At 45.4% G+C, this 1,145,395-nt stretch overlaps 7 protein-coding genes, 1 non-coding gene and 1 pseudogene across 15 annotated transcripts; 5 read left to right on the plus strand and 4 right to left on the minus strand.

The window, feature by feature from the left end:
• Positions 1-288: 288 nt before the first annotated feature.
• On the plus strand, positions 289-58,117 carry CLGN (calmegin). Its single transcript, XM_062199582.1, has 15 exons — positions 289-385; positions 12,628-12,780; positions 15,699-15,772; positions 16,426-16,484; positions 21,055-21,196; positions 38,138-38,219; positions 39,738-39,930; positions 43,786-43,975; positions 47,388-47,501; positions 47,616-47,766; positions 49,278-49,493; positions 50,814-50,939; positions 51,152-51,326; positions 54,179-54,279; positions 56,062-58,117. Exons 2-15 carry the CDS (start codon positions 12,637-12,639, stop codon positions 56,140-56,142), a joined length of 1,848 nt encoding a protein of 615 aa, XP_062055566.1. The 5' UTR covers positions 289-385; positions 12,628-12,636; the 3' UTR covers positions 56,143-58,117.
• A 6,262-nt stretch (positions 58,118-64,379) lies between these two features.
• Positions 64,380-72,904, minus strand: SCOC (short coiled-coil protein). 7 transcript variants are annotated; one of them, XM_062199583.1, is made up of 5 exons: positions 72,822-72,882; positions 69,426-69,509; positions 67,767-67,838; positions 67,316-67,399; positions 64,380-65,958 (listed from the first exon to the last, which is right to left on the minus strand). In XM_062199583.1, the coding sequence occupies exons 2-5, from the start codon at positions 69,469-69,471 to the stop codon at positions 65,816-65,818; spliced, it is 345 nt and encodes a 114-aa protein (XP_062055567.1). In that variant the 5' UTR covers positions 69,472-69,509; positions 72,822-72,882; the 3' UTR covers positions 64,380-65,815. The 7 variants fall into 7 exon arrangements, with proteins under 7 accessions (XP_062055567.1, XP_062055569.1, XP_062055573.1 ...); XM_062199585.1 differs by lacking the exon at positions 69,426-69,509 and having other exon boundaries at positions 72,822-72,904; XM_062199589.1 differs by lacking the exon at positions 69,426-69,509 and having other exon boundaries at positions 72,780-72,888.
• Positions 72,905-266,909: 194,005 nt separating this feature from the next.
• LOC133766104 (U6 spliceosomal RNA) lies at positions 266,910-267,021 on the plus strand. The gene has a single exon (XR_009866659.1). It is a non-coding gene; the product is annotated as a U6 spliceosomal RNA (small nuclear RNA).
• Positions 267,022-294,212: 27,191 nt separating this feature from the next.
• MAML3 (mastermind like transcriptional coactivator 3) lies at positions 294,213-760,938 on the plus strand. Its single transcript, XM_062199590.1, has 5 exons — positions 294,213-294,802; positions 577,531-579,084; positions 747,652-747,918; positions 752,517-752,601; positions 757,784-760,938. Exons 1-5 carry the CDS (start codon positions 294,356-294,358, stop codon positions 758,782-758,784), a joined length of 3,354 nt encoding a protein of 1,117 aa, XP_062055574.1. The 5' UTR covers positions 294,213-294,355; the 3' UTR covers positions 758,785-760,938.
• Positions 760,939-767,592: 6,654 nt separating this feature from the next.
• MGST2 (microsomal glutathione S-transferase 2) lies at positions 767,593-789,121 on the minus strand. The gene is made up of 5 exons (XM_062199076.1): positions 788,827-789,121; positions 785,600-785,699; positions 773,419-773,489; positions 768,314-768,395; positions 767,593-767,830 (listed from the first exon to the last, which is right to left on the minus strand). The coding sequence occupies exons 1-5, from the start codon at positions 788,882-788,884 to the stop codon at positions 767,698-767,700; spliced, it is 444 nt and encodes a 147-aa protein (XP_062055060.1). The 5' UTR covers positions 788,885-789,121; the 3' UTR covers positions 767,593-767,697.
• Positions 789,122-884,382: 95,261 nt separating this feature from the next.
• On the plus strand, positions 884,383-933,984 carry SETD7 (SET domain containing 7, histone lysine methyltransferase). The gene is made up of 8 exons (XM_062199591.1): positions 884,383-884,583; positions 894,090-894,219; positions 906,752-906,953; positions 911,148-911,337; positions 916,177-916,258; positions 919,454-919,571; positions 923,498-923,655; positions 928,275-933,984. Exons 1-8 carry the CDS (start codon positions 884,544-884,546, stop codon positions 928,453-928,455), a joined length of 1,101 nt encoding a protein of 366 aa, XP_062055575.1. The 5' UTR covers positions 884,383-884,543; the 3' UTR covers positions 928,456-933,984.
• A 21,321-nt stretch (positions 933,985-955,305) lies between these two features.
• On the plus strand, positions 955,306-955,642 carry LOC133765251 (U6 snRNA-associated Sm-like protein LSm3; annotated as a pseudogene).
• A 9,030-nt stretch (positions 955,643-964,672) lies between these two features.
• Positions 964,673-984,854, minus strand: RAB33B (RAB33B, member RAS oncogene family). The gene is made up of 2 exons (XM_062199592.1): positions 984,490-984,854; positions 964,673-967,433 (listed from the first exon to the last, which is right to left on the minus strand). Exons 1-2 carry the CDS (start codon positions 984,736-984,738, stop codon positions 966,993-966,995), a joined length of 690 nt encoding a protein of 229 aa, XP_062055576.1. The 5' UTR covers positions 984,739-984,854; the 3' UTR covers positions 964,673-966,992.
• A 45,399-nt stretch (positions 984,855-1,030,253) lies between these two features.
• On the minus strand, positions 1,030,254-1,141,979 carry NAA15 (N-alpha-acetyltransferase 15, NatA auxiliary subunit). 2 transcript variants are annotated; one of them, XM_062199594.1, is made up of 20 exons: positions 1,141,611-1,141,979; positions 1,106,274-1,106,358; positions 1,100,250-1,100,354; positions 1,095,979-1,096,136; positions 1,093,909-1,094,043; positions 1,091,959-1,092,112; positions 1,075,789-1,075,908; positions 1,074,379-1,074,474; positions 1,074,118-1,074,224; positions 1,068,490-1,068,562; positions 1,065,727-1,065,896; positions 1,064,433-1,064,585; positions 1,062,582-1,062,710; positions 1,061,368-1,061,581; positions 1,050,624-1,050,817; positions 1,045,353-1,045,461; positions 1,043,289-1,043,387; positions 1,038,389-1,038,532; positions 1,036,153-1,036,250; positions 1,030,254-1,034,446 (listed from the first exon to the last, which is right to left on the minus strand). In XM_062199594.1, the coding sequence occupies exons 1-20, from the start codon at positions 1,141,662-1,141,664 to the stop codon at positions 1,034,246-1,034,248; spliced, it is 2,598 nt and encodes an 865-aa protein (XP_062055578.1). In that variant the 5' UTR covers positions 1,141,665-1,141,979; the 3' UTR covers positions 1,030,254-1,034,245. The 2 variants fall into 2 exon arrangements, with proteins under 2 accessions (XP_062055578.1, XP_062055577.1); XM_062199593.1 differs by having other exon boundaries at positions 1,030,256-1,034,446; positions 1,038,389-1,038,535; positions 1,141,611-1,141,978.
• Between the last annotated feature and the right edge of the window lie 3,416 nt (positions 1,141,980-1,145,395).

Raw genomic sequence — 1,145,395 nt, forward strand, 5'->3', positions numbered from 1 at the left:
CTTGGCGCGCCCGTGAACGGGACGCCGCTGTGCAAACACGTGACTGAGGTAACTTTCAGCGTGCAACGACAGGTAGACTCGCCAGGAGAACCTCGGGGTGAGGAAGAGAAATTTCTTCTGGGTTACCCCGGGAGGGGAGGCCCACGCTGCCACGGCCAGGCCCCGGGGGTGCGCTCGGGCGCGGGGCCCCCGCGGCCGTTGAGCTCCGCGCCGCCGGCGCGCGCCACAGGCGCCTCCCGCGCCAGCCGGCCGCCGCACGCGCACGCGCAGTTAGCAGTCGCTGCTGGGCGGCCGCAGGCCGGATCGGTGTAGGGAGACGGCGGGACGCAGTGGCAGCGACTCGGACATCTGAGCTGCCACTACCGGGAACAAACCCGCAAGACAGGTGTGTGAGCGGCAGCCCCCTGCTCCGGGGCCGGGTGAGGAGCTGGAGTCGTGGCTGGTTCCCCCAGGGCCGGGTGCGGTGGTGGGGGTGTCTCCGGGCCGCGCCCATTTCTCCTGCGGCTCCGAAGGTTGACCAGGTTGGAGCCTGGTGAGAGCGGGGGATGTTGAGCTCGGGGGTGGGGATGCAGGGAGGGGGCTCTGTGGCTCGCTTTGCTGGCGTCCTGGGACACCGGCCAGCCTTGGGCGGACGGAGGTCCTCGGGTCCTAAGGGCCCTCGGGGACTGCTGCGTGCGCCGGGGCTGGGGCCGGCTCAGGGAGGGCCAGGCACCTGCCTAGCGCGGCCTCCCGCCGCGGGCTTGCGGGGCCGCGGGGCGCAGAGTCCGTTACTCCAGCGGTTGCCGTCTCAGCCCCGTTCCAAGCTCGAGCCCCGGGGCGGACTCCCGAGGGGGTGTGCAGGGACCCGGGGCGGTCCGGCCGCTGGTCGCTCTCCCGGCTGCGCCACGCAAAAACACAAACACAAACCGGGCTCTGTTTGTGCAGATCCCCACCTCTGTACAGACGAAGGCACCCACCCTACAGCGGGCGGTTGCCGGCGCGCCCCGGCCACTTCCCAGGAAGGCTGCTGTGGGACCGTTGTGCGCCCCTGGGGAGCGAGCTAAGGGATTGGGTTGCGTGCAGTAGAAGCCCTAATTACCCGAGCGAGACTCATTATCTCCCGAAGCCTGTTTACTATCAATCAGACACTTTAGCCGAATTTATTTATAGCATCTGCCCAAGTAACCAGGAGGAGGCACTTGCTTGGGTTTTAAAAGCAAATAGCAACGAGGCTCTGGAGAGAAAGAGACAAAGTAAATACCGTAGCCTTGGGAAAAAGTCTTCACTTAGAAAGTTAATTTTTAGGGAAACCTTGATGCCTAAAAACCAGCAAAAATGTTTGCATCCCTTTAAGTTTGGCCCCTTTTCAGTTTGCAGCTTTACCTTCACGTCTAATCGATTGGATCTTCCAATCACATTTAAACTTTGTCATCTGTTAATAAGCTTCATGCGTGTAGACGATGTGTGTTGATTGTGCTCTAGGGGTTGGACTCTGCTGTAAGTTATGTCTACTGCTTGATGTCAGTCCCTAATAAATGTTAGTGTTCTTAATGAGAAAACTGGAATTGTCATCCTCAACGCCTTGTGATAGTCTGGTTCAACCCTTCCAATCCACACATGAGAAAACAGGACCAGAGCATTTTTAACAATAGACCTAGCTGCCATGCTCACTGTACTTTCCAATACACCATTCTGTACTTGAGTTCCTGGAAACACATGACAACTACATCTCTCAATAATAAGCTGATTATTATTTAAACACCCCTGAAGCATACCAGCATTGGCTGAGTCCTCAGTCAGCCATTAGAACTGGGTAACAGCACGAAGGGATCAAGAAATAGTATATACAGAAGCCTGAGTTTGTAAGCAGGGGAGTGTTAAGAGTGAAGGACATGAATCTTAGAAAGGGCAGAGTTTATGCTGAGAACTACAGAGAGTAATTGAACTTTTATATAAACAGCCAATTAAGTATGTATTTATTTTTAAAGATTTCTTTACTCGAAAGTCAGAGTTACACAGAGAGAGAGGAGAAGGAGCGGTGCAGAGATAGAGAGAGAGAGAGAGAGAGGTCCTCCATCCGCCAGTTCACCCCCCAATTGGCCGCAACTGCCAGAGCTGCGCGGATCCAAAGCCAGGAGCCTCCTCCGGGTCTCCCACGTGGGTGCAGGGGCCCAAGGGCTTGGGCCATCTTCTACTGCTTTCCTAGGCCATAGCAGAGAACTGAATAGGAAGTGGAGTAGCCAGGACCTGAACCGGTGCCCACATGGGATGCCGGCACTGCAGGCAGTGGCTTTACCTGCTATGCCACAGTGCCGGACTGCCCCCCCCCCTTTTTTTTTTTTGAGAAAAGAATATGCCAGCGAGAAGACAGAGGATGGATTTGGAGATTAGGAAGAAGGGAAACGAAGAAGCAAAAATGACAATTTCTTAATCATTTTCAGAAAGAATGGGTTCCTAAACTAAGTTTATGGCAGGAACACAGAAACATTCCAGGTATACGCAAATGGACTTAGTTACCAGGGACATAGGAGATCAGTGAGGTATGATCTTCAGGTCATGGTAAGGTGACTAACTGATTTGGTTGACTTGAGGTGCAGTTAATGGGAAAAGGGAATTAGAAGGCAGATTTTAGAGGAAAGAACATGTTCAAATTAATGCAAGCTTTGGCATATCCGAGTAGATAATTTGCAACTAGAAAGTGGCCTCTGAGCTATGAATAAGTTTTGGGAATTGGCTAGCTTTTCTAGATAGAAGGCAAGAGTACTTGTAGGAAAAGAGCCTGGGACTAGACTCCTAAGTAGCTCCTCCAACATTTTCAGAAGATTCGAGAAGGTACCCATGAAGGAGACAGAGAAAAGGAAGAGGACCAGAAATGGTTCCGTGGAAACCCAGAGAGGAGAGGGCGCCAAGGAGCCGGTGGGCCGCAAGGTCAGAGGGGCAACAGGCAGTAGAAGAAATGAAAAAGTGCTGTCATCCTTATTGTTAAGGCTTAAGACTTGGGTGGCCGGAACATTTCTACGTTAATTTTCAAAGGAACCAGAACTTAGGAATACAGGACGAATGCCATAATAAGTTCCATGAAGTTAGCGTCTAACAGCTACACAAGTGCATTTTCTCACAATTCTGTAAGTCAGAAGTCTGACACAGGTTCCACTGGGCTGAAAATCAAGATGTGAGCAGGGCAGTCTATGGGAAGCTCTGGGGGAGATCTGAGTGCGTGGCTGTTCAGCGCCGTGACAGAATTCAGTTCCTTGTGATTGTAGGACTGAGGTCCCTGCCTCCTTGCTGATGGCCGGTAAGGGTTATTTCCAGCTTCTTGAGGTTGCTCACACTCCTTGGCTCCCAGCCTCTTTCCTCCATCCTCGAGGGCCTCTGTATGCCCAGGGTCTTAGGGCCCAGGACAAGCAGATCCAGGTTCCAATGGGTCCGAGAACAAATGACTGAGGATTTACATCTCCCTTACTCACAGTGGTGGTGAAAAATGCACCAGGAACAACCACTTGCCCACCTCAAGGCAGTGGGGCCACAGGAGATACCTGTGTGTGTGTGGAGGCAGTCAGACACTCACAGATAGCATCTCACAGCCACACATAGCTGCATACACCAATAGCCACATTCACTCATAACCACACGCATCCACACACCCACGGCCATCCCCAGGCAGCTGTGCCTACCCATGCCCCCAGCCACCTATGTGACTTTACAGACACAAGTGGCCCAGGGCCAAACCACTACATTATAGGCTTGTGGGCAGCTAGCCAGGCAGGTGGGCCTGTCAGTTACCATGACTGGTTACCATAGAGGCCCAGGGAAAGGGGAAGAAGGGGAACTTGATAACTTCACTTTCCCAAGTTCATTCAGCAGCCCCGGTGGTGGTTGGAGTCCCCCTTACTCTTGAGCGCTCATTTGCCTGGCTCTCTCTTCCTTTTCCACTTTAAGTACCCTTGGCATTACATTGGGCTCACCTGGATAATCCACGCTCTTCTGCCTATTTTGAGGTCACTAACTGGCAACCTGAAGTCCATCTTCAAAGCCCCTTTAGCAATGAGAGTTAACATGCACAGCATCCGAGTGTGGACATCTTTGCAGAATAATATTTTGCCTTTCAAAGGAAGTTTTTCACATTAGCAGTTAATAGAGACGGTCTTCCTAGAAACTTTGTTGTTAAGAAAAGGAAACAGCTAGAAGCACTTACAGTATATGGCATGCTGTATGTAGTTCCAGTAGTAAAACTGACTACTTATCCTTGAGCCTTTTAACTAGAAATACAAGTATCCTCTTAAATACCCAGAAATTGGCATGAGCAGTCTCTGGCAAATTTTAGGGTATCATAAAATATAAGATATATTTGTTATTTTTTATATTTCTTGTGCCCTTGAAGCTGCTTCAAAATTTTTTCTGAAAAAAAGGCTATTTGACCAACCAACTAAACATACTTGTATCACATTGGATACACAACAAAATAAAGCTTTTTAAATATAAAAGCCACACAAATTAGAACTTAGGTCTAAAAGATGGAACATAATAGAAAATATTCAGCCTTGTACTGTATTTAATTGGCCTAGGACCTTACTGTCATTTAGTAGAGACTAAACAACTTAACCACCAACAGTAGAGCCTTGATGAACAAAATGCAGAGCTTGAAGCTAGACCTGACTTTGGGTCTTGTCTGTTTTCTTTAGTAGCCCTGGCTAAATGATTACTTGCCTTCCTGCCCCTCACTTTCCTCCTACGTAACATGGGATACTAATGCCTTCACCTCACATGATAGGCTGGAATGAGCGGGGTTGAAACCCAGGAAGTACTCAGCAGTAGCTCTTACTCCTTTTGCTCTGCCCTTCCCTTTTCAGTGTTTTGTCACCTGCCTTCCTTTGTACATGGCCTGAGGAAACCAATCTTTCTGTCTTGCATCTCATTTTGAATAGTACTTCCTTAGAGAGGCTTCCCCTGGCCCCTTTGATGGCACAGAAATTCAGTTCCCAAATTACTGTCAAAACTTTTTTTAAAAAAGATTTGTCTATGTATGTATTTGAAAGGTAGAGCAACAGAGAGAGGGAAAGACAGAGAGAGAGAGATTTTTCCATCTGATGATTTGCTTCCCAAATAGCCACAACAGCCAGGTCTGCGCCAGACCAAAGCCAAGAGCCGGGGAATCCAGCATGATCTCCTTCCTAGATGGTGGGGCCCAAGTACTTGGGCCATCTTCTGCTTCCTTTCCAGGCACGTTAGCAGGAAGCTGGCTCAGAAGCAGAATAAGGGTGATTCAAACTGATGCTCTCATACGGGTTGCTGGTGCCAAAAGCAGCTTGCTCTGCTGTACCACATATTACTGGCCTTGTCACAACTTGTTTAATTTTGTCACTTACTGTAGTTTACATATCATACCTAGGTTATTTGTTTACTGTCTACTTTCCATCCTGACTGTAACTCTTCCAGATAAATGACTGCACATTTGCTAATTACTGTGAATAGTTTCTAATGTTTTTAGTGTAATGCCTGGTGGATAACTGACAGTCATAAATATTTCTTGAATGAATTAGTGAGTGCTGAGTTTTATTATCTGCTGGCTGGCCTCGCCTGAATTTATTGGGTGAGCTATTAGCTATCAAGAAATTAACAATTCTCTGATACAACTTTCTCTGAAGCATGCTTGTTGCTTCCATGAAAGCAGTTCCATTTCAGGTCTAGTTTTGCAGCTTCTTTAGAAGAAGGCCGCCTCTATAAGGTGCCACCATTACCCACTCCCATCTCATCTGAGGTCTTTCAAAGGTGAATTTTCTGTATGCCACATAGCCAGGTAATTTCAAGAATTCCCTCTAATTTCAGTGAAATATTTTCCAGTGTTCTTTCTAGTATAACAAATATTTTAATCTAATTTTTGTTTACTGTCTTTTCTATTAAGTAAATTATGATTTGAGCTGTAAAAATGCTACATGTCTGTGGCAAGACTCTAAAAAATGCACATTAAAATCTTTCTTCATAGAAGTAGAGCCCAACTTAAAATATGATTAACTCACTTATTAAATTAGATCATAAACCTGAAAGCTTTCTGAACCATTAACACTTTTCTCTACAAAAAGGCTTTCATTATGTTAAGTTTTAATAATTTACCCTAAATGTTAGAGGACCAATATTAGAAGCATCGACATAACTATTTCTCCCTCATAAAAGTGTAAAGACATCTATAAGGATTCATTCCATAGAGTTTTCTTGGAGTTAAGTTCTGGAAAAGAATTCTCCATTCCTCTAGAGATCTTGGAAACTTTTATATAGAGTAGGTTCTTTTTTTGCCCTATTTGCCTGGAAACCTCCTGTGAAATTGCTACCATCACAACAAACTCATCCTAAATTGTTGCTTGGTAACATTTCTCTCTCTCTCTCTCTCTCTTTTTTTTTTTTTTTTTTTTTTTTGACAGGCAGAGTTAGAGAGAGAGAGAGACAGAGAGAAAGGTCTTCCTTTTCTGTTGGTGCACCTCCCAGTGGCTGCTGTGGCTGGCGTGCTGCGCCAATCTGAAGCCAGGAGCCAGGTTCTTCCTCCTGGTCTCCCATGTGGGCACAGGACCCAAGCACTTGGGCCATCCTCCACTGCACTCCCAGGCCACAGCAGAGAACTGGGCTGGAAGAGGAACAACCGGGACAGAATCCGGCGCCCTGACCGGGACTAGAGCCTGGGACGCTGGCGCCACAGGCAGAGGATTAGCCAAGTGAGCCACGGCGCCAGCCTCTCTTCTTTTTAACCTTTTCTGCTGTCATTCACTCTTTGAACATGTATCTGCTCCTAATTGCCGAGTACTAAATGCTTTGAAGCACCGTGAATACAGAAATTAGAGTCCCAATTCTATTGAGCTTAGATTTTTGCCTGTTTTGTGTTTTCCAATTTGTCTCATGCTATTTTTTCCAGTTACATGCAGGTAGTATATATAAATCCTGAATAAATAAGTATATCATTCTAATTTATATAAACTCAATTTTTGGAAAATAGTGTTACTTAGTAATTTAACTGTAGTATGTAGCTATGATTTTAAAAATCAATGTACAGAGATATTTTGTTCTTGTAATTAGTACAACTAAATAATATTCCCATATCCAGGCTTTCAGCTCTGAGTATTTCACTAATGTCAGGTGGTCAGTGGGAGAAGGAGAGGGAGAGGGAGAAGTTTCTCTCTTTAGTGATGTCAGCTGCAGATTCCTTTGAGTGCTTTGTAGTTCTTTGTTATGGAAAACTCAACAAAGTTGTATTTTCAACTATTATTTCCACTGTTATGGTTCTTTCTGTATTTTCTATTATATCTTGTGATGTATTTCCATCGCTTCTGTGTCTTTCTAATTAGGAAAAAGAAACACTAAGTCTTAGTAAACAGTATATATTAGTGAAGGTAATGCTAAACAGAAAATAAAACAATCCCAGAGACTTATAAGTCCTGGCTTTTGGTTACTGAAGAGTAGATGGCTGTGATGGTTACTCATATGTATCAACTTGACTGGGCCATGAGATGCCCAGATATTTGGTCAAACATTATGTTGGGTGTATCTTGTGAGGGTGTTTCTGGAGATTAGCACTAGAATTAGTAGAGTGAATAAAGCATATTGCCCTTTTTTTTTTTTTTTTAAAAAAAAAGACTTACTTATTTACTCAAAAGGCAGAGTTAGAGACAGTGGGAGAGATCTTCATCTGCTAGTTCACTCCCCAAATGGCTACAAAGCTAGAGCAAGGCCTGTCCAAAGCCAGGCGCCTGGAACTTCTTTGGGGTCTCCCACATGGGTGCAAGGGCCCAAGCACTTAGGCCGTTGGCAGGGAGCTGGCTCAGAAGTAGAGCAGCTGGGAATCCAACCAGTGCCCATATGGCAGCTTTACTCACTACATCACAGTGCCAGCCCCAGACTGCCCTTCTTGAAACAGTTGAGGGTGTGAACAAAAGGTCTGATCCTCCCAGAAGAAAGAGAATATTTCCTGTTTGATTGCTTGAACAGATATCAGTATTTCCTACCTTTGAATTTAAACTGAAAGATTGACTCTTCTTGGTCTGGAATGGGCTGGCTTTCAGACTGTACCTCCGGACTTCAGACATGAGCTGGGAACACACCAGCTCTTCTGGGTCTCCAGTTTGCTGACTTCAGATCCTGGGACTTCTCAGCCTCCATAATCATAAGAACCAGTTCCTTCTCATGAGTAAATAAGTACACATACATGCACACACACATACACACACATACACATACACACATACACATACACATACACACACATACACAATGCATACACATACACAATACACATACATACACAATACACACATACATACACACATACACACTGCACATACACAATACACACATGCACACACACGTACACATATACATACACACATGCATACACATACATACACATACACATACACACAAATACATACACACACATACACATACACACACATACGGGGTGGGGGGTGGGCAGGGAGTGGTTCTGTTTCTCTGGAGAATGCTGACTGAGTACCAAATTAATAGAATGTAGGGAAGGGGAACACTTGATCATCTCTGTTGATACAGAAAAAAGCATTTGACGTGATTGAATACTGTTTCATGATTAAAAGCTCTCATCAGGTCAGGCATAGAGGGAAGGTACCTCAGCCTAATACAGACTACATGTGACGGGCCAGTAACTAACATTAGATTCAATGAAGAAAGACTGAAAACTTTCCTCTAAGATCTGGAGCAAGAGAAGGATGCCTTCTTCTGTCATAGTGATTCAACCTAGTGCTAGAAGTCGTGCACAGAGAAATTAGGCAAGACAAAGAAATAAAAAGCATCCAGATTGAAAAGGATGAAGTGAAATTATCTCTAGAGATGAAATGATCTTATATGTAGAAAACCCTAACGATTCCACAAACAACAAAAATCTGTTAGAACTAATAAATTTGTTAAAGTTGCAGGGGACAAAGTCAATGTAAAAAATCAGTTCCATTTCTATATACTACAACAGAAAATTAAAAAGATTTCATTTACAGTAGCATCAAAAAATAAAATACTTAGGAATAAACTTAGCCAAGGAAGAGAAATCCTTGTACAATGAAAACCAACAAATACTGCAGAAAGAAATTAAAGAAGATGTAAATAAATGGAAAACATCCTGTGTCATAGATTGGAAGAAGTAATATTGCCAAGATGTCAGTACTACCCGAGGTAACCTACAGATTCAGTGCAATCCCTGTCATAATCTCAGTGAAATTTTTTTGCGGAAGTAGAAAAATCTATCCTTAATTTTATTGTCTCAAGTCAATCTTCAGAAAGAAGAATAAAGCCTGAGGTGTCATACTCCCTGAATTTAAACTTATTACGAAGCAACAGTACTCAAATTAGTGTAGGGCTGGAATAAAGATAAACACATGCCCCTAAAGAATAGAATAGAGAGCCTAGAAATAAACTCTCATGGATTTATTCAAATGGTTTTCAACAAAGGTACCAAGACCATTCAGTGTGAAAAGGATAAGTCTTCTCACCAAGTACCAATAGGGAAACTGGCCATCCACACACTAAAGAATGGAGTTGGCCTTGTACCTTAGTTCATACACATAAATCAATTCAAAATGAATTGAAGATCTAGTCATAAGAACGGAAACTATAAAACTCCTAGAAGAAACCAGGGAAAAACTTCATGGTGTTGGATTGACAATGATTTTTTTTTATATGACACAGGAAATACACAACTAAAAAATAAATTGTTTCATTTCAACATTTAAAACTTCTGTTCATCAAATCACACAATAGAATGAAAAAAAATGCAGGGAATGGGAGAAGACATTTGCAAATCATATGAAAGTAGTTCAGAAAGCTCATGTAAAGTGAAATTAAAAGATACATTTATTTTGGTCCAAAAACTTTGAAATGCATACATATGAGAAGTCTTCAAAATTTTCATAGAAAATGTGTTATGAAAAAAAATTGCACCTAGATTTCAAATATTTTACACCAAAACAAACTCATTGTAATTCAGTTTCTCCACAAACTTTTTGAAGTACTAATTTATCTAATGTTTCAGTATTCAGAATCTGTAAAGAACTCTTAAAATTTAACAACAAAACAACCTGATGTTTAACTGGACAATGAAGACAAATAAAAATATAAAAATGGGCAAAGGACTTGAATAGACATGTTTCCAGAAAAGATATGCAAATAGTTAACAAACACATGAAAAGATGCTCAGTGTCACTGATCATTAGTGAAATCCAAATCAATCAAAACCACAATATGATACCTCCTCACACCTCCCGAGATAGCTACTGTAAACAGAACAAAACAAAACAAGGCTTTTTGCAACAAAATAAATTTATTTTTAATTCTACTTTTGCAGGACCCTTGTATTGCTAACAGAAAGTTAGGAAGAACCATAATATAGAAAATAGGATTGGATGAATTTAGAACGCTCTAGAGCAACCACTGCCTGCCTGCCTTCCCCTGCACTCTCCTGGCAGCCCCAGACTCCAGATGTTTTTGATGTTCATCTGTTCTGTAGCATGTAGCAGTACTCCATTCCTTTTCATTGCTGAATGATGGAATAGAATAGACTATGTTGTATTTTGTTTGTCCATCCATCAGTTGATGAACATTTGGATTGCTTCCACTTTTTGACTACTATGAAAAATGTTTCAGCAGTTATATATAAGATTTATTGTGGACATCTGTCTTAATTTCTTCGGACAGATATCTAGGAGTAGAATTGCTGGGATATATATTAATATAATAATATATACTATATACATACAAAAATTCTATTTTTAACACTTTGAAAATCTGCCACACAGTTTTCTCTAAAGGTATTAGCATCATTTTATAGTCACACACTCCAGCAATGTATGAAGGTTCCAATTTCTCCATTTACTCCCAATATGTATTATTGTTTTGAGGGTAGCCATTCTGGTAGATGTCGGATGCTATCTCATTGTGAATCTGTGTTTCTTAAACCCACATAAGCCTATAAGCATATTTTGAAGGGTCTAAGAATTCACTCTAGGCATCTACTTTTTTAAAAAAGTTTTCATGCTGATGATAATTTGGGGGGATTTCTGATCACCTTGCAACCAAAGACTGGCTGCCACATGTGGTCCATGTCCAGATTTACTTGGAATTTAAAAGTCCATTGGCATCAAGGACTAAAGCTTGAATTTATTATATTTGTTATTGGGAGTAGAGGAGGACATGATTATATAAACCATGTTCCTCTGCTAAGAGACAGCCAAATTTTATTTCACTTCCACTCATTTCAGTTAACACTAGAAAGAACAGAAATTTTGCAGGGTTTGAGTAGAGATATGATTAGATAATTATGTAGTCACAAAATTATAAGAAAGGTAAATGCAGAAGCACTTTCTTTATAGCAGTCAACATGATTGCAGTAAGTCCCATATTTGATCTTTAAGTGGTGACTTAAGTAAAACATTATCACATTAAATTTGCAAAAAATACTTTTAGTATTTTAGTGTTTAAATATAAATATACAATAGCTTTGCATTTGTAGTTATTTAATTTTACTTAAATTATAAAAATTTCCAATTGTACCTACACATTAAGGAACATTGTAAGTATAAATATTTAGAATTTTGATACTTTCTACTTTTAATGGAGTCCATGTATTAGGTTTGATTATCACTGTTGTCTGTGTCTTTAAATTTTGTGACATTGCCTGTTTGTTTTTTGGAAGAAGGCCTGTACCTGTAGAATCTGTTTCTTCAGAGATTTGAAGTTTGTATTTTTACTTGCTCAAGGTCTAATTTAAATAATTTTGTTATCTGATTCTGTTAATTAAATAATTTTGTTAATTTCATTTTCAAAACCAACCTAGAGAGGCTGGCTTTAGTGGTGCAGTGGGCTAAGTCACTGCTTGTGACACTGGCTTCCCATACCTGAGTGCTGGTTGGAGTCACAGCTGTTTGCTTCCATGGGAGACCAGGATGGAGATGGAGTTCCCTGCTCCTGGCTGAGACCTAGATGTGACCATCTGGGGAGTGAACCAGTGGATGGGAGATTGATTTTCTCTCTCTCTCATGCTCTGCCTTTCACATATATAAATAAGGCTTCAGGCTGGCGCCGTGACTCAACAGGCTAATCCTCTGCTTTGTGGCGCCGGCACACCGGGTTCTAGTCCCGGTCGGGGCGCTGGATTCTATCCCGGTTGCCCCCCTTCCAGGCCAGCTCTCTGCTGTGGCCCGGGAGTGCAGTGGAGGATGGCGCAAGTGCTTGGGCCCTGCACCCACATGGGAGACCAGGATAAACTCCTGGCTCCTGCCTTCGGATCAGCACGGTGCGCCGGCCGCAGCGCGCCGGCCGCGGCGGCCATTGGAGGGTGAACCAACGGCAAAGGAAGACCTTTCTCTCTGTCTCTCTCTCTCTCACTGTCCACTCTGCCTGTCAAAAAAAAATAATAATAATAAGGCTTCAAAACATGCCAGTAACATTATAAGTATATAAAATGAAAAGCCAACCTAGAATAAAGGAGGAGTTAAAGAGAAATGCTTTCTTTTTAAAATAATTTTTATTTATATAAGCTGAACAAATCTCACATATTCCATATATACAGATTTAGGAGCATAGCAATACTTCATACTTAACACATATCTGTCACAACTTTTTCTCCCTGTTTACTTAATTCCACAGATAATCAATATGAATTTCCAAGACTTTTGGCTAGGTTTGGGTCTTCTATTCATCTCAATTAATGCAGAATTCCTGGATGATGGTGTTGAGATGGAAGACTTTGAGGAAAATTCAGAAGAGACTGATGTTAATACAGGTGAACTTTCCTCAGAGGTAAGGTTACCAGGAAATGAGTTACAAATTAGTCCTTTATGTAGGAGTAGCTCATCTCTTCAAATTCATTTTGGGTCTAAAACTCTTCATTCTCTACACAAATTTTTAAAAATTGCTTTTTTTCCAATCTTGCTGTAGTTTCTAGAGTACTCACACACAATAGAAACTTTTGTATGCCACTGCTATAGTTTTGTTAGCAAATTAATACAGGTAAGGTATTTACTATCGAAATCAAATTTTGTCACTATTTAGAAAGGATCAAGATTTTTAGTTCAGAATGAGGTGTTTGGTTTTATTTCTGATAATGTCAGACTTTTTCAGATGACATAAAAAGTAGCATAATTTTCAGTCCTTCTAAGAAGCAAAGTAAGTGGCTTTTCTTTATTTCTGTGAGTAAAGAAAATGTGCACATGAAGTATGAATTAGAAGTGGAAGCGATGATGAGGCTGGCTTTTGGGGCAAGGCTGCCCCGAGTTTCTGGGATGGCCTTGTTGACATTGACACTGTTTGTAGGAAACTTGACAGTGATGTTTGTACATAAGAGCTTTCACACTGAGGAAGGTTCTTATCCAGCAGTGTGATCATCAGAAATGTTTTTGATGGTGAGGAAGTGGTCATTGTCTTGTGCCAGGCACTGTTTAAACAGCCAACAGGAATAATTTATAGTTGTTATGGACTTTTTTACTCCATTTCCTTTGATTAATGGGTTTCTTTTTTTAATTTTGTAAATGTAAATGCTGTTTAGCTGTTTAAAGTGAATGCTCTGTTTCCCTTGTTAAATTTTAAATTCTACAAGGAAAGCCTAGTTGTATGATCTACAAAATAAGTAGTTGAAGTGCTAATGACTGACTTAGGTACATCTGATTCAAGGGTCTTTCTGAGTTTAATGCATCAAAGAAATGAACAAGGAGGGACCACTCTTGACTATGTTTGGTGATAATTTGAGAAGATGACGAGAATTGGGAAAGAACAATTTTTGATACTCCTAATGTTATCACTTGCATAATTCAGACATGGTGAAGTAACAATTAAGGAAAAAATTAAACACTGATGATTGTAAGAGTGGTCTAGGGCTGGCGCCCCGGCTCACTAGGCTAATCCTCCGCCTTGCGGCGCCGGCACACCAGGTTCTAGTCCCGGTCGGGGCACCAGATTCTGTCCCGGTTGCCCCTCTTCCAGGCCAGCTCTCTGCTATGGCCCGGGAGTGCAGTGGAGGATGGCCCAAGTGCTTGGGCCCTGCACCCACATGGGAGACCAGGAGAAGCACCTGGCTCCTGCCATCAGATCAGCGCGGTGTGCCGGCAGCGGTGACCGTGGTGGCCATTGGAGGGTGAACCAACGGCAAAGGAAGACCTTTCTCTCTGTCTCTCTCTCTCTCACTGTCCACTCTGCCTGTCAAAAAAGAAAAAAAAAAAAAAAGAGTGGTCTAAAGGGAGGGAAGCATCCTATGAAATCACCATTTTACCAGCTACAAAAGTACAGGGAATGCTGAAGTTGTCACTGAGTAAACTTCATAGAAGATTGGCACTTTTGGTAATCAAATCTTGACCCTGCAAGTAATTATGTGGAATTTTGTTTAATTACTGATATTCTTAAAAAGATAGGAAACACTGGACTAGGAGGACAAGGGTAGTGGCAGTGAAAATAGAAAAAATACTTTTGTGTCCTTTTCCCTAAAAGCTCAGGGGAAGAATCCCTTAAATGATCATACAGATAAAATTACAAAAGGAAGGACCCAGATTGATCTATTTCCATGCTCAAAACTATCTTCATTCATCGTCAATTCAAGTTATCGGTTGATTTGCTAATACATTGTCTTTCATCTCTTAAAATATTTTGTTGGTAAGTGCTGAATAGTGAAGTAGTGCAGAGCAAGGCTGGGCTCATACACTATTAGGTCCCGCAGGATCTGTGTGACAGTAGGTGTTACTTTGTCTCTCCGTTTCATAGCGTGTCAAATGGGCATCATAAGAGCACTTCCCTCACAGATGTGTTTTAGGAGTAAATAGCCTCCACATTGCCATCAGCACCACCACCACCCCCATCATGGCAGCCAACACTTACATGCCACTTGAAACCACATCGTACCAAGAACTGGTTTTTTTTACCCAGTGCTCTTTCCATTGAATTTTTTTCTTTTGTACATTAATAATCTCTGAAAATGATATCATCATCTTTTAGTCACCTACCAATGAAATTTAAGAGTTGATTTCACAGTAGCCCATGTGTTTATTAAGTTTTTCATCTAATATGCTTTTTTTTTTTTTTGATTATTTTTGACAGGCAGAGTGGACAGTGAGAGAGAGAGAGACAGAGAGAAAGGTCTTCCTTTTCTGTTGGTGCACCCCCCAATGCCCGCTGCGGCCGGCGCACCATGCTGATCTGAAGGCAGGAGCCAGGTGCTGCTCCTGGTCTCCCATGGGGTGCAGGGCCCAAGCACTTGGGCCATCCTCCACTGCACTCCCAGGCCATAGCAGAGAGCTGGCCTGGAAGAGGGGCAGCCGGGACAGAATCCGGCGCCCTGACCGGGACTAGAACCTGGTGTGCCAGCGCCGCAAGGCAGAGGATTAGCCTGCTGAGCCAAGGCGCCGGCCCTAATATGCTTTTTATTGCGGTATTTCCTTTACCTCTATGATTTTTGTCCCCAAATATTGCCATCTACCAAAACCCTAAGGTCTTGGCCTCCTCAAAATACTTCCTCCCATCCCTCCTGTGTTAGGAAATGTCAGAGAATCTTCTGTTTCCATACACAGAGTATTTGTCTTCACAGTGTTTCTAATGTCTTGAGGGCAGAGGCCAGGCCATCCCATATCTGTATCCCCTAGATAGCCATTGCATGCAATATTCTTAACTTACAAGATCATTTAATGAAAGTGTTTGTGAATATGACTAACAGATTTTTAAAACCTATTTTCTAGATTAAATATAAGACACCTCAACCCATAGGCGAAGTATATTTTGCAGAAACCTTTGATAGTGGAAAATTGGCTGGGTAAGTAAAAAGTCGAAGAGAGTGTTTTTCTCGATTTGAGTAGCTTTGTTAAATAATTGGTCATCGATCTATGAGAATTAGCTGTACTACAGATCTATAAGAATTTTTAAATTACTTTATTTGGCAGTGTGAAAATGGTCTTTAACACATTTTTTTTGTCATTGATAGACATGTTTAATTTGAGTATTCATTTAAATAGAGAAATATACATCTTGAATATGAGGAGTAATATTTGTTCATTCTCTAGGACAGATACTAACAATCTAAGTTCAGATGACCAGTCTGAGTTACTGTTCCATCTTAAATATGGGTGAAACAATAGAAATGAATGTTTGTTGATTATTGTGTGTTGGACACCACCCTAAGCAGGTGGATAGGTGCTGTATTTATCACGGTGGTACCGGTGAAGACACCGGGCCTTAGTGTGTATTGTCTGTGGGCATGCAGCTGATGAATTGCAGACTTGAAATGTGACGTAACTCCAGCCTTACAGGGTTATTTACAGGCAGCCTTATTTAACCTCTATATGTTGATTTATTTTTGAGTGGACAGTGACTGTGCTGGGTAATCTTTTGCTGTGTTCCTAATGTGTGTATGTATAAATTGTTATTCTATTTTTAATGACATATGTGTGTTTTCAATTTTATTTGTAGGTGGGTCTTATCAAAAGCAAAGAAAGATGATTCCGATGCAGAGATTTCTATATATGATGGTAAAATATTTATTTAAATATTAAATATAACCAATGCAACCCAGAGTTCCCTAGCTTTTGTGATTGTATTTCCATTAAATTATGTTGGCCCAAAACCTTACCCTGTCTCACAAGAAAATGTTCAGTCTTTTATCTAGTCCTTCTTCAGTATTTCTGGAAATCCCATTCTTGAGTCACCATCCAGTTTTCTAACTCGGAACAGTTGAATTTTCACTCCATTGTAGTTATTTTTTTTAATTTCCTGAGCACTGTTTCTGGCTACTGTCATTCCAGCTCAAGCATGGGCACAGCAAGATCAGATTATGATTTATGGCAAGATTCTCCTAACAAGTACAAAACAAAGGCTGATTAATGAGAGCTGCAAAGCATGTGGCTCCTTCTGAAGCCCACACATCTGTTTTCACAGACTCTAATAGGATCATCTTCAGGCTTTGAGAAGGAAGTGCATTACGAGGTGACAAGGGTCATCTTTGTTCTAACAGGACTACAGGATAATTTCTTCCTTCTGGTCTTAAACCAGCTTCCTCCATTAGTGTATCCTAGAGCAAGATGAGCCTCTTGTCAAGGTGACGGATGGCGGGATTTCCTCTAGCATGTAACCTCACACTCAGACCCCAACAGACCATTGCATCAGAACAACAAAGCAGTAATGGCCTGTGTGGGATGTCAGCCATCTATTTCCTTTCCATAGTGTCAGTTTTGTTATAAGATAAAGATCACACTCATATGTTTTCCTCTGCAAAAAGTGTCCTCCATCCCAGCAGATCCCTTGTGCTTCTCTGCTCCATCAAGAACACCACTATTTGTAAAGAACAAGTAACACTACCGTAGTCTCCATTTATAGAAGAGAACAGTTTGCCCCGAAAACGGAGTAAATCTGCCAAGTCATGCCATGCTGGGTACAATAGATCCGCACAGATACAGCATGTGTTATCAGACAGAATGCTTGGCTTCAAACATGGACATTCAGTACTTCACAGTTTTCCCAAGAGCGTTAGGTGGATACTTATTTTAATTTTGTGTTTTTTAAGAATCCACTGACAGAGCTTCCCTGAAATTAAGATGTGGTCTATCAGCCGGTGCCGTGGCTCAATAGGCTAATCTTCCGCCTAGCGGCGCCGGCACACCAGGTTCTAGTCCCGGTCGGGGCGCCGGATTCTGTCCTGGTTGCTCCTCTTCCAGGCCAGCTCTCTGCTGTGGCCCGAGAGTGCAGTGGAGGATGGCCCAAGTGCTTGGGCCCTGCACCCCATGGGAGACCAGGAGAAGCACCTGGCTCCTGCCTTCGGATCAGTGCGGTGCGCCAGCCGCAGCGGCCATTGGAGGGTGAACCAACGGCAAAGGAGGACTTTTATCTCTGTCTCTCTCTCTCTCTCACTGTCCACTCTGCCTGTCAAAAATTAAAAAAAAAAACAAAAAGAAGTATAGATGTATTATAAAAACAAATTCTTTTTTTTTATAAAAAGGGTTTATTTATTTATTTGAAAGGCAGAGTTACAGAGAGAGAGGGAGAAATAGAGATCTTCCATTGGCTGGTTCACCCTCCAAATGGCTACAACTGCCAGTGCTGAGCGAGGCAAAAGCTAGGAGCCTGAAACTCCATCTGGGTCTCCCTTGGTGGGTAGCAGGAGCCCAAGAACTTGGGTCATCATCTGCTGATTTCCCAGGTGCATTACCAGGGAGCTGGATCAGAAGTACAGCAGCTAGGACATGAAACAATGCCCATATGGGATACCAGCTTGCAGGAAACGGCTTAACCCTCTACGCCACAATGAATGAAAAGTCCTTGTGAAATTTTGTTTATAACGGAATTTGTATTTTCCACTACTGTCCATAATTTGGGCAAATGATTCAGTTAAGAGGAAGTTACTGTTTAATTTTGAGTGAGGAAAACACTCGTTTTTTCTAAAATTAAAGTGTCAGGTGCTACCTTTTTCTTTGATGATAAATCTAAGTACATAATTGGAAGAAAAGCAATTTTGTTTTTAAAATCCTTTAGTATCAATATCTTTAAAAATCAAAAGATAAAATTTATGCTTCTTGAAATCAAACCATGTTGAGCATTGGGTCGAACCTCAGGTTGATAATTATTATCCATACAAAAGAAGTGTCTGCAAATAATTGATAGAATTAAAAAGGAGAGAATGATCCTACATGGGAAGCAGGACACACAGCAGACTCATAGAATCACAAATGCCCTAAACAGCGCTCTGGCCTCAGAATCAGCCCTTAAGGCATTTGGATCTGGCTAAAAAATCCCATGAGAGTTTTGCAGGCATGGAAAGCCAAGACATTGTGGCAAAAAAGAAAAAGAAAATGACTTAAATGAAAGATCTCTGTAAGGGAGATCCCGATGGAAAGAATGGGCCATCAAAGAAGGAGGTACCTTTCTGTGAAGGGAAGAGAGAACTTCTGCTTGAATATGGCCTTGTCTAAATAAGATCAAAATTGGTGAACTCAAGAGGCTTCCATAGCCTTGGCAGCTCATGACAAGAGCCTCGGGTGATTACTAACACCATAATAGTCACTGTGCACCTGCTCCCAAAGTAGACCCTCTGCCCTCAATATGTTGTACTATGAAAATTAATGGTAAAACTACTACTCAAACAGTACTCTGTACTTTGTGTGTCTTTGTGGGTGCAGTCTGTTGAAATCTTTACTTCGTATATACTAAATTGATCTTCTGTATATAAAGATAATTGAAAATGAATCATGATGAAGAAGAGGATGGGAGAGGGAGTGGAAGATGAGATGGTTGCAGGAGGTAGATATGGGGGGAAAAGCTGCTATAATTCAAAAGTTGTACTTTGGAAATTTATATTTATTAAATAAAAGTTGAAAAGAAAAAAAAACAGCATCTGGCACAAAGTCAGTACTCAAAAAAGTTTTATGATTATTTTAAAAAACACTATAAAACAACCAAAATTAGGAGGTGGGTAGAAACTTAGAAACTTAAAAAAAAATTTAATGTGCTATAAAGTATACACAGTGATAGACCAAAAATTATTCTTTTTTGATTCATAGACATTGCTAATCCAACATCATTCTTTTAAGAAGAAAAAAAGTAATACAAGGGCATCTGTGATTCAGAAGTGTTCATTAGTCAATATTTGGTGTTGACATAGCATTAGGAAATAGCAGGTTTTACTGAATTTAGTTCTGGAAAAGACAATATCTGTAATTTTCAAAATTAGAAGTTTCCACACATTAAATTCATGTTCCTAAAAAAAAGAAGAGGAAGTAGACTCCAGTATAACTTTTGAGCTACAAGGAGCCCAACAAGATGTGCATAGATGCAGCCATGAGTTCTGAGAGCTAATTGCATTAACCTGGGAAGGGTTTGTGTGAATTGTTTAGTTTTTCAAAGTAAAATTTAAATCCCTACAATAACTAACATAAGAAAAGTGGCTGATGAACACTAAGCATTTCAAAGTACAATAAATAGAGCGAGTTTACACATTTTGAGTTAAGAATGCAATTTGTCTCATGTTGTTTTAAAACCTCATTTTAAAAATACAGTGTAGGCCGGCCCTGTGGCTCAACAGGCTAATCCTCTGCCTAGCAGCGCCAGCACACCAGGTTCTAGTCCCGGTCGGGGCACCGGATTCTATCCCGGTTGCCCCTCTTCCAGGCCAGCTCTCTGCTATGGCCTTGGAGTGCAGTAGAGGATGGCCCAAGTGCTTGGGCCCTGCACCCGCATGGGAGACCAGGAGAAGCACCTGTCTCCTGCCTTCGGATTAGCGCGGTGCGCCAGCCGCAGCGCACCAGCCGTGGCGGCCATTGGAGGGTGAACCAACAGCAAAGGAAGACCTTTCTCTCTGTCTCTCTCTCTCTCTCACTGTCCACTCTGCCTATATATATATAAAAAAAAATACAGTGTAAGGGATAGGCATTTGGCCTAGCAGTTGAGACACTAAGATAACTGTGTCCCACATCAGAGTACCTGGGTTCAATACCTGGCTCTACTTTTGACTCCAGCTTCCTGCTGATGCAGACCCTGAGAGACAGTGATGGCTCAAGTAGTTGGCTTCCTGCCACCCATGTGGGAGACCTGCCATGGGTTCCTGGCTTCTTTCTCCTGACTCCCAGGCTGTGTCCTTGTAGGCACATGGGAAGTGAATCAGCATATGGGCAAATATTCGCAATCTCTTTCTCTCCCTCTTTTTCTGTCTGTCTGTCTGCCTCATAAGTCATTCAACTAATTAAAAGTACAGTATTGATAGACCCTAGGAGACAAACCACATTTTATAATTCACTACATTAAAGAGTCACTCAGAGAAAACCAAACTAACCCAGTTTAAAAGTGTCTCAATCAGATACTATAGCATTTGCTGTTCATTAGTTTTCACAAACTAGAACTTTATTAAGAAAATGTAACCTTCTTGTGATAGGAAAATGAAACAGAGCAGGCATACATAGGGTTACAGAGATATATACCAGTACATGATTTATAATTTGGTTTCATTTTGCCCAAATGTACCTTCATGGAAAAAAAAAAAAACTACAACTACTGACAAATAATTTAAGTTAGTGTTTTCTTCTTTAGTTTAATTCCCTTTGCTTTATTTTTTAGGAAGATGGGAAATAGAAGAGTTGAAAGAAAACCGGGTACCTGGTGACAGAGGATTAGTATTGAAATCTAGAGCAAAACACCATGCAATATCTGCTATACTGGCCAAACCCTTCATTTTTGCTGACAAACCTTTGATAGTTCAGTAAGTCTTGTTATGTTATTGAGTATTTTCTCTGAATTTTTATGTTTAGTGTAATCTGTCTTCTGAAAATAGCGTATGTTTTGATAATAGGTTTAAAAATCCAAGTGTTCCTTTTCAGTTTCAATTAAACAAACAAATGCACATACATATATAAAAGCACTCTGAGAATTTCAATGAAAAGCAGATTAATGATAAAATCATATAATATATGCTCTAATAATTTGTAGAATTCTGCCACCATCAACATAATACATGATAAAATCACTATTTTTATTTGAACTCTTCTTAAAATGACTTGCAATTAAATATAAAGGACCTTCAGAAAGTTCATGAAAAAAATGTATTATGAAAAAACTGCATAGATTTCAAAAATTTTTTGGATCCAATAAGCTTATCTTTTTTTTTAGTACCGTCATATTAGCTTCAGTATTTTCAGAATGGACTCATGAATATCGCTGTTACAGAAAGGGAATACAGATGCAGAGTAGCGTCTTTCAGGGCTGGACCCTTTTTAATGGTCACACACTCCCACAGACAGTCCCCTCTACCCCTAGTGCTGATATAAACCAGTGATGTTGCTTGCATGTACAGTGTCATAAAATCAGGGACATAAATTTCTCTAGTTCATCTCACTACACTGCTATGAAACAAAAATGAATTGTGCAAACAAAATGATAAAACTGATAAAATTCAAATTACAAACCAAAAGAAAATGTGTAAATGTTATTTCCTGTCTTATATCAAAAAAGTAGGTATGCAAAGTGAAATAAATGAAAATATCATGAGTGGTAAATTATATCCCTCTAGAACATCTCTTCAGTTCTCTATTAACATGTTAAATATGTTTCTATATGATATAACTAAAATACTCTGTGTATTTTAGAGATTTTTGAAAATACAGCAAAAATTTTGTGTCATTAGCTTAATATTTCAGGTGTGATACTTTGGTTTAATCTACATTAAGTCATTTGAATGAACTAAAATATTAAGTAATATCAAAATGTATGTGACAATTATTTAAGCAAACTAGAAATTTTATTTGGGTACTTATTGGGACTAACATTTGAACTCGGTATTATTTTGTCATTGTTCGGGACCTGGTTCTTTTTCCTTGAGAGTTCGAGATAATTCTACTCTTCTCTTGAAACTTATGTGAATATATCACTTTCTGTTTGACCCTTTGTGGCTTAAATGAAAGGGCAAGGGAAAATAAATTCTAACTCCTCCATAATGAAATGGATCATCTAATATTTTCAGTACAAGTCACCATTAGGCAAGTAAACAAAAAATGGCTTGCAAGATTGGTAGCAAATATTTGAAAATAACTCAAGGAACTATGAAATAATGATCCTGACGAAAGATAAGGAGGATCAAGAATTACCCTGCATTCTTTCATGTGCTTAAAAACAATGTAAAGAGGCCGGCACTGTGACTCACTTGGCTAATCCTCTGTCTGCAGCGCCGGCACCCCGGGTTCTAGTCCCGGTCGGGGCGGCAGGTACTAGTCCTGGTTACTCCTCTTCCAGTCCAGCTCTCTGCTGTGGCCCAGGAGGGCTGTGGAGGACGGCCCAAGTGTTTGGGTCCCTGCACTCGCATGGGAGACCGGGAGGAAGCACCTGGCTCCTGGCTTCAGATCAGTGCAGTGCCAGCCGTAGGGGCCATTAGGGGAGTGAACCAATGGAAGAAAGACCTTTCTCTCTGTCTCTCATTTTCTATAACTCTCTCTCTTTCTCTCTCTCTCTCACTGTCTAACTCTGCCTGGCAAAAAATAGAAAAAAAATGTAAAGAATGAGAGGGATGTATGTCTTTTCATAGTATTGATAAAGAGAATTGGGCTAAATAATATGATGAGTTTTTATTAAATACTATAAATACCATGGACATTTATGATATAACCGTTGGTATTTTGATGGGAATTGGGTTGAATCTGTAGGTCACTTTGGATTATATGGACATTTTAACAATTATTCCAATCCATGAATATAGATGTCTTTCATTTTTTGTCATGTTCAATATATTTCATCAGTGATTTTGTGATTATTATTATAGAGATAATTTGCTTCCTTGGTTAAATTAAATAAAAAGGAGATTCAAAATGTTTATAGAAAATGCACATTACATTTTAATTATACTTTCCTAAAAACTTTTAGATGTAATCCCATTTGTCAATTTTAGATTTGATTGCCTGTGCCTCTGGGGTCTTTTCCAAGAACCTTTTGCCTATGCCAATGTCTTGCAGGGTTTCCCCAATGTTCTCTAATAATTTGATGGTATTGGGTCATAGATGTAGGTATTTTATCCGTTTTGAGTGGATATTTATATAAGGTGTAAAGTAGGTATCTTGCTTCATACTTCCGCATGCAGAGATCCAGTTTCCCAACACTGTTTATTGAAGACACTGTCCTTGCACCAGGGTTGATTTTTAGTTCATTGTCAAATATAAGTTGGTTGTAGATGCATGGGTTGATTTCTGGTGTTTCTATTCTGTTCCATTGGTCTACCCATCTGTTTTGGTACCAGCACCAGGCTGTTTTGATAGTAACTGACCTATAGTATGTCTTGAAATCTGGTATTGCGATGCCTCCAGCTTTGTTTTTGTTGTATAAGATTGCTTAGCTATTCAGGGTCTCCTGTGTTTCCATATGAATTTTAGCATCATTGTTTCTGTATCTGGGAAGAATGTCCTTGGTGTTTTGATTGGTATCACATTGAATCTGTAAATTTCTTTTGGTAGTATGGACCTTTTGATGATTCTTCCAATCCATAACATGGAAGAATTTTCCATTTTTTTGTATCTTCTTCTATTTCTTTATTTAATGTTTTGTAATTCTCATCATAGAAATCTTCGACATACTTGGTCAAATTTATTCTAACATACTGACTTTTTTGTAGCTATCGTGCATGGAATTTATCTTAGAAGTTCTTTCTCAGTCATGGTATTGTCTGTAAATACAAAGGCTACTTATTTTCTGTGTGTTGATTTTATATTCTGCCACTTTAGCAAACATTTCTATGAATTCCAATTGTCTCTTGGTACATACTTTTGGATCCCCTGTATATAGAATCATGTCATCTGCAAATAGGGATAGTTTGACTTCCTCCTTGCCAATTTTTATCCCTTTTATTTCTTTTTCTTGCCTAATGGCTCTGGCTAAAACTTCCAGGACAACGTTTAATAGCAGTGGTTAGAGTGGGCATCTTTGTCTAGTTCCAGTTCTCAGTGGAAATGGTTCCAGCTTTTCCCCCATTAAATAGGATGCTGGCCATTGGTGTGTCATAAATTGCCTTGATTGTGTTGAAGAATGTTCCTTCTATACACATTGCTTAAAGTTTTCATCATGAAAGGGTATTATATTTTATCAGATGCTTTCTCAGCATCTATTGAGATAATCATATGGCTTTTGTTCTCCAGTTTGTTAATGCAGTGTATAACATTGATTGATTTGTGAATGTTGAACCATCCCTGTATACCAGGATAAATCCCATTTGGTCCAGGTGAATGATCTTTCTGATGTGTTATTAGTTTGATTAGCTAGTATTTTGTTGAGGATTTTTGTATCTATATTCATCAAGGAAATTTCTCTGTTGTATCTTTTTCAGGTTTAGGAATTAAGGCGAGGCTGACTTCATAGAAGGAGTTTGGAAGGATTCTCTCCCTTTCAATTGTTTTAAATAACTTGAGAAGAATTGGAGTTAATTCTTCTTTGAATGTCTGGTAGAATTCAACAGTAAAGCCGTCCAGTCATGGGCTTTTCTTTGCTGGGAGGGTCTTTATTACTGATTCAATTTCTATCTTGGTTATGGGTCTGTTTAGGTTTTCTATGTCTTCATGGCTCAATCCAAGCCAGGAGCTTCTTCCAGGTCTCCCACACAGGTGCAGGGGCCCAAGGAATTGGGCCATCTTCTACTTCTTTCTCAGCCCATAGTGGAGAGCTGGATTGGAAGGAGAGCAGCTGGGACTCAAACAGGTGCCCATATGGGATGCCAGCACTGCAGGCAGTGGCTTTACCCACTACGCCACAGCACCAGCTCTGGGTTTTATTTTTTAATCTATTCAGCCAGTCTGTATCTTTTTACTGGAGAATTTAGGCCATTTACATTCAAGGTGACTATTGATAAATAACAACTTGGCCCTATCGTTTTGCATAAATATTTCTATTGTTTACTTTGGATTCCCTTTCTACTTTTACTGGGCGTTTTTCTGCCTTCACTTTATTTTATAGTGATGACCATGTTTCTGTGTTTCTGTGTGTAGAACATCATTAAGCATCTTTTGTAGGGCTGAATGCTTACCTTCATTCACAGATTAGAGTTTTACAGAGTATAATATTCTGCTTTGCCAGTTTTTTCTCTTAAGACTTGGACTATATCTCACCATTCTCTCCTAGCCTGTAAGGTTTCTGATGAGAAGTCAGTTGTGAGTCTAATTGGAAATATTCTAAAAGTAATCTGACATTTCTCATGTGCATCTTAAAATCTTTTCTTATGTTTTACTGTGGAGAGTTTGACTACAATGTGTCATGGTTAAGACTTTTCTGGTCATGTCTATTAGGAGTTCTGTGTGCTTCCTATACTTGGACATTCCTTTCTTTTTCCAAATTAGGGCAGTTTTCCTTTCTTTGATTATTTCACTAAAAATGCTTTCTAACCCATTGTCTCTTTCTATACCTTCAGGAACTCCTAAGACCCATATGTTGAGTCATTTGATGGTATCCCATAAATTTCCAACACTATCTTTAAGTTTTCTGATTTCTTCCTTTTTTTTTTTATTTTTATTTTTTGGTCTGACTGAAATTTCGAGAGATTTGTCTTCTAATGTGGATATTCTTTCTTTTCCTCACTGAGTCTGTTTTTAATACTTTCAACCACATTTTTTCATTATTTCTACTGGTTTCTTCATTTCCAATATTTTGTTTTGATTTCTCTCTAAAATCTCAGTTTCAATGGAAAAGTTTTCATTCATGTCATTACAGATTTCTTTAGTTCATGGATTTACTTCTGATTATCTGAGTAATCAAAAGATCAAGTTTTTGAATTCCATTTCTGGCATTTCTTCAGTCTCTTCATCTTAACATTCTAATATTGAAGTGTTGTGTTCTTTTAAGAGCATCATGTGTTTTCCTTCCTATTCTTTTTTCTTGAATTTCTGTGTGTATTTTTAGGCATTTATGGAGATACTTGTTGGTTGTTTTTACCCTATGATGGCTTTTATCTTTGTACTATGCCTCTGTGGCTTAGTGGAGTGTTGGCTCTTTCAGTGAACACCCAGAGGCCTGTGCCAGGTGTGGTCAGGGAGCTCTGCTCAGTGTTGCAGGGTAAAGGGAGTGTCCAACGATACACCCAAGTTGGGTATGGTAAATCTCCTTTTTCTTTTTTTAATCTTATGCTTATCTCCTCTCCTTGGAGGATAACAATGCCTGGGTGCTATCCCCAGGGGGTATACTATTCATCCACGCTACTACAAGATCGATGCAAAGGATCTGTGCAGTCCTCAGTGTGAGCACTGATCTCGCAGCAGTGACCCTCACCATGGAATCAGGGAGCCCCAAGTGTGTGGAGTCTCCCACAGTGACTATCCAAAGTCCCAACCACACCCTGCCCCATCCCACACAGCCATAGTGTTTTTACAGTCCCAGCACATGAGGCTCCCATAGTCACAAGCACCCAGCCAGACTCAGGTGTCGCCTCTTGGTTGCTGGGCATGCAGACATGAGCTGGTGCAGTTGTTATGTATGTTCAAAATGATGCCTGCCCTCTCTTGGCTAATTACCATATGCTGGTGCTGGTGATCTGGGAGAGAAAAATGTGTCCCCTTTTTTTCTCCTCTAGGTTGGCAGGTACACTGTCCCCCACAATGCTCCAAGCTGGACTCCCACCAGGCTCTTCCTGCTGTGTTATCTTCAGTGGCTTGGGCTGCCCTCACAGTCTGGCCTCACCTCACTCTCCAAAGCTGGTGCTGAGGCTCCCGGCTGCTAAGGTCCTGAGTTGTGCACATCCACACTCTCCATATAGGTCCACAGTGTCTCTAATTTGCATGGAGGTTCCTCTGGAGTTTTCTTCCTAACTCCTCCCTGAGATTGCACTCTTTCCACTTTTTTTATAACTGTCTTCTCTTGGACTAGTAAGCCCCCCTCCCTGTTCCACCTTGGAACTCTTCCCCTTTAGGTTTTCTGCATGAAAATATGTCATGACAGAATGGGAAAAATATATGCAAACTATGCTACAGATAAAGGATTAATAACCAGAATCTTCAAAGAGATCAAGAAACTCCACAACAACAATACAAACAACCCACTTAAGAGATGGGTGAAGGACCTCAACAGACATTTTTCAAAAGAGGAAATCCAAATGGCCAACAGGCACATGAAAAAATGTTCAAGATCACTAGCAATCAGGGAAATGCAAATCAAAACTACAATGAGGATTCACCTCACTCCGGTGAGAATGGCTCACATTCAGAAATCTACGAACAACAGATGCTGGCGAGGATGTGGGGAAAAAGGGACACTAACCCACTGTTGGTGGGAATGCGAACTGGTAAAGCCACTATGGAAGTCAGTCTGGAGATTCCTCAGAATCCTGAATATAACCCTACCATTCAACCCAGCCATCCCACTCCTTGGAATTTACCCAAAGGAAATTAAATTGGCAAACAAAAAAGTGGTCTGCACCTTAATGTTTATTGCAGCTCAATTCACAATAGCTAAGACCTGGAATCAACCTAAATGCCCATCAACAGTAGGCTGGATAAAGAAATTATGGGCTATGTACTCAACTACTATACAGCAGTCAAAAACAATGAAATCTGGTCATTTGCAACAAAATGGAGGAACCTGGAAAACATTATGCTGAGTGAAATAAGCCAGTCCCAAAGGGACAAATATCACATGTTCTCCCTGATCGGTGACAACTAGCTGAGCACCAAAAAGGAAACCTGTTAAAGTGAAATGGACACTATGAGAAACGGTGACTTGATCAGCCCTTGCCCTGACAGTTGATGAGCAACTTAATACTTTATCCCTCCTAGTATTTTTTTTGTTTGTTCTACTTAATACTATTGGTTGGATTCTGTAATTAATACACAGTTATTCTTAAGTGTTGAAACTTAACTCAAAAGTGATCCCTGTTAAATATAAGAGTGGGAATAAGAGAGGGAAGGGATGTACAATTTGGGACATGCGCAAGCTGACTTGCCCCAAATGGCAGAGTTAGAAACATACCAGGGGATTCCAATTCAATCCCATCAAGGAGGCATGTACCAATGCCATCTCACTAGTCCAAGTGATCAATTTCTGTTCACAATTGATCATAATGATAGGACTAAGAATTAAAGGGATCACATAAACAAGACTAGTATCTGAAAATACTAACCAATAGAACAAAAAAGGGAGAGAACGATCCAACATGGGAAGCGGGATGCACAGCAGACTCATAGAATGGTGGGTGTCCTAAACAGCACTGTGGCCTCAGAATCAGCCCTTAGGGCATTCGGATCCGGCTGAAAAGCCCATGAGAGTATTGCAGGCATGGAAAGCCAAGACACTCTGAAAAAAAAAATGACCTAAATGAAAGATCTCCACAAGTGAGATCCCAGTGGAAAGAACGGGTCATCAAAGAAGGAGGTACCTTTCTCTGAAGGGAGGAGAGGACTTCCACTTTGACTATGACCTTGTCTAAATATGATAAGAGTCGGTGAACTCAGAAGGCTTCCATAGCCTTGGCAACTCATGACTGGAGCCAGAGGAGATTACTGAGGCCATAAACAAGAGTGTCAAATTGTTAAGTCAACAACAGGAGTCACTGTGCACTTACTCCTCATGTAGGATCTCTGTCCTTAATGTGCTATACATTGTGATTTAATGCTATAACTAGTACCCAAACAGTATTTTTCACTCTGTGTTTCTATGTGGGTGCAAACTGTTGAAATCTTTACTTAATATATACTAAACTGATCTTCTGTATATAAGAGAAATGAAAATGAACCTCGATGTGAATGGAAGGGGAGAAGGAACGAGAAAGGGGAGGGTTGCGGGTGAGAGGAAAGTTATTGGGGGGGGAAGCCATTGTAATCCATAAGCTGTACTTTGGAAATTTATATTCATTAAATAAAAGTTTAAAAAAAAGAAAGAAAATATGTCATGAGCAAAATGGGATAATTTAGCTTTTTTCTTCCCTATTTAGATGCTCTTTATTTCTTTCTATTGCCCAATTTCTCTAAGAGTTCTTGTAATGAGTAGCAAAAGTAGACATCCTTGTATATTTTGATATCTTTTCACTTTTCCCCCATTCAGTATGATGTTGGCTATGGGTTTGTCCTCATAGCCTTTATTGTGTTGAGGTTTATTTCTTCTTTACCAAAATTTTAAGCTTCTTTTTATCAAGGATGGATATTGAGTTTTGTCAAATGCCTTTTCTGTATCTGTTGAGATGATCAAATGGATTTTGTCCTTCATTTTGTTGATGGAATTGCTTTATATCAGTTTGCATATAGTGAACCATTCTTGCATTCCTGGGATAAATGCCACCTGATCACAGTGTATGATGTTTTTGATATGCTTGTTTGATTGAGTTTGCTAGTATTTTGTCGAGAATTGCAGCATCCAAGTTCTTTGGAGATACCGATCTATAGTTTTCTTTTTTCTGTTGTGTCTTTGGTTTTGTTATCAGAGTAATGCTGGCCTTTTTTGAAAGAGGTCTCTCTCTTTCAATATTTCTTTTGGAATAGTTTGAAAATAAATGGTGTTAGTTCTTCAAAAGTTTGGTAAAATTCAGTAGTGATACCATCAAGTCCTGGGTCTTTCTTTATTGGGAGATGTTTAATTACTAACTCAGTCTTGTTACTCATTTATTGGTCTGTTCAGGTTTTCTGTGCCCTCCTGGTTGAGTTTCGGTGGGCTATCTGAGTCTAGATATTTATCTATTTCTTTTCCAAGTGTTGATATTTGGTTGTATGTTACAGTTCATAATGAGTCTTCATATTTCTGTGGTGTCAGGGTTTTTTTTGTTTGTTTTTAGAGCTTTATTTGAGAGGCAGAATTCAGAGAGAGAGAAAAAGATAGAAAGGTCTTCCATCTGCTGGTTCAGTTTCCAAGCACTTGGACCATCTTCCACTGCCTTTACAGGCCATTAGCAGTGAGATGGATTGGAAATGGAGCATCTGAGACTCAAGCTGGTGCCCATATGGGATGCCAGCACTGCAGGCAGAGGTTTAACCTACTCACCATAGTGCCAGCCCCTGTGGTGTCAGTTATAATGTCTTGTTCTCCTCTCTGCTTTTATTTATTTGAGTTTTCCCTTTTTCAGTAGTCTAGCTATAGTTTGTCAATTTTGTCTTTTTGAAAAACTACTTTATTTCATTGATCTTTTTGCATTGTTTTTCTATTTTATGCATTCTTCTTTGATCTTTGCTATTTCTTTCCTTCAGCTAATTTTGAGCTCAATTTTTGGTCTTTCTAGTTCCTTGAGTTGCATTGTAAGGTTGTTTATTTGAGATCTTCTTTCTATAAATTTCCTTCTTAGCACCAATTTTGCTTTATCACATAGGTTTTGGTATGTTGTATTTTCATTTTTGTTTGCTTCCAGAAACTTTAAAACGTCCCTTTGCACTTCTTCATTGATTCATGGGTCATTCAAAATCATGACATTAAGTACCCATGTATTTTGTACAATTTCTAAAGGTCTCCTTGTTGTGTTTTCTATTTCCAGTTTCATTCCATGTAGTCAGAGAAGATACATGATACAATTTCTTCAAAATTCCTACAGACTTGTTTTATGCCCTAACATGTGCTTATCTTGAATGATGTTCCATGTGCTGATGGAAGAATATGTATTCTGCAGCTATTGGATGAAATGTTCTGTAAACATCTGTTAGTCCATTTAGTCTGCAGTATAGTTTAAAATTTCTTTGGATGGTCTGAGGTGTTGAAGTCCCCAATTATTATTGTGTTAACCTCTATCTCTTCCTTTAAGTAAAATGTTTTCTATATATAGTCGAGTACTCTAAAACCTGGTGTCTATACATTTATAATTGATATTTTCTCTTATTGAATGGATTTCTTCATTACACAGTGACCTTCCTTGTCCTTTTTTATAGTTTTTTACTTAAAATATGTTTCATCTGATATAACTACCTCTGCTTACGTTGAGTTTACATTATCTTTTCCTATCCCTTCACTTTGTCTATGAGTATCTTTACCGGAGAAGTAAGTTTTTGGTAATTAGCATATCAGTGGTGTTTTTTAAAACCCATTTGGCTGGTCTATATCTTTTTGTAAGGGGTTTAATCCAATTATATTCAGCGTTACTGTTGATAGGCATGGATTTACTCCTATGATTTTGTTAAATTTTTTTGGTTGTTTTGTATATCCTTTGTTCCTTTCTTTTGTTGTTAATCCTTATGATTTGGGGTTTCTGTATTAGGAAGCTTTGATTCCTTTTTCTTACTCCTTTGTGTATCTACTATACAAGTCAATTTTATTCTTGCACTTCTTTTCATGATCAAAGTTATCATTCATCTGCTTCTAGATCTAGGACTCCCTTAATTTCTTGTAAAGCTGGTCTGGTAGTGAGAAATTCCCTCAGTTTCTGCTTGTCTTGGAAAGTATTTTTCCTTTATTTCTGAAGAATGGCTTTGCTGGGTATAGTATTCTTGGTTGGCATTTTTTTTTTCATTTCAGGATTTTGAATATATCGTCTAATTCTCTCCTGACCTGTAAGGTTTCTGTTGAGAAATCTGATATGAGTTTCATAAGTTAATTTCCTTTGTGGGGGTGGCAGGAGTCTGTTGCTGAAGTTACTTTGTTTTTTGGCAGTGACAGTTACTTTGACTTTTGTTTCCCTGTGCTGCTTTTTGTGCATCTGACTGATAAATTTCCTGTACCAGTTTTATAGGGCAGCTTTCATCACTGAAGATTTTCTGGTAAAGGACTAGGGTGTCAGCTGAATAGGCTGTTTTATCACTGGCTTCATGTGGGTGCATTAATACAAGCACTATTTAGCTTCTAAAATCATAATCAGTGTTGGTTTTTTTCCTGTGTGTCCCATTAGCCAAGGCTTCTGGGGGTTATGAGATTTTTCTGGTAGCTGTGTACAACTCTCTTAGGTGGATTTGCCAGCAGTTCTGAGTATGGTGCTTGTGGCCATAGACATAATGAATATGTCAATTTTCATGAATTTCATGGGGACAATGCTATTCTGGTGGGCTCAAGTACATGAGGTACCACTGGCTCACTTGTGAAGATGATGGGCCTGTCAGTTTCATAAGACCACTCTGACTGGCCAGCGCCTCGGCTCACTAGGCTAATCCTCTGCCTTGCAGTGCCGGCACACCGGGTTCTAGTCCCGGTCGGGGCACCAATCCTGTCCCGGTTGCCCCTCTTCCAGGCCAGCTCTCTGCTGTGGCCCAGGAGTGCAGTGGAGGATGTCCCAAGTGCTTGGGTCCTGCACCCCATGGGAGACCAGGATAAGTACCTGGCTCCTGCCATTGGATCAGCGCGGTGCGCCGGCCGCAGCGCGCCTACCGCGGCGGCCATTGGAGGGTGAACCAACGGCAAAAGGAAAACCTTTCTCTCTGTTTCTCTCTCACTGTCCACTCTGCCTGTTTAAAAAAAAAAAAAAAAGACCACTCTGACAAGTATAGGTCAGCATGGCATGGTTTGTCCTACATTGAGGGTAGAGTGCCTATCAATTTCTAAGAGCTGTGCAGAGAACAATTTTGCCTTAGTTGGCCTGAATGGACACAGTGCAGCACTCTTAGAAATAAGGGCAAGGCACTGTCAGTGTCTGTGGACTGTGTGGGTGACTTTGCACAGCCTTCTCAGGGGGAGCTGCTTAGGGCAACTGCCCAGCTACCTCCTGGAGCTGTGGAGAGGTGGGCCCCAACTGCTTCTCAGGCTCAGAGGGGTGGGTAGGGTTGCCTGGACGCTTGTTGGAACCACATATTGGTAGGACCTTAGGATGGGGCTGGGAAGTAGGAGCCTGGATGAGAGAGGATACAAAATGGGCTAGGCATAAATTCCCCAGCAAATCCCAAAACTAGACTCAGGATTGGACAGTGCTATTGGCTTCTGCAGAGGAAATACTGTGGCAATAGTAAGGACTACTCAGAGCCTCCTGTTACCAATTTCTCCACCATGTAAGTCCTTCTGGGTTCAAGGTTAATCCCATCTGAGGAAATGGGGTGGTCAGTGCAGTTTCCTTTATTCCCTTCCCTATAAGGCTATCCTGAGTCTCTGTGCTCCCTGGCATCTCTACCACATGCCTTACTATACCCCAGAATTCTCCCTGAAATGCTGGATCCAATGAGATAGCAGTGAAATTTTCTTTTCTCATGCTCTTTTTGAAGGGTAGCATACCAGCAGGCATTGTGCTCTGAAATCCAAAGAGTTTTGAATGCCAACATGATACTCCTAGTCTTGGACTTTGGAGCATTTTGGATTTTGGATTTTCAGATTAGGGCTGCTCAACAGGTAAAGTCTATGTAAATATTCCAAAAGCAAAAGCCTCCAAAATATGAAATGCCTCTGGTCCCAAGCATTTCAGGTAAGAGTTGTTCAACCTGTGTGTATTATGTGGCCATACAAATTTTATAACCTAAGAAAATCATAATTTAAAACTCAGGAAGCATATTAACACATTAAAGATTTTGAGAAGTTTTTTTTAAGATTTACTATATTTATTTGAAAGAGTTACAGGGTAGGTGGGGACATCATAGAGAGATCATCCATCCTCTGGTTCACTCCCCAAATGGCCAAAGCAGCCAGGGCTGGGCCGAGCTGAAGCCGGGAGCTGGAAACTGTATTCAGGTCTCCCACATGGGTGGCATGGGCCCAAGCTCTTGGGCCTTGTTTCACTGCCTTCTATGCACATTAAAAATAAGCTGAAAATCCACTCAAAATGGATCAGATACCTAAATCTATGACCTGATACTATCAAATTACTGGAGAACATTGGGGAAACTCTTCAAAACATTGGCATAGGGAAAGATTTCTTGGAAAAGACCCCAGAAGCACAGGCAACAAAGCCAAAATTAACAAATGGTATTACATCAAACGGAGAAGCCTCTGCACTGTAAAAGAAACACTCATCAGAGTGAAGAAGCAACCAACAGAATGGGAGAAAATATTTGCCAACTATGCAACTGATAAAAGATTAATTTCTGGAATCTATAAAGAGCTCAACAAAATCAACAAGTACAAAACAAACTTAGTTAAGAAATAGGAAAAAGATTTGAACAGACATTTTTCAAGAGAGGAAATTCAAATGGCCAACAGACACATGAAAAAATGCTCAGTATCACTAGCTATCAGGGACATGCAAATCAAAACCACAATGAGGTTTCACCTCACTCCTGTTAGAATGGCTCTCATACAGAAATCAACAAACAACAAATGCTGGCAAGGATGTTAGGGGAAGGGTACCCTAATCCATTGTTATTGGGAATGTAAACTGGTGCAGCCATTATGAAAGTCAATATGGAGGTAACTTAGAAATCTGAATATAGACCTACCATATGACCCAGCCATCCCACTCCTGGGAATTTATCCAAAGGAATTGAAATCAGCATATGAAAGAGTGATCTGTACCCCCATGTTCATTTCAGCTCAATTTGCAATAGCCAAGATATAGAATCAACCCAGATGTCCATCAACTGAATAGGGGATAAAGAAATTATAATATATATACAGTATGGAATACTACACAGCAGTTAAAAATGAAGTCCTGGGGCCAGCGCCGTGGCTCACTTAGTTAATCCTCCGCCTGCAGTGCCAGCATCCCATGTAGGAGCCAGGTTCTAGTCCCAGTTGCTCCTCTTCCAGTCCAGCTCTCTGCTGTGGCCTGGGAAGGCAGTGGAGGATGGCCAAGTGCTTGGACATCTGCACCCCTGTGGGAGACCAGGAAGAAGCACCTGGCTCCTGGCTTCGGTTCGGAGCAGTGCGCTGGTCATAGCAGCCGTTTGGGGGTGAACCAACAGAAGGAAGACCTTTCTCTCTGTCTCTCTCTCTCACTGTCTAACTCTGTCAAAAAAAAATGAAGTCCTGTTGTTTGCAACAAAATGGATGCAACTGAAAACCATTGTACTTAGTGAAATAATCCAGTCACAAAAAGACAAATATCATATGATCTTGCTGATCTGTGGCAATTAATAGAGTAACTAAAATGTAATATATAAGAGTGAAACTGATACCTTGAGATGTGATGATTTTGAACAACTCTTAACTTGACAGTTGAGGAACAATGCTTTTCTTGTTTGTTTCGGTTCTGTTTTTTTTTTTTTTCATACTATTCTGTGAACTCTTTACTTAGTGTAGGATTAATCTTATGAGTACAAAATTAACTGAAAACTGAGCTTTGTATAAAATAAGAATGGGAAAGGGAGAGGGAAGAGGAAAAAGGGTGAGTATATGGGTGGGAAGGAGGTGGGAGGGAAGAATCATCATGTTCCCAGATTTGTGTAAATGTATGAAGTCTGTCTTCCTTAAATAAAAATTAAAGGATAAAATAAAGGGAAAAAAATAAAGATCTGAACAGGAAGCAGAGCAGTCAGGACTTGAATTGGCACTGTGATATGGGATGTTGCTGGTGGCTTAACCCACTACTGGACCTGAGCAATTAATTCTACACATCAAAACATGCTTTTAGTTCTAAAACTGTGCCACACAGGTTCAACTACATAAGTTTATCTCCCCCTCTAACTTGAGCATTTCATGGAAGACTTTGGGAAATGATGCTCAAAACCACTTAGGATTAATAAATGCTTCCAGTTTCCTATAACTTGAGGTTTAGCAGCTGTCAAACTGTATGATGTACATTTTGCTGACTCTCTATGGAGGATTATTTATGCTAAATACAAGTTATTTGGAAATTATTTAAGTTTGTAGTGTAGAAAAAGGACAGAGTGATTGAATCTAGGCATAAAAGAACAACAAAGCAATGTTTTCAATGAAAGAGCCAGTTTACAAATTTGTTCTTTCTGATTTTTGCTTTTTCGCAGAATACTGTATCCTAAGAGCACTTATGATAAAGCAATAAATTTTTATTTTATTTTCCTAAATAATAACCTTTAAGTCACATGATGCACCAGTGTCATGAAAAAACAATTGTCAGCCGTTCCTTAAAATAAAAGTAAGTCATTGAGGAAAACAAAGAGTCCTTTATTTAAAGAAAATGAAAAGAACAGAACAAACCTTTATTCTGATGATAACAGAAGCTCATGTTTTTGAGCTTTTCTTAGCCCATCCTTCAGTCCACCACAACCATCCTTTGAAGAACAGAAATGGGCCATCTCCCCATGGTGCAGACAAGGAAATAGATAGGTAGGACTTAAACAATTTGTTCCTAACCAAGGTGTCTCCAGAGTAAGTGGCAGAATCAGGAGTGACTCTCAGATCTTTCTGACTGCACAAGATAGCCTTGTAATCACTGTCATAAAAAGCTTGATAAATTCAGCACTGTAGATAGTAGGCAGGGAATCACTCATGGTCTAACAAGTCAGAGACAGTCATTAAAAATGGTACTGTTTCCTATGTTCATTTTGATATAAAGTGTATGTGTGTGTGTGTATGTAAGTATGTATATATGTGTATATGTATGTACATATTATATACACACACTAATTGAGTTCAAACTATTAAAACTTTATATGTTATCATTTTAATGTCCTTGTCACCACAATTTCCTCAGAAACATTTAAAAATACAGTCCTTTATTCAAATTAACACTATTTTCTGTTGCTTCTCAAGTTTCAATCTCTTTGAGTTCACTTAACAAAATTGTAACTTTTTGGTTTTTACTGATTTCTACTTTGACAGCCATTTCCTCATTGATTTTTTTTTTGACAGGCAGAATTAGACAGTGAGAGAGACAGAGAGAAAGGTCTTCCTTCCGTTGGTTCACCCCACAAATGGCTGGCGCACTGCGCTGATCCGAAGCCGGGAACCAGGTGCTTCCTCCTGGTCTCCCATGCGGGTGCAGGGCCCAAGCACTTGGCCATCCTCCACTGCCTTCGCGGGCCACAGCAGAGAGCTGGACTGGAAGAAGAGCAACTGGGACAGAACCTGCACCCCAACTGGGACTAGAACCCAGAGTGCTGGTGCTGCAGATGGAGGATTAGCCTAGTGAGCCGTGGCGCCGGCCTCCTCATTGATTTTTGTCACATGTAATTCATCGATTTACCAGAAATGTCTTCTAACTTCGCCTCATTGTCTTAGCAACACTATTTGCTTAAAGAAAAAAGCCTTTGCTGAGAGTTCCACTGTCTTGTAAATCTACAAAAGCATTCTGATACTAGTCCACCAGTTTTGAGGTCTCTATTAGACAGTTAAAATTTCCCTTAGCTTGTGGCTATTTTACTGAAGTACTCCAAGTTATCAATTGAAATTATGAAATCCATGTGCCAGAGCTATTTAATTAAATTTATTTAATAAAATTATTTAATAAAAATTTTAAAAATTAATTAAATTCCTTATGTACATGGTTTAGGTATAGTTGAACTAAAAGGTTCCTGGTGAACTTCTGAAATCATTAACAATTTCTTAGAAATCTTTTTGTTGTTGTGCTCCTTGTGGCTTTAGAAACATTTTTTTTTAGTTTATAAGGAATATGTGTAGTGTCTGCCTTTTCAATTTGGAGTTTCCTGTTATAGTTTTAGTCAGTCTTATTCTTCATTTAACAGTTTTTTTGAAAAAAATATTTAAAAATTAGTTGGTTTTCTATTTTTGATTATAATCATTCTATTTTGAATATTTTCATCATGTGCCTGTACTGTATTGTAGTAATAGAAAAGCATTTCTGCTCACATCCTCCTGGCTGTGGATACACTTCAGATAAGCTTTCTGGTAATGTGAAACATTTCTGTTTAAATGAATTGAGAGGAATACATTAGATTTTGAAGAGCAATTAGTAATCTTTATCAGCAGTGTGGTTCTTTTTCCCTTCATTTAGATATGAAGTAAATTTTCAAGATGGTATTGATTGTGGAGGTGCATACATTAAACTCCTAGCAGACACTGGGGATTTGGCTCTGGTATGGTATTTTATTATTTAAGAAAATCTTATTAAAGTTAATAAGTATCTTTAAGGAGTAATGGATAAAGCTGTTTTCAAGTGAAATAAAAAGGAGCTTTAAACATCATTTTTCAGCATAAGTTTTTGTAGCTTTAACAATTTGCTGTAAGTTTTCATAGAAAGTACTTCAAGTCATCAGTTTTTTAACCTTTAGCAACACACAACTTTGTCACATCTATAAGTCAACAATGACATGATGCTTACAAATGTTGTTAAATATCAAGTTGGAGTTATTTTCCTTTCAAAATAACAAGTGTAGTTTTATTGGAGAAGTAGGTTAATAGAGCAGAGCAATGAAACATATTGGCCAATAAATAAATAAATAAATAGATAAATAAAAAGGTGGGCCAGTTCAGACAGAAAATAACTTATTTTAAGATTTTTCATGATGAAGTGGCTACATAATTCTAAGAGACTGTAGGAGCACCATTTAGAGGCTAGGAACATTTCTTATGCAGTCTCCTGTAGGAGGCTGTGTCACAGTTTCTGCATGTAACTGAAATAAGATAAGTGAGACCTTACTGAGATACTTGTAAGCATGACATGCCACCATGCACAGGCTATGGAATGTGACTTGAAGGCTTCTTTGTGCACTACCTCTTACAAGACAGGGAAAAGAGAGCCTCATGTTGTACACATTGATGCCCTGTTTTAAGTGTTGTAAGGTCATCACCTGAAGGTAGGATGCAAAAAGTTTCTAATGCCAAGTATTTCTGTAAGCACTTTATCTGATTGACTCACTTAACCCCCAGAGAAACCTCAAAAGGTAGGTGGTATAATCTACATGCTTCTGAAGTTATTGAATGGACTTACAGAAAGGTTAAAAAAATTTACTCAGGGCCACATACAACTAGTTTAGGTGGCAGTGGTTGATTTGAACCCCAATATCTGACCCCAGATCCCTTAATACTTTTAACCACTATGCCAAGCCAGAAAAGGAGACGTGACTTAGTAGTGAAATAGGGAGCATGTCTCTGTCTGTCTTGTGTCCACATCCCTCTTCATTTTATGTTAAGGATCATTTTCTGGTCTCTTCCTGAATAATAGTAACAAATAGTTATCCAAAGGTCTTAAAGGTGAGGGGACTTCAAAAAATTCATGGAAATAGAATTAAAAGAGCATGTACATTTTTTTCATGAACTCTTTGAAGAACCCTTGATCACTTTCCTTTAATAATTTGTTCAATGAAATATTAATATGGATTTATACAAAGTTAAAACTTTGTATGATATTGCTGTGGTAGTTTAAATTTCTCTCATATGTATTCAGGATGAATATAATATCTGTGTGTGTTTAAATTTATTTTTAAGTAAAATCTGTCATTTCCCCACATCTTTTATTGTCACTCGTGTTAAATAGTCCTTTGGTAAGTTAGCGTTTGTTACATTTTTGTAACTCTACCCATTGGATAGAATAGAGAAATTCACTAACTACTCTGTAATTCTCAACTAATCCCAACACTCATCTCTCTTTGAAGGAAAACTTTTATGATAAAACATCTTATACCATTATGTTTGGACCAGATAAATGTGGAGAAGATTATAAACTTCATTTTATCTTCAGACATAAACATCCAAAAACTGGAGTTTTTGAAGAGAAACATGCCAAACCTCCAGATGTAGACCTTAAAAAGTTCTTTACAGACAGGAAGACTCATCTTTATACCCTTGGTATATCCTTTTACTTTATTCATTAATTCAAAAATATTTGCATATTAGATATATTATTCATGGAAAGTGCTTTGGGAGAAAATAAATATGCATCCTACCTTCAAAGGGCTTCTCTTTTGGGGAAAAGAAGATGTTCATAATTATATTCTTGAAGCAGAAAATACAGTGTCATGCGAGAGATTCAGATGAACCACAGTTAAGAGTTGAAAGACATTCTTACTTCCACCTTGGAAACCTGGAGCAAACATAGTGAAGATTATACAGGAATTGGCCTTCTGAGGTATAGATGGGATGTGGAAGGATGGGTGGGAGAAAAGTATTTGAGACATGGTTGGCAGTGGTGCTATATGAACAGCAAACTGGGAAATAAAGAGGAAGAGGTCCCCCATGCCAGGCTCAGATGCTGAGACCTTGTTCTGCAGGCAGTGAGGTTACTCCTGATGGCTGTGGCATAGACCTTACTTTGAAAGGAAGAACATTTAGCTACCGCATGTGAACATTCTTAGCTTTACTTCAGTCAATAGGAATTTGCATGGGGTTTTGGGGGAGAGGGACATTTTAAGAGATGATTTATTTGGTTCCCACATACATACCGTTCTCGTAGCGTTTCCAAACCCAGTAGGAGTTTTTGTTTGTTTGTTTTGTTTTGTTTTGTTTTTAAGTAAATTGCATTAATTAAAATTGAGAGGCAGACAGATAGAAACGGAACCATATAAACAGAGAAAGCTCCAATCTACTGGTTCATTTTCCCAAATGCCTGCAATGGCTGGGACAGAACTGGGCTGCAGGCAAGCCAGGAGTTCCATCCGGGTTTCCCCTTTGGGTGGCAAGAACACAACTACTTGAGCCATCACTGCTGGTTCCCTGGTTCCCTGAGTCTGCGCTAGCAGGGAGCTGGAGTCAGGCGCTGGAGCCCTGGTGTCAAACCCAGGGACTCCAGTGTGGGACATGAACGCCTTAACCAATGTCTACTTCCAGGTTAAATGCCCACCCTCAGGAGAACACTGCTTCCTTTCTCAGTTCTCATCTCCATCCAAGACTAAGGTGTTGCAGTTTTCTTTCCAAAGGCTATAGTTGTGGACACATTTGTTTCATGCTAAAGCAATTCTCTATTGTATCTTTCATATCAGATATCCACACTGGACACGTCCAGAAATACAGTGTACACTGTGGAAATAATGAGAGATTATAGCCAGAACAGAACACATGAATTTAATTCAATTTGACTTTTTACAAACCGTCAAAAGCAAATTGGTAGTGTTTATCAAGGGCCATAAGAGGTTCACATCCTTTGGAACCACCGTTCTACTCTCAGAATTTATCCAAGAAAATAATTCAGAAGAAAACGAATGACCTAAGTGTGTGAAGATATGTTGAAAATATGAAGCAACCTAAATGCTGTAATAGGGGCAGTTCTGAGTACAATACAAAGATGTTAGCAATGAAAATGTTCGGCAATAGTCAGAGTGCCTATATAGGTTAACTATCCTTAATTTGGAAATCTGAAACCCAAAACTCTTCCCAAGTCTCTCACTTTTTGAGTGTCCACATGTTCAAAATATTGTGGATTTCAGAGAATTTCAGATTTCCAGATTAGGAATGCTCAACTGGAAAAGGCAATGCAAAATATTCCTAAATGCAAAAGTGTCTGAAGCCTGAAATACTTTTGATCTGAAGCATTTGAGGTAAGAGATACTTAGCCTGCGCTATTCAAATGGAGAGAGTGAGATGCAAATTAGAGGCACATCATGATGGCCACAAGGTAAATTACATGAGCAAATAGGAAAAGATTAGAAAAAAAGAAACTAATGACATGAATCACTTGAAACATACCACACTGTGCTAGGCTTTCTACTTGTAACGGTTATGTGAGGTGAGCAGTGGTCTTTCTGTTTTGTGCTAACTTAGCTGTTACATAACCTAGGAGACAAGAATGACTCGTAGGGCTTGAATTGAAATTCAAGTCTTGATTCTTAAACACTTGCTTTTTTTATGACTATGCATAAAACTTTGACCCTTGAGTGAGGATTATTGGATTATTTTTCTTTAAAACTTTTTTCTGGCCAGCACCGTGGCTCAATAGGCTAATCCTCCGCCTAGCGGAGCCAGGTGCTTCTCCTGGTCTCCCATGGGGTGCAGGGCCCAAGCACTTGGGCCATCCTCCACTGCACTCCCGGGCCACAGCAGAGAGCTGGCCTGGAAGAGGGGCAACCGGGACAGAATCCGGTGCCCCGACCAGGACTAGCACCTGGCTCCTGCCTTCAGATCAGCGCGGTGTGCTGGCCACAGTGCGCCAGCCGCGGTTGTCATTGGAGGGTGAACCAACGGCAAAAGGAAAACCTTTCTCTCTGTCTCTCTCTCTCTCTCACTGTCCACTCTGCCTGTCAAAAAAATAAATAAAAATAAACAATTTTTAAAAAACCCTTTTTTCTTTTTATATTATTCTGTAGCTGAAGAGTACATCTACAAACTTGTATATTGCACTGCTTTTATCATAGAGTCATTTAAAATATTTAATGCAGTTTTCTAAACAGAAATATTTTTGGCCAAAGATTTTGAACAGAGATTTTTGTTTTCACATATGCCTGTTAGTCATATACTTTTTCATTTTAACTGTACTTTTAAAAAATCAATTTCAGTTACAAAATTTAATCAGAAAGCTATCTGAATTTTCAAGAATTTTCTTAAGAAATGCCTTTTACTGAATTCAGAAGGACCTGGCACTTTTTTGGTGTAAAGATCCTACACCCACTCTGTTTTAATCTTGACTTTCTTCCCTTCCTTTTAGTAATGTCGTTGTATAATCTCGGCTGTATTAGAAGAGTAAATAGAGGAGAAAAAAAAAGAAACTACTGAGTGTGGGCTTGCTGTATTGAGTTTGTATGCAAACTGAACTGGTTGGTTTTGATAGGAATGATTTGGTGCTGCTGTGACTGAACACGGAGGTGGTCACTCCTTCAGAGCGGTTGCTTCGGCAGGTGGTGGGCACTTAGCTCATGAAGTCTGGAGGAGCTTCTGTGGCTTACTGGAAGCTATGCTGGGCAGCTTTTTCGTCCGTCCTTTTTTCCAGATATCTCACTTTTACCTGCTGACCTCCAAATTCACAGAAGAATAAGAGATCTCTCATTTTGTTGGTAGAAAGGTTAAGGAAATCTTTTATGACAGTTGCGGCTTAGGGACTTTTATAGGGCTAGAATATACCTTGAAACAAATGTGCTGGTAAGTGTAAGCTTGAATATTTTAGGTCACCTGTAAGATACTTTACACTACAGTATATGGGTCACTGAATTTGAAATTATGGCAATATATCAGTTAATTTTTTGATGTTGGCTGGATTGGGGCTTTGTGGGATGGTGTCCTTATTTGCAGAAAATAGCCACCAAAACAGGTGACATCACTTTCAGGTGAGTCAGGAAAAACTTACATTCTTTATAGTGTATTTACAACTTTTTAAGTTTGCGATGACTTCAAAAAGTTTTACATTGCTGAAGAATATTGAATTGTGTTCCATAACTATGAAAGTGAAATTGGTCATGAGTCCTAAACACAGCTAGATTTCAGGGTTTTCTTCTCCCTTCCTTTCCTCCCTCCCTTTCTCTTTCTCTCTCTCTCTCTCTCTCTCTCTCTTTCTTTCTTTCTCTCTCTCTCTCAGTAATGGAACACTAAACTTAAAAATGTTTTAAAATTTTTGCCTTTATTTTAAGAAGTATTATATTGAGTGATCTTGGTATATTTTGATTTAATACATTGGTTATTCTCTGGGAGAAAACTTTACCCATGAAGTTTAGAGTCACTTTATTATTTAGAAGATTATTTTTAAATACATGATTGTAATATATTCAATTTGGTCTTTAGTGATGAATCCAGATGACACATTTGAAGTATTAATCGACCAAATACTTGTAAACAAAGGAAGCCTGCTGGAGGATGTGGTTCCTCCAATTAACCCCCCCAAAGAAATTGATGACCCCAGTGACAAAAAACCTGATGAGTGGGATGAAAGAGCAAAAATACCGGATCCTTCTGTTGTCAAACCAGAAGACTGGTAAGCAGAGAATTCAGTAAGAAGGTTTTAATTGGCATAATTAAGTAATCAGACATAAAATAACTGAAATTCACAACCAGTGAAACTTATTATTTTAACAGTGAACTACTTATTTTGACTATTTTGTATGAAATGCTTTTCTAAACTGGATTTTGAACCTCCTTGTATCTTAATTTTTAAATTTCACTTTAATAGATTTCATTACATTTTTGAAATTTGTGTATATATTTTTTTAAGATTTATTTATTTATTTGAAAGGCAGTTACAAAGAGGCAGAGAGAGAGAGGTCTTCCATCCATGGTTCACTCCCCAGATGGCCACAACACACAGAGCTGAGCCAATGTGGAGCCAGGAGCAGGAGCTTTTTCCAGGTCTCCCACGTGGATGTAGGGGCCCAAGGACTTGGGCCATCCTCTACTGCTTTCCTAGGCCATAGCGGGAAGGTGGCTTTATCTGCTATGCCACAGCGCCGCCCATGTGTAATTGTTTTAATGCTTTCAGTGCTGTGGGGAAAAATTCATGAATCTCAAGCACCACTTTTTCATCCATGATTCCTAGAAAAGTAAGACTGTGAACTAACTCTTATAGTTCACAAGAAAGAGTGATTAGTAACGAAAACATGTTTGTCTTCAGACAGTGTCCTGGGAAGCTATGCAAGCTAGGAAGAACAGTGTGTTTGTAAAAAACAAAGAAGGAAAAGTCATCCTTGGTGCATCACTTCCTTGTCTCCATCCTATCAGGAAAGAGTAGCTGCATTCCTCCAAGTGGGCTCTCTAGCACCACTTAATATTTGTTTACCCATAAAGAGAGCATTTGCCCCTAAGTAAAAGAAACTACCTATAACAACCTCATTCTGACTGGTGAAAAGTGTTAGAATCTGTTTTATAAAGCACTAACAGAGATGCTCCTTGGGACCTGCATTGTAGTGCAGTGTGTTGAGCTGCCGCCTTCTGTGCCAGCAGACGGCTCCGCTTCCAGTCCAGCTCGCCTGCTGGAGTGCCTGGGCAAGAAGCAGAAGGTGGCCTAGGTACTTGAATCCCCGTCAGCAACACGGGAGACCCAGATGGAGTTCCAGGCTCCTGGCTTCAGCCTGGCCCAGCCACAGCCATTTGGAAAGTGAACCAACAGGTGGAAGATCTCTGTCTATGATTGTCCCTCCCTCTCTATGTCACTCTGCCTTTCATATAAATAAATAAGTAAATAGTAAATAGAAGAAAAGCCAGGCAGACAGGCAGGCTCCCTTAAATTTTGACTTCTGGCTACTCTAATCACTCAAAAGAGTGATGATAACATTAATTTATCAGGCAAGGACAAGTCTGTAAATCCATAGAGTTGATTATCTTAGTTAATTTTACAACTCAAGCTTTGTCATAAAGTAGTGTCTCTTGTTTAAAATGTCTACTTTTCAGTAAAGATGAAAATTAGTAGTTCTGTTGAGTACGTATGGTAATTATGTTTGTCATTCTTTAAGATTTACTTTATAGGTTAGTATTTTTTTTTAAATAAAAACACTATATAAAGGGATCACATAAATAGGACCAAGTTTCTACTAATAATAATTGATAGAATTAAAAGGAGAGAATGATCCAACATGGGAAGCAGGACACACAGCAGACTCATAGAATCACAAATGCCCTAAACACACTCTAGCCTCAGAATCAGCCTTTAAGGCATTCGGTCTGGCTAAAAAGCCCATGAGAGCATTTAAGGCATGGAAAGCCAAGACATTGTGAAAAAAAAAATGACCTACATGAAAGATCTCTGTGAGGGAGATCCCAGTGGAAAGAACTTCCACTTTGATTGTAGCCTTGTCTAAGTAATATCGAAGTTTGTGGACTCAAGAGGCTTCCATAGCCTTGGCAGCTCGGTGTGATCACTGACATCATAAATAAGAGTGTCAGTTGTTAAATCACAGGAGTCACTGTGCACTTGCTCCCCATTAGGATCTCTGTCCTTACTGTGTTGTACAATGTGAATTACTGGTATAACTAGTACTCAAACAGTACTTTATACTTTGTGTTTCTGTGTGGGTGCAAACTGTTGAAATCTTTACTTAGTATAGGTTGACCTTCTGTATATAAAGATAATTAAAAATGAATCTTAATGAAGAATGGGATGGGAGAGAGGGTAGGAGGTGGGATGATTTGGGCGTGGGAGGGCGGGTATGGGAGGAAGAACCGCTATAATCCAAAAGTTGTACTTATGAAAGTTATATTTAAAAGTTTTCTATAAAAATAAATACATAAAAACACTACAATTAAATGTGAACACCTTTTTAAAAAATGATATTGGAGTAGAGCAGATATTTCTGAATATGACAAAACGCAAGAGTCACAAAAGGGTGGCTTCTTGGCCTTTTGCTAAGATCAAGTGTAGAGTCATAAAAGGAAATATTAATAAATTCAACTCTGTAAAAACTAAGTAAAATATATGGCAAAAACATTCCACAAACAATATCAAAAACATTTTCAATTTATGCAGCTAACAGAAGGCTAATTTCTTAATATAAAGATAATGCATTTAAAAATGCAAAATTTTTATATATTACTTAATGTTAAATGCACAAACTACAGTAAGATATCATTTTTCCCTTATCATGTGGGCAAAACTTAAGTTTGGTAACACTGTTGGCAAGGATAAGAGAAAGATTCTGCTGCACACAGCTATTGGGGACTAGAAATGGAGTACAGCCTTAATACAGAGTGATTTGGAAGACACTATCAGCATTTAAAATACACATTCTCTTATATCTCCATGGGTGAGAAATAGCACATATCATAGAATAGTCATTTTAGTGTTGTTTGTAATAGTAAAATTTTGGGAATACTAAATGTCCCTTGAGGAGATAGACTAAATATTGTATATCCTCAAACTAAAAAACTAGACAGCTGTCAAAAATGAAGCAGGTATGTGTGCATGCATGAGTGTATTTAAATATATATGTATGTATGTGTGTATGTGTGTAACAGAGCTCTTAGAGCAGTCATTTGATACATAGTATAATATAACCAAATATAACCCAAAACATGAAGGCGTATGGAGATATCCTAGTGATCACAGATCCTAACCACCAGGTGGTGTCTATTTATTCCAATTCTTAGTAAAGTTAAAAATGGTGGGATATTTGCTGAGGAGTAACTTAAGTTTTTAAGTGACTAATGCAAGCTGTAATGTACTACATGTAGAATACCATCATTTGTTTGAAAAACAATACATGCATGTATGCCTAGAGAACAAAAGGGAATATAACACAAAATGGCGTGTTAGCAGAGAGTTGGATGGAAGAGTTGGAATGAGGTAGTAGGCACAGACAGGTGAATAGGAAATGTTCTTATGATACTTTCTGAATTTTGAAACTTATGCATCTTAAACTTTTGAATAATTAGTAACATAAAATATTGTATTTTTACAGGGATGAAAGTGAACCTGCCCAGATAGAAGATTCAAATGTTTCTAAACCTGATGGCTGGCTTGATGATGAGCCAAAATTTATCCCAGATCCTAATGCTGAAAAGCCAGATGACTGGTAAGCACTCTTCACCTTCAGATACCAACTTCTTATCTGTTTTTTGTTACCAGCTTATCTAGCTGACAGGAGAGACTGGAAGTTACTGTGTTTGCTTTGTTCTAATATTCTAAGGAATGAAGACATGGATGGAGAATGGGAAGCACCTCACATTCCTAACCCAGCATGTCGGATTGGGTGTGGCGAGTGGAAGCCTCCCATGATAGATAACCCGAAATACAAAGGCATATGGAGACCTCCATTGATTGATAATCCTAACTACCAGGTAATAGCCACTTGTTCCAATTCCTTAGTAAAGTTAAAAATGGTGAGATACTTTCTTTTATGTGCAATTATGTATAACATTATGCTAACCTGTAAAAGTTTGATTTGTAATCTTAAGACCCCAATTAATTTATATTTGAAAAGTAAAGGGAGCAGTCATTTTGGTGAAGTAGCTACATTGCTGCTTGGTGTACCTGCATCCCATTTTCAAATACCTGGTTCAAGTCCTAGCTACTCCCAATCCAACCTCCTGTTAGTGCACGCTATGGGAGGTAGCAGTAATGGCTCAAGTGGTTGGACCCCTAGTACCCATGGGGGAGACCTGGATGGAGTTCCTGGCTCCTGGCTTCAGTCTGGCCCAGTCCTGGTTGTTGCAGACATTTGGAAGTGAACACAGTGGGTAGATCGATCTCTCTTTCTCTCTCTGCCTTTCAAAGAAAATGAAAATAAATAAAAATATTTTTAATTCAAAAAATAAAAATAAAACATTATTTACTTTTCAGAAGAACAAAATTAAGAACTGAATATAATTTCTAATTATCAATTGATATTCACTTTCAAGTAAAGTTCTATTATAGAAATAAATATAAAAAATGAATTCAGATCAAGAAGACTCCCATTGTATATTTTAGTAATTAATGCTTGTGGTTAATTTGCTCTTTATTTTTTAGTAGTATTAAAATTGGGAATTTTTTCTAATATCATACATACTTTGAGTATTTCCTGTATTACTCATATAACCCCTTTATTTTATCTTTGTAATTATTTATACTATTTTCTAACATTATATATATGTAGTTACATATTCTAAGCACTGTAGTTTCTTCATAGCATTTATCACAGGATGTTTATTTTGGTAACTGTTTAATGTCTGTCTTTATTGTTAGACTTTAAGTTCCATAATACAGGAGCTGTGTCTGTCTTGGTCATTGCTATATTCCTAGCACGGGGCATAATGTCTGGCACAGAATAAATATACTAGGGCAGAGTGATTCCCTGAGTGATCATGTTGCTGAATCTATTTGACTTGATTAATAGTTTAATCACTTAAGAGCTAGTGGAAATTTTATGTTGAATAATTGTTCTGAGGTTCAGTCATGATTGATTAATGATGGCTGTCATGGATATATGCTAAAAGGAGTCACTCCATTTTTGCTGTACAGTCATCTATCTGATTTTGGGCACCTTGCCTTGAATAACTACTAAATTTAAGAAATTTGCCTAAAATCGTATCACCTATGAAATTTAAGGACTCAAGCTTCTGTGTGGGTTGGATTTCCATTTTGCTTTTTTTTTTTTTTTGCAGAATTTAAAGTCAGTATCACTCATCGAGAGCACCATGTACAAAAGAAGACGATTCTATGTCTAGTGAATTACTAATTAATTAGTTATCAGTTGAACTTTTCATTTCTTCCAGTTAATATTGCTAATTTCATTTTAACAGCGACTACTAATTGTGCAGCATTTGTAATGAAACTATTTGACAATACCTTTATTTGTTTTTCCTCCTAGGGAATCTGGAGTCCTCGAAAAATTCCTAATCCGGATTACTTTGAAGACAATCATCCATTTCTTCTAACTTCTTTCCGTGCCCTTGGTTTAGAGCTTTGGTCTATGACCTCTGATATCTACTTTGACAATTTTATTATCTGTTCAGAAAAAGAAATAGCAGATCGCTGGGCTGCAGATGGTTGGGGATTGAAAATAATGATAGCAAATGCTAATGAGGTATGGCATTATACACAGAGGGGTGTTGGAACTATATTTAGAAATAAAGGGGATTCAATCCTGGGTATGGTTTATATAAATGGCCCTTTTAAAGGTAAACAAATGTGTAATAATTATCAAACACCAAGGAAATGTACTTAAGTTTATATAGACAAAATATTTAGCTTTACTGTGTTATAACTCCATTATAAACTATGCAATGAACTATATATGCATATTTAAGTACACATTTTCTTCATTAAATTATATCTTTAAAGGAATGTAATGCCTCTTTGCTACTTATAGAAAAGGGTCTACCTAGTATATTTGTCACCTTGCCATTTCAAGACTCAAGTGGTAATAGTAATCAAAATATTTTTTGTTCACTTTAACAAATTTTCACTTAGAGGAATGCACAGGATCTCAGAACTTAACAGTATTAATTTTGTTCCAGTTCCTCCCCTGCCAGCACCATCCCCACCAAATCTTAAAAGACTGGTTAGTAATGGTTTGGCCGGCGCCGTGGCTTAACAGGCTAAGCTTCCGCCTTGCAGCGCCGGCACACTGGGTTCTAGTCCCGGTTGGGGCGCCAGATTCTATCCCGGTTGCCTCTCTTCCAGGCCAGCTCTCTGCTATGGCCCAGGAAGGCAGTGGAGGATGGCCCAAGTGCTTGGGCCCTGCACCCGCATGGGAGACCAGGAGAAGCACCTGGCTCCTGGCTTCGGATCAGCGAGATGCGCCGGCCGCAGCGGCCATTGGAGGGTGAACCAACAGCAAAAAGGAAGACCTTCCTCTCTCTCTCTCTCTCTCACTATCCACTCTGCCTGTCCAAAAAAAAAAAAAAAAAAAGGACTGGTTAGTAATGGTTAAAGCTAAATATTTCAACAGAGTACACCTTGGCAAATGTGTCCTTAAAGTCAGTTACTATGGTTTCTTTGGACACTAGCAAAATCCTCCAAGAGAGTAAGGAGAGAGGGATTCTCATCAGGAAGCTCTTTTAACTAAACCATCAATGGTCTCAGATTTTACATAAAAGAAAAATTTTCCTTACTGAAGGTTGTGTGTGAAATTTCTTTATATATAAGAGAAAAACACAAATCATTTGAAAGTACAGAATAGATTATTAGAGACTTCCACAAAGTCTCACTAAGTTATGCTCAGGAGGTAATTAGAATTTACAAAATACAAAATAGGAAAATGAACTTTTTGTTTGTGCTTATAAGTGCATCACCCCTTAATATAAAACATCTCTGTACAGTAAGTTTTTTATTTTTTATTGTTGTATTTCCCATGAAGGCCTGTAAAATCTGAATTGCATTTGTGTGTTTAATTCTTTTGTAGCCTGGTGTATTTAAACAGTTAATGGCAGCTGCACAAGAGCGCCCATGGCTTTGGATCATTTATTTTGTGACAGCAGGGCTGCCCATAGCATTAGTTACCTCATTTTGCTGGCCAAAGAAAGTTAAGGTAAGGAAAGTGAATTTCCTTCAACTTTTTTTTCAAGTTTCTTAGTGTTTAGGAGCTCTGTGACTCAAGCAATTGATTCTGAAAACTAATAAATTACATTTCCTGTAAGTTTTTACCAGTAGTTCACTGTGTACATAATCAGTTATTACAAAAAGGCTTTTTTAAGATAGTGCTTTTCTGATAGTAAAAATGTCCTATTTAAACCACCACAGAAGAAATACGAAGATGCAGACTATAAAAAGACTGACATATGTAAACCACAAACAAAGGGGGCACTGGAACAAGATGTGAAGGAGCCAGAAGTGCCAGAAGAGAAAGCGGCCCTGGAGAAACCAGAAGACGCGGAAGAGGAAAAAAAACCAAGTGACGGTGAAGTTCTCGAAAAAGGTGAGCAGGCCATGGTGATTTCCAACAGCGAGCCTGGGCAAAGCTTATAAAAACAGCGAATTCCTGCATCTGAGTCCCCAGGAGTCCCTGACTGGCCAGGAGGACAGGCAGTCCTGCGAGCAGCCACCTGGTTTGTGGTGTCTGTCTGCTAGGAAGAAAGATTTAGAGGGTGCAGTAGCTTCAGCTCGGCAGTGGTGAGTCCTGTGAGCCGTAAGGTTTTTGCAAGGACTTGTCTTGCCTCTGGGAATGTAGAGGTGGGAGGGGTATACCATGGCCTGTGGGGAGGAGGAATAGGTACAAGCAGGTAAGTGCCAAATGAAGTCAACACAGTCTTCCGGTGGACGTTATTTATCCGTTATTTAAGTTTCATGAATTTCCTGAAGGTTTTGCTGAATCATATGCCCCCTTCTCACTCTGTACCAAACATTGGAAGGTGTTAGAACTGAAGAACCCAGGCCTTTTGGTGGCTGTCAGTTGAGATGTCCTTAGGCATGGCTAGGTAGACTTAAAACTATTGATTTCTCATCTTTTCCAATCCAAATTCCAAACCGAGCCATTAAAAAACATCTTAATTATGTCTTGGAGCACATTTTTACTTGGTAGTGGATGAAATTTTTTACTTGACAGCAAGAATTCTCTCCAGAAATGTATGACATACAGTTTTTTCATAATACACATTTTCCTTGAATTTATACATGAATTTCAATTTTTGGCACTGAAGTAAACTCATCTTTTAATTCCATTTTCCAGTACCCCAATATATATACATGTACACCTACATATGTATTCATACACATATACATATAAACATGTGTGCATGTATGTGTGTATCAAAGTATCTTAAAAGACAAATCTTTAAGTTGAAACTTTTGAAATGTATTTATTAAAAGGAATAAATTTCATGTGATTCATATTTACAGATTTAAGAGCATAATGATACTTTCCACCTTACCTTCCCTCACTCTCCCTTTCCTTTTCTTATTTTTCTTCTAACTTTTACAATGACATATTTTCAGTTTTCTTTATAATCACAAGCTGAACCCTCCACTAAATAAAGAATTGAACAGGTAGTAAGCAGAAAAACCACTGTTCTTAAGAGTATAGACAAGGGCTATAAACAGTAATCAAATCTCAAGAGCCTTATCTTTTTAAAAAATATTTATTTATTTGAAAGTCAGAGTTACACAGAGAGAGAAGGAGAGAAAGAGAGAAAGAGAGAGAGAGGTCTTCTACCCACTGGTTCACTCCCCAATTGGCTGCAACGGCTGGAACTGTGCCGATCTGAAGCCAGGAACCAGGAGCTGCCTCTGGGTCTCCCATGTGGATGCCGGGGCACAAGGACTTGGGCCATCTTCTACTGCTTTCCCAGGCCATAGCAGAGAGCTGGATCAGAAGTGGAGCAGCTGGGACTCGAACCGACGCCCATATGGGATGCCAGCACTGCAGGCAGTGGTTTTACCCACTATACCACAGCACTGACCGCAGGCCTTAACTTTTTAACTGTTTAGGGCTTAGCCTGCTGATGTCTCAATCTTATTTAGAGGGCACTATATATAGCTACGTGGAATAAGTATCAAAGTGGCCTTCTTAATTACAGGAAGTACTTCCTCATATTCATGTAGTCCCACATTATGAATTTAGAAATACATTGTAGAGGTAAAGTTGGTGGGCTCAAACTTTTTATTTATTGATTGATTTTTTAAAATTAGCTACAACTTTTTGGGGGCCTTACTATGGGCCAGATCATGGTCAGGGTTACCTAGGTTTAATCTTTTTTTTTTTTTTTTTTTTAAGATTTATTTATTTGAAAGAGTTACAGAGAGAAAAGAAACAGCGAGATCTTCACCTGCTGTTTTACCTCACAAATGGCAACAATGGCCGGGGCTGGGCCAGGCTGAAACCAGAATTTTCTTGTGGGTCTTCCACATGGGTGGCAGGGGCCAGTGTACTTGGCCCACCTGCTGCTGCTTTTTGCAGGGAGCTGGATGGGAAGTGGAGCAGCCAGGACATAAACCAGTGCCCATATGGATGCCAGTATCACGGGCAGTTGCTTTACCCACCATGAAATAGCACTGGCCGCAGAACTTTTTACTTTATATGAGGAACTCCCAAGGATTGCCCAATATTTTGGTGGTGATGGTGACAGAGCTGGAGTTTTAGCTAAATGGATCCAAACAGAAAACTGCATGCCAGTGTCCACAAAGAACAAGCGTAAATAAGTAGCATATTGAAGAATAAAAGATCATTGAAAATGAAGGCAAGAATTTCTAAGACATAAACACAGGAAAAATGATAATTCTTTGGTTTTATATCACATACAGACCAAATACGAAAAGTTTTTAACATGTGATTGAATTAGAAAATGTAACAAATTAAAGAGTATTTATAATTAACTTTCAAAGTTTTTGAATAAAAGAAAATGCTTTTATTGTTGAAATTTAAATAAATTCCCTTTGAGTGGGCCTTTAGCCTGGTGGTTAAGACACTGGCTAGGATGCTCAGGTCCTGAATCAGAGAACCTGAGTCTGATTCCCAGCGCCTGGTTCCTGATTTCTGCCAACATGGACCCTGGGAAGTGGCAGTGATAACTGGATTCCTGTCACCCACATGGGAGACCTAGTTTGAGTTTCCAGCTATCAGCATCAGCCCTAGCCCAGCCCCAGCCCAGCCCCTGCTGTTTGTGACATTTGGGGAGTGAACCAGCCGTTGGGAGAGCTCTCTATCTTATCTGTCTCTCTATGTGTCTTTCAAGTAATATTTTATCTTAAAAAAATCTTCCTTAGCACATTTAATGCTTTTCAGTAGAATCCTAACACAACAAATCTTTGCCTTTAATCAAATCTGTATTCTAGAAGAGGAAGGTGAACCTGAGGAGAAGAGTGAAGAAGAAGTGGAAACCGTGGAAGGGCAAGAAGAAGGTAACAAGTCACACAAGTCCGGCTCCGAGGACGAGGTAAGCAGCTCTTCGGCAGGACATAGACGAGACTACATACGTGTGCTGTCCATAAACAATACTGCAATGAGAGTAGCAGTCTGGTTTGTGGAGAGAGTTTTGCCTTACTTCTCCCAGCTTTCATAAGAACCTATTTATTGATTTAAAAATGTATCTATAAAGAAGGCAAGAAAATAGTAGACATTATCTTATTACCAAATAAACATGGACATGCCTGACGAAAGAACTTCTGTACAAAAAAAAAAAAAAAAAGCTTGACTTTATCATTAAAATATTCTATTGAAAAGTGTAAACAAATAATTTGGATATTTAAAAGAGAATCCTCATTATCACAAAGCAGTTTATGGCTATTGTAAAAAGATCCTTATTGTCTCAATAAGAATGTCACATTTTGAAATATTTTACTCATGGGCTAGTTGAGTACCATCTGCTATAATTATATAGGATATTTTTCTCAAATATTTAATGAACTAGGGTTTTTCCCCCCTATTAACTTGATATATCCCTTCCCCCCATTTTTTGTATCTTAATATAAGATGGAACTTAATGCCATCTTTTTTTAAATCAGCTATTATGGACCCAGAAATCATCCAAGATGGGGCAGGCATTGTGGCACAGCAGGTTAAGTCACCACCACTTGGGACCCCAGCATTCCATATGGGAAAGGCTGGGATCAAGTCCTGCCTCCACTTCCGATCCAGCTTCCTGCCAAAGTGCCTGGAAGGCGGCAGATGATGACTGCAGTACTGGGTCCCTGCCACCCATCTAGGAAACCCAGATGGAGTTCCTGGCTCTTGACTTAGGTCTGGCTCAGCCCTGACTGTTGTTGGTGTCTGAGAAGTAAACCAGTAGATGGACAATAGCCCTGTCTTTCTGTGTCTCTTCCCCACCCTCCTAACCCTGTGTGTGTATGTGTGTGTGTGGGTGTGGGTGAGTGAATGATTCTGCCTTTCAAATAAATAAAAATGAGTAAATAAGCACTTAAAGAAAAAGAAAGAAATCATCAGGGAATAAGTGGGAATACGGAGGCAGAAGCCTGGCCTATTGCACGTGATGAAATAGTTTCTATTGTGTCTGAAGCCATCGCCCTAATACATTAAACGTTCTTGTGATTTTAAGTGTTGTCTAAAACTTACTTGATATACACAGCTGGTTGCTGGTCTTAACTGCCTTGTGCATCTTTTAAGGGGCGTGTGGGATCATGATCCAGCATGAAGATCCATATTTCTGGGAAGCCAGTGGGGAGCCTTGCTCCCAGGGCAGTGTTTTAAATGGTCTTTGTTTCTAGAGTTTCATTTGTATATAAACATTTATTCCAGAAGGATAATAATTAAAGGAAAGAAAAACTCAAACCATCAGTCAGCTCCTTCTTTTCCTTTCTTCTCTCCCCGTGTCTGCAAGAGGCACTGGACGCCAGAGGTTCTGAAAGTGTCTCTTTAAAACCAGCTCGGCGACTCTGTGCTCGTAGTGAAGAGTTAGTGCTTATTTGCCCACAGTGAGAATATGGAACCATTCGTTGTGGCATTGAGATGGAGTCCTAGGTCATAAAACAACATTGTGAATGGCGCTGTTAGTATTGTCAGAACCTGATTTGATAAGCACACTCTATAAATATTAAAAGGGCACAAATGGAAGTTGTGTGTATTTTTGGTAAGCTGCCTGAAGTGAAAGAACATAGATAACATTTGATTACTCAAGTATGCATTTCAGTCTAAGGACTATTTTGCTTACCAGCTTCTAGTGACACAGTCAGACTAAAATGCTCACAATCCCGTTTTCTAGATGAAAGAAGCAGATGAGAGCACAGGATCTGGAGATGGGCCAGTGAAGTCAGTCCGCAAAAGAAGAGTACGAAAGGACTAGCACTGGCCGGCGTCCTTCACTCCCAAGAGAGAGTGGGCCTTCGGCAATCAGTGTGCCACGATGGACTCGCACTAATGTGTGCACCCTCTTCTAATATCCAGCAATGTTATTCTTTGAGATATTTATTTTAATCTTTCTTTTCAGGGGGAAAAAACATGACAGTAGTAACTTTTAAGTTACCTGGTCTTTGAATTTAGAATAAAAGCAGCATGTTACATTCCAGAGAGTAAAAGTCATTAGTAGTTAATAGTTTTAGTAGTTTGGAGATAGTTTTAGTTTTTACACAGCAAAATAATATGCAGCAGTTTTACTGCTATTGAAAACATCAGCTATTAGAATTTCCACTGAAATGGTTATAGCACAATACAACTGGTCATTCTATAATTATTTTTAAAAACAGCATATTCTGTTGTACAGAGCTAAATGCAATAAACTTTTTTGTATGGTTGTGTGATTCCGTCAACAATTGGAGTTGATGTAAGTGACCACATTTCCTTAGTTTGTGTCAAATTATAGTTATGATCAGTTCACTTGAATTATAGATAGCTTTGAAGAAGGGCTTTGTTGACAGGTGAACCAAACAGACCGTTAAGTGTCATTCATTAAATCACTGGAGAATATTGCAGCAAATCTGACATTTGAATACAGAAACAATAGATTTTTCAAAACAAAATAGTGTACAGGTTTTCTTCCTGAAGCTTTTATAGAGTGTTTTACCTGAGTCACAAAATTGCTTATGAGGACATTTCTCTTGAAAAGTACAATTTCAAATATTTTCTTCTTTCAATTATACCTTCTTTAAAACAAAGATTGTTATTGAAGAGCCTTGAAGTTCTTTATTCTTAAGAGAGTCTCATGGCTGATGCCAGTTCCTCATGCTTTGTATTTTCATCCTGCTTTTTCCCTGACAAATTCACATATATTTTCAGTCTGCTACCCGGCTTCAGAGCACCCTCTGGGGGGGATAGGATCAACCCTGTCTATTGCCTCTTTTGAAAGCAGTTACCAAAAGCCATTGAACTACATTATCATGATGCTGTGTTACTCCATTTAAAATACTTAGGGATTTTTGTGCCTGAGAAACAGGCATAGACCCTTTGGAAGAGATCTGCAATCTTTGAAAGGACAGAACTACTTCACTACTAAGTACCTAGAGAACATTATAGTGGTTCAGTCAGAGTTGAGATTTCTTCATGAACATACATACTTCATGCTTGGGCAAGCCCTATTCAAGTTCCAGACAACCTCCAGTATATACATTTAGAATTCACATATAAGGAAAATCTGCTTTTACTAAAGAAAGCCAGGCATAGCCAATGATATTATTTGCTTCTTATCTCAGAGAGTAGAACTGAAAATATAAGTGCTTTACTCCACTGCTGTGTTCTGTACTTCAATAAATTGGTGGTGGATAATCTTAATACATAATTAACCATCCTTTGTATTTTCTTAAATATTAACTGAACACGTCTTGCAAGGACTCCCTTTCTTGCTTTGCATTTGGAAGTCCAAAGAAACTGGACATTGAATTATAGTAGATAAGATAGTTATGAAAGTAAAGTGCTACTTCAGGAGATAGATCTCTTCTTGATTTTGTGCAAACTATCTTGCCAGCTGTCTGTATGTGAACCTCTTTCCTAAACATTAATTAAAGCTACTTTTACTTTCTTGGTTGTAGATTAATTTTAAAATTTGATTAAACTCCATGAGCTTGCAGTGATATAATTTGAGCAACCAAAATATTTGCAAAAACCCTCAATGTTGCCAAGTTGCTGCTGACTCCTGCACATGTACCTTGTGGATGGACCACAGCTAATCAGCTGAACCAAAAGTTAAATTCTCACAAATAACATATATTAGATGTGTGCAGTAGATAGAACAGTCTCTTCGTCACCAGGTGGCTTTTTACTTTTACTACGTTAGTCTGACTTTATTGTTTAAAATGACTTAAATTGTATTGTTTTCTCAAATAAAGGAGAAAAGTAAGTGTATTTTGCTTTTCTTTATTTCAGTTTGCCTCTGTAGAGATTTTCTTGACTAGACTAGAAGTCACTTCCCTTTTCTTCAATATGTATTTTCTTTTTAGATTGTCTTTCACTCCTCCAGGAATACAACATGTGAGTAGAATTAGTGGTCTGCTTGCAGTCAGTCCACGCCTGGAAGACACAGGATGGAACTGCTAACATGTTAAAATGAACCATTAGCAACACATGTAATATACCATAAAAATTAGAATTCTAGTCCCAAAGAGGTTTGGTATCCAGTGAAAACTATCCAGAAGAGTTAAAGCATGAATATATTACACTGTAGGCATCTATGAATAGTATTTTGGTTCTCTTTCCAACTTGGCTGGATGTTTTAACTTCGGCAGGATTTAAAACAGACAGCTAAAATATCTACTTAAACACAAATGGATGAGTTATTAAGACATGATGGTATGCTATGTAAGTGTCAGTAATTTCTTCCCAGAGTATAGAGTCCCCATGCATTTCCACAGTGTGACAGCTGTGAGGAGCTTATTAAAATCAACTCTGATCGGGGCCTGGCACTGTGGTGTAGTGGGTAAAGCCACCACCTGCAGTGCCAGCATCCCATATAGGCACCGGTTTGAGTCCTGGCTGCTCCACTTCCATTCCAGCTCTCTGCTATGACCTGGGAAGGCAGCAGAAGATGGCCCAAGTGCTTGAGCCCCTGCACCTACATCGGAAACCTGGAGGAAGCTCCTGGCTTCAGATCGGCGCAGCTCCAGCCATAGTGGCCATCTAGAGAGTGAACCAGCATATGGAAGACCTCTCTCTCTCTCTGCCTCTGCCTCTCTGTAACTCTGCCTTTCAAATAAATAAATCTTTTTTAAAAAATCAACTCTGACCTGAAAGTTCAGATGGCAGCCATTGATAGGAGACCGCGCATTTGGGGTTTGCCTCTAGAGAACCTTGCATGGGATAGTGAGGGTGGATGTAGAGGAGTCGAGCAATGGGATAGCTGTCAAATGATGTTTTCACACCTAACACGATGTCCTTTTAGTGTTTATTAAATGAATACAGTACACATATTTTTGTACAACTTGGTATTTTCAAGTTTTAGTAGCAAACACATGACAAGCAACTTTAAATGATTTAAAACAAGACAAATACATTATACAACTGACTACAATGTATTATTATAGTTTGTCATCACTCTTCAACATTCCTCTCTCTTACATTGCTTACAGATGAACCTAAAGTCTTTGTTTTAGTAAATTTCTCTTGTAAATGTCATTGAGGCAAGTCTGGCACAGTGGTTAGTTAAGATGCCACTTCGGATGCCTGCATCCCATATCAGAGTGCCTGGTTTTGAGTCCCAACTCCACTTCCAATTCCAGCTTCCTGCTAATGGCATCCAAGAGACAGAGGTGATGGCTCAAGTACTTTGGTTCTTGACACCAATGTGGAGACCCAGACTGACTTCTGAGCTCTTGGCTTCATCCTGGCCCAGCCCTGGCTGGTGCTGGCATTTGAGGAATAAACCAGCAGATGGAAGACTTCTCGCTCTCATTCTTTCTCTCCCTCCCTTTCCCACTCCACTTCCATCTATCTCCACTCCCCTCCTCACACCTGCCTTTCAAACAAAATGAAAATTAAAAATAAATACCATTAATCTCTAAGTGAAATAAACCATAGTTGGAGTCCCAAGTTGAGTAGCTAAAAAGCAGTTAGATCATTGTCTTCTGAAATGATTGACAGATGGTCTTTAAAAAAAAGATTATTTGAAATGCAGAGCTACAGAGAGGCAGAGGGAGAGATCTTCCATCTGCTGGTTTACTCCCCAATTGGCCGCCATAGCCAGAGCTGTGCTGATCAGCAGCCAGGAGCCAGGAGCTTCTTCCAGGTCTCCCATGCGGGTGCAGGGACCCAAGGAATTGGGCCATCTTCTGCTTTCCCAGGCCATAGCAGAGAGCTGGATTGGAAGTGGAGCAGCTGGGACTCGAGCAGGTGCCCATATGGGATGCTGCACTGCAGGCAGTGGCTTTACCCGCTACGCCACAGCACTGGCCCCAACAGATGGTCTTTAAAGTGATCCATGGTATGTGTTGGTACTGTCAGTTATGTCCGCATTGAAGAAGTATCTGATGATAACCAGCACAGGGTGTTTACTGAAAATAGGGGGGAAAATCATTCAGCAAAGTACAGAAAGGCTTTACATTCTACAGCTGAGATCAGTTTTGCAGGTGCAAACAGAGCCAGCACCCCATGTGAGCATCAGTTCCAAGTCCCAACTGCTCCACTTCTAAATCATTTCCCTGCTAGTGCACCTGGGAAGCAGAGGAAGATGCATGTGCTTGGGCCCCTGCCACACACATGGCAGATTGTGATGGCTCCTGGCTTCTGCTTAGCCCAATCCCCAGCAGTTGCAGCTGTTTGGGGAGTGAACCCACAGATGGAAGATTCATTCTCATTCTCTCTCTCTCTCTCTCTCTCTCTCTCTCTCTCAACTCTGCCCTTCAAGTAATCTCTTTGTTAAACAATTCAATTGCTTTGAATCCTAAGTCTCTCTTTTAGAAAAGGGACAAGATCGGGGAAGAATAATGGATAGGCATAGAGGAGGGTCTTAAGAAAGTTCATGGAAAGTGTATTGTTAAAAATACGTATTTCAAATTTTTGCATCAAAATATTTTTTCAAGATTTATTTATTCAAAATGCAGTTATGGGGGTGGGAAGAGAGAAAGAGAATCTTCCATCTGCTTGTTCACTCCCCAAATGGCTGCAACAGCTAGGGCTGGACTAGGCCAAAGCCAGGAACCAGGAGCTTCTTCCAGGTCTCCCACGTGGTTGCAGGGATCCAAGGCCTTAGGCCATTTTCCCCTGCCTTCCCAGGCACATTAGCAGGGATCTGGATCAGAAGTGGAGCAGCCAGGACTCGAACTGGAGTCCATGGGATGCTGGCATCACAGGCAGCATTACCTGCTATGTCCCATCTTTTAATTCCATTGTTCAGGAACTTTTTGAAGTCTTTTCATAGAGACACGACATTATTAACTGGTTAGAACTAAATGCTTACATGTTTTTGGTTACTTTTCTATAAAAGCTTGTTGCTCTAAGTACAACTCCAAAATCCAAGAGTCTCTGCGAAGTGAAGGTTTTTTTCATCATTTCGGCACCAAACCTCATTTGGTAGCCAGACCTGACCTTGACAGGCCTTTATGTACACAGTGTTTTTCTTTCTCCTAGTAAGTAGTAATATTCATGTATTCTGCTGCAGAAATGTTAATGTATATGATTACAGGTCCTGCCCCAAACTATATTAGTATTTAAGTCATAATACTTGCTGAAATCGGAAAAACTCTAAATTCTGAAACATCTGGCTCGACAATCTGGTGACCGTGAGCTGTGGTATCCTGCTGTAAGTAATGTCCACAGGGAACAGAGACACGCTTGGGTGGGACAGCAGTGTCAGTTACTGGGGGAAGTGCTGCTAGGAAAAGGAGCTCTTGTAATCTCCTTAGGCTGCTCTAAGAAATTGCCAGAGACTGAGACTTACAACCAACAGGCATTCATTTCTCACCATTCTGGAGGCTGGAAGTCTGAGACCAGGGTGCCACCAGCAGAGTCAGGTTCTGGACACAACTGCTGACTTGTTTTCTTCATGTGTTAGATGGGGAAGCCAGGGAGCTCTCTGGGGTCCCTCTCAAAAGGAAACTCATCCCATTCATAAAGGCTTTGCCCACATGTCTTAATGATCTCCCCAAGGCCCCACCTCCTGAGGCCATCACATTGAGGGTGAGGATTCCAACATATGAATTTTGAGAGGATGTAAAACATCCAGCCCACAAGGAATATGCTGGTTTTCCCTGCCAATCATCATCCCACCAGCAGGTAGAACTAGGAAACATTGGAGAATACAGTTATTTTGATACTTGCCAAAATAGTAAAGACGACTTCATTCAGGACAGTTTTGTGAGAGATGTCAAGCTATTGCAGTACAGGGAAAGAAATGGCTCAGCTCCAAATACAGCAAAAACACCCAGGGACTTACAGCCAATAAGCAAAGTGAGTGGCTCAGCGGGTGAAAAATTACCACGGGTAGGCAACAAATTTAGGAGGATTAGCGTTAAAGAGTCTTGCTGGAGGCGGACCAGGCTGATCATGTAAGGAGAGTGGGAGAGTCTCTAAAATGGTTTAGCAGCATTCCTGGTAAAATTGGAGTAGGCAGACTGAACACAGGGCCCAATAACGAGGCACCTTGTGGAACAGGGCTCAGAGGAGCCTGTCTAAAATACTTTGTCAGAAACTACACAAGTCCTTGTGCACAGTGTACCACCTACATTATAATATAGAACTTGGCATCCTTGAGTGAGACAATGCCACAGCAAAAATAAACTGAGGCAGTGGCTAACCACTGAAATGACAAGCAGGGGGAACACACATTTCAGACATTTTGTCCCCTACTAAGCTGATAGTCCTAGTTGGAAAAAGAATGTTAAGACTGACTGTTGCTTGGTATTTTTAGTAAAGCACTACAGAAAGAACTTGCAGTTCCCAAACAGAGAAAGGAAGAGGAAAACGTTCAGATATTAAGAACTTTACAGGATTAGAAGCTGCTTCTAAACCCTGAATGGCAAAAGGGACTCAAAAGTCTTTTTAAGGTGAGGGGAAGCCCATTAGACTTCTCTGGCGATTGTTGGGCAAAGGGATGGATCCCTGTAACAAGCTAGTTACGCATTCCCAGGGCAGTCTTATTTTCAATCATCTGAGGATGCTCTCCGTTAAAGGGAGGCTGGTTCCTGTGAAGAAAGAAATGCAGCAAACTTTAAGAATTCGGTCTAGAAAGGAGCTAGGTAGCAGTTGCTGGCATATGAAGCCAGCTTATAAATAGCTTGAGATTTCGAGGAATTGTACTGCCAAAGAAACATGAACTTGTTGTGAAAATGACAGGCACCAGTTACTTTTCAGAGAAAAAACCAGGAGAGAACAAGGGGGACCCCCATCAGAGGTCAGAGCAGGGGCTTATCAAGGAGCTTCACTCTTAGGGATGCAATCTTCACAGTCACCCAGTTTTCCAGAATTGCTCTGAATTCGAGTGTTTCCCTTTATTCCTTTGTATCTGATTATCCTGCTCCCATCACGTTGGTCAAGGGCAAGGGTGAGAGCAAATGACTTGCCTATCAGTTTAGAGGTGGTCAGGTTATTAGATGCCACATCTAAACCTCAATGGACCTTACAAAAACCAGATTTTGCACAGAGTCAGTAATGTATGAGTGTTGAGTATTTTCTATGTGAGGGAAGGTTGTGCACGGATATTTAGCAAAAAGAAGAAGGCTGTAACTAAGGCTGCTGTCACCAAAATCCTTTCTCTTATTCCATAGTAACATTGTAGCTGGAATTTGTAGCTTGGCAGTCAGGGCACTTCTCAACAGCTCATGTCTGGACTTAACCAAGTCTCCACACCACTGGAATGGCAGGAGTCCTAGGGGCCATTTCCAAGTCCAACCCATAAAACCTTACATGTGTACACTCACATGTTCTTTCTCTGCAAATTAGAACTGTAATAACTAGGGGCCAGTATTATGACATAGCAGGTAAAGCTACCACCTGAGATACCAGTATCCCACATGGGCGCCAGTTCATGTCCTGGCTGCTCCACTTCTGATCCAGCTCCCTGCTAATGGCCCAAGTGTTTGGGTTGCTGCTACTTCTCATGGGAGACCTGGAAGAAGCTTCTGGCTCCTAGCTACAGCCTGGCCCGTTGTGGCCATCTGGGGAGTGAACCAGCAGATGCCAGATCTCTCTCTGTAACTCTTTCAAATAAATAAATAACCCTTTAAAAAATTTTTGTGATAACTAGAGTGACTTTGAAGCCACGGTTGCAATGGCAGAGCATCCTCAATAACTAAATAATCACATGCAACAACGCCTGCTGGCCTGGAATGCTCACCTCAGAAACCAGCAGCTGTGACACAAACTGCTGTTATTCACTTAATTTTTTTATCACTGGGTCTCTTGTTACAGCAACTGAACCTAAAAAATATAACCTTTTTCCTTGGAGATCTTGGATCTTTTTGAGTGATTTTTCATGTATTATTCATCAATGTATAATAACTAATAATATTTATATTAATAAAAAGAATGTTCCTCTAGATACTCAGTAACTGACTACCTTAAATAAGATATGCTATTTACCCTGAGGCACTGAACACCCTGGATTCCCCCACTCTCCCTATGTACCCCACTTCACTTAAAACAACTGTATCAAAACACACATAATCTCTGAAACAGCTTTTTATTAAACAGCAAAGCAGAATTGCAACACAATTTAAATATCTGTCAATCAGGTCACAAAAGGGATGCAAAATGTTTGTAGTGTAACTACTATATATTCATACATCAAATCTTACACTTCTACAATAAGATTATTCCATGATTAAAAGTAGTCAAATCTAGTAATCATAAACTATATTATTTGATCTCTTTTCCTAGAACATTTTAATAATACTTCTGACATTGATTATTCCCTTACCAAACAGTCTACAAACTAAGTTTTTAAAAATTGTTAAAAGATAATGAAAACTCTGCAAACCAAGTTGACTTTACAGAAAATTCTGGGAGAACAAGTAAGATAAAATACTGAGCAAAGTTATCAATTAGTGCACCCATGAAATTCTCCCAATTCTGATACTAATATACTCAAGGAGTTTTGCAGTTGATCTGCTGGGTTCTACAAATAAACCTTGAGACCAAATTCTTTGTACTGTTCTCTTCCAGTGGTGGCTTATGTAAGGTTAAACAATCCATTTTCAAATACATTCCCCAAAATATGTACTCTGCACTAGAGATCACACAACTCAGACAACTCTCGAGTGAGAACATCTGCAGTTGTTTCCCTACTGTTTTACAAAGTACTTTTACACCCTATTTAACTTTCCCTCAAGATTTTCTATTTTTAAGCACACACCTGACTAGAACGCCTATCTTTACAGATACCAAGTAGATTATCTTGTAAAAAAGGAAGCTTTTAAAAATCATGACAATTTACTTTCAAGGAAAAATCATTTTTTTTAGCCTCCATCTGTTTCAATTGATTAAAGAGAAACCAGCAATCCTATCTTATTACTAAATATCACAAATGACAAGCCCTAGCTGAGAAAGTATCTTATTTTGGTGAAGTTTCAACAATTAGGGTTCAGATTACATCATAGATGATTAACTATTAAAATTACTTTTACAAATGTCAAACTGTTTTCCTTGGGGAAGGGAGTGGGAAGGAAGAGGCAAATGGAGCAGAGGCACAACATGGTGGACAGGTACATAAAGCTGTGCATTCAGGACATGATTTTGGTCACTTTTTCACAACATGGTGGGTTTTTCTTGTGTATCTTACTAAGCCTATAATAAAAGACAGTGCTAAGCCTATAAATCAAAGTAAACTTGATAAAACATTCATCTTCAAGTGTCATAAATATATGCGATTCTAATTATAAAGTCTCTACAATACATTTGCACATTTTCATAGACTAACATAATACACAAACTTGTGGAAATCTCCAGTTAAGTAGTTAATTTTGCCTACATCTGACATTATCTTCAGAAATATTCAGTGAAGCCACAAATAAAAGTACTGTAACTTTTGGAATCTATCGAAGTTTTAAAGGAAAAAAAGGTCAGCAGCAACTCCATGAAAGAGAAGGGACATCGGTCCCCTACTTCCTTTTGCTTTTCGTGTCAGTTGTTTGAAAAACACTGGAAGCTGACATGAGGTTTTCTATATACTGTCCAAGAACTTGGTTTTCTGATTTAAGCTTCAGATTTTCTTCCTTAACTGCATCTACTCTTGCAGAGAGATCTATGTGAAAAAATAAAAATTCCATTATCAATAATTTGATGGTGATGACTGTATACCACAAAATGCTTAAGATTATTCAATGCTTAAATTTTCTGTGTTTTCAGATTATTTTAGAGAAGTTAAAGTAAAAAGCAAACTGTGAATCAGCTGACAACAATTTTTAGAGATTCTACATTAGACCAAATGTTTTTAAACAGCAGTTGTGTTAAGCACTTAATTTTTATAATGATTATTTTTTAAAAGACTGTTTTGAAAACATAAATTCTGGTTCATGTCACATACAACCATAACGTCTTTGCCAGCAATGTTTAAAATATGTATTGGGTTAACCCAGCTGCATTCATAGTTATAGGCAGTCAGTTTCCAAGCAACTGATCATTTTGTATTTGTACGTTATCAAGAAATTAAAAAGCAGCAGTTACTGATGATCAAGTAAAATTTTCATTGATTCATTTAACAAATATATGTATTGGGTGTGCCCTAAGAACTGGGCATTGTTCTCAAGGCAACAGTAAACAAACAAAAAAAAAAGTACTTATGGGAACATGTGCATTAGGGGATACAAGCATTAAATAAGCAAATACAGTGTCACACAGTGATGAGTTGGGCTGGAGAAAAGGCAACGTTAAGGGTTACTAGAGACCTAAAAGAAGCGACAGAATGAGCCAGATAGATATGCAACTACGGGAGGAAGATCAAAGCAGAGGCCAAAAGCAACTGCTACAGCCCTGAGTGGAAGCATGCTTGACAGGCCAAAAGAACAACAGGGAAGTGAGACAGGCTGAGGCTCAATGTATGAGGCAGAAGTGACCTGAGTCTGAAAGCACCCTTGGAAATCATAGATGTTGGCTTTTAACAACTCTATAAAAGCCCCTGGAGGCTTCTGTGGGACATGATATTTTCTATGGTGCCAAAAAACACAAAAATACAACTTCATAATTAGCCAAAAGATACGTGAGGGGTAGTATTAATTTTACCAAGACATTCAGAAAAATGGAAAAAATTCAGATGAACCCTCTTTTAATCTCTAAGCCTGTTGTATTGTTTTTTCTTTACTATAAGCTTTATTAGAGTATAGGTAGTAACACTGCAGGACTTACAAGGGGCTCTTGTACCAAAAAGCATTATATTAACCCTTAAAGGGGGAAGCCTGGGATCATCATTTGACTTCCTTTTTGAAGCATAGTATTTGTTCTTTAAACCACCATCCAAAGCTCCAGGCCGGAAGAGGTAGGAGAATAAGACCTTTAAAAGTACCCTTTAAAAATTATACACACTAACAAAATTTAGCAACATAAATGCTTTAAATTCCAATTAACTGGATGCCATTCAAGAAAACTACGAAATGTAAGCTCACCTTCAAGTGTGTGTTGGAGTTCCAACACTTGATTAATAAGTCGTGTTTTTTCCTCCAGTTCCACCTGATTTTCGGCATCAACTGCTGTAATAAAAAGGTTCAAAATGTACTGTTAATTAACAGTAAGTATCATTTGCCTTGAGTAGTACTTAAAACTGCAAATGCTTCATCTGTATTATCTTACTTGACTTGTACAAAGCCCTGGCAATGAAAAGGTTACATTCCCACAATGCAGATGAGGACATGAAGGTGAAGATAAACATGACCTGTCAACATCACCAGTTAAGGAATGGAAGCTGCCTTAGAGCCTTTCTAAAATTAGATGAGATATAAATAAGTAAATGAGCCACAATCCAGGTCTTCTAGATACTACTCCTCTGCTTTATATTGCTTAATAAGCAAAAAGTCCATAAAACCAGTAACATTACAAAAAGGAAAATGAAGATCATACCATCCATGTCAGCATTCATCATCTTGGATAACAAACTTTTGGGCCGTGGATGCCAAATCCTTGATGAATGTTCTACAATAAGGTAAAGTTAGAAACAGAGACACACAGAGGAATAAAATGTTATATTGTTTTTCAAAAATGATTATGTAGTCACATTACCCAACCCAGCAGGACCCTTTCCACACGCCTTACGGTTTCTAAGAATAAGGTAAATAACTTTGGATAAATAATGAACAAAGGGTACAAACAGATTACAAGGATTAAATTAACAATAGAAAATGTTGAGCTTCTTAAGAAATACATAAAATTAAATCCCATTGTACATTTATTAAATTTTTTTAAAGGTAAGATAATGATCGATGCTAGCAAAGAAGCATGGGAAAACACATAAATACTGGACACAAACTTTACCTATTCTTTTTTGGAAAGCAGTATAATAAAGATTCATAAAAACTTTTACTGAGCATTTTATTACTCCTAGGAATTTAGCCTAGGGACAATTACAATTACAATTAGAAACAACAAAACTATCCACTCCGAGTCTGGTAAATTACAGTTGTAATTTTTAGTGTCATGGCTACTAAAAAGAATCATGACAACTAAAACAACATGGAAAAATTTTTTATAAAATTATATATTTACTGACATAAATTATGTAAAGTATATAAATATGGCTAAAAAGAACATAGGAAAATAAAATAGCTCATATAAAGGATGATGGTAGAGATGAAAACAAATGTTTTCAAAACATTCATTATTAGGGCCACAGCTGTGGTGCAGCAGGTTAAAGCCCCAGCTTGCAGCACCAGCATCCCATACGGGTGCCAGTTGAAGTCCCGGCTGCTCTACTTCCCATCCAGCTCCATGCTAATGTGCCTGGAAAACAGCAGAGGATAACCCCTGCACCCATGTGGAGGCCCAGAAGAAACTCCTGGCTCCTGGCTCCACTCGTCGTGGCCATTTGGGGAGTGAGCCAACAGATAGAAGACCTCTAATTAAATAAAGTTTAAAAGAAAATTTAGATATCTGAAACATGCATATGGAATAAATGAAAAAATTCCACTTGTCACCTCCTGATTATAGTTAAAACAGACTAATCAGGATATAGATAAGAAAATAAATATTAACATTTTATTAGAGTAAAAGATGCCTATGAAACAAGTTCTGTTATATTGCTAACATTTCATATTCAATTAAATAATGCTAGTAGACTATTACTAAAAACAGATGTGTTAGCCAAACACAATCTATTATACTGAAGCAGCCTTAGACCTGGCTTGTCGATGTTGTTACTCTTTCAAACGAGAACTAACTGAACATCTACTACACCCAAGGCATGAGTATTACATCTCCATATGCTAAACAGTGGAACTCATACCTATTAAAGAAGCTTACCTACTCCTAGAACTGACATCACAATGAAAAGATGAGTACACTATACAGACCCTCACAGCTTCAATTAATTTATGTTACATTTCAGGTAGTAGCATACAAATGGAAATACAATGTCCAGTTTACATATGTATAAACTTCTTCTCAAGTAAGAATCATTCAACCTAAAAAACAAAGACACCAAACAGCCCTTATACATAGCATTATTTAAAAAGACACTAACTACAAATGGTGTATGATCAATTTTAAAATGCTTAATAAACCTACTTCCAAGTCTTCTAGCATCTTCCCACTTACAGCTGTTCTCCCCCATCTCTCTTTCACATGGTTTTAATTCTCAGGTTCTCTACACTTCAGAGAAAGTATATATTAGTAGGTCTACATAAATCTAAATAAATTGATTATTAAGGGTTTTTTTTTTTTTCAAAATTTCTTTTATACAGTTATTTAACCTATTACAGTGTTTGGAGACCACACTTCAAAAAGTATTCCTCTCCATTCAATTACCATATCTGGAATTGAAAAAGAAGAGTGTTAGCACTGAAAAACTGATGTGCCACTTCCCTGAGAAAACAAAACATTTTTAAGCAGGTGTCAGTCCAACCACTGATCTAGCTAAGCAGGTCTGAGAAATGGCAAAGGCCACAGCCAAACACAAAAGTAAGCAACACTGGGACTACACAGCCAGCAGCAGTACACTGCGATTTGGTATTGTCCTTGCTAAATTATTTTGAAGTACTTCAAGTGTCTAATATTCAGTTTTTTAAAATACAGCTAAAACAATTTTAAGACAGCTAAGAAGAATTACATAACATAAGAGCCAAAGCAACAAATAACCATCTATCCAACAATCTGATTTTGAAATCAAAGATAGTACAGGAATGGGCTATTCTTTTGCTTATGTTTAGTCAAATATTGAACCAAAAAGTCTTCCACCAAAAGCACAAGTGCTCCAAGCTGACCAATGCAGCAGGTACGGAAAAAGAAGGCAGTTTCTGGAATTTTGGCCACATGTAATCCAGACAATAGAATCTTTATGCATAACTTCATGGTTTGACTTCATCTAAAAAGTGAAAGCTGGGGCGGGGGGAGGAAGCAGTAAAGCAAGGTGGAAAGGGATTATTGAAGCAAAAATTACTTTAAAAGTACATTCCAGATTGAGGTGGGGGCAACAGTACAAAAGCAGGGCCACAAGGACAGCGCTACAGCAAAACCACACAACCTGAGAGAACACGTGAGACTGCACCCCTGGGCCGTCTAATGCAAAACGTGTGCATCATCTAAATCTCCTGATTTATTTATGTGTGGAACAAAAGTTTTCTTTAGTTCTTTAAAGTGTTTTAGCCATGGATTTTCTTTCAACATAAGATCAGACCTCAAACTGCTCATCTGCATTAGCACATTTAGCTCAGTATTACATCATAATAGGTACTTAACACAAGATTTTCAGGTTTATGATCTTTTTATCTGTAGTTGCCATCACATCAATCCAATTCCATGTCAAATATGCTCTTAAAAGTTGTTTCAACTCCTCTTGCTTCAACACACAATTCTGACATGAAGGCAGGGGATAGCATCCCAAGTGTGGGAACACAGAAATGAATCCGAGCTGCCAAGGCTGCTCCGCCTAACCTAACCCTGCCTTAGCTCCATTAGCTCTGAGGTTCCTTGGGTCAGACCTTTCAAAACATTTTGCAAACATCACAATGAAGTTTGATAGCTATCCACACCTAGTCTTTGTTAATGGAACAAACCTTGACTTTTTCTTGGTCATTTAATTACAGAAAGTAGAAGGTATGGAGAGAATAAACATCTAGGAACTAAGGCATGAGGAACATAACTAAGGCATAAGGAACAAGAGCCATTTAAATAAGTAAATTATCTTTTCCATGGTCACCCACCTGAGCGTAGCCAAAGACTACCGTCTTAACAAATACAATGCTACCTCTAATCCTGCACAACACCTCTCTTCTCAAAAGGCAGTCTGACACAGCGATTAACAACTCAGATTACAGGGATCCAAATCCTAGCTAGCTCTACTGTGAGCTCAAGAACCTTGGCAAGGTTGACACCTCAGTCTCTGTTTCCTCCTCTGTAATATGAGGATAGTAATAGTATGTGCACCTCATGGGTTTGTTGTGATCATCTAAAAAGCTTGTAACAGCACTTTGTACATAGTAGGTATCAACAAATGTTAGCTATTTATTTTCTGCCTTTTAGCTCTCATTTGGGCCACAAAAAGAATTTCAGAAAACCATCTGGTCCAGCTGTCTCATTTTACAAATAAAGAGCCCAAAGTCGAAGATCACGGAGGTAAGTTACCCACAGCACCATGACAACATACAGCCAGCGGCCCACTCTGGACCATTCCAAAACAGCTGGGCTAACATCTGGGACCTAAAATTTTGACTTTTCCCTAAAACGCATCCAACCTCAACCACCCAGCGTTTCTCCACCTAAAATTGATGCTCTTCATCTGTCACCCACTTACTGCTAGTGCACCTGTAAAGCGCTTTGCTACACTTGGCCTGATGACACTTCGACTGCTCAAACAACGTCTCTGAGCATTCACTTGCTGAGCACTTTACATATGTTGTTTCATCAAACTAACATTTGGAAACTGCACCTTGCAGATGGCGACACCGCGCCTCAGGTTTCACAGGCAACGTCTGTCTCAAGAAGTTGAATCCGGATTTAATGTCACTGTTCCTACTTTTCTGCAATGGAAGCAGCTTTCCTGTGGCCCTCATCAAAAGTTGCCATACACTTTGCAGCCCCTGATACCAAACTCCTTTGGTTTTTCTAACTAAACTGAGATGAATCCCATTCCCTTCTAACTGTGCCAACTGCACGATGACTACCAGTTCATTTCACAGAGATCCAACTGCTGCTTTGACTTGCTCTGATGAAATAAATCCGGTTTCAACTTCCAGTGATCAAGGAACCGCTGGGCCAAATGAGGACTTAAACGGGTGTGGACGCCCAGAGAGTGGCTACCCACATTTTTAATCAGTGAGTACAGGCACCAGGATACCTAGGTTTAGCTTTGGGACCTCAGGTGCGGGGGACACCTGGATTGCCTCTGTCCTTAATACTGTTCCATCACAGTCTGAAATCCACACACTGCCTAACACAAGTCTTGCCTTTCAGGAATGTAACCCCTTTCTCCTTTCCAAAGCCTCACTCCCCAATACCTGTTCAGTGGGTTCTCTTGAGAGAACCGATGAGGAAACACAGCCAGGCGCAGCCTTCTGCCCCTGGAAGGATGGCCCAGCCCCGACTGCACCGCTCTCTGGCCTCCCTCGCCACCTCGGCGTCCTCGCCCGGCATCCGGGCTCCTGCAAGTCCCAGCCCACCCGAATGTCCCATCCCGCAGTCCCATTCCAGAGCCGGGGGCGCTCAACCGGCGGCCCCGACCCCGGAGCAAGGGCTCTGTGACGGGGCTCGCAGGCCGCCAAAAGGAACCGAGGGGCCCCGTCCTGAGAGGACGAGAAAACCAGGTTGCGCAGGGGCTCTGCGGGCAGCCAGGCCTCAGCCGCCCGCCAAATGCCCAGGCCCGAGGCCGCTCTTCCCGGCCAGCCCGCCCCGCCCGCCAGGCCCTCGGCCGTCCCGAGGCCGCACCTCCAGTCGCCAGGGGCCTCCGCGGCCCAGGCCGGCCCTCACCTTCCGTTGGAGGCGCCGGGTAAGGGGAGGGATCGGGAGGACGCCTCAGGCCAGGAGACCTGGACCAACTGACACCGGCAGCTCCGCCCTCCCCGCCCACAGAGCGTGCGCCCAGAGAGGAGTCCCGCCCAGTCCCGCCCCGCCGCCCGCCAATCCCCACTCAGGAATGTAAGCCTGCGCGTTAGCTGCCCGGCGCCCCAGCGTCCGCCAGTGCCGTAACAGAAAGACATTGACGTCCAATCAGAGCTCAGGGCTCTGTGGGCGGGTCCGAGGCAACAGCCAATGACAGTACAGCAGCGAAGCTGAGCGCGTAAAGGCGGCCCTAGCGAAACAGCTTTGCGGTCTCCACAGGAGTCCGAAGACTGGCGTCCGGAATCCGGACGGGAAACCCCGGCTACGGTCGGCAGTAGGGACAAGATGAATGATGAAAACGCCGGGCGAGAGGGAAGTTCACATTCAAGAAAAGGGCACTTGCGTGTAGAACAAAGGCATTACGCAGTTGCTCACTTTTAAAAGCAGACTTTTCCATATATTTTTATTTCCAAATTCTGAAAGCTCCAGAGTGCACCGGTCCGTATTCCCTTCCCCTGTCATGAAATCCACAGTACACCTGTCCATTTAATGCTGTTCTAGAAGTAATAGTACTCCAGTCCTGCTGTCACCTGCTCCCATTGGGTCCTCACAGCGCCCGAAGGAACTGGAGCCCAGAGCGCACACAATCCGTGTTCAAGGTCACACGTGCTGTGTGCCCGGCTTGGAGGTGGACTGTGACCCGCAGGATGCTGTTCGTAAATACCCTAGCACTGGACACAGAAGCAGCCTCCTCCTGGTTTCCCGAAGCGGTCAGGAGCGGTCAGCAGCAACGCATTACTGTTCTGGCTTTGAAGTTCCCTAGCTGTAGGAGGGAGCGCTGTGCCTACCAGTTTTTTGACGTTTTGCTACTGCATAGCCTCGCTCCGTTAAAGGATTATGGAAAACATCTAGGACTTGCTGCTTGAGAACCATACATTTGCCTGGGACTACAAAACTCAATTTGAGGCAATGTATTACAGTGCAATGCAGAAACTAAATAAATGGCCGAGGTTGGGGGTGGGGGATTAGACAGATCTAATAGTAGGGGCAAGCATCAGCTGCAGCAGGTAAGATGCTGGCATACCAATCCTGCGTGTCTGGGCTTGATCACGTTTGCTGCTCAGGAGGCAGCGGGTGATGGCTCAGCACTTGGTTCCCTGCACCTGTGTGGGAGTTCTAGGCTCCTGGCTTTGGCTTAGTCAAGTCCCAGCTGTTGTGGGCTTTGGGGGAGTGAACCAGTGAATGGCAGGTCTGTCTGTCTCTCTGTCTTTGAAATGAATGGGGGAAAAAAATCTAATAGGAATATCAAAAAGAGAATAGCAAGAATGGATGTGGGTAGTAATAACTAAGAAATTTCTAAGACTAATAACTAAGAACTAACTAAGAATAATAACGAAGAAATGTCCTAGATCGAAGTATTTGAATCTCCACACTCAAAGAAATTTTATTCTTGAGCAGGACTGATGTAAAGAATTCCATGCAGTGGGGAAACTGCAGAACACCAAAGATCAAGAGAGACTATTACAAGTATTTTGTTTTGCTAGAACATTGGAGAAATACACAACATGAAGTTATGTCTTAACCATTCTTAAGTTCAATAGCCTTAAGTCCATTCACAAGATTATGCAACTGATCCCCCAGAATTCTTCATCTTCCTACAGTGAAACTCTGTACCCATCAAACAACTCATTTTTACTACCCTCCACCCCTGGCAACCTCCACTCCACTTTCGGCCTCTGTGAGCTTGACTGCACTAGGTCCACAGTATATGTGGAGTCACACAGAATTTGTCCTTTTGTAACTGGCTTATTTCACTTGCTATTGTGTCCTCAATACTCATCCATGTTGTAGCATATGGTAGAATTTCCTGAATAGTACTCCATGTGTGGATATACCAAACTTTGTTTATCCATTCATCTGTCGATGGATGCTTATGCTGTTTCCACTTTGTGGCCATCATGACTAATGCTGCTCTGAACAAGTGTATGCAAATACATCTTTGAGACCATGTTTTTAGTTTTTCTCAAAATGGAATTGTTGGATCATGTGGCAATTCCATTTTGTCTTTTTTGAAGATTTGACTTTATTTATTTGAAAGGCAGAGTAAGAGAGATCCTCCATCTGCTGATTCATTCATTTCCATATGGCCACAACACCAGGGACCAGGTCAGACCAAAGCCAGAAGCCAGGAACACCATCTGGGCCTCCCACATGTGTGGCTAGGGCCAAATATTTAAGCCATCATTGGCTGCCTTCCCAGGCACATTAGCAAGGAGCTAGATCAGAAGTGGGGCAGCCAGGACACAAACTGGCATTCCTAATATGGGATGCTAGTGTGTCAGGTGGTGACTTAATATGTTGGGTCAACACCACTCTTGCTCCTGGCAATTCTATTTTAAAGCAGTTTTTGAAACTGTGGTATTGGGGCTGGCACTATGGTGCAGTGGGTTAAAGCCCCAGCCTGCAGCACCAGCATCCCATGTGGGCACCAGCTGCTTCTCTTCTGATCCAGCTCTCTGCTATGGCCTGGGAAAGCAGTAGAAGATGGAGACCCGGAAGAAGCACCTGGCTCCTGGCTTCGGTTCAGCGCAGCTCCAGCCCTTTCGGCCAATTGGGAAGGGAACCAGTGGATGGAAGACCTCTCTTAGGGCTGGCGCTGTGGCACAGCGGGTTAAAGCCCTGGCTTGAAGCACTGGCATTCCATATGGGCACCAGTTCTAGTCCTGGCTGCTCTTTTTATGATCCAGCTCTCTGCCATGGCCTGGGAAAGCAGTAGAGGATGGGAAAGCAGTTGAAGTCCTTGGGCCCCTGGACCCACGTGGGAGACCTGGAAGAAGCTTCTGGCTCCTGGCTTTGGATTGGTGCAGCTCCGGCCATTGCCCCCATCCGTTGGAGTAAACCAACAAATTAAGACCTTTCTTTCTGTCTCTCCCTCTCACTGTCTGTAACTCTACCTCTCAAATAAATAAGTAAAATCTTAAAAAAAAAAAAAAAAAGAAATTATCCAATCTAAACAATAGATAGAAAAATGGGGGGAGATATGAACAAAACATCAGAAACCTGTGGAATGAGAAAGATGGAACACCAGTGTCGTCAGAGTTTCAGAAAGAAAAGGAAAATTGTACAGCACTGAAAAGTATTTGAGGCAATAATGGGTTCCGAGTTTGGCAAAAGACAATTAAATGGGGAAATAATGTGATTAAAATGGCATCTAAAAAGGCCCCTGAGTGGAGGGAAATAATGAAAAGACACCCGGGAAACAATGATCTAGACACTGAGTATCAACATCATTAAACATCACAAAGAGACGAAGTCAGATGTCATTTACTTTCCTACCTATGAAGTCAGTAAACATGGAAAGAAAGAAAATTGCACCCTGTTTGATCAAGTCCATAAACTAGCAATTTAACAGCAAATGCAGAGGACAAATACATCTAATCTACCCCCAGGATAAAATTAGTAAACCAGCCATGGAAAACACTACAGAACAAAAAAACAAAACACAAAGCCTTTTTTCAAACAAATAAATTGCTCTGAGGGGGAAAGAAAGTCAAAAGAAAACCTGAAGCTTGCATGTTTATAAATACACATTTTAGAAAACAGAAAAACAGCTTTACTTTAGATGATAAAGCTATTTTTTAAATGCCAAGAAAATTTTGAGATTAAATATGGTTGAGAGTGTTTACCTCTTCAAAATTCCAGAACCAAACGTGTGTTTGCTAGAGAACTTAAAATTTAAAAGACATTTCTAGATAGGCTGGCAGGGAAGCACAGCTGTTTAACCAACCTCTTAGGCTACCTGCATCCCATAGCAGAGTACCTTGTTCAAGTCCTGCCTCTGCTTCTATCCAGCTTCCTGCCAATGCACACTTTGGGGGGCAGTGGGTAATAGTCCAACTACTTGGGATCCTGCCACTCATGTGGGAGGCTTGTATGGAGTTCTGGGCTCCTGGCTTCAGCCTGCCCCAGCCCTGGCTGTTGCAGGCATTTGAGGAATGAACCAATAGATGGAAGCTCGCTTGCTCTCTCTCTCTCTCTCTCTTTCTCTCTCCAACAAACATATATAAGTATGTTAGAAAACTATCTTAAAAGGGTAGAATAAAAAGGTTAAATTTAGGTTAGAGAGAAATATATTCACAAAATGTCACAACTTTGATAAGAGTGTAACTGTTAAGATCTGCCCTTAAGTGAATAGAAAAACAATAACAACCTTGAAACAAAAAAAGGTGGCAAAAAAGTGTGGTAACCTAAATGGACATAAAAAGGGAATTGAAACTTTTGCAAATTGTTCATGTAGTGACCATACCCTAAACTATATATTTATCTTATACAAAATTTCAGTAAAATAACTTAAAACTTAGTCGCAAAAAATTCCCTTCCTCTGAATAAGGAAAAGATACAAGTACAAATAAGAATCATGGACACTGCATAGAAACGCTTGATTATAAGGTAATCATTCATGTGATCTGGAATGTATGAATACTGATATCATAGTTCATCCAAATAAAAGCACAAAATTAAAATTTTCTAAATAAAAAGAGGAATGCTAAATTGAATTTGTGATAAGGCAATGAGTTAAAGGAAAGAAATGATAAATAATAAAATGGAGAACTTTAAAAATCATTTTGATGTTCTGTTCTGACACACCCCATCATGCACATAGAAAACTTCTGTCTTAAGTAATTAGAGGATTCTAAACATACTGTGGATATTTTAAGGTGAAATATGCTAAATGGAGGCATTTTGATAACTTTCAAGTGTAACCAGGTGTGTTCCCTGATACTTAAGCTCATTAATCTGCAAAACATTTCATTTCATTCCTAAATAAGAACTCAACATTTTCCTTTTTACTTATTTTTTTTCTTTTGAAAGGTTATTGAATTCATTGGAGAATGAATGCTATCTTGAATGTTGTGATTAAAGAATGCATCCTATTTGTTGAAACAATTTCAAAAGCAGGCTTAATAGTATACTACAGTACAGTATACTATACTAAGCAGTATACCATACTGCTATTTGGCAAATTAAATCCATCTATACTTTTCTCAAAATTATAATTTCCTGATAAGAACCAAAAGCTGGCTAATTTAATCAAATTAGCTTCACTCATTTGTTCAACAGATGGAGGAAATGTAAGAAATTACCAGTATATTTTTAGAGAGCTTCTCAACTGAGGATTCAGATCTTTAAGGCCTCCATGAAATCAAGCTTTAAACTTTATGACAAAAATATAAACAACCAGGAATGAGTCTGTGTGGTCTTGGTGCTTAGTTTTTTCTAGACAAAGCATTTTCCAATCAGTGTTTCTCAAAGATTGATGAACCTCTAGATGTACAAGATGAGCTTGTAAAATTAAATAGTTACTTTATTATAGTAGAATAATATTAATTAGGCCATTAACCCTCAATTGCAGATACTATCACTTAGAACAAAGCTAATTTAAAAATAATTTTAATTATACCATTAAATTAATGTGGCCAAAAATATGATGCTGGTAATGACAGTGACTGATCCGGAGAACCCTGACCTTTCAACAAGCAAGCAGCAAGCATTGGTTACCAGAAGAATCCTGGGCTCTGGTTCTGGTTCTGGTTCAGCCTAGAGTTGTTCATTCAATTCTCGTTCATTCATTGACACGGAGGTTTAGTTTGGTCTCCATTACAGACTAAAGAGCATCCAAATATTTGAAATGAGTAACAAGAGAGTGGGAGATGAGTCTATTACTATAGTCTCCTCTTCCTCAAATGAGGACTTGGAATGAAGTTAATTTAGGTCTTGTAACCTGATATAAAATAGCATTGAAACTTTACCAAGTAATACTACCAGTGAGTTATGTTGGGTGCTTCCCCTTTGATGTCTGATTTTGTCTGATGGCTAGCACCCTGCTTGCCATGCCACGGATTCTCAAAGCATATTTTCTCAGGGAGTTATTTGTGCCTCCTTGTTCCAGCTTTTTAGGATTTTGTGATTCTCTGATTTTCTATGCACAAGTCAACACTTTCAGCCATTTCAGTTGGGTGTGCGTTACACTAAATTTTTATTAAAATAACCTGGTTTTGAATCAACACTAATCATTCGGATCTGGGAGCATTAAAGGACTTCTGGTTTTTGGGTTTGTTTTTGTTGTTTTTGTTTTTCAATTAAAAACCGTGTTTGAAAGAGAGAGACAGACAGGAATCTCCATCTGCTGGTTCTCTCACCAAATGCCTGCAACAGCTGGGGCTGTGCCAGACCAAAGGCAGGAGCCAGGAACTCAGTCCAGATCTCCCACATGCATGTCAGAGTCCCACCTGCTGCCTCTCAAGGTGCCCATTAGCAGGAAGCTGAAATCAGGAGTGGAACCAGAACTAAACAAACCAGGCACCTAGTATGGGCTGTGGTTGTCCTAAGCAGTGTCTTAACCACTGAGGGTTCTACTTTTAGTAAGTATGAAGGGATTCTTTGAAAGGCATCCTCATAGAAGTGAGGGTTACGATGATAACTAATATTTTATAAAAGTTGATAGCAAGGCTCTAAAATGTGAAGTTGTTAATGGGATTGTCTTAATTTCAATACATAAACATAACTCTTATAGTTATCTGGTAACCATTTATGACAAAAATAATCAATTTGAAAAGAGTTCTTTGGTCAGCTTCTGTCAGGATCTGAGATTTTACACAACTTGGAAACTAAAAGTTGCCTGTCTCATGAATGCTGGCAGGAATACAGGATGCTTGGATCAGAGAGGAATGGATTCTATTACTCACAGCTCACCAGGGGCAGGAACTTCAAGCTGATCTGCTTCTGTCCGCCTTGTCTTCCAGACCCCATCACGGTGAGGCAGAGGCCCCAGTAAACGCCTACACAGGTGGTGGGCTGTGCTCCAGGGGAGGGATGCTTAGTTTAGGGAATCTATGGCCTTTACAGCAAGTGGAAGCCAGGATTTTTTCGTTTTGTTTTGTTTTTTAGGATTTATTCACTCATTTCAAAGAGTCAGAGAGAGAGATGAGATCTTCCATTTGTTGGTTCATTCACCAAATGGCTGCAACAGCCAGCTGAAGCCAGGAGCCAGGAGCTTCCTCTAGGTCTCCCATGTGAATGCAGGGGCCCAAGGACTTAGGCCATCTTCTACTGCTTTCCCAGGTGCATTAGCAGGGAACTGGGTTGCAAGTGAAGCACCTGAGACCCGAACCAGAGACCATAGGAGAAGTCGGCATCACAGGTGACAGCTTTACCCACAATGTCACAGCGCCGTCCCTGCAAATTTGCTTTTTAACCAGGGAGACTCACTACCTCATCCCTTTAAGTTGCTCTCCACTAACACAGCAGCTAGGTCAGGGCCTGTACTGCCTCTGGCATATGAGCAAGAACATGCAGGGATACTCAAGGCCCATGGCAGATCACCTAAAACTTCCATCATCTTTAATTATGTTATAGGTTCCCATTTTTCTTCCTCCTTTTCTATTCAATATCTTAGGGGAAATACAACAAAAATTTCTCATAATGTGTTGATGAGATGTCTAAAAATCAAATAGGAAGAGAATTGCACTAACTGGAGATTGAAGAAGCCTTGGTAGAGGCCAAGGGTACATGCCTAGGAGAGGAATCAAGAAGACCATGGAGATGCGTATTATGGAAAAGCTATATACATGGATTTCAAAATTGCACCAAAATAAACTTATTTTTAAACTCTATTTCCCACAAGTTCTTTTCTAAGTACCTTCATCATAATGTTTTTCAGTAACTAAAGTGCTATTTTGTAGCTCTCCCCCAACTTTTTGTTTTCACTATTTGACCAAACTCTGCAACAATCAGAGGTCAGAACAATCCTGACTGTAGCTTGTTTTCAATTAATTCAATTTAGTAATTGCCAGGCCAGCTGGTGACACTCACATTCAGAACAGCAAAGCAGATGGGGGCTGCACCAGTGTGAAGCTGAGTTCCAGCCAGGCTGCCCTCCTCCTCCTCTACTGAAGACAGAAAACTGGAGAAAACCCTGCTGCTGGGATTGAGAGGCTTTGCCTGCATCCTACCCAGCATTGACTTCAGGGTCTGGCCCAAAGGCTGACACCAACAAGTTAAACCCGGAGAAGACATAGTTCCTCAAGCTATGACGAGAGCCTCGCTCGCCTTCCAACTCATCTTTGATGGTGGAATCCTGAGCTCTGGAGATGGAAGGTTTTCTTTATGCACTACAACATGACACAGATGAGAAGAAATATCCTGCAGCTTTATGTAAAAGGCCTAGAGAATATGCTTAGCATCACCTTAGGAAAAAAAATGATGAACTTTAAGTAGCCATCAGCTGTGCTGCAAGTGAACATCGACAGAAATGGGAATGTGGCATCTGCCCTGTGGGTCTGCTAGGAAGGTGAGGAGAGAAAATCCAAGGGGAGGTGGCCTGGCATGGCGTATTCAGGATCTGAATACAAGCCTCCATGCCTGATTTCTTAAACTCCTAGCAGGCAGCCACCAAGTCTTCTCCCTGAATGCAGCCCTGGTGCCAACCCCAGTGCCAGGATGTCCAGGAATATTGGCTGAATGACTGACACTTCTGCTCCAGGTCCTTATGTTTTCCCTGCCACTCCAGGCAGATACGTCTGTCCTGCATCAAATGGACCCTGGATTTCTGCAGTGCTTTTGCACCCTTGAGCTGTCACACTGCCCGTTGTTGCAGTCCAGTGAGAAGGCAAAAAAGCCAAAGAAGTCATTTTCCTTATTGTTCCGGTGGTGTTTCTTTCCCCCTTCCAGAACATCAGGCATGTATGGGACACGACCTCGAGTGACATCGGCTACCACCTCATCATAACACTGCCAGGAGATATTCGTGTGAAACTGAAACGCCCCGCAAGCCAAGTAGGGTCCATGGAGGACCCGCTGTTGGAGATGCAAGCATATTTATTCTCTTTGAAGTGGTGAGCTAGTGACCTCTAGTGGCAATATTGATTCAAAATCAAACTTCTATTTCCCAAAGTTTACTTTTTTATTCAAAATTTATCCTTCATTTAGTGACATTTTCTACTTATAGAATGAACATATTTATGCAGAGAGATTTGTGTACATTGATGGCTTTGCAGAGAATCCACTTTTGAGTTGAATAATCTCTCAGAGGGTTTGTCAGTCTTCATCATAGGTGGAAAGTGAGCATCCGAGGAGTGAAGGGACTCAAATGCTGGAAGCCTCACCACAGGAACAGAATTGAGACTAGTGCTGCCTGCACTCCAGCGCTCCCCTGCCTGCTGGTGTGGACCCAGGTAGCTGCTGTGGCTTAGAGTTCTGTGCTGAAAATACTCCTGTACTGACATTCTCCCATCCCTGTACCACTCTGGGATCTCGAGTGTGTGTGCAACAGAGAATCTGCCTCTCTGTGAGAGGGGCCAGAGAACCTAAAGTGCCGGCCCCAGGAGTTTTGTCTTGTCGACACCTCCATGAGTGTGAAGTCCTATTAGGAGAGGTTTTCCTAGGAGGGCTGAGGCGGGGTGGACATATGGAGCGTGCAGGAAGATGACAGCTTGGAAGGATGTAAATCATCATTCGAGTGTGCCTGGAAGACTGATTTTTCAAGTGGTCACAAATTCTTTGCCGTCCTCTCCCATGTTTCCTCACCTTGAACCTGAGCAAGTGTGGGACTGCATCAACTCAGAGTGTGTGATGGAAGTGACAACAAGCGACTTCTAAGAATTCTCATAAAAGGCCACACAACCTCACCTGATGGTCTTAGAACTCTTGCTCCGGAGGAGAAACAGACACCAAGAAGAGACACAGCTCCCCTGAGACCACTATCCTGAAGGTGCTCTATTGCACAGCGCCAGGTGGGTTCCCAGCCAACAGCCAGCATCCACTCTGCCAGGTGACTGAGCCGTCTGGACATCCAGCCCATTAAACTTGAGATGACTGCGGCCCTGGCTGACATCTGACCTTTGTGGTAGAGACCCTTAAGGGAGAACTGCCCAGCTCAGCTCTTCCTGGACTGCTCAGCCACACAGCTGCAAATAACATACAATGGCTGTTGTGTTACAGTGCTAAGTTTTGGGCAAGCTGTTATACAGCAAAAATCAGAACAAAGACATTGCTCTCATTTGTAACCAAAAAAATACTGAATGGAAAATATAAACTAATGTACATGTCTCAAATACTAGTGGAGTCTCACTTCATCTCCACACAGGCAATCTTAACAGCTATAATAATTTGAAGATCTGTTGGTCCAAATGAATATTTTAAATGATAGGAATACAGATTATTCTTCCTTTTTCTTAAAATTTAAAGTCCAAGTAAATTTTGTCCAGTTTTCCAGAGGGAATTTTCTCCCTAACAATTGTATCCTTTCTCAACCAGATTTCCTCAAGTGAACACAGACAATGATTTGTGTGAGCACTTTTTCAGTTCTCCAAGGCTGGCATATAGCTAATTTCTTTCAAGAGATGAAAAATCTCTCTCTTTTTCTATAACTCTGCCTTTCAAATAAATATTTAAATAAATGATTCAATCTAGATTAGTGAGGTGTTACTTCATCAATACAATAGTGAAGGCAGTCAGTGGTGGGGCTATTGGGGCAAAGTGTGCAAAGGTCAGGCTGTGAGATCAGGGGTGATAGGGGAGGACCCAAGAACACCTGGATCCAGGGAGAAGGCAGAAGAGTGGGAGGGTAGAACACAGTCACTCAGACAGGTGTTTGGCCCAGCTGTTTGATGCTCTTTGAGATGGTTGCATTTCATGCTGGAGTGCCTGCATTTGAGTTCCATGTCCAGTTCCAGCTTCCTGTTAATGCATCCTCTGAAAGGCAGCAAATGATGGCTCAAATGCTTAGATCTCTGCCACCGTGTGGGAAACCTGGATGGAGTCCCTGGCTCCTGGCTTCAGCCTGGCCCAGCCCTGACTGCTGTGAGCATTTGGGGACTGAACCAGAAAAATGGAAGATCTCCCTCTCTCTCTCATTCTCCCTTTCTCTCTTCCTCTTCATCTCCATCTCTCAAGTAAATAAACAGGGGCCAGAGTTGTGGCTTAACAGGTTAAGCTGTTAGGTCACTGGCATCCCACATGGGCACCAGAGCCCTGGCTGCTCCACTTCTGATCCATCTAGCTACTAATGCTCCTAGGAAAGCAATAGAAGATGGCCCAAGTGCTTGGGCCCCTGCCACCCATGTGGGAAACCTGGTTGGATTTCCAGGCTCCTGACTTTGGCCTGACCCGACCCCAGCTGCTGTGGCCATATGATTAAAACAGCAGATGGAAGATCTCTTTGTCTCTCCCTCTCTATAGCTCTGCCTTTCAAATAAGTAATAGATCTTAAATAAATAAGTTAATAAATACTTTTTTAATTTTTAATTTTTTAAAGATTCATTTTATTTATTTAAAAGACAGAGTTATGGAAAGAGGTGGAGAGATACAGAGAGAGAGATCTTCCATCAGCTGGTTCACACCCCAAATGGCCATAGTGGCCGGAGCTTAGCCAATCTGAAGCCAGGAGCCAGCAGTTTCTTGCAGGTTTCCCACGTGGGTACAGGGGCCCAGTGATTTGGGCCATCTTCTACTGCTTTCCCAGGCGCATTAGTAGGGAGCTGGATTGGAAGTGGAGCAGCCAGAACTCAAACTGGGGCCCATCTGGGATGAATGATCTGCAGGCTAGGGCTTTAACCTACTGTGCCACAGCACTGGCCCCATATAAATGTTTTTAAAAGAATAAAAAGAGAGGCTAGGCAAAGGCAAAGGACAGGCAGATAAAACATTTTGCAAAGAGAAGGAAGACAAAGTAAGAGAGGAGGCAAGAGGCAGAACATGTTAAAGACACTGACACTCATCAGCTTCTACTGGAATGATGGAGACCAAGTGTGATGAGGTGTGTTTCTTAAAGCAAATGCAGGAGGAAAGGCTAAGAGAAGCAGTGTAGTGACACAACAGACAGCGCTGTTCTTTGTCACCATCTTGTCAAACTGCTACCTGATATGGAGACATTTATGTCACAGTCCCAATGTGAGTTGTGGATTGCAAATCCGTGTGAAAGTGCCCATGCTTTGTTTATAAACAGCCTATCTCCTGAGAGCAATTAAGGTTGATTCTGGGGAGATCAGCCTTGCATCCAACGGCCATTCACTGCAGGGGGAGCCAGCCAGAGACCCTAACCACACACTGAATGTAGAGCCTGCACCAAGTGCCTTCTACGGCTCAGCTGCTCATCAAATATTTGTTAACCGGATGCATGAATAACAGAATAGTCTGTGTTCCTTTGCTGTCATGCTGCCCTATCTCTACTGGAGATAAATTTGGAGTCAGGAGAAGAAGAAACGGAGTGAATATTCCCGATCATGTGAATAATTCAAGGCAGTGGGAATAGATTCTATGTATTTGTTTGAAATACTATTTTTACATGATAAAATTATAGAATAGCTATTTTAGAAGTCAATACGGTACAGAAACTATTTTAAGATACTATGCAGCTCTTCCTCCTCACCTTCTCTAAGGATAAACCAAGGCTTATAACCCACCCAATAAATTAGAAAAACTAAGAGTTTATTCTGATGTAAACAAATAGTTTGGTGCGAGGGACCGGCACCGTGGCTTACTTGGTTAATCCTCTGCCTGCGACACCGGCATCCCATATGGGTGCTGGTTCTAGTCCCGGCTGCTCCACTTCCAGTCCAGCTGTCTTCTGTGGCCTGGGATAGCAGTGGAAGATGGCCCAAGTGCTTGGGCCCCTGCACCTTCATGGGAGACCAGGAAGAAGCACCTGGCTCCTGGCTTCGGATTGGCCCAGTTCTGGCCATAGCAGCCATTTGGTGGGGGGGGGGGGGTGTGAACCAACGGAAGGAAGGCCTTTCTCTCTGTCTCTCTCGCTGTCTATAACTCTACTTGTCCAATAAAAAAAAAAAAAAACAAATAGGTTGGTGCGAAAAGGAATATTTATATATCACCCCTGAAAATGCTTCCTAATTGCTAAGGGATCAAAGGTCACCTCACTGGTAACTCGCGAGAACAAGCTGGTAGGATGTAAAGAGAACACAGGGTCACTGCTGCAGCACTCTGGCCTAACTTATTGCTCATGAGGAAATATTAGACAAACACAAAATTGAGGAACATTTTATGAAATAGCTGCCATGTAATCTTTACAATTACCAAGGTTATGAAAGTCAATTATGGACTGAGAAATTGTTCTTGATTGATGGAGACTCAAGGGGCAATGAAAGGTATGATTCTGAACTGGACACGTTTGCTGTACAAGGTATCATCCAGACAGCTGGTGAAACTTAGGTGGGCTTGACAGATCAGGTGAGAGAGTAATGTGTGAATGTGATTTTCCTGGTGCTGTTGGTTAGATCGTGATCATGAAAGAGACAGTCCCTGCTGGTAGGAAACACACACTAGAGTAGGGATGATGGACTCTTAGGCTAGCAAGTTACTCTCAAATAATTCAGGAAAAAAAGAATCCATTTTAGGGAACTTGCAAATTTTCTGTAGTTGGAGGTCATTTCAAACTAGAAAGATAAAATTAAATAAAATTTGGTTGTGTTGAATGATGGCATTCACAGTTTATATCTTGTCTCCCTTGTTCCCTGCCATTCCCTGTGAATCCTACAGATAAACTTGCCACTTTCTACATTGTATTTTTCTAAGATAACTTCTCACACACATCACAAAAAATGCAAAAGGCAGTGGAGGTATTTGTATAGATGTACATAATCCAACCACTGGTATTTTCACATGCATCTAGAGATTGGCACCCAGGTAAGGATCGATGCTTACTTGTGTGTATTAGGAAAAACTAGTGTTAATCTAATTTTTAAGAAAAGATTGCATAAACATAACATGAAAACCCAACAACATATAATCCCTTCACACCAATAAATTCAGTTCCCCATGTTCTCTTCCTTTGCTCGTCCATATACATAAATTACTCTTACATGGCCGCAATCACACACATATGCAATATTATATTCTACCTTTCTTGTTTGAGCATATACCAATACTTCTGGAAAGCCTCTAGGGCTCTTCTTGCCCTGTGATTCTATGATTACATTTTTGAAACACTGACCTCATAACATAACTACAGGACCATATTTCATTATTCAATACCTGCAGTGCAGGCGCCTTATGCTTCTGCCTAGTCAGTTATGCTATCTATCTAGTAATTTCTATTCCGAGACGCTGTCATTTGACAAAGGCTTGGGAGTCACTCAGACCTACTTTGTATACAAGTTGCTAAATCTTTCTGAACCCCAGTGTTCAATCTGAAAAACAGGGATAATAATCCCTACCCCGTGATGTTTCTGAGGAGTAAATGAGATAATTAATGTGAAATTCTTAGCACCGTGAGAGGCACATACTAGGTTCTTAGTAAATGTTTCTTATTATCATTATTCATCTAAGAGATATGTGACAAGTTATTAAAATATGGGCTTATTCCAAACATTTATTTTTGTTACTCTCCTAGTTTCATTTGTGATGAGTGATGGGTTATTTTAAAGATAATATTGTGTCAAGAAAAATTAACTGAGGTTTCCCCCCAAAAAAATGATTTTCCAATTTCATCAGAACTTAGAATCTACAGAAAACTAGAATGACATCTGATTAGTCATCTTTCTCCAACATCTCTGCCTCCTTCAAAAAAGGTTTAACAACAAAACCCTTAAACTCGTAATCACTGGAACTTGGCAAAAACAAACACCCAGTTTGCCTTTTAAAAAAAATGCTCCATTGGCTAGGAATTCGCCTAATTCCTTTCATAGTAAGAAGTAAAAAAGATAATGTCCCGACCGGTGCTGCGGCTCACTAGGCTAATCGTCCGCCTGCAGCGCTGGTACCCCGGGTTCTAGTCCCGGTTGCTCCTCTTCCAGTCCAGCTCTCTGCTGTGGCCCAGGAAGGCAGTGGAGGATGGCCAAGTGCTTGGGCCCTGCACCCGCATGGGAGACCAGGAGAAGCACCTGGCTCCTGGTTTCAGATCGGCGCAGCTCCGGCCGCGGCGGCCATTTTGGGGGGTGAACCAATGGAAGGAAGACCTTTCTCTCTCTCTCTCTCTTTCTCTCACTGTCTAACTCTGCCTGTCAAAAAAAAAAAGAAATAATGTCCCAACTTACAATAAAGTAGTGTGTGTGTGTATATATATATATCTATATATATATATATAAAACATTCTGCAAAAAAAGTGTTCTTTGACATACAGGTTGTCCCTGAACAAATGTGTGCTGGATGGTCAGAGTCGTGGAGGAGGTCTGAATGAGAAGTTTAGGGGTGAACAGGCACTGCAAACTCAAGAGTTTCTCAAAGTATGCAGCAACTGGGGCTGGCGCTATGTCATCCCATATGGTTGCAGGTTTGAGTCCCATTCCAGCTCCCTGCTAATAGCCTGGGAAAGCAATGGAAGATAGCCCAAGGGCTTGGGCCCCTGCACCTACATGGGAAACCCAGATGAAACTCCTGGATCCTGGCTTCAGACTAGCACAGCCCTGGCTGTTGTAGCCCTTTGAGGAGTGAACCAGCAGATGGAAGACTTCTCTCTCTCTCTGCCTCTGCCTCTGCCTCTCCTTCTCCCTCCTTGTAACTCTGACCTTCAAATAAGGAAATAAATATTCTTTAAAAATTATACACCAGTAGCATTGTATTTACAGAAATTCCATTTTTACACTGTGTACAAAAAGGACCCAAAGCAAAAGGCACAAGAACTCACTGTGTAAGTTACCAAACATTGTAACAGCACAAAGCTCCAAGTCATTCAAATTTGCAAATTTTTTTAAAAAGATGATAAAGAAACATCTTTGGAAAAAACCTTCTAAACATTTTTGTAAATGCAGCTTTCTACATAGCTTTCAGGAACTTAGAAAACCCCACTAACCTTGCAACCAAAGATGAAAATGAAACTAAATATCCGTATGGATGAACTCATCCTAGCAGAGCCTTTTGTCTGCTAGGGAAAGGTGGTGCAATGAAGATTTACAGGAGAGATAAGAAAAGATGAATACATTTTCAAATACAAGCTTCTGCAAACCAGTTTTGCTAACATCAAGCTACCAGCAATGAGAACCACGCATGCGTATGGCTGAGTACCGAGAGCCAAAGTCATTCAGCTGATACTGAAACATCCAAGTGTGGAGGAACAAGGGAACAATGATTGAATAAGGAAGTAAATGGGAAGGGGCTGAAAGAGCCAACAGGTGATTGCATGTATCCCAGGAAGGCCCAGGTCACTGTAAGAGGCAGGTGGAGAGGGATCACAGCGTGCTCCCTATGGACACTACTCACAGTGGCTTTCCCTGAGTCCTTTATGTTTGCTGTGTTGAGAATTGAAAATGAATATTGAAGTCTATCTAGGCAAGCACAGCATGTTTTTCTGAAACAGCTTTTGTAGTAACTCTAGTTCTGTGACTGACATACATATTTCCAGTAGGGTCAACTCAAAACTTTTGGGTCATTGAGACTTGGTATTTCCAGGGTCAGGAAGCCCTATGAGAGTAATCTAATGCATCTAGTTTGTCCTGTGCTTTTGAGGCTGATGTCCTCCTGCTTGCTGTACTCCAGACTACCTGTGAAAGCAAAGAGAACCATGGGGTCTCCAGGGAAACCAGTCTGTGCCCTCCAAATTCTGCACAAGTCAGGCAGAATGGAGCCTGTGAGGAGAAGCGTGATCAAAGCCAAGCCAATCCAACGGGAGCCTTTGTTAGGCAGTCCTCACCTTGCCCCCATCCACGGGAGGTCGCCCTGCAAAAGGTCAGCATCTCATTACTCACAAACTCAGGTACATCAAACTCACCCCTGAGTCTGGGGCTCTCCTCTGGAAAAAGAAAGCAGCACAACCATGGATTCCACATCAATCCAACATGCAAACAATTTTAACTCCTGCCTTTGTTTCGTGTTAATCCAATGAAGAAGAAAAACCACTTTGCTGATACAATGCAACTGATGGATGGCTTTGTCTTTTTAAAGAAGAGTCAAAACATGAATACTTATCCTTTGATGAGAAAATTAGAACACTCTAGATTACTGAAAACATTTAGCTAGTGCCCTGCCACTCCGTTTGTTGGGCTTGTTTATTAAAACTTGCTTTTGCATTGGGCTAGATGATTTATTTCAGTGACGTGGGTTTCTTCTGATTGGAGAGGTTGTCACAGGAAGTGCACTTAGCATGGCTAGCGATACATTAGTGACCTCAGAGCCACAGCACTCTCAGAGCTGTTGAGAAGGGGGGTTAATCTCCTTTTTCTTATTGACTCTCTTAGCTAAGTCTCAAAGGCATTTTCCTGGGCCAGGGAAGACCTTCCTAATGCCACTGTCCACACTGTCATCAGCTCACAGCAACAGACGTTCCACCTTGCCAATGTCATTATCCATTCTGAGAGGGATCCAAAGGCCAATTAAGATTTGATGAAACTTCCTGTCATTGCTGGCAGAGCCAGAATGCTTGTTTGACTCCAACACAAAAACCTTTTCCACACTGCTAGAGACAATCTGTTCTGACACCTTTAAGGATGCCTGATAGGTTTATTTATTAAAAATTTTATTTAAGGGCTGGCACTGTGGTGTAGCAGGTAAAGCCACTGCCTGCAGTGCCGGCATCCCATATGGGTGCCAGTTCAAGTCCCAGCTGCTCCATTTCCGATCCAGCTCTCTGCTATGGCCTGGGAAAGCAGTAGACGATGGCCCAAGTCCTTGGGCCCCTGAATCCATGTGAGAGACCCAGAAAAGCTCCAGGTTCCTGGCTTCAAATTGGCTCAGCTCCAGCCATTGCAGCCATTTGGGGAGTGAACCAGCAGATAGAACACCTCTTTCTCTGCCTCTCTGTAACTCTGCCTTTCAAATAAATAAATACATGTTTAAAAATTTATTTACTATTTTAATAAGATTTTTAAAAAATTATTTATTTATTTGAAGGCAGAGTGACAGAGAAAGAGATTGAGAGACAGAAAAAGAGAGATCCTACCTCCCTTGGCTCATTCCCCAAATGACCGCAACAGTCAGGTCTTGTCCAGATTGAAGCCAAGAGTCAGGAACTCCATCCAGGTCTTCTACATGGTTGGCAAGGTCCCAAGTACTTACGCCATCTTCTGCTGCCTTCTCAGGCATTTTAGCAGGGAGCTATATTAAAAACAGAAGTAGGGCAGCTGGGAACTGGAGCTGGTACTTCAATATGGGATGCCAGCATCAACAGTGGCAGCCGAATTGCTATGCCACAACGTCAGCCCTCAAGAACCTTGTACGTGACTATTCATGGCCCAATTCATTGGAGGTTATAAATAAAGATGACAGAGAGGAGCTTCGCTGGCCTCCTGCACAGCCCACGCCGGGCCAGCACTTGGTGCAGCCTCGCGAGCTTGTTTCAAGAAGCCCCAACTCTGGGACTGTCACGTGCAGTGTCACCCAGCTAAGCTATTGACAGCCGAGCAGCAGACACTTGGGCATGTGATGCTGGCTGCAACTCCAGGCTCCAAACCCCAGCTCCCTGCGGCGTCAGCGCTCCCTTCAGAGCAGATCCCCGCCATGCCCAGTGTTCTCTGAGCTGGGTGGCCGCAAGCCTGTTTCCCTCTCCAGCCTGTATTATAATGGAGGAAGAGAGGAAACACCAGGCCCTGGCTCTCTTTTCTTTGGAGTGCTGATGGAGGGGGTGGCAGATGGCCTCCGGAAAGCTCTTCCAGCCCAGGCTACTATCAGCTGGCCTGAAGGGCTATTGTTACATTTTCCACGCGGTGGGAGGAGGCAGCACCGAATGAGCTCATGCGACAGTCCGCTGCCACTTCTCCGGGAAGCATATTACGACCTTACAATGGGGGCTAATTGGCTGATGCCAAAAGCAGATGCAGTCACAGCTTTGAATATGTTTCAGGAGAGGTTTTAGAGCCCGCGGTCAGGAAGGAGGCAGAGGCATAAAAGTGGGGAGCAGCCGGAAGGCCGGCGGCAGGGAGGCGGGAGGCCTGGGAGGAAGAGGAAAGGCTTTATCATCCCGATCAGAAATGAGCGTGCTCTCCTGTGAAGGGCTTGCTGACGTCTCCCTTTCCTGGGCGTCCTGGCCGACAGCGCCATGGCTACAGGACACTGCGGTTGCCATGAAAACTAATGTGGACAAATCCGGGAGTCTTAAAAACTTGTGTGAGCTCCTTGAAGTGGCGGAAGAGCAACACTGAGGGCTCACGATGCACCAGGCGAGCTCAAGGAGCTTCCTCATCAGTTCAGTCTTCAAAAACATTTGGGAGACGCATCCCGGTGATCATTTTGCTAGGGGAGGAACAGAGGCTCGGCGTTGTTACATAACTTGCTCAAAGTCGCACAGATTCAAATCCAGGCGTGTCTGACTCCGAAATTCAAGCCCTCCTGCCACACTACCCTGGGCCAACTGTCCAGGTACCTAGGTCCCACCCAAGACTGAGCATGGGATAGTAGGTGCTCAATAAATGTTTTCTGAAAACAGAACTAAAATGACCCAGAAGTGGAAGGAGAAGAGAAGCTCTAAAACCTAGAAACCATTTAGGAAATCTGTCCCTCAGAGTAGATTCTCAGCGAGGGGCCTGGCCTGCCTAATTGGCCCTCCCCCAATTCATGCACAAATTCTGTCCAAATTCTTTGGTGAAAATGCATTCACTATCTGTTATGTGCCAGACACTGTGCTAGATGCCAAGAGTACAGACATTTTAAAATCAAGGCTCTGTCTTCTAGCAGCTTGTAGTGTGTTACGGAGGAGACACACACACACATATGTCTAAGCGGGTAGAATATAGAGTAGAATGTGCTTGGACAAAATCCTGATAAAGGCAAACTCTGGGTTCTCGGGAAAGAGAAAGGAGACCTAACACAGCGTGGAAAAATCAAGAAGGCTCCTGATGGAGCTGATGCCTGAGCGGGGCTCTTAACAGGTAGATAGGAGTTGGCCAGGCAAGAACAAAGATGTTGTTCCTGGTAAAGGGAAGAGCAGCACCACACCCAGAGTCATGAAATAGGCAGTGTGTGCCTGAAACTGCCAGTGTCTCCTACAGGAAATGACACCAAGAGACAGGTGGAGCCAGGGCCAGGGAGACCTTAAATACCGTGCTAAGTGACTTGGACTTCATTTGTCAGGGGACATGAGGCACGGGTTGTTCTTTGCAATAGAAGAAACGATATGGCCCATGTGGAAGATAAAAAATAGGAAGATCAGCTAGAGGGCTGGTGCTGTGGTTTATGTGAATGAGGGCCTGCCCAGGGACATGGTAGTAGGGATGCACAGGGCCAGATTTCTTTGAGAGACAGGTTCAAGGTCAAGTAAGCAAGAATCAGTAATTGGCTGAGAGAAGGAATAACGTGGATTTCTGGCTTAGGTAACTGGGGCCAAATTATGACTACAGAAGTGAGAATAAATTTGGGAGTGATAAATTTATCAGGCACCTCAACGGTATCTAGGGGTCCACCAAACAATTGGCTCATGAGTCAGAAACTCAGAAGAGATAAAGACAAGCAATAAAGACTTGAGAGCAGAAGCCTAAAAACAGTTTCGTCTGTATTACCCCTGTCCTGCAGATGTGCTTTGTTTGGCCTTCTGTGTTGTTGTTTACAAAATTAGGACAGGTGGAAAACATGGGAGAATGAGGCAATTGAACAAATATTCAAAATATCTGGTGTCTGTTGAAAATTCCTCTTATTTGCATTTCTGTCTCTCCATGGCAATCGTCAGCTAGAAGCTGAAAATAGTTCTGCCCTTTGAGCGGGCTCACGTTCTCAGAGCAACCGCAGCACACACCCCTCCTGACTAGACCTCTGGCCTCAGGACTCAACGTTTATCACCATTTCATCTCCACAATCGCTCGGCTGTTTTCTTACAGTAGAGTTTTAAGAGGAACGAAAGCGATTCCTTGTTCCCTTGCTTCCATCAAATGTAGAAAATGCAAGAAACAACTCAGTCTTGAAATGGGAAAAAGATAGACATTTTGCAACAGAAACCATACACATGACCAACAGGCACATGAAAAACTGCTCAACGTCACTGATTATCAACAAAATCAAATTGTCACAGTGACAGAGCACCGAACACCTGTTAGAATGGCTGTTCTCAAGAAGATGAGGGAAAACAAGTGTTGGTGGGTACATTAATTGTTTTCCTATTGCTCTAAAAAAATACTCAAAGCTGGCTAATATACAAGGGCGCTTTAAAATGTTCATGAAAAATGGAATTAAAAGATTAAAAATATATAAACTTTATTTCTCAATATAAGCTCCACCAAGCTCAAAGTATTTTGTAAGCAACGATACCAGCTGTTTAATCCACCCCTAAACAATTGAGGATCCTGGCTGTTCAACCACATCAATGCAGTCTTTTTTATGTGATTGGGTGAAGAAAAATGGATGCCTTTAAAGATTGCTTTTTAAGGTTAGGAGACAAAAAGAAGTCCGAAGCAGACAAATGGGGACTGTGAGGTATCTATGTCTATGATTTCCCATGGAAGTGCTCATAAAATTGACCCTGTTTGATGAGAGGGATGAGAGGAGTACTGTTGCGGTAGAGGAGGACTCGCTGGTGAAGCTTTCCCAGGTGTTTTTCTTCTTCTTCTTCTTCTTCTTCTTTTTTTTTTATTTATTTGACAGAGTTAGACAGTGAGAGAGAGAGACAAAGACCTTCCTTCCATTGGTTCACCCCCCAAATGGCCAGCATGGCTGGAACTACGCCGATCCAAAGCCAGGAGCTTCCTCCTGGTCTCCCATGCGGGTGCAGGGGACAAGCACTTGGGCCATTCTCTACTGCCCTCCCGGGCCATAGCAGAGAGCTGGAGTGGAAGAGGAGCAACCAGGACTAGAACCCGGCGCCCATACAGGACGCCGGCACCACAGGTGGAGGATCAACCAAGTGAGCCACGGCGCCAGCCCTCCCAGGTGTTTTTCTGCTAAAGTCTTGGTTAACTCTCTCAAACCACTCTGCTAATAAGCAGATGGTTCCAATCTGTTGCCCCCTAGAAGGTCAACAAGTAAAATGCCTTGAGCATCCCAAATAAACTCTTACCATCACCTTTGCTCATGAATAGTCTACCTAGGCTTTGACTGGACCGCTTCCACCTCTTGGTAGCCACTGATTTGGATCATACTGGTAAAGCCACATTCTACCTCCTGTTAGAATTTTTGGAAGAAATACCTCATGAACTTGATTCTGCTTATTTGACATTTCCACTGAAAGCTTTGCTCTTGTCTGCAGCTGATCTGGGCACAAGAGTTTTGGCACCCGTTAAGCAGACATTTGCTCTGCTTTAATTTTTCAGCCTGAAGAACCATGGAAGCTGAACCAATTGAGATGTCTATGAAGTTGTTGTTTCTGCTTTGTCAGTCCTCTTCAATTAGGGCACAAACAAAATTAATTTTTTTCTCACAAGTTGATGGTGGATGATCTGTCACTGCTGGCTCCAGCTTCAACATCTTCATGTCCCTTCCTAAAAGTGAGTTAACCCTTTGTAAACTGCTGATTTCCTTAAGGCATCATCATCCTAAACTTTTCACAAAACATCAGTGGCTTCATCATTCTTCCTCCCTCGCCTCACCACCAATCTGATGCTTGTTCTTCCTTCCATTTTAGCAGAATTCATGCTGCTCTGATAAGAGCTCTTTTCAAACTATTGTTTTTATCTCCATCTTAGGTCCTCAAACTAGATTCTGGTCAGGCATGTTATAGTCAGTTAGTACAAGTTATTCTGGTCATAATATGCATTTTCCATGAACCTTTTAAAGCTCTCTCAAGTATCCAGAAGAAATGAAACCAGTGTATCAAAGAGATATCAGCAACCACATCCACAACAACCTAGGTTGGAAACAACTTAAATGCCTTTTGAGAGGTGAATAGATAAAGGAAATATGTATGTTTATGTACAGTGGAGTACTATTCAGCTTTTTTTTCATTTTTTTTGACAGGCAGAGTTAGACAGTGAAAGAGAGAGAGAGACAGAGACAGAGAGAAAGGTCTTCCTTTTTCCATTGGTTCACCCCCCAAGTGGCTACTATGGCCAATGTGTTGCAGCCGGCACACTGCGCCGATCCAAAGCCAGGAGCCAGGTGCTTCTCCTGGTCTCCCATGCAGGTGCAGGGCCCAAGGACCTGGGCCATCCTCCACTGCCCTCCCAGGCCACAACAGAGAGCTGGACTGAAAGAGGAGCAACCAGGACTAGAATCTGGCACCCCAACTGGTACTAGAATCCGGGGTGCTGGCCAACTATTCAGCTTTAAAAGGAGGAAATCCTATCATTTGCAACAGCATAGATGAACCTGGAGAATAGTATGCTAACTGAAATAAGCCAGAAACAGGAAGACTACTAATACATCATCTCAATTATCTAAAAACTTGAACTTGAAAGCATCAGAGAGTAGGAAGGGGATTATCAGAAGCTGGGGAATGGTGGAGACTGGGGAGACATTGATCAAAGTATTTAAAATTTCAGTTAAGAGGAATAAGTTCAACAAAGCTATTGTATAGCATGGGTGATTATTATTAACAGTACATCGTATACCTAAAAATTGCTGGAGAAGAGTAAATTTTTAAGTGTTCTCAACATGAAGAAGAAATGAGGTTATATATGTATGCATAAATTTCAAAATTATTTTGCTCAAAAATGAAATTACCTTTTTTCTTTAATTTTTATTTGTGCATTTTTATTTGATTTGAAAGGCAGGGAGACACAGAGAGACCTTCCGTCTGCTGATTCACTCTCCAAATGTCCACAATAGCCAGGTTAGACCAGGCCAACCAAAGCCAGGAGCCCAGAGCCCAATCTGGGTCTCCTAGGTGGGTAGCAGGACCCACGTGCTCAAGTGGACGATTAGCAGAAACCTGGAATCTGAACATCGGAGCAGGGGCTCGAGCTCAGGGGCTTCAGTACAGGCTGCAGGCACCTCAAGCAGGGACTTAACTGCTGCACCAAGCACCTGCTGCTGAATTTATCTTTTAATTCCATTTTCCATGACCTTTGTGAAGTACCCTTATATATGTTAATTCGCTTGATTAAGCCATTTCACAATGTATGCACATATCCAAACATTATGTTATGCACTGTGAACATACAGAATTTTTAGTTGTGGATAAGTTGCTAAATAAGAAATAGGACATTAAATCTGCTCAGAGAAGACAGTGTGTTTCAAGAAAAATGGTGGTGAGAAATGCAGAATGCTCCCATATGTTTCATATGCACACAAGTTCCCATTAGTCATATGTACAAAGCATGTCCTTAAAGAATTTAAACTTGAGATGTCATTGTGAAATAAACGATAGCAGGAACAGTGTCTGGTGTAGTTAACAACATCATGATGAACTACCTAATAAACTGAAAACAGAATTGAAATTTTAATAGTTGTTTTGGAAATTGAGTTAAGTAGTTGATGGAGCATTGCCTCTTGCCCACATGGATGTTATCTGGCCCTGACTGTGTTTGCATTTGCAACCTCCACGTTAGAGTCACTGGTAAATAGCATGGGGAGAGCAAGAGTGGAACTAGTAGCTAAGGTCATCCAGAGAGTGCGTCTGAAGGGAGAAGAAAAGTAGCTAAGGAGAGAATGCTGGGGAAACTGTAGGAAACAGCTTCCCCACGGAGGCTGAGAAAGAAGAGAAAGCTTAGGGAAGAGCCTGTGATGGGTGGTGGCGTCAGAGCCCGTGGAGGAAAGAGAGATTGACACAACCAGACACCTTCCACCCTGCATCACATGGGCCCCAGCGCCAAAGTCCCAGAACTGAGCCAGTGAAGCGTTAGTATCGGGAGACCAGATTTTCCCAAACTCTTGGTTTATGGTGCCCTGAGTGTCCCAGTAATGTTTCCACAGTGCTCCAAGTCCAAGAGGTAAACCCCGAAGTTCCATATATTAAGTATTTAGGTGGAAACATCTTTGTGTCCTAAATACTGAGCAGTCACTGAAGAAAATACTGCACTTTGTTGAAAGAAAATATTTAAGCTTCCTTCTTTTTTTTTTTTAAGGTTTATTTATTTTATTTGAAAGTTGGAGTTACAAAGAGAGAGAAGGAGAGGTAAAGGCAGAGAGAGAGAGAGAGAGGTCTTCTATCCGCTGGTTCATTTCCCAAATGGCCGCAACGGCCAGGGCTGTGCCAATCCAAAGCCAGGAACCAGGAGCTTCTTCTGAGTCTTCCATGTGGATGCAGGGGCCCAAGGGCTTGGGCCATCTTCTACTGCTTTCCCAGGTCATAACGAAGAGCTGGATTGGAAGTGGGACTCGAACTGGCGCCCATATGGGATGCAGGCACTGCAGGCGGCGACTTTACCCACTACGCCACAGCGCCAGCCCCTAAACTTCATTCTTAAACGTAATGACTTACTTCGGGGTTGTGCACACCTGTTCAGTACTACATAACTTCTCCAACTTTGCTAAACTGCCACCATCATCCCTTGTTCTCTATTGAGAATTTGCTTTGGTCACAGCAACCGCAGAAAACCCAGCGTTGCAAAAGATGATGCCATTAAAGAAACACAGCTCAATCCAATACGAAGCGGTGACAGTCCATGGTCAGCAGTTGTCACAGCCTCTGACAGAGGTTGAAACTTCCTTCCCCTACCCCAACCTCCAGGAGCTCCTATGGTTTTTGCTGCAATGCTCTGGGGCACTTTGTCACACAGTTGGGGAACTCTGGGGTTAGTGTAGGCAGGGTTGGAATCCTATCACTTAAAACCTTGTTTCTGTGGGGTCGTTTGTTCTGAAATCCACACAACCATCCTACACATGGATTTAGGGAGCAGGAGTGATTTGGGATTTCAGTGACTGCCGGTACTGCCCGTTCTCATGGCTCCACGGTAACAGGAAGTGGGTTACTTAAGTAATGAAAACCAAAGATAAACCAAAGTGTAATGCCCTCAAGTTTCTCCCCTAGAATTTATAAAAACTTCCTTCTCTTTGCTCTTGCCAACCTCTGATTATGGAAAGCAGCAGTGTCATGGGAATGGGAGCCAAGGAGGGTCACACTGGGTGTGAAGTGGCCACACTGGGAGTTGGTACCACAGTTCCTGAGGCCTGATTACACAAGGGGCTTCAGAAACTTTTAAGACCATGTACAAACTTCAAACTTTTTTATACAAATAAACTTATCAGGGCTGGCGCTGTGGCATGGTGGGGCTAAGCCTCCACCTGCAGCATCCTATTTGAGTGCTGGTTCATGTCCCGGCTGCTCCTCTTCTGATCCAGCTCTCTACTAACAGCCTGGGAAATCAGCAGAAGATGGCCCAATGAGGGAGATCCGGAAGAAGTTTTTAGCTCCTGGCTTCGGATCAGTTGCGGCCGTTTGGAGAGTGAACCAGCAGATGGAAGACCTTTCTCTCTGTCTCTCCCTTCCTCTGTCTATATCTCTACTTCTCAAATAAATAAATAATCTTAAAAAAAAAAAAAAAGACTTATAGGGGCCAGCACTCTGGTGCAGCAGGTTAAAGCCATGGCCTGAAGCAACGGCATCCCATATGTGTGCCGATTCTAGTCCCAGCTGCTCCTCTTCCGATCCAGCACGCTGCTATGGCCTGAGATAACAGTAGAAGATGGCCCAAATCCTTGGGCCATTACACCCATATGGGAGATCCAGAAGAAGCTCCAGGCTCCTGGCTTCGGATCAGCACAGCTCCGGCCGTTGGGGCCACCTTGGGGGTGAACCAACGCATGGAAGACCTCTCTCTCTCTGTCTCTACCTCTCTCTGTAACTCTGTCTTTCAAATAAGTAAACTAAATCTTTTTAAAAAATAAACTTATCTTTTAATTCCATTTTCCATGAAGTTTTTGAAGTTCTCATGTGTGTATGCTGTGTGTGCAGTACAAAAGGAGAAGAAACTGGAGTAAATTTTCCTATAATGTAAGCTGTATCTTTTCAATGTTCTAGTCTTACAGGGACTACACAGTTTGAATGAATGATGTCTGTCAAGCAAGCTCCATTCATTTCATAATAACTTACTTTCCTGTTTTTTATTTGTCAAAGCCCAAACACCTCTCCCTAATAAGAGCTAGCACATCGAATAGATAAAAATTTCCAAAAGCCAATGGCTTTTTAGTTAACTGCTGCATTTTTGCGACACAGATGTGAACAATTGCCATGGGTCACTTTGAAATACTGAAAACAGCACAGACTAGTATGGTTTTTTGAGCCCATCACTGGTTACCTGGCTGGACCATCTGCTAAGTAAGACCCTTTGCTCACTCAGATTCTGGGACCAGGGAGGAGCAGGTTGTGATGGGGAGCAAGAAGACATCTCAGGGCTCCCTTGGCCGCCATCACGCTCACCAGCACCGGAGCGTATTCCTTCCCCTTTCCGGTTTATTCAGCATTCATGCAGAATTGTTGCCCCAGCGGCACTGGACACCTGCGTTTTGCTTCCTTGTCCTGTTGCCTTCTTCTGCATTGGAAGTGTCAAGGTGACAGAAAATGAGGTGTGGAGGGTAGTGTCGAGGGGCTGGGTGGAGCAGACCGCTTTCTGAAAGGCCCGGTTCTGCCTTCAGGCTCAGCCCGGGGTACATGGCAGAAAGAAAACTGAGCCGAGCCGCATTCCAAGCAGGCGGGAGTAGGACCGGCCCCGCCTTGCACTTGCTCAGGGCTCGCCCTGCTTTACAGAAGCTCTGAAACTTCGGTTTCCCTTTGTCTTTGTTTCCTTCAGAGCCTCTGCGGTTCTGTCATTTTCTCGAACAGCTTGGTGGGAGCGCGTCCAGGACAGGGGCATCCCATTTCTTCAACAGCCCCAGGACCCTGTCCCCTTCGGCCCCCTATAAAGACTGAAAAATACCCCTCTTTGATTTCCAAAGACCCCCGCGTGTTTCTGTCGCGCCGGGAGGGAAGCTGAGCCCTGGCTGGCGGTTTGTGTTAATTGTCTGGCTGCACTTTAGAAAGACGCTTTTTGAATCTGAGCATTTAGGGAGAGCGTGGAGAAGCGTGGCTGCATGAAAGAGCAGTGGATGTTAAATATTCATGCGCTGCTCTCTGTTAATCAAAATCCGTAACCCCCATTGCTTAGCGGCAGTCTTGCTGGCTTCTTACCGTGAGTGTGCGGAAAGGGCTTGGATGGAAAACAAAAACAGCCAAACAACCACACACGCACACCCCAAGTCTTGGGTGCTTGTGTTTCCACTTAACATCGTGCAAGTCAGCACTGTCTGTTTTCTCGGAGACGTTGAATGAGCCACAGTTATACCTTCCCTCAGCATTTTAAAAACACTTCTCGTTTTTCCCTTCTCCCACGTTGAATACAGTCAACTTTGCCCTTGCTTTAAATCCACGTTTGGAGCCTAGCAGTTACAATGCCCAAGTCCCACGTGGAGTGCCTGGGTTTGATTCCTGGCTCCGGCTCCTGATTCCAGCTTTTCGCCAATGCAGACCCTGAGAGGCAGGGGTGATGGTGCAAGTATGGCTTTCCAGCCACCAAGGTGGGATATGTAGATTACATTCTCAGTTCCCAGCTCCCAGCTTCAGCCCCAACCCAGTGCCAAACAGTGCAGACATTTGGAGAGTGAACCAATGGTTGGGACTGTGTGTGTGTATGTGTGTGTGTCTGTCTCTCAAAACTAATTTGGAAAAGAAAAAACTACATATTTTCTGAAATAATCCTTAAATCTAAATGTTTTATATACTGTTTTTCAGAAAAGATAAAATTATTTTACAACACAGTTGAATAAAACTATGGTAATAATTTCATAGACAGCTTAGTAACAACTTTACAATCGTGTTTCCTGAACTGTTAGGAAACAACATTAACCAATAAATGGGTTAATTCATTTTCAAAAGCACATGCAACTTAACCACAAGAACTTTTAAAATTGTCACTCTACAATTGTCACTTAATTTAAAACTATCTTTGTAGCTACACTTTTTGAAGATTTCTTAAAGGAATATGTTTTATCATTAAAATAATAAACATGATAGTTTTACAAGGCTTCTGAGCAGCTACTGCATTGTATGTTTTAGAATTCATCCATTTCTTTCTTACCGATGTCATCTGCCAGCGAGATGTTGGTGAATGTGCTGTCCTCCTCCTCTTGGCTCGAACCATCCATCTCGTTCAATTCTCAGACCTGTTAATGAGAAAACGAGGGCAGACAGGAGCAGGAGCGGCTGTTGTCCCATACGATCGCGCTTGTTCAATCATTAATAAGCGTGCAGCCAAGCAGGTGCTATCTGATCCTTGCACTAACTGTCTCCTTACCTGAGTGCTTCATTCGAGCCGGATATAGTTCCTGACCAAGTTAAACAGTTACAGCCTCTTCCTGGGTAGTTGAGCTGGCACAGCTGCTGTACCCTGGCTAGACACTGAACCTTGCCTTCAATCCATGACAGTCTCCTTGAGCTGAACTGCCCAAAGAAAATGCCCAGAAACCATTAGGATGAGGCTGGAGTTAATTTTATATATCATCTTTTGGATACCTATGATAAACTTTTCAAGAACTTGATCAATGACCTAGCGTGACCTGGAGGCAACGTACCTAGGCTTTCAGAACCTCGATTTCCTATTTGTAATATGAGACTAAGTCTTTTGTAAGGCTGAAAGGTGACACAAAGGTGAATTTTTTAAGTGTCAGCTGCTGTAACAGAGACAATCAGACAGATGTGAAAAAACGACTCTCTACATTGAGCCCAGAGTGCTTTTTCACGTTACTGTAGCTTTTTCAAGTTGCTGTACCTGACCCTATAAACGTTTATTCAAATGGCAGGATGCCCCTCTTCTGTTTCTGAAGTTGACCCCTCAGGAGGTCCTTAGTCAGGGGCCCATTGTTTGAGGAGGAAGCATTCTTTCACAACTACTTCTCCTGGTCTACCCACTAGTTCAGATTCATATACACAGACAGACATAAGACTATGCTAGAATTTCAAATCATCTTTCCTTTCGGGGGAAAAAAATGACCAAATTTGATGAAATATTTTAAGCAGATCTTAAAAATTGAGTCATTACATTCTGTCTTTGGCACTAAGGGCTTTAATACATAGAATTTTTCAATTCACCCAAGTTCATAGAAATGAATGTCAAAAGTTAAACTCACTAGAATAAAATTTCTCAATTATATTCTACAAATACTGAGTGCCTATGTTATACAAACTGGGCATTTTGGGGTGCAAAGTAAGACATTTATCTATTGTTTTTAACCAACTTATAAAGGGGTTCAAAAACAAGAGTCCTGGAGGTTTAAAGAAGGAAGAGAGTATATGTGGCTGACATGATGTAGAAAGGTTCAGAGAAGGTGATATGTGAGAAGCATGATCAATGACAAATGGGACCAACAGGCAAAAATGTCCAGGCTGCCAGTGAGTGCTTCTCGGTGAAGGGGCTGGGCAAAAGCTCAGCAACAGGAGGCATTGGGCACTCGGTTCCCAGGAGAGGACGATGCGTGGAAGGAGAAGGTGGGAGAAAAGGTGGAAGATAATATACAGTCATGTGTAAGAGAGCTTTGAATGCTAGACTGTATTAGTTCAAGTCTTCTACTACACCAAGAAAGATTTTAAAAGGGTAGGAGAAAAAAGGGAGCGAGGAAGGCAAAGCTGGCCTGGTATTAAAACAAAGCGGATGGCCGGCGCCGCGGCTCACTAGGCTAATCTTCTGCCTGCAGCGCCAGCACCCCGGGTTCTAGTCCCGGTTGGGGCGCCGAATTCTGTCCCGGTTGCTCCTCTTCCAGTCCAGCTCTCTGCTATGGCCCAGGAGTGCAGTGGAGGATGGCCCAAGTGCTTGGGCCCTGCACCTGCATGGGAGGCCAGGAGGAAGCACCTGGCTCCTGGCTTTGGATTGGCGCAGCACGCCAGCCGTAGCGGCCATTTAGGGGGTGAACCAATGGAAAGGAAGATCTTTCTCTCTGTCTCTCTCTCTTTCACTGTCTAACTCTGTCTGTCAAAAAAAAAAAAAAAAAAAAAAAAGTGGAATGGAAGGTCTAGCTTGACCTTTAGAATCGGGAAGCTTTGACAAGGGTGTCGAAGGGTACTTGAGCCAAAGCTGACCATGAGTTCCACGTATCCCAGGAATGCTGCGCTTGGCCCCTGGCTGGGAGCAGCTGGTGGGAAGTGAGGCCTCTATGCAGATATAGTAAGGGATTTCCAGGTACAGCATCTGGGACCCTTGGTCAATATACTTCCTGTATTTAGTCGTCTGTTAAGATACAAGTTCATGACCATTACCACATGAGCTGCTTTTTCTAACAATTTGACATATAATCATGGATATTTCTTAGGAAATATCCTGACAGGGAAATGAAAATATTTTAAAAATCAAGTCAATTAGCTTTGTTGCCAGCTCTTATATATAGGCCATTGATCCATATTTTTAATTAATTTTTGTATATGAATGAGAGGTGTGGGCAGGGCAGGGTGGGTGAAGGGGTGGAATAGATTCAGCTTATTCTTTTACATTTGGGTTTCTAATTGTCCCCAGACCATTTGAGGAAGGAAGTATTGTCTTCCCATTGAATGGTGTTGGCATCCTTGTTACAAAACAATTAACCATAGGTATTTGGGCTAATTTTTAAATCTCAATGCTACTCTGTTGGTCTGTGTGTCTGCCCTTGTTGCAATGCCGTCCTGTTTGATACCAAAGCCTTATGGTAACATTTCAATTACAGAAAGTATGAATACTCCAACATCATTTTTCTTTTTCAACATTTGCCTTGTGTATTTATAGTCCGTTACATTTCCTTATGAACTTGAGGGCTCACCTGAATTTGGTAATGAGATCGTCTTAAACTGACACCAAGAGCACAAGCAACAGCAACAACAAAACACATATATTGCCCTTCATAAAAAAAAATCATGCAGGAAAATGAATGTTGATGAAGATATGGAGGAATAAGAACTTTTTTACATTGCTAGTGGGAATGTAAAATGAGACAGACAGTGGAGAACAGTTAGGCCATTCCTCAAAAAGTTAACCATAGAGTTACCATATGACCCAGCAATTCCACTCACAGGTTTCTAGCAAAAAGAAATAAAAATGTAGGTCCACAAAGAAATCTTTATGGAGGTGTTTATAGTTATGAATATAACTATTCATAATAGTCAAAAGTTAGAAACAACCAAATGTTCATCAGTGGATAAAGATATAGAAGTATACATCCAATGGAATATGATTCAGCAAAAAACAAGAACAAAGCACTGACACATGCTATAACTTACACACACCTAAAAAACATTATACTAAAAAAACGAGCCAGACATTTTGTGCGATCCCTTTTACATGATCAATTAGGAATAGGCAGGTCCGTATCACCAGGGCATGGGGAAGGGGAGAACAGGAATGATGACTTCTAGGGTGATGGAAAAGAAAAGAAACTAGAGACAGGTGGTGCTTTCACAACCCTAGGAATACACTAAACACCACTGAATTGTCTCTGTCATGGTTAAGCTTATCTTATATGAAGTTCATGACAGTTTTTTGAAGTATTAGGAAATTCAGTCATAAAAATAATTACCCATGCATGCTGTGCCTGTCTCTCCATAATATGACTGGATCATAAGTTTCTCAATGATAGTATATGCTATAATTTCAAATTCACCATAAGATGTATTGTGGAATGAATAGGGGTAGAATACACCTGCATCAAAGGAGGTTAAGTTAAGAATACAAATCTTTGTTGTAATATAATCTTCCCTAAACCAGAAGCCAAACGCATAAGCACTAAGGTAATATGGTTATGTAATAAATCACTTTCTCTCATTTTTAAGTGGGGGGTATGAGATATAAGTGTGTTTATGTGTGCATGCCCATGGATGTTGGGGATCACATACCTGAATAAAGCATAAAATAAGGAGAATTCATGAATTAATTAGCATTCTCACACTCCCTTTTTCATGGTAGCAACGTATCAGTATCAATAATGAAGTTGAAGTGTTTGCTATGTGCTTTCTCAAAGCGTTTTCTGAACAATAGCTCAGGAAATTTCTCTAAGAGCTCTGAGTACCAATTATGACATGTGAAGTATATGCAATCAGCAGATTCCTGGAGAGCTACTGGCATCTCAAAGAAAGGTGTTAAGCATTCCTCTTTGTAGTAAGAGGTTCTCCTTCTTTGGGAATAATTTCACGTGACAGTATTTGAATATTTTTGACAAAATAGTGCAAATCGGATTAATTCAACTCATTAACTACAAAGGGAGAATGAATGGTGAAGCTTTATTTTCGTTATGTCTAGCTATTAACAATAGCTAGTATTTACTGAATGATTACTGTTTGCTCAGCACCATTCTCTGAGTTTTTCTTGTACCATGTCTTTATTCCTACACTTGATCTTAGCCAAGAAGCGATCCCATCTCATTATTTCTTAAGACAATCTTGTAAGGAAACAAAACCAATGGTTTTTGCTCAAGACCCGCAGCCAGGAACTGTGAGAGCCAAGATTCTCACCCAAGCAGTCCTGGTCCAAACTCTACACTGACTGCCATGGTGCATGGCCTTTATAATACATAGGCATGGAAATAGACATTCTAATGAGAATCCCAATTGCATTTTACCTCTACATGTTCATTTTAAAGATGGTGATCCCACATTAAAGTATGTGAGAAAAGAAATATTGGGAAATTTTAGACTTGCATTCTTCTTTAGGCTACCATAAACCAGTCATTTCACTCAAGGTTCACCCATGCTATCTGTCACATATTTGATTTCCCTCTTTTGAAAGACCGAATAACATCCCACTGCATCTATATATCAAATACCATATGGCTCCACTTGTATGTGACATCCCAGGTTCAAACCTACAGAATCAGGGGGCAGAATGAGGCTGGGACTGAGGGGTGAACAGGAAACTGAGGAGCTGGTACTCAAAGAGTATATAGTTTTGGTTATGAAATATGAATGAATTCTAAATATCTGCTGTATGATACACTTAAAAGTTTGTTAAGAGGAAAATTTCATGTTATCAAAATAAAACAGGGGCCAGTGCTGTGGCTTAGTAAGTAAAGCCACCGCCTGCAGTGCTGGCATCTCATATGGGTGCTGGTTCAAGTCTCGACTGCTCCACTTCCAATCCAGCTCTGTGCTGTGGCCTGGGAAAGCAGTACAAGATGGCCTAAGTCCTTATGTCCCTGCACCCACATGGGAGATCCAGAGAAGCTCCTGGGTCTTGGCTTTGGATCAGCACAGCTCTGGCCATTGTGGCCAACTGGGGAGTGAACCAATGAATGGAAGACCGATCTCTCTCTCTCTCTCTCTCTCTCTGCCTCTCCTTCTCTCTGTGTGTTATTATGACTTTCAAATCAATAAATTAATAAATAAACCTTAAAAATAAAAATGAAATAAAACAGGGAAGAACTTCGGCTATTAACGTGTTTTCTTAAGATAAAACTTTTCCTTAATTGTATCCTGTTTTAAATTAATTTATCTTTCGGTCTCAAAAGTGTATCTAAATCATATGTCATTTCAATAATGGACTGAATTTCAGTAATTATATTCAGGTGCTTCAAAAAGTTCATGGAAATGCAGCTTATAAAAATACCACATATGAATTTCAAATTTTTTGCAGCAAAATAAACGTTTAATTTTACTTTCTATGAGCTTTTCAAAGAATGCTAATACTTTAATATCCTAACCGCATACATGAAGACAGGAATTTTTATATAAACAACTATCTTTGGCAGAAGATAAATAGAAACACAACTCATGACTTCAATGATGGCTACTCCCTGATAACACATGGGTGGGGTGGGGGCAGGGGCATTTGACACAGAGGTTAAGATGCCATTTGAGATGCCTGTATCCCAAATAGATTTGAGTCCTGGCTCCTCTGCCAACTCCAGCTTCCTGCTAGTGCGTACCCTAGATGCCAATGGTGATGACACTCAAGTAGCTGAGTCCCTGCCACTCACCTGAGAGACCTAGAATTGAGTTCCCTGGCCTCAGCTTGGCTCAGCCATGGTTGTCGCAGGCATTAGGAGTAAACCAGCAGATGGAAGATATCTCATTTACTCTCTCCTTCTCTCATTGTCTTCCTCTCTTCTTCTCTCTCACTGTGTGTGTCTTCTTTTCAAATAAACAAATGAAAAATTTTAAATAGCAACCCTGAGACATTCTTATTTTTTTAAAAAAGGCATCAGACTAAATTCTTCAGCATCAGCAATAATGAACCATGACATTCATAATATGTTCACTTTAATGGGAATATAACTTGCATAAAAATCTTTTATAATAACAGAATTTAGTAGCCATGGGTAAAAATGAAATGCAATAACTACAGTGTTGTGTGTCAACACAACTTTAAGGGGTTAAATGCTGTTATTCGTAGCTTCCTTTTTTGCCCAATTACCTTTAGGCAATCTACTCAAGCACAAAGATGGCAGATTCCAGTCTGCCATTCATCAAATATTCATGTGGCATCCACTGTGCTTCCAGGGTAAACACTGTGTTTCTTTAAATGCTTTCCAAGATGCCCAATTCTGCTTGGGCAACACAGGAAAATCTTCAGCAAATTTTTACACATTTTCTTTTGCATATTGCATGTAACTTCTAGTCAGTATCTAAACTGCCAATATTCATTCAACATTCACTCAACAAATCTTGATTGGGCACATGCTGTGTGCCAGACGTTGTTCTAGGCGCTGGGTATATAACATGAAGGCAACAAGATCCTTTGTATACATACACGAGATATTTACAGTATGTCTATACATAGAGAAATCCTATGAGGAAAACTAATGTGAGCCAAGGCATACAGAGAATGATAGGCATGTGGTGCTGCTTAATATACGGACCCAGGAAAGGGCTGCCTGATGGACGACATTGGAGTAGAGATGGAGAAGGACATCATTATGAGGAGCAGTGGCAGAAGGACCAGTAAGCACAAAGACCCCATGGTGCCATCTAGAGAAGGTTCCCACAAGGAGACCAGAACAGCATCCAGAAACATGGCAGAGGACTGACCATGTGGAATCTCCAGCACCTTGTTGTGTCCTTGGGTTTTTCTCTGTGAGATGGGACTTGTTATGCAGAGGGGAGACTTGTTGTAACAGGATGGTTCTGACTATAGTGATGAGAATCAGCTGAGGTCGTGGGGTAGGAATGGAAGAAGGCAGAACCAGGGAAGTCCATTAGAATACTGTGACCATAATCCAGGGAAAGGGTCAGTGCTGTGAGTCAGGCCCGAGTGATAGCTGTGGGGGTGGCAAGAAGCAGTCAAAGTCTGCACACAGGGGAGTGTTTGGTCTGCATCCCTTATCAGAGTCTCTGCACTCAGGTCCTCGCTCTAGCTCCTCATTCCAGCTTCCTGCTGATATAGACCCTGAGAAGCAACAGGTGATGGCCCAAGTAGTTGAGTCCCTGCCACCTACATGGATTATCTGGATTAAAGTCTAAGGCCCTGACTTTGGCTGGCCCAGCCCCAGAATTTAGCATATGAAATTCTCTCTCTCTCTCTCTCTCTCTCTCTCTCTCTCTCTCTCTCTTCTCTCTCTAAGTCTTCCTGCCTCTCAAAAACAAAAACAAAAAATCTGGACATATTTCAAATGGGGAAACAACAGCATCTGCTAATATAGAAACAGAAAAGTCAAGATGACTCCAGGATATTTTATATAAGCAATCAAAAAAGGAAGTATCATTGGCTCATGTGAAAATGACTATGGGAGGAATGCACTTGGGGGAGAAAATTAAGAGTTCTATTTGTGGCATGTCAAGATTGCGATGCCTTGGAACACCCAAAGGGAGACGTGAAGTAGGCATCTACAAGGCATGTTATGAGTCTAGAGTTCAGGGCACTGGAGCAATAAACTTGAGCGTTGTCTGTGACCAGTGCTTTCTTTCTTTTTTTTTTTTTTTTTTTTTGACAGGCAGAGAGGATAGTGAGAGAGAGAGACAGAGAGAAAGGTCTTCTTCCTTTTTGCCATTGGTTCACCCTCCAATGGCCGCTGCAGCCGGTGCATCTCGCTGATCCGAAGCCAGGAGCCAGGTGCTTCTCCTGGTCTCCCATGCGGGTGCAGGGCCCAAGGACTTGGGCCATCCTCCACTGCCTTCCCGGGCCATAGCAGAGAGCTGGCCTGGAAGGGGGGCAACTGGGATAGAATCCGGCGCCCCAACCGGGACTAGAACCCGGTGTGCCGGCGCCGCAAGGTGGAGGATTAGCCTGTTAAGCCACGGCGCCAGCCGACCAGTGCTTTCTAAAGCCATGGACGAGATGAGGTTGCCTATGCCACGGCACAGCAGAGGAGAGGAGAGGATGGACTGTGACTGTCCAAACTTAGAGTCAGGAAGACCAGGAGGAATCAGGGCAGCCAACATGGATGGAGGAGAGGCGTGGGAGCTGCTTTCTGGAAGCTAAATGGTGAACTGTTTGCCAAGGACAGAGTTGTCAACAGTGTTAAGTGCTGCTGTCAGATCAAATAAGGTACAGACTGTGAAGCGATCCCACCCGAGTACAAGATGTTTCAATGAATGTCTGGTTTCAGTTTCCTCGCACGAAAATGTTTAACCAGTGAGAAAATCTGATGGAGAGAGTGGTTACAATCATAAGGAGTGATCCATAAATGAAAAATTTAAATTAAAGGGCACCTTGGGACTTATGAGCAACACCCTTCCAGCAGGATAGATCAGAGGCAAAAGAGAACAGACTAGAAAATGATCATTTCCAGAGCTGAGTGGTGGATTGGAATCTCTTATAGGAAGAACTTAAGATCAGCATTGTGACTAGAAGAAAGCAGGTGGGCAACTGGTCTTGGAGCTGCATTGAGACTAGGAAAATACATCATCCTTATCAAGAAATTGGAGAGAGGAAGAATTAAAAGCTTTCCAAAGCATCCCTTGGAGCCACCACTGCCCAGACTCCGGGGTTGCCTCCTATGGATATTATGCTTGCACAGAGCTGCCTGGGAAGGCAAAGTGGTGTCCGAAATCCAGCCCATGACGGCCCACGAAGCTACACCCCAGACCTCACAGGATGCCTTTTTCTAATTTGCATATATACTCTAATGTCCTGCTTCCATGCAACAAAAAGTAACTTTTAATTCCTACAGGTGTAGACTGTATTTATAAATTAAATTCTTATATTCAGCAGAAAAACCGACAACACTCACCTCTCCAACTGACTAATCCTAATTAATAAAGTGTTCCCAAAAGGTGAGCTATCCTTATTGTCACAGTCATAGTTGTCCTAGGCAAGTTTTCTCTTTGCACCTTCAAAGTGTGTTGCCTCTTGGAAATTCTGATTGAAGGCTTGCTAAGGTCAGTAGGTTCCTAGTATTCTGGCTTTATGGGCTCCCTCTGGTGGATGGATTATGTGAACATTAATTTTGGGTGCTATTTAACAAAAAGCTTCAGTGGTTTGAAGTCTTAAGGGCTTTGCCTACTCAAAGTGCGTATTAGATTTCTTGTGATTATGTACTGAGGAGGTACAGGATGTCTTTGAAAGCAGAAAGTTGAGAGGTACTTAAGAAGGGACTGTCAGGGGAGTGGTGATGGTGCTGCAAACATTTGTCAGTTGCCACCAGTACTGATGGGCAAAGGTCTTTTTAAAACGTTGTGTTGAGGTGTAACCTACACAAGGTGTGCAGATTGGAAGATGACAGATACATGCTATCTATCCAACACTTGGGTCAAAAACATTCCCAGCACTTTAGGGTAAGGCTTCTTAAAAGTTGGCTTGCTGGGCCGGCACCGTGGCTTAACAGGCTAATTCTCCACCTTGCGGCACCGGCACACCGGGTTCTAGTCCTGATTGGGGCACCGGATTCTATCCCGGTTGCCCCCCTTCCAGGCCAGCTCTCTGCTACGGTCCGGGAAGGCAGTGGAGGATGGCCCAAGTCCTTGGGCCCTGCACCCGCATGGGAAACCAGGAGAAGCACCTGGCTCCTGGCTTCGGATCAGCATGATGCGCCGGCTGCAGCAGCCATTGGAGGGTGAACCAACGGCAAAGGAAGACCTTTCTCTCTGTCTCTCTCTCTCACTATCCACTCTGCCTGTCAAAAAAAAAAAAAAAAAAAAAAAAAAAAAAAAAAAAAAAGTTGGCTTGCTTATTAGCACTAAAGTCTCTTCTACAGCAAAGAAAACAACTTGTAGTTACAAAATTGCTGCCAGCCATCTACCCAAAAGAACTGTGAAGAAAATTTGTTAAATGCCTTGAGATGAAAAAAGTTTGTTATAGAGGATGACCCTAAGGTGGCCACTGATATTACAACCCTCCAAGGTGAGGATTATTCATATTTGTTCTTTTGCTTGATTGTGTTCATTTCTTTGCTTCCTCTTGGACAGATTTCCAGTTCTGTCCCCTCTCTTTAGTTCAAAACACATCTGTTGAGTGTTGTGTGCTCAGGACTATAGATAGAGGAAAATAAATTATTGTCTTGCCCTCCAAGATTTCGTAGACCAGTTGAGTTTAAATAAAAAACGAGGAATGAATGCCTGTAACCCAGTGTGTTATGAGTGATGATAACAAGAGTCCACCCTACATGCCAAGCTTTTCTCTTGGTGTATTATCTGTTTCTGTGCCAGGAAGCAAAAAAAAAAAAAAGCTTACCTCCACCCTTCTAGGTTCTTCTGCAGGGTTACAAATGAAATTGGCATAAGACAGATTTATAGGAGGGAAAAACATACTTAATGAAGTACAAATGTACAAAAGTCTCACAAAATGTGAAACTGAAAAAAGAACCAGGGGATTGGATCTTGCAGAGTGCCCTGAGCTACAGAAAACAATAGAGACTGGGGCCTCAGGGCAGTAGTGGCTGCAGGAGTCATCCTCAGAGGGGGAGGGGAGAGGTCTGTGGTGAGGAAAGCTTGTCTTGTCATGCAGATAAAGGGTCTCCCAGGGAAGGAAAGTTGTCTGGAGCAGCCCTGGAGAGAACAGCGTCATTCCCCGGTCTCCTGGTATCATTCCCCAGTCTCCCTCCAGTGATCTAAGCCAATCTTCCCCCAGCTGAGGAGCCACATCCAGGGAGGGAATTCCTGACATTTGAGATCCTTTTGGAGCATGCCTATTTAGGCAGAAGAGGCGAGCTCAGAGAAAGTGCCTGTGGCCACTCTTCCCCAGGTGCCCTCAGCTCAAAGGAACCCACACATAGAAGCATCAGATTTGGGGAGGGATAAAGCCTGGACTCCTTCACCTGCCATCTCTTCATTTGAAACTCATCACTATTAGCTTTATTTATTTATTTTCTTTATTGAGAGGCAGAGAGACAGACATAGATCTCCTCTCTACCCACAGGTTCACCCCCCAAACGCCCACAACAATCAAGACAGGGCCAGGCTGAAGCCAGGAGGCAGAAACTCAATCCGAGTCTCTGAAATGTGAGACCGAGACCAACACTGCTGCCCCTCAGCATGGAATGGAATAGGGAACAGCGCCAGGACTCAGGCAGTGCCCTGTAGGATGCAAGCATCCCGAACAGCGTCTTAGCCACTGTGCCAAATGCCTGCCTCGTCACTGCTGCTGTCAGAGCGCTGATGAGGAAGTGAAATCACAGGGAGGCTGGCGCTGTGCACAAGGACTATTGATAGAGCCAGCAAGCATGGCTGCCAGGATTTGGCTCATGGGTATCAGGTTCTCAAGCGCGGTATTGAGACCCTTGAGCTGTTCTGGGGTGTGGAGCTCCAGACATCTGCAGGGCACCAAGGCAGAAGGGAGATGGTTAAATAGATTGTCTGTTGAGTTGTGTAACTGGCAGCGATACTCAGCATTCCAGAAAAAAGAAGCCAGTCAGCGCCTTTCTCTGACATAGCCCTGGCCCAGTCCCTGACTTGCAATCTTGCACACTCAAACGAAGCTGACTACACTGTTGTGAACATTCAAAAGCATGTTCTATTTTTCGTGTGAAATAAAGCAAAGTGCTGGATTACTCCAGAAGGAACCCGTGACTATTCCTTGTTATGGTGTGGATGTCTCTGAATCACAGGTCATCAACAGAATTAGGTCAAGCACGTTTTGAAAAATAACTTCTGTTTAAATCGCTGGTTGAACTGCCCACTAATAAGTGATTTTTTTTTTTTCAGTCTAGAAAATATTACTCCAACCTTAGGCAGTTCCAAATAGTTCAAAACAGATCAGTGTAGTGGCGCAAGATTTTGAAATCCCACCTGAGGGTGATGTTTTCGTCTTCCTTCCATCAGAATTCTCTACAGCCAGCAAAGATTCGGGACAAAGACGACAGGGCCTTCTTTATAATCATTGCAGTGTCCAGCTGTGTCATGACAACCTCACAGTTGGGCTCCTTTGAGCTTGAGGACCAAACCTGATCTACATTGAATTGTGTTTATCATCGGTTAGGTGAAGATGAGAATAGAAAACACTACAACAGGCTCTATAAGGAGTTGTGATGGTGTCAGTGTGGGATGTGATTCCCAGCATCTTCAAGTCACCCCAAATGATGTCAGATTCATGTAGTCATTAGAAGAGAGAATAACGGCAGGAACATTGGGCCACTAGTAACCAAGCCTGCCCACCCCCCCCAAAGACCACAGACATCAGGAGCAGTCACACTATAAGGAGTGACTGATTTTCACCAATTTAATGTTACTCAACTGAACTTTGGTGGAATTGTAGTTTTCCGTGTCTAATTTATAATTTTGTTATAAATGGTTTTGTAGCTATATGCGAATTGCAAGCATAATTCATGTATTCATTTAAACATTTCCTATAAGCAAGAGTATAAATGATAGTAACATTGGACGTTTAAGACAAGCTTTTCTTCTCAAAAGGGAGGTGGCCTGCATCACTCAAGGTTGAGAAACCCTGTGCTGTAACTTGTGGGCCTACAGAGGGAGACAAACACAGGCCTTGCTTTTCAGGAGCTACGTTAGCACAGGATTCACTGCAGTGGACAAAGGGAAGAAATTATGCGCGAACTTTTTTGAAGTCGTGACTTTACATTTATTGCTGTTTGTTTTCTCTACTCTTTGACATGAAAAAAAAGGTTCTGCTCAGCAAATCATTTTTCTGTGCACCCCCTGTGGGGATGCCCACTGACATCCTGGCTGACTTTTTTTTTTCACTGTGCACGCAGTGAATTTCTTTGAGGTTTACAGTTCTCAATAGTTGGACAAATGCACAGAGCCATGAATCCCCCACCCCAGTACCATTTGGATAGTTCTATCCTAAAAAGTACACCATCCAGCCTCTTCCTGGAGAACTTCTCCTTTTTCCCTGGCAACCACTAACCTGTTTTCTGTTCCTATGGATGTGCCTTTTACATATGTCATAAAGATGTAAGCTTACAATATGGTTTCTTTGACCTCCATAATGCATTGAAGATCCATCCATGGTGTTGTGTGAATCTATAGTGTATACAGGTAATAAGTGAAATAAATTTTAATCACATTATTTTGGTTTTTTTTCAATAGTGTATTAAATATTTTGGCTAAATAATAGTCCATGGTATGATATATCACAGGTCAATTATCCATTACCCCCTTAAATGACATCAACCTAGGATGACAATGATTCTCTCAATATCTCCCACTCTCTGTGTGGGCGATCCGGAAGGAGCTCCTGACTCCTGGCTTCATATCGGCCCAACTCTGGCTGTTTTGGCCACTTGGGGAGTGAAACAGCACATGGAAGATCTCTCTTCCTCGGCCTCTCTGTAACTCGAACTTTCAAATAAATAAATAAATCTTTAAAAAAATGTATGACATAAGTTGTAGGCTTCTCATAACTTTCCTAGGTAAAGTTAACAATGTTCCTTTCTGTTTCTAGTTTTATCATGCACAGATATTGAATTTAATATTTTTTGCTCCTACTGCAATGAATTCATATAAAATGATGAATTACATAGACTTATCTTGTAATTTGAACCACTTTTCATTCTTGGGATTGGGGATGAACCCCAATTGACCGTGTCTTATCCTTTTTGATATTATTAGATTGAAAATGTTTATTTTTTTGAGAACTTTTGCTTTCATATTCATAGGTATCTTGGTCTGTAGTTTTATTTCCTTGCAATGTAAAATCTTGCTTGGGTTTTAGAGTAGTGCCTACCCCATAAATTGAGTTGGGAAATATTCCCTCTTCTGTTGCATTACTGAAAATCTTGTAATTATATAATGCAGAACTGGCATTATTTCCTGCTTAGATGTTTCATGGAATTTACCAGTGAAACCATTTGGCTAAGAGTTTTTAGAAGTTTTAAAACTACAAATTCAATTTTTACATTTTTTTTTAAAGATTATTTATTTATTTGAAAGTCAGAGTTACACAGACAGAACGAGAGGCAGAGAGAGAGAGAGAGATCTTCCATCTGGTGGTTCACTCCCCAGATGGCCGAAACGGCTGGAACTGTGCTGATCCAAAGCCAGAAGCTAGGGCTTCCTCTGGGTCTCCCATGCAGGTGCAGGGGCCCAAGGACTTTGGTCATCTTCTACTGCTTTCCCAGGCCATAGCAGAGAACGGGATCAGAAGTGGAGGAACTGGTGCTCATATGGGATGCCAGCACTGCACGCAGTGGTCTTGCCTGCTACGCCACAGTGCCGGCCCCTACAAATTCAATTTTTAAAATAGATACTACAGAGTTCCAGGTAGGTATTTCTCCTTGAGCAGCTTGTGGTAGTTTGGCCATTCAAGGAGTTTGTTCATCTTACCTAAATGGTTGGATTTACCTGGGGTGTTCTCTTACCATTCTTCCAATGTCTGTGAGGTCAGTGGTGGCAAGTCTTCTTTCACTCCCAGTGCTGGTAACTTCTGTCTTCACTCCCTCTTCCTCGATCAGCCTAACCAAAATCTCACCAACTTTATGACTTTATTAAAGAGTTATCTTTCTATCTCCTTGATTTTGGTATTGTTCTTTTTCCTCACAGTTTCATTGATTCCTGTTCTCTTTTATTTCCTTTCAACTGCTTGCTCCAATGATATTTCTAGGCCACTCTCTCGTCATCCTATAAAGCGCACCTAGCTTCCTTTTAACCATGAGAATTTCCTTATCAAACAGCCACGCGGTTACATCTTTGGCTTTCTCTCCTAAACATGCTTTTTTTATTCTTTACATGCCCAGGTTGAGAACTTGGCAAATCTTTACATTTTCCTTTTAATTATAAATCCTGTCTTTGAATCATTTCTCTCCTCTCCCAGTTTACCATAAACAATTAAGATAATCTGTGCGGCACCCCGAACACTGGCCTGCTTACAGATTTACTCTGCTGAAGGTCCTAGTTCACCATCCTTAGGTCCTATCTTCCATAAAATTCTGGAACACAGGTGAAAATTAGCCAAGGTCTTGGCCATTTTGTGATAAGAATGGCCTTTCCTCTCGTTTCTGATACCGTCTTCCTCATTCCCATCTAAGACTCCACCGTAGTCACCTGCCCTGTCCCCATTTCTAATAGCACTCTGTTCACAACACATCTCTCTGAAGACCGAGGCTCTCTCTAAACCGCTGCTCTTCTTCTGAGCCCTCACCAGACTTGCCCTAAATTCTAGTTCACAGCAACACAGAGGTTTTCCAATATTCATTTAAAAATGGATCTGTGGGGCAGGTGTTGCAGTGGGCAGAGCTGCCCCTTGGGACATCCACATCCCACATCTGAGTGCCAGGCATTGAGTCCTGCCTCCATTCCACTTCCGATCCAGTTACCTGATGATGTGCACCCTGGCAAGTAGCAGTGATGGCTCAAGCACCTGAGTTCCAGCCAATGGAGTTCCTGGCTTTGTGCAGATCCAGCCCCAGCTGTTGTAGGCATTTAGGGAATAAGCCGGTAGATGGAAAATCTCGTTCTCTCCCCCGGTATCCCTCCCCCCACCCTATCGAGGTGGTCCAGTGGGGCTGGGGGTCTGTGGGCTCCTCAGACATGGGTAGAATGTCCTTCATAAGCAGGCTGCCAGCTGTGTCTGGAAAGCTTGTCTCCAGATTAATTGGCATCACCCTCCCCCCCAATAGCTTCTTGTGCTGCATGTGTGACCTTGCAGCTTTAAATCACACCTTCAGGGTGGGTGCAATCTTTCACCTAGAGTTGGCAGAGGAGGGAGAGTCGGGCCATTTCCGGGAGACCCTCACTATCTCCATGAGCTCCAAGACAATCAACATACATATATGAAACCTCCATCCAATAGGCACCCCAAATAGGATGACCCAATGAACAGACAGTAGTGCCTTAAAAATGTAGGACACTTCCTCAAAGCCAGTGTCCGGCTCCTTCTGGTCTCCCCTCAAATCAGATACTTTTTCTGACGCTTGCCAATCAAATAAAAGTTTCTGCCTCTTTGCAAATTGTTTCCTGGCTTTTTATTTCTATTCTAAGCTGAGGAAAAGAACCCACGAAACTCACTCCTGCAACCACCCTCCCCTCCACGACCAGTACCACCTATCTTGCTCTTACTTTTGCTCTGCCTTTAATAAACAAACCATTTTTTAAAATTGCCCCAGTATCTACCCATTACCCAGTTCCAAAGCCACTTCCATATTTTCAGGTATTTATGATAGCAACACCCAATTCTTTCCGATATCAGTTTCTGTCATAGGCTGTTTTGTGCTGCAAAACTTCAAACCACCACAGACTGGGTAATTGATAAAGCACAGACCTTTGTCTTTTCATGGTTCTGGAGGCTGGGGAGTCCAAGGCCAAGTTCTGGCATCTGGTGACAAGCTTCCTGCTGGCTAATTGCAAGGTGGAAGGCAGAAGGGGAACAACCCAGGCTCTGACGGCCTTTCTGAGGTGGCGTTAATCCTTCCAAGATGGGGCAGGCGCTGTGGCGCAGCTGGTTAAAGCCCTGGCCCTAAGCGCGGGCATTCCAAATGGGTGCCAGTTCGAGTCCTGGCTGCTCCTCTTCCAATCCAGCTCTCTGCTATGGCCTGGGATAATGGTAGAAGATGGCCAAGGTGCTTGGGCCCCTGCACCTGCATGGGAGACCAGGAAGAAGCACCTGGCTCCTGGCTTCGGATCAGTGCATTGCTGCCATCTGGGGATTGAACCAGCAGGTGGAAGACATCTATCTCTGCCTCTACCTTTCTCTGTAACTCTTTCTTTCCAATAAATCAAATAAATCTTTAAAAAAAAATCCTTCCATGAAGGTGGAACCCTCATAGCCCCAACACCTCCCACTGAACCCCTTCTCCTAAAACTGCTGCCTTAGAGATTAGGTTCTCATACATGACTTTGGGGGGACACATTCAGCCCACGGTAGAGTCTGTCACTCATTAGGAGATGTCTCAGCAATTATTTCTCAACTACTTCTCTTTTCCCTTCTCTTTCTACTTTTTCTGGGATCTCAAATTATGCACGTTTTAGACTGTCTGATACCGTTCCATACCTATTGCCACTTTGTTCTATTTTGTTTCTACCATTTTCTCCTTTATTTCAGTTTGTAAACTTTCTTGGCCTCTATTCAACGTCGTTATTTCTTTCCTTGACTGTGGCCTGCTGCGGAGCTTGTCCAATACAGTCTTCGGAACCGTAACTGTGGTTCTGATTCCCAACATTTTCACTTGAGTCCTTCTTCCTGTTTCTACCGCTCTGCTGAAATTACCCCTCTGATGTTTCACATCATCCACCTTTCCCATTAATCTTTAATGCATGAATCACAGTATTTTAAATGTCCTATCTGACACACCCAATGTGAGTCTGAGACTAGTTCTGATGACTGCACGCTCTCTCGAGACTGTGTTTTCCTTGCCTTGTGGTATGCCTTGTAATTCTTTGTTGAAAGGTAAACATGTTACAGGACAATAAATGTTTACTAAGTAAATGTTTTTTGGTGCTTAGAGATAAGCATGCCTTTCCTTCTGCTTGGCTTTTAATGTGGAAGTTTGTCTTAATCGGGTCAAGTTGGCCTGGGAGTTTAGTGTTGCTAGGGTGGCCCTCTGTGCTCCAGCTGCTTCAGCCTCCTTCAGTGATAACTGTGTTTTTGTCTCACCTCTTGGATCTGAGCCTCTCTGCTGGGTGCATCCCTGGAGATAGTCTTTATCTTGTAGCCCTCCAAACTGTCTTCCCCTGGAACCCTTCCTAGCTCCGCGGGGAAAGGAGAGCCTGCTGACCTCTTATGTTGCCTTGAAGCCACAATCTTAGGCAGAAACGCTGGAAACTCAGGTCCCAAGTGCCCCTGCCTCTTCTGCTGCGGTAGTGCTGGGCCTGGCAAGCACACCTGCTCTTCTCCCAGCCAGTGGTGGGGCTTCTTTCTCTCCCCTGTTCTCCACCAGGGCCTGCAGGGAAGGGTTCTGAGCCTCTTCCCTCTGCCAATGACAGCTTTGTTGAATAAGGGAGATAAAGGAGATGGTCAGGGTGGTTGGTCTCCAGGCAGCAGCTGCTGACCCCTTTCTCCAGCCAGTACCTTGGAGGACATCGCCTTGGGGCTCTCAGGGAAGCTCTCTGCCAGCACCTGGTGTTCCTGGAAGAAAAATTCTAAGAGGATGTGAACCCTCCAGCGTCCGCAGCCCCTGAGGCCTCACACTCCCATGCTGGCCCACACTTGGCCTTTAGCAACTCTTTAAACATTCCTAGCTTAATCTTCTTACCAGCTTTGAGGGCTTTGGGCAGCATCTGTCCTGGGAAAGCCAAAGCTTGAATCCTGTTTCTCCCTGCAGGCCTGTGTCCTTCTCCTGGTTTTAAGTTAGTTGTTTGCCTATATTATCAGTTCTCTGATAAGGTCAAGAGAAGTTGTGAGTTTTGTAGTTTATCTAGGGTTTTTCTTATTGTATGGGTGGAGACCTGCATTTTCCAGCTCTTAAATCTCCAAACATTAACTGGAACCATTAGTATGTATTAAATTGATTTTGAACATTTAGGAGGATTCTTGGAACAGCCCCCAAAACATCTTTCTAAATATATTTGGGAACTAGAATTACAACTTATTAATGAAAAGAGTATAAAAATATGAAATGATAATGTTTGGTTGCTGATTTATATGTTTCTTCTTTTCTGTATATTTGTCTTACTCAAACCTGGAGCTGATTCCATATTTCATTGCCTTAAGGGAAGTAGGTGGTAGGACAGGATGTGGAAATAACAAGAATTTCTGGATTTATTTGCAGAAGGCTGAGCCCACAGGACAACCTGGAGGGTTTGCTAAGGATTGAGAAGAGCCACAGGCAACATCTTAGGACTGGCAGTACCCCTAAAGCACCTGACTAAAGGGTCCAGTCTTAGCCGTGGCTCGGAACCATCAAAATGCTGACAGTCCTTAGGACCAAGGACGATGGAGGCTTAGTGGAAAACTGGGGGATGGTTGAGCAACACTGAGCCATCTACCTCCACAGACACCTTCACAGCACAGAGCTATGACACAGGTGTGACCCTGAGGAGGGAGGGACCCCATCAGTGTTCGAGGTCTTGTTTTCTCTCAAGACGGGAGAGACCAGGGCTCTGGGTTAAACTGGCTGGTTTCTAAAAAATAGAGATTAATGTTTCTTACGCATTTGTGGACCAAAAATCCTATCAGCTACAGAAGCAATCCATTCCCAGGGATCTCATTATCATAGTTCCAGGGAAATGTTTTAGGTTATAGAGACTCAAGGTGCTCCGCCCCACATTCCCCCCCACCTCCTGCCTCAGGGACTCAATGTACCCTCAAGCATAAGGGTTCTTCCTGGGGTGAAGTGGGGTGGAAGAGGCAGCAAGGGAAAGGCACTTGGAATAAAGCCCCCAAGGGATTCTGAACCCATCCCTCCCATCCCCACCTCTTCCTGAGTACCTGGGTTGTCTCTCCTGATCCACGTGCACACTCTCCAATCAGGACCCCAAGATGAAGCTGGACTCTGGTAAGCAGGAGGCGCGCTTAACAAAGGGGCACACACAGCAAACATGTCCACATGAAAACAGATAGTGCCACGTAGTGGGGTGAACTAATTACCATCGGTGGTATTTCAGACAAAGAAGGAATAGGTACGTGGTGGGGCAGAGGGGGAGATCCTAGGATTTCCTTCCTGTGAAGTGCTTGTTGACTTGGGAAACTGTCCTCTTTCTGACCCGATCTCCCTCTGAGGTTGCAGCAAGGATCCAGCGGGAACACACATAAGCATCTGAATGAACTTGTCCCCAAAGGAAACAATTGGGAGAATTATGCCTTTCTCTCATTCAGCTCAGTTGACTGCCTCCCCTCACTCACCCCCAGCTCCCAGGGGCTGGACATTGAGGACGGGCCCTTGACCTTAGCAAAGATGGATGCGTTTTTTGTTAGCATTTCTGCCTGTGATTCCTCACCTGGCTGGGGACTAAGCATTGGGAGTGACACATTTTCCAGGGTTTCTGCCTGATGTCTTTGTAGAGAAACACAGAGACCGTGTCTCTGGGGTTTGTTTTCTTATTTTTGGAAATACTTCCCAACCACAGGAGACTCTAGCATTCGGAATCTTAACAGCCACTGCATATACTGTGCCTATTTCTCTTATCTAACAAATCCTATTGTAGAACTAGAAGACAAAAGTCAGGGATCTCTTGGAAATTGAAGTAGAAAGCAGAGACTTGTGGAAATCTGAGTGGAAGTGTTCAGAGATCAGCCCTCCTGCTTCTCAATGGAACGCGGCACACACCAGGGTGTGGGGGTCCCTGCAGGCACACTGCAGAAGCACCAGGAGCTGCCCACAGGGGTGGGATGCCGGCCACTGCCCAGACTCACTAACAGACGATGTTACTGGAAACAGAAAATATCTGTCAAAAAAAAAAAAAAAAAAAAAAAACAGATGAAATGTGGTTTTCAGCATTTGCTCCTCTTAGAAAGCACGCTGGTTAGAAGCTCGCGATCTGGAATTAACACCGAATTACAAACCCAACTCTACCACTTCTTAGTGCATACCGAGCTCAAAGGGCTGTTGTGAGAACTGATCATGTTATATACATGCAATGCAGGCCCTATGGGACAACGTGATGTGAAATGTTAGCCATGCTCTTCCCTTTCAAAATACCCAGTCTACAGAGGCATGTGGTTAGCCTGGCAGTTAAGCAGCCTGCGGCCCACATGAGAATGCCTCGGTTCAACACCGGCACCAGCTCCTGACTCCAGCTTTCCGCCCATGCAGACCTTGAGAGGCAGTGGTGGTGGCTCAGGTAGTTGGGTCCCTGATACCCATGTGGGAGACCTGGATTGAGTTCTAGGTTCCCCCATTCAGAGCACCTGGGAAATGAGCCAGTGGATAAGATCTTTCTGTCTCTTTCTTTTTCTCTCTCTCTCTCTCTCACTTTCTTTCTGCCTCTCAAATAAATATATAAATTAAATTTTTAAAATATATTGAGGGGCTGGCACTATGGCGTAGCAGGTAAAGCCTCCACCTGCAATGCCAGCATCCCATATGGGCACTGGTTCAAGTCCCGGCTGCTCCACTTCTGATCCAGCTCTCTGTTATGGCCTGGGAAAGCAGTAGAGGATGGCCCAAGTCCTAGGGCCCCTGCATTCACGTGGGAGACCCAAAAGAAGCTCCTGGCTCCTGGTATTGGATCCACACAGCTCCAGCTGTTATGGCCAACTGGGGGTGAACCAGCGGATGGATGACCTCTCTCTCTCTCTCTACCTCTCTGTGTAACTCTGACTTACAAATAAATAAATAAATCTTTAAAAATATATATATATATATTGAGGGGCCAGTGCTGTGGTGTAGTGGGTAAAGCCGCTGCCTGCAGTGCCGGCATCCCATATGGGCACCAGTTTGAGTCCTTGCTGCTCCACTTCCCATCCAGCTCTCTACCATGGCCTGGGAAAGCAGCAGAAGATGGCCCAAGTCCTTAGGCCCTGTACCCACGCAGCAGACCCAGAAGAAGCTTGTGGCTCCTGGCTTTGGATCAGCTTCGCTCTGGTCATTGCAGCCATTTGGGGAGTGAAACTAGCAGATGGAAGACCTCTCTCTCTCTCTCTCTGTCTCTGGTTCTACACTCTCTCTGTAACTCTGTCCTTCAAATAAATAAAATAAATTTTTAAAAAAGACATTAAAAATAAATAAATACATTGAAGCTATTGTCCAATGCTTTGTACTGTAACTCAGAGGTCACCTCCCAGAATGCACCCCTTGAGGAGCATCTGCTGACACACAGAGGAAGAGTTCAGGTTTACGTATTTTATTATTTCACTCACTGTGAGGAAAGATCATATAACATTCTTTTCAGGGGACGTGCAGGGGTCCAAGAACCAGGTACTTTATGTGAGAGCCCTAATGTGTTATGGCGACGCTGAACTGCCACCCAGCCCTCAGATCCTTGATAGAAAGTATGATTAGTGTAAGGTTCTTTTGAACTCACAGGGCTTAGATGCCTTGGTAGAAGGGAGCCATGATAAAAATGAAAAGGAAGCTGAGAAGACGGACGAGAACCACCCCAGCAGCAACGTAGCCACACTCCATGGGGACCTGGCAGGACATTCACTGCTGTCCAGGCTGTCAGGTCCCAGGGTCCCTCTGGCCCTGGACATGTAATTGCCTTCAAGGTCAACTTCTCATTGCCCCCCACTAAATGCCCAGCCAACGTCAATGCCAACTCCTACACCTGCTGCTCTTGATGCCTCACCCCATCTCCTTGAGACTCATGCACAAGACAGAGAATCTGCCTGGGCTAATTTGTCATCTTTTGACATAGAGGATCCCAGTTTCAGAATGAGTTGTCACTCCTTGTAAGCACCTGATCTTTTCATGAAGTTACGGCTTTACTGCCTTTACTTTAGCTCTTGCTTTATTCTTTTTTTTTTTAAGATTGATTTATTTATTCATTTGAAAGTCATAGTTACACAGAGATAGAAGGAGAGGCAGAGAGAGAGAAAGAGAGAGAGAGAGAGAGAGAGACATCTCATCTCTCACTCCCCAAATGGCCGCAACGGAGCTTCTTCTGGGTCTCCCACATGGGTGCAGGGACCCAAGCACTTGGGCCATATTCTACTGCTTTCCCAGGCCAAAGCAGAGAGCTGGATCAGAAGTGGAGCAGCCAGGACTCGAACCGGTGTCCATATGGGATGCCAATGCTGCAGCCTGGGACTTTAACCCGCTGCACCACAGTACCGGCCCCATAGGTCTTGCTTTGTAAATTAACAAGAAGACCTTCAATGTATAGGCTGCCTTGCCTAGGATACTAGCTTAGCCTTGTGGATCTGAGATGCCTAACTCTTAGGTACAGATGGAATATTTGCAAAAACAACAAATGAATTTTCTGCTTTTATTACTCTCCACATTAGGTCAGATGCTCAATTTAAAATCTATCTTTCCAATCTGGTGACATTTTCTTGGCAGTATAAACCTCAGATTAATGAATTAGTTTATTTGTTAAATGGAAATGCAATGATGAACACATTGAAGGATACGAGGATTCCTTGACATGAATACGTGGAGAAGAGACTCAGTGAGAGTTCTCTGAAGAGCCACTCATCCAGGTTTTCCAGGTGGAGGACAGAAACAAAACCTAAAAGGCACCATTTATTATGTCTCACCTTTACTTCATTAGCATGCAAGAGATCATCGCAGTTTTATAGAAAATTCATGCGAAATCAAAGGTGACCTTCAGAAGGTCACATCAAATGAGTTTCTTCCTTGGTGGTTCTATAGCTCATAAAATTCCTAGATGGTACAATGACCAATAACTTGAATCTTAAAAAAAAAAAAAAGTGAGTGAAGAGGCATTCTATTCTGTTGCAGTTATAAGCACAGGTTTATGAGAGCAGACAACAAACACGGTTTCATTTCAGGATAACTTACTCCAACCTGCTGATTAAACGCACAATGACATAATCGCATATGTAGAGCTCCGTCTCCTTTAACCTTCAGTGCCCCTTGCTCAAACACAAAAGATATTTTTAGTTCTTGTTTTTCCATTTTACCAAGCTTGATCAGTGAACGAGAAAGTCTTATCAATCATCGACTTGTTGGAAAGCACGGAGCTTTTGAACCACATAGCTCATTTCAAAATTAGAAATGCCCCCACTTAGGGGCCCGTGGCGAGACTTTCAGGAGGCAGTTGTCACTCCATCTGGGTCTGACATGTGTCTTTGGGTAAAAGCAGCTAGGAAATGATCCTTGAGCTAGCATGGGTGGGGAAAGCAATAGAAGCCGTATTTCTAATTTTTTAAACAAATACATCTTAGTTCAGATTTGCTAGAAAGCTATGTAGTTGTTTCTCAGTTCCATAAAGTAGTCCCCATAATGGGGCTGTTGTTTGGCACAACTGTTAGGTCACCATTTAGGATGCCTGCACATCATATTGGAGTGCTACTGCCCTTCTAATCCAGCTTCCTGCTAATACATACCTTGGAAGGAAGCAGGTGATGGCTCAAATTCTTAGGTTTTTGTCATCCATGTGGGCGACCTGGATTGAGTTCCAGGATCCTAGCTTCAGCCTGGCCCAACCCTGACTGTTGTGGGTATTTGGAAAGTGAACCAGCAGTTGGCAGATCTTTCCCCATCTGCTTCTATGTCTTTCTTTGTTTCAAATAAAAATAAATAAATAAAAATTAAAAAATAAAGTGTTCCTCCTGAAATTTTGCAAAACAAGATGATTTTAAATAGTAAAGACATTTTCCCATTGGCACATGCATCCTCAAGGCACAATTTTTCTTGGCAGAAAAATTTTTTCTTACTACACTGCTCAGCACTAACATTTATTGGGGGCTTCCCACCTGCCAGGCATTGCTTGAAGATCTTCACACAATTCTCTCATCTTGCTCTCCACGATCATCCTAAGAGGTATTGTCCCAATTTACCAGGTGATACATTGGAGAAAAAAAAGTTAAGTCACCAGCCCAAAGTCTTATGGTTGGATAGAGAAAGCTGGAACTCAAACAAAGTGACCCTAAACCACCCTTCCCCCTCCAACCACACCGCTGTGCTGTCCACCCACCCACATCCAGAGTCACTGGGAAGGAGGTCAGTTTCTTAGAGATTTGGAGAAAAATCCTCTGTATGTTGCATCACTGAACTTGGAGTCTCCATCTTCACCATTGAACGCATCCTAAGGACTTACCTAGGATGACCCTAGGATTTTCCTTGACTTTAGACTCACTTGTGGTGGGTGATGGGGACTGTTAATTGCATGACATAGATTCGTTCACAATAAGGGCTTATGAGTTAATGTGCTCCCTCCCTAGGGGTATTTACAGGATTAGTAGTTGAATATTAATTTACATGAATTGAATGTTAATATTATGGCTTCACAAGTGCTAATGAGAAACAGTTGGAGGAACCAGACAAATGAAGGTAAAAAAAAAAAAAATCCATTTTATTAAGGATAAAGCTGGAATGAAGAGTAAGGCTTAATTGTGGCCACAGACTCCCTAGTGCCTTTCTCGGAGTCTAAAACTTGGTACATTTCACCCAGGAGAGGGCTGGCCCTGTGGAACACACACAATTAGCAAAACACATGTGTCGTCTTGACCTACTGTGTCTCTACACTGCAACAGAGGGAGAACTGGGTCTTTAGCCCTGGTGCTGGAAGCAGGTGCGGGCTCTGACCCCCTCGTGATTGCTACCCACATGGCGGGCAGTGAGGGAAACACACCCATCCTCGGACCGGGGTGGGGGGTGGGGCGGCACAGAAACCCGGCAAGGAAGGCTTTAGTTTCTCATGCTCAGTCTTTGCAATTTCACCACACAGGATGGTCATGACTCGTCCCCCGAGGAAGGGCAAAAGGCCTCCAAAGAGGGACTGAAGTTATTTCCCCAATGCTTTCCAAGGGTGAAGATAGATTCAAAGGCCAGAAATTGTATCAAATGCTCTGCTTATGCTGGCTGCTGCTTTGGCTCTTATCGGTGGGAAATTAGGATACACACGCACTGGGCGTGGAATGATGGCTCTGAAGGGTTTAGTGCTCCTCGGGTTGTGCTTAAGACTTAACTAGGGGCCGGCGCCGTGGCTTAACAGGCTAATCCTCCGCCTTGCGACGCCGGCACACCGGATTCTAGTCCCGGTCAGGGTGCCGGATTCTATCCCGGTTGGCCCTCTTCCAGGCCAGCTCTCTGCTGTGGCCTGGGAAGGCAGTGGAGGATGGCCCAAGTCCTTGGGCCCTGCACCCACATGGGAGACCAGGAGAAGCACCTGGCTCCTAGCTTCGGATCAGCGCGATGCGCCAACCGCAGCGGCCATTGGAGGGTGAACCAACGGCAAAAAGGAAGAAGACCTTTCTCTGTCTCTCTCTCACTATCCACTCTGCCTGTCAAAAAAAAAAAAAAAAAAAAAAAAAGACTTAACTAGGGGTTGGCGCTGTGGCATAGCGAGTTAAGCTGTCATCTGCAGTGCCAGCATACCAATGGGTACCCGTTCAAGTCCCAGCAGCTCCAGTTCCAATCCTGCTCCCTACTAATGCACCTGGGAAAATCAGTGGAAGGCGGCCTAAGTGTTTGGGCCCCTGCACCCATGCAGGAGACACAGATGAAGCTCCTGGCTGCTGGCTTCAGTCTGGTCTAGCCTTGGCCATTGCGGCCATTTGGGACTTAACCAGTGGATGGAAGACCTCTCTCTCTCTCTCTCTCTCTCTCTCTCTCTTTCTCAATCTGCCTCTGCCTTTTTCTCTCTGTAACTCTTTCTTCCTTTCTTCCTTCCTTCTTTTCTTTCTTTCTTTCTTTCTTTCTTTCTTTCTTTCTTTCTTTCTTTCTTTCTTTCTTTCTTTTTGACAGGCAGAGTTAGACAATGAGAGAGAGAGACAGAGAGAAAGATCTTTCTTCCATTGGTTCACTCCCGAAATGGCTGCTACGGCCAGTGCTGCACTGATCCGAAGCCAGGAGCCAGGTGCTTCCTCCTGGTCTCCCATGAGGGTGCAGGGCCCAAGCACTTGAGCCATCCTCCACTGCACTCCCGGGCCACAGCAGAGAGCTGGACCAGAAGAGGAGCAACCGGGACAGAATCCAGTGCCCCAACCAGGACTAGAACCCAGGGTACCAGTGCCACAGGTGGAGGATTAGCCTAGTGAGCCGCTGCACCAGCCTGTAACTCTTTCAAATAAATAAATAAATAAATCTTTAAAAATAAGACTTACCCAAAACTTGGTAAAATGAAGGAGCTGTGTATCCAGCTGGCAACTGTTACATCTCTGGGAATGCACGCACCATGGCAACTTAGGAGCACTGCTATCCAGGGCAGACCCTGGCTATTTCCCATGTCTGAGGGGCAACAGCAGATGGAAGCAGGCTATAAGTAACGCTGTATGACTTCTAGCACTTTAGAAATTCAATAATGCGGGCCGGCGCCGTGGCTGAACAGGCTAATCCTCCACCTTGCAGTGCTGGCACACCGGGTTCTAATCCCGGTCGGGGCACCGGATTCTGTCCCGGTTGCCCCTCTTCCAGGCCAGCTCTCTGCTGTGGCCAGGGAGTGCAGTGGAGGATGGCCCAAGTGCTTGGGCCCTGTACCCCATGGGAGACCAGGAGAAGCACCTGGCTCCTGCCTTTGGATAGGTGACGTGCGCCGGCCGCAGCGCGCCGGCCGCGGCGGCCATTGGAGGGTGAACCAACGGCAAAAGGAAGACCTTTCTCTCTGTCTCTCTCTCTCTCTCTCTGTCCACTCTGCCTGTCAAAAAAAAAAAAAAAAATTCAATAATGGAGCAACCCTATCCAGTTCAACTAGTTGAAGACAAATCATGTGAGTTTTTATATGATTCAGATGAAAAAAATAATGTGTAAGGATGTATAACCATTCTCTACCCCACATTCTAAGGAAGATCATTGCCTTAGCTTCTTAGTTCCTGTTCCTTTATATGCTGGTCAGAGAAATGGGTAGAAAGGAGAACTGGGAGAAAGTGAAAAGAGATAACGTGGTCATAAAGTGGCCTGAAGAAGCAAGGAAAACACAGCACTCCAGAAGGGGAGCAGGAGAAGGAAGGAGAATGTGGCAAACAAGGCAGCCTGGACTGGAAATTTAGGAAGAGAGGAGAGGAATCGGAGTAATGGGCATGCGTCGTGGAATTTGGGGTAGAGAACAACAGAGATTTGCAGTAGGTACTTCTGAGTAACTCTCTTTTATCCATACTCAAAGGATGCTTTAATAGGGATTTTATCACTCTTCAAGATTTTGGATAGTATTAATTTTTGTCTTGGATACATCAAGGTATCCAAGGTGACAGAAGTAAAGGAATGGGTAAAGATTACTAAGTCCATCTGGATATTTGCAGTGAGTCTTTCTGGAGTAAGTAATCCTGTGGGTACTGTGCTTGCCCACAGAGAATTAGGAAATGATCATAAAAGATGGCCCAAGAAGTGGCTGGAGTGCACAGTCGAATAGGACGACGGCTCAAGGACAGAGAGGACAAAGACCTGTTTAGGTGATGGCCCTAGGCAGAAGCCGGAGACCTGAGGTGCACTCCATTCTAGTCATTCCCCACCAACACACCCTGTTACCTGTTGGTGGACTTCTCTGGCCGACACCTGTGTGTGGTCTTCAGCACAGCGTCTGGGTCCCCCATTCTGAAGGGTGCTTGCTGGAGAATGGCCCACTGGTAACGAGACGCTCCAGCGGCTGGGTGTAGGATCACGACCGTCAGTGTGCTGGGCTTCAGAAGTGCAGGGTTCAGGGTCAGCACCGGGGCCAGATTACTCTTCACTGCCTTGGTCTCCATTCCCTCATCTCTAAGACAGCAAACTGGGGAAGACGACATCAATGATCCCTGACTCTTCACACAACAATCCTTTCCACGTGCATCTTCCTTATTGCTGCTACTGCTCACACTTGGTCCCACCCCAGGAGCCTGGTTCCCTGTTCACTCCACTCACATCGCCTGCATCCCAATCAGACCCACCTGGGAGCGAACAAGGACAGCAGAGCCATGATTACTGCTCCAGAGCTGTCTGCTTGTGACTTGTAAGCTACAGGCTGGCTGGGGAGGGAGAGGGTGTCTAACAGGTGACCCACACTGTGGACCGCGCTCTGCCCCCCTAAAACACACACACACACACATGCACACAGAAGAGACACAGAGCTCGTCCCTGGAGTTCAGACAGCTTGCCTAGCAGGAGGAGGCAGCTTTGTTTTTCTCCAGACACTTCTAAGAGCCACTGAAACAGCAACTGGGTAAATATAGGAGGCTGACGCAGCCGCTGTGAGTGGATGTGCACGCGTGAGGACGCGTGCGCAAACAAGCCTGCAAGCTGCAGTCTGCCGCGTGGCTCACAACCTCCAGGAACGGACAGGCTCTCGGAGCCAGAAATCCGAATGGAGTGAGGCGTCATCAAAGAAGCCAGGCAGGAGGGTGAGCTGAGGCCACGAGCGCAGTCCTGGCTTTAGCTCCTTGGCGCATTCTTGGAGGTCATCCTCTGCTTGGCCTTGGCTATATATATAGCCATTTTTCTTTGCTGCACATGCAGTCTTTCTGAATGGAATACCAGAAACCATCTCAGGCTCTGTGAAAGCAGCAGCTCAGTGGCACTGGAAGGTCCTAGAAAATGAGATGGGGAAACAGCAGGTGCTTTCTTCATTGTGAAAGGCAAATGCTGATTTGGAAGGTTCTGAGGTAGGGAACGTGGGCCAAACTCAGCACTGCCAATTTTTAATTACCAGCACAATTAGCAGCAGCCTGGCTTAACAACAAGACTATTCTGTCAAGCTCTGTTTAAGAACTAGTGAATTGCAGCGACAGCACCAAGCAGATGAGCAGGGCAATCATCACATCCCATTCGCAGAAAGCAATGCTCTGCCTGTGTCACGCTGGATGACAGCAGTCCCTGCCACCAGCAAATCCCTCACATCCTCCTTCTGCCCCTAACTGAACTGGTATAAGGGTAGGACCATGTCTCTGCATGGCCATCTGCCCTGTGAATGACCAATCCACATCCAGTGAATTATATTAAATCAATGTGATAGAAATCAACACTAACTTCTTGGGATAAAACAAAACAGAAACTCTCTGTCCTCATATTATCATCCCTCATCATGACCATCTTTGGAATAATTTCAGGCAATTTGATGTAAAGGCATGCAGCCCTTTATGGTTACTATGAAGCATCACTTTGGGGGCAGGGGCAGGCTTTCTGTGGGAGACCCATTGTCCAGGAGTGTCCATAAGGCCTTGGAAGGTTCAGGTGAATTCCCCTTAATATAACGCGTGTGTGTGTCTGTGTGTGTGTGTGTGTGGTTGGTTGTGTTACTCAAATCAGTCTACAAAGGACTAGAGTTGTGGTGCAGCAGGTAAAGCCACCACCTGTGACATTGGCATCTCAGAGTGTTGGTTTAAGCCCCAGCTGTTCCCCTTCCAATCCAACCTCCTAACAATGTTCATGGGAAGACAGAGGATGACAGCCCAAAGTACTTGGGCCCATGTGGGAGACGTGGATGGAGTTCCTGGCTCCTGGTTTTAGCCTGGCCCAGCCCTGGTTGTAGCTATTCGGGTAGTGAACCAGCAGAGAGAGCATATCTCCCTGTCTCTCTCCCCCTCTCTGTTGCCCTGTCTTTTAAGTTAAAGGAATAGATAGAAAAACCTTTTTTAAAAAATCAACCAGCAAGACTGCGATCCAGGTCAAGGATGTTCCTCAGGGGTGTGTGAGATCGCTGAGGGGAAAGAAGGGACTGGAAGCAGCTGTAGGGGACCCGGCAACAAAGGGAGACTGTGGGCAGAGCACTGAGAAAGCAGCACTGGCTAGGACTGAGTCCAAGAAGTGATTCTGTTCTCTTTTTTTAAAGATTTATTCATTTATTTGAAATGCAGAGTTACAGAGAGGCAGAGGCAGAGAGAGAGAGAGAGAGAGAAATCTTCCATCTGTTGGTTCACTCCCTAAATGGCCGCAACAGCCAGAGCTGGGCTAATCCGAAGCCAGGAGTCAGGAGCTTCTTCCCAGTCTCCCACGCAGGTACAGGGGCCCAAGGACTTGGGCCACCTTCTACTGCTTTCCCAGGCCATAGCAGAGAGCTGGATCAGAAGTAGAGCAGCCAGGTCTCGAACCAGTGCCCATATGGGATGCCGGCACTGAAGTTGATGGCTTTACCTGCTACGTCACAGCACTGGCCCTGAGAAGGGATTTCAGGGGAGTAAACTCTGCCCTAGAATTTGCAGTGGACTGAGTAGTATTGACTATGAAGTCACCGCTTTGGTCTCTTCAGACTGCCATAATATAGTACCTTAGAGTGGGTCATTGACAAGCAGAAGCGATGTGTTGCTCGTAGGTCTGGAGGCTGGGAAGGCAAAGCTCAAGGCCCCTGCGGGCCCATTGTCTGGCGAAGTCTCTCTCTCTCTGCTTCATAGATGCCCCCTGCTTGCTGCATCCTCCCAGGGCAGGAGGAATGGACAAGCACCTCTTGGCCTTCTTGAATGAGGGACTGATCCCATTCATGAGGATGGAGCCCCCATGACCTAATCACTCTCAAGGCCCTCTGTCCCTCTCTCTTGCTTTAATATTCATTTTATTATTGATTTTTATTTATTTTAAACACAGAGGTGCAAAGGCACATGAGAGAGAGAGAGGGAGAGAGAGATCTTTTATCTGCTGGTTCACCCCCTAAATGCCCACGATAATCAGGGCTGATGCCAGGAGCCCAGAACTCAACCTGGATCTCCCATGTGGGTGGCAAGATGGCCAAGTACCTGGGCTATTGCCTGCTTCCTCCCAGGGTGCACAGTAGCAGGAAGCTGCAGTGAAAGCAGAGTCAGAGCTCAAACCCAGGCACTCTGCTACAGGATCAAGTGGTCCCAAGTGGCCTGTTGACTGGTGCTGCAAACTCTGCCACCCTCCAATCCCTTAATACCTCTATACTGGGCCTTGGGTTTCAACATGTGAACTGGGGGTGGGGGAGACAAAACACTCAGACCAGTGCAGTCACAAGTATTGCCACAAATTTTGCCTCACTTGATGCCCAATTCCACGACTAGAAATTGATTTTCCACAGGCAATCATTGCTTTTTGGCGGGGAGGTATCCACAGATATGCGTAAGGAGAAGTCAACCATTCCCCGACTCTTCCTCTGCTCATACCACCAACTGTTTCCTAGCTGACATCCAGCTAGGCTAGGCCAAAGGGCCAGGGGAGAGACGAAGTTGGAGTATTCCCACTGCTGTCTCTGGCTCTCTGCTTTGGGTGATGTCTCTGGCAGCATCCATGTCTCCTCTGTGGTCACACCATGGTTCCAGTATCCCTGGGAGGCCTGGGCGCATCTCCTGGATGCCTCCGGCGCTGGCTGTTGCTGATATCTGCCCCAGCATCTCCTGTCGGCTCTTCAGCTCTCACAGCCTGTCTGTAGCAGGCGGCCTGTTCATTCCCTTGGTTGAGCTCTCTGACGTGGGCTCTGTCCAGATCCTCACTTACTCCCAGGGTTAACATGTAGAACTGTTTTAAATGAGCTTAATGATTAGTTTTTTGTTTTTTTTTTTTTTTTCTCTGCCAGACTGAAAGTGGCAGAGAAGTTCCGGGAAGCTCAAGAACAAAGGACTCAAGGGAGACAAAAGGGGCAGACGTTTCGCCCAGCACTGAGCTGCCACTTGGGATGCCCACATCCCAGATCAGAAAGCCTGGGTTTGAGTCACAGCTCTGTTCTAGATTCTAACCTTTCTTCTAACGTGTACCCTGGGAAGTAGCAGGCTATGATTTTTTTTTTTTTTTTTTTTTGACAGGCAGAGTGGACAGTGAGAGAGAGATAGAGAGAAAGGTCTTCCTTTTTGCCACTGGTTCACCCTCCAATGGCCGCTGCGGTAGGTGCGCTGCTGCCGGCACACTGCGCTGATCCGATGGCAGGAGCCAGGTGCTTCCTCCTGGTCTCCCATGGGGTGCAGGGCCCAAGCACTTGGGCCATCCTCCACTGCACTCCCTGGCCACAGCAGAGAGCTGGCCTGGAAGAGGGGCAACCGGGACAGGATCGGTGCCCCGACCAGGACTAGAACCCGGTGTGCCAGCACTGCAAGGCGGAGGATTAGCCTGTTGAGCCACGGCACCGGCCTAGGCTATGATTTGAGTAGCTGGGTTCCTGCCACTCACATGGGAGACCCAGATTAGGTTTCTATTTCAGCTCTAGCCATTACAGGTGTTGGGAGAGTGAACCGTGGATGAGAGCAGCCTCTCTCTCTGTCTCTCTGTCTCTGTCTCTGTCTCTGTCTCTCTCTCTCTCTACTTCTACCTCTCAAAATGTAAGAAGTTGCTTTAATGGGAGAAAAGGTGGATTTCTTTCAAGTCTTCAGTACCATATCAAAGGCAACTCTGACTCCAGTGAGCTGTGGGAAAGTTATAAGCAGGCAGCCCTTGTCCACTGCCCTGGCTTGGAACTCTAGTTCTATACCATCCAATCTCTGCCCCATTTCCTGGCGCCTATGATTTGTGTGCTCACAATTGCAGACTTTTGCACACCCACCCCCCTCATCTCAGTAGCATTTCCCCCATTCCCTTGTCTGTCAGGATGGCTCCTCCTTTGCAAAGCTGCTTTAAGCCTGAAATCTGAGCACTGGGATTGTCACATGGCCTCTCAGCAAGTTATAGGCGCAATCTAAGCTCTAATGGTCTTTGTTTGTTTACCAGAGAGCTTGTAATTTTAATTACCTTCCCATTTGGCCACTGGAAGTTTAAGATCCATACAAATGCAAGGGACCTTGAGAAAGCTCATGGAAATGCATGTTATGAAAAATTAGGCATGGACTTCAAAAAATATTTGAAAGGCAGAGATGGGGAGAAGGGGAGAGAGAGGAGAGAGAGAGAGAGAGAGATCTTCCACCCACTGGTTTATTCCCCAAATGCTGGGGCAGGTCAAAGCCCAGAGCCTGGAACTCAATTTGAGTCTCCCACGTGGGTGGCAGGGGCCCAAATACTTGAGCCATCATCCATTGCCTTTCCAGGTGCCGATAGCACGAACCTGGATCAGAAACAGGAGAGCCAGGATGGCAATCAGCACTCCGATAAGGAATGTGAGAGGCCTAACCCACCACGCCACAATGCCTGCCCCTGAACTTGTCTTTTAGTTCCCCTTTCCTGCAAACTTAGAAATTCCCTTCTATGAGATCGCATTTACTTTCTTCCGTGCCTGTTCCTGCCCACTCCTCAGTCCTCCTACCCTCCCCGCTTCCCGGCAATGACAACATCTAGAACTGCTCCAATACGTTCAACAAACCCCCTCAGCTAGGAAGCCCGTCGCTGGTCTGCAAACCCGCAGCCACATCCTCTCCTCAGCACAGCATCCCCGGCAGAACGAGATCCCCAGACGCGGCGTTTGCTCAGTCATTATTTTCATTCCTCCATGGACCTTGTGTGTTTAATCTACGTCTGCAATGCAGTTGTTTTTCCTCCAGCACAAACCTCCTGAAGGGGATTCTTGCTGATGGCATCTGTGTCAGAGACTAGCTCATGCCTGAAGAGATAAATTATTTATGGTGACTGGCGCCCTAATGGATTGTGAGATCAATAATGCTTATAATAGCACAGCAGTGGACTAATCACAGAATGGCCGGAACATGTGTCTACATCATTCTGAGAAGCTGGGGTCCACACGGGAGAGCAGGAGCAATCAAGGGGGACTCACGATGTCAGTCTCCAAACAGTCAGGGGTGAGGAAGAAAGGGCAGCCTACTGCCTCCTCCTCTTTTTTTTTTCCGTAACGTAACGTAACGTAACGTAACGAGATAAATCAGTTTTTGGTTATGGGGAGCCCCGCACCAACAAGCCCTCAGCTCTGGCCTACTGCAGAGTCTCCCCATGACTCTGTGTCGTCCCAGGGCTTCTGCAGAGGCAGAGCTGTGAGTTGGTGTACGGCCTGCCTGTGAGTATGAAGACGTTGGTGGTGTCGGCTGTGTAGAGTGTTAATTGCGCCACTGTAGCACTTAGCTCCGGTTCCTAGGCAACAGCCAATATCTCCGAAGGCCGCTTTGTGCGGATGTGTGATCTCCAGTCCAAGCTTTCTCAAGACTTTGTTCTTGCCTGCTGGAAAGTTCCACCAGGATGGCCAACAGGAATTTCACACTCAATGTGTCCGGCACCAGTGGCAGTATCACCACAGTTCTCCCCGACCCCCCAACTGTACTTACCCTCACTTCCCCCTTGGAGGGGAAATCTCACCCTTCCTCTCAGTCTCCTGCCATCCGGTCACCAACACCTTGTGGGTACCCACACCCTAATGCCACAGTCTTCCCTGCCAAGGCCCAGCTGCACCGTCACTGCCTCCCTGAAGCCTTCTCTTCTAACAGGAACCCGTGGTCCTCCAGTGTCTCACACAGTGCTCTGCACACGCAAGCTGGTGTCAGGGCAATCTGGATGGGTTATCATGTCCCAAACGACACCATGAATCCTTTAGGGTGTGGGCCAGGTCTGAATCACCTAGGGATGTCCCAAAGAGGCTAGCAGCAGACTTTCAGTTGGAATTTGTGGAATTAATGATTGAATGGACAGATCTGTGTGCAGATATTGGAGGTGGAACAGGCAATGGCGATTTTCTTCGGCACCTCTACCCCCAAATTATGCAATAGAGCAGAGTGGGATGGGTCTAAGCCACATCAGAAGAATTCTAGTGAACAGTTCCCAAGTTGTCTCGCGAGACTTAACCCCATTTTCCTCTTCTTGGACTCTAGTATTTTTTTTTTTTTTTGACAGGCAGAGTTAGACAGTGAGAGAGACAGAGAGAAAGGTCTTCCTTTTTCCGTTGGTTCACCCCCCAAGTGGCCGCCACCACGGCCAGCGCATAGCGGCCGGCACACTGCGCCAATCTGAAGCCAGGAGCCAGGTGCTTCCTCCTGGTCTCTCATGCGGGTGCAGGGCCCAAGGACCTGAGCCATCCTCCACTGCACTCCCAGGCCACAGCAGAGAGCTGGACTGGAAGAAGAGCAACCGCGACAGAATCTGGCGCCCCAACCGGGACTAGATCCCAGGGTACCGGTGTCGCAGGCGGAGGATTAGCCTAGTGAGCGGCAGCGCCGACCACTCTAGTATGTATTTTACAAGGACAGCTAAGACTTCCTGGTCCCTACTGTAATGTGAGTTTGAAGTATGTTATCTCAAAACCTAAAAAAGGGACAGAAAGAGGGAGAGAGGGAAGGAGAGTGGGAGAGACAGAGGGGGAAGGGAGGAAGGGAATATCATTGAGTTCTTAGAATTGTATCTACTAATCACATTGATGCCATTAAAAGCTAATTAAAAATTAAAATAAAAAGTTTAAAGAAAAGAAGAGTTCCTGGCCTTATCCTCACAGCTCGAGCTGAGCTCAGGAGATGCTCCTGCAGAAAAGAGAGGAGCCTGGGATCCTTAGGTCTGATTTGTGCATGGAGAAGCAATGCTGTGCATAGCCCAGGCTCCAGACGCTGCGAAGGACAGGAAACAGGGCAGGATCCACATTTCAGGCAGTCAGGAATTTCTCTCGCCATTCGTGGGCATGGGGAACCAAGCAAGGTTGGGGGCAGCTCCACAGGGTCTAAGCCGCCACTTCTACACACTCTGGCTGAACTGATGGGTGCACCATGGCAGGAGACAAAGATAAAATTATTTTAGATACTATATATACGCCTGCCTACCAGTAAAAGGACACAGAGCAAATAGTTACTTCCGCCAACCCTCCAGTTGGTGCCATGCAAGATACACACCTGCGTAACTCTCAAGATAAAGACTGCTTTCTAAAGCAAGTTGTTCTTCAAGCAAGGGCGGAGAAGCGCAATAGAGCTGCAGGCAGTTTCCCCGGCGAGGTTTCAGCGCTCACGTTACAGCTAGTCCCAACACTGATGGCAAACTCTCTCCTTGTTCCTGGGCTCAAGTATTGTTGCAGTGAGAACCTTAATTTTGTATTTTCTCACTTGGGTGCAGTGAAGTTTTCAAACATAAAATCGAGCTAATGCCATCACTGAGTGCTTCATTGACTTTTTTTCTTTTATATAAAGGAATCCACCCTTGAATATATTTGGCTGTGTGATTGCACAGTCAAATAAGGACACATTTAAATATTCGACTGGGTAACTATGTCTACAATCTACTCTCATTACTAGTTTCCAACACGATGCATGGAGAAAATCACCTCCTTTGGCAATGTTCTTGTTACTCACTCGGGTCTCTTGGGAATGACATACACAGTACGTGGCTAATTTATCTCTCTGCTAGTCTTAATACCTCACCTGATCATCACTGAGGACGGTATCCATCCTGGAGGTATCGTTCAGGATGACTCAGACCAGAAACAGTATTGGCTTATATTTGGTACATTTTACCTAATCATTTTACCTATGACTGGGGATAGGAACGTCTCAGATAGTCAACTAACTAACTACACAACCCTACATGGCCTCCATGCTCGTGTGAAAAATTAAGATCATAATTCCTGATTGTTCCTTCAATCCCTCCAATTCCTTGAAGGCAAGAAACTCAAATCCTTGTCTCCTCGATATTTTTTGGTAGTAGGGTTCTGCTTTTCTCTAGAACTCACCCCTTGGCCCACGACAGGTCTTCTACAGTGAGTCATTGCTGAGAGCATGGAGGAACGGAGGGGAAAATGAAATGGCACAGATTCCCTTGACCTTCGTGGTCAGGAGGTGCCACGACTTTTCTCAGTTTTTTAATCTGAACAAAACTTTGATCCAAGTCAGTAATTATGAAAGCATAGCATAGTCCATAGCTTTTGGCAATTAAGCTTTTACAGATTTGTTTATTTTTCTCTACTTGAGAGACAGAGACAGGGAGTACTCCCATCCACTGGTTTACTTCCAAAACACTCTCAACTGGGTCAGCCAAAAACTAGGGCCAAGTACCCAATCGAGCTCTCCTCTCTAGGTTACCATGGGAGCACAGGTACTTGAGCCATCACTATGCTTCCTCTGGTCTACTTTGCCAAGAAGCTGGAGTCAGGAGCCAGAGCCAGGTACTAAACTCAGGTGTTCCCACATGGGACACAGACATCTTAACCACAAGGCTGAAGGCCCACTCCCTGGCCTATTTTTAGAAATATAAATTCTCAGCCGGTGCTGTGGCTCACTTGGCTAATCCTCCACCTGCGGCGCCAACACCCTGGGTTCTAGTCCCTGTTGGGGCACTGGGTACTAGTCCCAGTTGCTCTTCTTTCAGTCTAGCTCTCTGCTGTGGCCCGGAAAGGCAGTGGAGGATGGCCCAAGTGCTTGGGTCCCTGCACCCACATGGGAGATCAGGAGGAAGCACCCAGCTCCTGGCTTCGGATCAGCACAGCGCCAGCCATAGTGGCCATTAGGGGAGTGAACCAATGGAAGGAAGACCTTTCTCTCTGTCTCTCTCTCTCACTGTCTATAACTCTCTCTCTCTGACCTTCTCTCTCACTGTCTAGCTCTGCCTGGCAAAAAATAAAAATATATATATATATAAATTCTCAGAAAAAAGTGCTTACATAATTCCATGGCAGGGAGACAATGAGTTGGAAAACATGTACTTTGAGTGTGCAATGGTTTGTGTGTACCACTGACACCTGACTCACTTGATTTGATAAGGATCCTGCCAGAAGAAAAGTGTTTAGGACCTGGGTCTCACTCACTCCAGCAAAAGTGGTGTTGGTGCTAGCGCTCTGCATGACACCTTAGCATGGGTCTGTCTGGAGCCAGCACCCAGAACAATTGTCATCCCCGAAGGGAAAGGGACAGTAGAGAGCTTGGCCCTTTGAGTGAGGAAAGGGGATGTGAGGCCATCAGGAGCGGAGTGGTGGGTGTAGCACTGGTGAAGTTTGGAGTAGAGAGCGGCAGGGGGAAGAGCTGTCACGTTTCCTACCCTCTTTTCCCCTGACTCCACAGAGATGAGCTGAAGATAAGTTACTTCCTAGCTGAAGGGCCCTAGGAAGGAACACCCAATGCCTTCAAGAAGCAGAACTGAAAGAACAGCAGTGTTCCTCCTCCCGTCTGGTGCATCCACCCTGCTCTGCGTGGGCTTCACCTCTGCCCTCACCTGCTCCCCCCACTCCCCCTGCAGCTGCAATTGTGGATGACCACTGCTCTTCTTTCTGGACCTGGACCTAAACACCATTGCCACCGCTCTGTAAGCTCGACTCACAGTGGCCAACGTCCATCCCTCAGGCCCCAGCTGTCTTTTATTTATTTATTTTTAAAGATTTTATTTATTTATTTGAGAAGTAGAGTTACAGACAGTGAGAGAAAGAGAGACAGAAAGAGAGGTCTTCCTTCCGTTGGTTCACTCTCCAAATGGGTACCACGGCCGGAGGTGCGCCAATCCGAAGCCAGGAGCCAGGAGCCTCTTCCTGGTCTCCCATGCAGGTGCAGGGGCCCAAGGACTTGGGCCATCCTCCACTGCCTGCCCAGGCCACAGCAGAGCTGGATTAGAAGAGGTACAGCCGGGACTAGAACCAGCGCCCATATGGGATGCTGGCGCCACAGGCAGAGGATTAACCTACTGCACCAAGGCATCGGCCCCATGTCTTTTATTTTTTAAACAGATAGGTAGTGGTTTCTCATTATTTTCTTTCTTTTTTTCAAAGATGTGTTTATTTGAAAGAATTACAGATAGAGGGAGACACAGACACACAGAGAGTGAGAGAGAGAGATCTTCCATCCACTGGTTCTCTCTCCAAGTGGCTCCTTTGGTAGAAGGCAGGAGCCAGGAACTCCATCCAGGTCTCCCATGTGGGTGACCCGGACCCAAGCACCGTTTATTTTCTGCTGTCTTGCCAGATGCATTAATAGACTTGAATCAGAAGTGGAGCAGCCAGGACTTACACTGGCACTCTATGGGATGCTGGCAACACAGGGGGCTTAACTCTGAGTCTCAGTGCCCCAGGCCCCAGTTTTCTGTGGCATATATAGTGTCAGAGATAGCTGCCTAACCTTGCCTAACCTTGAACTTGACCCACTGATAGAAGTGTCACCTTCATTAAGGAAGGAGCTACCAGCCCTCCGTCCCGACATGGTGGCTCATCACAGGTGAGAGCTTGTGTATACATGTGATGACCAAAAGACAGGAAGTAGAGACAATCTCATTTGAGACCACCAGGTTCATCTATTTCCTTAAAACCACTTAAGCATTAAAGAAAACAAGCAGAATTCTTACCAGCGCTGTTGACATTTTCTGGCTCTGAATGGGTCCCTTTCCATCAACTAAGAGAGTGTTTTCCAGGGCTTGGCTTGAACAATACAAGAGAGACCAAAGCACCTTCCATCAGAGCCCTCATCCGCAGGGCTGAGCTCTTTCCTCACGCCGCATGGCCACGTAGCCACGCGATTTCTCTCCAGGGTTGGTCTGAGCATCTGCCAACACACAGCGCAGAGGCCGACGGTCATTCGTGCTGGTTATTCCTGCACTGTGCCTTCCACTCTCCGCCAGCGCCGGGGAGCACCTGCAGGAGAGGCCGTGTTCTGCCTTCAGGCTGCCTCAGCCCGCGAGGCTGCCGGTGAGTGTGCTCATGCTGGCCCTGGCCGCGCTCCTCCGCTCTCCCGAGGAGCGCAGACTGAGTCGACGAAGTGAGGAAGGCCGGAGGGAACTGCCCCAGCCCGCTGACGCCCCGGCTGATCTCTTTGTGAGATGATGCAATCGTGGCGCTTTGCTAACAGAGCTTTAGCTTCTGTGTGCCTTGTGCAGTTACAGACACAGCAGAGGTGCTACCTTGTGCTCACAGCCCTGCTGCCACTGTTTCCTGGATTCCAGCTGGTGACTTTTCCCAGCCCCTTTCAATTAGATGGCCCAAGCGGCTGCGTCCTGTCACTGACATACCAGAATTATCTAATGTATGATGCATTATCTTTTACCATGCCTTATTTATTTATTTTCACTTTATTTGAGAGGCAAAGACACACGCACCACACACGCAGAGGGAGAGGGAGAGGGAGGGGTGGGGGAAAGGGGAGGCAGAGGAGGAGAGGGAGATCTTCACTCCCAAATACCTGCAACCGCCGAGGCTGGGCCGGGATGAAGCCAGGAGTCCAGAATTCCACACTGGTCTCCCATGTGGGTGGCAGGGACCCAGTACTTGAGCCATCCCTGGTGCCTCCCAGGGTGCCCATTAGCCGGCAGCTGGGTTGGAAGTGGAGTGGTGGAGGCTCAAAGCAGGCACTCTGGTGTGGGATGCAAGCATCCCACACAGCCTCTTAAGCAGTTATGCCAAACACATACTCCATATGTGTTATCTTTAGGTCAGGCCCACAAGATCTGCCTGATGGTGCTTGCTCTGTGTTTCCGAGAGTGGGATCGAGGTCCACAGTGAGGGTGAAGCTGGGAGCTATGCATTGAAGGCAATGGCTTGGTCCCCAGATGACTGTGACGTGCATGAAAAACGACCATTGCTGGGGCCGGCGCCATGGCTCACTTGGTTAATCTTCCGCCTGCGGCGCCGGCATCCCTTATGGGCACCAGATTCTAGTCCCGGTTGCTGCTCTTCCAGTCCAGCTCTCTGCTGTAGCTCGGGAGGGCAGCGGAGGATGGCCCAAGTGCTTGGGTATCTGCACCTTCGTGGGAGACCAGGAAGAAGCACCTGGCTCCTGGCTTTGGATCAATGCAGCGCCTGCCGTAGCGGCCATCTGGGGAGTGAACCAACTGAAGGAAGACCTTTCTCTCTGTCTCTCCCTTTCACTGTCTGTAACTCTACCTCTCAAATAAATAAATAAAATCTTTTTTTAAAAAACAAGAAAGGAAGAAAGGTTTGTGGCCAGCATTGTGGTGCAGGATAGGCTGCCACCTGCAACCATGGCAACTGGTGTCAGAGTGCCAGTTCAAATCCCAGCTGCTCTGCTTCCGATCCAGCTCCCTGCCAATGCACCAGGGAAGGCGGCAGAAAATGCCCAAATGTTTGCCACCTTCGTGGGAGACCAGGATGGAGTTCGTGGCTCCTGGCTTTAGCCTGGTCCAGCCCAGGTTGTTGTGGCCATTTGGGGAATGAACTAACAAATGCAATCTCTCTCTCTCTCTCTCTCTCTCTCTCTCTCTCTCTCTCTCCCTTTCACTTACATAAACCAAAAGAAATAAAAACTTGTAGAGGATCAAAAAGCAAGTGGCATTACAATTGTAAGGGAGATGAACAAATCTTTTGTTCTCTTTGAATTCATTTATATCCAATGCTGCTCAAATTCCGCAAATTCCATGGTAAACGTTGGATGATTTCTGGCTCAATCACAGACCTGATAGTAATGTTTGTTGCCATAGATTCTGACCAGTATTCTGTTTAGCTTCTAACTTTAGGAAATTCCCACCAGCAGCTGAAGAATCCTGATTTCTTGAAAGGACAAAGAGGAAAAAAGGGAAAAGTGTCAGGATACTTCTGACCTGACTTCATTTGTTTGTTTGTTTTCATTTTATTTGAAAGGCACAGAGACAGGGAGAAAGAGACAGACAGAGAGAGTTCTTCCACTCCCATTTGGTACAGTTCCCCAAATGCCTGCAACAGCCAGGGCTGGACAAGGTCAAAACCAGGAGCCCAGAACTCCATCCAGATCTCCCACATGACTGGCAGGGAGCCAAGCCCTTGAGCCATCACCTGCCGCCGCCTTGCAGGTGCATCAGCAGAAAGCTGGATCAGAAGTGGAGTTGGGACTTGAACCCAGGTACTCTGATATGGGATGCGGGTGTTCCACATGGTGTCTTAACTGCTGTGCCAAGTGCCTGCCCCTGAACTGGTGTCCTTTTCCCTCATGAATGCATCCGCCCTCTGAGCTAGTATTTAGCCTAATATGTATGCCTAAGAGTTTCTTGCAGGCATAGCCTGTGCTTTACCATACTTTACACCCCTCACAAAGCCTAACACAGCATTCTACAGTTTGTTGGATACTTTAAAGTAAAATCTGGGGGCCAGTGCCATGGCACACTAGGTTAATCCTCCGCCTGAGGCTCTGGCATCCCCTATGGGCGCCGGTTCTAGTCCCAGTTGCTCCTCTTCCAGTCCAGCTCTCTGCTATGGCCTGAGAGAGCAGTAGAAGATGGCCCATGTTCTTGGGCCCTGTACCCTGCATGGGAGACCAGGAAGAAGCACCTGGCTCCTGGTTTTGGATCGGTGTAGCTCCGGCTGTAGTGGCCATTTGGGGACTGAACCAACGGAAGGAAGACCTTTCTCTGTCTCTCTCTCTCTCTCACTGTCTGTAACTCTGTCAAATAAATAAATAAAATCCATAAAAATAAAATATGTCCACTTCTTTTTTAAGATTTATTTATTTAGGGGGCGGCGATGTGACACCGACGGTAGCAGGTAAAAGCTACCGCCTGCAGTGCCAGCATCCCATTTGGCAACGGTTCTAGTCCCGCTCCTCCTCTTCGGATCCAGCTCTCTGCTATGGTCTGGAAAAGCAGTAGAAGATGGCCCAAGTGCTTGGGCCCCTGAACCTGTGTGGGAGACATAGAAGAAGCTCCTGGCTCCTGGATTGGTGCAGCTCCGGCTGTTGCAACTATCTGGGAAGTGAACCAGCAGATCTTAGACCTCTCTCTCTCTCTATCTCTCTCCCTCTCTGCCTCTCTGTAGCTCTGCATCTCAAATAAATAAATAAATAAACAAATCTTAAAAAGAAATGTAACAGGGCCAGTGCCGTGGCTCACTTTGTTAATCCTCTGCCTGCAGTGCCGGCATCCAATATGAGCGCCAGGTTCTAGTCCTGGTTGCTCCTCTTCCAGTACAGCTCTCTGCTGTGGCCCAGGAAGGCAGTGGAGGATGGCCCAGGTGCTTGGGCCCCTGCACCTGAGTGGGAGACCAGGAGGAAGCACCTGGCTCCTGGCTTCGGATCGGTGCTGCGCCGGCTGTAGCGGCCATTTGGGGGGTGAACCAATGTCTCTCTCTCTCTCACTGTCTGTAACTCTACTTGTCAAATAAATAAATAAAATCTTAAAAAATAAAAAGAAAAGTAACAAGCCATTGCATCACTAGGTCTAAGCACGAAGCTGTGGCGTTCTCAGACCCTGAGCTTGTAGGATTCATGCGCGTGTCAAAGAGAGGCAGAAGGCCTTCAGTCTCTTGGAGACTCCGAGGCCCACAAGGAGTGTGGCAGAAGCAGGTGAGGCTCTGTGTGCACGGGGATCCTGGAAGTGGCCGAGAGAGAAAGCTGGTGATGAGCAGCCGTGGTCAGAGGCACAGGGTGACTCGGTGGGCGCCTGGGGAACCAATAGCTGATGGCTAGATGGCAAGGCCTGTGGGGAGGGCCTGTGATCCTGAGGACCAGAGCTCCCTCCCAGTCGCTGCCCCTTCCCCAGTCTCCAAACTGTAGCTGCTTTCCCTGGGCAAGCGGCAGACAGGAGAGAAGCCATGTGCACCCGAGTGAAAAGTGTGCAGCTCCAAGTGCAAGGAGGCTTTATAAGAAAAACGAAGCACTTTATTCCGGGCACACTTAATATGAGGAATGGAACAGACACCTGTGACATATGATCCGAAAAACCGTGGTTTCTATTAACCTTAAAAAAAAAAGGCAAGAGGCAGCATTGTGATTTTGGGAGCAGCGAAGGCCTCCCCCCCCCCCACTCTTCCTCACCCCTGGGCTACTGTTTACGGTTCCATCATCATGCTGCGTGGGTTTCTTTCTTTGATTTATGATTTTTCCCCTTGTTACATGGATGCTTTATTGAAGGATGCTAGCCTTATTAGTCACTAATTCCCGGATGTGAAGCGGTTTGTCCTGCTTCTCAGACAGTAGGTACAGGCCAGGAATGTCTCCTCCACAAGAGAAGGGGGGAGATGGAAGATGATGAGTGGAGAGGAAAGAGGGTGGGTGGGTATGGGAGGGCAGGAGAGGCTGCAGGAATGAAAGGACAAAGTCGTGTGCACACAGGGCCAGGCAGTTGGTGCAGGGGTTAAGACACCGCATTCCGTGTCTGAGTGCCTGGTTTGATTCCTGGTTCGGTTCCCAGTTCTAGCCTCCTGTCAATGCACACCCTGGGAAGGCTGTAGAAGATGGCTCAAGAGCCTGGGTCCCTGCCACCTATGTGGGAGACATAGATTGCGTTTCAGGCTGCTGGCTTCCACTTGGCCCAGTCTCAGCTGTGGCTAGCCCGGCAGATGGAAGATCTCTCTCCATCTCTCTGCCCATGAAACAGGAGAGTGGTACTTCTGAGTACCAACTTGGCCCGCCTTCTGGTTGTGAGTGGGAGGAGCTGTCAGGAGTGTGGTAGCTCGGCTTTACTCAACGCGGCCTTGCCCTTCCCCGGGCGATGTAGCACATGTTGTACGTGCTGTGTGGGCTCCTGCAGCAGGCACCAACCTCAGCGACCACGTACAACCACAGGGCTCTCCCCTCCGCAGAGCACTCCCTCTGCGCACCACAAAGCATCCCCCGAGCAGTGAGGGAGTCATCAGAACCCAGCGGCACACCTGTGAGGCAGGTGCCTATTAAATCAATTAAGCCCTGATCAGCACGACTTCAGTAGCGAGCTGGTGCTCCTCGCAGGCAGGAAACATGATTGCAGGAAGTCCCAGGGCTTGGGGAATAACGGCTTTCTCCGGAGGAGTGAAATCAGCCTTTTGTGCAAGGAGGCTGCTGGCAGGGCCAGAGCATACAAAGCAGGTGTTCCTGTGACATGAATCTGAAAAGTTAAGCCAGGGGAGAAACAGGTAAATAAAAGCGAATGTAAGACCTAAATCCCACAGCCAGAGAGTCACTCGGCAGCCCTGGAAAGATGCTATTAAGACAGAAGAAAAGACTGCCCAGTCCTTTGTGGACACGGAGAGTGAATTATTAGTTGTGTTTTTGCTCTCGTCGTGACCTTGCGATATTGAGTAGCCTCCCTCCAGACAGCCGTGTTGACATCAGCTCCACGCTCAGATCAATAGAGCCTAGGATGAGGAGAAACTGTGTTCTCCGAGGCAAAGCGACAAGCTTGTGTGCCTTGTCTTCCTGCCATGTCACCTGCCTCCACAGGAGATCAGGGAGTGGAAATGGGTCAGCGTCCGGGGCATCGGCGAGAGAGGCTTTTCCACCGCGCTTCAGGGATGAGTCAGTCCGCGGGTTCTTTTCCACTCACTCAGGCACGTGGCCATTCATTAAATCTGGAAATAAATCATGCGCAGGGCCCCCGGGGAAATGTATTTGTTTTGCATGGTTCTAATTCAGCACATCCAGCTAGAAAAGACAGCCGCTCCACCCTCACACGTTCGGAGAAAAGAAATCGTTGCTTATTTTCATCCTTTCTGCCTTAAGAGCTTGCCCGTTGCTGGTCTGGGATTTCTGAAGAGCGTTGCTCAGAGAGAACACGCTCATTAAATCCATTCTGGACTTGATCCTTGTGAATATTGATGCCGGGGGGGGGGTGGGAGGAGGTTGTGGAGACCACTCCCCAACTGGTGCACCTGCCACAACAGATACTAATTCACACTGCAGCATGTACAGACCCTACAACAACATGTCCAGTGAGCCTGAGTTTTTCATTTACATGAGCATTACCAGAGAACTTACTGAAATACATAATTCTGAGGCCTCCCCTCCCAAAGACTCTGGTGAAATAGGTCCATGGGGACACTCCCAGGAATCTGCAAGTTTACAAGCTTCTGTGTTGTTTTTTGTGCAAGTGCTTGGTGACCACACTTTGAGAAACTGTGTGCCCGAGCCCAGCCCAGCCAGCAGCAGGGCTGTACGTGGCCGGGGAGAGCTATGTCTCTTATCTCTGTGCTCACCTACCCTGGAGCCTTCCCACCTGGTTTTACTCTGTGTCTTCATGGCATCACCCCATTTTTCCAGCCCAGCCCTGTCCATCAACTCCTGTGCAGCTTCCACCCCAGCCTGTCCATGGGTGGCACACAAAGTGTTCACTTGGGTGCAGGTGCTCGGTCACAGGGCATACATGTCTGTGTTTTTGTTCATGATCCTGGCAAGCACAGTTACTTTTTGCCAGCACTTTACTCTTTACCTACGCACTAAACCTATCAGACATAATCTGATACGCCCCCACCCTGAAGGGGAGGGATTCCCGTCATTGCGTTATAAGCATTTTCTTTGAAAAGGAAGGAAATTTACTACGAAAACCTCCCAATTATCTGCACTTAATGAAGAAAGCCATGGCACAGATAATCCAATTATTTTTTACTTTGGAATTAATTGCATGGTTTCTTGACGAGAGATGGGCTTCCTCACTGTGCCTCGTTTTCCCTGGTGTGTGGCTCAATTTCCTGAGCTGTATATGAGCTGCCTGCATGATGAGGTACAGGTGCGTGGGACAGCTCAGGCAGTCAGGGTCGAATCTGACTTCCAGTTTATTATGATAACTATACTTATGCACAGAGTTTAAGCCTCCAGGTCACAGGGCCCAGACATCTGGGCATAGAAGACCTTGGACAACAAATAGCTGTAAGAGCTGGAGCGTGGATCAGTAGCCACTTCTAACTGTGCCCAGATCCAGCAGAGGAGGAAGCAAGCGTGATGCCAGAGTTGAAGGGGTGGTGCCTTCTTCCAGTCTGCACACCCACATGCACCCAGCAGTGTGATCCGCAGTTCAGGCATGGGCAGCTGAGTGCCGTTGCTTGAGTGATCTTTTCTAACTGAAACTCCATCAACCCGGAATGCGACACCTGGCGATCCGATGTGGGCCTAGAGGTAAGGTCATTCTTAGTGGTGTCCAACAGCTCGAGAAATGGATCATAGGCCCTGAAAATGCCTTGGTGTTGGTATGTGGACTCTTTTCCTCCAAGTCTCTGAACAGCAGAATCCAGTCCACCAGTCAATTAACACATGCCTATACATACTCCAGCCCAAGTCGCTTCCTGCCAATGAGTTGGATAGTTAGCTGGGGAATTACATTTGCACATGCAGGAAACTTGATGCTTAGGTCCATGCTGAGGCTATAATGCAAATCAGAAATCACTTAGTTTTCACGTTGGCCTCGTAGACTTGAATGCAAAGAAAACTGAAAATCACCGTGCAGGTGCCTGCCCGCTCCTCGATACCTTTCATTCATCCTAACACGGCCACAGTCTCCTTCCTCACATCCCTTACCTATGGTTGGGGAGGATCCCTCAGAAGGTAGAGGGCAATGCACATTCCAGGTGGGGTGACCTGAACCGACAAGTCGGGAATCCCTGCTCAAAGCTGGAGTTTTCAGCCTCGCCACACCTGCCAGGGCAGGTGTTGGACCCTGCACACAGGTGCCTTTTTTTGTTAAGTGCTTTGTTAACTTCTTAACACAGAGGTAAGAGGTTAGAAGTCGGCTGCTGGGGCTATCTGCTGCCTGGATAACTTCCTCTCTGAAGCGCTCCCAGCCACTGGCTCTGCTGTCCTCTTGGTGGCCGTCTCCAGTGAGACAAAGAGGACCTGTCCTGAGTGGGACAGGATATTCCCCGCCACAAGGTGGCAGCCCAATTGTTGATTTCCTTCTTGGTACCTTGGGGAGAATCCCTAGCCTGTGTAATGATTCACACGTTTGAGAGATACAAGGGGGATATGCCTACAAGAACAGTGGTTGCCACTGGGTTGTACAGGCATCTGGGGGAGTAATGAGAACCCAAGAGCAGGTAACATACAGGTAAGAGCTCATGGGGCCGGTGCTTGGCGTAGCAATAAAGCCGCCGCCTGCAGTGCCGGCATCCTATATGCATGCCAGTCGGAGTCTCGGCTGCTCCACTTCTGATCTAGCTCTCTGCTAATGTGCCTGGGAAAGCAGTAGAAGATGGCCCAAGTGCTTGGGCCCCTGCAACCATGTTGGGGACCCAGAAGAAGCTCCTGGCTCCTGGCTTCAGATCATTTGGGAAGTGAACCAGCAGAGGGAAGACCTCTCTTTCTCCTTTTTTTTTTTTTTTTTTTTTTTTTTTTGATAGGCAGAGTTAGACAATGAGAGAGAGAGAGAGAGAGAAAGGTCTTCCTTCCATTGATTCGCTCCCCTAATGGCCGATATGGCCGGTGCACTGCGCCGATCCGAAGCCAGGAGCCAGGTGCTTCCTCCTGGTCTCCCATGCGGGTGCAGGGCCCAAGCACCTGGGCCATCCCCCACTGCACTCCCGGGCCACAGCAGAGAGCTGGACTGGAAGAGGAGCAACCGGGACAGAATTCGGCGCCCCAACCGGGGCTAGAATCTGGGGTGCCAGTGCCACAGGCGGAGGATTAACCTAGTGAGCCACGGCACTGGCCATCCTCTCTTTCTCTTTCTCTCTGTCTCTACCTCTCTGTAATTCTGCCTTTCAAATAAATAAATAAGTCTTTTTTTTTTTTTTTTTTTTAGCAATAAAGAACTCATGTGGGGGCCAGAGGCCCTTGCTGGTAGTTTCTAGTGTGGCAATGTCCTGATTTCCTGCTATGGAAGAGCAGATAAGATGAGGAGCCAACTCAGCATCTGACAGTTAGGCTTGCAAAGCCCCAGTGGTGTTTAAGTGCTCAGCCAAGTCTGATCTTTCATGGGGCCAGTGATTCAATCGGGGAAACATGGGGTTTATAACAAGGACGGGGACACCTGGGCAGAGGTTCCCAAGGATTTAGATTCTTCAGGCACCCTTGAAGGCTCAGAGCTCTCAGAGGTGGCCTCCCAGAAGAACAGCTAGCATTTTTCCAGCTTGGAAAGATACTTCAGTGTCCTCTCCCCTGCGAGGTACCAGGTGCCGCCCTCAGGAGCTGCTCCATCTCTTACTCTGGCTGCCAGCCCAACAACTCTGTTCACATTTCACATAGACTCCACTCAGGGTCACGTTGGGTTTAACAAGGAAAGACAGATTAGATCCTGAAGGAGCTGTGAGGATGAGCTAGCATTAACCAGCAAGAGCAAGGAGAGTACCCCCTGGAATTTGATTTGGAGTCTACCTGATCAAGATGACTGAACGTTAGACTCGGGGCAAAATAGATGGTGAGCCAGTGAGGGTGCTACTTAATACCCAAGTTCAGGGGAAGGCAAGAAGGGAGGAGCACGAGGCAGAGGGCGGTCACTCCTGCAAACAGTCATCATCATGTATGTATTTCCCAGGCCTGGAAAGGTATTCACATCTGGGTTCCACTACACCTGAGTGCCTGGGTAGAAAGACACTGTAACACCATGACAACTATTTATCAATCATCTCCCAAAGAGACTGGGTACACCAGGGAAATGAAACTATCCACATATTTTAAGGGCTATCAGACACAAGGTCTGAGTTGACATTGACACCTGGATATCTGAAGTGTTCTCAAAGCCCCTTGTTAGAGTCTGGGCTCACCAGGAAACTGAGTCCTGGCTGATGCCTGGGTTACAGTGCATCCTCTGGGTGCTCTGTGGATCCACCCAGGAGCCGTGTCTTCAGCCAGCAAGTGCATCATTGGAGCACATGGCAGCTGGGTGATCCTCTCATTGGATCCTTGGGCTGATGGTTGTAAGTTGTCACAGTGGGGAGTCAAATGAAAAACTCGGAAATTGCTCCCTTCCCTTCTCACTCCCGGTTTAGATAGTAAATCAAAACCAGTATTATATTTCAAGGGTGGAGATCTGTGCCCATGAAAAAGCTAATAGGTCCAGGGTTGGTGATTCTCCCATTTAGCTCACTTTCCTTTGCCAGCTTTACCCTTGCAGCAAGCATCTGGGTCCCAAAGAATGACTATTGTCTACAGAGACTCATTCAAATTGTAACTCTGCTCCAAGCTGCTGTGTCTGGTGCAATTTCATTGCCAGAACAAACCAGTAAGCTTTGGCAACGTGGTACCCAGCCATTGGCACATGACAAAAAAAAAAAAAAAAAAAAAAAAAAAAAAAAAAAAAAAGCAGTATTAATAATGATTTAGTTTTCTTCTAGGACTTTTTTTTTTGTTTATTTGTTTTTGTTGTTGTTGTTGTTGTTGTTCTAGGACTTTTTAAAAGATTTATTTATTTATTTGAATGTCAGAGTTACAGAGATAGAGAGAGATCTTCCATCCACTGATTCACTCCCCAAATCATCACAACAGCAAGGGTAGAACCAGGCCTAAGCCAGGAGCCAGGAGCTCCTACTGGGTCTCCCATGTGGTTACAGGGACCCAAGCACTTAGGCCATCTTCTGCTGCTTTCCCAGGCGCATTAGTAGGGAGCCAGATCAGAAGTGGAGCAACTGGGACACAAACTGGTGCTAATATGGTATGCTGGTATAGTAGGCAGTGGTATAACCCATTGTGCCACAACACTGGCCTCTCTAGGACTTCTTTTTTTTAAAAAAAGATTTATTTATTTTACTTGAAAGTTAGAGTTACACTGAGAGAGAAGCAGAGGCAGAGAGAGAGAAAGAGGTCTTCATCTACTGGTTCACTCCCTAGTTGACAGCAACGGCCGGAGCTGTGCTGATCCAAAGCCAAGAGCCAGGAGCTTCCTCTTGGTCTCCCACATGGGTGCAGGGGCTCAAGGACTTGGGCCATCTTCTACTGCTTTCCCAGGTCATAGCAGAGAACTGGATCAGAAGAGGAGCAGCCTGGACTCGAACCAGCGCCCACATGGGATGCCGGCACTACAGGCAGCAGCTTTACCTGCTATGCCTCAGTGCCACCCTCTCTATGATCTCTTTAACTCCTTCACCCTCTGCCATGCAACAGTCCCAGGAGATCTGTAGGGCAGCCTCTGGACGTTCTGCAGAGAGTCACATGAGCCTTACAATGGTGACATGGTGCTGACTGGGCAACATAGGCAGACGTTGCTGCTCATGAAGACCTTGGGAAGACACCTGGGCTCCCGAGGGGAGTTTATGAAGAACCAAGGAGCTACCACTGTGGTGAAGTCTTTGGAGGTCTGCGATAGCCCCTCTGAAGTGAGAGGCAAATGATGAATGTCTTTCATCTCCCATCACCAAAGCATCCTTGCCTGTTCTGCAGAGAGCATGTTCCACTCCCCAAATACTGACTGCTCCAGCCCACCTACTGGGCGCCATGGAAGACTGCCAGCTTTCAGTGGGGCCTGGAATAGGGGTGGGCTCTGTAGCAGATCCAGGCTGTGGGATAAGGCACCCTACCACTTGGAACATGGAATCTAGCAGGCCCACGTATTGAATGTGTCCATAATAAGAAAAGATACAGTGTGCAGTGTATAGCAAGTCTCAGTGAAAAAACAACAATGCAGAACAAAGCTGCACCTCCTACAACAAAATCATTTGCCTTTCGAGAAGGCCCCTTTGTGATTCTGGGTATACTTCTGATGGAATGCTGGACCACAGGGCATCGAGAGATCATGCATCCAGAATCTCCGTGGTGATCTGTGTTCTGTTGGAACTGCCTGGCCATGGAGTCAGTAGTCAGTAGTTTACTGTAAGATGGAAATGAGTAGAGCCAGAGGCATTAAGATGTGGCCTGAGAGGCCAGCGCTGTGGCTCACTTGGTTAATCCTCTGCTTGTGGCACTGGCATCCCATAATGGCGCCAGGTTCTAGTCTCAGTTGCTCCTCCTCTAGTCCAGCTCTCTTCTGTGGCCTGGGAAGGCAGTGGAGGATGGCCCAAGTGCTTGCGCCCTGCACCCGCATGGGAGACCAGGAGGAAGCATCTGGCTCCTGGCTTCGGATTGGTGCAGCACCAGCCGTGGCGGCCATTTGGGGGGTGAACCAACGGAAGGAAGACCTTTCTCTCTGTCTCTCTCTCTCACTGTTTGTAACTCTACCTGTCAAATAATAAAAAAAAGTGGCCTGAACAGGGAGTCCAGATCACATTGTCACCTGCCATGGTGGCACCACTGCCAATCCCCAGCTCTCACCTCTTGCCAAAGGAGAGTCCAATATGAGCAGCTGAAGAAGAGAGCAGAAAGTCCAACACTGGCTTATGCACTTGGAAGAGTCTGCGATTTTGCCTTGCTGAATGCTAACAGTTTACCCTGCTGTGGTTGCACAGGTGCAGGCAGAAGAAGGGTCAGTGACAAAGAACTCTTAGCGCAGTAGCAGCAACCAGAGTCTCGGCATTTTCCTGTACCAGGTCTCTGAGCTCCAGTTCCTACGAAACAATGCCAAGAATGCTAGGGGAGCCCTGCACATGTAGTGGGATGTATCACGTCTTCTTCTTCTTCTTCTTTTTTTTTTTTTTTTTTTTTTGACAGGCAGAGTGGACAGTGAGAGAGAGAGACAGAGAGAAAGGTCTTCCTTTTCCGTTGGTTCACCCCCCCACCCCCGCCAATGGCCGCTGTGGTGGCGCGCTCCAGCTGGTGCACCATGCTGATCCGAAGCCAGGAGCCAGGTACTTCTCCTGGTCTCCCATGTGGGTGCAGGGCCCAAGGACTTGGGCCATCCTCCACTGCACTCCTGGGCCACAGCAGAGAGCTGGACTGGAATTGGGGCAACCGGGACAGAATCCGGCGCCCCAACCAGGACTAGAACCCGGTGTGCCGGCGCCACAGGCGGAAGATTAGCCAAGTGAGCTGCTGCGGCACCGGCCAACATCACGTCTTCCACAACAAGCAGGAAGTGTGCCTGCTGTTCACTCTGGAGGCACACACTGTCTTTGTCTTCTAAGGCCATTGACCACACAAAGTTCCTGGAGAAGACAGACTGCAGCAAAGGCAGCCAGTTCCATTGGTTGCAAATACACAGGAATAATAGAGACGTGCAGCTTGCTATGGGGTGTGAACCAAAAATGAATGGCAGCCATTTTATAGCCCCATTCAGGGGGCGAATTGATAGATGGCAGAGAAGAAAAAAAAATGTTCCCAATGGGTAGAGCAGTGGGACATGCACTAGGTCATTCATGCTGTGACCCGAGGTGAGACTATACAGAGATTCCCTGGCCGTCTGGAAGCCTGGGAGTAAAAAACTGGGATATTGGAGAGGGGTCCTGGGTAGAGGCTTGTAGTTGGACATTCAGGATTAGGATTAAGGGTCAAGATTACTGTATCACACAACACCCATTAGAAAGCATATTCATGGTAGAGGAACTGAACAGCCAAGCATGTCAGTGAATTACCCAGCTGCTGCTAGTCTTTGCTGTCAGCTGTCTCGGAGCCGGCCCAATGTGTCCACGAGTGGAATGGCTACAGGGACGGGTGTGGAGGAAACGCACGAGACCAGTCGTGTTGGTTTCCACTTCACAAGGCTGGTCTAGATCCTTTGAGTGTCCAACCTGTAGGTAACAACTGATAAATAGGGAACCCCTGATCTGGCACCGTCCCTCAATGAGACTAATGGGCCATTTGGTGGCCGAGGACCTACATTAGCCCCCTCCTGTCCTGGAATGGCCAGCCGCTCATCTCTGTAAGACTACATCCCGATCTCTAAGTAAATTTGCCTTTCCTGTCCACAGAGCCTCAGCCAGCCCCACTCTCCAGGGGCTTACAGCATCCCTGATCATCCACAGTCTCAGAATCCCAAGCAACAGCATCTACAGGGGACCCACTTCACAGTGGAGGAAAGAAGGGAGTGGACCCACGGGATGCACTCGTATCGCATTCTGCACCATCTAAAAAGAGCAAGCCTCCAAGCTCTGGAGCCCCGTTCTAAGTGTGTGGCTGATGTACCAGCCCAGAAGCCAGACTCTGCAAGGAGGCAGGCCATTCTTTAGGATGCCGTCTGCATTGTAAGTTAGAGGCCCTGTAAGGTGCTGTGTCCCCAACAGGAACCAGACAAGGCCTGGAAATCAATGGATGGAAGCATGAGTGACCCTCCTTAATATCACCCCCGCTTGGGGCCAGCGCCGTGGCTCACTTGGTTAATCCTCCGCCTGCGGCACTGGCATTCCATATGGGTGCCGGGTTCTAGTCCTGGTTGCTCCTCTTCCAGTCCAGCTCTCTGCTGTGGCCCAGGAGGGCAGTGGAGGATGGCCCAAGAGCTTGGACCCTGCACCCGCATGGGAGACCAGGAGAAACACCTGGCTCCTGGCTTCTGATGGGTGCAGCGCCAGCTGTAGTGGCCATTTGGGGAGTGAACCAATGGAAGGAAGACCTTTCTCTCTGTCTCTCTGTCTCTCTGTCTCTCACTGTCTAACTCTGTCAAATAAATTTAAAAAATCCAAATATCACCCCTGCTGTCTTACTGGTTCAGTTTGGATTTTCTGTCCTCACAACTCCAGGCTCTGCAGGGTTAGAGTCCTGGTCCTCACAGGAGCTCACTCTTGCAAAGGAACACAGCAAAGCATGTTCTCTGTGTGCTTATGTATGAATGTGAAGTTAAACACGTGTGTAGTCAGTATGTGTTCTGTGTGTTGATATGAAGATATTTCTGCACATTTATGGGCCATATGTTTTGTATGTGAGTAGATTTTGTACAAGGCATGTATATGTATATATGGCAGGGCTGTGTAAGCCTGGGGTGTGGAGAGTGTTTTCATGTACATGTATATGTATGTGTTGTGTATATATATATATATGCATGTGTATTCTCTGTAGGGCGTATTGCATTAGGGTGTTATATACAGTATGCACACATGTATATAATATGTGTGGGGTTTGTACACATGTTGTATATATGTGGCACATGTATATGTCCATATGTGATGGCATTTTTTGTATATTTTGTAGTGCACATGTGCTAAGTGGGTTCCTCTGTACACATGTGACATGCATGCCATATGTGTACCTATATGTGGAGGAGGTGTGGTATGGATTGGATGTGTGCATGTATTTGTGTTATATGTTTGTGGGTACTGGGGAAAAGATTTGAGTCCATGTGTGGTGCATGCATGTGTAGGGTGGTATAAAGATAGTTCTCAACTTAGGAATGGGTTACATCCCAATAAGTAAGATGAAAGTATCATGGTGAAAATACATCTAATCACCCAATCCTCCAAATAGCATAGCTTAACCTCACCTTTCTTAAACACACTCAGAACACTTATAGTAGCCTACAGCTGGACACAATTATCTAACACAAAGGCTATTTTATTATAAAATATTGAAATCACATGTAATGTATTGAATACTGTACTCAAAGTTAAAAATATAATGGTCACCTAAGTATGTTCTCAAACCCTCATAAAGTTGAAAAATTATCCGTCAAGAACCCTCTGCTCAGTGTGTGTTTATGTGGGTAGCATGTGGGAGTGTGTTTTCATGTTTTTGGCATGTTATGTGTGTGTTGTATGAGTTGCTTCTGTGGATCTGTCTGTGCACACAAGTGTGTACTATGAGTGTGATGTGTATATTTGTGTGGCAAGTGTTATAGGTGTATGTGTAGATGTGCGACCTGTGTGTGGTATATTTAAGTGATGTGTATGTCTGCATGTATATAACATTACAGAGTTGTCAATGTGGCACAAGTATGTACATGTGATATGCATGTATGTTGTGGGGGGTGTATTTGAATACAAATGTGGTATCTGTATATATGCAATGTATATACGAATATGTGCTATATGTGCATGACTATGGATGGGGTTGTGTATCAATGTGTGTCATATACATGGAGGCAAGTTTGTGCTCTGTGCGTGTAGAACTGAGATATGTACACATTTGAGTGGTGTATGTTTGTATGGTTTATGAGTGGTGTTGCATATGAGGGTACTTCCAAAGATTCATGAAAAATGCACGATATATTTCCATTCCATTTTTCCACAAACTTTTTGAAGTCCATATATGTTTGATGCACATGCAATGTGTACATGCATTTCATGTGTAGTGTATGTGGTATTAGTGTATATGTGCGGTACATGAGGCATACATGCCTATAGTTGGTGTGGTATGTCTCTATGTGCAGTATATGTAGAATGTGTGGATATGTTTACATGTATGCTATACATAGTACATGGACATATTGTGTGGCCTTGTGTGATAGGTATGTGTGTTGCTGTGTTTGGTGTGTGTGTGTGTGTGTGTGCAAATGAGTGATCCATGGCATATGAGTATGTGTGTGCATGGTCTGTGTGTGGTGTGCATACACATGGAGCATGTGTGGGGTATGTGTGTGGTCTTCCAGCTGAGCACTAAGTCAGCCTGCTAGGGGAGCAGCTAATGTCTCTTCTTTCTCTCACTTCCTCCCCAGAGCAGCTCTTCACTCAGCAAGATCTCAAGCGTATGCTTGGCTGACAAGAGTCCATTTCCCAAGCAGCTTGAAGGCTGTGTGACTCCCACAGTCGTCCTTGGCAGCCGGCTCCAGCGTCCCACGCCCCGCATGCATCTCGCACCCAGTGCGGTTGGGAGCTAACCAACCGTGATAGTGGCAGTCATGACCACGTGCTTGCGCCACCCCTGTGCCTGTGAGCAGCCGTGGGGGCTCAGGGCTGCACACACCATCCGGTCTGGGCTCCCAACAGGTCTGCATTCTGCAGAGCAGGCTGGCTCATGAGAGGAAATGCAGTCTCTAATTCCATGTTACATTGCCTTTTGGCTCTATTTGGGCTTTGCGGACACCAGATCTCAGCTGTTGGAAGCTGCGTGTGGCTCATTAAGAAGACAGAGTTATGGAGGGGCTGCAGCCGTGCTCACAGGCCAGATGTCACTGCTCCTTCCCTCCTCACTCTGTTTTGGTTTTCTTTTCTCCTTCGGATTTCAAATGTTCCCTTTCTTGGTTTAGCATTCTTTTACTCACCCAGTGCAAACAGTGGGCCTGAATAACCACCCTTGTTCAGGTATCGACTCTGTATGATGGCAGTGATATCTGATCCCCACAGCAACACAGCAAAGTTAACGTGCTAGGCCGGCGCCGTGGCTTAACAGGCTAATCCTCCGCCTTGCGGCGCCGGCACACCGGGTTCTAGTCCCGGTTGGGGCGCCGGATTCTATCCCGGTTGCCCCTCTTCCAGGCCAGCTCTCTGCTATGGCCCGGGAAGGCAGTGGAGGATGGCCCAAGTGCTTGAGCCCTGCACCCCATGGGAGACCAGAAGAAGCACCTGGCTCCTGGCTTCGGATCAGCGAGATGCACCGGCCGTAGTGACCATTGGAGGGTGAACCAACGGCAAAAAGGAAGACCTTTCTCTCTGTCTCTCTCTCTCACTATCCACTCTGCCTGTCCAAAAAAAAATCTTTAAAAAAAAAAAAAAATACAAAGTTAACGTGCTGATCCCATGGTATAGAAGGAAAACTGAGTCCCAGAGGTTAAAGGACCTGCAGCGTGGGGGAGCGTGGTTGAGTACCCAGTCTTTCTGACGCTTCCTTCCATTTTATGTAAACATGGGATGTGGAAACTGGGCTTATTGCTTAGTATCATCTTGGTTCATTGAAAAGGGAGGGGCCGGCCCTATGACTCTGCGGTTAAAGACCCTGCCTGCAGCGTGCCAGCATCCCATTTGGCTGTTCAACTTCTGATCTAGCGTCTCTGCTGATGCACCTGGGGAAGCAGCAGAAGATGGCCCATGCCCTTGGGCCCTGCACCCGCTTGGGAGACCAGGAAGAAGCTCCTGGCTGCTGGCTTCGGATCGGCATAGCTCCAGCCATTGTGGCCATTTTGGGGGTGAACCATTAGGGAGTGAACCAGTGGATGGAAGATTCTCTCCTCTCCCTCTCTCTGTCTTTCAAATAAATAGAATAAATCTTTTTTAAAAAAAGGGAAAGAGGTTCCTTCTTTACTTAGCCTTTATGAAAAATGAAATTCTGAATTCTTACTGAAATATCTCCTGAAGGGTTGGGCATTTGGCACAGTGGTCAAGATGCTATACACCAACCCCCCTTCCCATCTTGGAGTGCCTGGGTTCAAGTACTGGCTGTGCTTTTGATCCCAGCTTCCTGCTAATGCTCACCCTGGGAGGCAGCAGCAATGGCTCAGGTTCTTAGATTCCTGCCACCCATGTGGGACAGACCCAGATGGAGTTCTGGTTACCTCCTGGTCGGGCCTCAGCTGTTGCAAGCATTGGGAAAGTAAACCAATGGGTGGAAAATCTCTGTCTCTCTTTGTCTCTCTGACTTTCAAATATAAAATAAGTGAATAATCTCCTAAAATTTAGAAAAAGCCCTATTTCTTTATTTTTTTCCTTTTTTTATTTAGTAAATATAAATTTCCAAAGTACAGTTTATGGATTACAATGGCTTCCCCCCCCATAATTTCCCTCCCACTCGCACCCCTCCCATCTCCCGCTCCCTCTCCATTCCATTCACATCAAGATTCATTTTCAATTATCTTTATACACAGAAGATCGATTTAGTATATATTAAGTAAAGATTTCATCAGTTTGCACCCACACAGATACACAAAGTGTAAAATACTGTTCCAGTACTAGTTATGGCATTACTTCACATTGGACAACACATTAATTTTAAAAACATTTATTTATTTATTTATTTGAAAGAGTTACACAGAAAGAGAAAGAGAGGCTGGTTCACTCTCCAATTGGCTGCAATGGCCAGAGCTGTGCCGATCTGAAGCCAGGAGGCAGGAGCTTCTCCTAGGTCTCCCATGTGGGTTCAGGGGCCCAAGCACTAGGGCCATCTTTTACTGTTTTCCCAGGCCATAGGAGAAAGCTGGATCGGAAGTGGAGCAGCCGGGACATGAACCGGTGCCCAAATGGGATGCCAATACTGCAGGTGGCGGCTTTACCCAATACACCACAGCGCCGGCCCCAAAATTTGGTTTCAATTACAAGGATGTGTCTTGTAGGGAAGTAGAAGAAGAAATAGGACTATGAATGCAAGATTGGAGTAAGACCTACTGGACTCAAAGCTTGCACCATAAATGCCCTAGAGATGTAGGCAACTCACTGTGATTCTGCAAGCCTCAGTTTCCTAGTCTGCTGTGAAGAAAATACTTCCTGCAAGCTCTCTGCACCAACGTCTGGCACACAGTGAGCGCTCACACTCTTGACCGTCACCGTTAGAGTTTTAATAGGCGCAAACGGGAGACTGCTACATTTGCATGATTGTACCTTTACAGTAGGTATTAATGATGCATTCATTTAGTTTTCTGCTCTGAAAGAACATAGATTTGATTAATTATAACAAGAATGCTAAATATTTCCATTATTCATAAATAACCTACAGAGAGTATAAGCCTGTCCCTTCCTTTCCTCCTTCTCCAGTAGTCTTTATTTATTTATTTTTTAAGAGAGAAACAGCAATTATGTAGTCAGATTCGCTGGGTCTTCCCTCCCTGGTAACAGGCCAAGGCTTACCCCTGATTAGACAGCATCACATGTGAGCTAAGTTCTCTCTGCCTTTCCACCGAGCCCCTGCTACTCCAGCTTGCGAGCTCAACCCTGCAGGAACACCTCTGCATCTCCTTCGCATCAGAACACTGCCAAAGCTAAGCATCTATAGCATTTTTCTTTCAAGCAGTTTCTACTTATTTGGAGATTTTCCCCCCTTCTCTCTAAGGCAACATTGGGCCATTTTATCTCTGCTGCAGGACCGTCCTGCCTCTCAGAAGGTGCTTGAGCATATTCAGTGGTTTGGAAATGCCCTGGAGAAGCAGTGTTCTGAACCCAGACCATGGCCGTGAATTCCCCAGCCTCATCACACTGGAGTTCATGTGTGGCCCCGATACACTTCCCCTTGCCCTTCCTGCGAACGCAGGTAAAGCAGGATCTCTCAACAAAGCGAGTGAGGAGTAATAGATGTTATTCGGCACATCCTGTGACTCAAATCAAACCTATTTCTAGACTGTGAAGTATGGAAGGAGAGATCAAGTGGACATGGAGGAAAACGGAGCATTGACAAATGAATTGCTTCCACTCAGCCTCTCCCATACACACCTGCGTATGTGCACATGCAGAGGGTAAGGGTATCATAAAGGGGTGACTGGTTCCTACAGATCATACTTACAATAATCTCAGCTTACACACAGGAGCACTGAGACCATAGAGGGTCCTTCTCAGTCACAAAGCTTTAGATTCCCATAAGTTAATTAAACTGGACAGTGGACTTCCCAATTGTGTGCTCAGAGCTACTCACGGATAAAGCGACCTCCTTGCAATGGGTGAGGATATATTTGATGCTGTACCTGCAACAAATTTTAACAGCATTCAATCTTGAGACTGTGAGCTACTGCATCCTACTCGTGTTGGTACCTTATTTTGATTTAAAAAAAAAAATGGGATAAATCAATAAGAAAGTCCTTTTACCCAAGACCATCTTCCTTTCACATGAAGGTCATATTTGTGCTAATTGGACTAAATAGCACTCATATATCTTTGCACATTCTGTTTTAGGTACTGACCAGATTTGTGTCAAGAAATCGAAGGGAGGGGCTGGCGTTGTGGTGCAACATGGTAAGCTGTCACCTTTGATGCCAGCATCTCTAATGAGCACCAGTTCAAGTCCTGGCTGCTCCATTTCCAATCCAGCTCCCTGCTAATGCACCTAGGAAAGCAGCAGAAGATGGTCCATGTCCTTGGGCCCCTATACCCATGTGAGAGACCTGCAGAAGCTCCTGGCTCCTGGCTTCAGCCTGGCCCAGCTCCAGCCACTGCAGCCAATTGGGAGTGGACAAGCCGATCGATCTTTCTCTCTCTCTCTCCTTCTCTCTCTGTGTAAAAAATAAAAAATAAATCTAAAAAAGAATACCATTCCCATGAGCTTTTTTTCCCCCAAAGAAACCTTTTATTTAAGGAATACAAACTTTATGCATTTCATAAGTACAACTTTAGGAATATAGTGATTCTTCCCACCATATCTGCTCTCCTATCCACTCTCCCACCCCTCCCCATGAACTTTTTAAAGTAGCCTCATACAAATCTGTTTCCTGAACACTGGATCCAATCTAGAAAGGAATGAAAATCCAAGTTCCTCTACCCTCAGCCTCTCTTCTCCCAAAATGCAAGTGACACCCAGATATGGCTGCCAGGTAAAATATAGGGTGTCCTGATAAATGTGAATTCCATAGCAAATAATTCTAACTTTTAAATTTATTTATTTATTTATTTGAAAGGCAAAGGGAGAGGGAGAGAGAGAGAGAGAGAGAGAGACGGAGACAGAGAATATCTTCCATCCACTGGTTCACACACCAAGTGCCAGCAATGCAGCAATGGCCGGGGCAGGGCCAGGCTGAAGCCAGGAGCCAGGAACTCCATCCAGATCTCTCACATGGGTGTCAAGGACCAAAGTATTTGAGCCATTACCTGTTGCCTTAGATGGTGTTTTTTAAGGAGAAGGCTGGATTCAGAAGCAGAACCAGGATTCAAGTCCAGACACTCTGATTCAGGACACAGGGGTCTTAAGTGGTATACCAAATGCCCATCTGTGTGTCGCACACATGGCACACAGTTTTTCTTTGGCTAAAGTTGGCCACCTGATCCCCTAAGCCTTTAAGCATATGCTCAACAGCTGTGCAGGGGAGTCAGCATTTAAGAGACTGATAATCCCACAGATCCAAGAGCAGGGAGGTACCTAAACATCCTTAAATCATTCTTTCATTTTACAGCTGATCAAACAGAGATCAAAAAGAGAAAAATTAAAAAAAAAGAATAAATACTAACTGATGAACAGCCAGGACTCAACCTCTCCCCTGTCTCTCAGAGCCAGGTTTGGAGCATCACCTCCTTACACTGTCACTTGAGATTTTGATTTTAGAGTTAGTGCGTGGCAGGTGTACCCCATTTCTCTGTTTCCCATAAAGCAATAGAAATATACACACATAAATTCTATCACCTCCTTGAGCAGGGAAACACAACTGGCTAGAGGAAGGGGGAGGGCATGGAAGGCAAATGACAGAGAACAAAGCATAGATTAGTATCTCAATAAATTATCCTGCCATGCAGGCATTCACACGGCAGGCTGCCTTAAAGTGGGGCACACTCACGTTAGCAACTCTTGATTACTGTGGTTGGTTACCGAATCTTCCCCCAGAGACCTTTCAGAATCAGAGAGAAAACGATTTGTCTTTGTTAGCCAAGTTGCAGCCCTACCAAAAGACCTTTGAGAGGATGAATTTAAATGACTTCCCCAGAACACTCCTGGACCTTGGGCTCTATGAAAATTTAAACAACTAATATGATCATGTTCAAACCTAAGATGAGAATAAATGCAAAAGTACCACAGTGTTATTACAGAGCTTTAATATTACTCAAGGATTTACAGAATCAAGGAAAATCCCCCTAAGGCCAGGGGAACGCCCTGGTAGCTTTTCTGAAACATCCAAAGGAGGAAGAGGCATATTTGGTCAACGATGATTTAGGATGCCATTTATATGCATAGTGGATACCCAATTTCCTTGCCATTTGCAAGGGACACACTCTAGAGAGTCCTCAAGACAGAGAAATGCATTGATCAGCAACAAACAGGGAGAACCGAGGTCAGGGACTGAGGTTCAACCAGGCCCCCTGGTTGCCCCAAGACCCCATTTGCTCAAGAGGTTACCTTTCCCACTCTCCCAATTTTCATTTCTCCTGCTTTCCCTAAGCCACCCGATTAGACTAGACAGGTAAAATGTTCAGGTGAACCTGCCTACATCTGCCCCTCAACCATTCCCCAGATGCTCTTGTGCTGGAGCTGTGGGGGAGGAACCTGCTCCCCGGTGCCAGCAAGGGGCTGAGTAATAGGCAAGGTAGGGGCAGCTTCTTTAGGACCCAGACTGATGAAGACTGGGGCTATAAAGCAGGAAGTTCAGCTCTGTCTAAGAATGTTTCCTACATAATCTGGTTGCCAGAACTTTAAGCTATGAATATTGTAATTGGGAGTGTTTATATAAACATTCACAAAGACCCTGCTTTCATATGGCCCTTGTAGTTAGTGCAGAGGTTACTTAATCAAAAATGGTTATACTTTTATGTATCCATGTGAGTTTTCTCCCTGTTAAAATGTTTTACTTATTTGAGAAAGAGATAGGCATAGATTGCTCTCATCTACTTGAGATGCCTAAATGCCTGCAATGGCCGGGGCTGGGCTGGGGCCAGAACCAGCAGCTGGGAACTCAATCCAGGACTCCCACTTGAGTGACAAGAACCCAACTACTTGAACTATCACTACTTCCCTCAAGGGTGTGTATTAGGAGGAAGCCAGTCAGGAGCTAGAGCCAGGTGTTGAACTCTGATGTGAGACACAGGAGCCTTAACTGGCATTTTAACTACTAGGCCAAATGTCTGCTCCAACTCCTGAGTTTTCTTAATCCAAGTAGCATAGACCTAAGGGAACATATCACAAGGCAATGTGACCCGCATTGGTCCCTTGGAAAACTCTCCTGAGGACATATGCTTGAGCTCTACCCTGGAGAAATAAAAGGACTTAATCAAGTGAAGAACAAGAAAGAGCATTCTCTAGGTGAATGAAACAGCATTTGCAAAGACCCTGTGGTGAGAGGAATCTTGGCATGTGTGAGGGACTGAAAGAGGCCTGGCTGCTGTGCAGAGAGACAGGGAGAAAATGGTACATGATGGAGTGGAAAAGTAGATGGGGCCAAACTACCCAGGGTCTTGAGGACCATGTTAAGTATCTTGGCCTTTTGTTTCCATATATTTCATTCCCAGGAAGGGATGTAAGCAGAGAAGGAGGGGAGAAGGGAGGGAGACACGATTACACATGGAAACTGAATAATGGCTCTATTGTGAAGAACATTTGGGAGTGGGGTACAGGATAAAGGCAAGGAAATCATCACAGAGGCCTCGGCATGAAAATCTGGTGGAACCAATGTTACATCAGTGAGTAGAGGCAATTGTTACTCGGAGGTCAGTTAGCATAAAAGGGAATTGTACCTGCTATGGTTTGAACAGATGTGTCCCTCCAGAATTCACATCATCACCATTCACCAATGGTATTACAAGAAAGTAGGGCCCTGGGAGATGACTAGGTCATGAGGGTTCCACTGTCCTGAATGGAATTAAGGCCCTTATAGAATAAGCTTGGGAGGGCTGCAGCCCACTTCCACTATTGTGCCAGGTGGGGACACAGCAAGAAGGCGCCATCTTGGAAGCAGAGAGCAAATCATACTAAACATCAGATCTGCTGGTGCTTTAGCTTAGACTTCTCAGCTCAGAACTGTGAGAAATCAAGTTCTCTCATTTGGAGATTACCCAGTCTGTGGCTTTTTGTATAGCAGCAGAAATAGAGTAGACAACACCTCCAGTCAACAAGACTCAGCTCATCTACATAGTCCAAAAGAAGCAAACATGGAACCACAGAATTTCGTAACCTGTCAGAGTTCCAAGCATGTCAAAGTTCCAGAACCCACTATGGCAAAGATTTGCTTTTACTAGAAATTTTGTCCTTTTTTTTATTTCCTGCATTTATTTTACTTTTTCTTTCTCATTGGTAGTGATAGAGCCAACACGTCTCAGTCGTATCTGTTACATGCAGGATCATTCCCATTTGGGCCTTTCCCCAGAAACAACACAACTCTCTGTGGGCAACACTTGTTAAGTGACTCCCACAGAAATCAATGGCCATCATATTTGCTGAATATGCCTCTACTGCTTTGTTTCGTTTCAGGCATTGTTTGTTTTTAGGCTGCTTTTCCACAAAAAGTGGGAAAATAATAATCTCTTGATCTATCTAAAAATATCTCTGTAAATATTCTTCATAAGCTCCTAAGCTACCCGAGTGAAGCCATCTCCCTCCCCTTTCCACTAAAAGCACCAAGATAAGTTATTCCTTGATGAAATTATTGACCATCCATTCCCCCATGGCTTCCTCCAATAGCAAGTAAATATTCCCTCAATAACAATGGATATGGGATGGAATAAAAATGGAACAGTGTGGAGAATATGAAAATTCTCTGAGATTTAGTAACAGGTTCCCGAGAGGAGCCAAGGAGGCTGTACTTACACAAAAGAGACCTGGAGATTTACAGCAGCTTGGCCACGCCCCAGCTCACACAGTGGGAGGGGTCTGCAGCCTGGCCCCGTGTGTGTGTGTGTGTGTGTGTGTAGGTGTGACTCGCCCCGTCCCTGCTGGCCTGCAAAGTCTCAGCGTGTGTTGGGTGCAGTCTCTTTAAGCTCCCTCCCCTCCAAAAGAAACCCCCATTCTCAGAAATGAAATCTCCTCATTGCACTTTAAGAGCTAACTTTCCCTGAGGGGGAATAACAATATAATTGTTCAAACTTAATTCTGAAGAGTGCAAATGTTATACTCTTTAAGAAGCTCTTTTTAGACACACCTTAATATACACAAACTGTTGTATGGGCAAAAGTGGTCCTTATAAGACATGAATCAGGGAGAGGGTGTTGGATGCTGCCATTAAGACCTGGCTTGGGAGCCCTCATGCCATGGTGCAGTACTCGGTGGATTCCCTGCTACTCTGCTTCCGATGCAGCTTCCTGCTGATGCACACCCTGGGGGCAGCAGGAGATGGACTCAAGTGCTTGGGTCCCTGCCATCCATACCCACACTGGCCTTGGCCTGGTCCAGCCCAGGCTGTTGTAGGCATTTAGGGGAAGGAACCAGTAGATGGAAGATCTCTGTGTTGTCTCTGTCTCCTCCATCCCCCTGCCATTCAAATAACATGAGAAAAAGCAAATGAAAAAACTTCAAAAAAGCTTAATGAAAGGAAAGAATATTATTAACATCTATGTTGGCCGGCGCCGTGGCTTAACAGGCTAATCCTCCGCCTTGTGGCACCAGCACCCCGGGTTCTAGTCCTGGTGGGGGCGCCGGATTCTATCCCGGTTGCCCCTCTTCCAGGCCAGCTCTCTGCTGTGGCATGGGAAGGCAGTGGAGGATGGCCCAAGTCCTTGGGCCCTGCACCCACATGGGAGACCAGGAAGAGGCTCCTGGCTCCTGGCTTCGGATCAGCGCGATGCGCCGGCCGCAGTGGCCATTGGAGGGTGAACCAACGGCAAAAAGGAAGACCTTTCTCTCTGTCTCTCTCTCACTATCCACTCTGCCTGTCAAAAAAAAAAAACAAAACAAAACTATGTTGTTGGTTTGTGTGGGAGACTTCTCCATAGGCTGAGAATTGCTGGCCATGGAACATTCTGCTTTCTGAAGCAGATCTTGGGGCATTGGGAAAAGATGGTCACTCTCCCTAATATATGTGAGTATAGTCCATTAATTCTCTGAGAGATTTTAAAAGCATCAGTTGGTCAGTAAATATTAGTTACTGGTATCTTCTCAGTACTCTGTGAGGCACTGCAAGAGATCCAAAAGGAACACAAGACATGAAGTCCATCCCTTGTCAGGAATTCCGTGGCTCCCTCATTGCCTCCCAGGAGTTTATGATCCAATGTGCCAAACCACGCAATGACCACTTACTACGCACTATTGTTAAGCACCATGGTTGGCACTTGGGAAGCAAAGTCATCATGGTTGGCTCTTGGGATGAGAGGCAGAGTCTGGCCTCAGGAACTTATTGACTTTGGAGAAGACATTTACAGGTCAAATACAGTACAGCTTGTTAACGGATCATATAGAGCAGTGACACAACGCCAGGCAGTCCCAACGTAGCAGCACAGTTAACCAGATACAATAATGGTACCAGGCTGCACGTGCTGTGTTTCATTACGTGGTGGTCTAGATCTTAGGTGATAAATAGTATAACAGTTCAAGGACAGAAATAGTCCTCTGAGGGGCTTAGAGGCTAAGATGCCCACGAACCTCATCAGGGTACTGGGGTTCAGTTCCAGCTCTGGCTCCTGACTGCGCCTTTCTGCTAATGCAGATCCTGGGATGACTCAAGTAACTGGCTTGCTGTCACCCACGTGGGAGACCCGGTTTGAGTTCCTGGATCCTGGCTTTACCCTGGCCAAACCTTGGCCATTGCAGGCATTGGGGAGTGAAACAGCAGGTGGGAGCTCTTTCTCCATATCTCTCTCCTCTCTCTCTCTCTGTCTTCCTTTCCCTCTCTCTCCCTGTCAAATCAATAAAATAAAAGTTCTTTTAGCAGGAGCATCATTCCTGTGTATATAGGGAAAGATCTTATTGAGATGATAGGATTCAAGAAAGACAGGTAAAATTTTAATAAGAATTAATAATTATAAAAGAATTTCTTGCATGGGCCAATTATCCTAGTATGTTTTGGACAGAAGATTACATTTTATTCAGTTCTGCACACCTAAATTACAAAAACTAACCAACCAACAACAAAAGATTAATACACAGAGCTGGTAAAGAGAAAATTCTAGTTAAGCGTAGTGGAATCACCAAAGATCTGGTATAGAGGCAAGAAAGATGAGTACCTTTTGGCATAGATGGATTTAGCATTTTATATAGAAGAATGAGAGAAATAAGTTAAAGTTGGGGCCGGCACCATGGCTCACTTGGTTAATCCTCCGCCTGCGGCACTGGCATCCCATATAGGCGCCAGGTTCTAGTCCCGGTTGCCCCTCTTCCAGTCCAGCTCTCTGCTGTGGCCCAGGAGTGCAGTGGAGGATGGCCCAAGTGCTTGAGTCCTGCACCCACATGGGAGACCAGGAGGAAGCACCTGGCTCCTGGCTTCGGATCAGCGTAGCTCCAGCTGTAGTGGCCATTTGGGGAGTGAACCAATGGAAGGAAGGCCTTTCTCTCTGTCTCTCTCTCGCTGTCTAACTCAATCTGTCAAATAAAAAAAAAAGAAAGAAAGAAGTTAAAGTCAGATTATGAAGGTTCATGAATCGCTGAGAAGTTCCTTCTTTAGACATTGAGGAGCCCCTGAACGCTGTTGAGAAGGGGAGCACTATTGTGGAAGTTATATTGTAGAAAGCTTCATCTAGCAAAAGCAATAACCCAGGTATTACATGAATTACAGAAGATTCAGAGTTAATGAATCAAAACCAGGCTATTTTACCACGTGTGGAAGGGAACATTCAAGACCGTTCTCCCCCTGTGCTGCAGAATGCAGCTGCTGGCTGCGGGGAGGGAGACGCTCTTGGCATCTCCCTTTGAGGGCTGGGAAGCCGATGCACCTGCAGAGAAAGAAATTGGCATCTCTTCTGCAGAGGGAATCATGGCAGCCATGAATGAACATTTTGCTTCCAGAATGAGCCATCTTGTAATTGGACAAGGTCACCTACAAGGAGAAATCCAGGAGACAAGATCTCCCCGCTACAATTTCAAAATAAAAAACAACAGGAAACCGGCTGCACCTATGTGTGTCTAGACTGAATTAAAACAAATAAGCATAAAGCAAACGGCCTCAGTATCATTCCATATCATAGAGTCTTTCTAATTCTACCTGTACAAAAATATAATCATGCCTGCTTGTAATTACTTATGCATACATGAATACTAGTAAGTTAAACTTGCTCATCTATCTGCAAAGACAGTGTGATACATAGTAGCTTAGGAGTTGCTTCTTTTCTCTGTGATTTTAAATGTGCAATGAGTTTCTTTCTAAAACACATATTTGCAGATGTCACTTTAAACACTATTTTCTGAGATTATATTTTTCATAGAAAACAGATGTCTGCAATTATCCCTTTTTTGACCTCTGAGACTTATCAAAGTCAAATAGGTAATCATCCAATCAGACGGGCTATCATTATCAGAAGAAAAGTAATTATAATCTGAATATGTTTGAACATGATTATTATAAGCTTTAAACTGTTACACTTTTGATTGGGGCAGAATTGGAAGACATTATCACTTCATAATTCAAATGATGTAACTTCACTTGTTTTTGTCATTTAGAATCTGGAGAGCTAAATTTATTTAACAATATAATTCTTTAAACATGAACAAATTATGCAATAATCTCTTTAAAACCATGAGAATGCTTCTCAAAATCTTGACAGTGAAATTAGGGGAGCTTTTTTTTTAAACTGGAGCAAATCCGAGCTCGGCGCTGAGCCCCACCAGAGCGGGAAGCTGTGGGCAGACATGTTCATTTGACAGACATTTTGTGATCTGCTTTGAAGAGACCGGCTACCTTCCTGCCTACCTGTTGAGACCTGCACATTGCTGACCCAAAGCCAAAGAACTAGGCCAACTACAGAAATGATGAGAAAGGAAAAGAAAAGAAAATGCGTATAAAAAAAATGCATCTTTCCAAAGATGCGTAAACAGAGAAGTGAAGTCAGCTGAAAACCAGAACAAAGGGGCGGGTGTTTGGCCCACCGGGGAAGACAGTGGCCGAGACGCCTGCTCCTCACATCTGAGGGCCTGGGTCCTGTGCCCGACTCCAGCTCCTGTCTCTAGATTCCTTCCAATACACACCCGCGGAGGCAGTGGTGATGGCTCAAGTAACTGGGCTCCTGCCACTCACCTGGGAGACCTGGATTGAGCTCCCAGCTCCTGGCTTCAACTCCAGCCAGCAGCTCTTGAGGGCCTTTGTGGAGTGAACCAGTGGAGGGGAGCTGTGTGTGTGTGTGTGTTCCTGTGTTTCTCTGCCTCTCAAATAAGTACATTTTCTCAACAATTTTGCAGAAACTAGAACTGGGAACTTAAATTCCCAGGGTAGGGGTGGGAGTGGGGGTTGGGGCTGGGAGCGTTGAAAGGCAAATTCCCACTAGATATTGAGTAAAAACATCATTTCCTTCTGAAAATCTTTTTATAAAAAATCTGATTACACAAGCCCTCCATCCAGATGTCTGATTAGGGGTCTGCTTAACTGGGCAAGGTGTCCTATTTTTCTCCATTTTTTTCCAAGGCCGGTTTCTCCCTGCACGAGCAAGCTAGCGTTCCCTCTGCAGGGGAAGGCAGTCAGGAGAGAGCAGGCGCTCCCGGGCTGTTGCTGGGCCTGAGTCCCCACCGAACCAGCAAGCGCACATCCAGGAGAGCCAACAGCTCTGAAGCGTGGGGTGTTTGTGCTCCGGGAACATGGCACGGGCTGATGGTTAGAAATAGCAAGAGAAAGGAGTCTTCATGGAATTTGAAGCGCAGTGGATGGCTATTTTTCTTGTAGGCACAGCATTTCTTAGAACAATAGTTTAAGAGGTGCCAGTCAATTTATTATTCTAGATCAGCAAAACGAAGATCCAAAGCCTCTCTCTCTCCCCAGCCCCAGATAGAGCAGATCTTTGGTAAAAGCTAAGTTTGCACTTAACACCACTTCCCTTATTAAAAAACACAACCTTTCCTCTTGGTTCAGCTTCCTGACTTGATTTCTTTCTCTCCCCTGCTTGCTCTGAGTCTGTATCCCAATGCCTCCACTCAGCAGGGATCTATTAAGTGCCTCCCAGGGACAAGCATTTGCAGGTACAGCACTGAGCAACACAGACAAATAACTCTGCCCGCCTAGGGCTTGCATTCTAGCTAAACTCTTGCCAAGCCTGGATGTTTAAATGCTCACTGATGGAGATATTGAGGAGTTACAGTGTGCCCCTTTATCACCGAGGCAACCAGCATGTCTGGGGGTTTAGGGCCAGTTAAACTCTCTGGAGATGCGGACTCCCCCAAGGGGTGCAAACAGTGATGTCAGATGTGACTCCCCCCAGAGAAGTCAGAAACTTGCAGGCAAAGCCATAGGAGGGTTGACTGGGTGCTGTCTCCCGGGATTTCACCACATAGGTAGGTGCCCATTCATCCCACCCTCCCACAGCTGGGCTGCACAGAAACCTCCACTTTGCAGAGACCATGGGCTCACCACTGTCTTAGCCCCTCCCTGGCAAAGATCCCGTTTCATCAACGTGACTCACAGTTTATGACCCCCGATCACTTAGCACAGAGCTTGGCACAGCGTGAACCCTCAGAAACAGTTAAACAAATGGATGGCAGTCAACTTCACTTGCTTAAACCTTGGATGTTCTGTTCAGTCCAGGTGGAAAGCCCCTTCTTGGTATGCAGCCTGCTGGTCACAGATTCTCAGCCTAATTCATCTCACACAATGTCAAATTTCCAACTTGATTCTGACTCTAAATTCCATCTAGCCCAGGCATTTAGATTATGGCTCTTCTTTCCAATGGAGGTGTTTTGTTTTGTTTTGTTTTGGGCTTTTTAGCTATTCAGTCCATTGTACCACCAGATGGTGCATCTGTGTGCTGGTTCTGGTAGATCTAGCATAACAGAGTTGGTGGCATCCAGCTGCCTCTTCCTTGTCTTCTCTCCCTCAAATCTACTTTTTTTTTTTGATAGGCAGAGTTAGTGAGTGAGAGAGAGAGACAGAGAGAGACAGAGAGAAAGGTCTTCCTTCCGTTGGTTCACCCCACAAATGGCCGCTGCAACCAGAGCTACGCTGATCTGAAGCCAGGAGCCAGGTACTTCTTCCTGGTCTCCCATGTGGGTGCAGGGCCCAACCACTTGGGCCATCCTCCACTGCCCTCCCAGGCCACAGCAGAGAGCTGGCCTGGAAGAGGAGCAACCAGGACAGAATCCGGCGCCCCAACCAGGACTAGAACCCGGGGTACCGGCACCACAGGCAGAGGATTAGTCTAGTGAGCCGCGGTGCCGGCCAGGCCAAGGTTTAATCCTGGGTCTTCCCCTTGGTGAGAATATGGTTTGTGGCAGGTTACTCTTTGAATTTCAGCCTTGCTATCTGATAAACAAGGAAATTATATCTATCTATACAAAGAAACCTCAAAACGTTCATAGAAAATGGAACTAAAAGATGATTATTTTCATGCAAAAAAATTGTTTAAATCATATATACCCAGGGTCTTCAAAAAGTTAATGGAAATTGCATACTATGAAAAAACTGTTCATGGATTTCAAAATTTTTTGCATCAAAATAAACATATCTCCTTTTAATTTTTTTCTTTATTTGAGAGAAAGAAAATAAGAGAAAAGAAAAGAAAAGAAAAGAAAAGAAAGAAGGAAGGGAGGGAGGGAGGGAGGGAAGGAGGAAGGAAGGAAGGGAAGGAGGAAGGGAGGAAAGAAGGAGAGAAGAAAAGGAGCTCCCCAAATGTCCACAGTGGCTGCGTCTGGACCAGACTGAAGCAGGAATTGAGAACTAAAGCAGGTCTCCCATCTGGGTGCTAGGAACCCCATCACTTGAGCCCTCACTGCTGCCTTCCCAGGGTCTGTATCAATAGGAAGCTGGAGTCAGGAGCTGGAGCCAGGAAGCGTTCTCAACCGAGGATAATTTTAGACCCTCCGGAGACACTTGACAACGACTGGTGATATTTTCGGTTGTAGCAACTGGGGAAGCAGGTGCTGCTGGCACCTAGTGGGTAGAAGCCAGGGATGCTGCTAAACACCCCATGACGTGTAGGGCAGGTGCCCTGCAACAAAGAATGACCTGGCTCCAAACGTCAAGACTGGGAACCCTGGGTTACAGTGAGGATTCCGAGGTTAGGTGAGGTGAAGTGTTACTAGAACGAGTGGTTCTTGGAGCACGCTGAGCCTCAGGATCTCCTGGAGGGCTTGTTCACATACACACAGCTGGGGCCTCTTCGCAGAGCTTCTACTTCAGTAGCTCTGGGATAGGGCCCAGGGATTTGCATTTCTAACAATTTCCAAGGTGAGGCTGATGCTATTGCATCCGTGACTTTGAGACTCCTTGGCCTAATTCATCACCATCATTCAATGCGTAATATCCCATAATTATCATTTTATCAGATCTTTTAGGTCAGAGACAGGACGTTACACCTCATATCCCCTGCATCACTGCAATAGGCACTCAATAAAAGATGCGGATGGCTGATGGACATGGAAGCATCACTGAGGGGTGAGCATCACTCATTAAGGCACCTATGTGACCAGACGAGGAACTGGCCTAGTTAGGAATACGTTCTCATCAGTCATTGCTGCATAACACATCACCCCACACACAAGCTTAGTGGCTCATGAAACAACCACCTTACTAAATACGTTTCGTGACTTTACGGGTCTTGGATTCGGGCGGGGCTCGGCTTGCTGATCTGTTCCCCAGGACGTGGATGGAAGCCACCGCAGATGCTCAGGTGGCGGAAGGGCTGATCCCTTCCCGTCACCAGTACCTTGCAGGCTGCTGGGACTGCCCACTGAGGCTCCTGCATGTGGCCTCTCCAGGACAGTGGCTTCAAGGGACTCAGCGCCTGGAATGGTAGCCTGGGCTCTGTGAAAGAATGTTCTCGTTAGCAACGGGAAGGCCACGTGGCTGTGATGCAGCCGCAGCAGTCTGTTTTGCTACTTCTGCCTCCACTGTGTCAGTTGAAGCAATCACAAGTTTCTCCCACCCGATCCCCAGACTCATGGCTGGGAGATTGGGATCCCCCATTTTAATGAGAGGAGGATCAAAGAATTTGTTAGCCCGTTTCTAAACTACCGCACCATGTTTGGTTGCAGCCCTGTTTCTAGCGAAGGGAGTAGACACAGGGAGCAAACGACCCTGGGACTTTATCATCTCACTCTGTTATTCTGTTCTGAACTTCAGATGTTGAATCCTTTTCCCCAATATATCATTGCCAGCCAGGCAGCTCCTCCACCGATGTCTTCATCTCGTGGCTGTGAGTTGGAATAAGTGTCCATATACCTGCCACAATTGCCTTGTGCAGTGAAACCACAATGAAATGCCCTTCCACACTGCAGGTTCATTACACGGCATGAAAAATCACATCCCCCAAGGACACAGCCCAGATGGATTTCTCTCTCCCTTTGCAATCTGCAGTGTGTGTGATACAGGTGTGCTTCCTGCCCTACCTACAGCACGGCAATAGGGGCCTGCACAGCCAGCTTCCAATAGGGTGCCCTGCCGCCTCCGAGGGAAGGCCCGGCCCTCAGACAGGTGCCTTCCCTCCTGTCTCCAGGGCTGTGCTTCCTCTCGATTCTGTGCTCTGACTGACTCCACAACGTCAGCAGGGGCTAAGTGATGACCTCAGCACAGCAGCCGCGGATTACTGTGGGCTCTGACTGTGAGTGAGTCTCCAAAAGGGAAAGTGAAGTCACGCATCCCACGTTCTTCCAGGAGAACCAAGAAGCTCTCGGAAAGCTTTCATTTTTTAAAAAATGTCATTATAATGTTAAAGCTTTGTTTCCATCACTTTTATCATCATTTCTTTTTAAAGATTTATTTAGTTATTTGATAGGCAGAGTTACAGAGAGGCAGAGGCAGAGAGAGACAAAGAGATGTCTTCTATCTGCTGGTTCACTCCCCAGATGGTCACAATGACCAGAGCTGTGCCAATCCAAAGCCAAGAGCCAGGAGCTTCTTCCCAGACTCCCACACGGGATCTGGGGCCCAAGGACTTGGGCCATCTTCTACTGCTTTCCCAGGCCATAGCAGAGAGCTGGAGTGGAAATGGAACAGCCTGGACTTGAACTGGCACCCATATGGGATGCCGGTTTTACCTGCTACACCTCAGCACCGGCTCCTATCATCATTTCTTAGCAGAGGTCCTAGTGGCTTGGTTGGGGTAAGAGGGTTTTGAAAAAGATCATAATGATTCATGTGCCCTAGTGGGAATTTGATGTGGTGGAAATATTAAAGGAATATTAAACTGTGTTAATATTAATATTAACTGTGTTAATATTAATCTGTGTTCTATTTGAAGGCAGACACAGGTACAGAGAGTAAATTGGCAGTAGGAATGCCATCGTCATTCAGGGACTCACGGGCCTCCACCAGAGCCCCTTGGTCACTGCTAACATTAGGTGACAGAAGCGTTCTCCTCTCCCTGGTGTCCTTGGGGCCTCTATTTTAGGGAATCCTTTACCTTGCCCCTCCCGCAGTCAGTTCTGCCCTGAGAGTCTCTCCCTTCAGGCTACAGCCCAAACAAACCACACACTCAGCTGCGCCGAGGCCTCTTGCTTCCAACAAGCCTTACCTATAGCCTCTCCCAGGGCCAACTTAGCAGCTCTCTCCGCCCCAGCCCCAGAGCTGAGCAGCTCCGGAGGCCAGTGTGTCAGTCAGGAAACAGAAACCAGAGAAGCTGACACACAAGGACTTTGAATGGGGGACAGATGACACCAGGGCTGGAGGAGCTGGGGGCAGTGAGGGATACAGACACTGAAACGGCAGGAAGCTGGCACTTGGGCAGGCCAGGGCAAAGAGAGGAAGGGCTTTGCAGAGCTCAGGGACAAGGCACAGCGCCATCAGGGGGAGGCTAGAGCCACACTGGACCTGCCTGCCAACCAAGAGGGCAGGAGATGTGACACAGCTGGGGCGGGAGGGGAAGCCGTGACTGTTTCTTCCTCCCTAACCCATCACCCCAGCCTTTCGTCAGTGTCTCCCATGATGCTTTTCTGGTCTTGGCAAATCAATGCACAGGTCAGACCCCTTTGATTCAGAACAGGGCAGAGAGGAGACAAGGAACAGATTTGGGGGGTTGGTGTCGTGGGGTAATGGATTAAGCCTCTGCCTGCAACATTGGCATCTTTTTAGGATGCCGGTTCAAGTCCCAGCTGCTCCACTTCCAGTCCATCTCCTTGCTAATGTGTCTGAGAAAGCACCTGAGGATGGCTCTTATTGCATGGGCCCCTGCATCCACACAGGAGACCTGGAAGAAGTCCCTGGCTCCTGGCTTTGGCCCAGCCCTGGCTATTGCAGTTATTTGAGGATTGAATCAACAGATGGATGAACTTGGTCTCTCTCTCCCTCTCTTTCTCTCTCTCTCTCTCTCTCTCCCCTTCTGTCTGTAACTCTCCCTTTCAAAGAAGTTACTAAATCTTAAAAAAAAAAAAAAAGATTTGAAGAAAACAGAGGTGGGGTGTGCACAGCCAGGGACCCCATGAAGCTGTTGTCACTCTGATCTCTGTGGCCTCTCCAGGATCCTATGCACAGAGATCCTGCAGCCCAAGGTCATTGTCAGCTGCACAAAGGCCTTGGCCACTGGTGACCATTCTGACAACAGCAATGCAAACTTGTTCAGTGAGAGCCTTTGTCACTAGCACCGTGCCCTGGCCAAATCTCCAGCTGCCCGCCAGGGATTTCTCTCCCTCCTTACTTATATTCTGCCACCTTCCAGCTCACTGGGCCACCCACTGCCTCTCCCGAGTCTTTTCCAGTTTCACTTGGTCACAGAGCCATTTTTGTAAGCTGACCTGAAGCTCCAGTGGGTATGGCCTATATTTAGAATCAAAGAATCTTGTTTGCCACCATAGAGACATGCTCGCCTTCTCTCTCCTCCAGAAGAAGGTATTATTTTGTTCTCATGTAGGGCTCCATTCAATGGGGGAAGGCAGTTTAGACGTCATCTCTTTGCATGAGAGTAGAAATGAAAGGTACTGTTAGGGCCAGCTTTGAAAATACAAGTAGGGCACGAATTTAGCCTAGCAGTTAAGATACCCACATCCTACATTGGAGTGTCTGGATTCAGTTCCTAGCCTTGATGCCCGACTCCTGCTCTCTGTTAATGCAGACCTTGGGAGGCAGCAGGTTACAGCTCCAGTAGCTGGCTCCCTGCCACCAATTTGGGAGACCTGGACTGAGGTTCTGACTTGCAGCAGAGGGTCATCGCAAGCATTTGGGGAGTGAACCAGCATATGGAGTGTTAGCACTCTCTCTCTCTCATAAACAAGAAAGAGAGAGAGAGAGAGAGAGAGGGAGGGAGGGAGGGAGGGAGGAAGGAAGGAAGGAAATACAACCAGCCCCAGACAGACAGAGACTTTTGCAACCTCTTCAGTCCTAATTAATAGTTTTTCTCCAAGATTTCTTCTCTTTTCTCTCTCTCTACCTCACTCCTTACCTTCCTGTTTTTGCTTTCCTGGACACAGAAAAACTTGGGGCAGCAATACATTTCTTCATAGAACTTAATCACAAATGAAACCTAGAAAGATTCAGCTACCTACTTAACCAAATAAGGATTTCAGCAAAATAAAGGTGTGGCTCTATTTTGTCTAGATTTTTGCCAAAGTCTAGCGCCCTCACCATAATCATATTCTAATACATCAGTGGAACAAAACTGAACTCAGGATCCACCCCTGTGTTAGGGCCACATGCTTATTCCTCCTTACCACTCCCCAAATCACATTTTAAAATTCTAAGGCCTCCTATGAGGAGCTAGGGTCTTTGGTGGGTAGCGGGCTATGAGGGTACAGCCCTCATAAATGGGACCCGTGTCCTTGTGAAAAGAGACCCCATAGAGCTCTCTTGCTTTCTCTGCATAACAAAGAGGCAGCATCTGCTCACACACCAGAAGGGGACCTCAGCAGAACCCCATGCCTTGTACATCGAGCCTCTAGAACCGCGAGGAATCAATCGTGGTTTATGAGCCATTGAATCTCGGGCATTTTTCAAATTTATTCATTTATTCATATTTACTAGAAAGAGTGAAAGAGAGAGGCAGCTCCACCTGGGTCTCCCACGTTGGTGGCAGGGACCTAAGCAGCTGAGACATCATCTGCTGCCTTCCAGAGTGAGCCTCAGCAGGAAGCCGGGTGAGAAGCAAAGGTGGGACTCGATCCCGGGCACTCAGTGCACCAGAACCCGTCCCCCATCTATGGCACCTCCCTTATAGCAGCAGGAGCTGAGGGACTCGCTCCACTTGCTGTCTTCTCCCTGACAACACCATCATGCTCTCACATGTTCCCAACTACATGGATTTTCTCCACCTGCTCTTTCTCTCTTTGCCCAAAAGGACCTGCAATCGACTCAGAGACAGAACTTCAGAGGTAAGTGTTCTAGGTCTACCTGGCAGGGAGTGGGTGCCTTGAGACCAGGTGGGCTGGGGAGATGGCCTTGGACAAAGCAGGGACGCCACAGCCACAGGAAGCAGAGGGGTAGGGGGAGAGCTCTGGTCGTTCCTGCCTGGTTGACTCAATTTTTACAAAAAGCCTTGAAAAAGGCTTTTCTAGAGTGATCGAGACCTTGGGGAAGAGAGAGAAGAGTTCACATGCATATAAGAATCTTTCCTCTTGAAGCTTTCTACTTGACCAATGGCTGCATCTTCATTATACACTGGACTTCACAACCCTGGGGGGCAGGTGCAGGCCACAAACCATGGTGCTCTGACAAATAAGCATTTACACTCCTAGCTACAAGACAACAAATGCAGATATATTTTTCTTAAAGATTTATGTATTGAGGTCAGTGATGTGGTGTAGCAGGTAAAGTTGCCATCTGCTGTGCTGGCATCCCTTATGGGCACTGGTTCAAGTCCCAGCTGCCCCACTTCCGGTCCAGCTCTCTGCTATTGCCTGGGAAAGCACTAGAAGATGGCCCAAGTCCTTGGGCCCCTGCACCTGTGTGGGAGACCTGGAAGAAGCTCCTGGCTCCTGGCTTCGGATTGGCTAAGCTCTGGACATTGCAGCCATCTGGGGAGTGAACAAGTGAATGGAAGATCTCTCTCTCTCTCTCTCTCTCTCTCTGGCTCTCTCTCTCTCTCTTCCTCTCTGTAACTCTGCTTTTCAAATAAAACAAAGAGATTTATTTATTTATTTGAAAGTCAGAGTTACAGAGAGAGAGAGGGAAACAGAAATCTTCCACCTGATGGTTCATTCCCTAGATGGCCGCAATGGCCAGCGCAAGGGCCAAGCTGAAGCCAGGAGCTGGGAGCTTCATCCAGTCTCCCATGTGGGTAGCAGGGTCCAAACACTTGGACCACCTTCCACTGCTGTTCTCAGGCCATTAGCAGGGAGCTGGAAAGGAAGTGGAGCAGCCAGAACATGAACTGGCACTGATATGGGATGTCAGTGGCACAAGTGGCGACTTTACCCACTACACCACAACGCCAACCCCCAGAGGCAGATTTATACCAAGTGAAATACCCTCTCTTGGGGTTTCAGTTTCCTTGACTCGGGGACCTATTTCTGGGAACTACAGCTGTTATGATCACAACGAAGAAAACGAAAACATGATTTTTAAGCCTATCAGAGTTAACACCTCCTTTTTATACCAAGTGTTTTATAATGTCCTTTAATATCCTAAAACTAATAAGCATAGCTTATCCTTGTATTTCAAGAAAGAAATCAAGGGCATGCTCGAACAGATAGAAGAGAGACACAATACTGTTTATAATAAAATAATGTCATTTCAATATGTAAATGTCCAGGCAAGGCTACAATTAAAGTCAGCATCAAACTGAGAGGCTTTGCACACGGCGAAGGGCCCTGCAAACGCCAGAGTATTTGCACTCTGCAGCCCACACAGGCGATTCTTTTGCCACTGGGGAGGTGATTTTCCCAAATGATGAACAGTTCCTGACAACACTTTGAATGAAATAGAGTATAATCTCCTTGGTTTACGTGGGCCTACAAAATTCAGTGTATATTAAAACAATGCACAAAGACCTCATGGAAACTTCAGAAACTGGAGGTGGGTGTTTGCCCTACTGGTTAAGACACCGGCCCCCCTCCCCGCCCAGAGTGCCTGGGTTCCATCTATGGCTCCGGCTCCTGATTCCGTTTCCTGCTAATGCTCACCTTGTGAAGCAGTAGTGATAGCTCAAGTACTTAGGTTCCCGCCACCCACATGGGAGACCAGGCTGTTTCCTGTTCCCGGCTTTACTCTAGCCCAGCCCTGGCTGTTATAGGCAGTTGAATATATCAGTGGATGAGAGCATGCTCTCTCTTTCTCATTCTCTACTATCTCCAAAACAAATGCATAAATAAAATGTTTATAAGAAACTGAGTTACACTCAGTTCCAATGACACTAGTCAGGTCTTCTGCCTTAAGAAATGTCCAGAAGAGCACCAAAAATTCACGTGGCTCACAGCATAAAGCTTTTGCTGTTTTTGTCCTCCAACCCCTAAATGGCAATAGCACCCCCTTATCCTTGTAACACCCACCCCCTCCAAAAAGGAAGTCCATCCAAGTTCCCAAAATTCCCTCAAGGTCCTTGATAACCAAGCTCTAAATTTTTGATCGGCTAGCCTTTTCTTTTCCTAAGTGCTAGGAACCATTCCATGAGCTTTATAGGCATGAAGGTACAAGTACAATAATTGTTTGCTTATCACACACGAGGAAACTGCTGTACCAACAGCTTGGGTAAGGTTAAAGAAAAAGGTCCTGGGCAGGGGGGCAGGGCAAGTAGTCCTGGACGCACTCTAACCATGACCTGGCCATTCCTTTGCCTGCTTCTTCATTTGTGAGGCTTTATACGTATTTCCTACTGGCAGCTCGGAGCCCTGACAACATGAAAAAGACCTCCAGAAAATCAGAGAGAAGTCTGTTTACTTATTCCGCTCTGTTTCTCTTCTTAAGCATGGGGCCAGTGGCCCACACCGCAGGCCCCCAACGTGGCCTCAGAGCTCAGCTGTCTGCTCACCTGTTTGACCCCATCTCAGCTTGCTTTTCACCCAGGGGTTGCCGACCCCTTTCACCCACTCTTGCGATATGATAACTAAGCCGCGGGGAAAGAGGCATAATTTACTGCCTGCCCCCTGCTTTTCCAATTATCCCATTTGAGCCTCTCTAATCTTCTCCTCCCCTCTCCTCACCTCTCGGAGCGCTTCTGTTTGCTCTGTCAGACCACTGGGTTGGGCGATCATAACCTGCTTTTAGTCCCCGTGTCATCGCAAACAAAGGCCAGCCCGCCAAACGGGGGTCACAGAAGCCATCCGCCCACCTCTCCCCGAGGGCCCCTCGGTGTAGGGCTCAGAGCGGGTTTCTGAGAGCGGATCTGGAATGCAGAGTCCCTTCCTCCTTCCCTGGCTTTAGCTCAGCATCAGCAAATTCTGGTTGGGCTCCTGTGCAAGTTGGTCATGGGCTCTGTCACACTGATGCCCTGAATGAAGTTATGGAAGGCAAGGTCTCGTTTTCCTTGGTCGGGGGAAAATCATCACCAAGGAAATCAACCCAAGACACACAGCCTTTGAAAATCTGCTGCTCTGGACCTCTGCCACGGAGGACAGCCAGCTGTATGCGACATTCTAAAGAAACACTAATGTATCCCAACAGGATCATGCGCATGCACGTGACTGCAACTGGCATGCGCCTGAACAGTCACTCGGAGAGGATTTTCCAGTCAACACGTGGGTGCCGTTCTCTCAAGGCTCTCCGTCCCCAGTTTCCTCTGCTCCTATCCAAGTAGCCACTAGTTCAACACTCAGCCTCCGAAGCAAGGAGAGAAGAAGCCTCTGGAGCACGAGAAAAGAGAGAAAGCACAGCACAGAAGAACTGTGGGGCAGATTCTTGGAGCTTACAGTTTTAATCCAACAAGCCAAAGAAGGAGAGTCTTCAATATCTGATTTCCTGAAACCCTGAGGGTAAATCTGGCCTCCCAATGAATATATTTGATTTCAAGCAAGTCACAGTCAGAATCCATGATGTCTTCTTGGGTCTACAACAGACACTGGTGCCCACTAAATGTACTCTGGGGGCCAGTGCAGTGGCACAGCAGATAAAGCCACTTCCTGCAGTGCCAGTATCCCATATGGGAGCCAGTTCGAGTCCTGGCTGCTCCTCTTCCAAACTAGCACTCTGCTATGGCCTGGGAAAGCAGTAAAAGATGGCCCAAGTCCTTGGGCCCCTGCACCTGCATGGGAGACCTGGAAGAAACTCCTGGCTCCTGGCTTTGGATCTGACCAGCTTTGGCCATTGTGGCCATTTGGGGGAGTGAACCAGTGAATGGAAGACCTCTCTCTTTCTCTGCCTCTGCCTCTCTGTAACTCTGCCTTTCAAATAAGTAAATAATTTTTTTTTTTTTAAAAAAAAGGTACTCTGGCATTAGGCTGCCATGAAGTCTAGAAGAGATGCTGGTAAAGCTACAAAACTATTTTTATGCAAAGGAAAACAATAGATTTTATTAATTAAATCAGGAAATAAAATATTTACAAGCTCAACCTCTCAGTGATTAAATTACTATCTAATAAGAAAATCTGGTATTTCTGGGTCACCTCTTATGTTTGGATGCCTTTCTTTTTCTGCCTGATAGACTCTTGACAATAGCACCCAGCCATGTGATTTCACATGTCACCAAGCCTCTTGCCTTTCCAAGCACTGGTTACACATTTTCTCTTTTATTGAAAAGAAAAGTATTGATTTTTATTTGAAATGCAGACACAGAAAGGCAAACAGAGATTTTCCATCTACTAGCCTACTCCTAAAATGCCTGTAACAGCCAGTTTGGGTGAGGCCGAAGACAAGAGATTGGATCTCCCACACGGGTGGCAGGGACCACGACTACTTGAGTTGTCACCTACTGCTTGAGCTTCCCACAGTGTTCAGTAGCCAGAGGCTAAAACCAGAAGTGGAGCTGAACTCAAATCTGGCACTCTGAGATGGAACGTGGGTGTCCCACATGGCGTCATGGTGTCTTAACTGCTGTGCCAAACGCTCTCTTCATGACTACACATTTTCTAACTACTCATGGGCCAGCATCACCAGGGCGTCCCTCAACATGTCCAAGTGACATATCCAAACCTGAACTCATCTCCCCTTGGCACAATCCACCTCACCCTCCATTCCTCCCACTGCCCTAGTCCCTTCAGCCCAATCCTGGATGGAGAGGACTCTGTAGTCTACTTTATGTACTATTTAAGTACATGATGTATTTATGTACTATTTAAGTACATGATGTATCAACAGCAGACTCTAATTTCTTAAGATTAGGTCCTGTGTTTGATTCATTTTCATATCCATCACATCATTTGGCCTGTGTACATGGAGTACTTACCAAGTAGTATTTCATGAATGTAGAGGACACCCTGGCAGGGACATCAGGGGGGGACCCAGAGACTGGGGAAGAACTGTAGCATTATTATGGCAAAGACCAAGGCATGGGGAAATGATCGCTGTCCTCGCCAAACGCCTTACAGAGCGCTAGTCATCCCTCGTGTTAATAACACCCAGCTGACTGACTAATGCGCTTGGCTTTTGGAAGCTTGGCTTTTGGAAGGAGTGGGGGTGATGGCATTTTATTTACACTAGCATCATATTCCCAAAGGTAGGAGCCAGAGCAAAGGGACATGTTAACTATACCTCCTGCTTCAAGTCATTTGCAACAGATTCCAAGGGTCTGCTCTGGCTGAGCTGCCACAGGCATACATAAATTCATAAAGTCTACAAACTTTCGATGACACTGGAGAGGTTATCACCCTGTTAACACAGCTTTGTACTTTCCTTCTATTCAAAGAGACTTTAAAAAGTTTGTGGAACCGAATTAAAAGATAAGCTTATTTTAAGACAAATTTTGAAATCTATGTATTTGAGGGGGTCTTCAAAAGTTCATAAAAATATGTATTATAAAAAAACACATGGATTTCAGAAGTTTTTGCATCAGTATAAAATTATCTTTTAATTCCATTTTCCATGAATTTTTGAAGTACCCTCTACTAGCATTATGATCTTCCTAAGAATAGAGATCTATCTACCTTATTATTTAACTCATTCATCTTTATAACAAGGATGCCTCACACATTGGTGTCCAAAAAATATGTGTTAAACGTCAAGTTCAGCTGAATTTAGAGCTTAATGTAAATGAGGTTGAAAAAATACTCATGAAAGGATATACACTTATAAGAAAAAACATTAATCAGCTGTTCTTTAATTTTGCGGAAAATGGACCTAGAATTAATAATCTTTTTTAGGGGCTGGTGCTATGGTGTAGCATGTTAAGTTGCTGCCTACAGTGCTACATCCCATATGGGTGCTGGTTCGAGTCCCAGTTGTCCCACTTCCTATCCAGCTCCCTGCTAATGTGCCAGGGAAAGCAGTGGAAGATGGCCCTGCATCCACAGGGGAGACCCAGAGGAAGCGCCTGGTTCCTGGCTTCAGATTGGCTCAGCCCAGCCACCATTGTGGCCATTGGGGAGTGAACCAGCAGATGGAGGACATCTCTCTCTCTCTCCCGCCCCATAACTCTGTTTTCCAAATAAATATTTAAAAATATATTCTTTATTATTATTTAGTTGAGAGGTAGAATCACACTGAGGGAGAGACAAAGGTCTGGCAAAAACCATTGTAGTTAATCATAATGTGGCACATTTGCCCTCAACTGAAAGTGTTCCTTGTCAGATGCAAATGTATAAGCAACCTATGGATGATGGTGGCGATAGATAAACAGGTCGGTAAATAATAGACAGATATGATAGATGATAGGCAAACAGATAATAAATGATAGACCTAAGAGAGGAAAATGCAAGCTCTTCTTGGAGCTGATTCAAAGAGAAAAGAGAAGGGAAAGCAGACCTGGAAGCGCTAGGGAGCGCTGTGCTCCAACTCAGACACCCTCTAAAGAGGCTCTGCTTGTACAGTGAATGAATATCTGATAAAGTTTGGAAATAAGGAACTTGGAATAATGAGGTCAAATGAGAGGTCGGCATGGAACTGACCTTCCAATCCAGAGAGAAGAGAAATGCCTGGGCTAAGGGTCGCCTGGTTATATGGATTGTGTCTTACCCAGAGTGAGCAGGCAGTATGTATCTTAACATAATCCTCAACTTCAGCTATGGCATCTGATGGGGATAGGGATCCCTCCTAGACAGTGGGAACAGAAGCTGGCCTCAAAGAGAACCAAGCAGAGTTGATGAGGATGGACTTCTGGAAAACAGAGTCAAGATGAAGCCTTAGTTAAGAGCAAAAGCTGGGGGAAAGCAACTTATCAGTAAATGCCTCAGGGCAGCTCAAACATACGGATCAATTTCCTCCACTGCACCTGGGCTTTCAGGAGCTGTGTGGGCACAGGGGAGGACCCGTGGAGCTCAGGGCTGGGCAGAGGGTAGAGAACAGACCCCCAACAGACAGCACGGGCAGCAGACCCGTCTGTGGGGTGGGCGAGGCAGGGTGAGTATCAGGGCAGTGAGTGAGAGGCCCCCCATCTCCACCTGGAGTTTCTGCAAGCTCATCACCAGTTATGCCAGGACCTTGACCTTGCCCGGGGGGCAGAGGCTGATATGAGGAGTCAGGTCCCAGTGGCCAGAGGTGTGGAAACAGCAGTGCACATGGATTCCTCAGGCAGCTGGCGGGTCTGTGGGAACAGAAACCTGCCACGTGGAAGGAGGGAGACAGAAACACCAGTGACAGTGATGCCCGCTGGTACTTACTAGTCCTAGGCACGTGCCGGGCTCCTGGCTGTTTGATGCTCTCTGCACATCCTATCGCTTTCAATCCCCACGACGGACTTCAGAAGGTCTACAATCCCCTAAAGAGGAGACCGAGACAGGGAGGTTCAATAACTAACCCACCTGTATTGACACAGCCTGGACTGCACAGCGCTGCCAGGCACCTGAGACGACTCTCCCCCATCTTGGAGTCTCAGAAAGAATTTCGGAGGAGGAACAAAGACTTAGGGCTCTCCTCAGAGCCAAGCGCCTCTGCTGTAAACCTACACGCTCACAATCCGACGTCTAGAACAAAGCCTAAGCACAGCTCAGGGAACAGCCTTTCCCTCACCTTCCAGCAGACACACACTGATGCAGCACAGGCGAAAAAAATTAATTTGCTAAGCTCCAGAGGTAGCCATTGTCCCCATCACAGGCAACAGCAGCTCCGTAATGATGAAAAGCACTATAATTTTAGCCTTGTTATTGGACTAAGCACAATTTACACTCCCGATGAAAAAAAAGGAAGAGATTTATGAGATGGAAGATGGAAAGATAAACTCTTGTCCCTTAGTGGCTATTAGAAACATTGCCAAAATACCATAAATGTGTGAGAGATGACATGATTATTTTGCATTTCCACTGGGCATTTCCTGCAGTGCAAGAATTTATAGGGGCAGAGTGCACAGGGAAGATGGTAGTGCTTGAGGGTGGGGGAGGGGGAGCAAGCAGCCACGTGTCCAATCCTCCTCTGAGGAGAGTCCCCACCCAAGCCACTGACTGAGGGCAGGTGGCTTTAGGCAAAGAGAACACACCCAGTGGCCTAGTGAGCAATGCTATGTCCTGTCTCCCCGCACCTGCTCAGACAGTAGGTTCCACGTTGCATCAGGGTTTGGTGTCAGATTCTGGATCTGAGTCTTCCGGTTCAGCACAAAACCTGGAACATGAAAGAGCATCTAGGACAGTTTAGGAGGGCCCAGGAGGCGAAGCCAGAGGTCCTTCACCAACCACCACAAAGCCCCATAAATGCAAGCTTCCAGGCCAGGCCGGCATTGTGGCCCAGCAGGTTAAGCCACCACCTGGGATGCTGGCATCCCTATGAGTTCCAGCTGGAGTCCCAGCTGCTCCACTTCTGATCCAGCTCCCTGCTAATATGCCTGGGAAGTGCATGGGCCCTACCACTCATGTGGGAGACCCAGATGGAGTTTCAGGCTCCTGACTTCAGGAAGACCCAGCCCCAGCCATTGCAGCCAACTGGGGAGTAATCAGTAGATGGAAGATCGATCTCTCTCTCTTTCTTTCTCTCTCTCTGTTTCTCCCTCTAACTCAGCCTTTCAAATAAATAAATAAAATCTTCTTAAAAAATGAAAAAATTTTTTGGAATAACCACCAATTTCCAGTAAGTAAGTGACATCTAGCCCCAAAGAGCCACAGGAGGTTTTACCACAGAGTGAGGGAACAGAGACCAGACCGTGACATTAACTGAAACCAACTGGATCATTCCTGTAGCTGGCCAGACGACACTGGTTATCCTGGAAGGGTCATCATCGACACTGGCATTTGAAAGGTCTGCTCACAGGAAGTCAGGCCCAGCTCAGGGAAGCAGGTCTGGGCTGCAGGCCATGTAAATTCCCAGGGTTAAGTCAGGGATGGGTCCGAAGCTCCCCTCCGCCAGCAGCCAGAGCGGAAGCAGGAGGTACACTCGGGTCCTGACCACTGTAGAAGCTTGATGGCAGGCTTGGTTTGGGGAGGACACAGGCGCTGGTGGCATCTGCACCATCACACTTGGTGACATTATTGTGTCTTCTTATGGAGCCAAGGACAGGGTGACGCACATTCCACAGGCCTGTAGCATGGAAACCAGTAGACCAGGTTAGGTTTCAGTTTCTTGTGAGTGGAGTATCATCTCAATGGACACATCATTCTCTATTACAAAGACTAATAGAGGCCGGCGCCGTGGCTCAACAGGCTAATCCTCCACCTTGCGGCGCCGGCACACCGGGTTCTAGTCCCAGTTGGGGTGCCGGATTCTGTCCCGATTGCCCCTCTTCCAGGCCAGCTCTCTGCTATGGCCTGGGAGTGCAGTGGAGGATGGCCCAAGTCCTTGGGCCCTGCACCCCATGGGAGACCAGGATAAGCACCTGGCTCCTGGCTTTGGATCAGCGAGATGCGCCGGCTGCAGCGGCCATTGGAGGGTGAACCAACGGCAAAGGAAGACCTTTCTCTCTGTCTCTCTCTCTCTCACTGTCCACTCTGCCTGTCAAAAATAAATAAATAAAATAAATAAATAAAAATAAAAAATACAAAGACTGATAGAATTAGTTACAGAATACCTTCAGATCACTTGGCATGTCCTTAAAGGGAGACGCTGTGCACACAGGCACTGGGAAAAGTCTCGGGAAGTACTTGAGGTTGAGTGTTAGCAAAGGAAGTGCTGGCTTTAAGTATCGTGACTCCTGGATCTCACCAAGAGAGCGCTTTGGTTGCTGTATTCCATATTTAAATGTAGGCTGCAAACCGAGACACAGTTTTTACAACTCTAAATACACTTTCTACTACAGAGAATGGTGACTGAAGCAAAAGTAAAAATAGCTACTTGCATCACGGTTTGAGAAAATCTAAATCTGAAAATGATCATTTTTAGTTGCACACTACCAAATAAGGACATTGGGGAGGCCATGAGTTACCAGAATCCTAGCTTTTGCCAGATTCTTATAGGATGTGAGGGCATCCTTGGAGATGAGACTCAGATAGTCTCAAATTCACAGTCAGCGTTCCCCTGGCTGGGCAGCTTTAAGCTCCTACCTGAAAAATGGGCCGAATCACAACATCACAGAAATGTTACAGCACTGGCCCCACTTCATGCCTCCACTACTTTCATACTTTCAGATTCATGGACATAATTCCTCACCTCTGAGCAGTAGCCTAGGTTTTCCAAAGCCTCTCACATACATTGTTTCCTTTGATCTCACAGAATCCTCCAGGGAAGGCGTTTGTGTGTGCCTGTCACCTTAGAGTGCCATTGAACTGTGGGTCTTCTCGCAGACAGGATGAATCAGAGCCTGGGAGGGGAAGAAAGGACCAAACAAAGGAAAACTGCAAGATTTTGAGATCTAAGCTCCCTGGGAACACTTTGCATGGCCCCCTTCATAACTGCTCTTAAAGTGTCAAAACCCAACAGACAGGTTTTACGCCGGCTCACAATCCAAGTGTGTTTTCTTCTCCTCTTTGCTTTGAGGAGCCAGTTTAAAGGGAGTTAGGGAATGTTCTGGCCTTTAGTTTTGAAATCTCCTCTGCTTGTTGTCTGGTTGTCTGCAGACTGGGAGATTGGTCTATTTGCTTTCAACAGACCGAACAACTTTTAAAACAAGCAGGCTGCTATGACAGGTTGACTTCTTTGGGTTGTGCAAAGATATTTACTGAGCTTCTCATTTAAGACTCAAAAATTCTGTCTCCATGTGACACAGGGAGAGTGTAGCGTGCAGTGCCGTCTCTGGTAGCATGCTTTGGAAGGTGGCGTGAGAAAACCGTTTCTGTTCTACCACACAATCAGCTATCTGCCTCTCCTCCAAGGATTTCTCGGGAGCCTTAGAAGGAACTCTGTATCATTCAGTTCCCAAGGGCAAACCACCTTTGCCAAGAGACCACTGGGCACGGCTTCCAAAGATGGAAGACACTCACTCCTTTTGCCTCCAGTGGCCAGGTTAACTGGGGTCAGAAGGGAGCACATGCCCTCCATCCCGGGAAGAACGTTTTTTGGTACAGTTGTGGATCATTGCAATAGTTTTCACAGACGAACTCATCCTAGCAAAATAATGAGACAAATGAGTGAGGAGGACATCGACGTGGCTGTGTCCTTGGCTGCAGAGTTGAGATGGGGTGGGAAGTGGAGTGACCCCCATTCCCAGCCAGCCAGGAAGCTCCTGCCTCCGTCTCCTGTCCATCTTCACACAAGGCAACCCTCCCGTGTGGAGCTATTCCCTGCCAGGAAAGGCCATGGCCGTGAGCTAGCCAGAGAGTGCTGGGTGTCAGGACATCCACAGCAGGGTCTAAGGCCCAGGGATTAGGAAACAAGAGTTCCGGCTGTGTCTCCATCCCTACTTCGGAGTAGGTGTCCTACCTCTTCCATCTGTGAAACACTGTGGGCTTGGAGTTAGCGTCCTCCAAGGTCCCTAACAGCTTCTCAAAATTAGGATCCTTTTAATGCAGAACGTGTAGGGAGGTAGGGAAGCAAAATGCGATTATCCCCCGGTTAGCTGTGGATGGCTAACCTTCGGGATGGCGCGGAAAATAATCCGCCAGGAACGCTGGCTTTCGGCGCGCTGGGGAAGCCGGCAGAGAGGCAGACGTGTGCACAACGTCCGTGCAGACGGACGAGGCGGTGTAAAATGGGGCACACACAAGACAGCTCGCAGGCTGCCAAAGCAGCGCCGTGCCCTCTTCCGCGCCACCATCTCTCCCTGTGATAACGCAGCACCTCGTGCGCACAATTAAATGTCAGCCGCAGAAAACATTTCCTTTGGCTTTGTTGTTCCAGAACGGGATTCTTTTGTCCTCAATATAATGGATATGCAGAAACAATGATAGAACAGGGATTTTTTTTTTTTTTCTAAAGCGATGACAAACACACTGCTGCTTCCTCCCTTCCTCTCTCCCTCCTCCTTATCCCCACCCCCTAAAATAAATCATTGTTCAAAAAAAAAAAAAAAAATCAACCATTGTCTATTGTCCGCGGAGACAGGCTCTGCCCGGGAACAGCTCCGGGGGCGCCGCAGCGGCCGCCCGCAGCCGGTAGGTGGCGCACGAAGGCAGCTCAGGCGGGAGCGCAGGCCGCCCCCGCACCGCCTCCCGCCGCCTCCGTGCGCGCTAATTGCTGGGTGCTCCGCGGGGACTTCGGGCACCGGGGGAGAAAGCAGGCGAGGGCGGTGAGGGAGCTAAGTCCCACCACACAAAGCCAGCGCCGCGTTCCCGCCCCGCTTCTCCCTTCTCGGCCCCGGCGCCCCGGGCTGCCCCTCACGGACTCCAGGCATTGGAGAGCCCAGGCCCGCGCCACATTCGTGTCTTGCCCACAGGCCAGCTCCCGAGTGGGCCAGGCTCCGGACCCCGAGGCTGCCCGAGCCCCACTCTGGGAAGGAGGCTGCGCCGTCGTCCATGCGGGCCTGAGCGGGCCTCGGGCTCCTGCCACCCCCAGCACTGCCTGTTAGGAGGCAGGTGGCCCTCACGTCAGAGGCCCAGGTTGGCGGCCTGAGGCTTGGTGACCTTGAGGGTGTTTCTAAACCCCTCCAGCTCGCGGCTGGCCAAGGCGGGCAGTAGTGCTTACCTGCCCAGAAGGCTGTGAGGATTTTTCCAAAGTGGTGCTTAACTTAGCAGGAGACCCCGCGTAGAGTAACTATTATTAACGACCCAGCTCTCCTTGGAGGAGGAGAGGGGTGGCGATTTGCAGCCCTGGCGACAATTCTGGCATCCTTGTGGCCTAGAGCAGGAAGGAAGGGCCTGGGGACGGTCGCCAGAACGGTGGCTCCGAACTGGAGACCCCAGCTGTCCCCCTGCGACCCCTGTCCTTTCCCCTGCCGCCTGCCAGGGGCCGCGTGAGGCGCTCCTCCTCCCCTCTGCACACACCGTCCGGAGGTTGTTGATTCTCTGCCCGAGAACCCTGAGAGAGCACCCAGCGGGTCCCCCTGCCCCCGGCTCCCACATTCGCTCCGTAGGAAGTGGGTGAGCCCCCAGCCTCCCTAGCCATCAATCAGTTCACTCTGTAGAGCGGGGCGGGGGCGCGTGAGACTTTTGGGAGAGACTTTTGGAGGGGTCGGGTATAAACTGCTTGGCAGAGACTTACTCTTTCAGTAAATGTATACATTTAAATTATACAGGTGAAATGAGGTTATCTCCCGGAACTTATTGGACGTTCCCTAGAATTTCCGCTGACACCTCGCAAAGGTGAACCCAGCGACTGCTGACAGTTAGCCTCTCTACTCTCATCTGAGTCAGCCCGGCTCTTTCCCCTCCAGGAAAGGCACAGGAGTCCAGCGAGGCCACCTGCTCCCAGGAGCCTCCCAGGTGTAGCTCAGACACAGGCATAGGTTGGCTAACTCTCTTGCCCCAGCCGATGCCCCTTTTAGAGCAATCTTCCACCTGGAAGGTTCTCTCAGGGTAGACCTGGCTTTAAAGTTGCAGTGGAAGTAATGATGTGGTAATGACCAGTGGTTCCTAAGCGCTCCCCACATCTACACTGCTATCCTCCTGGGCAGAGTGTGGCCCCTGGGCATAGCACTGAGACAGGTAGGGGGTCAGGAACCGCCCACCATTCACTAGAAGGGCTCTCAGTCATTTCCACAAGCTCAGATCTGTACAGCTCCTGGGCCACAGCAGGGCCAGCAGGCAGCTGTAGTTAGCCAGCCTCCAAGATGCTCCCTGAGTCCCTTGGCTCCTGGGTACCACATCATGAGAACCCTCAAGCAGCTCTGGGGAGAGTTCCATGAACACAGAACCTAGCCTTCCTGCCTTCATTGGGCCATCCGGCAAGCAGACCCTGCAATGCCAATCCAGCCATCAGCTGCTGGCAGCCCTGGATAAGATCTCAGACTCCAGAGAAACTCCAGGTCAAAATCGTGCAGCGAAGCCGTCTCTCGATTCTTGACCCCCAGAAAACCCATGTGACATTCAAAGCATGCAAACCATTTCGGCCTCTTTGAGCTATAGATGGTGTGCAGATGGCTGATACTGAAACACTCAGAGGAGCCGCGAAGCTTCCATCAACCACAGTGTGGCTGACAGCATCCTGCCCCCTCACCTGGTCAGCTCTGTTGCTTCCACACATGTCCAGGATCTTGCACCTCACCTGAAGACCCCACCTGCAACAGATCTAGGGGGAAACCTCCAGCCAGCATCGCCCAGCAGCACTGACTTAATAAAAACCCTAACCTTTGTTTTCAAAAAGGGCTGAGGGAGCAGGTGTTCTGCCTAGAAGTTGAGACACCTGCCTTTGGAGAGTGAACTGGTGCCTTGGAGTGCTCACTCTGCCTCTTGCTCTCACTCTCAAATCATTTTTTTTTAAATTAAAGGAGGTTCATTGTAGGGCCCTGCCTCTCTCCCCACACCTCCTCCAGAGACTGCTGGCACTTGGCCCAGGTGTAAAATGGACAGTGCATTTTGATGACTGTGTCTGCTGTGACGGGCTGGTTTCAGCTGTCATGGCAGCTGTGTCAGATCTCTTAGTCTTGAGGTTAGAAGCCTGTTGCTGAAAACGCCAGTAGATAGGTTGGTGGAAACAGGTTATGGTGACCTGAAGGGACAGAGCCAGGTGGGTTGGTGGAAGTGGATTTGGTGGCCAAAAGGGACAGAGTCAGGCTAGCCATGGATCAGGTATGAATGACAAATTGGTCAGGTCCCTTTGCTTCTTCCTGAAGCTTCTTTCCCTGGTCAGTTCCGGGACAGCTTACCTGTGGGCAGAAGTGTGTGGCTGAGTCCATGGCCCTAGAAGTGACTAACTCATCTGCACCAACTCTCTTCCTTGGAGGACTCACAAGTTTTCACTGCTGGGCGCACTTAAGATCATGTGTTTAATCCAAATACAGTGACTCAAAATGAATTAGTATTTAGCAGTATTGGAATTTTGTGTTTTCATAGAATAGCTGCCAATGAGTGTAGTCAACTCATTTCTGTAAGTGTAAACAAATCTACAGTAACTGAATGAGTGTTTATAGCATTGAGCTAGAGGTCCGGGGCTTGCTGCTTACTGTAGACCCTAGGATATAACCCACCAGGTTATAATGGAGTTGGCTTAGCAGGCAATCTCAACCCCTTGAAAAGCATCCCGATCCTCTGAAATCCATTTCTTATTTTTGATGTGATACTAAGTTTCAGCTTTTTATTTTTTTCAGAAAGTTTTATTTCTGCTGTATTTTTAGACTCAAAAGTATTTATTTAAGGTGAACAAATGATACAGCATACACAACTGCTAGGACTGCTTTTTAATTGAGAACAAAAAGGAAATACCTAGGACAAGAATATGCAATTACCACATTTATTGTTTTCCGCGCAGTTTTGTCAAGTTTGTTTATCTTATTGTTAATGTGATGATACAGCAATCCTTGGGAAAGAATAACACTGTGTTAAAGAACAAATCTAGATAAAAATGGAAAACGGTGCTAGCCACAACCCACAAGGCCTTCAGTGGGACGAATTCTTGAGGAAAAACCGACTCACACACACTTCACGAGAGAATAAGGCACTGTCATTTTCCCTTTATAAAGTGCCAGAGTGTTCCTGAACAAAGGCCTCAAGGCATTATCAGCTCGTCATCTGTTTTTTGATGTGATTTCTATTTTCAGGATCCTGCTATCCTCCCGTATTGTCTCTGATGCATCTGGTCCATGTGTGCCTTCTACTTTGGTCTATCATGTTCATTGTTGCCAGACCCTACCTGGAGAGATCCCCATGCTGACCACTGCTCAGACCGGCAGGGACATTGTCCACCCACAGGGCCAGCAGAAATTCTCAAGGATCTGCACACTCTAGATAGATAAGCTAAAGGTGTATGGAATCTGCAGAGTGATAAGACCATCCCAGGTGATCCAGAAAGGAATGGCTAGGCAGGATATGTCCAAGTATTGGGTATTGTTTAAAGAGCAAACAAAACAAAAAACAACTTTGGCTGAGATTTCTGATGGCACAGTACACATGTCCTAATGTGACCTAATCAAAAAATAGCTATACAGTGCTTACAAATTTGTATAGCTCAATCAGCAACCTTACAAAGTAGAGAAAAGGAGAAACTGAGGGTATGTATTCTTTACTGACAAAGAAGGAGTAGGTTGTCTCTAAACATTCCACACAACCATCAAATCCTGAAGCTTTGGATGCTATATATGAATTACTCTAATTTTAATATTCATTCATTCAGCTAGACATTAAACAATTATTTAAGTACCAATTATGCACTAAGCACAAATTCACACTAATGACAAAAACAGACATGGATTACATTTTATGGTATATAGACCATCATCCCACAAACACGTGTGCATTCTTACAAACTGCACACGTTTGGGGAGAAAAGCAAACAGATTCAGAGACAGAGAATATCATAGTGCTATTCTATAATGGAGGGGTTACAAATGGTGTCTCTGAGCAGAAAACATTTAAATCCATATCTGAACTATTTTTTAAAAAATCTAGGCAATATGTATGAGGGTGGGGCATAGATGGCATAGGCTAAGGCCCTGTGCAGGGAAAAGTGTGCTTTGTTTCAAGGGTAGAACACTAAACATTCCGTATTCTGCAGACTAGAGAACATGCTAGAATGGAAGCCAATCAGGGGTAATTTAGTCTGGCCACCCAACCAGTTTTTAAATCCCTTTCATATTACTCTCTCTGAGTAGCCAACCAGCTTGAGGCTGGGTCTCTCCACAGGGAGGAACGCACCACCTCTTGAAGCACCCATGGAAACACGGTCTCAACATATGAATTTGCTCCAACTGAAGAAACTGGAGCCAGATCATGACTTACAGTCACAGCCCTGCACCTGAGGAAATTTCCAGGTTGAAACAGAAGAAGCAATTTGGTTCACTGTGTTTATCATTCCTTACTCCATGAGGTGTCAAGGACAGACAGCAAGATATCAGGGTTGTCATTCTTTTTGAAAGACAAACAATAGGAATAAGGTAGCTCTCAAAACCTTCCCCACTTTATTTATTTATTTATTTATTTTTGACAGGCAGAGTTAGACAGTGAGAGAGAGAGACAGAAAGAGAAAGGTCTTCCTTTTCCGTTGGTTCACTCCCACAGTGGCCGCTACGGCTGGCGTGTTGCGGCCGGCATGCTGCGCCGATCCGAAGCCAGGAGCCAGGTGCTTCCTCCTGGTCTCCCATGTGGGTACAGGGCCCAAGGACCTGGGCCATCCTCCACTGCCCTCCCGGGCCACAGCAGAGAGCTGGCCTGGAAGAGGGGCAACCGGGACAGAATCCGGTGCCCCAACCGGGATTAGAACTCGGGGTGCTGGTGCCACAGGCGGAGGATTAGCCTAGTGAGCCGCAGTGCTGGCCCCCCACTTTCCTATGTAGCAAAATACAGGTCTGCACCCTGGCAGACCAATGATTGCACAATACAGTCAGTTGTATACTTGCGAGACAGCTGTGTGTTCGGGCTGCTGTGGTGAGGTGGGAGTGACTTCCCTGTGGTACTTGTGGTTCCTGTACAGAGGAAGTGTGCTGTATCTGCCAGTTTTACAAAAGGCTTTGATAACGTGAGTTGGCTCACACATGGCCGGTTGTTAATCCCACTGAAGAAGCTCAATGAGATCCCAAGAAGATTCTGCCAATTTTTTGCTGGTATTCCTCACACCCAGTGCACACCACTGACAGTTTAGGGCTAGCGTGAGTACTTATCTGTTCTGGGGTACACAAAGAAACCTAAGTGTTCAGGTCTTAGGGAGGTACTTTCAACTTCAAAACCCATAGATCATGCTCTCTTAAAGCCATTTATGAATCTTCATAGTGATTGCTGATGCACTGTTCTTGAATCAACTTCCAAAGGATATTGACTCATCTTTAAGATTTCTAATATTGTAAAGGGTGTGAAAAGTCAAAAAGTTGACCAAGATTAAATGCTAACCCGCACGATGAAAATTCTATTGGAAGCCCACAAATTTCACCACCACTGAAAAACAAGGAAAAAAAAAAACTTTCATTGAATTTCACTTCTCAGTGGCCATGCTCTAAAAATATCAAAGCATTGGAAAAATAAAACAACAACAAAAAAAGTATCTGGGGCTGGCCAATGGCACGTGTGCCTATATGGCACCTGCTTCTAGAGCAAACTAAATAAAAATCTACAGAGCAGTGTCACAAACACAGCCAACTTCCTGAGCCAGTCCATGAGGATCACCTATTAGACCTGCTTCACGGTCAAGGCTGAGATAGACTCACCAACTTGCCCTGGAACAGAAGCAGCCCACAAAGGCTGAAGGGAGGTCCTCTGGACTGGCCAAACATCAACAGGATGGTTTTGGGTGGTTCTGCTTCCAGAAGTTGGCCACAGGACCCTTCTCAAGACTTACTCAAGCACTGCTTATGACAACACCGGGCTCTCAGTCTGGCAGACAGGGCAACGGACAGTGCTGTCTAGCAGCAAAGAAGTGGAGCTGATCCTTCTGCTCAGATGTATTCTAACTACATCTTTCTATGCACATATCATCTTCGTCTCATTGTCATTCGTACCTACCTGGGGTTGGACAGGAGCCAAGAGAGGATGTAAACCAAGATTTTGGCAAGATGGTGTGTGACAAAATAGAGGGAACACCAGTGAGTCTAGGAGAGCCATTCCATTCCCTTCTCTGCCCACTACTCTCGGGCAAGTCATTTAGCCTTGTCATCAAAAGGGAGATTTGATATCCGACATGATTTCAAAGGCCCCTCCCACCATGAGGTCACTCGGAGGGGAGGACAGGAATGCTACACAAACTCAGGTGATTTTTCAGGTACTACGGGTTGATTTAGCTATGCTTAGTGTCTCCTAAATTTAAAGGTGACTTATGTAAGTGATGGTTTACAAACTAAGGTAAGTGAATAGGCTCAGAGAAAAAAGAAATTGAGGCCAAAGAGAAATTAACCTCAGGACAAAGAAAAAGAGCTCTGATGAAAAAGAACACATGTGCTCTGGGAACAGAGTGCTCCTGTCGAATTCCTCTGCTTAGGACCCTGCAAGAGTGGGGTGCGAGTGGAGAGCACTTGGTTCAGCTGCTGAAGACTCGATACCTAAACCTGTAATGTCATTTATTGTCTCCAGCTGAGTACAAAGCCCAAAGGAAATTCTACAAAACAGGTCTTCTAGAATCTACCCTGAGTGGGAAGAACATAGGACCAGGAGTCAAGAGACCCGAATTCCATGCCCGGATCTCTGACTAACCAACAGGGTGACCCACACCTAATCTCCCTACCTTCTCTGGGCCGCAGCTTAATCGTCTGTGCCATGAATGGGTAGGGCCACAGTTCTGCCAAGTTGGAAAATCCGTGATTATGCTTAGAGCCCTGGCATTTTAAGGATGCATTTGCCAGAAGTCTGAAGTGTGAACAATCACAGCGACTGAACCAGGTAACAATTCCCATGCACAACACACCTGAACACACATTTTCTGTTAATCCTGCTGAGGAGGGAGGCCACATCTCTTGTATGATGCGACCCCACAGCTCCCATCTGATGTCCCATATGGATCCCACTGGGTTATAAGCATAATTTCAGTGGATTATCCTCGACGTACCTATAGAATTTTCTAGATTTTTTCAAGAACAAAGCAATTCTTCAACTTCTCAGGTGGGTAGGTGGTAATAGTGGTGGAGTTGGGGTGTGTGTGTGTTAAGGCACACTTCACCTCTGCTTCTATAAAGGATGAAGTATAATACACTTTGTTGTCATTTGGGACAAGCTAGGTCATAGCAGGGAAAAACAACAATGACTTTCACAATCAGAAAACAAATCAGTGGCTAAAAACCTTTTTTTTTAATTTAAAAAACCCATCTGGGTTAATTGAGTTTATTGATCTATTTGACTTTTTTTTTTTTTTTTTTTTTGACAGGCAGAGTGGACAGTGAGAGAGAGAGACAGAGAGAAAGGTCTTCCTCTGCCGTTGGTTCACCCTCCAATGGCCGCCGCGGCTGGCGCGCTGCGGCCAGCGCACCGCGCTGATCCGATGGCAGGAGCCAGGTGCTTCTCCTGGTCTCCCATGGGGTGCAGGGCCCAAGCACTTGAGCCATCCTCCACTGCACTCCCTGGCCACAGCAGAGAGCTGGCCTGGAAGAGGGGCAACCGGGACAGAATCCGGTGCCCAGACAGGGACTAGAACCCGGTGTGCCGGCGCCGCAAGGCGGAGGATTAGCCTTGTGAGCCGCGGCGCCAGCCAATCTATTTGACTTTAAGTCATCTTTCTCCACTTTTGCGTTTCTAGGTCCATGAATTTTATTTATTTATTTATTTATTTATTTGAAAGGTAGAGTTACAGGGAGAGGAGGAGCGAGAGAAAGAAAGAAAGAGACAGAACTTCCATCCACTGGCTCACTCCTCAAATGGCTACAATGGCTGGAGCTGGGCCAGGCAGAAGCCAGGAGCCTAGAACTCCATCTAGGTCTCACACATGGGTGGCTAGGGCCCGAGCACTTGGACTGTCTTCTGCTGCCTTCCCAGGCGTATTAACAGGGAGCTGGATCAGAAGTGGAGCAGCTGGGACTTGAAGAGGGATGCTGGTGTCACAGTTGGCTTTAACCTGCTGTACCCATGACACTGGCAACCACAGACTGTTTTGAAACTCATCTCCCTCCTCTGATTCCCGGAGGCTGCTCTGTGATAAATTGCTCCCCGTATCTTTCCTGCTTTCTCCCCAATTCTTTTTTCTTTATTGTTAAATTTTTTTTATTTGACATTAGAGTTACAGACAGTGAGAGAGAGAGAGACAGAGAGAAAGGTCTTCCTTCTGTTGGTTCACTCCCCAAATGGCTGCCACGGCTGGCGTTGCACCAATCCAAAGCCAGGAGCCAGGTGCTTCTCCCGGTCTCCCATGGGGTGCAGGGCCCAAGCACTTGGGCCATCCTCCACTGCACTCCCAGGCCACAGCAGAGAGCTGGCCTGGAAGAGGAGCAACTGGGACTAGAACCTGGCACCCATATGGGATGCCAGCGCCGCAGGTGGAAGATTAACCAAGTGAGCCACTGCGCCAGCCCCTTTCCCCCATTTCTTTTCACATTCCTCTCCATCAGCTAAGTTCTTTTCTAGAACTGGGGTCTGAACCCACTCAACAGCCTATTTGTGGGGCCCAGTGTCTATCAACAGAGAGTACTAGCTGAGTGTGCCCCAGACAGACCCATCCCTTTCTCAGACTGGCAGGGCCCTGAAGCTGTACTAGCTGCACCTCGAGTCCCACTGATGTCCAGATGAAAGTTAAGAGGCTGCAAAGTTTGCTCGGTCCACCCTCCACACCATGGCTGTCCTGTCTTGACCAGCACCCCAGCTATGATCCTGCACAAGAACATGGTCTTCCCTGCACTCAGCTTCCTGGTGACAGCCTGTCCCATTCCACTGACAGGGCAGGTGTTTGCTCTGTCATGGGGGCTTTTATGGCTAAATTCATGGCTCATTGATTCAGTTGGCAGGTGCTTTGCGAGAGGAAAGAAGTGACATGGCTTGCAGTATAGTTTCCATTTGAAAAATAAGGAAGTGGAAGGCTTTATCCACAGTCATTTTCCACTAAAGGGAAATGCCCCAATGCTGCTTGCCTCAAGTCTAGCCTTCTGAAATACCGAGGCTGGGGAGGGTGTCTAAGATCACGAAAACTGCCAGTGGTAAGGAAAGAAGCCCAGAGAGAGAAGTTTAATAGCATGGTCAAGGTCACACATGGTGCAGCTAGAGCTCTAAGACTAAAGCCTGGAGAGATCCATTTCCCACAGTCTCACCCACAGTACCCCGCCCCTTACTTGCTCTCTCTTCCTCCCCTTGATCATCTCCAAAAGGAGGTGGACCTAGGAAATAAGAGTAAACCTCTGGAAGAGACAAAGAATTGTAACAGCTTCCCCAGCCTCCCTCCCTCCCTTTCTCCCTTCCTCCCTCCCTCCGTCCCTCCCTTCTTTCAAGATCTTCAGTATTTGGGGTTTGCTCAGGAAATAAAGAAAAAGAATAGAGAAGTAAAGATCTTTTTTAAAAGATTTATTTATTTATTCAAAAGTCAGAGTTACAGGGAGACAGAGAAAGATCTTCCATCCACTGGTTCACTCCCCAAATGACCACAATGGCCTGGGGCTGGGCCAGGCTGAAGCCAGGAACCAGGAGCTTCCTCTGGGTCTGCCACATGGGTGCAGAGCCCCAAGCACTTGGGCTATCCTCCACTGCTTTCCCAGGCACATTAGCAGGGAGCTGGATCAGAAGTGGAACAGCCAGGACTCAAGCTGGCACCCATGTGGGATGGCTGGCTATGCAGAGGCTTTACCAGCTATACCACAAAGCCAGTCCCCAAGAATAAATATCTTTTAAAAACAAAACAGAACTACTTTTTAGAGAGAAAGTGTATGTGAGCAAAGTAAGCATGTACATGGCCTTCCCATACAGTGGGACATAATAGAATGATGGTTTTCCTGATCTATTCCTTAGGAATCATTGTGGGACAAAGGCTTCACTCCTCCGCAGACACTGGGTCTTCTCTTCCCATTTCCTTTGGGCTTCTCCCGGCTCTCCCCACTCCACCCCTTTCCTCCCCTCCCCTTATTGCCTCTTCCATTATTAGTCATTCTAATAAACATTCCTAATAAACACAAAATCTATAAACCAATCCAAGATGCCGCTTTTGGCTTCTGTACTGCCTTTAGGAAAGACTGATACCTACATTAACTTTCTCATCTGTCCTGGAGAACCCCAGAACATATTCTGCTGCAAGCTGCAATATAATGGACATATTTAGTGTACATTCTGTTGTTAAATGGAATCTGCATTCCTAAGTGAACTCAAAATTGCTTAATTATTAATAAGTCCCCCAGGGACTGGTGACATTTGGGATGATTTTATCACACTGCAGCTATTTAGCAACATGAATGGTGGAATCTAACTCAACCTCTTTCTTTTAAAATAAAATTCTCCCGATTTCATATGCTACATAGACTAGACTCCGAACACGCAGAGCGGAAGGGATGAAGAAGGCAGTCACTGAAGGATGGGAAGGGACTGATGCTGGGGTTGCAGCACAGGGAGGGCTGGGAAGAGGCACCAAAGAGCTGCCTCCTGGGAGCTGGAATTGGTGTGTGCTGGGCTCCAAACCAGGTGCTTTCTTGAGGTGGAGACAAGGATAACCAGAGAGGGAAGTAAATGGAAAGATCCCAGGATGGGGAGACTGGGTCCAGGCTGCCAGTTCTGTACCAATTTTTCTGTGTGACTCTGAGCAAGTTACTGAAACTCTCAGAGAAAGAATTTTCTCATACATGTATAGATGGAAGGCATAATTACACCTTCCTTAGCTGCCTTATAGAATCACGTGCCAAGTGTATGAAAGTACTTCCAACAATTAAAGTGCTATATAAAGAACATATTCTGGAGCTGGTGCTGTGTTGTAGTGGGCTAAGCCTCTGCCTGTGGTGCTGGCATCCCAAATGGGTGTCACTTTGAGTCCTGGATGCTCCTTTTCCAATCCAGCTCTCTGCTGTGGCCTGGGACAACTGTAGAAGGTGGCCCAAGTCCTTGGGCCCCTGTACCTGTATGGGAGACCCAGAAGAAGCTCCTGGCTCTTGGCTTAGGATCGGCCCAGCTCCAGCCATTTGGGGAGTGAATTGGTGGATGGAAGACCTTTCTCTCTGTCTCTCCTTCTCTCTGTCTGTAACTCTCTCTCTCTCTCTCTCAAATAAATAAATAAAATCTTTTTAAAAATATTTTCAAGGTGATGAAGAAGGAAATCCTATGCACTCGGTGCCAGGGTTGTTTTCAATACTTTTACAAACATGAAGACAACTAGTCCTTGTGGAAACCCTGAGATAGGCCCTTGGCTCCCATTTCTGAGGAGGAGGAGGAGACCAAAGCTCAGAGCCCGTGGCTGCAGCACTGCTGCAGAACCAGGCTATGGGGACACAGACAAGGTGCGAAAGGAAATGGGTCACAACCTTAAGTTTTAAACAGAAATGTTCCATCAACCCAGGTATCTGTTGACTTGCACATGATGATATGCATTATCACAACATGTGAACACCAACATGAAATTTTAATTATTTTATCATCAGTCTATTTCTCTGCATGAGGAAAGAAAAATCTCTTCATGTTAAAAATAGATTTTTCGATACAGTAGATGTTTGGGAGGTTCTGTCATAAGGTTGAAGTGATCTTGACCTGTTAGTAGTAAATTGACCCGTGATAGTGAATTTGCCACTCATTGCTTACTTTTCCTGGAATTTCACTGTGAGAATGGCCTTGGATGGAGTGTACAACTCCAGTGGTGGCAGTTTTTGCTTTCTCCTCTATTCCTGTTCAGTACCCTGTGTCCCCCCAAGGGACGTCTCATTTGCACACAGATGCTTTGCACACTCTGGGTCCTGGTTGACAGCATGCGGCCTGGACATGAAGTTATTGATGGCTGTTTATAAGACAGACAAATTGAAGCAGGGTTTGGAGGCAGGGACCAGAAGCCAACCCATCACCTGCTGCCCTGGTGACCTCCCCTCACCTCTTCTGGCTTCAGTTTCTCCATGTGTTGGTGGGAGGAGTGACACATGATACCTTGCTCTCTAGTGTGGTGGACATCTTTGTAAAGCACTCACAGGTGCCAGAAGGACCTGAAAGCCTCCACGCTTCCTTTATGGGGTAAAATAAAACCTCATCGAATAGCTTAAAAATTACAGAACAGATGATTTTTAAAACTAAAAGATGGGGCTGGGTGCTGTGGTGCAGTGGGTTGAGCTCTGCTTGCGATGTTGGTATCCCATATCAGAGTACTGGCTCAAGTCCTGGCTACTCCGTTTCCAATCTAGCTCCCTGCTAATGCACCTGGAAAAGCAGCAAAAGATGGCCCAAGTACTTGGGCCCCTGCCAGCCATGTGGGAGACCCAGATGGAATTCCAGGCTCCTGGCTTCAGCCTGGTCTAGCTCTGGCTGTTACTACCACTTGGAGAGTGAACCAGTGCATGAAAGATCTCTCTTCTTCCTCTCTCTGTTGGCCTTTCAAATGTATACATTTTAAAAAATAGTGTCACAGCCTATTAAAATAAGTTAATAAATAAATTTTAAAAGATGATCTTATACCTGAAAAAGGAATGACATTTCTTTTCCGTCAAAAACCCATTCCAATTTTATGAACGTAATGAGTCATTTATATATAAGAAAATACACATGTTAGAAGGTGCACAGGTGGATGCTATTATTACAAATAGTTTACCTTTCTTCTATAAAATACGTTTCTAACATGTCTAACATTTTCCCCCCTTGCCCCACCAAACACACACAGTCACACACACACACACACTCTCTCGCACTCATGGCAGAACGCAAAACAGTTGCCGTCTTCACCCTATTTCACAGATGAGAAAACCTAAGTCAGGAGACGTCGGTGAATTGCCAGCGCCATGCTGATAATTAGGGAGAGAGCCCGGAAAACCATCTAAACCTAAACCTCCTCTCTCAAAATCCAGAGCGTACCCTTTTCAACTTCATTTGTTATAAAGCTGAACACTTTTTATCACCCCCCAAACCCCATCCTGGTGTATCTCTTTTTCCCCGATTGGCTGAGCCAACTCAACCATGTGCACCTTCCCAGGGTCCTGCTTCAGAGAACAGTGTCTCGGCCCTGGTGGTCTCAGGTGAGACCTCCACGGAGAGTTCAGTTCAGTTTGTACCTCATCGCAGGCTCGCAGACAAACCTGCCAAACACCACATTACGGAGTCCCTGGGCCCTGCAGGCTGCTGAGTGCAGGAGCTGGTTGTGCGGTTCGCAGAAGCACAGGCTGACGTAGCTGCCTCGTGCTGCCATTCCGTGCTGCGATGGTTCCCTCTGTGCTTAAGCGGCAGAAGGCAGGCCATGGATCCAACACCAAAAAAAACTCTCCAGACGGGTGTTTGTTCCTGGAGGGAGTTAAGCTGCAGAGATGTTTGGTGGCTGATGGAGAATATATTCCACGGTTCCCAAGCACTCAGTGACAACTCGCATTCTGGGCCCGACCTTGGCTCACCCCGGTCACTCTTACCATTCCTTCCCAGCCCGTGCCCTCTGCCCAGGACCATGCAGGAGGCACAATTTTACTGAGATGTGAAACAAAGAAGGCTGTGAAGGGAACACAAGTCAACAAACAGCTGGTGGCAGCTGCAGGCCGCGGAGTGACTGCTGAAGCCCAGACAGAAAGAATGCGCCCCCTGGAAGATGCTCCTGTCTGGCCCGCAGGAGCCTCTCATGCCAGGGCCTGCATGCTTGGGAAACAGCCCTGTAAAACGAGCAGCTTGGGGGTGGGTGTTGTGGGCAAGCGGTTAAGTTGTCCCTTGGGACTCCTGCATCCATCCGTTCCATCTCTGCTTCCGATCCAGCTCCCTGCTAAAACACCTGGGGCTTCGAGCCAGCAGATGATGGCTCAAGTCCTGGGGTCCCTGCCACCCACGTGGCCGACCCTGTTGGAGCTCCTGGTTCCTGGCTTCAGCCTGGCCCTGCCCCCTGGCAGTTGCAGGCGTTTGGAGAGTGAACCAGCTCTCCGGCTGCTGAACGGCCATGAGCCCTAGGCTGGAAGGCACAGGCGGGCAGCAGCCATGCGGTCAGCCCCAGGTGCCCTGGATCTTGCAATGGTCCTCGCCAGCTGTGGACTGCTGGGGTGGATGCTCGGAGGGCGCTGTGTCATTCTCAAGCATGTCCGTCTCCCCTGTGCCTCCTGTATTGCGCCACACGCCCTCACCCACGCTAGAACCCCGCCTGCAACCAGCCACTCCCTCGGAAGCCAGAAGGGCCAGATCTGGCCCGGGGCCAGGTTCTGAAGCCGCAGCACGGGGCAGAGAGAGGCGGTGGTGGGTGTGGCCGGGAGCCTTGTGTTACACATTCAAAGCCTAATTTTGGATCCCAGTCATCTTTGTAGCCAAGCCTGAAAGATCACCGCTGGTGCAAAATGAACTCAGAGCGCTGAAGAGCCACCCGGGCCAGTCCTCAGCGCTCTTGCCCAGCGCTCCTGTCTCCAGAGGAGGTCAAGCTGGGCTTGTGGGGGTCTTCCCCCGGCGCGTGCTTAGCTCTTAGGCAACACTGATCGTCTTGTCTTTCAGCCCCTCGCTGGCTGAGCGCTGTGTACAGCTCCCGAAGTGCCTCAGCTCACCAGAAGCCGCTCCGGCCTGCCAGACATCAGTCCTTTGCGGTGGCACAGCGCAGACAACAGGCCCCACCAGGGGAGAGGCTGCAGGTGCGGGCAGGCGGCTTCCCCTGTAACAATGGAAACAACTCGGACATGGCCCCCGGGAGCCACACCAGCCAGCCAGCCGGACAGGAGGGCCGCTCCCTCCTCTGACAGGGAGGTGGGCACGTCCTGGGCACAGGGGCGGCCGCCACGCGCAGGCCGCAGCCTCCCCGGCAGGCGGGGGCGCGGGCTGCCTGCTCGCTCGCTCGCTCGCTCTGCAGCCGGCAGCCCAGCAGCTGCTTGTCATTAGGCGCCGCCGCTTCAGAGGAAGCTGCTGGCTGCGGAGCGCGTGCCCGGCCTGGCCGCCGCGCCGAGGGGAACAATGGAGACAGAAAGTAGTGGCAGCCCGGGAAGGGGCGGAGCGGGCCGGGCCGGGGGTGAGGACGCGCGGCGGCGCTCCCGGGCTCCCCGGCCCCGTTCCTCGCCCGAGAACCCGGTCTGGGCGCCGCCGCCGCCTGAGCTCTGGGGCGACCCGGTACCTGCGGGACACTGGGTTTCCAGAAGTGCGGCTGGCTGACATCTTGAACGGCGCGCTGCGGCCTCGTTGTATCTCACTGGACCGTCTCTGTGGGGCCGTAGGGGAAAACAAAAGACTTCAGGATGCAAAAGGCACCAGCTCTTGGCGCCACACTCTTCAGTACCTTGCTAAGAAATGCGCCCCGGCTGCCTAGATCTGGAGGCAAAGAAAAAAAAAGCAACAGAGAGAAAGAGAGAGAGAGAGAGAACTTTGCAGAAGTGAAATGTGGGTTAATTAACAAACTTCCCCCCACCCCCTGCATGGAGAAAGACTTACTAATGTCTGGTTCCTTAGACTGTCCAAGATTTCTTCTTCCGGGCTTCCTTATTAGAACCTAACAGGAAAATGAAAACAGAGGAAGGGGCTGGGTGACTGGGACTTGGGGGCCTCTGTCCCAGGAGGCCGTCCACGGCAACCCGAGTTTGGAGTCCCCACAGTATCCCGGGTTTTGGCCAGCTCAGGAAACATTTTTGAAGGCCTCCCGTCAGACAAGTGATGAGGGCTCTGTGACCTCAGCGTGAGCCTGCTCCACTTGCACAACTGCTGATTTCTGCTGCTTTAGAAGGGCAGGTGTCTTACCTGTTACTGGGCACCCTGGATGTGTACAAGTGACAGCCCCACACAATGACACATTATTGGCTTGGGCTGCTAAGTGAGGAGGCAATTTCATTACCTCTCCCCCTCGTCGTTGCCTGGCTCGAGATGACTTGAAATGCTATCAATCAGTAGGCACGAATGCAGGAGAGTGCCCGGCGTGGACGTGGGCATGGCAGTTTTGCTCCCTAATGATTAATGAAAATAAATGATGAGGTCTTCTCCCCAGGACTGACTGCGGGCCTGCCACAGAGGCTGCGGTGACAGCTCAGAAGGATTCTTCCAGAAAGGTTCAAACAGGTACGAATTTTTCTTCCTTTCCCTCCTCTTCCCTCCAACCTAGGTCTTAGATTTTTCTAAACACACCACCGACCCTTCCCCCACCCTCGCCCCCCACACAGTTAATTTCTAGAGCTATGGGACTCAATACAGTTGCCACTAGCCACAATGACAATTTAAGTAAACAAAAATCAAATGAAAATTTTAGCTCAGTTCTTCGTTCATACTAACCATATTTCTTTTTTTTTAAATTTTTATCGATTTGTTTATTTTCATTTGAAAGGCAGACGGGTAGTGGCAGAATACAGAGAGAGACCTGCCCTCCAATGGTTCACTTCCCAAACATCCTATAACAGCCAGGACTGGGCCAGGAGCCCAGAACTCACTCCGGGTCTCCCACATGGATGGCAGAGAACCAGTTACTTGAACCATCGTCTACTCCTCCCAGGGTGTGAATCCTCAGGCTGCTGAAATCAGAAGCAGAACCAGCACCTGAACCCGGGCACTCTTATATGGAATGTGGGAGTCCCACCAAGTGCCTTAACCGCTGCACCAAGTGCTCACCACAAGCCATATTTCAGTTGCTCAGTAGCCACCATATTAGACAACATAGAATTACAGAACATTTCCATCATTGCAGAAAATTCTATTAGATAGGGCCAGCTCCATGGCTCACTTGGTTAATCCTCCACCTGCGGCGCCAGCATCCCATATGGGCGCCAGTTCTAGTCCCAGTTGCTCTTCTTCCAGTCCAGCTCTCTGCTGTGGCCTGGGAGGGCATCGAGGATGGCCCAAGTGCTTGGGCCCTGCACCCACATGGGAGACCAAGGAAGAAGCACCTGGCTCCTGGCTTCAGATCGGCCCAGCACTGGCCGTGGCAGCCATTTGGGGAGTGAACCAATGGAAGGAAGACCTTTCTCTCTCTCTATAACTCTACCTGTCAAATTAAAAAAAAATTCTATTAGACAGTCCAACCCAATGTACCTATTAGCTCTTATATCTCAGATCTATTCCTTTCAGAATCTTCTGCCTATAATTTTATAAAGGTGAAACTTTTTTCTTTAATTGCAACTTAAAACTAATTAGCTTCTTCCCAGCTCCTAAGAGAAAGGTTTTCCAGCTGCTTTGCTGGTAGAACCTAGCAAAACAGGGGATAGCATCGGAGACACTGGAAGGGTAAAAAAGTCAGCAGGACTAGTTTCAGGCTCTCTGATGATTTTCCTAGACAGTTCTGAATAATAGCTAGAAGAAAGTACTGTGAAGTCAAGTGGTATGGCCAGTAAGATACCAGGGCATCTCCATAAAAATTTGCACAATAAATAGAGAGTAATAGCTCTTTTAGAATTACATGGTATACTGCACTACACGTTCCTGGAGGGAGGCTTTGATGTTAGAGGGAGAGGCACAGAGCAGTGAAGCACTTTGATGCATCTGGAAGCACCTTCAAAGCTTCGGGGGGAGCGAGAACAGCTACTACCTCTACCCAATTGTCCAGGTCCTTTGTGTGTGTGCTGGTGGGGGCGGGGCGGGGCCACACAGAAATCAAACAAACAAAAAACCCAAAAATTGCCCTGGAAACGCTGCACCCAAAGTGGCTCCAACAAAATTAAACAAAGTGTAGGATACTGAATGTAAGGCTTTGGCTAGGGAAAAAAAAGTCTCAAAACTTCAATTTCATTTTGTTTATTTTCTAGCTTAAAATAGAAGCTTGTTGGCTCATGGTATACACAGTGAAAATTTAAAATCTGTTATTTCGAATTTCTTTTGCAAATCTCCCAATTCTGCTTTGTGCTTCTTTTTGGTAGGAGTAAGATCCACTATAAATCTTATGAACGAGTTGGACGGCAAGCATACAGTCCCCTCCTGAGCCTCCCACAGTTTAATCTGAGATGGAAGTATTCAAAGTGCAGGCCCTATGACCGCGTTGCTATTCACAAATTCTGAGGGACTTTTCTTCTGCTCCGTTGTATTGGGGGAGGGGGAGAGGAAGGGCTATCAGTGGGTAACAGAACATTCCTGGGAGCAGATAAACAGGATATTGCCAAAGTTGCTTTCTTGGTCACAGCTACTTTGTCACAAAGCAGTCATTATGTGTCACAGGCACAAATCGGAGCTAGCTATCCACTGGGATGACTTTCCCATTTTTCAAGCAATAAATGTGGCCCTTGGCCTTGCTGGACCATGCTGCTGGGGGGGGGGGGGGGGGGAGGAAAAGACAGGTGGAGTCCAGGCCAGCTGGAGAAGTTTCACAGGGAGGTGTTAAAGCTTTTAGAGTTGGAGAGCTGAGCCCCTTCCTTCTGACACCTTCTGGGGAGTGGGAGGTGGAGAGGAAGGGAAGGAGGGTCGTTGTTGAGTGTGCCCTGTGCATGTTCCAGAAGCATCGCCGAGGATGCTCTCTTAATCAGTGAGGCAGGGAGACAATCCCACAGAATCCTCTAGCCTGGACCCAGCAAAACTTGGTCCCGTTTCACCCTTCATCCACACCTTGGGCTCCATGCCCCAGTGGCGTTTTTGCCAGGGTGGTTGGCAGGGTTGAGAGTCAGTACACCTCCTGTGGCTGTGGCTGTCTGTTCTCTTCTCAAACTGGAGGCGCCCTCATCTGAGCCGGGAGTCGTGCAAACAGGGAAGGGAGGTGGGGAGCAGGGGAGTCGCTGGCAGAGGCGGGCTCAGAACAAGCAAGCAAGGACCAAATGATACCACGATCCTTGATGAGCCAATCCTCTAAAAACAAAGCGGCTTCATCACGAAGCGGGCTGTTTTCTGCTTTGCGTCTTCATAAATCACATGCAGCAGTGTTCGCGTGAGTCACATGGCTCATCGGCAAGGCTCCTGCTAAGCCGCACAGCTGCACGGGACAAAAATACCTCGGTGAATAGAAGCATGTTTGTCCTGCAGGGTTTATGGCAGAAAGAGGAAATCAGCCAAAGTCAGGGGTTCCCCAGCCTCTCATTTCTGAGTCGCACAATCCTTGGCTGCCTCCTCTGTCTCATTAGCTGGCCAGTCCCTTAACCTGCCTCCCAGCCTCCTTGCCTTCATCAGGAAAAAGAGGAGCCATCCCCTCAGGGTCATGTTCCTATCCTGATTGTCTGGTGCATTGACAAGTGAGTTTTAGTCAAGGTGGAGCTGCAATCAGGTAACCTTACATGGTCGTTTACTTCCAATGGAATCATGCAAGACACCCCCTCTTACTCAGGGGTTTGCAAATGAATGGGGTGATAGGGAACTCAGTGCAATCCCCTGTGTGTCTCCCTGACCTTGATCTTGTCCCTGTTGCCTTTAGGTGCCTCTTGGGAGGAGGTCACAGGTGTCCTGTCTCTTCTCTAGCGTGTGTTCTTTCTCAGATGGGTCTGAGCCAGCTCCCTGCTTGAAGCCTGGGACTGCTGGGGTGATTGACTCGGGCTGAGTCCATCCGCTGTGGTCTAGGCTACCCCAGAGGCTCCCTCTTCAAAGCTCTTCCCCACTTCCGTGGAGGATCCCAAGTTAGCCCTGTGATTCTTCTTTGTCCCTCCCCCAACCATCTCCCTCAGAACTTCCAGATACTTATACTCTAGCAGCCTACTTGATGTTGCTTTGGTTAATATTTAATACTTTCACTCTGTACCACTTCTTCTCTGTCCTCCTCGGATAGGTCCTTATGACTTCCGTGTTATTGCCTCAGCGAGTGATGAAGTTTCTGACACTAACATCTGCCATTAGAATGCATTTGCCTCATTAATGGAGGTATTACTGTCTATGTGGGTCACTTAATATCTGGAAGGTGGCATATCTCATTTACCTTCAGATTAGGCTATCGTTTAATATGTATTTAGGGCTTTGCTTTTAAGAGATGTATTTCTTTAATTAAATACATATTTTGAGTCCTGACATCTGACATGTTTTGCTTATATATATAAAGTGTTTATATAATTTGCCTATCTAAATTCAGTGAAGTATAAAATATGCTAATGGGTGGCAGTAAATCACTCTACCAATATAAACTTCAATTTTTTTGTGGCTGGACAAGAAACTACTCAAGACTTCTCCAACTTTCCAAGCACTATGGCTTTGGGATTTGTTTCCCTGAATTCACAGGATCGGATTGTGGCCTACAAAGATGCTTCAGAACAGTTTTCCAGCCGTATTTCTGCCTCGGGGCTTGAGGTGTGAAAAACAAGGAGACAGGTAGGACACAGCTGTTTTCAGTGATGGTCGTTTCTCTTTGAACTATCCTGCTGTCTTCCCTGATCCTTCCTGATGTGGAGAAAGGGAGTGAGCTTAATTGCAGAGGGAACTGGATTTGAACCTATTAGCTTCTAACCTTGAACAGTTGAGTAACCTTTCTAAGCCTCACCTCCATCATCTTTCAAAAGTGGATGGTGAGACAGATTTCCTATGTTGGTTGTGAAACAAAGGTGCTTAGTCCAATTTCTGTCTATAATGCTATTCAATAAATGTCAACCCTCTTCCTATTCCTATCTTCACTTAGCTCTCAGTCGCAGATAACCACATTTGGAAGGTAATATGAGGAAGTATTTCAGTTCTGGCCCCATCACCATGTAAGGTAATTAAGCTAAATGTCAATTAGAATGGGCATCTGGAAAGTGACATTGGTCTCACACATTCTGGATGGCAAAGCACCAAGCCACTGCCCAAGGTTCTTCTGCCTTTTCATCAGCCAGTGGCCATGTGGAGTCGGTCCTGTGGGGAAGTGGACAGTAAGAATCCAGCCAGGCTGGAGGCTGGAGGAAGACCACATGCGACACACATCTACCTGCCACTGCCAACTCCACTGTAGGTATGGTTTGAAGGCCACAGAGAATTGTCGCTGCCCACACAAACGTCCATTGCATGTCTGCTGAAAGACCACTGTTGGAGGTTTATTCCTCTGTTTCAGAGTTATCACAGACAAGCACACAACTCAACCTAGCTTTTGTAAATTACCTGGGGATTCATTTGCCCAGGCACTTGGGGAACTTAGGAAGATGACACTGATTTCAGGTGCATCTGGGGCACATGTCCACCCACTCAGGCCGGGACAGACAGTAGTTGCCTATGATCCTGAGCCTACTCCTGCAGTAAAGAACAGAGTCAGTCCTGCCTGTATTCCATGCACAGAGAGTAGGGGTGGGGAAATTTGCCAAAATAAAGATTAGTTTCTGGTAGGACAAGTGCAATGGATGTGCACTATAAGCTTACTTATAGGAAAGACAATAGTGTGGGTGTGTTAACACGTAAATCCATATTTTCAGCTGGTATATCAGTCAGAGTCTAGTTAGGAGGCAGAAGCCATCCAGGTCAGTCATAACTGGGTGCAAAATTGTTAACTGGATCATTGTGGTATTTGACTTAACGTGTAGACTTGAAGGGGCTGAGAGATGCTCAGATCACTGGAGAACATTTTTCTGGGTACGTCTGTGAAGATGATTCCAGAAGAGATTTGGAACGAGTAGACTGGGTACAGAATGTGGCCCTCACAGTGTGCATAGACATCCTGTACTCCACCAAGGGCCAGAATAGAACAAAAACATTCACCTTTCTCGCTGGAGCTGACTCCTGCCTTCTCCTGCCCTGGGGCACCAGCGCTCCTGAGTCTTGGACCTGCTGACAACCACTGGCTTTTCTAGGCCTCCAGCTTTCAGTGGGCAGATCATGAGAGACTCCTCAGCCTGCAAAATTGCAATGACCCAATCCCCCATAATAAACCTCTTTCCATACATTTTCCTATGAGTCTATCCTATTGGCTCTGTCTCTCTGGAGAGCCCTGACTAATACAGTAACTTATAGTGTAAAAAGAGGATATTAAGATGCCAAAGAGACCACAGCTGCAGGAAGCAGCTCTCTAACTCTTAGAGCTGGAGAAGAAGGAAAGCAAATGGAACTGTTAACATCTAGAAGCTTAGGGGAGATGCCCCACGGAACTAAAACTCGGGCTTCCAGGCAAGGGCACTGCTCTCCGAGGGAGCCTGCAACTCAAGGGGCATAGAAGGCTGCTGCTGCAGGGCTTGGATAAGCGAGACACTGGCTCCATTCCCTGCTGTGGAAAGAACTGCTGCTTCTCAGCCAAGAAGTGTGGCTGGGGGCTCTCACAGCAGGGGTGGCAGGGAGCAAATGGCAAGGACTTAGTCCCTTCTCCTCCTCCTGCCTTGCAGACTCCCGGTGTTTTCAGAGCCTCTCTGGGGAGCTGCTGGCAAAGGGGAAAGGAGGCTTGCAGAGTGCCAGGTCCCGCATCCTAAGCTGAGCGTACTGGAGTGGGGCTAGACTGAGACGTGATAACTCTGTAACTGGCAGGTAACGCAGTTCACCTGCGTTGGTTGCTTCTCTAAAGACTAGAAGATAATAAATGTGCTGAAGAAATGGAAGTTTGCATGGCACTGAATAACATGTGACTATCTGGATGCTTCTCTCCTGTCATCAAAGTTCCCTGTGCTTTGGGCAGATCCGACTTGAGATCAGGGGAGCTGTTCTAGGGGCGACCTGAAATAAACAGATGGCATCCCAAGGAAAGTGTTTCATTAACGTGGATGATCCTTTCAGGCATCCGTGCTACCCGGAGGCCAAGCTGTGCCATTTCTATCGAGGCTGTAGGTAGTCAGTGTCTTGCTCACGACTGGACCACAGTGGCCAAAGTTCAGTTGAATTTTCTGATGGCTAAACATAAAGAACCTTGCTGGGGGAAAGAAACGATATGTTTATTTATTTGAGGGTTTTTTTTCGTTCTTTTCCTAAGGTAAAGTTCTTCACTTGGTCAAATTTCTCAATAACTATCCCTTGAGATCAGCTCATGAAGAACTGAAGTTTCAGATAAATTTCATTTCTGTCGTGATTCTAACTATACTAGTATGATCATTTTGACATCAAAGCAAGGTTTGTATGTGTGTGTGTGTGTGTGTGCCATAAATCCAAGTGGAAAGCATATATTCTATAAGAAATACATGTGAGAACATCAAGGACAAGTTGTTGAACTCAGCAGAACAGTGATTAAGTAATACCATCCTCTTTGTTTCAACAAATTGTGAGGGATCAACTTTTCAAAAAAAAGAGAAAAGCGGAAGTATTAAAGTCCTATTAAGCCACAAATCCATTTTGGTTTATTGTTAGCAAAAGGCTGTCAGCAAAACTAATTCTCTGTCTATTCATAAATGACTAATAAATAACAATTGTTCCAAATAAGAATACACTCTGTAGGGAAAATATGGATATAGAAATTAGTCATCATAAATGGCTTTAAGCATGGTAAAAATTATAAGAATACTCCAATTTATTTAAACGAAGTGCTTTATAGTTTTCAAGACATGCTCACATCTATCATCCCATTCAATTGTCACAGAAATGTTAGGAGGCAGGTGAGATTTATCACCCAACTTTTCATACACGTGCACACACACATGCACACACACACACCTCTCAGGCTGAGAGACCCATGTTGTTTGTTTACGTTGTAAATGGTGGAGCTGGAGTCAGGAACCAGGCTTTCTAAATCCATGTCAACCTCTATCCATTCACTGCTGCTTCTGTAACTTCATGGTCAGCTTTCATAAAATGTAAAAGACTGTAGCCTGCTCTGTCCTACATATATAAAGTAGTAAGACCTATCCTTTCAGTCAGTCCACTTGAAATGTAACTTACAAATAATTGAGAGGCAAGACTGGGGTCATCACCGTCGTCATCATCATCGTCATCATCATCACTATCATCGTAACGATGAGGCAGACCTTGTGGCACAGCAGACTAAGCCTGTGCTGTGACACCAGCATCCCACATCAGAGTTCTGGTTCAAGTTCTGCATACTCTGTCTCCTAGCCAGCTTTCTGCTAATGCATCCTCAGAGACAGCAGGTGATGGTCCAAGTACTTGGGCCTCTGCAACTCATGTGGGAGATCCAGATGGAGTTCCAGGCTCCTGGGTTTGGCCTGGCTCAGCCCTAGCTGTTGTGAGCATTTTAGGAGTGAACCAGCAAAAGGATGATATTTCTCTCCTCCTTTTCTCCCTCTCTCTCTCTCTCTCTTTTGCTCTCTCTCCTTCCCTCCCTCCCTCTTTTGCTCTGCCTTTTAAGTAGATGAAAATAAATATTTTAAATAAATAACAGCTAGCATTTAATGGTTGCTACTACTTGCCAAACTCTCTTCCTTATGCAATACCTGTAATTTATTTTAGCTCCATTTTAGAGATGAGCCAATAGAGGTTCATATAAGCTTCCAAGGTCACGTAGCCAATAAGTTGCTGAGCAAGGATGCAATGGAGGTTAGCCTCATCTTGAACCTATCCTCACCCTGCTCATCATGAAAGTCCAGGCACTACTACCATTGAACCAGTTACAAGTGCTGACCCATCCCAGTCTCCCAGGCCTGCCTGAACACAGAGCATTTGAATAAACACAAGGCTTCAGCCCAACACTCTGCACATACATCGTCACCTGGGAAAGACGTCACTTTAGCTTCACTTTGCTTTCTGATCTCTCTTAAGACCCTCCTGCGTGGACTTCCTCTGCCACCAGGGGAGGTCAGGCTTGGGGCCATCTTGGTGGTCATTATGCTCTGATTGACCTACATCACAGCTTCCCACTAAAAGGACGGACCACTGGTTGGGAAAGTGGGCCTTTCCTTCTTGCCTTGTTTGATATCCTAGAATGAAAGAGGCCACGTCAATTCCAGTTATTACCCAATTAACTGTAGTGGATAATGTTTTTCATATTGCAAGCCTGAAGGCAGAAACCAGAATCCAATGTTGGCCTAAGAAGTAGTGGATTTTTGAAATATTCACGCACAGTACAGCAAATTTCCCCACAAATAGTCTGGTTGTTCCTAGTAGCTTTGTGTCATCTTTAAAACACACTGGAGGCATTAATCCATATTATGGATGTGGAACTTCCTTTTTTCTCCTTCAAGTCTAACTTATTTTCAAGTTGTAAAATATTAAGGTTCCTGAAACCATTAAACTTCTTCTTTTTTTTTTAGCACCTTTAACTAAAAGTAGATTTTTTTCCCCCAAGATTTTTATAAGGGCTTTGCTCTTGGGCTGATACTTGTTAAGTGGAGTTCTTTTTCCTGACCAGCTTTTAATTTTCTGAAAATTGGAGCTTATGATATGTAGAAGGCGCCAACAAATCCTAATCTGGGATAATGAGGTGGATGGGTAAATGAGTGGATGGCTACTACTTGGAGATTATAATGTGCAGGAGTTCTTTTCCTCCCAATTAAGTGTAGATGTGATTATCTGAACACGCAGAAGTAGTCCTTTAGTAATTGTGCTAGACTAACAGTCTAAATTTATTTTATGTAATATTCTTTTTAATAACAATGTCTATTAAAGACATCTGTTGAAAGTCTGTAACGCTTATTTCATGGGTAGACAGCATGAGAGTGTGCTTTCAGAATTCTGTTTTCAGTTTCACATTATGGGCTGTTAAGGAGACAGTTTATGGCTGCAACATTATTAGGTGGAATTTGACTGAAATTGAAATCAGGCCCAAGATTTTACTTATCTGTAATATTATGAGGGGCTTTTTAAAACATTAAAAAGCTTAAATAAACATGTATGTTAGTATAATTTAGTGTTTTACCTACAGTTTTCTAGGCCATTCCAAACACTTCCTAATCTAGATTTCATATTCCGAGGTTAGCCTGTCTGTCAGGCTGCATGGCTTTTAAAAATCAGAGATTCATTATGTCAGGTCAATACTGTGACTGGGGGGGGGGGGATATGTATTTGCTGGAGTATTTGACTATAAATGAAAAACAAAAAGCTGCATGGCCTGTACCCTTTGTTAGGACTTGCCATGACAGCCGAGCCTCATGAATGGTGGCAGAATGGGGAGGCCCATGGTCCCCAGCCCGGCAGTGGCCTGGGGAGAGGCCACACTGCTGACACCATTGCCACCTGGAAATGAATCACTCTAGCCACCGGCTGAGCTTAGCACCCCTGCAATTTTATTTTAAAATCCCAACGATCCAGATTAAAAGAAAGCAATAAAACACATCAAATTTTCCCTCGTGCACTTAGAAGAACCCCCACTCTCCATGTCTGTGGCCTTGACACTTCTTTTGGCATCGCTATTAGTGACATGAGGAATAATTCACCACTGTCAGGGAATTTGGCTGTTTCATCACCTACATAAGGGACCTGCATAACTCCGTGGTGATTGCTGTCTCGGTGAATTATGTGGCTCCTTCATGCACTTTTTGATTGAACAGTGATAACTCAAATAATGCATCATCCTGTGCTCCTCTCTGCAAGGAAACTGCTATTTTTTCTTACACAGCAGTCAAAGGAAGGCCTTATAGAGGCATTTAAAGTGACATCGCCATCCTAATCCCGATTTATTACAATCAGGAGGAAGCAATTGCTGGGCCAGATTAAATATAATAGAGGGAAATCTCAGCACCAACACTTTCTGTTCTTTAGCGCTCGTGTTAATTGGTCACCACACTCTTAGGAAACACGGATGAACCAATATCCCCAATGTCACTGATAAAATTTACTTACTAATGTCGTGTGGCTCCTTCAGCATACACTGTTGCATGCCCACTAGATGCCTGGGCTAGGCACTAGTGATTAGCAGCAAGCCAAATAGAACGACCATTGTCTCCAGTGGCTTATAGTCTCACGGGAAGACAGATTTGCGTATTTGCAAGTGGGATGAGTATTAAGAAGGAAACATACAGGATTCTCTGGAAATTTGTCACTGGGAAACTAGCCTAGTCGGAAGAGTCAAGAAGACCCCATGAAAGCAATGATGCTGAAACTGAGACTGGAGTAGAGGCACCTTTATGCAGAGGAAACAGCAGGTGCAGTGTCCCTCAGACAGGCAGAGACATGGGGCAAACGTGAGAAACAGAAAGATGTGCTGTGGGGAGGGCATAGACAGGGAGGGGGAAGCTGCTGTCCCATGGGGTGTCCAGATGGTCAAGGGAGCAGCAAACCAAGAAAACCCAGAAAACGTGTCCTTGTTAATAGGGTTCTATTGTACTATGATTCCAGGGACATGTGGAATCTTAAAAAAAATTATGATGAGAAATATCCTATGTACTGAGGAGTTTGTGTATATATGAGGGTGTGTGTGGGGTATATATACATATATCGAGTATACACATACATATTTACATATATATGTGTGCATATATATGCATGAGTATATGTAATATATAGAGAGAATATATGCATAAGCAGGGTCTTCATTAAGTTCAGGGAACTTATGGAAAAAAGTGTACATGATTTTAAATATTTTAGGCCAAAATAAAGTTATCTTTTACTTTTATTTTCCATGAACTTTTTGAAGTGCCCTGATATACTGAAGAATGTGTGTGTACAAAGGTACATCAGAAAGTTTGTGGAAAGGTGTGAGCATTTGGCATAGTAGTTAAGATGCCACTCAGGACGCCCATATCCTACATCAAGGTGCCCGGGTTCAAATCCTGGCTCCACTGCCAATTCCAGCTTCCTGCTAATGTGCCTGGGAGGCAGCAAGTGATAGCTCAAGTACTTGGGTCCCTGCCACCCACATGGGAGATTCAGACTGAATTTCTGGCTCCTGATCTTGGCCTAACCCAGCCCTGGATATTGCTGTATTGTTGGTGTTTGGGGAATGAACCAGTGGCTGAAAACTCTCACCTGCTCTCTCTGCCTTTCAAATAAAATTAAAATAAAAATTAAGCAATAAGGAAAATAAAATTAAAAGGCACTTTATTTTGATGAAAAATTTTTTGAAATTGTATTACTCGTATATATATATGTGTGTAATGTATGTATGTAATATATACTCACATAGTTTGAATAAATATATTCTCATTAAACAAATGTATCTAAATTGTAATTCAAATGAAAATAAGATGATCATACTTGTACCCACCACTCAGGTTAAGAAATACACCACTATAACTTTTTATTTATTTTTATTTTTTAAAAAATTCTTTATTTTATTTGAAAGTCAGCATTACATAGAGAGAAGGAGAGGCACAGAGAGAGAGAGGGAGAGAGAGAGAGAGAGAGAGAGAGGTCTTCTATCTGCTGGTTCACTCCCCAATTGGCTGCAACAGCTGGAGCTGTGCCCATCCGAAGGCAGGATCTAGGAGCTTCCTCTGGGTCTCCCACGCAGGTGCAGGGGCCCAAGCACTCGGACCATCATCTACTGCTTTCCCAGGCCATAGCAGAGAGCTGGATCAGAAGTGGAGCAGCTGGGAATCAAATGGGTGCCTATATGGGATGCCAGCACTGCAGGCAGTGGTTTTACCTGCTACGCCACAGTGCCGCCACCCCCCCCCCCTTAAAGATTCATTTATTTAAGCTGGCACCGTGGCTCAACAGGCTAATCCTCCGCCTTGCGGTGCCGGCACACCGGGTTCTAGTCCTGGTTGGGGCGCCGGATTCTATCCCGGTTGCCCCTCTTCCAGGCCAGCTCTCTGCTATGGCCCAGGAAGGCAATGGAGGATGGCCCAAGTGCTTAGGCCCTGCACCCACATGGGAGACCAAGAGAAGCACCTGGCTCCTGGCTTCGGATCAGCATGATGCTCCGGCCGCAGTGGCCATTGGAGGGTGAACCAATGGCAAAAAGGAAGACCTTTCTCTCTGTCTCTCTCTCTCTCTCTCTCACTATCTACTCTGCCTGTCAAAAAAAAAAAATTCATTGATTTATTTGAAAGGCAGAGTTAAAGAGAGGCAGAGGCAGAGAGGAAGAAAGGTCTTTCATCCACTAGTTCATTCTCCAATTGGCCGCAACAGCCGGAGCTGCGCCAATCCGAAGCCAGGAGCCAGGAGCTTTCTCTGCGTCTCCCATGTGAGTGCAGGGCCCCAAGGACTCAGGCCATCCTCTACTACTTTCCTAGGCCATAGCAGAGAGCTGGATCAGAAATGGAGCAGCTGGGACTTGAACTGGCACCCCTATGGGATGCCAGCACTGCGGGTGGCAGACTTACCCTCTGCCACAATGATGGCCCTAGCCACTGTAACTTTTAATGCATACTTCATACCTTTCTCAACATAGTATATCTCCCTCATTTTTATTTATAATTTTACAGATAAGTGTATATTACTAACTTTTGGGTTATGTATTTCTCTGAATTTTATATAAATGGAATTATATTCTACACGCATATACCCTTTTAAGAATTTCTTTTCTACACTAAGCATATTGAAATTCATCCCTGTTGATGTCTTAACATTTCCATTTCATGCCAGTGTAACAAAACTTCAGTTTCCAACTAAACTTCAATTCATGGTAAAAGAGATAAAATAGTATGAATTTTGAACATCTAAGAAGCAATCCCCAAATTTCTTTTCATTCATCATTATCTCTGAACCCCTTTTAAAAAAATAGTGTTTATTTGTTTAAAAGGCAGAGTTACAGAGAGGGAGAGAGATCTTTCATCCACTGGTTCATTCCCCTAATGGCTGCAAATAGGGCAGGGCCAGGTGGAAGCCAGGAACCTGGAACTCCACCCAGGTCTCCCACATGGGTATGAGGGGCTCAAGTACTCGGGCCATCTTCTGCTGCTTTCCCAGCTATGGTAGCAGGGAGCTGGATCTGAAGTGCGATGCTGGCATCACACAACAACTTTACCCACAGAGGCACAGGGCCTGGCCCTTCTGAACTTCCTCTCCCTACTTTACGCTAGTAGCAAAAAAGCTGATAATGAACAATAAATTGCCAGAAAATTTAAATTTTCTGTTGCACAAGCCTATCATTGTGTTTTAAAACCTTAGCACAATCATAGGAGTTAGGCATACCCCAACTTTCCAGTTTGACAGGTAACAGAACCGAGGCACAGAGAGATAGGTGCCAGGGGCTCCTATATGAGGCACCAAATCCCCTGCTTTTTCCTCACCTCTGAATCACAAAGTTTGGGGCAAAGAGAAACACGAACAGGAAGAAGCTAAAGGTGTGAAGACTTTGTGAACAGTTTTTCCCAATACTGCATCATTCCATTTTAACATCCCGGTTTGAGTGCACACACAAATACTTTCTGATTTAAGCTCCAAGATTTAAATATACCTTTTTTTTTTTTTTTTTTTAGAAAAAGCGACATCACAATTTGCCACATTGGCTATATGGAATCTGCTTCCAGAATCTCCCATCTAAGTAGTAAGGAAGGCAGTGCACAGGCGTGCTTGGTGATGAGATGGACTTGCCACCCCCCTACAAAAAAATCCCTGGCCTTTCGAAGTGTTCAAAGTTCCTTCACACGCTGTTTCCATTTATTTCTTACAACCCTGCAGCCTTCCCCAGTAGCATTGGCTGCATGGTGAACCTGGACTTGGCAGGAGTTAAACAACTGTTGTCAGAAGCAGCATCCTGATGAGGACAAAGATCTTCCTGCAGGTGCGCTCTCCTCCATGATAGCGTGCTCTGCATATGCGTGAGAGCAAGCTCATCTGGGTCGCTGCCTGGGATTGTCCCCGGGTTCTAAGTCTAAGTAGACTCTTGAATGCACTTTGAGCCAGCTCCAGAGCAGAAACGATTTGCACCGGGCTCCTTTGTGCAGAAGGTAAAATTGTCAGGCTGGTTCTTCGGTCCCAGGGCTGTGTCATAACTGGGCAGGTCTTAGGGACCTTGGAGATGATGTGAAATACCAAGTTAAAATGGTGATTCCGATGTGCATGCCAGCTTCTAAATTTGTGCCTGTATTTTTCTCATCTTTTCTCCCATTTTCTATGTTTTCAAATATGTTTGTCTACAAAACAAGCCACTTGTAAAGTATCGAGGTCTGAGGGTGTCGATTTTGTGCAAATGAAGGCCTTATTGGGCTTTCACATTGCAAGAGCTCGTGGACCTCTATAATATTCCCAAGGACTATAAAGTGTCTGCAGCACAGGTTACTGAGGTCCAGGATGGTATTTGGGTTCACTGCTTGAATTACTGCAGAAAAACCCAGGAGAGCCCTGACCATACTGATCTGCAATTTAGCAAAGATAAGTTCGATTGAAGAGAGCTGCAAGGTTGGAGAGTAAATTCCCAGGTACTTTAGCCACTGAAAGAGCCTGGTCAGCTGTTCTTGATCTGAGTCTTAGAACAGCTTCATTGTTCTCTCTTCATTCTCAAACACAAATCATGAGAGACGTTACATGCTAACGTGATATTTGCCCATTGGGAATTTACAAAGGTCTTGCATATCCTTAAATGCCAGGAGTCTGCTCTGATTATCCACAACATTCTTTATTAGACTGAAAGTAAAACACAGATTACATTATAATATCTGTGCATATATGAGAGAATTCAAAAAACTTTATGGGAAATGGAATAAATTTAGGGGTAGGAGGTTGGCCTCGTGGTGAAGATGCCCGTGTCCTACATCAGAGTACCAGGGTTTGAGTTCCAGCTCTGGTTTCCAATTCTAGTTTCCTATTGATGCAGATCCTGGGAGGCAGCAAGTGATGGCTCAAGTAGCTGGTCCCTGACACTACGTGGGAGACCTGGAGTGAATTCTCAGCTCCAAGCTTTGGCCTGGCCCGGCCCTGGCCATTGCAGGCATTTGGGGAGTGAACCAGGGTGTCTTGGAGCTCTCCCACTCTCCCTCCCTATCTCCTTGTCTCTTAAATAATAATTTAAAAACTAGAAAAATAACCTTTAATAAAAGTTTGTTTTGGTGCATTGTTTTTTGAAATCCTTGCAGAGTTTTTTCATAATACACACTTTCCTTGAACTTTTTGAAAACCTTTGTGTGTGTGTATGTGTATGTGTGTGTGTGTGCTTGTATATACAGGAGGGGGTCTCAAGAAGCTCATAGAAAATATATATTATGAAAAAACTATGCATGGATTTTAATTTTTGCATCAAAAGAAACATCTTTTAATTCCATTTTTCATGAACTTTTTTGGAAGTACCTGGATATTTGTGTGTAGCATATGAAATAGATTGCAATTTCAGATGTAAAAGAAATTGTATTTACTTATATGATTAGAACAGTGTTTCCCAACTGGAATTGCCTTCGTCCAGGGTGGGGGAGGGTGGAAAATTTTGACAATTAATAAAGATATTTTGGGTTATTACAACTGGCTGGAGGGGAGTGGTGAGTGGAACTGGAGAATACCACTGAATCTTCTAGGGAGAGACACTGCTGTGAGCATGTGCCCGGGGCAGCCCCCTACAACAAACAGTTTTCCAGTACAAAATGTCAATAGTACTAAGGTTGAGAAACCTAGAATTAGAATGAGATTTTTGTCTATTGTTACAAAAGTGTATGGCTATTTCATAATATATCCTAATTACATAATGTTGTTATATTTAGGCTTTCTTTTTCTCTCTCTCTAGTAAGCTTTGTCCTCCTAAAATCAAACCATTATCATCCTTACATTCAGGAGAATTTCCTTTGTGATTAAAGTTATACCCTCAGCTTTCATCAAGGACTGATTAAGCAAAAGCTAAATATGTGTTCTCTTCATCTTTGGTAAATCTACAGTTGAAGATAAAGTTCACAATGTTACTAAATTCACCTTTCAAAAATACAAAAGAAATACCTTTTAGACCTGAAGGCCACAAGAAGTTCATTACCCTTGGTGAATAGCTAGCTAGCTAGCTAAATTTATTGATAACTACAGATTTTCTTTTTTAAAAAATATTTTATTGATTTATTTGAGAGGTACAGTTACAGACAGACGGAGAGATAGAAAGGTCTTCCACCTGCTGGTTCACTCCCCCAAATGGCCACAACAGCAGGAACTGGGCCAATGGGAAGCCAGGAGCTAGGAGCTTCTTCTGGGTCTCCCATGCGGTTGCTGGGGCTCAAACATTTGGGCCATCTTCTGCTGCTTTCCCAGGCAAATTAGCAGGGAGCTGGATCAGAAGTGCAGCAGCCAGGACTCAAACTGACGTCCATCTGGGATGCTGTCACCACAGGTGGAGGCTTAGCCTACTACACCACAGCGGCGGACCCACAGATTTTCTTCTGAATTAGTTTCTCCCTTCACCTTGGCTGCTAGGAAGCAGTGCTAAGTTTTTGTGCCCATCTTCCTCATCCTCTCACTTTTCTCTTTGCTTTTTGGTTCTTCCTGTCTCCTTATGTCTTGCTCACTACTCTATCTGCACCTAACGTAATACTCTGAATTAATTAACCCACCTTCTTCTCCTGTCTCCATTTCCTTCCACCTCAGTTAGTCTTTGTGTTTCTCTCCAGAGAGTTCTTCTCTCCTTATGGTTTATATTCCATATTTATCTCTTTCATAATTTTAAGTGTAACTAATTTATTGTTTCTTTCAGATTGTTGCATTACCTTAGGCTCCTGTTTGATGTTTTCTTGATTTTTCAAAGATTTATTTATTTATTTGAAAGTCAGAGTTATACAGAGAGAGGAGAGGCGGAGGCAGAGAGAGAGAGAGAGAGGTCTTCCATCCTCTGGTTCACTCCCCAAATGGCTGCAATGGCTGGAGCCGAGCTGATCTGAAACCAGAAGCCAGGAGCCTCTTGCAGGTCGCCTACACGAGTGCAGGGGCCCAAGGACTTGGGCCATCTTCTACTGCTTTCCCAGGCCATGGCAGAGAGCTGGATCGGAAGCAGAGCAGCCAAGACTTGAACGGCCCCCATATGGGATGCCAGCACTGCAGGTGGCGGCTTTACCCGCTGCGCCACAGTGCTGGCCCCTGATTTTTTTTTTACGGTAGATTGCTGCTTTGTATGATTTGTAACTTTTGTTCATGAGCTTACCTTTAATAATGATTATTACTTAGTTGCTGTTATTACTTTTCCCCTAATAGAATCCCTTACATCCTTGCTGAAAGATGAGTATATATGTATGTATATATACATATATAGATATTCTTCATGAAAAAGTTAATAGTATTTTAAAGTATGCATATATGCTACATTTTACAGTAAGATTTCATAAAAATAGTACGAAACATTATTTGAAATTTTCTTGTATCATCATGTGAATAACAGTGGCATAAACCTGTTCGCATATAGCTAGGTATTGTTAAACAGAATACAATCAGCCCTCTAAATCTGTGGATTCAACAAACTGCAGGTTGAAAATATGCAGCAAAATGAAATTGCTCTGTACTGAACATGTACAGACTTATTTGCTTGTCATTATTCCCTAAACAGTACAATACAACAGCTATTTATATGGTGTTTGCATTATTTAGATATTATAGGTAATCTGTGGATGATTTAACGTATACGAGAGGGTTTTTGTTTGTTGTATGCAAATACAACTCTATTTGATATAAGGGACTGGGTATCCACGGGTTTGGTACCTTCAGGGGGTCCCAGACCCAATCCTGGTGAACACTGAGAGATGATCATATGTAGCATATTAAAATATGAAAGGTAAATCTATGATTTAAAAAAAAATCCTGGGAGCTAGTGTTGTGGCACAGCGTGTTAAGCCGCTGCCAACAATGCTGGCATCTTGTTTGTTACCAGTTCAAGTCTCAGCTGTTCCACTTCCTATCCAGCTTCCTGCTAAAGAAGCAGAAGATAGTCCAAGTACTTGGGCCCCTGCCACCAATGTAGGGGACAGGGATGGAGTTCCAGGCTCCTGGCTTCCCTCTGATCCAGCCACAGCCATTGTGACCATCTAGGGAGTAACCAGATGGGTGGAATGTCTCTCCCCGCCCTTCTCTCTCTCTTTCTCTGTAACTCTGTCTTTCAAATAAATAAATCTTTTTTTTAAAAAAAAATTCTGGCCTGGAAGTAACATACATGACTTGCCTTCATATTCCTGTGGCATCCATTCCAATAGGCATGCTGTGGGACTACAAGTGTGCAAAGGGCACTGCAGTTCTTCCTGGGCTGCTGTTTCTCTGCTATCAGAGGAGTATGAGCTGTGGTGGTCAGCTAGCCAACTCTGCTACAGCGGACCTGACCTCACATGATCCCTTCCCCATTCTCCTCTTGTCTTTCCAGAACTGAGACTGTAATGTGCATCCGTGCCTCCCCTGTCCAATCTCTCACCCCGGCTCATGCTTCCCAATGATGGCATTGGGGTCGGAAGAAAGCCTGTGTCAGTGCAGTCAGTCCTCCTCTCATCATGGAGTAGGCACACGGACAAGCTATGCACAGTACATGCAGGTCCACAAGAAAGCTAACGTGAAGGCAAAGATTCCACCTGTCTTATTCACCACTATCCACAGTACCTAAAGACTACCTTGCACAAAATTAGGTGTTCATGGATATTTGCTGAATAAATGAATGGTCAAATGCAAGAAAGAGTATCTCTCTGCCCTTTTCATCCATTCCTCCTAGCCTCTGTGTCTCATTGGAGATGCACCTGTTCCATCTACAATGATGCCATTGGTCCTTCCATTCTGTGGAACGCTCTTGGTCCTGCTGCATTGTGCTGCTCTGGTCTCATATCCTCTGGAACAACCCTCTGTTGATTGGTTGTCCAGACCCTCTAGCTTTCAATGGAGAATCCTTTATTTTACGGTAGTGATGCTCAGCAAATTAAAGTATGAACCACTATGTTGCCAAATAGCCTGCAAATGGCCATTCGCATTCTCTGATAAGTCCCAGGAGGAGCCTGGAGTGCTGGTGGGGTTCTCCTCACATCTGGGACATAACCCCATGCTGCAGACTCACGTCTGCTGGTCTTCCATCCACAAGGCAGAGAACATTCTGCACTGTTCCCAGTTACAGTTCAGCCACCTGCAGCATGGCTAGACCAATTGTCTGTCCCTGTGAACTCAAAATTATCAGGGAAGAGACACCTCGGCCTAGCCTGGGTCAGGATGTCACCTTTGGATCCGTTCAATCTGGTCAGGGGACAGTGTTGGGGTTTAAAATGGTTACTGCTACTGTAGCCGCTTGTTCATTCAACAAATACATTTTTAAACATGTATTTATTTATTTGAAAGTCAGAGTTACACGAGAGGAAGAGAGAGAGAGAGAAGTCTTCCATCGGCTGGTTCACTCCCCAGATGGCCTCAATGACCAGAGCTGCGCCGATCTGAAGCCAGGAGCCAGGAGCTTCTTCTGGATCTCCCACAGCAGGTGCAGGGGTCCAAGGTCTTGGCCATCTTCTGCTTTTCCAGGCCATTGCAGAGAGCTGAATCGGAAGAGGAACAGCCAGGACTAGAACCGGCGCCCATATGGGATGCCTGCGCTTCAGGCCAGGGTGTTAACCCACTGCGCCACAGCACCGGCCCCCATTTAGCAAATATTTTGAGCATCTGCCACATATACAAAACACACTGTGCTGAGCAGTGAAGATAGATGGTGAAAGATTTAGTCTTGATCTGTATAGAACTTATATTCCAGTAGGGAAGCCAGATAATAAACATGTAATTCATGATCAAATTTGTGAACTTTAGATGATGATAAGGCCATGTAGTGGCCATGAAAATGTGCTGGTCAGGTCTGCCTGCTGCAGGGAGCATAACTGACATCCCCCACTGCTGCTCCCCCAGCTCCCCTGCCACCAGGGACCCGCCCTTCTCTGGTACACAGGTACATCCGGAGGTGACCTTCAGTGGGTTGTACCCTTGCCAACCTCTTCTCTCTTGACTAAGACATAACTTGTGATTTCTTAATAACCAATAGAAAATAGACAAGGTGAAGGGATGTTGCAGATGTCATTGGGCTCCCAAATGAGTGAATCAAAAGAGAGACAGTCCTAGTGGGCCAGACAGCAGGTGAAGTTCCTTTGAGGAGGGACTCGGCTCCTCCCTGGGGTCAGAGTTTCCCCAGATGTCCATGAAGAAGGGAGCTCCTGGGTTGTGAGAGGCACACAGGGTAAAGGGCTGTGGGGCCCTCTCAGATCTGAGAGTAGCCTCTGGCAGTGGACAAGCAAGAATGTGGAAACTTCAGCCTTAGAACCCCAGGGAATTGAATTATGCCAACAACTGCATGAACTTGGAAGAGCACCCTGAGCTCTAGCTCCTGGCTGATGTCTATGCCTCTGAGAGCCTAGTGAGGAACCCCAGCTAAACCGTGCCCAGGCTCCTTACCCACAGAAGCTGTGATATAATAAGTGAGTATTGTTGTAGGTTCCCAATGTTGTGGCAATTTATTATGCAGCAATAGAAAACTAGCTCCGCCAGTAAGAGCTAGAACTTTCCTCACGGTGCCTCATTCCCAACAACAAATCATCCCTCGGGAGCTGTTTACCTCTTCTCTGATTGCCAGGCTTAAAACTAGGGTTCCGTGTCAGCAGGGCCTGGCTGAGTCTGGGCCATCCTGACACAAGAAGAAAGAGATTATGCACTGAAGACATATAAGGTACAATAATTAACTAGAAAGTTCCAGCAGAAACCAGAACACCCTTGAAATTAGCTATTGAGGGTACCTGACCAGTAGGGCCAAATGTAAGACAGCCTTAGGGGCATTTGCTCAGGACTCTGGATTAACATCCTAGCAAGCTCCAGAAAGCAGGGTGACTCCTAGAAGCCTAGAGAAAATGCTAGATGATACTTACTAAAGTACAATACCTCAGATACCTGGCAGATGGTAGAGCATGGTGAAATGATGGATATGTTATGAGTCTTGGGGACCACCGGATGCTTATGTTGGGTGGGAGGTCCCAGAGGCCGTAACAGTAATTATCAAGACCTATCTAGCTACTGTTGCTTGTGGTTCTCAACCCTCAGCAACAGTGACCGATGGCAAGCTGCCAGATGGCACTATTCCTTGAGAACCCCTAGCTGCTTGGTGACATACCAACCACATTGGGCTTCTGCCATCTTGAAGGGCCAGCTATCTGTGCCCCCTACAATAGATTCTGCTTCTGTGTATAAATTTGTCTTTCCTGCACATAGAGCCTTAGCTAGCATTAACTGGGAGCCTATGCAGACATTATGTCCCTTATAACATAACATCTAGCCAGGGGACTCATCTCAGAGCCAAAGAGCTATGGGAGTGGGCTCATGCCTGTGAGAGTCACAGTATGGGTTCATGTCGCATACTGCACCATCTGGCTTCATGGAGCTCCAGCACCACCTTGTACTACAACAGTGTTGCCTGTTCAGGGGCAATGCTCTGGAAAGAATGGCAGTCTATGCATTACATCAGAGAGCCCTCTCTGTTGCTGTATCTCCAACAAGAAGAATGCAAGGACCCAGAACAAAGGACCGGCAGCAGGAGTGACACCACTTCCCGCAGCTCCCAGTGACCACTGGGGAAGGAACTTCAGCTCTGTCATCTCCAGTGTTAGATGTCCTAGTCCCTTAGTGCTGGCAGGGGCACATCAAGAGTCCATTGAATAATGAGATATAACGGTTGCCAGGGCAGTTTGCACCCCTACCATCCAGAGACCAGCAGGCAAAAGGAGAAATCAGGGTAGTGGCAGGGATGATTGACCCAGCACAGCAGGAGGAGGTAGAACTGTTGTTAGACAATGTTTTTAGAACTGTTTTAGACAATAAGGACAGGAGAAATAGAAGTATGTGTGGAACCTCAGTGACCCATTTGGGTGCTTCCTGATACTCTCATCTCCTGTGGTCACTGAAAAGGGTATGGTAGCTCAGAGCTCAGACTCCTTAGATTGAAGGTTTAGCCACATCAGTATGTGGATGGATCACCAAGGTCTGCTGAGGAAACAGTTGAGGATGTAAAAACTGAGAGTGGATGGTGGACGCAGGGCAAGAGTGGGTATCAGTAGTAGCCCTGAGACCACCTGCACAGATGAGGACTGGAGTTTGTACCACAACTTCCCCGTTCCTACGTTTACCCTCTGGGAGGGAGACCCACAGGGACATGGAGGGGCTACTACATGAGCTGCATGGATCTAACTGGAACAAGGAGAAGACTGGTGCCTTTGTCAGTTGGGTCATGTATTGGAAACTTAATCTTCAATGTGACAGTATTAGCAGGTAGAGCCCAGAGGGAGGCATTTGGGTCTTGAGGGCTCTGCCCTCATGAATGGCTTAATTCCATTCATAAAAGGGCTTTAGGATGGCATTGTGGCCCAGAAGGTTAAGCCACTGGCATTCTATACCAGAGTGCTGGTTCAAGTCCTGTATGCTCCACTTCTGATCCCGCATTCCTGCTGATGTGCCTAGGAAGGCAGCAGAAGATGGTCCACGTACTTGGAACCCTGCCACCCGTGTGGGAGGCCCAGATAAATTCCTGGTTCCTGCCTTAGCCTCGCGCAGATTTGGCTGTTGTTGCCATTTGGGAAGTGAACCAGTAAATGGAAGATCTCTCTCTCTCTCTCTCTCTCTCTCTCTCATGTGTGTGTGTGTGTGTGTTGCCTTTCAAATATATAAATAATTTTTTAAGAAGGCAGGTGGGAAAAGCCACAGACTGCAACTTTAATCTCTTGCTCTCTCTTCTGCCAACACAGTAAGGAGGCCCTTGACAGATGCAGGCTGCTCACTCTTGCACTCCCCAGCCTGCAGGACCATGAGCCAACACATTTCTGTGCATTGTGAATTTTCTGTGCTGGGGTAATCTGTGCTGGCTCTGATTCAGGCTGCCTCAACATAATCCCATAAACTGGGTGACTCAAACCCCAGCAGCCACAGTTCCAGAGGCTGGAAAGTCTGATGTCAAGGTGCTGGCAGACATGGTGTCTGGTGACAACCCCCTTCACGGTTTGCAGAAGGCCAGCTCCTTGCTGGGGTCTCACGTGGTGGAGAGAGATTGCACACTGGCCTCTGCCTCTTCTTAGTGCCTCAGTGGGCCCCAATCCCATCAGGCAAGCTCTACCCTCCTGTCCTCATGTAAACCTAATCTCTTCCCTAAGGCTCAACCTCCTTATAACACCTCGGGGGGGGGACTAGTGTGCTTTAGTATAAAAATTCGGAGGGCACCCAAACATTCAGTCCATAGCACTTGACAGCCATGAAAATGCACATCTCAGATAACTGACGACAGGGAACACATGTGACCAAGGGTCCTCAGCTATGCCCTAGTGGGCCATCCTAGTGTTAATGAAGCCAATGACGGAGCGTGGCCCTGGTGCTAGGGAAGGCCCATTGCTGCAGGAGGCAGGATTCCTTCAGTGGGTGGCTGACTCAATGGCTGCCTGAAACCTTCTCTGAACGGCGCTGAAGTTCGAGACTTCCTGCTGGACTCTCCCTACCACAGGTATCGCTCCTGTACTGTAGTCTTGTGGCTCTCCTCACTGCCTTTTCCCTTCCCTCTTCACAGGGAACCCCCCCCCCCCAGGTTATAATTCTATTTATGCACATGCTGCTCAATAGACAGAAACGAAAGCATCCCATGAAACAGAGGATCCTGGAGGTTGTATAGAAGAAGACTGTGATGGTGACGTGGGGGTGGAAGCCTACCCAACATAGGGTAATTAGATGAGCCATTAGTGAGAGTTGATCTCAGGCCCTAAGGAGGTGGGATGTCAACGAAGGGGAAGGCAAGAGCTTTGCAGAGAGCCAGGAAGGCTGCATTCTGGCATGGGGACCACCAGGAATCCTGGCGTGTAACAGGCAAGGAAAGTGGCAGGCATAATTTGGAAAGGGTAGAAAAGATCAGGTCCTGTGGGATTTTGTTGCTCATGTGAGTGGGAGAGGATAGAGTTGCTATAAACAAGGAGGAAGCAATCCTACATGTCCAAAACACAGTGATGCAGAGTTTACAACTTGGCGTGGCAACTCCTTCCAGTGCTAATTTATTCACTCATATACATGTTTATTCATGTTGAAGTTTCCACAAAACAGAAACAAAAAACTGCTCTCTCCTTATTCATATCAGGTCCACAGAGCAAGATTCCTTATGAGGATTGTAAAATGCTAGGATCTGGACCTCAACGGTTTAGATTCAGAAACTGTTTTCTCTCTGCTAAGAAGAGATTGGACTGTCAAGAACAGTCTCACATTAACGAAACATTTTAGAGTCTGATGTCTACCCCAAAATTTTACATATAAATGGCAAAATAGTGGTTGGTCAAGATATTTCTGCTCTATAACAAAGTCCCCCAAGGGAATTAAAATCTCTTATCAGAAGAAACCTTCCCTGGTTTTCCTCTAGTAACCTCTTCTATAGGTTCCACACAGACCCTATTCATGTTTCTGTCATCACATTTTTGAGACAGCACAACGAGTTGATTAGTTTAAGGCTTTCCTGATTAAAAGCTCTTAACCAAAATGTATTCCTAATGTTACCCTCCAAGTTATTTGTTAATGAATTTGGGATATTCCTATAACGTTTCAACTGCACATTGATGGAAAATTTCTAGGACTATAAATAATAATTAATATGAACAAATAATAATTATCATTATAAATATAACACTTGTTATTGACTAAGCCCTTTCCATAAAATATTTTATTAAATGATTAAAACTACTCTATGGTGAAGACATTATTGTCTGTCCCATTTTACAGAAGAGAAACTTAGGGAAGCTAAGGAATTTGTCATTGTAACTTCTTCAAAGCCCATCCTTGAAAATTTCCATTTTCTTTTGGTTTTGTTTGTTTGTTTAAAGATTTCTTTATTTGAAAGGCAGAATTACAGAAAGGCAGAGGCAGAGGGAGAGAGAGATAGAGAGGTCTTCCATCTGCTGGTTCACTCTCCAGGTGGCCACAACGGCCAGAGCTGAGCCTATCCACAGTCAGGAGCCAGGAGCTTCTTCCAGGTCTCCCATGTGAGTGCAGGAGCCCAATGACTTGGGCCATCTTCTACTCTCCCAGGCCATGGCAGGGAACTGGATCAGAAGTGGAGCAGCTGGGACTGGAACCGATGCCCATATGGGATGCCGGCACTGCTGGTGATGGCTTCACCCACTGTGCCACAGCACCAGCCCCTTCTCTGTTGTTTTTGTGCCCTTATCACTCTTCCTTTCTCCTCCTCCCTCTTTTTCTAATTTACAATAAACTATCTGGGCAGCTTATAAAGATATTTCAAAACTGCCAAAGGGAATAAAATGAAAAGCAAAAATCCTCTTGATCCATTCTCTCTTCATAACCCCATAGCTGGCTCATCCAGTTTCCTACTAAAATGAAATCATTCACTGATTGTTTTGTAGAAATCCAATCATATTCTACACACAGATACACACGTGTATTTCTCCAAAGTATACATACTTGCATAACTGAATATCTCATTTTCCTACCTCATTTATTACTGATATATTTCACTCTTTTATTCATTTATTTATCTTTAAGATTGAATTTATTGAAAGGCAGAGCAACAGAGAGAGGGGGACAGACAGAGATTGTCCACCTGCTGGCTCATTCCCCAGATGCCTACAGCAGCAAGGACTGGGCCAGGAAAAAGCCAGGAGCCGGGAATTCTGTCCAGCTTCCTGCTAATGAGCCTGGAAAGGGAGCTGAAAATGACCCAAGTGCTTGGTCCGCTAACACCCACATGGAGACCCAGACAGAATCCCAGCCTGTGTGTCTTCCACGTGGGTAGCAAGCAGCCTCCTGCTGCACGCTAGGGTGTGCATTAGCAGGCAGCTGGATAGGAAGCATGGAGTGGCCAAGACTCAAATCAAGCACTGCCTCCTGGAATGTATGCATCACAAGCAGCGGCCTTACCTGCTGCACCACACACCTGCCCCTGTTCCATTCAGGAGCGTTGAACATCTGGCCTGTGGCCTTTTAAGACCTGTGAGATCATTTGGTCTGGCCTTGCCAAGTAACTGCAGGCAGGACTCAAAATTCAATAAATTTATGGAATAATTTTTAAGATGACAATTGTGTATGTCCCACAAATGATGTTACAAATATCCAAATGACCCGGTGCAGAAAAAAAGTTCCCCACCCCTGTAGCAGCCTATCTGTACACCAGAATTTTAATTATCATAGATAATTTTAATTATCATAGATATCATTTAATATGATCAAATTGTTTTTCTCTGTATTTTTAGCATTTTCTTGAAATGTTTCACATATTTTCTTTCAAATAGATTTGATGCACTTCCTTTTTAGTTCAAAACAATAAAAGTATGGAAGAGGAAAACCTGTTTATATTTTGAGTGGGGTTGTATTGGGATTATAAATGAGTTTAGGGAGAATTGTTATTTTTTTAAAAAGGATTTATGTTTTTATTTGAAAGGCAGAGATACAAAGGGAGGGGAGGGGAGGAGGGAGAGGAGAGGAGAGGAGAGGAGAGGAGAGGAGAGGAGAGGAGAGGAGAGGAGAGGAGAGGAGAGGAGAGGAGAGGAGAGGAGAGGAGAGGAGAGGTCTTCTAACTGCTAGTTCACTCCCCAAATAGCCACAACAGCCAGAGCTGGGCCAGGCTGAAACCAGGAGCCAGGAGCTTCTTCCAAGTCTCCCACACAGGTGCAGGGACCCAAGGACTTGGGCCATCTTCTACTGCTATCCCAGGCCATAGCAGAGATCTGGATCGGAAGAGGAGCAGCTGAGACTTACCTGTCGCCTGCCGGCACTGCAGGGGTAGGCTTACCTACTATGCCACAGCACCGGCCCTGAGAATTGATATCTTTACACTGTTTTGTTCAGATAACCAGAAATGTGGAGGCCACTGTTGGCCAAAAAGACACAATTTTTTAAACTAGTAATCACAATAGAGTATGCTAGGTGTGAAACAACACACATGGAAGCACGTTATGGGTGTGTGGGAATGGAGGTGAGAGCAGCGTGCAGGTCAGCTTTGTGGGTGACTGTGGATTGTTCTCCATCTCCCAGTCCTCATTCTGACTCTGTGGAGCTAGACTTGCGTCTTCCACCTAACTGCTGGGGAAGACTCTCAGATATCTGTTAACATTTTCCACAAGGTGAACAGCACTAATTCCGTTTTCTTTTCTTTTCTTTTTTAAGGTTTATTTATTTATTTAAAAGGCAGAGTTACAGAGAGGCTGAGGCAGAGAGAGAGATAGAGCTCTTCCTTCTGCTGGTTCACTCCCCAGATGGCCACAACAACCAGAGCTGCGCTGATCTGAAGCCAGAAGCCAGGAGATTCTTCCGGGTCTCCCATGCAGATGCAGGAGCCCAAAGACTTGGGCCATCTTCTACTGCTTTCCCAGGCCATAGCAGAGAGCTGGTTGGAAGTGGAGCAGTTGGGACTCGAACCCGTGCCCATGTGGGATGCTGGCACTGCAGGAGGCAGCTTTACCCACAGCGCTGGCCCCAGCACTAATTTCTTAACTGACCTGATTTTACAGACCCTTCCTCCATTCCTTTGCTCTAGTAGACATTAATCTCTTAAATTATGGTGCCCAAAATTTAATGCAATAGACCCTTGACATGTGAAGATTTTAAATTAACAGTTTGAGGAATTTGTGTGAAATTCCCAGACATGATTTTCTTGAGATCACAAACGTGAATTATTTGGGTCTCAGTGGAGAAGCACACGCATTTATCATCCATGCTCGCATTCAACAAATATTTAGTTAGCATGTATAAAGGAGTAATCCCTTAGTGAGTCGACCTGATTTTACATTGTCTGCATATGAGCCAGTCTTTCTGTTCCCTCCCCTAAAAGGCACATGTATCTTGTAAGGGAATTGTGTGAAGATTCTCTGGAAGGCAGACCATCAGATATCTGGTTTTATAGAATATCTTTCTTTTTTACACTTCTGCTGAGGTATATTTCTACATTTCAATTACTTTCTAATTGTACAATTTAATGAGTTTTTACCTAGGAAAAAATCCAGGAAACCTTCACCACAATAAAAATAATGAGCATATCCATCATTATCGAAAGTTTCCTCATGGGGCCGCGCTGTGGTGTAGCAGGTAAAGCCCCTGCCTGCAATGCCAGCATCCTGCATGGGCACCAGTTTGAGTCCTGGCTGTTCCTCTTTCAACCCAGCTCTCTGCTGTAGCCTGGGAAAGCAGTAGTGGATGGCCCAAGTGCTTGGGCCCCTGCACCTGCACGGGAAACTTGGAGGGAAGCTCCTGGCTCCTGGCTTAGATTGACCCAGCTCCGGACATTATGGCCATTTGGATAGTGAACCAGCAGATGGAAGATGCTCTCTCTCTCTCTCTCTCTCTCTCTCTCTCTGCCTCTGCTTCTCTGTAACTCTGCCTTTCAAATAAACAAATAAATAATTTTTTTAAAAAAAAAGTTTCTTCACACTCCTTTGTAAACATTCCCTCCCTACCCTGCCACCTCTCATTCCACCCACAGTCAATCAATTGATCTTCGTTCTGTCACCACAGATTAGTTTGCATCTTCTAGGGATTTTTACACCCGGAATCAAATGTATGTATTCAGTTTTGTCTGGCTTTTTTCACTCAGGGTAATACTGTTGAGATTCAGCTAGGTTATTGCACATATGAATACATCATTCTTTTTATTGCTCAGTAGTATTCTGTGATCTGGATATAGCACATTTTGTTTCTCCATTCATTTGGTGAAGGAAATTTGGTTTGTTTCCAACTTTTGGCAATTACAAATAAAGCTGCTATAAAAATCCATGTAGACATCTTTGTGCAGACATATCTCTCATGTCTATTGTGTGAATACCTAGCAGTGGAATGGATGGGTCATGTGATAGACATAGTTTTAACCTTTTGAGAAACAGTCAGACTGTTTTTCCAAAATGATTGTATTATTTTGCATTAGCACCAGCAGTGAATGAAAATTGTAGTTGCTCTTTATTATCTAAAACACTCGATAAGAGTTTCCTAAGTAATTGTAGCCGTTCCAGTGTAGGTTTAGTGGTATTTTATTCTGGTTTTATTTTGTATTCCCCTAATGACTTATGATGTTGAGCATATTTGTTCACTCAGATTTTTACCAAGTAAGGATTCCCTTTCTTATTAAAACTAGGCTACAAGAGCCCTTTATGTACTTGAAATACAAGTCTTTTCTTGGATATGTGCCCTGCAAATATTTTCGCAAAGTCTGTGGCTTGCTTTCTCATTTCCTAATAGTACCTTTAAAGAACAAGTTTGTAATTTCAGTGAAGCCCCATTTATTTATCTTTTCTAGTTTATGCACTTTATGTCCTTTTTAATAAATATTTGCCAAACCCAAGGTCACTAAAATTTTCTCCAAGGTTTTGTGTCTAAAGGTTTTATTGTTCTAGTTCTTACACTTTTGTCCACGATCCATTTCAAATTAATTTTTATGTATGGGGTGAGGTAATACTTCAGCTGCTGCTGCTGTTGTTGCTTCCTCTACTTCTTCACAAATGGTTACCCAATAGCTTCGAAACCATCTATTGAGAAGATTACCTTTCCTTGCTGTATTGCCTTGGTACTTTTATTGAAAATCAGTTGTCCATTGTGCATCTATTTCTGGACTTTTTGTTCTGTTGTTCTATATGATTGCTTTTATGCCAGTATCACATGACTTAGATTTCTAATAGGATTTAAAGGGAATAGAATTATGTTCTTTTGTATCTATAAATCATATTGAATCTGTTATTAATTAAAATTAAAATTAGAAATGCAATAAAAAGAGTAAGATTCAAAATTATGGAGTATAATCCTTGAAATTTATTATTTTTCCAGGTTGTTAGGCTATTTTAGGATCTCCACATTTCCATATAAATTTAAGAGCCAGCTTGCCAAATTTTATCTTTTAAAAACTTGCTAGCATTTACTCTGGATTACATTGAATTTATAGATTATTTGTGATAACTGATGCCTTAATAATATTGAATCTTCCAATCCATGAACATGGACTATCTCTCATTTCTTTAGTTCTTGAATTTCTCTCAGCAATGACAATACTTTTCAGAGTACAGCTCTTACACACCTGTTACCAACTTTATTCTAAAGTATGTCATGCTTTATGCTCTTGTAAATGCTGTTATTCAAAAATTGTCTCCATTTGTTTCTAATATATATAGAAATTCATTTTAGTTACTAATAATTTTTATCTTAAATTCTTTAAAAATCACTCATTTCTGCTAGTTTTTTTTTTTTAAACGATTTGACTTTTTCATCTTTATTTTACTTTTTTTGGAATTTTAAGTACTTATGTCCTTGAAAGTTTTTTTTTTTTAAGATTTATTTTTATTTATTTGAAAGATAAAGCTACAGAGTGAGGTAGAAACAGGCATCTTCCATCCACTGGTTCACTACCCAAATGGCCACAATGGCTGGAGCTGAAATGATCTGAAGCCAGGAGCCAGGAGCTTCTTCCCAGTCTCCCATGTGGGTGTAGGAGCTCAAGGACTTGGGCCATCTTCTACTGCTTTCCCAGGCCATAGCAGAGAGCTGGATTGGAAGTAAAAGGGATGAGAGTGGACATCCTTGTCTTGTTCCTGATCTTAGGGAGAAAGTACTCTGTTTTACCATTAGATATAATGCTACCTGTAGGACTTTTTTTAAAGTTCCTTTTATCCAAGTTGAACAATTTCTTTTCTGTTCTTCATCCGCCAATAATTTTTAAAGTAATTTCTGCATTGACTAAGATGGTTTTTCTTTTTCTGGTTTGCCAGTGTGATGAATTGCATTGATATTCAATGTTAAGGCAATTTCCATTGCTAGAATAAACTCCACTTGGTCAAAATGATGTCATAATATAAAGAAAGAATATCATTTGTATTGTCCTTAACATAATTTATGAAATTTTATTTGCTACAATTTTTCTGAGGAATTTTTATTTGTATTTTCCTGAGGGATATTATTTTCTAGTTTTCATTTCTTTTTATCTACCATTTAATTTTGGTGTCAGGATAATTCTGGAGTCATAAAATAAGTCAAGAACACTTCCATATTCTTAAAGAATATGTTTAGTATTTGTATTGATTCTTTTTACAATATTTGATAGGTTCTTCGTGAAGTCACCTTGAGTTTTTTTTTTGTTTTGTTTTGTTTTGTTAGAAGTCTTTAAGTTGTCAATTTAATTTTGTCAGTAAGTATATGAATAGTGAAGTTTCCTATTTCTTCTTGAGTGAATTGTGATCATTTGTATCTGTCAATTAATTTGTCCATTTCATCGACATGGTTGATTTTATGGGGATAAACCTGCTCCTTAAATTATCTTATAGTTCTCTTATTCTCTGGAGTAGTAGTTGTGATTCCCTTTCATTGTAATTTCATGTCTTTTTCTCCTTTTCCCTCTTTAGTATGTCTAGAAATATCCTTGAGTTGCATTTATCTTTAGGATTTTCTTTTTTTGTAGTTATTGTTGTTTATTAATTTTTGCTCTCATCTTTACTATTTTTTCCTTTTGTTTATTTGGTTTTCATTTGGTCTTGTTTTCTAATTTCTTAAGGTAAAACTTGAAGTTATTGGTTTGAGGCATATTTTTTTTAGAGATTTATTTTACTTATTTGAAAGACAGAGTTACAGAGAGAGGTAGAGACACAGAGAGAAGGGTCTTCCATCTGCTGGTTCACTCCCCAGATGGCTGCAATGGCCAGAGCTGCACCGATCCGAAGCCAGGAGCCAGAAGCTTCTTCCAGGTCTCCCACATGGGTGCAGGGGCCCAAGGACTTGGGCCATCTTCTACTGCTATCCCAGGCCATAGCAGAGAGCTGGATTGGAAGAGGAGGAGCTGGGACTAGAACCAGCGCCCATATATGATGCCGGCGCTTCAGGCCAGGGTGTCAACCTGCTGCACCACAGCTACGGCCCCAAGACATTTCTTTTCAAATACTGCATTTAGTGCTATAAAATTTCCTCTTGGTACTGTTGTAGCTGCATTTTACAATTTTGATATTTTATTTTCTTTTTTCAGGCAGTTGATGCTTTCTTATTTTTTTTTTTATTCCTTCTTTAGCCCATGGGTTATTTGGAAGCCCTTTATTTAGTTTTCAAATATCAAAGGACTTTTCAAATATTTTTAAAATCTTGACCCCTACTTTAATTCCCCTGTGATCAGAGAACATACTTTGTGTTTCTGTCTACTTGTTTTAAGAGCATTGTTTTGAAATATATAATTATGAATTTACCTATTTATCCTTTTGATTCTATGAGGATGTTCCTGGATATCCTTGTGTTATTTTGAATATTATTGAGTTTTGTTCTGGGACATAGTTAAATCATTGGAAATGTCACGACTTGCTTTTAAGTTTGTTTGGCAAGACCAGAGCAGCCCTTAATATACAGCTAATTTTGCCCTACAACTGAAACATTAACCTCTGAGTACGCTACACTATGGCCAATGGACCATGAGACTCTTCCAACTCTAAATATGGGAGCCGAATTATTCCCAGCAGTGAAACCCCTCAAATTATTACCTCTAGTCTTGAAGTGCTTCTCTCCCTGGGCTTGGGCCATTTCCTTACCTACGTGCACCAGTCAGTGTATAGGTGATGACTCCTCAAGGGATACACTCTGAAGAGCTCTTGGGTTTTTCTCTTCATGCAGCTCTCTTCTCTCTAAGACTCTGCCCAATGAACATTAACTTCCTTGGCTGCCCTGAATTCCTGGCCCCATCTCCTCAACTTTGGGAGATTCCCAGGCTCTACCTGGGCTTACCCTCCCTCTACTGTGCCTAGCCCTATCCAGGTGGTACAGGCAGTGGTCGCCATCACCATGTTTTTCTCCTCTCTCAGTAATTACTGTGCTCTGCTGATTGTTATCCAGTGCCTGAAAGACAATGTTTCACGTATTTTCCCAGTGTTTTCAGTTGTTTAAGGTAAGCAGATAAATGCAGTCCTTATTCATCTTAGCAGAGTTAGACTAAGACTGATTTGACTCTTTTTTTTTTTGTTTTTTTAAGATTGTATTTATTTGAAAGGCAGAGTTACAGAGCGAAGGAGAGACAGAAAGGTCTTCCATCGCTGGTTCACTCTCCAAATGGCCACAACTTCCAGAGCTGGGCCGATCCAAAGCCAGGAGCCAGGATCTTCTTCTGGGTCTCCCACGTGGTGAAGGGGCCCAAGCACTTTGGCCATTTTCCACTGCTTTCCCAGGCCATAAGCAGAGAGCTAGATAGGAAGAGAAGCAGCTTGGACACAAACCAGTGCCCCTATGAGATTCCAGTGCTGCATGTGGAGGCTTAACCTGCTATACTACAGCACTGGCCCCAGTATGACTCTTTTATGAGCTGAACTGTCCGGAGCTTGCAGTCTATTACAACCTAAGAGTTTTTCATTTTCAATATTCAAATTACTGATAAGTATGATATCCCTGGTCAACATAAAATCAGACCTCATATTTATTCTGCCAGATTTCTTTGTATAAATTTGAGTCCTTGGGTCTTTTCAAATAGTGCTTCTGCCATCCATTCTACTATCTATCTCATTTATTTGATGAATATTTATCAACATCAATTATTGGAATAGATAATATGAGGATGTGGATGCAGTGCTTTTTTCTCAAGAAGCTAACATTTCAAGGGTGGAAAAGACAAAATAAACAGATAAAATCAGATACATAAATGAAATAATTCAGATAATGTCTTAATTCAGGATGCTGTTAAAAAATACCATAGTCTGTCATAGAATGGCAGATGTCCTAAACAGTACTCTGGCCTCAGAATCAGCCCTGAAGGCATTCAGATCTGGCTAAAAAGCCCATGAGAGTATTTTAGGCATGGAAAGCCAAGACACTGTGGCAAAAAGAAAAAAAAATTACCTAAATGAAAGATCTTTGTGAGTGAGATCCCAGCGGAAAGATTGGGCCATCAAGGAAGGAGGTACCTTTCTCTGAAGAGAGGAGAGAACTTCCACTTTGACTATGGCCTTGCCTAAATAAGATTGGAGTTGGCGAACTTAACAGGCTTCCATAGCCTTGGCAACTCATGACAAGAGCCTCGGGTGATTACTGATGCCATAAACAAGAGTGTCAATTGTTAAATCAACAACAGGAGTCACTGTGCACTTACTCCCCATTGTAGGATCTCTGTCCTTAATGTGTTGTACTATGTGAATTAACGGTATAACTAGTACTCAAACAGTACTTTATACTTTGTGTGTGTGGGTGGGTGCAAACTGTTGAAATCTTTACTTATTATATACTGAATTGATCTTCTGTATATAAAGATAATTGAAAATTAATCTTGATGTGAATGGGATGGGAGAGGGAGTGAGAGATGGGATGGTTGTGGGTGGGAGGGAGGATATTGGGGGGGGGGGAAGCCACTGTAATCCAAAAGCTGTACTTTGGAAACTTTTATTTATTAAATAAAAGTTTAAAAAAATACCATAGTCTGAATGGCTTGTACATGATAGAAATTCATTTCTCCCAATTCTAGAGGCTGAGAAATCCAAGATCAAGATGCCAGCAGATTCAGTGTCTGTTGAGGTCCTGCCTCCTAGTTCATGGATGGCTCTATTTTCTGTGTCATCACATGGTGCATGGGGAAAGTGAAGTTTCTGGGGCTTCTTTTATGAGGGCTCCAATCTCATTTATGGGGGCCCTATCACCATGGCATAATCACTTCATAAAGTTCCTACCTCCTGACACCACCTCACTATGGGATGTTAGGATTTCAACATTAGACTTTGGGACAGGGGACAAAAATATGCAGTATGGTAGTGTGCTAAGAAGAAGATATAGCTGAATACTGTAACAGAATGCCCAAAGTAGGGATGTGGCTACTTTAGCTTAGGTTTTCAGAGAACTTCTTTGTATGGGTCCTTGGCTGCAAACAATAGAAAAACAACTGGGCTTACCTTTTTTTCCCAGAAATCTTTTATTTAAGGAATACAAATGTCATGGTTTTTATAAATACAATTTTAGGAAGATAGTGATTCTTCCCACCATACCTACCCTCTCACCCATACTCCCACCACTCTTCCTCCTCCCTTTCTATTTCCATTCTTATTTTTTATTAAGATCTATTTCCAATTACCTTTATACACATACAATAAGCTTCATACTAAGTAGAGTTCAACAAATTGTATAAAAAAAAAAAAAAGAAAAAGCTGTTCCTCAAGTCGAGACAATGGCTGTTTGAAGTCTGCATCTTGAACTGTTAATTTCACTTCTTTAGATTACCTTTTTGATGCTCTATTAGTAATCACAGATCAGGGAGAACATATGATATTTGTCCTTTTGGGTCTGCCTTATTTCACTCAGTATGATGTATTCCAGCTTCATCCATTTTGTTGCAAATGACAGGATTTCATTTTTTTTTAACAACAGTGCAGTATTCCATGGTGTATATATATCCCATAATTTCTTTATCCAGTCTTCAGTTGACAGGAATTTGGGCTGATTCCTTATCTTAGCTTTTGTGAATTGAGCTGCAATAAACATGGGTGTACAGATAACTCTTTAATATACTGATTTCATTTCCCTTGAGTCAATTCCCAGGAGTGGGATGACTGAGTCATATGGTAGGTCTACACTCAGATTTCTGAGGTATCTCCATTCTGTTTTCCATAGGAGCCTTACCCGTTTACATTCCCACCAACAGTGGATTAGGGTACCTTTTTCCCCACATCCTCCCTAGTATTCGTTGTTTGTTGATTTCTGCATGAATGCCAATTCTAACAGGGGTGTGGTGAAACCTCATTGTGGTTTTTATTTGCATTTACCTTACAGCTAGTGATCCTGAGCATTTTTTCATGTATCTATTGGCCATTTGGATTTCCTCTTTTGAAAAATGCCTATATAAGTCCTTTGCCTGTTTCTTAACTAGGTTGTATATTTTGTTGTTGCTGAGTTTCTTGGTCTCTTTATATATTCTGATTATTAATTCTTTATCAGTTGCATACTTTGTAAATATTTTCTCCCATTCTGTCAGTTGCCTCTTCACTTTGCTGAGTACTTCTTTTGCAGTGCAGAAATTTCTCAATCTGATGTAATCCCATGTGTCAATTTTGCCCCTGATCACTTGTGCCTCTAGGGTCTTTTCCAAGAACACTTTGCCTATACCAATGTTTTGCAGGGTTTTCACAGTGGCTCTGGCTAAAACTTCCAAGACTATATTGAATATATTGATTAACAATGGTGAATGGCATCCTTGTCTGGTTCTGGATCTCAGTGGGAATGCTTACAACTTTTCCCCATTTAATAGGATGCTGGCCATGGGTTTGTCATAAATTGCCTTGATTGTGTTAAGGAATGTTCCTTCTATACCAAATTTGGTTAAAGTTTTTATCATGAAAGGGTGCTGTATTTTACCAAAGGTTTTCTCTGCATCTATTGATATAATTGTATGGTTTTTGTTCTTTAGTTTGTTAATATATATCACATTGATTGATTTGCAAATGATGCATAGCAGGGATAAATCCCACTTGATCTGGATGAATGATCCTTCTGGCATGTTGTTGGATCAATTGGCTAGTATTTTGGTGAGGATTTTTGCATCTATGTTTATCAGGGAAATTGGTCTATAGTTCTCTTTCTTTGTTGTGTCTTTTTCAGGTTTAGGAATTAAGGTGATGCTGGCTTCATAGAAGTTTGATAGAATTCCCTCCCTTTCAATTGTTTTTAATAGCTTGAGGAGAATTGGAGTTAGTTCTTTAAATTTCTGATAGAACTCAGCAGTGAAGCCATCCAGCCCTGGGTTTTTCTTTGCTGGGAAAATCTTTATTGCTGATTCAATTTCTGTCTTGGTTATTAGTCTGCTTAGGTTTTCTATGTCTTCATGGCTCAATTTAGGCAGGTTGTGTGTGCCTAGGAATCTATCCATTTCTTCTGAGTTTCTCAATTTGTTGTCATACAGTTCTTTGTAGTAATTTCTGAGATTCTTTTTGTTTCTGTGATGTCTTTTGTTACATTTTCTTCTTCATCTCTAATTTTATTGATTTGTGTCTTCTCCTTTTTTTTTTTTTTTTTTTGGTTTGTTGGGCCAGTGGTATCAGCAGTATGTTCATTTTTTTTTTTATTTTTTCAAAAACCCAGCTCTTAGTTTTTGCTCATCTTTTGTATTTTTCTGTTAATTTTGTTTATTTCTTCTCTAATTTTAATTATTTCTTTTCTCCTACTAGTTTTAGATTTGGTTTGTTGCTGATTTTCTAGGTTCTTGAGATGGATTGATAGCTTATTTACTTGGCGCCTTTCTAAATTCTTGATGTAGGTGTCAATTGCTATAAACTTTCTTCTGAACACTGCTTTTGCTGTATGCCATAAGTCGTGATGTGGTGTACTGTCATCTTCATTTGTTTCCAGAAATTTTTTGATTTCTCTTTTGATTTCTTCAGTGACCCACTGTTCATTCAAGAACATGTTGTTCAGTCTCCATGTGTTTGTATATGTTCTAGAGATTCTTGAGTTGTTGATTTCCAGCTGCATTCCACTGTGTTAAGATTTCAATTTTTTTGAATTTGCTGAGACTTGCTTTATGGCTTAGCATGTGGTCTATCCTGGAGAGAGTTCCATGCATGGGTGAGAAGAATGTGTATTCTGCATCTGTAGGATGAATAGTTCTGTAGATATCCATTAGGTCCATTTGGTCTATAGTGTTGATTAATTGTGCTTTTTCCTTGCTGATTTTCTGTCTGATTGATCTGTCCATTGCTGAAAGTGGAATATTGAAGTCCCCCATCCCTACTGTATTGGAGTCTGTGTCTCCCTTTAGATCCCTTAACATTTCTTTCAAATAGCCAGGTGCCAGAGGGGAGGTTAGGTGCATATACATTTATAGTAGTCACATCTTCATGTTGAATTGATCCCTTAATCCTTACATAGTGCCCTTCTTTGTCTCTTTTAACACTTCTTGTGTTAAAGTCTATTTTGTCTGATATTAGGATGGCTACACTGGCTCCTTTTTGGTTTTTGTTAGTATATAATATTTTTTCCATCCTTTCACTTTCAGTCTGCATGTATCTTTGTTAGTTAGATGTGTATCTTGTAGGCAGCAAATAGATGCATTTTGTTTTTTAATGCATTCAGCCCATCTGTGTCTTTTAACTGGAGAGTTGAGACCATTGACATTCAAGGTGACTATTGATAAGTAAGGACTTGGCCCTGCCATTTTTCCATAAATATTCATATTGTTTACTTTGGATTTCCTTTGTACTTTCACTGGGAGATTTTCTACCTTCATTTTCTTTCACTGTTATGACCATGTTTCTGTAGCACATCCTTAAGCATCTTTTTTTAAAGCTAGATGATTGGTGTTCAATTTCTGTTTGTTGTGGGAGGTCTTTATCTCACCTTCATTCATAAATGAGAGCTTTACAAGATATAGTATTCTGGGTCAACAGTTTTTTTCTCTTAAGACTTGTAATATTTCTTGCCATGAGAAGTCAGCTGTGAGTCTAATTGCAGATCCTCTGAAAGTACTCTGGGGCTTCTCTCATGTACATTTTAGAATCTTTTTCTTTTTGTTTTACTGTGGAGAGTTTGACTACAATGTGTCATGGTGAAGATCTTTTCTGGTCATATCTGTTAGGAGTTCTATGTGCTTCCTATACTTGGATGTCCCTTTATTTCTCCAATATAGGGAAGTTTTCTGTAATTATTTCACTAAAAAGACCTTCTAATCCATTCTTTTTCCATGCTTTCAGGAACTCCCAGAACCCATATGTTGGGTTGTTTAATAGTATCCCATAAATCTCCAATACTGTTTTTTAGTTTTTTTATTTATTTTTCTGTTTTTGATCTGACTGTAAAATTCCCAGAGATTTATCTTCTAACTTGGATATTCTTTCTTCTGCCTCAACATGTCTGTTCTTAAGGCTTTCCACCATATTTTTTATTTGTTCTATTGAATTCTTCATTTCCAATATTTCATTTTGATTTCTCTTTTAAATCTCAATTTTGTGGGAAATATTTTCATTCATGCAATGTATGGATTTCTCTATTTCATGAATTTGTTTCTGATTACTTCTAAATAATCCTACAATCAATTTTTTGAATTCCATTTCTGGAATTTCTTCAATCTCTTCATCTTCACATTCTAGTATTAAAATGTTGTGTTCTTTTAGGGGCATCATATTGTATTCCTTATTCTTTTTAAAAAAAAAGATTTATTTATTTATTTGAAAGTCAGAGTTACACAGAGAGAGGAGAGGCAGAGAGAGAGAGGTCTTCCATCCGATGGTTTACTCCCCAATTGGCTGCAACAGTCGGAGCTGCACCAATCCGAAGCCAGGAGCCAGGAGCTTCTTCCGGGTCTCCCACATGGGTGCAAGGGCCCAAGGACTTGGACCATCTTCTACCGCTTTCCCAGGCCACAGCAAAGAGCTGGGTCAGAAGTGGAGCAGCGGGGTCTCGAACTTGCACCCATATGAGATGCCGGTGCTTCAGGCCAGGGCATTAACCCACTGCGCCGCAGCGTCAGCCTCTCCTTATTCTTGCTTATTGAATTGCTGCATTTGTTATTAGGCATTTTTGGTGATACTTGTGTTTTTTGTTTTGTTTTGGTTTTTGGTGTTTTTTTTTTTCCCCCTGTGATGGTTTTTATGATTGTACTATACTTCTATGGCTTATTAGAATATCTGCTCTTTCAGTGAATGTCCAGGGGTGTGTGCTGGGTGTGGTCAGGGATCTCTGTTCAGTGCTTCAGGGTGAGGGGAGGGTCTAAGGTGGCACCCATGTTGGGTGTGGTAAATCTCTGGGGGTTTTTTGTTTTTGTTTTTTTTAATCAGAGGAGATATTTATTCTGCTCTGTTGTTGTAGTCTCATGCTCACCTCCTCTCCTCAAAGGAGACCAATGCCTGGGTGCTAGCCCTAGTGGGTACAGTTTTCATCTGCACTGCCACAAGAACCACACAAAGGATCCATGCAGTCTTCAGTGTGAACACAGATCCTGCAGCAATGACCCTCACCAGGGAATCAGGGAGCCCTCATGATGTGGATCCACCTACAATGGCTGCCCAAAGTCCCAGCCACACGCTGCGCCCTCCAATGCAGCCACAGTGTTTTAATAGTCCTAGCACATAAGGCTCCCACAGTCACAAGCTCCTAGCCCTCTGTCAGTTCTCCCAGGCGACTCAGGCATCTCCTCTCAGCTGGTTGCTGGGAACACACATGAACTGATGCAGCTGTTGCCTATGTCCAAAATGTTGCTAGCCTTCTCTTGGCTAGGTACAGGATGCTGATGCCAGGTGGTCAGGGAGAGAGAAATGTGCTCCCTTATTTTCCACCCTCTGGGTTGTCAGAAGGACCCAAGAGTGGCAAAACACAATCAAGATAAAAATCACATCATGGTCTGTAGTACTACCTCAACACCAGCCAGCCATGGCCACTGCTGACAGCACCACAGCTGGGCAACCACCACCATCACCTCCACCAACCTTAGCCACCATCACTCCACTGCCTCTCCATAGCACCAGAACCACCATGGAATAGCAGAGACAAAGACTCTGAAACAAGATTAAACTTGATGTTTCCAAGGGACATGAAGTTTGCAGTGGCTGAAACATAATGGACAAGGAATAGAATCAACCAGGCAGTGTCAGAAGCAAGACATGTAAAACCTTGAAAACCATGTGAAAGGATTTTCATTGCATGAGCAACCATGAGGAGACTGGAGGTTTAGCTAAAGGGAGGTGATATGATCCTCCTTACATGTGTTGCTTAACATTTAAAATAAACTAAAATTTCATTCTATTGGTCCTATTTTCATTTCTATCTAATTTTTTCAGTTTGTCTATATTTATGTACATGTGCTTTGTATTTTGTTCTTTTTACTTCATGTTATATACTATGCATTGTTCAGTACTAGATTTAATGCTGCATTGGAAATTTTCCTTTATGAACTTTTTTTTGAAGATTTATTTTACTTCCTTGAGAGGCAGAGTTACAAAGAGAGAGAGGAAATGACAGAGAGGCAGGTCTTCCATTTGATGGTTCACTCCCCCAAATGGCCACACATTAGCAGGGAGCTGGATCAGATGCAAAGCAGCCAGGGCTTGAATTGGCACCACATGTAATACCAGTGTTGCAGGCTGCAGCTTAACCCACTATGGCACCACACTAGCCCCATGAACTTTCTTGACGATGAACATTTTGCAATAGGATTACAGAGACACAAGGTAGAGTGTTTTGTTTAAAATGCAGTACAGACAGCCATGGAGACTTCTGCAAGGGTTGCATTGATTTATGAGGCTGCCAAAGTCCATGAGAATATTGGTTTTACTAGTTAAATAAGCTCCCTGGCCTTGCAGATGTCACAGGATCAAGTGTGCTCTCATTTCAATTCTTTAATGACAACTGCCACCCATGTTCCTGGAGGCCAAAAGGAAAGTGCTGGGTGGGGCAGAGGACATGTCAGAAGAAGAGGGGGTCAGTATTGTCTGGCCCAACCCTAGGTTTGTGAAGCCACAGATCTGCTCTAGTCCTCTCAGCATGGAGATCCTGATGGGCCTCACTAGTGCCTGCAAATGACCACCCTACAGCATGTCTTGTACTGTGGCTCCCCCAACAGCTTCTCCTAAGTTATCTCCAGGCCTCAGCACCTGGACCCCTCCTACCCGACCAGGACAGCCCACATACCCTCTGCCTGGTTTGACAGGTAGCCAGATCTCTGCTTGTACTGCCAGAGTCAGGGGGAACCCCAGTAGAGAAAATTCCCACCATCCCACAGTCTTAGCTTTGCTATGGAGAGTGCTTCCTGGAGATCTCAGTTTCCTTAAAGAATCATTCATTCATTTAACAAGTAATTATTCAGGGATGGGGGGTCAGCATCGTGGCATAGCAGGTAAAGCGCCACCTGCAATGCCCACATCTCATATGGGCACTGGTTCATGTCCTGTGTGCTTACTTCTGATCTAACTCCCTGCTGATGACCTGGGAAAGGCAGAGGAAGATGGCCCAAGTGTCTGGATCCCTGCCACCCACATGGAAGACCAGGATGAAGCTCCTGGCTCCTGGGTTTGGCCTGGCCCAGCCCAAGCCATTGCAGCCATCTGGGGAGTGAACAAGCAGATGGAAAATCTCTCTCTCTCTCTCTCTCTCTCTCTCTCTCTCTCTGTCTTTCCCTCTGTTTCTGTAACTCTTTCAAAGTAAATAAGTAAGTCTTTTTTTAAGGATTTATTTATTTCTTGAAAGGCAGAGTTACAGAGTCAGTCAGAGGCAGACAGAGAGAGAGAGGTTCACTCCCCAGATGGCCATAACGGCTAGAGCTGAGCCAATCCAAAGCCAGGAACCAGGAGCTTCTTCCTGGTTTCCCATGTGGGTGCAGAAGCCCAAGGACTTGGGCCACCTTTCACTGCTTTCCCAGACCATAGCAGAGAGCTGGATCAGAAGAGGAGCAGCTGGGACTTGAACCATTACCATATGGGAAGCTGGCACTGCAGGTGGCAGCTTTACCCACTACACCACAGTTCAGGCCCCAGTAAGTAAATCTTTAAGGAAAAAAAAAAGAGTACAAAGTAGTAAGCCACACCAAAGAGAAGCCTCTGATGTAGATATGCGTGTAGTGTCAGGGAGAGGCTTCTCCTCCACTGGCCAGAACACCCTGTCAGAGCCCTCTGTCCGTTACACAGATACATACACCTGCAGTCCTATGATGAGCCCTGGATACTCCGTAAGACTTTCACTGCTCTGCAAAGCTATTCTCCGTGCAAATGTGTTTTAGTTTTTTTAATGTGAAAGGGAGGGGGTAGGAGAGAGAGAGAGAGGAACAGATAATGCTTCCAATTGTTGATTCACTCACCAAATGCCCAAATGGCTTGGGCCAGGTTGAAACCAGGGGCCATGAACTCAATCCAGGCCTCTCATGTGGATAGGCAGGGACCCAACTACTTGAGCTATCACCACTGCCTCCCAGGTTGGTCATTAGCAGGACACTGGAATCAGGAGCTGTAGCTGAGAATGAGACACACTGTACTACGGGATGTTGGCGTCTTGACCACTAGGCTAAAGGCCTACACGTGATTGTGTTTTCTAAACATGTCTGGTTCCTCTTCTGTCAATTATTATTTCTACTTATGATGTTTTGTCTTGTAAATTTGCACTTAGTTTTTTATGTATTATAGATATTATTCTGTCAAGTTTCATTAAAATCTTTTAGTCTGATTTTTACTTTTAATGTTAGTAACATTTTTGCACTGTATGTATATTTTTAAATTTTACTTATTCAAACCTGTCATTTATCAGTCTTTTCTGTTGAGCTTGTTTTTGTTTATTTATAGCTGAGAACATTATCATCCTTCACAGGTCTACAAATATTTTATCCTATTTTCTACCAGACCTTCATATAATTTTGAATTTTTTAGCACTTTTAATCTTTTTGAGAATGATTTTGCATGGTATTTAACATATGAGCATAAATTAATTCTCCCTCAATATTATCATATTTTCTACACCATCCCAACTTAGTGATAAAACTGGGAAGTCCAGAGCCATCTCTGCCACATCCAGACCATAGGAGCTTCCTTTGGGGCTTGTACTGATCCATTAATCAACATTCCTGCTGGTCCCCTGTGCATGACCCATTTCACTGTGTGTTTTGCATGGCGCCTGCCTTATTCCTGATGTAGACAGTAAGCTCCATGAGGCCAGGGATCATGTGTTCATCCCACCAGGTTGACATTGATTATTTGCCACCATAAACATTCGCTCATGACATGTATGAATAAATGAAACTAATAATAGAAAAAAGAAAAATTAAATGACTGGGAATTCACCCACTATTTCATTATTCATTCCTTGTAAGTCCACGAGGATAATGTGAAAGAGTCTCAAATGCCACTTAAGCCACTTGACTTAATATTATTTCCTTGATCCTCTAGTCTAGAAACTTTATCAAAAGAGAAAATTGTGTTAGGCTCAATACTTGTCCCTGGTGGACTCACACTGACTCCCAATGATCATCACTGTCTTGTTTAAGTGCTCTCGAATCATCTGCTTAACAATCTCTTCTAGACCTTGCCTAAAATCATCTGTAAGTTTCTCGATTTCCTAAACCCATTTCTACCTTGCCCTCTTTGCTTTCTGAAAATGAGGGCAGGGACCATGTCATATAAAGAAACTTCAAAATGTTCATGGGAAAAATGGAGTTTAATCATAAAAATGTATATTTTTTTCACCTTATATAAAAACAAAAAATTTTTTAAACTATATGTGGTTTATTTCTCAATAAGTACCATCAAATTCATGTCTCATATAAATGATGATATCAGCCATTGATCCATCCCTAAAGAACTGAGGGTCCAGGCAATTTAACCATGGCAATGCATTCTTTTTTATCTCATGAAAAATGGACGTCTTTAACTTTTTTTTAAGATTAAGAGACAAAAAGAGGTCAGAAGGATCGAAATCATGACTGTAAGTTGGATGCCTAATGATTTCCCATGGGAACTCTCACAGAATTCCCCTGTTAGATAAAAGGAATAAGCAGGAGTATTGTTGTGGTGAAAGACTCTCTAGTGAAGTTTTCCAAGTATTTTTCTGCTAAAGTTTTATCTAACATTCTCAAAATACTCGCCTAATAAGCAGATGATAACATTATCAACTATCCCAAACATTAACAAGTGAAATGCCTTGAGGATCAAAAGACCTTTATGACCTTTGTTCTTGATTGGTCTACTTTTGCTTTGGACCACTTCCACTAGTTGGTAGCCATTGTTTTGATTGTGCTTTGTCTTCAGGATCATACTAGTACAGTGATGTTTCAGCTCCTGTTATGATTCTTAGAAGATATGCTTCGGGATCTTGATCCTACTTGTTGAAAATTTCCAGTGAAAGCTCTGCTGTTGTCTGTGCCTGATCTGGACACAACGGTTTTATGATGCATTGAGCAGATAGGTTACCCACTTTAAGTTTTTGGTCATAACTGTGAAACAGAACCAATTGAGATGTCTGTGGAGTTGGCTATTCTGCTATTAATCATGGATCCTCTTCAACTGGGGGCATGAACATGATTTTTATTTTTACATAGTTGTGGATGGTCTGCCACTGTGCGTTTCATCTTCAACATTGTCCTGTCCCTTCTTAAAATGACTCACCCATTTGTAAACTGCAGATTTCTTTGGGAGCATTGTATCCATTAACTTTTCGTAGTGCATCAATGACTTCACCACTCTTCCACCCAAACTTCGACTTAAATTTGATTCTTATTTTTGCTTCCATCTTAGCAGAATTCATGTTACTCTGCTATGGGGCCTATTTTAAACTGATGTATTTTCTTCTTAGTACCTCAAACTTGATCCTGTTCAGACATCTTTCTGCACACAAGTTAGTACAGGTTTATTTGGGTGCAAACAAGTTTTGCACCCAAATATGTAGGTTTTGCACAGCATGCATTTTCCTCGAGCATTTTGAAGGCCACTCATGTTTTACTTGGTGTTCTCTTTGCTGAGTATTATTATGGGAAATTAAAAGTAGCCACTTAATAAATGTTTAATGCATGACTGTCCAAATGAAAAATAATTCATTATTATCCAACAGAATCTTCTAGCTGATTTAAATTAAATTATCCCAGTAAATAAGTAGTGTTAGACAATGCTCACCAACTCAGCTCTGTTCCATGCTCCTTACAGGCCTGAGGTGGAGGCAGCCCTGAAGGCGCTGATGGGATAGAAGGAATTCACAGAGGCAAAGACCATAGCAGTCCCCGAGGGGGGTTCTGACATCAGGGAAAATACAGCAATCCCCAAATTTGGGTTCTTTGAGTAAGTTACACCCCAGGCTGCTAAATGTTTGCAGAGATATAGTTTCAACCAAGACTTGCCATTCTTTGAAAGGCCTTTTATTTTCTTCCTTTGTCACTAAAACAGGAATGAAAGAAAGCTTTGTGTGCCACAATTTTTCCTTGGGTCTGACAACTTGTGCAAGGGTCCAAGTTGAATCACTAGTCTTTGGGTGTTCAGGAAGAATACCTAAAAACTAAAATAAACTGCATTGGTGAGTCAGCTGCCTTGCAATATTTAACTTAATTCTTTAAAGTTATTGCCCATGAATGATGTGTTTAGCACCATTTGTCATAAAGCAGAATAAAACCAATCTTACTGAAGGTCAGACTGAAGGTCCTCCCGTTTAATGAAGCATCAATATTAAATTGGAATGAGTAAATTTGTATTAGAAGAATCTGATAAGCAAAGCCCAATCTAGGAAGAGAAATGAACACAAGGCCAGCTGAGGCCACACTCTGTAATGCTGTGCTCTAGCCAAGATTATTGGGCCCCTCTGTTGGCTTGGCGATCTGTCATCAGTAGTGAAAAGAAGGAGTGGCATACTCAGAGCAAGCCTGCTACTCCACAGGTCACCACCAACAGCATGTGGAAAGAACCCCACTTGCTCAACTCCACGCCTTTCTGCAGGACTCACAGGCCAGCTCCTGAGCCCCTCCTGCTCCTGGGAGGACCGTCTGCCTTTCCTGTTCACAATCCCTCCCCCCTTACAGTGCACCTTGGCACTGTTAGATTCACAGCTTTTGTCAGTCCCAAAAAAGCCCAGGTCTCCCACTGCCAGTCTGTCATCCGCAGACAGAATCTAAAGTTGCTCACTGCTCCCCATCTCCTGAAACTCTTCCACTCAAGGAAACTCAAGGTCAATTGCCATCAATAATGTCGACTATATTGTGGGCTGGCAACTTTTTTCTGTAAAGGATCAATTGATCTTTGTAGCAACTACTTAACTCTGCCACTGTAGCACTAAAGCAGCCATAGCTATTGCCCAAATCAATGAGCATGACTGAGGTCCCCAAAAGTTACAAAAACAGGTGGCAAACAGGTTGTGGTTTGCTGGTGCCTGGCCTCTCTTCTCAGTGTCTTCCAAGTCCACGCCTTGACTTCTCTCACTGAGAACATATCTGCCCCTGCAGCGCTCTCAGGTGGGATGGTGACTACTTCCCCTTTGCAGGACGCATCACAGGAAGAATGAATGCTACCCACGTTCCACTGGGCTGCTTCAAACCCAGGCTGTCTCTCTTCTTCCTAAAACCATTCAGCATTAAATCTCACTCATCAGAGGCTACTGCCCCTGTCTTCTGCCACCTACTGACCCCTAGGCATAGCTCTCCTTGAAAATGTTTGCAGCCAATTCATTATCACTCTCTTCAAAACCAGTCTTATTTTTATTCAAGTTATTTCAATAACCAGATATCCTTTGCAATAACCCTGGCCTGTGAGTTCCTTAATTTCCTTTCTCCAGTGGCCTTGTTCTTCTCTCAATGTCTGCTACTCATGTCTATGATCGTATCTTTGACCTTTTTATTATTAATAATTTCAACATCTCCAAACTCTCAGTTTCAGACATTGTCCTCTCTCATCACCAGCTATTACCTCTGCAGCTTGTTCCTTCTGGTACCCCAACATAAGCAAGCTTTCTACAGCTTTCTACAGCGTGAGCTTTGATCCAATGATCCTGTCACCTTGTCACTGTTTCACAACCTTGACACCCTCACTCTCCTCCCTACCCAGTTGAAATTCCATGGTCTATCTGTATAGCCATTGCTTTGCACACATTGAATTCCAACACTGCTTCCTGGATCAATCACCCCTTCTCTACTGGATCATTTTTAGGGTCTAAGCATGTTATTTCCCTATTTGAAACAAAAAAAGAAAAAACAAACCATCTCAACTCCACTATACCCAACTTAACACTTTCCTTTTACAGTAAAAGTTAGGGAAAAAGCTGTGTTTTTCCACTGTTTGCAATTTCTCTTCTATCATTCTCTCTGAAGCCCACACCTACCACAGCTTACCAGCCCCCACAGTTGCCCTTATCAAGTCACCAATGACTGCCCCTTGTTCGGCTCCAACAGGCAGTCCTTCACCCTCATCTATCTGAGCTATAGGAGCCTTTTCTTGGTGTGTGTGTGCCCAGAGAGTCTGCAGTATGCTGAGCTTCAGCAGAATAGAAGTGGGATTCTGGTTTTATGAAATTAATCTTGTAGGTTACAAACAAACCAATCTATAAGGATAGGTCTTATAGCAACCCATCCATCTGGCTTCCAGAGTTCATGATTTATGACAGAGCAGTAGTAAGGAATGTTAATTGGCTTAGTTTTAGTAGAGGAAGAATTTTTGTTTTTGCTGGAGACTGTGGATTGATAGGGGAAAAGTTTAAAGGAGCACTGCAATTTTTGTTTTCCAACTGGATCAGCTCTTACACTCCTTGATTATCTTTCAACATCTAACATCACAAAATAGTATTATACTTGGAATGTATCTTGTAAAACAGCCAAACTTTTCATTAACAGAGAAGGACTCTTAGTTTAAAGAAGCTCAACCACCTCCCCCATCTCCTAGCCAGCTAGTGACTCATTGGAAACCAGAACCCAAGCTCCTGGCTCCAAGTCCAGTGTCCTTTCCACCACAGTTACCTCCACGTGTGCATTCTATGGTGATACTTTTAATTCATTTGCCAGGAATCCTGTTGTTCTCCTGGACTGTGTGGGCTCTTTAAGTACAATATCCTTTCCAGCGCACTTGGAGCTGGTAGGGGTTTCTCACAGTCCATCTGATGTGTTCAATGTGTACATTATCTATCAAAGCACTTCATTCGCTTTTCAAGAAGTCCTGTTGCCCTCCTGGATGGCTTGGGATTTGGGGTTCCAGCAAGGAACAAACTTCACTTATCAGGGCTAAATCTGACAGTGGCTTTGATTAGTTGCTCTGCTCCCAAGTTGTAAGACAGATACACTTGGCACCATCCCAGGCTACATTCCAGGGCCAAATACTTAAAGATTTTCTTGATTGTGCAACATTTTAAAATATGTTCCTTACATGGGATTCGAGGTTGCTGCCTGTTCAGCCTTCAGTCAAATGCAGTTGCCAGTGCTCCTGCTTAATACTTGGGGGACATCCTGGCCTCTGAACCTCCAGCATTTGAGACAGTCTCCTGAATCTCGCTTGCCCAAAAGGTTCTCAAATGGAGTTGTTTGGGGAGGAAAAATGAGGCATCCCACCCACCCCAACACACAAGTGACAGGTCTCTCAGTTCAATGATAAGCAAAGCTTTCTCTTTTCTGTAAATCACTTTATAAAGGTATAATTGATATTAAAAAGTTGAACAGAGGTAAAATATACCTCTCAATGGGTTCAAGGATAAGAATACACTGGTGAAACCAATGCTATAATGAAGGACTTGAACATATCCCCCTTTTATTGTTATTATTGTAGTTGTGGTTTGGTTTGGCTTGGTAAGAACTTTTTAGCATATGATCTTACCTTCTTACCAAATGTTTAGTACACGATACAATATTATGAGCGATAGGCACTGTGCTCTATAGCATATTTGCATAGACTCCAGTTAATAGGAAAAACTGGTCCCAAGAACAGCATAAAAGTTGCTGAAAGCTGCTAACACACCTAAAGAATGACTGTGTCCACTTAGAAGGGGCTCTTATTAGCAGCAATAATGATACCTAACACCTGACTATGTGCCAAGCACTACTCTGGACTCTCCCATTCAAGTACTAACCAAGCCTGACCTTGCTTAGCTTCCGAGATCAGACGAAATCGGGTGCATTCAGGGTGGTATGGCCGTAGACGTCTACTACTACTACTCTGGACTCTGTACGAATGGAAGAGCCCTTAACCAAAGTGCCTCAGACAAGAAGTGGTTTTTTTTTTTTTTAATTGTGGAATATTTACACTTATGTGAGATGCCTTGGGGATGGAACCCAAGTCTAGACATGAAATTCATTTATCTTTCATTTACTCCTTATACACATAGCCTGAATGTCATTTTATATAAAATTTTAATAGTGTTGTGGGTGAAACAAAGTTTCATGATATATAGCTTTCCACTTCTGCTGTCAAGTTGGCTCTCACAGAGTTTTGGATTTGGGAACATTTCAGATTTTGGATTTTCAGATTAGGGTTGCTCAATCTGTATTAAATTTAACAACTCTTAAAAATAAGTATTATTATGGATGAAAACCCTGAGGCACAGAGAGATTAGATGGCAACCTGAGATCACCTAGCCAGTGCGATGGCAGAATGAGATCTAAATCAGGAGTATCTCACTCTGGAGTCTTCACTCCTTTTGGAGAGTCAGAAAAGAGAGAGAGAGAGAGAGAGAGAGAGAGAGTTTTCCCATCTGTTGGCTCATCCCGCAAAATGTCTGCAATGGCTGGGACTGAGCCAGAATGAAACCTGGGGCTAGGAGGCTCAATCCAATGTTCCTATGGGTAGCAGGGTCCCAAGTACTTGAGCTACCACCTGCTGCCTCCAAGTCTGCATTAGTGGAAACCGGAGTCAGGATCCAGAGCCAGGACTCAAATCCAGGCATTCCGGTGTTTGGCTGGTGGGTGTTCTGGAGTTTTGCTCAGACTCTGGTTAACGTGAGTCTGACAGCTCCTCTGGATGCTGAGGGCTGAGAGGCGGAGGCCGAAAGAGCAAGTACCACCCTGGAGATGCAGGCGCAGATCTCTCCTGGGCACTGCAGACATCTTGGCATCAGACCTTTGCCTTTAAAGCCTCGCCTGTCTTATCTTCCTATGAGAGCGGTGACTTGATGGAAACCACTGGGTCGTAGATGCGTTGGTATGCCTCATTGCCCTGCCCCGTCCCTGGAACCTGTCAGTGGGCTTCAGCTGACTTCCAACTGCCAACATTGGTATTTCGGTGCTGAGGTTTTTCCTGGCCCCAGAAGAGTAGAAGGTGAACCCATACCACAGGCTGACAATTCATTAACTCCTTTCCCAGAAGCCTTCAACTCACAGATCAGATGATTCTTGGGAAGGGGTATATAAATACCCCAGCACTCTCCTCCCTAAGATGGGATAAGTCTGAGGCTGTGTGTCGCACTGGAATAAGTTCCCAATCCCTGTTTCACCTCCCCAACCCACTCCTCAGGCCTCCCCCATGTGCATCTTGCCCTGGAATCCTGGTCTTGGTATCCACTGTGGCTGGAACCCAACGCAAGACGAGGGAAAGGCAAGCAGCGCCTACAGAATGGCTCTTGTGCCTGGCATTGTGCTGGAACTGTTACAGGTACAATCCTCTCTCATCCTGCCGCAGCCACAGTACGCAGGAAGTTACCTTCGTAGATGAGCCATTGGAGGGGCAGAAAGACGAACAACCCGCTCACGATCACTGAGCTGCTCAGTAGTCAAGTGGGTACTGATGTTGAGTACTCACCTTTCTTTGTGGCCTGTTAGCCATCCTGTTTCTATCTAGGCCAGGGCTTCACTCTGTGTAAGCGAGATTCAGAGACACGTGTAGAATACCTTTGTTGGTATTTCTGGACTGACCTCCTATGCTTTGTCATCCTATGACCTATGCAGCATAGATCAACGACGATCAAACATGTACCAACATAAGCAAGTGTTTCCAAAACACCTTTCCCTCCTCCGCACTGTCTCTCTTCATGGAGACTGAGCCGGTGCCAGAGTGGAGGCAGGCAGCAGGCATGACTCATGAACAGCCTGCCGGGCCGGCTGCGCCACGAGGCTGCAGATGCCAGGCCAGGAGAGCAGGGAGCCAGCCGAGGCGTGCAGGCTGCTGCCCACACGTACGGGCCTGGGTTTCCCCCTGCGGCACGCTTCTGTGCTGCTTTGTAGGCACAGCCTTGACACCACGGGCAAAGACAGCTCAGCAAAGGGTTAGTGTCTTCTGATGTTTGACAAAGAAGCAATCAGGCTTTTTTTTTTTTTTTTTTTTTTTTTTTTTTTTGTGGCTTCAGAGGGAAGCTATGGTTTTTCCTCATTGAGTTCTTTTTTCCCCAAAGATCTCTCTATGGTTCATCAGTGAGTCACGCCTAGGTTATAAACTGAGCCATTTCCTTGTCCTCAAAAACTTTGGGCTCCAAGCACAGGGCCTGGCAATCGAAAGTTTCACACGGACTGCAAGGGTGCCCTGTCGCCGTCGTCACACCTGGCCAGGACCTCACAACCAACGTCCTTCCCTAGGCACTCCAGGACAGAACATCGCTCGCCACTCCTGCCACTCTCTCTGGCTGGCGATTTCCGGAGTGGCCAGCCTCACTTCCCAAGACCAGCAGGGTGGCGTTAAGCGTTAAGCGGGGACTCTCCCGCACGTCACCTCTGAGGAGACGGATGCCTGCGGGGAGTGGTAGTGCTCTCGCTGCTATTGATTAGATGCCTGGAAACATGCTTTAGGTCGCCTCTGCTGACAGCCGGCCTGGGGACAGCTCTGTCCGCCTGTGCATTCTTCCCGGGCTGGGCGTTTTGGTGGTTTGGTATTAAAATAGATGCTTCCTAATTAGACACATCTCCATCAGGAGGATCAATGGGAGGATTTCCGTGGATTTTCATATGCGGTTTCTCTTCCCAGATCACCCCATGCCCTGCAGCCCATCAGCGCTTCTACAGCACAACTCACTGAACAGCTCCTGGAGCAGGCAGCAGACACAGAACTGGCAATTAGCGTGCTGTCAGCTGACGGCCGCTGTGGGTTTCTACTGCTGACATCAGCAAGTCCATCATATATTTAAAGCTATCACTGCTCATCATAATTCTGATGAGTACATCTGGAACATTCGATTAATAAGAAAGTCCTTTACAAAAAACGACAACTCAAATCACGTTTGGGTGAAAGTTTGTAAGTATATAAACAAGTGAAAATGAGAATGAGCAGCCACATTTCATTTCAGCCCAAAATGAATCCGTTAGCACCCACAGTCCAAGCTCTGGCCGAGACATCCATCATAAATCCACCAACAAGTCAGCTCTTTCTGATGAGCGGATGCTGTGATTTGGTCAAGGTTAGAGAGAACATCTGTTTTAATGACAGAAGTCGGGAGAAGAGTGGCACTTCGGGCGTCTCCAATCTTCATCCACAGACTGCCCATGAAGGTGTTGGTGACTGTCTTCCTTCTGATGTGATCCACGGACAAATAAAGCAAAATCACTTGTTTACTGTTGTTTTTCAGGAAAAAAATACCATATGAAGGTTGTATTTATTTAAAAATTCAAAAATTGAAATTTCCGAATAATGTCACATTAATGGAACAATCGCTGTGTAGTTTTTCCAAGGAGTTATGAATGGATATCACCATTGTACAGAATAAGAAAAATAGAATCAATTTAATATAAAAATACTCATTTTATTATAAAAGCTGTTTTATCCTTAGGGCTAATCAGAAAAATAATAATTTTGTTGAAGAAATGTATGTCATCTATTATTTAATGTCTTCTATCCCCCCCACAGTGCTGCCAAAGTAATAGCTATTTTTGGACTTTATTCTAAGGTTTTGTACCAAATTGATGATTGCTACACCTGCAAAGGCTTACCTCTCAAATTGAGTTAGCATGAACTAGATCGCAATTGCTACTAAACTTATCAACCTCCAGGAACTCAGCCTGCCGCCACCAGAATACAAGAGCTAAGATTTAATAAAGGAATCCTAAACAGGTAACATTTTTCTTTCTCCACAATTTGAAACAGTGTTTGTTCATCACATAGAAATGGCAAATATGCATGTTGGAAATTCAGAAAACAAATATGTCGGGAAGCATTTTATGCATCATTTAAAATTATATTTAAACAGTTCTCTGGCTGTAAATTAAAGAAAGGAGAAATTATGTGCCCAAGCTTTCATAAATGTCATATACCAAATTCATAGAAATTAATAAATACAAATCAAGTACAATTTATCTTTTTTTCATTAAATAAAACAGTAATTCACCAAGTCCAAATGAGAGCTACAGACACTAACACATTATTAACGGCAACAACGACGCTGTATTACCAGAAATGTTTGTAACACACTAGCTATGCTGCCTCAAATGGACAGGAATAAATTAGAAGTAGCATGTATATTTTATGACATATTGATAGTTTTTCTTCCTGGTTTAATCCACCCTTCTTTTCTCGTGGTTTAACCCTTCCCCTGGGGCAACAAATGCTATCAGCTCATGTCACAGACAGGTTCAGGACAACGCAATGGCTAATAAACCCAGGGCAATAGATAATAAGGAATATTTATACACTTGGGCGAGACTAGGGGATACAGGGCTGGGCCTTCACTCCTTGTTTGTTGACCTGCACAGTTGTGCAGGCCTGCTCACATTTTAGAAAAGAGGATCTGGACAAGGAGGAAATTGATAAAGGCAGCTTGTAATTACCTGCCGTGGACTGTCACCCAGGCATCTCTGTGTGTTCTGTGACCTGGTGCCAGTTGGACTAGGCGGGGAGACTCAAAAGAGGAAGAAGCAGAGATTATTTTCCTCATTAAAAAATAAAAAAGCTTTTTTAGACCAGAAAGTGTAGGTTTGTTAGACAATTTAGAAAAAATAGAAATAGATTACAAAATAAAAAGTCATGAACCAGCTAACCTCTTATCAATAGTCATTGTTGATTTGGGTGTGTTTCTTCTTGGTATTTTAAAAAAATATATATGAAAGGCATAAAATTTAAAGTGTATCTTCTATTCTGCTTTTATTTGTGGGCATGTTTCCAACTTACTAGGTATTCCTCAAGCATTTTTTGACTCCACAGTGGTCTGTTGCATGTACCGTCATCTATTGAGCTATCTCCTGCTGTTGAAAATCTAGGTTGTCTCCAATTCTTTAGAGTTATGAACAATGCTGTAACAAAAACATCCTTGTGTATGCACCTCATATGCATGTTTGGTATTTCTTTTTTATAAATGCCCTATTATGGTACTGTGCTCATATTATGTATTGATAAATTACTTTTAATTTTTTAATGATTTTATTTATTTATTTGAAAGTCAGAGTTACACACAGAGAGAAGGAGAGGCAGAGAGAGAGAGAGAGAGAGGTCTTCCATCCACTGGTTCACTCCGCAGTTGGCTGCAATGGCTGGAGCTGTGCCAATCCAAAGCCAGGAGCCAGAAGCTTCCTCCAGATCTTCCCACGCGGGTGCAGGGGCCCAAAGACTTTAGCCATCTTCTGTTTTCCAAGGCCATAGCAGAGAGCTGGATCAGAAGTGGAGCAGCCAGGACTTGAACTGGAGACCATAAGGGATGCTGGCACTGCAGGCAGCTGCCTTACCCACTACGCCACAGCACCAGTCCCAATAAATTACTTTTCAAAAAATACGATACTGGGGTCAGGATTGTGGTACAGTGAGTTAAGCCTGCATCCCACTACAGAGTGCTTGTTCAAGTTCTGGCTCCTTTACTTCCAATCCCGTTTCTTGCTGATGCACCTGGGAAAGATGACCTAAGTACTTGGGCCCCTAAAGCCCACATAGAATACCTGGATGGAACTCCAAGACCCTGGATTTGACCTGATCCAGATCTGGGTGTCTGACCATTTGGAGAGTAAACCAGCAAATGGAAGATATCTCTTTTATGCTCACTCTCTCTCCTCTCTCTCTTTTCCTCTCCCCCCCCCCTTTTTTTTTTTTTTTTTGTATTTGACAGGTAGAGTTATATGCAATGAGAGAGAGAGAGAGAAAGAGAGAGAGAGAAAGGTCTTTCTTTCGTTGGTTCACTCCCCAAATGGCCACTACGGTCAGCACGCTGCGCCAATCCAAAGCCAGGAGCCAGGTGCCTCCTCCTGGTCTCCCATGTGGGTGCAGGGCTCAAGTACTTAGGCCATCCTCCACTGCCTTCCCGGGCCACAGCAGAGAGCTGGACTGGAAGAGGAGCAACCAGGACTAGAACCCGGCGCCCATATGGGATGCCGGCGCCACAGGCAGAGGATTAACCAAGTGAGCCACGGCGTTGGCCCCTCTCCCTTTCAAATAAATAAATAAATCTTTTTAAAAATATGATACTATTTGTACTCATTATATAAATGGTTTCTTTGGGGAAGAAAAATATGATAACTGATGTACATGGCTATGATGTACATGGCTATGTACTATGCTTGACAGGAACATGTAACTGCAGTCTTATCAGCACTCAATGCTGTAATTTTTTAAAAAGATTGATTTATATATTTGAAAGTTACACAGAGAGAGAAGGAGAGGGAGAGAAAGAAAGGTCTTCCATCCAGTGGTTCACTCCTCAATTAGACACAATGGACAAAGCTGGGCTGATCCGAAGCCAGGAGCTAGGAGCTTCTTCCCGGTCTCCCATGCAGGTACAAGGGCCCAAGGACTTGGGCCATCTTCTATTGTTTTCCCAGGCCACAGCAGAGAGCTGGATCAGAAGTGGAGCAGCCAGGACTTGAACTGGCACCCATATGTGATGCCAGCATTGCAGACGGTGGCTTTACCTGCTATGCCACAGCATCAATATTGTAATTTTTTAAAACAGTAAAATTCACATTTTTTCCATTTTAATTTCTGTTTCTAAGATATGTTCTCATTTCTATAAAAATACACATGATCAGGGCTGACCTGCAGTGCGAGCATCCCATATAGGTGCCAATTTGAGTCTCAGCTGCTCCACTTTCCATCCAGCTTCCTGCTAATGCACCTGGGAAAATAGCACAGGATGGCCCAAGTCCATGGGCCCCTGAACCCACATAGTGGAGCCAAAGGAAGCTCCTGGCTCTTGGCTTTGGATCGGCTCTGCTCCATGATGGAACAAGGACATAAGCCTCAGCCATTATCCCTCATTGCCCAAAGGAGATAAACACTGGAGTGTATTCCTTGCCCTTGAAACTCCATTGGGTCTCACACCCTATTGCCTTCATACCTCAACCCTTACAGCCACCTGAAGGACCGGTTGCTCTGAACACCTGAAAGACCAGTTCCAGGAATTCCCTTCTGCCTGCTGCCCCCTACCCCACCCCCATCCCCAGCCCTCCTAAAGTATAAAAAGGCCTAGCCCCTGGGGTCGGGGCCTTCTGACACATGTTCCATCATGGGCAAATGGGCAGTTAGTCATCTACCTTTACGGATTTATTTTCTCTAAATAAATTCTGTCTGGCTATAAATTCGTACACTGCCTCCTCTCTATTCTGCGCCTCTTTTCCTAACACTACGGCCATTGTGGCCATTTGGGGAATGAACCAGTGGATGGAAGACCTCTCTCTCTGTCTCTACCTCTCTCTGTAACTCTGTCTTCAAATAAATAAAATAAATAAATCTAAAAAGAAAAATACACGTGATCACTAAAAATATAGAAAGTAGCAAATGACTACTAAATGCAACTGGATACAACCATTTAAAATGTCTGATATTTATGTATTCTATATTTATATATAGAATCATACTGTACACAATATTTTATAACTTTTTCAATTCACTAAAACATTTATCTATCTTTCCACATTACATAAATCAGAAACATCATTTTTAATATTTGCCAAACTCCAGGAATTTGCTGTGTATATGTCAGGAAGAGATTGTGGCCATAAGGAATGAAAATGAGAACAGTTGTCCATTCACCTCAGGAAAACCCAAGGATACATAGAGTCCAAGGGAAAGAAGGTACTGTAAAGAGGAGAGAGAGAGATCTCCTGTGTCAGAGAGAGATCTACTGATCTACTGAAGTTTGTTAGTGAATACCAAGGACTGTAGCCTGGCTTAGTGGGGCTGAAGAAAACATAGTGGGTGACAACTGGAAGCAATGAACCTAGAAATAAAATCAAAGAAGTCCTTTTCTATTCATAATTTATAAAGACTTTTTAAAAAAATCTCTACCTTTAAATTTCATCCCAACATATTTTTTTGCATTAAGAATGTTTTTTGGCCGGCGCTGCGCCTCAATAGGCTAATCCTCTGCCTGCGGCACCAGGACCCCGGGTTCTAGTCCCAGTTAGGGCGCCGGATTCTGTCCCGGTTGCTCCTCTTCCTGTCCAGCTCTCTGCTATGGCCCGGGAGTGCAGTGGAGGATGACCCAAGTGCTTGGATCTGCACCCCATGGGAGACCAGGAGAAGCACCTGGCTCCTGCCTTTGGATCAGCGCGGTGCGCCAGCCATGGTGCGCCGGCCGCGGCGGCCATTGGAGGGTGAACCAACGGCAAAAGGAAGGCCTTTCTCTCTGTCTCTCTCTCTCACTGTCCACTCTGCCTGTCAAAAAAAAAAAAAAAAGAAGAATGTTTTTTCTCTTTTTTTTTTAAACATAAGCTCAAGTATGAGCTGCTTCTTCTTTTTTTAAAAAAATTTATTTGAATGACAGAGTTACAGAGAGCGCTAGAGAGACAGAGAGAGGTCTTCCATCTGCTGGTTCACTCCCCAGATGGCCACAACGGCCGGAGCTGCACCGATCTGAAGCCAGGAGCCAGGAGCTTCTTCTGGGTCTCCCACATGGGTGCAGAGGCCCAAGGACTTGGGCCATCTTCTATTGCTTTCCCAGGCCGTAGCAGAGAGTTGGACCTGAAGAGGAGCAGCAGCCAGGACTAGAACTGGCACCCTTATGGGATGTCGGTGCTTCAGGCCAGGGCTTTAACCTGCTGTGCTACAGCGCCGGTCCCTCTTTCTTTCTGATAACATTGCATTCTCTTCATTGTTTATGATGTTGAAGTATCACTGCATGATGAGAAAACTCCATTTCATTATGATGTCCTAGTTATATAGATCAGTGTATTTCTATGATATATACATATATATAATTTGTATTGAATTAAATTATTATTTAATCTCATCTCTATTTGTAAACAAGTTATGATTGTTTTTAAGATTATCATTTCCTTTACTACTCCTCCTACTTTAGTTTCACTTAATTAGCTTCATAAATTGAATTTAGTGTGCTCACTTCGGCAGCACATATACTAAAATTGAAACAACACAGAGAAGAGTAAGTAGCCTGGCTCCTTATGCAAGGATGACACGCAAATTCATGAAGCATTCCACATTTCTGGACAGAAGATCTCTCTCCCCTGCCGTAACTCTGCCTTTCAAATAAATAAATCCTTTAAAAAAGAATTTGTTAGCTCTTTTGTTTTTCCAGTTGTCTAAAATAATGTGTATAATACTAGAATTATCCATTTAATTGCTAAAGCTGCCTGGGCCCAGGGACTTCGGGGTAGGATAGAGAGCATTTTATCTCTAGGTACCATTGCTTTAGTGGCTTTGGATTTATTGCTGTTGGGTATTTTCTACTCAAGTCAATTTTGAAACTGTCACTTTGTTCCTATTTCCTCTCTGATTGTTTCTCCGTCTTCTTGCAGCAAACTGGATTGCCGGGACTCATCTGATCAGCTAGCTTGGGTCAACGGGAGGCACTCGTAGAAGACCAGTGAGTGGGAGAAAGACGGAGGCCAAGCTGTTTTTCCTATCCTCTTTCTGTCTGGAGTAGTGGTTCTTTCTTGGGGTTCCACTCCCACCAGACAGCTTTTCCTCATTGCCCCAGCTCCCCTATGCCTGTGCGTAATCCTGCTCCCACCAATGACCCTGGTTCTCACACTCCAGGGACACCCACTCACCCTTGGCCCCTGCAGCCCCAGGGTGGTGATACCTTCCTGCTGTCAGTGATCCCAGGGTGGCCTCACCGCCTGCTCCTGGGCTCTGAAGTTCTCCTTTTGCAGGCACTCCTGTTTTAGATTCTTCCTACTGGACCACCTGGGGAGGTTTTGTTTTCCTGAATGGGATCCTGCTGACCCACATAATTCATTTCTAAAAACTCATCTGCTTCATTTAGGTTTTCTAGTTTATGGACGGCCACATGCAAGACATGAAGGAAGTCTTTACTTATATATTATTTCATACATTTTTAATTTGGGAGCATGCAAGTTATTCACCTACTCAAAAAATCATATTTAACATAGTTGCATAGAACAGACTGAATTCTGCTTGGCTTTTTCTTTTGTTTGTTTCTATTTACTAACTTCTATTTTTATTATTCCCTACATGTCACTCTATCTATATTTACTCTGTTCTTCTAGTGCACTTATTTTAATTTCCTTATCCTAGAAATAAATAAAGTTAAGGTTATAATGTGTCTCTAAATTCCATGTTAGACATATCTCAATTTTTGACAAGTGGTAATTTCATAGTGTTTATTTCTTAGTATTTTGCTATTCACACTGTGACTTCCTGCTTAATCATTGGGTCATTTAAGCATAACTTTAATCTTCTAAACATATCTGTTTTTTTAATTTTCTTTTTACTATTAATTTCTAATTTAAGTGTATCATGACAAGATTGTGGTCTGTATGGCAAACTTACTTTGAAATTTATAATGTAATTTGATGATCCATTTTATACAAATTCCCTTAGTGTTTAAAATGAAAGTATATTTTCTATTCATTGGATATAGGATATTTGTGTCCTTGCATACACATTAGCTCAAACTTGATAATTATATTTTTCAGTGCTTTTATTTCCTTGTAATTTTTTTTTCTGATTAACCAGTTAGCTTGTAATACAGGTGTGTGTAAGGTATCCCACTGTGCTTTATTTACCAGCTTATCTTCAAAATTGTCAGTTTTATTTTACTGATATTGAGATTACATTATTAGTTGCAAAGAACTCATAATTATTACATATTCTCAGTGACTGATACTTATATGTATTATATATATATGTTCTGTTTTTATCTTCATTATGCTTACATTTCATTTTTTATATTAATAAGTCTCTGTCATCTGTATCTATATGTGTATTTGCCTGGTATATTTTGTTCCATTCCTTGTTTTCATATTTTTGTAATCTTTTTATAACTTAATGTCTTAAAAGAAACACAGAACTTGGCTTTTAAAAAATACAACATTGTAAGTGGAAAAACAAAAATGTGTCTGTTTTGAAGTGACACGATAGTATACCTAGAAAATCCTGAGGACTCTTCAAAAGCAACAAAAAAATAAAGTAGAATTCATAAATGAGTTCAGCCAGGTTGTAGAACATATGATCAACAGCAAAAATGAACTGGGGTTCTCCATAATAACAATGAAAAGATGGACGCTGAACATTTTAGGTGATACACTATTTATAATTGTTCCAGACAATATTAAATATTTAAGTATAAGTCTACTGAAATATAGAATATACACCCCAAAAATGACAAGATGCCGATGCAAGGAACCAAGGATAGTCTTGGGTGGGTGTTGTGACGCAGTGTGATAAGCTGCCATTAAAGATGCCCGATTTCAGCCCCAGCTCCCTACCAATATACCTGAAAACTCTCTGCCACCCAAGTAGAAGACCCAGATGGCGCTCTGGGCTCCTGGCTTCAGCATGGCCAAGCCCTGGATGTTGTAGCCATTTGGGAAGTAAACCAGCAGATAATGATCCATCTCTCTCTCTCTCTCTCTCTCTCTCTCTGTGTGTGCATATGTCGTGTGTGTGTGTGTGTGTGTGTGAGACTCCACTTTTCAAATAAATAAATAAATACATCTTTTAAAAAGAAGGAACCAAGGATGATCTGAACAAATGGAGAGACATACTATGTTTATGGATTGGAAAACTCAGAATGATAGATATGTCAGTTCCAAACCAATATGCAGGCATAACGCAACAGATATGAAAACACCAGTACAATTTTATGAGACATACTTAGTGCTGTTCTAAAATGTACATGAAAAGGCAAAGGAACTTGAATAGCTAAAATGTCAAGAGTCAAGAGAAAAGTGGGAAGAAACAGTCTCCTGAATTTTTTTTTTTTTTTTTTTTTTTGGACAGGCAGAGTGGATAGTGAGAGAGAGACAGAGAGAAAGGTCTTCCTTTTTGCCGTTGGTTCACCCTCCAATGGCCGCTGCGGCCGGCGCACCGCACTGATCCGAAGCCAGGAGCCAGGCACTTCTCCTGGTCTCCCATGCGGGTGCAGGGCCCAAGGACTTGGGCCATCCTTCACTGCCTTCCTGGGCCATAGCAGAGAGATGGCCTGGAAGAGGGGCAACCGGGATAGAATCCGGCACCCCAACCGGGACTAGAACCCGGTGTGCCGGCGTGGCAAGGCGGAGGATTAGCCTGTTAAGCCACGGCGCCGGCCTAGTCTCCTGAATTTAAGAGTAATCAAGATTGTGGGGTGTTCGTGGAGGAATGGACACATAGATCAAAGGAACAAATAGGGTACCTAGAAATGGATCCATACAATATGCTCAACTGATTTCTCAAAGGGACGAAAGCAAATTAGTGAAAGGGGGTAGCCAGAACTAGCTGTATATCCAAAGGCAAGCAAACAGAAAAACCTTAACCTCACACTTGATAGAAAAATGAACTCGAAATACATCACAGACATACGTGAAATATAAACCACACAGCTACTAGGAAAATACTTGGGAGAAAACTTTGGAGATCTACAGCGAGGCATAGTTCTTAAACTTCATACCAGAAGCACCATCCTTAAAAAAGAGAAGCTGATAATTTGAACTTCATCAGCATTAGAAACCTTTGCTCTGGGAAAGACTCAATAAGTAGAATGAAAATTAGAAATTGCAAGAAAATAATTGGCAAAACATATGTGACAAATAACTTGTATTTAGAATACATAAAGAATTCTCCAAGTAGTAAAGTAAATAAACAACAAACTTGAAAAGCAGGAAAAAAAAAAAAAAACATGAACAGATGCTTCACAAAAGCCATACAGATAAAAAGATGTTTATCATCCATTCACCACTAAGGAAAGGCAAACTGAAGCCTCAATGAGGTATTGCTACAAATCTATCAGAATGGCTAAAATAAAAAATAGTGACTACACCAAAATGTAGGAAGAATACAGAGAAACAATCACTCATACATTGCTGGTAGGAATGTTACTGGCACAGGCACTCTGGAAAATAGTTTGGCAGTTTATTTTAAAACTAAACATGTGGCTGGCGCCGTGGCTCAACAGGCTAATCCTCCGCCTTGCGGCGCCGGCACACGGAGTTCTAGTCCCGGTCGGGGCGCCGGATTCTGTCCCGGTTGCCCCTCTTCCAGGCCAGCTCTCTGCTGTGGCCAGGGAGTGCAGTGGAGGATGGCCCAAGTGCTTGGGCCCTGCACCCTATGGGAGACCAGGAGAAGTGCCTGGCTCCTGCTTTCGGATCAGCGCAGTGCGCCGGCAGCAGCGGCCATTGGAGGGTGAACCAATGGCAAAAGGAAGGCCTTTCTCTCTGTCTCTCTCTCTCTCTCACTGTCCACTCTGCCTGTAAAAAATAAAAAAAAAAATTAAAAAAAGAAAAACTAAACATGCATTTACCATATAATCCAGCAACTGCACTCTTGGCCATTTATCACAGAGGCAAGAAAAGTTACATTCATGCAGAAACTTGCACACCAGTGTTCCTAGCAGCTTTACTCCTAATAGCCTAAACTACAAACTATCCAGTTCTTCTTCAGTGGGTGAATGGATAAAAAAATTGTGGTATATCCATTCCAGCAATCAAAAGGAACAAATGTTGATAAATGTAATAACTTAAATGAAACTCAAGGGATTAATGTTGAGTAGAAAACAAACTTACCTATTGGGTGGTTTCATATATATGTGTGTGTGTATGTGTGTGTGTGACCTCGACATTCCATATGAACTCCTGTTTGATTTCTAGCTACTCTGCTTCAGATCCAGCTCCCTGTTAATATGCGTGGGGAGGCAACAGAAGATGGCCCAAGTGTTTGGGTACCTGCTATGCACGTGGGGGACACAGGTAGAGTTCCAGGCTCCCGGCTTCTGCCTGGTCCAGCCCCAGCTGTTGTGACCATTTAAGGAGTGAACCAGCAGATGAAAGAACTCTGTCTCTCCCTCCCTCTCTCTCTCTCTAGAACTCTGCCTTTCAAATAAATAAATAAATACATCTTTGTTGTTTTTTTTTTTAAAAAAAATGAAGACTGTTCAATGTTTTCCCTTTGACATACTCTGTACTCTGGAATACAATTAGGAAAAAACACAATTCTAAAATAACTTTTCTACAACTTGGAAAGGATTTAGACAAAGCTTTTCACTTCAAGCCCTTCCTGTAATATCTGTTTTTATAAATATCTGTTTGGGTTTCAGTTTCCTTATCATCATCATTATGAAAACACAAGTTTCAGTTTTGAAATCAAATTCTAGATACAACTCTTGAATGTTCTCTGTAACATCCATTCAGTTGACATTACTTGGGGCTGGCACTGTGGTTAATCCTCTACCTTCAGCACCAATATCTCACATGGGCTCTGGTTCTAGTCCCTACTACTCCTCTTTTGATCCAGCTCTCTGCTATGGCCTGAGAAAGCAGCAGAAGTTGGCCCAGGCACGTGGGCCCCTGCACCTGCATGGAAGATCTGGAGGAAGCTCCTGGCTCCTGGCTTCAGATCGACCTAGCTCCAGCCATTGTGGCCATTTGGGAGTGAACCAGTGGAAGAAAGACCTTTCTCTCTGTCTCTCTCTCTCTCCCACTGTCTGTAACTCTACCTCTCAAATAAATAAATAAAATATTTTTTTAAAAATTGACATTACTCTGTAGGAGGAAGATAGGAAACTTGGATAATAAAATTTCTTGGCCACTTCGAAGAAATTCAGTGTGAGCATATTAATAAGTTCCTTTAATAAGTACATTTCACAATTATTTATTGTGACTAGTGATGTATTTGAATAAACTTCTACTGTATTTTAACTTTATTTTCCTTTTTAGAATTTCTCTTCTTTTCTAACTTTCCACTGAAAGGTCTTTATCTCATTTTTAATTTTCCTCTGATGATTTTTAAACTATAAATTACATTTCTATACTTTTTTCCTTAGATTTTAAACCTACATAACTTTGTATAAAAAGGGAAAATTATTCTTTATTGTCAGCTTTCTAAACACAAGGAGGTTCTTAGTATGGTTTAGCCATCTATAGAACAATTTCTGATATTATTATAATGTTGAGTTTTAGGTTTATCTTTTTTTTTTTTTTTAGCTTAGAAAGTTATTATTACAGCCAATGACTGATCAGAATATATCCAGATATTTTATCAACTTCTTTGCCTACAATTGTTCCTTTCATCATTTTCCTCCCAGCCTGGTTCTTACCATCCGCAAGGTCTTAATCTTTTTGTTCCTTAGTTTCCTTACTGTTAAATGTGGTTAAAAATGTATCTGCCTCCTAGTGTTGTGTTAGCCCTTGTTGCTTTGTTAGCTTCTTCACTTTATGTTCCAGAGAGTTCTTTAATGGATCTATGCAGGGCAAATGTTCTCCAGGTAAAATGTCTTTAATTTGCCTCTCTTTTCATGATAGTTTAATTTCTGTATGGTAATGTAGCTAGATTGAAAATTATTTTCCTGGGCCGTTTGAATAATTCTTTCATCTATCAGTGCTGGTGAGAGGTGTTCTGCCAGTCCAATTGTCATTTTTTGTAAGTTACCTGTCCATTCTCTAGTAGCTTTTAATATTCTATTTGTCCTCGATGTTTTATAGTTTCTCTGCAATGTGGATTTGTTTTTATTGCCTGGGATTTGTTGAGAACTTTTAGTTTGAGAATGTGTATCTTTAATTCTCAAAAAATCTCAGCCATTATCTCTTTACATATTCCTTTGTCTTTTACCTTCATCTATTTTTTTTCCTGGAATGTTTATAGATTTATTTTACAGCCTCTCAATCTCTAATTCTTAACCCAGCGTCTCTTTCATGGTTTTTCTCCCCTTGCACTGCATTCTGTGTGAGTTCCTTGGGACTATTTTCCAATTCCCTTTGGCTGATTCCAGCATAAAATTTATCCCATCTATCAATATTTTTTACTTCAAAGAATGCATGTTTTATTTCTATTTGGTTCTTTTTTTTATAGCTGTTCTCCAGAATGTTCCTCTTTTTGTTAGCTTGTATAAGTATTGCAAACTAGTTTACTCAGTTGTGTAAATATCCACATCCATGCACTGAGGTAAGGAGAATGCAGGACATAGATAAAATTTTAAGACAGCAGTGTTTTGGATTCATTCTGTTTAATTTCATTATAATATTCATAAATTGAGCACCTATTTTATATAAAGACCATTCCACTGAAATAATGAGGATTCTTAAAATGTCTTATCTTCTATGCCGTTCCTTATTCCATTATGCTCAAGGAATCAACTATCGGCATCAAACACTACACACACATTCTAAGCAAAACCAAGGTAACAGTGCAAAAACACTGGAATTTCACTTTTTAAAATTTCTTCTTAGTACAGTGGACCCAGGTTAATTTGTATGGCTCATGGAAGACAGTAATTAAGAGCTGTGTGGATTTAGAACACAAGGTTATTTTTTTAAAAAGGTGGAAATTGTGTTATTAAAAAATTATGTATGGATTTCAAAGTTGGGGAGCAAAATAAACCCATCTTTTAATTCTGTTTCTCCACAAACCTTTTAAAAAGGACTTACCGGCTGGCGCTGTGGCTTAACAGGCTAATCCTCCACCTTGCGGCGCCGGCACACCGGATTCTAGTCCCAGTTGGGGTGCCGGATTCTGTCCCGGTTGCCCCTCTTCCAGGCCAGCTCTCTGATATGGCCCGGGAAGGCAGTGAAGGATGGCCCAAGTCCTTGGGCCCTGCACCCGCATGGGAGACCAGGAGAAGCACCTGGCTCCTGGCTTCAGATCAGCGCGGTGCGCCGGCCGCAGCGGCCATTGGAGGGTGAACCAACGGCAAAAAGGAAGACCTTTCTCTCTGTCTCTCTCACTATCCACTCTGCCTGTCAAAAAAAAAAAAAAAAAAAAAAAAAAAAAGACTTACCTATTTCAAAGGCAGAGTGACAAAGAAAGAGGAAGATATATTTCCATCTGCTGCTTCACTCCCAAAGTGGCCTCAAAGCCAAGGCTGGCCCGGGCCGACATGAGGAGCCAGGAACTCCATCTAGGTCTCCCAGGCAGGCAGCAAGGATCCAAGTATTTGAGCCGTCTTCTACTGCCTTCCATGCCGCACTCAGAGGGAGCTGGATCAGAGCAGAGAAGCCGGGACTCCAACCAGTGCCCCATGTTGTGGCTTAACCTGCTGCCCTACAATGCCGGCCGCTCCTACAAACTTTGTGAAGTATCCTCATGCTGTTGCTTTAGCCACAATTCTCTCCTTCAAAAAACAAGCGCCGCAGACTCATTCTTCTACGCACAGGAGCCCAACTTGAGAAGTCCAGAGGGATGTTAGGAAATACGTCCCTCCCCCAGGGCGAGTAGGCACCGAGGACTTGCTGGAGGGTCTCTTTCAACCTGCAGAGCACAGCGGTTTTCCTATATGAGCTCCTCTGCTTCCCTAAGAAGACATGATTTTAAGCTAGAACATTTTGTTAGCTCTGTTACATCAGGAGCTCAGATCTAAAATGTCTCTTAGCTAAAGGATTCCAGAGTCCTTAAAATGTTTCATGCCAGGTGGGCATTGCAGCACAGAGCTTTGAGCTATGGCTTGGGAAGGCTCATCTAACTTCCTGCTAATAATATTCCCAGGAAGGAAGCTGCAGCTGATGGTCCAAGTACTAGGGCCCCCACCATCCATGTAGGAGACCCGAATGCAGTTTTTGCTCCTTGCTTCAGCCTGGCCAAACTCTGCTGTTGAAGGCATTTGGGGGATGAACTAGCACATGGAAGATTTTTCTTTCTCTCCCTTTCAAATAAATACAAATAAATGACTAATAATGTGTGCCAGATGATAATGATAACCCCCACCTGAAGACCAGCTTCCTCTGAAGTGCTGGTGTGGGCTGAATCTCCATCAGACATCAATTCTAACTACGTATACCATGAGGCTGTTTGGTATCATTGAACAGTAAGCAAATAAGGCCTCACTTTTCAGCTTTTCATAAATGGCATTAGATATATTAGCATCTGTATTTTCAATAGGTATCTAATACCCAATATTCCTCATATATTTTTCAAGGAGATGAATGTAGCTATTGTGTATCTTTATGCTTTGGATTTTGTATAAAAGGATGTTTGTATGTCATTACTTGTATGCTTTCACTACCTTGGCATATGGGTTTGCTACCATATTTCCAACTTGAAATAGGAGAAGGATGCCCTGTACTCACCTGTTTATTGATAGATCCCTGTTTTCTCCAATTCATTTCCATGCACCAAATGGGATTATTTAGGAGGATATGTAGAATTCTGGATGATGACCTAGTCATTGACCTTCTGATATAGATAGTTAAACAAACAAAGCATCAGCAAAGTCAAGATCAACCAGTTCAGTAGTATCAGGCCTTGGGTTAGAATTTATGTCTGTTAACTCCTGGTCTAGTATTCATGAGAGCAGAGAGCCTATGAATAAATGTGAATATTTGGTGCACCTACAAACCACCTGATATAGCCCTGTCCTTTGTAGTGAGTGTGTCAGTAGTATAAAAATTGTTGCTTCTGACATGTTATAAAAAAAATCAACAATCTCATGGACCCATTATGAGGTACTTAGGAACTTAGTTTTGAGGGTTTAAAAGGCAGAGGAAGCTAGCCAAAGGAGCTCTCTGCAGACGGGCAGCTTTCCCAGATGGCCCCAGAAGGGAGAAAGAGAAACAAATTAATGAGAGTTCTTTTAATAGTTCTATTATGATTCTAATTGTGAGTGTAAGACCCTATGATTTCATCACAAGGTTTAGCATTTTGGTTGAAGATGTTGACTAAATTCACATTTTTTCAGAACAGCAAAAATCCAAACAAGATCTTGACGCTTTAGTAAAATGTACCAAACTCCAAGTTCATTGCCTTTGCAAAACTGTATTCAAAATCACAACACTTCCACAAGCCCAACCTCACCATCACAGGTAGTTTACTATCCTTCCGGAGTGTCAGGTAACCTCGTTTAACCCTCCTAATAAGCCGGTGTGGCAGAACTTGTTATCCATGTTGCCTCCATTTTATAAACAAAGAAATGACTTGCGGAGAAGTTATGTAATTTGCTGGTGGCCATGCAGCCAGTAGCAACCAGAGCTGGGATTGAACCCAACTCATTCTGACTGCAGAGCTTAGTTACAGATCACTAGCATGTTTAGGCTCCATTTCATTATGAATGAGAATGAGAATTCATGAGAGGCGATTTCTATATCCTGGGTGCCAAGATCTGTGCCTATAGATGCTTAATAAATATTTGTTGAGTACACAAATGAATAAGTTTACAAGGGTATAAAGGACTGCTTGCATCTTCAAATGAGCTTGTAAAGCTCCTACCAAATGTACAAGGTATGCATGACCCATAAAAGGTGAAACAAGTCTTTCTTGTTATCTTGTTGATTTCAACTATGTTGCTTCACAGATGTCACAATGTGACTTGCAGAGGAGCCCTCCGAGTGCCCACTGCCTGTTGACCCTACTGTACTGATTCATTGCAAACTGGTAGAGTGGGAAATATTGTTATTCCTGAACAATAAACGTGGAGAATAAGTCTTTCCATTCTTGCTGTTCTTCAGCGTTTCCTAACGAACTTAGAAGGAGTGCATTGTACTTGGGAGACTAGCTGTTACGCACGGTCTCTGGAGTTGAGTTGACGGGGTTAGAAGCTGGGTTCAGCCCTTGTCTGCAGGGAAACATCAGTAGTTATCTCTTCCTCAGTTTCCTCATTCAGAAAATGCTGTGTACCTCCTAGGTTGTTGTAAGAATCAAACGAGTTCATCTATTTAAAAAGCTTGGCAGTGTGCCTCCCAAAATAGTACATGATCAATAAATGCTTGCTAGGTTTATATTAAGAATGTCTTGTTTCTTTCAATGTATGGAAAGAAGCTTAATTGATTCATCAGCAAACAAGAATTCAAGTGTCCCCTGTGGACCAGTCCCTGATCCATGTATAGAGAACAGACAAACAAGACCGTCTGCTTTCACGGTCCTTGTGTCTAGAAAGGGACTCAGAAGAGGAATGAAATCTAACGCACTTCTGCCTGGTGGTGAGAAACGCAAGGAGCCTAGGTAGCAAAGCGTACGAGTGTTACGTATTTCTGTTAGGCCGGCACAAAACACACCAAACACTGGAGTAAGGGAAAGGGTTTATTGGGGAAAACTAGCAGGCTGGAGGGAAGGGGCAAAGAGGGAAAAGAAGAGTAAGAGAGAAAGAGGAGAGAGGAGAGGAGAGAGGGGAGTGAGAGAGGAGAAGAGGAGGCTAGAGGAGAGAAGAGAGAAGCCAAGAGAGACGAGAAGAGCAGAGCAGGCGAGGGGAGGCAAGAGAGCCATGTGTTCAGGAACAAGCCCTTTTAAAACTTTGCCGGAGGGCGGGCAGGGAAGCAGGAGCAGCGAATCCCATTAGGATAGGTGTGGGGCTTGACACCGGTGGTTGGGCCATGTGGCCACCTGGCTTCCAGCAATGGTGGCGGGAACCTGGGCATAGGATGTAAATCAGGGTGTAGATTGTGCCGCAGATAAAACTGCTCCAGTTTCCTAACAACAAGGAGTGGAAGGAGATAGAGCCGGGGAGGGAGACAGGGAGCTACCAGATCCCTTGAGTGAGAAGGGAACACCCTTAGTAGGATGGACATGATCTGCCATGGTTGAGAAGGATTCCTAAGAGTCCTGTGTTGATAGCAGACAGAGAGAGAATCAGAGAGAGATTCTGACGGGGCAGAGAGAGAATCAGGGAGGCCAGTCAGGATACTATACCACTAGTCTAGATGAGAGAGGATGTAGATTTAGGCCGTGATGGTAGCAGGAGATGAGACGGTCCGATCCTGGATATATTTTAAGGCAGAGCTGTCACGATTTGCTTAGGGCTGGATCTTAAGTGTGAGAGGAAGAGAAAAGTGCAGGGTGATCCCCAAGGTTTTTGTACCAAGGCTTTGGTAGACTAGTGTTGTCAGTGGAGGAGGAGGTATAGGGCTGGGTTCTCTAGGGAAACAGAACCAGCAGCGTGGGTGTGTGTCCATTTGGCTCTCTACATATATGGAAGTAAGTGAGGCTTTAAGTCCCGAGATCTGCAGAGTGAGTCAACAGCTGGAGACCCTGGAGAACCCTGGATGTATATCCAGCCCACAGGCAGGCAGCTCAGAACCCCAGGAAAAGCTGTTTCAGTTCAAGTCCAAGAACAGAAGAAAGCTGGTGTCCCACCTCTAAGACAGTCAGGCAGGAGGAATTCCCTCTTGCTCTGTGGAGTGTCTGTCTTTTTGTTCTTTTCAGACCAACTGCTGTCCACTCCAATTAGGAAGGGCAACTTGCTTTACTCAGTCTATTGATTTCAATCTTACTCTCATATCGAAACATCTAGAATATAACTTGATTAAATATATGGGCACCTCATGGCCCGATCACATTGACATATGAAATTGACCATCACAGTGTAGGAATAGATTTGAAGAAGAAATAAAGAATTTTTACTTTAGGGGCCAGCATTGTGGTGTAGCAAGTAAAGCCGCTGCTACAACACCGGCATCCCATATGGGCACCAGTTTGTGTCCCAACTGCTCCTCTTCCAACCCACCTACCTGTAATGGCCTGGGAAAAGCAGCAGAAGATGGCCCAAGTGTTTGGGCCTCTGCTACCCACAGGGAGACCCAGATGAAGCTCCTGGCTCCTAGCTTCAGCCTGGCTCATCCCTGGCTGTTGGGGCTATATGGTGAGTGAACTAGCGGATGGAAGATAGTTGTTCTCTCTCTCTCTCTGTAACTCTGCCTTTCAAATAAATAAATCTTAATTTTTTTTTTGCTTTGGACATGTTAGTTGGTAATATTTATTGGGCCTCCAAGCAGGGATGTGGTTAAGCCATTGAGTGTGGAGACCAGCGTATTCCCCCTTGTGCATCCCACACTTAAACCTGATGTGAAGTTCCTTGCGCCAATATTGGTGTTGACTCCACCAAAATTGTCCAGAATAAATTGCTAATTTCCTGACATGTATTGACCAGAATCAGGCAACTCACAACTTAGACATCTTGGTGTCTGCCCTGCCTGAACCCTCACCTTTGCTGTTTCCGCCTCTGGATCTGCCCCACCACCACCACCACCAAAAACACTTTGAATGGGTCATGAGCTGGCACCTCCTCCTCCTCCTTAAATCTCCCAGGTCAATTTAGGTGGATTTTAAACGACACACGTTCAATTCTTTCTTCTCTTCAGGTTCTCTCTCCCTTCCTTTCTGCCTCTCTAGTTTTCTTTCTTTCTAGAAAGTTCTTGTTTTCTCTCCTTGTTATATAAACACTGTCAACTAGAGCCATCTAGGAATGAATAAGGCAGTAAAAAGCATCTAAAACCCAAGAGTAATGATGTTTAAATAACTTTCTAGACTTTGCAGGGTTCATATGCACAAATTACATAATTGTATAAAGGAAGGAAATTGTGTAACTTGTTTTATAGCCTGCTTTTTAAATTTTCTGCTTTTTAAAAATGTATTTTTAATTGACAAATAAAACTTGGTTATATTTATGGTGTACCACCTGATTTTAAATACAGGTGTACATTACAGAATGATTAAATCAAGATAACTGACATATGCATTACCTCACATGCTTTTTTCTGAATAATCTGCTCTTTTAGCTATTTGTCAAGTTTCCAGCACTTGTTACTGACAGTCCCCCTGTTGTGCAATGAATCTCTAGAATGGGTTCCTCCTGTCTGACTGAAATTCTGTATCTTTTGATCCACATTGCCAGGCTCCCTCCACCTCCTGCCTCTGGTGGCCGGCATTCTGCTCCTGGCTTCTGCATGTCTGACTTTTCTAGATTGTGCATGTCAGTGGGGACATGCAGTACTTGTCCCTCTGTGCTTGAGTTATTTCACTTAATGTCCTCTAGATTGATCCATCTTGTTGCAAATGACAGGATTTCTCTTTGCAAAGGCTGAGTTGTGTACTCTCATGTATATGAGCATATAACACGTTCTATTCACCCAGTGATGGTTACTTGGGTGGATTCCATATCTCAGCTATTGTAACTACTGCTAAAATGATCACGGACAGGCTGACATCTCTTCGACAGACTCATTTTGTTTCTAATAGTGGGATTATTGGGTCATATGGTAGCTCTATTTTTAATTGTTTGAGGAACCACCATACTGTTTTCCATAATGGCTCTACTAATTTTAATTCCTACCAAGAGTCTACAACAGTAAACTGATCTTTAAAATACACAATAAGGAGCCAGCACTGTGGTGTAGCAGGTAAAGCCACCGCCTGCAGTGCCAGCATCCCACAGGGGCGCTGGCTCGAGTCCTGGATGCTTCACTTCTGATCTAGCTCCCTGCTAATGGCCTGGAAAAGCAGTGGAAGATGGCCCAAGTCCTTGGGTCCCTGCACCCATGTGGGAGACCCAGAAGAAGCTCCTGGCTCTTGGTTTGGATCAGCTCAGGTCTGGTCTATTGCGGCCGTTTGGGGAGTGAACCAGCAAATGGAAGACCTCTCTCTGCCTCTGCAACTCTGCCTTTAAAATAAATCAATAAATCTTAAAAAAATAAAACACACAACAAAGATCAATCAGGATAACTGAATGACTCATCGTAACCGTTTCTTGTTTAAACGTTATGTATATAAAATACTTTATCCAGCCCAATAGAGGGCTTCAGTTGTTTTCACTTTTATAAGTAAAACAACAATTTGTATGTAGCTTTACATACATTTTTACTGCACCTGTCCCATTCTCTGGATATACAGCCATGCTCACGTAAGGATGTTCCAGTCAGCCATAGACTGCATATCCTATAGTCGTCCCGTAGATTATAATGAGTAAAATAATTCCTGTCACCAAGGATGTAGTGCCAGGCATCACTCCTGTGTTTGCGGTGATGCTGCCAAAACAGACCTCTGGTGCTGCCAGCGATACACAAGCACAGCACCCACCAGTGATACCCCACGATGTACATACAGTACATTAAACTTGATGATGACAATAAATGACTAATGACTGTATTGCTGGCTTATGTGTTTGTTATACCATATTTTTCTCATTATATTAGATAACAATAAATACCCCTCTTCTTACAAAAAAAGCTTATTGTAAAACAGTAGGCAGCGCTATGCCAGCAGCAGCCTCATACATCTCCTGTGTGCTGTGTCTCTTGTTTGCCTCAGTTTCTTTCACGTTTGATTTAATCCCATGCTGTTTTGCCCATCAGGACCTTAGGAACAATGGGCTGCCATATGTACAGTCTAGGTGTTTAGTGTAGGTTGTAGCATGTAGGTTTGTGTAAGTACACTCCATGATGTTCACACAACAGCAAAATCACCTAACAGCATGTTTCTCAGAATGTATCGCTGTTGTCAAGTGACATACGATTATAATAAAGTTTACTTAATAAGCCTACACACACTGAGAAGGGAAGAAAAAAAAAATGTGGAAAAATGGAGACTTATTGACTTATATACTGAAACTGGTATTGCTTCTGGCTGTCAGTCCAAAGGGATCCAGGGCAGAAGTGACATCGTGAGGACTGTCTCCAGGTCTTGACTGTTTTCCTGTGGGTTGGCTTCGTGTTCCAGAAGGCTCTGTGCATGCTATATCAAAGCTGGTCTCGGTTGCAGGCATTGGATATGTTGGGTAGGCCTCTAGCACCACATATCAGAGTGCCTGGGACCCAGTGTCAGCGCCACTTCTGGTTCCTGCTTCCTCTTAATGTGCACCTTGGGAGGCAGCCGGTGGAGGCGCCAGGACTTGAGTCGCTGCCACCCATGTGGGAGACCACTGTTGAGTTTCTGGCAGCTCCTGGCTTTGGCCTGGCCCAGCTCCAGTTGTTGTTGGCATTTGGAGAATGAACTGGTAGGTGGACGACGTCTCTCTGTCCATCTTTCAAAAAAAAGCTGGACTCAGTTTTAAGTTTGTTTGTGTTCCCATGATTCTCTGTGGAGAAAATGTCCCTTTTCTGAGAGTTCCAACAAAAGTCGTACACAGAGCTTTAGTGGAAGCAGCCCGAGTCATGTGCATGTGTCCACCTTGGCATTTAATCACTGTGGTCAAGACAAACATGGCCTGGGTGACCAACATGCCCCCAGGGCCAGGGGGAGGTGCTCCCCCCCCCCCCCCCCGCGTCTGCACACTTCCCAGCCTAAGAGGTCAGGCAGGACAGCTGTGAACAGGTACAAAGGCGTCTTGTTACCAGAAGACATGGGCTTGGTGCTCGGGAAGCCAAAAACAACAATGCTTAAGGCGGATTAACGTAGATTTCTAGAAAAACACTAGTGCTTTTGTGGAAGAGTCTTTAATGACTAAAGGTCTGCGTGACATCTACCGGTGAGAAAATGTTACACAGCAGGTGCTACACTGCTTCGATGTGAGAGCAAGCGGCCTCCTGCCCCTCGCCCATCAGATGCGTCTTCTTGTCTTTGTGCAACCTCAGCCAGTTCTCTGGTGAGCAGAGCTGGCTCCATGGTGAACTCCGCTGTCCCGGGCATCTGTGTCCCAGCTCTGCTCCTCCTGGAGGCTGAAATGTCACACACTTCCCCCACCTCCGGTGCTGACGATGCTCTTCGACAAGTGGCCGGAGAAGAAGAGCATCCAGCCTAGAACTGAGGTCTTTGTTTTGAATCTCATGGGAGGTAACTAATACTTTGATTCTACAATTGTCAAATTTCACACCAGATTTCATTCTGGCTGCACCAAAAGTCAAAAGGCAGACTGGACCACAGTGCAAGAATTCTTCAACAAGTTTTGGGAGGAGCCAGCGTTGTGGTTAGGTTGCTGCCTGCATCACCTGCATCCCATATGCACACCTGTTTGTGTCTGGCTGCTCCACTTCTAATCCAGCTCCCTGCTAATGCACCTGGAAAAGCAGCAGAATTCGCCCCAAGTACTTGGGCCCCTGCACCCACGTGGGAGACTCATAGAGAGCCAGGCTCTTGGCTTCAGCCATTTGGGGAGTGAACCAACAGATGGAATCTCTCTCTTTCTCTCTTTCTTTCTCTCTCTTCCTTCCTGTAACTCTGAACTTTCAAAAGAAAAGTGCTTGGAAAAATAGAATTAAGAGATATGTTTACTTTGGTACAAAAAAGTTTCTGAAATAAACAAGGAGTCTTCAAAAAGTTCAGAGAAATGTAAAACTATATGTAAAAACTATGCATGAATTGCAAAATTAGTTTGTACCAAGAAAACATGTTTTAATTCCATGTGCATATCCTGAATAAGTTATCCTTTTGGTGGCCCAAGAAATCATTTCCGCTGATATTTACTCACAAGGGAAAATGAGGCCAGGTCACTGAGCCCTCCCCTCCAGGGCCTCAAGCCTGTGTACCTTACTCTGTAAACAAAGCCGAGAGAGCTGGAAACGCCCTCTGTCAGTGGCCAGTTTGTGAACGCTTGCCTTGCCCAGGCCGCACTCCACCACATGGGTCACTGTGCGTCCCTTCTCACCGTGCTCAGCCCCGCCAACTGCACACCCTGCAGCTAGAACTCGTTTTCTCCATCTCACCACATAGTTCGTTAGGCAACACTTAAACCTGCCCACCTCAGAGAAGTGGAGGGAAGCTTGAGGGACCTGACATTAAACAAGTAGAGTTCAACTTTGAAACCACCGTGTGAACCCAAATCTGGTGACATCACAAAGAAAAGACCAAAATCATCCCTTGCATGTGATGGAGTGTGAGGGTGGCATTGGGAGAGAGGGAGAGGTTGCCAGCAACAGGAGATGAAGCAGAGAACGATTTTCAAACTGTTTTTAGCTGGGAGCCCTGTATTAAATTCTTACTCCAATTTTTTTGTTGTTGTTGTTGTTAAAGATTTATCTATCTATTTGAAAAGCAGAGTGAGTGTGAGAGAGAAATCTTCCATCAACAGTTTACTCCCTCGGTGGCCACAAAGATCGGAGCTGGGTGAGGCTGAAGCCAGGAGCTTCCTGCAGGTCTCCCACATGGGTGCAGGGGCCCAAGTACTTGGGCCATCCTCTGCTGCTTTCCCAGGCCATTACAGGGAGCTGGATTGGAAGTGGAGCAGCCAGGACTCAAACCAGCACCCATTTGGGATGCCAGCGCTGCAGACGGTGGCCTAACCCCTTACACCACAGTGCTGGCCCTTGGCCCCTGTCTTACTTGACTTGAAAGAGAAGGGAGTTGAGCTGAGAAGGGGCCAGAGCCAGCCCAGCTCCTCCCCCGCGCTCCCCCCATTCAGCAGCCCCTGGGCCCCTCCGAGGGAATTCTCAGGGCTCCAGGCAGCTTAAAAACCGCTGACCTAGGCTGTCTATTGGAGTCAGAGTGAAGAATGCAGTTTGCTCAGAGACAAACTGATGTTGCCTCGGCTTTGTTCCAATGTTAAAAAGGGAGAGCTGAGGACAGACAACATCAAACCACCAAACAGCCATCTCAGGGCGAGTTTTCATCAGACAATGAAAGTGATGCTCTGTGGTCTTCAACGTCTGTGTCTTATTATTTTTTTTACCTTTTGAGTGACACGTATAGGAAGGCAAACCTTTCCTTAATGTTGGGTATAATTCTAACTACATTCGGGCTATATTTCCCCCAAATTCCTCTTTTGTTATTAGCTGTATTTTTTTTAACTGTGACAAACCTTTTTCTATCCCTCCTTCCAATCCTGGATTATCAAGAGTTTTGACTCTACCTCCCTTATTCTAGCCTGTTGTATTATTTACATTTCCTCCTCTCCACGAGATTGCTAAACTCCACGACAGAAGAAAATGTTTCTTTAAGATATGTATCCCTGGCCGGCGCCGTGGCTTAACAGGCTAATCCTCCGCCTTGCGGCGCCAGCACACCGGGTTCTAGTCCCGGTTGGGGCGCCGGATTCTATCCCGGTTGCCCCTCTTCCAGGCCAGCTCTCTGCTGTGGCCCGGGAAGGCAGTGGAGGATGGCCCAAGTGCTTGGGCCCTGCACCTGCATGGGAGACCAGAAGAAGCACCTGGCTCCTGCCTTCGGATCAGCGCGATGAGCCGGCCGCAGCGGCCATTGGAGGGTGAACCAACAGCAAAAAGGAAGACCTTTCTCTCTGTCTCTCTCTCTCACTGCCCACTCTGCCTGTCAAAAAAAAAAAAAAAAAAAAAAAAGATATGTATCCCTGGCACAGGACTTGTCAATAGTCTGTGAATATTTGTTGAACGAATGACATCGGCAGAGGCATGATAGCCAGGAAGCCCCCACAATACCAGCTACCCATAGGGGAACTCACACGGTGTGTAGTATGTAAGACAGAGGTTTTGGACTTGACTTGCATGGAAGTGATGCAGACTTTAAGCCTTCATTTTCTCATCTCTGAGATGGTAGTAGTGATACAGTGGGCTTGCAGCTTTCTCAGATATACAGTTGTAAGTACCTTAAAGTGTCTTACGTCTCGCACTGCTAGAGCGAAGACATCACAGATGGAGTGGCTTAAACAACAGAAATTTATTTCTCACAGTTCTCAGGACTGGGAAGTACAAGATCAAGGTGCAGGCTGACTTGGTTCCTGGTGAGGTCCCTTTCCGTGCTTTGCGAGTAGATGCCTTCTTGCTATGTCTCATATGGCAGAGAGAGAGAGAGAGAGAGAGAGAGAGAGAGAGGAAGATCTCTCATGTTTCTTCTTATAAGGGTGGCAATTCTGTTAAGAGAGTTCCACCCTCATGACCTAATTATATCCCACAAGCCTCGCATCCAAATACCATCACACTGGGGATTAGGGCTTCAGCCTATGGATGTGGAGAAGCCACAAGCTCGGTCCATAGCACTTTGCATCACTCACGCTGTGAAGTAAGTGTACATGGCTTGGTACATTCTTCTACCGCTCCACACAACTCCAGAATAGTCCCCTTCCCTCCCTTTGTTTTTAGTACGGGTGAAGCAGATGTTCACATTGAGTTACAATGTATTTTTATAAATTTTGTTTCATTTGAAAGGCAGACAGTGAGCTCACATCTGCTGGTTCACTCCCTAAGTGCCTGCAACAAGTGGGGCTAGACCAGGTGGAAGCCAGAATCCAGGAACTCAATCCGAATCTCTCAGGTGGGTAGGGCAAGGACCTAAATATTTGAACCATCACTTCTGCCTCCCAGGGTGTGCATTAGCAGGGAGCTGGGATGGGGGCCTGAGCTGGGACTAGAACCCAAGTAGTCCTTTTAATATGGGATACCTTCGAAGTGGCATCTTAACCACTATCCTTAACCTCCCTTCCTTTTATTTTTAAACCAAACCAAGGACAGAGTTGAATTCATGTATGGCAGAAAGCACATTTGGCCAACTGTGGTATGTATAGCTCCTTGGGTTGTAGGGATTGTTGAGTTTGTTAATGCTTGTGTATGGAAAAATGCTGCTTATTGGAGGATACCAGCCATGGTGTACAGCATGTGTGAGCCCCTCCCCCTTCCTGACAACCTGCCCAAGTGCAGGGAAGTGATCTCAAAGAGGGTAGCTCTACTCTGCCTCGGTCCCACTTCTTCACCTGTGCATAGCAGCTTTAGAATGCCTCAGATGCCTAAGAAACAGGAAAAATAAACTGAAATAAAACTAAAACTGAAAAATAAATCTCATCTCACTATGGTTTTTCCAGATCCTGTAGTTTCTACTGGATGGCAGCACACTCTACTCTCCCTGGGGGCTGTGGCCTGGCGCTGGCCACAACTTCCTCTCCCATCTTGTAACTTTGGTAAATTGTGCTCCATTCACTCCTTCGTATACTCATTGGCCACACGCAGTTGAAGAGCTCTGTCCTGGCCAGGCCCTGTGTTAGGGCCAAAGACCAATAAACACAAGTGAATGAGATGGTTACAATACAATGGGACAAAGTCAGTGGCAGGGCAAAACAGAGAAGATGGCACGCTCAGAATGGGACAGCCACAGAAAGCTTTCTGCAAAAATGACTCCCCAGCAACAATCCCTCTGCAAAAAACAGACTTCTGCCGGCCTGAGAGTGAGTGAAACACAGTCTTGGAGAAATGCAGAGCCTTGGACCTAGGAAGCAACTTAGCATCCTTGTTACATGGTCTTTCCACAGTGTGCACTCAGTGGTCAGACAGCCTGAGTTCAAATTCAGTCTCCGCCCCTCCTCGTTTTGTGGGTTGGGGAAAATTCTTTAAGCTTTCTGTGCCTCAGTTTTTTTCACCAGTGAAATGGGGATAATAATAGAATCTGGGATGGGACATGTCTTCGTGACTGCTAATGATTAAAAGCAATTATTTCTGGAGTGGGCATTAGGGTGTTTGTATCCCACATCAGAGAGCCTGGCTTTGTTTGAGTCCTTATACACTCCCGATAGCTTCCTGCTATTGCACACTGTGAAAGGCAGAAGGTGATGATGGCTCCAATACTTGGGCCCCTGTCACATGCATGGGAGATTTAAACTAAGTTCCCAGCTCCTGGCTTCAGTTTGCTCCAGCCTCAGTGGTTGTGGGCAATTGGGAGTGAACCCGCGGATGGGAGGTTTCTCTCTCATCAACCCCCCTCCACTCTAAACTAAAACAAGTAGATCGAAAGTAATTATTTCTAATGTTAGCAGTTTAGTTGATACAGACCTTCAACAAATGAAAACTTTCATACTTTCTTTCAGAAGTCTTCAATATCTTGCATGGCAGCCAGACCTCATCCAAGTCGATGCCTTATTCTGTTGGATTATTTGGTGCTGAGAGTAGCGGGCTATATGAAATAGAAAGAAAGGCATTTACATTTTTTCTCTGCTATGAACTTTAAAGAACCTTTCCCTTAATGACCATAAAACCATTATATACATATTAAAACACATGAACGAGAAAACAAACCCCATTCATTCATATAGGTCTCAAAATTTATGGCACCGTCCAGGGCTTAGTAAACCCCTTAATAAAAAGTGAAAATTAATAGTGTAAGTAGGATCTTGCTAGGGATTTTTAAAAACTTAAGACGAACTTTTGAAACACCCCTATCCCATTGGGGATGTCACCTGCATACAGTTGGTTCACTAGGTAGAGAGAGATCATTAAAATACCTCCAAGAGGCCAGAATTCATTAGGCTAGACAGAGTGCTTGCTTCAAAAGTAATGAAAGTCTATATCTTTAAAGGTATTACATAAGATTTTCAGTTAAATAAGGCTGACCTTTTCCCCTAATAAGGAGGCTTTATTATATAGAGATACATATTACTAGAACATACTCAAAGTACTAACGCTGAAAAGGGCTAGTCAGATTCACCCTTCTGGGATTTCTGCCTTTTGTGCGCTACTTCCTCACTACTTAAAAGCCAGAATTCAACACATCCAGCTGAAGCTAGCAAAGAGCCTTGAGCTCTGAGACCTGGTGGTTCTGGTGGAGCAGAGGGTGGCGGGAGTGTGTGTCTTTCTCTGTGCAACTGTGAATTGGAGTGGATTTGGAACAGCCTGCAGTTTCCTCTCTCTGATACAGAGCCTCCTATAGTGCGTTCTGTTCTGTGGGATGTAACAGGATTTTGGCAGTGCTCGGTTAAACAAAGTTAAACATGCTTTGCTGTGAGATTTCTTGTGACCTTCAATGTGGTAATGAATCCACGAGAGAGATGCGGTACAGATCATCTCCGAAACTTCTGTGGCTCCGAAGCATTTCTGGTGAAACATCTTATGGGACCGGCTTTTTCAGAATACACTTCAGAACAGCCTATCACAATACATCTGCTGCACTGCTGAAGGGGAAAAGGGTAAGTCAGCGTCAATTCTTCTCGTGGCAGCCAGTGTCCCGAGGATGTGTCTAAACTGCTGCATGGCCTTGAACAAGCTGGCTCCTGCTGATCGCCTCGTTCCTCGTGGCTCTCCCTCACACTCCCAGGCCTGGAACAGGGCCATACTGGTGGATTTCCTGATTAACCCTTCCATCTTACCCACCTCCACCCCCGAATCCCGCACTCTTACCTGTCCCCATGCCCACCCAACACACAGCAGTCCCCTCATGGCGTCTCCTGCCCTGATTCTAGGTGGCTGTCACTGAGGTTGGGACTGTGTTGTACACACTGTTAGGCTGGGTACCCAGTGCCTAACACAGCACCTGGCCCACAGAAGGCCGTCAGTGCAATTTGTGGAATTATTGAAATGGTGACAGTTGAGGGCACACCTCACTGCGAGTGATTCAGCCATGCCCGGACCCCACTCTGTAAGAATATGTACCTACGGGCAGCAGAGGGTTCCTACTCTGTCTTAGCCACCCACAAGTATCCTTTTAGGGCACAAGTAAGAAGCCAGTTGGGTTGATCCACAGTAACCAGAAATGGCACATAGACTTGAATTTTGATACAAAGATCCCTTCTGTCATGGGGACACCAGGGCCTCAGATGAACATGGGAAGATGCCACCAGGTTGGCCTAAGGGAAAGAGAATCTGGTTCAACTCCTCAGAACTGCCAACTTGGGCTGAAAGCCAGAGCTGCAGGACAACCTGGTACAGGTGCCTATTCACCGAGCCCTTCTCTCCTGGGTACCCACAGAGATATCTCCAAAGACTGATGATGCAGCTGTAACAATTTCTTTCTCCTCTCTGGTATGGAAGCTCAGAATTTCTATTTTGCCATTCAAGGCCATTCAAGGGCAACATTGTTGATGATGTGCCCACAGCTCCCAGCCTCAACTGTTATTTTGCAGCAGGCTCCCATAAAAGAAAAAGATGACCACACTGTGGGTGCCCAGTAGTGAGAAGGGATTAAAATTGCCTTCCCAGAACTGGGAGTTCTCCATGACTTGAAGGACTTGTTTAGGGTGGTGCCCTGAAGTAACCACTAAGAAGGCCTGTTTCAAGGTCATTGGAGTAGATTAGCATCTCTAATTCAGGGTGATTGGCTCAAGACACAAGTATTGTTCACTTTCTTTTTTTAATTTTTTTTTTTTTTTTTTTTTTGACAGGCAGAGTGGATAGTGAGAGACAGAGAGAAAGGTCTTCCTTTTTGCCGTTGGTTCACCCTCCAGTGGCCACTGTGGCCGGCTCATCGCGTTGATCTGAAGCCAGGAGCCAGGTGCTTCTCCTGGTCTCCCATGCGGGTGCAGGGCCCAAGGACTTGGGCCATCCTCTACTGCCTTCCCGGGCCATAGCAGAGAGCTGGCCTGGAAAAGGGGCAACTGGGATAGAATCCGGCGCCCCAACCAGGACTAGAACCGGTGTGCTGGCGCCGCAAGGCAGAGGATTAGCCTGTTAAGCCACGGCGCCAGCCATATTGTTCGCTTTCCACTGCTTCCTTCTAAACACCTGATACAGTTCGGATGGGATTTCTGACCTCAAGGATGTCAGAGTAGAATCCTGCATAGGTCAGTTTTCTCAAAGACTCTTCTCCCTCTCTTCATCACACAGGTCCGCCTCTCCCCTCATCTCAGTCTTGAGCTGGGGGCTGCCACTCCCACTGTCTGGAAGAGATGAAAGAGGACAGATACCCCTGTGTGTGTAGAGACATCATGTAACAGTCAACGATTATATTTTCAGTATAGAGCCCTCATGCATGAAAATCGGCCAGCCAAGAATACTGAGGTTGTGCGAGATGAGTTGTGAGTGCGGAGCTCAGGGATCCAGCTGGAAGGGTTCTCTCCCATCCACTGGGCCCCTAAAGGGAAGGATGTAAACCCTTGTGTATTTTGGGGATGCCTCGTGATAGAGAGGTAACAACTCGATGGTGTTGCTTTATTGTCCCTTTTGTATTTTTCTCAGAATGCGAAACTCAATGAAAATACTAAGTTCTGAGTCACAGGAAAAACTAGAATGGGAACCCAAGTCTGAAAGCCGAAGACCTGACACCAGGGACCATCAAATACCCTGCACCTGTAAATGAAGTCTTGGATGGGTGATGTGGGCAAGTGGGGGGAGGAGGGATGAAAGCCGAACCCCAGGGAAGAGACAGCAGGGGGAATGCGGAGTCAGAGCTGTCCCTTTGTGGTGAAGCCATGTGTTTCCTGAGCTAACAGAGACATTCTACATGCATATGTAAAAAGGACAAAGGCTACTTTTCTATCTCTTTTTTCATATAATTTTTATCACGTCTTATACGTTTTTCGAGTTTGCATGGACTCATTTGTTGCAAAACTAGTTCAGTTTAATGTTCTGACTGAGACATGAAGGGAACAGGTAGTTTTGATCCAGAAGTTTGCCTATTAACTATATATTCCTCGGAAAAAGTATGGCAATTTGGACAAAGATAATCTCTCCCATTGGTTTTACTACTAGAAGTGAACCTACACCCTCTTAAATCATATTTTGCTGCTCATTCCACCGTAGAATCCAGTAAATGGTGAAGATATAGTTCACCATATAGAGCTGATTAATTGAAGAAAAATATAACTTCTTATCCCTGACATTATGAGGTTAGAAATAGCGTCCTATGCTAATCTGCAATGCCAAGAAATGAAGATGGTTTAAATCAGATCTCATGACTAATGCATAAGATCCAAAGTTCTTTTATTCCTGGCTATTTTAGCAAACTGGGGTGTATTTTTACCCTAAAAACTAATTCTATAAGATTTATTGAGATAATACAAAATGCTTTATAATTAATACCTCCCAATCAAGACTCATGGCTTCCTGATGATCACAGAAACTCCAGCAGGGTCTCCATTTTACATATAAAATATTGCATAAACGCAATGCTTTAAGTCAGGATTGGAGGATTATCTGATCCTTAGAATCAGTAACTGGAAAGATGGTTTCCCTTAATAAAATGAAAGTCTCAATAGCTAACCACTGTCGATATTCCATTTTAATTGTACTCACTGTGCATTCACTGAAATAGAAAGAAATACATCCAGCAGTAAAGTAAGCCTGTTATTTTTGCTTGTTTTTGTTTTGGTCATGACAAACTGTGAAATGCTGTGTTTTCCCTATAGTTCCAGTCCATGAAATCTGCAATCTTTCCACTTGATTTACGAAGGACCCTTAATTACGGCTGTCATTAGCACCTAGTGTTCAAAACAGTCTGTTAAAATGTACTGTTAGTCTCACCTCCAAGTCCCTGCTTGCTTTATTTTAATTTTTTCCAAGGGTAAGTAAAACAATAATTGCTTTAATAACAGCAATCACTATGTACAGCGAATTAAATAATATCCCCAGTTCTTGGGTGCTTACTTCCATGCACGCAGAATTCAGTGTGTGAAGACTGGCCTAGAGTTTGAGCAAGTGTCCATAAGGCGGGTTATCGCGAGCGAGGACTTATCCCTGAGTTTTAAAACCAAGTCACTGATTTGGCTTTTTGTTTCCACATGGATGGGGATGACAGACAACGGCTGTGAAGCGTCAGTGTTTCTGCCCGGTCATGCACAGTTCTGCAACATAATGCATAAATGTATAACAACAACTTGGGCTCGCTGGATACCTCGCTTGGAATAAGGAAACCCCGCCAGGCGCGCCCCCGCGGCCGGCCTTGCGCGCGCGCGCGCGCACACACACACACACACACACACCACCCCACACGCACAGGTCAAAAGTTGATTCGTTCCCGAGACCCGTGCACAGGCGTCCTTTTCCTCCTTTCTGGCAGCCCAGCCTTTCCCAGGCCAGGGAGTCGTGAGGCCGGGGGCGCCGGCGCGGCGGGGGAGGGCGAGGCGAGGCGAGGCGAGGCGGGCGCCGGTGCCGGTGCGCGCCCGCTCCTGCCGGGTGCGAGTCCGGGCCGGGTTTTGCGCCGTGTCCCCGGGCCTGTCTCACGGCCTGCAGCCGCCGCCGCTGCCGTGTTTACTGAGCTCGCGCGTCCTGATATCACTCCGCTGGCATGGAGGAGGAGGAGGAGGTGGAGGAGCGAGAGGAGGAGGCGGCGGCGGCGGCGGCGGCGGCGGCGGCGAGCGGTGGAGCATTGTGATGGTGGCAGCGGCGGCGGCGGCAGCGGCAGCCCAGCCGAGCGTTAGGGGCTGCTCTCCGCGCGGCGTTCTGCAAAGGACTTCTCCGATCTACTTTTGCAGCCGCCTCGGACTGTCCATGTGTTTACCTCCCCCAGCCCGAGGATTCGGTATCTAGGTTCCTGTGAAATGCAACTGAGCAGCCAAAGTACTTTGAGAACACGGGGCGGCATAAACACCAAAACTTTTTTGTGGAAGGAAAATGCAATAAGCAAGCTTGCCGTTCTCCGATGCGCGGTGGAGTGAGTGTGTGTCGCGCCTGTCCGCACAGGAGGCATAGGCTTGTGTGTGTCCATGGGGTGTGTTTTTCGGTACGTAGGGAGAAAACGCTTGCCAACCACCGGAAATCTCCTGGAATTTATTAGAAAATAATGGATTATAAAAAGAAGGCAGGAGAGGAGCGCCGCTCGCCTTGAGTTGCAACCCGATTTGCTGCTGGCTCAGTTTGTTGTGATTCTTTTTGTGGATAGGTGTCTGATGGTATTCCGATAACACCCCCTTTCCCCCCCCACCCCGAGCTTTACAGTTTTTTTTTTAAAGGAAACAAAAAACCACCCCCAAAATCTCTCCCCCCACCCTGCTTTTTTTTTTTTTTTCGCCCCGTCGGGATCTCCGTTTGCATCCATGTGCTCGCGTCTCCCCCGCGTTCCACTTAAACTATTTTAATCCTTGGACCCAAGGAGGAGGCTGATCGGGGGGGTGGATAAAAAAAGTTCTTCCAAAATAGTGTGCCCGGGGAGCAGGATGGGGGATTTCGCAGCCCCCGCTGCTGCCGCGAATGGCAGTAGTATTTGCATCAACAGCAGCCTCGGCGGGGCCGGGATCGGTGTGAATAATACTCCCAATAGTACTCCCGCTGCTCCGAGTAGCAATCACCCCGCGGCCGGAGGCTGCGGCGGCGGCGGCGGCGGCTCGGCGGCCGTCCCCAAGCACAGCACCGTGGTCGAGCGGCTCCGCCAGCGCATCGAGGGCTGCCGGCGGCACCACGTCAACTGCGAGAACAGGTACCAGCAGGCTCAGGTGGAGCAGCTGGAGCTGGAGCGCCGGGACACCGTGAGCCTCTACCAGCGGACCCTGGAGCAGAGGGCCAAGAAATCGGGCGCCGGCCCCGGCAAGCAGCAGCACCCGAGCAAACCCCAGCAAGATGCGGAGGCTGCCTCGGCGGAGCAGAGGAACCACACGCTCATCATGGTGAGGGCGCACTGGCGGCGGGCTCGGGGCGCGCGCGCGCCGGGGGTGGGGAGTGGGGGCGTGGAGCGTCTTACTTGGGGGTACGAGGGACCGATCTGCACACGGGGTGCGGCGGGCTGAAGCCGAAGGGTTAACGTCAACTTTTCTGAGGGAAAAAAAAAAAAAAAAAAAGCTCCTGGCTGCCGCTACCTGTTCATCTGTCAGGGTTGTCAGATTTGGGGAGGAGAGGGGGGAAGCCAGTCACGACTGCGAGGGGCGGAGGGAGCCTCGGAGTGAGGTGCGGGACAAGTTTCCCCCTCCCTCTCTCGGAGAGTGCACCCCTGAGTGGGAGCCGTGCTCCTCCTCTTCGCCTCTCGCCGCGCCGCCCCAGACCCGTCCCCCTTCGCCCACCCTCTCGGCACCTCTGCCGGGTGCGGGGAGGAACCGATGCTGTCGCAGACCCCGTGCGGGTACAGGCCCTCGACACCCCTGGCGGGGACGCGGGAGCCTCTCGCCGCCTCTCCCTAGCTCACCCCTTTGGGGCTGAGAAAAGTCTGAGAATTTTGTGAATGAACTTTGAAGTGGGTGAGAAACGAGCGAGCGAGCGAGGGCGGCTACGCGCGCGCGGTGCTCGCGGGAGCGCGCGGGTGCGGGGCGCGGGTGCGCTCGGCTCGCCGCTCCAGACTTGGGGCCAGCCCCGGCAGGTGGAGCCGCGGGCAGGGGGCACGGAGCAGTGGCCCCGGGCGGGGGCGGAGGGGGGACAGCTACGCCCCGGATTTGCGCCAGGAGTCCCCGCCACGCAACTTCGCTTGGGATGTCTTTTTCTCCCTCCTCGTCCTAAACTTGCCCGCACCCGGCCGGCTCCACTTGTTCCCCCTCCCCCCCCGCACAACCTCCCTCTCCCCCGCTCCCTGCCAACTTTGCGGGGCTGTCTAATAAGCCCGGAGGAGTGGGAGGTAGCTGGGAGCCGAACGAGGCTTAAATGGCTGGGTGGGTGGGTTCGCCACGGGATGAGCAGCCAATGGCTTAACTTCTCGGGGAGGAAGGGACAGTTCCCACCCCCCAAACCGGAGCGTGGAGCCCTTTCTCTTATCTCCCCTCTCCCGTTCTTCGGCTTTCCTTGGGCGAGGGGCCAGGCCGGAAGGCTGGGGAAGGTGTCTGCACCCCTCCCCCCAGCGCGCGGTGGGAACCGAGGGGCGGCCCCCGCGCCTCGCTCGGAGGCGCACAGCCCGGCGCGGGCAAGCCGGCTCGGCGTGCAGCCTGGAAACCGCGCACGGCCCCCCGCCCGGGAGCCCTCGGCCACGGGGGTGGTGTCCGCGCCGCTCGGGCCGGCGCTCCGTGACAAAGAGCCGGCCGGGGGGAGGGGAGCAGAGGCCGCCGCGCGCGCCCCCGCCCCGCACGTGAAGAGGAACAATTTGTTTATCTTGGGCTTCGAGAAGCCGTCCCTCCTCCCAGTTCTCCGCGGCCGCCGGGCCCCTCCTCCCCGCCTGGTCGGCGCGATCCGGCCCAGTCCCGCCGGCTGCACCTCCCTCCTCCTCCTCTTCCTCCTTCCCGGCCCCTCCGGCCCGCCCTCCCCCTCCCTTCTGGAACGCGGCCGTGGGGGAGGGAGCGGGAGGCGCTTTGTCCGCCTCGCGGCCCGGCTCAGCCCCGGGGCCGCCCGGCTGGGAGGGGCGCGGCGCCCGCGACCCTGCCCCACCCCCGCTCCCCGCCGCGGCCTGGAGGGATAACCCGGGGCCCGGGGCCAGGGAAGGGAGGATTGCGCTCTGCAAACAGGAAGCCGAAACCGGGGCTTCACTGTAGCCTTGCAGATTGTACCCGGAGGCGGGGCCGGCCCTGCATCTCCGCCGGGGCTCGCGTCCCCCTTGCTCGTACCTGCGCGGCTGCCGCCCCCCGCCCCCACCCCGCCTCCCAACGCGCCCTCCGCGGGGAGGAGACCACTTTGTGAACCTGAGCCTGAAGGCGGATTCGAAAGGCACGTAGGATGTCGTCCTCGACCGCTCCACGCCCTCTGTTCGTGTGCGTTACACTGCACGCACACGGATTGCGTAGAAATGGGCTTCTCCGTGCGACCCTCAAATTCGCGTCCTACGGAGTCCCCCCCACCCCTATTGAGGAAGGAGGGCGGCCAGGCGCTCCCCGCACCAGTTGGGCGACCCTGGAACAAAAGCTAGCGCCGCTCCAAGGCCGGGTCGCTTTTGGCCACGGCGAGAGCTGCAGAGTTGGCGACCAGAAAGTTTCCGTGTCGGGGCCCTGTTCTCACGAGGTGCCCCTGTGTGGTCTCTGGAGTAGGGGGTGGCGGGACTCGGGGTGCGCGCGCCCGAGTGTAGTGTAACCGACCCTGCAGGTGCAGGTCAGCGCAGCATCCTGACGTTACCTGGAAGGAGGCAGGAGGCCAGCCCCAGTCGGGGTGTGCTTTTGCCAAGGGAAAGATAATGCTTACTGGAGTGGACCAAAGGCAGCGAATCCTCATGTAGCGGCTGGTAGATTTGAAAAGCGACTGTAAGATTTCTCTATTCTGTGTCAGTAATGGAGCCTACTGGTTAGACGTATGTAAATACCAAGGCCAGGTAGAGAGAACTGGAGTAATATGCAAGCTGGGACTGTTTTCACACGCGCGTCTTCCCGTGATGTCAGTGGGAAGTGTGTGTGAAACACATTATTCTCTGTATAAGTCCTATCGCCTTCCAAAATCGTGAGTTTGAAAACTCCCCTTGACCTCTGAAATGACAGAGAATTTTAACTTAGACTATGTGTGAAATAAAATCTTAAAAATAGAGGTTACCAAAAAAAAATGTTGTGCTTCATTTTCTTGAATTGACTGCTGGATTATGGCTGTGCTGTGCTGGGGCCCAGAGCAATTAAATTTAGTTCTCAGATTGGACTCCCTATTTGGAAAGCCCTAAAGGAAAGCCGAGGTCAACTCCAGCCCAATGCTAGGAACTGTGATGATAAAAATAAAAGCGAATAGGATTCTTTTCCTTCTCATTGCTACTGTTTACCTTCTAAGGGCCGATATGACCCAAAATACTAAGTATCGATTAGTTCTCTTTCTGCCTGGCTTGGGTTTAGAAGGCAGTCTAATGAGAGCTTTACCACTTTTGATTTGATTTCCTGTCTTGCAGTTGTGAGCATAGGCATGAAAAACCAAAAAGCAAACAGACAAATAGAAAGCATGATGGGTGAGGGTTCTGTGTTGGGTTCCTCCAAGCCCTGGCTGTGGAGCATATAGCACAGACTAGGTTGGAAGCTGCCTAGTCCCTTCTGAACACAATCAAGACCTCCCACCCCTATACCAACCCCCAACTCCTTCCTTTATTTATGAAGGAGATTCCTGCCCCGCCAACACACACATACTTGTTGATGAGAACTGTTCCTTCTGCCTGATAGAAACTTTAAGTTGAAAAGTGTTTTATTTGTGATAACCAAAGGAGGTATTGTTTATTAGCTGTACGCGGAACTGAGCTCTTGGTTATAATTTCCAGATAAATTCCAAGTGGCAAGTTCATTTTCAAAACCCAAGATGAACATGGCGTGTAATCGTTCAGGCACCTCAATAAATGCTCTGCACTTTTCAGAGTTCCAAAATGTTGTTAGTCTTTATTTGACCTTGATATGACTCATGCTGTTTCCCTGACATCCTCATTTCCAGACTCTGCTTAATTTTATACCGTTAAAAAGACTGCATACATCTGTGTGACCCTCTACCCTGAAGAGTTTATCACATAAAATGTATTTGCTGGGAAGCATATTAACTCCTGGGCATGGTATTGATGACAACAGCATCCTATCCAAAAGGTTCTCATCCATCCCTGGAATAGATCCAGGAAATGTCAACATGCTGGTCTGGAGCTCAGCTTCCTTGTATGTGAGCGTGGCTTGCTATTCCTTGTCCTATTCAAGGTGCATCACTGGCCTTGCATCCGGGTTTTTTGGCAGTCTTATACTTCTAGATCATCTCTGATTCTTTCCTGCAACAGCCTTGCCTTGGCTTTTCCTGTTCTGCTGCCCGCATGGCTTACACACAGTTATCTTTTGGAAAACTTTCCAGAACCCAAGAGGGTGTGCTTTACATTTATGAAAAACTTTTTGAAATTTCGTCTCTGCCCTTCATGTGTAGATCTTTTCCCAACAGGCGTTCTATTTCAAGTTCTAATACATGTTCAATTCTGTTGTGTTCTTTGGTTGCAGTATGTTTTATTTAGGACTGGGAAGCCAGTGGTCAGCAAAGTAGAAGCGCAGTTAATCATTAATTGTAATCTACAAAATGCTCTTTTGACTGAGTTCCTACCCAGGGAAAGCGGAGTTTTCAGGCATTAGTTTATTTGATACGTTCCATCCTGTCGCATGAGAATTCTAAGGGCAAATTTGAGAATCTTGTGCAGGTTTACTGCCACATGATAGGACAAAAATAAACATTCCTGGTGCATGGTTTACTGACATTTCTCTAAAAGGGATGCGGATCTTAACCAGTAAATAGAGTTATGGTCATATAGAGTTTTTTTCTGAATTCCTAGGAGACCAGTAGCCACCTGTTGTTAAAGAGGTTTTTTGATTGGCTTCTTTCATTTGCTTGAGATACAGTGTTCTCTCTCTCTCTCTCTCTCTCTCTCTCTCTCTCTCTCATGCACACACACACAGAGGCACATCTTGCATGCTACATAATACTTCTTGGATACATTTGAAGTACTTATGTGTTATGTCACTTATGGAATGTCATCTGTGGTCAGTGTTCTGTGTTTGTTAATTGATCGTCTTATGCTGAAGATTGATAAACTCTTCCTTCTTTTTGCACATCAATCCATCACAGAGAACTATGAAACAGACCAGTCAGCCATCAGACTCTTAGAGAAAGAGGAACATATTTAAAACTCTTTCTCAAGATTTTCATAATATCTGCCTTGTGAATCTCCTGTTGCTCTAAGGCTGATTATTGAGTTTTTGGATCCTCCAGCTGTTGGCTTTGTTTTTCCTTCCCCCTCCTGCTGCCAGCCTTTACCAAAGAGTGGCAAGAACCAACAAGAAGAAGAGAAATTTAATTTTGGGGCTTCTGACTCTTAAAACCAATGAAACAGTTGGATAAGATACCATTTTGGGCTTTGTATACATTTGACTTTATGTGCTGTTTATTCTTCCTAAGAACAAATAATAGAGAATAGACCAAATTTTTAATTTCATTCATTGTTCAACAGTACTGGTATATAGTCCATAATGCTTTGTGGAAGTTAGAATGCTAAATCATGCCCTTGCATCCAAGATTTCTACAATATGTGTATTCTTTGTAGGTTTTTAGTATTATTCCAGCTTGGTTTAAGGTGATGCAGTTTTGTTTTTTTTTTTTAATCAGCGTGATTATTGATGTCAGTGACTTCTCAACAGTTTCAAGCTTTAGGCTGTGATAGCCCCTTCCCATAAAATCTTATGGAAAATAGTGTGCTTTACTTTCCTGTTGTTTCAAACTACTTGGATGTTGATATTGTCAAAAAAAATAAAGCATGGGCAGCGCTGTGGCCCTTGGGATAAACCCATGGCCTGCAGCACCCGCATCCCATAAGGGCTCTGGTTGGAGTCCTGGGAAACAGCAGAGGATGCCCAAGTGCTTGACCCCCATGGAAGACCCATGTGGAAGACCCGAATGGAGTTCCTGGCTCCTGGCTTCAGCTTGGCCCAATCCTGGCCGTTGCAGCCATTTGGGGAGTGAACCAGCAGATGGAAGATCTCTCTCTATGAATCTGACTTTCAAATAAATAAGTAAATCTTTAGGAAAAAAGAGGCTGATTGACAGATGACTGCCCCGCCCCCCACTTAAGTCTTCATTAAAAGCACAGCATGCTTTTCTCAGAGACACAGTCTAAAATTTCGTTTTTCTGGTTTGCGAGTTGCAAATGTAGCTTCTGGAAAATCAGCTCTCACTAGGAATAAATTCCCCTTCATTTTTGTTGGTGTTTAAAGCACAAAATATGATTATATAAAATCACTCCGAAAATGAAGTTAAGGGCCTGCTGTTCACACGTAAGCATCATAGGTTCCCTGCACTGGGTCAGGGAACCAGCACCCTTTTCTCCCCAGCCTCCCTGGCTGTCCCATCTGCTAAGCAGTAGATGGGCTTTTGAGATCCCTTCCCCATTTGGGAGAGAGGCACAGCTTTCCCCAGGGCTGCATGCGCACATGCAAAGGAGAAGGAAATTGCTCCTATGGTGCAGATTTTTGTAAGGCAAGCTGTGCATACTATTCTTGGGGGAATTTAATAAAAATCCCAGAAGGCTTGCAGTATTTCCTCTGACATAAGAAAAGTGATTCCTTAACAATAATTTAGGCACCTCCTTTTAACTCCATCAGGCCTCCTGTTGCTTGGAAATGACCTTTATGCAAAAGTAGAATCTTTTAAAATACTAACATTCATCCCTCTTTAACATTGGCTTAACAACTGCAGAGAACTTGAATATTTATTGTTATTTATTTAACTAACAACTTCCCACACTTCCTTTCTAACCCCTTAAATCTCCATCCTGTCGGGTCCAGTCTGGTTGTGGAAGCCCCTCTGCTCCCAGCCCTCCCCTCTATCCGCGTTTACTTCTGCACGTGAAGAAGTGATCAGGATGCATTTCTGTATATCTCTCCTTGTCTCACGGAACATCTTTCTCCACCTGCAGAACACGTGTCTGGACAGGGGCTGCTTTCCCTTCAAAGCAAAAGGCTGAAGTGCTGTGGGTCTATTTGTATAGATTCAACCTGGGCTGTTGCTGTGACTCAAAAGCATTGTGCGCCTCTAAAAGACAAGCGCCGCTTGTCCCCTTTCTTCTCTCAGTGGTTGGTTATTTGTCTTTCTTTGATTGTGTGCTGCATGCTCAAAGTAGCTCAGTGATTGAGAGTGACTCTACGGGGATGGGGCTGCAGGAAGGGGCTTTAAGGAACTCGTGGTACTGTGAGAGGCAGAAGGGGATGAGCGTGTTGGAGGCATCACCTGCAATGGTTGGCAGGGGAGAGAGATGAATGAGACGGGATTGGTTTTGCCTGTTTGTAGAGAACAGACAGGACCCTGGTGCCTTGAGGGGTTTGCAGAGGCAACGTGTGCTTTGAGCAGTGTAGGCTGAAGCGCAGACGCGGGCTTCCAGGAGCTGATATCGATATTGCTTGTATCTGGAAGAAAATCACATGCCTGGAATAATTCCATGCTCTCTTAAGTTACCACTGCTGCCATAGGAATGGGCTTACTGTGGGATTCCTTTAATTCAGTGGTTCTCAACTGGTAGAGATTTGCTCGGCACCCTGCCCTTGGAACATCCGGCAGGCTAGGGAGACATTTTGGCTTGTCACACTGAGGGGGCTGCTGGTGTCTAGTGGGTGGAGTCCAGGAAGCCTGGGAAATGTCCTCTAGGGCACCTGCGGCAGAAACTTACCTGAGCCAAAACACCAGTGTTGGTGTAGTTGAGAAACCCTGCGTTAACCGTGGAATTCCTCCAGGTTGATGAAAATATTCTGGGAGATGGAGTTACACCACGTGGCTTTACTCCAGCTTTTCAAAAAGACTCTCAGTGCTTAAAGAGTGGAGATGTTGTGACAAGGTGGGGAGTACCTGGGAAGAAGTGGGAGCATTGCTGTGTCCCTGCTGACATGGGACAGTCTGGCCTTTTACTTCCTGATCATGGGCTCAGTCGCTTTGCCTGTCAGAAAGGTGAGGAGTTGGCATCCTTTTTATCTCAAGGAGTGATTGTCAATATCAAATGAGTTTGTTTATGTGAAAGTCTGAGAGACCTTTTGGGCTGCACAGATGCTGGGCCTGGTTCATGAATTATTTTCATTTTACTTGTTGCCTCCTGCTCAGATTTGAGACTCGCAGGCGAGTATTTTGAGGCATACTTCAGTCATGTATAAGCCTAGGTCTAACAGATCTGTCCTGAGCAAATGCTTCATGTTGGGCATTGTTGTAGCCACTGGGGAGCAAGTGGTGAGTGGGTATCCCGGTTCTCATTGGACTGTATCTGGGCATCATTTCACATTTCAGATTTCTTTAGGAAATGATCTTGTGATTTTGTTAGACATGTTATTGGAAAACATTAATAAACTAACATCTTAAGGGTACTAGAATGCTTTATAGCTTCTTGCAAGCATTACTTTCTGTAACAAAATTTATTTTTTACTTTTTGAATGTTTATTTACTTGGGGGGGAGGGGAGGGGAGAGATCCCATCCATCTGCTTGTTCTCTCCTCTATGCCTGCAATGGCCAAGACTGGGCCGGGCTGAAGCAGGAGCTGGGAACACAACCCTGGTCTTCCATGTGGGTGACAGGAGCCCAATTCCTTGAGCCTTCACTGCCACCTCCCAAGGTCTGCATCAGCAGGAACCTGGAGTCCTGAGCCAGAGCTGGAAATCGAACCCAGGGACTTCAGTGTGGGATGTGGACATCTGAACAGTTAGGCTAAACGCGTATCCTGCAAATTTCGCTTTTTATTTTGCAAATGGGGTTATTTGGGGTGGGGAGAGTATTAGTTGGCATGGTGAAGAATAAGCTTAAGGGTATGGTTTGACATGCGGCAGATGACTGTCCCCGTGTTCACAAGGTGACCCTTGTGGCGGGAGCATTGCAGCTTGCCATCAAGCTTTTAGAGAAATGAGACAAAGCAAAACAAGAAGAAAGCAAGCAGGGGGGTACGAGGGCTTGAAGCCATGGCGCATGAAGAAGAGCTGGAAGACCTGGAGGTGTTTAGTCTGATTCCGGGACTGATAGGGTTCCTCTCTTTGAAGGGCTGTAGGTTCTGTCGTTGGCAGTTACTAGGAACCCGTTTTTAAATACATATTTAAAAGCCCAAATTTTACAAAAATTAAAGCTGTTCAGAGGTGAAATAGGCTGTCTTGATGGGTGGCAATGAGCCAGCAGAAGTTGTTCAATTGGCTGGAACGTTGGATAAGGACAAGGACAAGGACTGTTCTCTATTCATTGTTACAATCCTGATGACTGGAAAAGGACCTGCCTGTGCACAGGAAGAATGCTAAGCATGTGTGGCCTACATTGCTAAATGGAAGTAGGTAAGAAGTGACTTACTCCACTCCTTCCATGTTACTGCCTTTCTCGGAAGTTATCCTGGTTTCTCTCTAGAGCTTCTCCTGCTTACCTGTGTATATTGCACATAATCACACAGGAGTTTTTGCACATAATTGGAATCACTTTATAATACTTTTCCAGGGGCCAGCGCTATGGCACAGTGGGTTAGAGCCCCAGACTGCAGCGCTGGCATCTGAAATGGGCACCAGTTCAAGTCCCGGTTGCTCCTCTTCCGATCTGGCTCTCTACTATGGCCTGGGAAAGCAGTAGAATATGGCCCAAGTCCTTGGACCCCTGCACCCACGTGGGAAACCCAGAAGAAACTCCTGGCTCCTGGTTTCGGATCAGCTCAGCTCTGGCTGTTGCAGTCATTTGGGGAGTGAACCATCGAAATGGAAGACCTCTCTCTCTCTGGCTCTACCTTTCTATGTAACTCTGTCTTTCAAATAAATAAAATAAAAAAACTTTTCCAGATCATTTTAGCACAGATGATGGTTGGGACCACCCCCCCCCCCCCCCCAAATATGGCTTAAAAAAATTTCAACTCTCATAACTAGTATTGAGCTTTATGCAAACATCATTTTTAAGGGCTGCATAACTGCCAGATAACACATCTTATTGGTCTGATGTTCTTTCCTTTCAGCTGATGCTAAAGAGGATTGTATTGATGTAGGAGCTCAGTTAACTAGCCCCTGACCATTCTGGGAAAATGGGAAATTCACTTCCTTGTACAGATGTGTAGTTGTCTTTATTTTCCTAAGCTTTGTGTTTCCTGGGCCTTTATTTGTGGAATGTATTTCAGCTGGTGATGCATCTGTGCTTGTTGGGGGCGGGGAGGGTCTGTGGATGCAGATCTGAGTGGCCATGAAAGTCTCAAGTCTGTGAGTTGCCACTTCCTATGGCTTAAATTACCCTGACTAATCCAGTCACCTGTGTGACATGGTAATAACAACCTGCTGACCCCGCCAACTGTAGAAAATGCAGCGGAATGGACTTGCCTTGACAGTCACCCTGTCGCATTTGGTTAGACAGTGAGAAGTCCTATCAGTTTTCATTATTCACAGGTGCTGAAGTGGCCTGAAGACCGCCCTTCATCAGCGTCCGTTGGAGGCTCCTTTGATTTACCTCTGACAGGGCGCTTCTCTACCCCAAGCCGAGACAGTCTCTGTTTTCACAATGGCTGGAGCCCTCTGGCCCCAGCATCTGTGTGCCCTGGGCAGCTGCTTGCCTGGAAGGGTCCTCTGAGCAGTTGCATTGGCTAAATAGCCATGTTCTCCCAAGGGTTCCTCCATGCCCACGTGACTTTCCTTTGGGTAGGTTTGAAGAAGACCCAGATTAAGGCACTTGGTAGTGGGGTCCTTGCCTACCCCTGCTTCATCCTGAGGACCCTAACTTTGGTACTTCCTGGCTCCCACACCTCCGACCTCCGCCCTCTTTCCCGTCCCCTTTACCACTGCCTCGTGTTTTACCATTGTCACAGTGACAAGTACAAGCCGGCGCCGTAGCTCAACAGGCTAATCCTCCACCTAGCGGCGCTGGCACCCCGGGTTCTAGTCCCGGTCAGGGCACTGGATTCTGTCCCGATTGCCCCTCTTCCAGGCCAGCTCTCTGCTATGGCCCCGGAGTGCAGTGGAGGATGGCCCAAGTGCTTGGGCCCTGCACCCCATGGGAGACCAGGAGAAGCACCTGGCTCCTGCCATCGGAACAGCGCGGTGCGCCGGCCGCAGCGCGCCAACAGGGGCGGCCATTGGAGGGTGAAACAACGGCAAACGGAAGACCTTTCTCTCTGTCTCTCTCTCTCTCACTATCCACTCTGCCTGTCAAAAACAAAACAAAACAAAAACAAAAAACAAGTTACGGCGTGCAGTGATCTGAACCAGAGAAATAAACCGAGGGTGGGAACTCGAGTGATCAGTGGAGGAGGGAGCTAGATTTTACACATCATTCTCTCCCCAGTGATTCCCGAGCTAAGCACTCTGCTGCCATTTGTGACCTGGATGATAATTAGCCTTTTTTTTGTTTTGTTTTGTTTTGGCCATTTAGCTGGGCCACATAGTTCAGTGAGAGAAGCCTTTGGCCAGCTATGGCAGTGCAGCCGCGTGTTCAGTGCAGGCTAGGGAAGTGGGGCTCATTCTAGACACAGCAAGACCTCTTCTGTTGCTTAAATAGCCAAGGTTGATTGTGTGCATAACACAGGAAAATTCGCTGCTAATCTGGAACCCAGGGCATCCGATATGATAAACTAAGAGGTTGAGATTGGTGAAGCGGCTTCTGGGCGTGCAGTGACTTCCGCCTTAGACTTTTCCTGGAGTGTTTAGCTGCTCGCTTGTCCCTCTGAGGAGTGAGGGCCGTCTTACTGTTTTTGTGGTTGCTTCTGATTTGTACTACATCGGTTTCTTTCATTTCTCCCATTAGATTTTCTTTTAAGAAGGACTTTCACCTACACATAAGTAGCCAACTCTTGGCATTTTGCAGAAGTATCACACTTTTATGTTGATTGGAGATGAATAAATGGTTATCTAAACAATTTGAATGCTAGTTATGCCACAGCTGCTTATAACTAACAGATGAAAACAATTTTCCAAAGCCATTGAAATTTCAACTATACTGCAATAAAAGTATAATTTGTAATTCCTTTGAAAAACATTTTCTTATTTTTCTTTTAAAAAGGTCCAGAGATGATTTGTAATAGATATAAATAAATGGCTACAATTAGGTCCTACCATATTATATAGTTCTTTTAAAAATATAACTTACACAGGGCCAGCGCCGTGGCTCACTTGGTTAATCCTCTGCCTGTGGTGTCAGCATCCCATATGAGCGCCTGGTTGCTCCTCTTCCAGTCCAGCTCTCTGCTGTGGCCCGGGAAGGCAGTGGAGGATGGCCTAAGTGCTTGGGCCCTGCACCCTCATGGGAGACCAGGAGGAAGCACCTGGCTCCTGGCTTCGGATCAGCGTAGCTCCAGATGTAGTGGCCATTTGGGGGGGTGAACCAACAGAAGGAAGACCTTTCTCTCTTTCACTGTCTAACTCTGTCAAATTAAAAAAATGTATATATATATATAACTTACAAAAAGTGTGTTTCCCACTTGCTTTTTTTTAAAAAAAGAAAGAAAATGCAGAAGTTCAAGGCTAATCTTGACAGAAGAGCCATGAAGAGTTTAGTAACTGTGGTTATGAATGCCTAAATGCGGGGTTCATGTTCGCATTTACGCAAGGCAGTGTGACACATATGAGAGCTTGACACAATTTTCAGGATACGAAGTCAAAGAAATGAAATGCAAGTGGCTTGATTTCTTGAGTGTGGACTTGGGAACTGTCTAAGTGATAAGAAAGCCAGAATTCCCCCGGGGGTTAGACGTACTTTCCCTTTGCTAGCTCATGTCTGTTCCCACTCCTTAGTCCCCACTTTAATCCACTGTGGTATTTCAGTCCATCCTTTCTCCCTGTCTTGGGGAGGAGCGTGTGTGGCTGTAGCAGGGGGCACCTGGGCCGAGCAAGCAGGTGGTGTTTGTCTTTAATCACTGAAGGTATTTCCTCATGGTGGGGTGTGCGCACATGCACCCAGGGCACTGGCCCAGTCTCTGACAGTTCGCATCCTGCAGTAGCCCTTCACCCGAAACCCCCTGGTGTTTGGTAAACTGAGCTGGTTTATGTATCCAAGCTCAGAAGTCTTTACATCTAAATGGCCGAAAATGTAGTTTGCAATTTAACTCGTACTTCCTCCATGGTTTGCAGCTGCTATTAGGTTTTTTTTTTAAAAAAAACATGTTGATTTGCTGCAATGAAGCATACGACCAGTGATTTCAGCTGGTGCTTAATTTTCAGCACGTACAGAAGGAATGTTTGAGAAAGGTGTTTGGCCTACCAGTAAATAACCATCCTGAAAAACATTTTTGGCAAGTAGTATAGAGTGGAATATATCTGCAGCCCACCTCGAACAGGGAGTAGAACTGGTGACTTTGAGGGTGTGACCATGTGACAAACTGGTACTTTGAGGGATCAGGCCACTCAAATGCAAACGTTGCCTTTTTAGCATTTGATCCTGTTTTTAGATTTAAAAATATTGATAGGAATCACTGGGGGGGGGGCATTTTTTAAAAATTAACTATTAGATTTGTGGTTGAGATGGGAATACTCAGAAACATGTAAGGATAGTTTTCAGTGAGGGAATGTGATGGTAGGGTGTGCTGTGAGCATCAGGTGTTTGTTCCCTCCTGGGAGGGAGGTCTGGAATGTCACAGGTTCCTGTCTTTGCTTCCCTCTTGAGTCTCAAGTGATGGTGAAGGAGTGATGGTCCTGGCTCCTGGGGTGGGAGCAGCCATATATGGAAGAGGAAGGAGAGATTGGCTAGCCTTGGCATGCTCACCCACTTTTTCTAATGCCATTTTCATTACACTATTAACAAAGATAGTGGGTACTTGGAGTAGTTATTTATGTCTGTCTTTTCCTTCACAGTGTAATGAACATTTCACTTGTTTTCTTCAACTTTTCATAATATATGTGTTTATGATACACAGAAGAGCAATACATTAGAGAGGAGAGATAATGAGCTCTGACAGACTCACAGGAATGAGATTGTAAGAGGAGGAAGCCAGAGGATTGTTTCAGAAAAGGGTTGGATCACTGGGCTTGAGGAAAATCTTCCAGATAAAGTCTTCAATGTGAAAATTCACAGGTTGTAGGAAGAAGTGACTACTTTTGTGATTTTTTAAAAAATTAACTATTTTTATAGTTAAAAAGACTCCAGTTCAATTTTCAAAATAGAATTTTAGATGCAGGAATTCAAGATACCACATAATGAAATGGGAGGAGGAAACAACAACCCAGCTGTTGATGTTAAAATTCCTTGGGCTGTTCCCGCTGCCCATGAACTTTAACTTTTCTCTTAGGTTTTGAGGAACCTTTGTTTCATAGCCATTTACCCCACAGTCATTTCCCCCTCCCTTTGGTGGCTGCTGCATTTGGGGAAACCACCTTCAGGAAACTCATTCATTCGGCACCAACTTAACTTCGTCCTTGATCCTGGCCTTCCCATCTTGGGGCTCCTTTGCAGTCTCGGTGTCTGTAGAGGAGAGTGACTATGGGTTGCGTTAAGTGACGCCTACTGTTGCACATCATTTCTGTTTTCTGGAAGAATGAGAATACTAGTAGACCAGAGTGAGATACTGATGGCCGTGAAGAGTGGGGAGGGATGAAGTCCATGTCCCCTAAGGCCAGCAGGGCTCAGGGGTGGCTCTTCTTCCCCAGGGCCAAATCTTGGCCCTTATTCATAGTGGGGGTCGTGATGATAGACAGGGGAATCTAGAACATTCTGGAATATACTAGTGTGTTGTTCCTTAGAGAGAGGGGGGGTCTTTAAGGAGAATTTCTCAGAGAAAGCAAATGTTTAGGCAGCTCCCAGCCAAGTGAGCCGAATAGTTCTGTTTGGTTACCATAGGCTCTCAGCAGCAAGGTCTCTAGCCTTGACTAGGGGATTGCTTGGGGTGGGGGCGGGGGTCTCAGGACAGAATGACAGAGCCAAAAGGTTTGGTTTTCCCCCTAGATTTAACCCACTGTCACTGGGGATCCGAGTGAGATGCTCCTTTAAAATGTCCAGCTTTTCTTCTCTCCACACCCAGGAGCTGCCTGTGCTCCACCCCCACCCCATTCCTCTGTCTTTTGTTCCATGAATAAATATTATGTGGTTTGGTGCTCATTACTCTTTGATATGAAAAAAGGCAATTCATTAGGTTGAGGGAGGAGGAGGAGGGAGCCACCATTTTTCACCGAGTGCATCAAGCGCGGTTACACTGATTTGAATTCCCAGAAAAGTAATAAAGCAGTGAAAATAATGATAAGACAGCTCCTGGGCTGACAGCTGCGCGGCCCCCGGGACGTGCAGCCGGGCCCCCGGGTTGCGTGCGGCAGGACAATATTGTAGAGCATATGGTGTTGCAGCAGGCCAGTTGTTGAACTCAGCGGCCGGCTTTTGTTTGGGGAATTCCCCCAGCACTGGGGCCATCCTAGCTCTTCAGAGACTTCTAGTCTCATTGGCAAGAGGACTCTTGGCCCCAGGCCAGCCTGGCTGTCCCGTGGCTGACTCAGGCCACGTGGAAAAGCGCTTGCTTGGAGAGCATTCACTCCTCCCTACTTGGGTCACTAATCATTTGTTCAACAAGTATAAATTGGGATATTTTCCTATAGCAGCCCAGTGGCAACATTACAAAGGGACATTTTTCTATGGGAATGCCAGTTAATTATCAGATGCATGAATTCATTGGGGCTCAATACTTCTTGTGAGAGTGAACGTTGTGTTGTTTTGTTTTTAGTGCTTTTCAGAGCCCTTTGCACATTACCTCTTCATTCTCAAGGCTTGAATAGCCAAAATCAGCAAGTTGGTTAGGGTAGAGCTGCTGCTAGAATGGAGAGAGAGAGAAAGAGAGAGTCCCTGTCTATCTAGTTTTTAGAAGATGGTGCTGAAATAGGCCTTTTGCCTAGCATGGTTCTATTTTTTTCAGTGTGTGAAGTTGACATGTGTGTGTGTGCATAAAAAGGCTAATTAACTCCACTTTCCTCGGTGGGGGTCTCCTTGGCTGCCCTGTTAGTGGGCTCCACAGTGGCCAGAGCTCAGCCATCAGCCTGAATCCATTATGACTTCAACCTCTACATGGTTTTGGTCACCCATTCTGGCTCCTTTCCTTTGGATTCCAAAGTGCAAAGGATGATCCAGACGGCCTGCCCAGGCCTGGAAGAGGTTCCCTCAAACATAGCAGACGGCGAGTCGGGGGGAGAATCACACTCCATGAGGAAAAGGGCTGTAGCCCATGCTTATTGTGCTCCATGCATGAGAATATTTTTATTTCAGGAGCTAAAAGGAGGAAGTGGGTGGTGTTTGCTCTCGGTTCGAGGAGCACCGAGTATAACCATAATCTTGGTCTCTGTGTGATCTTTCTTGCCGAGCACCCATGAAGGCTGGCTGGGTGGTGATGCTGAGATGAGTGAATTTCTTTTTCTCATGAGCAAATGTCATTACAAGGCCGAACCTGCTGGGAAAAAAAAAGACACATATGTATACGTGTGCATACATATTTCCATGATGTTCCCCTAATCACTGCTCAGATATTATTTTGTAACACTGGGATCTGCCAGGGAAACTCATATGTTTTGCAGGCCTTGGTTTTTACATTTTTGAGCAGTGGCCTTGAGAAAATGTTTTTAAGTGGAGAAGAATAGGTCTGCGTGTAAATCTGCTGTAAATGGGTGTGCACTGGCTGGAGAGCTCTGGGAACAGGGAAGTTTATGCCTGTGCCCCTGGAGGTGGTCTAGGCCATCCTGAGAAACATCAGGGGGCTGTTTTGTGTTGATTTACTAGGTTGGCTATATAAGCTCTCTACATGTGTGAATATGCCTTCAACCTCAGCCTAATAGGGTGTTTATACAAGGCGAAGTCGGGGGAGTAGCATGTTGCTTTTATTTTCTCTGTGTTTCCCAAGTTAGAAGACCAACTTGTATGTTCCCTGCCTTTGAGACATGGAAGAAAGAAGATAATGAAGGGCTTGACTCTTCCTTATGCTTGCCCTGAGTGCTGTAGAGCCAACGACAGCCACTTGTAGGGGCTTTACTGTAACTATTACAGCCTCTTGGCAAGCAGAGATGGGAGAGACGGAAGAAGGGGTGCGTGGGGAACAAGAAGAGAGCTAGAGGGATAGCTGGAAAGAAGAGGGAGAAGGTGGGGGGAAGAAATGATAAGACATTTTTGGATGTTAAGGGGTGGGCCTCTGGCTCCATGGTTAGGACACCCCTTGGGACACTTGCATCCCACAGGGAGGGAAGTGTCTGGGTTAAGTGCTGGCTTCCTGCTGATGCTGACCCCGGGAGGCATAGGTGATGGCTCAAGCCCTGGGTCCCTGCCTGGAGTGAGTTCCCGACCCCTGACCGTGTCCTGGCCCAGCTCCAGGGACTGTAGGCATTTCGGGAGTAAGTCAGCAAATGGAATATCTGTCTGCCTCTGTCTCTCTGCCTTTCAACAAAAAAAGAATGAGTGAAAATTCAGACAGATGAAGTGTCTTTGTTTCCATTTAATTACATCTGTAAATATTTTTATAGCTATTTTATATTTGAGGATAATATTAAATGTTCTAATGACGAGACATGTTTAAGGGACAAGTGGAGCAACAGCGAGACCCAATTCACTTACAGTGTCACCAAATAAGTAGGTGGCAAAGCAAAAAGGGAACAGATTTTTGAATGTTCTACCTTAGGTACAGCTTTCCGAGCTAGATGAAGAAAGGAGAATCTGAAAATCTAACCGTGTTGTTTTATAAATTATTAACAAATATAATCTTCAGGGGTTATGGGGACAGATCAGTTAAAAAAAAAAACTTGCCTCCTAATGTGATTTGTATTATAATTATTTAATACCTGAAGGACTCTTATAATTGAATTTTAGGGTGTTTCATTTACATTCAAGCTGGCAAGAGATGCAATACTATCACTTTGTGGTCCTCTAATTGCTGTCCCAAACATTCACAAAATGCCCTGTGATTCAATTATAAGTATCTTCTAGGGACTGTGCAATTATATACTATGTGGTTATCAGTATAAAGCACTGGGGGATACTAAGCCAATCAGATTGCTTCCATGGTAGATGTGCGTAAACTTGTAATTGATAACAGAAGGTTCTTTGGATACTACCACAAATTTTGTAAGGGTGACCACTGTAGTTTTAGGGTCATGTATATTACATGTAACAGTAGACAGTAACTCCTTTCAATAGGAATCCATTCTTGGGGCTGGCGCTGTGGCTTAGAGGGTAAAGCCACTGCCTGCGGTGCCAGCATCCCATGTGGCTGCCGGGTAGCATCCTAGCTGCTGCACTTCTTATCCAGTGCTCTGCTAATGCACCTGAGAAAACAGCGAAAGGTGGCTCAAGTGCTTGGGGCCCTGCACCCATGTGGGAGACCTGAAGGGGCCTCCTGGCTGCTTGCTTGAGATCTGCCCAGCCCTGGCCATTGCAGCCATTTGGAGAGTGAACCAGGGGATGGAAGATTTTCTCTCTCTCTCTCTCTCTCTCTCTGTAACTTTGCCTTTGAAATAAATAAATAATTTTTTTTTTAAAGAAATCTATCTTTGCTCTCCCCTCATTTAAACATAAATACAGGCATCAATGTAATCTTCAAAATATTTTTGATAGTGCTGATAGCCAGCACTTTAAATACCCATTGACACGGTAATCAAATAGTGAGCCAACATATGTGTCCAGAATGAATGAAATACGAAGTCTAAAGATGTGGGCCAGAAACCTCTTGTAGCCTTCAGTGCAAGAAAGTGGGGAAGAGTACAGTTGTGTACATAAAGCTGTGTATTTGTAAAACTGAAATTGAACCAAGAACAATACAAGACAATATGCTACATATAGAAAATAATTACTAGATGAGAGCACCTGTAATCTTTGAATTAGAGAACAGAGACCCAGCATTCTCCGAAATGCTTGTGCACAGTGAGAAGGCTTCAGCCTGCTCCTCCCAGGGTACCACACAGGCATTTACTTGCCGAGTTTGCCTCCTTCCTAGAGCTCTTTAAAGTGGCCGCCCGCTCAACAGCAATTGCTTCTGAGTAGTGTTCAAACAACCCTGACACGAGTCCCTTGGTATATCATTATCTAGTCTCATATTTAACCTTCTTCTAATAGCCTCCCCAAAGTCCAGCGTTGTCAGCCAGCGCCAGAGGAAGTTATAAAAGGTGTTTTTCCCCCTCTTGACTGCACAGCTGTGAGAAACATCGCTATCCAAAGCCGTCTTTGTTTTTCCCTCTTTGTCCTAGGGGGGAACCAGGTGGTTGTGAAAGTAAAGTGACCTGTTGAGATAGGCCAAGCTTTGTGGCAAGTGTCAATACATTAATAAGAACTTCTCTTTCTCCAGTTTTTGCTGAGTCTCTTGCTTGATTAACTCTATTCTTACAGGAGAGAAGGGCAGGGGTATATGTGCATTCATGGACTGTGTGCCTCTCTTCTGCCTTCTTAAGTGTGCTATTACTGGGCTGGCGCCGTGGCTCAACAGGCTAATCCTCCGCCTTGCGGCGCCGGCACACTGGGTTCTAGTCCTGGTCGGGGCACCGGATTCTGTCCCGGTTGCCCCTCTTCCAGGCCAGCTCTCTGCTGTGGCCTGGGAGTGCAGTGAAGGATGGCCCAAGTGCTTGGGCCCTGCACCCCATGGGAGACCAGGATAGGCACCTGGCTCCTGCCTTTGGATCAGCGCGGTGCACCTACCGCAGCGCGCCAGCAGAGGCGGCCATTGGAGGGTGAACCAAGGAAGACCTTTCTTTCTGTCTCTCTCTCTCTCACTGCCCACTCTGCCTGTCAAAATAAATTAAAAAAAAAAAAAGTGTGCTATTACTGAAGCATGCATTTCAGTAAGAGGTCAGGTACAAGCTGCAGCATTGTGGACGGGTCTGAGAACAGTGGAAGTGCTTATACTGACAAAGGCCCCACCCTGCGCCTCCTCAGAGCAAACAAGATCTGCTTGCCTGCTTGCTCCACCTTCTCATGTCCCTAGGAGCAGTGTATGGAAATGATGACAGCGTTGTCGTCTCATATAGGAATTGCAGCGTGTTCCCAAGTTTACATGGGTGGGGAACACCCAGAAGGTCTCATTCTGAGTGGACACCAGAGGCAGATGACCCCAAAGACCCTTCCCCATTCACTGCTTCCCATCTGGGGTCTGGCATTGTGTTGGGGCAACAGGTCGACCTGCTGATGTCCTGGCCCATGGTCAACACCAACTGCCTGGCAGAGGTGGACGAGGTGGGCACTGGAGGGGAGAGCTAGATTGCAGAAGAAACGGAACGCCTAAGAGGGAGGAACACGAGGAAACCTTTTTGTGTGTTGACTTCATTACCTGGAATTGATTTTTGAAGTAGAGAGAAGGAAAGTTTCTCCACCCTCCTTGGAGACCGTTTGTGCAGACCTGTTCTCTCTTTCCTTCCTGGCTCCTTGCATTTTGAAGCATCTTTGTGATTCTGCACGCATTTCCAAGGTACCTGCTGCCCCTGCAGCAAAGCCTTCCGGGTAGCTGTGGGTGTGTAGAAGGGAGGCTTGCCCCTTGGGCCTGAGCTCCTCCCTGTCCTCCCTCACTTAGGAGACCGCTGATGTGGGTGCTGCATACATGGGAAGACACCACCAGCCTTTCATCGCCGTGGAAGGTTCCCCCAGTTTTCTCCTGCCCTCTTCTGTAGTTTCCCCAGGCCAACACACCCAGCCCATAACTTCCTCTGGGTGGCTGGCTAGTCTGGCTGCATCTCACACGCAGAATTTCTGATGACCAAATACAACAAATGCTCCCACTGTCAGTTCTGTCTCTGACTGTCACCTCCCAGTTGGGGAGGCGGTTTGGTCTCACATCCATAGAACCTTCCATAGGGAGCCAGGAAATGGGGTAGAGTTCAGGCTCTGCTACAGCAACCTGTGTCACCTTGAACAAGTCAATCTCTGAGGGCCACAAAGCTCATGGTTGAAAACAGTTTTTGTATTGTTTGATGAATATGCGAGACATACATTTTTATGGGGTACAGTGCAACATTTCAACACACGTGTATAGCATAAGCAGATCAAATCAGGCCGTCAGCACTTCCATTTCCTTTCCTTTGAGCTGGGAGCCTACCAGCTCCCCTCTTCCAGGTCTGCATGCAGGATGTAATATATTCTTGTGAACTATAATGGCTCCACTATGCCGTGAACATTAGAGTTTGTTTCTTCTATTGACTATGTTTTGGTTCCCGTTATCCAGCCCCCATCTGTTCCTCTCCTCAATGCATCCCAACTTTTAGTAATCACTGTTGTAAGTTCAGATTGGCTTGGAAAACTTTCACATATAAAAGAGAACATGCAGTATTTATCTTTCTGTGTCTGGTTGATTTCCTTTAACATAATTACCTCTAGTTTATCCATTTGTTTCAAATGTCAGGATTTCATTCTTTTTTATTGCTGAATAATATCTCATTGTGTATACACAAAAACTCATGGTTTGATTTGATTGATTTGTAAGGATACAGATTTATGACATTGAACTTTTGCATAATCTTGTGTAGCCATGCTGACACTGCCTTAAATACGCATCTTTCTTTCTGGCCAACGAGAATCCTTCATCACAACAAAAATGAAAGAGGACCTGGGGCCTGTGTTGTGGTGCAGCAGGTTGAACCACCACCTGTGATGCCTGCCAGCATCTCTTATGTCCGCTGATTTGAGTCTTGGCCACTCCTCTTGATCCAGGTACCTACTGACGTACCTGGGAAAGCAGCAGAAGATAGCCCGACTATCTGGGCCCCTGTACTCTCTGGGAGACCTGGATGGAATTCCAGGCTCCTGGCTTGAGCCTGGCTCAGCCCTGACCATTGTGGCCATTTGGGGAGTCAATAACAGATGGAAACATCTCTCTGTCTCTCCCTTTCTCTTTGTAACCCTGTCTTTCAAATAAATAAATACATTCTTAAAATAGCTGTAGTGGCCGGCGCCGTGGCTCAACAGGCTAATCCTCCACCTTGCGGCGCCGGCACACCGGGTTCTAGTCCCGGTCGGGGCACCGATCCTGTCCCGGTTGCCCCTCTTCCAGGCCAGCTCTCTGCTGTGGCCAGGGAGTGCAGTGGAGGATGGCCCAAGTGTTTGGGTCCTGCACCCCATGGGAGACCAGGATAAGCACCTGGCTCCTGCCATCGGAACAGCGCGGTGCGCCGGCCGCAGCGCGCTACCGCGGCGGCCATTGGAGGGTGAACCAACGGCAAAAGGAAGACCTTTCTCTCTGTCTCTCTCTCACTGTCCACTCTGCCTGTCAAAAAAAAAAAAAAAAAAAGAGGAAAAAAAAAATAGCTGTAGTAAGGAAAAAGGTCTTGACTTTCCCTGACGTGACTGGAGGGTTTTGCCCAGCAGATCAGTTTATAAACTTCCTACCTGTGGGCATGTTTGCTCTGCTTGGAAATCAGCTATGTGGAGTTGGTGCGGTCAGCAGGACAGGAAGGGATGTTCCCTACTTCTGCTGGTTGTCTTGGTGTGGAGCCCCAGCCACCCTCTCCCTCATGGTCTTCCAGCACCTGCTTCATGACCTGGTGGCTGTCCAGCAGTGCCTGTGGGTGAGTGCCAGCACTGGGTGATGGACACACTTAGAGCAGAGATTAGGCCTCACTCACAGGATGAGCACCCTAAATGTTTCTTGAATAGATCTGAGCTATGCTACTGACTGTTTCATTACATCCGTATTAATGATGGCCTTGTCCTGAGTTTCAGGGCTAGATTCTAGAATATGGCTTGGGAGTGAGGCCTGCGAGCTTTTCTTCTAGTGGCCCGGGGCCACTTTTCTTATCTTTCAGGTGGTACTTATCTGTCTGCTACCCAAGAGCAAGACCTAGGCATACTTTTCTGTAATGTCATTTCTGAATGATTTTTTAACTGAAGCCCTTCCTTCATTAAGGCCAGATAATGCCCCAAGGATTTAATCAGGTTTAAAAAATCATTTCAGAAACTACAGTGGATATATGTAGAGGAGCCTCTCAATTTCTTACTGGTGGACTGTCTCAAACAACTTACCACTGTGCTACTTTTAGATGAACTTCCTTCAGGAAATGTGTGTTTGCACAGTTGAAATTGTGGGGGCCTGCAGTGGGCTAGTGTATAGGTCTCACTGTGTATGCAAATAGTGCAGGCATTGTCTGCAAACATACATGTTGTTCCTTCAAATCTAAATATGTTTAGCTTCATAATAGTTTTACCAGCACATTTCTAAGTAAAGAAGAATTTCATCAACGATAGTGCTTAGATTAGCTCAGTGCAGCCAGATAAAGAACCTTTCAGAAGTACTCTGCTACCTAGTACGTTCTTGTATACGTAGCCATTTTTTGGTTCTTGGCAGCCTCCTTTTAGTCAAGCATATTTTCTCTCTGTCCTCCCTGTAAGTAGTTTTAAAAATATATTTACTCGGGGCCGATGCTGTGGCGCAGCCGGTTAAAGCCCCAGCCTACAGTGCCGGCATCCCACATGGGCACCAGTTCAAGTCCCGGCTGCTGCTCCTCTTCAGGTCCAGTTCTCTGCTGTGGCCTGGAAAAGCTGTAGAAGATGGCTCAAGTCCTTGGGCCCCTGCACCCACGTGGGAGACCCACAAGAAGCTCCTGGCTCCTCGCTTTGGATCGGCACAGCTCTGGCCGTTGTGGTCATTTGGGGAGTGAACCAGCAGAATGGAAGACCTCTTTCTCTCTCTCTCCCCCTCTCCTTCTCTCTGTGTAACTCTGACTTTCAAATAAATAAAATAATTCTTTAAATATATATATATATATATATATTTTTTACTGGGGCCGGTGCTGTGGCCTAGTAGGTTAAGCCTCCACCTGCAGTGCTGGCATCCCATATGGGCCCCGGTTCAAGTCCTGGCTGCTGCACTTCCGATCCAGCTCCCTGCTAGTGGCTTGGGAAAGCAGTAGAAGATGGCCCAAGTGCTTGGGCCCCTGCACCCTCATGGGAGATCTGGAGGAAGCTCCTGACTCTTGGATTCAGATTGGTGTAGCTCTGGCCATTGTGGCCATTTGGGGAGTGAACCAGCAGATGGAAGACCCCTCTCTGCCTCTTCCTTCCTACATCTGTAACTCTGCCTCTCAAAATAAATGAATCTTTAAATGTATATATTTAAATATATTTATTTATTTAAAGATTTAAATTTATGCCTCTGAAATAAGTAAGCATATAAATATATATTTCAGAGGCATAAAGACACAGAAAGAGACAGACCACTGGTCAGATAAAGAGAGAGAGAGAGAGCAAGTGTGAGTAAGCAAGCGATTAAGCTTCCATTCATTGCTTCACTCCCCAAATGTCTGCAACAGTTGTGGCTGGGCTGAGCTGGAGCCAGCATCCAGGGACTCGGTCTAGGCCTCTCATGTGAGTGGCAGAGACTCGAGTACTTGAGCCACCATCTACTGTCTCCCAGGAAGCCGGAGCCAGTAGTGGGGCCAGGACTAGAACTGAGGCACTCTGATAATGGATGCGAGTGTCCCAGCAGCGTCTTAACCACTGGTTCAGAGGCCTGCCCCTCTGCATGCTTTTGACAAGAACACAGGAAGACAAGAGGAGCCCTCATAATTAATCATATTCAAACTTTTTTTTTTTTTTTTTTTTTGGCTCTTAGTGCCTGTTCTTCTAGAACTCCAAGGTGAAAAAAAAAAGTCACTCCAATCAAATGAAAGGGCAAGAGAACTGAACTGGGTTGAGTTTGCTCTGTTTCTGGCCTGGGGATCATACAGGTGATTCTGTTGCAGTGACAATGCTGATAAACTTCTTGTTCCATGTCACAATTTAAAAAGCAAACAAACAAAAAAGTACTTGCTCAGTTTGAAGTTTGCAGTTTGCAAACAGAAAGACTTTTTCCCCCAGGTAGGCTTTCTTCTTCTTCAGCTGTCACCAACGTGGATTTATTATGAGTCCCTTTCCCACCACTGCAGAGCCACTGGAATAATAAGGAGCGGTAGGGAGTTTTGTTTCAATCCTCAATGACCAGTTTGAGACTCCTGCTGGGCCATCAGCCTGCAGACTCCTCCCCTTCCTCCTTCCTTTTCTATTTGTTTCAGCTCCTTGGCAGAAACCGGGGGAGACTCTTAGATAGGAAAAATCTGCCTCCTCTTTTGCCTTTACCTTTTGAAAATTCATATTGCAGATAAAGTTGGTTATGACTTAATTTGATTAAAAATACTTGAGCTGCTCAAAGAAAGGTTTGTATAAGAATTGTGGGTAGGGGCCAGTGCTGTGGCGCAGTAGATTAATCCTCCACCTGTGGCATCGACACCCCATATGGGTGCTGGTTCTAGTCCTGGCTGCTCCATTTCCTATCCAGCTCTCTGCTATGGCCTAGGAAAGCAGTAGAAGATGGTCCAAGCGCTTGGGCTCCTGCACCCGCATGGGAGATCCAGAAGATCCTGGCTCTTGCCTTTGGATCGGCTCAGCTCCAGCTATTGTGACCATTTGCGGAATGAACCAGTGGATAGAAGACCTTTCTCTCTGTCTCTACCTCTTGCTGTCTGTAACTCTACCTCTCAAATAAATAAATAAAATCTTTAAAAAAAATTATGGGTGATTGAGAAACAACTTCTATCTGTGTAGAACTTTGGTTTGGCTTCAAAATGGGATGGCTCATGCTCTAAGCTGCTCTTTATAAGCATCACTGTGGCTCCCAGAATCTGCCACAGCCTGGAAAGATGTTTCCGTGATCCTACTGATGGAAAAAGTAACAATGCTAACCACTCGCATTTCCTCAGTGCCAGACGCTGTTTTAAGTGCTTTCCATGTTGTCATCTCTTAATTTACACAATGACCTTATGAGGTGTTAGAATGGTTGTTTCCATGGAAGGTGAGGCCGCTGAGTTGTGATGACTTGTCAAGGTTAATGAGTGGTAGACTGAGGATTCAGACCCAAACAGTGTTGCTGCAGAGCCTCTGTGACTAAACGCTGTGGCTAAGTGCCTCTCCAGGCTGGCCCTAGCGTTTAGGTCTTTGGAAGCTGATTTTTGCCCATGCCGCTGATGTGTGGTTGAAGAGAATCTTGAATGTCCACACCTTGATGCTGCTTAATTACCCCCTGACTGGCCCCTTTTACTCTGCCCTGACCTGAAGGACAGGGTAACACTTCTGTGTGGCCTGGGTGTCAGCTCTGTCCCTGGCCCTACAAGGGGCCCACTAGCTATGCTTGTTGTGAAAATGAGCTGTCTGCCACCATCATTTGCTCCTCTCCCACATTGCCAAGGTCAAACTCTTCCTTGGGCTTTGAGTATTCATTGGAGGACCAGCGCCTTTGGAGGCATGGGCAGGGAGAACCTGTATGTGTGCGCCCTATCTTGGCAACACACAGAGGATTTTCTTTTTTTTTTTTTCTTTTTTTTTTTTGACAGGCAGAGCAGACAGTAAGAGAGAGAGGCAGAGAGAAAGGTCTTCCTTTTGCCGCTGGTTCACCCTCCAATGGCCGCCGCGGCCGGCGCATTGTGGCCGGCGCATCTCGCTGATCCAGAGCCAGGAGCCAGGTGCTTATCCTGGTCTCCCATGCGGGTGCAGGTCCCAAGCACTTGGGCCAGCCTCTACTGCACTCCCGGGCCATAGCAGAGAGCTGGCCTGGAAGAGGGGCAACCGGGACAGAATCCATCACCCTGACCGGGACTAGAACCCGGTGTGCCGGTGCCGCGGGCAGAGGATTAGCCTATTGAGCCGAGGCACTGGCCTACACAGAAGATTTTCAAGAGTGCCAGGTCCTTGATGTCAGGAGAAGCTTCTGCTAGGAACCAACCAGTGTTCAGATTTTGAGACTCCTTAAAGACAGGGATTCTCTGTCTTTTGTTCCTTGCTTTGTTGGGTCTAGATTATTGCTTTGGGTATAGTAGGTGCTCAGTACATGTCTGTGGACTTAATTTAATTAAAAAATTCATATTTATTTATTTAAAAGGCCAAGAGGGAGACAGAGACAGACAGAGAAAGATCTCCTATGCACTGGCTCACTCCCCAGATGTCTGCAACAGCTGAGGCTGGGTCAGGCTGAAGCAAGGAGTCTGGAACTCAATCTAGTTCTCTCACATGGGTGGCAGGGAGCCAAGTACTTGAGCCATCACCTGCTGTCTTCCAGGGTGTGCATTAGCAGGAAGCTGAAGTTGGAAGTGGAGCTGGAACTCAAACCCAGACACTCTGATATGGATGAAGGTGTCCCAAGTGGTGTCCTCCGTACTGTACCAAATACGAATCCCAGTGGGCTTCATTTTATGGTCAAGCATGGTTAAACTCACATCAAGCTCTATACCTCCTTCTAGATCTTTCATCCATAAAGTTCCCTAAACCCTCCTTGAGCCTTGGAATATTTTTGGCTTCTGCATCTCCTACAGTAATGAGCTCTCTGTTTTTGTGAAGAAGAGGCCTTGCCTCCCAGGTATTTTAAAGCATCCTTCATAACTGAAGGTGGGAGGAGAATTTTGGAGACACTGGAGAGTAATACAGACAGATGGGGGGGGGGGGGCGCAAAAGAGAGCAAGGAAACAGGAACAGAGCCCCAGATGGGAGAAGAAGAGCTGTTTGTTGTGTCACTTAAGTCTCCCTGATGTGCTGATGTTGTTTGTCTGTGAGGCACTGGGTCAAGGGAGTGGTTCTTTACGTTGGTGAAGTCACTGTATTTGGTGAGAACAATGGCTTAAGGGTTTGATATCATACCAGGTGACTTTGACCTTTCATTCATGGTCAACTTGGAGTATGCATATAATTTTTGGGAGCATGTGAAGTGTCTAAGGAGGCTTGGTTTGTATCCTCATCAGTAACATTCTTTATATGAAATCTCTGTGCCTTTGGTGAAGCTGTTTGATACCTGGGCATCAGTTTCTCTTCCTGGAAAGTACACAGGGCTGTGTCCTTCCTCATAGTGCTGATATGAAGACTGAGATCTAATTCATGAAGAGTTTTCAGCAAGGTTCTGGAGACACAATAAGCATTCTATAAATATCAGCTGTTATTATTAGCACATCACCAAGATGCCCACTGTTGTGCCTTGTGATGGCAGGCTCAGTGGGCAGCCAACATGTTTTCTCCAGGAAAAATAGAACAGGACTCTAGGTTTGTGGTGGGTGTTGTATGGAGGAGTAGAGCTGTTGCTGGCTGTCTTGTACTTCTTGTTGGAAAGTGTTCTTTAGCGCGTTTAAGTCCCATTGCAGTGACTTTCCCCTCGAGCCCAAATTCCATCAATAGTTTCTATTTGTGTCACTCATTCTGGACTTGTCCTCATCTGTCTTCCATCATTGACCATTGACTGTTCACCTGACACCTGTTATGAGCCAGGTGCTGGACTAAGCATTGAAATGACGACCATCTGAGCTACTGCCCCTGCCCTGGAAGAGCTTGAAGAGGGTTTTGGTGGATGAAATGTGCAGTTGTGATATGCAGGGCCTGAGCAGGGAATCACAGGCCTTTTAGTGGTGTTGACACAGAAGGCTTAGGCAAAAAGTAGAGGAGGAGAGCCTGGTAAAGTTGGCAGGCTTTGCAGGTACAGAGGCCCTTGTATGTCCTGCTCAGGAGTGTGAACGCTGTGATGTGGACGAAGAAAAACCATCAAAGCATTGTAAACAAGAGCTTGATGTGATCACTAGACTCTACATAAAGCACTTTGACAACCACATGAAGAATAGCTTTGCAAAGACCGCAGGCAAGCAGGTCAGTTAGGATATTTAGGATATTGTTGAATAGTTTAGCATGAGATGTTGAAGGGCTTGAAATACTTGAATGGTAGTTAGAGATGAAGATTGGAGACCATTGTCCAAAAATATGAAGGATGTAGTTCACTGAGTGGACAGGGAGGATTGAGAGAAATGAGGAATGGCTTCTAGTTTTCTGGCTTGGAAGATGGTGTCGTTAGCCAATTTAGGAAATAATAAGGCTTAGAGGGAAGTTGTTCAGTTCTGGACATGGAAAGGTTAATATGTCTACTTCTGGTCCATTCTTATGGGATGTCCAGTAAGTATTTGAATTTGAATATGCAGGCCCAGAATTTAGGTCAGAAGTCTCAGAGGCAGGTGTAGACATTGCAGATGGCTGAAAGTTCACAACAGGTGGACATGGCGAAGCATGTATGGCATGAAAGGAGAAGAACAAAGGCAGGAACCTTGGGAAACGGAACCTTTTGGAGAAGGAGATCCTTCAAAGGAGACAAGGAATAGCCTAACTGGTGAGGAGCAAGGAGAGTGATGTGCTGAAAACCCAGGTGCATGCAGCCAACATGATTGCATGCCACAGGACAGGCAGGGACCAAGCAGTGCCCCGGGTTTGGTGACTGGAAGCTCCTGGCTTCGTGTTCCAGTGGGATGAAAGGAGTAGTGGCAGTGAACGTGAAGTGTGGAAGAAGAGAGGGCCGGCGCTGTGGTGTAGTGGGTAAAGCCACAACCTGCAGTGCTGGCATCCCATATGGGTGCCAATTCGAGTCTCAGCTCCTCTTCTTCCTGTTCGAGTCCAACTCTCTGATATGACCTGGAAAAGCAGAAGATGGTCCAAGTCCACAGGCCCATGCAACTGCATAGGAGACCTGGCGGAAGCTCCTGGCTCCTGGCTTTGGATCGGTGCAGCTCTGGCCGTTGCAGCCATCTGGAGAGTGAACCAGAGAATGGAAGACTCTCTCTCTCTCTCTCTCTGTAACTCTGCCTTTCAAATAAATAAATCTTAAAAAAAAAAAAAGAAAAGAGAAGAGAGGTGAGCTTGGCTGAGGAGAAAACAGCATGCATAGGAGGGAAGGGAGTTGGCTAGGAGATTTCACAGTCAAGAGAGGGGCCCCTTTCAAGTTTGGGATGGAAATGTCTTGAATAGCTGAGGTTTTGTAGTTCTTGTTATAATTTTTTGCAATGCTATTACAGCCTTTTGTTATTATTATCATTTTAAAAGAGGGCACATTAAATGGAATTATGTGTTTTCTTCCTACAACTAGTACGTTCTTCTCTATGTGAGAGTGATGTGGACAGTTGGCTTTTCTTGTGCAGGACTAAGTATATGTGTGTGAGAGAATTCAGGTTCTTACAGAGGTCAGGCGAAAGGAATAAAGTTATATGATTAGCACTGCATTTATTTTGTGGTGAATTCACTGTTTCAAAATGTACACATTTTACTAGCATTTGTAAAAGATATTCATATTGAGTATTTATCAGTTGGTGTTAATAATTTCTGTTCTGATATGAATTGAAGTGTCTTTTAATAGAACATATAACAATTGAATGCCTAAAGTTTTTGATATTGAAAAATAAGTTAAAATTGGGCTTAATTTAAAAATGAAAGTCATTGCTCGGTTGCTTTTTAATTAACATTGGAGAAGAATTCATTTCTATTAAGCATTTCCTTTGGAAGAACGTGCCTCCTCTACATTGGATTTCGGGTGCTTGTAGGCTGGGTGTCACCCAGTGAGACTTGCTTGCTTCCATGGGAGTTCCACATGCTGGAGTTACTCTGTTCGTTATCTTGATCTTGGAATTAAAGGTGCTCATGGCTCTGCCTACAGCGTGGGCTTTCCCATAGTAAGAGCAAGGTCTAATCCAAGTTTTCTAGATCACCAGCAAAAGGACCACAAAGAAGAGTCAACTCAGGAATAATTGGGGTTGGAAATAGGTGTGGTATCCCTGAATGTCCAAATGCTACATCCACTTCCCTTGACTTTCCTGCTTTTTATTTTTCATTTTAAAGATTTGTTTATTTGAGAGGTAGAACAGGAGAAACGGGGAGGGAGGGAGGAAGTAAGGGAGTAGGGGAGAGAGAGCGAGAGATGTTTCTGCTCATTCATTTTCCACATGGCTGCAATAGCCAGATCTGGGCCAGGCTGAAGCCGGGAGTTGGGAATGTCATCCAGGTCTCCCACAGAGCTGGCAGGGACCCAAGTCCTTGGGCTGTCTTCTGCCGCCTTCCCAGGTGCATTAGCAGGGAGCTGGTTTGGAAGTGGAGCAGCCAAAGCTCAAACTGCACTCTGATAAGGCCAATGTGACAAGTGATGAGTGAACCCACCGCACTACAATGCCAGGCCTCTGTTCTGCTTTTTAAAGAGGTACTTAGATTTCTTTTTTTGTGGTAGCTTTTACTTTCCATTCTTTTGCCTAGGTTTTTATTGTGCTTCTTGGGGGTAACTTGTGCCTGGTCTCCAGGCTCTTGAAAGAGCATTCCAGTGGTTGTTATTACTGTTTCAATTAAGAGAGACTTGATGTCGGAGGAGATTTGATGTCGGAGGGTTTTTCCCTCCTAGAAACATTGCCAGCCAGATATAGTGAGGGCAGTGAAGGAGCCTCGCCTTACTGCTGTAAGCATAGACTCCTGAATTAGGCACCTGCTAGGAGCTACAAATCTAAGTCAACACTGGCCCTGTCATGGGCCTCCGTGGGGGCTAATGAAGAAGGGCATGTCTTGGGCGTCGTTTCAGAGCGGCCATCATTTTCAGCTCTCCAGGCAGACAAGGTGCTGACACAGACATGACAGGGTGCACAGGAAGCTGGGTTGAGATGTTCAGCAAGCCTCAAGGAAACTTCAGAAAGGACAGGCCATGCGATTGTTAGAAACCTCAGAGGAAAGGCTAAAGCCGCACCCACTGGAAGGGAAAGCATTTTGACTACTCAGGTTGTAAGTCGGATAAGAGAAAGGTAGTAGTGGTTATTGGAAACTTCATGGGGAAATGTTACTACTGAACTTTTTTTTTTTTTTTTTTTTTTTGAGAGGCAGAGTTAGACAGTGAGAGAGAGAGACAGACATAAGGGTCTTCCTTCTGTTGGTTCACCCCACAAATGGCCGCTACGGCCAGCATGCTGCGACGATCTGAAGCCAGGAGCCAGGTGCTTCCTCCTGGTCTCCCATGCAGGTGCAGGGCCCAAGCACTTGGGCCATCCTCCACTGCCTTCCCGGGCCACAGCAGAGAGCTGGACTGGAAGAGGAGCAACCGGGACAGAATCCGGGGTGCCAGCACCGCAGGCGGAGGATTAGCCAAGTGAGCCGTGGCACTGGCCACTACTGGACTTTTTCTAAAACCTGGAGTAAAATGTAAGTTTTTTTTTGAAGATTTATTTATTTATTTGAAAGTCAGAGTTACACACACACACACACACAGAGAAGTCTTCCATCTGATGGTTCACTCCCCAGTTGGCTGTAATGGCCAGAGCTGCACTGATCTGAAGCCAGAGCCAGGAGCTTCCTCTGGGTCTACCACATGGGTGCAGGGGCCCAAGGACTTGGGCCATCCTCCACTGCTTTCCCAAGCCACAGCAGAGAGCTGGATGGGAAGAGGAGCAGCCGGGACTAGAACTGGCGCCCATATGGGATGCCGGCACGGCAGACTGGGGCGTTAACCCACTGTGCCAACAGCACCAGTCCCTCTAAGTGTTTTCATTTCAAACCTTAGTCACTTGGTGGTTTATTGTGACACAAGACAGTGTTATTTTTCTTGATGCTGCACCAAAAAGAAAGATCTCCCTTTGCTCTACCTCCAAAACTTTACAAAGGTGTGTGATTGTTCCCTGTCACTTTCCCCTTTTATTTGTGAGGAAGTCCTTTCTCACCTTCCCACCTTCATTTCATTATTCAGAGGAGCTATTCAGTGTCTGTCCACAGAAAAAGAAATCAATCCTCTTTTAATAATGTGCCCTCTTGGAGCTGGTGCTGTGGCATAGCAGGTAGACCCATTGCCTAGGGTGCCGGCTTCCCATATGGGCGCTGGTTCGACACCCGGCTACCCAGCTGTTCCACTTCCGATCCAGTCCTCTGGCCTGGGAAAACAGTGGAAGATAGCCCAAGTGCTTGGGCCCCTGCACCAGTGTGGGAGACCCGGAAGAAGCTCCTGGCTTCAGATCAGCCCAACTCCAACTGTTGCAGCTGTTTGGGGAGTGAACCAGTGGATGGAAGATCTCTCTCTCTCTCTCTCTGTAACTCTGCCTTTCAAATAAACAAATAAGTCTTGAAAAATATTGCCTTCTTAGAATCAAATTTAATTTTTTGTGCATTAAGTGCTTCATCTTATTCAAGTCCAAATAGTGGGAAGAATAATGGGCTTCAAGCATCCTTCTTTGGGTGGGGTTGAATGTACATTTTTTTTTTTTTTCCTTTAGCCCTGAAGGAGAGTCCTCTGTGCCAGACTTAGGAATCAGAAAACAGAAGACCTAATTAAAGTAACATTTGAGAGAGAAAGTAGGAAAGTGTGTTCAAATAAATTGACCCTCTTGGACATCTTAGCATTATCATTTTCTCACCTTTTATTTAAAAAAAAAAAACTTAAAAAAAACTCATCTTGGGCCAGGTGTTGTGGTGCAGCAGGTTAAGCTGCCACAGATGCCCAGTTCCAGGCCCAGCTGTTCTACTTCCTATCCAGTTTCCTGCTAATGCACCTGGGAAGGCAGCACATGATGGCTCAAGTACTTGGGTCCACACTACCCATGTGGGAGATCTGGGTTGAGTTCCAGGCTCCTTATTGGCCCAGTTCCTGGCTGTTGTGGCAATTTGGGGAGTGAACCAGCAGATGGAAGATTTCAAATAAATAAATAAACCTTTAAAAAATACATCTTTGTAAAAAAAAAAAAAAGCCACAACTACACTATTCAGAGATGACACACGCTATGAAATGGGTTATATCTTTTTTCATTGTGTGTATAGTTATATATATATGTTTATGTATATATGTATGTTTATATATATATATATATATATATATATATATATATACTTGTTTCATTTTTCTAAAGTTGGCAATCCCTTCTAATTAATTTCATGGCTTACTCAGTATGTAATTTTTGTAAGCCATTGTAGTAAACCTTTTCTGGAACAAGCTGGGACTAGATAAAAAGAGGCACATTGTAGTAGGATAGAAACCGTAGTCTGAAATGTGCCAGCTATTTCCCAACTGTAGCTTTGCCTGGAAGAAGTTTGAAATGCTCAGAATCTCTATTTTTGTCTTATTTTTAATTTCATGCTGATATTGGTTTGGTAGAGAATGTGAGACATTGGAGGGTGAGATCGTAAGAACAGTATTTCAGGAAAGCTCAAAGCTTATCAGTAAGAAAACTCTAAGTCCTTGAAGTACTTGCAGGTGTTTACTTCATATTTACCAAAAAATCAGTGTGTTTTATTTGAGGAAGTGATGGCACTTTCAGATGGACTCAGGTTTGATTATTCTTGTCATCAGTATACTTTAAGTACAAATACCTCTAGTATATTTAAATTTTGGTTTTGCTTTTAAAGCTTGCCTTAGATGGCACTTTGAGGCAAACAGACAGTTAATGAAATAACATAAATCCGAAAAGCTCTCCTTTTGACTTTGCCAGATGGAGTCCCTATCAACATAAGCTACATCAACATCCAGAGGCCCCCTCGCCCTACCTGCAAAGTCTCCATAGCCTGATAGTTCCTTTTCCCTTTCAAACTGGTGGCTTAGTCGTGATTGCTAGACAAAGAGCATTTCTGATTGATCATGGAAAGATTATGGAAAGGTGTGGGCTATTCTGTAAAGTGGCTAAGCGAGTCTTCTAAGCCATCTGGGGTTGGATTATTTATGTGACAACTGGGAGGATTTAACATTTTAAATTTCACTTGGAACGTGGTAAGTACACGGAAGCATGGCCATTTGTACCTCTTTGGCCAAATTTCTCTGCTTTCGAGGCCACCATGCCAAAAAGAAAACAGAAAAAGCCGTAAGAAGCCAAGACAGTGAATGTGGGTTCATGATAGTTTTTGTGTGCACATGCAGATCATCGTGCTTTGTGATAGTTCTGCCTTCAACATATCCATTTGGCAGAATTTTCAGTGAAACAGCTCTTCTGTAAACGTAGGAAAAATGTAGACTATATTAGAAGCTTAAAGTTAAGTCTGGCCCTCAGTTTGGATTTAGAGCTTTTAGCCCAAAATATTTTCTTTGATACTTAGAAGTACATTTTTCCTAAGACCACTGTGTTTTTTTGTTTTTCTTTTCTTTTCTTTCTGTCTTTTTTTAATAATGGCTAAAGATTACCACAGTGTCCCCCACCCCTGAGTATGCTGTTGAGTTAGGAACTGAATGTTACTCTAATGCCTTTGTTCTGGGAACAAGCAGTAAGTGACACCCTTTTCCTATCTGTTGGTAATTTCTAAATGAAGAGTGAGAGGAAAAAAAAAATCAGTTAATAGCATAATCCATATGTTTGTCCATGAGAGAAAAAAGAAAGATTAAGTAGAAACTATTAGATCTTAGCTGTGACCAGTCTTTATATGGGAAAAGATTAATTCTCATGAACTAACTATATCTAAAATTAGAACTGTGGGAAAAAGATTATATGCAACAAAATGCAAAAGATTAATGTGGAGGCATGATGCCGAAGGATTGGACACCCTTAAAATATTAATGTACATAGGACACATTTGCAGAGTTCCATGTACCCATTAGGAAATAAAGAAACAAGAACGGTGTGAGTTTAGCCAAAGGTTTTGTTCATTTGTCTTTGGTTAATAGCTACTTTTACAAGACATCATCTAGCTTGAATGTATGTAGTATCAGTGTAGTATCAGTAGTAACCTGTAATTTAATACTGCTCATTACTCACTAGGAGAGGCACTCATTCACATTGTAGGTGTCATACTTTTGGTCAGCTTTTAACCTTAAGAGACAAACTTGGTTGTGATTGGAGGCCTTCTTTCAAACCCACAGTAATTATTAATTTGCTTCTCGGGGATAGCTAATAGTTACTGATTAAAAACAGATCAAGAGATGTTTGACTGCAGGAGGGTGTCAGTCTCCACATGCGTGAATATTGTGCGTTCCAAGTGTCTCTTTGGAGGGTAGCACTGGGGGCTGGGGTTGTGGCACAGCAGGTGAAGCCTCTGCTTACAATACCAGCGTTTCATCTTGGAGTGCTAGTTAGAACCTGGCTGCTCTGCTTCTGAGTCAGCTTCCTGTTAATGGGCCTAGGAGGCAGTGAAGTGATGGCCCAAGTATTTGGGCCCCTAGCACCCATGTGGGACACCAGAATGGAGTCCCTGGCTCCTGGTTCAGCCTGGCCTCACCCTGGCTGCTGGGCATTGTGAGAAGAAAACTAGGAATGAAAGATTCCTCTGTCTCTGACTTTTCATCTCTGTCATTCTGCCTTTCAAATATATTAATAAATAATAAAAAAATAAGCCTTTTTAAAAAAAAGTTCTTCAAAAAACAACTCCCTTAAAAAATCAGAGTGGTATTGAATTCTGTAGTGACTGTGTAAAGGCTCACGCAATGAACCCTCAGTGCACATCCAAGAATGGATCATGAGAGGTGAGAAAGAAAGGTAAGGCAAGTGTACCCAGGAAGGTGTCAAATTAGCTTCATTAAAGTGATATCTATCTAATGTAAGACTTTAATGGCTGAATGTAGGTTCCTTTCGTGCCACCTGAAATGAGCAGACAAATGGTTTCAATGGTCTTTTGGGCATATCTGTTAAAGTTGTTGATTATGGCAATATCTTCTAAAATGCTCTCGGTTTTCCTGCTGCATGAGATCGGGGGTGAAGACAGGTTCTTGAGGTTGATCTAGTCAGGGTGAATTTTGGAAACACTCTTACACCCTACTTAACTTTTGCCTTGCATTCTGTGGGGGGAATGTTGTCAGAGAGTTTGCCTTTTAAAATGTGTGTTTGCGCCATCTTTAACTAAAGTAGGTGCCAACTACCAGACTCCTTGCCAGCAAAGAATGTAGTTGGTTTGGATGCTTACATTTAGGGTGTGAGACCCTGCATCCTCCCCTTGTGGGCCATCACAGGCCAGGTGGAGGGGGGCCGGGCAGAGAGTAGGGGCAAGAATCTAACCAAAGCTGGGTCTCCTGTTGGGAGAGGGCTCCTGTGTATGTTGTTTTTGCAACTGGAAAGAGTGTTAGACTGTCTTCCCAGGCTACAGCTTATTCATTTCCAGTGGGCTGTAGTATAAATATTGACCTGAGGAATGACTTGGGGCTTTCCAAAATAGTTTCCATGTGATATACTCCTCTCCTGTTAGGAGCTCATTTTTCCCTAGTGGAATACAGAGCTTCCAGATAATCAAGGTTCTGGTTGTACTACCTGACCCTCAGCTGCCTCCTGTGTCGTGGTCATCAGCTCAGACCTACACCATTCTTTCTGGGTCCTAGACACTATACTCTGCCTTTTATGCTTCTTAACTCGTTTCATCTCCAGAGCCACCCAGGGCAGTATGGTATATTCACAAGTGAAGAAACTAAGGCACATAGGGCGTGTAACTTAGCCTAGGTCCTGGAAAGGAGGAAGGGCAGGGCTGTGGCTTACCCCGAGGCAGGCTGGTTCCAGACTCTGCACTTTTAAGTTTTAAAAGACCTGGCGCTGGCGCCGTGGCGCAGTGGGTTAATCCTCCACCTGTGGCGCCAGCATCCCATATGGGCGCCAGGTTCTAGTCCTGGCTGCTCCACTTCCCATCCAGCTCTCTGCGGTGTCCTGGGAAAGCAGTGGAAGATGGTCCAAGTGCTTGGACCCCTGCACCCGCATGGGAGACTAGGAAGAAGCTCCTGGCTCCTGGCTTCGGATTGGCTCAGCTCAGGCCGTTGCAGCCATTTGGGGAGTGAACCAACAGGAAGGAAGACCTTTCTCTCTATCTTTCCCTCTCACTGTCTGTAACTCTACCTCTCAAATAAATAAATAAGTAAAATCTTAAAAAAAAAAAAGTTTTGACAGAACCCGAAGGAGAAAAGAAAGCAAACCCTTAAATCTTTTGACTTATGGTTGTAGCTGATGTAAGAGAGCAAATCTTGTACCAGTTGTCTAGTGTAGACCCTCAAGAGGTGCCTGTGTGGGACGGCAGTGCATTCTTCTCGGGTTTCGTTTCTCTTGTGTGTATATTGCTACGTGGCCACCTGTAGGAAGTCTTTAAGTCTTTTTTTTTTTTTTTTTTGGACAGGCAGAGTTAGACAGTGAGAACGAGAGAGATAGAGAGGAAGGTCTTCCTTTTTCCATTGGTTCACTCCCCAAATGGCCGCTGCGGCTGGCATGCTGCGCCGATCCGAAGTCAGGAGCCAGGTGCTTCCTCCCGGTCTCCCATGCGGGTGCAGGGCCCAAGGACCTGGGCCATCTCCCACTGTACTCTCGGGCCACAGCAGAGAGCTAGACTGGAAGAGGAGCAACCGGGACAGAACCAGCACCCTGACCGGGACTAGAACCTGGGGTGCCGGCGCATGAGCCGGGGCGCTGGCCTGTAGGAAGTCTTAAAAACATCTATCACGCAGAGTACCTGAGAATTCCTAGATAAGATTCTCCTTTTGAATGTGAACACTCGACCTCTGGTCTTGGCCGACATGCCCAGGGAACCTGTGGTGCTCCTTCATAATCTGAGGTTTTTATGATTGGCTTTCACCATTTTATTAAGGATATAGCTGTAATTTAGAAACTTTTAATTTGCATTTTCATTAGGTTTTGGGAAGAGAGCACCAGATGATGCCAGTTTCCCTATTTTGCTTTTCAGATTTTGATGTATTTTGTGGATTTTTGGATACAATTTTGTATTTTACAGAGGATTTCTGATTTGGAAATCCTTACTTTGTCCATGGTGAAGCACTTGAATAGTTTCTCAAGAATATAAATGCTTTTGTACATCATGCCTTTTTAGTTCTGTGTTTAAGATATGCTACATTCAAGTTTAACTTTATTTGTGAAGGTATATTTTTATATGGTCAGCAGTTAGAATTGAAATTGTGAATTTAAAAGTCTTATCAGAGGGAGAATAATGAGTATCTAAGAAAAAATGGAGGTCATTTGGGTCAATGTAATGAAGAACCTCAAACATTTGCTTTGGATTTTAATAAATAAAAGTACAAAAATAAATAATAAAATAAAAAAATTAAAGTAATGGCCTTTCCCCGTAGTTAGGATTTTGCCTAAACCAAGACCCTACAAATCACCATAGATCACACTAAGGATAAAGAAGTAGACTAGAGACATCCCCACGGTGAGAACAGAAAGAACTTGTACTTCTGCTAAGGAAGAGGAGATAAACTTAAAAACCCTGCCAAAGAGGTGAGACACGGCAAGAACTCCGCATGCCCTGGGTCAGCCCCGAGGGCCGCAGGGAGGGCCCTGTTGCAGAGGGTGAGCTACGCCGTCCCCTCTGTGTCTTGCGTGTACAGTGTCCCCGTGCTTTTAGGAAGTGCCATCTGTGAGGGGGATGCATCGTCTGTAACCATCCCTGGATTCCTTTTACAGGGTAAGCGTTGCTGACAGTCTGGTTGGCAGAGTTCAGCTCCCTTCAGACCTGCTGCGGTTTCACTTGAGTGAGCATGACTCACTTCCCGCCCTGCAGGGGATAAACCAGCTCCAGTGGTTTGGTCTGGAAGTGGACAAAGCTGTCGGGGATGGAGAGAATGGCACCTTTTGAAGCAGTGATGTTGGCACCTGAGGTCAGAGCGGTAGTGACTTTCTGGAGGAGTTGATTCTAGGCAGTTTGCTCCATGTGACTTGTGTTTCCTCTGCTCCCTTTGCCAAGCCTCTGCCTCCTTGTAGTGGAATGGAATAGGAAGCCTCTTGCTTTCTGGTGACCAGGAATGGCCCTGCACCTGCTAGAGAGGTGGTCTGTATGTCGGTGCCTTTGACAGGAGACCACATGGCTCACACGTAGGGTAGCACATAAGGTAGCACCAGTTTTGAGTCCAGAGCCTCATGGAGGCCGTGGATATAGGAGAGAGTTGTTTTGTACACATGAAAAAAAAAAAGAAAAATTCAGAATTCTAGAAATACAGTGTAACTTGATTAATATGAGCCTGGATTAGGCCTTTTTACTTCATAAGAAAGAACAGAAAATAAAGCATGTAACCTTTTCAATAAAGCAAACTGGTTTTGTTTGGAATCATCTTTTTTTAAACTTTAACAAAACAATTGCAAATAAAATCACCAAAATAAGGATTTTAAGGATTAAAAGTTGTATTTAACAAATATTATTGTCTGTTTGTTGATGTTTCAAGGCAAGTCCTGCTTTTTGTTAGTCCATGTCACACTACTTCCAGTTAATGTGAAGTTGTAAATATTTTCTCTTTATTAGTGGATATCTGCTTTTCCAGTGACTTTGTGTATTAGGTGGGAAACTCCTTTATATTCAACCCTAAATCTGTAAATGTGATTTTTACATCATAAAAGTGAATCTTAATTTCACAAAGTGTTTGTCTTAATATTCATCTAATGGCAGGATTTCCCGCTACATGGGACTGGAGTTGTGCTGCGGCAGGGTGTGCAGTGTGCTGGCATCCCATATCTGAGTGCTGGTTCAAGTTCTGGCTGCTCCACTGCTGATCCATCTGTCTTCTAATGAGCCTGGAGGCCGTGGATGATGACCCAAGTACTTGGGTTCCTGCTATCCATGGGGGAGACCCAGATGGGGTTCCTGGCTCTTGACTTCAGCCTGAGCCAGCCCCTGGCTGATGTGGCCATTTGGGGAGTAAATGGACAGATGGAAGCTCTCTCTCTGTCTTTTGAAGATATTATCTTAAAATTTTTTTCCTGTATAGGCATTTGGTTATTTGTGTTGAGTTTTTCAGAAATATTTCACTTGCATAAATTGAGACTATTTACTTCACGCACCAGTTTCTCCTTCCTGAACAAGGAGCATGTTGTGTATGCCCATGGTCATGGATAAGTGAACTGAGTCCTGCATGTTTCTGAACATCCCCGTAGTCCTCGGGTCTTCCTGAAGAGACAGTGACTTCCCAGATCTGTACCATTGTGGGTCTCTTACACACAGTGACTCGTGTTATTTTGGATGAAAGCACTTCCCTCATTCATTGATTTGCACGCCCACATGGAAATCTCGGCTATATCGTAGTTTTGTTTATGAATTGTAATTTCACAACAATTTTTTTTTCTAGCCATAGCTTTATTTTAAAAGTGAAAATTGAGGTGAAGCTATTTGTGTTAATTGAGAGTGAGCACTTGAGTTTCAGGAATAAGAAAAATATGTACTTTAAAATTTAAAAATAAAATGTATTTTTATGGACTATGAATAACTCAAAAGTGGTGCTAACTCATGTGGAAGTCTTTGTGGGATAAAAATCTTTGAGTAGAAAGGTAATGAACTGAAAATAAATTATCTTACATATCTATACAGGACAAATGTTTAACAAAATTTCAGCAGCATAATTAGTACATGGTACTGAAATGAGATTCCATGTGTCTTGTCCTATAGAATGGGATGGCTTTATATGTTATAAGTTTGGAATTGTGAGTTGTATAAAGTAGCAGTATATTTTTGTATAGTGCTATGAAAAAGAATTGAGACTATTGAGAATTTTAGCACTCATTGAATATTTGATGATATTAGGGATTATTATTAAATACTTTTAAAATGTGTACTTATATTTTTTAAAAGGAGACCATAACTTTCTATTTAAAGATTTATTAATTTGAAAGAGAAAAAGAGACCTTCCATCTGCTGGTTTACTCCTCAAATGGCTGCAACAGCCAAAAACCAGGAACTCCATCCACGTCTCCCCAGGTGGGTGTTAGGGACCCATGCCCTTGGGCCTTCATCCAGTGTTTCCCAGGTGCATCAGCAGGGAGCTGGACTGCAAGCAGAATAGTTGGGACTGGAGTTTGCACTCTGACATAGGAGGCTTGCCCCGGAAGCCTCTGTTGCCACCGTGTTGGCCCCATGAGACCATAACTTTTAAAGGTACATTCTGTAATACAATGGCTGGAATTTGCCTTAATATAATATGAGCGAGGGAAATGAGTGTGAGGTGTAGGTGAACAAGGTAGACCATGAATTGAATGAAGCTGAATAATGGCAATGTATTACATTATTCTGACTACATATGTATAATTTACAGTAATCAAAAGTTTTGAGAAAGAAAACATACACAACTTTATGAACAGAAATAAATTGATATTTCATCAAAGACAGCTAAGGAGAGTTTCAAGAGATGGAAATGCCTAAAAATATCAGAGGTTTGATTGCACTGCAATTACATACAGCTATATACAGTGACATGCTTTTAAAACCCAGTAACATTGTAGTTTTATTCTAATTAAGATAAGCCTGTACCTAGGTGAAAAGAAAAAGAAACTTTGTCATTTTGGCTATAGTCTTTCGTTTAGAAAACTTTTTTTTTTAATCAGATTTATTTTATTTATTTGAAAGGCAGAGTGACAGAGAGAAAGGAAGAGATAGAGAGAGAAAGAAACCTTCTATCTGCTTATTCACTCCCCCAAATGGCTACAACAGCCAGGACTGGCCCAAGCTGGAGCCAAGAGCCTGGAATTCCATCCAGGTCTCCCATGTGGACATAGGGGCCCACGTAGTTGTGCCATCTTCCTATGCTTTCCCAGGCACATTAGCAGGGAGCTGGACTGGAAGTGCATCAGCCAGGACTTGAACTGGTGCTCCAGTATGGGATGGTGGTGTTATAGGCATCAGCTTAACCCGCTGCACCACAGTGCTGACCCTGAGCAAACAGTGTTTTAAAGCTCCTCTGTGCAGGCCCGATAGAGATTACTAGAAATTCACATGGACTTAGGCCTTGTACTACTGTAGCTGCTGAGATTTCTCCATGTCATTCCAAGATGTGATAAAGGCTCTAACAAATTTATGAAAAAGTATTGTGGGAACACAGAGGTTGAATGATTTCCTTCTATTTTCCTAGGGAAAGGAGAGCAGGTTTAGGGGCATATTCAGAGAGGCAGTGCAGGAGATGGCACCTGATGGGGGCCTTGAGGGAAGGGTAGCATGTTTCTGGGCAGAGAAGGTGGGACAGCCATTGCAGGCATAGGAAATGGTGATCTATGGCACGAGGAGGGAAAATGAGTTCTGCAGACAGTGCCTGGTTTCAGTAAGGGTTAAGTGTGGATTGAGATAAAGTGAGTGGGAGCTGACAAGAGAACTTATTCGAGTTCTTCCCCTCCCAGAGAGAGAGCAGCATACATAGGTGTCAGCTTGAGTTTCCAGGTCCGGTTTCAGACTTTGGCTAGGATTAGTCACCCCTGCTTGATTTGAGGGTTCTAGGTATCTCAGCTGCTGTGTCACTTCACTAGATGGGCAAACTGGCGTTTATGTAAGGGTGGAGTTAGCTAATAAACAGCCAACAAGACTCTATACTCTTCTACTAAACAGGTTGTACCTGTGCTGTTGCGGGAGTTCAGATTGCTTTTCTATTTTATGACGTTGATGTTGGTGAGGGTTGAAGCCCATGGACTGGGGATGTTCTTGGTAGTATTTGCTGGAGTTGAACCCGGCACGCCTACCTCCCCTAGACCAGTGGAAGTACAATGGGATTGGCTTTGTTGAAGAAGTGTTCTCCCCGGGCTGCTACTTGCAGTGCCAGTATCCCATATGGGTGCCAATTTGAGTCCTGGTTGCTCCACTTCTGATTTAGCTCTCTGCTATAGCTTGGGAAAGCATTAGAAAATGATCCAAGTGCTTGGGTCCCTGTACTCAAGTGGGAGACCCAGAAGAAGCTCCTGGCTTCAGATTGGCTCAGCTCTGGCTGTCGTGGCCATTTGAGGAGTGAACCAGCAGATGGAAGACCTCTCTCTGTCTCTCTGTCTCTCTGTCTCTCTCTCTCTCTGCCTCTGCCTCTCTGTGACTCTGCCTTTCAAAATAAATAAATAAATCTTTAAAAAACGAAAAAAAAAAGAAGTGTTCTCCAGCCACTTGACCTTGGGATCCTTAACTCAAAGCTGAAACTATTGAGCGGAGGTGGACTTTTAACACAAGGTGAATGAAATTTAAGTTCCAGTCCTCTCACTTGTACAGCTTGGTAGTGGCCCTAGAAATTTCCACAGGAGTTGTGCTTTACTTTCTATTAGTAATATTCCTAAAGGACAAACTGTTATGGGCTTCAGGTCCATCAACACCTGACTTCCCTGGCTTCTGAGCATTGCATGGAAGGTTCTCTATGTTTTCTTTGATCTTTCTGAAAAAGAGCAGATCACAATGTTTTCTCCCTGATGGATTGCTTGCAGATTACCATGATTGTATGTAAAATGCAACTAGTTGCTATTTTCTAGGCAAGTAAATGTGCTAAGTAATTTGGTCCTGACACAAGAGGAGAAGGAACCCCGCCTCCTGGGTAAGCTGTTACGGTTCTAAGACTCTTTGCGGAGTCTGGTCCTGCCCAGGGCAGACCAGCTGGCGTGCTGTGCCTTGTCTCCAGCGTCTTGCACTGTTGTGTTGGAACTCTGATCTCTGAAATTTCCCTTTTCTCCTCTCTGACCTTTAGCTGCCCCAGGGCTCTCACAGTTCAGCTGTGTGTGGCCAGAAGCAACGCCAGTTCGGATGTTACTAGAAGTGAGCGTGTGAAGAAGGCTGCACTTGTTGGTTCCTTTCTACGGGTTGACTAGAGATGTTTTCATTCTACATTGTACAGACGGTCACTTACTCTACATGATTTCCTTAAGTATACTTTCATCATAATCTTGGAAATTATGAAGTCAGCTTAGTACCTTTACAAAGATGAAGCATGACTTGGAGAAATAACTACAACCCTGGGCTGGGCAGGAAAAGCACCACATGGGCCTGGATTATCTCGTTGAGCTAGAAAGTCAGGGAGATTGTCAGTACTCAGAAGGATACAGGGGGCTGGCGCCATGGCTCACTTGGCTAATCCTCCGGCTGCGGTGCCAGCACACCAGGTTCTAGTCCCGGTTGGGGTGCCGGGTTCTAGTCCCGGTTGCCCCTCTTCAGTCCCGCTCTCTACTGTGGCCCGGGAGGGCAGTGGAGGATGGCCCAGGTCCTTGGGCCCTGCACCCACATGTGAGACCAGGAGGAAGCACCTGGCTCCTGGCTTCGGATCAGTACAGCGTGCTGGCCGTAGCGGCCATTTGGGGGGTAAACCAACAGAAGGAAGACCTTTCTCTCTGTCTCTCTCTCTCACTGTCTAACTCTGCCGGTAAAAAAAAAAAAAAAAAGAAGGATACAGGGACCAGATTGATGGGCTCTTATTGGTCAAGTTGGAAGAATCTGGCCACGAAAATAAATAAGGTAATGTATTGTACCCAGTTTAATAAAAAAAAAAAAGAATCTGTAAGTCTACACTGATATACAAAGTGATCAAATTAATAAATAGGGGGAGAGAGAGAGAGGCAAAAGCTGTTACCTAGAGAGCCAGGTAATAGGTATGAAAGGAATAGTTGAGTTTCAAAATCATCGTGTGTGCTTGGACCAGTGGGAGACTTTTGATGAGGAATAGGGTGTTTACATAGTGTTGAAGTATTTCTCCACAAATTGCTTATTAGTTGAAAAGACAAATATAATAACTTTATAGCAGAGGGATTTAGAATATACTACTTAAATGTGCTAAGTTAATAACACCAGTATACAGAGACAGCCAACCTCATATGCCCGTTGATATGATGCACTGAGACAGCATTAGTTCTGTGATTCTTCCTGACTTGAGCTATGAGGACACATCAGACAAACTCCACCTGAGAGTCATTCTACAAGGAAATGGGCCTTTGTTGGGCAGGTTGGAGGAGGACAGGTGCTTCCAGCTCCTGGCTTCCTTAGGGTTTCTTAGCCAGTTTTCAAGGTTTGCTCTTCCAATGAGGTCATATAGTAGAGAAGATCCTTTTAAAATGAAGATTACAGAAGACGTTGCACAAGATGGGTCTCCTGCCATGGTAGAAGGTAGCAGATAGGAATGTTCCTTGCCATTGGCACCTTGAGTTTTCCAGCTCTGGTTTATCACGACATTTCTAAAGTTGTAATTATGAAAATTATGAAGTTTGTGTTTCTTTAAAAAGTTTCTGGGGAAAAAAGACATTTATGTTGATCTTGCATGTGATATTTAAATTATGTTAATCTTTTTATTTTTTATTTTTAAGATTTATTTTCATTTGTTTGAAAGACAGAGTTACAGAGTGAGGTAGAGCCAGAGAGAGAGGTCTTCCATTTGCTGGTTCACTCCCCAGATGGCCGGAACTGGCTGGAGCTGTGCTGATCCGAAGCCAGGAGCCAGGAGCTTCCTCTGGGTCTCCCATGCGGGTGCAGGGGCCCAAGGACTTAGACCATTTTCTACTGCTTTCCCAGGCCATAGCAGAGAGCTGGATCAGCAGAGGAGGAGCTGGGACTAGAACTGGTGCCCATATGGGATGCTGGTACCTCAGGCCACGACTTTAACCAGCTGTGCCACAGCGCCATCCCCTAAATTATGTTTATCAAATTCCATTATAAGGGGAGATGTCAAAGCTGACTACGTAAAATTCACAAGTGACTATATGGGAGTGTTTCATTTGAGTCTTACAACTTGGCAGAATTGATGGGAATGTTCTGGTCATGGGTTGACCATTTTGACCAGAGATTACTGAGCATCCATGTGTTGCAACATCTGTATCTTTGGTGCCCTGTAGAAAATTATGAAAGCCACTTAAATTTTCCATTAGGAAGGTCAGTCTGAGTTTCATCTCATACTGTCTTCTTCTGGCCTTTTCGGAGGACTGCTAGTAAACAATAAGGTGGCCAAACTGACCAAGGAAAATACAAAAGCCCTGTGGAATAACCACCAAACAAGCAGAGTGGCTATGTTACAGATGACTTAGAGTAGGTAGACATTCTATATTTTTTTGTATTATATATATATGTGTACATATATATATGTATATATACATATATATATATATATAATGTCATGTTTAGTACATAGCATAGGTAATGCCAGTTCCTAACCACAATATTTTGACAACTAGATAAATGTTTTATGGCTGTGGTTTTTAGGATTTAGCCATAAATAAAACATCTCAGGTTCATTTTGACAGGTGCACAAATACTCATCCAAGAATTCATAATTTATATGTAAAATTACATTAACTTTGTCCCCATATTGTTATTTATTCCATTATATGAAATTGCTTTTTTTTATTGCTAACTGTATTTTATACTAACTGCAAAACTAGGTATCATGTCCTATAACTTTTTTGGTAATTAATGAGTGGATAATGGGCATGGCCTTATTTCTCTTTTAAAAATGTTTTAATAGAAAGTTTTATTTGGTAAATATAAATTTTGTAGGTACAACTTTTGGATTATAGCGATTCTTGCCCCCATACCCACTCTCCCACCCCCAAACCGTCCCACCTCCTACTCCCTCTCCCATCCCATCCTTCATTAAGATTCATTTTTAATTACCTTTATATACAGCCGATCAACTCTATACTAAGTAAAGATTTCAACAGTTTGCACCCACACAGACACACAAAGTATAAAGAACTGTTTGAAGACAAGTTTTACCATTAATTCTCATAGCACAACTCATCTAGGACAGAAGTCCTACATGGGGAGCAAATACACAGTGACTCCTGTTGTTGATTTCACAATTGGCACTCTTATTTATGATGACATGACCTTATTTCTATGAAAATGATGAGGGGCCAGCACTGTGGCATAGTGGGTTAAGCCATTGCCTGCAGTACTGGCATCTCATTTGGCTGTTGGTTCGCATCCTGGGTGCTCCACTTCCCATCTAGTTCTCTGCTGTGGCCTGGGAAAGCATTGGAAGATGGCCCAAGTCCGTGGGCCCCTGCACCCATGTGGGAGACCCAGAGGATACTCCTGGCTCTTGGCTTCAGATCAGCCCAGCTCTGGCCATTGTGGCCTTATGAGGAGTGAACCAGCAGATGGAAGACCTCTCTCTCTCTCTCTCTCTCTCTCTCTCTCTCTGCCTTTCTGTGCCTCTGCCTTTCAAATAAATAAATAAATGGCTACATCTTTAAAAAAAGAAAGAAGAAAATGATGAAAGTTAAAGAAGGGTAGGGCAGGCTTACCAGGATTTGAGCCTCCTGCACTGGAAGAATTATCCCTTTCTGTGCCCTTTTGCCCATTTTTTGCTCTTTGTAGTTTGCTTTTCAGGTCCACGTGACGTTTTATGTTGCCTTTAATTGTTCTTTCCTGTAAGTACTTTTTCTCCACAGAAATGTTTGCTGGTCAGAGGTCACTTTTAAATATTATGTGAATGAGACAGGGTTGAACCACCACCAAGAATGTAAAAGTCAGTCAAGAATCCATTTTCATGATTAGACTTCGAAGGGAAGGCATGGAGAGTAGTAGAGAAATGACCATAGGGAATGTGTTCATGGGGAAGGCCTGGCCTTATTCCTGTTCCCACTCATTGGAGCAGTCATCCCATTCTGTGTCACCGTGCCTGCCCCACGCTGTCCTGGGGAGATCCCGATCCCTGTGCCAGGATGGTATGGGTCATCATAAAATGCCTTTGGAATCGGCCAGAATTGGGGATTTTTACTGTCTGATTTCCTTACCCCAATTTAAAAAATCTTAAGAGGATCTTCAATCAGCTGGAGTTGCTGGTACATCCCTGTTTCCGGCTGCTGCATGTCTTGACTGCAAAGGGACAGTTCACGCACAGTCAGCTACATTTATACCCGTCATAGCCTCCTCTGTCTCCATCCACCCCCATTTCCACTTAAGGTTTCTTTTAGTTTTTGCAAAGCAGTCATGTGAGAGGAATAAAATAATTTTGAAGAGCATTATATGGTGGGAATTTTGACAATGAGTGGAAGATGGTAATTACTCTCTTCCATTAGACTCAGTGGCTTTGGACAGATAAGCTGTATTGAAACGTGTGACCAGGGCATGGGATCATGGATTGTCTTTCACTGTTGTCATGGCGACAGTGATGCAGGTGGCCTATAACTGCCGGGCTGTCAGATCTTATACATCAAACTGGTGCTAAGTGAAAATATGTTAGAGGCATTGGGGAAAAAATTGCCAGCAGTGTTTATAGGATCAGCTGGAGAAAAGCTAGCCTAGTTGAAGAAAAGATTTCTGTTAAAAGCTCCAGGTGATTCCAAAGAAGTCGGAGTTTTTACTTCTTATTAATAAGGCAAGAGTGGACTATTGAAAGAGAAACAATGGTTTCTGGATGTGGCGTGGCTGTCTGCCTCCAAATAATTAACATGCTACCTTTCTGCTTCTCCCTTGAGCTAATGTGATAATGCAGTGGCTACAGAGGAGGCAAAGAGACACTGCATAGTCTCGACGCTTTGCTTGGGGGCTGGGGATTTAGTTTTGCACACCGAAAGAGGTTTGAGTCCTTCTTTTTCCAGAGAGTATCACTGAATTTTTCCTAGTTAGACATGGTAAGAAATCATTATCACAAAATTCTGGTAGAGCACTTTCTTGTATGGGGCGTAGAATTACATTGTCACACACACTGGGCTGAATCTATTCACATGTAGCAGGGGACCTTCGTGGGTGGGGGGGTTCTTCATCAGGCACAGTTGCCATACCTTCCCTTCACTCTTGTTTTTTTCTTCTCTCCTCTTTTTTTCTTAGTCTCTTCTGTCTTTCCTTAAAAATTGATAAGTGCCTTGAACTGAAACCCTCAAGTGCTAAGAACAGTGAGTATAATTGTGTGTGTGTGTATGTGGTCCCTTGTCTGAACAAGTTGGAACTAGCTTTATGCTTCTCATTTAGCCAGAATCTCTTGGTGAACAGGAAGAAGAAAAGTGCATGTTTCCATTTCCATGTCGTATTTTAGGAATAAAGATAAGATGGTGAAGTTCAAGAAGAAGTGTTTCTGGGGAGGACAGTCAGTTCTTAGGAGAGCCAGGTGGAACAGATGAGGTAGTAGGGACTTCTGGCTAAGCCTCCGAGTTAGGCAGTGTGATCCTAGCTTTTGACATTTCACTTGGCATATTCTTCAGTATCCAAATGTGAGTTAACCAAGTAGTTAAATTATCCCTATATCCCATTGGTATATAATCGCCCAGTCATAATATTAGAGGTTCAATTTAATCCAACACGCATATGAACATGTACTCCATGGGAGGTGCTTTGCTTGCTCCTGCAATCAGAAGGAAGTAGAATCTAGCATTTGTTGATGGTGTAGTGTGGCCTAGGTAGTTATGAAATTTTCATAATAATCTTGACAAGTAGATCTACCATTGTCATTTTGCAGATAAGACCTTTGACAAAAATGACATTCAAATATGGTATACCTGACTGTAGACCCTGTGTGTTTGTGATCACCATGCGGTTTCAAGGATTATACAAGACCAGTCTTGCCTTCAAGGGGCCCCAGTTTCACTGGAGAGTCAAGGAAGCATTTCATGTCTATGGTGCAGCTTGTTAATTGCTGTAATAGACATAAGCACTGAGAAGTACAAAGCAGGGGACAGGTAGCTCCCAAGAGGAGCTTATGATAAGGCTGGTTATTAAGCACGAGTGGGTAATTTCGAGGTAGACGACGAGGGAAGGGAATTCCAGGCTGAGGGGACAGTGTGAATAAAGACACAAAGGAGTAAGGCTGCCGGCGCCGCAGCTCACTAGGCTAATCCTCCGCCTTGCAGCGCTGGCACACCGGGTTCTAGTCCCGGTCGGGGTGCCGGATTCTGTCCCGGTTGCCCCTTTTCCAGGCCAGCTCTCTGCTGTGGCCCGGGAGTGCAGTGGAGGATGGCCCAAGTCCTTGGGCCCTGCACCAGCATGGGAGACCAGGAGAAGCACCTGGTTCCTGCCTTCGGATCAGCGCGGTGCGCCAGCTGCAGCGCGCCGGCCGCGGCGGCCATTGGAGGGTGAACCAGTGGCAAAAAAAGACCTTTCTCTCTGTCTCTCTCACTATCCACTCTGCCTGTCAAAAAAAAAAAAAAAAAAAAAAAGAAGGAGTAAGGCAGCTGTGGAGCATTCTGAAATAGTACCCACACACATGTTGGGTTGGGAGAGATGGGGTGAGGGAAAGGTATATATAAAGTGATTCTCTAGAGTTTGCCCTGGGTAGGCGGGCCCAGGACAATATGTTTTTGTTACCTATGTGATTGGGGATTCAAAGATTGTGGTTGTCGTTGTTGCTGTGTAAGTCTTTACCAGCTAACAGGTGCTGATCTGCATGGTGGTTCCCTCTAGATTTTGCCTTATGCCCCCCCCCCCCCATTTCTTTTTTTCTCAGTGCCTTCTCTTTTCTCAGAATTTAATTTGGCTCACGTCACTACCACCCCTTTCTTTTTAAAAACCATTCCAGTCAAGGACTTTCCTATACTTACGGAAGCCACTTTTTGATCCATAATCTGTGAGACCCTAAATAAGAAGAGATATTAGGCACAACAGGTAGTGAGCCTGCTAACGAGCCTGCTAACTCATCAGTCCTAGGCGAATAGCTTGAGTCATCAATACGAGGAAGTGGTGGTGGTGGTTCAGCCTGGAGCCCTACATAGCTGACTGCAGAGCGGACTCAGAGGCCCTCTCTGTGCTGACTGCTCACCAGTACATTGTCGTCGTGTCATGTATGTGCACAATGGGGATTGGACCCCCATTCAGCCATGTTGATACATTTCCTGCTCTTTATTTTCTTGTTTTCATAAAGACACCGTTCTCCTTAAGCCTTGGCTTCTTGATGAACATGTTGTGTTCCAGAAATTAACCTCAGGGGTTTGCAAAGCTCTATTTAGAACAAAAAAAGAAATTGATCTAGAGCTATGATTGTCAGTGCTTTACAGATTGTCCAGGTGATTTTAATACCAATGATTAGGAAGAAGGTAAGCATTAGAGCCATTCAAAGTGATGAACTTGAGTGTTGGTGTGCATCGTCTCCATGCTGCCCTCAACTGAAATAAAATTGTAAATCCTAGTACTTGTGAGGCACAAGGTACTTATTAATGTTCATGGAAAATGGAATCAAAGGATGTTATTTTGGTGCAAAGGATTGAAATACATGTGTAATATTTTCATAATTTTATTTCCATGAACTTTTTGAAGCACCTGTGTAACCAGAAGTACTGATTGTTTTTGTTTTAATGTGGACAAATAAATCAGAGTTGTGGTCCCAGTTGCATAAGAAAAATTATTCTTGACATTTATGGTTGACTTATCTGTGGGTTTGTGTGTACACACGTATACATCTGTTGGATTGGTACTTTTAAAACTAGTGGCATATAGCAATTTGTCACGGATATCTTGTAAGGAAATTTACTTAGGAGAGTAATAAATCCATTGACCAGAACCAAGGTTTATGACAGGCAAGAACAATTAGAAGGCAAAGAATATGTGTTTGACAGGCCTAAATTGAAGGGTTGCTCCCTCTACCCTTGCCTGCAAGTGGGGAACATCCAAAGAAAGAGAAAGATTTGGCAAAGAATAGGAAACGGAAAATTAATTTGACCTTCCTCTCCCCTAATCTTTAATCTTTTTACATCTCAGACAGCTCTTATTTTGGCTCATTTCCTTCCTTCCTCCCTCCCTCCCTCCCTCCCTCTCTCCCTTCCTTCCTTCCTTCCTTCCTTCCTTCCTTCCTTCCTTCCTTCCTTCCTTCCTTCCTTCTTTCCTTCCTTCCTTCCTTCCTTTCTTTCTGAAAAGTCAGTTTTTACAAATAAATATTCTGAACTACAGATGACAAGTGATGCCTTCGTTTCAGGGTGACTGTTGCTAGTCATGTAGCGTAGTACAGAGTGGTGGAATTGTTACCAAGGAGTCTTAAAAAGTGGGCTTAGGAGCATCAGGATGGGAAACTCAGGCCAGCTCATTTTAAGTCTTTTTTGACTTTGGAAAGTTAGAGCCACCTTGTATTCAGTTACAGTTTCTTCAAGGCTAGAAGGGCTGCCCTCCTTACTTCTTTGGGGGATTGCACACCAGGATCCCAGGATGTCAGAATCAGTGGGCTAGAGTCACCACTCCGAGTAGATGTGTCACGAGTTATTGGCCAGACTGCGGAAGAGGGTCTTGTGTTTTTCCTTCACGTTCTCCAAAACAACTTCCAGAGTTATATGCTCACTTATTAATTTGTCAGTGAAACTACTTAAAGAGGCAGGGTTTTGTTGTTGTTGTAGTACTTGATCAACACCAAGCTTTGTAAATAAGAAAAATGAATGTGATCTGACTCGAGAATTCGTTGGAGGGGATGATCCTGTTTTGTCAGACAGAGGACAGGCTGACCTGTTGGATTTCTGTTCATGTTGAATTCCTAGTGTTCATTCCCCAAGGTACTAAGAAGTTCCATAGGGGTCCTTGGCACTTGCCTGCACTTAAGTAAGCTCTGAAAAAGCACGGAAGAGGTAGACCAGATGAGGATTTGAATGGAGTGCCTGGTTAGGATCATGAAGATCAAGTTTCTCATGAAACCTGTGGATCCTCCTCTGGTTAAATCTATTGAACGTGATTGTTTTGATCACCACTTTAGGTGCTTTTATGAATACAATGCTGTACCCGAGAATGTGTGTTAGTAGGAAAGGCCTTTATTTTCCGTCCTGGGACATGAGGTTTTCAGAGGCATTAGGGTGGATCCATGCTGGTGACAGCGGCTTTGAAGACAGTGGAAGGGTTTATGTGGGTAGCTGAGTCATGGAGCTTCAGGACAAGGACACTGGAACTCTCTACTGTTAAGCCGGGGATTCTGGTGGACATATAAGCGGTATCTTTACTCCTTAGGCAAGCAGTGTGGGTCCATGCACCAACTCGGAAAGTTTAGGGAGAATAGTGAAAAGGCCTGAATTAGTCTCTCAGAAGAATGCCAGAGGGAGCCACGGCCCACTAGGCTAATCCTCACCCTGCGGCGCTAACACCCCGAGTTCTAGTCTCGGTTGGAGTGCGCCAATGGAAGGAAAACCTTTCTCTCTGTCTCTGTCTCTGTCTCTCTCTCACTGTCTAACTCTGGCTGTCAAAAAAAAAAAAAAAAAAAAAGGAATGCCACCAACCGACTTATTAAAATATCCATGTTAAAATATGTATGTGTCATTTTAAATTCTTTTGGTTGGTAAATCAGGAAAAAATTTGCAATGATGCTTTTAGTTTTTATTCGAGGTACTTTAAAAAACGATCCTCTGTGTTTAGTACAAAATGAGAGCAGAGGGCACCGGTCTGGTGTGTACAGTCATGCATGCTGTATCCGAGTTGGGAGAATAGTGGGGAAATATTGTGAGTTGAGCCATTTCCTGACTAGTAAGATGGGCTGGCTTGTAAACCAGATTTGGCTCTTCGCTCTGGTGGGCTGAGAGCGCTGCTTCAGTGTTACTGTGGTGGCAGCCAGCACAGCGGCAGGTGGAGCAGACTTTGGGCCAGGTCTGACCCTGTTTCAGAGCCCAGGAAGGTGAAGCAATCAGGGACAGGTAACGTGCCACACGGATTTCATCTGTTTCCAAGGTTTATTGGCCCTGCTGTGGGTCTCATATTTGTTATAGAATGATTCTCATAGAAAAACCACTTCGATTTTTCATATTTTGGAAAACAATACCTGAGCACGTCTTCATGCTTTATGTGAAGTTGTGTCTTCAATATGCTGGTTTAATTTTGTATGAAACTGGAATTTTAGATGAAAGACTTCCTAATGCACAAAAGAACCCTCAGAACCAAAACAACCATACATAAACAACAACAATAAAAGAGTTCCAATTAGGATTTGCAGAACACAAATACCCATTTAAATGCACCTACCAATTCTCTCTAGCAGCCACTTTAAACTATTGTTCTTTTCAAAAGGAAAATCCAATATTGTTGAAAGCTTGTGCTTTATAAATACAAGATGCTACCCTGCATTATCTAAAAAAAAAAAAAAAAAAAAAGGAAGAAATCATGTCTTGCTTTTTTGGATTTTACATGTTTTAGCTTATCAGGAAATCTTTGTTAATTATATTTAGGAGCTATATACGCCACTCCAAATTTTGGGGGCTACAAAAATGTGATAAAAGTAATCAAATAGTATATTATTTGTAATTTTGCAGGGCGCCTGTGATGGTTGTGCCGTGCCAGTGACTTGCAGGAGGAAAGCAGGCACTGGGCTGTCTATCATTGAGAGGAGGGTTGGGCCTGGGAGAGTAGTTTTGGCCGTGAGCTTCATTTCCTGCCTTTCCCGGAGTCAGTTTTTCTGGATTTCCCACTTGGCTCTCCAGAGCTTCAGCGTCCCTTCTCTCCTTTACTTCCATTCTCTGGCTGTCTCCCTCTCTCCCCTCACTCTGTCACTGGTAATCACACAAGCCCATTTCCCCATTTCCCGTGCTCGCAGAACCGGGCCACAGTGGGACAGCGAAGCACCATAGACAGCCGTTGGTGAACCATCAACAACAGCAGGGGCCACGACGTACACCTCTGCTCCGCCGCTAGCCTGTGACTTGGGGTGCTGTTATGACTGAATTGGGTTCCCCCAGTGTGTAGGCTGAACTCCTGTTTTCTCTCTGACTATTTTTGAAGACTGGCCCTTGAAGGAGGTTACTATGGTTCAGGGGAGCCGAGGTTGCAGGGTGGGTCCAGTGAGGCCGCTATCCTGCTAAGCAGACGGAGAGATTTCAGGCTTATAGATGCATAGGAAAAAGGTCACCAGGCAGACACCGTCTGTAAGCCCAGGAGAGAGAGGCCTTGGAAGAAGCCAGCCCTGCTTGGCACTTGGATTTCTCTTGGGCGATTTAAGCCACCCTCTGTGTGTTATTTCGTTATGGCAGCAATGATAAATGCATCCAGGATCCAGCTCTCCCTAGGCCTGTGTTTCTTATCATTGGAAAGTGGTCCTACATTATAGGGTTGTTGTGCGAGAATGAGTGACAATAATGCAGTCACCACAGTGCCTCGGTTGATCCCGTCTCCTATACGGAGAATGTATTTCCACAAAACAGGCTAATGTCCATTTCCCACAGCATTATAACAGAGCAACACAAATCGTTACCTATGTGAGCGTCAAGTTCCCCACGTTCTGCCTGGGGTGGTTGATGGCACCAATGATTACCTCTGATTCAAATACTTGTTATATCTCCTTCAAAGGTTGGTTGAGTGTTCTCTTCATGGTAGTGCTTTTCTATTTGCTATGACTTAAAAAAAAAAAATTAAAGAGAAATCTGGCAAATGTCAAATGGTCAGCTAACTCAGCATATGGAACTGCATTACCTAACCCAGGACATTTTATTATAGCTGCAGACTAATCGTAGTACCTTGAGTTTACCTGCATTTCTTGGCCAAGGAACTGAAAGTGTTTTCGGTCCACAGCTTCATTTCACGTCTAACTTTTGCTACTTAAGAGGTATGGTGGGGTGGCTGGGTCCAGGTTCTTGCCTCTAACACAAGAAGGAATTCAAGATGAGACACAGGTAGAGGTCAGCAGCGAAGTGGGACTGATTCACACACAAAGCACAAGCGCACACTCAGACTGCAGGCAAGGTCAAGAACAGGCTGCATTCAACAGGCATCCCTTCACAGCATCTGGAGGCATAGGAGGTGGTGTCTGGGGTGGGGCTTAATTGAATATTCAAAGCAGGTAGAGTTTGGGACAGGGCTTGAATGCTCCCATTTCCTTGCCCTTTTTGGGAAACTAAGAAGTGTCCTGGCATCAGATGCATGATGGGAGTGAGAGTGTCTGGTATGGTAATTTTATTCTAATCACATTATAATGACCTAAAAGTCATCCTCATCGCAGGGATGCAGCGGTGGCCACGTTGCATATTTTTAGCCAGCACCAGTTCTAAGCAGCAAAATGCAGAAGCTGTACTTTTCCTCTGCATGGAAGGTGTGGGTGGGGGCTGGACAGTGAAGGGAAGCAGGGGCGGAGAGGGGGGTTGGGCGGCACAGGCAGAGCTGTAGTGCAGGCAGGGGTGCAGTAAAGTACTGGCCACATCAGCTCCTCTCGGTTAGCTATCTCCCTGCCCACGTCAGTGTCGTATGTGCTTCTCTCTATTTGACAGCTAGAGAAATGGAAGCAAAGCATTTCTTCCTCCCCTGAGTGACAGGTGTGGTTAGTAGAAGATGGAATGAAAGATCTCCAGGGTCAGTATTGTGGAGTAGCAGGTACAGCTGCTGCCTGCAACCCCAGCATTCCATATGGGCTCTGGTTCGAGTCCTGGCTGCTCCACTTCCTATCCAGCTCTCTGCTATGGCCTGGGAAAGCAGTGGAAGATGGCCCAATCCTTGGGCCCCTGCATCCATATGGGAGAACAGAAAGAAGTTCTTGGCTCCTGGCTTCCACCTGGCCCAGCCATGTCGTTTTTGCATCCATTTGGTGTGAACCAGCGGATGGAAGATCTCTCTTTGTCTCTCCCTCTTTCTGTTTCTTTCTCTCTCTCTGTAACTCTGCCTTTCAAATAAATAAATATTAAAAAAGGAAGAAAGGAAGAAAGGTAGGTAGAAAGGAAGGAAGGAAGGAAGGAAGGAAGGAAGAAAGAATAACCAGTTTCTAGTACAGTGTTCTATCAGTTTGCCCTAGAAGATGTGTATTAACAACATCTCTCCAAATACTAGTGGTAAATCTCTCCTTTCCCCTCTCAAAGTAAGAAAAAGGCTCAGGTTCTATACCTCCAGGTCTTGCAGCATGGTGCACTTCACTAAATTGGCATCAGTAAATCAGATCCTGAAACAAATGCCATTGAGCATTTGCTGTGTGCCACATGCTGTGGGGGCAGGTGTCGTGTTGAACATGGCTACCACTGCTCTCAATCTGCTGACAGTGTGGTTGAGGAAATGAGCGCCCGCACAGTCCAGGACAGTTGGAGCTGTAATACACGTGTATAGTCTGTAATGCACATTTCTTTAAGTCAAGTTCAGGGTACTCCGAACTTGTCTATTTGTTGACAAATATGAGAAGCACTTCCTTGGGAGGAAAGGTGTTCTGTTAGGTAGGGTAGAATGCTGAACCCAACGCGATGGAGATGGTGTTCAAGTTACCTATTACTGCTTGGCAAACCACACCAGAACATAGCGGCTTAAAACAACCACTATTTCATTACAGAAAGATACTTCAAAAAGTTCATGGAAAAATGAAATCATTTTGGTGCAAGCATTTTTAAAATCCATGCTTAGTATATCAATGACCCAGTGATATACTAAGGACTTGACCCAGTGCTTAGTATATTCATGATATGCATTTTTCATGAACTTTTAAAGTACTCCTCATATGTCTGATTTTGTTCATCATGAATTCAAGCAGGGCTCCGCGAGGTGATCCTTGTAATCCATGTAGCACTGACTGTTTCACTCCATGGCATTCAGTCATTGGCTGGTCTGATCTGGAGGGTCCAAATAGCTCCACTCACCTGCCTGGTGCACCTGCCCTGCACCTGCCCTGGAACCCTCAGCCTCTCCAGGTAGCCTTGACTTCAGTCTCCCCATGTGCTTTTACCACTAGGGTAATCAGATTTCTTCTAGGAAAGGTTCCCAGAAACCAAGACCAAGCTGTAAGTCAGACTAAACACTAGGTTTGGAATGGCATACTCTCACTCTCTCACTCCACACTCTAGTGGTCTAAGCAGTAACGAGGGAAGTGGACTCACCTGTCCATGGGAGAGGGCTCAAAGAATTTGTAGCCTTCTTAAATCTACCACATGTGGTGTCTACCTCTGGTTTTCTGAGGTTTTTGAAATCCTTTTTTTTTTTTTTTTGACAGGCAGAGTGGACAGTGAGAGAGAGAGACAGAGAGAAAGGTCTTCCTTTTCCGTTGGTTCACCCCACAATGGCCGCCATGGCTGGCGCGCTGTGGCCGGTGCACTGCGCTGATCCGAAGGCAGGAGCCAGGTGCTTCTCCTAGTCTCCCATGCGGGTGCAGGGCCCAAGCACTTGGGCCATCCTCCACTGCCTTCCCGGACCACAGCAGAGAGCTGGCCTGGAAGAGGGGCAACCGGGACAGAATCCGGTGCCCCGACCAGGACTAGAACCCCGTGTGCCGGCACCGCAGGCGGAGGATTAGCCTAGTGATCCGCAGTGCCAAATACATCCAAGACTCATTTTCAGTGCATTTAGTTTTCTTTGGCCAGAATGTGAAGCAATTTGGGAATTTCCTGCCCCTTTTTACCTTACAATGTATACAAGGGTTTCAGAAAGTTAATGGAAGATGTGTCTTCTGATAACAACTACACATGGATTTTAGTTTTTCCATACCAAATTAAAATTATCTTTTAGTTCCATTTTCCATCAACTTTTGGAAGTGCCTCTTAGATTTTTTTATTTTCTCCACTAAGAAATTCCTCTGTTTACCAAGTCATATTTTCGTTTCCTCTGTCCTCATCCTATTCTTTCACTGGAGAAATTCTGTGTTTGGTTCTATCTTCTTCATGCAAAGAATGATAAAAAAAAATGAGGATTTTTTTTTAATGAGTGAAATTTGCCCTCTCCGATGGCGGGATTCACAGTCCGGTGGGGAGGAACAACATGAGGATGGAGGACATGAAGCTGGGGTGATAATATCGAGAAGGGCATCACTGTTGCAGGAGGGAAGCCACTGAGATCCCGGAGGGTTTCAAAGAGGAAGTGGCACTTGAGCCGAACAAGGGCACAGTCGTCTTTACAGATGGAGTGGGGGTGGCACCCAGGAGGAGGGGCAGGGGGCAGATGGTACATTCCAGGAAACAATGCCTGGGTGCCTGGAACTTGGGGGCCTCAGCTACTCAGGGGCCAGGGGTGGGGCGGTGGTGGGAGGTGAGGCTGAGCAGATGGTGTGGGGACGCGTGGACTTTGCTGTGAATGCAGATTTATCCTGAATGTAATCGCCATAGAGGATTTGTGGCAGGGAGTGCCACGATCAAATTTCTGAGTTTTGGATGCTGTTTCTAATAGCAGGCCTTGGTTTGGAGGAGCTGCAGACAGAAGGCAGAAAAACCAGTTGGTAGCAGTAGTCCAGGGAGCTGTAAGTGGGCAGCAGAATGGAGACGAAGAGGGTGGTGTTCTTGGGGAGGGGAGGTTGTGAAAAAACCTTCTCTGAATGCCTAACATGTTCAAACACTGCTTCTGTCTGTTGTCTAATGTAGTGCTTTCAAAAATCCATTTTTTCAGATGAGGTCACTGAGGTTTTGAGATGTTTAAAAACCTCCTGGACAGTGGGAGCTAATAGGGTTGAGAACCGAAGCCAAGTGTTTGGCTACAAAGTTTCTCTGACTTCCCATAAAACCTCATTGCCTCACCCACGGAGAATAACTGAAAATGGCTTCCTTGTGAGACTGGGTGGAGGATCCTACTAGTAACAAAAGTCAAGTCAGAACTTTTGGAGATACTTTTTCCTGGGTTGTATAGATGTTTGTTTGTGTATGTGTAATAATCACACACTTCCAACTTGAAAATAGTTTTGTAAACACACAGGTTTTGCCTAGTTGTTGTATCACTTCTACCAGCTGAAATGTTACAGATAAGAAAGTACTATAAAACACAGTTTTACTTTTCATATGTTTTGTGCATAAATTATTCTTGGCCTAATGACTGATCTTGTTGCAGGTTAGAATCTTAGAAACAAAGACTCAATTGTGCCATGTGTGGAACAGACCAAAGACTTCAAGCCAGGGCTGGGAAGGAATGGACAGGAAAAGTAAAAATGAGTTAGAGAGTAAGAGAAACAATGTAGCAGTTCAGGTTCCTTGCCAACCTCTTCTGAAGGGAGCTGCATCTCTCCCTACCAGCCATAAAATAGGCTACCAGGTCTGTGTCTCCTTATTAAGAGCAAAGAGGTGGGTGGGGGGGTATTTCTACCCAAACCTGGAAGGCCAGGGTGTTGGACACTTCAGCTCTCTGCTTCTGGGTCCCTGGGTGAACTGGCATGGACTACCAGCTCCATAGTCTCTCTGCTCAGCGGACTCAAGGCTGCAGGCTAAATGCCTCTTGCAAATGCAATCCTTGATGCAGATCAGAATGAGATCTTGAAATTACCACACTTGGAAGCTTGGTAGCACACGCCTTTGGTTTCATTTTCACAGGTTTTCAGATCCTTTGACAAGTCCTGATGATGATATGTGAGGAGGGATCTTGGGTCTCTTTTCTGTTGCTGAGGCTGCATGGAAAAAGCAGCGCCCTGGCCATAGTAGATGCTCTGTAAACATTTATGAGCAACGTACCAGGTTCTGTGAGGTGCTTGACATCTGATATCTCTCTTTTTTTTAAAACAAAGTATTTATTTTATTTATTTGAAGGGCAGAATTATAGAGAAACAGGGAGAGACAGAGACACAGAGAGAGAGATCCTTCTATCCACTGGCCCACTCCCCTAATGGCCGCACAGATCTGGGCTGAGCTAGGCCAAATCCGGAAGCCTGGAACTCCATCCGGGTCTCCCACATGCATGGCAGGGGCACAAGCACTTGGAGCATCTTCTGCAGCTTTCCCAGGTACATTGGCAGGGAGTTGGACCAGAAGTGGAGAGGCCAGGACTTGACCCAGTGCTCACATGAGATGCCGGTGTCGCAGGAGGTGGCTTAACCCCACTGTGCCACAACACTGACCCCCTGATATCTCATTTAACCCTCATCAAAACAGACCTAGACCTCCACTGGACAGATGGAGAAGTCAGTGTCTAGGCAGGAAACTTGCCTGTGAGTCTGGTGCTTGTAGGGCCGGGATTCGAAGATGGTTCTGTGTAGTTTTCAACCTTGGGAGAGCACCTGAGTGCGCCGCAAATACTCCTTATCCCATTTGCAAAATAGAACACACTCCCTTTTGAAAACATGGAAACTCTAAAAACTCCTTGGACCCCTCACTTAATCAGCAGGCATTCGATAAATGTTGATTAAATGAGAGACTATAGTGTTTCTTTTTCTCGTCTAAGACTTTGTTATGGAGGCAAAAAAAATATGTGGAGGACTTAAATGTTGTATGTTTAAATAGAAGTGCTGTTGGCCGGCGCCACGGCTCACTAGGCTAATCCTCTGCCTGTGGCGCCGGTACTCCGGGTTCTAGTACTGGTTGGGGCGCTGGTTCTGTCCCGCTTGCTCCTCTTCCAGTCCAGCTCCCTGCTGTGGCCCAGGAGTGCAGTGGAGGATGGCCCAAGTGCTTAGGCCCTGCACCTGCATGGGAGACTGGGAGGAAGCACCTGGCTCCTGGCTTCGGATCGGCGCAGCGCGACAGCCTTAGCGGCCATTTGAGGGGTGAACTATCAACGGAAGGAAGACCTTTCTCTCTGTCTCTCTCACTGTCTAACTCTGCCTATCAATATATATATATATATATATATATATATATATATATACCAGAATTAAATAGAAGTGCAGTTTTCAAGGCAAGTTTCTTACTGCAGGCAGGTTGACAAATGCCAAACTGGTCCGTGGTAGCTGGTTACTGCGCTCTGTCCCCGGACAGTTTGTTAAAATGATACTGCGAATACTGTGGTAACTTCTCCCGTGTTGTCAGAAGTATTCACTTCCCTCTTGTCAACAGGAAGAAAAGTGAGCTAGGAGAAGGGGTTGTGCAATTTCCAGTTTTACAGGAATGGGCAGATAAGTGGCCAAACTTCAGCGCCTTTCCCATCATTCTCTCCTCTTAACTCTTTGATATTGTTTATAGGATTAACCATTTTATTGTTTCTGGTCACCCTTTGCGCTTTCTTTCCTGTCAGTGCCCTCCTTGGTATAATATCCTGATTCAGAAAAGGTTTCCCCATGAATATTTTCTAATCCAATAGCCTTTTGCTTTAATCCCATTTCAAACTCCCATCTTCTGTGAAAAATAACCAGGGATGTCTCATCCTGCCCTTGGGATCTGCCTGGATTGTGCCTGCTGAACCCTTAAGGGAAGGAGGACCCTGTGACTGTAACACACTGAACACAACCTCATCTTGGTCTCCCCTTATCTAAGCTGCTCGCGTACATTTGAGAGTTCTGACCTAAGATGGTGCAAAGTGGAGCAGGGAGAGAGAGAAGGTAAAAGACTGAAAGAAAATTGTTTCCCAAGTGGAACCTGCTGTGAAACCCATGCATCTCTTATACTCTTACCCTGGATTATAATCTGAGTCCATCTGTGTTTTGCATGGATGGGGAGGTGTGGAACAGGCTGTGTTTGGTGTTTTTTTTGGCAGGTCAGGTTTCCTGTTTCACTCTATTTTGAAATGAAACTGCATATACAAATGTATTCCCCCCGGGTATTGAGTTGGTTAGGTTGTGCACTCAGAGTGAGGAAGACCTATGGTGAGAACGTTCAGCAGTTCCACCCTGGATGAAGTTAAGCCATGGCTCATTTGTCAGGTATCTCAGTAGTAAAATTTCCAAGTGAACACAGTCTATTCCAGGGGGTGCTAACAGAAAAGCCCCTCTTGATAGAAATCGTTCTGAAAGTATTCCCAACTTCCTTCTCTCTGCAAGTAGAGGTTGTGTGCAGCCTGAGCCCTCTCTTGCTAGCTGAATCATCATTGCGAGAGAGAATAACCGAACCTTTATCGTGTGGGCTGTCATGGTGTCCTCAGAGTTTGTGAGTGTCCTTGTCCCTGAAGAGGCAGTGTCCCCACACTGTTGGGTCCTTTGTGTTCTTTCAGAGTTTTTCTGGCTCCTCTTTTGCACCTGGTTAGCACTTGTGCAGCTACCACTGGGCCACCCCTGGGAGCCCCTTTCCACCTCACTGCTTCCATGTTCTCTAACTTGCTGTGCCAGGGAAATGAGATCGCACAGATTATCAGGTGGATTTAAAGCAAGAACAAATAGGCTCTGAATGCAGACCAGATGACCCCTTGCACGAGTTATCTTGTTAAGCTGTAGTGTGTAGACTCTCTGATATGTGTTTTGGCTGCTCAGAAGCATGTTTGAGGTTCCGGGCTGAATTCTGGTAGTTAAGGTTTCAAGATAAGTGAGCTGTCATACTGTGACTCATCGTGTACTGTTTTAAGCAGCCCCACAGCCTCAGAGAATAAAGAGATGTGTAATCATTTCCAGTTTCCTGTCATGGTTGACGTCATTGTCAACGTCATTGTCTCCAACTCTAGTACATTATTAAGCACCCCCAAGTCCATGAGTTGCAAGACAAAATGCGTCCTATGGGCACAATCCCTGGTGTCTAGGAGTCTGCCTACTTTAAACAGATAACACCAAAATGCATCTAGTGTTCACTGATATGTTGATTGCCCTGAGTAAGTAAGAGAGGGCATTAACAAGTGATCTGAAAGTTCAAATGCAGTGGCTTCATTGCCAAGCCCCTTCTGTGAATAACGGGTGCCCAATGGTGCATACCTGGGTGCTGATATTACAAAGAGAAATCTTACACAACTCCCGGCCCTTAAGGACCTCGGTGCAGTGACAGAAGTGTGCATGGGCAGTACGGGGGCCCAGGAGAGCAGCACTTAGCCCAGCTTGGAGGTTGGCAAGCACTCAAGCAAAATCCCAGTTATTAGCAGGTGAAGGGGTAGATGGGGAGGGTGGAGCCTGAGTAAGAGGCAGGGTACTTCCTGGCTGGGGAGTGGCGCTGGTGCGTTGACATGGAGAGCAGCACTGGCTCTCAAGTGTCAGGCTGAGGGCCTTGGAGGGCACTGGACAATGGAGTCACACATACTTAAGGACTACCTTCCTCCTGAGGGGGTAGCCTGGCTAGCAATGAGGAGGATGGATTTAGTCTTGTGCTAGGCTGTGGTCTTACCTATGGACCTTTTTTTTTTTTTTTTTTTTTTTTTAAGATTTATTTATTTATTTGAAAGAGTTACACAGAGAGGAGAGGCCGAGAGTGAGAGGGGTGGGGGGGTCTTCCATCCACTGGTTCACTATCCAATTGGTTGCAACGGCCGGAGCTGCGCTGATACAAAGCCAGGAGCCAGGAGCTTCTTCCAGGTCTCCCACATGTGTGCAGGGGCCCAAGTCCTTGGGCCATCTTCTATTGCTTTCCCAGGCCACATCAGAGAGCTGGATTGGAAGTGGAGCAGCCAGGTCTTGAACCGGTGCCCATATGGGATGCCGGCGCTTCAGGCCAGGGCTTCAACCCGCTGCGCCACAGCTACGGACCCAACCTATGGACTCTTGAGAGATGGATTTGAGAAGCGTCCGTGAAGTAAAATTCAAAACATTTGTAGTTGGAAGTAGAGATGGGAGGGGCCAGTTAAGCGTGAATTCTCAGTGCAGGGTGAGAAGAAGCTTTTTGGGTTCAGCTTTGGATATATAGGTTTGGCCTGTTTGTGTGGATGCCAGGGGGAAGCCCTGGGGGTCCCAGCTAGGCCCCCAGGATGATCTTGGAGAATCTGCACATGGTCGGTCTGCCATCCTGTGCAAGTTGGGTCTGGGAATAGAGAAGGTCCGGGGGGGCAAAGCTTATTCCCTTTCAGTCCAAACTGAGCTTGACAGAAGAGAGGGAAGAACGGTGTGCTGCACCCAAGGCCAGGCCCTCTCCTGGGCGCCTGGCTGAGGCCCTGAGGCCAAGGCAGACCTGGGGGCAGTTGGTGGCAGCAGCCAGGACAAAGGCAGATCGGTGCTGCTGATCAGCTGGGGTTTGTTCCTGGCCCTCAGTGGCAGGTGGCAGGGTTCCAGAGCTTGGCTGGGGCTGGGCCGCCGCTCACCGTGGGAGGGGCAGGAGAAGAGGAACTTGTTTCTCCAGAAAGTGACTTTTGGCTTTGAGACAAAAGGAAAAGAGCAGTGTACTGCACACTTGATGGTCCAGAGAACCGACTATTGATCAGCTGAGAGAGGAGAGAGAGAGGACAGACAGACAGACAGGCAAGACAGGAAGATGAAAGAGGAAGGAAAGGGGAAGATGTTCACGCAGTTGGCTCAGCCTGAAGCAGTGTTTTTAAAAGCACAAAGCGCCAAAGGGAGAGAAAGCCGCTTTGTGCGGGTCTTCACGTAGGAAATTCACATTCTGACCATGACCCTCTTAGGATCTACGTCCAGCTTTTGAAGCGCTCTCTGTTCATCAGAGACAGGGCAAGGTGATGACCGAAATGATCAGGAAAGGAACCCATCGGTTCTGAGCTTCAGACTTTCCGCGTTAGACGGCCCGAGATGAGTGAGGACGCATCCCAGTCCGCACGCGCGTGGCAGGCCAGGTTGCCCATCTGTCCACAGCCTCGCCGCCCTGGCTGGCTGCTGTGTAGCTGTATTTGATGATTTTTTTTTTTCTTTGTTACGCACTGAACCCATCCCACTCTCCTGTGTTCAGTGGGAGTGTATAGCCCGAGGGATAGCAATTAGCTGCTGGGAGGCCCACGCCTCTTCCCACGGCCCGAGATGGTGGCTTTGGCACCTCGCCAGAGCGGGCAGCCCTCCTCCGAGCACGGTGGGGAGACCCTCCCCTCGCAGCTCCCCCTAACCTGGATGAACTCCTGGTGTCGATGGACCTTGCCTGCTAACACCACCTGTTCACGTCGCCACGCCTGGCGAAGCTCATTGGCAGAGAAGTTAAAGAATCTTATTTTAGAGCCAGAGACTGGGCTGTGGAACTCCAGCTACAAGAAGTCTCTTCTGGCTCTGCCCGAGGCAGGGGAAGCTTCCGAGGACGGACTGTCAGGGGGAGTGTGCCGCTTACCGCAGGGTGATCCCTACAGCCTCCCTGCTGGCTGCTGGGGAACAAGGATGCCGACCACCGAGCGGGCTCGCCGGAAGCTCTGCCTTCCTGTCAGTTTCGAGAGTGGTGCATGGGGCAGGAGCTGGCTTGTACAAGACATTGTCCCTCAGCCTCTTTTCCTTGGTCAGGGTATAAAACCTGTGCTGGCATCCTATGTGCATTCAAAGGAAGTCTCCCGGGTAATGCGCTTGAGCTAGGTTGCTGCCTCTCTGGCCGGGCAAGGTTCCAAACCTCAGCAGAGCGCTAAGGCAGCATGCCACGGTATAGGTTTGATCCAGGAAGACAGAGTGAACCAAATATTAGAAAAATGAGGCTTTGCTTTTGTGGCTAGGAGCCAATGTGGAGTTAAAATCTCTGGACACATGACGGGAAGCTTTTTGCTTCTGATTTAATAATAAGAATTCACATTTAGTTGTGCTTTAAGGAATTCTTTAAAAATAAAATGTCGTGATTAAGTACGTAATTCACCACCATGCTACAATGCGACAATAGGCGACAAACACTGCCTTCAGGTTTATCAACTTATAACTGCCTAAGAAAATTCACCTATAGACAGGTAAACATCCTGCGTGGAAATCTGCTTGCACGAAACAGCAGCAAGACCTGAATGGAGCCCTTCCCGTCTTGGCGTTTGTAGACTTTGCCATTCGATTTCACAATAATATATTGCTGCAATCCCTGCCACTTCCCCTGCTTGTCTCTCGTCTGCTGTCATGCCACGCAGCTGAAATTTCTGTTGCTCTCATATCATCATCATGACTATTGACTTGGAGCTCTGAGGTCAGATTTCCCTCTTTCCAGTTGCCTCTGTGTCAAGCCAGGCTCACAACTACACTGCAGCGTGGTTGCGGGGGTGGGGTGGGTGGGGGCGGGAGTGGGGGTGGGGGCTCCTTGTCCCTTCTGGAGCTGTCTGCAGCCCCTCCGGAGCCCTGGCGGAGAAGTGTGGGTTCCACCAGCTTCTGGAAATGGACTCCAGCGCCAGTGTTTTCTGTTGGACCCTGAACTGGGCCGGCCCCTGATGGCACACATTGAAAGGCAAATGACAGCAGTAATTGGCTGAGAGAGAAACCACAATGAGTGAGTGAGCAGTGCTGCGGGGAGTTAAGTGGCTAAGTGACAATTACTGCTCCGCAGCCTCCGGGATCCGGAGCAGCCCCGCCGTTTGTTCTCCCTTTTAAAGGGGCAATCACACATTAATTGGAGGAGGGCTTCTCGGTTAACACGCTTTGCCCTGCTTCTCATCCGAGTCTGCTTTGAGGTGGCCCGGACGGAGAAGGTTTGCCTGCCTAATGGATGCTCTCCGCCCACCCCCACTCAAGATTGGCATTTTGGAAATGTGCATCGTTGATTCCAGTAGAAGGATGCTTGGTTCGTGTGTCCTTAACCCTCTGGGTTTGCTTTCCCTTTGCATATTTATCCTTATTTATTTGAAAGGCAGGCAGAGATGGCTAGAGAGAGAGAGAGAGAGATCTTCCATCTAATGGTTCACTCCTCAAATGTCTGCAACAGCCAGGAATGGGCTAGGCTGAAGCCACAGGGGTGGTGCTATTTGAACCATCATCTGCCTCCTGTGATCCACATTAGCAAGAAGCTGGGATCCGGAGTGGAGCCAGGACTCCAAACTAGGCACTTTGATATGAAATGCAAGCGTCCCAAGCAATGTCTTAACTGTTGTGCAAAATGCTTGCCTTTGATTTTTTAAAAAATATTTATTTATTTATTTGAAAGGCAGAGTGACAGAGAGGCAGAGGTAGAGAGAGAGGTCTTCCGTCTGATGGTTCACTCCCCAAATGGCCACCACGGCTGGAGATGCACCGATCTGAAGCCAGGAGCCAGGAGCTTCTTCCAGGTCTCCCATGCGTGTGCAGGGGCCCAAGGACTTGGGCCATCCTCTACTGCTCTCCCAGCCCATTGCAGAGAGCTGGATTGGAAGTGGAGCAGTGCCCACATGGGATGCTGGCACTGTAGGTGGTGGCTTTACCTGCTACGCCACAGTGCCAGCCCCTGCCTCTGATTTTTCAAAATACATTTTGATGTCAAAAATGATCCATATGCTAGATATAGTAATGAACAACAGGGGTAATACCTTGCTGCTGTTTTTGGAGCTTACAGTCTGGTACAAAGTGACAGGAATTAAATACAACTATGGCCTACTGTCTTGCTCAGAGTAAGGATCCTTAGTAATAAGCTTGGGGTCTTTGGAGGGAAAAGGTTGCAGTTTGGTGTGGGCTGGGTAAGGCCTGCTCTCCTGTCTTTGAAAGGCCATTTGAACCCTGTTCTGAACATAAGCAACCATTAAGATGATTAGCTTGGACTTGAGATAAATAGACTAAACAAACCCAGGAAGGAGTTGCGACCCCTTTTTATTGCAATTTGCCTTTCTGCTACATTCTAACGAAGTTCTCAGGGTCTAAATACCTTACAAGCACTGTCTGAGGGGCTGACGGTTTTGTGGTTTCCTTCTGCTAGCAGGTTAGTTCTTTGCTGTTGACTCTATGATCCAGGGTTGTAACCAGCTTCTTTAATGCCGTAAGCAGAGAGCTGGTCATTTCAGGAACAGGAACTCGCCTGCTTTGGGACACGTTTCTACCCTGAGGCCCAAACCTACTTCGAAGACAGTAAACAGCTGGAAGGAGAAGGAGGGTGGCAGGCAGAAGCAGCTCAACCCCAGCTAACCTGGTCTTGGAAGACCTTGGACGAGCTCTGCTGAAGCAGCTTTGCTGCGAGCTTGGAGTACGGAGTAGGGAAATGCGGCAGTGGCTGCTTATGAAGAGCAGACCTCAGAGGGCCCTTGGCTGGGCAGCCTTTCCCAGGAGCTCCCCAGGCATGGCTGGAGACCTGGCTTGCCCTAATTAGCAAAGGCCTTCTGTGCAGTGTGAAGAAAGCCTCAGTAAGAACTGGTGCAATTGCATAGGAGTAGCGGCAGACTCTCCAAGAAGGTGAATAAATTGTTCTTTTAGAGAAAGCTTTATCCGCACAGGATGTTAGCTTTGTGGCAGGAATCAGACTATGCAGGTTTGCATCCTGACTCTGATACCTACTGGCCACTTGACCCTGAAAAAACGGGTGATCTCCACTGTCAAATGGGAGAACTATAGAACTCACTGAAGGATTGTTCTGAGAACTAAAGAAACTGCTTGCTACATCACTTAGTGAGGCTGTGCAAGCACTTAGAACAGTGCCTGGAATATAGTAAGTACTAATTAAATGTAAGCTGCTGCTGTTACTGCAGAGGTACTGTTATTATTCAGGGCCTGTGTGTGTCTCCTATCTTTAGTATGAATTGCAAGCTGATAACCACATTCTGACATGCCATTAAGGCCATGCAGTGTGAGAATCATTCCCGCCAGGGTTCATTTCAGGTTTTCATTGTTAGGTGTAGAACAATGGGAAATAGAGTGACATAGAAATGATTTTGTACACTGTCTGTCTAAAGATTTAAAAATGACAATAATATCGCAAAGACAAACTGCAAAGTATTTGGATACAAACTTGGTTCATAAGTCGGAACAGAACAGTCATAGCAAATACAGAAGATTAATAATAACTTTCTTGGGACACTGTCCATCTATTATATCATCAAAAATTGTCTTGGGTTTAGAGAAATACATTTATTAAGGCCTTAAATAATGTAATTCACATCTAGTAAAATTTACTCTTTTTGGTGTACTGTTCTGTGAATTTTGCAAATCCATAGAGTCGTGTGACTACTACTACAGTCAAAATACAGAGCAGGGGTGGGTGTTTGGGCACAGCAGTTAAGATGCTGCTTGGGATGCCCACATCCCATATCAGGGTGCCCAGGTTCAAGTCCTGGCTCTGCTCCTGATTTCAGCTTCCTGCTGGTGCAGAGGGAAGTAGTGGTGGTGGCTCAACTTGTTGGGTCCCTGCCACCGAAATGGGAGACCACTGCATTCAGTTCCTGACTCTTGGCTACTGTCTAACCCAGCATTGGCTGTGGTCGTCATTTGGGGAGTGAACTAGCAAATGGAAGTGCCCCCCCCCCCACCTTTTAAGTAAATAAAAAATAAAAATAAAAGATACACAAGTTCTAACACCATGCTCACAATGGACATTCCTCATGCTACCCATTTGTAGTCAAGCAGGCCCCTCAACCTTTAATCCCTGGCAAGCAGGAATCTGTTCTCCATTCTTATAGGTTTGCCTTTTTCAGAATGTTATGTGAATGTAATCATAGAATAGGTAGCCTTTTGAGTCTGGCTTCTTCACTTAGCATAATGCATTTGAGATTCCTTCAAGTTGCTGCATGTATCAGTAAAAGGCTTATTTCTAATACTCAGAAATCATTGAATTCTAGAGCAGAATAGGGTTTTTTAAAAGATGTATTTATTTATTTGAAAGGCAAAGTTACAAAGACAGGCACAGAGACAGAGAGACAGAGAGAGAGAGAGAGAGAGAGAGGGAGGGAAAGATCTTCCCTCTGCTGGTTCACTCCCCAAACTGCTGCAATGGTTGGAGCTGGATTTATCTGAAGCTAGGAGCCTGGAGTTTCTTCCAGGCCTCCCAAGGGGCAGGGGCCCAAGGACTTGGGCCATCCTCCACTGCCTTCCCAGGCCATAGCAGAGGGCTGGGACGGAAGTGGAGCAGCGAGAACTCGAACTGGTGCCTATTTGGGAATACCAGCATGGCAGGTGGTGACCACTATGCCACTGGCAGGCCCCTGAATGGGATCTTAGCAATCAGAACCAAACATTCTCCTTTCCCAGGTGAAGAAACAGGGCCCTCCTGTGGTGAAGTGACTTGCCCAGGGTCCTGAAGCTAATTGAAGAAAGAGCATGGATGTGGAATTCCCCACCGTTAGTCCAGGCAGCATCTGTTAAGTCATGTTGGGATTCAGAATGTGAGGCTGATGGTCGAGCTGGGGGCAGGGAAGGATCCCATTCTTAGTGCATTACTGGTTAGAATCCGACCAAGCACACTGAGCCTTACTTATGGTAAACATTTTGGAAGGATTAACTTTCTTGGAGTTTCCTTAGAAAGTATGTGGACTACTCTCTTCAGAACACATTTCTTCTGGAGGCGCATCTGTATCTTTGCTGGTATCAATCATAAGTATGACTTGATAACCGAGCTGCACCTGAAGGCCTATCATTTATTTTGTGTTTATAATTTCTTCTGGTAACTAAGTTCTGGACATATTCTGAGTATTGCTACCTTATTTTCATTTCAAGTTGGAAATGCTGTAAGTTTCTAGGTGGCTTATTCTAGACCCACACAGCTAACTGATGCAGGTAAGAATGAAGTGCTAAATGGTTCCTTCATTCACGTGTTAAATGATGATTCCTAGTAATTCTACACTGGAAGCACTGAACTATGGGAGACAGAATGTAAGATATTGTTTATAATAAGTTTACATGTAATGTCTATGAACCATGAAATGGGCATACAAAAGATCTCTGACTTCAATTTGTTCTTGGCTCAGCAGTTAAGAATGCCCACATCCTGGATCAGAATGCTGGGGTTCAAGTCCTGGCGCCACTCCTGATTCTAGATTCCTGCTAATGCAGACCCTCGGAGGCAGCAGATAATAGCCCAAGTAACTTGAGTCCCTGACACCCCTGTAGGAGACCCGGATTAGAACCTGAACTCCTGGTTCTGGGCTGTTGTGGGCATTTGACCAGTGGACCAGTGGGTAGAAGATCTCTTGTTCCGTCTCTGCCTCTATCACTCTGCCTTTCAAGTAAATAAATAAATAACATTTAAAGATTATTTTGAGTGTGCTTAAAATCTTCCTAAGCACTATGAAAATATAAATATGATGGGCAAATTCCCTTTCCTCGAGGAGCTTTTAGCTACCAAGAGAGGTAGAGATAAAAGGCTACTGGAAATACAGTTTTTTGGTGACAACCAGGTGGGATATGGTTTGTCAGTGCCTTTAGCGCCTGGGAATTTTGGTCTTAGGCAGGACAAGGTGAGAGTGGTGCTGCAGGAAGCTTGCCTGGTAATAGGTACTGCTAGGATAGCGGGAAAACAAGTTTTCCAGGAAGTGCATTTGTGCAGGAGCGAGGGAGGCCCAAACCACCGGATAGCGGAAATGGAAAGCAAGAGATGTCTTGGAGTAACTGTTGGATGCAAGAGGGAGCCTTGGAAGAAGATTGTAAGATTGTGCCCTGGATGAGGGGGTGGGTGGCCTTTGCCATGAAGGAGGCATTGGGATTTGTGTGAGAGGAGACCGGGAGTGAAGCAGGTGGTGGCGCTGGGGTGGGAGGTGAGGGAGGAAGGAGAGGGCGCGTGCTCTCTCTCTCTCACCGGGTCAGTTTTGTGTGCTTCTGTGTGAGCCTGTTAGCAAGTGTTGAGGCTCGATTGTCATGCATTTCCAGAAGGTGCATTCTAATGTCATTTTTCTTGCGTAGAGGATTCTGGGTTTTGTTCTGAAGAGTTGGTGGGATGGTGAGTTATATGATTAACCAGCTGTTTCTGGCCCCTTCTGCCCTTGCTTCTGCTATGATGGTGAGCAGTGAGGTAGTGGCAGTTTTCCCAGGACATAATACAGACTGGAAGTGATCACGCTCAAAAGTACATACCCTAGTTAGGAGGAGAAGGAACATGTGTCAAGGCAACTTGAAAGTGATAGTATGTGCCAGGAAGACGAGGGGGAAAGCAAGTGGATATTTTAAACACAGCATTAATCAAAACGTGGGAAAACATCGTCACTCAGGCTTTGCTGTAAATATGGTATCACACATCCAAAGAACCTTGCAATAACTAAAGAGCTAACACTTTCCTTCTCATAGCTTAAATACCAAAAGCAACTTGAAGTAATCGTAAACGTCTCTTGTGGCAGCCTTTTTGACAACAATGAACTTTTAAAAACAGCACAGATTCTGAAATCACAGGATGTCAAAGGAAAAAATACTGCTTCGTTAGATATTTGATTTGGCTTCGAGTGGGTTGCTCAGGCAGAGGTGAGTCTGTAGAGTAATATTCAGTGGGAGAACGTTCAAGATAGCGTCGAGCCTCTGATTGCAACTAGGAGACACGACTCCTCCCAGAGTACGGAGTCACACGCGAAAGCAGCAGGTTTTAATGCAGGCCAGAGAGGGGTAGAAGGCTCCCCTGCTTCCAACTTGCATTATTTCTCCTCTGTGAGTCACTGGGGGCGTGGTCAACACGGACACCTCTGTTGCATTAGTTTGCTGTTCTCTAATCCTCTCCCCCCTCCCTTCCTCCCCTCCCCCTTCATTAAGAGGTTCCCAGTCCATTGGTATTTGCTGTATATTCACAAGAGAGGAGTAGGGTGAATGAATTGTATCTCTGAGAGTCTGAAACTGGCATTTTACTTCCGATTCTGCTATACCTGTAAGCTCTTGAGATAATCACAACATAGTGGATATTTTCAATGCTTTCTTCACCTTTAAAGAATGGTGAAAATTTCCTAGTCCTCTGTGTTCTCATGGATGCGAGACGATGGTTGAAATAAAACATGTAAAAGCACTTGAAGCATTTTGACAGCTAGCCAGTGTATTATTTACCTCTGTTGTGAGACAAAAGAAAATGAAAGAAATGGATTCTGGAGGTGAGCTGTTGAGAGTGGGAGTGCAAACGTGTGTGCTTCTCAGAGTGCAATCCAGGGGCCAAATGTTGCAGTGGACCCTGAGGGGACAGGGTCTTAGCTGGCCACGCTTGGAGGCATAGCCCACGCGGGCATGGTGGAGGGTCGGAGCCTTGTATGCAGATCAGCTGTCCCCAGTGTAGAGCAACTGCGGACACATCCCTGAAGCTCCTCGTGTTTATAGAGAGATGCCGTCAAATTGAAAAACAAACATGCACGGAGGGCTTTTAAGAGTTGTTCCTTAGATTAGAAAAGGCTTGTGTGGAACCCAAGAAAAGAAAACATCACCGTGAAATGGAAAGTTTACATGAGTTCAGTTAGGGCCAGAATTCCCTTCAGTAAAGTATAAATTTAGACCAGTAGCAGTTAAAGGGGAAAGCATACATTTTTTGCTGGCAAAAATGATACAGGCCTAAAAAGCAATCCGTAGGACAAATGGTCACAGATTTAAAATAATACAAATGAACAGGCTTCAGTACACCTGGAGCTGTAGTCCCTGAGAAGGTGTGATTCCAATGAAGGCAACAGATACACTGAATAGGTAGGATTTCCGGTGTCTCTAAATGGCCCGGGTGCCTTCTTTCTGTCTGAACTTCATTGTAAATAGAATGGCAAGGCACCTGTGGCTGCATTATGCTCTTGTGAGGACCACAAGAAGGGGGACTGGAAGTGTTTTCAGAACTCTTGGCTTCACCTCCTGTGTTCGCCTGCATTGGCCAAGCAGATCTGGAAACATCGCCTTTCTAAGCAGCGGGCATAAGGGCACCCACCACGGACTTAGTGAGAGGTGGGAGGGACCAGTGCAGGAATCCGTCTTGTTTTCCTGTTCCTGAGTCTCGCTGGGCAGAGGGGAGAACCCTTGTAGCTCGCATGCGTGTGCACTGTGTGGCTCAGGTAATCCAACCAGGGGTCAGGAATGAAGTAATTGCCTCCTTGAGTTTTATAAGGATGCCCTGGGGCCTGGGCTCTGTCCCCTGTGAAAACAGATCCAAACTCCGGCTGTCCTTTGAAGTCACTGGCAGCTCCACTTGGACCAGCTCTGTGACTGCAAAGATGAGTAACTGGTCCCAAATGTTTTAACTACCCATTACCTGTTCGTTAAGAGCTTGGGAAGAAGCAAGCAAAGAAAACACAGAAACAGGTTAGACAACAGCCATTTAGCCGTGCTGTGGCTGGTACATAAACAAATCCTGGATTCCCTGAACTCGGTTCACAGCTGCATTGTGGGCTGGGGGAAGACACGGAGTTACAAAAGGCTGTTCAGTTAAAGGGGAGTGTTTCCAGCTGATCACCAGATAGGAGCAGCAGCCACAGTACGAACAGTGAACAGGGACCCAGTACTAACCCTACTGCCATCCTTTCTCTGTGAGTTTTCTGGGGTGACTGCTGGACCAGGATGGTAAATTTAATTTTTAAAAGCATAGCACTTTACTATTAGGCCTTTGTATTTTTTCCATCTTAACGATTAAATCTTGAACATAATGTGTTCAAGCCATTTTTGAGTCCTCAAAGTAGGTTATAAGATTCTCTTTCTTTGGAAACACAAGTTTTGTTTATGGGATCCAAAAATAGTGGCTGAAACTCCTTCCGTTTTGCTTTTGTTTGTTTATACGTCTTTCACTTTGGAGGTCAGGAAGTAAATGCTGGCTTTCAGTCGCACTTCATGGTAACTTGAGGTGAAAAGTAGAATATTAGGAACAAAGTGGAAGGAAAAGAGGTAAGGGGGGAAGAATCGGAGACATACAGGGGACATCAAAACAGTTTCTAGAAAAATGGAATTAAAAGATCAGCTTGTTGAGGTGCAAGACACTTTTGAAATCCATGCATAGTTTTTTTTTTCATAATATGTATTTTCCATGAACTTAAAAAAATTATTAGTTATTTGTGGGGAGGGAGAGAAAGAGAGAGCGCGCCCCCAATCACTGGTTCACTCCCCGGATGCCCACAGCGGCCATGGCTGAGCCAGTGCTGAAGCTGGGAACACCATCCAGGCCTCCTACGTGGCTGGCAGGAACCCAGTCGCCTCAGCCGTCACCACTGCTGCCTTCCAAGGTTAAGAGCCGAGAGCTGAGAACCAGACCCTACCCAGGCACTCCCATGTCAGAGGCGGGCGTCTTAGCTCCTCGACTAAACGCCTACTCCTTCGTGGACTTTTTGAAGGTCCCTGGTAGATAGAAGAAGTTGAAGAATTCAGGAAGAAATAAACCTGAGAATGGTTGCTCTGCCAGTGAAGGTTGTGATAGACTGAACCACATTGCATTGTCTCTGAGGAGTCTGATCTGTAGCGTGATAAGGTGCCAGCATAACACACTTTTCATGACTTGTTGCTACATGCATTTTGCATAGTGCATTGGGCAGCAAACTGTAAAAATAGTAGAGAAAGGTTTTTTTTTTTTTTTGACAGGCAGAGTGGACAGTGAGAGAGAGAGACAGCGAGAAAGGTCTTCCTTTGCCGTTGGTTCACCCTCCAATGGCCGCTGCGGCCGGCGCGCTGCTGCCAGCGCACCATGCTGATCCGAAGGCAGGAGCCAGGTGCTTCTCCTGGCCTCCCATGGGGTGCAGGGCCCAAGAACTTGGGCCATCCTCCTCTGCATTCCCGGGCCACAGCAGAGAGCTGGCCTGGAAGAGGAGCAACTGGGGCAGAATCCGGTGCCCCGACCGGGACTAGAACCCGGTATGCCGGCGGAGGATTAGCCTAGTGAGCCACGGCGCCGGCCCGCCCGAGAAAAGTTTTATAAACAAACAAAACACTTCAGTGATTGTAACAAGACAGGTAAACATGGTTTTAAATTCTATAGGCCACTAAAGTAGATATCTGAACGATCCTTGACCTTTTCCTTGTCTACTGATTGGAATGTTCAATTAGAATTTGAAAAATTCTCCCAAGTGCATATTAAGGAATACTAGTAGTCATCCAGTCATTTACTCAATAAATGCTTTTGAGTAGTGAGTGATGATGACATGTCACAGATTTAAAACTTTCAGAAATAGCCAGAATTAGGAGGGTGGGGCCGGTAGTGCGCTGCTGGCTGGAAGACGAATCGCAAGTTGCACCTGGTTCCATCCTACAGCTGGGTTCACTATCAGTGGGGTTCTCTCTCTCTCTCTCTCTCTCTCTCTCTCTGGTTAGTTCTTTTCATCTTTTGCCACTGGGCTTCTTTGAAGCCTGCAGGAGTGAGTGTATGGGAGAGAATTTATGCCTGGAGGAGGAGCAGAGGAGCCAACTGCCTGTTAACAGCCTGGGAGAGGTAGGGAAGAGCAAGTTGATTTTAAAACCAAAAAACAACAACAAAAAACACACACAGCCAGACTCTGCCATTGGCAAAACATCGTTTGGCATAGCAGTTAAAACAGGGAGGACCGAGGGGAGCCCTCTGGTAAAGCTGAGAGCCGTAAAAGTGCAGAGGAACAGGTTGTCGGGAAGGTGCGTAGTGGCTTGGTGGCCGGGAATTTTACAGGAGAGGCGCAGGTGCCCGGGGTTGAGAAGCCAAATGGCATTCTGTGCAAACAAGGACATGTCCGTTTGTATTCCTTCCTGTTTTCCTCCCTGCTTAAGATTCTGCATTAGAGGCTGTGGCTTCCCTAACTCTGTCCCTGGGTGAGGAGGCTGAAGGTGCGATGGAATGGCGTGTATGCGAGTGCTCCTGTGTTCAGAAATAATTGCTGAGCGGCAGCCATGTATTCATTATCCGCATAAAAGTCAGGGGGCTTTTCTCCCTGTACCCAGGAACAACGGGCAATGTGCGGAGGGGTTGGGACCTGCTCTGCTGATGCTTACAAGCTAAGCTGCCTTCCGCATGTGAGCTGTGGGGGGTGTGGGGTGTTGCAAACACACGACACCTGTGTCTTGTTTGCAGTTCTCTGCTGTCTAGATGGGTTGATTCAGCAAATCACCTGGCAGTTCTGAGCCTTAGTTCTTCTTCTATAACATGGTGAGAGTGATAGCTTTCCCCTTCTCCCTCCTGAGTTTGTTGTGAAATGAAATTGTCCATGGTTAAGAATGAGCAGTAGGGGCCTGCGCTGTGGCACAGTGGGTTAAAGCCCTGGCATGAAGCGCCAGCATCCCATATGGGTGCCAGTTCTAGTCCCGGCTGCTCCTCTTTCGACCGAGCTCTCTGCTATGGCCTGGGAAAGCAGTGGAGGATGGCCCAAGTCCTTGGGCCCCTGCACCCACATGGGAGACCCAGAAGAAGCTCCTGGCTCCTGGCTTCGGATCGGCGCAGCTTCAGCCGTTGTGGCCAATTGGGGAGTGAACCAGTGGATGGAAGACCTCTCTCTCTCTCTGTCTTTGCCTGTCTCTATGTAACTCTGACTTTCAAATAAATAAAATCTAAAAAAAAAAAAAAAAAAAAAAAAGAGCAGTAAACTGTTGGCATGCTGTATGTGTGTCATGTGATTTTTCTTAACAATGACAAGTATAACATGCTCTGCTTTCAGAGGTAGCATCCTAGCTGTAGCCTCAGAAGCTCAGTTCAGCTGTGAGCCGGGCTCTTCCGGGTCAGTTTTTACCTTTGGACAGTCTGTCGCAGCTCAGTACCAGGGACACTCAGGAGTCTCATGCTGATCTCCAACTTTCAGCTACGCTTGGGTAGTTTGATAAGTTCCAAATGTGGTTATATTCTTGTATTGTTTTGAAACCCTGAGTGGTTTAATTCTGTGCTGGGAAAGCCTGGTGGCTGCTTTGGTGACATGGGAGTGAACACAGCACTTTGTGTCTGCCCCATGTGAACCTGTTCCTCTTGCCGTCCACTGAGGCGGATCTGGCCCGTGGGGCTGCGAGCCATGGGCTGTGGACTGTGAAGGCCCTCCATTGAGGGGGGCTCGTGGCCATGGCAGCGACACTCCTATGGGCAGAGCTCTGCATGAGGCCCCCGAGGCTGGCAGGGCAGCCTGGAAGGACGGAGGGATGCGTTCCTCGGATTCTGGTGAGGAGCTTCCAGAACTGCGGGCCGGCCTCGCCGACCTGGGAGCCGGCTGCTTTGCCGTGTGTGGATGCTGCAGCTTTGGGTAACTTGTTTTAAATGAGACCAGGCCTGAAAATTGAAAGGAGAACCCGACAAGCATTTCACTTTGAGAACATATGGAGATGACCAAACTCATCCCACTTGGGCCCCCGGGCAGAACCAGCCTGCACCGCTCCGTTGTGCAAGGCAGTGTGTAATAAAACATTCTTTCCTTGAACCCTTTTGACTGTGCAGGAGGCACAAGGAGCGAACACAGCAGGGATTCTTTCTTTTCAGCTGCTTCCTACTCGGTTGCTTACATTCTCTGGCCAGATCTGACTGGGCGGCTACCGTGCGCGCGCGAGAGAGACAGGGCATGTGTTTTATGGCGGAGACGGATTAGCTTTGGCCCTGTGTTGTTGTCATTGGTGGTGCTATGGATCCTATTTGATGTTTACTGCCCCTTGACATCTCTTAAAAGGAGCCTTCAAAGCAGAAGGTCCCATTCTGAAGGCAGGTTTCTGGGCAGTAAAGTTGACAGGGTTTAACATCGGGGAAGTAAACCTAATAGAAAAAGAAGGCATAAACAACTCCCGCTCCATCCCGCAAGGACCTTTGATGGGGAAAAGCCTTGTTTATGAGGATCCAGGGGCAGCCCCCATGGATAAACTTTTTTTTTTTTAAATGGTTCACATCCTCCAGGGCTGTGGAGCCTGAGGTCTCTGCGACTCCTCTCATTAGAATGCCCGGCATTGGCAGCAGCAGCCAGCTATTACAGCTATTAGATGCTACTCAGCCAGGGAGGTTTAAGTGTTGAATGGAATTTCTCCAGCGTGGTGGCTGTTGACTTGTTTTCACCTCCCCCTCTCATAAGACTTCTCCCTCAGCTCTGGCTACTTCAGCCAACCTGTGGCTGCATATTCAGGGGGAGTTTGCATTTACAACTCCAGCTTGAAATGGACTTATTTAATGATCAAGGCAGTAACTACAAAGCTTTCTTTCCATAGCTAACTCCTACTCCAAAGTAAGACAGGGAGTCACTGAGGATTTTGCTGGTGGGGCTTCAGGAGTGGGTTACTAGGTGTGTGTTTACATTTGTGTTCATGGATAAATGTTGTGTATATTTTGGTTTCCTATTTGGTGTGTTGGATCTCATGACAAAGGCATGCTATTATTTCCTTCTTGATATGTATACCTCTTCACAAACAGAATCACAGGAAAATAATCTGGGCAGAAGAAACCTAAAATATTTTTAGAGGGTAAAGAGTAATGTTGCTAGAAACCACAGGAATTCAAACAAAACATAGAGAAGAGGTGAGGGAGTGGCATAAGGTGCGTGCATTGTCACATATTCCTCTATAGCAAGTCATGGGGGACAGAGCCAGCCTGAGGACTCATATTTTGTGTTTAGTGATGTATAAGTGTTGGGTTAGGCTTAATAATTAAAACTATCAGTTCCTTTTCCTCTAGAGAAGACTTCTCAGTTCAGAACTTCTTTTTATACACAAACAAGCAGAAGGATCATATGGAATTTTGCCTCATGTGGAATAGCTCCACAGTGTAAAACCATGTGCTGGTTCTCGTAGAATCAGCGATTCAAGCTAAAACCGCTACCACAACTTGCTTCTTTCATCTGCTTCTGTACTGAGCAGGCAGCCTCCTGCATTGGGAAAACAGGATTCTTAGGTAAAAGCTGATCAACGGAAACTTGTCGTATATATATTTTTTTAATTCCATGTTGAGTCCTTACCAACCACAACGTTAGGTTGTTCAGTAGAGTTTGCAAACTACCTGAAAGACCAATTTTTTCTTCTTCTTCTTTCAATTCATTCTTTACTAGTACATGTAGAAAAGGCACTAAAAATGAATTCCTAAGAAAGTGGCCACACATATGGCTATTCCTTCAATTTCAAATGTGTGTAGGTTTCTTACCATGCACTCAAAAATTCTGTGCTCGTCCTCGTCAGTGAGGAATGTTACCAGTGTGGAGATGAGCAGAGGGGGCAGGGACAGTCCTCTGGGTGACACTGTCTTCCAGCACATTCTGATCTGTGCCTAGAGCTCTGTCTGTGACGGGTAAATGGGGGAAACAGCTAATTAGAGGTATTTCAACCATTTGTCTCATCTGTAAGGACTTCTGTGCTAGCTTCTTCTAGTGCCTTCATTCTTGGCTTTCTGCACTTTATACCTTCAGGTAGTTTACTCTTATCTCAAATCCCTGTTTCCTGAAAATTAACCTCTAATTCACACCAGTAAGTGATGCTATCTATGTATGTACTTCTTTGGCCAAAATTAACTACCACAAACTCTGATATTCTTTGTTCAAGGAACATCATATTGTTTTTTTCCTTACACACATTTGAAATAAATCTGAACACCCATCTTGCATTTTGTAAACGTGCGTGACAGTGAATTGCATCATCTGTGATTCCGTGTGTTTTACAAGTCCGGCTGAGACATTTGTGTAACAATTAAGAAAATGAGCAGCAGTGTTGAAGTAGCACAGCAGGTTAAGCCGCTGCTTGGGATGCTCACATCCCATCAGAATGACTGTCTGCTTCGGATCCAGATTCCTGCTGATGAGTGTTGGAGACAGCAAACAACAGCCCAAGTGCTTGGGGTCCTGCCACCCTTGGGAGACCTGGATGGGGTCCAAGATCCTGACTTCAGCCTGGCACAGACCCTGCTCCTGCAGCCAGTTGAGGAGTGAACCAGTGCATGGAAGATCTTTCTTCCTGTTTCTCTCTCTCTCTCTCTCTCTCTCTCTCTCTCTCTCTCTCTCTCCCTGTCTGTCTCTCCTTCTCTGTCATTCTGCCTTTCATATATGGCTATGGAATTAGTAATACAGAATTCACTCTTTGATCGGGGTCATTTGGGAAATATCAGCTGCTTTCTAACCTATGGTTAAATCTTCACTAAACTTTTTTTAAAAAAAAGAAATACAGGGAAATAAGGGGGGAGAGAGAGAGAAAGAGAGAGTGAGAGAGAAAGAAAGGAAGGAAGGGAGGAAATCTTCCATCCACTGGTTCACTCCTCAAATGGCTGCAAAAAGCCAGGAGCCAGGGGCTTCTTCCAGGGTCTCCCACGTGGGCACAGGGGCCCAAGCACTTGGACCAACCTCCACTACTTTCCCAGGCTCACTAGCAGGGAGCTGGATCAAAATTGGAGCAGCGGGGGGCATTGAACCGGTGCCCATATGGGATAACAGCACTGCAGGTGGAGTACTGAACCCTCCGTGCCACAACACTGGCCCTTGATTAAACATTTTTAGGTTCAAAGGAAGCTTCCTTTTGGAGTTATGGTTGTTTACTCTCTCATTTCCTGATGACAAGAGTAGAGATATAAATACCTAGGATTGTCATATGCTTCTTACATTTTCTCTGTTCAGTACAGCATCCATTCACAAATCCAATTTCCCCCAGTTCTCCCCTTCCTTGTTGGAGACCGAGGGGGAGGTTTCCCTACCAGTGGTGAGCCAGGCAAGAGAGGGTGCGGAGCTGTGGACACCTGGCTTTGCCTGATTTGTTAGTGGCCATAGCAGGGGATTCGGGAGCTGCGGTTCCCACCTTTGGGGAAGGTGGTATTAATTAGAGGTATTTAATTAGAGCCCCCCTGGGGTTTTCATACACTGTTGTGGACATGGTTTATAACTTCACACCCACCAGACCTTCTGTCTCCCTCCTGCCTACGTTTTCTCCTGTGACGGTGATCTCTGGGACCTAGGATTTGGAAGTCGCCTCTCTGACTTGTTTCCTTTCCAGGCCTCAAGTTGGTGCTGGGCTGGCGTCTTCCCTCCCCTCCCCTGCACAAAGGAGCTCATTTCATCCCGGCAGTGGGAGCTGGAGACGAAGCTTCACCTATTCACTCTATGGTTTTCCTTTTTATTTTTTTTGTAGATTTATTTGCTTATTTGAAAGGGAGAGTTACACAGAGAGAGAAGGAGAGGCAGAGAGGGAGAGGTCTTCCACCCACTAATTTACTCCCCAAATGGCTGCAAGGGCCAGAATTGGGCCAATCCGAAGCCAGGAGCTTCTTCCAGGTCTCCCACGCTGGGCAGGGGTCCAAGCACCTGCATCATCCTCCAGGTGCGTTCCCAGGCCCTAGCAGAGAGCTGGATCGGAAGTGGAGCAGGGGCCGGCATTGTGGCACAGTAAGTTAATCCTCCACCTGTGGCGTGGGCATCCCATAAGGGCTCCAGTTCTTGTCCTGGCTGCTCCTCTTCTGATCCAGCTCTCTGCTGTGGCCTGAGAAAGCAACAGAAGATGGCCCAAGCTCTTGAGCCCCTGCACCTGTGTAGGAGACCCAGAAGAAGCTCCTGGCTCCTGGCTTCTGATTGGCTCAGCTCCAGCTGTTATGGCCATTTGGGGAGTGAACCAGCAGATGGAAGTCCTTTCTCTCACTGTCTGTAACTCTACTTCTCAAATAAATAAATAAAATCTTAAAAAAAAAAAAGAATTGGAGCAGCCAGGACTCGAACTGGTGCCCATATGGGAATGCGGGCACCGCAGGTGGCAGCTTTACCCGCTAAGTCATGGTACAGGTCTCTGTGGCTTTCTTTTCACTCATAGATCTGCCTGTCTAATCTTCCTCTAGTTCTTCTTTCCCTTGAATCTTTAGCTTTCCCTCTTACACATCCTCCTAAAGGCACAGAATACTTAAGAAGCCCAGGCAGGTTTCTGGAGTGGAGTGGGGGTCTTCTGCCAGCCCCTTCCTCCCCCATCCTTAGGGTGGGGAGGTCTTTGAGATGGAAGCTTGCAGTGGCCTTGCCTGGTTGCCCTGACGTCGCTGGTGTCGTATTAACAACCCTGAGCTGCTGGAGCTTTCCTCAGAGCTCTGTGTGGGAGGCGTAGAAGCGTAATGAAAATGGGAATGATTAAAAGAGCCCCGTCTTTCTCTAGAGTTCTGTTTCTAAACCAAAGGAGTGCTCATAAGACTCACGCTCAGCTGTTTGATAAAGCTGGAATGATTAGCATGGGAGTGATTCCTGTTTGTTCTTAAAACTGAAATGTCCGATTCCCATTGCTTGGTGCTGGAGTTGAGAACTTGGGAGCACCTTGTCCTTCGCCTGTTATTTTTATCTCAGCGTCTCTCAGGCCCTCTTAGAAGGAGAGAGAGGGAGGGAGGCAGGAAGGAAAGAAGGAAGACAGGAAGGAAGGAAGGGAGAGCTCTCATATCTGGAAGACTGATCTTTGCCAGTGACTCATTTCCAGGAGTATTTGGGAACAGGAGGACTTGACTTTATTTTTAAGTCTGCTTTGCTCAGCAGGGGATGGCTACCGTGATCAACAATGCAAGCCTACTTCGGTGTCCCTTGTGCAAGGAACTGCTCTACACCACAGCCGCCGCAGGCTAGTTCTTATCATCGGCCCCACTTTTGAGGACGAGTCGGCTGAGGCTTGCAGAGGCTCTTGGAGAACTGACTTTGAGTTAAATCTGGTTGGCTGCGAGACTCGGTAATGTACTGAGAAGGAGGTGACAGAGCGTTGGCCCTCCCCAGTGGAGTGAGACTTCAGAGCCGCCTTGCATGCTTTGGGTATGCGAGGAACAGCCCTGTATTTCCTTTGTGGCAGCCCTGACTGGGAGGTTTTGTATGGATTAGGAACACTGGTCTTAGAAACTGTGTAAGAGCCCTGCCTCGGGCATAGAGAGATGAAGGGGTTTCAGGTGAAGGGACTTGCAGGCGTTGCTAAGGGAATAGGGACCCCCTCCTTTCCCTGTCACACATGAGCTGTGCTCCAGCCACACTCAGCGGGGAACAGCCACTTGTGGCAGCCCATCTCTGAGAACAGATTTCTGAAACAGGAGGGACAGAAAAGGTGCAGGCAGGTTTCAGGGAAGAGGGTACCCACATGGAGGCCTCAGGTGGAGGGGGTCGCGTGCCAGCTCAGAATAAATGACATAGGGTGACACGTGGTCCCATGGCTGAAGTCCCCGCTGGGCTACCTGCATCCTGTATTGAAGTGCCCAATGGGAGTCCTTGCCTCTGTGCTGCTGATCCTACTTCTTGCTAATGCACACTCTGGGAGGCAGCAGGTGATGGCTCAAGTTCTTGGGTCCCTGCCGTCCACATGGGAGATCTGGATGGAGTTCCTAGGCTCCTGGCTTTGGACTGGCTTTGGACTGCTCCAGCCCTGACTGTTGGAGTTATTTGAGGAGTGAACCAGTGAATGGAAGATCTTTCTTTGTTAGTCTCTTTCTCACTCTCCCTGTGTCTCTGCCTTCCAAATAAAAATGGAAAGAAACCAGAGAAAGTGACAAAGAAAATGAACTTTATCGAAGGGTAGGGCAGCTTCAACAAAGTCAGACAAACCAAATGGCACAGCAGGGAGTAGGGCACAGGGGAAGGTAGGCTTCTAAGGGCCAGGCACCTGAGACCTTGGAGAGACAAAGAAGAAAACTGCCCAGTCAGTCCAGGATGGTGGGAGACTTTTCTTAATCCAACTGCAAAATCTCACCTGACTCTTCTATGCACACCTCATCCTGACATCTCCATCAAGAAGTTTGGTTGAGCTTTACAACAGCAATATATTTTTACTTTGGATATCTACAGTTTAAATGTTAAATACCTTTATGCATTTATTTTAGATCACAGAAAAATTCTAAGGCAGAATTCGCAGTCACCAGAATATTTTATCTAATCTTCACAGACCTTGGGTTGGAGGATAAAGAAGGAATATCCCAGAAGGAATAAGTGAGAGATAACATTTATTTATTTATTTATTTATTTTTCCCAAAGAAACTTTTTTTTTGACAGGCAGAGTTAGACAGTGAGAGAGAGACAGAGAGAAAGGTCTTACTTTTCCATTCACTCCCTAAATGGCCTTTACAGCCTGCGCGCTACAGCCAGCGCGCTGCAGTTGGCACACCGCGCTGATCCGAAGCCAGGAGCCAGGTGCTTCTCCTGGTCTCCCATGCAGGTGCAGGGCCCAAGCACTTGGGCCATCCTCCACTGCCTTCCCCAGCCACAGCAGAGAACTGGACTGGAAGAGGAGCAACCGGGACAGAATCTGGCGCCCTAACAGGGACTAGAACCCGGGGTGCTGGCACCGCAGGGGAGGATTAGCCACGGGAGCCGCGGCGCTGGCCCTAAACTTTTTATTTAAGGAATACAAATTTCATGCATTTCATAAATGCAACTCTAGGAACGTAGTGATGAGAGATAACTTTTAAACAGTGCTTTATATATGTAAACTAGGTTCTAGTGCTGTGGCATAGTGAGTAAAGCCGCCGCCTGCAGTGCCAGCATCCTATGTGGGTACCGGTTTGAGTCCCAGCTGCTCCACTTCCAATTCAGCTCTCTGCTATGGTCTGGGAAAGCAGTGGGAGATGGCCCAAGTGCTTGGACCCCTGCACCCATGTGGGAGACCCGGAAGAAACTCTTGGCTCCTGGCTTTGGATTGGTGCAGCTCCAACCATTGTGGCCAGTTGAGGAGTGAATCAGTCTCTCTCTCTCTGCCTCTCCTTCTCTGTATAGCTCTGACTTTCAAATAAATAAGTAATCTTTTAAAAAAAACATGTAAATTGTACACACGTATATGGTCTTCATAGCACTTAGTGAGGAGAGTTTAATGAACTTTTAAGTTGCTAAACATTTAGATTTTGATATTCAGAGACTTAAATTTTGTTAATTTGCTTATATCCATTTCTGTTTTGCTCTTTTCTTAATTCTTTAATGAAGTTCATGTTGGCAAATCGCAAACCCCTCTAGGTCAGGATATGGAAAGGACTCCTAAAGTGAAAGGCTTAAGAACCCGAGGCTGGAAGGGGCCATAACCTGGATCCACTTCCTGCTCTGCCGCTTGCTGGCAGCGTGACCTTGGGCAGGCAGCCTGCGCTCAGCAGCCGCAGTTGTCTATCTTGTGTGCCTGCCTGAGAGAGATGATGAGCATCAAGTGAGGTGAGGGATCTCAAGCATTTAACACAGTGCCGAGCCTATGGTAATCAGTAAAGTAACTACTGTTGTTGTTCGCTTTCCCTACCTCATAGTCGGTGGTGGTAACAGCTGAGGATTCTGCCTTTCGTGTTTTCCAAGGGGCAGGGATTGCCGGCAGATTGTCTCAAGTTAGGGACCAGCTGCACAGGAATGCTGACCCTCTTCCTCTTGGGACGTGCATCCTTTTTCTGATTTTTCACTCGCTGACCCAAACCAAATCTGTTTGATTTTGCTGACACTGTTTCCTGATAAGCCCTTCAGGTTTCTCGCTAATTTCTTCCTCATGAGTTTCCAGAGTACTAAAGTGAGGTGTTGACTTTTATTAAAAAGCAAGACCTAGGGACTGGTGTTGTGACAAAGTGGGCTAAGCTGCTGCATGTGACATGGCATCCATGTTGGAGCACCGATTTGAGTCCTGACTGCTCTGCTTCTGATACAACTCCCTGCTGATGTGCTAAGGTAGAGGATGATGGTCCAAGTGCTTGGGGTCCTGCAATCCACAAGAGAGACCTAGATGGAGTTCTGGGCTCTTGACCTTGACCTTGCCCAGTGCTGGCCATAGTGGCCGTTTAGGGAGTAAATCAGTGGGCGGAAGATCTCTTATCTCTCTGTCTTTTCCTCTTTCTGTCAATTTGCCTTTCAGATATATAAATAGATCTTATTTTAGAAGAGCAGGACATGGAATATTTTGTGGACTGCTTCATCCAGTTTCACAAGCTATGAATGTGGATTGATGTTCACTCATACAGCCCTGCTGCCCACTCCCCACCCTCCCCAAAAGAGGCAGGCTTGGGGGACACCATGCCTTCAGTTCTTGTGTATTCCCATGGGTGCCCAGTCCAGCACCACACACCCTGTAGTGCTCACTGCAGGGTGAGAGATCGACAAGGCAAAAGAGCTCCCCTGTCACCCCTGTGCCAGGACCAGTGTCCCCCTGTGGAGCTGGTCGGACACTATAAATTGGGCCTTTATATCCCCCAATTACAAAGACAGTTGCAACTCTTTCTGCTGGTTTCTGGTTTTCTCCTGGATTCCCAGTGCTCCTTGTCGCCTTCCTGCCCTCTCCCTCCCTGCCTGGACCTACACCCACTCTGTTTGGGGCAGAGATTTGGAGGAGTCTCACCGTGGAGGCACTGATCCTGGGCTGAGCGCATTAGGCTGCCTGCTTCTTGCTACATCTTCTGTGTAAGCCCAGAAGAGGCGCCAAGCAGTGGCCATTTCAGCCAGGGCCTCCTCTCCTCCCTTGCGTTTTTCCATTTGTGAGGCGCGTGTATGTGGAGAAGGGAGGGCTGTGGTTGCTACAGTGGCCTGTCACTGGTTTTCCTCACTCTTCATGCTGTTGCGGGGGGTGGGCAGTGGAAGCCGGAAGTGTCTGGGTGACAAGGCGCTTGTGGTGGCTGTCTGGATCACAAGAGGCTGTCTGTTCTTCCCCTTCCTCCCCCACGTCCACCGCACGGGCTCATATCTCAGACACGAACACATTCTTCAAATAGCACATTCTGGGACATTCTTGCACCCCACACCAGCCTGCCCAAGGGACTTTCTGATAATGAATGGGAGCTTTCTTAACTAATGATATTCTTGACCATCTGTCCAACTGGTCACTGACAACATAAGGCAAATGCTGTCTCTTTTGTGTAATCCTGGCTCCTATAGAATTATCAATGTAAAGATTTTCTGTTTGTTGAATATGAAAGAGTGTGGCTGCCGATGTATTTCATTGTGGGTTTGTTTTTTGAGTGTGATGACTCTGATGCTATGGAACTGAAAAATGAATTTTTATTTAAAGTCCGGGGCTAATATATATACATTTATACTTATTCTATGCCGTTCAGATTTCTTTTCTTTTCTTTTATTTTTATTTTTTTTGACAGGCAGAGTGGACAGTGAGAGAGAGACAGAGAGAAAGGTCTTCCTTTTGCCATTGGTTCACCCTCCAATGGCCGCCGCGGTAGGCGCGCTGCAGCCGGCGCACCGCGCTGATCCGATGGCAGGAGCCAGGTGCTTCTCCTGGTCTCCCATGGGGTGCAGGGCCCAAGGACTTGGGCCATCCTCCACTGTACTCCCTGGCCACAGCAGAGAGCTGGCCTGGAAGAGAGGCAACCGGGACAGGATCAGTGCCCCGACCGGGACTAGAACCTGGTGTGCCGGCGCCGCAAGGCGGAGGATTAGCCTAGTGAGCCGCGGCGCCGGCCCAGATTTCTTTTCTAAAGCTTGCTTCATTTTATTTGAAAGGCAGGCAGAGCCAGATAGAGATATCTTCCACCTGCTAGTTTACTCCTCAAATGCCTGCAACACATGGGGCTGAGCCAGGCTGAAGGCAGGAGCCTGCATCTCAATCCAGGTGCTGCACATGGTTGACAGGGACCCAAGTATTTGGGTCATTACCTGCTGCCTCTCAGGGTGTGCGTTGGCAGGTAGCAGGAATTAGAAGTGGTGCCAAGCACTTGGCTAGGGGATGTGGGTGCCCCAAGCAGCGCCTTAACCACTGAGCCGAATGCTCACCTGCTGCTTTCGCTAGCTCAACCCCTCTGTCTTTACATTTGCTGCTCACACAGGCAACAGGAGTCCACACGGTGGCTTCGCAGGGGTGGGGTGAAATTAGAACGCTGGACAACTGTTTGCTGCTGCGTGGTGTCGTAGAGCCACAGGAATGCGTCTCCAGGAAAAGGCTGGCCGGGGCAGCTGGATGGAGCAAGCCCGGCAGCCTTGCAGCTTGCACAGGCTGTGACCCTGAGGGCAAGGGCGAGAGTGAGCGTGTGTGTGTGTGTGTGTGTGTGTGTGTGGACTCTGTTCACACGTGTGTCCTCTGCTGCAGACAGCTGTGAGAAGCCGCCGGTTGTTTCTGGCCTCCCACGATGACAAGGCGCACGATGAATCTGGTAGACAAAGCAGGCTGCAGAGGCCAGGGCTGAGCCAGTGACCCGGGGAGCTGGAGCTGGGAGCCAGAGGATGCTGCATACATCTAAAACTGTCTCTTACTCTGTCTTGGGAGCTTCCGTGGCTCTCAGGAAGGGCCAGGACCTGGTGGCAACGTGGCTGGCAAGGCCAGACACACGGGGCTGTTAGCCTGGCTCAGGCTCCTCCTCGGGAGAGGGGGGGAGTGTTGCTCCTTCCTGATGATGTTTTAGTGATGGCCACCTCGATCAGATGCGCAGGGGAAACATGTGTGTACGTGTGTGTGTACGTGTACGTGTACGTGTGAGTGTGTGTCAGTAGTCTGTGTAAGGCTTGGTCAGGTTTGAGTAAAGGTCACAAGAAGGGTGGGTGAAGGAGTTGGCTTAGTGGGTGTCCTGCTCCCTCAGGTGGCTCACCTGAGGGCATTTGCCCGTTCAGGGCTCAGGTTTACTTTTCTTTTTTTCTTGTTTAAGATTTATTTATTCATTTGAAAGGCAGAGTTACACAGAGAAAGGAGAGGCAGAGAGAGCGAGAGGTCTTCTTTCTGCTGGTTGGTTTACTCCCCAGTTGGCTGCAACGGCCAGAGCTGCACTGATCCAAAGCCAGGAGCTTCTTCTGGGTCTCCCACGTGGGTGCAGGGGCCCAAGGACTTGGGCCATCTTCTACTGCTTTCCCAGGCCATAGCAGAGAGCTGGATCAGAAGTGGAGCAGCCGGGACTTGAACCAGTGTCCATATGGGATGCCGGCACTGCAGGCGGCGTCTTTACCCACTACGCCACAGCGCCGGCCCCGAGTGCTCAGGTTTTTCAAACTCCATCTTGCTCACATAGATGCCAAGTGTACTTGAAAAAATTTTTTTTGTTATTCATGATTTGGGCTGCTAAACAAGACCAGTTTCCTTCTGGTCCTTGGGAGCCCACTGCAGACCGGCGAAGAGCAGTTCGGTTGCTGTTTTTTGTGGGTTCTGCCTTCCGTTTTGAACCTTGTCTTTTTTCTCCTTCTGGAGTGTGATCTACTTTCTTCTGATTATTCTCATCAGTGAACTGAAAAAGTTCACTTGGAAAAGGGAGGAAAGTTTTCATAATTGAAAAATAGAGTAGTATAGATGAAAATGATTGTCCATAGGCCTCAAAGTCAAAGCACTCACTTAGGTTGAGAGTTTCCCTCCTAAGCCATCTATTTTAACATGAATGTATGCAATTCATTCAACAAATACTTCTGAAGCACTTGGTAAATACCAAAGCCAGAATCAGAAAGCATTGATGAGCAAGACAGACCTTGTCCCTGTCCTTACAAAACTTAGAGTGTGCCTCCTTTTCAGTTAGTGGGGTTTTTTGTTGTTGTTGTTTTGCTTTTTTTTTTTTTTTTAATCAAACAACTCTAGTGCATTGAATCTTTCTGCACAGGATGATTTTACTCTGTATTATATTCCTTATGTATTTTTTTATTTTATATTTTATTTATTTATTTGAAAAGTAGAGTTACAGATAGTGGGAGAGACAAAGAGAAAAGTCATCCATCCGCTGGTTCACTTCACAAATCGTGGCAACGGCTGGAGCTGGGCCAGTCTGAGGCCAGGAGCCACTGCTTTCCTAGGCCGCAAGCAGAGAGCTGGGGGTGGAAGAGGAGCAGTCAGGACACAACTGGTGCCCATATGGGATGCTCATGCCCCAGGTGGAGGCTTAGCCTACTACGCCATGGTGCTGGCCCCTCCTTATGTGTTTTTTTAAGGAATTATTTTATTTATTTCAAAGTCAGGGTGACGAAGAGAAGGAGAGAGGGAGGGAGGAAGGGAGGGAGGAGAGAGAGAGAGAGAGAGAGAAAGGGAGAGAGGAAGGGAAAGATCTTCCATCTGCTGGCTTACTCTCCAAATGACCACAATGGCCAGGGCTGGGCTAAGCCAAAGCCAGGAACCCAGAACTCCATTCAGGTCTCCCATTTGGGTGGCATGGGCCCAGGTACTTGGGCCATCATCTGCTGCTTTCCCAGGGGCATTAGCAGGGAGCTGGGTTGTAAGTGGGGCAGCCAGGACTTGAACCAGTGCTCTGATATGGGATGCGGGTGTTGCAAGCTACAGGGTAACTTGAGATGCCGCAGTGTGGACCCCAACTACACGTTCTGTTCTGTAGGCCTCTGCTACAAACTACAAAGGCATCCCTGCTGAGGCTTGTCTAGCATCACATGCCGGTGAACTGTGCTTCCCTGTCTGGTTTCCTCTCCTGGAGAAAGACCCAATCACTTTATGGTAGAACCTTGTCAAAAGGAAAAGGCTCCACATTGTGCCTTCTCCTTTAGCATAGTAACCTTTTTGAAGTTGCAATAATCAAGGTGAACTTTTCTCCTCACACCAACTCAAAGCTGATAAAAATCACAGGTTGATTCTCTCATCATTCAAGCTGCTCACAAAGCCTGATTTTTCTTAAAGTTACCCATCTTTAGCATTTCCATTTTTTCCCCTGTCTTTCTTTTACAGTTTTATTTATTTGTTTGAATGTCAGTGAGAGAAGGGGAGAGACAGAGAGAATTCTTACTTTGGTTTATTCACTCCCCAGATGCCTGCAACAGCTGGGACTGAGTCAGGTTGCACTCAGTCTGTGCTCAAGCCCCCACCTGCTGCTTCCCAGTGTGCTAGCAGGAAGCTGGTTTACAAGTGGAGGCGGGCACTCCCAGGTGGGATGTGGGTGTTCTTAGTGGCGGCTTAACCTGCTGTACTGTCCCACTTGCCCCCTCCATTGGTCTTATGTAGAATCTGATGAAGGGAGGGATAAGAAATTCAGAAATTCTGATCAGGCGAATTGTGAAATTTGTCAGCAACCCCTTCAGTGTTTGGTTTAGTAGGAAGATAGAGGGGTAGATAGAAAACGGGACAAAATGGGGATAGTGGGTAATAATTATATCAATAGCTAACACTTATTGAGTGGTTCCTGTATACTAAGGAATGGTCTAAGAATTTTTAAATAGTAATCCTTTTTTTTTCTTTTTTTAAACCTTTTTTTAAGGAATACAAACCTTATGCATTTCATAAATACAACTTTAGGAACATAGTGATTCTTCCCACCATATCCACCTCCCACCCGCTCTCCCACCCTTCTTCCTCCTCCCTCTCCTATTCCCAGTCTTATTTTTTTTACTAAGATCTATTTTCAATTAACTTTATACACATACAATTAACTCTATACTAAAAAAAGGTTCCACAAATAGTATGAAAAAAGAAAAAAACTGTTCCTCAACAGTCAAGAAAAGGACTGCTCAAAGTCATTGCATCTCAAAGTGTCAATTTCACTTCTATAGATTACCCATCAGGTGCTCTGTTAGTTATCACAGATCAGGGAGAACCTATGGTATTTGTCCTTTTGGAATTGGCTTTAAACAGTAATCCTGACGCAAAAGCATTACATATTTATTGGCAATAATATGAGATGAGTGAAATTCATTGTGGATTTTTTTTTTTTTTTTTGACAGGCAGAGTGGACAGTGAGAGAGAGACAGAGAGAAAGGTCTTCCTTTTTGCCGTTGGTTCACCCTCCAATGGCTGCCGCGGTAGCGCGCTGCGGCTGGCGCACCGCGCTGTTCCGATGGCAGGAGCCAGGTGCTTCTCCTGGTCTCCCATGGGGTGCAGAGCCCAAACACTTGGGCCATCCTCCACTGCATTCCCTGGCCACAGCAGAGAGCTGGCCTGGAAGAGGGGCAACCGGGACAGGATCGGTGCCCCGACCGGGACTAGAACCCGGTGTGCCGGCACCGCAAGGCGGAGGATTAGCCTGTTGAGCCACGGCGCCGGCCCATTGTGGATTTTTTTTAAAGAATTTTATTTATTTATTTGAAATTCAAATTTTTTTTTGACAGGCAGAGTGGACAGTGAGAGAGACAGACAGAAAGGTCTTCCTTTACCGTTGGTTCACCCCCCAATGGCCGCTGCGGCCGGCACACCACACTGATCCGAAGCCAGGAGCCAGGTGCTTCTCCTGGTCTCCCATGGGGAGCAGGGCCCAAGCACTTGGGCCATCCTTCACTGCCCTCCTGGGCCACAGCAGAGAACTGGCCTGGAAGAGGGGCAACCAGGACAGAATCCGGCACCCCGAGTGGGATTAGAACCTTGTGTGCCGGCGCTGCAGGCGGAGGATTAGCCTATTGAGCCGTGGCGTCGGCCCATTGTAGATGTTTTTAAAATGAGGTAGCAATTGATAAAGGTGAAATAATATGTTTTAAGGTTCACCTTGTAAATGAGAGTATCAAGATTCAAATTTACGTTTTCCTCATTCTAAAGCTGAATGGTTACCTCTCCATAGAGTTCTCTTTACAGAACAGTACCTGCTTCATCCTTTTACAAACGTGAGAACTGGCTAATTACTCTGCAAGGTGCCTAGGCAGAGGCCCTGTTTATGCATCACACTCACCTGAGTATTTGTGAGCATCCTTTTGCAAGTTGGCTTCAAGTTCCTGACCATCCCATACCCTCCCTCTGAGGCGAGAATTCATGATGTACTTTCTTTCTTATTTATTTGAGAGGTGGAGTTACAGACAGAGGGAGAAACAGAGAGAAAGGTCTTCCATCTGCTGGTTCACTTCCCAAACAGCCACAATGGCCAGAACTGGGCAGATCTGAAGCCAAGAACCAGGAGCTTCTTTGGGGTCTCCCATGCGAGTGCAGAGAACCAAGCACTTGGGCCATCTTCCGCTGCTTTCCCAGGCTGTAGCAGAGAGCTGGATCGGAAGAGGAGCATCCAGTGCTGCACCGACCTCTCATGTATTGAACACCTCTCTGTGCAAAGCCTGCGTGTGCTCAGGTGTACAGCAGAGGAAGGATGATAGGGAACGCAAAGGCTGATAGAGCCATTGTAGTGTCTGTTAACATGACCCCAAACTTCTGGACATGCTTTCCATTGAGAAGTAGGGTCTAAATGAGGTTGCATGTGGGCGGCCTTTTAGGAAAAGAGGTGCAGATTGGTGCCGCCTCACACAGGGCACCAAAATGTTAGGAAAGGAGGCACAGTACAAAGAGGAGGCAGAATGCGAATCTACAGCCAGACCGAATTTATTCAAAGAAAATAAATTTGCAGAGGTGGGTGACCAGCTGCACCTTGATGGAACATGTGGCAAGAGGCCCCAGCCCAGGGACCGGGCCTTTTTCATATCTTAGGAGGGGTAGGGATGGGGGTGGGGTAGGGGGCAGCAGGCAAAGCTGAAATCCTTAGAACTGGTCTTTCAGGTGGCCTCTGAACCTGGGGAAGAATGCTGGGGGGCGAGGGGGGGAGGCAGTAGGGTGTGAGACCCAACTGAGATTCAGGGCAAGGAATACATTCTAATGTTTATCTATCTTTTGGGCAATGAGCGAGAATGGCTGAGGCTTATGTCTTTGTTCCATCAGGCCCTGTGGCTGCTTGGCCGGATAGGGGAGGTGGAAGTGAAGTTCTTTGACTTCCAAGGCTAAGCCCGAAGAGGTCTAGTCACAGAAAGCAGCTCTGAGCGGCCTTTAAAATGTTCATGGAAAATGCTTGGTGATGGAACAAAGACACAAGCGCAGCCACTTTAAGTTCTTGTTAACCCTGCCTTCTTTCCAGAGACCAGTTCAGTCTCACACCCTGAATTGTCCCCCCCCCCCCCCCCACATTCTTCCCCAGGCTTGGAAGCCAGTGGGCCAACCCTGAAACACCAATATGGAGAAGCTCATCTTCACCTACTGTCCCTCACCGCCACCCCCAGCCCACCTAAGATATAAAAGGGTCCAGCCTGCTGGGGTCATGGCTTCTGCCACGAGTTTGGTCTGTGAGCATGATGGCAGTTGGTCTACTTTTGCGGATTTATTTTCTCGGAATAAATTCATTCTGCAAGTTTGTATTCTGTGCCCTGTGTGAGGAGGCACCAATCTGTGCCTTTTTTCCTAAGACTTAGCATGAGAAAACTATACGTGGATTTTAAAATTCAGTATCAACTTAAATTTTAATTCCACTTCTCCGTGAAGCATTTGAAGTACATGTGTAAAAAGGATGATTGACACTTTTATGTATTACCTGAAGTGTAAATTCTAAATGTTTGAAAGCTTTAAATATGGGAGGAGAATTCAACCTCATGCTATATTTATTATCCTGAGTAGAATTAGCTGACTAATCTTGGCAATTGAGTATGATTTTTAAATAATAATGTTTTCAAACAGAAAACTGATGTTTTAGGAACTTAATAGTATCAACAATACCCCTGTCCCCTCCCCCAATTACCTTAAATTCTGGGACACTATACGTTGATAACATAGCACAGATGTGATTAGCAAGTTTTATTTAAGTGTCACCTGCAATGTCTCCCTCCCTGACTCTGAGAACATCTCCTCTAGCGCCCGTGTGACAGATTTGCAAACTCTTGGTCATGTTGATAACTGGGCTCAAGTGATGTCCTTGAGCAGTAGAGGAAATTAAACCCCTTCTAAGAGACTTGTATCTGTTTCTCTCTCTCTTTTCTCATTTCTTCTTCTTCTTTTTTTTTAAAGATCCTATTTATTTGTTTGAGAGGCAGAGTTACAGACAGAGAGAGAGGTCTTCCATCTGCCGGTTCACTCCCCAAATGCCCACAACAGCTGGAGCTGCGCCTATCCGAAGCCAGAGGCTTCTTCCAGGTCTCCCACGTGGGTGCAGAGGCCCAAGGACTTGGCCATCTTTTACTGCTTTCCCAGGCCATAGCAGGGAGCTGGATCGCAAGAAGAGCAGCTGGTACATGCATCAGCACCTCTCATTCATTCTTTTGTTTCCTTCTCCTCCTCTCTCTCTTACACATACACACACACACACACGCACACACACACTCCTATAATCTTACCTCGAATGGCCCACTGGTGTTGGAGTTTTTAGTGATTTCCTTGATTACTGTTCTTCTTTCTACTTCCAAACTAGTGAAGATATTCCAGAAAGCTTTAATCTTGGAGAAAAAGCATGCCAAATGTATCATTCAAGGATTCATATGTGAGCATTATTGTTGAGGTTGCTCATATAAGTAATGTTGGCCCTAATCCATTTACAATAAAATATTGAAAATCTTTCAGACTAAAAATAGCCTGTGTGGTATAAAATTCCCTCCCTTCTGTGTCTGAATAATTGGGATTAAAAGATTTGTGGTCCATCTCTTAACACTGAGCTACAGATATTGGGTTCTAAGTGATACCACTCAAGACTTCACTGGGTGGGCTCTCTCTAAAAGGAAGCAGCTGAAGGCAGGTCAGGTGGCTCTTTGGCCATTTTAGACCAGGTCAGGCTACAGCTTTCAGAGGCAGCTCCTAAAGGGCCAGCTGTGTGTGTGTATTCCCTGCCTCTGCGACCCTGGTGGAATTAGACCTGAAGTTCACTAGTGAGTCACCACGTTTGGACTTACTCAGCTTTCAATCCCCACACTTCACATTAGTCAATTTTAGCAGCTGAAGTTCTTTTTCTGCTCCTATTTTTGTGGTTATACTTGTTATTATCAGAATGCGAAGGTATCTCACTTATGAAATAATTGGGTATTTACCTTTCAATTCAGTCATCCCGACGAGTACTGTGTGGAATGCATTTTTCCTCCTGAAATCCCTTGCCAATGATCACTGATTTGTCAAAGAAATCAATCAAAGGGAATAGTTTGAAATTTGGAAATTAGAGGTCTATTTATATGATAAAATGTGAGTTACAGGTTATTCAAACAGAAAGTTTGCTTCTGATTTTTCTCCACAAGAAATGGCATTTTCCTAGAAGTTCCAAGGATTGTGAAACAGTTCCAAGAATACACCTTGTGTCTGCCTTGATGTCTAATGAACACGTTCCTAAATAACCTCTGTCTCAACACATCTAAGGTGACTTCACCAGGACCTACCCAAAGCATCTGTTTGTACATTGAATGTTCTAGAGAGCCCACAACATATCATGGTGCTACTGCATGCGAAGCAGAATACTAAGTGAACAGAATGAGGATTTGAAGTCTCCCCTCCCCCCATTTTTTAAAAGACATTTATTTATTTGAAAGGCAGAATTACAAAGAGGCAGAGAGAGAGAGAGAGAGTGGTACCTCTTCCGTCCACTGGTTCACTTCCCTACCTAAAGGCCACAGCAGCCGGAGCTGGACTGATCCAAAGCCAAGAGCCAGGAGCTTCTTCCGGGTCTCACACGCGGGTGCAGAGGCCCAAGGACTTGGGCCATCTTCTGCTTTCCCAGGCCATGGCAGAGAGACGAATCGGAAGAGGAGCAGCGGGGACTAGAACTGGCGCCCATATGGGATGCTGGCACTGCAGGTGGTGGCTTTATCCGATATACCACAGCGCCGGCCCTAAGATCGTGTATACTTTTACCAAGCTTCAGTACTAACTGCAGGGACCCAAAGCAGAGCATAACGGGGAATGTGGGTGCCTGTTGGAAATGGATTTTGAACTCCTTTCAGGCTCTCCAAAATGTGGACCCACTTCCAGGTGGGCTGCAGAGGGACTGCTGACCAGGCCCCATGGTGAGAACAGGGGAGCTTCTCTTACCAGGGACACTGGCAGGCGTTGGCTTTCCGGAGAGGATGACACGATGCGTGCCTCTTGTCTTCCCCGTCCCTCATTCACAGGGAGGCCACTTCTATCCTTTTCTGAAGACTGACCACTGGTCACAGTCCTATCCTACTCTTGAGGTTCATTTCTCTCTTTCTCTCTTGTCTCATTCTCTGTTTCTCTTCTAAGCTTTGAATTTAATCCTGGCTGCTCTTTACCACATGGCCCAGTAATCTCAGCTCACTCGCTCTCTCTCTCTTTTCTTTCTGTCTCTGTTATAAATATTTAAAAGGAGGAAGGCTTTGGAGTCCAGCATATCGGAGTTCTGGCTATGCTTCCATTTAACAGCCCTAGGACCTTAGGCTTCTCAATAGCAAAGTGCCTCTGTCCTCACCCAGAACAGACTGATGATACCTGCTTCATGTTGCGAGGATCTAGTTAAATAGTGGGTACTAAATGGTTAGCATGATGCCTGGCTCATGGCAAATATTTAATGAGTGGGAGTCATTTCTGATATGCTAAGGATATTCAGATAACTGCTGAGTGACTTACGTGTGCATGACAGGAGCCATGTAGTCTCCTTGAACTTACTTATGCCGCAGCCTCCTCTCCTGATCAGGAATAAACACAAGTAAATACTTCACGACTAAGGAAGTCAGCAGGAAAGGCTTCCAAAAACGCCCAAATACTCGGCATCTCTGTTCTAGAGCTACGGGCTTTCCTCAGAGTGGTGCTTTTCCAGTTCTTGAAGCGGTTTGTTAGTCATTTCATTCTACCTATTGGTGGTGTGCTGATGATGGTACCAACTGGGACAACCAAGTTTTAGGCCTGTAGCAGGTTAGATACAGCAGATTAGAGGAAAGAAGGACCACTGAAGGTAGCTATATGATGAGCAGAGCAGAAATTAGTGATAACTCAATGGCAAGTAGAAGGGGCACCCATGGAAGACGTGTAGAGAACTCTAAAGCACAGCAGGTTAGGGTCACTTGGTGGATGACATGGGTTCTTACACCTTTGCCACCGTCAAAATTACCTACCAGGCTTATTAAAACACAGACTGCTGGGCCCCACTCCGACAGTACCTGATTCAGTGGGTCTGGGAGGGTCTGTGTATTCGTGGTTCTTTTTTTTTTTTTATTTGACAGGTAGAGTTATAGACAGTGAGAGAGAAAGACAGAGAAAGATCTTCCTTCCGTTGGTTCACTCCCCAAATGGCTGCTACAGCTGGAACTATGCTGATCTGAAGCCAGGAGCCAGATGCTTCTTCCTGGTCTCCCATTTGGGTGCAGGGGCCCAAGCACTTGGGCCATCCTCCACTGCCCTCCAGGGCCACAGCAGAGAGCTGGACTGGAAGAGGAGCAACTGGGACTGGAACCCGGTGCCCATATGGGATTCCGGCACCGCAGGCGGAGGATTAACTAAGTGAGCCATGGCGCCAGCCCCGTATTCATGCTTCTAAGGAGTTCCCAGGAGATCCTGGTGCCACTGCTCCTGGAGTCACCATGGTACACAAGATAACACATCATGCCTAGTGGCTGGGTCATTTTCATGATCCAGAGATTCAGAGACAAGTCCAATTTTTTCCATGTTTCCTGTTTAAGAAGGTAAAAGAATTTGTGCCCAATTCTAAAAAGATGGTTTTTTTTTTTTCAAAATAATTCACTTAAAATATTTGCTTTTTGGTGTGTAAAGAGGGAAACTTGATGTAGAAAAGAGAGCTGTCCACAGTGAAGCATTGCTGGGACTCCTGGGAAGCCAGCTCGGCAGGCAGTTGTTAGAATGGAGGTGGGAGCTCTGTGTTCCCACTTGACAATGCTATTTAGGATTTTGGGGGAGGTATTTGTGTTAGTGTGAGTGCTTTGCTTCCTCCTTTCTTAGTGACTTTCTAGACAAAAAGACTTCAGAAACAGATGTTTTTTTCTGCCACACCAACTGTTTGATTCAACTTAGCTCTCATAAATAGTCGAGTTTGTTTCAGTAACAATGTCAAAACACTGGGCTCCGTGGCGGCTGCACATACAGGCACCATATTGTCACTCTCTTCCCCGCTCACTTTGCCAGGCAGTGGTAATCTCTGCCAATGCCAACGGGAGTCCAGCCCTCTAGCTGCAGACGGAAGTGACCATTGGCGAGAAACGCCACAGCCGTCTTGTGAAGGCCCTTCGCATTCTGAGCACCATTATTTTCTTATTTTTCATTGACTAGGTGGCAGATATATGTAGGCTGGCCATTGTTGTATGCTAGTAATTGGATGTAAACCTGTTCTTGTTACTCGGCTTGATTCAGTATTCCGGAACTCTGATCGCTGTTTCAACGACAGAAATCCTTTGGAATTCTCTTGCGGATCAGAGCTTCTAAGAGCATTTTGTTTCTTGCTGACCTTAAAGGTGGTAGATTGCTGTCTTCCTTTTAGGCTAGGGGCTGTTTAACTACAGAGGGAATCCAGTCTTCCATGTCATAGTTGGGGGATTGCTTCCATTAGGCAGATCTCTCTCTCTCTCTCTCTCTCTCTCTCTCTCTCTCTCTGTCTCTGTCTCTGTCTCTCTCTTGTGTGCGTGTGCACTCTGATACAGCTTTTTCAAGCACTGAACTTTTATTTAGTTAAGAATAGTATTTTCTTTTGAATCCAATTCTGATCAAACTAATGACTGTTGCCAGTGTGTTCACTGAAAAATGAAATATGACTCTAGCGTTTGGTGCTAGTTGCTGAGGGAATTCAAGAAAAGGGAAGAAGAGTAGAGCTTTGAAAATCCATCCCTGGGGGCCAGTATTGTGGCATAGTGGGTTAAGCTGCCACCTGCAGCTTCGGCATCCTGTGCGGGCGCTGGCCCAAGTTCTGGCTACTCCGCTTCTAATCCAGCTCCCTGTACATACACCTGGAAAAGCAGCAGAGGAAGGCTTAAGTACTTGGGGCCCAGCACTCAGGTGGGAGACATGGAAGAAGCTCCTGGCTCCTGGTTTTGGACCAGCCCGTCTCTGGCCATTGCGGCCATTTAGGGAGTAAACCAGTGGATCAAAGACCTCTCTTCTGTCTCTCTGTCTCTGTCTTTCTCTTTGTAACTCTGACTTTCAAACAAATGAAATAAATCTTTTTTCTTTTTAAAGATTTATTTATCAGGGCCGGTGCCGTGGTGCAGTAGGTTAATCCTTCGCCTGAGGCACTGGCATCCCATATGGGCACCGGTTCTAGTCCCGGCTGCTCCTCTTCCAATCCAGCTCTCTGCTGTGGCCTGGGAAAGCAGTGGAAGATGGCCCAAGTGCTTGGGCCCTGCACCCAAATGGGAGACCGAGAAGCTCCTGGCTCCTGGCTTCGGATCAGTGTAGCTCTGGCCGTTGTGGCTATTTGGGGAGTGAACAAATGGAAGGAAGACCTTTCTCTCTGTTTCTCCCTCTCACTGTCTGTAACTCTGCCTCTCAAATAAATAAATAAAATCTTTAAAAAATAAAGATTTATTTATTTATTATTATTTAAAAATTTTTTTTTGACAGGCAGTTAGACAGTGAGAGAGAGAGAGAGACAGAGAAAAAGGTCTTCCTTTTTCCATTGGTTCACTCCCCAAGTGGCCGCCATGGCTGGTGCTTTACGGCCGGCGTGCTGCACAGATCCGAAGGCAGGAGCCAGGTGCTTCCTCCTGGTCTCCCATGCGGGTGCAGGGCCCAAGGACCTGGGCCATCCACCACTGCACTCTCAGGCCACAGCAGAGAGCTGGACTGGAAGAGGAGCAACCAGGACAGAACCGGCGCCCCAACTGGGACTAGAACCCGGGGTGCCTGCACCACAGGCGGAGGATTAACCTAGTGAACCGTGGCACCAGCCAATATTTATTTATTTGAAAGTCAGAGTTACACAGAGAGAAGGAGAGGCAGAGGCAGAGAAAGAGAGACCTTCCATCCGATGGTTCACTCTCCAATTGGCTGCAATGGCCGGAGCTGTGCTGATCCGAAGCCAGGAGCCAGGAGCTTCTTCCAGGACTACCACGTGGGTGCAGGGGCCTAAGGATTTGGGCCATCCTCCACTGCTTTCCCAGGCCATAGCAGAGAGCTGGATCGGAAGTGGAGCAGCTGGGACTCAAACCGGTCCCCATATGGGATTTCTGCGCTGTAGGCAGCAGCTTTACCCACTACTCCATAGCTCCAGCCCTAAAATAAATCTTAAAAAAAAAAAGGAAAAAAGAAAAAAAAAATCCATCTCTGCTTGTGAGTGCCACATAGAAATGTGCATCAGATGCTCATGCCTCTTGTTGCTCCTGTAGATATGAAATCTGAGCTATGGTATTCTTGATGATAACTTGGAATAAAAACAAAGATTTCCAGAGTAGGTATTTGGCACAGTAGTTAAGATATGCTTGAGATACCCACGCCCTATATTGGAGTCCCTGGGTTCAAGTCCTGGCTCTGCTTGATGTTAGCTTCCTGCTAAAGTACACCCTGGAAGGCAGCTGTGATGGCTCAAATGCTTGGGTCCTTGCCACCCACACGGGAGATCCTGTTGGATTTCCAGACTCCTGGTTTCACCTGGCCCAGCCCAGTCTGTCGGTGTTTAGGGAGTGAACTGGTGGATGGGAGATACTTCTCTCTCTGTCTCTCTGTCTCTCAGCCTTTCAAACAAATTTAAAAAATCATTAAAATTTAAACAGAAATTACTATTTCCATGTCTTTTCTCTAGCTATGTAAATGAGCTCACTCATTGAATTTCAGCTCGAGCCTAGACCCTCTGGCTGAAATCCAGTTGCAGGTATAGTTATATTTCGGTTGACAAGTGGTCATACTGTTTATTGCATTAATTTTATGATTAGGAATAGGAATTCCTTCTCTATGAACAACATAAAATACTCAGTACCCATGGTCATCTTTTCATTTGATTTGTGTTTATAGCCCTTACCTCTACTCCTGCTGAACCAGGGTCTTTTTACTTTTTACTTGTTGAACTGTTTATTTCGTGGGGCATTAAGCATTTCACTGTAATGTGAATTAAAAATATGTTATCTCAAAAACTAAAAATAGAAAAGAAAGTAAGAAGAAAGTAAAAGAGAAAAGAAGGGTTGGAGAGGAAGGGAGAAAGGAAGGGAAGGAGAAGGAAAGTATTGTTATATTTTTAGAATCGTATCAATGAACTACACTGAATTTGTTGTTGTTGTTTTTTTGTTTGTTTGTTTGTTTGTTTGTTTTTGACAGGCAGAGTGGACAGTGAGAGAGAGACAGAGAAAGGTCTTCCTTTTGCCGTTGGTTCACCCTCCAATGGCCGCCGCGGTAGGTGCGCTGCAGCCGGCGCACCGTGCTGATCCGATGGCAGGAACCAGGTGCTTCTCCTGGTCTCCCATGGGGTGCAGGGCCCAAGGACTTGGGCCATCCTCCACTGCACTCCCTGGCCACAGCAGAGAGCTGGCCTGGAAGAGGGGCAACCGGGACAGGACCGGTGCCCCGACCGGGACTAGAACCCGGTGTGCCGGCGCCGCAAGGCGGAGGATTAGCCTAGTGAGCCGCGGCGCCGGCCTGAATTTGTTCTTTTTGTATTAATACTAAATATTAACATGAGACGTGAAAAAAATTAAAAACCAAAAATAGACACTCATAAAAAATCCCCACAAAATGTTCAGTACGTGTATTTAAGCATATTGTAGATTATGTAAGAACATTAGAATATCATTTATAATAGTGATACTTTAGGGAGGTGCTGACTAGTCGAATACAGTTGTATAGCATTAATGTATAGTCTTACAAGTAAGACTCTTAACTTTCTTTTAATGTAGTACCTGGCTTTGAGTGGTTTTCTGTGCACTTACTGTGACTGGCCATGGTAGTCCTGATCTAATGCCCTGTTCAAAGAAATCTTTCTGTTTTCAGGATCTGTATTTTTAAGCTATGTCGGAGCAGAGTATTGAGATTAATTTAAGCCCTTCTTGGTTCACAGTGTGGTCTTTGATTTCAGGACTGTGACCTCTAATGACTCTCTTGTCCTTTTTTAAAAATTTCCTTCCAAACCCAGCTAGGGTCTACCAGATCTTTATTAATATAAACAAAAGTTGGCAGTATATCATCTATACCGTGCACATATACATGTATGTATGTATGACTCTCATGTTGTGTATCACAAACTTGGGGTCTTTGAGTTCCAAATGTAAGAACTGTTTTGTTGGAGAAAAACATCTTCACCTATGGTTTACATGCCTTTTACATTTCTTTTTGGAAAAGTTACATATCTGACTTAACCATTGCAGTGCCATCGAAGCCCTGACAATTGCTGCAACGCTAACAAGCCCTTTTTATTTTATATTTTCCTAGCCATTTTCTTGGTCGTTAGCTCTTACAAACAAACTTAAAAATCATTTTGTCCAGTTTTCACTCCAGTGAAGGGTTGGCATTCTTCAGTGGGGAATACACTAACACAAATCTATGGCATTTGATCTGGTTCAGACTCTTTTCTGATTCAGACATGATGGTTTCTTTTTTGGACATTCAGCCATTTCTTTACATACTGATGCTATGCCTTTTTTTTTTTAATAATAAAGACTTATTTTATACCCTCATTAATCAGATAATCAGAGCATTTCCTTTCACCTGTGGCCTAAATCCCCCTTCAGCTCCTGAGCACATTCCAGAGGAGCTATGTGTTAGCAGAGTTTTGAAACTTTTCTGGCCATAAGCGTGTGTACACCCACAGGTGTGCATACAGCAGGGGAAAGTGATTCCCTTCAAGGACAGGAGCACCCTCCCTGCCATCAGGCATTCTTCCAGCAGGGGTTTTTTGAATCCTCACTTTGTTCTTGTGACATTGTTTATTTATTTATTTTTGTTTTAAAGGCTGACAGAGAGAGAAATCTCTTCCATCCATTGGTTCACTCCCCAAATGCCCTCAATAGCCAGGGCTAGGCCAGGCTGAATGCAGGAGCCTGAAACTCAACCCATGACTCACCTATGGGTGGCAGGAGCCCAAGTACTTGCTGCTGGATTGGAAACAGAGCCGGGACTCAAACCCAGGCTTTATGATATGAAATGTGGGAATCCCAAGTGATGACCCCACTGCTGTGCCAAACACCTGCCCCCACTGATTTTTAATTGACATATAAAAATTAAACATGCTCCTGGGGGCACAGTATGATATTTGGACATATACACCATGTGCCAAGATCAAATCAGGGTAGTTAGCATACCCATCACCTCAAATATTTATCATTTCTTTGTATTGGGAATATTCAAAATCTTCACTATTTCAAAGTGTACAATAAGTTATGGTCAACTGTAGCCACCCTACTGTGTTCTAAAACACTAGAACTTAATCCTCCTATTTTTGTACCCATTAACCAACCTTTCGCTATCTCCAGTTCCACCTGCCCTGCCCAGCTCCTCACTGTGTTTATTGAATGATATCTATTTCTTTGCTTCCTTCAGACACATTTTTAAAAAATGAAAGTTCACGTTGAAATAATGGAATTTGTTTTAGAAAGCACTGCTCTCTGATTCGGCTCTACATTTAGAATCGCTAAGCAGTGAGATAAATCACGTTGAAAGAAAACAGTCCTCCCCTGCATCACGCTGCGGCTCAGCACATACAAAAGAACAGACATCATTACCAGTATTTTACCGACAAGATGCGGTCTGCCCGGGCCCTTCTTTATTTCTCGCATTCATAGTCTTGCCTTTTTTCTTCTTTTCTACTCTGTTTTAACTGTGCTTAGATTTCTTATTTGGTCAATACCATGGAGATCCGTGTTTAGTCAAGTAATAGTAATTCGGAAGAACTAGTAATAGCTACACACACACACACACACACACAGAGTCTGTTGTATTGCTTTGCAGAACAATAACCAAAATAAAAACACCCAAAAACAAACTAAAAGTTCAAGCAGAGGAATGACAAAGTAAGAAGATAATAGATTAAAATAACGGGAATGCCAGAAAGCTGTAAGTTGGTCAGTTGGGTACTATTTTGAAACATGGGGACTTGAAATAACATAACCAAGACAGGCAACATACAATGACAATGAATGTAAAGATTAACCTTACCGCATGTATTCATGTGTGCATGTGTGTATAATCTTCATGTCCTAGCCATCTCTCTATCACCTATTGTCTATCGATCCATCCATTCATTGATCCATATTGAGTAGGAATAGTGAAAGAATTCATTACATGTTAATTTTTTCTTAGCAAAGCAGCTTGAATTGGTAATTTCTTAGCATTCTAAATTTGAAGGGCTTCTACCACAGATAAAATGTTCGATGGAAAGCAAATGTCAATTTTGTTTTTTAAAAGAATCATATCTCTAGGGCCTGCACTATGGTGTAGCAGGTAAAGCTGCTGCCTACAAAGCTGGTTCAAATCTCCGCTGCTCCGCTTCCAATCCAACTCTCTGCTATGGCCTGGAAAGGAGTGGAAGATGGCTTAAGTGCTTAGGCCTTTGCACCCACATGGGAGGCCTGAAAGAAGCTCCTGGCTCCTGGTTGCATATCAGCCCAGCTCTGGCTGCTGTCGCCATTTGGGGAGTAAACCAGTGGATGCAAGCGCTCTCTTAATCTCTCTCTCTCTGCCTCTCTGTCACTCTGCCTTTCAAATAACTAAATCTTTTAAAAAACATATTTCTTATCATCATGATTCATTGTACTTTGATTTCTTAAAAAGATTTAGTTATTTGAAAGGCAGAGAGAGAGAGAGGAAGACATACGTGCATACATATACACACACACACAGATATCTTCGATTCACTGGTTCGGTTCCTAAATGGTTGCAATGACCAGGACTGGGCTGAGCTGAAGCCAGAAACTAGAACTCCATTTGGTTCTCCCATGTGGGTGGCAGGAGCTCAAACACGTAGGCCTTCTTCTGCTCCTTTCCAAGGCACTTTATCAGGGAGCTGGATCAGAAACAGAACAACGGAGACATGGACCAGCATTCTGATATGGGATACTGGTGTCATAGGTGGCTGCTTAACCTACTGTACCACAGTACTGGCTCCAATATTTCATTTTAAATGAAGGTTATATTTAATTTCTCAAATGAATAAAATAAACCTTGTCCAGAAATCCACATTCTGGTTTTTAAGAAAGATATTTTAACAGCTTCTCCCCCAGATATTTGAACATCATCATTACTACCAATATTCTTATAATAAACTATATTATTTGCACTTTATTTTGCAAGGCAGAGAGACAGACAAAATATGAGCATGAGACCTTCTATCCGCTGGTTTATTCCCCAAATGCCTACAACACCAGGGCTGGGTTAGGCTGAAGCCAGGGAGCCAAAATTCAGTCCAGGTCTCCCACGTGGGTGGTAGGTTCCCCAGCACAGGAGCCATCCTTTCTACCTCCCGTTGGCAGGAAGCTGCACTCAGAAGTGGGGCTGAGACTCAAATGCAGGCCCTCCAGTATGGGATGCGGACACGTCAGTGGCATCTTAGCTGCTGTGCCAAATCCCACCCCAAGAATCTGGTGTTTTTTAAGAATGCAAGAATATAAATGTGTAATAGTTTAGAAAGATTTTTTTAAAGGTAGTTATTGCTTCAATGACCAAAACTCAGTTATCTGACGGAGTGAACCAACGGAAGGAAGACCTTTCTCTCTGTCTCTCTCACTGTCTATAACTCTGCCTGTCAAATAGTAATAATAAAAAACCCTCAGTTATTGGATAATTCAACTATGTGAAATGCTGTATTTCTCTTAATGCCCAATAAAATATTCTTTTAGCTATCACTGAAGAACATTCTTTTGCTGACCAAGGGTACTTTTCTCCTATTTCCATGCTAATAAGTTGATTGTTTTTGTCCTTTTTTCTAAACTCAGAAAAAGACCAGAAAAACAAACAAACAAACAAAAAACAAAAAAACAAAACTAATGGCAAATAGCCCCTGGAGTCTATATCTTTCTTTCTGGGAAAAATTAGCTTTGGCTTCCTAGGGCACAGTTTTCATTGAAAAGATTTTTTTTAAAGAGAAGAACTTCTCAGTTAATCAGACTTGTATTAACAAACAGAGCAAGTTGTATCATCTCATTTCTTGATGTTCAAAAATTAAATAGCTTCTGCACAATCTAAAGAGGAAAAGTCTTCTGAAGATGAGAAGGCAGGTCTGCAAGGTCTCACATGGTGCTACAGCTCTGGTTAAGGGCACTGCATATGGAGTTATACTGCTGGGTCTCAGTCCTGGCTTTGTTAGTTACTAGTTTCATGACTTGAGCAAGTTACTTAACTTTCCTAATCAGTTTCTGATAGAGATTTTGGGATAATCCATTTACAGTTCTGTTTTAGTGCCATACATGGTAAGCACTTGGTAATTTGAAGTCATTATTGTTACTCCTAACTTTTTAAAAGATTTTAGTTACTTGAAAGGCAGAGTTACAGAGAAAAAGGGATACACACACACACACACACACATACAGAATGACCATCCATCTGCTGATTTATTCCTCAAATGACTGCAATATCCAGAGCTGGGCCACCCCAAAGTTAGGAGCCAGAAACTCCATCCCGGTCTACTATGTGGGTGCAGGGGCCCAACTACTTGGAGCATTTTCTGCTGCTTTCTCAGGCGTATTAGCAGGGAGCTGGATTGGAAGTGGAGCAGCTGGGACTTGAACCAGTAGCACTCATGTGGGATGCCGGCATCGCAGACTGTGGCTTAGTGAGCTGTGTTACAGTGTTGGCCCCCCGCTGATGAGAAGCCTTAGAATGTGATTATTTTCCTAATGATTCAAGGAGAATCTGAAGATAAAGCAGAGATTAGCTGAGACATGTTGTGCTCCAGGGCTGCAAGAAGATGTCTATTAGAACACAAATCATGACACTCATAAAAAATAGTTGGGAAACTGAAGTATAGAGAGGTTTCCTCCTTATTTGCAGGTGCACCGAGGTGGCAGAACCATGTACAGTGTACACAGCTCTTTATGTACACTGCAGACTATGTACACATGGACAATAGGAGCCCCAGTGATGTGCAGTGTTATCCTCCAGCCAGCACCTTGGTCACCCTTTCCCAGTCAGTGTCTACTGCTCCCTGTCTTTACTACCTTTTTGTTTTATTTCATTTTTGATTGACACATAATAATTGTATAGAGGCTGGCCTTGTAGTATAGTGGATTAAGCTGCCACCTGTGATACCAGCATCCCACATGGGCACTGGTTCAAGTCTTTGCTGCTCCATTTCCAATCCAACTCCCTGCTAATGCTCTTGGGAAAGTAGCAGAAAATGGTGCAAGTGTTTGGGTGCCTGCACCCACATGGAAGACCCGGAAGAAGCTCCTGGCTTTGGCCTGGCCCAGTTCCAGCTGTTGTGGCCATGTAGGGAGTAAACCAGCAGATGAAGATCTGTTCTCCCTCTCTCTTTGTGACTCTGCCTTTCAAATAAATAAATCTTTTTAAAAAGGTAATTGTACACAACTGTGGGGTACATTGTGATGTTTTAATACATAGATACCTCTTATAATGATCCCATCAGTAATTATCATGTTCATCACTTCGAACTTTTATCATTTCTTTGTGGTACAGCATTCAAAACCCTTTCTTGGTGCTGTTATGAAACATATAATGCAGTATTATTGCCTGTTGTTCAATAGAACACCAGAACTTGTTCCTGTTTAACTGTAGCTTTGTATCTGTTGAACACCCTCTCTCCTGCCCTCGAGCTTCCTAGCCTCTCCAGGCGTACTAGTCAGTATTCTACTGTCTACTTCTATGCGACTGACTTGTATTTATTTATTTATTTACTTACTTATTATTTTTATTTATTTGAGAGGTAGAGTACAGAGAGAGAAAGAGAGAGAGATCTTCCATCTGGTTTCACTCCTCAAGTGACCGCAACAACCAGGTCTCAGTTTGACTTTTGAAGATTCCACATATGAATGAGAACAAAAGAAATCAAGAAAGCAGTCCCATTTACAATAGCTATAAAAATATGTAGGAATAAATTTAACCATGGAAGTGAAAATTGTGCAGCCTAAGCCACAAACTGTTGATAGAAGACATTGAAGAAAGCACAAATAGTTGGGAAGACATCCTGTGTTAATGGGTTGGAAAAATGAATATTCTTAAAATGTCCATGCTACCCAAAGCAGTGCACAGATTCGTTGCAATTCCTATTAAAACACCAATGATATTATTCACAGACATAGAAAAATCAATCTTAAATTCACATAAAATCACAAAAGACCCCCACGTGGCTGGAGATCTTGAGCAGGAAGGCTGGAGGTGTTCCTGTTCTTGCTCCTAATGCCATCTGCCCTGTAGTGCAGCTGATCCTCTCTTCTCATTTTCCTCCTTCTCGTCTGTGTGCTGTTCTTTTTGTCTGTCACCTCCGCGGTCACCTGTCCTGTACTCTACTGTAGGCTTTTGAATGAGAGGTATGATTATGGACACTGCAGACCAATCCGTGCACAGTGTTTCTTTCCCTTTCCATGATGAGCTGGCCCTTACTTGGGTGATCCGTGTAAGTTCTTGGGGTAGGGTCTGGAGCTTTTGTTGACCATCTGTCTCTGGTACTTAAGCACCACCTGGCCCACGGTGGGCACACAGCAGGTACTTGATGAAAGAGCCCATGACGTGTGATTTTGGACTTCAACTTTTCTCAGTCATGTTTACACGTAGCTGAGTGCTCAGGGGGCTAGGTTTTTGCCTTGGAAGGAGGTAGTGAGATGTGTTCATGATCTCCTTTTGAGTCTGGCGTTTTCCCAGAATTCTAAAAGATCTGGAAAGTTTGTAGAAGCAAAAAGAGTGGTGTAATTATGATTTGCATGTTGTCTTTCAGACAGCTGATTAGTGAGCAGCAACCCAAGAACCTCCTAAAAAGAATAAACAGATAAACAAAAACAAGCAATCCAAACCCAGGAAGCTATCTGAATAAGAGGGAAAGATCTGGACTCTTTTTTTTTCCCCAGGTAGTTTATCAAATATACTGTCTGCTTAAAACAAACCCATTAATATCGTCTTAATAGACCCATAATATTTCTATAAATGGCAAAGAATTAGAGTTTTTGATGATCCTGTTGTGAACTTGTCACCTCTGGTAGTTTAAATCACTTAATTTTAGAGAATAAATGAGATATTTCGGGTAGGGGAATACAGTGGATCAGAATAACTAATTCTTGAGTGAGAAGGGACTTTAGAGGCCCTGTGGTGTGACCTAAATAATACAGGAATTCCTTCCCCCAAATCCCTGACAGATGGTCATGCACTTGTGTTTTTAGTGTCAGGAAATTTGTTGTTTCAAGTGGTAGCATATTTCATTGTTAGACAGCTTCAAAGTTAAAAAATAATATTTTCACACATCAAGACAAAATTTCTTATCTCTTCTCCGTCCACTGGTCCTAGGATGTTTATTAAATATTCTACATTTGTGTTTTAGTGTAAGTTGGCCAGATAAATGGCTGCACACTGAAGGGAAGAGTCCTCACTGTTGGGTGCTTGGGAAGAAGTTGCTGGGAGGGGGGGTGTCCCTGTCTGTGGAGGGGCTTATGTTCTAATTAGGATACAAGATTAACCATACTATAAAGTAACTGACAAGGGCCGATCGGATGAATGAAGGTTTCCTCATGCTGTCACAGGTATGCAAATCTTGAAAAAGAAAGTTAGGAAATAGGAAATAAACCTTGAACTATGAATGTGATTTTGGAGGCAGCAGACTTAGGACAACAGGAGACGTGCATAGTGTTCTAGACAGATAAGGAACAGATCAGCCCCATAGAACCAAGGATAATAACAGACATTAAGTTAAATAGGAAAAATATGGAAGAACTTGAGAGCTCTGAAGACGTCTTTATTGTAACCAGTCAATTGCCTTCTCCTTATATTTTTCAAATTATGGAAGTAATACATAACTGTAACAAAAATGCAAATAAGACAGAAGTGTCTTAATTAAAAAAGTGAAGAAAAAACTTTTTGTATTCCGTTCCCCATTTCCTAGACCCAATCACAGTTTTAACCACTTCATATACTCTTGTATGAGGGTACTTTGAAAAGTTCATGGAATATAGGGATTAGAAGATAAATTTATTTAGGTGCAAACTTTTGAAATTCATGCACAATTTTTCATAATGATCACTTTCCAAAAACTTTTTAAAGACTCTGTAAGTAGGAGTCACCAAACTATCACCCATGGGCCAAAACCCTGGCCCTGCTACTTGTTTTTATATGGCCTATGTGTTAAGAATGATTTTTTTTTCATAATCAAATGGTTGGAAAAATTCAAAATAGTAATATTTCATGGCACATGAAAGTTGTATGAAATTCAAATTTTAGTGTCTATAAAAAAAGTTTTGAATTTTGTAAACAAAGATTTTATGGGAATTTGTTTTCCCTCTTGTTATGTAACTATCTACCTAAGAGCCTTGATTCTGTGCTTTGGCCTTCAGAGTCTGTAATATTTATTAAATGGCTCTTAACAGAAAAGATTTTCTGGACACTGATATGTTGATTCAAAAAAAATTTTTGGTAAATATACACACTCACACATGTATAGAGTGTTATGTTTTGTGTGTAAAAAGCAGGATTGTATGAAAAATATCATAGCAAACTTCTTTAGATCTGAAACCACTATGTTAAGAGCCACTGTTCCTTGTGAGGTTGACTGCGACTCAAAGTCAGAGGCCTGGAAAGGAAACCACGGCTCAGGGGCCCTGACCCTGCGACAATCCAGCTGTACAGTGCTGTGCCCTGGAGTCAGGTACCCACTGCAGGCAGGAGTGGGCGAGCCAGAAGTGAAACGCTCCACCGGGCCAGTCCATGGGGCATGTGGAGCCATCCCAGGACCTTGCAAGTCACCGAAGGAGATGAGGGGCCTGGAGAGGAGGAGCCCTTTGTTTCCATGTCGCACTGGGAGAATGCGGGTGCCATGGGTGGGAGTAGTGCAAGGGAGGTGGGAGTGAGCCTTTCAGACTTGCTACCTTTCCAGCAGTCCACACCACACCAAGCCAGGGGCTCCAGTTGGTGGCCACTCCGGTTCCCGCTGTCATCTGAAGAATCCACACCCCCTCACCATGTGCCTTCCTCTTTCCTGACTGGTTTAATAAAATGCAAGTTTTGCATTTTGAATGAAGGGAGTTCTGTGGGCCTTTTTTATTTGACATAAGCAACACATAAGTGTGGGCCATTAGGTGGCCGCTGAATATTTGGACTTTATGTTAAAACAGAGTCTGGAAACGAAATGAATCCTGGGGACACATTTATCACCATTTATTTCCCTTCCCGATGAGAGACAAGAGTTGTGGGTGAAGAAAATCTTGAGAGGCCGGCACCGTGGCTTAACAGGCTAATCCTCCGCCTTGCGGCGCCGGCACATCAGGTTCTAGTCCCGGTCTGGGCGCCGGATTCTGTCCCGGTTGCTCCTCTTCCAGGCCAGCTCTCTGCTATGGCCCAGGAAGGCAGTGGAGGATGGCCCAAGTGCTTGGGCCCTGCACCCGCATGGGAGACCAGGAGAAGCACCTGGCTCCTGCCATCGGATCAGCGTGCTGTGCCGGCCACAGTGCGCCGGCTGCGGCGGCCATTGGAGGGTGAACCAACGGCAAAGGAAGACCTTTCTCTCTGTCTCTCTCTCTCACTGTCCACTCTGCCTGTCAAAAAAAGAAAAAAAAAAAAAAGAAAAACAAAAAAAGAATATCTTGAGGGAAGGAGGCCCTCCTTACACTGTCTATGGGATTTTCGGGGAACGGCTGAGGGTGTCGCCTCCATGAGTAGATTCCCAGGTGGTCAGTGGCATGGTCACGGGGTCACACTGTGCACCCACAGCCCACGTGGGTTCAGGCATATTCGGTCAGTACGGAGTTCTGTGGAAAAGAGAAGTCCTGCTGTCCTGCTATTAAGTGGACTCCATGGCTGGGCCGGCTGCCCCATCACAGCTCCACCTTGTGGATTTGTGTCTCAGAGGAGAACCAGGATGGCTGCTTTTCTTGCCTTTCACTTCTCGCCATTCTAGGGACATTTAGAGAGTTGCGTAGGCTTAGTGAGTAAGTGTAGCCTCTCCATGAACTTGGGTTTGAACCATCTCTGGGTGTGTGTAGGCCTTCCTCAAGTCTCCAACCAATACCTGAGAATTTTATGTAAATTGGGCCGTGAGGACTCAGAGGTTGTAACACAGAGTAACACAAGAGCATGAGGCACCCTAAGAAGTGTGAGATGGGCCTCAGGGTGATTCAGCGAGAACCTGTGGCCGCTGGCTAAGCCAGGAGTCTTCAGTCAGGAAACCTGGTTCATATTCCGGCACCTGCACTGGTTTGCTCTGTGATGTTGGGTAAACTGCACAACTCCTGTGTTTCCCCAGTGGGAAGCGAAAGTGTCATGATTTAGCATCCAATTATCCTAAGTGGAATGCATGTGGGGAAAAAGCAAAATTTGCAAAGCGCTTTGAGTATCTATAAAGAAGGATGATATGTGGATTTTCAGTATCACTAGTGTTCTGTTCACTGTGTCTTGGTGAAGATAGTCTTTGCCAAAAGTTGTATCTCTTAACTCATTGATTTTATAGTCCTCCCAACTTACTGCTCGTGGTGCCTTTAGTAATGGTTTTAAACTTACTGCCTATTTGGGGGGATGTCATGGTTCTGTTAGTGATACTGTTCCTTTTTAAGAAAACATTTATTTATTTGAAAGAGTTAGGGGAGGACACAGACACAGGAGAGAGAGAGAGAGAGAATCTTCCATCTCCTCATTCACTCCCCAAATGACTGCAATGACTATGGCTGGGCCAGGCTGAAGCCAGGAGCCAGGGATTCTTCTGGGTCTCCTACCTGGGTACAGGGACCCAGGGACTAGGGCCATCTTCTGCTGCTTTCTCAGGCATATTAGCAGGGAGCTGGATTGGAAGTGGACCAGCCGGGACTTGAACCTGTGCCCATATGGGATGCCTGTGCTGCAGGCTGTGGCTTAACCTGCTCTGCCAGTGCTGGCTCCAGTGATACTATTTCTTGTCCTTCCTGGAGAAAAGAATCATAGACTTTCAGATATAGAGGCACTCCTTCCTACGTTTTCAGAAAAGTATAACTGTGACTGTTGTGACCAACTGGATTTTTCTCAGTGGGGGGAATTTTTGACATCTGAATGCATAGAATAAAAGTAATACTGGTTGATAAGCACACTGTTATACAAATGTGCAGGTGGGGTTCTAAATACCCATACTACTAGGACCATACTCGTACCAGAGCTTCCCATCGTGTTCTCTGTAGAGAAAAATTCAGTGTATACTGGATAAAACTTTCAATTTTCCTGGGATAATTTAATTGGGTATCAAAGAGGATTGAGAAAGTCGTGTCACTGTAGTTGTGGTTCTGAAGGAGGTATGGGGCTGATAGGGAACTGTTCTCTGTAGTGAGACACTCTGTGGGTGACAGCGTGTTGTACCCCCACAGCGAGGCCTGTATTGCACACTCTGAGGCTGTCTTGACAATACGGGGATGGAAAATGTCCCACTTGGGCTGTTAACCCAGAGTCGCGGGCAGTGTTTTCAGTGGAGCCCACCAGCGGCCCAGCAAAGGGCTGCTCTCTGGGAATCTGGAAAGCGATCTGTGTGTGTGGCTGTGCCCTGAGCAGTAGGTGTCACTGTAGTCAGTAGCTTTTACTCCCCGGAGCCGAAGGGGTTAAGTGGGTCTGGGTTACAAGGGCAGATCCCGGCCCATCTGTGCCTCCCAGGGTGTTGTTCTTTGTCTCTGGGGCACTGGTTGGCTCCAGTGAAAGACCAAGTTGACTCCATTTTTCTCTAAGATGGGGAGGATACTTTCCCAGCGATGTCTTAGAGCCCAAGGCTGGGATCTTCGCTGTCTTGGGGTGGGGTGGATAACAGGTAAGAGGATGCTTCCGAAGCTGGGTAAAGAGACCGCAGATAGTGGGGAAGGGGATTCTGTTAAGAGAAGCGAAGGGATATGGAGCCGCAGCGTGCGCTTCCTTGTTGTTACTGGCCCAGAGCCTGTGACCAAAGTGTGAGCTCTCAGAACTTGTCTCAGCATCCTTCTGAGAAATGTCCCTCCTTCCACAAAGGAAGCAATGAGGGGGGGAAAAATCCTCTCCCTAGCAGAGATGTTCTTCTTTTGCCACTTTCCACTCCAGAAAGTCAATTTTCAAAAGCTAAAGTGGAATCCAGGATTTAGAAATAGCTGCTGCGTTGACTAATTTAAAAAAAAAAAAAGAAAAAAATCTCATGAGCACAGAGCCAATTGCTTTTTTTCCAGAACGCCCAATTTTACCTTTCTTTTCCAGTAACACCCTGGTGTGAAAACAAAATCAGCCCGAGTAAACTCACCGTAGAGTTTGTTTCATCTCCTCTCTTATTTATTTATTTTGCTGGGATAACCCATCTCTCTGTACCCATCTCCCATGCAGCACTGTGTGGTTTGTCCTTAAGAAAGCACACAGGAGGGCAACGCATACGATTTATGCAGAGCCACTCATTAAAAATCACTCCTGCCTGTCCAGTCTTTGCTCTTCCTTCCATCGCCTGCCTGTTGGTTGTTGTTAACACTCTGATTAAGCCTTGCTCTTAATAGTACAATATGTTCGGCTCAGACTGCTCTCTGGAGTCCTCCCTCTCTCTCTCTCCCTGCTCTCTCTTCCTCCCTCCCCCTTCCGTCTCCCTCAGAGTGAGTGGCTCCTTTGAAACCATCCGCACACGCGCTGAGCCAGGTGGCGTCGCTTCCTGCCTCTCCTGCTCTCTGTTGCTAAGTGAGAGGCACCATATCACACGGAAAGCTGCACCAATAGCGTCCTGACCCCCGTCGGCTGGTAAAAGCTGAGGAGAGAGGATCCCACAGTGTTGTCTGTGACCGCCGGGCCCTCCTCCCCCTCCCACCTTTTCTTCCCCGACAGGAAGGGGAGGCGGCGGGGGGAGACGCCGGGAGGAAGAGGGAAGAGAGAATGGGGGAGGTGAATCCTAGTCCGCCTGGCTGTGCTGGAGAGGAACGCCGCTCCTCTCCCTTTGTGAAGAAAAGGAATGGGCGCTTCTCTGGTGCAGTCACAGGCGAACAGTGCCGCTTTCTGCCCCCAAACCGCCTGGGTTGTCATAGCTCAAACTCGGAGTAAGATGTCTGTTGGCCTGCAGATCTGCGCCTTCTCTACGCAGTCTCTCTCTGTGCGCGCCCCCACCCCGCCGCCCCCAATCTTTTAATCCCCACAGTTTAACAGTTTTGTAGATCTCGGCACCCCCATCTTTCTTCCCCTTCACCTCTCTTGTTTCCTTTCTGTTGCACAGACTGTGTTTCCTTTGAATGTAAAATTCAGCAGAAGATATTTTACATTTTGTCTTAGGAGGAAGTCATTAGATCTTCCTAAGGAAGGGGGCAAAGGAGCAGGAATATTTATAGAGGGATTTTTTTTTCTTAACTCCGCTGTTAAGAATTTCATAGTTTGGCACAAGGTCTGTGCAAGCACAAAGTGAAATACAAGGCTGTTCTTCACTGGATAACTGCCAGCGCAGATAGCCAGTGTATAGTTGAGATTATACAGAAGAAATGACCTTTCTCCTATAATTACCTGGCTATTTTAGGCAACATCAGAACCAAGTTACCTGGGTAATTATGGTTTTGTAGATCTAACTTTAGAACAAAACAGATTCCGGTTGAGTTTTCCACGGAAAATATTTGCTGTCTTTGGTGGTGAAAGTCGTGAAGGTGCCCGCTGGTTGTGCAACCACACGAAGCCCAGTTACAAGGAGATTTTCTTCATTTTTGCGCCCAGTAGGTTCCCAATAAATTTCTCCTGACCTTTGGGAGATGGCTTTATTATTTGGTCATTTGTGTGCTTTTGAAAAAAATAAGCCTTAATTAAGTCCTGCTCTTAGTGGCACAATATGTTAGTCTCAGACGGCTCACTCCGTCAGAGTGTTTACTTCTGAGTCAAGGGTGGGTTTCCTGGATTTCTCATATTATGGCTAGATACCAAAAGGGTGATATTCATGCTTAACCTGTCCACTTCCCCCGCCCCCACCAGAACATTTCCTTCTGTACATGGAATACTGCCTCACTACCAGGCCAGAAACCCATCCCACTCAAGATCACACAGAAAAGTGATCTTTTATTATCCCAATCCACCTGCTTTTCCCAGCCTGTGTACTGACTTTTGCCTTCTTGTTTGTTTGAAGTAAACAAGAAATGTTTTCACAAAGGGAAGTGTGCAGGATCAGGTTAAGCAATGGAGAATTAAGGGTGAAAAAGCCTACCCAGAGCTGAGGACCTGGGGCGTTTTTCTTTTGGTCTTAAGAGCCTGTCTTCTTACGAATTAACATGAAGTAAAAGACAGCTGATGTTGCTAGCTTGTACTTAGGGCATTTAAAGCTAAAATTCTTAGATAATATCTCATTTTACCTGATTTAGTCTCCCCCAGGTTAAACCGGAGCTAGGGATTTTTACAGGTAGTGTGGAGTTGGGAGCACAGGGTGAGCCAGACCCTGGCTCCTTGCTCCATGGCTGGGTTTCAGCTCTCTGGGTCTTCAGCTACTTCATGGTTCAGATACAGGCACCATGCTTCAGCCAAGTTAAACCTGGCAAGACCAGCTCTCCCGGCTTTTCTTCTTCTCCCTACTTTATAATTCTCTTCCTTCACATCCCTGCTTTGCACCCAGCCCTGCTGCCCTGAATCCAGCACTTGGCCCCAAATTTCCACTTGTCCCATGTTCATTACAGGCCCTGGCCGTGGCTTCTCTGCCACACTGCCTGCTAGCCATTTCCCCTTGCTGTGCCCTCTGCCCAGACCGCGGCTTCCCTGGGGATGCCAGCCTATGGAAATGATGGCAGCAAAAGCTCATCTCAAATACCGTCTCCTCAGGGAAACTTCTCCCGCCACCTCTCCCCCTCAGACCTCTTCTCCCAGTCCTTGGAGCACCCTGGGCCGCCTCCTTCCCATCTCTGTTTCAGAATTTGCCATCTTCTACTTTGAGTTGTGCTTGCTTTGCCCTTGATGGTACCAGCAGCCTCTAAAAGGAGGCCTATAGCCACTCTGCTATATCCCCACGTGTCACCAAATATATATATATATATATATATATACATATATATATGATTACACATGGAATGAATTTGCTATGCAAATAGTTTCAAGAGAGTCCTCAGGTGCCCTGTGCAGCTCAACTGCTAACCCTAAATTCCTCCTTTTTTAAAAAATTTAAAAAAAAATTTTTTTATTTGAAAGACAGTGAGAGAGAGAGAGGCAGAGAGAAAGGTCTTCCTTCCATTGGTTCACCCCCCAAACGGCCGCTACAGCTGGTGCACAACACCGATCCGAAGCCAGGAGCCAGATGCTTCCTCCTGGTCTCCCACGCGGGTGCAGAGCCCAAGCACTTGGGCCATCCTCCACTGCCTTCCCGGGCCACAGCAGAGAGCTGGACTGGAAGAGGGGCAACCGGGACTAGAACCCGGTCCCAAATGGGATGCCGGCACTGCAGGTGGAGGATTAGCCAAGTGAGCCATGACACCAGCCCCAAATTCCTCCTTTATAGAAGATCTGAACCCATATCCTCTCTCCCATGGGTCAGTCAGGGCCAGAGCCGTGTCTTTCCCATCTTTCTATTCCCCGAAGTTCTTAAGGTGACTCTTTGGCCCAGCTGGCTCTGCAGGCGTAGCTGTTAACCTGTCCCGCAGTGACACCAGGAAACCAGAAGGAGCATGCTTTTGATTCATCAGGTTTTCAAACTATGTGTGGAGAACAAAGGAATATGCTTGTGAATATCTTAAATTAGATCATGAGGTCACAAAGATGATATTATGGTATTTATCAGTCAGGAGAGGCTAGGTGGTGAGATGGTTAACGAACAACTCCCTAAGTGTTAGTGGCTCCAAATGTCAGAAATTGACTTCTTGCTTGTTAATCGTGGGTTGAGAGGGAAAGAGAATGACCCTGCTTAGCATCATCACTCAGGGTCCCATCCTGACAAAACCAGCTACCACCCCACCCTAGTGATCCGGCCAAAGGAATGGGAGCCCCAGAGGGGCGATCGTCAGCACTTGAGGGTTCCAGCCCAGAAATGGCACCTGTCACTCTGCTCACAATTTCCTGGGCAGAATCAGTCACATGATAGCATCTTACCACACGAGGGCCAGGAAGTGCTCTTCTACCTGGTGCCTGGAGGACAGCTAGAAATACTGGGATAAGAGCACAAATAACTCTCACAATGTTATTCATGCAAAGCCTTCTAGAGAAAATCCTATGCTGAGAGTGGAAGCCGGAGAACGGTCACCCAGTTCCCTTCTTTTTGCATATCCTCGGCTCCAGAAGACTAGGCCATAGCAATTAAGGGGTGAGAGGTTCTCTTTCCTCTAAGTATAGAGAACTTGTCCATTATTTATACACCTTCAACTGCTCTTACCAATACTTCAGAGACTCTTTTGATCATGAAGCGAGGCTCTTAGCACCTGCCCAGGTTCACTTTGACTGTTGCCACAGCCAGGATCACAGAAAATCAGTCGAGGTTTTATGAATGTATTCTAAGAAATTAGAGCATGTACAGATATTATGTATTAATGCATTATGTTTTGTGTGGAAATGCTGGAAACAGACTAACTGTCCAACAGTAGGGGATTAGCTGTGTAAGATACAGTATATATGGAAATGGAATAAATGCTAAATTGATATTGTAGGAGAATATTAATGAAATGGAAAAAATGTTCATAATATATTGATTACTGATTTCATCAAAAGCAGGTCCTAGAACAGAATATCTAAAATATTTTGCTTTTAAAAAATGTACCAGAATCGGAAAGGAAACTACCGAATATGTGAACATGAATAGAGCTTACCTCTTTATCTTTCCGATACTAGGAGTGACTTTTGTACTCTTTCCTTGCTTTTGTCTTTGGTTAAGTTAGCAAGAATAAATCTCTTTGGCCTGTGAAGTGTGATGATTTCAAGTAGCATACATGGCTTTACTTCTTGTAGGTGAGTAGTTTGGTGTCAGAGGTAAATACAAATGATTCTCACGTGTGTGGTGGAACGCAGCTGGTGCCAAGACAACAATTCCGAAGCAGTGCTCCTGTGGATCAGAGACAGTGTGACGTCACTCCACATGCGTCCAGGCCCAGGATTTTACCATTCCCTGCCCTTTCTTCTGCTGAGCCGCTGTATAGATCGTGCATGGCATTTGGACTTGACATTTCACAGCTGCTGCAAATCCACTAAGCAGGGACATGACACTGGCACTGCGAGGTCGCTGGTAGCACACTGGCTTGTAAAGATTTGCGAAATTTGCTGAGATCTTGAAAAACTGGCATGTATTTATTTTGGGATGAGACAGACTCTTGTGAAATAGGGGCCCATTCTGGAAGAACCTGTAGCACTCATTCATCTTGTGTTGTGCACGGAGCTATAATGCTACAGCTGTCATCCACGCTCAATGAACGATTGTCATATTGTCAATCCACAATAATACCGAACAATTTTCCTTCCCCATGTTGAAGCATCGCCATTGTAATATAATTCAGTTCATATTAACAATGCTTTGATGACAATTTCTTTCCACTCCTCCCTCATAGCCCTCCCTCTCTCCTTTTCTTAACCAGAGGGAAATGTATTTTGACAATATCTCCAGTGCTAACAATTTTCTTCCCTTAAAACATTTTGGGCCCATAGCCCCTACTGAAACTGTAGAAAACACACCAATCTTTTTTTCTTTTTCTGTCTTAGAGCTCTGTCTTGGCATTAGATAGTGCCTTCCCCAGAAGAACTAAAAGCATTTTTACCCATTTGTCTTATTTATTCTTAAAACATCGCCATTAAAAAAAAAAAAACCTGTGTTATTATTTCTTCTGTTAGAACACAATTAGAACTCAGCTCTGTTTGCTCTGGGCGTTATCATCTGTTCATTCAAAGAGGCCGCTTATTTTCCCGAGTGTTAACAGTAATGTTGGTAACTATTCACACGGAGGAATTAACCACCCTAAGGAATTTATACTCACTGATTTTCCCTAGAGAGGAAATTGGTTCTATGTATGAATCTTCACCGATTTTCAAGGTACTTTCCTGTCACAATAGACTATTTTAAACTGATTGAGAGTGTTGTCTTTGTTAGAATTTTCCCAAGAGCTAAATCTAGGTGGGCACAGTTGATATGATTAAAATACACTGTGCATACTTCGGTGAGCTGTTCCGGGTAGCATGCTGCAGGTTTGAAGTAAGAATTCTGTTGTGCCTGTTGGACATCTCACCTATCTCATCTTTTAATTCTTCAGCAGCTCCGTTGCTTGTCTGAAAACATGTGGCAGAACGTGGAGAGAAGGCGAGGGTTGCAGGAAGGGAGGAAGCTGGATGTCAGAAACCACTAGAAATTTTTGTAAGGTCACGAATCCCCCAGATGACTGATTGAAAAATGCTGCAGTATTGCTTTCCTGGACCTCTTCCTCAGCATTCCTATAAAGCAAAAAAAAGAAAGAAAGAAAAAACCAAGGCTTTTGAAATGGCACATTTCTCCAATGCAGGAAGACAGAACTGAAACTGGGCGAGGAAAAGAATTCCATCTGGGATCTAAGAGTTGAACAGAGCCTTAGGTAAATAAATATAGGTTTAACAGACCTAAATGTCTTCCAGTTTTGCATCCTTAAGTGAGGACTTGAGAAATCAAGAGAGAGGAGGGGTGAGAAGCAGAAGGCAGGAGAGAAACACACTCATAAAATATGCATGTCATGTTCAATTTGTCATAGGCTTAATGCTGTGCTGCCTCTCAGACAGTCCTGACTTTGAATGACTTGTGTCTCTGTCCCTTTTGGTAGACCTGGGTTTATCAGACGTGGGCCTCTGCTCCTGGCTTGGACAATGTAGTCACTGAGCCTTAAGGGGCAATATAACACCCAGGTTCAGACACCTCAGGGACACAAAGTTCAAGACAGTCTCAACAGCGAGGAGCAGGAAGTGTCACCAACTGAAACTCTGAACTTCATGTAAAGTCTGTGCCCAGGCTGGAATGTTGCTAGGACATCAGGGCCAATGTTACTCCCACAGCGGGAAGCACCAGGGGGCCCACAGGAAGCTCCTGCAGTCCCGTACCTAGACCCCTGCCACACAGTCTTGTCACATGACTCCCCAGGGGCCTGGGCCAGACAGATGAGAAACCAACCTTAGTCTTGGCTTTGCATCTCTGTAAAGGGAGGCTGTAGATCAGAGTGTTGGGAGGTGGCGTCCAGGGTGTGTGTGTGAAGCATGGCTTTGTTGAGCAGTAGTTTGCTCGCAGGGCTGTTCTCCATGGCCCAGACTGGCTCTGAAGTCACACGTTAGAAACAACCAGCCTGGCGTTTGCATCCAGTCACTCCCTCATGCCCTCACTCCTTGCTGAAACGGCTGTAAGGGCCGGGTGTGGACTCAGCCAGCCAGGTGTGAACCCAAATTCTGCCATTTCCTGGCTGTGTAATTTGGCACGTTATTTCCTGTTAGTAAAATGTGGACAATGATGTTTTGTACTTCCAAGAGTTTTTGGAAGATTCAGTGAGTTGATGTATGGCTCACACAGTACTTCACACTTAGTGAGGACTTGGTAAAGGTTCGCTGTTTTATTTATCCATCTCTTGAATGAGAGATGGCTACACGTGTAGTCCTACTGAGGTGTCTTCTAGTTGAGGGTCTCTCAAACTCATCAAGCTCTCTGGGTGATAGAATGGCAACCTTCCGTTTACATCCTAGAGTATGGGTTCTTGTTTTTTGATTTGTCATGGTCTCCACTGTTTTTCTTTTAAAATAAATAATCTTGCAACTTAAACAGTGCTGGAGGTAAGATCAGTGCTCTGACTGTTGGAGAGAGGAATTCCTGTTCTTCAGTTTTGATTGTTAATCCTGCTGCCTGGCTGCCTGGCCTGTTCCTCCCTTCTCTCTCTCTCTCTCTCTTTCTCTTTTTTTTAAGATTTTATTTATTTTATTTGAGGGTTACAGTTACAGACATTGAGAGGGAGAGACAAAGAGAGAGGTCTTCCATCTGCTGTGCAGGGGCCCAAGGACTTGGGCAACTTCTGCTGTTTTCCTAGGCACAGCAGAGAGCTGGACTAGAAGAGGAGCAGCCGGGACTAGAACCAGCACCCATGGGGGATGCCGGTGCTGCAGGCGGAGGATTAACCTGCTGCGCCACGACGCCGGCCCCCCTCCCTTCTCTTTCACGCCTCTCTCCCTTCTCTTCTTGGCTCTCTCTCCTTCAACTCCATGGAGCCCGAGCTAGCAAAGGTGTCTTATCTCCGGCGGTGTGTCCATAGCCACGCGCATTCGTAGCTGCTGCCTCCAGACCCGCTCACAAAGCCATGCCATTTCTCTCTCCCAAACCTGGATGTCTGAGTATGCGTTTGTATAGAAATGCTTGAGTATTACTAGACACTAACTCCTGTCTACGTACAAGAACAAAGTCTGATGTTAGATGTCAGGGATATGGAAGTTTCAAAGATAGGCGCAACGTCTCACGCGACGCAACCGTTCCAGGGTGTCCTCCATGAAAAGTTTCATGGACTGCATGTCTGAGACAAGCAGAGTGGATCAGACACTTGCTAAATAGTAATTGTAGTTCTTTCCTCTCAGGGACTTGAGTTGAATTCACTGTATTAGCTCAGATTGTGATAACGTCTCAGGAATGGATGGCAGATAATATTTTATGTTTATATAATAGTGGAAGAGGACTATTATTATGTATAATATATATCTTTGAATCCTGTTTAAATCAGTGAAGGGTTCATTCCTGACACTGATTCCCCTGCTCTGACAAGATGGGGTCAATATGAAAGATATAAATATGGCAATTACTGTGTGTGTAATGTAACATTTGCATTTTCCACCAAAATATGATTTCCTTTGCTTAAGTGCTTAAGCACTTTACCCGGGGTATTGTTGCTTTTTCGAGGGAGCGTCTAATTTCTGTTGAACATAACATGAGACAGAAGGTGGTACACAAGGGCTAGAGTGAGGAGGGCTGGACAGCTTGGTGCACCTTGGCCATCAGGGCCTCGGGTGGGGAAGAGGGCTACATTGCTGGTGGATGTTTCCCTGGGAGGGTCCCGAGTCCTCCACCTAGAAGTGAATTCCATTTGTGTGAATTTCGCGCTGGGTTGAAAATCACACAGTGAGTACTTCCCTCTCTTGGTTTCGGCGAGTTTCCAGGTACACTTTCTACACTCTACACGTAGCTCTTTGTTTCCCTTTGTCTCCTGCCCCGTATCCACCACTCACTCAGATGTTGCTTTCAGCCCTGTGATGGAACAGAAATGGAGAGTCAAATGAAGCGTAAAACTCTCCCTGCCTTCAAGGAGCTTACAAGACACTCCTCTCCCCTGCCCCCACCCCCTGGATCTCTCCCACAAGAGATCAGGTATGCACACTCTGAAAAGAAGCCTCAGAAGTGGGGTGGTGTTCCTCCCTGTCTCCTAGGCCTTGGGCTGCGACTCACGTCGCATGCGCTCTATCCTCCTCGTTCACATGTGCAGCTCCTGTGAGTTTCTGCACTGGCATTTGTTCCCTGATCCAGCAGTGGCAAAGGAACTAGCCTCGGAACCTCATGTGTGTTCTCTTTCCTTTTTGTGGGAGTGGGGGAAGAGGAGTGGTCCATGCTGGCAATAATAGAGTGTATTTGCACTTAGAAGGTCTTCAGAGTCTCAGAGCATTTGGTGGTAATGCAGTAGCACCCTTGCCAGGGCAGCCCTTGTTTGGTGTGTGTCACCCTGGGATGGTCCATTGAGGTGGCCCTTGTGTCACATACCTGCCTGGTCCTGCTTTCAGCAGGCACAGCAGGGGGGTGGAATGAAACAGTGACAACACAGTGCCCTAAGCACAGTGCCAGGGCTGCGCCTGAAGTGTCGTAAGGGCAGATGCAGGAAGCCTCCAGGAGAGAGGCTGTCACCCTCAAGGTCAGGGGCCCAGTGACCTGGACATTGGCGACACCATTGATCCAGAGCTCTCAGACCACTCGGGTGCATAAGGGGAAAGAGGGCCACATGTCGGTCCCCTGGAGCAGGGCCCCTTGGCTAATATGCTGTAGCAATGAGTGGGCACACAGATTTTCCACCTGCAGGTGCCCAGATGATCCTACTGGGGAGTATTCCAGCATGTAGGGCCGTGATGGCACTGTCCTCCAAAGCTTCAGTGATTTTTCTGCAGGGCTCTGTTCCCAGCCTCACCTCCCCTTGGAATTTACTCTTCTTTCCTTCTTTCCCTTAGTCCTCATCCCAAGGAAGGTTCTGATATTTTGTCTTTCTTGCCTGGGTTTACTTGAGAATTGTCATTCCTGTTCATGCCCAGGTAGCATGAGCAGAAGCGGCTAAGAGCACCTTCCTGAATAATAATAGAATAATAGCAGCTGAGCTTGCAGGTGTTGTGTGTTCTTTGTGTCTCATGTTGACTAACCCTTTGAATCCTCCTCACAACCCTAAGAGGTAGGTACTATTATTTTCCTCATTTTACAGAGAGGGAAGCCCAGGCCCAGAATGGGCAGTTCTGTTGAAAGTCGCACGTCTGGTTGGTGTTATGGACTCAGATAGTCCAGCTTAGGAATCACTACTCTCAGGACATATGGTCCTTCCTCAGATAAGGCAGTCATCGCGTTGGACCCTAGGAAGTCATGGAAATAAAATGAGAACTCTTTATCGCCAGTAGAGACAAAAGACACAGGTAGGAAGCCACCAGGAGCCACCTAGGGGTCTGTCCTATTGATATGGTCCCTTGTTGTGTTTTTTCAACAGTTCTAACATTTTGCAAGCGTTGGGGGAGCCATGAGAAGTGCCCTGTTGCCAGCCAGCTGGGTGACCTTGGGCAAGTCATTTAGTTCTCTGCCTTGTATATAAAATGCAGGAGGAGACGACTCAAATTATCTCCAAGGTCTCGTCCAGCTCTGAAGTTGTCTGATTCTGTGTTTCCGGAATGTTTTTGCACACAGTGCTCTGTGGCACTAGAAACATTGAGCTCTTTCAAGTGCATTTCTTTCTGATCCTCTTCTTCACCCATGTAGAATTTCTAAAGTGTCCTGTGATCTTTATTAATCACGCAGGGACTGTCATCTTCTCAGACTCCAGTGGAATGGCTAAGGTGCCCTCTGCAGAAGACATCGTGGCTAATGTTCTCATTACTGACTAATTGGCTAAAGAGACTTCTCTCACATTGCATTTAAGCTGATTGATAGTTTTCTATCACCTGATGGGTGGAATGGACAGCCAAACCAATTACCACTGCAAAGAAAGCCCCGTACTGCAGAGCCGTGCAGCCTGAGACAAAAGCCCTTATAGATTATGTCTTGTCGAGGTGCCTGCTGAGAGTTTGTTAAACGAAATGATTCTCTGAAAAGTACAGTTTGACGTGTCTTGAAATACACATGCCTTAGGGTCACCCTTACGCTCACTGGGCCTTGTCTTCCCGGAGGAGGGTGTGTGTCTGGTTCTTTTTCAAACATGGATAGCCTGGATACCTAGTTAGCTGTGGAACTACCCCGAGTTAGCTTGGTCCTGAGTGCAAGTGTGCATCCATTTGTGCACAGCGGAAGCTGCAGGCCTCCCATGAGTCACATCACACGGCGACATGCTCTACTTAGATGGAATCTTGTAGACACAGGGCATTACTCAGATTCCTTTTTTGTGTTCATTTTCTTTTCATGTTGCTCAAGCTGTTTAGAGGAAATAATATTCAGGTCACTTGCTTCGTCATTTAAATTGAGTCCATTTCTTTGTAGCTAATGCATTAATTTATTGAAATCTCTGTTTAAAGTGCAAACTCCAGCTTTAGTGTATCAAGATAATAAGGTGTTAAGGATTCATGTTAAAACCTAACTCAAGGAACTTCTTGATTACTTCTTATCCTGTTGTTTTGTGAAGCACAGGTCAGAGGTCATTTAGAATTCTTCTCTATAAACAGCTTTGAGTGTTGAGATTTTCTGGGAATGAGAAGTCAGGGCTCTTGGTGCCTCATTTTCCCAGTAATCTACTGAATTGTGTTCCACAACCGGCAGCCAACTAACAGATGCCAGTGGATTAATATCTCATCTACTGCCATTGTCCCCAAGCAGGGCCACAGCGAAACCAACTGGGACGCTGAGAACTTGCAGCAGAATTGGTATGACATAAATTCTCTCCATGAAGCAACTTTGAGTCCATACTGGAAAGTGGGATTGAAGAGCACAGGGGATTGGCTGTAATTGCAGCACGTCCCATAGCGTGCCCTGGGGCTATCGTCACCTTCAAGGTATTTTCTAAAATACGGTGGTCCTCCTTAACCTGTGGGAGGTACTTTTCAAGACCCCCAATTGATGTGAAAATGTGGGTAGTGCTAAACTGTACATATGTACTATGTTTTTTCATATGCATACAAACCTATGATGGAGTTTAATTTGTATATTAGGCACAGAAAGAGATTAACAACAATAACTCATAATAAAATAGAACAATCATAACAATATTTGGGGGGTCCTCAAAAGGTTCATGGAAATTGTGTATTATGAAAAAACTATTCATGGACTTCAAAGTCTGTTTTACACCAAAATAAACTTATGGTTTGATTCTAATTTTCCTTAAATTTTGAAGTACCCTCATTCTAGTAAAAGCTATGTGCATGTAGTCTCTATCATTCTTTGTTTCTCAAAATATTGATGTTTTCCTTTGATGTAAAACATGAATCTTATTTTTTTTGTATTTTGAGGTGCAACACGAAAACCAGCATGGATTTCATTTTCCTTCTTCACAGTTTCGTGGATAGATTCATTTTACCATAGAGCTTTGCAACATCTGCGTACAGTTTTTTTTTTCTTTCCATGTGAAGTCAAGGGCTTTTACCTTTTCACTTCATGGAAGCACTTTATGGTGTATCTTTGGGATGTCCCAATTGCCGGCATCACTACTCTTGTGCCTTGGGACCATTATTAAGTAAAATAAGGGTTACTTGAATACCAACTCTGCAATACCAAGACAGTTGGTCTGATAATCCAGGTAGCTATTAAGTGACTAAGGCAGGTGAGAACATACAGGGTGGCTGCACTGGGCAAAGGGATGATTCGCCTCCTGAGCAGGACAGAGGATGGTATGAGATTTTGTCACGGTATTCAGAATCACATGTAATTTAACACTTACATATTGTTTATTTCTAGAATATTCCATGTCATATATTTGGGCCATGCTAGCCATGAGTAACTTGAAACCTCAGATAAAAGGGGATTCCTATACACACCAAGAGTTTGATTCCGGAGAACAACTCAGGAGACCAACAGCCAGGAAGAGAAATGAAAGAAAGCACCATTGTTTTTGTAACCCAACAGCTTTTCAGTATGTCCCTCATGTGTGGCTATTAAATGGAGGGTGGGAAAGGAGGGCTAGCACGTGGTTGGCTGTATGTGAGGTACACAACGAGGAGCTGTTCCTCCACATCGTGCCCACATCCTCCTCCAAGGGAAGCCTGCTGGGGCTGTGCTTGGAGTTGCTGGTGCACCGTGCCTTCTACACGAGCCATCAAAGGGGTCGGAGAGGTGCCGATCTAGCTCAGCACTCGACTTGAAAGGGTCACTGTGCAATGCAGGAGCGGCAGGGCTGTTTTCACGAGAGGCAGGTTAAATCCCTGCCACGCTTTCATCCTCTGTGGAGTATTTCCTGACAGTGAGGATGGAGGCTGCAGGTGCTTATGAGCCAGCATGTTGAGGGACTGAGGTCTGAATCCCTCTCTGGCCCTCTCCTCCACTGCTGTATCCGCCGAGTTCCAGGAAGCAGTGGTGCCGGCTGTGATGTGGGCAACTGGTAGATTTTCTCCTTACCTTGTGTTAGCGCGTGCTGTGTCAGAATGGGCCTCAAATGTTACCTGGTGAAAACCTTGGCCAGCCGGATACGTACGCTCAGGTCCTAGCAGAAGTACTTTTGGCAGCAGAATCAGGCTGTGGTGCAGGGACAAGCCATTTATAAAAGGCACTGGTCGCAGTGCTCACTTACCTATGCCATCCCTCTCCCTTTGTAGCCACCCTTCGTTTCTAGCCTGAGTTCATCTCGGTTCATTTACCACTATGCTGTTGGCTCTTCTATGAGCTCTCCAGTGAGAAATACAACAGGAAGAAACTCTCTCCAAAAGTATACAGGGTGTTCTGGAAAAGAATTAAACCAAGCTTTCCCCTACAGCCTCAGCTGGAGCACTTTGGTATTAAATCTTAATATTCTATTAGCATTTTGAGGGAAAGACTTTACATCTATTCCCCAGAAGTAAAGACATAGTTTGTCTTTTATATGCTATATTTTATTAAATGATGAGTGTAGTAATTACACTATTAAATAAGATAAAGAAGAAAACCTGGGTCCTAAGTTCAGATCTCAGCTCTGAAAAGCACTGTTGATTTCCCATATTTGGAACCTAAACATTCTGTCTTTGAGTATTTAACTTTAGAACTTCCTTTGCTCATTTTGTTGGACAACTAAATACATATTTTTAAAAAGATTTATTTATTTATTTGGAAAAGTTACACAGAGAGAGAAGGAGAGAGAGAGAGAGAGAGAGAGAGAGAGAGAGTCTTCCATCCGCTGGTTCACTCCCAAGTTGGCTGCAACAGCCAGAGCTGTGCCAATCTGAAGCCAGGAGCCTGGAGCTTCTTCTGGTCTCCCACATGGGTGCAGGGACCCAAGGACTTGGGCCATCTTCTACTGCTTTCCCAGACCAGAGCAGGGAGCTGGATCAGGAGTGGAGCAGCTGAAACTTGAACTGGTGCCCATATGGGATGCCACTTTTCACCTATGTCTGGTAACAGTGTGTTGCTGTAACTGCCTGCCTCTATCCATCCATAAGTCTCATACATATGTTACTTGCTGGAGTTATATATCATTAACTGGAGTTCACTGGATCTAGGCAAGCAGAGAGTCAAAATACAATCAGATAATAGCAGTGCCTCCCTTCTTACCTGCCCGTCAAATCCACAGCAAGACAAATGTTTGTTCAGTTCCTGAATAGTTGAGCTTACATATGTGAACACTGGTTAGTGAAAATAGTTAATTCGCTATTAAAGATCTAAATTTCTTATTGCAGTAATCTAATCCATTCTGTCAAGTCTAATCTCAACCCAACTATGTCCTACTTGGCATTGGCTTGTGAGGGAGCAGCTTGTAGCCAGCCCATGTCTTCCAGGAGGACCCTGGGTAAGCAGGAAGGAGGCCAGGCTGGGAGCACAGCAACTCTGGGGCCTCGTCTCGCCTGTGCCCTGATGCTTGCGCACGCTCACTTCTCAGAATCCTTGTGACGCCGGAGCCTTTTGTACACGTGTGAGTCCACACAAAGCTGTCACTGTTGTTCCTCCTCCTTCTGCTGGTCCACGTGAGAAGGGCCGTGGACGGTGATCACTCTGAGGCCCAGGGCACGATGGCTGGTCATCAAACAGCACTTTGTGTTCAGGCTGTTTATTTCCAAAGGCAGGTAATGCCTTTCATAACTCTGATGCGAATTTGTCAGTAAGAATTGAAAAGAAAATATTTTAAGTTCTGTGCCCTGCTTACTGCCAGCAGCCATCATTGCATTTTATGCCACACGCCTTGCCATCATTTGAACACTTATCCCGTGCTTAGCCTAAACCACTTCATCCTCCTGACAGTGCTATGTGGTGAGTCCCTGTGTGGAAACTGAGACCTAGAGAAGTGAGAGGACACATCCAAGATCACCAGGCTAAATGAGCGTTGGGCTTGGCCGGAACCCAGGTACTCTGATTCCAGAGCTCAGCGCTCTTCGCTGCCACCCGGCCTCGTGTAGCATCTGCCACAAAATAGACACCCAGTGAATATTCGGTGTCTGATGGCCACATATCGTTAGAGTTCAAGTGCGCCTACACTGCCCGACTCTTGTCTTGAGTGTTCAAGCGCTCAGCCCCACTCACACCATTCTTTCCCCTGCTCATCCTCTTCGTGCTCCATATGTGAGGCATGACTCCAGCCACCTCTGTTCCTTGACACTGCGGTCCTGCATGAGCGTCTCCCTTCTCTTGATGGCTGCCTTTTGTATGTGAAAACTGATTGTGGCTTCTCACTCATGGTCGTCTTCGCGTGTGCTTACGTCATTTGCTGCAAGGCACGGTTATTCCTGCTAAGAAAAAGCTCTTGCTGTTTATTTCTACACAGCTCCTAGTGCAACGAGATCCCTAGGATGTGTTCGATAAGTATTTCTAAGTCTATTGATTATGTGAAACTGATATGGAACAGGAAGTTCTGCTGGAGCCTTATTCTTCTGTAGCGCTTTGGAGATTTAAACACAAGCTAATGCTCTGAACACCTGTTCACACTTAGAAACTGGTGGCTTTTCCAAGAAAACACAGTTTCTCCCTTTTATAACCGTTTGACCAAAAAAAAAAAAAAAAATCAACCAGTGAGAGCCAAGAGGGACTTTTGAGGGTAAGGAGCTGGTTCCAGTCTCTCATTCTTTACAGTAAGTGTTTCTCTGTCCCCTCCCCCTCCTCAGTGGCAGAAATGACATACATTTGCTATAGGGATTTTGCAATTTAGCAACAAGTACAAAGGCAGAAGAATAAAAGTGGCACCATATTCTTAGGGCTCTAATAAGCTTTCTTTAGAATAACTTTTTAGAAGTGACACTGACAGGATGAAGAGAGTTGAAATGTTAAGTGTTTTATAGCATACTGGCAAATGCCCTTCAGTGACATTGTACCACTTTATCTGCGTGTACTGGAAATGGATGTGGAAGTCTAGTACTCTTGTTTTTATGTAATGTGTAGTGGAAATGATGATTTTGATAATGAAAGAGCTTTGAGCTTATTAAGGCTTGATGAAGAACCGATTGGAAGTGAGATATTTTAAATACCTGGCTGCCTAATTTCAGTTTCCTTGAAAACAGAATATCTTCAAGTCTGATGTTTTCATTCAGGTTAAAATCACTCTCCACTCAGTGCTAGAGGTTCTGCAAATTCTGCGACGGGTCAGCCGCTGCAGAAAGAGGCCGGAGAAGCCACTTTCAGTTTTGCCTGAATTTTATCACTGTGATAAAAGGGCACTTCACCTCTTGGAGCTTTGCTTGCCTTGTCTTTGAAAATGAGTGGGTTGAACTAAATTATTTCTAAAATCATTTCCAGTTCTTTGATTCTTGAGTCATTCATCTAAATCTGTATAGAGCCAACTAGAGCCCAACTGTGTGGTGGGCAGGTAAATAACAACTGTCTGAAGACTGAAGCAGATATGAGGCTACTGGTCACCTTTTGGTTACTGCAATTAAATGCCCGAGAGGAGTGTCTTAGAAGGAAGAAGGCTTATTCTGGCTTATAGTGTTGGAGATGTGTCATCCAAACTTGGGTGGCCCCATCAGTCTGATGTCTGAGCAGGCTGGAGGAGGACAGAGAGATCACAGGAAGCAGAGAGACATAGGAAACAGCCCCTGCTCATACAACCGATCTCTCAGGAGATCCACCTTCTGGGGGCAGGTGCTCACTCTCAGCCTCCTGGGTCCACCTCCTGGACACCATCATTACATGGAAACCATTAACCCATTAGCCATTAAGTAGGACTTTGGGGTTTACAAATCTGCATGAGTTTTGGGGAGCCAAATCCCCTTCAAGCATAACTACTAGACTTAGGATGTGGAGTTCCACATTTTCTTTGGATAATTTTATTTATTTAGTGCTTGCTATTTAAGACAGTAGGATAGGCAGAGACGACAGAGTTAATTCCAGTTGCTGACAGAGTTGTGTCTGATAACATATAAGGCAAGGCTGGAAATTGAACTCGAGAATTTGAGTATAGTTCAGAGGATGGAGAGATCACATCCAGTCCATTGAGAAAAAACCTTCCTAAAAGAAGAAATTTTTTAGATATACCTTGACAAGCAAAAATAATGGAAGGAGGGGTGAGTGTCATAGCTGATGCCCTCATCCTATATCTAAGTGCCTGGGTTTGAACCCCAACTCTGCTTCCATTCCAGCTTCCTGCTAACCCACACCATGGGAGACAGCAGGTGATGACTCAGGACTTGGGTCCTTGACACTCACGTGGAAGACCTGGATGGAGTTCCTTGCTCCTGGCTTCAGCCTGGCCAAGCCCTGGCTATTGCAGGCATTTGGGGAATGAACCAGCTCTTGGGAGTTGTCTCTCCATCTGTCTGTCTGTCTCTCTGTCTTTCAAATGAATACAATAATTTTTTAATTAAAAAAATAGTTGAAGGAAGTTTCTAACTTAAGGTAGTCTTGTTATTTCCAAAATGTTATGATGACTAACCCTATGAAAATTTCAAACTTTGTGAAATAAAAATTTCCATGCTACTACAGGGTTATTATAAAGTTTAAGTTAAATCCCACTTCCACAAATGTCACTCATTGAAAGTCTTTGTATAACCAATATTGTGAAGCCTTTGCTGATGGGTTACTTATTTGAATCAAAATTTAATATAGCGAAATTTGAGCAGCAGAATTGGGACAGGCTCATAGGGTTTGTTGTCTATCCCCTAATAACTGCGGTCTCCTCTCAGTCACACACTTCCTCAGAGTTTGAAGCAGCGGGAAAGTTTTTGTTCTCCGTTGTAGTCTATAAGAAAAAGTGATTACTTAATTCAATGTTAAATATTTATTCTTTCTATAATAATATTGTGCACACAACATGTCGGCGCTGCCCCTCGGAGGAGAGCTGAAGTCCAGCGTGCTGATGATTTCATGGGGACACATGGGCAATATCCGAATAATAAATATTTAAATCATAGAATGAGTAAGCAATGGAAGGATAATTGAGAAGTGTTTGTTGCTTTTAATCTGCTTGTGTTTGAATTTGTTTTAAATACTCCTTAAAATTCTTATTTTTACTTTTAAAACAATTATTATTATTTTAATTTTATTTGAAAAGCAGAGAGAGAGAGAAAGCAAGCTCATGTGATATTGTCCATCCACTGGTTCATTCCTCAAATGGCCGTGACAGCCAGATCTGGTCCAGGCCAAAGCCAGGAGCCAGGAGCTCCATCTGGGTCTCCTTCTTGGATAGCAGGGGTCCAATTACTTGAGCCATCACCTGCTGCCTCCCAGCGTGTGCATTCTGAGGAAGCTGGAGGCGCCAGGGCTTGAATCCAGCATTTGGATGTGGGATGCTTGTGCCCTGTGTGGCTTCTGAACCTCTGTACAAACTGCCTGGCTCCAGAATTCATGTTTTTTCTAATCTGATAGATCTTTTAAAAATGTGTATTATGAAAAAAAGCATGGATTTTATAACTTTTTTTGCACCCAAATAAACTTATCTTTTAATTTTTTCTTTTTTCCTTTAAAACCATTTTTAACTGATCTATAAAAATTCTACATGCTTATGGGATATCATGTGATTTCTCCATCCTTGTGTAGATCACACAGTGTTTGTGTTTCCTCAGATATTTATCATCCTTTAAGTTCATTTTTTTCCTTGAACTTTTTGGAGTCTCCTTGTAAAGTGGGACTAATAGGAAAGCAGTCCTTAGTAGCTGCAGTATTGAAGGGAAGGTGTTTGAACGCAGGTGATTCAGTGCGTATGTCAGTTCTCAGCACAGTCATTTTCTGGTTGGGTTTTAATCTCTGCTGTGGCTGCCTGTCGTGAAATAACTAGAACCTGGGTTTTCAGACGGTGTTATATGCTGATGCTATGTTGCCAACCTGTGTCATTTCTGAGCTTCTCATATCAAAGGTGGAAGCTTCAATCTCTGCTAGTGCTGCAGCTCCTGGAGAGGTAATAATGATGCTGATTTTTACCCTCCCTGGGGTTTAAAATGTCTCCTCTGTTCGGAGGCTTGCTCAGTGGCAGGGGGTAGCCTCAGAACTGCCTCCCTCAAGCACTTCGCTGGCAGTGGTTGGAAGCACGCATTTGTTACTCCAGGAGCTGGGAGACTGGGTGGAGAGCCAAACAGGGAGGGGGCGGTAATGCACAGGGCGTTGAAGGCAAGACAGTGAGATGAGGTAAAGGAATCTTTCATTTTCAGAAAATACAGATGCGAAAATGCTGGGAAAAAAAGAAAAGCGAGCAAACGTGGGGAGCAAAGGCTGGGAGGAGGTAGATGGGGGTAAGGATGACGGGCCTTGGAACACTGTCTGAATCAGACCTTTATTTGGCTTTCTCCAGTTCATCAGAGCTGATTTTGTTTCCCTGGTAGCGTTTATCTTTGCCCCGAGGAGACAGACCTCCAGCCCGCGGGACGTGCTGGACACTTCCGGCCCAGCCGCTGGGCAGAGCTGGTGTTTGATATCCAGCTCCGGACTTGAGGTTGTTGATCAGTAAGTGGCTGTGATTTAAAAATAAGTCAGTCCCCCAGATGCGTCTCCAAGGAAGCTGCCGTGAAGTTACCGACGTGTGTTGTGTGGCTTCTCGAGATGCAGAACGCAGGTAGCCTGAAGATGGGAGGGGAGGCGAGGACGACCATGGCCAGGTCGGCGTGGAGCTGTAGGGCACAAGACACAGGGAAAGCAGGGCGGGCAGAGAGAAAGCTGTCGCTGGAAAACCAGAGCCCTACGTCCTTCGTCCTTCATTGCTTTCCTTCCACTCCCGAATGCTGCTCGCGCTCCCAGAGCCGGTGGCGTGAGTTCCTGTGCAGAGTTCACCCCGAAAGAGGAGGGAGAAGGGCGAAGGGCAGCTTCTTTTCTTCTCCTCATCTGATGTTTTCAAGCCATGCAGACTCTCTCTTAACTATCTGCAATAACTTTGGATAAAAATATGGATTTGGGACCAAAAGAAAAAATTAGGTTGGTTTATTTGATATGAATTTGGCACCTTTGGTTATTACTGTTTTGAGAGAAGAATGTATACATTTGCTCCAGTATAACAATTAACAGTCCCAAATTCAATTGCCACACAAATCAGGAAGACTCTGAAGATGAGGAGTGAATGTAGACTTAACTAGTCGTATAGGCATGCCTATTATCCAGAAAGGAGGTAATTCAGTGTTTCTCTCAGTCTGTGGCCTTTGGGCATAAATGAGAAGTGGGGCGATGGCAATGTTTAAGGCAGGAGCCATTGCTGCAACAGTGCAAGCGGGCTATTCATAGGAAACTCTCGAATAGGGATCATCCCTTGTCCGGGTGAGTCTGTGTTGATGCTGTACTGTCTTGAGCAGGGTTTGGTCTTCTAGGAGGAAGGTGCCTTTCCCACTGTGATGGGAGCCAAGGGTACCTAAGCAGTCTCGTGGTTCTGCAGCACTTTTCATCCTGTAAAATCGGGCAAGCGCATCACTCAAGGTCAAAAGTTTCACCGTGAAGACCAGACATCCTTGAAAAAATCGCAAGCCAGAGACAATGATAACTATGCAGAAATAAAAGAAAACAAACAAACAAACAAAGAGGAGAAACCAGAGCGTAGATGAAGTCTGTCCATAAGACTCTCACAGAAGATCAGGAATCACCCAAGAGGTTCCGGAGTTAAAACCAAGAAGCATTTATGGCAATCAGTGGTGCAAAGGGTAATACTACAAACAAAATAAAGAAGAGAAAGGAAGGCATGCCAGAGATAAAGGGGCCTGGCATTGAGTGAGTAGGGAGATAAGCTTAATAATTATGTGCAAATGACTGAGCTATTGATGGCAAAATGGCTGAGGTTCTGAACTGCTTTTTAAAACTGGCCCTTAAGAAGATAAATAAGAACAATTAAACGGTAGTGAAGACCTGTTTCATTTAAAACAAAAAGGATGAAACAAGTAAATAAGCAAAATCTGAGATGATGTGTTAGCCAGTGTTAATGGAAGTGGTAATGAATTCATCAAAATATGGAAGCGGCCCTATGGAAGTCATGAAGAATAATGAGAGAGGGAGAGAGATGGACAGAGAGACACTGGGGGAAAGGATGCCCGTCCAGTTCCAGATGGTCTCGAGCTTTGTCCGCAGGGATATCACAGGTCATCAAAGCACAGATGCATTCTAGTGTCTTATTCCAGCTACCTTTTTTCAGGATCCTGACCCCAGCAACCTGTTTATCACAACCACCGGGAAGAAGCCATGTTGAGCTTTCTCCCTTCTCCTTGCCCCATCCATGCCCCAGTGTTGCTAAGATACAGTAAAAATAACAGTTTAGGAGAGACATATCCTGTGTGTTTCACAGAACAGGGGCCCCTGAATAATTAATTACTAAATAGAATTAGTCTTCAACCTGTTCCCAGCACAGGCCTGGCCCAGCTAAGTATTCCATAGGTGCCTGTTGAATAAATAAATGAATTAGGAAAGCTACACTGCTAACGAATTGTAGAGCATTTGAGAGGGTCACTGTATGAACATAAGCCACCAACAGTATACATGGATGACACTTTTCCTGTTAGAATTGATTTTTTTGTTTTGAAAATTTGAAAGCAGAGGACCACAAAAATATGACTAGATCTCTTATTATTTCTAAATGCATACAGGCATTAGTGGAAGAATTAATAGCAGGTCTCATGAAATCTAGTTCAGAAAATGAATCCAAACTGAGCTGAATGTGTCAAAGTGATTGAAAATTGCCCAAAGGACTGGAAGTGTAATGATCAGTGGCCCTGGATTGGGTCTTGAGGAGGGTGGGAGCCATGTTCAGCATGGTCTTATTTAACAGCTTCATTAATAACCCGGGCAAGGACATAAACAGCACATTCATTAAATTAGTAGAACCTCAATGGAGAGGTGGTTTTCAGCCTTCCTGGGTGGGGCAAAGGATGACATAAAAGTTGCTAACACGCTCAGGAACTGAGTGCTGTCCATGATTTGATTCAAATCGGCCAAGGCCCCAGCAGTGTTTGCTCTGGGCAGGGCACGAGGCCAGGCACTCTGGGCAATTAAAAGAGGAGCAAAGCAACTGAGGCTGGTTAGCAGGAAGATGAGGGAAGTGGTGCGTTTGAGGCACAGGCAGAGTGCCCTGGGGGCAAAGACAGAGCCATGGAATTCTAAACAGGAGAGCCAGGATTGCCAGTTCCTGCTGTGAACACTGTAAGAAAAGCATCGGGAGCATTTAGGGAATGACTGGGGTTGGATCAAGGGTGACGTGTGTGCTGCCAAGAAGCAACAAGATGGCGATTTTCTTCTGAGTCGCAGGTGCTGGAGCCAGGACACCAACTTGTCCAGCTCACTCCCCTTTCAGTGGGATCAACTTTTTTTTTTTTTTTTTTTAATTATCTTCTATTCTTTTTCTTGTGTTAAGGCAAACTCCTAAATACCATTCTTAATTTAGTTCTTTATTATTATCTGAGGATCAGTGCTTGGAAACACATCGTTATGTGAGAAATAAGGAAGAAAGTATTACCATAAAAATCTTGAGTAGAGCAGGTGAGTGAGTGGTTAAGATGCCTTGTGGGAAGCCCACAGCTCACAGTGGAGTTCTTGAGTTCGTGCCAGTCCTGGTTCTGTGCTGGGTTCCAGCTTCCTACCCACGTGCATCCTGGGAAGCAGACCATGATGGCTGGAGTGGAATACCTGCCACCCATGTGGGAAACCTGCATTGAGTTCCTGGCTCCCAGTTTCGGCTTGGCTTAGACCAGCCCCAGCTGTTATGGTTATTTCAGGAGTAAACCGTTGGATGGGAGATCTCTGTCTCATTCTGTCTTTCTTTCTCTGCCTTTCAAAAACAGATAAATAAGTGAATAATTTTTTTTAAAAAATGTTCACTATGCTATTTATTTTATAGTAGAAAACAAATGGCAATAACATGCTGTTCGCTAGAAAGGGAAAATTCAATACAACTTGACTGCACTTGTTGGCCTATTCTGTAGCATTAGGAAGAATATTGCTAGAATATTTATGAAGAATTAGAACCAGGGGCAGGGGCTGGCATTGGGCACAGCAGGTTAAGCCACCACCTGATACACCAGCATCCCATGTGAGTGCTGGTTGGAGTCCCGGCTGTTCCACTTCTGATCCAGCTCTCTTCTGATATGCGTGGCAAGGTAAGAGAAGGTGGCCCAAGGGCTTGGGTCCTTGCTACCCACATGGAAGATCCCAGTGGAGTTCCTGACATCTGCCTGGCCCAGAAGCCCTGGCCATTGTAGCCATTTAGGGAGTGAACCAGCGGATGGAAGATTCTCTCTCTCTCTCTTTCTGTCACTCCGCATTTCAAGTAAATAAATCTTTAAAAAAGCCAATTGGAATAGGAATATGCCCATATTTTAATGTTAGATGAGGAACGTAGTTTGCAAAGTTCACCAGAGTGTGATTAAAAGCAAAAAGCTAATGTATTTTTAGCAACAAAACGTATCTGTGGTTGTCTTTGTGTGAGAGTAAAAAGAATGCCAGAAAGCGTATTATTGGTTGAGGCTGATGAACTGTTCAGAGAGTTGGTTCCTGTCTGTTGCCAAAGGTTTTGTTTGCGTGTTAATGCATATTTTGATGAGATTCTAATAAAGGTACAGAGGATAAATGTAATGAGTCAACTATGTGGTCATTTTCTTTGGGGAAAAAAAAGTAATTTCCTAATTATTGAGGGATATTAGTTGCCCTGAAGATAGATGTACATTACACGCACCTGGAATACCAAATAGAAATTTGGCTGTTTTATGAAAGTATAGGCTGACAGATGGAAGACAAGGTTGTGCTTTATAACTTATCACCACCCACATTTATTAAGTTTTAAAAAGATTGATTTGATTTATTTGAAAGGCAGAGTGACAAAGAGAAAGGGAGAAAGAGAGGGAGGGAGGGAGGGGAGGAGGGAAGGAGAGAGAGGGGGTTCTTCTCTCCACTGGTTCATTCCCCAAATGGCCGCAATGGCTGGGACTGGTCCAGGACCAAGACAGGAGCTCCATCTGGGTCTTCCACGTGGGTGGCAGGGGCTCAAGGACTGGAGTCATCTTCCACTACTTTCCCAGCATGAAGCCGACTTGGAAGCAGAGCAGCCAGGACCTGAACCAGCACTCCAATATGAGATGGTGTGGCTGTGCTACAAAGCTCCAAGGACCGAGAGCCGATCGGCAGGACAGATGATACATGCCAAACCCATAAGGCGGGCAAGGATACCATTCTCATTTTAATTAGTATTTTTGAACCGGGTTGAACATTTTGAGTGAGAAGGACACTTCTTAAGGAAGTTGAAAGCAGAAACAGCAAATCTGGAGCTTGGCAGCTGGTCCTATAAAATCTCCCCGAAACAATGTTAGTGCTTTTTCTGTGGTTCTCTTTCTTCCTGTCTTTCTCTGTTCCCTGGTTATTCTGTGTGTTTCCCTTTAATTCTCACTTCCTTTTCCTGGCCTCAGTCTTAGGAGAAATGATGTGTACACCCAGGTGTGTAATTAGCCATTTCTTGAGTAGTTGGCTTTCAGATTGTTTTACCAATTATAAATTTCATCAGGATATAAATTCTTCCATATTCTTTATCAAAATATTTTATCATGAACATTGCCAGACATGTACAAAAGCACAGTGAACAATATAATGATCCCTCATATGAGAGTACTTCAAAAAATTTGTGGAAAATGGAATTAAAAGATTAAAAAATTTACTTTGGTGCAAAGAATTTTCAACATCCATGAATTTGAGGGAATCTTCAAAAAGTTCATGAAAAATACATTGTATTAAAAAAAAAAAAACCTATGCATGGGCTTCAAATTTTTTTGCACCAAAATAAACTTATCTTTTAATTCCAATTTTCCCAGGCTTTTTGAAGTATTCTTGTTTACCGCCACTCAGATTTAACTATTATCAAGACTTTGCTACATTTACTTCTCTATGCCCCGTTTGTCTTTTTTAAAAAGATTTGTTTATTTGTAAGGCAGAGACTATATATATATATATATATATAGAGAGAGAGAGAGAGAGAGAGAGAGATCTGCCATCTGCTGGTTCACTCTCCAGATGGCTACAACATCCAGGGCTGGGCTAGGCTGAAGCTAGGAGCCAGGAGCTCCATCTTGGTCTCCCATGCTCCCATGTGGATGCAAGGGTCCAAGCAGGTGGGCCATCTGCTGCTGCTTTCCACGTGCGTTAGCAGGGAGCTGGATCAGAGGTGGAGTAGCTGGAACTGAACCTGTACTCTTCTTTTTTTTTTTTTTAAGATTTTTATTTATTTATTTGACAGGTAGAGTTACAGACAGTGACAAAGAAAGACAGAGAGAAAGGTCTTCCTTCCGCTGGTTCACTCTCCTGATGGCTGCCACAGCCAGCGCTGCACCGATTCGAAGCCAGGAGCCAGGTGCCTCCTTCTGGTCTCCCATGTGGGTGCAGGAATCCAAGCACTTGGGCCATCCTCCACTGCCTTCCCAGGCCACAGCAGAGAGCTGGACTAAAGAGGAGCAACTGGGACTAGAACCTGGTGCCCCTATGGGATGCTGGCGCCACAGGTGGAGGATTAACCTAGTGCGCCAAGGCGCCGGGCCCTGAACCTGTACTCTTATGGGATGCTGGTGTCACAGACTGCCCAAACCACTGTAGCACAATGCCAGACCTCATACCCTCTTAAATCAAAGTAGAAGTCATGTCATTTAAGCCTTATTTAAGATGCATCTCTAAAAAAATGGAGACTTCTCATGTAACTACAATGAGAAAAATAAACCTAACAAAACTGACAACTCCTTAGCATCACCTGATACTTGGACCACAGTAAGAGTTCCTCCATTATCCCCAAAAAGCCTTCTCTGAGTTTGTTTTGTCAGACCCATACAAATCCACACTTTATTTTGGTTGTTATATCTTTTAAATCTTTTTCATAATTATATTTATATGGTTAATTTTATTTAACCAAGTGATTTTAAAAAAGATTTTTAAAAAAGTTTTATTTATATGAAAGGCAGTTACAGAGAGAGGGAGAGCCAGAGAGATCTCTTTCATCTGATGGTTTACTTCCCAAATGGCCACAACAGCTGGGGCTGGGTAAACGTGAAACCGGGAGCCATGAACTCCATCTAGGTCTCCCATGTGGGTGGCAGGTGCCAAGCACTTGGGCTGTCTTCAGCTGGCCTCCCAGGTGCATTAGCAGGGAGGTGGATTGGAAAAAGAGTGGCTAGGATTTGAACCACTGTTAAGATAGAGAATGTGGCATGGCAGGCTACAGCTTAATCTAGTGCATCATGCCAGCCTCGCCCCCCCTTTAAACTTTTTATTTCAGTATAGGTTTGACTACGAAACAAAAATTGTGAAGTTGTAGAAAGAGCTCCCATCTACTCCATAGCTGGTTCCCCCTATTAACATATTAATATGATTCCATCACAATTAATAAACCACATTCAGCTTCCCCTATTTTTTAATTAAAACTCCCTCTCTCCCTCCCACCTCTCATCCCCCTCCCAGCATCTGGTAATTGTCTATATTCAGGTTGATTTTTGTTTTTTAACTCTCACATATGAATGAGAACATGATTTGTCTTTCTCTGTCTGACTTATTTCACTTTACATGATATCTTCCCGTTCCATTCATTTTGCTACAAATGACAGATTTCATTCTTTTTTTAATGACTGAATACTATTCCGTTGTGTATGTATACCACACATTCTTTATCTGCTCATCTGATGATGGACACTTTGGTTGATTCCATATCTTGGCTACTGTGAAGAGTGCTGCAATGAACATGGTGGAGCAGGTATCTTTTTCAAAGAATGAAGCCATGTCTTTTGGGTATATACCAAGTACTGGGATTGTTGGATCATAGAGCAGTTCTGTGTCTAGTTTTTAAAGAGATCTCCATACTGTTTTTTTTAGTGGCTGCACTAATTTGCCTTCCCACCAACGGTGTGTAAAAGTTCCCCTTTTCTGTGTTTTGGATAATGGCCATTCTAACAGGGGTGAGGTGGTATCTCATTGTGGTTTTGATTTGCATTTCCCCAACCGTTAGTGATACTAAGCATTTTTTTCTTACATTTGTTGGCCATTGTATTTCTTTTTTTTTTTTTTTAAAGACTTATTTATTTGGGGCCAGCACTGTGGTGTAGTGGGTAAAGCCACTGCCTGCAGTGCCGGCATCCTATATGGGCGCTGGTTCGAGTCTAGGCTGCTCCACTTCCCATCCAGTTCTCTGCCATGGCCTGGGAAAGCAGTTGAAGATGGCCCAAGTCCTTGGGCTCCTGCACCCGTTTGGGAGACCCAGAGGAAGCTCCTGGTTCCTGGCTTCGGATTGGTGCAGCTCCAGCCATTGCAGCCATCTGGGGAGTGAACCAGCGGATGAAAGACCTCTCTTTCTCTCTCTCTCTGCCTCTGTAATGCTGCCTTTCAATTAAATAAATAAAGAGTGACAGAGGGAGGGAGATGGGGTCGGGGGAGATCAAAATCGAGATCTCTCATTCCCTGGTTTACTTCCCAAATGCCCACAGCAGCTGGAACTGGACTAGACTGAAACCAGGTCCCAGGAACTCCATCCAAGTCTCCTACATGCATGGCAAGAACCAAAGTACTTGGGCCATCCTCTGCTGCCTTCCAGGATTCATTAGCAAGAATCTGGATTGGAAGCAGAGTATATGGTACTCAAGAACCAGTGCTCTGATATGGGATGAGGGTGTCAAAAACAGATGCCCCATATTTCTTCTTTGGAGAACTGTCTGTTCATGCCCTTTGCCCATTTCTTACCTGGTCTGGTTGTCTTTTTTTAACCTCTGTCCCTGCTTTTTGCCCACCTTTCCCCTTCTCATTAACATGGGCAAGACCATTTGAATGTTAATGACTTGGGTGGCCATGGAGTTTCCTCAGGAATAGCTTAGAATCCCAAGGTAGAGGTCAGTTTATTTGTCCCAACTTAACTTCCATGAGAGCTTTTCCAGAATATTTCAGTTGTGTCTGTGACTTCTCTTGTTAAGCATTGAGAAGGAGACTCCACAGCCTGCTCAGGGAAGCTGATCACACAGCTTTGAGGAGGAGGAGTGCATTGTTGCCTGTCTGACCTGTATCTTTCATGATACAAGTCAGACTTTTCCCCTTGATTCCAGTGTAACCAACAGGTCACAGATTCCTTTTTCATGAGATTCATGGAACTTCAAATGGTGTCCCTCCACTGTTTTTGTGATGGCAATGATTCTGTTGTTTAACAAACTAAGCAGGAGATTGTATAGCATAGTGCTTCAGAGCCCAGATGGCTGGATTCAGATCCTGACTTTGACACATATTCGTGGTGTGTGACCTGGGTGAGTCGCTTAGCTTCTCTGAGCCTCAGTTTCCACATCTGTAAATTGAGATAATAGTATTTACAGGATTATAGGATTGTTGTTAAGATTAGCACACACACATACACACTACTTCCAGCATCTGTTATGTGCTAGTGTTAGCTACTTGCTATTACATCATTAATATGTCCTTGATGTAGATACAAGAGTGTAAAAGTCAACTACACCTTGTAAGGAAGTAACCCTTAGTTCCTCTACTCTATCTCAAGGGGGAATAATATGTAACTAAAAGTGAAAGATGAATAATTTTATGAAACTCTATAAAAGTCATGTATTTTCACTATTAGGAACAGTCCTCTGGATTGTGATAATTAAAAAAAATTGAAATGTCAGAATTAACAGCGTTTCAAGTGAAAACATCTGAAAATGTGGCCTAAGAATGCAGGACTAAACAATCAGTTGTAAGGGTTTGCTTCATTTCTCTGTTTGGGGTGAATAATGTTTTATTAAACTTGCATATTTAAATGAAAAGGCACAAGAAACTATTTAAAAAGCCACATCTGAATGCCAGCAAATGTTTCAAAGAACAAATATAAGCTTGTTTTAACAATTCTCTGAACATTCCCTCCCTCCACTTATTTCCCCAGACAGCCTTTGCAATATTAGAGTTCAGCATGTACATAAAGGACTGAATGTGAAGGGGTGTAAAAGACCCATTGTCTCTGCTGCTCCTGGGTGTGGTGAGCTGCCTCTAGGTGGGCTCAGCAGGAGGGAGCACCCTCTTCTGGAGGGCTTCACAGAGCCCAGCCCCCCGCAGTGGATGATGGTCACAGAATGTGGGCTGGGCTGAGCTCTGGCCATCCTGTGTCCAACTTCCTCTGAAACCTCCAGTCCCGGGATCTCAGATAACTGTTCAAGTCAACTTGCTTTGCTTCCCTCCCAGGCCCAGAGTTTTTAGAAATATTCTGCTGAAAGTTGTCAGTTGAGACAAAAAATACCAAAAAATTATATGGTCCAATGCCTGCGAGATACTGGGTTTCCCACGTTTCTCAGAGCCTTCCATATTTTACCAGGCGGATTCTCATGTAGCATCGATGGAACAAGGACATAAGTCTCACCTCCTGTAGGTTCTTGTTAGGAGACCAGTTCAGTCTCATACCCAGTTGTTCCCCACCCCACCCCCTGCAGTTTCCCCCAGGTTTGGAAGCAGGTGGGCCAAACTTGAAGAGCCAGCATGAAGGAGCTCAACTCCACGTACTGCCCCCCCACCCCCACCCCTAGCCCACCTAAGATATAAAAGGCCCAGCCTGCTGGGGTCTGGGCCCTCTGCCACGTGTTCAGTCTGTGTGCATGCTGGCAGTTGGTCACCCACCTCCGAGGATTTATTTTCTCTGAATAGATTCGGTCTGCAGGTTCTTATTCTGTCTCTTCTCTGTTCTCCCTTTTCCTTACATTTGGTGCCTTGTGTGAGGAGGCGTCAGTCTGCCCCCTTTTCTTACAGATTTGACCATTGAACTCTTTTTCTCAGTGAGTGTGCTTTGGGTCAAAACTACCCTGGGCCATCCTTGAATAGAGCACAGAACATAAAAACTGAGGGAGAAAGTAACGGCATAAGCTCATAATATTTATAATGACCATCCTGCCCTGTATTTGAACTAGGGTTATACATTCTTCTATTGAGTTAGTAGTGGCAGATAAAGACAGTGAGAGAAAGGTAAAAATTGATTAAACTGCTTATTTAGTGGGCAGAGACAGAAAAAGATGGAGGTATTTTGTCTGTTCTCAAGTCTGTGGATTTGATAAAGAAGAGATGGATTTCTTGTCTGACTACATCTCCTGTCCCGTTGCTTCTTTGGCCTACACAAATTTTGCTATTTCTAGAACCAAGTTCATCTATTGTTCTTTGCTAGGCATCTTATTGATCTTCTATGTTATTAATATTCACTTTTGGCTGCCAGATTAGCTCTAATGAACCATTTATGTTTATTTTTAGCACACTTAGAAACTTGGGATGTATTATCCAAAATGCATTCTACTGTGTAGGAATTGTATCTACAAGGAATGAAAAATCCTTCCTTTTCCTCTTTCCCTCAGTTTCACTTTGCCCTGCATGGAAATAAAGGACGTCCCCAATTTATGAACAGGCTGCTCCAATAGTTTTTTGGGAAACTCAGAATTTATGTACCAATAAAAGCAATTTTCCTAAGCTAGTCTGATCAAACAGCATTTTATCCATAGGGGCTAACAAATTTTTTGTGCATTTACAATAAAAAAATTTGTTTCAAACATCACAGATTATGTTTACCCACTTATTTCTTTTTGGAAAAAAAATTTATTTTTATTGTTTATTTGAAAGGTAGAGAGAGAGATCTTTCATCCATAAGAGTGAACAATGGCCAGGATTGGCAACTCAATATAGGTCTTCTAAGTGGGTAGCAGGGACCCAAGTACTTGAACCATCATCTGCTGCCTGTCAGTATCTGCATTGGCAAGAGGCTGAAATCAGAGCCAGAAATCAAATCCAGGCACTCTGAAATGGGGCGTGGGCATATTAACTAGTAGGCCACACACATTTTATTTTTCAAGGGTATATGGATACAGACCTACTTGACTATGGTAGCCGCAAATGAAAACAGCCCAGAATAAGGGCTTGCCGAGTAACCCAGATAATTTGATTTTGTTGCATATAGAAACAGAATATTTATTTATTATTTATTTGTTTACATTTTATTTGAAAGGCAGAGACAGGGGTCATGCATCTGCTGGTTCACTCCTCAAATGCCTGCAACAGCAGGGACTGGGCCAGTATGAAGCCAGGAGCCAGGAACTCCATCTGGGTTTCTCATGTAGGGAGCCGGGAGTCACCACCGCAGCCTCCGAGAGTGTGTTTAGTAGGAAGCTGGAATGGGAAGCAGTGCCTGGACTCAAACCCAGGCGCTCCGACATCGGATGCAGCTGTCCCCAAGTGGCATCTTTAATGGCTACACCAAACACCTGCCCCTTCCTCACTTTTTGTGTGCAGGTCCTGCCTTCTCATGCTCAAGCCTACTAAATGGAACCAGAAACGTACTTGGGGTCCCTCCAATGCTGCGGAGGCAGTAAAAGGCAGAGCTAGAACAAGAACTCTGGGTCCAAACTCTGTCTCTGCCACCTATTCTGTGCCCCTGGTAGGCTGCTTAACCTTTGAGTGACCCAGTTTCTACATCTCTAAGGTTGGGGTAGTAATGGCACCTGTCTCATAAGGTATGTACTAAACAAGTACTTGTCATTATGATGGCAGCAATGGTGGAGATGGATCTGATAGGAGCAGTGGGTATGAGAACAGAGCCCAGACCACATAAAATTAGGTAGAACCACTGGGGTCAGTGGCACCAGAAGTGAGAAAGGGGAGAGTGGTAGACTTGGGAAATTTAAAATGGCTAAAAAAGGGAAAAGAAAGAACAAAGACTCCCAATGCAGTCATGACCTAGAATAGGATTGGGGAAAGAGAAATCAAAGAGGGAAGGGAAATTCTTGGGCCATTTTTAAAAATGAGGTAAGGAATCCAGGTAGATGGTTTTGCCACTTCTCAGTTTTAAGATCTAGGTCTAGATTAGCTACTTTGAATTTGAGTTTTCTCATTTTATCAGCTGGCAATAATAATGTTTGTAGGGAAATATAAAGATTAAAATAATGTATCTGAACTGATTGGCATATATTAGGTTCTCAACAAATGATGACAGTTGTTCTTATGTAAGGCTTACGTTGCTAATATATTTCCAGCATTGTTTCTATCCCTGGTTAATTTCTATTACTTAAATAACCCATACTCATTCCTAAAAATTAGAAAACTTAAAATAAGTAACTTGTCCAAATCACATGGCTATGAAATGGTTAAATTGGGATTAACCATCAGCCAAACTCCACTCTCTTAATCAACATACAAATTTGTAATTCCAGTGGAAATAACATGGTTTATTTTTTAAAATTTTAAGAAGATTTATTATTTATTTATTTGAAAGGCAGAGTTACAGTGAGAGAGAGAGAAAGAAATCTCATTAACGAGGAGTTTGGTAGGAAGTGGAGCAGCTGGGACTCAAACTAGCACTCATGGGATGCCAGATGTCACAGGCGGTGGTTTAACCTGCTGTGCCACAACGCCTGGCCCCCTTTCTGTCTTTTAAAAACATATTTATTTTCATTTTATTGGAAAGGTAGAGAGAGAGAGAGAGAGAGAATGAGGATGAATCTGTTATCTGCTTGTTCACTCCCCAAATGCCCACATCAGCAGCCCGGGCTGGGCCAGGCTGAAGTCAAGAGCCAGGATCCACAGGGACTCAAGTACTTGAGCCATCACGTGCTGCCTCCCAGGGTGTGGATTAGTAGGAAGCTGGATAAGCAGCAAAGGAGCCAGGACTCACACTAGGCGCTCTGATAGGGGCTGCAGGCAACTTCAAATTCCGGTAGCACATGTGGCACCCCAGATAGCACTTCTGGGAGACTTAAGGGGCCACATTTTGGTATAAATGTTAGGGGGTCTTGTTCGATTTCAGTATACACCTGCCCCAGGAATAGCTTTGTTTCCTATGGCTCTGGACATAGAACAGCAGCTGTCTTCTATTCTTTCCACACTGTGTGCACCTCTGTGTAGCTGCCTGAGTACTTTAAACATGAAGAGGTGACCCACACCTTTGCTTTCTGTGGTCGGATCTTGTCCGGGAAGCAGCTGGTTTCACCAGCCTGCTGCTGGCTCGGGAAGGAGTTTGCTCATCACCTGATCCAAGCAGAAACTCAGGTAAATGTATGAGAGCAGGCCGATGTTACAGAAAAGCTGACTCTAGTGAACGATCCCCCCCACCCCACCCCCCCCGCCCAAGTCCATTTTTTATTTGTATTTGATCTCTTCTGCATGGTGTTTGGCCCTGCTCTTTGCAAGTTTTGCAATTTCACTGTCCAACAAGCAGTATCTGATAGGAGCTTTCATAAAACTCTTTGCCCTTCTCTGTGCCCAAGTAATATTGTCAGCTTTCTTCCCTCCCCTGAGAAACAAGGACTCATCCACTCTGACAGAGCTGCTCCATGCTAGAAACCAAACATGGAAACCTGAAACAAAGAGAATTCAGTGCCAAGGGTAATTTTCTCTCTTTATTCTGTAAAATGTTGACACACTTTAATGTTTAGAACATAAACACCATTTATGTTCTATCAGACTGTTTGAAATCATTATAAATAAATCCAGAAATGTGTGCTTGATAGCCCCTACATTAGTAAACTGACCAAATGCACAGACGGAGTCAGCCTGGAATTTGATCTCCTGGGTGCACTTCTTTTATGTTTTGAAAACTGGATTTAAAAAATATCTACTCTTTTCTTCTATTCCTTCAGCTGTCCCCAAGTCTTTCCCCACCCCCACCTGGAAAATGGCTGGGCTCCTGTTTGCATTCGGACATTTACATAGGCACTTCTTTCCTGGAGAAGTAAGGCCACAGCTGAGATAGCACAGGCCTTGTTAATCCTTAACACTGAATAAACAGGGCAGGTAAGGAGAGCTGTTAATCCCTCCAAAGGCCCGCAGCGACAAGGGTCAGGAAAGAGAAAAACAGCAGTTTGCTGTGGGAAGAACCTTCCGAAAGGAGCCGTGGGTAGCCAGAGCACAGGCTTTGGGTCCTGTGTCCTGAGAGTCTGGTCACCCACATCCTCGCCAGCTGGCTCATAGCTGGCATTGAAACGTTGGTAATCTTGGTGCTGAGAAAGATGGGAACTTAATGATAGCCTTTAACCTTTTAAAATCCTCACTTTAAAGTACCCAAGGCTTTCATATTTCTTCAGGTGAATTAAGCAGTCCCACCAGGCTACCTAAATGGTGTGTTCAAGGTGCCTCTTTGTGCCGGCTTCATGCTGTGACCACTCCCACTGCCTTTTTCTCACCAGTGATATATGAAGCATCTTGAGGACCTTGAACTGTTCACCAAGAAGGACTTCCCGGAGTAGCTCTCTGGAAACATGTGTTAGATTAGTGTTTTCTAGAAAGGTGCTTAAGCTCCTATATTGTATAGCGGTGGAAAGATGGTAAGTTCTACAGCACACCCGAGGTATCTCCAGGGAACTTCTTCATGTATTTGACCGTGATCATAAGAAGGAACCAGTCATTTGGGTGCACAAGGAGCTGCCCATCTTCCTTTGCTAGAGGTTTAGGAATCTATTTGTTCTAACATTTGTTCCTTCTGCACTCACCACTCTTGGCTATATATTGAGCCTCTGCTATGGATCAAGCCATTTCTACAGTGCTGGGGCTAAAACAGTGAACAGAGCATGGTCAAAGAACCTCAGGTCTGGTGCAAAAAGCAGACAAGAGGTAATTAATTACAGCATGGGGAAATAATTACCAGGCACTTTTTCTTGTGCTTCACCCCGCCTTCTGAAGGTCCTAAGAAAGGCTTACCCCCCCCCCCCCCAAAAAAAAGAGATTTTTGAAGTTCAAAGATCTAGCAGGATATAGTCAGATAAGTCGTTTTGTGGGGGAAGTTTTCAAGACCGAGAAAACAAAGCAAATGCCTGGAAGAGAGCAGGGCCACTTAAGGGAACTGAAAGTAGTTCATTGTGGCGAGGGGGAGGAGTTTTACAGATTGACCGACAGAAAGCAATTGGGACCCACATTGGTCAAGAGATTGAGGCTTAACCAATTTGGAAAAGAAAAAAAATCCTTCTTGTAATCCCTAATTTTTCATGTGTTAGCAATTTGAGTTGAGAGGTTTTATAAGACCTCATATATTTTTAAGTAACTTTTCTATTTCCTTGTCTTTTTAATTTCTAGTTTATTGTCAGTTATTACTACTGTGTTAATTATAATCATGAAAAGTTGAGAAAACACACAGATAAACAACATAAACAGATTAATTATATAAGTGGTAGTAAGTTAAAAATATTATGTACAACATGCAGGGACGATATAAAGTCATTAAACTCTGTAGATCCATTCATTTTTCAGCCTGCTTATGGGGCGGACATTCGGTGTAGCAGTTTAGACGCCACTTTGGGTACCTGCTTCCTGGCTCTGCTCCTGATTTCAGCTTCCTGCTAATGCACCCTCTGGGGGAAGTAGGTGATGTCTCAAGCACTTGGGGTCCCTGCCACCCACTTGGGAGAACTGGATGGAGTTCCCAGCTCCTGACTTCAGCCTGGTCTAGCCCTGGCTGTTGCCAGCATTTGGTGATGTGAACCAGCAATTGAAAGACCTGTGTGTCTTTTTGTCTTCCTCTGTCTCTGCCTTTCAAATAAACAAATAAAAATTAAGTCATTAAAACATGAGTAGTAGAGACCATTTCTTTTTTTATCATTTATTTATTTGAAAGGCAAAACAACAGAATGAGAAAGAGAGAGAGAGAGAGAGGAAGAGAAAGAGAGAGCAAGAGAGCACTTCTGTCTGCTGATTGCTAGTTTACTAAGTCCCCAAATGTCCACAACAGCCAGGGCTGGGCCAACTTTAAGCCAAGAACTCAACCCAGGTTTCCCACGTGGGTGACAGGAGCCCAAGTAACTGAGCCATGTTTTACTGTTTTCCCAGGTGCATTAGCAGGAAGCTAGATAGGAAACAGAGTAGCTGGGACTCAAAGACACTCAGATACGGTATGCTGGTGTTGCAGGTGGTGACTTAACCCATTGTACGACAACATGGGCCCCAACAGGTACCATTTCTGTTTCATCTTCCTTCTCCCTCAGTGCTAAGCAGAACCTGACAATAGACTATCAACAATTCTTGTGAGTGCATTAATGATTGAAAGGAAAAAAATTAAACCTGGTGACAAGAAACTGTTGGACTTCCCGTTTCACAGAGAAGGTAACTGCTGAAAAGAAATGGCATGAAAGCTAACAAATGTATTTTGATGAACGTAATGTTTGGAATTAGTGATTCAAAACCAAATAGCTATGCTTTGTTTATTCTATTTCTTTCCAGGTAGTGACATTAGGATATTAAGATAAGCAAGATTGTTTGTCTTTTATTTAAGACATTTACTCTATCCCTGTTTGATGTGTTCATTGCATTCCATGAATAGATATGTGTGTTGTTTTCAATATTCTCACATTCACTTATTTTGTTGTATGTTGGGTTTTGATTTTTTTATGTTATATTATAATTGTCCATTAGTTTATTGAAAGAAGCTACCACATGAGGGAAGATGACAACCATATGTTTGAGTTAGAGCCGGGTTCCATTTTTAAATTAAAATTTTAGGTTCTTTTCGGGGTAGGCATTTGGCGTAGCCATGCAGACACAAGTCAGGATGTCCATGTCCTTTTCAGAGTCCCTGGGTTTGATTTCTGCCTCCGGCTTCCTGTTAATGCAAACCTGAAGAGGCAGTGGTGATGATCCAAGTAACTGAGTTCTTGTCATCCATGTGGAAGACCTGGATTGAGTTCCTGGCTCCCAGTTTAGCCCCCAGATATTACAGCCATTTGGGGAGTGAACCAGAAGATGAGAGTTCTCTGTATGCATATCTGTCTCTCTCTGAGTGTCTCTTGCTGTTTCTCTGTCTCTCAAATAACAATTTAGGATAAACAAATAAATAGAATTTTGGGTTATTTGAACGTGGGCTATGTACCCCAGAAGTTATCTGCAGAAACTTCTTGGACTTGACAGAAAATTAGCCTATAGTAACTAAGACTAACACTCTAGTTTCTTCATTCCTTTTTTTTTTTTTTAGATTAAAAATTTTCTTCTGAGATGATTGTAGATTCACATGCAATTTGTAACACATGATACAGAGAGACCTCATATATTCTTAGTCCAGTTTCTCCCAATGGTAACATTTTGAAAAACTGTAGTACAGCATTACAACCAAGATATAAACACTGATACAGTCAACATAAAAACATTTTCACAGCCACAAGGATGCTCACATTGTCCCCTGATAGTTCCATCTACTTCTTCCTACACCTCTCTTTAACCTTGCCATCGATCCATTCCCATATCTCTGTGTGATTTCGAGAATGTTACATAAATGGAATTGTGGACTACATAATCATTTGGGATTGGCTGAAGTTATTGCATGTGTGAATCGTTCGTTCCTTTTTGTTATTGAATGGTATTCCATTATATATACACACATAATTTGTTTAATCATTTTTCCCTTGAAGGACATTTAAGATGTTTCTAGATTTTGATTATTATGAATAAAATTTATATGAATAACTGTACAGGCTTTTCTGTGGACATACTTTTCACTTTTCTGGTATAAATACCTAGGAATGCAACTGCTTGGTCATAATGCAATTGCCTGTTTAGTTTTTAAAGAAACTGCCAAACTTTTCCCCACAGGGGCTGCATTAGTATACCTTCCCCTAGAAAGATGTGAATGATCCAGTGTCTCTGGATCTTTGCCAGCATTTGGTGGTGAAATGTTTTTTTTTTTTTTTTTCAGCCATTCTGATGAGTGTACAGTGGTATCTCATTGTGGCTTTAATTTGCATTTCCCTAGTGGCTAATGATGGTGAGCATCTTTTCATGTGCTTATTTGCCATCTGTATGTCCTCTGCAGTGAGAAGTCTGTTCAAGTCTTTTGCCCATTTTTTAATTGGATTTTTTTCTTCCTAATGTGTTTTGAGAATTCTTTATATATTCTACATTTAAGTTCTTTGTTAGTTATGTGGTTTGTAAATATTCTCTCCCACACTATAATTCATCTTTTCTTCCTCTTTAAAGAGTCTTTGTTTTTCATTTGTTTATTTTTAAAGATTTATTTAAGAGACACACACAGAGAGAAACAGACAGACAAACCTTCCATCTGCTGGCTCACTCTCTACGTGGCCACAACAGTCAGGGCTGTACCAGAGCAAAGCAAAGAGCCAGGAACTCCATTCTGGTATCCCACATAGATGGCAGGGGCCCGAGTACTTAGACCATCTTCTCCTGTGTTTCAGGCAGATTAGTAGGAAGCTGGATGGAAAGTGGAGTAGCCAAGACTCAAAATGGCACTCTGATGTGGGATGCTGGCATTGCAAATGGTGGCTTAACCCATTGAGCCACAACTCTGGCAACTCACACACACACACACACACACACTTCTATTTGAAAGGCAGAGAGAGACAGAGATCTTTTACCCTCTGGGTTAACTCCCCAGTTTCCTGTAACAGCTGGATCTGGGCCAGGTCAGGCCAATCTGGGCGCTCAGGACTCAGTTTGGGTGTCCTATGTTATTGGCAGGGCCCATATATTTAAGCTGTCATCTGCTTCCTCCCAGGGTGCACATTAACAGGAAGCTGGATCAGAAAGAGAGCCGGGACGTGGTTATCTCAAGCAGTGTCTTAACTGCTGCACCAAATGCCCACTGCCCATATTTCTTAAATCTTCCATACACCTTGTCATTTGAATGATTCTCCTCCTTGGTTGGTTGTTTGGATGTTTATATCAAATTGCTTAATCAACTCATGTATGGCAGTTCTTTCATGCCCCACTATAGTGTTGGAAAGTTAGAATGGTGTTAGATGGTGAGTCCCTTGGAAGAATTTAGAAAGAAGTTGTCCAGGAAAGATGTAGATGTTGTGACTAACATTTGTACAGCCAGTCCAGCAGAAGACCCAGGGACGGCGATTGCAAGTTGTGTAGCTTCTGCAGAGATTGGCTTTGCCCGTTCATCTAAACAAAGCCTCCCCCTTCCTGAAGTGGGAGGTGCAATGGGATCCGCTCCACGTTCCTATCAGGAATGCCAGGGGGTCGCAGCACCACCGCGAGCATACTTTTGCTGAGTGCCTTATGGTTAAAGAGGGCCTCTGTTGGGAGCTGTGCAGAAGAACTGGGATACCCAGGGTTTGTGCTTGCTCTCAAGTCTGTTACACTGCCGATAGGGAACCAAGACGGGAGCCCTACAAGGATGGCATCCTGGTTAGAGCTCAGGCTCCAGAATTAGACACACCTGGATTGGAAACAAGTCCTTCCTGGTTGTGAGGCTTTGAACAAGTTATCAAATTTCAATAGCCCTCAAGTTATTCATCTGTAAAAGGGAAATAAAGATAGCATTTAAAGTTAATATGGAGAATATGTGGAAAAATGCATGTTCAGACTCTTAGAGGGCTTTGCATGAGATCACTATATATTTTTTCTTTAAAAAGAAAAACGGGCCCAAAAGACAGTATGGTGTAGTGTCCAAGGAACCATAAGATTTCAGAGGACAGGGTGAGATGACTTTGTCTAGTGAGAGTGAGGAGGGTGTTGTGGGGAAAAGGAGCAAATCACCTGGGTCTTAAACAAGGGCTAGAGTTGCAGGCAGCTGAGGAGGACCATAAGGAAGGTATGTCAATGCACAGGCCAGGAGAGAGTGTGAAGGTGTGTTCCTGGGTCTGGAGATAGACAAGACTGCAAAGGCAAAAGCAAACTGAAATGCAGAGGTGCCTTTAGCAAACCAAGCACTGGGCTCCTTAAATATTTGTTTGATATTTTCTCGTGGAAGAGCGGGAAAAGTGGTTTTCTGTTACTAAAACAGTTATACATTTCTTTATGTGGAAAATAAGATGTCTATTCCCTGCTCAGAATGCAACATGGCATTTTAACTTCTTTGGACTTGTCTTTGCCTTTTACAGTTTTGTTAAATCACTCTCAATTTAATACGAGCAGTCATATTTATCACAGATAGGATAATTGATATGGCCAGGGACACAGAGCCTCCTTGCTCAGGGCTTGTTTGCTTTGATGGGAGAGGGCCTAGTGTACATTGTACCCCTGAGTAAGGAGTTTGAGGGTGGAAGCCTGAGATAACTGGCATTCTGTTTCTTATTTATTAGTGGTGTTTCAGTGCCCCCTATGGGATGGTGCCAGGGCAGTTGTCTCATTGGATGTCCACGTTTTTGGACTTGGAGGATGAAGAAGGGGTAGAACCTAGAACTCAAAAGGTGGATTAAGGCCAGATCCTGGGGAAACTCATCTGCCTGGATGAAAAGGTGTGGATTTTACACCTGGAGTGAGGAGGTCTCTTGGAAGACTGTTAAATAAGCACCTTCAGTGGACTGTAGGGACACTTATTTGAAGTTCTTGAAGGGAGTGAAGGCAGGAAACTGACTTGGTGTTAGCTTTAGAGATACTGTAGGTGTGAGTTTGTAAGTGTGGGCTTTGGACAGGAGCAGACAGGCCAGAAGGAGAGTGTGTGAGGGACTGTGGGGCTGGCTGCGTGGTGTGTGTAGGAGGTTGACTGTGTCAGGGGAGCCCTCCAGGCCACAGAGATATGGGGTCCCCCTGACCATCCAGGGACATGTGTGGCTCACAGCCTGGAGCCCACGTGGCGCACCCTCTGACACCTGCCATGTTAACAGATTGCTGATGCACATTTGGGCACTAGGGCGTGCGTTTCATGAGCCACTCTTATTTTCCAGTCTAACAGCACTACTTCTCTTATCTGCTTTGCTTTATTGAATGATCTCCAGAGTAAAAGTTTTTTGGTTTGACAAACTTGGGAGAACACCATGTTTCTCAGAAGTTTTTTTTTTTTTTTTTTTTTTTTTTTAATCTTAAAGCCCTGTCCTTTTAAGAAAATTGGGCAGTTTTAAAGAGTTAATAAATAGTAGGTAATTGCTTAAAATATCTGTAGCCTCTTTTTTTGAAAGTTAGATTACCTTGCTGCTATATGATAAAGAGTCACCTAGGTTTACTAATTCAGTACTTTCCATACTCCAGGCAAGAAGAAATTTCCCTTGTAATTCTCCATGGAGAAGGCGTTTCTCACTTTTCCTTTTCCTCCCCTGCCCCTAAAGGTAGAATATTTAAGGTGAATTGACTAAGAAAAAAAATTGTTAGCAGCATTTTGGAAAAGGGATTGTTATGGTAAGAAAAATGTCTGTTCTGCACATAGAAACTTGCTGTTTACATGTGGGCTTAGAGGTTAGACATATATAAGCCAAATCTTAAGCACTAATAAAATGTCATTCAGACTCCCCTACTCCAAAATCTTAAAGTAAAACTAAGTAGTGTCCCTTCTGTGCCAGGTAAAGTCATCGAAGTTGAGTTCTGGGGCCTGTATAACTCTTACACATTGTTGAAGGGGATCATGGTTTAATTTGCTTCCCTTAATTCTGTTTAGAAATAGTTTGATATTTTTATCATGCACACCTCACTTTCAAAATGTTTTGACATATCTTTCTGTCCCTCAGTTGTCTTAAAGTATTTTTGCAAACATGAGCAGATCTTACAAAACTGCTGTGGATTTATGAACATACTCAACAAAATACAGTCAAGTAGGTACCTTAATATTTATGCTTATAAACATTTATATTGCTGGATTTCACTCTAATTGATAATGTACTTGATAGCAAATAGCCTATCTTTATGTAAAATTTCTTAGTTCTAATTTTTGAATGGTTAAGATTGATATACTCACTACAAAGAGAATAAAGGGAAGAACCAATACGACTATACTAGCAAATATGAATATAGTTACATTTCCACTTTAAATGGATACTCACATTTAAAAAACATTTCTTCCATATGGAAAACATAGATATGTGTGTATATATAGATTTACTTATCAGTGGTACCAATTTCTCAAAACAGTCAAAACATGTGACTTAAATTTGTTTCTTCTACTGAGTGCCACGTATGCAGTTAGAATAAAGTGAAATGAGCCCCTCTTCACTAAAGTCTGTAACTAACCGAAGTCCTCATATTTGTAGCCCACATTAATTTTTTCAGTTATTTAGTTGAGTTGATACCTTTACCATATATATGAGGATAAAGTTACCTTTTGCACTGGAAAACGAGATTTTTGGAATGAGGAAGCAACACCTTTGACTGTTGCCACACAGTCTTAGTTGAAAACAGTTTCTCTTGGATAATCCAAGTTGTTAATTTTTTTACACCATCTAGCCATTTGCTCCACCTGTGGTAAGCCCAGACCTAGGATACATAAATAACAGTGTTATGTGAAGATACATTCTATCCCAAGTGAATGTAGCTTAAACTGATAAGATCCCTGCCATTCTAGATTCCTTCAAATTTAGGAAAGTATCTTGGATATCAGCTTCCTCAGGGTAGGGGTTTTTGTCTGTTTACTTATTTCTGTATTTTTGCCTCTTGGCAGATATTCAGTTTACAAGAGGGTACTTTAAAAAGTTCTTGGGAAAATGGAATTAAGAGAGAAGTTTATTTTGGTGCACATGTTTTGAAATCCCATGTATAGTTTTTTTTCATCATGTATATTTCCCATCAGCTTTTTGAAATACTCTTGTACTTGTTGAGTTAAATAAATGTAGTTAAATCTTGTGCCCAGATCACGGAGAATAATCTCCTTGTCTTAGAGAGAACTTCATAGTAAAACGACGTTTATAAAGTATGGTTGTAACATATGTGGTAGTTGAGTAAGAGAACTGACCAGTGTAGTGATTCTTAACCTTGGTCAGCATGGTTAATTGCAGACAAAAGAATTTTAGAAGAAAAGATCTCTTGATAGCCAGAATAAGAGGCCAAGGACAAAGCCTGGGAGGATGCATTCTACACTGAACCGTGTGCAGACTGGAGAAAGTGGGTCAGGATCAGGAACACACGTGAGGAGGGTTCTTCTTCTATAGAAAGCCGTAAGGGCTGTGCGAGCCCGGGGCTAATTGGTTTCTGGATGTGACCTCTCTGTGTCTTCCCGGCAATTCCCATTTAGTGAACCAACATTCTAGCGACCAAAATACATATGATGTGTAGCAGCAAGCAGAGACTGATGTCTTAGCTCAGCATGACGTACAGTCAGATTTGAGCATATACATGCTATGTACAATGGCGCAAATACATATTATAATTGTATTTGGTTGTCTATCATTGTAGTACATTCAGAACCCAAATTTGTGGTAATAACTATAATATTAAATCACAATTTGAAAGCTATCGGAATTTAGGGAAAGATGATCACTCTAGACATTCAAAGAATTTTAGGTTAAGCCAAATATGCAAATTATAATTTATGAACAATTTCACCACCCTTTTGCTGTCAGATTAATTGGTAAAAAGAGGAGGGTTTGTGCTATAAGGAAGGTGACTCTAAGTAGGTGAATCTAACCTGCAAAGCTTGCTGTACCGGAGGCTGATAGAAATTTCTGCTTTATCTCAAGGAGTCAGTTGAGTACCAGGTTAATGTTTGTGTGCCTGTGTATACAGGTTGTTTACAGATATAGATTTAGCTCTTATTTCCATTCTCACAAATTTTATTTGTTTATTGGAGTGAGACACACTGAGATTATCTAGAAGATGAACTATGTATATTCGGTATCTGAAAATCAATATGTAGGCAGGCTTTTTCCTTGTGAGGGGAAAAAAAAAAAAGTAAGATCCTCCCTTAGCATTTTCATCTCTGATCTGCCCGTAGTTACACTCTGTCGTTCCTTCAGGGATCAGTATCATACGGGAATGACGGGCGGTAAACTGTGTTCCTAAATAAACCTACTTTATTTGTAAGAATGTTTGGTCAGAAAACATTTGGTCCTTACCATGTGATATGCTTTTGAAAGGTCAGCAACCTGTAAACACCAAGCAACAACATTTTAAAAAATTTTCTAACTCTGGGACTAGCCTAAGGTAAATATCACAAATATTAATCCTAGTCGTTTGGAATCTCTTTCCTCAGCAGTATAAATTGACTTAACACCACCCAGCAATGCCGTTTCTTCCTGATGAAAAATTCGCTTTGACAGTGGAGCCAAATAAATGACTGTGAATTACTGGATTCCGTGACCTCAAGGGCCTTGTCTTTAAAAAGACAGAAGTTTTTAGTGCAAGAGCAGGGAGGCAGATTCAATGGCTGGAAGCCGGTGGCTGCTCCAGGATGGTCTGGGAGAAGGCTCAGGAGGGAGTGGGCCCCCCCCCCCCCCAAAGACCAGCGGTTCCCTGCCCCCCAGCTCTCACAGCAGGAGGGTGCTCCCAGGCTAGGCTGGGTGGGTGGCTTTGGAATAGAACCTGATCTTCCCCCTCTGCCTTTTGTTCCAAACAGTGCACGTAAAATGAGTAAGAAGGCAAAAGAATGAGATTCAGGAACCTCTTTGCAATGGTCACTTCTCTTTCTAGACCTCTCACATATCCCTCTCACATACAATCAAGTATAGAGATGGCTATGCGCTGTTTGCCTCACTTCTTGTGCTCCTACTATTATTATAGCTTCTAGGAATTGGCGTTACCAAGAATCCCAGGAAGTGAAAGCTGTAAGGATTAGGACTTCCAAGAAGCAGCTAGGAAGCCAGTTTTTTTCTTTTGTTTTGACTTAGGTTCTCTGTGAGGTGAGTGCACACTGTCTTCCTCAAGCTGGTAATGGATTTTTAGGGACTGTGAGGGCTTTCCCCTTTTATCACATATTTTTTTTTATTGCTAATCTCTTTTAACTCTGACTTCTCTCTATAGAGATTAGTATTCTCTGCAGTAAGGATTTATGAACAGATTTATTCAAACAAAAGACAGATAAGATCCTGATGAGTTTTCTTCACATAATGTTTGCCCCAGGAATATATAGAGGGGCAGCCTATGTTATAGGATATGTGAACTTCCAAATTTTCTTCTCAAAACTATCACCTCTATCCCATTTTACCACCACCTTTGTGATGTATTTTATATCTCAGGAATAGCCAGGTTTATATCGACTTTTTTTTAAAGATTTATTCTATTTATTGAAAGACAGAGTTATAGAGAAAGGTAGAGACAGAGAGAGAGGTCTTCCATCTGCTGGTTCACTCCCCAGATGGCCACAATGGCTGGAGCTGCGCTGATCCGAAGCCAGGAGCCAGGAGCTTCTTCTGGGTCTCCTATGCGGGTGCAGGGGCCTAAGGACTTGGGCCATCTTCCACTGTTATCCCAGGCCATAACAGAGAGCTGAATCAGAAGAGGAGCAGCCAGGACTAGAACCAGTGCCCATATGGGATGCTGGCACTTCAGGCCGGGGCTTTAACCCACTGTGCCACAGCACCAGCCCCTATATTGACTTGTGTATGGGACCCACCTCAAGGAGTTGTTGGAAAGACTAAATGAGTTAAGATGCGGGTACTTTTACAAAGTGTGTCAAAAATTGAGTTAAAAGATGAGATTCTGGGGCAAAAACTTTGGGAACTAAATGTGCAAATGTAGAAATATTTCTTATAGGATTGAGGATATAAACACTTGGATCTACTTTGCTTTTTTGAATTAGTATACTCTGAAGGTCATGATATAATTGTACCTAGAGATACTAAAAGTCTTTAAAGGAAATGCATATTATGAAAAAACTCTTCATGGATTTCAAAATTATTGCCACCAAAATAAGCTTATCTTTCAATTTTAGTTTCCAAAGAGCTTTTCTTTTGTTCCAATAAAGATATATGTATTTATTTAAAAGGCAAAGTTATAGAGATAGAGGGAAAGATGCAGCGAGAGAGATCTTCCTTCCACTGGTTCAGTCCCTAATGCAATGGCCAGGGCTAGGCCAGGCCAAAGCCAGGAGCCTGGAACTCCATTGAGTTCTCCCACATGGATGGCAGGGGCCCAAGTATCTGCCTGTGTTCTGCTGCCCAGGCATATTAGCAGGGAACTGAGTCAGAAGTGGAGCAGCGGGGACTGGCACTGGCTCTCCTATGGAATGCTGGTATCACAGGCTGCAGCTTAACGGCCACAGCACCAGCTCCTCCCATGAAGTTTCTGAAGTGCTGCCATGTATGTGAGACACTTAGATTAGTGCCTGGCACAGGGTGAGCTCTATGTAAGTGCTTACTGTTATTATTATTATTATTATACCTCCTGTTTTATTGTTTTCAGTTGATAGAAGAATAGAGAGTATTTTTTTCCAATTGGTCCCTAGCTCTGATAGGGTCAAAGCTGGACCTGCAGTTGTTGGACCTTTAAGCTTTAAGAGAAGTATTTCAGTTGAATGAGAACGCATGCCAGCCAGCCACCTTGTTCAGAGGTCTTGGAGTATTCCCTGGTTAACTTCCGGTCTACCCTGATACCAACTGGGAGAGGAGAAGGCTACTGTCCCCCCTTCCTTCCACTCCCCCTCTCCCGGTTGGTACCTTAAAATTAAGGACAAGCTGGGAGACTCTTCTCTGCACCTCGATGTTCCTGTAAGAAGTAGTCAGCTTATTCCATGAGGGCCACTTATAGTTGGAAACCCCTAGCTTGAAATGTGATCTTCACGTGGCAGCCACTAAGCAAAAGATGCCTCTTTCACCCCTATCACTCAAGGTCAGGAGACTGGATGATGTCTGTTTACCCACCTGGTGCTCTAAAGCTGACCCGCGTCTCCCACACGATGTCTTGAGTTGGAATTATGTCCCGGGGTAATGTCTTTACCACCCTTGGGGGAGCTGATTTGGGAGAGATCAGATTTCATCAGGTGACTGACAAGATTTTACTCCCTCTGACAGTGCATAAAAACAATTAAGCTTTAAGTGCATCTTTCCTGCAGACTGACTCATGTGAGCATATTAAAATTTTTTTCAGAGACCTATGAAATGTTTATGGCGCTCATTACTAAAGTTCATCTCCAGGATGTATGTTTTTCTGTTTTCCCTTTCTAATCTCCTTTTGGGAGGATGGAGGGTGGGTGGAAATCAATTTTCCCAGCCAGATCTGCATTTCTCCTGTTAGAGAAGATGCTCATTTTAATTTGTTGTGTGATGGTATTGAAATATTTTCCCAGTCTGTTGTTATTTAAAAGAGCAAGCCCTGTTGCTGTCACCATCTATTGCCCGGGGTGTTATTTAGCAAGTGCTTTCCTTAGAAACACAAAGAAGATTTAAAAAGATCCACTCCTGGAGTGGTCGTGGTGTCTCTCACAGCCAAGCGTGGCTGCCCAGCAGTTGCCGTGTGGGATTTTGATCTCCGTTCCTGTGAGCTGATTGGTTTCCCCGAATGTCTCCCAGGGTAAGGAAGATTTCACACATATAGTTTGCCAAATCCCCAATCCGTTTTTCTGTCAAAAGTGATCAGGAATCCTTCTTGAATTGCCCTGTTCTAGATACTTCTTGGGACAGAGGAGAGGTGAAACCTTAAAATGTCCACCCTGCACGTAAGCTCGGCGGGAGAAGAGTGGCCGTGAGCCCGTGAGCCCAGCTCCCTGGCCTTGGTTAGAGCCCGGGCCTCCTGCTTCCACAGCCCCTCCCAACCCTGACAAGGGACGTTTTTCTCCCTGTGTCGTTTGAACATGCACCGATTTCTTTCAGCTACTTCGCTGGACTTCTTTCCCTCTTATTTATTTTTTATTTCTCGAGAAATTCCAAACTCGAAAAGAAGCCAGATTCGCTGTGTGTGTCGTTGTGCAACTGGTACAAAACACTGGGCAGTGTGGCAGCGGATAGGTGGGGGTTTGCTTTATCTTCCCGAACAAAACCCCGGATCCAAGGCGGCAGAGACCCCTGCCCGCTTGCTGGGGGAGGCTTGCGTCCCCGCGTGGAGCGGCTGCTGCGGGCCCCCAGCGCGCCAGCAGCGTGCGCGGGGCCGCGGCTCCCCGTGCGCCCTTTGCTGCTTCATTGTCCCGCCGTGGGTCCCACGATGTTCTTTGTCTGCAGTGGTTGGCTGTGTCACAGGCTCCGAGCCGGCGCCCGCAGCCTCGCTCTTCTTCGCGTTTCCTTTCTTCCCGTCCTCCTCCTCCTCCTCCTCCTCCCCCCCCGCCCCGGGCCCCTTTCGTTTCTTACTGGTTTATGATTCAGGGAATTTGAGATCATTTGGGTGAAGTTAGTGATCCCAAGTAGGGTTTCCAATGAGTTTCAGAGAAGTGGGGAAGCAAGACCCGATGCCTTTCAAATTGTCAGTGCCTCTGTGTGGGTCTGGGAGTTGTGTTCCGCATGGAACAGTTTCCAAGGTGGGGAAAAAAAAAAGACCCCGACAACAAGAACAACAACAAAAATCTGGCTACTGGGAAGCCGAGGGCCAGAGGGGCAGGGCCAGTGCTCCCGGTGCCCCTGCGGCTGCGAGAAGCTGTGCAGTGCAGTGGCAGCCCCTCCCCCAATATTCTGAGCTATTGAGAGAGCTGCTGGTGTCCCCTGGCTTCTGTGCCATTGTTAATATGAGAGGAAATGTGACAACAAATGCCTTGTGAATTTAAATGGCCAGGTACAATGTTCAGAAAAGCTTCTGAAATAAACACGCTAATCCACAGTCTGCCTTGTGCAAAGTAGAGCGTTAATGGCTTGGTGGGGCTTTACCCTGAAGAGCCCATTTGCAGTCTCGCTCTCGTCTTTTCTTCCATTACCTGTAGCTTACAGTGCTTTTTAAGTGATTCTCTGGCTTATGCTGAGGAGGGGAGCAGGCAGGGGAGAAAGGTTGGGTTGACAAAGCTCTTAGAGGCATCTCTAATTTATACAGAAACTTTCCTTGGGGGGACTTAAAAGCACTTCACATACGGAACTCACAGAACCAGGACAGACTCTATTCAAGGAGCCGAGCCCGTTATTGTGGATGTGGAGTGGGAACGTGGCAGACGTTTGGGGAAGTTTCCTAGCAGGCAGAGCCTTGTGTGGCCAAGCTAGGACCTGAATCTGGTGCGCTGTCAGGATTCCTTCAGGGGCACACCTTAGCATCTCAGACCCCTTTGAAAGATGTCACCCCTGAATGGTATCATCCCCACTTTAAAATGAGGAATACCCAAGCCCTATGTTAACCCTTTGTGACAATGCCAGTGAGGAGGACACTGTCTTCACAGCCCTTCTAAGGTGTTGGAAGTGAATCACATTGACCTTAAGGACATCAGTGCCTTGGCACCTGACATGCCAGGGTCCTGGCTTCCGCTTCTCCTTCCTGCAGTGGCCCCCTTAGTACCACCTGACTCCTCTGTTCCTTATTTCCAAGGGGTATCCTGTATTTCTTTCCCTAGATCTTTCTCTCCCAGGATATCTGAAACTGTCTGAGAACCCCTTCTAGAATTTTCCTCTAGGTAACCAAGACCTGACCCATATTTCCAAAGAAGCAATGCTAGTGTCATTTTTTTATTTAGCAGTAAACTGCCTACCATCTCATTTATCAAGATGGAGCCAAGATACTTTTTCTTTTTTTTAAGATTTATTTATTTATTTGAAAGTCAGAGTTACACAGAGAGAGACAGAGGTCTTCTATCTGCTGGATCACTCTCCACTTGGCCACAACGGCCAGAGCTGCTCTGATCCGAAGCCAGGAGCCAGGAGCTTCTTCCGAGTCTCCCACATGGATGCAGGGGTCCAAGGACTTGGGCCATCTTCTACTGCTTTCCCAGGCCACAGCAGAGAGTTGGATCAGAAGTGGAGTAGCTGGGACTCGAACCAGTGCTCATGTTGGATGCCGGCACTGCAGGCGGTGGCTTTACCCGCTACACCACAGCACTGGCCCTGCTAGTGTCATTTGTGAATGCACTTCCGCCTGGTGTAGCTTGGTAAAAGTGGAGCTGGCCTTGGGATACGAAGTCCGGTCCTGGTGTCAAGACCAAGTCAGGAAACTTGATTACTCCCTTGCCAAGCTCCTTCCAACTCTAGCATCCTAGATCTTCCTGTAAATTCACAAAGAGGAACTTTGAGAAAGAATTGCTAAATGGCAGCCAGATAATTGTAAATGGTTCCTGCTTCTGGACATCCAGATCTTTGGTCTGACTTTGGATTTGGGAGCTGGATGCTGGGTACCTGCCATTGCTTTCCTGCCAACATAGTGGGAGCCACTCCAAGCTACTCTGCCAGCACCTGCTCAGGGGACCAGCGTTGCTGGGGAAGGGCCGTTGGGAGTGCTGCAGTACAAGGGATGCTGTGTAATTGGGAAATGAATTTTAATACATGCAGGTTCCTTTCTCTGCCAGACTGGCTTGAGTGTATGCAGTCAACAAATCAAGGGGTGGTTGTAGCTATGATATTTTGAGTTTCCATGGTGTGTGACTTTTGTGACTCTCTCTACTGGAGTGTAAGCTCCTTATGGGCAGCTGTGTTAATGAGCAGCCTTCGGTATTGGCTTGCTGTTTTATGAGTAATTAGTGATAGTGACCGCCAGTCCTGATTTTAAGTCTAGGACTTAGAACCCATAGTCTGGTAGAACTGGAAGTCATCATCCTCTTCTGAATGTTTGCTAATGTATCGTGAAGATAAGCTTGATAGAAGGTTGGCCAGTTTTACTCTTTCCCGCTGTGGCTTATTAAAACTTGTGATTCATGTTTCTGCCTCTGCTCCTAGGTTAAGCTTTCCCACCTCAGGCCTCAAAAAATCTATTCCAAATGTAATTATAAGTGAAACAGAACAGACCTCAGCTAGTCAAGAAACAACAATAAGCAAGGCACGGGAGGACAAATATTATATGATCTCCCTTATACCTGGAATCTAAAATAGCTGAACCCATAGAAGCAGAGAATAGAATGATGGTGGGAGTAGGAATTGGGAAAATGTTCATCAGAGGGCACACAATTCCAGTTAGACGGGAGGAATAAGCTCAGATCTATTGTACAACTCAGTAACTGCAGTTAATACCAGTGCATGATATACGTGAACATTACTAAGAATGCAGTTTTAAAAGTTTGTTTTATTTGAGAGAGAGTACGAGAGAGCAAGAGAAACAGAGCACCCACCTGCTGGTTCATTCCCCAAATGCCCACAACAACTAGGGCTGGGCCAGGATGAAACAAGGAGCCAAGAGCTCGATCTGGGTCTCCCACCAGGACCCAACCACTTGAGCCATGACCAGCCGCCTTCCAGGGTGCGCATAACAGGAAGCTGTAATCTGGGGCAGAGCCAGGACACAAACCAGGCACTCTGCTATGGGGTGCTACTATCCCAGTGGTGGCTTAACTACTCGGCCAAATGCCTGCCCCTTAAAAGTGGATTGTAGGTGCTCTCACCACATGTGTGTGTTCATACATATACAGATACAGATAAAAAATATGAGGAAATGCATCTATTAACTCCCTCAATTTAGCCAATGTACAATACATACATATTTCAGAACATCATGTCATAGAGCATAAATAGATTCAGTTTTGTGAATTAAAAATAAAAAAAATTAAAAAGAAAAATGATGTTCATTTGAGTAATTTTCATTTTTCTGTGTGACTGTGAAAAAGGCATGATAGTTCAGTTGTGATGCTGGCTGTCTGGTTTTTTTGAAAAGAAGAAAGTGAACATGCTCTCAGTGTAGATTGATAATATCTGTTGAGCCAAGGATGTGATTAAATGGTAATACACTTGTGTGAAGCACGCATAGAGATGGTTATCCAGGTAAGTTGTGGGTAAGGGGAGAGCTCCTTGTAATTTTCACTAACTCACCTGGATACATTGTGAAATTTTGTTGGGTTAGTTGGTAACATAAAGTAAAACCTAGGATGAATCAAGGTGTTTGTGTGTACACACATGCAGATAGGCAAGGAATCTTCCTCTGGCCTTTTGTCACCTGGGCTAGTGACCCATTTCTTCTGTAATGGGTGAGCTTAATTTCTTAGACACAACTCTGCTGACTTCAGCAATTTTGACTTTTTCTCACTTTGTTCCTCACGGTCTCTGAGACCTCTTAGGGACATCTTTTATGCTCTGGCCTGTCCTTTCACTGGAATTATAATACCTGGTCCCTAGCGACCTTAAATGAGTATTAGAACAGTTATCAGGATATATGGGATAACATCCCTCATAAGAAAGCCATCTGGAACCTTCAGACCGGTTTCCTAATAGAGAAGAAGCTCTGAAAACGTGTTTTAACACGGTAAGAACGGATGGTGGCTGAAACTGCAACTGCTCATGGAGAAAATTGGAGTAGTGTGTTGCAAATTTAACACACATCTATTCCATTCTGGGCCCAAACAGCAAAAATCGATCTGTGTTTTGTTAGCTGATTGGAGATTTGGCTCCTAGCTCATGCTCGCGTTGCATTTGAAGGGAAAGAAGGCCACATCTTTCTGAATCCCCTGTTCTTTTTCCACCGAGGGTGCTGCTCCCATAGCTGAATCATCTCTCCAGTCCTGGTCCTCTTCCACTCCCACATTCTTCTCCTTTAGGAAGAAAAGTCTCCAGCTAAAGAGAGCCGGCATAGAACTTGGGTCACTGGCCTTACGGGTGATTTTGATATAAGTAAGGGAAGACTGGCATGTGGTGATTAAAGGCCAACATTTCTGGTGGTTGTGTGGATTTGCTACGTTGATCTCAGGCAAGTGCGTTTATGCTCCTTTAAGGGGCTGGTATTGATTTTAACTTCACCCACTGTGGCAAGGTTTAGTTGATGTTGGCAAAGCTCTTTTTATTCCCAGGTTGAACGGTGCCATAGGAAGTGCTGCGTTGGTTGCTTTTTTTTAGAGGATATAGGTCTGCTACTGCTTTGCTGACTCTTTTTATCTCATAATTTCAGTTATAGAGACATAAAGAGCCATGGAAAGGAATGAACAGTCTTTATTGAGGTAAATGAAGTTGACCATGACAGTTTTAATAAATTAATCAAATGCTGCTGTTTAACATGGGCAGCACCTCAGTCAGATGCCGGCTTGATGTGAACTGAAAAACTCATTGGGACTTTCATGGAAAGATTATGCCAAAAAAGTAAAATGTAGCTTTGATGGGATGTTTTTAAGGGAAATGTATTATTATTATTTTTTTTTTTACTTGACAGGTAGAGTTATAGACAGTGAGAGAGAGAGAGACTGAGAGAAAGGTCTTCCTTCCATTGGTTCACTCCCCAATGGAAGTGATCTGAAGCCAGGAGCCAGGTGCTCCTCCCTGGTCTCCCATGTGGGTGCAGGGGCCCAAGCACTTGGGCCATCCTCCACTGCATTCCCTGGCCGTAGCAGAGAGCTGGCCTGGAAGAGAAGCATCTGGAACTAGAACCCAGTGCCCATTTGGGATGCCGGTGCCGCAGGTGGAGGATTAACCAAGTGAGCCACGGGGTCGACCCCAAGGGAAATTTATTTTTAAATGATCCTTAGTTTTCAAGTATATCCTCTGGATGGCATTTGGTATAGATGCTTGGTGAACATAGTGGGCAATAATGTCATAGAAATGGGGGGAAAGAGTGTATTTTTTTCTCAAAATATAAGTGCGAATCTACATCAGTGACTCAGAAAGTTGAGTCCCTGCTGTATATCTAGACATGGGCCCCTACATGGCTTGACTTAAGTCCTTACTTACCAATTGCATTTCTATTCCCTTATAAGAAAGCAATCCATAAGTTGAGCTTTAGTCACTCAGGAGCTGCATAATATTTGACACTGAAAAAATCAAATAATGCAGACTATAAATAATACATAAATAACAGTCATCTGGAGGGCCATGTATCTGTGTAGTAACTGCATCATTTACAAACAAATCCTGGAGCCAGCATTATGGTACAATGGGTTGAACCACAGCCTGGGGTGCTGGCAACCCATATCAAAGTGCCAGTTCAGTCAGAGCTGCTCTGCTTCTGATCCAGCTCATTGCTAATGTGCCTAGGAAAGCAGCAGAAGGTGGCCCAGGTACTTGGACCCCTGTCAGCCACGTGGGAGACCCAGATAGAGTTTCTGGCTCTTGCATTCAACCTGGTCCGGCTGTAAGCATTTGGGGAGTAAACTAGCAGATAGAAGATCTCTTTATCTGTCTCTTCCTCTCTCTGTGTCACTCTGCCTTTCAAATAGATGAAATAAATCTTTAAAAAAATAAATAAATCTTCGGTGGGACTTCCGGCTATGAAGTCAACAAATCCTCTCTCTCTCTCTCTCTCTCTCTCTCTCTTTAAAGATTTATTTATTTGAAAGTCAGAGTTACACAGAAAAGAGGAGAGGCAGAGAGAGAGGTCTTCCATCCACTGGTTCACTCCCTAACTGGCAGCAATGGCCGGAGCTGAGCCAATCCGAAGCCAGGAGCCAGGAGCTTCCTGGTCTCCCATGTTGGTGCAGGGGCCCAAGGACTTGTGCCGTCTTCTACTGCTTTCCCTGGCCATAACAGAGAGATAGATGGGAAGTAGAGCAGCCAGGACTCAAACCAGCACCCATATGGGATGCCGGCACTGCAGGCAGTGGCTTTACCTGCTACATCACAGAACCAGCCCCAACAAATCCACTCTTTAAGGAAGAAAATATGCTATTAGACAAAATGAACCAAAACCATCATTTCAGTGCTATGAAATATAACAATCTGATAAGTGTTTACACTGAAAAACTGCTGAACTCTGTTAGGAACACAGGGAATCTGGAACTCTTGCCTGGGGCTACACTGTCCCTTGCACAGCTCAGTTGCCATGGAGGTTCTGGGGGAAGGAAGGACTATGGTCCTTAGGAGTGGCAGGTGTTTCTGGCAAAGGGGGCTTGCTTGATTTGAAATGGTGGGCAAGGCTTATGACCTGTGGCTCTCTGGCCAAGTTATCACACACTGCATGTCAGTCTTGAGGCTGAGCACATGCATGTGGGAGACTTGGAAGGCCCTCTGTGGAAGTCAAAAGCTGAGATCCACTCGACAGTGGCCTGATCTTTGGGTGTGCTCCTCTGCCCACACACAGATCCAACAGCAGAGGATGGAAACCTTATGGCTTGCAGTGTTTATCATAATCTCTGTCTAATCATTGATCAACTGCTAAACTATGCAGATCTAGGGATGACAAATCAGAAGCCAGGATTAAAAATAAAAATAAGCATTTTTAAAAAGCTGAGAAGGGACATTAGTGACCTCATCTTGTTAGGGACACAGGTTTTATAGAACTGGACAAGTACTAGATAAATAAATAGAACCAGAAACAACAATAACCTTCAGGTGAAAAATGACAGCATTCAGAATTGCTTCAGCATATCATTTTTTTGGATGATTTTTTTAAAGATATATGTATTTATTTGAAAATCAGAGTTACACAGAGAGAGGAGAGGCAGAGGGAGAAAGGTCTTCCATCCGATGGTTCACTCCCCAATTGGCCGCGATGGCCACAGCTGCGCCGATCTGAAGCCAGGAGCCAGGAGCTTCCTCCAGATCTCCCATGCGGGTGCAGGGGCACAAGGACCTGGGCCAAATTCTACTGCTTTCCCAAGTTATAGCAGAGAGCTGGATCAGAAGTGGAACAGCCAGGACTAGAACCAGCGCCCATATGGGATGCTAGCGCTTCAGGCCAGGGCGTTAATCCACTGTGCGACAGTGCCAGCCCCTCAGCATATCATCTTTAATGTTAAATCTCAAGAAAACATTTTGAGCTATGCAAATAAAGAAGAAAAAGAAACAGAAACTTTCTCTTAATGTCCCCAGATGTTAGATTGCAAAGAGTGACTTTAAAATGTCTATTAGAAATATGCTCAACTTTATGCATAATACAAACGTATGAGGACTCTGCAAGATGGAGGGATGGAAGACCAACTGGGAACAAAGGCTAAAAGTACCCATGTCTAAAGCAATGAATGAAAGCATGGCAACAATGAATCAACAAAGAGAGCTCAGTGAGTAGGAAGAAAGTGTTTGGAAAGAAATTAAAAGGAACCTAATGAAATTCTGGAGTCAGAAGTAAAATAAGTGAAACAAATAAATTCACTAAGGGGGCCCAACAGCAGATTCAAGATGACAGAAGAAAGAACCAGTGAACTTGGTACTCAGTAGGAATTATGGAGTTTGAAGAACAAAGAAATAAGAGCTTGAAGAAAACCAAGCAGAGCTTCAGAGACGTGTGAAACAGTATCAAGCATACCAACATACAAATAATGGGAGTCACAGAGTAACAGGAGGAAGAGAAAGGGTAGGAATGTATGTGAAGAAATATTTCCCAAAACTTGATGAAAAACTTTAATATACTCAGCCAATAACACAACTAACTACAAATAAGATTAATATCTGGACATATCATGGATTGTTGAAAGAGAAAAAGAGATTACGTTGAAACCACTAGGAGAAAACTGACTAATCACCTACAGTTTGAAACATCAGTATGATGACTGGCTGACTTCTCATTTTAAACTAAAGAAGCCTCAAAGCAGTGAAATGTTATCCATATTCAGAGTACTAAAAGGAAAAGATGTCAGCTTTCTAGTCCTGGAAAAACTATCCTGCAAAAACAAAACAGAAAAACTGAAGGAGAAATTAAGCTTCAGAAAAGAAAAAAGACCAAAAAATTGATGCTACTATAACTGATGTATAAGAAATATGGGGCCTGGTGGTGTGTAGCGGAGTAAAGCCTCCACCTGCAATGTCAGCTCTGGTTCTTATCTGCTCCACTTCCAATCCAGCTCCTGCTAATGGCCTGGGAAAAGCAGTGGAAGATGCTCAGGCATTTGGACCCCAGGCACTGAAGTGAGAGACTTGGAAGAAGCTCCTGGCTCCTGGTTTTGGCCTGGCCCCTCCCTGGCCATTGTGGCTGTATTGGAAAAAACCAGCAGATGGAAGATCCCTATCTCTCCCTCTCTCTGTGTAACTTGACTTTTGAATAAACAAATAAATAAATCTTTTTTAAAAAGTATGAAAATAAATCGTTAAAGCTAAAAGGATGTGACTCCAGATAACCTGAATCCACAAGAGGCAATGGAAAGAACTGGACATGGTAAATATGTAGGTTAACATACTGACCTTATAATTTTTTTTTTATTTTACCTTGTTTAAAAGATATAAAATTGTATTGGTCCAGCACTGTGACATAGTGGGCTTAGCCTCTGCCTGGTGCTGGCATCCCATACAGCTGCTAGTTTGCAACCCGGCAGCTCATATTCTGATCCAGCTCTCTGCTACGGCCTGGGAAAGCAGTAGATGATGGCTCAAGACCTTGGGCACCTGCACCCCTGTGGGAAACCCAGAAGAAGCTCCTGGCTCCTGGCTTCAGATCGGCCCAGCTCCAGCGGTTGTGGCCATTTGGGGAGTAAATCAGTGAATAGAAGACCTTTCTCTCTGTTTCTCCCTCTCTCTGTCTGTAACTATCTCTCAAATAAAAATAATAAAAATTTTTTTAAAAAGATATAAAATTGTATAAAGCAATAATTATAACATTCTGTTCAATTGCTCACACATGTAGATGTACAAGGGTACTTTTAAAAGTGCATGGAAAATAGAATTAAAGAATCACTTTATTTGGGTGCAAAAACTTCTTGAAATTTATACATATTTTTTCATAATACACACTTTCATAAACTTTCTGAATACTTCTTGTATACAATGTGTATTAGAGTAAAATTTCTATATTTTCTTTAATTAAGTTAGTATTAATCTGTGATGTTAAGGTGTGTATTATAACTCCCAGAGTAACCACCAAGAAAATGGCAACAACAATGGACCTGGTGCTATGGCATAGTGGGTACCGGCATCCCAAATGACACTGGCTTATGTCCCGGCTGCTCCTCTTCTGACCTAGCTCTCTGCTATGGCCTGGGAAAGCAGCAAAAGATGGCCCAAGTCCTTGGGTCCCTGCACCCACGTGGGAGACCTGGAAGAAGCTCCTGCCTCCTGGCTTCAAATGGGCCCACCGCCAGCCATTATGGCCATTTGAGGAGTGAACCAGCAGATGGAAGACCTTTCTCTCTCTCTCCCTCTCTGTAAAATTCTCTCTCTCAAATAAATAAAATCATAAAAAACAACAACAATAGAAGAAGTAAAATGGAATTAATCTGCTAACCAGAAAACATGTATTTAGCATAAAAGAAGGCACTAAAAGAACAAAAAAGATAGGAGACAAAGAACAATGCAAAAGTAGCCTTTGTAAATCTAATTCTATCAGTAATATGTTTAATGTGAGTGATATTTTTTTAAAAAATAAAGTCAAAATGTAGAGATTTAAAAAAAAGATTCAACCATATATTGTCCATAAGAAACACCATTTTTTTCAAATGAAGATTTATTTTTATTTATTTAAGTCACAGAGAAAGAGAGAGAGAGAGAGAGGGAGGGAGAGACAGAGACAGAAAGAGATCTTCTATCTGCTGGCCAGGACTGGCCAAACCTAGGAGCCAAGAACTCCATCCAGTTCTCCCACAATGGTAGCAGGGACCTAAGTACTTGGGCCATCTTTTGCTACTTTCCCAGGTATATTAGCAGCACATTGGATCAAACGTGGAGCAGCCAGGACTTGAACTGGTGCTCATAAAGGTTGTTGTTGTCACAGGCTGCGGCTTAACCCCAAGAAACACATTTTTAATTAAAACATAAATAGGATAAAATATAGAAAGTGATACAGTATGAAAAATTAACTATCAAAATCAATGAAATACATTTAAGACTATTATTAGAGATTAAGAGGGATATTTCATGATTCTTATTGATTTTGTAATGATTCTAGGATCAGTGCACTAAGAATATATACCAACTATATATGTACAAGCATATGTATGTTAACTACAGAGCCTCAAAACACATGAAACAGTAATCAATAGAACTAAGAAACAGACAATTCAGCAACACCAGTTGAATATGTCAGTATTCCACTCTCACCAATTGATAGAATAACTAGAAAGTAAGATGTTAAATATTCAACAACACTATGGAAAACTTTAACACTGTCAACCAAGTTAACCTGACATAAAAAGAACAGACTACTTACCAACTGCAGAGTATACATTGTTTAGTATACATTGTTTACATGTGCATGGAATATTCTCAAGAATATACTACTTGCAAGGCCGTAAATGTTTCAACACATTTAAAAGGATTAAAATCAAATGAAGCATGCTCTTCAACCACTGTTTAACTAAATTAGAAATCAGTAATAGAAATGTTTGAAAATTCTAAAATTCATGTCTAAATAACCCATGAGACATAGGAAAAGATCCCAAGGAAAATTGGACGACATTTTGCATTACTTTTAAAAAGATTTCATTCATTTATTTGAAATTATTATTTTATTCATTTATTTCAATGTTTCAACACATTTAAAAGGATTGAAATCAAATGACTTTCTTCAACCACTGTTTAATTAAATTTGAATCAGTAATAGAAATATTTGGAAATTCTAAAATTCATATCTTAATAACCCATGAGACACAAGAAAAGATCACAAGGAAATTGGGACAATATTTTGAACTACTTTTTAAAAAGATTTTATTCATTTATTTGAAGTTATTATTTTATTCATTTACTTAAATGTTTTAACACATTTAAAAGAATTGAAATCAAATGAACCAAATGAATTATTTTCTTTAATTAAATTAGAAATCAGTAATACAAAAGTGTGGATATTCTGAAATTCATGTCTAAATAACCCATGAGACACAGGAAAAGATCCCAGAGAAAAGTGGACAATATTTTGAACTACTTTTTAATAAGATTTTATTCATTTATTTGAAAGGCAGAGTGACAGAGAAAGAGAGGGAGAAGCAGAGACAGATCTTCCACCCACTGGTTCACTCCCCAGATAGCTTCAATGGCTGGGGCTGGTCCAGGCAGAAGCCAGGCCATCTGAAGTCCATTCACATCTCCTTTGTGGGTCATAGGGGCCCAAGCACTTGGGCCATCTTCTGCTGCTTTTCCAGGCTCATTAGCAGGGAGCTAAACTGGAAGCTAAGTAGGTGGGACTTGAACTGGTACTCTGATTTGGTACGCCAGCATTGCGAGTGGCAGCTTAACCTGCTGTGCTACAACACCAACCCTCAATATTTTCAACTGAAATGAAAATGAAAACATAAGTTAAAACTATGAGATGCAGGTATAATAGTGCTTAGACAGGGGCCAGTGCTGTGGTGTAGTGCGTAAAGCTGCCGCCTGCAGTGCCGGCATCCCATATGGGCACTGGTTCGAGGAGTCCCAGCTGCTCTACTTCCAATCCATCTCTCTGCTATGGCCTGGGAAAGCAGTGGAAGATGGCCCAAGTCCTTGGGCCCCTGTACCCACGTGGGAGACCCAGAAGAAGCTCCTGGCTCCTGGCTTCAGATCAGTGCAGCTCCAAATGTTGCAGCCAACTGGGAATGAACCAGTGGATGGAAGACTTCTCTTTCTCTCTGCCTCTCCTTCTCTCTGTGTAACTCTTTCAAATAAATAAATAAATAAAAATCTTTAAAAAATAGTGCTTAGATAAAAACTAATAACTTTAATCATCTATTTTAGAAAAGAAGATTTCAGTTGAAAAGCTTAAGCTTCAATCTTTTACAACTAGGAAAAAAAGCCAACTAAATCTAAAGGAAGAAGGAGCAAAGGGAAAAAGTAAATATTATAGCAGATATCAATAGAAAAGAAAAAGTCAACAAAACCAAAAGTGTGTTTGTAAAAGATCAAGAAAATTGACAAAGGTTTAACTAGACTGACCAAAAAAAAAAAAAAAAAAAGGCACAAATCGGTAAAATCATGAATGAAAGATGGTCATCATTACCAACCCAACAGAATTTACAACAATTATATGAGAACGTTATGAACAACTTCATGCTAACAAGTTAGATAACTTACAAGAAATAGGGGACAAATTCCTAAAACACCCATCTCTGAAATGGACTTGAGAAGAAATAAAAGGACAGATCTGTAATAAGTAAGGGAATTAGAAAAGTATTTTAAAATATTCCCATACAGAAAAGCCTGGGTCCAGATGCTTCAGTTGTGAAATACATTGTATACATACAGAAATGAATACAACAACATTGTAGGATAGAAGATTGACATACAAAAATATTTCTGTTATAAGCAACAACCTGAAGGGTGTGTGTGTGTGTTTCTTTCTGTGTTTCTTCATTTTAACCCTTTCTGAAAATAGAGAAGGAAATACCTCCCAACTTATGACTAATGACAAAGACATTACAGGAATATTCTCATGAGCCCTTGGATGCACAAATCCTTAGCAAAATATTAGGAAATTGAATTCTGAAACATGTGAAAAGGATTATGCACCATAGCCAAGTGGGATTTATCCCATTACTGTGAGGTCGCTTTAACATCTGAAAATTAATTAATGTAATATACTGTATTAATAGAATAACAAAAACTAATTATCATCTCAGTAGATGAAGAAAAAGTATTTGATGAAGCCTAACACCCATCCGTGATAACAAACTTTCAGTAGACTAGGAATAGATGAGGACGTCAATCTGATACAGGACATCTACAAAAACCCCATAGTTAACATCATGTATTATGGTAGAGTAATATGCCTACCTGGTGAGATAGGGAACACGTGAGCACTCTTACCACTTCTGTTCAACATTCTCCAGGAAATTCCAGGCAGCACAATAAGAAAAAAGTAAAATAAAGGTACCAAGACAGGGTGAGCATCTAGTCTAGTGATTTAAACGCTGATGGAGATGTCTGCACCCTACGCTGGAATGCCTGGGTTCAGCGTCTAGCTCCTGACTCCAGCTTCTTGCCAGTGCAGCCTCTGGTGAGGCAGTAGTGATAGCTCAGACAGCTGGTTTCCTGCCACCCATATGGGAGGTCTGGCTTGTGTTTGGGGCTCCTGGCTTCAACCCTAGTGCAGTTCCAGCTGTTGTAGGCATTTGGGGAGTGAACCAGTGGGTGGGATCTCTCGGTCTGTCTGTCTCCCTCTTTCCCTTTGCTCTTCAGATAAATTAATTTTAAAAGAACAACTTCAAGAATGGAAAGTTTATTCACAAATGACTTGATCTCGTATGTGAAAAATCCTAAGGAAACCACATCCAAAAAATTTAAAACTAATAAATGAACCTAAAATTGTTGTAAAATATGATTAACATATAAAACATCCCATTTTTATTATTATAAGCACCAATATGAAAATTAAGAAATCAGTTCCATTCCCAACAATATGAAAAAGAAAGACTTAGGAATAAATTTAGCAATAGAGGTATAAGATTTGTACACTAAAAATTTATAAAACATGACTCAGAGTAATTCAAAAATAGAGACACTCTAGCTTGGGATTTGGGAGACCAAATATTGTCAAGATGGCGTTTCTTCTGATCTCTAAATTCAATGCAATCCTTACAAAAATACTAGCTAGATATTTTGTAGCAATTGAGAACCGATCTTCAAATTTACCTGAAAATACAGTGAACCTAAATAATAATTATTTTTAAAGGAGGTGGCTGCTATCATTTTATTTTTTAAAGGATTTAATTTATTTATTTTGAAAGGCAGAGTTACACAGAAAGAGAAGGGGAGACAGAGAGAAAGGTCTGCCATCCACTGGTTCACTCCCCAAATGACCACAACAGCCGCAGGCTGGCCAGTCCAAAGCCAGGAGCTTCTTCCAAGTCTTCCATGTGGATGCAGGGACCCCAGGACGTGGGCCATCATCTGCTTTGCTAGTGCATTAGCAGAGAGCCGGATCAGAAGTGGAGTAGCCAGAACTCAAACTGACGCCCAAAAGGGATGCCAGCACTGAAGGCAGCGGCTTAACCCACTATGCCACAACGCCAGCCCAGACCTATAATTATTTAAATAGTTGTGAAAGAGATGAACAAAGTTGGTGAATTGACTCTGTGAAGTATTTTAAAATGAGTTATAAAGTCAGATGTTCATAGTAATGTGTAAATGGTACAAGAGTAGTCATATAGGTCAATGAAACAGACTTTTAAGAGTCTAGAAATAAACTCTGACATTATGGTCAGTTGGTTTTCGCAAAAGTGGCAAGACAGTGGGGGAAAACTGTAGTCTTTAAACAGATGTCCCTGGAACAAGAGGATACCTGCATGAACTTGCATGACACACAAAAATTAGCTCAAAATGTATTATTGACCTAAATGTAGACATTATAACACCTAGAAAAAAATCCCAAGAGAAATCTTTGCTATTTGGATTTTGGCAAAGAATTCTTGAAAACAACACTGAAAACACAACCCAGAAAAGAAAAAAATGCTAATTACACTTCATCAAAATTAAGTGCTTTTGAGCTTCCAAGGAGGTGAGTAAGAAAAAGAAAAGATGAGCCACAGACTGGGAGAAAATATTTGCAAATCATTTTTCTGATAAAGGACATGTATCTAGAAATAGATGCGTTTTAAATACTCTTACAGCTAAATAATGAGAAGATAAATAGCTCAATTAGAAATGAGCAAAGGATGTGAATAGACATTGCGCCAAACCAGATAGACAGGAACATGTGCTCAATATCATTAATCATTATTGGGATGTAAATTAAAACCCAATGTGATACCATTTCATACCCACTGGAAGGGGATCTATTCAAAACAGACATACATAACAAGTGGTGGGGAGATGTGGAGCCCGGAAATCACATAACTCCCAGGTGGGAGTGTATAGAGGCACAGCCATCATGGAAACCATTTCATAGTTTTTTTCAACATTGCTATAAACTTACCAAAGCCACTGCTGAGAGTGTCCCCCAGAGAAATGAAACACATCCACACAAAGATGTACACCAGTGTTCACAGCAGAATTATTCTTAATAACCCCAAACCGGAAAAAATCCAAGTGTTTATCGGGTCGTAAATGAACAAACAAAACGTAGGACAGCTATACGGTGGACTCTATGCAGCAGTTACAAGGTACTAACTGATGATGCGTGGTACAGGATGGATAACTGCCCCGAGCATCAAGCTAGTTCAAAAAATTCAGATACAAACAACTGCACGGTATTCGACTGTGGTTCGCTGAGATGCCCAGAAGAGACGCTGATTGTAGCAGTGCAGATGAATCCCAGCAGGCATGTGGACACTTTTCTGCAGTGGTGAAAGTGTCCTCAAACTGCATTGCGTGAGAGTTTGCCAAACAAAGATTTTGAATTCTGCACTTACAACCTGTGAATTTTATATGTTATTTTTTACCTCCATGAAGTTAGATTTTGCACAAACTTTATTGACTTGGGACTGGCATTGTGGAGTATTGGGTTAAACTGCTGCCTATGATGCCAGTATCCCATATGGGCACTGATTTGAGTTTGGACTGCTCCACTTCTGCTCCAGCTCCCTGCTAATGCTCCTGGGAAGGCAATAGAAGATGGTCCCAGTGCTCAGACCCCTGTACCTATGTGGGAGACCCGGATGAAGCACCTGGCTCCTGACTTTGGCCGGCTATTGTGGCCATTTTGAGAGTGGACCAGCAGATGGGAGATCTCTTTTTCTTTCCCACTCTGTGTTACTCTGCCTTTCAAATAAATAAATCAATCTTTAAAAGAAAGAAAAAAAGGGAGCCGGCACTGTGGCGTCACGGGTAAGGCTGCTGCCTGCAGTGCCGGCATCCATATGGGCGCCAGTTCGAGTCCCAGCTGCTCCACTTCTGATCCAGCTCTCTGCTATGGCCTGGGAAGGCAGTGGAGGATGGCTCAAGTCCTTGGGCCCCTGCACCAGTGTGGGAGACCCAGGGGAGGCTCCTGGCTCCTGGCTTCAGATCAGCGCAGCTCCAGCCGTTGTGGCCTTATGGGGAGTGAGCCAGCAGATGGAGGACCTCTCTCTCTCTCTGTCTCTCCTTCTCTCTCTGTGTAATTCTGACTTTCAAATAAATAAATCTTAAAAAAAAGAAAGAAAGAACTTACAGAAGTATCAGATCAACAGATTCACTCCTCAAAGTTTATTAACATAGAAGTAGCCTTTTAACCTTTAATAATACAATTGTCAAGGATAAGATTTAAGTTGGAAATATGTGTTGTTAAAGTAACTATTATCATTGAGACTTAGTGAATATTGTTCTTGTTATATATATATATATATATGTATATATGTATGTATGTATTTTAAACACATCGATTCATAATCATTAGAAATGGTTCAGGCCGGTGCGGCAGCTCACTAGGCTAATCCTCCGCCTTGCGGCGCCGGCACCCCGGGTTCTAGTCCCGGTTGGGGCACCGGATTCTGTCCTGGTTTCCCCTCTTCCAGGCCAGCTCTCTGCTGTGGCCAGGGAGTGCAGTGGAGGATGGCCCAAGTGCTTGGGCCCTGCACCCCATGGGAGACCAGGATAAGCACCTGGCTCCTGCCATCGGATCAGCGCAGTGCGCCGGCCAGAGCACGCCAGCCGTGGCGGCCATTGGAGGGTGAACCAATGGTAAAAGGAAGACCTTTCTCTCTGTCTCTCTCTCACTGTCCACTCTGCCTGTCAAAAAAAAAGAAATGGTTCAGTGACCAGATTTTATTTTCTTACATGTGATTTTAGGCCTTTAAGATAAGAAAATAATAAAGTTTCTGTGAGGTTAAGTTAGATATCTGTTTAACTCTGTAGATGCTGTAGTCAACAGTACTCTAGACTTGAAAAAGTGAAAAAAAATAATTACATTGTTAGAGCAAAACATTTAATTTCTTCTGATACTATCATTTTTTTCTGTAGTACTGATTGTTTCTTTTACCTGCCAATTTACTTTTTAAATACACAATATTTAAAGTATATATACAATGGGATACTACTCAGCCATAAAAAGAATGAAATAAAATGGATGCAATTGGAGACCACTGTGCTTAGTGAAAGAAGCCAGTTGCCAAAAGACAAATATGCGCTTTTCCCTGATTGGTGGTAACTAATATACAGAGTACAAAAAAAGAAATATATATGAGCAAAATTGACATTTTGTGATTTGCTTATTGTTTATAGCCTTTGTCTATACACCTGAGGAACAGTGGTTTTTCTACTTACTACTTGTTGAATTCTTTATTTTGTGATTATAAAGTAAATTGAGAGTATGTCATTGCAAAAATTAAGAAAATAAGGAACATGGAAGGAGGGCGGGAGGGAGGGTATAGAGAGATGTATCACTGTGCTCTTAAAACTTTATATATGAATTTGTTTCCTTTATAAAAATAAATTTTTTAAGATTTTTTGGATCTAGGGAGCAGTGGGGTGGGGTTAAATAAACCAAATGTACAGGCTCATAGTGACAGTATTAACAGTCACAAGTTCCCTTGTCTTATCCAGTCCTCAACTACCCTGGCCACTGGTTCTCAGGGGAGAGAGTGGCCTGACAAAGCTCGTGGGGTGACAACCGGGGCACGTATCCTCTTGGGCAGGAGGAGGCTTCTCACAAATCGCTTGGTGTGGCCGGCGCCGTGGCTTAACAGGCTAATCCTCCGCCTTGCGGCGCCGGCACTCCGGGTTCTAGTCCCGGTTGGGGCACCGGATTCTATCCCGGTTGCCCCTCTTCCAGGCCAGCTCTCTGCTATGGCCCAGGAAGGCAGTGGAGGATGGCCCAAGTGCTTGGGCCCTGCACCTGCATGGGAGACCAGGAGAAGCACCTGGCTCCTGGCTTCGGATCAGCGAGATGCGCCGGCTGCAGCGGCCATTGGGGGGTGAACCAACGGCAAAAAGGAAGACCTTTCTCTCTGTCTCTCTCTCTCACTATCCACTCTGCCTGTCAAAAAAAAAAAAAAAAAAAATCGCTTGGTGAGGCAGAATGTCTGGGTTTGCAGTGAGTCCTGTGGGCCGCATGACTCATGCATGGGGAGTAATAACATCCCACGTTGCAGATGGCCCTGCTGGAAAGTTAGACACATTCAGTGGCAAACGCTTTGTCCAGGTTTGCACAATCGAGCTACCGTGCACGGAGGAGGAACGCGGAGGAGGCGGCAGCCATCAGGGGTGTCACATCCCAGGGAATGGCTGGGAGGGCTGGGCAGGCTGGCGGTGCTGGTTGTCCGTGGGGCCTCTCTGGACAGGTGTCACGGGGGCCTCATTATTTCATTAATTCTCAAGATGCTCTTGTGGCACTGGGCAGGTGGCACATAGGAGCAGCAACAGTCACAAGAGTGAATCCGTTCAGAATGGGATTTCATGGACAGGCAATGTGTCTTCGGTGGTCCTGGGAGATTCCTTGGCTTAAGTATCCTGCTTTGTCCCACCCGGAGCTCTCTGCCTCGCAGTTTGTGCTCTGGGGTGGACAGAGTTCATAAACTGCAGAGAAGGGGCAGCTCTGCCAACCAGGGCGACTGGCAATGTCTTAGCTCTGTACCCCACCGTTGCTTCAGAGGTGCAGCCAGAGCAGAGGCCAGGCACCCCCCCCCCCCGCCCCCAGCACTGGCTGGGGTTCTAAATGCTGATCAGGAGGCAGTGCAGGGTGACTTCCCAGGGCTGTGCTGGGGCGTGAAAGTGCTTGCCCTTGTTTAACAGCGGGGAGAGAAGCTCGTGTTTATCTCACTCCCTCATCCAGCGATCTTGCTGATAGGTTAGTCAAGAGATTTACCTCCATACAGCAAATGCACCACGCTCAGGTGCCCAGTTGTTGAGTTTATTTATTTTATTTTATTTTTTTTTAATTTTTAATTTTTTTTTTATTTTTGACAGGCAGAGTGGACAGTGAGAGAGAGACAGAGAGAAAGGGCTTCCTTTTGCCGTTGGTTCACCCTCCAATGGCCGCCGCAGTAGGCAGGAGCCAGGTGCTTCTCCTGGTCTCCCATGGGGTGCAGGGCCCAAGGACTTGGGCCATCCTCCACTGCACTCCCTGGCCATAGCAGAGAGCTGGCCTGGAAGAGGGGCAACCGGGACAGGATCGGTGCCCCGACCGGGACTAGAACCCGGTGTGCCGGCGCCGCAGGCGGAGGATTAGCCTAGTGAGCCGCCGCGCCTGTTTAGACAAACGTACCCGGCTGTGTAGCCACTGCCCCAGGCAGGATAGAAAATATTTCCATTCCCCTCACAGCTCCCCATTGCCTGAGCTGCCCCTGTTTTGTGTGAGATTGAGATGGGACAACCGAAGAACTGAAGTGATTTGGGAATGGCAGTAGTGGAAGGGAATGCATTTGGGTTTTTCTGCTGTCTCCAGCTTGCCAGCAGGGCATGCATACTTCCCTGGGAAACCCATTAAAACACAGCAAACGGAAGCTCCAAGAACTAAGCGGGGGGACAGGTCTTCGGGGGCTTCCCTCTGCTTTTGTTATCATTACTGTTAGGCCAAAAGCCTCTTCTGAGTCATCACTGTGGGACCGTTGCCTGCTTCATACAGGAGCACTGAACACAGAAGTTGACACGGAACAACGAGGCAGCACCAGATCCTACGGCTGCACAGCTCTGTGCTCACCCTGAGAACTCCCAGGCTGTGGCGTGTTGCAAATGAAGATGCTCCTGGAGGGAGAATAGAGATGCCAAACCCCAGGACAAATAGCCCTGACGTATCTTTGACACGCTAGGAGCACACAGAGGCTGGTTGTCTTCCCCAGCCTGCCGTGGCCGCCATCAGGAGCTGCTCTCTAGGTGGAAGCATTCTGGACATGTGTACAGAGAGGATGCACGGTGCTCCCGCCCCAGAGCAAGGCTACAGGAGCACCCGCCCGCTTACCAACCATACTCCCCAGTGACTGGCTTGGGGGAGCTGGCTTTCCCTGTTCCCGGGGCCCCTGTGCAGTCATTCTCTGTTTTTTCTTCAGGGCTGTCTGCTTGCAAAAAACTGCTGACCAGGATACCACGTATTATGCCAAAATATTTATAAACTGTCATCCCTCTGGGAGTGAGGGAGAGGGAGAATATTGCTTGTTTTAAAATAAACCTTAATGTAGGGCAGGTGAGTGGCTCATTTATCCATCCTTTCCTCACACGAAGAGAGAGAAGCCTGCTACACCAGGCACGGGGCTGCTTCCTGTCTCCCTTCCCAGCCCCCTGGTGGGGCCTTTGCATATGGGCAAGCCAGTGGCCCTCAGGTTGGTGGCGCCGAAGTGCTAAGTGCATTTGATTGGTATCATTACTGGTCTCCAGTAATTGATTACTGTCCGTGGTAAAATATTCAGGGCAAGCACACAGCCAATAGCAATCACTTAATCCATCATGGCCGATTGTTCCTGCTCTCCTGAGACCCACCAGCCAAATGCTATCCGACCCCACCAGGCAAATTGCCGATGGCTGCTTTGTGTGTACAATTTACTGTGTATTTACTGCATTCCCTGTGTTAACCAAAGCCGCTAGCTTTAGTGAACAGGGAAAAACAGGGCAGGTTCTTGCTTGGCAATGTCAAGTTCACTCTTTGATGAACCTCTTTGGTCTCCTTTTTTGTGGAGATTTGCGATTCATCAGCGTTGGTTTTCGTTGCTTAAAAAAAAAGGCGAGTGACGTTGTGGTTATATTAGGAATATTAATTGTGAGATTTGAGATAGGTTGATTGGAGTAAGATCCTGGAGGGTTGTTTGTAATGCAGATTTTTTAAAAATAAGAAGTGGGAGAATAATGAATAACAACCAGAACTAATCAGTTTTGTGTGAGTGAGCGTGCGTGTGTTTAATCCAGTGATAATGACTAAAAGTAGTTCTAAAAACAAGTAGAAATTCAGTGCCTGCACTGTTTTCTCCATTTTCTTGCAAGATGTTTTATCCTTGCATCTTGGCAAATGCGCCCATGCCTGATGCATGGTAGGGATCTTTGATATTCAACCCAAAGAACATGCAAGAGGAGGTATACGGGGAGGGGAAGAATAAGCAGATGACTGTTAGATGTGATGGCACACATGTGCTGACCATGACAGTGGTGACCAGGGGTCATGCTGTGACCCAAATCAGAGAAAGCAGTTTCTACTCCTCCGTCTGGAGGGACAAACGAGAAGTCTGGGGGCTTACAGAGCTCAGGTATGTCTGCTCCTCTGCTTTCCACAGAGCTGGAAGAAACAACACGATGAGGGATATATTTGCAAAAGAGGTGTATATATTTGCTTCTGGGTCCCCAGTGAACTTGGGAAGCCAGCAAGGGGAAGCGTGAGAAGAGCACATGGAGACATCGCGTCAGAGATAGCAAAAGATCCACTCTCTTCCCAACACCCCTCTTGAAGAGCTTGCATTCCAAAATGTAGTTAAAGAAACTGTTCTGAGGGCCTCAGAGGAGATCCCTGTGGCCTCTTTTGGTGTGCTTTGTTTATTTAAACACTCCCCGGTGTCTGTAGCATGCGGAGGAATTCAAGCTAATTCCCTGTGGGCTGGGGAAATGTGGTCCTGTGTGGTGTGTCCTTGGATGAGGCTCTGCAGCACCTCGCTACCCATGGGAATGGCTGGAGAGTCCAGAATCAGGCTCCGAGTACATGCGCATCCTTCACATGGGGCCTCTTAGCTCCATGACACGGACACCTGCTTTAAGTAAGTCCTGAGTTAGTTGGGCGTTTCCGCTGTTGATCCCAAACTATTTCAGTTCAAATAAACAGCACATCTGAAAGCATTGATCTTTCATTGTGTACTGTGGGACTCTGGTTGTTGCATAGACTATTGGCTCAACCTCCTGCTTGTTAGCCAGCAAGTGATGTACTTTACGATCGAAGGAGCTTTAGGATTTCAGCTTTGCTTTTCCAGAGGGTCTGCTCCATGGTCCTCATAAGATTTCTGTTCTCAGCAGCCTGGTTGCATTCCTCCCCTCATTCTGTGTCCCAGGCATTGAGAATTTAAACAGTGACCTGTAAGTTCTGCACTGTTGGTGGGGCCTTCCAGACCTAGCCTGTGCTACTATCTGTCGCTTTTTAGGAAACTTCACAAACCCTGTCAGTTTGGTCTATTTTCAACATGTTAGACTTTTGAGGATGCCTTAGTATGCTAAAGAAATTTGGCCTTGGGTATGCAGAAAATTATAAATGAGTGGCATTTCCATTTCCTAATGAATGTCCTCTAATCAAAATCTGCCCAGAACCTGGAGTAATTGCACAAAGCGGTAACAGCCACCTTCTCCTGGTTTGCTGTTCCATTTCTTCCCTCTGTGATGGCTTCTGTGTCTACATGACGGGCCCGAGCCACCCACTGACTTCATCAAACACTAGGCTAGGTGTTGCTGGGAAGGTATGTTTTAGATGTGATGAATATCTCCAAGTAGTTCACTTTAGGGAAAAGAGACTTCCCTGGGGGAAAAAAATAGAGGCGGGCCCAATCCAACCATCTGAAGACCATAAAAGCGAAAACAGAGGTTTCCCAAGAAGAATTTCTGCCTCAAGACTGCAGTGTAAGATCCTGCTTGAGCTTCCAGCTGGCTGGCCTGCTCTGCAAATTCCAGACTTGCCAGCCCCCACAATTGCATGCGCCAATTCCTTAAAATAAATCCCATCTTGGTGCTGTTTCTTTGGAGAACTCTGACACACTATCTTGGTGATAGATTTGAAAGAGCAGGAGTGAATTATTTAACCTTGACTGGTGATGTTTTTTGGATGGGTGATGCTGTCACCAACGCGTGCCCAATTGTGTCGGAAAGTTAGGTGTCTTGACGTTGCCGTAGAAAGCAAGGGGAACGCTGAAGTTGATGTCCAAGGTTTCAGAAATGTGAATGAATCCCCTGGTTTCTTCTCGCATTCACAGTTGACTTTAGTACTTCGCTTACTATATTTTTCTTTCCACCCCTACTTCTGTCACTATATGTGATGTTATCACCTTCTATCTACAGGCGTGCGTTGCTTCACAACAGCAGTGTGCTGTGAGGTGATTGCGTCTTGGTGCAGGCATCATAGAGTGTGCTTACATAGCCTACTGCACACCTGGGCCACACGCATTGGTTGCTGCAGCGTGTTACTGCACTGAATGCTGTGGGCAGTTGGAACTCAGTGTAAGTGTTTGATATCTAAACATAGCTACATAGAGAAAAGCTGCAGCAAAAATATGATATAAAGGATACCAAAGGTTACATCTGTCCGGGTGCTTACCACAAATGGAGCTTTGGAAGAATTGGAAGTTGCTCTGGGCTGGTTGGTGAGCATGTAGTGAGTGGGTGTGAGAGCCTAGGACATGACCGTATATGCTATTGTGGAATACCAATGCAGTACACTTAGGCTACACTAAATTTATAAATTCTTTTTGCCTTCCAAAACTGAAACTTGGTTCACTGTAACTTTTCTACAGTTTTAATTTTTTTTTTTTATTGTTTGACTTTGTCATAATGTCAGCTTAAAACACAAGCACATTCTATAGCTGTATAAAAATATTTTCTTCAAGGGGCAGAAATGATAGTGCAGCCAGTTAAACTGCTGCTTGGGATGCCTGCATTTCATTCCAGAGTGCCTCGTTTGGGTCCCTGCTGCTCTGATCCAGCTTCTTGCTCATGTGTCTGGGAGGCAGGAGATGATGGTTCAAGTGTTCCATGTGGGAGACTCAGACGGAGTTCCTGGTCCTGGCTTCTACCTGTCCTAGCCCTACTTGTTGTGGCATGTGGAAAGTGAACCAGTGGATTTGAGAGCTCTCTCTTTCTCCCTCTCTCTATCACTCTGACTTTCAAGTCTTAAATCAAGTCTAAAAAATCACATCTTAAATCTTAAAAAACAAAAACAAAAAAAAAAAAAAAAGAAGTTAGTTGTTGGGTTGGCCTTTTGCAAAGGTCTTTAAAAAATATTTTCTTCATATCCTTATTCTATAAACTTTTCTCAAGTTTAAAATATTTTAATTTTTATTTTTTAAACTTTTTTGTTAAAACTAACTCACACACACACACACACATTAGCAGAGGGTTTCACCAGGTCAATGTCATTGATATCACTGACTGTCTTCCACCTGCACGTCCTGTCCCGCTGGAAGGTTTTGGGGGCAGTAACACACATGAAGCTGTCTTCTATGATAACAACACCTTCTTCTGGAGACCTCCTAAAGGTTCTTTTAAAACGTTTTAAGGCCGGCGCTGCAGCTCACTTGGCTAATCCTCCACCTGCGGCGCCGGCACCGTAGGTTCTAGTCCCGGTGGGGGTGCCGGATTCTGTCCCAGTTGTCCCTCTTCCAGTCCAGCTCTCTGCTGTGGCCCAGGAGGGCAGTGGAGGATGGCCCAAGTGCTTGGGCCCTGCACCCCATGGGAGACCAGGAGAAGCACCTGGCTCCTGGCTTCGGATCAGCGCGGTGCACTGGCTGCAGCGGCCATTGGAGGGTGAACCAATGGAAAAGAAAGACCTTTCTGTCTCTCTCTCGCTGTCCACTCTGCCTGTCAAAAAATAAATAAATAAATAAAAATAAAAAATAAAACATTTTAAAATATTTGAGTAGAAGGACTACACTGAAATAATAAAAGTATAACACAATAAATACATAAACCAGTAGCATAGTCACTCATTATTATCAGGCACTGTGCCTACTTGTGTGTGCTACACTTTTCTGCAGCTGGTAGTACTGTGGGTTTGTTCACACCAGCATCACCACCAACAACCGAGAAATGTGTTGCACTATGACTTTAGGACAGCTATGATGTCTGTAGGCAACAGAATTTTTCCCCTCCATTATGAACTTAAGGTACCATTCTCATATTCGTGGACCATCACTGGGACACAGCTGTGTGGCACGTAACTGTATTTTCATGACTTGGTGGCTCCTTGATCTCCTCTCTCTTTTTTTTTTAAAGTATTAAGTTCTTTTTTTTGTTTGTTATATAGTTATTTTTTTTATTTAATAAATGTGAATTTACAAAGTGCAACTTTTGTATTGTTGTGGCTCCCCCCCCAACCTCCCTCCCTCCCGTGGCCCTCCCCTCTCCCCCTCTCCCTCTCCCATCCCGCCCTTCATCGAGTTTCATTTTCAATTACCTTCATATACTGAAGTTGATCTCCTCTCTTGCAATGTATTTTCCTCCATTCCATATGAACCATCTGTTCTCAAGGCCACAACCTTGGTCCGCACTCAGCAATAACTGGTCTTACTTTCGAACATCCTGCTCTCTGGCTACCCCTTACACCCAATTTTTGAGTTTGTCAAAATCATCCATCTGCTGACCTTACCATGTTTTCCTGATACGTTAACCTCTCTGTGACCTTCCCTCCCTCTAAACCCAACTTAGATCTCAAAGTTCATTATTATAATTATCATTGCCTCTATATCTACCCATTACTCTCTGTCCCATCTTCTCCATTAAACTTGCCTGGTAAAGTCTGAGTCCTCGATGGATCCATCTCGTCTAGCCATCCACTGCATGCCTGCGGCTGAACATCCCTGGAGAAAAACTCAGGGTGGTGCTAACTATTCCCTCTTGAAATTCTTGACCCCAGGTTGTCAATGCTGTCCGGCTGCCCAGCAGACTTAATCTGCTTCCCTAGTGTGTTTGCCTTTTCACTTTCCAGATGATATTTCACACCTTCTCTTCCTTCCTCTCATTCTGTCTTTCACGTTATCAGTCTAATAGTCATCTTCTGCACTCCTCCTAACTCAGAACCATCCAGCTTGCTGGTCATTATGTCTCTATTGTAACAGTAATATCCCAGCTGGTTTGAAAAGGCAGCATATTGTATGGTCCTATGTGTATGGCAGTCTGCAAAAGGCAAAACTATAGAGACAGTAAGCAGATCAGTGCTTGCTGTGGATTTGAGAGGAAGAGAGGGTAGAGTAGATGAAGCATGAGGGGTTTTTAAAGTGGTGAAACTCTTCTACATAATGCTGTAATGGTAAATACATGACAGTGCATTTATCAAAACCTAGGAAACTTCACAGCATAAAGAGTATCCCTTGATGTGTGTAGGTTTTTTTGTTTTTTTTTTGTTTTGTTTTGTTTTGTTTTTTTTTTAATTTAAGAGGTAGATCCAAAGACAGAATACAGATTGTGGCAAAAGAAGCCTGCCACCACAAATAGGAGCCTGTGCAGTGACCTCACTGAAGGGATGAAGGTGCTGACTGAAGTCACTTTGGAAATGAGTTGAGATTGCAAAACTAAAGGCAAAAGCATCTGTGCATAAGTGCTGTACTCTAATTGATATTCTTCCCCCAAGGGAGGTGCAGATGAACAATTCTGAAGCAACTATAATGTATATTGGAATTGAACAATTAAGTGAATAGATGGTGGGTGGTGGGAGGCAGGTTTCTCACTCTTGTGGTGGTGAGGGGATTACAGCAAAGCAAGGAGAAAAGGTGAGAATGATTCACATGGTCACAGCTTACAGTCAGAGACATCAGAATGAACTCATGTTCAGCTTAATATAGACACAGATGGATCCATCCAGACATATTTGCACACACAGGTTACTATACATACATATATTCCTCTGCTGTGTCAGATGAGAGGGCATAGAAATGGCACTTCAGCCATAGTGAACACACCTAATTCCCAGGCCTTGATTTCTAATACCATCCTCCAGTAAAAAACAAAAACCAAAAAATAAACATGGCTTCTTGATGACAAGGCTGATTGTAGGGCTGGAGCCAGAAATACAAAAGATGAACTTGTAGAACCTTGTGACAGAGAGAAGTGTTCAAAGGAAACCCCACAATGATGCGGGTATGTCTCAGGGAAACAGGAGCCAACGGAGAGAGTTCCCAGTAAGCAAAACCGGGACAATCTGAGCACAATAGAATAGCATTGGATTATAACCCAAAGCACCAAATAAACATCCATGAGTTCATACTGATGTAAGTAAAAGATTGAATAAGAAAATGGGGAGAAAGATAAGTCTCTCACTCGGGAGAATTCCCAATGATTTTTGCAGATATTCCACCATCAAAGAGTGAAGCATAATTCCTCACCCCTTAGGTATGGTCAGTTCCTAGTGACTTACTTCTGAAGAGCATAGTGTAGGAAGAGGGCAAAAGAAATAGCTGTATGGCATCACCTGCCTCTTCTAGGTCATGAAAGTTCACACCAGTAGTGATAGATGCTGTTAATACCGTGCACCCTTGATAAAAGGTCAGGAGAATAGCACTTTGCCTCTGTGGTCTTCCTCCTAAAAATCTGTAACGCCAGTCTAGCTATAAGAAAAACATCAGAAAAATCCCAGTGGAGAGATTTTCTGCAAGCTGATCCGTCTCTTCCATGCAGCTGGCCCTTTCTCTTCAAAGTGGCCATGAGAAGCAAGGGAAGGCTGAGAAACCGCCTGAGCTGAGAGAAGCCTGTGGAGCCTTGATGACTAAATGTCATGTGGTGTCCGGGATGGGATCCCGGAACAGAAAAAGGATGACAGCTAACAACAGAGGCAGTCTGAAGAGGGTGTGAATTTCAGTTAGTAATAATATTTCCGTACTGGTTTGTTAGTGGTGATAAATGTACCACACAAATATAGGATGTTACTAATAGGAGAAATTGAGCTGGGGATGTATTGGGACTCTCTCTATGGTCCTTGCAACTTTTCTGTTTATCTGAAACTGTTAGTCCTGGCCTCAGCTGTGTCCTCACCGCCTCCAGTGTGCATAGATTGAAATACGAACCACTTGGACCTCAGAATGTACCCGTGTCTGGAGATGGGTCTTTACAGAGAAGATTACGTTAAAATGAGGCCACTAGGGTGAAGCCTTTTCCCACCAAGCCTGGTGTCCTTAAAGCATGGAAGAGGCTGCAGGAGTGCGTGTATATGGGGGATTGACCATTTGAGGAGGCAGTAATCAGGAGGGCTGCCTCGGAAGAACCCAGCCCTGCTAGCACCTCGATCTGCCTGCAAAAGTGTGGGAAGTCAATGACTGCTGGGCCACCTGGTCTCTGTGGTGTTTCATCATAGCAGTTCTAGCAAATGAAGACACTCTTCTAAAATAAAATATTGTTTTAAAACCCCAACACTACACTAGGCTAATCCTCCACCTGCGGCGCCGGCACCCTGGGTTCTAGTCCTGGTTGAGGCACCGGTTCTGTCCCAGTTGCCCCTCTTCCAGTCCAGCTCTCTGCTGTGGCCAGGGAAGGCAGTAGAGGATGGCCCAAGTACTTGGGCCCTGCACCCACATGGGAGACCAGGAGAAGCACCTGGCTCCTGGCTTCGGATCAGCACAGTGTGCTGGCCATAGCAGCCATTTGGGGGTGAACCAACAGAAGGAAGACCTTTCTCTCTGTCTCTCTCACTGTCTATCTCTGCCTGTCCAAAAAAACAAAAACAAAAACAAAAACAAAACAAAACAAAAACCAACACTGGCCTTCTTTCTGAAGCCCTTCTTGTCATCCAGGTTTCAACTCAAGAGCAACCACAGGGGCCTTCCCTGACCATGCAGTTCTCCCGCTCATGCTGTCCTGTTTTATGTCTCTGCACAGGGCCGACCACCAAGGGGCATTTTTCTCATTAGCGTACTCAAGTATTGCCTGTCTTCCTGCAGCAGAAGATGGATTTCTCATTGAAGGAGCCTCAGCTGTCTTGTTCACTGCTGCTTCCCTGGCACCAAATGCCAGGCTTAGCGCTGACTACTTGGTAGACACTAGGTGACTTTGTTCAACCAAGACTGAATCCACCTGGAGCCTGGGAATCTTGATTTGGGCCACTTCATTCACTTCTGTTATTAGGCTGAAAGCACCTCTCTCAATCTTCCCCAGTTACTGGGATCTGGGGTGAGGAGACGAGCAACCAGGTAGCCCACAATGTTGTTAGATCTTTGGTATGTTCACCACTCTCAGGAAAGTCTAAAGTAGGAGTGGAGGCCTTCAGTAAGCCTCTGAGAATGAAATTATCAAAATAAGGCTAAGGTGACTGCTAGAGGAGGTGAGCATGTGGGTGATGTGGGAAGCACGTGTCTCAAGGAGCAGGGAGGTGAGACTCTGAGTCTCAAGGAGGTCACAGTCATTTTGGGATGGATAGAGCAGAGGCCAGAGGGCTCTGGAGCAGGTGAAGGGTCTCAGAAACCAGGTACCAGCCCTAGGACAAAGAGACTGGTATAAACAAGGTCTCCAAACAGCTCACTGGGAGTCAGGGCTGGCCTACACTTCCGAGGCTACTGAGTCAGTTGGAGGAGGGGCACATGCCAGCAGCCCCCCGGTGAGCCAGCCAGACAGACTGCAGGAACATCAGGGGAGCCCACAGTTCAATGCTGAGTCAGACCCTGAGGCTCTGCCCATACCCACCAGACCCCACTTCCTAATGGTTCTTAGTTTCATGCCACTGTAACAAAATACCCAAGGCTGGGTAATTTATAAGGAACCAAGAATTATTTTCTTGCAGTTTCAGAGGCTGGGTAGTCCAGGACAAAGACACCAGCAGATCTGGCCTCTGGTGAGGGCTGCTATCTGGGTCCAAGATGGCGCCGTGGGGCCATCTCCTCTGAAGGGGGGGAACACTGTGTCCTCAAGGGGAAGCCTCCTGTATGAGGTCCTTGGTCCCATTCAGGAGGGAGAAGCCCTCAACACCTCATGACCTCTAAAGACCTCCCCTCTTAATGCCATTGTGTTGGTAGCAGCTGGGTTTTGGAGAGGGGTGCATTCCAGTGATGACATCCCCGGATGTTAGTGGCTGGGCCTGGATGGCACCAAGGTCGCAGATAGAAAATGCCACTGTGGACTCAGCAGATGGTGGCACACAAGGAGGTGGGAGGCAGTGGTCTCCAGAGTGATGGATTGGTGGGCTCCAGGCACAAGCATGTGAGAAGGCTAAGTTTAAATGAACCCCAGGACAAAAGAGTTAAGGATGGAGCTCTAGGCAAGGCCAATGCAGGTTCATTTACAGCATGTTGAAGAACAAGGCAGCTTAGATGAAAATGTTTTAAAATTTTTATTTACAGGCTCTGTGGTCTTAAGTCATTCAAGTCCATAGTTCCCTTGCCTTTGAAAATGGAAATAAAAACCCCTTCCTTGCAGGGTTGTTGAAAAGCTCATGGATAATGCAGGAGGAAAGTGTAACACAGAGCCAGACACACACAAGATGCTAAATAGACAGTGGCTGATAATGCAATTTACTAGCCCCACCTGGGAAGCGCTGTTGCTTTTGTTCCTGTCGGGTTCTCTAAAAGAAACGCGTCATAACGCCCTTTGAAAGTGCAAGAGGGATGCTCCTCGTTTCAGAGCCATCTGGGAATGGAGAAGTAGCAGGACTGCTTCCTGCTCTGTAGCAGAGTCTGCGGAGACATCAGCTGGGGGCAACCGGGAAGGGGCAGGATGACTTCCGGGGTCCCTGGAGGGATGCTGGCCCTGGGAGGACCCAGGGGAGCCACTGAAGCAGATCAGAAACAGAGGGCCAGGAAGAGACCCTAGGTTCTTCGACAATGCACCTGCACCTAGAAAGCAGCCGCTGGAAAGAGAGAATGTCACAAACGCCCAGCACACTTGGGTGCCCTCTTCTTCTTCTGATGTGTCTGGTGTTGGGAGTCATGGGAGACTTCCAGGGGATGTGGTGAGAGTGCGACTGTCCCTTGACCAGGAGGAGAAAGAGCTCTCTGCTATGGCCTAGGAAAGCAGTGGAACTTGAGCCCTTACACCTGCGTGGGAGACCCAGAGGAAGCTCTTGGCTCCTGGCTTCAGATCGGTGCAGCTCCGGCCATTGTGGCCATCTGGGGAGTGAACCAAAGGAAGGAAGACCTCTCTCTCTGTGCCTCTCTGTAATTCTGCCTTTCAAATGAATAAATAGATCTGAAAAAAAATGTTTTTAGCTTCATTTTTGTTGTTTCACTTTAAGAGAGAAGTGGGTGGCACTAGCAACACCCCTGCCCCCTGTTGAGGGTGTCCTCCACTCTATCAGGCCTCCTTGAGAGAGGCCTTGGGATAGATCTGCAGTCAGGCAGGATGCTGGGTCTTGCTCTGCTTGGGAGGCCACCACTTCCAAGGTGAGGAGTCAGGTGTGGCAAGCGTCACCCTAGCCCCTCGTTTCCTTGAGGGGTATGGGTGCAAGGACTTCTTTGCGACCTTCCTGGGCTCCATCCTTTGCATCTGCTTCTGACTTGAGTGGCAGGAGCACAGACCTGCGTTCTAGTTCTGGCTCTGAAACTGACCAGCAGTGGGCCTGGGAGCAAGCCTGCAGCCCCCAGTCTGCCCAGCTCCCCTGGCTGTCAGAGAGAAGAGACAGGTTGTCCCGATCACCTCCGAAGGCAGTTTCAGCTTTGGTGTGCCCTGATTCCGTGATAAATCTCCCTGAATTGCTGCACAGGAATAGAAAAGAGCGAAGACCATCCTTGTAATGTTTATTCTAGAGATTTAATCTAAATGTTCCTAAGTGGCATTACAATAAGGGCAGAGTGTTCCACAGCAGGGTCTGACTGCATTTGCACGCAATGCAATTTGTAGGGTTCTACTCTTCTATCTCCGGGCCTTCTGTGAAGGACACACTTGGACTAAAAAGGTTATTTACTTTATCATCATTTGGGGATCTCTATCAGAGATGATTTAGTGTGGCTTTCTCATCCTCGGTGCTGTTGACATTTTAAACTAGGTAATTCCGTGCTGTAGGGGCTCTCTGTGTATTGCAGGATGTTTAGCCACATTCCTGTTGTCATAGTCCATTTGGGCTGCCATCATAAAATACCATAAAGCAGGTGGCTCGCAGACAACAGGAATTTATTTCTCACGGCTCCGGAGGTTGAGAAGTCCAAGATCAAGATCAAGATTCAGTGACCGGAGAGGGCCAGCTTCCTTTGTGGATGGATGTCTTCTTACAATAGCTTCCTGTGGCACTGGTGCTCCTGAGGTGGACAGCAATCCCGAGACAAGGTCCCACCTCCTATTACCATCACATTGGTGATTAGGTTTCGATGTATAAATTTTGTGGGGATGTAGCCGTTCAGGCCTTAGCACCTGGCTTCTGCCTACTGGATGTGTGTAGCACCCCATTTTACTCCCACAGTTATGACAACTAAAATAGCTCCAGACATTGCTAAGTGAGCTCTGGGGGACAAAACCAATCCTCGTTGAGAACTGCTGATTTAGAGCTGATTGAGGGTGTAGATTTAAACAGCAGAAGAATATAGAAGCAAACTTAATTAAGCAAATGTCTCTGGAAAAGATACTAGATTAAAAAAATAGTAAAATTTGAATTTTCAGAAATATAAGACTTTTTTAAAGCTCATTTCTCACACACATACCATCCACACACAGCTTCTCAACCTGAGATTTCTTTAAGTTACCAAGAAAGGGGGATGTTTACCATTTTTTCCACTGAAGATAACACATATGATTCCAAATAATATTGGGCGACCAGATGTTAGTGTAACATGTTTTCATAATTTCTTAAGCAATGCATGAATAAGTTTTTATCCTCATACATATTACTATTTTCTTACTGTGTCTCAAATGAAGTCTTTTATAAAAGAAATTTATTTATTTGAGAGACATACAATCAGACAGAGGAGCCATCCTCTGGTCACTCCTTAAGTGCCTGCAATGGCCAGGGCAGGGCCAGGCCAAACGTAGTAGCTAGGCAGTGAATTGAGGCCTCCCATGCGGTGGCAGAGACCCAACTACTTGAGCCATCACTGCTGCCTCCCAGGGTCTACATTGGCAGGGTGCTGGAATCAGGAGCTAGAGCTGAGAATCAAACCAAGGTGCTCCGATGTGGACCGAGAGCGTGCTGACAGGTGTCTTCCCTGACTCCCACCCCTCTAGTCAGCTCTTCCCATCTGCACAGATTGATAAAGACTGTGGAACGTACCTTCTTTCTTCATTTTCAGTATGTTTATTAAAGCAAGTATCATATCAAAGAGACTTGTCATCTGCATTGATAACTATTTGGGGCAAGGAGAAAATATAATGAAAACAAGAGGAAGAACTCAAGAACAAAACAGAGTCTGTCTTCCCTGTGTTCTATGGTGCATCCATGAGAGCTGATAGAGAACAACTTTTGCAATGTGTGGGGCTTTGCCTGCCCATTCAGGCTTCAGTTGCCTTAAAAGGACTGTATGGTGAACCATACATTTTCCTTTTCCTCCTTGTCAAAAAATTTCCTTGAAGCCATTCTTTTTTTTTTTTTTTTTTTTTTTTGACAGGCAGAGTGGACAGTGAGAGAGAGACAGAGAGAAAGGTCTTCCTTTTGCCGTTGGTTCACCCTCCAATGGCTGCCGCGGCTGGCGCACCATGCTGATCTGATGGCAGGAGCCAGGTGCTTCTCCTGGTCTCCCATGGGGTGCAGGGCCCAAGGACTTGGGCCATCCTCCACTGCACTCCCTGGCCACAGCAGAGAGCTGGCCTGGAAGAGGGGCAACCGGGACAGGATTGGTGCCCCGACTGGGACTAGAACCCGGTGTGCCAGCGCCGCAAGGCGGAGGATTAGCCTAGTGAGCCGCGGCGCCGGCCTCCTTGAAGCCATTCTCAGAAACATAAGCAGAGAGAAAGCAGCAATCAGTGATGTTTAAAAACAACTGAAGTTAGATGTGACCTGTTTGTCCATGAAACTGTGCATCACTTTATCTTCAGTACCTGTTCAGGTTTCCATTGCCCCTGAGCATTCTCCAGCTCCCATGGCAAAGCTCTCTCCTGTAATCCAGACCTGGATATTGAATTAGTTAACAGCCCCTTTTGGGTGTTACTTCTCCAGGTGGTCTCTCTCTGTCAGCTCTTTCTCCCTTGCCATTCCTTTCCTTTCATTCAAGCTTTTATAGCCTCATACCCCAAAGCCTCCATGCTCTCTGCTTGCGATACAACCCATGGACTTAATTGACCTCACACCTTTTTCATTCTATTCCTGTATTCATTCACAGGCCACATAGTTCCTGGGCCTCTGATCTGTGCCAGGCTCTGTTCTTGCTTCTGGAGATAGAGCAGTGAGTAAAGCAACCAACCCACCTGCCCTCATGGCATTTACAGCCCATCTGCAGGGGACAACATTTTATAAGATAAATAAGTCATATAGTATGGTAGAATATGGTAGACACCTTGGGGAAAGTGAGACAGAGGAGGGAGACAGGGAGGTGTGGATGGGAGCCCGTGTGTCTCTGTGGAAAGGGTGGGCTACCATCTTAAATACAGAAATAGGGAAGCCTCCCTGAGGCAGCAACATTTGAGCAAATACTTCATGAAGGGGTAGGCAAATGCGGAGACCCCTGGGGACCCCTTTGGCAGGGGTAAAGCATGTGCTAGGAGGTGTCTGGTGCTTGAGGCACAGCTGTGGGAGCTGGTGTGGGAGGGAAGTAGGCAATAAGGTGAGAGAGTTCAGGAGCACGGGAGGAGCGGGTGAGCCTCTGGGTCCTTGCAATGACTGTGGCCTTGATCTGAGAGAGCCGGGAGACCCCTTGCTGGTTCTGAGAAGACAGTGGTGTGATGTGACTTACAGGTTAATAATAAGATCATGTCAGCAAGTCATCGCATCATTTCTGCCATCATAACCTGCCCCCTTGACAACATATAATCTCTTTGTCCACAGAGACAAACGCAAACTCCTTGTGTTGCCTGCCCCTACTCAAATAGAACATTTCCAGTCACCTTGCTCGAGCCCTCGGCGCTCTCAGTAAGGAATGATCCCTGCTGTCCTCGAATGAGCATCCTTTGGCTTTTCCAGAAAATGTGTGCCGCCCCGGAACTGGTCTCTCTCTGCTCTGACCTCCTATTGCATGAATCATAGTGTGCATTTGGACTTGACCGTACAGTGCCTTGCTTTCCTTTCCAAGCAGGTATCATATCCGAAGCTTTATAGAATTTGAGACCTGGAAGGCTGTCGGGAATCTTCTGGTTCTTTGGTTTTACAAATGAGGACACCGAGGTTCAGCTTGTTGTTTAAAGTGTACTTTGCCCTGCTCAGTGAAATGACAAGTGCATTAAGGGAGGATACCATGCCTGTAAGTCTCCGAAGTTTTCTATAGTAGTAGCTAAAACGGCGCTTAAATAACAGAGGCTTAGTAACTCGTCTTAAATGTAAAAAAGAAATTGGGCTTTCTGTTGGTTGATTTGTTTTTAAAAGCACATCACGGGCCCTTAATTCATGAACCACATCTCAAATTCACTAATACGCCAGTTGCCGAACACCATGGAAAATACCTGTACGTGATTCGGGTGTCGACTTTGGAGATTTGTTTGTGACTGTGGTTAGATGAGCAGATGAAAATGTTTGCCTTTCTTGAAGGTTTTGTTCTGATGAAGTGGTAAAAAGATAACTGCATCCTCTCGGAAAGCTTTATCTAAGCCTTTATCAAAGCCGTGAAGATGGAAAACAAATGGTTTTTCCCATTCTTTGTTGCACAAGGAAGTGATGATCACGACAGAATTCTGTCCTCTGGGCTTTTTCTTCAGAAAGTTGGGCGTTTTGGTCCCGGGTGTGAAGTGATGTTCGCAGATGTTGATGACCTCATCAGGACTGCTGCGAGAGACCTGGTTCATGCTTTGGCCCCAGAAGGGTCCTGACTGGGATCTGACTTGGAAATACAGATCCGAACAGAAGTGAAGCTGGGGCTTTATTCCGGTAATAATTGCTCAATAAAATGAAGTGGTTTCCAAGAATCCGTGGTCCAAAAGCATAGATTTGATACACTTAACCTTTACAATTTAGACCCATTCAAACAAGTCAATAATTTCCAGTGTTTTTAATCTTTGCCAGTCAATTCAGCACTGTTTTAAATGTGGCTTATATATGAGCAAAACAACTGGCTGACGTAGGGTAAGTGACTTCTGTGTGCCACGGTTGTTCACACGCTGCCGCAGAGTCAAGCTCCTGAGGTTTGAAATGACTTGGAGGAATCCTGCTGGTTTTGGAGAACTCTTTTAAAAATCCACCATTAGTGACCCATGGTTTGGCCTTACGTCTGGGTCAGTGAACTTCGTCGACTAGAGCATGATTACAGTAATGCTGCGAAGAAGGATGGAATACCTGAGTGAGCCAAGTAGCTTGATTTATGCCTACACGCTAGACTCCTACTCCAGGCAGGCATCTGACAGATGACCATCAGTGCTCACCAATCTGGGGTAAAATGTAAACGGCTCAATGACCTCATCAGAGACACAGTCTTACCGAAAGGGAGCCCAGATAGTATACAGCTAGTGTGTTCATCTGAAAGATAAAATGAAGGATCTGTTCATTTGGGTGGCTTTTTAGGGAAAGGATTCTCTGTTGTATTTTGTTATATGTTTATGTATATACAAGGGTGCTTCGAAAAGTTCATGAAAAATGGAATTAAAAGGTCAGTTTATTCTGGTGCAAAAACTTTTTGAAATCCATGGGTGATTTTCTTTTCTGTCACATGCATTCTTCCTGAAATTTTTTAAGACTCCTTAGATGCATGAATTTCAAGCTTTTTTTGTATCTAAATAAACTTCCTTTTCAATTCCATTTTCCACAAGTGTTTTGAAGCACCTTATGTATACATTGTTCTCCAAACACTCTAAATGAGTATTGTTCCTTTAGAGATGTCAAATGCTTCATATATTTATTTTCATTTTTAGAACTGGAAAATTTCTCTTTGGAAATTTTCTCTAGAGCTCACACTTTAAGAAAAAAATTTTCAATTGAGATATCGTTTATATAAAATCACTAATTTTCAGTGTACACTTATGTGAATTTGAATTAACATGTATTTATGTAACCTCCACCATAATTATAGTAAAAAAAGAAGTTTCCATCTTGCCAAAAAGTGCCCTTATTTTAGCACACTTTTTACTGTTATTTTTATTTGGTGACAGCTCTTTTAGTGGATTAGTGGATTTGCCCTTTGTGAAAAGGAAAAAAATTGAAATTAAAATTAAAAAAATAAGTAAAGTGTAAGGATCCCTGTCTGGTGGCTAAGGTGGTTGGTGATCACAGAGAGTGATAGGGCTTTGCATCAGAAACAAAATATTGACTATCAAATCATGGAATCTGGTTTCTGATGAGGCTTATAAACTGGATCTGATAGTCATTTCAAAGATGATCTCCAGAGACATTTTGAGCAATGGATCGGACAGACTTTTGTAATATACCTCAGCCTTATCTCTCAGTGTAGAAGGGCAGCTTTTATTTGGCTCCTTAATAAATACTTGGTATTTTCAGATTGGACATTTTGTTTATTTAAGACAGCCCCAAAAATCTGAGATAGAAAGCTGTTTGTAGTTTAGCCAAGCCACAAGTTGGAATCTTGTGTTTACAACCTGGAGTAGGTTACAAGGTAAAGCGGGTTAACTAATGAGTGAGCCAAGCCCACCAATGACCATCCCAACCTCAAAGAGTTATTATGAAGGCCCACTTCAAGTCTACATGAGGTCACTTCCAGTGTGATAAAAACATGCTGTCTTCATGAGAAATGGATCCCCAAAGAAAGTCCAGTGCTGCTATGGGACGTGGAAGTGAAGAAGACTGAGAAAGTATTTCTTCTTTACTGGAAAAGTTGATTGAGCAGGTTAAAGGGTGGTGGGGTAATGGTCATGAAGGAATTTACCATATGGACATAAAAATTTTTATTTCAAAGAAAAATTTGACTCATGCAAAATCATTCTTTCAGAGAGAAATAAATTATTAGGGCCTGAAGAGATCCCTTACATGTTCAGTCTGATGGTGTGGAGCATAGGGAACATGTTTGCTATTGTGTCTCTGAGTTTGAGGAGTCATGAATATTAAGATTTATTCTGTAAATTCTGTTGTGTTAGTTTAGATACCCACATTATTAAATATAGTTATACCTGGTGAGTATCTAAGACTATGTGGAAAGTTGACATTTGAAGTAGAATCTATTGAGCTGGAGATAAGAGAGCCCTTTGGAAACTTTGGGTAATTCTGTTTGCTGTCACCAGCATGGTAGTTGGGGGAAGGGAGGCCGGGGAGAGTTGTGGTCTGCAAGTGCTGTTTAGGAGGCTTGGAGAGTGCAGTGGGAAAATGTTAGTAACCAGGAAAGATAACTCAGAGGCTTTGGGAGCTGCTGGTTGTGCTTTCTAAGAATTACAAAGGAAAACTTGGGTATGAAAAGATGACAAAACTAACCTCAAGGTTCTTAGAATAAAGATATGAGGGTACTTCAGAAAGTTTGTTGAAAAATGAAATTAAAAGATAAAGGGTATTTTCTAGGGACTTTTTGAAGACCGTTAGTACACATCATATTCTGTGGCCTCCTTAGCATGAGTATGACAGTTTCTAGTTAATAGTACGAATGTGAAATTCAGAATTTTGGTTTATCTGTGACCGTGAGAAATTCTGTGTCCTTATCTGGAAATGGACAGTGATAGAGTAGAACAATTGGGATGTTTTCTGGCTGTGGTGTGTTAGGTACTCTCCTAGGCCTCTGGAAACTGAAAATCCTAGGCCCATCTCCGCAGGTGCTTCTAATAGTACACAGATAGACATGGAAGCTCGGTGGAAGAGGCTGAAATGAAGATACGTACCAGAGGCAATCAGAACCCGGGAGAATGAGCCCTGACGCCTACCTCCAGCTACTCATGGACTCTGTGGCTGAAGGATGCAAAGGCTGTGAAATCAGGTGACTTTCTTCACCGTCTGTCACCTGAACTGCTCGGGAACCCTCCCAACCTGCCTTCTGCAACCTCATTTCTTGACTCTCTGGTGCGTTCTTACAGCCAGTGTTCCATTTTCCTCTTCAGATCCTGAGTGGATCGTCATTGCCTGCAGAGGAGTCCAGAGCTCGCACCACCTTGCCACCCCCTGGCACAGTCCTCCGCAGGGGGTGCTCTCTACTCTCCTTGTAATCTGCAGGTGTTTCCTACTGTCAGCTTTTGCTCTTATGTTTTTCTTACTCACCTGCTTCTCTATCAAAATCCAACGAATTTCATCCAAAGGCCAGCTCAAATGCTACCTCATCCACGGAGCCTGCTCTGAGTCTCCCAGTTGGATAGAATCACTGATGCTTTGCGTTTCCTCAGTACTCATTTGCAGATGACATCTCTCACAGCAGATGCATCCTGCTTTGATGCTGGATAGTGTTTGCATAGCTATGTCTTTCATTAGGTTCCTGAGAGACAGGGATTGTATCTTTCATAACCCATTGGCCTCATAGCCAATGCTTAACAGAAAAGTCCTCAGCAAATGCTGCTGAGTAGTGCCTCAGGCCAGATGTTAGTGGTATATCAAGATCTAAAAATCTGTTTTCTTCTTACTTTTGATCAAGAAGTTAGGAATTCTGATATGCCACCTAGCATACATCCACTCCATCTGTTGCTCACCTTGGAATACTTCTCTGTGAGTCACTGGTGCAGAATGGCCGGTGTTGTCATGGCTCCAACATTTATGGTGGCATCAAGGTTGAGAAAGGCGTCAGGGGCTGGATGTGTTTATGTACAGCATGTTGTCCCATTGACAGTGGGTCCTGTGAATATTTTAAGGGGAGTCTGGAAGCAGGTGCTGAAGAGAGAGGTTAAATTGAAATGAAAGAAGTGAAGACTAAGGAATATTAACATAAAATCCGTATTGTGAATTCTTTTACATAAATGTGCTAGTGTTGTCAGGAGAAGTGGTGTCAGGAAGCATTTCGAGTGTCTACTTTTAATACCCAAATGGAAAGTTGGTTGTAATTATGAAATGTGGAAGTCCTTCATGCTTGTAAATGTCCCTGACAAAGGGATGTACTAAAAGGAGATCCATGTGTGTATGTGTGTGTGTGTATGCGTGTGGGTGTGTGTATGCGTGTGGGTGTGTGTGTGTGCATTTTTCCAAGTGTAATTTTCTGCTAGAAAAAAATGGGGGGAAGCAGAAGGGAGCAGGGGTAAAGTGAGGAATGACTTGCTCACACGTTAGTATTTTAAACCAATCTCTCCCTCCACTGTCTATCCACTCACCTACCTACACCTCTATGCTGTGTATTCATGGCTTGGGCCAACCCAGCATTATCTGGGATGCAGTCGGGAGATCTGGAAGGAGGAGAAGGCGCTACAAATCATGCCACCCCTGCGCTCAGCCAGCTCCTCCCTCCTCAGGCCAGGGCCCCTGCTTGTCAGGTTCAGCACTCACCTGAGGTCCCCAGTGGGTGCTCTGGCCTTCCTCCTCACCCTGGTTCCTGGCAGCCAGCACTCTGGCCTCTGCCTCTCTTGCTACTGTTTTCTGTCTGGTCTGACTGACAGCTACTTGAACAGCAGGCGTGGCAGCATGCTGGTCTGCTCGATTCCTGGGAAGGGGAAAATGCTGCTAGACGGAATGAAGGGATGGACGGCCTCCTCTGTTCTCAACACACCTTCACCAGGCCCGATTTGCTTCCTGGTCTTCTGACAGCAACCAAGGAACTTGCAGATGAAAGCCTGTAAGGGTCATCTTTGCTCGGAGAAGTTCTCACTGCAAAGTAGTGCTAAGAGCCACGTTCTGCAATGACATTGCAGGATTTCAAGCTCCCTCTACCTCTCACCATGCTGGAGTCCTTGACCTCTAGGAACCTTAGTTTTCACATCTGTAAAATGGGGGTAATAAAACCTGACTCATAGGGAGTTTGCAAGGATTAAGTTAATATAGATACCGCACTTAGGGGAATGTGTGGACCACAGTAAGCAACATATAAATATCAAGTTACTATTACTATTTTATTACTGGTTTTGCCTTTTTCAAAAATTCAGTTCATGGTTTTCAGAATGGACTTATCAAGGTGGATTAGTAACATTATTATTATTATTATTATTATTATTATTATTTGAAAGGTGGAGAGACAGACAGAAAGTGATCTGTCTACTGGTTCACTTCCCAAATGTCCGCATTAGCCAGGAGCTCAGAATGCCTGCTGAGATTCCCATGTAAGTAGCAGGAACCAAGTACTGGAGCCACTGCTGCTGCTCCCCAGGGCACCTGTTAGCAGGAAGCTGGATCAGAAACACAGGAGGCCGGACTCAAACTAGGCACTGCCATGTGGGATGCATCTTCGTCGCTGCACCAAGTGCCTGTGCCAGTAACGTTCTTGACACTGGAGAAATGGGGGGACTGAGACAAGGTAGCAGGCTAGTGGAGGTCAGATTGAATTCCGTGTTGTTTGTCCTAAAATGCATACAAATCCAGGATGGGCTTCAAACTATATGATAGATAATTCTTGAGATTCATTTATTTATTTGAAAGGCATTCACGGTTCACTCCACAACTAGCCCCAAAGGCCAGAAATGTGCCAGGCCAAAGCCAGAAGACAGGAACTTCATTCAGGTCTCCCCCATGGATGGCAAGGGCCCAACCACTTGGGCCGCCTTCAGCTGCTTGCCTGGGCACATCAGCAGGGAGCTGGATCTGGAGCTGAGTGGCCAGGATACAAACTGGTACTCCAACATGAGATGCCAGCATTGCAGGCAGCTTATCCCACTGTGTCACAACACCAACCCGCTCTATGGATCCTTAAAGAAGGAAGGACATCCTGATGTGACTCAAAAGTCCTATGGATCCTCGGGTGTGTGCCTGTGGGGTTGTCTGTTGGGAAAGGCAAGTTGGATTCAGAGACAAGAGTATCAAGAAAACAATGAGGAGAGGGGTCAGAATGTAGCCCAGGCTGGCCCCAAGAGGCAAGGAGGCGCCCTTCCACTTTGCGCAGGTGTTTGCAAAATGTCAACTCCAAATCCGTGCCAAGCGAGATCCAGTCCTGCAGACATTGCGATTTTGTAATTTGCTTGCATCTGTGTTTTGCTAAAAGCTTTCAGTTTTAGATGCCCTCAAGAACTCTTCAGGCCTGGCAGGAGGGGCTCTCTCTCTCCCTCTCTGTCTCGTTGCCTTATGTAGGTAGCCTCAGGACGGCACATCTCATTTGGGAAACTGCCAGGGAGAAGGAACAGAAAGTGTGTGTGTGTGTGTGTGTCCCTTAGAAAGAAAACCAACTTGATATTTTTTCCACGCTATTTTCCAACACAAATACCCTTTAGGCTGCAGGAAAACGGGGTAAGATTGTACTTTAGCATCAGCTTGATTCTCAATCCCTCTTCCTTCTCCTGTTTCCCAGACGCTACCCACGGGGAGGCAGAAAGGTGAGCTCGAGGACAGGCTGTGCTTTGTGCAGGGCTCGTTACCTGCACTGAACACCTCTGACTGCCCCTTTCCTGCTACTCCTCCTCCTCCACTTCTTACTCAGACTGAGGAACCCCCCAGTGGCTGTGAAAAACCCCGCAGGCTGGCACCGTGGCTCACTAGGCTAATCCTCTGCCTGTGGGGCCGGCACACGGGTTGTAGGCCTGGTTGGGGCGCCGGATTCTATCCCGGTTGCCCCTCTCCCAGTCCAGCTCTGTGCTGTGGCCCGGGAGTGCAGTGGAGGATGGCCCAAGTGCTTGGGCCCTGCACCACATGGGAGACCAGGAGGAAGCACCTGGCTCCTGGCTTTGGATCAGTGTGGTGTGCTGGCTGCAGTGCGCCGGCTGCAGCGGCCATTGCGGGGTGAACCAACAGAAAAGGAAGACCTTTCTCTCTGTCTCTCTCTTTCTCACTGTCCATTCACTCTGCCTGTCAAAAAAAAAAGAAAGAAAAAGAAAAAAAAGAAAAGCCCCGCAGAGGGCCGGTGCTGTGGCACAGCGTGTTAAGTTGTTGCCTGCGGTGCCAGCATCCCATATGGGCACTGGTTGGATCCCAGTTGCTCCACTTCTGATCCTGCTCCTGGGAAAGCAATGGAGGATGGCCCAAGTGCTTGGGTCCTTGTATCCACATAGGAGACGAGGAAGTGACTCCTGGCTTTGGGTAGGCCCAGATGGAAGATCTCTCTCTCTCTCTCTGTGTAACTCTTCCTTTCAAATAAATAAATATTTAAAGGCTTCCCAGAGAAAAAAAGCCCCTCTTTTCCACTGCTTCTATTTGTGTTTGTTTCTCCTGATAGTGAATGTTAGGATTTGTTTGTTTTTCTTATTACCGTGAGTGTCATCAAGTGTGTTCGCAATTATTAAAAACGAAATGGATATCAATTGGTTTACTGGACTACATCTATACCTGGGTATATGCCTGTGTCCACATCTGTGTTTCTGCCCCTCAGTTGATCTTTTTATTCTTCACATCTCTTTTTTAACATCTTTTGTGTAGCCTCAACTTAATCTGGCAGGCCTAGTGCACTTGATTACCAGGAAGTCAAGAGGTTGCAATCATTTCAGAAGATCCAATATTGTGAATGCTTTTTCTTTTATAATAGGTATTTTTGTTACCATTAAAGGCTGTTCATTTCTGTGTAGAAAAAAAAAAGCTGTACTCTAATTGAGCAACAACAATTTTACCAATTTTACTCTGTTGGAAACTGATCACCAGCCCAAATCTCTGGTTAATCTGAAAATTAGCTGCTGGTCATCAGACATTGGTAGGAAATAAGGGAGATACATTAAAAGGCTTTCCAATGGCTAACAGATTCATCCACCTGAGTGGTAAGCCTGTCCTATTAATAATCCTGTCAAACCAGAGACGAACCTGGTGAATTTAAATGCATCTTAAGAAAGGCAAAGGCAGGGGACATATTCTGCCTGTTTTACCTTTGATGAGCTGACTTCTACCATTTTTCTAACATGAAAAATCCTTGCATGTTTCTAGTTGCTAACATCTGGAGAATGGCAGGGGGTAACCTGTGCTGTGTTCTGCATGTGTTATCACCTTAATATGTACATCGTAAATGGGGTGCTCGGTGACAATGCATTTTAAAAGTTCAGAATATAGGAGGACTTTCAAGGATACATTTATTTTTGAAGAGTTAAGAGGTGCACATAATACACATTTTGAAAGATCCAAAAATGAACACAGTGCGGGCTACAGGAAGACTTTATCTGAGACATTCTTTCTGGTTTGTTGCAAGCAGTACGTTTCATGCTGACGACGCTGCCAAAGCCGTTTGTGTTTGGAGTGGTAGGCGAATGATGGTGGCTGTTTGCTTGGTTTTGGCTTTTGCTGGTGGAAAAAGACATGAACATGGTCACGATGCAAATGTTTTTCTTCTAGCTAATTACATTGCTTGGCCAGATATTTTTTTTTCCTCTGTCTCTTTCCCATCCTGTGAGCTGTAGTGTTATTTGCTTTTGTGTTTTAACAAGAATCTCACCAATCATAAGCCAGTAGATAGAAGTGTGAAAAACACAGTTTAATAAAGAATCACAGGTTAAAAGTAGAGAAAGGAGGGAGTTCCTATGTTAACTATGCCAGACACACCTCTACTATAACTTTTTGGTTGAAAATGCAATTGTGTCATTCTAGTGGCCTTTTTAATATAAAATAGATTTTCTTTTGTGCTGGAAGCAAACCAGTTCAGCTATAAGGAGGACATAAAGCTATTAGCTGCCATTTTTCTCACAGGCAGTTGTAGTGAACAATAGAAAAGTAGTGATGCTCTAGCCCTTTCTGTAGATTCATGTTGTGATTCAGAAGTGTTGGAGCGGTGCCTTATGGTTCATGGGAAGAAGAACTTGTAATCAGCAAAAAGCAAAAACACAAGAGTTGAACTCTCAAGTTCATGTAGAAGAATTCTGAACTTTCAGCATGTTTGTGTCATTGAAGTCCAAATGGTGTATTTCATAAGATTTGGGGGTAATTATTCAAATTTTGAGACTGTTCTTGAAAAAAAATTATCAGGAAGCTATTTTTGGCTTATAAAAACTCAAGGGCTGGGGCGGTGTGGTAACGTAGCAGGTAAAGCTGCTGCCTGCAACGCCAGTATCCCATATGGGCACCAGTTCAAGTCCCAGCTGCTCCATTTCTGATCCAGCTCTCTGCTATGGTCTGGGAAAGCGATAGAAGATGGCCCAAGTCCTTGTGCCCCTGCACCTGTGTGGGAGACCCAGAAGAAACTCCAGGTTCCTGGTTTCAGATCAGCCCAGCTCCGGCTGTTGGAGCCATTGTGGAGTGAACCAGCGGATGGAAGACTCTGTCAATCCCTCTCTCTATCTGTAACTCCTCTCAAATAAATAAATGAATCTTACAAAAAACCTCAAGGGCTGCGACAGTGTTCACCATGGAGGTCCACAAGCCTGCATCCCCTGTTGGAGTGCCCAGTTCCTGCTAATGCAGACTTTGGGAGGCAGCCGTGTGACTCAAGTAACTGGGTTCCTAACACACCTGTGAGGGACAGAGATTGCGTTTCTGGTTTCTGACTTTAGCCTCAGCAAGGAGTCATTGCCAGCATTTAGGAAGTGAACCAATGGATGGAAACACTCTCTCTCTTTAGCTTACTCTGTCCCCTGCTCATTTGCACGCTGGCTCGCTCTCTCTCTCTCTCTGCCTCTCAATTTTTTTTTTTTAAATCACAAAGTCTTACAGACTTTTACCCCTCAGTAATAAAGTGAAAACATTTTTGAGAGATGAACTATCTTGGAATTAAGTGTACTTTACTACTCCTATGTTATTATAATTTAATTATGAAGCCAACAGTGTTCTATATCTTTGGAGTTACTTGCTGTTAGGTGCTGGAGCAGACTTGTACAGGTTTGTAATGATGCTCTTTTCTTCCTAACGCTGTGCTCAGTGTATCCAGAGCTTCTTCCTCATTCTGTGAAGACAGCTTGATAACTTGAAACCAGCCCTAGCGGGAGTATTTACACCATCAATACTGACGAAAGCTATATCCTAGGGCTCCCTCCCTGCCACGAGCAGGTTGTTAAATGTTAGTTATCACATCACTGTATTTAAAGCCAAATTGAGTTGCATTAACTAATACATGGGGGAAATCTACAATAAGTAGGAGAACCATTGTTTGAGAGACAGTAATTGTATTAAAGGAGTAATACAACTACAAGGCATTTGTGGCAGGTACCACAATGGTTTCCACGAATTTAAAAGATATACTTTTCAGTTATTTGAGGTCATGCCTATGGCCTAGTCTCACCTTTCTGGATGGAATAAAGTGGATCTTGTGTTTGTCAACTCAACATCAGCATCTGGCAGGATGCCCCCCATGTTGACAGCAATGATCACTCTTAGAAACCACCAAGCACTGCTGGAGAGGTGTTGGCTGACATTTCTTCCTTGGCCTCAGAATCCTACCAGTGCTAATAGAGAATGCTTTGCAGATACCAAGTTTGAAGGATGAGGAGACACAGAGTCAATATAATAGAGATCAGACCACTGCTTTTTTTAGTTGTCCTTGCTGGCTTCCTCATGACTGGGACACTTTGAACAACAAGGAAGAGTTACTTCTGTTATGGAGACTCTCTGTTTCAGATCATCTGAAACATGGTATCATGTCATCCTACCAATGAACTATGAAAATTTAACATAAGGGATTATTGGCCAAGGAAAATGTATATCTGTTTACTGGCAACTGCTTCATGGAGACTTCTCATTGTCCACTGTAGACAAGATATTGTGGTTCTGCTCCTGGCCAGTTGCAGTCATTCAATTGCTAGTCCTTTCACCCTGGCTCCTCAAAGTACAGAGTGGGCCAGTGTATTTGGCATTAGTTAGAAGCTTGCTGCTGCTAAGTCTTGCTACATAGACTGGAGGGCTCATTCCAGACCTACTGACCTGGAATGTGTCGGTTCACAAGACACTGGTGATTTTTCAGACAGTAAAGTTTGAGAAATAATGCCTCACTTGTTCACCAACTTCATTCTCAAAGCCTCTGATGAGCTTTTTCTTCTAGGAAAAAAAAAATGCTGGATTTAGGACACTAAAAACTCGAAGTGTAGCTAAATGATGGAAGGATTTTTTTTCAGGGTTTACTTTTTTGAAAGGCAGAGTGACAGATAGAAGGAGAATGATCTTCCATCTTCTAGTTCGTTCCTCAAATGTCGGCACCAGCTAGTGCTGGGCCAGGCTGAAGCCAGGAACTCCATCCAGGTCTCCCACATGTATGGCAGGGACTCAAGCACTTAGGCCATGCCCTGCTACTTCCCAGGCACATTAGCAGGAAGCTGGATCAGAAATAGAGCACATGGCACTCGAGCTGGGACTCCAGGATGAAATGTAGGCATCTCAAGTGGTGGCTTAATCCTCTGTGCCACAGTGCCTCCCCCAGGATCTGTTTGATTTGTGTTTATTATCTCTCCGGGGCCCAAAGCTCCATTACAGACTTACCTGCAATGGTAATAAAAGCAGCAGCAAGGTATCCGCAGCATAGCAAGAGTTAATCTGGAATTTCTAAAAAACAAATTTTCTGAACCAACTGATTACATATAAAGTTGACTTTTACATAGTATGCTGTTTAGAATTAAAGCCATATTAAATAGCATTTCTTTCTCATTCCTCCCTTTCCCCCTCTTTCTTGCTTTTGAAAAATAAAAAAAAAAAAATTAGAATGGTTTTAGATTTAGAGAAACATTGTGAAGACAGTACAGAGAGTTCTTGCATACGCCATGTCTAGCTTCCTTGCTTTTTGACCAGAGTTGTGTTTCTACTTTCCCTAGGTTGGCAGAGTTTCCTGGCTAAGGAAGCAAAGTTACAGCACCCAACACAAATAGTATTTGATTAAGGCTAATTACAGAGCTGTCACATAAAACGGGGAGAAAAGAGAGCTGGCTTTTTCAACCAGCAATGAAATAACCTGCTGTCTATCTACTGACTTAATAGCTTTAATTGCCAGAACATAATCAAGATCTGGTGAATTTGTTTGAACATATCAGCAGGCACCAAATATTTCAATGAGATCAAGTTGCATAACTAGTTGTGCTCTAACCCAGGCTGAAATGGCTCTGACAAAGTGAGTTTTGTCGTCTAAAAGGCAACACCTGTTGGGAGAGGCCCGCTGATATGCTCAGCTGACGTGTTAACACTCTGCAGATCAGGAAAGTTGTGGATTTAACACGACCACTTCAGATGAGCCCTACACCTCGGGTAATCCGTTTCACTTCTTCGTTTACATGAAGAATTAGGTTAGGAATGTGCCCACACCTTACTTGGAGACTCACTCTATTTCCTACTTCTGAGAAACATTTTTGTTTTAAAACAGTGACAAAACAAAATGTGGTCATTTCCTTGAACTAACTTCATAAATACACTTTAGAAAATCGGTAAAGAAGTCACACAAGAAAGTAACCGTTCTCCCACATTTGTTGTCCGCTAGCCTCTGGCTGTTGGCAATGTGAACTTGGAATTGAAGGTAGCTCTAAGATAGTCTATTTCCAGGAAGTGGCACTGACAAGTGAGCTTTGACGGGAAGGCTCATGTAGCAGGCCCATTGGGTGAGTGCCTCTGGGTCTCCCCATTCAGACATGGCTACGTGCTTCAGGACAATCTAACACAAGGTCTTCTGTTGGCAGTTTAGTACATGCTTTGTAAAACCGTGTAGTCGTAGATGAAAATATTTTTTATGGAATGGTAGGCATGATTTGTTCTCTACTTAGTAATCGTTGAATTTCTTGGAGTTCAAACTCTTTGCAAATGTGGCACACAGTCAAAATAGTCTCAAAAAAAAAAAAAAAAAAAAAAGCAAATGGAGACCATGTTTCCTAACTTCGAGAAACAGGAGTGCAATTGTAGAGGCTGGTAGAAAGCACAGCGTAGTGCCCCAGGCCACTCCCCTGGAGACCCAGGCTTTGGGAACATGGTTGTATTTTACTACCTGGCAAAGCCACTCACCGGTGATGGCTCTGTCTGGCTGTGTGACCCCTCCCCCAAGTCTGTTGCTGGACTGGACCTGGTGGTTTAGGCCCAGGCTGAGAAGGCTCCCCCTGGGTCTGCCTGGAGACCCACAGATACCGAGGCTTCTTTTGGAAACTTGGCACCCGGGTTACTCAAGGCCTGAGCCACAGAGGCTTGAGTAAAGGGACTTAGCTTGGGGAAGAGTCTCCTTGTTCCTCCTCTCTTCCTTCTTCCCCAGCCAGATCATCTCGACCTGTCTGCCTTGAGAATTTCCTCACCAGCCCTGTCGTAGCAGTGGCTCCTAGGAGGTTGCTGGGGACTTGGGCATTCTTTCTGCACGTGTGCAAATAGCATAGGCGGGCAGGGGAGCTTGGGAAGGAATAGAAGGCTGGGGAGTTAGCTTTTTCAAGTGTTCCTGCTGTTCTTTTTTTTTTTTTTTCCCCTTTGCCTCATCTACTAACTCTTTGAGGCTTTAGAGGCCAAAGTAAAGTTTGTCCTAATTTTAAACTTGCTTCTACGGCTGCCCTGTAATTTTCATTCCAGGGCCTAAATTGGAACGTGTCTCCATAGGTTGGGCTCAGCCCACTCTCTGTGAAGCTCCAGCAGGCACCCCTGGTGCTCTAGAGGAACAGCACAAGAATCCAGGAGTCCACTTTTGTGAGAGGAACATCACGGGCAGAGCTTTGTCCGATTTTAGAAGGTAGCTGGGGGGAGGGGCAGAGGCAGCCCTTGGCTGGAGCCAGTTATCACTGGAGACACACACTTCAGCAGTGCACTCGGGACAAAATGTCCATGTTCCTTCTTTGACACAATTCCATTTGAGAAGTTTTTATTGAGATTGTCTAACTTGGATTCTTTTTCTCTGTGTGCTTTGAGATTAAAGTCATGTCTCTTATCTTTTTTTTTAAAAAAAGATTTATTTATTTGAAAGACAGCGTGACAGAGAAGCAGGGGCAGAGAGAGAGAGAGAGAGAGAGAGAGAGAGAGAGTGGTCTTCCATTTGCTGGTTCACTCCTCAGTGGCTACAATGGCTGGAGCTGTGCTGATCCAAAGCCAGGAGCCAGGAGCTTCTTCCAGGTCTTCGGCAGGGGGCCAAGAACTCTGTCTTCTCCTGCTTTCCCAGGCCATAGCAGAAAGCTGGATCAGAAGTACAGCAGCTGGGACTTGAACTGGTGCCCATATAGGATGCTAGCACTGTAGATCGGGGCTTTAACCCCCTGTGCCACAGCGCTGGCCTCTACGTCTCTTATCTTGAAGATTGTGCAATTCATATATTTTCTGTTGGACCCAACTCTAGATCTTCCTCCCTCTCTTAGGCTTCTGGGGATGATGTGGAGCCACCGTGGGCTTTCCTTGCCCCTTAATTTCCAAGACAGTCATGTGCTGGGATCTCTGTGCTTCTCTCCAGTGGTACGATATCCTCTGCTGTCTAATTTTTCTGCGTGCCAGCACAGAGTAGTGTACAGAGCCTGACTATAATGAATAGCTTTTAACTAATTAACAATTAATTGTTACCCCTATAATGATCCGGAAGTCAAAAATTTTTCCCACTATTTTAGTCGTGGGTACTAATGGCCTTTAAAAGCTCTTCCTTAGAAAAGTGGAATAATTGTACTTGCTCTACTTAAATCTGCCCCGCAGTGGAAGATGGGTTTGTATTCAGTGAGATGCATGGAAGAAGGCAGGAGCAGTGATCTGATAGAGCTTTCTCCTCAAGAACACTTGCTGGAGGCTGGCGATGTGGTTAATGTGCAGTTGGGTTAAGCTGCAGCTCGCAACACCAGCATCCCATAACAGGGCACCAGTTCAAGTCCCAGCTACTCCGCTTCCCATCTAGCTTCCTGCTAATGTGCCTGGAAAGGTAACAGAAGATGGCCCAAGTCCTTGAGTCCCTGCCACCCATGTGGGAGACCTGGAAAGTGGGAGCTCTGTCGTGTCTGTGTTGGGAGCTTCCACGTTGTAGGTCCACAAGGCATACCCTGTAAATATTGTCTGAAGGAATGCATGCATGGCAGTGGCAGAGTACGGACGCGTGGGCACAGTATCTCTAGAATTCCACAGTAGCACCAGATCTGATGGTTCTTCAGAGAACAGGGTCCACATGAAGCCCCCCATTGGCAGGGTAGGTAGAAATTCAGAGAGAGGAAGCCGCACAGGAGGACACCGATGGGGGAAGGGTAGCACCCTCCATCGTCTGACTGCTTCCACTGTGTCCAGTTCTGCTCATGGAGTCTTTTCATTATGTTTTGTTATCAAGGATGGGTATTGTTTGTAGAATTCACTCAGGAAAACTTAGTAATTTTCCACCATAGTTAATATTCAGATATGAAAAATCTCTTACAGTTTAAACGGTGAATAGATGCTAATTTATACATATATACTTCTGCTTGGAATGCCTAATTAATGATCCTCCGTGTCAGTCACAGATATGTTAATGAGCTTCCTTTGCTCCTGTGTCATAATTGCCCCGCTCCTGCCTGGCTTAAGGTTGGTGGAACGTTTTAGCTGTGGATTAGCAAGTGAAGCAAAAGAATAACAACAACACAACTACAGTTAGCCCATGATGTGGAGGTGCAGGAGATGTGGAAGGGTTTGATCCTAAGAGTTTAGTGGCAGATATGTGGAGATGGCCAAAGAAAAAAGCAGCAGGTGACTTTCACGGTAGCTCTTGTCTGGGGAGTGTCAAGACGCACTCAATGCGTGGGACTTGCAGTGGCGTGAACACTGGATTCACCGTCTTTCCAACCCTGGAAACAAAAAACTCTGATACAGGATCTGTCTTTCCTCTCTCTTCTGAATGGCTTTTGATTTCTTCCCCCAAAATCTTGTGTCACTTTAGCAGAATTGGGTTGGACTTGGTTCCTCACTTCCTACTTTCTAGCTCTGTGATTTGGAACAAATTAATCCACCTCTCTGAGTGTGTTTCTCCTCCTGTAAAATACAGCAAGAATACCAGTGGTGTTCAGGTAGACATGAGGATGAAGTGAATCGGTGTGTCTGTAGCCCGTTATGAAGCTGGAATTGAGTGGTTTTCCGTTCAACTTCCTATCTCTTCCTTTTACCCCTCCCTTATAAATTTAGCACTTGAGGCCATAACATCCAGGGCTAGACTGTCCAACTCCTGGTTCTGCCATATTTCAGCTGTGTGACCTCGGGGTGCTTACAGCCTCGCTGTGCTCTGGTTCCTTGATGCATGAAACGTGAGTGCTTGGCACTCAGTAAGTGCTCCAGAGCAGGACAGCTGTTCATCTCTGCAGTGTCAGCAGCTGTGTGAGCACTGAGCCCTGGCCAGTGAGTCACTGGATGGTTGTCATCCTTGCCCAGGAGTCCAGAGGCCTTCTGGGAGGTCAGGAGCCCAGTGCCTTGGCTCTCTGTCAGGTCCTTGTCCGGCTTCTAGAACTCTGTGTGGAGGCCATTTCTTTCCTCTCCCCTTTCCTCTTGGGAGAAGTGTTCCCACTGTGAGAGTGACACCGGCATGGATTTGTACTGCGCCTCCTGAGCGCCTGGTCTCTCTGTTGCTCCGTGCAGGGGCGGAGTCTGGGATACCCAATCTCTCGTCCCACTCTGACAGGCTGCGGGAGGAATAAAAGGCTTTGTGCCAGCCCTTTCATTTGGGGCCTCTCTTTTCCCTTTCTTTTCCTGCCAAAGGCAAATAGTTGAGTTTGCTTGCTGGGATTGAGGCTTCTGGAACCATTCAGCTGGTCCTGACATTTTTCAGATAACAAATTCTTCTCCAAGTGGTATCAGAGTTTGACTTTTCATGATCTTGATCTCTCGCAGGAATGAATGGCTTGATTTTTCAAGAACAGTGAAGCAGTGAATTCTAATGACTGACCCCAGAGAAACAGTCAGCTGCAGCTCTATACATTCTCCAGGTCTATCTATGAATAGTGCTAGCACTTTCTATCTCGAGTTGTGACTTACAGATTTCCAAATACTCATGCTTTCAAAAAACTTGTTTGAGCCTCACGGACAACTGAATGATAGACATGCCAGAAATTATGATTCCCATTTTACAGTATTAAAAAAAAAAAAAGCAGGGGCCAGTGTAGTGGCACAGCAGGTTAAGGTGCCACTTGTGATGCAAGCATCTCCGCTCAGAGTGCCAGTTCAAGTCCCAGGTGCTCCGCTTCCCATCCAGATCCCGGCTAATGCACCTGGGAAGGCAGTGGAAGATGGCCCAAGTGCTTGGGTCCATGACACCTATGTGGGAGACCCAGCTGGAGTTTCTCTGGCTCCCGACTTTGGCCTGGCCCGGCCCTGACTATTGCAGTCCTTTGGGGAGTGAACCAGCAGATGGAAAATGTGTCTCTGCCTCTCTCTGGCTCTCTGACGTTCAAATAAATGAATTAATCTAAAAAAAAAAATAAGGAAACAACTGAAGCTTAAAAAGATTCAGTGACTTGTCTATCAATCATACAAACAGAAGTCTAGTATTCTGACTAAAACCAATTGCTTTGAATTGATCAGAATATGCTGTAGTGATAAACCTACCCTCTCCCAGACCCCCTCTTGGTTCTACTGGTTCAGTATAGCAAAGCTTCCTGCCTGGTTTCCAACTCAGCTTCCTGGGAGAAGGGTGGGGGCTCTGTCCCATCCAGTCCTTCAGGGTCCCAGGCTGACAGAAGCTCCCCCATGTTACAACATTGCCGTCTGTGTGTGATGTCCATGTTGCTGACGATGGGGGCGAGAGGATGACGAACTCCCTCCAGCACTGTCTCTGTTCATAGCCCGTCGACCAGAACTAGTTCCAGGCCCCTATGTAACTCTATGAAAACCTGGTTCATCTTTCCATTTGCTAGAAAGGCTGGGAAACCAGTTCTCAGGAACTCCAGGAACTGTCACAGGCTCTCAGGTGGTCCATTGGAAGATATTTGCAGTGTATATTGCTGCCAGAGCGTCTCGTTCACTTGAGAACCATGGAAAGACATAAGATGAATTTCAGCAGCACTTCATGTGTGAGGTAGTTGTCAAAAAGAAAAGAAACAATTACAGGGGCTGGCATTGTGGCGAAGTGGGTAAAGCTACCACCTGCAATGCCAGCGTCCCATATGTCCCAATTGCTCCATTTCTAATCTTGGTCCCTGCTAATGCACCTGGGCGAAGCAGTGGAGGATGGCCCAAGAGTTTGGGTTCTTGCCACCCATGTGGGAAACCTAGTTGAAGCTGCTGGCTCCTGGCTTCAGCCTGGCACAGCTCTGGTTGTGTGGCCATCTGGGGAGTGAATCAGCAGGTAGAAGATTACTTCTCTCTCTCTCTCTCTCTCTCTCATACTCTCTCTGTCTCTTTCAAATAAAAAAAATAATTTTTAAAAAAGAAACAATTATAATATATTGTGTTAATCTTACCCTTTTGAGGACCTAGTCTTTTAAAAATTAAAGTTTTCTCCAAAAGATAAATAGAAAACTTAATTTTAAAGGTTCTATCCTTCCAATCTGCTTTACGGAAAAACATTTAGATTAAAAAAATAATTTCAAAGTTATTCCTTAGAGATATAAAAGTTAGCTCCTAAGATATTTTAAAAAACTTAGCAAGTCATTCTCAAATTGCATTGACCACTCAGGTTGTTTCCTAGGAAACATCTATATAATTTCTCCTCAATGTTTGGATAATTGACATAGAGAAAAAATTGCACTCAGGGACACAAACCAGTTGAGTTGGAATTACACAGAGCTGTTGCATTTGGGCAGCCTTTTGGTCCAAAAGATTTTAGAATATATGAGGGGCCGGCGCTGTGGTGTAGTAGGCTAAGCCTCTGCCTGTGGCACCAGCATTTGTATGGGAGTAGGTTTGTGTCCCGGCTGCTTCTCTTCCAATTCAGCTCTCTGCTAATTGCCTGGGAAAACAGTGGAAGATGACCCAAGTGCGTGGACTCCTGCTTCCATGTGGGAAACCTGGAAGAAGCTGCTGGCTCCTGGCTTTGGATTGGCCCAGCTCCAGCTGTTGTGGCCATTTGGGGAGTGAACCAGCGGATGGAAGACCTCCCTCTCTCTGGCTTTCCCTCTGTCTGTAATTCTGCCTCTCAACTAAATCAATAAATCATAAAAAAAAGAATATGCAGAGATAAAAGATGGGAGTTGCAGGCTAAACCGAAAATGGTCCAAGGCCAGCCTCAACTCCTTAAGACACTTCAACACGTGAATTTCTTCCACCTGTCCCTGTTCCACATGGTAACCTGCCACAGGCCAGTTGCTGCCTGGTTCTCCTTGTGTGCCAGCTACCCTGGGCCACAGCTGCCATGCTCACCTGCAGGGCTTCCTGTGTGGCCCGCACCGTGTGCATTCTGCAGACAGCTGCATATGACCTGGGGAGGGGATCCAGCAGTGTGAACTCCCTGCAAAATTCCTACTGCAGCTTCCCGTGCAAACACGGACATGTTTCCCACACATTCCCCTTCTCTTGAAAATCAAGTATTTTTTTTAATAATGCAAACATAAAATAGCAATCCCAAGCGCACCTGCTACCAAAAGCTATGAGAACTCAAATGGGCACTTGTGGGTAGGGCCATTGTTGGAGGGGAGGGCGGAAGTCAGCGTTTCCCACTGGCATCCTCTCAGTCTGGGCAGGCACAGGTCATAAAGCTCTGTATCTGTGTTCAGGGAGGTAACATATGAACATGAAACAACGTATCCAAGGTGGCAAGGGCCCGTGAGCAGAAGAGAATATGGTTTTCTGGTGTGCCTGGGCATTAAATCAGAGTCATTGGACACTTGTTAACAGTTTGCTTTCCCAGGTCTCACCTCAGAACTGCAGAATCCGAATTTTCAGTAAATAAGCCGGGGGATCCTCCTTTTTACCAAGCCCTGTGGGTGGCCTGGGACCTCACATTTAGGAATAACACAACCTAGAAGAAGGTCTAATTCCCATCCTTCTGTGACCACTGGAAGCAAACCAGCATCTCAAAGAGATTTAGAAAGTTAACCCCAAGAAATCAGATGCACTATGAGAATTACAGCTACTTCTACCCAGCCCTTGAGTTTTCAAGAAAACTACATTTTTAGGTATTTTTAAATGTTAACACTTTGGTTTCTAAAAAAGGCCTTGGGGACCATGAGAAGCATCTAGAAATATTCTCTTTGTAGTATGCAACAGGATTCTTTCAGAGTTTGTGTGTGTGTGTGTGTGTGTTTAGGTAACTTTTGGGTTGCTAATACATACACATAATATAGGCACACAGGGTTAAAGACAATATGTGGTGGAAGATAAATCTCTTCCTTCCCTTTCTTCCCGTCTCCCGTTTACTGCCCCAAAGGCAGTCACTGGTACGGTGTCCTTGTGTTTCCTTCCAGTAGCATCTCAAGCATGTATCAATACAGAGATGGGCACAAGTGTTCTTCAGACCTCAGTGGCAGAGTACCATGTTAACACCCCTGTCATTGTGTCTAACTGATCATTTTCCTCTGACATCACTTATGATTTTGTGCAGTTAAAGTAATTTCTGTGACAGAGCAACTTGGAAATCCCTGATGCTTACCAATAGAGATTTATTTCTCTGTTATGTAACTGTCCAATGTGGGCACCTATTAACCAAGCAATCAATCCATTCCATCTTGTACCTCCTCCATGGGTCTTGGGATCCTTCAAAAAATTTTTTTAAAGATTTATTTATTTATTTGGAAGGCAGAGTCAGAGAGAGAGAGAGGGAGAGAGCGCTCTTTCATCCATTGGTTCACTCCCTAAATGGCCACAACAGCTGGGGCTGGACCAGACAGAAGCCAAGAGCCTGGATGGAATTAGGTCTCCCGTGTGGGTGGCAGGAGCCCAAGCACTTGGGCCGACTGCCATTGCTTTTCCAGGTGCACTAGCAGGGAGCTCAATCTGAAGGAAGTGGAGCAGCCAGGACTCAAACCAGAGCTCATAGGGATGCCAGAGTAGCAGGCAGCAGCTTAACTCACTGTGCCACAATGCTGGCCCCATTGGTCTTGGCATCTTTTGTTCCAAGCTGGTTGTGGGAGAAGATAGGGCCCAGAGAATCATAGGAAATCGTGCTGGAGACTTGTATGTTCCAAGCTGGAAATGGCACACATGATTTCTTTTCACTTTCCTTTGGCAAGAACTCAATCATTTCTATCTTCTAGGTGCAAGGGGAGCTGGGAAATGTAGTCTTTGGCTGGCAACTGTTCACTAGGAACAGCTGCACAAAGTGGAAAGGGTGGGCGCACACATCTTGGGTGGGTACCTAGTCATTTCTGCCAATTTTCATCCCCAAATGTGCCTGGTTTACTTTTAATTACAGTGAACGGGATTTTGTTTTCTTCTTGGCGCATGAGAGGAAAGTAGGAAGTCGGTAGGAATGTTTATGCCACAGATGTGGTCTGAAAACCACAGAGTTTGAGAAGTACTACTTTATACAGGAGGCCACAGGTCAAGTTCAGCTTTTGTCCTTGCTAGTGCATGAGCCCCAAACCCAGCAATGGCCCAGTGCACGTGTCTATGGACCGGGAGACCCTCTGGCTACCTGATCTCTTTGTTTCCTGAACCACCTTGAACTAGATGACTTCCTCACCCTCTAACCCAGACAGGTGAGGAATAGAGGACTCCAGAACCCCCAGATCCTGGCCTGCCTGTAAAGCATCATAGTGATATTAATGTCATTCTTTTCAAGCTTTGATTTAATGCCCATCCACGCTCTCTCCCACCTTCTTTTTATGCTACACTTGCTACCCAGAAATTTTCTGGCACCCCTTTTGCTTATAAAACTTACCTTCACTGCTCAAGGGAAAAAAAAGAACAAGACAAATCAGCAACAGAAAGGACTTGTGTTAAATTCCATGTTGAAGAGGGGCAAGTTCGTAAAGCTGCTGGCACGTTCCTCTCTCCTCTCAGTGGGAGCCAGCAGCAGGGAGGGAAACGTAATGTTGTACTGGGCATGGCTGCCTCCTCCACAGCTCTGCATGCGTCAGCCCCCAGAATAGCAACATGCAGATGGGGTTGCGATGGCCAGGGACAGGCAGGAGGAGTTGGGGCTGCCTCCGCTGCCTGCCATCCATGCCCCGTCCCTGGTGGGCCTCCAGAGGCCGGGAAGGAGCGAGGTCCTGCATCCCCTTGGCATTTTTGTGTCTGTTTTCTTTTCCTTGCTGGTTTGCATCGACTGTGGTCACTGTTCCCCATGTCAGCACATTCAAAATTGCTGACTGTAAACACTGCAGACGGCATGCCTGCTACTGAAGAAGCCACAAGGAACACAGCCTTGGGCAATGGTGGCTTTTCTTGTTGTGACTTATTCCTAGGCCTTGCACTTTGTATAGGGCTTTGAGGCTGGGTAAAGATGGAATAGGGGAGGAGGGGGAAAGAGAAGGAGGCTTGGCTTATTCAGATCTTTACTTAAGGAAATAAATGTTGATTTTTCTATTGGGTGCTCTCTTTGGGAACTGGAACACGAGAGGAATTGGAAATGTGCAAAATGGGAGAATTGCCAGGGAGCAAAATGAGATTGTAGCACAGAAGTTGGGAGCCACGAAGGCAGTGAGGTAGTGCTGTGCTCTTGGGAGCCAAAGGATACCAAAACACTATCTGTAAACCAAATGACCCCCTCTAGCCTTTGGCCGTCCCAGAGTAGCGTAGAAAGCCTTGACAGCAGCTGGTGCTACACCAAAAGAGTAGTTCTTAGCCAGAAGTCTTTGAGCAGGACAGCTGCTGGTCCCTGGGGTCCTGTGTGGGAACTTCCACAGACCAGGGTGTGTGTCTTTGTAGGCTGTCAAAGCACAACCATTCATAGGGGACTTTATGGGTAGAATCTACCATGATCGGACAAGGGAGAGAGTGTCACCTGGTTCCAGAAAGTTTGCTGGTTTGTGTGCTACCAAGAAAGTCGTCAATTTTGTTTTCTGTAAGAACTACAATGGGAAATCATCTGGGGGCATCATCTACATGACACTCTACTGTGAGCGTCCTATGTGGAACATGTGTGATAGGAGGGAGGTACTCGGGCGCTCTCATGTCTTTGAGACACAGAACCAGCAGGAGATCCAGCTTCTTGGCTGTCCATCTCTTTATCGACAGATTGATGTGTTTTAAGGAACTGGTATATTTTATTGTGGGACTGGTAAGTCCAAAATTCGTGCAGCAGGCTAGTTGGCTAGAGACTCAGCGAGGAAAAGGTGATGTTGCAGTTCTGAGACTAAAATCTGCAAGCTGGAAATGGAAGCAAGTTTTCTATGATGCAGTTGAAGGCAGAATACTTATTCTTTGAGAAACCTGCTCTTTGCTCTTAAGGCCGTGGACTGATTGGATAAGGCCCACCTACGTTAAGTGCCTTATCTGCCTTCCATGTTTACTGATGAACATGTCAATCACAGCTAAAAATTAACCTTCACAGCAACACCTAGACTGGTATTGGACCAAACAGCTGGGCACTGTAGCCTCGCCAAGTTATCACATAAAATTAACCATCACATGAGGAATCTCGGGACATTAAATACGTGAAGGTGGCTCCTCATGCAGCTGACAGGCTAGACAGAATGATGTTAACATAACATTGATTATTTTTAGACTCCATATTTTGATGGTTTCACGTGAATTACATTTTTTTATTTATAAATGGACAGTGGAAAATTATATTCAAATTTCCATAGATGAAATAATGGGAATTTCTTTAGAATAAAAGTTATGTTATAAGCCAGCTTCTCAGTGGCATGCTTACAGGTTTTCTTGTGACAGATCATACGTGTCATAATTTCTAATCTGTTGGGAATTCATTTTTAACCTTGGTGTCAAAAGAATGGTACATGGGCTGGCATTCAACACTAAAATACTAAGAATTCAGTTCCTGATGCTACTGAGCTATGATATGGGAATAACAATGATTCATTTCTACCACCGTAACTGTACTTTTAGAAGTATGTTGGTGAGGCCGGCGCTGTGGCTCACTAGGCTAATCCTCCGCCTTGCGGCGCCAGCACACCGGGTTCTAGTCCCGGTTGGGGCGCCGGATTCTGTCCCGGTTGCCCCTCTTCCAGGCCAGCTCTCTGCTGTGGCCAGGGAGGGCAGTGGAGGATGGCCCAAGTGCTTGGGCCCTGCACCCGCATGGGAGACCAGGAGAAGCACCTGGCTCCTGCCATCGGATCAGCGCGGTGCGCCAGCTGCGGTGGCCATTGGAGGGTAAACCAACGGCAAAAGGAAGACCTTTCTCTCTGTCTGTCTCTCTCACTGTCCACTCTGCCTGTCAAAAAAATAAAAATTAAAAAAAAAAAAAAAGAAGTATGTTGGTGAGGCATACAGGCTGCCTGGCCAAGGGGAAGAGCTTAACCCTGGGATAAGACTGCTCGGGTCCATATCCCAGCTCTAGCACTACTGGTGTGTCCGTTAATCCATCTACGCCTCAGTTTCCACACACAAGCAATGGTGATGATAGCAATAAGGATATTGTGAGGATGAATGGCGCTAGCATCAATTAAGTGTCCACATACTTGCTGCTGTAGTAAGTACTTTCTGGGGACATGAAGAGGCAAAGTCCGCATAGAGGGTTGAAGTTACGTTTTTGAACTATTTTGTGTGTTGGAACTTTGTTATAATTCAGTACGTGTTTGAGACCACTTGATGGTATTGTCCTTTAGGAGTTTCCACTCCTAATCCTCTTAGATGAATTGCAACCAAGATGGAGCATCCTTCTATCAAATTCTACGCCGTAGCTAATAGTGTCACGGAGAACTTCCAGGGTATTAATAATGAGCTAATACACCTATGAATGTTAAATGTCTTGGAAGCAGTTTCCTGATGAGCAAATAGCAGATGTGGTGATGGGTATGGTCTAATTGCCTGAAAGGCAGTTAAATATAGTTTTTAGTCTTTTTCCAAGCAGTTATTTGAAAGCTGAAATATTTTCCCTAAAGGCCCATCACTCGTTCTTTTTTTTTTTTTTTTTTTTTTTTTTTTTGACAGGCAGAGTGGACAGTGAGAGAGAGAGACAGAGAGAAAGGTCTTCCTTGGCCGTTGGTTCACCCTCCAATGGCCGCCGCGGTTGGCGCGCTGCGGCCGGCGCACCGCGCTGATCCGATGGCAGGAGCCAGGTGCTTATCCTGGTCTCCCATAGGGTGCAGGACCCAAGTACTTGGGCCGTCCTCCACTGCACTCCCTGGCCACAGCAGAGAGCTGGCCTGGAAGAGGGGCATCTGGGACAGGACCGGTGCCCCGACCGGGACTAGAACCCGGTGTGCCGGCGCCGCAAGGCGGAGGATTAGCCTAGTGAGCCGCGGCGCCGGCCCATCACTCGTTCTTAACAACCAAATGAAGTATAGGGCTAGAGGAGGAGAGTTCAGAAGTGTATTTGCTTCCTGTCCATTTCATTTGTTTTTGTAAATTGTTGGCGGTTTTTTCTACAGAGGCTTTTGTTTGGTATACATCTGTGTTTGACTTTTTGGTGCAGAGTGATGGCTTTTATTGGTCTAAGAATCCTGATTGAAAAAATAATATTCTCTTTGACTGCGCTCATCCACGTGCCAGGCTCCATGTTAAGAGTTTTTTCTGTGTCACCAAGAGTGATCTTCAAAATGATCAGCTGAACAGGTGCCATTGTCATCACTGTTTTCCATTTGGGGAAACTGAGGCTTAGAGAGCTTAGCTTGCTCCAGGGGCTTGGCAGATAAGTAGATTTCAGGTAGTAAGAATACAAAAACCCAAATACTGTACCCACATCCCCTAATGTCCTGTAAGCACCCTATGTTAAAATCAGCCCCACTTTCTGCTCTGCAAAGTGTGGTTGAGTTGTTCTCAGGTCTGGAATTCTGTTATTAAATAGTCCTGAGTCCTGTCTGATGTACTAGGAAATTGTATTTATGCCAGTGTGGTTGGTGTCACACAGAGCGGGGTTTCTCTGGGTTCCTGGTGGTTGACCTGTGTGTGTGGCTTCTGTTCGTGGACAGATTGTCTCTGTGGAGGCCATCAGAGCAGCCCTGGGGGAGCCCTAGCTGTAGGAACGGGGCTGGGGGAGCTCTCCAGGCCTGGTTAGCAAACATCGCTCCACCACCTTGACAGCAAGAAGGAAAATACCATTCAAATAGAGATTCACAGCTTCAGGAAGAATGAGGCGGAGAGAAAATCTGGCAGAGATTTTAAGAACATGTCCATTCTCGATAAAAACAAAGACTATAACGTTCATGTCTGTGGTATATGTATTTTCCGAAAGATTGATTTTTTTATGCAAAGGAGATACTGACATATCAATGACTAATGTTAAAAAAACACAATGAGAGAGGTTGCACAGGGTGGAGAGTCTTCCTCTATATTTGGAATAAAACTTTGGGTTTTTACTGTCAGGATGTGAGCTTAATTATAGCATGTTGCAAACTTTGCTTTTGTAAAGGGTGTGTGTGTGTGTGTGTGTGTGTGACTCTTCCTGGAGAAGTTTTAGTACTAATTTTGTTTCTGTCTTGAAACATCTGCAGGAGTTGATATAAGATAGTTTATTTACGAAATAGGGTATTTCTTGATGCTCAATGAACAGACACCCTCCCTGAGTTCAGGAACATATTTTTTCATGTCCTTTAGCTTTCACTATACTACTTTATAATGTTTATTAACTTAATTTCAGAATCGAGGATGTCACTTGTGTTGTTTAGAAGATGTTCCTTTTGATTTTTACTCAAGCAATGCACTAATTACTCTTTGGAAATTTTTTTTTTCTGGCATGGAAATTTATGCTTAAAAATTGTGAATTGCTCATTGTATTACTCCAGAATTAGCAGTTAGGTGTTGGGTGTAGTAATTTCTTGAGTAGTCAGGGGTTACATTTGTGTTTGTACATACCTCTGTGCTTAGCATCTAAAAATGTATTGCACTGAGATTATTCACATTGGCAGGTTCATTACACAGATTGAAAACTATTTGATTCCAGCCATAGGCTTTCATATCAGCCATGAAAATTTGCTCATGATCACATTCCCTGAATCTGAAAGAATCAACCTGGATGGTTTGTTGAGATAATTAGTAAACTCCACCTCACCTTCAAACACTGCTATTATGATGAATCTGAAGCATATTAACTTATGAATATATTAGCTTCTGAGTATAAGGCTCTACTGCACCTTGCACACAGGAAGTTTCAATGTTGTATCTATTGGATGACAAATTCAAAAGAAATCAAGATGGAACTAAGAAAGATAAACCCACGTACAAGCTCATATTTGGGGGGATGATAATGTTCACAAGGTTTATTGGTATTTTCTATTCTGATTCTACCACTATACCATTTGGGGAAACTTAACATTTTCTCATGAGAAGACTCTAGTGCTAAAATAGGATGGAGTTCATCAGGACCAAGGAGGTGCGCAGTGCATACACTTACTAAGGAGCAATCCGCTGGCCCCAGACTGCTGCCATTAGTTCCCAGATAACGCCTTCCACCTTTTTTGCTTGTGGCTTCCTGAGTAAAGGCCTTATATGTGATATCCGGGAGTCGGTAGATGAAGGTTTGCTAGAAAATCACAACCTGGAGGAATTAAGCATTTCAATAATTTCACTAAAATGTTGATTTCATTTTGTGAATTATGGAGGAAAATATGCATCTGACAGACGTATTTATTAAACATTCATCCCTGAATCAGGCTGTTGGAAATCAGTGAAACAAAGTCTGTGAATCAAATTTCAAGTTAACAGGATGATTTGTTAACAGTTAAAATATCTTTGTGCCATAAGAACTTGGACCTGAAGTGCTATCTGACAGAATACAAAGGGTTGTGGAATGTGCAGCGCTGTCTGTGGTTTGGTTTTAGTGTGAAGGATAAACATCAGGCTACTTAAAAAGAGAGCTTGCCATTGAGCAATCATCCACCCCTAATACCAAATGTGAAACTCCAAGGTTTAATAATAAATGCTTCTAAATATATTTATTAAAAGTTTTAAATGTAGTCGTATCAGTGTATTGCTGGAAGGCATACCAGAATAACCAATTCCAGAAATAATAATTCCAGAAATAACCAGAATCCAATAAAATGATAATTTAGATAATCTGCAAGAATAGGAAGAGTTGTTTGCTCTGGAATAATTGGGTCTTAGTTGGGAATCTAGAATTTAAAAAGCAGAGAAGCTCATAATTCCTTAATACCTGAGTAAAGGAGAAGGGGAAGGCTGGGAGAGTAGATGGCCCCACAACCAAGAACTTCCTGGAAATCACTTTGATCCTTTCCAAGGGGAAGCGGGATCCTTTCTAAAATTTTGTCTATGGACCTGCATCCTAACCTTACAGTACCAGGTCTTGCTCCAGGCTTCTCGGAGTAGGCAATCCACAGAGTATGGTTATCAGAAAAGTGGCTAAGCATGTGAAAGTCTAATGCTAGAGGAGCTCCACTGTACACCCCAGTGTTCCAAACAGATAAGTCACATACACGCAGTAGAACTGTGGGTGTCGAATCCTGGTCGGTGACACATACAGGTCAGGAAATGAGCTCTTCATCCTGCTTCCTTCTATTTGGCTTTTAGCCACCTGGATGGAGAGCTGGTCACTCCCCAGAATTCTCAGGATGGACTTATCTCCCATACTGTGTGTGCCCATTCCCCATGGCCCACCGCCCTCCGCAGGGCTCACATTACATGGCAGCTGCTTCCTCCTCCTCCCTGCTCCTTCTTCTCCTCTTCCTCCTCTTCCTCTTCCATCCCCTTCTCCTCTTCTTCCACCTGCTTTTCAAACACTTCCTTCATCTCCTTCTCCTCTTCCTCTTCCTCTTTCTCCTCCTCCTCTTCCTGTTCCTCTTCCACCTCCTCCTTCTCTTCCTTTCCTCTTCCACTTCTCTGATACTCAGTTACTTGCTTCTCTACCTCTTCCTCTCTCCATTTTCAAAGCATGACAGTTTATTTTTCCAATCCCTGCCAATTTGTGGTCTCACTTGAGCTGTCTCTCAGCCCCAATAATTGTAGTTCCTCTTTATGTTTTTCTTATCAATCTTACCTGTTTTCTCCAATATCTTCCTTACCTATGTATACTGTAAATATTATAAACTTTCTTTTTTCCATAGGAGAAGCAGCCTTCTACTTTTTTAAAGTTACCTGACTGAAGCTAGGAGAGAGTGTTCAAAATCAGCCCTATATGAGGGTACTTCAAAAAGTTCCTGTAAAATGGAATTAAAACTATGAATTTGTTTTGGTGCAAAAATATTTTGGGGACAAAATATTTTTTCATTATATGTGCAAAATGCATATTAGGAAAAAGCATGGTTTTCAAAAGATTTTTCACAGCAAAATAATCTCATATTTTTAATTTCATTTTTCCACAAACATTTTTGAACTACCCCTTTTTTTAGGTGTTTCATTTTGAAAGAATCTTTTTATATAGGTCAAATATTTTTTCAAATTTTTGTCACTGCTCCCATTTCTCATATACAAATATAGTACGTGTTGATTTTGTGTATTTTTAAAATTTTTTATGTTTTGTTGAAAAAGATTTAGAACACAAGCACATGTATGTAAATGTTTCACTTTTTTAAAACCTTAAAGTCAATTGTTTTGAGTAATGATGATCGTTGTAATAGAGCAGAGCAAAAACTGTTGCCCAAATTCACCCTTCAAAGTGAGAATGCTATGATTTCATACATAGTTTCTTTAGGCAGCTTTGGGGAATACAGTGACCAAGTCATGATTCAGTTTCTAATGTAACTTCTCTAATATGTGTTTCTATATAGTTTATTTTCTTTTAAATATTTATTTCATTTATTTGAAGGCAGAGGTACAGAGAGAGGGGGGGGGAAGGAAAGAGATCTTCCATCTGTTGGTTCACTCCCTAGATGGCCACAAGAGCCAGGGTTGGGCCAAGCCAGAGCCAAGAGCCAGGAGCTTCTTCTGGGTCTCCCATGTGAGTACAGGTTCCCAAGCACTTGGGCCATCCTCCACGGCTCTTCCAGGCACATTAGCAGGGAGCTGGATTGGAAGTGGAGCAGCCAGGACATGAACTGGTGCCCATATAGGATGTTGGCATTGCAAGTAGTGGCTTAACCCACTACACCACAGTGTTGGCCCCTTAATATAGTTTAAAATGTACTTTCTTTACATGGAAAAACTGTAAATCTGAGTTGTTCGTAATTAGTATTAGAACTATTTCCATCAGGGGTCTACTTTGGTGAGAAGAGAGTAATGGAACTGTGTGTTGTTGAAGAGTGAGTGAAATCATCTTTCAGATCAGTGATTTCAATACAGTCTAGCTGGAGACAAAAGGGCTCCAGTGACCTCTCGCCATGATCACAGGGTGGTGGCTTCAGACAAGATGTCTGCTCCAGTGCTTCCGGACAGTGTCATGTCCAGATTAATCACAGAGTACTTACTTGGTCGTTGCAGAATGGGTCTGGGCCAGGGCCTGTTTGTAGCAGGACAGAGGATGGGAAACAGCAAGGCTTCCACCCTGTGTTCATCAGCCTTAATAATATGATGCTGTAACTGGCATGGATGTCTGAATGGCTATTAAAGAATGTAGTGAAATCCTCTGGACTGTGTTGTCCCTGATAATATGGCTCTTTGTTTTGGTATTAAAAGTTTCTAATGTGAAGTGAGACAGGACTGTGTAATTCATCCAGTTATATGTAGTCATACTGCAATGTAAGAGCATATTTGACCAAGGGGCCCACAGGGCACTCATCATTCTTTGGCTTGCCACAAGCAAGGTTTACCATGTACCAACACCTCAAAACACAAACACACACACACACATACACACACACATCCCATTGATGGTGTCTGGTCATTACTATCATTTCTATTAACTCCAGAATCTAACCCAAAAGAAAAGACTCCAGCACCGTTACCATACCACCTCTATCACCACCATCAACCACTTGATATCCTAATTTTGGGCACCAGGATTAGGCTGCCAAATAACACTTGGGGAATAAACAACTGAAGAAAAATAAGGAGTGTTGAAAGCTTTAAACCTAAACCATTAACCTACGTCTGCATGTTGCTGACTTTTTTCCAGCAACCTACAGGGATCTACAGTCATGCATCCATGGCTCATTTTACAGAATCTGCAGAAAATCTTCCACTCTGAAAAGAATTTTCAAAGATAGTATAAATATAATTTATCACCAAATTCTGTAATCTGGGCAGCGTATGTTGCCAATAATGTATGGCTAAGTCTAGAAATAGAAAACAAAATTAAAAAGCCAGCATGTTTTTATGAAAACAAGGAGAGTAGTAAGTCATCATAATGAAACTTTAAACCAAATCTACATAGTAGGAGTGGAGAACATTGTAATTTATGACTGTAAGTTGGACTAAACACAAATGTGAGATGCAACCCATTCATCAGCATCACTCATGATCTAAATTTAACATAGATTATAGGACAATATCATTAATAACAAAGTCTGAAAATTGCGCCAACTCCTAAGTTACACAAGTAAATCTTAGTGAACAGCAGCTCCCTGGTGCTATATCTCTGGGTGCTGTGACACAGCCAAATCGAATCTGAGCTGTGCCTGCTCTTCAAGTGAGGGGTGATGCGTGCCAGGCATTGCCTTGTGTCGGATGTGCAGAGAGACCTTGGTCCTGGCATTCATGTGAAGGAATTCAGAAAGCCAGTGTACTGTAGAGGACTCATGTGGGTCCCCAAATAAGGAGCCAGGTTTTGAAGATGAGGAATATAAGAACTCATTCCTGAATCAGCTAACGCAGATGTCAGAAACAATCTGCTTTCTTCATCAGCTGAGTTTCTTTGGCCTGGCCTCAAATACGTCGCCTGCCTCTATATTTAGGTGAATGCCTTCTCTGTGCCAGATGCTTTACCTGAATTACTGCTGCACCCATCAGCACACGGTCGAAGAGTTACCATCCCTTCATCCAGGGGAAGAAGCCAGGACTCAGAGCGGGTAAACACCTTGCTTAAAGTCACACAGCCAGGAGGTGCACGAGTGCAGATTCCAATCTTCTAAACTCTGGGTGCCAAGGTAAACCCTTAGATAGCATGCCCATAGGAAGGGGCTTCAGAAAGTTTGCAGAAAAGGGGATTAAAACAACAGCTTATGTTGGTTCAAAAACGTTGACGTCTATGCAGTTTCCTCAAAATGCACACAAACTTTTTGAAGACCTCTCCCTTGAGATTGGGGAGGATGAATGGGGAGAAGAGAAGCTCCCCGAATGCCCATGAACGCTGTGCCTGGCAAGGTAAAAATGAAACAGCCACAAGCAGTAGTAGAGATGGGGGCAGTGAAGGTGTAGCAAGGAAAGAGTCCGGGAGTGCGCCCAAAAAACAATTCAGAACAATGCATCGGAGCAATGGCAGGTTGGAAAAGTAGAACAGTAACAGTATTGGGCATGGGAAGGTGCAAACTTCACCGCAGCAAATATTTATTGAGAACATACTACACACAAAGCACTGTGCTGGCTCTTTGTTCAGAGACGGAGGGGTTATTCCTGCCCTTGAAGAATTTATGTACTGGAGAAAAACCACGTAAACAATGTGTTAAGAGCTGTCGTTGAGGATAGTAACAGGTGCTCTAGCTGTGAGATGTGGGAAGGATTTGTTGAATATGGAGCTTTGGCAGTGGGCCCTGAGGGACAGAGAGCTTTGACCAGGGGCACTGGGGGCCAGGGTGGGCACGAGAAGCAGTGAAGAGGACATTCACAGCACTGAGGGGGAGGCCCGAAGGTACACAGTGGGAACCCCAAGGAGTGCCTGGAAGATTGGGTCAAAGCTTGTAAACCAGACTGAGCCGTCTTTTGGAGAACCTGGAATGTAACGCCCAACAGTGTAGACTTTTCTCAGCCTTGGGGAGCCCTGCAGGTTGCTGAGCAACGGGATGGCATCCAGAGTTGCACTTTGGAATGCTAACTCTGATGTCTGTGTCAACAAGAGAAGTCAGAAGAGTTAAAAGGATTTTGCTGTAATCACTTATGAAAGAGGTAAGGAAACCTCCCTTCAAACCTGTGGCAGGGGAAAAGGAAGCAGGATAGATAGTCATTGAAGAGGTAGCATCAGGGGAGACGTGGAGGATGAAGACGGGCGGGGAGTCGCGGATGCTGCCGTGGCCTTCTCAGGTAAAAGTATCATCACGTGTTCCCAAAGCGGCAGGTGAAGCTGTCTGATGAGAGACTTTGAAGCAAGGCTGCCTCCACATCCACAGAGAGGGGAAGGAAGACTGGCCTGTGCTTAGTCCAGTGTACAGCAAAGGTCATGACAAGTTATTAGCAGAGTCATGTCTGGGAAAGATGGTAGATTACCACGTGTCCTATTAACTGGGTTTGTATGTATCCAGTGACATTTGGCTACTGGGTAGGCACTGTGAATCCTAATGGCTATACATTAAGATTACTCTCACTATTTTAATTATAATACTATACACACATACACACACAGAGGCACTGTTCAAAACTCATGAAAAAATAACATTAACAGCTAAGTTTATATTGGACCAAAAATTTGAAATTCATACATAGTTTTTCCATAATATTTTCATGAACTTTTTGAAGATCTCTTATGTGCATGAATTTCAAAAACATTTTGCACCAAAATAAACTCATCTTTCAATTCCATTGTTCATGAACTTGTTGAAGTACATATATATTTAAAAAGCTCCTTTATTAAGGAAAGATGGCCTCCACTGACTTGAATTATCCATTTCTATTTTAGTTCATAGTTTTGTTTTGATCCATGGTGTAACCCTTGAGGCAAAATAAAATTTTGCCATTATTTCGGGATGCAGCAGACTTGAAGTATTTCATCCCTTTTCATAACCACCACCATTCTAATCCCACAAACATATCAGATCTCATAAGCCAGACATTAATACAATAGGTCATATGCTAATGTAATGAGTGTATTTGCATGGAAGATCTTCAATAAAGTTCATGGAAGGATGCATATTACAAAAAAAAAAAAAGAAGAAAACGATGCATGGATTTCAAAACTTTTGCACCAAAATAAACTTATCTTTTAATTCCATTTTCCACAAACTTTTTGAAGACCCCTCAAATTAGAATGTAAGTAGGTGTTCTGGTTGTGTGGCCTGGAGGTGAATAAGTACAAGAAGGCGTACAAGTTGATAGTACACTCAGTTCTGGCTTAGCTTGCCTCACACTGCCTGTGTGACCTTGAGCAGCCCCTTCCTGACTCTGGATCTTAGAGTCCTTTGTCTAGGACCCCCTGGAGCTGGGCCTGAGTGCTCAGTAGGGTCTCCCCCAGTTAGAGATGCTCTCTGCTCCTGATGCTCAGCCCCTCTCACCCAACGTCTAATATTGAGCACCCACCCAAGAACCAAGGGCAGCTGAAGATGTTTGCTACTGTGGCTTAAGAATACACCATTGCCTGTAATTTGAAATCTCTCAGCCTTTGGGACCATCTGTAGCCCGTGGTGACCACTGGGTAGGATTGAGCTTGCTGTCCCAGGAATCAGACAGCCCATGGATGTGTGGCATGAAAGCAGATGACCACTGAATCAGTGTGGGTCTCTGTAGCTTCAGACTCCAGCGGGGACATGGGGTGGAATGTGTACATCTTGATTCCTCTGGTTTGTCAAATTGTGAAGTAAGGAGACATCGTCTGCAGGCAGGAGAGGTGCGATGTAATTTATGGGTGCAGTTCCCCTGCATTTGCAAGCAGAAAGCACGCACGTGTGTGGAAAAGCATGCCAAGAAGAGACGTGTTAGAAAGAAGCTGAGCGAGAGCTGACAGCAGGTTGAGGTTCTGCTTCTGTTGCCTTTGAGGGTACGTAATGAAAATGCCCCTTGGTAGACTGTGTGACTCTAATATATATTTATTGCTTAAATCTATTTTATGTATGTTATTTATTTATAACCAGACTAGACCAGACCAGACTTTTGTCATTAACCCTTAATTCACTTTAAATTGTCACTCACATGAATCTTGTGGTATTTTCTTGCAGTGCATTAAATCTATGAATGAGGTTAAGAATTAAGTATTTAGTTATAACAAACAAGAGTGCAATAATCACATTTCCACGAGGGGCAAAGTTGGGTGAAATTATGCAGATTTAATTTAGTGCTGAAAGAAAAGTATCCCTGTAAAACTTTTAATTTGACTGTATCTTTTTGGCAGTTTATCTGGCAGGAAATACAAGTTAGCAGAGAGCCCTGCAAGCTTTCTCTTTCTTGCTCTCCTTGCTTAAAAAAAAAAAAAAGCCCAAAATAAACAGATGTGTTCTGAATTATTTCTGGATGCAAACGTGATGCAGTTGTCTGACATCTGGTTGGAACTTGGCTCTCCCTTGCTTTTATGTTATAACAAACAAACAAACAAGAAAGCTCCTGGCTCCTGAATCCAGCCTCCTGGCTTCTATGAGCAAGATAAATTTCTAATGGCTTTGGTCCTTGAAAAACTCTTAAAGCCATGATTTAAGCAGGACTTCCTTTATAAGGATCAGGTGGCTTTGTTGAGGGATGGGGGAAGAGATAAACAGGAGGATGTAGGGGCAAAGGAGGAGATCTCAGAAAATGTCTACATTATTCTTTTAAAACATTGCTAGTAACATGAATTGGTACAGCCATTGTGGAAAACCAGAACTACCCTATGATCTAGCAATCTCAGTTCTGAGTATATATCCCAAGGAAATAGAGTCAGTATCTCAAAAAATTATCTGCACTCCCACGTCCACTGCAACGTTACTCACAATAATCAAGCTATGGAGACAACCCAAGTGTCCATCAGCTAATGAATTTAAAAATATAAACTGATTGAAAATATGGAATATTACATAGTCAATAAAAAGAAGGTACTCTCACCATCTACAGCAACATGGATGGATGTGGAGGACATTAAGCTACGTGGAATTAGCCAGACGCACAGAGACAAATACTGCATCATCTCACTTACATGTGGATTCTAAACACGTTGAACTCATAAAAGCAGAGAGTAGAATTGAGGTTGCCAGAGCCTGGGGGCAGGGAAGGGAATGGAGAGATGTTGGTCCAAGAGAACAAAGTTATGCAGTATGAAAAAATTCTGAGATCTCAGTACCATAGTCAACAATGCCATATCACATCCTCGAAAATTGCCAAGGCAGTAGGGTTTTTTTTAAGGATTTATTTTATTTATTTGAAAGGAAGAGTTGGAAGGTGGGGGTAGATCTTCCATCTGCTGGTTCACTCCCCAGAGAGCCACCATGGCTGGGGCTGGGCCAGGCCAAAGCCAGGAGCCAGGAGCTTCAACCTGGCCTCCCACATGGGTGCAGGGGCCCAAGTACTTGGGCCAGCTTCTGCTTGATTCCCCAGGCCCATTAGCAGGGAGCTAGTTCAGAAGTAGAGCAGCTGGGACTCGAACCAGTGCCCATGTGGGATGACAGAGTCTCCAATGGTGGCTTAGCCTGCTGTGCCACAACACCAGCCCCAAGAGAACAGACTTAATGGTTCTCACCACACACAAAAAATGGCAACTATATGAGGTGATGGAATATGTTAATTATCTTGATTATGGTAATCATTGCACAATGTATACATGTATCAGAACATCACATTGTGTACCTTAAATGTCTACAAATCTTACTTGTCAATTATATTTTAAGATCCTGGAAAAGAGTAACATATTAGAAGACATACAAATAAAACATTTAAAAATGTGAGGAAAATGGAAGCACTGAGAATAAGTATTAGACAACAGAGCACTATTTCCTAAGGAAGGAACGGCTCTGATATTTGATGTGATGGATTTATGATTTTGGCAGGAAGGAAAAGCAGGCCAGGGAGAGGAGAGCCTATTAACGAGATATTGCCAAAACAGCTTTAGCTCGCTGAATACTAAGCTCACTGAGCATTGTTTGCGGAATGTATGTTTATTGCTGAAATCTATTCCATGTATGTTATTTATTTATAATTTTAAAGGTAATTTAATATGAAAAAGCTCCTCTGCTGAAATGTGGGTATTAATTTCCAAGCATCATTGATTGCATTTATGGCTGATGGATTGTTATGGGTCAGAACTAATAAACTTGTAAGGATTAATAGAATATCAGGCCGACAAAAACAGAGGTATCTTTATGGTTGCCATGTAGCTGCAGCTGCCGGAAGGCTGAATTACACGAGCAGGCTGCTGTGCCTCGTGGAGGAAGGGGGTGGTGGGCAGTGGGGGAGAACAGTAGCACGGATGATTAATACCTTCTAATTGAGTGGATTTTGGCAGCAGTATGTTGCCCAGGACATTAAGAAGTTGGCAAAGCAGAGATCTTTTGCTAAACGCGGTTACGCTCTTACCGAAGTGCCTGTTCCATAGCTTGGCCAGGTGAGGCTAAGGAAACCTGGTTTTGTTGAAACAAACCAGGCACGAGATTCAACAAGCAGAAAATTACTCTATGCCTGAGGGTTTATTTTCTGTGTGCAGATCGCAAATCCTGCACCGCGCGTGTGTTACAAAGCGGTGTCAGGGCGAAGGGGTGTAGAGAAACAGCAGCAGCTTTTCTTGACGTTTAGGGAAGAAGGTGTTAGGGTTGAGTGTGGCTTTTGCAGGCCCCCTTGGGAAAGACTCCCTTGGGAAACCGCGGTCCCTTAGCTCCACGTGCTTTTTGTGAGTCCAGGGTGTTTGTCTTTGGAGGGCGGTGGAACCTGGGAGCTAGAGCCTGGGTCCTCGCGCTCCCTCGCTAGAGCAGGCTGCAGGCGAAGGCACGCGGGGCACCTGCTTCCTGGGGTCTGCGGCGCCGCGGTTCGCGGAGCTGAGCGCGGGGCTCGTGGCGGTTTTTGCACATGTTCATCCGCGTTTCCAGTTGAGAGGAGGGGATTGCCACATACGTTTTCACACAGCCTCTCCTTCCCGTTTTTTTCTCCATGTAGTCCTTCCTCCTCTCCCCCTCCCAACACATGCTCACACACACACTCACATTGCTGCGCACGGCTCACATAGCCACATACAGTCACACACAGACACCTGCCTTCAGTTTACAGTCACATGCATGTTCTCACAGTCACACATCCAGTCACGTCTGTTGCACTCACAGTCACACACACACACTTGTATGCACTCACACACCCATTCACACAGAGTTACACTCACACACATTCACGGACTACTCACACGTGCACACACTCAAACATGCCATCACATACACAGGTACACAAAGACACACTCGTTCACACACACGCACTCAGACACACATAGACACGCACAGTCACACGCTGGTTTCACAGACACACTGCCAGTTATAGCTCACAGAGTCACAGCCACACTCATTTGCATATACTCACATCCACACACACTGGCACTCTCACACAGACGCGGACACACACATTCATGCTGTCACAGGCACGGTGACACTGGGAGGCACACTTGTGCACCCACGCAGACACACACACACACATAGAACAGTCACGCTCTCTCAGGTGGCTTCCTCCTCCCTGCTGTGCCGGCTCCTTGTTTTGAAACAAAGCCCCAGGCTCACCTCCGGAAGAAAAGGGTACCGTGGGTTAAGGGCTGCCTGTTACCGTAATCGTTTATTAGACCTGAAGTTTGATTGGGCAAATTGGATTAAATAAATATTTAGCAGGCAGAAGCCGCCCTTGACGCGAACATCAAGGCGGCGTGGCAGGCTCCCCAGCTGGAGGCAGCCACCACCAGCCTCTTCACCCCCAAGACACGGGCCTCCAGGGTCCCAGCAAAAGGCCCTTTCGTGGGTCTGTCCCCGCTGCAGATACAGCAGCCGTGAAGCAAATCCTCACACAGCAGAAGGAAGACTGCTCAGTGTAAGACAAGGCCTGAGTTGGACGCCTCCCCGCCCTGCCCTGCCACACACACGCACACACACACACACACACCCCGCAGGGCCCTTTTGCCTGCTCCCTCAGGGAAGGTGGTGCGGGGGGTCAGTTCATCTCTGGCAGCGAGTTACAGAGAAAGCAACAGTGACCTCTAGGACGAAGAAGGTCCCTCCAGGATGCTTCTGGGCTGGGCCTGAGCTGGGCCTGGGCAGGACCAGCAGGGGGAATCTCTAGGAGGAACCCCGCCCTGCCTGGGGCCACGTGCTCAGCCTGGCATCTGCCTTGTCTGTGTCTGCGTGCATCTTTCCATCTTCTCTCCCTCCCTCCCTCCCTCCCTCCCTCCCTCCCTCCCTCTCTCTCTCTCTTTCCCTCTCTCTCTCTCTCTCCCTCTCTCTCTCTCAGCATTTCCATTTCCTCATAGGGATCGCTGTGTGTCTGGCTTTTGCGTTTCACGGCCTTCTAGGTTGCACAGCCACTGCTAACTGCATCTGTTTCCCTGTGTGCCCAGACACATTTCAGAGGGTCAGAAGCTAATGGACTGGTGTCATTTTTCAAGCCCACCTGTGTCATGCAGAGAACACAGGTGTCCTTGGGGCAGAGGCTCATCCCTGGCTGGCTCAGTCAGCTGTGACCCAAAGAGGGGCAGCATCGCTTGCAAACATGCAGAATTTGGTCATTTTGGTCATTTCTCTTAAAAGAGAGCATGAAGGCTAGATGCATTCTCTGAGTTTTTTTCTTTTTCTTTTTTTTTCCATTGGTTGCCAATTGGGTGAACCTGCTTTAAAGTTACTTTTGGCAACATTAAAAAATAATGAAGATGATTGGTGAACTATACTTGTTTGGAATTTGTGAATGTAGCGCTTTGGTTGGTGTTCCTTAGCAGAGCAAAAGGGTTAGCTCAAAGATAGCGTCTATTAGTATCGAAATAAATGATCTGTAAGGAGGTGTTTAAAACTCTTAACAAGCTGCTGTCAGCTCCCCCCAGGCGCTTCAGAAGTGCTCATTATTTGTAAACAATCAATATGCTAATTACAAATAAGCCTTATCTATTTATTAAAGCACTTAACTGAGTCCAAGTCCCTGTTAACTAAGCCACACTTGTTAACTGTGGCTCCAGGTACTGCGCAATTCTGAGATCAGTGAAACTTCATTCCTTTTCAAGTGTTTTCCAAGATACCACAAAAAAATCAGATACCAAAACCTTACAAACCCGAGAAGAACTAATGTGTAAATAAAGCAATGAAAATAGAGAATAGGAGAAAGTTAGTGTCCCGGGTAAGAAATTAGAATGCCTTTTCTTTACATGATTTCTTTTCTTACATATACTTGCACGAAGAAAGGTAGACAAAAACATGATTCCAAGTAATATGCAAATCAAGAAACTCTTTCTTTCTTTTAAGATTTATTTCATTTATTTGAGAGGTAGAGTTACAGACAGAGAGGGAGAGACAGAGAAAGGTCTTCCATCCGCTGGTTCACTCCCCAAATGGCTGCAATGGCTGGAGCTGGGCTGATCTGAAGCCAGAAGCCAGGAGCTTCCTCTGGGTCTCCCACTTGGGTGCAGGGGCCCAAGGACTTGTGTCATCTTCCATTGCCTTCCCAGGCCATAGCAGAGAGCTGGATCAGAAGTGGAGCAGCCGGGACTTGAACCAGCACCTATATGGGATGCTGGCACCACAGGCGGCGGCTTTACCCACCATGCTACAGCACAGGCCCCAGGAAATTATTTCTAAAGTACTTCTTAAAAGTTACTCTCCAGAAGCGATTTCAGAGACAGGGATTAGGCAAAAAGGAGACTATAAGGATATGTCCAAAAGATAAGTTTATTTTGGTGCCACAGAAATTTGAAATCCATGCACAGTTTCTGCAGAACAAGCATTTTCCATGAGCTTGTTGAAGTGCCCGTGTGCATGGGAGGATTGCTGAGCATCAGGGAGAGGCAGGCACAGGAGGAATAGAAAAAACTCCTGAGGAAGCGCCTACACCACTGATCCTTGCTGGTGTCAGGGACTTCAGCAGAAACAAAATTACAGGAGGCATGAGGACCGGTCCCAGAACATCAGACATCATATCAGAGCACAAAAACCCAATTCGGTATTACCTAAAAATAGCATGAAGTGGAAGGCATTTTAATATGAGGGGACTTCAAAAAGTTCATGGGAAAAAGGCATTAAAAGACAGAGTTATTTTGGTGCAAAAATTTCGTGGGGCCAGTGTTGTGGTGCAGTGGGCTTAGCCGCCACCTGTGACACCAGCAATCCCATGTGAGAGCGCTGGTTGGAGTCCAGGCTGTTCTGCTCTTCATCCAGCTCCCTGCTAATGTGCCTGGAAAAGCAGCAGAAGGTGGCCCAAGGACCTGGATATGTGTCACCCATGCGGGAGACCTAGATGGAGTTCTAGGCTCCTGGCTTCAACCTGGACAGGCCCTGGCTACTGTGGCTATTTGGTGGGTGAATCAGCAGATAAAAGATCTCTCTCTCTCTCTCTCTCTCTCTCTCTCTCTCTTTCTGTCATCCTACCTTTCAGATAAATAAATAAATCTTTAACAATTTTCTTAAATACATGCATAGTTTTTTTATTTACCATATGCAGTTCTTTGAATTTTTTGGAGACTCTCCTATACATGGATTTCAAAAATTTTATGCCAAAATAAAGTGCTTTTTTAATTCCATTTTTCCACCAACTTCTTGCAGCCCCCTTGTACATCTGTAGTTCTAGGTGGTAGGAGGTAGGAAGAAATGGCAGAGGGCACCCTGCAGAGTTCCGGCAGTGTTTTAATGTGTGCCTATTCAATTTACTTGCAAGAACCGTGGACTTGCTCCGGCTGCCACATCCCTCGTCCAGGCAAGGATGAAAGAGAAGAACCTAAAAGGAGGTGCTGACCTCGGAGCAGTGAGGCCGTGGCGCCTGGGAACCGGGGCTTGCCTGGTGCTCTGCTGGGCCGCTTTGAGATTCTTTCTCATTTTCAATCCAGGGGCCCTGCCTATGGTATGGTCAGTCCCGAGGGAACCAGAGACATGAGAGCCACAGCCTGTATCCCTCCTGGGGACAGAGGAAAGCGCAGCTTCCACCTTGCTTGTAACTCCTCCCCCTGCCCTCTCTGACCTCTTTTCTAGAGCACTAAAAGCAGGACAGGTGGCTGTCGATGAACGCAGACTACAGGCCCAGGCCGCAAACCCCTATTGCGATGACAAAGCCTGCAGTTTCCTGAGGAGAAACTTTTTAAAAGAATCATGGATTCGGTGGGTGACATGATATAAACTACAGAAGCAACAGGGTCCTTCAGAAAGGTCATGGCAAGATGGGATTCAAAGATAAATTTATTTTGGTGCAGAAATTTTTGAAATCCACCCAGTTTTTTCATGATTTGCATTTCCCATGACCTTTTTGAAGGCCTCTTGTATATGTGACTCCAAATGTTTTTGCACCAGAACAAATGTTGTTTAAATTTATTTATTTATTTTTGAATGACAGAGCCAGAGAGACAGAGATAGAGAGATCTTCCATCCACTGGTTTACTCCCCAGAGGTCTGCAATCCTGGGGCTGGACCAGGCTAAAACCAGGAGCTGGAGACTCAATTCAGGTCCGTTTCTCTAGGAAGAACGTCTGTTTGGAGAGCATTTTAGCAGCCTGGTTCTGTGAGAGCCTTTGGACTCAGAGGGACACTTGTCTGAAGTAAGGCCTGAGGTTCGCTGTCCCCGACAAACACGGGGAAGGGGAGGAGGTGATGCTGAATGGTGACCCGCCCCATTGGGTCACCTGAATGCATATGGCTAGGCATCACGCCAGGCTTCCTGATAGCTCATGGCTCTGTGGAGTGTAACTTCTATTTTTCCCACTCTTTCCCTTTGTCCTAGGGCATGATTAAGTTGTCTAGCATCTTGCAAAACAAGGGAGCACATTTAGCTCTTTTCTTTCATACCTAATAAGGACGTAATAGAGGGGTGAGTGTTGTGGCTCAGTGAGTTAAGCCACCCCTTGAGACGGCGCCCTATCAGAGTGGCTGGCATGGAGTCCTGGCTCTGCTTCCAATCCAGCTTCTTGCTAATGTGCACCCTGGGAGGCAGAAGTGATGGCTCAAGTGCTTGGGTACATGGGAGACCCAGATGGAGATCCTGGCTCCTAGTTTCAGCCTGGCCCAGCCCAGGCTATTGCAGGCATTTGGGGGAATGAACCAGCAGATAAAAGATCTCCTTCTCTCTCTCCACCTCTCCCTCTGTTTCTCCCAATCTCTCTGTTACTCTACCTTTTAAATAAATATTTTTTTAAAAAAAGAATATCATAAATAGAGATGATGGCACAAGCAGTTGCTTAAAGACAAGTGCTGTCCAGCATCCCAGCCAGTGCCTGTGGTGTTGCACTAACTGGCACGTGCAGTCATGGTTGGATTGTCAAAAGAACAAGGGAACCAATGTAAAAGTGTTCCCAGTGGCCAAAGCCAGAACAATTTGAGTAGCAAAATAAATAATGATAGTATTGGATTTCAACCGATAGAATTAAAAAAAAAAATCCAGAAGTCCATAGAAGGGCACCATGGCACAATGGGTTAAGCTGCCATTTGAGACATCCTATATCAGAGTGCCTGGTTTGAGTCCCACCTGTGCTTCCAATCCAGCTTCCTGCTAATGTTCTGGGAGGCAACAGATAATGGCCCAAGTAGTGGGGTCCCTACCACCCCGTTTCTGAGACCTGGCCTCAGCCTGGCCCAGCCCTGGCTGTCGTAGACAATTGGGGAATGAATAGGAGAAGGAAGATCTTTCTCTGTTCCCCTCTCTGTGTCACTCTGCTTTTCTATCTAGACATCCTTTGTGACAAGAATAAATAATTAAAAAAAATAAGTAAAAGGCAAGGAACAACTCTTCCTTAGGAAGGATTGCAAAGAATAAATATAGGAGGGGAGCAGGAAGCAGACTCACCACGAGGCAAGCACCATGGCCATGATTGCTGGAGACAGCTTCCATGGGCGGATGCTGAAATTAATGGATAATGGTTTGACCAGAAACAGGGCTTGCACAGTCTCAGCATCTCTCCCTGAAGATGCTTTTTTGCAACGAAGGGAAAGATAATAACTTTCAAGTGGAGAACCCAGACTACACCCCACTAACCAAGTGATCAAGGGATGCAGCCCCAGGAATAGACATGCTGACATCACAAACCCCTTGATACGATGCACCCAGGAGGACACAACATCATTTTTGTAGTAATCTTGCTAAAAATGCACATCCATATTCCATTCATGAAAAAAAAAGCACTAGACAAACCCAAACTGAGGGACAGGCTACAAAATCATTGCAACCACTTGTCTTCAAAAAGGTCAAGGCCAAGCAAGGTAAGGAAAGACTGAGGAGTTGCTACATTCTGGAAGAGACTATGGAAAATTAACAACTAAATACAATATGAGTTCATCCTGGATAGTGTACTGAGGCAGAAAACTGACAATTGTGGCAAAAATTATGAACTTCTAATAAGGTATATAGTTTCCCAACAGTGTATGAATGTTGACCTCCTGTCTTAGACAATGGTACTATAGTAATGTGAAATGTTAACATTAAGGCAGTTGGCATAAAGCATAAGAAGAGCTTTGTACTACTTTTGCAATTTTTCTCTAAGTCAGAAAATGGTTTAAAACTAGAAAGAGATTTTAAAGGGGTGCAATTTGTAATTAATATTGCAGGGATGTCTTTAACTCAAGAGTACCCAAACTGCCTTTAAAGAAAGCAAGCAGTTAGGTGCTGTTTTTATTATTTCTGCTCACCACTCCTTTCTGTGTCTTACGTCTCTTGTTTCCACTTGTTTCAAGATCCTTGGCTCTGACAACCTGTGCAAAAAGCCTCATTCTTTGAATCAGAGGAAACAGAACATAGACCTTTTTGGTTATGGCTGTTGGGTTTTTCAAGCTGACCCAGCTGTGTCTGAATCCGCCTCCTGAGAGAGTGTGGCGGCAGCAGCAGCAGCAGTGGCCTGGGCTCCTTCTCCTGGACCCTCTTGCCTCCCTGAGAAGTTACTGGAGCAGGCCCAGGGATGCTCTGTTTGCACCTGTCCTCTTTTCCTCCTCCTCGCTCCTCCTGCCTCGTGACTTCGTAGCATGCTCAGGATTCCCAGGCCCCATAACAAGACTATTCACTTCCTTTGCCTCTATGCAGTCTCCTTTCCCAAGGAACCGGTCAACCTACTTTTGAAAAAACAAATACATGGTAGGGATTGGTGTTTGGCTCAGAGATTAAGTTGCCACTGGAATCCCCGCATTCCATATCCAAGTGTCTGGATCCAAGTCCCAGCTCAAGCTCCCAACTCCAGCTTCCAGCTGATGCACATCCTGGGAGGCAGCAGGCGATGACTCGAGTGTTTGGGTTTCTGCCTCTTGTCTGGAAGACCTAGACCAAATCCCCAGCTCATGGCTTTGGCCTGGCCCAGCCCTAGCTGTTGTAGGCATCCGGGGAGTGAACCAGTGTGTGGGAGATCTCTATCTGTCCCTGTCTCTCTGCCTTTCAAATAAGTATAAGTAAACAAAATTTTAAAATTAAAAAAAACCCTCTTACTTTGAAAATGTTCAAATATAGCAACACAATAAGATGAAGCCCTTGTCAGTTTGATCTTAACCAGATGAGCACCCTTTCTAAGGACAGGCAATTGTGACAACGTAAATTAGAGGTTTGCAGTGGTGGGGCTGAGCTGAAGGTGACAGCACCGGCCAGGAGCTCTCCTACTTTCCTCCCTGTTTTATACTCTCAGTTTGTGAACACCACCTTGGTTTTGAGCCTTTAGATCTTGTCAAACGTGTGGCGGCCCACAGAAGACTGTCTTTCCCCACCCCTTTGCAGATGGGTTTTTTTTTCCTGGGAGTGGTCAGCTACAAATAGGCCCTGTAAATGTTTCGCTTAGGGGCCTCCTGTTTGATTTATGCTTTGACTGTAGTCTCACGATCAGCTTTTACTTTAAAGATAAAGCTGTAATTCTAAAGAAAGCTGAAGTCATGTTTTACTGATGTGGCCTCTGCGTGGCTGAACACAGAACCAGCTCCATGAGTGGCCCTGGAAACAGGAGTTCTTCCAGCTGTTAATCTGGGTTTTTCCATCATGGGTTGCGCAGGTGTGGGAACCTCAGGTTTTATTCCTCACAGAACAGTCCAGCGATTCTGGATCCTTAGGAAGTGAAGATCTAATGAATACTGCAGTGACTCAGATCTCTTCCCAGAGAAGGTAGCAGGTGAAGAAGAATAAGAGGCTCATTTCCTAAGGGGAAGAAGGAGCTTTGTACATCTGTGCCCAACTAAGATGTCAAAGTATAAAGCCATACTTGTTTCAGAGAAGTGAATTGAGGGTGGGGGGCAATGGAACATTTGGCTTTTACTATAACTTGCTGGTGATAAAGTACATTTTAGTATCTCTCATTTCCATTATTTTAACAATCCTTTATCATCTAACAATTTTATAGTAGGATGTGGCTTTTCTTTGATGGTGGTGAGAGGGGTGGACTGCCATCTCTTGACTCAGGATAACAGAATTAAATGTGTTCACAGAGAACCATCATGGGGTACCACTAAGAAAAAGAAGGAAAAGGGGTTCTTTTTGTAAACAAAATGAAAGTTAAAGATTGCAGAAATGGTTCTTTATGTATTTTCAGTTAAAATCACCTCTTAACGTACACACACAAAAGCGATCACACGCAGAGGAAAACCTTGTGTCCATCCGTGACTGCCTCTATTTCCGTCATCTCAGAATTGCTATTAGCAAAGTATTCTCTCTTAGGGAGAGGCAGACACACAGAGGGAGATCTTCCATCCTCTAGTTCACTCCCCAAATGGCATAATGGCTGGAGATGCGCTGATCTGAAGCCAGGAGCCAAGAGCCTCTTCCAGGTTTCCCACATGTGCGCAGGAGCCCGGGTACTTGAGCCATCCTCTGCTGCTTTCCCAGGTGCATTAGCAGGGAGATGGATCAGAAGAGGAGCAGCCAGGACTTACACCAGCGCCCATATTCATTGCCAGCACCGCAAGCTGCAGCTTTACCCACTATGCCACAACACCAGCTCTGTGAAAATACTTTTTTAAAGGGTTTTTATTGTACTGTTAATCAGCTAGGAAATTATATTGACTATTCTTGCTATGACCCTGTTTGACATAAAAAATGTAAAAAAAAAAATACTTTTACCACCCTGCAGTAGGATTTCTTCCTGTGATTTTGCTATAATTCAGTCACTGTCTGTGGGTTGGCATGACCTTAGGGGAGCAGAGGGATTTCATGAGTTTCTAGGTCTGGGGGAGAAAAAGAGTAGGCTTAAGAAGTGTGGGTCAGTATCACTTTCTTATTCCATGGTGATATGTCAAGCACTACGAGGAAAACGAAATGAAGATGTGCCATTTCTGCTGAGCAGAGAAGGGAGAGAGTTCACATATTTTTGAGAACCAGATCTTGCCATGGACTCCAGACTCTGGAAATACAGCAAGGTGCCATCGCAACAGGGTCATAGAGGAGTCTCACAAATATATTGGTCTATCTTTTCCATGGTTCTCCTCCTTCTTAGTAAACACAGCTAGTAATCAAATAATGAGCTTTTTTACCTAGACAGACAGCTGGCATATAACCCATAGCAGGGTCAGTAACTTAGAATCTTGTGAATCATTAAAAAAATTAATGATTGGCCGGTGCCGCGGCTCACTAGGCTAATCCTCCACCTGCAGCTCCAGCACTCCAGGTTCTTGTCCCGGTTGGGACGCCGGTTCTGTCCCGGTTGCTCCTCTTCCAGTCCAGCTCTCTGCTGTGGCCCGGGAAAGCAGTGGAGGGTGGCCCAAGTGCTTGGGCCCTGCACCCGCATGGGAGACCAGGAGGAAGCACCTGGCTCCTGGCTTTGGATCGGCGCAGTGCGCCAGCCGTAGCAGCCACTTGGGGTGAACCAGCAGAAGGAAGACCTTTCACTCTGTCTCTCGCTCTCACTGTCTAATTCTGCCTGTCAAATAAAAAATTAATGATCTACCTTCTGATAAACCAAGGAAGCATCTGGATGTTTTCAGAAAGCTTTTAATGACAAATCTTTAAAATACTTAAAAATTGTTTGGGCACTTATATTGAAAGGGATAGCTTTAGGTTATGTGTGTGTGTATGTACACATACACAAGCAGTCTTCAAAACGTTCATGAAAAGTGTGTTATCAAAAAGCTACACGTGGATTTCAGAATAATGTTCACCAAAATAAACTTACCTTTTAATTCCATTTCCACAAGCTTTTGGAAGTGTCCTCATTCATTGTTCTATTTTAAGATGGAGTGCTAGTGCATGTGTGTACGCACAGAAAGATAGACACGGGCAAATGTGTACATGCGCACACAGATACTAAGGCTATCCTTTAGAATGCTAACATACATATGCACATATGCATATAACTGAAGTAGAAAGAATACTTTGCTCCCCAATATTCAGGACAAGCAGAAGCAGTTTTGTAGTGCACTTGATATTTCCAGGCCTGAGATGATGAGGCTATTCCATGAATATTGTCAGGACACCAAGGAGAACACGAGAACCCAATGTACTGTTCATGGCATTTGTAAACTCAGCAGAACTCCCTTGATGCCAGCAGCTATGGGCATGGAAGAGGACATCCTTTACGAGTTGCCATGGCTGTGGCTGGTTAGTGACCCGGGAGGTGACAGAGTACAGTGACCAAAGGGCGGGGCTGGTGGTGCCTGCGCTGGAGCCCCCTCGTGGGGTTGCCTCAGCGTAGAGCCTGGGCTGTGGGAGTGGGGGTTTTCTAAAGCCAGTGAGTGAGCAGCAAAAGGCAAGTCCAGGGGACAAGGCCAGGCCCTTGCTGGTTCAGGGACTCAAACTCGGCCAGCCTAGAGGCTCCTTAACCTGATCAGGACTGAATGTCTTCATTGGCACTGAGCCCCCAGGAGCCTTGTGGTGGCCAGAGTGCCCTCTGGCTCCTGGGCTTGAGAACAAATGAGATTTCAGATCCCCTGGCACTCCGGCCCCACTCCCTGTGAAGCAGGCTTTATCCTCACACCATTAGACAGGCGCCATTGCTGGCTCATGCTGCCAGCTTCCCCTACCCCCCATCTTGGCTGTGTCCCGTGGGCCCCGAGCCTCCAGGATCAGACTGAGATTGGCCAGATACCTGGCAAGTGGATGGTGCCCCGGTGAGCACAGCACATAGCATTTCTCAGTGTTTCCAGACACCTACATTGCTGCTTTCTCACTCTTCCTTGGGGGAAAAAAAAAAAGGGACCATTTGGGAGCAGATTTTTAAAAGAAAAACAAAAGTAAAAGAAACCTAAGCCCATATCTCTTTATGTCCAGAACTTAAAAAACAGATCCTGCCTTCCAAACTTGAGCTTCTTGGGTGAGAAATAAATGTAAATCTTGGGTCTAATTCCCCCGATTTTTCTGACTTAGCAAAGACAGAAAACCAATCCATTGCATTATCGACTGGTATCATTAGCTTGAGGTTAGGGACCCAGCGTTTTCTCTGAAGCAGGTCTGCTGCGATCTCTCTGCCTCTCTTATCCCTCTATCATTTTTGTGCTCCGTCTCTCTCCAGCCTTTGATATGGTAATGATCTTGCACAAGAAAAGCCATTTTTTTTTTAATATGAGTGCTTAAGGAATTAAAGGTGAGTGAGAAGGTGGAAGGTGTTAAGAAGGATGGCAATTTGTCATTAAAAAAATAAATGAGCATACCCCTCAGAATTCAAAGGCAAGGGAGCAGGAAGGGGAGGGGACAGACGGTGGGTGTCTCTCACAGTGTCACTGACGGGCTGGCTTCAAGCCCTCTTAACAATGTGCACTTGCTCTCCCTAAGCTTGTGGATTGATTTCCCTGTGCCCTCCACAACCTGGCTGCAGTTAAGCCGTGTGTCCGCCACGTGATGCTGAGCCGAATCAGATTTTCCTTTTAGTTGTTCGATCAAATTTTCCTTCCTAGAGCTTAGAAGGCACACTTGGGACCACAGAGTAATTGCCTCCACACACTGAACTGCTGATACCTTTATTGGATTGGCATAGGGTTTCAGAGGACTGTGTTTAACATGCAGTGAGCCGCAGCAATGCAAACAGCTCCAGTGTTTAAACAAGCATCCATTAGGCCAGGAAACAAGGCGGTGCCAGCCCATTTGGTGCTCTGTAGTGCTGGCAGCTGGAGGTGAGCAGGACAGCCGGGCGCTGAAGCGGGAGAGGGGCGGGCTCCCGGGGACGCGGAGGGATTGTAGTGTCAGGGAAGGAGCGATTCTCTTTAGATTTGAGGATGAGGGCGGGGGAGCGGAAGGGGGAGAGAAGCGTTGTGGCTGGGGACACGTGCAAAGCTCATTAATATCTCATTATGTTAGAATTGCAATCGCCCTGCAGTTCGGCCTTCACATTGGCAGTGCCGGAGCCGCCAGCTAGGGGAAGGCCGCAGCCCCCAGCCCTTTCGCCGCAAGTCCTAGCAAGCTCCCCACGCCTGTGTTGCACCGAGGGAGTGAGTGGTGGCGTTGCATTTGTGAGGGAGAGCGTGAGGAAGCCCCACGGGAGCAATACCGAGCAGCTCCAGAGCGTGAGGGAGATGAAAGCTGGGGTTTGTAAATAACCAGTGACCGGCTCTCCTCCGTGCCATCCAGCCAGGGAGAGCGAGGAGAGCTGACCCGGAACAGAGAGAGAGCTGTGGCAGGCAAGCCGGAGCCGTGGGGGAGCCTGGGGGTGCAGGGCAGGGCTCTGGATTGAGGCTTGGCTCTCCCAGGGAATGGGTCAATGGCTCCCTGTGTTTTCTTGGGGCCCCTGGTGGAGAGGAGAGAGGGGGCAAATGAGGAGGAAAGGGAGCAGGGCAGGGGCGCAGCTCTTAGGCTTGGGGGATGCGGCAGCCGTCCCCACAGTCCTTGGGGTTTGTGGGAAGATTCTGAAGCAGGCAGGGGTGAGTGGAAGCGTCTCCCTCCCTTCAGGCCCTACTTGGCGGGGCCCAAAGACAGTGCAGGATTTTCCCCAGGGATGAACTCTTCCTAGGGCTCCGCTCTTGTGCCTCGCTCACACCAGTCTGTGACCCCAGGGACTCCAGGTCAGAGGCTTCATGGGAGGAAAAGTAGGAGCCCCTTTTGGTGGAATGGTAACATGCCCGTAGACACTCAAGTCTGCTCTGTTAAAGGATCAGAGGTTTCTGTCTACCCTGGGCAGATAGGAAGCTGCGTGAAAATTCATGGAAAATTTAATCAAAAGGTAAGTTTATTTTGGTGGAAGAAATTTCAAAATCTGTGCATATGAGAGGGCTTCTGAAATGCATATTTATGAAAAAAAGCCATGCATGGGTTTCAGAAATGTTTGCACCAAAATAAACATATCTTTTAATTTCATGTTTCCATGAACTTTTTGAAATAGTGTGAGTGTGGCCTCCATCCATTGATGACAGCTAGGTGGTGGCCACATTGACAGATAGGTGCCAAAGCACAACAGTGTGTGGATTGTGTGCTACGAAGCCACCCTCCAGTAATTCATATTAAATTTCTTTAAGACCATCCCTTTTCTGCCTCCTTATTCTTTCGAGTTCTTATTTCTACCTTTGAGTTTTCTTGCTGTGCACTTGTGGTTTCCAGGTTCCCTTTTCCAGAACAAGTCCACACAGACACACCCACACCCACACGGATCGCCAGAGGTGCCGGCCCCGAGATCCTCTGCTTGGTGTGGGGTGGGGGCAGTCAATGAACGAAGGATCATGCGTACAAAGTGATGAGGCCAGTTTTCAAGGATGGTTTGGGGTCACACTTCGTTCTGACTTAACACGATATTCCATTAAAATAGGGCTTATTCATCAACTCACAGAAAGGCAAAAATGTTAACGTCATCATGGAGAGCTGTTTGTGGTCATTTGGGAAAAATATAGCTAGAGTCACATTGGTCATTAGTTTGTTATGTACAGCAGCACTCGTAATGAACACTTAAAAATAAATGTATCTGATAATCACAACCAAGTTATTTAGGTTGCAGTGTACAAATACTGCTGAGAAGCACATTTCACAAGGCTTTTTCTTTTACAGTCTAGAGTGGAAGTAGTAAAATTCAGCCTTATGTGTATTAAAATCTATTATTCTTTTGACTGTGCAGCTCTGAGAAATCAACCACACGTCCAAAGAATGAAGCCAGGAAACCGCTCCGTGGTTGTAATTGCAGAGCCAAATATAAGAGAAAATAACCTCCGTCTTGTTTACATGTTGATTTTGCCAAGATGAATGCTATCTAACTCCCCCCCGCCCATGAAGAGTTCATAGTTGTAATAGCAAACCAAACTTCCAGGGCTTAACTTCTGTGTTGGGGTCCCTGCTGGGGGGTGCACCACATTCCTTGAGATCTTGGCCAGTTTTCCACCGCCACTTCCCCTCTCTCAGTCCCTTTCAGGGACACGGGGGAGACCCAGGCATAGATTTGTACTCTTCAAGCTGTCCTTTGCCAACATCTAAACTCTCCTACCTTAAACCACTTTGCTTTCCTTTCTAGGAAAGGAAGACTGGAACTGAACTTTCTCCATAACAAGAAAGTTATGACATCCAAATTGCCCATTTGAAGAGAAAAGGATGGTGATAGAGCAGAATTACAGCTCAAAATAAAATGCGATTTAACTTTCAGTTTTAAAGAAAAAGTGAATTCCTGGCTCCTTTCAGGCCTTTGCCATGAATAAAACTTTAAAGTGAAATATCAGAAAATCAAGGCTGAGATGGGACTTAGAGAGATCCTTCATGCCTGCCTCCCCCTTCTTCAATGAAGACCATATCTAAATCATCCCAGATGGCTGTGCTATTTTTAAAGATCTCCAGAAAAGGAGATTCTACCACCTCCCCAGTAACCCATTCCAGCATCTCTGGTTCCTCGCTGCCAGAATTATTTTTTTCCTGACAGTCCTCAGCGAATAAGAGACAGCATCCTAGATTTGGGGACTATAGTATTCCTCTTCGAGATTTTATCCACTGTGCATAGAAGGAACCTCAGGGACAATGGTTTATGTCTTTCTCCAGCCAAACAAAAAAAAAAGTGTTTTCTATGATTTTTGACTTTGAATTGTATTTGTGAGCTTCTTGAGGTCCACTCCAGATTCTCTTGAGGCTTGCATGTGCTCAGTACTCCCCTTCGTGAGAGGGGGCAGCATCAATAGTCATGCTTCCAGACTGGAGGAACAAGAACAGGGTCACACACAGCCCCTCAGCTGACTCCCTGTACTGGACAGTCTCATCCAGGCAGTCACGCGTTCATTCCAGAAATACTCACCTCCGACGGTGTGCTAGACAGACAGCATCGGTGAACAGCACAAGCTAAGGCCTGTGCACGGTGAGCCTGTCCTCCAACAGGGCAGGGGGTGACAGCAAGGAAGGAGCAAGAAGCAAGATGACTGTGCATTGTAGTTAGTGGCCTGAACGGAGTCCAGGTGGGGAGGCGAGCTGGCTGAGACAGACCAGCCAGGACTGCCTTTCTGGAGAGAGTCTTGAACTGGCCTGAAGATGGATAAGGAACCAGCCCAGGCAGGAGCTGGGAGAAGCCCAGTCTCCATGAGCAAACCACAGGGCAGGTGCTGAGGTGCCGGGAGGGGCCGGTGTGGCTGGAAGGGAGTTGGGGAGTCTGACAGAGGACAGTGGGAGGAAATGAGCTCGGTGACCCCAGGCTGTCCGGCATCTCATTGGCCGTGGCTATGACTTTGACTTTAAAAGAAATAGACTCTATGGAAGGATCTTGGGCAGAAAATGTGATCTGATTAATGTTTTTTAAACTATGACTCCGGATGCTCATGGAGAATAGATTGGAGAGGTAAGACGGGAAGCAAGGTTAATGGCACAAGTGTCGAGGGCAGGATGGGGAGAATGCTGGTGGGGAGAAGGGAGACTCAGCAAAGGAGACAGCAGGAGGCATGCAGGCCAGCACCCCATTTATACTCATAGGTGCACCCCAACTTAAGAAACCAAAATGCATAGAATCAGAACTTTTAGAAAGAACGCTTTTTCCCTTTATAAAGTGATTCACCTCAAATATCTAAGTCTATAAAACAGAGGAAGATATGTATGGGTCTTTGACTATAAATTTTAATAAGAGATAAAAACCTTAATAGACAGATCAAGGAATTAGAAGGAATCGTGGAGGTCATTTTCTCCTTCCTTCCACCCTGCGCCGAGGCCACTGTACCAATTCCGACAGGAGCATACAGCCTTGGTGTGAAAACCTCAAGGCACAGGAAGCTCATTTAGCCTCACAAGGCAGTCCTTTCTATTTTGAATCTCCCTAATCGTTTTTTGAAAGTCTTCCTCAGTTAGAGGTTGAATTCTCTCTCCCCATTACTGGCACCCATTGCTCTTGGTCGCAAGTTCTGGAACTACACAGCTTCAATCCAGTTCTCTTCCTGCATAGCAGTCATCAGCTGTGAAAAGAGCCCCTGTGGCACGCACATACCTGTGTGGCCCTGGATGTGGAGAGCACACGTTCAGTGAGGCACCTGGAGGTGCAAGTGCTCGTAGCTTTGAACTTTGAGGAAGCCAAGGCTGCTCATAAGACAGGTTTTCCTGGCTTAAATGCAAAACCCAACAGACCCACAAGCCTGTATCAGTTATTACTAACCTGTGACAGACTGGTTTTTTTGTTTTTGCTTTTGTTTTTGTTTTTTTGACAGGCAGAGTGGACCGTGAGAGAGAGAGACAGAGAGAAAGGTCTTCCTTTGCCATTGGTTCACCCTCCGATGGCAGGAGCCAGGTGCTTCTCCTGGTCTCCCATGCGGGTGCAGGGCCCAAGGACTTGGGCCATCCTCCACTGCCCTCCCTGGCCACAGCAGAGAGCTGGCCTGTAGAGGGGCAACAGGGACTAGAACCCGGTATGCCGGTGCCGCAAGGCAGAGGATTACCCTAGTGAGCCGCGGTGCCGGCCAGAGTGGTTTTTCAACGTTACAGGGTCACAAACCAAATTGAGAATCTGGTCAAAACTCTGGACCCTCTCTTCTGCATACAGTTCTGCCTATGATTTTTTAGGGTTTTCAGAGCTCTTAAAAATCTGTTGTTATGTAACCTCCAGTTTATAAAGCCAGCAAATGTTATCATGGGGTCCTGGTTCTGCCATCTCAAACTGAATTTCTGCATTATCTCTAGATCTGATAATAATGTGCTATAGAAAGATAAAGATCTCTGTGAAAATCCCCACAGGTTAATATCAAATTAATGGAAGAGGAAAGTTAAAGTCTTCAAGTGCTTCTGACCTAGGCAAGATCAGCCCTATCTTTCTATGAGCAAAATGAAATTTACAGATAGTGACAAAGGGACTTAGATCTGGATGGGGCCAGGCATGTGGCTCAGCCGGTTAAGTCGCCGCTTGCAATGCTGGCATTCCCTATGGCTGATGGTTCGAGTCCTGGCTGCTCTGTTTCCAATCTAGCTCCCTGCTAATGTGTATGGGAAATCAGTGGAGATGGCCCAAGTTCCTAGGCCCCTGCAACCCATGTGGGAGACCCGGATGGAGTTCCAGGCTCCTGGCTTTAGCCTGGTCCAGCCCGAGCCATTGCTGCCATTTGGGGAGTGAAACCACAGAAGGAAGATTCTTTCTCTCTCTCTTTCTCTCTCTCCTCCTCTGCCTCTCCCTCTCTCTCTGTAATACTCTTTTGAATAAATCTCTATAAAATTAAAAAAAAGAAGACCCAAGGGAAGACAGTGCTGGCAGAATGTGCCTTCTTCCAGCTCCAGTGATGAGCCATGGTTACCCTCTGTACCTTTACGGACCTAGAGCACAGCAATCCAGGCCTGGTTCCTGGGAAACGTGTGCTTGTGTTTGTGTCTCCTCGGTGGCATTCCTGAAAAGTGGTCTCCCGTTCAGTTGGTCATTACCATGGCCCACTTGGGTGGCATGCCGTCGCCAACACCATCCTCTTCAGAATCAAGCTGGGGTTGGGTCCATGGCTAATCCATAGCCACAGCTTAGTAACTCCTGCACTGCAGGACTGTCCTGAGAACATCTGAAGGAGCTTCCACTCTTATAGAAAAGTCACCTGCAGGGAGGACTTGCTCGTGTGCCAGCCAGCCACAGAGGGGAGAGTGTGGTTCTGCTGGTGCCCTGCCTCCTTCTCCATCTCACTTAGGAACCTCTCTGTGGAATAGTCCAGAGATGCAGAACGCACTCCAGTCATAAGTCATGTAGAGTAAAAGGCCGTGGACTTCAAACCTGAACTCCCTCACACTAGCTGTGTGGCCTTGGATGATTGATTGAATCTCCCCGAGCCCCAGTGTCCTCATTTGTGTAAGTGAGGTTTGTTAACCTACCTTGCATGGTTAATGTGGGAATTCAGGGAAGAAATCTTGGATTTGCTCAGCATACAATGGATGCACCAAAAAAAAAAAAAAAAAAAAAAAAAAAGGTTACTCTTTGCTAGTAACTTTGGGGAAGGCCTCAATGTTAGGGGCCAGTCTCACGGTAAATGTGGCTCATGCTGCTAGCCTTATTCCAATGTGGTTCGGACCTGGATCCCCGGAGGGATTCTGGATGAATTCCTGTCCCCACCCCTGGTCATTTTGCTTGAGATAAGGAAGAAGTCAAGGAGTGTCTGGTGTGAACCCTTGCCTCCAAGCCAGGTGCCTTGGTTACAGAGGGGTTCCGTGCTGTCCCGCCCCCATCCTAACAAGGGTCACTGGATGTTTTGGAGCCGTGGGCTCACAGACAGGCAGATCGCTGAGACAGAGAAGTGTGGGAATTGGCAGTTAGTATGCATGGGGACACTTCTGAAATCCGTCCGAGTTACTCAGGGGTAAGATCAGACCAACGACTGGGTAGGGCAGGGCACCTTCTGCCTATGCGGCTTCCGCGAGACTCCATCTGAAGTGAAGTTTGCAAACAGAGACAGGACCCGCTAACCTCATCATTCCGGGAGTCATGTAGAGGTGGATGAGACTTGGGCATCTCCCTTTGCTAATAAGGAAACCGGCTTCATTAACTGGAGGAAATGAATTTGGATAATGCTGCAGCCTGAATCTGCTTCCGAAGCGGGCTGGGTTCTTTCCCTTCCTGCGAGCTGATGTTCAGGCAGCAGTTAATTCAAGAGGCTGTGCTCACAGGCCCTGCTAGCAGCTGGCAAATGTAGTGCTTTCCTGATGGCGCTCTCAGACCCCGGCTGCTCCGGCAACTGAGAACCCAGTCATAAACCATCCAGAACGATTTTGCAACATGGGACTCATTTGCATGTCTTAGTAATATGGGAGTCAAATGCCTATTTTAGGTAAATATAAGCCTCCCAGTTGACTTAAGGTAATTGAATGATTTCAGATTTATTTTTGTATATATACTTTCTTCTCAGCCCCTGGCTTTACGCAAGCATAAAATCACATCTGAAAACCTCAGTTTTGAGATTCAACTTGGCTCATCTGAATTAAAATCAAAACGTGAGGAAAGTGGCTTCTCAACTCCAGACCGGGGTCCCTTTGTCTGTGCACCCCAAGAGTCTGCAGTGCAGCTGACCGTGGTGTCTTCCTTCTGTAGCCACCCCGGGAGCCGTATGGAGAAAAAAGGCAGCGAGAACGATGCTCCCGACTCCACTCCAATTTCTTTCGTTTCCCTTTTTAATTGGTTTTTAGCTTCTCTGTGATTTTTGTTCTCTCCTGATTGATTCTGAACTTGGCTCATCCGATCCCAGGTGCTGTGGCTGGTGGGATCGGAGATGGCTGGCATTTTGCTGGGTTCTGTTCTACCCCCTGCCCTTAGTTTAAGCGAGGCCTGAGCTCACAGCACTGCTGTATTTCTGGAGAGAACTGCCACCTTTACAGGATTTACCGTGGTCATTTTCTCTCCACGATATGACGCTTTGTGAATTAAACTCCAGGTTCCTGGGGCTGAAGGTAGGAACGGTGCTGGATAAGCCAAGCCACATGATAATGAATAATAATAACCACCATCTCCCCTCTGTCGAGAGCTCTTCGCGGCAGGCTGTGTCTCACTCCTGTTTGCATCCCCAGCTTCTCACACTGGGTCTGGTGCAGGCATGATGCTCTGCGAGTGTCTAGTGAATGAATGCACTCATTTTTGCAAAGCCCTTTTTAATTTATAAAGATACTCCATGCAGCAACATGGGGTACTGTCTTTAAGACTTTAACAAAACCGTTTCCTCCCTCCTTTCATTAGGATTGTGAAATTGCTTTGGAATTTTGGAGCGGTGCTACTTTTGCTGTATGCCTTTCATGAAAAGCCAACACCTAAGTCCTTTTTTTTTTTTTTTTAATGTGAAGGGCTGAAGGAGGGAGGGAGGAGGAAGGAATTTGTTACTGGATACTTTTCTTAAAAAGAAATTTTCAAATGTTGTTATCTCTGGATATCTTTTTTTTTTTTCCAACAGCAGTCCAGAGCTGTTTTCCTCCTCTTGTACTAGGATGTAGGTGCATTTTAACAAAAGCAAGGCATATGTTTTAAAGGGAGAGGCCAAGTAGGGAGCCAGGGAAAGCCTTTGTGATCATTTTTATGACTTGTTTTGACTTGGCAAATGTTCAAGGTTATTCTGCTTAACCAAATAATCTACACCACTTCTGTATCAGCAATAGCTGAGCTTGCCTTCCAAGGTACAGCCGCCAGACTCTCCCGTCGAGACCTCCTGGAGGATTTCAACCTTGTCCTGCACTGAATCAATGGCCGGGCTAACCCCGTACAACCTCTTGGCTGTTTGGCTTTCGTAGCCACCCAGGAGTTCATAACCAGACAGCTTCTTCTTAAATGACTTCATTGGTTCACACTCATCGCCTTCACACTAACTTTTTTTTCCCATGAAACTCAAGTGTAAAAGTAGGAAAATAACAGTACTGCTGTTTTTCCAGAAATCAGGCACTTAGTGTAAAGCCTCAAGTCAGCTTTAGAAATGTAAAAACTTAGAAAGATCTTTAGCTTTTACAGGTAGAGCTCAGGTTTATAAACCAGAAAAAAAAAATAGAGAACAATATAGGTGAAATAAAATACAGAAGAACGTCAGGTAATGACAATGCCAGGGCATTGCTTCTATTACACCCACGTCACATCCTCATGCCCTGGGATGCTGAGATTCTTTCTTGGTTCTTGGAAGCCTGTAGTTAGTGTGTTTATAGCCATGTCTCTTTTATGCTTGGAAAAGACAGAAAGAAAACCTTTTAGTAAGGACCACTGTTCAAAGTCTATATTACATTGACTTTATTACCCATGTTAGTATTGTGTGTCAGAAAGCATATTGCTCATAGATAGGACACACAGTAATTTGGAAATATTCATTTTGGCCTCAGCACCAGATGACCTTGGCCTACCGCAGATTCATGCTCTGAGGCTATATTAGTTTCTAGGACTGTCATAACAAAGAAACACAGACTAGGTGGCTTAAAACACTAGAAATTTATTATCTCACAGTCCCGAATGCCGGAGGTTCAAAATCAAGATGTCAGCAAGGTGGCTGTGGGATCCTTCCTTGCTTCTTGCAACTTTCTGGATGCTTCCGGCAGCAGTGTGCAGCTTATAGCTGCCTAACTCTAATCCCTGCCTCCGTCTCCCGTGATGCTTTCCCTGTGTGTCTCCATGTCTTCTCACAGCCACCACATTCTTACAAGCTGATAACAGCAATATCAAACCTGGGGCCTACTCTGTTCTACTATGACCTCATGTAACTCTTACCACCTGCCAAGATCCTATTGCCAAATAAAGTCAATTCTGGGGAACTACGGGTTAGGATGTCAACATATTTTAGGGGGATGCAATCAGTCCATAACAGTGACTGTAGCTTTGTTTCTGGGCCCTCAGAAAATTTCCCTGTTCTGTTAGAATGGACTGATGCTACAAAATCATCACCTGCTTCTCTCCCCAAGCCCCTGTCACTTTCCTGCTCAACAGAGTTTTTCCTTGGAGGTGATAACCTTGTGTCAAGGTCATTGAGAAAATGCAAACTATTAGAGCCGGGCTGCTTCGTCTCTGCCCCCAGCCCCACCAAAACATATCTCACTCCTGTATTTGTCTTTTAATCATTCTTTTGTTAGCCCTGATACCCATTCTTCATTGTCTCAGAAACAGATTCCAGAAGGCATGTGAAATGATGCAGTCACAATAGAAAACACCATGTCAGTCCCTTAAAAAATAAAAACAGAATTGCCCTGTGATCCACCAATTCCTCTTCTGGGTATATACGCCAAAGAATTGCAACAGGAGCTTGAAAACATAATTGCACACTCATGTTCATTAGCAGCATTATTCACAATAGCCAAAGTGTGGAAGTCACTAAAGTGTCCACTAGTGGATGAAAGGATACACAAGATGTGCTGTGGGCGCGTTTTGATCTGTTTGGGCTGCTGTAACAGAATATGATACAGCCCATATTTATAAATGATAGAAACATGTTTCACTGTTCTAAAAGCTTGAATGTGAAAGATCAAGACACCAGCAGGTTCAGTACTTGCTAAAGCTCATTCCTGGTTCCTAGAGAGCCATCTTCTTGCTGTGTTCTCACGTGACAGAAGGAGGGAGGATGCTCTCTGGGTCTCTCATGTAAGGGCGCTGATCCCTATTGTGAGACCAGAGTGCACATGACCTAACCACCTCCCCATCACCACCACCAAGATCCTGCCTCCTAACACCATCACCTGAAGCATTAGGATTTTAACATACGAAGTTAAGAGCAGTCACGAACATTCAGACAATACGGCATTCCATGGAACGTTACTCAGACTTTAAAAGGAAGGAAACTCTTGGCACAGCTAGTTAAACCATCCTTGGGACACAGGCACTGTTCGGAGCTCTGGTTCTGAGTTCTAACTACTCTGCTTCCAGCTCCCTGGTATGCACCTGAGAGGCAGCAGAAGGTGGCCTGAGAGCTTGGGCACCTGTCACCCACATGTGAGACCCAGATTGAGTTCAGAGCTCCTGGCTTTAGTATGGCACAGCCCTGGCTGTTGCTGGCATATGGGGGAGTGAACCAGAAGATGGATGATCCCTCTCTCTCTCTCTCTCTCTCTCTCTCTCTCTCCCTCTCCCTCTCTCCTTCCCCCACCCCATGCATCACTCTGCCCTCTGTTTTTCAAATAAATAAATAATCTTTTTCAAAATGGAAGGAAATTCCCAAGTGTTACATGGATGAACCTTGATTACATTGACTAGATGAAACTTTCCAATCATAAAAAGGCAAGTAATGTATGAGGGGTACTTTAACAAATTTGTGAAAATTGAGTTAAATATGTTTATTTGGGTTCAAAACAATTTGAAATCTGTGCATAGCTTTTTTAAGACACATTTTATCTGAACATGTTGAAGAGCCCTCTGTGACTCCACTTGTGGAACTTGGCTAATGGATACAGAGTTTCAGTGTTGCAAGATGAAGAGTTGTGGAGATGGGTGATGGAGCTGGTTGGACAACAGCAGGAATGTCTTCAATGTCACTGAGTTGTACACTTGAAAATGCTAAGGTGGTCCATTTTATGTTACTGATCTTTTGTCACCATTAAATATTTAGCTAAATCTACCAATGGTATACAGCTTAGACTTTTCCAGCACAAGTTTTCACTTGTCCATCCCTCCTCAGTGTCAGCATCTACCGCTCCTGCCATCGCGTCTTCAAACCCAGCCTGCATATGGTTTTCCTGAGAAAGCCTGTACTTCCTCTCCCGACATACAACCTGCGATGCCGATGTTCCCATGTTGCTTTTCCAAACAAGGCTTCTTATACAGACCGTCACATCTAGCATCTCTGTTCATCACCATTTGCTTCAATTTCCTGACCCCAAAGCTGTCACTCATTTATAGCTCTAGAACTGTGCCGTCCAACTCAGTAGCCACTAGTTGTCGTGTAGCTATTTTTTAAATTATGTATTATTTATTTTCATTTTATTTGGAAGGCAGAGAGTTTCTATCTACCAGTTCAGTCCACCCAGAGGTCCACAATAGTCAGGACTGAGCCGAGCCGAAGCCAGGAGTCTGGAACTCAATCTAGGTCTCCTTTGTGGGAGACCCAAGTGCTTGAGCCATCACCTGCTGCTTCTCAGGGGCTGTATTAGCAGGAAGCTGGCTCAGACGCAGAAGAGCTGCAACTTGACCCCAGGGACTCTGATATGGGGCGTCCCAAGTAGGGACTTGACTGCTATGCCAAACACTCACTCCCCTGTGGAGCTATTTTGAATGGGATTAAAATTAATAAAATGAAAAGGCCAGTACCTCTGTAGCACTAGCCGCATGTTGAGCACTTGGTAGCCACATGTGGTAGCGGTTGAGGTATTGTAAGTTCTGGGGGACAGACAGCCCTGTTCTTGAGTAAGGGGTCTCAGTCACCACCAGGGTCTGGAAGGCAGGGAAACCCGAAGTGCTGGGCCCCACCCTCAGGACGTCTGATTCAGAGCATCTGGGGACTGATAATTTGCACCTTTCACAAATTCCCAGATGTTGGATGTCCAAGAGGAACCCTCTCTTAGATTCCCCAGTTAATTGTTCTGTTACGAATCTCATGATCTTACTTCTCACTTCAAAGCTGCAACAGACGCTGCAAACATGACCACAGATAATTCTTCTATGTTTCGTCTTGCATTCCTGAAGCTTCGTTTTGGTTCCTCACTGCTACTGTTTCTTTGTCTCTTTACTGACCCATCTCTTCGACTTAATAGGGCCCAATTCCAGCTGTGCATTCACTTCCTTAGGCACCTACGTTGCTTAGGTGTAAGGACACATGGCTCCCCAGCAGACATGGCCATGTTCCCAAGGCCACGTCTTCAGGTCCTGGGATGACTGTATCTGGTTGTACCCACTACTCTTGAACACTGTGGTGTTAAAAGCTGAGCCTCTCTGCCTCTACCCAGTCCGGCCCCTGAGCTGGTGCATCCCAGGCCTCCCATAATTTATTTTTATTTTTATTTTTATTTTTTATTTTTATTTTTTGACAGGCAGAGTGGACAGTGAGAGAGAGAGACAGAGAGAGAAAGGTCTTCCTTTTGCCATTGGTTCACCTTCCAATGGCTACTGCGGCTGGCGCGCTGTGGCCGGCGCATGGCACTGATCCAAAGCCAGGAGCCAGGTGCTTCTCCTGGTCTCCCATGCGGGTGCAGGGCCCAAGCACTTGGGCCATCCTCCACTGCACTCCCTGGCCACAGCAGAGAGCTGGCCCGGAAGAGGGGCAACCAGAACAGAATCCAGCGCCCCGACCGGGACTAGAACCCGGTGTGCTGGTGCCACAAGGCGGAGGATTAGCCTGTTGGGCCGCGGTGCCGGCCGGCCGCCCATAATTGTTGCCATGCATTTCTTTTAACGATGTTGAGATGCTTACATGAGAAGCTCCATAGAAATGTCAAGTATTATGTGTACCTGTTCATTAAATATTCATGCAGTGAGAGAAGTCACTACTGCAGTAGGCTGAGTAATTTCCTTAATGCCTTTCCTTGTGGTGACCAACTGTTTTATAGACTTTATCTGCCTAATCCTTTCCATGAGGTATGGTGGGGTCAGCCATGAAGAGGCCCATCTTCAAATTAGGAACTGAGGCACAGAAAAGTTTAAAAGAGCAACCAGAGCCTAGGAAATCCAGCTGGGGTGCATGACATCCATGCTAAGCCCCAGACTCCCAGGCAAAGCTCTGCAATCAGAGAACACTAAGAGGGTTTTAGACATAAAAAGAAATTGCAAAATGTGATTCAACACGTCCTTGTGCATAATGCATTTCTGTGACACTTCATAGTAATGAGATAATTACCATGGGTACAGTATTGGAGTATACATATTCTGATAAGTTACAGCTGTAAGAAATCAGTAATGGCCATTAATCACTCCATGTTCATTCTTTACGAATCTCAAGCTGGAAGTTAAGCTGCAGAGTTCCAACAAACCCAAGACAAATTTTATAGTCATCATTTCTGCAGCTTAGATGAAGAGTTTATGAATACAATAGTTTCTCCCTAATTTAAGCTAATTTGGGCAAATGGCTGCCTGAATTGAAGAAATCTGAATTGAAGTAAAATAGTGAACATATACTATGTGTGATATATTTAGGAGTAGCATCTGCAATTCAAACTAGACTATCAAACTGTTAGTAAATAAACATCCCTGGGGGACTACTTTAACATATGAGAAGAAATTCACAATACATGTATCAATTGCTTATTTAAATTTTGGTCTCCTGAGTCCTTTAGTCCTTGAGAGTCATTTATGTCTTAAGTAGGTTAAGCATTCCCCCTTAGAACCATTATTACACCTATTCGTTTACATATTAAGCTCTTTTTTGTACATAACGGATAAATATCCTATTGGCCCTTAGCCAAGCTGCAACTAAAGGCAAAATTAGCAGAAATTGAATTAATCAGGTTTTACTACACAATGTGTGGAAACAGCAGTAGATGCATTTTTTTTTCATTCTTTCAAGTGTAGGAATTCTTACATGATTTTAAAAAGAGCGTGTAAATATATGGCTTACATACGGTTAAAAGGACACCTAGAATGTCAATTGGTTCATCGTTCCAACTATACTCAAGTTAACCTAGAGAGATCATCGATTTTAGGCTGTTAGATTTATAAAGGGCTTTAGAGATGACTTTATCTAAGGCAAAAATGGCAGGACAGCTTAGTCAACTGACTTCTGCAGAACACACAACTTGACCAAGAGAGAAGGGTTTATAGGACTCAAGGCCCCTGACTCTAAACTTGGGCTAGGCCCACAGCCCATCTCCTCTTCCAGAAAGTTCGTGCAGTATTAGATTCCCAGAAAAGGGGGGTGGCTGCTACTTGTTCCATGGATCAGGATCTGATTACCCAAACCGCCACGTTCAGAATCTTCTTGTAATTGAAGGCCATTTATTCAAAAGCATTCACAATGGAGCTGGGGAGATGTGTGAGTTAGCCACCTGGTGGTTGTCAAAATAGGATGCAACATCATTGACTGTGCTCCACAAGAGTTATTCATGAGGGGAACATTATCATGAGGGGAGCATCTTCCAAAAGACGTGTAAGAGCAAAATGACAACGTGCAGCAGATGCAGGTTCCTTTGGAATCAGGAGTCTTGTGCATGTTTTGCATCCTCTGCACCCAGTTCAGCATCTGACCCCAAGTGGGCCATTGAAAAGTAAGAAAAATTAATTAAATGAATCATATAATCTACAAATTTGGTTTTCTGCTTTGTCTTTTTTTTTTTATAAAGATAATTGTAAGTAGGCTTCAAGTGTAACTTTTCTTTTGAATGTACCAAAACCAAGATCCTTTGCAGGGGAGTGTGATGAAAATTTTTGTTCCCTGATGTACAAGGAGGATCTCAATTACTCAGTAACTCCCTGCTAAGTGCAACTGCCCGTCGGTTTTAACAGTGCCTTAACGCGTGAGTTGGAAAGCAAGTCATTGATTTGGATCCAGAGTCCAAATAGAGAGTCTGAGAGCTGGAACGAATCGTGGAGATCATGTAGTCCAACCCTCTCATTTTATAATTGAGGAAACAGTGGTTCGGGGAGGTTAAGTAACTGCCGCATGATCACTTAATTAAGTTTGTTTAGTTGCTGGGCTTTCGTGAGATCTGGAAAACACCACATGCATATTTTCGCTTTTCAAGTTCCTGACATTTTCTGTTGTGTACACTCAGGGTATTTTTAAATACTGATAAGCATGTGAATGCAAACCTCATTTTGTTAAATCTGGCAGTGTGGGCAGTCTTCAGTGAAATCTATTACATTGCCTTGCTCCACGCCTTTATGTTCAGCTCTTTTTGATTTGTGGTGTTTGATTGGACAAAAAGGTAGCAAAATACTCATTGCAGTACAAATCCTTCTTTCTTTCACATTCACATAACTTCAAAAATGTCTCTTAAAGTCATCACTTGTCATGAAAAATATTTGCTTCTGAGCTGAGACCAAGGTGAAAAAAATTCAGTCCCAGGGGAGTTTTTGAGAGCCATAACCATGCAAAAGTAGGTAGTTACAGAAAATATTATGCAAACTTAACTGTAACATTATAATGGAAACTGCATAAATAATATCTGGATGGCTAGGTAAGGAAGATAAAACCATTGAAATACATGCTTTGGACTCTACAGTTTTACAGTACATTTACAATGCACCACAATTTGAACAGAAAGTTGACAAACTCAGAACCTATTACAGGCAGAGTGATTTATCGCACAGGGCATTGGGCTGGAGCGGGGAGTCTTGACTGTCATTCTTTGTCCTTCGTCTAAATTATGTTGTCACCCCAGTCTTTGTGCCTTGGTTTTCTCTATGTGCATTTCTGAGGTCAGGTGGATTCTCACCATAAACTAATATTTACCAAGCCTCAGGGCACAGGCAGTTGCTATCCAGTGCCTCCTAAAGTCATAGCAAGCTAACTTCTGCCTATTCTGAGGTTTCACTTAGAGTCATTTCTGACTATACTTCTTTGCTAATAGTTAAGAAGTGAACATGAAGTTTATTTTGGGTTTGGGAGACAAACACTTTTTAAAATATACAAGAGAGGGCAGGCATTATGGCACAGCAGGTTAAGCCCCAGCTTGCAATGCATCCTATGTTGGAGAGTCTGGGTTTGAGTACCAGTTCCTGTGCTTCCAATCCAGCTTCCTGAGAAGCAGTGCATGATAAACCAAGTACCTGGGCCCCCAGCCAACCACGGGGAGACACAGATGGAGTTCCAGATTCCCGTCTTCATGCTGGCCCAGCCATGGCTGTTGCAGACATTTAGGGGAGTGAAAGAGTTGATGGACGATCTCTGTTTTCCTGCCTATCCCTCCATCTACCTATCTTCTATCTATCCATCTATCCCTGCTTTTCAAGTAGATGAAAATTTAAAAATAAATAGTTTTTAAAAATACATGCAAAGGGTCTTCAAAAAGTTCATGGAAAATGTATGAAAAACTGTAACTGCATTTTTGTACTAAAAATTACCTTTTTATTGTAAAAATTTTTATAAAATAAAAATATTTTTAAAATTACCTTTTAATTCCATTTTTTGCACTAAAATTTTCTTTTTAATCCCATTTTTTCATTTTTTTTAAGTATCCTAATACTGTGGCCCAAGTAACAACTGTTGAATTACTTGCCTCAAGACCAACTCTGTGTCGTGTTGGTTTTGAAGATAAGAATGGCTCTAGTGGGGGCAGGTGTTGTGGGGTCGTAGGTTAACTCACCACTCAGACCACCCACATTCCATATCAGAGTGCCTGGTTCATTTCTGGCTACTCTGCTTCTGACCAGCATCCTGCTAACGTGTTTGGGAGGCAGCAGATGATAGGCCAAGCACTCGGATTACTGCTACTCACCTGAGAGACCTAGAAGGAGCTTCTGGCTTCTAGCTTCAGCCTGGCTCAATCCTGGTGTTGCAAGGATTTGGGGAGTGAACCAGCAGATGCCCCCAGAAGTCTGAGAATGCACATATCAGTTGTTGGAGCCAGCCAGTCTGTGGTATTTTGCTATGGTGGCTCTCAGAGACTAATACAGATCACTTGAAACGTTGTATTCTTTGCAACCAGTTATGACCAATTTTAATCATTATGACATCTGAAGTTAACATCACAAGTGACTGTTTTTCATGCATCCCAAAACCTCTGGATAAAGTCCAAGCTGCTTACACGGCATAGAAACTCTTCACAATCTGTACACTCTTACTTCTCTAAGCTCATTTCTCAGGTCTTCTGCCTTACTCTCTGGACTCAAGCCAGACACAACTGCTTGAGGTTTCATTTAAAAGTGTGCTTCTTGGAATTAGCCGTGTGGCACAGCAGGTTAAGCTGCAACTTGCAACACCAGAATCCTGTATTGGAGCACCAGTTCAAGTTCTGGCTGCTCCTCTTCAGATCCAGTTTCCTGCTAATGCACCTGGGAAGGCAGCACAAGATGGCCCTTGTGGTTGGGCCTCTGCCATCCATGTGGGAGACCTGAGTGGATTTCCTGGCTCCTGGATTCAGCTTGACCCAATCCCATCTGTTGCAGCCATTTGGGGAGTGAACTAGTAGATGAAAGATCAAGATTCTCTCTCTCTCTCTCTCTCTCTCTCCCTCCCTCCCTCCCTCCCTCCCTCTCCCTCTCTTCCTCTGTCTCTGTCTCTCTCTTCCCTCTCTCTGTCTTCTCTCTCTCTCTCTCCCCTTCAAATACATAAATAAATCTTAAAAATTGAATACATAAAAGCAGGCTTCTTTCTCTGCTGGCCAGGGCCGTTTCTTCGCCCTGTACTGTCTTCACTTCACTTCTCAGCTGTCAGTCCTTCTGGTAGCTGGAGTCACCTAGACTGAGAAGGCACACCCCTCCCGTGTGGCCCCACTGCAAACCACACTGTCTCTGCTCAGCTGCTCTTCTCTCCCACCATTCTGAAGGCTGTTACGTGGAAAGACTGGTTTATTCACTGCACTGTTCCTAGTGCCTGCTATGGAGCCCTGCAGCCAGGGGCAACCAGCTGAACCAACACGTGAACAAATGTATACAAGATATTCCTTTAAAATAGTTATTGAGCATCTAACGTGTATAAGACACTAAGACAGAGATATGCTTAAACCAAATTGGTAGTCTTACTGTCTTGCAAGGGCTGCCTGTACTAAATACCATATGCTGGGTGTCTTAAACAGCGGAAACCTCAGATCTGGAGAATCAGATTCCAAAATCTAAGTGTTAGCTGGGATATTTTCTTCTGAGGTCTTGCTATGGCCTGAATGTCTCCCAGAATTTGTATGTTAATACTTAATCTCCATGGTGGTGGTATGAAGATGTAGAGCCCTTTATGATGGAGAAATCTGACAGATTCTACCTCAGCCAGGTGAGCAAGGTCAGCCATCCACAGTGCCAAGTCCCGTTGACAGTGTGTACCCTTGACAGGATGCGAAGAGAAGGGCGCTTTGTCTCTGTGGCCACCCTCTCAAGAACACACAACCCTAATCCAATCGGGAGAGATCCGTGGGGCCAATCTCAAGGGAGGGACACCCAACATAATGTGAAACCCGTGTTCTGCAAAACCGTCAAGGTCTTCAAAAACAAGGAAAGTCAGAGAAACTGTCCCAGCCAAGGGGAACCTAAATCTAATAGGATATCCTGGATGGGATTTTGGAACAGAAAAAGAACATTAGGGGACAACTAAGGAAATCCAAATAAGCATGGGCTTTTGTTAACTTAAAAATCTAAGAAAGAAAGAAAGGACAAAGGTGGGGTCCTCTGGGAAGTGAGGGAGTCAGGAGGACTACACTCTGCCTTGTGAAAGGCTGGTGGGGATCAGTGTGGCCTTTCCCTTCTCCTGCTTGCCCGCCGCATGAGGACACAGTGGCTGTCCCCTTTCGCTGCAGTCCCTTTCACTCTGTGAGGGCTCCTAGATGGTGCCATCCATGAAGATGGGGGCTTCTCCAGGTACTACCCCTGCTGCGGACTTGATCCTGAACTTGCCAGCCTCCAGCACTGTGAGACGTTAACTTCCTGGTCCATATAAATTATCCAGTCTCTGGTATTCTGTTATAGTAGCACAGACTAAGACAGGCTCCCTGGCTGGGCAGGGCGGTGGCTGCCTTTGGCATCCTCACTTGGCCTTCCATCTTGTGTGTTTGCGCCCTCATCTCTTCCTGTGAAGACATGGGAGCACTTTAATGACCTCGTTGTAACTTAATCACCTCTCTAAAGCCTGTCTCTGTTCTGGTTCCCCTGCCTGCCTCCCACTCACGCTCCAAGAAGCCAGTCTTTTGAGGAGATAAAGGCTTTATTAATATTCTTGAATAAGGAAGCAGGAGAAATGTCTCAAAGCTGCCCCCTCAGTTGGAGGTTGGGGGGAAAGCTGGTGGGTGGAAATGCCAGGCAAGGGGTGCGTTGGTTAGAGGGGCTTGGAATCTTCTGTCCTTTGCGCAGGCCCAGGGCTCCCAACAGGCAGCTCCGGGCTCCAGGTTCCCTCTGTGCAAGCATGGCCACGTCTTAAAAAAAAAAAAAAAAAATCAGAGACCTTAAAATATGCTCAGACCCATTGTTAAAGCATAAAACGGGACAACTTTCAGGAAGGGGCTGGGCAAACATGGCAAGAGGCTTTTCTCTTTGGCACATCAAGGGAAAACCCAGTGAAGGGCAGTCCCACGTCCTCTGTATGCAGGCACATTCTAAGGCACTGGTGTGTGGGTGCCAGTGACTGAATGAGGGCGGGGCCAACTCCACCAATAGCATCGTCAGTCACAGGCACTGGTCTCCTGGGCTGTTAGCACCTGTGTATCCCTGGGGTGGACACAGACTATGTTCTCTTGCTGCACTTCCCTGTAAGGTGACTTGCCCTATAGATTCAATAGTGAGTGAGTGGGGATGGGTTGTGGTCTCTGAGGATGGACTGTGTGTTATTCTTTTGGAGATTGGACACCTCCAAGCACGAAGTGTTGGGGCACTGAAGTGAGGGAGTCACTTCTGAATCCGTTGCCGACATCACCCTCCTCCCTGGACGGACCTCCTTTCTGCGGTGACCGGTACTTGGCTAATTCGGTGAATTCAGCAGTCCCCAGACCCGCTCCCACTCAGGAGGCGAAACGAAAACATTGATTTCCAGGACTGGGAGAACTCCCGGGCGCACGGTGCGGTCGACTGCATGTAGAGGATTTAGGCTTCCACTTTTAACCGGCTCATAAACGGTCCACCCGGCTCAGCCGTGGTCACTCCCTCTACATAATTGACATCGCTGCCCACAGATGTTGAGAGCAGAGTTGTGGGAAGAGGCTGGGTAAATGACTCTGACTGTTGCTATAACAACAGTACCTTGGTCTAATTTCTTTTGGAAAATGAATTTCAGCTTGTGGGATGAAGCCGAGCAGCTTCTCCCCGCAGATGAAAGCCCCGCCCACAGGCTCCAGAGCTCCGCTGTTTATGGATTGAAAGTGCGCTGCGCGCCACAGCCGCGTGGAATGGTTTCGGCGCGACGCCAATTACCTCCATGGTGGCCTCTGTGTGGGCATGCGCCCGTCTACATGTGGGCGACTTCAGCCAGCGGCTGATTCCTTCTGTGGAGAAAAGGCCTCTCCTTCCACCTCGTCCCCTAGCTGGGAGCAAAGTTAATCTAAAGACGCGTGAATAGCCATGGCCTCTGGGTAGGGACTGAAGTACAAACCTGCTATGAAATGGAGGTTTCGTAGCAAGTCTGAAATGCAAGTCAGACGCGGTGGAGGAATAAGAATTATGTCTTTTTGCACATTGAGATGTATATGTGTGTGAGAGAGAGAGAGAGAGAGCAAGAGAGAGAATTCTCTTGCAGAAGGTAGCTCCTAGCTGCCTGAGACTACTGCCTTATGCAGACTGCAGCTCACAAGGAGGAGCCATGTCTGACCTCTGGGAGGAAAACAGGGCTTTTTACAGACTAGGGGATCTTACTTCAATCTTTTGTTTTCCAAAGGGAGAGAAACCTGTGCTGGGATTTTATTCAAAAACATTATCTATTAGCATCCCCTAAGCTGGGACCCCACTTCAGTGCCTTGAGGCCAACCGGTCTCCAGCAAGGGGCTGAAAACATAACTGAGAATGTCTCATGAAACAGACTGGACATTTGGAGCCAGCAGCGGAGTAAAAATCTTCTGGCTTCCTGGCCAAAGGAGAGATCAGCACTGAGCTTCCCTGAAATGTTTCTCCCTGCCACCTCCCTCCTCCTGGCCGAGAAACCTCCTGCGTGGTCCCGACTTGCCTGTGCTGCATTCTGTGTTGTTGGCAGAAGTCACCAGCTGTGCCTGATGCAGATACGATCTGATCTTTTCACTGGCCTGCTCCCTCCCTTGTGCCTTTGCCTTCTTCCTCACCAACCTGCTTCACCGGCATCTCTTTACAGCTAGCTCTAAGCAAAATCCCACTAGGATTTTCCGGTTGTCACGCAAGGTCGTGGGTACTGGCGTGTTTGAACAGAACATGTCTGCATGGACTTCTAGGAAGAGCCATTAGGAAATATTCCTAAGGAAATGGTTTCCTGCCTTTAAAAGAAATGTAATTCATTGCATGCATCTTTAGGGCGTGTTTGTGAATGTGCAAAGATCCATAGTTCAGGCTGTGCAATTCTGATGCTCATCTTGGTGGAGTTTTTCCTGCAGAAAGCTGCAGAGTGAAGGAAGCTGTCTCTGGGGTGCACGCTCTGCTCCCTCGTGAAGTTTTCAGGGCTGCAGCCATCATGGCTTCTCCCACACATGCTAAATTTGCAAAGTAACATTGTTCTTTGTAGAAGAGCACCGAGCTTTTCTGTGAATCAGATGGATCTGACTCAAAGACAGGGAAGCATCCTCTTGCAACCAGTACGACACAGGTGTCTCAAATACTTTCCCAGAACTGCTGAGCAAGATTGGCTGAAGCTTGATTGGGGCGGAAGCAGAGTAGGTGAGAGTAGTGAATTGAAGAGCAGGCAAATCTGAGCAGGGCTCTGTGCTGTGCCTTAGGACAGATGGCCTGTCCTCTCTGCCCCAGTCCCCTTCATCATGGCTTACGGTGAGGATTAATCAAGGTAATACCTGTGAAGCCACTTGGCTTGATGCCTGACGATGGTAAGTTCTCAGCCTGTTTGAACATTATGTGACAATAATACTTTGAAACATTTTTTTAAAAAATAAACTTATCTTTTAATTTTATTTTCCAGCAACTTTTTTTTCTTAAGATTTACTTATTCATTTGAAAGTCAGAGTTACACAGAGAGGAGAGGCAGAGACAGAGAAAGAGAGAGAGAGAGAGGAGAGAGAGGTCTTCCATCCGTTGGTTCACTCCCCAGTTGGCTGCAATGGCCAGAGCTGCACTGATCTGAAGCCAGGAGCCAGGAGCCTCCTCCAAGTATCCCATGCGGGTGCAGGAGCCCAAGGACTTGGGCCATCTTCTGCTGCTTTCCCAGGCCACAGCAGAGAGCTGGATGGGAAGTGGAGCAGCTGAGTCTCGAACTGGCACCCATATGGGATGCTGGCACTTCAGGCCAGGGCGTTAACCCACTGCGCCACAGCGACGGCCCCACCTTGAAGCATTTCGTAAAGAGTAAATCAACTGATTTAATGAAATTATAGAAGTTTAGACCATTTCTATGGAAAACTATGCGAGGGGCTTTGAAAGCCATACCCTTGGCTTCTGCAGAAATACCAGTCTTGGTTTGAATGAGGAATTGTAATTTTGTTAATGTATCAATGTAAACTGCATGTATGGAGCTGGTGGAAAACTTTGAAACTTTGGAGCTAAACAGGATGTGGGAGTTGTAATGAAAATATAATTGAATCATTCAGTTGGGAGAAAGCCAAGAGCCTGTGTGAACATTTACGTACCAGAAATTTGCGGGTGGGAGTGGTTCTTGGGACACAGGTTCCGAAATGTCGAGGGCCTGGTCTGCCCCTGCTGCTGCTGTTTTTGATCTGTTCTCAGTACGCTGTGCATTCCCTTGGCACTTGGCACATATCTGCATTGATTAAAGGATGAAAACACACCTAACATTTCAGCCACATGCACCAAAAGGTGTAAAATATTTAATGAGGACCTTGCTCCAGCACCTTCCTCCAAACATCAGAAAGGCTTCTCGGGAATAGGGTGTTTAAGTCCGATGCAAAGCGGAAAGACAAAAATGCCATGGTCATTTTTAAAAATTATTAAAAAAAATTTTTTTTGACAGGCAGAGTGGACAGTGAGAGAGAGAGAGACAGAGAGAAAGGTCTTCCTTTTGCCGTTGGTTCACCCTCCAATGGCCGCCGCGGCCGGCGCGCTGCGGCCAGTGCACTGCGCTGATCCAAATCCAGGAGCCAGGTGCTTCTCCTGGTCTCCCATGCAGGTGCAGGGCCCAAGCACTTGAGCCATCCTCCACTGCCCTCCCGGGCCACAGCAGAGAGCTGGCCTGGAAGAGGAACAACCAGGACAGAATCCGGCGCCCCGACTGGCACTAGAACCTGGAGTGCCGGCGCCGCAGGCGGAGGATTAGCCTAGTGAGCCACGGCGCCGGCCGCCATGGTCATTTCTAAAACTGACTTGGAGTACCTCAGGATGCTTTGAATGGGCCCCTTCCCCCCGGGAACTCTGCTGCCCCCGCACTCCCTTGCAGCTCTTCAACTGATGTTCCCTTGGCCCTGGATGGAGAGAGAGGCCCCTTTACAGATGATGGTTTTTCCTGGAGCATTTCAGAATGCAGATCTCGTGGTGAACAACCCTGTCTAGAGACCGTTTCCCACCAACCAGGTTCACAGAAGCAACGCTTGTCTTCATTCTGGGATGGTCACAAACAGAGGTTTTAAAACACTTGGCTGTCATGGCAATAGTATATATAGATAGTATATATTCAGTATATAGTAATTATGTGTGTGTGTGTGTGATTTTTTAAGTTCATAGGTAGTAAAGCTTTTTTTTCTGAAGTTAAGAGTGTATAAGATTGACAAGGGGGAGTGCAGGACTTGGGATATGATTTTCTTTCATGTTGCTCTGCATGTACAAAGATCCCTTTAAAACAAGTGTATCTAGGGAGCAGTGTGTTAGGCTAGTGATTAAGATACTCATGCCTCATATCAGAGGACCTGGGTTCAATTCCTGGAGCTTCTGACTCCAGCTTCCTGCTAATGTAGATCCTGGGAAGCAGTGGTGATGGCTCAAATAGTTGGGTCCCTGCCACCCGAGTGGGAGACCTGGATTCAGTTCTCAGCTTCTGGTTTTGGCTTTGACCCAATGCTGGCCATTGCAGAAATTTAGGAAGTGAATAAACTGATAAGAGCTCTCTCTCTCTCTCTGCTTCTCAAGTAAATAAAATTTAAAACAAAACAAAACAAAAAAAAAAAAACCTAATTTTTTCAGTGTATGTTTGACATGTGTTCACCTGGTGTGGTCTTTGTTCTGAAGAATGAATTGAGCCCTCTCAGCACCTGGCATGGTGCTCGGCACACAGTACCCCCTCTACTCAAGAAATGAAAGTGAAGGTCAATACCCATATACAATGTAGAGGGGGAAATGGTCTAAGATATTGCCATGCTCAGAGAAACCTAAAATATTGAAAAAGACACATTTTCATGAAAAGCATTGTAGAAATCCATCAGAATTGTGCAGAATTCAGGACCCTCTGAGGTCTGTAAAATCCCAGTGTTGTTGACAGTTGTTTCTTAGTCATGTTTATGGGATGCTCCAGAGTAGCACAAGTCAACCCAGCGATATTTTATGTCGACATTGGGTTTTGGTGTGTATATGTAAAAATCAACTCAGCAACCTCAACATGTCAGCATCCAACAGAATTATTAGTCTAGAGCAGAACTTCTAAAAGTTGGGGGCCCTGAACCAACTGCCACTAAAGGATCTGTGATCTTAATTAGGTTTCTTTAGATACCTATGATACCCAAGCTGGGCCCCATCTCAACCCCACTAAATCAGATGCTGTGGAGGTGGGACCAAGAAATCTGCATCTCTAACAGCTTCTCCTGTCACTAGTCACATTAAAATTGGAAAACCACAGAGGAAAACCAAACCTCTAAGTAAATTTCAAAGGTGCTTAAATCTGGAAGACAGTTCTGGAAGTGTTTTTGCACACTATTCATATTCTACTAATTAAAATATCTAACACATGAGTATTCTGGGTCACTCATCAACTACATTAAATAAGCAGGTCTAATTCATCCATGTGTCCGTAGACTTATTATCTGCCGGTAGAACAGAAAGAGAATAACCATGTGAAAATTGATTCCAGTGAATCATCTTCTAGTTTGACCAGAACAGATCAAAATGACCAAAATGTTCTGTTTGAGCCGCTAAATTAGTTATAAAATCTGCAAGCTGAGATTCCAACTCATCTGCATGTCTTGGGAAAAAGTTGCATCTCTAGCTTGTGACGGAAGCTCCGTCGCGTTTTCGTGTGGGGAAGGAACAAGCAGGCTATGTCCTGGGAACTGCAGATAATCGGGTCCTGCAGCCGAAAGTTTGGAGTCGTGCGTTGTTCGGGGCAGGTGGTGGAAGAGGATTAGAAGTGAGAAGGGATGGAGGTCAAGCTGTGGAAGGTCCATGTACCAGATGTAGGCAATGTTAGAGACAGTTTCTTTCTTTCTTTCTTTCTTTCTTTTTTTTTTTTTTTTTTTTTTTTTTTTTTTTTTTTTGGACAGGCAGAGTGGATAGTGAGAGAGACAGAGAGAAAGGTCTTCCTTTGCCGTTGGTTCACCCCTCAATGGCCCCTGGCAGTCGGCGTGCTACAGCTGGCGCACCGCGCTGATCCGATGGCAGGAGCCAGGTGCTTCTCCTGGTCTCCCATGCGAGTGCAGGGCCCAAGGACTTGGGCCATCCTCCTCTGCACTCCCGGGCCACAGCAGAGAGCTGGACTGGAAGAGGAGCAACCAGAACAGTATCCGGTGCCCTGACCAGGACTAGAACCCGGGGTGCCGGCGCCGTAGGTGGAGAGCTACACTTTTGAAGAGAATCACGCCCACCGTGCAGGGAGTGGGCCTAGGGGGCAGGCCTGGGACAGAGGCTCGTCAGGGAGCCACTGCAGAAATCCATGAGGCTTGAAGAGTTGAGGATCTGAACTGAAGTTGTACATCGGAGTGGGATATGAGAACAAAACTAACAGATGAGGAGGATAATTCTTGAGGATTCATTGGGTGTGGGTGGTAGGGAGAGGGTGGAATTGAACATTCCTGAAGGCATAGTCTGAGAGAATTATCACAGCTGTGCTTAAGAGTCAGTGCCCCTGGGGAAGGTACCCCACTGCTTTACCCGGTGCTGGATGCGAGTGTGGTGTGCGCTGTGGAGTCAGACCTGCATTTGAACCACATTGAACCTGAACTTAGCCACCTCCCCCAGCTCTGACCTCAGATAACTATGACACTCAACTTCAATGTACCTTAGCTCAAGTTCATCGTCTGCAAGATGGTTATAGTAGAGCCTGCCTTGTAGAATCGTTAGGAGTCAGAGACAAGGAATATGATGGTCTATTTCAACATCTTCCACTTTAAGGGTCTTCATTCTGAACACGAATGTCACCATGTTTATAGCTAAATGCAGTGATCCTGCCCGGCTTCATGCAAAATCAGGGATGGGGCAATGAGAGCTTCTTTATGTCTGCTAGTAGCACTAGAGGATCTCTTCAGCATGGACACTGGCCCAGGGGACACCTCAAGAATGCACAAGGCGTGGGCCCCCTAGTGTCAGTAGGGCCTGGTCATCTGGCCACGCTCCTCCTTGTTGTAGGTATCCTCCACACTTGCCCATTCCACCTCCTTCCAGACACTGCCCCTTTGCCTGTAGAACCTCCAGACCAGCACACGGCCTGCTGTGAGAATGAAAGGGGCCTATCTGAAAGTGCACCATGGGGATCGACGCCGTGGTGCAGTGGGTTGGTCCTCTGCCTGCGGCACCGGCATCCCATATGGGCATCAGTTCTAGTCCTGGCTGCTCCTCTTCCAGTCCAGCTCTCTGCTGTGGCCCGGGAGTGCAGTGGAGGATGGCCCAAGTGCTTGGGCCTCTGCACAGGCATGGGAGACTGGGAAGGAAGAAGCACCTGGCTCCTGGCTTTGGATTGGCGCAGCTCCGGCTGTTGTGGCCATTTGGGAAGTGAACCAAAAAGAAGGAAGACCTTTCTCTCTCCCTCCCTCTCACTGTCTGTAACCCTATCTCTCAAAAAAATTAAATAAAATCCTTAGAAAAATAAGAAAAAAGAAGGTGCACTGTGACTCCACAAGCACAGATGTTCTGACTGGTACCGGTCTCCCCAGTATTCACTCCCCACCCCCACCACTCAGTGTCTCTCGGCCTCTCTTCTCGCTCACTCTCTCTCAAACACACACATATACACACACACGCAGACACACACATACCCCCAGTTCCACACAAAGCTGTCAGGCCACACTGTAGATGCAAGACCGGAGCTGGAGCCATGATGGAGCAGGACTTGTTTCCTTTCAGAGTACCTGACACATGACAGTGGTCCCTACTGTCACAGGCATCGGACGAGCAGTGTAGGTCACGTCCTGGCACCACAGCTTCCTTTCATGGGAGAAGACATTGATCTGTAACAATCGTAACGCAGGTGCAAGGAGGCTGCTGCTGGGAGGGTTTCTGTGATCCTTGCATGAGGGCACAGCCATCCTGAGCAGCTTCCAGCATTGTGAGGCATAGGTGCCCGGGCCTCGCTTAGACAAGACGCTGACCTTCAGGGAGGGCGTTCACAAGGTCGTTTTCCTGTGTGCACTCAGCTGTTCTCCTGCTCACCGAGCAGCTGCTTGCAAGTTAGTCAGCCTTCTCAAACACGTGGCTGCTACTGTGCCTCCCCGTCTGTCCCCCACGTGGGACATAAAGAAAGAATTCGGCTCTCAGATCACCTTTCCATTGAACAAAGGATGATGAGACAGACAGAAGGGATGCAAAGAGTGTGCTGTCATTCTGGATATAACAAAACAAAATGCAAAAACCGTGGCATGGCGTGATCAGTGATATCTTTCTTATATTCCAAAAAGCTGACACCTAACATATATAAAGGTTTAGAGGAGGCCGAGGTGGGGGAACGTTAGGCCTTCAAGGAAGAGAAAATTCTTGGCAGCCCCATTCAGGTGGCATGCTGAAAATGTATTTGGTTTGAACCTCAACAATCTAGCCTCTGCTGTTCTACAATCTAGGACATGAATGCATTAGCACTTGGGCTTGGACTTGAATTGCAAATGTGATTTTTGTTGTTCATATTAAAAGAGCTATACCAGACGCTTGGAAAACATTAGGGTTTGGCCAGCTACTGCACAGAAATGTTATCATTCTACCTGTTCATGTTTTGAAGATCTGGGAAGCATTTTTATCTCAGTTGAAGTTTGTGTATCTCGGTATCATGAATTGTAAAAAATCATCAAGCTAAGGCTTCGTAGGCACTACCTGGGTACCAGGTGTGAAGTTAAGGGCTTTCTATATTATTTCATTTCAGTTCATCCTCACAGTAATCCCATGAGCTGTATATTCTTAACCCACTTTGCACATAAGGAAACTAAAGCTTAGGAGAGGTTAAGTAAGATTCCCAGGATTCAGTCATTCAACAGGTGTTTGTTGCATGTCTGCTGTGAGCCGCTGCAGACTTAGTAGTGAGTGAAACAGAAAAGCTCTGCCTTCATGTTATCCACTTTTTAACATGTATTTATTTATTTATTCTAAACTCAGAGCGAGGGAGAGACAAAGGAGAAAGGTCTTCTTCCATCCACCGAATGACTTCCCAAAGGGTCACAACAGCCAAGACTGGGTCAGACCAAACTGGGAACTAGGAATCCCATCTGAGTCTCTGACTTGGGTAGCAGGGGCCCAAGTACTTAGGCCATCTTCTGCTACCTTCCCAGGAACTGGATAGAAACAGGGCAGTCAGGACTCAAACCAGCATCCCCATAATGTCGACTTAGTCCCCATGTAACCTACTTTCTAATGGCTGGTATCAGAGGCAACATTTGTTAGCTACCAGGCTACATTTCATGTATTAAGCTTTAGATAGGGGATCTGGGTCTGAACCCAGGCGTTCTAACACCAGAGCCTGTGCTTCTGCAATGTTTCACCCTGCTGCTTTACCCAATGAAGACCACTCACCCGGTGAGAGGTGTGGCGCGGGGTGCACAGCCACACCTGTCTGTCTCCATGGCCTCTGCCACCAGTGTTATTCAGAGGAACAAATGGAGCATTTTTATTTTACTATCCTGCCCCACATAGTGCACAAATCCAGGACAGAAGTATGGGCCTGCGCTTTCTCAGTTGAAGTCGGGTTTATTTTTATGACAAGTGCATATTTCTCTTTTCTCATCTCAAATAGATTTTTTTTTAAAGGAATAAACTAAGAGAACAAAAACCTGGGGCAGGAATAGAAAATAAATACAAATTAGCTTTTGGGCTAATTGTTTTATAACCACAACAGAGTACAGAGAGCGCCCTGGGCAAAACACGATTAAGTTTCAAAGACTGAGGTGTTCCCTTAAAAGGCAGAAGAGTCTGTAGCTGGGGTCTGGAATGTAGGCTGCCTTCCTTGTTTTTGGGTGGATCACCGGGCTTGTGGCAGAGTCGTGCTTTTAAGCAGATTTGAACTGAAGAATGGCCACTGCACCCAGGCAGAAGTGGATGGCGTGTTTGGTGTCATGTGAACGTCACTGCCGAAGTCCCTCCCCACAATGCAGTGCTGTTGATGTGGGCTGTAATGGTCTTTTCTCTGTTATGTTTCTGTAACCCCTGGGCAGTGCGCTCCACCGAGTCCTGTTGCATCTTCTCCCACACGTCCTTGTGTTCCCACACTGTGCCTGTGCAGCAGGGGCTGGCCCACTGCACTGGTCTCATGGAGGAGGGAGAGACAGCATCGCTTTTTTTTCCCCAAAGGCTATCACTGTGTCTGGAAGTGCCGAGGGCCCCAAGCCTCATTTTCTTTAGGCCCTTCATGAAGCCGGGATGTTTGTTTGCCACTGTGCTTGGAGCTGTGTTCCAGCATGCACCATCCCTGTGATCAGAGCGGCTTTCCTGGTTTGTTCAATAAATAAGGTCACTTCCTAGCAATGTCTGCATAATAGGATGGACGGAACCTGTATTTTCTTTGAAGTCAAATCCCACTGTGTCTGGTTCAGGGCCTTGTTTTCAGCCGGCAGGGACATCTGCCAAGGCACTGCAAACAGGGTTTGGCGATCAGGAATGAAACATTTAGGAACAAAGTAGACTCAAGGGCCATTGCTGTTCTTTTTCTTTTAAAAATCGACTCCTCCGTGAGAAGGAACTTGGCAGTAAAATGACACCTCCAAAATCCACCACGGCATCTCCAAACGGGGGCTCCTCTTGAGCCTTGGCAGTTCCACACGAGGTGGCTAAAGTGCTGGGGCCAGAGGGACTCCCAGCCCTTTCTCCCACTGGTTCTGCGGTGCCTAGCACCTTGCAAGAACGGGAGAGTCCCACGCAGAACGACTGCTCTGCCTTCTCCCTTCCAGCCTGTATCTTTCTGCCTTCTGCCCTTATCTCTCTGAAGCTGCTGACAGCTTTTCTAGCCCAGACTGGTGTCCCAATGTCACTCCACACGCCCTCCCCAGTGCTAACCAGAGCCATGTGCATGACCCTTTCTGATAGAAAGGAGGGAGGCAGAGACAAGTTTGGTTTATAGTCACTAAATATATAGAGTTAGCAAGACTTTTCTTAATTGAGCTACTTCAATGTATCCATTTAGGGTTTTTTTTTTTAAGATTTATTTATTTGAAAGGTGGTGATAGGGGGGATTCTTCCATCCTCTGGTTCACTCCCCAGATGGCCACAATGGCCAGAGCTGTGCCGATCTGAAACCAGGAGCCAGGAGCTTCTTCTGGGTCTCCCACACAGGTGCAGGGGCCCAAGGATTTGAGTCATCTTTTACTGCTTTCCCAGTCCATAGCAGAGAGCTGGATTGGAAGTAGAGCAGCTGATACTCGAACCAGAGCCCATATGGGATGCCGCCACTGCAGGAGGCAGCTTTACCTGCTATGCCATGGTGCTGGCCCCCATTTAAATGCTTATAACATTCTAAGGTAAGGGCTCTTTCACACCCATTACAGGGAGTGTTGAATGGCCAAATCAGGCCCTCTTCGGCCAATGGGGCTGCCTTGCTCTGATTCAAACCCATCTCTCTCAGCCCCTGTGCATTTGGCAATAGAATTATTCAATCAACTTGCAGTTATTTCTCAGCCACGGCTATAACCACCCCACTGGGTGCAGCCTGCAGACACCTAGTAGGCAAATCAAGAAGACTGCTTGATGTAGTTGGGGTGGGGAGGGGCTATGAGAGAAGACATCCTAGAGTAAGTGAAATCTGAGCACTGATCCAAAAAACAAGCAGCTGCTGACCAGAGACCAAGGACAGGCAGGGGAAGAGAAGTATGTTGAAAGACACAGCTTGTCCGAAGCCCGGCACGTGAGGAAGCGGGAGAGTTTCGGGAGAGATGTTAGAACGTGTACCACGCAGGAGGCAGTGGAGGGCGATGCTGAGGACAGGCAATAAGATGAGCAGGAGCCAGGTGATGCGGGCAGGAGCCAAGATGGATTTTCAGCTGAAATTAGTGGAAGGCAGTGTTTGGCGATTAACAGGAAGGGCAATAGAGTGTTGGAAAAGGTGGCAATACAGGCAAAAGATTGAGAATAAAACAGCAAATAAAACAGTAGATGAAAAAGTGATTGGAATACTCCATGGAGGCGAGGCCTGCAGACCAACGGAGAGACTGCTGCTACAATCCAGCGAGAGATTACGGTGCCCTGGCCTAGGGGAGTGACTGGGTGGAGCCACAGGAAAGGATATTATGGAAGCAGAATCCACAGGACTTGGGGAATGATGGGAACGGGAGGATTCTGGAGAAGTGGTCTGGGTTCTGACTTGGGCAACCCGACAGATACCGGGAGGAAGAATACTGGTGAGGATCATGTTTGGGTAGCAAAAGCGGATAGGCTGTTTTAGCTGTCCATCAACTACCAGAGGGGAGGATGCTGAAGTTGGTGGAGTGCATCAGAGGAGTTGCACTAGGTACATTGTTTGGGAGTCATCAGCCTAGAGAAAGCAACTGAAGCTGTAAATAGAGGAGATCAACTAGGCAAGTATAGAGAGTAAGCAGAAGGAAAGACATCCTAAGACAAAAACGTTAAAGGATCCCCATCATTTAGGAGAAAAAACTTGAGAAAGAGTGGGTGGACAGGAAGTATATGCAGAGAGTGTGGTACCATGGAAACTTGCCTTCAGCACAGAGGACTACTGTATCAGACTGTTCCGCAGGGTGAAGTAAAGTGGGAACCCAGAGGAAGTTTGGGACTGAGTCAAACCTTAATCTTCAGTTCCCACGCATTCTAGTAAATGCATCCAATCCCGTATTCTTGGAGGTTCTTTAGTGTCCTTAAAATATTACGGATTTCATTCCTTGTTCTCAATTAAGAGGCAACAAGAATTCAGGACAGGTAGTAATATCTTTTTCAGTTGTGACGCATTTTGGTTCATGTTTCAATCTGGAAAATGACAACAGGTGATGCCTCCCTATCTTTTGTTTCCCACCCTCCAATCCTCAGTGTGCATTCTCTTTGTCCTGTGAGCTCTGCTTTGAGATAAAGTCTTCTATAGAATTTGAGCTGCAAGTTGCCCAAGTTTGAAATTAGAATATTGTTTCTTTCTTATGTGTTTAAACCACTTAAAAGTTGACGCAGGATCTGGTGTTGTGGTGCTATGGGTTAAGCTGCCACTTGCGGCACTGGCATCTCGTATAGCAAGGCCAGTTCAAGTCCCATCTGCTTGGCTTCCTCTCCAGCTTTCTGCTAATGTGCAGGGGAAAGCAGCAGAGGCCACCCACGTGGGAGACCTGCATGGAGTTCCTGGGTCCTGGCTTTGGCCTGGCCCAGTCCTGGCTGTTGCAGCCTTTGGAGAGTGAACCAGCAGATGGAAGATCTCTGCCTCTCTCTCTCTCTCTCTCTCTCTCTCTCTCTCTCTCTCTCTCTTCTCCTCCTCCCTTCTACCCTCCCTCCCTCCTTCTCTCTCTATATATAATTCTATCTTCCAAATACATAAATAAGTCTTAAAAAAATCTTGGTTCATAGCAATGCATATGATGATGTGAAAGAGTAAAATATGACTTAGATTTTTCATCTTCCTCTTTCCTGTTTCTTTTTCAGCTACAAGAGACTGTGAAAAGGAAGTTGGAAGGAGCCCGATCACCACTCAATGGAGACCAGCAGAACGGTGCTTGCGATGGGAGTTTTTCTCCAACCAGCAAGCGAATCCGAAAGGACATTCCAGCAGGGATGGAAGCCATCAGCAATTTGCCCAACAACATGCCACTGCCTTCAGCTTCTCCTCTTCACCAACTTGACCTGAAGCCTTCTTTGCCTTTGCCGAACAGTGGAACGCACCCTCCCGGGCTCCTGGAAGATCCGAGCAAGAACGGGATGCTGCCCGAGATGAAGCTGCCTGTCAATGGCTGCAGTGACCTGGAGGAGAGCTTCGCCGTCTTGCAGAGCAAAGACCTCAAACAAGAACCTCTGGATGACCCCACCTGCATAGACACATCAGAAACATCTCTGTCCAATCAGAACAAGCTGTTCTCAGACATTAACCTGAATGATCAGGAGTGGCAAGAGTTAATAGATGAACTGGCCAACACGGTTCCTGAGGACGACATACAGGACCTGTTCAACGAAGACTTTGAAGAGAAGAAGGAGCCGGAGTTCTCGCAGCCAGCCACGGAGACCCCTCTCTCCCAGGAGAGTGCGAGCGTGAAGAGCGACCCCTCTCACTCTCCTTTTGCACACGTCTCCATGGGCTCTCCCCAGGCCAGGCCTTCTTCCTCTGGTCCTCCCTTCTCCTCTGTCACCACGGCCCCCAACCTACCTTCTGTTGCTAGCACTCCCGCAGCTCCAAACCCTGCCAGCTCACCCGCAAACTGTGCTGTCCAGTCCCCTCAAACTCCAAACCAAGCCCACACTCCTGGCCAGGCTCCCCCCAGGCCTGGAAATGGTTATCTCCTTAATCCTGCAGCAGTGACAGTGGCCAGTTCAGGCCCAGTGGCTGTGCCCAGCTCCGACATGTCCCCAGCGGAGCAGCTCAAACAGATGGCTGCACAACAGCAACAGAGGGCCAAACTCATGCAACAGAAGCAGCAGCAGCAGCAGCAGCAGCAACAGCAGCAGCAGCAACACTCAAATCAGAGTTGGTCTCCCCTAGGGCCTCCATCCAGTCCCTATGGAGCAGCTTTTACTGCAGAAAAACCAAATAGCCCAATGATGTACCCCCAAGCCTTTAACAACCAAAACCCTATAGTGCCTCCCATGGCAAACAACCTGCAGAAGACAACACTGAATAACTACCTCCCTCCAAATCACATGAATATGATCAATCAGCAGCCAAATAACTTGGGTACAAACTCCTTAAACAAACAGCACAATATTCTGACTTATGGCAACACTAAGCCGCTGACCCATTTTAATGCAGACTTGAGTCAGAGGATGACCCCGCCGATGGCCAACCCCAACAAAAACCCCTTGATGCCATACATGCAGCAGCAGCAGCAGCAGCCGCCGCCGCCGCCACAGTCCCAGCAGCCACCGCCACCACAGCTGCAGGCGCCCAGGGCGCACCTGAGCGAGGAGCAGAAACGCATGCTTCTCATGAAGCAGAAAGCGGTGATGAACCAGCCCATGGCTTACGCTGCGCTTCCATCCCACGGTCAGGTAAGTGTGAAAGTGAGACGCGCTCGGAGTGGCTAGTGGTGCGTCGCACACTGGCTCTGCCTGATGCTCTCACTGCAGCTAGAGTGCGGTCTAATTAGCTATGGAGGTCCCCCCTGCACATCCTCAGGTACTTGCTAGGTTTGCGTCATTTTTTCTCCTTTCTTCTGAGACATGAAAAACTGTGAATGACTGCCCAGGAAACAAGCTTCTATTATTCTTTGCCAAGTACTGTATAAAATTCTCACTGTGCAGGATCAATAGGGTGCTACCCTGAGCTGCTCTCTGAGGTCGTCCTAGGGTCTTAGGATTGGGGTGGTAGGAAGGCAAGGACAGTCGGAGCTAACTACGATGGTTTTACAAGGCCCCAAGCCACCTTCAGCTATCTTAATGAATTATGGATAGTGGAATTATTCCTGCTGTTCACATGTGGGCTTGTTTTCTGTATGGTCAGAGGATAGGTTTTGGCGGGACCACTCAATGTTTAACAGTTATTGCTGGACAGGGAACAGTTGGAAGCTGTTTCATTTGCGTTATTTGGGGGCAGAGCGGAACCTGGTCAATTCATTTGCCTCTGTTTCAGGAGAATGTCGTGGTGAGTATATCATAGTGCTGGATTAAAATAAAGTCTCCTTTGTCCTGTGGTCTTCCCTCATGATGTCTTGGTGTGGAGTGTGAGGGCTGGGCTGTCAGCGATGCTTCATAAAAAAAAATGAGTGGTATCGGTTGGAGGGTGGATAGCCATTGTCTAACGTTTCGCTGTCCTCATCCTGACGGGTGGCTAGCAGTCAGAGCTCCCCTCACACTTTATCCACCCTGGAGGACAGAAGTAGGGAGGAGCATCTTGTGGTGACACGCATGGATGAAGTCAGGAGTGATCCCGCTACCGCTGGTTGCTATTCTGTGCTTGTGGATGCTGGCCTGGGTATTCTGGATGGAGATTTTGCAGAAGTCTTTGCTGTGGAGCCTGCCGAGTTTAAAACTGGTGGCTGGATGTTTGTCTAGTATTGGATGCATTGGCTGCACCGGGAGGCAATGTAGGCAGCTCTTGCCCTGCCTGGTGGTTGTTTGCGTCTTGTATGTCCTGGAGTGCTGCACCCCGCCCTACCCTCATGCCTCTCCCCCCCAGGCTTGATGGATACTGGAGGGCTGCAGGTGGTGCTGGCCTGCAGAGACAGGCCTTAGTTCTGTGGCTTCGTTCTTGGCCCTCACAGCCTTCCAACCTCAAAAACCTCACAGTGGCTTCTTGTCTGCACGTGGCAGCCATCTCTATGGAAATTCTGTCTGGATAAATAAAGGTGTAAGTTTGTTTACATGAACGGCGATCAGTAGCTGGTATTAAAACATCATTGAAATGTGAACTTCTGTGTTTCATCTATTTTCATTTAAATTTATCTGTGTTATATTATACATGCATATATATATATAAATATGAAAATCCAGTGTATTGTTCACTTCATGATGAAGTCCTGAAGCAGGCAAAAGCAACAGCAATACACAGGGATGTTTATGGTAGCCCAGACGCATCGGGCAAGCTACCAGAAAGGTCTCTCGTTAATCTTAATACAAATTGTGTTTCTACATTCACTGCTTTCATGCCAGTTACAGTAAAGGATTCCTCTGAGCCAGACCGAAGGAGCTTAAGTCCAGCTCACAGGCTCTGCAGACATGGGGTGCAGTGATGCACCCCACCAAAACCCCAGCTCCTGACACACACGCTACACGCCTTTCAAAACGTGCTAACTGGGGACAAAGTTCCCGTCTTTGGTGGAATGAGAATTTCAAAGGTACTCATTTCGGGTCTTTCTGCTTGCCCAACTAAACATGTGTCATTGAAGCTTTTCACTGCCGTGGTCCTGTTAGCAAGCACCCGTTCAGGTGAAGAAGCCAAAGTGCTGGTTTTCTGGATTAAATCTATGTGTTTCCCTTCCTGCTCATGGAGAATTTTGAGGGTAGATAGAATCTTCCTTTTGGGGGCCTTGTTAGAATAATTGCTTCTTTTAAAAAAAGTGATTTATTTTATTTATTTGAAAGAGTTAGAGAGAGAAGTTACAGAGAGAAAGAGAATCTTCTATTGGCTGGTTCAGTCCCCAAATGGCTGCAATGGCTGGAGCTAGGCCTATCTGAAGCCGGGACAAAGGAGCTTCCTCCATGTTTCCCATGTGTTACAGGGGTCCAAGGACTTGGGCCATCCTCTGCTGCTTTCTCAGGCACATTAGCAGGGAACTGGATTGGAAGTGGAGCAGCCCAGACTTGAACCGGCACCCATGTAGGATGCCGGTGCTGTAGGCCGGGGCTTTAACCCACTTCACCACAGTGCCGACCCCAGAATAATTGCTTCTTAACTTCATCAATACCTTTAGGTAAAAGCGTCGTTTTTAATGAAATATTAACTCACCACTGTTTGAAGCAAGCTTAAAAACATAAACATAAACATGTGAATATGTTTCTGCAAACATGCCATTTATTTCATGTTTTTATCTGATGGTGGAGCAGTATTTACATTGCCTCTGCATAGTTAATTACACTCCATGCAGGTACATTGCACAAATACTAGCATGAACTACAGGTGAGATATGAAATATAATTATACATGGGTATTGAATTCTGTTTTCTGCTGTTGCTGGTGAAAATTCACTGCATTTTTTGTTGGTTACAAGGATCTTGGTCAATGTTCAGGTTTAATGAATGATCTGAGCACAAAAGCCAATAGTAAGAAAATATTGGACACATTTATTTGAAGAAAATTAACTCTCATAGATGTTTATTTGTTTGAGACACTTGTGGAAAATACCATTCCTCAAAGAAATGAATTGAAATGTACCCGCTTTCTGGCTATCCAAAATGACACAATACAAAATAGAAACAAATTCTTTTCAAAATGTTGAATGTTTTATTTAGTTATTCCACTTCTCAGAATTTACATATTATTTTTAAAAAATTGTACAAAATTATGATCATATTGTTACTTATGATGGTGAGAAATCAGAACCAAAACAAGTATTTTAGAAAAATAATGTATAAATCTTAATATGAAAGAATGATTAATCATATGAAAATGCTCATTATAGGGTAAAATAAGCAGATCATAAGTGTTACCAAATTGTGTTTTCCAATATGTGTAGACAAATATTGAGTAAGTGAAATGTTAGGAACAGTATTTCTGATTGGAGAAAAAATGAGTGATTATTATTTCCCTCTTTATCTCTTACTGGATTTTCTAAATTTTCTATCATAGTTGTGTTAATTCTACCATCTGGAAACATACATTTTTAAGGAAAGGAAGCTACCTATTTAAAAAAAAAAAAAAGCAACTACACTCTACTAGTTTTTAAAAAACATTCCTAGATTGGCCAGTTGGATTGAGGTAATACCATTATTTTCTGTTACTTTGTGTATTTTAGTTGTGAGTCCCTGTTGTAGTAGTTGTTCTCAAACCTTTCTCTAGCACACACTCACTTTTCCTTTTTCTCCCCAGATTCCCCTTTTACTCCTTAACATTTTCTTCTAATTCCTGAAAAACTAGCTACAACAGTGACAATGGACCTATCAATAACATTTCTATTATAAGTTTTCAGATCTTCTTGTTTCATGTTTTTGTTTCATTTCTTTGGTCATTTCTCCATTTCTCTCTCTCTCTTTCTCTCTTTCTCTCTCTCTCTCTCTCTCTCTCTCTCTCTCTCTCTCTCTCTGTTGAGAACTTTGTCATTGGATCTCCAGGATTGCTCTTTAATTTTTTAAATTTGTATTTCTGTGATGAAATAAATGGAATTTTAACTTTGGTCATGTCTACCTATCTTCTTCTCCTAGTCTTACTATTCCTTAAGAACAGAATCAATCCGTTCTCCTTGGTCCCCCTCTCACTTTGGGCTAATTTCTGCATAGTGCCTGACACTTTTTGTTAAACATAAAGATGTCTAATAAATCATTTGATGAAAATTGTCAAAATTTTGGCCAAAAATATGTTGACAGTTGACTATCCATGCCAATGGAACAAGCATTAGCACAGTTAACATGGAGCTGCTTTTGAGATCAAATAGAAGTAGTGGAAAGGCCAGGCTAAAAGGAATCCTTTGATAAGAGGTGGTTATGGAAAGCCAGTGGAGCAGCAATGAGATTACCAGGCAGGCAAATTCAACCCCTCGGTGTGATAAACTAAAAACAATGGAGCCACTAAAGAAGAAGTAAACCAAAAGCAAAAAACCTGCTTGCTGGCCAGGAAATGTCACAGGCCTACACACAGCCCAAGAATGATTCCTAAGTGCAAGAGTGGATAGTAAACACTTTCCAAAATGTGATGCATAGAGTGAGATCGATCAGAGATTACGCTACTACTTTATTCTTGACATGAGTGTTTTCTGTGTGTGGCTGGGTCTTCCATACTGAGGATGTAGATATAAAAGCAGATTTAGATCCGGTTATAGATACCAATGTAGATATAGAAAGATATATTTTACAAACTGCTTTCTCTTTCCAATTTTTTTTTACCAAAATGTATGGGATGCCCTGTGTGGTATATTATTATAAGCATGTTAGCCATAAAGATCCCCACAGGAAGAACAAAGCCCCAGTACTCACAATTGTCATGGGAGTCCTTTTGAAGATACATTTTCCTTAACTTTAAGGTCCTGGTGTCCCTTTGTTCAGTTTCCTAAGATGTAGATAGTTTACTTTATCCAAGAAATGCATGCATTTAGTTCAGAAAGTCAACTAGTGCTGCAGGGTTTATGATGAGAAGTAGCAGGTCTCTGCTTTGCTCACTCTATTCATAATTTCCCCTTCCCAGAGGCAACCACTTCGATTCATTAAGTTGTCTTTCCATTTGTCTTAATAAATGGCTGTCTCTTGATTTCTCAGTGGTTTGATGCTGTGGAAGATGAGGATTTAGCTCACAAATGTATGCAACATCCCTAACACAATCTCTCTTTTTCTCTTAACCATCCTCTTAGGAAAATTACCAATGTCACAAATTGTGATTTTAGAAGTATTCCATATTTACATAACTAATTTTTAGTTTAGTCTTATAGTACACCATGATTGTATTTGTATTTCCTTTCTTGTACAACTTCTTGCTTTTATTGGAATTAATCATCCTCTCTCTCTCTCTCTCTATCCCTCCTTCTCCCTCTCTCTCTCTCTCTCTCTATCCCTCCTTCTCTCTCTCTCTCTCTCTCTCTCTCTCTCTCTCTCTCTCTTTGACTGGTTTTGTCTCTGCATCTGCCTTCGATCCATCCTCAAACTTTTCTGAACTTTAAGACTTTCAATATGGTCAAACACCTCAAATGGTAATGACCTGTTTTTTCTTATATTTTCTTTCCTTTTCCTTTTCCTCCTTCCTTTCTCCCTCGCTGCCCTTTTTCCTTCCTTCCTTCGCTGTCTCTGTTGAAGGCTTCTCTGCCCCTCTTGCACCAGTCTGTCTCTGTCCTACTGTTGTCTTGGCCTACTACTTGACTGAAGTCTTGCAGCTGCTCTGTGCCATCATGTCTGGAAGTTTCCCCACTCATGTGTGCTGCATTAACTGACTTTTGGATCCTTCCTGCTTCTTCAGTTATTTCTTCCCATTACTGGAACACATCTTCATGGTTTCCTATGAAAGAATACGTGGGAGATTTTTATAGAAACTATTTTTGTAAAGGTTTTTATCCTTGCATTTGATCGATCATTCACCTGATACGGAATTAAAGCCGAGAAATATCCAATGAGGATTTTACAAGCATTTCTTCTCGAACCCGTGACTTTCCTACTATTGAGAAGTTCAGTGATGTTTGGATCCTGCTCCCTACTTGTGTAACTCATTTATTCACTCTGAGAGCTTCTCAGAGCTTCTCTTTATCCCTGAAATTTTATCTTAATATAGCTCTTTTGCATTGAGTACATGTAGTACTGTGAACTTTTTTAAAAAAATCTGGAAATGAGTATCCTGTAAGGCCTGGTTTGTGTTTGGGCATTATTCCTTTGATCATTTCTCCCTTCCGTTTTCTCCTTTTTTGATTTTCTGGGACTTCAATCCATGTGAACCCTCCTGGATTATTCTCTGACTTTCATGTCTTTTCTGTTTTCTGAGCCTGTGTCTTTTTGTTCCATATTCTGTGAGATTTCCTTAATTTTATCTTCCAGGCCTGATAGTAAGTATTTCCACAAGCTCTGGCTTATCCTCTGACTTATCGATCTAAGGATATTAATTATTATTTTTAAGTTGTTTTCTTGTGCTCCCTGCTTGGCCTTGGCTTCGCCCAAGTACCCTTTTCTGCATGCTTATCTTGTTCTACTTTCTTTCCTATGAAAAGATTTCTCAATTCTCTGTTTATGAAAGAGAAACAATAGCTGGTTAGTTGCTCTGTGTGAATAGACAGACTGTGACTGTGACTTGCTGAGAGGGGACAGGGTTAGCGCCTGCCCAGTTCACTGGATCACTGCCTGTAGATTGTTTTCCCTTGGGTCAGACAGAAAAAGACCCTATGAGTCTCATTGCTGAGGGGGGTAGATGTGGGTGCTGGCTTTCTGGAGCTGAGCAGGGGCAAGGAGTTAGTAGGTGGTAGTGATGGTGAGAGGTGTCTCACCGAAGACCATGTAGACTTTCACTTAACTCCCTGTGGTTGCAGGAATTTTCTACCCACTCCAGCTAGACCTGCGTCAGTCCATTTTCCATGACTGTAACAAAGTGCCTGAGGCTGAGCCGCTTGTAAAGAACAGAGGTCTCTTTAGCTTCCAGTTCCAGAGGTCCACAGCTCTGGTGCCCACTTCTTCCCTGCTGAGGACCTCAGAGTAGAGGCATCACAGTGATGGTACATGAGATGGAGAGGAGGGCACACAGCCAGACAGGGAGCCACACAGAGAAATCCAGGGGCCGAGGTGCTCACTCACGACAACACACTCTAGTGAGAACTGCCGCAGTCATTTCCAATGGCAGCGTCCCCAGTGACCTACTTCCCTCCCATGAGACCTCCCTCTTAAAGATTCCATCATCTCCCCATCACCACAGTAGGAGCAAGGTTCCTCCAACACAGGAACCTCTGAGGGGACAAACCACATCCTTGCTGTAGCAGCCTGGGATCTAGGATTCCAAAGACTCGTCTCTCCGAAGTCATGCCCCTTCCTTCCTCCACCCTGATGAAGGGCATCAGCGCCATCTCCTAATTACACAGGACTGCGGTTTTCCTTTTGGCACTCACACCTCCTGCCCTGGCATTCAGGCTGCCTCTGATTCCAAAGTCTTTACGGCATTATTTAGCATCCACTGTCATGCTTGAGTTTGGCTTCTCCTGCACAATTAGATGTGACCTTCTCTAAGCTGCTAAGTCATTTACCGCTCAGCCATCTCACTTTTGTTTTCCAAAATTCTGTTGACACCCTTGATTGCTATTGCTATTCCCATCTTGGTTCTTGAAAGTTCCTATCATGTTTATTCCTTTATTTTCATTGTACTGGGAGATTGGAGAAGGCCAAGATCAATGTGAGTATTCATTCTACCAGTGGCCCCATCAGTGACTTTCAGCACCTTTCTCTTTGAATGTGGAATATTATCCAATATTAAAATTTTCCTTTTTTTAATTTTTTCCAATATTCAAATTTTTATCTCACAGAAGATTCCACATTTCTATTTGTAAAAATTTGGATTTTTGAATAGCAGGTTTCATAAAACCTAAAGTACTCTCTTAACATAAAGTTTACTATGTCAAGCACATGTATTCAGAAGAACAGCACAGTGAACATGATCATCATACTGTTTAGAATAGAAACTTACGATTATAACCATTGATTAGTTTTCAGAATCTTGAAAATATTGACTTACTTCAAGGACTATAAAACAGTTTAGGTTCTACGACCCTGACTAAGCCAATAGTACCTGGCAACTGAGGTGCAAGGTAAAATATCGATAGAACACTCATCACTGTCGGAACCCAAACCCTCCCAGCCAAGGGAAATCAGTGGGCAGAAGTGCTACAGAAGTCCAGATAATAAATTAAATGTCCCTATTGATAGGAAAAATAAATAATTTTCATATACATCCTGGCTTGTGTTGAAAATCCTGATTGATACTCTGCCGTAGCCTTAGAAATACAAACCTAAGAGAAAGTGAAAACTTTTAGGCAAGGAATTAGTTTCATGATGGTTTTGTGCAAGAAACGGAGTTTAATTGCCTCCCCATGGGAATTCTCTACAAAGGTGCTTTGAGACTAGAACATTGTTGTTTACTGAGAGGGGGTACAACTCACCACACAGTGGTTCTGAAACATGTATGGGCCTAAGAAGCACCTGGGGAAATTGTTCGAGATGCAGGTAATGAGATTCCACTGCCAAATCCGTAGGTCTGGGATGAGGCCTGGGAATGTGCACTTGGATAAGCAGCACCCCCACCCCCACCCCCTGCACTGCCACCATCACTACTGTTTCCTGATAGAGAAAGGGAACACGACACCAAACTGCAGGCAAAGCAGCCCATGTGTGCTGAACCCTCTGTGTGCTTAAATATGGCAGTCGTGTCCGACTGATTTTCTTAGTAGGACAAAGCAGCAGTACCTCCTCCACTGCCCCCTCTGCCCTTCTCCCAACATGACAAGGGGTGGCCTTTCCCTTTGTCTCTCCAGGAGAGGGTCGGTTAATCCGGTTTCTGTTTCTGGACCCCCTATGGGTGGTGTCTTGTGTGTGTTGACCCACTATCCTCAAGATCTGTAGGAAGAGAATGTAGTAGGATGGGTGGTGTGTGTAGTAAAGGCAGCCCAAGGCTTGTCAGAGCAAGGCCCACTGTGTTCTGTGTTCTGACTCGTGGTTAGCTCAAGGACAGCATGCAGGCAACATTCACCAGTGCTCCTGGACTTTGAGGGGCTGTTGCCTCTCCCAGATGCCCGATTTCATTCCACTGCCTGAGTCAGTTTCCCTTCCTTTCAAGGTGCAGTCTCCTGCACCCAGGACCCTCCCCCAAGCCCCCATGTGCTGCACTCACTGCCAAGAGGGTAGACCAGCGCTCTCTTTTTTTCCCTGCCAGGAGGCTAAGCATCTGACACAAGTACAGGTGATTGTGAAACTCAACCAGTCATACACTCACTCCATGTGTATTCACTCATAGGATTCCAAATATTATAGCTTAAAGAGAGATACCAAAAATAGAGAGGCTACAGCAAGGGACAGTGTAGCCGAGTAGATAAGGAGTCCCACGTGTGAAGTCAGTGCGAGGCAGTCGGTGGTCAGAGCCACCTTACTGAATTCTGCATTGAGGATCCTTCAGCAGAGAGAAGGGGCAGCTGCCACAGGGGAAGTCAGCTTTGAGGCAGACCAGGAGCTGGACGGACGGAGCTGGACGGGAAGTCCTCTGCTGGAGGCACAGGATTGCTCCGGAAGTGGACAGTTCAGATTCCAGCCAGACTAGCACTAGGGAGGTGTATGCTGGGGAAGAAGGCAGTGAAATGTGAATAAGAGAACAGTTAGGGCACTTTCTGCTGTCCCAAGTTTGAGACAGTTAAAACCTCCATCTGGAATTGGTGATTAGAATTGAAGAGAAAAGCAAGGAGAAGGGCTTCGGGAAGAAAGCAGTAACAGAACTTGGCGACCCTGTGACAAGGTAGACAGGAAAGGAATTCAGGGTTTATGATCATGTGAGTGACTATTAGGGTGGTAGAAGTATATAATCTGAAAGATGATGATAATGTCACACGCGAATCTACAGACCAAATCTTATTTCCATTTGAAAGTAATTCAAACACTTGTTATACAATTAATTATTTACCTTATTGTTTTGATTTATATTTTCAGTTTGTTAAGGTGTGCTCCCACACTCAAGGTGTGAAGAAAGCTCATAGTTAATTTTTCTGCTAGGGCTAGGCATTTGACACCGTGATTAAGATGCTGTTTAGGACGCCTGGGTTGGCGTCCTGACTCTACTCCCAATTCCAGCTTTCTTTTTTTTTTTTTTTTTTTTAATTTTTAATTTTTTTTTTGACAGGCAGAGTGGATAGTGAGAGAGAGACAGAGAGAAAGGTCTTCCTTTTGCCGTTGGTTCACTCTCCAATGGCTGCTGCGGCCAGCGCATCTCGCTGATCCGAAGCCAGGAGCCAGGTGCTTCTCCTGGTCTCCCACATGGGTACAGGGCCCAAGGACTTGGGCCATCCTCCACTGCCTTCCTGGGCCATAGCAGAGAGCTGGCCTGGAAGAGGGGCAACCGGGATAGAATCCGGCGCCCCAACCGGGACTAGAACCCTGTGTGCCTGCGCCGCAAGGTGGAGGATTAGCCTGTTAAGCCATGGCGCCAGCCCCAATTCCAGCTTTCTGCTAGTGTGCACTGAGAGGCAGCAGGTGATGGCTCAAGCACTTAGGTCCCTGACCTCCTCCACATGGGAAACCCAGATTGCGTTCCAGCTCTCAGCCTTGGCCTGGCTAGCCCTGGCTCTTGCGGTTATTTGGGGAGTGACCCAGTAGATGGAAGATGCCTCTCTCACTCTCGTTCTCTCTCTGTCTGCCTTTCAAATAAATAAAAATTTAAACAAGAAACTTCTCACTATTTAAAAATAATAATTTTGTGCTACACTGCCATCAATAGCTACCTGTGTTTACAAGTATTTATATTTTAATATAAATTATTCAGTTATGAAACTGGTTGTTTTTGTTATTTAAACATATCACATAACATATGTATATTATAAGACTATACATATTATATTCTTATTGCTTAATGTTTTTCCTACAAAGATTTACTTAATCTTGTGTGTCTGTTTGGAGAGTGCCCTCTCAAAGATGGTCCTTATCTAAGGTTACAAGAGTTCCAGGCTTTAACACCCATTATGTCAGCCTTCATTAACTATTCGAAGCAATCCTGGGCTTTTCTATAGGTTACAGAACTGTTTGGGAAAGAAAAGAATGGTCCTTTTTTTTTTTTTTTTTTTTGACAGGCAGAGTGGACAGTGAGAGAGAGAGAGACAGAGAGAAAGGTCTTCCTTTTGCCGTTGGTTCACCCTCCAATGGCTGCCGCAGCCGGCGCGCTGCGGCTGGCGCACCACGCTGATCCGAAGCCAGGAGCTTCTCCTGGTCTCCCATGAAGTGCAGGGCCCAAGCACTTGGGCCATCCTCCACTGCCCTCCCTGGCCACAGCAGAGAGCTGGCCTGGAAGAGGGGCAACTGGGACAGAATCCGGTGCCCCGACCGGGACTAGAACCCGGTGTGCCGGCGCCGCAAGGCGGAGGATTAGCCTAGTGAGCCACAGCGCCCACCTGGTCCTTTTCTATATAAAGGCATTCTATTATATCTTGTTTCTTGGGCAAGTTTCTATAGAATCAGCCTTCTATATGACACTGAATAGTTTACATCAAAGCAAGTTTATAAAGAATCAAAATGTTTTTCTTGCTGGTTGGTTTTCTAATACATTGTCATGACTGGTTAATGTGATATGCAGTTTACATATATATTTTGATTTAGTGAGCAGTAGGGACCCCAAATAGTATTTAAACCAATAACACCCACTTATTACAATTATGATCTTCCTAGAAGTTTTGTAATGCATTCTCTAATTGCTTTTTAATCTGAGATGTTTGGGATTCTGGGTTTTTTTTTTTCTTAAGATTTATTTCATTTATTTGGAAGACAGAGTTACAGAGAGAGATAGAGGAAGACAGAGAGAGAGAGAGAGTTTTTCTATCCACTGGTTCATTCCCCAAATGACCACAAGAGCCAGGGATGGGCCAGGATGAAGCTAGGAGTGTGGAGCTTCTTCTGGGTCTCCTGAGTGAGTGGCAGGGGCCCAGACACTTGGGCCACCTTCTGCTGCTTTCCCAGGCACATCAGCAGGGAGCTGGATCAGAAATGGAGCAGCCAGGACTCAAACAGGCACCCATAAGGGATGCCGGCACGGCAGGCAGAGGCTTAAGCCACTGCACCACAGCAGCAGCCCTGGTGTTTGGGCTTCTGTTCTGCATTGGGCTTTAGCTGGTTCATATGAAAGATGTCTTAATGGGGTTGCTGGCAAGCTGAAGCCAGTGAGTGGTGCAAGGAAAAAAGACCATGTCTGGGCACGGAGAGCAGTGTACCTCAGGCACCTGCTCTGACCATGTGAACTGATGACCAACCTCCCAGGCACCCCCATCGTGTGATAGCAGCCCCTTGTACACCCTCCCCTGGGTCCCGTTGTGCTGTGCACACACCCTGCACAGCCATGGATAGCAGCCCTGAGTCCACAGGATTTTTCCCTACAAACTCCTGAGCGCAGAGCAGAGTTAGCTTTTTAGTTCAGCACAGTAAGAATGAGTCAAGTGTGCCGCGGTGTGGCCCGGGTGCTCTTACCATGGTGAGTGCAGGCCTGTCGTGTGAAGCCCTTGGGCTGAAGGGTGATGGAAAGCAAGGCGGTTCACATCTGAGTGTATAGCACTTCACAGTCGTTAATGCTAGTTTCGATATCACCCATTAGTAAGATTTTCATTAGTGTGGCAGAAGAAGCCCAGAGACAAGACTCGGACAATCATTTAGCATTTCTCTCAGAGCAGTGACAGGTTTCGATGTTCCAAACTCTAGAGCAGGGCCATCCAACAAAAATACAGCACAAACTCCAAATGCAAGTGATGCAATTTTAAAATTTCTATTGACCATGGTACAAAAGGTAAAAAGAAACCTCTGAAGTTAATTCTGATAGTTTTAATTTAACCTGACATTAAATATGTCAATGTATGATCGGTCAGTAAGATCACTAATAGATATTTTACATTCTTTTCTGCAGACCAGCTGTTTGAGTTCTGAGTGGCTTACACAGCACAGCTCAGCTTAGCTAAACCACGTTTCAGGTGCTCAGGAGCTCCATGGGGCCGGCAGCTACTGTGTTGGACAGTGTAATCTAGAAGCAAACCAAAACTCTGCTCTGTGATCAGGCAGGACCAGAGGGGAAGCAAAATGATAAATTTGTTTTTGCTGTCTGTGAGCCTCTGACTCTTGACAATGCCTTTTAAAAGTTATGTCATCCTCGAGGGCCGGCACTGTAGCATAGCAGGTAAAGCCGCCGCCTGCAGCGCCGGCATCCTGTATGGATGCTGGTTCGTGTCCCGGCTGCTCTACTTCCAATCCAGCTCTCTGCTGTGACCTGGGAAAGCAGTAGATCATGGCCCAAGTCCTTGGGCCCCTGCCCCCACATGGGAGACCTGGAAGAGGCTCCTGGCTCATGGCTTCAGATCCGTGCAGCTCCAGTCATTGCAGCCAATTGGGGAGTGAACCAGCAGATGGAAGACCTCTCTCTCTCTCTCTCTCTCTCTCTCTCTCTCTGCCTCTCCTCTCTCTATTTAACTCCAACTTTCAAATAAACAAATAAATCTTAAAAAAAAAATAAGAAAGAAAGAAAAGAAAAGAAAAAAGAGCTATGTCATCCTAAACTGAACAGACAGATCAGAGCTCCTTCTGCGCTGCCAGGGACCCTCTCCTATGGACATCACAACACCCAGCCACTCTTGTGCCCATGTCATTAGAATCCACCTGATCTGTGTGGCCCACAGTCTGTAGCCCCTCCCACATCCGTGTCTGTGGGCTGCAGGACATGCCTTATCCAAAGACGTTTGCGTTCATTCCTTCTCGGTCGTTGACATAGAACATTTGTGAGCAGCTTTGGCGCCACGTAAACTTCCCGGCACCACGTAAACTTCCCGCGGCGAGGTCAGGAGCACCTGCCCCCCTATTAATCCGTCAATGAGAGTGGCTGGTGCTCTGGGCTTGTTTTCTAGGGTTTTGATGAGCTTCATTAATTATGTTGAGAGAGAAAGGTGTACAGCTGCAGAAGAACCCACTTAGCTCCACGTGAGCAGGAATAATTGGACAGTTGGCAGGTGTTAAATTGGCGGTCTAGCGAGAAAAACTCGCGGATAAACACAATTCCCCCAAACACCTCAGTGCAGCCACGGTGCTCTCTGCTTGGGCACGCACGACTCTCTCCATATCCACCTTCCCATGCCTCGAGGACTGCCTGGGTGTGACATGGTGTGAGGTCACCGGGGTGGGGGTGGGGGGCAGAGCGTGGAACGGCAGGAGACCTGACCAGCGCTTCATTACTGGCAGGGATTTGGACAGGTTACATAACCTCTCTGATCTGTAGGTTTCCTTCTAGAAAATGGGAGAGAGGGGGGATCGTCAAAGGGTTGCTAGGACAATTCCATGTATTAGCTTATGTAAAGCACTTATGATAATATTAGCTCCCTAGTATGTACTAAATGCATCTTTAAATTAAAAACATTCATCATAGACTTTCCTGTTCACACCTTGTAAACCCTCTAGGAGAGTCCAGCTACGTGGGCTTCAGTTTTCCTGTAAGCCAACTTCATTCATTCCGTGGGCATCCATTGTGTACCTGCCGTGTCCAGGCAGTGAGCATAGAAAGGCAGCAAGATTCTGGAAGAAACCTGTGACCATATTTATATGAAAATTTTATGGGCAGGGACTGCAAACAAAATGGTATAAATGCATGAATATTCTTTTTTAAAGGCCAGCTGATAGCTAGTGTCACTGTTGATTTAAAAAAAAAAAAAAGAGCTTGGTTTTCATCCTAGGTCTGGCAGGATTGTTCCTCTACATTTACCTCCACCTAAAATAAAAATTACTGGGGCTAGCGCTGTGGCTCACTTGGTTAATCCTCCACCTGCGGTGCCAGCATCCCATATGGTCGCCAGGTTCTAGTCCCAGTTGCTCCTCTTCCAGTCCAGCTCTCTGCTGTGGCCCGGGAAGGCAATGGAGGATGGCCCAAGTGCTTGGGCCCCTGCAAATGTGTGGGAGACCAGGAGGAAGCACCTGGCTCCTGGCTTTGGATCAGCACAGCGCCGGCCGTGGCAGCCATTTGGGGAGTGAACCAATGGAAGGAAGACCTTTCTCTCTCTCTTTTTCTCTCTCTGTCACTGTCTATAACTCCGTCAAATAAAAAAAATAAAAAATAAAGTAAAATAAAAATTACTTATTTCTTATCTTTTAACGAACAATATGAAAATGGCTCCTTTTTCGTTTGTGTATGTGAAATGACCTGAAACAAGGAAAACACTTCGAAGATGATCGAGCCATGACCCACCCTGACCTGAGAGGCCCTCCACTGCCGGTTATTAACAGACCCTCATGGTACGAGAAAAGTCATTTGCCTTTGTTAGCAGTAGAAGTTTAAAAGGAAGATGGGATTCAATTCACCAGGACATTTGTAACCATTTATCTTAACTTTCTGTATGACAAGCAAGCAAGCAAATAAATATTCCAAAATAAGGGAAATTATTTTTATTTGAAGTGCTTGTTTTTTAATGTTGGGGATTTTTTTAGATTAAATCAGTCATTTTGGTAAAATGTTTAACAGCTAAATTTCAAAATAAAGAGCTCTCTGGGAAAATGATTGGATTTGTTATCTGTTGCTATGTCACCAAACTCAGCAGCTTCGGGGCTGATAGGAATCCTCCCACACATCAGGAGGGAGTCCCGGGGTGGCAGGGCCGGGTGGTTCTGATGCAGGGGTTCCCATGAGGCCCCAGGCATGCTGTGCCCTGGGGCGGCTGTCTGCTGGAAGCTTGTCCCGGACTGGAGAGTCTGCCCTGCGCATGGCCCACTAGTGGGGGCCGACAGGGGGCCTGAGTGTCTCAGGACACGGCAGCTGGCGTCCCCAGGGTGAGCGACCCGCAAGAGAGCAAGGAGGAGGCCGCCATGCCTGCCACACCTAGTACGGAAGGCCCAGACCTCCTTCACTTTTCCTTATTGCATTCATGAGCAGCGGTCTGACTGTACGGGAGGGGGCTGGGTTCTCCTTTTTGAAGGAGGTGTGTGGACCCAGCTGTGATGCCATAATGCGCACAAATGACTTTAGACGTTGGGATGCGCGGGTCACTGGCAGTGGCACGGGGGCACTGGGGCTGGGAGGGACCAAGCTGGCTCTGAGGAGCGGATGTGGAGAGAACGGAGCGAGCGGAGGGAGGAAGCCCCAGGCTCCAGACACACCTCTGTTTTCACGGAGCAGCCTCAGCCCTGGTCCCACAGCAGAGAAGTAGCAACACTGCGGGCGGATGAGTGAAGAGGCTGCTTTCCCTAGCGTCTGAGCCGCCCGCTTGTTCACTCTACGACCAGCCTTGTTAGTGACCCACGTTTGCGTTTCTGCTTCAGAACCCTTTCCCTCGCCTTTCCGTTTGGAGGCGTTTCTTGTTCCTGTGCTGTCCCGTGCTCCCTGCGCTGCCTGCCAGCCTACAGTTTGTCTCCCGGCGCGCAGTACCTGCGGCCGCTGCAGCTCACCTCTGTCCAGGGCGTCCTGCAGCCCCTCCACCGCTCTCCATTTCACAATCCGGGGGCTGCCCTTAGTCACACTGGGATTTCTGTTACGGAGTCTTTCAGGGCAGAGCCCTCAGTGCCCCCGTGCTGTCGGCTGAGCCATCTCTCCCTGCGTGTGTGTCACTCACAGCGAGATGCATGCACGCAAGTCCCCTGTGGCCTTCAGCCTTTTCTTTCCATTGCCCCTTCAATTATGAATCACCCAGCAACACTTGCTAAGGACCAGTTGCACGCAAAGCCCTGTCCCTGTTGCTGGAGCATCACGAAGTAAAAGGCCTGGCCCCTGCCTTTAAGAAGTGTATCCTTGGCCGGTGCCGTGGCTCAACAGGCTAATCCTCCGCCTGCAGCGCCAGCACACCGGGTTCTAGTCCCGGTACGGGTGCCGATTCTTTCCCGGTTGCCCCTCTTCCAGGCCAGCTCTCTGCTGTGGCCAGGGAGTGCAGTGGAGGATGGCCCAAGTGCTTGGGCCCTGCACCCCCATGAAGCACCTGGCTCCTGGCTTCGGCCATTGGGGGGTGAACGAACGGCAAAGGAAAAACTCTCTCTCTCTCACTGTCCACTCTGCCTGTCAAAAATAAATAAATAAATAAATTTAAAAAATAAAAAAGTAGATTTAAAAAAGTTTATCCTCTACTAAAAGCGGAATTTTTTTTAAAAAAAAGTTTTAAATAGTAACAGCATACAGATTCCCATTGACAGTCAGTAGAGTGGCATGTTGTACAAGTTAGAATGATCACATTCAAGAGTTATTCCTGTCTGTACCCTTTTATTATTATTATTAAAGTTTATTTATTTGAAAGGCAGAGTTGCAGAGAGAGAGAGAAACAGAGAATTTACTTCCGTGTGTTCACTTCCCATATGGCTGAAGCCAGGAGCCTGGAGCTTCATCCAGGTCTCCCATGGGGGTGGAGGGATCCAAACAGTTGGGCCATCCTCTGCTGCCTTCCTAGGCACATTAGCAGGGAGCTAGTGGGAAGTGGAGCAGCTGGACTTTAAACTGGCACCCATATAGGCTGCCGGCTTTGCAGGCAGTGGCTTTACCTGCCGCGCGCACAGCACTGGTCCCTGTCTGTACCTTTTAATTGAGAAAGCCAGCCAGCTGTCTTTTGGACCAAGTAAATGCACGTGCCTTGAATAGAACACTATTGTGTCTGAGCTTGACTTCCTGGTATCATGCATCTCACCCAATCTGGTTAAAGCATGCTTTTAGAACCAAAGTGAATAAATAAAGCATTTGCTAATAATTTGTAGTCCCCTCCCCCCCAAAAAAAAAAGATATGCCCCTGTTAATGTAATAAATAATTAGCTGTGACTGGTAACTAAGGTATAAGAGAAGAATAATTTATTAGTGTTCTAAGTTTTCTTATTTTTTCAAGGGCATCATGCCTTTGATTTGATTGACTGTGTTTGTAATGGGTGGTTGTTCAGAAGGGCAGGAAGGAACTGTGGGCAGTGAAGGGTTGATCAGGAACACAGGGATGGCTGAAGTGCATCAGTAGATGGAACTGGGGGACGGAGGCCGAAGGGAAGGGGAAGCTGCTCCGAGCTGGTTAGTAAGATCTAACTTGGGATACAAGAAGCCATGCGTAGTCATTGTGGGTTTCTGAAAAGAGGAGAGGACTATCTTGATCAAAGTGATTGGCAGGAGAGACGCGAGGCAACAGCACACCTGGAACAAAATAATTAGACACTGACTGCGTGTGACCCTGGAAATAGATCCAAGGAAAAAGGCAGGGATGGTGGAAGTGACCATGGGCTGGAGCCAGGACATGAGAGGAAAAGACGGTCATCAGATCTGACTTCCAGAGAGTGGGCTTGCACACTGAGGAGGGCCATTGTTTACAGGTAAAGGGAGAGTTGATCACAGGGGAAAGGTCTTAGAGTGTTTGGCTTAATTGTCAACTGGACATTCAATTAAAGTTTCCTTTCTCTGGAGAATTAAGGAAGTAGGTATGTGGATTTCTGGTTCTTGCACATCTAGATGGCAGTGAAAAGTGAGTTGATGAAACATGTCTTGAGGGATGTTGTACTTGAGACTAAGATACACACACACGGATTCTAGGGTCAGGTCTGGAGATGGCTAGAATGAATAAATGAAAAGCAATAAGCACACAAGTACTTACAGGTGTATTATGTGAGTGTATATAAGGGTCTTCAGAAAGCTTGTGGAAAATGTGGATTACAAAAACTTTGCATGGATTTCAAACTTTTTTGCACCAAAATAAACTTACCTTTTAATTCAAGTTTTTCCACAAACTTTTTGAAATATTCTCATATACATTTGTGTATATATGCACATCCAGCTATTTGAAAACTATCTGAAAACCCATGTCATCATCATGTTAATCCTAGATAATTCTAACTAATGGAATTATAAATGATTTTTCTTTTCCTTTTTGTTTTTGTTTATCTGAATTTCCTAATTTTTCCAGTTGCACGTACATTAATTGTTACACGTGTCTTCATGCAGATAAATCACTTTAAATCCGTGGTCAAACGAAATAGTTGAGTCCCTTCCAGCCATGTGGGAGGCCCAGGTTGAGTTCTAGGTTTCTAGCTCTGGGCTGCCCAGTCCTAGCTGTTATGGGTGTTTGGGGGAGGGAACCTCTCTCTTTCTCTCTCTCTCTCTCTCTCTCTCTCTCTCTCTCTCTCCCTCTCTCTGCCTTTTAATTGGAAGGAAGGAAGAAATAGGAGGGAAGAAGTAAGGAAGAAGGGAGGGAAGGAGGGCCGGAGGGAGGGAGGGAAGAATAATAGAATTTTCAGGGTCAGAATTTAGAAGAAGAAAAAAAGCCATAAAGTAATGGTCCTAAAATGAGTAGACTGAGATCCTAATAGCTGTATCATTGATCATGAGGAGTTCAGACTAAGAGTATGAATTTTCTAAAGCTGGGTCTTGAAAATATGTATGTCAAGGAGAAAAAAGGAAGTATCTTCATCTTCCAGAACTTGGATTAATCCAAAGAAGTGCTTCTCGACCACAGAGGACGGCGTTCCTCTCTCCTCTGGGGGATATTTGGCAACTTCCAGAGATATTCTTGGCCGTCACAACCAGGGATGGGAAGGACACTGAGGCTGCTACTGGCATCCAGTAGATAGAAACCAGAGATGCTGCTAAAAAACCCTACATTGCACAGGAGAAACCCCCATGGCAAAGAATTATCTACCTCAAAATGTCAGTAGTGCCAAGGGTGGAAAACTCTAATCCAAAGTGAGACGAGTGTGAAAACTACCATCCCTGGAGTACTTTGTGTGCCGAGAGCGTGGCGTGGCTCTCTTCATTTCATCTTCACACGATCTTGAAACTAGTAGGTAAATTGAAATAGTCTGTTCGAGGTCACACAGTAAGTAAGCACTAGGATTAGGAATCAAAGCAAAGTCCATCTGATTACAAACTTGAGCTCTTAAACACTGGGCAGTTTTGCCTGCCTGTGGACAGGCACAGGGCAAAATGAATAAGAAAGCTGTCTGAGGAGCGCAGTCAGTGTCTGGTCTCATTTTTTCTACCCTGGCCTCTCAACTTCAGGACCGCTTTTAATCACCGAGGATGTGATAGGCGGTGCAACAAATGGCAATGCCCTTCTATGCGTCTCGCCCTTCACCCTTCCCTCCACCCCATCTGTCCTCTGATGTTTATTTCTTAATGAATAGGTTGTGCTTCTTGATGGAGTTTGGGGGTAGCATGTGGTTGGTTGTGTAAATGAGTGCTGATGTATTTCTGGTTTGCAATCCTTTGAATCATGGAGGAGCAATCTGAAAATATCTGAGAATTAATGCTTTCTAGCCTCATTTTGACAATCACATAGGCAGACATCTTTCACATCGCTCTTATCCAGCTTCCTGGATCTTTTCACTTTTGTCTCTGGATAAAGAATTGTTGTCTGCAGCATTGTGCGGTTACCTTAGCCTCCATGCCATGTTCACTGGGGAGACTGTATATTAAAAAAAAAAAAAAGTTGTATTCCTTTCAGACATGGACTTCCTTGGGTCTTTGAAAACATAGAACCTCAATTCAGTGGATCTAACTGGTTTGCTGGGAACTGGGAAGAAAAAGTAGAGCTCCCCAAGTTCATGGGCACTCCCATGTCTCTGCTCCAATGCCCACTCTCATCTCTTCTTTTCTGGAAAGTTAGGACTTTTTATGAATCTTATCTTAGGGGCAGGCATTATGACACAACAGGTAAGGTTGTCTCTTGGGACACCCACATCCCATGTCAGGGTACCCATGCCAGTCCCAGCTACTTTACTTCTAATCCAGCTCCCTGGGAAGACAGAAGAAAATGGTCCAAGTCCTTGGGTCCCTGCCACCCAGATGGGAGACCCAGATTGAGTTCCTGGCTCCTGGCTCCTGGCTCCTGGCTCAGCCTGGCCCAGCCCCAGCTATTGTGGGCATTTGAGGACTGAACCAGAGAATGAAAACACACACACACACACACACTCTATATCTATCTATCTATCTATCTATCTACCTACCTACCTACCTACCTATGTCTTTCTTCCTCTCTGTCACTCTGCCTTTCAATATGTAAATAAATGAATAAATCATTTTTTCAAAATATATCTTAAGTATGCTAAATTGCCATGGACGTAAGAATTGGAACATAGCAGTCAGGATCGTTAATCCATCTTCCCTTTGCCTCCCACACAAACTTGGGATTGAGATAATTCATTCTAATGTTGACATGTACAGAAAGACTATAGCACATTCCAAAGGTTCCACCCATTCTGAGGCTCCCTCTGGATCCCACAAGAGTATTTTAAGAAATAAAATGTCACCAGTAATAAATAAAATTGGGAAGGAAATTTGGATAAACCTATACACAGGAAAAGACTTATTTTAGAATTCTTTTCCTGTGAGTTTTATTGTGAATATTGAATGTCTTTTCAATACCAACGTTATCATTCTTGGAGAAGGAGAATTTGTTTGTATCCTTTATCCTGTTTTGATTTTTAGAGAGAAATTTTACCAATTCATTATTTTTGCACATCCTATTTCTTTAGACATGATGCTATAAAAATAAAATAGTACCCTTTTTTGAGTGGATACAGTGTTTGAAGTATTGTTCTACACTAGCTGAATTTCTTCATTTAATTTCCACAAAGGTTGTCATAAAGTAGGATTATCTCCATTTACATGTGAGATGACTGAGGCTTAAAAAGGTCAAGTGATTTTTTTTTCCCTCTAAGGACAGCATGGAGATTTGAACTCAGAGCCCTTGGAATTCAGGGGCCAGGTTATACCTCACTTCTTTGCAAAGCTGCCTCCCAGGGAATGTATTAAACATGCATTTCAACTTCACCTTTTTTCAAAGAGCTAACAGCATTTTCACATACTAATTTACTCTCATAGTATCAAGTTAGGTAGCTAAATGGTATGAATTCATAATGTCGAATGAATCTTGCATGATCCTGCCACCAGCCTTCCATATATATCCAATGTCAACAGTGTTGCCTCTGAGTTCCTACTAAATTTGTAGGTGGTATGACTTGATGATTGCACAAGGGTATCACTTGTGCAGCCTGCACAGTTGACTGCACAATCACCATTTTTCTAAATATAGACCCTAAGTGTAATCAGATAGTCGGAAACAATATCCAAAATTTTCACTGAAAAGTATGGTTGCTTTATACACACACACATAGACACATATGCTCTCCTCTTTCCCATAGTATCCAAACACAGCCATGGTACAAAATAAGTGCTTTGTAAAAGCTTGAGGGGTTGGTCTTATCTCTAGAGAAATGCAAAGGGAAAGAATTTGATTCCAGGGGAATAATGATGGCGTTTGCGAGCCAGGACTCAGTCCAGTGATTTTTGTGTGAGGCAGGGGCAAGCCAGGCTACCCCTCAAGGGCTGTGAAAGGCCGTGAGGAAGCGCGTGCTCAGCAGTGGGTGCACTTCCCTTGCCGGCTCTAGGGTCTTTAGCAAGTACCGTGCACACTTGAATTCATTCATATCACTCAACTTAGCTTTCCCATCTGTGAAATGGAGATGATAATATACACAGAGGTAACTCATTTATTATGATCATCATTGTCATTATCTTAGGTAAAGCATCAGAGAGACAGAAACCATTTTCCTGAAAAATGTTTAAACGTGGAAGCAAAGAGATCATGGTTCAGTTCTCCCATTTGATGTTGAAGAACTGTGGCCTGGAGCAAGTCTCGGCAGATCCTTCACCTGCTGTGTGACATGATTGTGCCCACCTTGCAGGAACAGTGACTGTGATGAAAGGCAAGTGTTAGCCATGTAGCAGCTGCTCAACAAATGGTAGCTTTATGTTAGTATTAAAGTCAGAATTACAGAGAGAGAGGGGGAGACAGAGAAAGAGGAAAGAGAGATTTTCTGTCTGCTGCTTTACTCCCAAAGTGTCTGCAACGGCCAGAGCTGAGCCAGGCCGAAGCCAGGAGCTGCATCCAGGTCTCCCCAAGCACTTGAGCCATCTGCTGCTGCTTTTCTCAGGCCATGAGTAGGGAGCTGGTTCAGAAGTAGAGCAGCTGGGAAATGAACCCGTACCAATATGGGATGCTGATGCCTCAGGCGACAGCTTTACCCACTATGCCATAACGCTGGCCCTGAAAAATGATAGCTTTCATGATGATTTCCTACTCAGCAAAGCTGGTGAATTCTTTCCTTAGAACCTTAGGCCGCGTCTGAGCACCTATTGGGTCCCATGGGCTGTACCATTCTAAGTAGCGCATCCTTCTGTGAAAGCTACAGCCGTATCATCAGAAAAATGCGCCGTCTCCAAACAAACATGAATACAATTGCAGGAGATTCACAGACTCCCAGGTTAAGATTCCCTGGTGCAGTTCAAAGAAGGAAAAGAATATATATGGCAATCTGAGTGTTTATTGGCTTTGAAAAAGGATCTGTGGTCCTATTCCCAGTGCAGCTTTCCCAGCATCACAATCAGATTCCATGGACTAAAACACACTAGATTCAGAACATTTCAAGAACACATTTATTTCATTAACAGAAGCAAGCCTGTTTTAACAAAGCATATTTATCAAACGCCTATTATGTGCCTAATAAGGTGGTGGGTGTTGCGGGGAACAAAAGGCGCTTAACATGTGGTCCCTGCCCTCTGCGTTTTCTTTCTAATTGGAGAGGCAAGTGAACAAGGCAGTAGGAGATGTATGAGCACTATATGCTGATATAATCAAGTACTAAATTGTGTACGCTTGTGTGGGTGGGCGCGCAAGCCTCACATATCATTCTCTGACCTTGAATTGTACACAAATCATTAGCGTCAAACCGGAATCGCCGGCCGCTCCCCCACCCCTCCTCTCTGCTTGGCCCACTTCCACCGCAGCCTCTCCCTCCACGTCTGAACACGCTTTAGAAAAGAGGGGTGAAATCATACAGTGGGGAGGAGAAAAAAAATGAATAAAGGAGAAAGGAGGCCCCCAGGCAGTCTGAGGTTAGCTCAGCAGCCCAGGTCCATGTGGGGGCAGGGTCTGCCCCAGGAGCCCCCAAGCTCCAGGAAAACCCCCTTTTGGGGGGGATGCCCAGCAATTTCTCTTTCTTGGTTACAAATGAACCACTGGCCCCTCTGTCAGTGGCCGAGTTGGCAAGCAGGAGGTCAGAGTGCCGAGAAAGCCTGGCTCCTAGGAATGGGAGCTCAACACCAGGGCAGGCACACGGCACGCGAGTATGGCAGAGGAATGGGAGAGAGAGCTCTGTCCCAAAGCTTTCTGGGGCCCAATCAAGAGCACACACATAGGCCTGCCCAGCATATGCCTGGTAGTTGTCATTACAGATCAAGCTAGCAAACTGTTACGCTCCCTCATACCACCCATTTCTCTTTCCTCTCACGCCTCCAGGGTCCTTGTATTCTCCTCGGTCACATTCTAGGCTGACAGGTGCACACAGCTGGGTGGCCACCTTCCACAGGACAGGTGTGAAGGGGTGGACCTGGGGTCTCCAGGTGCCCAGAGCACAGTCCGGAAGTAGGGCTGCAGGCTCTCACCTTGGCCCTGCAGACCGCTTGCCCTGCTCGGGGCCAGTGCGGCCAGAGGAGGACCTGATGAGGCCCTCTACAGCTGGGGGCCAGGGAAGAGGCCCCTGCAGGCCCATGCCGAAGGGCATAACTGAAAAGAAGGAGATGGCAGCACAGCCACTAGGACTGCCCAGGAGGAAGAGGGTCACTGGGAAGAGAGAAGCGGGATGGAAGAGAAGGGAGAAGGCCTAAACCCGACCACCTCCAGGAAGATAAGGACTCTTAATTTATTGTGTTTAGTTTGAGAACAAAAAAAAAGCCCTGCTTTTACAGAGGCCAAAGGGCTCTATAATTCAGTGACAAGGGATATGAAAGGCAAAAGAATGATGGTTCTGGAGCTAAAAGCAGGCACTGGGAGTGATTTCTTCCCAAGGTCACCTGTTCCTGCCTATTTCTGTACCTTTGCTTCCTGCTGCAGGCTGGCCCCTCGGCCCGTTCAAGCAGAACTGTTCCAGCTTCTGGTATACCCCAGAAAAGACAAAGTTGGAGGCTAATTTTGATTTTGCAAGGAGAAAAATAAGCCTATTTTCTGGAAGACAAAAGCATTAATTTGGCATAAAACTAAAGCATTTCCTTGACTTTTTAGCTACACTGAGAGAGGATAGTTGAAATTGTACTAGTTGAAGAGGAAACTTTTTTGTTTACTTATTTATATAGTTGAAAGGCAGACAGAGAGTAAGAGAGACTGTGTGAGAAACAGATCTTCCATCCTCCGGTTCACTCCCCCGAAATGGCCACGACAGCCAGGTCTGAGCAAGACTGAAGCTAGGAACCAGCAACTCCAGGTCTCCCGTGTGGGTATCAGGGCCCGAGTACTTGGGCCGTCTTTGGCTGCTTTCTCGGGCATGCTAGAGGGGAGCTGGATTGAAAGTGGAGCAGCTGAAACTCACAAATGATGTCTTAAACTCACTGCCACAGTGCTGGCCCTGAAAAGTTATTTTTAATTTTGCCCAAATGTACTTTGTAGATTTGAAGCAAACTCTAATAAAATATCCATGTTATAATTTGCCTTTATGTTATCATTTCTTTGTTTTAGACATAAAATATTTGAATAATTTTTTCTTAATTCTTTTTTTTTTTTTTTTTTTGACAGGCAGAGTGGATAATGAGAGAGAGAGAAAGGTCTTCCTTTTGCCGTTGGTTCACCCTCCAATGGCCGCTGCGGCCAGCACATCTCGCTGATCCGAAGCCAGGAGCCAGGTGCTTCTCCTGGTCTCCCATGCGGGTGCAGGGCCCAGGGACTTGGGCCATCCTCCACTGCCTTCCTGGGCCATAGCAGAGAGCTGGCCTTGGAAGAGGGGCAACGGGATAGAATCCGGCGCCCCAACTGGGACTAGAACCCGGTGTGCCAGCACCGCAAGGCAGAGGATTAGCCTGTTAAGCCACAGTGCCGGCCAATTTTTTTCTTAATTCTTAAGAAACAAGAACATTGGCCGGCGCTGCGGCTCAATAGGCTAATTCTCCGCCTTGCGGCGCCGGCACACTGGGTTCTAGTCCCGGTCGGGGTGCCGGATTCTGTCCCGGTTGCCCCTCTTCCAGGCCAGCTCTCTGCTGTGGCCAGGGAGTGCGGAGGAGGATGGCCCAAGAGCTTGGGCCCTGCACCCCATGGGAGACCAGGAGAAGTACCTGCTCCTGCCATCAGATCAGTGTGGTGCGCCGGACGCAGTGCCCCGGCCGCGGCAGCCATTGGAGGGTGAACCAACGGCAAAGGAAGACCTTTCTCTCTGTCTCTCTCTATCCCTGCCCACTCTGCCTGTCAAAAAAAAGAAAAAAAAAGAAAGAAAGAAAGAAACAAGAACATTAGCAACAAGTGGCCTTATGGCAGAAGTCAAGATACAACTTTGCATTACTATTGTCCAAAAAGTGTTTTTGTCCATACTTAACTTTATTTCTTTTCTTTTCTTTTCTTTTTTTTTTTTTTTTTAAATTTTTGACAGGCAGAGTGGACAGTGAGAGAGAGAGAGACAGAAAGAAAGGTCTTCCTTTCCCGTTTGTTCACCCTCCAATGGCCGCTGTGGCCGGCACACCGTGCTGCTCCTAAGCCAGGAGCCAGGTGCTTCTCCTGGTCTCCCATGCAGGTGCAGGGCCCAAGCACTTGGGCCATCCTCCACTGCACTCCCGGGCCATAGCAGAGAGCTGGCCTGGAAAAGAGGCAGCCGGGACAGAATCCGGCGCCCCGACCAGGACTAGAACCCGGTGTGCCAGCGCTGCAAGGCGGAGGATTAGCCTGTTGAGCCACGGCGCCAGCCTATTTCTAATCACATTATTAGGTGGGCAATTTGAGTTTCTTTGAAGGTCCTTTAACCCCATCTTACATGGTCCCTCCTGCTCCCAACGATGGTGATGGCAATGGCCAGAAGTGAATATTGAATGTAGTTGACTTAGGGGCTTTGGGAATTCATCATTCAAGATTTTTATTCACCAGAGTCAGGGTATGAGTAACTAGCACAAAGGCCTTGCAAAAAGTTCATGGAAAATGGAATTAAAATATAAGGTTATGTAGATGCAACAATTTTTTTAAACCCATATGTAGTTTTTTTCATAATACATATTTTTTTTGAATACCCCTTGTGATTATCCTGAAGTTTGAATTTGAGGCCAGAATAAGACAGAAAAAAATCAGGGTATTTGTGAATGAGCCACATAGTGACCCAGAGCCTGTATCTCTTGTCTGCCATCTACCTAGTAGTAGCTCTCACAAAATGATCATTTGCTAGTATTCATCATTACTGTTTAGATTTTACAAATTTTATTAGGTTCATGTTAGGTTCCTACATTACTGTAATAGTGATGTCATTGGCAATAGTGGGAAATTATTGCTTTGTGGCAGATACTATTTTGTACATTTTTACCAGTTCCTTTGGTACTGTATTTGTCACATTGTTATGGATTTGAAGATGTATCACTAATGAAATAGTCCATGACCAATTCATTATATTTTAGGGGGCAACTTATCTGTCCTTGTAGTATTTGCAAATTTGGTTTCAGGAATGTTCGTGAATAGGTTACCCTCAACTGTCAAGGGTTTGCATACAAGATAAATGCGTGCTCTGATATTATCACAGAAGGTGAGAGAAAGTGCGGAGGTTGGGAAGTAAACACAAACCTGGCACACTGATTGCGATGCATCGCGTTCATTGAGCATCTTGTGTCCTTTCCAAGTGTCTGAAGTATCACCACTTTCGCCTTTGTTTTGAGAGAGGAGGAAACAACATTCCCGTGCAAATTTCATAGGTGAGAAAGGGACACAGAAAGGGAAGGTGGCCTGCCAGAAATCCACGCCAAGCAAATGACAACACCAGGGCTAGTAGTAGCGATAACAAGTTACCGTGCTTTTTAACACCTACCTCTCAGCAGCCCTGTTTTACAAAAGAGGCGACTGAAGCTTATTGTGTTTTGATGGACCAAGAATGGTCACATAGCTAATAACTGGAACTAAGGTTCAAACTCAGATCTGTACTGCTCCAGATCCCAAGCTTTTCTACTCAACACTGATACCAAGGCTTAGGTCTCCAGAGTCCTATACTGGCCTGTTGGACTTTCCACTACTTTATGTATATTTTTGTTTGTTGGAGAGAGAGAGAGAGAGAGAGAGAGAGAGAGAGAGAGAGAGAGATCTTCTATCTGCTGATTCACTCCCCAGATGGAACAGCCAAGGCTGGACCAGGCTGAAGCCAGGAGCCTGGAACTCTATCCAGGTTTACCATATGGGTGGTAGGGACCCAAGCACTTGGACCATCTTCTGTTGCTTTCCCAGACATGTTAGCAGGAAGCTGGACCCAAAATCAGAGCAGACAGGACTTGAACCAGTGCTCATATGGGATGCTGGCATTTCCAACTCCATACTACATGTCAGCTCCCTTTCCATTTCTTACATGAGGGTACTTTAAAAAGTTTTTGGAGGCCGGCGCCCTGGCTCAATAGGCTAATCCTCCGGCTTGCAGTGCTGGCACACCGGGTTCTAGTTCCAGTCGGGGCGCCGGATTCTGTCCCAGTTGCTCCAATCCCATCCAGTCCAGCTCTCTGCTGTGGCCCGGGAGTGCAGTGGAGGATGGCCCAAGTGCTTGGGCCCTGTACCTGCATGGGAGACCAGGAGAAGCACCTGGCTCCTGCCTTTGGATCAGCACAGCGCGCCGGCCATGACGGCCATTTAGGGGGTGAACCAACGCAAAGGAAAACCTTTCTCTCTGTCTCTCTCTCTCACTATCCACTCTGCCTGTCAAAAAAAAAAAAAAAAAAAAAGAAGTTTGTGGAAGGGTGGTTATTTGGTCTAGCAGTTAGGATACCAGATAGAATGTCTGCATTCCACATCAGAACACCTGGGTTCAGTTCCCAGCTCTGGCCCCTGATTCCAGCTTTCTACTAAGGCAGACCCTGGGAGGCGGCAGTGATGGTTCATGGGATTGGGTTCCTGCCACCCACACGGGAGACCTGGACTGAATTTGGCCGCTGGCTCAAGGCCATTTTGGCATCTGGGGAGGTGGCAACTCTCTTTCTGTGTGTGTTTGGAGGAGGAGGGGGAAGGGAGGATAGTCTTTATCTCTCTCTGTCTCTAGGCTTCTCAAATAAATTATTTTCTAAAGTTCAGGGAAAATGCAGATTATGAAAAACTATGCATGAATTTCAAAAATGTTCTGCACAAAATAAAATTATCTTTTCATTCCAGTTTTCCATGAACTCTATAAATTATCCTTGTATAACTGTTACAGAGCACCTGCTTGCTACCAGGCTTCATGTTCTGGGGGTAGATATCCAAGAGGAGTGTCCATTCTTATCCATTCACATCTGGGAAAAGCAATGAGGAAACAGCTGGATTACAATGCAGCATGGGTGGGCAGTGGCAAGAGCAGTGGGCAATGTGGGTGAGGAAAAATGACAATGGAGCTGAGTATCAAAGGACGTAGAAGTCTGCTGAAGAGAGACTGGTTTCCAGGCAGGGGACTGGATGGCCTGAGCCACAGCAGTTTCGGTGTGGAGACCATTGCTAGAGAGAGAGGAGAGAATGTGAGGGGCATTTGTGCCTAACCGAGTTGTTTCCAATCTTATTTGCCTGTTTGAATAATCTGGGATCTTTTACAAATGTCAAAACATAGGTCACATCCCAGACCAATGAAGCCACCATCTCTGGGGCTGGGATACAGGCACTGCATGTTGTCAAGGCTGCCAGGGGATTCCAAGGTGTGGAGCTTGGGAACCATTGGTGAGACCCACTAAGAAGGACTTAATCCTGGAGTATAGTCAACCAGGGTTTCTAGAAAAGGAGAGACGTGATCATATTCATTTCCAGAAAAAGGATCTGGCCACACTGAGAGTATGCCAAGCAAGGAGTGTCTGGGACCACCAGCCAGCAGAAGCAGCAGCTGTGCAGGGACCTGACAGGGCTCTGCGGGGGGGAGCCTGCTCTCTTTCTATTGCTCTCTCTCTCTCTCTCTCTCTCTCTCACACACACACACACACACACACACACAATACTTGTCAGAATGTGCAACATTGGACAGACATCTATACATCTTAGTGCCCTGAACACAGTGGAATAGTAATAGAGTGGATATTTTGTGGTAGACAGATTAGAATTTCAGACAGTGGGAAAGGTTGGAGGAGAAAAGGGAAAAATAGTAGAAGGATCCAAGGATGCCTGGGAGTGGGTGAAATGAGAGCGAGAATGTGCGCAGGGAGAAGAGAAGGAGCCAAGCATAGAGCTTTGGGAATGCCAACAATTAAGGACTGGGCAAGTAGAGGAAACAGGAAGAGAAAGAGAGATTTAGGAAAGACGTTATCTGTGTGGTTTGAGGACCACTAGGCAGGCGTGAGGTCCTGAGGTCTGAGGGTGACCATCAGGCAATTCCACACAGAGTTCAAGGTCAAGAGCTGGAAGATAGTATGTGGTTTTACATCAACCAAGGAGAAGGAAGATGGCATCTTTCATTTCAGGCAATTTTATATACATATGTTAGAGTATTTCAAAAACGATCATGGAAAATGCATATTATGGAAAAATCATGCATACATCTCAAAAATTTTGTGCACCAAAATCAAGTTACCAAAGTTTATAAAATACTTTTGTATATCATATCTGTTTATCTCTGTATATGTATAAGTAGTTATATGTGTGTATAGGTGTACAAAGGAAAGTAGAAGTAAAAAATACCATTAAAGTGCAAGTTTTATTTCTCACCATAAGCTCCATCAAGTTCAAGACACTCTTGTAAGCAACGACCCCAGCCATTTAGGCCGTCCCTACAGAACAGAGGCACTTGGGCATGTAGCCATGTCAGTGCACGGTGCTTCACGTCACTGAGAAAGAATGGGGGCCCTTTAAAGACTTTGTAATATTAGAAACAAAAAGGAGTCAGAAGGAGACAAATCAGGATGGTGCAGCCGACGCCTAATGGTTCCCTCTTGAAACTCTTGCAAAATGGTCCTTGCATCCTGAGAGGAAGGAGTAGGAGCATTGTGCTGGTGGAGAAAGACTCTCTGGTAGCGCCTTCGCAGGGACTTGTGTGTGAAAGCTTTGGCTAACCTTCTCAAAACACTCTCATAATAAGCAGGTGCTCTTTGGCCTTATGGAAAGTCAATAGGCAAAATGCCTGAAGCATCTCCCCAAAACTCACCTGTTGACCAGTGTGTTTTCTGTCCTAGCTGGACCACTTCCACCTCCTGTAGCCATTGTTTTGACTGTGCTTTGTCTTTAGGGTCCTCCTGGCCAAACCGTGTTTCACATCCTGTTGCAGCTGGGAGAAATCCTTCAGGATCTTGATCCCGCTTGTTTAAAATTCCCATTGAAAACTCGGCTCTTGTCGGCAGCTGAACTGGGTGAATGGTTTTGTCGCTCACTGAGCAGAAAGTTTGCTCCACTTTAATTTTTCCATCACAATCGTGTGAGCTGAACCAACTCAGATGCCTGTGACGTCGGCTGCTGTTTCCGCTGTTAATCATTGGTCTTGGGGCGTGAGCAAGATGGTTTTTTTTTTTTCCCTTGCAAATGGTTGTGGATGGTCTGCCACAGGGGGGTCTCATCTTCACTGGGGGGCTGCATCTTCTCATTCCTTCTTAAAGTGAGTTACCCACATGTGAACAGCTGCCTTCTCTGAACCGTTGTGTGTCCCCATAAGCTTTGCGTAAAGCATCAGCGATTTCATCATTCTTCTACCCAAGCCTCACCATGCATTTGATGTTTGATCTTCAATTTTAGCAGAATTCATGTTGCCCTGATGGGGACTCTTTTCCAACTTGAAACTAGATAGTATTTAAACATGTTATAATAAGTTATTGTTATGAGTTTATTGGGGTGCAAAAAAATTTGAAATCGATGCATAGTTTTTTCATAAAATGCATTTTTCCAGAAATTGTGAAGGCCCCTCCTGTGCACACATGTGTGTGTATGTATATACTCAGACAAACCTATATACATACACGTTTATACTCATACACACATATTCTAAAGGCTAATCAGTGCCCTTGTGGGAGTGATCTGAGACACAGCCTGAGAGGAGCCAGAGCCACGAAGCTATGGCCGACCCAGACCCTGACAAGGTGGATACAGAACAGTGGTCAAAGTGAACACAGAAATCTGGCTCTCCTCCAGTTTCAACAAAATCAAGGAAGTGATTCAGTCATAGTTTTCTTTATTTTGTGGGAGAACAAAGGTTGGCTAGACAGGGGCAAGAGAAAAATAGGAGACAGAGAAGATTAAAGGACAATGGAGTTGGCAGTGTTCTGCTCTGGGAGAATACATTCTGGGAGCTGCCCTGCTCATTCCATGAGCTCCATGGCATGGGAACTTCCTCTCACAGAACCGTCTGGAATACGGCCTCAAGAAACCCTCTCCCAGGTGCTTTGGAAAGAATCCATGGACGCATCTGCTGAAGAGGGGTCTGTGGGGTAAGACTTCCAAAGGCTGGTAGGAAACCCTACCGCCTCCTTCCACAGGTGCTGGGGTGAGCCTGGCTCCTGGTAGAAACTGGAACTGACCCCCCTCCCCTGGCAGCTGCCCCTAGGCTCTGCAGCATCTCTCCGGAGGCCTGCTCTGGCCACACCAAGGCCTCCAGCTCTAATCTGTCTGATGCCTTTGGTGCTTTTGTACTGAGGCCACACTGCACACGGCCACTCTCAGCCAGCGACTGACTAGCAGTCCCTCACCAGGGAGGCCCAGGGTACCTCTAAAGGCTTATTTTGGTACTTATTTCTTAGAGGGAGGAGGAGCACCTGAGAGAGAGAGAGCGAGAGAGAGCACTCCCATCCCTACTCATTCACTCCCCAAATGCATGCAACAGCTGGGACTGCCCCCAAGCAGAAGCCAGGAGTTCAGAACTCAGGCCTGGAGTCCTACATGAGTGGCAGGGACCCAAGTCCTTGAGTCATCAGAGGCTGCCCCAGGGTATGCATTAGCAGGAAGCTGGAATCAGAAGCAGGGCCAAGCCTGAAACCAGGCACCCTGGTGTGGGGTGTGGGTGTCCCAGGCTGCATCTTAACGGCTGCACCAAATGCCCACACCCCAAGGCCTACTTTGACTCGGGACTCTAGCAGTCATGCTCAGTCTCCCCAAGACCCAAGACCTTGCGACCCAGGGAGGCTGCCCACTGACCAGCCCTCTCTGGACAACACTAGGCAAACAGACATTATGCGGTCCCTCAAAAAGTTCATGGAAAAGTGGAATAAAAGATGTTTATGTTGGTGCAAAAGTTGAAACTCGTTACATAGTTTTTCATAATACACACTTTCATGAATTTTTCGGAGTCCTCATATGAGTGGATTTCAGTTGTTTTTGCACAAACTTTCTGAAGTCCCTTCATATATATTCCATGGTTCTCCCAGCCTCTCAGGCTCTCTCCTCACTTTCTTTATCATGGGCATTTTGTCTTTAACACAAAAAATGTTTGCATGTTTAACACCATCTTAGCACCCACTTGAATGACCTGAACCAACATCCCCTGTATTTAATAGGATAAGTATTAAGGCTGTGGTCAAGCTTTTGCTCTTAGCTCATTACAAACAAAGGAAATTCACATCTCTATCTCAGTTTTCTAATCTATAAATTGGGAATCATTTTAGTTTATTTCTCATAAAATTTTAACTATAACATAATGCATATAAGGAGTGGGTGTTGTGGCACAGCAGGTTAAGCTGTTGCTTGGAACACTCACATCCTTTATTGGAGTGTCTGTAATTGAGTCTCTCCTCTGCTTTTGATTCAGCTTCCTGCTAATGTGCACCATGGTGGGGAGGGAGGTGGCAGATGATGGCTGAGGTACTTGGGTTCCTACCTCCCTTGTCAGAGACCTGGATGGAATTCCTAGCTCCTGGCTTTGTCATGGCCCAAACCCAGCTGTTCTGAGCGTTTGGAGAGTGAAACCAGCAGATGGGAGTGTGTGTGTGTGTGTGTGTGTCCCCATCCCCCTCTCTCTGCCTTTCAAATAAATAAACCTCTAAAACATGTGAAATAATTCATCTAAATCTATTCACACCACTCCTATCACTTAGTAAATTCTCACCATTGGTTGTTATTTTGAAGTGAACACTAATTTCAAGGCTCATGATTCCAAAGTACCTCAAGGTATTTAATATAGTGAACCTCTGATAATGTTTGTGGTGTGAAAAGACTTTTTGGGGTGAAATCTGGGATATCTTTCTTATAAGTGCACAGCTGGCCACTTGATTTGGTCTCCACATTGGCAGCTCCATAGCATCCTGAGACGCCCTTGAACGTGGTTGTGTGGCCATGGGCAGGCTGCCCTTGTGTGTTAGGATGTGACAGTGTTCTGAGAACATAGCCAGAGCCCCTGCTGGCGTCCTCCAAGCCCAGGGCACACCTCCTACTTCCCTTTGTTCTCACTTGTGTTCTCGACTGTAGTCTTGCTCTTGGGGCCGACACTGCTCATCTGGAAACCTTCATCGCCAATGATTTCTGGTGCAGTAATGGCTCGTTTCAGCCTTGGATGATGTTCGTCTCCTAAATGTCTCAGTGTCCAGTTAGAGCCCCAGTCCCCAAGGCATTATACCCTGGGCACACTCACCAGTGTTACTGACACACGGAGAGCCCAGGAAAGCTTCTGCCAGAAGAGAAAGGCTGGGGGGTGACAGAGCAGGCAGTATGAAAGAAACTGCGTCCTACCCTGAAGCTGCAGGCGGTGCCATAGCCACCCTCCAGAGCTCTCCCAAGGGCTTCATATTTCAGAACACAATACTCCTTTCAGCAATTTTTCCCGAGTATTAACTAGCTGTGTGGGATGCAAAGAGGCATGTGACGTAGCTTGAGCATTGAAGAAACACACAATGAATTCATTTTTTAAATGAAGTCTTATAATTTGACTAAATGGGATAATTTCCACTGGCATTGCAAAAATAAAGGGGCCGAGAGTCATCAGCCGACCCAGCCATAGTTCTGTCCTGGTGAAAAATGTTATGAATTACTTGGATACAGCTATAAAAGGCACGTTTAGCAAGTTGGACATGACACGGGACTGGAAGGGATAATGAATACAGTACACTGAAGGAAGGAATGCAGATCTAAAGAGAGCTTCATAATTTGAAATCCTGGGTAGAATCTGTCAAAACTGAGTGTACCAGGAACCAACCCAAGGCTCCCCAGTAACTCTGGAACTTCAGGCAAGTGAACTCTCCACGTCTTAAGTGTAAAATAGCAACAGTGGCCGTGCTTAGCAAAGGGACATGCTCAGTGTTGGAATCAGTACATTCATGTGCTTGCCACGCCTGTCACAGTGTGGATCCTCAGCGAGGGTCGTGAACGCTGTTTTCAATCTGCCATTGTCTGGGGCAAGTACTAAGGTGCTTCAAACAGTTTAAAAATACATCTATTTTGGGCCGGCGCCGCAGCTCACTAGGCTAATCCTCCGCCTTGCGGCGCCGGCACACCGGATTCTAGTCCCGGTCGGGGCACCAATCCTGTCCAGGTTGCCCCTCTTCCAGGCCAGCTCTCTGCTGTGGCCAGGGAGTGCAGTGGAGGATGGCCCAAGTGCTTGGGCCCTGCACCCCATAGGAGACCAGGAGAAGCACCTGGCTCCTGCCATCAGATCAGCGCGGTGCGCCGGCTGTAGCACGCCGACTGCCAGGGGCCATTGAGGGGTGAACCAACGGCAAAAGGAAGACCTTTCTCTCTCTCTCTCTCTCTCTCTCTCTCTCTCTCTCTCACTGTCCACTCTGCCTGTCAAAAAAAAAAAAATACATCTATTTTAGTGCAAAAAATTTTTTGAAATCCAGCCACCATTTTTTTTTCATAATATGCATTTTCCATGAACTTTCTGAAGACCCTTCACATATGGTCATCCAAAGAAAGGTGGGACTGGGGCTATGAACGGTGCTTGTCAGACCACGTGATGCGGCACATGTCCAGCAAATGCCACACTTCAAGGGAGAAAGTGAACCTGGACTGAGTTCACAGGAGAGTAGCTGAGACACTTTAAGTCATATGATGAGAGCTTAAAAGAGTATATTTTGCCTGAAGTAGAGAAGATTCAGGTAGTATATAATAGCATTTTCTAATATTTGAAAGGTTCTCTTATTATAAATGGTTTAGATTTATTTTCTACCCGGGAGCCAAAGGTGGGTATTTCAGAAAGATAAATGTGGGCTCAGTCTCAGGAAGAATTCTCAGGGCTGGTGGTATGGTGCAGCAGGTAAAGCCACTGTCTGCGATGCCAGCATCCCACCTGGCCGCCAGTTCATGCCCCAGCTGCTCCACTTCCGATCCAGCTCCCTGCTAATGGCCTGGGAAATTCAGAGGAAGATGGCTGAAGTGTTTGGGACCCTGCCACCCATATAGGAGGCCCAGATGGGGTTCCTGGCTCCTGGCTTAGGCCTGGCCCAGCCTTGGCCATTGTGGCCATCTGGAAAGTGAACCAGCAGATGGAATATCTCTCTGTGTCTCTCCCTCACTCTGTAACTCCTCTTTCAAAATAAATCTTAAAAAAGAATTGGCTAATTTTCAGCACTACTCGGGATGGTAAGAACCTCTTCAGGAGGGGGTGAGGTCCTTGTCACTAGAGGTGATCATAGACCAAGTGGCCATTTGCTGAATTAATGTGACCTTTCATGACCAGTTTCTGAAATATTGTGATTCTGACAGTAAACAGGGCTGTTTTTAGTCAACAATAGGCAAAAAAAAAAAAAAAAAAAAAGCATCTTATCATCAATGTATTGGGTATTACATGCCAAGGAAGAAACTCCAAAGCCAATGGATCAGGATCAAGGGATGGCGATTGTTTTTCAGGTTTACGGGGAGCTGGGTGGAGGGACCCCTATTGTATTGCAAGAGCGTGAGCTCCCTGGTTGCTGGGCTCCTGGCTTTGTTGGGCATATGGGAGTCCACTAGCTCCAAAACAGACCTTTGCGCTTGGCTGGGTGCTCACAGCCAAATAAAGAGTGGCTCAACAGACTGCTTCTTGTGTATCTTTCTTAATCTCCTTTAAACCTCTTCCTGCCTCAGCCCGCAGTAAACCGGTTGCAGAGGTTAAGCTAACTCCTCACTCCTCTTTCTTGTGGGTGTTTAATGTCACTGATATTTGTGCTTCCTATTTGCTTGGGGTTCAATTTATTATTTAAAATGACAAAACTTCATTATGCCATGCTAATTAATTCTTTTATGTTTTATTTTTGTGATTTTTTTTTTCTTGTTTGGATTTTCCTTCTGTGTTTCACTGCTAGAACTTAAAATTCAGAACCACATAGATATTCCTATGCACTTTTACCTCCCCTGTATATTTAGACTCACTGTTGCCTTAAGTATCTGTTAATGTTACAAACTAGCACACAGATATGGTTTATTAGATGCAGTCTCCTAAGAGCTAGAAATTATATTCTTCAATAATAGCCAGGATTATATTGGCTGATGTGTTTTCTTTTGGCGAGTGCAGTGGGGCACCAGAACTCCCCCAGTACTCTCCACGGAGTCACAGAATTTAGAGGTAAAAGCTTGCTGACTCTTAAAGGGACACACATGTCATGGCTTGTGTGCAGCTGCAGCTTGGACTGGAGCACTTCACGGCTTCACAGGAATTGCACAAGAAGCTTTACTTCAGCCTTTAACTGCCTGCACACAACAGAGCAGGATGAGCCTTCCCTCTGCTTCCTGATCACCGGCAGTTGGCTCTGCAATGTGTGCCTTCCACTTTGCCAGACTCTCTCTGTCCAGAGAAGTGCTCTAAGCTGGGCTGGAGAGGAAGATCAGTCACTGTTCATGTCCATCCGGGTTTCCACCAGTGCAATCCTAGTGCTTGTCCTTTTTCCAGTAGGATCCTCCCCCAACTCCTCTCCTCTGCCCCCTTCTGCATTGGACCTCGTAAATGATAGAAGTTATACTCATCTTGTTGCTTAAGCATACTCTTTAAAGGGCAAGCTCTTAACCTGGTGGTTAAAATGCCTGTGTCCCACATGTGAGTGCTAATGCACACCTTGAGAGACGGTGATGAAGACATAAGTGCCACCCATGTAAGAGACCTAGATTAAGTTCCTAGCTTCTGGCTTCACCCCCTGCCCAGCTGTGGCCATTGTGGGCATTTGGGGAGTGAACCAGCAGATGGCACCCAATTCATATTGCACATTTCCCATAAGGTACCTAGTCCCTAAGGTGTCATCTCCATTTATTGCATGTACACTCAACACTTAGCAAGAGGCTTGGACTGTGCTACAGTGAGCACAGGGGAGGTAAAGACAGGACCTTGTCTGAGGCTTGTGGTCTTCAGGGAAGAGAGACTGCAATGCAGAGTGGGATGAACTGGGACCCTGGGCAGCACAGGTGCACTTGGAATCTGGACACTGCAGATGGAGTTGGTGCATGGCAGACCACCTGGAAGGAGGGAGAGCTAAGCAGTCTTAAAGGGTGCCGGGGAGTTTCCCAGAGGGGCCATGTGGAATAGAACAATTTTATAAGAGATGTTTACCAGTACGCGTGCAGTGATTTCTTCATAATGAGTTTATTTTGTTTTCCTGCGGGCTCATAAAATATGCTTCTGCCGTATGAAAATGAAGCCTTGGAAAGCGGCGGTTTGTGATGCCGTCTCCACAGACCTGGACTAGTCTCCGGCTCTCCAAACAACAGCAGGCCCTTGAGGCCCTGCTAGAGATGGGGACATGCATTTCAAAGCACGTCACAATGTAAGGTTTTAGGATTATCAAACACCGTTCACGGACTAGTTTTCGCTCCTTATACATTCCTGGGTGGTTTTGAAACCTGAAAATCTAAAATCCTTCGGGAACAGGAAGCAAACAACACTATGCATGGCGTGTAGCTATGCCACTAGGACGATAAATCTAGTACGTGGGCTGGAAAACAGGGAGAAAGCCAGAGAGGGGCCTTTGTAAAATTGCTTTAACAGTCAAGCATCCCTGAAGCCATTTTACTTGGACCAACGTCTTCTCTCTAATATATTCCTTGATAAACTTTTTATTCTGACATTGTTTCATCTCCTTGCATGAAATGCGTTTTATCTCGCAGCAGCTTCATTCCCTCAGACCTGCGAAAGTGTCAGGCCCTGAGATTTATCATCCACCAGCCTGTAGCATGGGATGAAGTTCATATTCAAATCGAGTGAGGACAGGATTGCTTACCATAGAACACCTGCTCCAGCTACATCCCGTTCTGCCTCTGATGAATCTTCTGGAAACCCCAGACATCTAAACGTGCCCAGCACGGATCGGAGCAGGCAGAGCCAACCCCCAGCCCTAGAGGCATTGATGTAGAATGGAAAGTGGATCGAGGTTAGGGTGGCGGGTGAGAGCACGCGGACGACACGGGAAGTGGAGGAAGTGATCACAATGAGCCTTGGGAGCCTAAGGCTCAAATTTCATACCAGGCTGGTGTTCATCAACAAAACAGGTGTCTTCCAGTGGGGGCTGTCTCGTAGCCACTATGCCATGGGAGAGGCCCCTCCATGACCCAAGTACCCACTGCCATCTTCCGTACCAAAGAGCAAGCCTCACTTCCCAAACAGCCTTCGGCTCTGTGAGTGACCTTGAACGTGGAGTGGGACGGGTCCTGGGACAGAGATCTCCCAGGACAGAGCTCTTTAGGACAGGGCACCACAGTGATGCTCCATGCTGTTGCCACCAAGCCTGAACTGGCATGGAGTGAATCCTCTGTAGCTTGGGGCTGTCCATGAAAATCCCCATCTAGGAGCTGGCACTGTGGCACAGTGGGTTAAGTGGCAGCTTTCTGCTCCAGAGTCCTGGCTGCTCCACTTCTGATCCAGCTCCCTGCAGGTGCACTAGGGGAAGCAGCAAAAGATGATCCAAGTCCTTGGCTCCTGGCTTTGGCCTGGCCCAGCCCCAGTCATTGCAGTCATTTGGGAGTGAATTAGCAGATAGAAGATTCCCTCTCTCTCTCTCTCTCTCTCCCCCTACTCCCTCCTTCCCTCCTTCCCTCTCTCTCTCTTTCACTCTCTGGAACTCTGCCTGTCAAAATAAGTAAATAAATCTTTTAAAAGAAAAGAAACTGCTCCCCTCTGTTGACATAGAAGACTGCGCCGTGGTTCTGTGTGCTGCTGTCATTCAGCTCCTTGGTTGTGCACACTTAGAAGGGCGCTGCTGAGCGTGCATCTAATCCACTGGAACAGGTGCTCAGCCCTGGGACACACTGAGATCAGCAGTAGCGGGAGATGGGGAGGGGAGGAGATGTCACGGAGCAGGGGCAAACAGACGAGGTTTGTAGCCCACGTTTGGTCATCTATCTGAACCTTGTGGGCTTGAGCAAAGGCACTATAGCCCTCTATCCCTCCGTTTTCTCACTAGGAACTGGGGAAGCTGAATTAGTTGCAAAACCACTGACATTTCTTGAACATTAACCGTTTATGCTAGACACTGAGCCAAAGCTTTGTAGACTTCAGATTTGATTCTCAAACAGCCTGTGGGGTCACATTCCCCAGTTTTCAGGGGAAGAAACTGAGGTACAGAATGGATAAGGAACTTGCCCAGGTTGGTCTCAGTGCTGGTAAAAGGCAGAGCTGGTATCTAAACCCAGTCTGGCTTTCTTCCCCTAGGTAGACACTGAAGCTTCCCAGGCCCCCAGTTACCATCCTCAGATTGCTGGCTGCAGTGCCTGAAGACTTTAGCAGTGAATAAACCACCCAGGTGTTATTAACAGCACTGCTGCTCTCTCCAGATTCTCTGAGAGGTAAAACTCTGAGATGACCAGAGACCATTTGGCCCCTGAAGAGGTCTGTGTGTTCATCCGGCCCAGCACCTAAAACCCTGTCCCCTGGGAACCTCCAGGCCAGCTCCAGAATCCTCAAAGCCTTCTTCCAGCTTCCCCCCTTCCCCGGGACACCCAGCAAATACACCTGCAGCCCCTCCTCCTGCCTCCTCTCTGTCACTTTGTTTATTTGAGAATGCATACCTGCCTATTGTGTACCTAGTATACGTGGGCATTCTCAGTGAGGTCAGTTAACTAGTTTGAGTTTGATCATTGTTCGGGTCGGGGGGGGGGGGGGGGGAGGGACATACTATTATCATGAGAAAAGGAGCAACTTTGGTTGAGACTGATGAGACTCGGAATGCAAGTTAGAAGCCCATGTCTATGTGTGCAACGGAAGTGAGAAGGGGCACAACTCCCTGGATGGGGCAGTTCTGTCATGGCATCGCTCTGTGGTTGCAGTCACTCAGTCATTCTCTGTTGACGATTCTTTGTAACACAAGACGACAGTAATGAGCTGTGTACCATGTGTTCCCACTTATACGCCGTTGTCGCATATGTGTTCTGTTCTTCTTTTGCCTAAGAAGATGCAAAAATAGGAAAATGGAAGACCCTCAGAGAGGACATGAAGACTGGACCAAGATTACCCAACTAATAAAGGGCAGAGAGAGAGAGAGAGAGAAACACTGTATCTCCTCTTTCCATTTCATAGTAGCTGAGTCCATGAGGAAAGTAGAGAGAATCAACCAGACTGTGTCCGTTCGGCAAATGTGAAGTTTTTGGGATGGAAAGTGAAAAGTACCATGTGAAAAGTGCCATGCAACAAAAAACCATAGTTCTCTGGGGCCCGGTGAGCCCTGGGAATAAAGTTAAGCTGTCGACAAGGTTGCATCTTTGGGTTATGGAGCTTTTTATATCTTTTTTCTTTTTACTCTGAGACTATGACATGGCACGTAGGTTGATTGGCCCATGACTCTTACCTTCTAGAATTGTTACCCTTGCAAAGTTCCCATCTGGTGTGTTCAGTACTGTGGTGGCAAACCACTCGACTAACTGGTCTTCAGCAATACAGAGTAAGTGCAAATGTCCTAGAGCTTCAATAATTCCAGAAGTTTTGCTTACCTCGGGTCTGACTCCTGTAGGAGGCAGATCTATAAATCTGCATTATTCTGGGAGATTACTCTCTCTTCTATTACCAGATGGACCATGGTGCTGAACTCTGTGTGGCTGATTCAACCCAACTTTAATTAACAGCAAGCCACAAGGCCTCAGGGCCTCAGAACCCCTTGCTTTGTTTTGGAGAGAGGGGGAAGGGAGGGGAGGGGTGGGGAGGGGAGGGGAGAGGAGGGGAGGGGGAGGGAGAGAGACGATGTGCAGACTTGGAAGGGCAGCTTCCACTTCTCTGCTTCCTATCCATAACCCTTCAGCTGGGCACTCAAGAGTCTCCTCAGGTGAGGCGCATGCAGGAACACACTTTCTCCTTCCTTAAATGATCAGCTGTTCCTGGATGGCCTTGGCGTCTACCTGCTGGCTGAAATCTCCACAGTCTTCAAGCCTGGTCATGCTGTCCCATTTCTTTTGCAATCTCAAGAGGCGTCCTGAAGCCATGTACACGAAATCCACTTTCAGCTTAAGGGCTTGAGCCAGTGTATGCGCCCAAGCCATCTCTTTATATTAACCAAATATCGCCACGCATCGACATGGCCCCTCTGTTCGGAAAATAGCAATAATGAACTATATGTTGGTTGTGAGTATTTGAGAAGAGGAAAAGCCTAAGGACGTCCTATATTCTAAGACCATTTTTTGCTCTTTGTTTTTTCCCTTCCTTTTTGTCCATAGTTCCCTCCAAGCCCCAGGGTTTGCAGTCCTTGGCATTTGCAAGGTAGCATATATTTTTAGAACAAGAGGAACCTGGCCTTCTTTGAAAAGTCTGAAAAGGCTCAGAAGAAGAAAGTAGTCTGGGAACTGGCATGGTGGCCACAGCTCATTAAGCTGCAGCTTGCAACACCGGCATCCTTATCAGAGGACTCATTCAAGTCCTGGCCACCCACTTCCGATCCAGCTCTGTGCTAATGATCTGCTAAGATAGCAGAAGATGGACCAAGTGCTTGGCCGTGCATATGGAAGACTCTGATGGAGTTCCTGCTTCCTGGCATTGTCCTGGCCCAGCCCTAACCATTGTAGCCATTTGGGGAGGGTGGAAGGTTTCTCTCTCTCTCTCTCTCTCTCTCTCTCTCTCTCTCTCTGTTTCCCCCTCTCTCTGCCATTCTGCCTTTCAAATAAATAATATTAATCTTTCAAAAAATGAAAAAGGAGTCTGGGTGGCATGTTAAATCTGTAATATTACAGATACAGTTCCATGTGATAGGAGACCTAGACCGAAGGTAAATAGCACACAAAAGGAGATGTCACAGAGTGATGCTCTGTACATGAGAAAAGTCTGGTCCTCACTTTCTGGTTCTGCTAAATGCTAGGAGCCCCAGCTTTAGGGCTCTGTAAAATTATAGAGCTACTGGTACCTTCAGAGAGAGAATGTCAGGATGGAACATACCTAGAGAAATTTCTGGAACCGTAGTTGCCAAAGTACTGAATGGTAAAACCCCAAAGACATTTCCTGCAAAATTACCATAATTTCCCACCTTTGTGGAAAGAGGCTCCTAAAATGTGGATGATTTTCTAGAATCAACCATACTGTAGATTTTGGTAGAGTGGTCTCTCTTTCTTCCCCTCCCCCCCCCCGCCAAAACTTTTTATTAAGTAATACAAACTTCATACATCTCATAATTACGACTTCAGGAACATGGTGGTTCTTCCCACCATACCTGCCCTCCCCTTACTCTCCTACCCCTCTTCCTCCCCCCTCTCCTATTCCCATCTTATTTTCCACTAAGGTCTATTTTCAATTAACTCAATACACATATGATTAACTCTAGGTTAAGTAAAGAGTTCACCAAATAGTATGGGAAAAAAATTTAAAAAACTTCTTCAACCGTCTAGACAAGGGCTGTTCAAAGTCATTGCTTCTCAAAGTGTCGATCTCATTTCTACAGATTGCTGTTTAGGAGCTCGATTCGTCATCTCAGGTCAGGGAGAACATATGGTATTTGTCCTTTTGCGACTGCTTAGTTCACTAAGTATGATGTTTTCCAGTTTTATCCATTTTGTTGCATGCGACCAGATTTTAGGGTTTTGTTTGTTTGTTTGTTTTTACCGCTATATACTATTCCTTGGTGTACATATCCCATAATTTCAGTGATGGGTATTTGGGTTGATTCCATAGCTTAGCTATTATGAATTGAGCTTCAAAAAACATGGGGGTGCAGATAACTCTTTTACTTGCTGACTTCATTTCCCTTGGGTAAATTCCCAGGGGTGGGATGGCTGGGTCATATGGTAGGTAGGTCTATATTCAGATTTCTGACATATCTCCATACCATCTTCCATAGTGGTTTTACCAGTTTACCTTCCCACCAACAGTGGATTAGGGAACCTTTCTCCCCACATCCTCACCAGCATTTGTTGTTTGTCTCTTTCTCACAAAATAGTTCTGTCTACACATGGGTATATAGGAACATCAGAAGCTTTATTTTGAAGCATCCATGGGGAAGTTAGGAAAACAGATAAGGCTGAAGTCTGTGTGGAAGCTACATGCTGACAACACAACTAGCTTACCTCAGGGACTAATAGGAAAGCCTTGGACAAGACCATCTAATTATCATCCACAGCGGGACACTCTTGCGGGTGGAAAGAGGCAGTACCCAAAGGGGTCGCCCGGGCAACCACTGAAAACTGGAAAGTTCCTGGCAAGTCAGGGTGTGTGGTCACCTTCAGTATACTCAGGGAGAGCCACTGGGTGAGCAGGGAGCACCAGGATCGCCGTGACGACTGGCAGCTGCCTCTCAGGGTTCTGCCTTGCCGTCGTTTGCATGTTAACATCTCTTCTTGATAGACCTATACAGAAGCTTAGATGTCCTAAAATACTGCATCCTCTTGTTGTTGCTGTTATCTTATACCACATGTGGGACAACTTGCTACCAACAGGGCCTAGAGCAGGGGTGGGGAACCTTTTTTCCATCCAGAGCCATTGGATAGTTCAAACATCATTCATGAGCCATTCAAAATGATCAGCTGAAAAATTAGCCTGCTGTAGATTTATTGAATTTTGAGTCCTGCTTGAGGTGGCCTTGGCAGGACCAGACCAAATGGTTTCAGGGGCCTCATGGAGCCCGCGGCCTGGACACTCCCCACACGCTGCCTGGAGGAAGAAAAATACGCTGAATCTGAATTTGTGCTCAGCAGTTAAGGATTCCTGGCAAACTAAAAAGGTGGTTTACGATACAAGCGTTGTTTGCCTGTAAATCTCATAGAACTCAGAAGACACAATTCGATATATCTATATAGTCTTCAAAAAGCTCATGGAAAGAGCAGATTATGTAAAGAACTTCCCACAGATTTCAAACTGTTTTTGCACCAAAGTACACTTACCTCTTAATTCCATTTTTCCAAGAAATTGTTAAAGTACCCTTATATGTATTTTTGTTTATAGTTAGCATACTAACCCATGTTTGCTAATAAGGTGATTTTCTCTGTAACTTCTATAAACACACCAAATATTATTGGAGATGTTAACAATTACAGAAAAAAATAGCCTTTCTGAATTTTTGTAACATTTCAGAGAAACACACTGGACCGCAAATGAACCGTAAAGGGATATTCTGATAGGCCAGAGCAAATACTGACAAATTAAAATCCACGTGGTCGGGTTACAGCAGCTCTCGTTTGGGTGAAGTAATCCGTACTTTGGGGTCCTGTTGCTATGGGGCACAGTCCTGCTATGAAGCAGGCAATTTTCAGACTCAGAATTTCAAATTATTCTTTTCTAATAAGGTTCCCTTTGCCTTCATCGTCACCCATCCGTGCTGTTTCGTTTTCCCATTCTCTGAACAAACTCGTATTTAACCTCTTAACCAGGGAGAGGCCAACCCAGGTGCACAGTTAAGATTGTTTATCAGCCATGAGAGCAGATTCTGCTTATTTTTTGCCCCCTATTTCTCGTAGACACAGAATCTGGATCCTTCTTTCAATGTATCTGCTCTAATCCTTTTCTGCAGGAAGTTCCTGGGGACCAATCACTGCTCAGCAGTTAATACAGTTTTCCTTTTAACCGTTGAGTCACCAGGCTTGAGAATGCCTGGAATCCTTTTGTAGAGTCACAAATCTAAGTTTTTGTTCACACACGTAGAGCAGTTCAAGTGTGTCTGGTGTTGCTGTTGGTAATCCTCGTGTTTGTTTGTTATTCTTCCTCTTTTCCACTACTAAGTATGAGTCTATTTGGAAAGACAAAAACAAGGTATGAATACACAACGCAAGAAACAGGAAGACTGAGTAGTGTTTTAAACATGTGCACCAAGAAACAGAGCAGGAAAGGGCCTGCAGAGATAACTGAGGAGGAAGAAACAGAGAGAACCTGGCAGATGGAGGGCTTCACCCCGGCAGGTGGAAACTTGGGGCCGTCTCTGCTGAGCTGATTTTGCTCAGATGTGTATAATCTGAGCCACAAGTATGAATGATACGTTGGGTGTCATTTCATAGCACGAAGCTTGGCCTTTCTCTGATCACTGGAGCATCTCTATTGAATTTCCTCTTAAAACTGCCTCACCTTTTCTCCAGCCTTTCAGGAAAAACATCTTATTTCTCACCTAGTTCATAGCTGACACTTAGACAGAACCTACTCTTTTCTCTTGTGTTGTGTTTGTTTCTACAAACTGTAATTGCCTATCTCTCAAATGAGACTATTTTCCACTGGTCAGAATTTCATCATGACATTGTTATTTTTGCTTAATTTCAGAATTCCTAGTGAACCTTTGTCAAAAAAACCCACTTATGTTTATTGTAGAAAATATGGGTTTTGTTTTTTTTTAATGCAGACAAGCAAAACTTGTTTTAAAATTAAAATCACTGAAATTCACAGTGCTCCACAGTAACCCCTGCCAGAATTACTGGTGTGTTCGATGTTTTTTACAATCATTAAAGAAGCATTTTTGAGGGGAATCTGCCCATTTCAACCCTGTCGGGTTTGTAGATGCGTGTTTCTCATGCATTAATGCTGCTGGATCTAAGGCTAGAATAATGTTTTTAATGATTGGAATATTTAACCAGGAACTATCTGACATGTGCAGCCTCTGTCTGAGCTCTGACGCTGCCCTGGTGAGAGGCGGCCGTCGATGCTGTCATTTCTGTGCACGCACAGACAGCCATCCATCATGAATATTTAAAATTCAATCATTAGGTGCAGCAGCAGCCATGGCAGCATATTTGTTGCAACTGATCAGCCACTAATGGTTTAAAAACTTAGAAATTGGGGGCTCCTTTTGTCAATTGAAGAGGATTATTCCAAGCCACTGAAGCTCCTTGTCAGAATGGAAAAGTGCATTAAAAGAGATGGGATTGCACACCCCAGGGTCTCTCACAATATTTCATTTACTAAGCACACATGCTTAAGAGAAAAAGAGATCCAACACAGGAGACTGGAGATCCCTGAAATAGCCTGCTACCCACATCAAGCACACTGCCAAACAAACAGACAAACAAAACAGCCAAAATTCACCTTCCCCCTGCGCCCCAGCCCCACGGAGACGGGGATTCTCTGCTAAGAGGGCCCTGGGCTTTGCGACCCAGGCTTGCTGCTCATTCATTCCTCTAGACTAACTTGCCCTGTCTGAGGGGGCTTTCGCAACAATAGGAGCAGCAGCGTGTTCCACTGTCACCATAGCCAGGGGAAATATGTTTGCCGGCTTTCCCGTGGGCTTGGTGATCGGCGGCAGGGCCTGGGTGGAAAGTGTTTTAGAAAATCCCTGCACTTGTGCTTCACCAGGGCGGTCGGCTTCCTGGCTTGCGCTGGCTGCAGCGTGGTGCTTCTTCCTCAGGCCCCAGCAACCTAATCATATGTCAAAGGCTTTGCACAGAGGACCCAGAAAGGGTGCTCCAGTGTATCTGATACCTCCTGGAGCAGGTGGCCTGAGCTGTCATAGTCCTTGAGAGAGAGGTACGGTATCAGGTCTGCATGAAAACACGGGTGAAGTAGGCACTGTTGAATTCCTTATGCCCCTTGCAGGACCCTTGGAACATACCCTGTGATTTGCTCCGTAGATGGGGTCAGCAAGAGGTCTTGTTCTCTGCCCTGTGCCCTTGGCCCCTAACTGGGCACACTTGCCTGGACCAACAGTGACCTACAGGGACCAGAGGAAGTGAGCATGTGCCTGTTTTCACAGGACCTGGGTGAAGGAGGAGTGAGGGAGGGGGAGAGAGGGGGCTTGTCCAGCCATCAGTCTGTACTGTTCGCAAGTCAGTTACAGCTCAGCCCCACTATCTCGTCTGTGGCCTGCCTTTTCTCAGCTCCAGAACATTCTAATGTGACCTGCGGCAATCTTCCGAATGACGTGAGAAAAAGCAGATGCAGCCGGGCTGATTATCCGGTTATGGGGTTCCCTGCCAGCGCCTCTGTGCTACCCAGGAGCCGTGTGTGACATGGATTGGTAACTCCAGGGAGGACCACGCAGTGCTTCTCCAAATTATGAAATAAAACTCTTTGATTGTCCAAATTAAAGGGTACCTTGATAATGCCACATGTTAGATATGTTTAAGTACAGAAGAGAAACCCAGAGGTACAAATGTTTAAATGGAGCTCTGTTTTAAAGACTAGACCTGCACAAAGAAGTGTTACCTGCCGTCAAAAGACAAACTCAGGACTGTTTCCAAAAAAAAAAAAACTCAGGACTGTTTCCAAAAATAATAATAATAATATTTAAACTAATATTAGTTCATTTATTTCTTAAACTCTTCTCACAGATAAAAAATGCTGATGATAGATAGAGTCTGCCTACTAAAATAGATAAATAAACTAAATAAGATGCGATACTAACCTGTTACAATGCACAGCTCAGACAAAGCTCCTGGCAATCTGCAGGAAGGGAAATTAAGGCACAAAATGATCTCCCGCAGCCACAAAGCTGAGGAGAAAAAGCATTCCAACTCTTGAGTTTTTTTGTCACTGTCAAGCTGTCAGAAATAACTCCAAGAAAGTCTGCTTAGCACATTTCAAACTCTGTAAATTCTTGATTTATATAGATGTTGGGATTTCCTCCCACTTCTAAACATAGATTCTAGACTAAGGGTTAAAGATCAGCATTGCCCTGATACACCTGACTGTGACTCAAGATTTACTTAACCAACTGTCATTTTACTACTGCACAGATTCAATCTGTTGAGCAAATAAAAATCATTTTGAAACTGACCTACCTATGTATTTATTCAGTTTGTATTTCAGAATTAGCATAATTCTGGGCATAAGGAGGTGGTGGTACCAATGAAACTCTTATATGCCACTCACCATAGACCTATAAATAGGACTACAAAAGGGAAAACAAGTCACATCATATGAAAAGCTTTGGTTCAGTTAAGGTGAGCATCTGTTTTAAGTACGAAAACATTCAGAGGAGGAAAATTATATTCAAAGGAGCCTCCTGCTTTGCCTTGGTCTCAAGCCAGTCTAACTCCTGATATCACTCACTGTGTGGGATCCCAGTACAGTCATGGAAAGAGTATGGGCATTCATCGAAACTTCCAGACTATACAGCAAAACACGATATCCTTGCAAGTACCTCATTTTTCTAGCTTCAGTTTCCACATGATGTTCCTACCATTTGACCTGAGTCAGACATGCTGAACTTGGATAGGATTCCCACTTTTACTTTCATTCTTAATTTGTGTGTCTTTTCCCATTGCTGTGTCATTGCCCTCTTCTGTCCAGTACAGCCCCATGTCTACTTCCTTCCCGTTCTGAGTCACTGTTCTCAGTTCTCCCTTTTTACTGTTTCATTCTTTGGTGTGTCCTCTCTTATAAGATCATGTGCCATTCCCCCCTCACCCACCCACCCACGCACACACACACACACCCTATCCTTGATTCCTACCTTCAGGATTAATTATTTTTTAAAGTATTTATTTTCATTTTATTGAAATGCAAAAGACAGAGTGAGTTGGGGGTGGGGGGTGGGGGAGACGCAGACAAAGGAACAAAAAGCTAAATACTCTATTCTCTGCTTCCCTTTCCAGACACTCAGAACCTCCACAGTTGGAACAGGTTAAAGCTAGGAGTCTGGAACTCAATCCAGGTCTCCTGTGTGGGTGGTAGGAACCCAAGTGTGTGAGCCATTGCCTGCTGCCTTACAGGTTTGGCATTAGCAAGAAACTAGAATCACGCAGAACCAGAACTCCAACCCAGGCAATCAGTTACATGGTTTACTTGTGTCCCAAGTGGCATCTTAACCATCATAACAAACACCTGCCCCAGCCTTCAGGATTATATTCTAAATATAATCATCACTAGGTGTCCAACTAGGCATTTGGTTCCAGGAGCTCAGATGGATACCATAATCCACAGAGGCTCAAGTCCTTTTTAAAAGATAGCACAATATTAGCATATAACCTAAGTGCATTCTCCTATACACTTCAAGTTATCTCTAGATTACTTATAATACCTAATGCCATGCAAACAATATGTTAATAGTAGTGTTCAGAGAATAATGACAAGAAAAAGTCTTTATCTGTTCAATACAGATGCATTTTCCCCCAAATATTCTCAATCCATGGTCAGTTGAATCCATGAAAGCAGAACCAGGGATACAAAACCCAAGAAGATGAGGTAAATCAACAGAGTCATTAGGCTTGAGTAGCTAACCACAAAACCAGTGCCCATTATCTCATACAAAAGAAGAAGAAGCCACTCCAGGGGAAAACCCATGTTGATGAAATAAAGGACAGGAGGGCAAATAGTGTGGGCCAGAAAAGACCAAACCAATGCCAAGCACTTGTGCTACCCTCTGGCCTCTGAACAGACACTGTCATCTGTCTGTTCCCTGTCTCCAGCCTCTGCTGTCCTGTCTTCTAATCCAATTCTGTATCATTGTTATTATTTATTTGCTTGAGAGACAGATGTGTCAACAGAGCTCCCATCTGCTGGGTCACTCACCAAATGCCTGCAATTGTCAGAGCTAAACCAGACAGAAACCAGGAGCTGGGAACTCAGTCTAGGTCTCTCCCATGGATGGGAGGGGCTTAGTCACCTGAGCCCTTCCTGCTGCCTCCCAGGGCCTGCCGTCCAGGAAGCTTCCGTCAGGAGGTAGAGCTGGTCAGCAAATCCAGGTGCTCTGATGTGGGACACTCACCCCAGCCACACAGCTCCTCTTTCTGTGCTGTCAAGCTGCTGGTGTTGACTCTGTAGTGAGATACAGGAGTGGTGTGTAAAACCATCCAAATGTGCTGTCCATCAAAAGTGAAGTCACAAGGCTAATGCATACCCTGGAGGCCGCAGATCATGGCTGAAGTGATGGTACTCCTGCCACCCATGTGGGAGACCTGGATGAATTTCCAGATCCTGGCTGCAGCCTGGCCCAGCCCTGGCTGTTGTGGGCATTTGTGGAGTGAACCAGCACATGGGAGCTCTCTCCCTTTCGTTGATTCTTTCACTCCCTCTCTGCATTTCAAATAAATTGAATAAAGGGAAGAGCAGTGTGACTCATTGGGTGAGAAGGGTTATTATCTATGACCAATAGAGAGATGCTCGCTAAGCAGACATTGAAGAACAGTATTTGGGGCCAGCGTGGCGTAGCAGGCAAAGCAGCCACCTATGTTGCCGGCATCCATATAAGCACCAGTTCAAGTCCCAGCTGCTCCACTCTGATCCAGCACCCTGTAGATGCTCCTGGGAAAGCAGCAGAAGATGGGCCAAGTCCTTGGGGACCTGCACCCCCGTGGGAGACCAGGATGGAGTTCAAGGCTCCTGACTTCAGTCTACTCCAGCCCTGGCCATTATAGTCATCTGGGGAATGAACCAGTAGCTGGACTATCTCTGTGTATGTGTGTGTCTCTCCCTCTCTCTCTGTAATTCTGACTTTCAAAAATAAATAAATAAATCTTTAAAAAAACAATAAAAAGAGCAGTCCTCATATACCCTGCACTGACAGGGTACATGATTTCCACATGTGTTGGCGGTAATTCTGAAGCCTGTAGAAAAAGTACCAGGTCTTAAGGGATTGAAGAGTTCACCAATGGTCTACTCTTTGCAAAAGAGTATGCCCAGTGCAGTACTGTCAACCCTCCTAACATCTCTGTGCCTAATGAACAAGATAGAGACAACAGAATGCCACCAGCAACTAAACAGTGGCATTTAATTGATTTTAATCTTAGTTCAACAGTGTGACCAGAAGGATGTTTCAATTACCACCACCATATGGGACATCGAGTGTCTGATTAGTAGGGATGCTCCTGTTCCCTCCTTCAGCAACTGGTCACTATTCCATGAGATGAGTGAAAATACAACTGTGCTCCAGTGGGTTCTCTTACACATGAGGAGCTTTGCAGGTGCTTAGCTTACAGCCAGAGCGTGGCAAAGGTTTCAGACCAAGCAGGGTCCCCCATAAATGGATCCTACCACAGCCAGTGCTGGAGCAGCTACCCACTTCCATGCTAACCTCACTTCACATATTAGTTGTGAATTTGATAAATGCCATCCTGAAGAGCAATTGATTTATTAATTAGCTGATTCAGAATGTTCTTAGGACTCATTTGGGATATGGAGTCATTATAATTTAAAAATGTCAGTGCAGTGCAATAGAAGATGAAAATGGCACCTCCCAGGGGTCCTGCGGGCAGAGCTTTTGCCTTTGGTGGGCGGAGTCTCCTGCACAGCCACAATGCTGCCCCAGGAGTCACATCAAGCCCAAAGAGGGAGACCTCGAGAAATGAGGGGAAGCTTGTGTTTGAAAGAGAAGCGGAGGAGCAGGCCAGAATGGAACCAGACCAAGAGGGGTAATAATAATAATAATAATAATAATAATAATAATACTTGGTCTGTTAAACCGAGGTTAGTAGCTGTTTTATGAAGACTCCGAGTAATGAAGCTGCTTTGGTTTGGAAATGACTTGTGGAGAAACCCCAGCCGGCTGCAGTTTCCGACATCTGTGAATAGGGAGTCTATAAACTTCTTTCCAGTGCAAGATTTGGTGAGCTGAGCAGGTGCAAATAGGGGCTCAATTATCACAAATGTTAACTAGTCCAATTTTTTGTTTTATTTTCGCATTGTCATTAAACTTGAATAATTTAGACCTGACAGTGCTGTGAGCTGGCATTTTAGTTTAGAATTTTCAAACACTCTACTTCCCATACAGAGACTCAGTAGTTAAATTTTAAAAATTGTGATATGTCAGCTTATGGCCTAGTCTGTTTCAAATGTGAGCCCCTATACCCAGAGAGGGGAGGTGACTTAGTAACATCCTCCCTCATCTTCGGACAAAGATAGACAGCACGTGCTTCCTATTGTCTGCCGGCCACTGCAGGAGATCTGGGAGTTGGGTCAAGGGCAATGGTCTCGTTACCAAAGCCCATTATCAAGTGGGTACACACGGAGCTTTGGGGAGGAGCAGAGGGGTCTGTTAGAGGTCTAGTGCTACCTCTTTTTCCGAGGGAAAAGGAGTTGAAGCACCAGCAATCAACAGGAGGAGCCACGCTGGGTGGCTGTGTGGACCTTCCACTGACGGAGAGGGGTGCAGGTGCCTAAGAGCATCCTGAAGTCCCCAGCGATGTGCGGAACGTTCTCTGGGAGCTCCGGAATTGGATCACCTGACAGTGAGCTGTGCAGAATGGGACAAGCAAAGACTGAAGTCAGATGGGCACCAGTGGGCACCCAGCCCAAATGTGTGGCTTTGAGCAAGCTCCTTAATCTTCTTAAGCCTCGGTTTCCTTAGCCCAGGTGTACATGTACCTTGCATTGCCTAGTGCTAGGGCTGTGGAGGTAACAAGCCTGCACTCGGGAAATTCCAGTTCTTGTCTATTTCCTTCATTAGAAATATGATGGCCGGTGCCGCGGCTCACTAGGTTAATCTTCCGTCTGCGGCACCCCAGGTTCTAGTCCCGGTTGGGGCGCCGGATTCTGTCCCAGTTGCTCCTCTTCCAGTCCAGTTCTCTGCTGTGGCCCGGGAGGGCAGTGGAGGATGGCCCAAGTGCTTGGGCCCTGCACCCGCATGGGAGACCAGGAGGAAGCACTTGGCTCCTGGCCTCGGATCAGCGCAGCGCTAGCCGTACCGGCCATTTGGGGGTGAACCAAGGGAAGGAAGACCTTTCTCTCTGTCTCTCTCTCTCTCTCTCTCTCTCTCTCTCTAACTCTGCCTGTCAAAAAAAAAAAAAAAAAAGAAAGAAAGAAAAGAAATACGATGCAGGAGCCAGCGCTGTGGTGCAGAGGGCTAAGCTGCAGCCTGCAATGCCAGCATCCCATAGGAGTGCCAGTTCGAATCCTGGCTGCTCCATTTCTGATCCAGCTCTCTGCTAATGCACTGGGCATGGCAGTGGAGGATGGCACCCATGTGGGAGACATAGATGGAGTTCTGTGCTCTTGGCTTTGGCGTGGCTTAGCCCCAGCCATTGGGACCATTAGGGGAGTGAAGCAGAGGATGTTAGATCTCTCTGTCTCTCCCTCTGTCTCTGTAACTCTGCCTTTCAAATAAAATAAATACAACCTTAAAAAAAAAAAAAGAAATATGATGCAGTGACTTGCCTACTCCGTATGTTAGTTCCTTGTATGTACAATGAAGGAATAATAATGTCCACAGACACTTATCTACTTAAAATTCTCCTGTTAAAATCATCTGTTTTCGCATCAATAAAGCAACTTCCCTTCTGCTTTCTTTGCTCGTTTGACATCCATCAAACCTCTCTGATTTCTTCAAATGAGAACTTCAGTGCAGTGTCTGGTCACAGCGCCCCAGCAGCACTGTGCTCTGGGCAGGCTCTGAATGCATCCGCCGCTGCCGTGCCTGGCAGCCCCGGTGTTCCCAGGGGACGCCTTGTCTGCAGGTACTGCCCCCAGCCTGCAGTGAACTCTGGACCTTTTATTGATCTTGCGTGCAGCTGGCTCCACTCTGATACCAGGAAGAATGGAGGTTGCTGGCCCTGGCCTTGGTCCTGGACAAATAAATGTGTTTGTCAAAGCCCTTTCCTGACATGGGTTGTCTCTAGCCCAGGTGGCACTGCGGAAGGTAATTAGTTCTCTTTATTGGAGGGACCGTCAGTAAGCTCACCGCTGCTTACCAGGGGACACACGCAAAGATCACGTTCATGTGGCTGTTGCTTGCCTTTTCATCATGCTAATGGACAGCCTGTAAGAAATTTTTAACTTCCTATCGCCGGCACCAAGCAACACCTATCAAACAAAGCATTGTTTCTTCTCACTGTTGATAGGTGTGACTTGTGGAGGCCAGTGATAGGATGCTCATTTTTATCTGCTAAGTGCACAGCGCTTGTAAAAAACCAGCAGTGGCCTTGTTACCACTTGACATGACACTAGGTTTAGCTGTTTACACTGACACGCGGCTGCACCCTTTTACAGCTGCAGCCGGGGGTCAGATTCATTAGAGAGCCACAGCGCTGATAGCTGATAGCGGGGCAACATCTGCTGGGATTCTCCGCTCCCCGCTCCAGTAGGAAGCGGCTAGGCAAGGGGCCTGCACCTTGCAATGGGTGACTTTTAATTCTTTTCTTTGTTATGATGATTGGAGGGCCCTTGTTTATTCTTTGAAGATGAGAGAGAAACAAAGATCTGAGCACAGCGTTCAGTGGGGCAGCAGTGAGCTATCAGAACCTTGGGCCGCTGCTTCTTGCCCTTTTCTTTGCTAACACGTGCCTCTTTGTTGCCCTGAAGAGCTGCAGAAAGGGAGGGAAAACCACGTGTCTTCCGCGCCACAGCCGCAAGGCTGAAAGCAAAAGCAAACTGAGCGGACGTTATAACCAGTTGCTCGTGTCCTCCCCTTCTTGGCCAATTTATTGACCAGTCTTGAAGCCACGAATCTAGTATTGGGATCCCTCCGGAAATGGGTTATGATGGTGAAGAATCCTTGGTTCATTTTGCAAACACTGTGAACACACAAAGTCGCCAATGACCTAGAATAGCCAGAGTGCCCACAGCGTGGAGAGCCAGAGCCCTGGCCGTCACTCCTGCTGCCCAGGAAACAATCTCCAGGAATCTGCACCCAGAAGGGACGTGAGGCAGGGGAGACCCTGCCCTTGGAGCCCTAGCCGGATGCTGTAGGAGGGCACGCTGGTGCAGGGGGCCAGCAGAGCTCCATCATCCAGAACTTCAGGACCTCTGATCCCACCACCAATCATCACAAACTTCACATCTGCCCCACTTCCTGGTCCAACAGCTGTAACTGCTCCTTGCCACCGCCAGCTTTCTGTTAGGACACCAGCAGAAGCAGTGCATTGAGGAGCAGTCACCACATCCTTCTGCCCTTGCCCTTGGGGACCAGATCACTTCATTTGAAGAACAGCCTTTGCCAGGCCTTTTCTTCCGGCTGCTGCTAACACGACACAGTGGCTGCTTTCATCTGAATGATCCTTGCTAAAACACACAGGCGGTACTCGGGCATTTTCCGAAATCTCATCTGATGAAGTAGTAGTGCCAGTGAGTCAGGAAGTTGTGAGTTCTGTCAAGACCTGTGTTAGCTCTCGCCGCCCAAGCATCATCAGCCCTTTGCAAATCCAGCCTCTTCCACTGGCCTGGGGCTCGCCAGCTGCTTTGTGGAGATCTCCCATCCCACCCATCAGCTGTGTTTGTATCTGCCCTGGGGCACAGCCCTCAAGGGAGACTCCTGAGCAGTGTCTTTGTGTGGCTTGTGTGTGTGTGTCATTGCAGTCTCCTGCCAGGGCTTTTCCAGACCTGGGGACGCTGCCAAGACCTTCCACACGCACGGGAAGAGCTGGTTGGTGGTGGTGGTGGTGGTGTAAGGACTGACACACCAGGTGCTTTTCTGTCTTGGGAGTGGCTTTGGACACCTTTCTGTCTGCCTGGAGCTAAGAAGTCAGGTGCTCTCCGGGGGCTCCCTGCTGGGTTGAGAGCAGGGGGAGTGGACTCTGGGGCCTCCTTGCCACTGCAGCCTCCTCCCGCTGCTGCCTGCCGTCGCTCCTCCCCACGGCTCCGCTCCACACCCACCATCTCCTTGTCTCCTTGCAGGTCATTTATAATCAGCAGACCTGGTGTACAGGCCTCATTAGTGATATAGCCATTCCTTCAGTGCTTCAGAAATAATCATTTAGAAAAAAAAAACGCGCGGTTTCCTTCCCTTGAGAGCCCATGAGTGATGAATTTATTTCAGTTTGGCTGGCTTGGCTGTCTTGCTCAGCCTTATTTCCATATTTATTTCAACAAACAATGTAGGGTGGGAACAAGAAAACACATGCTTGGGTGTGCACACTCCCTGCAGATCAGCACCCAAACTCGATTCCTCCTGGGAGAGGTGTAAAAGGAATGCCAACAAAAGAACCCTCTGTTAGAAAGAAAAAAAAAATTGTTTTTGATCTGTTGGACTGGGATGGGGTGCTGGAAATGAGCCAGTTCACGATTACTTTATTGGAAAAAGTGTGAGCAGCTTGCCAAATGCAATGGATTCCTAGCCCTCATCTGGTGAGCCTTGACCCCATTGCTCTTGTAGGATCTGATTCATGTGGCCATGGCTAAGGATGAACTTTCTAGGCCAACAGAGAATCAGGTGCCTCTGTCTTGTTCTCTTAGACAAATCCCCTTTCCGTGTGATGGTGGGGGGTGCATGTGTGGGGCGCGCAGGCTGCTCTGAGCAGGAACGCTGCCAGCAGGTTCTCCATGGCATATGGTGTCCGAGTCACTCTTACAGATGTGCAGGCCACCTGGCCCCCAGAAATCTGCTCTCATCAGGCTTTTCCGCTTTATTGAGAACTTGGCGAAGGTTCAGCACTTAGCCCACCTGAACTTTTTAGGATGAATGTTTTAAAAATGTTTATTTATTTACTTGAGAGGTAGAGCAACAGAGAAAGAGGGAGGAGAGGAGCAAAGGGAGAAGGAGGAAAGAGAGAGAGAGAGGATTTTTCATCCCCTGGTTCACTCCCCAAATGCCCACAAGCCAGTGCTGGGCCAGATCAGAGCCAAGAGCCAGGAATTAAACCTGGGTGTCCCACGTGGGTGGCAGGAAACCAAATACTTGGGCCGTCTTCTGCTGCCTTCCCAGATACATTCTCAGGAAGTTGAATTGGAAGTGGAGTAGCTGAGACTAGAACCAAAACTCTAGCATAGGAGGTAGGCTCCCATCCCTAGGGTAAATGTGGTCAGGTGACTTCAAGCAAAGGGTCAGAGAAGACCTCAGAAATCTGTTTAGAACTACAAGGTTCTAAAGTACAACTATTGCAAACAATTTGTGAATAATGAATTAAAATGTAAGTTTACTATGACACAAAAAAAATTGTTGAAACCCATGCGTGTGTTTTTCATAATACACATTTTCCATGAACTTTCTGCAGACCTCTTATAAGTCACGGGCACTTGTATCCAGGGATCAGGCTCACCATTACTGACCTGAACTTCCAAGCAAGGAAAGGGAGCAGGAGCACATCACATCTTGATTCTATAGAGATGTCTTAAAAGTGATGATCAGTGTTTTATAGCAGTATTGTGGTGATAATAATAAAGACTTTTCTGCTTCTGGGAGAAAGGAACTAGAATGTTCAGCAAAGCATTTTGCCCCTAACATAACAGAGTGCCATTTTTCCTACAGGAAATCAGATGTTATATTCTTTTTATAAGACAAGGAATGGAAAAAAGCAAATGAGTAGAAGAACCAAGGATGAAAATTTTGATTCAGGTCCCTGAACAGCCACGTTGCCAGACTGTCTTCTCAGAAATGCATTTAGCCAAGCTTAGGATTCTTATTGCTAAGCAAGACACCTTGCTTTTCCCCATACTGCTACATAGGACAAAACAGGGATGATCAGGCCTGAAGAAAAAGATGAACTGAGAAACACCTAATGGATACTGGCTGTCCCTGAGTTGCACTTGAACACCAGACGGGAGAGAATAGCTCAAGGTGGGAGAGACACCTGTAAGGTGGGTAATGCTGCCAAAATGCAGTATTATTTCAGAACTAACCCCCCACAAAGCAAAACTAAACATCTAGTGCTTGCTTGAAAATTTTATAGAAAAACTTCATAGTAAATGCCTATTGTAAAAAAAAAAAAAAGTATATGGATTTCAAAAATTTTTGCCCCAAATATATTTATCTTTTAGTCATATTTTCCACAAACTTCCTGAAGTACCCTCACAGGAGATTGACACTAACATTGCTAAAAGTAGCCTTGGGACCAAATTAAAAGCTCCTTTATTAACAGAGGGAGACTTGTTTGAGAGGGATGTACAAGGCTGAGGCTGCCTCCAGCTACCCTGTGATCGTGGTAATGATGCCCTGGCACAATGTGTCCCAAGCCCAGTGCTTACTGATCCAGACCATGCCATTATTGGAACTGCAATCTTTCAGCCACTGTTTGCTCTGTCCTTCTCTTTCTCTTCCTTCCTTCCTTCCTTCCTTCCTTCCTTCCTTCCTCCCTCCCTCCCTCCCTCCCTCCCTCCCTCTCTTTCTTTCTTTCTTTCTTTCTTTCTTTCTTAGATCTATTTATTTGAAAGTCAGAGTTACACAGAGAGAGAAGGAGAGGTAGAGACAGAGAGAGAGGTTTTCCATCCTCTGGTTCACTCTCCAGCTGGCTGCAACTGCCAGAGCTGCGCCGATCCGAAGCCAGGAGCCAGGAGCCAGGAGCTTCTTCTGGGTCTCCCACGTGGGTGCAGGGGCCCAAGCACTTGGGCCATCTTCTTCTGCTTTCCCAGGCCACAGTAGAGAGCTGGATCAGAAGTGGAGCAGCCAGGACTCTAATCGGCGCCCACATGGGATGCCGGCACTGCAGGTGGTGGCTCTACCTGCTATGCCACAACACTGGCCCCTGCTCTGTGCTTTTCATCAAATGCAGACAGCACTGGGTGTTTTCTGTTATTCTTAGGACTAATAATATTATAAAATAATTGTGTGGTGAAGGTGGAAGTGCCTTCTCTTGCCCCACCTGAGAGCTCAGCTCTGCTCTTGTAGGAAGAGGGATTTGACGAGGGTGCTGTTGAGGTGGTACTGGCGTTAGTAACTCTAGTACTAACATGGTCCCGTCTTAGAGAAATAGTTGAAAAGTAGCTGTTCTGTATGTGAGAATAATGACTGTTGTTTTCTGTGAAGAATAACACCTACCCCCAGCCTGCAGCATCCTGGGCCTTTGGAGAAAGACACAGGTGCTAGGGAGCTGGGAAGGTGTCCTCTTGCAGTAGTATCAAAGGGGGCTCCAGCACTTCGCTGAAACCCTGGGGCTTGCTTTCTGGAATGGCTGTATCCTGTTTTTAATGGGTAATCTGACTGCCCCTCACCATAGCCTCAAGACAGTGGAAGTTGAACATGGAATAAAGCCCTTCCTCATGGTTGCGCTGAATCAGAACTGCTCTCCCAACATCTGAGGGTATTTCCTATCGCCGCCATAACTCCTGCTCTTGCAATCTTAGACTGTATGGGTCTGTGATTTTTTTCCCCCACATGGATGTATTTCTCCCAAATGCCCTCTGTAGCTTGTTTGGTTTACTGATGAGTTGGGTGAAGCAGTTGAATTCACTGATTAGCTGAAACAGGGATGTTTGCCCTCAGTAGCACCTTTTGACTCTGTTAGTGTTTCCATTTCTGTGGCTGTTATTTGGACACATTTGGTAATGTAGTTTATCCATAGAGGCTGCTGAGGGAGGGAAAAGACAGCAAGGTGAGCCAGAATGACGTTTCAGCCCTGTGGCCCAAGGGCACAAGGGTCCGCCTCCTTTGTTGGCTTCCTGATAAGGTCTAGTGCAATCAGTGGTCTCCTGCAGAACCCCATTAGCACCCTTCCGTGTTGCCCCCAGGTCCCTTGACCTTCATGGGTAAGCAGCAGCTGTGGGACCCCACAGATCAGCTCCCTGACTTGGGAGGTATGCTGTGGTTTATGTAGGTGGGATTTCTCCCACAATCTTTGCATTTAGATTTACTTGTTACGCACCACAATCAGTTCCTTCATGGACATAATATTTGACTCTGTCATTGTACGAGGAAAAGTAAGTACCTTTTTGAAAAAGTTATATTAAACGTTGAGTGAGAGGCAGTAGGAAGTGATAGAAAAAACTCAAATGAGAGTTAAAATGGTTGGGTGCAAGTCAGGGAGCCAACGGAAGCCAGGTACTTGTTTTGCCTCAGTGAACACAGGTCTTGAGTCGAAGTAGGGGACATTTGACCAAATGGAGGTCCATTTAGATTGCTTCTATTGTCCTTTCAGCCTTAGAATGACTTTTCCAGCCTGCTACATTATCATAGACAACTGTAAGTTACACCCACTGCCAAATAGACATTTAAAATCGTAGTTTCCTGGTTCACAGAAAGTCATAGGTGCAGGTCAGCCCTGTGGTGTAACAGGTTAAGCCCCTACCTGTGATGCTGGCATTCCATGTGGGCGCCAGTTCAACACCCAGCTGCTCCACTTCCAATCCAACTCCCTTCTAATGGCCTGGGAAAAGTAGAAGATGACCCAAATGCTTGGCCCCCCACCATCCACGCAAGAGACCCAGAAGAAGCTCCTGGCTCCTAGCTTTGGCCTGGCCTGGCCCAGTCCCAGCCACTGTGGCCATTTAGGGAGTGAATAGCAGATGGAAGATCTCTCTGTGTCTCTCCTCCCCTCTCTGTAACTCTGCCTTTCAAATAAATAAAAATTAAATCTAAAAAAAAATAATAATAAATCATAGGGTCAGATTCTGGAAGGAATGCAACAAAGACCAAAATAAATTCAGGTTTGGGACACTCAATAACAAATGTATGCAGAGATCCTCTGTCTGTAGTCCGTCAGCAGCCTTCACGGAACACTTAGTGTTTGCAGCAAACCAGGGGCCCCAAGGCCTACGCATCAAGCCATTCACCAACAGCACAGGAAACACCAACACAACCAGGCTACTTGTATGCACGGCCAGCACATGAAGCCATCTCTGAGCTTCTCTTCATATCCAGCTCCTGGAGAAAACACTTCCCTTCGTTATATGTTTTAGTCAACGTCAGTCATGTCCAAGTCACCACCAGAACGTGGCTCAGATCCTCTTGCTGCCACCGCCTGTGGCTGGGGTCTGGCTGTGCAGCTTGCCCCCTCAGCCAGTGGGAAACATGTTGGTAGAACCTGCCTGGGACCCCTGCAACTCCTCCCTGAGAGTTGCACAAGAGTAACAAGTTGGAATAAAGGTGAAATCCTATTTCATACCCTTGCTCCAACTGTGCTTACCCTCCCTGGCCCCTTCTCCCAGAAAGCAGTGCCCACCCTGCAATCAATTTCAATGATGTCTCTGGAGTTAATTCAAAGTTGTCTGAATTACTTTGACTCAAAAGGAGTAAAATTCCTAGAGCGATTAAGCGCAGGGCTTCGTGTGGGGAAACTCCGCCCTAGCCTATCTTCCCCTGCACTGGCCCAACCTCAAGGCTGTTGGCCCAGAGCGCGGGAGGAGAGGTGACTACAGCCTTGCTGCTCCAAGTGTGATTCCTGGGCCCTACCCCCCGAGCACCTGAGCTGGGTCCTGACTGCTTCCAGTGTGACTGCTGTGCACCTTCAAGCGTGACGAGCGTGAACAGCCAGTGCTGGCCGGGCATGGGAACAGGCTGTGTCTAGTGAGATGGAACTGGGAATGCCCCCCTTCCAAAGAGTCACCAGATCTTTCAGGCTGGCAGCTGTGATCCACAGAACGCTCTTGTTCCAAGAGGCAGAGAGATGGATAGTTCACCCCCAGTAGAACCCTTAGTCTCATTAACTGTGTCTAATAGAGACTCCAGCAGAAGCTTTATGTGTGGAAATGGAGATGAGTTTCCTGGGAGAGCCTGCGGTGAATGGAAGTCTCACGACACAATGGCAGCGTTCTGTGTGTTGCATTTCTCTTTCTCTTGCACCTGCCTCCAAGGTGCGTAAGTGGTTTTGGATTTTTGTGAAGGTGAAATTTTCATGTCAGCCAAAAGCAGAGGGTTAAGTATCCTTTCCCCACCCCCAGCTTTTTGCTGATTTTTTCCCCCTTAAAAGAAATCCTTGCTGTAGATCTCTATGCACTGGTCAGGAAGCCCACCCCCAGCCGCCGTCCATCAGAGGGGCGTCCCACTAATGCACAGCCTGCATGTGAGAAGGGCTAGTGCACTTGACTCTTCTAAAGAGCTCAGGGGAGAACCCGTGCCCCCCCCCCACCCCAACTGTCAGCAGCCGCACCCTGCTTCCAACAAAGCTGCCTCTTTTACCAGCCCCTGGAGACGGCAGCAAATGGGCAGGTCCGTTTGTCCCCAAGCCACAAGCCTGGTAATGATGATGGAGAACTTGAAGCGCCCAACCCTTGGCACTGCTGACTTTGAATAGGGAGGGAAAGCAACAGCTGTGAGAACAAATTCTTTCATCTCAGACTTGAGGCCTTGGGACCTGGGGTGGAGGCACTCAGTTTCGCATCAGATGCCTTCCAACCCGGGATGCCTTCTATTTCTTTGGTTTCCTCCTGCCTTTTCTCTTTCCCCTTGGCCGCCCCCTCCCCTTCCACCCGCTCCAGCCTCGACGCCTTGCTCTCCCACTCCCCAAATGGAACATGTACAGATTTTACGGTTCACTGGAGAATAAGTGGCTGTCATTTCACAGACGGGCCAGGATGTAATTAGCCACAATGCATTGGAGTAAGGAACAGATGTCTCTTTGTAAACCGAGTTTGCTGCTGAGCACCTACCCACTGCTCCAGGCCATTCCACGCTGCCCCTCCCCCCCTTCTCTGCCTTGCTCTGGCGCCTCTGTGGGTCCCCCGGTCAGAGGCCGGGCTGGCTGGAGTGCTCGTGTGCGGACCGTTTTGTTTCCCTTCTGTGTGCTTGCCTGGCTCACTTGTGCTGCTACAGAGTGGCTGGTGACGTGAGGAAGAGCGAGGGAGCGGCACCTCCAGTTACTGATGTAGTCATTCACAGCAGAAATAGGTGATACCCCTCCTAGGAGGTAATTGGCAGTTTCAAGTTGCACTTATTACTGGATGATAATACAGCAGCAAAATCATAAATTATTGTTATGCTCTCTGGCCTGTTGTTGTTTTTCTTAACTGGGAGTAAAGGAGATGTGTCTCGCTTCTTCCAAGGTTATTATCTGAAATTTAAATAATGGTCTCAGAAGACACACGTGACTATCAGACCCTTAAAGTTGCGGTCAGAGAACCTTCCAGATCATTCCTGTACACAGACGATGTGACTGTGGGGACCCCTGCACTTTGCTACGGAGGTCGTCTCTTTAAACAACTGTTTTTTAAGAAATGACTTTCGTACCTGTTTCTTCAGGGGCTGAGGGTTTAGCAGGAAGATGTCAGGCCGAGTTCTCACCGGTAGGTCAGTAGCCAAGGAAAGTGTGGGCAGCACACGGACCATCGGCAAGGAAAGCACGGAGGTCGGAAGAAGCAGTGAGCACAGGTTGAGGGGGCTGCACGGTGTTTAGCTTCTCTTCCGGTGAGAAGAGAGGTGGAGAAAGCAAATGTATGCAGCCCCTCCCGCCAGCCTCCACCCATTTTGAGGAACACAACTCTTATTAAAACAGGGAGAGATTCAGCTCCCCCGATGGGCCTGGCTTTTGTTCCTCAGGGTTTCGGGTTTGGTTTGATTGATTTTTCCCCCTCCAAGCCACATGCTCTGAGCTTAGCTTTGGTCACACATAGGAGGCAAGCCCAGGCTTAAATCTAAGGTGAAGCCCCAGTGTGTTCATATAGTCGGTGCCTTTGTCACATGAGAAGTGCTGCTTGGGGTCACGGGTGTTAGCCAGGCCACACTCTCTTGGTCATGGATGGAAAACATTGCTGTGTGAGACATGGCTTTATCCAGAAACGTCATATGGGGAAACAGACCACAGGAAGACAGGCACTTCTAAATTTGAGGCTCTACTTGGGATTTGGTATTAGTGAATTGAAAATATTTGGTTAATTCAGATTATTTTATTTTTAAAACTTTAGGTGTTGGCTGTTTTTCCCCAGAAACAGATCCAAGGACCCTCATTTGGGCTTTAAAAACCATTAAAAATTGAAAACCAGCAGTCTAATGTTAATTTTTACCCTGAGGATTTTGTAATAAATAATAGGTGGAATAGATCTCTGGTGTATGAAACTGATACTGATGCTTCAGCAACACGTAATTAGAGACCTCCTCACCATGACCTCATTGATTGTCCCTTGCTCATGAAAGTTGAGACCTCCTCTATTCTCTGAGGGGCCTTGGTGGCTATGAGTGTGTCACTGGTGCAAATTTGGAAGGCAAAGCTCCGTGTAGCCCAGCCACTGAAGGCGGAACCCTGATGCGCTCAGCATGCCGTCCACACTGCTTTTGTTGTTTTGCTTTCACATCTCAGATGAATCTTTTGTCTCCTCCAAGTACATTGGAAGTTCCATTGTTAGGATAACTATTTCTGAGTGATTTCTGCGTCCTGATTAATGCCCAATGGAGATCGATCCTCACTTTTCTAGGAAGCCCCTGGTGTCCGTGGGATCATCTGTTGCCTCCGGAAGCAAAAGGAGACATGATCTGATTGTGCCTGTTTCTGGATCCTCCACAAGAGCTAATACAGCAACGAAATAGTTCCTGACTATTTTAACATGAACTAGATTTCCAAAGCTATCGAGTATATGAGATCATTGAGCATTGCAAAGTTGTAGATATATGGTCTAGCCAGATGTACTGACACTTTAGAAAATGTAGGGTAGAGGGGCTGGCACAGTGGCATAGCAGCTAAAGGCACTGCCTGCAGTGCCAGCATCCCATATGGGCGCTGGTTCTAGTCCTGGCTGCTCCACTTCTGATCCAGCTCTCTGCTATGGTCTGGGACAGCAGTAGGAGATGGCTGAAGTCCTTGGGCCCCTGCACCTGCGTGGGAGCTCCTGGCTCCTCACTTCAGATTGGCACAGCTCCGGCCATTGCAGCCATCTGGGGAATGAACCAGTGGATGGAAGACCTCTCTCTCTGTCTCTACCTCTCTCTGTAACTCTGCCTTTCAAATAAATAAAATAAACCTTAGAAAGAAAGAAAGAAGGAAAGAAAGAAAGAAAAGAAAATGCAGGGTAGAAAGGACGTCCAGTTCAACCTCTCGCCGAGAACAGGAGTCTCCTCTGAAACACCTTGTCAGGGTTAGCATCGCGTCTCTGCTTGCCGTCCATGTCCATTTTTGGGATATTGAGTGATGTGAAAGCCCTTCCCTAGGTGCAGCTGAAACCCATCTCCAAAACCTCCACCTTGTACCTGTGCTGTGACAGAGTAAACTGTTCCTCTTTTCAAATGCGACCTCTCTTTAAAAAAAAAAAAATTGAGAGGTAGAGTTACAGAGAGAAAGGTCTTCCATCAGCTGGTTCACTCCCCAAATGGTTCCAACAGCTGGAGCTGGGCTGATCCGAACTGGCTCTCCCACACAGGTACAGGGGCCCAAGCACTTGAGCCATCTGCCACTGCTTTCCCAAGCTGTATCAGAGAGCTGGATAGGAAGAGGAGCAGCCAGGACTTGAACCGGCGCCCATATGGGATGCTGATGCCACAGGTGGAAGCTTAGCCCACTATGCCACAGTGCCGGCCCCTAAATGCATCCTCTTGGGAGCAACACAAGCTTTCCTTTTTCCTTGTCTTCTTCACCCCACTCCGAACATTGCCAGTTCTTTCACTTATATTAGTGTGATTGTCTGACCCGTTATCACAAAGGTTGTCTACTTTCTATTTTTTATTTTATTTTGAAGTCAGAATTACAGAGAGAAAGGAAGAGACAGAGATAGAGAGAGATCTTCCACTCACTGGTTCACTCCCTAGATGGCTGCAGCAGCCTGTTGGGGCAGGCCAAAGCCAGGAGTCAGGAGTTTCATCCAAGTCTCCCACGTGAGTGGCAGGGGCCCAAACATTTGAGCCATCTTCTGCTGCTTTTCCCAGGCCATCAGCAGGGAGCTGGATCGGAAGTGGAGCAGCCAGGACTTGAACCGGCACACAAGTGGGATGCCAGTATCACAAGTGGTGGCTTAACCCCCTAAATCACAATGGCAGCCCCAAGTCTACCTTCCATTCTATCATGCTCAGAATAACTGAAGTCCCTTTACAAATGGAATTTTCGTATCCAAATATAAAATTTCAAATGTCATTTACCCAATGCAGAGTTCATTAACATGTCTGCAAAGGTGCTTGACTCAATTACAAACCTCACTTCTTGTAACAAAGACGACCCATAGACAAGATTTTGCCAGCACAGCACGAGAGCAGTTAGTGCAGGCGAATCTGTATTTGAGCATGAATCCTTATCTCTTCTGGCCTGGTCAGATTTCTTTTTTGCTTCTAATTGTCATGCTTCTTGCTTACCATGCCAGTATACAAATGACCAATTCCAAGGGCAGCAGGATTCCCTGAGGGTTGTCCATCACGGCCAAGTAGACTCCAGCTCCTCAGGGGGTCACCCAGCTTCCTCACCTCCCTACAGCACCCTCGGCAACCTCATCTCTTCCCTCCCCTCAGACGTCCTTCAGGGATCGCTGAGCTCACGTTCCTCCTGTCTGCACCCAGGCTCTTCCGCTGCTTGGAAGTCTTTAGCCGCACTTGAAGTGGCTCCGTTTCTACTCATCTTTTAGGGCTTCACCCGAGAAACAACCTTTCCTAAACCTTACATCAGGATGATGAAGGAGATGCACATCAGAGAGTTTCCACCTCTCAACCAACTCTCCACGCCAACATTCTGTGTGTGTTTTTGGTTCGTTTTTGCTTTGAGAAAAATAAGGCTTAAAACGTTAGCCACCTCTTCCACAAAGCCTTCTGTGACCCAGCTGCAGTCTTCCTCTTTGGCACCTACTGTGCACTATCACTGCGCCATGTTGGACTGCTTGGCCTCACTGGACTTTCAATCCTTGATGATCAAGGCTCTGTTTATTCCATGGAGCGCCCCTGTCTAGGACAATATCTCATATTTGGTAAGTTTCCCTATGTAATGAAATCTGTATGTGTCTACCAAGACATTTGACTCTCTTTGTTCAAAGGGATACCCAGAGAAGTTCTATTAACTGTTTTGCTCGGCCGGCACCGTGGCTCAACAGGCTAATCCTCCGCCTTGCAGCGCCAGCACACCGGGTTCTAGTCCCGGTTGGGGCGCCGGATTCTATCCCGGTTGCCCCTCTTCCAGGCCAGCTCTCTGCTATGGCCCAGGAAGGCAGTGGAGGATGGCCCAAGTGCTTGGGCCCTGCACCCGCATGGGAGACCAGGAGAAGCACCTGGCTCCTGGCTTCGGATCAGCGAGATGCGCCGGCCGCAGCGGCCATTGGAGGGTGAACCAACGGCAAAAAGGAAGACCTTTCTCTCTGTCTCTCTCTCTCACTACCCATTCTGCCTGTCAAAAAAAAAAAAAAAAAAAAAAAAGTTTTGCTCTAGCCAAGTCACCCTGACCTGTCCGTGTCAATACTTACTTGTAATACTTACTTTTAAAAGGAGAAGTGAGCTTTGGTGACTGGTTTGGATTTTTTGTGTGTGGATTTTTGTTATTTCCTTTTAAAATGCTCAGGCTAACCCCTGGTGTCGTAACATCAAGGCTTCCTAACCATGCTGAACATCCACTGCACAGACTATTACAAATGCTATTATGGCTGCATCGTAAGCTGTGTTATAATTTTTTCTAAATGTTAATGGAGTTATGATTAACTATAATTGTATATAGGAACCCACATGGAGAACTAATTATAGGTGCTTATTCCCTCACTTTTTAAATCCCTACTATGTGCAAATGTGTCAGACAAATAACATCTTGACAGCCCTGTAATGACTGAGGATAATCAACACACAAGAGGGTGCTGAATTCTTCAATTACATGCTCACTTTCTCAAGAGTTGACATACCACCACTGTATTTATCATCAATTAAATTTCCCCGTGTTAGTTACTTGCAGTCATTTTTGAAGCAATCACCTCAGCTCAAATTGCCATAGCAAACCACATAATCTTACCAAATAGAATTATTATCAGCAGTCATCATCCTCATCAATTCTTTATTAAAGACTCATTTCTCAAACCATTTTAAATTGTGGCTTAGAGTAAGTCATTTATAACCACATTTTGGAAATAGGCACATTATACTTCCATTTCATAAATATGTTTTATTAGTAATGAGTAGTATAGTATTAGATTACTAATAGCATTCTCATCATAGGTTGGAAAATGCTTAATTAACGAAGATATTGGATTGGAAAAAATTACTCTGGGCATATTTCTTCTTGACCAAATTATTATCTATGTTTTCCCCACCAGTCCTTTGTAATTTTTAATTGCATTCACCTAACCCAAAGGATATATTTCCCAACCTCTGTGGAAGGAAGCTGAAAAAAAGCAATGGAAGCGGAGTTTCTGAACCAACTTCCTGCTACTGTGTCAGGACCTTCCAGCGCTTACACGCTGCCCCAGTGTCTGTGCAGAGACTGCTGGTGGTCCGTCTTTGTTGCTGAAGGGCCTTGCTGGGAATCTTTTCCATTACACATCGTAGGACAGCTCGATTCTAGTCGGGTTGAGGTCACTTTAAACTGGTACTGGAGATCCGGAGCCATTTTCTCAGTCGCTCTTTGGAGTGTCTTTCATTCTGAATACACACTGTGTTCTGGGTACTGAATAGTCCGTGGCCTGGGCTCTGATTTCGTTTCACTCTCTGGAAGTGCCACAAGGTCACTACCAGGGAAGCTGCCCTGTTCCTGCCCTGGCTGCCATGAGCAGAGACCACACTAACCGTGGGCAGGCACGGCGGTGCTCAGCCAAGACCTTTTCCTAATTGCTGGTGTTGCTTATTTTTAATTAACATTTCCAGCTTGCTTGCTTTTCCTTCTCTTGTTGGAATTCTTGCGTTGTTTCCATTTCATTTGCAGTGGTAGCTTCCTGTCTCGTATGAGATTGGTGTGCCCTTTCCATTATTTTCCATGATTCATTTTCTGAAGAATTTTCTAGTTCATTTTCTAAAGAATGAGCCTCTCCTTGTGATGGTGTGAAGATGTCCCTGCAAAGGTCCAGTACGTGTTCTCTGAAGAGGCTGCATTTGGGGGCACTTGGCTAACACCAAAGAGCGCGGGTTTGTGTTTCAGCTTGAACGACAGAGTTCTGGATGGCTCTCACTAAGGTGGCTTGCTGGTTCCCTAAGCGCAGGCGGTGACGTTACCCTCAGGACCCCTGTGCAAGCTGCTCTTGTGCAGACAGTGGTCCGAGCAACCAGGAAGAGCATCAGGAACACGTGAAAGACATGTGACTTCTCCTCGGTGAGCGACTGCCCACAACTGTGTCCCGACAGTGAGGATGCTGGCCTGCCTATAATACTTAACGTTTTGTTCAGCTCTTCCCCAAGGTCCCTAGATACGGGATTCGTGTTCACAAAAGCTTCTAGTATGGTTCTTCTCTACTCCCACAGGTAGAGAAGTAAGCACCCCAAAGTAAGCACCCTCATGAGCACAGCTTTCCAAGACCCACCCCAGCTGTGAATTCATCCTGTGAGGGACAAGTAACCTTTCCCAACATCCCCTGGGGCATAAACAAATGAGCCAGCCCAAGACCACTTTTCCAGGTGGAAGAAGGCACCGGCTGGGGCTGCTCTAGTGCCAGGCTGGGATCGGGGATGGCCGCTGGGAAAGGCTGTGCAGGAACAAAGACAGTGGCCGCCGGCTCTCCTCCTGCTCCTCCTCGGGAGAGAAGGAAATGGCTGTTCTCCTTGGATCAGAGACCTGTGCCTCCCAGTGAAAAAGATCAGCCTGGCTTGGCTGGGGTGTGGGGACACTGTGGCAGAAGCCCCCTTCCTCCCGTAGGGCTTCCCATGGAAAAGCTGACAAGGGACACAGAACGGCTCCCAAAGCGATGTCCCGACCCCAGGTTACAAATGAGGATTGATGCTGCGCTGAGAAACTGTAATGGCCTTATCACAGCCATCATTCTAGAACAGCCACCTCTCCTCTCTCCTCCCTTCACATCTGACTGGTTATCTATTGTTCCTCGTTGCCAGTCCTTGTTTGAAGAGCTCTGCAGCGGTTGCAGGTATAAAAGAATGTGCAACTTTTCCCACCCCCTCCTCTTCTTCCTTGAAGTCATTGTCTATATTTAGGTCAGTGACGTGATGAGAGATGTTGATGTGTTTTGTGCCTCATGCTGAAAATTGCCTCTCCGGATACAGAGGCGTGGGGAAGGCTCTGATGCCACTGCGTGCCTTGCAAAGCCCGCCGCCCGGTCCGCGGTCGCCAGCGCCCGGAGAGGGTGGACTCTGCCCGGCCTCCCTCCCCCTCGGCCACCGCACCGCACACACGCACCGTGTCGCGGACACCTCCGCCTGCCTCCCAGATAGGTGGGGTGATTAGGGGGACTCAGAAGCAGCTGAGCGGGGAGGTCGGAGGAAGTTGCTTTATCCTTTACCTGCACTGGGTCCCCTGCACTCTGCTCCCTGCCCACAAAGGAACTGTGCCTCTTTAACATGCAAATGCTCAGTCAGAGAAAGTAAATAGACATCTCCTGCTCCCGGGGACTAGGAGACGTGGCGGCCACCCCTCACCCCACACCCAGCACCCTTTCCCTTTCCTCTTCCCATTCGAAGGGAAAGAGATTCTGATTTTTTTCTGCCGTTATTTTTTTTTTTTTTAAGAGAGGCGAGGACTTGCATTGAATTGCTCTTAAGCCGCACTGTCTTCCACCCCAACTAGCTAGATAGGCTTCATTAATTTGATAAGCCGACACCAAAAGACAGGGGTGTCAGTGGGAGGGGGCTGGGGATGGCGGGAGGGCTGCCTAGGGGCGGCCCTGAGGTTTTAGAAGATGAACTGCTAATGATGTTGAAGACGTACCTTTTCAGACTGCCTGGTCCCTCCGGAAAATCAGGGTCCTGTTCCACTTATTCTGATTGTACTGCAAGAACTGAAAAATAGAGCCTGGCTGTGGGCTGGGTGGGGGTGGTAAGCAGACACAGGCGTCTCCAAGGAGGGCCAGGAGATGCAGTGACACAGCTTGAAGGGGCCTTTTCTTTAACAGGGTGTCTGATATTGTCATGCTAAAGAGTTGGAAACTAATGGAGGGAAATAGATTAATTTGCTAGGTCAATTATTGAACAGTCTTGCCTGATTCTTACAAACTAGAGAAATTAGTGCAAATTGGCCATATGAATATTTTGATCAACATCTGTGACCTTGAATTCAAACCGAATGGGATGCAAACCACAGAGCTTCTGCCATTTCAGACTCACGGATCTTTTCCCATCTTCCTATGTTATGGAAGCTGATTATTCCTGGGACAGTCATCTGTATACTCTGCCCAAGATAGCCCCAGTCCATGCCAGTTGCCCTAGTTTGGGTGAAAAAAAAATTATAGATTTACCCTAATTATACTCCTCAGCAACTGGGAGAAGCTGAGAGATCCCTGGCTTCAGAATAAGTTTATTTTTGTTCTCTGGTCTCCTGCGTACTTTCAAGACCATTCCCAAACATTTAATGAAAACAAAATTCCATCTATTCGGAGGATAGAAAGACTTAATTGAAGCTAGGATCTTTTCCGGGTGTAGTTAGTGGCCCTATAAGCAATCTGCAAATACAATACGACAAAAATCTTAAATATTCTTGAATCACAAATCAAAATCCTATGCCGACTTGTTTTGCTTCTGAAATAAATGGCAAGGTGGAGTGGGAGTGTCAACGGCCATCATTAGTTAAGTGACAACAACCCAAGCTACTGACCCCCAGAGTTTCTGCTTCAGTAAATATTTTACTTCCTGCTCAATTTTACCAAGTGACAGTGATTGCTCGGCGGTGTCACAGCCAACTGCCATGTGGCTACTGGAGCAGCTTGGAGCCTAAGGGGTGGAGGAAGAAATATTTCAGATGAACAGGTCCAGGCCTGTGGACTTATCAATTGCTTAACTAGAATCTACATTAGAGCAACTAATAAACATTGATTCATTAAACAGATATTGATTGAGTACCTGTTATGTGCCAGCCACTGTTCTAGATGCTTAAAATATGTCAGTGGATAAAAATGACCAAAGTTCTGTCCTTGTATTGCTTGTGTTCTAGCGGACATTGAGCAGAATAACTAAGTGCAAATCCTATGCAGGTGCATCACAAAGTTCACGGAAAATATGCATCATGAAAAAACTAAGTGTGAGTCTCAAGATACTTTTGCATGAAAATAAATATCTTTTTTTGGGAAAGGCAGAGAAAGAGAGGGGAGTGGGAGAGGAGAAAAAAAAAAAAAAAAACAGTGCTCTCATCCACTGGTTCCCTTCCCAAATTTCCCTACAACTAGGGCTGGGCCAGGCTGAAGCCAGGAGCCCAGAATTCTATCCAGGTCTCCACGTGGGTGGCATGGACTTAACTACATTAGTCATTACCTGCTGCCTTCCATGGTCCACATTAGCAGGAAGCTAGAATCAGGAGTGGAGCCAGGACTCAAACCCAGGCACTCTGATGTGAGACGTGGGCATCCCAGCTTGCATCTCAAGCACTAAGCCAAACACCCTCACCTGGAATTCCTTTTTTTTTTTTAATTGACAATTTTTTAATATTTATTTATTTATTTTCATGTATTTGAAAGGGAGAGGTACAGAAAGAAACAGAGAGAGCTTCCATCTGCTGGTTTACTTCCCAGATACCCCGAAGAGCCAACACTGGGTCAGGAACCTGGAAGGTCATCTGGCTCTCCCACATGTGTGGCAGAGGCTTAATTTCCTGACTCCATTGTTTCCTGCCTCCAGGATGCATTAGCAGGAAGCTGGTTCGGGAGCGGGGTAGCTGGGACTCAAAGCCTGGGATGCAAGGCATTCCAAGGAGCATGTCAATGCCCTGTACCACAATACCCACCCTCCTAAACTTATCTTCTAATTCCATTTTGCCATGAGCTTGTTGAAATGCCCTTGTTAGTATGTTAGCCCCTCATAAGCGCTATGAGAAAAGAAAAAGTAGAGCAGGTTGAAGGAAGGAAGGGTAAAGATCCAAGACACTTTAAAAAAAAAAAAAAAAAGAGATTGATCACTTTAAAATGCAGAGTTACAGAGAGGGAGAGACTGGGGGGGGGGGGGGGTAGGTCTTACATCCTCTGGCTCACTCCCCAAATGGCCACAACAGCTGAATCTGGGCCAATCTGAAGGCAGGAGCTAGGAGCTTCTTCCAGGTCTCCCACAAGGATTCAAGGACCCAAGCACTTGGGCCATCTTCTGCTGCTTTTCCAGGTGCATTAGCAGGGAGCTGGATCAGAGGTGGAGCAACCAGGAATCGAACCAGAATCCATATGGGATGCTGGTGTTGTGGGCAGAAGCTTTACCTGCTATGCCACAACTCCAGCCCCTCAAGACACATACGGGCTTATGATCTGCTGCTTATGAGCGGCTGGTGCCTTCATTTCTGCCCTTGGACTACTACTGTCCCCAGCTTGCAGCAGGGCCTACACACAAAGGCCAAGGGTGAGCCAGGCCAGCACTCACAGCTGCAGACTCAGAAGTGTGGCACAACAGCAGCCACAGTTCATTCTCTTTGTATTAGCCCTGGTTGCCTCAGCCAGTGGTGCTGTGTGTTTGCCTCTCCATGAAAGGGTACAGGACTGGAAGGTGGGCTGGTGGAAGGTTCTGCCTTTGGGGTGGAGGGCCATCTTCAGCAGTCCCAGTTCAGTTCAGGAATTCTGGGTTCCTTTTCTGCCTTTGTCAGCGGCTCACCATGTAGCCTTTGATGTGAAGCTTATCTTTCCCTGACAATAGTCACATTCCTAGAATCACAGGTGTGAAACATGTGGCTGACCTAGGTGACATGGAATCATTTATTGATGTTGTAAGAAGGATTGCCTTGGTGTTATTAGTTCCTCCACCCAGAGATAACCCAAAGACAAAGCTGCACAATGCCTAAGCTTCCCTATATTGGGTCCATTTTACTAATTTAAATTTTCCCCCATCGTATGTTCTGTACTTGCCACTGAACAAGGAGGACCAGGGTAGATACCCCATGCCCAGCCCCTACCTGGTTTTGGAGCCCTTTGAGGAGAAATACCAGACACCCATTTCTTCTCTTCTTCTGAGTCAATGAGGTGCTCCATACATCACTGTAATGTGAAAGTATCATTATGGTGGAAAAACGACACACCGAGCTCTGACTCCTCTCTCTCTGCTTAACTGGGACTTACATTAGGATTCCTGGCCCTCTGCCTGACTTAGGTTGGGAGACAGGGCGGATTGCTGAAGGGCTTCCGTCCTACCCATTGCAGGCAGCCATCATCCTGTCTATAGGTAGTTCTGCAGCTGCCTTCTTTTTGTGTGTGGTCCATGAAAGGAAGGCCAGCCCATTTCTGATGGGACAGCTGCTGTGCTTAAGTATGGAGAACAGTGAACCTGGGAGAAACGCCCTGCCATGTCTGGGGCCATAACGGGACTCCCAGGGAGGCCAAGGAAAGCTCACAGGAGGCCTGAGGCCCAAACTCACACCAGGAGCACAGCAGCCAGCACAGAGCGGGAGGCACAGGCCAGCAGAAGCCCTCTGGGTCATGTAGCCCTTTGCTCCAGGGTCCTTATTCCCTGTCCTGTCTCTGGGACAGTGATGATGATGGTGATGATAAGGATAATTTTTTTTTTTAACTTTTTGACAGGCAGAGTGGACAGTGAGAGAGAGAGACAGAGAGAAAGGTCTTCCTTTTTGCCGTTGGTTCACCCTCCAATGGCCGCCGCGGTAGGCGCGCTGCGACCGGCACACCGCGCTGTTCCAAAGGCAGGAGCCAGGTGCTTCTCCTGGTCTCCCATGGGGTGCAGGGCCCAAGCACTTGGGCCATCCTCCACTGCCCTCCCTGGCCACAGCAGAGAGCTGGCCTGGAAGAGGGGCAACCGGGACAGAATCCGGCACCCCAACCGGGACTAGAACCTGGTGTGCCAGCACTGCTAGGTGGAGGATTAGCCTGTTGAGCCACGGCGCCGGCCGATGATAAGGATAATAATAATGACAGAGATGATGCTGATGTGATGATGAAGAAGATGCTAATAGGGATGATAATGATCCTGACTTTCAATTGTTTTAACAAGAAAAAGTACTAAGAAAGTTGTGTGAACTTTAGAAACTTCTGATCCCAAATAGGCGGTTTGTAACTACAGATGCTCTGTGACTTACAATGGAATTTCATCCGATAAACCCACCATAAAGTTGAAAATGCACGTAACGCACCTGCCCTGGCAAACATCACACCGCAGCAACACAGCAAGCTGTGGAGGTCAGCTGTGCACCAGCATGGCCATGGGCCTCACTGGGAGCTGCCCCTCCCTGCCACTGTTCAGCATTGCTGGGGAGTACCAGACCCCATATCACTGGCCTGGAAACGCGGAATTAGTGTCTTGAATGTGTGTGTGTTCACACCATCATAAAGTCAAAAACTCCTAAGTCAAACTATCAGAAGTCTAGGGCCATTTGTAGTGTCATCTGTTCCCCTAATATTGAACTTCCCTTGGGAAGAGACTGGGAAGAGACTGGTCCAGCTTTAGCATATACAGTATGCCACACACTTAGTACCCACTTGGGATAGAGACTAGGGGGGCATCCCTAACCTCACACACAGGAGTCTAACCACAGAGACAGACATTAGTGAAATAACTACACAGATATGCAATTACAGCCCTTAATGAGGGCAAGTGCTGTGAAGGAAACATACAGGTGGCTCCCAGCATGGTGGGTTTATTGTAAGATAGATTTATTTATTTATTTATTTATTTATTTATTTATTTGAAAGGCAGAGTTGCAGAGAAAGAGAGAGAGAGTTCTTCCATCTACTGGTTCACTCCCCAGATTGCCACAATAGCCAGAGCTGTGCTGATCCAACGCCAGGAGCCAGGAGCTTCTTCCAGGTCTCCCATGAGGGTGTAGGGGTCCAAGGACCTGGGCTGTCCTCCACTGATTTCCCAGGCCATAGCAGAGAGCTGGATCAGACGTGAAGCAGCTAGGACTCAAACCGGTGCCCATATGGGATGCTGGCACTGCAGGCAGCGGCTTTACCTGCTACGCCACAGTGCCGGCCCCAGCCTGGTGGGTTTTAACAAACCTTTAGGGCGACTGGGATGAGCTCTGAAGTTTGAGAACCACTGAATTAACAGAGAGGAAGGGCAAGGATGGGGCCAAGGCAGAGCAGCCTGGCTAAAAGAGAGTGTAGTGAGACCCACTGCTGGAGGGAGCGCAGCTAGCGGAGAGAGCCAGTGCAGGGCCAGAGGAAATGGGAGGGGGCAGGCGGGAGGCAAGGCTGGGCGATGTGTTTGGTCAGCTTGGTCAGGTTGGGGCCCTTGTTCCAAGGGAGGAGGGGCAACTAAAGAAGTATTGTTAAAAATATTTATTTTATTTTATTTTATATTTTCTGAAAGGCAGAGAGAGAGAGAGAGAGAGAGAGAGAGAGATCTATGCACTGGTTCACTCCTTAAATATCTGTAACAGCTAGGTTTTGGCCAGGCTGAAGCCAGGAGTCAGGAACTCAATCTAGGTCTACGGAAGACAGGGACCCAACAACCTGAACTATCACACTGCCTCTCAAAGCACGCATGAGCGGGAAGCTGGAGTCAGGAGCTAGAGCTGGGATTCAATCCCAGGCACTCTGATAGGGAATGCAGGCATCCCCAAAGCTGTCTTAACTATGACACCAAGCACCACCCCCACCAGAGAGTTTTTTAACAGGTGAATGGCAGAATCATATTTGCATTTTGAAGTCTTTCTCTGAGCACAGCATTGGTGGAAGGGAGTGGTCCTGGAGAGATGTGTTTGCAAGTGACTTCAGTTCTCTAACTTGAAAACTGTTGGGATTGGAGTGATGGGGTGTGGAGGCAGAGCGAAGTAAATGGAGATCGGTACATCTCAGATACTGAGAAGACAGAGTCCCAAGGAAAGGCCTTAGGCAATATATATATATATATATATATTTTTTTTTTTGACAGGCAGAGTGGACAGTGAGAGAGAGACAGAGAGAAAGGTCTTCCTTTGCCGTTGGTTCACCCTCCAATGGTCCTGCAGCCGGCGCGCCACACTGATCCGAAGCCAGGAGCTAGGTGCTTCTCCTGGTCTCCCATGCGGGTGCAGGGCCCAAGGACTTGGGCCATCCTCCACTGCACTCCCAGGCCACAGCAGAGAGCTGGCCTGGAAGAGGGGCAACTGGGACAGAATCCGGCACCCTGATGGGGACTAGAACCCGGTGTGCCGGCGCCGCAAGTGGAGGATTAGTTAGGCAATATTTTTGAAATGGGGACCGAGACAGAAGAACGTGCCAGGCTGGATCCTAGGTTTTGGGCTTGTGAACCAAGGTTGACCATGGTGGTTGCAGTCACTGAGATACAGAGTGTAGAGATCATGAGCTTCACTTGACTCAGACTGAGTCTGGGGTGCCTCTGGGATATGTACTAGACCTTGGCAGAAATTGCATGGATGAAAGCCGGGGATGGGAGGCAATGATTCTCAAGAGGGAGATACAGTGACCACGAGAGCCAGAAGATGGAGAAGAAAATGACTTGTAAATGTTTGTCTGTTATTCATTTTACACATTAAACCCTCCCAAGAACACGGGAGAATTTGAAGGAGAGAGGAGAGGAAGACTCATAGAGAAGATGAGCGGTGGCTGTGGCGGATTTGAATTCCAGGCTACCGAGGTTGGGTGGCATTGAAGGCAGGGGAACGTGATGGTGCAGGGATGTTTGAGGATTGCCCTAGCAGTGCTTTGCGTAGGTAAGAGATAACAGGGAGACCATCATGGACTCAAAGGATACTACATAAAGCACTACCTCATTCTTCCCTGTTGTTATATAAAGTTAGCACTAGCAACACTACAAAATTCACACTTTCTTTTTTTTCCCACAAGTGTAGCTATGTCTCTTTAACTTGTATAGCCACATAGTTTGAGACTAAGATAAAGTAAACTTTAAAAATGTGGAAATGAGTTATTTTTCCCATTTTAGCTTTCCACCACCAAACAACAGTTGGGTATTTCATAATTAATTAATAATCTTTTATTTATTTGAAAGGCAGAGAAAAACACACATACACACACACACACAAAGAGAGAGAAAGAGGAGAGAGAGAGAGGTCTATTCACAGGTTCACTCCCCAAATGCCTGTAACAGCCAGTGCTAAGCCAGGCCAAAGTCAGAAGCCCAGGACTCAATCCGGGTCTCCCACATGGGTGGTAGGGACCCACATACTTGAGCCATCACCTGCTGCCTCCCAGGGTGTGCACTAGCAGGAGGCTGGACTCAGAGTGGAGCCAAAACTCAAACCCAGGCATGCCAGGGTGAGACGCAGGCATCCCCAGTGACATCTTGACTACTACACCAAATGCCCAGCCTGAGGCAGGATATTTTAGTGAAAGCTACTGTTAATTAAAAGTAAAAAAACCAGCACATAGTAGGTACTAAGTTGAACCGGACTGACACCAGTGCAAGGTGGCGCAGCCGCGTGAAGCTGGCCTCCTCAAGGAGAAAGCGGCGAGCATTGGGGGCCCTTGCATGAGAATTAGGACCTTGGTGACCCCCATCTGTTCCTCCTCTTCCCCCTTCCTCCCCTACCGCTGCCATGGCGACAGATCTGGAATCACAGTAAGCCATACACCCCAGAGAAAACAATCCTCTGTTTGAATGGTGTAAGTTGGCCTCTAAGCTCGTGGTCTGCAGGCCCCATCCCCCACAGTCAGGGGCTTCTTACAAAAGGCAGCTTTTCACCAGAGGGTCAGGGCGCTGCTGCTCATGGATCTGAGCCCACTTCATCCCTGGGCACTTTCCACTTGTTTGTTTTTGAACTCATGCCGCAGCCGCAATGCTGTTGGTCTGTTTGGGCGTGAAGCGCACCTGATGTGGCCGTCCCCAGCCCCTCTGTTCAGCCCCACGGAGCATCCTGCTGCTTCCTTGTTTGTGTCTTCTTGTCACCGCTGTTGACTCACCGGGCGCAACTGAATTAGTAACAATGCCATCAACATCTCTATTTTTATCTTTGCTTTCCCCTCCAACCCTTTCTCCCTTCCCAACTGATTCACTATTTCTAGGTCTCAGAACTTGGCAGTCTTAAAAGAATTACACCGGGGCTGAGGAGAATATATTCACAGATGTGATATCTCTACCATTCAGCACAATGAGTGTTGTCTTTTTCTTCCTAGTGGCACGAGGGTTCAGTCGTTAGAAGGATTATTTATTGTGCTCATCGTCATCCTTATGGCTGCTGTGGTACCGCTCAAGCTGCCGTTATCTCCCGAGGTCTAAGATGAATCGCAGGCAAGGGAGGGAGCCGGGATTTGATTCCTGAAAACTCCATCTTCAGAGAAAACTTCCGTTTTGAATGGAAACTTTTAACTTAACCCGGTCGAATTCTGCAAGCCTGGGCCGAACTCTGTGTAAAAGATATACCAACTGCAATACAGGAGCATTATCTTTTTAACAAATGCACCATTACTGGGCGGGGCGCGTTGTCTAGTCCTTAAGCTACTGAGTGGGAAGCTGACAGCCCACACAGGATTACCTGGGTTTAAGTTCCACATTGGAGTCCCGGCTTTGCTCCCAATTTTGGTTTCCTGCTGATGGGCACCCTGGGAGGCAGCAGATAATGGCTCACGTGGTTGGTTCCCCGTTTCCTTGTGGGAGACCCAGATGGAGTTCCCAGCTTCTGGTTTCAGCCTGTCCCAGTCCTGGCCCTTGTCACCATTTGAGGAGTGGACCAATGAACAGGAGCTCTGCCCCTCTGTCTGGCTCTTTCCCTCGTTCTGTCTCTCAAGTTAATCAATTAATTAATTTAAAAATTACACCATTAATGCAAAACATCTTTTCCTGCATAGGCTTCTGAGTTCCATTATATTAATTGTATGGTTCATAGAGCTAGATGTGTTTACAAGCCTAGATTTTTGGAACCTGGATTTGAATACCACCTTGCCACTCATTACTTAAGTACCCTGTGTCTTAATTTTCTCTTGTTTGGTAAAATGGAGAATTTTATACTTTATACATACATCATAGTATATATCCCAAAAAATTGTTTTGAAAGTTAAATGTTGTATTTATAAGGGGCATAAAGCAGTGTCTAGCATGTATTCATAATAAGCTCTCAGTAAATGTTTGCTATTTTTCTTTTTTGTTTGTTTTTTAAAATTGTTTTAAAGGTAGAGTTAAAGAGAGAGGGGGAGAGAGAGAGAGAGAGAGAGAGAGAGATCTTCCTTCCTCTGATTCACTTCCCAAATGGCTGCAATGGCCAGGGCTGGGCCAGGCAGAAATCAGGAGCCAGGAAGTCCATCTGAGCGTCCCATGTGGGTGCAGGGGCCCAAGCACTTGAGCCATCTTCCATTGCTTTCCCAGGTGCATTAGCAGGGAGCTGGATCAGAAGTGGAGCAGCCGGGACCTGAACCGGTGCTCACACAGGATGCTGGCGTTGCAGGCAGTAACTTCACCCACTGCACCACAGCTCTGGCCCCGCTACTGTCCTTTAGAGAAATGAGACAGCCCTTAAAAGAGCTTTGTCTTAAGAAGCACAGTATACTGCGGGATTTTAGCTTCCCTTACTTCTGAACTTTTAAATCATCTATTTTATAGATAGTAGGTGGACACTTAATTACAAAACAACCTATTGGTCTTTCCTTCCTAAGCGGTTTTCTCGATTCCAGGTTCGTCTTTCACATAGCCAGAATTTGAGTCTCATTTCATCAAAATTAGATTCTGGAACTCATGTGATCCAAATCCAACTGCACTGACTTCTTCCTGTGCAGTTAATTATATTTTACACACAGCGTCTTTTCCTTGCCTTAGCTAATGCTGCCTCATTAGACGCTAAGCCCTAACGACACTCCTTCATTTCATAGAGTGAGAACACGAACAGACTCGGAGCACAGAAGACTCTCGGCGGAAGTGTTTCTTTCTCTGTCATCACCCAGGTCCCTCCTTCACTTCCAGCCCAACCCTTTTACTGGATGTGGGAGCCAAGGCCAGTTGGTGGCCTGGTTTGTCAAGAGTCCAAAAGGAGGGTCACAAAACTCAGAAGCAAGTGGGCTTAGGAAGGTCCACAGAAAACTCCCAGCCATTGTGTTAGGCAGAAATTACATGGTAGCGTGGCGGGCTGAACCTCGGATGATCACGCCCACCACCTTTCAGTACTGGAGCTAAAGCAAAATTATCTGAACCACAGGCTCATTGCAGTTTGGTTCTATCTACACAACAGCCTCAAATCAGGGCTCCAAAACTCCAAAACTCCTGCACATCTGACACCAGTCACCCTCGGCCTCTGTAGGTGTTCAGAAGCAACTGGTTAACTCTCTGGTTTCCCAGTCAATATCGTTATCCAATAACTAATTGATATAATTTGAGCTACCTGGAGTCCTGGAAAGCTTTTATGGTGATCTTTCCTGCCCCATCCTCCTTCCCTTCCTGATTTCTCTTCCCCAAACTTTATGGTCTTGTAGCTATTTCTCCTGCTATGAAGCCCTTTCTAAACAACTGTCAATCAATAAGCTAGCTCTTGATTATTGTATTCTAGACATGACTATAGGGATTGCCTCACCAGTAGTTCTCCCTTCAGCTGTCAAACTTGCTTCCTCTTCTACCATCTTTCCAGTTAGTGCTGTATCACACCTGTGCGTGACATTAGTATTTTTTAAAAAGTTTATTCATTTATTTGAAAAGTAGAGTGTGAGAAAGAGAAAGGGATCTTCCATCTGTTGGTTCACTCCCAAATGGCCAGGCTGAAGCCAGGAGCCAGGAACTATATACAAGTCTCCCTTGTGGTGGCAGGGGCCCAAATTCTTGCTTCTCAGGACATTAGTGGTAAGTTGGATCAAAAACAGAGCAGCTGGAACTCCAACCAGCACTCTGATATGGGACGTAGGTGTTGTAAGCTGCCACTTAACCCATGGTACCTCCATGCTGACCCCCATTAGATTAATATTTTCTGCATATTTGTGTGCATGAGTGTGTGTATGTGTGCATCACAGCTAGAGAAATACCATTCACAGCTAAGCCAAGTGGTGGACTTTGGTGATATTTCCATTGTGTGTAACTGTTGCTTTTCTGCAGTAATTGGCTGTATTTCATTGTTTGCTTGCTCAGATTTTTATGCTGTTGTCCTTAAATCATTCACGGAATCTTCACTGGAAGCGTAAATCTTCTCTCAGTACATTCGCAACCATCAGTCAACCTGGTTCTTTTTCTGTGAGCTCTTCCTCCTGTGTCCTGCCTCCTCTGCTCCCACCTGGCGTGGGGCGGGGAGGACGCCACGCTGCCGTCCTGAGCCTGCATTGTCCCTGTGTCTCAGATGGATCCCTGCTCATGGACTCTGGGTCTTCTCCGGCTTGGGTTAGTTCCCAGTTTACGAGAACGGATTCCCTAATCACTGCTGAGAGATAGATACTTGAGGCCTTGCCTATATGAAATGGCTTTATTCTTCTCTCACCTATGAGAGAATATAGGATGCTAGGCAGTGCATAGCTTCCGGGCGAGAGCTTTTGTGCATTGTCTTCTGGTGTCCAGAAGGATTGCTGTCAGCAAGTCCACTGCCATTCTAACTCCCACCCTTCTGGGCTTTCTGAAATTCTACACTGATGTGCCCTGGCTTGTTCAGAGAATTTTTTTAGGCCCTTTCCATCTGAAGGCTGATATCCTTGAGTTCTGGGATATTTTCTTGCATGATTTCATTGATAATTTCACTATTTCTCCCAATCTGTTCTCTTTTTGTCCTCCTACAATTCCTATTATTTGAAATAATCTTCTGCTTATGTTTTTCTTTTCTATCTCTGTCTCTTTGAATTTTGGTCAACATATTAATAATTCTCGGGTCCTTTTTTGTTGTTTTTGTTTTTCTGAGAATGTGTTAATGATCTTTTAAAAATGTGCTTTCGTTGCCTTAATTTTCTCTTTTCCACTTGTTTCTTTGGACTCTGCATTTTCTGTTATAGGCTTTCCTCAAATGTGTTGTGGTCCTCTCCGATACAGTCATCGTTTCAAGCAAGGTATTAACAATCTAACTGGGAGCCTGTGTTTACATGTGAAGACTCTCAAATTGTGGTGATTGGCTTGGAACCCAGACATGGGGAATCTAAGATCTATTAGTCATTTTTCATGGGCTGGTTCATTTCCCTAGAGTGGAGACCACCAGTCTTCTGTCTAGCGGATAGGAAATTGTGAGAGTACTCGAAGCCAAGTGGCAGCAAGGCGGAGAGTGAGGAAGGGTTATCTCACCATTGAGTTGTTAGTTTTCCACTTAATTGCCATTTCCAGCCCAACACTCCCCCTCTCACATATGCTTTGTGCCTCTGGGCCAGATCCCTCTGCTTCTGTATCTTCAAAGAGCAAACCATAGGCCTTTTCAGGAATAGTTGCATGACCCTGCTCTGTGCACAGGATGAAGAAAAAGTTGAATGCGTCTTACACAGGTTTTCAACCAGCCGTCCTAATTTTTAGTCCCATCTGCACCCCCATGCTGTCCCCAATTCCTGAGATTTTTAAGGTCCTCATCATGCATTAATTTACTTCTTAGCTTTTCCCTACTGAAAGTCTAGATTTCAGTTTTTTTCTTCTCTGCCAATTAATTACTTCTCACTCATTTTGCTTTCTAGTTTCCAGAATTATGTTGACATCTCGTGTCTGTTTTTATCTCCTTTCCTAGCCACTCTAGGTAGAGTTTTGCTGTTTAAAATGTCTCTTTTTTGTCATTTTTGTGGAGTATGAATATGTACAGTAGAAGAGAAGTAAAAATAGAAAAATATTGATCTTCCATGTTTAACTGCAATTCACGAACTGACCTTTTATTTCTAAGAAATACCCTGTTTCTATTTGCATCAGAGTAAAGCTGTCTGGGTGACTTGGCAAGTCCTTCATCCTGAACGAGTTCCACTTGGTGTTACCAATGTGATTTGTGTCTGCATCCAAGCACCCTTAAGAGATGCAATGTGATGGCAGCATTTGGCCTAGCAGTTAAGATGCCCACATCCTATATCAAAGTGCCTGGGCTCAATTCTCAGCTCTAACTCCTGATTCTGCTTTCTTTGAAGGCAGACACTGGAAGGTAGCAGGTGGCTGGATCCCTACCACCCACATGGAAGACTTGGATTGAGTTCCTAGCTCCTGGTTTCAACCTGTCCCATCCCTGTCTGTTGGGGCATTTGGAAAGTGAACCAACAGATTGGGGTGTCCTCTCCCCTCTCCTCTCCTCTCCTCTCCTCTCCTCTCCTCTCCTCTCCTCTCCTCTCCCCTCCTCTCCTCTCCTCTCCCCTCCTCTCCCCTCCTCTCCTCTCCTCTCCCCTCCTCCTCTCCCCTCCTCTCCTCTCCTCTCCCCTCCTCTCCCCTCCTCCTCTCCTCTCCTCTCCTCTCCTCTCCTCTCCTCTCCTCTCCTCTCCCCTCCTCTCCCCTCCTCCTCTCCTCTCCTCTCCTCTCCCCTCCTCCTCTCCTCTCCTCTCCTCTCCCCTCTTCTCTCCTCTCCTCTCCCCTCCTCCTCTCCTCTCCCCTCCTCTCCTCTCCCCTCCTCTCCTCTCCTCTCCCTCCTCTCCTCCCTTCTTCTCTGCTCTCTTCCTCTCCCCTCCTTCTCCTCCCTTCTTTTCTCCTCTCACTTTCTCTCTCTCACTCTCTCGCTCTCCTCCTTTATCTCTCCTTAAACTATATTTTTTTTAAAAAAAGAAGGAAAGCAAGGAGGGGTGTTGGGGGAGTACAATGTGATCTGGAGCTATCCTAGGTAATATTTCAGATTTGTGCAGTTCACCAGTGAGTAGTCTAAAAGTCACCAAAGAGAACAGCCAACCTTTTCCCTGGATTCTGCCCTGAGATCCAAGACCAAATTTCCAGCCTAAGTAACCAGAACAACCCAAACCCTAGGTCTCCGTGTGAATTGCAGAGGTCAGCCTAAGCCCACCCTGGCCCAGGCTTTCCTGGACTGTTGGTGCTCTGAAAACACAGGCTGGTATCATATTTTAATGATGGCCCTTAGGTAGATTAGGCTTAGGTTCAAATGCATCTCTCTCTCTCTCTCTCTCTCTCTCTCTCTCTTTTAAAGATTCATTTATTTCATTTGAAAGGCAGAGTTAGAGAGGAAGAGACAAAGATCTTCCATCCACTGGGTCACTCCCCAAATGGCCACAATGGCCAGGCCTGGGCCAGACCAACGCCGGGAGCCCGGAGTTTCTTGCAGGTCTCCCACATAGGTGCAGATACTCAAGTACTTGAACCATCCTCTGCTGCTTTCCCAGGCGCATTAGCAGGGAGCTGGATCGGCAGTGGAGCAGCCAGGACTGGAACGGGTGCCAGTATGGCATGCTGATGCTGCAGGCGGCAGCTGAACCCGCTGTGCCACAGCCCCCGCCCTGCAGTTCTGTTCCTTCATAGGATGTCAGTTCAGCTCAAGTGTGACTCATGTAAAAATCATTGATCACAGAGGTTTTCTACTAAAAGTGTTTTATTTTCTTCACGTAGTCAGAAGCCAGAGGTAGGTAAATGAGAGAAAAGGCAACTGACCGTGATCTCAGGTATTTTCGTATCCTTCTGTATTTCTACCCCCAGATGGGGCTTTTCTCCTCAGGCTTACTATCTCAAGGTCAGGAGATGTTGTTTTCACAGCTAGCTTACATCTGCACTCCAGTTCACAGGAAAAAGAGGAAAGCCAGGGGGAGAGGGGTGAGGCCAGCCACACATTCCTGGCAGGCATCTCACTGGCCAGACCTGCAGTACACAGCCACCCAGAGCTGCAAGGGAGGCTGGAAAATCCTCCCTCAAATAAAATCAGGATTCTAGTGAATAAAGGAAAAGGGATATTAGACAAGCAGCTAATAGTGCCTTTCACATTAGGTAAGTTAGTTAGCCTCACTTGATACCCTACCCTTATTGCTAATGTGAGAATAAAAATACCTGCCTTGGAGCAGGCATTAGACCCCACTGTTGAGACACTGGTTAAAACACCCCCATCCTAATCAAAGTATCTGATACTTAGGTCCAACTCCTCTTTTTTCTTTTTTTTTTTTCAGATTTATTTATTTATTTATTTGAAGGTCAGAGATACAGATAGAGAAGGAGAGACAGAGAAATAGGTCCTCCATAAGCTGTTACACCCCTCAGATGGCCGCAGCAGCCAGGGCTGGGCCAGGCCGAAACCAGGAACCAGGAGCTTCACCCAGGTCTCCCATGTGGGTGAATGGGGCCATTCTGCTGCTTTTCCCAGACCATTAGCAGGGAGCTAGATCAGAAGTGAGGAGGGGCCAGCGCTATGGCATAGTGGGTAAAGCTGCCACCTGCAGTGCCAACATCCCATATGGGTGCCTGTTTGAGTCCCATCCGCTCCACTTCTGATCCAGCTCTCTGCTATGGCCTGGGAAAGCAGTAGAAGATGGCCCAAGTCCTTGGGCCCCTGCACCCATGTGGGAGAACCAGAAGAAGCTCCTGGCTCCTGGCTTCAGATTGGCCCAGCTCCATCAGTTGTGGTCATTTGGGGAGTGAACCAGCAGATGGAGGACCTCTCTTTCTCTGTGTCTCTGCCTCTCTGTAACTCTGCCTTTCAAATAAATAAATAAATCTTGTGTTTTTTTTTTTTTTTTTAAGTGGAGGAGCCAGTACTCGACTGGCGCCCATATGGTATGCTGGTGTCACGGGTGGCAGCTTTACCCTCTTTGCCACCGCGTCAGCCTCCAGCTCCAACTTCCGACTTCAACTTCCTGCTAATGCAGACCCTAGGAGGCAGTGGTAAAGGCTCGTGCCTCCCACAGGGGAGATCTGGACTGACTGAGTTCCCAGTTCTTGGTTTCTGCCTGGCCCAATCCAGCTGTTGTGAGCATTTGGGGAGTAAACCAGTACTATTCAAATGAACGAACAAACTAAAAACACCTTATAGAGTTGCAATGAGGAATAAAGGAGAAAAAGTTTGGAAGACGCCTGGCAGCACACCTGACGCATAGCGTGCCCCTCCACAAATGTGAATCCCCTGTTCTGAGTTCTCCTTTCCAGAATCCCGCTATGATCTCTGAGGTCGGACTTTGGAAGGAACACAGCAGACTCTCAGCACGTGCCATGAAGTCCTATCCAGACAGACAGGACTGGACTAAAATTAATTTTGTTTTCAGCTTTCCTAACAGCTCTTGACAGAGCATTAGGAAAAATGAAATTTGGAAATCACAACTCAAAAACTGTATTTTCAGAATGTTTGACTCTAAGACGTACAGAGTACAAGAATATAAAGATGGTTTTATACTCCACGGCTTTTATTATAAGCCTTAATCTTCCGTGATATCTGCTCGCTTTATAGCTATCCCACCCAGAAACCTTGCTTTACCCCTCATCTGTTGATATCTTGAAAGCTTCCTTAGTTGATATTTACTACTATTTATCTACAAGACTTTATGATGCGGTCATTGGAACATCAGTGTGTGTGTGTGTGTGCAGGAGTGTGCATCGCTGTAATCAGCCCCCCGGCAGACCCCTTTTGGCTGCTTTCACCCTTGGAAGCAGCTTGGTTTGGGGAGATGGGGAAGCAGGTGTGAGGGAGGGTTGTGTGCAGCCACGCTGACCACTGAGGATTTATGGAACTGCAGTGGTCTGTTAGAGTCAGGATGTCGAGGCTGAGAACACATGTGGTTTCTCTGTGAACATTCCTGGAGTCTCCCTGCCTCCCCTGCTCCAGTGCATTCCCATCCTGCCCCGCTGCACACCCCATGCCCCGTGACCTGACGCGTGCCAGTGCCGTGCAGCAGAGACCGGGGGCCAGGATCCCATCTCAACAGCTGCCTTGGAAGGGGCCTTTGTTTCCATCTCTCCAGCATGATAAGCGTGGCCTGCAGAGCACTGGGATCTGGTGCCTTGGCTGTTTTGGGGGGGGGGGGGGGGGAAGGAAGGATACTGCAATCCTGCACAAGCCCGGCTGCCTCCTAAAATCAGCAGCTAGGAACACTTCCTCCCCAGGTGCACGGGGGAAAAGGGAAGAGAGGAGCGAGGAGCATCTTCTTCCCCATTTCCAAACGTGCCCCTCCCCTCGTGGCCCTTGTCTGGCGGGTCTTTGCCTCCGCGGAGCCCCCTCTGTCTGTGTGGATACCAAATGCCACAGTGCAGAGGAGCAGCTCCTTCCCTGGGAAAACAAAAGGCAGCTGTCAGTTTAATCCCGAGCTCCCGGTAACATTCCAGCAGCACTCCTTTTTCTGGAGATGAAATAAGAACCCTGGCAGGCCCTCTTGACTGGCCACATAAATCATTTGTAGTAATTGCTCTGAGAGCGGAGAGCCACTCGGGCTCCACAGAGCACGGGGGAGTCACCCTCCACCCACATGCTCATCCTCTCTCTCCCCCGCCCCGGCTCTCCCGCACAGCCCCACTCGCAGGCGCCTTCCCCAGCGCACCGCACCCCTGCCAGCGGCTCAGCCGGTCTGTGTGTGCATACCCCCACACGCACCGCCAGCTCTCTTTCTCACGCCTCGCTGGCAGGAGTTGCAGGAGTTACTCAACTCATCCTGGAAAAAAAAAAAGGCAGCATTAGACAGAGCATAATCGATTGTCAGCTTTATGTTTGCCTGTCTGAGGCTGAGCGATGTAGATTCTTCTGGAGGATCATTTGGGAGGGGAAAGAGCAGAGAGGTAAGAGGGGGATGGGTGCAACCGGGCTGTGGTAGGCTCATCCATGGCCGTGCACCGTGTCGTGTGTCGCCTGCTTCCTTCCTGTGGCCTTTTCTGGTGAGAACTGAGATGGGGTCATAAAAATGCCCCTTTTTGTGATCTAGGAGCGACTGCTGAGGCTTGGCAGTTCACTAAGGACAGGACTCTCAGAAGCCACAGAGCCGTCATACCCCTTCCCCTCTGTGGCCAATAAAGATGGTGATAATCAAATAACAGGGCTTAGAAGTGGTGTGGTGCCTGCAGCGGTTGGCCACAGGCCCGTGATATACACCCCTCACTTGCACGCTGATGTATGTTCATTGAAAACATGGAAGCCACCAGAGCCGGGGAGCGGGGAGCTCCCTAGGCACACACAGCTGTTTGGAGAGTGAATGGATGGATGGCTGAATACGTGAATGGGTAGACGGATGAGTGAATGATGGATGCGTGGAGTTCAGTATTGCTCGAAGAGGCAGGAAAATTGCACAACTTCTCTGACAGATGCCTGCCTGTCCCTCCGCACACTGAGTTATCACTGTCCTCAGCATCGTGCCCGTGGACAGAGAAGTGAAGGCAAGGAAGGGCTAGGTCTGCGTGGGGGATGCACCTTTCCCCCACACCACCCTTAAATCCTGAAAAAGCCCTGGCCGTGAATCAGTGCTGCTGTTGAACGCAAACTCGCGACGCTCAAAGTCATGGTCATTTGTTTGGTTTGATAAGAACACAGATCAGACTTGCAGTGCATCCTTTATGCGCTGTGTACCCATATGCCCAGAGCCCATTTCGCCCTTGTCAAACTAATACTAAAATCAACCTTCTTTATTTATTCCCCAATTATTTGACACCAGTGATTTCGCTTCAAAGGCAAGCAAACTAGTGCTGGCACAGAACGGTGCAGCCCAGGTGTGCAGAGCTAGGTACGCTCCAATCCGAGTCACTTGTGCCTCTGCGGCGTGGAGTGTTTGAGGTGCGCTGTGCAGTCTGGGCTCAGGCTGTCCTTGGTTGGTTCTTTCTCTAATCCGCCCCACCCACACGCTGGATGTAATTTATCATTCCCCTCTCAGCTAACAGACCAGTTGTTAAGGATCATTATATGCATGTATACTGAACCAAAGATGGCTTCTGTCTATGAGAAACAAATGCGTATATTATTTTAAGATTTTTCAGAGTCAGGACTTCTCAAATATGGGTTGGTAAATTTTTGCTTTAATCTGCAAGGCCCATTTTCGTTGAAGCCCTAGACTCACACACAAAATCCTAATAATAATAATAGCTTAGCTTTGTATGATCACTTACAGTTTGCAGATCAGCTTTCCATATGGGAAATCTTGTCAATTGCTATTGTTAAGCTAAAAAACAACAAAGCTTAGGGAGAGAGAACAAGTGCCTTGTTTAAGGTCATGGAGAAACTGGTAGCAGAAACAAGAATGGAAACCAGATGATGAGACATCTAATCTCATTTACCACTGAGCACACTAAATTGCTTCTCTAAGTTATTGTGGTGAATTTAACAAATTACTTTTTGCATGATATTTTAACCCTGAATCTGTTTTATTTTGGAAATTAAATATATATATACATATGCACATATATATTTTAGATACATTTTTGAAATCATACAGGGTCAGGCATTGTGGTATAGCTGTTAAGCCACCATTTGGGACACCCACATCCCGTATCAGAGTACCAGTCCAAGTACCAGATCCTCCACTTTCAATCCAGCTTCCTGCTAATGCACACCCTGGGATGGCACAAATACTTGGGTCCCTGCTGTTGTGCCTGAGCGAGTGCAAACAGGAGCACCACACATTGATAACATTTTATGGTCCTTTATTGATGGCAGTGGAAAGCAGGCTCATGCCCTAAAGAACTCTCAGCCCCGAAGCTCAAATCAACAGGGTTTATAAAGGCAAAAGCCACAAGGAAGGAGGACGAAGACCTGGTTGCTAACACTGGGGGGAATACATGGTTACTAGGGTCAAGCTGACCTAAGGCCTATGTGAAACTAATATCAATTATAATCTCGACAATACCAGCTACAATCTTAACAGTTTCAATTATAATCTTAACATTAATCCAGATATTGGCCTAAATCATATGTGGGACATAGATAAATTACAGTCTTATCATTATCCCAGGTGCAGCCTATCTGTTTGAAGCTTGAGCGATCGTGCTAGGGAGTTTCTATGCTCTGCTAAGTGGGATGCAGTGTACTGTTATGGTATGAGCACTGTTATTGTCTGGGTTTTAGATCATAGTTTCAGACCAAAATCTCACAGTGGGGGTGCTTTCGCAAGATGGAGTCTCGGGTGCTCTAAAATGGAGTCCCTATTGCCAAGGTGTTACTTCACTGCCACCTATGTGGGATTTGGGGATTGAGTTCCAGGTTCCTGGCTTTGGCCTGCCGCAGCTCTAGCTAGTGCAGCTATTTGGGAAGTGAACAAACTCTCTCTCTCTCCCTCCCTCTCTCCCTCTATTGCTCTTCCTTTCAAGTAGATGAAAATAAATAACTAAACATTTAAAAAATCATATATAGTCCTATGATCCAAGATAATATTTCAAATATCATGTAGAAGTGATTCATGCCAATCATTTTCTGTGCTTTTAAGACTAATATAAGGTCTTTATTATACAGCATTAAATTTTGATCTCACACTAAGATGCTTCAAAATGTTCCTAGAAATAGAAATGGAAGATAAATTTTGGTACAAAAAATTTGAAACTTATGCCTAGTTTTTACACATTTCAATGAACTTTTTGAAGATCCTCATGAATACTTTTTTCACTTATCTTTTTATTTTTTTAAATTTTTTAAAAAAGATTTATTTTATTTATTTGAAAGGCAGAGTTACAGAGAGAGAGAGAGAGGTCTTCCACCCACTGGTTCACTCCCCAGATGGCCAGAATGGCAGAAGCAGTGCTGATCCAAAGCCAGGAGCTTCTTCCAGGTCTCCCATGTAGGTGCAGGAGCCCAAGGACCTTGGCCATCCTCCACTGCTTTCCCAGACCAAAGCAGAGAGCTGGATCGGAAGAGGAGCAGCTGGGACTAGAACCAGCGCCCATATGGAATGCCGGCACTTCCAGTCAGGGCTTCAACTTGCTGTGCCACAGCGCCAGCCCCTTTTTTCACTTATCTTGAGTGAGGTTTTTTTTTGGTCATTAAACATTATTTATAGATCCATAAATTCTTTAGAATTTAATCTATCCATATTGTTGAACATTTTAGTTGTTTACTTTTTTTGTTTATGAATATTCTTCTAAACAAATCTTCAGCAGAATTTCTGACTGTTTTTATGGCATAGATTCTTAGAAGAGGAATTCTGGATTGGAAGTTATTAATGCTTTCTGGATCTTGACCTGTGTTGTAGAATTAGTTTCTGGAAAGATCTTACCTGAATAGGCTGTCTCACCACACCTTTTCCAGCTTTAAGAATTATGATGTAAGCATTTTTCCAAAATAATCATGAAAATATATTTCAATATTTTCATTTGTGCGATAATTAGTGAGATTGAGTGTTAGTTTAAAAATCGTCTAAAGTGTAGTTTTCGAAGACTGGATAAAGAAATTATGGGTTATGTACTCTATGGAATATTACACAGTGTTAAAAAAAATGAAATCCAGTCATTTTCAACAAAATGGATATATTTGGAAAACTTCATATTTAGTGAAATAAGCTAGTCCCAAAGGGATAAATACCATATGTTCTCCCTGATCTGTGATAATTAATAGAGCACCTAAGAGGAAATCTGTAGAAGTGAAATTGATACTTTGAGAAGTGATGACTTGAACAGCCCTTATCTTGACTAAGAAACAGCTTTTTTTTTTCCTTAATGGAGAATGTGACTGGGAGAGGGAGGAGGAGGTAGGGTGGGAATGGGGGTGGGAGGACGGGTATGATAGGAAGAATAACTATATTCCTAAAGTTGTACTTACGAAATTTGTACTCATTAAATAAAAGGTTTATTTGGAAAAAAAATAAAGTGTAGTTTTCACATTTAATTTATCCTAATCTTTAATCTGCCTATGAATTTGTAAGATTTTTTTATGTTCAAGTTCTGACTTTTTGTATAATGAAAAATATTAACTTTTCCTTTGTAACTTCTGGTTACTTTTTACTTAAACACTCTAACCAATTTAAATACTGATTTTTCAGTGTTTTGGGGGAGTTCAGTTTTTACAGTTAATTATACACCTTTGGGGAGTGTATTTCAATGTAGTCTTGAAGCACAGAGCTTCTCCCCTAAAACGTGTCTATTTACTTAATAACGTTTCCAACAGATAGCGAAGTCTCAAAGTCTCTTTCTGGACTTTCCCTTGCCCGGGTCGGCCAGCCTTCTGCCGTGGGCCCTTCTCTGTGATTGCACCTTCAGAGTGGGTTTGGACAACTCAACACTGCTTCCCTTTCATTTCCTGAGCACCTTCCTCTAGTCAGTTTTTCCAGAATAACTATAAAGACATTTCACTGGACCCCTAAGTGGATCCCTCTAGAGATACTTGCAATAATTTGGGAAGAACTGACTTCTTCCCAACACCCAGTCTTCCCCATCAGGCATATCACCATGTAGCTCACTCTCTTCTGTGCTTCTCCAATTTTTTTTTCATGTAGCTTCTGTTCACCTCTCATTGAGGTTGTTCCCGGGTAACACAAGTGTGTAATTATTCCTATTTCCGAAATCATTGCAAAGTGGCATATTGAAAAGGAGGGTCCTGATGAGCTAAATTGAGGTTAGACTAGAAGAAAACCCAACAGAACTTGACAAGCTGGAAGTCATTAGTAATTAAATAGTGTTCATCTGAAAATTAATTGGATTAAACCCATTTTAAGGTATCCTTGCTCAGACAAGAAATGTCCAACTGTTATTCTCCTATTACCTTTAGAGACTGTCCCTAATAATATATACCTCACTCCTAGTCATCAGGAAAATAAGAAATAAATTTCATACTTCTAATGGATTTATTTTTAAACAACAGCGATATTCTAGATACTTTCCTACTTCTAAAATCATGTCACATCTAAATCAAGCCTCAGCTTTAGCTCAGTAGAACTTTTCTTTTGATTTCCCAAAACATGCATTTTTCCATTACAAAAGTAAACACCTTACTATCCTACTTAAATCTATACACACACAGGGAACTATCAGCATATATAAATTAATATGCTTATAGAGAGGCTGCACTAGAGAATTTTAGAGACTAAGAAGAATTTTTAAAAATCAACTAGCCTAAGTCCTGTGGTCTTTGTGGGCCCATGAATCCCCTGAAGTCATAGAGAGAGAGTGAGAGAGAGATGCCGCACGAACGTGTGAATCTACATGTGAATTTTTCTGAGAAGAGTGGGTAGCAGAATTTCATGTGGTTGGCAGCTAAGACCCCAGAAAGACTAGAGAATGGCTGAATGACTGCAGCCCCCCGCTCATTCATCATATGAGAAGGCAAGGCCGGGGTTGCTAAGGAGATACCCTCGCACACACAGCTCCTCTGAGGCAGAGCCAGGGCAGGATCTGGGCTCTCCTGATCCCCAGACTCTTCTGCAGCCCCCTTCTGCACACCCTGTGATGGTGCCACCAGATCCCTGCACACCCAGTGTGCCTGTTCTTAGGAGCTAGGTGTGATGGAATTAGCGGAGAATTTGAAGCCAAGCCCACAGATTGAGAGTTGGCTGTGGGCTCCACAGTTGCGTGACCCTGACAAAGCTGGCCTCCGTTTCCTCTCCTGCGGAGTTGAGTTGCAGGAATAAGACGTGTCTGTCTCACAGGATTTTAAAGAGGATGCAATGAGATGATGTGTGTAGTACGTGCATACCAAGGTACCTTATAGCCTGTGAATTACCTGGGAGTGTTGGGATTTTCATGGGAACTCTGGGGGAGCTGGAGTAAGGGAAACCCAGTGCAGGCAGCTGGCAGCTTGAGAAACTTTCAGCTGCCACCTTCGGTCCCCCAAGCATCTCCTCCACCACCAGCACCAACGCCCCCCCACCCCCTGGCCTTGCTAATCAGACCTCCCCCACTGCTTTGATGGCAGATGGCAACGTGGCCATTACCTTACACATCTCCCAAACACCTGCTGATGAAATTCCTCTTTATGATGTTCTGCCTAAGAAAAGGAGCATGCAACTGTTGAAACTCTGTAGTTGGGGTCCTGTTTTTGTTTTGCTTCGCTTTAGAAAAGTTTTCCCAATCCTCCCCAACCCCTCCCCCACAAAAAAAAGCCAGTCAACTATACTATCTCAAGAATTATGATAAACTATGGTTAAGGAAATAAAGTTTCTTTTAATCTTCTATCCAGAAACACTGTATTTTAAATTTTCCAAAAATTTCCTGGAGAGTTCACCAGTTCATATCATTAAGCATGTTTAAAGGACCACAAGTCTGGATATTTGAGAGGGTTAAAAAAATTTCTTTAAAGGAGTATTTATACAATTTCTCAGCACCATAATATATATGCAATTAACACTATTTGCTATGGAGTAAAGTTGGGTATAAGACATTTTTGTCATTTAAGTAACCTGCTACTTTTGAAAAGTGCTACTCAGTTTTCAAAGCACTTTTACAATATTATATTTAATGTATAAGTATATGTTATATTAATCTATAATTCTATTTAATACTCTCAACAGTCCTGTTAAGATTGAGTAATTATCACCATTTTTAAAAAGAAGAAATGGAGGTTGACTGGCTGGAGGCCGGCACTTAACCAGCAACGTGCTTGGCACCTGCCTCGGCTCTGTGTATTCACGGCTCAGCCCAGGGCCCCTGCTCCTGAAACAGTTATACTCAGATTGATTCTCTAAAAGAAAATAGCAATTTCTCTTTCCTCTGTAATGACATTATCCCAATATTTGAGACAGAGAAAAAGATAGAGGAGTATTCAGAGGATAGATGAGCAAGAGGAAAAACAATGCGTATCGGTAAGGTAATCAGAGGAAACCAGGCATAGCAGAGAGCAAAGAGGAGTTTTTCAAGGGGAAACTAAGATAATGCTACTTGGGATTGGAAAGACAGAAAACCAAGGACAGCAGAGAGGTGTACACAGGGACACTTACCCAACTGCAGCCAGATACTCTGGGGAGAGGTCCACAGTAGAAGATTATATATTATCTTCCAGTAGGAGTTTCTTTTTTTTCTTTTCTTTCTTTCTTTTTTTTTTTTTTTTTTTTTTTGACAGGCAGAGTGGATAGTGAGAGAGAGACAGAGAGAGCGAGCTCTTCCTTTTTGCTGTTGGTTCACCCTCCAATGGCCGCTGCGGCCGGCGCATCTCGCTGATCCGAAGCCAGGAGCCAGGTGCTTCTCCTGGTCTCCCATGCGGGTGCAGGGCCCAAGCACTTGGGCCATCCTCCACTGCCTTCCCGGGCCATAGCAGAGAGCTGGCCTGGAAGAGGGGCAACCAGGATAGAATCCGGTGCCCCAACCGGGACTAGAACCTGGTATGCCGGCGCCGTAAGGCGCAGGATTAGCCTGTTAAGCCACGGCACCGGCCTCCAGTAGGAGTTTCTAAGTCAACTTAGGAGCCAGTCCTTTCCATCCCAAAGACCCAAGCCAGCACTCTGCCCCCACATCCAGGAAACAATTGGGTCCTAGAAGCCTGGAGAGTTGGTGCTCTCCCCTCATCAGGATCTGGCATTTGTAAATAATCTACTGCTGATCTGAGCCCTAGGATTAAACCAGACCACAGCTCCCTGAATCAGCCCTCTTCCAAAGGGGGCAGTCCCTCTGTCCACCTAGTCTCTTTCTGCCTAGGTCTCCTGGATGTATGGGGAGCTCATCTGTGGTGAGCCTAGATGTGCTGCCAACTACCCTTTACTTGGAAACTAACTCTTTACAAACTGTGTTCCTATTGCTTACTTGTCTTCATTGAATGACTTTCCCACCATGGCTGTTGGGTCTGTTCCTGATACTAAGCACTGTTGCTGCCTGGAATTTGCAAAGGTACAGACACAGACAGACTCATGGACACCGTGCCCCATTCCTGTGCTCTCCAGCTGGGTCTCCCTTGGATACTGACTCACGTCTGAAATCTGTCCTCAGTTTTGCCTTGTTCACGAGGGCGTTCGTGTGATTTGACCTTTCTGGCAATGAAACAAAGCTACTGGTGCTGGGCCATGCTTTGTAATCCTTTCCCTGCCCCCCTCCTGCACATGGACCTCCTTCCTCCCAGCAGCTGTGTGCAGCTAAGGCTGTTCTGTGCTCAGTGATCTTGTCTTGGGAACAGGGTTGCCAGATTTGGAAAACAGCCACACCATACAGGACCCCCAGTGAAACCCAAATTTCAGACAAACAACAAGTATGTTAGTATGGATGTGTATATTACCCCCTTTTGGGAGGCCCTCTTAAGTGTGGCGAGACCCCAGCATCAGGTACTCTGTCTGTTCAGTGTGGGAAAGCCAATAACAACATCAGAACTGAGCATCAACAGCACTAGCGTTGTTCAGTGGCCAGAGAATGGAGATGTAGGAGCCTTGCTTGCAAATCGACTTCTCCGTGTGCTGGGGGCTGGGGAGTCTTCGATATGAGACAACAGGATTTAGGGGAAGAAAGAAAGATGCTAATAAGTAAGAGGAGAGTTCATGGTTTGGGGGTTGGGGAGGGAGAGTTGTAATTCTCAGAATCCGAAAGCTGCCTTCCTTTGTCCTTGTATGGTCCTTTCTGGTGGTTGTCATGGTAATTGTCAACTGTCATGGCGCTGGTAGGAGTGTCACGTAGCATGGAAATTAGATTATAATGAGGTTCAGGTCTTCTGACGGTTGCTTAGACAGTCATATTGGGTTTAGCTGGTTCTGACCAGTTAGCCTGAGGGGGACTTTTGACTGCAAAGCATCCTGGTCCTCAAGAGAAACCAGTGTTAGGGTCAGGGGAGAAACTTAACCGGGCACCTTTGCACCTTTGTGTAACAAAGCACCTTCGTGTAAGTTGTTCACCTGAAATTGAAATTTAACTGGTGCTAGCCTCTTTGGATGCCACTATCTCCCACGACTTTGAAAAATTAAATCAACATGGGTCTCCACATGAAAACCAATCGAGGCCTTTCAGACTCTTTGTGTCCAGTCTTCCAGTCCTCCATTGTCAAGGTCAGAGTAGTAAATGAGTCTTTTTCTCCTTCTCTTTTTAAAATCTTTCTCTTCACTCTAAAAACTTTTAAAAAGGAACCTTATAATTTTCAGTGAGTTATGTATTTCCCTTTTTGCCTTTATTTATTCTCATTATCAAGTCGACTAGGAATAGAGAGTCCCATACACAGCAACTCATGTCCTGGAAAGGCAAAAATAATTTTTTTATAAAGACTTATTTATTTATTTATTTGAGAGGTAGAGTTACAGACAGTGAGAGGGAGAGACAGAGAAAAAGGTCTTCCGTCCCCAAATGGCCACAACAGCCAGAGCTGCACCAATCCGAAGCCAGGAGCCAGGAGTTTCTTCCGGGTCTCCCACGTGGGGTAGGGACCCAAGGACTTGGGCCATCTTCTACTACTTTCCCAGGCCATAGCAGAGAGCTGGATGGGAAGAGGAGCACCAGGGACTAGAATTGATACCCATATGGGACGCTGGCACCGCAGGCAGAGGATTACCCCACTGCACCACAGCGCCGGCCCTGAAAGGCAAAAACCTTTATACATTTACCTTTGCTGAGACCACACACGTAGGCATCCATGCAGTTTTGCCTTCTTAAAGAAGACAGGACAGGTGATCACCAAAGCTAGGCATTGGCATGGCCTCTTCCTGGCCTAACTGCTCCTAAATCACGGCACTCGGCCACATCCACCAGGGAACATTTGACAGCAATCATGTCAAAGCATGGGCTGAAAAAATAGCTTTATTCTGCTCTTTGCTGAAACGAAAATAATGTTGGCCATGGATTTAATAGCATTTGTACATGTTCTTTAGTGTGAAGGAAGAATAAATACAGTCCTTTGAGGTACAGTATTGTTTCAGGCAGATTTGTACTTTCCAATATTATAGATATTTGGTTTCACATCCCCATCTTTCTCCTCTTTCCCTCACTTCTCCTGGAGCTTAAGAGGGTGAATATTACAGTAAACCTGCTTCTCCTTAAATATGAGTTGCATGTGGTGAGCATTTGTTACAGCTGTTAAGTCCCCTCTTGGGACACCAGAGGCCATATGAAATGCCTGGTTTGAGTTCCAGCTCCTCCACTTCCAAGCTAACTTCCTGCTACTGTGCACCCTGGGAGGCAGCAGGTGATGGCTCAAGTGCTTGGGTCCCTGCTACCCATCTGGGAGACCTGAATGGAGTTCTTGGTTCCTGCCTTCAGCCTGGTCCAGCCCTGGTTGTTGCAAGCATTTGGGGAGTAAATCAGCAGATGGAAGATCTCTCTGTCTCTCTGCCTTTCAAATAAAATGGAAAAAAAAAAAATCTTGTACTAAAAACAGGAAGAAAATACTACAGTGGTATAAAATCTTTTCCTTAAAATAAACAAACAAGTCCGGTGCCGCGGCTCAATAGGCTAATCCTCCGCCTAGCGGCGCCGGCACACCGGGTTCTAGTCCCGGTCGGGGCACCGGATTCTGTCCCGGTTGCCCCTCTTCCAGGCCAGCTCTCTGCTGTGACCAGGGAAGGCAGTGGAGGATGGCCCAAGTGCTTGGGCCCTGCACCCCATGGGAGACCAGGAGAAGCACCTGGCTCCTGCCATCGGATAAGCGTGGTGCGCCGGCCGCAGCGCGCTGGCCGCGGTGGCCATTGGAGGGTGAACCAACGGCAAAGGAAGACCTTTCTCTCTGTCTCTCTCTCTCTGTCTCTCTCTCTCACTGTCCACTCTGTCAAAAAAAAAATAAATAAATAAAATAGAAAAATAAATAAATAAACAAGAGTCCGGGGACTTTGCCAGAAACCCCCCGCTGGAAAAATAAAGGCCATGTGCCTGGGCACTGAAGTCAGCTGTAGCTTTGCTCTGACTGCCTCCCCATGTGGAGGGGGGGAGCTGGTTAATTACGAAACCCAGTCCTTAGAAGACGAGCAGCACTTGAACACGAGGAGAACATGAGAGTCCAGTCTTCCCCATCTTCCTTCCCTTCCCCTACCCCTGCCTCATCCTGCACCTCAGCTATAAGCTCTGCTTTGAGTTTTCCTTGACATGAACCTGACAGTGCACTGTCTTCTAAGAACACAAAGAAAATTTAGTTAACTACTTCGCTGGGATTTTCAAGTTTCCTTCCCCCTGCTCAGCAATTCAAATGGACTATTTTCCCTTAATACACACATACACGGTACACTGTTGATGCATATTTGTCTAGTTACATTCTGAGTTCAGTTGCTTCAGCCCGGAAAGTAGAATGGCTACCTTTATCATGAGCCAATTTGTACCATTAGGTTGATGTATGGTGCCGGGATACTTTTCCTTGCGAGAAATCATTTAAAGGACTGTCATTGATCCCAAATAAACAGAATGGTTGTAACTCACTGGAGGGATTTGCTTTCAGAGGAGTTGGTCATTTAATTATGTGTGGTACTTCACACACAAAAACAGTACCACTCATTCACCTGCCAACAATGAAGGCCATGCTTCTGATTGTTCTGGCCCAGCCTGTGAGCTCCAGGGACCAGGGGTTACAGTAAGAAACGGCTAGGGTTAGAGTGATCTTATTAACCACGCAACAGAGAAGAAAGCTCAGGAAAGGAACTCAAAAGCTTACCCATACGTTTAGGCTGCTCTAACTGTCTAAACTAATTACATACAGACCAAGGAATTCAGTTGCTTTCGATCTGCACAGTTCAGATAAATAGATGAATTTGTGAGATAAGATGTTTAAATCTACAAAATGTAGTGGGTAAACATCGCAGTAGGCCTGGTGGAGGATCATGATTGGGAAAGAAACGTTCATACGCCCCATTAAATTAGCTTTGTCCATTTTGAAGTACTGTACCTACAGTGGTTTTCCCGTTTTGTTTACCTTTAGAGGTGAAGCGAGGAGTGGATTTAGACATTGGCCAAGTGCACACTGGGAGGAAGCAGCGTTGTTTGGTGCAGGTTTGGCCCTGACCTGTTTTATGTCACAGACCATGAGTGATGTGAGACATGTAAAAGGGACGTTCCCAGATAGATGACATCCGAATGCACAGCATGACCAGGGCCGGTGGGCACGACCGACCATCCAGGCCAAGGCAGTGGACAGCTCCGGCCTTCATGTTGACTGTGTCTTTCCATTGCATTTCACAATACAGTTCTCATGGGAGCACAGTGAAGGGGGCGGGCCAGTTTTCTAAGTTTTTGTGCCCAGTCCTGGAGAAAACTGCCCCACCACCCTGGCTCTTGAACTTTGTGTGGAGTTTACCTCTGTCCAGGATTGTGGAAAGAATATCGAGGATGAAAATCACTGTGAGGGCCCTTGGGTGAATTGAGCTCAGTCAAGTTGCTGATACTCAATGGGGTTTCATTTCAAAGATATCAGTCAACACATGCCACTCAAGCTCAGAGAGACTAAACGATTCTTCTCTTATTTTGAAAAAATATTACAAGGAATTCCTATATACATGCCCCCAAATTTAATTATGATATTGCTATACTTCCTTGACCAATCCCTCCTTTTTTGCCTTAATAATTTTTTTAATGATTTGTTTATTTATTTGAAAGTCAGGGGCCAGTGCTGTGGTGCAGCAGATTAACACCTTGGCCTTAAGCACCAGCATCCCATATGGCTCCGGTTCTAGTCCCGGCTGTAACACTTCCCATCCAGCTCTCTGCTATGGCCTGGGAGAGCAGTAGAAGATGGCCCAAGTTCTTGGGCCCCTGCGCCCATGTGGGAGACCCGGAGGAGGCTCCTGGCTCCTGAATTAAGATCGGCTCAGCTCTGGCCATTGCGGCCAATTGAGTGAACCATCGGATAGAAGACCTCTCTCTCTCTCTCTCTCTCTCTCTCTCTCTCTCTGCCTCTCCTATCTCTGTGGAACTCTGACTTTCAAATAAATAAATAAATCTTAAAAAAAAAAAAGAGTTACAGAGAGAGAGGGAGAAACAGAGAAAGATCTTCAATCTTCTGGTTCACTCCCCAGTTGGCTGCAATGGCCAGACTGAAACCAGGAGCCAGGAGCTTCTTCCAGGTCTCCCACATGGGGCCCAAGTACTTGGCCATCTCCCACTACTTTTCCCAGGCCATTAGCAGAGAGCTGGATCAGAAGTGGAGCAGGCTGGCGCCGTGGCTCAACAGGCTAATCCTCCGCCTTGCAGTGCCGGTACACCGGTTCTAGTCCCAGTCGGGGTGCCAGATTCTGTCCCGGTTGCCCCTCTTCCAGGCCAGCTCTCTGCTGTGGCCCGGGAGTGCAGTGGAGGATGGTCCAAGTGCTTGGGCCCTGCACCCCATGGGAGACCAGGAGAAGCACCTGGCTCCCGGCTTCAGATCAGCGTGGTGCGCCAGGCGCAGTGCACTGGCCGCGGCAGCCATTGGAGGGTGAACCAACGGCAAAGGAAGACCTTTCTCTCTGTCTCTCTCTCTCTCTCTCTCTCACTGTCCACTCTGCCTGTCAAAAAAAAAAAAGTGGAGCAGCAGAGACACAAACCAGCAACCATATAGGACACCAGCATTGTGGGCAGTAGCTTTTCCCACTACACCACAACACCGGCCCCTGTCTGAAGTATTTTAAACTGTGTGCTAGATCTCAGGTCACTTCACCCCTACATACATACATACACACATACATATAGTTTTAAAATATTGATATTTTTGTAGGTGACTACAGTGTCGTTATCACACATTTAACAAAATTAATAGTGATCGTTTAATCTAAAATAGCATTATCTGTTTTTTATGGTTGGTATTATGGGTGGTCAGAATTCAGAGTCTTCCTATTGCGTCTGAGTGTTCCACCTGTTAAGTCTGTTTTTCTGGTGAGAGACAGTCATATGTCTGTTTCATGCATTTGTGTGTCTTCTCTGAGGTATTTGTAAAGCAAGTTCTACCCATCATATCAGTTGACTCCTATGTACAGATTGTGTATTTCTGAAAGGTAACCTCCACCTGAACTTGATCTCATCCTCTCTATGTGCTCGCAGGCCAGCCAGCCACCCCCCACCCCAGCTCCTTGCTGTGAGCGGCAGAACACCTCTTCCCACTGAAGATGTGGTGTTTAGATTAAGTCTCCTTAACCTGGAGCAAAACACACACGGGCCTGCTTTTTATCACACACCCCTGACCTGTGGAAATTGGGTCCGTTGTCCAGTGTCACATCTAGAATTTATCTCTTCGGTGCTCCACGATATAGTTAGCTTGTAAGAACCCCGGTGGCCAGAACCACCCACTAATTGTTCTGTCATTATTAGTGAAGTATCTGCATGTGCATATGTAGATAGCGATCACTGTAAATGATTTTAAATGTTCTGTGCTAACTTTATAAGGATACATTGAAAGGCAGCAGTCTCAGTCAGTAGTAGTCTTGTGCAGAGCACCTGCCCAGAGCCAGGTACTTTGACACTTTAACTTTCTGGCATCACAACAATCCTATGAATATCCAGCTCATTTTACAGATGAGGAAATTGAAATTAAAGGGAATTAAATAATCTAGCTGAGGTTCTAGGGATCAATCTAGTGACCGTGAGGTCTCTGTGGTAGTCACCATTCAACCATCCATTTATTCTTGCTGCATCCCAGACACTGTAGTGGACTTTGGTGGATATCCCTTTATTTGATTTGTGATCATTTTCAAGCATATCTGCTATATGCTTTTCACAATGGCTGGTGTGGAGGGATAGATGTAGCCCCCGCCATGGGACTCATGATAACATTAGGTGTTTGCCATAGGTTCTGGTAGGGTGGGCTAAACCACGACCTGTCCACATCCTGTTGGTGGGTTGGGTTCTCAACACATTCGTCTCCGTTAGATTTTTCATTTTAATGGGCCGTCCCTTTAGAGGCTGCAGCCACAGGGTCGGTGCCCATAGAAAACTCTGGTAGGGCACACCACTCTGCAGGACTTTGAAATGCTGTTGGAAGGCCTGGGGAGAGGGGAGTATCTCTTGAAATCCATGTAGGATCTTTGTACCAGCTGGGCTTCATTTCAGAAGCTACTGCTGTCATTACAAAATAGCTGTTTTCTCTTTAATCTGTGTGCCACATTGCAGCAATTTTCATCAAAAATATATTAAGCCCCTGCTGTAAATTGGCCCCACACACCCTTGTCAGACATGTGAAGCGTGAAATATCTTCTTTTTTTTTTTTTTTTTTCAAAGTTTCCCCTCTCTCTGAAGCCCCAGTAGATATCAGCGGTTCCTAAAGCCTCCTAAGAGTCATCGTGTCAGTAAGCCAAGGATTATAATGCGGAACGAATCGGATTCCATGTGAGGGACGGATCTTATCCTTTGTTTACAAAAAATTACAGAAAAGGCATTCCAGAGGAAAACCAGAAAGACCCCACATTTCCGTGTCTGCTGAAATCTCATCTCACGCTGTCTGCCTGAGCAAAACTGGTTTCTAACCTCAGAGAACAAATTCCCAAGCGCTGCTTCAAATGATCCTACCCACGGGTTGAGATGCACCTGTGTTGAAAAGGGGACCGCACAGGTGCGTGAAGGGGGAGTCCGTCTGTGAGGCTTCTGTCTATATTCGCATGTGCATTTGAGTGGACACACATGCGTGGGAACACACCTCTCCTAAAGTAGTTTCAGATCCTCCAGGGGTACTTTACGCCCCAACAGCAATGCTACAGCAGGTTGTACGTGGGCTCAGGGTCAGCCCCAATGACAAAACCGCTTTCCTGCTCTCAGCTTTCCAAGACACCACAGCTCTGGGGCAAGGAGATTTGCCAGGCTGATGCCAAGAGCATCTGTGTGGGTTATGGAGAAAAGAATGCCGTCTATACTTTACCAGGAAATGTGACTTTTTAAACATTTCTTCTGCTGCTTCGGTTTCTTGTAGAGAACGATAGAACGGTGGTGCCTTACACTTTTCCCAGGAACTCCTGTAACAAAATAGATTTGGCAGTTTAACAGGAAATTGTCCAGAGTTTCAAACCATTCTAATTTCACTTTTCGTACTCGTTAAAACACATTCAAAAATATTTCATGTATAATATGCGTGGCGCGTAAAGCATGGGCCCTTGCAACTGAATTCAGATCGAATTGACATCTCTATATTTTTGTTTTTAAAAAAGCGGTAGCCAGGAGTCTGTGTTTTAAGGGGGGCTTCCAATTTCCTTACCGCTTCCTCTTCAATAACATGTCTATGAAATTCAATATTATGTGAGGCTGCTGTTGGGTTAGTCTTTTTTAATTACTACTATTAATGCAGTTTCAAGCCAGACACTTTTTCAGGCTTTCCTGAATTTCAGGATGGATTATTGACATATCTGACAGGTATGATGCAAATCTTCCATCTTTCCCACAGTGCCTTCTCACCCAACTGTCTGACTGCCCTTTCTGAGCCTTGGGGAAGAAGCAATGTAGGTGCAGTCCCAGTCACTTTCTAAGCAGAGACAACTATATTGGCAACACAGGTGATTTTTTTTCCCTCGAAAACTTCAGCTATTTTGGAGTTCCGACGTGTCATTGCCACCAATTCTTACCTTCTTTCAGAAAAGAAGCCTTCGGGGCAGGCAACCTCCTGGCACCAGCCCCTAGTCTATTAAGCAGTGTGAAGACAGGAATAATCTTGGCCTATTCCACAGAGGAGCAAAGCTGCTGGCAGTGGCATCAGCGGGACTGGGTACAGAGATGCTCTTCCACCATGGAATGCAGAGCTGCCTCCTCAAGTTACATCGCAGCCACAAAACTGGGAGCAGAGAGGCTGGCGTTGTCCCAGTAGGAAATCGTTTTGAAAGCTGGAGGAGAGCTCTCCAGCCCAAGTAGAAGCCCAAATCTGGAGGCCATCTCAGTAAGTCCTAGAAGTTCACGGCACAGAGTAAAGGAACCGCTAAGACAGAGACAGCGTGCTTAGAAATAGCAGTATCGCTGGGGCAGGCATTTGGCAAAGCCGTTAAGCCTCAGCTCAGGATTCCCACACCCCATATTAGAGTGCTCAGTTCGAGTTCCAGCTCCGCCGCTTCTGACCCAGCTTCCTGCTACTGCATACTCTGGAGGGCAGCAAGTGATGGCTCAAGTCGGTGGGTCCCTGCCCCCCACATGGGAGACCTGGATTGACTTCAAGGCTCCTGGCTTCAGCCTGACCCAGCACTGGCTATTGCAGGCATTGAGGAGTGAAACAGAAATGGAAGATCCTCTCTCTCTCTCTCTCTCTCTCTCTCTGCCACCATTGTAGCACAGCAGATCAAGCCACTGCTTGAGGCTCCTGTGTTGCACATCAGAGTGCCAGTTCAAGTCTGGGCAGCTACTGTGCTTCCAATCTAGCATCCTGCTAATGCACCTGAGAAGCTGTGGATAATGGCCTGGTAATTGGGTTCCTGTCTCCCATATAGGAGACCCAGATAGAATTCCAGGCTCCTGGCTTTGGCCTGGGTCAGCTCTGGCTATTGAGAACCTTTTTAGGGGTGAACCAATGGAAAAGGTAAAAAAATGGGCCAGACTTTCCTTTGCTGGTTGTCCCATGATGTTACCATCTTTCCAGTGAAAGCTACCACCTCATCTCTCCAAAACCAGCTCAAGTTTTCTGGGACTGTGAAATGAATCAATCTGTTTTGAAAAGGAAATGACCGTATACTTAAGCAAGATTTTGTGAGTGGATCTAAAGGCTGGGTTAAAACCAGGATGAGACTAGCAAGGCACCTAGGTGTGCACTGCATGGTCACATTGAGTGAGAGGATGATCCTGCTGGGACACCAGGCACCCTACTGGTTGGGTTGATTTTACTGACTCAACCAGTAGACTAGCTGGCCAGCCCTCCTCCTCACCATTCTACATATGAACTTTTCTGATGCTGCACAGGAAGTTAGGGGAGCCTTCCTAGACACCTAGACAAAGCAATATTCTTTGGCCAAAGGTATATGGTGACTTTGTCTGTTATCTGGCATTATTTTCTTTTTAAGATTCACTTATTTATTTGAAAGTCAGAGTTACAGAGAAAGAGGAAGACGATGAGGAGAGAGAATTCTTCCATCTGCTGGTTCACTGCTCAGATGGCCACAACGGCCGGGGCTGAGTCAGGCCAAAGCCAGGAGCCAGGAGCCAGGAGCTTCTTCCAGGTCTCCCATATGAGCGGCAGGGGCCCAAGCACTTGGACTATCTTCTGCCATTATCAGGGAGCTGGGTCGAAAGTAAACAGCCAGGACACAAACTGGCGCCCATACGGGATACTGGCATTGCGGGTGGCAGCTTTATCCACTATTCCACAATGCTGGGCCCTATTATTTGGCATTCTAAGGGAATATGGCATCCTGGTTAATCTTATTGGAGTAAGTAGTATACTGAACATGAATATTATAATTTTTCAAATAATACATTACATTAAAATGAAGTGAGTATGATGTCATCTTTTTTGGATAGTGATGTATATGATACTCCAGGATTATCGTAACAGGAACAGGCAGTCATGGGCATGAATATTGATTCTCCCCATGGAGGGCTGTTCTTTAGAAACCTAAATACTTCCTGACAGTGACTTCTGGCTAATGTTAAAAGTTGACTAGCCAAAATATGCAATGCTATTTGGTTTTTTCTTTTTCTTTCTAACTAGGAAAGTAATACACAACTATAATAATTCTGTGCAGATTGTACCTCACCAGTGGACCCTGCAGCTGGGACATTCAAACATATACATACAGATATTGGCTAATTAATGTGAACAAATTAGAGAGCAATATGTATAATACTCTTGAGAGCTGAAGATCTGCACTTCTGGACTCGGTGTCTAGGTTAGGTTCTTTGGTTTAAAGCAGTAGAAATAAACTCAAATGAACCTAAGCACAGTGTGTGTGTATGTGTGTGTGTGTGTGTGAGAGAGAGAGAGAGAGTAATGGAAAGTATTATGTACCCAAGAGCTCCCAGAACACTGGAAAACTACAACTTGGAAAAACAGGAAGAAAAGCAACTCTGGGCTTTTTCAGCAGGAAATGGGATTTGGGTTTTTAAGGTAGTACCACCAAAATGAGTTCATTCCAACCTTTTCTATCCTTGGATCCATCTACTTGAGATCCAAAGACCTGAGAGAAAGAGCACCCACTTGTCCAGTGGACCCAGTGTACGCACCTTGATGATAAGAGAACAGGTGCCTTGCCTGACAGTTCCACGGAGTCAGAGGCGATAGCTCCCAATTGGAATGCTGCAGTTAAGAGGAGGATGAGCAAACTAACACCAGCAAATGCCCTCTACAAGGAGGTCCCACAGCCATGCTGAGTGTTTGTGCCCAGGACTCTACTGTAAACAAGTTGGGTTGGCACTCCTTTCTATGAACCTATAACTCTAAGATAGATGGGCTGGAGGGAGGGGTGATTCGAGAACACAGTATAATAGGTAGCACTAATCAGAAGAAAGGCATGTCTTTCTTTGGGATAAGAAAGGATTCTACTAGTGAGGATTCCCCACTCATCCTTATTAGCATTCTTCAAGACAACCACTCCTACCAATAGTAGAATTCTATCATCCAGTGCAGTGTTAATGGTGCTAATAACCTCTAAAACTCATGTAACAAACAGAAAAAGGAGAACTTTGGCATAGTCTGACAAATAATACATTCCATTAGTCTTACTGCTATCTGGTAGCTTACAATCATGAAGCCTATGACCGTTTTAATGCCGTAAATCTGAAAATACAGACTGGGAATAGAATAGCTGTGTAATCTTGGTTAATTCTCTCAACCTCTGTGTAAGTGTAAGGTAGTATTATTGAAGAGTGTTTGGAACTCGAGGCATGTTATTTCACAAAGGACACAATTTAATATGAAGGAAAATTTTTTGTCTCAAGGATTTTCAGTTGGTGTTAAAACGTCAGCTTAAATCTCTGGTCCAAGAGCATCTATACTCTTCCAAATAAGCTACTTGCAAAGGATCCCACTGACTTATTGTGACAAGAAGAATGGGAATAGATGACGTCTCAGATCTCTTTTAGATTTACTACTACACTATGAGCCTAAGTCTCCTCCCTTTGTGACTGTAACAATGTTTTAATTCTGCTCTCTCACATCTCCATAGAATTCCACACATGGAACCCAGCACAGTGACAGGGACGTAGCCAGTACTCAACTATTGATTGAGTTGAACTGGTCACCAGGTAGAGTTGACTAATCTCACAGCCTTGGGGGTGACTCCTTCATTTCTCAGTGCTCCCTGCCTTTTTCTCCCAAGTCATCTGCCCAAGAGAAGAGACCAGCATCCTCAAAGTGACTTGCTTGATCTGGGTCCTCAGGGAGGTGTTAGTTGGGTCCCTAAGAAATTGGTTTTCCACCTGAGCTGCCAAACAAGCTCTGAATGTCCCAGGCTCCAAACCTATATCCCTACAGACTGCTGAGAGAATCCCACAGGTGCCTCAAGTGTAGCATATTCGAAAGCTGGTTAGTAGTTCTCCCTCACCCAACTTCAGTTCTTTGACTCTCATGTCCAGACTCTTTGACTCCCTTTGCATGGTCCCTCCTCCTTTCTGACCTCATCAACATTGCCGTAGTTGAGACTGCAAACAACAACAACAAAACAACAACCTTAGATTAACCTCCTAACCATTCTCTCTGATCCCTGATATTTTCAATGTTCCCAGACTTCTTTTTAAAGCTGATTAGATATCATTTGTGTGCTCAGAAAACTTTGATGGCTCCCCAACACTTAGAAGCTAACGTAAAGAGTTCTTATGTGACTGCAAACCTTGTAGTACTCCCATCTATGCCTCACCCCTGCACCTTCACATCCACCTGCATCTGGTCACATGGGACCACACGGATGGTATGAATGGCTCCACACCTCTCCTAACTCACAGGGCTCCTTGTGTCTGGGCTGTGTTTCCTATCTGCCTACACCTCCTACGAACTGCTAACCTTCTTCAAGGCTCAGTCCTGATGCCTTTTACAAAGCCTTCCATGGTGCCGACTGCCTCACCTTACCAATTATTATCTCGCAGTGTTTCCCAGTACATGGTGGGTTCCTCTCTTATGGTGCCTAACATACAAATTCTTCCTTGTGTTATTGACAGCTTTGTGATTAAAGCTCCTTTTAGGAGAAAAACATGTTTCACAGCATTTTGTCTACCATATGACACTGAGTCTACTGCCTTTGACATGGAAAGCATTCAACAAATGGCATAAATTGGACTATGTTTGAGAGGATTGCATTTGATGATCTCTAAGGCCACTCACTCTCTAGCAATAAAGTATTTGATTATATGAAATAAACCTTAGCCAAGTCTTTCTGTATCAGTAAAGATTAGATACAGCTTCAAATAACAGAGGTCCCCTCTGCTCCCCTACCTCATTCACTTCCCAAATAGTGGCTTAAGTGACAAAGCTCAGTTTGCCTTCACAAAAGAAGCTCAGAGGCACATACTGTGATGCAGTGGGTTAAGGCATTGACACCCACATTCCGTATCTGAGCACCTGATTTGAATTCCAGCTACTCCATGCTTCTGTCCCAGCTCCCTGCTAATGTGCCTGGAAGCAGAAGATGATGGCTCAAGTTCTTGGGTCCCTGACAGGCACATGGGAAATCCAGATGAAGTTTCTGGCTGCTGGCTTTGACCGGCTCCACCTGTTGCAAGTGAATCAGCAGATGAAACATTCTCTCTCTCTCTCTCTCTCTCTCCCTCTCTCCCTTTGAAATAAATAAATCTTTTTAAAATCATTTTAAAGGACAAAGGGAGCAAGCATTAGAGCAGCTACACACAGTTATCATGAACTTGAGTTTCTCTCAGGTCTCCACTGGGTCATCTGTAGATTATGACCTTCCAGTTCATCATGGCTTCCACAGCTCCGACCTGCACGTATGGGTTCCAAGTAGAAATTTTGTCCTAGGATCAGAAGAAGAAACCCTCCCCCTCTCTAGAGGAAATTTCCTGGAAAACCTTCTTAAACTTCCAGTAAGCCCAAGAGAAGAGACCAGCATCCTCAAAGTGACTTGCTTGATATGGGTCCTCAGGGAGGTGTTAGTTGGGTACCTAAGAAACTGGTTTTTCACCTGAGCTGCCAAACAAGCTCTGAATGTCCCAGGCTCCAAACCTATATCCCCAAAGACTGGGATATAGTGGGGATTCTTCTCATAAGCAAAATCTTAGTTTCTTGGCCATCCCATCTCCTGCAGGAAAAGTTGAGGCTTAACGCCTTTTTGCTTGCTATCAGTGAGCCCCACTGACAGTGGAGACAATGGGTCTTTCCTAGGCAAACTGTGATCTCAGCCGGACTCTCACAGGTGATTTTGAAATTTGGAAGATTTCATTCCATCAGGCCCAATACCCTCTTCAGGCTGTGTGGGGGCAAGCACTGAGAGAGCTCGGACAAAAGAACGGGAGACAAGATAGGGCACACTGACCTTTCCCTTGGCAGCCGAGCAAAGAGACCAGGAGAGGATCACAAGGAAACATCCAAGGGACTCACTGATCCTAGCTTTGAAAAGAAAAGCCTCCGTGAAGAAGAGAGAGGGGTGGGAGGGAGTGCAGGGGCTCTGTTTGGCAAGTCCCCTGCTGCAACCAGGGTTGGCAAAGGAAGGCTGCATGCAGGGCAGCTTTAGATGAGAATTCAGTGTTCAGGTTCTCCTGTCTGAGTTTTCAGTGTGGTATCCAGATGCCAGGAGACGTTTCGCCATCACTTAATCTCAGCGCCAGAATGAAGGTGCTTCACGAGCTGAATTTGCCTCTGGTGTGTCATCTTCAGGACGATGGTCACTCGGGATTTTGTTGGGATCTTTAACACATCACTTAGTGCAGAGTCTCACCAAAGAAGGCTTCATTGCACACCTTTTAAAACCCACTGGTTTCCGAAAGTGTGAAGAGAGGAGAGGGCAAAAGCTCTAAAGCAGAGAGTTAAGTATGAAGCTTTGAATTGGCACGGTTAATAAAAAGTTAAGGATTGCTGTGAGACACTTCAGGCAAAGCTAAACAAGCTAGGGGATTGGGTAGTGTGAAAGCAGATGAAATTTAATTTGGTTAAGTGTAAAATAATGCACTTTGGGAAAAATAATCTAAACTTCTCATAATCTCGGATAGGCTCTGGACTCATAGTAAAATCATTTAAGAGTCACAGCTGATAACTTGGGGAAAATATCTGGCTGGTGTGCAGCAGCAATTTTGAAAGCCAATAGGATGCTTGGGGGGTTAAAGGAAGAAATAATATAGAAAATGTAAGGTAACATATAAAACATTAGTGCTGTTCTGTGTCCAGTTTGGGGTTATCACAGGAGATATTAAGTCCCAGAAAAGGGACTTGAAAATAGTTTAGAAAAGTAGTGGGAGTTGGGATTTACAGAAGCTTACTGACTTGGAAAATGGCATTTTTGAAGAAGCAAGAGGTGGAGTACATAGAACAGGAATGATCCTTTCGAAAGGGCTACTTCCTCCTTGGTTCTAGTGTCCCGTGGTATGAACAGGTGACAGTGAGTTCAACGAAAGAGAGCCTGAGCAAAGAGATACGATAGTCTTTAGCCAGTGTTCCAGGGGAGTTCCCTGTCCCGGGAAGGCCCTGTATTTGATGAAGGGGCACGGAATTACGTTAACATGCCTGTGTGCTCAGCTGGGAATGAGTTAGGGGTGTAAGGAAGTCCCCTGTGGGATGCCAGACCAAGTGGCGCTGCACAACTGGATGGTTCCGCTGAGTCCCGCTCATAGCTGGCCAGAGAAAACCGAAGCCCAACTGAGCCATGTACATGTTCCTGTTCTGTGCGCAATGTTTATTTTTCTCCAGGGCTCCACTCTCGTGACTCAACATTTCCTACAGCGGCAATGGGGAGGGGCATGCCCATGAGGCCCCGGGTAGTTGGGGCTCTTGTCAAAGGATGGCCTGGACAGAATACAAGCCGGGATGGTAAACAAGCCTAGAAACACGTGCTTGCGTTTCCCTGAAGTCAATACATCGTGCGTGTGTCCCCAGGGAAAGCTACAGCAGCAGTCACCTGGCCCTTGACCCCACTTTACCCTCACCTCCTGAAACACATAATCCCGGGTTATCCATTTTCCAAATAGAAGTAACTGCTGAGCCGTGCTTCCTGCTGTGAACACGACCTGCCCGGGGACGGCGGCACCGCGGTATTGACAGACACGTCTGTTACCAGCTGACACCTTGGAAAACCGATTGATTGGCTCAAACAAAAATCTAGAGATTTATTTGAAGGGCCAGATAGGCCCTTCACAGCATTTTCTTGGTTCAGGCCGTCAGTTCTGCCTTATGCACAGGAAATTGAAGAGCAACCACACTTTTACAGGTATTTTGCCAACAAAAAATACCCAATTTCCACCTAGACCCTATGAAATCAGCATCCGGCCTAAGAGCTACTGGCCACCCATCCTAAGATAGGTTAGATGAAATAGTGTTTGAAATCTCCCTACACTGAGACATTCCCCACTCTCTTCCACGGGTTCTCACATCCCTGACACACGTTAGCGCTCATAACCCTGTGTGAATCTGCTCCAGATGCAACGCTGGCGGCCTTCAAAGCCTCTGCCTGGCCTGCACTCACTCAGTGCCTCCCTGCGGTCTTCCCTGCCCAGGTCTGGGTCCTGGTTACCTTTTCTGATGAAAGCATCAGTCATGGGGCCGACCTTGTGGCACAGCAGATAAAACTGGAGCCAGCGAAGGGGGCATCCCCTATCAGCGTGCTGTTTTGAGTCCTGGTTGCTCAGCTTCCAATTCAGCTCCCTGCTAATGTGCCTGGGAAGGCAGTCAATGATGGCTCAACTACACGAGCCCCTGCCACCCATGAGGGTGACCCGGATGGAGTTCCAGATTCCTTGCTTTGGCCTGACCCAACCCAGCCCTTGTAGCTATTTGGATAATGAACCAGCAATGGAAGACCTCTCTCTCTCTCTCTCTCTCTCTCTTTCTCTCTCTCTCTCTCTCCCCTTCTGTCCCAGTCTCTCTGGCCCAGTCCTATTGGATTGGAGCCCACTCTAAAGACCACATTTAACCTTAATTACTTCTTAAAAGGCCCTGTCTCTCAGAGAGGTACATTCCACGGTATTGACTTCTAGGTATTAATCTGGGCAGGGATCCAGTTCAGCTCATAACATCCCCATTTTACCATGATGAGCTTCACTCTTGGAGCTGTAAGTGGAGTCCACAGCCCCCCTTCTGTGTCCAGGCCAGCTAGCGAGCCACGGGTCACCTGCCACTCAAGGACCCTGCTTAGAACACACAGAAGTTTCAGCGGCCAAAACTCTCAGTCGCATTGTAATTTCAGGAAATGCACTTGTTTTATCTCAGGCAGAAAGCTGAGTGAGGAGCTGTGCGAATGAGGGAACAGCTCTCTGCACGCACTGCCTCTGATGCCGGGCAGCCATATTGTTCTTGCTGGTGAGCTCTTGCTGGGCAACAGGTTCCAAGCTGCTGGGCCGACAGGGGGCGCTCGGGAGGCATGTGACAGGCTGCCTGCGGGCTCGGACTGCAAGGATCAGCCCTGGCCTCCTTCGCCTTGGGGTCCAAGCTAATCCTGGAAACCTGGCCAGGCCCGCTCTCTGCGTGCAACAAAGAAATGAAACAGGAGGTCCCCACTGTCCAGACTGGAAACCCCCATCCCCAAGTCCTCCTCCACCCCCAAGATCGGAGGTGACACAAGGGGCTGCTCACTTGACCGGGGCATAACCCCCAGCTAAGACTGAGGGAGAGTTTGTGGAAGAAATACCGCCTCGGGGAACGAGGTGGGAAGATCGGGAATTTTCAAAAGCGGTGACAACGTAGCTCCTCCCTAAGGAAGGCGCTGAGATCCTGAGAAGGGTGCTACGCACAGGCACGCAGGAAAGCTTGCACGGTGGTGCAGCGGCGTCCAGGGCGCCCGCGGGATCTCACCAGCAAGCAGAAGTCAATCCTAGCTAGCAGCCAGAGAAGAGATGGGGTGAACCCGGGGCCCGTGTCAGCCCCACACGCTCCCGTGGTCGGCGCGCCCTGTGGCTCACCAGGACCGCCTGGAATGCCGTCGGAGATGCAAGACAGTTTTAGCAACAGGAAATTGCAAGTGTTCTGCCTAAAAGACTTCACGCTGTGTGTGTGAGGGAGAAAGAGAGGATCTGTGCCGTGGTGAGAGACGCGCTTGTGTGGACGGCGCCTAGGCCGATGTGCGGGCCGCGGCGGGGCGGCGGGCGGGCCCGGCCTTGTTGACTGCCGCCTTCCACAAAGCCTCCCTTGTTTGCCATGCCATTTTCCTGGCTTTGCAGAACCAGGGCTTCCGTCTGGCTTCTCTTCGCCTCCCTCTTGAGGGAAAGCTGCTGTGCGCCGATGCTCGGGACAGTACACATATGCATCTTAATATCCGTGTCTCACCCCCCCCCCCCCAATAGTCAGGGAGCTCTCTCTTCCACCCAGGTGGAAAAGGAACGCGGGCCTCGCTGACATGCTGGTTAGTCTGAAAACAGAGCGCTAAATGCATAATGAAGAGCCTCGGAGGAGTCAATCTGCATGTTAAAATGGTGTTCAGCAGGCCCGGCTGTCACACAACATAATTTGAAGATGAATGTGCATCCAATCAGACGGCCAGTGGCTGACTGGCAGGGTCCCGGCTATTAGAATTACCTGTCTGCTCCATAGCGGTGAGGCTTTCGAGGGAACACGAGTTAACCAGCACCCTCCACCCCTCCAAATCTGTGATGAGACAAATGGACCCTTTGTTGGACCTGCCCAGACATGCATGGTCAGCCAAACGCCAAGAGCTAGCCGGAACTGGAAAGGCACAGTTAAGGAGGCTGGTATTGATCCCCATAGAAAGACCCAGGGCTGCCTTCGTTGTTGGAGTTCCCGGACTAGAAGCAGCGAGAACAAAGGGAGTGTTCAGCTGGAAGCTTGGAAGCAGACAAGCAGGCTCTGAGCAGCCCCACGCACACAGCCCCTACCTGCTACCAGGTGGGTGTTAGAGTCTCTGCCGCTGCTGCTGCGGCAGCCACACAGCTCACAGCCAAGAACAGTCTTCGCATGAGTGATGTGTGGATGCCACTTTTGTCTCTGCACATTTGACAGCAATTAGGACCTGGCTCCAGGGGGCAGGACAAGGCAGGAACACAGAAGCACTGGAGACAGGAGGTGGAGCAGAGAAGTGAGCCATCTGCTTGGAGAAGGTGGTGTCCTCAAGGAAGCATTTACAACGGAACCACGGGTGACCTGCCTCCGTGTTCATTGTCCTTTGCCCCAGCTAGACGGAGCAGCAAAGGGCTGGAAGGGACATGTTTTCTTTAAGGCCCCTGTTCTTAGAGAGGCTGCGTGTGCCTTTTTGTTGTTGTTGTTCATTCAAAATGTCTGCTGGAGCTGCCACTAAATGCCAGGCCCTGGGGAAAGATTGCTATTAGCTGGAGGTTTTATGCATTGCTTCCTTCTTGAGCTTCGCAAATACTGAAAATAGGCAGCCTAGAGCCAAATTTGGAGCATAGGAAAGAGCAGCAAACAAAATTGCAAGGCCCTATTTTGAATGATTCAAAATTCCATCCAAAAGACAGAGCAGAATAAATGCTTTTAGATGAGGGGTAGTTCCCAAATCAGGCCCCACACACATGCTGGCAGCCCAGAGCCGCAGGGTTGACAGCGGAGGCCTCACTCACTGCTCTGCAGGCTCCAGGCTTGCACACCACGGGCTCTGGCCACCATCTCTATGGTAAAAGAGCTCAAACAGCGGGAGCATTTCGGCCCAGCTTTGCCATTCCATACAGGCTGACTACAAGAAGTGCCAGGGAGGCCGCTTGATGTAGCATGTGTGTTACTCTCCCTACAAGCACTGTTATAGTGGGGAGAGCCATCCAGGGAAGTCGGTTCCACACATATAGGTGATCTCACGCTTTGCTGTCTGCGTCCACCTGAAGTATGAAGTTCGCTATGTCAGGTCAGTCAAAAAGTCAACACAGTATTCACAAAAGGGTTTGGGCTGATTTTCTAAGAACTGATTTGACTAATCCTGATGTGTGTTGGGCATATAAAGCTAGCCTTAAATTCTCGAATCTCATCATTTTTCCTCTCCTCTCCACTTCCTGGAAGTTACCTTAATGCACATGCTCCATGGTAGGGTTCCCTGGGATACCTGATGCCCCATCCATCCAGTTCAGTTCAGCCTTCATTGGAACAAACTTGTGCTTGTATTATTATCTAATCCAGCAACACATGGGAAGTGTTGGGAATGGATTTTGTCATCTTTAACATTTTATGCTAAGCATCTTAGTCATTCATTTTATCTTTTTTATTATTTTATTTATTTATTTTGACAGGCAGAGTGGAAAGTGAGAGAGAGAGAGAGAGAGAGAGAGAGAGAGAGAGAAAGGTCTTCCTTTTCCGTTGGTTCATCCCCCAATGGCCGCTGCAGCCGGCACACCGCGCTGATCTGAAGCCAGGAGCCAGGTGCTTCTTCTGGTCTCCCATGCGGGTGCAGGGCCCAAGCACTTGGGCCATCCTCCATTGCACTCTCGGGCCACAGCAGAGAGCTGGACTGGAAGAGGAGCAACCGGGACAGAACCGACGCCCCGAATGGAACTAGAACCTGGTGTGCTGGCGCCGCAGGTGGAGGATTGGCCTATTGAGCCGCAGCGCCGGTAGTCATTCATTTTAATCAATCACTTTGACCTTATGAAACCAGGTAGTTTCTTTTTTTAAGATGTATTTATTTACTTGAAAGGCATAGTTAGAGGGAGAAACAGAGATTTTTCCATCCACTGATTCACTCTTCAAATGGCCACAGTGTCTGGGGCTGGACTTGGCCAAAGCCAGGAGCTAGGAGCTTCTTCTGGGTCTCCCACATGGGTGTTAGGGGCCCAAGCTTTTGGGCCATCTTCCACTGCTTTTCCCAGAGCTGGATCAGAAGAGGAGCAGCTGGGACATGAACTGGTGCCCACATGCATTGCCAGGGTCACAGGTGGCAGATTAACCTGCTGTGCCAAAATGCCAGACCCAAAGTATTTTTTCCTAGTAGAAGGCAGAGTGGCTAGAGTTGAAACTGGTACCTACGAGCCCCTGCCTAATTTTTCTTATATTCAAAGTCATAAAAGTAAAACCACAGTGCATGGCAAGGTTGTGAAGCCTGAGTCTTTTATGACTTTCCAGCCTATGAAATTAGGATAATAACAAACTCTGCCTAATGCAGAAGAATAAATGAGAGTAGGAAAAAAAGTAACCATGATGGATGTGCACTACTGATTACATGATGAAAATGCTCTGAGGGGCCGGTGCTGTGGCATAGTGGGTAAAGTCGCCACCGGCAGTACCAGCATCCCATATGGGCGCCGGTTCGAGTCCTGGCTGCTCCACTTCCCATCAGCTCTCTGCTATATCCTGGGAAAGCAGTAGAAGATGACCCAAGTCCTTGGGCCCCTGCACCCACATGGGAGACCTGGAGGAAGCTCCTGGCTTCGGATCAGCACAGCTCCAGCCATTGCGGCCAATTGGGGAGTGAACCAGCAGATGGAAGACTTTCTCTCTCTCTCTCTCTGCCTCTCCTTCTCTCTTTGTATTAAAAATAAATCTTAAAAAAAAAAAAAAAGAAAGAAAATGCTCTGAGATCTTCAGAGGAAAGCTCCTCCCATAAATTCATTACAGTAGTAGAATTATGATTTTGAGGTTAACCAAATTTAAACATTAGGAAGCTTACCAATTTATCCTTCTCTTTTGAACGATAGAATTCCCAGTATTCTCTATTTGTCGGGATGAGAGGTTTTAACTCGTGTTGTTCATGCCCAAAAGTGCTTGCTGCAATTGACTGCGCAGCAATGGATTCTGATCCAGAAAGGAAAGGGTGGGTTTTATTGCTCTGTGTTGTGTCTCTGGGTTTTTCTCTGCAAGTTTATTTGTCGGTGATTGTGTAGGAAACCTTTGAGGGTGGGAAATAGATTAATTTAAGAATTTGTAATAGGGGCCAGCGTTATGGCGCATCTGACTGCGATGCTGGCATCCCATATGGGTACCCGTTTGTGTTCTTGTGGCTCCACTTCCAATCCAGCTCCTGCTAATGGCCTGGGAAGGCAGCAGAAGATAGTTCTAACGCATGGGTCCCTGCTACCCATGAAGGAGACCAAATGAAACTCCTGACTCCTGGCTTCAGCCTGGCTCAGCCCTAGCCATTGTGGCCACTTCCGGAGTAAAACAATGGAAGAAGACCCCTCTCGCTGTGTCTCTCCCTCTCTCTCTGTATCTCTGAGCTTCAAATAAATAAATCTTTAAAAAAAAATAGAATTGATAATGTCTAATGCAAGTAGGGTCCAGAGAGGAACGCATTTTGGATGAGGGCTAATGAAGGCAGTTGTGGCTGAACATGGGGTGAGGATGCGGGGTATTTTATATCAACAAGGATAAAATGATGACTTGCAGGACTGCCACAGGAGCTAAGGGGAATTAGCTGAACCTCTGTAGATCTTTGTCATAAGAATCAGACAACACATGCACAGGCCATGTTGACACGGAGAGCAGTTTTGTCAAGGATCGCTTGTGAGTAACAATGAAGGGAGGGGCCCAAATGCAAGGTGACGCATTCCAGGTGTCTTTTGTAGCTTGGCAGAATAAGCACATATGCATGTTATGCTTCTATTGAGAAATCTGAGGCTAGTTCAGGATTCTGTCCTTATCCCTGAGGTTACCTGAACTGTGTTGAACTGTAGGTTGTAGCATCTTTGGCTTTCTGGGTAAACGCATGGCACCCAGAGAATTTCCAAATTATAACAGACTTGATTTTCTTCTTTACTACAAAGGGCCCTGCGATCTCAGAATCTGTAAACAAGAAGGAGAGGCCTCTTGGCATCAATTGAGTTTTCTGGGTCAGGGCTGCCCAACAGAACTTTCTGGAATGGGAGAGGTGTTCTATACTGGCACAGTCTCGTACGGTAACCACTTAGCCAGTGAGTACGTGAAAAGTGGCTCATGCCACTGAGGGACTGAATTTTTAGTCTTATTAAATTTAAATCATGGCTACTTCATTGTACAGCGCGACTCAATTTCAGGACCTTCCTCGGGAGCTAGAAGTCAGAAAAGAAAGCCCTCAGCCGACCTAAAGGGGCAGGGACAGATTCCACGAGCTGAGCGAGAGCAGCCCCTCCGCAAGCATCGTGTGGCTTGTGCCCCACAAAATGACGAAGACCGATCTGTGACAGAGGAGGGTGCAAGTCTCCCTGCCGGCCTCCCCTCCTCCACTCGTTCTAATTGCAGACGGCAGACGAGGGGCCCACGTAGTCAAGCCTGGTTATTGTCAAGCTCAATTTGCCAGTAAGCAATCTGGCCAGGTGTGGCTGACAATGGAATCACCAAAGCGACAGTCCCGCACCCCTCCTCAGATTATTGATTTAGAGAGAACCCCGCCCGTGTTCCAGTCTGGCGTCATGTCCTGTGCTCATATGTACTGCTGGCAAATCCCAGGATACAGATCAGTCTAAGAAAGACTTCTTGAGGCCAGCGCCATGGCTCACTAGGCTAATCCTCCACCTGCGGTGCTGGTACCCCAGGTTCTAGTCCCTGTTGGGGCACCAGATTCTGTCCCAGTTGCTCCTCTTCCAGTCCAGCTCTCTACTGTGGGCCGGGAAGGCAGTGGAGAATGGCCCAAGTGCTTGGGCCCTGTACCTGCATTGGAGACCAGGAGGAAGCTCCTGGCTCCTGGCTTTGGATTGGCGTAGGTCTGGCCGTAGTGGCCATTTTGGGGGTGAACCAATGGAAGGAAGACCTTTCTCTCTCTCTCTCTCTCTCTCTTCTCTCTCACTGTCTAACTAACTCTGCCTGTCCAAAAAAAAAAAAAAAAAACCTTCTTGAAATGCACAGTAAATATGAACTTGTATTTGCAAATGAGAGATTTCACCAGCTTTTCCCAATCATCTTAGATTAAAAAAAAAAAAAATCAGGGCTATAAGCCTTAAAAAAAGTTGAGACTGTGACCACTAGGGTTTCTTTGTTGGTGGAGGGTGCAGGGGGGAGGGGAGAGGAATGTCATACATCATGTCTTTACTAACGCTTCCAGATTTATTTTAATTATCTTCCGTGTCTGTCAGCCCCCAGATTATGTCACCTTTGGGATTCCCAAGGGCATCAAAGTTGGCTACAAACTCACTGACGTTGTATGTCCTGTGAGGTCTGTGAGTCAATCAACAGTTAACCTGTATAGAGCCGCCCAAATACTGCTTTTGGAGAAATGAAGGGCAAAAATCCAAGAGAAGACATTGACCTTGCTTGAAAGGCCTTGGCTAACAAGGTGGCCAGGGTGACAGTAGGTAATTCATGCCAGGCCCCAAGAAATCTTACAGCCCCCCCACCCCCCCAGTGGTCCTTGCCGTCTCTCTTTAGTCTAATTCTGAGTCAATATAGGATATGTAGGGGCGGATTTAGGATGGCTCTCAGCATTTTCTGTGAGGCCTCTATCTCAGATGCACACACCCTATCATCTAGTCCATGACCATATAAAGCATCCACAACAATGTATTTTTCTCATCTCCAGCTCTCTTAGGATAACAAGTAGCAACCTACTTTTACAGTCAACTCATTCCTTCATTTAACCACTATTTGTTGCATCCCTTCAGTGAGTCAGGTTCAAGTCTGTTCAAGTTCTAAGCAAGAGAGAGAAAGTCCCCACTCTCAGAATGGGCATTCCTAATGACCAGAGAAGGCCGGCAGAGGTGACACTTGAGCTGAGAGCAGAATGACAGAAGGAACCAGCCAAGGGAAGAGCTATGGCAAGAATGTCCGAGGCTGAGGGAGCAGTCGGTACGAAGAGAACACAGCTGGCTTGTTCCGCAGTGGCACAAATTCGGTGTGGCTCCAGGGAGTGGGAGGGAAGGAAGGAGGGCTGGAGCCAGGTGATGCAGAGCCTTGAAGGCCCTGGGAAAAGTGGGCATTTTACTGTAAGCCTCTGGGTAGCAGGGTAGTAACATGGTCTTATTTATACCCTAAGAGTCAGCTGTATGGAGAATGGATTAAAGGAAGATACAAGGATGCTCCTAGCTTGGGCCCAAGCAAGTGGTGATGATGGCTTAGTAAGGGAAGGTGATAGTACAAATTGCAGACTGGTAGAATTCAGACTTTGATCCAACAAGACCTGCTAAAGGACTGCATTAGGGGCCGGTAAAGAAGGAGGAAAGTGAGCCGGCGCCGCGGCTCAACAGGCTAATCCTCCTCCTTGCGGCGCCGGCACACCAGGTTCTAGTCCCGGTCGGGGCGCCGGATTCTGTCCCGGTTGCCCCTCTTCCAGGCCAGCTCTCTGCTGTGGCCAGGGAGTGCAATGGAGAATGGCTTAAGTGCTTGGGCCCTGCACCCCATGGGAGACCAGGAGAAGCACCTGGCTCCTGCCATCGGATCAGCGCGGTGTGCTGGCGCACAGCGCGCCAGCCGCGGCGGCCACTGGAGGGTGAACCAACAGCAAAGGAAGACCTTTCTCTCTGTCTCTCTCTCTCTCTCACTGTCCACTCTGTCTATCAAAAAAAAAAAAAAAAAAAAAAAGAAGGAGGGGAGTATGAGTGATTGTTACTTGGCCAGCAGAGTCGCTGTCAGTCTTGCTGTTAGGAGCAGGATTACAAAGAACTGGAAATTCTTTTTTGGACACGTTATTTCCGAGATTGTACCTGCAGCAGACCTGTGGTTTTGATTTCCCTGCCTTTCCATAAATCTTTCCTTCTCTCCAACCGAATGCTCTCCAGCTTCTTGTTTAATTAAACCTGTTGCTTTCTGTCAGTCCCCTGTGCACTTGAAGAAGGGTTGACGGATGCCCCTTCAAAACCCCCCCTATATCTGAATACTGCCACGGTCACTCCTTAACCTTTTTTCTTCCAGGATAAACAACCCAATGCCTTTCATCTTGCTTCAAGAACCTTTTTTTTTCTCTCCCTTTAATCATGACTGTGGCTGGCCTCTGGGTCCTCACCAGTTTTCTATGTCATTTCATAAGTGCTGAAGCCAAAGTAGGACACAGAAGTCTAAGAAGGGTCTAATACTGGTGAAACAGAAGACTGCCTCCACCCTTTGTATGCCACTCGCTTTTTAAGCAATCCCAAAGCTGTATCCTTCATTCCACGAAAGTCCTGCCTGGTGGATCTAGGGTCCACCTGTGTGGTCTCTGCCCCTTTGCTTCTATCTGTGTCCACCCTTTGCCATCGGGTCTTTGTGCCTTTTGGTTTTGGGGTTTAAATGCTCCCCCTTTGCAAGTATCAGCTGTGAATGCTTTTCCACTCTGTGTTTGTAGGCACCATTCAATGACAGTTCAAAGAAAGACTTGTTTACTGGAGAGCAACTGCCCAAATGACCAGTAGCCCTGCGCTAGCCCTGCACTTTTCCCTTCTGCTGCCAGTAGCTGTGTTATTTTTCACTCATTAGAGTTATTCCCTTAACCCTTGCAAAAAAGGTTCAAAACTAGGGGCAGGTGTAGAGACTCAGCGGGTTAAGCCCCCACTTGGGACACCTGCATCTCATATCAGAGTGTTCACCCAGATCCCAGAAAGCTCCTGTCTTCAGCCTCACTTGTTCCAGCCCTGGCTGTTGCTAGCATTTGGGGAGTGAACCAACCAATGGGACATCTCCAAAACTAAAGCAGGAAGGGACACCCCATGCATAACCAGGATCTTCAAAAAATTCATGGAAAATGTGTCCTTTGGGGGAAAAAATTGTGCGCGCATTTAAAAATTTTTTGCACCACAATAAACTTCTCTTTTAATTCCATGCTTCCACGAAGGTTTTTGGAGCACTCTCGTGTATCTCTTTAGACATGTCAGCACACCACAGCTCTTGCTAGACAATCACAACACTTCTGCAACAAAATACGACACAAATTAGTATTCCAAAATAAAATTAGAGCAAAATACCGTAAATTAACTGCAGTTGATATCAAAGAACTGTTGATATACGAAATAATCTCTCTTTTTTTTTTTTTTTCAACCTACATGGATTGAGGAAAATTCTGTGCAGATGCATTTGTCATTTGCCTGGGGTGAATGCATTCAGATTTGGCATGCTATTTGGTGGGAAATATTTCGGTAAGTAAGATTTTTATTTCCCATCAATAAACTAAATGGCAGCAGCAGAAACAGAGCCTATTGTGCTGCCCTTGTTGGAGATGGCAGGACGTGCAGTCTGGCAGGTGAGAGTTGGTTTTTCAGCGTGAAAGCAAGCGGAAAGATCGCACGCTGACGGTAGCAGGCTGTTGCGGGAACCCCGAGTACAGCGGAAAAATCAGATGCCAAAGGAGGGCCATGGTGCCTTTCCCCATGGTAACAAATGATAGCAACTGTTTGACTCGGTATACGGGGAAGATAGAAACAACAGAACAAACCTGAGCCCAAACCAACCTGAAGCATTCTGTTCCCAGAATCCCTTCATCCCGCGGCTCCCGGCCCATGCCTCTGTTTTCCCAGGCTCACAGCCTGGGAGACTGGAAACTCCAGTTTCATTCCTCATCCTTAATTTAGCTCCACAGAGCTTGGAAATGGCAACTAAATTACCTTTTGGTGAAATCAAATCTTCCCTGCTAGCCTCAAGCAGAGAGGAAGCTGGACGGTGAGCGCCAGCTAATGCGTCCCAGCAGTTCCCAGTCACTCTCCGAGCCCCCAGAAGCTGGGAGCTGTTGAAGGGTTACTCAGATCCTTTGTCCCCTGCAGTTGCTCCTGTAGGGGGCTGCTCTCTGCACAGCCTGTTCTCTTCTGCCTGCCTGCCTAGCAGGAGGTTGCTCGGGGCAGTAAAATGTTTATTACCTGTTTATTGTGTGAGTAACTGCAGTGGAGGAGGAGAAAATATTTCCCAGTTTACCTAGGGCAATGAAAATAGGATTAAGAGTTCTGAAGGCTGAGGGAGGAGCAGTAAAAAAAAAAAAAAAAAAAACAAAAAAAAAAAAAAAAAACAGAGAGCCATGCACCATGCAGCCCTGAGACACCCAAGCAGCCTTGCCTTATCCTTTCTTTCTAGTCATGGTGGCTTTTCCTCTTATTCGTAGCCCCGTGTAATTCACCATTATGGATTTGGGGATTGCTGGTATTCTCAAAGGAAGTCTCTCCCCAAAGAGAGTTTGGCTCATATCCCAGGTGCAGCTATCAGATTGCACCAAAGACAGGTCATTGGCCTGATTAATGTTTACACGCACATTTATTTCTCTGTCCTCCTAAGCAAGTTACAAACAGCTTAATTTCCACCAATTTTGCAGTGTGGAGATTCAATAAAATATCATATAGCGGTGCAAGCCCTTCTATGACTGCCGTGTGGGGTGGATTCAGTTATCATGGTTTAAAATAATTCATGTCTAAGATTAAAAAATTGCTATCATAAATCTTCAATTAGATCTTAAACATGATTTTCCTCCTGCTGTTCCCCCCACCACCACTTTTTTCCCTGCTTAAGAGTCTTCCTGTCTTGATCATTAATGGAGCCACGCAGAATGTAAATCCTTTTCCTACCTCACAAAATTACACGTAGCAATCGCTGAAGCTAAAATACTCCAGTCCCCTAAAAGGGCTATCACTCTTGGAAGTCGGCCACAAGATTGAGCCCTAATTACCTCTCGCGTTTAGTGTTGCCTCCTCTTCCGTTCATTCATGTGTTAGTTCATCCTTTTGGCAGCCACGGAGTGAACTCTTAGTTTGTGCCAGGCCCATGCTAGACACTTGAGATTAAACAGTGAGCAAACCAGCTGCCGTCTCCGCCCTGACATTGCTTACAGCCTGGCCAGGGAGAAGGTAACACATCCTCAGCCAGTTAGGTGAATGATGACCGTGTGTGATGGTTGGTGGGGAGGATTTGCCCAGAGCTGATAGGAGAGGTCAGGGGCACTCTGGCCACTACATCTGCTTCTGAAACTAGAAGAGTGACAAAGCAAAGTTGAATTCTGGAGAGCAGTATTCCGGCTTGCAGCCGCGCCATGTCCTGGCATGTTGCTGCTCTGACAAAGGCACTTCTCTGAGATTGTGCCCTTGGTTGTAAAAATGACACAAGGGGGGTCATCAGGGTGCCCCAGCGGGTTAAGCCACCGCTTGCAGTAACAGCATTCCATATCAGAGTGCCGGTTCAAGTCCTGGAAGCTCTGTTTCTGATCCAGCTCCCTGCTAATGTGCCTCAGAAGAGACCGTGGAAGACAGGATTGAGTTCCTGGCTTCATCCTGTCCTAGCACTGGCTGTTGTGACTATCCAGGGAGTGAACCAGTGCATGGAAGATCTCTTTCACTCTCTCTTACTATGTGTGTGTGTGTGTGTGTGTGTGGTCTTCCTCTCTTTCTGTCACTCTGCCTTTCCAATAAATGAATCTCAAATTAATTAATTAATTATTTAATGACGCTTGCATGACCTGCTGCAAAGGAGAGTCAGATGTGGCTTGCTTCAAATCCTAACCATTTGTTGTAGATTCCAGGACTTGAAGACTATTTCAGGAATGCCCAGTTAGACACTATCCATAAATGTGACTTCACAGTTGTCAGATTGTTGTAATTTCCCATCAAATTGAACATTTCTCTTCTCCATCATCGCCTCCAAGTGTCTATTTCCAGTCCAAGGGCCAAAGCTATCAATGTGCTAATGTATGGTTCACACAACACGAATTGAAGTGTGGGCAGTTTGGCAATCATTTTATCAATAGGATAGAGGTCAATGGTTTTTCAGATAATGCAGGCTCCACAAATTTACTGCCCTGTTTATCTGACTTGTTAGTTGCATGCCTTGAGGAACTTCAGGATCTCCTTTTTTGTTCTATTCTGCTCAGGCCCATCTTCTGTTCCGTTAGCACCAAGCCTTTGGCAACTTGCCAGCTGCTACCCTATCCTCAGCACCATCCATGTTTGGAAGTATTTCTGTCATAGAATGATCCATGCACATACACACCCTTAACCATGAAGAGGCAACTCTAGGGCAGTGGAAAACAGGTTCAATCAACACAGACAAACTGGGGTCTACTTGAGGACTGTGCTTTCCCGGGCATGCAGGGATAGCCTTTGTTGTTGTTGTTGTTGTTGTTGTTGTTGTTGTGGAGGTTAAAGGACTGGGAGAGATTTAAGGTCTACGATCTGATGAACATCATACCCCAAAATGAAACGGCTTAGCAGTCATTCAGTGCCATCCAGTATCCGGATGCTTGAGATCGTTTAGACCACTAATGATGGATTTATGATAGATGCTTTGCCCGTTACCTGTCTGTCCTTATGAGCACAAGGTCAGCCAGTGACTGCCAGCATTATAATCAAGGCCCAGAATCGCCAGGTCTGTTGCTAGTTCTGTCCTCAGCTTCTGCACTTCAGTTCTATAGACTGACTTTTCCCCCCCTAACTTTAAAAACTACCAGTAACATATCTGAGTATATGCTTAGGCTTCATAAAATGCAGTACTTGCTATATTAAATCTGATTTTGTTATAATGTTGGTTGTAGGAACATAGAGTTAGAAGAAATGTGAAACACTATTTCAGGGTTCAGACCCTCTACTGAAACTTATTCCCCATAAGTGGTTTTCCAGCACTCGCTTGAACACCTCCAGTGATGGAAATCCACTAACCCATTCCATGTTTGGACAGCTCATCCCCTCAGATTTTGCTATAATACTTGTAAAAGTTAATGGAGAGCCGATAATGTTGGGATAACTCCTTTAAAATGTCTGTGAACTAGACAAGCAAGAACTATACCTGGAGAGCTGCAGTTTCATTCTTTCCTTCCCACCCTTCTTCCTCCCTGCCTTCCTTTCCTTCTTCATGTCTTTCTCTCTTGTTTCTTTCCTTCTTTCTCTTTCTCTTTTATTTTGGCTGGAAAAAGAGGGAGGGTGGGATGGAATCTTTTGAAAACAGCAGGGATTCCTAAACCTCTGTGTGCAGAAGAATCGCCTGGTGAATTTGTTCCAATTAAAGGTGATCAGCCCCCACCCAAGAGACCCCAGTGTGGAATGGACCCCTGAAATCTGCATTTTCAAAGAAACAATAGCTGATTCTGGTACAAGTGGTCTCTCTGGATCACCTAATTAAGAAACTCTAGCCTCAGCTGGGAAATTTGTAATCCAATAAACTGAAGATTCCCAGAGAAATCTTTTAAATCTTCTATTTTCTCAACCAGAAAATTATTTCCAACAGTTAAACTCTAGGGGTATAGTGTATAGATTAACTAGTGAATTTTTGAGAATTATTTTATATCCAATAGTCCCACAAACTTCTTATGCAGAAAATAACGATTTAGGTTTTCACAAGCCTTCCTGCCAGTGTTTGCTACAGGAGGAAATGGATTGAAGCATTAGTGCTTAATGCCCTTGGAATCTTCTCCCTCTTCCAGGGAAGGGAGGAACTCCATCCCTACCTGATGTTTTATTTATGTATGTGGTCATCTAAGGTAACTGGTCCCTGGGCTGGTTAAGAGCACACTGCAAAAAGGACCCCTTTGTGTTGTGAAAGCGCTTTGTATAGGAGACCACAATGGGTCAGGCTTAGAAGAGCTCTGAAAATGGCTTTGCTTCTTGGGCCCTTAGCAGTGCACGGTCAGCCCAAATGCATGCAATGGTTGCCCCCATCTTTCCTCAGATACAGCCTCACCCAAGGCTCCTTCCTCTGTGGGTTAGATTTGCAGCACACAGCATCATGGCTGTTTTAGACACTGCAGTTGTAACTCTGGGTGAGGCCATCACGGAGGAGAAAAATTAGAAAAGATGCAGGGTGTGCTAGAGAACACTCTAGAAGGAAGGTGTGCTGGGGGTCCTTCACGAAAGGCCTTTGTGCAAAGCATCCTTCCCGTACCCAGCGCTCCGAGATTTTCTAAACACACTGCCCCCTCTGGTTGTCAACACTTCCCAGCCTCCAGGCAGCCTTTCCAGCCTGATGCTCACCTCCTGTCTTTAATCTCATGCACCCCTCCCTGTCCTAGCCACTCACCATCTCTCCTGCACCTGTTACACCAGCCACATCCCTTCCAGACTATCTGGGAGGCCTTTGGGTTCACTTCAGGGCTACTGAGCTAATTCTAGAAAGAGGCCAGCAGTTGGTTGGCTTTATTCCAGGGAAGGTTCCAAACAAGCAGAGGCGGACTCACCCTCTGACATCAGTACCCTGTTCTGTCCTGCTTCTGCCCAGCCGCTACTCATCTCTGGTGCTCCGCCTATCTCCCAGCTCTCTTAGTAGCTGGGAGGGGCTTGTTACCAGGGACACAAACAGAATAGTCCTTTTAAAAGAAAAAATGTCAGTCAAGAATGAAAGGAAGGGCTTAATCTTTTCCTTCTCCCACTCTTGCCTTATCTATGAGAGAAACTTTTGAACTCTTAAGAGCTTCTACACTAAAACCATTTAAGCCAGAGTGTCCAAAGATTTTTTTTTCAATGCCATTGTTTATATGCAAAAAGCAATGAAAATATTTAGGGGGGGGATGTTTCTAAATCCTCTTAATGAAACAGGAGCTTTAATATGGAAGGTCTTCACAATCACATTTTACTAGTATTATTTGTGAGGAATATATAGGGAGAGCGTGCACAAATGAGCGCACCCATCTGCTGATTCACTCCCCAAACACTGGCAATGCTTTCTACTGGGGTCAAGTCCAGGGGATGGCAACTCAGTCCAGGTCTCCCATATGGGCGGCCAGAAATCAATTTCTTAAGTCATCGTCACTGCCTCTCAGGATCTGCATTAGCAGGAACCCAGAATCAGCAGCAGAGCTGGGTATTAAACCCAGGCACTCTGATATGGGACATAGGAGTCTTATCTGATGTCAAAATGCCAAGCCAGCCTCCATCCTAGCATGTTTTGTTTTATTTTATTTTATATTTATTTTATTGTGGGTTGGTAGGTATTGCGTATACATGTAGATTTTCCTGGTGATTATACTATTAAGTCCTGCAGCTTCCTTTAAGATATACTGCTTGGCTGGCGCCGCAGCTCACTAGGCTAATCCTCCACCTGCGGTGCTGGCACCCCAGGTTCTAGTCCCGGTTGGGGCACCGGATTCTGCCCTGGTTGCTCCTCTTCCAGTTCAGCTCTCTGCTGTGGTGGCCCGGGAAGGCAGTGGAGGATGACCCAAGTGTTTGGGTCCCTGCACCCACATGGGAGACCAGGAGGAAGCACCTGGCTCCTGGCTTCAGATCGGCGCAGTGCACTAGCCACAGCGCGCCGGCCGCAGCGGCCATTTAGGGAGTAAACCAACGGCAAAGGAAGACCTTTCTCTCTGTCTCTCTGTCTCTGTCTCTCTCTCATTGTCTAACTCTGCCTGTCAAAAACAAAAACAAAAAAAGATACACTGCTCAAAATAGTCTCCCTCGGAAAGACTGTTAGAGTCATCTAGGTAGCATCCCTGTCGTGCACAAGGCCTTCTAGGAACCCCAGAACACAATGGACAGCAGAGCACACTGGATCAATGTACCTGCTGCTGCTGCCCTCCCAGCTTCTCCAGGTGTGAGGGAGGCATCCACCCTCCTTTCGCTCCATAGCCCTGTCTTCCTGCTCCCAGCTCCTGGCTGAGTCCTCAAGGCCCAAGAGTTCTTTGCCAACCTAGAGGGTTCTTCAAGTCTTTGCTAATGGTAGGACTTCTGCTTCTGCTGGGACTTGGAATTCCTTTAGTGAATTCGTTGGAAGGGGAGCTTAGGAAAGCGACCAGAACAATTCTTCCTACATACCTTCTTCTTACCAAAGCAGCCACCACCAGGAATACCAGATCCCAGGGCTACCATTTCCCCTCTCCCATGGAGTCGCATGTGCTTGGTGTCAATGTTGGTTGAAGCTAAGTGAATTGAAACAGTCTCACCCTGTATTTCCACTGGGAGGTAAGGCAGGGAATGGGTGTTAAACAACAGATGTTCAGCATGTTTTTTGGTCCAAGAGAGTCATGATACTTCTTGGGCCTTGCCTTCTGTCCACACAGTCCCTGTACATCAGCCAGAACCATGTCCCACCGTAGCAGAAGTGATTTCTGCCTTGGTCTCCCAAGACTACATCGTTGTGTTACTAAGAGTAGCGCTGAGAAATCACATGGATATTGCTTTGTTTCCTAAATACTGGTAGAACAGCTTGAGGATCTGATGCTTATCTACTGTTGCTTACAAGGAACTACTCACAACTCCAAACCAAAACCCAAAATAGGTGTCTATGCTGAACTGGCAGGGCCCATGCACTTACTTTGCTCTGGTCGGATTAACCCAGGCAATAGTGAATACTGACACACAGGAATTAGAGAGCAATTTGCTTCTAAGAATCACAAACAGTATTTAGGTATGTTATCTTTTGCTAAGGGCTGATATTTATTTGAGCTATGACATAAGGCTATCAAAAGTATCTTGGACAAAATCTATTCAAATACTTTTAGACATCATGGTTTTCCAAGAGAAGATCTTTTTTCTTGTGGGTGGGGAAATGGCATAGACAGTTGAGCAAAGGATAGGAGAAAACAGAGCTTGCTATGGGTAGAAGTAATCCAACAGGTGGTCTGGATGAATGCCGTCTGCCGCCATTGGTAAACCCCTGTGCTTCAGTGGCGTGGCAGAAGTTTATTTCTCACTCACCTGGCAGCCTGGTGAAGGTTCCTGGTGGGCAGCCACAGCTTTCTCTCCTGTGGTGATACAGGAACTCAGGTGCATCCCTTCTTGGGCTCCTGTCATCGGCAAGCATCCCAATATCAAGTGGACAGAGGAGATGATAGGGGAGACACCCCACCTCTCTAAGTAGCCCATCGCTTCTGCTTGCATCCCACTACCAGGACTTAGTTGTTTGGCTCTGTCTGGATGCAAGAGGTTCTGGAAACAGTGGTCTCACCTAGGCAGCCCCTGCACAGCTACTGCTGCCTACTACAGAAAGGGGAGATGGGTGCTTGGGGCAGGTGGTTGTCTCTGCCTGATGGACTTGCTTACTTACTTATCAGTTGTTCAGAACTGGGAGGACTCAGGAGCCTACGAAGTCTGAAGAGGACGCCGTCACCATGAAAGGTCACATCTACACTCCAGAAGATCTGACAGGACTGTGGCTGCGAAGTAGACGAGCAGCACATGAAAGGCAGGGTGGAGGAATAGAAGGCAGCAGTGCCTCTAGGGAAAAAGCTCCTAGTTGTGTTGTACTCAAGGTGCAATAATTTGCCAAGGTCTGCGACTCCACCCAGGAAGTGTGCCTCAGAATCATTAGACGTGGACCCGGTGGCACTGCTACAACTCCAAAATCCACCAAAACAGCAGCTACCATCTGGTGAAGATTTACAAGAAAATGATGTAATCTTATTTAAAATTTTGATGTTCCTTCACAGGGGTGGGGAACATCCAGCCCGCGGGTCACTTAAGGGCTGCAAAATCATGTGGTCCAGCCCTGCCAAGGCACCGCAGTGGGGATGCCGAAATTCAACAACTCTGTAACAGGCTAATTTTTAAGTTGATAATCCTGTATGTGCCACGAATGATGCTATAAGTATCCAAATGGTCCTTAATGGAAAAGCGATACCCCACCACTGATCTAGAATGTTCTGTCCCATTCTGGCCATCACATCTGGAGGGGAAAAAAAAACTAGCCAGAACTAGAGAAGGTTCAAGGAGGAACCAGGTGATCAATCAATGGCAGAGAAGTCACAGCCCCTTTGCACAACTCTCTAACCTTGTACTCCCGAGAAACACATGCAGGCGCATCCATGGTCTGGCATAGATTTTCATGTACATCCATGACAAACTTGGGATCCTCAGGTGAACTTCATAACCCTTGGTTTAAGAATCCTGGGGCTGGCACTGTGGCTCACTTGGTTAATCCTCCACCTGCAGCGCCAGCATCCCATATGGGTGCCGGGTTCTAGTCCAACTGCTCCTCTTCCAGTCCAGTTCTCTGCTGTGGCCCAGGAGGGCAGTGGAGGATGGCCCAAGTGCTTGGGCGCCTGCACCCACATGGGAGACCAGGAAGAAGCACCTGGCTTCTGGTTTCAGATTGGCGCGGCGCCAGCCGTGGCAGCCACTGTGGGGAGTGAACCAAAGGAAGGAAGACCTTTCTCTCTCTCTCTCTCTCTCTCTCTCTCTCACTGTCTATAACTCTACCTGTCAAATAAATTTTTTTTTTGACAGGCAGAGTGGACAGTGAGAGAGAGAGACAGAGAGAAAGGTCTTCCTTTCTGTTGGTTCACTCCTCCAATGGCCGTTGCGGCCGGAGCGCTGCAGCTGGCGTACCGCGCTGATCTGAAGCCAGGAGCCAGGTGCTTCTCCTGGTCTCCCATGTGGGTGCAGGGCCCAAGCACTTGGGCCATCCTCCACTGCCTTCCCGGGCCACCACAACACAGAGAGCTGGACTGGAAGAGGAGCAACTGGGACAGAATCCGGCACCCCAACCGGGACTAGAACCCAGGGTGCCAGTGCCGCAGGCAGAGGATTAGCCTAGTGAGCTGCGGCGCCGGTCCCTGTCAAATAAATTTAAAAAAAGAAAAAGAATCCTGTATGAGAATAAATTTGGGATTTTGGACTCTTCTGTCTGGATACTTACAGATTAAGAAGAGTTGTACTTGCATATTTTATAATCACCAAGAATGTGGTGAGTGCAAACATGGACATGTTCACTACATCCTGATACAGGATGGCAGATGTGGGAAAACCATATTGGGGACTGAAAAAGGTAGATTCCAAAGAGAGTGGGAGGAAGCATCACTCATGTACATGGCTTCTTTCATGAGCTTATGGAATTTCATTAACTTAAGATGTGGTAAGAACAGAATTCTGTCTGGCTTTTAAAATAGCTCAACCCAACTCTATGGATGGTAGATCAGTGATGAGATGTTAGAGAAAGTTCAGTGGTCTGGTGTGTGGCCCTCTCCGTTGGAGGTTTGGCATCAACACAGACAACTGTGCTTTCCTAACAGATCCATCAACGTGTCCCGTGGTGCCACCAGGAGGTTCAGAGCTGACTGAATGGCTGGATGGTCAGCCCCATCCACTGTGCAGCTCCCAGGTTAGAATGGATCAACCGTACCCACCTGAAGGTTGTTGTGGTACTGATGATGTATTTGCTGTGTTTCTTTGAGAAGCAAGGGAATATAATGGGGTTTATGGGGCTGACCATATTGGTATAATAATGAAGCCGGCAGTAATGGTGATGTGTGTGCTTGTTAGGTGCACACAGACGTTTTTGTGAGTTTGGAACACATATCATTACCCCCAGAGTGTGGCTGCTGCAGTAGGGAGGGTAATCAGCTCACCGTCCCACCGTGGTGTTCACTGGCTCATCACAGCTGTGGTTGTACAGCCCTGGGCCAGGTGATAGCACAGTAGCAAGGCTTGGTCTGTTTCTGTTTGGTGCATCCATCAATGGCTGAGTACCTAGACACCAGAGCCTTCCCCTCACCTTGTCTTCATTTACCCCTTTGTCAAACAGAAGACATATGGTCAAGCTAGACATATGGTAAGCTTGGAATTGTCTGGAGAAAAAGGAAAGGATTTGGGCAGTTGTCTTCTCCGTGGTTGTACCCCTGGAAAACAGCTGGGTGTGGCTGGCTGCCACAGCTCCCAACCCTCACTTTGTCATGGCTGATGGTTACTTGTTTGAGGAGCCAGAGGTTGTTAGGAGTTTCCCCTGCCTAGCACTGTCTTGAGTTGACCACCAGATGCCTCACCAGACAACTGGGGATAAAGCAGAGGGAAAGGTGAACTGCAGAAATACACAATACCTCGCCCAACCCAATGTTCATCACGTAGCAGGTGCTGAATAAATACTTCATTTTTCATTTATTGAAAAAATTGCAGACTTGTAAGGGCTTTCCAAATTTAAAAGCTAAGATTTGATTTCCAATTTTTAAAATAAAGATTTATGTTATTTATTTGAAAGGCAGAGTTAGAGAGAGAGGGAGAGACAGAGAGAGATGGGTGGTCTTCCATCCACTGATTCACTCCCCCGGTGTCCATAACAGCCAGAGCTGAGTCAGGCTGAAGCCAGGAACCAGGAGCTTCTTCCGGGTCTCCCACGTGGGTCCAGGGGCCCAAGGACTTGGACCACCCTCCACTGCTTTTCCAGGCACATTAGCAGGGAGCTGGATTGGAGGTGGAGCAACCAGGACTCAACCAGTGCCCATATGGGATGCTGGCACTGCAGGTGGCAGCTTAACCTGTTATGCCAAAATGCCAGCCCCTGATTTCCAATTTTTAAACATTGCACATCCTTTGCCATTCACTACATTCCCCCACAAAGGAACCTTGAAATGAAAGAAGCTCCCTCAAACAATTTTAAAAGCTGAAAAGATAATTATTACATTGTAATACTTAAGCCTATGTGGCATTTCTATAACTTTGTACTTTAAAGTCCAGTAAAGCCAAAATCAGGGTAACCAATTCCGTATTATAAAAATGTTAATACTCCAGTTACAGTTCCTTTTTTTTTAATTTTAAAGATGATTTAACAGCATTAGACAGTACAGAAAAGAGGCAAGGGAATATTTCAAAATGCTACCATTTTAACACCACAATTTCATTTTTTAGACCCTCCTGTCCAGCCATGCACAACACACATACATATTGCACCACAGTTAGCATTCTGGTGATCTTAATATTTTCATCAGACTTAAGTGCACTATGGAAGGCAGAAGAGAAGGACCAAGGAAAATAAAAAATAACCCCCTCCGTTAAACGGTAGCCAAAGCAGCAGCCATTAGTGAACTACCTACAAGAAGGCAGGAACCTCTCTCCTCCCAGCTCGCCTCGGGGAGCCAGCCCAGGACAGACACTGGTGATAACCTAGTAAGCATTTATATCACCACTTAGCCTGCTTCTAACTCCATCCCTGCTGGCCAACGTGCCCAGGGCCCTGCCCTGCTCTGTGACGTGCTCCGAGGAGGTGCAGCCAGCCGGGGCTGCAAGGAGCCAAGCTCAGGCTGAAAGCAAGCACATCTCGTGGGGTGCACGCTGCTCTGGAAGGGAGGTAGAACAGCGCTTTTGTCTACTTAGATGGCACCATCGCACCCAGGGTGCATGGTGAAGCCGTCTATGCGGGCAGTGCTGTGATCACATGGAATATGCTATTCCCTTGCCCGCCTCTCCAGGAGAATGCCTGGTAACAACAGCGACAAGGATATCGCCCATCAGGCTCCAGGCTGCACAGGTGCATACTATGCTTTTGCCATTAGCTCTTCACTTGCGCCATATTTCACAAGAGAGAACGCGAGACTTGGAACGATAAAGCATTATCTATCCTCAGCCGCAGAATGGAAGTCCAGTTGCTCTTGGTTCTACTGGCCGTTCTGGAAAACACAGGAGCCTCCTCCACTTGGTAACCAACAGCCGCACACCCTCATCCTTGTCCATTCTGTTAAGCCAGCAGTTTTGCCCAGGCCTGTGCCCGGGAGTGAGGAAACACCTTTCGTGCAGGGACTTTGTGCACAGGCCATTGGGGCTGCTGATAAGGGAGTCTCACAGAAGCTTGTTTAAAAATAAGTGGTTCCTGACCAAGACAGAAAAGGGTTGCTTGTCAGCAGGACCACACATCCAGGTATGCATGTCTTTTTTGGTGCTACCATTCCTGTCTCAGGTTATTAAAAAATAATATATTGATTACTGCTACTCCAGTTCACACTCGACTTCAGGAAGCTACTTCTTTCAGAAAAGTGGCGAAGCTAGAAAATGAATTCTTTCCTCGGGGCATGGTTTCTCCCACACTTAGAGGCATCTCCGAGCCCATCCACTACCCTCTCACCCACTGTGGGTGTAGACAAGGAGCCCATCAGGTCAGTATGGTTTTAGCCCCAGAAGAGCGGCCACACTGGCTATTTTTAGCATGTCAGGTGCACTCTGTCTGCCATGAACTTGGTATGTTCAAGTGCTTGATTCAACGGCCTCTCTCATTTGAAAGGGAGACTGTTCCAGCCCTCTGCCCACCATAGCTCCCATTTTACAGCTGCTCGTAAAACTCCAAACATGCAGAGATATCTTTAGCTGCGACTCCAGATATTTCCTGTTGAGCTACAAGATGCAATCGTGCAAGCACACGGAGGCTAAATATACCCTCCCGGTCCAGGACTCAGCCGAATAAACAAAGGCAGCATCAACAGGATTTTTTTTAATCCAATGCTGAACAGGTTTTTTCCATTAGATTAATTAAACAATTTAATTTACTTTGGCAATTGAAGTTATTTCAGCAGGTCCCGAGCTTTTTAACACCTAAGCTTCATTTTCTCTCCTGGTTCTACAACTAACCAGAAGCCTTGTGCATTAGTGTTTCAATGCCAGGTGCCCCCTTAGCCCTGTACTTCTACTAGGCTTAAACAGATGGCCCCCAAAGCAGCCTGCTGAAAGCAGCTGCCCCCACTTATTCCCAAGGAATCTAGGCTGCTCTTCAGCTTTGCCCAGGACCTCATTCATTCCTGGGAGCAGGAAGCCTCGAAGATTCCCTTTAAGGAATGTATCTTTTTGGGACCTGAGGAAAGGACAAAAGCGTTAAATTCTTTTTGGATTTAAGCTGGGGAAGGAGAAAGCTCCTCTCTGGAGTCAATCCTTGTCCACAAGGGACGCACAACCCTGAACAGTTGGATTATTGCCCTTGGACAGGTCCTTGGAGTCTCAGAGAAAATTCTGCTCCCCTGAAATCCATACATGAAAATACCACATACCCTATACACCACACACACACACACACACATATCTGGTGTGGAGCCAGATATCCAACCCAGGCACTCCAGTATGGGATGTGAGTGTCCCAAGTGGCATCTTTACCCCTAGGCCAAATGCCCCTAGAGTTCACTTGAAGGGTACCAGTTTTGGCCATCAGTCTAGCAATGGGGCCTTATGTGATATTCACACATTCGCTATCAAGGTTTACTGCAAAGATGAGTTTTAGAATTCCCATTACAGAAATCAGTTCCTCAGTGTGTCCTTCAAGTGGCGCTGAATGTTTATGTAACTCTGTGCACTGGGGACCTATTTGGGGGCCATTGTTATTTGGCGGACACTATTATCCATCAACATGTACTAAGCAGAGGCAGCCATGGAAGCAAAGGCACCAAGCAGTGGACTTGCAAAACCAGTAAGGCAGGAGAATAAGAAATGCACATGAATAATAACAACAGTCTCTCCCCCTGATGAGTGCTTCCCAGGGCCAGGTACGGCTCTGTGCGCACCACGCAGAGGAACTTAGGAAACCGCACAAAACCCTGGGGAGCTGCATCTTTTCTGTTCCCTCTCATTCTTTCAACGAAACCCCAGACCCGCAGGCTGCCGTCAGTGAACGCTTGTTGGAGGAACGTGCATCTGAACACGAGCGGGTGCCTTCTCTGCCCTAAGCGGAAGAGGTTAGGAACCCGAAAACTCCGTCCTGCCTAGTGGTAATTAATGAGACAGAAGGGAGCCTGGGCAGGTCAAGTAGCCGAGGCTGTTGCTGCTGAAGTGGGGAAGGGAAAGGAGAGGAGCGATTGTACAAACCTCTCCAACTCCGCTAAGTGACACTCACTCAGACACTTCTTTGAACACTTTGCAGTGGGGGAAAATCAAGCAATTTGTTCCATTGTCGCGTCTGTTGAAAAGGCTTCCCTTTTGTTTACTCAGCCGAGAGCTTTTACAAATGTGGCTTCTGGAACGGAATAATTTGACTCTTCTATTCAACAGTCCCTCAAGTAGCTCGAAAGAATTATGATCCATGCTGGAGTCATTTTTTTCTTATCGCGTGAGTCTAGATCCTCCGGCTGTTTCTCACCGTCGTGTGACACAGCTCTGGATAACCTCTGGCCTCTCGTGGTCCCTTGGAAAACACGATGTCCGGAGCTGAATGTATTCCAGATAGCATCGGTCGAAATATAAGGGTACAACTGCGCTCCTGAATCTGCAGCTCAATTCAAATCCACGTGTTCTACGTTGTCAGTTCTTACTGCTCTTGTGTTGGAACTCGTCCCTGTTCTGCACACAACCAGCTCCTACCAGACCAAGTTCAATAACGATCATAACAACAGCTGGCAGTTGTAGAGGAAGTTCTGTGCGCATGTGCCAGGGGCTGTGCTAAACATTGTCCCGTGAGTTCCACTTCATTCTCTCACCTACACTCAGGCTGAGTGAACTCAGGAAGTTTGCCCAGAGTGCTAGGATTTGAACCCAGCAGCCTGACTCCAGAGCCCACCTTGTGTCTAACCTACTTTCCTGCCTCCCATCCTGAACTTCGCAATTTTTTCACCTGAATTCTAGATTACCATCTGTGAAGTTGGATCTGAGTTTCCATTTGGTTCTCCCACATCTCAGAAACTCCACATAGACTTTTTAGAACATGTTTGCGGGTTTGCATCTTCACATCTTCCACCATTATCCAGATCCACCGTAGCGCTCCCCAACCATCCCATTAGAGGACATTGTCCACGGCGACACCAATCTGGGCTCCAGTAGGGCCCAGACTTTCAGCCAGCTTCCCAGCAACCTGCCTTTGAATTCCATACACCTCTTTCTCTCTTGTCCAAAAGTCATTGTAGCAGGGGCTGTCAAATACCAGGCTGTTTGAGATCACATCATGTATGTATGCAGGCTGCCCCCACTTAAACCAATTAACAACACTAAGGAGTGGTACAAGAGGTGGCTTCTTTGTTGTCTGTTTTTCACAAATTCTGTGTCTAATCTTTTGTTCTGAGATATTGCCAGGAGTCAATATGATGTTCATGTTTACTGTTGAGTAAAGTGAGCATAGACTGTTAACCTTGTCTCTAGTTTTATAATTCATTCTAGTCTTCCATTCATTCATTCTCAAGGTCAACAGTGTTTCTACAACCATAGATACAAGCTTTTTTTTAAACTTAAATCATTTTCCTTTCTCCCAGATGTTAAAATCACGCAAGCTTCTTATTGAAAATATGCGAAGTGCAGAAATAGGTAAAGATAGCATGAAACAAAATGGCCCAGTAGTCTCAGAGACATCCTTGGACATCTATAATTCTTTTTATAATATCAAAGGCACTGAAGTCATTTATGGCCATGATTTAGGGATGGTCTCCCACACCTAGAGCAGGAACTACAGCCTAATAGCAGGTAGGAGATCCGTGAAGAACTGTTGTTCAAAGTGAAGAGAAAGGCTGGGCCCTGGGCAGGGGCAGGATGGGGCGGGAGGTGGAAGGCAGTGGTCTCCATGCCATGTGAGCCGCAGGCACTCCTCCCTGTCCCAGCAGGCTGGTTCTGTGCACGCATTGGGCTGTAGTATATTGATATTCAAGGCAGTGCGTGGTTGTCTCTCAATCCTCCTGATGCCATCTCCCCGGGAGACTAGCTGGACCGCTCTTCTGCTGTAGTTTTCCTCTGTCTGTCATAACTGTTGTAGCCCATGTGACCCAGCGTGAGAGTTCTATCTGGACACATGTGTCTCTTCCCCTCAAACGTCAGTTTGAACATCAGGGATTCGAGAGAAATCATACGGGCGAGAAGGTTCTCTCTGGGTGACTGTGATTTGTTGGACATCTGTCTCCAAATACATTATGTTCCGTTTAGAGCCAGTCTCGCAACCAATCACTGTGACTCTTCACAGATGGATGGATGGACAAACATCTAACAGAATCGCCTGTCGATTCTCATCAAGAGCAGTTCAGGTGCAGCACTGCCCAGGGGTCCCCTGCAGCCCAGCGAGCCTTTGGATGTGTGATTGATAGTTTGGAAGCGGGGTATCACTCGGTATATTTGTCAGTGGCTGGCAGTGTTCATAAGACTTCAGTTTGGTTCAGCAGAAGCCCTGAGGAAGATGTGACTCTTACAGAGGTGTTTGGGGAAGACACGGGCTCATCAGCAGAAGGCACAGAGAAGAATGAGGAAAAGCCAGCAAGTTCTGATGGAAAATAAAGGGGTGGGGGTAGCAGAAGGGGTCTGAGTCTTGAAAACATACAGAACATCGTCCTGCACTGACTGGCTACGGCAGGAAAAGGGGGAATGAAAACAGCTGTGGCCATCATGTCACGAACAGGGCCAACAGGGCTGGCATTGTGGCATAGCGGGTTTAGCCGTTGCCTTCAACGCCAGCATGTCCTATTAGGGCCAGTTCAAGACCCAGCTGCCCCACTTCTGATCCAGCTCCCTGTTACTGGGCCTGGGAAAGCAAAGGAAGATGGTTGGACTCCTGCTATCCATGTGGGAGACCCAAAAGTTCTACGATCTTTGCTTTGGCCTGGCATGGCCCTGGCTGTCGTGGCCATTTGGGAAATGAACCAGCTGATGGAAGATCTCTCACTGTCTGTCTGTCTGTCTCTCTCTGTGTAACTCTGCCTTGGAAGTAAATAAGAAATAAATCTTAAAGAAAAAAATAGAGGGCCCAAAAAGCCACAAGTAGAGGTTTTAGACACATCAAAGTATGTGTTTGGAATCAAATGAACAGCTAGCCACCTCTGCACACACAGGTAGATAGCAATCAGCTGAAATCGCCACATCTTAAAATAGGAACAAAAAATGTTAAAAGATATGTTCAGATTCTGCAGTGACTCCCCAGCCCTTTCCTTTATACCTAGCAGAGGACGCGCAGGCCAGCCACGTCTGCCTACCAGCAGGGCACGCCCTCTCTCCCGAAGATGCTCAGACTTAGATAGGTGTCTCAGGAAAAGCACATGGTTCTCTCCAAGATAAGTTTTAAAAGTCAGCTTGAGTTGACCTGTGGAAGAATTTAGGAAGGTAGATAATCACAGACCCATCTTCTTTAAAAAAAAAGTTTGTTTGTCTGAAAGGCAGAATTACAGAGAAAGAGGTACAGAGAGAGGTATATCTTCCTCTGGTTCACTCCCTAAATGGCTGCAACAAACCAGGTCATGCCAGGCTGAAGCCAGGAGCCAGGAACTCCACCTAGCCCAAGTACTTGGGCCATCTTCCACGGCTTTCCCAGGCACACAAGCAGGGGGTTGGATTGCATGTAGAGCAGCCTGGACTTGAACAGTGCTCATATGTGATGCTGGCATCACAGGTGACAGCCTAACCCCCTGCACCATGACACTGGCCCATGCAGACCCATCTTTCACCATTCATTCATTCACTGACTCATTGAGTCCCTTCCCACTGCATGACAAGCAGCAATTGTGCCCAAAGACAAAAAAATAGCAAGGGACATCCAGCCTGATAGGGAGATGGCCTGGTGGGCACATGGTCCTAATACAGCCACTAAGGCAGTGGAATGAAGGCAGAGGGTGCATTGACTGCTCAGCGAGGAAGTGGCCAGCCAAGCTGGTGGCAGGGATGGCTTCCCAGGGTGACATTAGAGTTCAGTGTTAAAGGAAGAGCAGGAGAGTTAGGCAAGTAAAGCATGCGGGTAGAGAGGATGGGAAGCAGAGAAAACCAACAGGGAAGAGCAAGACACATTCAGCCAAATGTGGGTAGTGTCAGGGTGGGAGCCAGGGTGGCACAGCCAACAGATGAGACCGGAGCACTGGATCATGAAGCGCACCCTTCCCAGGGTTGTGACTTTTCCCTCGTTGTGGGGGTGCAAGAGATAGGGCTGAGGAATACAAGCACCATCATCACATTTGGGAGCAGAAAAAGGAGGGCGTATTGGAGGGAAGCAAGAGTGGAAAATGGACAACCAATGAGGAGACTGGCAGACTGATCCAAGGGAAGAGTTGAGGGCCTGGCCCAGTGAAATACCAGCTGGGATGAATGACAGGAAGGAAGTAGAACCTACCAGTTTCGCCAATGGCTTGGGCATGTAGACTGAGGGATTAGGGAAGGTGTGGTATGACCCTCTGGCTCAGGCATCAGACTAGCAAGGTAGCAGTATATTTTCAGAGACCAGGAACATAGAGAGATGAGTTAGGCTGGGATGGAGTGAGCGGGCCTGCTGATTCCATCCTGGTTCCACAGTGAAGTGTTTGCTGTAAGAATTTGCTTGCACGCTGGTGGTGGAAGGAACTCAGGTGGTGGGAGACTTAGTCATGCGTTCATATCAGGTTTTGCAAAGCAAGCGAGCCTCCCTGAAACCCTGGGAAGAAGGACAAGGGTTTGGGCTTTGCAAAAGCTGCTGTGAGAGGGGTTCTGACTTTGGTTCTCAAGTACATTGTGTGCTGATTGCCTAGAAACAACCATTGCACCGATGCTGAGCTCAGATGTTGACCCGGCCCAGATCAAGAAGTGGCAGGCAGGTGGGGAAAGAGGGCCTGTGCAATGAGCCGAAGGCTGTCCATGCCTGTAGGACCCTAAGTCAGCTTAGCACAGCCACAGCCAAGTCATTTCCCAAAAAATATTTTATTACCTGCTTGAATTTGCACACCCGCTTCCCCAAAGCAGCTTTCCTGCGGGGTAGAAGTTAGCCAGTGCCTCAGGATCCATTTCAGTTTTAGGCTTGGAGCACTTTACTCCCAGGTATATAATTCCTGGAACATTCCGTGAGAATGTTGAAGGAAGACTTTTTACAGCCAACTTTCTGTCTTCAGACATATGTGATCCTGTGACATGGATCAGCATACTTTCAACTTCCATTTGTAGGTATTGAGGTGCCTAATAAAAACCTTCTCAACATTAAAGGCCTATTTCATTCCACACCGTGGTAGACTTTAAAAGTGAACAAGCATTTATCAATACACAGCATCGTTTTCAAAATCATCGGCTTTTTTCATTGCCAGGAGAGGGGCGGGGCAGTGTTACTGTTCATGCACACGAAACAGCTGCCAGTTGGGTTAGAAGGGTCAAAGCACCCGTCTCCTCTGGAACACTCATAGCTTCCCTGTTTGGAGTTCAGGAACACAATGCGGAAGGCTGCTTTTTCTGCTTTTCCCATGGGCAGTGTTTCCAATGAATTATGTAGATGGACTTCTGGGTTCACTTTCCAGTTCCATTCTCATACCTAGATTTATTCTCTCCCAGATCATGGGCGGGCATTCTGACATAAATTCTGCAAAGCTGGCAATCTGACTTCCAACTTGTGAGAACTTTTCAACCCACTAGGGACTCCACAGTGTCCATTAAATAAATTGAGTTAGAAGTTCTAGAGTAGGGTTGTTTGTTTTTCCATTGTAACCATTGACTTATCCTGAGCCATTGCTGCAAAGTCATACAACCAACTTCTTTGGTGGCGCTTCCTAAACTCCAGCGGTCTCTTGAACAGACACCCATCCCTCTGCTGTGTGTGCCAGCATGTTCAGCTCTCTCCAACATGTGAAAGCTCATTCTCTCTCTTTCTCCTTTTCCCATGTATGTGGGCCAAAACACTAATTGGAAATCCTGAATCAACTCAGCTGCCGTTGTAACAGAGCAATAGTTGCTAACGTGGTTGCCATCCTTGAAGGCACAGCTACCTTTAATCCAAGATGCTCAAGTCATGGGAGTTCCTAGTGAAATAACAGCAGCCGGCTTGCTCCAGTGTTCCAGATGCTTTTCGTTCCCAGAGCCTACAGGTATTATCCTGGCTCATGGCTGTTAGACTGTAGGGCAGCACACCAGCTGTCACTCATAAGAATTGGTGCTGGCCAGCCGGCCAAGCTAACTACAGGAATAAAGACGTGCCTTTTCATTCTCGTACACGGGTCCCTGTCTCTGAGCAGACAGCTGAAGACTCTCAGGTGACAGCCCCAGGGAATAGTGTTTGTGGCTTTCGGGCATCCAGCACCCTGAAGAGACAGGCAGGAGACATTCGATGTCATGATGCTGGTTAAGGAAAGCAGAGGCTGACCCTACCTCTCCCGAGGCTGTGGGCAGGAAGACAAGCAGAGGGGGAAGCTAGGATGATGACATGCTAGAAAGCCATCTTATTTGCCGTGCCTTCCACTCCACTTCATTAGAGAGAAAACTTCAAGAATCACAATTGCACTGAGGCAATTGGCCATTTTTTAAAAAAGCAGAATCTAAAGTATAATCCCGAGACCCTTGTGGATTGCTAATGGGAGTGTAAATAGGTAAAATCTTCCCAGAGGTCAACTGGGAATTTATACCAAAACAGAAGCCTTCAAAACATTCATGCTCTCTGACACAAAATGTTTACTTCTGGGAATTTATTGCAAGGAAAGAATGAGAAGTGTCTTAGGTTTTCTTTTAGAATTAATTAAAATGTTGAAAAATTGAAAATAGTTGCGATGTCCAACCAGAGACAACTGGTTCAGTGAACTTTAACACCTTCATACAATCAGGTAATATGCAACATGAACCTTACTTTACTGGAGCAAATAATTTGGTAGGAAAGTTATTAAGTAATTACCATTTCTGTGGTAATAATTAGCAGTAATTTTTCTTTCCCATTTTACATTTTTTATGGTCTAAATTTTCTGTAGTAGATACATTTATAATCAGAAAAAAATTTTGAGGAAATATAAGCACATGTTTAAACTTTTTAATTAAAAAATCCCATCCTTGACCTTCCTCATACAACCGTGTTTTGCAGAGTTCTATTTTCTGCTTTGTGCACTTGCTTAAGTTTTACACAGTTGCAGTCAAGGGCATTTGCCATTTTCTATATTGGTTTCAACTATCATTATAGATCCATATTACACATGGTCTGTAAGTATCCAATTCATAACTTCACATGACAGCATATTAATGTACACTCATGCAGTAGATAATATTAATTCTGAATCCTGCCTTGGGTGGAGAGGGTTTTCATTACACCCACCCCTGCCCCACACCAGTCCCCAGACAGAATTAATCATCCCTTCATCTGTGTTTTGCTCATTACACAGTTTCTTGTTTCCGTCTGTCTCCCTTCTGACGCAGGCGTGACTGGAGGGCCAGCCAACACCCGTGTATCTCCGTAGGCGTGGTGCCTAGCTCTGCACCTGGAACATGCATTAACACTTGTCCAGTAAACATGGACACATGAAAAGAAGCAGAGATGGACCAATGGACAGACAGAAGGAGCAAACAGACAAGAGTAGGCTTTGGTGGTTTGATATCTATTTGCCTTGAGTAGCCCTGCAAACTTGTGCGTTCTGACCTCAGCCTCAAAAAAATGTGTGAAGAAGGCGAGTAGAGGATCTGTAGTTGCCCTAATACAGACATTTTACCCCTTCAATCATTTGTAAAACTACATTTTATGTCCATTGCAAGTTTTAGTCTCTGGGTTGTATAAAGGCATGTTAGTAATAGTCCTCTTACCAGCTTCTAAAACTCATTTCCAACTTTGGGTCAGGATTTTAACCATCATGCATTTGTCAGACTCCTTCCAAGATGTGTATCCATACCCATAACAGCAGTTCTTAAATGCTCTTAGAAAAGCAATAAATAAGTAAAATATGAAGAAAAGAACAAAGAAAAAAGGCTGCTTAATAGGTTCAGAGTTCTCTGTTTAGGATGATGAGCAAGTTCTGGAAATACTGGCGATGGTTACAAGCACTGTGAATGTACTGAACTGTGCACCTGCATAGTCAGAATGGTAAAGTTCATGGTCTGTGCATTTTGCCATGATCAAAGGATGGAGGGCGGAAAGGAGAGAAATGGGAATCAAGTCGTGGGGAGCCCAGTCTTCCTGCAGCCTCTTTTTCACTTAGGAGCCCCTCCTGACCAAGACACAAGACTGAGCAAGTCCCTGGGAAGACGCAGAGAATGCATGTCAGGCTGGGAGTGGATCCTGTTATCCAGCCCCAGCAGATACGCCCAAAGAAATCGCCCCTGCCTGCAAAACCATTGCCATCCCACTCTCTCTCCCTCCTTTTAGCTCTTCCCAAGTTCACAAAGAGGCCGCTGATGGCATGAGCATTAACAGCCTGGAGAGCTATGGAGAGGGACTTCTTGACCCTTTAATCGATGGCCTACTCCTGGCTTTTTTTTTTTTTCCTAGAATCAAACTAACACCATTTCAGTTCCAGCCCTGTGCTCACTTGGGTGGCTATGTTACCTCTTATCTGTACACATGCTGCTTGGAAGAAAGATGAGCAGTGTTGTGGGGCAAAGATTTTTTTTTCTAACTATCACTTAGAAGGGGCTACGGCCAAGCCTGGCTTTGAATGAAGCCGTGAGAGCGGTGTCCTGCCTTCCCCGTGACCTGGGGACATCCCCAACTGGCATCTGCTGGTCCACAAAGAGCATGGGAGTGGTTGTCATTGCGCCCTTCTCTTCAGAGGTGAGGCTGTGAGCATGGGGAGAACCCAGGTCCAGTGCGGTTGCCTGGGGGAGGGAACTCCGCCACTCTGGTCTTACCGGTTGTGTAGGGAGCTGGGCCCAGGTTACCACGGGGCTAACACACTGCACCTCATTGTTCCCGGGGTGCACATTTTTACATCTCTGAAATCAGGATCATTTTGCAACTGAGGGCATGCTATAGTTTTCAGGCAACTTTTTTTCTCTTTCTAATAGTGTATAATAATGTGCCTTAATATGTAGGTGTCTGAGAGTTGATGAAATACAATATGTTTGGGAGAACCTAAAGATAGCCATCAGTAACATTTTGTAGAAATTGTTGAAATATCTACCTGCAAGGAAAGTCTGCGTTTGAATCCCGAGTCACAGGCAAGGGAGAAGACAAGGCTGCACAGGGCCAGGAAGGTAATTATAAGCTTCAGATTTCTGCTGTGAGGCTCAGACCACAGCCGTAATAAATGCGATACAGCCATATTTTGACGTGGCGGCTCCTTGGAGGTCTCTGCTTTGAATGTGTACCTTTCTTTATCAGAAGGAGTCCTATTATATCCTTGCAGGCCAACTCCATGAGAAATAAGAATGGGTTCTTTGTGGATGAGAGGTCAAAGATGTCATTGTAACTCTGTGGCTTGCTGTGGACAACACTGTGACCTGGGCTGGGTTTATTTCACTGTCCTCTTTCCCCCAACCCCCAGGCACAAGACCCCACCCCCTGCTTCCCCTGGATCCATCATACCTGCCTGTCTTGTGTATCATCCCTTAGAACTCAAGCACTCTTTAGAGTTAGGGGCTCTGTGTTATGTAAAGGGACCTTTACAAGGTCATGGAAAATGAATATAAAAGTATGATGTTATTTTGGTTCAAAAAGATTTGACATCCATACATAGTTTTTTCACAATACGCATTATACACATATTATGAAAAAATATTTGTAGCAAAATAAACCGATATGGGGCCGGCGCTGTGGCACAGTAGGTTAAAGCCCTGGCCTGAAGCGCCAGCATCCCATATGAGCACAGGTTCTAGTTCCAGCTGCTCCTCTTCCAATCCAGCTCTCTGCTATGGCCTGGGAAAGCAGTAGAAGATGGCCCTAGTCCTTGGCCCCCTGCACCTGCGTGGGAGACCCGGAAGAAGCTCCTGGCTTCTGGCTTCAGATCGGCGCAACTCCTGCCGCTGCGTCCATCTGGGGAGTGACCCAACGGATGGAAGACCTCTCTGTCTCTGCCTCTCCTCTCTCTGTGAAACTCTGACTTTTAAATAAATAAAATAAATCTTTAAAAAAAGGAATAAAATAAACTCATACTTTTAATTCCATTTTTCTGCTTTCATTTGAGAGGCAGAGACAGAGGGAGAATGTGTGTTTCCATACACTGGTTCACTCCCCAAATGCTTGCAATGGCTAGGGCTGTGCCAGGCTTAACCCAAGAGCTGAGAACCCAATCCAGGTCTCCTGTATGGGTGTCTGGAACCCCATTACTTGAGTCATCACTATCTCCCAGGTTGTGTGTTGGCAAGAACCTGGAGTTAGGATCCAGAGCTGGGTACCAAACCTGGATGTAGGATATGTAAGTCTTAACGCCTTGGTTGAATGCCCACTCCCATGTCTCCACCAACCATTTGAGGTACCCTCATGTGTAAGACCATGCCATGTAATATTTGAAGTATCCTAGTATTCTTCTAGAAAACCTAAACTCATATGCAGACATGTGATATTGACACAGACACATGGAAAAGAGATGTTAAGAGACATTTTGTTATTTTGCACATCATTCCTAGAGGCAACCACCATCCCACCCACATTTAAGACTCATCCTTTGCTCACTCGACATGCCAGATCCCGAGTTAGGGCCCGAGGACTGAGGACTGATGTTCAGACCCCACAGCCCCTAACTTGGGGAAAAAGAGTGATTAAGAAGACAACTTGCCAGCTGTCCCAAATGAGAGGAGGGCTTCTCCATTTCTAATGCCCATAAAACAAAAGTGCTCCTTTTGGGGTGAGCATCATGGCACAGTGGTTAAGCTCAGGCTATGGGCATCCTGTATGCCAGGGATTGAATCCTGCCTCTGCTTCTAATCTAGCCTCTTGATAATGTGCATCGTGGGAGACAGCAGATGATGGCCCAAGTACTTGGGTGCTTCTGCTGACATGGGAGACCTGCATGGAGCTCCTGGCTTCTGGCTTCAGCCTGGCCCAGCCCCAACTGTGTGGGCATTTCAGGAGTGAACCAGCAAGGGGAAGACCTCTCTCTCTCTCTCTCTCTTCATTCTACTCTCCATCACTCTGCCTTTCAAATAAATAATTTTAAAAAACAATGTTCATGTTCAACAGTGGCCAAAAATTGGAAATGTAAAAGCAACACAAAAGCCCTGCTTGGAAAACCTCCTCCCACCCCCATTGAAAAGGGGTGGGAGCAGTAGGTGTGAGGCCTGAGGATAGGAAATGCCCGGATGAAAACACGTCAGTAGCTTTCAAAATTCAGAATTTGATGGTGGTAGGCCATTTTTAGGTAAAGTACACAAGAAAGTTAATTGAGCCAAAAGGAGGCATATCTGGGTCTTTAAATTTATTTTTTTACTGACAGCACAAGGGTGCACATATGCTGTGGGGTCAGATGGAGTGGACAATGCAGGGGTGACTTCCAATGTGTTAGGTTTCATCCAGTGGCATGATATGGTTTAGATGCAGCTCAATCAGATCCAAAGAGGATTGAAGGCTTGATATCTCCAAGGAACAAAGAAATGAAGGCCCCGAACCGCACCAGAGACCACTGCCAGCGGCCTCCTGGTTTGCAGTTAGCACAGAGGCAGCAGCTACAGAGCCGTCGTCAGGCGGGCTGGCAGCCCACCGCCAGGCCTCTCCTCTCCACCCATCAATGGATTTTATTGAAGCTGGAGAGTGACCCACAGGGGACCGGGCATCAAGTTTCTACAGCTTCTAATGCCACCTAGGAGAGGGCTGGGGAACTGGCACCCTCGCCGTCCCCCCCTGTGCAGCTATGGGAGGTGGGAGATGCTGCCCCTCCCTCTCCTTCCACTTAGCCTTGAAATATCCTGTGGCCCACGAGCTGCCTGATCCTGGGGGCTGGAATTCTTGCAGATGAATTCCCAAGCATTCTGCCACTGAGTTCCTTGTATTTTCACGGCTGTGTTTGGCATCCTATTGGCACTTCAGGGTACAATCAAATTCACTGTCGCTCGAGTGACATGAATAATCCATCCATATTAATGAAATGATAGCTGTTCCTTGCCATCTCTTTTCTTATTTTGAAGCTGATTGCAAATAACATGAATCCCACTTTTGGAGGAGGGGGGAATGGATTTTCTTATTCAACTCCACCATGGAGAGGGAGAGACAAAGAGATAATGGAAGAACGGTGGTGCAGAATAACTGTAAAATAATTACTGTGTTGCTCAGAACTCTGTGTTATTCATCCGTGTAGTGAGAGCTCCTGTTTGGTACCACACTTGAGTGGCAACCTCACCAATGAGCATTGCCGGTGCCGGTCTGTGGATAGCATGTGCAAATAGAATATGTCCAGAAGTGCACATAAAATTGGCGCTACATGAACGTGGCCTCCATGTCAGGTCCTTTCCTGCATTCTGATGGACTCATGTCTTCCCAGATTTTTCTGATTGGTGCCCCTCCCCCCCCCCGCCCCGACAGGTGCCAGAGCTCACAGGACAGAGGAACTGGTCCTGTTGCAGGAGTACTGTCTGTGATGAGGTGTACAAGTAGCTCCCGGGGCTGGGTTTTTGCCTCAGAAAACAATCAGATTTCCCCTCTGCTCTGTGAGAAAAGCGACTAGGCAGGATATACATGCAAAGATCTATGTTAGGCTCCGGCGCTGTGGTATAGCAGGTAAAGCCACCCCCTGTAGTGCCGGCATCCCATATGGGCACCAGTTCAAGTCCCAGCTGCTCCACTTCCGATCCAGCTCTCTGCTATGGCCTGGGAAAGCAGTAGAAGATGGCCCAAGTCCTTGGGCCCTTGCACCTGCATGGGAGATCTAGAAGAAGCTCTTGGTTCCTGGCTTCGTATTGGTGCAGCTCTGGCCATTGTGGCCATCTAGGGAGTGAACCAGTGGGTGGAAGACCTCTCTCTCTCTCTCTCTTTCTCTCTCTCTGTAACTCTGCCTTTCAAATAAATAAAGAAATCTTAAAAAAATAAAAAAGATCTATGTTAATGCTACAACCCTAAAACTTAGCCTCCTGGTGCTTCAGTGGTGGCTGCTGCTGGTGAAAACGTTTCAGCATTTGAACATGAATGTCTGCTTCCTATTTTCTGAATCTGTGTTAATGCAAAGGAACCTGAGAAGCAAAACTGGGAGGTGGCCAAACATGAACGTGGCCATAAATGTATATAATCAGAATATCCCGTATCTTTGTGAATATAGGGACTATACATCTATAAACCATTCTTCATCTGCCCCCATTGAAGGAATGATGTTTCCTGAGGCAGACAATACTTGCTCTGTCTGAGCTCTTTTTAGAACTGCGGGATGGGTTTTCTTGGCAGGGAGTTTGGGGGTCCCGGCTGGGAGGAAGTGACCTCTGGGATCTGAAGGGCTTGAGCAGCCACAGATCACACCCACATCGTGTGCATCAGAAATGCAGGACCAAAGCCGGTGTGAACACCAGGAGAGGATCTCCACTGAGACCAGCCACGCAGAGCCAGGTTGACTTGGCGGGCCCTGAAAATGGCTGCAGGAAAAAATACCTGCTTGGGTGGAGACCCTCCTTCACTCTTCCCTGCCATTCCACGATCCATAACCTCAGGAGCAGCTCCCTGGAGTCGGTCAACTTTCCAAAGCTAGTTGCATTCAGACTTGAAGGAAAACAAACCAAAAATTCAGCCCCTCTACTCAGAGCACCTTTTATTCCTTATCCCAGATGCTTATGAGGAAGTCTTCAAAAACATTCATGGAAAATACACATTCTCAAAAAACTAAGCGTGGGTCCAGGGTTTTCCTTTTTTTTTTTTTTTTTTTTGCACCAGTATACACTTATCTTCTCATTGCATTTTTCTGTGTACTTTTTGAAGTCCCCTTGTGTAGACATCAAAAGCACAGCTTTGGAAAAGACTGTCTCAGCCTGACCTTATCCTGATTTGGGGATCGATGTGGGGCGTGCCTCCAGAAAGTTCTGTTGCTGTGTCCTCCCAGCCTGACTTCCTCTCCAGCAGCAGCCTGCTCCCTCGGTATCAGCCGTGTCAACAGCTTCTGCGTCTTGTCCTCTTCTCTCTGTTTTAGATGCTCAGTGTCAGATACCCTTTTCTGCCATCAGCTCTTGATTGGATCTCCCTTCCTCTCAGCTTCCTGACCTCCCTCCTCTCATTGAGGTCCTTGTGTCTCTGTTGAGGTGGGCTCTGTAGTGCCTGGATGGAACATGATCGGCCTCAGGCCTCGTGGTGACCAGCTCTGGACCTCCTAACCTAAGAGGTGTCTTATCCGATAGCGCAAGTGTCCTACTCAATTCCCCAGTGCTGTCTTCTTGATCAGCCCCTGAACAATTTCAAGGGCTTGGAGGTGGCCTAATGCAGAGCCTGTGTGTGGACGCACGCGTGATGCAGCCCAGGCAGTGATCCTGTGAGGTGCTTTCCTGGTCCCTGTCAAGGGCCCCCCTCTCCCCTACGTCTCAGCATGCAGCCCAGTTGTTCTTAGTCAGTAGCAATATTCAAAGCAGGTGCACAAGGAACAAGTATCATACACGATTTTTGTAGAGTCTCTGCCCCCAACACTCATTCTCTAACTAGAAGGGATACAGAGCCTCGATGGGAAAATTGCTGCCTCAAAGGAGGGGGAGGTTGCCCTGTGCTCTGTGCCCTCCCCACTCTGCCCAACTCCCAAGCGACTTTTCCTTCTTCAGTTGGTGCAGATAGCGTGGATTAAGTAGGAAGTTCTTCCCACCTGGCAAATGCCCTCAGCTGGTCTGGAATCCTACTGAAGTCTGAGTTCTCTGTGTACAGAGAGCACCTTTTCCGTTCACCCCTTGGCATTCCCCAGAATACAGGCTGACCGCATCCAGAGCGGCACAGATCTGGGATAGGCAATCAATGAGAAACCACAGGTGCCAGTCTCTGCCCACTAAGTCAAATCGGAGCCCAGTGGTCCAAAACTCCCCCAAAGCAGAAACCCGCAAGAGCTGGCCGGGCCTAGGCCAGCAGACGCCAGCAGCCTCCTCCCAGCCCTGCTCTCCCTTGGCTTTTTATTACTTTGACTTGATCAAAGGAAGGAGAAGCAATCAGTCTCTCTTCCACTTGTTTAATAAAAGAAAACATCATCATAGTTTGACACATTACTTTTGGTGGATGCACAGGAAGAATATCCTTTATGAGAAAGGGAGACAGGAGGAGAGGGGGGAGGGGAAAGGAAAACAGATTGGCTGTCTGCGGAGGTCCAGTGTCACATGTCCGAGGCATCTTGTTCCTTTGGACACCGTGGGAAAGACCATGGCAACGAGGGGCCCGCAGAGCGAGGGAGACAGACGGGGAGACTGGCAGCCCCTCCCTGAAGACAGAGCAAATAGGTGAAGCCCCGTGGTGATGCCAGCGCCGTGGTCTGCAGCCTCCACTGCTTTTGCTGTAGGGGCAGGGAGGTTTTCAGAGCGGCTTTTCCATTTGTTCAGCCAAGACACTCATCTCGGAGCTGCTGATAGAAAACATGTTTTTACCTGGAACCACCAGTGTGTTCCCAGCTTCAGTCATGCATTTCAATGGCCTGGCTGCTTGTGTACTGATTAACTCTTTTGTTAGAAGCTATACCGTTCCTACCCTCACTAGTGGCGATATAAAAGTTTGGTGCAATAAATGCAACATTAACTATCTTATAAACAAAATATAGCATACTATTTCTATGCAAATAAGATGTAGTGCTAAGACCGAGTCACGTTCCGGCGATTTTTATTCCATCAACTGCTTAAGCCTAGGAAATATTTGGCTATCAATTTCTTATGAATTCTACTTATCATTAAAACTCCTTAATTGGGCCACCATGTAACTCTGTGTTCCTTCGGGCTTTCTCAGAAAAAATTACACATTTAGCAGGAAGGAGGAAGTTGGAGAATCCAGTCAAGGAAGCAGAAAAATGAAAAGGTTCCTGCTTCTCAAACTTTGGCCATGTTTCCTGTCATTAACTGGTATCATCCCTTCATTCCCTGGCTATGCTCTGAGGACTTTGAAAACATTCAAGGTTACCTATTGTCCTTCTCTCCATTAAAAGCCAGGGAGTGGGGCTGGAGCTATGGTTCAAAGGGATAAAGCCACCACCTGTGACACCAGCATCCCATATAGGCGCTGGTTTGAGTCCTGGCTGTTCCACTTCTCCAGCTCTTTGCTCATAGCCTGGGAAAAGCAATGGAAGATGGCCCGAATGCTTGGTCCCCTGCCACCCATGTGGGAGACCTGGATGAAGCTCCTAGCTCCTGGCTCCTGGCTGCGGCCTGGCCCAGCCCTGGCCATTGTAGCCATTTGGGAAGTGAACCAGTGGATGGAAGAGCTCTCTACCTAACACCCGACCCCCAGTAACTCTGACTATCAAAGTAAATAAATAAATCTTTACCAAAAAAAAAAAAGCCAGGCAGTGTGTTTAAAACACTGCATACTACATTTGCGTGTAAATGAATTCAATTTTTAAAAATGGAGAGCACACAGAGCATGAGATTGATGCACTGCTGACGTGTAAGCAGGGAGCGCCGTCTCTGCCCCATTCCTGGTCACCATGTGCGCTGAGCCGAGTGAGAATGAGGGACCGAAAGTAAGTGGGAGGAGGTGGCACCCAGTGAACCAGGGAGTGACCCCAGACATTTGCCTGTGGCGACAGGGCGTGAATTCTTAATTCTTGCCAAAATAGACCTCACAGGCAAACTGGAGTCCACTCCTCAGTTCCCACGGTCAGTGACAGCCTCCCCTCACCTCCTGGCCACCCCCAGCCCTTCCTGCCCACCCTTCTCCTGATCTCCTGATCCAGCCCCATTCTAATCTCTGCTTTACCTGACACCAGCTTCATCTCCTTAAAGTAATGCGTTTATCGTTTAATCCCCTCGCAGAGCCCTATGGCTCCCTGTGTCCGTCAGCTGTCAGGTGGTGCTGCCAGCCTCTGGCCTGTCTGTGGTCAGTGCCGGGGCCCCAGCAAACACCTCCACTTCCCACCTTGCAGATGGCTGCTCCTTCCTTTCTTGGCTTTCTCTTCTCGTGCAAATCCAAATCCACACTCCTTTCAAGGCTGCCAGTGAAGCACTGCCTCGTCCATGAGGCTCTGCCCAGGCAGAACCAGAGAATTTACAGTGACTTGCCCAGAGCCAGTGAGCTGTGGAACCCATGTGGCAAACCGGGGAATTTGAATGGAACCCAGGCATATGCCACGTGGGTTCACCCTTGAGCAGCTGGTGTCTCCTTCCAGCGTCTCACTGAAGGCAAACCTGGCTCTCTGCCTGGCCTTAGTCCTCCAGCCAAGGCAGGGCCCTTGCCATCCCACCGCAGCACCTGCCCTGTAGGAGGTCCTGGAGGCATTGCTTGCATACCTGAGCTCTTTAAAGAGTGTGATGCCCACCTCAATGGAAGGAATGCGTTCCTGACCAACTACGTGTTCCACACATCATGTTCTGCAGAAAGTTTTGTGGCGTATGCTTGCTTTCTGGGTGACGGATGTGTCCTGGCCATGAAGTGCCATACGGTCTTTTCCTCTACCCACGTCCAGAGTAAAGATCACCACCTGCACCCGTGGGCTTCTGTGTCATATTAAACAAGTCAGTTACTTGCTTGTTTTGTTTGTGTGTGTGTTTTAACTGGGAGTATTTAAGAAAAGTCCACTCTAAGATCTAGAAAGGTGTTGCTGTGGATTCATTCTGAGAAGAGGAGCGTGGTGGGGGCAAGAGGTGCCGAGTCACCACACAGACCCTGGGAGTCGGGTGAAAGCGGGCCAGAGGCGAGCAGCTCGCAGACTCGTTTATTTTAGTTGGTGCAGCAGCTTATATAGCCAAGGCAGTCAATCTGGTCAAGGAGCCGTTTATGCAGTAACCAATCACTGCCTGTTGCTAGGCAAGCTCCTTTGCCAGGTGGGTTCTGCTGCCATTTCCTGAGTAGCTGACGCTCGCTCGCCAGTGCCATCTTGGCACGGCCTTCTCATTCCACCACAGACAGTTGCAGCTTCAAGTGAAAGGAATTCAGCCCCAGGCACTCCTACGTGGCCACAGCTGTGCTCTCCCCAGCTCATCGCCCTTCCTTATCTGAGTCCCTTAGAGAAAGTGGATCAGAGCAATCCAAGCCTCCCTAGGTTCCTACCCCAAGAGTATGTTCATCTTACCACAGGCAGATTTGGGGTATGCCCCCCCGAAGCCTCGGGGAGGTACAGGGAGCGCCAGGGACCCTGCACAGCCACTGATGTGCTGTGGTGACAGTGGTTCACTCCCCAGAAGGCCATCAACAGAAAGCCCGGAAAGCCAATCCGAAACCAGGAGCTTCTTCCGGGTCACCCACATGGGTACAGGGGCCCAAGAACTTGGGCCATCTTCCACTGCTTTCCCAGGCCATAGCAGAGAGCTGGATCGGAAGAGGAGCAGCCAGGAGTTGAACCAGTGCCAATGCAGATGCTGCCACTGCGGGTGATGGCTTTACCCACTACGCCACAGTGTAGGCTCCAAATGCCTCTTTAAAAAATTTATTTATTTATTTGAGAGGCAGAGTTACAGACAGGGAGAGACAGAGAGAGGTCTTCCATCCACTGGTTCACTCCCCAGATGGCCACAATGGCTGGCGCTGGGCTGATCCAAAGCCAGGAACCAGGAGCTTTTTCCCCGGAGCACTTGGGCTATCTTCCACTGCTTTCCCAGGTGCATTCAGAGAGTGGGATCTGAAGTGGAGACTTGAACCCATCTGGGATGCCAGCACCGCAGGCAGATGCTAAACCTTCCATGCCACAGCGCTGAACCCTGTGGCTGCCTCTTAGGGCAGTGTTCGCCAAGTCTCTTGTAGGAAATGATCAGTGAAAACAAAGCCCAGACAAAGTAAGGTATATAAAGAAGGGGATCTCGTCCTCGCTAGCCTGTGCTGAGCGTTGCAAAATGGGGACCTGAGACAGGGTCAAAGTTCAGTTGAAAGGTGCGCGGCCCCCACTTTCACCCTCTTCCACATACACACACTTAGGCGCCTCCGCAAGTTCCCAGCTGTTTATATTTAATCTCGGCTTCCAGAAAAGGTTGGCTTGACTTGGAAGGATGTAATAGCGGCTGCCTGAGAAACTGTTGGACCAGGGGACCCCAAAGGGAGAAAGAAACATGGAAGAGAATGTCGAGTCAGGAAAAGGAAGGAAGTGTGCGTGTGTGTGCGTGTGTGTGCGTTTGTGTGTGTGTGTTAGAGAAATGGCCTAATGGGGAGGAGAAGCAGAAACAGGCTCCCTCGTGCTGGAAGGACCTCTGGGGGCACAAAGTCCCCAGAGCAGTGCGCAGCTCCGCCTGTCGCCTGTCGCGGGCCCGCGGGAGTGAGGCGTCGCCTGTGCGGAGTTCAGCTTCCAAGGTGCAGCCTCCTCTGAGACCAGTGAGCCGCTGAGGAAGCCCTGTAAGGAGGCGAGAGGTTTGGGGCGGAGACTTTTGAGAGTCCTGCAGCCGCTCTAAAGCAGGGTGCGCAGCGAGCCAGCTGCAGAGAACCAGTCCTGGCCACTTTGGGGGAATTCGGGGCTCGGTAGTACACATTTGGGATGACGTCATGGTGAGGCGGTCAGCCTGGGCTAGGCAGAAAGGGCTAGAAAACTGCTGACACATCCCAGATGCCTAAGCAAAAAATATTTGTGCTTCTGGAGGTGTTAAGTGGCAAACGATATTTGGCACAAACCCCCCACCTTAGAAGTCTGTGTTGCTCCTGTCAACAACAGTGGATTTATTCCTCACAGCAATGTCTCCTTCCTCCTGGGGTCCAGTGCCGTAGTTACCGAACAACTCCGTTTTTCCCCTACGCAGAAGGTGGTCATTTGTGAACAGGGGTAGTTTCTTGCATGAGCCTGAGGAACTGGTGTGATCATTGAGAAAGAAGAGAAGATGGATTGAAAGCATGAGCCCCCCAAAAACTTTCTAACTGCCTCATTTCGGTTAAGAGTGGTGATGACGCGCACAAACCGTTATGAGTATCTGTTACGTGCCCAGCGTTGACTCATGCTATCTGAGAGAGAAGATCTGGGGAAAGGGGGTGACTCCTAACTCTTCCCAGATTCCTTTGGGTTACTATATAGGTGAATGGAGTGAGTGTATGTGTGTGTGGTGTGTAGGGTGTGTGGTGTTTTCATGTATGGATTGTGTGCCTATGTGTGGTGTGTGTATGATACATATGTGGCTATGGTGTGAGTGTTTGCATGGTGTGTATGGTGTGGTGTGTGTGTGTGTGTGTGTGGTAAGCAGCCTAGAGCAGTGTTTACTGCAGTGCAAGTCAAATTGGGGAAACTCTGAGGTCCCTATTTCTAAGGAGGTTTTTATCCCAGTTTGTCCTTAAGTCTTCCAAGGTTAAGCAAAGACCTGAGCCACTGCTGGTTTTTGTAGTCCCCAAGGATACTTACCAAATTGAGAAACGTCCATAGCGTTTGCAGTGTATTAGCGTCACAAGATAAACAAGGAACCTATAAAGCATGTTTGCTGCTAATGGACTTAGAGCAGTGGGGTCCAATCACAGGGCACCATTTAAAGGTGTAAAATAGATGCTCTTTCACAGGGTTTCTCTGGGACTCCAAGTAAATAAAGCCTTGTTTGAAAACGACCTTGTCTATCTAAAAACGCAAACTCAAGGGGCTTTGCGGAGATGAGGCCCCGGGTCAGTTGGCCTTTTGCCAAACCCTGATCCCCACCTGCCCATGGGCCCTCCCTGACCACCTGTGGGCCCTTCTCCTAGACTTGCATCCTCTGAGAAGCCAGCCCTCAGCTCAGACCTGCAATTCTGTGTGTGAATTCTGCCGCCTTGCCCCTGCCCTCATTGTCCTCCGCCAAGTCCTGGCCTCCTCAGAGCCTGCCGCCACCTCCTGGCAGCCCTGCTGCCCCCAGCCTCGGTGTCACATGGCCAGTTGTGGTTTGCCCCGGGCAGGTTCAGCAGTTAGAACAGCAGCGGAGCAGGCGGGCGGGGACCCTCCCGCTGGCAGCCTGTGCACGGAGGGCAGAGCAGGGCCGGGAGCAGGCAGTGGTGCTCTGGGCCACCCTCCCGAGGCCGCAGAGGGTCTGGAGATGCCGGGGAAGCTCCGTGCCGTCCGTCTGAAGCAAGCCCCGTCTTCCTTCCCTTCTTCTGCCTTGCTGTGGCTGCCACCGAGAGCTCCATTGGGCAGCGTGGTGGTGCTCTTGTCTATAAATGGCAACGTTGGCCTGCCTCCCAGTTTAACACAAGATAGGCCTGGGCATCCGTTATGCAATCTTTGCCCTGATGACTTCATCAGAAAGGGTGGGGGCAATAAGAAAGGTTCGGGCCGGGGAGACGGTAGCTGCAGAGAGAAAGATCTTTCTGAGCCGCATGGCTGCAGACAGCTGAGACGGCACCACCTCCCTCTTTAAATCGAGGGCAGAAATGTAGCAAACCTACGGGTGAAACAAACCTTACAGCACAGCTGACAAGCCACTTACTGCCCGTGCATCCTGTCACTGGCCACTTGGGTGTCCGCAGAGACTGGTCGCCCCCATGGGGCACGGAGCGCAGCTGGTGGCTCGAGTTTTCTTCCAGGCCCACACGAGAGACGGCTTGTGGAGGCCAGCTGTGGTTTTCCACCTTCGCTCACATTCTTGAACTCTGCAGGTCTGCCTGGCTCTGGCCAAGCTCTGTGGTTTGGAGCCTGGACTGGTGAGAAGCCACGGGGAGCAGGTTGGTGCCACAAAGGGCAGAGTTGTCCCTGGGACAATGTCAGTGCCTTTCAGCAGCCTCTGTGGGGCCAGAGAGCTCTTTGTGGAAGTGATGAAAAGCCAGCCTAGCAGCCGAACCTGCAGCCAAATCCCATTGTCTCAAAGGGGCCCTGCCTGGAGGGCGCAGTGGGCTGGGGAGAAATGGCCCAGGGCCCAGATGCCCTCCAGGCCCCTGCTGAATGGACTGTGTCCCCATTCATTGTCAGTTTAAGCTTATACTGAATGAGTTGGAAACAAGAGTCCTATTTATTAAAAGTAATATCATATATTAATAGAAAAATTTCAAGAGTCTAAGGGCCTGGCATTATGGTGCAGAGTGGTTAAGCTGCTGCCTGTAACACTGGCATCCCATGTGAGTGCCAGTTCAAGTCCCAGCTGCTCTGCTTCCAACCTAGCTCCCTGCTAATGTGCCTGGGAAAGCAGCAAAAGATGGTCCCTGTGGAAGACCTGGATGGAGTCCGTGGCTTCTGGCTTTGGCTTGGCCCAACTCTGGCTGTTGTGACCATTGGGGGACTGAGCCAGCAGATAGAAGCTCTCTCTCTTCCCACCCCCGGAACTCTGTCTTTCAAATAACTAATCTTTAAAAATTAAGTAAATAGCCTGCGCTGCGGCTCACTAGGCTAATCCTCCGCCTGCGGCGCCGGCACCCCAGGTTCTAGTCCCAGTCAGGGCGCCGGATTCTGTCCCGGTTGCTCTTCTTCCAGTCCAGCTCTCTGCTGTGGCCCAGGAAGGCAGTGGAGGATGGCCCAGGTCCTTGGGCCCTGCACCCGCATGGGAGACCAGGGGAAGCACCTGGCTCCTGGCTTCGGATCAGCGCGGTACACTGGCCGCAGCTCAACGGCCGCAGCAGCCATTGGGGGGGGTGAACCAACAGAAAAATAAGACCTTTCTCTCTGTCTCTCTCTCTCTCTCTCTCTCTCTCTCTCTCACTGTCCACTCTGCCTGTCAAAAAAATAAAATAAAATAAAATAAAATAAAATTAAGTAAATAAAAAGAGTGTAAAAGTAAAATCACTTGTAATCCTTGTCTATCAAGATGATTCAGCAGCTGGGGGTTTAGAAACTGCTTTATTTGCTCCCGCCCGTGCCCATATACGGTCAGCTTTTCTCTGTGTGATTAGGTAGCCTGCAAAAGCATGATTCTTATTGGCTGCCTAGTATTCATGGTATGGATGTACCATAATTTATTTCATCAAGCTCCTAGTGTTGCCCACTAATGAACTTTTAACCAATTTAGTGGAATTGGTGGTGGAATTAATCACATAAAGGGATCAAAAGGACTCTGTAATTTACATGGAAGGCAGAGGAAAGGCATAACTCCAAATCGCGTTTCTACTGGGGGGACCCATGGAGTCTACGAAGCGCTGATCAGGACAAATGGTAGTTTTGTCGTCTCTTCCCCCAAGAAAGGCCTCGGCGGCCTGACCTCTCCTCTGGCTGGTGGCACTGCACATCCTGGGCTGCACCACCCCCCTTCGCCCGTTCCTTAACAGCCAGCGAGGGTCTCATGGAAGCGTCGAGAAGCAGCACGTGTCGGGCTGTCCCGTTCTCTCCTCTCCATCCCTGGTGTAGCTGTAGGCTAGGGCACATCATAGCAAATTAGTCCACTGGGTTCAGCAGGTGTTTTCTGTTGTTCCGCTGTAGACCCAGCTCTGTGTCGGGTGCCGGGGAGACCTATAGGCCAGTCCCCAAGGAGCTAAAGACTTGGCCAGGAGTGATGCCATAGATGTCCTGCTGCCAGCAGATTATCACCCGTCAGCGTTGGGAAAGCTGGAGCTTTCTGAGGCTCTTGTGTCACTCGGTGACACCTGTCACTCAGCAGGGCGCAGTCAGGCACAGACCCTGACTGAGGGCGTGGGAACTGTGTCTGCACACCGGGGGACAAGATTACAGGAAACAGAAAACACATCGGAATAGCAGGGATGGTTACCTTTGCGTGTTGAAATTCAGTATTGCCTTTTTCTTCCTACTTTTCTGTGTGTGTGTGTGTGTGTTTTTTCCAAATTTTCCCAGTTATCGGGTGGGAAAGGGGAACAGCAAACCACGTGTGTGTGTGTGCGCGCGTTTAAGAGAGAAACAGAGAGCTCCCAATCACTGGTCCACTCCTCAAATGCTCACAACAACCAGAGATAAACCCAGAAGCCAGGAACTCATTCCGGGTCTCCGACATGGGCGGTAGGAACTGAAGTACTTGAGCCATCACCTCCACTTCCTAGGGTCTGGTTAGCAGGGAGCTGCAGGAAGGGGCCAGAGGGGGACACTGACCCCAGGCACTCCAACATGGAATGCAGGCCTCTGAACCGCCAGGCCAGACGCCTGCTCTGCGTGCACTTTTAAAATGCAGTTGCCCATCGGGGAATTAGCTTCCAGGACCCCCTAAGCATACCAAAATCTGTGGACATCCAAGCACCTCATACAAAGCAGTGTTCTATCAGCATGTAACCTGTACACATCCTCTCTCTCTGAATGACTTATGACTCCTAATGGAAATGCTATGTAAACGGTTGTTATGCTCTGTTGTTTAGAAAATAATAATGAAACAAAAGTCTGTACACGTTCAATACAGATGCAGTGTTTTTTAGTAGTTTCGATCCTTGCACAGTTGATTGAACCCTCAGATGTGGATCCCACGGTGACCAGGGGCTAATGGTAGTAGCTTTATCAAATGTGCAGGCTCCACTCCCCTCCTGGAAATCCTAGAAAAATCCACGTTAAGAAAAGTCTCAGGCCCACTATTTTTGGAGCTCAGCTAGAAAGAGAAACAAAGTCGTTCCCTTGCCCAGAGGGTGCGAGGCACGCTTCAGAGGTGGTAGCAGGGACAGCAGTCCCACAGCTGGTGGCCTGAGTGTGACAGTCAGCAGATGCATGTTGGAGCTGAGTTCCTGCTGGGCTGCCTGAGTTCTTCCAGAATAACCGGCTCCTTCTGCCGGATCAAACTACAAACTCAGCTGAACCCTCCTTGCAGCCTTAGCATTGGGCCCCAAGTCACTGCTGTGTGCATTAATGGGCTTCCTAGATGGACACGCTCGGCCTCAAAACTCAGCCTCCAAGACAACCACCACACATCACAAACCAAACCTTTCAGCGCTTGTCTGCCTTCAGAATTTTCTAGACAAAGGGGCTTGGAGGCCCGGGGCAGGCCCTGTTGGAACTCTGCTGTGAATGGATCGCAAGTCAACCCCCCAGACCCAGAGTGAAAATCTCTTCTGGAAAAGTCTGTAACAGATGTCACCACACTGAAACCACATTTCTGCCCTGACACTTGCTCAACTTCAAAGGGAAGTCTAAGGTTTTATGTTTTGTTGCTTCCTGGCACTTCTGGTTGAAGGGTCTAATCGTATGCCCTTTGTTGAAATGTCGAAGTTGATAAAACAGAGGCGTCCCAATTTGGGGAATCAGACCACATCTAAAAACCGATGTGGATGTTCCTGCACTCTGCAGTTGCATGCTTTGATCCCAGTAGCCTTTCTACCTTTTGATCCTTTGTCCAGCCTCCTACCCTATCCCTTCCCACTCTCTACGCTCCAGAGTTCTCCTGGGTGGTCTGCTCGATTAAGACCAGATGCACCTTATAGTGGGTGGAGAAGTCAAAATCCCAAAGATACACGTACTGCCAGTAGCTAGGGGACACCAGGCAAGTTCCTTGGGCTCTCAGTGACTCGGGGTGTTTTTAATCAGAATCATGGTTTTCCGTGGTGCTCCCCGAATATCACACCAGGGAACGAACGCCTAGCGATGTTTGATGCTCCCTTAACAAGGTGGTTACACTGGACTCGGCCCCTGCCTGCGCAAGCTGCCCCCAGCCTCCACTGCGGAGAAGGAACTGGAGTCCCGGCCTTCCTACGAGAATCCTGGCCTTGGGCTCCGCTCCGATGTCACCGGCCGGAGCAATCCCCCAACATCTCTGCGGAATTTGTTCCAAATGCAGAATTTACAAGAGAGATCCAAGCAGCTGCGCACCAGGAGGGCACAGGGCCCACCAGGATGCTTTGCCCTGAGGGTTTTCACCCGGAGGGCCTGCTAAACTCCCCCAGCAGTGGGGATTCGGTAGGCCTGGGAACTTGCATTTCCAACAAGCACGCAGGTGATGCTACAGCTGCCGGACTTCAGCCCAGCGGCGTTCCCAAATTGCCCATACTGCAAGTGGGGGAGGCTGTGAGCTTCCTTCCTGTACCACCCCACTGCACCACCCCATTCACTGCCAAGGAGGAGGAGGAGGCCCGGGGCTCGGCCGAAGGGGCCAGCCGGCCGCCACGCAGCCTCAGCGCGGGCGGGAGTCCGCCTCGTCCCGCGCGTGGACTCGTGCCCAGCAAACGGTCACCCTCGGTACTGGGTTGCCTTCTGAAACCGGAAACGGAGCAGTTAGCACGTTCGCGGGGGGAAAAAGCCTATAGGTCCTGGGCGACATTCCGTTTGGGCTGCAGACGGATGCTGTTTCCTGTGCGTGAATGGCCTGGCCCGGCGCGGGGTGTGTGCGTGCGTGTGGGTGCGAAAGCGCAGGATTCCCATCTGGGCTCCCACGGCCTCGGGGCCCGCGCCCGGCGTCGCCGCGCCGCCTTCTTTGTTAGGGACGCCCGCTCCCGACTGCTTCCTCCGAGTCCGCCGAGGACTTGTAAGCTCACAAGGCTCCAAAATCGCGCCCCGGGGGACTTGGTACGCAAACTCCTCCATCTCCCGCTGGCAGCTCGCAGGCCCTCCCGGCTCGGGCGGTGCGCGGCGCCACCACCGCCCCCTCCCCACCCCCACCCCGGCCCTCGCCTCGGGAGGCAAAGTCGGCCGTGAGCCACCAGGTCCGTGTGGGTCGCGTGGGGGGGGGGGGGGAGGGGGGCGCACCCCGAGCCGGGCGGCGGTGGGTGGAGAGAGAACTCATTTTGTGTGAAGAGGGCCTCGAGTCACCGGGGAATTCCTGGATTGTCTCGGGCTGTCGTGCGCGGTGTCCATCACGCCGCGCGAGCACCATCTGCTCGGTATTATGCTCGCAGTTGCCAGGCTACCTGCTGTACGCAGTAACACTTGACTGCCCGGCCCCGCCAGCGCCGCGGCCGCGCGCCCGCCTGATTGAGCCATCTGCGCGGGGAGGGGCGGTGCGCCGCGGCCCAGGCCGGGCTCACAGCGCCATCTGCTGGCGGCGCGGCGGCGCAGCAGCTGCGGCTCGCCAGCCTCCTCCGACCCCGGGCCGCCTGCAAAAGGCTGCAGCCCCCGGGGCGTGCTCCCCGCCGGCCGGCGCCCCAGCTCACTCCCGCCCCGCAAGCCTTTGGTGATCCACCCTCCCCAGAGCCGGCAGCCTCTGGTTCGCCGCCAGCAGCCCCCCCCCATCCCTCTCACCCAAACACGACGCATGTTCTTGAAGACACTTGAGAGAAAGCAAGCTTGCCCGCGCACGGATTTATAAACAAACAGCTGGCTGTTCTTGGGAGATATTTTTACCGCGGCTGGTTTTTTTTTTTTTTTTTTTTAAGTTGGAAACCTCCTCTTTAGGGAGGTAAGAGTGGTGGGGTATTGTTGTTGTTGTTGTTGTTATTATTATTATTTTACATCTCCCACCTCACTTTAGCCTTTGGAAAATGGCTAAGAGCTTTTCCCCAGAGGGGAAGATACTTAAGATAGATTCCCTGGCTCTGATTTCTTGTGCCTCCCTTTATTTTTGCTGAAACGTGACAGGGTCTGCAGAGAAAGGAGGATCCGCGTCGCCCCCTGGATTGGACGGGAAGAGGCTGGGTTGAGATGCCTGGGAGGACGCCAGGGAGGTCGCTGGGTAGGGAGTGGAGAACAGGCCAGTAATTAAAACTAAAAATACTGCATCATTCGGCTTCAAGGCATCGCGTTTCGTGTGACGAAGGCGCAGCCTGGTTCTCTAATTGCACAACCCAGTGTGTGGCCTCCTCACACACAGGAGCCAGGGCTCCGAAGGCTGACAAGCGACAGCCTTCTCCCTCTGGAAGCCTTCTTGGGGGCTCAGAGAAGCCACCTCGGGTGACCCGGTTGGTGCGGCAGCCTGGCTCTGAGGCACGCAGGGCAAGGGGACACGTCCTCACTGGCTCCCGTGGGACGCGAGGCACAGGGCGTGTCCTCACTGGCTCCCGTGGGAGCTGGTTCCATTGCAAGGCGGCCCTTTAACAATGCACATAGGGCCTCCTGCCCGTGGGTCCCCAGGTTTCCGGAGGGAAGCCTGAAGGCAAAAGCAGTAAAAAGGCTCTCTTTGGGGAAACACCCGCTCCTGGGAGGTAGTGGCCTGCCTGTCCCAGTGGGAAGGCCCTCCCCGCCCCCATCACCACCACCACCACCACCACCAGACACGGAGCTTTTGAAGTGTTTCTTTTGGCCCCAGGAAGACAGAAAGTGGCTGGATGTGTCAACCTTGTCACGCCCCATTTGCCACTCCCTGCCTGTGGGCTGAAGTGAGCAGCCTGGAGATGCCTTCCTGGCCTCTCTCTCTCTCTCTCTCTCTCTCTCTCTCTCTCTCGGTGCACTCCCCGGCTGTGTGGGCCCTGGACACACAGAACAAGAGAGTCTCCCAGCGCCCAAGATAAGCAGAGCCCGGCCAGCCCAGCCCTCTGGGGAACTAGCTGAGGGCAACTTCCCCATCCTCCTAGGGTCCCATTTTGTTTCCTACTTTCTCCTCCTTATCAAAACGAGAAAGTCTCAAACATCCTGAAAAGCCTGGGAAGAAACCCACCCTGCTCATTGGCTGGGTGTCTACCCTTGGGTGTGAAGTCCTTTGTGAAAGTCTCCCATCCATCAGCCCCGTGTGTCTGAAGGTGGCAGGAAGCAGCCTCATCCCATTGGAAGGAGGGCTGGGGGAACAGCAAGTCTTGGGAGCAAAAGGGAACCGACCCCCAGGGACCTGGATCCCTGCCGCAGAAGGGCATAAAGACCCCTCTCATTTTCCAGTGTAAGCTTGGTTCCCTAACATCAATACATAGCTCCCTACCCACTAACTGTGCTCTTACAGAGAGACTACACAGACAAAAACTTAGGGATTGCGGCAGCGGCACTGAGCTGTGAAAAACAGAAGGCAGTGCATTTCCGGGAGGGAGGCGCTACGTACAAGGGCCTTCAAAAAGTCTGCAAATGCGCATTGTGGGAAAACTCTCATGGATTCCAGAAGGTTTTGGCATCAAAGTAAACTGATGACGTATTCCCTGACCTTGTGGAAGGACCCTGGTAGTTACGCTGCAGGCATTTGCCAGGTGCGCTCTGGCGTGGTCACACAGAAGGGCCTGAGCTGCAGGAAGGGCTACTGATTTGGAATCACAGGCCGTGCTGGTGGTCCGCTGGCTGTGGGACTCCCCCCTCACCTGCTGTGCATAAGCTCCCACGCCTCCTAAACTCAGTGAGCTATTGGTTCTGGGTGAGCAAAAAAGAGTTTTGTCTTTGCTTTGTTTTGCTTACTCTGTGTCATTTGAGTGGAGGGAGAGACAGCTCAGGGCACCCATGGGTGGGAAGAAGACACAGGAATGGCTCAGGACCAGGTAATGGCGGGGAGGGGGTGCCACAAGCCCACACTGTGGGGAATCCAACCCAGGCTGTCTGTCCAGGAGGCACGGAGATAAACCTCACCCCTACACTCTGAGAGGCAATTGCCAGAATGATTGACAAGACCCGTACTGAAAGGGTAGCAAAGCAGCAAGAGGAGACACGGTAAAGTCCAGTCGGCTTAAAGCTCTCGTTCTCCACACTCAGTTCTTACGCCTTCGTTCTCATCACAGGGCTTCACAGGATGGCTTGCGTCTGTCTGTGTAGGTGTGTCCATCCCAGAAGTCAGCTCCTCTGGGATCAGAGGGATTGCTTGAAACATTGGCGAATTAGATACTTCTGCAGAATATTCCGACAATCCTTGCTACTGCCAAGTGTGTGTGGTAGGAAAGGAAGTGGCTAGAAAGGAATCCCAGTGTCACCTATGTCTTCTTCCCATCTGCTATTTTCCCCTAACGGTCTACACTGGGGAGCTGCTGAAGACTTGCCCTCCAGCAGTCACTGGGCAGTGTGAGATGAGGTCTTTTACCATGCTGCCTCCCTTCCCTAAGTACCAGTCCTCAAAAGTTGCTATAGGAGCTGGTGCTGTGGCATAGCAGGCTAAGCCGCTGCCTGGGGTGCCGGCATCAAACACGGGCACCGGTTCGAGACCCAGCTGCTCTACTTCCGATCCAGCTCCCTGCTGATGACCTGAGAAAGCAGTGGAACATGGCCCAAGTGCTTGGGCCCCTGCACCCATGTGTGACTCCTGGAGGAGGCTCTTGGCGCCTGGCTTTGGATAGGCCCAGCTCTGGCCTTTGTGGCCATCTGGGGAGCAAACCAGTAAATGAAAGACGTCTCTGTCTCTCCCTCTCTCTGTCTGTAACTCTGCCTTTCAAATAAATAAATAAATCTTTAAAAAAAAACAAAGTTACCATAGGGAATTCAGATAACCAGTCAAACCCCTTGCCTGTCAATCACCCTGGACCCATGCAACTCGGTTCTGTTTGTAAAGCTGCTGGAAGATTACACAGCTTTGGTCAGTGTAAAACATTCCCGGTTCTCACCATCGACAGCCCCTGCCCAGCAGGATTTTTAAACATATATCATAGCTCTCAAATACCAAATATCAGATCTGTTGACTCATAAACTCCAGCAGCCTCTGTAAATGTCTCTGCTACTTGCTCAGAAGCATCTGTTTTGGCCAACGAAGGACTAAGGCGTAGCAGGTGAGGCCAGGATGCCTTGGTCCAGGCTGAAAGTGAGCCCAGCTGGAGGGCTTGGTGACTTCCCTTGGAGGAACACAGATGTTGGTTGAGAACCAGTTTACCTTCCATGAGTGAGTCCCATCCGAATCAAACTGGACCGGGTCTCGGATGCCCCAGGCCCATACTCTATTAAGTCCCCCTCGTAGCCTCTCCAGTTCCACTGGAGTAAGACCCAGCGTGAGAACTTGCGGGAGGTCTGATAGAGATGATATAAATGACACCCTTAGGCCCACGAGCCGGGGCCTCCATCTGCCCCACGTGCCCAGGGGCTTCCATGCTAACAGCAGTGGGTCACTATGTCTCCTGTCTCTTCTCGTCCTCCCAGGAGCAGCATCCCATGGGGCTCCCCCGGACCTCCGGCCCCATGCAGCCCGCAGTGCCCCCAGGCTCGGGCGGCATGGTCTCCGGGAGCAGTCCCGCGGGTCCCGGCTTCCTGGGCAGCCAGCCCCAGGCGGCGCTCATGAAGCAGATGCTGCTTGACCAGCGGGCCCAGCTGATGGAGCAGCAGAAGCAGCAGTTCCTGCGTGAGCAGAGGCAGCAGCAGCAGCAACAGCAGCAGCAGCAGCAGCAGCAGCAGATTCTGGCTGAGCAGGTAACGCGCCCCCATGGCATGACTCGTTCACTCTGCGTGCATTTCTTTGGCACCTGCTGTCTGTGAGGGAGTCACGCAGTTCATGTCCTATGCTCACAGCCCAGCATTTCCTGGGAATCCCAGAACCACCTGCGGGACTGGCACCTCTCCGTGAATGAGCCTTTTTCCTATAAGAGGTTAGGTTAGTCTTCAAGGACGGCCTTCCGCCATCATCTTGAAGGCCCATTTGCCAGACATTTCTTCAACGCAAACCTCGCTCCTCTCCTGATTTCTGCTACGGGGTCTGCATCGTGAGCACACTGCTGGACCAGCTCACCTTCTCCCTAAGCCCACATATTTCTAGCATGAATGAAAAAAAAAAATAATTCAGAGAACTTTGTTTCTTGGAGGAAAGAGGCAGTAGGGGAGGTGGAGGAGGAGCCTATAGACCTGGTTACGAGCCATGGCCTGGAGCAGTAGCAGAACAATAGGGCCGACAGAGCTACCTGGAAACCGGACTGAACTTGGGGTCACAGAGACAGGGCCAACCAGAGAAAATTCCCGACAGCTTTTTAAAAGGAAACCTGGAGGCTAAAGAAGGGCCTGACACAAATACACCTTGCCCGCTGGTGTCTGGGTCCACCCTTGCCATAGAATTCCTCCCGCTTTGAGAGAAGCCTTCCCTGCCCTCTGGCCCTGTCTGCTTCCATCTGCTTCGCCTTCAGGGATGCCTGTGCCTGAGGTAGTATTACCCACCGGGAAAGGCGTGAGGCCGGCCAGAGGAGACCCCCAGGTGGTTCCTGGTGGGGCCTGCACAAGGAAAGACAACACACTGCAGGCTCTTGATTATAGAGCTACTGGGTTGCCATCTAGGGCTCAAGGCCCCACAGAGCTCTGCTTCATAGTTAGCCTTCTAGAATGTTCCTAATAGGATCAGCATTTTTGGAATGGTACCAAGCATCTGCCGCCACATATAGCCAAGATACTGTGTGGGACACGGGCACGTGGAGGGCCCCAGTAGCCAAGAACAGCAGTTCAGCGTCACACCAGTCATCCCCCAAAGAGAAAAATTGTACGGTGGAGCACAGTTCACTCGTGTTCCCTGCTTTCGCTTTTGTTCCTGAACAGCTGTGTAATTATCTCCCTTTTCACCAAGGTCAGTCGGCTGCCTGGCAGCTATTGTACAAACAAACCTCCATCCCTCTCACCCTGCATAAGGTGTGTGACAAGGAACCGTGCTAATATCTCTCAGACAGTGATAAATGGAGCTGCAGAGAGAAGCTGGGCTTCGTAAATCCTCCCCGCAGCCAATCCCAGGACGCCCGCTGCAGGTGCGCCTGATGTTCTGAGCGATGGCTTCTGAGGCGTGTGCTGCCACCAAGGCACAGTGGGAGGGTCCGAGTAGCCAGGAAGAAGGCCGCTGGGCCAGCCCGAGGAGTGTTCCTGCATGGTGAGGTCAGGCGGCGCCCCCACCCCACCCCGGGAGCAAGGCGGGAGGTAGAAGAGCGAGAGGGCAGAGGCATTAGGAGGACACTGTGCACTGGAACATGAACGAAAGGGGACCACCCCTCAGGATCCTGGGCACGGACAGACACAGGGCCCCTCGGGGAAGATGGCAGAAAGGGAAGCTGTGACCTGAGTGCAAGGGGACTGCAAAATGTTTGTGGAAAATGAAATTCAAAGGTAAGCTTATTTTGGTGCAAAAAAAAAAAAAATGAAAAGCACTGAAATTAATGCATGATTTTTTTCATCATATACATTTTCCACGAATATTTTGAAAGCCCCTCGTATGCATAGATTTCAAAAAGTTTGCACCAAAATAAACCTAGTCTTTAATGGTATTTTCCATGTATTTTGCAAAGGGCCGTGTATGTAACTCCTTAGCAGCTGTGTGTCCCGATGGGTGATGGATGCCCCCAGAAAGCTCTCTTACTCAGGGTCAGAATCTTTTCTCTGCTTGCAAAGTGACTTTGGTAAAGCCACCTAACCTCTTTCTGCCAGGTTAGGTTTTAATAATTTCCCTCCTGTAAGTGTTTAGAGGATCCCATGAAATGATTGATGTCTGTAAAAGGCTTTGGGAGCAGTGCTCTCTGCACACATGTATGTGGGGACCTATCACGTGGCCCCAGTGTCAGGCCGTGCATGGAGGAGCTGCAGCCCCAAGTGCCAGCCAAGCCAGTGTAGCAGCTCGCCTGCACTTGGCAACATGCTGATTGCTACAGGCTCTCCCTGAGGTCTACCAGTAGTATGCTCTCAGCTTCCCGTATTTTTTTTTTTTTTTTATAATTTATTTGACAGGTAGAGTTACAGACAGTGAGAGAGAGAGAGCAAGGTCTTCCTTCCGTTGGTTCACTCCCCAAATGGCCGCCCACAGCTGGCACTGCGCCGATCCGAAGCCAGGAGCCAGGTGCTTCTTCCTGGTCTCCCATGCGGGTGCAGGGCCCAAGCACTTGGGCCATCCTCCACTGCCCTCCCGGGCCATAGAAGAGAGCTGGACTGGAAGAGGAGCAACTGGGACTAGAACCCAGCGCTCATATGGGATGCCGGTGCTGCAGGCAGAGAATTAACTAAATGAGCCACAGCGCTGGCACCATGTTTGAGACTAAATATCAGCCTATCCACACTGTGCGTCTTGGTCTCTCCAGCATCAAAAGTGCTTAGCACTTTCCGTTTGGGAAACACTTGGGTTTCCTGAGAGCCCAGGCGAGGCGTAAAACAAAGATTTGGGATCCTGCATATCTTTGGGAACTTTAAAATGAATCTCTGTGGACCTGAAAATCAGAGCAAAGCAGGTTGAAAGCAGGCACGAATTAACATTTAATGCCTTATTCTCCAAGAGCGCAGAGCGTGTCACCTCTCACCTACTCAGAACGGTTTGCCAGAACATAGAATTTTAGATCTGAAACATTTGAGATCGTGGTGTCCCAGCGTTTTACAAATGGGAGCCCTGAGGCCAGGGAGTTCCTGTGCTTCATCGGAGACCACAGAGCTGCCGAGAAGCAGAGGGGCTGGGAGCTCTGACTCCGGGCCAACACCCAACCCCGGGGAGGCCTCCAGAACTTCTGTGTAGTTGTAAGAGGGGTGGTAAAATTCCTGTGGGAAGTCTGGCTGTGGAGAAGCTTTTCCGTGCCCAGCCCGCTCTCAAGAATGCCCTTATATTGCTGCCTAAAAGAGCCACTTGGTTTCTTGTCTACACTGCAAAGGTCTACACGGTCAAGTCATTTCAGCCATTTCCTACAGAACACCATGGCAGGCAGCGCAGGATGAGGGGCACAGAGCAGAAGCTGCTGTTGTGTTTGTTTGCCAGAAAGCTGGCTAGCTTTGTAGAGACAAAGCAAAAGGAGATGACAGAACTGCCCAGGAACAGAGGCGAGGAAATAGAAATAAACACATGCGTGAAGAAGCAGTCGATGTGTGTTATGTCTGTAATGAACACTCCAAAGAGCAGGGACCTTGTGCTATGCTCTGGATAGCCCCTGCACTTGAAAGGTGCTTAATGAATATTCAGTAGATGCAGGGAAGGAGGTGAACCGACAGCCCGAAGGTCACGCAGCTACTTGACGGCAGACCTAGAACTAAAACCTCTTTCTCTGCTCTCTCCACCGCCCTCTTATTTTCTTTGCCTTTGCACATACAACAGGATAATGATCATAACAGCCTTCCCAGTCCGCTGCTAACAAGGCTAGCAGTGCAGAATCCCCATGACTGGGGGAAGAAAGATGAAAACGCAGGCCTCCTGGCTCCTGGTAGATGAAGAATCCCATGTGGTTTCCCCAACGCGGCCAGTGCTGACTATTTTACTTGTAGAGATGTATTCTGCAAGTAGCGTGGCTTCATGGGAATAAGACCAGCCTTTTTTCTAGCCCCTGAAGATCCCATCTTCGTATGCCCAAAGCATCTATTTCGGTCACGAAAAAGGAGTCGCTTGTCACTTTGAGCTTGGTCGCCACACTGCTGTGATGTTGGGACATCCAAGTCAAAACTGCCTCCCTCAGTACCTGGTCCTCCTGAGCCAGCGAATCCACACATGCAGACAGGCGCCAACAGATACCCCATAGCCGCGGTGTTCCTAACAGCTACCAACTGGAAATGCCCTAAATGCCCGCCACTGGCAGAATGCATAGCAACATTGTGGTATCTTCATATAATGGAATACTATTCAACTGTGAGAACGAACAAGCAACAAGCGTGCATGTCAGCAGGGAGCATCTCACGGACACGGTGGCCAGTGTGAGAAGCCAGACACAAAAGCAGCGTTGTATAGAATCCTTTTCTATAGAGTACAGAATCAGGGACAACTAACTGATGTTGCTCAAGTCAGGACAAGGGTGTCTCTGGGGGCAAGGGAGGGCAGTGGCTGCAAGGGACACAAGGGGATCTCAGTGATGTTCTGTTTCCTGATCCAGGGGCCGGCTGCCTAGAGTGTGCTCACTGGAGAAAATCCATGCACCTGTTTGTTCTACACTTGGTGCACTTGCCTCTATGCCCATTATTCTACAAGACAATGTTTATTAAATTAACAAACACTGAAACCAACCTGCCCTGCCTTCCTCGGGATATGTAGTTGCCTGCCCTCTCCCCATCTCACCTCCTACCCCTCTTGTCCTGTGTCGTTCCAGCAATTGCAACAATCACATTTACCCCGGCAGCACCCCCAGCAGCAGCGGAATCCATACCCAGTGCAGCAGGTCAATCAGTTTCAAGGTGAGACCAGTGTATACCTCTTGCACTTTCTGTCATCCAGCTCTGAACTGTAAGTGAATGTGCAGCCAGTGGGGTTGCCGTATAAGTTACATGTATGTCCGGGTGATATTCAAAATAGTGTCATAACCGGCAGGAGGAGAGTGCCAGCCAATCAGAATGGAATGCTGCAGGCACGAGTTAAGCTTTGTGCCAGGAATTAAGCTTTGGATCACTGGTTTCACGGAGGGGTGCTGGTGGGCCCAGGGAGGGGTCGGAGTGGTTCTGGGAGGAGAGACAGGTGCAGGGTATTTGAAGAATTTAACAGCCAATGAGGACATACCTATGGACCCAATGTCTAAACCATCACCTTGGTGACCACAGGGGCAAAAATCCTGTTTCAGAACTTTCTTGCTTATCCCATCAGGTCAGCTGAACAAAGACCCCACTGTCCGACAACCAGAGTGGAAGAGTCCAGCTTGCAAGAAGCCCTTCCTGGTCTCTGCTGACTGCAGAAGACAAACATGGCCTTGAGGCCTGCTGGGCTGTCCTGGTCCTGCTGCCATTTGTACAAATCCCCCATCATGACCCCCAGGAGCAGCAGGTGCACTGCAACCCAGCATGGCCACCCTCTGTAAATAGGAAAGGCACTTGAGTGTCAGCTCCTTCCATCTCCGAGAGAGAGCCCTTGAGGGTCTTCGTATGGGGTCAAGGAAGAGACTGAGGACCCTTCCCAGTCTTATCCAAGGAGTTTTCAGGGGGCTAACCGGCCTCACCTAGCAGCAGAAATGCGAATTCCCATTCTCTGCCTCAGATGTTACCTACCCCTTAAGAATCTGCCCGGGGAGGGCGTCAGATCATACCTGGGATTGCCTGTGAAAACACCAGGGCTTCGTAGCCATTTCAGTCCAGCCTGGGACGTCTGTATCACATTACTCACCACAGGAAGGGACGGGAAGAATTGAACTCTCCACAGGTGTTCTGTGCACTAGAGCAGTGCCAATATTCCCAGAAGAACTGTGTCTCTCATTTTGCCCTGGGTGGGGAAGAGTCATCATTCCCTACATAGGCAGGTGCTTCAGGAGTTCATGGAAAATGGATAAGTTTACTTGGGTGCAATTTTTTTTTTAAATCGGATTAAATTTTTGCACCCCCCAAAAATCAATCTTTCTTTTTCTTTTATTTCTTTCTCTTCCTCCCTTCCTTTTTTCCTTCCTTTCAAATGCAGAGCCAGACAGAGAGAGAGTGACACACAGAGAGTGACCATCCACTGGTTCACTCCCCAAGTGCCTGCAACAACCATGGTGGGCCAGGCCCAAGCCAGGAGCTGGGACCCCTACCCAGGTCTCCCACATGGTGGCAGGGACTCAGTTACTTGAGCTATCACCTGCTGCCTGCCAGGGTGCGTGGGCAGGAAGCTGGAATCAGAAGCCCAGCTGCGGCTTGAAGGCAAGCGCTGTGCTATGATAATGCCGTCATCCCAAGCTGTGTGTTCCACTACACCGAACAGCCCCCACCCAGAAACGTTATCTTCTAATTCCAGTTTTTCCACAAACTTGTGGAAATTCCCTCATAGTGTTCCTTGCAGGTGTTGAGCTCTCCTGTGTAACTGCAGTTCGCTCACTTCAGCCTGCATCAGAATCACCCACTGAGCTTGTCAAAGCACTGGCAGTCTCACTGTCTCTGAGCCAGTGGGCGGGGCCTGGGCCCGAGAATCTGCATTCCTAACAACTTCCCAGGAGTTGCCGATTCTGCTGGCTAGGAGGCCACACTTTGGAAATCACTGTTTCAAATGATGAATTAATTAAAAACATAAACTCTGACAAGCCCAGCATAATGTCCCTTGAGTTTTCTGGGTTTGTGGCTCATTTACTCAATTTTTAGAAGAGATTCACCCAAACCTAATCATTCCTCTGCCGTACACAACACCTAGACAACTATCTGTGCACTCGGACCTCTGCACCTTGCATTCAACCAACCTTGCATCAGAAGTATTTTTAATCACATCTGTACTGAACACGTGCAGACTTTTTGTCATTAATCCATAAATAATACAGTAAACAGCTATTTGCATACCATTTATGTGGTATTAGGTAAGATAAGTAATTTAGAGATTTTTTTTTTTTTTTTGACAGGCAGAGTGGATAGTGAGAGAGAGAGACAGAGAGAAAGGTCTTCCTTTTGCCGTTGGTTCACCCTCCAATGGCCGCTGCGGCCGGCGCATTGCGCTGATCCGAAGCCAGGAGCCAGCTGCTTCTCCTGGTCTCCCATGCGGGTGCAGGGCCCAAGCACTTGGGCCATCCTCCACTGCCTTCCTGGGCCATAGCAGAGAGCTGGCCTGGGAGAGGGGCAACCAGGATAGAATCCGGCACCCCAACCGGGACTAGAACCCGGTGTGCCGGCGCCGCAAGGCGGAGAATTAGCCTGTTAAGCCACGGCGCCGGCCTAGAGATGATTTATAAGGTACAGAAGGATTGCTAGGGGCAAATACTACACCATTTTACATAAGGGTCTTGAGCAGCCACAGATTTTGGGATTCCCAAGGGAATCCTGGAACTCCTCCCCCAACAGGTGCCCAGGGGTAGCTATGTTTGAATGAGCTACTCTGAATGCTACTCCTTGAACTATTCTGTAACTCTAAACCTCGGGTAATCATCCTAGAAATTTGGCTCTGCAGAAGCCCTGTGCCAGAGTGACGGTCTTGGGACCCTGAGCTGATTGGTTTGAAATAGAATCATTATTAGTGTCAGTATTCTCACGTATTGTACTGACACCCCGGGTAGCCTAATGTCCCACGTTGGAAAAGCAACAGACTGATAGATAAGGGGTCCGTCCAGAGAGAGCTTGGGGTACCCTGCTCTCCTCTCAGCAACATTTTCCAAATGGCCCGTGATAGCTTTCCTCATCCAGTTCTGTGCCTATGTGCTTATTTTTCAGCAACATAGGCTTCACGTGAGTGAAAGTAGAACATAAACCCTGTTAGGGAAAAACTGCAGGTCAGCACCTGTATTTGAATATGGAAGCTTTTCTTTGACATTGTGATGCTAACCGGCGGACAAGAAAATGAATGGGACTGCAGGGTCTCACAACAATCTTTGTTTTAGACAAAAATAAATAAATAAATAAAAAGTAGTCAGTGTTTGACATACACAGTAATCAGGTAAAGACAAGTTGGTTCTTCGGTTGCATTTGAATGTTTTCCTTTATTGAAAATTACTGAAGGTACAAAACTAGATTATAACAGTCATTTTATATTTTTAGGCTGAAAATATTGTGCTGAATGCCGATTTTAAATTTTCTCTTTTTTAAAAATAAGGATTATATCTGGATAGTGGCAGCCATCTACACTAAGTAAAAATAAAGCGTGGCTTAGAGTAATGTGTCATTATCTATTAAAACGTTTCTCTGTCCCAAAGAGAAAGGAATGTATTTCTCATTCAAAAATTAATCCAGACAATATCCAGTCCTTCAACGTATCCATGACAAATAGGCAACAAAGATGTCCAAATTATGAGAATCGTTTCATCTCCTCCCAGCGCCCAGCAGCCTGGTTATGTACTTTGGGTCTAGCCAGTCAGTCTCTGAGTCAGCAATATTTTTCCCTGAAACTTTTTTTTATAAACAACTCAATAACTCATTTCACTGTGGTTGATCCAATTGGCCATGCAGTCGATACCAATGTAGTCATTAAGGTCACAAAACTTTATAGCAAGATTATGAGAATATACCACCATCAAGTGTTTAAACAGGAACTTTGGATTTCTGTGTTAAATATTACATAGATACAGGCAAGCTGAAAAACACATTGGAACATTTTGGGGATTTCTCCTGACCAAGCCTCCCCCACAGTGACCATTTCATTTCCCAGTGCAGCCTGATATGGATCTCAAGCCACACAAACTTCAGCCGTAATCAAAATTCCCATAATTTTCTTTAAGAAAGGAAGAAAGTGTGGAGGCACATTTGCTGCCTAGAAATCAATAACCCCATCAGGAAGACAAAAACCTGCCTCAGTGACCTGCCGAGGTGCCAGGTTTAGCAAGGTTAGACTCTCCTGCAGCTGGTTTCTCATCACAGGTGCAGGTAGGATCAAATTTGCTTATAATATTGATTGGCTCCCACACTGCATAGCCTTTAAACACCCAGGAACAAACTATTTTTCTTTTTCTCATAGACTTAATCATTAGCAGGGAGACGCAGACAAATCCATTTTTGTGCACCTGCCAGCCCTTCGCAACACACTGACTGGGTGATATTTCCATTCTCGTGGCTGGTTGGGAAATTTCCCAACATGTAAAGAAGGACTCACTCGAGTCCCTAATTAAGGTTGAGTACCTTGGTGGTGATCCTGTGGCCCACTTTTAAATAGCATCATTAAAACTGCATTAGCAACCGCCAAGGCAAGTACAGAGTCACTGCCGACTTAAAGGAGTGGACCTTGCTGCAGAAATACATGAAGTTCATTGCCAAGTAGCAGGAAGCAGGACGATTTCTTTTCTGGCTCCGGAACCTGGCCAGTTTGCACTGACACATTATCATTCAGAGAATCTGGAGCGTGTGGAAATCTACAGAATGGACTCAGAAAATGTCCCATCTGTCAAAACAGCTTCGTGGCAGAAGCAATGACCTTTAACCTCTCAAATCTTACTCGTCTTAAGGGAAATCAGTCTAATGGTCTTTATTGATAGTATTCTCTACTAAACCATGTTCTACCTCATGAACGTAATATGCAAAATGACCCACTGTTTTTTCTAAAATTAATTTCATCCAAGAGGTGAACTCCCACTCACCGTCAGAGAAAATGATATCTTACTGGCTGAAGATGGCATCGTATCTACAGAGTGAGAAACAATTAGCTTCTGAAGTGTCGACAAAAATAATATCAGGCTGTGTTGAGCAGAAAATCAGTTATAGAAACACACTTTTTCAGTGCAATTACTATTTGTGTGTGTGTGTGTATTTATATATAACTAAGAGCAGAGTTAACACTGGTCCTCACTGGATGGTGGGAATTGGGTGACTTTAATTTTTGTCAGTGCTTTGCAAATGATTCACAGTCAGCCTATGTGATAATCAGAAAAACAATCATTTTTAGTAAACACTGTTTGTCAGATCCTTCCATATAGAGGCGAAGAAGATTCCAGCTTGTGACCGTGTGTTGTTTATGGAGAAAAGTAAGTGGTGTTTGTCCTGTCTTTCCGTTTAGGCTCTCCCCAGGACATGGTGGCCGTGAGGAGCCAGGCGGCCCTCCAGAGCATTCGAACGTCACGGTTGATGGCACAGAACACGGGCATGATGGGAATGGGGCCTTCCCAGAACCCGGGGACGATGACCCCAGCAGCAGCCCAGTCTGAGATGGGACTGGCCCCTTACAGCACCACGCCCACCAGCCAACCAGGAATGTACAATATGAGCACAGGAATGACCCAAATGATGCAGCACCCAAACCAAAGTGGCATGAGCATCACACACAGCCAGGCCCAGGGACCGAGGCAGCCTGCCTCCAGCCAGGGGGTCGGGATGGTGAGCGGTTTCGGTCAGAGCATGTTGGTGAACTCGGCCCTAACCCAGCAGCACCAACAGATGAAAGGGCCAGTAGGCCAGGCCTTGCCGAGGTCCCAGGCCCCTCCAAGGCTTCAAAGCATTATGGGAACAGTCCAGCAAGGAGCACAAAACTGGCAACAGAGGAGCCTGCAGGGGATGTCTGGGAGGACTAGTGGAGAATTGGGACCGTTCAACAACGGCGCCAGCTACCCCCTGCAAGCTGGCCCACAGAGACTGACCAAGCAGCACTTCCCACAGGGCCTGAGCCCATCAGTCGTGGACGCGAACACGGGCGCAGTGCGGACCCTCAACCCCGCTGCCGTGGGCCGGCAGATGATGCCACCGCTCCCCGGGCAGCAAGGCACTGGCCAGGCGAGGCCAATGGTCATGTCTGGCCTGAGCCAGGGTGTCCCGGGCTTGCCAGCGTTTGGCCAGCCGCCAGCACAGCAGCAGATCCCTAGTGGCAGCTTTGCTCCCAGCAGCCAGGGCCAGGCGTACGAGCGAAACCCCCCTCAGGATATGTCCTATAATTACAGTGGTGAAGGCGCTGGGGCGCCCTTCCCCGGCCTCCCTGACAGTGCGGACCTCGTGGACTCCATCATCAAAGGCGGGCCGGGGGATGAGTGGATGCAAGAGCTTGATGAGTTGTTTGGGAACCCCTAGTTAGCAGCCCCCACCCCAGAGCTGCAACATTAGTGGTTAAAGCTTAAGAAGTGAAAAAGAAACAGGATGTTGACCCATCCTTGTTTTTTTTGTTTGTTTTTTTGACCCACGTAAACTGAGCAAAACTTCAGCTGGCCTACAGAAGATCCAGGTGCCAATCCACAGGTCTGCCTGCCTCGTTTCACCTGATTTTCACAATGCGGAAGACACGCTGTGCAGATCCCTGCTGTGAGAGGGGGAGGCCCACGGAGGGGCAGGGAGGAAAGGCAAAGCCAGCCATGGCCACCTGCTCCGCACTCGCTGTGACCACCTGGCCCAGCATGCACTGCCCCAGCCAGGAGGAACCATGGCCAAAGTGAGGTACCCCTCAGCCCCTCCTGCCCCGCGTCCCAAGGCTGCAGCTTTGGAGACACAAGACCAAGCCTCCGCCAGAGAGAATCCCACAGAGGCTGCCGGGCGATTGCACAGGCCAAGTGCACAGGTCAGAAATGCAATGAACTCTGGGTTTGAAGCAATAGAAAGCTTCCAGACACGCTATTGTCTTGGGGGCTAGGCATGAGGGATGGTGGGATGGCCACATGGAGATAACCAAGGATCCTACAGGCCTGTGCCTCTCCTGCCCGCAGTGACCCTCAGGAATTGTGAGGCCTTGCTGCTGTCTGCCGCCTCACAAGGACAGCCAGCCGAGTTGGAGGATGGTCCGTCTGGCAGTTCTGGGGAGCAGCTCTCTGCTGGTGACCTAGGCTGTCACTGGTGGCTGTCACTCTAGGTTGAGCCAGAGCCTCTTGGCAGCCTGGTACAACACGGACACATCCGGGTAGTTCTCATCTACTTGTGGTGGCCACAGGGACAGACCCCTGCTGGATTCTGTGTGTCTGCTGGCCTGGCTGCCTGCGTCCTTGCCTGCGCCCCAGCCCTCACATGTCTGTCCTGACAGATCGTGCAACAAGGGAAGCTTTTGTTGCTAGGGGGCCTGAGTAGAGTGAAAGTAAATGCTAGAACTTAGACGACGCCTGAACTGCAAAGGCAAAACACTGGAGTCTTCGTTCTCTAATGTGTGTAGCACTGAGTGAGTATCTGCCTGGAACTGAGGGGGCTGCTCGGATGTTTGTGGTGTGGGATCCAATGAGCCACATCGGACAGAGCCAGAGAGAATGGCCTGGAGGTCTGGCGCCCATTGGTGAAATCAGCCATGCCCATATCCCTCCCTACTCATTGGGAAGAGGACTAAAAATCCGAGAGAGGAAAGACCTAGAAAATCATTTTTTCCACCTTACAGATTTAGTTGATAGGAGGGGAAGACACGGTTCCTTTCGCTGGGAGAAATCATTTACTTTGAAATGTCAGTATCATTGTTCTCTTTGCAGCTCCCTGGAATCTGTTGAAGGAATCGGCCTCCCCCACCATCATAAAGCCCGTCTCCTTGGTCCTTTGTCCCTTGATGGAGACCATGTGGCATTTATTTTGTCCTGAGCAAGTGAGAGTGGCGTGTGCTCTTCTCCTGTCCCCAGCTCGCTGCACGTCCTAACTGCCGGCTCCTGTGGGACTGGGCTGGCTGAGAAGGTGGCTTCCAGGAGAAAGCTGGGGGCCGAGGGCTGTGGAGCCAGCACACGTTGGCATTGACCTGCTATGTGTAGGCTGAGAGTCCTAGCTATGCTCAGCAGGGGGCAGGTGGTGAGGCCCAAGGTACCAGGTTGGTGGGAGCCCAGCAGCATCTGTGTACCCTCTCCAAAAATGTGATGGTAGGGTAACCCTGGGCTCCCCAAGTGAGGAGGGACACTGTTGTGGAAATTGCATAGAAACAGATGAAATTTTTAAAAAATGATGACGAGAAGACAAATTTCCACCGATTACCTTTTCCTGCAAAGAATAAGAAATAAATATACAAGCAATGATGAGAATCGGGAGGTGGTGGATGGAGAGATGGGGGCTCCATTGTATCTTCAGAACTCCCTCCAAGTGCTCAGTCCTGGGACCAATGAATAGAGAGGTAGATTTTAATAAAGTTGTTTTGTTTTTGTTTTTACTACGGTGCTGATGTATATGTAATGTCTAAAAAAAAGTTATTTGTACATAAGTTTTTACAATACTGCAGATATCACTGGGTCTACTATCTGTAAAAAATATACATATAAATATATATATATATATACTGTTTGTTTAAAATAGAGTATTTTTATTTCATTCCTTAACTCATCATCACGGCAGTGGTATTGCACTTCAGATAACATCTAATTCCTAATTTGTACTCTATGACCTATAGCAAGTTCCTCCATTCTATTCAGATTTTTCTAGTTTTCTGTTTTTACTTTGTACATTAAGCATTGCTTATTTCCTTTTAAGAAATGTACAGAACTCTGAAATGTAGAAACAAAGTGATGTTGACATACCACTTTTAAAGAAAAAAAGACAAAAATAAAAGATTATCTGAATCAATCCAAAGTATAATTCATGTCTAGGAGGCTTGCTGGGTCCCCCAACCCTGACTGAGCAGAGATACGATTCCTGGGTTGTAATTGATTAACTACAGCTCTTTTTTGATATCATTATTTAAACACTTATTTAATGGTAGGAATCAATCATGCCCAGCCTTTTTCATTAACCGTACAACTGAAGCTTTCTAAATTGGCTGTAACACTTGGACGGACACAGCAAAGGGAGGGAAAAACCTGAGCTTTGCCGACATCATCCTGGAGTCCACTTGTAGCTTCCATGCCGTAACAATTCAGGGTCCCAGCTAGCTTATTTGGGGGACTTAATTAATAAGAACCTATTGATGCAAGACAGGAAAAAAAAACAAAGCATATATTGGGGACACCCCCCACCACGTTGCCTCCCCCCTGCCAGCCACGCTGCATCTCAAAGCCGCAGCCCAGCCCCGCTTTGCCTGCACCCGGCCATGGAGGTGGACGTGCTTACAAGTTTATGGCCCTCCAGTAACTGACTGGTTCCAGATCTGAGCGCCCCGTTGACTTGTCTGGACACACTCTGAGACAAAGTTTGCTCCAGAGCGCCCTTGCCGGGCCAGGCAGCAGCTGGGACTTGGTTGAAGGTGGCCTGTTGCTGGGCTGCCTGCCCTTTTCTGTCATTTCCCCCTACTCCCTTTGCTTCTCCCTTCCTGAGAGCCCTTCATTAATAAATCAGATAGGTGTCACCTGTCTCCCCACCTCCCTGGAGGCCCTGAGACTCCCATCAGACCCCGAAAAGCACAGGAAAATAACATGTTCCAAAGCCATACGGGTCAAGCACAACCAACAACTGCAGAATAAAGTCATCATCAGAAAAACAGATCCAAAACACAGGCAAGTTTTCAAATACAAATACACAAAGGGAAAGGATGAACTTGACTGTGGGAGAAAAGGCCACCTCTACCCAGGGCAGGCTGTGTTTGCAGACTGGTGGAAAAATACCACCATGCAAAGAACATTGTGGCCCTGGGCTTGGGCCCGTGCTGTGGGCTCCACCAGATAATACAGAACATAAACTTGGACATGGGCAGGGGAGGGGGTGTTGCACAGAGGGCAGCTGACAACAGAAGTAAAAACATGGAACTTGGGGGTGGGCACCATAGCTAGGACACAATTTGGAACGCCTGCATCCCATATGGAATGCCTGGGTTCGCGTCCCAGCTCCACTCCCAGTTCCAGCTTCCTGCTAACATACATCCTGGGAGGCAGCAGGTGATGATGGCTCAAGTAGTTGGGTCCCTGTCATCGATTTGGGACTCTCGGATTGAGTTCCTGGCCCTTTGATTCTACCTGGCCCAACCCTTGCCATTGGGGGCATTTGGGGGAATGAACCAGCAGATGGAAGGTATGTGCGTGTGTGTGTGTGTTTCTATCTCTTCTCACTTCAAATTTAAAATTAATTAAGAGTTTGTTTTTAAAAGTTCCTATTTTTAGTCCTAGTCCCTATTAAGCACCTATTAAGCCTCATGGCTTTATTTATACTAAAATTTGTTCAGTACTGGATGAATGGAATGAATGAAATCTCTCCCTCCTTTAAAATGGTTTCCTGTGTGTTAACCTTTCAGACCTTTATGAAATCCTGGTGCAGGGGCCGGCACTGTGGCGTAGAGGGTAAAGCCACCGCTTGCAGGGCCAGCATATGGCACCCCATATGGGTGCCAGTTCAAGTTCCAGCTTCTCCACTTTCAATAGATCTCCCTGCTAATGTACCTGGGAAAGCAGCAGAAGATGGCTCAAGTCCTTGGGTCCTGCATCCACATGGGAGACCTGGAAGAAGCTCCTGGCTTCAGATCGGCTTACCTTGGTCATTGCAGCCATTTGGGGAGTGAACCAGCAAATGGAAGATTCTCTCTCTCTCTCTCCTCTCTCTCTCTCTCTCTCTCTCAACTCTGCCTTTCAAATAAATATTTTTTAAAAAAGCAAAAATAAATTTTAAAAAATCCCAGTGCAGCAAGTGTGTGGTGGGGGAGGGAGGAGAAGAGAATGAACACCTCCCCAGGAAGTCACCCACGCCAGAGAGGAAGATGGATTGTGTTGTTGATAAAAGAACATTCACAAGCATTTGATATACTGTTTCTGCCGTTGGCCATTCTTTTCAAAAAGACTGGCTGAAAAAAGGAGTGAGAAGCAAATGACCTGATATTTGGCTTATTCACAACTTTTTGGCCACACCTCACCCACTTCCAGCCCCTAAAGAAAAACAGGGAAGGAAAAAACACCTGAGAACAGAGCAGAGCTGCCTCTCCGTGTCACCAGAGATTTCTCCTGTTGTTTCCTTTTTCTTTTTTTTTTTTTTTTTTTTGACAGGCAGAGTGGACAGTGAGAGAGAGAGAGAGAGACAGAGAGAAAGGTCCTCCTTTTGCCGTTGGTTCACCCTCCAATGGCCGCCGCGGTAGCGCGCTGCGGCCGGCGCACCGCGCTGTTCCGATGGCAGGAGCCAGGTGCTTATCCTGGTCTCCCATGGGGTGCAGAGCCCAAACACTTGGGCCATCCTCCACTGCACTCCCTGGCCACAGCAGAGAGCTGGCCTGGAAGAGGGGCAACCGGGACAGGATCGGTGCCCCGACCGGGACTAGAACCCGGTGTGCCGGCGCCGCAAGGCGGAGGATTAGCCTGTTGAGCCACGGCGCCGGCCTGTTGTTTCCTTTTTCAAACTTACTTGAGAGGCAAAGGGAACGCTTTCCTCCTTTCATTCACTCCCAAAATACTTGTGATGGCAAGAGCTGGGCCCAGGGCCACAGCCAGGAGGCAGGAACACAATCCAGAGCTCTCACGCGAGAGGCAGGAACGCAGTAACTGAGCCATCATGGCTGCCTCCCAGGGTCTGCAGTTGTAGGAAGCTGGAGTCAGGAGCCAGAGCCAGGACTCGAACCCAGGCACTCTGACGTAGGATGGGGGTATCTTAACTGTGCACCCACTCCGTGTCTTCATATCGTCCTTTTGCTCTTTTTGTTCTTCTTTTCAGTGTTCTCCTCCATTCTCTTTCCCTTTTTGTTTTCAATTCCAAGGACAGCAGCTTCTACACAGAGGTCATTACCACAGGCCAGTGTCCCTTCCCACATCCAGGACAGTAGTGCCAGGGCAGCAGTAATGGCTAAGGCTGTATCAGTTCTGCTAGATCCCAAATCAAACCGACAGCATACATTGCAAAAATTCATCAGCTACTGAGAACTTGACTCTGGGTTTTAAATACTCTTTAGATTTCTAAACTTTCACTTCGAATATTTTCAAACAATCAGAAAAGCTGAAAGAGTAGTATAATGAATACTTACATACTTACCAGCTAGACTCAATTACTGTTCACACTTGGCCATAAAAACATCACATATATATTTTGTGCAACCATTTCCAAATAGGTGAAATAGGGGCTGGCGCTGTGGCACAGTGGGTTAAAGCCCCAGCCTGCAGCACCAGCATCCCATATGGACGCCGGTTCAAGTCCCAGCTGCTCCACTTCCAATCCAGCTGTCTGCTGTGGCCTGGGAAAGCAGTGGAAGATGTCCCAAGGCCTTGGGCCCCTGCACCCTTGTGGGAGACCTGTAAGAGGCTCCTGGCTCCTGACTTCATGTTGGCACAACTCTGGTCATTGCAGCCATTTGGGGAGTGAATGGAAGACTCTGTGTGTGTGTGTGTGTGTGTCAAATAAATAAAATAAATCTTTTTAAAAAATAGGTGATATACACATGGAACCACTTAGCTTGCAGCTCCAAGAATTAGGGACACTCCCTTCCCTGAACACAGTGTCCTTATCACACCTGGCACAGTTAACCCTAATTCCCTAATATCGCCCAATTATTATTTTTTTTTTTGACAGGCAGAGTGGACAGTGAGAGAGAGAGAGAGAGAAAGGTCTTCCTTTGCCGTTGGTTCACCCTCCAATGGCTGCTGCGGCTGGCGCACCGCGCTGATCCGAAGGCAGGAGCCAGGTGCTTCTCCTGGTCTCCCACACGGGTGCAGGGCCCAAGCACTTGGGCCATCCTCCACTGCACTCCCCGGCCAGAGCAGAGAGCTGGACTGGAAGAGGAGCAACCGGGACAGAATCCGGTGCCCCAACCGGGACTAGAACCCGGGGTGCCAGCGCCGCAGGTGGAGGATTAGCCTATTGAGCTGCAGCGCCAGCCTATCACCCAATTCTTATTTCCCACTCAGATTGCTCCAGTTGTCTCACAAATGTCTTCCATGGCTGGTTTCTCCTAACCAGTGTTTGAGCAAGCAGCTCATATTGCCACTGGGTTTTTATGCCTCTTAAGGCTCTCTTACTATGGGAAGTGCCTCTCTATCCCTTTTGTCATGGCATTGGCTTTTTGAGATAATAAATCTGATTTCTAAAAATAAGACTGGTCAACTTACTAATATAAAAATGTATCCATAATTGTCTATCTGATCCGAAACTCACATCTCTCTCTGGCCAGCATCTTTGTTCCCTGTAGCCAAATCTAATAGGAATTAAAAGAATCAAGAGGTTGCCTGGTAATGGAATTAGAATAAAGAAAATAAATTCTCTTCTTTCAGTGTTTAAAGATACAAAGCCTGGAGGGCCTGCTATACCCATATTTCCACATGTTACCAAACTGTGTGTTTGGAGGGGAAGGAGTGTTTACATAGGCCAGAACCAATTTAGGTACAAAATAGAAATCACTTGTGAATCCTTCGGTGTGAGATTTGGAGAGTTATTTTCTCACTTCCAAAGGACATGATGGTGTAGTACTTGCTGTGCCTTTAAGGTTACACTATGTCATCATTCATTGTCTTCAACATATAAACAATCAGAATGCCATGATATAAGGCATAACTGATAACAGTACGAAGCAGAAAGACCACAGATTCATACCATTCCAGAGTAAACTCTGGCCCGGTTGTATCTAAGAGAAAACGGGGGCAGAGAGCTGTAAGGCATGAGGGTAGAACAGCCAGGCCCGGAAGGGGGGTCTGGCTCCCTAGACTTGACTTTGTTCTGTAGCCTGTTCTTGATGGGTGCCTGGTCTAAAGGCCAACAAACATCCAATGAGTAGGAGTGGGGTTGCTGGGCTCAGATCCCCATGTCCCCATCCCCAGCTAGTACATTCTCAGTATACTTTGGGGAATTTTTTTAGATGTATTTATTTATTTGAAAGGCAAAGTGACAGGGTGAGAGATGAGAGAGAGAGAGAGAGAGAGAGAGAGAGAGAGAGAGAGAGATCTTCCATCCAAATGGCCACAACACCCAGGGCTGAGTCAGACCGAACTTCATCCTGGTCTCCTACATGGGTGGCAAGGGTCCAAGTTCTTGGGCCATCCTCTGCTGCCTCCCCAGGAGCATTAAGAAGCAGCTGGATTGGAAACAGAGAAGTCAAGACTTGAACTGGTGTTCCAACACGAGATGCAGGCATCCCAAGCAGCAGCTTAAACGGCTGAGCCGCAACACCCAACCCTACCATGAGATATTTAGTTCTGTTCTCTAGGATGCGAGAGGCATATTACACCTTCTCCCCACTGCTGTGGAGACACTAGATTTAAACATTTTCATTTCTATTTCTGCTATCCATGGCCTTCATTACTTTCCTTGCAGCCACAAAGAAGAAAAGTTCCAGCAAACGGCTCCCTGAAAATGTTCATGCCAGATTCAAAGTTGCCCAATTTTCTATGGAAAAAATGAACAGAAGGCTGTTTTCTTAGCTTTAAAATATCTTAATGGGCTCGTGATTCCATTTTCCTGAAGTCTTTGAAGGTTGGGAGGCAGATTCATTCCCACTTTACAGATGAAGAAAATGACAATGAGTCATTTGCACTGGGCCAGACAAATGGTTTGTAGCCCAAAGTCAAAACTGCTGCCTGGGGTTCTGCCCCACAGCCCACGACACAGGACACAAACAGAACCAGCCCAGATTCCACAGTCTGCAACATGACCTTCTCCCCAGTCTGGTTCCTGGGTGGTTCCTTGCAATGGTGCACCTTCCTGGTACACCTTTTTTCCCCGTTCTCCCTTATAAAGTACATCTTCACAGACAGATTTATTTTGTCCTATTAGGGACGACTCTGGCGACGCTGTGTTGGTCTCACTTCCACTATGAGCATCCATCTGTTGCTTTCCTACAATTAGCGCAGTGGGCTTGGTTGCCTATCAGCATGAGTCTTCCCCATCAAGGGAGAAGCCATCTTGGAGGCAGGCCGTGTCTGAGCCCACAGAGAGCCCATGGGTCAGACTGCTTCAGCCACACGTACCCAGTCAGGGCTTACGCAGGGACTTCGGAGACCAGAGCCCTACCGCGAACCCACTAGCAATGCACACATCCCCACCCTCTCAGATGAATTCAGTTCTTAAACAGGAAGTTATTTTCCATAGGGTGTGTTTCTACAAAGCCACTTTTTAAAAAGATTTTAATTTTTTTTAATTGACCAGTGACACCATAGTACCTTCAGTAATGACACCAAGGTGCAGGTATTACAGTAAAGTGAAAAGGAGCAATCAGAAGTGCCACCCCAGCTTCTTGGCGACATCGATGTCCAGGTATTCATCCAGAAAGCTGCTTGCAATCCCCAGGGCGCCTAGGAGAGCCAACAGAGCCAGCACCCCCAGGCTCAGTAGGAAGCCAGTCATCCTACAAGGTGGACATGAGGGAGAGAAGTAACCAGCGGGTGCAATGGTAAGGTTTCCCTGGGAGCCTAGTGTAGCCTGAGCATGGTTGACATGGCCCGGAATGTCCATGTTCGATGTTTTGGCCATTGGAAAAGTTCTGTTCGTCACCCAAAGGGAAGGGGCTGTCTGGCCGTGGGGGGGCCCCTTGGCTCCCTCCAACATTCAAAGGCTTTCGGGGCTGGGCAGAATTATTTCCTTGGTAACTTTCTAGAGACAATGCCAAATTTTTGCAAAGACTTCAAGCGTCCACCTTTGGTGGTGCGGAGTTTCACACTTGCATTTTCCCAGCTCATGCATAATTGGGTATGGCCTGGCAAAGACGGGGCAGCAGTCATCACTTTTATCACAACTCTCTGTACTGTTAACCACTCTGAGCGATGGGAAGCTAATACAGACTTTGTCCTGCTACTGTGGCATAAATACTCAAGTACTGGGTTCTTCTTACCTTTTTTTAACAGCTTCCGAATATCCAAAGAAGTACTTCTGACGGGCAAAGATGTAAACCAGACCCAGGCAAGCAGCAACAACTGTAGAGGGGGAAAGAGAAGGACAGAGTGAGAGAGTAGACTTTCTAAACTTGGTGTGGAGACTACTAGTAAGCTACTCAAACACCCATGTGCCAGATACTTGTGTCCCAAACATATAAAGCACTTATACCATTCAATAATAAAAAGAAAAAAATTAACTTTTAAGACAGGCGAAATAGGGGTCAGGCATTGGGGTGCAGTGGGTTAAGTTGCCACCTGGGAAACCCACATCCCATATCAGAATGTCTGGTTCAAGTCCCACCTCAGCTTCCAATCTAGCGTCCTACTAATGTACAACCTTGGAGACAGCAGGTGATGGCTGAAGTACTTGGATCCCTGCCACCCACACTGGAGACCTGGATGGAGTTCCTGACTGCTGGCTTCAGCCTGGCCCAGTCCTGACTCTTGCAAGCATTTGAGGAATGAATCAGTAGATGGAAGATCTCTCTCTCTTATTTCTCTCTTTTTTTTTAAAGATTTATTTATTTATTTGAAAGTCAGAGTTACACAGAGAGAGGAGGAGAGGTAGAGAGAGAGAGAAAGAGAGAGAGAGAGGTCTTCCATCTGCTGGTGCACTCCCCCAATTGGCCACAACAGCCGGAGTTGCGCTGATCCAAAGCCAGGAGCCAGGAGCTTCTTCCGGGTCTCCCAAGCAGAGGCAGGGACTCAAAGACTTGGGCCATATTCTACTGCCTTCCCAGGCCATAGCAGAGAGCTCATTGGAAGTGGAGCAGCTGGGACTCAAACCGGTGCCCATATGGGATGCCACCACTGCAGGTGGAGGCTTTACCGGCTTTGCCACAGCGCCAGCCCCTCTGACTATTTCTCTGTCTACCTCTTTCTATCTGTCCATCTGTCTTTCAAATACCTAAAAATAAATAAATCAACTTTTTAAAAAATAGGCAAAATACTTGAATAGACAATTCATATGGAAAGATACATAAATCTGCCAAGAATTACAGGAAAAATGTAGGTGCACATTGGAATCAGTGTTGTGGCACAGCAGGTTAAGTCACAGCTTTCAACACTGGCATCCCAATTAAAAGTGCTAGTTCAAAGCTCCTGCTGCTCCACTTTTGATCCAACTCCCTGCTACCATGCCTGGGAAGGCAGCAGAAGATGGCCTAAGTGCTCGGGTCCCTGCCAGGATGGAGTTCCTAGCTCCTGGCTTCAGCCTTGCTCAGACCTGGCTGTTGCAGCCACTAGGCAAGTGAACCAGAAAATGGAAGATTCTCTCTCTCTCTGTCTCTCTCTCTCTGTCTCTCTCTCTCACACATACATACAGTCTTTCAACTACATAAACTTTTAAGAAAAATTTTCAGCCTCAACAAACTGCCACTTACAACTATAAGTTTACTTCAAACAACAATTCATAGAAATGGAATTAAAAGACAAGTCTATTTCGTTGCAAAAAATATTCTTTGAAGTCCGTGCATAGTTTTTCATACTTTGCATATCCATAGATTTCAAAATTTTGTCTCAAAAAATAAACTTGTCTTTGAATTCTTTTTTCCAGAAATTTCTTAAAGTGCCCTCATAGAATGATATGGTACCCACCTTTCTAGGCTAAAACCAACAAAGTTCAATAACACAAAATGGTGAAGATGTAGCATATTTGAAGAATCCTCATATACCATTGGTCGGAATGCAAACTAGGACAATCACTTCAGGAAAAGCTATGGGAGTTTCCTTGAAAACTGAACATCCCATTTGGCCCAGAAATTCCATTCCTATTGTTTTACCCAAGGGAAATCAAAGTACATATCCATGGGGCCAGCACTGTGGCACAGTGTGTTAATGCCCTGGCCTGAAGTGCTGGCATCCCATATGGGCGCCGGTTCGGGACCCGGCTGCTCCGCTTCCGATCCAGCTCTCTGCTATGGCCTGGGAAAGCAGTGGAAGATGGCCCAAGTCTTTGGGTCCCTGCACCCTCGTGGGAGACCCAGAAGAAGCTCCTGGCTCCCAGCTTTGGATCAGCACAGCTCCGGCCGTTGCGGCCAATTAAGGAGTGAACCATCGGATGGAAGACCTCCCTCTCTCTCTGCCTCTCCTTCTCTCTGTGTAACTCTGACTTTCAAATAAATAAATCTTTAAAAAAAAAAAAGAAAAAAGAAAAGAAAAGAAAGCACATATCCATAAAAAAGGCTGTGCAAGAATGTTCATGGCAGCTTCATTCAGATCAGCCGAAAACTGGAAACAGCCTAGCTTAGCAACAGGAGAGTGGGCAGCCAAGCTCTGGCAGAGCCATTCAATGGAGCGCTACACAGACATGAGAAGAAACAACACCACAAGTCTCAAAAGCATTCTCCTTGGCGAATGAAGCAAAGCACAAGAGTACACAGGCTACCACCCCAGTTCTGTGATGTTCTGAGGTGGACAAGTGATGACAAAATCCTGACAGCATGTGCATCTGGAAGGAATTGAGGATGGAGACGGATTGGGAGAGGCAGGAAGAAGCCTTCTGAGTGGTAGTTATGTCCTGTATCTTGTCAGAGATTTGAGTCACACAGATCTGCATGCCTGTCAAAGCTTATTTGAGATTTCTGCGTTTTGTGAAATGTATATTTTCTCTCAGAAAGAAACGTAGACTAAGGTATGATATTCTGATATTTTAGCCAATGAAAAATATCAGTGTTTTCCCTATGTTAGGGACATTCTGTCTTCCTACACCAAATACAAATTTCCAGCTCCCTCTTGTAAACACTTGGAGTCCATGTGCAGGACCGTGATACGTTACATAATATTAATCACATTGAGTCCAGCACAGCAGTTTAAGTTGCCGCCTGTGACGCCAGTGTCCCACGAGCACCACTTTATGTTCCAGCTGCCCCACTTCTGAGCCAGCTTCCTGCAAATGTATCTGTAAAAGCAGCAGAGGATGATCCAAATACTTGGGCTCTGGCACACATGTGGAAGACCAGGATGGAGTTCCAAGTTCCCGGCTTCAGCCTGGCCCAGATCCGGGCTTTGCGGCCATTTAGGCAGTGAACCAGCAGATGGAAGATCTCTCTCATGCTGTCTCTCTCTCTCTCTCTCTCTCTGTGTGTGTGTGTGTAACTCTGCCTTTCAAATAAATAATAAAATAAATCTTTTTAAAAATTAAATTCATTATTATACTTGGTCACAGATATGTCTAAATTTCTACTTGGCAAGGGGACTTCAAAAATCTTGTGGGCAGATATAATAACAGATAGGTTTATTTTGATAGAGAAACTTTTTGAAATCCATGCATATTTTTCCATAATATGCATTTCCCATGAACTTTTTTTTAAGATTTATATATTTATTTGAAAGTCAGAGTTACAGAGAGGCAGAGGCAGAGAGAGAGAGTCTTCCATCCACTGGTTCACTCCCCAAATGGCTGTAACAACAGCTGGAGCTGGGAGCCTCCTCCAAGTCTCCCACGGGGTGCAGGGTCCCAAGGACTTGGGCCATCTCTCACTGCCTCCCCAGGCCATAGAGAGTTGGAGTAGAATGGAGCAGCCAGGACTTCCATGAACTTTTGGAAATCTCCTGGTATACCAGGTATTATGGGGTTAACAGTGAAAAAGATACAAGATTCCTGTCTTGTATATTCTATCAGCAAGGATGCCCAACAGGTAAAGAAAAAAATGAGAAGACAATCTAGACTTGAAAGTGTCATGAAGGAAATGAAGAGTACAGAGAGGAGCTGGAGGAAGTGTCCTTTGGGAAGGGTCAGGGAAGGCCACCTGAGAGCTGATGTTTCCATCAGGGCCTGAAGGATGAGAATGAGGGGACCCAGCAAACAGCTGGGAGAGGAAAGGAATCTAACTTTGGGGTTTGAGAATTAATTCCTATCCCTATCTACTATCTACTGAATCCTCCCATTGACTTCCATGAAGTCAGTTAGAACCATGAGAACCATTCAGAGCAATTAGTAGGCAACTTATTCGAAAGACTGAAAATTACGACACAATCCCCAAGCAATTCTTTGCTGACAGGCAGTTGGCCTCATTCAGCCCATGACAGGGAAATCCACAGGGTCAATGACAGAGACCAAGTCACATTATCAAAAGGCACTTTTCTTATTAGTTATTCATGTGCTTTTACATGACAAGCAACACTTATTTTCATTCATGCCTTTAAGGGACCAAAGCATGAGTTGGAATAAAGGTCTTTCTCTAAAGGACATTTTATCTGAAATTCCTCAGTTGACAATGAAAATTACAAGAAACAAAACAACTGGGTTTCCTTTGAAAGCCACTGGATTTGGGTTTATTTAAATCTTAGCAATCAAGTGCCGATACAAATGAGACCATGAAAGTTACCAGAAGGCAAAGGGGATTGGATTTCCCAACTAAGGTAGCTGGTGCTGGTCTGACTCCTTATCAAACAGGCAGAGTTTTGAGGATTCCCCTGTGAAATAGAAAGTGGATATGTGCAGACTTCCCGCATCTAACAGTAGCATCACACCTTGGGGATCCTTAAAAATATGGTTCATGGGTTGTTGGGACAAATACCATAGACCCTGATCTGTAATTGAAAGGGGAACTTCCCCTAAGGGGGTGAATGTCTAGTTGCACCAATAACTTAACCTCTTGGTACCTCACTTTCCTCATCTGTAAGGTAGGAAAATAATTGCAGATTTTACTTCATATGAAGGCTTTTAATCTTACAACATGGGAAAATACATGTTAAATATTTAAAAATAGCACTTGGCACATAGTAAAAACTCAATAAATATTAACTATAATTAGGAGGGTGAGTTGTTAATTCTGTCCTGTTCCTTCAATGGAATTAGACTATTATATTGAAAGACAAAGATTCTATCATTTTCATTCTTGAATGCCCAGTATAAGTTTGTACCAATATTTTTTTAAATGACTGAATTAAATAAAAATGAATCCAAAGTGACAATATCTGGAAGATAGTTCTGTTTGAAACAAAGCAGACATTTAAAATCATTTCCAGGATCACTAGCTATACGGTTACATATCTGCTACTCAGTAGTTTTAAGTACTATGGTCATGTTGGAACAGAATTGACTGTGTTTTAGAATTACCTTGGTTGAAATACCATCCAGCCACCCACAATGCAGTCAAGAATATGGGATAAAATTCCGCACAGTTTTGTCTGCAGGAAAAAATAAATACATGAGTTATTTTATAAGAAAACTGTATACTAAAGCATTGATTGTATTATTACATAGAAGTAAATGTCCAGTCTATTCTGACCAAAAGAATACAGGGACTTCCATAAAAAGCTTTAATGATTCTTAACTTTAAAATGTATCTTTCACTATGGGACTCAAACATTGTTCAAAGCTCAGAACAGGGCCAAGAACCATTCTGCTGTGTAGAAGCTGCAGTCATAGAAACGTGTCCCAGCTCCTCTCCAAACACAGCCCCCTGAGCCAAAGTCATTCTGGGTGTGGGTATTTGACACAGCCATGTTAAGCTGCCACTTGGGATGCCTGAACGCCATATCAGAGTGCCTGGCTGATATGGGCTCCTCCATTTCCAATCTACCTTCTTGCTAATATGCACCTTGGTAGAACCATATCATAGCTCAGGTAGTTGGGTCCTTACCACTCGTTTTAGGGGCCTGGATTAAGTTTTGGCCTCTTGGCTTTGGCCTGAGCCAGCTCCGTTGTTGTTGTCTGGGAAATGAACCAGCAGATGGAAGATAGATAGATAGGTCTGTCTGTCTGTCTGTCTCTCTCTCTCTCTCTTTCCTCCACCCTTCAAATAAAATGAAAATAAATTTAAAAATTTTTCTTAATTTTCACTTGTAAACATCATCTGAAGAACCTGAGAGGTGATATTAAACAAATTTCTTCTCAAAAATTCCCTAATATCCATTGCCTTCTAATGGAGTTACTCAGAACATTTAAAAACAGTCTTTAAACAATTCCCCTAAAACCTCCTGAAGGAAATGATGAGCATCTTTCATTCCATTTTATGGAGGAACAAACTAACGCCCAAGAGCCCAGGCTGACCGACAGGTTGCAAAGAAGCAAAAGCAGACAGCATCCTCTCCAGGTTGCAAAGCCCTGTCCTAATGTGAGGTCAAATTGACTCTATTCATAGAAGACTCGGGTGGAAAATTTGACACTATTTTAAGCGGAAGGGAATAGTTCTCTGGGTCCTATGATTAATTCAGCTGCATCTAGAAAAGGGAAAAAAAGATGAATTATCTTCATGTTACTTCCTGAGCTACACCCCCAAGTGATCTCGGCTAGGGTGGCTGAGCTCTTTGCTGACTGTACCACATCCAGAAACAACTTCAATGTAATTGGGAATGAGGTCCTGAGTAGCTCCTGGTGGAGGAGTCCCAGTGTGTGGGGCAGGTGTTTGGCAGAGTGAGTGAGGCTGTCACTTGGGACGCCCGCATTCCCTATAGGAGTGCCTGGTTTGACTCCTAGCTACCTTGCTTCTGGTCTAGCTTCATGCTGATGCACATCCTGGCAGGGGAGGGCCCAAGCACTTGGGTCCCCACCACCTACATGGGAGATCTGAATGGAGTTCCAGGCTCCTGGTTTCAGCCTGGCCCAGACCTGGCTGTTGCAGGCATTTGGGAAGTGGACCAGTGGGTGGAAGATCTCTTGATCTCTCGATCTCTCAATCTCTCCCTTCCTCTCTCCTTCCTGTCTCCCTCCCTCTCCTCTCACCTCTGTCTTTCAAATAAAATGAAAACTAAACTAGTAAAAACTTCAAAAAAGGAAGAGTCATGGTCTACAAGATTTTAAATGATCCTACATTTTACTTTAAATGAGCCTTAAAACCTCAGTCCTAAATGTTATGAGATCATTGACCTAGAAATACTTGATGTTGATCGTTGAAGACCTGGGTCTTTTAGTCCAGGTCACTATGAATGAGCTTTTTTTCCTTAATGAAAAATAAAAGCATAATTACAACAAGTCATTCTCCCCTTATGCTCCATAATTCCACAGGAATCTGCGTTAGGTCAACTCTATCTTATTAGCAATGCCTCGATGGCATGGGACAAAGCTCTCCAATGACTCAGCCATCTCTTACAGCTGGGTAAGCAGAGTGCACAGTTAACCAACTCAATGCTCATATAAAAATCATGGCTGATGGGGGGCCAGTGCTGTGGTGTAGTAGGTTAAGACTCCACCTGCAGTGCCAGCATCCCATATGGGTGCCAATTCATGTCCCAGCTGCTCCTCTTCGGATCCAGCTCTGCTAATGGCCTGTGAAAGCAGTAAAAGATGGCCCAAGTGCTTGGGCCCCTGCACCTGCATAGGAGGCCTGGAGGAAGCTCCTGGTTCCTGTCTTCCAATTGGCTCAGCTCCAGCCCTTGTGGCCATTTGGGGAGTAAACAAGCAGATAGAAGACCTTTCTCTCTGTCTCTCCCTCTTTGTCTGTGACTCTACCTCTCAAATATATAAATAAAATCTTTTTAAAAAAAATCTTGGCATATGCAGAGTCTACAAACATCAGTGGGAATTTCTAACCCCACCTGCCAAGACAGCAGCCAGGTGCCCTATACAGCCCTCTGAGGACTTGGGGAGGTGGTCATCAGCTCTCCAGAAAATTGAAAATGGGTGAAGTGGAAGCAAACATGTTGCTTCTTCCTTTTCTTAAGGCCCAAAAAGTCACCCGGGACCCATGGGATGTCCTATCTACAGCCTAACCCTGCTGCTCTCACAAACCAGAGCCACAGCTTTCCAGGGCTCAACAAAGTCACCGAGCTTTTTCCTTCTGTCTCTTCCCATCCTTGGCATGCATTTCCTTCATTGACTGTTTTTTTAATTAATTTATTTGTAAGTTTGTAAGTGACTACTATAGGTTACCTGAAAAGACGTTTTATAACTTCGTATAGTCAGAATAATCATAGCTATGTAAAACATGAGCAGCTTTGCACCATTGGCTAAACACATAGAAGTGTTCTCCCCAAAGTAAAGTAAAAGAGAGTAATAGCAGGAGAATTCTCTACTTTTCTCACCTGTGCTGGAATTTTAGACAAACCTTTTTGGGACCATAACATAACTGTCCCATCACTTCTTAAATTTTGTAATACATTTTAAATTATGCCAAATGGAAGGATGTTCATGTTTTTCCACAACATATTTTTAATTCACAATCAGCTGTGATGCGACTTTTTTAAGCACCTTCCAAAGAAGTTCCTTTTTCCCTTCATAAAAGTCTTCCTAGAGGTTTAACTTGACGAGGAACTGGTGGCTTTGGCTTGGAATTTAGGGACAGAGAGAGAAGATCGCAGACGAGCATTCTAGCCAAGCCCAAGCTGCACCACGGAGGCCAGAACGTGTGAGTCGTGGGCTCCTGGGGTGTCTGTCCACACAAGTTGATGTGCCTGTGCACTCTCTTATCAGAAAGAGGAAGACCAGCTCTGGTCCAAACAGGGAAAGGAAATGTGAATCATGGGGGGTAGGGTTAGGGCTAGGGGTAGGGGTAGGGGTAGAGGTAGGGATAGGGTCTGTTCTCCCCTGTCCAAGCTGGGGAACTGGTTTCCCACCTTGTTGGAGGCCTGCCTGGAAGCTGAAGCTCTTCATGAAGGACTTGGTAGGGTACCAGACCCAAGCCATGCTGGGCCTCAGATGACAAAAGAGGCAGAGCTGGGGAGAGCCTTACCCCTCCTCCACAGACAGACAGACACACACACACACACACACACACCACCCCCAGCCTCTGCTGGAGACCCCAGAGCAGCCCTGCATGGTCCAGTCATGGAAGATTTTCCAGAATCTGTGCAGGGGTCTGGGGCAGGCCAATGACATGACCTGTCCCTTAAACTGCTTGCAGCAGGGACTATGTCCCTGGTCCCTTGACTCCCAGAAGAACTGGAAGGGTGAGGAAGGGAGTGCAAGATGCTGGGTAAGCAAGAGGCGTTAGGAATATTGAGATGCAGGCAATAGTATGATCGTAACTGCATCAGTGCTACCAGGAAGGCCACACCTGGAGTATCGGGGCATTCTGCCTCTGGCTCTCTGCACCCTCGTCCCCCAGAATCTGGGGTCCTGTGTCCCCGACAAGCAGTCAGGCACTGCTGGGTACATGCTGACCTCGTGGTCCATGTATTGCTGGCCTTGAAACACCTGGGGCTGCATTCTACTGCCTGTCATCACCTCTTCCATCCCCTCCACCGTGTGCTCTCCTGGGCCCCTCCAGGCCCTCACACCACAAAAAAGGGATCCATGCCTGGATGTGTCTCCTGATAACTCGCTAACTCCTTCTCAGTAAGCTGTGAAAAGATATATAAGGGTACTTCAAAAAGTTCATGGAAAATGGAATGGAAAGATAGATTTATTTTGGTGCAAAAAAGAATCTGAAATGCACGCACACAAGGGATCTTCAGAAAGTTCATGAAAAATTCATATTATGAAAAAACATTCATGAAATTCAAAACATCTTTCCACCAAAATAAACCCATCTTGTAATTCTATTCTTCCACAGACTTTTTAACGGACCCTGGTATGCAACTTTAAGGAGATGCAAGTCTGGAAATTCCCACTTGCCAATCCTATCAGTAGCTAATTAGTTCCATTGACATGGAAGTAATTTATAGTCTTCTTCCCGTCCTGAGGCGGACGTGTTCTATCCTCTTATTATAGGGGATGCCCAGGAAAATGTCCCAATGGGGACAGCAAGCAGCTTGCAGCAGCCATGTGTCAATAAGGAGCAGTTGATGATGACACTGACAGACAGTCCCTTAGCCTGTGCGTCCTGTGCTGAGGGAAATCAGGCCATGTCTACTCCTTCCCGGTCAGAACCTCCTTTATGCAATAATCCTACGATCCTATGATAATGAAGTTTCTCATAAAAAGATCAGGGAGGGGGGAGCTTGCCCTTCATTGTAAGCAGACGGGCCTCAATCCTACACGAGGGAATCCCAACCAAAGGGCCTTGGCTGGAAGGACAGTACAGGGGACCAACCATCCTGGTTTGCCCTGGACTGAGGGGGTTTCCAAAAAGGTGGGATTTCTGGTTTGTAAACTAAGGCAGTCTCAGATAAACTGTCCCGGTTGGCCTGGGACTGAGAGGTTTGTGGGGATACGTAGCTTGAAGTGCTCACATTGGAAAAGTCCCAGGGCAACTGGAAAGTCTGTAGAGACTGTGGGGACTACGTGGTTAAAGCTGCTGGGGGAGGGGGGCGTGCGCTGTAGCGTAGTGAGTAAAGCCACGGCCTGCTGGCATCCCATATGGGCGCCGGTTCAAGACCCAGCTGCTCCACTTCTGATCCAGCTCTTTGCTGTGGCCTGGGAAAGCAGGAGAAGATGGCCCAAATTCTTGGGCCCCTGCACCCACGTGGGAGACCTGGAAGAAGCTCCTGGCTCCTGCCTTTGGATTGGCACAGCTCCGGCCATTGTGGCCAATTGGGGAGTGAACCAGCAGATGGAAGACCTCTCTCTCTCTGCCTCTCCTTCTCTCTGTGTAACTCTGACTTTCAAATAAATAAATAAATCTTTAAAAAAAAAAAAAAAAGCTGCTGGTGCCTCTCCCTCTCCATCCCAATACCAAGGAGCCTGAGCTGTGGGGGCTCCGAACAAGTGGCCACTGCACATGCCCACTAGGTCTGAGGGCTGGGGGCAGTGAGGCGGTCCTGATCAAAGTACCATTTGGGCCTTGTCTCAGTCATTAAGTATCCCACAACAGTTACATCATTTGGGTGGGAGGAAACTCAAGCTATGGCCTGGCAGTGCCAAGTCTTGGCAGTTTCTGATAGAGCAGCCTCCAGACCTCTCTGACTACAGAGGCCTGGCCATTAGAGAGTGCCACTCTGTAAAACACACCCAAGTGCTACTGTAGCAGAGGTGCCCAGCTGACAACCATGGCAGAGCGAAAATGTGGCCGAGAGGCAGCTGCTCAGCCAGGGCCCATGTCTCCAGCCTCCTCTGGATCTGAGTGGAGCCACTGAGTGCCAACAGACAGTGAGGGAAATTAAGCCTTCCACTGCTAGGCTTCACAGGTGACCTGTGAATGAAGTCTTTTAGACGATTACACTGACAGAGGATCAGACTACACGGTAATGGGCTCAGAGAGACTTCGATGAGAGAAGTTGCTGGAGTTAGTCTTTTCTTAGAAGTTCATCCCTCTCTGGGTGGCTCCCTGTTGAGTAAGCCATGTGTGGACACAAGAGGGAAATGACCACTGGCTGCAGGAGGACATGGATCCGATCACCCCTCCAGGAGCTGCTGCCGCAGGAGCAGAGGGGGGGTCACACCTGCGGTCCCTCCAAACTCCAACCAGTATTTCTCAAGATTACCTAGACTCGTGGGGGTTGGGTTTACTTGTACTTGCTAGCAGGTTAACTGGGGGATGGGAGCTGAATAATTCAGCGCTGGGCAAACAGGGATGCCTCCACAAAAACTAAGTAAGAGGCAGCCCTGCCTCACTCAGCACCGACAAAATCATTGATACTGCGCCATACACACTTCTGGGCTCCAGGTCGAGAGATCATTAAAATTTTCAGACTAAAGAGAACAACCAACATTTGTAAATGGCTGGAGGGAAAAGCGGAAGAATTCTTGCTTCCTAGTCTCAAAATAGAGAAGATGAAAGGTGCCTAATAATGGCCTCGCACACATGAGAAGGAATCAGGTCGGCAGCTCCTCTCCTCCAGTAAAGAGAGAACCAGAAGCAGCGTATTTAAATTGCAACAAGATCAATTTATTACTTGGACCTACTTTTTTAGATTTTATGAAAAGCCTTTAATCTAAGAGGATCAAGGTGCTCAAATTAGACAAGATAGAATTTCCTAAGTTTAGCATTAACATCAAGAAATGGTCCTTGGTGCAATTATAGTTGTTATTTTCACAATTTTTAAAAATGTATTATGCCAAAGGATAGCAAAACCCCAGAGACAGGCCTGTCTAAGGCCTCTCCCTGGGGAAAGGGAGGAGGAATTTGAAAGGGAACCCTGGAGAAGGAGCCCTGCACTTGTAACTCAGGAAGGCTGGCCCCCGGAACACTCAGCACTGCTTGGCCAAATATCCATCTGAGATGACCCTCCAACGAGAGGGCCTTGAAGTGACGCTGAGATGTCAGGTCCCACTCACAGAGACAGTCTGTCCTAGCTGTGGGCTTCCTGGCCATGCTGAGGATCAAAGCAGCAAGAGAAAAAGGAGGGGAAACAGCACTTCCTGGATTGCCTTGGCCATGAGACCTTCAAGGGAGGCCAGAGGCACTCCATACTTGGGTCCAGGAGAGCCAGAAAGGAAAGTGCATTGCTTTCCACAGATCTGCAGAACGCACGGCAGTCCACCCTCAAGGGAAGAGTAGAAAGGCCATGTAGACTGTGGAAGGAACTAGTTATCCCAGGGAGTCCTTCTCTCACGAACCCAGACAAAGTCTAAATGCCTCCCTAGCCACAGATGTGATCTGGTTTGTTGAGATTTACCCTAAGCCCTTAGACTTTAAGGCCAGCAATGCACTAGTTCTGTGGGACAGCCAAGCAGAAATTCAGAAACAGGAGCATGCCCATCCCCAGTCACCCCTCAGAAAGAAACCAGCGCAGCAAGGGTTGGGCCCTTTCAAGTACTTGATGGCTCCACATGTCCCCTGACTCTTGGTTATTATTTTTTAATGCCTGTCTGTTCTGCTGTGATGAATCAAATCAAACAAAACACAACACTTCTAACAAAGGAATCTGGTTTGCATACTTTTGTTATAAATAGCAACTTAGGAGCAATATTTGGAGATGGTATCCAACTTTATTTCTAGGACAAGAGGAGGCCAGATATAGAAGAGAAGGGAGAGAGCAGTGACTTGAAAGGAAATCCAATGTGTAGAGACAGTGAGAATGAAAATAGAAGCTAGAGGTGGCCCAAGGATCCTGGCCTGTTGGAAGCCCAGTACTTCCCACGAAGCAGCCCTCAGATCAGGAAATACCTGCTGGGAAGATCTGAAATGTCCCCTGAGATGTTTTCTATAAATACCCAGGTGTCTCCCAAACTTCAAACATTGACCTATCACTGCCAACGTTTTAGCCTTTCAATATACCACTTAGTATTTTTCCATAAATCAACTTTTTTTGCTTAAATTAGGAAAAGGAGAATTTTACATCGCTGACACAAATGAAGAAATCATACCACTTTCTAAATAAAATATAAGTATAAAAAGTAAGTCCCATGAAAGCAAGAAGTACCGAGTTCTAACTAGACCCTCCGATTGCTTGTCTGCTCCATGCATGAGACATGGAGCATGGAAAAAATGGGCCTTCAAGTGGTGCTGAGAACCTGTTCCAAGGACCTTTCGCTAAGCATGGCAGACTGACCCGTGTTCATTTATCTTGCTCCCGAAAATGAACTACGACGCCACCAGAGGAATAAAAAGTAGATGAGAGCCATCAAGAGCAAAGCAAATAGGATCAGATGGAAGAGTGGGAGAGAGGAGCTAGCAAAGTTCCAAAGGCAGGGAAGCACCTGCAGGGGAAGGAGCAAGCAAGACTGAGACCTCCCACCACAGGACCCAAGGGCTCAGGAAGGGAGGCACCTTAGAGGTCAAAGCCTGAAACAGCATCTCTTCCAAGACTGAATGAGAAGGACCTAGCTGCCCTCCCCCTGAGCCTTCCAATGACCCCTTGAGCCCCATCAAAAGACTAGAATAACTAAGACTAGAGGACTTCTGAGGGCCTCCAGGAACAGTGGCGGGCGGGTTACAATTCCACACTGCAAACAGGGGGAATCTGCATACTGCGCACAGCAGGAAAACCCCCCTGCCTCTCCCAGCAGCACTCAGGGGCCAGGCCTAGGACCTCTCCCCCAACCCTCACACCTGGAGAGATTTCGAGAGAAATAAAACGGTGCTAGAATGATGAACTACCGATCCTGACTTTGAGAGTCTCCCAGAAGAAAGTTACCCATAACCAATCACCCTTAGTGAAACTGAACACGCAAGCCCAGCCAAGATGCAGCACTTCCAACTCATTGTTCAATGCTTTGCTCCTAAATTTGCCGGGTGGGGGTTGTTCCTGCCTGCATTGTGCCACAGCAGGTAAAGCCACCACTGCCCCAGCATCCCAAATGGGCACCGATTCCACTTCCCATCCAGCTCCCTGCTAATGTGCCTGGGAAAGCATGGGAGGATGTCTAAGTGCTTGTGCCCCTGCACCCACCTGGGAGACACAGAAAAGCTTCTGGCTTTTGCTATCTGTTGGAGTAAACCAGCGCTGGAAGACCTCTCTCCCTGTCTCTCCCTCTTTGTAATTCTGCCTTTCAAATAAGTAAAAATAAAGCTTCAAAAAAGAAAAGTTTCATAACGGCCCGTCAGGAATCACCTGGCATTTGAGTAAAGCGCTACCCTCTTTACTTGCACCCACTCCCTTAATGAGTGTGTTCAGTCTTGTGACTTTAAATCATCTTTATGTCCCAGTGACTCCTGAATTCCTATTTCCAGCTTAGATCTCTCTTCTAAACTGCAGATTTGCATATCCAGCTGCTTACTCTCTGTCTCTGCTTGGAGATGTAAACAACAATGTGTTTGGCACTTTTTTATGACATAATAAACAATATGAATAGCTTAGCAGACCACAGTGCTTAAGGCCTCTACTTGGAGGTAGCAGAAGTCACCTCACAGATACAGCATGTCGAAACTGAACCTCTTGGGGCAAGCGTTTAATGTTACAGTTAAACTACCACCTGGGATGCCTGCATCCCATATCAGAGTGCCTGGGTTCAAGGCCCAGCGGCACTTCCAATTCCAGCTTCCTGTTAACACACCCTGGGAGGCAAGCAGCAGGTCATGGCTTAAGTAGTTGGTCCCTGCTACCTGTGGGGGAGGCCAAATTAAGTGCCCACCTCCTAGCTTCAGATTGGCCCAGTCCCAGCTGCTGTAGGCATTTAGAGAGGGAACCAGTAAATGGGAGATCTCTCGCTCGCTCGCTCTCAAATAGACAAAAATAAAATTTTTTAAAAAAACTTTTGTAAACAAAAAAAACGAGAGAAAGACAATAGATAGGAAAATATGAGATCCAGAAACAAGTAATCCAGATCAGGAGAGCTTAAGACACATTTTTAGGATGATAACAGGAAATCCCAGGGTAACCACTATATAGCAAACAAAGAACCAGGATTTTTCTTCTTTCTTAAAAGGAATTGACAGGAGCTGCTGTTGTAGCGTAACAGGTAAAGCAGACGCCTGGATGCCAGCATGCCATATGGGTGCTGGTTCGAAACCAGGGTGCTCCACTTCTGATCCAGCTCCCTGCTAACATGCTTGGGAAAGCAGTGGAAGATGGTCCAAGTGGTTGGGCCCTTGCACCCATGTGGGAGACCCAGAAGAAGCTCCTGGCTCCTGGCTTTGGCTTAGCCCTGCTCTGGTCCTAGTGGCCATTTGGGGAGTGAACCAGAAGATGGAAGACCTCACTCCCTCTGTCTCTTCCTCTCTCTGTGTAACTCTTTCAAATAAATAAATAAATCTTTTTTTAAAAAAGGAATTGGAAAAATTTGAGAATCAATAAGTATCAGTGAAAGCATAGTGTTTAGAAAAAAGGAAATCAATAACCCAAGTATTTGCTTTTGGTGAAAGTAAAAGTAGTCCAAAGGGTGCCAGTTTTTATGACTGAGGACAGACTCGGGGTAAGGCAAGGTAGGGACCAGGGAGAGTTATTTGCTGTCATAAGGCTACTTCACTTTATTTTCAGACTACGTACATGTATTTCTCTAATAAAAATAAACATTGATTTTGAGATGCAGAACCTACTGGCACCAAACCAGTACTTTAAATTTGACATGACTATAAGGATACAGAGACAATTGAAATGGAATGCCTTCTTATTCTAGGGTTTAACATTACTACAATCAAGTCTACACACCTCTTAAAATTATCTCATGTACTCTAGCGGTGTTCACCCCATACCTTCTGGCCTGGGAAATGACCTGTAAATCCTTTCTTGGCAGCTCAAGAAACAGGACTTGCTGAAATTGATTCAAGATGTAATAATAAGCCTGAATAGTCCAATAATCATTAAAATAAGCAAATTTCATAGTTTAAAATTCTTTCCACAAGAAAGACATCAGGTCCAGATCACTTGAAGCCAAGTTGTTCACATTTTTAAAAGAACACACTCTTCCTACTTTATTGAAATTATCCAAGAAAATAGAACAGGATGATTCCTCCACTTCAGGAAGTAACCCAAGTATACTCTTGAAAATAAATTGAGACAGGAACTACACCAAAAAAGAAGGAAAAGTATAGTCTAATGTCACTCGTGACATAGATGAGAGATCCCAAGGAAAAGTATAGTCTAATGTCACTCATGACATAGATGAGAGATCCCAAGGAAAAGTATAGTCTAATGTCACTCGTGACACAGATGAGAGATCCCAAGGAAAAGTATAGTCTAATGTCACTCGTGACACAGATGAGAGATCCCAAGGAAAAGTATAGTCTAATGTCACTCGTGACACAGATGAGAGATCCCAAGGAAAAGTATAGTCTAATGTCACTCGTGACACAGATGAGAGATCCCAAGGAAAAGTATAGTCTAATGTCACTCGTGACATAGATGAGAGATCCCAAGGAAAAGTATAGTCTAATGTCACTCATGACATAGATGAGAGATCCCAAGGCAGTAACAAAACACACAGAGTTGTATAAATGGCTCTACATGCAATGCTTTTTCAGGCACTTAGCTTTGGAGATGAAATACAAAGGAAGCCCTAGCATCTTGCAGCAGATAAACTCGCAGTGTTTATGGCAGAACATTCCATATAGGACTGATAGTGCAAGGAGTGTGAAGTGACCTAAAACACTGTGAATCCACGCGACCTGGGAAGATCTTTGATTCCTACATTCTTCTATTCTTTTCTGATTTCAGAAATTGGAGCATGGAGAAACCAGCAGAGGAGGATACTGATTCACCTCTGTTTGGAAACAGAAAGGAAGAACTAGATAGAAAATTACAAAATTATGCATCCAACTGGAGAGGATTGCACTCTCCCGGGGCTGCAGGGGACTGCTTGACCAAGTTGCTACCCTTGAAACATACAGCAGTTGCTCCTAAGATCTCAGCATTCTCTGTGAATAAGTCCTGCTGAATCTGTAATATTGCTGGGGAGAGCCTCCACGCCGTGGGTGCTTCTGGCTTCACGAACCACGGCAAGAGTCTGGCTGTGAGGAATGGCTTGTCGTCACCGGATACCACAAAGGAACTGAGGGTGTCTCGCACACCCAGCTCTTCCCCAGTCAGAAATGGTTTACATGTGCGTGTGGATGCACGCGGCAGGCACGGGTCCCTGAAGAGTGGTGAGAATTACTTACTGTGCACGAAACACTCTCTCAAACTCCAGTGACCCAGTGACTGCTGGGGGCATAATTTTGTGTTTCATTCTTGCCCTTCCAACCCGGAAAGCAAAATAATCTGCCAGAAAAGGAAGGCTGTGTTAGAGATGCGGCACATCATTAGCCCTGTGTGAAATGCAAATTAAACCACAAGTAGATACCACTCCATTCCTATTAGAATGTCTACAATTAAAAAGAGCCAAATCAAGACAGACAGACAGACAGATGGGGCCAGCGCTATGGCATAGCAGGCAAAGCCACCGCCTGCCGTGCCAGCATTCCATATGGGCACCGGTTCTAGTCCCGGCTGCTCCTCTTCCGATCCAGCTCTCTGCTACAGCCTGGGAAAGCCGTGAAAGATGGCCCTAGTTCTTGGGCCCTTGCACCCATGTAGGAGACCTGGAAGAAGCTAGAGCTGGCTTTGGATTGGCCCAGCTCTAGCCATTGCAGCCATTTGGGGAGTGAGCCAGCAGATGGAAGACCTCTCTCTCTCTGTCCCTCTCTCTCTGTAACTCTGCTCTCAAATACATAAATAAAATGTTTAATAATAATAATAATAAAAGACAGGTGAGGATATAAGAGTAACTGGAGCTGTCATACACTGCTGGAAGGAAGGTGGCATGAGACAAACACTTTGAAAAACAGTTTCAAAAGGATGATTTAGTTAGACATACACCAACTACATGACTCAGCTGGTTCCATTCAGAGGTGCTCACCCCAGAGAAATGAAATCACACGCCCACACAGAGACTCGAATGTTCACAGCAGCTTGATTTGCAATAGCCAAGGACTAGAAAGAACTTTGTGATGGTTACTTTTGTGTGCCATCTTGGTTAGGGTGTGGAGCCTTGTTGTTGGGTCAAACACCAGTGTAGATGTTGCTAAGAAGTATTTTTTTGGTGTGATTAACAATTGAATCCTCAGGCTTTGAGTAAAGCAAATTATCCTCCAAACTGTAGGTAGGTCCTATCCAATCAGCTGAAGGAGACTGAAAGGAAGGGATTTGCCTCGAGGTAGCCTTCAACTTAAGACTGCACACCCAGACCACATAAGAGCTAGCATTGTGGCACAACAGGTTAAGGCACTGCCTGCAATGTCGGCATCCTATACCAGCACCAGTTTGGGTCCCACTTGCTCCACTTCTGATCCAGCTCCCTGTTAATGCACCTGGGAGAGCAGCAAAGATGGCCCCCGTACCCACGTGGGAGACCAGAATAGAGTTCCAGGCTCCTGGCTTCAGCCTGGCCCAGCCCTGGGTGTTGTGGCCATTTGGGGAGTGAACTAGTAGATGGAAGACACCCCCGCCCCTCTTCCTCCTTCAATTAAGTAAATAAATAAATCTTTTTTAAAAAGCTGATCGACCCCAATGTCAGGGATCACCTGCCTCTCCCGTTAGTTCTGTGGACTTCTTTCCCTTTCCGACCCACCCTCCCTCTGTGGTCAGTGTGTGAGCCTTGGGGACTTGTCACCTCCTCACCCACAACCCCCTCCCTTCACCCCATAAGGAACCCCTGGGGCCTCTCATTTCCCTCCAGACGGTGTGCCCCCTTTTCACGTCCTCACCTACTCCTTGGCCTCATATTTTCGTATCTCGGCATCTGTTTCCTACATGCTCACGTTTGAAAAATAGTTTCCTTGTAACACTGTACACGGAGGGTGTGGTTTCAGCTGCGCCCCGTGGGCGATATCAGGGATGATGTGCTTCCTCCTGGAACAAGATTCCGCTCTGCCTCCGACTAGAAGGGCAGGTTTTGTCAGGGCTCTCACGGCACACCGCTTCCCCCTCCCTATCCATCTTCCGAGGCAAATCAGGGCTTGTCGAGGATGCCCAACTTGTGGCTGCGTGCGCCGAGGCGCATGCGCTCTCCGGGCTGGCGTCTCCCTCCCTGAAGTGCCGCCCGAGGGCGGGGCGTGAGCACCAAGAGAAAATGAGGTGGGCTCGGCCGGCCCCTCTCCTGCCCTGTCCTTCCAGGACCCGGCCAGCAAAGGGAATCTGTGTGCTAGGAGGAAACTGGGCCCCGCCACTCTGGCCCCTGGCTCCCAGCCTCAGAGAGTGGCAAGCCCTCTCGACCCCACCTATGAAATGGAAGCCACCCAAGATGGGTGCGCCCAGATTTCTAAATCCACAGCGCCGCAAGAGCAGAGCGCTTCAACACGAAGCTGTGGCTAAGAAAAAGCTTCCTCGCCAGCCTGTCCATTGCACCCTGTAGGCACCTGCTGCGCCACCAGCCAAGGTGGTAGTTTCCGTAGATGGAGGAGGTGGGTGGCTCTCCTCTGCCCACCCCGCCCAGGAAGGATTCCGCTTCGCCCAGTGCTGGCTCCAAGGGACAAAGGTCCCTTTCTGTCCTCTCTGACCAGAGGCCGCGGAGAGACCAGGGTTTCTCTGGGACAATACGATGACGGTGGAAACGCTGTGTCACCGCTTTCCCAAGAGAGCTGCAGTTGACTGAAACCACTTGAGAATCATTGCCTTTAGCATCGCCATGCCTGCTCGCAACCTCGCTGTTCCCACCCGGATGCAGGTGCACTTGGGAGAGCAAAACCGGAACAGTCTCCCCCCACCCCCACTCCACCGTGCACCCCCTTTCACAGAGAGGCCCTTTCACAGTGTGGCCGCCTCTCTCTCTGCAGAGGGAGCTCAGGACAGGACACCACGGCGAGTACTGCTGAGCCCTCCTTGATGGGGCCCCTGACCAGAGCAGCCTTGCCAGGGACACGCAGCTGGCAAGTGGCTGGATCAGATGGATAGGGTTCGTCTGCTGTAGTTCTGCTGGAGATGTTTTTAACCTGACCCTAAAGCCTACGCTAGGCGCTAGGCGGTGTATTTAAGAAAATCCAGGAATGAAAATGTCAGGGTTGAAGCCATTGCAGAGCAGAACAATGTCACTTTTGGAACACTTGTAATTAATGTCTGTACCCCACTTCCTCCAGGTTAGCTCGCTGCTTATGCTCTGTGAACTGGGTTGGGGTTGTAACCGCAGATGGTGCAGGGTGCCTAGGCTGTGTGGGCTCCCAGTAGCTCTGGGGAGAGAAGCAGTCTCTGGAATGTTCCCAGTCTGCCTGTCTCAGAGAAGGCGGGAGCAAACTGCTCTGCCTGTGAGCTCCCAGCAGGCAGGAAATTCAACACGGCCTTGTCTTCCTCCCCGCCTCCTCCCATCCTCCCCCCCCCCCCCCCCACACACACACACACTGCCCAGGCCTCTTACTTTGCTGACAGGCAGAAAGAAGAGAGACAGCAGCCAGCAGGATTGAGTTCCCTGCCATCTTGCTCGCGGTCGGATGTTCTGGTTCACGGCACTATTTGTAGAGAAGGAGGGGACGCCAGAAACGCTGTTGCACTTTGCAATGCTGACTTTCCTTGTAAGGTAGACAAAGTCCAGGAAGACTTAAAAAAATATCAGAGCAAAGGCCGATTCCGAGGCTCAGTGGCCTTTGCTCTGGGAGAGAACTCAGGAAGGCAGGCAGGGCTGGAGCTGCCAGGAACTGATCTTTATCTGGCCCTGGAGCTGCTTCCTGCACGCACTTCGGTCGCTCGTGCCAGCTGCAGGCCTGGCTCACCAGGGCTCAGCCCTCTGGCAATTAAGCTCACTTCTCTGCTAATGCACAAAGGCTCTGGCCCCTTTCTCCTCCCACACCCCACCCCAGGCCTCGCTGAGAACTTTGTCCCTCTGTGGAAAAAAATGGGAGGGAAGCAATTGCTTAATCCCATTGAGATTTTAAATCCTAACTTAAACCTGGTCTATGTTTCCTCACCCTGCAAATGGCAGACCCCGGATTTGAACCCAGTTCTGGCCGACTCCAGCTGTGCTTCATTCCCTGCACCTGCTGTCACCCTCGTGACCGTGCTGTGTGCTGGGGGAGTCAGGGAGAACAAGGCAGCAACCCAGCCGCGGGGCCCCACACTCCTAACCTCATCTAGACCTCGTGACCTCACAGCGCCACCCCCCCCCCCCCCACACACACACACACCATCACACCGGGGTTAGGGTCTCAGCGTGTAAACTTGGGGGACAAAGCATTCGGGACACAGTAAGACACTCCTGGGAGGCTGGCGCCGCGGCTCAACAGGCTAATCCTCCACCTTGCGGCGCCGGCACACAGGGTTCTAGTCCCAGTCGGGGCACCAGATTCTGTCCCGGTTGCCCCTCTTCCAGGCCAGCTCTCTGCTGTGGCCCGAGAGTGCAGTGGAGGATGGCCCAAGTGCTTGGGCCCTGCACCCGCATGGGAGATCAGGAGAAGCACCTGAATCCTGGCTTCGGATCAGTGTGGTGCGCCAGCCGCAGTGGCCATTGCGGGGTGAACCAACAGAAAAGGAAGACCTTTCTCTGTCTCTCTCTCTCTCACTGTCCACTCTGCCTGTCAAAAAAAAAAAAGACACTCCTGGGGCCCACTGGGAAGGCAGCTGCCTCCGCCTCACAGGCCCAGATGTTGAATGATGTCACAACTTAATGAAAGGAAGTTGCCATGAAATAGGCCTGTTGGAAGGATTGAATTATTCAATACCATCCAGAAAAATGTTCAACACACATATTGTTAAAAAGATACTCATTTCTTTTAAGATTCATTTATTTACTTGAAAGAGTTACACAGAGAGAGAAGGTGAGGCAAAGAGAGAGAAAGAGAGAGAGAGGTCTTCCTTCCGTTGGTTCACTCCCCAATTGGCCTCAACGGCCAGAGCTGTGCCGATCCAAAGCCAGGAGCCAAGAGATTTTTCCTGGTCTCCCATGAGGTGCAGGAGCCCAAGGACTTGGGCCATCTTCTACTGCTTTCCCAGGCCATAGCAGAGAGCTGGATCAGAAGTGGAGCAGCTGGGTCTGGAACTGGTGCCCATATGGGCACTGCAGGTGGTGGCTTTTACCTGCTACACCACAGCACTGGCCCCAATACTCATATTTTCAAAGGGAAAATCGGGGGGAGGGGGCGGCATTGTGGCATCATGAGTCAAGCTGTGCCACCTGCAATGGTGGCATCCCATGTTGGAGCATCAGTTTGAGTCCTGGCTGCTCCATTTCTGATCCAGCTCCCTGCTAATTCACCTATGAAAGCAACAGAGTACGGCCCAAGTACTGGGGCCCCTGCCACCCACCTGGGAGACCTGGATAGAGTTCCAGGCTCTTGACCTTGGCCTGGCCCAGCCTAAGCCATTGAGATCGTTTGGAGAATGAGCCAGTAGATGGAAGTTCTCTGTCTCCCCCTTTCCCCTCCAAATAAATAAAATACATCTTTTTTAAAAATGTAAAAATTATGTTTCTCTCTGGGCTAAGCCTCTGCCTGCAGCACCAGCATCCCATATGGGTACCAGTTGGTGTCCCGGCATCTTCTCTTCCAATCCAGCTCAGCTCTAGCCTGGAAAAGCTGTATAAGATGGACCAAGTGCTTGGGTCCCTGCACCTGCCTGGGAGACCTGGAAGAAGTTCCTGGCTCCTGGCTTCAGATTGGCTTAGCGCCGGCCGTTGCAGTCATTTGGGGAGTGAAGCAGTGGATGGAAGACTCACTCTCTCTCTCTCTCTGCCTCTATCTGTCTGTAACTCTGCCTCTCAAATAAGTAAATAAATAAATTTTTTTTAAAAATGCCTCTCATAATAATATTTCACTCATCTGTGAGGGAAGCAGTCAGATGTTATAAGCAGTTAAAAGCAGAACTCAAGGAACCACACATACACAGGGAATAAAGAATGTCCAAATTCATTGGCAAATAATCACCAAGCAGGTCTGCTCACAGGGCCCTGTTAGTCTGTCCCATTCGCTCTGTTCTTATTTGTTCTTGGATTCTTTGCAGATGAAGGTTATGTAAGAAGACAGACTCTAGAAGCCCAGGGCAGCCCTGAAACTGTTGTGTACTGAATTTAAGGGTTTTGGCCTTCAGTACACAACAGGGATTCTAAAATACAGGCCAGCTGCCCTGAGCCCACATCATCATCCGCTAAAATAACCTCCCCAAATGACAGGCTTCGAAGGCGGGACCTGGGCGGGGCCTGCGGGCAGGCGGTGGCTCTGACAGTAAGAGAACCGTTTGGAGAAACCGCAGAAGCTGCCGAGCAGCCCATGAGGCCCCCGCGGGCCGCCGCTGTGACAAACTCACGTGAACTCGCTTTTAGAAAACTGATTCCAGACCCAGCTTCTTTGGCTCCCCTCGGATTGCTGTCCCCTTAATTTCTGGACAAATTTCCAGGGTCCTACTGACTTCTCCCAGCCACCCCCCTCCCCGTCTGTCCCCAAACTCAGCTCCTAAGAAAAGGTTGATACAAGGTTTTGTTTTTTTTTTTTTTTAATTTTTAAAACTTTAATTTTAAAAGCCTCAAGTGTTGCAAAAGCCATGCATCCAGAGGTGGGCATTTAGCACGGTGGTGAAGATGTTGCTTGAGATGCTCGCATCCCAGATCAGAGTGCCTGGGTCTGAGTCTCAGCTCCACTTCCAACTCCACCTTCCTGCTGATACGCACCCTGGGAGGCAGCAGGTGATGGCTCCAGCACTTGGGTCCCCAACATCCACATGGGAGACCCAGACAGAGTTTCAGGCTCCAAGCTTTGGCCCAGCCCAAGCAGTTAGAGCACTTGGAGGGTAAACCAGCAGATGGGAGCTCTCTCTATATACTTTCTGTATCTCTCTGCCTTTTGAATAAAAATAAATACTCTTTTACATTACAGAAAAGAAAGAAGCCCATGCATGCAGTTTAGGTGTAAGTAGTTGGCACTTCCGGGAAAGAATAAAACAGCGCGGGTTTGGACAATGAAATTTTGCCCCTTCGGCTGTGACAGCATTTCCAGGTGACCCACGGTGGACACACTGCCACAGCATTAACAGGAGCCAACCCAGCTCCCCTGGGCTGAAGAGGAAATGCATTTTCCCTGAAGGCCACACACATGGATCCTCTTAGCATGCACTCAATTTTCTTTTTTTTTTGCATTTTTTTAAGAAAATTAAGATGACAGACAACAGAGTAGTTATGATAATAAGACACTTTGAAAATACATTATCTGCAGAAACTCAGACCAAATCTGTAAGTGTTTATAAGAGTTTTGCTTATTATATAACCATTGTTTATTACCCAATTACAGTGTGGGCTAGGCAAACCAGAGAGGCCAAGGTTTGGTGATGTAAAAACAGCACTGAAGCACGTGAAAGAACTGCTTTGGGGTCTGCATTGTGGTGCAGTGGGGTAAGCCAGCACTTGTGATACAGGCATCCCATATCAGAGCATCAGTTCAAATCCTGGCTGCTCTGCTTCCAATTAAGCTCCCTGCTAATGCATCTGGGAAGGTAGTAGAAGATGGCTGAAGTGCTTGGACCCCTGCCACCCACATGGGAGACCCAGATGGAATTCCAGACTCCTGGCTTCTGCTTGGCTCAGATCTGGCCGTCATGTCCATCGAGGGAATGATCTGGTAGATAGAAGAGCTTTCTGTCTCTATAACTCTGTCTTTAAAAATAAATAAATAAACCTTTTATTAAAAAAAGAACTTCTTTTATGAGATATAAACTCTTAATGTAGCTGTTTCTGGATCATTTTGGCAATAAATGAAGACAGGATATATTAAACTAGAGCAATGGTCTCTCCTTGTCATTCCAAAAATGACAGCTGATCACCCCAGTTTCCAGAGGGCACTGTGACAGTGCTGTCCCTGCTGCCACCAGGCTGTGCGGCCGAGAAAGACGGAAAATGCAGCTCCTTCCCAGGTTGCCCACAAATAATCAGGGTGAGCATGAGATCAAGAACCAGAACACTCTTGATTGACACGTAGATCCTGGAACTCCCCAAGGGCCGAGGATTTGATGTATTATCCTTTTTTAAAAAAGATTTATTTATTTATTTAAAAGGCAGAGGCACAGAGAGGGAAAGACAGAGACCTTCTATCCACTAGTTCACTCCTGAAATGGCCACAAGAGCCAAGGCTGGGCCAGGCCAAAGTCTGGAGCTAGGAGCTTCATCCAGGTCTCCCTCAGGATCTCCCACTGCTTTTTCCGGACCTTTAAGCAGGGAGCTGGATGGGAAGTGGAGCAGCTGGCCCCAACTCCGCCCCTGGATATATTATCTTGCTGGAAGAATCTTAGAACAGCATAGCAAGTCTTTAAGCAGAGCGCACATATGCACAGTTTGAAATCATGTCCCCTTCTGATACCTATTGCAAGGTCTGAGGGAACTGCAGCAACCTATAGAACATTGTCTCCCCTTTCAGAAATTGGAGCATTTTGCTCTGCAACCCTGAGCTAGTACATCAGCTCTGGCTGTGGTTAGAGTATGGGCCCCAAAGGCTCCTGTGCTGAGAGCTTGGCTCCCTGTGTAGTGGTGGTGAGGAAGCGGGACCTTTAAGAGGCGGGGCTAGTGGAGGCAACCAGGCCAGCGGATGTCCACCCTCACAAATGGATGAATGTTGTCTCCTGGGAATTCTGGCTCTCATGGGGCAAGATTAATGCCCGAGAGCGAGTGGTCGGAAAGCCAGCCTGGCACCTCTCCCCGGTCTTTCTCCCGCACACACTGCTGTCCCACCCATGTGTGTACCCGCTGCTGTGCTGGCATCACCAGGAGGCCCCTGCCAGAGCCCAGCAAATACTGGCACCAGGCTCTTGCATCTCCAGAACCATAGGCCAAGCCAACCTCCGCTCTTTGTAAAGCACCCAGTCCCGGGTACTTGTTATAGCAATGGAAAATGGATTCAGACCCTTGCTAAAGTGAGCATGGTGTCCAGCCCCAGTGAGGACAGCCACTTGCCAGGGAACAGACAGGGCACAGTACAGAGAGCTCAGACACTGGCTGTCACCCAGCACCAGCAATGTCCTAGCAAAGCTCCAGGACAGGGACAAGAGGAGAGCAGAAAGGCAAGGAAAAGAAAAATCAACTTTCATTATGATATGAAAAAAATAGTTGGAGCTTCGGCCAGCCATCTAAGCTCGCGCCCCTGTGCAGTGGGAGCCAGTCACCAAGTCACCATGGGCAAGTGTTTTCAAAGTGAAATTATCACACTCATCCATGCGACCATCAGAGGGAAGCGAGCAGCCCAGGAGCTGGCAGGCGACAGGCTGCCCGCAGACTCACCTGTCCACTGTCACTGCCACAACCCTCCCGCCCTGCAGGCTGCGGAAGAGCCGGGGCCACTGTGGGTAAGCACATGGCTCAGTCCAGGGAGCTTGGAATATCCTTAAGGTTTCCCAGAGGAATGGAAACAAAGGATTTAAATGTTGCTTCCAAATGGCTTTTGATAGGAATAGGCATTGTCTTAAGTATACATAAGACTTAGAAGTGGATGAAGGGGAGCCAGTGCTGTGGGGTAGCAGGTAAGGCTGCTGCCTGCAGTGCTGGCATCCCATGTATCGCTGGTTGGAGTCCCAGCTGCTCCACTTCTGATCTAGCTCTCTGCTATGGCCAGGGAAAGCAGTAGAAGATGGCCCAAGTCCTTGTGCCCCGGCATTTATTTATTTATTTGAAAGTCAGAGTTACACAGAGAAGAGAGGCAGAGAGAGAGAGAGAGGTCTTCCATCTGCTGGTTCACTCCCCAGATGGCCACATCGGTTAGAGCTGCACCGATCCGAAGCCAGGAACCAGGAGCTTCTTCCAGGTCTCCCACGTGGGTGCAGGGGCCCAAGGACTTGGGCCATCTTCTACTGCTTTCCCTGGCCATAGCAGAGAGCTGGGTCAGAAATGGAGCAGCCAGGTCTCGAACCGGTGCCCATATGGGATGCCGGCACTTCAGCCCAGAGTGTTAACCCACTGCGCCACAGCGCTGGCCCCAACTCTGAATTTCAAGTAAATAAATAAATCTTAAAAAAAAAAAAGTATAAAATGGAGCCAGATCTAGAGCCTGAGGACAAGAGACAGAAATCCTCATTCTTGGGGCTGGCGCCATGGCTCACTTGGTTAATCCTCTGCCTGCGGCGCCGGCATCCCATATGGGCGCCGGGTTCTAGTCCCGGCTGCTCCTCTTCCAGTCCAGCTCTCTGCTGTGGCCCGGGAGTGCAGTGGAGGATGGCCCAAGTGCTTGGGCCCTGCACCCCATGGGAGACCAGGAAGAAGCACCTGGCTCCTGGCTTCAGATCAGCGCAGCGCCGGCAGTTGCGGCCATTTGGGGAGTGAACGAATGGAAGGAAGACCTTTCTCTCTGCCTCTCTCTCTCACTGTCTATAACTCTACCTGTCAAAAAAAAAATGTGTGCACTTATACAAAACACAATGTGTCATTAAAAAAAAAAAAAAAAGAAATCCTCATTCTTGACAACTCCCACCCTTGCCAACTGTGACAACCACACATGCAGAGTCACCCAGGCAGGCACACACGCACACTTATACTCCCAGACACATTCATACACATACACAGGCACGCACGGGCACACCCACCTGCACTCGCACATGCTGACACACACATACCATGCACATACTCCTACCCACGTGCACACACTCATTCGCTGCAAACATTTGTGTTCCAGACTGGGATTTGCAAGCTGGATGTTTGGGCCTTAGTGCATGTATTTTCACAGAAATAATGTTATAAACAGTAGCCATGTTTCCAGGTTACCACGCACTAAACAAAATGTTAACCCAGAAGCTGGGTAGCATCCTGCACACTGTCAAGCAACAACATAGGTTGTCTCCTTCATTTACTCATCATCCATTTGAGGCTGGCAATGTGACACAGCAGGTTAAGCCACTGCCTGCAATGCCAGCATCCCACATGGGTGCCAGTTCGACTCCCAGCTGCTTCGCTTCTGATCCAGCTCTCTGCTATGGCCTGGGAAAACAGTAGAAGATGGCCCAAGTGCTTGGGCCCTGCACCCATGTGGGAGACCCAAAGAAGCTCCTGGCTCCTGGCTTAGGATTGGCTCAGCTCTGGCTGTTGTGGCCATTTGGCGATGAACCAGTAGATGAAAGACTCTTCTTTCTTTCTCCCCTTCTCTCTGTAACTCTACCATTCAAATAAATAAATAAATAAAATCTTAAAAAAAACCACACACTATGGACACCCAAATGTCCCCAACTCAGAATTTCTGACTCAGTTGGCTCAGAGTGAGCCAGGGCACCTGCATAGTTTAAAAGCCCCCAGATGGTTCTAATGCAAAGCCAAAGTGGTCTTCATCAATATTTCTCAGCCCATACCACTTACGACAGCCACCTGAGACGCTGCAAACATGCAGATTCCAGGGCCTCATCCGGGATCCATTACTACAAACCAACCGAGCGCACACACTCTCATGCAGCTCCCACAATGCCCCTGGGGTAAGTTAGTCCCATTTTACAGACAAGGAAACTGAGGTCCATAGGCCTTCCAGAGCTTGCCTGGTCGCTCCATCTCACTCCTCACAGAGAGGGAAGGTCTGGGTGGCAGGGTTGGGGAGGGGACAGTGGACAAGCCAGTGGAAGCCAGAGTGAGCTTCAGTGTGCCCAAGGAGGAGGAAGCAGGGGATATGGAAGTTTCCACAGTGACAAGAGGAGAAAGGTAAAGGCGGAAGAAGCAGCCCAGGAAGGACGCTGGGGAGATGCTGAGGTCCCCGTAGGGGGAGTTTACGGTGCCTGGGGGGAGGAGGAGGGGAAGGAAATCTGGGCCGAGATGGGGATAGGGTGAGCACAGGCACTGGTGAGATAGGTGTGACTGTAGCTGGCGCCCCAGCTCCTCAGCCAGTTTCAGGGGTACATCCCAACCACCTGGCTCTGATGTGCCACAGACCAGGATGGGGCTGGGAAGGCTCACATTAGAATCATCATGGACTTTTTTAAAACATTTATTTATTTGGGGCCAGTGCTGTGGCATAGTGGGTAAAGCCGCCGCCTGCAGTGCCAACATCCCATATGGGTGCCAGTTCGAGACCCAGCTGCTTCACTTCCGATCCAGCTCTCTGCTGTGGCCTGGGAAAGCAGTAGAAGATGGCCCAAGTGCTTGGACCCCTGCACCCACGTGAGAGACCCGGAAAAAGTTCCTGGCTCCTGGTTCCAGATCAGCACAGCTCCGGCTGTTGCAGCCATTTGGGGAGTGAACCAGCAGATGAAAGACCTCTCTCTCTCTGCTTCTCCTTCTCTCTCTTAAAAAAAAAGATTTATTTATTTGAAAGACAGTTATAGGGAGAGAGAAAGAGAGAAAGAAAGAGAGAGAAGGTGATGTTCCATTCACTGGTTTATTCCCCACATGGCTGCAATGACCAGTACTGGGTTAGGCTGAAGCCAGGAGCCAGGAGCTTCCTCCAGGTCTCCCACGCAGGTGCAGAGGCCCAAGCACTTGGTCCATCTTCTGCTGTCCTCTCAGGCACATTAGCAGGGGGCTGGGCTGGAAGTGGAGCAGCTGGGACTCAAACTGGTGCCCAAAGGGGATGTTAGCAGCTTTGCCCTCAACACCACGGCACCGGCCCCATAGCCTTTGTTGAAACAAGCACTCATGGAACTGAGAAACCTCTTGGAGGGCCAGCTGCGGCCTCGGGGGACTTCTGAGATTCTGTGCGCCCAGGGGGAGCACCCACCTGCTCCGAGCCTGAGACTCAGCCTTTCTCTTCAGTGTGTCCCTCAAGCTGAAACGTTATCCCGTCTCTCCAGCTGTCTGGCTTTCAGGAGGCACCCTGTGAAGACACGGAGAAACCACCACGCGGGTAGTGCAGAGTGAGTGGCTCCCACAGGAAAAAGGGACTCCTGTGTTTGCCCTTGGTGTCTCTCCAGGGCTTGTGAGGCAAGAGGGGGAGCGAACCAGCAGATGGAAGACCTCTCTCTTTCCCTGTGTCTGCAACTCTCACTGTCAAGTAAATAAATCTTTAAAAAAAGAAACGTGGGGCCAGCACTGTGGCATAGTAGGTTAAGCCTTTGTTTGCAGCCCTGGCATCCTACAGGGGTGCCGGTTCGAGTCTCAGCTGCCCCACTTCCACTTCAACTATCTATCTGTGGCCTAGGAAAGCAGCAGAAGATGGTCCAAGTGCTTGGGCCCCTGCACGCACGTGGGAGACCCAGAAGAAGCTCCTGGCTCCTGGCTTCAAATCGGCTTAACTCTGGCCATGGAGGCCATCTGGGGAGTAAACCAGTAGATGGATGACCTCTCTCTCTGTCTCTCCCTGTCTCTGACAGCATGAGCTGTCAGACCCAAGTGAAGACAGGTTCTGAGGATCCTAGCCACTGGGTCATGCCCAGCCACTAAATCTCTCAGCTGAGGCCTCAGACAAGTCAGTCCTACTGGGCCCCACTGATTCACTTGGTACCATCTACCACGAGGTAGATGATTGGTTCAAATCCCTACACGTCAGGTTGGGCGCCTTGGTATGGCAGGTTAACCGTGGCAGCAATGCCCGCATCCCATTTGGGCTCAAGTTCATGTCCTGGTCGCTCCACTTCTAATCCAGCTCCTTGCTAATATGCCTGAGAAAGCAACAGAAGATGGCCCAAGTGTTTGGGCCCCTGCACCCATGTGGGAGACCAGGATGGAGTTCCAGGCTCCTGGCTTTGGCCTGCTTCAGATGTGGCTGTTGCGGCCATTTGGGGTGTGAACCAGTGAGTGGAAGTTTTCTCTCCTCTGAGTGTGTTGGGGGTGGCAGAGGGGGGTGGCTAAAGTGGTGGGATCTCAGCCACCCACATGGGAGACCTGGACTGAGCACTTGGCTCCTGGCTTCAGCATCTCCCAACCCTGGCCATTGCAGGCATCTGGGGAGTGAATCAGGAGTTGGGAGCTTCCTTTTGGTCTGCCTCTTGCTTTCTCTCCCTCTCCCTCGCAGATCAGTGAGCACATTTTTTAAAAGGTGAAGGGAGAGAAAGAGAGAAGTAAGGGTGGGAGGGAGGGGGAGAGGGAAGGAGGCCAGGGTGTTAAATAAGATGGTGCAGCCCGAGGACAGAGCTCAGCTTCTGCAAGGACACACACACACACACACACACACATCCTGCACTGGACGACAGCAGGAGTGAGCCCATCAGATTTATCGTTTAAAGAACTGTTAGGGAAAAGTTGCTTTACAGTACATTGGAATCCCTCTCTCCACATGGAATTCTCTCTTTCTCTTCCCTCCCCTCTTGAACTCAGACTGTAAACATTCTATATGTGTATAATGTTTATCTAGTTTGCATTATTATGCTAACGGGTGCCTTTCCCTCATGCTCTTGCCAATGTTGCTCCAGTTCATAAACTTGTGATATTTGCAGGCCTAGATAGGGTCTTAAAAATCAGTCATGTAGGGGCCAGCATTGCAGTGTAGCAGGTAGTTGCCACCTGCAATGCTGGGCATTCCATATGGGTGCCGGTTCAAGTCCCGGCTGCTCCACTTCTGGTCCAGCTCCCTGCTAATGACCTGGGAAAAGCAGCAGAAGATGGCCCAAAGCTTGAGTTCCTACTACCCATGTAGGAGACGTGGATGAAGCTCCTGGCTCCTGGCTTCAGCCTGACCCAACCTTGGCCATTGTGGCCATCTGGGGAATGAACCAGTGGATAGAAGATATCTCTCTCTCTCCCTCTCTCTCTCTCTCTTTAACTCTTTCAACTAAATAAATATTTTAATTAGCCATGTAGAATCATCATGTGCACCTGCAGGCTTAATGGGAGACCGTCAGCTCCAGCTCAGATGGTGAGAACTTACTTCCTCTCGCCCGACAGAGCAGCTCAGACCTCCTCTGACACAAAAAGTCAAGGGCAGGCTCCAGGCCCTGGTTCTCATCTCAGCAAAAGCCTGAATCAAGGGCAGAGCCTCGGGGGATCTCTCAGTCCCAGCTGGGACTCTCACAACCCACACCCACTTGTTCCCCAACACACACGTCCCTCCAGCATCCCCCACCCACACGACCCAATTTCAAAAACACAACGCCTATAGCAGAAGCAACTTTTGATCCTTTAGAAAATCATATCAGGGGAAAGAAATCTGTACAAGAAAGAATAAAAAAGGGAAGGAGGGTTGACTCAGTTACCGGGGCGCCACATTTCGGATACTGTTCGTGTTAGTGACCCGTTTCTCACACGAAGAAACGGGCACAAAGAGATGGACTTGCCCAAGATTGTGCAGCCAATAATCTGCAGAGCCGGAGTCCACTTGGGACTCAGCACGGCGCTCTTCTCACTGCTGCTTTCCTCCCAAGAGTCTTTGCATCCGTTTCCCTGTGACTCTGCGGAACGGAAGGTCTCTGTTTGGGGTAGACCCCTGTACCTCCTCCAGAGCGCCACCAGGTGGCGCAGCGAGAGGCCAAAACGCGGCTGCTTTTTTATCAACGCACTTGGCCAGACAAGCGCGGGGGAGAGCAGCTGCCAGCAGAATGTCAAAACAGAGTTCTATTTAGGAACGCGAAGCCTTCTGCCTGCCCCTGTCTCCCGCCGGGATCCTTGGATGGCTCTCAGCAGACTATAAATGAATTAGCTGCTTTCTTCCTTCCCCATCCTACTGCTAACCCACATTTCTGATTCTATTTTCTCTCCATCCCTGACACAGGGCACAAGTCCCACCCACATCAGAGGAGAGCGCGTCCTGAAGCGAGAGGGTGGCGGGCGAGCTGGGTGGGGAGAGAACCAAGGCCTGCAATCCCGCTCCAGCGCAGCAACCCAGGGCCGCTGCCCAGACACCTCCCTTCCTGCCCACTTCCGCAACCCCCCTCCACGCGCATCACGCCAGACCCAGAACACACAGGCACAGGCACGCGACACGCAGCACACACGCTAACCTCCTGTAGCCTAGTCTGCTCCACGTGCCGCAACAAAGTGCCACACACAGGGTGTCTTAAACAGCCTAAATCTGTTTTCTGGCCTTTCCGGAAGCTGCAAGTTCAAGATCCAGGTACGGGCAATGTGGCTTCCTCTGAGGCCTCACTGCTGGGCCTGTGGAGGCCGCTCACTCTCTGTGTCCCCCAGGGCCCTTTCTCTGTGCCTCCCTGGAATCTCTGCCTCTTCCTGGTTTGGGCCACGACCCAGCCTAACTGCCATAGCTATACCCCACCACCTCTATTTTTTTTTTTTTAATGTTTTAAGCTTTTATTCAGTGAGAAAGATGCATTGGAGAGAGCCCTATCTAGAAGAGAGATAAATCTGGATTCATACCGAGCACCAGGAGCCAGCCACGTGGAGTGTGCAGGCCAGGAAGCATGGGGCAGGTGGCCCAAAGGCCACGTGCCCTGGAGGCGCAGGGGCAGCAAACGCCCATGATGGCAAAAAGCCAAGGAAGAGAAAAAGGGCAGGACACAGTATCCCAGGCTTTTAATCCACTTCCAAAGGGGAGTGGTCAATTAACCTGATTGGCCAGTGGGCACTCAGGTGTGGCCAGGTAGGGGCACGTGGTCACACGGGGGCGTGGTGAAGGTGTGGTCTTCCAGCTCACAAACCTGATCAATTTTATCCTGTATGCCTGCCTACAACATTCCCCCCTCAGAGACTCCATTCCATTAATCCTAGGGGATGTTGAATGGCGTAGAATCATCCATCTTCTATAGTTGCTTCCTGCTTATGAGGGGCGTAGTGCAGGCCCTGCCTGTCGGGGGTCTGGAAGTCTCTATCTTATCTAACAAATTCACTTTGTGAGCTGGAGCAGTCTAGGTCACTGCCAGTGTCCGTGTCTCCTGCATGGTCAGTTACTCCCAGAAGTCAAGTTCTGAAACATATAAGATTGTTCATTAGCAAAGGCAAAACTGGAACAAAACCAATTGTGAGTGGAGTGCCCCTTAAGCTGAAAAGAACATATCTTAGAGACTCCCAGATAGCAGGTGGTGACAGACTACCCTTATGTAGACTATAAACCCATTTAGCTTGAGCATAGAGCATTATAATGGAAGAACCCACTAGGAGTTTTATCATCAATAACAGTTCTCAGAGAGAATCGAGAGAGGCAGGTGCAGCATGTCTGCCTGAAGGGGCAACAGTCTTGATGCAACAAACACAGAAGTTTTACTTATCCTTTTTGCTTTGAAGAGGTACTTAAGGTCTCTGATTGGCTCACGGGAATAGCCAGGCGTGTCTGTTGAGTTCACCTGTGAAGACTTAAGAGGTGGAACTTTAATCCCAATTTCACTGCCATAGTCGTGCTCAGTGGCACCTGGTAAGGTCCCTTTCCTTTAAGCTGAAACTGATCTGAAGAGGATCTTCCTATGAATGGCTTGCTCAGGAATTCCTGATGTTGGAGTTTTTGTCAAAAACTCCTTAATACTCCACCACCTCTATATGTGAGTCCCTCACATGAGGAGGGACTCAGGGTTAGGGAGGCACTCGGGGTTAGGGAAGGACTCAGGGTTAAGGAGGGACCCGGGGCTAGGGGGGCACAAGGGGTTAGGGAGGGACTCAGGGTTGGGGCTCCAACATATGAATCTGGAGGTGGCACAGGGGACAACTCCACAAGGAGACCCAGTCATGGCCTTTCTGAATTCCTAAGTCACAGGCAGAATTTTGAGCTTAATGAAGACGGTTGGCCCCACCAGGTCCCGGGAGAAATCTATAGGTTCCATCATGTCTGCACCTGGTGAACTTCATCTGCTGTGTGACACCAAGGGAGAATATAGCTGAAACACAAGCAGTTGTCAGAGACCCCTCCCAAGGGCCTCACACGCACCTGCTGATAGATCCAGTTAGGGGTCTCTACCGATGAACTAGCCAGAAGGACCCAATATCTGTGTCTGCACGGAGAGCCCATGTTCCCCATTCTCTCTCATTTGAACGTCATCAAAATCAAGACATTCCTGGAGACCCTCGCTCCCTGGGGTCTTTCCACGTGGAAGACGGTGCTCTGACACCTACATACTCTACCCGTAATACCTTGGGCTGCTGTAGAGGTGGCACAGTTGACCTCAGGTAGAAAGTTTGGGCAGAGACTGCTCAACATGTGAGCGTCCCAGGCCAGCCTACCTGGTGACTCACTGAGAAGAAAGTCATGTAAAATTAGGAGCTGGTGATGTGGTGCTGCCTGCGAGGCTGCTGTCCCATTTCCCAGCTACTCCACTTCTGATCCAGCTCCCTGCTAATGTGGCTGGGAGGGCACCAAAAGATGGCCCAAGTAGTTGGGCCCTTGCCACCCATGTGGGAGACCTGGATGGAATTCCTGGCTGTGGCCATTTAGGGAGTGAATCATCCAAAAGATGGAAGATCTCTCTCTCTCTCTCTCCCCCTCCCTCCCTCCCTCAAATAAATAAATAAATATTTTAAAAAGAAAGTCACAGGGCTGGCACTTACTGTATAGCAGGTAAACCCACTGCCTGCAGTGCCAATATCCCATTTGGGTGCTGGTTCATGTCCTGGCTGCTCCAATTCTGATCGAGCTCCCTGCTGATGGCCTAGGAAATCAGTGAAAGATGCCCTAAGTGCTTGGGCCCCTGCACCCTCGTGGGAGACCTGGAAGAAGCTCCTGATTTCTGGCTTAGGCCTGGCCCAGCCCTGGCTATTGCAGCCATCTGGAGAGTGAACCAACAAATGGAAGATCTCTCTCTCTCTCTCTTTCTCTGTCTCTCTCTCCTTCTCTCTCTCTTTCAGATAAAAAAATAAATCTTTTTTTTAAAGAAAATAAAGTCATGTAAAATTAAGAAATCTCAAAGAGTGTGTCCCATCCCTGAGGGGCAACTGTGGAGGAGAGACCAAGGAAATTGCTAATCACAGAATAAATAAAGCAGCTTCCTGTTTGACAATGGCCAAGAGAGCCTGAAGTTTTGGATCTGGTTCCTCCAAGCTGGAGAATGATGGGGAGATCACTTAGATACCCCTGGACCTCCCACCAAACCCTTCTGCTGTCCCTCCAAGAGGCAAACTAGCACGGATCTGCTGACCCCCACAAGGGTCAGCCAGATCCTACCAGACCCTTTGCAGGGAAGCTTACCTTCTTCAAGACATGTGGTTTCTGTCACTGTCAAGGAAAATGGTGACACTGCAGTGGAGCCTCCACTGACCATATGCCCTGGGGTGCTCAGGCTCCCATGAGTTGCAGCTCTTTTATGTTGCTTTGGGAGCATGGTGCTACAGGTGGCAGGGTCTACTTCCCTCTAAACTCCCCCTAGTGGTGGGAGTGGGTCTGGCCTGTTTAGAAGTTCTGTGGGCTTTGGGCAGGGCAGTTACCTGGCATACAAGCATCCCAGATCAGAGTGCCTGGGCTCAATCCTGATTCCACCTTCCTGCTATTGCACACTCTTGGAGGCAACAGGTGATGACTCAAGTACTTGGGCCCCTGCCACCCAGGTGGGAGACTCAGGTTGAGTTCCAGGCTTCTAGCTTCAGCCTGGCCCAGCTCTGGCAGGCATCTGGAGAGTGAACTAGGAGGTGGAACATCTCTCTGCAACTTTCCCTTTTTCTTTCTTTCTGTGTCTTCTGTGTCTCTGCCTCTTAAACAAGTGACAAAGAAATAGATATTGTTTTCAACCGCAGTACTACTGACTCTATGAGGTTTTCGGTTCAACAATTCAGAACACATTGACTGGGTGCCTACACTGCACGAGGCAGGGTGCTAAGTGTTGGCAAAGGTCGTAGTCTGCCGCAGGTGCCAGGGCTGGCATTGAGTTCAGTGCAGTAATAAGAGTACGTGTGAGGTAGGGAGGAGACCGTCTAAGGAGTCATGGAATAAGTTCGCAGGAACAGGTGACTCCTAGACAAGGGTTTCTGCAGGATGGATAAGAGTGCACCACACACCCGGGAGGGCAGTGGAGGATGGCCCAAGTGCTTGGGCCCTGAACCCCATGGGAGACCAGGAGAAGCACCTGGCTCCTGGCTTCAGATCAGCGCGGTGCACCGGCCACAGCACGCAGGCCGCAGCAGCCATTGGAGGGTGAACCAACGGTAAAAGGAAGACCTTTCTCTCTGTCTCTCTCTCTCACTGTCCACTCTGCCTGTCAAAAAAATAAATTAAAAAAAAAAGAGTGCACCACACAGAAAAGGGTAGAACAGAGAACGTCCGGACACAGCACAAGGCACGAAACAGAGGCACATTGGTGTGACACGGCACAGCATGTCTCAAGAATTGCAAGCGTTTGGTGAGGCCAGAACATAAGGGGGGCGTGACGTGGTGACGGACGCCCTCTGGCCGAAATGCTTCATAAATAGTCCACTTCGTATCTCACGGAAGCAACTGGGCTCTCTGGGAAGACGCAGCCCTTGCACAAAGAAGAACAAGGAAGCTCTGATCCTCTTTTGGAAAAAAAAAGAGAGAGAGAGAGAGAGACTGGCTTTGGCTGACAAGGAACATGATCGACGGAGGCATGCTTCATTTGGAAGTAAATCTGAGCGTCACTGAGAGACACGGACAGGTCCCGCGTTGCCCTGCGCTCATTCACTGAGAGACACGGACAGGTCCCGCGTTGCCCTGCGCTCATTCACTGAGAGACACGGACAGGTCCCGCGTTGCCCTGCGCTCGTTCGGTTTGTGTTGCGTCAGTTCAGCTAAGCTGCCCTGGCATTCCCCAGGTCCCGTCCTGAGACCCTCTCAGCTGTGTCTGAGACGGGGAGGCAGAGGACGCAGTTGAACCCCTTGGAAATAAGAGTTCCTGTCATCTCAAGACCTACCGATGTGGGTCTGTGCCCCTCGCCCTGAAGATAAACAGATCCCCTGCCAGAACCAGGCTCCCGCCCAGTGGGCAGGGTCAAAGCTGACCTAGATGGACGTACGGCTCATTATACACTCATTGTAACACATTAGCACGCTAAGTGACACACCCACCAGCTGCCATGATGGTGACCATGGGGTCTCATGAAGAGAAAAAAAAAGGGACAGTAGCTAGATTCCGGGAAATCATCAGTTACTTCCCAGAAAAACCACGAATATTTCTCCCTCTTGTTAGAATGTACCTCCCCTTTTGGGCCGGTGTTGTGGCATAGTAGGCTAAGTCTCTGCCTGCCACGCTGGTGTCCCATATGGGCACCGGTTTGTGTCCTGGCTGTTCCTCTTCTGATCCAGCTCTCTGCTATGACCTGGGAAAGCAGTGGAAGATGACCCAAGTGCTTGGGCCCCTGCACCTGCGTGGGAGATCTGGAAGAAGCTCCTGGCTCCTGGCCATTTGGGGAATGAACTAGCAGACAGAAGACCTTTCTCTCTGTCTCTCCCTCTGTTAAAAAAAAAATTGTACCTCCCCTTTTATTAAATGATCTGTATAACATTAAACATATTGCAGGACGGGCCCACTCCCCTCTGAGCAGACCCCACCCTGTCTGTGGAGGGAGTGTCTTTGCTTTGAATTCCTTCTTGCAGCAAAGTCGGGGACTCGGGTGCCAGGCAACCCTCGCTGTCCAGTGTCAGTCTGGTCACATGAAACATTCTTTTTTTTTAATTTTTTTTTTTTACAGGCAGAGTGGACAGTGAGAGAGAGAGACAGAGAGACAGGTCTTCCTTTTACCGTTGGTTCACCCTCTAATGGCCGCTGCGGCCGGCGCACCGCACTGATCCGAAGCCAGGAGCCAGGTGCTTCTCCTGGTCTCCCATGGGGTGCAGGGCCCAAGGACTTGGGCCATCCTCCACTGTACTTCCGGGCCACAGCAGAGAGCTGGATGGAAGAGGAGCAACCGGGACTAGAACCCGGGGTGCCGGCGCCACAGGTGGAGGATTAGCCTATTGAGCTGCGGCACCGGCCCACAAAAAACATTCTGTGTAAGGTTGGGGAGGAAGGAGTGCAGTAGCAGTGACCTTCTTGTCCTTGGAAGGCCCACAGAGAATAAGAGGTGCTGCCGCACTTCTGGCCGTCGTCCCTGTGCAGCTGATGGTGGGTGGGGAGGGTGGGAGACTGGCGCCAGTCTCAGCCTAGGCTTGGAGCTTCCGGGTGCCCTCGTCTCCTTCCTTCAAAGCCATCTCCACTGCCCAGCTGCCCGGCTGCTGCCCCACAACTTCACACACTGGCAGCAGAGGCAACAGCCACACAGAAGCTGCACAACCAGCCCCCGAACCGCACATGCTCTGACTCCCATGAGAAATCCCTGTACAGGGGCCAGCATTGTGACGCAGCTGGTTAAGCCGCCGCCTGCATTGCCAGCATCCTAAATCAGAGTGCCGGCTGGAGTCCCGGCTGCTCCGCTTCTGATCCAGCTCCCTGTTAATGCTCCTGGGAAAGCAGCAGATGGTACAAGTACCTGAGCTCCTGCCACCCAAGTGCGAGACCCAAATGCAGTTCTACGCTCCTGGATTCGTCCTAATCCAGCCCTGGCTGTTGCAGCCATTTGGGGAGTGAATGAGCAGTTAGCAGATTCTCTCTCTCTCTCTCTCTCTCTCTCTCCCCCCATAACTCTGCCTTTCAAATTAAATAAATGTTTTAGAACAGAAATCGCTGTACATAGATAAATCAATGCATGTATGCCTGCGTACATGAAGGTGTGAGGATGTGTGTGTGTGTCTAGGTGTGTGTATGTGTGCAAGTGTGAGTGTGCATCGGTTTCTTAGCCCACCTCTGACTGCCAGTGTGAAGGGTAACAGTGGATGCAACAAAAGGGAAGGTTCTGCCTTCCTGGGCCTCTTTCTCCTTCTACCTGCTCCTCCCCCTTTCCCTGCTCTGCTATGTGGCAGGACCCTGACCCAAGCCGGCTCCTTATTCAGCGGGCTGCCGGCTGGGTTAGCCACTGGGAAACCCCAGCAAGAGGAACTGGAAGAGGGCGGAGAGGAGAAAACACCCAGGAGCTCCTCCCTCTCGATCTGTTCAAGCAGCATCCCTGGCTCTGTGGGCACCTCTTCCCTCTCTCCGGCTGTCTCCAAGCCACCGTGGATTCACCTGTCACTCAGTGACAGCCGGTGATGCTGTCTCTGTCTCTGTCCATCTGAAGGGCGGTGGCAGCATCATGTGGACGCCTCGTTGGGTTGAATCGACATCCCCTGTCCATTGTCTTAGGACACACAGTGTGTCCTTGATCAGTTCTTTGTACACTGCCTGACACTACTACAGTTTCTCTTGGCCCAGTTGGACTCAGATGGACCGTAGCCCACTTGAAGTTTGAGTTCATTTTAAACTTAAAGTGAGACCGATCAGGATGACGTGTGACTTCCCTGGTGGCATTCAGCTCTTTGGGTGCACGCACAGAGGACACAGAGCTGGGTTAACTAGGACTGGAGCTTGTCAGGAAACTCTGAAGGGAAGGAAGAAGCTGAAGGTAACGGATGGCCCAAAGACTCCCGCTGAGTTCCGAAATATGCGAGGCACTGAGAGGATAAACAGCAAGTCTGAGAGGCTGAAAATCCAGGTGTGGTTGGTCATGGGTGGAGTAGAGGGGCTACAGGGGTGAGCTGCAAACATCTGTAAGGGTACTAGACGGTTACGATGCTTGAAAGCAAAATTTTGGAAGAGTTGCAGCAATTTGTGATGCTAAAAGATTAAATATGACCATCGGAGTGACCGTGAAAGAGACTGGGGCCAGGCTTGATGGAAATGAAATCAAGATGTTAAGAGGCCAAAGTATGGAATGGATTCCCTACCGGATACTGAAAGGCCCATACAACCCCAAGATTCCCAAAGGACTTGGGCCTCACATCTCTCCATCAGTCCTGGAGAATGGAACTCAGCCTGTTCTCTCCTCTTTTTCTCTTTTCTCTTTTTTTTAATTAATTTATTTATTTGAAAGTCAGAGTTACACAGAGAGGGGAAGGGCAGAGAGAGAGAGGTCTTCATCTGCTGGTTCACTCTCCAATTGGCCACAACGGCTGGAGCTGCGCCAATCTGAAGCCAGGAGCCAGGGGCTTCTTCCAGGTCTCCCACGTGGGTGCAGGGGCCCAAGGACTTGGGCCATCTTCTACTGCTTTCCCAGGCCATAGCAGAGAGCTGGATCAGAAGTGGAGCAGCTGGGTCTTGAACCGGCATCCATATGGGATGCCAGCACTTCAGGCCAGGGCGCTAACCCACTGTACCACAGCGCCGGCCCCCTCTCCTTATCTGCTGTCTTCCCCTTGACCATCACCCTGTAGATGTGGCCACAGCTACTCCTCCACCCCCATAGGCTCCATTAGCACAAAGCAGTTAAGGGTAATGGACACTCATCAAGTACTTGCAGGTAAGAAGGGAGTCCACAGCAGAGCGCAAGGCTGGAACCACTTCAAACTGAGCATGACGCACAGTGTCCCAGAGTCCTTTTCTGGAATTCCCAAGGACTGTCCTCCCCTACTTTGCATCCAATTGTCAAGGTCACCTCTCTCTAAAGAGACTCTTCCCCTTTCTTCCTGTCCAGGACGTCTGGTCACCCTGGACTCCCCCCTCCCAACCTTGCAAGCCTCCACAGTGATGCTCTTAAACCCATGTACCTGGAGTAGACACAGAACAATGCAGTTCCCTTCCATGACCCTTGCCCCCATTTGATCCCTCCTTTATTTCCCCTTAAGACATTTTCCTAAAGCAAAGTACATCTGTCTCTAGGATGCATTCTCCTTCCCAAAATTCCAGCAGCCTTGGAATTGCTTTGGTTGAGCAACTTCATCATGGTCCTGTTACCTAAGATAAAATATCCAAAACGAGATCATGAAAGGGACAGTGTTTGAAATCTGAAAAGCACTTTCAGAATTCAACTATGAAAAGAGAGATTATATACCATCCCATATCCCAGCTGGGGAAGAAGATGACCCAACAACCAAAGATCCACCTGTCTGTGAAGTCCCAAGTCTGCAAATGTGTGGCTGAACGCAATGCTCAGTTGAACACATGCTTAAATGAATGAATGAATTGAGCATAGGCTATGATACAAAGAAGTGCTCCAGTGAGAAAATTTCCACTGCCCCAGTGAAAAGTGTGTCCGAATCATAGTGGAAGCTGGGACAGGATGGAGAATGAACAGGAATGAAAGAATGGAGGAATCAAGTGCGGCTCTTTTTTTCCCCCAGGAGCTGGTGTGTGAAGGAGAAAGACAGTGAGGCAGCCACTTAGATGCGGCCTTCCATGCACGACTTGTATTCCTCTACATTCTAGCTTTTTGTTTTGTTTTGACACTCACCATGTCTTCTAGAAAAGATCCTACCAGAACCAGCACCGTGGCTCACTTGGTTAATCTTCTGCCTGTGGCACCAGCATCCCATATGGGCGCCGGGTTCTAGTCTCAGTTGCTCCTCTTCCAGTCCAGCTCTCTGCTGTGGTCCCGGAAGGCAGTGGAGGATGGCCCAAGTGCTTGGGCCCTGCACCCGCATGGGAGACCAGGAGGAAGCACCTGACTCTTGGCTTCAGATCGGCACAACGCCAGCTGTGGTGGCCATTTGGGGAGTGAACCAACAGAAGGAAGACCTTTCTCTCTCTCTCTCTCTCTCTCTCTCTCTCTCTCTCACTGTCTGTAACTCTACCTGTCAAAAAAAAAAAAAAAAAAGACCCTACCAAAGGATACCTCCCCAGCCTTGGGCAATGCCAGCCAAGAGCACTTGGCAGAACTACTGGGGAGAGAGGTGAAAGCAACAGAGCCTCACAAGGCAGATGAGAGGCAGGGAATGTGCTGCAGGCTGAATTGCAACCCCCAGAATCCCTAGGTCTCAGCCCTAGTGCGCACTGAGACTTGTCTTTGGAGGAAAGGTGATAAGGAGGTAGCTGAGGTTAAATAAAGTCATGGGGGGGGGGGGCTAATCCGATACAATAAGAGGAGGAGACACTTTGGGGCCGGTGCTGTGGCATAGCAGGTAAAGCTGACACCATTCGGGTGCCAGTTCAAGTCTCGGCCACTCCACTTCCAATCCAGCTCTCTGCTGTGGCCTGGGAAAGCAATGGAAGATGGCTCAAGTGCTTAGGCCCCTACACCTTCATAGGAGACCCCGAAGAAGCTTCTGGCTCCTAGCTTTGAATAGGCCCCGCTCTGGCCGTTGTGGCCAATTGAGGAGTGAACTGATGGATGGAAGACCTCTCTCTCTGCCTCTCTGTAACTCTACCTTTCAAATAAAAAAAGAGGTGTATTTATTTATTTAAGAAAAGAAAATGAAAAAATATTGGAAGGAGGAGGAGGAAGAGGAGGGGGGAGGAGAAGAAGGGGGGAGGGGGAAGAGGAGGAAGCACCTAGAGAAATGGCCATGTGAAGACACAGAGAGAAGGCCACCACCCACACCAACCCTTATCACACCTGGATCTGGGATTCCAGCCTCCAGAACCATGAGAGGATAACACTGCCTAACCTGAGGCATTTTGTTAGGGCACCGGCAGACCACACTTTCCCCCAGGATTTTGCATAGGTTTGGCTCTAGGGGAACACTGGAGGGGAAAAGAGAGAAGGGCATGAATGTGACACCTGTCCTTGGTCCCACCACTACTTACACCAGTCCCTGGGCTTGGCCTGGTTGTCAGAAGAAGGCAAATGGAATAAAAAAGATATTGAGGGGTGCTCATTTGGTGCAGTGGGTAAGACACCACTTGGGAAGCCCTCATCCCATGTCAGAGTGCCTGAGTTCCATTCCTGGTTCCACTCTCAAGTCCAGCTTCCTGCTAATGTGCCCCTTGGGAGGCAACAGGGATGGCTCAAGTACCTGGGTCCCTGTTACCCATATGGGAGACCCAGATTGAGCTTCCAGTTCCTTGCTTGTTTCTAGTCCAGTCCTGGCTGTTGCAGGCATTTTGAGTATGAACTAGTGGAAAGGAGTGTTCTCTGTCCACCTCTGTCTCTTTGCCCTTCAAATAAATAATAAATAAATAATTTTTAGAAAGATGTTTATTTCAGAGCAAGAAAAATTTGAAATCAACAAGTGGGTTTTTTTTAATGATATGCATCTTTCCATGAACTTTTTAAAAAGACATCTTGCATGCATGGCTTTCAAAATGTTTTTGCACCAATATAAACTTTGCTTTCTTTTTTCTTTTTGAAGATGTATTTATTTGTTTGAAAGGCATAATTACAGAGAGAGAGAGACAGAGACAGGGAGGGAGGGAGAGAGAGAGAGAGAGAGAGAGAGAGAGAATCTTCCATCTGCTGGTTCACTCTCCAAATAGCTGAAATGGCAGGAACTGGGTCCATCCCAAGACAAAAGCCAGGAGCTTCTTCTGGGTCTCCCACGTGGGTGAAGGGGTCCAAGCACTTGAGCCATCTTCCACTGCCCTTCTCAGGCCAATGGATCACAAGTGGAGCAGCCAGGACTTGAACCAGCACCCATATGGGATGCCAGCCTCACAGGCAGCAGCTTTTCCCGCTGAGCCACAGCACAGACCCCATAAGCCTAGCTTTCAGTTCTATTTTCCACAGACTTCTCGAGGTCCCCCCATGCTATACCTTCAACAAAGGCAACTGAGTCAGGAGCTCTCTGCCTTAATCTTGGGCACTTGCTCTGGTGGGCTCACTTAAACAGCCCAGCTCAGATATCTGAAGTTCTTTGATGGTGGCTGTGGATTTTTATTTTCTCCTACGTTTGATAAGATCAAAAGAAGTTTTGGAACCTTTCCCGTTGCCGACTGCAGCTCTGCCACCGCTGGCCTCGCTCAGGTGCGCCGCAGGCCGGGGATGCGGGGCGGCTCCGCGAGAGATTTGACGAAGTGCAGGCGGCCGGTAGACCTCGGCCCCTCTGGGCAAGCGCGCAAGGCCTCCAGGTTCTGCTCGGCCCTTTCCAACCTTGCGGGGAGAACGACATTCTTTAGGTCAACAGCAGAGCCACTTGCAAGCTTCTTTTCAGCTGCAGCGGCTCAGGGGGCTGCGAAGGGTGGGCGCGCAGCCGATTTCCGCGCTGCTTTGCAATGCAGGTGCTTCCCGGAGCACACCTGAGGCCGCTGAGTGTTCCGTGCGATCCAGAGGCTCTGCAGGCCTGTGGCTGGGCTTGTTTCCAGTCTCCTCGTGCCTAAAACAGGTTTCTACAGATTATCTTCTGGTTTTGATACGTTGAGAGTTTACATCAGAAGGAAAATGACTTCATTCTACATGGTTAAGCCGAAAAGTGGAACGGTTTCATGTTTGCTCTTGGCTTTGTCTTAAATTGAAATGGTGTGTCATTTAAACGGGTCTCTGAGCACAGCAGGCCCTGGCTGTGTTACTTTTCTGTGCCCAGCTCCAGGCTCCTTGGGCTCCCGTGCACCGTCCTGCTTGCTCCCTGGGATCTACAGGAGGAGTTGGCCTTAGCATTGCTGTGTCTGGCCTGGCACCTGCCACACACACACACACACACACACTCAGCACACACTAAATAATGTCCTTAGTGAATTGTTTATGGTGCACTCACATTCATCTTCTTTTCTTTTAAATGTATGTATTTATTTGAAAGGCAGGGTTGCAGACAGAGAGAGAATCTTCCATCCGCTGGTTCATGGGGCCGCCAGTGGGGCTGGGAGTCTGTGGGCCCCTCAGACACAGGTGGAATGTCCTCCACAAGCAAGCTGTCAGCCGTGGCTGGAAAGCCTGTCTCCTGGCCAGCTGGCATCTCCCCCACTAATGGATTCTTGTGCTGCCTGTGTGACCTTGCAGCCTTAATTCACACCTTCAGGGTGGGGGCAATCTTTCACCCAGAGCTAGCGGAGGAGGGGGTCTGAGCCCCTAAGGAGACAGTCTCCAGGAGATCCCCACTATCTCTATGAGCCCAAAGCCAATCAACATACGTATGTGAAACCCCTGTCCAATGGGCACCCCCAATAAGATAACCCAATGAGCAGATGTAATGCCTTAAAAACCCGGGACACTTCCTCAAAGCCAGTGTCCCGCTCAGGCACTCCACCTGGTCTCCTCTCTGACCAGACGCTTTCTCTATCGCTTGCCAATCAAAGTTTCTGCCTCTTCACAAATTGTTTCCTGGCTTTTTATTTCTATACTAAGCTGAGGAAAAGGACCCATGAAACTCGCTCCAGCAACCACCCTCCCCTCTATGACCACTAACAGTTCACTCCCCAAATGGCCACGATGGCTGGAGCTGAGCCGATCCGAAGCCAGGAACCTGGAGCTTCTTGCGGGTCTCCCACATGGGTGCAGGGGCCCAAGGACTTGGGCCATCTTCTACTGCTTTCCCAGGCCGTTAGTAGGGAGCTGGATTGGAAGTGGAGCAGTGGGGACTCAAACCGGCACCCATTCGGGATGATGCCACTGCAGGTGGCGGCTCTACCTGCTGCACCACAGCATGAGCCCCTCACATTCTCTCTCTCTCTCTCTAAAGATTTAGTTACTTATTTGAAAGGTAGAGTTACAGAGAGGCAAAGGCAGAGAGAGAGGGGGGTCCTCCATCCACTGGTACACTCCTCAGATGGCCACAATGGCCAGAGACGCACCGATCCAAAGCCAGGAGCCAGGAGCCTCCTCCAGGTCTCCTACATGGGTGCAGGGGCCCAAGCACTTGGGCCATCCTCCATTGCTTTCCCAGGCCATAGCAGAGATCTGGATTGGAAATGGAGCAGCTGGGACTCGAACCGGTACCCATGTAGGATGCCGGCACTACAAGTGGCGGCTTTACCCGCTCCGCCACAGCCTCAGCCCCTCACATTCATCTCATGGTGAGCACTTTCCCCGTTAGTTGCCAGGTTAGGAACTCTGCAGTGGGGAAAGTGGAGTTTAATTTTCATTCCAGGTCCTTGCCATGCATAAAGGGAGGACTTCTTCATGCTGGCATGCAGAAAAGTACATTTTATTCAGAAGGTGAGAAAGTAGGGGGTGGGCCTGGGGGGAAGGGTGGGGGAGGGGAAGTGGAGCGAGAGTGCCTCACCCCCTTCTGTCCTGGTCTCCAGCTGTGGGCCTCCTCTAGGAAGGTGCAAGGGGAGCGGCTGTTTGCATGGGGCCCTCCCCCCGCCACAAGTCCCAAGTGAAGAAGATACATCCCAGGAAGGGAGCGGACGGACTGACAAGTAGGTGGGCAGTATTACCCTGCTGGCCTTCTAGGTACTTTCCAGGTACTTTCTATGTACCTAGCTATCTACCTGCCTTATCCCATATCAGTTCCAAAAAAAAAAAAAAAAAAGCCATGTGTTCAGTGATATTCTTCTCTGGTTAATTTGGTCTGTGATTAAATGAATGTCCATCAATGTTACTGCAATTGCTAGCTTTATGAAAAGATTTTTTTGAAAGGCAGAGAGGCAGAGAGAGAGAGAGGTCTTCCATCTGATGGTTTACTCCTCAAATGGCTGCAATGGCTGGAGCTGAGCCAAAGCCAGGAAGCAGGTGCTTATTCTAGGTCTCCCACGTGGATGCAGGGGCCCAGGCACTTGAGCCATCCTCTGCTGCTTTCCCAGGCCATAGCAGAGAGCTGGATCAGAAGTGGAGTAGCCAGGACTTGAACCAGCGCCCATATGGGATGCTGGAACTGCAGGCGGTGGCTTTAGCCACTACAACACAGAGCCAGCACCAAGCACTGCTTTTTTGTCTCCAACTAAGACACATTTTTATGGGTCCTTTTAACCAAGAAAAAAAATAAACTTTGAGGCATTTCATGCATTCTTTTACTTGCACATGACACATTTTGGGAGTACTCAGGCCTCCCTTGAGAACGGAGAAGCCCAGAAGCTAGGGAAACACACAAATGATACAAGACAAAATGATAATGGGCCTTTTCATCGCTTTTTAAATGATCAAATGTCAACATCTTGTACACCGGATGGGCTGCCGCAGACTTTGGCATCCAGATGGCACCTGTTGCTCTGGGCAGGAGGCAGGAGTACGCGGTGACAGGTCCCAGCCACTAGGGGCAGCACAGCCCCACAGCAGGACAGCCAAGGCCCCAGGCCAGGCCTCTTGGCTGGGCTTCCTAGAACAGCTGTCTACTTACCATTCTGAGAAGCCTCCTCCCACTCCAGGAAAGGAGGGGTCAAGTTATCCAAAAGGTCACTTGGCATATGCCTGGCTGTCCCTTGGAAGAGCCGCTCACCGCATCTGTGCTGCGTGTGTCTCTTGCGATGGTTAAAAGTGCCGCAGGGGTGGGGAGACAGCAGCCGTCCCAGCAGGACTCCTCCTGTTCAAATCCAAGGGCAACTCCACAGGTGCCTTCAAGTGAAGCCCAGTGCCCTGTCCTTCCGGGTCAATTCATCTTGGCCAAATCCCGCAAGAGCAGGGCTGGGGATGTGGGTGGCAGTCCTGAGTGTGCCAGAAAGGATCTGGCTGGAGCTGGCTCAGGCAGCCTGGGCTTGTCCTCTCCCCGCAGCTGCCGCTGTTCCCAGCTTCTCAGAAAACTCGGAGTTAATCCAGCAGGAGCCAGGCCAGGCGGCCCTTCCCCTCCCCCACAAGTCCGTCTGCTTTCCCAGGAAGGGATGGAAACCAGCGGCCCCTGAGTGGGGGGCTCCGCACCGGCAGGACCCCACCATCTGCCTCCCTGTCCATGTTGCTGTACCCCACACCCACACCCTCTCCTCCAAGACCCCGAAGAAATCCTGTTCCAGGACAAGGTGTCTTTTGCCCCGCCAGTATGCTGCTGTAGGACTCGCCGAGTGCTGGGCTGAGATCACAAAGAGAAGCAGGAGAATCTCATGAGAGGGGGCAACGGTGCCCAGGGTCACCCTCTGCCTCCCCTCACCAAGACAGCCTTAAAGTCCCTTAAGCTTAGCTGCCCCTCAGGCAGGATTCTTCCCGAGCTCCCTTTTCTTATTCCCGAGAGCTTGGTCCCCGTCTGGCCTGGGTGCCAAACCAAAATAACAACAAGGCTTCGGGGTGAAGGAAAAGAACGTGAATCTGTGGACAGGTGAGGGGGTAGCAGACATCGGCGTCTCAAGGACCGCCGGCCGCTCTGCTGGATGAGGGTCTTTGGGGGGCTATAGGAGCCGGGTTGTGGCACAGCAAAGCCACATGGAGCCGCCACCTGCATCCCATATGAGAGCCAGTTCCATTCCCAGCTGCTCCACTTCTGACCTGGCTTCCTGCTAATGCACCTGGGAAAGCAGAGGAAGATGGTCCAGGTGCTTGCTTGGGTTCCTGCTACCCGTGTAAGAGACCCAGATGGAATTCCAGACTCCTGGCTTCCACCTGGCCCAGGCCTGGCCATTGTAGCCATTTGGGGAGTGAACCACTGGATGGAAGACCACTTTCTCTCTCTCTCTCCCTCTCTCTAACTCTGCCTTTCAAGTAAATAAATAAATATTTTAAAGGGGGTGGGGTATAAGGAAGGGGATGCTTGTACAGCAAAACCACGAAAGAGCTGCAGGTGTCTGGTGCGGACACCAAGCCTTGTTTGTCATGCTGGGGCTTGAGATCCACAGGTGATGAGATTAGACTGGTCTGAGCAGCTCCTACTCTGCAGAAGATCTGGGGATAAGGAACAAGGCAACGTGTGCCTTAGGACATGGCCGAGCTGGCAGGGGGCTATGGATTTAAGTAGTGACCGCTGTCGGCTTATGTTATTTTATACCTGGTCACATTCTTCAAGCATTCTGGTTTTTTTGTTAAAGATTTATTTATATATTTGAAAGTCAGAATTACACAGAGAGAGGAGAGGCAGAGAGAGAGAGATGTCTTCCATCCGCTGGTTCACTCCCCAGTTGGCCACAACGGCTGGAGCTGCACTGACCTGAAGCCAGGAGCCAGGAGCTGCTTCCGGGTCTCCCCCATGGGTGCAGGGGCCCAAGGACTTGGGCCATCTTCTACTGCTTTCCCAGGCCATAGCAGAGAGCTGGATTGGAAGTGGAGCACCCAGGTCTCAAACCAGCGTGCATATGGGATGCTGGCGCTTCAGGCCAGGGCATTAACCCACTGCACCACAGCCCCAGCCCTCGGGGCATTCTGTTTAGAAAACTTGTGAATTCTTTCTCTGTCCCTCTCAGAGGAATGGAATCTTTTTTAAAGCCTCTGGCCAGCTTTGGCCACCCTGGAATGTGTTTCTCAAGGACCTGAGAGGCCTCCCTTTGAAATCCATCAAAGGAGCTGGCACCTGGTCTCCTGGCTTTTGTGGGTGTCCAGTGGGACACCTGGTTCCAGGACACAAAACCACCCCTGTGAGAAAGATAGAAGTCAGCCACAAACACAAGTGGCCCGTGCCCATCCCCAGTCTCCTGCCGTCCTTGTCCACGTGCTCAGTCCTCCTGCCCTTTGCCTCGGCGCAGCTGGGTACCCTGGCTCCGGGCTCTCCCGTGGTGCACCTGACCCTGCCAGTCTTCCTGCAGCGTTCTCTGGTTTCAGCTTTGACACCTGCTGTCGCGTGCCCCAACACCGTCTCCTTCCTGTGTGGCCGTGGGCCCTCAAACTTCAGCCTGTGTTTGGGGTCACCTGAGTTTAAAATCGGGCTTCAGGTGCCATGGGCTGTCACTTGAGAAATGGGTTTCCCGTGAGCTTCTAGATGAGCTGTGGCTAGCCGGGCTCCACGCTGGGAGCCGCTGCCGCCTGTGTGTCGCAGGCTCTTCACCGCCTGCTGGAGGTCCTCGTGCTGGGGCCATTTGCTGAGCCAGTGGAGCTGCTGGCTTCCCCACAATCCTCCCCCTTTCTCCCTTTGCAATACTTGCTCCTCTCTCCCCTCATTCCCTCCCCCACCCCCAGGTCACAGCACTTCTCCCATCGGCCTTGCCCTTCACTGAGAGAGGGAGGACGCTGGGTGCACTTGTCTGATTTTGCACAGCCAAATCCTGCTGGAGCCCCCTTGCTGTTCTGCCTACTGGGGGTAGGGGAGGGGCTTCCCTGTTCTCCCTTGTTGCCTAGTAACCTGCCTCCTTCCCGACAAGCCGCCACCCTGCCAAGATGCCCATGGACAGCAGAGGGAAAGTGAGACCACCACTCCAGCTGCCCTCTTGGAAAGCCTGCCTGATCATTAACGTGGCAATGAGCACCTTGCTGCAGGCGGGGCTCCCAGGTGCTCCCTCTGCCATAAAGCCCCCCACTCTCATCCTCTGGGACTTCCCAGTCAGGGCAGCTTGTCAAGTGGAGCTGCGCATGTGCTGGGGATTGCGGAGCTAATCCCTGATTGCACCCAGCCCAGCACTTTTGCTAACAGTCTCTCCATCGTGGGCTTCCAGGCACTGGGACCATGCAGAAAGCTGCAGCCACATTCACGCCAGCGTTCTCAGTGTTGCGGCTGCACCTTCCCCTTCAGACTTCAAAATAAAGTGGGTTTTTCTTTTCTCTTGCAAAACCCTTTCTGAAAGAAGGCTTTGCTTAACACTTTCCAACTTTGCTGTGACAGCCTTTGTTCCTCCGCTACACAGTCATGCATTAGCACAGAAAAGACACACGCCCCCAAGTAGGCTGGAACAGTGCGAAGGGGGTAAGATGAGCTACCACCCTGGCCAACTGAAGGAAAACGATTCCTCAACTTCACTTTCTGTATTCCCCAAAGAAACTAGAACAGGAAGGGAGGAACGGTGAGTGATAGAAAAAGAAGAAATGGGGGCCAGCACTGGTGCGTAGCAGGTAAAGCCACTGCCTGGGACGCAGCATCTTACATGGGTGTATTTTTGTGTCCCGGCTGCTCTAGTTCTGATCCAGCTCCCTGCTAATGGCCTGGGGAAGCAGCAGAAGATGGCCCAAGTGTTCGGGCTCCTGCACACACATGGGAAACAGATGAAGCTCCTGGCTCCTGCCTTTGGCCTGGCCCAGTTCTGGTGACTGTGGCTATTTGGGAAGTGAACCAACAGATGGAAGATCTCACTGTCTCTGCCTCTCTCCCTCTCTGTACCTGACTTTCAAATCAATAAATAAAACATTGGGGAAAAAAAGAGAGAAAGAAGGAATGAATCACACTCAGGAACAAAGGCATTTGTAGCAGTGATACTGCAAAGAACCATGGTGAATGAATTACCCCGATGCCCAATAGTGAGTGGCCAAGCAATTGACCTAGTAATACACAGGTCATTAGATCGATTTTAAATGGCAAACCATTTGGACATGTGGATGGTACCAATCCCAGAGATCGATACATATTACACATTTAAATATACATAATACATGCAATGTATAAATATATCTGACATGTACAAAGGTGCTTCAAAAAGTCTGTGAGAGAGGGCCAGCATTGTGGAGCAGCAGGTTAAGCCAGCATCCATATCAGAGTGATGGTTCAAATCCCAGTCCAGCTTCCTGCTAATGTCCCTGGGAAGGCAGCAGCAGATGGCCCATGTGCATGGACCCTGACACCCACGTGGGAGAAACCCAGAGGGAGTTCCTGGTTCTTGGCTTTGGCCTGGCCCAGCCCTGACTTCTGTAGCCATTTCAGGAGTGAATCAACAGATGGAAGATCTCCCCCCCCTGCCTTTCCTTCCCTTCCTTTCTCTCTCCTTCTCTCTCTGTCACTCAGCTCTGCCTTGCAAATAAATAAAAATCTTAAAAACAAAAAACTCTGTGGGAAATAGAATTAAAAGATTAGTTCATTTTGGTAAAAAAATTTTTGAAACACATGCATAGTTTTTTCAAAATATAAATTTCCTATGAACTTTTTGAAGAATCTTCATATACATAAATTTCAAAAAATGCTGTACAAAAATAAACTTATCTTTTAATTCCATTTTCCTAAAAAGTTTTTGAAGTACACACACACACACACATACACAAATTTGTGGGTAAAGACTCCTAGTGAAGTGGGCCAGCATTGCGGCACAGCGGGTAAAGCTGCAGCTTACAATGCCAGCATCCCATTTGGGCACTGGTTTGTGTCTCTGTTGCTCCTCTTCTGATCCTGCTTCCTGCTAATGCACCTGGGGGGCAGGCCTCAGGACCCTGCACCCATGTGGGAGACCTGGAGGAAGCTCCTGGCTCCTGGCTTTAGCCCAGCCCAGCCCTGATCATTGCAGCCATCTGGGGGAATGAACCAGTGGATGGAAGCACTCTCTGTGTATCCCCTGTGTCTCCCTTTCTCTATAACTCTGTTTTTCAAATAAATAAGTGAGTGTTTAGCCCTGGACCAAACAGGGGGCCAAAGATTGGAGCTGAGAACCCAACCCAGGCCTCCCACGTAAGCGGCAGCAACTCAATCACTGGAGTTAGCGCTGCTGCCTCCCAGCGGCCACATCAGCAGGACGCTGTCACCAAGTAACAGAGTTGGTCATCAAAACCAGGCACTTTGATATGGGCTGTGGGTGTCTTAGTCAACATTCTCACTGCAAGTCAAATCCCCACCCCACTATGCTGCTTTTCAAGTCTGCAAGAGGCCAAGTCTTAGAGCAGCCATGAAGCAGAGCGCTCTACTCTCCTTAGCATCAACAGAGATAATTTCCCTGCTCTAGTATGAGTGTTAAGGTATCCGGAGAAGCAAGTAACAGAAAGTTGATATTGAATGTGGTTTCTACACTAAGAAAAATTAATTACTTTGCATAAAAAGATTCTCAATGTAGTTGCTCCAAGGTTTGATGGTTTCATGACATCCTGAAGGACCCAGATTCCTTCCCTCTCTCTGCTCTGCCTTCCTCAATGTGTCAGCTGTGTGCCAGGTCCCTCCTCCAGGATCTATTTGCAGGGGATCTTCTCCAGAAGAAACTCCAAGGAGGTCTCCACTTAGTAGGTCAAGGTCCATCCACCCTGAAGGTAACCACTGAAACAGGAAATGGAATTAACACGATTGGTTCAGAAGAACCACGGTTTACTCCCTGGATGGGAAAGAGCATCACACATATAGAACATCTGGCCACATGAAGAGGGTGGACACCAAAGTCAGAGCTCCCACTGTTGGCCACGTAAGCAGCCTACGGTGTCACTGCACAGGTGACATCAGGTAGAGTTCATGGTCATCATCAAGCAGCGCTCACCAAGCAGCATTAATAGCTAACAGAGTCCACGCCTCAACTTAGAAGAAAAATAAAAAATCAAAGTAGGCTCTAGGTAAGGTAAATGAAGATGTTTGTGACACTGAGGGACCAGACTTTTTCAGTTTTGCCCAACTCCATTTTTATATTAAGGATTTGGTTGGAGTCATCAAAACTTTCAAGTTGTCCCAACTAGTTCAAATATTTTAAAACATCTGTGGCCATTTCTCTCTGGGCAGTGCTTTTTATTAACCACAAAAAGAGGGTCAAATGTCGCAAGATATGCAAAGGGCTGTATAGAAATCAAAGAGAAATGTTATCCTTCCTAAGAGACAGGATTTTATAGGCTTCTTGGATCTTTCTCATATCTGATTGTGGAGGTCTTGACAGCTTTTCAATTGAGGAATTGGGTCATGTCTGTTAAACTAATTGTAGCTGTTCACTCCACTCTATAATTTTACAACATTTCAGCTTCAAATAGAATGGCTTCAATAAACAGAAAGCAGACTGACACATCCCAGATTTCTGCAGTTTATTTTACACCAAGAAATTGCATTTAGAGATTTCCAGACACATGCTATAAATGAAAATTCAACAGGAAGTTTCTTTCATTTCCTCTAGATTTGACCTATATTTCAGAAATACATGAGTGGGCTATAACCAGGAACTTATTCTCTTGTTGCCATTACTCACTTTGTGTTTTCTAGAGATTTTTTTTTCTCTTCCATGATGCTAATGATCACTGGGGGAACTGTAGACACTGGGGTACTTTATACAACCCTAAGGGAAATAGCAAATATTATCAAAGGGCCAACCAAATTGTATAGTTCTGGGCTACCTAGTTCCATCAGATTAAGAAGATAAGTCAGACCTCTGCGTTCTAGCATGGAATAAAAGAAACCCATTGCTTTTCCATCTACACAACCTGAGATATTTTCAATGTGAGCACCCACTTGGTAGCTGCATCTTCCCAGATGATATTCCACTCATCTGTTTACTCCAAAGGAATGAAATGGTGACAAATTAGACTAGCATAGGCCCCTCCTATGGTTTGAATATGTAGGTTCCACAAAACTTATTATATTAGAACTTAAACCCCGAGATGACAGTATGAGAAATAGACCTCTGTTCCTTATAAATTACCCAGGCTCATATTTTGTCATGGCAGCACAAAGACAGCAACATCGATAGCTTTTTTGGTGCCACATAATTTTAAGATCTTAAGAAGGTAAGGCCTCTAATATAACATATACTTTGTTTTCCCATAGGCCACAATATAAACATGGAACATTCCCACACCTCCCCTGCTTGCCATTTTAAGAGTGTAAGACCCTAGTACATATATCTGGGAGCTGGCACTATGGCACAGTGGGTTAAGTGCCATCTGCAGTGCTGGCATCCCTTTGGGATGTTTGTTCAGGTCCCAGCTGCTCCATTTCCTATCCAGCTCCCTGCTGATGCACCTGGGAAAGCAGTGGTGGATGGCTCAAGTGGGAGACCTGGAGGAAGCTCCTGGCTCCGGCTTAGACCAGCCCTGAATGTTGTGGCCATTTGTGGGGTGAACCAGTGAATGGAAGATCTCTCTTTCTCTCTCCTCTCTGTCTCTGTAATTCTGCCTTTTTTTTTTTTTTTTTAATTTTTGACAGGCAGAGTGGACAGTAGAGGGAGACAGAGAGAAAGGTCTTCCTTTTTGCCGTTGGTTCACCCTCCAATGGCCGCCGCGGTAGGCACGCTGCAGCCGGCGTACCGCGCTGATCCTATAGCAGGAGCCAGGTGCTTCTCCTGGTCTCCCATGGGGTGCAGGGCCCAAGAACTTGGGCCATCCTCCACTGCACTCCCTGGCCACAGCAGAGAGCTGGCCTGGAAGAGGGGCAACCGGGACAGGATCGGTGCCCCGACCGGGACTAGAATCTGGTGTGCCGGCGCCGCAAGGCGGAGGATTAGCCTGTTAAGCCACGGCGCCGGCCTAATTCTGCCTTGAAAAAAAAAAAAAGCCTTATATTGACCCTAGATACATGTTTGTGTCTTTTTGTCAGGGGAAAAAAATAGGTATTTCGAAACCTTTTTTTTCCATGTCAGAGCGGCTTCCACTAGGCAGGTGGAAAAGGTGTAGCTGCTGCTCTTTGCTCCCTCCTGACCACAGGTAACACGCCAGGAGGCAGGAAGGGCGAGAGGAAGCCCCGAGACGTACTAAACCTGTCTATTCAGGTTAAGGATCTGAAGCTGAGGAGTAGCCTAATGCAGAGAATGAGGAAGTTTTATGTTCTGGTGCTTCAATCTTAGGCAGGAACTTAAAGGCACCCAGGAGGGGCCGGCGCTGTGGCATAGCGGGTAAAGCCACCATCTGCAGTGCCAGCATCCCATATGGGCACCGGTTCTCCTGGCTCCTGACTTTGTATTGGCCCAGTTCCAGCCATTGTAGCCATTTAGGGAGCGAACCAGCGTATGGAGGATCTCTCTCTCTCTCTCTCTCTCTCTCTCTCTCTGCCTCCGCTTCTCTGTAACTCCACCTTTCAAATAAATAAATCTTAAAAAAAAAAAAATACAGGGGTCCAACAGACAATATAAATGGTCAAGTGGCTAAATTGAAACCATGGGGAATGATGGGAACTGAGATAAATAAGAAAGCATAAGTGCGTTCCATTTTTAAATGTTTTACATTTTAAAAACATTGATGGAGTGAAATGATGTGGGGCCGGCACGTGGCCTAGGATGCCTACATCCCATATCAGCGTGCCTGGCTCTGAGTTCCACTCTGCTCCTGACTCCAGCTTCCTGCTCATGTACACCCTGAGAGACAGCAGGTGAAGGCTCTAGTAGTTGGGTCCCAACTATCAGCTAACCACATGGAAAACCTGGATGGAGTCCCAAGCTGGCTTCCGGCTTTGGCCACAAGCACGAGGTCATTTTGGGAGTGAAGCAGCAGATGGGAGCACATGTGCTCACTTTCTCTCTGCCCCCATTTCAAATAAATAAAAAATAATGAAATAAAAAAAAATTTTTAAAGAACTACATTAAAAAAGGAGTAGAGTACAAAATATTACACAAGCTAAAACTCAGACTGGGACTCGGCTTACGTGAGGCATTGCATATGAAATCTTGGGCAGTGCTCATGGCATAGCAGCAATGTTAGCCAATATTCATATGGTCCTTACTATATGCAGACACTGTTCTGGCAATTTACATACTCATCTGCATACTCAAAACAACTATCCTCTTTTAGATAAGGAAATGAAGGCCCAGGGTCACACTCAGGAAGCAATGGACTTGTAGCAGAATAGACATTCAATCAGTGCTTCTCTACCAAATTCAATACTATTTGACCTTCAGGAGGATTTCAAGTACTTATGATCTAGGATCACAGTTAGCCTAAGTCAATCACTTAGTTGCTTTAAAGCTTGAATTTTAAACTTTTTTTTAAAACACTTTTCATAGTAAGAAATACATGCTCCTTGTAGTCCACACATGGACTATATAGTAATCTCCCTCAAAACATACAATACACACTTGTGGTTTTATTCTGTTCTATTCAGGAGCCATTTTTTTTCTTGCTGGCTACAAATAGTCAACTTTATTTCTGCAATTTGGAAATCACTAATAAAAGGATCTTTTCTCAGCCCAACTGACTATGATCAAACATTGATCGACATGAGGGACAGGAAAAACATCTTTATGAAAGTCATTGCCGTTACCTGATTTTTATCTCCCAAAGACAGGCATTAACATACTAGCAAGTTAGTGAGTTAGTGCCATGCCTTGCAAGCACAAATGCCTCTTTCACAACTGTCATAGTTAAAAAAAAAAAATTAGGACATATTCAACACCAGAGTTAACTGTTTTGTCCCCACAGCAAAATCTTACATTACTACTGCCTCTTCAAACCCTGTACAACATATCTAACTCTAGGTAGCTGAATAAAAGTAATGTACTCTTTTTTTTTAATATCACTGATGAAACTACCCATGTCTTTGGATGTTTTTGCTTGTTTTTTGTTTATTTGAGAGGCAGAGTTACAGACAGTGAGAGGGAGAGACAGGTTCTTCCATCTGATGGTTCACTCTCCAAATGGCTGCAATGGCCGCAGTTGGGCCAATCTGAAGCCAGGAGCTAGAAGGTTCTTCTAGGTCTCCCAGGTGGGTTCAGGGGCCTGAGCACTTGGGCCATCTTCTACTGCTTTCCCAGGCTACAGCAGAGATCTGAGACTAGAACTGGCGTCCATGTGGGATGCCGGCACTGCAGATGGAGGATTAACCCACTGCGCTATAACGCCGGCCCCAAGTAATGCACTCTTTCTTTTTCTTCCTTATTTTCTTCCTTTCATTTTATATATTTTTTTCTTTTATCCTTTTTTTCTATTTTCCTTTCTCTCTTTCTCTGAACCTTTCATTCAATGAGTAAATACTGAGCATTATCAAGACAGACGGAAGAAATAAAACAAACTCAATGCTCAGCCCAGATATTTCTGTGTAGATGTCAATGCTAGCTAAATTCCTTTTTCTTTTTTGGTAACAATTGATATACCAACATATTTCTCAAAAGCAGCTCAATAAATAGGTATCTAAAATGAAAACAAATATAAAAAGCAACACTTCTCATATATCATTTTGCTTTTTCACTGGGAGATTTTTGCATAACAACCAAGACCAGAAAAGAAATACATATTCAGGGACCATTGCGCTGTGGCATAGCAGGTAAAGTCACTGCCTGCAGTGCCAGCATCCCATATGGGTGCCAGTTTGAGTCCTGGCTGCTCCTCTTACCATCCAGCTCCTTGCTATGGCCTGGGAAAGCAGTAGAAGATGGCACAAGTCCTTGGGTCCCTGCACCCACATGGGAGACCCGGAAGAAGCTCCTGGTTCCTGACTTCAGATCAGTACAGCTCTGGCCGTTGCAGCCATCTGGAGAGTGAACCATTGGATGGAAGACCTCTCTCTCTCTCTCTCTCTCTCTCTCTCTCTCTGCCTCTCTGTAACTCTGGCTTTCAAATAAATAAATAAATCCTTAGATGCATTCAGTCTTGTCTGTCAGTAGATTCTCTTCTAGTCTTCCTGGCCACCTGCCTAGGATTGTTTACCCTGCCCCTGAGTTATATAGAAATCATTTGGATATCTCCATAAGTCAGATACAAGGGGGTAGAATATGTTTTCTCCTGATTTTCAAATGATTGAGGCCAGACTATTATTATTAGGTACAGTTTCTAGTAGCTTGGGAATCCTCTGCTGAGTGATATTCCAAGGAGCCTATAGATGGTGCCACACACACAGCATCACCCTGCAGAGAGCAGGTGGCAGATATTACACTGAGGAATGTTCACAAGTCAGACAGAGAGACTGGATGAAGTCAGAAGAATTCCTTTCTTTTTTCAAACTTTGCACAAATATTACCTACTCAGAGCCAGCTTTGTGGCACAGTGGGTTAAGCCACAGCTCTTAATGCCAGCATCTCATATGAGCACTGGTTAGAGTCCCAGCTGCTCCACTTCCCATCCAGTTCCCTGCTAATGCACCTGGTAAACAGTGGAGGATGGTCCAAGTGTTTGAGTCCCTGCCACCCATGCCGGATGGAGTTCCTAGATCCTGGCTCTGGTTCAGCCCTGGCCATGGCAACCATTCAGACAGTGAACCAATGGATGGAAAATCTCTATCCCTCCCTCTCTCTCCATAACTCTGCTTTTCAAATAAACACATCTTTAAAAAACCACCTACTCACCTGCCTACCTACACCACCCCCAAATCCCATTGCTCTACCCTCCTGTTTCAGTTGTACCTACCACCGTGTAACATCCACTGTGATTGACATATTTGTGTTTGTAGGTCATTACGTTTAATAAGTAGCTTCTCAGGTATTTCCTGGGAGTGATGAGGAACTGAATAATACACCAACCAAAAATACACTCGGTGTTGGGGCCGTGTGGAATGTAAAGACTGTAATAATTCGCCTGTTTCCGAGTGTCAGAAATAAGATTTTACATTTTGTTTTCCCTGCTCATATTTAAAATGGCACATTAAGCAGCCCAATTTTAGAGTTACCAGAAAAATAACCTGTTCCGATGCTTTAAAATTTGCATACAAATGTGAACAGAGCCATTAGTCTAGCGCTTTCCTCCACGCAGTGTATCTACTTACCAAGAGCCAGCCTCGCCGAGCTCAGGCAGGGCAGAGCGTCTTGTGCTCTCCCAGGGGAAAGGATTGCTGGGACATTGTCGAGCTCACTGCAAAGAACAGATGTTCACTCTCTGACCAATGAATCCCATTTCTAGGTTTCATGCTGGACACGCATGGATTTCAAACTTTTTGCACCAAAACACACTTATCTTTTAGTTCCATTTTCCCATGAACTTCTCAAAATGCTTTTGGACATGGTTCATCTGTAGGACTGTACATCAGAGACCAGATCACAGCAGTCCATGGGCCAAATCCACCTACTATTTTTGTAAATAAGCTGTATTAGTACACAGCCATGCCCATTCACTTATATACCATCTATAACATTAGAGCTGAGTAGTTGTGATAGAGATCATCTGTAGCAGATTCCTGTTGCTATTACAACAAACCTCCATAAACACAGTGACTTATACCATACAGGATTATTCTCTTATAGTTCTAGATGTCCTAGAATCAAGTCAGACTTCCTAGAGTCAAGACGTCCTAGGTCAGATGTCCTAGAGTCAAGACGTTGTCAGGGCTGCGTTCCTGTTGGAAGCCCTGGAGGAGAATTGCTTTCTTGTCCTTCACAGCTTGTAGAGCTCACCTGCATTCCTTGGCTCGTGGCCACATCCTGCATCTTCAGAAGCAGTGCAGAGTCTTACAGTCCTCCACTCTGAAGCCAACCTCTCTGTGCCCCTCAGAGAAGACCCTGTGGTGATATGGACCCAACTAGAGGATCCAGGATCAAATTGCATCTCCAGATCCTTAATTGGCTCACACCCGCCCAGTCTCTTTTCATCGTCCAATGGTTAGGATGCAGACGAGGCAGAGAAAGCACTCGGGTGGGATCATTCAGACCACAGCGCCATGGAATCCACAGACCCAGGATCACTCAGACCACAGCGCCATGGAATCCATAGACCCAGGGTCATTCAGACCACAGCGCCATGGAATCCACAGACCCAGGGTCATTCAGACCACAGCGCCATGGAATCCACATGACCTAGGGTCACTCAGACCACAGCACCATGGAATCCACAGACCCAGGATCACTCAGATCACTCAGACCACAGCACCATGGAATCCACAGACCCAGGGTCATTCAGACCACAGCACCGTGGAATCCACATGACCTAGGGTCACTCAGACCACAGCGCCATGGAATCCACAGACCCAGGATCACTCAGACCACAGCACCATGGAATCCACAGACCCAGGGTCATTCAGACCACAGAACCATGGAATCCACATGACCTAGGGTCACTCAGACCACAGCGCCATGGAATCCACAGACCCAGGGTCATGCAGACCACAGCGCCATGGAATCCACAGACCCAGGATCACTCAGACCACAGCACCATGTAATCCACAAAGTCTAAGCATTTACTGGCTGGCCCTTTGGACGTTAGGACACAGCAGCTACACACAGCCTGAGCGAGGGACTGGTCCGTGGTGAGAACCCAGGAGTGCTGCTCTCTCGTTAGAGTCCTCCTTAGCAACAGTTACCTGTGATCCACCAGGGACTACCTGAAACACAGGCCTGGCATAAGGAGAAAATCTAAATGTCCAAAGCACAAACCATAACTTTTTTTTTTGCTAAATGGTGCCTTTTTTCTTGGGAACTTTTTTCCCTTTCCCTAGCCAGTAGTTTAGCCAGTCTCCACTTATGCTGCCTTGGTTACCAATAGAGCCCCAATCTTTGAGAGAAATAACCCGAGTCTGGTGGGAGAATCACAGTGGGAGGTGAATCAGCCATCAAGAGGAGCAAAGCCATCTGAACTGTCTGCTTCCCAGGCTCCTGTTTGGCTGTAGGGTTTCTACTTCCCTATAGGGTAGAGCCGGGCATTGAGACTGATTTAAACAAGACAGATTTCTGTGTGCTTGTCAATTACTTTAAAAATCAAGGATACCTGCTATTAGTTACCAACTTAGTTATTGATTAAGGAAGAAATCTACACCCCCCCACTCCGATGTTATCTATAGACATAGAGAGGCAAACCACAGTGTTTTGTTTTTGTTTTTTAAAGATTTATTTATTTGTTTGAAAGGCAGAGTTACAGAGAAGCAGAGGCAGAGAGAGACAGAGAGGTCTTCCACCTACTGATTCACTTCCCAGATGGCTGCAACGGCTGGAGCTACTCCAATCCGAAGCCAGAGCCAGGAGCTTCTTTCGGGTCTCCCATGTGGGTGCAGGGGCCCAAGGACTTGTGCCATCTTCTACTGTTTTCCCAGGCCACAGCAGAGAGCTGGATGGGAAGTGGAGCAGCCGGGACTTGAACCGATACCCAAATGGGATGCTGGCACTGCAGGCAGCGGCTTTACCCACTACTCCACAGCGCTAGCCCCAAACCACAGGGTTTTAATCACTCAGACACTGGGATCATAAAGGTCACTTCCTAAGGCACAGCAGATGTTTCCTGGGTCCCAGAGTCTGTCAAGGAGCCGCATTACCTCCCAAGCTGACTTCAGGACTTCTCACGGCAAGAGGGGTGTCCCGGATGACTTAGCCTCTGCAGTCGCCACTCCAGTGTCCGGTCTGCGTCGGGCAGCAACGTGCCCATTCAAGAATCATCTCATCAGCCTTGCTGGGGGCTGGAGAAGTGTCTGTGATTCAGTTCATCCATGTCATCAGATCAGCTGATCGGAGCTTCTGGAAATACTGTAGCTTTGAAAAAGTACAGACTTCGAGCTATATTGCGGCCCAGGGGTTAAGCTGCTGCCTGTGATGCCCGCATCCCATATTGGAATGCCTGCTCAAGACCTGGCTGCTCTGCTTCCAACCCAGCTCCCTGCTAATGCACCTGGGAAAGCAACAGAAGATGGCCTGAATGCTTGGACCCCTGCACCCACATGGGAGACCCGGATGAGAGTTCTGCCTCCCGGCTTTGGCCCAGCCATTGAGGCCATTTTGGGGAGTGAACCAGAGGATGGAAGATCTCTTTCTCTCTCTGTGTGTGTGTGTGTGCACATGAGCGTGTGTGTGTCTTTTTCTCTCTCTACTTCTCTTTGTCACTTAGCCTTTCAAATAAATAAGTCTTTGGCTGGCGCCGCGGCTCAACAGGCTAATCCTCCGCCTTGCGGCGCCGGCACACCGGGTTCTAGTCCCGGTCGGGGCACCGATCCTGTCCTGGTTGCCCCTCTTCCAGGCCAGCTCCCTGCTATGGCCCGGGAAGGCAGTGGAGGATGGCCCAAGTGCTTGGGCCCTGCACCCCATGGGAGACCAGGAGAAGCACCTGGCTCCTGGCTTCGGATCAGCACAGTGCGCTGGCAGCAGCACGCCTACCGCGGCGGCCATTGGAGGGTGAACCAACGGCAAAGGAAGACCTTTCTCTCTGTTTCTCTCTCTCTCACTGTCCACTCTGCCTGTCAAAAAAAAAAAATTAAAAATAAATAAATAAATAAATAAGTCTTTAAAAAAGAAAGTGCATACTCACCTAGTCACGCCCTTCATCCTTCCTCTATTTCCTGCTTGGAACACAGCAGCAGGAGGTGGAGATGGAGCAGCCATTGTGTAATAAAGTTTACAGTAGGTGACTGGGAGTGTGCGGATCCTTGGTGACTTCTGTGAGCAGCCACACTAAGTCGCTGACCACCAACATGCTGCTTGTTACATCAAAAAACCTGAGTCACTGTTGGGTTTGGCCGCTGCAGCCAGCATTCTTTCCCATGCGCGGGAAACCATAATCACATCACAGGTTATACCATCCTATGCCATGCAGCAAAGCTCCGGTTGCCTGGCCCCTTGGATGCTCCTCCCCCACTCTACTCTGACAGCAGTGATCTCCACATATGTGGAAAGAGAGGTGGAGATGGGGCTTTCTCCTGCATTGAATCCTAACAGCTCTTCATGGTAGAAATATTCAGCGAATTAAGAAGGGAGGGGAAACTGTTCAACCTAAAAAAGGCCTCTATGTAAAACCCACAGCCAACATCGTCCTTAGAGGGGAGAAGCTGAATGCGTTCCTGCTAAGATCAGGAGCAAGACAAGGATGTCTGTTCTTGTCACGTCTATTCAGTGGTGTTCTGCAGGTTCTAGCCAGGGTAATTTGCCAAGAAAATGAGACAATAGGCTTCCAATTGGAAAGCAAGAGGTAAAGCTAACTCCATTTACAGATGATATAACATTATCTATAGGAAATCCTAAATAATCCACCCCCAAAAAAGACTATTAGCAGAGTAGAATATAAATATATAAAAATTATTTTTCTCTATGCTAACAATGAACACCCATGAATGAAAATAATATTACAAATTAATGTACAATAGCATCAAAAGGGATACTTCTGATTTATTTGTTCCCAAAGTTCTCAAACCCTGCTTCCTCCCTCCCTCTCTCTCTCTCTGCCTATCCCATCCTCTACCCTCACTCCTACCGCATTTCGTTCTTTCTCTGTCTCCCTCTCTTTCTTTCTGTCTCTCTCTCTCTCTCTCTCTCACACACACACACACACACACACTCTCCCCTTGCACTGTTATCACAGCAGTAAATAACTCATTAAAAGCATGGACTGTGGATTTAGGCTGGCTTAACTTTGAACCCAAGTTTTGCTTTTTATTTGCTTGTGTCCAGGAAGCATGAAGCTCTCTAAGAATGGGGATAATATTAATACCCACCAAATGGGGTTCTGTGATGCTTAAGTTGATACATATCAGCTACTTAGTCCAGAGCCTGACACACTGTTGAATTCACACCTGGAAGCTGTGACTGCTCCAATGGCTAACCAGCAGCGATGTTAGGAGAGCCTCCTTCTGCTAGGCTTTGTTCTGCTGAAGATCAGAAAAGAGAGACCTTGGCTTACCTACAGAATGGAAACAATTATATCTGTGAAAATAGTAATAATCCCTTGTTCCAGCTGAATTTTTCTAGACATAATATACATGTATCTCCAGTGTTTTTAATAAATGCTTGGCTCAATCAAATCTGTTGCCTTTTAATAACTGAATTTTAAAATTTTAGATATAAACTTATTAAAGGGTAGAGAAATATATGCTCTGTAAAAGAGATAACAGGAGCAGGACCGAGCTAGCAGAAAAGAAGGCAGGGTGTGTGAAATTAATCGCAGTCTTCAATAAGGCTATTAAAGCCTATTATGAAGAGCGTGGTGGTCAGCTCTCTTCCATTTCCACTAAGACAGAAATGAATTATGAGGCTTCACTGAGGCATGCGAAGCAGAGATTTAGCCAACTCCGGATTGTGCACACTTGGAAGGTTCCGGGGAACAGCCATGCCGACTGTTTTGCCAATGTCTTTGCCCTGCATTCACTTTTTGCCCAAGTGATTGGATCACCTGTGAGGTCATTTTTGGCCATTTTTATCAACTAAGTTTTTATCACAGTTTTTTTAAGGATTTATTTTATTTATTTGAAAGAAAGAGTTACAGAGAGAGGTAGAGACAGAGAGAGAGAGATCTTCCATCCGCTCGTTCACTCCCCAATTGGCCGCAACGGCTGGAGCTGCGCTGATCCGAAGCCAGGAGCCAGGAGCTTCTTCCAGGTCTTCCATGAGGGTGCAGGGGCCCAAGCACTTGGGCCATCTTCTACTGCTTTCCCAGGCCACAGCAGAGAGCTGGATCGGAAGAAGAGCAGCCGGGACTAGAACCGGTACCCACATGGGATGCCGGCGCTTCAGGCCAGGACGTTAACCCGCTGAGCCACAACGCTGGCCCCTATCAAAGTTTGAGAAAAGAGCCCACCCTTCAGCTGGGTTGTGGACCTTGCCACCAGAGTGCCATTCCTATAGTCCTGCCTTTCAGAACCAGGACCGTCCACTTGGCTCACACTTCTCCACTCAGCCCCTGTCCCCCGGTACAGACTGCCTGTCTCAGTGTGAGCTCCTTCTCTCCTCCTAAGTGCCAGCAGCTTCGTAAGTGACCTCAGGACCGCTGGGATGACCCAGCTCCTCAGCTCCTCATGTCTTGGCCTTTTGCTGCCCTTCTGCCTCCTGTGCTCCTGCACCACCCCCACCCCCACCCCACCCGCCTTGACCTTGGGGTAGCCCATCCACTCCGCCTGCAAAACCGTAAGACTGTAACTGCTGCCCCTTCCTACCAGCTCACTCAGCTACTGCCCAGACGGCAGCTGTCCCACCTCTGCAGTGTGCTTCCCTCCTGATCCCCTGCCTCACTCTCCCCCCACCCCTGCAATTTTCTTGCTTTTCTTTCTCTCTCAGCAGATCACCTCACCCCCACCCAGAAGAAAACAGACGCTTCCAGAAGAGAGCGCCTGGAACATTTGCCACCAAATCTGCACACCTGTCCACTTCTAGGCTCCCCGCTCCCCCTCCTCTCGGGTTGTAACAGACAAGGCCCTTTGTGTCCACTGTGTCCTCCCAGACCCTGGACCTTCTCAGAGACGGATCAGCTCTGCTGGCTGTCCTCACTCTCCCCTTCCGGAAACTCTTCCCGTCAGCACTGAGTTATGTTCTGTTTGAGAAGCAGAGGGCCAGAGAGACAGATCGCCCATCCACTGGTTCGCTCCCCAAATGCCTACAGTGGCTAAGGGCTGGGGCTGGACCAAGGCTGAAGCCGAGCATGGGGAACTCAATCCAGGTCACCCCATGGGTGGCAGGACACCAGCAACTGCAGGCATAGTGCTGTCTTCCAGGGTGTGCACGGGCAGGAAGCTGGGGTCGGGAGCTGGGGCTGGGAATGAATGCGCCCCTGGGCCTCTGATAAGGCACAGCGGAGTCTTAACTGCAAGGCCAAGTGTTCACCCTCCCCGTCAGCATGTTAACACTTCCCCTTTACCCCTGGTTAAAAATCAAATGAAATCCTGCCTCAACCCACACCCCCTTTACCTCCTAGGCTGTCTCCTTCTTTAGGAGTTTCCTGTCTTTCCACCATATTCCTCTCTCACCCCACTCCAGCTGAGTCTCTGGGCCCTCCCCCAGAGCCACCTCCTGACATCACAGCCACTCTTTGGTTTGTACCTGTTTGATGTCCGGGCAACATTTGCCACCGCCAATGCCTCCCTCTTCTCTGGTCTGTGGTGCACGTGTTCCCTCGGTCACATGTTTTCTCTCTCTGCACCCCTCTGTCTCCCCCTGCCTCCTCTCTACCTCCCCCCGCCATCCTCCTTGTCCACCTCCTTCCTAGAGGGACGTGTTCTGTTTTGTCTTTCTCTGAGGGCTCTCTTCTAGGCTCTTGGCTCTTGGCGACTTTATTTATTTATTTATTTATTTATTTATGACAGGCAGAGTGGACAGTGAGAGAGAGAGACAGAGAGAAAGGTCTTCCTTTGCCGTTGGTTCACTCTCCAATGGCCGCCGCGGCTGGCACACCGCGCTGATCCGAAGCCAGGAGCCAGGTGCTTCTCCTGGTCTCCCATGCGGGTGCAGGGCCCAAGCACTTGGGCCATCCTCCACTGCACTCCCTGGCCACAGCAGAGAGCTGGCCTGGAAGAGGGGCAACTGGGATAGAATCCGGTGCCCCGACCGGGACTAGAACCCGGTGTGCCGGCGCCGCAAAGCGGAGGATTAGCCTGTTGAGCCACGGCGCCGGCCTCTTGGCGACTTTAAATTCCCCCTGGATGAGCTTTTGCAAGGCTTCACTCCCTATCTAAAGTCGGACACCTGCTGGGCCCTTGGCCCTCATCAGGGTCTCCTCTCCTCTGAGCTCCGTGTAGCCATCTGACCGCCAGACACTCCCCTGGAGCTGACTCCTGCCAAACACTCCAGCTCACTAGGCCCCCAGATGAGCTCAGCAAAGGCCCCTCCTTCCCTCAATGCACGCCTCCTGCAGGTCCCCTCGAGCACAGCACTGACCCCACTGTCTACCCTGTTGATCAAGTCTATGTTTTTTTAAAGATGTATTTATTTATTTGGAAGGCAGAGTTACAGAGAGGCAGAGGCAGAGAGAGAGAGAGAGAGGTCTTCCATCTGCTGGTTTACTCCCTAAATGGCCTCCAAGGCTGGAGCTGCGCTGATCTGAAGCCAATAGCCAGGAGCTTCTTACAGGTCTCCCACGTGGGTTGCAGGGGCCCAAGAACTTGGGCCATTTTCTACTGCTTTCCCAGGCCATAGCAGAGAGCTGGATTGGAAGTGGAGCAGCTGGGACTTGAACCGGTGCCCATAGGGGATGCCAGCACTGCAGGCAGCGGCTTTACCACAGCACTGGCCCCAAGTTGCTCAAGTCTTGAACTTGAGCAGGAGATTAATTCAGGAGATTATTCTTGATGCCTCTTTCTCTTGCCTCCTCAGATACAATCAGTTTTCTGTTTTAGATACTAGGATACGTCAGACAGTTTGAGAGCGAAAATGTAAGATTAAAAGATACACTTATTGGGGCTGGCGCTGTATCGCAGGAGGTTAATCCTCCGCCTGTGGCGCCGGCATCCCATATGGGTGCTGATTCAAGTCCCAGCTGCTCCACTTCCGATCCAGCTCTCCGCTATGGCCTGGGAAAGCAGTGGAAGATGGCCCAAGTCCTTGGGCCCCTTTGCCCGTGTGGGAGACCTGGGGGAAGCTCCTGGCTCCTGGCTTCAGATCAGCCCAGCTCCAGCTGTTGCAGCCACTTGGGGAGTGAACCAGCGGATGGAAGACCTCTCTGTGTCTCTCCCTCTCACTGACTGTAATTCTAGCTGTCAAATAAATAATACAAAATATTTTTTAAAAGATACATTTGCTTTAGTGCAAAAAATTGAAATTCATAGGTATTTATCATAATATATCATTTCTGTGAACTTTTTGAAGACCCCTCATCTCTCTCTGTCTAGCCACTTCACCCCATCCTCACTGTAAAGGCTGCCAGCTCTTACTTAGATTGTAGCAAAATCCTATCTCGGCTGCTTAGTTGCTGCCTGGCTTTTGCTGTATCCAAGATACAAAGAGACAGAGAGCGAGCGCATGCCTTCACCTACTGACTCACTCCCCAAATGCCTGCAACAGTTGGAACACAATCCACGTGTCTCATGGGGGTGCCAGGGACCCAACCACATGAGTTGTCGCCTGTTGCATCCCAAGGTCTTCATTAACAGGAAGCTGGATGTGAGAGCCGAAGCTGAGACTCGAACCTAAGCACTCTGGTATAGGACACCTGCATCCTAACTGCTATCTTAATCACTAGGCCAAACACCTGCTCCTTGCACACAGCTTTGAGTGATCCAAATAGCTGATCTGATTCTGTCTGGCAGAAAAATCTGTTAATGAAAAATCTCTAAGATGATTTCCTAGTGCCTTCAGGGAAAAAAATGCAACACTCACCTTGGACTCACAGGGCTCTGACCCAGCCGGACCCAGTCCACTCTGCCAGCCCACCCCCCCTTCACTGTCCCCCAACACAGCACCCCTCTCCCCTGCACCTCCTGGGCTCCTCCCTCTCTCAGGACCCTCCTCTAACACTCCTCCCCTTCCTCAACCTGCTCAACCCTCACTCCGGCTTCAGTCCCAGCAGCCGTGGGCTGAAAGGCTCTCCCCCCTCCCCACCAACAAAAGCCCTGGGACCTGTGACCGTGATATGACCAAAGATGGGGCTAAGCTACAGGTCCTGAGGGCAGAAGCATACCCTGGGGCATCAGGCCAGGCCCTGCAGTGGTCAGTGTGGGCTGCTATGTACCCACAGACTGGATGGCTGAAACGACCTTGATTTCTACTTCTCACCGTTCTAGAGGCTGAGGTCCAATGTCAAGGTGTGGGCAGGTGTAGCTTCAGCTGAGACTTTCCTTCTGGCTTGCAGAGGATGGCCTTTCCTGGCTGCACGTACAGGGACAGTTGGGGGGGCAGGACTTGGATATATAAAAGGCTGGGCGGCTCCCAAGGCAAGCATCCCTTTACACAGGTGCTTCGCTTTCCTTAGGACCCTTTCCCACTCGGGGAGGCTCCATTCTATCTTCCCACCTAACACCCAAAGGCCCTACCCCCACATCCAACCACATGGTGGGGGGGGGTCGGCCTTTACATGGGCATTGGGGGGTGGGGCACACAATTCCACCTGTAGCAAGTTCTGAATGCTGTCCCATGGGCCCCTGTAACGTAGACCCACAGAGGAGAAGCCCCCTGGGGAGAAGAGAGGCTAATGGGAGCACAGAGGCTGCTGTGGTTGTGACCCAGACACGAGCCGACCCAGGAGGAGCAGGAAACAGGCTGTCTCCTGGAACCTTTGGAGGGAGAAGGCCCCAGCCAACACCTTGCCGGACTTCTGGCCTCCAGAAAGGCAGAGGAACCTTTTGTTGTTCCGAGGCAGGAGGGTGTGATGGTTTGTAACAGAAGCACCTGACACATGTCCTGACTTCATAGATAAGGTTCGGCCCCCCGCCGGCTGCTCTCACACCGGTACAGCCCTCCCCGTAATCCAGATCCCACCGGGCTGTGAGATGTGTTTAAGAGCCAAATTCCCCTCAAGACCAAGTTCATCATGGCATGGCCTTTGCTTTTCTTGCTCACCACTGCTACCCCCCGGGGCCTGGTACACAGCAGGTGTTCAATAAATGCAAGTGAGATGGGTGAATACAGAGCTGGTACAGAGACTTTCCTGGCTGGGAGAGCCGTTAAATAATAGACCGGGCTGGGAAGACAAGCCAGGGAAGCTCCTGCTGACGGGAGACAGCCTCAGTCCGAGAGAGGAAGGGGCGGGGTCGGTCCACAGACCACACCCGGTGACCTTCAGGCCACCCTCTGCGACCCCACCCTGTGGTCCGCAGTGTTCTTCCCTGAGCAGCTTGAGCTTTGGCGCCCTCTGGTGACAGGAACTCATTGTCTTGTTCTAAGTCAAGATGGACACCAACATAGAACACCCTGTGGTATGATTTTCTCCTTATGAAGAAATTGAATTTTTGTCCTTATACTTGAAAGAAATTTCCTGGAACTGGGTAATTAGTCGCTAAGTTTCATAAAGCACATAATATCCGGAGATTTTTCAGCTGTCCTTTTGAGTGTTTTGTTTTGCATATTGAGATTGTCTTGCAAAACACATTTTAAACTGTTTACTACCCCATTTTTCTACTCAAATTGCCAAGGTTTTCATGGTCAAACGCAATTACCCTTTGGAAAACTAACATTCTATGGAAGTGGCCATTTACAATTCCTGAAGGCTCAGTGCTTTCCGAAATCCTTAACCTTTGTTGTGATTAAAGAGCAAGTTGTTTTTCAACAAACCACACACATAAGAAGATGGCTTGTGTGCTGTTTGTAGATGATGACGGATGGGTCTGGCTGCCTGCCTGAGAACAGACTTGCTTTTCTCCTGAGCCTGTGGAAATGGTGACGCTGAGAGGCAGGGGCTGGGCCTACAAGATCCTCGTTAAGACCCAGGCACCTGCACAAGAGGACCTGGGTTCAATTCCTGGCTCCAGCTCCTGGCTCCAGCTTCCTGCATATGCAGACCTGGGGAGGCAGCGATGATGGCTCGGAGTAGTTGGGACCCTGCCACCTATGCGGGAGACCTGGATTGAGTTCCCAGCTGCTGGCTTGGTTTCCAGCCAGGGGCCACTGTGGGAGAGCGCATCAGTGGATAGGACATAATTCTCCCTCCCAAAATAAATAATCAAGACAAATTTTAACTTCTAAAACACACGCACTGACACTGACTTAGTGTCTTCTGTTGTGATTGAGTGAGGTGCTATGCCAGACTGTTTGGGGCAAATATACATGAGTATGCTCAGTTTCACACCAAAGATAAGTTTCTCAAAATGTCATTTTAAGATGATTTGAGGGTCAGCATTATGGTGCAGCAGGTTAAGCATCCCAGCCCCCCTCCCAAGACAGTAGAACCTATATTGGAGTGCAAGTTCAAGTCCCAGCTGCTCCACTTCCAATCCAGCTCCTTGCCAATGTGTGTGGAAAGGTAGTGAGTGGGAAATGCCCAATGTGCTTGGGGCCCTGCCACCCATGTGAGAGACTCAGAGGGAGTTCTTGGCTCCTGGCTACAGCCTCAGCCACTGCAACCATTTGGGGAGTTAATCAGCAGATGGAAGATCTCTCTTTCTCTCTCTCTCTCTCTCTCTCTCTCTCCCTCCCTCCCTCCCTCCCTCTCTAACTACCTTGCAAATAAATAAATAAATCTTTTCTAAGGAAAAAAAGAGATGATTTGAGAGGACCGGGTTAGTAAAACTTTCTTTTCTTCATGATTACATAATTATTTGATCAGTAATTTCCCCTAACTTCCAATTAATCATCCAAGAATCACAACACTTCAGTTTGAGAATTTTCTGACCTCAACCATGTAGTCAGATAAACAAACTCTACTGACAAGCACTCAATATTGGTTTCTCTTCGCAATCAAGGAATCCTTTACAATGTAAGCAACCACACTCTGATTTTGTTTGCTTTATACGGCCAGAATTTCCTGTCCTCTTTGCTCAATGCACTGTGCACCTGTGCATTCCCAGGAGACACTGATGTCCCGGTTCTGCCTCTCACAGAGCAGCAGGCCCTAGGAGGCCTCTGGATGCAACCGATTTCTGGAAGACGCCACTGTTAGCCAGCTGGTTCTCCAGGCAGTGAGGTTTTCTACAAGTTATTTGCTTTTATTTATTTATTTATTGAGAAATGGATTAAAGCAAAATATTGGAATGGAGGAGGGAAGTGAGGTGGTTATTGTACACTTGGGAGGCTATAGAGTATAATCATTGAGCATGGGTTCTCGAGTTAGCCTGCTTGGGTTTGAAGGCACACATCGCCATTTACTGGGTCTGTGTCCCTGGGAAAGTCACCTCACCCCCGAGCCACATTCGCTTGTGTAAGACGGAGGTGAACACGGGGTCTGCCCCGACCCAGCGACGTGAAGCCCTTCTTCTGGTGCTGGGGCAGGGAGAAGGACTCACCCCGGTCACTGAAGCGCTGTCTCTGACCTCATTTCCAGCCACAAGCAAGATCTCTTCTCTGCCTCACCTCACCCCCTCCGCCTTAGCCAGAGGAATTCCTTCTCCCAGGGGAGAGAGATTCACGATGACGTGGCTCTAAACCTGGCCGGGCGGGCTGCCTGTGGGTTGACTGGCACATACTGAGAGGGGGCGGGTCTCTGCTAACACACAGCCTGGGGGAGAGGGGTGAGTGTGTGCGTGGTGATGCTGCGTGGGGTTGAGAGGACTTCACAGAATGGGTAGAAAAAGGGGCTCTCCCATTCTCACTCTTGTCCGTGTTCTCTCTGCCTTTCAAATAAAAGAAAAGTCAACCCCAAACCCTCTTGGAAACACAAAAGTCCTTCTCCAAACGCCTCGACTGATGGGTTCCTTTGGACATCCTTGCACTGTGGGCTGTGCCCTAGAAAGCCTAGCGTGGGCGAGAGACGCAAACGCGCACCGTCAACTCGGTGCACGTAGTGATGCCGAAGAGGCCTCGCATCCTAAATCCTCTTTCTCCTACAACGGGAAACAAGAAGGGGCTTGGCGCAGGTGCGCGACTCTTGCAGGGCTGGGGGAAGCTTTCTTCCGCCAAGGACCACTTGGAGATTTATAAGGCCACTCGCGGCCCATGCAAGAATAGCAACTTACACATTAGCCTGCCATAGATGTACTGAATTTCAAGTCCCGCCCATGATTGCTTGGCCGGAGCAAAACAAATGATTCTGTGGGCCCCGGGCTGGATGTTGCCCACCCCTGACTGTGCCACAGGTGGGCAGGGCTCTTCCTGGGAGTGCCGATGCCCTGGTCTCGCTTGATCCCGGGCTGCGTGTCCTACCCATCCATCGCTTCCTCTCCGCAAGTGTAGACCAGGGCAAGGCTGGCCGGGAGTAACACCCAGGCCACCCTGTGCACCCAGGGAATGCGCAGAGGGTGGGGGAGCCAGTGTAGAGAAAGAATCCATCCCTGCAAAACTCTCTACCACCAGAGGATGCCACTTTTTATTAATTCAGAAACAAGTGTTCTCTCCCAGGCTATCACGCCAGTTGTATTCACCACCAGCAAGTCATTTCACTAAAAATGAGCTCAGAGATGAAAACTAAAATGGCCATTAAAAGCTTTATTACAGTACATGCCTAGTGGCTGTGTTCAAATAACATCCCTTTTGAAATTGTATTTTTTACCATTTTTCTCATCAAGTGGTTGAGACTGATGGATTAAGCGAAATTTCACTTTAGCATTCTGTTGCTTTTTAACTGCCAAAAAGAGAAAAATGGGGTATTCATTTTGACTCCTCTCGTTTAAAAAAACAAAAAACCAAAAAAAAAAACACATTGAATTCAAGACTGGGGAAAATCGATTGTGACTATTTCTTCTTTTTCTTCAACATGACTGTAAGAAACTTTAAAAACAAAACAAAACATCAGTGCAGTTATGAAGCTTCCAGAGATGAGACTGATAATGTAAGTGGGGATGGCCCCTGACACCCGCAAACCTGCAGAGAGGAAGCCTGGTAGGACCTGTGCGTGGAAGATTTGTGATCAGATGCCCCACAGAACCGACTCACTTGCATCCCATTTTATAGTGAGTGAAGGGGCTAGGGTCGCAATTTCATTATCCCCGTCCCTCCTGCATATGGCAAATATGAATTAATGTAGTCATGCAAAATTAAAAATGGCTTTAAGTGAGCCCACAGAGCAGCTCGCTCTAAGGTGCATCATTTCTGTCCAGGAAAATGTACCATCCTTGTTTCACGGTCCCTCCCCTCACCCCCCCACCCCGGTCTCCTGACATCAGGGGTGTTGACTCTGGAAACTGAAGTGACAGGACACGCCTCTGTGCTGCACTTGACACTCGGGAGAACTAAGCAACTGGAAAAGGAAGCCGGCCCGCTGGGGCCTGGCAGCCAATGAGCGACTGCTGGGGTGATGTCATGCTTTCTCCCTGGAGTGCCCTTGGTCAAACACAAACAAGATAACCACAGCGTGCTCCAGCAGGGTGTGAATTCCTTCTGCCTGAGCAACCCCTGGCGCTGTGCAGTCATCTTGGTAATCTCAGGAGGTGAGCATGATCTGGACTTTGGGAATGGCAAGGATTCGAAGAGTGGGCTCAGCCCAGAGCCCGGAGTGACAGATGGCCCTTAGCTGTCCCCAGAACAGCTGCAGGATTCTCTGTCCCCCACCTTCCAGAGTTTGCATGTAAGTAGGGACCTCTCCAGCTAACAGGAGGGTAGTGGCCCTCCCTTGGTGAGAATGGTGCTCCAGGGCGCTGGCTGAGTCTCACTGCCTCAGTCTCTCCCACTCAGCGCATCCCAGACTAGCACCTGCAGAGCCCAGCTCGGACCACGTTTCTCTCCCGCTCAAAACTAGAAAGGCCTGGCATCAGCGCAGTCCTGTCTTTGCCAAGTTTGTCTCCAGCTTTCTCCACCCACACTCATGCTCCAGCCCAGCCTGAGGATTCTGTCACTCACATCTGCACTGCCCCACCTCTGAGCCTTTGTCATGCTCTTCTTTCTCCCAGCTATGTTCCTCTCTCTCCTGTGTGTCCAGACCCTAGCCGGTTTCTGTCGTCCTGAATGCTGGTCCCCATCACTACTGCCTCCCAGAGAGAACACTTTCTTTAGTCCAAAGATGTAGAGAGGCTTGTGTTGCAATGCAACAGAGCGCCGGTGGAGTCCTAGCTGCTCTGCTTGCATTCCAGCTCCCCGCTAATACACCTGAGAAGGCGAAAGAAGATGGGGCCCAAATGCTTGGGGCCCCTGCCACACATGTGGGAGACCTGGATGCAGCTCCAGACTCCTGGCTTTGGCCTGGTCCTGACCTGGCTGTTGCAGCCATTTGAGAAGTGAACCAGAGAATGGAAGATTCTCTCTCTCTCTCTCTCTCTCTCTCTCTCTCTCTCTCTCTCTCTCTCTCTCTCCTCTCTCTCTCCCTTCTCCTCTTTCTCTCTCCTCTCTGTTCATCTTTCAAATAAATAAAACTTTTAAAAAATGGAAGAGGTGTGGGGTATGGTGCAGCCTTGTTCAAACATTTCTGTTTGTGCATTCCTCAAATAATTTTTAAGGCCAGCTGCCCTCTCACACACTGTAGCTTGGTGCAAAGACTCTCGTTGTAAGTTTGAGAAGCTGTGAATACACAATTTTGACTGCAATAGTTTGCAAACCTGAGCACACATCAGAATCACCTGGAGGGTTTGTTGAAGCAGACTGTCACCTGTTCTGAGTTCCTGATTCAGGGGGCCTGGAGAAGGGCCTGGGAACCTACATCTCCATAAAGTTCCCAGGTGATGTCAAGGCTGCTGGCACGGGACCGCTATTGGTGAACTGCCTGTCTGGGGTATTGTAGATGTTGAAGTTTTAAAATTACAGTGCCATATTCTTCTAACTGTACCCAGTGGGCTCCAGAAGCCACAGCACTTGCAAGAGCCACCACCATCCCCTGTGAAAAGATACGAATGTGCTCTTCTGGACTGTGGGGAATTTGATATGATTCTTTCTCCTCCTGCAACTTTTATTTCCATCCTGCTAGGGCCCTTCGACAAGCTCATGGCAACTGTAATTCATGGTAAAGCTGTGCAAGGATTTCAAATTTTTGGACCAAAGTATACTTCTCTTTTGATTTCATTTTACACAGACTTTTTGAGGAGCTCTCATATTTTTTTCCAGTAAAATGTTATGCTGATCCAACATATTTTTTAAAAGATTTTATTTATTTATTTGAGAGGTAGCATTACAAGAAAGGGAGAGATAGAGAGGGAGGTCTTCCACCCGCTGTTCACTCCCCAAGTGGCTGCAATGGCCAGAGCTGGGCTGATCCAAAGCCAGGAGCCAGGAGCTTCTTCTAAGTCTCCTATGTAGGTGCAGGGGCCCAAGGACTTGGGCCATTTTCTACTGCTATCCCAGGCCATAGCAGAGAGCTGGATCGGAAGAGGAACAGCCTGGACACAGACTGGCATCCATATGGGATGGTGGCACAACAGACAGAGGCTTAGCCCACTATGCTACAGTGCCGGCCCTTGTATTTTGTCTTTTTTTTTTTAACTTGATAGGTAGAGTCATAGACAGTGAGAGAGAGAGACAGAGAGAAAAGCCTTCCTTCCATTGGTTCACTCCCCCAATGGCCGCACGGCTGGCGCTGCGCCGATCCAAAGCCAGGAGCCAGGTGCTTCTTCCTGTCTCCATGCGGGTGCAGGGGCCCAAGCACTTGGGCCATCCTCCACTGCCTTCCCAGGCCACAGCAGAGAGCTGTACGGGAAGAGGAGCAACCAGGACTAGACCCCGGCGCCCATATGGGATGCCGGCCCTGCAGGCAGAGGAATAACCAAGTGAGCCACAGCACCAGCCGCTTGTATTTTATTCTTTTTTTTTTTTAACTTTTATTTAATGAATATAAATTTCCAGTGTACAGCTTATGGATTACAATGGCTTCCCCCTCCCATAACTTCCCTCCCACCCGCAACCCTCCCCTCTCCCGCTCCCTCTCCCCTTCCATTTGCATCAAGATTCATTTTCAATTCTCTTTATATACAGAAGATCAATTTAGTATAAAGATTTCAACAGTTTGCACCCACATAGAAACACAAAGTGAAACATACTGTTGGAGTACTAGTTATAGCATTAAATCAAAATGTACAGCACATTAAGGACAGAGATCCCACATGAGGAGCAAGTGCACAGTGGCTCCTGTTGTTGACCCAACAAATTGACACTCTAGTTTATGGCGCCAGGAACCACCCTAGGCTGTCGTCATGAGTTGCCAAGGCTATGGAAGCCTTCCAAGTTTGCCGACTCTGATCACATTTAGACAAGGTCATAAAAGACAGGGTGAGGATAGTAACCAATGATCCTAAGAGTGGCATTTACCAGGTTTGAACAATTATACAGCATTAAGTGGGGAAGAGGACCATCAGTACACACAGGTTGGGAGTAGAGCCATTGGTGGTAGAGTAGAGGTTATGATTACAAAGGAATGAGGCCCAAGTACGTGAGACAGGGTCTAGAACAAAGGACAGAGTCATTATTAGAGGAGCTAAGAAAGGTGCTGTCTAAGCTACAAGTAATTTTTCTGATTGAGAGGCAAATAGAACCTGATAGAAGGGGCTTGATAATAATCTGGTGGGCTTTAGGCCTTGTAAGTTAAGAGGCCCAGACCTATCTATCTCTTCACATGGGGTATATCCTAAGGGAGGTGTGAACCTCCTAGGGGAAGGCACTCTGTTGACTTTCATTACTTGGCTGGCCTGGGAGGAGAGCTGGCCAGGTAAAGGCAGGGGGCATCTCTAACAAGAAATTTACAGTTCTGCCTGCAATGTTGCTGACCCTACTTGGCTGTCCCCTCAGCTGCAGTGTTCACTTTGGAAGTTGGGCTGAGTGAAGGGCTTTTCAGCTTAGAGCCAATCAGATCTGTGGCTCTGACCTGGGCATCCTTCAACTCCAGGGCAGGTCATTCTTAATAGTAATTTATTAATTGTTCTGATCTCTGCAACAAAAATGTATAAAAAGAGAAATCAAAATATATTTACATCTCCTGTGACTATTAGGATCTGAGTGAAAATTTTACTCTGGATTAAATTCTCATGATAATTAGTAGTTAGTATACCATTGACCAAAACAACATAAATATATATAAATTTAATTAAATCATTATTAAAGTAAAAAAATAAAATTTTGGTGAAAACATATCGCCTATGACAGGAATGTGGGTTTTTCCCCCAATTACTTCTTACATTTTTTGTTAAAATCGTGAAATACTAGAACAAGATAGGCTTCTGTGTGAGTTCCATTCCCATTTTACTTTTTATAAATGTAAGCAAAGAATATTGTTGACATAAGTAGGTAGAAATGGAATGAATTTTGAAACTGCAATTTTGTTTAATTGTCTGAATGCCTTCCAAGTTCTAGACCAACAATCACAGTGATCTAACATCCAAAATTATTTTTTATGTTCTACCAGAAGTTGATTAGATTTTCCTTCAATGCAATTTAAAGCAAAGAATTCCAAACCACCTGGCTCACAGAAGTGTCTGTATCCCAAACATTTGAGTCATTCTCTTTTTCAGTATTGACATCATTCTTTCAAATTGTCCCTTCATTTGTGGCACTGGAGTTGTTAGTTTGTGTGCTGGTTTTTTGCTTCTCTATTTTCTTGTGTGTTTGCTGATTTGGTTGATTTTCTAATTATTCAGGATGAGGGTTTGCAAACCAAAGCCAGTTGCTACTGGACAAATCCTGCCTAATCTGTTTTTGTACAGCTCTCAGGTTAAAAATGGTTTTTACAGTTTATCAAAAATTATTATTTTTTAAAGATTTATTTTATTTATTTGAAAGACAGAGTTCAGAGAGAGGTAGAGGCAGAGAGAGAGGGGTCTTCCATCTGCTGGTTCACTCCCCAGATGGCCACAATGGCCAGAGCTGTGCCGATCCGAAGCCAGAAGCCAGGAGCTTCTTCCGGGTCTCCCACACAGGTGCAGGAGCCCGAGGACTTGGGCCATCTTCTACTGCTTTCCTAGGCCATAGCAGAGAGCTGGATCGGCAGAGGAGCAGCCGGGACTAGAACCGGCGCCCATATGGGATGCCAGCACTTCAGTCCAGGGCTTTAACCCATTGCGCCACAGCACCAGCCCATATCAAAAATTATTTATTGGGCCGGCGCTGCGGCTCACTAGGCTAATCCTCCGCCTTGCGGCGCCGGCACACCGGGTTCTAGTCCCGGTCGGGGCACTGATCCTGTCCCGGTTGCCCCTCTTCCAGGCCAGCTCTCTGCTGTGGCCAGGGAGTGCAGTGGAGGATGGCCCAAGTGCTTGGGCCCTGCACCCCATGGGAGACCAGGAGAAGCACCTGGCTCCTGCCATCGGATCAGCGCGGTGTGCCGGCCGCAGCGCGCCTACCGTGGCGGCCATTGGAGGGTGAACCAACGGCAAAAGGAAGACCTTTCTTTCTGTCTCTCTCTCACTGTCCACTCTGCCTGTCAAAAATAAAAAATTTAAAAAAAATTATTTATTGGGGCTGGCTCTGTGGCGTAGCCAGTAAAGCCACTGCCTGCAGTGCCTGCATCCCATATGGGTGCCAGTTTAGGTCTCAGCTGCTCCACGTCCCATCCAGCTCTCTGCTATGGCCTGGGAAAGCAGTGGAAGATGGCCCAAGTCCTTGGGCCCCTGCACCCACATGGGAGACCCGGAAGAAGCTCCTGACTACCCGCTACGCCACAGCGCTCCCTCCAGGTAGTTTTCTGACCCCCAGTCTAGGACCTAACAGCCTGGTGAGAGTGAATCAGTGTGGACACACATCTTCACTTTGTCCAGAAAAGAACAATCTGCGAAAGAGGCCATCTTGATTGGCAGTTCTCAAGATGATCCGTTCCAGAAGCCTGCATATGAAAGATTAGAATCCAGAACATGATTCCCTACTTACTGCTGCAGAGACAACTACCCAGAACTTAGGAACTTCAAACACTAGCAGTCATTTGCTTCGCCTCCAGCTCTGTACCACGGGTCAGGCTCAGTGGGGAGGGCTGGTCTCTTTCCCATGTGGTGTCGACAGGACCAAGCTTGCAAAGGACCAGGGAGCCTGAGTCCAAGGACGCCCTCACGTGGATGGCACATCATTGCCTCTGTCACCTTGGAATCTCAGGACAGAAGTAAAAATGGGGTCTCACTGCTATCCTTAGAAAGGCTGCTCGTGTGGCTGGCTCTGTGGCATAGCAGGTAAAGCCACCACCTGCAACGCCAGCATCTTATACGGGCGCTGGTCGCTTCTGATCCCTGCTGATGTGCCTGGGAAAGACAGTGGAGGATGCCCCAAGTGCTTCGGCCCCTGCACCCATGTTGCAGACCCAGATGAAGCTCCTGGCTCCTGGCTTTAGCCTAGCTCAGCCTTGGCTGTTGCGGCCACTTGGGAAGTGAACCACTAAAAGGAAGACCTGTGTGCGTGTGTGTCCTTCTCTCTCTCCATGACCCTGACTTACAAATAAATGAAACTTTATAAAAAGGACTGCTCGCAACCTTGACCCTGGGTAAGGAACTGGGGTGTCAGGAGGGTTCCCACCACCCTAACTGATAGCAATGGTTCTTTGTGCCTGAGTTGCCTGTATTACTACAAAGTGTGTCCAGGTTTTTAGGACAGCACAGGAAAGGGTTTCAAGCAGGCACGGTTTACTGTAAGTAGGAAGAGCACCTGCCCAGCTGGTCTGGGGAGATTTCTCTTTGACCTTTGTCTTGTAATAATGGGAAGGAATATTCCTAGGATAGGGAGGAGAGCCCTAGGAAGAAGGTGGGGTTTTCCTGGAATCGGGGTGCCACCTTGTTTCTTTCCCAGTAGGGTCCCTGTGGATCTGCCCTGCGAGTTTGCAACTGCAGTGTTAATGATGTTATAATGAGCGTGGGGTTAACTAAGGTGATCGCAGGGCTGACAATGTCGCTGTCTTTTCTGGGACATTCGCCAGCCCTGTAGTTTTTGAGTTGTTATGATACAGACTCTCGTTGGGCTGCCCTGGACATCTGGGCTCCTCTGTATCCAGCTGTCTGCAGACTCTGACACCTGTCTTAGCCACGCTTGTGTTGAGTTCCTGCTTTCCTACTAGGGGTGTAGAATCTTGGGTCCTGTGGGGCAGAAGGCCCCCATGTGACCAGCCCTCGATGGCATCTCCGGGCGCTGCATCAGTTAAGCCCTTCCCTGGTGGACGTTGTTCATAGGTGCTATTACAGCTGGGTGCTGGAGAGGTGGAGTACACCCCATGTGACTCCACTGGGTGAGGTGTTAGGGGCTTGCAGCTGGTTTCCTGATGACTTGGGCGGTGGACTTTGCCCTGCTCTGATTTGCCACCCTGTATCCTTCCACTGAACTAAACCTCAGCCGTGAGTACGACTGTCCTCTGAGTCCCGGGAGTCCTTCTGGTGAATATAAGAACTGGGGGTGGTCTGGTGCCTCCTCATAGCATGGTGGCCGGGTTCCAAAAGCAAGCATCGAGACACACACACACACACACACACACGGGGGAGGGGGGAGGGCAAAGAGCCAAGTGGAAGGTGCATTGTTTTTCTTTTTTTTAGATTGATTTATGTATTTGAAAGTCAGAGTTAAACAGAGAGAGGAGAGGTGGGGGGGGGGGGAGAAGGGGAGAGAGAGAGAGAGACAGGTCTTCCATCCACTGGTTCACTCCCCAATTGGCCGCAAAGCCAGTAACCAGGAGCTTCTTCTGGGTCTCCCACACAGGTGCAGGATCCCAGGTACTTGGGCCATCTTCTACTGCTTTCCCAGGCCATATCAGAGAGCTGGATTGGAAGTGGAGCAGCCAGGATGCCGGCACTGCAGCCAGCCCCATCTGCCTTCCAAGTAAATAAAATAAATCTTATAAAAACTCTATAGAAATCAGGGGTAGTGATAGTACCTAGGCATAGAATTAGCTGGGTTGTCTTGTTGTGTGTTGGTTAGAAGTGGACTCGTAGGAAAATTCCAGCTCTGCCGATCATGCATTCCCTGGGCAGGTGCTATTTTAGCTGATGTTAAAGATAAGATCGTCAATTTTCTTAACTCAAATTCTACTGAACGAATTTATATTAACCTAGCTCTCAGGAGACTAATTTACATACCAGGAAACATTTATTATTTTGCAGTAGGAAATATACCTGATTTAATAACTCCCAAGAGTGCATTCCCCAAAAATGCCAGGGGGAACTACCTCTGGTGTTACTGAAATCCTGCTGAGTGTTGCTTAGAAGAGAGTTCTCAGGGAGCCAAATTAACGATCAGAAGGCTCATTTAGAAGACCCTGGAGTCAGTGAGGTGGTAAGTGAGCAGTGTGGGAGGCATTCGCACAGCTGAGAGAAAACCACCCCTCCCGGCCAGGGCTGTTACTGTGTGGGTCAAAGCTCTCCCTGCTCAGCTGTGCAAGGGAATCCCAGCACACCTCACTGCTGGATTCCCCCTTCTCCTGGATCATGCAGGAGGAGCTGTGTTGGTATGAAACTCCAGGATCCTCTTATTTTGCTGCTGGCTAACCATTATATATATATGTGTGTGTGTATATATATATATGTGTGTGTGTGTATATGTGTGTATATATATATATGTGTGTGTATATATATGTGTGTATATGTGTATATATATATGTGTGTGTATATATGTGTGTATATATGTGTGTGTATATGTGTGTGTATATATATGTGTGTGTATATATGTGTGTGTATATGTGTGTGTATATATATATGTGTGTGTGTATATATGTGTTTGTGTGTATATATATATGTGTGTGTGTGTATATGTGTGTGTATATATGTGTTTGTGTGTATATATATGTGTGTGTATATATGTGTGTGTATATATATGTGTGTGTATATATATATGTGTGTGTGTATATATATATGTGTGTATATATATATATATCTTTTGCCTTGTTACTGGTAGGCACTCTCTTTGCTCAGGAACCTGTGAAGCCTTTGGGATGCTTCTTCCAGTATCTTTGGGATGCTGCTCTCTGTGGGTGCTTTGGTCCCCGCTGGCTCTCTGTGCATCGCATGTATGGATGCTTAGGTGTATGGGTGTAGCGTGGGCCAGCAAGGCCCTGTGCCTGACGTCACTCCATGTGAACGCTCCTCTCACTGCTGCACCGGCCCAGCCCTGGATGTGTACAGGTGCACACCAGGTACTGCGGGTGTACACACAGGTATGACCATCACAGGTCTGCCAGGGCCGCTGGCTGCCCCGAGTGATCCTCCATTTAAACCAAATAAAAACTGAATCGAGGGGCCAACGCTGTGGCTTACTTAGTAGGCTAAGCCCCTTCCCGCGGCACCAGTATCCCATATGGGCACCGGTTCAAGTCCTAGATGCTCCTTTTCCGATCCAGCTCTTTGCCATGGTCTGGGAAAGCAGTGGAAGATGGCCCAAGTGCATGGGCCCCTGCACCCATGTGGGAGACCCAGAGAAGGCTCCTGGCTCCTAGCCTCCCTCTCTCCGTCTGCAACCTCTCAAATAAATAAAATAACTCTTAGAGAGAGAGAGAGAGAAACTGAGTCGAGAAGAATCTAGAAGGCTGGGTCTGACTTGGACCCCAGAGAACCCATCATTTGCTGAGCCACAAAGAAAGGAAAGGAACGGGTTAACCTGAGTGCTGGCAGATCTCAGAAGAGAATTTTGCTCACCGAAACTGAAAATAGCAGGTGGAAGTAGGACATAGGAGCCTATGGAAGAGCATTAAAGGGTATTCTGCCACAAAACGCTGTTGAGGAAAGTAGATGCGAGCAGCTCCGGTCTGCGGCGCGGTGCACTGGCAAGGTCAGTGTCAGCCCCCGATGCAGGCTAAAGTTAATTTCTTAAAAAGCGACATTTCTCCCCCTTACCGTTTAAAACAGATGTTCCTAACCACAGCCTTCCGTGTCAACAAGAGAACAACGAGTCGGGCTGAGGAACGCCCAGCTCCCAACATCCCCTGGGAGGCCGGGAACGAGTCTCCGCAGAGCAGTCAGGCAGAGCGAGAGGCTGTGCTCACCTCGGACGCCCCCAAGGCCCCAGGACGGGTCCCGACTTGCGGGCTCCGGCTTTTCCCACCCTCCTCCCCATCTCGGCCGCTGGGCGTTCCCTTGCAGCGTGCTGCGAGTGTCCGGAATGGAGTATTTCATCCCAAAAGCTCCCCGCATGGTAATTCCCTCCTGTGCGACAGTCAGATCACAGAAGGCTGCTGATGGTCTTATGGGACTTTTGGACAAAGTTTAAAAGGTGTCCCAGACACTTTACCTTGTGTTCTAAAGAAAAAAATGGTCATGATAAATTGATTCGGTTTGAATAAGACCCTTTAGCGCCATCTGCAGGAAAAGTGTCTTGGATGGGAACGGTGTTCGCAAGAGTTAAATATCAAAGGCTCAGGAACCAAACAGTGGGATCACCCCCCTTGCTCTGCCGCTTCCACCAGTGAGTTGTGACCTTAGGCAAATTGCTTAACTTTTCTGAGCACCCTGTCCCTCACTTTAAAAAATATATTTTTAAAAAATGTATTTATTTGAAAAGTGGAGTTACAGAGAGGGAGAGGCAGTGGCAGAGAGAGAAAAGTCTTCCATCCATTGATTCACTACCCAAATAGCCACAGCTGAAGCCAGGAGCTTGGTCCATCCCCATGTAGGTGCAGGGGCCCAAGCACTTGCACTGCTTTCCCAGGCGAATTAGCAGAGAGCCGGATTGGAAGTGGAGCAGCCAGGACTCAAACTGGCAACCATATGGGATGCCCGCACTGCAGCAGCTTAACCCACTTCCCCACAGCACCAAAATTGATATACATAACCGTCAAGCTTGTTACCAGGATTAAGGGAGATGATACGGGGTCGGCTCTGTGGCACAGTGGGTTCAAGCCCTGGCCTGAAGCGCCGACATTCCATATGGGTGCAGGTTCTAGTCCCGGCTGCTCCACTTCCTATCCAGCTCTCTGCTATGGCCTGGGATAGCAGTAGAAGATGGCCCAGGTCCTTGGACCCCTGCACCCATGTAGGAGACCTGGAAGAAGCTCCTGGCTCCTGGCTTTGGATCAGCGCAGCTCTGGCCGTTGTGGCCAATTGGGGAGTGAACCAGCTGATGGAAGATCTCTCTCTCTCTGTCTCTACCTCTCTCTGTAACTTTGTCTTTCAAATAAATAAATAAATCTTTAAAAGGGGGGGGGGGCGGGAAATGATACATAAAGCTCTCAGTGCTAGGCTCATCAACTACTCTGGGTTGTAAAAAAAGGACAGGAAGGCACATAGTAACAGTGCTCATGGTGTAAATTTAAATAGAATTTAGGGGACCAGCGTTGTGGTGCAACGAGTTAAAGCTGCTGCATGCGATGCCAGCATCCCGTATCACAGCGCTGGTTCCGGTCCTGGCTGCCCTGCCTCTGATCCAGCTCCTTGCTAATGCTCCTGAGAAAGAAGATAATGCCCCAAGTGCTCTGGCACCCAAGTAGGAGACTCAGGTGGGGTCTCAGGCTCCTGGCTTCAGCTTGGTCAGCCCTGCCTGGACATTGCAGCCATTTAGGAAATGAACCAGCAGACGGATCTCTCTCTCTCTCATGTATATATATGTACATATACATATATAGATATATATAGGTATATATGTATACATATAAGTATGCATATATATTGGTATATATATTGGTATATATATAGGTATATAGGTATACATATAGGTATGTATGTATACCTATATATGTATACGTACATATATATATATACATATCTGTCTCTCCCATCTGTCTCTGTAACACTGCCTTTCAAATAAAAAAATATTTTAATATAAATAAATAAAATAGAATTTATTTGTGGTAAAACTTACAAGCAGAGAAATAGTAGAGAATTCTCTAGGCTCTGAGGTCCCAGCATGGAAGGACAGGCCCACCATGGTGAGCCCCCAGGACAAGAGGCCCGGCACCCAGAGTGTTCTGCACACATTTGGAGAAGGACATGCAGAAACATCTAGAAAGGGCAGTGATGTGCCTTCCTGGGACAGGACACAGCCTGGTGAGCCCGGGGAGGCTCTAGCGCTCAGCCACTGGCATCCTCATCGCCATCGCCCCGCCCACATAGGGTCTTGCTATAAAACGTGTGGCATTTTCTCTCCTCTGAGCATCACACAATAAAACACGAGAGGAAACAGAGGCATTTGCCGCCCCCCCCCCAGGGCAAGGAGCGAACACCGCTTCTCCAGTCCCTACGGCTACAGCCTCAGCTAACAAGTCAGCCCGAGATCACTAGACCTGTTTAACTGAAATGAGTTCCGAGGGTCCCCAATTGTGGAAGACCTTGAGACCCTATAATGCAGCCCTACAGTCGTGGACAAAAGTGAGACTCGAGTGGGTCATGTATTGGGTTACCTGTTAGAAGTGGCGGTCCAGACTTGAGCCTTCCTTTGCCTGGCAACTCCCTTTCCTGCTAAATCACAATGAAGCTCAATTTGACGTCGTTTAGCACAAGGAGCCTGTTACGGGCTTCAACGCTTTCATCTGCAGCATCTGAGGCAAAGAAAATAGATGCCAGAGCAGACCAAAGCAAGGGAACCTCGATTGATTGAGTTGGTTTGAAACCTTTGACATCCATAAATAAGAAAGTCCAGCCGGGTGATTTGGCAAATAACCATAAGGAAATACTATGTACTGAAACTATGAGATCCAGTCAAAGACCTGTTCAAAGGAAAAGTCAGAATATTAAAATCATATTTTTATTTTAAGTTTATTCATTCTTATTTATTTTAAAGGCAAAGGGGAGGGGCATCTTCCATCCACTGGTTCACTCCCCAAGTGGCCACAGCAGCCAGGGCTGGGCCAGGCTGAAGCCAGTAGCCAGGAGCTACATGTCTCGCCCATGGATGGCAGGGGCCCAAGCACGTGAGCCATCACCTGCTGCCTCCCAGGGTGCACGTTAGCAGGAAGCTGGAGAGGAAGCAGAGGCAGGACTGCATCCCAGGCACTCCAGTATGGGACTCGGGCATCGGAAACGGTGATTTAACCTGCTGGCCTGCAACACCCACCCCCTTACAATTTTCTAATTTAAAAAGAATGAATATTAAGGAAGTAATTATGCAACCCAAGAAGATAGAAAACAATGATCAACTGAAGCCAAGTAGGAGGAAGGAATTAAAAGCGAGAGAATACCGTCAGCCCACCATACCCATAGGTTGTGTATCTGTGCATGTAACCATCCATAGATCAAACATTTGGGGAAATAAATCAAGTCTGTACTGAACACGGACACTTTTTCTTGTGATTGTTCCTTAAACAATACAGTATGGCCAGCGCTGTGGCACAGCAGGTTAAAGCCCCAGCCTACAGAGCCGGACTCCCATATGGACGCCGGTTCAACTCCCAGCTACTCCACTTCCGATACAGCTCTCTGCTTTGGCCTGAGAAAGCAGTGGGGGATGGCCCAAGTGCTTGGGCCCCTACACTCATGTGGGAGACCTGGAAGAAGTTCCTGGCTCCTGGCTTTGGATTGGCCACCTGGGGAGTGAACCAGCAGATGGAAGACCTCTTTCTCTCTCTCTCTCTCTCAACCTCTCTCTCTCTCTCTCTCTCTCTCTCTCTCTCTCTGCCTCTGCCTCTCAAATAAATAAGTAAATCTTTGGGGTTGGCGCTGTGACAGAGCAGGTAAAGCTGTCGCCTGCAGTGCCGGAATCCCATATGGGTGCCATTTCTAGTCCTGGCTGCTCCTCTTCGATCCAGCTCTCTGCTATGGCCTGGGAAAGCAGTAAAGGATGCCCCAAGTCCTTGGACCCCTGCACCCGTGTGGGAGACCTGGAAGAAGCTCCTTGCTCCTGGCTTTGGATTGGCACAGCTCCGGCCATTGCAGCCAATTGGGGAGTAAACCAGCTGATGGAAGACCTCTCTTTCTCTCTTTCTCTCTCACTCTGCCTTTCCTCTCTCTGTGTAACTCTGACTTTCAAATAAATAAAGAAATTTAAATAAATAAATCTTAAAAAAACAATATAGTACAACTACTGACACAGCATTTACGTTGTGTTAGGTATCATAAGTAATCTAGGAGCTGGTGCCATGGCTCACTTGGTTAACCCTCCACCTGCGGCGCCGGCATCCCATATGGGTGCCAGGTTCTAGTCCCGGTTGCTCCTCTTCCAGTCCAGCTCTCTGCTGTGGCCTGGGATGGCAGTGGAGGATGGCCCAAGTTTCGGGCCCCTGCACCTGCATGGGAGACCAGGAAGAAGCACCTGGCTCCTGGCTTTGGATCAGAGCAACTCCGGCCGTTGCTTCCAATTGCAGAGTGAACCAACGGAAGGAAGACCTTTCTGTCTCTCTCTCTCTCACTGTCTGTAACTCTACCTGTCCAAAAAAAAAAAAAAAAAAGTATGCAGGGGGAAGTGCATAGGTTGTCCATAAATAGTATTGCCGTTCTGGTATCCTTGGAGGAGCAGGGTCCCGGACCCCATCCCCCATGGATACTACGGAATGACTGTACAATGAACTTGGAAACAAAATCAGTGGGAGACTGATTATAAAAGATTCAGATCCTCTCCTATAATGCCACCCACCATGTGTCCGGGCATTCCGTGGCCCTGTGGTGTCCACGTGTGGGAACTGGGTATTGGAAACTGATGCCAATGCTGGCGTAGCTCTCTCTCACCCAGGAGTCTCATGTGCTCTGCAGGCAAACCAACTTGTTCACTTACAAGCGGGAGAGAATCTTTTTAGCTTCTCATATTGCTAAGGAAATCCAAGAGCTGGTGCATTGAAAAAATAGAAACTAAAGCAAAACCCAGCCATGCCAGTAAGCAATCTGCTAGCCTAACAAAGGAAATGGGAGAAAATGTAAATAAACAAATTTGCAAATTAGAAAATGGATCAACACACACAAAAAAAAACCAAGAACTATAATGCATATAAAAGAATCGTTTCCATTAATATGTGCTAGCATATATTTTGAAAACCTGAATGAAATGGACAATTTTCAAGGAAAACATGGATTATCTAAATTTGTTCAAAGGAAACATGAATTAGCTACATTGGTTCAAAGAGAAGCAGAAAACCTGAACAAGCCAAATTCATGCAAGAAACCGAAAGGACAAAGCTGAGGTCTGGGTCTGCTCGCCAAGCAAGCCGCAGTGGTCAGGCGCCCGCCCTCTTGCTTCTCGCAGCTCTAGGATGGCTGATGATGAAGCCGACGACGAGCCCACATCGGCCGCCAGGGCCCATGTGCAGCTCTGCTGGAGTCGAAAGAGGAGGTCAAGTATGGCAGCCTTGACTTTGAACACTGCGTGGTCATCAAATGACCAAGTTACTTGTATTTTTTCCACTGAAGAAATAGACAGATGAAAAATAATTTTTATTAAACAGTATGTATACTTATTTTTTAAAGATTTATTTATTTGGCCGGCGCCGTGGCTCAATAGGCTAATCCTCCGCCTTGCGGCGCCGGCACACCGGGTTCTAGTCCCGGTTGGGGCGCCAGATTCTATCCCGGTTGCCCCTCTTCCAGGCCAGCTCTCTGCTGTGGCCCGGGAAGGCAGTGGAAGATGGCCCACTGAGTGCCTTCCTTGGGCCCTGCACCCACATGGGAGACCAGGAGAAGCACCTGGCTCCTGGCTTCGGATCAGCGCGGTGCGCCAGCCACAGTGGCCATTGGAGGGTGAACCAATGGCAAAAAGGAAGACCTTTCTCTCTGTCTCTCTCTCACTATCCACTCTGCCTGTCAAAAATAAATAAATTTAAAAAAATAAACATTTAAACAAATATTTATTTATTTATTTGAGAGGTAGAGTTACAGACAGAGAGAGGGGAAAACAGAGAGAGAAGTCTTCCATCTGTTGGTTCACTCCCCAAAAGCTGCAATGGCTGGAGCTGCACTGATCCAAAGCCAGGAGCCAAGAGCTTCCTCCAGCTCTGCCACCCGGATGCAGGGGCCCAATGACTTGGGCCATCTTCCACTGCTTTCCCAGGCCATAATCAGAGAGCTGGAACAGAGAGGAGCAGCCAAGACACAAACCAGCGCCCACATGGGAAGCCGGCACTGCAGACAGAGGCTTTGCCTACTACACCACAGTGCCGGCCTGACATATTTATTTCTTATGAGTCCTAGCCTTTAAATTTTCCAAAGTTTTCTTTATTTATAAAGTAACACCTTTTCCCTGGCAATGCAGACTCATTAGCAACTGGTTTTAATTTAACAAGGGCATTGTGTTCCTTTGGCTCAATCTGTTGCTCTATATGATGGCTCTTCCTGAACACTCCGCCCATTACAACAGAGCTGTGGTTCTCAAAATGTGGTCTGTGGGGCTGGCGTTGTGGTACAGCAGGTCAAGCCCCGACCTGTGATGCCAACATCCCAGAAGAGTGCTTGTTTGAGTCCCGGCTGCTCTGCTTTTGATCCAGCTCTCTGCTAATGTGCCTGGGGAAAGCAGCAGAAGATGAGGCAAGTGCCTGGGGCCCTGCCAACTGCATGGAAGACCCAGATGAAGTTCCTGGCTCCTGACTTCAGCCTGGCACAGCCCTGGCCATTGCAGCCGTCTGGGGAATGAAGCAGAGGATGGAAGACCTTACTCTCTCCTCTCCTCTCCTCTCCTCTCCTCTCCTCTCCTCTCCTCTCCTCTCTCTCTCTCTCTCTCTCTTTATATAATTCTGCCTTTCAAGTAAATAAATCTTTTTTAAAAAATGTGGTCTCAGGGCCGGCGCTGTGGCGTAGCGGGTTAACGCCCTGGCCTGAAGCACCAGCATCCCATATGGACGTCGGTTCTAGTCCTGGCTGCTCCTCTTCCAAATCCAGCTCTCTGCTATGACCTGGGAAAGCAGCAGAAGATGGCTCAAATCCTTGGGCCCCTGCACCCGTGTTGGGAGACCTGGAAGAAGTTCCTGGCTCCTGGCTCCTGGCTTCCAATCGGCACAGCTCCGGCCGTTGCGGCCATCTGGGGAGTGAACCAGCGGATGAAAGACATCTCTCTCTCTCTCTCTCTCTCTCTCTCTCTCTCTCTCTCTCTGTCTCTACCTCTCTCTGTAACTCTGTCTTTCAAATAAATAATATAAATCTTTCTAAAAAAAAAAAAGTGTCTCTGTGCCCAAGAAGTTTCTAGAAATGCAGTGTTGGGGGCCACATCAGACCTACAGTCTTGGTGTGAATGTTTGTATTTCCCTCAAATCCATGTACTGGACTCATCATCTCCAAAGTGATGCTATTAGGAGGTGGGACCTTGGGAGGGAGACTGGGTCAGAGGCTGGAGCCCTCAGGAATGGCCCAGTGCTCTTGTTTCTTTCTTTCTTTTTTTTAAACTTTTATTGAATGAATATAAATTTCCAAAGTACAGCTTATGGATTACAATGGCTTCCCCCCCCCATAACTTGCCTCCCACCCACAACCCTTCCTTTTCCCGCTCCCTCTCCCCTTCCATTCACATCAAGATTCATTTTCAATTCTCTTTATATACAGAAGATCAGTTTAGCATATATTAAGTAAAGCTTTCAACAGTTTGCACCCACACAGAAACACAAAGTGTAAAATACTGTTTGAGTACTAGTTATAGCATTAAATCACAATGTACAACACATTAAGGACAGAGATCCTACATGAGGAGTAAGTGCACAGTAACTCCTGTTGTTGACTTAACAAATTGACACTCTTGTTTATGGCGTCAGTAATCACTCTAGGCTCTTGTCATGAGTTGCCAAGGCTATGGAGGCCTTTTGAGTTTGCTGACTCTGATCATATTTAGACAAAGTCATAGTCAAAGTGAAAGTTCTCTCCTCCCTTCAGAGAAAGGTACCTCCTTCTTTGACGACCTGTTCTTTCCACTGGGATCTCACTCGCAGAGATCTTTCATTTAGGTTTTTTGTTTTTGTTTTTTTTGTTTGTTTGTTTGTTTGTTTGCCACAGTGTCTTGGCTTTCTTTCTTTCCTTCTTCCTTCCTTCTCTCTTTTCCTTTTTTTTTTTTTAAGATTTTTATTTATTTTATTTGAGAGGTAGAGTTACAGACAGTGAGAGGGAGAGACATAGAGAAAGGTCTTCTGTCCGTAGGTTCACTCCCCAAATGGCCACAATGGCTAGAGCTGTGCTGATCCGAAGTCAGGAGCCTGGAGCTTCTTCTGGGCCTCCCCATGTGAGTACAGGGGCACAAGGACTTGGGCCGTCTTCTACTGCTTTCCCAGGCCATAGCAGAGAGCTGGATTGGAAGAGGAGCAGCCGGGACTAGAACTGGTGCCCGTATGGGGAGGATTAACCTACTGCAGCACCGTGCTGGCCCCCTCTTTTCTTTTCTTTCTTCCTGTCTTCCTTTCTTTCCAAGAATAGTTGATCTATTTGAAAGGCAGAGTTACAGAGAGAGAGATCGAGATCTCCCATCTGCTGGTTCACTCCCCCAAAAGGCTGAAATGCCCAGGGCTGGGCCAGGCTGAATTCAGGAGCCTGAAACTCCGTGCAGGTCAGGGGCCCAAGCACTTGGGCCATCTTCTGCTGCTTTCCCAGGAGCATTAGCAGGGAGCTGCATTGGAAATGGAGCAGCTGGGACTTGAACCAGTGCTCATATGGGATGTCGGCGCTGCAGGTGGTGGCTTAACCCCCTATGCCAAACGCAGGCCCCACACCAGTGTTCTTGCAATGGGCTCCCTTTGTTCTGCTGTGTGAGGAAACATTGAGAAGCCACCAGCTGTAAATGAAGTGAGCCTCCCCCAGTCACGGTCTACCAGCACCTTGACCTTGGACTTCTCTGCCTTCTGAACTTTGAGTGATAAATGTTTGTGGGGTAAGCCACGAGTCCCTGGTACTTAGTTATTGCAGCCTGAACTGAAAGAGCCCTACTGAATCGGAATGCCTGGGGCAGGGCGCAGCACTGTGCTGTGCGTGCTAAGGAGCCCCTCCCGGTGATTCTCATGCAGGCTGGGGTTTGGAAAGCACCGTGAAAGACCTCATACCTGAGGTCGCATTTAGTGCCCATCAGAGCTCACTTCCTGTGCATTGCACCAAAGCTACTCAGAAGGAAAAAATTCCATTGCTTCGCAGTCGCCTTCCGCTATAAATAGTGAACACTTGCTCCCCAGCAGCTGGAGTTCCGGCCCCTCCTCGCTGGAGTTCTCCTGGCTCCCGGGCGAGCAGCTGCTGCAGAATGCCCATCTCTGGAAGAACAAGGTTTTCACACGTGACGCGGGGAGAATCTCACCATCCTAGAGACCTTGCTCGATAACCTTATAAAATAGTTTCAGGGCCATGGATTGTGGCATAGCGGGTTAGGCTGCTGCACAGGACACCCCATAGCCCCTATCAGAGGGCCTGGTTCAAGCTCCAACATCTCTGCATCTGATCTAGCTCCCCACTAGTGCATCCTGGGAGGCAGTGGATGGTGGCTCACGTGCTTGGGCACCTGCCACCCATGTGAGAGATCTGGGTTGCGTTTTGGGCTCCTGACCTTGGCCTGTCTCAGTCCTGGCTGTTGCAGGCATTTGAGGGAATGAACCAGCAGATGGAATGTCTTTCTCTCTGTCTCTCTCTCTCTCTCTCTCTGTCTCTCTCTCTCTCTCTCTGTGTGTGTGTGTGTGTGTCTGTTATTCTGCCTTAAGATTTTTTTAAAAAGTATTATAGATTATTTATTTATTTGAAAATCAGAGACACAGAGAGAGGAAGCGACAGAGAAATCTTCCATCCACTTGTTCACTCCCAAAGTGGCCGCAAGAGCCGGGCCTGAGCTGGCCGAAGCCAGGAGCCAGGAACTTCTCCCGTGTCTCCCTTGGGAGTTCAGGGGACCAAGCACTTGGGCCATCTTCCGCTGCTTTCCCAGAAACATTAGCAGGGAGCCAGATCGGAAGTAGAGCGGCCAAGACACGAACAGGCACCCATATGGGATGCTGGCAGTCACAGGTGGCAGCTTAACCCACTATGCCACAATGCCAGTCCCAAAAACAAATTTTTAATGAAATAATTTTTCAGTAGAAAATTATTAAGAAAGCAAGGTTTGCCATTTCTGATTATTAATATTAATATTTTTAATGAGAAAAGTTAAATGGAACAAAGCCACAGCTACAGCCTGTAATCCTAACTAAATATGGGATTTTTTTTTTTTTTTTTTTTGGACAGGCAGAGTGGACAGTGAGAGAGAGAGACAGAGAGAAAGGTCTTCCTTTTCTGTTGGTTCACCCCCCAATGGCTGCTGCAGCCGGCACACCATGCTGATCCAAAGCCAGGAGCCAGGTGCTTCTCCTGGTCTCCCATGTGGGTGCAGGGCCCAAGCACTCGGGCCATCCTCCACTGCACTCCCGGGCCACAGCAGAGAGCTGGACTGGAAGAGGAGCAACCGGGACAGAACCTGGCGCCCCAACTGGGACTAGAACCCTTGGGTGCCTGCGCCGCAGGCGGAGGATTAGCCTAGTGAACCGCGGTGCCGGCCTAAATATGGGATTTAAGCAGCAAGATCTGAGCTGAGGCAACAAAACTGGAAGGGCCAGAAACCTGAATACTTTCCCTGTTACTAATTCACCATATGACCTTGGGGACATTACCTAAGCATTTAATTGTTTAATAGTCCTAGGTGTGAAATCGGAGAGGCAATTGCCCCTTCTTCCGTCACCATGCACTGGTGAGTGGATCTGTTACATGATCCAAAGCTGGCTCTAAAGAACGCAGAGACAGACAGAGCTGGCCCGAGCACTTACCCGCGGGTAGTCCCTGCCCACCTCCTCCCAAACTCAGGGAAAAAGTGGGGAAGCTTGGGATTGTAAGAGTTCGCCTGGCTCACAAACACGCACCGCTTGAGGGGCTAACCCAGCACCAACCACCATCATGGCAAATTGCACCACTTCAGCCTTTGGCTTTGGGAGTTTAAAGATTCTACTCTGATCAACATTCTTGAAGCCAAAATGGAAGCACATAAACTAACAAATGATGGGTACCTATGGAGACGCTAGTAGGAATTCCAACAGCAAGGGGCACAGGTGCAATTCTCTCACCTCCTGGACTTCTCACTCCTGGCATTACCCTTCCAAGGGCCTGTGATCTGTGTCTCCCCCCACCCCCTCCCCCGCCCCACCGTCTCATTGGAAGCCCTTTGTTTCTTCCTTGTTCCTTCATGCATTCTGGGTGCTCAAAGCCTGCTTGTTAAATGAAAGATAAAAGAGTGAATGGATTAATTCCTCCCTTTTGAGAGAGCCCTGGCAATTCACCTGCTTGTTCCAGCTGACTGAGCACTGCCCTGCGCTAATCCCCACCTCACACTGCCCTGGGGCCACCGCTGTTGTGGCTGCCACAGCCTTCCTGTTCATAGTATGCCAAGGCTCCCAGACAACTTGTCTGGGAAATTCACTGTCACATATTAAGTTAGTGAGTGGCAGTGGCTATATCAAAGGACCTAGAGACCTTCAGAAAAAAATAATGGGGCTGAGATCCAAATAGCATCCATGCCTTGTCTTGGAGGAGGTGGGGTGATGTTATGCAAAGTCGGGTGTCAGTATTTCTGATTCACTGTGGATAAAGAGCATGTTCACCTGCAAATCAGCGTCCACCCCTGGGCTGCCACCACTCAGTTAAGTCAGCTGCGATCACAGGGAGCAAAGGAGAACCAGAGAAAGCTTTCGAAGGCAGGCCTGCTGCAAGTTGGTGCCCACAGGTCTGCCAAGTCCATGGCCATGGTGACAGATGGCGCTTTTCAAAGCTCCAAGGAGAAGAGAGAATGTGCCCTCCGGGGTCCCCTCGAGGACTTATCAAGACTTTGATGGTTGCCTCTCATCTGCTTGCTTGATCCAGTCACTCTGTGAGAGAGGCCTTAGGTTTTGCCCATGATAGAGCTGAGAAAGCTGGCGTTTGGAGAGGAGCACCCTGAACCAGTGAACCAGTCGGAAGTAGAGAAGGAATTCGAAGCTTACAGTGAAGCCCAGCCAGAAGAGCAGGTCTGGGCAGATTCAAAGATGTCTTTCTCATCTCCCCTTTGGCTGCTCCCACTACCTGCTCCCTCTGCAGAGGGTGTGTCCTCTTGCCTGCCCCAGCACCCCAGTGCCTGGTGCTTGCCTTCGCTGGCTGGTGCGAGTCTCCTGTCAACCCCATCTCTGCTTCCACATGCCAGGTCCTCTCCTGCACTGATCCCATGTGTGCAAAGTGAACAGTTATTATGTCTGCTCCACCAATGATAAATCAGGAGGATAATCTAGGGGGGACAGATGGCCACAGATAATGCCTCTTTCCTTTCATAGCAAAGTAACATTTCTGGTTATTGGAGCTTCGGGGCCATTCAAACCATTCCCCTTCCTTCGAGGGTGCAGGGATACTGTTCTGCCCTTGGAAGGATACACATACAGAATCCCTCAAAGAAGTTCCAGGAAGCACCCCAAACTTTCGTCCATTGCAGACTGTCTACCAGGTCTCAGGTGCCCCAGCCTCACCACCAGCCCATGAAATGTCATTGCCCTCGGGATACAGATGAGCCAACGGAGACCCAGAGACCATCTGCAATGTGTTCTTGAACAAACCCTGGCAGAAAGAAAGACTCCCCTCCCCCTTCAAACAGAGCAAATTCCTTGCGTCCAAGTTTATTGACAAGCAACATTCACCTTAAGGAGCCTGCTCTGAACATTCTCAATGAGCAACAAACTGTGATGATAACATCTTGCAGGAAAGAGGCTTAAGACAGCAGAATATAAAACTCTCGTCATGCTTTGGAGAATTTTTGAAAGAAAGAACTGGTACCGTGACAGATTGAATTTGTCCTCCAAAAGGGACATGTTCCAACCCCAGCACCTCAGAAGGTGACCTCATTTGGAAACAGGATCTTTGCCGAGGTAATCAAGTTGACATTACAGAGTGGCCTGTAATCCAACACGACTGGTGTTGTTGGGCAAGTGTAGAGACAGAGACCGGCATGCACGCGGGGAAGACCCTGTGAGCATAAGCGGAGAGAAGCTGATGCTGCCTCCACACGCCAAGGAGCTCCAGCGACGGCTGGCCGACACGGAAGCTCGGCAGTGACGAGGAGGGATTCCCCTCCAGGCCTCAGAAGGAGCACACCCCACTGCCACTGTGACTTTCAACCTGTAACCTCTACAACTAGGAGATAAAAAGTTCCCAGGGCAGGTGTCTGGCAGAGCAGTGAAGATGCTCCTTGGGATGTGTGCGCAGCTTAGCAACGTGCTGGGGTTCCAGTTCTGTCTCTGCTTCCAATTCCAGCATCCTGCCGGTGTGCATCCTGTGCTCACAGACTTGGGTCCCTGCCACCCATGTGGGAGATCTGGGCTGTTTCAGGCTTTGCCCTGTCCTAGTCCCCCCTATTACAGGTATCTGGGGGAATGAACCAACAGATGGAAAAATCTCTGCTTTTCAAATACAGTTAAAATAAATAATGTACATTTCTGGACCACATTTTAGATCTACTGAATTGTTCTGGCCCAGCAATATAGCTTTAATTTTTTTTTTCTGTTGTTTTGAGCCATTCAGTTTGTGGTACTTTGTACAACATCCCTGGGAAATGGATCCAATTACCAACCTAGATTTTAAAATACAGCAGCAATAATGGGCATGATTTATTGGAGGCATTTACATGCATGATCTCGCTTAATCCTCTTAATAACCGAATGAAGTGGGTATTAGCATCCCCATTTTAGAAAGAGGCAGGCCAGCTAAGTAAGATTAAGAAACTTGCACAAGACCAGACAGCTCAAAGGGATGGGACTTGGATTGGATCCTGACCACCTGACCCTGCCTCAAAAGGAAAACCTGTCCAACTCCTCCACCACAGAGGCCAATATTTATGACCCTGTCTTGTTATTTTGCTCCAAACTGCAAGTAGTTATAGTGTAATTCCCACAACACACTACTAAGTGAAATGTATAATGGCTTTAAATTAATTGTCATATGGGGCAGGCATTTGGCAAAGTGGTTATGTCACCGCTTGGGACTCCTACATCCCATTTTGGCAAGCCTGTTTCAAGTCCTGGCTCCTCTGCTTCAGTTCCAGCTTCTTGCTAATGGGCACCCTGGGAGGCAGCAGGTGTTAGTTCAAGAACTTGGGTCCTTATCATGCATGTAGGAGATCCAAGTGAAGTTCTCAGCTCCTGGTTCTGACTTGGTCCAGCCCTGGCTGTTGCTGGCATTTGGGGACTGACGAGAGACAGAAGATCTCTGTCAGTCTGTCTCTCAAATAAAAAGAGAAAGTAAATAAACTTTTAAAATCTATTTATTTATTTGAAAGTCAATTACACAGAGTGAAGGAGAAGCAGAGAGAGAGGTCTTCCATCTGATGGTTCACTCCCCAGTTGGCCGCAACTGCCGGAGCTGTGCCGATCCAAAGCCAGAAGCCAGGAACTTCTTCCAGGTCTCCCACATGGGTGCAGGGGCCCAAGGACTTGGACCATCTTCTACTGCTTTCCTAGGCCACAGCAGAGAGCTGGATAGGAAGTGGAGCAGCCAGGACTTGAACCAGTACCCTTATGGGACGCCAACAAGGCAGGTGGCAGCTTTACCCGCTACGCCACAGTGCCTGTAAATAAATAAATTTTTTTTTTGACAGGCAGAGTGGACAGTGAGAGAGAGAGATAGAGAGAAAGGTCTTCCTTTGCGGTTGGTTCACTCTCCAATGGCCGCCGCGGCCGGCGCACCACGCTGATCTGATGGCAGGAGCCAGGTGCTTCTCCTGGTCTCCCATGGGGTGCAGGGCCCAACCACTTGGGCCATCCTCCACTGCACTCCCAGGCCACAGCAGAGAGCTGGCCTGGAAGAGGGGCAACCAGGACAGAACCGGCACCCCGACCGAGACTAGAACCCGGTGTGCCGGCGCCGCAAGGCGGAGGATTAGCCTATTGAGCCACGGCACCGGCCCCCAGTAAATAAATTTTTAAAAACCAATAGTCACCTAGGATTATCCAAACCCTGCTTCCAACTCTTCATATAAATTATTCAATAATTGAGTCTGCATATTTATAATAAAGTGACCAAAAATGATGTAAGTGTGATGCTTTTCGCTTTTTACAGCTGATAAAACTGAGGCAGACAGATGAGTGACTTGCCCAGAAAATGTAACTAAGACAGGAAGTCCAGCGCTGGAACCTGGGTCTCCTCATCTCCTTGCTCTCGGTCCAGTGTGCTCTGCCTGCTCTGTGCTCTGCAGGCTGGAGTAATATATAGCCTGCGAACTGAGGACAGATGTGATGTAACCCCTATTTTCTTTTCCAAAGATTTTATTTATTTGAGAGGTAGACTTACAGACAGCGAGAGGGAGAGACAGAGAGGACTTTCTTCCATTGGTTCACTCCCCCAATTGGCCACAGTGGCCAGAGCTGTGCAATCCGAAGCCAGGAGCCAGGAGCTTTTTCCTGATCTCCCGTGCACGTGCAAGGGCACAAGCACTTGGGCCATCCTCCGCTGCCTTCCCAGGCCATAGCAGAGAGATGGATTGGAAAAGGAGCAGCCGGGACTAGAACCAGCATCCTTATGGGATGCCGGCGCCACAAGCAGCGGATTAACCTACTGTACCACGGTGCCGGTCCCTTAATCACTATTTTCAAATGACATTCCCTGCCCTTAATTAGCCTAACTGGATATCTAAGTATCAACTACTAGGGATGTAGTTAAGAGATTCAAATGTTGGCACCCACTCCCCTAATGGCTGCAACAGCTGGAGCTGGGCTTTCCTCTGGGTCTCCCATGTGGGTGCAGGGACCCAAGCACTCAGGCCATCTTCCACTGCTTCCCCAGGCACATTAGCAGGGATTGGAAGTGGAGCAGCCAGGACGCGAACTGGCATCCTATGTGATGCCAGCCCTGCAGACAGAAGCCTTAACCCACAATGCCACAGCGCAGGACCCAGTATATCTTTTTTTAAAAAAGTTCATTCACAATGACATCAAGCACTTAACTAGGAGGTCTTCTTCCAGGAGTAGTTACTAACTGTGTGTTACATTTGACTTTTTGATCCCAGGAGGTCCTTTCTTTCTTTTTTCTTTTTTTTTTTTTTTTTTTTTAGATTTATTTATTCATTTGAAAGTCAGAATTACACACAGAGAAAGAGAGATAGAGGTCTTCCACTTGCTGGTTCACTCCCCAATTGGCTGCAAGAGCTGGAGCTGCACTGATCCGAAGCCAGGAGCATCTTCCAGGTCTTCCCATGGGGGTGCAGGGGCCCAAGCACTTGGGCCATCTTCTACTGCTTTTCCAGGCCATGGCAGAGAGCTGGATCAGAAGTGGAGCAGCCAGGTCTTGAACTGGCACCCTTATGGGATGCCAGCACTGCAGGTGGCAGCTTTCCCCACTATGCCACAGCACCAGCCCAGGGAGGTCCTTTCTGTAAGCATCCAAAATCAGGGTTGGTTGGGGCAGTTTCAGGTTAATGCATCTTTCCCAAATAGAACATTTTCTTATTCAAAATACACAATTTTTTTAAAAAATTGTATTGATTTTCATTTTATTTGAAAGGCAGCTAGACAGAGGGAAGTCTTCCATCCACTGGTTCACTCCCAAAACGCTTACAACAGCCAGAGCTGGATCAGGCAGAAGCCAGGAGCCCAGAACTCCATGTGGGTCTCCCATGTGGGTCTCCCGTGTGGGTGCTAAACCTGAGCCCCTGGGCAGTGCCATGGATGCAGGCGACACCATCCGGTCCCAGTCACCTCCCTTCTGCCTCCCTCCTGTAGCTTCAAGTGTCAAATGAACCTCTTGCTAAAATCAGCTCAGTGAACCGGGGGAGCGGTGTAGCCATAAGGTCTCTAATCCCCAGACCCATGAGGTCACTTATTTCCCCTGTAGATAACACCTGATGTGTAATCTTGTCTAGAGGGAAACCCAGGCTCAGAGCAAAAAAAGTAACAACCCCCTCCTGCAGGGAGCCCCCGGGCTGCCTGGAGCCCATTTGGCCACCACCACCACTCCCTGAAGCACATGGTATTGCTGATGGATTGAAGGGGGTCGTGAGCACTGCAGGGCACTGCAGACCGACCAGGAACTTGGACGTGAGCTGAACACACACCTCTCAGTCCAACTTCAATCTGTAAGAACCTCAACCCTTACCCAAAGGGGAGCCTGGGAATTAAGCCAGAGCTGCCCAGCTCCTTGATCTGCGCTTTGCAACGAATGCCTTCTTGTTCTACCACCCCAGCCTCAGGGATTAGCTTGCTGCACCTGGGGCGAGTGGACCCCGTTTTGAGGGTTCTACAGCAACTCCTTTGACCATGTGGTGGGGGTGTTCTCTGTCACTGGCAGAGACTCAAGAGCTTGAGCCATCTTCTGCTGCCTCCCAAGGTGCGCATTAGCAGGCTGCTGGATTGGAAGCAGGTTCTCCAACATGGAATGCAGGTCTCCTAGCAGCTCCTTAACCACTGTACCACATCCTTGCCCCAAGAAATGTGGAAGATGCCAGCTACTCTCTTAGGGCCAACGCTTAGGAGACAAAATCATTTGCCTCCAGGCAGCAGCAGACAGAGGGCAAAAATGCCTGAAATTATTTTGTGGTAATCCATGATAAAGCCAAAACCGAACCTATTATTTCTGTAAAATGTATTATTGTGTTTATACTTAGATAATTCAGACAGAAGTTCTCTGAAAAACTCATGAGCCACCCAAATTATACTTTAAACCACAGTTTTCTGGAAGAATTTTTTTAAAATAATTTTTTTGAAACGCAGAGTTAGAGAGAGGAAAAGGCAGAGAGAGAGAGAGAGATCTTCTGCTGGTTCCGCTGGTTCACTCCCCAAATGGCCTCAGCTACTGGCCTGGGCCAGACCAAAACCAGGGTCCTGGAACTCCATTCGGGTCTCCCACGGGGGCGCAGGGGCTCAAGCTCTTGGGCCATCTTCCACTGCTTTCCCAGGCACAATTGCAGAGAGCTGGATCAGAAGTGGAGTAGGCCGGCGCCGTGGCTCACTAGGCTAATCCTCCGCCTTGCAGTGCTGGCACACCGGGTTCTAGTCCCGGTCGGGGCACCGATCCTGTCCCGGTTGCCCCTCTTCCAGGCCAGCTCTCTGCTGTGGCCCAGGAGTGCAGTGGAGGATGGCCCAAGTGCTTGGGCCCTGCACCCCATGGGAGACCAGGAGAAGCACCTGGCTCCTGCCATCGGACCAGCGCGGTGCGCAGGTCGCAGCGCACCAACTGCGGCGGCCATTGGAGGGTGAACCAACGGCAAAAAGGAAGACCTTTCTCTCTGTCTCTCTCTCACTGTCCACTCTGCCTGTCAAAAAAAAAAAAAAGAAGTGGATCAGCCAAGACTTGAACCAGGCACTCCTATGGGATGCTGGCATGTCAGGCAAAGCTTAACTTCGAAGACTTTGCACAAGTTGATTCTAGCCTCTAGAATTCAATGGGTAGAAGTGTCGCCGCAGGCCGGCACCATGGCCTTAACAGGCTAATCCTCTTCCTTGCGGTGCCGGCACACTGGGTTCTAGTCCCGGTTGGGGCACCGGATTCTGTCCCGGTTGCCCCTCTTCCAGTCCAGCTCTCTGCTGTGGCCCGGGAGTGCAGTGGAGGATGGCCCAAGTGCTTGGGCCCTGCACCCCATGGGAGACCAGGAGAAGCACCTGGCTCCTGGCTTCGGATCAGCGAGATGCGCCGGCCGCAGCGGCCATTGGAGGGTGAACCAATGGCAAAAAGGAAAACCTTTCTCTCTGTCTCTCTCTCTCACTGTCCACTCTGCCTGTCAAAAAATAAATAAATAAATAAAGAAGTGTGGGCGTCAGCCCTTCACCACCCCTACTGCATGTGGATCTGCAGAAATTTCTTCACACAGGCTCAGACCTGCAGGGCTGCTCCCGAGGAGGCCTGGCATTTGTCCACAGCCACAGCCCCATCAGAGACAGGACAGGGCTTGGCCATGACCGCTGGGGCCTCTGCTGTGCTCTCCGAACCTTCCACGTGGGGCCCCTCACTGCCTCCTCCTTCTTTGCAGGAAGCTGCTTTCCTTCAAGCACAAGTATTCAAGACAAAAATCTAGATTGTGTTTCTTGCTCATTTTCCCTGTTGTGTTTCCTAGAATTTCAACGAATTTTTTTTCTGCGTAGCATAGTGCCTTAAATAGGCTTTTGTAGGCTAGTCTCGGAACATTGTTTCCAGTGAAAAATGCATTCTGTGTTGGAAACAAACAACATACACAAAGAAACTTCAGGAACACGACCTCTTTGTGGAGTGGGGACTGCCTGTCCAGTCTCATGTATCGGAGTCCAAGCCCACAAGGGTTTTCTTTTAAAATCTGGGCAGGCTCTTAAAAAAAAAAGAAGAAGAAAAAGAAGAAAGAAAAGAAAAATCAGGTCTCAATGTGAGGTGGAAAGCTAGGAAGCCAGCCTCATCTAGGAGTCCTGAGAAACACATAGTTTTGATTTTTTTTTTTTTTTTTGACAGGCAGAGTTAAACAGTGAGAGAGAGACACAGAGAGAAAGGTCTTCCTTCCATTGGTTCACCCCCCAAATGGCCGATATGGCCGGTGCTATGCTGATCCGAAGCCAGGAGCCAGGTGCTTCCTCCTGGTCTCCCATGCGGGTGCAGGGCCCAAGCACTTGGGCCATCCTCCACTGCACTCCCGGGCCACAGCAGAGAGCTGGATTGGAAGAGGAGCAACTGGGACAGAACCAGCGCCCCAACTGGGACTAGAACCCTGGGTGCTGGCGCCGCAGGCGGAGGATTAGCCTAGTGAGCCATGGCGCCAGCCCGATTTTTTTTTTTTTTTTTTTAATCATCCTCTTTCTAACTGGAGACAAAGGTGGAAGATCAGGGTTATGAAAATTAAGTGATATGATTGCATCCATCTTCTTTTGGAAAACCCAGGGCCTCGGAGGAGAGGGAGGTGGGAGATGGTTAAACTGCTCTATCACTTGACAAATGCAAGCCACTGAATGAATTGAAGCACTTAACAGCCATGAAGCACCTACAATGTGTTGGACACTGCTGCAGGTGTTGTAGTGACAGCTCTGACGTGACAAACAAGTTCTACAGAGAAACTGACGCTAGGAAACAGGAAGAAGTAAGATAACCGGTAAGGTGGTGATGAATGTTATATTGAAAAGGAAATATTAAATAGAGCCTGGGGCATTATTCTTTGTGGGGTGTCCAGGGAAGGCTTCTCTGGGGAGGTACTTTGTATGCCAAAAACAACAACTGGCTACGAGAAAATATAGGAAAGAGACTCTCAAGTAAAAGGAATAGTAAGGCAAAGGTCCTGGGGTAAGATAGAACTTGATCTAATTTGGAGAACAAAGGGTAGTGTGGTTGGAGAATATGCACTGAGCAAGACACAGGGTAAGTGCAGGCCAGCACTGTGGTGTAGTGGGTAAAGCAGCCGCCTGCAGTTCCAGCATCCCATATGGGCGTTGGTTCGAGTCCCAGCTGCTCCACTTCTGATCTAGCTCTCTGCTATGGCCTTGGAAAGCAATAGAAGATGGTCCAAGTGCTTGAGCCCCTGCACCTACATGGGACGACCTAGAGGAAGCTCCTGGTTCCTGGTTTCAGATCAGCACAGCTCCAGCCATTTCAGCCAATTGGAGAGTGAACCAGCAGATGGAAGATTTCTGTCTGTCTGTCTGTCTGTCTCTCTGCCTCTCCTTCTCTCTCTGTGTAACTCTGACTTTCAAATAAATAAATCTTTTTAAGAAAAGGAAGGAAGGAAGGGAGGGAGGGAGGGAGGGAGGGAGAGAGGGAAGGAGGGAGGGAGGGAGGAAAAAAAAGAGAGAGAAAGAAAGAGTAAGTGGAGGCAGTTTGCCGAGGTGATCAGGGAACTGCAGGGCCTTGTGCCGGGGTCAGCTGCTTATGTTTGGTCCTACGTGCATGGACAATACTGGAGGCCTTTAACAGAGCAATGACTTACATGATCTACTCCATGGAGAAGGGGCAGGAGAAGAAGCAGAAGCACAAAAGAATAGGATGACATTCAGGATGGTGGCAGCCACCATGTACTGTGTACTTACCACGTGCCTGCGCCCCCTTAAAGTGCTTTGTCTGAATTAATCCTCACAACCACTCTAAGGAGTAGAAACATTAGAATTTCCATCCTACACATAAAGAAGATAAAGTTGGGGCCAGTGCTGTGGTATAGCAGATTAAACCACCCCCTATGATGCAGGCAACCCAAATAGATGCCAGTTTGATACCTGGGTGCTCCACTTCCAATTCAGCTCCCTGCTAATGTGCCTGGGAAAATGGCAGAAGATGGCCCAAGAGTTTGAGCCCTTGCCACTTCTGTGGGAGACCTGAATGGAGTTCCAGGATCCTGGCTTTGGTCTGGCTCAGTCCCAGCCATTGTAGCCATGTGGAGAGTGAACCAGTGGATGGAAGATATCTCTCTTTCTCTCTCTCTCTTTCACGTATGTATTTCCTCCTCTCTATATATAATTCTGCCTTTCAAATAAATTCTTAAAACTTCAAACATATATAATTATAAAAGTGAAAGAAAATATTTTTAAATGAGCAAAATGAAAAAAACTGAATCACTAGAGATTGACCCTGATATAACCACCATGGTTTACATTTTTGCAGATGTTATTCAATATAAATCATAGTGCCTGCTGTTCTCAAAAGCATAAAATTGCTTACTTTAATGCATGAAATAATTTCTTGGTGATAGACTTCTACATTTTGATTATTAATTATTTTAGATTCATTTTATTTATTTGAAAGGCAGAGTTACAGAGAGAAAGAGAGAGGGAGAGACAGAGAGAGAGAGGCCTTCCCTCTGTTGGTTCACTCCCCAAATGGCCACAATGGCCAGCACTGGGCCAGACTGAAGCCAGGAGCCAGGAGCTTTTTCCAGGTCTCCCACATTGGTGCAGGAGCTATCTTCTACTGGTTTCCCAGGAGCATTAGCAGGGAGCTGGATTGGAAGTGGAGCACCCAGGACTTGAACTGATGCCCCTATGGGATGTCAGTGCTGCAGGCTGTGGCTTGACCTACTACACCACAGCACCGTGCCCCCGCAAGTCCATCTTGAATAACCCTAGGCTTCATTACTCAGAATCAAGTAAACTATTGGACAGTGAATTAATATGAAACATAAGAGTGAAGTTAATTTTTAAAATGTGGAATAAAAATACAGAATGTGTCCTATAAGCACATTTTAATCAATGCTTGTATAATTTAGAAGCTGTATGAAGGGACACGGTGTAAAGTGTTCAGTATTGGCTATTAGAATTTTGAATGCTATTTACTTCTTTCTTTTTGATATTCTATTTTTAATAGCTCTACAATGGATGGTTTTCTCCTAATAGTAATAAAGTAAGTTGTGTTTAAACTGTAGACTAATATTGAATATTTTTCAAGAGTAATGAAATTTTCCATAAAGTATTTTTCTGTCCTCTTTCATTTCCATGGTTCAAAAGTCATTTGTCAGATGTCAGTTGCCCCTAAGATGGCCATATTTATTATTTTTTACTTATTTTTATTTACTGGTAGGGCAGAGAGTGAACTCCCATCCACTGGCTCATGCTCCAGTGCCTGCAACAGCCACAGCCAGGGCCTGGGGACTCCATCCGGGTCTCCTGCAAGGGTGACGAGGACCCAACTACTGAGCCATCTTGTGGTGCCTTTCCAGGAGCACATGAGCAGAAGCCGGACTAGGGAGCAGAGCTGGGACTTGAACCCGGCCGCTCCACTGAAGGACTGCTGCACCCCACACTCCACACGTGCTTAGCATGGCCAAGAGCGGCTCACGTGAGCTCGTCTGGACTGGGCCTCACGGCGGCAGAATGGTTGCTCCTGGCAATAGGCTTGTTCAAACCTCCTGGGCACCCATGTGTATAGCACCTTGCTGGGCACTCTGAAGGATAATACGTCCCCAGGGGACAGAATGCCTTCCCTCCACTCAGCCTCCATAGCTGGAAAACAAACTAAGCAACTTGAGCCCCAGCAGTCTGTCATCTCAGATAAGGGAGGCTAGAGTCCCCTGGGACACACCCACAGACAAGTTCAAGGCTCTCCCCTGCCACCCCAGCAGCCACATACATGCGCTAGTGGGCTCATCATCACCCGTAAGTCCAGTATGGTCCATGAGACCTAAGCTAGAGCTTCTCCAATAACCTTTCCTTTACTCAGCCATCTTCTAGAATGATCTCTCCACAAGTGTCCTGTGGCTCCCCTTTCTTCTCCATGTGCCTTCTTATAGCATGCACACCTGCGGCTCCACTCTCATTCTCAGTAGTTACATGACCTCAGAGAAGTGATTGAAACTCGAAGCCTCAGGTTTCCTTATCTATAAATGGAGCTAATTCTTGGTAAGTAGTTTTCTGTGTTAAATGAGTCTGGATCCTGGGACTCAGTAAAGTCTCCAAATGTCATTCTCTTCTTTCTCACCTCCTCTCCTGTGCTCATTTTCTCTCCATTTTTTTTAAAAAAAAAAGTTTATTTTTATTTATGCGTAAAGTAGAAAGAGAGAGAGAGAGAGAGATCTCTTTCATCCACTGGCTCACTCCCCAAATGCTTGCAACAGGCCAGAGCTGGGCCAGGCCAAAGCCAAGAGCCAAGAATTCCATCTTGGTCTCCCATGAGCTTGGCAGAGACCTTGAGCCATCACCTGCTGCCTCCCAGAGGCACTGTGATAGGGGATGCAGGTGTCCCACAGCACCACAGTGCCTGCCCCAGGCCCACGCTCAGAAGGGTGTCGCTGCTGTGCATGAGGTACGAGAACCCACGGCCCTGCAGTCTCATGTGGCCCAGCTGCAGCTGTGGTGTCCTGGGCAAGGCCTTGCACCTCTCTGGGACTGGCGATGACTGAGAGTAGGAGTGAAGCCAGTGATGTGGGTTATTTTCTATCCCTGAAAAGAGGAAGGCGGAACGAGAAATGGTCCTTTGGATGAACATGAGCCTCTGAAGACGAGTCCGCTGTATAATCTCAAAATTTCCAACATAGATTTTCAGGGGGGCTACTTTTCAAAATATATATTTATTTGAGAGGCAAAGAGAGAGGTCTTTCCTATCTAATGGTTCCCTCCCTAAATTCCTAAATAAGACAGGGTGAGTTCGGAACCTAATCCTGGTCTCCCATGTGGATGGTAGGAACTCAGTTACTTTTCCCATTACTGTTGCCTCCTAGGACCAACATTAGCAGGAAACTGGAATCAGGAGCTGGAGCCAAGACTCGAACCCAGGCACTCCGACACAGGGCTCACGTGTTTTAACCACTAGGGGAAACACTCACTCCTAGTGGGACTGCTTTAAGTGTTCAGGAAAGCTAGTTGCAGATACCCCAACTCCTCCAAGAACACGAGGAGGGGACCTGCCCCTCCATCTCGCCTAATCTACACCTGCAAATGAACCCAGCCTGGTTCTGAGTTCAATCTTCTGCCGCATCTGCGTGGGTGGACACTCCCAGGGATGGGCAGAGGCAGTGTGGAGGAGGTGCCAGGGTCAGAGGCCCGGGCTCACTAGGCTTCTGCTTTGCTGGGGAACTCATGTTTACTCCGGGGCTGAGGCTGTCCCCGGTGCCAGGTTGGGAAGAGATGCAGAAGGTCCCTGCCCACCACAGGGCTGCTCAGCAGGTGCTTTGCTCCAAGGAGACAGTGCAAGGCCTGCACAGGGCTGCTCCCGTCCTGAGTACAGGCGTACTACATTCCAGAAGACTGGCCACAGCCTCCGTTCCTGGGAATTGATCTATGGTCTCAGCAGTGAGGATCAATAGGACCTTAAGTGACCTGAAAGGACACTCTGGGCTCAGAGAGCCTGCAAGGCAGGTCCTCAGCAGAGTGCCCCACAGGAGAGGACGGCTTGGCATCAAGCCCCTGTGACTGTGGGGCTGCCTGGGGTCTAGGGCGTCCGATTCAGTGCCGCAAGCAGCTCATCAGCCTGTGTTGGTTGCTGTCTTCCTTAACAGGACCATGCGTATTTTCCTGTCTGGATACTGAGTTCAGAGTCAGAGTCTAATCTGGACAATGAAAAGAACACTTTAACCCCCCCCCCCATCTATGTGATAGTGTCTTCAAGGTGACACTTCATTAAGTCATGGTGGCAGATGGCCAGCCTCTCCACTCCCATCCAAAGAGGACAAATACCCTTGAATAGTACCCAGGAAAACCTGGATAACTAACACACGGCCAGTTTCATGGGTCTTAATGGCAGTTCTATTTACCTAAACTCCAGGGTAGCCTGAGGAAGGTTAGGCCACTGTTGGTTGCACAAGAAGCAAAAATGAGATGCTTCCCCCAAGAACTTGGCAACCAGGTTGTCCTCAGAAAGCTAGACTAGCAAAATTTGCACCCAGAGTGGATTTAGCTAGAATTCACGGGGAGTGAAGCAGAATGGTGATGGAACTTATTACTGATGAATTTGGTGAAACCTCAAATTCCCATTGAAATGACTTGATTGCACTATCAGGAGTATGGCAAGAGAATGTGATTATGACTTTTCTTATACAGATGTATTCATTTGGAAGGCAGAGTTACAGAGAGAGAGAGAGGGAGAGACAGAGATCTTCCATCAGCTCGTTCACTCCCCACATGGCCACAACAGCCATGGTCTCCCACATGGGTGGCAGGAGCTCATCTTGTGCTGCCTTCCCAGGCACATTAGCAGGGAGCTTGGTGGGATGGGCACAGTGGGGACACAAACCAGCGCTCATATGGGATGCCCAGGTCAGAGGCAGCAAGTTCACCTGCTGTGCCAGAACGCGGGCCCGTGATGATCACCTTGTGAATGCAGATCTGTGGGTTGCCTGCAGAAGACACATGTATGGAAAAACTATTCCTGAAGAACTGGAAAAGGGAGAAGTCTCAGAGATGGCCTAAGAAGGTGGCTTAAGGGTGGTCTGAGTAGCATCTGGTGGGATGGATGGACAGCCTCTTCACTCTTGTGGATCACACAACTGATTCCAGGCTAGGCAAGCAGACTTCTGAAGGAAGCACGTCTTCCCAAGTGCCTTTGTCTGTTCTTGCCATGGTAACGTGAGTATTCTTGTCTGTTGGTCTTATTTCAGGTGCAAACATGGGGTTTCCAGGGCCTGGTTAATGAGTCCACTGGAAGAAGGTCAGGATCCAGGCCTGGGTGACACTGTGACATTTGTGATCTTCATGTTAATGTGGAAGCAGTACACAGGTGCCCACCTTCTGCAACACCTACCCTTGTATAAGGTCCTCCTGCAGGACCCAATCGTCTTAATTATGGCCCAGAAAAATGCATTTTTAAAAACAACAAAGTAAAATACTATTTTTGAAAACACATTTGGTTCTGATAGTAATTGCATTTGTTTTCCAAGCATCCTCTTGATTTTTTCTGAATTAATTTTTAGAGCAGTTGCCTCTTTGAAAACTCTTACTAAATTTTGTCCCCCAAGTTGACACTTGTGGCAGCTCCATGAGACCCCAGCCTAACACAAGGTTTCAAAGAACACAAGAACCAAGCACACCACGGAGGAAGAACACTGGCCCAAAGCCGACCCAGCCGGGGAGATCCAGGCTGCCTGTTCCCTTCCTGCCTGCCCCAGGAGGTCTAAATTTAGTTTACTGGATAGACTGCAATGACAGTAACATGTTGCAAGAATCAAGCAAAAGAGGGGGAGAAAAAAGCTTCACGTGGCATGAGATATTCTAATGCCATGGCAACTGTGGTGTCTTCTCGGTTATTTCATTCACTTCCTCGGGTCAGGTTATTCTGCCCTCTCTCTCTGCTGCACTTCCTGTTGCCGTAACCACACCACATCAGCCCGAGTCTGCCGAGTGAGTCCTCTCTCCGAGGGCAGTCGAGTCTATTTCTAGCAGGACGAATTCTCTCCATCACTCTCTCGGCTCCTGGACCTCTGTTTGGCGCCCTTGATGTTCCAGCTCTTCACTGTGTTCCACTTGCTACAGACTTGCCTTTCATCCCTCCCCCACCCCCTTCTGCTAGCGGCTCCGCTCCCTGCCCCTCCCCTTAGCTTCTGCAGTTGTCACTAACACAGTTAGCCACTTGATTAGTGGCTCAGTGACTCAGGCCCTGAGAACCTTGGTTCTGAAACACCCCTGCCACTCTCCCTGGAGTCAAGATCAGGACCACCCTGCCCCCATATCTCAGTGCCAAGAGGCAGGGGTCGGGAAGGTCGGGGGGAACGGACTTGACCACTCAAGATAGACGTGCCATTGCTCTGACTTCTGCCCCTTTTCCTCTGCCTGTCCCTGGGTCCTGTGTGCTCTACTAAGATCTTCCCCGGAAAAGCTGGACACAGAAGCTCTGTGCTTGGCATTTGAAAAAGATTTTAGTTTATTTATCTTCACTTTATTATTTGAAAGGCAGAGAGATAGGGACAGATACAAAAATAGATTTTTCCATCTGCTGGTTCACTCCCCAAATGCCTGAACAGCCAGAGGGAACTCCAGCCAGGTCTCCCCGTGGTGATGGGAAGCCAATTACTTGAGCCAATCAATCACCTGCTGCTTCCAAGGATGCCCACTGGCAGAAAGCTGGCTCAGAAGTGGAGTGGCGGGGGCCAGCACTATGGCGTAGTGGGTGGGGCTGCCAGCTGCAGTTCTGGCATCCCATGTGGGCGCTGGTTCAAGTCCCGGCTGCTCCACTTCCAATCCAGTTATCTGCTATGGACTGGGAAAGCAGTAGAAGATGGCCCAGGTCCTTGGGTCCTTGCATCCACGTGGGAGACCTGGAAGAGGCTCCTGGCTTCTGGCTTTGGATCGGTGCAGCTCTGGCTGTTGTGGCCAATTGGGGAGTGCACCAGCAGATGGAGGACCTCTCTCTCTCTCTCTCTCTCTCTCTCTCTCTCTCTCTCTGCCTCTCCTCTCTTTGTGTAACTCTGACTTTCAAATAACTAAATAAATGTTTTAAAAAAAAATAAGAAGAGGAGTGGCCAGGATTTGAACCAGGTGCTCTGCAAGGGGATGTGGCTATTTAGAGTGGCAATTTAACCACCATGCCAAATGCCTGCCCCTGAGCTTAGAATTTGCGTAGCCCAATCACCTCATTCACAGATGAAAAAACTAAGTCTGAGAGCTTCACTGCCCACTTCTTGGCTAGCTCTTGGCAGAACCAAAACAGATGAAGTGAAAATTCAATCAAATGGTCAGATTTGATGGGTAAAAGTCTTACAAAGGAGTGAGAAGTGCCACAATGAGACATAATAGCTATGTAAGAGTTCCTTCCCTCATTCTCTCCCTCTCTCTCTCTTCTTCTAGAAGCAGAGAGACAAAGAGAGAACCCCCATGTGGAACTCAATCCAGATCTCCCAGGTGGATAGCAGGAACCCAATTACTCGAGTAATCACTGCTACCCCCAGACTCCATGAGAAGGGAAGCTAGGGTCGGGACTCAGGGCCAAGGAATCACACCCAGGCATTCCAGTGTGGGACATGGGTGTCTAAATTGCTAAGACAAACCCCCACGCCCTATCATAGTCTTCTTACCTACCCTACAGGCAAGTGGAGCCTGAAGAGCACCCATAACCCACCCGTGCACCTGGGGACTCCCTGATGAGACTCCCTAAAGCTGTGTCTTAGAGGCTTCTGTCTCCCAGGAACAAGGAAAGTGGGAAGACAGCTTGGCTCCGGAGCCCCTACAGCAGCACAGAACTAGCAGTGAGTAACAACCAACACGAGTGAATTCTCACAAGTTCTACACACTCGGCTTTGCACAGGCGTTCAGCATGCACTGTGGAGGAATCACAGAACTGTTTCCCATAAATGTAGGAAGGTGCATAAATTACAAGAAACTTGGGAAAGTATATTTATTGCAGAAATCATATCCATCTTGTAAGTAAGCACTAGCTTTCTCTGGAGAAACACATGGGTAGCAAAAAGAACAAAACTCACCCAGTATTTTGACTTGCTGACTTGTTGCAGTGGAAGTGGGACTCCTGGTTCCCAACCAGAGCATATATCCTTGGATACGATGGAGGCTGGACCAGAGTTGCTTAGAAAAATCATTCTTCTGGGCTGGCGTTGTGGAGCAGCGGGTTAAGCCGCTGCCTGCGATGCCAGCATTCCATATAGGCACCGTCTCAAGTCCCAGCTGCTCTATCCACTTCCTGAGGCAGAAGATGGTCCAAGTATTTGGGTCCCTGCACCCATGTGGGAGACCCAGACAGGGTTCCAGGCTCCTGGAGTGAACCAGAGATGAAAGATCTCTCACTGTCTCTCCCTCCCTTTCTTTCTGTAACGCTCTTTCAAATAAACAAATAAGTCTTTAAAAAAGAAAATGATGATGAAGAGAAGTGGCTCCTCGGTGTGAGCAGGGGAACAAGTCCTGTGCCAGGGCCTGGACGTAGCTGTCCTGTGCAGTGCTACTCCTCCCCGCCAGGCCTTGACTGGCACCTGCTGATCTGCTGTTAGAAGCTGAGGAGCCACGTGGCTGCCGCTTGCGCTGCTGCTGTACACTGTGATTCAGAGCTGTATTGATTTTCTAGCCCATGACCACATCGGTGGAGACAGAGTACGACAGGGGGAGCTGGTGGGAAGCCAAGTGCAAAGTGGGTTTATGAAACGAGCTCTCAATGAAGAAAACCGTGGGAAAGAATGTGACGGCGTCGGCAGACGGGGGGCCAGTCCAAGCGGGAAAGTAGAACACCTCCAAGTCGCTCTTCGGACTTGGGCGGAAACAAAGTGCTTTGCCAAATCACAGGAAGTCGATGCTATCCGTAAGAGAGACTCGGCACCGTTTCCTTCAGAGTCCTCCTAACCTGCAGATCGGGCCCAGCGATGCCGTACCAGGCTCTGTATTGGGTACTGGGGAAATAAATGAGAATCTATCCGTCTAGAGAAGGACTCTTAGAAGATCCACAAAATGGCTTGTTAACATGTAAGTGTAGCCTAAGAGAGCCATAAAACACTTTGCTTAAACTTTCGGCTCAGAGCCAGGAGGAATGGATGGTGGGGGAGGAGAGATGGGCTGGGGTCCCAGCTGCTCCCTGCCTCACATGCAGACCTGGTGAAGGTTCCCCATGTAGCTGTCACTCCCAGCACCGCTGACTCTGCCAGGAAGACCCTGGGTGCTTCCTGCCCTGGCCCCCAACAGGTCGACAGGAAGCTGGCTTCAGCAATGGGGCTGTGTGCAGCGTTCCAGGTGATCTCGAAGCAGTGGGTGGGAAGGGATTGGGTGGTGCAGTAGTGGCTGAGAACACCTCACAGCACCCAAGGGACAGCTGGCCATCCTCCTCTGAGCCTAAAGATAGGGGCAGGACACTTGTGACATATTTTCCACCCCCTACACCACGCACCTACTCACCCACTGGGAACCGGTGTGTTTTGAAGATTTGTGCCAACCACCCTCCCCGCCCCATCTCACCTCCTGTAAGGAAAGGAAAAAATATAAATTATTGCTGCTTCCTTCAGCTTTCAGTATCTTTTTTTTTTTTTTTAGGCCCTTGAAAATAAACTGGAAACTGAGGGGGAAATGAGTATCCGGTATGTTTTGTTGCATCAGTAGAATACATAAGAGAAGTCGTAATATATGGAAAAGGAAAGTAAGAAAAAAAATCATAATTTAAAACCACTGTGTAACATGTTTAGCAAATGATTTAAAAAAAAAAAAAAACAGAAAGTCTCTGTGGTTCACGTTCGAAGATGATGTAATCCGAAATGGTTCTTTCATCTTCCACTACAGTAACACCTGCTCCCCTGTAGCCTAAGGGCCCAGGTATCCCCATTGGAGGGCTTTAAAGAGGTCAGATCTGAGCCAGAGGATCTCCAAGTGTCCCCAGCCTGAGCCGGAGGGACCTTATGCCAGTGTAACTTAAGTCTCTAATCTCCAGGCAGAGGAATTCAGGTCGTCAAGGGTGGCCTCGCAGGCTCCTAAGCAGGTGTGTGGCCCCGGGACCCAAGTCTCCCAGCTCCTGGACCAGGATCCTGCCCTGCCTTTCCAAAAGAGGCAAAGGGAAGCAGTGGAGTGCCAGCAACGCTGTCCTCATTTTCACAGGGACAACTGAATAATAATAATAATAATAATAATAATAATAATAATAGACCACAAGCGGGCAACACTCGACTATAAAACAAAACACCTAGCATTTCAGCACATTGCAAAACGCCAAGAGTGGTTCCCCCGGAGTACTGGGAGTACTTTGAAACCCCCAGTCTCATTCATCGTTCCGAAAATATAAAATGGAGCAAGTTTCTTCGCTCCCTACCGCGCCCCTCTCCCCGGTGCAGACGCGAAGGGCTGCCCCCGGCCATCCCGCGGCCGACCGCGTGCAGCTGCGACCGTTTCGCCCGCTCCCCACCGCCGCCACCTGTGCGCCGCAGCGCCATCACGGCAAGAAGCGGCTGGGCCCGCAACCGCGTGCCGGGCGGTCTCCTCTGCTGGAGGACACCTGACTGTGCGGAGCGGATGGCCCTCGGAGAAACCGGGACACACAAGGCACAGCACGCGCGCGCGGGACGCGAGGCGCGCGGCACGCTGCACGGAGGGTCCCTGTTCCGGGACCCACCCTGCCGAGCGCAATGGAGAGTCCGCTGCCATTTAGACGAGATGAATTTCGGGCTCGCTGGAGGACTTGGCGATCCGACGGAGGGTGGAGACAGGGGCGCTGGGGTGGCTCCCGCAGGCCGCCTTAGGGTCTGGTGTACCCGCCGAGTCTGCGAACCTAGTTCGCGTATGTGGGACGGAGGCCGCAGGGACACCTGCGCTCGCGTGCGTGCAGCGCCCGTGCAGCTCCGGGGGCGCACGGGGTGAGACGGGGGCGAGGGCGAGAGGCGGTCGGGGCTTCCCTTGAGCTTGGGAGGCCGTCCGGAGGGGGGCCAGAGGGCATCACACGGCGCCCTTCCTAGTTGTCCCGGTCTTCGCCAGAGATCAGGAGCCCCCCAGAAGACGAGTACCCCGGTGGTCCCGAGCGTCCGCCAGCAGCAGTCCGAGGCTGCCGGGACCGCGTGGCGTGTTCGGAGCGTGCCAGGGCGCGCGTAAGCCCAGGACCAGCGCGGACCCCGGGCAGCTGGCCCGGGGCGCGGAGGGAAGACGACCCCCCCAGGGCGAGCGCTTCTGGTTTTCCGGAGCCTCACTTCTGGGAAGGGACAGGGAGCTGTCAATCAGCGAGGGAGGGAGCGCACCGGTGCGGGGTGATGTCAGCGGATCAGCTGCTCGACAACAAAGGGGGAACCGCAGGAGAAAGTTGCACGGCGGCGGCGGCACCCCGGAGGCTCGGGGGCGAAGGGAGGGGGACGGCGGCTGCGGCAGCAGCTGAAGGCCAAGGAATGAAAGGGCTGTAGGGGGAGGCAGTGCGAGCCAGCCCCGACTGCTCCTCCTCTTCCTCCTCCTCCTCCAAACTCGCAGGGCTCAGCCCCAGCGCTCGCTCAGCCGCCGGAGCACCCGGAGGGACGGGAGGCTGCCGCGCGGCCCCGGGCTGGGAAGGGTCCCCAGCCGCCATGGACAGCGACGACGAGATGGTGGAGGAGGCAGTGGAAGGTACAGCGATTCTCCGGGACCGGGGAGGCGGCGGCCGGGGCCCGGGAGCGAGGCCGGAGCGGGCGGGCTGCGCCCGGGGCCCCAAGGCCGCCGCTGTCCCTTACGCGGGTGGCCGGCTGCCCGGCTCGGGCGGGGGCCCGACTGCCGGGAACGCGCGCCGCGCGGCGGGGCGCAGGCCGGGATCCGGGGCTCTGCCGGGCCGGGGGCGCCTGGAATGTCCAGCCGCAGCCCGCATCCGCCCTCGGAGTTGCGAGCCCTGACCGGCACTGGTCACCCCGATTCGGGCACGGAGGGTGGGGGCGCTCAGGAGGGCTGCGCCCTGAGGCGGGCAGGCTCCGCGGAGTGATCCTCCAGCCCGCGCCTTGGCAGGCGGCCCTTTCCTTCCGCACGCCAGCTGCGTCCCGAGACCACCGCGGCCCGCGGCTGGGTGCGTGTCCCCGCGCGGCGCACGCGGCCGGGCCAGGCACGTGGCAGCCTGGGCCGCTCCTCCAAGAAGGTGAAATCATGGCAGGGCCCGGGACGACACTCCCGACCCGGGGCTCGAACGCGCGCCGTCCGGGAGGCTGGGGCCCCGCCGCGCCGCCGCCCCGCCGCCCCTCCCCCTCCCGCCGCGCCGCGCCGCGAGCCGGACCCACATTGCTGGGTGACACTGAACTTTGCGAATTCCATGCTGCTGGCCGTGGGTGACATCACCGCCGCGGCGTCGCGCCCTGCGCCCCTCCTGTTCGCCCCCACCCCCCACCCCCGCCCCGCACTTCTCTGGCCACTGGTTTGCTGAGTTTCCCCTCCTCTTTCTCGCTAGTTCCAAAAAACGGTGAAGGGGACGTTATACAATCTCGCTGTTTGTGCAGCGAGAGGTTATGATTTTGTAACAGGGAATACCGGGGGAAAATTCTCTCCTGTCTCTTTTATTCGGTTCTGCCCCAGACAGCGTGTCGTGATGTGTTCGGATGCCGTGTGGTATTGCGCCAGAAGATGTTAAACCGTGCATCTAAGTAAATAATGTTTAGCTGCTGGTTGACTTTTATTTTCTAATTAGTGTTAAAAAGTTCTCACAAAAGATAACGAAAAATAAAGTGGCAATGCTGTACAAATGCATAAGGATACATAGTTATTGCTATTCGGGGAGGAATCAATTTTTATGTTTTCATTAACTGCGCTGGCAGAGCTCCTGAAGTTTCAGGATGAGATTGAAGTGGAATGGGATTTCTGAATTAGGTATGCAGTTGGATGTAAACATTAAAACTTAACAAAAGGTGTGCGTGTTTATCTTCAGGAAAAAAAAATAAATCACAATGTTGTGAAACTCCCAGAGCTGTTTTCCTCTCTAATGAAGAAAGACAGCCTTGGGCTGCCTGGGACCCAGAGACAGTCACCGACTTTCAGTTGTGGACTTCTTGTGCCTCCATATTACTAAAGAGGAATGCTCCTCCAAGGTTACTTTTATGTGTAAAAAACCTAACACAAACCCCAGGTCACTGCCCAGGTTAAGTCACCTTTCCCTTTAAGGCCATTGAGAAGCAAAAAGTTAGCCACGGTCCTCAGGCTCCTTTCTGGTGGGAACAATAGCTTTGGAAACTGGTCAAATTTTTTTTTTTTGTCTTATTTTTGTGACTGTCCCCTGAGTTAGAAAGAGGAAGGTTTCTTTTTCCAATCAGGAGAGGTTCTGTTATACAGAGAGATCATATATGTTGTCCTAAATCAGAAGACTCTTGGAGAGGAGACAAGGTGTCATTAAGAATTATGTGAGGACCACTGGCCTCAGCCCTAAGGAATGTCCTGGGGAATCCCAGACACATGGTCACTCAGTTGTACCAACAAGTCAGAAGAGTGACACAGAATTTTTTAAAAAAATAGCCGTTAACCATGTCTCGGGCTCAGACTTGCACGGTGCCTGGGGCATGGCAGGAGCTGCACCCGTCAGCTTTCCTCCAGCCAGGGTTGGCCCGTTTGCAATGGTCTTCGCTTCTATCCCACACATGCCTGAGGGACTGGCATAAACTAATTCCCATCTTCCCAAAGAGAAGCTAGCCTGGATATCTTCTCGGTGTTGAAGTGCCAACTAACCCATCTCTCTCCATAAACAGTAGTTTCATTGTCACCGCTATTATTATCATTGCTATAATTGTTTAGTTCTCATTAAGTACAGGCTCTGTGCTAAGTGTTTTGCAGATATTACCCATTCAGTCTTATGAAATGGGAACTAATATTAGCCCAGTTTTACAGAGGAGGGAACTGAGATACATCGAAGAACAAAACCAAGGACGCTCATGAGGGGCGTCACAGGTGTGGACTCCCAGGGTGCGCCTCTGCCATACCACGCTGTCTCCATACTTCTCTATTTTTTAAATTTTGATGAGTCAGTGAAGTATCTAGAAGATACTTCATATTAGAATCAACAGTTAAATATTATCTCGGTACCATTCTTTATTGGTTAAACACTTTGCAGGGTTGTTTCTGATCCAGTTGAGTGTCTTTCAGAAAGCATATTTTTGGAGAAAGAGAACTGAACTTACAGTCTTTGCAATAGGAAAACTTTCCCTTCCTCATGGAAAACTTAGGTGGGAGGAGAAAGTTGATCTCTTCAGGACTTGAATTTCGATGTCTTGTGGGGCAGGTGTTCAGCCTAGTGCAGAAGAGCTGAGCCTTCCCGCATTGGAGTGAGTGCCTAGATACACGGCTCAGCCTTGGCTCTTGGTTCCAGTTTCCTTGCTAATGCAGATCCTGGAGACAGAAGCGATGACTCAAGCAGTTGGGCTCCTGCCACCCATGCGGGAAACCTGGATTGTGTGCCTGTCTCCTGGCTTCAGCTGGAGCCCAGCCTGGCTAATGCAGGCATTTGGGGAGTGAACCAGTGGATGAGGGAGCTCTTTCTTTCCCCCTCCCCATCCCGCCCCTCTTCCTCAGTCTCTCTTTCTCTGTTGCTCTGCCTCTCAAATAAAGTGTTGACAAATGTCTTCCATAGCCCATACATTTTGGCTCTCTGCTGGGCGGATTGTAGCTAGGGAGAAGTTCTAGACTTGGTGTGGATGACTCCTCTGGGGCAGGTGGGCGGTGGAGGGTGTGTCCTAAGGGAAAACTCTGTGTACCTGCCTCTACTGTGCTCCCTTGCTCCCCTGGGAAGGCAGCAAGCCCTGGGCCCCAAAGAGCCTGAGAACTCCACCTGACCAGCTACTTAAAAAACAATTTGAGGCTCCTTGGCTCCGCGGAGAATGATGTTTAGTTTTCCACTGTTTTTCTTTGGGGCCTTTGAAAACAAATATTTGTCACTGTGTTTATTTCTTTGTCACCCCATAGAAAGATAAAAAGGAATGCAGTGTCGTCCCTAATATCATTTTAAAGAATTGTGTCATGTCTCTATAGATCCATTGACGGGGTTGAGAGGAAGGGACAGTGACTTCCAGCTTAGGGAAGGCGGTAAGGGAAGGCTCTCAGGAGAGGAGGCATAGGGTCGAGTGGAGAGGGAACCTTAGTGAAGACACAGAGGCAGGGAGTTATGTAGCTAACGCCCAAAGCAAAAGCATCCAGTTCTGCTGTGGTGTGGGAATTGGGAGGAGAAAAGTGCAGGGTAAGACAAGGAAAGGAGGCTGGGGGGCGGGCTGAAGGCAGGGGCTGTACAGGAAGCCACAGAAGCTGCCGGAAGTGGTGGGGCTCTAGAGAGCTGGGAGTGACAGCATTGGAGCTCTGCTCCAGGCAGATGGCCAGGAGGGGAGGGCAGGGCAGGTGGAGAGGCTGAAGTAGCAGGTGAGGGTGTCCCCTCGGGGGCTCTTGCAAGAGTCTAGGTGTGCAGTTGTGAGTGTTTGGAAAAACAGAAAGGCCTAGAAACCTGTCAGAGATGCTGAGGGAACTATCGGAATCGCTGAACAAGGAGCTGGAGTGTAAACCAGTAGCTCAGCATTGCACTGCCCCAGCATCGGCAAAATAGTAAGAATATTTTCTTATGAAGCACTCCTAAAATCATGTCCTAACAAGCCTGCTCGTGCTCTGTACCTGTGGAAAATGCATGCCAAGTATACCGAGCTCCTCCATGTGGACTACATGTTAAAGCTGTGCCCCTCACAATGAATGGTGGAGCGTTTTCAAAAGAATTCTCTGAAACTTACAGAATTATATCTTTTTTTTTTTTTTGACAGGCAGAGTGGACAGTGAGAGAGAGAGACAGAGAGAAAGGTCTTCCTTTTGCTGTTGGTTCACCCTCCAATGGCCACCACGGCTGGTGTGCTGCGGCCGGCACACCGCGCTGATCCAATGGCAGGAGCCAGGTGCTTCTCCTGGTCTCCCATGGGGTGCAGGACCCAAGCACTTGGGCCATCCTCCACTGCACTCCCTGGCCACAGCAGAGAGCTGGCCTGGAAGAGGGGCAACCGGGACAGAATCCGGCACCCCGACCGGGACTAGAACCCAGTGTGCCGGCACCACAAGGCAGAGGATTAGCCTAGTGAGCTGCAGCGCCCGCCAGAATTATATCTTTAACATTGTACAGTTATATCTTTAACAGCCCTTGAAACTGCATGAGCACAAGTGCATGTCCTTTGCATTGCAGAATAAGCTTGCCTTTTGTGATTGCTTTTTTTTTTCCAAAGCAGTGTTCTAGTCCACAAAGCCAACAATGTGTGAGACAGTCTCTTATTCTGCAGAACACACACACACACACACACGCAGAAGTGTGCACGGCGTGCTCGGATCTGTGAGTAAGCCCGAGGCGATCAGCAGCTGTGTCTGATGTAGAGGGAGTTTCTTTTACTGAGAATCCATCCCCTGCACAGAATACAGGCCTGGCTTTTGTCCGGGGAAGGAAAAATGCTTGCTTAGAAGTAAGTGACGGAAAATTTTAACTTTCTATCTGTTCTATAGAACAAAGCAAAAAAAAAAAAAAAAAAGTAGCGTTATGAACTGTTACTTTTCTCCTCCCTGTCTTTAACTTCTATAAACATTTAAGATACACTGTATGGTAGCTGGGACCGCATTATAAACACAGGGCAGTCATTCAAGTTAATTTTCCCTGTTGTTTGGGCCTGGTGCTGGCCCTCTGTTTAGCAGGAACTGGCCCGGAAGGCTGTTGGCTGACTTGGCACATTTTCTGAATTGATCTCAACCAGCGCTGGGAGGACTGGTGTTTGTCTTTGAGTCAGGGAACACTTGGGAGGGACAGGAATTTGCAACCAGGATATGCTGTGGAAATCCTGTCACAATGATCTTAGTCCTAAAGCCATCCACTTTGCTACCAGGAGCCTGGGGAGTCCCAGCTTTTTAAGAGGTACTTTCTTCCATCAGGACATCAGCAAGGAAAAAAGGGTGTTCAGCTACTTTGCCCTTGTCTGGAGAGAATGGGAATTGGAGGATTTGGGGACGGGGTTTGCAGCTTTCATCAGCACGTTCGGGAGTGGTTACTGTGTCTCTTGGACAAGGCAGGGAGTCTCGGCATCCTCATCTATAAGATGGAAATTTGTGAGACTCTTGTGAGGTCTGAATTGGAGAACAGGCAAGCATATAAGCCACCGCCAAGATGCCTGGCAGGTGCACAACAGTTTCCTTCTCCGTCTCCCAGGATTCCTCCCCATGACACTGACTATACAGAGGAGAGATGAGCTCATAACTCCAAATATTAAAAAAAACCAATGAGATAAAAATATTAAGTACCTGATTTGATCAGTTTATACTGTATACATGTTTTGAAATGTTGCACTACATCCCATAAACATGTACAAGTATTGTAGGCATTTGGGAAGTGAATCAGTGGATAAGATCTCTCTTCCCCTCTGCCCCATCTCAAATATGAATAAATAAATAAATGATTTTAAAAATTAAATCAACTATTCCTGATGTGACAAAATATTACATGATCTTATTGTCCACACGGCAGTTGAAAAAGAGTTTTATCAGATTCACTTGTAGCACTGATGTCGGAAGGAGAGGTGAGGGTACAGTAACCCAGTATCTCTCTCTCTCTCTCTTTGGTTTTGTCAAGTCCCTTTGTATGTGTACTATTTGGCTTGTGACCACTGTTTTAAATGTAAAGTTCTACAGCTGGGAAAACTGCTTTGGGCTAGTCAGTATTCAAGGTGGAAGTCTTGAGTGATCACAGTCTTTAATTTCTGGTTCCTTTGATTGACCACATCCCTCCCTCTCCCTCTCCCTCTCCCTCTCCCCTCTCCCCTCTCCCCTCTCCCCTCTCCCCTCTCCCCTCTCCCCTCTCCCCTCTCCCCTCTCCTCCATTTCTCCCTGTCCCACAAGAGCTTAAGGTTCCCTTCATTGTCCTGCTGGCAGAGCTATTGAAACAAGAATCCTTCTTGTAGTGCAGTTGATATTTTTGTTGTCATCTCGGTTGGGATCAGCACTGTCCTCTAAGTGCTTTTAGTGCGTTTTGTGACACTGATGATTTTCTCCAGTGTCTAAGTCCCGTTGCTTTGAGTGCGCTATTCCTATTTCCTATTCAGAAATAGGACAGCATGGTGAGAAGGTGGCAATGTAGGTATATTAGAATTTTAGAACTTTTTCTTGTACATTTATTCCCATGTTTGTGTTTATCATAATAATTTCTCGATCTAAAGAATCACAAATTTGATTAAAGAATAACTTTTTAAAAATAGATTCTTTTTTTAAAAGATTGATTTATTTACTTGAAAGGCAGAGTTACAGAGAGGCAGAGGCAGAGGGAGAAAGAGAGAGAGAGAGAGAGAGGAGGGAAATGTCGTCTTCCATCCACTGGTTCACTCTCCCAATGGCTGCAATGGCCAGAGCTGAGCTGATCTGAAGCCAGGAGCCAGGAGCTTCTTCCAGGTCTCCCACACAGGTGCAGGGGCCCAAAGACTTAGGCCATCTTCTACTGCTTTCCTTGGCCATAGCAGAGAGCTGGATCAGAAGTGGAGCAGCTGGGACTCGAACCATCACCCAAATGGGATGCTGACATTGCATATGGCGGCTTTTACCTGCTACACCACAGCACCAGCCCTGAAACATGAACTTTTCAAGGTCCTTCTTTTATATAAGGGATGTTCAAAAAGTTCAGGGGAAAACTGTGCATAGACTTCAACAATTCTTTGCACCCAAATAAACTTATCTTCTAACTGCATTTTTTTCATGAACTTTTTGATATTTCCTCATATAAGGAAAGCATTTTCAACACATTCATAAATACTCTAAAATGAAGCTGAAATGAGTATTCTGAGGTTAATACCTAAATCAAAAGGTAGGATGCTAAATTCCTAGTAATGTTAAAGGCTCCATTTAATTTGATCCCAGGAACATGTCATAAAACAAAGCTTTTTGGTTTACACTGAGTGAGGTCTTAATAAATTTTTTAATTTATTTATTTACATTGTATTCGAAAAGGAAAGAGAGAGAAAGCAGCTTCCATCCGCTGATTCACTCCCCAAATGCCATTGTAGCCAGGATTGGCGGGGCCAAGCCAAAGCTAGGAGCCACGAACTCCTTCCAAATTTTCCATGTGGTGGCCCGGACTCAAGTATGTGAACTGTCACTGGCTGCCTTCCAGGGAGCATATTAGCAGGAAGCTGGGGTCAGAAGCAGGGCTGGGACTCTGTCCCCACACACTCTGATAGGGGACGCGGGGAGTCTAAACAGCGTGGTGACTGCTGCACCTTGATGCCTGCCCCATTTTTTTCTATGAGAAGAAAACAAGCAAGTCAAATTGTTTCAATGAGAAAAACGTCATTAGTAGATATTTAGGAAATATTTGTCCAAATTATTTCACCTGACACAAGCGCCGTTGAATTGTATCTTGTATGGTTGTTTCTGAGCAAGAAACAAGCAGCTGTAGCCTAGTTCCCTCCGCACCATTACTTTCCTGGCCCTTGTAGAAAAGCTCGTATTAAGAGGAAAAGAACCATATCAATTGTGAATCATTTAAGTACCCGTGTTTTATTGTAATATAGCCTAAGTAACCCATTCGATACCAAGTCATATATAGCAATAAAACGTTGTGTTGGGTTGCTCATATTTCACACTAGCATACTTAATAACACAAATAAGGAGTGTGTTTTTTTTTAAATGCTTGGCCTAGAAGGGGCATTTCTTTTTTTAAAGATTTATTTTTATTTATTTGAAAGGCAGAGTTACAGAGAGGCAGAGAGAGAGAGAGAGAGAGAGAGAAAGTCTCTTGAGTCCACTCCCCAATTGGCCACAACTGCTGGAGCTGGGCCAATCTGAAGCCAGGAGCCAGGAGCTTCTTCCAGGTCTCCCATGTGGGTGCAGGGGCCCAAGGACTTGTGTCATCTTCCACTGCTTTCCCAGGCCATAGGAGAGCTAGGTCAGAAGTGGAGCAGCCGCGCCCATATGGAATGCTAGCACTGCAGGCGGGAGCTTTACCCGCTATGCCACAGCATCAGCCCCAGTGTGTTATTCTTTATAAGAGTGTTTACTTCTCATCTTTCCAGGGTATAATACTCTTTTATCATATTACAAAAAAAATCATTTAAGGAAACTGTTGCATTCATTTGGTTTGTTTTCTTTTATGTCTGTGCACCATCTGGAAGCCACATTAAAGTGTTTAATGTTCCTGCATTGTACACAGTATTTAATGTTTGCATACCTTTTTCGTCCATGACCCAGGTTGTTAATTCAGGAAAATGTCAGTAGAGCAACCAACCACCTTTTACCCACCTCTGCAAAACTAACTCACCAGAATAATTGGCCAGCACCAGTGAGGTGACTCCTGGGTTTTGTGAAATACACAGATAGCAATAAAGAATCTAAGCACTGACTGTTTATATTAGGAATATTAGAAAATACTGGCCTATGATCTGAAAGAACCAGAGGTTTAAAGACCAGTGTAGTGGCTGCTGCAACTCAGTGGGAGGCGGTGTATGGTGAGAGTGTTACTGGGCATTCAAGGCTGATCAGTTTTGTAAGGCAAAGCCATAAGTTCAAGGCCTAACTTAAGTGTATGTGCTTGCAAGAGGAGGTGTATAAATATTAGGTCTGTTTTAGAGACAGAGCTCTGGCCCTCGTTGGTGGAGCGTCACATGTCACCCTAGCATTTCCAGGCTGGTAAACAGTTCTGCACCTCCTGCCATAGAATGATACATAAAATCAGTTTGCCTAGGGTTCCAGAATTGGATCATTTATTTCAAAGACAGTGTATCTGGTAATAGATTATCACAGCATGATCTCAACCACATTTCAGTTGAGCACAAGAGATAGGCGACATGAATTTCAAATATGCGAAGTATTGGGTAGGAAAGTGCTTAGAAAATTGTAACATGCCCTGTGGATGTTATCACCAATCACAATACCCAGTTCCATGTCAAATGCACACTTAAAGTTCAAGTTGTTGGTCCCTCTGCTGCCGACCTGTCCGTTCATAAAGTGCCTGAAACAATCAAGCCCATGTTGCAGACACAGGCGAACTAAGAAACCTTTAGGTGGGCACTGCACCCTCACACCAGGGAAGGGACCCAAGGGTGCCTGGGACTGTGGGGGCAGGGCTGCCACTGGCAGGGGAGGCTGGCAATGTTAAGGTTTGCTTGTGGTTCTCTTTCTGCCAGGGCACCTGGATGATGATGGATTACCGCACGGGTTCTGCACGGTCACCTACTCCTCTACAGACAGATTTGAGGGGAACTTTGTCCACGGAGAAAAGAACGGCCGAGGGAAGTTCTTCTTCTTTGATGGCAGGTAGCACTCTCTGTTTTGCATTGCTTTGCCTCGCTTGGGGGTGGGAGGGGTACCAAAATTGTTTCACTGTTAGGGATGATGCTTGCTCGGATGAAAGAATTCAAGTAAAAGTGTTCCCACGACGCATAGAAAAGGTAAAAGTCACCCCAACGTGTCGGTGCTGCAGTGGTGGCTGTGGGGACGCAGCCTGAGGCTTCTCTCTGGTCTTTAGGGGTGTATTTATCAAAGGGGTCCTCTGCCATGCCAGATCCAGGGACCCCCAGCCCATATCAGCAGATTGCATGGCTGCCCATACTTGGAGGGATTGACCGCTCATTCAAGTGAGGTGTCTCGATGAAGTCACACAACAGGGGTCATTTTGTCAGCAGGCAGCTGGCATAGTTTTAACCATGATGGGCCCATGCCAAGCATACTACATACTGCGCTGCACCCAGGCCGTGGTCCCCCCACCGGACACTGTCTGGTCTCTTGGTGGCCTGAAGGAAGGTGTCTCCGCCCACATCTCAGTGTGTTCCCTCTCCTTAGGTGATTGCTGAAGAAAAGACTTAGCCAAGCTCTTCAAAGCCCACCAGTGCAGTCCCAATAGCAGAACACAGATAGATAGACGGAGGGCACAGCGGCAAACTCAGGCCTTCGTGTTTGTCGACAGGGTAATCGGGTTTTGTGTGTGGCACTCCCAGCTGATGCCGGGACAAGCGTTTCCCGTAGCTCACCTCTTGTTCAGATCTTTTGTCACAGCAGGTTTGCTTTCACTGTGCCTTCACTCACTGTATGGGGACTCCGTGTGTGGCAGAGGCCCTTTGCCCTCTTGTGTTGGAGGCGGGGGGCAATGACCAGAGGCAATGGCCTTGCCCTGGTCCAGCTGTTTGGCAATGACCTTTAAAGCCTGGGAGCTTCAGAAGCATAGAGTGTCCATGTGAATTTGTCGAGCCTTTGGAGGGGTTCAGAGGCCTGGAAAGGCCAGCTGTACTCAGGCCAGTTGGTTGGGCAATCCAGAAACAGACTGAGCAAGAGAGGTTACAGGATCCTGTTTGACACTGCCCCACTTACCACTCCTACCATTGACAAGTGGCCAAAGCTTCCCAAACCTGAGAATTTCTGTGGGAAAGGAAACATCTACGCTGACACTGAAGGTTGACCTTAGCACTGGCGTGTGCACTGTTTTTAAAGATGCTAGCATGGGGCTGCCATTGTGGTGCAGCGGGTTAAGCTGCCACCTGCAACACCAGTATCCCGTCTGGGTGCTGGTTCAAGTTCCAGCTGCTCCACTCTCCACTGCTGATTCACCTTCCTGCTGATGTGCCTTGGAAAGCAATGGAAGATAGCCTGAGTACTTGGGCCCCCACACCCACATGGGAGATCTGGATGGAGTTGTGGGCTCCTGGCTTCAGCCTGGCCCAGCCCAGGCTATTGTGTCCATTTGAAGAGTGAACCAAAAGATGGAAAGGTCTCTCTCTCTTTCTCTGCCTCTTCTTCTCTCTCTCTGTAACTCTTTCAAATAAATAAATCTTAAAAAAAAAAGAAGAAGAAGAAGAAGAAGTAGAAGAAGAATGGTATTGTTCCTCAGGTTTTCAATTGATATAATAAATAAAAAAATAAAAGCCCATTATAGAAGCTTTGTAAAATTGCATTTTTTTTATTTAGAGAGAGAGAGTTTTTTTGTTTTTTGTTTGTTTGTTTTTTACAAGCAGAGTTAGACAGTGAGAGAGAGAGACAGAGAAGTCTTCCTTCCGTTGGTTCACCCCCCCCCCACCACCATGGCCACTACGGCTGGCGCTGCGCTGATCCAAAGCCAGGAGCCAGGTGCTTCCTCCTGGTCTCCCATGCGGGTGCAGGGCCCAAGCACTTGGGCCATCCTCCACTGCACTCCCGGGCCACAGCAGAGAGCTGGACTGGAAGAGGGGCAACCGGGACAGAATCCAGCATCCCAACTGGAACTAGAACCCCAGGGTGCCAGTGCCACAGGTGGAGGATTGGCCTAGCGAGACGCGGCACCAGCCTGTAAAATTACATTTTAATGACTGGTTCCAACCTTCTGTATCCCGTTGACACCGAACTTTTCATCTCATCTTTTTTGAAATATTTTTCATTTTTATTTGAAAAGCAGAGAGATATAGACAGAAACAGAGAGCTTCAGTCTGCTGGTTCACTCCCCAAATGCCCACAACAGCCAGGGCTGGCCAAGCAGAAGCCAGGATCCCAGGACTCCATCCAGGTCTCCCATGTGGGTGGCAGGGACCCAAGGACTTGAACAGCCTCCCAGGGTGCACGTTAGCAGGAAGCTGGATTGGAAGTGGAGGTGAGTCTGGAACCCAGGCGCTCTGTTATGGGATGTGAGCGTTCCAAGCAGCACCTTAACTGCTGTACCAAACACCTGCCCCCTTCCCTTTTTTAATCAGAGCTTTGTTAACAAACTGTACGTTTTAGCTTGTCAGCATTCTTCTTCCTTTCTTTTGCCCTGCTGTGAATACCCTTAGAGGCTCCTTTCAAGATGCTGATGGGAGCACTTTCTTCTCCCATGATCCTTTAGCCTGCTCAGACGGAAACTTTTTCCTGCCCCATTTCCATGTCAGTTTGTTTATAGCTCTTTTTCTTGGAAGTGTTGTGTTGTTTGGTTTTCTTTTTCTTTTTCTTTTTTTTTTTACCCCTTCTGGCAATTATTCTTTCATTCATTCAAGAATATATACTCACACAAATATTTTAGTTCCCTCTGTACCCAAGGAGAGAGGCCTTCTTGATGGCAGGATCTGTGGCTGAGCACTTTCCTTTAAGTTGACACTAAAATAAAAAGTCTTTGCTGGACAGTACAGGGAAGAATTTACCCAATACACTGTCCCTCTCACACACACATGCTCACAGTTTAAATCTGATAGTTGGATGAATATAGCCAATAGTGGAGGGGCTCTTGGGGAGACATTGCTGCAGATTTGTGTGGTAGTGGCTACCTGCTTGCCTCACAGACCTGATGATACGTTACACTGAGTTTCTGAACCAGGGTGCCGGGAATGAGATCCATGTTCGCCCCCAGGGGCTGATTGCACAGCCCAGTGGGTAGCCAAGAGGGGCCTGGGGAATTCTGAGCCCCGCCCTTCTCCTGTCAAGTGGGTCACTTCTGGCCCTAGGCAGCTTCTTCCACTTCCCCCAGAGTATTGTGCAAGGGCACTGGGTCAGGTGGAAGCAGTCGCTCAATAACTGTCTATGGCCTGGAAACAGATTCCTTGACTTTTTTCTTTTTCAGACACCAATCTACTCAAACCACTTGTAGAGACGTAGCTCAGACAGTAGAACGGAAGTAGGATAGGGGGCTTCTCTTGGTCCGTCTTTAGAGGCACGGAGGGAAGAAGTTCCATGCCATTCCTTTATTGCCTGCAATGAAGCACTGTGGTGACAGGATCTCAAAAGGTCACCATCATCTCTCTTAAGTCCGAGACTGATCATGTGCTCCTACATCTGGTGAAGGGAAGACATCTGGGAGATGGTCCAGTGACAGCACGAAGGCTGTGAGGTTTACCAGGTCTTCCTGGGGGTGGGACTGGAGGAGTGGATATTCCTAATGGAGCCACTCCTTAGGACATTTGCATTTGTCTACTCGTTTTTCCTCCCTGTGAGCTCTCCTGATTTCTGGAGTCTGATGCATTGGGTAAAATTAAGTGAAATCTAACGTCCTTACTTCAAGTCAGGAGCCTTTGGCTGCAATCAAGGTTGAGAGACAAAGGTGAGGAAACAAACACATTTCTTTGTGAAGAAAAAGCTGTGTTCAGCTGTAGTGCTGGTTTATGTCCCCTGAGAGGCTTTGCCGTAGGAACTCCTGTTTAGAAAGAGAGAAGGAAAGCACAAAGTGTAGTAACAGAAGATTTGGCCCAGTGCATTCTAATCTAATACCAGAGCAGATTTACGAGAAGGGCTCCAACAAATATAAATTGATGTCAAGAAAATTCTAGAGTCAACCTTTCCCTTAACATAAACTATGATACACCCGAATAAGAATTTTAAATATTCAGATTACCGGGAGTAATAGCCACATTAAAATTTTTAATCAAGTTCCTAGATAGAAGCAGGGTATTTTATATTATTGCAAATATAGCAAATGCTTGGTAGAATAGAAAATTTTAAGAATTATGGGGGCTGGCAATGTGACATAGTGGGTAAAGCCACCATCTGCAGTGCCGGCATCTCATATGGGCGCCAGTTCGAGTCTCGGCTGCTCCACTTCCAATCCATCTCTCTGGTATGGCCTGGGAGAGCAGTGGAAGATGGCCCAAGTCCTTGGGCCCCTGCAGCTGCATGGGAAACCCAGAAGAAGCTCCAGGCTCCTGGCTTCGGATCGGCACAGCTCTGGCCATTGCAGCCATCTGGGCAGTGAACCAGCAGATGGAAGACCTCTCTCTCTCTCTCTCTCTCTCTCTGCCTCTGCCTCTCTGTAACTCTGCATTTCAAATAAATAAATAAGTCTTTTTTTTTTTAAGTACAAAAATGTAAAAAGAGAAAGTTATTTTTTTGGCAACTGGCACCCCATGCTACAGAAGTCAGCATTGTTGGCAGCCAATATGAATACCTTAATTAAACATATTCAAGATAAAAACTGAAATAGCTATCTATTTCTAAGTCAGCTTCAGGAGCCAAAATATACTCTGCTTACCTGTCTCAGCCTTAGAGTATTTGCTCGTTGTGAAATAGTCATCAGGATCTAGTCTTTCCTCTACTAAATGGCAGAGTCGAAAGCAGATCAGCAACTGATTACATCTGGCTTATAGGGCAGAAGCCTGAGTCCGAACGCTCATCTCTTACTGCAGGAAACCGTTTATCCTACAGATACTGGGAAAACTAACCTGTTCTTTAAAATTAGCTTTTCAAGTAGATATTGTTTTCCTCCCCCTCTTTTTTGAAGATTTATTGATTTATTTGAGATGCAGAGAGATAGAGAGAGCTCCCATTTGCTGGTTCATCCCCCCCAGAAGGCCCCAAAGGGCCCAATAGGGGCAGAAGCTGGAAGCCAGGTGTCCTGTGTGGTTAGCAGAGATCCAGCTCCTTGAGCCAACACTGCTGCTTTAGGAGGACTGGCATCAGGAGCCAGAGCCAGGGATGGAACCCAGGCACTCTGAGATGGGAAACGGGTATCGTAACTGCCAAACCAAACGCCTGCCCGCTCCTCCACTTTTTAAAACAACATTTACATTTTTGATGCTTATTTTTATTTGAGAGAGAGAAAGAATCAGCAACTTCCATCCATGAGTTCACTCCTCAGATACCTGCAGCAGCTAGGGCTGGGTCAGGCTGACCAGGAGCCAGGATCAGGTCTCTCGGGTGGGTGGCAGGGACCCATGTACTGCTGCCTCCAAGAGTGCACATTAGCATGAAGTGGAGGCGGCACTCAGCCCCAGGCTTTCCGATATGGGACGCAGGGGACGTCCCACGCAATGGTGGCTTAACCCACTGTGCCATAACACCACCATCCCCCCCCTTTTAAAGGAAACTCCCCTAAGATGAACTAACTGGGACTTCATAGCATCTCTGAGATCCTGAGATAAAGGTGTTTTTGCAGCAAGGCAAAGGGAATCCTTTGTTGGTGGGATCAGAGTGGGTCTGGCATGAGTGAGTTGGCAGGGGTACTGTGGAGTATTATGAAAATGCTTAGCATTCTAAATGATTTGGCTTACACAGCTCTAATTTTCCTAGCAACCCCCAGTCAGGATATTAATTTTAATATACGTTTCCTTAGTTTTCATTTCAACTAGGATTTATGGACCCCAAAAGCAGAACTTCTCAGGATCCTAGAATGGTAACAAGAAAGAGGTATTTCCTAATGCAGTTTGACTTTCTTCAAGGGTGGGGGCTGTGGAGCATCAGAGAGCCGTGCAGCTTTTAGCCTGAGATCAAAATGAGCTCATTCAGTCACTTTCAAGAAATATACTTGCGTGTATTGTTGATGTTCTTATTGACATGCCGATTAGGTTCAAGGCAGTTCCTGCTATGTGACTACATTCTCTTGTGCCCAAATATGTCTCTGAGGTTGCTCTGCCACGCTGATGTGCCCACCTGGTGGGGGGGGGGGCGCTCCCTGTGGATCATCACTGGCCAAGTCACCTGAGCAAGGACACCCACTGGCTGAGCCGCTGACAGGTCCACACAGGACTTCTTGTGCTCGGATTTAGAAAGAGCTTGCTCATGTTGGAGAGACATGAGCATTGGAATGGACTTGTGACGTCATGTATTCCAACCTCCCACACAAGGCAAAGGGCCCTTCCATATTCCTGACAGTAATCTAGCTTTTTTTTTTTTTTTTGCAGTCTTAATTGAGGCAAAGGATTCTGTGACATGCAAGAAGAATGGTAGTGAAAAACTTCAAATATCTAACATTTGTGCAACGCTGAACACATTGCCTTCAAAACAATCTATGAAGTACAAGAGTACTGCAAAAAGTGCATGAAAATGGGATTAAAAGATAAATTTATTCTGGTGCCAAAAATTTGAAGTGATACATACAAAGAGTCTTCAAAAAGTTTGCAGAAAATGTATCCTATGAACAAACTATGCATGAACTTCAACATTCTTTTGCACCAAAATGAACTTATCTTCTAACTCTTTTTTTTTAAGATTTATTTATTTATTTATTTGACAGAATTACAGAGAGAGACAGAGAGAGAGAGAGCGGGAGAGGGAGGGAGGGAGTAAGAGGGGAGAGAGAGAGAGAGAACGAATCTTCCATCCAATGGTTCAGTCCCCAAATGGCCACAACAGCTGGGGCTGAGCCATGCTGAAACTGAGCTGGTAGCTTCTTTCAAGTCTCCCACATGAAGCATTTGGCCCATCTTCTGCTGCTTTCCCAGGCACATTAGTAGAGAACTGGATCAGAAATGGAACAGCCAGGACTCGAACCGGCACTCATATGGGATGGCAGCACTGCAGATGGCGGCTTTACCTGCTATGTCACAACATTGCCCCCAACCCAGTTCCTTTAAAAAAATTTACTTATTTGAAAGTCAGGGAGGATGGGGGACAAAGAGAGAGAGAGAGAGATTCCATCTATTGGTTTACTCCGCAAGTGGCTACAATAGCCAGGGTTGAGCCAGGCCAAAGCCAGGAGCCAGGAGCTTCATCCAGGTCTCTCATGTGAGTAGCAGGGGACCAAGCACTAGGGCCATCTTCTGCTGCTTTCCCAGGCACATTAGCAGGTAACTGGGTCAGAAGTGGAGCAGCTGGTACATGAACTGGCACCCATGTGGGATAACAACATTGCAGGTGGCAGCTTTACCCGCTATACCACAACGCCAGCCCTTCTAATTCCATTTTCTGTGAACTTTTCTGAGAACCCTCATAGGTTTCATAATCCCATTTTACTTATGAAGAAACTAAGGCACAGAGTGACCGAGAAACTTGCCCAAAGCCACCTAGAGAGTAAGGCGTGGAGCTGAGGATCAGGCTGATGGCGATTCCAGTCCTCTTTTCACTCCATCTCCTGCCTCTGCTGTCCAGAGGCAAGGAGAGCCGTGGTCCTCGCTGCCTTCCTTCTGGGCCATGCTTTAACTTGACCTGAGGTCCCTCCTTAGCTGTCACTGTGAAAAGTTCAAAGGAGCCCTAGGCGGAACTCAGTATCTTGTAGGGGTCTTAGCTGCTTGGCAGGAGTTTGTCCCGTAGACGGAAGGTTTTCCTTAGCACGCAGCTCCCCAGGGTCCTTTCCCGGCTAGTTGGCCTCCCCTAGTTTCTGTTTTCTTGTTTGTAGGGCATCTAGTAGGTGCTCCGGGGGAAGAGGCAAGGATGATGGGAGTCTGTTTCCATTATCATTGCGACTATGCTTATTTGTTGGGAACAGTGGAGAGGTGAGTGTCTTAGTCAGTGTGAACCCTGCCATAGCAAGCCCCGTGGTCTGGGTGGCCAGACCAACGGTTTGGAGGCTGGAAGTCCAGGAGCAAGGCACCAGCAGGTGCAGTTTCTGGACAGCTCCTTCTTGCCCGCTCACATGTAGAGAGCAGAGAGAGGGAGAGGGAGAGTGGGAGACAGAAGGCAGGGTCTCTGCTGTCTTATCATAAGGGCAGCACCATGAGGAAGAGCCAAAACTGCTCCATCCCTAAGAACTGATACTAAAAGGAATGTTTAAATGAAAATACAGTAATATTTGAATAAAATGCACATGTGCCAGTGCAGATAAACAATTGTAAAACTTCTCCATTTCTTTGTGAGTTAGCTTTCCTAATTTATTTTTATGACTGGAAATTTAACTCTAAGCCAAGAGCTTTGATAAAATGGTGAAAAATGGTCTGTACTTATGCAGAGGAAGAAATTTAATTAAAATTGATATTTTAATTTCCTCTGTTTTCTAGTTGTTTGATTCAGATGCTGGTGCCAGAAAAATCCAACAAGTGAAAGACTGTTTTGTGGTTTCTTTACCAGCTAAGGAAGTCTTTTCATACTTTCCTAACTTGCAGACTGTTCCTGTCTGACTCATATAAGGAGTACTATCTGCCCTTGAGTAAGAGTTCTCGGCTCCCAGCAGAAGCACCAGCTGAGTATCTGCTGTGTTTATATGTTGGGGAAGGAATGCGTGGATGTGTGCTCCTGATTTGTTCCTAGGAAGGACTTGCACTCTGGTAGAGAAACAGGACCCAGAAATTTAACATCAATAAAGACATGTCGTGTTCTGCCGAAGCATGACTGGCTCCTGTGCGTAATGTGGGCTGGATGGGGTCAGGGTGGACTGTGGGGAAGCAGGGCTCCCCTGGGAGGATGAGCAGGCCCCTGGTTAGGAGGCTGAGGAGCAGACTTGCTCCAAAACACAACCCTGGATCCACCTTTAGCAAGACAGATCGGAAAACACGTGCTGTGTACCTGCTTTTCCAGTGTGGCCAGATGTGGGCATTTTAACAGCCAGTCACCACACAGTGCCATGTGCTCATAGTTGCTTGTTTTCTTGAATAAAAGATGGCAGAAATTTGAAGGTTGTTTTTGTTTGGAAAGGAGAGAGAGAGGGAGGAAGCCTGGGGAAGACGGGAGGGGGAAGCAGGGAGGGAACGTGACCCTTCACTTTTTGCCTGAATGTGCCCTCAGGGATTTGAAAGTGTTCAAGATGGTGAGCAAGGAAGAACACAGTGTGGAGGCTAAAGTGGAGAGAAGTCACTGAGGACACACACATGAGCAGAGGATTCCGGAGCAGGACTGTGTACGGGGTCAGAGAGTGGAAATTAGGCTTTGCAGGGCACATATGGTATCTGCTGCAACCAGTCACCTCTCTGTAGTCGTATGAATGCAAGCGGTGCACACAGCCATGTCCCAATAAAACTTTATTTACAAAACTAGGCAGCAGGCCATGCTTTGCCAGCCTCTTCTGGAAGAAAATATTAAAAATAAAGGTAGCATCTTGAATGCCACTCTGAGGAAGCTTTTGTTTTATGGCCTCAGAGACGGGAGGATTGCATTGTTATTTCCCTGGAGAACCTAGTTCAAGTGTATAACGTGCCCCTCTTGCCACCACATTCCATCCAAGTCATCATTACATGTTGCCTAGAAAACTAAGCAGTGTCCTCAGGCAGATGCTGAAAAAATAATGCAGTGAGAAGTGCTCTAGGAATTTGCATTTCTGTGCCTTAAGTCAGTAGAGCTTCTGCACGTAGGAAGAAATAGTGTCATGACGCAGGTGGGTTCTGTTGGTGAGGTAGGACAAGCCAGGATAGCATGGCTGGAGGAAATACGTGTGAGTCCGGGAGATTCTGCTAAACTTCATTTGTAAGACCTATGCCTTATAGATGGGGTCATAAACCTGAGAAATACTGGCAGACTAGTCCATAGGGGATAGTTCTACCCTAACACACAGGGACATTTTGAATGTTGTTGAGAATCCAAGGTCCATAGGTTGCCAGAACTAGCAAATAAAAATCAAGAGCACTCAATTAAATTGACATTTCAGATAACAACAACAACAACAAAATTAGGGGCCAGTGTTGTGGTATAGCAAGTAAAGCCACCACTTGTGGCACCGGCACCCCATATGGGCACCAGTTCATGTCCTGACTGCTCCATCCAGCTTCCTGCTAATGGTCTGGGAAAAGCAACAGAAGATGGCCCAGGTTTTTGGGCCCCTGCCACTCATGTGGGAGATCCGAATGATGTTCCAGGCTGCCAGCCATGGTCTGGCTCAGCCCTGGTCCTTGCAGCCACTTGGGGAGTGAACCCACAGATGGAAGATATCTCTCTATCTGTCTCTCTGTCTCTTCCCCACCCCCCATAAGTCTGACTTCCAAATAAATTTTAAAAAAATTCTTTTTAAAACATTAGTATAATTAGGTACCATTGAATCTTTGAAACAAACCCTACTAAAAATTATTTGTTGTTTGTCTGAAATTCAGGCTTAGCTGAGCATCCTGCATTTTGTGTGGCAGTGCTGAGAATGAAGACGAATGATTTCATTTTTCACACTGTATATTGCATCATTATGTCAGTTGATTAGTTATCCTTCACCAAGGTTGTCGTTTAAAAAAAAAATTGTAGGAATCTAATGACAGTTCAATCTCATTAATCCCAGCCTCTCCGATTTAGAATTTTGATTATTTATGCAAGGACCATGCTAAAATGCACTTTATTCTCGTCATGAATGCAGTAAGCCTATTTGTCATTGATAGGAAAAACAAAGCTGAAAGAGAACTATTTATCTCCTTGGGAGACTACAAGTAGTGTAATTACAATGTAATCAGAGGCGATCGTTATTGAGGCTGTGCTTTTCATCTAATAATTACAGATCATTTCTCAACCATTCATTCAAATAAGACAAGACTCTACCAGGCAGAGTCAGGGACAGTCACCTCAGTTCCCATGCCCTCTTTGTGTCCCACCTGCCCCAGTACATGGCATGACACAGTGCATGCCTGTCCCATGCCTGTGGACAGTGTGCACCTGCCAGTCTCTCCTGTTCCATGGTGTTTGTTGTGTTCATCACATAATGCTCACCATTTAGAAGGCCCCCTCTAAATGTTTACTAGTTGAATTAATGAATGAATGCTATCTGCATATGTTAAAATAATCAAGCTGTCTTTGTTTCTACATTTCTTACATTCTTAATTTTAAAAATAATTTGAGCTGGTCCTCTCCCTTGTTCCAAGTTTTAGTATTAAAAGGGAATTTTTGCTAAAGTTAGTTTTCTTGCACAACAGCCATTAAGAGGCTAACACTGAAAATGTGTTTCTCAACTGGCAAGTGTGTTTTCTGAGGAAAGGGGGAGAAGGGTTCTGATAAAATTATACCATGAGCCCCTGCGGGGAGCTGCCCCCCTAGTGTGGGACCACAGGTCTCAACAGCATCCAGCTGCCAGGGAGGTGAGCAGGTTGAGCCTGCAGTCTCCCTTCCCAGCCCCTACTGGCCATGCTCATTTGTGTGTGTGTGTGTGCGCACGTGCACTGGCACATGCATGTACAAGCATGTGCTACCTAACAGCCCCATCAACAACAGACCACATATCCTGCCATTGTCCCATAGGAGTATAACACAGCCTTGCTGTGCAGGGGGCTAGACCATGTAGGTTTGTGTAGGAACACGCACTGTGATTTTCACACAATGACAAAATCACCTAATAACAATTTTCTCAGAAGGTATCCCTTAGCATTAAGTGATGCATGACTGTACGTGTATACACACACACACTTGTACACACACATGCACACATACATAAGCTGAAATCGAAACCTAAATATCTTCCAGAGGGATGAAAGGAGATTCTTTTGACTGCATACAAGTATCAGAAATAAAGAAGACATTATTGACTTGCAACAAGTTTACATCTTTGAAACCACATTTGTATTGTTAGAGATCACTATATGCAAGCATCTCAAAGACCCTTAAGAACTGCCAGTGAATTCTGGAACACCCTGAGGAAAATTAAGGGTGAGTGGTTCCAATGCAGAAAGGGAAATGCCAGAATTTTTATCATCCATTTTTTTTTAAGATTTATTTATTTGAAAGTCAGAGTTACAGAGAGAGAGGGAGAGACACAGAGAGAGCTCCCATCCACTGGTTCATTCCTCAAATGATCACAGCAGCCGGGGCTGGGTCAGGCTTGAAGCCAAGAACCAGAAACTTCATCCAGGTCTCTCACATGGCTGCAGGGGCCCTCGCACTTGAGCCATCTTTGGCTGTTTTCCCAGGCCAGTAGCAGAGAGCTGGATCAGAAGTGGAGCTGCCGGGACTCAAACCCACACTCATATGGGATGCTGGCATTATAGGCAGCGGCTTTACCGGGTGCACGACAGCGCCAACCCCTATCCCCAGTCTTGATTGTCATCTAGCTTTGGGCATGGTTAGGGAAAGTGTGTTCCCAGTTTCCTCCAGCAGAGAGAGAGTTCATAGGAAGCAGGAATCAGGGGTTAACTCTCCTTCTCTCTCTTCCTAATTTTACCCTTATGTCTAAAGTCTTCTTCCTAGCAATCTGTGAGAACCAGAGAGGCTTCCCCGAAAAGACGCCAGGATGGACACAGCTGTGCATGCGGGCTTCCCTTTTCAGCGCGTTGAGTCCACGGTCCCACTCGCCTTTTTGTTCTCCCTTCTCTCGCAGCACCCTGGAAGGGTATTACGTGGACGACGCCCTGCAAGGCCAGGGAGTTTACACATACGAGGACGGAGGCGTTCTGCAGGGCACCTACGTGGACGGAGAGCTGAACGGTCCAGCCCAGGAGTACGACACGGACGGGAGGCTCATCTTCAAGGGGCAATACAAGGACAACATTCGGCATGGAGTATGCTGGATCTATTACCCAGTAAGACTCGGGACAGTTCAACTTTGCTACAAAGTGCACACTTTGAGACAATACATTGATTCTTCATAGTAAAGAGTATGATGCATTCTAAGCGTCCCCAAAGCTGAGGGCTGAGGCCGGGAGTTGATGAGGCTAGCTCTGCTGCTGGCATCCACTGTCCACTCGGATCCCTGGTCCTTGGGTCTACTCTTGATTCTTTTTCAGTATTGTTTTCTAGGATGATTTAGTCATGATTTGGACAAATTGTTTTTTTTATACCATGAATATAGTAAAAAAAAAAAAAAATGCATTGCTTTTCATTCCCTGGCCTACAGAAAGAGATGGTAGAATATTTCATCGTTGCTATGAATTTTATTCTGTTTCTTATATGTAAAAATGAATCCTGCAACTTACAATCTTTTTGGCATTATTACAGTGTTGCTGCTTGATTTTTATGATCCTGCTCAGTATATTTTAAGGTTTGTAGAGCTTAAATTGTGGTGATTAAAATGAACTTGCCTCTGAGTGTTTGATAGCACTTTATGATATTTATGGAGTTTATTAGAGCGAAAAGATATGGTAAAACTCATGGGTGGGAACTAATGCACTCATTTTTGTTTGCATTTCAAATATCCCATCTGTTGTTAGTGAATTTCCAGAAAATGTTTCAGAAAAATAGACCTGAGGAAATATTTTATTTAATATTTTATTTCAGCTAGAAGTTAAGTCAGAATACATTTTTGCTTATTCTGAACCTATCTGCTCATGATTTTAAAATGTTCATAAAAACAAATTATTTGTAATATGGTTTATAAGAATAGCAGCCCTAGCTAAATTTACTCACACATAATTGGTCTTAAATAAATCATACTCTAGGAAAAGAACATCGTAAAACTTTTTCTAAGAATTGGGGAAGCATTTCCATATGGTCTTGGTAGGATCTGGGATGGATCAAAAGCCGCTGGAGTTCCTACCTAGAAGGAACTAGCAAACAGGAGGTCAGGAAGCTGCAGGTTCTTGTGGAAGCCCGAGACTGCACCATGAACACCTTGCTGCCAGGTGCTGGGGGCAGCCGATATGGCAGGGAAAGAGGCAAACTGCAGGTGGCCAGTGAAGTCCTTGGATGAGATCCAAGATGTGATAAGATTGGTGAGCAAATTAACCTCGCTGAACATGCAGCTCCATTTTGGCCACTAGCCTTCTTTTAAGAAAAAAAAAAGTTATTTATTTTACGTTTATTTGAAAGGCGGGGGTGGGAGTAGGGATTGGGGAGAGAGAGAGATCTTCCATCTGTGGTTCACTCCCCATATGCTCATAACATCCAGGGCTGGGCCAGGCTGAAACCAGGAGCTGGCAACTCAGGGAGGGTCTCCCATGTTGGGGGCAGGGACCCAGGTACTTGAGCCATCACCTGCTGCCTCCCAGGGTGTACATGGGCAGGAAGTTAGATCAGAAGTACAGAGTAGGGGCGGTGCTGTGGCACAGCAGGTTAAAGCCCTGGCCTGCAGTGCCAGCATCCCATATGGGCGCCAGTTCAAGTCATCCCATATGGGCGCTGGTTTGAGTCTCAGCTGCTCCTCTTCCGATCCAGCTCTCTGCTATGGCCTGGGAAAGCAGTAGAAGATGGCCCAAGTCCTTGGGCCCCTGCACCTATGTAGGAGACCAGGAAGAAGCTCCAGGCTCCTGGGTTCAGATCAGCTCAGCTTTGTTCATTGCGGGCAACTGGGGAGTGAAGGAAGACCTTTCTCTCTCTGGCTGTACCTCTCTCTGTAATTCTGTCTTTCAAATAAATAAGTCTTTTTTAAAATTTTTTAAAAAGAAGTACAGAGTAGCCAGGTGCCCAAGCAACAACTTAACTGCTTTATCAACTGTCCACTCCTGTTAGCCTTCATTCTTTTTTTAACTACCAAGAGAAGATTCTGCTTTTGGAAGGAAGCACTGGGGAGTTGTAAGCTTTAAGCTTGATTTGGTGGATAGCACTTGCTTCATGGCTGGTGTCCATTGGCAGTTCAGAAAGATGACCACACTCCCTACACTCTGGATTCTGAATAAGTTGAGAAACACTAGACACTAGTGTCAGAGAGCAAGTTGCCAGTTTTATTGTGGTAGTGGTGGCTTGAGATACATGGCATGAACCCAAAACCAGAATGGGCTGCCACCCCGTCCCCTCTGAAATGAATAGATGGGCCAGTATCAGATAGAGTCCCTAGATAGCTGTGGGTTCCCCCCAGGGGCAGGGGACCTGCCTCAGGCAGCTCCCCAAGAGAGGGCAGGGATGGAGGGGCTGTAAGGTTAGCCTGCAGGCACTGCTGGTTCCCAGGACCTGCGAGAGCGTGAGCAGAAAATGAGACGGACACATGGCAGTAGCCTTACCCTCTAACCAGCAGCAGGCAGAGCCATGGGTGTCAGATGCTCCTTCTCAGGATGAAGGAGTCCAGGGGAGCCCAACGAGCAGAGCAGAGACTGTCCTGCCTCCCCAGAGCTACTGGGCACTGCAGATGTGCCCGTTTTTGTGATGTGCAGCCAAAGCAGGAATGAGGGAAGGGGAAACAATGACTCTCCCTACAGCATTTATAAGCTCACTCTAAGGATAGCTTACTTCTTTCAAAAAGAAGCTGTGATATAAAGTTTTTAATTGAAAATTCATAACTCCTTTTGGAAAGAAAAAGGATTTCGGCTTTATTTTTCTGGAAAAAGAAGGCACTTCCTCCAAATGCCAACGTGTGAAGGAGCGGAGTATGAGGCCCTAGGAAGACAGACTTCTGCTTGAAGGAACCAGTTTGAATCGATGGCTCACTTACATTAATTACAGCGTAAAGGAAGCACACACGCTCCAACTCGCTTCAGCTCAATAAGCAACACTAAGAACCCGAAGGCAGACCGTGCCGGGAGCATCATCCTCATTTATGCAGGGTTACTGAGAATTAACTCAGGGAGGAGAAAGCCATGAATATATCCTGATGCCCTTTCAGTCCGTGAAAAATTCTTCCAAACATCTTCCTTTCTATAGAAGTGTGGTGATACGTTTTTCAACATGTAGGATCTTTTTCCTTCAAAAAGCAATTAGACTATGGGAAGCTATAGGAATCATGAACATGATGTTACTTATTCCTGCTCTCTCTCAATTAGCCGCCTTTGAGACCCCTCCAAAGTAATCCTACAGGACTTTGACTAGCTAACTGATCCTAGATCCTTGAGCTGGGGAAATCAATTGAGCTTTTGAGAGGACATCGTGGCATTACTATTGTTAGACCAAACCCACGATGTTTTGGATTTTCGAAGCTATCCTGTAAGGACCTTCTGAATAAGGGTGGGGCTGGGGGGAGGAAACATCGCTGGCATCCCAAATTAAATTATTCAGTACTTTTTTTGGCATCCCAGTTCAATTCAAAAAGTACGAATGGAGTGCCAAATGTATCCCTAGCACTGACCAGGATACAGAAGCAACTGATGGTCTCTGCTCTCTCATACTCAGAGCCTAGGGAATGAAACATACAAAAGAGTTAAAAAATGAAGCAAAGCTGACCCCTCTCCTGGAAGGGGCAAAAGGAAGCAGTAAAGAGTGGGAAGAAAGAAGTGATGTGGAAGGGAGTTCAGTTTAGTTGCACTTTTTTTTTTTTCAAAACTACCTTTCCTTCAAACTCTATAAAGATTCAGAGAAGCAGTGTCCACAAGTCCTTTTGGCCATCTCTTAGAAAATGCAGGCAACGCTATCTTTACTCATGTACACAAAAAACTCTTCAGTTCAAATTGACCTAAAAGATTTCCTTAGTAGATTGCAAATCCAAAATAATGTTGCGAAGTGGGAGCAAATGAATACGGGCAGCCGAGAGTAGCAGTTACTGTTTCTTGCATAACAAACCAACCAGAGAGCTTATCCAAGATCATAAAGCACAGCCTGTCTCTTATTCTCCAAATCAGGTGCACAAGCCCCTGTGTCTAGAACTTTCTAGCAGTGTGTGTCAGGTTGGGGTCGGGGTTGGGGGCGTAGGTTGAGAAGATACGTGTCATGTGGTTAGATCTGTAGCAACTCACCATCATTTGCTCTCACTTCTCCAAGTTACTTCGGATTTCGCACGTGAAAAGATCAAGGTTGTCAACAGCTGTAACAGTGGTCACATTAACAGTGGGAGTGCAGAAGAGAATGGTCCTGGGCTCGTGTCCGGAGATGAATACTATATGTAATATTGTCTGGTTTTTGGCTTCTGCCACCAGGACGGAGGCAGCCTTGTGGGAGAAGTAAATGAAGATGGGGAAATGACGGGCGAGAAGATAGCCTACGTGTACCCTGATGAGAGGACCGCACTCTACGGGAAGTTCATTGACGGAGAGATGATAGAAGGAAAACTGGCCACGCTTGTGTCCACTGAAGAAGGCAGACCTCACTTCGAGCTCATGCCTGGAAGTAAGTCCGCGGGGCTCTGATGCCAAAGCAGGCTGCCAGCACTTGACAGACGTTCCGTTTCTCCTCGGGGTGGTTCGCTTTAGTGCTGTCGGAGGCAGGGAGTCAGCTTTGGCTGCAGAACAGGCTCCTCAACAGGTTTCCGGCAGCAAACGCAGCCTTGGCCGAACTCGAGACTCCTGGTCAGGTTTGTGTGTGCTCTGAAGGGACAGTGGCAGTCTGGGGCAGGGCTTCTCAGGGTGGATCACAGAAGTGTCAGAGCTAACGCAGGTGCCTGTGATGCCTTTTAAAGCCTCCCCTGGGAACTGACACTATGTCACTTTCACCCCCTTCCCGTGGGTCTGAGCAAGTCCAGTGGCCGACCCAGCCGAACGCTGGTGAGGCAGGCCAAGTCCTCTATGCACTTCAGTAGATGTTGAAAAGTCACGTGACAAGGGGCGCAGATACGTGATTCTAGCAATGGGAAGGAGTAAAGAAAGAACCACAACAATTTAGTCAATTGCAAATTGCTATTTCTCTAAAAGACCTGAACTGTGATTTGATGCTACTGAAGAATCAAGCCAGATAGGTCTTCCAATTGGTACAAACTGCAAAGCTGACTCAACCTGAGCTCTACCTGGAAAAAAAAAAAATGCATGCTCGTACCCCTGCCCTCTCGGTGCCCAGGTCTTGCTTGGAGCACATACTCCACACATACATGAACCCAGCTGAATCCATACTGGGGGAAAATCCTGTTTCCTCTTAGAGGCACAACATGACACAGCGAAACATTTTCCTGAGTCTACAGTGGCTTACTGTAGAAAGTCAGGAAAATTTTTTAAAAAATGAAAATTTTGCATTCCAAGTGGCACAGCAAAAGAAAGCTGTATGACTTGGTCTGAGTCCTTGCAAACCATTTATGACCCAGATTAGATTACAAGGAGAAAGAAGTGGAAAAGGTAACAAATCTATCATCTTCTAGGCTTAAGGAATATTTAGCAACTTGGAATCTGAAGGAGAATCTCCAAAGGAAGAGTGTCCAAAAATGGGAAAGCTAGCATTGTATTTAGCTGCAATTTCAGTTGCTTTAAATGTCTCAGGTTTTTTTCTTTTTTCCAAGTTAGAAATTGAGGCAGTCCAAATGCAATGTGGGTTTCTGGATTGGATCCTGGAACAGAAAAAGGACGTTAGTGGAAAAAGTGGTGAAATCTGAATAAAGTCTGGAGTTTGGTTCATAGTAATGTCTCTGTTGGTTTCTTAATTTTGACAAATGTATCATGGGAATGTACGAACTTAACACTGGGAGAAACAGCAAGGACTCTCTGTACTATCCTTGCAACTTTTCTGTATATTTTAAATTATTCCAAGATGAAAAGCTTATTTTTAAAAAGGAAACAGTAATCTTTGAACTACAGATTCTAATGCCTGTGCTCTTGACATCTGCTGTGAAAGGAGACAGCGTTACAGTGTTTAGAAACAAGGTGACTTGGGATGGGGAGGAACCCAGCTGGTGATGCCAATTTTAAAACTTCAGAAGTGACAGCATGTTTAGTGCCAAGAGCCTGAACCTAAGAGTCGCCTAATCAGAGTCCCAGCTCTCTAACATTTACTGTGTTATAGTCTTGAGCAAGTTATTTATTCTTTTTTAAAAAATATTTATTTTATTTATTTGAAAGACAGAGTTACAGAGAGAGGTAGAGACAGAGAGAGAGGTCTTCCATTCACTGGTTCACTCTGCAGATGGCCACAATGGCCGGAGCTACGCCAATCTGAAGCCAGGAGCCAGGAGCTTCCTCTGGGTCTCCCACATGGGTGCAGGGACCCAAGGACTTGGGCCATCTTCTATTGCTATCCCAGGCCATAGCAGAGAACTGGATTGGAAGAGGAGCAGCTGGGACTAGAACTGGCGCCCATATGGGATGCCGGCGCTTCAGGCCAAGGCGTTTACCCACTGTGCCACAGTACCAGCCCCTCCAATTACTTTTCTTATAACTCCTGGTTGCAAATAGAAAACACCCTGTTCACTGTCATTTAAGACCAAAAAAAAAGAGAGAGAGAGAATTTCTTGGCAGGACTCTAGCAGGTCTTGGTAATTTTAAGGAAACTTCGCACAGCTTAGCATCAAAAGGGTCAGGAGCCTTGCTGCTGTGGGTAACCCTGAAGAAGCATGGTGTAGGACTAGTTCCGCCCCAGTCCTCCCTCCCACTGATCAGCCAGGGAATGAGGGTCCCACAGGAGTCATGTGGCCATCAGGACTGGTGGTTGGGAGAGGAGGAAGACTATGTAACTAGCTCACGTAAAGCACAGCCCACCTCCGCCCGGCTTCTCCTCCCAGCCCTTTCTCTTGGTGCTTGCGGAACAGCCAACTGCATCTAGTTCTCTGCTTACGTCAGCAGATTTTCTCACTTAAGCTTCAGGGTGGAATTTCTTCTCACCTCTTCATTCGCCTAGGCAGGAACTCCTTTCGCTGGCCCACCCCTGCTCCATCTTGAAGGCTCAGCTCCCCTCCAAGACTTGGCGTTGGCCAAGAGAAGGAATAGATCTAGTCAAAAGCCCAGAACAAAGCCCTGGACACAGGAAAGGAGCAGAAGCAAAGGATGTGTCCTGTGCACGTGCCAGGGGGTAGAGTGGAGGTCAGCACACACTGGAAAGAGAGCACCCATCTGCGGCTCCTGTGCGTCCTTGCTTGGTCCCTGACAGCCCTGGGGCACACAGCACGGCTCTGATGAGAGTGGTCATCTCAGGAAGTACGTGGGGTTCCTAGGAGAGTCTCCACACGATGGATCAGAGAGTCCACACAACAGTTGGGTTGTTAAAAAGGTTTTTAGAAACAAATTCACAGGGCTGGCACTGTGGCATAGCAGGTTAAAGCCATGGCCTGCGGAGCCAGCATCCCATATGGGCACTAGTTCGAGTCCCGGCTGCTCCTCTTCCAATCCAGCTCTCTGCTATGGCCTGGGAAAGCAGTAGAAGATGGCCCAAGTCCTTGGGCCCCTGTACCCATGTGGGAGGCCCAGAGGAAGCTCCTGGTTCCTGGCTTCCAATCAGCCCAGCTTTGGCCATTGTGGCCATTTGGGTAGTGAATCAGTGGATGGAAGACCTCTCTCTCTCTCTCTCTCTCTTTCCCTCTTTCTCTCTCTCTCTCTCTCTCTGCCTCTCTGTAACTCCGCCTTTCAAATAATAAATAAATAAATCTTAAAGCACACACATTCACACGAAATTCTGTACGTGGACTGTGTGCATGTCTGTTACTGATTTGCTCTTAGAATTGTGCCTCATCTATCTCTGCCCTGCCTTTAGTGCAGCGGTGTCTGCCCCCTGCAGACTTCTGTCTGGACTGGATCACAAAGAGTCCTGTGGTCTCGCACAAAGAGAGGGAAGGGAGCAGCGTGAAGCCCTCATTGTGTCAGGCAGTGCCTTCCACAGTGGCCCTGTCACCTCCTGGTTCCATCTCCCACCAGGAAGGTGCACTGTAGCTCCAACCACGCCCGCTCTGGAGGCGTGGGCACATGCTTCCTCCTTTGGTCTTTGGCTTAGGGTGGCACCTTTGGGCTCCTGCCTCTTTCTGTCCAACTCCTTGGTTCTTCTGTTCCCTGTACAACCCCATCAAATCCTGTCTTTTGAAATGCATGGACTGTTACCTAGTTAGACCCTAGGGTTGTTTTCTAACTTTCAATTTGAAGCATTAATTTGGGTTTGGGTTGTTAAAAAACAAACAAAAAACCCAGAAACAGGAACTGGAGACCCCTGAGGGACTGATTAGTAGAGTTATCAGTGAGGCCTTAGCGCACCCAATGCTTGACTTTGCAGGAGCGAGTCTTCTAATTGCCGAGTTCAGCTCCCTCTTTGTTAGCCTTCAGAGCACTGGATGTCTTGGTGGTGCTTGGTGAGGATTCTCTAGGGCTAATTCTTTGAGGAGAGCCAATGGTTATTCTAAGACAGCTGTGTACCTCAGTTTCGGGAATAAATTACTCACTGGCTCTGGCACCACTTTCATAGGAGTGTGACGACTTCATTAATGCGTTAGCAAAGGCAGTGCTGCCCTTAGTTCTAGCAAGGCTGAACATCTGTTCTGAGTGCTAGGGACTCCTGCCTGGGCTCAGTTGTTGAATTCTGCAGACCATAAAAAAAAAAAAAAAAAATTTAAATGCATTACCCAATTTGATCTGACCAAAGAGATCTCAAAATTTCATGATAAAGCCTTTTCTTGATTAAAAATGTTAAGTACCCAAGCATCTTTCAAATCAGTTGAGTCAAGAAAACCCAAAAGCAAATGGAGATTTTAAGAGATATGGCTGGCCGGCGCCGTGGCTCAACAGGCTAATCCTCCACCTTGCGGCACCGGCACACCGGGTTCTAGTCCCGGTCGGGGCGCCGGATTCTGTCCCAGTTGCCCCTCTTCCAGGCCAGCTCTCTGCTATGGCCCGGGAAGGCAGTGGAGGACGGCCCAAGTCCTTGGGCCCTGCACCCCATGGGAGACCAGGAGAAGCACCTGGCTCCCGCCTCCGGATCAGCGTGGTGCGCCGGCTGCAGCGCGCCGGCCGCGGCGGCCATTGGAGGGTGAACCAACGGCAAAAGGAAGACCTTTCTCTCTGTCTCTCTCTCTCACTGTCCACTCTGCCTGTCAAAAATTTTTTAAAAATAAAAAAAAGAGAGAGAGAGATGGCTGATGGCTATTCATTAAGACCTAAAAATAAAACCCAAGAGTGGCTCTGAAAGCTAGTCGCTTAAGTTGAAGAATTTCATTCTGCTTGGTATGACTTGAATGACATTTTTCATTACTTAGCTCTTTTTTCTCTCAGGGATAGATAAAACGCTTTCACTGCCCTGTGCACTTGGACTGACATTGTTGTTTGTTTTCAGGCTCCGTGTACCACTTCGACAAGTCCACTTCTTCCTGCATCTCCAGCAACGCTCTGCTTCCAGACCCTTATGAATCAGAGAGGTACTTTCCTCCTTGTGCTTTTCACCATTTGTGTGAGGTGAAATCACCCCAGTCATGGGAACTAGCCTACCTCTGGGGCTCTCCTGCCCAGACCAAGCTCCTTGCAAACGTGCCTTTTTCCTCTGCAAGGCCTCCAAATAAATACGCACACAGTCTGAGGAGAGCCATCTTGCTTCCATGCAGAATCTGTCTCTGTGGCAGGATTTCTCCACCTGTCCAGCACAGCCCAGCCCAAGTAGCAGTCCCGGGAGGCAAGCCTGGCTGGGAAGACATGTGGCCCTGCCACGCCCTGTCCACGTGCGCCTTTGATGTGGGTTAGGGTGCTTCAATTTTTCCCTCCAGGTCCTTGCTTCCCAGAGACAAGCATTGCGAGTACAGACATGTATAAGATACAAAAAATAGGAGCAAAATGTATTCCAAAGGCGAGAAAGTGAACACACATGTAAGCGTGGGTTATCGCCCATAGAGATAGACCCATCGTGACCACCAGCACCTCCAGCCCTGGTCTGTGGAGAGAGAGAGAGAGAGAGAGAGAGAGACTGACCTGTCAGTTGATGGCCTCTTTTAAGAGGGAGGGGGTGGTGCCTCTACAGGCATGAAGCCACCTAGGAATTATATGGCACCTCCTCAAGTTCCACCTGGGAGCTTAATGTCCATATTTTTATGGTATCCTCCCTTTAGGCCCGGATGAAGCAGATGCAACCCTGGAACTTGTTTGACAAGGTGGAGGATAGCATTACAAATGGGGGCTTCTGACTTCCAGCTCAGCAGACCTAAATGAACTTCCTGCCCACCCTGTGTCACCCTCCTTAGGGCTCCAGGGCTGCAGTTTATGCAGCAGTCCCTCTGTCCCCTGGGGAGCACGTCACACTCACTTATGCTGTCCCCTACACATCCAGAGCCCTCCTTATCTTCCACGCCCAGCAGAGGGGTCTGGAACCCAAGATAATTTCTTTATCCACTTAAAAAGGACAGGAGTGAAACAAAGGAGGTGTGAGATACATAAAGATCCCAGCTTATAAAGGACACATTTCCGATTCTGGACGCTCACTCCCAGAGTGTCCAGCCCACGCCATTTCCTCTCATGCCTACGGCACAGCTGAGGTCCCGCTCCCCATGGCTGTTTTCTGCTACCCTGCCTGGGTAGCACTGGGTCTGTTTATAGTAAAGAACTCTCCAAGGTGGGTTTTCTCTCGACTTTGCTCTTTGTAATAAGCACGTATTGCCTCCCATCCCGTTTCTATTTCTATTACCATCTCAGAAATAGGGCTCTTCCCTTGTTTCACTAACAGGGCTGACTCTACAATGTGGCCTCTTTTCTGGACATGAGACTCTGGCCCAGTTACAGAGGGATGTCTGGTCTCTTTGTTAGCCTCAAACAACACAGTCCATAGTTGCATGTGTCCATCTTTCGTGTTATCATTGTTGTGATGACGCTGCCTAACGGTATCTTGCTAACCACTGCTGCTTTACAAAAGCAAACATTTTCTTTTATGCTCCTGGTCCTGTGGGTTGGCTGGAGTTCAGCCTCTTTTGACTGGGACCAACTAGGCTCGGCTGGATTGGGCTGGACTCCAGGCTTCCAGTTGGGTTCAGGTCTGTTTCACATGTCTTCATTCCAAGATTCCAGCTACAGGAGCCGCTGTCCCCTTGGGCATGTTCTCCTCCTGGAGACAGTGAGAACTCTGGGGGTGGGCACAGTGGGGCTGGCAGAGACCTGCCTCGCCTCTCAACACCAGACACACAGCATGCAGTCACTTCCGCTGGGCTCCACTGGGGAGCAGGCAGGAAATCAGAAGGGCAGGGATGCAACCCCCACCACCACCACCACCACCAAGATTGCATGGTGCAGGGGCAGGATGTCCTAGGAGTCTCCCAAAAGTTCATGAAGAATTCGTATTATGAAAAAGCTATGTGAGGGGATCAAAAATGTTCCACCAAAATAAACTTATCTTTTAATGCTATTTTTCCACAAATGTTTTGAAGTTCCTTCCTATACTTCTGTCACAGGGAAAGTAGAGCGCTGGAAGCAATAATTCAATCTTTCATTTCATAAAATAAGCCTAAGGTCCATGTAACAAAAATTCTATGTCCAGTTCCTGCCAGGTGCCGGGACATCTACTGTCTTAATAAATTCAGTTCCATAATTGTGAATGCTGTTTCCTCTTATAAATCAGTGGTTTTCCTGGACAAGGGCACACAGTAAATATTTTGGGTGTTTTAGGCCATCTGATTTCTGTTGTAATTACTCCGCTCTGCCTTTGTGGCGCTAAAGCAGTCGTATACAATGCTAAACAAATAGATATGGCTGTGTTCTAATAAAACTTTATTTACAAAAAGAAGCAACAGCTGCATTTGACCCTCGGGTTATAAATAACATCTGTTGTTGGTAGATTTCTGAATGTGAGCCATTCTAACCCGGGTGAGGTGAAACCTCATTGTGGTTTTGATTTGCATTTCCCTGATTGCTAGTGATCCTGCACATTTTTTATGTGTCTGTTGGCCATTTGGATTTCCTCTTTCGAAAAATGTCTATTGAGGTCCTTGGCCCGTCTCTTAAGTGGGTTGTTTGTTTTGATGTCGTGGAGTTTCTTGATCTCTTTGTAGTTTCTGGTTATTAACCTTTATCTGTTGCATAGTTTGCAAATATTTTTTCCCATTCTGTCGGTTGCCTCTTCACTTTCCTGACTGTTTCTTTTGCAGTACAGAAACTTCTCAATTTGATGCAAATTTTCATTTATCTTAATAACTGTCATTCTTTCATGTCAAAGATTCATCTTGAGGTTTAATTAAAACAGTCTTTCCCTCCTAGCTGGCACTGACAAACTTGAATATAGTTTTAATGAATATTGGAAAGTTCTTTTACTTATCCAGTAAGACCATGAAAATTGTCAGTAACTAAAAAGAGAAAATTCAACCAAGAAAAAAGAGACCCCCTTGTGTCAAGCGCCAGGCAGTTTTATGAATATGCAATAATTTTATTGGCAAATTTTGAACACCACTCCTAAAAGAGACACAACTGCCACTTCTTCCATTCCCAGTGCTAAAACTTTATAATTTTACTTCCTTCCTTCTTTGTTGGATTATTATAAGCTGACATTTTGGCTTCGGTAGCCACAATGCTCTTTGTTGGTCGATGTAAAAAGTGACTTATCAAACTAGAAAGTCATTATTCAATCCTCTTTTTCTCTGTAGGGTTTATGTTGCAGAATCTCTCATTTCCAGTGCCGGGGAAGGACTGTTTTCGAAGGTGGCAGTGGGCCCCAATACCGCCATGTCTTTTTATAATGGAGTCCGAATTACACACCAAGAGGTGAGAGGGTGGGAGAGGAAGCTGACGAGATTGGCTGAGGGCTTTGTGCCAGATAGCACTCTTTACTTTCATATTCACCAGAAATATTAAGGAACAAACGGATTGGCATTTCTATAAAATTGATTGGATAGTTTCCTCTTTTTTTTTTTTTTCTTTTTGAGGCTTAATATTTTTTTACAAGTTCCATTGCTGTTTTATAGAAAGTGTGATGATGCCATAAATCAGGCAATAATTGCTTTGCACTGGACCATACCCAGTGTCCGAAAAGAATCAAGCTCCAGTCAGACCGTGTCATAATTAATCTATGACCTTGGGCAGGGTGCTGTGTAGGGGAAGCCCCTGCTTCTGATTGTGTGAGTCCACCCACTAGCCTACATCTTGTCAGGAGTAAGGGGTTCTAGTGCCAAAAAAAAAAAAAAAAGACTGAAATCAGGAAATTAAAGTCATACAAGCCTTGATACTATGTCCAACATATATGTGTTTTGGTTTTGTTTCTTTGCCTCCTAAGAGTCTGCTTAAAGGCAAAGTTCAGCTGGGGAGCCTCACCCTTATCTCACTTGGAGGAGTTCGGGACTTAAGCTTGTATCTGGCACCCACATTGATGCCCTCGCCTTTGCACCTATTCCTATGCCACCAGGAAGGGAAATGCCCTGCGATAGTCACATTATTCTACATTCAGAGCAATTGCACAGCAAAAGATGGTGCTTTACTCAAACTGGGCTGTGGCCAGGTAGATGGGGTCCCTATGGAACAATCCAGAAAGTCCCCGAAGTTCAGCCTCTGAAAGTAGTTCTTGGAGTTCTGTGTGCACGCTGGGTATCAGCCACCTCTGCACACTTACTCCCTTTGAATAAATTTGCTTTTGGCTGGGAAAATAAAAAAGAAAGTGAGTAACTCTGAGATAATGCTATGATACAGGATTAGTGTCCCTTATCTGAAATGCCTGGGACCAGAAGTGTTCTAGGTTTCAGAATATTCCCATATACATATGAGGTGTCTTGGGGTAGGGCGCAGGTCCAAACAGCAAATTCATGTATGCTTCATATACACCTTACACACTTGCCTGAAGGTGTTTTATATAACATCTTTAGTGCACCCACTCTTTGCAACCTGTCACATGCGGTGAGGTGTGGAATTTTCCATTTGTGGCACTGTGTTAGCACTAAACAGTTTAGCATTTGGGAATATTTTAGATTTAAGGTTAGGGATGCTCAGCCTGAGTTTGTTTATTTAAATATTTTACAGAAAGGAAACAGAAGCTTAAAGAGGTTAAGCAACTTGGCCAAGGTCACAAAATCCAGTATCAAAAAGTACAGGCGCTCCCTATGTGGTATTATAAAGATGAATGAAACTCCCTCCCTGCCCTCATGAAATTTAGATTCTGTTGAGGAGATAGGAAAAATTCATTAACTGTCTTGATCCATTTTGCATTGCTAGCAACAACAACAACAAACCACTGAGGCTCGGTAATTTACAAAGTAAAGAGGCTTGTTTGGCTTGTGATTCTGGTGGCTAAAGGGGGCTGAACAACGTGGTGCCTATATCCTGGTGATAGACTCTAGGCTGCACCACTCGTGATAGAGAAATGGAAAGAGAACCAATCACACACCAAAGGAGGCTCCCCTTTAACAACCATTCTCACCAGAACTAGCCTGGGTCTGCATGTCTTCCGAGAGCAGACCACCGCAGGGCCCATTTAGACCTTACTTCTTAAAGTTCCCAACACCTCTGAACCCTCCAGGGAACCAACACATCCAAACCAAAGCAACAGCCATTAACAGTGTATGAGCCCAAGGGTCCCGTCCTGACATGACGTGGCCAGGCTGGAATCGTAAGATCCATGAGGATTCTGTTCACTCTTGACAACTGCTGGGTTGGATCCTGGTACCTAGAACAACATCTGACACACAGTCGTCACTCAGTGAACGCCCACTGAGTAACTGTCATATACAGATAAAGGCATGGTTGTGATGGAGAGGCAGGAGGGATGGTCCGCCTCCAAGAGAGAGCAGTCCTGTACGAAAATGCAGTCCTGTTGGCTCCCGGAGGCTGTTGGGCCGGCATGCCCAGGTCCTGGGGGTGCTGGCTGGGAGTACTTTGGAGAGGGAAATCCTCATGGTTGCCCTGCAGGTGGCAAATCCTGTTGTAGGTAGGAGAGTACACTGGTCCTCGTCGGGTCTGTCTGCTGGTCACGCTGATGGCCCTCCTGGGGCACAGGTGCAGGACGTCCTTGCAGCCCCTTTGTTCCTGGTTCCACTTTGCCTCTTCTTTTGCCTCATTTTATTTGCCTGTTTTTCGTTTGTTTGCACATTTTTGCTGGGCCCCCCCCCCCATGGAGGGGCCTCCTCCCTATCCATGGAGATGCTCATAGCTTCTTCAGCCACTCCAAGCTGGGGCCTGGGGTGTTCCTGGGCATGGCTGGGCACAGCAGAAATACTCCCAGCACCCCCAGAGGGGCCCTGGGGAGCTGCAGGATGTGGCCTAGTTGTTCACGAAGGCAAACTCAGCATTGGGGCTGGGGGGTGGGGGCAGAATTATAGCAAGGTCCCTCCTGGTGAGGGACATCACCACAACGGCTCCTCAGCCAGGCATTCAGGAAAGAACAGTGGCAAGTGGCCTTTGTCTACTTTTTAAGATTTTATTTATTTATTTATTTATTTATTTATTTGAAAGGCAGAGTTACAGAGAGGCAGAGAGAGAGAGAGAGAGGGGTCTTCCATCCATTGGTTCACTCCCCAGTGGCTGCAATGACTGGAGCTGTGCAGATCTGAAGCCAGGAGCCAGGAGCTTCTTCCGGGTCTCCCACATGGGTGCAGAGGCCCAAGGACGTGGGCCATCTTCCACTGCTTTCCCAGGCCATAACAGAGAGCTGGATTGGAAGAGGAGCAGCTGAGACTCGAACTGGCGCCCATATGGGATGCTGGCATTGCGGGTGGCGGTTTTACCCACTACGGCATAGCACTGGCCGGCCCCTCGTCTACTTTTAAGTCAGCTTATCTGGTTATACTTTTGACTGTCTTTATAAGGGACATAAAATGTCAATCAATAGTAAACTGAGGGGGCTGGCGCTGTGGCGCAGTGGGTTAACGCCCTGGCCTGAAGCGCCAGCATCCCATATGGGCACCGGTTCTAGTCCCACCTGCTCCTCTTCTGATCCAGCTCTCTGCTATGGCCTGGGAAAACAGTAGAAGGTGGCCCACGTCCTTGGGCCCCTGCACCCGCGTGGGAGACCCAGAAGACTCCTGGCTTCAGATTGATGCATCTCCGGCCGTTGCGGCCAATTGGGGAGTGAACCATTGGATGGAAAACCTCTCTCTCTCTCTCTCTGCCTCTCCTCCTCTCTATGTATAACTCTGACTTTCAAATAAATAAATAAATCTTTAAAAAAAAAATAGTAAACTGAGCTGCTGAGCGGCCCACATATGTCATTTGCACCATCATTGTGTGGAGAAATGCATTAATTTTTTAAAATTTATTTTATTTACTTATTTGAAAGGCAGAGTTAGAAAAAGAGAGGGAGAGACAGAAAAAGAGAGATCTTCCATCCACTGGCTCACTCCCCAAATGGATGCAATTGTCCAGGCTGGTCCAAACGGAAGCCAGGAGCCAAGAACTCTGTCCAGGTCTCCCGTGTAGGTGGCACAGGCTTAAGCAGTTGGGCCATCTTCCACTGCTTTCCCATGTGCGGTAGCAGGGAGCTGGATCAAAAGTGGAGCAGCTAGGACTTGAACCAGAGCCCATGTGGGATGCGGGCACCACAGGAGGAGGCTTTACCTGCTGCAGCACAACACCAGCCCACATTAAGTTTTTTCATGTCTTTGACACTAAGATTACGAAGTTGAAGGACATACAAGTTAGTGTCTCCAGTGTTTTTGAGCCCCTGGGAGGAGGGGCCTCTTGGACACTTGCTGTCTTCCTTTCTGCAGGTTGACAGCAGGGACTGGGCCCTTAATGGGAACACCCTCTCCCTCGATGAAGAAACGGTCATTGATGTGCCTGAGCCCTATAACCACGTATCCAAGTACTGTGCCTCCTTGGGACACAAGGCGAATCACTCCTTCACTCCAAACTGCATCTATGATATGTAAGTATGACGCCAGCATGGGGGTGGCTCTGGGGCCTCAGGGCCCTGAGGGGTGGGGGGTGTGGAAAAGATGTCTCCTGCCCCATCAGAACAACCGAGCATCCTCTGCCTCAGGCCACAGGGTGCTGATTCGAAGCTCAGAACCCAAACAGCCCCATTTTGCAGCCTTGGCAAGCTAAGAAACGCAAAGGGCTTCAAAGGGGAGAAATGCTATGGAAATTCCATACTGAGTGGCTGCTGTCTTTTTGGCTGCCTTCTTTGTCCATCAGCTTTCTCATTCTGGAAAATTAAGCATAGTGTTATTGGGAAGAATGGTAAAGCTCCAAGTTATTCTGCTCCTGGAGACAATTACAGAACTCTTTCATGATGTGAAAGCAGGAAGGAAAATCAAACCTAAGCCCAGGGCATGAGGTCTCAGTGTTGGAAGAGACCAGTCAAATCCGAGTCCCTGCTAGTTGATAACAAAACAGAATGGCGCATGCCGCAGTATATATGAGACCTGAAACATTACTCACGGCGAAAGGATCCAGCTGCAGAGGGGCACTTGTTGTGTGACTCCGTTTATAGGAAATGTCCACAATAGGACATCTGCAGAGAGTGTAGATTCGTGCTTTCCTAGCACTGGAAGGGGGGCGATGAGAGGTGTCTGTTGGTGGGTAGAGGGTTTCGCTTTGGGGGGATTAGACTGTTGTAAGATTAGATCATGGGGATGATGGCACAACTGTTGAATATTTAAGCACCATACTCTTGTCCATTTCACAAAGGTGAATGTATGATGTGTGACTTATATCTTAAGGCGGTCGTTAAAAATATTAATAATCTGACTCCTACCCTCTGTTGGAGCTTGAGCCTTCTCTTCCATCTGCTCATTGGATCTCTGCCTGGAAACCTCCACAGGTTAGGGGGATTCTTATTATCTGCAGAGGCAGCTGTCCCAGCAAATGAAACAGATATGAAATTAGCTTTGGCTCGGAGGACTAGCAAGTTCTTTATAGTAAGCCCTAGTGACATCCAGCCCTCAACACTGATTGTGTCCCTTTCTCTCCTGTCCCCTGTGTCAACCTGTCTTCTACAAGGTAGCTCTCCAAGTAGTTGAGTAGTTTTCATGTGCTCCCTGGATATTCTCATTCCAAAGCCAAGCATCTCTGACTGTTCTCGAAAGCATACACTTGGACTTTGTACCATCGCCATCTTTCTCCTTAGCTTGGCCGGAGGATGCCAGTAATTCCTGGGAGCTGATGAGCTGTGTGCAACCCTCTCTGTGCAGCTATAGCTTGCAGCCCTCAGTCATCCCACTTGTTAGCATAGGCAAGAGCGGATCGTGTGCACTTCATCTGGAGGAAAATTGCCAGGATTTGGAGGTTCCTCAAGAATGTTCCTTCTCGCGTCTCTGAGATGGCTGAAAAATCATCCGGCAGCGCCTTGCTCTCCTTGGCAGCCAGTAACTAGCACTGGAACTGCATCTTCTGTTTAAAGGGCAAAGGACATGTGTCATGTGGAATGAAACTGACACGGTTACTAACCCCAAGGCGTCCATGGCCAATGTGGATAAGGCCAGAGCATCATTCCAAGCTGTGCTCAGCTTAACAGCAACATTTTTAAAGCAATAGTAACTAAACAGCATTATTGCTGCTTAAGCTGCTCCAGCCAGTTCTGTGATTTCATTGCAAGGACATCTTTCTCACCAAAAGAAAAAGACCATGGGACCCAAGAGAAGGTCCCGTTATGCAAAATTAAGACCCTGTACTCAGGTCTTGATTTTGTTGCTTTATTTCTTTGCAAGTTCAGTGTGACCAAATATTAGTCATTTGAGATAATAGAAAGACTACATGAACAATAGTCAAATACCAATTCATGACATTCACTTCTGAAATCATTGGCATTGTTATATGTGCTTTAACCTAAAGCAATAATTTATAAGCTGTTTTACGAGGCTACTTCAAAATGTTCACAGAATTAAAAGATAAGCTTGTTTTGTGCAAACAATTTTGAAATCCATGCATAGTTTTTTTCCTAATATACATTTTTTAAAATTTTTTAAAGATTTATTTTATTTATTTGAAAGACAGGGTTATGAGATAGGTAGAGACAGAGAGAGAGAGAGGTCTTCCATCCGCTGGTTCACTCCCCATGTGGCCACAACAGCCAGAGCTGAGCTCATCTGAAGCCAGGAGCTTCCCCCATATCTCCCACATAGGTGCCAGGGAGATTGGGCCATCTTCTACTGCTTTGCCAGGCACATTAGCAGGGAGCTGGATTGGGAGTGGAGCAGCCGGAACTCAAACTGGCACCCATATGGGATGCCGGCACTGCAGGCTGGAGTTTTAACCTGCTGTGCCACAGCACCGGTCCCCAATATACATTTTCTATGCACTCTTCCAGACCACTTCATATTCATGGGTTTCAAAATATTTTGCACCAAAATAAACATATCTTCAATTCTATTTTCCATGAACTTTTTGAAGTACCCTCAAAACTGTGGTCTTGTGCAAAATGTCACATGGGACAGCAGGGAGCTAATTTCCCAGCTGTGAGTGTGGGTGACATGCCGACAAGGAGCCAAGCCCTTTGGCACGGAGGTTTGACTTGGCGGCTGACCGTGCAGCTCACATTCACTGAGCACCGCTAGCAGGTGCCCTGCCCACTGCGAGTCCTACGTTGCCTCAATCACTCCTCCCCACCCCTCCTGAGGCCACTGCCCCATCTTCCCAGATCCCAGGCGAGGAAACACCGGCCTCCTAAGCACTCTGCCTAAGTGCTCTTAGCCATTGCTGCGCCTTGGTGCCTTCTTCAAAAACCAGCACTTGAAACCGAGTTCGTTCTTTTCAGCCTGCCCATTATCTACCCTCCGAAAATAATGACAATGAGTAAGAAAATGAAAATACGAGGGAATCCTCAAAGAAGACTTAGGCCCAGAAATTCAACACAGCACTATTTTCAATGTTTTGGAAGGCTACCCAGAGCTCTGTTTCAGGAGTGCTATTTTTTACACTGCACTAAAAATATGATGTAAATTGTGATGAGATATTTTAATTTAAAGACAAAGAGTTGTAATTTTAATGAGGAATTCCTGAGTCCCTGGGTCAGGCATCTCCTTTGCAATGGAGCACAGCCTGGTCATTCTGTACACTTGCACACTCACACACATGCATGTTCACACACTCATGCATACTCACATTCTGACACATGTATGTGTTCACACACTTGCATGCTCACACTCTCACAGATGTCTACACACAGACATACTCACATATGTGCATGTTCACATACTCCTGCAAACATGTTGACACACTCATGCATGCAAGCTTACACACATGCACACTCACACTCGTACACATGCTCACACACATAGTGATGAGCACTAGCTAAGTCCTCACTTTGTCCCGGGCGCCATATGAAGTGCTTGCCATTTGTAACCCCATCTTTCACCCCAGAGGTGCTGTACAGTAAGTATTACCAGGATCTTGCAGGTGACAACAGTGTGATTCAGATACAAGGCAGGCTCCCCAAGAGCACACAGTTCTCACGTGTGGAACCAGCACTCACCCCACAGCCATCTGACCCCAACCAAGTTAAGTGACTTTCCGGGAAACATGAAACCCAAGTAAGATGGACAGAGCACCCCATGTGGCACTGAGTAGAGGCTGTTCCTTTGCATACTGTATGGTAAAATGTGTCTGGGAGCCACAGACACACTCCCTGCCGCTCCACTTTAGGGCCTGGAACTGGCCTTCTGGTTCAAAAGGTGACTAAATGACAGAGATGTATTTGACCAGATGCATATAAAGCAAAGCTGGTTCCTTTCCATCTCAGCGTCTGGGAGTGAGCTCAGTCTATTTTTACCAGCCCCTCCTGTGGGGGGCTGTGCTGGGGACTGGGGCTGGCTGGGCCTTTGGCAGCAGCTGACGTTGGTCATGGCCTTGACCCCACTTCTGGTTCTGCGAGAGGGTTTGTTACAGGGATGAGGCACTGCTCCCTTTGCAGGGTGCTTCCCAGGGAAATGCTAAAAAAGCAGATTGGCAGAGTAGTGCAGACCTGCCTCTCAGAAAGAAATCTTCATCTGCTTTTATGTGTCCTCTATGTGGATGAGGGGAAAGATGGGATTTTTTGTTTTGAAGATCCAAAAGCTGAGATTTTAGAAAGAAACGGGGTTGTTTCAGTCCTAAGGCACCAGCAAAGCCTTCTCCCCGAGGTGCAGCCAGGTAAGCTGATGCTACCAGCCATGTTAGCATCTGCTGCCAGCCAGAAGTGCTGCAATGCTGATGGGATCACTGGATCTGATTTTCTAATTAAGGAGAGATGTTTGTGGTTGACCCTGGTTGCTGGTTTTACAAAATACAGAGGGCCGTGTGTGCTCAAAAACATAGAGCAGTGCTTTTCAAACTTGAACATGCCAGTGCATCACCCGGGAGTGTGGTTACAATGCAGGCTGCAACCCCGTGGGCCTGGGGTAAGGCTGGGGGGCTCCATGTCCCACCAGGTTCCGGGTGAGCGGAAGCCAGCTGCCCTGCGGACCGCACTTTGCGTTCACACCAGTGGCGGCCAGGGAGGAGCATGTAGGTGATTGCCTTCTGCCCCAGCCTGGCCCCAGGAATGACCGTGTGCCTCTTCCTGCTCAGGTTTGTCCACCCCCGCTTTGGGCCCATCAAATGCATCCGCACCCTGCGAGCGGTGGAGGCTGACGAGGAGCTCACGGTCGCCTACGGCTATGACCACAGCCCCCCCGGCAAGAGTGGGCCTGAAGCCCCCGAGTGGTACCAGGTGGAGCTAAAAGCCTTCCAGGCCTCCCAGCAAAAGTGAAAGGCCTGGCCCCGGGGGTCCAGAGACCTGGCACAGAAACTTGGATCTATGCACTACGATTCTCCGACAATGGGACAGCCAGGGACTGCTCGTGCTGCACCATCACATCCTCTCGGGCTGCGCTAGCAGCGACGCTCTCGCACACTAACTAGGTCTGACTGCATTACTCATACCAGATTTAAAATTAGCTAGCCTTGCAGCAACATCCTACTGAGAGGGTTCGTGGAGCACTCGACCTACGGCGGCGTGACGTTCGGTGGCGGTTCGGGTCTAAATCTGTCCCAAATTCAGAGATGCCAAATGATCAGACTGAAAACGGGAGATGGGGCTTTTCGGTCATGTGTCATCAGTGGTTTTTTTTTTCCCCCTCCGGCCAATGCAGATTGCAGTATCACACTTGCTTCTGCGCCGTGAGGGAAATAGAGAATGATTACATCTGTATTCTCTAAATGTAGTATAATTTGCCTTCTAACCTTTGATCTGTATCTTGCAATAGACTGGCTTTGTTTTTTTCCTAGTACCCAGAAGCCCTCTTTTTGGGTCATTTCAATTCTCAGTCCTGTTCCCTGTCTTAGCTATCCTCCCGGATGGATGATGAGAGAAACCTTCCAAACGGGTGTTGTGTCACTGGGAGTGCGTAGGTCTTTCTGGCTCTTTGTTTCATTATTACACCCTAATATAAAGTACTGGCTCATAGAGCCGGGAGTTGTTATTATAGAATTATTATTCTCGCATGTGAACAAAGATATCTTTGCTTTAAGATGTGGGAAGAAATGAATTTACTTTGTTTGCATTAAGTTATGGGAGAGTTGTAATATATACTTTAAGAGAGAAGAGAGGAATATTAGTATTTCTAAGCAGTAACTGTGGCAATTTTGCAATATCTTCAATAGTGTTAGTCATTTTTTTTTCTCCTTGGGGACACATTAAATGTACATAACATAGCGCAGTCTGGCTTGTGGCACAGTGCATTGAACTCAAAAGTCAAATAGCAAACTTGAGTTCTAACACAGAATTCAAACAACAAGTTTTAAATCAATACTGTTAAGGCAGACATACTGATCTCTAGGTACAAATCAAACCTTACTCTTGCTCATTGTAATTTCAAAACTGACTTGCTTCAGAGCATTATAAACTGAAGAGTTAGCACCTGTGTAGTTGACAGCAGCAGTATCAATAGCCTTTCAGCCATCTTTGCAAGCCATGCGTAATCACAACTGCAGAAATAAGGAGAAAACCCTTGTTTTTTAGTTTAGCACATTAGATCGATAACATAGCTGGGATGGCTCTGAATGAATCCGGAATGCTTGGTTTTCGATAAGCAGTGCACCACATGCCACCGATTTGGAGCTGGTCTTCTTCAGGTGCTGCGATGAGGTCGCAGGAAGATCTTGCTCTGACCTGCAACCATCAGCAGTGGCCATCTGTCGCCCCCAGTCGGTTTGGCCTTGAAAGCAGAAGCCTTCCAAGCTGTAGTCCACAGTGAGCTCCCGCTGATGGGAGAAGTATGGCTGGGAGCGGTGGAAGAACCAGGAGACAGGGAAAAGAAAGTTTGCTAGCTCTTGTCAGTGAGACAGTGCTCTTAGGACGCCTTTAATAGAAGAGCGTGATCCAGGGCAGCCGGCAACTTGGAGTTCAGGTATCCCAGGGGCGGGGAAAGGGGTTGCAGCCTGCAGGGTTCACCCCTCAAGGCAGTGACCGAGCTGTCCATCTGGCCTTTTCAAGGCCAGGCTTCCTGGACGCCTGGCTGTGTGCTTTGGAGCTAGGTGGTGGGGGATTTGGGGAGATCCAGCTGGATTCCTGTTTGGATGCTTAGGCTGATGGTTCACAGTACAAGAGGGAGTCTTCAGGGCTTCCAGGAAGGGCTCCTGCAAAAGGAACTGCATGAGGTTTTTAGCTCAAAAGGCAGCAGGGTAGGATCACTTCTATTCTGTAGAAAGAGATTGTTCTGTAATCTGTGGCAGACGGACGGAGTCTCTGGACTTGGATTCTGATAGGTGCTTTCATTTAAAGGTATCCCAAAGTGAGCGACAGGAGGAAGTAGCCCCAGTCAGGGGGGCCTGCAGAGCCAGGTCAGGGAGAGAGGTCGGAGAGAGCAGGGTGCAGGTTAGACCTGTGACACAGCCGTCTGTGGTCTCCCGCGGTCACCGCCACGCTGGGGTATAATTTCTCTCCCAGAAGGGTACTCTAGTGATCCCCTTGAAATGCAATTAGAACAAAATTTTTGGATCAAAGGGATTGAAGATGGTTAGGAGTCCTGAAGTAAACTGATCAATTCTTCCAATTAGATATTGCGTGAAAACACTCAGCTGACAACCAGGCCGTGTGTCTGTGACCTCCAGGTAATTTGGAGGCAAGAGGACACCCACGCTGAGCCTCTCTCTGACTTTTTGCCTGATTCTCCACACTTCCTGCTTGCCTTTTCCCAGCCCCGGCTCTTTCTTCTTCTCTCTCCTCCCACACAAGGAAACCTGGCTTTCTAGGTGGAACCCCAGCCCTAGCCGGACTCCTCCATCCCCAACTCTCCAGGCAAGTCGCTCTCCTCTCTTGTAGTCTGTGTCTCCAGCTCGCTCGCTCTTTCGCTCTCTCTCTCTTCCAGACCCTTCTGTGTGAACCTTCCTCCAGATGCTCTGTACCCCTGAGTGATGCTGTCGCACCTGCTCTCCCCCACCACACCTCCCCTCATGCACACACATTCCGCTTTGCACAGGTAGGAATGGAGGGGCCCTGAGACCCGCTGTGTTGTGCAGGTGGGGAAAGAAGTGGTGAGGGCCAGGGTTTCAGAAGGAGTTGGCTGCTGGGGAAAGACCAGTGTGGTCCTTGTTTGAACCAAAGTGCGAATGGAACAGCCTCAGAATGGCATGTTTTTCACCCGCTGTAGCAGGAGCTATGTCAGGAAGCAGCTGACTCCGTATCCGGGTCACCACAGGGATGTGCAGGGGCCCACGTGGCGGGAGTGGAGATGTGAGTCTATGCGCTCCTAAACAACAGCATTGTCCAGGAGATTCACTCAGAGCTGTCTCAGTCCAATCCTGCATGACTAGATCTTCCCGTAGCATCTTTTCTAGAACGAGCTACTATCTCATGGTAGAGTTAGGACTAGGACGTAGCCTGGAGGAGCATGTCCCAGCTGGACATTGAATGGACTCACAAACGCCGCAGTAGGACTGAATGTCCGACTCACAGGAAGGACGAGATGCAAAGGCCACAGAGGAGGAGGACTTGGGTTTTGCAGGACCTACTCTTGTTTCAACCTGCTTCAACCCCACAGCCCGACCTGAGCATCCAGGAAGGAAATTCGTTTTTCACGACCTCTCTGAACCTGCCTGGGACTATAGTTAGAGCTATTGGCCCTGGGGTTCTTCATGCTTGAAAATCGATTTCCTTCTCTCCAACAACCCAAAAAGGCCAAGAAGACCACTTGTCGCCATGCACAGCGTGGAAATGTGACGATCCAAATCTCCTTCATTGTGAACAGCGAGCTACAGGGTTATCTTGGGGAGACAGTACTGATGCTTTTAGTAACTTTCATGGAATATACAGAAATTTCAATCGCTCATCTCAAAATGCATTTAAAATCTTCCAAGAGGGTAGAGGTACAGTTTTCCATTTTTTGGGTTTAAAACAGTTGCCTCGAGTTTCTGTCTTAAGAGTAGTGATTTAATAGAATCGTGACATCTTTTGTTTTAGAAAAACAAGCAAAACTACGTTGCAAGACTGATAGTTGTAATGTTTATTTGCCACAGATCAAAGGTTCACAAAATCTATTAAAATTGCAACCACTTGAGGTACCTCGATAGATTTTTTGTTTGTTTGTTTTTTTCTTTGAACTTTCCTTTCAGGAATTTGGAGGCTTTTTTACTTTAAAAATACTAAATTTCAATAATTTCCTTTTGCCAAATGTGTGCATACATACTCAAAGCAATGAAACTCTCTCAAGCCATATGACCACAGGGGTGGAAGCCCTTTTCGCAAATTTTAATGTGTTTGTATGTAAATAGATGTTTGTATGAAATATTTTCTTGGTAGAATGACTATATTTAAATGAAGCTGAATTACTCCAGTGCTATTTAAACAGATTACACAAATTTTGGTGAGAATTCTAGGAGTCTATTGAGATACAATGCAGATCAATTTTGACTTTTAGAAATCAAAAGCCTACAAATCACTCTGGCTCGAGGCAGCGCCCCCAGGCGGTTGCCCCGAGGTGTGGAGCGAGTTCGTGGGCTTCCCCAGTGCCTCCGCCGCTTCCTGGTGGTAAGTTAGGTGCTAACGGAGGTGTGTTCACCTTTCAGCGACATCCCTGCGGGCCCCCGAGGGGCCCCAGGGTGAGTCAGAGGCATTAGAGACGCTGGTGCAGTTCCCCGGAGCACAATTTCTTTGCAGGGCAGCAGAATCAGAAGCCAGACTCGGCCGTGGGAGCCTCGGAGCTGGGGTTCCCGGCCGCCACCCTCACTGCCTAGCCACACACGTCAGGGAGGCTGCCCTCCATGGAGCTGGGGTCAGGCCCCAGGGTGGGACTTCGCGGCTTTGCCAGCGCTGGCTGCCTGCCCGAGAGGCGGCGGCAGGCGCCAGCAGGGGGCCGGTTTCTCAGCACAGCCCACTCACTCCCTGTCTGGGCTCTGGAAGACTATGCCCCTGAGCGCCCGACTTCCAACCAGACAGAGAGACGGCCTCGGTCCCGCGCACCCTCGCTTCCTCTGTGACTTCACACACAGCTCTTAGAAGTCGTTTTAGGAGCAAAACCATTCACATCCCTAGGACATACCTCCCGACTCTCCTAACTCTTAGGTTACAGGGAAAAAAAAAAAAAAAAAAAAAAAACTCCTTTCGAGGACGTTCAACTTGCGTGTTTTTTTTTTTTTTTTCCTTTTCCACTTTGGTCCTAGATATAATGAAATGATAAATATTATGACAAATTTTCACTGTGTATACTAGCAATATGAACACACACACCAGTGTATCTTAACATATCGACTGGGTTACATTTTGGGTCACTGTACTTCACCTTGATTCCTGTTTTGGGAAACCGCAGGGACCCCGTCATGCCTGCTTACAGGAGAACGTCATGTCTGTGATTCTGAGCTCCCTCCTTCAGCAGTTTCTCCTCCTGGGTTTTCTATGTTCTCTTTCTATCTGGAAATGCACTTACAAGCTTGTGAGGGATGTTTAAGGAATGGCAGCCAGGGGGTGCTTTCAGCATTATTGCAACCCAAAGTTAACCCCACGACAGTTAAGGAGCATTTTTGGTCTTTTGTGGAATTTGAACTAAATCTATGAGCCTTATTCAATATCTATAATTTTATGATTTTTTTTTAAATTATGGGAAATTAATGGAAGATGTTTACATGAATACTGTTTGCCCTTACTGTGTGATGAATGAGTTTTTTGTAGTGTGTCTGGGTGCATGTGCAAGAGAGTAGGAAAAATGTTTCTGAAACAAAACTTGACAAATATTTGTAATGAAAAGTAAATTTAAAGATTGCTATAATTGCGCTATAGAAACAATGCAAGTATTAAACAAAATATACAATCATCTGTCGTTGTCTTCCTTTGGTCATCCAGGGCAGAAAAGCAGTAATAGTTTTCTGGGTATGTGTCCCCTCATACGTTTAAATTATTAAGCAAACTTCACATTGCAATAATTTAAAAATATTGGCCATCTACCATATTCAGTGCAGTATGGTAAGAGTGAGGAGGAGAGAGGACTGTTCGGAGCTTGTTGTATATTTGGCGTGACTCCGCATACACCCGTCTATCCAGAGCGATTGGCCACCCTAGGTGTCTGATAGAACTCAGACACACGTTAAGGGTGTTGCGTGTGAAGGAGATGGTCAGGGACACTCCTTGGGCATGGAGGAGATAGAGGCAGCTTGTGAGGCATCCTGCGATGAAACTGGACCCAGCGGCCAGGAACCTCCCGTTCCTGCCCAGTTCACAGACAGTGTTCCCAAAGCCAACTCTGCCACATTCCCAAGGCCAAAGTCAAAGGGAGTCCAACAATGCTTCCCTGTCACAGGGACCTTCTGCTAAAGGCCCCAAGCTGTTCACTCCTTTATTTCAAAACAAACAAACAAAACATGATTTATTTGTTACAGATTACAGAGTTACAGATTACAGAGAGAGAAAAAGAGACAGAAGGATATCTTCCATCCACTGGTTTACTCCCCAAATGTCTACAGAGAGAAAGATTTTTCTTTCTGTTTGCAATGGCCAGGGGCTAGACCAGGCCAACGCCAAAGAGCCTGGAACTCCATCCGGGTTTCCCACGTGGGTATTCAAGCACCTGGGCCATCTTGTTCTGCTTTTCCCAGGCACATTAGCAGAGATCTGGATCAGAAGTGGAGCAACCGGGACTCGCTCGAGCTGGTACCCTCAGGAGATGCCAGCACCGCAGGCCGAGTCTTACCGCACTGTGCTGCACCAGCCCAAGGATTTTGTTTTGCTTATTTTCTTCGCAGAAGAAGGAAGTTTAGTGTCTTCAAATAAATTAATAATTTTTAAAATTCAAAAACCAATTTACAAAAATTCCTAGAGTGATTTGTGAAGGGCATTCTTCAAAGACACAATTACCTGGGGTTTCCCAGGCAACTTGAAGTGATTTAGAATATCCCTGTCATCTTCTCAGCCGCTCCGGGATCCAGGCACTGCTAGCACGGTGCGACATGGGAGTTTGGTTTGTCTCCCTCCATACTCCTGTGGCCATGTGCTTGTCACTGCAGTCTTGTTGGGAGGGGCGGTGAAGAGGTGATTTCGGTTGTGAGGGACACCGGCCTTTCTGACAGAATTACATACTGATCCTCCCGCACTGCCTCTCCCTTATGAATAGAGCGCATTGTTTAGGTTCTTTGATTTTAAAATTGGCAATTTTGTTAATTACTTCGTTGAAAAGTAAGAGCGACAGAGCAAGGAGAGACTGCTGGTTCACTCCCCCAAATGGCTGCAATGCCCTGGGCTGGGCCAGGCTGAAGCCAGGAAACCTAACTCCATCCAGGTCTCTCACGTGGGTGCCCAAGTATTCCAGCCTTATGTATCTGCTGTCCCAGGCACATTAGCAGGGAGCTGGATTGGAAATAGAGAAGCTAGAACTTGAGTTGGTGCCCCAGTATGAGATGTTGGCAAAGCAAGCGGCAGCTGAACCCACTGTGCTACCACATCAGCCCCTGTTTAGTTCTTTTTTAAATTTTATTTATTTGAAAGGCAGAGTGACAGAGAGAGAGGGAGAGACAGAGGGAGATCTTGCATCCACTGGTTCACTCCTCAAATACTTGGAATAGCCCGCACTGGGCCAGGCCAAACTCAGGAGCCTAGAACCCCATCTGCATCTCTCACAGGGTGGCAGGGCCCAGGTATTTGAGCCATCACCTGCTGCCACCCAGGCACATTAGCAAGATGCTGGATCAGAAGTGGAGGCACTAGATCCCAAGCATTCCGATAAGGAATGTGGGAGTCCCACGTAGCTGCTGATTCTACTGTACCCCAGTGCCCACCCTTCGGGTGGGTTGTTATAAAGCCAGGCTGTCCTCACACTCTGTCTCCCAGTGCACCTGCAGGCCCTGAGCTGAAGCAGCGTGAGGTCAGCACCAGCCGCTGCCCTGGCCTTCCCAGCCTCCAGAGCTGGCAGCCAAAGGAAACCTCTCTCCTTGTAAATGACCCATATCCAGTATTGGATAGCAACAGAATGCACACTAAGTCACACCCATTTTACAGAAAGGAAGACAGAGGCACAGACCTGCGGCGTAGCTTGCCATTCAGCAGCAGGGTCACAGAGCTGGAGAGTGGTAGAGGCAGGGTGTGCAGCCCAGGAGGCTCCGGGCTGCTTGCCTTGCCATTCTCACGGGTGCCCCCACTCCTACTGCCATGCACCCCTTCATGGAACTCAGGCCTCCTTTACTCTCTCAGGTTTCCTTTGCCTCGTTCAGTCCTGCAGCCAGGCAGTCTGAGGATCCCCTAACTGCCGTCCCTTCTTGTGCCTGTCGCTGTGACACGCAGACCAGCTGCCCAGCATGTTACTGTTCAGCCATTTCTGTCCCAGTCCGGTCCCTATCCACCTGCTGCCAGGTGTCAGCCATGGCTGCTTCATCCTGGCTGTTTCTCCTGCCTGGGCTCCAGCACATACAACCTCCTTAATGATGGAGCCTCGTTCTCGGCTCTCCGTGGGGACCCAGGTGGGCTGAGTGGCCGTGGAAAGCTTTGCGCTGTCCACAGGAGCCTGGACTCCAGACAGCTCCCTGGCAAACAGGCACAAACCTGCAGCGCAGGCCGCTTCAGGGTTCGGAAGACAGAGAGGGCTGCATGTCCCCTGCCCTTCCCTCTTGCTTCCTTGTTCCGGCCACACTCACCCCGATGCTGTCTTTTTCTCTTAAGATTTATTCAGGTCTTTTGTCCATAGCTTAACTAGATCACTCATTTTTCTGTTGTGGCAGTGGGTTTCTTTTTGGTTTGGTTTGGTTTGGTTTTTTAAGATTTATCTGAGAGGCAGAGTTACAGAGAGAGAGAGAGAGAAAGAGAGAGACAGAGAGAGGTCTTCCATCCGCAGATTCACTCTCCAAATGGCCATAACAGCTGGAGTTGGGCCAGTATGAAGCCAGGAGCGTCTTCTGGGTCTCCCACGCAGGTGCAGGGACCCAAGCACTTGGGCCATCCTCTACTGCTTTCCCAGGCCATTGGCAGGGAGGTGGACTAAAAGAGGAGCAGTTAGGACCAGAACCGGCACCCATATGGGATGCCAGCACTGCAGGTGGAGGGTTAACCTACTATGCCACGGTGCCTCTTCTTTTGTTTTATTTTTTTTTAAGATATATTTATTTGAAAGGCAGAGAGAGAGAGAGAGAGAGAGAGAGAGAGAGAGAGAGAGAGAGGCATCTTCTGAGTTATTCTTCAAATGGCTGCAATAGCCAGGGCTGGGCCAGACTGAAGCCAGGAGCCAGGAATTCCTTCCAGGTCTCCCATGTGGGTAGCAGGGACCCAAATCCTTGGGCCATCATCTGCTGCCTCCCAGGAACATTAGCAGGGAGCTGGATGGGAAATGCGAAATTGCAAGGACCCTGATCTGGCACTCCTACATGGAATGCCAAGATGGACATGTCCAAAGTGGCAATTTGCCAGCTGTGCCATAATGCCCATCCACCACTCCTCCTTGGCCATCTCTACAAATACCAGGCCGGCTCCCCTCCCTGGACCTGTGTGTGTGTCTTCCTTGCCTGGCCCCCTCCCTCACCTCCTGCAGGTTCTCAGGAAAATGAGGCCATCCCTGGCCACCCCACTTACATCACAGCACCCTTGTCCCTCCCGCATCTGCAGCCCACATTACCGCCTTTCTGGTTTTGCCACACCACTCATTGCCTCCAACATACTACAGAACTGAGTCACTGTATGTGTATCGTGGACTGTCTTTCTCCTCCCTCCACCACAGACTAGGCTTTTAGTCTACTTCCTTCACCAACCTGGCGTTAACATCAGCCCCAAAGCAAGCACTCAATAAATTCTTGTAGAATGAATGAATGACAGGGAGTCAGTGGATTGTAATGTTTAAGAGAACTTTGGTGATCATCTTAGATTGAAATCCCAGCCCCGCCCTTGTGTCACTGTGTGCCTTTGTGCCTCAGTTTCCTTCTTTGTAAATTATTTTTTTTTGACATTTAGAGTTAGTGAGAGAGAGAGATGGAGAGACAGGTCTTCCTTCCGTTGGTTCACACCCCAAATGGCCGCTACGGCTGGAGCTACGCCAATCCGAAGCCAGGAGCTAGGTGCCTCCTCCTGGTCTCCCAAGCAGGTGCAGGTGTCCAAGCACTTGGGCCATCCTCCACTGCCCTCCTGGGCCACAGCAGAGAGCTGGACTAGAAGAGGAGCAGCCGGGACTAGAACCCAGCTCTCATATGGGATGCCGGCACCGCAGGCAGAGGATTAGACAAGTGAGCCATGGCGCCGGCCCCAACCTTCTTTGTAAATTAAAGTGACAATGATACCTTGAAGGAATAAAGATTGTTTGACCCATGACCCTTGTGCTCTGGGATGCCATCATTTGGGGCACAACCAAAACCTGCCTCCTTCCCAGAAGTCCCCCGTGGGGACTCCTGCCCCAGGGAGCCTGGCCTGACTTCAGGACCTGCCCTTCCCAGTCCTCCATTCTCTGCACCAGGGGATGGACGTGGACAGGCCATGTTATGTATTTGAATGGCAGAGAGACAGATCTTCGATCCTCTGGTTCACCCCTCAAATGTCCACAACAGGTGAAGTTGGGCAGACCGAAGTCAGGAGCTAGAAACTCAACCACGTCTCCCATGTGGTGGCAGGAACCCAAGTACTTGAGCCATCACCTGCTGCCCGCCAGGGGGTGCATTCAGGGGAAGCTGGAGGCAGCGGCAGAGGCAGCCCTTGAACCCAGTCACTGCAGTCTGGGACACAGGTGTCCCAAGCGACAGCCACTGTGCTCAAGTCCAGCCCCACACTGGGCTATTTAATAAGAGACCCAGCAGCTGGCCTACACCAGCAAGTGTGTCTTACCTGACGAAGTATTCGTCCATTCAACACGTTCCTCAGGCTTCACACATGGCAGACACTCTCCTAGGCCCTTAACAAACCAGTCTGGAGCAAAACCCGAGGCAGCGCCTTTGGGGAGCTGACATTTCAGTGAAGAAACTGATCATCAACCAGCACGTGAGTAACTGTGGCTGCCAGGGCGAGTGGTGTGGGAGAAGTCGGGGGGGGGGGGGGGGGCGCTGGATTTTGATTTTTGGAAGGTCAGGCAAGACCTCACTTCCTGAGGGAGGGCGAGAATGAAGTGAGGAGACTGGAGAGATCCCGGGCTGAACAGGAGCAGGCCAGGGCCGGGGAACCTCAGGGGGCCAGCAGCTGGTATGGAGGTGGGGGGGGGGGTGGTGCTGATGAGCTCCGAGGGAGAGCAGGAGTCCGATCTCACAGGGGCTCCCCAATCCACTCTAAGGACTAACTCAGAGCATGAGAGGAAGCCAGCCAATGAGGGTAAAAGTCCTTTTGTTTTTAAAGAAAAACTAGCTTGGTTCAACTTTGTTAACCAAAGGCCCTAAAAACACTTTTTTAATGTTTTTATGTTCATTTTTAATTATTTTTTTTAAGATTTATTTTCATTTATTTGGAAGAGTTAGAGAGAGAGAGAGTCTTCTGTCTGCTAGTTCACTCCCCTGATGGCTGCAATAGCCAGAGCTGAGCTGATCTGAAGTCAGGAAACAGGAGTTTCTTCTGGGTCTTCTATGTGGGTGCAGGGGCCCAAGGACTTGGGCCATCTTCCACTGCTTTCCCAGGCCATAGCAGAGAGCTGGATCAGAAGAGAAGCAGCTGGGACTCGAACCAGCGCCTATGTGGGATGACCGTGCTTCAGGCTGGGGTTTTAACCCACTGTGCCACAGTGCCGGCCCCTATGTTTTTATTTTTTAAGATGTATTTATTTATTAGAAAGGCAGGGTTACAGACAGACAGCGGCAGAGAGAGATCTTCTATCCCCTGGTTCACTCCCCAGATGACTGCAATGGCCAGAAAGTGGGACCGATCAGAAACCAGGAGCTTGGAGCTTCCTCCAGGTCTCCCACGCTGGTGCCGGGACCCAAGCACTTGGACCATCTTCCACTGCTTTCCCAGGTGCATTAGCAGAGAACTGGATTGGAAGTGGAGCAGCCGATCTGGAACCAAAACCCATATGGGATGCTAGGATTGCAGGCGGCAGCTCTACCCTCTATTCCACAGCATCGGCCCCCTAAAAACACTGAGTTCCTGCTATTAGCCCTCTAGTAGGAGGGCTCTGAACAGAAAGTGGCAAGAGCTTCATCCCACGTGTGACAGGGTCACCCTGGCTGCTGCATAGAGACTGGCAGAGGACAGGGGACCCTGTGGGAAGCAGGGCCTACGAGGTGGTGGGAGGGGGTGTAGGGGGAACCAAGGCGAGGAGAAGTAGCTGGGCTTGGGATGTGTCATAGGCAGAGGCAGGGTTGCTGACATGAGGGGCTAGGCATTTTTAAAAAATTGGCTTCACTGTTATTTAGGTATGGCGAGGCCAAGATCAGAAGACAAATACCATTGAGAAGATGGTTTGTCACTCACAGTTTCAAAGAGGGGATGTGTTACAGGGGTGTAGGGCACTCAGAGAAGCGCAGGATCAAACAGGAGGTAGAAGGAGCAAGGAGGGCAAGAAACTTCACCATGGTTCACTTTTTATTTTCATTTATTTATCCAGGAGACAGAAAAACAGAGAGACAGTGACAGAGGCACAGATTTTTCTCTCCATCTGGTTCACTCTCCAAATGGCTGCAGCAGTCCCCCCAGCCAAAGCTGGGAGCCAGGAACTCAACCCAGGTCCCCCATGTGGGTGGCAGGAACCCAACAACTTGAGCCATCAACCACTGCCTCCCAGGCTATGTTCACGCGGGAAGCTGAGCCTGGGCCAAGAATGGAACCCAGGCACTCCGACACGCAGCTGGACCACTGGGAACAGCTCACTGTGGTGTCTATAGGAAGGAGGATGAGGCAGGTGAGCTGGTTTAGGATTGGCGAGCTTGAATAATCACAGTAAGGGGTGGGGCTGTCTGGTCATCTGGAACCTGGCCCTGAGCTGGCTGGGGCAGGAGTAGCAGGCCTGTGTAGGCATGGGCTTCGAGTTGGTTTGTCTGCACAGGAAAGGTGCCAGTCATTTGTCATCTCTAGGACCTGGATGTCTTTTAGGGACAGTCCCTCTAGAGTCAGCCAAGGCCCTAGGTGTCGAAGCACCTGCACAAAACAACATGTTTCAAACATATGGAGGAAAGGAGGAACCCTCTGAGGTTTAGCCAGGGCCACTCAAAGGATACAGTCAACTCTCACCACTGATGACCTCACCGGAAGTCACCTGCGCTCTCCCAGCTCTGAACTCTATTTCCAGAACAGCCACTGTTCTATTCCTGGTCTGGCTCCCTCTTGTGGCGAACATGTATCCTCATGTAGTGTCTGATGTGAAGATAAAAACCTGACTTCACACGTTGGGAAAACAGACCTGATGTCCCCCGGCTGCTGTTCGTTCTTCTCATCAGGCTGGGCTTTGAGTCGCTGAATGAAGACACTACTTTCAGGGCTTTTTAATGTTCTCCATCAGCTCACATGTCAGGAGGGTTCATACCTCCTTTGGAACTAAGCCGAAGAAAGCTGGTTAATCTTCTAAAACAAACAAAAGTATTTTAGTGCTGCCAAGCTCTTTAAAATCCTATCTCACTAGGGCACAGGTGTCTGCGAAACATGACCTGTGGGTTCATTAATCCTCAATCAATCTAATCTTACACTTGCCTACCTCTCATCCGTAATGATCCAACAATGTGGGGGAAAGGGTCAGCTCACGAGGGGAAGTTACCTGCTAAAGGCAGGCACCAACAGGACAGAATTAAACCTGCTGGGCAGAAGCCTTCCTGGGTTTCTTGCTAGACTCGACAATTAACTCCTCTCTGGGGCAAAGATGAAATTTCTCCAAATCAGGGAAATCTTTGTGTGTTGGCGGGGCGTGCGGGGGCTTAAATGAAAGGCAGCATTACAAAGAGAGTGAAAGATTTTCCATCTGCTGGTTCACTCCCCCAGATGGATGCAATGGCCAGGGCTCAGCCAGGCTGAAACCAGGAGCCTGGAACTCCATCCGGGTCTCCTACTTGGGTAGCAGGGACTTGAGCATCTGGACCGTCTTCTGCTGCTTTCCCAGGCACATGAGCAGGGATCTGGGATGGAAGTGGAGCAGCCAGGATTCAAGCCAGAGCTCTTGTAGAGGAAATGTGGCCAGCCACAGCCAGAGACAAAGAAAAACGAATCCCGCCCCCTTCCCAACACAAACCTTGAAAAGTGGCTGCTCACAATTAACTAGTGAAGCAGCTGCCCACTGCGATCTTGTCTAGGGAGGGAAGACGTCCTAAGTTCTGCTTCTGTAAACTCCAGTCATAAATCTGTCCTATGAATCTGCTCCTCATATCTCTTTTACAAATATACTGGACCCACCGACCATTGGAAGTGTGGTCCTAAGTCATGTAGGCTGCAATTTAAACCCACCAATGTTGCAACAGCTAAGGTATGATGTTGATGAACCCATAAGTATTGTAAGAAAATTGGAATTGTTGCTCAGTTCTCAGGAAATGATCCCAGCTGAGCCTGGAATCAGCAGGATTAATTAATAAACTGCTTTGATCCTCCACTGTCTGGTGCCTGTTTGAACGAAGGGTGTTTTCCCATCCCAGGTTTCTGTAACACTCTGACATCGGATCCTGGTGTTGCAAGTGGCGGCTTGACCTGCTGCACCACAACACTGGCCTGCCTTTCTTTTTCTTTCTCCCTTCTTGTTTCACCTTCCTCCATTCCTTCCATGCTTTCTTTCTTTCTCTTTCTTCTTTCTTTTTTTTAAAAAAGATTTATTTAATTATTTGAAAGTCACAATTACAGAGAGAGAGGGAGAGACAAAAACAGAGATCTTCCATCTGCTGGCTCACTCCCCAAATGGCCACAACTGCTGGGGCTGGGCAAAGCCAAAGCCAGGAGCCAGGAGCTTCATCTGAGCCTCCCACATGGGTGGCAGGGGCCCAAGCGCTTGGGCCATCTTCTGCTGCTTTCCCAGGTGCATTAGCAAGGGGCTGTATTGGAAGTGAAGGAGCTGGGACTCCACCCGGTGTCCATACGGGATGCCAGCACTGTAGATGATGGCTTAATCCACTACACCACAGAGCCAGCCCCTATTTATTTCCTTTTAACATAGAAAAATAAGAGAGCACCACCTCTGGTTCACATCCCCAAATAATCTTCAACAGCTCCATCCCAGGCTGGACCAGGCCAAAGCCAGGAGCCAGGAGCTCAATCCTGATCCCCCACATATGTGAAAGGAACCCAATTACTCGAGCCATGACTGTGGCCTCCCAGGTCCCCGTATCAGCAGGCAACTGGAGTCAGAAGCAGAGCTGGTCACCAATCCCAGGTACCCCACTCGGTACCCACTCAACCAACAGGCTGGATGCCCACCCTAAATGTATCTTTTGATTGCACTTTCCACAAACTTTTTGAGATCCCCTGTATATACATGCATGTGCACACGTGTGGGCACAGGAACATCACTGATCTAAGACAGACTTCCCGCACCCACCACCCTGCGGACCACAGCCAGAAACCTGGAAACAAGCGACTTCTGAACCGTCAGTAGCTATTTAAAAAGTCACACACCTCCCTCCGTGGAAGCTGATATGGGTAAGGCTGCACTCAAGAAGGGATGAGGAGGCAGGGTCTCCCAAGACCCAATTTACAGGCACCACCCAAATCCCCCCATCTCCCACGCTGAGCCAACAGCGCTGAGGAGTCAGCACACGCAACCCTCATCACACACCTCCGCCTCATTCTCCATCACGTGCCAGATGCCATGACACCTTCCTGGGGACCACCAGGTGCGCTGCAGTCCTGCCCCAAATCCTCAATCAGGTCACCCCCTGAGCACCAGCCCTACTCTATAAGGGGATGACCCCAGCCAGGCTGGGGGGCAATTCTCTCTCTTGAGGTCACCATGCTCACGTCTGTGTACTTTCAGTAAACCCTGTTCTGTTCTCCTCTCCCTACATCTCCTTGTCGCATTCTTACACACGGGGAAGGCAGGAATCAGCACCAAGTCTAGCTGGGGGTCTCCCTGAGCCCAGCCAGGGCTCTCGATCCCCACTACATAATTTGGGGGCCCCTACCCCCACAACAGAGGTCACTGGAGAGCATAGGTTTCCAGCTCAGGGCCTCTGACCCGGTGCGCAATGAGACCTGGCCAGGAAGAGGACAGAAAAGCACACGAAAAATGCAGCTTGTTTGCCGAAAGTCTCCTTTCCAGTTTTTCAGCACCACAGCTCCTGACCTGTGTGCCTTAACCTCAGAAAATGTTCTCGGCCAGTCACTTCTCCGAGTGGGACGGAGGAATCCTCCGGGAATTTGTTGAACGTGCAGGTTCTTGGGCCGCGTTTACACACAGCCTACCTGGGGATCAGGTCCCCCCAAGATGTTCCCACTTTTCAGAGCAGCCCAGTAACTGGTGCTCATATTGATGCTCCTGGGGAATTCAGAAGAGCTCAAAGTAAGCTGAGTCCACTCTGCTTACCGATAACGGTCATCATCAGAGCCTGGGCTTCCCTCAAGAACACAAAAATGCCTCTTGGGAGCCACTGTAGATCAGAGCAGAGAAACTCACCAGAGAAGGACAACAATGACTGTCAGACCAGCGGGACTTGAATGGATAAAACAGCTCAGACAACAATCGGGGTGCTCGGAATGTTCTTCTATTTTTTTTTTTTTTTTTTGACAGGCAGAGTGGACAGTGAGAGAGAGACAGAGAGAAAGGTCTTCCTTTTTTTTTTTTTTTGCCGTTGGTTCACCCTCCAATGGCCGCTGCGGCCGGCACACCGCGCTGATCCGATGGCAGGAGCCAGGTGCTTCTCCTGGTCTCCCATGGGGTGCAGGGCCCAAGCACTTGGGCCATCCTCCACTGCACTCCCTGGCCACAGCAGAGAGCTGGCCTGGAAGAGGGGCAACCGGGACAGGATCGGTGCCCCAACTGGGACTAGAACCCGGTGTGCCGGCGCCGCAAGGCGGAGGATTAGCCTAGTGAGCCGCGGCGCCGGCCAGAATGTTCTTCAAAATAGTCGGGGCGGTGGGGGAAGTGGCTGGGACTGTTTTACAACCAGACAGGTACAGGTGAGGAAGCTGAGTCACAGAGGAGGAGGTTTGTTATCTTGTACTAGGTGTTTTGGGTTTTTAAATTCTCACAGTAAAAATCAGAGAAAATTAGAAACCTAGAAGGTTATTAGCTATAAACATGCCAAAAAGCTAGTGTCACAGAGGCAAACATCACCTGTCCTAATGCCTTTTTTGTTTTTATTTTTTCTTTTAAGAGATTTTTATTTATTTGAAGGATAGAGTTTCAGAGACACAGAAAGAGAGAAATCTTCCACCTGCTGGTTCACTCCACAAATGGCCACAACAGCAAGGGCTTGGCCAGGCTGAAGCCAGGAGCCCAGAGCTTCTTCCAGGTATCCTACAAGGGAGCAGGGGCCCAAGCACTTGGGCCATCCTCTGCTGCTTTCCCAGGTGCATTAGCAGGGAGCTGGATCGGAAGTGGAGCAACTGGATCTCAAACCAGCGCCCATATGGAATGCTGGCATTGCAGGCAGTGGTTTTACCTGTTATGCCACAGCACCAGCACCAGTGCCTTTTTTTTCTAAATATGTATGTATTTATGTTTGTATTTATGTTTGAAAGGCATAGAGACAGAGGGAGGGGGAGAGACAGAGAGAGAGAAAAATTTCTATTTACCAGTTCCCTCTTCAAATGTCGAAAACAGGCAAGACAGTCTACTGCAGTGGCTTTCAATGTGGTAAGCCTGGGCTTCAGCAGAAGTCAGCTTGTGAAGCGCCCTGGCAGCTCTGCCAAGAGTTGGATCACTGGAAATGGACCTGCCCTGGAGTCGAAGGATGCCCAGGTCAGAGCCACAGATCTTATTGGCTCTAAGCTGAAAAGCCCTTCACTCAGCCCAACTTCCAAAGTGAACACTGCAGCTGAGGGGACAGCCAAGTAGGGTCAGCAACATTGCAGGCAGAACTGTAAATTTCTTGTTAGAGATGTCACCTGCCTTTACCTGGCCAGCTCTCCTCCCAGGCCAGGCACTTCTGTGTCTCTGTATCATCTATATCCATACAAACATGGAATTCCAATATTTTCCCCACGCTTCAATGGAGTGCCTTTCATATCCTCTGGGGCACCTGCTCTCCACTTTATTATTCTGTGTGTTGGAACAGTATTTCCTAGTACAACACAATGCACTTTATTCTGTTCTTCTCTCATCTTTTTAGAAAACTTCTGTCCATCAAGTTTGATAACCCAGCACCCCTTGCAGTGCCTGGTCAGCCATAATTGCTCACGTCGCTGGATGTTGGATCCAGAGTTAGAAGAATGGTTTCCCAAGAGACACCCCGGGACAAGTGTGACCAGGACCAGCCTTGTGCAGGGCCCAGAGTAATGGAAAGTCATGAAAGAGCACATTCGATTTGAGATCGATAGATCTGGACCCGAGCCTGTGCCCTTTGCCCTGTGAGCTCTGTGTTCTCTTTATAAACAAGATAAATAAAAACTGCCCCACCCATTCCACAGGCTTGTTTTACCAGCTGTTTCCCCCTTTGCCTTCCTATGACCAAAATATTCACATTCCAAGAAGCTTGTGCAGCTGGGCTGGCCCGCAGGCCTGGGGTGGCAGGTGAGCCGCCGGGGCAGGGAGGCAGGCAGTGGCTGAGAGGCTTCTGAAAAGCTATGCAAAGGAGATACACATCGTTGGCATGCTGCCTTCCTGCAAGCCACCTCTCACGCAGCAACCACAATGATCTTTTCAGACGGGAAAGCAGATCATGCTATTGCCTGGCTGAAACCCTCAATGGCTTTTCATGGCAGCCTTAGGATAAAATTCAAACTATTTCTCATGGACTGGCCCTATCTACCTCCACATCTCATTCAGTCCCTTCCCCCAACTCTGTGCTCCAGCCAGACCTTCTGTTCCTTAGACTTGCCAAGAGTTCTCCTGGCTCCGGGCCTTGACACCTGCTGATTCCTCCGCCCAGTGCCCTCCCCTCAGCCTTCAACTCTGAACTCACATGGCCTCATTAGCAATGTCTTCCCTGGCCATCCTGTCTTAGAAGTTGTCTCTCATTTACCCTCTGTCATAGCACCACTTTATTTCATCATTGTCCTCTATTCCAAGCTACAGTTATTTTTTGTGTACAAGTACAGCCTTTGTCGTCTTATTGCTAGGTCCTTAGTCCCTTGCAGGGTGTGTGAAACATCAAAGACACTCAATCAGTGTTTACTGAATAAGGGGCAGTGCTTAGTGGATCCATTAAGAAGCTGCTTAGGGGGTCGGCACTGTGGTGCACGGGGTAAAAGCTGCAGCCTGCAGTTTATACTGCCACCAGTTCAAGTCCCGGCTGCTCCACTTCCGATCCAGCTCCCTGCTATGGCCTGGGAAAGCAGTGGAGGATGGCCCAAGTCCTTGGGTGCCTGCACCCACATGGGAGACCTGGAAGAAGCTCCTGGCTCCTGGCTTTGGATGCACCTGGCTCCAGCCATTTGAGGAGAGAACCAGCGGATGGAAGACCTCTCTGCCTCTCCTCTCTCTGTGTAACTCTGACTTTAAAATAAATAAATAAATCTTAAAAAAGAGGAAGAAGCTGCTTGGGCTGCATCCCATATCAGGGTGCCTGGGTTTGAGTCCCAACTCTGCTCCTGATTCAGTGTCCTACCAGTGCACACCCTGGGAAGCAGCAGATGATGATGGCTCAAGTACTTGGACCCCTGCCACAGACATGGGAAACCCAGACTGAGTCTGCCTTTCAAATAAATAATTTAAAATATTTTAAAATATGTATTTTTGGGAGCTGGCATTGTGGCACAGCAGATTAAGCTGCCACCTGCAACAACAGCATCCCGTATGAGTGCTGGTTGTGTTGTGCCTAAGCAAGTGCAAACAGAGGAGCAGAACACAATGATAAAATTTGATGGTCTTGGGGCTGGTGCTGTGGTACAGTAGGTACCTGCATCCCATATGGGCGCTGGTTCTAGTCTCGGCTGCTCCTCTCCCAATCCAGCTCTCTGCTATGGCCTGGGAAAGCAGTAGAAGATGGCCAAAGTCCTTGGGCCCCTGCACCCATGTGGGAGACCCGGAAGAAGCTCCTGGCTCCTGGCTTCAGGTCGTCACAGCTCCAGCCATTGCTGCCATTTGGGGAGTGAACCAGTGGATGGAAGACCTTTTTCTCTGTCTCTCCCTCTCACTGTCTGTAACCTACATCTCAAATAAATTAAAAAAAAAAAAAAAAAATCTGGCCAGCGCCGCAGCTCACTAGGCTAATCCTCTGCCTGCGGTGCCGGCACACCGGGTTCTAGTCCCAGTCGGGGTGCTGGGTTCTGTCCTGGTTGCTCCTCTTCCAGTCCAGCTCTCTGCTGTGGCCCGGGAAGGCAGTGGAGGATGGCCCAAGTGCTTGGGCCCTGCACCTGCATGGGAGACCAGGAGGAAGCACCTGGCTCCTGGCTTCGGATCGGTGCAGTGCGCTGGCCGTAGCAGCCATTTTGGGGGGTGAACCAACAGAAAGGAAGACCTTTCTCTCTGTCTCTGTCTCTCTCTCACTATCTAACTCTGCCTGTAAAAAAAAAAAATCTAAAAAAATAATTGATAGTCCTTTATTGCTTGCAGTGGGGAGTGGGCTCATACCCTAAAGAACTCTCTACCCTGAAGTTCAAAGCAACAGGGCTTATAAAGGCAAAAACCACAAGGAGGGGAGGGGGAAACACCTGGTTGCTAGGGACAGGGGGAATTCATGGTTACTAGGGTCAAGCTGACCTAAAGCATATGCAAAACTAATATCAATTACAATCTTGACAATACAAGTACAGTCTTGACATTAGTCCAGGTACTGACCTAAATCATAAGTGGGACATAGACAAATTACAATCTTAACATTAATCCAGGTGAAGCCTATCTGTTTTAAGCTTGAGTGATCACACAAGGGAGTTTCTGTGTTTTGCCAAGCAGGATGTAGTGTACTGTTATTGTCTTAGGTTTAGACCAGAGTTAGTTTCAGGCCATAGTCTCATGATGGGGGGTGTTCTCTCAAGATAGAGTCTTGGGTGCTCTAAAATCAAGTCCCTGCTGTCAAGATGTCACTGCCAGTTGAGTTCCGGCTGCTTCACTTCTGATCCAGCTCCCTGCTAATGTATGGGCAAGCAGCAGAAGATGGCCCAAGTGCTTGGGTTCCTGCACCCACTTGGGAGAGCCAAGAGGAGTTCCAGGCTCCTGGCTTTGGCCTGGCCCAGTCCTGGCCATTGTTGCCACTGGGGAGTGAACCAGCGGATGGAAGATACCTCTCTCTCTTTTTTCATGTCTCTCCCTCTCTGTAATTCTGCATTTCAAATAATAAATCTTTAAAAATAAATATACATATTTGCATTGAATAAATGAGTAAGTCTTCTTGCACTGAATGAATCTCCATCTTCTATTGATGACTCTTCTTCAAAGGAAACGCAAGGCTGAATAGGAGTGTGTGGTGCAACAGAAGAGCAAGTGTTGGCACAGGACGCGCGGGAAGGGTGGGTCACTTCCAGGAAGAGGCAATCAGGGGAGCCAAGCTGGTGGGGAAAAAAGGCAGAGGCGCACTTGTGACTGGATGAGAGCAGAAAGTAGTGGAAAGTGCTGTGTCACCATCGGCAGTCAACAGCTGGTGGGATTCCCAAGCTATAGATAGCCCAGGAAGTCTTGGGGAAAGACATTTGGAGCAGAAGCGGATGCCTGTAAGGCGAATGCCTGCTCCTTATAAAATTCCATGTAACGTGCTGGGGTGGGGCAGTTCACGCTCTCCACACTTCCTGTTTCTCTCCCATCCTCTCTCCGCACTCCCCCTCCACCCCGTCTTTGGCTGCTCTGTCCCCTCCATCCATTCCTTGTATGGGATAAACTGCTACTCAAGGGGAAAAGGAGGCAAAGATCTCTGGAAAGAGCAGGGGCTGCAAAGTCAGGCAGGTCCAGCACTGCGTTTACATCCTCCCTTCATTCCAGCCAGCAACATTACTGTGGAAAAGCTATTTCACTTCTCTAAAGAAACAATAAATGTACCCCATGAGGGTTATTGTGAAGATTAATATGATAATACATAAAACACCTGGCCCGGTAAGGGGCAAGTAATAGCTATAATTTCTAAATGAGCTCAGTGAGTTTGGAGAGAGTTGATAAGAAAAAGGAAAAAATAGCATTTAAGACAAATCTATAGCAGATATCATATTTAGTGGTGAAACAAGAACAAGACATGGTGTCTTAGAACAAGAACAAGACAAGGATGTGAGCTGTCATCTGTACTGTCGGTTGGGGACTGGTGCTGTCGTGCAGAAGCACCCATATGTGATGTATCGCATCCCTTATCAGAGTACCAGTTCAAGTCCTGGCTACTCCGCTTCCATTCCAACTTCCTGTTAATACACCTGAGAAGGCAGCAGATGATGATGCAAGTACTTAGGCCCCTGCACTCATGCGGGAGAATGCAGTGGAGTTCCCAGTTCCTGAGTTCTGTGTGGCCCAGCCCTGACTATTGCAGCCATTTGGGAAGTGCACCTGCAGATGGAAGCTTGCTCTTTCTCTCTCTCCTTCTCTCTCTGTCCCTCTGCCTTTCATATAAATCAATAAATAAATCCTAAAAAAAATATTAGCTTGGTTATCTTGCCCAGTGCAATAACATAAAGTTTAAAAAAAAATTGTAGGGATTCTGGCCGGCGCCGTGGCTTAACAGGCTAATCCTCCACCTTGCGGCGCCGGCACACCGGGTTCTAGTCCCGGTTGGGGCGCCGGATTCTATCCCGGTTGCCCCTCTTCCAGGCCAGCTCTCTGCTATGGCCCGGGAAGGCAGTGGAGGACGGCCCAAGTCCTTGGGCCCTGCACCCGCATGGGAGACCAGGAGAAACACCTGGCTCCTGGCTTCGGATCAGCGCGATTTGCCATCCGCGGCGGCCATTGGAGGGTGAACCAATGGCAAGGGAAGACCTCTCTCTCTCTCACTGTCCACTCTGCCTGTCAAAATAAATAAATTTAAATAAATAAATAAAAAAGAAAATGGAAATGTTGAAATATATCTTTAAAGAGCAGGAAAAATGAAATTCCTAAAAATAAATAAATCCAGTTCTTCAAGCAAAAAATAATAAAACTAAATTATTAGAAACATTAACCATATTTTTGGGCAGGAAGAATCAATATGTTAAGATAACAATTCCTTGGGGGCTGGCATTGCAGCACAGTGGGTTAAGCTACTGCCTGCAGTGCCAGCAATCCATATGAGCACTAGTTCAGGTCCTGGCTGTTCCACTTCTTTTGTTTGTTTGTTTAACCAAACTTTCGCTCTGTTGATATTTTGTACTGCTTTTTTTTATTTTTAGATTTTTTTTTTTTTTTTTTTGAGAGGCAGAGTTTCAGAAAGACAGAGAGAGGTCTTCCATCATCTGCTGGTTCACTCCCCAAATGGCTGTAACAGCCAGAGCTGGGCCGATCCAAAACCAGGAGCCAGGAGCTTCTTCCAGGTCTCCCACGAGGATGCAGGGGCCCAAACACTTGGGCCATCTTCTACTGCTTTCCCAGGCCATAGCAGAGAGCTGGATTGGAAGTGGAGCAGCCAGAACTTGAACCGGCACCTATGTGGGATGCCAGTGCCAAAGGCAGATGCTTAACTACAGGGCCAGCGCCTGCTCCACTTCTGATCCACTTCCCTGCTAATGTACCTGGGAAAGCAACAGAAAATGGTCCAAGTATTTGGGCCCATGTACCCATGTGGAAGACCTCAAGGGAGTTCCAGGCTCCTGGCTTTGGCCTGGCCCAGCCCCAGCCATTGAGGCCATTTGGGGGGTGAACCAGCAGATGAAAGATCTCTCTGTGTCTCTCCCTCTCTCTCTCTCTGTAACTCTTTCAAATAAATAAATAAATCTTTTTTAAAAAAGTGATATCAATTCCTCTAAGTTGACTGATAAATTAAAAGTATTTCAACAAAAATTCTAATGGGATTTTTCATAGAAGTTGGCAAGTCAAATCTAAAATTTAGATAGAAGAACAAAGGCTCATGAATTATGAAGACTGTGGATAGAGTATGATGAGGGCCTCACCTTTGCAAATATCATGATATAAAGGTCTGAAGATGGGTCAGGCCCATGGCACAACCATTTAGACACCACTTGGGACACCTGGGACACTTGGGACACACATATGGGAGTGCCTGGCTCTGGTTCCAATTACAGCTTCCTGCTGTTGCATACTCTGGAAGGCAGCAAGTGATGGCTAAAGTACTTGTATTCCCGCCACACATGGGAGCCCCTGGCTCCTGACCTCAGCCTGGCACAGTCCCAGTTTTTGTAGGCACTTGAGGAATGAACCAGCAAGTAAAAGATCTTTCTATCTCTAAAGTTAAAGATGTGTATATTGGCCCAGAAATAAATGGACAGAACAGTGGCACTAAAGAGCCCAGAAACACCCATGCATATATGGGGCCTTTACTGGTGATAGAGTGCTAGTTACTAAAGATCAACAGGGAAAGATTGGGCTGCTTAAAACATGGTGCTGGGACAATCAGATATTGCTCCCAGTGTTTGGGCCCCTGCCACCTAACTGGGAGACCCATATGGAGTTCCAGGCTCCTGGTTTCGGCTCTTGGTCCAACCCTGGCCGTTATGGACATTTGGCAAGAAAATCAATGGATAGAAGATTGCTCTCTCTCTCTCTCTCTCGCTCTCGCTCTCGCTCTCACTCTCTCTGTTGTTCTGCCTTTCAATTAGATGGAAATGAGTGAGTAAGCAAATTTTTAGACGCTTTATTTACTTTTTTAAATATTTATTTATTTAAGAGGCAGAGAAAGAGAGACCTTCCATGTACTCGTTCACTCCTCAAATGGCTGCAACGACCAGACCTGGGCCAAACCGAAGCCAGGAGGCTCTTCAGGGTCTCCCACATGGGTGCAGGGGCCCAAGGACTTGGGCCATCTTCTACTGCTTTCCCAGGCCATAGTAGTGAGCTGGATCAGAAGTGGAACAGCCAGGACTCAAACCAGCACCTAAATGGGATGCTAGTACTGAAGGTAGCAGCTTTACCTGCTATGCCACAGTGCAGGTTTCGAAGTTTTATTTATTTATTTGTAAGGCAGGGAGACAGATAGAGTCAGAGAGATCTTCCATCCACTGATTCTCTGCCCAAATGCTAACAACTGAGACTGGGCCATGTCAAAGCCAGGAAACCGGAACTCCATCTGGGTCTCCCACTTGGGTGGCAGGGACCCAAGTACTTAGGCTATGACCTGCCACCTCCCAGGGGGCCCATTAGCAGGAAGCTGGATTGGAAGTGGAATGGATTCTCCAGTGTGGAATGCAGCCAAGCAGTGTCTCCTCTGCTGTGCTACAATGCCTGCCCCCTTCTCAAAATATTTTGCAAAATAATTTTGCCTCTGAAATGATTTATCTACAAGTAAACTCCTTAATTTGTAGTCAGTTATGGTTTCTCAGCAAGAATCCTTTGGAGGGAAATAATCTAGCCCACCACTAATGGTTTTCAAATGTAATTACTATGTTTATGAATATTAATATTTTACTCATTAATGTCAACATGCTTTTTAAATTTGTAGATATTTCATTAAATGCTTACTTTATTGATTTTGTTTTCATATTTTAGAGCCAGTTTTTTTTCCCATGTTTCAAAATGATTCATGGGGTCATTTGAAGGCTCAACAGCCAAAGCTGTGCTGATCCAAAGCCAGAAGCCAGGAGCTTCTTCTGGGTCTCCCACATGGGTACAGGGGCCCAAGGACGTGGGCCATCTTCCACTGCATTCCCAGGCCACAGCAGAGAGCTGGATCAGAAGAGGAGCAGCTGGGTCTCGAACCGGAACCCATGTGGGATGCTGGTGCTTCAGGCCAGGGCATTAACCCACCGTGCCACAGCGCCAGCCCCAATACAAAGCCTTCTTAACAGACAGAAAGACCTTGCTGAGGGCGGGAGCTAGACTAGAATAAAGAGCCCAGCAACACGTTCAGTATAGAAACTGACTGAAGCCCAGAGCCACTTCCCGCTTAAGACAGTTGCAGTGCTCCTGAGTCCGAAACCTGGACAGCAGGTTCAAAAACCTGGGGGACGTGAGAAGTCTGGAGGCTCTGAGAGGAAGACAGGTGCGAGGAAAAGCGACTTCCAGGAGACACTGGCTTCCTGCCCGTGAAATGGGACCGTGTCATCTGGGACGGAAACAGCAGGTCCCTAGGCAACAGGATGTGATCGGAGCAAACCCACACTGGGAAGGCCCCGCAGCCTTTTCCTTTGTTTCTGCTGAGTTGTTCTCTTAGCCGTTTTCTGTTGCTAGAACTGAAGCCCGAAGCTTGGGGCCTTCATAAGGCATAGAGTTCTACTTGGCTCACAGTTCTGGAAGTTGGCAAGTCCAAGATCATGGCGCTGGTACCTCTGCAGGCCTTCTTGGAACACGGGAACCATGGAGGGCTTGCTCTTACAGCAGAGCCACCCCTGAGACGGCTCATTAACCTACTTATCTGTTGATCCAGGAGTGGATTAATCTACCTTGAAGGCTGAGCCCCCGTGAGCGGGGATTACATTTCAAGATAAGTTTTTATGTTTATTTATTTATTTATGTATTTATTTCAAAAGGAGAAGAAGCATCAGTGATGCTTTTATTTTCTTGACAGGCAGAGTTAGTGAGAGAGAGACAGAGAAAGGTCTTCCTTCTGTTGGTTCACCCCTCAAATGGCTTCTGCGGCCGGAGCGCTGCACCGATCCGAAGCCAGGAGCCAGGTGCTTCTCCTGGCCTCCCATGGGGTGCAGGGCCCAAGCACCTGGGCCATCCTCCACTGCCCTCCTGGGCCATAGCAGAGAGCTGGCCTGGAAGAGGAGCAACCGGGACAGAATCCGGCGCCCCGACCAGGACTAGAACCCGGTGTGCCGGCGCCGCAGGCAGAGGATTAGCCAAGTGAGCTGCAGTGCCAGCAATGCTTTTTTTAAAGATTTATTTTTTATTTATTTGAAAGGCAGCATTCCAGAGAGAGGAGAGAGGGAGAGAATCTTCCACCTGCTGGTTCCATCTTCCCCAAATGACTGCAACATTACTGCAGGCTAATCTGATAATAAACAAGCGTCTTAAGGAAGCAGCTGTCATTGTCCCCACTTTGCAGGTGGGGAAACTGAGTCTGAGAGAGCTGTAACATGGTGTAAGGGTCTTGCTGAGATTCAGCTGGCAGAACCAGACCTTGGCTGTCATCAGGACACAAGAGGAAAAGAAAAGGCATTCAGGGCAGGATTTGAAACATGGCTGATGATGTGGACCAGCAACAAACTACCAACACCTTTGAAGAGCCCCTGGGACTCTTCAGGCTCAGCCCGGGTGAACAAATTGATGTGAAAATGAGAAGGTGCTGAGAGCTTCAAGGCAGATTATGCTTATGATCAGCACTGAAATGTGGTGCTGGGAGATGTGGAAGAAACAGTGATGGCCACAGAAATTGGTGCAGAAACATGGGAAGAGAGACACAGGTCAACAAAACGGAACATCCTGATGCGCTTTGTCTGGGCAGGTAGTGTTGTGCTGGCTGCCCCTCCACTGAGAGGTGACGGAAACAAAGAACTGACCCCGTGTGGGGAGTAGGAGACTTCATACAACTGCCTCTTTAAAGGGACAGGACATTCACAGGAGAAATTTGCGTACAATTTGATACTGAGAGATGACCCAGGGATTCTTCCACTCCTGAAATGAGTTGATTTGCGACTTAGAACCTCTGAAGCTGAACGACAGTTCTATTTTCCCTCAGCTCTTCCAGTCAATGTGGGAGACAGGCACAACTCTTTCTGGAGTTGGTTTGCTCCATTGTATAAATGTACTCTTATTTTTTTCCTTTAAAATAAAGTTGATGTTTCCTTTTTGACTTTATTTAAAAAAAAAAAAAAGAAAACAAATTCAGCACTTTAAATTCCTTGCCTTTTTTTTTTTTTTTTTTTTTTGACAGGCAGAGAGGGCAGTGAGAGAGAGAGAGAGACAGAGAGAAAGGTCTTCCTTTGCGTTGGTTCACCCTCCAATGGCCACCGCGGCCTGCACACCGCGCTGATCCGAAGGCAGGAGCCAGGTGCTCCTCCTGGTCTCCCATGCGGGTGCAGGGCCCATGGACTTGGGCCATCTTCCACTGCCTTCCTGGGCCACAGCAGGGAGCTGGACTGGAAGAAGGGCAACTGGGACAGAATCCGGTGCCCTGACCGGGACTAGAACCCAGGATGCCGGCACCACAGGTGGAGGATTAGCCTATTGTGCCACGGTGCCAGCCAATTCCTTGCCTTTTTAAAATTAGGAAATGCTGTTTTGTTAAGCTTGGTCAGGAAGTCCACAGCAGAAGGTCTCTGTTTGCACTTTCATGCAACAAAACTCTCAGGAGGCACACGTCCCCGGCAGTCTCAGAGGGACATCGCTGTGGCATTGTGCTGGGCACAATTGCTCGCTTTCACGAAGCCTGACTCAACCATCACATCAAGAATCGTTTCCCTTCTAAAGTCCTTGGAGCCAAGTTGGTAAAGAATCAAGAAGTGTTTCTTAAGGATATGAGTGATTTTCAAACGGCAAATACTTTGGGGAAGAAGCTGCTTGCGTAGAAAACAAACAGCGTCCAAATATAAGACGCTGACTGCAAAGATAGGGAGACTGACGTATACGACCCAGGTTATGATAAACAGAACCGATGAGACTCCTGGCTCCTCCTCCCCCTCTTAAAGCCCCAGGGAGAAAGATGCTCTGTGAATTCTCAAGCAGTGGCTCCTGCCTCTGCCTGGTTCCGCACATTGAAAAGGCACAGAGACATCAGGTCATAAAGCCGCGAACCCACAAAGCTGAAGACACCTGTTGTCTGGGAAGCAGCCTTCACAGACCAGTGACCATGCATTTATGTCAGCAGGCTTCAAGATCTTTAGATCACACACCTTTCTCAGAAAGAATAGTTGTTCAGCAGGCATCCCAATGCACTTGCATGGGTTCATCTAAAACAGTAGGGGCCGGTGCTATGCATACTAAGCTAAGCCTCTGCCTGTGGTGCTGGCATCCCATATGGGCACTGGTTCAAGTCCCGGCTACTCTGCTTCTGATCCAGCTCTCTAATACAGAGGTACTCACAAAAGTTGTGGAAAATGGAATTAAAAGACAAGTTTATTTAAACATTTTTATTTATTTCCACTTTATTTGAAAGACAAAAAACCAGAGAGACCCAGAGAAAGATCTTCCATCTGCAGAGCGCTCGTCAAATGCCTGGCTTGGCTCCTGGGTGCTCTCGTGGGCCAGGAAGGGTCGGGTGGGAGGAATGTCTTCCAGCTGCTGAGAATTAGGTCTGTACCCACTGACGGGCGCAGGGGAAAGAGCAGCCATCTTTGAGGAACCAGGAAGTGGAGCGCGGCCAGGAAGCCTTCCTGGACCTCCCTGGCCTGGGCGCCTCAGGGCTGGAGGACTGAAGCAGGGGTCAGACGCTGGCTCCTTGCTGTCTGACAGGCCAAAGCCAGGAGTCAAGAATCCCATCCAGGGCTCGGCACTGTGGTGCAGTAGGTTAATCCTCCGCCTGCAGCGCCATCATCCCATATGGGTACCGGTTCTAGTCCTGGCTGCTGCTCTTCCAATCCAGCTCTCTGCTATGGCCTGGGAAAGCAGTAGAAGATGGCCCTAGTGCCTGGGCCCCTGTACCCGTGTGGGAGACCCCTGGCTCCTGGCTTTGGATTGGTGCAGCTCTATTGCAGCCATTTGGGGAGTGAACAGTGGAAGGAAAGCCTTTCTCTCTCTCTCACTTTAACTATCTGTAACTACGCTCTCATTGTCTGTAACTCTCTCTCTCAAACAAATAAAATCTTTAAAAAAAAAAAAAAAAGAATCCATCCAGGTCTCCCACATGGTGACAGGGACCCCGAAGCTTGCTACCTCCAAGGGTGAACATTAACAGGAAGCTGGATTGGACAAGGAGGAGCCGGGACCCAAACCAGGCACTCTGCTACGGGTTGCAGGTGTCCCAAACAGCGTTTTAACCCCAGCACTAAATGTCCACCCCAAACGGTTCATTTTGATGTAAAAATTTTGAAACTCATACTTTTTTCATAGTATCATTTGTCCATGAACTTTTTGAAGTATACTCATATTTTTCAGTAAAAGTAGTGGGATTAAATGTTTCATTATTTTGAAAATCTTCATTTCACACTTCATGAAAAAGCAAGGGTGAAGGTCTGTTTCTAAATCCATTTTATGCTGAGGCTTGCATCAATGACCTTCAAAGCTAGAACCCACCCTTACACAGATCCGCAGACCCAAAAGTCAGCCAGACTCAGGAAACCCCAGTCCTGAGTCATCCAATCCATGCCCCAGCTACAGGAAAGTTGTACTGGAATTCATTTACTGGGATGCCCCCTCCTAATATTGTTCTTGCAAACTAATTAGTGTTGCATTTCTATTTTTAATAAATGGATCCAAAGCCTGGTATAAGTTTCAGTTTGCAAGATTTTTCTACAGGATGGAAAATTCTAACTTTTAAAATGCTCAGATAGGGACCAGTGGGTCTCCCATGTGGGTGGCAGGGGCCCAAGCACTAGGGGCATACTCTACTCCTTTGCCAGGAGTACTTGTAGAGTACCGGATAGAAAGAGGAGCAGCCAGGACTCGAACTGCTACTCATCTGGGATGCTGGCATCGTGGGAGGCAGCTTAGTCCACTGCACCACAATGCTGGCCCCTTCTGAGATGGACTGGAAGAGATCACAAACGTATGCAGATTCTATGTCAGACTTTTTACAGACACTGTTTTAGATTCAGGAGTAAACTTGTGTACTGTCATTGTGTAGTGGGCTGCTGGTTTGAAGCTAGAGGCACTTCCTAGGATAACTCAGATGACGTATTAACTCCAAATCACACTGCACAACAGTGCAGGCCAAGACAGCAGCTGCATGGAATCTGGGCCCAAGCCCCTTCTCTTCTGTTGCTCTGCCACTCCTAGGACGTTGCCTAGCAAATGATATCTCTATGGCTCCCACACTCAGTTCTCCAACTTCCTGCAAGAGAGCTTTTCCTTGGGGCAGGTGGAGAGGGAGGCAGAATGGCACTAACTCAGGCTCTCCCACAAAGTTCTTGCCCATGGAGGGCAGGTGCATCAGGTAGCATGAGGCGGCTCTGCCCACACAGGCAGTCCCTAGGCAGAGCTGCTGCAATCTCATCCCTGGCCGGTGCCATGGCTCAACAGGCTAATCCTCTGCCTCCGGTGCCGGCACACCGGGTTCTAGTCCCAGTCGGGGTGCTGGATTCTATCCTGGTTGCCCCTCTTCCAGTCCAGCTCTCTGCTATGGCCAGGGAGTGCAGTGGAGGATGGCCCAAGTGCTTGGGCCCTGCACCCACATGGGAGACCAGGAGAAGCACCTGGCTCCTGCCTTCGGATCAGCGAGATGCGCCGGCCGCAGCGGCCATTGGAGGGTGAACCAACGGTAAAGGAAGACCTTTCTCTCTGTCTCTGTCTCTCTCTCTCACTATCCACTCTGCCTGTCAAAAAAAAAAAAAAAAAAAAAAAAAGCCCTCATCCCAATGTCCTCAAGTCTCCTTTGTCTTTCATCCAAAGGTTTCTTCCTATTAGGGCTGAGTTCAGCTGGGGGTTCACCAAAGTCCTGAAATAAGTAGGCCCTGGGGCCGGCACTGTAGCGCAGTGGGTTAATGCCCTGGCCAGAAGTGCTGGCATCCCCTATGGGTGCCGGTTCTAGTCCCGGCTGCTCCACTTCTGATCCAGCTCTCTGCTCTGGCCTAGGAAAGCAGTAGAAGATGGAAGCAGCAGAAGATGGCCCAAGTCCTTGGGCCCCTGCACCCACGTGGGAGACCCGGAAGAAGCTCTTGGCTCCTGGCTTTGGATTGGTGCAGCTCTGGCCATTGTGGCCAACTGGGGAGTCAACCATGGGATGGAAGGTCTCTCTCTCTCTCTCTCTCTCTCTCTCTCTCTCTGCCTCTCCTCTCTCTGTGTAACTCTGACTTTCAAGTAAATCAATAAATCTTTAAAAAGAAAAAAAAAAAAAAACGAAAGAAAGAAGCAGTCCCCACTGGGGTAGTGGCTGTGGGACGCCATTCTTCAGGTCATCTTGTAATGTGTAGGCATCCAGTCCAGGCCAACTCTAAGCTCCCTCCTATGCCAGACAGGGATAGAAAGGATGGAGGCAGCCAGAGGAACATGCAGCCCTGGAAGAAATCTGCTTACATCTCTTTGGCCAGTGTTGTACCCTATGTCCACACCTACCTGTAAAGGCAACTGGTGGAGGCCAGACAAACCCAGGGGTCTGTTACCAAGAAAAAAGGAAGGGAGATGTTATAGGCTGAATTGCATTCTGCCCCAAAAAATGGCATGTTGGAGTCCTGGGCCCTAGCATCTCAGAATGAGACTTTATTTGGAGATGGGGTACTTACAGATGTCACCAAGGTAAAGTGAGGTCATCAGATTGGACCCAATGCGGTATGACCAGTGTCCTTACAAGAGGAAATCAGGACACAGAGACAGAAAAACACACAGTCGTGTGTCACTTAACATGTCACTAGGCAATTCCATCATGTGTGAACACTACAAACTGTACTTACACAAACTAAGATGCCTCCAGTATCACCAGGTGACCCAATCATATGGGTCCACTGTCACATCCCAAAGGCTTGGTGGGCAGGGCGTGCCTGCAGAGAGAAGGCAGTGTGAACCGACCAGAAGAACCTCAGTGCTACGGTTTGCATGTGGCTTGTGTCACAAAGGTTCGTGTGTTGGAAGTCTGGTCCCCTGTGTGGCCATTTGGGAAGTGGTGCGAATTCTATAGGAGATGGGGCCTAGTGGGCGGTGACAGGGTCACGGGAGCACTGCTCTTGGGAGGAATTAGGTAGTTCTTAGGGGGACTGAGTTGGTTATCAAAGAAAAACCTGGCCCCTCCCTGCTCTCTGGCTTCCTGGCCCCTCACAGGAGCTGTCCTTACATGCGCTCCCACCACGATGCTGTCTGCATCACTCGTGAGGGGGGCAGCCAGGGGTCCTCTTGAGAGCCAGTGCCATGCACTTTGAATGTCCAGTCTCGGAAACTATGAGCTAAATAAACCTCTTTTCTTTACAATGTAACCAGCCTCAGGCACTTCATTATAGCAATGGAAAAAGTTCTAATACAATCTATGAGCCAACGAATGCCCAAGGCTAGGAAGCCAGAAGAAACATGCGAGGCATTCTCTCCCAGCCCTCAGAGGACAGCAACTCTGCCGAGGCTTCCAGCCTCCAGAACTCGGACGTGATCCGTTTCTCTGGTTTAGGTTTGTGGGACTTGGTTATGGCCAGCCCTAGGAAACTAACACAAGAGAGCACAGAAAAATTAGGTCGGCAGTTTGCAGTCTCTTTAAAATAGGCTGTATCTTGGGGGCAGGTGTAGGTTGACAGAACAGCTGAAGAGCAAGCAGAATTTCCCCAGAGCCTCAGCCCTTCTGCACACACACAGCCTCCCCTGCTGTCCGCAGCACACCGGTGACAGTCGATGAGCTTCCTCTAACACATCATCACCATCCAAAGTCCCGAGTTCACGACAGGCTCACTCTCGGTAGTGTACACTGTGTGGGCGTTGACCAGGGAATAAGGACAAGATTCCACCACAACAGTGTCTTCCAGAACGGTTTCACAGCTTCAAAATCCTCCATGCTCCATCCAGTTGTGTTTCCCTCCCCTTTACCCTTGGCAACTTTTTACACTCCCCACAGTTTTGCCTTTTCTAGAATGTCACAGAGTGGGAACCACACAGTCTGTAGCCTTTTGAGACTGTCCTTCTTCCCATGGCTTGATACCTCATTTCTTTGTTTTCTTTTTTTTTTTTTTTTTAGAACATTGCATGGTTTTCTACCATTGTGCTCTTTATAATTGTATCCTGAGCTGCCACATTCCCATCTCTGACCTATCATCTTCTCTTTTTAAAAAAAAAAAAAATTATTTATTAGAAAGGCAGAGTTATAAGGAGGCAGGGGCAGAGAGAGAGAGAGAGAAGTGTTCTATCTGCTAGTTCACTCCCCAGCTGGCCACAACGGCTGGAGCTGTGATGATCCAAAGCCAGGAGCCAGGAGCTTCCTCCAGGTCTACCACACAGGTGCAGGGGCCCAAGGGCTTGAGCCCAGGTACTTGGGCCATCTTCTGCTGCTTTCCCAGGTCATAGCGGAGAGCTGGATTGGAAATGGAGCAGCTGGGACTCGAATTGGCACCCACATGGGTTGCCATCTGGCCACGCCACAGTGCCAGCCTCCTCATTTCTTCTTAGCACTGTAAAAGTTCCATTTGGTTCTTGTTTATATTTTCCATTCTCTCATCACGCTCATGGTTTTCTTTCTTAAACATATGGAGCACATTTGTAACTACTTCAGCATCCATGTCTGTTGAGTTCTATTGTGTCTATCAATTCTGAATCTCTATTAATTGTTTTTTCCTCCAGGTTTATGGTCATATAATCCTGCTTCAATACACGCTTGCTAATTTTTTGTTAGATGCTGGACATCTAAATTTTACTTTTGTTGAATATTGGATGTTTTTGTTAATTCCTACAAATAGCACTGTTTTCTGTTGTGCCATGATAAATTATGGGGTTAATTAGATTCTTTTAAGACTTGCTTTTAAGTTTTGTTAGGGCAGGTGCTAATTTAGTGCCCCACTAAGGTGATAGGCTGCTGAGGATTCTACCTGATGTCCCACGGACTGCAATTGCTTTGCACTGTGATGGGTGGGAATGTGTACTCTTCCCAGCACCACGTGACATCCAAATACTATTCTTTATTCCTTCCTGGTGGTTTTTATCTGAGCATCAGGTAATTCCTCAATACCTTATCATTTGCTGCTGCTCCCTCTGTACAGCTCCCTCCTTCCACCGCTCTGCCCTGGACTCCAATCTTGGTTTTCTGAACTCAGCAAGACTTCTAGAATTCTGTCAAATTTCTGTCTTCTTGCCTGTCACCCTAGAAAATTGCCTCCCAGTGGGCAGGGTTTTGTGTCCTGGCTGCTTCACTTCTGATCCAGCTCCCTGCTAATGTATATGGGAAAGCACAAAGATGGCCGAAGTGCTTGGGCCCCTGCACCTACATGGGAGACCCGGAAGCTCCTGGCTCCTTACTTTAGACTGGCTCAGTTCAGGCCATTGCAGCCATTTGGGGAGTGAACCGGAGGACACTTGTGCTTCTGCCTCTGCCTCTGTTTCTGCCTCTGCCTTTCAAATAAATAAATAAATCTTAAAAAAAAAAAAGTTTGACTCAAACACTTGGAAAAACAAATATGGAAATGACAGATCACAGAAATCAAAGTTCAGATGAAGGAAAATCAAAGCAATACAATGATTAAAAAAAAAAAAAAAAAAACTCAGCATTTAAAAACATCTGGCCAGGGCTGGCGCTGTGGTGCAGTGGGTTAACGCCCTGGCCTGAAGCGCCGGCATCCCATATGGGCGCTGGTTCTAGTCCCTGTTGCTCCTCTTCTGACCCAGCTCTCTGCTATGGCCTGGGAAAGCAGTAGAAGATGACCCAAGTCCTTGGGCCCCTGCACCCGCGTGGGAGACTCGGAAGAAGCTCCAGGCTCCTGGCTTTGGATTGGTGTAGCTTTGCCACTGTGGCCATTTGGGGAATGAACCATTGGATGGAAGACCTCCCTCTCTCTCTCTCTCTGCCTCTCCTCTCTCTGTGTAACTCTGACTTTCAAATAATAAAAATAAATCTTTAAAAAAAAATACATATATGAACCATCTGGCCAGGTGCCAGCCCTGTGGCACAGTAGGTTAAGCCTCTGCCTGTGGCACCAGAATCCCAGCTGCTCCTCTTCTGATCCAGCTCCCTGCTTTTTTAAAGATTTATTTATTTATTTATTTATTTATTTATTTATTTGAAAGGCAGAATTACAGAGAGAGGTAGAGGCAGAGAGAAAGCTCTCCCATCTGCTTTTTCACTCCCTAGATGGCTGCAACAGCCGGAGCTGCGTCAATCCAAAGCCAGGAGCCAGGAGCTTCTTCCAGGTCTCCCATGAGAGTGCAGGGGCCAAAGGAGGCCTTGGGCCATCTTCTACTGCTTTCCCAGGCACATCAGCAGGGAGCTGGATTGGAAGTGGAGCAGCCAGGACTTGAACTGGCATCCATATGGGATGCTGGTGCTGCAGGTAAAGGTTTTACCCACTATGCCACAGCCCCGGACCCCCTGCTAAATCCTTTTGTATCTAGATGTCAATCACCTCTTGTAGTATTTGCCATTTGCCGGCGCCGCAAGGCGGAGGATTAGCCTAGTGAGCCGCGGCGCCGGCCTGCATTGAAGCATTCTTAAATTCTGGATCACTAAGCCTCACAAACACAACAGCTACCCTATCAGCTAATTTTAATATTTAGTTTTATTTTTTTACTCAAGTGTTTTTGCCCCAGATGTAATAGAGGAAAATAAATTTCCAGTGAGTTGCAATTTTCTTAATTTCTTTTTGAAAAAGTTCATGGAAAATGTGTATCATGAAAACGCTATCCATGGGATTTCAAAAAATGCACTGAGACAGACTTAAGTTTTAACTGTTTCATAAACCTTTTGAAGTACCCTTAAATTATATAATATGCAAAAATCCAAGGGAAAAAAGATTGTATGCCCCTAAGCAAATAAAGGACAAAAGACAATTTCTTCGTGGCAAAGCTGTTTTATTGAACTTCATGGGGAAAATGTAACAATGACACTATTCCACAACAAACGTAACTTCCGTTGAGACTTCATGAGGAAACATCTATCAACAATGTAATTTCCATAAAGCATTGTGATCAGCACATCAGGCTCTGGGGTCGTTTCCTTTGGTGTTCTCAAATTAACTGACTTTTCCAAAACACATCTGATATTTTCAACTAAAGGTCACAGAAAAAATAAATTCATATATATATATATATATGTACATAAACTGTGCAATTATGTGCTCAAAAAATTAAATAGGCATGTCCATTTTGGATGTGATTTCTCAACAATCAATGAGGTGTTTTATAAATATTTTGGAATATACCTAAAAGCTTTATCCCCATGAACTAAGTATGTTCTTTTTAAGAATAAAAAGATACATAGAAAAAAATTAAAATAACTTGTTACAAATGAGATACAAATATTTTAAAATTAATAAATATTAAAGTGAAAAAATAACTCTTCTTGCAGAACTGTAAAGAATACTATTAACTTCTTAGAAAAAGAAAGTTGATTTATTTTTTTAAAATCATGGTAACAATACTGAAAAAAAATAAGTATGCTTCTAAAGTCTGTAAACTTTCTTCTCCACTTTAGAAAATGTTTTGAAAAACAACAGTCCCTTCTTTAGAAAAACTATTATACCTTTCACATTTACTACAGCAGTCATTGTTGGACTATAAAAATAGTTACAAACCAATGTTAATTTAGATAAAAGTAAACAATTTTTACTTTTTAATTCTGGCATGATTAAGAAAAATGGGTTTCTCTCCCTAAATGCATATTAAGCCAATATAAACTCTAATATTTAAAACTAATTGTTTCTTATAATTATTAGTGTCAGGTGAGCTTGTTTAATAGAATTACCTGATTTTTCTAATGAAGTGTTCCAGTCAAGACCATGATAATGCCAGATCAAGATCCCTAAACTAGATTAGATTAAATGTTTAGCTGGTTTCCCACATTGTGAAAATACGCTAAGTACAATCATCTTTTGGCTTCATTTCCTCTGAAATGATCAAGGAGAGCCATCTGTCAGAACTGGGACGATGCACACCTCAGTGAAAGACATGGCTTACATTCCATTTATGTAAATAGCTTCACAGCAAGTGTGCTATTTTCTATGTGCAAAGTCTTCAATTCACAATGAAAGTATATAGGGTGAAAAAAACATGGAAATATGCTTCCCATTACCAAGGAACAGACAAGATATTTTTCAATATCTAATTTATTTCCCATACCGAGGAGGAATAGCTCGTTGTGGCCACAAAATTTAAACACTTTAAAAAAATCAATATAACACAATACTATTACAGAAACACATGTCGACTCATTGCAATCAGGCACACCCTCAGAGCTATAATCCAAATAGAAGTTGATTTGTTAATTTAGCATCTAATCATTAAATTGATTGGGGAAGGGGAGAGAATGAGCTACTTCACCAGATACAGGACTAGAAATTACTAAAACCTATAAATAAGCTCCCCTGTGGTAGCCAGGAGCCAGGTTCATGTTGACCTCTCCTCCAAATCAGGACTCCTCCAAATGCTCCCAATCTGTTCTCCCCACTAAAGACACCACAACAAAATACAAAGCATCTTCCCTTGCCACTTCATCTGGCTTAAAATCTGACTTATACTTGCATATTTTACTAGAACTTAGTAACGATAATAATTTATTCTTTTGAAAATAATGATTTTTATAGATCTGATCTGATCAATTAGAACTATCAAGCTTCTAGAACCAGTAGGAAAGTCATTCTTTATGGACTGAGACACAGAAAATACTCCATGCCTTCTTCTCCCCACTGAACCAAAGTCTTGACTCCATAATAACATACCGAAATACCTTGATAAAACAAAGAAGGAACTCAGGGAAGAGGCAAATACGAATTTCTATCCTAAAAGAACACTTCCCAAAGAAGGTAACAGTAGGTATGTACTAACTTCTTACTTTCTTTTTCAGTCCCAGGAACACAGAATGAACAGTTACTGATTCTTAAAATCTCACCATGCTCTCATTTGAAGCTCCCCTCACTGGACTTTCAAAGAAAAAATATTCTGATTCAACTCATCATTTTCAATGACATCTGAAACCAACTTTTTTCCTTGTGTTGTCACAGTGACAAACTTCTTAAGTAGATACAAAATAAAAAGCATGACAATGATGTATACTAAAGTGTCAGGATGAGCCATTATATTTGAGAGTTAATCTTACGATTATCACTGTCATACTTCAAAAGTATTTCTTTAAGTCAAAATTGGTAGTATAATCAAGAGATATTTAGCACCAGCACGTCATTGCAGGCTTTGGTTCAGGCTTCAGGATAATTCCATTATCAGGGGGTTGACTAAGCATTAATGGTTTATGGCTCTTAAGCTTATGAGCCAAGGTCATAAATATAGCTTCCACATGATCATTGTCGTTGGGGTTTTTAGCAGAAGTTTCAAACAAAGGCATACTGTGTGTATCGGCAAACTTTTGTGCCAAGTCTGTGGGAACCTGAATGGCACTTCTCAAGTCACATTTGTTTCCCACGAGGATCCGTGGTATGTCATTGGCTAGCAAATGCTGCTTGCATTCCTCTATCCAAGATGGCAGGCTGTGGAAACTGGCCATGTTCGTCATGTCATACACGAAGACAACAGCGTGGACATTCCTGTAGTAGTGCTGCACCATGCTCTTTCTGAATCGCTCTTGTCCTGCTGTGTCCCATAACTGGATCTGAAAACAAAATTTTTTTTAAAAAAAAAGAAGAAAACTGAAACTTTTATTCCAATTATACAGATTGAGACATTGAATTACCTTTGTATGATCCTCAGTACTTCTTCACTTATACTTTGTTCTGTTCCTTTCTATAGAACTGTCTTTGTCAGTGCTGCCTATGGGATAGGCATACTAGTCTAATTATTGTTAAATTGTAAAACAAGGGCCAGAAAAAGTATTTCAATTTACTAAGTGTCAGTAAATCAAGTTTGTTTAGATAAAACTATACTTCAAAAACTTACTTTAAGATGTTAACAGAAAATATATACATATATATATAGGTTCTTGCAATACCTTAAGTGCTTAATTCCTATAAATTTGGTTACTAAATATTACTCTGCCTTTCAGTAGTATAACCTAAAATATTAGATGTAGGAGAGATCTTCATAGTTATGAGGCCCAGCCTCCAAACACACACACACACACACACACTATTCCAATGTCTCCTAGTAGAAATATGGGGAGTTTGAGAAATAAAGATAAACTCATTATATTTAGAATTATCCACTGGATAATTATCCAACCTTTGTTTAATTTCTTAAAAAAAAAAACTTAAATCATGAGCAGTTCTGTCATAGTGGGAAAGACGAGAGACAGATTTGCTTAGATAACTTTAAACTGAAAGGCTTGTGCTATCTACAGATGTTCAACATAGTAACTGGATGCCTCACCTGGTGCCTTCTCATACAACAGTACAAAGTAGATGGAAATTCAGGGGGATACTGAAGATAGCCCAAAAAGTAGATGTAATATTTGAGGTAGTCAGAACATGCCCATGGGGGCAGCTTTGTGGCACTGAGAGTCAAGCCACCATCTGGGATGCCTGCATCCCATACTGAAATCCTGGTTCAAGTCCTGGCTACTCCGCTTCTGATCCTCCTTCCTGCAACATGCCTGGGAAAACAGCAGATGACCCGTTCTTGAATTCCTGCCATCCACTTGGGATTCCCAGATAGATTTCCTGGCTCCTGGCTTTGGCCTGGCCCAGCCCTGGCTATTTGTGGACATTTGGGGAGTAAAGCAGTGGGTGGAAGATCAATCTTTCCATTTCTCCCTTTCTTTCTTTCATTGCCTTTCTTTTCCTTTTTTTTTTTTTTTTAAAGATTTATTTTTATTTATTTGAAAGATAGAGTTACAGAGAGGTCTTCCATCCGCTGGTTCACTCCCCAAATGGCTGCAACAGCCGGAGCTGAGCCAGTCCTAAGTCAGGAGCCAGGAGCTTCTTCCGGGTCTTCCACGTGGGTGCAGGGGCCCAAGGACTTGGGCCATCTTCTACCGCTTTCCCAGGCCATAGCAGAGAGCTGGATCGAAGAGGAGCAGCTGGGACTCAAATCAGCACCCATATGGGATGCCAGTGCTTCAGGCCAGGACTTTAACCTGCTGTGCCACAGCACTGCCCCTTTCTTTGCTTTTCTAATAAACAAACAAATCTTTAAGAATGAGGCAAGATACTTACCTCTAACCACATACTAAAATTTTAAATGGATCAAAGACCTAAATGTAACAGCTAAAACTTTAAAGGTCTTTAGAGAAAACACAGGGTAAATCTTTGTGACTTTGGATTAGCAACAGTTTTTTTTAGATATGATGCTTACAGCATAAGCAGCCAAAGAAAAAATAGATAAATTGGACTTCATCAAAATTTAAAATGTTTGGGGTCAGCGCTGTGGCACAGCAGGTAAAGCCACTGCCTGCAGTGCCAGCATCCTATATGGGCGCTGGTTCAAGTCTTGGCTGCTCCACTTCCAATCCAGGTCTCTGCTATGGCCTAGGAAAGCAGTAGAAGATGGCCCAAGCCTTTGAGCCCTGCATCCACGTGGGAGACCCAGAAGAAGCTCCTTGTTCCTAGCTTCAGATCAGTAGAGCTTCAGCTGTTGTGGCCAATTGGGGAGTAAACCAGCAGATGGAGGACATCTTTCTCTGCCTCTCCTTCTCTCTCTCTGTAACTCTGACTTTCAAATAAATATTTTTTAAAAAATTTAAAATGTTTATGTTTCAAAGGTCAGTGCCAAAAAAGTGAAAATACAACTCACAGGATGGGAGGAAATATATGTAAATAAAATGTATCTTGTACGGGTCTGGTGCCTTACAACTCAGTTAAAAGACAGCCCAGTTTAAAAACTGGTAAAAAAGATCCAAATCACACTCTCTGAAGATCTATAAATGGTCAAATTTCACATGAAAAGGACATCATCATTAGGGCCGGCGCCGCGGCTCACTAGGCTAATCCTCCGCCTTGCGGCGCCGGCACACCGGGTTCTAGTCCCGGTCGGGGCACCAGATTCTGTCCCGGTTGCCCCTCTTCCAGGCCAGCTCTCTGCTGTGGCCAGGGAGTGCAGTGGAGGATGGCCCAAGTGCTTGGGCCCTGCACCCGCATGGGAGACCAGGAGAAGCACCTGGCTCCTGGCTTCGGATCAGCGCGGTGCGCCGGCCGTGGCAGCCATTGGAGGGTGAACCAACAGCAAAAGGAAGACCTTTCTCTCTGTTTCTCTCTCTCACAGTCCACTCTGCCTGTCAAAAAAAAGAAAAAAGAAAAAAGAAAAGAATAGAATAGAAAAGAAAAGGACATCACCAGTTATCAGGGAAATGCACACCAAAACCTCAACGAAATACCACTTCACATGTACCAGGATAGCTCCAATAAAACAGACAATAGGCCAGCACCATGGCTTCATAGACTAATCCTCCGCCTCGCGGCGCCGGCACACCGGGTTCTAGTCCCGGTTGGGGCGCCGGATTCTATCCCGGTTGCCCCTCTTCCAGGCCAGCTCTCTGCTGTGGCCCAAGCCCTTGGGCCCTGCACCTGCATGGGAGACCAGGAGAAGCACCTGGCTCCTGGCTTCGGATCAGCAAGATGCGCTGGCCGCAGCGGCCATTGGAGGGTGAACCAAAGGCAAAAAGGAAGACCTTTCTCTCTGTCTCTCTCTCTCACTATCCACTTTGCCGGTCAAAAAAAAAAAAGACAGACAATAATAAGTGCGGTCAAAGATGCAGAAAAACTGGAACGCCCAAGCTTTGCTGGAGAGAATGTAAAATAGTGCAGTCATTTTGGGAAAGTTTGGCAGTTCCTCAAAAAGTAAAACAAAATATTACTCTGCCACAAAAAGCAGTGATGTGCTACGGATGCATGCAATAACATGGATAAACTTCCAAAACTTGCCAAGTGAAAAACACCAGACACAAAAGGCCACACATTCCATTTCATTCACATGAAGTATCAAAAACAGGTAGGCCCATAAAAACAGAATACAGACTGGTGGTCACCAGAGGCTAGGGGAAGGGAATAAACTATTTTTTACACAATTCTTATTTTCATTTTATTTGAAAGGCAGAGAGAGAAAGATCTTCCATCTGTTGGTTCGCTCCCCAAATAACTACAAACAGCCAGGGCTGAGTCAGGCCAAAGTCAGAAGCCTGGAACACAATCTGGTCTCCCTTGTGTGTTCACATGGACCCAAGTTTCTGAGCTATCACTGCTGCCTTCCAGGGTACACACTAACAGGAAGCTGGACTGGAAGCTCAAACCAGGCACTCTCTGATATGGGCTGCAGACCAGTGGCTATACCACATGCCCACTCTGGAAATAATCCTTTTAATGAGTACTGGGTTTGACTTTGGATTAAAGGAACTATTTTGTCATTAGATAGAGGTGGTGGTTGCATAACATTGTGGATATACAAAATATCTCTGACTCATTCATTTTAAAATAGCTAATTTTATGTTATTTGAAATTCAAATTAACAAATTATTAGGAAAAAAAGATGAAACAGAGAGATGCCATAGGACCTAGTCAAATCTGGCACACTGAAGAATACTGACAACATATATTAACACAATGATTTGTACACAAATGTTCATTGCATCATTATTCATAATAGCCAAGAAGTGGAAGCAACTCAAATATCCATCAATTGATGAATGGATAAACAAAATATGGTCTATCCATTCAACAGAACATTATTCAGCCAGGAAAAGAAACAAAGTACTGACACAAGCTGCAACATGGATGAATTCTGAAAAATGTATGCAAAGTGAAAGAAGCTAGACATAAAAGGTCACAGTTTGTGACATACTATTTACAACAAATGTCTGACACAGGCAAATCCATAGAGACAAATTAGATTAGCGCTGCTAGGGTGTGAGGGAAGGAAGGGTAGTGAGTGACTGCTAAGAGGCATGGGGTTTCCTTATAGAGTGATGAAGTGCTCTGGAATTAGACAGTGATAATGGCCATACAGTCTTTGTGAGTGTACTACAAATCACTATGTTGTATATATTAAAAGGTCAAATCTTATGGCATATGAACTATATCATTTCTCAAATGGTTGCAATGGCAGCAACTGGGCTGGTCTGAAGCCATGAGCCAGAAGCTTCTTTCAGGTCTCCCATGTGGGCACAGGGGCCCAAGTACTTGGGTGTCTTCTGCTGCTTTCCCAGGAGCACTAGCAGGGAGCTGGATCACAATTGGAGCAGCTGGGACCTTGAATTGGCACCTATATGGATGTCAGGGCTGTAGGCAGCAGCTTTACCCACTAGCCACAGCACCAGCCCCCAGATTTCTTTTCTCTTAAAGGCATTTTTTGTAGCTCAGATGTCTACATATCATTTCATTGGTGAATAACAATTTATAATATCCTATCCAAAGTATATTCAGAAATTTTGAAATTTAAAAGCACATGAAAAGGAAATATGCCAAAATATTAATAATGGTTATGTTTAAGGCAATTTCTCCTATTAGTTTTGCTATTCTGTTTTCCAAACAAACATGCGTTTCTTTAATAAAAAGAAACTACAGGAGTAGGAGTTAAGCCTAGTGAATAAGATGGCCACATCCCACACTGGAGTATCTGGGTTTCCACCCATGCAGATTTTGGGAAGCCAGTGGTGATGACTCAAGTAACTGGGTTCCTGTCACTCACACGGGAGACCTGGGTTGAATTCCCAGCTCCCAGTTTTGGCCTGTCCCAGCTCCAGCTATTGCAGGCATTTGGAGAGTGAACCAGTGAAATGGAATTTCTCTTTCTCTAATAAGTTAAAAAAAATTAAACTTAACTTAAAAAAAAAAATTGCACAGAATTTAGCCCTGCCTCAAAGGACTATAGAAGTCCTCCACAAATGTAAGTAGTGACAATAAGAAAACCTTTGTTTTTGGAAGGGACTAACTCAATGATATTCCTATTCTGTAAATCTTGCTCAAAGTTAGTAATTAGTAAGCTAATGGGGCATTTAGAAAAGAAAAATGTTGTGAAGAAATTACTAAATCGCATCAAGACCTGGGCACAGGCACCCTGCTATGCTGCCTGCTGTTTTCCAGGCCTTCACATTGTGGAGACCAAGGCAAGCAAACAGAGAGGCTGTAGCCAAGAAAGGACAGGACAACAGATGCCAACTTTGACCAAAAGAGAGACTGACAGACGCCAGCAGCAGAACAAACCCCATGACAGCCCAGAAAACTCCTGAGGTCTAGCTGTGAGTGGAGTTCATGGTAAGGAGGGAAGGCCACTCTGGAACTCTTTAGTTTGGCAAATGTTAAACTAGGATATTTGCAAAGTAACTTCCTCCAACTTACTACTTATATATTATAGGGAAGATGGCCCAACTGGGCCCACATTGGTATTACTTAGAATGTGCTAAGCCCCAGTTTAAGGTTGCTTATTCCTTCAAGGATATGCAGAGGAAAGCTAAGATTACTGCTCTCAAATTCCTCCAAGCAGTCCCACTTTTAAGACTGAAACAAATTCGAGAAACTTGGTGAGTCAAGGTCACACAGCTGGTGGCGGTGCTGGGGTTATGACTCGGGCCTCCCAACTCCCACTGCTTGCTTTCTTCTTCCTTATCCCTTTCATCAATTATACATTAAATTCTTCATTTTAAAGAAAGTATTCCTTTTAAATAGTTGTAAGGTTTGTTATTTCTGTTAAGAAACTAAAGTTTATTTAAGAGTTTAATTTTTAATTTATCTTCATCTTTTTTAAAAGAATTATTTTATGTGAAAGAGTTATAGAGAGAGAGGGAGAGAGGGAGAGAGGGAAAGAGAGAGGGAGAGAGAGAGAGAGAGAGAGAGAGGAGAGATTGTCCATCTGTTGGTTCACTCTCCAAATGGCTACAATGGTGAGAACTGGGTCAGGCCAAAGCCAGGAGCCAGGAGCTTCTACCAGGACTCTCATGTGGGCAGCAGGGGCCCAAGCACTTGGGCCAGCTTCTCCTATTTTCCCAGGCCATTAGCAAGGAGCTGGATAGGAAGTGGAGCAGCTGGTACACAAACTGGCACCCATTTGGGATGCTAGCATCATAGGTGGTGGTTTTACCTGCTATGCCACAAAGTTGGCTCCCAATTTTCATCTTGAAAGGTAGAACAACAAAGTAAAAGAGACATCAGCTGGTTCACTCCTAAGGTGTCCTCAACAGTTGGGCCCTAAGCCAGGAGTCTAGAACTTTCTGCGTCTCGCTTGAAGATGGCAGCAGCCCAAACACTTGAGCCATCACCTACTGCCTCTTGAGATGCATTCTAGATGTTGGAATAGAGCCGGCGCCGTGGCTTAACAGGCTCATCCTCCGCCTTGCGGCGCCGGCACACCGGGTTCTAGTCCCGGTCGGGGCACCGATCCTGTCCCGGTTGCCCCTCTTCGAAGCCAGCTCTCTGCTGTGGCCAGGGAGTGCAGTGGAGGATGGCCCAAGTGCTTGGGCCCTGCACCTCATGGGAGACCAGGAGAAGCACCTGGCTCCTGCCATCGGATCAGGCAGCGCGCCTACCGCGGCGGCCATTGGAGAGTGAACCAACGGCAAAAGGAAGACCTTTCTCTCTGTCTCTCTCTCACTGTCCACTCTGCCTGTCAAAAAAAATAAATAAATAAATAAAAAATAAAAAAAAAAAGAAAGAAATTAAAATACCTTAAAAATAAAAAATTTAATAGAGTTGAATCGAGCAAACAATGATTCATGAACTGGTAGCATTCAGAACCAGTGTAGGTTCAGTGAGCTCCCAGGAAGCCACAATTTATTTTAAAAATTTGCCATTTGATTCCATATATCAGATATATACATTTCTACTCTACATACCAAAAGAAAAAATAGTTCTCGGCCGGCGCCGTGGCTTAACAGGCTAATCCTCCGCCTTGCGGCGCCGGCACACCGGGTTCTAGTCCCGGTCGGGGCACCGATCCTGTCCCGGTTGCCCCTCTTCCAGGCCAGCTCTCTGCTATGGCCCGGGAAGGCAGTGGAGGATGGCCCAAGTGCTTGGGCCCTGCACCCCATGGGAGACCAGGAGAAGCACCTGGCTCCTGCCATCAGATCAGCGCGGTGCGCCGGCCGCAGCATGCCGGCCGCGGCGGCCATTGGAGGGTGAACCAACGGCAAAAAGGAAGACCTTTCTCTCTGTCTCCCTCTACTGTCCACTCTGCCTGTCAAAAAAAAAAAAGAAAAAATAGTTCTCATAAAACTAGTAAGTGTTTAGGCCAGGAATTAAACCTGGGCTGCCTGATTCTCTAGGGAACACTTCCTGCTCCAGCAACTCTAACATCCAGTCCCACTTCTGTTAGCAGCACCCCATCACTCTGGGGAAACCACCCTCCCTGCTTACCACTGATGGAACCCCTGGGCATGTGACCAAGGTCTAGCCAATCAAAACATGGCACTCCCCACAGCAACTATAGTTTAGGAATGGGCATGTAGGATGTTGCTGGAACTGGCCAGCAGGAACCACCTCCGGGGTTTTCAGTTATGTGAAATGAGAAAATTCCCATGTTGCTTCAACAAATTTGCACAGAGTCCTAACACAGAATTCTAAAGCATGGGGTTTCCCACTGATGAAAGATTCCAGGGAAGTAAATAATTCTCTCTCTTCTCACTACCTCTCAGCACGCACACTACTGCTAGCATCTTTTTAAGTGGTCTAAGAACCACCCTTCTGAAACGGGCTGGAAGAATAATGGGAGCTCTGACCTGGTGCCAGGGACCCTTCACACTATGGGAAGGCCCAGGTCTGTGAAAATGAACCTTGCTGTACTCTGTAGGTCCCAGGACCAAATCACAGCAAATCTGAATTTCTCAGACCAGCTCCAAACTGGCCCAGGATTTCTGAGCCTAAGGAATCACAAGATTCTTGGGCATTCTTCTTAAGATATATCAACTGCTAATCTCATTTTCTTTTTTTAACAACTTATTTATTTGAAAGGCAGAGTGACAGAGAGAGAGATCTTCCATCTCAAATAAATAAAAGTTTAAAAAAAAAAAAACCTCACAACTAGGGGCCTTCACCTGCCGTGCTGACATCCCACATGGGTAATCCACCCTGGCTGCTTCACTTCAGATCCAGCTCCCTGCTAATGCACCTGGGAAGGCAGTGGAGGATGGCCCAGGTGCTTGGGTCCCTGCACCCATGTGGGAGACCCAGAAGATGTTCCTGGTGCCCAGCTTCAGCCTTGCCCAGCCCTGGCTGTTGTGGTCATTTGGGGAGTGAACCAGCAGATAGAAGATATGTCTCTCCCCTCCTCTCCTTGTCTTCCTGTATTCCTGCCTTTTAAATAAATAAATCTTTAAAAACATATATACACATCTAAAATACAAGCCAGTTACCAAAACCCTTTGGTTTTATGTTCAAAATACCTCTTCTACTTAGCTCTTTCTTTTCACTAGCTTCCCTTATCACCTCAATTCTGGGTTTCCAGGGCAGCTGACTGATCGCTTGGCCTCTGTACATTTTACACTTATCCCCTAGGTAACCGCTACATGGTTTAGGAACTGAGCAAGACACTATTGGAAATCATGTGCTCGTGTCTCGTGGGCTTGAATAAAACATACATAGTGGGGCCAGTGTTGTGGCACAGCTTGTGATGCCAGCATCCTATATCAAAACACTGGTTCAAATCTCGCTTTCTGTTTCTACTTTTGCACCAGCTTCCTTCTATTGTTCCTGGAAAGGCAGAAGATGATGGTCCAAGTACTTGCCACCATGTGCAAGACCAGGCTGGAGTTCTGGCTTCGGTCTGTTGCAGCCATCTGGGGAGTGAACCAACAGATGGAAGATCTTTCTCTCTCCCCATCTCCCTCTTTCAAATAAATAAATCTTTAAAAAAAATAATATGGATAAATCTTATGTTAACCTTTTTATAGATTCTATTTCTTTCCAGTAAAAGTGCTAATGTAGTTCATAGACAGAAGAGTGCAGAAAGAGGGCTAGGGAGGTTGTTGAAGAAGACTCTCAGAGCTGAATAAGGAAGAATTGCATGGGGCAAAATATGGGATAGGAGGTATATATTAGTTTGATGTTCATCTAACAAATACCTTAGAGTAGCTTCTTAGAAAAGAAAGGTTTACTTTGGCTCAGTTTTAGAAGTTCATAATCCAACACTGGGGAGCCAAATTGGTCTGGTGTATGTTGAGGCTGACTAATGGCAGAACATGTGCACAGTAAGGATCACATGGCAAGCTAGGGCACAGAGAGACGAAGAGCGTGAATGTTCTGTTTTTGTCCCTTTATAGTGCTACCTTGAGGGGCCAGTTTTGTGGTGCAGCGGGTAAAGCTTGTGACACCTGTGACACCAACATCCTATATGGGTGCTGGTTCGTGTCCCAGCTGCTCCACTTCCAATCCGGCTCCCTGTTAATGGCCTGGGAAAAGCACTGGAAGATGGTCCAAGTACTTGGGCTTCTACCATCCATGTGGGAGACCTGGCTGAAGCTCCCAGTTTCTGGCTTTTGGCCGGGTCCAGTCCCAGCTATTGAAGTCATTGGAGAAGTGAACCAACAGATGGAAGATCGATCTCTCTCTCTCTCTTTCCTAATCTGTAATTCTTTCAAATAAATAAACAAATAAATCTTTTAAAAATAAACAAAATTTTAGGGGCTGGCACTGTGGCATAGTGGCTAAAGCTGTCACCTGCAATGCTGGCATCCCATATGGGTGCTGGTTTGAGTCCCAGCTGTTCTTCCAATATCACTCTCTGCTATGACCTGGGAAAGCAGTAGAAGATGGCCCAAATCCTTGGGCCCCCGTATCTGTGTGGGAGACCTGGAAGAAGCTCCTGGCTCCTGGCTTTAGATCAGCACAGCAACAGCTATTGCGGCCATCTAGGGAGTGAACCAGACCTCCCTCTCTCTCTGCCTCTGACTCTCTGTAACTCTGCTTTTCAAATAAATAAATAAATAAATCTTTAAAAATAAAGTTTTGGGGCTGGCACTGTGGCATAGCGGGTAAAGCCACAGCTTGCAGTGCCGGCATGTCATATGGGTGCTGGTTCAAGTCCCAGCTGCTCCACTTCCAATCCAGCTCTCTGCTATGGTCTGAGAAAGCAGCAGAAGATGGCCTAAGTCCTTGGGCCCCTGCACCCACATGGAAGACCCAGAAGAAGCTCCTGGCTGCTGGCTTTGGATCGGCACAGCTCCAGCTGTTGCGGCCAACTGGGGAGTAAAACCAGTAGATGGAAGACCTCTCTTTCTCTCTCTCTCTCTCTCTCTCTCTCTCTCTCTCTCTCTCTCTCTGCCTCTTCTCTCTCTGTGTAACTCTGACTTTCAAATAAATAAATATTTAAAAATTAATTAATAAAGTTTTAAAAAGCTACCTTGATTTGATCATAAGATTTCCACCCTAACAGCCTAATCCAATGCAATCACTTTCCAAGGTCACACCTTCAGATAACATACTTGAATCAAGTTCCATAATATTCAAGTATGGGGCCGGCGCTGTGGTATAGTGAGTAAAGCCATCGTCTGCATCCCACATGGACATCAGTTCGATTCCCAGCTACCATTTTCGATCCAGGTCTCTGCTATGGCCTGAGAGAGCAGAAGATGGCTCAAGTCCTTGGGCCCCTGTACTCATGTGGGAGACCCGGAAGAAACTCCTGGCTCCTGGCTTTGGATCAGCGCAGTTTCGGCCGCTGCAGCCACTTGGTGAGTGAATCAGCAGATGAAAGACCTCTCTCTCTCTGCCTATGCCTCTCTGTAACTCTGCCTTTCAAATAAATAAATAAATCTTTAAAAAAATTCAAGTATAAGATTCTAGGATAAAGGTGTTAAAACATGGGCCTTTGGGAATAACCAAACTGTAACAGAGGGCTATTCCAAGCAAAGAGTTGGGAAAATGAAGTGTGAAAGGAAAATGAGGTGTGAAAAGAAAATCAAGTGTGAAAGCACAGGAATCAGCAAATAATTGGGATTCTACAATACTTGGAGGAAACTAATGGGAAATGTGGTTAGAAAAGCAACAGTAACCTGGTATTCAGGCAACAAAACATAAATAGATTAATTGAGGCCTGGTGATGGAAGATCAGTTGAGCTGCGGTAAGAGTTCAAAGAGGTTAAAACAGAAACAACTTGAGCTAGGATTCTGTACATGGAGCATCAGCAAAGTGTATGGGAAGAAAATCAATTAGACGCAACAAAGGAGAGGGGCAGGGCCACAGGATGAGGAAGATAACATCAGGATATCCTAGATAAATCTTAAACTTCATATAATTTTCATACATCACGGGGTATTTTTTTTCACCAGCCACTTAGTCGGCAGCAGTCATTTAGTTTCACAGTTAAGAACCCACATTCCTGGCCGGTGCCGCGGCTCACTAGGCTAATCCTCCGCCTTGCGGCCCCGGCACACCGGGTTCTAGTCCCGGTCGGGGCACCGATCCTGTCCCGGTTGCCCCTCTTCCAGGCCAGCTCTCTGCTGTGGCCAGGGAGTGCAGTGGAGGATGGCCCAAGTGCTTGGGCCCTGCACCCCATGGGAGACCAGGAGAAGCACCTGGCTCCTGCCATCGGATCAGCGTGGTGCGCCGGCCGCAGCTCGCCTGCCGCGGCGGCCATTGGAGGGTGAACCAACAGCAAAAGGAAGACCTTTCTCTCTGTCTCACTCTCACTGTCCACTCTGCCTGTCAAAAATTAAAAAAAAATTAAAAAAATTAAAAAGAACCCACATTCCTGGGTTTAAGTCCCAGCTCTGGAGCCCAGACTCTAGCTTCCTGCGAATGTGGACCTTGGATTGAGTTCCTGGCTCCTGGCTCCCTGCTCCAGCCCTAACCCAGCCCACGAGAGTAAACCAGCAATGGGAGCTTTCGCTCTGCCCCTGAAGTAAATGAAAAATAATTTAAAGATGTAAAAATCATTCTTAAATTATGAGCCAAATCAAAACAGGCAGTGGATCATTTTTGGCCCTGCATAATTTGTTGACTGTTGTGCTACTGTACTTTTTTATGCTTAACAAAAATTTTATCTTCTTTTTAGCAGTTACTGATTAAGTATTTGATTTATCAATGGAGGGAGAGATCCTATTTTTCTTTAGTTAATAGTAACATCTGTCTTTAGTGTGGCAAAATTTAATTTTTTTATTATTATTTATTTGAAAGTCGGAGTTACACAGAAAGAGAAAAAGCAGAGAGATAGAGACAGAGAGAGAGGGAGAAGTCTTCCAATCACTGGTTCACTCCCCAATTGGCCGCAACGGCCAGAGCAGCACTGATCCGAGCCAGGAGCCTCTTCTGGGTCTCCCACGTGGGTGCAAGGGCCTGAGCACTTGGGCCATCTTCTGCAGCTTCCCCAGGCCATAGCAGAGAGCTGGATCAGAAGAGGAGCAGCCGGGAGTTGAAGCGGCGGCCATATGGGATGCCAGCACTGCAGGCGGTGGCTTTACCTGCTACATCTCAGAGCTGGCCCCAGCAAAATTTCATTTTTACTTCTACAAATAAGTAAACTGTTGAAATGTTCAAGTAGCAACTATGGACCTTAATGGTGGGAGAACAGAATAAATCCGGCACCAGGCTTCAGTGATTCCGCTAGTGTGTCTGCCACTGTAAAATGGTTGTGAAAAAGAGTACAACTGGTCCCATGAGGACTGACGTACAGAGAGGGAGTATAAGGACAGAGTTAGGAGTCTCAATCTAAAAGTCAAATGCCTTTTTATTTAAAGAATCAGTTTTATGATTCTATTCGACTTCCAAATTTCTACACAGTATTTTCCTTTAAATTACACATATGTAGTGCTTTGGAACAGATGAGCAAATATAGACTTTTTTACATTTCATGAGACATTTTAACTGATTCTGAAGGAATCATGATCTCTGCACATTTTCCAGTTCACAATTGATAAGAGTATGTAACACAATATCTCCTTTTTATCAAACAAAATGTCTAGAATGACATCTTATTAATAAAATAACATAGAACTTTCTAGCTTCCTAATGAAAAAGTTAGAAGCAATGTCATTTCAAGTCAGGTTCACAATTTTCCAAAGAGATAATATGAACATTTTCAGCAGCTGCACATGGAATAAAGCTCTTCTATGTCACTTTTAGTTTTTTTTTTTTAAAGGACACTAAGAAAATAAAGGTTTTTTGTTTTTTAAAAATTTCGAATAAGGGGCCCAGTGCTATGGCTTAGTGGGATAGGCCTCCAGCTGCAATGTCGGCATCCCATATGGGTGCCAGTTCGTGTCCTGGCTGCTCCTCTTCTGATCCTGCTCTTTACTTGTAGTCTGGGAAGGTGGTGGGGGATGGCCCGGGTGCCTGGGCCCCTGTGCCCAGGTGGGGTCCTTGGTGGGGGTGGGGTAGGGAAAGGGAGTCCTGGCTCCTGGCTTCAGATTGGCCCAGCTCCTGCCATTGAGGCCATTTGGGGGGTTGAACCAGCAGGTAAAAGACCTCTCTCTGTGTCTTCCCCTTCTCTGTCTATAACTCTACCTTTCAAATAAATAAATAAAAATTTTTAAAAAAATTTTCCAGTATAATTATATTTTATCCTACTACAGAAGTCTCCTAACTATTTTTAAAACTTTATTTATTTTGAAAGGCAGAGTGACAGAAAGACATCTTCCATCAGCTGGTTACCACCCAAATGGCCTGCCAACACCCAGGGCTGGGCCAGGCCAAAGCCAAGAGCCGGAACTCCATCTAGGTCTCCCACATGGGCACTTGGGGCATCTGCCACTGCTTTCCCAGGAGCATTAGCAGGAAGCTGGTTAGGAAGTAGAACCGCTGGGACTCATATGGGATGCAGCATCACAGGCAGGGGTTTAACCCGCTCTGCCACACTGGTCCCTCTCAGAACATTTCCATAGTCTTTTTTTTTTTTAAAGATGTATTTATTTGAAAGTCAGAGAGGAAGAGACAGAGACAGAGAGATCTTCCATCCCCTGGTTCACTCCTCAGATGGTTGCAAGAGCAAGGCCTGGGCCAGGCTGAAGCCAGGAGCCAGGAGCTTCTTCCAGGTCTCCCACATGGGTGCAGGGGCCCAAGCACTCGGGTCCTCATCCACTGCTTTCCCAAGTGCATTAGCAGAGAGCTAGATTGAAAGTGGAGCAGCAGGACTTGAACCAACACCCATTTGGGGATGCTGGCAATGCAGGTGGCGGCTTTATCCGCTATGCTACAGCACCGCCCCCCAACCCCTAGTCTTTTTAACCCAATAAAAATCTTACTCATGGGGCCAGCATTGTGGCGCAGTGGGTTAAGTCAACCCTTGCGACACTTGCATATTGTAATACGAGTTTGAGTCCCTGATCCACCCACGGTTAGCCTTACCTACTACTGCCAGCACTCATCCAGGTAGCTAAGTTTTGACTTTATACACTAGACATGCTTTCTCTTTTCTTCAGTATTAGTATCCCCTGAATTTGCACCAAATTAATGTGTAATCTTTAAGCACAAACCAGAAACCAGAAACAGGTGAAGGGAACTCAAATCCCAACTTCTTCCCCATTTTCTCTACTTTCATGGTAAATTTTCTACTTCCTTTCGTGGGGTTTCGGGGGGATTTCCCTTCGCTGCCTACCCATGCCTTCCTCTATCACTGCTTCCATCTTTGGGTGTACAGCTGCAAACAACTGATGCCAATGAAGAAAAACCGTGAAGCTGCCAGGAAAGGCAGTTTTTTTTTAGGGGTACCAACTATGAACCAGGTGCTTCATTCATGTTCTGTGTATTCCTCAACCCAGCCTGATAAAGCATTTTTTTTTCTTTTGACAGAGTGGATAGTGAGAGAGAAAGACAGAGAGAAAGGTCTTCCTTTTTGCCATTCGTTCATCCTCCAATGGCCGCTGCGGCCTGTGCATCGCGCTGATCTGAAGCCAGGAGCCAGGTGCTTCTCCTGGTCTCCCATGCGGGTGCAGGGCCCAAGGACTTGGGCCATCCTCCACTGCCTTCCCGGGCCATAGCAGAGAGCTGGCCTGGAAGAGGGGCAACCAGGATAGAATCTGGTGCCCCAACCGGGACTAGAACCCGGTGTGCCGGCGCGCCACAAGGTGGAGGATTAGCCTGTTAAGCCAGGGCGCTGGCCCTGATAAGGCATTGTCTGACCGCAAGTTTCCAGAAGTTAATGAACCTGCCTGAGGGTATTCCCTGGACTTTCCATGCTAAACCTAAACAGTCTGGGTCACAGCTGGTTACTTTACCCAGCTCATCTGTTCAGTTTGTTTTCTGACACTGTAACAAAATACCTGATACCAAGGAATTTACAGAGAATAGAAGTTCATTTGGATCCCGGTTCTGGAGGCTAGAAAGTCCAAGAGCATGGCACCTGCATCTGGCTGAGGGCCTTTTTGCTGCATCGTCACCTGGTGGAGGGCACCCTATGGCAGGACAGAGTAAGCCTGTGGAGACAGCCTGATATTGAAGAGACCCTCCCATAGTAACCCATTAGTTCGCAAATCCAAGAACTGGATGAATCCATTCCTGATGGTGCCATCACTACCCTCTCACCTGTCCAGATCTGAACTCAGCCCAGCTGGGGTCTGTGTGCTTTCTCCTGGAACTTTTGCTTCTCCCAAAGTAAACTCCCTCCGAAACTTCAGAAGCCCATTACAGTCCTGCCCCCAGGGCTCCCTGGGTCTTGTCTAATTCTGGTGGGTGCTCTTCAGCCTATTCTTGTTCTATCTTTTCCTCTGCAATGGAAACATATCTTTCCTACTCCCTAATACAGTGCACCCAAAGGACCACCACTGCCAGCTTGTATGGGATGAAGACAAGTTACAAGGTTAACAGAGGGGTTGATTTCTTTTCACTCAGTTTCTCCTTCCTTTACCATCATTAGCAGCAAAGCCCCTGTAGGGTGGTGGCAGGCTAGGGTGGAGATGAGGGCACTGAAAAATAAATTATTGTTGCCTTAAGGATTCCAAAGTAAGACCACAGAGAAGCCTGTTTCTTTTCCCCCGCCCCAGGGAACTAAGGAAAAGTAAAGACAAACACGGATTTCAAGTGCAAAGTAAAAGCAAAAGGAGCAGTGTAAGCAAGGCAGGGCAACGCCTAGGATCCACATGCTTCAAGCAGTGGTGTTGAGGGGTGGCTTGCAATGAAGTGAGCCTCCGCACGCCCCCTCATCCTCCAGTGCAACCCCTCTGAACCTGCCACCTGTTACCCTCTCCACTTCTGCTCACGACGTGCCCGGTGTCCCAGTCTCAGCAACCACCAACAATGACTTGAAGGGAAGATGTGAGAGGATCTGAGATGGCATCAAAAAAATGTTTTTGGAGACCTAACTAAGAACGATCACAGAACGTTTCTCCTGGAAAAGAGGTATTTCTAGACAAAGCAATCTTCTACAGAAGCCACTCTAGCAAAACTGCATGCACGAGAACACCTAAGCACTTCCTCAAAGGCAACAGACTTTACTTCCATAATTGCTAGGGCAGTGCTCAAACCACTCTTTCCTAAATGTTATTTACTGAATGCATTTTCCATGTTCGAAAATTTTCAATACTCTTCCTTCGGTCATATTTCACGGACACTCAGCAAATCTGACACACCCCTACACTCTTGCTACTCCAAGTGTGGCTCCCAGACTTGCATCTGCAACACCCAGGGGTGTTACCAAATCAGAATCCGCATTTTCATAAACCATGCGAGCAATTCGCATGCCCATTAAAGTTGGAGAAACACTGCCTTAGAAGTTTGCAACTTAACAAATGCTTCCAATCGCCAGCTCCAACCTCCACATTAGCCTAGGAAAATAATGGAGCGCATACCCCCCGCACAGGTGGGGTTGGGACACCGGCCACCCCGGGGCGCACTTCCTCCGAGACAGTTCCGCAGGCGCTCACCTTGATGCGTTCCCCATCAATTTCCACCGCTCGTTCTCTGAAATCCACCCCAATCGTGGCCTCGGTGCGGTCGGGGAAGCGGCCAGCGCAGAAGCGGTAGGTCAGGCACGTCTTGCCCACATTCGAGTCGCCGATCACGATGATCTTGAAGATGCGCGAGCGGGCCGGAGGCAGACACCCCGAGGCCGCCGACACCGCAAGGCTGGACGAGAAGCTCGCCTCGAGCGACGACTCCATCTCCGAAGCCATTCTCCCCACCCGCCCCAAACCGAGGCGGAGGAACCGAGGCGCAGAAAGCCTGGGAAATGACGCCACCGCCAGCCAGCGGCGCCCGCCGCTGCCAATGCGCAAGGTCCCGGGAGCCCCCGCCCGCCTGCCGGGCCGCGCGCGTGCGCACCTTCCCGCCCCCGGCCCACACAGGTGCGGCGCCCACCCGCCCCGCCGGGCCCAGCCGGCGGCCACACCCCCCGGCGTCACTCGGGCGCGCCCGTCCGCCGGCGACGGCGCCGGGCCGCTAGGGAGCTGGGCGGCGGGGCGGAAGGCCAGGCTGCCGGGCCGCTGAGCTGAGCGCCGCGGGCCCGGCGCGGCCTGACCCGGCCCCGCCACGTCCAAGGTTCCCGCCCTCGGGAGGAAGCCGCGCAATCAGGCCGGGGGCGGGGAGAGAGAGAGACAGCTGAAAGGAAGGCCACAGCGCCGGGCGCCCTCTCGCGAGAGGCCGAGGAGCCGCCTTTGACGGGGGCGTGTGCCTGGTGAGCGACGGTAAGGACGTCGGGCTCGGCGCCGCCGTCTTCGTGCTGTCGGGGCTGCCCGGGACGCGCTGGTGGAGGCGAGCTGGGGCTCCGGGAATGGCGGGCGCCGGACTGCCGGAGGGCTGGATGGGGTGGGACGCGAGCGAGCCGCCTCCGGAAGACCGCCCGGCCCTGGGCGCACTCGGAGGCGGCGCCGAGCTTTGCAGCCTGAAGTCCTGACAAGACGCATCGTTGTCCCTGCGCGGGCGGAGACGATCGGAGCCGCCTTGGACGCCGAGCGTTTCGACTGGCGTCACCAAGACCTTGTGCGATTATCCGAAGGGACCCTGGTGCCCCGGGCTCCCGCAGAGCACGTGTGGGCCACTGCCGGGTTGGGGGGTGGCATTGAACCCGGGAGTTGTCACTTGACGCCACCCTGGCGGAAAATAAAACCCCTTTATGCCCTAGTTATGTCAGTGCCTGGGTGATGATGCTGGAGGGGTTAAGTATTGAGTCCACTCAGATTTGCCTTTGCCTACCTAAGGAAAATATTAACAGATGAAACCACCCAAAGCCACAGACGCTCCATGAATTACTCAAAAGATTTGGAATGTGTAAACATACTGCTTTTTCCTGAAATGTTTGTTTTGTTTTGCAATGACAAGAATTCATATGATGAGACAAAGACAGCTGCTGTCGCTGGACCACTCCCCAAATGCTGCAAATTCCGGGGGTGCGACGGTGGGAACTCAATCCAGGCCTTCCACGTGGGTGCCAGGAGCCCAGTTATCCCAGCCATCACAGCTGTCTCCCAGGGGCTGCATTAGCAGGAAGCTGGAATCTGGAGCCGGGGTGGGAATCAGACTTGTGGGAGGAAGGCACAGGGCGGCCCGATCGCTAGGCGCTCCCAATTTTATTCTTTCTTTAAACGGATGGTTGTGTTCGGAAAGTCAAGGTCTGTGGACATGGCAGGGCTTGAATAGGGTGAGGGGAACAATAAAGCAACTGTTGTTTCTAGGAAAGCAGGTAAGTTGCTTATTCCGGCAGAGGAAGTGAAAATGTAGTTAGAATAAATGAATGGGACACTTGGCAAAGTGTCCGGGAAATTGTTAAAGCCTTAATATTTTAGAGTGATTTCTACTGCTGTAGGAACACTGGATTTGGTCATGCATATGCCAGATTATGTTAGCCAGAAAATATTTACCTTCCTGATTTAGAGTGCATGCGAATTACGTTTATTCAGTTTCCTGTTACAGAAATCACAACATAGGGGCTGGCATTGCAGTTTAGCAGGTTAAGCCAACGCCTGTGGGTTCAAATCCAAGCTGCTGCACTTCCGATCTGGCTCCCTGCTTATAGCCTGGGAAAGCAGTAGAAGGTGGCCCAAGTACTTGGGCCCCTGCATCCACGTGGGAGACCTAGATGAAGCTCCTGGCTCCTGGCTTTGGCCTGGCCCAACTCTGACTGTTGCAGCCATCTGGGGAGTGAACCAGCAGATGGAAGACCTCTCTCTGTAACTCTTTTAAAATAAATAAATGTTTTAAAAAACTACAATATGGACTGCAAAATCCCAATTGTTTATGATGTTACTCCCATGAAAATTAACTTCCCCAAAAATATTACAAATCCTTAGAATATATTCCTTTAAGCTACCTAAACCATTCAAAGGAGAGATTCTGAAGATTGAAGGGAAAAGAGCAGTTGAATACTTAAAAATATGGATAACAGGGCCGGTGCCGTGGCTCAGTTAATCCTCTGCCTGCGGCGCCGGCATCCTATATGGGTCCGGGGTTCTAGTCCCGGCTGCTCCTCTTCCAGTCCAGCTCTCTGCTGTGGCCCGGGAAGGCATGGGAGACCAGGAAGAAACACCTGGCTCCTGGCTTTGGATCGGCTCAGCGCCAGCCATAGCGGCCATTTGGGGGGTGAACCAACGGAAGGAAGACCTTTCTCTCTGTCTCTCTCTCTCTCTCTCTCTCTGTAACTCTACCTGTCAAATAAAAAAGAAAAAACTTGCAGGAGGCCTGGGTCAGGGCTGGTCCCAAGCTGGAATCTGTCCAAGGCTGGCCTCTTATTTAAAAAGAAAGAAAAACTATCCAAAAAAAATGTGGATAATAAAGGGAAGTTAAAAAGATTATGAAAAAGCATAAACATCAGCTACCCCAAGACCCTGCTCTTTCCTTTGTGTATCCTGGTGTGTTCAGGTCAACTTTTCTTGAGCTTCATTAAACATTCTTCATCGTGATTTTTCAAATCCTCTCCATTCTTCACAGCCTAGCTTAAAAGTTCCATCCCTGTGAAGCGTATCCTCATTAATGTAGCTCAGAATGTTCTGGGCTTGATTCTAATTCTAATACATGTTTGAGAGTATTGCACATTTGGTCTTGGATTTAAATTTCATGATTATATTTTGTATCTACCAACTAAATTGTCCGCTCTTGATTACCGACTGGACGTTCACTGTTAGTTATCAAATGGTGAATGAATGAGGTAAAAAATTTCTTGTAAAGCTTGTCAGTTTGAACTCTTTAGCAATTATGCATAATTTAGCCCCACTTGAATTGAAAAATCATTGTTGACACTTGATAGTGTTATGAAGGGCTTGTATTTTTAGCTTGTAGTTTGAATCCTCATGTGACTGATGTCTGTGCTATTTTTCTTAAGTGAGTAACTCCAGAACCTCTGGAATTGATACTTGAGAGGAGATTCTACCATTGCAGCCTTTTTTTTCCCTCAGAGTTCATTTTTGGCATCGGCTTTAAAACGTGAAGACGTTACCCTTTCCTTAATAGTTTACAGCACGGCCTAAGAAAAACCGACTTTGGATCTTCATAAGTAGGGCCACTGAGGAATTACAGAATTTGAACTATGTGCTTAGTATTGTGTTAGTGATTGGGGTGGAGAGGAGAGGAAGATACAAAATAAGATGCGATTTTAGTCCATGAGGAATTTATAATCTGCCAAAGAAACAAGTTAATATGAAACCATTAATGAAAATCAGGATAAAATGGAATACTGGATTTTACCCTGGAAGTGCTTGGCCTGGATTTTAAAAGTTCTAGATGAGTTGAAATTATGCATAGTAATGAGTTGAAAATGGCTGTGAGGCAGGGACAGGTATTTGGTGCAGCAGTTAAGTCAGCACTTGGGAAGCCTACATCCCACGTCTGACGCATACTCTTCTGCAGCTCCAGCTTCCTGCTGAAGTGCACCCTGGGATGCAGCAGATAATGACTCAAGTACTTGGGTCCCTGCCATTTGTGTAGGAGACCTCGATTGAGTTCCAGGCTCCAGGCTTTGGCCTAGCCCAGGCGTGGCTGTTGCAGGCATCCTCATCTCTCTCTCTCCTCTTTTTCTCTCTGTCTCTCTCCCTCTCTCCTTTCCCTCTCCCTGTCCCCTCTCTCTTCTTTATATTCCCCCCTCCCTCCATCCTTCTCTCCCTATTTTCCTTGCACTCTCTTATTCAAATAAAATAAATGGAAATAAATAAAGAAATCATTTTTAAATGCGTCTGCTCACATGTAGGCTGACTTCAGAGGTAGGATGGCAGCCTTCTGTTAGATAATAAGCTGAAGGTGAGTGTGCCTGTGTTCGTGGCATCCTTGTTCATAAACCCAAGTTGTGAATAAGCAAGACTTGCAGTTATTTCAAGTGTGTGAAAAATAACCATGACAGCCTTTGTTGTTTCCTCCTTTAGCTTATCCTTTCTTCCTGATTTAGAATGTTTGAGTATATAGCATTCTCTGTATTTGAAAGCTCAGTAGGCAAGCTACAATTTTTTAAAAGATATAAATAACAATGTAAGATTTAACACATATATTAAACTTCATAATTTACAATAGAAGGCCCTTTTTAATGTCCATGAAACATTTATAAAAACTGATTTTTCAATTTAGACTCCACGAGAGTCTGAATTTTAAGTTACACTTCCTGTTAGAACAATAAAAACAATTTTTCATGTAAAAAATTAAATCTGATTGGAAGCTAAAGAGAAAATCTTAAATTTGATTCAAATATAAAATTTAATCATAATTGCAGGTTTTAAAACTAATGATAATAATAAAGAATAAAGAAACTTGGGCCAGTGCTGTGTCATGCTAGGCTAAGCCTCTGCCTGCAGTACCAGCATCTCTTATGGGTGCCGGTTTGAGTCCTGGGTGCTCCTCTTCTGAACCAGCTTTCTGCTTATGGCCTGGGAAAGCAGTGGAGATGGCCCAAGTGCTTGGGCCTCTGTACCTGCATGGGAGACCTGGAAAAAGCTCCTGGCTCCTGGCTTCGGATCAGTGCAGCTCCCCATGGTGGCCATTTGGAGAGTGAACCAGTGGATGGAAGACCTTTCTCTCTGTCTCTCCTTCTGTCTTTAATCCTACCTCTTAAATAAATAAATAATCTTAAGGGAAGGGAGGGAGGGAGAGTTCTTCCATCCACTGGTTCTCTTTCCAGATGACTGCAACAGCCAGGACTAGGCCAGGCCAAAGTGAGGAGCTTCTTCTAGATCTCACATGTGGGTACAGGGACCCAACATTTGGACCATCTTCCGCTACCTTTCTGAGGACATTAGCAGGGAGCTGGAGAAGTGGAGCAGCCGGGACTTGAACTGGGATGCTGGTGTTGCAGGCAGCAGCTTTACCCATTATACCATAGCACCCTCCCTGGAAGCCTGCTTTCAACATTTCTGTTCAAAATAGGACAGTCCCTGATGGTTATGATGGTTCAGTGTTTGGTTTTTCAGCCTTATAGAAGAGGAATAGCGATGGTATTCAATAGAAATGATACTTCAACTTTTGAATTTTGCTGTTTTCCCAGGCTAGCAATGTGCAATACAGTGATTTCAAATGATGCAGTACCACAGAAATGAGCCACAGTTGCCAGTCAGCCACATAATCACAAGAAAAATTCAATTCTCTGCAGTGTACTGTGTTGCTAAGCTGTGACATGCAGTAGGTTAGGTATGTTACATGTATTGGCTCATTTAATCTACACAAAACCCTATGAGGTAGTTTATATCCCTTCCCTGACCCATTTGGAGCAGCATACCCATAGGTAAGCAAACAGAGGCTCAACAGTGGTTAAGTGTCTCACTGCAGTTCACTTAGCTATTAAGTGACTCAACCAGTATTCAAAATCAAGACTTTAAAAAAAAAGTATCCCTTCATCGAGGCTATTTGTAAATTTATTGATTATGAGAGAAAGATAGGCAGAGAGCACACTCCCTCATCTGCTGTCACTCTCCCAAATATCTATAGTGGCTAGGACCTTGCTGGCAAAGCCAGGAGCCATGAACACAATCTAGAAACCCAAGTGCTTGAGCCATCACCACTACCTTACAGGGTCACCATTAGCAGGAAACTAGAGCTAGAATTAGATATCAAACCCAGCTACTCCAGTGGGGAATGCAGGCATCTTAAATACCAGGCTGCATGAAACTCCTCAAACCCCAAACTTTTTTTTTTAATTAGAGAGAAAAACAGAAACAGAGGTAGAGCTCCCATTTGCTGGTTCAGTCCCCAAATGCCACAACAGCCAGGACTGAGCCAGGTTAAAGCTGGAAACTAGGAACTCATTCCACATCTCCCATATAGTGACAGGGACATAACTACTAGAGCCATCGTCTGCTTGCCTCCTAGGGTGTGCATTAGCAGGAAGTTGGAATCAGGAGCAGGAGCCAAATATTGAACCTAGGCACTCTAATATGGGACATAGGCATCCTAACTGGCACCTTAACTACTAGGCCAAATGCCTGCCCCCAGAGCCAAGCTTTTAAACACTACAGTATGCTGCCTATCAACCTGAAAAAGAAAAACCGAATACAAATTTAATGATAAATAGGGGAAGCAATTAATGTTGAAAAAAGTAGAAGGCAATGAATTAGAATCTAGAAACAGGGCCTGTGCCGTGGCTTAACAGGCTAATCCTCCGCCTTGCGGCGCCGGCACACCGGGTTCTAGTCCCGGTTGGGGCGCCGGATTCTATCCCGGTCGCCCCTCTTCCAGGCCAGCTCTCTGCTATGGCCCGGGAAGGCAGTGGAGGATGGCCCAAGTGCTTGGGCCCTGCACCCCATGGAAGACCAGGAAAAGCACCTGGCTCCTGGCTTCGGATCGGCGAGGTGCGCCGGCCGCAGCGGCCATTGGAGGGTGAACCAACGGCAAAAAGACCTTTCTCTCTGTCTCTCTCTCTCACTATCCACTCTGCCTGTCAAAAATAATAATAAAATTTAAAAAAAAAGAATCTAGAAACAGAGCAGATCAATAAAGGAGGTGGTTCTTTCAAATGATCAATAAAAATGTGGCAAAAATAAAAATAGATTTTTTAACAACAGAAATTACATGAAGAATGAAAAGATAAACTAGATACCAAGGAAGTTATAAATATGGAGAATACTATGTATAACACCCTTTGTAGTTAACAAAATGTCTTATTGAGTACCTACCACGTGCTAGGCAGTCATGTGTATGAATTGCTAAAAATACTGCAAATAGCAAGAAGACACAATTTATGGAATTTGACAGATTTTCAGAGAGGAGGGCCCAAAATCTTTTTGTTTAAATTTTTTTTAAATTATTTTCATTTTATTTGAAAGGCAGAAAAACCAGAGACAGGGGGAGCAATGTCATATGCCAGTTCATTCCTCAAATGTCACCAACAGCCAAGGCTGGGTCAGATCAGAGCCAGGAACTCCATTTGGGTCTCCCATGTGGGTGGCAGGAACCCACGTACTTGAGGCATTACCTGGTGCCTCCTGGATGTGCATTAGCAGGATGCTGGATTGCAACCAGAGTAGATGGGACTCGAACCAGGCACTCAGGGACCAGCATTATGGCGCAGTGGATTAAGCACCACTCGTGATTCCACCATCCCATGTTTGTGCTGGTTTGAGTCCCAGCTGCTCCACCTCCAATCCAGCTCCCTGCTAATGGGCCTGAGAAAGTAGCAGAAGATGGCCTAGGTGCTTGGGCCCCTGCCACCTATGTGGGATATGCAGAAGGAATTCCAGACCCTTAGCTATGGCCTGGCGCACATATGGCCATTACAGCCATTTAGGGAGTGAACCTCCTCCTCTTCCCTTCTCCCTCTCTCCCCTACCTCTTCCCATTCCTTCATTATAACTCTGCTTTTAATCTATTAAAAAAAAACACTCTGATATGAAATATTGGTGTCTGATGTGCTAACTTAACTGTTGCACCAAATGCCCTCCCTCAGGACCAGAAATCTTGATTCTTTGGCTGACTGCACAACTGAGAATATATAGGGTTATATGCTTGTATTCCCAAGGCTAGGCAAAGATCAACTCCCTAAGAAAGAACCACCACCAGAAAAAAATCCCCAGGGCTCATAAAGGACCAGAAAACTTCAGAGTTCCTACCAACCAGAGTAAAGAGTCCTTGTTGAACACAGAAGGAATTCAGTAGAGTCCTTAGAAGGATCGTGCTTTAGTAATAAGGCTAAACTGGTCCTAGAGTAAAGGCTCTCTTAGAATTGCCCTAATGACATTTAACAGCTAGCCTTGAAAGTATGTAGGTGATCTACATGTAATTTAACTGCCTGTAAAACAAGATTCAACACTGTTGAAAAAGGTGGGAAAAAAATGCTGGAAAATCAAGACACCCAGCAATGTAATAATTCTAATGACCATTATGCAATAAAAAATTATCAGACAAGGGGCTGGTGCTTTGGTGTAGTGGGCTAATAAGCCTCTACCTGCAGTGCCAGCATCAAATATGGGCGTCGGTTTGAGACCTGGTTGCTGCACTTCTGATCCAGCTCTTTGCTATGGCCTGGGATAGCAGTAGAAGATGACTCAAGGGCTTGGGCCCCTGCACCCTTGTGGGAGACCCAGAAGAAGCTCCTGGCTGCTGGCTTTGGATCTGCCCAGCTCCGGCTGTTGGGGCTATTTGGGGCTATTTGGGGATTGAACCAGCAGATGGAAGATCTCTCTCTCTCTCTTTCTCTCTCTCTCTCTCTCTCTCCCCCCTCTCTCCCTTTGTCTGTCTGTAACTCTACCTCTCAAATAAATAAATAAAATCTTAAAAAAAAAAAAAAGACACGAAGAGTCAACAAAATGTGGTCCATAACCAGAAGAAAACAATTAGAAATAAAACAAATGAAAGAGATCATGGAATTAACAATAACTACACCAAAACCACTACTATGAACATAATCAAGGATTTGCAAGAAAATAGGAGCATAATGAGATAAATGAAATTTAAGAAAAGATGAAATGCAACTTCTAAACCTGTAGAATACAATACTTCACAATTTTTTTGAGTCACTGTAGGAGTTATCATAACAAATGCTGCAGAGAAAATGGATGAAATTCAAGCTATTCAAATTGTAGCATAAAAAAAAATAAGAGTTTCAATGTAAAAAATATGAAATGGGGGCCGGCATTGTGGCACAGCAGGTTAAGCCTCCAGCATCCCATATGACCACCAGTTGGAGCCCTGGCTGCTCTGCTTCTGATCTAGCTCCCTGCTAATATACCTGGGAAAACAGTGGAAGATGGCCCAAGTACTTAGGCCCCTGCCCCGCACGTGGAAGACCCCGTTGGAGTTCCCAGCTCCTGGTTTCAGCCTGGCCCAGCCCCTGCTGTTACTGTCATTTGGGGAGTGAACCAGCAGGTGGTAGATCAGTTCTCTTTGTCTCTGTTTCTCCTTCTCTTTCTGTAACTCTGACTTTCAAGTAAATCTTTAAAAAAAAAAAAAAAAGTGAAATGGTCTAATAAACGTGTAATTGGAATATCACTGAAGGGGAAGTATTTGAAGAAATAATCGCCAAAACATTTGTACCTTTGTTGAAAACTATAAATTCATAGCTTACTGAGCCTCAAGCAGAATAAACAGAAAGAAGGCATAATGAGAGCACTTCATAATCTAATTCAAAAGAAAATTTTAAAAACCGTAAACAGTACATATGGAAGAGCAAAGATAAAATTCATCACTGCCTTTCAATCAGAAACATGAAAAACAGAATGCAGTGAAATATCTCTATAGTTAACAATAGAAAAAAATTAATCTAGGATATTCTGTGGTGCAAACACTCTTCAAAAGTAAAGGCAAAATAGGTATATTTTTCAAATAAAATCTGAGTGAACTTGGCACAACAGGCTTGTGCTGTGAGAAACACTGGTGGAAGTTAGGGTGGAAAATGATGCTGTGAGGCAACTCATAACTACACAAGCAGTGAAGGGCACCAGAAATAGTAAATATGTGAGCAAAGACTTTCCCCTCATTCAGAAATTTTTGTCAGAGATACCAAACTATTTAAACCCCTAGACTCACATGAGAGACCCAGAAGAAGCTTCTGGCTCCTGACATCGGTCTGGTCATTTCAGCCATTTGGGAAGTAAACCAGCAGCTGAAAGTTCTGTCTCTGTCTCTCCTCTCTCTTTAACTCTTTCTTTTTCTTTTTCTTTTTAATTTTATGTATTTATTTGAAAGGCAGAGTTACAGAGAGACAGAGATAGAGAGGACTTCCATCTGCTGGTTCACTCCCCAAATGGCAACAATGGCCAAGCAGCGCCAACCTGAAGTCAGAAGCCAGGAGCTTCCTCCAGGTTTTCCCATGGGAGTGCAGGGGCCCAAGGACTTGGGCCATCTTTTCCTGTTTTCCCAAGCCATAGCAGAGAGCTGGATTGGAAGTGGAGCAGCTGGGACTTGAACCAGCACCCACGTGGAATGCTGGTACTGTAGCCAGAGGCTTTACTCGCTATGCCACAATACCGGTCCCTGTAACTGACTTTCAAATAAATAAATCTTTTTTTAAAAAGTGAAGAATAGTTTGACAAGTTTTTTTTTTTTAAATCAACTACATCAATAACTAAATTTAGTTACTCAAAATTTTAATCACATTAATAGTCTAAACTTCAGGCCGGCGCTGAGGCACAGTGGGTTAACACCCTGGCCTGAAGCGCAGGCATCCCACATGGGTGCCAGTTTGAGACCTGGCTGCTCCACCTCCTGTCCAGCTCTCTGCTATGGCCTGGGAAAGCAGTAGAAGATGGCCCAAGTCCTTGGGCCACTGCACCCATGTGGGAGACCAGGAAGAAGCTCCTGGCTCCTATCTTTGGATCGGCACAGCTCTGGCCATTGTGGCCATCTGGGGAGTGAACCATCAGATGGAAGACCTCTCTCTTTCTGCCTCTCCTCTCTCTGTGTAACTCTCACTTTCAAATAAATAAATAAGTCTTTTTTTAAAAAACAGTCTACACTGTAATTTTTAAAAAAAATATTTATTTTAAAAGCAGAGTTAGGGAAAAACAGAGAGATCTTCCATCAGCTGGTTCACTCCCCAAATGGCCGTAATAGCCAGTGTTGGGCCAGGCCAAAGCCATGAGCTTCATCTGGATCTCCCATTTCCTTGGCAGGGGCCCAACTGCTTGGGCCATCTTCCACTGCTTTGCCAGGTTCATTATCAGGGAGCTGGATTGGAAGTGGAATAGCTAGGACTAGAACTGTTACTCACGGGATGCCTGCATTGTAGGTGGCAGCTTAACCCACTGCACCGCAATGCCGGCCCCTAAACACTGCAATTTAAAGAAAGAAATACCTCAAAAGATATAAGTTGCTAAATGGATTAAAAAACAAGACCTAACTAAGTATATGCTACCTATAAGAAATGTGTTTCATGGGGCCAGCACTGTGGCATAGCAGATTAAGCTGCCATCTGTAGTGCTGCATCCCATATGGGCGCTGGTTCGTGTCCCTGCTACTCCACTTCTGATCCAACTCCCTGCTAATGTGCCTGGGAAAGCAGCAAAAAAATGACCCAAGTGCCTGGGTCCCTGCACTCACGTGGGAGACCTGGAAGAAGCTCCTGTTTTGGCTTTGGATCAGCCCAGCTCTGGTCATGTCAACCATTTGGGGAGTGAACCAGCAGATGGAAGATATTCATATTCATTCATTCATATTCTCTCTCTGTTTCTCTCTGCCTTTGCCTCTCTGTAACTCTTTCAAATAAAATAAATAAATCTTAAAAAAATAAAAATAGTCTTCACAGGTAAAAATACACTTAGACTGAAAGACTGGAAAAAAGATTTACCTTGCAAATGGAAACAAAAAACAAGTAGCAGTAGCCATGTCATATAAGACAGACTTTAAATTAGAAACTGCAAAAAGAGACAAAGAAGGACACTATATAATGATAAGAGGATCAATTCACCAAGAAGCTATACAACTATATTTGCAAATATCACTAGACCTAACAGGAGATAAACTCCAATAGAACAATAGTGAGGGACTTCAATATCCCACTGCAATCAATGGACACATTATCCAAACAGGAAATAAAAATACATCAGGGTTGGACCATACTATTGAGCAAATGGATCTAACAGACACTTACAGAACATTTCAATGGACAGCTAAATACACATTCTCCTCAGCACATGAAACATTTTCTAGGATAGACCATATATTAGCCCACAAATGAAGTCTCAGTTAATTTGAAAAGACTGAAATTATACCATGTATCATCTCTGAACACTGAACAATAAAAATAGAAATCAACAATAAGAACAACAGAAAATTTACAAAAAATGGAGGCTGACGCCGTGGCTTAACAGGCTAATCCTCCGCCTTGTGGCACTGGCACACCGGGTTCTAGTCCCGGTTGGGGTGCCGGATTCTATCCCGGTTGCCCCTCTTCCAGGCCAGCTCTCTGCTATGGCCCCAGGAAGGCAGTGGAGGATGGCCCAAGTGCTTGGGCCCTGTACCCACATGGGAGACCAGGAGAAGTACCTGGCTCCTGGCTTCAGATCAGCGAGATGCGCCGGCCACAGCGGCCATTGGAGGGTGAATCAACGGCAAAGGAAGACCTTTCTCTCTGTCTCTCTCTCTCACTATCCACTCTGCCTGTCAAAAAAAAATATATATATATATATATATATATATATGAAATTAAACAACATGCCTAAATAATCAGTGGATCATTGAGGAAATTAAAAGGGAGATGAAAACATTGATTGGGGCCGGCACTGTGGCATAGTGGGTAAAGCCACTGCCTGCAATGCCAGAATCCCACTTGGGCACTGGTTCAAGTCCTGGCTGCACCACTTCCATTTCAGCTCTCTGCTGTTGCCTGAGAAAGCAGTAGAAGATGGCCCAAGTACCTGGGCCCTTGCACCTGGATGGGAGACCTGGAAGAAGCTCCTAATTCTTGGCTTTGGATTGTTCCAGTTCCTGCTATTGTGGCCATTTGGGGAGTGAACCAATGGTTAGAAGACCTCTCTCTCTCTCTCTGCCTCTGCCTCTCTGTGACTGCCTTTCAAATAAATAAATAAATCTTATAACAACAACAACAAACATTTCTTGAAACAAATGAAAATACAACATTTCAAAACTTGCGGAATACAGCAAAAGCAGTATTAAGAAGGAAGTTTAGGCAGGCGCCGCGGCTCACTAGGCTAATCCTCCGCCTTGCGGCGCCGGCACACCGGGTTCTAGTCCCGGTCGGGGCACCGATCCTGTCCCGGTTGCCCCTCTTCCAGGCCAGCTCTCTGCTGTGGCCAGGGAGTGCAGAGGAGGATGGCCCAAGTGCTTGGGCCCTGCATCCGCATGGGAGACCAGGAGAAGCACCTGGCTCCTGCCATCGGAACAGCGGCGGCCATTGGAGGGTGAACCAACGGCAAAAGGAAGACCTTTCTCTCTATCTCTCTCTCTCACTGTCCACTCTGCCTGTCAAAAATTTAAAAAAAAAAAAAAAGAAGAAGGAAGTTTAAAGTGATAAGTGCTTACATTTAAAAAATAGGAAGATTTCGGCTGGCACCGTGGCTTAACAGGCTAGTCCTCCGCCTTGCAGCGCTGGCACACCGGGTTCTAGTCCCGGTTGGGGCGCTGGATTCTTTTTTTTTGACAGGCAGAGTGGACAGTGAGAGAGAGACAGAGAGAAAGGTCTTCCTTTTGCCGTTGGTTCACCCTCCAATGGTCGCCGCGGTTGGCGCGCTGCGGCCGGCGCACCGCGCTGATCCGATGGCAGGAGCCAGGTGCTTCTCCTGGTCTCCCATGCGGGTGCAGAGCCCAAGGACTTGGGCCATCCTCCACTGCACTCCCTGGCCACAGCAGAGAGCTGGCCTGGAAGAGGGGCAACCGGGACAGGATCGGTGCCCCGACCGGGACTAGAACCTGGTGTGCTGGCGCCGCAAGGCGGAGGATTAGCCTAGCGAGCCGCGGCGCCGGCCGCTATGGCCCAGGAAGGCAGTGGAGGATGGCCCAAGTCCTTGGGCCCTGCACCCGCATGGGAGACCAGGAGAAGCACCTGGCTCCTGCCTTCGGATCAGCACAATGCCCCGCAGCGGCCATTGGAGGATGAACCAATGGCAAAAAGGAAGACCTTTCTCTCTGTCTCTCTCTCTCACTGTCCACTCTGCCTGTCCAAAAAAAAAAAAAAGGAAGATTTCAAGTAAACAATCTAATGAGGCATCTCAAAGACCTAGGAAAATAAGAACAAACTAAACCCAAAATTAGCAGCAGGTGAGAAATAATAAGAGCAGAAATAAATAAAATCACAATACAAAACAAATAAAATAAAGATAATGCAAAAGATAAAAAAAAGAAAATCTGGTTTGTGAGAAGATAAAATAGACCTTTAGCAAAAACAAAAAAGGAAATATTCAAATAAAATTAGAGATGAAAATTTTTTTATGCAGAAAAGCAGCTTATTCCACTATAAGCACTTACACAGTTGGTTATGGAGAGTAAAGGCCTGCTGGTGAAACAGGTCACCCAAAATGGAGATGGTATTAAACTGGTGGTCGAGGACTAATTCAAAAAGAGAAAAAAAAAAAACAACTTTTACTAATGATTAATTTAAAATTTTTAAGGGATTTATTTATTTGAAAGAGTTACAGAGAGAGAAAAGGGGAGGCAGAGAGAGAGCGAGAGGTCTTCCATCTACTGGTTCACTCCCCAGCTGGCCTCAATGGCCAGAGCTGTGCCGATCTGAAGCCAGGAGCCAGGAGCTTCCTCCAGGTCCTCCCACGCGGGTGCCGGGGCCCGAGGACTTGGGCCATCTTTCACTGCTTTCCCAGGCCATACATAGCAGAGAGCTGGATCGGAAGTGGAGCAGCCGGGACTTGAACTGGCGCCCATATGTGATGCCAGCACTGGAGGTGTTGGCTTGACCCGCCAAGCCACAGCACTGACCCCCATTAATTTAATTTTAAAAATAAATACTAGTTGTTGATTCACTCTTCTCAAGTTGACATTCTACCGGTAGTATAACTTTCGGTAAAAAACATGGATCTCGTCGGCGCCGTAGCTCAACAGGCTAGTCCTCCGCCTAGCTGTGCCGGCACACCGGGTTCTAGTCCCGGTTGGGGCGCCAGATTCTATCCCGGTTGCCCCTCTTCCAGGCCAGCTCTCTGCTGTGGCCCGGGAGTGCAGTGGAGGATGGCCCAAGTGCTTGGGTCCTGCACCCCATGGGAGACCAGGAGAAGCACCTGGCTCCTGCCTTCAGATCAGCGAGATGCACCGGCCGCAGCAGCCATTGGAGGGTGAATCAACGGCAAAGGAAGACCTTTCTCTCTGTCTCTCTCATTGTCCACTCTGCCTGTCAAAAAAAAAACCAAAAAAAACAAAAAACATGGATCTCCACAACTTGGTGGTCCATGTTTAAAAAAAAGAAATCCCAGGGCCAGCGCCGTGGCTCACTAGGCTAATCCTCCGCCTTGCGGCGACCACACCGGGTTCTAGTCCCGGTGGGGGCACCGGATTCTGTCCCAGTTGCCCCTCTTCCAGGCCAGCTCTCTGCTGTGGCCAGGGAGTGCAGTGGAGGATGGCCCAAGTGCTTGGGTCCTGCACCCCATGGGAGACCAGGATAAGTCCCTGGCTCCTGCCATCGGATCAGCGCGGTGTGCCGGCCGCAGCGTGCCTACCGCGGCGGCCATTGGAGGGTGAACCAACGGCAAAAGGAAGACCTTTCTCTCTGTCTCTCTCTCTCACTGTCCACTCTGCCTGTCAAAAAAAAAAAAAAAAAAAAGAAATCCCAGAAAGGAAAGAACTAGTGTAAAAACAGCTCAAGAAGTACAGTGATGAGCAAAATACATAGAGAAAGAGGAACATGTAATTTCAACAAAACTGAAGAGTTTGGTCTGTACAGAAAAATGTATATCCTGGGAAGTCAGGTGTGCAGATTTTACAGTAGGATCTGTATGAGTTGAATCTCCCTTAATTTCCTGAATAAAAATGATACCTTACAGTATTTAAACTTCATAGCTCAGATGCCTACCTCAGTTGACTTTATTCCTTGATCACTCTAACATTAAATGAATCTGGAAAAATCCTGGGTTGTAGTATAAGAAGGAAAAAATCACACATAGTGTTCCCCTCTGTGGCTACCTTTAACCTGAGTTTGTTACTAAAAAATTCCTGAAGAAAGTTTAAATATAAGATGGTGACTTTGCTGAATCAGGCTCCACAGTAGAAGACATCGCTGTTTGAGCTAATACCATTGTTGGTGGTACTATTACAGAGGGATAGCAGAACAAAGTCTGTGTATCTCAAAGCCAGTTAAGTCCATCTCAGGATGAGAAGAAAAACAGCCTGAAGTCACAAGAAATACAGATAAATCTAGGATCCTTGTCCTTCTGGATCCACACTTCTTCAGTATCTTTTTTTTTTTTTTACAGGCAGAGTGGATAGTGAGAGAGAGACAGAGAGAAAGGTCTTCCTTTTTGCCGTTGGTTCACCCTCCAATGGCCGCTGCGGCCGGCGCATCTCGCTGATCCGAAGCCAGGAGCCAGGTGCTTCTCCTGGTCTCCCATGCGGGTGCAGGGCCCAAGCACTTGGGCCATCCTCCACTGCCTTCCCGGGCCACAGCAGAGAGCTGGCCTGGAAGAGGGGCAACCAGGACAGAATCCAGCGCCGCAACCGGGACTAGAACCCAGTGTGCCGGTGCTGCAAGGCGGAGGATTAGCCTATTGAGCCACGGCGCCGGCTCCAGTATCTTTATCATTGTGGATGTTCTCTGCCATTTGCCACACTTGCATGATACTGTCTTGTGACACAGAACAGATCACAGTTCATTGGGGATTCCAGGAGAAATCAGAAATTGTAGCAGTGTGACCACTATGAATAAATAACAGTTCTGGTGATCCATCTTCTGGGCATTATTCCTCTCCAATTTTACTTAAAACCCAGGCATTCAGTGGGTGAACAGGAAGCCAAGATAGTCTCATTGTGAAGTAACTATTCAACCTGGAATATTTCATACTTATGTGATTCAAAGGAATGCAATTTAAGTTTTGGATTTCTCAGATCCTGGCTCCTGCCTTCAGATCAGCTCAGCTCTGGCTATGGGGGCCATGTGGCGACTGAAACAGCAGATGAAAGACCTCTCTCTCTCTTTCTGCCTCCGCCTCTCTGTAGCTCTTTCAAATAAATAAATTTTTTAAAAAATGCATTCTTGGCCAGCGCCATGGCTTAACAGGCTAATCCTCCGCCTTGTGGCGTCGGCACACCAGGTTCTAGTCCCGGTTGGGGCACTGGAGTCTGTCCCGGTTGCTCCTCTTCCAGGCCAGCTCTCTGCTATGGCCCGGGAAGGCAGTGGAGGATGGCCCAAGTGCTTGGGCCCTGCACCCGCATGGGAGACCAAGAGAAGCACCTGGTTCCTGGCTTCGGATCAGCACGATGTGCTGACCACAGCGGCCATTGGAGGGTGAACCAACGGCAAAAAGGAAGACCTTTCTCTCTGTCTCTCTCTCACTATCCACTCTGCCTATCAAAAAAAAAAAAAAAAAAAAAAGAATGGAAACCCCCACACACACCTCTTCCTCTACTCTGCCTTTCAAATAAACAAAACTTAAAAAAAAAAAAAAGGATGCATTCTTTTTCCGTATTTTGTATTGCTCTTGATCACATATTCTTCCAGTGCATAGTGAGAGGCTGCTTCCTTATCAGCTATGACAGTGAGATTTTTTTGAACATGGTGAAAAATATTTAGAATTAGCTAGCTAGACTCAGTTTAGATGATCCAAATTTTATTGGAAACATCCATTATAGTCAATACCACAACATCTATGAACAACTATATGCTATCAAATTGGAAACACCTCAAAGAAATAAATTCCTGGATAATATAAACTACAAAGGTTAAATCAAGAAGATATAGAAGAGCTAAACAGACCCATAACATGCAACAAGATTGAAGCGGAAATTAAGTTTCCCATCAAGGAAAAGTCCAGGACTTGATGGCTTTACTACTGAATTCTATAAAACATCTAAAGAGGAATTAACTCCAGTACTTTTAAAAAAAAATTTTTTTTTTTTGACAGGCAGAGTGGACAGTGAGATAGACAGAGAGAAAGGTCTTCCTTTGCCGTTGGTTCACCCCCCAATGGCCGCTGCGGCCGGCGCACCACGCTGATCCAAAGCCTGGAGCCAGGTGCTTCTCCTGGTCTCCCATGCAGGTGCAGGGCTCAAGGAGTTGGGCCATCCTCACTGCCCTCCTGGGCCACAGTAGAGAGCTGGACTGGAAGAGGAGAAACCGGGACAGAATCCGGCGCCCCAACTGGAACTAGAACCTGGTGTGCCGCACCTCAGGCGGAGGATTAGCCTATTGAGCCGCGGTGCCGGCTTCTTTTTTAATTTTATTTAAGCTATAAAAGTTTCATGTATTTCAAATATATAGATTTAGGAACACAGTGACACTTCCCCCATACCCTCCCACCCATGCTGCATCCCTTCCTCCTCCTGCCTCTCAGACTCCCTTCATTTTCAATTTACTTAACAATCATATAGTTAACCCTACACTTAGTAAAAGAGTTCAACAAATAGTATGAAGAAAAACAAAAAACACTGTTCCTCAATGGAAGAGACAAGGGCTGTAGACAGTCATCTAATCTTGAAATGTCTATTTCACTCCAGTGCATTACATTTTAGCTATTTTTTTAGTTACTTCAGGGAAAACATATCTGTCTTTTTGCTACTGGCTTATTTCACTAAGTATAATGGTTTCCAGTTGCATCCATCATGTTACAAGAGACAGGATTTCATTTTTTCACAGCTGAGTAGTACTCTATAATGTATATATACCATAATTTCTTTATCCAGTCAACAGTTGATGGCTATCTGGGTTGGTCCATATCTTAGCTATTGTGAATTATGCTGCAGTGAACATGGAGATGCAGATAACTTTCATATGCTGATTCCTTTTGGTTTGGGTAAATTCCCAGGAGTGGGATGGCTGGGTCATATGGTAGGTCTATATTAATATTTCTGAGGTATCTTCATACTGTCTTCCACAGTGCATAAGTTTACAATGCCACCAGTGGGTCAGTGCTGTGGTGTAGCGGGTAAAGCCATCGCCTGCAGTGCCAGCATCCCATATGGGTGCTCGTTCAAGTCCCGGCTGCTCCACTTCTGATCCTGCTAGGGCCTGGGAAAGCAGTGGAAGATGGCCCAAGTCCTTGGGCCCCTGCACCTGTGTAGGAGACACAGAAGAAGCTTGTGGCTTCAGATTGGCACAGCTCCAGCTGTTGCAGCCAATTGGGGAATGAACCAACAGATGAAGACCTTTCTCCCTCTGCCTCTCCTCCTCTCTGTGTGTAACTCTGCCTTTCAAATAAATAAATCTTTTTTTTTTTTTAATTCTACCAACAGTGGACCAGGGTATCTTTTTCCCCACATCCTCACCAGCATTGGTCATTTGTTGATTTCTGAATGTGAACCATGCTAACTGGAAAGAGGTGAAACCTCACTGTGGTTTTGATTTGCATTTCTCTGATGGCTAGTGATCCTGAGCGTTTTCTCAAGTGTCTGTTGGCCATTTGAATTTTCTGTCTTGGAAAAATGCCTGATCAAGTCCTTTGCCCATTTCTTTCTTTCTTCCTTCCTTCCTTCCTTCCTTTCTTTCTTTCTTTTTTTTTAAATTTATTTGAGAGGTAGAGTTACAGACAGACAGAAGGAGAGACAGAGAAAGGTCTTCCATCTGCTGATACACTCCCCAAATGGCTGCAATAGCCAGAGCTGAGCTGATACGAAGCCAGGAGCTTCTTATGGGTCTCCCACATGGGTGCAGTGCCCCAGTCACTTGGACCATCTTCCACTGCTTTCCCAGGCCATAGCAGAGAGCTGGATCAGAAGTGGAGCAGCTGGGACTTGAACCAGTGCCCAAATGGGATGCTGGCACCACAGGCGGAGGCTTAGCCGACTGCACCACAACACCCACCCCTTGCCCATTTCTTAACTGGATTGTTTGTTCTTTAATTTTTTGAGCTCTTTATAGATTCTGGATGTTAAGCCTTTATCAATTGAGTAGTTTGCAAATATTTTCTCTCATTCTGTCAGTTGCCTTTTCACTTTTCTGAGTATTTCTTTTGCCACACAGAAGCTTCTCGGCTTGATGTAATTCCCCTTTCCAATTTTTGTTTTGATTGCCTGTGCTTCTGGGTTCCTTTCAAAGAAGTCTTTGCTTGTGCCAATGTATTGCAGAGTTTCCCCAATGTTCTCTAGTAATTTGATGGTATTGGGTCATAGATTTTGTTCTTTGATCCATTTTGAGTGGATTTTTATGTAAGATATAAGGAAATCCAGTTTCCCCAGCACCGTTTGTTGAAGAGACTATCGTTCCTCCAGGGATTGATTTTAGCTCCTTTGTCAAAGATAAGTTGATTGTAGGGGCATGGATTGATATCTAGAGTCTTTATCCTGTTCCACTGGTCTACAAGTCTGTTTTTGTGCCAGTACGAGGCTGTTTTCATTATAACTGCCCTGTAGTATGTTTTGAAATCAAGTATTTTGATGCCTCTAGCTTTGTTTTTGTTGTATAATATTGCTTGAACTATTCAGGATTTCCTATGATTCTATATGAATTTTAGCATCATAATGTTTTCTAGATCTGAGAAGAATGTTGTTATTTTGATTGGAATCACATTGAATCTATAAATTGCATTTGGTAGTATGGACATTTTGATGCTGTTGATTCTTCTAATCCATAAACATGGAAGATTTTTGCATTTTTTAATGTCTCTGTTTCTTTCTTCAGTGTTTCTTAATTTTCATCATAGAGATCTTTGACATCCCTTGTTAAATTTATTCCACTGTATTCTTTTTGGAGCTATTATGAATGGGACTACAGTCTCAGCACATAAGGCTCCCACAGTTGCTGGGTACACAGGTTTCTCTCTGCCCTGCCAGCTTTTCCAGTCAACAGAGATGCAGATGTCACCAAGACAGCTCTGCCTAGGTGTCAATCCTGGGAGGCTGCAGGTGTCTCACTGTCCTATGTGGTTGTCCAGCTACCTCCCAGCCAGGCTCAAAGTCAGTGGGGACTGAGGATTTTTCCTTCCCTAGAATCTCTGGACCACATGCATACACAAGAGCCACTGACCCAGTGTTGCTGAGAAGATGGTGTCTTGTCTCAGCCAGTTTCTGTGTGCATACACGAAGTCTTCCACAGTTTCCAACCAAACCCAGAATGGTGTTTGCCCTTTCTCAGTGGGGCAGTGGGCACTGTTTTGGGAAGTTGGGGTGAGATAAATGTGCCCCCTCTACTTCCACTGGGTCCCGCCAGCAACCACTGGTCCCTAGGGCTCCAGTCTGGACTCATACCTTGCTCTCCTGGATATATCACCACAGGTTTCTGCAGTCCAGTCTCACTTCTGTCTCCAAATTACCTCCTGCTCCAGCTCTCGGCTGCTACAGTTGTGCTTGTGGTTGTGTTTGTGCTGTACATCTGCACCTTCCACACAGGTCCAAAGCGTTCCTCTTCCTCTTGTAGGATTTCCAGGGCAGTTTTCTCTCCTAAGAGTGCATCTCCTACACTTTTTTCTTAAATTGTTCAACTGTTCATCACTAGCCTAGCGCAGTATGTCAATCCCTAATCTGCCATCTTGGAATCTCCCCCTAGCATCACTCCAGTACTTTTCAAACTACTCCAGAATATTTAAAAAGGATGGAACTCTGCCAAAATATTTCAATGAGGTGAGCATTACTCACAAAACCAAAGACAGTACAAAAAGGAAACTACAGACAGATACCTTTGATGAACTTAGATACAAGAGTTCTGAACAATATCTTAGCAAACTGAATCTAGCACTGCATTACTCACACATCATCAAATGCGATTTATCACAGAGAGGCAAGCAAGGGTGGTTCAACATAAGCAAGTCAATAGATGTCATAAATCCTATCAACAGAATGAAGAACAAAAACCACATGATGATCTCAATAGATGCAGAGAAAGCACTTGATTAGATTCAGCAGCCTTTTAAAAAGAAATCAACAAATTGGATATAGAAGGAACATATTTCAAAATTATAAAGGCTATATACAAACCAAAAGCCAGCATCAAACTGAATGGGGAAAAGCTGAAAGCATTTCCCCTCAGATCTGGAATGAGACAAGGATGTCCAGTTTAACCACACTTATTCAGTAGAGTATTAGAGGTATTAATGAGCAATTAGGGAGGGGAAAGGAAAAAAAGGATATCAAAACTGGAAAGGAGAAGCAGAAAATACCAGGGCCGGTGCTGTCGCACAGCCAGTTAAAGCCCTGGCCTGAAGCACTGGCATCCCATATGGGCTCTGGTTCTAGTCTCAGCTGCTCCTCTTCCAATCCAGCTCTCTGCTGTGGCCTGAGAAAGCAGTAGAAGATGGCCCAAGGTCTTGGGCCCCTACACCCACGTGGGAGACCCAGAAGAGGCTCCAGGCTCCTGGCTCCTGATTTCAGATCATTGCAGCTGTGGCTATTGCGACCATCTGGGGAGTGAACCAGCGGATGGAAGACCTTTTTCTCCCTCTCTACCTCTCTCTATAACTCTGTCTTGCAAATAAATAAAAATAGGCCGGCGCTGTGGCTTAACAGGCTAATCCTCCGCCTTGCGGCGCCGGCACACCAAGTTCTAGTCCCGGTTGGGGCGCCGGATTCTATCCTGGTTGCCCCTCTTCCAGGCCAGCTCTCTGCTGTGGCCCGGGAAGGCAGTGGAGGATGGCCCAAGTCCTTGGGCCCTGCACCCACATGGGAGACCAGGAGAAGCACCTGGCTCCTGGCTTCGGATCAGCGAAATGCGCCGGCCGCGGCGGCCATTGGAGGGTGAACCAACGGCAAAAAGGAAGACCTTTCTCTCTGTCTCTCTCACTATCCACTCTGCCTGTCAAAAAAAAAAAAATCTTTTTTAAAAAAAGAAACAAAATATCCATGTTTGCTGATGACATGATGTTGTACATGAAAAACCTAAACACTCCACCAAAAAGCTGTTGGTACTGATAAACCAATTAATAATGTCACAAAATACTGATTTAATATACAAAAACTGTAACATTTTCATATACCAATTGTGATCTCACAGAAAAAAAATCTCATTCACAATGACTAAAAAAAAAAAAAACCAAATATTTAGGAATATATTTAAGCAAAGAAATGAAAGATCTCTACAATGAACATTATAAAACAGATGAAATCAAATCATCAAGGACACAAAAAATTAAAAGATATTCCTTGCTCATGGATTAGAAGAATTAATATTGTTGAAATGTCCCCACTACCTAAAGCAGTCCTTATCAAAGTTCCAATTATATTATTTAAAGTATAAGAAAAAAAATCTTAAAATTTATATGGAACCACAAAGAAAATCTGAAAATAGCTAAAGTGATCCTGGACAAAACAACAGATAAATTCAAGCTGGGTTGCAAGGTGTCCGGCGCATAACAAATCTTCCCAGGCAGACGAATCAATTAATTCACAAGCTTTTATTGGGATTCCGCTCCCAGGGAAGGTCCCCGGGTCCCAACAGAGTGGGGTCCGGGGAAGTCGTGCATCAGAGGTAGGGAGGGCTCCTTTTATAGATACAGGGCGTGGGGGTTAAAGGTTGAGGCAGGTCTGATCCTCATGGGTTGACATTTAGGCACCCGTGGGGACCTTGACAAGGACTTTTCTTCCCCAGAAGTGTGGGTAGGGACTCTCCATTCCTGGAAGTATAGGCCTTCTCTCCTTGCGGATTCCAAAGCCACCAGGGGTATCACAATACCTGATTTCCAAGCATATTACAAAACTACAGCATTTAAATAAGTCAAAATAATAATAATAATGATAATGGGCCAGCACTGTGGTGAAGTAGATTAAGCTGCCTCCTGCAGTGGTGTCATCCCATATGGGCTCCAGTTCGAGTCCCAGCTTCTCCACTTTTGATCTGGCTCCATGCTAATAGCCTGAGAAAGCAGTGGAACATGGCCCAAGTGCTTGGGTCCCTGCACCCACATGGGAGACCTTGAAGAAGCTCCTGGCACCTGGCTTTGGATCAGCCCAGCTCCTGCCATTGTGGCCATTTGGAGAGTTAACCAGGGGATGGAAGACACCTCTCTCTCTCTCTCTCTCTCTCTCTCTCTCTCTCTCTGCCTCAGTCCTAAGTCCTTGGGCTCCTGCACCCATGTAGGAGAGCTGGAAGAAGCTTTTTGCCTCCTGGCTTCAGACTGGCCCAGCCACAGCCATTGCAGCCATTTGGGGATTGAACCAGCAGAGGGGAGATATTCTCTCTGTCTCTCCTTCTCTATATCTCTGCCTTTCAAATAAATAAATCATTTTTAAATGAGAGAAAAAATGCATTTTCAACGTATATACTAATAAATACATTAACAGGCTGGTGCTGCGGCTCACTAGGCTAATCCTCCGCCTGCAGCGCTGGCACTCCGGGTTCTAGTCCTGGTCGGGGCACCGGATTCTGTCCCGGTTGCCCCTCTTCCAGGCCAGCTCTCTGCTGTGGCCCGGGAAGGCAGTGGAGGATGGCCCAAGTCCTTGGGCCCTGCACCCACATGGGAGACTAGGAGAAGCACCTGGCTCCTGCCTTCGGATCAACGCGGTGCACTGGCCGCAGCGCACCGAGCACGGCAGCCACTGGGGGGTGAACCAACGGAAAAGGAAGACCTTTCTCTCTCTCTCTCTCTCTCTCTCTCTCACTGTCCACTCTGCCTGTCAAAAGAAAAAAATAAATACATTAACAAAAGAGTGCTCCAAGTATTATAGGAATATCAAATAAGAATCAGCCACTACCCTTAGACCTGAGATGAATCCCTTCCTTTACCCCAGACCTAGGCTGAGATCTACAGATTGACAGACAAGTCTGTGTCTTATTGAATGGAAGGGAAGTTGCTGTGGTGCTATGCCAGTGAAACATTCTGGAAATCCACCTGAACTTCAGGCATCAAGGCTTTGCTATGTCACCCTTTTCTAACAGTGCTTAAAATTCTCCCTTTGGGTGTCAGAGAAAGCTATTTACGGTTAGGTGTTTTGAAAGGGCCACTCTGCTACAAAACAGGGGGATCCAAACAGAAGGGGATTCTAGAAAAACTACCAACACTGCAGGAGCCTGATTCTCGGGATGGCACTGGCACTGCAGGAGCCAGGCCTTAGGAAACTGCCTATACTGCCACAGTAAAGCAAAGGAAACAATGCGGGCACTTCACGAGCTTGGGTGGTACAGAAGCTGTGTGTGTTGCAGGAGTTGGCCAGGAAAGCAAGCAAGAATCAGAAAGGAAAAGATTCTAGCACCCTCTACTGTCATAGCTTAACATTATGCCAGCTGGCAACGGAAAAATATTTGGAGAACCCAGTTCCATTTCTTTTTTATAGAGCAGACAATGAAACTGAGAAATAAAACTAGTCTTAATAGCTAAAAGGAGTCATCATCTCTATAGATGCTGAAAGGCATTTGATAATATTTACTACCAATTTGTTGTCTAAAAATCTTTGGCAAACTAGGAATCAAAATATATTTCCTTTGCTAATAGAGTATCAAGCTTCTCTTCCAAGGTGTGGCTGGTAAGATTCTCTGGGGATCCTCCTCCTGCAATGGCTGTAGTTTGCATAAGATATGCTCTAGAAGACATCGTTGATTCCCAAGAGATCGAGAACGTTCTAAGGAATCCCCACCACTATGAGCTACACATAAACCTGTAAACCAGGATTTTTATGAACAACTTGGAGAACGTGTGTCTAGCAGCTCTAATCCAGCTTAGAAGCCATGCATGGGACTTACTCACTGAGAAAAGAGTCTCTGTGGGAGCTGAAGTGATTTTTTTTTTTTTTTTTTTTTGACAGGCAGAGTGGACAGTGAGAGAGAGACAGAGAGAAAGGTCTTCCTTTTGCCGTTGGTTCACCCTCCAATGGCCGCCGCGGTAACGCGCTGCGGCCGGTGCACCGCGCTGATCCGATGGCAGGAGCCAGGTGCTTATCCTGGTCTCCCATGGGGTGCAGGGCCCAAGGACTTGGGCCATCCTCCACTGCACTTCCTGGCCACAGCAGAGAGCTGGCCTGGAAGAGGGGCAACCGGGACAGGATCGGTGCCCCGACCGGGACTAGAACCCGGTGTGCCGGCGCCGCAAGGCGGAGGATTAGCCTAGTGAGCCGCGGCGCCGGCCTGAAGTGATTTTAAGTCATGATGCTTTCCAGCCTTGAACAGAAATGGAAGGAAATCTGGAAAAAAAAAAAACTGCTCATGCCTGCTTGAAACATCATCTTCATTGAGCTTTTCTAGAACATCAGTCTTGCATTGTTTTTACCCTGTTTCCCGGATTATTTTCCTCCCATCCCTCCCTTCAACTTTGTGTAGCACAGAGCTCTGGACTCTGTTCTTAATCTGCAGTTTGTCTCTTGGCAATCTTACCCATGTTCATAGCTTTCGTTACCACCAAAACCCGCATGCCCAGCCCATATTGCCCAGTACTGAGCGTGCAACGTATGTGACTTAGTGCCTACTTGGTTTCTTGCATTTCCATGAGCACCTCCATAGAAACACAGCATCTTCCTTATCCAAACTTGGTTCTCTTCCAGTGTTATTTATTTTAGTGAATCGTGCTGTTGTACAACCCAGCTATTTAAGTCAATCCACCTATGGCTGGTGCCACAGCTCACTAGGCTAATCCTCCACCTGTGGCACCGGCACTCCCGGTTCTAGTCCTGGTTGGGGCGCCGATTCTGTCCCGGTTTCTCCTCTTCCAGTCCAGCTCTCTGCTGTGGCCCGGGAAGGCAGTGGAGGATGGCCCAAGTGCTTGGGTCTCTGCACCCGTATGGGAGACCAGGAGGAAGCACCTGGCTCCTGGCTTCAGATCAGCGCAGTGCACCGGCCATAGCAGCCATTTGGGGGGTGAACCAATGAAAGGAAGACCTTTCTCTCTCTCTCTCTCTCTCTCTCTCTCTCTCTCTCTCACTGTCTAGCTCTGCCAGTCAAAAAGGAAAAAAAAAAGTAAATCCACCCAGTACCTGTGAATGCGACCTTATTCAGAAATAGTGCGTTTGCAGATGTAATTTAAGGTCTTGAGATGAGATTACCCTATATTAGGGTGGGCCCTAAATCCAATGACTGGTACCCTTACACAAGAAAGGAGAGATAAGAGATGCAGGGAAGAAGATCCCTATGAAAATGAAAGAAAAGGTTGCAGTTAGGCTGCCGCACAGGAAACACCAAGAATTGCCAGACCTGCTAACACCTTGATTTCAGACTCCTGGTCTCCAAGACTGTGAGAGAATAAATTTCTGTTGTGCTGAGTTACCAAATTTGTGATAATATGTTATGATAGTCCTAGAAAATGAATACATCTACCTCCTAAATATCTCTGAAATCGTCTGCTTCTCATCACTGCCTGCCTTGTCTCCTTGCTGCTAGTCTCAGCCCATCATTTTATTTTTTTCTACTTTAATTTTATTTCAGAGGCAGAGAAACAGAACTCCCATGCCCAAATGCTTATAGTGGCTGAGGCCAGGCTGAAAGCAGGAGCTGGGAACTCAATTCACATCTCTCATGTGGATGGCAGGAACCAATTACTTGAGCCTATCACTGCTGCCTGCTAGAGTGTGCATTACTGGGAAGCTGGAGTCAGAGCATAGCCAGGGATACACCCTAGGCCTTCCAATAGGAGATACAGGCATCCTAACAACTATGCCTAGTGCCCACTCCCATCTTTTAAAAATACGTGAAATTAAAAAAAAAAAAAGGCGGGGGGGGGGGGAGGGCTGGCACCGTGGCTCACTTGGCTAATCCTCCGCTTGCGGTGCCGGCACCTCAGGTTCTAGTCCTAGTTGAGGCACTGGGTACTAGTCCCGGTTGCCCCTCTTTCAGTCCAGCTCTCTACTGTGGCCTGGGAGGGCAGCGGAGGATAGCCCAAGTACTTGGGTCCCTGCACCTGCATGGGAGACCAGGAGGAAGTACCTGGCTCCTGGCTTCAGATTGGCGTAGTGCACCAGCCATAGCAGCCATTAGGGGAGTGTCACTGTCTAACTCTGCCTGTAAAAAAAAAAAAGAAAAAAAAGAAAGAAAGAAAAAGAAAGAAAGAAATGCGTGAAATTCACTCCACTACTTGAAATCTGTCTGCCAGGGACTTCAGGATTAAGTCTAAATCCCTAGTATCGTGCTTTATACAGATTTATAATTTGGCTTTCTAACCACTTTTCCCACTCAACTTCAGTTCTATGTTCTAGGAATAATAGAAGTTATTTCTGGTATTTTCTGGTCATTAAAAGCTCAATCCCACAATAACTATAAAATGGGAAATGGGTTTCTTTCAGGGTCTCTGCCTTTCTTTCTCTCACCTTTGAGATTTTATGCTGATCATTGCATAAAACACCCAACTTCTTTCCTCTTGTCCTTTCCACTTTCTCACAGCTGGCTAATTCATACTAATGCCTTGGGTCTGTTTGTTCAGCATTTCCTCCATGAAGGTTTCCTTGATCTTCCTAAGTCTGGGTCTGCCTCCCATCCTCAATGCCCATATTACCATTACACCCTGCACTCCCCATGTCAGAATACAAAATACTGTAACTGTCACTTCCCTGTATCCCACACCATAGCTTATGCTTCCTGTAGACCGATCTCTTTATCATTGTAACCCATACCTAAAATCTGGTACAATGCCTAGGATATAAGAGATGCTCAATCAACATACGTTGAGTTAATGAAAGATCCTTAAGATTGCTAATAGTGTTATGTCTCTTTATATATTTTTTTGAAGATTTATTTATTTGAAAGTCAGAATTAGAAATATCTTTCATGTACTGGTCCACTCCCCAAATGGCTGCAACAGCTGGGGCTGGACCAGGCTGAAGCCAGGAGACTGGAAGTCCATCCAGGTCTCCCACATGGGTGGCAGGGGTCTAAGTACTTGGGCCATTTTCCACTGTTTTCCAAAGTACATTAGCAAAGAGCTGGATTGGAAGTGGAGCAGCTGGAACTCAAACTGGCGCACATATGGGATCCCAGCATCACAGGCAGTGGCTTACTGCTGCATCACAATGCTGGTCATGTGTCTCTGTGCGAGTCTATGTGGTGTGTTGTGTCTAATACCAGCTAGAGAGGAAAGAAATTGCACCCCTGGCTATCAAACTGTCCTCTTCCTCACAATTCAGTGCTTCCTAGGCCTCAACATGTTTTTGTAAGAAGTCTCTGAGATCCCTTAGGGCCGTTCATCTTCACTTCTCTTAAGTATTCAGCACTCTCCACATGCAGGCCTCTGCAGGTGGCTGTCTTCTCCTTATTGCTCTGCAAGTCCTCCCAAACTGTTCCTCTTACTGTGTGCTTCTTGCCCCTGTGCCTTCTGGAACTTGAACCTAATCACAGACTCACCAACCTTCTTATTCTTTTAACAAAAGACACCTTCCATTTCCTGGCCTTTCACAGAAACCTGGTTTCCATTTAGAAAAATACTCCGCCTACTACCACCATAGTGGAAGGTGCCCATTTGCCTCACCCTAATGGGAAAGCACCCCACTTTTCATAAAAGCTTCTACTCCTATTTCTCAACCAGCCCTATGTCTCTTCCTGTTTGTGTCTCTTCCGAGCTCCTAGCTGCTCCTCCCTCTGGTGTATGGTCTTCCATCTCCATTGCGAGTCCCACCAACCTCTGGGATGACTTTGATATCCATGTGGAGAGTCCTAGCTTCTATTTCCTTGAATTCTCTCACTTTAATGATCTTTAACCTATTCTATGACTTTCCCTTAGAGTTGTCACCAGCAGGTGGTTTGTAGTAACTTCATGCTATTCTATGATCTATTCTGGAGCTATACCTAAGTACGTCACAAATCAGGTAGTTTAGCATCATTTTGCTGTACCTCCTAAGTTATAGTCAGTGTTCTGATCACTTCCATTCCTCAAACTCATCCATGTTCTTGCTAAAGCTTCCTTCTGCCCAGATGCGTGGTCCGGATTTCATGATCCAACTTCACAGAAACACCCTCATTCCTTTGTACTCTTGTTTCCCTGGCTCAAATCCAGTTTAGAAACAGTATCATCATTTAGTTTCCATCTCTGTACCCAGTCTTCTGAGGACTTATTTTGTCTAGAATTCTTTTGACTTGGTGTCAAAAATGAGTTCAAAGTAGCACGGAGAAGGAGAGTTTATTGAAGGACATTAGGGCAGCTCATTTAATGAAACCATAGGAAGGGCAAGAGTGCCACTGGGGACTTAGGTGCTGCTGGAAATTACTTGCACTTGGTTTGCATTTCACACGTGTCCAATGTACTAATTTTTTCCACATATCCTTATATATAGGCCCAGGTATCACACCCATGGCTCCCATCCCTAGGAGGTTGTTGATCCTTTCTCTTATTGTAGCTCAGAAAATCCCTAGGGAAGACTCTTGCCTAGCTTAGGTTGTCATTCATGGACCAGGAACTTTAGGTGGTGGGTTCCATTAGAACGATATGGTGGAGTAGGCAAGGAACCATTGGTTCTCCCACAAGGAGGGCAAACTAGTAAATGGCCCCCTCAGAACTGCTGGAGAGGGGCCGGCACCATGGCTCCCTTGGTTAATCCTCCGCCTGCGGTGCTGGCATCCCATATGGGCACCGGGTTCTAGTCCCAGTTGCTGCTCTTCCTGTTCAGCTCTCTGCTGTGGCCCAGGAAAGCAGTGGAGGATGGCCCAAGTGCCTGGGCCCCTGCACCCGCATGGGAGACCAGGAGGAAACACCTGGCTCCTGGCTTTGGATTGGCGCGGCACGCCAACCATTGTGGCCATTTGTGGGGTGAACCAACGGAAGGAAGACCTTTCTCTCTGTCTCTCTCTCTCTCTCACTGTCTAACTCTGTCAAATAAATAAATAAATAAATAAATGCTTCTGGAGAAACATTAATAGGTGCCACTATAGATTTATATAATGTCCAACTTCAGATGGACACTGAGAACTGTCTTTAAGGATTTTGTTGAATCTATCCTATTCTCACAGTTCCTTAAAATAGAATTTTTTTTTCAAGATTCACTTATTTATTTGAAAGAGAGACAGAGACAGGAAAATATATTTCATCTGCTGGTTTGTTCCCCAAGATGGCTGTGACAGCCAGGGCTGGGCAAGGCCAAAGCCAGAAGCTTCTTCCAAATCTTCCACATGGGTAGCAGAGGCCCAAACACTTAGGTCATCCTCAGCCACTTTTCCCAGGCCATTTGCAGGGAGTTGGATTGGAAGTAGAGCAGCTGGAACATGAACTGGCACCCATATGGGATGCCAGTGTTGCAGGTGGCAGCTTTACCCTCTGTGCCACAACACCAGCCCCTAAAATAAAATTTTGAGTGGCTTCATATTCCTGCTGGATTATTATTTCAGAACATTATGATATGATTCATCTGGCTTTTGAAGTTTGAACTCAGTTATCAAATTTGAGCATTTCTGGGGCCGGCACTGTGGTGTAGTGGGTTAAAGCCGCAGCCTGCAGCACTGGCACCCCATATGGGCACTGGTTCGAGTCCCGGCTGCTCCACTACTGATCCAGCTCCCTGCTGTGGCCTGGAAAAGCAGTAGAAGATGGCCCAAGTTCTTGAGACCCTGCACCCATATGGGAGACCTAGAAGAAGCTCCTGGCTCTTTGGCTTCGGATTGGCCATTGGGGAGTGAACCAGTGGATGGAAGACTCTCTCTCTCTCTCTCTCTCTCTCTCTCTCTCTCTCTCTGCCTCTCCTCTCTGTGTAACTCTTTCAAGTAAATAAATAAATCTTTAAAAAATTTTGAGCATTTCTGAGTATTAGCTGTTACATAAAACAGAACAACTAGGGTTGTCTAAAGGATTTGAAAACAGCAGTGTTTATTCTGGAGAGATCCTATGACCACCAATTGCTTGAAAAATTTCAGTGGACTTGACTAATGGCCTCAGACTTTCTCTTACAACTATTAAACAGAATAGCACCATGCCTTAGAGACTACAGAAATGTCATACACATGATACCACTCCTTAGCAAACAGGTTTCCTCTAGGCAGTAGGATCCATAGCGCAGGGCAAACAGGTACTGTGGGGGAGGAGGCCTTATGTGAGCAGCACTTCACACTACTAATTTTTACTGGTTCGTGATATGCTTAACTTTTTAGTAAGAGTAAGCTTTTTAGTATTAGACGTTTCTTGTATAATTTATCTAATTGCTAACCTCAGATGAACTGATAAAACTTTCCTGCTCTTAAGCTCCAAGATTCCTGTAGTTCAAAATGCAGATTGAAATGAGCAGTGATCTTTTTGGAGTATGTCTGGTTTCTGATTCTGGCTCACTGAGCCTCTCCTGACCTCTAATTTGTTTAAAGTGGACTGTTCACGCTGTATGAAGGTCTTTATTTCAGCTGGCAGTCTTAGTCTGAAGATTGTGTCAGTTAATCTCCAAGGCCCTTACCACCAGCAAAAAGTAAAAGTTCTTGAACCTGTTCTAAAGCCATAACATACTGTTATCTGAAGCAACTCACCATCATATGTAAAATGTATGTATAAAATATTACTTTTGACCTCTATTTCTAGATGTTGATTTTAATGATGAAATTTATCTAATGTTTGCCCGTCATTAAGGGCATATGAGTATATGTCTTCACAATGTACTTCCAAATGATGTAAAACTCATCTGTTCAATACTCAGTAAGCATTTCCCTTGTGAAAGGCTTTATGGTAGGGGTAGTGAGGGACATAAGAAAGTTAAAACACATGGCTGTTGGTCACAGTTTGAAGAAAATACCTCTATAAATAGAACGTCAGGTCAAGAATAGCAAGCAATATGATCTGTCATAGACATCAGATTTTCTGAAGCTTGTGTGATAAGGACAACAAGGCTAAACTTTGAGGGAAATATCACTATTGGTCAAGAAATGTTGGGTGTGCTTTTACAGCGCTCATATGGGATGCTGGCACTGCAGGTGATGGCTTTACCCACTAGGCCACAGCACTGGCCCCATTACTGTCATTTTAAGAGACTAGTTGAAGTGAGGTGATAGAATGCAGAATAGCGGGCGCCGCGGCTCACTGGGCTAATCCTCCGCCTGCAGTGCTGGTACCCTGGGTTCTAATCCCGTTGGGGCACTGGATTCTGTCCCGGTTGCTCCTCTTCCAGCCCAGCTCTCTGCTGTGGCCCGGGAACGCAGTGGAGGATGGCCCAGGTCCTTGGGCCCTGCACCCGCATGGGAGACCAGTAGGAAACACCTGGCTCCTGGCTTCGGATCAGCGCAGCATACTAGCCGTAGCAGCCATTTGGGGGGTGAACCAACAGAAAAGGAAGACCTTTCTCTCTGTCTCTCTCTAACTCTGCCTGTCCAAAAAAAAAAAAAAGAAAAGAAAAGAAAAGAATAAACTTGACCTTAGAAAGGAATAGGAATTACATGGTGAATTCGATGCTAGAGGAATGTAATGATCAAAAGTTTAAGGAGCTGGTGTATAGGTCAGTTGGGGAGTTTTGCCTAGAAGAATAGTAGGAACCCAGATTGCAGAAGTAAGATGAAGCTCTGCTTGTTGTCAGTAGTGCCCACATTGTGTACAATCATTAAGATTCATTTTATGGTAGATAACTTTTTTTCAACCTAAAATGGCCCTGTCATATCAAAACTACCTATTCTAATGCTTAGACCTCAAGCCTGGAATGTGGTACATTATCATAGTGAAATCCTCTTGTAATTTTAATGTTGGATGAAGGGCTTTAAGGACAGCTCAGATGGTTCCAAATGTAGTAAAGAGTGTATATGTTCCCTTTGACATCCTGGCACTGTTCTCATGTTATAATGGACTTTCCTGTAACTTCCCTGTGTATTGGTAGATTTATTCACTAGTGCAGCAAATACTTATTACACACTATGTATTTGGCATAAACTTTCCCTTAAAGAGGTTATAATATAAAAATAAGATACTCAAAAACATTTACGATAATACCACTTATGACTTACAAAAGATCAGAGAAGAAAGAATATGTATCCAGCTGAGAAAATTCTTTAAGAATGGGTGTAATCCACGAAGCTGGTGACAGGAGAAAGAATATTTCAGCCAGAGTGAGAAATGGGAGAACAGGCTTGACATTGGAAAGCGCTGGGAATGTTTGCAAAATTGTAAATAACCCAATTCTTGACTGACTTGCCCATAGATGAATGGAAAACAGATTCCTAGTTTTATGATCGGCTGATCTTGGGAAAGATACTGTACAACAATAAAAGTGGCTCTTTTGTCTCTCAAAGGTGCTATTTTTAGCAACCTGGGTGGTTGTCTTGACCACATAATTAGTAAAGTAACCCTGAAATTTTCATTAGCATTCGTTCCAGTAACAGGAAAGCTCAAACTTGGTTTTCCTAGAATATCTCTAACAAAATACTACTCAAAAAAGGAATTCACCACTAATATATGCAGCAACATATATTATATAACCTCAGGATAGGAAACCAGATTCCCCCACCAAAAAAAAAAAGCAAATGCTTTATGAGATTTTATAGAAAACTCTGGAAAATGCAAACTGATCTGTACATATAGAAAGCTGAGGGTAGAGAATGAGAAGCATAGGAGAGAGGATCACAGAGGGTAGGAGGAAGCTGGGGTGACTAATATCTTGACTGTTTTGATTGTAGTAGTGATTTCACAGGTATGTGCAAGTATCAGTTGTATGCCTTATACATGAGATGCTAATTGTACATTAATTATATTTCATTAAAGCTGTTTTTAGAAAATATACTTCCTGGCCGGCGCCGTGCCTTAACAGGCTAATCCTCCGCCTTGCGGCGCCGGCACACCAGGTTCTAGTCCCGGTTGGGGCACCGGATTCTATCCCGGTTGCCCCTCTTCCAGGCCAGCTCTCTGCTATGGCCCGGGAAGGCAGTGGAGGATGGCCCAAGTGCTTGGGCCCTGCACCCGCATGGGAGACCAGGAGAAGCACCTGGCTCCTGCCTTCGGATCAGCGCAGTGCGCCGGCCGCAGCGGCCATTGGAGGGTGAACCAGTGGCAAAAAGGAAGACCTTTCTCTCTGTCTCTCTCTCACTGTCCACTCTGCCTGTCAAAACAATAATAATAATAAAATTTAAAAAATAAAATAAAAAAGAAAAACAAAAAATGCACAAAACCAGATAATTTAAAAAAAAATACTTCCCTTCGAGGGCCATTAGCCTTATCTTTATACCATTTTATTTCAAATTTAAGTAAAATATTAGGGTATAGTTTTAATATCTGTGTATGTTTTAACTTCTGGAACATATAAAATAATCATGATAATAAAAAATAATAGTTGTAAACTATTATAGTTAAATGACTAAGTACTTTGCATAAGGCAAAATGATATACAGTATTTTATTCCTATAGATTGAAATAACTCAACTTCATTAAGGAATAAATACTAGGGAGTATTTAAATTCAGAAGATAAGTAGATAATAGAATATATAGTCCTGTTACTGTCTAATGCAATGTAAAAACAAGCAACTCATTGAGAGAGAAAATTTAATTTTAATCAACTTCTTCATTTAGATATAAACTGTAGACACAACATTGTCATTTAGTTGTTGAATACCAAGTATATTGTTGAAACATTCAATTTCTCTTATGTAACCATTCAAGGAACACACAGAAGACCCAATCAAATACCCTTCCTTGTGAAGTGACTGCCACAGGGCAGCCTGTAGTGCCTGCAGTAATTACAGGCCTCAGCCCAACCAGGGGATTGTGTATACTAAGCCCACCTCATGCTCAAGGCTTTCTCTATCACATACACACACACACACAAAACAACAACCCACTTGATTTCTGATTTCTGCCCTAGTAAAATTAATCTAGTCAGGGTAACAGATAAGTAAGCATTTGAATAGAGTATAGTGGTAGCTAAGAAAGCAGAGGTATAGAAAACACATAAGTGCTAACAAGCACCAGGAGTGATTGAGGGTTTATAGAGAAGATTAGTAAAAAATTTTTCTGAAATGAAAACACTGAGTAAGAGGAGAAGAATAAGGAAATACGAGGTTACAGAGGTAAAGTTAGGTGAGTTCTGTAGCGCCACATAAGCTATTTTATTCTAGAAGCAATGGGAAGCTTTTGAAGGATCTTCAGCACAGGAATGAAGTAATTAGATTTGTATTTTATGAATAATATTCTAGTTGTAGTATGGAGAACAGATTGAAAGATCAAAAACAGGGAGACCCATTAGAGATTGTTGGAGTAATTTAGGCAAGAGTAGATGCTACTAAACTAGGATAATTGAAATGGAGAGAGGGTGGATTTGAAAGACATTTAACAGATATAATCAATGACTTGCTAAAAGCTGACTGAAAACCAAGTGGGTAATAGTGCCTACAAAGTTGAGGAGCAGGTTTTGAGAAAAGATTATAAAAGTGCTTTACCCCTAAAATGGAGGCTTAAGAATCTAAGAATACGTTAGCTATTTGACAATTGAAGACATGATGCGGTACTCACTAGAGAGATCTGGATCTCTTCAGCCCAGGAATGACCACTGACATCATGGGACTGGACAAAGGTACCCTGGATCTACTGCAGAAAATGTGCCTAGACTGAAAGTAGATGTGCGTCAGAGTGGAAGGAAGGTGAACAGAGAAAATGGAGGACAGCTGAGGAAGCTTCTTGCCTTTTCACACTGTCTTAGGTGGGCAGAACTTAATGTTACTCTCTTGAGCTTCCACTGTTTTCCATCTTTGTATCTACCAAAGCACCCTCATCTGTCACTGAATATACTTATCTTTGTCTCGCCTACAAAACTGTAAACATCCTGGAGATTCCTTGGATTTTCAGGACTTAGCACGGTGCCTACCAGATGGTCTTTTTTTTTTTTTTTTTTTTAAGATTTATTTATTTGAAAGTCAGAGTTAGAGAGAGAGAAGGAGAGGCAGAGAGAGAGAGGTCTTCCATCCACTGGTTCACTCCCCAATTGGCCACAATAGCTGGAGTTGTGCTGATCCAAAGCCAGGAGCCAGGAGCTTCCTCCAGGTCTTCCCACACGGGTGCAGGGCCCAAGGATTTGGGCCATCTTCCTCTGCTTTCCCAGGCCACAGCAGAGAGCTGGATCAGAAGTGGAACAGCCAGGACTTGAACCGGCGCCCATGTGGGATGCCAGCACTACAGGCGATGGCTTTACCTGCTACGCCACAGTGCCAGCCCCTACCAGATGGTCTTTAATAAGATCCTTATTAAATAATTAATGATGAGCAAGCTGATGGAGTACTGTGTGTATAGCACTTTATATACAAAGTCTATTATGCCTAGGATGTGTTAAGACTCAGATAAGCCCAAGAAGCTCCTAGGATTCAGACCAAGTCTGGAGTCCATGCTTTTTCCACTATTTCACACTTTCCACAGAGGACTAGTGAATGAAAGCTATCTAATAAAAGCAAGAAAACTAGAGCATGCAGTTCTATACAGAAAAGTCTTTGGGTTCTGTATCCAGGGATGTCTGCTGTCCATGATGCATGCCACACAGCGCAGAAAATCAACATAAGGAATTCCCACAGAGAATAAGCCAAATACTGCCACACTTAGAATTTTGTGGAGCAGCCCCTGCAAGGATCCAACAATAACCACTACACCACAGAACTAGAGACAGCCTTACAAAGGGAAGGTTAAGCCTGCCTGGGGCCTTCAGCTCATCAGTTTTGCTCAAAATAACTTGGCTGAAAGTCCAGAAACTTTAGTACCATCTGACATTTTCAGTCCTGCTAGATTTGGTCACCTCTTAGAAGCCCCCTTCCCCAGCCATCAGCTTCCTCTCATTTCTTGTCTCCAGCTTGCTCTGAGTACCAAATAGCATTCCCACAAAGCCCTCCCTTTGCCCTTCCCAGTGTGGGCTTTGGCAGCCTATTCCACTATAAATAAACTCCTCTGTACCCTCACCTCTTTTGACAAATGCATTTTCCACTTCCTCAACCTCTCTATCAAAGACACAGCTCTGGTAGCAGTTCCCTCAACTCTGTGTACCAGAAGGCTTGCAATCGTTATTGTCATTTTTGTCTCTTTTCCTTAGAAGTTCATTCAATCCAATTTTTGTTATCCATTACTTTGCTTTCTAGTACCTATTAATTTCTAGATGATTTCCAAACTCAATTTTCTGGTGAACTGTTCATTGATATTTTTGAGTCAGCTCTTTTGCAAACCATCTCCATTCTCAAGCCCCTAAATTAACCTCCTCGCCTCACTTATAAATGTCACCTATCATGGCCACTGTTCTGGGTAGGTGGGTAGAGCCGCCATCTATGACACTGGCATCCCATATGGGCACTGGTTAGTGTCCTGGTTGTTCCACTTCTGATCCAGTTCCCTGCTAATGTACCTGGGAAAGTAACAGAAGATGGCCCAAGTGCTTGGGCCATGCCACACACGTGGGAGACCCAGAAGAAGCTCTTGGCTCCTAGCTTCGACTTGGCCCAGCCCCAGTCATTGCAGCCATCTGAGAAGTGAACCAGCAAATGGAAGATCTGTCTCTTCTTCTCTGTTAACTCTGATTTTCAAATAAATAAATCTTAAAAAGTTGTCACCTATCACTTCCTATCTCACAAAAACTATTGAGATCAAACCTGTCCTTTCACACCTACAAAATTACTTTAGGCTACTCCATTCTTTTTGAGAAAAGGTATCTTTTACCAAGCCTACCTTTTCCTGTTTCCTCTGGGACTATCAATTTTCCCCTTCCTCTACAAATTCCTTTCAATTTTCCCCTTCCTCTACAAATTCCTTTCACTCAAAATCATGCCCAAGTCTCGTATTGCCTGACCTTTTCACTCCTGTTATCTGTTTGGTTACCACTGTATCTCCTCCTTAGTTTCTGCTTTTATCTCTTCTTTACATCTCATTCAAAGCTTTTTGGATAACTAGTATTCTCTTGATGTTTCTGTATCTCACCTCCCATTCACTGTTCTACTCATTTCCCTGGCTTCTATTCCCAGTACTCTGTGGAAACTGGTTTTTGCTAAGTTGACAAAGGACTTGCTAATTGCAAAATCTCATAATCATTAGAATTTGTGAGTTTATAACACCCTACAACAGTTTTTTCGTCATTTATCTGAGGAGTCAAAATGTAAAAGAAAAGTAAGTGCATCTAGGCCCTACTTTCTTGGTTTCTGATTATAATACTTTACCAAGACAGCCTGGTAATCGCTAATAGGCAATACATAAATAACAGACAGCTCTTGGATACCTTACTTCTGGCTTATTATCCACTGGAGTGATTTATTTTGCAAGATACTGCAGTTCACTCAAGAGATATAGGGATTGTAGTTTCTAATTAATGGATTTAATAAATTGTCTTAAGTCACCAACCTTCACCATCTTAAAGATCTCTTCCCAGGGTCATTGCTTTTGCTTAGCAAGTAAAGCTGCCACCTGCATCCACCACCTGCAGTGCCAGCATCCCGTATGGGCACCGGTTCGAGTCCTCGCTGCTCCACTTCCAATCCAGCTCTCTGCTATGGCCTGGGAAAGCAGTGGAAGATAGCCCAAGTGCTTGGGCCCCTGCCCCTACGTGGGGGACTGAGGTGAAGCTCCTGGCTCCTGTCTTCAGCGTGGCCCAATCCCTGGCTGTTGTAGCCACTGGAGAAGTGAACTAGCAGATGAAAGAGCTCTATCTCTCAATCTCTCCCTCTCCTCCCTGTAACTCTGCCTTAAAAATCTTTAAAAAAAACAAAACAAAACAAAACAAAACAAAACACTACTTTCCTACAGTAAAAGGAAATAAAATGCCAGCATAAATTAGTATTATGTTTTAAAAAATTATGTCAGCATAAACTGTGTTGTATAAATCAAGAGGGTTAAATATTGCATAAAAACACATAGTTTAAATAAAAAACTATTATGATGAAATTTTTAAAAAACATCCATTTTTAATCCCAACAATTCTAAGTTAGTTCGAAGTAGCACACTTTAACTTCAGTAATAGCCCCCTAGGCAAAGCAATAGGTTCCAGGAACATAGTACAGTTTAGTTTGCCTTCAAATTAAAAATTTGGCTTCTAGTTCTTGCTGTAACATCTATAGTTCTGTGGCCTTGAACAGCCATGGGAGGAGCAACAGAGAGAAAGATCAGTACACATGGGTTTTTGACCCAGCTCTCTGCCACCAGCCAGCTACCTTTAGGAAGTCACTTAACATCTCTGAGACACATATCTTCATCTGTAAGGAAGGAATACCTAGGGGCACTTTGAAAATTACAAAGGGTAGTAATATTTTAAACATTATTCAAGTCCCTTTTTTTTTTTTTTTTTTTTAAGATTTATTTATTTGAAAGAGTTACAGAGGGAGAGGGAGACAGAAGGAGATCTATCTGCTGGTTCACTCCCCAGGAGGCTGCAAGAGCCGGGGCTGGGCCAGGCTGAAGTCAGGAGCCAGAAGCTTCTTCCAGGTCTCCCACGTGGGTAACTGGGGCCCAGACACCTGGGCCATCCTACACTGCCCTTTTTAGGCCACCAGCACAGGGCTGGATCAGAGTGGAGCAGCAGGAACTCAAACAGGCTCCCATATGGGGTGCAGGCAGCGGCCCTCAACTCCTTTTTCCTTCTGGAAAATTGTATTTCACATCCTACTAACCCTCCCATTTTTTTTTCCCCCCTCTTTCTATTTTCTAGTCATTCCTGATAAATCAGGAAAAGTACCTTTTTATCTCTTAGGAAAGTATGGGAACTAAAGAACCATTTGTTTCTATTGTAGATTGTTTCTTTGCTTTCAGAGTTAATTATTGTTATCTACTACGTCTCTCCCCTACCCTCCTTTAAAAAAAAAAAGATTTCTTTCTTGCGGGCACCGTGGTACACTGGATAAAGCCACCACCTGCAGTGCTAGCATCCCATATGGGCACTGGTTTGAGTCCCGGCTGAACCACTTCCGATCCAGCTCTCTGATGTGGCCTAGGAAAGCAGTAGAAGCAGCAGTAGTAGCAGTGGAAGTCCTTGGGCCCCTGCACCCATGTGGGAGACCTGGAAGAAGCTTCTGGTTCCCGGCTTCAGATCAGTGCAGCTCCGGCCGTTGTGGCCATTTAGGAAGTGAACCAGCGGATGGAAAATCTGTCTCCCTCCAACTTTTTCAAAAAAATAAATAAATCTTAAAAAAATAAAATGTATATACAGGATATATGATGTACCGCTCAATTTGCTTTTGAAGGGATCACCATTGTTTTGGAAGGTAATCATAGATTCATTTATTGTCATCTTGTTTTAGCTGCATGGTATTACACTAGAGAAACAGAACAATTTATCCTTCTGTTGACATTTTATCAAATTTTTATTATAAACAAAGCTGCACTGACTTGTGCATGTCTGTGGCAAACATGTGGGAACATCTGCAGGGCATATGCCTAAGTAGAATTGCTGGTTCATAGAATACACACGTTTCATTTTACTAAATGGATACTGCCAATCTCCCTTAAAATGATCACATCAATTTATACTCCAGACAGAATCTGAGAATACTTACGTCGTTTTACAACACTCCCATCAACATTTGATATTCATACTTCAGAAGTTTTACCAACTTGGGCAGGGCTTGGGGGGGGGGGCGGAGGAGGACGACACTTTTGCCACAGTGGTTAAAATGTCACTTGGGATACCCACATTCCATTTGGGAATGCCTGAATTTGGGTTCTGGCTGTGCTTCCAACTCCGGCTTCCTGATAATGTGTACCCTGGGAGTACTGGAAGAATGGCACAAGTGGTTGGAGCCCTGCCACCCAGGTGGGAGACCTGGATTGAATTCCTAGCTCCTGGTTTCCGCCTAGCCCAGACCTTTTTTTTTTTAAATTTATTTTGAAATACAGTTACAGAGAGACAGACAGACACGTCCTCCATTCCACTGGTTCACTCCCCAAATCACCGCAATGGCCAGAGCTGAGCTGCTCCAAAGCCAGGAACCAGGAGCTTTTTCTAGGTCTCCCATGCCGGAGTAGGGGCCCAAGGACTTGGGTCATCTTCTACTGCTTTCCCAGGCCAGGGCAGAGAGCTGGCTCTGAAGTGGAGCAGCCAGGACTCGAACTGGCACCCATACGGGATGCTGGCGCTGCAGGCTGGGCCTTAAACCTGCTGCACCACAGCACCAGGCCCCCAGACCTTGCTTTTGAGGGAATTTGGGGAGTAAAGCAGCATTTAGCAGAGCGGTTTCTGCCTTTCCAACTACCAACCTGACAGGTATGAACTACAGTTTCTGGATTTTGACCCTGTTGATGCCACTCCCTAACACTTTATTCTGTTTTTCTTAGCTTGTGAGTTTAATCTCCCAGTCTCTTGATAACTTCTTTTCCTCTACTCAATCCCATTGTATTTGTGAGTTCTCTGTATTTATTCCTCAGAGCAGCCTTGTCCAGGCCATAGCACATACAACTCACTCAAGTCACCTCTTCTAGAACTTTTCAGATCCAGCTGCCTACATGTCCATAAGCACCTAAAATTCACGTCTGAAATGAACTTTTCCCCCTCAGTTTCTTCCCAGTGTTTACGAAGTTTTTAGCCACCTGGACACTCTTAACTCCCTTCTCCATTCACCACCCTTTAGCTCTCTTGTATCCTTGCTTTCTTCTCCACTTTACTGTGTTTTTAGTAGTACTATTTCTTGCCTGAGGCTATATACTCTGTCCAATTTTTAGAAGCAAGCACTTTGGAGTTAGACATACCTGGGCTTGAATCCAGATCATTTACAAGCCCTGTGACCAGAGGCAAAATGCAAACCTAACTTCTTGACAGTTTACTTTTGAATGACAAGGACACCTACCTCATACTGGTTCCCACTCCCACCCACAAAGGATTAAATGAGCTAACAAATGTAAAATGTTTACCTGGTATATAATAAACTCAGTAATAGTTATTATTTTCCAGCTCAGCAAATAATTTCTAGAGTGATCTTGGTGCCTCCAATCTATTTCCCCATACCCACCAGCACATTGCTAACATAACTCAAACACATCATCTTCTAATTCAATAGCTGCCCTTTGCTTACAAAAAGCTGATTCTAGCCTTTTCACCAAACCATGTAATACCCTCTCTTCTGTGCTTGACTCTTCTCATACTTTATTCACATAAGGATACTTAGTTTCTGAATGTAGCACTCCTCTTTCAGCATCTCTGCCTTTAGCATAAACTATCAAATGAATACTGAGTCCCAGCAGTTGTTATATTGCTGTTGCAATCATTTCAACTGTCTGCCTCCTTTAGAAGCTTGCACAAAATGTGAAAGCAAAGACTGTCCTATAGCCCTAGTAAGAAGCACAGCACCTAAAAGTAGCAGGCACTCAACAACTACTCGATGGGTGAAGGGAAAGAGAATGGGACTGGCCTTGTATCTTTAAAATAATTTTATGCAGTAGCAGCATGAAATTTAAGTTTGCTAACACTGCTAGCAACCCAAAATGGCAATGAACAGTCAGCTCAACCAGATTCACTTATTAAAGCCACATAGAACTAGAAGTTGGCCTACACAGCATCTCTCTATTAAATAGAAATACTAGATACATAAAGGAGTTTTACCCAAATGTTGCTTCAACAGACTTCACAAGTAGGTTTTACCCTGAAGCATGTAAGGCTTTCTGGGTTTACACTGGCAACACGCTTAGCTTGCATTCTGCCTGTTTTAGAACCATGGTTTCTTTCACATATAAGATCTGTAATACTGATGCACTTGTTTTTGGAAAATGCACTCCTGTAAGGATAAGAAGTATGTATTTGATTAGAGGTTAGGTATGTGTATGAGAGGGAGTAGTATCTAACTATCCTTATTTAAGAGTGCTGACTCTGCTTTGCATTCGTATTAACCCTCTTAAAAACTCAAGCATCTACCTATGACACTTAGATTTAAAAAGCTGTTTCAATGGAGTCAAGTTACCATGACATCTAACAAAACCAAGAGGTGATTTTTTTTTCTCTACTAGTGTCTCAGGTAGTGTTGAATCAGCATGGCATGATGTTAAGTAGGAAAAGCGTGAACTTTGAAATCAATCAGAATGGTCTTCACAGAAAGTTCAAATCTAGGTTCCTCCATGTAAGACATGAGGAAGTTAAGCTTTTTTTCTTCCCTTTAATCTCTGTTGAGGAAAGGACCCAATACTACAAAGTATCTAGCTTATTCATCATCAAAAACAGTGACTTTGGATGTACTTTAGAACCACTAGGGAAAGTGGGAAACAGACAATGAAAGGAGAAGTGAGGAGAGCAAGAGGAAGGGAACCAAGGGGAAAGGCCAGGCCAATGCCTGGACTGGACTCCTAGTAATTTCAGTCAGAATCTTTGCTAATGGTGCTGGGCATCAAGGGGATTGTCTTAAATTTTTTAACAGTTCCCTTGGGATTCTGATACACAATCGGTGTGAAACATGACTTAAAGGCTTCAAATGCCTATCCCAAGTAAAAAAGATCAAAGCTCAACTATGAACCACAGATGGGGTATGAAAGTGTCCAGATAGAACCACAGCAGATCCCTATCTCAGACAATTAAAACTAAGGAGATACTAAGCTATAAAGAATAGAGCCTTCTTTCTAGGTAGGTAGAATGTGTTACCAGTATACTGTTGGAAAGAAGAAAACTGAAGTAACAATACTTGTAGTAACATTAATCCTAGTGGGCATGATGGTACCTGGGTGGCTGGTTGCTAAAGACATAAAGGATGAGTAGATTCACTGCCAACCAATGCCACAATGAACAGGCAACTGAGAAAATTAGAGGATGTTCCTCCAGGCATCTGCTTCCTACAGTAACGCCAGTCACAACCATTCCTCTGATAAACTATGGGAAAAACACAAAAATTACGCATGAGAAATACACTGTTAAATGAAAAACAAAGTCTGTAGCAGTTTGGGGGAAATCTCGTAAGATGAACAGAGAACAACAAGAGGATGAATAGGAACCCTATACACCAACACCACAGATAAGGGATATTTGTGAGCCTTTGTAGGTGACTAAAGTTAGTATTATTTTATTGATAATTGTCAACAATCTGTGGGGCAGTATTTAAATTCACAGAAAAGAAATATGTGACTATCCAGTATATACTATCTTAGTCACCGTAACTATACCAGAATGTACCCAGTGTAAATCCTTAAAAGATGTTAATTCACATTTAAAATGGATTTGCATGAGTCTGAACCAAAGCATTAACCATTGAAGCTTCATGTTGTAGACATTTCTCTCAAATAAAAAGCACTGTAGCAGGTAAATGGGAAATGGCATGTGAAATGGAATGCTTGCAGAAAACAAGTAGGCTCTTTAACAAACATTTTAAGTTAGTAAAAATCACAAGCCAAAGAGCTGGCGGCTCATTCTTGGATCCTTTTCAATGAATTTCTCAACAAATGTGAACTATATAAGGCTAAAGTTCAGCTGTACAAAGCTAGCCACAAAGTTTCTGAATACATCTATTACTATTAATGCATAGTAAATTGTTTTACATTAAGTTAATGAAGGGAGGGACTTAGTATTTAGTATCCCAAAGTTCAAGACTTAAAAAAAGAAAATGAAAAATCAAGGAGACAGGTATTAGGTGCTAAGGAAAAAAAAACAAAACAAACAAACAAAAAAAAAACCTGATTCTTAAATTGCCATCGTTTCATTCTTAAAGATACTCATCAAGCAGCATTATGACTTCTTGAAGGTGAGCAAATAATAAAGGTTGTTCAAGTAATGGTGAACAGTGGTAACTAATTTTTCTCTAGTAATAAACAGTTTTGCTTCTGAAGTGTATGACAACAGACCTGATAAAACTGCAAATCAAAGTAAGCAAGCAGCAAATTAAAAATCCAAGTTAACAATCTATGGACTTGGAAAGACAGCCTTAGAAAAGTAAAGAGAACTTCTTGTTTATTAGACAAAATAAAAGTAACTAAATATAGAAGATAAATGTAATAGCTAAAAACAAGAAATGAACCCAGAACATACTCTGAAAACCCCTTCCTATGTTCATAAGAACTTAATTTTTCTTACTGAGTCCAAGTTCACGATACAGAGATAGCAGAAATATTTATATCACAAATATTTTGTATCAAAATTAACGTTTAATTCCATTTTGCCACAAACTTTTTTGTGCCTTTGTATAAGCATCATCAATTTTCAATTAGGAAGGATTATACAACTTGTATGAAATAATGTAGACCTTAAAATAGAAATGAGCCTGATTTTAAAAATGAAATAACCACAGTATGATTTTGCTAGATTGCCAACTATCAACCTTAATCGGTACTAACCTTTGAAACAAAGTCTATATTCTTATTGGCACACAGAACCCTACAGAGGAGTGGTTTAAGTTTCCAAGTTTGTGTGCACTTGACAAGTTAACAAAAGTTCTAATCCATATCATATCAATTTTTCTGTCTTCTGCCTCTAATGCCAAATGGCACTGCTTCAAAGACAACTAGATAAACAAAAGACTAGAACTTCTGGACCCTCTTTCCTGCAATATATTGCTGCCTCTCCCTCAACCTATTTTTGATGTCTTCATAACAGCTTTATCCTTGATGGAGGTAGCAGCTTTGAATACTTTATATAACCTAGAGTATGTAAAAGATATGCTTTTGTTTTATTAAAATACAACATTTTCTCTAGAACTTTCTGTAAACTACCAATACTTTTATTTCACCATCCATTTCACAGGTTGCATACTAAAAGGTAAAAGTGCAATTCAATGAATAGTCACCTTGCCACAAATATTTTATTGCTACAGGTTGTGATTTTCTCAACCATAGTAATCGGAACAAAACTTAACGTTTCTCATAGCCATCGCACGGGACCTTGTTTTTAATTTAGTTAGCAGTGAATTCAGTGAAGCTTTAGATGACAGCATAATAGTATCAAGAAATCTTGTCTTTTAAAAAGTAGAGCATGAGCTAGAATAAAACTGACTTCCATCTGAAAGAGCACTGTTTCTTCGAAATTCTCTGAAGATTAATTTCAAAATTAAGGCTGGTAATTATGTAAGACAAGTATATAACCATCCTGTAAAAAAGTCCAACACTTCCCTTTGTAGCTCCAGAAACATGACTAGAAATTACACAGGAGACTTCCCTGAATTTAATCACAATCTATTGGAACCTGGACCATACTTTCCTGACCTCTTCAGTCCCAGCTTTCATTTCACAGCTCGAAAAGCAATATACCATGGGGTAAGAATGGCACTGTGAAAAACAAGGGCCTGAGAAAGGCAACAAAAAAACTATTCACTAACATTGGCATTACTTTTAGTCATGCTATTTATAGATCACACTTTATTGTGCACAACAGATACAGAAAATTGCTGAAAACGGATGACTCAACTACCTTATGAAAACTGAGTAAAGTAACCTAGCCAGGTGTTATTCAATGAGAAGTGACAAGAGTAAATGAATATAAAGAAAAACAAAAAGAAACTTTACTCCTATGTTAATACATGTCAAGGGACCCTTTCTTCCCAAAAGGGTTGATAACACCAGTTCTTAGCAATAAACATAAGGCACTTGTTTAGATTACAATATCTCTGCATTTTTTCCACTTGTTTTCTAACCCTGTTGTTCCCCCCACAATATCATTGGAAATTAGTAGAATGAATGAGGCAAATGTGAGATGATCCAGTTGACACTACTCAGAGCAAGATAGTACAGTACAATGTTTTGGGGGTGATGTCTGGACATAAAATGAACCCAGTCAAGGTCCTCTGACACCAGACAATGTATCCACTATCAAATAAACCTGAAAGAAAATAAAAGATTTATTCAATAGTTCCAGTAAAATTGAATTGGAATACAATATACATGTTAGGAACTGCGCTCCTCACGGGTGGCATCTGCATTTAAAGTTCTGGGTACTTATGCTTATGAATATTCCTTCTAAGACAATCTACATTAGTTGAACATTATCAAGACAAATAGATGAATTTCATTTCAATATACAGTAGAGTTTAAACAAAATTCACACAAACACCCCCTATTATATGGCTGGTGCCTCCTCCAAACACCTCATTAGTGGCAGAGGTAGCACTAGTGTTCTTTCCCAACAATTAAGAACTTCAGTTGCCACTCATAGGAGAAGTTGAAAAAAAGTTTGTTTTTTTGCCATCTGTTAAAGATGTTCCTGAGACAGGGCCAGTTAATAAAACAAATCAAAGCACTGTAGTTTAGCTTGTACTTCTCTTTACATCACTAAACTGTTAGACTGGGATGTGGAATGCAGTTCATGTACTATGAAATGTTGATTTTAGCACAACTGTTCAAAATCAGTAAAAGGATCAGGTCTTCTGAAAATTCCCTTTAGAGAGTATACTTTCTATAAACTAAAAGTACCACAAAAAGTCAGTTATATACAGTTGATTCATTTTACTTCATCTTATTTGCTCAGATCTTGCAAAGGCAATGAGAATACTGAGCCTGAGGCTAGTTCTCAGTATACAGGTTTAACGTGTTAAGGCTCATTTTCCCAATCAAAATAGCAGTTTTTAGTTTTCCTTTCAAATTATGCATTACATTCATAGTACCTGCCACCATCCTAGCCCTCAATGAATCTTAATACAGGAGCAGCATTCTACTTCATTATGGAGTTCCCTGACACCAGCATTCAGCTCATTCCAAAAAGCTCCCATCTTCACTAGCCTTACAGCATATTACATTGTCTCTGGCTTGCACCTCTGTTTCCACCTGTGTATTTTCACAGAAGCCCAACACAGATTAGTTGAAATATTCACACAACTGTTTTTCAAAACAATTTATTGCATCATATTTGGTACCTTATGTTTGACAACAAAAAAGAAATTACATCTGTAACTGCAGGAAAAAGAAGCTGGTCTGTTATTGGAAAAAAAAAAATCTTGGGCCCTTTAAAAATTACAAAGTCTTGGGCTTGCCTGAAACAACTGAGCAAGAAATATATTCTTAGAAATGTAGGGCTTCAAGTATTACAAACCTGTGACACTGTGGAAAAATTCCAGAGGTATCTAAACTGCAGCACTTTTTTTTCTGCATATCGTGAACAAGGCCTGCTGAGGTTTTTAACTATTAGTCTCTTGATCAGTCATAGAATGGTAGTCAGGAGTTCTGCTCTTTAACTTCAAGCCATGGTAGATTTTCTTTTTTTCACTCTTGGGTGAAAAATTCATGCTTGCTAATTAGTTGGTGCCACATCACAGTGCATTTGGTTCTTGCATTACAGTTTTAACAAGTTTGGCCAAAACAATGCTGAAAGGTTTTGCATTGTTATTTTAGTTCTTCAAGTTTTAGTTAAAATTGAGATTGTTCCAACTGGTTCCTTCAGTTAAAAACTGTGGTACAAGAACACCAAACTGATCATGTACAGTGAATTTTGGAAACAAAACAAGCGTATTGAACACCTTCTAGGTTTCTTATAATTCTGCTTGGTATCTAAATGTCCCAGTTTCTACAACATCAAGCATGTGTTGTAGATTTCTCTGTAAATAGTGATTCACATTGCATACTTCCTATGGTCAGAATCAACCCCGTAACAAAATCAGTCAGATGCTAAAGCCCCAACAACTCTTTGTGCTCAGTGAAAGAATCCAGTGCTAAAACAGCATTTCTGCTGTCTGAGATATAGTAAAATCTCACAAGACAAATTTAAAGTAATATTTCTGCCACACACCTGCTTTTGTTAGATGTAATAGCCTCCAGATTTTATATAAATTAGTTTAAAAACATGGGTGGGTAGGTAGGAATAGGATAAGGTATTTTTTTTAATTCCCTCAATTTTAGCAGCTTTTAATTTTTTAAGAAACTGAACCTATATCCTGTAATGTTAGATATTTTATATATACTTTTTCAGCAGGATAAAAAACGTAAAACACTATTTTGAAGGCAAGAACATTTACTCCTCTCATTCTGTGTAAGTTAGAGCAATGCAGCAGGTGCGTGACAAAAATATTATACACTAGATATGGTCCAAAGTCATTCCATTTGCTTGTTTAATGATGTTCAAATTTCATTGGCCAGTTCTTCAGTTTCTGCAGAACTATCTCCATTAACTGTAATCTTCATATCCTCTTCATATCCAGGAGGCATGAAAGCCAAAGCATAAGGGAAAAGCTTATGACAATTTGCTCTATAAACGTCAGCAGCTTCTTTACAGTCTCCTAGGCTACCATCACACAAGGCTTCTAATACCTCCATACATGTCTAAAAAAGGGGGGAAAAAGAGCCATGTTATAATTTGTCAATAAAAGGTTTTCACTGTGAATTATTAGACATTGCAACATCAACAGATTTCCAAAATAAGAACTAAATGAAGTATTTAAGGAAATCAAAAGGATTTACTACACATACATGTTTCATTAACACCCTCTCCAAGGCTTAATTTAACCATTTCTTCAGAATTGCAGGGTTTATACAAAAGGGAAACAAGGACAAAGTATAAACTGGGACACGACTAAGGTGAACCAAGCAAAGTGTATCATGTGTTATACTGAAAGAGGTACTCAGTAACTGCACAAGCCTAGGCAGCAACTTTGCTTTCATGCTGGCCCGGTGCTATGTGTATTAAATGTCAAAATATAATACCCATGGCCAGCGCTGTGGCTTAACAGGCTAATCCTCCACCTTACGGCGCCGGTACACCAGGTTCTAGTCCCGGTCGGGGCACCGGATTCTATCCCGGTTGCCCCTCTTCCAGGCCAGCTCTCTGCTATGGCCCGGGAAGGCAGTGGAGGATGGCCCAAGTGCTTGGGCCCTGCACCCGCATGGGAGACCAGGAGAAGCACCTGGCTCCTGGCTTCGGATCAGCGAGATGCGCCAGCCGTGGCAGCCATTGGAGGGTGAACCAACGGCAAAAAGGAAGACCTTTCTCTCTGTCTCTCTCTCTCACTATCCACTCTGCCTGTCAAAAAAAAAAAAAAAAAAAAAAAAAAAATATATATATATATATATATATATATATATATATATATAAAATACCCATGTCAATTACTGAGCATAGGCTTTTTAATTTAGGGGGAGAGGCATCAGCAAAATCAAACGTCGTTTTTCAACCTTATATTCAAATAAAAGGGCACCTTAAGACATATCCAATGAGTTTGCAAAGAATTTCTTAAACATGAAGTAATTATATGCAAGAAAAATCAGGTCATGAAAATTATTTTTCTTTCAAGCGACCGACCTCGTCAGTCTACTTGTATTCTTTTTATTAATTCATGTTTGAATTTGCATTTCATGTTTTCTTTCTTAATCTTTTCATTTAGAAAACACTACTTAATTTCTAGATACATTAAACCCTATAACTTTTGTTCGGCTATTAAGGACCTTAAATTCAGGTCCTACTTTTTCTTTCTTAAAGATACTGCCTTTGTTTGCTATTAAATGAATATATATAACATTATCTTTCAGCAAGCTGATTATATGCAAAGTAGGTTTTCCTTTAAATTAGCATCTGTATTTTGCAACATGCTCATTCCTATTATCTTTTACTCTATTTAATCTGGTCAGTATTGCAAACTATAAAATAAGTATCTTAATTCAGCCCCTGGTTAACACATGTTAGCACGTTAGAATCTCACTGAGACCACTGCTTGCTCAGAAATGCATAAACATAAATTGAAATCCAAAAGTCACTATGGAATATATGTATGTGTATGTATGATTTTACTATATTTCTAAAAAATTTATTGCAAATTACCAAAGTGAAGCTAGTTACTGAATGCCAAGCAACCTGGTGTGCATGTACCTAAACATACACACAACCCTAAACAAATTTAAGATAAGCGTCTGACGTAGATTCATAATGGTTTGGAGAATAGTAAGCAAAATAACAGAAACACTGTTTCATTTGGTGAAAAAAGCAGCAAGGAATAGTTAAGTTTTCTTACACAGAGAAATGAAAAACTCTTTACCTGGAGGTTTCTGTTAGTAAGGGATTCATCAAGTGTTGTGGCCAACTCTATAGCTCGCTTCTGACTAGAAGAATCTAAATAATATACCATTTTGGCAGCTGAATGAAAGGAGAAAAGGGTATCTCTTTTACTTCAAGGTAAAACCAACATTTTATTCTCTACCCACTCAGATATAAAATTCAAGGTATACCCATATGTACACACAGAGTATGGAATTGATTAGAAAAATGGGAGAAGCCACTGCAAACAAAATAATCCTAAGAGATGATGCCATCAACAGCTCACTATCCAAAGAAGGAGAAAGATTAGCCATGTGTATCTACCCAGTAAAATACAATGTGTATGTAAAATATGCACAATTAAAGAAACTATGAATACAAATATCCTAATGTTATTTCTACGTGGTAGGACCATAGTTCTCTTTCTAAAATAAGCATCATAATTTGGTGGTAAGGGGGGCTATTTCAGTAAATGTAGGTGGCACAGGATAGAAGGGGGATCCCATGAACCAAAAAGGTAAATTTGGGTTTCCACAAAGTTATACAAAGCAGCCAGGCTTCTCAGCCAGAAAGTTTTACAGCACACTACAAAAGCACTATCCACATGGTCCCAGAAAGTCCTTACTTTGGCTTACTGATGCAGACCTTTGTCTTACACTTTTTGTGAACTGTCAGATGGTATCGGGTATTTAACTTCTGCAAATCTGACACCAGTAAGAGAATTTGGAAGATGATGGTTACATCCCAGTGAATGTTAAGAGTAGTACAATGAGGCCGGCGCCATGGCTTCACAGGCTAATCCTCTGCCTAGTGGTGCCAGCACACCGGGTTCTAGTCCCAGTTGGGGCGCCAAATTCTATCCCGGTTGCCCCCCTTCCAGGCCAGCTCTCTGCTATGGCCTGGGAAAGCAGTGGAGGATGGCCCAAGTCCTTGGTCCCTGCACCCACATGGGAGACCAGGAGAAGCACCTGGCTCCTGGCTTCCGATCAGCGAGATGTGCTAGCTGCAGCGGCCATTGGAGAGTAAACCAACAGCAAAAAGGAAGACCTTTCTCTCTGTCTCTCTCTCTCTGTTTAACTCTGCCTGTCAAAAAAAAGAAGTGGAGCAGCCAGGACTTGAACCGGTGCCCATATGGGATGCCAGTGCTGCAGGCCAGGGCTTTAACCCACTGTGCCATTTGGGGGGTGAACCAACAGAACAGGAAGACCTTTCTGTCTGTCTGTCTCTCTCTCTCCCTCTCACTATCCACTCTGCCTGTCCAAAAAAAAAAAAAAAAAGAGTAGTACAATGATGGGAGAAAGAAAAGAAAGAGAATGCCACCTCCATTGTATGTAACACACACTTAAACTCAGTTATGTCTGGGTCTTTGTAATGCCAATGTTGAACCAGCATCTTGATTCATAATAATTTTATCTTCTTTTTTTTTTTGACAGGCAGAGTTAGACAGTGAGAGAGAGAAAGACAGACAGAAAGGTCTTCCTGTTCTGTTGGTTCACCCCCTAAATGGCTGCTACGGCTGAAGTGTTTCAGACAGCACGCTGCGCCAATCCGAAGGCAGGAACCAGGTGCTTCTCCTGGTCTCCCATGAGGATGCAGGGCCCAAGGACCTGGGCCATCCTGCAATGCACTCCCGGGCCACAGCAGAGAGCTGGACTGGAAGAGGAGCAACCGGGACAGAATCCGGCGCCCCAACTGGGACTAGAACCCGGGGTGCCAGCATCACAGGCGGAGGATTAGCCAAGTGAGCCGCAGCGCTGGCAATAATTTTATCTTAAAAATGTGTAAGAAGCATAGTTAAACCATCTGTTTTCACAGGATTAGAATGTAACATATAAGGGGCAGGCATTTTGGTCTAGTGGTTAAGATGCTGATTATGATGCCTGAATACCATTATCAGAGAGCCTGGGATCCAATCCAGGCTCTACCCCATTCCAGTTTCCTGCTAGTGCGCACCCTGGGAGGTAGCAGGTGATAATGGCTCAAGTAGTTCAGTGTTTGCCACCCAAGTGGGAGACCAGATTGAATTCCCAAATTCTAACCCTGTGAGCATTTGAAAAGTAAACCAGTAGATGGGAGCTCACGCTTTCTGCCTCTCAAATAAATAAAACTTTTAAAAAATATATAATATACACATACTGTTTCTTTCTTATTAATGTGTACTTTCTTGTGATTGTTCCGCTGAAATAAATAGAGGTCATTTTATCAAGGCTAAGAGAAAGACAAAATAAAGTGATTACCTGATAATCTATGTGGCAATGAATCAGAATTCCTTTTCAGAAAAGTTTCATTAAAATTCTTTGGATTTGTTGCTCCAAAAAGACGACTCATTTCTTGTTTTAATACTGTTCTAACTGTATCAGGCAAATCTTTACTTTCACACACTGCTGAATAAATTAAGAACAAACTCTGTTAGCAGTTCGACACCCTGATAAAGTCTGTAGGAGCTAAATTATCTATTTGATGACACCAAGGAGGCAAAACAATGATATACAAAGACTAGATAATGCCTACTAATAATTTATCATTTAAATAACTCATTTACATACATTTAAAGAATACGTATGAACAGAGCAATCTAACAATTGTTCTAAAGGTACCAAAAGAAAAGTTAATGACAGATGACTTGTTTCCAAAAAGGAACAGGAAGCAAAATGGATGACCAAAGACATAGTTAAGTTCCTTGGGATTGTACCCCTCAACCTTAAGATCTGCAAAGCAGGGACTTGACAGCACCAACCTGATAAATAATGTCACAGGAAATATACAGTGCTTCTGAGGCAACAGATTTTCCTCATTCTACCCATCATTTTCTACATACAAGAAATGCACATTTACAATAAAGTCTGACTTCATTGACCTTTATATTTAGGAACTATGCAAAATGAACTATCACTTTATAATAAATTACACAGGATGCCAAAGCATTTTCATGTAACAAATACAATACATTCTCACGCCTCGAAACTTGAAGATGAAAATGCAGAACCCAATTCCTCTGGGATGAATGTTTATTATGCTCTGTTATATTTGTACAGACAGAGTCTGTAGCTTTGGAACCCGGGTACAGATTTGGCCTTGGACAAGTCAGAACCTCTCTGAATCTCTTTACTGATGTGGAAAACTGGGGCTGTAACTGACCTGGAAGGATTACAGTAAGGAAAAGCTACCATGTAAAAGTACAGTCTAATTAGCATTCAATAAACTGTAGGTAACTATATTTGACATGGTTTGAAAACATTAAATTTTCCTTATGTTTAGGGATTGTGGTGGCTTTCACATTCTGACACTAACCATTTATCCTCACCATGACAGATATGATGGTACCTCAAAAACTGGAAAACTGAGTGCATTTTGGTACAAAACATGTGAAACCCATGCACAGTGTTTTCATAATATGCAGTTTCCCATGAACTTTTTAAAATATCCTAGTATAGTTTTCAAGTTTCCTGTACCAAAACAACTTTTAACTCCAATTTCCACGAACTCTTTGAAGTACCCTCAAATACATATATATCTCCCATCTCCATACTATATGTAATATATGTTGGTATTTTCTATATGGTTCTATTTCTATTTTGGTTTTGGATTATTTATTTTTCCCCAAATGATCATTACCCTAAAATATTGAATTCTTGGTGAACATTTAAGTGAAATATTCTATATAAAATTATTAATAATTCACTAATATACTATCAGTGAATACTATTTTATAGAACTGGGTAGTTCAAATAAATGAGCTCCTAACTAAATAATTTAGTTTAACCTTTATTATGGCTGTATTTCAACTTGGTTTTTGCAATTTATTGGACTTGTTTTTCAGAGTAGAGAAGGAACAGAGATGAGAAAGTTACTAAAGCAGGCTATAGCCAATTACAATGAACACAGGATCTCAAAACAACATACAGCTTCCATTAAAAAAAAAAAAAAAAAAAACAAAAAACAAGTTATTTTCATGGGCCTTGTTGATTTGTCTAAAATGCTTTCTGGAGGGGAGAGCATTGTACATAATGGGTAAAGTTGCTGCCTACAAAGTTGGCATTCCAAAAGGATGCCGGTTCGAGTTCCAGCTGCTCTACTTCCAATTCACCTCCCTGCTAATGGTTTGGAGAAAGCAGCAAAGATGGCTCAAGATCCTGCACTCATGTAGGAGACCTAGAAGAATCTCCTGGCTACTGGCTTAGCCATTTGGAGAGTGAACTAGCAGAAGGAAGATCTCTTTCTGTGTCTCTCCTCCTCTCTTACTCTGCCTTTCAAATAAATAAGTAAATATTTAATAGGAAAAAGAAAAACTCTTAGAGTATAACAAAGGTGCCTTTACTTTGTCTGCAGTTTCACAATGCCTTTATAATGGCTTGGGAAAGCGGCAGAAGATGGCCCAAGTGCTTGGGCCCCTGCATGTGGCTATTTGGGGAGTGAACCAACAGATCGAAGACCTCTCCCTTTTTCTCTCCCTCTGTCTGTAACTCTGCCTCAAATAAATAAATAAACCTTAAAAAAAAAAAAGACATAGTTAAAAGATATTAAAATAAAGGTAAAATGATAAACAGTTTATCCAACTTCTTAAAGGTTTTCCAAAGAGACAGTGCACGTGTATCACTGCAATTACCATCTAATTTCTGCGCCTAAAAGTCAGTCAAAATAAAAATTATTTTATAAGCTCTCTTCGTGACAGTGATTTCAGGTGAACACCTAGAGTAACGGTCATAGCCACCACAGATACTTAATTCTTAATAATAATTCTAAGTCCATATGTATTTCATTTTTTTGAAACCAACTACTGGAAGAAAATACACTCTAATTACAAGAAAACATAATATTTAAATACATCACTTTTAATTCTTATTTCAAAATAAAGACAACTCCAAAGGATTTATTACTTTTCCTACCTTTCAAGAAAACAAATCTAATACTCAGAACCAATGGTAAAAGTGTATGTATATATTCTGGGGCCGGTACTATAGCACAGTGGGTTAACACTCTGGCCTGAAGTGCTGGCATCCCATATGGGCACTGGTTCAAGACTCGGCTGCTCTACTTCCGATCTAGCTCTCTGCTATGGCCTGGGAAAGCAGCAGAAGATGGCCCAAGTCCTTGGGTCCCTGCACCTGTGTGGGAAACCCAGAAGAAGCTCCTGGCTCCTGGCTTTGGAACGGCGTAGCTCTGGCCATTGTAGCCAATTGGGGAGTGAACCATCAGATGGAAGACCTCTCTGTCTCTCTCTGCCTCTCCTCTCTCTGTGTAACTATGTAACTCTTTCAAATATAAATCTTTAAAAAAAAAGTGTATATATTCTTTTTGAAATCAGTTTACATATACTCCTAACTATTAAAACTAGCATTTAGAACTTTTTCTAACCTTAACTTTCTAATTTATAATTTCAAAGATTTTTAATACCAAAAAATAAAAAGAAATTTCTTTGTCTTCATTAAATTTAACAATTCTATTTTCTATAATATGGCTATATTATTACTTTCAGAATTTTTGAAAACTGAAAAATATCTTTTATAATTCTTTCTATAATAGCATTTTTTGACTTGCATAAGTAAAATGTAAATAAGGCTGTGCTTTTTCTTAAAAATTAACAAAATGTTCTTTAAAAAAAAAAGTGACAGCCTTGCATTTCTTCAGAGACTATGATGCCTGCTAAATTTTTTTCATTTTCATATAATATATGGAATCATCAGGGCACCTATCCTGTGTCGGTTGCCCCTCTTCCAGGCCAGCTCTCTGCTGTGGCCCGGGAGCGCAGTGGAGGATGGCCCAAGTGCTTGGGCCCTGCACCCCATGGGAGACCAGGAGAAGCACCTGGCTCCTGCCATCGGATCAGCGCGGTGCGCCGGCCGCAGCGCGCCTACCGTGGCAGCCACTGGAGGGTGAACCAACGGCAAAAGGAAGTCCTTTCTCTCTGTCTCTCTCTCTCACTGTCCACTCTGCCTGTCAAAAAATAAAAATAAATAAATAAATAAAAAATAAAAAAATAATATATGGAATCAACAATAAATATCTTAATATTATTTCCAAATAATTTAATATAGTATTGTAGGTGCACCTGTATTACGAATGCAGTCTGTTACACTAAGTTACACAGGGAAAATTGATCTTCTGTATATAAAGATAATTGAAAATTAATCTTGATGCGAATGGAAGAGGAGAGGGGGTGGGAGAGGGGAGTGTTGTGGGTGGGAGGGAAATTATGGGGGGGAGGAAGCTATTGTAATCCATAAGCTGTACTTTAGAAATGTATGTTCATTAAATGAAATTAAAAAAAAAAAAAAGTTACATAGGGAGTTTTTCACTTGTGGCATCACTGTGCTCAAACATGAAGTATCTGGGATATTGGTTTTTTGAATAAAGGATGTTCAACCTGTATAAGAGCTTCAACTTTGCAATAATACATAAGGTATATATTAAACATCAGGTATGCAAATATTTCTAAATCTGAAATCTGAAACACTCTGATCCCAAAGCGTTTGGGATACAGGCTACTCAAACTGAGTAGAAAGAATATGAAGATCTGGGCTCTAGTCCCGGCTTCATTACTAAACATCCATGTTAACTAAGAGGAACAGTTTAACCTTTTAGGGTGTTAGGTTTCCCAATATTAAAATGAGGAAATAGAATAAAATTCTGACTTTTAGGCTCTAAAATTATGTAGTCCTATATCAAATTAAGGCTGATATATTAAACTTTCAAAATACAGGTATTTGATAAGTACAGATGGTTGTTTTAAGGTAATAAAACATTTTGGGTCAAAGAATTGTAAGTTAACCTAACTGACACAAATTCAGATCCATAAGACAGTAAGGAGAAAACTAGTCAATTTCAGAGATTCTTTAATTTTAAAACAATTTACAAAGACATTTTATGTAATGGAATATGATTCAAAAGTTCAATTTATATTAACTTTTCATTAGCAGGAACAAAGGTCTGATTCTCAAGTATTTGAACCGAAAAATTCTGTCAAAACCAAGTAACATTTACAGTCTTAAAAGACCTTCAACCCAAAAAGCCATGCTTTTCCCTCGGCTCATGTAATTGGTAGCAACTTAAAATGAGTTTATGATAAATCTGTACAAATCACTTACACAGTCACTATCACCTACTTTAATATTTAAGTAATAGAAAACAAAAACATACCAGTATTAAAGAGTCGAATCATACACTCATGAAGCCAGGGATGACTGGAATCAATAGCAAATGCCCTCTTTACTGACTGCAGCATCAAAAGAAACTTTTCTATAAAAAGGAAAAGAGAAATTTTCATCATTTGATAAAGTAAGATGCCCTCTCCTTTGGAAGGCCACAACCTTACAAATAGAAAATGTAAATTTAGAGTCAATCACATCTGATCCACAATAGAAGATTAAAGCAAACACTTTTCCTCTAATCAGCACCATTAGCTAATATTACTCAATAGCATTGACTAAGAAAAAGGGTGTTATAAACTATAGAAAATTTAGGTAGCATCCAGCAATATTTGAGCTAATGCCATAAAAACAAAGAAACAAAATTTAAAGCAATTTTATTTTCTAGCTGTCTTTAATCATAAAAATATTTCCACTATGCAGAAAACTTCATTCATATGCCTGAAACTATTTTTGTTGTACTTTATGAGAAGTGAAATGGTTTCCCTTCTACCTAACTCTTCCTCTCTTGCAAATATGATTCCTTTGCTGTCTTGAAAATATTGATTGATCAAGGTTTTATTTTCAGTCATTTTCTAATCTCTGTTTGCTATCCCCCATGAGTATTCTCAAGCTGCAGTAGTGTTTCCACCTGTTAAGTAGATATTTGTACTTGAATACTAATTAGTCCACTTCCAATTATTATCTATAACCACCGGTAATCTAGTCCCATTCTTTGAATGTCAAAAGTTCAAAAGTCCAGGCTCTCTGAAAATTCTTTTAACCTTGCCCTCAACACTCAGAAAGCTAAAAATACTCCCATGCCCTCTGTTATTACCTATTTCACATTACTGCAATGGAATCCAAATGCTGGAGCCTTTCTAGGCTAGAACACAGTCAAGAAGCCAACTGAATAAGTTTTACATTGCTCTTCCTTACTTTGAGCCGCTTTTGTATTTCACACTTTGGAGTTCCATTTAAGAATATTTTTAAAAAGGAGAGTTTATTAACTCAAGAGTCTGAAAACTGTGCTCGATTCGGCAGCACATATACTAAAAGAGTCTGAAAACTACTTGACTATTAAGCATATTTTCCAAACTATAACATGATTGAAAATATGTAGAAAATATTTTAATCGGAATTCTATCAAGAGACAACCTAGTACCTTTTGATCTATTTCCTCCCAGCCACCTGTATGGCATACCTATCTAAATAAGTAAGTTGGTTTTGTGTCAATGTCATAGATAAAATGTCATTTAGTTACTTTTCCCCAACACTACTTTTGAAAAACATGATTTTTTAAAGGGATACTCTATATAGAGAAGTACCACCTTACTCAATTTCCTTTTCAATAACACTGTCTCATCTTATTCACTACTTTCTCTTCAATATGAACTTCTTTAGCAATAAACTTCATTTTCCAAAGAATACTCAGATTGTATCAATGAAGTATACTATACAAATTAATTATCTACTATCTATTCTTAGCATGCTAAACCTGGAATCTAAAACCCTTCTTTTATTTTTTACTTGGCTCCAATTTGGACAGACTCAACATTTACACACTGTTGTTGTATTTTCTAAATAGATACTGTTTCTTTCTATGTATCTTTTCCTCTAGAAATAAAATCAAGATTCAGCCAAAAGATTATATCTTTTATTTATACCAATAGCTAATAATGGCTAACACTTATTTAATGTTTTTTCTATACCACTGTTGAGCATTATCATGTTTAGTGCCCAATACTCTAGGCATTATTTTAAGATGTCTATATATTAACTAATTTTATTCACACAATCATCAGTTCTTCAATTAAACCATATACTGGTAATCATCATATGTAACCTTAACCCTATTAGACACATACATCTATTATTGATTTTAATATCCTAGAATAGGTAATCATGATCATTGTACCTACCCACAACATTCTGTACATAGCAGGGATTTCTGTGAAGAGGCCGCACTGACATTTGCCAAAAAATTCTACAGTGATGACGCTATCAGAGTTGGGTGACTATACCTAAGAAATACCATCATTAGTTTTATTAAGGCCACTATACCCTAATTGCCTACCTTTCCTAAAGTAAATCTCAAAGGCAAAAAGATGAGTTTCTATCTTGTTCTTCACCAAGTTCTTCAACGGTGTTAAAAATTTAATAGCTTCTTCCAATGGAGTTTCAACCTAACAAAAATAAAAAATATTATACAAATGGAAGTAAGACTGTGGGGGATTGTGATTTTATTTTTCTATTAAACATACTTTTGGGTATTTTGTCACTTTTGGTGAAAATCACCAGCTACCCAAAAAAATCACTGCCATATTTTAAGCTCCCATAATCTGAACAAAGAAGATTCTGAATACTAAGGCTCTTTTAAACTACAAATATTACATTTGCTTTGAATAGAAACTATCCAATAAAAAGGAAGTAAATAAAATAAAACCAGGGAAAGACATTAAGAAAAACATGTCAGATAGCAATGGGGGGGAAAAGACAGAAGAGGGATATGCTAATACACCTGGAAAATAAGATGAAGTGTATGAACGAAACTGCAGAGGACATCATAGAGTGAATTAATGTTCTTTATAATTCAAGCAAAGTATGTATTACTCTATAACTTTTTCCAACATTAATTACAAATTCAATCAAGTTATTCCAGATCATACACCATCCATTCTGTCTTGCTTTGTTCTACTACAAATTCTATTTTTAAAGATTTATTTATTTATTTGAAAGGCAGAATTACAGAAAGAGACAAGAGAAATAGGAGAGACAGAGAGAGACAGACAGACAGACCATCCATCCACTGGTTCACTCCCCAAATGGCCACAACAACAGGAGAAGGGCTGGACCAGACCAAAGCCAGCAGCCAGGAGCTACTTCCAGGTCTCTTACATGTGGTTGCAGGGGCTAAAGGACTCGGGCCATCTTCTGCTGCTTTTCCTGGCGCGTTAGCAAGAAGCTAGATTGGAAGTGGAGCATCCGAGACACAAACAGGCACCCATACAGGACACCAGTGCTGCAGGCGGTGGTTCAATCCACTGTGCACCAGCCTTCTACTACAAATTCTATAGAAATTTGTATTTGTGAAGCTGATGTTGTGGCAAAACAAGCTTCCTAGCCACATTGTCAGATTGTATTATTCAGAAAGCTATATTCTCTAAACCAGAACCATAAATCAATATATGGCTCTATCACACTAAAAACTAATAGATACAGGAGCCAAGAGATAAGGGAGAAAACAGGAGTCCTCATAAGTATTCCCTTCTCACAATGTGAATATTCTGCTTTTTGTTCCCTTTATCCTACTATATTCTACTGGGTTGGAATTCACAGTAGGCAGCGAAAAAACTGTTTCTACCTGGGAAAGGAAGAGAACACAAACTGAAATTACCACTCAATTTTTTAAGTTTTTCATCCTTCTAGATATTCCCAGGGAATCCACTGTACTGACCAGGCTGACTATCAAGAGAGATATGGATGTTATATACAAAATGGAAACAACACGGAATACAAGGAAGGGATAAATACAAGCATCTTATATCATTATATAATGAAAACAAGTACTTGAACTTGGAGAAGGAAAACAGAAAAATTAATTACGTCTTCAATTCTAATAAATGAGAATATATGCCCATAAAAAGATTTGGGTCTGTTGTTACCACATGTAGCATCAGTTTCTGTGTGTCTTTCACAGGTAAGATTTTGTCAGGGCAAATCAAAGTGTTTAAATATATGTACAAGGGCCTGGCATTGTGGCACAGCAGGTTAAGCCGCTGTTTGTGTTGCTGGCATCCCATAGGAGGGAAGGTTCAAGTCTTGTACGCTCTACTTCCAATAATTCATCTGGGAAAGCAGTGGAAGGAATGAAGATAGCCCAAGATACTTGGGTTCCCACCATCCAAGCTGGGAGACCTGAATGGAACTCCAGGCTCAAGGCTTCAGTCTGGCCCAGCCCCAGCCATTGCAGCCATCTGGGGAGTGAACCAGTAGATGGAAAACACATGTTATCTCTCTACCTACCCCCCTCTCTCTCTTTCTCCCCCCTTTCAAATAAATAATCATTTAAAATAAATTTTAAAACATGTACATAAAGTAACCAAATTCTACATTTACACACACTAATGCACAACAAGGTTATGTAAACAAACACATGTAAACAGAAAGGAGATTAAAAATCAATGCTTTAAAGGGGGAAAAAATTCCAAACTACCTTGAAAAGCCCTTAAGTTAAAAAAAAGAAATGGGAAGATATATAAATTTGTAACTAGTTCGCATTCTGAGCATGAATCTTATCTTTTTTTCAAAGTCAAGAGTTACAGAAACAGAGAGCTCTTCCATCAGCTGGTTCACTCCCCAGTTGTCTGCAACAGCCAATACTGGGTCAGGCCAAAGCCAGGAGCTTCATCCAGGTCTCCCACATGGTTGTTGGCTGGGTCCCAAACACTTGGGCCAACTTCTGCTGCTTTTCCCAGACACATTAGCAGGGAGCCAGATCAGAAATAAAGAAGGACTCAAACCAGTACCCATATGGGACGCAGATGCTGTCTTTACCTGTTAATCCACAATGCTATCCCTTGAAAATTTTAAGCGCCGAAATAATAATCCTAGCAAGATGGTCATACTAAGTGAGGTACACAAGAACTGAAATCAACTACGCAAATGGCAGGCATACCTGTCATGGGTCCTATGTTCTCTGAGTAGAATAAAGCATTATTCATATTCTTGTCTCTCAAACAAAAAACAACAAACTTCAATCTAATCATGAAGAGTTAAATTCATTTAAGATAAATGCATGTAGAATGGAACTGTACTGTGATTGATAAGCAATTTAAGATATTTGCAATGACAGCTCTACCAATATGCAACTCTTATTCATAAACTGACTTGAAATCAATTTCCCATGTTAAGATACATTGTATAGGAATGGGAATTTGGTGGAGCAGCTTAAGTCACTTCTTGGGACAACTGCATCCCCTATTGTAGTGCCTGGTTTGAGTGCCAGTTCCACTTCTGATCTAGCTTCCATATAATGCATCCTGGGAGGCACCACATGATGGTTCAAGTACTTGAGTCCTTGCTGCAACATGGGAGACTCAGATGGAGTTCAGGGCTCCTGGCTTCAGCCTGGCCCATCCCTGACTGCTGCAGGCATTTGGGGAATGAATCAGCAGATGGAAGATCTCTGTCTCTTTGAAATAAAATGGAAATAAAATCTAAAAAAAAATTTAAAAAGAAGTATGTTACTATCCCCAGAATAGCAACAGAAAGTTTAAAATGACTTACTAACTAAAACTTTTCCCATTTTTCTTTTCTCCTTCTTAAGTAAATTATTGCTAACTTTAACAATGCTTTGAGATATATATAAAAATAAAAAATTCTGAACTGGCAACACTAAATTTACCATTTACTACATGGGAGAATCTGGTATTATGGAGGGGGAGAGGGACCCACGACAGAACATAGACCCAGACTTGATAGGGAGCTTTAAAAGTCTTAAAAAAAAAAAAAAAAAGTCTAAAGCGTTAAACCTAGTTATAAAGGCTTTGTGTAATTTAGTATTGCCACCACTTTGGGAAGATGGAAAAATCTGGAAGCTATTAGATAGGGGCACCATATTTCGTTTCAAGACTCTGCAACAGGCTTGAAATAATTAGACCACAACTTGACATTTAGTGCAAAGGCAACCACAACAGCCTGGACACAAGAAAAACTTTAAAGTCTATAAGGAGGTCTGCTATAAGAATTCTATTCTATAAAGGTAGTCCTTTTTAGGCAGTGACTAAAAAATCCAAACAGATTCTCTCTTTAATAACCACATGAAGTCATGAAGAGTTACAAAGAAAAATGTCATCAAATAAAGGGAAAAGTGAGTAGAGAAATGGTGGTAAAAGTGGTATCAATAAGGGAAGTGAAGGCATAAAGACAGGAGGCCCCTAAAGTTGATTGCCCCTAAAGTTGCAGTCCTGAATGACTGCAATTTTCCATGAAGCCTAAATGGTCAACTTTCTGGGCTTCCTTACTTACCTGTGTATTATTACAATAGCAAACACCAAAAAGGAATAATCTGTGGTCAGCTGATGTACAATTATTTGGGAGTATTAACAATATACTCTTAGGAAATTCAAACTAGATTCTCCTATTTTCTTATACCAATATTACTATGTCTATGTAAAGTTACAGCCCACCTGCTCTGGTTTAAGACCAAAAGTTATTTTCCAATTCCGTTTGGTATTGTAATTTTCCTTAGTTGTAAAGCAAATAAATGAATTTGTATTTTTATGCTAGTCAGGCTGAAATTAAAGTCTAAGCTCATGTGTTTATTATTATATTGCTTTAACGTAATAAATTGTGCAATTATTTTCATTTGGAGTAGGAAGATATCAAGGTCACGAGTTAATTTTGGCTCACGCCGTGGCTTAACAGGCTAATCCTCCGCCTTGCGGCGCCGGCACACCAGGTTCTAGTCCCGGTCGGGGCGCCGGATTCTATCCCGGTTGCCCCTCTTCCAGGCCAGCTCTCTGCTATGGCCCGGGAAGGCAGTGGAGGATGGCCCAAGTCCTTGGGCCCTGCACCCACATGGGAGACCAGGAGAAGCACCTGGCTCCTGGCTTCGGATCAGCGAGATGTGCCGGCCGCCGCGGCCATTGGAGGGTGAACCAACGGCAAAAAGGAAGACCTTTCTCTCTGTCTCTCTCTCTCTGTTTAACTCTGCCTGTCAAAAAAATTTTTAAAAATTTAGAAAAAAAAAAAAAGAGTTAATTTTGTTATTAATCAAAATGATTCACGTGACAATGAATATCGTGGTTTCAGATTAATGGCTAAAAAACAATCAGACCAGATCAGATTTTAGCTTGAGGAAAATATTTGGAGATTTTTAAGATACTAAGTTTAAATGTGGAAAACTAATAAAGAAATATTGTAAACTCAACATCCTGAGTAAGTGACAGATAGATAGGTCAGTTTAGCAAGCTGAATTTAGATTAGATATAAAGAACTTGTATGCAACTATACGTGTATATGTATTTTCTCTAGTCCTAATAAAGGCTTTCCTTATTCCCATTTTATGGATGGGAAAACCATTTGGATAGATAAAACATCCAGGGAACACAGTGAAAGTATGAGTTTATGAGCTGATATCTAGACCCAAATCAGAATAACTCAAGAGCCAAAACTTTTTCCACATCACACTAGATTACTCTGAACTAGGATATACTGAAAACTAAAAATGAGAATGATATTCGACTCTAAAGTGTACAATCACACTGGTGCTAAGACATTATATAAACGAGAGTAGCTGGTCATGAAATTCTCCTCCGTTGCGCTGAGCACCATAACTAAGTACCTTGGCCAGTTTCTCAGGGATAAGTTCTTCTTTTGGACCTCCAATTTCCTCATCATCATCATCCTTCTTCTTTTTCTGATTTCTCTGTTGCTTTTCTTTTTCTGCATTTTTTTTCTCTTCTTCTATTTGAGCTTTCTTTTGAGCTCTTCTTTGCTTATTACGTAGTTTCTTTAGCTCTTTGTCAGACATGTTTGCTGCAGGCAATAAGTGTTAATTAATGAAATTATTAGCCATGTTACCCCAGAGTAGTAATGATCACCTTCCATTATTTAATATTCTCTGACAAGCTCCCATAAAAATACTGCATGGTGTGCATGTAAACATGTATGTCTATATCTAGTCTTTAATGGCTCCCCCACTAGATAGCAAATAATGTAACCATTTTAGAAAAAATTTTCTGAAACCAAGTGGTTATGCATGTAAACATGTAACAACCATGGCAAAGCACACAAGTTCCTCCAGCAATATTAAACTACCTGCAACTATTAACAGAATTTATAATTCACACAAAATGAAGTATAATCAAGTTGTTGATTTTCAGTGGCTCTGTACTATGCCCATGGCCTCTAATCTGGCCAGTTATTCAATCTCTTCTCTGTGCTGCCATCAAGCATAATATATTTTGTTTGTCACACTACTTCCTTTCTATACCTGTCTTCTTTTAATACTGTGAGCTCTTTGGTGGAAGTAACCCTGTCTTACTCATAATTTTCATATTCTCAGGGCCTAACAGCATGTCTAAAGATACAGAAAATATTCAAATATTTGTTGACAGAATAAATGTGTAACTCTACTAGCAAACTAAAAATATGATATTGAAAATTAACAATATCCCCTGGTATAGACTGTGGAATACCTCAAAAGAAAGGCTGAAAAGCACTGACAAATGCTATTATATAAAAATATGCATTGCTTTTACTTCAAGCATCAAACTATGAAGCCTACATGCTCCCATAGTACTATTTGGGTAAGAATTGCTAACATTGAGAAATCAAAGAAGAGGTTCTAAAATTCACCACCATTGTGATAATTTCAAAAGATACCAACAAATTCTTTCTGCAAAAAAGCAGAGCCAAAGTGGATATTTATATTAGTGGTTAAGATAACCACGAGCCAGATCAAAGCGCATGGTTTTGATTCCCGGCTCTGGCATCTGACTCCAGCTTCTTGCCTTTGCAGACCCTAGGAGACAGTGGTGATCACTCAAGTAACTGGGTTCCTGCCACCCACACTGGAGACTTGGATTGCATTCCGAGATCCTAGCATCAGCCCAGCTGAGCTCCAGTAACTGGGTATTTGGGAGTGAATCAGCAGGTAAGAGCATATATGCGCTCTTGCTCTCCAGTTTTTAAAAAATTTTAAAAAGTAGACATCATTTTCCATCCATTTAAATGTGAGCTATATACTTACTGGCTTATCTGAATCATTTAGAGGAAGCCAGCTGCCACATTATAAGAAAACCCAACTAAATGGAAAGACATGTGGCTAAGAACTGAAGCTCCTGGTCACCAGAGTGAGCCATCCTAGAAGCAGACCCTAGAAGCAGACCCTCCAATCCAAGTTAGTCCTTCAGATGCCCTGGCGGACATCTTGACTTCAACCTCCTGAGAAACAGTCTTAGAATCACATACCTAAATCATACTAACTTTAATATAGTAATTGTTTATTATTTAAAGCTGCTGTGTTTTTGAAAAATTTGTTTCCCATCAATAGATAACCAATGGAGATTTTTGTACCTGGAAGTACAATGCCATTATAACAAAAACCCAAAATGTAGGACTGCCTTGAGAACCCAGAGTGGCAAAAGATGGACAGACTTTGAGCAATGCATTAGTGAAGCCTGAAAATGCTTTATATGCTTTACCTTAATTTTTAAAATTAATAATTTATTTGAAAGGCTGATCTCTCATCTGTTGGTTCACTCCCCAAATGCCTTTAACAACCAGACCTGGGCCAGGCCGAAGTCACAAGCCTGACACTCCATTTCCCATATACATGTCATGGACCAATTTCTTGAGCCACCCCTGCTGCCTCTTTCAGCAGGAAGCTAGATAAAAGCAGAGTTGGACTCTAAACCAGGCACTCCCATATGGGATGTGGGCTTTCCAAGTGGCATCTTTACCACTGTACCACAATGCCCACTGAAAAGTCTGAAGAGTTTGTGTCTGGACTTTAAGTAGATTACAGGTAAAGCTTTAAAGTCAAGTGAGAATATGTTACAGCCATAATAGAAATTTTAGCCAGTGTAAAACACATCTTTCCAGAAATGACTGCTGAACAAAAGATCAAGTCTAGTATATTGTCAGAAAATGTGTCATGAGGGAAAGCAAAGGACTCAAAACTCAGAAAGATGGTGCCTCAGAGAATCAATCAGTCTGAAGAAACAATCTCTAAAAAATGTGACTCACAGATCTTCTCAATCAATAAAGCTAATTAAGACTTAAGAGTGGGGATGAACACGGTGGTCTAGCTGCTTAGGATTTTAACATTCCACATTGGAGCACAGTTTCAAATCCTGACTACTCCACTTCCAATCCAGCTCCCGGCCAATGCATCCAGGGGTGAAGCAGATGATGGAGAGTGCTTGGCACCCCTATCATCCAAGTGGGAGATCCAGATAGAATTCCAGGCTTCTGGCTTTGGCCTCACCAAGCCCTGGTTGTTGCAGGCATTTAAGGAGTGAACTAGTAAACAGAAGACATCACACATGAGGCTAGCACTGTGGCCTAGTCGTGAGGCTGTCGTCTGTCATAATGGCATCCTGCACTGGGTGTTGGTTCGTGGCCCAGCTGCTTCACTTCAAATCCAGGTCTCTGCTAATACCCTGGGAAAGCAGCAGATAATAGCCCAGGTGCTTGGACCCCTGCCACCCATTTGGGAGACCCAGAACAAGCTCCTGGAATTGGCCTGGCCCAGTACTGGCTATTGTGAGCAGGTAGGAAGATCTCTTTCATTCTGTAACTCTTATTCAAAAGGCAGAGACACAGGGGGAGGGGGGAGGGAGTGAAGAGAAAGGGGGAGGGAGGAAGGGAGGGAAGGGGAGAGAGAGAGAGAGAGAGATCTTCTATCCTCTGGCTCACTCCCCAAATGGGAAAGCCAGGAGGTTCTTCTAGGTCTCCCATGTGGGTGCAGGGGCCCAAATACTTGGGCCATCTTCTGCTGCTTTTCTAGGAGCATTAGCAGGGATCTGGATCAGAAGTGGAGCAGCCAGGACTTGAACCTACGCCCATATAAGATGCTGGCACTGCAAGCAGAGGCTCAATCAATCTTCTACACCACAGGGCCAGTTTCAATAAATCTTAAAAATAAATAAAAGACTTTTAAAAAAAAATATCATGTAGGATCTCTGTCATTAATGTGCTGTACACTGTTATTTAACGCTATAACTAGTACTCCAACAGTATTTTTTCACTTTGTGTTGCTATGTGAGGGCAAACTGTTGAAATCTTTATATATACTAAACTGATTTTCTGTATATAAAGAGAATTGAAAATGAATCTTGATGTGAATGGAAGGGGAGAGCGAGCGGGAAAGGGGAGGGTTGTGGGTGGGAGGGAAGTTACGGGGGGGGGGGGGGGGGGGGAGCCATTGTAATCCATAAGCTGTACTTTGGAAATTTATATTCGTTAAATAAAAGATTAAAAAAATAATAAATAAATAAATAAAAGACATCTCTCTCATTTGTTCCCTCCCCCTCTATTACTCCCTCAGTTAATCAGTCAATCCAAAGACGGGAAAAACTTAAGGGTATTCTCCTACCAGCATAAGGTCAAGGTGCATGGAGAATCCAATAAAGAATGAGTCACAAAAAACTTATGATTTTTTTTAGAAGAGAATTCTATGAAAGAATTGGATTAAAAGTAACAGAGACAATACAAAATGAAAAAGAAGCCTTTAGACATTCAAGATTTTACTGGTAGGAAGCAGATTAAATATTATGTAGTTGAAAACAAATAGTCAATTTCAAAAAAAAGGAATAATGATTCAAAAGTAGAACCAAGAACACAGAGGGCAGAACAGAGAGTCATAAAATTTTTTATATGGGTCCTAATCTAAGAATTATTAACCTGTACCCCACTGTACTTGAAAACTGACATGAACCATTAACATCTGTCTACCTCCTGAGACTGTGTATATAGCTATTACCCTATGCTTGTCCCATAATTTTATCATGGGTATATAACTTGTCTCTTTAAGTTCACAGGATTTTATTATCAAGAACTGTTTGAAAAGCTATACTTCAAAAGGGGGAAAACAAGCTATACTCAAGGAGTATAGCACCTATGCTTGATACATAAGCACCTATGCTTGATATATTCATATGAAAACACTGTAGATTCTAAGTCAATGCTGTAACGGATAAGGCTCTTAAAGGCCTCAGAAAGGACTATAAATACCCTTATAAAGAATAATGTAAGTAATTTGTACAGAATGCAAATCATTATGGTAAAAAATGTGTTCATAAATTCTTCAGCTCTCTTCCCCTACTTGGCAACTCCCCTCTGACCAGATACCATGTAAAGTTCGTAGAAGTCAAGAGAAAAGTCTAGTGAACACGAGAATGGCCCACCAGAAAGCTTCTTCACTGCTTGTTTTCACAGCTAGCTATCACAGCCTGAGGGACTTTAGAAATCCTATGGACAGATCAAGAACTAAAGCTTCCAGCCAAAGGCCAAGTGCGGGAACAAAGGGCTATTCCAGTCTAAGCCTTCAGGTAACTGCAGTCCCAGCCAAAATCTTATGCTCAACTTCTCAAGATCCTGAGCCAGTCTGCCTTTACATTTATTTAAGTTTATTTAAGTTCTAAATTTTCAGATAGTTTATTATGCAGCGACAAATAATACAATAGCCAAAACAAAATGCATACCCATTTCTCTTTTTCTATCAAAATGAGAAAAATGAAATTTTAAACAAGGACTAATGAGTGACCGCATGAATGCTAATCTTTTAATGACACGTAAAATAATTGCTACTCCTTGCATTCTTGCTACTTGTTAAATATATTAATGTTCTCAATAACCTCATGGATTAGTCTAAAAGCATTTTACATAGTTAGCCCACTGTATCCCCAAGTTCTATATCCTTGAATTCAACCAATTAAAAGCCAAAAACATTTAGGGTGACAGAGGGAATGCATTGATATTGAACACACAGACCTTTTCTTGTCCTTATTTCCTAAACAATACATGTAACATATATTTGCTTAGCATTTATATAATAGGTATTATAGATAATCTAGACACAATTTAAAGTATATGGGAGGATGTGCATAGGTTATGTGCAAAGAATATGACATTTTAAATTTTATTTTTTTATTTGAGAGGCAGAGACAGAGGCAGAGGCAGAGCAAAAGCATGCATCCACTGGTTCACACTCCAAATGCATGCAATAGCTGGGATTAGAGCCAGGAGCCAGAAACAGATCCAGGCAGGAACCCAATTACTTGAGCCATCACTGCTTCCTCCTAGGGTCATGCATTTCTCTATGCCATTTTATATAAAGGGCTTCAGCATCTGTATCTGAGGAGGACTACTGAGAAATAACTACATGAAAATACTGTAGTTTCAAAGGAAAAGTGACAACTGAATGATAATAAAAGGCATAGCAAGGATTTAAATATATTTCATTGTGACTTAAAAGTCTAAGATTTTTCAACTATGCTAAAGGACTTGGAAACATCCTAAAATGGGCAAGATGGTAAGTATTTTCAGCTTTGCAATTCACAGGCCTCAGTTGCAACTAAACTCAGCTTTTGTAGAACAAAATCAGCCACAGGTATAATATAAACATAAATATACTTAGCTATGTTCCAACAGAATTTTATTTATAACAGACTGCAGAACAGACCTGACCCACAGTCTATACTTTGTGGCCCTTTCTATATTATCTGCCTCTTAAAAGGACAATTCATCATAGGAGAGTTGTCATAAATCAGTCACAAGATATTGAGACATTTGGCCAGCGCCGTGGCTCAACAGGCTAATCCTCCACCTTGTGGTGCCAGCACACCAGGTTCTAGTCCCAGTTGGGGCGCCGGATTCTATCCCGGTTGCCCCTCTTCCAGGCCAGCTCTCTGCTATGGCCCGGGAAGGCAGTGGAGGATGGCCCAAGTCCTTGGGCCCTGCACCCACATGGGAGACCAGGAGAAGCACCTGGCTCCTGCCTTCGGATCAGCGAGATGCACCGGCCGCAGCGGCCATTGGAGGGTGAACCAACGGCAAAAAGGAAGACCTTTCTCTCTGTCTCTCTCTCTCTCACTATCCATTCTGCCTGTCAAAAAAAAAAAAAAAAAAAAAAAGATATTGAGACATTCAATTTTATTCTGAGATTCCTTCAAAATAACTGAAGATTTGTCCCTATACTGATATGCTAAATAAAAATGACACACAGAAATGGATAAAGATAAGTCACCAGGGCCAGTGCTGTGGTGCAGGAGGTTAAACAGTCCCCTGCAACACCAGCATACCATATAGGAGAGCTGGTTCAACTCCCAGCTGCTCTGCTTTCAATCCAACTCATCGCTAATATGCCTGGGAAAGCAGTAGAAGACGGCCCCTGGCGTCAGTTCTAGTCCCGGCTGCTCCCCTTCCAATCCAGCTCTCTGATATGGCCTGGGAAAGAAGTAGAAGATGGCCCAAGTCCTTGGGCTCCTAAACCCACGTGGGAGACTTGGAAGAAACTCTCGGCTCCTGGCTTCAGATCGGTGCAGCTCCGGCCATTGTGGCCAATTGGGGAGTGAACCATCAGATAGGAGACCTCTCTTTCTCCGCCTCTCCTCTGTGTAACTCTGACTTTCAAATAAATAAATAAATCTTAAAAAAAAAGAAAGAAAGAAAGAAAGAAAGAAAGAAAGAAAGAAAGAAAGAAAGAAAGAAAGAAAGAGAGAAAGAAAGAGAGAAAGAAAAGACAGTCCCTGATAACTATATGGGCCTCTGGGAGGCCATATACGGGAGACCAAGATAGAATCCCAGGTTCCTTGCTTTGGCTTGGCTACTGCAGCCATTTGGGGAATGCACCAGGGGATGAAAGAGTCTGTTTCTTCCTCTGTCTCTCTGCCACTACACCTTTCAAATAAATAAATACATACATAATCTATTTTTAAATAAAGAAAGACAAGTCACTGGATAATTTTCCTAGGTTAATTCCAAGCTAGCTTTCATTTTTAGTAAGTTAATTATGAATTGATATTTAAAAGGGAATAACTAGCAATACTAACAGCCATCACTAATGAAGAGTTACAACAAGGTGTGCAGATAGCAATTTATACAAAGTAGTCATGAATTCATAATAGTGGATAAACCACAACTTATTTAGTTCAATCTTTTTAAATACTGATGACCAGGAACCAATTAAATTCTTATTTAAGTTATATGGAAAGTATACACATAAACAATTCCTATTACTTAGAAAAATTCAGAAAATAAACATTTTTTAACTAAGTATAACTTCTTCCTACAGGGTAATCAATAAAGAGATCAGGAAAAATGTGCATTAATCAAAACCAAAAAAAAAAAAAAAAATACATACAAGAATTGTAGTAACAAGGCAGCTGAATAAGATGCTCCAGTGACCATCTCCTCCAAGAAAGATACCAATTTAAACAGCTATGAACACAGGAAGCACCAAGTCATCTTCACAACAGTTACAGACGCCAGGTCAGAAACCACAGTGCCTGGTTTTAGTACGGTAATAAAAAAAAAAACCTGCAGGAGCCAGTGCTGTGGCTTAGTGGGTAAAGCTGCCACCTGCAGTGCCAGCATCTCATATGGGTGCTGGTTCAAATCCCAGCTGCTCCAATCCAATCAAGCTCTCTGTTATGGCCTGGAAAGCAGTAGAAGATGGCCCAAGTCCTTGGGCCCCTGCACCCATGTGGGAGACCTGAAGAAGCTCCTGGCTCCTGGCTTCGGATCGGCCCAGCTCCAGCCACTGCAGCCAACTGGGGAGTCAATCAACAGATGGAAGACCTTTCTCTCTCTGCCTCTCCTTTCTTTAAAAAAAAAAAAAAGAAAGAAAGAAAAGAAAAAAATCTTGCCGTGCAGAAAGCAGGAAGGAGCTCCCTACCTTACCCCTTCCCAAGCTTGAAATACCTTAGCATGGAGAGAGAGAACTTCCATTTGGGAGAAAGAGGGAACAAAGTCCAGTCCTTAGACTTGAATGCCATTACCAGCCCCACCACAATAAAATTTAGAGCTGGAGAGGAACCAAAGCCCCTGCACCCAGAGCCATACCATCAGACATAGTAGATGGACCTGCCATTGCCAGCCAGCCTCGGCTACCCCTCCCTCAACTCTGAAGATATCAGCAGAGAACAAAAGACTCCAACTACAGTAAAGCAGAGCAGAGGAGGGAACTTAGAACCTTGCTTTAGCATCAGACACTTACCCAGAAACCCAGCACCTAATAAAGTTCAAAGGCCTTTCCTTCTAGGCCAGTGTTCTCCAAAAGTGCTTCCAGGGGCTGGCACTGTGGCACAGCAGCTTAAAGCCCTGGCCTGCAGTGCCGGCATCCCATATGGACACTGGTTTGAGTCCTGGCTACTCTACTTCCCATCTAGCTCCCTGCTAATGCACCTGGAAAAGCAACAGAGGATGGCCCAAGTGTTTGGGCCCCTGTACCCATGTGGGAGACCCAGAAGCAGCTCCTGGCTCCTGGCTTTGTATTAGCTCAGCTCAGGCCATTGCTGCCATTCGGGGAGTAAATGAGCAGATGGAAGACATCTCTCTCTCTCTCTCTCTCTCTAATTCTTTCAAATAAATAAAACAAATCTTTAATAAATAAATAAATAAAAGCGCTTTGAGACTTGCCCCAGCATCAGGTAGAGATCTGCTCTCCAGAGGGATAAATTCATTTCAGTGTGTGCCATCATCAGCCTTAAGTAGGCCAGGAGAGAACTCCCAAGACTTCATAGGGCCCAATGGTTTTAAGACTCAGGTGTGACCCAACCTAATGCCACCTGGGCAATGAAGGGACTGCATTTATTTCCTCTCCTTCAACCTTGGTCAGTGAGCAAGAAACCACAAGATTATGCCTGGGGACTCAGTACAGGACTAGTAAAACACCAGCACTGGGCAGATCCTAAATATGATCATCTCTAGATAAGTGCCAGTGAAGTCTCTAGACTTAATCTAGTATCAGCTTGGAGATCTGTGTCTTGATAGAGCATGCTGGAGAGCTGGTTCAATTCAATCTAGCTCCCTGCTAATGGCCTGGGAAGGCAGTGGAAGACAGCCCAAGTGCTTGGGCCCCTGCACCCATGTGGGAGACCTGGAAGAAGCTCTTGGCTTCAACCTGGCCCAGCCCCAGCCATTTGAGGAGTGAGCCAGTGGATGGAAGAGTCTCTCTACCTTTCTATCAGTGTCTCTGCCTTTCAATTAAATGAATCTTAAAAAAATAATTAAAAATAGTAACAGCTAGGTAAAAGAAAAAGAATATAGAGAGGTAAAATGGGACATCAAAAATTCAAAATGGGGTGAGGCCGGCACTGTGGCATAGCAGGTAAAGCAACTGCCTGTAATACTGGCTCCCACATGGACACCACTTCAAGTTCCAGTTGCTCCATTTCTGGCCAGCTCCCTGCTAATGCACCTGGGAAAGCAGTGGAAGATGACCCAAGTGCTTGGGTCCTTGCACCCATATAGGAGATTCAGAGGAAGCTCCTGGCTCCTGGATTCAGCCTGGCCCAGTCATGGCTGTTGTGGCCATTTGAGGAGTAAATCAGCAGATGGAAGATCTCTTGTTTCTTCCTTGTACCTCTCTCTCTGTAACTCTGCCTTTCAAATAAAAAATAAATTTTAAAAAAGTAAAACTTAAAATGGGAGATGGGCATTTGGCTTGATGGTTAACCTGCAGCCAGTTAGGAAACCCATATTCCATGTTAGACTGTCTGGGTTTAACAATCAGCTCTGGCTCCTAATTTCAACTTTCTATAACGCAGAACTAGAAAGCAACAATGATGGCTCAAGTAATTGGATTTCTGCCACCAATGTGGGAGACCTGTACTTAGTTCTCAACTTCGGGCTTGGCTACCCAGCCATTACAGGCATTTGGGGAGTGAACACGCAGATAGGAACTTTCCATGTATAGTTGTCTCTTATATTTTTTAGGGAATGACATTGTGACCTACTGGGTAAAGCTACTGCCTGCGACACCAGCATTCCATGTGGGCACAGGTTTACGTCCTAGCTAATTCACTTCCAGTCCAGCTCCTTGCTAATAACCCAGGAAGAGCAGTAGAAGATGGCTCACGTTCTTGGGACCCTGCCACCCACATGGGAGACTCAGATAAAGCTCTTGGATCCTGGCTTTGGCCAGGCTCAGCCCTGGCCATTGCAGCCACTTGGGGAGTAAACCAGTAGATGGAAGATCTCGCCCCCTCTTTCTCTTTCTCCAACCTCCCTCCACTTCTGACTTTCAAATAAAATGAACAAATCTTAAAAAAGAAAAAGAAATTGGAGGTCATTACATTAAGTGAAATAAGCCAAGCACAGAAAGACAAGTACTGCATAATCTCATTCATATGTGGGGTCCAAAGAAGCTAAAATTGTAATGGTGATTACCTTAGACTGGGGAGGGAAGGGGAGAATGATTAATGGGTACTATGGTTAGGTAGTAGTAAGAAGTTCTGGGGTTCTATTATACAATAGGGTGACTACAGACAACGTTTATGCACTGTATATTTCTCTATTGTAAATAAATACATAAACACACATCAAAGCAAATAGTAAGAAATCTTTGAATATTATACCTGTATCAGCTTCATGTTCCTTATTCTCATCTGTAAGAGGGTTGTCATGAAGCTTCAAATAGATTTCTATAGCAATTCTTGCTGCCTTGAAGTAAAATGGATGCTGTCGAAGTACATCTTCTAGTTTTAATAAGTCCACATAAGATCTAAGGGTAATCTTCCTCATACAGTATGTATGAAAGTCAAACTGGTCGTCAGTGATTTCTATAAAATGCTAACAAAATTATCTTTTTATTATTATACTGAAGTATACCAATGCTGAAGAAAAATACAAAAATCAAAGCCCTTGGGATTACATGTTTCTGTAGCATAAAAAGGCTAGTAAATTTCTTAAATTTTAATTACAATTATTTAATAGAAACACTTTGCATATAAGCAAATAGTTGGCCACTACCTAACACAAGATATGACAAGTGGCAGGCACTGAATTATTTACTGAATAAAAGAGAAGAACAATGCTTTAATCCATTGAATCACACTTAAGTTATAATGAAAAAACAAATATAACTGATTAGTATACAAAATGGTATATTACAGTAGCTTAACATGTTAAACACCAAGCTTTTTTTGTTAAGAACAACTTGCAAAGGATGTATAATATGGAGTATGTGGAACTTTTTAAGAATCCAAATTTTAACTTTGTAATATAATGATGATATTTGGGAAAGAGAAATCAACAAGTTAAGCGACCAGCAACTTCCACATTTCAGCTCTGTTCTGATGTTTTATAATTGAAGTATAACAAAAGTAAAATTAATTATATAAACTATGTGAAAAAAATATATAACACAGGAATGCCAACTACTAGCAAAACACTGATTAGTATTAGTCAAACTTTAAAAACATTGTAAAAAAGCTTCAAAGCTTATATATTAACAGGGTGCATAGCACCACCAACCCCAAAACATCAGTTCTAAGACTACTTAATGAGCTTTCATTTTCTAGTACAGAAGCAGAAGCAATATGAAAGGCTCAAATATCAATTTTAAGAAAAAATCCCAAGATAGAAACTTCCCATAAAGAATACGACTAGCTAACAGGTAAGTTGGCTGAAAATATGATTTACAATATTTCCATTATAAGAATTGAAAAGAGAATATTGATGTTAAAATTACATATTCTGAATTAAAGAGACTAGAAAAAAATAGGATTTGCCACAAATCTTCACCTTACAATGAAGTAAAATGAGAAACTCCTAAGTATAAGGTACTTACTCTCTCAATCTCATGACATTTCTTAAGTGCGTCACCAAATTTATTCATCGCTTTATAAGCCTGGGCACATTCTGTCTGGAACCACATACACTGCATTTCATTCAAATTCTCTACAGCCGAAGTTCCTTCCTACAAAAAAATCACTTTTATTCAAGACCATTTCTCACCAAATACATCATTTGACCACAAGATTTAAGAAGGAAAAGATGGTCAGTTGATTTTAATATTTCAAAATAGTTTTTAAAATTTTTAAAATTATTAAGAGGCAATAGTTAATATGTGAAAGAAGTTGAAATTATCTTTCTAACCACTAACATGTTATTTTGCAAATGATTAACAAACGGTATATTTAACCAGGGTTAGGGATTAATATAAAATGAAGAATACTAGTATACAGAAGGTACTCAAATATTAGATTTCTTAACTCCTAAAAATTTCATCTCTGCAGCTCAAATCACAACAGCTAAGATATGGAGTCAACCCAAATATCCATCAGCTGAAGACTGGATAAAGAAATTTTGGGATATGTACACCATAGAGTACTGCAGAGCAGTTAAAAAAAAAGAGAGAGAGAGAGAAATCCTGTCATTTGCAACAAAATGGATGGAACTAGAAAACATTATACTTATTAGTGAGATAAGCCAGTCCCAAAAGGACAAATACCATATATTCTCCCTGATCTGTGATAACTAATAGAGCACCTGAAAGGTAATCTATAGAAGTGAAACTGACACTTTGAGATGCAATGACTGAATATTCCTTGTCTCGACTATTGAAGAACAGGTGTTTTTTTTTTTTTTTTCCCCATAGTATTTGTTGAACTCTCTACTAGTATAGAGTTAATCGTATATGTATAAAGTTAATCGAAAATAGATCTTAGGAAAAAATAAGAATGGAATAGGAGAGTGAGAAAGAAGAAGGGTGGGAGTGTGGGTGGGAGGGCAGATTTGGTGGGAAGAATCACTATATTCCTAAAGTTGTATTATGAAATGCATGAAGTTTGTATTCCTTAAATGAAAGCTTTCTGGGAAAAAAATTTCTTCTCAACATACAACACCACAGATTTAAATATCCATTATATAACCATCTAAAAATAAAATGTTTTATGTTGGGGCCAGCATTGTGGCATAGTGGATTAAGCTTCTACCCGTGATGTGGGCATCCCCTATGAGGGTCCAGCTAGTGTCCCAACAGCACCACTTCCAATCCAGCTCCCTGCTAATTAATGTGCCTGGGAAAGCATCAGAAGATAGCCAAATGCTTGGGCCCCTGCCACCCTCAAGGGAGACTTGGATGAAGCTCTCCTGCCTCCAGGCTTTGGCCTCTCCCAGCCCTGACCACTGTGAACATTTCAGAATTAACCAGTGAACAGAAGATCGATTTCACTCCACCGCCCCACCCCCACAACCCAGCCTTTCAAATTAATTAATCATTTTTAAAAAGAAAAATTTTTATACTAACACTGACTTCAGCTTTTCTCTGATATGGTGATTTAACTAAAGTCTTGACTATTCTTTATACTGAAAACAAGGTATACAGTATGAACTGGCTCATATTCTGTTTATTCATAGACACACTAATTGTTGGGCTGGCACCAGCACACTTCCAATCAAACTCCATGCTAATTGCCTGATAAAAGCAACAAAAAGTGTGCCATGTGCTTGAGCCTCTGCCACCCATGTGGGAAACCCAGGAGAAGCTCTGGGCTCCTGCCTTCAGTCTGGCCCAGCTCCAGCCACTGCGGCCATCTGTGGAGTAGACCAGTGGGTGGAAGATCACTCTCTATCTCTAACTCTTTCAAATCAATCAGTCAATCAGTCTTTGGAGGGAGGGGAACCTAGTTATACAAACCCTTGTAAACTTTGAGCACATTTCTTCAGCTTCCTTAATCAAGTTGGCTTTTAGCATGTATTTTGCACACTTAGAATTGATAAATCTGTCTGCTGTGTCCAACGCCTGGGCTTCATCCATCCATCTCGCAGCTTCTTTAATATTTCCAGCATGCTTAAAGGGCACAAACACAAAAATGAATCTTTAAATATGCTCATTATACTGTGCAGGTAATTTGTTACCTGTTGATAATAAATTCCAATTCTTAAAAATGAAAAAGTATGCTTTCCTACATAATAAAAGTTTTGATACCATTGTAGATATCTAAAATGTAAGTGGATCTGAAAACAATGACCTGGTTTAATTGTTTTGTCTACTTATTATATCTCCATTGCCTACAATAGTACCTGGCACATAACAACTTAACAATGATTTAATCATAGAAAAGGAATGGAAGTCTTTAAGTCCGAACAACATAATTAAATGGAAAATCCACAAAAAAGCTAACTGGATGGCAAATTTTTACGCCAAAGAAACCATGGAGACATTACTGATTAGGACCATTTTCTGGATATTCCACAATGATCTTCGTTCTAGTTCACCTAGCACATTCTGACAGTCACAAAACTGATGAGCACAACCAAGCTTTAAAAAGTATTTTACATAATAAATTGTACTTTGCAATAAGATAAAATGATGCTAAAATACATGGCTGGAGAGTCTCAAGCACACACAAGGAGTTGAAGAGTCAGAAGAAATAATATGTATGGGGCTGGCGCTATGGTGCAGCAGGTTAACACCCTGTCCTGAAGCGCCGGCATCCCAGCTCGAAACCCGGCTTGCTCCACTTCCAATTCAGTTCTCTGCTATGGCCTAGGAAAGCAGAGGAAGATGGCCCAAGTCCTTGGACCCCTGTACCCATGCGGGAGACCTGGAAGAAGCTCCTGGCTCCTGGCTTCAGATTGGCGTGGCTCCAGCCGTGGTGGCCAGTCAGGGAGTGAACCAGCAGATGGAAGACCCCTCTCTCTCTCTCTGTGTAACTCTGACTTTCAAATAAATAAATAAATCTTAAAAAAAATAATACATAGAATTCATAATAGAATCTTTAGGTTCACTTCATTAACATTATCATATACTGAAATGTGATTGTACATAAATATTCATAGGAACATATACTTCATGTAAAATTTAATTAGTCTTCTCCAAACCCAAGAGAATAACCCAGGATATGTCTGAATACATAGAATGCACATATGAATAACTATGTGTGTCACGTCTCAATAACTTATAAGTAAAAGAGAGAAGATATTTTTACCTTATATATTTTAGCTTTCACAAGAAAGAGTTCTATCAATGTAGGTGTACTTTCAATAGCAGTATTTATGTACTCCAAGGCAATAGATGGCTGACCAATTTTGTCATAATGCTGTGCCAAGTAGTACTGGACCCAAAGTAATGTGGTTGGTGGTTCCTCCTTTCCATCATCTTTAAAAAGCAGGGGTGCAGGGAAGGAGAGGAAAGAAATCAAGATTAGATATTACATATATTAAAAAAGTGCCTCCTTCAAAACAGCCCCCAAGTTTATTTACTTATAAGGAACCTTGTTGTAAAGTAGTTTATTTATATACCTAGCTATAAAACTCAAACAAAGTCCTTAAGATATTTGGAAGGGACTTTTTCTGCTTTGTATCCTTATAGCCCCTAGCACAACAACTTGTGTATAATAAGAACTTTATATTAAACAAACATGGCAGTTAAGATCAAAGATACAACTAATTACCTACAACTAAAACTAAAAGGGGTGGAAGGAGGCAAGCTATACTAGAACTAAGAGACTGTATTGATCAGGATGTTATTTATGAGGAAAAAATAGATAATAAAAGAAATTTTCAATTAATGTGAGGTTAAGGGGGGAAAAAAAAGGGCCCAACTGCTTAATTCAGTTTTTACCCAATGCACTAAAATGCATATATATACTTGCGATGTGGTTATTTTGACTTTCAGTGATATTAATATTAACAGATTTTCAAATTATGCTGAATACAAAAAGATACATACTTTAGGTTGAATGAAAATTAAACCCAAAAACTGAGATGACAATTAAAAAATACTTATTCTATATTTTAGTTCACGATTTAATATATTCACAAGAGAATGTGTAAGTCAAATACACAACCCACACATTAAAAAATTTTAATATAAATTTCTAATATCTGAGAATTGTCATTTGCTTTCCAAGAAAGCAATGAATTGTCTATTTTTTTTCTAGTAAAAGCAGGATGGCTCAATGGACAAACAATAGGAGTGGAACTCACCAACTCCCGATATGATAGATCTGCAACAAAAGTGCTGCATATTCTTGGGCATGTCATTGAACCTCTTCCACATTTGTAAAATGTGTAGGAAAATGCTGATAATCAAAGGAACATCATGATGATTAACCAATGAAACTATGGTAATGTCTTTTTAAAAGTACTATTAAAATTAATCCGAGACCTAGAAATAATGACCAACAAAGTAGTAATGAACAGCCCAGATCCTATACTGGGTTTTCCCACTAAAGGAACCAAAGCTTCTTGGAAAAATACCTCCTTCCAGATCTGCAGTACAGATTACAAGACAAACTGGAATATCTTATACTCAAGGAAGCCATCAGCCACTACCACAGAATATGAAGGATGGGATCATTTGAGGTACCAAATACAAGTGAATTCATACGTTAAAAAAAAGTATTTGGCCGGGGCTAGCATAGTGGCGTAGCGGGTAAAGCCACCACCTGCAGTGCAGGCATGTCATATGGCCGCTGGTCACAGTCCCGGCTGCTCCACTTCTGATCCAGCTTTCTGCTATGGCCTGGGGAAGCAGTAGAAGATGGCCTAAATCCTTGGGCCCCTGCACTGGTGTGGGAGACCTGGAACAAGCTTCTGGCTCCTGGCTTCAAATTGGCGCAGCTCCAACCATTGTGTCCATTTGAGAAGTGAACCAGAGGATGGAAGACCTCTCTCTCTCTGCGTCTCCTTCTCTCTGTGTAACTCTCACTTTCAAATAAATAAGTAAATCTTTAAAAAAAAAATGTATTTGGCATCTTTGAACGGAGCTGAACCACTTCACTATTTTGTATAACTGGTGAAGAACCAAAAGTTACGGGGTGGGAAACAAAAAGTATTTACCATTCTTTTCCTACGTAAACTGAAATGCTGGGTAAGCACATAAAAGGGAAATTTTTTCTTTTAAGATAATAAAGAATGATAGAATATTATGAGTTGGTATTAATGGCTAACAAATAAACAAACACTAGATGCTTAGTGATAGAAGACGACACTACCATCTGTAAAATAATCCTGTTCAATCCTCTTATGTTAAAAAACAAAAACAAAAGGAAGACAACCAAAAATATCAGCAATCCTCTAGTTGAATTTGTCCATTAGAAAAAAATTCTTGAACAAATAAATTGCAGAAAAGATGAAAAAGCCTATATATTAAAAAAGATACTGAAAGAATAATCTTGTCTGGATCTTCACTCAAAGAACTTCAAAAACAGAAGGCAAAGGAAAACAATACCTTTGTAATATAACTGGAATTATGAACATGGACTGGGTATTTGATATCAAGAAAGTTTAAATTTTCAAGTATGATAATGGTATTATGATTATATCTTAAGTGGATTCCTTATTTTTAGACATTAAAATATTCATGGGTCCAATGATGTGATATTTGAAATACGCTTTAGAATAACATGGGACTACAGAGAAGCACCTGAGAATACATGAATAAATGAAGTACATTTGGTCATGAATCAAAAATTATTGAAACTGAGGGATGAACAGATGATCATTAAATTACTGCACTTAGTTACAGATGCTTTAAGCTTTATATAAAATGTTTTTTTTTAAATAAATTGACGTGATTCTCCTCTAACCAAATATTATCATATAAAATAATGGACTTCCATCTTAAAGGGAACAAAATTTAAATGTACTTATGCTGCCAACTAAATAATACTGACCTTCTGACTAAGAATATCATAATATATAAAAGCTTGGAAGATGTTTTTCAAACATGAAACCTGAGAACTTACCATTGGGGTTAAATAACCGGCAGCTTTTTAGAGAGGTCTCATAACCTACTACTAATTCTTCTATGATTGCCACCTAGAGTAAAAACATACAAGCACACTTTAAAATATACAGTTACTATTCCTATGTACAATGTGTTGTTTATGATTAAAGGACTAAATGAACACTTCTCTCTCTCTCTCTCTCTCACTCACACACACACACACACACACCTTTATAAGTCCCTCAACCTCTGGATACAAGTTTAAAATTAACTCATGTATTTGTGCAGCAGTACATTAAGACATAACTTTCTTCAAAATTTACTGTTAAATTCCTTTTTCCCACTAGAAAATACAGCATCAGCTAAACCAGGAATCAAGAAAAGGCTAGACACAAACAGTCATTTTGTGGATGATTTATTTCTTGGTTTATTCTACCTCAAGTCATATAAGTAGCACTCATGCCACTTGCTTTAAAAGAATTAAGATTTAAATGCTGGGGCCAGGGTTGGGGTGTAGTATATGCCAGCATCCCATATGGCCACCTGATTGAATCCCCACTGCTCCACTACTAATCCAGCTCCCTTCTAATGTGCCTGGAAGCAGTAGAGGATGGTCTAAGTGCTTGGGAGACCCAGAAGAAGCTCCTGGCTACTGGCTACTGGCTTTGGCCTGGCCCAAACCCTGGCAATTGTGGCCAGTTGGGGAATGAACCCACATATGGAAGAGATCTCTCTCTCTCTCTCTCTCTCTCCCCTCTGGCCTTTGTGTAACCCTGCCTTTCAAACAAAATAAATAAATAAAAATTTAAAAAAAAAATGATTGGGGCTGATGCTGTAAAACCACTGCCTGCAGTGCTGACATCCCTCGCATATGAATGCTGGTCGCTACTGCTTCACCTCTGACCCAGCTCCCTGCTAATATGCCTAAGCAGAGGAAAATGGCCTAGGGGCTTGGGCCCCTGCACTCAAGTGAGAGACCCAGAGGAAGCTCCTGGCTCAGTCTTGGCCATTACAACTAATTGGGGAGTGAATCAGCAGATGGAAGACCTTTCTCTTTCTTTCTCTCTCTCTTTGTGTGTGTGTAACTCTGCTTTTCAAATAAGTTTTTCTTCAAAAAAAAAAAAAAAAGATTAAATGCTGTATGAAAAGAATATATTCCATATGTAAATGATAGCAATCAAATTCTCAATTTTATAACCCAGGGGAGAATTAATAAATCTGAAGCAGACAACAGTGGGTGGGTCCAGGAGAATGAGTGACTTTCTAGGTTCTGGTTTTTCCTAAGTCCTGAATACACACCTGCTCCTGGTTTCCTGAGACATTTCAGACAGACACTTTCAATTTATAATTCCCTTCTTTGCTTAATACACCTTTAAGGGATTTCTATTACTACAGCACCTCTCATACATGACCTCAAGTGATGGAAAAGATTAATACCAGCTCTCTCCAACACCATGGCAAACTGTGGGGCCGGCACCATGAACAATAGGTCAATCTTCCGCCTGCGGAGCCAGCATCCCATATGTTATAGTCCCAGCTGCTCCTCTTCCAATCCAGCTCTATGCTATGGCCTGGGAAAGCAGTAGAAGATGGCCCAAGTCCTTGGGCCCCTGCACCCACATGGGAGACCGGGAATAAGCTCCTGGCTCCTGGCTTTGCATGGGTGCAGCTCCAGCTGTTGTGGCCATTTGAGGAATGAACCAATGGAAGGAAGACCTTTCTCTCTGCCTCTCCCTCTCACTGTCTGTAACTCTACCTCTCAAATAAATAAATAAAAATTAAAAAAAAAAAAAAAAAAGAAATGAATAGTTGCAGCTAGATTAATCTGGTGGACGTGTGTTCTGCTAAAAACTAAACTACCTTACAAAAACTCAGCTTTGTTTTCCAAAACCTGTCTAATCAGTCCCATTTATTATCATAATGGCAAAATTTAATTCAATATTACATAACTTAGCAATGAGGGAAAAAACAACTGTTTCCTTGAGTTAAATACCATGGAAGATTAACAATTAGAAATTTCTAACCAACGGGTATAAATAAGAAAACCATAAGTAGAAGAAAATCATAAAAATGATACTCTTATTTTTGATTGTTTCACAAGCATCAAAGTCTAACTCTCTCAAAATTGTACATAACATCACATTTTATGGCTGTGACTGAAAAAAAAAAAAAAAAGGTGATAAACCACCCAATAAAGCCTACATATTGGGCCTTTCAACAACATTTGCAAATAAATGCACATTATGTGCTTCAGGTCAAAGTGTTAATTAGCATGTTTAATCTGTTCCATCTGTCTGGGTTCTTAAAATAACTGATTTAAGTTTAAAATATTTTTATTCACTTAATTTTTTAAAGATTTATTTTACAGTGAATATTAATGAAGAATGGGATGGGAGAGGGATTAGTTGGTGGGACAGGAGTAGGGGTGGGAGAATGGGTATGGGAGGAAGAACCACTATATTCCTGAAGTTGTACCTATGAAATTTATATGAAATAAAAGCTTTAAAATAAAAAGATTTACTTTATTTATTTGAAAGACAGTTACAGATGAGAGGTAGAGACAGAGACAGAGAGAGAGAGAGAGAGAGGTCTTCCATCTACTGCTTCACTCCCCAGTTGGCTGCAACAGCTGAAGCTGAGCCAAGCTGAGCCAATCTGAGGCCGATCTGACGCCAGGAGTCATGAGTTTTTTCTGGGTCTCCCATGTAGGTGCAAGGGCCCAAGGACTTGGGCCATCCTCTGCTGCTTTCCCAGGTGCATTAGCAGGAAGCTAGATGGGAGAAGTGGAGCAGTTGGCTCCCATATGGGATGCTGGCACTGCAGGCCAGGGCTTTAACCTGCTGCTCCAAAATACTGGCCCCTTAATTTAATTTTTAAAAATTTATTTGAAACACATAGTCAAGGGTCCTTTCTGCTGGTTCAATCTCCAAGTGCCCATAACAGCTAGGGTGGGGCCACACCAAAGCCAGGAGCCAGGAATTCAATCTGAGTCTCTCACATGGGTGACAGGAACCAAACTATTTGAGCCATTACCAGTTAACTCCCAGGGTGTACATTAACAGAAAGCTAGAAGTGGGAGTGAAGCCAGCACTTGAGCCTAGGCATTCCAGTATGGGATGTGAGCATCTCAAGCAGTATTCTAACTGCTAAATCAAATGCCAACCCCGACTGATTTGCTTTTAATCCAACCAAAATGCTTCCAAGCAAAATAATCTAAATGAATATTAAAACACTAACTAAGGAACCAGCATTGTGGCACAGCAGGTAAAGCTGCTGCCTGTGATGCCAGCATCCCATATGGGCACCAGTTCGAGTCCCAGCTGCTCCACTTCTAATCCAGCTCCCTGCTATAAAGCATGCGGGAAGACAACAGAAAATGGTTCAACTACTTGAGCCCCTGCCATCCATGTGGGAGACCCATATGAAGCTCCTGGATCCTAGCTTTGTGACCATCTGAGAAGTGGACACGTGATGGAAGATCTCTCTGTGTCTCTCTGTAAACACTCTTTCAAGATATATAAATAAGTCCTAAGGAAAAAAAAAAAAACCACTAAGCATTCTGAATACTGTTAACACATAGTTGAAAGAATAAACTGACTTACTAGGGCAGTAAATTCTTTTTTGTAAATTTTTTTAAAAGACTTTATTTTTATTTATTTGACAGGTAGAGTTACAGACAGTGAGAGAGACAGAGAGACAGGTCTTCCCTCCATTGATTCACTCCTCAAATGGCCGTCACGGCTGGCACTGCGCCGATCCGAAGCCAGGAGCCAGGTGCTTCCTCCTGGTCTCCCACGAGGGTGCAGGGGCCCAAGCACCCGGGCCATCCTCCACTGCCCTCCTGGGCCACAGCAGAGAGCTGGACTGGAAGAGGAGCAACCAGGACCAGAACCTGATGCCCACATGGGATGCTGGCACCGCAGGCGGAGGATTAACCAAGTGAGCCACGGCACCGGCCCCAAATTCTTCTAACCAACTTTTCTTTCTACTGAGTTAAAAAAAGATTACTAAAGCAAAACTTAGTTCAAAATAAAACTCATTTCTGACCATAAATAGAATTAGAAAAAAGTTGGAGAAATCACTACACCCTAATAACTTTTTATAGCCTACATAGAATCATCAAAGTATATAGCAAGTCCAAGAGTTTGGCATAGCACTTAAGATGCCATTTGGGTGCCCATATTTCATATTGGAAGGCCAGGGTTCAAATGCTGGCTTTGCTCCCAATTCCTACTTCCTGCTAATATGCACCCTGGGAGGCAGCAGGTAACAACTCAAGTAGTTGGGCCTCTGCCACCATCTGAGAGATCCAGGCTCCTGGGTTTGGCCTGGCCCCTGCCCACCTATTACATCTATCTGTCTGTCTCTGCACTTCAAATAAATTAAAATAAGTAAAAATTTAAAGTACAGAGCAGAAACAAAGGGCAAAAAGCAAGCAAAAATAAGTAACTAAAGAGATGGAGAGGGGCAGGTGCTGCGGCATAGAAGGTAAAATCACCGCTTGCAATGCCGGCATCCCACATGAGTGTCGGTTCACGTCCTGGCTGCTCCATTACCAGTCCCGCTCTCTGCAATGGGGTGGGAAAGCAGAAGATGGCCCAAGGGCTTGGGCCCCTGTACCTGTGTGGGAGACCTGGAATAAGCTCCTGGCTCTTGGCTTTGGATTGGCGCAGCTCCAGCCATTGCAGCCATTTGGGGAATGAACCAGTGAACCAGCAGATGGAAGACTTCTCTCTCTGACTCTGCCTCTCTGTAACTCTTTCAAGTAAAATAAATAGATCTTTTAAAAAAAGGTAGAGTGGGGGCAGCGCTGAGGCATAGAGGGTAAAGCTGCCACCTGTAGTGTTGGCATCCCACATGGGCGCCAGTTTGAGTCCCGGCTTCTCCACTCCTGATCCAGCTCTCTTGTTACAGCCTGTGAAAGCAGTGGAAGATGGTCCAAATGCCTGAGCCCCATACCTGCATGGGAGACTCAAAGGAGGCTCCTGCTTCCTGGCTTCAGCTCAGTGCAGCTCCAGCCATTGTAGCTATCTAAGGAGTGAACCAGTGAATGGAAGACCTCTCTCTTTTTTTTTTCTTTAATATTTTTTTATTTATTTATTTGAAAGAGTTACGGAGAGAGGCAGAGACAGAGAGAGAGATCTTCCATCCTCTGGTTCACTCCCCAGATGGCCGCAATGGCCAGAGCTGCATCGATCCAAAGCCAGGAGCTTCTTCTGGGTCTCCCACGTGGGTGCAGGGGCACTAGGACTTGGGTCATCTTCTACTGCTATCCCAGGCCACAGCAGAGAGCTGGACTGAAAGAGCAGCAGCTGGGACTAGAATGGGCACCCATATGGAATGCAGGTGCTTCAGGCCAGGGCTTTAACCTGCTGCACCGCAGTGCCAGCCCCATCTCTCTCTCTCTTTCCCTCTGCCCTGCTTCACTGTAACTCTGATTTTCAAATAAAAAAAATAAATCTTAAAAAAAAAAAAAAAGCTGGAGAGAAAAGAGAACGAATTGGAATAAACAGACAGAAGCATTTAAACTGAAAGCTAGGACTGATACCAGATTTACAAAACATGTAGTATTGTGCAGATAATCAAGAATCAACCATTATAAATACTTACCAAAGATATGATAGCCAAAACAAAACATCGCATTTACCTTTTCCTTATCTCTGTATAATGACCTCAAAGTATTGAAGACTGGTGGACAACCCTTGCTGAAATTCATCCTTAGGAACTTATCTAAGCATTCTTTAAACTTCTCACCTTAGAAGAGAAAAAAGCTAGTTAGCTGGCTTACAGTTATTACCAAACTTGTAACAATGCCTATCTTAATGTTACTATGCATAGTCACAATTAAAACCAAGAATAGAAATTTTAAATTTTAACAGTATTTTCATTCCTTTGCAATTATCCTTACCAGATAAAAAGTTTAATGGCAGCCTTCTTGGTACCAATCCCCTTGGATATTTAGTCCAGGCCTCTTCATAAATTTTTAGCCGTTCTAACATATTAGCTACAAATAAAGAAAATATCCTTTTATATAAATTATAAATTGTGAATTTTTCTGGCAAATTAGAAATTTTTCAAGATAATTAAAATTAGAATATGAAAGACAATTTGAAGGAGAAAAGTGTGCTATCTTACCACCTTATTATTTATAAATCCTTTTAGACTAACATTTTCAGATTTTAAATATCTGTAATCAAATGTAATATATAATCTATCCTGTATCAAGGATGTATATAATACATTATATAATATATAATCTATTCTGTATCAAGCACCCTTTCAAAATCTGAGAATTCCTTTATTTTTGAAAAACTATCAGTATTATTTCCAGATATTGTCTTTCCATTATTCTCTATCCCCTGCACTTCCTCTCCTTTGATTTATTTTGGAGCTTCTCTATCTATCTTCCATCTTCCATTTCTTTCTGTTTCTTATATTTAAACTTTTACCCTCAGTGCAAATGTTAAAAAAGCCTTCCTCAGTTTGCCTTTTACTTCGCGAATATTTCCTTAGCTGTAGCCTCTCTTCTATTCAGATTTTTATGCAAATATTCCATTAAAATTTGTATTTGAATAAGCAGGCTTCTCATTTCCAACATTCTTAATTAGTACTTTCTTATATCTATGCAAGATTCATGGCTGGAGTTCCCTCTCTCCATCTTAGATTTCTCCATCACTTCTACTCTCCCTTTTGCTTGCACCAACGGTTACCATTCCCTACTAGTGTTCCTATTCTAGCTTTAGAATTTCTGTTACAAAGTAATCTTCAGCACGAAGTTTCTCTTTTATACACCCATGATGGATGGCTCACTATCAGCTTTGAGGAAAAAGCAACTTCAAATTAGATCATGTTGGTTAAGGGGGATGGAGAGTCACCAAGAATCTCAATTTACTTAAGTGATGGAAATTTAACTCTTTTCCCCCACAAAGGAGCAGCGCTGTTCTTGAGGCCTGCCTACACATGCAGGACACTGGCAGGCCGCTGCACCACAGCCACAGCTCACCACAGAGGTTATGCTTGCTTCTTTGCTTTATGGAGATACCTCCATTCCTGACGATGGAAATTTTCCTTTCATGTTCTTCATACTATCATGCACTGGTCAACTTTTTCTAAAGCTATTTCTCTACCATTCCTATGGACTCAGAACAGACTTCAGAACATGCTCAACCTCTCTTATTAACGTTCATGCTGTACATTTATATTTAGATTTTTTCCAATTTTTAATCAGTATTTTTCTAGTTGTGTTTGCCAATGAGTTAATAAAATCTACATTAACAAAAGAAGCAACTAAAACTTAGTAAGTTTTAAACAATACTACCTGGCTTCAGCGCTTTTTCCAAGCCTTTGTAATAGGCCCAGTTTTCAGGATTTCTCTCTTGTAATCCTCTATAAACATCAGCAGCGTCTTCTAAACGACACAATTGCAACAGAAGTTCCCCTGATTTAAAAAAAAATTTTAATTTATGAGGAAAATCTTCTAATTAGAATTTAAGTTTTCCTTGAATTTTCTCTCTTAAAAACCCCACTATAAATCAATGCTGAAAAGTGGATAGACCTGGTATCCTCAAGAGTTCCCAATTTCCTTCAAGAAGAATATCTGTCATGTTATTCTGATTGCCCCTCCTTTTTTTGAATTTTGCAGTATTTAGAATGCCATTCCCTGCACATCCCTCAATTTACTCAGGGAATTTTTCCAACTCCAGGTCATTTTTCCAAATCTACCAAACATACTTTCACCAAACCATCATGTAATCTTCAATTATTCCTGATATCACAGGAACAACTTCAACATACAAATTAAGTACCCAAGCCAATACTTCAACTTTATGATCCCTTAATCAACTATAAAGCAATTCTTCTGAAGCAGCCCATAGCCTGGCCATATTCAAAGCCACCTAGTCTTTGCCTTTTATCTCTTCCAATAACCAAATAAGCATTCTGCTTTAAGTTTAATCATCTTGTCTTTCTTCTTATTGTTGCACTAATTCTACCTTTCATTCTCAGAGAAAAATCATTCTATGTTCTTTAGATCTATCAGTAACTGAGCTGTTCACATTCCCAGGGATAAATGATCAATCACATCTCAAAACATTATCAGTGCCAAGTAGCAAAAATCAATCTCAAAACTTAGGCTCTCTTGTTTACTCTGACAATTTTATTGCCTGTATCATTTCTACTGTTTCAGAGAGACAGTGCTTTCACTAAAAATACATAAGTTCCAAAGCCAAATAAGCTTCAAACACTATTCAAGATTCTTTGTTCTGTGCTCTTAACAGACTTCCATTCACCAAAGGTACTATTTTCAAACCACTAACTTCACCCTAGCATCCTTTGCTCCCATGTGATAATAAAAGTGAACACTCCCTGAGAACTTATGTACCAATGCTTTGGAAATGTTTCCCATGCCTTCACTAACTCATTTCTAAGCACTGTATGAGATAGGCTATTATTCTCATCCCTTTAAAGCAGAAGTAATGTCAGTAAACTTGACAAGGATTTTTCAGTCTTGGGCCTAAAAGCTGAACACAAGCAATTAAGCTCAAACAACCCATATTATTGTTTTAATTTATTCACTTATGTGAAAAGCAGAATGAGAAGAAGGGAGGGAGGGAGGAAGGCAGAGAAGGAGAGAGAGAATGAGAGAGAGACAGATACACAGAGATCAATCAATCTACGTCTGCTCATAAAATGACCACAATAGCTAGGACTGGGTCAGGCTGAAGCCAGAAGCCAGCAACTCCAATGCTGGTCTCCCACATGGGTGGCCATCTTCCACTGCCTTCCCAGGCACGTTAGCAGGGAGCTGGATGGGAAGCAGAGCAGCCAGGACTCAAGACAGCACTCCAATACAAATGCCAGTAACGCAAGTGCCAGCTTAACCTGCTGCACCACAACACCAGACCGAGAGCCCAAATTCTTAACATCCAAAGCATTGTTTCTCAATCAAGTGTACTTTTGCCACCCAGGGAACACTGGGCAATATCTGAAGACAACTTGATTATTATAGCAGGGTAGCAAGTACAACTGGCAAGTAACAAGAAGATACTAAGGCTGCTGCTGAACACTGTACAATGCACAGAAGAGATTTCCACCCTTATCAACTCAGGGCCAAAGAATGTCAACAGTGCCACAGTTAACAAAGCCAACTTTACTTGAAACACAAAAAATAACCTACAACTTTTACTTCCTGACACTGTATCCATTCTCACACTTCCTTCCCTTAATCTTCTCCTACCTTTTCTGGATCAAAGGAACTGGTGGTACAGAAATGACAATAAAAGAATTTGTCTGACTACGCTTACACATTCACACTCCAGGAAATTCTCAAGCAATATTCATAATTTTGCCTCTTCCCCCAACTACCATCACCACCAACATCATCACCACCACAATAAAATGTCTTTATTGCTAGAATTTCCAAACACTGTTTCTACTCTCAGTTCCCTTTTATTCTCTGTATACACCCTAACCCCAACACTTAACTTATAGTAGGTTTTCAACACATAATTTGTAGAAAGAGCTGACAGCTTTGTTTCCTATTTCATGTTTAAAAAAAAGAAAGAAAAAAAAAAAAACAGAAGCAATTAGAAGAGAACTCCTAAACACTCATTATACATCTATCTTGCTCATTTTGTTACTGTGGATAAACTATTCATTTTTTAACCTAAGATTAATACTTCAGCTTAGCTAGAGGATCATATCTCCTTTACTTTCTCAAATAATCTTTTTATTAGATCATTCCCCAGTCAGAACACACACACACTATAAAACAACTTTTTGATGCTGTATCCTATTTCATCTACACCACCTGGTTCCCTTACAGCAAAACTGCCTGGATGAGTCTTTTACAGTTTCTATTCCTCTACTTCCTATTTCATTTAAATTAACTTGATAGTTGGGTTTGTGACAGTCTTCATTCCAAAGGCTCAGAAAGTATTTTTATTAAGGTCACTAAGGAACTTCCAAACAGCTAAAAATCCACTGGTCAATTCCAAGTCCTTACCTAGCGATCTGCCCATTCCTCCCCACAAATAAAGTTATCAAAATAGATCAACCAAAATAATGCAAATAAAGAGCATTTTGGCCTGGCATTGTGGGACAGCAGGTGATATTTAACAATACTTAACATTTTAATGTGCAACTTTTTTAAAATAACTGTACAGTACACACCTCCTTACAGGATTTTTTTAAAAAACATTTTTCTTAATGATTTATTTAATGTATTTGAAAGAGTTACAGAAAGAAGTAGAGATGGGGGAGGGGGAGGGAAGGTCCTCCATCTCTGGTTCACTCTCCAAATGGCTGCAAAGGCCAGAACTGAGCCAATCCGAAGCAAGGAGCCAGGAGCTTCGGACTCCCATGTGGGTGCAGGGGCACAAGGACTTGAGCCATCGTCTACTGCTTTCCCACACCATAGCAGAGAGCTGATTTGAAGTGGAGCAGCCAGAAATTGTGGCGCCCTTATGGGATGCCGGCACTGCAGGTGAGGGCTTTAACCACAGCAACAGCCCCTTAAAATGCCACTTCCGAGGAATGAACATAGTGTAACACACTTGAATATGTGTGATGCCAAACTTTTTAAAAAAAATATAAATTTTGGGGGGCTGGTGTTGCTGAGTAATGAGTAAAACCCGTTGTATATAGTACAAGCATCCCATATGGGTGCCAGTTCAAGTTCCGGCTGCTCCACTTCATATCCAGCTCTCAGCTTTGGCCTGGGAAAGCAGTAGAAGATGGTCCAAATCCTTGAGCCCCTGTACCCATGTGGGAGACTCCAAGAAGCTACTGGCTCCTGGTTTTGGACTGGCTCAGCACAGGCCTTTGTGACCATTTGGAGAATGAATGAGCAAATGGAAGATCTCTCTCTCTGTAACTCTTTCAAATAAATAAAACAAATCTTTAAATATATATCTATAATGTTTATTTAATTTTCTTTAATCTTACTCATAGAGTACATTTTTAATTTTTTCCTTAAAATAACACTTTGGCATGAACATTACTGCAGATTTTTGACGAATATAATAAATGGAACTTGACTGGGCAGTTCTAAGATGGCGGAGCAGGGAAGGAGCTTACTGCTCCAGTTCAGGAGAAGATAGTTTAAAAGAAGTAGAGAGAGTGCAGTCTAAGGGAAGAGTTAAGCAAAAAACGGCAAAGGAAACTATACCGAAATTAAAGGGACTCAGTGGACCTACGGAGGGCATGGGTGCTCATGGCTTGGGACTCCAGCAGCTGAGAGCCTACACCACAGTGTGGGAGGGGAGGTGAGACCAGACTGCAGCAGCCCAAGCCACTGGAGAAAAAGCTGCAGGAAGAGCCTAGAGGGAACCACCAGCTTGGAGCCTCATGGGGGATAATGTACATGTCAAACAGGAGTAAAAAAAAAAAAAGGACGGGACGGACACGTTTCTCTCACCCCAATCACTTTTCAATGGTGTCCTGTAACAAGCCAATAGAGCAAGCGCCATTTTGGACACATATAACAGCTGCACCAGCTCATGTCCGTGCCCAGCAACCAACTGAGTGGAGACCCCAACTCTGGTGGGGAGAAATAACAAGGGGCTAGGAGCTTTGTGACTATGTGAGACTTCGGTACAGGGACTGTGAAAAAACAGGGTGTGTGGGAGAATTCACAGTCTGGCTTGTTCTCTGAGCAGTCACAGTGGGAGACTCCACATGCTCAGGGTTTCCTGGCTACCTGGTAAGAGACATTGCTGGGGAATCTGAACTTACACTGAGGACTGCACAGATCCTTCGTGCAGTCCTTGGGACAGAGTGGACGAATATTATACACACTGGGGCTAACACTCAGGCACAGGTCTCGTTTGAGGAGAGGAGCTCAGCAGAACAGAGTAAATTTCCCTTCTGATTAAAAAAAGAGAGAGAGATCTAAGAGAAGATTTACCAAGCCAAACTTGAGTGTGTCACATTAGGCATGCCCTTAACCCTAGAGAACTGAACAGAGCTCCCTGGCCACACCCAGTACAAGACTCTAGATATTCACTGAAAGCAGACATTCCACTTACCTACAGAGTCACAGTACAAAAATAAAAGCTACCACAGCAAAAAAAAAAAAAAAAAAAAGAAGAAGAAGAAGAAGAAGAAACCAAGGAAGATCTAAAATGCACCAATTCAAGAAACGAGAATAAGGAAGACAACATGATGCTTCCAAAAGAACACGACACTTCAATACTAGATTGTGAAGATGATGAGATGGAAGAAATTCAAGAAATGGAATTAAAAAAATTGATCATAAGTTTACATAGAAGTAATCAGAAGCAATTGCACAAACTACTGAAATCCATACAGGCCATGAAAGAAAATTTCTCCCATGAAATTGAGAACATAAAGAGAAATCGAGGGGCAAGCATTATGGTGTAGCGGGTAAAGCCACCGCCTGCAGTGTCCAGCATACCACATGGGTGCCGGTTCGAGTCCCGGTTGCTCTGCTTCCAATCTAGCTCTCTGCTATGGCCTGGGAAAGCTGTGGAAGATGGCCCAAGTTCTTGGGCCCCTGCCCTCACATGGGAGACCCAGAAGAAGCTCCTGGCTCTTCGCTTCGGATCGGCACAGCTCAGGCCGTTGCAGCCATCTGGGGAGTGAACCAGCGGGTAGAAGACCTCTCTCTCTGCCTCTCCTTCTCTCTCTGTGTAATTCTTTCAAATAAAAAATAAATCTTTTTAAAAAAAGAGCGAAATCGAAATGAAATGAAGAATTCAATAGAATAACAAATGCAGTGGAGAGCCTTAACAACAGAATCGGGGAAGCAGAAGAAAGAATATCACACTTAGAAGACAAAGCACAGGAAATTAAACAGAGCAAACAAAAGAAGAGAAAATTAGAAAACTAAAAAACACTGTTGGGAATCTATAGGATACTATAAAAAGACCCAATATACGGGTTTTAGGAGTTCCTGAAGGCATGGAAAGAGAGAAAGTTATTAGAAGGCCTTTTTAGTGAAACAAAGATGCACACAGACTGAAAATGAAAGGATGCAAAAAGATATTCCATGCTAACAAAAACCGAAAAAGAGCTGTTGTAGCAATTTTTTTAAACATTTTATTTAAGATATGCACACTTCATGTATTTCATAAATACAAATTTAGAAATATAGTCATTTTTCTTACCCTATCCACCCTCCCACCTGCACTACCACCCTTGCTCCTCTTCCCTCTCCTATTCCCATTCTTATATTTACTAAGACTTTCAATTAACTTTATACATATAAGATTAAACCTATACTAAATAAAGAGTTCAACAAATAGTAAAAAACAAAACAAAACAAAACCTGTTGCTCAACAATCCAGACAAGGGCTGTTCAAAGTCATGTACACCATGGAATACTACACAGTGATTAAAAAAAAAAAAAAAAGAAATCCTGTAATTTACAACCAAATGGATGCAACTGGAAAACATTATACTTAGTGAAATAAGCCAATCCTAAAAGTACAAATACTTCATGTTCTCTCTGATCTGTTGTAGCAATCTTAATATCAGACAAAACAGACTTTAACATAAAAACTGTAAAAAGAGACAAAGAAGGGCACAATATAATAATTAAAGGATCAATTCAACAGGAAGATGTAACTATTATAAACATATATGCACCTAATTACAGGGTACCTGGCTATTTAAAAGAAATGTTAAAGGGGTTTAAAGGGAGACTTAGACCCCAATACAATAGTTATGGGGGACTTCAATACTCCACTCTCAACAATGAACAAATCAACCAGACAGAAAATCAACAAGGAAACAGCAAATTCAATCAACACTATAGACCAAATGGACCTAACAGATGTCTACAGAACTTTTCTTTGCATCCTACAGTTGCAGAATACACATGCTTCGTAGCAGCTCATGGAACACACTCTAGAATTGACCTAATATGAGGTCGTAAAGCAAATCTCAAAAAATTCAAAAAAATCGAAATCATACCATGCATCTTCATGGACCACAATGGAATGAAGCTAAAAATCAACAACTCAAGGAATCTTTAGAGCATATGAAAATACAAGGAGACTGAACAACATGCTCCTGAATGAACAGTGGGTCATAGAAGAAACCAAAAGAGAAATAAAAAAATTTCTGGAAACAAATGAAGATGACAACACAATATATCAAAACTTATGGGGTAAAGCAAAAGCAGTGTTAAAAGTAAAGTTTATAGCAATAGGTGCCTCCATCAAGAAACTGGAAAAGCACAAAATAAACGAGCTATCAATGTACCTCAAGGAACTAGAAAAACACCATCAAACCAAACCCAAAACTACTAGGAGAAAAGAAATAACTAAAGTTAGAGAATAAATCAACAAAACTGAATTTAAAAAAAATTTACAAAAGATCAGCATATGGTGTGGTGGGTTAAAGCCCCAGCCTGCAGTGCCAACATCCTATATGGGCACCAGTTCGTGTCCCGGCTGTTCCTCTTCTAATCCAGCTCTCTGCTATGGCCTGGGAAAGCAGTAAAAGATGGCCCAACTCCTTGGGCTCCTGCACCCGTGTGGCACACCCAGATGAGGCTCCTGGTTCCCAGCTTTGGATCAGTTCAGCTCTGGCCATTGTGGTCAATTGGGGAGTGAACCAGTGGAATGGAAGACCTCTCTCTCTCTCTCTCTGGCTCTACTCCTCTTTGTAACTCCTCTTTCAATTAAATAAAATAATTAAAAAAAAAAAAGATCAGCAAAATTAAGAGCTGATTTTTTGAAAAAATAAACAAAATTGACACACCTCTGGCCCAACTAACCAAAAAAAGGAGAGACGGGGCCAGCACTGTGCCATGTTGGATAAGGCCGCCGCCAGCAGTGCCGGCATCCCTTGTGGGCACCGGTTCAAGTCCCGGTTGCTCCACTTCCAATCCAGGTCTCTGCTGTGACCTGGGAAAGCAGTAGAGTATGGCCCAAGTCCTTGGGGCCCTGCACCTGTGTGACAGACCCAGAAGAAGCTCCTGGTTCCTGGCTTTGGATGAGCACAGCTCCAGCCGTTGTGGTCAATTGGGGAGTGAACCAGCAGGAAGACTTTTCTCTCTCTCTGCTTCTCCTTCTCTCTCTGTGTAACTCTTTCAAATAAATAAATAAATATTTTAAAAAAGGAGAGAAAACACAAATCAATAAAATTACAGATGAAATAGGATAACAGACACTACAAATATAAAAAAAAATATCAGAAATTACTACAAAGAGCTGTATGCCAACAAACTGGAAAACCTAGAAGAAATGGATAGATTTCTAGTCACATACAACCTACCCTAATTGAGCCATGAAGACACAGAAAATCTAAACAGACCCATAACCAAGTCAGATATTGCATCAGTAATAAAGGCCCATCCAACAAAGAAAAGTCCAGGACCGTATGGTTTTACTGCTTAATTCTACCAGACATTTAATGAAGAACTAACTCCAATTCTTCTCAAGTTATTCAAAACAATTAAAAGAGTGGGAATCCAGTATCCAGTATCACCTTAATTCCTAAACCTAAAAAAGATGCAACAGAGAATTACAGAACAATTTCTCTGATGAACATAGCTGCAAAAATCCTCCACAAAATTCTAGCCAACAGAATCCAACAACACATGAGAAAGATCATCTACCCAGATCAACTGGAATTTAACCCTGTTATGCAGGGATGGTTCAACATTCACAAATCAATGTGATACATCACATTAACAAACTGCTGAACAAAAACCACATGATTATCTCAATAGATGCACAGAAAAGCATTTGACAAAATATAACACCCTTTCATGATGAAAACTCTAAGCAAATCAGCTATAGAAGGAACATTCCTCAACACAATTAAGGCAATTTATGACAAACCCATGGCCATCATGATATTGAATGGGGAAAAATTGGAAGCATTCCCACTGAGATCCGGTACCAGTCAGGGATGTCCACTCTCACCACTGTATTCAATATAGTACTGGAAGTTTTAGCCACAGCCATTAGGCAAGAAAAAGAAATCAAAGGGATACACAATGGGAAGGAGGAAGTCAAACTACCCCTATTTGCAGACGACATCATTCTTTATTTAGGGAATCCAAAAGACTCCATTAAGAGACTACTGGAACTCATAGAAAAGTTTGGTAAAGTAGCAGGAGACAAAATCAACACACAAAAATCAACAGCCTTTGTATACACAGACAATGCCACCGCCGAGAAAGAACTTTCAAGATCAGTCCCATTCACAATAGCTCCAAAAAGAATTCAATACCTTGGAATAATCTTAACCAAGGATGTAAAGATCTCTACCATGGGGGCCGGCGCCGTGGCTCACTTGGTTAATCCTCTGCCTGCAGCGCCGGCATCCCATACGGGCACCGGGTTCCAGTCCCGGTGGCTCCTCTTCCAGTCCAGCTCTCTGCTGTAGCCCGTGAAGGCAGTGGAGGATAGCCCACGTGCTTGGGCTCCTGTACCCGCATGGGAGAGGAGGAAGCACCTGGCTCCTGGCTTCAGATCGGTCATTTGGGGGCTGAACCAATGGAAGGAAGACCTTTCTCTCTGTCTCTCTCTCTCTCTCACACTGTCTAAATTTACCTATCAAATTAAAAAATATCTTTATGAAGAGAATTACAAAACATTAAAGAAAAGGAAGAAGATACAAAAAAAATGAAAAAGTCTGCCATGTTCATGGATTCAAAATGTCCATTCTTCCTAAAACAATTTACAGACTCAATGCACTACCAATCAAAGTATCAAAGACATTCTTCACAGAAAACATGATGCTGAAACTCATACGGAAACAAACTAGATTTCAAATAGCTAAAGAAATCTCACACAACAAAAACAAAGCTGGAGGCATCATAATACTAGATTTCAAGACCTACTACAAGGCAGTTATAATCAAAATAGCCGGGTACTGGTACAAAAATAGATGGATAGACCAATGGAACAGAACAGATATACCAGAAGTCAATCCAAACATCTACAACCAACTTATATTTGATCAAGAAGCTAAAACCAATCCCTGGAGCAAGGACAGTCATTTCAACAAATGGTGCTAGGAAAACTGGATCCACATGCAGAAGTATGAGTCAAGACACGTACCTTATACCTTAAGCAAAAATCCACACAATGTGGATTAAAGATCTAAATGTACGACCTGACACCATCAAATTATTAATTAGAGAACATTGGGAAAACCCTGTAAGTCATTGGCACCAGCAAAAATTTCTTGGAAAAGACCCCAGAGGCACAGGCAATTTGGGATTACTACAAATTGAGAAGTTTCTGTACAGCAAAAGAAACAGGAAAGGGCCGGCGCCATGGCTTACTTGGCTAATTCTCCACCTGCGGCGCCAGCACCCCGGGTTCTTGTCCTGGTTAGGGTGCCGGGTACTAGTCCCGGTTGCTCCTCTTCCAGTCCAGCTCTCTGCTGCAGCCAGGGAGAGCAGCGGAGGATGGCCCAAGTGCATAGGTCCCTGCACCCACATGGGAGACCAGAAGGAAGTACCTGGCTCCTGGCTTCAGATCGGCGCAGCGCCGGCCTGAGCGGCCATTAGGGGAGTGAAGCAACGGAAGGAAGACCTTTCTCTCTGTCTCTCTCTCACTGTCTATAACTGTCTCTCTGTCTCTCTCTCTCTAATTCTGCATGGCAGAGAAGAGAAGAGAAGAGAAGAGAAGAGAAGAGAAGAGAAGAGAAGAGAAGAGAAGAGAAGAGAAGAGAAGAGAAGAGAAGAGAAGAGAAGAGAAGAGAAGAGAAAACAGTCAGGAAAGTGAATAGGCAACCAACTGAATGGCAGAAATTATTTGCAAACTATTCAACTGATAAAGGATTAATAACCAGAATCTACAAAGAGATCAAGAAACTCCACAACAAAGTAAGCAACCCACTTAAGAGATGGGTCATGGACTTAATCAGACATTTTTAAAAGAGGAAATCCAAATGGCCAACAGATACATGTAAAAATGTTCAGGATCACTAGCAGTCAGGGAAATGCAAATCAAAACCACAATGAGGTTTCACCTCACCCAGGTTAGAATGGCTTTCATACAAAAATCAACAAACAACAGATGCTGGTGAGGATGTGGGGAAAAAGGTACCCTAATCCATTGTTGATGGGAATGCAAACTGGTAAAATCACTATGGAAGACAGTTTGGAGATAACTCAGAAATTTGAATATAGTCCTACCATACAACCCAGCCATCCCACTCCTTGGAATTTACCCATGGGAAATGAAATCAGCAAATAAGAGTTATCTGCACCTACCATGCTTATTGCAGCTCAATTCACAATAGCTAAGACATGGAATTAAGCTAAATGCCCATCCGTGGAAGACTGGATAACAAAATTATGGAATATGTGCTCTATGGAATACTACATAGCAGTAAAAAAAAAAAATGAAAAATGAAACTGGTTATTTGCAACAAAATGGATGAATCTGGAAAACATCATACTGAGAGAATATAAGGGACTGGCACCATATGTTGTCCCTGATCTGTAACAACTAACAGACTACCTAAAAGGAAACCTATAGAAGTGAAGTTGACACTTTGAGAAGCAATGACATGAACAGCCCTTGTCTTGACTGTTGAGGAACAGTTTATTATCTCTTTTTTTATTATTTTCTTTTTCTATTTAATACCATTGGTCGAACTCTTTACTTAACATAGAATCACAGGAGTATAAATCCAATTGAAAATAGATCTCAGTAAAAAATAAGAGTGTGATTAAGAGAGGGAGGAGCTTTATAGTTCAGGACACATTCCCATGGACTTACCCCTAAGGGTAAAGATAAACCTTGCCATGCGACTCCAAATCCCATTAAGCTGGGCGGTATTAATGCCATCTTACGTGTTAAACTTATCATATTAAGTGTGTAATTGATCATATAGACAGGATTAAGTGTCAAAGGGATCACTTAAATAAGACCAAGTGTTGGTGGCTTAACAGGCTAATCCTCTGCCTTGCGGCGCCCTCACAGCGGGTTCTAGTCCCAGTTGGGGTGCCGGATTCTATCCCAGATGCCCCTCTTCCAAGCCAGCTCTCTGCTGTGGCCCGGGAAGGCAGTGGAGGATGGCCCAAGTGCTTGGGCCCTGCACCCACATGGGAGACCAGGAGAAGCACCTGGCTCCTGGCTTCGGATCAGCACGATGCGCTGGCTGCAGAGGCCATTGGAGGGTGAACCAACGGCAAAAAGGAAGACCTTTCTCTCCGTCTCTCTCTCTCACTATCCACTCTGCCTGTCAAAAAAAAAAAAAAAAGAAGGGAAGAGAGGACTTCTACTTTGCTTATGGCCCTGTCTAAATACTGATGGAGTCTGTGGATTCAAAAGGCTTCCACCATTGCCGGCGCCGTGGCTTAACAGGCTAATCCTCCGCCTTGTGGCGCCGGCACACCAGGATCTAGTCCCGGTTGGGGCGCCGGATTCTATCCCGGTTGCCCCTCTTCCAGGCCAGCTCTCTGCTATGGCCTGGGAAAGCAGTGGAGGATGGCCCAAGTCCTTGGGCCCTGCACCCGCGTGGGAGAACAGGAGAAGCACCTGGCTCCTGCCTTCGGATCAGCGAGATGTGCCGGCCGCAGAGGCCATTGGAGGGTGAACCAATGGCAAAAAGGAAGGCCCTTCTCTCTATCTCTCTCTCTCTCACTATCCACTCTGCCTGTCCCAAAAAAAAAAAAAAAAAAAAAAAAAAAAAAAAGGCTTCCACAGCATTGGCAGCTCATGTCTAGAGTCTTGGGTGATCACTGATGTCATAAATAAGAGTGTCAATTGTTAAATCAACAACAGGAGTCAACTGTGCACTTACTCGGTCTTTAATGAGTTGTCCTGTGAGAATTAACTGTAAAACTTGTTTACAAACAGTACTTTATGCTTTGGTGGGGGGGGGGGGGGTGCAAACTGTGGAAATCTTTACTTAGTATAGAGTTGGTCTTCTGTATGTAAAGTTAATTAAAAATGAATCTTAAGAATTGAAAATGAATCTTGATGTGAATGGAAGGGGAGAGCAAGCGGGAAAGGGGAGGGTTGCAGGTGGGAGGGAAGTTATGGGGGGGGGGAAGCCATTGTAATCAATAAGCTGTACTTTGGAAATTTATATTCATTAAATAAAAGATAAAAAAATGAATCTTAATAAAGAATGGGATGGGAGAGGGAGTAGGAGGTGGACGGGAGTGGGGATGGGAGGGTGGGGAAGAACCACTATATTCCTAAAGCTATGAAATTTGTATTCATTAAATAAAAGCTTAAAAAATAATCACTAAAAAGTAAAGAATATAATGAATGTATGGAATTCAACTGAATTTGCATGGTCTTAAGAATTTTTTTCTGTGTGTATAAATTTACCTGTTATTAACAAAAGAATGAACTTCTCTGAGATCTTCCATTAGTCTCTCTTTTAAAAATGACCAAAACATGTCTTTCTTGAATTATCTTTGAATAAGTTTGTATATTAAAAAACAAAACAAAACAAAACAAAAAAACTACTGCAATGCCAGATTCCTAAATGAGCACCAGTTCCAGTCTGACATGCTCCACTTCTGATCCAGTTACCTGGTAATGTTCCTGGGACAGCAGTGGAACATGGCCCAGGTGCTTAGGCCCCTACTATCCACATGGGAATTCTAGAAGGAATTCCAGGCACCTGGCTTTGGCCTGGCCTAGTTCTAGCCAATGCAGTCATTTGGGGAGTAAACCAGAAGATGGAAGATATCTCTCTCCATCCATTTCTATCTTTCCTTCTCTCTCTGAAAACTTTGCCTTTCAACTAAGTAATAAATAAACCTTTAAAAATTAGTATTTTGAAAAACTGTCATATTTCCATGAAGAAACTGAAATTCAAGCCTTGCTCTTGTGATAAAACTACTCAGTAGTCAGTGAAGTATTCCAAACTAGATTTTCCTAGTGTTGGAATCTTTCCGTTATGCCCTTTATAACCAACAGACTTTTAAGGGATGATCAATTCAAGTAAGAGGGCTATCCCCACCCCAATCTTTAGTTCACAACTGAGCTCCAGAATCCTCAGACTTTTAGTTTTTCTTGCCAACAGCATTAACGTGATGAAAGTTCACCTTCCAAGTAACAGCTATACCCACTATACAGACATTACACTAATGTTCAACTTCAAGGTGAACAAATGGAATTTAAATGCTTTAAATCTAAAGGAGCATTCCATATGCTAATTTTTAAAAATTACTTGCCTTTTCAATTATTCTTCTTTCATGTTCTATATTCAATTCCTCAATTTCTAAAATGCTGACTCTTTTCTCAGCTGTCTAATAAACAGTTTTGGAGAAACTATTTTAAGGATCTATCCCTCCTATCAAAATCTTCACACATGAATCCAAATCTCTGGTTCTTTCCTCCCAGAATTTATATTATTTCCATGTCCTCAAATACTTCCAAATAACCATGATGACATCAGGAATGTTTATTAATACATATTTTGGTATAGAATAATTATTTTTAAAGATTTATTTATTTATTTGAAAGGGAGAGTTACAGAGAGGCATTCCCCAAATGGCTGCAAAGGCCGGAGCTGGGATGGTCCAAAGCCAGGAGCCAGAAGTTTCTCCTGGTTCCCTGAGCAGGGTGCAGGGTCCCAAGCATTTGGGCCATCCTCCACTGCTTTTCCACGCCATTAGCAGAGCTGGTTCGCAAGTGCATCAGCCAGGACTCGAACCGGGCACCCATATGGTATGCGGGCACTCCAGGTGGCGGCTTTACCCACTATACCACAGTGCCAGCCCCATTAATCAATCTTTTATATATTACTGTTAATAAAGAAGTCTGGCATATATTACATACATTGTAGTTTTAATAATAAGCTGTTTCTAAGAAATTCAACCCTTGATCTTACAACACTAAGGAATTGTTTCCAGTATTTTTAATCAAATACGGAAATTTTTTCAAGACCAAGATTCTTTAAAGAAAGTACATTTTAGGGACTGGCACTGTGGCCTAGTAGGTTAAGCCTACACCCATGGCATCAGCATCCCATGTGGCACTGGTTCAAGTCCCAGATGTTCCACTTCTGATCCAGCTCCCTACTAATACGCCTGGGAAAGCAGCAGAAAACGACCTAAGTGCTTGGGCTTCTGCACGTACGTGGAAGATCTAGAAGAAGCGCCTGGCTTTGGATTGGCCTAGCTCCGGCTGTTGCAGCCATTTGGGGAGTGAGCCCGTGGTTGGAAGACATCTCTCTCAGCCTCTCAAATAAATGAATGTAAACTTGGGGTCGGCACTGTCGCCCACAAAGCTAGTATCCCATATGGGTGCCAGTTCAAGTCCCAGCTGTTCCACTTCCAATCCAGCTCTCTGCTACGGCCTGGGAAACCAGCGAAAGCTGGCCAAAATGGTTAGGCCCCTGTATCCACGTAGGAGACCACAAAGAACCTCCTGGCTATTGGCTTTGGATCGATCCAGTTTGGGCCATTGTGGCCGTTTGGGGAGTTAACCAGTGGATGGAAGACCTCTCTCTGCCTCTGTCTCTCTGTAACTCTGCCTTTCAAATAAATAAAGAAATGAAATATTAAAAGAAAATTTTGAGTTACTTTACTCAACAAACTTTTGCAGAATCTTCTCCTGTATCAACAAGACTTTCCCACATTACAAACTGCTGAAAACATGTAAGTAATAAATATATTTTCCATCACCAAAATCTAGATTATATCCAACTGTCAGTAGCAACTAAGTACATGGATTTTCTAGCCTTACTCCTTAACATAATTCAACTTAAGAATGACATTCTTTCTTTTTACTCTGTTAACATTTTATTTGCTATGCTTTATTCTTTTAAAAATGTTTATTTATATAAGAACACATTTCATGTATTTCATATATACAAATTTAAGAGCATAATGATACTTACTTCCCACCCTGCTCTCACTTCTATCCTCCCTGCTTTCTTATCTTTTAATTTTTACAATGACATACTTTTAAGTTTATTTCATAATCAAAAGCTTAACCCTCCAGTAAATAAAAAATTCAACAAGTAGTAGGTAGAAAACCCATTGTTCATCAAGAGTATAGACAAAGGCTATAAACAATAGTATCTCAAAATGTTAAATTCATTCATATATATTATATTTTTGTACTCCATATATTAGTCACAAAAAGCTAAATTATATCCAATTGTTCAGCAGCAATAACTAACTACACAGTTTTTCAGTCTTACTCGTCAACATAATTCAATCTAACAATGATATTCTTGGGGTCAGTGGTGTGGCGTAGCAGGTAAAGCTGCAGCCTGCAGTGCCGGAATCCCATATCGGCGCCGGTTCGAGCACCAGCTGCTCCACTGCCAATCCAGCTCTCTGCTATGGCCTGCAAAAGCAGTGGAAAGATGGCCCAAGTCCTTGCGCTCCTGCACCCACACGGGAGACCTAGAAGAAGCTCTTGGTTCCTGACTTCGGATTGGCACAGCTCAGCCGTTGTGGCCATTTGGGAGTGAATCAGCAGATGGCAGACCTCTGTCTGACTGTCTCAGTCTCTCTGTAACTCTGCCTTTCAAATAAACAAATCTTTAAAAAAAAAAAATGATATTCTTTCAAAAATACCTTTGGTTTCTTCTACAGCAAGTTTATCACAAATTTGCTTTTCATAAGTACAAAGATGCTCCAAGGCTTCTCTATAGAGACCTGCTTCCCGAAGAACTTGATTCTGATATAAAAGGAGCTCACTATATTCATAATCCACTTTATCAGGGGATGTCTGTAAATGGATAAGAGAATTAACAGTAAGAATATTCTTTCTATATTTAATTTACACAGTCAAAACAATAAGTAGTCAAAGGATAACATCTGATCAAGAAAACCAAGTTTTAAAACAATTCTTAAATATCTGTCTATGGAGCAACTAAGTAAATGATAATGTCAGCTTATAACATACTGAATGAAATAATCCTTAAATCCCTATATGTAATAAATAAATGGAAAACTTTTGCTTAACAGAAGGCCAAATAATAATTTTGGAAGAACTCAGAGTTAAAAAGAATCACCATTTTGCAATTACTTTCAGAGTAATAGCTGATTCAGGCAAGAATCATAATCAATGAATGCTAAAAATAGTAGTTAAAAGTTTGGTGAGAGCAAGCTATTCATAGTCTTCTTATTAGATGCAAAATAAAAAATTAACAAGTTAGGGGGTGGGCCCTGTGGTGTAGTAGATTAAGCCTCCGCCTGTGGCACCAGCTGCTCCACTTCCAATCTAGTTCTCTGCTGATGGCCTGGGAAAACAGCCCAAGTGTATGACCCCCTATACCCGCATGGGAAATCCAAAAGATACTCCTTGCTCCTGGCTCTGATCAGCCCAGGTCCAGCAGTTGTGGCCATCTGGGGAATAAACCAGCAGATAGAAGACATCTCTCTCTCTCACCCTCACTCTGTAACTGTCTCAAATAAATAAATAAATCTTTTTAAAAAAATTTAACAAGTTTACAGTTGCAGATACTACATTAACCAAGTAATAAATGAGACAAATGTCATGTGCCTCTTGATTTGACAAACTGAGGACCCAATATCATGTGTATGATTTCCTACCCAAAATGTATATCTAATGAGGAAATACCAGATAAACACAAACTGAAGGATATTCTACTGCTCTTTGAAAATTTCAACGTCATGGAATACAAAAATGAACGCTTAAAATTGTTCCAGATTAAGATACTGAAGAGAAAATAACTAAATGCAAGGTATTATTCTGGATCCTAGAATGGAAAAAAATGGCTTAGAAAGGATATAGGGGGTCGGTGCTGTGGCGTAGCAGGTAAAGCCGCAGCCTGCAGTGCCAGCATCCCATATGGGTGCCAGTTTGAGTCCCAGCTGCTCCACTTCCAGTCCAGCTCTCTGCTGTGGCCTGGGAAAGCAGTAGAAGATGGCCCAAGTCCTTGGGCCCCTGCACCCATGTGGGAGACCTGGAAGATGCTACTGGCTCCTGGCTTCAGATCGGCTCAGCTCCAGCCATTGCGGCCAATTGGGGAGTGAACCAGTGGATGGAGGACCTCTCTCTCTCTGCCTCTCCTCTCTCTGTTTAACTCTGACCTTCAAATAAATAAATAAATCTTTTAAAAAATGAAAAACAAAAAAATATAAAAAGGATATAGGTAGGACAATTAGTGAATTTTCAATATGGACTGTGGATTACATAATAATCATCTATATCAAGGTTAAATTTCTTAATTTTGGACATCTATACAGTACTCTCTACAGAGCTGACAATTATTCTTAGGAAGTACACACTGAAGCATTTAGGGGTAAAAGAGCATGATATTTGCAATTACTCTCCAATGTTTAAAGAAATTTTAGAGAAATAAACCGATTTTAAAGTAAATGTAACAAATATTAACCACTGTGGGAATGAACACTTATGCGGAGTTTCTTGTATTATTCTTGCAACATTTTTAGTAAGTGTGAAACTAATTAAAAATAAAGAGCCAGCCAAACTATGTACACTTCTTTCCTTTAGTTATACTTAAAGTAAGACCTAGCTAAATGGCTGCTGGTTATTACCTGCTGTGTTTTCCTAAATTCTTCTAAAATCTTTGCTGCCATTTCATAGTCTTCTAATAAATGGTAAGCAATAGCATAACCAATCCACGATGCTCTCTGTGCAGGTCGAAGCTGAAGTAATTGATACCTCGTTTCCTTTAAGAGGAAAAAAAAAAACTTTTCCTTAGGCTTATACTTAAAAGACGATGCTCCTTCAAAATATCATATTAATTTACCCCACAATAGTAAGCATTTTTGCAACACAAAAATGGAAAAAAACTGGAAATGATAACAGAAAGCATCCATAGCATGTAGATCTATCTACGACAAGAAAGACCATGATAAGAGACAGTACACAAAAAAAGAATATACAAAAATTCATTTAAAAAAAAAAGAGTGCAGGGGCCAGCTTTGTGGCTCAGCAGGCTAAACTGCAAGTCCGAGATGCTGCACTTCCAATTCAGCTCCCTGCTAATCTGCTTGGGAAAGCAACAGAAGATGTCCCAAGTGACTTGGCCCCAGCCATGCACATAGAAGACTTGGATGAAGCTCCTGGCTCCTGGCTTTGGCCTGGCCCAGCTCTGGCCATTGTGGCCATTTGGGAGAATAAGCCAGCAGATAGATCTCTTTCTCTGTAACGCAGTCCTTCAAAGAAATAAATAAATCTTTATTCAAAAAAAATGTGCCCTTGGACTACCACTGTGGCACATCAGGTTAGTCCATGGCTTGTTAATCCTGTATCAGAGTGCCTGGGTTCAAGTCCCATCTCTGCTTCCAATTCTAGCTTCCTGCTAGTGTGTCTGGGAAGTGAGCAGATAATGGTCCAAATACTTTGGACTCTGCCAAACAAGTGGGAGTCCTAGATGGAGTTCCTGATTTTGGCCTGCTCCAGACCTAACTGTTGTGGCCAACCGGGGACTGAACCAGCAGATAGAATATCTCCCTTTCTCTTTTTTTCTCTCTCAGTCACTCTTTTTCTCTTTTTTATTCTACTCTGCCTTTCAAATCAACAAGCCTTAAAAAATAAAAAAATAGGGGCAGGCGCTGTGGCGTAGCAAGTGAGGCTGCCACCTGCAGTGCAGGCATCCCATGTGGGCACCAGTTCGAGTTCCGGCTGCTCCATTTCTGATCCAGGTCTCTGCTATGGCCTGGCAAAGCAGTGGAGGATGGCCCAAGTCCTTGGGACCCTGCACCCACGTGGGAGACCTGGAAGAAGCTCCTGCCTCCTGTCTTCAGATCGACGCAGCTCTGGCCATTGCTGCCAGTTGGGAATGAACCAGGGGATGAAGACCTCTCTCTCTGCCTCTCCTGTCCCTGTGTAACTCTGACTTTCAAGTAAATAAATAAATCTTTATTTAATAAAAAATAATTTAAAAAAATAAAGTGCCCAACTATGAACTAAGATTTATAGCAAAAAAAAAAAAAAAAAAAAAAACAAAACAAAAAACAGCTCAGCAGGTGCTATCATGAAAAAAAAAATAATATGAAAGGATTAAACAGATTCAAGGCCAATTTAAAGGTTAAACTTGAAAGTACAAAAGCATACTATCCTAAATAGGTATGAAAAGAACAAAAAATTCTTTCAAAAAAATGTGGGAAGATTATGGTTTAATCCTACCCAATAATCTGAGTCTGCTTCACAGTAAAATAATTTATTTTGGGCTGGCACTGTGGCATCAGCTACAGCCTGGAAAGCCAGCATCCCATATGGGCACGGTTCAAGTCCCAGCTGCTCCACGCTAATGAGCCTGGGAAAGCAGCAGAAGATGGCCCAAGAGCTTGGGCCCTGCACCCACATGGAGACCCAGATGAAGCTTCTGATTTCAGCTTAGCTGCTGCTGCCAACTGGGGAATGAACCAGCAGATAAATTTCTCTATTTAACTCTGCCTTTCAAATAAATAAATTAATCTTTAAAAAATAATAATTTAAGAGTCTGATTATTCCAATCATAAACATAATTACTATGGTAGGGAGAAAAAGTATTCAATTAATTTTTTTCAAAAATGGAATAGAAAACGTCATCAGGAAGTACTCAAATTTTTAAAGAATAGTATTTTCCCTATAGCATAAAAAAATTCCATTTTACTTACCCTGTAACCCTCAAGATCTCGCATTTGAATCTGTAGTAAGGAAAGGTCCCTTAAGATTTGAAGATTGTCTTTATCCCATTTTAGTGCATTTCTGTAACACTTAATGGCTTCATCATACTTCTTGTCTGACCTCTGAAGAAGTCCATAAACATGCCAACCTATGGTACTCAGTTAAGGATACAACCTACAAGTCAAGAAACTACCAAAACATCAGCCAGAAAACTTGGAGAACTACAGTCATTTACAAAATTATGTGCTTAAAAGAAAGAAAGATGATAAAAGACAATTTAATTAGTAGAAAAGGAACACAGCTTTTAGAGCCAGAAGAAATTAGAAATCACCTGCCTGCCTTAGCTGTGTGACTTCAGGTATGTTAGTCTCATTAAGTTTCCTCATTTATACCTTATATAAATAAAAATATACATATGTAAAAAAAGTTTCCTCATTTATAAAATGTAAATAGAAATAGTCCACACAGCAAGGCACAGTAGTGATGACTAATGGAAATAAAGTACTCATTGGCTGCACACAGCAAAAGCTCAAAAAATATAAGGACTTATTTTTATTAATAAGGAAAAGAAGGAATGGGCCTCCATGGTATACAATTATGTAATTTTCCTTTTTTGTAAGCAAACAAGATCCCTACAACAGCCATTATTGTAGCATAAAGTTCCTAAAACTCAGCCACACATAAATTCATCCATTTTAACAAATAGTTATTAAAAATACTTAATAATTCAGTGTATATAGTTGATTAAAATTGTCTCCTACATTTAAAGAACTTAAAGGACACAGGTACATAAGCAAAATTACAGTAAGCTAGAGAAAAACATTCTTATAAAGGGGGATAGTATCCTACTCCCCTCACATGGGTTCTGATTACTTTAGATCTTTATTACTCTAATGGTCACCCAAACCTATGACTATCACTCTATCACTCTCTCGTTTAATCTTCCTACCAAAATAATCTTTCTAAAAAACACAGTATTGAAGAAAAGGTTATCCACCTCTTTTTCCAGAATCTTAAATTTCTCTCATAGAGTGGGGTCACATTTTTCAATTTAACAATCTGTAGGACACTGATACTCAACAGGGGGGAAACAAAGGTCTAGGATGGCATGTCTACCTTGAAATATTTAATATTACAAACTTTATTTGAAAATTAACCTTTTCTGTAACACAAGATACAAAGTAGGCCTGCGCTGTGGCTCAACAGGCTAATCCTCTGCCTTGTGGCACCGGCACACCAGGTTCTAGTCCCGGTCGGGGCGCCGGATTCTGTCCCGGTTGCCCCTCTTCCAGGCCAGCTCTCTGCTATGGCCTGGGAAGGCAGTGGAGGATGGCCCAAGTGCTTGGGCCCTGCACCCGCATGGGAGACCAGGAGAAGCACCTGGCTCGCGCTGGCCACGGCGGCCATTGGAGGCTGAACCAACGGCAAAGGAAGACCTTTCTCTCTGTCTCTCTCTCACTGTCCACTCTGCCTGTCAAAAAAAAAAAAAAAAAAGATACAAAAGTAAAGCTTGGCAGAATCCTCTCAGCTTATTGGAATACAGTTTTTAAAAATCGAAGAGGGGCCGGTGCTGTGGCACAGTGGGTTAATGCCCTGGCCTGAAGCACCAGCATCCTATATGGGCGCCGGTTCAAGTCCCTGCTGCTCCTCTTCTGATCCAGCTCTCTGCTATGGCCTGGGAAAAGCAGGCCATTCCTTGGGCTCCTGCACCCGCGCAGGAGACTCGGAAGAAGCTCCTGTCTCCTGGCTTCGGATCAGCGCGGCTCCAGCCGTTGCGGCCAATTGGGGAATGAACCAGCGGATGGAAGATCTCTCTCTCTCTCTCTGCCTCTACTTTCTCTGTGTAACTCTTTCAAATAAATAAATTTAAAAAAAAAAATTGAAGAATCATTTACCTTTCTGAATCTGGCTCCCAATGACTATCTTCTCACTATCCATCATTTCTACCACCAATACCCATGTTTCAGGAATTAAACTCTCTTGAACACTCAACAATCTTGTAACTCCCTCTAATCTTCATCTCTTAAAAAAAAAAAGGTGGGGGGGTGGGCCTGACGCCATGTCACAGTAGGTTAACCCTCTGCCTGCGGCACAGGCATCCCACATGGGCACCAGTTCTGGTCTCGGCTGCTCCTCTTCTGATCCAGTTCTCTGCTATGGCCTGGGAAAGCTGTAGAAGATAGCCCAAGCCCTCAGGCCCCTGCACCTGCATAGGAGACAAGGAGGCCCCTGGCTCCTGGCTTCGGATGGGCGCAGCTCCAGCTGTTGTGGCCATTTGAGGAGTGAACCAATGGAAGGAAGACCTTTCTCTCTGTCTCTACCTCTCTCTGTCTGAAACTCTACCTCTCAAATAAACAAATAAATAAATACTTGAAATTGGGTTCCTGACACTGGCTTTGGCCCAGTCACAGTCATTGCAGGCATCTGTGGAATGAACCAGTGGATAGTATCTATTTCTATTCCTCCCTCCCTTAAAAAAATAAAAACAGAGGCGGGCATTGTGGTGTATCAGGTAAAGCTGCTACCTATGCTGCCAGCATCCCATACAGGCACCAGTTTTGAGTCTTGGCTGCCCTACTTCCAATCCAGCTCCCTGCTAATGGCCTGAGAAAAGCAGCAGAAAATGGTTCAAGTATTTTGGGTCTCTGCCACCTGGAAGAAACTCCTGACTTTAGCATGGCACAGCCCTGGCCAAAGTAACCATCTGGGGAGTGAGCCAGTGAATGGAACATAACTTGATTTTCAAATAAATAATAAACCTTTTAAAAAACACAAAAACTAACCTCAAGGAATTTACCATTGCTAAAAATTTAAGGAAAGTTACAACCATTGAGAGGAATCTAAATAAATCATGGTAAATACAGTGCTGCACAATAATCTTAAATGACAGAAAAATATCTACAAAAGTCTTAGCAATTATGCCCTTGCTTACCTTTCTAATCCTCTGGTCACTCTTAATTTATACACTTCTGCTTTACTGGGTTAGTGACAGTTCTTGGAACAAGTGATAAGTATTTATATAATATTCCAAAGTATTCTGTACATGCTTTTAATAAGTATCTTCCTTCACTAGACTAAATTCCTTAAGAGCGAAATCCATATTTTTCTTCGTCTGTTCTGGGTCAGGGGCCTGGTAAACACTTGAAAATTTGCTACATTTCAGCACTTAAAAGCCAAGTTAGACCTCAAAGTAGGTATAGAAATATTTGTTAATGACATTTTAAAAAGAACAAGCCACAATTTTTTTTCTCCTGCCTCAGACATTCTTACCCACCTTACATTTTCCTTAATAATATAAAATATACCTGATATGGTACTTAGTGTTATCAAGGAGTATGTTATATATTTTTTCATCCATTTTTTCATCCTTAATATTTATACCACCACAATGAGATGGCTATGATTATTTCCATTTTACACATTAGGAAACTAAGTCCTTAAGATCATACATTTAAAAAGAAACTGAGTTTAAAACCTTAGTGAAACACACTCCAAGCTTATGCTCTAACTAGTACACTGTAATGCTTCTCTAATATCCCATATTACATATCATTCCCTAAAGTTATGGTCATAATGAACTCTGCATGATGCCTTAGTCTGTTTCACTGTTCTAACAAAATATATCAGATTCCAGATAAATGACACAATAAACTTTCATTTAAAACAGAAATGTATTCATTACAGATTCTGGAGACTGTAAAGTCCAAGACCAAAGAGGCACTAGAGTCAATGTCTGGTGAGGGCTTCCTCTCTGCTATATGGATTGTGCCTTCTAGCTCTGTCTTCATGCAGCTAAAGGGACTAAGACGCTTGCTCCAGCTTTTTTACAAAAGGCAATAATCCCACTCATGAGAGCTGCACCCCCAGGATCTAATCATTACACAATCACTACCACCTCCACCACCTGAACTCCCCCACCCCCACCCCACTTCTAATATCATCACATTGGTAATTAGTTTTCAACATACAGAGTTTGGCAGGAGACACATTCAGACCACAGCAGTGCCCCGCCTTTAAAGAGTGTAAACAATTTCCATAGATATTTTTAAAGGCAATATCCATCTTTTTGTGAGGTGATGTTGGGTATATAATCCAACATTAATAGGAATTTAACAATGTTCTCTGAAAGAAGGCAATTGCTGCTACTCAGTTTAAGAATAGTTTTCTCTAAAGTTGCACAGTAAAACGAATCTAAAACTCTCAAATTACTGCCTTAGCTCAAACACCCTCTCAATCCTCATATATATTTCAAAAAGGATACACACATGACTCTTCAAGTCATTTCTCAAACCTCTACGAACCAATTCATAAGCTTCTTCCTTTTTCCCCAAACAGTTCAATGTTAATCCTTTCATAGCCAGAGTTTCTATTTTTAATAACAAAGAAAAAGATTAGAAATTAAACATTAAAAGTAATTAACAAAAGGTAACTATAAATCTCAAAGTAAATGTTAAACTATCCTGAGAATTAAAAATTTCAAAATTACTTAGACATTTTCCAAGTTTATACAGAATTAAAATATTGTTTAAAATGATAAATCAAACACAGATTTCTAGACCTCCCCCACCTTGGGGGTTCTTTCAGATATCTTTTAGATAAAAACACACAAAATACAGACACATCTGACAAGAAGATAATCTAGTAATTCATATGCTAAGATATCATCACTGTGGGGTAGGTACTGTGTCACAGCAGGTAAAGCCAACTACTGCAACACTGGCATCCCATATGGGTGCCAGTTTGAGTATCTGTTGTTCCACTTTCAATCCAGCTCTCTGGTAATGCACCTAGGAAAGTAGCAGAGCATGGCTCAAGTGCTTGAGCCCCTGCAACCATGTGGAAGACTTGGAATAAGCTCCTGATTCCTGGTTAGGGTCTGGCCAATGTGACCATTTGGAGAGTGAGTCAGAGGGGTGGAAGATTTCTGTGTGTCTCTCCCTCTCTTTCTAACTCAGCCTTCCAAATAAATAAAATAAATCTTTAAAAAGAAAAAAAAAAAAAAGATACAATCACTCTATTATTATCCTTCAGGGGAATTCACGTGATGTAGTGGGTAAAGCTGGCACCTGCAATGCCAGCATCCCATATGGGTACTGGTTCATGTCCTAGCTGCTCTACTTCCAATCCAGCTCCCTGCTAATAGCATGGGAAAAGCAGCAACTCTCTCTGTAACTCTCACTTTCAAATAAATAACCTTTAAAAAAAATACAGAAAACTTTATCTTGAAGACAGATTTTATTTTTGTGACCATAAGTTATACAAAAATTAAGTTTACTCTTCAATGACTGAAACACATAAATTACATACATTTCTGATTTTCATAAATTTACTTTAAAATTATTCAAAGGGGCCAGCATTGTGGTATAGCAGGTAAAGCCACCACCTGCAGTGCCACCATCCTATATGGGTGCCAGTTCAAGTCCCTTTGCTCCACTTACAATCCAGCTCCCTGATGATGTGCCTGGGAAATCAACAAAAGATGCATGGGATGAAGTTCCTCTGGCTCCTGGATTCCACATAGCCCAGTCCTGGCAGTTACAGCCAGTTGGGGAGTGAACTAGTGGATAGATCACTCTCTCTCTCTCTCTCTGGCTCTCCCTCTCCCTCTCTGTAACTCTGCCTTTAAATAAATGAATAAATCTTGTTTAGAAAAAAAAAGACTCCTTAGGACTACTAAATACAGAAGTAAAAGATTTAAGAAACCTGTCATTCACAATCAACAGATTAAGAGTTAAGAGAAAATACTAAATTTTCAGAAAAGAAAATAAATTTTCTAATTTGTAACCTGTGAGGATGAAAATTAGAATTTATAGATATGTAAACATAGGTATGTAATAAAAGTTAACAATTAATAATAGGTATAGGGGGGCTGGCGCTGTAGCGTAGCTTTAAGTAAAGCAGCCACCTGCAGCACTGGAGTCCCATCTGCTCCTCTTCTGATCTAGCTCCCTGCTAATGAGCCTGGGAAAGCAGCGGAAGATGTGCCAAGTCCTTGGGCCCCTGTACCCACATGGCAGACCTGGAACAAGCTCCTGGCTTTGGCCTGGCCCAGCCCTGGCTGTTGTAGCCATTTGGGGAGTAAACCAAAGGATGGAATACTGATATCTCCCTCTCTTCCTCCCCCCTCCCTCCCCCCCCTCCATCTCTATAACCCTTTCAAATAAAAATAAAACAAATAAATCTTCAAAGATAAATAATTAAAAGGGACAGTTGTTTGGCACAGCAATTAACACATAGTTTGGGACACCAATTTAAGTGCCCAGGTTCCAGTCCCAGTTCCTCTATTTCTGGTCCCACTTCCTGGTAATGCAGACCCTGGGAGGCAACGATGGATCAAGTACCTGGATCCTACCCACTCTTAGGGGAGACCCAGAAGGAGTTCTGGGCTCTTGGCTTCAGCCTAGCCTAATCCTGGCTGTTGTAAGCATTTGTGGAGTGAACTAGCAGATGAAAGATCTGTCTCTTTCTCTCCCTGCCTTTCAAATTAAATGGGAGAAAAAGGGTTGGGAGGGGGGTTGATAAAATCCTGAGGAAGAGTCAACACATACTGTTTAAAAATGTTTTCATTTCATTTGGCCTGCTGGTTAAGCTGCCATCTGGGATGCTCACATCCCCTTATCAGAGTGTCGGGTTCAATCCTAAGTTTCACTCCCAACCCCAGCTTCCTAGAATGCAGGCTAGAGTCAACAGGGATGACTCGAGTACCTGGGTCCCTGTCATTCACACAGCAGACCTAGATTGAGTTCCCAGATCTTGGCATTGGTCCAGCCCAGAACTGGCTGTTTCCAGTTGATAGGGTGTGATTGAACAGATGGGGTCCTCTGTCTCATAAATCAATGTTTTTTCAGGGGCTGGCACAGCAAGTTAATGCACTGGCCAGAAGCACTGGCATCCTATATGGGCACCAGTTCGAGGCCTGGCCGCTCCACTTCTGATCCAGCTCTCTGCTGTGGCCTGGGAAAGCAGTAAATGGCCCAGGTCCTTGGGCCCCTGCACCTATGTGAGAGACCCAGAAAAAGCTCCTGGCTTCAGATCGGCGAAGCTCTGGTCGTTGCACCCAATTGGGGAGTGAACCAGCAGATGGAAGACCAACCTCTCTCTCTCTCTCTCTGTTACTCTTTCAAATAAATAAATAAATCTTTTAAAAAAAAGTTTTTTTCAATGAAATTATTACAGTTTCACATACAACATGATTTCAGAAACATTAGACATGGAGGAAAGACGAGGTTTAGAAAAAATGGAACCGGGGCTAGTGATGAGGCATAATGGGTAAAGCTGCCACCTACAGTGCCGGCATCCCACATGGGTGCCAGTTCAAGAACCAGCTGCTCCACTTCCAATCCAGCTCTCTGCTATGGCCTGGGAAAGCAGTAGATGATGGCCCAACTGTTTGGGTCTCTGCATGGGAGACCTGGAAAAAGCTCGTGGCTCCTGGCTTCAGATTGGCCCAGCTCCCGCCATTGCAGTCATTTGTGGAGTGAACCAGCCGATGGATGGTCTCTCTCTTTCTCTCTCTGCCTCTCTGTAACTCTTCCTTTCAAAAAAAATAAATATATCTCTTAAAAAGAGAAAAGAAAGAAAGAGAGAGAGAGAAAGAAAGAGAGAGAGAGAGAAACAATGAGAACTTCGGAGCCAATGGTTTGGGCACAGTAGGTTGAACTGTCACCTGCAATGACAGCATCCCAGGAGAGAGCCAGTTCAAGCTCCACTTCCTTTTTTTTTTGGACAGGCAGAGTGGACAATGAGAGAGAGAGACAGAGAGAAAGGTCTTCCTTTGCCATTGGTTCACCCTCCAATGGCTGTCGCGGCCGGCACGCTGCGGCCAGTGCATCGCGCTGATCCAAAGGCAGGAGCCAGGTGCTTCTCCTGGTCTCCCATGCGGGTGCAGGGCCCAAGCACTTGGGCCATCCTCCACTGCACTCCCTGGCCACAGCAGAGAGCTGGCCTGGAAGAGGGGCAACCGGGACAGAATCCGGCGCCCCGACCGGGACTAGAACCCAGTGTGCCGGCGCCGCAAGGCAGAAGATTAGCCAATTGAGCCGTGGCGCCGGCCTCAAGCTCCACTTCTAATCCAGCTCCCTACTAATTTGCCTGGGAAGGCACTAGAGGATGGTCCAAGTACCTGAGCCCCTGCTACCCATGAGGAAGACCCAGATGAAGCACCAACCACTTGGCTTTGGTCTGGAACAGCCCCAGCCATTGCAGCCATTTGGGGAGTAAACCAGCAGGCGAAAGAGAAGATCTATTTCCCCTACCCTAACTCTGTAACTCTACATTCCAAATAAATAAATACTAAAAATTTAAAAATTAAAAAATAAATACTAAAAATTAAAAAATTAAAAAATTAAACTCGGTAACCATTTATCGTGATTACAATACTAAAGCTGTATCACTGATATGCATACTTTGGAAATGAATATAATATAACCTATCCAGCTAGCCAGCAAAAAGGAAATAAATTTTTCTTTTTTTAAAAATTCATTTATTTATTTGAAAGGCAGTTACACAGAAAGAGATCTTCCATCCGCTGGTTCACTCCCCCAAGATGGCCGCAACAGCCAGGTGAATGTCTGGAGCCAGGAGCTTCCTCTGGGTTTTCCATGTGGATGCAGGAGCCAAGGTACTTGGGCCATCTTCCACTGCTTTCCCAGACACATCAGCAAGGAGCCGGACTGAAAGAGGAGCAGCAGGGACTTGAACTGGTGCCCATATGGGATGCCGCTGTTGCAAGTGGTGGCTTAACCTGCTAACACCACAACGCTGGCCCCAAAATAAATTTCTTCCAAGGAAAAAGAGAGAAATAAACTTAGATATTTTACCTTCATTGCTTTCCATCTCCAAACAATTGCAGTGAAATTATGAAACCAAAATAAATGTATGCAAAAGATGAAGAAAGCTAACAGAGATTGAGGGCTGGTGTTGTGGCATAATGGATAAAGCTCTGCCTATAACACATGCCTATAGCGTCCCACATGGGCGCCAGTTCAACTGCCAGCTGCTCCAATTCCCATCCAACTCCCTGTTAATGCACCTGGGGAAGCAGTGGATTACCCAAATCCTTGGGTACCTGCACCCATGTGGGAGACCCGGAAGAAGCTCCTGACTCCTGGCTCTCAGTTTTGGCCTGGCACAGCCCTAATTATTGCAGCCATTTGGGGAGTGAACCAGAGGATAGAAAATCTCTATCTTTCCTTCTCTCTCTCCCATAGTTGTCCCTTTACAATAAATAAAATAAATCTTTTTAAAATGAAAGAAAGCTAAAGTAATCTACTAGTCATCCACTCTTCTTCAATTCCATACTAAAAGCACAGTATCAAACCAATTACTGAGGAGTTATGTTTCCTAACTCCATACAAATACAGATCTAGCAAAGATTATTTTTCCTTCACCTCTTCAGAAGTTTAGCCAAACACTCTAGTTGCTCTATAAACATCTTACTTTCACTGTCTACCTTCACATAAGCAAAGGCTAGTAAATCTCCACAAGATTACAGTATGCAAATCATCTTTACTATCATTCAACCTGGAAAAACTAAGGCATGATGTAAATAAAATGACAGTTCAGGAAAGAGGATCAAATGGTCTTTTTTTTTTTTTTTTTTTTTTTTTTGGCAGGCAGAGTTAGACTGATACAGAGAGAGAGAGACTGAGAGAAAGGTCTTCTTTTTCTGTTGGTTCACCCCACAATGGCCACTACAGCTGGCGCGCTGAGGCCGGAGTGCTGCGCCGATCCGAAACCAGGAGCCAGGCGCTTCTTCTGGTCTCTCCCATGCAGGTGCAGGGCCCAAGCACTTGGGCCATCCTCTACTGCCTTCCCGGGCCATAGCAGAGAGCTGGACTGGAAGAGGGGCAACCGGGACAGAATCCGGCGCCCCAACCAGGACTAGAACCCGGGGTGCCGGAGCCACAGGCGGAGGATTAGCCAAGTGAGCCACGGCACTGGCTAATGGTTTTTATTAAGCTTATTACAAGAAATACATGAAACTCCAACTCAACCAAAGTTCTAAGAAAAATATTTCTAAAAACAGAACTTTACTAGTTCTTTCTTTCCTACAGAGCTAATACTCAAAATAGGAGTTAATCAAGTAAGTGTGCTATCATTTTCTTGACATTAAATCCAAAATTCAGCATTACATTTTATTCTCCCTACAAGAGTCAAAGACAAGACAGTCTGTTCTCTCTGAAAAACAGGATAGGTGGGAATGGAGTCCAACCACAGAACCCAGACAGGAATGTATAAAGCTTTACCCACATATAGTTTACAAGTGTACACTGTTTACTCTTACCTCCATGCTCTGCAAATTTGGGATTAGAGAGGATCTGTTTACAGAACTTCAACCCATTTCTGTACTGTTTATGCTCATAACATCTCTGTGGGGGAAAAAAAAAAAGTCAATTTAGAAAGAAATGCAAACAACTTCAAATTCAAATACCAATTTTTTGTTTTGTTAAATACAATAGAATGTTATTTCCATATTCTCCTAAATTCCACGAAAAAAAAAAAAAATACAAAAGGCCCTAATACATGAAGCAAAAGACAAAAGGACAGACATAGATTAGAAAGAAAATCATTAGCCCTTTCCAAAAGGTCCAATCAACTGAGTGATTCAGACAGTGAATGCAGAAAAATGAAAAGTATGTAAATTTAGACATTAAAATAACATTTTCATGGGGTCGGCATTACACCACAGCAGAGTAAGTCACCTTTTATGACACTGGCATCCCACATTAGAGTGTCAGTTCAAGAACTGGCTGCTTTGCTTCAGATCCAGCTTCCCACTAATGTGCCTGGGAAGGCAGCAGAAGATAGCTCAAGTTCTTGGGCCCCGGCTACCCCAGCAAGACATCAGGACTGAATTCTTGGCTCCTAACCTTGGCCTGGCCTGTATCTAGCTGTTGCACCCATTTTGGAAGTTAACCAGCAGACAGAAAATCTGTTTGTCTCTCTGTCTTGTCCCTCAGCCCCTCTCAAGTAAATAAATATTTAAAAATAAAATTTCTGAAGAAAAGAAGTCTTGTAAGGTAAAATAGCCAAACAAGTGCATACAAAATGACTACAAAATTACCAACATAATCACACAATAGTAAAATTTCAAAGCTTCAAACTAAAGAAAAGATCCTTAATCAGAATAGCACTAAATTTAATTCCATAATAATGATATATTACTGAAAGCTAAAAAACAAATATTCAGATACTTCAAGATCATGGAGTATAAAATATAAGTATAAAGTATATAAGATAAAATTTTGGTGCAAAAAATTTTGAAGCCCACTTAGAGTTTGTTCGTAATACACACTTTCCATGAACCTTTGGAAGGTCCACAGTCTTGAAAATTAACATTCAATTTACAAATCTATACACAGGGGCTGGCATTGTGGCCTAGCAGGTTAAGTTGCCACCTGCAGCCCCAGCATCCCATATGAGTGCCAGCTCAAGTCCCAGCTGCTCCAGTTCCGATCCAGCTCCTTGCTAATGCACCTGGAAAAGAAGTGGAAGAGGGCCCAAGTTCTTGGGCCCCTGCCCACATATGAGACACCCGGAAGAAACTCTTGGCTCCCTCCTGGTTTTGGCCTGGCCCAGTCCCAGTTGCCACAACCATTTGGGGAATGAACCAGCAGATGACTCTGACTTTCAAATCCTTTTTAAAAAGATTTATTTATTTGAAAGGCAGAGTTACAGAGAGAGGTAGAGGCAGAGAGAGAGGTTTTCCATCCGCTGGTTCACTCCCCAGTTGGCTTCAATACTGGGGCTGTGTGCAGATCCAAATTCAGGAGCCAGGAGCTTCTTCGAGGTTTCCCACGCGGGTGCAAGGACCCAAGGACTTGGGCCATCTTCTACTGCTTTCCCAGGCCATAGCAAAGAGCTGGATTGGAAGTGGAGCAGCTGGGTCTCAAACCAGTGCCCATATGGGATGCCGGCACTGCAGGAGGCAGCTTTACCCTCTACACCACAGTACCAGCCCCAATAAATAACTCTTTAAAAAACAAGCAAACAAAAATCTATACACAGCCACATTCTCAATCGAGAGAGAATAAAATGACATTCCAGAGCTTTTTCAGAAATATAAACTTTTATCTCCATGTACTCTTCCTTGAGGCTACTAAATGAAATTAAAACTCATTTTTAAAAAGACAATCTGAAACTTAGTAAATAAGAAATCTAATACAGAAAAAATAATTAGAGAACAACCACTCCAACTTGGAACATAAAGCTCTAAAGGCAGCCTTTGGATAAACTTCCAGGAAGAGAACAAACAGAATTGGTGTACTTGATCATACAGAAAATAAGCAGCAACAGAAATACAAGAATAGGCAGCTTTTGGGGAAATGAGCAACAGGTCTACAAAATCCAATCAACTGACAAAATGAAAGAAGTATCAACTCTAGGAAAAACAAAAATCTGTATAAGAAAGAATGTGGAGGGACTAGCATTGGCCTAGCAGGTTAAGCCTCCCTCTGCCTGCAGTGCCAGCATCCCATATGGATGCTGTTATTAGTTCCAGCTGCTCCAGGCTAATGCAACTGAGAAAGCAGAGGAAGGTGGCCCAAGAGTTTGGATCCCTGCACCTCCGTCAGAGACCGGTTAGAGGCTCTGGGCTCCTAGCTTCAGCCTGGCCTAGCCTTGGCCATTGCGACCATTTGGGGAGTCAACCAGTGGATGAAAGATCTCTGTCACTCCTTCTCTGTAATTCTGCCATTCAAATAAATAAATAAATCTTTTTAAAAATTTTTTCAAAAATGTGTGATATTCACTAAATAGTATATAATATACAGTTAAAGATAATTACTTAAGAGGAATACTTACTGCTGTTTTGTGGGAACTATACACAAAGAAGAGCACTAGGCATCAATATCCATAAAATTATCATTAACTTTCTGAAAATTACTGGAAAAATGTAGTTAGGGGATGGACATTTAAGACACCTACCTCCCATATGAGAGTACCAGGGTTCTGCCTTTGGACTCCAGCTACCTGCCTTTGTAGACTCTGGAATGCAGCAGCGATGGCTCCAATAGTTACATTCCTGCCACCCATGTGGGAGACCTGCATCATGTTCCCGGCTCCTGGCTGCAGTCCCAGTCCAGTTATTGAGGGCAACCACGGAGGGAACCAGCAGATGGGATCTCTCTCATTTCCTCTCTCTCAAATAAATTAAAAAAAAATTATGAAGATGTATTTATCTAAAAAGCAGAGTGACAGAGAGAGAAAAAGAGGCAGAGAGAAAGAAAGCTTCCATCCGCTGGCTCATTCCCCAAATGGCCACAAGCCAGGAGCTTTATCACCAGGGTCTCCCACGTGGATGCAGGGGCTCAAGTACTTGGGCCATCTACTGCTACCTTCCCAGGTGCATTAGCAGGGAGCTGGATCAGAAATGGAGCAGGGGCCAGTGCTGTGGCATGGCCTGCAGTGCCGCCATCCCATATAGGCATCAGTTCAGGTCCCAGATGCTGTACTTCCAACCCAGCTCCCTGCTATGGCCTGGGAAAGTGGTGGAGGATGGCCCAGATGCTTCAGCCCCTCCTTTTCCCTGCATGGGAGACCCAAATGAAGTTCCTGGCTCCTGGCTTTGGATCAGTGCAGCTCCGGCCAGTACAGCCGGTTGAGGAGTGGATCAGCAGATGGAGGACCTCTCTCTCTCTGCCTCTCTTTCTCTCTGTGTGTAACTCTGACCTTCAGATAATAAATAATTCTTTTTTAAAAAAAAAGATTTTATTTATTTGAGAGGTAAAGTTAGACAGTGAGAGAGAGAGAGAGAGAAAGAGAAAGAGAAAGAGAGAGAGAAAGGTCTGTGACAGCCGGAGCTGTGCTGATCTGAAGCCAGGAGCCAGGTGCTTCTTCCCAGTCTCCAATGCGGGTGCAGAGGCCCAAGCACTTGGGCCATCCTCTAGTGCTATCCCAGCACATAGCAAAGAGCTGGACTGGAAGAGGAGCAACTGGGACTAGAACCAGCGCCCATATGGGATGCCAGCACCACAAGCAGAGGATTAACCTAGTGCACCACCGCGCCGGCCCCAAATAATTCACAAAAAAAAAAAAAAAAAAAGAAGAAGTGGAGCAGCTGGGACTCGAACAGGGCCCATAATGGACACCAGAGTTGCAAATGGAACCCCAACCCACTTCACAATGAAGGCCCCCAATAAATAAATATTTTAAACATTAATGTATTAATTAAATATTTAAATCCACCATATACAAAGCTGTATAAAAGATAAGAAATAACCATTCAGCAAGCAGCACAAGATTGTAAACCAGGAGACAAAGCAATATGATGAGCTCCAGAAATGCTGCTGCTTTACACCTGAAGGCACTTTCTATATATCACAGCATTAAAAGAGGGATCCCAAACAGAACACAGTAATCCACAGGATTAAGACAAAGTTGATATGCAATGAGGACAAGGTATTCTGTAAGGCAGAGTAGTGAAAATGATGAAACAACCCAGAAAAGAGATATGGAAATCTACATGGAGGTACCCAGGTGTCTGTTGCTGAAAACCACTGATTGGTAAGTCTTCTACATGGAAGGCAAAACTTCATGAGGACAAAGAATGATTCTCAGGGCCCACACAGTGCTGAGTTTGAGGTAGCCAGAATGAAGTGATAATAAACAGCTGCGAAATTCAGTAAATTATTTCATAAAGGTCATCATGACTAAGTAGCAGACATAAACTAGTCCTGGAGTATTACTCTTGGCCCACCCTAACAAATGCCTCAAATCAGACTGATACACAAGTACCTTCACTACTCTGGTCCAGCCCCAGCCACTGCAGCCATCTGAGCAGTGAACTAGCAGTTGGAAGATCTCTGTCTCTTTGAATGAGATATGATTATACTATAACACCTAGCTTCTTATTTTATCATATTTTAGAATAGAAATTAAGATCTGGATCATAATACTTATTATGTTACCAATAAATGAAGTTGGGTTGTCCTCCACCAAAAATTATACTTGACACCACTATTAAGTATCTCCTATCAAATAAATCACAATGATATAGTCCTCTAAATAACTACTAATAATTCATATCTCTTCATCAAGAACTAGCATTTAAATACATGGATCTCAATTTCTCAAATTTCTCAAGTTTCTTTTTCTCTGAAAGCGTTAGTACAAACTGAGTAGTCCTCTCACAAAGGAAAAAATAATAAATATTTAACTTAAGGGAAAGTATATAAATTTCCCTTAAATCTTCTGTTCTTGCTTGATGATAAGCTCTAAAAGTAAAATAAATTTTAAGAAAACAAGAAATAGTGCATCATGTTTCATTCAACAACTTTCCCCCTATACACAAAGATATAGAGTGCCAGATAAATGATAAAGCTGAGTTAATCTATTCAAAATGAAATCTTAAAATATAATGGAAAAGCACTATTGCTGAAAAGTACTCAAAAAGGACTAGCAAACCAAATTCAGCAGTATTTGAAAGGAGTACAGCCATGACCAGGGAACATCTATTCCTGGAATGCAAGGATGGTTCAATATAAAAACTGACAAATTAAACATGCTATATTAATAGAATAAAGAGGCAAAGAAATACATGATTACTTCAATTCATGAACAAAAAGCAATAAAAGTCAATTAGAATTACTCAATAAACTAGAAACTGAATGATACTACCTCAACATAATAAAAGTCATAAACGAAAAACCCACAGGGAACATCATACTCAATCTTGAAGGACTCCAACCAAGTTTTTCCTCTAAGATCAGGAACAAGCAAGGATGCTCATTTTCACCATTTCTATTCAATACAGTACTGAAAATTGTAGCCAGAGAAATTAAGTAAGGAAAAGAAATAAAAGCCAGCCAAAACAGAAGGGAAAAAAAACTAAATTATCTCTGTTCATAGATGACATTAAAAAATTTTCCCAAAAACAATTATTAGAACTAATAAAGAGGGGCCAGCACTATGGCACAGTTAAGTCACCACCTACAGTTGCCAGGGTCCCATATGGGTGCCAGTTCCAGTCCCAGCTGCTCCACTTCCAATCCAACTCCCTACTTATGTGCCTGGGAAAGCAGAAGATGACCCAAGTGCTTGGGCCGCTGTACCCATGTTTGAGACCTAGATGAAGTTCTTGGCTCCTGGTCTCAGCCATTGCAGCCACTTGGGGAATGAATCCTCGGATGGGAGACCTCCCTCTCTCTCTGTAACCCTGCTTTTGTAATAAAAAATAAATATTAAAAAAAAAAAAAAAACTAACAAATTCAGCAAAGGAGCAGCATAGAAGGTCAACAGACAAAACAGTCACGGGTCCGGCACAGGTGAAGCCGCCGCCTGCAGTTCTGGCATACCATGTGGGCACCAGTTAGAAGCCCGGCTGCTCTGCTTCCAATCCAGCTCTCTGCTGTGTCCTGGGAAAATAGTAGAGGACGGCCCAAGTCCTTGGGCCCCTGCACCTGCGTGGGAGACTAGGAGAAAGTTCCTGGCTCCTGGCTTCAGATCGGCACAGCTTTGGCCTTTGTGGCTAATTAGGGAGTGAACCAGCGGATGAAGGATCTTTCTCTCTCTGCCTCTCCTTCTCTCTAACTATTTCAAATAAATAACTAAATCTTTTTTTAAAAAAGTCACATTTATAGACAGTAATAATGAACAATTCAAAAAGGAACTTAAGAAAACAACTTCATTTACAATAGCACCAAAAAAAATTAGAAATTAACTTAACCAAAGGGCAAGAGTTGCACAATAAAAAAAACTACAAAAATATTTCTGAAAGATAAATGCATCAATAAGTGGAAAGACATTCCACATCCATTGAATGAAATCCCTAACACTGTTAAAATGTGAATACCCAAAGCGATACAGATTCAATGAAATCCCTATTGAAATGCTACAGCCCCAAATAATCTACAGATTCTATGCAACCTCTATTGAAATCCCACTGACATTTGCTTACAGAAATAGAAAAACCCACCCTAAAATTTATATGGAATCCGAAAGGATCCAAAAATGTCAAAGAACCAGCGGGTGGAAGACCTCTCTCTATGTGTAACTCTGACTTTCAAATAAATAAATAAATCTTTAAAAAAAAAAAAAGCTTACTACTGGGGCAGGCATTGTGGAATGGAGGATTAAGCCACCTCCTGTGAAACGCACATATCAAATTGCAGTGTCTGGTTCAAGTGCTGGCTCCTCCACTTCTGATCCAGCTTCCTACTCATGTGCACCCTGGGAGGCAGCAGGTGATGGCTCAAGTACTTGGGTCCCTACCACCCAAGTGGGAGACTCTGATACAGTTCTTCACTCCTGGCTTCAGCCTGGCTGAGCCCTGCCTGTTGAAGGCATTTGGGGAGTAAACCAGCAGATGGAAAGTATCTCAGAGCCAGTGTGATGCAGCAGATTAAACTGCCTCCTGTGCTGTCGGCATCCCATATGAGTACCAGTTCAAATCCTGGCTGATCCACTTTTGATCCAGCTCCCCACAAACGTGTCTGGGAAGACAGTTCCCTGTCACCCATGTGGGAGATCTGGAGGGCATTCTTAGCTCCTGGCTTCGGCCTGACCAGACCAGGTTGCAGTCACTTGGGGAGTGAACCAGCGGATGGAAGTTATCTCTTTCTTTCTGTGAAACTCTTTCAAACAAATAAACAAACCTTTAAAAAAAAAAAAAAAAAAAACTATCCCTCGGGGCCGACACTGTGGCGCAGCAGGTTAAAGCCCAGGCCAGAAGCACCAGCATCCCATATGGGCGCTCCACTTCCAATCCAGCTCTCTGCTATGGCTTGGGAAAGCAGTAGAAGATGTCCCAAGTCCTTGGGCCCCTGCACCCACATGGGAGACCCAGAGGAAGCTCCTGGCTCCTGGCTTCAGATCAGCACAACTCCAGCCGTTGCAGCCATCTGGGGAGTGAACCAACGGATGGAAGACCTCTCTCTCTGCCTCTACCTCTCTCTGTAACTCTTTCAAATAAATAATATAAATCTTTAAAAAAAAAGAATATTAAAAAAAATGCCAACAAGCACATGCAAAGGTGCTCAACATCATTCACCATTAGGGGAAATGCAAAGCAAAACAAGATCCTACCATAGGATATTCATTAGGAAAGCTACTATTAAACAAACAAACAAACAAAAAAAAAACACAGAGAATAACAAATGACAGCAGTGATGTGGAGAAACTGGAACCCTGTGCACTGTTGATGGATATATTAAATAGGATAGCCACAGTGGAAAACAGTATGGAAGTTCCTCAAAAAATTAAAAATAGAATTGCCATATGATCCAGCAATTTCACTTCTACATAAATACCCAAAAGACTTCAAAACAAGAACTCAAAGACGTATTTACACACTCATGCTTATGGCAGCTTTATTCATGATAGCTAAAAATGAGAGTAGCCCAAGTGTCCTAAAGGATAAATGTGGCATGCAAATATATATGTGTGTGTGTGTGTGTATATATATATATATATATAAATACACACACACACGTAGTATTATTCAGCCTTTAAAAGGAAGGAAATTCTGCAATATGCTACAATATGAATGAGCCTTCCGACATGGTGCTAAGTGAAATATGCTAATCACGAAAAAAAAAAAAGTCATTCATATGAGGTACTAAAGTAAAATATAATGATGGTTGCCAGGGACTGGAGACAGAGTAGACTGGGAAAGTATTGCTTAATGGGTACAGAAGTTTCAGTTCTGTGGCATAGCGGTTAAAGCTGCTGCCTGCAGTGCCAGCATCCCATACGGGCACCAGTTCATATCCTGGCTGCTCCACTTCCAATCCAGCTCTCTGCTATGGCCTGGGAAAGTAGCGGAAGATGGCCCAAGCCCTTGGGCCCCTGCACCCACATGGGAGACCCGGAGGAAGATTCTGGTTCCTGGCTTCAGATCAGCCCAGCTCCAGCCGTTGCAGCCATTTGGAAGTGAACCAACAGATGGAAGACCTCTCTCTCTCTCTTTCTCTCTCTCTCTGCCTCTCTATAACTATGACTTTCGAATAAACAAATCTTTAAAAAAAAATTACAGTTCTGCAAAAATGAACATTTTTGGAGATGGATAGATGGTGCTGATAGTTGCACACCAACACAGATATTTGGTATCATATTAACTGTATACTTAAAATAGTTAAGATCATGAAAAAAATAAGTTTATCTGCTTGTTTATAAATGCCTCATATAATACTACCACTGAAGTTCATTCTACAGAACTATGTAGGAAAAAAAGATATCAAGACAATATTCTTAATGTTGTTTTCTCAACCTATCCCAGGAATGGGGAACCTTTTTTCTGCCAAGGGCCATTGGATATTCACAACATCATTTGCAGGCCATACAAAGTCATCAGCTTAAAATATTAGCCTGCTATAAATCAAGTCCTTCCTGATGTTGCCTTGGCAGAGCCAGACTAAATGATTTTGCAGGCCTTATACAGCTCATGAACCAGATGTACCCCATGCCTGAGCCCTAAGCAGTTAGCTGTGATTTTATTTTTATTTAGGGAAAGATGTAAAATATTATGAATGAGTCTAGGATTTCACATTCAATTAATTTAAAACATCTTTTGTTAAGTGACACAATTAGTTCACATTAGAATCACTATAATACATGAAAATGTAAGGTTATATTCCCTTATCTTCAAATTCTTGTGTTTGAGGAGCCCTTGAAATTTCAAGTCTGAATTTCCACTGGTATGGAATAAATGTCATAATATTTTTTTGATCCAGCTACCTAAAACATGGGCAAAATTGAATGTCATGGTTTTAAGAATAGTAGAATACTATAGGCTATAACCTATCACTAGCAATTGAAATTTAAAATATTAACACTGTGCTACAGAAACAATGAAGTAAAACAGGATACAAATAAAACAACAGGGGCCAGTGCTGTGGCGTAGTAAGTTAAGCCTCTGCCTGTGGCACCAACATCCCATATAAGCGCAGTTCATGTCCCAGTTGCTCCTCTTCAGATCCACCTCCCTGCTAATGTACCTGAAAAGCAGTGGAAGACTGCCCAAGCACTTGGGCCCCTGCACTCACATGGGAAATGCAGAAGAAACTCCTGGCTCTTGGCTTTGGATCAGCTCAGCTTCAGCCATTATGGCCATTTGGGGAATGAACCAGCAGATGGACAGTATCTGTCTCTCCCTCCCTCTAACTGTAACTCTGGCTCTCAAATAAATAAATAAATCTTTTAAAAATAAATAAGTAAATAAAAGCAACTGAAATATTCTAACAGATAACAAAATCTCATGTGCTAAATTCTGACATAAACTGAGACTTCTGCTTCCAAATGCATAGGAATAACTGACATCAGATTAAACTCCTACCAAGTATAAAACCGAAAAGAAAATACAAAATAACTGCTTCTGGTTGTTGGGCAAAGGCTTACTTGGTACTGTGATCTCAAAATAGAAGCAAGGTTAACCCCCAAGAAAATCCCAGTTTCTGACTCGAGGCATTTTCCACATTGCAGAATAAGAGACAGAACCCAAACAGAGCTCAGCAGTCTCACTGATCTGAGCACACAGTTAGAAATTGCTGGGAAGCTGGGTACAGGGAAGTTTCAGGAATCTGCACTGGAATCTGGTCAAATATTAAGCTGAACCGGTATAAAGCAAGAGTTCTCTAAAGTCAAGCAAACAACTACCACCAAGTTGCATGTTCCTAACAACTACAGGTACTTGTACACAGCTGGCTACTTCCAAACATCCAGGTAAGAAACTTCATTAAATGCTCCAGGATTCAGCAGACCATGAAAGTCTACACTTTAGAGGTAAGGCTATCCTAGAACCTCCTTTATTAAAGTTTAGAAATAAACCTTGAGGGGCCAGTGATATGGCACAATGTGTTAAGCCACCAAAAGAGATGCCAGCATCCCATTGGTTCGAGGCCTGGCTGCTCCACTTCTACTCCCCTACCTGCTAATGCACCTGGGAAGGCAGCTGAACATGGCCAGAGTGCTTTGGCTCCTGCCACCTGGAGACCCAGAAGGAGTTCCAGGCTCCTAGCTTCAGCCTGGTCCAGCCCTTGCCATTGAGGCCATTTGGGGAGTCAGTCTGCAGATGGAAGGTCTCTGTTTCTGTCTTTCGCTCTGTAACCCTGCCTTTCAAATAAATAAATAAATCTTTTAAAAAAGCCTTGAAAAGAACAAGCTGATGAGCAAGCAAATTAACTGCCTGCCAAAACAAAACTCAATTAAGCAAGGCAAGGGATCAAGACATTCACTATCCTATGTTCCATTATATACAAAATTATGGCAAAATTGAGTAGAAATTACTATTAATTCAGAGTTGCTGCTGTGGCCCAACAGACTACACAGCTGGCATTCCATAGTTCAGGCTGAGGTTGCTCCACTTCTGATCCAACTCCCTGCTAATGAACCTATAAAGGCAAAGGAAAATGACCCAAGTGCTTGGCCCCCTGCCACCAGGTTGGGAACCAGGATGAAGTTCCTAGCTCCTGGCTTCCGATCAGCTCAGCTCCAGCCATTTGGGGAGTAAACTAGCGGATGGAAGGCCTCTCTCTCTGTTTCTCCTTCTCTCTGTCTGTAACTCTCTCTCTCTCTCAAATAAATAAATAAAATCTAAAACACTAAATAAATACTATTAGAAATCAAAGCAGGAAATCATGACTCCATGGCCTAAAGGGTAAAGAAATCAATGAACAGAAACAGACTCAGAGGGGCCGGCATTGTGGCACAGTGGGTTAAGCTGGTGCCAGCAACACTGGCATCCCATATGAGTGCCAGTTCAAATCTCAGTTGCTTCACATCCAGTCCAGCCCTCTGCTAATATACCTGGGAAAGCAGTGGAAGATGGTCCAAGTACTTGGACTCCTGCCACACACACCTGGCAGTCCTGGATTAAGTTCCAGAATCCAGACTTTAGCCTAGCCTCAACCCTGGGCTGTTGCAGCCATTTGGGTTTTGAACCAGTGCATGTTAGATCTCTTGTCTCCTCCTCCCTCCCTGCCATAACTCCAGATGTTCAATTAACTAATACATTAATTATAAAATTAATACATCTTTCAAGAAAAAAGCAGATTGAGAAATAACAATTGTAGAGGCCAGTGTTGTGGTGCAGTGAACCAAGCTGCCATCTGCAACACCAGCATCCTATACCAGAGTGCAGGTTCAACTCCTGGCTGCTCCACTTTCAATCCGGTTCCCTACTAATGTGCCTGAGAAGGCAGCAGAGGATGGCCCATGTACTTGGGCCTCTGCCAGCCACATGGGAGACCCAGATAGAGATACAGACTCCTGGCTTTAGCCTGGTCCAGTCCCAGCTATGTGGCCGTTTGGGGAGTAAACCAGTGGATGCAAGATCTCTCTGTCCTATAATTTAAATTTCAAATAAATAAATCTTTTATAAAAGTAATAAGGATATAAGTAACAAAGATTTTAAACAAGTTATTATTATGCAATATTAAAGGACTTAAGAAAAAACATGAAAACAATCAGAAAACAAGTCGGGGGGCAGCGCTGTGGCTCACTTGGTTAACCCTCCACCTGCAGCGCCAGCATCCCATATGGCTCCAGGTTAGTCTCAGTGGCTCCTCTTCCAGTCCAGCTCTTTGCTGTGGCCTGAGAAGGCAGTGGAGGATGGCCCAAGTGCTTGGGCTCCTGCACCCGCATGGGAGACTGGGAGGAGGCACCTGGCTCCTGGCTTCGCATCAGCGTAGGTCTGGCCGTAGCGGCCATTTGGGGGGTGAACCAAAGGAAGGAAGACCCTTCTCTCTGTCTCTATCTCTCACTGTCTAACTCTATCTGTCAAATAAAATAAAATACACAGCTTTAAAAAAAGAAAACAAGTCGGAAATTTCAATGGAGAAATGGAAAATTTAAGCAACATAAGTTATAGAACAGCAAAGAATTAAAAAGTTAGCTACATGGACTTAAAATGTTAGACAATGCAACAAATATGATGCTACTGCAGTGAATATAAAAATGCTGCAGAGATCTTACTGTTGGTATCGTGAACCTGAAAACATAACAGGGGCTGGTGCTGCGGCATAGCAGGTAAAGCTGCCACCTGCAGTGCCGCATCCTATGTGTGCCAGTTTGAGACCTGGCTGCTCCACTTCCAATCCAGCTCTCTGCTATGGCCTAGGAAAGCAGTAGAAGATGGCCTAAGTCTTTGGGCCCCTACACCCGACTGGGAAGACCTGGAGGAAGCTCCTGGCTCCTAACTTCAGATTAGCGCAGTTCTGGCCATTGCTGCCAATTGGGGAGTGAACCAGCAGATGGAAGACCTCTCTCTCTCTCTCTCTGCCTCTCCTTATCTCTGTAACTCTTTCAAATAAATAAATAAATAATTTTTTTAAAAATAGAAACTTTCTAAAATAGAAGCTAAAAAAATTACCAAAATAAATCTCAATGACCTATGACACAGTATCAAGTTAAACAGAATACCACAGGAGAGGACAAAAAAACCAAAGTGAGAAGAAAAATACTCAAAATGGCCAAATTTGATTTTTAAAAAAATGAGCCAATAAGTCCAAGAATCTAAGCAAACCAAACAGCTGGCGCTGTGGCATAGTGTGTAAAGCTGCCGCCTGCAGTGCCGGCATCCTATATGGGCGCCGGTTCAAGTTCTGGCTGCTCTACTTCCAATCCAGCTCTCTGCTATGGCCTGGAAAAGCAGTAGAAGATGGCCCAAGTCCTTGGGCCCCTGTACCCATGTGGGAGACCTGGAGGAAGCTCCTGGCTCCTGGCTTCAGATCGGTGCAGCTCCGGCCGTTGCAGCCAGTTGGGGAGTGAACCATCGGATAGAAGACTCTCTCTCTGCCTCTCCTTCTCTCTCTGTGTAACTCTTTCAAATAAATAAATAAATATTAAAAAAAAAAAAACATAGGAGAAACAATCAACAAATAAGCAAACTACAGTTACCTCAAATTCAACTGCTGAAATGGATAAAACTAAATTGTAAAAGCACTCAAAAAAATGTATTGCAGAAAGGTCTCAAATTATCTAAACCTGAAGTGAAAAAATTAGAAAAATAAGTCAATTAAACTCAAAGGAAGTAGAAGAACAGAATCAATAAACTAGAAAAAAAGAAAAATAGAAGAAATCAGTGAAACTAAGAGCTGGTTCTTTGAGAAGATTAGTAATATTAATAAACCTCTAGACAGACTTAAATATAGTCAGAAAAATATATAACATAGTAAATTAAAACTCCAGCTTTCTAGCTAGAGGATGAAAACAGGTACCCTAGGCAATGAGGAGGAACTGATAAAGAGGAACTGGGAAAGCAACTTACAAAGTTGTTTATGAACTTCTGGGACCACCCCCAAACTGCACATGCATGGATGTGATTCAATTCAGAACATCAAAGAAGTTGAGCCCTGAACAGATATATTCACCAGGTATCAGTCTGGCCACTGGCGGGGGTGGGGGATGGGTGGTAGCCATATATGTTGGATAGGCACAAATAGAACTGCAAAGATTTTAAAGGTAAACTTGCATTAGAAGCACTTCCCACAGGAGTGAGGACTTCATCTTGAACCTAACCAGATCTGCTAAAATGAAATTATCAACAACATAATCCACCAAATTTAAGTAACATCTATAATCCAGTAAATATCCAAATAGGAAAATCTCAACTTCTCTGGGAAAAAGACAATCAACAGATGTCAAGCAGAGATAAGAGACATATTTAAGACTTTACATTAGTTCTTATAAAAATTCAAGGAAGCAACAATAAAACACTTTTGGGAGGAAGGGAAAAACTATATGGGCTCAACAGCAGAATGAGACAAGAGGAAGGATCAGTGTATTGGATGAAAGATAATAAAACTTCGGCCGGTGCCGTGGCTCAACAGGCTAATCCTCCGCCTAGCGGCGCCGGCACACCGGGTTCTAGTCCCGGTCGGGGCACCAGATTCTGTCCCGGTTGCCCCTCTTCCAGGCCAGCTCTCTGCTGTGGCCAGGGAGTGCAGTGGAGGATGGCCCAAGTGCTTGGGCCCTGCACCCTATGGGAGACCAGGAGAAGCACCTGGCTCCTGCCTTTGGATCAGCGTGGTGCGCTGGCCGCAGCGCGCCGGCCGCAGCGGCCATTGGAGGGTGAACCAATGGCAAAGGAAGACCTTTCTCTCTGTCTCTCTCTCTCTCTCTCACTGTCCACTCTGCCTGTCAAAAAATAATAATAATAATAATAATAAAACTTACCCAATTTGAACAATGCAAAATAAAATTTTAAAAATCTGAATGTATCCTTCAGCACCAGTGTAATAGGAATCCCAAAAGAGGGACTGATTAGACACAGTCCATCAATACCATAGTCAAGCTATTTGGTGGCATGAGATCATGGCATCAGAAACCCACAATATTAAGTACTAACATCTATAATATTGCAAATCATTCTATTGATTTTTTTCTAAGAGAATGACCTCTAATTTCACTAATAAAAACATCAAGGAAGTTAAGAAATTTCCAAAAGAGTTGGCTGCCTATATATCATAAACTATGAAAAGTCAAAAGAAAGCTATGTTAGACAATGTAGAAAGAAAATGTATAATCCTTTCTCAAATCCTTAACAGGAAAAAAAAATTACAAAAAAGTACAGATGCTGAAATGGTACACTGAAAAACAATAGAATATGGTGGCCCAAAACATTGAAATAAAATATAGTCACATACCACACGACATTTCAGTCAAAAATGGAATGTACAAACCCATAAAATTATAACTGAGCTAAAAAATGGCTGTTGCCTAGTGATACTGTAGCCTTCTTAATATCAAAGTACAAGGCATTAATCACTTATTGTGACTGTACAGTCAGCTGTATAAAAGTATACTACATTTAATTAGGTATGGTTCATAATACTTGATATGATAATAAGCAACTATGTTCCTTGTTTACATAATTGTATGTATTGACTATACTATACTTACTATTTAGACTGTGCTCCTTCTATTTATAAAAGTTTAGAGGCAGGGGCCAGCGCTGTGGTGTAGCAGGTAAAGCCACCGCCTGCAGTGCCAGCATCCCATATGGGCGCAGGTTCGAGTCTCAGCTGCTCCACTCCCAATCCAGCTCTCTGCTATGGCCTGAGAAAGCAGTAGAAGACGGTCCAAGTCCTTGGGCCCCCGTACCCGCGTGGGAGTCGGGGAAGTAGCTCCTGGCTTTGGATCAGCGCAGTTCTGGCCGTTGCGGCCATCTGGAGAGTGAACCAGCGGATGGAAGACCTCTTTCTCTCTACCTCTCCTTCTCTAACTCTGACTTTGAAGTAAATAAATAAATTAAAAAAAGAAGTTTAGGGGCAGTCATTTGGCCTATCAGGTAAGTCATTGGTTGGGATACCTACATCCCTTATCATCCAGTATCCAAGTGCCTAGTTCCTCTTCCAGCTTTGCTCCTAATTGCAGCTTCCTGCTATTATAACCCTTGGGAAACACAGGCATTGACTTAGATAGTTGGCTCTTGTTGCCAATATGGGAGACTTGGTTTCAGCCTGACCAAGCCCCAGATATTGTGGACATGTGGGGAGTGTGTTCTTGCTTGTGCGTGAGCTCGCTTGCTCTGTCTCTAAAATAGTTTTTAAAAGTTTACTGTACAGGGATGGTGCTGTGGCGTAGTGGGTAAAGCCGCCGCCTGTAGTGCCAGCATCCCATATGGGCACTGCCAGTTCAAGTCCTGGCTGCTCCACTTCCGATCTAGCTCCCTGTTAATGCACCTGGGAAAGCAGCAGAGGATGACCCAGGGGCTTGGGCCCCTGCACCCACGTGGGAGACCAGGAAGAAGTTCCTGGCTCCTGGCTTCAGATCAGCCTAGCTCTGGCTGTTGCAGCCACCTGCCTCTGCCTTTCTGTAACTTTGCCTTTCAAATAAATAAATAAATCTTTAAAAACAATTTACCGTAAAAGTACGCTATCTCAATTTCTTTAAGAGGCTACACTGGGTTATTGACCCAAACCATCTAGTTTGTGCTGAGTATTTTCTTAACAAAAACAAAAGGTATCTTAATATTTTAAAGAATAACAAGAACATTGTCTCAGAATAAAACAGACAAGAAAGGTCAGTGGAAATTTTACACCAAAATTTTGTGGAGTACCGGCATTAGGAAGTCACTGGTCTATGATGTAGAAGTTAGGGGCCCATAGTAAAATTTACAGATATGTCTTAGTGAGCACGGTTTCCGTAGTGTAGTGGTTATCATGTTCGCCTCACAGATATGTTTTACTAGCAGCAAAATTGAACATATGACAATGTCTGTTTTCTTGATACTCTAGTCTTGTTAATGTATTATAAAATGTGCCAGATCTGACCTTACATTCTATTTTTTTTTTTTTTTGCAGCATTAAATACATCATTTGAAAAAAAGAAACTTGATAGAGGAGATTTAGGATTCCTACTTAATATGAATACAACCCTGCAAATCTTAAAGGATACTTAAATAATTGAGAGTCAACCATATAAAGAACTTTGTTAATTATATCAAGAACAAATCCTCAAATGAGTTGGATAAGAACAATGGTGTGGCCACGGCAACACAAAAACACAAGTGTAACCAATCTATAACCAACCTGTCGTTTAATAAAACATGAATGTAGAATTATTGGAATTATTGTATAGCTGATACTATTAATTTTAAGCATAGCACATTAAAACAAAGTTGAAATCCTTATAGTATAACGACTATCGTCCTATTTCTAACCACTACACAAATCTTCATAAAATCTAAGGTCAAGAAATGGTAAACAGAATCACCCATAGCTAACCCCACAACTTTACAAGATGAAACACCTAAAAATTCCCATTTCCCTGTTAAGTATGTAAAAATTCAAGACCAAAAAAGCACCACGGGAACGATCCAGAGAGCCACGAAACTAAATACTATACACAATATTAGCTAAAATTCACTCAGGAGAGGGTCATATCTGAGAGGACATACTGACAGCAGATCTGAGACATGACAGTGAGAGCAATGGCTACTTGCCATCAAAAAGAAACTTTGGAAGTATGTAAGATCAAAGCGATAGTGCTAGCAAGGCACAGCTTGTGGGATAAGAGGCTCTTTAGAAAGAGATGTCACTTGAAGGCTTGATGGTGAAGGGAAAAAACAAAAGTGAGCCAGGGCACAGATTGTGCCACAGAAGGTTAAGCCACTGTGTGGGACACTCAAACCCTATATTCGAGCAGTTGAGTGCTGGCTACTGTGCTTGCAATCAATGCACCTAAGAAGTAGTGGGTGTGGGCCAGCACTGTGGTACACAGGTTAAGCCTCTGCCTGCAGCACTGGAATCCCATATGGATACAGGTTCACATCCCAGCTGTTCCTCTTCTGATCCAGCTTCCTGCTAATGGCCTGGGAAAGCAGTAGCAGATAGCCCAAGTGCTTGGGCTCCTGCATCCATGTGGGGGACTCAAAAGCAGCTCCTGGCTTCGGACTGGTCCAGCTGCAGCCATTTGGGGAGTGAACCAGCAAATGAAGACCTCTCTGTCTCTAACTCTGCGTCTCAAGTAAATCAATAAATCTTTTTTCGTTTTTTTAAGAATAAGAAGCAGTGGATGATGGCTCAAATACTTGAGTCCCTACTCCATGTGGGAGACCTAGATGGAATTTCTGGCTCTTAGTTTCAGCCTGGCACAGCCCTGGCTATTGCAGCCATTCGGGGAGGGACCAGCAAATGAGATCTTCCTTTCATTCTCTCAACTGGAAAAAAAAAAAAAAAACTTAATAAGAGAGGTATCAAGAAGGAGGAGAAGGAATGGAAACTGAAGGAGGGAGTGGAGGGGGAAAGGAAGAGGCAGATGACAGAAAAGGTAGGAGAGGAGGGCAGAGGGGGAGGAGGAGGAAGGGGACAGAGGAGGAGGGAGAGGAGGAAGGGGACAGGGGAGGGGGAAAGAGGAGGACGGGAGGGGAAGAACAAAAGCAAGATGAAACTGGAGAGGGAGGAGTACCATTTTAAAAGCCATATTTCAGGCCAGCAATGTGGAGTAATGAGTAAGCCTCTGCCTGTGACGCTAGCATCCCATATGGGTGCCAGCTCAAGTCCCGGCTGTTCCACTTCTAATCCAGCTAATGTGCCTGGGCAAGCAGTAGATGTGTCTACTACCATGAGGGATACCCGGATGAAACTCCTGGCTCTTGGCTTTGTCCTAACCCAACCCTGACTGTTCTGGCCATTTGGGGAGTGAACCAGTGGGTGGAAGATTTTCTCTCTCTTTCTCTCTCTCTCTCTCTCTGTAACTGCTTTTCAAATGAACATTAAGTAAATCTTAAAAAAAAAAAAAAAAAAAAAAAAAACCTGCATTTCACTATAGCAGTGAAAATGCTCTTAAACTAAGAGACTGAGAAAGCAACCCAAAAGCAAAAAATAAAAATCACCTATATTGTTGGTCCAATAAAATCACAAATAATCTGAACAGAAAAAAATAACCCAGTACACCTATACCAAGTTAACATTACAATAGGAATAAAAAGCGAAAAACCTTTTGACAGATGAACGCATAGCAAAAATCTTGGCCATAATAGAACACAGATGTGATATAATATTCCATCACAAACTAAAAGTAATTAAATAAGAAATGCAGGAGCCAGCTCCGTGGTGCAGTAGGTTGATCCTCCGCCTGCAGCACCGACATCCCATACGGGTGCCAGTTCTATTCCCAGCTGCCCCTCTTCCAATCCAGCTCTCTGCTATGGCCTGGGAAAGCAGTGGAAGATGGCTCAAGTCCTTGGGTCCCTGCACCCACATGGAAGACCAGGAAGTAGCTCCTGGCTCCTGGCTTCAGTTCGGCGCAGCTCCAGCCGTTGCGGCCATCTGGGGAGTGAACCAACGGAAGGAAGACCTTTCTCTCTGTCTCTCCCTCTCACTGTCTGTAAATCTACCTCTCAAATTTTAAAAATCTTTTTTTAAAAGGTAACAAATGCAGGGAGACCAGGATAGGCACCTGGCTCCTGCCATCGGATCAGCGCGGTGCGCCAGCCGCAGCGGCCATTGGAGGGTGAACCAACGGCAAAGGAAGACCTTTCTCTCTGTCTCTCTCTCACTGTCCACTCTGCCTGTCAAAAAAATAAAATAAAATAAATAAATAAATAAATAAAAGTAACAAGTGCAGACATAAAGGAATATCCCAATATTTTAAGACACTTAAAAGGATATAAATCAAGAACTTTATATCCAGCCAACCTGTCCTTCAAACATCAAAGACAGAGGGAAACTGTTTAAACAAGAAAGAACTTTAAAAATAGTTTTATAAGCATTAACTGAGAAGTCTACAAAATGATGAACTTAATCCAAACAAAAAACAAAGAACATTTCAGCAAAAGGTCTGCTGGCAAATATAAGACTATATTTACTTATACAACTAAATGTAAAACAAATGGGTTGATGTGACTGAAAGAATAATATATAAAATGATATGATCTCTCACAGCAACAAAACTTCAAAAAGTCTCAAGGGAAAAAAAGAAATTTGAATACAACCATTCATTACCTAACTTACAAGAAAATGAGACTGAAAGACTTTAATTTAAAGTGGACAGAACCTGCAGCTAATGACTGACTGACAGACACGAGGTTAGAAGGGAGCAGCTCCTGCAGCTCAAGGTGGGATAAACTCGATGGAGCAGTTCATGCTCCAGAGCTCCCCACAGAATCAGAGCAAAGGAGTGAACCAGAAAGCTGGGTGGGACCAGATTGGGAGAGTCTTGATTGCCATGGCTTCCATTCGCATACAAAGGCTTGATGTAAGCCTCTCACCACCCTGAGAAGTCTTCCCTTGACACACTAGGTCCTCGGGAGAAAATGGAAAAAGAATAAAGCGTACTACTCTCTTCTCCCATCACCTAAACAAGAAGAAAACCAATGCATTGCAGTATACTAATGGGCTGTCTTCTGGGTTTTCTCCATGCAATTCCATCAGCCTGACAGCTGTTTTTCCAAATGCTGTCCTTGGATAAGTTATACTAATTTTCATAACTGTTACAAGCTTTTGTGGCTATCAGGAACTTCAAAGATACTTTGGTTGAAAAGTGAAGAGGTTATCTCAACACCCCTTTAGATGGAAACACCCAACTTTACCAGTGTTCACATTAAATAAATTTATGTCTTCTGGCTACACACACAAGCACATACTCAATACATACTTGTTACTGAAATTTATTTTTAACCATGATAAAAAAGATAAATAAAAATAAAACAGACAAACCAAACAGCAGAGCCTAATAAGACAAAAGAGACAAGGAAATAATACAAATATAAAAGAAACTAATGGACATGTAGACCTTCTTAAATATCAAAAAATAAAATGAAAATATCAAAAAAACAGTGGGTACAACTCAGTGTTAAGTCACCACTTGGGATGTCCATATCCCATATTGTACACCATTTCGGAGTTCCTGGGATCAAGTTCCACCTCTGCTTTCCAACCAGTTTTCAGCTAAGGTGTACCTTCGGAGGCAGTAATGATGGCTCAAGTACTTGGGTCCCTGACAGCCACATGAAAGACCATGAAAGAGTTTCTTCGGTCTGTCCCAGGGCCAACTATTGTGGGTATTTGAAATTGAAACAATAGATAGAGCATATCTCCCTCTCTCTCTCTCCCCCCATCACTCTTTCAAATAAGTATTCTTTATTTTTTTATTTGAAAGGTAGAGTATCAGATAAGGAAAGACACTAGAGAGAAAGACAGATTTTCCATCTGCTGGTTCACCAGGGCTGGGCCAGTACAAAGCCAGGAGCCTAGAGCTTCTTCCTGGTCTCCCACATGGGTACAGGGGCCCAAGCACTTTGGCCAACTTCTGCTGCTTTCCCAGGTGCATTAGCAGGGAGCTTCATCAGAAGTGGAGCAGCCAGGACTCAAACTGGTACCCATATTGGATGCTGGCACTGCAGACTGTGACTGAACCTGCTGTGCCACAGTGCTGGTCCCTAATTTTTTTTTTTTTACAGGCAGAGTGGATAGTGAGACAGAGAGACAGAGAGAAAGGTCTTCCTTTTTGCCGCTGGTTCACCCTCCAATGGCCACTGCGGCCAGCGCATCGCACTGATCTGAAGCCAGGAGCCAGGTGCTTCTCCTGGTCTCCCACGCGGGTGCAGGACCCAAGGACTTGGGCCATCCTCCACTGCCTTCCCGGGCCATAGCAGAGAGCTGGCCTGGAAGAGGGGCAACCGGGATAGAATTCGGCGCCCCAACTGGGACTAGAACCCGGTGTGCCGGCGCTGCAAGGCGGAGGATTAGCCTGTTAAGCCACGGCGCCGGCCCCTAAAATAATTTTTTAAAACCCTTATCAAAAAAAGTATGAAACAGAAAAATAAAACATACAGCAAGTAAAACAAAGATGAGATCAAATCAATGAAAAGTTCACGATACACTAATCTACAATACAGCTAGTACTAAACATGTGCTTTATAATTTGCCAGATACCTTCATACATGTCTCACTACCTAATCTGTGATGCAGGTTAGCAAAGCTCAGTCTTTTAATTAGCAAAGCTCAGTCTTTTAATTTTTATTTATTTATTTTCATTCTATTTGTGTGTATGTGTGAGAGAGAGACAAGAGACAGACAGACAGACATTTTTCCACTGGCTGGTTCACTCCCCAAGTGATCAGAACAGCCAGGGCCAAGCCAGGTTGAAACCAGGAGGAGCCCAGGACTAAATCCAGGTCTCCCATATGGGTAGCAGGGACCCAAATACTTGTGCCATCATCCACTGCCTACCAGAGTGCCCACAAGCAGGAAGCTGCATCCAAAGCTGAGAAGCCAATATGGCTACTGGCATTCCAGGCAGCAACTTGGCTGCACCAAGTGCCTGCCCTTACCACTGATAAAGCAGAGCCAGGATTCACACCCAGGCTCCCCACCAAAACCTGTAGAATGAAGCATCAAAATTTCCATATTAGGAGCCAGTACTGCAGCACAGTGTAGCCGCCTATGACACCAGTACCCATTCAAGTCCTAAATGCTATACTTCTGATCCAGTTCCCTACTAATGCACCTGGAAAAGCAGAGGAAGACAGCCCAAGTACTTGGGCCCCTATACCCATGTGGGCAACCCAGATGGAGTTCCAGGTTCCTGGCCCAGTCCCAGCCAATGAGACCATCTGGGAATAAACCAGTAGATAGATGACTGATCTCTCTCCATCTGTAACTCTGCCTTTCCAATAAATTATATTTATTATAAATTTATTTATTATAAATCCAAAATAAACAAATAAATGTTCCATAACAAAGAAAAAACTAAAAGAGGTTCAAGTCTCCTTGGTCATTAGGTGTCAGTGGTAACTTGATGGCAAAGAATGTGACAGCATCTCAAGTACTAGAACTACATAAATGCAAAATGCAAATCAGTACAAAAATTCTGCAACAATGCTTATTTTGAAAACACACATTTTCTTCAACACAACCGATATATTAGGGAACATTCTGAGTATTTCAAATTTCAAAAAAGACCAGAAAACAGCACTAAGCTGAAGCATATACAGTACACACTTTTAACAGTTACCTCAGTTCACCTTGTGTGTTTTGTGCCACACCTACGCATAGCCAATGCTACAACTTTCATATTTCAGATAACCTTCCTTCTATCACTTGAAAATGAGCAATTTGCATAACTTCAGATGTCAAGTTCCACAAGTGTAAAGCCTTTTCCAAAAAAATTTAATTAGGGGGCAGCATTCCATATGGGCGCCAGTTCAAGTCCTGGCTTCTCCACTTCCAATCTGGCTCTCTGCTATGGCCTGGAAAAGCAGAAGATGGCCCAAGTCCTAGGGCCCCTGCACCCACGTGGCAGACCTGGAAGAAGCCCTAGACTCCTGGCTTAGGATGGGGCCAGCACTGACCATTGCAGCCATTTGGGGAGTGAACCAGCAGATGGAGGACCTCTCTCTCTCTGCCACTCCTCTCTGTGTAACTCTTTCAAATTAAATAAATAAATCTTTAAAAAAAAAAAAGTATTTACACTGTATTTATTAATGTATTTTTAACTACTGAACATATATAGAAATGTGCTAACATTTTCAAGTTATCTTTGTTTTTAATCTATCATCAGAAACACTGCTTAATAGTATGCCCAGCTCCATTCTTCTTATAAGCTCTGTGATTTTTAAGATTTTATTTATTTGAGAGGTAGAGTTACAGTAAGAGGGAGAGACAGAGAACCTTCCATCTGTAGGTTCACTCCCTAAATGGCTGCAAAGGCAGGAGCTGGACCAACCCAAAGCCAGGAGCCAGGAGCCTCTTCATGGTCTCCCACTTGGGTGCAGTGGCCCAAGCACATGGGCCATCTCCCACTGCCTTCCCAGGCCATAGCAGAGAGCTGGACAGGAAGAGGAGCAGCTAGGACTAGAACTGGCACCCATATGGGATGCCGGAAATACAGGCAGAGGGTTAACCTACGGTGCCACAGTACCAGCCCCAAGCTCTGTTATTTTTATTGCATGATTTTGCACAAGGCAGTGACTTTCAGGAATCTTTCTATCTTGATACAGCAGACTGCCTGTATATAAATGTTTTCAAAAATCTAGTTAACAGGAGCCAGTGCTGTGGCACAGGGGGTAAAGCTGCTACCTGCAGTGCCAGCATCCTATATAGGCGCCAGTTCAAGTCCCAGCTGCTCCATTTCCAATCCAACTCTCTGTTATGGCCTGGGAAAGCAGTAGAGGATGGTCCAAGTGCTTGGGCCCCTGCACTCGTGTGGGAAGACCCGGAGGAAGCTCCTGGCTCCCGGCTTCCAGCTGGCGCAGCTCCGGCCATTGCGGCCAACTAAGGAGTGAAGCAGTGGATGGGAGACTCTCCCTCTCTGCCTCTCCTTCTCTCTCTAACTCTACCTTTCAAATAAATAAATAAATCTTTAAAAAAAAAAAAGAATTTAGTTACAAATATTGGTTATGATTATCATAATTTCCTTAAGACAGTGTTTCAACGTTTCTATCAGCTAACATGTAAAATTGGCCTGGTATAAACCAGGCTCAAAATACTCAGCAAAGATTAGTTTACTTCATCTCCCCATTCTTCAAGATTCTGACTCTATCATCAAACACCAACAATCAAAGGTGATCTTCTAACACCCAATGAGATATTTCTGAAAAATAAAGAGCACTATATTAAGAGTAAGTCATTATCAAGAGAAGGGGAAAAAGCTTTTTTCAAAAATTGGAACAGCAACCATGTGTGGAAATAAACAACAAACTCTAGGGATGAGTCTTTTTTAATTTGACAGGCAGAGACAAGACAGAGAAATCTCCCATCCACTGGTTCACTTCCCAAATGCCCCTAACAGCCAAGCATAGGCCAGGCTAAAGCCAGGAGCACTGAACCTAATTACCTGAACCGTTTATTATCTATTGCCTCCCAGGGTACACTTTAGCAGGAAGCTGGAAAGGGAAACAGAAGAGCCAGGACTTGAAACAAGCACTCGGATATGGAATGTGGGTTCCCAAGTGACAACCACTGTGCCAAAATCCACTCCAAGACCTACAGTTCTTTTTTTTTTTTTTTTAAAGATGTATTTATTTATTTAAAAGAGAGGAGACGCAGAGAGAAACAGAGAAGTCTTCCATCCGCTGGTTCACTCCCCAACTGGCCACAACGGCTGGAGCTGCACCAATCTGAAGCCAAGAGCCAGGAGCTTCTTCCGGATCTCCCACGTGTGTGCAGGGGCCCAAGGACTTGGACCATCCTCTACTGCTTTCCCAGGCCATAGCAGAGAGCTGGATTGGAAGTGGAGCAGCTGGGTCTCAAAGCGGCGCCCACATGGGATGCCGACGCTTCAGGCAGAGCGTTAACTTGCTGCACCACAGCACCAGCCCCAAGACCTATAGTTTTTGTTGTTGTTTTTTTTTTTTTAAAGATTTATTTATTTATGTACTTGAAAGTCAGAGTTACAGAGAGAGAAGGAGAGGCAGAGAGAGAGAGAAGCCTTCCATCTGCTGGTTCACTCCACAGATGGCTGTAACAGCGGGAGCTGTGCTGATCTGAAGCCAGGAGCCAGGAGCTTCTTTTGGGTCTCCCACGTGGGTGCAGGGGTCCAAGGTCTTGGGCCATCTTCCACTGCCTTCCCAGGCCACAGCAGAGAGCTAGACAGGAAGAGGAGCAGCCGGGTGCCCATATGGGATGCCAGCACTTCAGGCCAGGGCTTTAACCTGCCGTGTCACAGCACCGGCCCAAGACCTATAGTTTCAAAAGCAAACTTTCATTTCTTTTTTTTAATATAAGATTTATTTATTTATTTGAAAGGTAGAGTTACAGAGAAGAAAGGGCAGAGAGAAAGAGAGAGAGGTCTTCCATCCACTGGCTCGCTCCCCAAATGGCCAGGAACTTCTTCGGGGTCTCCCATGTGGATAGAGGGGCCCAAGGATTTGGGCCATCTACTGCTTTCCCAGACCACAGCAAAGAGCTAGATTGGAAGTGGAGCTGGAGCAGCCAGGACTCAAACTGGTGCCCATACTGGATGCTGGCACTGCAAGCAGCGGCTTTACCTGCTGCGCTATGGCACCGACCCCATCATTTCTCTTTTTACTAATGAAACCAAAAGGAATTCCCAATGAAGTTTTATAGAAATCTCAAGTTATCACAACTGAAGATTTATTCATATTATACTAAACAAAGAAAACCTCAGTAGAGTAGAGCACACTTGCTTCTCCACTTACTTCTACACTGCAATTTTTATTTCACTGCTAAACTTTTTAAAAAAACCCAAGTTAATTGCTTTCATCAAATCAAAGTAATAAGGACTATTTTAATACAATATGAAGCAGTGAACAATATAATTCATGTTACCCAGGAAGAAAAAACCATATGCATCAAGACTTTTTTAATTACAACTTCAATACAAGTTTGTACAGCATGCATCATAAAACAGCTTAAATATTTAACTGCACAGATGACATTCCAGGAAAATTCCCAAAAGTCAAGAATACAACCACAGGATAAAATTCCCTCCACATCCTACTATTTATACTAAGAACTATCATTCTTTAAACCTCTTCACTTTGCTCTCCTTACCATCAGAACTGGTAACTGACATTCTTTTCAGAATCATTTTTCGCTAAGAATCTAAGTTTTTCTCTCTCCAACAGGGATATTGCCTGTAAACAGAGAGCAAAGTTGGATTTAGAGATGAATGCTGATGGCTGGCTGAGCTCACTGGTTAGTCAAGTGACCTGTACTTGCTCCCACAACTTCCCAGGATACCTTTCCAAATTTTTTTAAAAAGATTTATTTGAAAGGCAAAGGTACAGAGAGGTAGAGGCAAGGACAGAGATAGGGAAGTCTTCCATCTGCTGGTTCACTCCCCATATGGCCATAACAACTGGAGCTGGGCTGATCCAAAGCCAGGAACCAGGAGCTTCTTCCAGGTCTCCCAAGCAGGTGCAGGAGCCCAAGGGCTTGGGCCATCTTCTTCTGCTTTCCCAGGCCATAGCAGAGAGCTAGATCAGAAGTGGAGGAGCTGGGACTCGAACCGGCGCCCATATGAGATTCTAGCACTGCAGGCAGTGGCTTTACCAGTTACACCACAGCGCTGGCCCCTCCAAATTTTAATTCAACTTGATTTTTAAATTTTCTGAAAATAGTCACAAAGCAATGTTAACTTATAAATCTTTTCCTGATAATGAGAGAGAGAGAGACAGAGAGAAAGGTCTTCCTTTTTACCCTTGGTTCACCCTCCAATGGCCACCGCGGCTGGCACACTACAGCCGGTGCACCGCGCTGATCCGAAGCCAGGAGCCAGGTGCTTCCTCCTGGTCTCCCATGGGGTGCAGGGCCCAAGCACTTGGGCCATCCTCTACTGCACTCCCGGGCCACAGCAGAGAGCTGGCCTGGAAGAGGGGCAACCGGGACAGAATCCAGCGCCCCAACCGGGACTAGAACCTGGTGTGCCGGCGCCGCTAGGCGGAGGATTAGCCTGTTGAGCCACGGCGCCGGCCCTCTCTCCATCTTTCCCTCTCTCATGCTCGGCCTCTCAATAAATAAAAGCTTTAAAAAAAAAAAAGAGCTTCTTAAAAAAAAAAAAAAAAAACTCTAATTCTGACACCATTTTTCTCCAATGTTAAAACAACTAAAAAGATGCAGCAAGAAAAAAATTTTCCTCATAAGAATTATGCCTTTGTGATGAGGCAAAGGCCATATAAACAATTACTATGATTCATTCATAAATGAAACTTGCAAGGTCTTACCAGATAATACAGGCTATGCCCAATATCCTGCAATTACCTCATATAATAATGTACTCTACAATGCCAAGGCCCAGTTTAACTCCCCTCTCCAAAAATATTTATGCAAGCACATAATCCATACTTTCTCTGCTGCCCTGTAATCACTGCTTCAACCCTCATCTGTTGTAACAATATGTATTAAAAATCTGATATCATTTTAATCAGTGAACACTAAGAGAACAAAGTCCCTACCCTAAAAATCTTACATTTTAATTGTGGAAGATATGTGATAAATATACAAGTAAATATATGCCAAACAAGGATAAAGGGTATTGGAGAAAAACAAAGGAAGGTCAAGGAAAGCCTCTATGTAACATTTAGAGGACAACTAACAGAGTCCCACAGGAAAGAGAAATGAGCTATGCAGTTATCTAGGGGAGAAAGTTGTCAAGAGTCCATTGCATATGATCCTTTATGTTAGTTAGATTTTTATGTCCAAATATGCGCTTATGAACAAAAAGGATACATTTAAGTCAAAGCTGTCAGAACTTCATTGTCAAAATATTAAAGAAAATAAGAACGGACACTAAGAAGTGAGATCTCTTTAGGTGAGGTCAGTTCACTGGTCATAGCTCTGCAGTCCTCCAATTACCCGGAGCACCGTGTTTGCCTCTCTGAAACACTGCTGGAGTTTTAAGATTTTAGGGGCCGGCACTATGGCATAGTAGGTTAAGCCTTCACCTATGATGCTGCAATCCCATATGGGCGCCAGTTCAAGTTCCAGCTGCTCCACTTCGGACCCAGCAACCTGCTAATGGCCTGGGAAAGGAGTAGAAAAAGGCCCAAGTGCCAGCGCCGTGGCTCACTAGGCTAATCCTCCGCCTGCGGTGCCAGCACTCTGGGTTCTAGTCCCGGTTGGGGCACCGGATTCTGTCCCGGTTGTGCCTCTTCCAGTCCAGCTCTCTGCTGTGGCCCGGGAAGGCAGTGGAGAATGGCCCAAGTGCTTGGGCCTTGCACCTGCATTGGAGACCAGGAGGAAGCACCTGGCTCCTGGCTTTGGATCAGCGCAGTGTGCCAGCGGTAGCAACCATTTGGGGGTTGAACTAACAGAAGGAAGACCTTTCTCTCTGTCTCTCTCTCGCACAGTCTAACTCTGCCTGTCCAAAAAAAAAAAAAAAAAAAAATGGCCCAAGTGCTTAGGCCTCTGCACCCATGTGGGAGACTAGGAAGAAGCTCCTAGCTTCAGATTGACCCAGCTCCAGCAGTTGCTGGGAGTGAACCAGCAGATAGAAGACCTCTCTGTCTTTCCCTCTTTGTCACTCTGCCTCTCAAATAAATAAATAAATCTTTAAAAAGAAAGATTTTATTAATTTAGAAGGCAGAGTGACAGAGGGAGAGACGGAAAGAAAGAGACTTTCCATCTACTGGTTCACTCCCCAAGTGGCCACACAGTCAGTACTGAGCCAGGCTGAGGCCAGGAGCCAGAACTCAACCCAGGTCTCCCACATGGCTATTAGGTGTCCCAGTACTTGGGCCATCTTCTGCTACCTTCCTAAGTGCATTAGCAGGAAAATAGATCAGAAATGGAGCAGCCAAAACAGCGCTCCAATATGTGATGCTGGCATTGCAAGCACCGGATTAACCCACTACATCACAACGGCCTGAAACACTGTTTTAACCAGTCTTCAAACCAATGCCCGTGATGGCAATTCTATTATTATCAAAGAACTAGCTTGTATGAGCATTAATAATGCCCCAGAAGGGTTCTAAGTCTTTGAAATGCCTACAGAATGGGACATTATATTCAGTAACCAATAAGTCTTTATCTGTTTTACTCTGAGTATAGTGTTGTCTACCACAACTGAAAACTAAACTGTGGTCACTATTTTACTGGAAAATTCTACTTCCCAAATAATCTCTATAAACAAGTATTTTTAACCTACTCTTTTGAACCAAACAATCATTTAAAAACCATTTCAGGCTTCTAAAACAATATAGCATTTTGAAAATACATATGCTTCCTCAATAAGAACATATTTTTATTGGCTCATTCATACCTCATTCAAGAAGGGATTTAGACGAGAAATATAAAGGAAAAATTAAACAAAACAATGAATTCACCACAGAATCAAAAAGTTTTAATTCTCAGTAGACTTTACACACTTTTTAAAAAACTATTTTGTGACTTTTAGAAGAACACAGCAAAACTGAATTTCATTTTCTTTTTTTAAAGTTTTATTTATTTGAAAGGCAGAGTTACACAGAGAAGGAGAGGCAGACGGGGAGAGAGGGAAAGGGGGAAAGGAATGGGGAGAGGGGGAGAGGGAGGGAGGGAAGGGGAGGAAGAGAGAGAGAGAGAAAGAGAGAAAGAGAGAGAGAGAGAGTCTTCCATCCCCTGGTTCACTCCCCAATTGGCCACAATGGCTGGAGCTGGCTGGAGCTGCTCAGATCCGAAGCCAGGAGCCAGGAGCTTCCTCCAGGTCTCCCACACGGGTGCAGGGGCCCAAGGACTTGGGCCATCTTCTACTGCTTTCCCAGGTCATAGCAGAGAGTTGTATCAGAAGTGAAGCAGCAACGCCCATATGAGATGCTGGAACTGCAGGCAGCGGCTTTACTTGCTTCGTCACAGAATCCCCCTCTGTTCTTTTTTTCTTTTAGAATAGATTTTATTTTTCAACTTTATTTATTTAAAGGCAGAAAGAAAAATCTTCCATCTGCTGATTCACTCCCCAAATGCCTGCAATAGCCAGGGTAGGACCACACCAAAGCCAGGACCCAGGAAATCCATCCAGGTCTCCCAAGTAGGTGGCAGGGACCCAAGTATGTGAGCATCATTTCTGGTCTTCTAGGGTGCACATTAACAGGAAGCTGGAATGGGAAGTGGAGCGGTGACTTGAACCCACACACTCTAGTACAGGATGCAGGCATCCCAACTGGCATTTTAACCACTATGCCAAAAGCCCCATCTACAATAGTTTTAAAGCAGAAATTTATTCTAATTTAAACATGTAACTACTATGTACAGAAAGAACACTGAATAACAGGTAAAACTTTGTTTCCATATTTTGCTTCTCTTTAGTCATACTCCAAACACTCTCAGTATAAACAGAAGTATGTTAAAATCAATTTCAAAGTTACTGGCCATACTCAGTTAGAAAACTAGAATTATTATATAGAAATTTAAATCAGCTGACTTTTTCTGTGCATGTCTAAACCTACTTGTTAACAATTCCTAATCTGAATTTCATCAGAAACTAAAGCTAACCAAAGTATCATTAACTATAAAAACAGCACCATTTCCAAAGGCAATAAATCATATGAAGTAATTTGTGCAGCCAGCTGACAATTACTGTAACTCCTTTGCCTAACAAGGAATGTACTCTCCTACCTCACCCCTCCCCAAAATAATTAAAACACTAAGCAAGTGTAATTTAATAGCCCTCTCAAAAAGAAATTTGATTCCTGTCTTTAACATTACCTGTTAAACTTAATCTCAGTCTCAGTCTGACTGCCTAATAAAAAGTCCTCACCTTGAAAAGTTTGAAGAACTAAGAAAGAACTCCAAAACTAAACACTACATCTAAAATGGTAACCATTGGGGGCCGGTGCTGTGGGGCAGCGGGTTAACGCCCTGGCCTGAAGCGCTGGCATCCCATATGGGAGCAGCTTCAAGACCCAGCTGCTCCACTTTGGATCCAGCTCCCTGCTATGGCCTGGGAAAGCAATAGAAGATGGCCCAAGTCCTTGGGGCCCCTGCACCCATGTGGGAGACCCAGAGGTAACTCCTGGCTCAGGATCGGCACAGCTCCGGTCATTGCGGCCAATTAGGGAGTGAACCAGAGGATGGAAGACCTCTCTTCTCTCTCTCTCTCTGCCTCTCCTCTCTCTGTGTAACTCTTTTAAATAAATCTTTAAAAATAAAATAAAGTAAAATGGTAACCATTTACTATGTCTGAATTTAAAAGCTATTATTATTATTATTATTAAGGCAGAGAAAGTTCTGCCACCTGCTGGTTCACTCTCCAAATACCCCCAACAGTTGGAGAAGGGATGGCCAGGCAGAAGCCAGGAGCCTAGAATTCCATCTGGGTATCTGCTGCTTCTCAGAGTGCACATTAGCAGAAGCAGAATCAGAAGCAGAGCTAGAACTCATTCTCAGGCACTCTAATATGGGATGCTGGAGTCCCAATCAGAAGCTTTAACCTCCTGCAGCACAATGCCAGCCACTAAATTTAAATCATAAATATTCTCTTACCACTCTTCTAAGAAAGGAAAAGTCTCTTCTTCAGACTTATTCTAACAACATAAAACATCCAAGACAAAGTCCAAAACTACATTAAGGACCAGCGCTGTGGCACAGAGGGTAAAGCCACCACCTGCAGTGCTGGCAAACCCATATGTGCACCAGTTCAAGTCCAGGCTACTCCACTTCTGATCCAGCTCTCTGCTATGGCCTGGGAAAGCAGTGGAAGATGGCCCATGTATTTGGGCCCTTGCACCCACGTCGGAGACCCCGAAGAAGCTCCTGGCTCCTGGCTTTGGATCCACGCTGCTCTGGCCCTTGCGGACAACTGGGGAGTGAACCAGAGGATGAAGACCTCTCTCTCTCTCTCTCTGCCTCTCCTCTTTCTGTGTAACTCTGCCTTTCAAATAAATAAATAAACCTTAAAAAAAATAAAAAATTTTTAAAAAGATTAATGTATTTACTTGAAAAATAGAGATACAAAGAAAGGAGAGACACAGAGAATATACACACAACTGACCACAATCACTCCTTCAGCACTTTTTAGCTATCAACTTAAAGGTTATTGCTCCATTATCACTAGCATTGAAAAAGATCATTTTAGATGCTTAATCAAAATTTGCTGTTTTATGAATGGTTAAATAAATTGTGGTACATCCCTATCACCAAATATTGATGATTGGTAAAAAAAGGAACAAACTAGTAACACAAGCAACAAATTAAATCTCAAAGGAATTTTGCTGCATAACAAAAGGCCAATTCCAAAAAGTTACTTGCTATCTGATTAATATTAGTAAACATTCCTGAAATGACAAAAAATACTAATAGAGAACAGATTAGGAGTGGTTGCTGAAGGCTGGAGATAGAGAGGATGGGTGCAAAGTGAGTGGATATGGTTCTAAAGGGCAACAGAGGAACCCTTTTTGTTGATGTAACTGTTCTGTTATCCTGCCTGGAGAAGTAAAATCTACACATGATAACACTATACAAAATGAAATAAACATACAAAGAAAAACAAGTAAAATTGGAGGAATGTAAATTAAAACTGCTACACTGTATCAACGTTGATAATAACCCAGTTTTGCAGGGTATAAGTGCTGATGAAGCAAGATAAACAGGGACCTCTGTACTATTTTTTAAACCATGTAAGTCTAAAGCTACCTCAAAATAACAAGTTTGATTTTAAGTGCCTGTATTTTGGCTCAGTGGGTTTAAGGCAGCACTCACAATGCCCAAATACCATATAGAAATGCTCTTTCCAGTCTTTTTATTTCCTATCCAACTTCATTGTAATGTGTCTGAGAAGGTGGCAAAAGATGGTGGAAATATTTGGGCCCCTGTCACTCACATGGAGACCCAGATGTAGTTCCAGCCCCTAGCTTTGGCCTGGTCCAGCCTGGCTGTTGTGGTCATTTGGGAAGTGAACTAATGGATCATGGAAGATCTCTCTTTCTCCCCCAACCCCAGTCACTGGATTTCAAATAAATCTTTAAATTTTAAAAGTTTAATTTTTTTAAAAAAGTACTAATAATTGGGAAAATGTGCATATGAACCTTATATCAGGTAGTATTAAGGAACGATTATTAATGGTACACAGGACATGTCCTTTTCCTTCAGAGATGCTTGCTGAGTATTTAGGGATGAAAACATTATGCTTGCAACCTACTTGTAACTGTTTCATATATATCAAGAGAGAAAGAAAGCAAATACGGCAAAATGTCAAATATTAAGGTCAGGTAAAGGGTTTATACTATTCCTTCTACTTTCATTTCAACATGGCAGCTTGAATTTTTCCAAAAGAGCGAGCTCGGGTGGAAGATTAAAAATATATTGCAATCCCAAAACGATGTCATCCCCCTATCTGCACACCAAATAATCTTTTAAAAGTTTTAAAAATATTCTTCTAAAAGGATGTCATAGTCCTATTTACCTTCCATGTAGTCTTCAGGCAAAATGAAACACTAATAAGTAACTAAGGTGGTACCGCATGTAACTTTCTAATATTTTTCAACATGAACTGATTAAATCTGCAGGGCAAATACGATTAGCTATTTTTGTAAAATTTAAATGATTTCAACATGAATGATAAGTCTTAATTTCTAGAAAGGCTGGATCCTCAGAGTTCTACTTTTCAAACAAGTAAAATAAATTACACTTGCAGGAGAAAAGGCTAACACTTTCATACAGTGTTACACTTTTAAAATTCCCTAAATTTAAAAGCCCAAGTTTGGCAAATACACTCAATGCTTTCATAGAGAAATGTGTGCCTGAAAGGGGCAAGCCGCATACTAAATGCCAAACAAAAAATGTGCTACAATGTATTCATTATAGCACCAAGGCTACAGGACATATTTTACAATGTAAACGGTCCCTATTTATGGTTCTAAAAAAATGCCAACTGCACACATCTGAAATGTAGGGAATAAAGGAGTTTGATCTAGCGTCAACAACACTCATCTCCAAAATTCTGATATTCCCTTTTGTCTGCTAAGTTTTCGCCGTATGTGTTAATATACTTCGGAGTATAAGAAAAGTCGGTGTCTCGAAAGCCTCAAGACTAGACTCTCAACTTTCCACTTCCTACCGGACCGCCCCCTCGAAACGGGACCCACCTCCCAAGGAGGATGATGGGGTGGGGCTGTTTCCCGCTCGGAAACCAAGAAATAAATGCCCCTTCCCTACTCCAGAAAAGAGGGAACACGAGAGGCCGGGGAGCTGCACGCTCAAATATGCAACTAACCCCAAAGAGCTAGTGGTTTGGAAAGCTCCCTTGCCTTCATATAACCTCCCTCCTCCCGGATCATTCAGCGACCGCGGACCGGGCGGGGACAGGTGAATGGAGAGGACGAGGGAGGGAGGGACGGACCGACGGACGGACGATGGAGGGATAACCGCGCTCAGGCAATGAATGAGCCGCGCTGCATCCGCGCCACCTGTTCCTTCCAAGGGTGCCACCCCAGCCTGCCAGCAGGATTCCCGCACCACCCGGGCCGCGACTCCTGCCTGTGCTGCCCGCTGCCCTGCTGAAGGCCGGGCCTCTTTCCCCTTTGCTAGGGGAGACTGAAAACCGACAGTCTAGAAGCCGGGAAGTTGAGGCCTAGTCCGGAACCAGGGCCTCTGCAACGTGGGGGTCGGAGCGGGAAGCCTGTGGCCCCTGGCTCGCGGGCCGAAGTGGGAACCCCACAGAGGGGGCAAAGAAGTGCATTCGGCCCAACTCCGAAGGCGGGGTCTCAGGCGGAGGTGGCTCGGTGCCCGCCGGGCCGAGGTTAGGAGTGACAGGCCCGGCTACCGGCTAAATCCAAGCCAGTGCTTGCTCCGAGACTCGCACTTACCAAGATTCTCTTGAACAGCGCGTTCTCCTTGGGCGGGAGGCTCACGGCCGGCATCGTTCCGGCTCCTCCCGCTGCTCCCGCCACCACCCGGCTGGGTCAGTCTGTTTGTCCGACCGCCGCCGCTGCCGTTCCCTGGCCGCTTCAGCCTTGAATACCCCGATCCGTCGCCACCACCAGACCTTGGGTGTTGCCGCGTCGCCCTACCCGGACACCCCTTTCTCCTCGTTGTCTTTTCTCCTTTCTCACTTAGCGCTGCCGCCGCCTCCCCCCCCAACGGGTCTCCGTCGGCGGTTCACGTGGTAACTGAACAGACCGACAGAGGCAGCCAAAATGGCGGACGCGGAGGGCTTTCCCACCCGGGTCACACCTCCTAGCACGCAGGCGCGATGACCTTCTTTCCCCACCTCCTCTGTCCTGGAGCGTGCCGGGAAACCTGGAGGCCGGCCGGCCGCGGCGGCCCGCAGGGTCCGAGCTGGCCCCGCCCATGCTTAGAGCGCGGGGTGCTTCCAGGCGCCCTGGGAGCGACGCGAGGAGCAGCCAACTCCGTTTCCGACCTCCTCCTCCTCGAGATAGCTATTCTGCTCTTTGCTGCTAGATTGGCTTTCATTCTTTGTGTGGACTCGCTCAGACTGTGTGATCACGGTTTGAGCCTAACGTGCCAGAGGCAGGTGTAGATGTTCGAGTTGATCATGGACGGAAGTGCCTAATTAAGGAGCAGAGGCGAGAGAGGATAAAGGAAAACGTCTTCCCCTCCCTGGGAACTTGTGAACAGATCTGAAGGGGAAGGAGTGTGAAAGGTTGGCCAATGAAATGGGCCTGGCTGCCCGGGGTATCGGTGATTTAGTGAATATTGCTTAAGAGGAACCTGGAAAGGTTGGTATCCAAATCCAAAGTGCTTTGTTGGCACTACCAAAGAAACATCTGAAGGTTGAGTTGTTTGCGTTTATTGCGTTGTTTTGACCATACCATGCGGGCTTATCAGACTTGTACTAAGAGTCACCCTGGTGTAGGGGAGAGTTCAGGGTCACTGGCTCCCCTGTAGCTCCCTTGAAGCGCAAGCCTAGCCTAATACTGTGACTTGGTGATCTCCCGGTCACCAGAAATCCTCAAATCTTAGCTACCAGGCAAGGATGTTGAGTAACTACTCCGGGGGGGGCGGGAAGGGGGGAGGAGACGGTGCTAGAGACTGAGCAGGGCCCCTTTCACATATGTCATTCCGTTCCCTAGCCAACAAGTATAACTTTTTCAAGGTGGCACTCCGTTAATTATTTTAAAAGTTCCCAGTCATTTGAGTCACTTTACACTTGGTTTTTGATGAACTCTCTACAGCTGCTGAATTTGATCTGTAGCATTCTTTTGCATCATGTATCAATGTATCATGTGGGTTTGCTCTTTTAAGTATATTGATAGGTATTTTACAATTTCCAAGTTACTCTTTCACCCTCCCTGGAAGGTATGAGTTGAATAAGATGGTTGCCAGTGGAAAAATCTGAGACCAGAACTTGGCTTTTCAGAGCAGGCATTGTGGCACAGGTGGTTAAGCCACTGCTTGAGATACCCAACCCCACAGGAAAGTGCTGGTTGGAGTCCCAGTGACTCCATGTGACACATCTAGCATTGTGGTAGGGCCCCTGTGAGGCACTGGATGAAAGTTCAGGTGCTTGGGTCCCTGCACCCACATGGGAGACCCTAATGGATTCAGCCTGGCCCAGCCACAGTTGTTACTCGCATCTGGGGTGTGAACCAGAGGATGGAAGTTAAGATCTCTCCCTCTCTTTCTATCACTCTGCCTTTCAAATAAAATAAATAGATCTTTTTTAGAAAAGATACAGGTTTTCTACCTGTATCTTGATTGCCTTCTCCCTTCATGTGGCTGATAAATAAGATTTTAGCAAGTCACATCCTGGGATTTCCTTGAATTCTATGATCTGTCTTCAAGTTTAAATAAAAATCTTATTTCAGGGCAAGCTCCATGGCATTGCTGGCAGGTGAAGCCACCGTCTGCAGTGCTGCATCCCATATGGGCACCAGCTCAAGTCTCAGCTGTTTCACTTCCGATCGAGTCTCTGTTTATGGACTGGGAAATCGGTAGAAGATGGCCCAAGTCGTTGGGCCCCTGCACAGGGTGGGAGACCTGGAAGAAGCTCCAGACTCCTGGCTTTGGATTGGCCTAGCTCCAGTCATTGCGGCCATTTGGGGAGTGAACCAGCAGATGGAAGACCTCTCTCTCTCTCTCTCTCTGCCTCTGCCATTCTACCTTTCAAATAAATAAATAAATATTTTTTAAAATGTAAAGGAAAGTTTAAAAAAATCATTTCAGTTTTGAAATAGGGCCAGTTTTTTAACCTTAACTTTTATAAATATATATAAAGCTGAGAACAAAATCACAATTCAGAAAAAGTTATTTAGTGATATCCTGCCAAATTCACTGCTCCTAAAAGGTCTTTCAACTATCTGAACTACTAAAATGTAGAAAAATTGCCTATCTACAGGAGATAAGCTTGGCTTAACTATGAAGTTGGCTAAATCTAAATCTCTGGCTTCATATCCAAAACTCCCTCCAGCAATATTATTTACTGTGGCTTTCTAGATCTCTTCTATAAATAATATTCTATTTTTCCCTTCAGGGGAAGATAACTTCTGGTCTATGAAACAGCCATTTCCGTGAAAGCTGAGTACCTGATAAGATGAGCCAATGATATTCTTTGGCAAATGTTACATTCTTTTTGGCTGATAACAACACTTTGCAAGTTTCAGTGAATATCATACAGATTCAACATTTATCTGATTTATTTCCTAGTTAAAATGCACCTACAGATAGCAGTCTGACCAGTGACTTGATAGCCTGAACTCAACAAAATACACACTCTGGTCACCACTATTTGACAAACAGGGATTCCACATGGGTTATGCTATGAATGACAGCTATGCTTCCAGGAACTGAACATATCTAAGGCTAAGTAATGATTCTGCTGCTGCTGATAATGGTTACTTCATTCATCTCATCCCATATACTCACATGACATGGCGGTCAAAGTGCCTCCACAAAAAATTAACCAAAACTAAATAACATCATTTATCTTGCAAACCTTTTAAAAAAATATTTTAATTTCCTTGAAAGGCAGAGTTACAGAGAGAGAGCATGCTTCTATCTGTTGATTCACTACCCAAATGGCCAAAGCCAGGAGCCAGGAGCCAGGAGCTTCTTCCAAGTCTCCTACTTGGGTGCAGGGGCCTAAGCACTTGGGTCATCCTCTCCTGCTCTCCCAAGCACATTAGCAGGGAGCAGGATCAGAAGTGGAGCAGCCAGGACTCAAACTGGTACCCATGTGGGATGCCAGTGCTGCAGATGGTAGCTTAACCTACTATACCACAGCAACAGCCCCCCTTGCACACTTTTAATTTTACAAAAGAGGAATGTAGAGTAAAATTTCTGCATTTTCTTTTTTTTTAAAGATTTTATTTATTTATTTGAAAGAGTTACACAGAGAGAGGAGAAGCAGAAAGAGAGAGAGAGAGGTCTTCCATCCGATGGTTCACTCCCCAATTGGCTGCCAAGGCTGGAGCTGTGTCGATCTGAAGCCAGGAGCTTCTTCTGGATCTCACATGCGGGTGCAGGGGCCCAAGGAGTTGGGCCATCTTCTACTGCTTTCCCAGGCCACAGCAGAGAGCTGGATTGGAAGTGGAGCAGCTGGGACTAGAACCGGCGCCCATATGGGATGCTGGCACTTCAGGCCAGGTGTTAACCCACTGTGCCACTGCGCCGGCCCCATCTGCATTTTCAT

The sequence above is a fragment of the Lepus europaeus genome, chromosome 8 (genome assembly GCF_033115175.1).
Source record: "Lepus europaeus isolate LE1 chromosome 8, mLepTim1.pri, whole genome shotgun sequence".
Classification (NCBI taxonomy): domain Eukaryota; kingdom Metazoa; phylum Chordata; class Mammalia; order Lagomorpha; family Leporidae; genus Lepus; species Lepus europaeus.

What these genes read in the sequence shown, in the direction of transcription:
- CLGN (XM_062199582.1), top strand. Translation starts at nt 12,637, where the DNA reads ATGAATTTCCAAGACTTTTGGCTAGGTTTGGGTCTTCTATTCATCTCA. An exon ending in ACACTGGGGATTTGGCTCTG is followed by an intron (nt 38,220 to 39,737) that starts GTATGGTATTTT and finishes CTCTCTTTGAAG; the next exon opens with GAAAACTTTTATGATAAAAC. An exon ending in GCTGGCCAAAGAAAGTTAAG is followed by an intron (nt 50,940 to 51,151) that starts GTAAGGAAAGTG and finishes AAACCACCACAG; the next exon opens with AAGAAATACGAAGATGCAGA.
- SCOC (XM_062199583.1), bottom strand. Translation starts at nt 69,471, where the DNA reads ATGGGGGAGAACAGCTGTAAGTGGGAAGATGCTAGAAGACTTGGAA. An exon ending in AGATGCTAGAAGACTTGGAA is followed by an intron (nt 67,839 to 69,425) that starts GTAGGTTTATTA and finishes ACCTTATTGTAG; the next exon opens with AACATTCATCAAGGATTTGG. An exon ending in GATGAATGCTGACATGGATG is followed by an intron (nt 67,400 to 67,766) that starts GTATGATCTTCA and finishes TTTTTATTACAG; the next exon opens with CAGTTGATGCCGAAAATCAG.
- MAML3 (XM_062199590.1), top strand. Translation starts at nt 294,356, where the DNA reads ATGGGGGATTTCGCAGCCCCCGCTGCTGCCGCGAATGGCAGTAGTATT. An exon ending in CGCTTCCATCCCACGGTCAG is followed by an intron (nt 579,085 to 747,651) that starts GTAAGTGTGAAA and finishes TCGTCCTCCCAG; the next exon opens with GAGCAGCATCCCATGGGGCT. An exon ending in GCAGGTCAATCAGTTTCAAG is followed by an intron (nt 752,602 to 757,783) that starts GTGAGACCAGTG and finishes CTTTCCGTTTAG; the next exon opens with GCTCTCCCCAGGACATGGTG.
- MGST2 (XM_062199076.1), bottom strand. Translation starts at nt 788,884, where the DNA reads ATGGCAGGGAACTCAATCCTGCTGGCTGCTGTCTCTCTTCTTTCTGCC. An exon ending in GAGAGAGTGTTTCGTGCACA is followed by an intron (nt 773,490 to 785,599) that starts GTAAGTAATTCT and finishes TTTTTCCTGCAG; the next exon opens with ACAAAACTGTGCGGAATTTT. An exon ending in TGGATGGTATTTCAACCAAG is followed by an intron (nt 768,396 to 773,418) that starts GTAATTCTAAAA and finishes CCCCCTCTACAG; the next exon opens with TTGTTGCTGCTTGCCTGGGT.
- SETD7 (XM_062199591.1), top strand. Translation starts at nt 884,544, where the DNA reads ATGGACAGCGACGACGAGATGGTGGAGGAGGCAGTGGAAG. An exon ending in GACCCTTATGAATCAGAGAG is followed by an intron (nt 916,259 to 919,453) that starts GTACTTTCCTCC and finishes TTTTCTCTGTAG; the next exon opens with GGTTTATGTTGCAGAATCTC. An exon ending in TCCGAATTACACACCAAGAG is followed by an intron (nt 919,572 to 923,497) that starts GTGAGAGGGTGG and finishes TCCTTTCTGCAG; the next exon opens with GTTGACAGCAGGGACTGGGC.
- RAB33B (XM_062199592.1), bottom strand. Translation starts at nt 984,738, where the DNA reads ATGGCTTCGGAGATGGAGTCGTCGCTCGAGGCGAGCTTCTCGTCCAGC. An exon ending in TTGATGGGGAACGCATCAAG is followed by an intron (nt 967,434 to 984,489) that starts GTGAGCGCCTGC and finishes TTTTGTTTTCAG; the next exon opens with ATCCAGTTATGGGACACAGC.
- NAA15 (XM_062199593.1), bottom strand. Translation starts at nt 1,141,664, where the DNA reads ATGCCGGCCGTGAGCCTCCCGCCCAAGGAGAACGCGCTGTTCAAGAGA. An exon ending in GGAAAAAGCGCTGAAGCCAG is followed by an intron (nt 1,074,475 to 1,075,788) that starts GTAGTATTGTTT and finishes CTTTATTTGTAG; the next exon opens with CTAATATGTTAGAACGGCTA. An exon ending in TATACAGAGATAAGGAAAAG is followed by an intron (nt 1,068,563 to 1,074,117) that starts GTAAATGCGATG and finishes TTTTTACTCTAG; the next exon opens with GTGGCAATCATAGAAGAATT.